General features: G+C 41.5%; 7 protein-coding genes, 3 non-coding genes and 2 pseudogenes across 26 annotated transcripts; 6 read left to right on the top strand and 6 right to left on the bottom strand.

Annotated features, from left to right (window-relative positions):
- Positions 1 to 39602: 39602 nt before the first annotated feature.
- On the top strand, positions 39603 to 39671 carry LOC136336871 (U4 spliceosomal RNA; annotated as a pseudogene).
- Positions 39672 to 44678: 5007 nt separating this feature from the next.
- TRNAA-GGC (transfer RNA alanine (anticodon GGC)) lies at positions 44679 to 44754 on the top strand. Its single transcript has one exon. It is a non-coding gene; the product is annotated as a tRNA-Ala (tRNA).
- Positions 44755 to 77731: 32977 nt separating this feature from the next.
- YTHDC2 (YTH N6-methyladenosine RNA binding protein C2) lies at positions 77732 to 169858 on the bottom strand. Of its 2 annotated transcripts, XM_066274071.1 has the most exons (29): positions 169485 to 169858; positions 168333 to 168423; positions 157560 to 157756; positions 155644 to 155843; positions 148604 to 148770; positions 147562 to 147664; positions 146177 to 146333; positions 141224 to 141331; positions 138582 to 138730; positions 136502 to 136637; positions 127790 to 127916; positions 127534 to 127599; positions 123920 to 124098; positions 123366 to 123462; positions 123198 to 123285; positions 123034 to 123114; positions 120283 to 120365; positions 118381 to 118486; positions 116378 to 116497; positions 115808 to 116080; positions 101670 to 101796; positions 100437 to 100642; positions 99909 to 100104; positions 93562 to 93671; positions 92045 to 92337; positions 88319 to 88490; positions 81798 to 82001; positions 80882 to 81064; positions 77732 to 79621 (listed from the first exon to the last, which is right to left on the bottom strand). In XM_066274071.1, exons 1-29 carry the CDS (start codon positions 169663 to 169665, stop codon positions 79541 to 79543), a joined length of 4281 nt encoding a protein of 1426 aa, XP_066130168.1. In that variant the 5' UTR covers positions 169666 to 169858; the 3' UTR covers positions 77732 to 79540. The 2 variants fall into 2 exon arrangements, with proteins under 2 accessions (XP_066130168.1, XP_066130169.1); XM_066274072.1 differs by lacking the exon at positions 157560 to 157756 and having other exon boundaries at positions 169485 to 169503.
- A 28101-nt stretch (positions 169859 to 197959) lies between these two features.
- MCC (MCC regulator of WNT signaling pathway) lies at positions 197960 to 748097 on the top strand. Of its 3 annotated transcripts, XM_066274073.1 has the most exons (19): positions 197960 to 198224; positions 314080 to 314327; positions 360365 to 360579; positions 596194 to 596307; positions 619170 to 619312; positions 633097 to 633239; positions 652378 to 652541; positions 655931 to 656137; positions 675403 to 675549; positions 676520 to 676609; positions 677669 to 677817; positions 683593 to 683733; positions 687761 to 687864; positions 691375 to 691558; positions 701483 to 701717; positions 708948 to 709154; positions 712918 to 713018; positions 743936 to 744058; positions 745530 to 748097. In XM_066274073.1, the coding sequence occupies exons 1-19, from the start codon at positions 198076 to 198078 to the stop codon at positions 745708 to 745710; spliced, it is 3045 nt and encodes a 1014-aa protein (XP_066130170.1). In that variant the 5' UTR covers positions 197960 to 198075; the 3' UTR covers positions 745711 to 748097. The 3 variants fall into 3 exon arrangements, with proteins under 3 accessions (XP_066130170.1, XP_066130171.1, XP_066130172.1); XM_066274074.1 differs by lacking the exons at positions 197960 to 198224; positions 314080 to 314327; positions 360365 to 360579 and adding an exon at positions 413422 to 414045; XM_066274075.1 differs by lacking the exons at positions 197960 to 198224; positions 314080 to 314327; positions 360365 to 360579 and adding an exon at positions 480544 to 480697.
- Positions 411739 to 411814, bottom strand: TRNAG-ACC (transfer RNA glycine (anticodon ACC)). The gene has a single exon. It is a non-coding gene; the product is annotated as a tRNA-Gly (tRNA).
- Positions 577344 to 976698, top strand: LOC136334176 (uncharacterized). Of its 2 annotated transcripts, none has more exons than XM_066274076.1 (2): positions 577344 to 577401; positions 975272 to 976698. In XM_066274076.1, the coding sequence occupies exon 2, from the start codon at positions 975287 to 975289 to the stop codon at positions 976331 to 976333; it is 1047 nt and encodes a 348-aa protein (XP_066130173.1). In that variant the 5' UTR covers positions 577344 to 577401; positions 975272 to 975286; the 3' UTR covers positions 976334 to 976698. The 2 variants fall into 2 exon arrangements, with proteins under 2 accessions (XP_066130173.1, XP_066130174.1); XM_066274077.1 differs by lacking the exon at positions 577344 to 577401 and adding an exon at positions 969712 to 969743.
- On the bottom strand, positions 770356 to 824535 carry DCP2 (decapping mRNA 2). 2 transcript variants are annotated; one of them, XM_066274070.1, is made up of 12 exons: positions 823662 to 824535; positions 822844 to 822899; positions 804356 to 804507; positions 796776 to 796903; positions 796280 to 796378; positions 786253 to 786405; positions 786017 to 786129; positions 785805 to 785912; positions 783586 to 783721; positions 773457 to 773567; positions 772179 to 772230; positions 770356 to 770520 (listed from the first exon to the last, which is right to left on the bottom strand). In XM_066274070.1, exons 3-12 carry the CDS (start codon positions 804408 to 804410, stop codon positions 770357 to 770359), a joined length of 1119 nt encoding a protein of 372 aa, XP_066130167.1. In that variant the 5' UTR covers positions 804411 to 804507; positions 822844 to 822899; positions 823662 to 824535; the 3' UTR covers position 770356. The 2 variants fall into 2 exon arrangements, with proteins under 2 accessions (XP_066130167.1, XP_066130166.1); XM_066274069.1 differs by lacking the exon at positions 822844 to 822899.
- Positions 807468 to 807599, bottom strand: LOC136336683 (U11 spliceosomal RNA). Its single transcript, XR_010731514.1, has one exon. It is a non-coding gene; the product is annotated as a U11 spliceosomal RNA (small nuclear RNA).
- On the top strand, positions 902855 to 947150 carry REEP5 (receptor accessory protein 5). The gene is made up of 5 exons (XM_066274062.1): positions 902855 to 903068; positions 903706 to 903799; positions 927807 to 927945; positions 940291 to 940459; positions 944446 to 947150. Exons 1-5 carry the CDS (start codon positions 902951 to 902953, stop codon positions 944493 to 944495), a joined length of 570 nt encoding a protein of 189 aa, XP_066130159.1. The 5' UTR covers positions 902855 to 902950; the 3' UTR covers positions 944496 to 947150.
- Positions 924627 to 925053, top strand: LOC136336313 (small ribosomal subunit protein eS24 pseudogene; annotated as a pseudogene).
- Positions 953218 to 961746, bottom strand: SRP19 (signal recognition particle 19). Of its 2 annotated transcripts, XM_066274060.1 has the most exons (5): positions 961645 to 961746; positions 960665 to 960740; positions 957603 to 957674; positions 957396 to 957507; positions 953218 to 954484 (listed from the first exon to the last, which is right to left on the bottom strand). In XM_066274060.1, exons 1-5 carry the CDS (start codon positions 961683 to 961685, stop codon positions 954351 to 954353), a joined length of 435 nt encoding a protein of 144 aa, XP_066130157.1. In that variant the 5' UTR covers positions 961686 to 961746; the 3' UTR covers positions 953218 to 954350. The 2 variants fall into 2 exon arrangements, with proteins under 2 accessions (XP_066130157.1, XP_066130158.1); XM_066274061.1 differs by lacking the exon at positions 957603 to 957674.
- A 9365-nt stretch (positions 976699 to 986063) lies between the features above and the next one.
- APC (APC regulator of WNT signaling pathway) lies at positions 986064 to 1144008 on the bottom strand. 11 transcript variants are annotated; one of them, XM_066274047.1, is made up of 17 exons: positions 1143625 to 1143757; positions 1079155 to 1079307; positions 1074404 to 1074488; positions 1073072 to 1073273; positions 1067763 to 1067871; positions 1064714 to 1064827; positions 1052054 to 1052137; positions 1033680 to 1033784; positions 1015292 to 1015390; positions 1011580 to 1011958; positions 1009002 to 1009097; positions 1007435 to 1007488; positions 1003352 to 1003491; positions 1002701 to 1002778; positions 1002298 to 1002414; positions 997070 to 997284; positions 986064 to 995378 (listed from the first exon to the last, which is right to left on the bottom strand). In XM_066274047.1, exons 2-17 carry the CDS (start codon positions 1079287 to 1079289, stop codon positions 988784 to 988786), a joined length of 8607 nt encoding a protein of 2868 aa, XP_066130144.1. In that variant the 5' UTR covers positions 1079290 to 1079307; positions 1143625 to 1143757; the 3' UTR covers positions 986064 to 988783. The 11 variants fall into 11 exon arrangements, with proteins under 11 accessions (XP_066130144.1, XP_066130150.1, XP_066130145.1 ...); XM_066274053.1 differs by having other exon boundaries at positions 1011580 to 1011655; XM_066274048.1 differs by lacking the exon at positions 1143625 to 1143757 and adding an exon at positions 1100346 to 1100386.
- Between the last annotated feature and the right edge of the window lie 9425 nt (positions 1144009 to 1153433).

Here is a 1153433-nt window from a genome sequence, read left to right as displayed (position 1 = left end):
AAAATACAACACAATTTTATGTTTAAGACTCTCAACAAAATGGGTATAGAAGGAAAATATCTCAACATGATAAAGGCCATATATGATAAACCATCAGCCAACATCCTATTAAACGGCATAAAACTGAGGACTTTCTACCTTAAATCAGGAACAAGACAGGGTTGTCCACTCTCTCCACTCTTATTCAACGTGGTGCTAGAAGTTCTGGCCAGAGCAATCAGACAAGACAAAGAAATAAAAGGCATCCATATCGGAAAAGAAGAAGTAAAGCTATCACTTTTTGCTGATGATATGATCCTATACATCGAAAACCCGAAGGACTCCACAAAAAGATTGTTAGAAACAATAAACCAATACAGTAAGGTTGCAGGATACAAAATTAACATACAAAAGTCCATAGCCTTTCTATATGCCAACAATGAAATATTAGAAAACGAACTCAAAAAAATAATCCCCTTCACGATTGCAACAAAAAAAAATAAAATACCTAGGAATAAACATAACAAAGAACGTAAAGGACCTATATAATGAAAATTACAAAGCATTGTTAAGGGAAATCGAAAAAGATACAATGAGACGGAAAAATATTCCTTGTTCTTGGATAGGAAGAATAAATATAATCAAAATGGCCATATTACCCAAAGCAATATACAAATTTAATGCAATTCCCATCAAAATCCCTATGAGATTTTTTAAAGAAATGGAACAAAAAATCATCAGATTTATATGGAACTATAAAAAACCCCGAATAGCCAAAACAATCCTAAGGAAAAAGAATGAAGCTGGGGGCATTACAATACCTGACTTTAAACTATATTATAGGGCCACGATAATCAAAACAGCATGGTATTGGCAAAAAAATAGACACTCAGACCAATGGAACAGAATAGAAAGCCCAGAAATAAAACCACATATATATGGTCAAATAATCTTTGATAAAGGGGCCAACAACACACAATGGAGAAAAGAAAGCCTCTTCAACAAATGGTGTTGGGAAAACTGGAAAGCCACATGCAAAAGAATGAAACTCGACTACAGCCTGTCCCCGTGTACTAAAATTAATTCAAAATGGATCAAAGACCTAAATATAAGACCTGAAACAATAAAGTACATAGAAGAAGACATAGGTACTCAACTCATGGACCTGGGTTTTAAAGAACATTTTATGAACTTGACTCCAATGGCAAGAGAAGTGAAGGCAAAGATAAATGAATGGGACTACATCAGAATTAAAAGTTTTTGCTCAGCAAGAGAAACTGATATCAAAATAAACAGACAGCCAACTATATGGGAAATGATATTTTCAAACGACAGCTCAGACAAGGGCCTAATATCCAAAATTTACAAAGAACTCATAAAACTCAACAACAAACAAACAAACAATCCAATAAAAAAATGGGAAGAGGACATGAACAGACACTTCTCCCAGGAAGAGATACAAATGGCCAACAGATATATGAAAAGATGCTCAGCTTCATTAGTTATTAGAGAAATGCAAATCAAAACTACAATGAGATACCACCTCACTCCTGTTAGATTAGCTATTATCAACAAGACGGGTAATAGCAAATGTTGGAGAGGCTGTGGAGAAAAAGGAACCCTCATTCACTGTTGGTGGGACTGTAAAGTAGTACAACCATTATGTAGGAAAGTATGGTGGTTCCTCAAAAAACTGCAAATAGAACTACCTTATGACCCAGCAATCCCTCTATTGGGTATATACCCCAAAACCTCAGAAACATTGATACGTGAAGACACATGTAGCCCCATGTTCATTGCAGCACTGTTCACAGTGGCCAAGACATGGAAACAACCAAAAAGCCCTTCAATAGAAGACTGGATAAAGAAGATGTGGCACATATACACTATGGAATACTACTCAGCCATAAGAAATGATGACATCAGATCATTTACAGCAAAATGGTGGGATCTTGATAACATTATAAGGAGTGAAATAAGCAAATCAGAAAAAAACAAGAACTACATGATTCCATACATTGGTGGAACATAAAAATGAGACTAAGAGACATGGACAAGAGTGTGGTGGTTACCAAGGGTGGGGGGGGAGGGAGGACATGGGAGGGAGGGAGGGAGAGAGTTAGGGGGAGGGGGAGGGGCACAGAGAACTAGATAGAGGGTGACGGAGGACAATCTGACTTTGGGCGAGGGGTTTGCAACATAATTTGATGACAAAATAACCTAGACATGTTTTCTTTGAATATATGTACCCTGATTTATTAATGTCATCCCATTACCATTAATAAAAATTTATTAAAAAAAAAAAAAAAAACAAAGCAGCAGAAAATAGGACTATCAACACCCACAACAGAGATCTTCGAGGGAAGAATAAAAAACCTGACTATTCAGGCAAGACATAGTTAAGTGGCCCTTGTGCAAATGAGATCAGTTTACCTGATTCTTGGAAGAAATACCCTAGGCTTATCCACAGTGTCATAGATGGGGCCAACGGCCCTGGGCACCTTCAGCCTTCAGTGGCAAACCCCAGCATTCTGGGCAAGGTTAGGTCATAGGTGGCTGGAGCAGGGCTGGAAGAGACTGAACCCTCCCTTAGAGGAGCGAGGGGGAAGCCTAACTTCCAGTGTCCCTGTTTCCTCCCAGCAGAGGCGTGTAAGTCTGGCAGGCTTTAGCTCAATGACCTTCCTTTCCATTATTGAAGCAGGACCTAGATAGCATCCTATGAGACCCCTTTGGGGTGTTGGAGCCTTTAAGGGCATATCCTAAAAGCTGGTAGTTCCCCTGATCTCTATTGGGCTTTTCTGTCTCTTGGTATCTTACAAGCCATGCTCAGAAGATCTCGCTGAGGGGTTGGGGGATCCCCATCCGCCTATATAAACCTTTTCCATATATCAGACCTAAGAAGGTAGTAGTTTGCAGGAGAAAAATATTTGACGTCTCCTGTTCATCAGCATTCATTCCTAGGCTCTGGCTGGTTGGCTCATTGGTAGAGCATCGGCCTGTCAGGCAGGAGTACCAGGTTCGATTCCCTGCCAGGGCACACAGGAGAAGCGCCCATCTGCTTCTCTACCCCTCCCCCTCTACTTACTCTCTGTCTCTCTCTCTTCCCCTCCCGCAGCCAAGGCTCCATTGGAGCAAAGTTGGCCCAGGCACCAAGGATGGCTCTGTGACCTTTGCCTCAGATGCTAGAATGGCTCTGGTTGCAACAGAGCAACACACCAGATGGGCAGAGCATCCCCCCCAGGCATGCCAGGTGGATCCTGGTCGGGCGCATGTGGGAGTCTGTCTGACTGCCTCCCTTTTCCAACTTTAGAAAAATACAAAAAACAAAAAACAAAAGAAAAAAAGAGACAGAGAAAAAAGAGAGAAAACAACAACAAAAAAGGCATTCCCTTGGGCTAAAGCTCCAGGGAGCATGGAGTGAATTCGAGTATGTCCTATAAAACATGGAGCTCTATGTTGACATACAGGTTTTTGAAGAAGGAGGACCTGCTGAAATAGTTCATCAGCATTTGTCTCTAAGACAGCAGTCTTTATAGTGGAAACACCATAAGTAAATATTTCCTGTCTGTATATAGATTAAAGGGGGAATATGGCAAATGCTGAAAAGCCATGATAATGGCATATAATTCTAGACTTTGAGCTGATTTTAAATTGACAGTTTCAGTATAAAGTTGTCCATTGATTTGCAAGAGTGATTTGCCATTTAGTGGAAGTTTCCCAGAGCCATTGTTGTTGATCCTTTGAAAAAAGGAACAACAATAATTTTGAGGCTCAAAACCTATAAGCTGTAAGGATCGCCTATACCCCTTGATAATCCAGGAGGCAACAAGATCAAAATATGGAAGTGTATTCCATGGGCTATTAAATGGTTCAATGTGCCCAAGCTGTAGCTGCTCTTGTACCAATTGAGCAGCTGTCCTAAATTTTGCCTGAGGAAGGGGCCATTTGTCTACCCATACAGAATTATCTGATTTCTAAGTAATTGGGTCTGCACAATGCATTGTTGAGGTAGCAGGAGCTACCGAGGCCCCTATGCTAAATTTTGATATCCTAATCCACACCTTCTGGTATTGGGTGCCACTTCTATGGGGGTGGGAATTCCTCGCTGTTCTTTCCCTAGTCCCTTGGTGGGAAAAAATCTGCAATCAAGCATCTGAGTACTGACTAAACCATTAGGACTGACAAGCAATGCTTTCTTATTTTTCAAAACATCTCTACCCCACAAATTAACTGGCCATCCAGGGAGTATATAAGGCTTTAAAAATCCAGAATGACCTTAATCTTCCCAATGTAGAAAACTAGAACTTTGTTGAGGGCATTTATTCTGCCCTATACCTTGTAATTCTGTGGCTGCTGCAAGAGTGGGCCAAGAAGGAGGCCAGTGTAGCTTAGCAATAACAGATACATCAGCTCCAGTATCTAAAAGTCCTTTAAATTTATGCTCATGTATTGTTAGTTCCATTTCAGGGTGTACCTGACCTATTATTTTTTTTAATCCAATTGGCAAAATCAGAGGAGCCAAATCACCAATTTGCTTGGGGCCCCATTTGCAGGATGTGGCCTGAGAAGCAGAATTAGCATCCTTATACTATTCTTCTAACTGCCTGAATTAGCTATAAAACACATTCTTTTTTTTTTTTTTTTGATTAATTTTAATGGGATGACATTGATAAAATTGTCTTTTGTCACCTTCTATCTGGTTTTCTTTGTGCCCCTCCCCTCCCCCAACCCCTCCCTCTCCTCTCCCCACCCTGTAATCCCAGCACTGTTGTCCATGTCTCTGAGTCTCATTTTTAAGTCCCACCTATGTATGAAATAATATAGTTCTTAGTTTTTTCTGATTTACTTATTTTGCTCAGTATAATGTTATCAAGGTCCATCCATGTTGTTGTAAAAAATCCAATGTCATCATTTCTTATGTATGAGTAGTATTCCATAGTATATATATACCAAAGCTTTTTAATCCACTCGTCCTCTGACGGACACTTGGGCTGTTTCAGGATCTTTGCTACTGTGAACAATGCTGCCATAAACATTGGGGTGCATTTCTTCTTTTCAGACAGTGCTATAGTGTTCTTGGCATATATTCCTAACAGTGCTGTAGCTGGGTCAAAAGGCAGTTCGATTTTTAATTTCTTGAGGAATCTCCATACTGTTTTCCACAGTGGCTGCACCAGTCTGCATTCCCACCAGCAGTGCAGGAGGGTTCCCTTTTCTCCACATCCTCGCCAGCACTTATTCTGTGTTGTTTTATTCATGAGAGCCATTCTGACTGGTGTGAGGTGATATCTCATTGTGGTTTTAATTTGCATTTCTCTGATAATTAGTGATGTTGAGCATTTTTTCATATGCCTACTGGCCATCTGTATGTCCTCTTTGGAGAAGTGCCTATTCATTTCTTTTGCCCATTTTTGGACTGCATTGTTTGTCTTCCTGGTATTAAGTTTTAGAAGCTCTTTATAAATTTTTGTTATTAACCCCTTATCAGATGCATTGTCAAATATATTCTCCCATTGTGTAGTTTGTCTTTTAATTCTGTTATTATTGTCTTTAGCTGTGCAGAAGCTTTTTAGTTTGATAAAGTCCCATTTGTTTATCCCGTCTTTTATTTCCCTTGCCTGTGGAGACAAATCAGCAAATATATTGCTGTGAGAAATGTCAGAGAACTTACTGCCTATGTTTTCTTCTAAGATGCTTATGGTTTTACGGCTTACATTTAAGTCTTTTATCCATTTTGAGTTTATTTTTGTGAATGGTGTAAGTTGGTGGTCTAGTTTCATTTTTTTTGCAGGTAGCTGTCCAATTTTCCCAACACCATTTGTTGAAGAGGCTGTCTTTACTCCAATGTATACTCTTACCTCCTTTGTAAAATATCAGTCGTCCATAAAAGTGTGGGTTTATGTCTGGGTTCTCAGTTCTGTTCCAATGATCTATATGCCTGTTCTTATGCCAGTACCATGCTGTTTTGAGTACAATGGCCTTATAATATAACTTGATATCCAGAAGTGTGATACCTCCTGCTTTATTCTTCCTTTTCAAGATTGCTGAGGCTATTCGTGTTCTCTTTTGGTTACATATAAATTTTTGGAATATGTGTTCTATATCTTTGAAGTATATCATTGGTATTTTAATAGGTATTGCATTAAATTTATAATTTGCTTTGGGTAATATAGACATTTTAATGATGTTTATTCTTCCTAACCATGAGCACGGTATATGCTTCCACTTGTTTGTATTTTTCTTGATTTCTTTTATCAATGTTTTATAATTTTCTGAGTTCAAATCTTTAGTCTCCTTGGCTAAATTTACTCCTAGGTACTTTATTTTTTTGGTTGCAATGGTAAAGGGGATTGATTCCTTAATTTCTCTTTCTGACAGTTCATTGTTAGTGTATAAAAATGCCTCTGATTTCTGAGCATTGATTTTATATCCTGCCACCTTGCTGAATTCACTTATCAAGTCTAGTAGTTTTTTGACTGTGACTTCAGGGTTTTCTATATACAATATCATATCATCTGCAAATAATGATAGTTTTACTTCTTTTCCAATTTGGATGCCTTTTATTTCTTCTTCTTGTCTGATTGCTGTGGCTAGGACTTCTAGAACTATGTTGAATAAGAGTGGTGAAAGGGGGCACCCCTGCCTTGTTCCTGATCTTAAGGGGATTGCTTTTAATTTTTGCCCATTGAGTATGATGTTGGCTGTGGGTTTGTCGTATATGGCCTTTATCATGTTGAGGTATGTTCCCTGTATTCCCACTTTGCTGAGAGTTTTGATCATGAAAGGGTGCTGGATTTTATCAAATGCTTTTTTGGCATCTATTGAAATTATCATGTGGTTTTTCTCCTTCCTTTTGTTTATGTGATGAATCACATTGATTGATTTGTGAATATTGTACCAGTCTTGCCTCCCAAGAATAAATCCCACTTGATCATGGTGTATGATTTTTTTTCATATATTGCTGGATCCGGTTTGCTAATATTTTGTTGAGGATTTTTGCATCTAAATTCATCAGGGATATTGGCCTATAATTTTCTTTTTTTGTGTTGTCTTTGCCTGGTTTTGGAATCAGAATTATGCGCGCCTCATAAAAGGAGCTTGGAAGTCTTCCTTCCTCTTGAAGTTTTTGAAATAGCTTGAGAAGGATAGGAGTTAGTTCTTCTTTGAATATTTGGTAGAATTCACTTGTAAAGCCATCAGGCCCAGGACTTTTCTTTTTGGGGAATTTTTTGATAACTGTTTCAATCTCATTTGTTGTAATTGGTCTGTTTAGGTTTTCTGATTCTTCCAGATTAATTTTTGGAAGATTATATGTTTCAAGGAATTTGTCCATTTCATCTAGGTTGTCTAGTTTTTTGGCGTACAGTACTTCATAGTATTTTCTTACAATATTTTGTATTTCTGTTGTGTCAGTTGTTATTTCTCCACTCTCGTTTCTATTTTTATTTATTTGAGTCCTCTCTCTCTTTTTTTTTTTTTTTTTTTTGTTGAGTCTGTCTAAAGGTTCATTGATCTTGTTTACCTTTTTAAAGAACCAGCTTCTGGTTTCATTAATCCTCTGTATTGTTTCTTTAGCCTCTATGTCATTTATTTCTGCTCTGATCTTTATTATTTTCTTCCTTCTACTAGCTCTGGGCTTTACCTGCTGTTCTTTTTCTAGTTCTTTTAGATGTAGGGTCAAGTTGTTTATTTGAGCTTTTTCTAGCTTCTTGAGGTATGCCTGTAATGCTATAAACTTCCCTCTCAGGACTGCTTTTGCTGTATCCCATAAATTTTGAGTTGATATATGCTCATTATTGTTTGTTTCTAGGAATTTTTTAATTTCTTCTTTGATCTCATTGTTTACCCATTCATTATTTAATAACATGCTATTTAGTTTCCAAGTGTTTGAGTATTTTTCAGTTTTTCTGTTGTGGTTGATTTCTAGTTTCATGCCATTGTGATCAGAGAAAGAGCTCGATATAATTTCAAACTTCTTAAATTTGTTGAGACTGCTTTTGTGCCCTAACATGTGGTCTATTCTAGAGAACATACCATGAGTGCTTGAAAAGAATGTATATTCTGCTGTTTTAGGGTGAAAGGTTCTGAAGATATCTATTAAATTGAGTTGATCTAATATGTCCTTTAAGTCTGCTGTTTCTTTGTTAATTTTCTTTCTTGAGGATCTATCTAATGATGTTAATGGGGTATTGAAATCCCCTACTATTATAGTATTGCTGTTGATCTCACCCTTTAAATCCATCAAAGTCTGCTTTATATATTTAGGTGCTCCTATATTAGGTGCATAGATATTTATAAAGGTTATATCTTCCTTTTGGATTACTCCCTTTATCATTATGTAGTGGCCTTCTTTATCTCTTACTATAGTCTTTGTTTTAAAATCCATTTTGTCTGATATAAGTATTGCTACCCCAGCTTTTTTTTCATTTCCATTTGCATGAAATATTTTTTCCATCCTTTTATCTTCAGCCTATGTGCATCTTTTGATTTAAGGTGTGTCTCTTGCCGCGGACCAGCGCAGCTCCAAATAACGGTGCGGAATTAAGGAAACACACTTTGTCAGAACAAAACCGATGGGACCGGGAGGACTCTTCAAACTGCCTGGCAGTATCTGAGTGCCTCACAGCCCCAGTTCGCTTTATTATATGGACCTATGCAAATCAAGGACCCTGATACAAAGTTGCACATCAAAGGCTAAGACAGGAACTCTCCCAAGGCAAAAACAGGATACATTAGTGAAATTTACAAACATCTGAAACAAACAAAGAGTCAGAGGAAGGGCATGTATATTGCTTCCTGCAACCCAAGGAAGGAAGTGGAGTGGGTGCAAACACTCAGCATCAAAGCCAAATATGGAGATGGAGGGGGGAGAACTTAGCCCCCTGCCAAGCCTCGAATCTATAATGGCTTTTTGCCATTAACGGTCCACAACAGTCTCTTGTAGACAGCATATGTATGGGTCCTGTTTTCTTATCATGCATCTACCCTATGTCTTTTGATTGGATCATTCAATCCATTTACATTTAAGGTTATGATTGATATGTAATTGTTTATTGCCATTTTATTCTTTAAAACTGTGTTCTTCTTTTGCTATATTCTTTTTCTCCTTTGATCTGTTTACAACAGGTCACTTAGCATTTCTTGCCGCCTTGGTTTGCTTGTAGTGAATTCCTTGAGGGTTTTTTTGTCTGTAAAGCTTTTTATTTCTCCTTCAATTTTAAATGATAGCCTTGTTGGATAAAGGAGTCTTGGTTGTAGGCTCTTGTTCTGCATTAATTTGAAAATTTCTTGCCATTCCCTTCTCACCTCAAGTGTTTCTGTTGAGAAGTCAGAAGTCATCCTTATGGGGGCTTCTTTGTAGGTGATAGTCTTTTTTTGTCTAGCAGCTTTTAATATTTTCTCTTTATCACTTAGCTTTGGTATTTTAATTATGATGTGTCTTGGTTTTGATTTCTTTGGGTTTCTCCTTAATGGAGTTCCATGTGCTTTCTGAACATGTGAGATGTTTTCCTGCCTTAATTGAGGGAAGTTTTCAGGTATGATATGCTTGAACAAAGTCTCTATCCCTTGTTCTTTCTTTTCTTCTTCAGGAATCCCTATGATGCAGATGTTATTTCTCTTCATGTTGTCACAGAGCTCTCTTAGAGTTTCCTCAGACTTTTTGAGTCTCTTTTCTTTTTTCTGCTCTGCTTCCATGCCTTTATTTATTGTGTCTTCTAACTCACTGATTCGATTCTCTGCTTCATCCATCCTGCTTTTAATTCCTTCCATTGTGTTCTTTATATCAGATATTGTATTTGTCATTTCTGACTGATTCTTTTTTATTATTTCAATGTCCTTTTATATATTTGCTATTTCTTTATTTAGGTTTTTGTAATGACCATCTATTGTTCTAATATCTTTAAGCATCCTAACAATCATTATTTTAAACTCTGCATCTGTTAATTTGGTTATATCTGATTCATTTAGGTCCTTTTCTGGGGATTTCTCTTGGTTCATTTGTGTTGCATTTCTCTGCTTTTGCATTTTCTCTGTGTAAAGGTTTTGGCCACTGGAGTCCACTGGGTGTGGCCTCTGTTCCCTAGGTATGGTCTGTCTGCAGGCCTGCCACCCCCTCTTTTGTTGCTGTCTAGGGCTTTTGAGTTTGGGTGTTGCCAGTACATGCCCACTGAGGCTGTTGCTGTGGTTTCCACCTCTCCTTCACGGGAGTGGCTGTGATCATGTGCTTGGGTGCACAAGCCTTGTTGGCCTTGGCCTTTGCCCCGCCCCCGTGGGTGGCATTATGCTCTTCCCTGAGGGCAGTGGCAAGCACCTTTGCTCAGCTGTGGGTCTCTGCCTGTTTCCAGGCTTTTGCCCCACCCTTGCAAGGGGAGCCCACTCGTGGAATGGCTGCTAGCCTTGGCTCTACCCGGCGGGGCAGAACTAAGTGCCCACACTCAGCTCAGTAGCAGAACTCTGCCTGTTCTGGGCTTTTGGCTCCACCCCCATGGGTGGAGCCAGCCCCCAAGTCAGGCCACAAGCCTAGGTTCTGCGGGCAGGGCAAGGCTGTGCTCCTGCACCCTTGCTCAAGGGCTGGTCTCCACCCCTTCCGGGGTTCCCATCCTTCTCCCGCAGGCTAGATTACAGGCTGCCGGTAGCTGGGCTTGACCACTTTTGCCCGCCTACTCCTCTCCAGCGGGGCAAGACTGAGCTCACACGTGAGCCCAGTGGCGGCCATCAGGCTTCCGCCCTTGCCGACAGAACCAAGTCTCTGCATCTCGCCGCTGCCCCCCCTACAGCGACCCTCAGCCGTGTGGGGTGTGGGCGCTGCCGCTCAGACCCTAACACTCACTACTGTAGACCTGAAAGCTCCCTCCTTCTAAGCGACTCTGCTCTGAGTGCCCCGGGGGAGCATGTTTGGCTGCTCTCCTGCTTCCCTTTGCTGGTATTGCTGTTTCCAGGGGAAATATTCACTTCAGATTTGGAGAGTGACTCAACCCAGGGGTTAGAGTGGCTGTCTCCCAAAATGTTTCTCCCTGTGCCTCCTAGCTTACACTTTCTTCCTGCTACTCTGGTACTCTCCTCTCTCCCCATTCCCCGGAGCCCCGAGTGAGTGGTTGTGAGAGAGGTTTTCTACACGGTCCCTTTAAGAAGAATCCTGGGTCTGAGAAATCAGTCTCTTTCTCACAAACAGTATCCTGACTTGTTTCCAGCTAAATACTGTCCTTACACTTCTTCTGGGGTCTGGGGCTGCAGGCTGGGGCTTTGTTTCTGAGGCTCAGGACCCTCCCCTCTCTGCTAAACTCACTTCCCACCACACGAGTCTCTCCTGGCTTCCATTCACTCCAGGGAGCTGGGCAGCCCTCTCTGCATTTCTGCTTTTCCTACCAGTCTTGGTGTGGCTTTTTCAGTGTTCCTTGGTTGAAGAGTCCTCTTAGTTTAGTCCAAAGTTGGTTTTTCCAGATGATAGTTCTTAAAATTATTTTGTTATCCACTTTGGTTCTGGGAGGTGGATGTTGGTACGCCATCTTGTCTTCCTATCCTTATTTTTTAAAAGATGTTGGTTGCCAATACTTAATAAAATATATGCTATAATTTGATGACAGTTTATGGCCAAAGTAATTAAAATATAGTTACTTAATATGCATTTAATATCTTCCTGCATAAAAAATAGAGTCACATTTTTGTCTAAACTTTTCTTAAGTCAGTAAGCTCGAATTACCTCCAACTTTTATAAGGACTGAAGTTTGTCTCATGATGATACTCCTGAGAAAAATCTAAGAGCAGGGAAAGAGAGAGGGTATAAAATATTTAGTTTTAATTCAGGAGTGGTCAGTTGCAGCTACATGTTAACTCCACCTTGCTGTTCACGACTTCTTATTACTGCAATGTATCTTTGATATTAACAGAATATCATTGCACTCCCTCCCTATGCTAGCAATAAATAGACTAGCAGTTCGAATTAGTTAAGAACAGGGTTAAGGCACAGAGTTACTGATAGGTAATTTTTTTATATTTGTAGTAAGAACATTTATGTATCCTGTTAGGTCCCCTAGATGTGTATCTAAACATGTTTTGCTATACATAACATGTTATTGTTGATTCAAAGGCAATAATTCATTGGGTCACAAGTGTAACAACTAAATTTCCAACAATAAACTTAAAATACCTCCAACCTTGTTCTTCTTTCTCAAGATTGCTGAGGCTATTTGAGATCTTTTGTGGTTTCATATAAACTTTCAGATTATTTGTTCTATTTCTGAAAAATATGTCATTGGTATTTTGATAAGAATTACATTGAATTCATAGATTGCTTTGGGTAGTATGGGCATTTTAATTATGTGAATTCTTCCAATCCATGAGCATGGTATATGCTTCCACTTATTTGTATTTTATTTAATGCCTTTCTTCAGTATCTTATAATTTTATGAGAACAGATCTTTTACCAAATTGTTTTCATTTATTCCTAGGTACTTATTTTTTGATGCAAGGCCATAATTATCAAACTATCATAATACTGGAATAAAAACAGACATATAGATCAATGGAACAGAATAGAGAACCTAGAAATAAACCCACACCAATATGGTCAATTAATATTTGACAAAGGAAACAAAACATACAATAAGGTAAAGAGTCTATTCAATAAATGGTATTGGAAAATTAGACGGAAACGGGCAAAAAAAATGAAACTAGACCACCTTCTTACGCCATATACAAGAATAAACTCAAAATAGATTAAAGACATAAATGTGAAACAAAACGATAACACTTCTAGAAGAAAATATAGGCAATAAAATCTTAAACATTTCTTGTAGCAATATTTTTGCTGAGATATATCCTTGGGCAAGTGAAACAAAGGAAAAAATCAATAAACAGGACTACATCAAACTAAAATCTTTGCACAGCAAAAAAAAAAAACAAAAAACAACCATCAACAAAATGAAAAGATAACCCACTGAATGGGAGAACATATTCACTGATATATCTGATAAGGGGTTAATAACCAAAATTTATAAGGAACTTATAAAACTCAACACCAGAAAGAAACAATCCAAGTATAAAACGGGCAAAGGGCCGGAATAAACACTTCTCCAAAAAGAACATACAGATGGCCAAAAGAAATATAAAAAAATCACTCATCACTTATCATCAGAGAGATGCAAATTAAAACCACAATGAGATATCACCTCACATCTGTCAGAATGGCGCTCATCAATAAAACAACACACAACAAGTTCTAGTAAGGATGTGGAGAAAAGGGACCCTCCTGCACTGCTGGTGGGAATGCAGACTTGTGCAGCCACTATGGAAAACAATGTGGAGTTTCCTCAAAAAATTAAAAATGGAACTGCCTTATGACCCAGCAATTCCACTTCTGGGAATTTATCACAAGAAACCTGAAACACTAACTTGAAAAAATATATGTACCTCTATGTTCATAGCAGCACTATTTACAATAGCAAAGTTATGGAAACAGCCCAAGTGTCCATCAGTAGATGAGTGGATAAAAAAGCTGTGATACATCTACACAATAGAATACTACTCAGCTATAAAGAAGAAGGAAATCTTACCTTTTTATGACAATATGGATGACCTGGATAGCATAAGGCTAAGTGAAATAAGCCAGTCAGAGAAAGAGAAATACTAAATGATTTTACTTATATGTGGAATCTAATGAACCAAATAAACAAACAAAATAGAAACTGACTCACAGATACAGAGAACAGACTGATGGTGGAGATGGGGAGGGGGAGGTTGGAGGATTGGGTGGAAACTGTAAAGGGGTTAAACAATACAAATTGATAATTGCAGAATAGCCACAGAGATGGAGGTTACCGCGTGAGGAATACAGTTGATAATATCGAGATAAATAGATATGGGGCCAGGTGAGTACTTGAAGCAGTGGGGGACCATTCTGTATGGCACATAATTTTCTACCCACTTTGCTGCACATCTGAAACTAATACAGAATAATATTAAATGTAAACTATAATTGAAAAAGAAAAAAGAAGTAAAAAGTATCATGAATATAAAAAATAATAATTCAGCCTAATACAGAGAGGAACTGAAATAAAAAATATAATTTCAATCCTTTAATTTTTAACAAACCCAGAGCTTCTGCGGCAGAGGCTAAAGAAGAACCACTTTTGTCAGACAAGGGGGCAGCTGTAGCCAAGGTGGCCAGCAGGTCTCAGAGCAGCTCAGGCTGGAGGACTTCGTTGCTCTGAGTTCATACCAGGAGCACACCAGGCCTTTCAGTAATCTTCATAGCTCTGAATGCAGAATAGAGGGTAGGAAAAGGGGGTTAGCCTAAAATATAGATAAAGTGGCAAATATGGGAACAGGATTCCTATAGAAAATAAAAACTGCTTCATTTTCTGCCCCCTGAGTACCAGGCAGACCTTAGTAAATCCCGCTTAATGCCTTTTGTGAACTGTCTTCCTCTGGAGTGTGAGGCCTATGAGTTGCTGCTAACCTATAAAATATAGCAAAGGTGATGGCTATCTCTCCCATGCTTATGTTATACAATTATGACTCCATCCTAGCAAAAAGGAGAGCCCTTCTTACTGGCCTTACACAAGAAACAAGCTATGTTAGAAACTGGCTATAGAGACAGCCACATTGCAAATGACTGCAAGTGGTCTCAATAATCCAAGAGGGCCACCAGCCAATAGCAGGGGTCTTCAGTCATTTAATCACAAGGAAATGAGTTTTTCCAACAACCTGAACGAGTTGGAAGCATTGCTTCCCTATCAAACCTCCAGCTGAGAGTACAACCTGGACAACACCTTGATTGCAGCCTTGCAAGGGCCTACACAGAGGGCCCAGCTAACCTGTGCCGACTCTTAACCCACACTAATTGTGAGATCATAAATTTCAAGCCACCCAGTTTGTGGGGACTTGTTATGCAGTGTAGAAAGCTAATACACTGAGTTAACATGCAATCCTTTTTATTTTGAATCAACCAAGTTCAGTAATATCCTTCCCTCATTTATTCATAATGATTTCAACCCTCACTATACGAATGGGTAATACTTATCTCTGTGAAGTTTTCTTCACTTCAGAGAAGTCTGAAGTTTTAAGTTAACACCTGGAAATACTTTTTAGTTCTTTCACAGAAATAAGGATCACCTCTACTGGAGGACAATTAAAGGCATTTCATGAGTATAGCTCTAGGCACATGTTAGGTTCATCTTAAAGAACAGAGAACTAGGAAAAGCAAGAATAGAAACTTGCATCCATTCACTTCCTCATTCTATAAAGTAAAAATATAAGGATTTATTTCAGCAGCCATAATAATGATAACAACAGTGTCTCAGTTAACTATTCTTCCAATATATAAACCACAAAAATACCTCTGAGCAAGAAAAGGGTCCTAATGTACTTTTATCTGTATAACGTTTGTATACTTTTTAAAATAATAAATATATAAAGAAATATATATGGACCGGGTTTAAGATACCACAAATTACTTTTTACTCATTCAACAAATATTTACAAAAAACTCTAAGTGCCAGGCACTCTTCTAAACACTTATTTACTAGTCAGTAAATAACACAGCATCAAAAACTTTGCTCATACAGTTTAGTGAGAGGAATAAACATAGAAATGATAAACAATTATTATCTAGTACCATAAAAAGTGCTATGCATGATGAAAACATAGAGTGAGGAAGGGGTCGCTGACTGCTGGGGAGGGCAGACAGGGTGGTGGTGAGTGCAGGCCTCCATGACGAGGTGAGACCTGAGCAGAGACTGACTTTACTGCAAGTGATGAACGCAGCCAGGTATCTGAGGAAAGCATGTTCCAGATGGAAGGAACAGCCACAGCCCAGGCTCTGAGACGGGAGCATGTCTGCCACTCTTCAAGGAATATCATGGAGGCACTCTCAGTGGTAGCCCAGAAGTTCTCAAACTTTCTAAGTGTCTTAATAACTTTTTCACAGTACCACTCTGCCAAAATAAATACCTAACAGTTCCTTTTATTTTTTTTTTTATATTTTTTTTGTATGTTTCTGAAGCTGGAAACGGAGAGAGACAGACAGACTCCCGCATGCGCCCGACCGGGATCCACCCGGCATGCCCACCAGGGGCGTCGCTCTGCCACGACCAGAGCCACTCTAGTGCCTGGGGCAGAGGCTAAGGAGCCATCCCCAGCACCCGGGCCATCTTTGCTCCAATGGGGCCTTGGCTGCAGGAGGGGAAGAGAGAGACAGAGAGGAGGGAGGGGGGGAGGGGGGGAGAAGCAAATGGGCGCTTCTCCTATGTGCCCTGGCCGGGAATCGAACCCAGGTCCCCCCGCACGCCAGGCCGACGCTCTACCGCTGAGCCAACCGGCCAGGGCCCCTAACAGTTCCTTTTATAACTACCACATTTCCCCATGTATAAAGCACTCCCATGTATAAGACATACCTTAATTTGGGGGCTCAAAATTTGAAAAAAAAACATGTATTACATAAAGTTATTGAACTCAAGTTTTAGTCATCACAAAATTCATACAACTCCTCATCACTGTCAGAACTCCCATCCATTAGCTTATTCTCTTCTGTGTCTGATGATGAATCACTGTCTTCAACACTGAGTGCAAAAAAAGCGGGAAACGCAAGTTTAAAAACTACAACCACTGTATAAGACGCACCCAGTTTTTAGACCCCAAATTTTTCGAGAAAGGTGTGTCTTATACATGGAGAAATATGGTAATTAAATCCTAAATGTTTATGTGCCAACAACTTAGTAGTCATTCACAAAAATGATATGCATAAATGGGAAAAAAAAGTTTCATTTACTTGTGAATAACCACAATTACTTACAAATGAGGAGTGTGGTACTCTTGGACATTGCACAATTCCTCAAACATTGTAATCAGATCAGACACTGCCATCCTCACTCACTGTTCCATTCTGATTTTTAAATAGAACTTGCTTTTTATCCCATTAACTTCTGAAAACCCAACTTTCAAAAATATGATGTCATCCGAAAGAATGTGAGTGCAATCTAACACTGACACTCTGAAACAGTTTGCTTGGTCTCCATCAGATGTTGCTCTGCTTCTCTCAAATATTAAAATGTCCCATGGGATCCTAGAGGGTTTGTGGTACTACCCCAGGGTGTCCCAGTACACAGTTTAGGGACTGTGGGGTTACCATATTCCTAAACCTCTTTCCTTCTCTTCATCAAAGTGACTTGTAGCCTCTTGAGTAGCTTTGCTGGCTTCCTTTCTAAAATTCCTGCTTCCCAATGTCCTGTATGAGCAACCCCAAGACTGTCTTAATAAGGCATGACTATATATGCACGTAACTATGCATCTCATTGTAGTAATACAGTCATTGAGGGCCTTCTATCTTGGAGAAGGACCCATTTCCTTCATTCTCTGGGTTCTTGAAGGAGTTAATCCCCTTTGAATGTTTTAAATACTGAACAGATCATAACACCATTAACCAATTAAACACATCTCCTCTCACATATAAATGATGGGAGGCTGAGGGGAATAGTCTCTATCCCTGAAAAGATCATTCTATTTATATTAAAAGCCAATGATCTCTTTTGCTAGAATTTGCTCTAATATATTACCTTAAAGCTTAACTGTTCAATTATTTTTTAAATCATAGTAATAGTCTGAATCATTAAAAACTGTTTTTAAAGGGTAAAGGAACATTTTCGTCCATTACGGGAATTTTCAAGGACTATGACAAAATAATGCTTTTATTCTAATAAAAATTAAAAAGTCATTAGCTTTCAGAGACAGAAAGGCTAGAACGCACGTTCTCATTGTGAATCAGTCATGCACTTTCCTATTTCCCAATTTCAAGTCACCTTCCGCACTGCTCGTGTGACAGTGACAGTAACAGGAGGGAGGGTGTCCGAGCCCATCACCAATGCCACACAGGATGAAACGGGGCTGGCGGCACTCTGGCGGTCTCTCCGTCAAAGTGAGAATTAAGTCAAATTGAACTTGCTTGCACTTGCTTTATGCAGAGGTAGAATAATACAGTAGGTCCCTGTCGCCCCTTCTTCAATATAAAAAGGTCATTATTTCTTCTCAAGTGAAGAGGAAATGACATAAACTTCTGTTTATCTACATTTTTGACTAATTACGAAAGTAGAGATTCACTCACCACCTTCAGTCCCACCATCCCCACCTTCACCCCCACCACTCTTTCATGGTGACATAGTGCCATCTAGTGCTGATACTGTTTTAAGGGAATTCAATAGCACAGGAGTAAAGGGGTCCTAAAAAGCAACGGTAAAATAAAAGAAACATATTTATTGAGCACCTACTATGTAAATACCGTATGCCTGGTTTTTTTCTTCACAATGCTGCAAAAGCTTTTAGACTCTTGAGTTGCCCTGAGTCTTGCGGAAATTATTTACGTTGTGGTAGGAGGGGGGGAAATGCTCAGTTGGAAGTTTTGCCAGTGGTTCTATTAGCATTAAATATGAGTGCGGAGGTGGCCATCAAGCTGCTCAGCTTGAGCAGAGCCCTGATTACATTTACTGCACCTCTTCCCAGAAAAGTATGTGGCTACTTAGCATTTATATTGCGCTTTGAGTCTCCAAAGCACTTTACAGAACCTCTCTGATTAATTCCCCCAACACCCTTGCAAAGTAGTTATTACTCTATACTATTAGCTTCTGTATGGAAGCTTTTAATGGCTGTTTCCACTGCGTGCGTGTGAATTGCATTTACCAAAGAGAATTTCTCCAAAGACTGATGTCCAAAGTCAAAGAACAAGTACTATCTAAAACCTTAATGTGTCCCCTTTTTTCAGAGATTAAAAAAAAAAGGTTTATAATTAATTTAAATAGTGAACATATTACCCCTCTCCAATTTAAAGACTGTCAGAATAAAAAAAAACAAAAAACATTGTGCCATCATTTTGAGACCTCCCTAGTCTCTCATCACTAGCATACCAGAGGACTCCCCCCCACCCCGCCCCGGGAAAACAGCATTATTGTGCATTCACAATAAAGAAAGGCAAGGAGACATGTGAGATGGACAGGCTGCTAAAGAGGTAGACCTTATGAATTAGGCCTTGTGATACATTAAAGAGTTGACATGTTTTATTTAAAAGCTAAGCATCCATCACTCCTAACTTAATCACCTTTCATAAACCAGATATTCCTTTACAACATTTTGATTAATGGTATAATTTAGAACAAAAAAATGGTAGAGAATTTGTATTTTCAATGAGTAATATTCATATTTTTATGTATATAATTCAAATTTGAGCATCTTAACTGCACTTTTCCCTTTTCTTTTTCAAAAAAAATAATATAAAGCACTTTCTAAATTGCAAAGCATATTTACTAAATGACTCCCACACAATATGTGATAAAATATGAGTGTTCCAAGAGATACTTCACCCCAGAAATAAAGAAAACAGGGCAAGGCAGAAGAGTTTATAAGTTAAGTCCTGAGCAAAAGTGTCACGTCAGAGGTGGGAGGGGCCAAGACACACCAACATCATCACTGAAAGGCCCAGCTTCCCCACAACACTCATGTTTCTGCTTCCATGTTTATTTGTCTGTAGCCTAAAGATTCCCAACCAAAGAGAAACATATGACAGGCATTTCACAATGCATGTTCTATGATGGAAAGACACTTCACATTGTACAAATAATCATCCAATAATTCAGCTTAAAAAAATAATTATCCCGTGGTATGTGGGATACATAATTAATGTATCACATGCCATTTCCCAAATCCGTTCTACAGACCTAGGAGGGTGTTTTTGGTGATGTCCCAATGCCAGTTTTTTAAAAAACAATCTCTACTTATAGCTACTTTATGTAAGTGGATTCATCACCATTTTGTTACCTAATGTATTTTAGTACATGTTAGGATTTAGAAAAAAACTGATAAATAGTGTGAACTGACATAAAAGCTCTAATTAGCATCTTCATTTGGCCGGATTATTTCCTAACAGGAAAACTTATAGCTCTCATTGTAAAGAATTTTAGTGTGGGTTGTTGGAGGGAGCAGAGATAGGGTCTTATTCCAGAAACGGTGTGTGTTCATCTTGGAACTGATGAGAAGTTCATAAATGGATCCTATGTGCATAAATTTTATATCAGCTTCTATCTCAAAAAATGGGCACAAACTACTCCTGATCAAGTTTTCAATGATGAGCTCTTCAAATCCTAGAGAGTTCCCTTTATGAGAATCTTTATTCTCACAAATGGGTAATATTTCTAAAACCATTTTTACACCAAATATTTTAAAGCCATTCAAATCTTTGAAATTTTACAAAACCAGAAACTTAAAATAGTTGAAATGACATTTAAAGAATGTATCAGCTCTTTCTTTTCTTTCATGGACAAAAGTAATGTTAAATTTTTTGGTGATAATGCAAAAGCACTTAGAGTCCAGTCCAACTTCTTTCCCACATGAAGTATTCATACTAATGGTAAAGCTAACTTGCAGATGGCATGCGTACTCTTAAAGCAGTCACTCCAGCAGTAGCTTGGGCACTATAAAAGGGCACACCTTTTGCACAAAAGCACACATATCTGATAAATGGCAAACAGCAACTAAAGGTCTACCAGGTGCTCCCAACCAGCTCCCCAACTCTGACCCTTGACCACTGGCCCTCAGGTTGCATCCCAGTCTCCTGAGCTCAACATGGAAGAATAGACACACCCCCTCCACACACATACACACACACAGTGCAATCCCCAGCAGCATGAGAGGCAACATGTCCACAGTGGGTAGCCACACACTCTGCCCCTTAGCTGGCTGCTGCAGTCCAAGCCCGAGTACAGAGCACCTCTTAGGCCAAGCACAGGGAGGGAACGTGATTCCATTTTGCTCAAGTCCCAGATAAAATAGTTCATGTCCAGAAGCTACCAGTGGTGCCACAGCTACTAGCCAAGGGGTATGGCCACCTCAGCTCATGCCAGTCTCTCCTGAAAACCAAGGGTCAGAATATGCTTCTAACTCACTGGGAACACACAGATTAGGAAGCCTCATTCTTGATTTCTACTTGGACATCAAGCCTCCAGGCCTAGATGACAAAGGGACATGGGAATCTTTTCATTTCTGTAGCAGAATCCTCTGATCGGAGGCCTCTGGGCTTTATTCTCAGCCTATTAAAAGAATTCAGAAAGTTGTTCTCCTTTTAAGACAGAACTTGGCTTTCAAGCTTATTGTCTTGGTGCTAAATCTATTTTGAATTTCATAAGCGAAATATTAACACTTGCTTCTCGTTTGCATTCCAACTTTAAGAATTTTAATGTTTCTGATCCCCAAGAAGTTGCATGCGTGGCTGACTATGGAGAAAGTCGAGTACATGGAAATGCCATTTTCCACACAGGAATGTTGCCAAACCAGACAGTGCAGCGTTCTTAAAGGGAAACCACACAGTGCTCCTTGGCTCACGCTATTCATTCTGCCTGCAAAGCCCTTCCTTTCCTGACTCCAGTCAAAAGAAAACAACAACAACGACAAAAAAAAACACTATCTTTCAAAAACCACCTTCCCTGAGTCTTCCGTCATATCTGTTTCATGCTAAACGTGTATCTCTTTCAGCATTTTGCACATCACTTCTGTATTTCTACCTTACCTCGTGCCAGAGTTGTGCAAATTTCTGTCCCTCATCCTGGCACGTGGGCTCCTTGAGAACAACAACAATGTCCTGTTTACCTTGTGTCTACTCAATATGCACAGACTCAAGTTGGAAGAGTAGTGCTATCCATGAGAAATAGGTTTAGCTGCATATAAAGAAAAAATAATGGTAGCTTAAACACAAAGGGTGTGTTCTCTCCATAAGGTATTCCAGACATAGGGCTGTTTGTCTAGGCTAAGGCAGTCCAGGGCAGGGATCTTTGCTCTGTGAAGTTATCAGGGACCTAGGCTTCCTCTTTGTATCCTGCCGACCATCCTTAGACTGAATTATATCCCCAAGGACGCCTTGCAGCTGCTCTAGTCAGCCAGAGGGAGAAAAGGAAGAAAGAGCAAAAAGAGTACATCTTTATCTGCACAAATAAAACCTTAAAAAAATAAGGAAAAACCACACACACACACTCACCTGATAGAAAGAAAAGTCACAATTTGTGCCCATTGTTTCAGGGGGTGAAAGGACACAAGGAGAACTGTCACAAGCAACCCAGAGAAAAAAAGGATTCAAATTATTGGCTTTGGTGCTTCCAAGTCGAGATCAGAAACACATAGATGACTACTTGCGGCAAGAATCTTCTACCCCAGAGGAGATTATGTCAGCCGAAGGAGCAGTCAGAAGAGAAGCAAGAAACCAGAGACTAGTGAGTGTCCCTGGTAACTGCCGCTGCCCTCTCTCAGATAAAAGAACCCACTGTAAATTTGGGGGTATAAGAACAGATAAAATTGAACCTTGCTTCCTAAATGAAATTCTAAAATTCACACACCCTCTTCAGTGGTGGAGCAGATATGATGAGCAGAGAGAAGGAGCTTAAGACACAGCTCCACTGTGTTCTCATGGCCCCGTATGGCTTGGAAGAGCATCAGAAATCTCCCTGGGCTGACCGGGGGGTCAGTGAGCCTCTGGGGACTTGGTGTAGCAGAGAAAGCCTAGGAACCCAAAGAAGTCTCAAGGTCAGTCAGACTGAGGGAACAGAGACTATATCTAGAGCTTGCACTTGAATCCATTTGGAAAGCCCATGTTTCATGGATGTTAGCAAGGACAGAAGCTGACAATTAAGACAAGCAGAAATGGGTCAGTATGAGTGAGACAGATAGATGACAATATGGACTAATGACCCAAGAATAAGATGTCTCTTTCCCTTCCTATAAAAAAAATAAATAAAATATAAAAAAAAAACTGAATATCTCAGAATTAATGTAGTGGTGCTCGTTAAATATTAAATGCAGTTTTTTTAAAAAGTTACATTTTACATTCACAGTGTCTGTAAAAACCATATCCATACCATCAATGATGACTAATCCAAGAAAAAGCTTGATGAGGAGCTGGTGAGGCTAAGCTGAGAAGGTTTCACAATGCAGAGCAATAATCGGGTATGAGGACTGGGTCAAGTTGACTGTGTCGACGAGATGGAGTCGCAGGAAGACGTTTCTGGCAGAAGGCCCTTGTACATAGCAGGGGCGGAACCTCAAAGGTGAAAGGAAGAGGCCTGGGAGAGAAAGGGTCTGGGCTCCCTGGGTCATTCCCACCCTTCTTCTTTCATGGGCTCTCTTGATGCACACCTTGGTTTGGTCTGTGCTACGTTGGTATTGTTCTTTTAGTTCGGAAGTGGTAAGTTCCTTAGCAGTATACTCAGCGGTTTGGGAGAAGTAAAATCTTGATAGAATTAAAAGTTCAAAGGAAGTGCCTTAGACACTAGCTAGAACATGTTAAATATTTCTGTTTAGAGACTCCATTTAGATGTTTGTCTCTTCCTACTCTGGGAATGATCAAATCGAATACATTAGCCCCATCAGCCCAATCTGACCTGGATAGGCAGCAGATATTCCATACTGATCTCCTCCACGCACTATTTGAGAGGTGCTCTTGTACCTATCACTCTACCTAAAGAGCTCCACAAACACTGCCGGATTTGATCTGATGCGGCTTGATTTGATTCTTTGTTTTCTTTCAGGTGTGGGACCTATAGAGAAAGTAGAAACACTTATTGTTTATATTAGTTTGCTAACTTTGTTGTCTGATACCATAAAAAACACCACAGATGAAGTGGCTTAAACAACAGAAACTTATTTTCTTACAGCTACAGAAGCTGGAAGTCAAAGATCAAAGTGCCAACAGGTTTGGTTTCCTCTGTGGCCTCTCTCCTTGACTTGCAGACAGCCTGACACCTTCTCACTCTGTCCTAATATTGTCTTTTTTCTGTGCACATGCATCCCTGGTGTCCTGGTTTCTGTTTGTGTGTGTCGTTTTCTTTTAAAAACACCAATCAGATTGGATTAGGGTCCATTCTAAAAGTTTCATTTTAATTTAATTACCTATTTAAAGGTCCTATCTCCAAATACCGTCAAAGTCTGAGGTACTGGGGATTAAAGCTTTCACATATGAATTTTGAGGGAACACAATTCAGCAAATAAAAAATACTATTTAGTTATTTCATGTCAGAGGCTTTGAGTATTTCTGTAACTGTCTGTACAAGAACTCAAGAATATACTATCTTCAAGCACCAAGGACATGAGAAACGTGTATTGTCTAGAGCACTTCAGCCTTAGAGGAATACCATGGGCATGTTTTACAATAAGAACAGTGTTTTTATGTACTAGTCACTCTTCTCATTTTTTCTCAAAATGATCAAATAAATAAATTCTGTGCATACACAGGCACACCCAGTCACAGAGATATTAATCTATAGCCTTAACACAAAAACATCTTGAAATGTACTTCAACAAGATGGAAGAAACTTGAAACAGTTATCCATCAAAACACTATAAATTGAATGTGTATTCATCTCAACTACCTGCCAAAATCCCTAAAATAACATTAAAAAAATAAAAGGTTTAAACAAACAAAAAAGACAAAAACAGAAAAAGAACATAAGAAAACAATGAGTACGTGATAACAAGAAAATTCTAGAAGATGAAAAACAAAGAAATAAGTGGTCACGGACTGCTGGTTATCTATGGTTGTGTAACAAACTACCTCCAAAACTTATCAATTTAAAACAACTATTTTTATGCTCATGAATTATGCAAGTCAGAAAACTGAAAAGAACTTGTCAGGGACAGCTTGTCATTTCACCGTAATGTCTGCAACCTTAGCTGGTAAAACTCAAAAGTTGGGGTGATTCAACAACTGGGGCTAGAACTATCTGGAGGTTTTGTGACTTCTGTCTGAGAGTTAGTACTGGCTGTTGGCTGGGATCTCAGTTTGGGTTATTGGTTGGAATACCTGCATATAAAGGTCTTTCTCTTTGGTCTGGGCATCTTCAGAGCACGGCAGCCTAGGACTTCTTACATGACAACTCAGGGATCCATCTGGCTATGATGTGTTTGTGCCTAAAAGCTAGCATTTATCAGTTTTACCCCTCATTTTAGCATCGGCTTTGCTGTTACAGGAGCATTAGGTAATGTGTTAGTTTCCTAGAGATACCACAACAACTCAACCAAAAACTGTGATTTAAAATAACTGTGGCTTAATATAACAGAAATTTATTCTCTCACAGTTCTGGAGACCACAAGTCTGAAATCCAGCCGTTGGCAGGGCCACGCCCTCTCAGAGGCTCTAGGGGAGACTCCAGTCCTTGCCTCTTCCCGCCTCTGGTGACTATTGGCATTCCTGGGCTTGCAAGACATCATTTTGTCAGGGCCTTTAGCAGGTTGTCTCAATATACCCCACACTGGTATATAGATTATTTCATATTAAAGTTCCTTGAAAGTATTTAGTGTAAGAAGGGTGTGTTGACCCTCCTCTGTCTCCTTGAATGCAGGAAATAATCTCCACTCCGAAAAGTACCCTCCTTACTCCAAGGAGGCAGAGAGATTTCCTCATTTCTACAGTTAAGAAATCCAGAGCCAAGAAGCCTGTATAAACAAACCTTGTTGTTTTTTACTAATTTACTACCCAAGCCCTCTTTCTTTTTAGATTCTTTTCTAAAGAGCACCCAAATCTGTTTCTTTATTCTGTTGGTTCTTCACAAATTTGTCATTTCTTTTGTCTAAAAAAATATAAAAAGCTGGCTGCTTTTATCATTTCTTTGAGCATCATTTATGATCTCTCATGTGCACATATTAAATTAGTTTTTCTACTTTTAATCTGGGCTCATGTCAATATGATTATTAGTGCAGTAACAAATACTCAAAAGGCCAAAGGGGGGATCTCTGCCTCCATGGTCACATGGCCTTCCCTGTTCTCTGTCTAATGTCCCTCCATTTCCTTCCAATAAAGACACTTGTCATTGGACTTAGGGGCCACTCAGATTCAGTTATCTTTCGATTAAGATGATCTCACTCAAAATCCTTAACTTAATTCATCTGTCAAGATCCTTTTTTCTAAATAAGGTAACACAGGATATGGACATATCTTTTGGAAGACCACCATTGAGTCCCCTACAAGTAATTAATATCCTTTAAAATCTGTCAAAGGCCTGACCAGGCAGTGGTGCAGTGGATAGAGCATCAGACTGGGACACAGAGGACCCAGGTTCAAAACCCCGAGGTCGCTGTCTTGAGCGCAGGGTCACTGACTTGAGCTTGGGATCATAGACATGACCCTATGGTTGCTGACTTGAGCCCAAAGGTCACTAGTTTGAAGCCCAAGGTCGCTGGCTTGAGCCCAAGGTTGCTGGCTTGAGCAAGGGGTCACTCATTCTGCTGTAGCCCCTGGTCAAGGCACATATAAGAAAGCAATCAACAAACTACTCAAATGCCACAATGAAGAATTGATGCTTCTTATCTCTCTCCCTTTCTGTCAGTCTGTCCTTATCTGTTCCTCTCTCTATCTCTCTCTCTCTCTGTCTCTGGCACACACAAAAAAATCTGTCATAGATTATGAAGCATCTTATTGAAGGAATATTCTTTGTCACAATGGTTCCAAAGTGGCACCTCATGCCAACTAAATAGCTATGTTTAACCAAGCATCAATGGTTTTTAAAGATCCCCAGGTCATTCTAATGTGCAAAAACATTTGGGAACCACTGCTGTCATACAGTTCTTTGTTTCTGTATAGTTTCTCTAATCTTTCAGTTCAAAACTCTCTGGTTTACTTTTTCTATTTGTTTATTTAAACTCAAACTTTTCCTTGTGGTTTCTTGTATTAAAATGAAGTCATTTTAGCCTAACCTGTGGTGGCGCAGTAGAAAAAGTGTCGAGCTGGAATACTGAGGTTGCCAGTTTGAAACCCTGGGCTTGACTGGTCAAGGCACATACAACAAGCAACCAATGAACAACTAAGTGAAGCAACTATGAGTTGATAATTCTCACTCCCCCACCTCCTCTCTCTGTAAAATCAATAACATCCTTTTAAAAAATGAAGTCATTTTATAAAAATAAAACAAAAAAATATCTTATTGGATATTTGATTGTGTTTCCAGGAACTTAGAAAGTGCTCTCACCCTAGAGATCCACAAATTGCCAGGTCTTGCCTCAGTATACACAACTGTCAAAGGCAGAGGCAAATCACTTTGGATTTAATTCCTTTGAGTAAAGCTTTGTACACATTGAAATTATACATAATTTTTGAAGTATTTCTCTTAAAAATGATTAAATATTTAAACCTTTAAGGTCTATAAAATATTAAACCCAGAGAAGAAAAGGAAGAGGTGACATTTTGAAGGAATCTTAATATGAATATGGAAAAGAGATGCCATTTTTCATATTTCAAGAGAGTTAATTTGGAATATTTCTAAATGAGGTCCATGATCTTAGAGAGAATCTTAGAGCATACTACTGGTTCTAAGACTTAGTGCATTCAGGAACATGCCTCGTTTCTCTTTGTGCAAACAGAAGCTCACCTTAAGCCACACATATAGTTAAACAAGCTTTTGCATATTAAAACCATCACCCATCTTTCCATTCTCCTTATTAATTTTTTATCAAATTTTCTATCATTCTGCTAAAATATTTTAGGTAACAATATTTCCTAGTATGCATTTCTCCTCACACTAAATCTTAAAGTTCACAAGAATACAGCATGATCTGAAAGCCCAGAACACATTAGAACACAACTTATATTTACCAAAAGATGGATTTTGTACCTATTTTTCATATATTTTATATTACTGATTTTTTCCTACAATATAAGCTTGACACCAGTAATAAGCTACTTATTAACATGGATAATATGTATTAACTAGATTAATAAGACTTTTTGCATTATGCTTCAATATAAGCTGCAGATTTTAATGAATCCCAGAGGTTACACTCTCTGTCCAGAAGATCGTACAGCCAGAGCATATAGGAGAACACATAAAAATCACCAACAATTATTTATGGAGTACCTACTTTATACAACACATTTTTCTAAAAATGAGATTCCAAGAGGTTCAATGCCATTCTTGGGCTGGAGAGACTTGCTCAACCTTGAGTAAAGACTAAAACTTTGACAAATAGAGTCACTGAGCATGAAAATCAGTAGCCTCCAAGGACCAAAGATACAAAGTATATGTCACAGTAGCAGATACCTGGTCATTGTTCGCCCAGCATTCATTTCTTTCTTTTCCGGTAGTTGTACCCCAACTTTCCTTTCAGTAAACCCCTCTTTACTTTCAATGTGCCACAGTTTATGGATCCTGAGAGAAGACATAAAACTCCTGGGTCAGAGTCAAAACACTGTTACTCACAGAGATACCAGTAGCATTGTTTTCACATTTTCTGTGTCAGTTCCCTGAGTCCATTTCTAAGGGCAAAGCAAAAAGAGTCAAGGGACACCTACACCCACACTGGGCTGTTGCAGAAACGCAACCTTCTACAAGGACAGTAAGCATGCCTTCCCTTTGTTCCAGAAGGAGACCCTGTCTCTATCTTCCAAGGCTGTTTGCTATACAAACATCAATGAAAAGATAGCCCAAAACAAAGTCACTCAGTGCCTATCTCACAAGATGTGCATAACCACAAGAGACACAGGGAGAACTGTCTGCCAACACGTACAGTTTATTGTTCAGGTCATTCTTCCTAGGAAGTATACTTAGTCTGTACATCCTCAATTAAAAATTCTTAGTCATCTAGAGTTTGTTTCCTTAATTTTCCAGTGGAAAGGAAGGACAACAATATTCACATTAGGTTCTGTACTTAACCATGCTCCAGAAAAGCAGAGAAGCCTTGCTGACAAAATTTGCCCAAGACAACAATCTCTAAACTTTAACTCTTGAGAGAGGGCCTTGTCTTTCACAGTGAGACACAGTATACAGCCATTTTAAGAAATCATCTGCTTTTACTGGACTAGAAAAAACAGTGCTTCCTGTGTTTTTGTAAGTAATCTATTTCATTTGCCAGGTCACTTTCAAACTATGTCATTTCAAAGATGAGTATGCATCATGAAAGTTAAACATCATTTTTCTCATTTCTTTTGTCTGAGAAAATAACCAAAAAACAAACAAAAACAAAAAAAACAAAAAACTTGTGTTTGAAAGAGATAAAATTTGTACTTAATAGTATGGGCAATAACTGAGGGAACCCACCACCTTCAAGATATCATGACATTGTTCATCACAGCATTATTCACAGTGGCCAAGACATGGAAACAACCAAAGTGTCCCTCAATAAGGATTGGATAAAGAAGATGTGGCACAAATATACAGTGAAATACTACTCAGCCATAAGAAATGATGAGATATTGCCACTTACGACAACATGGATGAAACTTGAGAACATTATACTGACTGAAATAAGTAAATCAGAAAAAGCTAAACACTATATGATTTTACACATAGGTGGGACATAAAACTGAGACTCCTGGACATAGATAAAAGTGAAGTGGTTACCAAGAAGAGTGGGCTAGAGGAAGAGAAGGAAAGAGGGACAAATTTTTAGTGACAGAAAATGATTTGACTTTGGGTGATGGGCACACAACACAATAGGTCAAATGCTAAGGTGATGTTTACCTGAAACCTATGTACTCTTATTGATCAGTGTCACCTCATTAAATTTAATTTTCTAAATTAAAAAAAAAAAGATATCATGACAGTGGATTTTTCAAAGACTTAGATAAATTCATGAGTAAAAAGTGCAAGTAAATTATAGGAAACACTTAAATTTTACCTAGGCATGATATGAGCTCTATTGCAGCATTTGAAAAATATATATTAAGATAATTTGTAACAGGTTTTTATGTCTTATGATCTTATTCTAATCTCTGAAAGTGGTATTTAATATGATAAAATACAATGGAATTTTTGCTAATGACCCATTCATATCATAGTCGTTTTCTGTTCTTTTCTAATGAGGTGAAATAATGATTCATCATCAACTGAAGAACTGCCAATTTAGCATAAAGTTGCTGCCAAGTGTACAGAACCAGGCCACTCAAAATGCATCCCCATCAGAGAAGCCCCTCCAACAGGACCCCTGTGATTTATCTGCTCCTATGCAATTTCCTCAACTTTATGATTTCACCCAAGGCAATAGAGAGTGCATATTTTTAATGAGAGTGAAAATTTATGAACACTTACTAAGCAGTTTGCACATATTATCTCACGTGTCTAAAAACCACCCTGCAAAGCTGTTTGAGCCTTCCTTCAGATGAGGCCACTAAGGAATCCAGCAATTTGCCCGAGTCCCATTGCAGGAAATGGCGGGCTCAGGGTCTGAGCCCAGAGCCTGTGCTCTCACCTCTGTACTCTCTGGCCTTAAAAACTGTAGTCATTCTTCCCTGCCTAGTACCTGTGCCCTCTCCCTGTTCCCCCTGAGGAGGGCAGCTTCTGCTTTTGGTGTCAGGGCTCCATGCCCCCCTCAGGAAATATCCTGACAGTGAGATGGTATTCTGAACATGCATTAAAGATTCAGAAGTTGAAACTTTACAGTATGAAGTGGGCAGGGAGGGCAGCCAGGACCCCCAACCTTCATTCACCCTAGATCCTGACTGAGGAGGGAGGGGAGTGAAAGGTGCTGATGGGGAAGTTACAGAGGACTCTAGTACTCCTTTTATCTCCTGATTTTGCACTCAACCACATGATGCCTCAGGCTTGGACCCTGACCCTGTCTTAAAAGCATCATTACTTCTAGGCTTAAACTCATTTCCACATAATGAGTTGGAGTAAGGGTAAAAACTGAGGCAGCAAATCCTCTCTCCTGCAGCCTTTAGAAAGTACTTACAATCTGGAATTAGGATGTGACTAGAAACATTAAGTCCCAGTCATCCAGACAGTCCCACATGCCTGATCTACATCCTGCCCCCTCTGTCAGAGATAGGCATGTGGCAGAACAGCTGGAACTAATAAAAGCTCCAGGAGCTGTCAAGAAGAAGGAAAACACCCCTCACCACCACCACCACCACCACCACCATATTTATGGCTTAAAATCATCAGAGACCAGTTTGATACAACATGGCAACTAATTTCACCTTGTGCAAAGCTTAGCCTCATAATGCATTTATTGTAATACTAAAACAATGCATGCTAAACAATACACTCCATGCCTCCATGATCAGCAATAGAAAACCTATATAAGGACACAAAATGACCAACATAGATCTAAGAAATCTCCACCTTTCCCAAGAAGATCCTGAATTATTGAATACCCTACCCACCAATTAAATTAACCTCAATAAAGAAAGCAAATTCTGCTAGAAAGAGTAGCCCATGCTCTGTCTCACTGCTTCACTGATAAACTCACTTTCAATATTTTTTTTTAATTGATAGAAAAGAAGGGGGTGGAAAGGAAAGGGGGGAGGGAGGAAGAGAGAGAGGGAGAGATCAAGTTATTGTTACACTTATTCACGCATTTGTAGGTTGATTCTTTTATGTACCCTGACAGGGGATTGAACCCACAACCTTGGTGTTTCAGGATGACGCGCCAACCAACTGAAATACCTGGCCAGGACACTTTAAACTCTATGCTGGCTTGTGTTTGAATTCTTTCCTTTGAGAAACCTAGAACAGACAGTGAGTTGCAGAACTTCCTGTCCTGGGAGCCCTGGAATGCCTGCATTATGTCAACATTTTTTCTGAATGGAGGACCCATAATTAAGCTTCAGGGATACACTTTTTACCTGTCATAAAATCTTACTACATACATCCACACATCCGGCTGTTTTTCTTATGGGTTTTTTAAGCAGCTTGTAAATTTCAAAAGAAATTATGGGATGTGAATATTTTAGCTGAACCAACATAATAAACGAACTTTTTGACGAGGGAAAGTCAATCCTGGTGTCCTCACAAAGGTTGTGCATTTCAAATATGTCTGCATTGTTCCAGTGCTCACAATGACAAGGTCTCAGGTCTGAGACCTTTTGTGGAAGATTCAATGAATTTGAAACCAGTTATAAAGCATTTTCCTGTCCTTTATAACAGTTTTGAATGGGGATATGAATTTCTCTGTTGGTTGCCTCATCTGCTTTGAATTGCCCAGCCTGTATGAGGGGATTAGCTTCAAACAGATGTAATTCCTGAGTGTGGGAGGAAAGGCATGCACAGGGCTCCTACACCCAACCAGCAGGAAGTGAGCCTAGAGAATTCATCTCAACTCCCAAAATGATAATGCTTCAGAAATACGAACAAGTCTAAGATTGGGCAACAAGATCAAAAAGTAATACGAGTCTACTCTCCCCATCCCGCAGCCCTATCCATAGTAGGTTTTTAAAAACAAACAGTAGAGTAGACCCCATTAAAACATGACCAACTTATATTTCTGATTTAGGGAGAGAGCTGTGGCCTCCTTTCACATCATTTGCACTCTCAGTGCCACCCCAAGTAAAGAAAATTGGTGGGGCAGGACACATGTGTATATAAAAGCTTGTTTTTTTCAAGGGTTAACCCTTAAATGACAGAGCTTAGTTTTGTGAGTTTGAAATGGAAAGGGCTTCCCCAAACAGAGGTTGGATTCCTCCTTATTCAAAACTTGCTCAACTTAAAGGCACACTTCTATTGTTCCTTGAATTGCCTAAATTTTTTTTGGTTTTGATTTAGCCCTTTTGCTTTGAAACAGGTGTCATTTACTATGTGCTTTCAGCATTATTCATTTTTCTTGATCTTATTCTCTAAAACATTATTGTCAACTCTACCCTGGAGCCCATTTTAATGCTGTAAAACAGATTAGGTCTTTTATTTGTATTTGTTTGCTTTTGTTTCCTGATGTTAAGTTCAGTGGAAATAAAGCCTCATGTTAGAGTATGCCTTATGAGAGAAACTGGTGTCCTCTCATTACCCACATTCTTATTTCACAAGCCTTTAGAACTACCTTTAGAGAATGTGCAGGTCAAGAAGAAAGAAACAAATAGAGTCATTACCTGCGTGCGAACTATAGAGAGGAAAATAATATCTGAGTATGTTCAGACCCTCTCTCTTGATCAACAAAAGAACATTCCTTTACTAGGTATAAGGCATCTTCCTGTATCCCACAGAACTATTTTGAAATTGGAAGCTTTGACAAAGGGCTCTGAGTTTGTTCTGGAGTCTATGTAAAACATTCAGGAAGTTACAATTCTGCCTTCATCTTCACTTCCTGCTTGCCCAGAGCCTCAAGGTCAGCCAAAGTGAGAGACAGGCCCTTTCCTGGGTATGCTCACATGCACAAACATGGGCCTCTTAGATTTTCAGGGCTAAGTCACAGCTTTTCAAAGCCCCCAATATATTTCTTGTCTCCCAGATTTTCCTCTTAAGTTTCTGGCCAGGCTTATTTGCTTCAACTGGTATTGCAGCATCAGGCAGCTAAAATACTAAACAATTCCTGCTTGCTATTATTTTTTTTTTTAATTTTTCCATTGATTTGGGGAGGGGTAGAGAAAGAGAAGCATCAACTCATTGTTCCATTTACTTGTGCATTCATTGGTTGCTTCTCCTATGTGTCCTGACCAGAGATTGAACCTGCCACCTTGGCACTCCAAGACAATGCTTTATCCACTAAACCATCTAGCCAGAGCCTGATTTTTATTTTGACAAATGCCTTGGGGATAGAGCATTTCCCACAGATCAAGTCTTGGGTCAGGTCAAGTAATTACAATATCATTCCTCTCACTACAGTTATTTTGTTTGCAATGTCACAAGTCATCAGAGGGATACAAATAAAATCACAATGAGATATCATCTCACACCTGTCAGAATGGCGCTCATCAATAAATCAACAAACAAGTGTTGGAGAGGATGTGGAGAAAAGGGAACCCTTGTGCACTGTTGGTGGGAATACAGACTGGTGGAACCACTGTAGAAAGCAGTATGAAGTTACTTCAAAAATTAAAAAGGGAACTGCCTTTTGATCCAACAATTCCACTTCTAGAAAAACATTCTAAGAAATCTAAAACACTAATTTGAAAGAATGTATTCATCCTTATGTTCACTGCAGCATTATTTACAATAGCCAAGATCTAGAAATAGCACAAATGTCCATCAGTAGATGAATAGATAAAAAAAAAAAAAAGCTGTGGTACATTTACACAGTGTAATACTACTCAGCTGAAAAATAAAAAAGGCCCTGGCTGGTTTTCTCAGTGGATAGAGCATCAGCCCAGCATATGTACATCCCGGGTTCGATCTCTGGTCAGGGCACACATAAGAACTGACCATCTGCTTCTCTCCCACTCCCCCTTTCCTCCTCTTCCTCTTCTCTTCCTGAAACCAGTGGCTTGATTGGTTCAAGCATTGGCTGCAAGCACTGATGATAGCTCAGTTGATTCAAGGATTGGTCCCAGACGGGACTACTGGGAGGATCCCAGTAGGGGTGCATGTGGGAGTCTGTCTATGTCCCCTCCTTTCGCTTGAAAAAAAAGGGGGGGAATCATACCTTTCACAACAGCATGGATGGACCTGGAAATTATTATGCTTTGCAAAACAGCCAGTCAGAGAAAGACAAATACCACATGATCCCACTTATATATGGAATCTAGTGAACAAAATAAACTAACAAACAAAACAGATAAAGACTCAGAGACAAAAAACAAACTAACACTCTTGGGGGGGGGGGCAGGGTACTGGGTGAAAGAAGGTAAAGGGATTAAGCAAAAATATATATATATAGGCTCTGACCAGTTGGCTTCATGGTAGAGCATGGGCCTGGCATGTAGATGTCCTAGGTTCAATTCCCGGTCAGGGCACACAGGAGAAGTAATCATCTGCTTCTCCACCCCTTCCCATTCTTTCTCTCTTTCTCTCTCTTCCCCTCCCACAGCCATGACTCAAATGAGTAAGTTGGCCCAGGGCACTGAAGATGGCTCCATGGCCTTGTCTCAGGCACCAAAATAGTTTGGTTGCCAAGGAACGGAGCAGCAGCTCCAGATAGGCAGAACATCATCCCCAGGTGGGGTTGCCGGGTGGATCCTGGTTGGGGAGCATGCCAGAATCTGTCTCTGTGCCTCCATGCCTCTCACTTGATTCACTTGATGAAAACTAAAATAATAAATATAAATATATATATATAAATATATATATATATTTATATATATATACATATAACATATAGACACAGACATCAGTGTGGCAAAAGCAGAAGTGGAAAAGGGGGTGGGGGTAGGTAGAGGTGAGTAAAGGTAAGAAATATGAAGACAGAAAGACACTTTGCTTGAGGTGGTAGAGGCACAATGTGATTTGCAGATTATGTTTTTCTGCATTGTATACTTGAAATCTGTATAATTTTGTGAACCAATGTCACTCCAATAAATTCAGTAAAAAAAGAAACATACTTTTCATTAAAAATGCTCTTAATGTTAAAATATAATTGATAATTTTTAAATAAAATAATATAACTATTTTCAATTTTTGTTTTCATATGAAGTACATTAAATATCAATAGACATATTCCAGCCTGACCAGGCGGTGGCGCAGTGGATAGAGCGTTGGACTGGGATGCGGAAGGACCCAGGTTCAAGACCCCGGAGTTGCCAGCTTGAGTGTGGGCTCATCTGGCTTGAGCAAAAAGCTCACTAGCATGGACCCAAGGTCACTGGCTCGAGCAGGGGGTTGCTCAGTCTGCTGAAGGCCCACGGTCATGGCACATATGAGAAAGCAATCAATGAACAACTACGGTGTCGCAACGAAAAACTGATGATTGATGCTTCTCATCTCTCTCCGTTCCTGTCTGTCTCTCCCTATCTATCCCTCTATCTGACTCTCTCTCTGTCCCTGTAAATAAATAAATAAATAAATAAATAGACATATTCCACATACAAAATACCTCTTTTGAGTCCTCAATTACTTTTTAAAATGTAAAGTTCTGATATCAAAAAGTTTTAGAACTAGTTAGCTAAAATATAATCAACTGTTCAAATGCTATAGAAACATTTATGTGGTACCTATGTACTCTTATTGATCAATGTCACCATGTTAAATTTAATTTTCTAAATAAAATTTTTTTAAAAAGAACTAGATAGCTAAATATAAAAGTCTATGTTCAAAAATATTTTCTTTAACACGTTGAAGATAGTACTTCATTATGTTCTTGCATTCTATGTCCTTGAAGAGAAATTTGGCATTGATTCTACTCTTGTTTCTTTATGAGTTATCTGTCGTTTCTATAGGCTTTCAAATTTTTCTTTGGTCCTTAGTTGCTCTTAAATTTTATAATAGTATATCTAGGTGTAGATTTCTTCTATTTTGTATTCTATGAATTCTCTCTACTTTTCTCTCATTCTGAACATTTTCAGTTGTTATTTCTTTTTATTAATTTTTATTGAATTTATTGGGGTAACACTGATTAATAGAATTACATAGGTTTCAAGTGTGCAATTCTATAATACATCATCTGTATACTGTATTGTATGTTTTTACACTCCAAGTCAAGTTTCCTTCTGTCACCATTGATTCCCCTCTTTACCTTCTTTTGCTCCCCCCAACCCCCATCCCTCTGGTAATGACCATGCTTGTCCGTGTACATGAGTTTTTTTATTTTTTATTTTTTGCTTAATCTCTTCACCTTTTTCACCCAGCCCACTAACCCCACTCCACTCTGACAGTTGTCGGTCTGTTCTCTGTCTCTAGATCTGTTTCTATTTTGTTTATTTTGTTTATTAGGTTCACATATGAGTGAAATCATATGGTTCTTGTCTTTCTCTGATTGGCTTATTTCACTTAGCATAATAATCTCCAGTTCCATCCACTTCTGTGAATATATCTGAAGACACCCAAAACATGAATTCAAAAGAATATATGCAACCTTATGTTCAGTTATTATTTCTTAAAATATTTATTCCTTTGCTTAATTTTTTCCTCTTCTGTAGAGACTTCTATTTATTATAAAGATATTAACACAATTCTTTTTACTATTCATATGTTTTTACTTTTTGTTTATATTTTCTGCCCTTATTATCTTTTCCTAGTCAGTGGGAGTGGCTCAAAGTTATTATATAATTTTTAATTAATCATTTTTCATTTGTGAGATCTCATTTTATTCAATTATTTTAACCTCTAATTGTGAAATATATCAATGCAGAGGAAAAATGCATAAAACACAAATATATAGCTTAGCAAATTATCATAGAAGGAATACTCATCCAGTCACCACTTAGAATGACTTCACAGGCATGTAACCTGTGCAGTTCCACAAGGATCCGCTATTCAAACGGTCCCACATTTTGTTCAGTGAGCTGCTGTCACTGTCTTGAGATGTTCAATAATTTTGAAAACAAGGGACTCCAGATTTTATGTAGCCTATCTTGATCACCGTTCATGTCAAAAAAAACCCAAAAAATTTGCTACACTTCAGAAGACTTCAACTTGTCCTTCCAAATTAAAATTTCTTTCCCTCATCATGAAGATAATATCTATCCTGACTTTTATGATAACCACTTTATTGCTTTTCATATACTTTTATCACCTTTTTATGATCCTAAATACTATACTTTTCTTGCCTTAGTGAATGGCTTATATTGTGTACATCAATTAGATAAAATATACCAAAGCCACTGAATTTTAATTTTGAAAATTATAAAGAATAGAAATAGGGAATTCCCTGTTCCTGGCAAGATGGCTAATTATCACAGGCTCTTACTTCCTCCCCCAACCCAACCTGAAAGATGACACATAAGAAAGAACCATAAGAAGATTGCAGGATGGCAACGGAGTAGGCAGACATTCCACCTGCCACCTCCCAGGACCAACTTGGATTACAACTTAATTTAAGAACAATCATCTTGAAAAACCAACTTTGGACTAAATGAAGTGGAGCCTATAACCAAGGATCACAGAAGAAGCCACACCGAGACTGGTAGGAAGGGCAGAGATGCAGACAGGGCTGCCTGCTCCCACGAGCAAGGGGCAGCTGAGGTTCCCAAGGGACTCTCACTGCGGGGAGGGTCGCCCTAAGAAGTGTGGGTGCTCAGCTTCCAGGCCTGGAGCCCCAGCCTAGAGCCCCAAATCCTAGAAGAGGCTCCCACACAGTATTTGGAGGTGAAAAGAGCCAGGTTTCTGTCTATAAGGAAGAGACAGGAGCTCTTGGAGCCAGTGTCTCCATCTTAAAGGGCCAGCACAGAAAATCACATTCACAGCCACTTACCCGGGGCTCCAACGGGGAGGGCTGAGAAGACTGGAGTCGTATGTGGAGAGTGTAAAGTTGGAGCCCAGGGAGATACACCATGGGGGATGGCCACCAGAAACCCTGTGCTCAGTCATTTCCCAATAATTCAGTCACTATCTTTTCTGAGTAGAATAGTCCCCTCTGAGTGGCATCAGCCTAGGGAAAAGCAACTGCCCCATGCTGGGGAGTCTCTCCTGCCCCAGTCAAGGAGATGGGGTTGTTCTGAGAAGCCAGGAAGCAGAGGGCATGTCAGTGACTCAGTTTTCTGGTGTTGAGGCCAGAGTTTTCCCCCACATGCTCCTGAGTGGGGGATAAGACTGATAATTCTGCCTCACAGGAGACTCAGTGGAAACTGTCCAGACTGTTGACAGACCACATCTCTGGGTCTCAGAGGCCACACCCACCATACTCCTAGGGCCACACCCTATTTAAGTCTGTAAAAAAAACTGGACAGACTGACACCTGGGGCTGAGGGGTAGCACCACACCCACTACCCTTCCTAATCCCTGAATTGCCACAGGCTCTAAACTCTACAAGAGGTTTCTTCAGTGGCTGAGCCCAACAAGCAGCCAACAGACAGAGGCTGCAGGATTCAGGACTCAGGGAACCTTGGCCTTTTAAGCAGACCTTCCCCTAGGCCTGGTGTGGGGAAAAGCCAGCCTAGGAGTGCAGCTTCATATTTCAGTGAGCACCTGGACCCAGCAGAGGCAGCCACAAACTCTGGATTGCTTGTATCTCCAAGAAGGTTGCTGAGGGCTAGTCATGGGTAGTGTTTCCCACTGGTCTGCACCAGGTTCCTGCTTGGGAGGCCCAGGGCTGGCACATCCAGTGGCCAGCTGTGGAGAGCATCAGTACAGGACCTAACAACCCTTGCTAGAGTGGTATCCTAAGGAAGGGCTCCTCATGACTGGCACAACTGAGGCAAGTTCCACTCTCTGTGATCAGCACTGGCACAGTGATTCATGTACATTGGATAGGGTGGAGCTTCACAGTCAGCTGGCCTAGGTGCTGGATATCCTGCCCTGCTGGGCTAGACTCCACAGTGGGAAGGGAGAGAGGCTTAGAGTATGGACAGTTAACGTGTGGGTCCCTATGAGCCTATTGTTGGATCTGGTTGAGGGTCTTAGTCACTTTCTAGGGGGACATAGTCAGCCCCAGGAGAGGACTCTCTCAGTCTTCCTCCCTGAGACCAAGGTCTAACCAGCTGAAAGAACTGCTGCAGAGAAGACTGTCGGCCACACTCGATCTGACCCTGATACTCACCTTGTTAGGAAGAAATAAAATTTGAGTATCCAGCAGTGGCTGAGGAATTAGGCTCTGGAATAGGGGCCACATTACCCATACTGAGCTCCTGACCAAGAGACCCCACTAACATTATATTCCCAACCTCAGCTACACTAACCCAACAAGCTTGCAACCTGTAAAGGCGGTTGGTTGGGTGAGGCCAGTCTGAGCCCACACTACAGTCTTTATACAGAAGACTCTGTGGGAAGACTAGGCAGCTGCAAGAGGAGGTGGAGCAGCTGAAAAGTGGAGGCAAATCTTATGGAGCTTGGGGCTTCTATGTAGCTGCTGTCATCTCTAAGCAGAAGGAAGCTAGCTTTGCACAGTGGCAGTATCGTAGCCAATGAGGTTTATCCGAGGCGCGATTATTGCTAATTGAAATAGAAGGAAGCTGATCATAATACACAGGTTGGCCCCTCTCACACTGCCCAGGCACAGAAAATGCAGGCACAAACAGTGAAAAGAGCGAGGGTTACAAACAACAGCTGACGCCAACCCAAAAAGATCTAAAACCAACACAATTGGTAGTGGGTGGCAGACAGAACCAACCCTAGACTCAGCTAGCTACACAAGCAGCACACCCAAAGGAGGAGTCCAGCAGGCACCAGACACTGTGGAGAATAAGTACACCCAACAGGACAGACATTGCAGAGTCTGTAATACACATGATAAAGGTTGACCTTTAGAGCCAGACAGCCTGAAAAATAACTGTACCCACAAAAGGACCAATTGCATTCAGTACTCACATACAACAGGAAGGAAAATAGTACCCTCAAGAAGCATTCCTAGAACAAGGAAAACAGGTGGCCTGGAGGTCAGTACCACTGAGTCCATCTTCCTCATAAAGACCCACAAAAATTTCAAAGTCAGACAGTCAGACAGTTTGTCTGTCTAATACACAGACAAAATGGGCAGGCAAAGAAATGCAACCCAAATGAATCAACAAAAGAAATCCCCAGGAAAAGAACTAAATGTTTGGAAGTAACCAAACTACAGATACAGAGTTTAAAATAATGATTTTTAGGATGCTCAAGTATCTTAGAGCAACAAAGGATGGACATAATGAGCACCTAAATAAAGAGATAGCAAGCATTAAAAAAGGACATTGAAATCATAAAAAAAGAAGCAGTCAGAAATAACAAATACAATCTCAAAATGAAGACTGCACTAGAAGGAATAAACAGCAAGCTGGATGAAGTAGAGGATCGAATCAGAGATTTATAGGACAAGATAAACATAAGCACAGAAGTAGAACAGCAAAATGAAAAGAAACACAAAAAGACTGAGAAAACTTGAAGAAACCTCAGTAATAACATGAAGAGAAACAACATCATATCATAGGTGTTCCTGAAGGAGAAGAGAATGAACAAGGGATGGAGAAACTGTTTGAAGAAATCATAGCTGAAATCTTCCCTAAATCGATGAAAGAAAAAGTCACACAAATTCAAGAAGCACAGAGAGTCCCATTAAAAAGGAACCCAAGGAGGCCTACACCAAGACACATCATCATTAAAATGCCAAAGTTAAGAGACAAAGAAAGAATACTAAAAGCTGCAAGGGAAAAGCAATTAATTACCTACAGGGGAGCCCCCATAAGGATGACATCTGACTTCTCAATTGAGACACTTGAGGCCAGAAGGAATTGGCAAAAAGAATTCAAAGTGATGCAAAACAAGAATCTACAACCAAGACTACTTTATCAAGCAAGGCTATCATTTAAAATTGAAGAAGAAATAAAAAGCTTCCCAGACAAAAAAAAAAACAAAAAACAACTCCAGGAATTTATTACAACCAAGCCAGTATGGTAAGAAATGTTAAGGGGCCTGCTGTAAAAAGAGTAAGGAAAAAAATAGAAATCGGAAAAAAGAGGATTATAGATTTAAAGAATAAAATGGCAATAAGTAAGTGCATATTAATAATAACCTTAAATGTAAATGGGTTAAATGCTCCAATCAAAAGACATAGGGTAGCTGCATAGATAAGCAAACAGGACCCATATATATGCTGTGTACAAGAGACCCACCTCAGAACAAGATACACATAGACTGAAAGTGAAGGGAAGGAAAAAAATATTTCATGCAAATGGAAATGAAAAAGAAGCTGGGGTAGCAATACTCATATCTGACAAAATAGCCTTTAAAACAGAGGCTATACTAAGGAATAAAAAAAATCACTACATAATGATAAAGGGAGCAATCCAACAGGAGGATATAACCATTGTAAATATTTATGCACATAATATAGGAGCACCTAAATATATAAAGCAGATTTTGATGGAAATAAAGGGCAAGATCAACAGTAATACTATAATAGTAGGGAATTTAATACCCCACTAACATCAATGGATAGATCCTCCAGACAGAAAATTAACAAAGGAATAGCGACTTTACATGAAACACTAGATCAGCTGGATTTGATATCTATAGAACATTTCACCCCAAAGCAGCAGATATATATTCCTTTCAAGTGCTCATAGTACATTTTCTAGGATAGACCACAAGTTAGGACACAAAATGAGTCTCAATATATTTAAGAAGACTGAAATCATATCAAGCATCTTCTCTGAACACAACAGCATGAAACTAGAAATCAATTACAACAGAAAAACTGAAAAACATTCAAACACTTGGAGGCTAAATAGCATATTATAAAATAACAAATGGGTTAACAATGAGATCAAGGAAAAAATGAAAAATTTCCTTGAAACAAATGAAAATGAACATAAAACAACTCAAAATTTATGGGACACAACAAAAGCAGTCCTGAGAGGGAAGTTCATAGCATTACAAGCAAGCTTCCCTTAAGAAGTAAGAAGCCTGACTAGGTGGTGACACAGTGGATAGAGCATCAGACCAGGACACAGAGGATCCAGGTTTGAAACTCCAACATTGCCAGCTTGAGCATGGGATCATCAGGTTTGAGCAAGGCTCACCAGCTTGAGTCCAAGGTTGCTGGCTTGAGCAAGGGGTCACTCACTCTGCTGTAGCCCTCCAATCAAGGCACATATGAGAAAGCAATCAATGAACAACTATGGTGCCACAACGAAGAATTGATGCTTCTCATCTTTCTACGTTCCTGTCTGTCCTTATGTGTCCCTCTCTCTGTCTCTCTCTCTGTCACACAAAAAAAGAAGCAAGAAAAAGCTCAAATTAAAAAGTTAACCCTGCATCTAAAAGAACTAGAAAAAGACAAATAAAGCCAGAGGAAGTAGAAGGAAGGAAATAATAAAGATCAGAGCGGAAATAAATGACATAGAAGCTAAAAATAATACAAAAGATCAATGAAACCAAGAGCTGGCTCTTTGAAAAGGTAAACAAGACTGATGAATCTTTAACCAGACTCATCAAGAAAAAAAGAGAAAGAACTCAAATAAATAAAATTAGAAATAAAAGTGGAGAAATAACAACTGACATCACAGAAATACAGAGAATTGTAAGAAAATACTATGTAAATCTATATGTCAAAAAATTGGATGATCTAGGTGAAATGGATAAATTCCTAGAAACAAACAATCTCCCACACCTCAATCTGGAAGAATCAGAAAACCTAAACTGACTGATTACAACAAATAAAATTGAAACAGTTATCAAAAAACTCCCAGCAAACAAAAGTCTTGGACCAATGGCTTCACAGGCAAAATTTACCAAAAATTCAAAAAACTAACACCTATCCTTTTCAAGCTATTTCAGAAAATTCAAGAGGAGGGAAGACTTCCAAGCTCCTTTTATGAGGCAAGCTTTATCCTTATTTCAAAACCAGGTAAAGACACTACAAAGAAAATTATAAGCCAATATCTCTGATGAACATAAATGCTAGAACTTAGAACAAAATATTAGCAAACTAAATCCAGCAACACATTAAAAAAATCATACATCATGATCAAATGGGATTCATTCTTGGGAGGCAAGGCTGGTACAACATTCACAAATCAATCAATGTGACTCATCACATAAACAAAAGAAAGGAGAAAAATCACATGATTGTATCAATAGATGCAAAAAAAACATTTGATAAAATCCAGTACCAATTTATGATCAAAACTCTCAGCCAAGTCAGAATACAGGGAACATACCTCAACATAACAAAGGCCATCTATGACAAACCAACAGTCAACATCATGCTCAATGGGCAAAATTTAAGAGCAATCTCCTTAAGATCAGGAACAAGGCAGGGGTGCCCCCTTTCACCACTCTTATTCAACATAGTTCTGGAAATCCTAGCCACAGCAATCAGACAAGAAGATATAAAAGGCATCCAAATTGGAAAAGAAGAAGTAAAACTGTCATTATTTGCTGATGGCAAGATACTGTATATAGAAAACCCTGAAGTCTCAGTCAAAAACCTACTAGACCTGATAAATGAATTCAGCAATATGGCAGGGTATAAAATTAATATTTAGAAATCAGTGGCATTTTTATACACCAACAATAAACTGTCTGAAAGAGAAATTAAGGAAACAATCCCCTTCACTATTGCAGCAAAAAAATAAATAAAGTACCTAGGTGTGAATTTAACCAAGGAGGTAAAAGACTTCTACTTTGAAAATTATAAGACATTGAAAAAAGAAATCAAGGAAGATACAAACAAGTGGAAGCATATACTATGTTCATGGATAGGAAGAATAAATGTCATTAAAATGTCTATACTACCCAAAGCAATATATAAATTCAATGCAATTCCGATTAAATTACCAATGTCATACTTCAAAGATATGGAACAGATATTCCAAAAATTTATATGGAACCAAAAAAGAACACAAATAGCTTCAGCAATCTTGAAAAAGAAAAATAAAGCAGAGGGTATCACACTTCCTGATATCAAGTTATACTACAAGGCCATTGTACTCAAAACAGCTTGGTACTGGCATAAGAACAGGCATACAGATCAATGGAACAGAACAGAGAACCCAAAAATAAACCCACACTTTTATGGTAAATTGATATTTGACAAAGGAGGTAAGAGCATACAATGGAGTAAAGACAGTCTCTTTAATAAATGGAATTGGGATAATTAAACATGAAAAAAAAAAAAAAAAGAAACTACACCTCCAATTTACACCATTCACAAACCTAAACTCAAAATGGATAAAAGACTTAAATGTAAGTCACGAAACCATAAACATCTTGAAAGAACACATAGGCAGTAAATGCTCCAATATCTCTTGTAGCAATATTTTTGCTGATTTATCTCCACAGGCAGTGAAATAAAGGACAAGATATACAAATGGGACTATATCAAACTAAAAAGCTTTTGTACAGCAAAAGACACCATGAACAAAATAAAAAGACAACCCACACAATGGGAGAACATATTCACCAATACGTCTGATAAGGGGTTAAAACCAAAATTTATCAAGAACTTCTAAAACTCAACATCAAGAAGGTAAACAGGCCCTGGCCGGTTGGCTCAGTGGTAGAGCGTCGGCCTGGCATGCGGAAGTCCCGGGTTCGATTCCCGGCCAGGGCACACAGGAGAGGCACCCATCTGCATCTCTACCCCTCCCCCTCTCCTTCCTCTCTGTCTCTCTCTTCCCCTCCCGCAGCCGAGGCTCCATTGGAGCAAAAGATGGCCCAGGCGCTGGGGATGGCTCCTTGGCCTCTGCCCCAGGTGCTAGAGTGGCTCTGGTCGCAACAGAGCGACGCCCGGGATGGGCAGAGCGTCGCCCCCGGGTGGGTGTGCTGGGTGGATCCCGGTCGGGCACATGCGGGAGTCTGTCTGACTGCCTCCCCGTTTCCAGCTTCAGAAAAATACAAAAAATAAATAAAATAAAAATAAAAAGAAGGTAAACAATCCAATTTAAAAATGGGCAAGCCCTGGCCGGTTGGCTCAGTGGTAAAGCATGGGCCCGGTGTGTGGAAGTCCCAGGTTCGATTCCCAGTCAGGGCACACAGAAGAAGCACCCATCTGCTTCTTCACCCTTCCCCCTCTCTTTCCTCTCTGTCTCTCTCTTCCCCTCCTGCAGCCAAGGCTCCATTGGAGCAAAAGTTGGTCCAGGCACTGAGGATGGCTCCATGGCCTCCGCCTCAGGGCTAGAATGGCTCTGGCAGCAATGGAGCAATGCCCCAAATGGGCAGAGCATCGCCCCCTGATGGGTATGCTGGGTGGATCGTGGTCAGGTGCCTGTGGAAGTCTGTCTGACTACCTCCCCACTTCTACCTTTGGAAAAATACAAAACAAAAAAAAAATACGCAAAAGAACTGAATAGATACTTCTCCAAAGAGGATATACAGATGGCCAATAGGCAGATGAAAAAATGTTCAATGTCACTAATCATCACAGAAATGCAAATTAAAACCACAATTAGATATCACCTCACACCTGTCAGGATGGCGCTCATTAACAAATCACCACACAGTAAGTGCTGGCAAGGGTGTGGAGAAAAGGGAACCCTCCTGCACTGCTGATGGGAATGCAGACTTGTGCAGCCACTGTGGAAAAAACAGTATTCTATGGTATTTCCTCAAAAAAATGAAAAATGGAACTTCCTTTTAATCCAGCTATCCTACTTTTAGGAATATATCCTAAGAACACCAAAACACTGATTCAAAAGAAGATATGCACCCCCATATTTATTGCAGCATTGTTTACTATAGCCAAGATCTGGAAACAGCCCAAGTGTCTGTCAGTGGACAAGTGGATTAAAAATCAGTGATATATATATATATACACAATGGAATACCAAGCAACTGTGAAAAAGAAGGAAATCTTACCTTTAGTAATGGCATGGATGGACCTGGAGATAATTATGCTAAGTGAAATAAGCCAGGCAGAGAAAGATAAATATCATATGATCTCACTTATATGTGGATTCTAATGAACATAGTCAACTGAAGGACAGAATAGAGGCAGAGGCAGGGTCACAGGGAACAGAGGGTCAGCTGTCAGAGGGAAGGGGGATGAAGGGATGGGATCAGAGAAGGCGAAGGAATTAGTGAAACTATATATACATAACACATAGATACAGATAACAGGACAGCAAATCCCAGAGGGAAAAAGGGAGGGAGTTGGGGGGAGGGGGACAAAGGAAGTATAAAAAGGGACATGGGGTGGGGATGAGGGAGTTATATTCGATGGGACACTAGAATCCATGTTAACACAATAAATTAAAATTCATAAAAAAAATTTTTTTAAAAGAACCACAAGTGAAACTAAGGAATTAAGTTAAAATAATGGGGAAAGGCTACAAAGTCCCAGGCAGCAAGCCACAACCATATGCCTAATACACAATGTTCCTGCACAGAAAAACCCTGAACAACAACCACACAATGTATATGTGTATATGTGTGATAAATGTCCAAGGAAAAAGTACTTGGTGCAATAAAAGCACATAATGGGGATTTGACCTAAAGTATCTGAGAAGGCTTTCCAGGAGTTACTTTTGAACTGTAGTCTGAAGGAGTTAACCCAGGTGAGCCCTTGTGGGAAGAAGCCCATCACAGCTGAAGGATTGTAAGAAGACAGTAAGTGGCAGATGAAGAGGAGGTGTTCAAGCAAAGCTGGACAGATAAGCAGAGGCCAGGTCAAACAGGCCATACATATCCCAAGAGCAAAGATTTTACGTAGGTCAGTGATGTGATCCAATTAGGTTTTAAATGGCCCACTTGAATAGCAGAGAGTGGATTGAAGGGGGAAGTGGAAATGGAGAGACCAGTTAGATGGCTACTGCAGTACTCTAGGTGAGATATGCTGATGGCTTTATTGACAGCAGTGGCAGTGAAGATGGAGATTTGAGAGATACTAAGAAGTAAAATGGTCAGTTGTAGTGTAGTGGGAGGTGAAGCAGAATGATGCATCCGGATTAAGAAACCCCTCAGTTCCTGACATGCATCTCCGTGAATTGTGGTGGCATTTGCTGAATTGGGAAGTCCAAATTGTGAGGTTGGTACAGTTTTAGACATGGTGATTTAAGTTTCCTTCAAGACATCCAACAGAGATGTCGAATAGGCAGTGGAACATTAGTTCTTTACATGGCCTTGTATCACACTTAGAAATTTAACATAGATAAAAAAGAAAGAAACAAAGAAAATTAATTTTGTCTTCCAGTACCTTTCTTACTCCTTTCTCCATTTTCCAAGGATATTAATGAAGAAAGAGGCACTGTTTTTACTAGGACAGCTTCATTCTCTGGACACAACTCTATCTGAAAAGCACTACAACCTATAACCTGACAAACACTGTCAATCTCTGGATATTAAGTAATAATAATAAAAGGTTTAATGCAAAATAACTTAAGAAAGCTCTTTAAAAAACAATGTATGGATTCTGAATTCTTATTATTGGGTTTCCACAATTGCACTGATCTTTGGGTAAATTATTGAGAATAATGACAAGACTATACAAAAAGATCTTTTTTTCTGAAGGAGAGCAATTATGTCGGAGAATATGACTTCCAACATAAACAGTTTTTCAAAGACAAGATGTGCATCACTTTTTCTTACTGCACATATACTCCGTATAAATTTAATATTTAAGCACTAATCATTAATAATTCAAGAGTTCCCATCATACCACTCTTCTAATAAAACATAACTTCCATAGCATCAGTAACCAGTGTTTAAATGAAGGACACTCATTTTACCCTCACAAGTGGGTGGAGGCCAAGATCAAGTAAGTCCCCCTTCCAGCTTTTCTTTTGTTCTAGTAGCATGTCCCTTATAGAAACATGTGGGTTTTTTACTTGCTGTTTCTTCTTCCCCTTGCATGATACACTAAATTCTCTTAGCACCAATTATTAATTTATTAATTATCACCAAGTAAAAATCTGTTAAAAATGCCCAGAGGATGTGTACTGTAGGTTCACAGCTGTAGATCCAACAGAGTTTATGAATTCATTGCCAATGAATTAAGAGACTTCCATATGCTCAGAGGCCATTATCTGAACCAAAAATAAAATTTCTAATTATTTCCACCCATAAAATATCCAGAAGAATGCAATGCTATGCTAATTTTAAGAATATAGAGTAATGTAACAGATGTCGTGGGTGGGCTGCTACCTAAGAGGGGAAATTTCTTCAGGGAAGGAAGTAATCTTTCTGGCATTACCATACTTCATTAGTTATGAGCTCTTATGGTGAATAAGAAACAACAGTTTATTACTGGGGTGCCCTCTATGGCCCAGACTCTGAACCAGGTGTTTTCCATGTTATCTTGTTTAATCCTCACAACAACCTTATAAGGTAAATATTATCTGCATTTTACAAAAGCAAAACCTGAACACATTAAGAAACTTGCCCCAAGTCACACAGATAAGTAGACAGCAGAGCCACGCATAATACCTTGTATTTGGACTACTGAAACTTTGTAGGAAATAATGGTAAGGAACAACTGATAAACTGTGTACATTAGAAATCCTGGAAGTAAAAAAAGAAATCACCCAATAACAGAGATTTTCAATGTAATATCTTTACCTCCAGTCAACTCTTGACCATCTCAGGACACAGAAAGCAGAAAATAGCTAAATTATAAAAATCTTGGGAAGAGCTCCAAATTTGCTTCACCAATTCCTTTTCTTATTTAGTATTAAAAAGTGGTTAGGTTGCTGAGAACTAATGCCATAAATGTCTAACATTCTATGGGGCAATAATAATCAAATAGAATTGGAGTAAACTATGCATGTGTGAAAATTACTTCAGAATTTTTTTATTTCTCTATGTTCAAACCAGGGACCAGACATTTCCTCAAGACATAACAGCACTGAATAGTACCAAAGTTTCACAATTAGTTTTTTTTTCTTGATCATTTTATTGTCAAAACCACTTGCTTTAGAACAGTAGTTTTCCACTGTTTTACATTTGGGAACTGGAGAAAATAGGAGAATTATTTCGGGGACTGCTAAGGCAGAAATCACCCTAAACATAAGTGAATTCAACGAAGATCCTTGGATTTATAATCTTCATACAACATCAGAGTGCTTAACTCTTTTGAGGCCAGCACAAAATTTCTGGCCAACTGGTCCGCAGACCAGTGACCTCTATTTTCCTCTCATAGAGATTTTGGGTTGGGGCTTTTGTTTGTTTGTTTGTTTGTTTGGCCTTTCTATAAAAAACTGGGCTTAATATAATTCTTTTCCTACAAAATTGATAAATCCTCTGTTGTGTAACATATTGGTTTTGTGAGAGTGATCTCTTAGAATCCTGGCTATTCTGAAAGTCATCCCAGTCTGGGATCAGGTTATAGACAATAAAGATTGAATAGGCACATGGTCTCTTTCAACATGGTCTCCCTTGCCAGTTTTTGGAATAGAAATGTGCACCAGTCAAGGTCTTCCCTATTTCTCCTTGATCCATCCACACGCAGGCTTCCCCAAACTACGGCCAGCGGGCCACATGCGGCCCCCTGAGGCCATTTATCCAGCCCCCCACCACACTTCCAGAAGGGGCACCTCTTTCATTGGTGGTCAGTGAGAGGAGCACTGTATGTGGCGGCCCTCCAATGGTCTGAGGGACAGTGAACTGGTCCCCTGTGTAAAAAGTTTGGGGACCCCTGATTTGTATCAAGTTAAACGTTACTAGTAGGGCTCTTTTTAATCCACTAATTCACATTTTGAAATCTGTCCGTTTCCCAATATCAGAGGATTATAAGAGTCAGCTCTGATCATCCCTCTTCAATATGGTTCAAATGATATTGCATCTAGAAGATATTCTTTAATCTGTGATGTGGAATTTAACTGTTTTTTAGTTTCTTTATAGGTCCTTTTTTGTCATCTACATATTTGTTTCTTTCTATTTCTGTAAGTTTCAGAGAGAAAAATAAGGCAAACCTACTTTCATTCTACCATCTTTCCAGAACAGTCTCTAATTCAAATATTTAAATACCAATTAAATATTCAATATTTTATCAAAATATTGATTAAATATTGTATATTTAGTCAGAGCTATACACAATTGAATATCAAAAAGAAGATACCAATAATGCAAACATCAAAAACCTCTTCTAAGCCTGACCTGTGGTGGCACAGTGGATCAAGCGTCGACCTGGAACGCTGAGGTCGCTGGTTCGAAAACCTGGGCTTGCCTGGTCAAGGCACATATGGGAGTTGATTCCTGCTCCTCCCCCCTTCTCTCTCTCTCTCTCTCTCTCTCTATCTATCTCTCTTTCTCTTCTCTAAAATGAATAAATAAAAATAATTAAAAAAAAAAAAACAACCTCTTCTAAGAGGTGAGACTTTGTTCAAAATGTGAATCTTTGACACAGGCTAAGACATCACATCGTTCACTCCTTTACTAGCCATCAGCTTAATAGGATTCTTGGTCATCTTTACTTTATGTTAGGACCCTATAGGAACACAGTGATAACAGGGAGGGTAGCTATTTAAGCTGCACATACTGTGGATAAATATCAACTAATTGGTATGGTAAACAGGTAGGTAAATTAGTTTGAACTAAAATCAGAAACCACAAATGAGATGTTTGCACAACATAAATAAGAAATAACTTTTAAAATGACAGCAATATCTTTCCAGGGTATAAACTCCACGGTAAATGCTACTTATCAACTGAACCTGGACCAAACTATGACCTGCCCCAAAACCACTTGGCCTAGGTCACCAGACTACCTTGGAACTCCTGTTACAATGTTCTACTCACTCCTATATATATGTCCCATAAAAGTGCCTTTCCCCAAAAAATGTCCCTCTGCGAACTTTTCCATTTCTGCCTGTCAGTTTTACCTACCCTTCAACGTTCAAATTCTTTATCTTCCATGAAGCCTTTGTCATTGTTTTCTCCAGTGAAAATTAACCTTTCCCAACTCTGCATCTCTATTTTATCATCTTAAAATCACCTTAAATCCACATCCCAACCACTATTCTAAGGATTATGGGTACAGTGTTGGTAAAGGTACAATTCTTGCTGTAGGAGCTCACATTCAAATGGATGATACAAAGTAACAAACAAAAATAATTTAATTTCAAGTGCAACTTGATTCTGTAATTCTGTGAAGAAAATTTAAGTTAGGCAAAGAGTAAGATAAATACAGTGACCCCTGGAAGGGGTCAAGAAAGAATTCTCAGTAAGTAACTTTTGAGCACAGACCCAGATGTAGTGAGGGCATAATCATGGTAAAATGAGGGGGGAAACTTCCCAAAGAGAGAGAACAGGTGCAAAGGCCCGGAGGCAGAATTACATGCTTGGCTTATTTAAGGAACAACAAGAAGGCAAGTGTTGCCTAGAAAAATGGAAGGTGAGGTTGAGGGAGTGGAAAGACACAAAGTTTAGAAAGACAAACTAGGTCAAGCAGAGTATTATAGGCCATAACAAGGACTTTATTAACAAGGACTGCATCTCCAACTGCAGTGAACACCTCATCACTGCTTTCTTTAGTGAACTCCCACCCTCCCCCACATGGTTCTGTTGAATCTCTGTCATAATAACCTGACTGTTCCCAGCTGCAAAGTACATTACCCAGGTCAGGTCCAGCACTGTCCCCTCTCATCCAGTCTACAGTGAGTAGTTAGTCATGTTACTCAAGCAGGGTCAGAAGTTTTAACAATTGCATAGCCATCCTGTGCCAGGGTATTTTCACTCTACTTACCACCAGTAATGGATGTCCCATCTTCAACCAGGTGGTGCATAATTCAGATCTGAAATCTTATCCCAGCATTTTCTTGGCTCACTCCTGGCACCAAACGTCTCAGATTCGGTTCAACTCTGGGAAGAATAAGGTCATGCAGGAATGTTCTTATAATACCTAAAACAGGTATGCAAGGAAAGCATAGTGGTCAGAGGGAGAAGATGAGCAACAATTCAAACTCAGTGGAGCTCTCAGCCCTCTCTACAGAAAGTCTTGAATCTGGGATGACTCTTCAGAGTTGTCTCAGCCTTTATACCTCAAGTATCAATCAACTCAGTTCTCTTCAGCTCAGACAATAGCCACAAGCATCTGGTATCTCAGTGCTTTGTGCCAGCAGCCCACCCAGTATGGGGGACATAAGTTCTTCCTTCCTAAATGTAAATTTTGGTAACACATCATGGTATGCCTCATAGAAACTATGACTAGAGGTAAATAATGGATTTTTATAATAATGTTTTAAAACACATATAAAAATACACACACAATAAAAATGTCAATGTTCAACTATTTGTGCATGCCTAAAAAATGTTCATCTTACTGCTTTTATAAACTTTGATTTAACCTAGAGAGTTGCAATAAAAATCAAATACAATGAGAGACTGAAGTGCTCATTTCATCCCTGCCATTCAGTAAATGTTTTCAAAGTAAATATAACAAAATTTGACCATCATTGTTTCAGTTTGAAATTCACACACATTATCAATCCAGCATCATAAATAGATATTTATAAGAAAACTCATAGAAATTCAATGATGTTTCTGGCTGAATGGGTCAGGGTTTGGACTGAAAACAAAAAAAAGAGATTTTAATTAAGGGTCTGTTCACAAAAAAGGAGGAGGCTGGGTTCAGGAAAAACAACAGGCAAGAAAGAAGCACCCCATGGGCAGCACACCCCTACACCTGTGGGAGCAAGAGAAGGAATAATAAATTACCAGAAACTGAAAGTCCTAGCTGTGGACAAGGCCCACCAGGGGTGAGGACGACAGAGACACAGACACCCAACTCCAGGGACCAGGTTCAGTGACGCAGATCCGCTTTATTCAGGAAGTAAGCTAGCTTATATACACAGGTTCAGCCTATAGGGTGTTACAGCATGTCCTTCATAGCCAATGGCTGAAAAGGTCAGGGAGCTGCCTGGTTAGTGCTGAGTCACTTCCTTATAGCAGGCAAGCTCCCTTCTGGGTGTGCCTAGGAGGGTTTCAGGTGCTGGAGTGTTCTCACAGCATTGCATCAGCCACAGCTGCTAGGAATGCACTCTGTGCTCTATCTACATTTCCCCCTTCTCTTTTAATTAGGGCCAGTTGGACTTGATGAATGACAGCTTGCTGTTGCAGCTTCTGAATGCTACGCATTATGCAACGGAACCCTAGTAGAACTAAAACAACTATAATACCTATTATACTATATGCTAATAAATTATCTGGATTAAACAATGAGGCAAGCTTCTGTAATGTTTGACTAGTTAGGAAATAGAACGGGGGTCTTAAACAGGGGATTCCTCCTAGGGGTCGGGATGTCATTTCCTTCCCATTGTGTTACAAGACCTTCTAGGTGCCATTAAATACAGTTCCATTTTGATCATAGAAAATAGACGTAGGTCCATGCACGCCCCCTTCCCACAAAGGTCCCAGCATTGAAACACGAAACAGATGGCTTGCTGCGGGCTGCATACTGCATACGGTTCCATTCCGTCTCTCAGCTTCTGATGCCAAACTCTGAGGTTGATGGTCTGCGCATCTGGGCCAGAGGCAATGCGGCAGTCTCTCCAAAGAATTCCTTCTCTCAGCCCTGGCCGGTTGGCTCAGCGGTAGAGCGTCAGCCTGGTGTGCGGGGGACCCGGGTTCGATTCCCGGCCAGGGCACACAGGAGAAGCGCCCATTTGCTTCTCCACCCCCCCTTCCTCTGTCTCTCTCTTCCCCTCCTGCAGCCGAGGCTCCATTGGAGCAAAGATGGCCGGGGCACTGGGGATGGCTCCTTGGCCTCTGCCCCAGGCGCTAGAGTGGCTCTGGTCGTGGCAGAGCAACACCCCAGGGGGGCAGAGCATCGCCCCCTGGTGGGCAGAGCGTCGCCCCCTGGTGGGCGTGCCGGGTGGATCCCAGTCGGGCGCATGCGGGAGTCTGTCTGTCTCTCCCCGTTTCTAGCTGCAGGAAAATACAAAAAAAAAAAAAAAGAATTCCTTCTCTCGGGAGTGTTCTTAGATGTTCGTCATACAGGAACGGGCAAAGAGGCAACCCTAGAAAGGCAAGGTTAGCAGGGTGGGCCCAGCTGTTGGTAGCTAGGGGGAGGAGGGCTTGTAGGCCAAGTACTGAGCCTTGGTTGGTAGCACTGTTTTCAGCAAAGTCCCCTGTAGTATGATTTCGAAGGAGGACCCACCCATCTGAGGGGACGGTGTTATTATTCAGAGTAAATTTAAGTAGCATTGGGTCACTGAGGTTACCCCATATAGTGCCGTCCCACTGTTGGGATTCCCGGCCACTATTGTCATGAGGGAGACTAAGGGAGCAGTTACTGGAATATACTGCTGGAAACTGGGCTATTAACTTAAACAGGCATAACTATGCCAGGGTGGGGAACAGCAGCCCAGACATGAGGATCTCCTCACGCCTGGGAGTTCACTGTGATAATGGCACACATGAGGAGGAACAGAGCACCAGGGCTTGGGGCCTGCCAGGGGCCAATCTCTGGGCTTGCTCCACTGAAGCCTCCACATCCCCCCAGGTGATGGGGCGTGCACGCAGGCCAGGAGGTCTTCTGGAGCGCTGAGGACCTCCTCCCCTCAGGTGTAGTCGGTGTGGAGGAGGCCAGGACTGTGGCTTTGGACGGGTGAAGACTGAACCACTTAGTGGGTGCCCAAGAAACCCTGTCAAGCAGGTTTGGGGGTTCCTGGGATCCAAATTGGCTGAAAAACACAAGCATAACTTCTCCCTTGCGTTAAGAGAGGGTGTGATCCTCACCACTGTGCCGTGGCTGGGTCCTTCCAGCGTCATTTCAGAGAGAGGGGAGGAGGAGAGAGAGAGCAAGAGATACAGAAAAACAGACAAGACAGACAGACAAATGAGGGGAGAAAAGAGAAAAGACACATGGGGGCATATAGGCTGGCCCATGGGTCTACAGCAGGAACATGTGTTGGAGTTAAAGCTGGGGTAGAAAATGGCATCTGAGAGACTGCGGTGGGGCATTAAGGCCTAGCAGGGAATGTGGAAGTAGCAACTTTCACTTCTTCGGTGGCGGAGCTGATGGTGCAGTTTCTAATGTATCTAGTTTTGTTTCTGCACACTCGGCTGCAAGGCCATCAAACTCAGAGGCTAAACTACTTTCCTCCTCAGTGGAGGGGGGTGAATAGGAAGGTAGGGGCTCCTCAGAGAGAGAGGCAGCCTGTAATAGTTTTGGCACCGGCAGAGGGTCCCCAGCAGGAGCACTGGTCAGGCAGGCACGTATCGCTAACAGGGCAGGAATGAGGCTGAGAGAGAAGGTTTGTCCTTCATGTACTTCGGTGGAACAGATGCTCCGGAAAGCTTGGACCCAAGTATCCTGGTCCCAGAGGGGCGTGTCCTCAATCCAGGGATTAAAACCAGAGAGAGAGCCTGACCTGTGGTGGCGCAGTGGATAAAGCGTCGACCTGGAAATGCTGAGGTCGCCGGTTCGAAACCCTGGGCTTTCCTGGTCAAGGCACATATGGGAGTTGATGCTTCCTGCTCCTCCCCCCTGTCTCTCTCTCTCTCCTCTCTAAAAAATGAATAAATAAAAATTTAAAAAAAAATTTTAAAAAATTTAAAAAAAATCATTTATAAAAAAAAAAAAAAAAAAACCAGAGAGAATCTCCCAGTAAGTACAGAGATCCTTTTCACTAACTTTAACTCGCCTACTCTACAATAGGGTGTGCAGCGCTCGAGCCTACGGGGCTCGAGAGTGGGGGAGAAGGTTTCCCATTGCAGATGGTCGGTCACTCACCCGTCCTTTGAGTGCTGGCTGGGTCCCTGTTTGAAGTGCCAGTATGTGAACAAGGCCACCAGGGGTGAGGATGACAGAGACACAGAGACCCGACTCCAGGGACCAGGTTCAGTGATGCAGATCTGCTTTATTCAGGAAGTAAGCTAGCTTATATACATGGGTTCAGCCAATAGGGTGTTACAGCATGTTCTTCAAAGCCAATGGCTGAAAAGGTCAGGAAGCTGCCTGGTTAGCGCTGAGTTGCTTCCTTACAGCGGGTGAGCTCCCTCCTGGATGTGCCTGGGAGGGTTTCAGGTGCTAGAGTGTTCTCACAGCATTGCATCAGCCACAGCTGCTAGGAATGCACTCTGCACCCTACCTACAGTAGCTGCAGGAGAGGGCTGTCTGACGAGAGCAGTGGCCTTCAGCAGAGGATAAGGGACACAGCCAACCTGCCCAGAGACCCCACATACAGAGGTGTGGGAAAACAAATTCTCCAGCCCTGTTTCCTCTCCCCTTCCCATCACTGGTTGGTGCTTCACATTGCCCAAAACCACTAGAAGTCAGAGGACACGGAAGTCAGCACCCGGCGCATAAAGAAGAGTGAGTCTGCAGGGACAGAGACCAACCGTCATAGCAACGTCACAACTGCTGACGGACATTTAAGGCACACACTGAGTTTTAGATATGGTTAGGTATATTTATCAGCGCAAATGAAAAGGGCACTTCACTGATTCCATATTGTTAGATTTGGTGGAAAGAGGTGTGAATGATGGGTGCTTTGGTTCCTGTCTTGCCTAGGTGGGCCTGAAGGTATTGTCAAAATCAGAAAGAACCAAGGAACAAAGAAAACAGAGAAGTGGAGGGGAAAATAGAAATAGCACATTTTTTGAAGACTTGGTTACCTCAAAACTTTTTTGGTGAGAAATCTGGAAGGATTATCCTCTAAAGCAGGCATCCCCAAACTACGGCCCATGGGCCACATGCAGCCCCTTCAGGCCATTTATCCGGCCCCCTGCCGCACTTCCAGAAGGGGCACCTCTTTCATTGGTGGTCAGTGAGAGGAATACTGTATGTGGCGGCCCTCCAACAGTCTGAGGGACAGTGAACTGGCCCCCTGTGTAAAAAGTTTGGGCACCCCTGCAAAGGATGGGTCCTAAGCACATGCCATTGCTCCTATTTGTGCCTTGGTTTACTGGTCCGTACACAGGATACCACAGAGAAACTGTTTTTCCAAGTTGTCTCTCCATTTGACTTGGGTTTTCTCTCTCTTCAAATCTGAGAAATCTAAACACCAATATTTATAGCATGTCCCTTATTGTGTCATCAATACTTCTTATACATACATTTCTAGGGTTACCATTGGTTCTGGAAAGAACACAATGCACATAATTGTAAGGCATGTCTAAAGCTGACCAGGCAAGGGGGTAGGGAGAGTTGGTCCCAGCAAGGATCTGTACAAGCTTTCTACTTACCCACAGCCCTTCTGAGCATTAGCACTGATCCCTCGGGGACAAGGAACAGACTTTAAGTCATGATTATAACTAAAATGTACAGATGTCTGAGTCAAAGAATCCGAAGTCCACAACCAATACCACCCCCAGACCCTCAGCAGCCAGAGCGCATTTCAAAGTTCTGTTCTGGTTGAAGGAGGAGAAGCCCAGCTCCAGGTGTTCCTTCCCCTTTTGACTTTCCCAAAGGCCTGGTTCTGCTCAAACTTCTCCCTTAACTTTTTGGGCATCAGGTTCTTCATCTGTAAAATAATAGGGATGAAGTATATGATTTGTAAAATTACTTCCAACCCTAAAATGATCTTGAGAACTTGCCATGTAAAGCACTGTGGTTTTCCATGAGTCTCAATGAAGTTTGATTGGTGTTTGAAAATGCACACAACAGTACCATCTAGTGGACCAAAGGTAGTAAATAATGACAATTAACAGAGATAAATGAAATGAAAATTCACAAAGAGAAAGTACGTAATTATGTAGAACATTCCAAGTAATATTTCTTAACTTTTTATAGATTGTGGGCATCTTGGAGAATCTAACAAAAGTTATAAACCATCTTGCCCCCCCCCACAAATACAAATGCAGCACATAGATCAAAAATCTGCATACAATTTAAAGGAATCTATGGCCATGTGCAGCAACCCCTCCCCAGCTATGCATGGGCCACAATTTAACAATCTCCATTGTATATACATTATTTCAACCATTAAAATTTAAAAATAATCTTATAATAGTAAAGAATCAATAGATGTCATGGGTCTTGTCTTTATTTTTAACCTAACTATAACCCAAACCTCCTTCCTATTTGGGATACTACTTCATTGTATTAGGGTTGGTGGAAGGTAGGATCCCACCTTCCACGGCAGAAAAGGCCAGATCCTTCTGCTTCCTACTCCTTAGCAGGAAGTCACTTACTTGGCCAATCATTGCTCCCAAACACTTTGATTCCTGAGAGGATGTGACAAAAGACACAGGGAAGGCTGGGAAAAAAAAAATTATTGAAGAAAGAAGTGAGAATCTAGCATTAAGAGTGTCCAGTGGCAGCAAATCCAGGGGTGAGGTCCTAGCCTGACATTTCCTTGGCTCTAATATCATCTACCCACTTCTTTGTCTATGTCCATATCTGGTTCTTCAATCACATCAATTCTCTTAACTGTTTAATATCTTTCCAATAAATCCCTTTACTGCTTAAGTCAGAATGTATTATTTACAATTAAGTAACACCAAAGTTTTTCATTGGTATACGTATAAAATTGTTAGAAGTGACCAAAAATGTATCTTTCCTTCAATGCAACATATTTTATCATTTGCACTTTTATCTAAAGCAAAAGACCAAAAACTAAACTAAAATTTCCAGAGTCACATCTTCTCTAAAGATAATCAAAGCATTGATGGTACCTTACACCAGTCCAGTCCAGACTTACGGGCACCCTTCTCTCACCTAAAGAGTCCTACACTTGGCCCTGGCTGGTTGGCTCAGTGGTAGAGCATCGGCCTGGCGTGCAAGAGTCCCGGGTTCAATTCCTGGCCAGGGCACACAGGAGAAGCGCCCATCTGCTTCTCCACCCCTCCCCCTCTCCTTCCTCTCTATCTCTCTCTTCCCCTCCCGCAGCCAAGGCTCCATTGGAGCAAAGTTGGCCCAGATGCTGAGGATGGCTCTATGGCCTCTGCCTCAGGCGCTAGAATGGCTCTGGTTGCAACAGAGCGATGCCCCAGATGGGCAGAGCATCGCCCCCTAGTGGGCATGCCGGGTGGATCCCGGTCGGGCGCAAGCGGGAGTCTGTCTGCCTCCCCGTTTCCAACTTCAGAAAAATACAAAAAAAAAAAAAAAAATCCTGCACTTTGCTATTTATACAGTCTTTCAAGAAGTTATTTCTTGGCCCTGGCCAACTGGCTCAGTGGTAGAGCATGCGCCCCGTATATGGATGTCCTGGGTTCAATTCCCAGTCAGGGCACACATCTGCTTCTTCACCCCTCCCCCTGCTCTCCCACTTTCTCTCCCCTCTCTCTCTCTCCCTCTCCTACAATCATGGCTTAAACAGTTTGAGCAAGTTGGCCCTGAGCACTGAGGATGGCTTCATGGCCTTACCTGAGGCACTAAAATAGCTTGGTTGCCAAGCAATGGAGCAGTGGCCCCAGATGGACAGAGCACTGACCGGTAGGGGGTTTACTGGGTGGATCCCAGTCAGGGCTAATGCTGGAGCCTGTCTTTGCCTCCCCACTTCTCGCTTAATTAAATAAAAAAAACATTATTTCTTGTTCTGTTATTTTCCCCTGCATTTCACACCAGAATTTAATATAATCTCAAATCCTTTTTGGAAGAAGACAGAGTGTTTTCTATACTTATATACTCAGCTAAGGGTATCTGATAGATGGCTAGAATGGAATAAGAGTAGGTTAAGCAAGTTCTTAAGGAAAAAATTGTAAGTGTAGAATTTTTTTAAAACGTTATTGCCACATGAAAGAGGAAAGAACCACCAATATTGAAAAGAGGTTTTGTTTGTTTTATTTTTTTTATGTCAAACCCAAACAGAATAAGCCCAAATTTTGGAAAGATTCTTTCCCTGATTTAAAAATAAATTTTAAAAACTTACTCAAGTATAGCTAAGGCCATTTCCATACTGAACTCATCCTGCTGAAGAAACATAATATTCCAGTATGTAAGAGATTTTAAAATAATATAGTACAATTGTTCATACCCTTTTATCTAGTAATACAACTCCTGGGTATCTGTCCTAATGAGATTACTTAATATAAGAAAATGTTTGCAATACTATTCACTATACAAAATCAAAATAAAATTATAAATGTTATTATAATAAAGAAAATATATTATTATTTAGCCATTAGTATAAATCAGAAGTCTGCAATAACATTAAGGAAACATTATCATATAATTATAAGTGAAAATAAATAGGATAAAATATACTATATTATAAAAGGGTTTAGGCAAAATTCATATTCAATAATTAATTTTTCTGATTATTTTCATCATTGCTTTTAGTGATTTCTTAAACAAGTATTTATTAAATACCTATAGGGATTTAGATAATAGATAAGATACTCAGCATATAAAATTGAAAGATTCTGTCCCTCCAAGGAGTGTATATAGTCTGTGGACAAGAGCAGCTGGAGGCAGACATAAAAACAGGCATAAAGCAATCTGATTTCTATAGTGAAAATGCAAAGCAGTGAGGAAAAAGCTATGTCAGTACTTAAGAGTGGAATGTGGTGAATGTCTGTTTAACTTTTTTTAAAAGGCCAAACTATTTTCTAAAGTAATTTTATTATTTTACATTCCCACCAGCAGTGTATGAGAAATCCAGCTTCTCTACATCCTTGTTGGCACTTGGCATGGTTAAGTCCTTTTTTCACTTTAGACATTCTAATAGAAGTATAATGGCATCTCGTTGTGGTTTTTTGTATTTTTTTAATGACCAATAGTGTTGAGCACTTTTTATGTACTTATTTGTTTTCTGTGTATCTTTTTTGGTGAAGTATTTGTTCAAATGGCCCGATATTTTAAATGGCTTGTTTGTTCTCTTATTGTAGAGTTTTGAGAATTTTTTAAGTATTCTGATACTAGTCCTTTATTAAATACATGTCTTCCAAATATTTTATCCCATCTATGGCTTGTGTTTTCATTCTCGTAACAGTGTCTTTTGAAGAACAGAACTTTTAAATTTGATGAAGCCAAATTTATCCTTTTGTTCTTTTAGAGATAATAAACCTAAGACATCTCTTCATAAACAAAGATAAGAAATGTTTTCTCCTAGAAGTTTTATAGTTTTAGCTCTTACATTTAAGCCTATAATCCATTAGGCATTGATTTTTGAATATTATGTGAGGCATGGATCTCAATTCATTATTTTGCATATGGATAGACAATATTTCCATCACCACTTATTGAAAGGGCTATACGCTTTTGCACCCTTGTTAAAATTTCAGTTGTCCATAGATAGATATTGGGTTTATTTCTGGACTCTCCATTATGTCCCATGATCTATTTGTCTATCTTTATGCCAATACCAAGCTGTTTTGTGTACTATACCTTTATAAGTCACTGTAGTATTATTCATAATAACCAAGATATGGAAACAACCTGAATGTCTATCAGCAAATGAATGGATAAAGAAAATGTACTACATACATACAACAGAATATTATTCAGCCTTAAAAGAAAAGGAAGAAAAAAAGAAGAAGAAGGAAGCCCTGCAATATGCAACAATAGGAATAAAGCTGGAGAACATGATGCTAAGTGAAATAAGCCAGTCACAGGACAAATATTGCATCATTCCACTTATGTGAGGTAGTCAAAATAGTCAAAATCATAGAAAGAGAGAAGAGTATTTATCAAGGACTAGGGGGAGAGAAAAACAAAGAGCTGCTGTTCAAAGAATATAAAGTTTCAGTTATGCAAGATGAGTAAGTTCTAGAGATCTGCTGTACAACACTGTGCTTTCCATTAACGTTGCTGTGTTGTGCATTTAAAATTTGTTAAGGATAAATATCATCTTAAGTGCTCTTACTACATTTAAAAATAAATAAACTTACTGAGGTTTGTTTTATGACCCAATAAATGGTCTGTCATGACATATGTTCTGTATGCACTTTAAAAAAAAAGATACATTCTGCTGCTTTGGGTGGTATGTTCTATACATGTTAGTTAGGTCAAGTTGCTTGATAGGGTTTTTCAATCCCACTACACCTTTGCTGATCTTCTGCCTATTCTTTCTTTCAAAATTGCGAGAGGGGTATAGAAATCTCTAACAATAATTGTAAAGTTATTTTTTTTCTTTTCAGTTCTATTAATTTTTACTTCAGTGTTTTGAAGCTTTTTTTTTTTTTAATAAATTTTTATTAATGGTAATGGGATGACATTAATAAATCAGGGTACATATATTCAAAGAAAACATGTCTAGGTTATTTTGTCATCAAATTATGTTGCAAACCCCTCGCCCAAAGTCAGATTGTCCTCCGTCACCCTCTATCTAGTTCTCTGTGCCCCTCCCCCTCCCCCTAACTCTCTCCCTCCCTCCCTCCCATGTCCTCCCTCCCCCCCCACCCTTGGTAACCACCACACTCTTGTCCATGTCTCTTAGTCTCATTTTTATGTTCCACCAATGTATGGAATCATGTAGTTCTTGTTTTTTTCTGATTTGCTTATTTCACTCCTTATAATGTTATCAAGATCCCACCATTTTGCTGTAAATGATCTGATGTCATCATTTCTTATGGCTGAGTAGTATTCCATAGTGTATATGTGCCACATCTTCTTTATCCAGTCTTCTATTGAAGGGCTTTTTGGTGTTTCCAGCACTGTGAACAGTGCTGCAATCAACATGGGGCTACATGTGTCTTCACGTATCAATGTTTGAAGCTTTTTTATTAGGTGCCTAAGCATTTAGAATTATTATGTCCACTGACCTTTTCATCATTTACTAAATGACTGTCTTTATCCTTGGTTTCATTAATAATACTGACATGGTATAACTTCTTCCACTTTTTTTTTAGATGTTTTAACTTCTTTTTTTCTTAATTATTTTTATTTATTTATTCATTTTAGAGGAGAGAGAGAGAGAGAGAGAGAGAGAGAGAGAAGGAGGGAGGAGCAGGAAGCATCAACTCCCATATGTGCCTTGACCAGACAGACCCAGGGTTTTGAACCGGCGACCTCAACATTTCCAGGTCGAGGCTTTATCCACTGCGCCACCACAGGTCAGGCACTTCTTCCACTTTTAACCTTTTAATCTATTGTGTCTTCATATGTAAAGTACATTTTTTTGTAGGCATCATGCAACTGAGTCTTGATTATTTTTATAGACTCTGACAAGGGAATTAGGCAAAGAGTTCTTACAACAACAATAAAATCACAATCCATAAAATAAAAGATCTGATAAATTGTAGTTTTCCAAACAAAAATATCCACAAAGTATACTATCAAGAGAATGAAAGGGCAAGCTACAAATAGAGAAAAAGTATTTGCAGATCACATAGCTGACAAAATACTTGTATTCTGAATATACAATGAATTCTCAAAACAAAATGATAAGAAAACAACTTAATTTAAAAATGGTCAAAACACGTAGACACACATTTCACCAAAGAGAATATATGAGTGACTACTATAGGATAAATGTTGTGTCCCCTCCAAAATTTGTATATTAAGATCCTAATGCCCAATGTGATAATACTAGTAGCCTTCTTGTAGCCTTTGGGGGTGATTAGGTGACAGGGTTGAACCCTCAACAATGAAAATACTGTCTTTACAAAAAGGCCCCAGAGAGCTTGTTTATACCCCTTCCACCATGTAAGGACACAGCAAGAAGTCAGCTGTCTGCAATCAGGAAAAGGGTTTATGCTACAACCCAACCATGCTGGCGCCTTGATCTTGGACTTTCAGCTTCCAGAACCATGAGAAATAAATTTCTGTTGTTTATAAACCACACAATCTGTGGCATTTTGTAATAAAGGTTAAACAGACTAAGACAATGACAATAAACACATGAAAAGATGTTCAATATTAGTAACCATTAGAGAGATACAACCTAAAACCTCAATCAGATACTATTACACATCTATTAGATTTGTAAAACAGTGACAATAGTAAGTGCCATAAAGTATGTGGAACAACCAGAACTCTCAGAGATTGCTAGTACAAATGCAAAATAATATAGCAACTCTGAAAAATACTTTGGTAGCTTTTTTTTTCTTTAATTCAGTGAGGAGAGGAGGCAGAGAGACAGACTACCACATACATCCTAACCGGAATCCACCCAGCAAGTCCACTAAGAGATTATGCTCTGCCCATCTGGGGCATTGCTCTGTTTCTCAGCAACCAAGCTCTTCTTAGCACCTGAGGTGGAGGGCATGGAGCTATTCTCATCACCTGGGGCCAACTCAAGCCATAGCTGCAGGAGGGAAAGAGAAATAAATAGAGAGAACTGAGAGGGGAAAGGCTGAAGAAGAAGATGGGCACTTCTTCTGTGTGCCCTGCCCGGGAATTGAACCTGGGACATCCACACACTGGGCCCACGTTCTACGACTGAGCACATGCTTACCATATGAACCAGCAATCTTAGTCCTTTATATTTACTCAAGAAATAAACAGCCTCACTAGGTGGTGGCACAATGGATAGAGCATTGGACTGGGACAAAGAGGACCCAGGTTCAAGGCCCCTAGGTCGCCAGCCCAGCTGGAGCACAGGCTCACCAGCTTGAATGTGGGGTCTCTAGCTTAAATGAGGGATCGTAGATATGACCCCATGGTCACTGGCTTGAGCTCAAGGTCATTGGCATGAGCAAGGGATCAATTGCTCTGCTGTAACTCCCCACCCTGGTAAAGGCACATATGAGAAAGCAATCAATGAACAACTAAGGAGCCACAACGAAGAATTGATGTTTATCTCTCTCCCTTCCTGTCTGTCTGTCCCTATCTGTCCCTCTCTCTGTCTCTCTCTCTGTCTCTGTCAAACAAAAAAAATTTTGAAACACATTGCCACACAAAGACCTGCACACAAATGTTTAGCTCTTCTATTTATAATCATACACAAAAGTATGGAAATAACCTAAATATGCTTCAACAGGAAAGTGATTTAATATTTTTTCACTCAAAATGGATAAATTCCTAGAAATATACAATCTTCCATAATTGAATCAGGAAGAATCAGAAAATCTGAACAGAACAATTAAAACAAATGAAATTGAAGCATTAATTTAAAAAAAAAACTCCCATCAAACTTTAAAAGTCTTAGACCATCAGATGACTTCACGGTGAATTTTATCAAATATATAAAGAGGAACTAACACCAATCCTTCTCAAACTATTCCAAAAAATTCAAGAGAAGGGAAGACTCCCAACCTCATTTTACAAGGCCAGCATTATCCTAATTTCAAAACCAAATAAAGACACTACAAAACAAAACAAAACACAATTATAGGCCAATATCCCTGATGAACATAGATGCAAATACCCTCAACAAAATATTAGCAAGCCAGACCCAGCAATACATTTTTAAAAATCATACACCATGATCAAATGTGATTTACTCCTGGGGTGCAAGACTGGTAATATATCTAAAAATCAATTAATGTGATATACTACATAAACAAAATGATGGATAAAAATCATATAATCATATCAAAAGATGCAGAAAAAGCATTTGATAAAATCCAGCACCAATTTTTGATTATAACTCTCAGCAAAGTGGGATTAGAAAAAACATACCTCAATCTAATAAAGGCCATATATGACATACCCACAGATAACATTATACTCAATAGGGGAAGACTAAATGCATTTCCCCTAAGATCAGGAACAAGACAGGGAGAACTGTTTTCACCACTTTTATTCAACATAGTACTGGAAGTCCTAGCCACAGCACAGATCTGAATAGACATTTTTCCAAAGAGGTTATACACAAGGCCAGTAGATATATGAAAAGCTGCTCAACATTACTAATTGCCAGAGAAATGCAAATTAAAACCATCATGAGCTATCACTTTACACCTGTCAGAATAGCTATTATCAATAAATCAACAACAAATGTTGGTGAAGATATGGAGGAAAGAGAACCCTCATGCACTATTCATAGGAATGCAGACTGGTGCAGCCACTGTGGAAAACAGTATGAAGATTCCTCAGAAAATTAAAACTGGAACTGCCTTTTGACCCAGCGATTCCACTTCTAGGGATTTATCCAAAGAAACCTCAAACACTAATTTGAAGGAATATATACTCCCCTCTGTTCATTGCAGCATTATTTACAATAGCCAAGCTATGGAAGTGACCTGAGTACATATCAATATGCGAGTGATAAATAATCTCTGGTACACATATACAATAAATATTACTTGGCCAGAGAAAACAACAAAATCTTACCATTTGCAATAGTATGAATGGACCTAGAGGGTATTATGCTGAGTGAACTAAGTCAGTCAGAGAAAAACAAATACTGTATGATTTAACTTATATCGGACACTAAGGAACAAAGTAAACTTACAAGATTGAAACAGACTTATTAGACCAAGAGAGCAAAGTAGTAGTTGCCAGAAGAGAGGGAGTTTGAAGGACAGGGTGGATTAAGAAGCACAAACTGGCAATTACTAAATAGGCACAGAGATGTAAGTAAAGCATAGGAAATATAGTCAATAATATTGTGATAACTATATATGGTACTATTTGGGGTACTGGAAATATCCGGGGAACACTATGTATAACCACTAAGTAAACATCTGAAACCAGTACAGATAAAATTGAAAAATAAATTGGCATATTCTATGCAATAAACTCTACTCCACAATAAAAGGAAATAAAGTTTTAAAATATTTACTTTTCAATTATAGGTAACATACAATATTATATTTATTTGAGGTGTACAACATAGTAATCAAGACATATAATTTATAAAGTGATCATCCCAATAAGTCTGGTATCCAATAATATTGATTATATTCCCTATGCTGTATTTTACAGCCCATGACTTTTTTTAACTGCCAATTTGCACTTCTCAACTCCTTCACCTTTTCTACTCAACCCCCAACAAACCTCCCCATCGGGCAACCAGCAATATTCTCTGTTTGTTTTTTAAATTCCACATAGAAGTGAAATCATATAGTGTTTATCTTTCTCTGTCTGAGTTATTTCACTGAGCATAGTCCCCTCTAGGTCTATCCATGTTGCACAAATGGCAAGATTTGACTCGTTTTTATGGTTTAGTAATATTCCATCGTATGTATGCACCACCTCTTCTTTATCCAATCACATATTGATGAGCACTTAAGTTGATTCTATAGGTTGGCTATTGTAAATAATGCTGTAGTGAATGTTGTGGACCGTTAATGGCAAAAAGCCATTATAGATTGGAGGCTTAGCAAAAGGCTAAATTCTCCCCCCTCCATCTCCATATTTGGCTTTGATGCTGAGTATTTGCACCCACTCCACTTCCTTCCTTGGGTTGCAGAAAGCAATATACATGCCCTTCCTCTGACTCTTTGTTTGTTTCAGATGTTTGTAAATTTCACTAATGTATCCTGTTTTTGCCTTGGGAGAGTTCCTGTCTTAGCCTTTGATGTGCAACTTTGTATCAGGGTCCTTGATTTGCATAGGTCTATATAATAAAGCGAACTGGGGCTGTGAGGCACTCAGATACTGCCAGGCAGTTTGAGGAGTCCTCCCGGTCCCATCGGTTTTGTTCTGACAAAGTGTGTTTCCTCAATTCCGCACCGTTATTTGGAGCCGCGCTGGTCCGCGGCAAGTAAACAAAAGAGTGCATATATCTTCTCAAAGTTGTGCTTTGAATTTCTTCAGCTAAATACCCAGAAGTAGAATTGCTGGGTCATATGGCAGTTGTATTTTTAATTTTTTGAGGAACCTCCACATTGTTTTCCACAGTGGCTGCACCAGTCTGTATTCCCACAAACAGTGCATGAGGGTTCCCTTTCCTCCACATTCTTGCCAACACTTCTTTATTTGTTCATTTATTGATGATATCCATTCTGACAGGTGATAGAAGTAATATCTCATTGTGCTTTTAATTTGAATCTCCCTGATGATTAGTGCCATTGAACATCTTTTCATAGGTCTGTTGGCCCATCTGTATGTCCTCTTGGCAGAAATGACTATTTAGGTCCTCTGCTCATTTTAAAATCTGATTGCAAGGTTTTTCATTGTTATATTGTATATTCCTTATATATTTTGGATATTAAATTCTTATCATTGTTGAATATCTGCTTCCATTCAGTAGGTTCATTTTGTTGATTTCCTTTGCTGTGCAAAAAGTTTTTAATTTGATGTAGCTCATTTGTTTATTTTTTCTTTTGTTTCCCTTGCCTGAGGAGACATATCAAAAAAAAAATACAAAACACATTGTTAAGAGCAATGTCAGAGATTTTACTGTTTATGTTTTCTTCTAGTAGTTTTATGGTTTGGGACTTACATTTAAGTCTTTCATCCATTTTGAATTTATTTTGGTATATGGTGTAAAGAGGTAGTCTAGTTCTATTTATCTTTTTGCACATATCTGTCCAGTTTTCCCAATACCATTTATTAAAGAAACTATCTTTACCCTATTGTATGTTTTGGCCTCCTTTGTCAAATATTTATTGACCATAAAGTTGCAAGTTTATTTCTTGACTCTCTATTGTGTTCCATTTATCTATGTGTTTGTTTTTATGTCAGTACCATGCTGTTCTGATTACTATGGCCTTGTGGCATATATAGTTTGATATCAGGTAGAATGATATCTCCAATTCTGTTCTTAAGATTGCTTTGGCTATTCAGGGTCATTGTGGTTCCATATAAATTTTAGGATTATTTATTATAGTCCTGTGAAAATGCCCTGATATTTTTATATGAATTGCATTAATTATGAGGATCACTTTGAGTCATATAGACATTTTAACAATGTTAATTCTTTCTATCCATGAGTTCAAAATATGCTTTTATTTATTTGTATTTTCCTTACTTTCTTTCTTCAATGTCTTATAATTTTCCTACTACAGGTCTTTTACATCCTTGGTTAAATTTATTCTTAGGTATTTTATTCTTTTTGTTGTAATTGTTATATTGTTTTCTTAATTTTTTTCCTTGATAGTTTGTTATTGATGTATAAAAATGCAACCAAATTCATTTATTAGTTCTAAGAGCATTTTGGTGGAATCTTTGGGGTTTTCTATATATAGTATCACGTCATCTGCAAATACAGTTACTTCTTCCATTCCAATTGAATGCCCTTTTTCATTTCTTATATGATTGCTGTGGCTATGACTTTCAATACTATGTTAAATAAAAGTGTTGAAAGTGGACATACAGCCTGACCAGACGGTGGTACAGTGGATAGAGCGTCAGACTGGGATGCGGAGGACCCAGGTTTGAGACCCCGAGGTCGCCAGCTTGAGCACGGGCTCATCTGGTTTGAGCAGAGCTCACCAGCTTGGACCCAAGGTCGCTGGCTCGAGCAAGGGGTTACTCAGTCTGCTGTAGCCCCCCGGTCAAGGCACATATGAGAAAGCAATCAATGAACAACTAAGGTGTCACAGTGAAAAACTAATGACTGATGCTTCTCATATGTCTCCGTTCCTGTCTGTCCCTATCCTTCCCTCTCTCTGACTCTCTCTGTCTCTGTAAATAAAAAATAAAAATAAAAATAAAGAAAGTGGACATACATCCCTGTTTTATTCCTGATCTTAAAGTAAAAGCTTTCAGATTTTCCCCATTGAGCATATTAGCTGTGGGTTTGTCATATATGGCCTTTATTATGTTAAGGTATGTTCCCTCTATCCCTACTATGTTGAGAGCTTTTATCATAAATGTACATTGAATTTTGTCAAATTTCTCCATGTATTGATATAATTATATTATTTTCATCCTTCACTGTTTTTATGTGATGTATCATGTTCATTGATTTGTAAACTTTGAATCAACCTTGTATCCCTGGAAAAAAATTCCACTTGATCATAGTATGTATAGGTCCAGAATTTATTTATTTATTTATTTTATTAGCTTTTTTTTTTCTTAATGTCTTTGTTGGCTTTTGGTATCAGATAATACTAGCCTCATAAAGTGGGTTCGAAAGCCTTGCCTTCTCTTCAATATTTTGTAATAGTTTGAGAAGAATAGATATTAATTCTTATTTGAGTGTTCAGTAAAATTCACCTATGAAGCTATCTGGTCCAGGACGTTTGTTTGTTGGGAATTTTTTGATTACTGATTCATTCATTCGTAGTTATTGGTCTGTTTCAATTTTCTTTTTCTTCCTGATTCAGTCTTGAAACATTGTATGTTTCTAGGAAACTATACATTTTTACCAGGTTATCCAATTCATTTGTATATAATTGTTTCTAGTATTTGCTTATAAATTCTTTGTATTTCTGTGGTGTCAGCTGTTACTTGTCTTCTTTTATTAATGATTTGACTTATTTGGGCCCTCTCTTGTTTTCTTGTTGAGTTGGGCTAAATGTTATCAATTTTCCTTATCTTTTCAAAAAACCAGCTCTTCATTTCATTGATCTTTTTAAAAAATTTTTATTAATTTTAATGTGGTGACATCAATAAATCAGGGTACATATGTTCAAAGAAAACATGTCCAGGTTATCTTGTCAATCAATTATGCTGCATACCCATCACCCCATCATTGATCTTTTGTATTTTTTTTAGACTCTATTTTGTTTAACTCTCTTCTATACCATTATCTTCCTTCTAATCACTTTGGGTTTTGTTTGTTGTTGTTGTTGCTTTCCTAGTTTCTTTAGAAATAAGGTTAGAGTATTTTTGATTTTCCTTGTTTTTTAAGATAAGCCTGAATCATTATGAATTTTCCTCTTAGATCTACTTTGGTTGTATCACAAAGATTTGGGGTCATTGTTTTTATTTCCATTTGTCTCCAGGTATCTTTCGATTTCTTCCTTGATCTCATTTTGTTAACCCATTTATTGTTTAGTAGCATGTTATTTAGTCTTCATGTGTTTATGTGTTTTCAGTTTTCTTATTGTGATTGATTTCAAGTTTCATACCATTTTGATTGAAGATGATGCTTACTTAATAGGATTTCAATCTTAAATTTATTGAGACTTGTTTTGTGACCTAATATGTATGTGGTCTATTCTGAAAAATGCATTATATAAATATTTCTACCCCAGCATTTTTATTTCCATTTGCACATATATCTTTTTCTATCCCTTTACTTTCATCTGTGTGTGTTTTTCGATCTGAACTGGGTCTTTTGTAGAAGTCATATGCATGGGTCTTGGGTTTTTTATCCATTGAGACAACCTATGTCTTTTTTAAAAATTTTTAAATTGGATTTATTGGAGTGACATTGGTTAATAAAAGTATACAGGTTTCAGGCATATAATTCTATAATACATCATCTGTGTATTGCACTGTGTTCATCACTCCAAGTCAAGTCTCCCTCCACCACCATCTATCCCCTCCTCTACCCTCCTCAACCTTCTCCCACCCTTTTTTCCTTCCTGCAATCCATACACCGTTGTGTATCTATAAGTTTTTCTCTTTGCTTAATTTCTTCTCCTTTTTTACCCAGCCCCTCAACCCCTATCCCCTCTGACAGCTTTCAGTCTGTCCTCCATTAGTGTTTCTATTTTGTTTTGTTGTTATTCTTCATTAAAGTCCACATATAAGTGAAATCATATAGTACTGTCTTTCTCTGACTTATTTTATTTAGCATAATACTCTCCAGGTCCATTCATGCTGTTGCAAAAGGTAGAATTTCCTCCTTTATTTACAGCTGAGGAGTAGTAGTTCATTGTGTAAATGTACCCACAGCTTTTTTTATACACTCATCTACTGATGCGCACTTGGGTTGCTTCCAGAATTGGCTATTGTAAATAATGCTGCAATGAAAAAAGGGGTTCATATATTCCTTCAGATTACTGTTTTGGGTTTCTTTGGCTATATTCCCAGAAGTAAAATTGCTGGGTCATAAGGCAGTTCCATTTTTAATATTTTGAGGAAACTCCATACTGCTTTCCACAATAGCTGTACCAATCTTCATTCCACCAATAGTGCGCAAGGGTTCCCTTTTCTCCACATCCTCACCAACATATTTGCTGATTTATTGAGGATAGTCATTCTGACAGGTGTGAGGTGTTATCTCATTGTGGTTTTAATTTGCATTTCTCTGGCAATTAGTAATGTTGAGCATCTTTTCATATGTCTATTGGCCATCACCCTATGTTGTTTGATTGGACTATTTAGTTCATTTACATTTGATTTTTGATAGGTATGCAGTTATTGCCATTTTATTTTTTTTATAGTTCTCTGTTCCTTTCTTATTTTCCTGATCTCTTGTATGTTGACATGCTATATTATTGTATTTGAATTCCTTTCTCTTTGTTATTTGTGTTTGTTTTTATAGACTTTTGGTTTTTGGTTACTATGTGCTTCCTTATACCAACCTATTTTAATTTTTTTTATTAAGTGAGAGGCAGGGCAGCAGAGGGACAGACTCCCACATGTGCCCTGACCAGGATCCACCCAGCAAGTAGTCTACCAGGTGATGCTCTGCCCATCTGGAGTCACTGCTTCGTTGCTCTGCAACTGAGCCATTTTAGCACCTGACACAAGACCATGGCCAGAGAGCCATCCTCAGTACCTAGGGCCAACTTGCTCGAACCATTTGAGCCATGACTGCAAGAGAGGAGGGGGGGGGCATGAAGCAGATGGTCGCTTCTCCTGAGTGTCCTGACTGGAAGTCAAACCGAGGACTTCCACATGCCGTGTCAAAACTCTACTATTGAGCCAAACTGCCAGGGCCAAAACCTATTTTTATACTAATCTATTTTAAGTTGATGGTTGCTTAAGTTTAAACACATTCTATAACCACTGCCATTTTTACTCACCCATTACACATTTATGTTTTTGTCATTATTTATTTCTTGTGTGTGTATGTATCCCTTAGTGTTATAATGGCATATGATCTACCTTTTTTTTTTACCTTTGTATTAGCTTTCTAGTTTGTTGATCCACTATTTTTTCTAAGTGTTTGCCTTTATCAGTAAAAATATTTTTCTTTCCTATATTTTTAGTCATTTTTTTTTCTTTTCTAAAATGAGACCTTAAACATTTCTTGTAATATTTGTTTTGAGGTGATTAACTCCTTTAGCTTTTCCTGTCTGGGAACCTGTATCTCTTGATCATTTTTGATGATAGCCTTTCTGGGTAGAGCAATCTTGTTGTAGGTCCTTGCTTTTCATAACTTTAAATATTTCATGCCAATCTCTTCTTGCCTGTAAAGTTTCTATTGAGAAATCAGCTGACAGTCTTATGGGAGCTCTTTTGTTCATAACTAACAGCTTTTCTCTTGCTGCTCTTAAGATTTTCTGTCTTTAACCTTTAACATTTTAATTTTGGTGTGTGCTTGTGTGGGCCTCCTTGGGTTTATCTTTGGGATTCCCTGTACTTCTAGACTTGTAACTCCATTTCCTTTGCTAGGAAAGGAAGTTTTTAGTCATTTTTTCAAGGAAGTTTTCATTCTCTTGCTCTCTCTTTCTGGTACTACTGTGGTGTGAATATTGGTACACTTGATATTGTATTTAAGGTCCCTTAAAGTATCCTTATTTATTTTATTTTTATTTTTGCTGTTTCAAATTACTGATTCAATTCCTTATTCATCTAATGTACTATTAATTCCCACTAATGTATTTTTCATTTCAATTATTGTATTCATTTCTGACTAATTTTTGTTTTCTATCTCCTTCTTTATGGTTTATATCTCTTTGCTGAAGTTCCTACTGAGTCCATCTATTCTTTCCCTAAGTTTATTGAACATCTTTATAGCCAGTGCTTTGGACTTTGCATCTGGTAGACTGCTTGTCTCCATTTTGGTTCTTCTCAAATTTTGTCCTCTTCTTTCATTTGGGACATCTTTCTTAATCTCATTTTGACTGACTCCCTGTGTTTGTTTCTATGTACTATGTTAGATAAATCTGCTACATCTCCTGGTCTTGGCAGTGTGGCTTTATGTAGTAGGTGTCCTGTTGAGCCCAAAGGTACAGTCTTCCTGGTCACCTGAGCTGTATGCTCTCAGGGGTGTCCCATTTGTGGGTTATGTGTACCCTCCTATTGTAGTTGAGCCTTGATTGCTGTTGGTACATCAGTGGATGAGATTCATCCTCAGGCTGACTGGCTGTGAGGGCTGGCCATGACTACAAGAAATGAGCTGTTCTGCCAGGGCTGTCCCTATGGGTCAAGAGTTGCTTTAGTGCCAGCCAAGTCTACCCTCTGAGTGTGTCATTTATGGAGCTGATTGGTGGTACTCTGGTGTAATCTGAGATTAGATGTGTTGGTTCTGGAGCCTCATGGGAGGGGCTCTGCTACATGTCAAGGTCAGACACCGCTTGTGCCTGGCTGGTCACTGTCTGGTAGGAGCAACAAAGTGATCTGTAATTGGTTGTTGCTTGTGCTGAGTTTGGAGGTGCTCAGGTAAGGCTATTCTGTGAACTGAGGCTAGTTTCCACTAGTGTCAGGCTACGGCACTTTGGTGGCCATCACAATGTGAGCTGAGGCCAGCTGCCACTTGTGCCAGTTTGTGACCATTTAGTTGAGGCTAAATTCCAAGCCAAGACTGGCTATGGCTCATGCCAAGTTTGGGGCTATCTAATGGGAGGTATAATACAAGCTGAGACCAGTCAGAGCTTATGCCAGGATTAGGGAAGCTTAGCAGGAGGTACAGGGTACACTAAAGCCAGCTGCTATTTATTTGAGGTTTGTGCACCTTTGAGAGAACTTAGAAGAGTCTACAGCATGAGCTGAGGCAGGCTGCTTATGTGGAGGATCTGCTGAAAGGTTGGGTGGACACACATGCTGGGTGTTGCAAAGTGAGTTAGGCAGGTTAATGAAGAGCGCATACTTGATGCCCACCTGTGACAGGTCAGCTGAGTGGGGGAAAGGCTCAATAAAGAAACAATAGTACCTTCCTGCACCTCCACCCCCAGAGAGAGCTTTCCTGATCCTTGCCCCTCTAGCCCTTGCCCTGAAGTTCTTTCCATATGTCCCTGGTACACTTTGAGCTGATGTTACTATATTGGAGCCCAGAGCAAGTAAATCTGTGAAGTGAGTCTGTACTTGGGCCCTTTAAGACCTGCACCACCTAGGTCTCCAGCAGCCCTCCATCTCACTTGGGTACAATCCCTGTTGGTTTTCACAGCCATAGGGACTCCTTTTCATGGAGCTGGAGCCCTGGACTGGGGATCCCAGTGTGGGGTTGGGGCCCCATGCTCCTCAGGGAAGACCTCCACAGCTGAGTTAGTCCTCACAACTTTTAATCCTCACACTTACATGTGGGACCTGTCCATGCCTCATCTCTGCCCCTCTTACCAATCTTGACATGGCTTCTTTGTATCCTTACAGGACTTCTGTTCAGCAAGTATTCAGATGGTTCTCAATGACGGCTCTTCTATAATTTAGTTGTAATTTTGTTGTAGTTGTGGGAGGATGTGAGCACAGTGTTTACCCACTCTACTACCTTGACCTGAAGTCTAGAAATGTACTTTGATATAAACAACAACTTGGATCAATTTCAAAGGCATTATGCTGAGTGAAAAATAATTCTATTTATATGACATTCTCAAGAGGAAAAACTACAATAGCTGTCGAATTAGGAATAAGAGGATGTAACTACTAAGGAATAGCATGAGGGAATTTGGCGGGGGAGTGATGGAAATGTATCCTGATTGTGGCCTGATTATGGTAAAAGATATAAAACTGTACATGTTTTAAAATTCATAGAGCTGTACATCTTTTAAAAAGTTAATTTATGTTAATTCTAAAAGTTAAATAAATTTTAAAGAAAACTTTACACTAATTTGTTCGCCACACAAATATTCTGAGAAGAGTATTCCAGGCAGAGTTTACAGCTAAAACAAGGTTCTGAGGCTGGACATGCCTGACAAAGTAAAGGAATAGTGAAGAGGTCAATATGGCTAAAGTAGAATGAGTAGGAGAGAGGTCAGAGATATAATGGGGGACCAGATCAGGTAAAGTGTTTATACCATTATAAAGACTTTGGCTTTTGAGTGAAATGAGGAGCCACTGCAGGGTTTTGAGCAGCACAGTAATATAAATAAAATGAGTAATAAAATGACTTAATTCATTTAATGTTTTAAAATTTCTCTGTTGAAAATAGATTGGTGGGCCCAGGCCAGTTGGTTCAGTGGGAGAGAGCCCTGGCCTGGCGTGCGGAAGTCCTAGGTTCAATTTCCAGCCAGGGCACACAGGAGAAGCACCCATCTGCTTTTCCATCCTTCCCTCTCTCTTTTCTCTCTCTCTCTTCCCCTCCCACAGCCAAGGTTCTATTGGAGCAAAGTTGGCCCGCGTTTTGAGGATGGCTCCATGGACTCCATCTCAGGTGTTAGAATGGCTCTGGTTGCAATGGAGCAATGCCCCAGAGGGGCCAAGCATCGCCCCCTAGTGGGCATGTGCTGGGTGGATCCCAGTCGGGTACATGCAGGAGTCTGTCTCTCTTCCTCCCTGTCTCTCAGTTCAGAAAAATACAGAAAAAAAAAAAAAAGGAAAATAGATTGGTGGCAGCAGGGAAAGATAGAAGAGAAAACATATCTTAGGAAGCTATTTCAATAACCTAGGTGAGAATGATGGCAGCTCAGTTCAGAATAATTATGACAGTTGTGGTGAGAAACAGCTGGAGTCCAGAAATATTTTGAAAGCAGATCCAAGAAAAGTTTCTGATGCACTGGATTGAGTAAAGAAAGATATCAAGAATGACTCCAGGTGCCTGACCAGGCAGTGGCTCAGTGGATAGAGCATCAGCCTGGGATGCCGAGGACCCAGTTTTAAAACCCTAAGGCCGCTGGCTTGAGCGCAGGTTCCAGCTTGAGCACAGGCATTGCCAGCTTGAGCGCGGGATCACAGACATGACCCCATGGTCGCTGGCTTGAGCAAGGGATCACTGGCTTGTCTGGAGCCCGCCGGACAAGGCACATATGAGAAGCAATCAATGAACAACTAAGGTACGGCAACTATGAGTTGATGCTTCTCACCTCCTTCCCTGTCTCTCTCTCTTTCTCTCTCACGCATGCTAAAAGAAAGAAAAAGAAAAAGAAAAGAATGACTGACTTTTCTGGCCTGAGAAACCAAAAGACTAGAATTGGCATCAACTGAAAGGAAGACAGACAGCTTTGGTAGAAGAGGCTATAAGGAAAAAATTGTAGTTCAATTTTTAAGATGTAGAGGTTGAGATTTTTTATTAGACTGCCAAGTGAAAATTTCACATTTGGATGAAAGAACAAGATGCATCGGTGGCCCTGGGCATACAGACACTGTGTGGTCCTTTGGGTAGAGTGGAATTATGGAGAGATCTAGAGCATAGTGAAGGTGTCTGTTCACTCAGTCTGGGAAGTGTGGTCACTTGTGAATTACATGTTCAGTTGCAATATTTTTGCCCTGGTGTTGATTCCAGGGTAAAGCTCTTTTGACTTTGTTTTAGGATATAAAATTTTTAATGGTAAAGAATAAATCTCTGAGGAAAAATTCTTAAATGAACCTGTCTTTTCCTGAAGTATTAATTTATGTTTATTGTTTCCTCACTGCCTGTCTGCTGTAATTGGTAGAGTGAAGTGGGGTTGTTCAGTGGCTACAATGGCAAATTACCATAATGAAGTGTCCTGACTAAGAATGTAGATAGATGGCTGAATATTTTATCAATATTCAAAAGATTTTATAGTAAAGATAGACTTTTTCTATCCCCCTATCATAATAAGGCTATTTTTTCTCAAGGAGGGGATACTAATATGAAACCATTACCTTCTCTATCAATTTAATATTCTTCAACATGCTTGAAAATCAATATTTCAAGAGATATTGCTGATCATTGTTATCTTACTGCTATTATATAGTAGTAGAAAGAAGATAAAAATAATTTAATAGAATTTCATTTAATAAGTATATTTAAAGTTCATCTCTTCCAAAAACAGCATTTTAATTACATTCAAATTGTATTCATTTTAAATATCAACAAACTCATCATTTACATAGAGGGTTGAATATTAGAAAACAGATAAAAATTAAAACAAGTTTTATTTTTTTAAAGTCTTTAACTTCCAAATTGAGAACACCATGAACTGCTAAATATATACTCAAACAAAATGTAAACATTATTAGAGAAACACAACTTGCTCTAAAAGGAAAGAACTATAATAAACATATAGTGGAACATAATTCACATAGGTTCAGCTTATAGGTATGTCTCAAAGTATAAAACAAAATTTTAAAAGCCAAATAACTACAAAAACAGGCAAAAATCACAGTTGAAATTCTAAACTAATGCACCAATATACAATGCTTTCCCAGAGAAAGTAGGAGGTTCTCAAGATTTTATGTTGAACTATAATTTTTCACTTCTTTGTTCTCAAATACAAAAGCAAATTACTTTGGAGTTTCTTCTTGTCTTTAAATTAACTTCATGTGGTTTTTTGTTGTGTAGCAATGACCCAAATGTATTGTGAGAAATGCTATCAAACCTGTTTGTTCTATTAAGAGCTCAGTAACCAAGACATATATTCCTTTTTTAACTGCATCTCTATTTCCTTTCCAAAAGCCTTTTAGGAAACTTTACAGACAGTGGTGGTAAACAGTTCAACCAAAATAATTCTTATATGGCAAAGTAGATTGATAGCACTAATAAAGGTTTAGAAAAAACTACCACCACCCCCTTTTATTAAACTATAAATGCAAAAAAAAGAGGGGGAGATCATATCCAAAAACATAAGCAGGATAAAAACTGCTGGAAAACAAGTATAAGGCATTTAGAATTGTGATGCTTGTGGGCTTTAGTTTGGAAAACATAAAGCAATCAAGATACCACTAACTGATGAACACTTTATTTTAACTTGTATAACTTGTTTAAATTTTTAACTTGCCTAAATCAAGTTTTCTTAGACAAAACAAAGAGGTCATAATTACTGTGCTCATATAAGAGATGTGTGAAGGTTGTAACATGGGAAGAAAGAGGTATGGTGCATATCCAGGTTACAAGAGGCAGAACCAGGAAGAAAACGAAGCACTGAATCCGATCTGATCACACACAGGGAGGAATGGTGCCTTTCTTCAGACTTTACTGCATTTCATAATTGCAGAAAAAGAACATCCTTCCTTTTTTTTCTTAATGTACCTCGAGTTAAAAATGGCAGAATAAATAGTCCTTAATCCATACACACTGTTTTTAAATGAAACATTGTGCTTCTGTTTGCTTTTTTTTAGTGATAAATCTTAAGAGCTGACTCTTCTAAAATGGTGTCAGATGTACTAATATATCCAGGCTTTTCTTAAAAGTAAACAATTTGCTTTGCATTAAAAAAAATCATCAATGAGAATTGCAATTCAGTGTTTTAAACATATAAAATATTCCATTTAAAATAACTGCTATTGTGTCAAATAATGAAACTACTACTATTTTATTCAATTAGAAAAATACAATTAACAAACATTGCATAATCATTCCTTATAATCACTACAAAAAATTATCCTTTTCTCTTTTATACAAAGATGGTGGTTCTAAAGCAATACTATAAACCAGAAAAGTCTATTCATAACACACAAACCCATTCAAGTTTTTAGAAGTCAGTGCATTTAGTGGTTAGATATAGGCAAGATGTTCTGTAGTAATTGCTCTAGAAAGGTTTTTTTTAAAAAAGGAAAAGATAAATAATCTGAAACATATCCTTTGTAAACACTACCAGTACTCAAAGTCAAGAATGGTATAACCTGAATGTCAATCAGTTGTGGTTTTTTCTCCCAAGGGAAGGCGTTCCCATAACTGTAGCAACTGTTCTCCAATCTGAGGTTCTAGTTCCTAGATAAATCAAAAGTCAAAATAAACATAAAAAGAACTAGATTGAATTTGTTTTAATCACCAACACTTACACTTACATTTCTTACAAAAATGTAAGAAAATCTATTTAGATTTCATTTTTCTATCAGAACATGCTAAAATTATATGGTATGCATTGCTCTAATAATTAGAGTCTAATTCTTTGCTTTAAGATATATAAACTTGATTTTCAGACTTTAATAATCTGCAAATATCACAATTATATGTGACAATTTGGTGAGAGATTTCTACCAATTGCTGGAATATTTTTGTATATGGAAATAATAAATTTCATTTCTAACAGATATTTGGCAAAAGCACTATAGATTGAACTTCAAAAGGTTCATTATACAACCTAGCATATTAGATGTTTTGGGCTTTGTTTTGTTTTTTTCAAGAAACTATCTTAGGTGACTATATAATACTCTTATCTTCGATATTTTATTTCAAAATCACTATTTAGGATAAAAATAAAGATATTCTTATACAACTGAAAAGAATGTGATTTTTAGTCCTCTTGTGACCTAGGCCTCTTGTGATTCTTTTAAAAAGAATCAAAACACTTTTTACATGGTAATCTAAAGTGAGTCACTCTGGTTAAAATAAATTAGTAGTTGTGTGACCTTCGGCAAGACTAATTTCTCTGAGCCTGTTTTATTCTACATAAAATTGTGCTAATAGTTCATTATATGCATTAAATGCAATTATCTCATACAAAGCAACTAGCACAATAGTTCATATAAATGGTAATTTCAATCACCCTAACTAGTTTAAAATGCATGTCAGGAGCATAATGAAGGCAAAGCAAAACATAATAGAAATAAAACAAGCCATAAAAATATAAAGGTTATGTTTTATATTACATAATTAAAGACATAAAGGAGTTAGTTACTGTTACCATCCTCAGATTTGAGTGAAATTCTTTCATAATTACACTCGGTTTTTATCATATCTTAATAAGACAAAGGAGCCTCCATAAAGAAAGTTATAAAAGATTTTATATATGCAATGCCAGAAAAAAGCCAAATTTACAAAATGTTTAAAAAAAAGCAGTGATCTCCATAAGAGACATTTGCAGATAAATTTTTACTAGCTCTTTTACAAATCTGAACTACTATCTCCCATGTGCATGTGGAAAACACAATAAATATTCTTATGTTTGCTCCTCAAAGGAATCACTGAATAACAGCAAAACAAAATAAAAAGAAAAGTAGAAGGAAAATATTAAATGCCATTATATACCTGCCCATCTCTGCTTATTTGGACTTTCTTGTTATCATTCCAAGGATTGAGTAAATGGTGTGCAAACTGAAAAGGAAGACTTTCTTTTCGTATCCATTCCACCTTAAATACTCCTCCTAGTCCAGCTGAGCCCCAGTCCTGGCTCTTCTCCTTTCCTATCTCAGAAGACATCCTAGAAAATCCCTGGGGGTAAAATGAGGGAAAAGAGTGAAAATGAGGACAATATTAAAATGTCTGAATTCAATTTATCTGAGAAAGCTCTGAGTTTTATTTTTTACTTTAAGGTAAAAATATTCATAGCTAACAAAAACAAGAAATAAGCTTCTTATTAAGTGTTTTTTATCAAAATATTAGCAAATGTTATAGGAAAGATCAATTTCAGCCTTCCAACATAATTTTAAATATATTTTCTAAATAAGGTATCAATAGTTCTACACTCAGTTCTTCTATGATAAATGGATACAATCTAACCTCTAGGTTTTTACTTCTAAAATTATAATATCAAATAAATTCACTATTTTGTAAATTCAGAGACATATTAAATCAAGATGAGTTAAGATGCACACTCAGTTTCTTGATTGTCAATACTAACTTCCTTGGCCTATTTAAATAAACATTTTACCAAAAAGTCAAGTTTCTCAGTACTTTTATTCTACCTAAGATATGGTAAATCTACGTTGTTTTCAGAAACAGAAATTGTTTATCTGGAAAGGCTCTCTGGTAAGGCTAGACAAAAACAAAGGGATCCATCCCTATTTATCATTCCCTTGAAGAGATACACTATATTCCTCACTCGCAGACAAGCAAAATGAATTCTTGAGTTCTGATACAATAAAAAGCCAGTGGGGGGTTGCTTTTTTATCTCTATGGTCTAACCTGCAGCCAGAAAAACCCTTACTGTTTCAGGATGGCTCACCTGGAAATGTCCAGATCCTTGAACAGAAAATACCAAGTAAACCATGCTGCTTTCCCAAAAGGCTCGATTTAGCTTCCGCTCATTACTAGGGGTTGTAGACCAAATACCCTTCTGTTGAGAAATTTCAAGGTTTCTCAAATTGCTACTCTTCATTATGAAGTATCGTATAGGCATGTTTGGTCTTGGTGAAGGAGATTTTGACCCCTATAAAAGAATGCATAAGTTCTTGAAAGGTAATTTGACCTTTCAAAATCAATAGGCTCCATTAAATAACATCTTCATGAACATATAAACCAAAATATTTTACCTAATATTCACCAAATGCAAATAGCTCTATCATTCCTGAAAACCTACAGAAGCTCAATCAAAATGAGGTTAAAGAGTCAAAATAAAGTACTGAGTTTTAGAGCATTCAAAATCCCTTATCAAGAAAGGATACCAAATCTGACTTATACTCCAAATGTCCTTTCAGAAAATATTTAAACATACTTCAAAGTCTGAAAACAAAACAAAAACTTCTCCAGACAATAGCGTAAGGAAAGGAAACAAAAAGAAACCAGTGGTCTTGCTGAACCGCAGAGATAAGCCAAAGTAGCTAGATTTGCATAGCAATGAACAGATAGAGGGAAGTTACACAGAAAGAGAGTTGGGGGGGGAATTGTAGAGGGTTCCCCACAAGTTTTTGGCTAAATACTGACATGCACATGACTGTAGAAATATGACCAGGAAAAAATTCAAAAGAAAGCAGTAGGCCAAACACTTCCAAGAGCTCACACATGGTTGGGACTATTTCATGTTATTCCTAGCCATAATAAAAAGAATTGGTAATACACAGGGCATTAGCCCAGAGAAACATCACACCTTAGTATTGGAGCTAAATTATTAGTACCAGATAAAAACTGCTCTGGACCTACACTAACACTGTTTAAAAACAAATCTTGAAAGGATTAAATTGATTGCCACTAACTTAACTGTGTACCAGAAGGATGTCTAAAATTATTTAAAGGAATACAACAAAAACCTAGCAGCCAAACAAAATTTTTTAAGGAATGTAAAAAAAAAAAAACACACCAAAAAACAGAAGAATGCAACCCAAAACCCCTCCAAAAATTTAATCAATAAGAACAGACTCAGAGATGATGCAATTAGGAGACAAGAATGTTAAAGTAGTTATTATAAATATGTTCACTATGTTCAAGAAGGCAAAGGAAGCATGAACATGATGAGAGGAGAAATAGAAAGTATTTTTAAAGACCGAAAGGGTGCTCTAAAGATGAAGTTATAGTATTTGAAGTGAAAATACACTAGAAAGAATGCATAGTAGATAAGACACCACAAATAAAAATACTACTGAACTAATTAAAGTAATAGCAATTGAAACTATCTCAAATGAAGCAAAGAGATAAAAAAAAGAAACAAAAAAATAAAAAGAGCATCAGTAACCTGCAAAACAGTATCAAGTGGTCTTAGATATTGTATCCAGGATCCCAGAAAGGAGACAGGAGAGCTGAGCTTTAAAAAGTATATGAAGAAATAATGGTTTTAAATTCTCCAAAATTGATGGAATATATAGATATAGAGATTGAAGAAGAAATAGAAGGAGAATCAGAGCAAGTAATACTAAAATCAAACTACTAAAAACAAGTGGTAAAAAGAATATCTTAAACACATCTAGAAAAAGAAAGACACATTATATCCAGGGAAACAAAGATAACAATGATAGTAAATCTCTCATCAGACACTATGCAAACCAGAAAATACTGGAGTGACAGCTTTTTAGTAATGAAGAAATCCACCGTCAATATAGAATTATACACACAATAAAAATATCTTATAAAAATAAAAGTGAAAATTTTTAATTTCTTCCAGGCAAAAAATTAGACAATCCAGTTCCAGCAGATCTGTACTAGAAATGTTACACAAAGGTTTTTAGGAAGAAGTATATAGAAATTCTTTTTTTTTTTTAGATTTTATTTATTCATTTTTATTAGAGAGAGAGGGGAGGGGGGGGAGAGAGAAAGAGAGAAGGGGGAGGAGCAGGAAGTATCAACTCCCATATGTGCCTTGACCAGGCAAGCCCAGGGTTTTGAACTGGTGACCTCAGCATTCCAGGTCGACGCTTTATCCACTGCGCCACCACAGGTCAGGCCTTTTTAAAAACTGTAGTATTTATTTATTTTTTATTTATTCATTTTTAGAGAGGAGAGACAGAGAGGGAGAGAGAGGAGAGAGAGACAGAGAGAGAGAAGGGGGGAGGAGCTGGAAACATCAACTCCCATATGTGCCTTGACCAGGCAAGCCCAGGGTTTCGAACCGAAGTATACAGAAATTCTTAACAAAACAAAAGAATAATGAGCACTAGAAATAGTGAATATTTAGTAAATATAAAAGATATTTTTCTGAATTTTGATAAAATTGGCTATGTAAGTAAAAAATAATACAGTGTGGCATTTATAACATATGTAGAAATAAAATATATGAAACCAATAACACAAAAGACTAAAAGGTAAATAAAAGTACACTGATGAATGGTTCTCAATCTATACAGAAAGTGGCACAATCAAGATATATTAGGAAAAGCTAAAAATGGCATAACTAGTGAATTGTAACAAACGTAAAAACAATGCCAAATCTACACATTTCTTCCAAATTACTGAAGTAGAAAATATACTTTCCAACTAATCTTAACAAGCCAGCATTACCCTGACGCTAAAAACATAGAATAACACAAGAGAACTACAAAATATCCCTCATGAACAAAGATTCCTCATTTAACAAAAATTTTAGTTGAACAAAATTAAATCCAGGAATATTTTGAAAGGATAATATACCATGACCAACTGAGGTAAAAACATTAGACAATCAATCAATGAAATCCATTATAAAAATATACAAAAAAATTATCATTTCAAAAGATGTTTTAAGATAAAGCACTGAACATAATTCAATGCTCATCATAACCTTTTCAGCAACTACATACAAAAGGAGAAATGCCATAGTCACAGCATGCTAAAAAGTGAAAGACTTAGGCTTTCTTCCCCTAAAAAGTCAAGGTAAATATGTCTGCTTTCAACAGTTTTATCAAATACTACTGAAGGGTCTAGCCAAAGAGATAAAGGCAAGAAAAGAAATGATCAGCATCCACATTAAAAAGGAAAAATTTTAAAAGCCTTTACTAACAGATGGCATGATTATCCATTTAGAAAATCCTGAGAAAATATATAAATTGATGATAAAAATAGTAAGTGAGGTAAGATCATGGGATATAGAGTAAATATTTGAAAATCAAATGTATTTCTTTATGCTCACAATGAACAACTAGAAATTAAAAATTTTAAAACAGTATCAAAATATAAAATATGGATAAATTTAATAAAAAATGTGTAGTATCAAAAATTTTTTCTGAAGAGACAAGCTTTTTCTAAAGTTTATATGAAAGCATAAAGCACATAAATAGCCAAAACAATTTTGAAAAAGAATAGAGTTGGAGGAAAAACTTTAAGTGATTTCAAGATTTAATATAAAGCTAAATTTTAAAAACCTTTACTAACCTTTACCACGTGTGGACACCCCGGGTTCGATCCCCAGATCGAATATATATATATGTATATATATATATAAAGCTACTATAATCAAGTTACTGCAGCACTGGCAAAAAGTAAGTATGCAGAGCAATGAAACAGAATAGAATCCAATAAAGAAACCACATATTTATGGTCAATTGAGTTTTGACAAAGCTGCCAAGGTAATTCAATGGAAAAAGGAAAATCTTTTCAAGGTATGTGCTGGAACAATCTTATAGGCAAATGCCAAAAAAAATTAACTTGAAATTGATTGTATACCTAAATATCAGAGTTCCAACTATAAAATTTCAAAAAGGAAACATGGAAGAAAATCTTTGTAATCTTGGGTAAAACATTTTTTAGTACACAAAAAATATAAACTGGACCTAGCCAGTTGGCTTAGTTGACAGAGCGTCAACCCCTCGTGTGGACACCCCGGGTTCGATCCCCAGACACGGCACAAATGAGAAGTGACCATCTACTTCTCATCCCCTCCCTCTCACTCTTCTCTCTTTCCTTCTCTCTCATTTCCCTTCTCGCAGCCAGTGGCTCAATTGGTTAGAACATCGGCCACGGGCACTGAGGATGGCTTGGTTAGTCTGAGTGTCGGACTCAGGTGCTGAGGATAGCTTAGTTGATTCAAGCAATGGCCCCAGATGGGGGTTGCCTGGTGCAGTTTGGGGCACATGTGGGAGTCTGTCTCTCTTTCTCCCCTCCTCTCACTTAAAAAAAAAAAATAAACCATAATATAAAAAATAGATGAAACCAAGATAGTAAAAAATAGGTTAAATGAACTATATCAAAATTAAAAACATTTGCCCTGGCCGGTTGGCTCAGCGGTAGAGCATCGGCCTAGCGTGCAGAGGACCCGGGTTCGATTCCCGGCCAGGGCACACAGGAGAAGCGCCCATTTGCTTCTCCACCCCTCCGCCGCGCTTTCCTCTCTGTCTCTCTCTTCCCCTCCCGCAGCCAAGGCTCCACTGGAGCAAAGATGGTCCGGGCGCTGGGGATGGCTCTGTGGCCTCTGCCTCAGGCGCTAGAGTGGCTCTGGTCGCAACATGGCGATGCCCAGGATGGGCAGAGCATCGCCCCCTGGTGGGCAGAGCGTTGCCCCTGGTGGGCGTGCCGGGTGGATCCCGCTCGGGCACATGCGGGAGTCTGTCTGACTGTCTCTCCCTGTTTCCAGCTTCAGAAAAATGAAAAAAAAAACAAAAAACAAACAAACAAAAAAATTAAAAACATTTTCTCTTCAAAAGACACTTAAGAAAATAAAAATGCAAGCACAGACTGTTAGAAAAACTTTCCAGGTCATATACAATTGACTTGTATTCGGAATATTTTTAAAAAGCCTCTTACTATTAAGTAAAAGAAGATAACCAATATACAAACCAGGACCTGGCTGCCTGGCTCAGTGGTAGAGCATCGGCCCAGCGTGTGGAAGTCCCAGGTTCAATTCCCCACCAGGGAACACAGGAGAAGCATCCATCTGCTTTCTCCACCCTTCCCCCTCTCCTTCCTCTCTATCTCTCTTCCCCTCCCACAGTCAAAGCTCCACTGGAGCAAATATTGGCCAGGGTTTTGAGGATCGCTCCATGGCCTCCGCCTCAGGTGCTAGAATGGCTCCAGTTGCAACAGAGCAATGCCCCAGATGGGCAGAGCATCACCCCCTAGTGGGCATGCCAGGTGGATCCTGGTTGGGCACATGCAGCAGTCTGTGTCTCTGCCTCACCACTTTAAACTTCAGAAAAATACAAAAAAATAAATAAAAGAACCTAAAACATTTGAACAAAAGTTTGTACACATACTTTACCAAAGATGCAGGAATAGCAAATATGAACAGAAAAAGATGCTCAATATCATTAGTCAATGGGAAAATGCATGTTAAAACTACAGTGGGATATCACTATGTATGTATCCACTAGCATGGCTAAAATTACAGACTAATAATAACAAGCATTGTCAAGAATATGGAGCAAATAGAACTCTCATAGATTAATATTATACTCAAAAATATGGATGAATTTCAAAAGTGAAATAAGCCAGTCACTAAAAAAACAACATACATGATTCTATTTATAGAAGATTCCAGAAAAGGCAAAATTCTTGAAAGAGAAAGCAGTTCAGTGGCTAATGGGAGCCAGGAGTGATAGAAATGTTCTGTATATGACTGTAGTATGGTTTAAATGATTGTATATATTTTTTCAAAACTCATTGAATTGTACACTTTAAATTGATAAATTTTACTGTGTGCAAATTACACTTTAATAAAGGTATGTAAAAATATAAAACCCAAAACCTAAGAATGTAAATCAGCAAAAGCATTCTTATTTAACAAGAATGTTTCAGCAGACATTTTCACCAGAACACAATAAACAGCTAAACAATCCTTAATGAACTACTTACTCAGGTATTAAAAACACAGAAGAGTAAAAGAAAATATATCCCAAAGATTTGAAATCATTCATATTATAAGTTTTTTAAAAGATACATAGTTCTAAATTCCCTATCAACATTTCCTATCTTCCTAACCCTATCCTGTCTTGTTTTATAGTATATATACTGAATTCATAAAACCAAATAAAAATAAAATAAAACATTATTTTCAATTCTGAAATTATAAACCAAAATTAAGATAAGATAATCGTATTTGTTTTAACAAAAAAAAGTTCTAAAGATGTAGAAAGAAAATAAAGAACTGTCTAGCTATCTATGTATATGCCATCAGTGAATAATCTGTTAGTTTTAAAAACACACCAAGTAATAACTAGAAAAATTTGGCAAGCAAAAAAAAGTAAAAACTTTACTCAAGGTGTCTCAAGTTTGCCAGCTTCAATATATATCTAGAATAAAGACCACAATTAGTAACTGAAAATAATTGGTTTATAATTTTGTCTAAATATGTAATATTATATCTGGTACAAATCTGATCCTTGTTACATCAACTTTTAGACACTCTACCTTTCCTGAGGATGGAGGAGAAGGGCTAGCACAAGGACTTGGGTAATCTTCTGTAGATTTTACAGATGACTGATCTGACCGGTCATCAGTGCTTCGTTTAGGATGTAAAATTCCTCTATCTTTGTACTTCTGAGGTAGGTGTAGTGCTGGAGATGGAGATTTCATCAATACTCTTGAGTAAGAAGGAGGAAGCAAAGATCCATTATATTTAAGTTATATGTAAATCCATAATACAAAGCAGATGCCATTTCAAATCAAAATTTCAAGGACAGTATAACTGACAGAATATTATTTTAAAAGGGAATTTCATTCTTTTATTACATTTGGAAGTTAAGAAACAGTTGGACTATTAGGGTATACTTAACAAAAATAATAGGCTAAAATACACTTAAAACAGTCTACAAAAGACTTTAAGTTAATATTAACAATTACTCAAGTACTATTTCCCCTACAAAATTCCTAATCTCTTTTATGATGGTACAGCAGAGGTCTTTAACAACTGTATTTTATATTGATATTTAATGTCTTTTTGACCCTTATAAGAATATCACCCACTCTACTTCCCTTCTACCTTTATCCAATTCCTTAGAGCTGCCTTAGAGCCAAATAAAATAGATTTTAAAAACTTACTAAAAATGCCTGACCAGGTGGTGGCAGAGTAAATAGAGCATCGGCTTGGGATGCAGAATACCCAGGTTCAAAACCCAGAGATCGCCAGCTTGAGCAGGGGCTCATCTGGCTAGAGTGAGGGCTCACCAGCTTGAGCGCAGGGTCACTGGCTCAGCTGGAACCCCCCCAGTCAAGGCACATATGAGAAAGCAACCAATGAAAAACTAAGGTGCTGCAATGAAAAATTGATGCTTCTCATCTCTTTCCCTTTCTGTCTGTCTGTCCCTATCTGTCCCTCTCTCTGTCTCTCGTTCTTGTTAAACAAAAAACAAAACAAAAAAAATCTTACTAAAAATTATGTTAGGTAAAGTGGAAATAATACTAGACAAGAGTCAGGGTAAAAGATTTCTAGGACAGTAATAAATTTACAACTAATGAAGTATGTGATCCTGAGCAAGTCTCTTAATTTATCTGAGCTTTTTTTTGTGGAACTACCAGACATTAACAAAAAAAATTTTTTAAGTATTTCCTTAAGTCATGCAATATAGAGTTCACAGTACCACCTATAATATATTCTCATGAAATGTAGGATCTAATCAAGCACTGAGAGCTAACTACCATTTTATAAGAAATACTTAAGGTAGAGCAATAAATAATGCCAGGAAAAAATAGAGACAAAACCAGAATGTGGTTCAGTAAGTACTCAGCATTCTCAACAGGTGCTGTGACTTTAAGCAAATGATGTATAATGAAACCAATTTTACCATAAGCTAATTGATATAAACAAAGTTAAGTAACTATGGCATCTTATCTCAATGTTATAATGAAACACTTTGAATAAAATGATGTTATTCAAAGACCTGGTGTACATCTAACAGTACAATTGACCTAGTTTCTTCAAAAAAGTCAGTAGAGGAACTGCTCTAAATCACAAGAAACTTAAGAAATACCCTAATATGCCTGACCAGGCAGTGGCGCAGTGGATAGAGCATCGGACTGGGATGCAGAGGACCCAGGTTTGAGACCCTGAGGTCGCCAGCTTGAGCACAGGCTCATCTGGTTTGAGCAAAGCTCACCAGCTGGACACAAGGTCGCGGGCTTGAGCAAGGGGTTACTCAGTCTGCTGAAGACCCACAGTCAAGGCACAAATAAGAAAGCGATCAATGAGCAACTAAGGTGTCACAACAAAAAACTGATGATTGATGCTTCTCATCTCTCTCCGTTCCTGTCTGTCCCTATCTGTCCCTCTCTCTGACTCTTTCTCTGTCTCTGTAAAAAAAAAAAAGAAAGAAAGAAATACCCTAATACAATATATAAGTCCTCCCTTGGATGCTAATTTCAATAAATCTATAGAGAATTGGGGAAAAGATCATTTTATTGGGATTGATAATTAGATTTTGATTTTTCAGAAAATCAAGCTTGTAGTTTTAAGAGCTGCATATTTAAATACTGGAAGGTAAAATGAGAATGTGCGGTGTTTATTTTGAAACGTAAACAAAAAAGGCAAAAGAAAAAAATATTTTAGAAAAAGGATTGCTTCTTTCTCAAATAAAATAAAATAGCTAAAACTTAAAGACAGCAACACTACTCTTTTATGGATTCTTGCTGTATTGGCCAAGAGTTTGCTTAAAGGCTTTAATCACTGTAAAAAAAAAAATAGAAGACTGGATAAAGAAGATGTGGCACATATACACCATGATATACTATTCAGCCATAAGAAATGATGACATCGGATCACTTACAACAAAATGGTGGGATCTTCAGAACATTATACAGAGTGAAATAAGTAAATCAGAAAAAAACAAGAACTGCAGGATTCCATACATTGGTGGGCCATAAAAACGAGACTAAGAGACATGGACAAGAGTGTGGTGGTTACGAGGGGGTGGGGGGAGGGAAGGAGGAAGAGGGAGAGGGGGAGGGGGAAAGGGAGGGGCACAAAGAAAACTAGATAGAAGGTGACGGAGGACAATCTGACTTTGGGTGATGAGTATGCAACATAATTGAATGACAAGATAACCTGGACATGTTTTCTTTGACTATATGTACCCTGATTTATTGATGTCACCCCATTAAAATAAAAATTTATTTATAAAAAAATAAATAAAAATAAATAAATAAATAAAAATAAAAAAGACAGCAACAAAAAAATGTATATGTGAATCAGTAACAACTTGATAATAAGTATAAAAGATCATTTTTCAGGGTTGTTTTTTTTTCATTTTTAAAGAGGAGAGGGGGGAGAGAGAGAGAGAGAGAGAGAGAGGGGAGAGACAGAGAGAGAGAAGGGGGGAGGAGCTGGAAGCATCAACTCCCATATGTGCCTTGACCAGGCAGGCCCAGGGTTTCGAACCGGCGACCTCAGCATTTCCAGGTCGATGCTTTATCCACTGTGCCACCACAGGTCAGGCAAGGGTTTTTTCCTCTGATAAATTCAAGTTTTCCTCTCATGAATGAATGAATGAATGATTTTTCTGTAGAGATACTAGTCAGTAATATTGATAGCTAGGTAATACTTGTGGGGAAGTTATTATTTTATTTTTTTAATTTATTTGATTTTTAGAGAAAGAAGAAGGGAGAGAGAGAGACAAAACCATTGATCTGTTTCTGTATGTGCCCTGATCGGGGATCAAACCAGTCACCTCTACATATTGAGACAATGTTCTTATCAACCGAGCTATCTGGCCAGGGCAGGAGGTTGTCCTTTTGAATGCTCATAGCCAATACTTCCTTTTGTAGGGTATCTAGGAAAGGTGCCACTTAACATATATTAACTAAAATGTATAATAAATAAACGTTGCTATCTTTTTAACAGACCCTAAATTGGTGAATTCTTGAAATTTAACATTTTGAAAAATTCTTCCTGACCACCCCCCCAAAAAATCCTTATTAAATAGCTCACGTCAGGAGCTTAAAATCATTATTATTATTATCTTAATGCTTATAAGAATTATGCTTGAAAAGGAAACATCTCTTCGCATTTTATTGTAACCTTTTTTGTATCTTACATTATAAAAATGTAATTTCTAAATATTAAAAAAGCACATGGTTCAATGATAAATAACTCATTTTCCTGAAGAAACTGTCTCCCATTTCAATAAAATGTTGTAAATTTACCTTTCTGCAGTAGTAGGCTCATCAGAAAATTCAGTATCAGCTGAAGTTTTCCTGCTATTATTTGACCTCCAAGATGATGCCAAAGGAAGTTCTTCTGAAGACATAGGCCTTGGCCTTTGGCCAATCCCAGATGGTTGTTGTAAACCTGCAGACTGTTCTTCAGTGCTTAAAACAGCTATAATTGCTCTAATGGTAGCTTCATCAACTTGAGACCAAGGTTTAGATGGAGCTCTCATTCGGCGTAAAAATAAGCTGTGCCACTTCTGTCTGAGCTGCAGCAATAAACTGGCAGCCTGTAATAAAATAGTGTCCTTAGTTCAAATAGATATTGCAAGAGAGCTATCTGTTTATTAGTTAAGGTCTGCAAATATAGAACAAGTTTTACATTTCATATAATTTACTACTAATTTCATTCTTTTTGCAGCATGAGTGAAATAAAACTTCTTATTTACTATAATTGAAGCACAAAATCAAATGAAAGTTTAATGAGAGAGACAATATACAGTATGTGGTAGAGTGTTATTAATATGGAAAATCAACAGCAGGGCAACTAAACAAAAATACATTTAGTTCCATTCATTTTTTATTTTACTGTTTGTGGAACATCCAAACAATGATATCCAAAAAGCAGCTGAATTCAGAGGTCCAGAGAAAGTCCTAAGCTAGATACAGACATGGCAGTTATCAATGCATAAATGGTTACTAAATCCACATGTAGAGATAGGTCCCTAGAGATTGTGCAGAGACAGTGAAAACAAGAGTACTGGAAGACATATCATTTAAGGCACAAACACATATAGAAGAGTGAGTGAAAGAAACTAAGAATGAATGATCTCTCTACAAAGAAGAATCAGGAAAGATTAATGTCACAGTAACTGGTGACAAAGAAGGTCAGGCAGGGGTGAGAAAGAAAAATGGGAAAGACAGAATTACAAAAAGAAAGGTATGGACAATAGTGTCAAAAACAAGAGAAGGTCAAATTTGTCAAGGACAACAGGCTGGCTTTGACAACATGAGGACAGTGCTGGCCTCAGCAAGTACAACTTCAGTGAAGTGACGGACTGGACAGACAGGTGGGAATGCGAGTAAGACTACATACAGTAGGCTGAAGAAATGACTAGTAAGAAAGTAAATCAAGCCAGTGTTGACTATCCACAGCTTAGCTGCCAAAACAAAACAGAAAATGAATATAAAAACTCAGGTCTTTCTCTTAGAAAGAGTTATACAAAATAAAGGGAGTGCTTGTGCAGCCAATACTCAAAGGTTTCTTATATACACAGAAATACTCAAATATTACCATACATAAATATGGACCCTCACGTAGGCTTTTCAAATCCTCTGTTGGAATAAACCCCAATACAGCAAAGACTATCTGATGGCCTTATTCACACTGAAAAACAAGCTGTATTCCCTAATACTAAGAGCGCAATATTATAGACATAATTTTCTTTATATTGTTTATCAATTCACATGAACTGAATAAAAAAAATTTATCATACTACTAAAAAGCAACTTACCTCAGGCTCTAGTTTGAAACTGAGCCACTCATCAAGTTTCAAAGCTGCCAAATTAGCAGTAGTTCTATCTTCCATTTCACTATCACTACTGTCGTTAGAAATACCATCCACTGTTCAAACAAATATTGAAAAAAAAGTTCACTTTACCATCTTATATGACAGCAAAAAAGAATAAGTAAATTAGATAGACACTCCATATTTAAAGAAATCCTCCTGCTATATATACTAATAATTCGTGTGGGAGTTCTCTAAACCCCACAAGTCACAAATTAAATGTCAATATTTAAAAGGAGAAGGAAAAAAAGAATTGTAAAGACTACCATCTCTAACACAATGCAACAAAACAAAAAAGACAAGAAATTAAAAAATCAAAAGTACATTCAAATAATTATGAGACAAAGAACATTATAATAACTAAATTTATTAAGTTAAATAATAACTACAATTATTAAGCAAAAAATTGATGTATTAAATAAGACAAAATGTTATTCACATTTAAAACTATAATCCAGTTTCTTTTTGTGTGTGTGTGTGAGAGAGGGACAGATAGGAAGAGAGAGAGATGAGAAGCACCAATTCTTCATTGTGGCACCTTAGTTGTTCATTGATTGCTTTCTCATACGTGCCTTGACCTGAGGGCTATAGCAGAGCAAGTCATTCCTTGCTCAAGACAGTGACCTTCGGCTCAAGCTGGTGAGCCTGTGCTCAAGCCAGCAAACCTAGGGTTTTGAACCTGGGTCCTCTGTGTCCCAGTCCAACACTCCATCCACTGCACCTCCACCTGGTCAGGCTATAATCCAGTTCTTGAAAACCTAATAGGCAACTCTCTGGTAAATTTAAGAGAAAAAGCACAAATCTACAAAATCAGAACTGAGAATAAGGTTATAAAAATGAATATAAAAATTAAGCTAAAAAGATATACTATGCATAATTATGGAATGAACTTAAAACTTTCCAATAAATTTATTCTTTTCTACAAAATAAACTGAAAGAACACATAATTACTAAAACTGAAAGAATAAGATACAGAAAAACTCAGATTATTTAAGGATAAAATTCAAGATGTCCTTAAAGAACAATAAAGAAATCCAGAATATCAAGTCTCTCAAACTTTCAAAAATCAAATAGCCAGTTCCTTTAAATCAGAGAAATATAAACCGAACCCTAAAACCTGATAAAACCTAAAATCTGAAGATAAGTAAATGGCACATGCACAGAACATACAAACTCTATAGGTCAGCCTCACTAGTGAATATAACAATTTTAATTTTAATAAATGCTAGCTAAAATATTTAGCATTACAATAAATTATCCTTAATTCAACAAAGGTTTATCCTTGGCACAAAATTATAGTTACATAAAAAAACATACATATCGGCCCTGGCCGGTTGGCTCAGTGGTAGAGCATCGACCTGGCGTGCAGGAGTCCCGGGTTCGATTCCCGGCCAGGGCACACAGGAGAAGCGCCCATCTGCTTCTCCATCCATCCCCCTCTCCTTCCTCTCTGTCTCTCTCTTCGCCTCCCGCAGCCAAGGCTCCATTGGAGCAAAGTTGGCCCGGGCGCTGAGGATGGCTCCATGGCCTCTTGCCTCAGGCGCTAGAATGGCTCTGGTTGTGACAGAGCAACGCCCCAGATGGGTAGAGCATCGCCCCCTGGGGGGCATGCTGGGTGGATCCTGGTCGGGCACATGCGGGAGTCTGTCTGACTGCCTCCCTGTTTCCAACTTCAGAAAAATACAAAAAACCCCACAAACATATATATCATGTCAGTGAGCTAAACAAATTACATGAAATGCTCAAAAACTATTTTAAAAATTCAACACATTGGCCCTGGCCAGTTGGCTCAGCTATAGAGCGTCCACCAGGTGTATGGAAGTCCCAGGTTCAATTCCCGGCCAGGACACACAGGAAAAGCGCCTATCTGCTTCTCCACACTTCCCTCTCTCCTCTCTATCTCTCTCTTCCCCTCTCGTAGCCAAGGCTCCATTGAGGCAAAGCTGGCCTGGGTACTGAGGATGGCTCCATGGCCTCCACCTCAGGTGCTAGAATGTAGAACGGCTCCCAGTGCAGCGGAGAAATGCTCCAGAGGGGCTAAGCACTGCCCCCTGGTGGACATGCTGGGTGGATCCTGGTCGGACGCATGTGGGAGTCTGTCTGACTGCCTCCTCCCCGCCCCTTCTCATTTTGGAAAAATTAAATAATTAAATAAATAAATAAATAAATAAATAAATAAAATTCAACACATTTTTTAAAACATCAAAAATAACAATCCTCCTTAATTTACTAAAACAAAAATTAACATTAAATCAATGGTACAACTTTAGAATTCAAACCTTTAAAATTTTAAAAGATGAAACAGACTATTAACATGGTTTTCCAAAATCATAAAAAAGAAATTGAAAAAATAAATTATGGTAACAAAGTATTACTTTAGATTAATAAGTAATCTAAAGGGTTAATAAGAGCTTAGTAAAGCAGCAAATAAAATATACTGTCCACAGTATTGTTCCTATTAAGCAAAATCAGCAGGAAAATGAGAAAAATAACTTATCTACTGTAATAATTCAAAACCAGCAATAAAACAGCTTAATGATCATTTTAAGAATTATATCTACCTTTATAAAGTTACCCAAAAAAATATGGCTAAATTTAATAGAAGGTATGACTAAATAGAATATATTAAATTTGCTGGAAGTAACAGTAAGTTAAAATCACAAAAGATTTCTTAGGTGCAAAAAGGGTTACAAGAAGATGACTATTCAATAATCATTAAAAAGTAGGTAAGATTATCAAAGCTTAACAACAGAAAAGCAGCATAAAGTTACAGGTAGATCCTCCACTACCAGATATTAGAGCTTATTAAAAAACAAAACTATTGACTAAAATGGTATAATACAGCAGAAGTTTAAAGGAATATACAAAAAGTTTTAAAATGCCAAATGTAATATGAAATCAATGTAAGCTTTCTAAAGGAGGATACAGAAGGATTATTTATAAATGGTGGCGGTAAGGGGAAAGCACTTGGAAAAACATTACATCTACACTAGAAAAACATTAGCTCTAAACCAGAGACAACGCAACATGTTTAGAAAAAATACCTTAAAAATCAAATTATAGAAGAAGAAAAAAAAGTACTTATCAGGTCCACGCAAGAATGAAACTTTCTCAGCTTTGAAATGAGCAGTATAGAAAAAGATTATTCAGTTTGAATATATAGTAATCAAAATACAGACTCAAGTTATGTAAAGCCAAGAAAAAATATATATTATATTATATTATATTATATTATATTATATTATATTATATTATATTATATTATATTATATTATATATGATAGAAAAAAGACTAACACCTTTAAAGTCATGAAACAGTTCAAGTTAAGAAAAATATCAGCACTCAAATGAATAGGCAAATTGAGTTGTTTAATCTCAATTAAAGAGAAATATAAGCAAATGCATGGATAATAATTTCTTTTTCACAGAAATAAAATTAAAAGTGTAAATTTAAAAATCTTTAAAAATATATTTTATTAACATATTTACTAATATAGCAAATTTACTTTTTGTTTGTTTTTTACAAAGACGGAGAGAGAGTCAGAGAGAGGGATAGACAGGGACCCATAGACAGGAATGCAAAGAAATGAGAAGCATCAATCATCAGTTTTTCGTTGCGAGACCTTAGTTGTTCATTGATTGCTTTCTCATATGTGCCTTGACCGCGGGCCTTCAGCAGACCAAGTAACCCCTTGCTCAAGCCAGCGACCTCGGGTCCAAGCTGGTGAGCTTTTGCTCAAACCAGATGAGCCTGCACTCTAGCTGGCGACCTTGGGGTCTCGAACCTGGGTCCTCTGCATCCCAGTCCAATGTGCTATCCACTGCGCCACCGCCTGGTCAGGCGCAAATTTACTTTTTAAAGCTACAATAGTACCTAATGATGGTATGTAGTTGCAATGAAATTCACTCTTAATGGCCCTACAATGGCTGTGTATGAAGTAAGAACCATAAATAATATTCATATTCTTTTTCTATTTAAAGGAATTTTATATCAAAGAAAATATTTTATGAAAGCAAAAGGACACACAGATAAGACATAAATGTATCAATGCCCTCAACTTACTCATGTCCTCATGAGTTACCATACTGTTTCTACTCTTTCTATGCAAACTTAACCCTCTATGGGCCTCACCACTCCACTGTAACTGCTCTTGTAAAGGTCATCAATGACCGCCATACTGACAGATACAACAAACAATTTTCAGTACATATCTTTTTCAATCTCTCAAAGTAACATTCAGGAGAGCTGACTATTCCTTTTTGAAGCATATTTACCTTCAACACCTGGTCATTCTTTCTTCCTCTACTCATATTCTAAAAATTAGAATTTCTCTGAGTGTTGTCAAGAACCCTCTTCTCTACTTACACATTCCATCAGGATATCCATTTTAATGTCTTTAGTATTATCTATAAGCTGGTGACTTCCAAATTTGTATTGCTGGGCTAGGTTTCTTCCCTGAACTCCAGATATGTAAATCCAATGTCTCCAGAAAATGTCTTATTTAGGATGCCTTAGCTGTTTCAAACTTAGCATGTAGAAAACAGAACTGACTTCCATACAACCTCAATCTCAAATAAGTGGCATCAGTTATTCAACAAGCTACCACAACCAAAACCTGGGAGTTAATGACTTCTCCCTTTCACTCAACACCCACATTCAACCCAGTAGTTACTAATACTATCTCCAAAATAATTCTGAATGTACTTCTCTTAATATCAGCTGCCAACACTATAGTTCTGGGCCATCATTATCTGTCAAAAGACCACTGCAAAAACTCCTACCTGCATCCTCCCTCCCATTCTGTTCCTTCAGCATTCCATTCTCACAGCCAAATGGTCTTTTTGAACATAAATCACATCATGTTACTCCCTTACTTAAAACCTTTTAATGTTTTCCCTTGCATTTACCATGACTTACAAGTCCCTGCCTTTCTTTCAACCTATCTCATCCCACTCTTTCCTTGACCACTGTGTTTCCAATCACATAATCTTTCTGTCAATTCTTAGATCATATTCTAGTAAAGAATCTTGGCCCTTGCCAGCTTATTTTTGTATCTTCACATGGCTGGCTTCTTCTACTTTAGGTCTCAGCTTAAATCACATCTCCTCAGAGAAACTTGTCTAGGTTTTCTTTCTAAAGTAGGTCAACCCTAAAGCCGCTTCTTTCTTTCTTTCATAGTACTACACAAATTACTTTTTTGCTGTCTACCATCTGCAACCCTGTAAATGCCTAAGGACAGAAACACTTTGTCTATCTTGCTTTCTGTTACATCCTCAATACCTAGCACATACCTGACATATAATAGATGCCCAATAAATATGTGCTGAATCACTAACAATAGATAAAAATAATCAAGATGTCCAACTATAAAGAAGCATATTAAATGCATTATGCCACTTTATTGCAACAGAATATTTTTCAGCCATTAGTATAAAATACTTAAAATGTTTTTATATATTAAATAATTAAAATAAAAGAATATAAAAAATAGTATGGGGCTGTGGCAGTGGCTCAGTGGATACAGCATCAGCCAGGCATATGGACCTCCCGGGTTCAATTCCTGGTCAGGGAACACAGAAGAAGAGATCATCTGCTTCTCTCTCCTTTCTTCTCCCCCTTTTCTTCTCCCACAGCCAGTGGCTCTATTGGTTCAAGTGCGGCCCCAGGAGTTGAGGATAGCTCAGTACTCGAGTATTGGCCTCAGATGGGGTTGCCAGATGGATCCCAGTTGGGACACATATAGGAGTCTATCTCAATATCTCCCCTCCTCATACTTAAAAAAAAAATGGATGGGTAAAATAATTTAAAAAAAAAAAATATATATATATATATACACACACACACACACATATACATACATACATAAATATGTATACATATACAACACATATATACATGTTTATTATATATTTTTCTATATATAATATATAATTTATAATATATAAAAATATTTTTCATATATAAATATATATATTAAAAATTGTTTAAATAAGGGTAAAAAGACTATGAGTAACTACTATTATTACTTCATTTAAATAAATACCTTTATTTATGTTAAACTATCATTTAAATTCAATAGAAGAGAAAAACAAACTTCCTATCAGCAAGATTAATCAAAATCAAGTTATCTTAGAAGTTAATTTCAAGAACAGTGGTATGTTTTAGTATTTTTAAATTAGTCATAATATATTGAAAGGGAGCTACTACTACCTAAGTTTTTGTAATCTCAAAATTTGGTTTAGTAAAAAAATTCATTTCCAATAGATTTTTATTTCCTTCATAATACATTTACCTCGGAAGGATGAAGATTCCTGAAGAGCATTACTCGCCAACCTAGCTGGTCCACAGAATACCAATACAGTGACGGGTGTCACTACTGAACAGCATCTAATGTTAGCAATTCTATGGGCTCTGGTCATTTCATCGTAAATTAGCCAATTTGTGGGCAGTGCCTGAATTGCTGCAGCTTGACCATTGGCTGGAGGAATCTATTAGGAAAAAAAAAATCAAAAAATTGTTAACTGGCAATACTTATAAATGTAAACAGTCCCTTGATGAAATATGTGATGTATATCCAAGCAGAAATTAAAGCAAATCATTGCTCATGTAGTTTATACAGAGGTCCTCATTACTTAACACAATTAACTCTTTCAACTCTAAGAGTGAATCATAATTTTGTTCCAATGCTAAATTATACATACAAAACTAATTTCATAAAACAGGTTCAGTATTTGGAACATTTTTTTGTTGATTTTTTCAACCATCTAAATTAGGTTAGTTTTATAAACCTCAAGGCCTAAGAGTATTAAAAATGTTTTACCTTTTTATATTGAGGCTGACTGAGAACTGAAGTGGGATGAAACCGTACTTTTTTCTCCTTTGGCCCTGTCAATACTAAATTCTCTCTGTCCACATGGACTAAATTAGGATACATGCCTGCCACCAATGCAGCTTTAACGACAGCCCAATTTTCAGAATTTGTGTTAACATCTCGAATGTCACCACCACCTCGTGCTCTAACAAAACCTAGAAAGAGGAAAAAACCACACCCACTTTTCCTATTGTTCAAAATATGCTTTTAAATTTGTGTTTTTTACAAAAAATTATATAACTCAGATAAGTTTAATAATATTCAAATTCTACAATAAATAATAAAATCTAGTTTAAAATATAGAATAAAAGTTCTAGGAAAGTTTAGGTTTGCTCAGGATAAAGAAAGTAGAAAACTCATTGGAAACTTAGGAACTTTTTAAAAATTACATATTCTTGCAGTAAAGTTGTTCATAAGCTGCTATCTGAAACACACTAAAATCATAGCTGAAAACCTAAATCATTCTATTGACAAGTATTAATAATTCTTTGGTTATGATAAACATTGGAGGTAAAGTCGAGTAAATATAGAGTATTCTTGCTTAAGTTTCTAAAGTCTTTCAGATTTCCCCATATTTGAGACAACTCTAACTCCTCTGGTTTATCTTTACATTATTTTGGCACTTCAGCTAATCCATAAATCCAGGCTCCGGCACTTCTCTTCTGAGTATTTCTTCAATGTACTACACTACTCAAAAAGAAATGAACAATTCTAAAATAAAATAGCAACACTGGCATTCTCTTTTGATTTAAAAATATAAAAATCAAAGCACCTTCAAGTGTTACTTGTTGCTTTATGTTCTAAAAATATGAAGGCCAGCATTCATATCAATCTACTTAAATTTTTATACTTTTTATTTCATAGAGCTAAATAATTGTTAACAATGACTACTGTAATATCTAATTATCTTTGCCAACAAAAGCATTATAAATTGCTTGCTGCCAACAGTATCAAAGATATTCATACATTTCTCATCTAAAACTTCTGCAATATCATTTTTTTCAACAGACAAAAGTTGGTCACACAGAAGTCTACAAAGCAGTTCATGAATATAAGATATACAATAATGTGATAATGTCATAAAAATAATATAAGATGGTATCAGTTAACACTAGAAATACTACAAGGTATGGGCAGGGTACTTTCAGTGGTTTAAATAGGTTCTTTGGGGAAAAACTTTACCTGATGCTCTAAGTTGACCAAGCAATTGAGTTCTCATGCCTATAATTATTTCCATGGTAGCTTGTGAAAGAAAATTCTTTTCACAAAAGGCTCGTTCCCACCCATCACTTCGTGCTTTCTGCCATGCCTATAAAAATTATATAACAAGATATACATTTACCAATAACTTCTTAGGTAGGCAGTCAAGTAACTGAAAGCCAGTATATTACCACTCAACATCAATTCTCCATCTAATTATTTTATGAAATCTATGACTTTTTTTCAGAAACCAAACTTGTAAATATAAAGAACAGAATGGTGGTTACCAACAGTGAAGGAGTAAGTAAAATGAGTAAAGGTGGTCAAAGACACTTCTAGTTATAAATTAAGTTTTAAGTCCTGGGGATGTAATGAACAGCAATGGTGACTATAGTTGATATTTGGAAGTAGTTAAAAGAATAGATCTTTTTTTAAAGTAAACGTTTTATTTTTAGAGATATAAATGACATATAACATTAATTTCAGGAGTAAAACATAGTGATTGATATTTGTATATATTGTGAAACTATCTTCACACTAAATCTAGTTAACAGTCTAGAGATCTTAAAAGTTCACATCACAAAAGAAAAAAATTTCTTACAAGGTATAGGGCAGAGTAAATCCCCTCAACAAAGTTCTAGTTTTCTACATTGGGAAGATTAAGAAGGTCATTCTGGATTTTTTAAGCCTTATGTGCTCCCTGGATGGCCAGTTAATTTGTGGGGTAGAGATGTTTTGAAAAATATGGGAGTGCTGCTTGTCAGTCCTAATGGTTTAGTCAGTACTCAGATGCTTCATCGGGGATTTTTGCCCACCAAGGGACTAGGGAAAGAACAGCAAGGAATTCTCACCCCCATAGAAGTGGCACCCAATACCAGAAGGTGTGGATTAGGATATCAAAATTTAGCATAGGGGCCTTGGTAGCTCCTGCAACTTCAATAATGCATTGTGCAGACCCAATTACTTGGAAATCAGATAACCCTGTATGGGTAGACCAATGGCCCCTTTCTCAGGAGAAACTTAGGGCAGCTGCTCAATTGGTACAAGAGCAGCTTGGACACATTGAACCATCTAATAGCCCATGGAATACACTTCCATATTTTGATCTTGTCTCCTGGATTATCAAGGGGCATAGGCAACCCTTACAGTTTATAGGTTTTGAGCCTCAAAATTATTGTTGTTCCTTTTTTCAAAGGATCAACAACAATGGCTCTGGGAAACTTCCACTAAATGGCAAATCGCTCTTGCAAATCAATGGACTTTATACTGAAACTGTCAACTTAAAATCAGCTCAAAGTCTAGAATTATATGCCATTATAATGGCTTTTTAGCATTTGCCATATTCCCCCTTTAATCTAATACAGACAGCAAATATTTACTTATGGTGTTTCCACTATAAAGACTGCTGTCTTAGGGACAAATGCTGATGAACTATTTCAGCAGTTCCTCCTTCTTCAGAGACTTGTATGTTAACATAGAGCTCCATGTTTTATAGGACATACTCGAGCTCACTCCATGCTCCCTGGAGCTCTAGCACAAGAGAATGCCCTTTTTTTTTTCTTTTTTTTTTTTTTTTTGTATTTTTCTGAAGTTGGAAACAGGGAAGCAGTCAGACAGACTACCGCATGCGCTTGACCAGGATCCACCCGACAGGCCTACCAGGGGGGGGATGCTCTGCCCATCTGGGGTGTTACTCTGTTGCAACCAGAGCCATTCTAGCACCTGAGGCAGAGGCCACAGAGCCATCCTCAGCGCCCAGGCCAACTTTGCTCCAATGGAGCCTTGGCTGCAGGAGAGGAAGAGAGAGACAGAGAGGAAGGAGAGGGGGAGGGGTGGAGAAGCAGATGTGCGCTTCTCCTGTGTGCCCTGGCCGGGAATCGAACCCGGGACTCCTGCACACCAGGCTGACGCTCTACCACTGAGCCAACCAGCCAGGGCCTAGGAATGCCCTTGTTGATCAAGCTACCCAAAAGAAAATTATTTGGAGCAACCATGACAGACCGAGCAATTCAGTCTCATACTATTCATCACCAGAACACTGCAGCCCTGTGTAAACAGTTTCAACTTTCTCCGGAAGCAGAATGGCAGATTGGGAAATCCTGTCCAAGGGGTCCTATTCTACAATCTGCCCCTTCATTTGGAGTTAACCCTCAAGGACCCCTACCAGGACAACTTTGGCAAATGGATGTTACTCATATACCGTCATTTGGCAAACTGTCCTATGTACATGTTACAGTGCATACATATTCTGGATTTATAGTAACCTTGGTCAGAACAGGAGAGGCTGCTAAGCATGTTATAGCTCACTGTCTGTATGCATTATTCTATTATTGGATTTCCTAAACTGGTTAAACTGACAATGCTCCTGCATATGGAGCAAAAGCATTTACTATACTTTGTCATTCTTATAATCTTTAAAGTTAAGGTATTATTAAAGTGTACCCAGCAAATATTTTAAGGTCAATTTAAAAAAATTTAAAAGGGGGGAGTCATATCCTGGAACTCCTACGGGTCTATCATATCATGCTTTTTACTTAAAAAAAATTTTTAATTTCTTTTGAATGCTAGTGAACAAAAGATGCCAAATCTTTTTCTCCTGCAAACTACTATCTTCTTTATTTGATCCAGCTAGTAACACTTTTTTATCTTTTTCCAAATAGCTCCAGATATATGGAAAAGATTTATGTAGGCAGATGGGGATCCTCAAACCCCTCAGTGAGATCTTCTGAGCATGGCTTTTAAGATACCAAGAGGCAGAAAAAGCCCAATAGAGACCAGGGGAACTACCAGTTTTTAGGATACACCCTTAGAGGCTCCAACGCCCCAAAGGGGTCTCATAGGATTCCATCTGGGTCCTGCTTAAATAGTGGAAAGGAAGGTCATTGAGCTAAAGCCTGCCAGACTTACATGCCTCTGCTGTGAGGAAACAGGGACACTGGAAGGTAGGCTTGCCCCTCGCTCCTCTAAAGGAGGGTTCAGTCTCTTCCAGTCCTGCTCCAGCCACCTATGACCTAACCTTGCCCAGAGAGCTGGGGTTGGCCACTGAAGGCTGAAGGTGCCCAGGGCCGTCGGCCCCATCTACGACACTGTGGACGAGCCTAGGGTATTTCTTCCAAGAAGCAGGTAAACTGATCTCATTTGCACAAGGGCCACTTAACTATGTTTGGCCTGAATAGTCAGGTTTTTTATTCTTCCCTCAAAGATCTCTGTTGTGGGTGTTGATAGTCCTATTTTCTGCTGCTTTGTTTAATATATAGTGTTTCCTTTATCCCTCCTACCTCAATGCCCCACTCATATTTCAGGCTGGGACCTACTCCTAATTTAGAGCTCTCTTTCCCCCTTTTGCCAACTTCTATTATGAATCTACCTTTGCCACCCAGCTTAGTGTATCCCAAGGTTCTCTTTACCAAGCCACAGTCGCAGAGCTCCAGGGAAAAGCAACCTGGTCTCATCTCTCCAAGCAGAGGAGAACAGAAGCTCCATATCCACGCATGCTGCAGATGGCTTTTCCAGTCTACCTGAATCATTACCAGCTAGAAGCAGCGGTCATTGGGACTTGGACGTGAGCTGCAAAGTATAGAATTGTGACAACAATTCCAGTGCCATGCAGACTTTCCCTGGATGTGGACTGTTCCTGGACTCCTGCTCCTTGTGACAGCTCCTAACAGACTGAACTGGGGTTGGGTTGCATTTTTCAGGTATTTGGCATGGTGTTGTGGCCAACTTGGATTTGGTGAACATGTTAAGGACACTACTCTTTTATGGATTCTTGCTGTATTGGCCAAGAGTTTGCTTACAGGCTTTAATCACTGTAAAAACCAAAAAAAAAACCAGAAGACTAGATAAAGAAGATGTGGCACAGGATGACATCAGAGTAATGGCGGGGTAGGAAGCGATACAGATAAATCTCCCCCAAAACTCAACAAGATCTTCAACCAGAAACAGAAAAACCTATCCTTGGAGCCTCCAGATGTTTCACAATACACCCGAAGGTATGGTCGAGTGAAAAATTGGCTAAATATATAACCAAACCCCGAAGGAAATAGGGAGTAAGAAATGCTCCGCCTTCCTCACTAACCTAAACAGGGCGGCTTTCACTGGGAACTGAGAATATAGAAACTAAGGCAGGCAAAGGGGGTGAATAGATCCAGGCCGCGGCACAAACGGCCGAACCAGGCTGTGGCACAGAGATCCAGGCCGAGGAAAAACTGTTCCTGTGGCAACCCAGTCAATACAAGCTAACACTCGCACCAAACCCAGACAAAGAAAGACAAGTGGGGCAGCCATTTTCCCCGATCCCCTGGTCGGCGCGCGCAGATAGTGAGCTAGAGATTCCTCCGAGTACCTCGGCAGTGTGCGCCCGTGTTATCCCACAGAGGAGCAGAGTCAGGGACCTTTGTGTGGGCCAAAAGCGGAATCTCTGGCCGCCGCAGCACCTTGCAAAAGCCGCGCATGAGGACGGAGCAAGAGCCAATTCCAACACTGGAACTTTTCCATGAGGGTGGGACTGCCGGCCTGATATCCTGGTCTGCGCACGCAGATAGTGAGCGAGAGTTTCCTCCAAGCACCCCGCGAGTGGGTGCCCGCAGGTGTTACCGGACAGAGTGGCAGAGCCAGAGGTCTTGGAGTGGACGGAAGCCCCGCCTGATTATGCTAGTAGCTCTGACTGACTGAGCCTCACCCAGAGCCCTGTGCTGAGTGGAAATAGAGTGGGGAGTTGCCAGCTCTTTGAGCCTCTTACTATCCAGGCAGAGGCAGCAGCAACCCCACAGGTGGATTATCAGGCTACTAATTGAGGAAGAAAAGACTAGGAGAGAGGCAACAGGAACACGGACTCTCTCGCTGGCAGAGCCTATAAATGCTAATGAGCCTCGACTGCCAACGAGACTGAAGCACAATACATGACATTGCCATAGACACTTATCAACTGCAAACCTCTACCTGAGCGTGCCAAGGGGCAGAACCCGGGGTACAGAGTCACCGACCAGGAAGAGAGAGACAAAAGAAAAAGCAAGAAGATAACCTCTCAAAATCCAGAATAATCCGCAGACTTTATAACCTATCCCATTTTATTATATTTGATCGTTAGTTTCTCTTATCTTCATGCTTGATATTTTTTTTTCCTCCTCCAATTTGGTCGATTAACTCTCTGCCGGTCTTACTCTCTCCTCTCCTTGAACTACACTAACCATAAGTGTTACATCTCCCATTATCTTTTCTTTCTTTTCCTTTCTCTCTATGAGGGTTGCACTCCAAAACCCTTAACTCTCTCTCTCTCTCTCTCTCTCTTTTTCTTTTTTCTTCTTTTAGTGGTTCCCTCTTTTTTGTTCTCTCTCTCTCTCTTTTCTCCCTCTATATTAGTTTCTTCCTTTCTCCTTTACATCTCCTCTCATTCAAACCTCAATAACGAACAAATTATCTTATCAGGGACTCAAACGTATGTTTGTGGCATTTTGGGGGGGTTTTACTTCACTTTTTTAACTCACTAGCAGTGCTCCCATCCCCGGCTCTCCATTTTATCTAGTTCTTGTTCCACTAAATACAATAGTAATTTTTTAATTTGTCCCCCCATTTTCCTGTTTCCCTCTTATTCCTCTCTTCATAACTCTTAGTCAACCAACACCTAAAAGCAAATCATTTTATTCTTGACCCAAATTTTTTCTTTATTTGCTTTTTACGGGTCCATACCCCCTTCTTTTTTCTTTTTCTTTTTTTTTTTTTTTGCCCCTTTATTAGTTTTCCACAATTCAGGCCCTCCATTACAGGAATTGTTTGTTCTATTTAATACAATATAATTCACAGTTCACCACAAGATTTTCTCAAGAAAGAGGGGAGAGGAGAGGAGAGGAAAAAAGGAGGGGGGGGAATAATTTCCTTTTTTTTAATTTTTATTTTATTTTATTTTTCTTTATTCCATTATTAATTTTTTTTAAAAAAACAACTCTTTTCAATTTTTTATTTTTTTAACTTTTTATTCTTTATTAAATCTCATTAATACTATCAACAAAACCACCCTCAGATGTCATTAAGGAAGAGAAAATCAAATATCATGGATACAAAAGAAAGAGAGGTAACACAGCTAGATGAAGAAAAATCTATGGAGAAAAAATTTAATATATTGGAAACCTTGGAGCTAAATGACAGAGAATTCAAGATAAAACATCCTCCGAGATATACAAGAAAACACAGAAAGGCAATTTAGGGAGCTCAGAAAACAACTCAGTGAACACAAAGAATATATTTCCAAGGAAATTGAAACTATAAAAAAAAAACCAAACAGAGATGAAAAACTCAATTCACAAGCTGAAAAACGAGGTAACAAGCTTAGCTAATAGAACAGGCCAGATAGAAGAGAGGATTAGTGAAATAGAAGACAAGCAACTTGAGGCACAACAGAGAGAAGAAGAAAGAGACTCAAAAATTTTAAAAAATGAGATAGCCCTACAAGAATTATCTGACTCCATCAAAAAGAACAACATAAGAATAATAGGTATATCAGAGGGAGAAGAGAGAGAAAATGGAATGGAGAACATACTCAAACAAATAATAGATGAGAACTACCCAAGCCTGTGGAAAGAACTAAGGCCTCAAATTCAAGAAGCAAACAAAATTCCGAGTTTTCTTAACCCCAGCAAACCTACTCCAAGGCACATCATAATGAAATTGGCACAAACCAACGGCAAAGAAAAAATTCTCAAGGCAGCCAGGGAAAAGAAGAATACAACATATAAAGAAAGGCCCATTAGATTATCATCAGATTTCTCAGCAGAAACTCTACAAGTTAGAAGAGAGTGGACCCCAATATTTAAAGTCCTGAAAGAGAGAAACTTTCAGCCACGAATACTATACCCATCAAAGCTATCCTTCAAATATGAAGGAGAAATAAAAACATTCACAGATACAGAAAAGATGAGGGAATTTATCATCAGAAAACCCTCACTCCAGGAATTACTAAAGGGGGTTCTCCAATCAGATACAAAGAACAAAAAAAAAAAACAAAGCCACAAGTAAAAGCTCCAAAAAGAACACAATAAAACCAAATTTAAACTGTGACAACAACAAAAAGAAAGGGGTAGGGAGGATGGAGATTAACAGTAGCAAAGGACGATGGAGTGCAAAAGGACTCGCAAAATAGTGCGCTACAATGAACAGGGTAGGAACCCTTTTCATTACTTAAAGGTAACCACCATTGAAAAAACCACCACAGAAGCACATGAGATAAAAAAGATAGCAACAGAGGAAAGATGTATGGAATACAACCAAATAAAAACAAAAGATAGAAAAACGGAAGGATCAAACAAGACACAAAACTAACAGAAAGCAAGATATAAAATGGCAATAGGGAAGTCACAAGTGTCAATAATTACACTAAATGTAAACGGATTAAACTCACCAATAAAAAGGCACAGAGTAGCAGAATGGATTAAAAAAGAAAATCCAACCGTATGCTGCCTACAGGAAACTCATCTAAGTAACAAGGATAAAAACAAATTCAAAGTGAAAGGCTGGAAAACAATACTCCAAGCAAATATCCAAAAAAAAGCAGGTGTAGCAATACTCATATCTGATCATGCTGACTACAAGACAGCAAAAGGACTCAGAGACAAAAATGGCCATTTCATAATGGCTAAGGGGACACTGAATCACGAAGACATAACAATTCTTAATATATATGCACCAAACCAAGGAGCACCAAAATATATAAGACAGCTACTTATTGACCTTAAAACAAAAACTGACAAAAATACAATCATACTTGGAGACCTCAATACACCGCTGACGGCTCTAGATCGGTCATCCAAACAGAGAATCAACAAAGACATAGTGGCCTTAAACAAAACACTAGAGCACCTGGATATGATAGACATCTACAGGACATTTCATCCCAAAGTGACTGAGTATACTTTTTTCTCCAGTGTACATGGATCATTCTCAAGAATTGACCATATTTAGGCCACAAAAACAACATCAGCAAATTCAGAAAAATCGAAGTTGTACACCAAGCATATTTTCTGATCATTAAGCCTTGAAATAAAATTCAACTGCAAAAAAGAGGAAAAAAATCCCACAAAAATGTGGAAACTAAACAACATACTTTTAAAAAATGAATGGGTCAAAGAAGAAATAAGTGCAGAGATCAAAAGATATATACAGACAAATGAAAATGACAATACGATATATCAGAATCTACGGGATGCAGCAAAAGCAGTGATAAGAGGGAAGTTCATATCACTTCAGGCATATATGAACAAACAAGAGAGAGCCCAAGTGAACCACTTAACTTCACACCTTAAGGAACTAGAAAAAGAGGAACAAAGACAACCCAAAACCAGCCGAAGAAAGGAAATAATAAAAATCAGAGCAGAAATAAATGAAATAGAGAACAGAAAAACTATAGAAAAAATTAATAGAACAAGGAGCTGGTTCTTTGAAAAGATCAACAAAATTGACAAACCGTTGGCAAGACTTACCAAGGAAAAAGAGAAAGAACTCATATAAACAAAATCCAAAATGAAAGAGGAGAAATCACCACGGACACCATAGATATACAAAGAATTATTGTAGAATACTATGAAAAACTTTATGCCACTAAATTCAACAACCTAGAGAAAATGGATAAATTCCTAGAACAATACAACCTTCCTAGACTGAGTCAAGAAGAAGCAGGGGCCCTGGCCGGTTGGCTCAGCGGTAGAGCGTCGGCCTAGCGTGCGGAGGACCCGGGTTCGATTCCCGGCCAGGGCACACAGGAGAAGCGCCCATTTGCTTCTCCACCCCTCCGCCGCGCTTTCCTCTCTGTCTCTCTCTTCCCCTCCCGCAGCCAAGGCTCCATTGGAGCAGAGATGGCCCGGGCGCTGGGCATGGCTCTGTGGCCTCTGCCTCAGGCGCTGGAATGGCTCTGGTCGCAATATGGCGACGCCCAGGATGGGCAGAGCATCGCCCCCTGGGGGGCAGAGCACCGCCCCTGGTGGGCGGGCCGGGTGGATCCCGGTCGGGCGCATGCGGGAGTCTGTCTGACTGTCTCTCCCTGTTTCCAGCTTCAGAAAAATGAAAAAAAAAAAATGAAAAAAAAAAAAAAAAAAAAAAAAAAAAAAAAAAAAGAAGAAGCAGAAAGCCTAAACAGACCGATTAGTAGAGAAGAAATAGAAAAAAAACATTAAAAACCTCCCCAAAAATAAAAGTCCAGGCCCTGACAGCTATACCAGCGAATTTTATCAAACATTCAAAGAAGACTTGGTTCCTATTCTACTCAAAGTCTTCCAAAAAATTGAAGAAGAAGCAATACTTCCAAACACATTTTATGAGGCCAACATAACCCTCATACCAAAACCAGGCAAGGATGGCACAAAAAAAGAAAACTACAGACCAATATCTCTAATGAATACAGATGCTAAAATACTAAACAAAATACTAGCAAATCGAATACAACAACATATTAAAAAAATAATACATCATGATCAAGTGGGATTCATCCCAGAATCTCAAGGATGGTTCAACATATGTAAAAGGGTTAACATAATACACCATATCAACAAAACAAAGAACAAAAACCACATGATCTTATCAATAGACGCAGAAAAGGCTTTCGATAAAATACAACACAATTTTATGTTTAAGACTCTCAACAAAAGGAAAATATCTCAACATGATAAAGGCCATATATGATAAACCATCAGCTAACATCATATTAAATGGCACAAAACTGAAGGCTTTCCCCCTTAAATCAGGGACAAGACAGGGTTGTCCACTCTCTCCACTCTTATTTAATGTGGTACTAGAGGTTCTAGCCAGAGCAATCAGACAAGACAAAGAAATAAAAGGCATCCATATCGGAAAAGAAGAAGTAAAGGTATCACTTTTTGCAGATGATATGATCCTATACATCGAAAACCCCAAAGAATTCACAAAAGACTACTAGAAACAATAAGCCAATACAGTAAGGTCGCATGATACAAAATTAACATACAGAAGTCAATAGCCTTTCTATATGCCAACAATGAAACAATTGAGAACGAACTCAAAAGAATAATTCCCTTCACGATTGCAACAAAAAAAATAAAATACTTAGGAATAAACATAACAAAGAATGTAAAGGATTTATATAATGAAAACTATAAACCATTGTTAAGGGAAATCGAAAAAGATATAATGAGATGGAAGAATATACCTTTTTCTTGGTTAGGAAGAATAAATATAATCAAGATGGCCATATTACTCAAAGCAATATACAAATTTAATGCAATTCCCATCAAAATTCCAATGACTTTTTTAAAGAAATAAAGCAAAAAATCATCAGATTTATATGGAACTATAAAAAACCCCGAATAGCCAAAGCAATCCTAAAGAAAAAGAATGAAGCTGGGGGCATTATAATACCTGACTTCAAACTATATTATAAGGCCACGATAATCAAAACAGCATCGTATTAGCAGAAAAATAGACACTCAGACCAATGGAACAGAATAGACAGTCGAGAAATAAAACCACATATATATAGTCAAATAATTTTTGATAAAGGGACCAACAACACACAATGGAGAAAAGAAAGCCTCTTCAATAAATGGTGCTGGGAAAACTGGAAAGCCACATGCAAAAGAATGAAACTGGACTACAGTTTGTCCCTCTGTACTAAAATTAACTCAAAATGGATCAAAGATCTAAACATAAGACTTGAAACAATTAAGTACATAGAAGAAGACATAGGTACTCAACTCATGGACCTGGGTTTTAAAGAGCATTTTATGAATTTGACTCCAATGGCAAGAGAAGTGAAGGCAAAAATTAATGAATGGGACTACATCAGACTAAGAAGTTTTTGCTCAGCAAGAGAAACTGATAACAAAATAAACAGAAAGCCAACTACATGGGAAATGATATTTTCAAACAACAGCTCAGATAAGGGCCTAATATCCAAAATGTAAAGAACTCATAAAACTCAACAACAAAAAAACAAACAATCCAATAAAAAAATGGAAAGAGGACATGAACAGACACTTCTCCCAGGAAGAAATACAAATGGCCAACAGATATATGAAAAGATGCTCATCTTCTTTAGTTATTAGAGAAATGCAAATCAGAACTGCAATGAGCCCTGGCCGGTTGGCTCAGTGGTAGAGCATCGGCCTGGCGTGCAGAAGTCCCGGGTTCTATTCCCGGCCAGGGCACACAGGAGAAGCGCCCATCTGCTTCTCCACCCCTCCCCCCCCTCTCCTTCCTCTCTGTCTCTCTCTTTCCCTACCGCAGCGAGGCTCCATTGGAGCGGGGATGGCCTGGGTGCTGGGGATGGCTCCTTGGCCTCTGCCCCAGGCGCCGGGGTCGCTCTGGTCCCGACAGAGCGACGCCCCACAGGGACAGAGCGTTGCCCCCTGGTGGGCGTGCCGGGTGGATCCCGGTCGGGCGCATGCGGGAGTCTGTCTGACTGTCTCTCCCCGTTTACAGCTTCAGAAAAATACAAAAAAAAATAAAAAAATAAAAAAAAGTGCAATGAGATACCACCTCACACCTGTTAGATTAGCTAGTATTAACAAGACAGGTAATAGCAAATGTTGGAGAGGCTGTGGAGAAAAAGGAACCCTCATACGCTGTTGGTGGGAATGTAAAGTAGTACAACCATTATGGAAGAAAGTATGGTGGTTCTTCAAAAAACTGAAAATAGAACTACCTTATGACCCAGCAATCCCTCTCCTGGGTATATACCCCCAAAACTCAGAAACATTGATACGTAAAGACACATGCAGCCCCATGTTCATTGCAGCATTGTTCACAGTGGCCAGGACATGGAAACAACCAAAAAGCCCGTCAATAGATGACTGGATAAAGAAGATGTGGCACATATACACTATGGAATACTACTCAGCCATAAGAAATGATGATATCGGATCATTTACAGCAAAATGGTGGGGTCTTGATAACATTATATGAAGTGAAATAAGTAAATCAGAAAAAACCAGGAACTGCATTATTCCATACGTAGGTGGGACATAAAAGTGAAACTAAGAGACATTGATAAGAGTGTGGTGGTTACGGGGGGAGGAGGGAAAGGGGGAGGGGGAGGGGCACAAAGAAAACTAGATAGAAGGTGACAGAGGACAATCTGACTTTGGGTGATGGGTATGCAACATAATTGAACAACAAGATAACCTGGACTTGTTATCTTTGAATATATGTATCCTGATTTATTGATGTCGCCCCATTAAAAAAATAAAATTAAAAAAAAAAAAAACATGAGCAAAAAAAAAAAAAGATGTGGCACATATACACCATGGTATACTATTCAGCCATAAGAAATGATGACATCGGATCACTTACAACAAAATGGTGGGATCTTGATAACATTATACGGAGTGAAATAACTAAATCAGAAAAAAACAAGAAATGCAGGATTCCACACATTGGTGGGACATAAAAATGAGACTAAGAGACATGGACAAGAGTGTGGTGGTTATGGGGGGTAGAGGGAAAGAAGGAGGGAGAGGAGGAGGAAAGGGGGAGGGGCACAAAAAAAACTAGATAGAAGGTGACGGAGGACAGTCTGACTTTGGGTGATGGGTATGCAACAGAATTGAATGACAAGATAACCTGGACATGTTTTCTTTGAATATATGTATCCTGATTTATTGATGTCACCCCATTAAAATAAAAATTTATTTATTAAAAAAAAAGAAAAAAATTTCAACTGTGTGATGATGAATATTTTAATTAGATTTACAAATAGTACATCATTATGTTGTACACCTGAAACTTATATGCCAATTATACCTTAATTTTTAAAAAATAATTTAAAAATTAAATATAAAAATAAAATCTAAAACTTTGTGATCAAATAAAATGTATCATTAGTTAATTTATACTCAAATGCTATGAAAGCCTCTGAGTTTATAAAATCCCTGAGAGAACTAAATATCAGGTAACCTAACTGACCAGCTATGTAAAAATATTTACCTTTCATATATAGCTGTTAATTTTTCTCCATGAAGAGTATGGAGATTTTTCAACTAAGCCATCATAACATCAGTTATACCTAAGAATCCTCCATTCTTCCCAAAATAACCTTTTTATCAACTTCCTAATCAGTCTGAGACTGGAAAGTGGAATTTCTAGAAACCATCAATGTGCAGAATAAAACAGCTCCTATTGAAAATGCGTCCTTTTCCTTTGGAATATAGAAAAGCAGTATTATCTATCTTCTCTGCTTTTCAGGGAGTAGGGGAAAAGCAAGAAATAGACAGTAATTCTCCAAATCTCCCTCTAATTATATCATGCTACTGATCTTTAAAATATATGGTACTGAACAGACTCAATTAATAGCAATGCATTACCCATTGTTTAATGCTCACAAAAAAGGTTATCATTATTTGTGTAAATTGTATGCATTATAAAAAAATGCTTGGGAAAAAGTACTTTCTGCATAAACAAAAAAAAGTTTTTTAATGTACAGGTATAGACTACATTTAAGAGAATTTAAGGATAAATAACATGTCTACCTTTTCAGGAAGTAACATTTTCTTCCCTGCATATAAATTTCTAAATTACATATAATTTCCCTTCTACAGAGTCTCACTTTCCTTATCTTTTTTTCCCATTTAGCACTTCCCTCAATTTTTCATTTCTATTATCTTAAGAGATTCTAAATGATCCTATGATTTTGCTGTATAAAATTAAGATTTTAGCATAGTGTCTTGAACACACAAGAAAAAGATGTACTCTAAAAAATTATATTAAAATCAAGATAATTTTCTTTCAAGCTTTCTTCTACATACTGGAATAATATACAATATTTATTAACTAAAATTTTGGAGCATTCCTCACCTAAGATATTACTGAAAGATAAGGAACCTGAGTATTGAAAATAAATACAAGTATAAATAAAAATAAAAAAATATATACAAAACAATACACATATTCCTAATAAAGAGGAAATGAAAGAAAAATGGTAGAGAAAAACTGACAATTTTAACATACTTAACAGTAGGAAGGTTTTTTTCTGGGCTATTAAAAAAATTGACTTTCTAATGAAACAAAATTAATGAAATCATATCTACTTTTTAAATTTCTTACACTTGCTCAAGGAGTGTGTTTAACCAGCAACATTTTCAGAAATAAAGTAACACTGATAGTACCTGGAATGCTCTGAGAAGTGCCATATGATCACTGAAAGTTCCTGCAGTGAAACGTTTCCTACAAAGCATAGCTGCACGTTTCTGAGAGGCCTGGGTTGGCAGGACAAAGGGATCTCGATAGGCTAGTGTGCAAGCAATTGTAAGGATGGGGTCCAGACACTTTAAAACAACAGCACACAGGACCATTTTACCAAGATGTGGTTCTACTGGCAAGTCAGCCAAATGATATCCAAGTTCAGTGAGATCTTCCCATGCATCCATTGCATCTATTGTCTAAATAAAAGGATACAAAACAGAATTTGACATAACCGAAAACAACGCTTAAGCAAGTGACATACCTAAAAACAATCTATAAGAAAAAGAATGTAAATTTTGTTTTGCTACCACATCTCACAAAAAATATATTTTGTTTCAAATATACAAAAAAACTAGTTTTATTATAACTACAACAGTATTAGTCAAAGTACATGATTAAGATAATTTTTTAAAGTACAAAATTAGTTAAGATGTGTTCTCATTTGGCTTAAGTTTCAAGTAAAATAGGTTAACTAAAACTGTAAAGACACCAACCTTAAGCATTTGTACAGCATTTCTCACAATTAAAGCTGGTGGAGGTTCAGGAGCTTTCATAAGGAAGTCAGCAATAGGACAATTAACTGGGGCTAACAGCTTGGTATGTAAACAAAGTTCCTGTAAATTAGAATAGCAAATAATTTTGAAATATTAAAATTTATAAGTGACTTTTACTTTTAAAGAACTCATGAGAACTATAGTTCCCAAATAAAGACTAGCAGAATCTCTGATTAAAATGAACAGTAAAGGAAACAATATCTTTCAATGAAAGATGGGCTTATGCTTTGCCATAGGAACCAGATTTTTACATACACCCTCCAACAACTCATATTAAGATTACCATTGCCGCCCTGGCCGGTTGGCTCAGCGGTAGAGCGTCGGCCTAGCGTGCGGAGGACCCGGGTTCGATTCCCGGCCAGGGCACATAGGAGAAGCGCCCATTTGCTTCTCCACCCCTCCGCCGCGCTTTCCTCTCTGTCTCTCTCTTCCCCTCCCGCAGCCAAGGCTCCATTGGAGCAAAGATGGCCCGGGCGCTGGGCATGGCTCTGTGGCCTCTGCCTCAGGCGCTAGAGTGGCTCTGGTCGCAATATGGCGACGCCCAGGATGGGCAGAGCATCGCCCCCTGGGGGGCAGAGCACCGCCCCTGGTGGGCGTGCCGGGTGGATCCCGGTCGGGCACATGCGGGAGTCTGTCTGACTGTCTCTCCCTGTTTCCAGCTTCAGAAAAATGAAGAAAAAAAAAAAAAAAAAAAAAGATTACCATTGCCACCATTGACAATGTCTCCTCATACTGATTTTACATATAAGAGTCACTGTCCAAAAAAATCTTTTTTCCTCCTTTACATTCTGGAATCCATTCAACAAATACTTAAGTACTTACTAAGTGCTAGATATTATGCAGCCAATTGGAGAAAAAGAAGAGGACAGATTTTCAGACAAATGTCTGCCCTTACGGAGTTTCATTGTGTGTGAAAAACAGAATAATTATATAATTAACTTCTTAATTACAATTGTGATAAGTGCTATGTAGGACACGGAACTTTAGAGGTAAAACAAAACATTTAATCAAGTTGAGGAACAAGAAGGAAAAAGCCATGGGGAAGTCAAAAACAATTTCTTTGAGAAAATGATCTTAAACTAAGATGTAAAAATTGAGTTGGAGTTAAAGGAATAAGGGGTGGGAGGAGTCTAGGGAGAGGAGATAGCACATATGAAAGCCCTAAGATAGAAACAAATAAGATGTGGTGGGGAAATTGAAATTACAGGTATGAGTCAAGAGAATACAAAAGGAAAGAACTAAAACATTTAAATTGGAAACACAAGTAGGAGAGATAATTTAGGCAGTGGATATAATTTTGTATTTAATTCTAAGAGGAACATACATAGAATGCGCATGAGCATGAGGGAGTAAGAAGTCATCTAAGTAAGTGGTAACCAAAATCTGATCCAGTGTCTCTTTAAAAATCTGGAAATCAGCATCTAGCTCAGCACATCAAAGTATCATATTAATGTTCTGATAGTTTTCCCCAGAAGCTACCATGTCTGGCTGTTGCATGAAGTCAGAAAACCCAAAGGAAAACAAGGGCAGAAAATCTCAATGAACTTATTTCCAAATCTACCAAGCATTTTAAACTGAGATTTTCGTGTTATGTTTTGGACCTTAAATAATTTGTTTTCTAATCCTCATTGAGAATATAATAGTGAACACTACATGGTTGACAGACTCCTAGAATGCTGCATAAAAACAAATGATATGCTTATATAAACTGTATTATCACTTAAGTGTTCTCAAGTAATTCTTTAAAACTTTGGACATTTATGAAATAAATTTTCTTATATATAAAAAATATTAGTTATATACATAACCACTCTCCATAATATGTATTTAATAATTTTGTTTTATAAATTAATTACTGAAAAATACAATCAGCATAAGCTGAAATGGTCCCTTCTCCTCCCTCACCCACAAAAATAGGCTTTTAGAATTAAGTATACTTCTACCTGTAATGGCATTCTCAAAAGTTCTGGAGTCTGAAATTCCAACATATTCTGGAATCGAAGTCTACTGAACAGACGGAAACAAATTCCAGGTCTACATCGCCCTGCCCTTTAAAGTAAAATATAAAAGTATGACTCAAGGAATAAAGACCATAATATGAAAACTGTATAACCAATGTGATTTAGGAGACAAAACAAATAAACCAGTATCAGGACATCTAAGTTTGAATCTCAGTTCTGATACTTATCCTCTATGAATCCTTTCAGAAGGCACTTCAGTTGTCTAGGACTTAATTATCTCATTTATAAAGTAAGATTCATGAATGATACCTACATGATATACGGGGTAGGCAAAAGTAGGTTTACAGTGTAAGTATGTGAAACAGTTTATTCTTGTATTATTATTTATTTATTTATTGTATTTATTATTGATATTATTATTAACCTACTTTTGCCCACCTCTGTACAGTCTAAGCTGATGGTAGAAATAAAAAAAAAGAATTATATATGAAAGTGAGTAAAAAATAAACCATGAATAAACATATGGTAATTTAAATTTAACCAACTTTACTGAGCTGATACCAAGCACTGTGTTCAGGCACACTGATGCAAGTTATACAAATTATCCATGATTACACAACCCCAAGGCAGTGTCATTTATCCCATCATCATAGAGATTTGTATAATTTTTTAGACAGTGACAAAATTATTTTGAGGAAAAGTAATCTTTTAATTTCACCCAGTTGCTATATCTGCTAATGGCAAGGTTGAATATGCTAAGTGATATACAGAAACAATCCTTATCTTCGCAAAGCTCACAGATCACAGTGGCAAACAAAACTATAACAGAATGTGATACAAGTTATAAACTCTGACATTGTTGGACCATTTCTTCCTTCATCAAATGCTTCCCTTATTATACACCCATCAGTTCTCCCACCTGTACAGCCTCCTCTGAGAAGTTCTCTTTGCAAATCCTTAAATGTTGATGTTCCTCTGAGTTTGGACTCACCTCTGCTCTTCTTATTCTTCCCTCTCTCAAGGTGATTTTCATTATCCTCCTGTCTTCAATTTCTATCCATCTAGATCTCTTTATACTAATTCTAACCTATACTTCAGAAGCCTCTTAACTCCTCTTGATTTTCCATAGTCAGCTCTAGCTCAACACAAGCAAAAATTAATTATTTTCCTCAACATAACTACTCTTCCCATTTTCCCTACCAGACAATGGCATCACTATCCACAAAATTCTCTGAAATAGAACCTGTACTGCCTGACCAGACAGTGACACAGTGGATAGAGCATTGACCTGGGATGCTGAGGACCCAGGTTTGAAACCCCTAGGTCGCCGGCTTGAACGCAGGCTCACCAGCTTGAGTGCAGGGTCGCTGGCTTGAGTGTGGGATCATAGCCATGACCCATGGTTACACTGGCTTGAAGCCCAAGGTTGCTGGCTTGAGTCAAAGGTTGCTAGCTTGAGCAAGGGGTCACTGGCTCAGCTGTAACCCCCTAGTCAAGGCACATATGAGAAAGCAATCAATGAACTAAAAGTGCCACAACTATGAGTTGATGCTTCTCATCTCTCTCCCTGCCTCTCTGTCTGTCCCTATATGTCCCTCTCTCTTTGGAAAAAAAAAAAAGAACATGTATGACACCCATGATTCCACTATATTCCTTACCCCTGACCCCCTGGACAGATGATCACCAATACTACTCTTCTAAATGTCTCCTGAGTGAATTATCTACTTCTCTTTATTTCTACCACCTCTATAACAATCCAGGCTACTCTCATTTCTCCCTATAAATGGAATTATTAGAAAGAATCTCCTACCATCATTTTTGTCTCTACCAATTCATTCCTTAAAGATTTGAAAGAAGATAATATGTACATTAGATAGACATTACCTGCCTTTTCGTTGTATGGCACTAGCTTTGGAAATCCACACCATTTTTAACATTGTAACAAAATTCAGTGCATCAAAGGATTTCTGTAATATTGTAATATTTAAATCAACTTCATGTCAAAACATAAAAGGTATTTAAGAAGAAATAGCAAAAATATTACTACATATATATATATTTAATATGCCAAGTTTAATTCAAAGCTCCTCTTGATTAGATAATGACAACAGGGGACTAATTTCTTTTTAATCCAGATTTCTGACTAAAAACATTCTAAGGAAAAGAATGAAAACAACTCAGAAGAGCTTAAAAACTTCCTCTCTCTGTGCCTTGCTGAGCTATCTGTTTCTCTCTGCTATAGCTGAGTAATAGCAGTCAGTTCTCACAAGCATCAAAGACTGGAAAGAGCTGGTCTATTCTCTCCATGTCACTTTCCACCAGATTTACATTACTGTTGGGAATAGAAATGATCAGGGAAAGACAGTTTTATAAAATACTTTTCAGGGAGCTTGATCTGGAGAAATAAGAACAACAACAATTTCTGAACCAATCCTATCCCAAAGTGAAAAAATTTTAACCCCTTCCATTTTACCTCCTGCTGAGACTAATGAAGTTAGCCTATCCAGATTGTTACAGCATACTTCCTCATAGAATCTAAAGTGAAAATGTACTGTAGAAAAATATTTTTAAAGATTTCATTCTTAACTAAAATATATACTTCATTCAGTGATATACTTTCTTTTTTGAAAAATAACTATATAAAACAAACAAATGTTCTAATAGTTTAATTGTGGGATTAGTAAAGATGCTGCTTAGTTTTTAATGAAATGTTACATTTGTCAATATTGTATGTAAATTACTTTTGACACTAGCATCATCTTCTAAACTATGGTTTATTTGATAAATAACATTTAAAGAAATTAATTTCTTAGTCAAAATCTACTTCAGTTTTAGATAATTTTAGGGCAATAAAATCTGAATTTTCATTGATTCCTTATTCAGACTTTTAATGATAATATTCTTACCCTCCTATAAAAAATAAAATATATCCCTCTTTTACAATATCCAATATAATTAAATGTCAAACTTTTATAATGATATTTTATTTTTAATAAGCTAATCCTAAAAACTATATTGAAAACATTATAAAGTAATTAACAAATTTTCACATTAAAAATAATCATTTAGCCTGACCAAGCAGTGGTGCAGTGGACAGAACATTGGACTGGGATGCAGAGGACCCAGGTTCAAAACCTCGAGGATGCCAGCTTGAGTGAGGGCTCACCAGCTTGAGCATGGCGTTGCTAGCTTGAGCGTAGGGTCATAGACAAGATTCTATGGTCACTGGCTTGAGCCCAAAGGTTGCTGGCTTGAGCCCACGGTCATTGGCTTGAGCAAGGGGTCACTGGCTCTGCTATCGCCCCTGATCAAGGCACATATGAGAAAGCAATCAATGTACAACTAAGAAGACTAAGGTGCTGCAATAAAGAATTGATGGTTCTCATCTCTCTCCCTTCCCGCCTGTCTGTCTCTATCTGTCCCTCTCTCTGTCTCTCTATCTCTATCATTAAAAAAATCATTTATCTCCACTAGAATGGACATAATTCACCTTCTACAACATGAATAGTACTTCTTTCCTTGAAAAATCAACTACCTCTATCATTTTCAATTCGTTCAGTGAAAGGTTAAGTATATTGAGAGTTGCTAGGCATTCCAATACTAAAAGAACATATATGCTGCCTATATTCTTTCTGTTTTGGGGGGGGTTTTTTTAGTGAGAGGAAGGCAGGCAGAGACAGGCTCCCACACATGCCCCAATCAGGATCCACCCAGCAAGATCATCAAGGGGCGATGCTCTGCCCATTTGGGGCACTACACCATTGCTTCGTTGAAACTGGAGCCATTTTTTAGCACCTGAGGCAGAGGCCATGGAGCCATCCTCAGTACCCAGGGCCAACTTACTCCAATCAAGCCATGGCTGCGGGAGAGTAGAAAAGAGAGAGAGAAAAAGAAGAGGGGGAGGAGTGGAGAAGCAGATGGGGGCTTCTCCTATGTGCCCTGACAGGAATCAAACCTGGGACATCCACACACCAGACCAAAGCTCTACCACTGAGCCAACCAGCACAGGCCTATGTTGCCTTTATTTACAGTAGGAACTGGTACTAAATATTTTAGCCTTTGTAGAGGGTTTCTGTTGCAATACTCATATCTGCCATTGCAGTGTAAAAGTAGCCACAGAGAGTGGGTCAAAGAATAAACATGGCAGTTTCCCAATAAAATTTATTTTTATAAAAGCAGGTGATAGGCTAATAATGGTTTTGTTCACTTTATTTCAGCATGGTTCTCTTACACTAAATATCTTTTGCAAACCTACTATATGTGTAGCACTGAAGACATAACAATAAATAAGAAGGACATAGGCCATTCCTACATGTAGAAGAAAAACATACAAAATATGTAAAAAATACAAAATATGTAATTGATAAAATTTTCACTGTAACTAGCCAAACCTTTTACTTTCCTCTTAGTATTTAGTGAGCAAAAGATAATTGTTTTGCATAATTTGTTAAAATAACAAGATAGATCCTATATACTGAATTGTTTAAGGCAGAATACTCACTAACATTTACTATGTTAAATTTATCTAGAACCAGAAATTTTTCCAGTAAAGTGAATTCTGCTCATAAAAGTATGCATTTGAATAGAACTTAGCCTTCCTCATTTCAGTTAAAAATACAACTTATCTATACATACCTCTTTCACCTTACCAGAATCAATAACAAAGACAACATCATTGACTGTGATGCTGGTTTCAGCAATATTGGTGGAAAGGATCTGTAAAGGGATGTCATGTTATAGTTAACACAAAAACAAACAATGATTAATAAAATATAAAAATAAGATATTATGAAGCTTACTATTTTCCGAACACCTGCAGGTGGGTTTTTTAATACTTTCTTCTGATCAGATGTTTGCATATTTGAATGAAGCATAAAGACTTGATATCTGTTCACAATTGAAAGAGAAAGTATGCTATGGTATGTATCTCTTATATAAAGCAAAAAATATAAAGCTTTAGCTTTTACCTATGTGTACTGTCAGCAAACCGCTTGTCATCAAATAGGATGCGATCCCTCAGTCCAACAATTTCATCATATCCAGGAAGAAAAATTAATATTGCACCTTGGAGAAAAATGATTTTGTTAATATTAAATTTCACTGTGAAACCAAACTCAATCAATAGAATTAGCTATAATAAACTACATCACGTTTTCAAGTACTGATAAAATGTAATAAGATGACATTTAAGAGATCGTGTATCATTATCAAGGGAATTACATAAAAATTTGTACACACAAAATATGAATTTTTACATCAAAGTATACATTTTTGTTCCAGGTCTTTTAGATCAATGGTTATCAACTATACTTGGGAACCAATGAAAATAGGAGAGTTATTTCAGGGACCAATAAGGCAGAAATCACCCTGAGCATAAGAGAATTTGACTAAGATCATTAGGTCTGTAATCTTCATACAGTATCAGGGTGATTAACTCTTTCATGGACCAGCATGAAATTTCTGGAGGACTGGTCCCTGGACCGATGGTTGAAAAATACTGTTTTAGACAACACTTATTTACCAGCATCACAACTATGGCAGATATTGTATAGAAGATGCATAATCAAATCCAAGTCTACTTTTTCATCATCAAAACTATGATGATAAGCTTTCAGGAGTTCTCTATCTTCTGCACTGAGATCACTTCCATTTGTCTGAACCAGAGAACTTTCATCCAGATTTCCAAATTCCAACGAAGCACTATAAATAAATAAATAAATAAGTAAGTAAATAAGGACCAAGTCGATTTTTTATTAAAAAGAGTAATCTTTTTTTTTTCTTTTTTTAATTTTTTTAATTTTTTTTTTTTCTTTTTCATTTTTCTTAAGCTGGAAACAGGGAGAGACAGTCAGACAGACTCCCGCATGTGCCCGACCGGGATCCACCCGGCAAGCCCACCATGGGGCGACGCTCTGCCCACCAGGAGGCGATGCTCTGCCCATCCTGGGCGTCGCCATGTTGCGACCAGAGCCACTCTAGCGCCTGAGGCAGAGGCCACAGAGCCATCCCCAGCGCCAATGAAGCCTTGGCTGCGGGAGGGGAAGAGAGAGACAGAGAGGAAAGCGCGGCGGAGGGGTGGAGAAGCAAATGGGCGCTTCTCCTGTGTGCCCTGGCCGGGAATCGAACCCGGGTCCTCCGCACGCTAGGCCAACGCTCTACCGCTGAGCCAACCGGCCAGGGCCTAAAAAGAGTAATCTTTTAAGGCTAATGTGCCCCATTATGTCCTTCTTCAAATTTTCAATACAATATACACTAAGGAAGGTAAGTGATATTTAATGTCTTAGCTATAATTTATGCTTTCGTTTAAGTACATTATTCAAAGTATAATTTGGTAATAAGTGCTTTTTAAAAAACAAACTAAAGACATTTCTCCAAAGAAAATATACAATGGCCAAAAAGCACATGAAAATATGTTATTAGTCATTAGAGAAATAAATATTAAAACCACATGAGATAATACTTCACAATGATTTTGATGACTATAATAAAAAAATGTTTGAGAGGGTGTGGAGAAATTGGAACTTTCCCCCCATTCATTGCTAGTAGGAACATAAACTATTGCAGCCACTTTGGAAAACAATGTGACATTTCTTCAAAATGTTAAACATAGTGCTACCATAATGCCCCAGCAATTTGACTTTTAGGTGTATATATATGCAAAAAAATTAAAGTACATGTCCATATAAAAATTTGCAGACAAATGTTCATATCAGTATTATTCATCACAGTCAAAAAGTGCAAACAACCAAAATGTTCATCAGCTAATGAATGAATACACAAAATGTGATCTGTCCATAGAATGGAATATTACTCAGAAAAAGGATACTGCAAGATGGATAAACTTTGAAAACATTACGCTAGGAGAACGAAGCCAATTGCAAAAAAACACAAATCATATTATAAAATTCCAATTCTTTGAAATGTCCAGAATAGATAAATCTGTAAAAACACAAAGTAGATTAGTGTTTGACTAGAGCTGGGAAAGTTAGGGTAAATGAGGAGTAACTGCTAATTAGTAAAGGCTTCCTCTTGGGGTAATATGTTCTCAAAATTGATTGTGGTAATGGTTGCATAACATTGCAAACATACTAAAAAACCATTAAATTGTACACTTAAATGGTTGAATTACCATATTTCCCCATGTATAAGACAATCCCATGTATAAGATGCACCTTAATTTTGGGGCCCAAAATTTGAAAAAAAAAAAGTATTACATAAAGTTATTGAACTCAAGTTTTATTCATCATAAAATTCATACAACTCCTCATCACTGTCGAAACTCCCATCCATTAGCTTGTTCTCATCTGTGTCTGCAACAATGAGTGCAAAAACAAGCGTGAAAAAGCAAGTAAAAAAAATCTACAAACACTGTATAAGACGCACCCAGTTTTTAGACCCCAAATTTTTCGAAAAAAAATGTGCATCATATACATGGGGAAATACAGTATGTGGTTTGTAAAATTTATCTCAATAAATTTAAAAACCAAACTTCTGGTTATCATGTACATTTTCTTAATAGGTTATTTTCTCATTCTTCACTATAATAAATGACACTGAAGAAAAATCCACATTTAAAAAAATATTCTTAACAAGATTCTTAATTTGGTAATTCTATACTAAAAGCAGATTAATTACACTATTTTCCAAAAGCCAAAATCAGCATAAATTACTGAAATAAATGCCTTGCTTCTTTATCCTATATGTAAAAATACAAACTATTGCCATTACCAATAATTATTGATAACATTTCTAGGAAGTTCAGCATAGTGCAATCACTCTAAAAGAGTTTAGCAAAAAGATAAACATAAGAATGCTTTCAACAGGGAAAATATTAAACTTATACAACTCTATAATTGCAGTATTTAATTTTAAGATCAATTTTAAAACATTCCAAGGTTTTATTCTTACTCTTTAACACATGAATGAAGAAGATATTATGTTCTTTGTTTTAAGTTATAAACTTCAGATATCAATTATCAATTATGCAGCAAACATAACCAATATAATTTTAAATATTTGAAATTTATAATTGATAATGTCATGATCTGGGAAATAAAAAGAAAGCCCAGTTAATCAGGATAATTAAAATATTATCCAGATAATAACTTTATTGTTAATTTGTAGTGTCTAGTGAGGTATACCTAACAGCATAAGAATGTCTGAAACATTCAAAATGTTAGCACTAAAAAGGATTGCAAGTTCTGAGTGCTATTATTGAAATGACAATAAAACCTACCATACCAGAATGAGCATTTGGATCTGCCAAATAACTTTGTCAGTTTACAATTTTATTTTATATTCCTTTTTTACCATTTTAGTGATGTTTTAGGAAAATGCAGAGATAAATACATGTTTTTAGCTACCATGTTTAACTGGAAATTCCCCTTCTGCATTTTCAAAATAAAATTAAAAATAAGATAAATATAAACAGTAGATCTTATTAGCTATTAGCAACCTGCCAAAAAAAAAAATCAGAAAAATTTCTTAGAATTACAAAAAAAGAAATGTCTGGATAAGAGATTGTAAATTTGTCACTTTCTATGATTTACATGGCTAAGTTTTTATAAAAACTAATTAGTGGATCTTATTAGCAACTTACCAAAAAAAAAAAATCAGAAAAATTCTTAGAATTACAAAAAAAGAAATGTCTGGATAAGAGATTGTAAATTTGTCACTTTCTATGATTTACATGGCTAAGTTTTTATAAAAAGTAATTAGGGGTCCTGGCCAGTTGGCTCAGTGGTAGAGCACTGGCCCAGTGCATGGATGGAAGTCCCGGGTTCGATTCCTGGCCAGGGCACACAGGAGAGGTGCCCATCTGCTTCTCCACCCCTCCCCCTCTCCTTCCTCTCTGTCTCTCTCTTCCTCTCCTGCAGCCAAGGCTCCACTGGAGCAAAGTTGGCCCAAGCACTGAGGATGGCCCCATGGCCTCCACCTCAGGCGCTAGAATGGCTCTGGTTGCAACAGGGAAACACCCCAGATGGGCAGAGCATCGCCCCTGGTGGGCATGCCAGGTGGATCCCAGTTAGCACGTGCAGAAGAGTGTCTCTCTGCCTCCCTGCTTCTCACTTCAGAAAAATTCAAAAAATATATTTAAAAAAAGTAATTAGAATTAAACATAGTATAAAGTTTTACCTGTACGATTCTAGAAGATCCACAATTTCAGTCTGCCCAAAGTGTTTAGCCCAATCTAAAGCCATCCTGCCAAAATTCAAAGATATTAAATTAAGACAGAGAAATAATGTTCTACAAATTATAAAACTAAGTCATTCAAAATTATTCATTCACTCATTAGAGATGTACCAGCAATTATCACACAATAGCAAGAAATCAAAAAAGATACATGTAACTACACAAAGATACACAAAAAATGGATGCAGTTTAAAATTACCAGCCATTTGATGCTTTGCTATGGATATTGGCTCCCATACTAATTAACTGCTCTACTTGACTTGAAAAACCTCGTCCTGCAGCAACCATCAGAGCTGTTGCACTAGTGCCACTATGTCTGTAATCAACTGAAATAAGGAAAAGATAAATATGTGTTAAATTTCCAAAATATTTTAAATCACTTTAACATTTTTAAAATTTAAACGAAAGAATTGAGTATCAGGAGAATTAACCTGGGACATGCTCCTTCACCCAGCTACATTATAACAGAATTATATAACCCTTAACTCATATCATCCCAGGAGACGTTATTGATATGTCCTCAGTATAAACAGGACGAAATAGGGACTATCAATTGGAAGGTCAGAGAAGAAAAGATAGTTGGTAAAATATTTTAAGCTCACCAAGACAATTAAAACAGAAAAGGAGAGCTACTAACTTGCAGAATTGCAGAACCCTTAATCTTTCTAAATATAGAGATTGCCTTGATCACCAAATGACATGACAGAATTAGAGAAAAATTAAAAAGTTAATTTTCATCAGCAGCTGGTAATGAATGATTAAAAGTGACAAAGTTTAAAACCACTTTTTGCTGTTCTTTCGTTTTGCTTTTATCCCCCCATCATTTGAGGCTACTATTTTCAAAGATTCTTAATGGAAATAACACTGGCAGAAAGTTTACTTCTCATAAAAACCCTCCATGAGAAAAATAATTAAAGTTCTATTGAATTTAAGTTCCATCCTAGAATATATTTCTCAAGCAATGCTTTATATTGTAATTGCTTAGCACTAATTAGCTTACATTACAAAATTGGTAACTTCAGAAAGAAATTACCATTGAAAAAAATTCTCCACAGTAAATTTTAAGATAATTACAAAAGGAAATTTTAATTTTCCATATATACATAATTATTCTCATCACATAATAACACTCTAAAACATGGTATGCAGTGCTAATATAAATCAATGGTTCTTAAGGTGGGAAGGAAGACTTACAAGGGATTTAGCTCATGCGTTTTATTTCTGAAAGCACAGAGAGTCATCATGCCTTACTCCTACATTCAAGTTCAATAGGTCTGGGATAGCCAGGTACATGACATTTTTAAAGAGGTCTGCCAAGATTATGATCTCTACTCACTATATGAGAATTACTGCTTCCACTAAAAATTCAATTAACAGTCTTGGAAAACAGAACCAAAATGTGTATATTTTGAGCAGAGGGGCATGAGTAAGCATGAATGTTTTAAAACATCCAAGCATTCTTTAATACTCCTCCCTTCAAAGGGTAGAGCCTAATTCCCTTCTCACTAAGTGTGAGCTAGGCTAAGTGGCTCACAAACAACAAATAAAGTAATAGCGTGCAACTCTGAAGATTAGGTCATAAAAGGTATCTACAGCTGCCTGCTTGCTTTTTCTCTTCCTCTCTTGAATCACTCACACTGGGAGAAGCCAACTGTAACATCCTGGAAAAATAAGGCAGCCCTATGGAGAGATCCAGATGGCAAGCAACTGCGGCCTTCTGCCAACAGCAGAGATGAAGTGAGGTTCTTACCAACAGCCATGTGAATGAGCCTTCTCAGAAGCAATCCTCCAGCTCCAGTAAACCTTCAGACCAAAAGGTAGATTTGGCCCATTGTTTCTGCTTACCAACTTTTTTTAGTTCTAATTGTTATCTAGCATATTAATGAACATAGGACCAAGCCCCTGACAACAGTTTAACCACTATTTTACAAGTGACTAGGAACCAGAACCAATCCCAGATTCTTGACTCTCAGAAACTCTGAGATAATATTGTATTTCAGGTTGCTAAACTGCTGTATAACCATATGTTATACAGCAATAGATAACAAAGAGAGAACATGACAGAGAACGCTTGGTCTTACTAAAACAGGTAATTACTAGCTGCTTCCATGGGATCACATGGGAAAATTGATGGCATTAAAAAGAAATCGATGAAGCCCAAGGTTTCCTGGATCACACAAGGTATTTTCAACTCTGGTGTCAATTAAAAGCTGAGATTTTAGAAGAGAAATAAATAGATGGGAAGGGAATAACTGTTCATAGAGCTAAAAACATTTTAGTTTATCCCATAAGGCTTAAGACATTAAAATACTAGGCTCTGAAAAATATCCAATAAAACTATAAAGAAGAGGGACCTGGGTCCATAGGATGACTACTATGAAAGCAATCATCTGGCATCCACTAAAAATATATCTAGGAAGAGGATCAAAAATAATATATATACTTTAAAATATTTCATAAATATTTTAAAGCAACATGTCTCAAAGTTTAAGTTTCCCATCTCTCAGGTAAGATTGGTAAACTTCAGAGTATATATTTCAGAAAATAATGGAAAAAAAAGACTGCCAGATACTGTAGATGAATAAATGGCTACATTTCCAAATACAAAAAACAACAACAACTTACTTTTCAAAATATAGATTATTTTTTAAATGAATGATAAGTTGAAAAAAGTAGATCAACAGGAGTCAACAATACATTTACAAAGAACAAGAAATGCCAAATGACCTTTATTTTCTTAAGAGGTTTGTTAGATTAATAGATAGTATTATAACCACTTGAAATACCACGCCCATATGTTGAACTAGTAGGATAAATAATGTCTAGTTATTGATACAGTCCTCTTCAAGTTCATAAGCTGAGAAAGTTCATTAATATGCCAGATAACAATTAGAACTAAAAAAAGTTGGTAAGCAGAAACAATGGGCCAAATCTACCTATATGGCCCTGGCCGGTTGGCTCAGCGGTAGAGCGTCGGCCTGGCGTGCGGGGGACCCGGGTTCGATTCCCGGCCAGGGCACATATGAGAAGCGCCCATTTGCTTCTCCACCCCCACCCCCTCCTTCCTCTCTGTCTCTCTCTTCCCCTTCTGCAGCCGAGGCTCCATTGGAGCAAAGATGGCCCGGGCACTGGGGATGGCTCCTTGGCCTCTGCCCCAGGTGCTAGAGTGGCTCTGGTTGCGGCAGAGCGACGCCCCAGAGGGGCAGAGCATCACCCCCTAGTGGGCAGAGCATAGCCCCTGGTGGGCGTGCCGGGTGGATCCCGGTCAGGCGCATGCGGGAGTCTGTCTGACTGTCTCTCCCCGTTTCCAGCTTCAGAAAAATACAAAAATAAAATAAAAAAATCTACCTATATGATGAGATTTAAAAGGAATAAATAAATGTCTTCAGCTCAAAAAAATTTAAAACAAAAAGTAAATTATAGGGAGAATTAATCATGTGTTAAAAAAGAACTAGAAGTTTCAAAGACAATCTGAATCAGTAAAAAATGTGGTTGGAAACAGTTACACTGACTATAGGATGAATTACTGTAAGTCAAGAGTAGAGGTTTTTAGGCTGACAGATTTACTCTACCCAAAGCTGATCATTAAGAGAGTTATCACCCAGGACTGAACACCATGCTTTTATTTTTGTTTTTTGTTTTTTGTTTTTTATTTATTCATTTTAGAGAGGAGAGAGACAGAGGAGAGAGAGACAGAGAGAGAGAAGGGGGGGAGGAGCTGGAAGCATCAACTCCCATATGTGCCTTGATCAGGCAAGCCAAGGGTTTCGAACCGGCGACCTCAGCATTTCCAGGTCGATGCTTTATCCACTGCGCCACCACAGGTCAGGCTGAACACCATGCTTTTAAAAGGGACAAACTAAAACATAACCAGAGGAGGTAAATGAGGACAGGAGAGAATTAGATAGCATGTTATGAAAAAGAAGAATAGTTGAAGTCATAAGTGTGGCTATCCCAGAATACAAAAATAGGAGAAAGAATAACTATTTGCATATATCTGAATTTCTGTTAGGCAAAAATAGATACTTTATCATCTCCCAAGAAGCAAAAAAGGGTAGAGGTTACATAGGTAGATTTCACTTTAAAATGTACTTTTAAAAATTAACAATTAAGTCAAATTTGGCCCTGGCCAACTGGCTCAGCAGTATAGCATCTGCCCGGCGTGTGGATGTCTTGGGTTCGATTCCTGGTCAGGACACACAAGAGAAGTAACCATCTGCTTTTCCACCCCTCCCCTTCCCCCTTTTCTCTCTCTCTCTCTTTCTCTCTCTATCTTCCTTTTACCATCATGCAGCCATGGCTCAAATGGTTTGAGCAAGTTGGTCCCAGGCACTAAGGATGGCTCCAAGGCCTCACCACAGGTGCTAAAATAGCTTGGTTGCTAAGCAGCAGAGCAGTGGCCCCAGATGGGCAGAGCATCACCTGGTAATGAGCTTGCCAGGTGGATCCTGGTTGGGATGGATCCTGGTCAGGGTGCATGCAGGAGTCTGTCTCTCTGCCTCCCCACCTCCCACTTAATAAAAAAAAAATCAAATTTGAAAAAATAGTCTTTAAAAAAGGTAGTAAGCTTTCTATTACTAAACATGGTCAAATAGATAATTATTTGGTAGGATACTTAAAAGTTATATCATTATTTGAGAAACACTGAATATTGGGTGCTGGCCCTGGCTGGTTAGCTCAGTGGTAGATCATTGGCCAGAGTGTGGATGTCCACAGTTCAATTCCCAGTCAGAGCACACAGGAGAAGAACCCATCTGCTTCTCCATCCATCTCCCTCTTGTTTCTCTCTCTCTCTCTTTCTCTTTGTCACTCTCTCTCTCTCTTTCTCTCTCTCTTCTCCTCCTGCAGCCATAGCTCAATTGGAGCAAGTTGGACCCAGGCTCCATGAGGATGGTTCCATGGCCTCCTTCTCAGGCACTAAGAAGAGCTTGGTTGCTGAGCAATGAAGCGATGCCCCAGATGGAAAAAACATCACCCCCTAGTGGGCTTGCCAGGTGGATCCCGGTCAGGGCACCTGCAGGAGTCTGTCTCTTTGCCTCCCCTCTTCTTACTGAATTAAAAAAAAAATAAAAAAAAAAAAAGAATATTGAGTGCTTATTCAAACAGTATTTTCGATTTCTGACTTGGAATTTGTGGATGCATAAGGCCAACTTATATATGATACATTGTTCTATGCCATTTTATATAAGACACTTAAGTATCAGTGAATTTCAGTATCCTAAGGGGATCCTGGAAGTGATACCCCTGGGATTCCGAGGAACTGTAGTTAAGTTTTTGGAGAGTCAATCATTATACATGAAATTTTCAAATGCATGGAGGTCTGTACTACTAACCCCACACTGTTCAAGGGTCAACTGTCCAATAAAAATAATAAAGCAGAGGAAAGAGAAATAGTGAGAAAAGGGTGCAATTTTAATAAAATGATCAGAAAAGGTCTCTCTGAGAAGTCACTAAGTAGAAACCTAAATGAAATAGACATTAGGCCATAAAAGTATCTATGAAGACAGAATTCCAGGTATAGGAAACAGCAAAATAAAAGCCCAAAGATGGGAAAGTGCCAGCACATATGAAGATAAGAGTGGCTAAAGCAAAGTGAACAAGAAAAACAGAAGTAGAAAATGAGACCAAAAAGGCAGTCAGAGACCAAATCAGGGAAAGGTCTTTGATTTTTATTCAAGGTATAATTAAAAGCTAAAGAAGAGCAAAGAACAGGGAAGTGGCATGATCCAATTTCCTTTTTGAAAAGATCAATCTGATTGTTCTCTGGAGAAAAGACTGCAATAACATAATAGAAGCCGTTAACAGGCTACTGCAATAGTCCAGGAGAGAAATGTTGGCTTATACTAGGATTGAAGCAATAAGGGAAGTGCCATGTAGCCAGATTTTGATTTATTTAGAGGTAAAGCTAACAGGATTTGTTAATGAATTATATGTGGGGTGTAAAAGCAAAGTCAAGGATGATTTGATGTTTTGTTGACTTAGCAACTAGATAAATTATAGTACCTTACATTTAATCTTTAATTTTAATTTTATTTTTTATAGGGACAGGGACAGAGAGAGAGTCAGAGAGAGGGATAGATAGGGACTGACAGACAGGAACAGAGAGAGATGAGAAGCATCAGTCATTAGTTTTTCGTTGCGACACCTTAGTTGTTCATTGACTGCTTTCTCATATGTGCCTTGACCGTGGGGCTAAAGCAGGCCAAGTAACCCATTGCTCGAGCCAGCGACTTTGGGTCCAAGCTGGTGAGCTTTGCTCAAAAGAGATAAGCCCGCGCTCAAGCTGGCGACCTCGGGGTCTTGAACCTGGGTCTTCCGCATCCCAGTCCGATGCTCTATCCACTGTGCCACTGCCTGGTCAGGCAGTACCTTACATTTAAATTCAAGTGGTCTGGGAAAGCCAGGCACTTGCATTTTTAAAAGATCTACTACAACTGATTATGAACACTAAGAAAGAGCAGGTTGAAAGGGAGGTAGGTAAGGAGGGAATCAAATTGTTTAGGGCATATAAAGTTTTATATTCAATAGACACACAACTGGAGATATCAAGTGATAGGATATATTAAAGAGAGAACGAGGTCAGGACTGGAGACATAAAATTAAAGTCATTTTAAACAAGTATCAAAGCTATGACTAGATGAGATCTACATAGGAAGTGTAAATAGAAGGAAGGTCTAAGGATTGAGGCCTCAGACATTTCATATATATACAGTGTGTCCGTAAAGTCATGGTGCACTTTTGACCGGTCACAGGAAAGCAACAAAAGACGATAGAAATGTGAATGTGAAATCTGCACCAAATAAAAGGAAAGCTCTCCCAGTTTCATACCTATTCAGTGCAGTTCGATGTGGGCTCACGCACAGATTTTTTAGGGCTCCTTAGGTAGCTATCCCATACAGCCTCTACAGACTCATCACTGACTGATGGCCTACCAGAACGGGGTTTCTCCACCAAACTGCCGGTTTCCTTCAACTGCTTATCCCACTGAGTAATGTTATTCCTATGTGGGGGCGCTTCGTTATAAACGCACCATTATTCACGTTCCACTTTGGTCACGGATTCGAATTTAGCAAGCCACAAAACTCACTGAACTTTCCTCTGTACTGTCTACATCTCAACTGGCATGGCCATGGGCTGCTCCGCTGTATACACGGTGTTACATCATCATCTGCGCATGTGCACATGATGCCACATCATCCTACAGAAACTAAGAGGGTTCCTTTTATTTGGTGCAAATTTCACATTTCTATCATCTTTTGTTGCTTTCCTGTGACCAGTCAAAAGTGCACCATGACTTTACAGATACACTGTAGGTCAAGAAAAAGAGAAAAACCCTACCAAGAAGTCACAGCCAGGGAGATGAGAATAAATCAAGTATGGAATATCAGAAGTTAATTTAAGTTAACTAAAGAAAGTGTTTCAAGAAGGGAGTGATAATAATAATAGTAATAATAATAATGCTGAGAAGTTCAGGTGATAGGACATCAAATCTTTCTCAATACTGACTTCTATGATCTTTTTTTCTACCATTCACCAAGAAGCCTCAGGGTTCTGAAACTCACCTCTGGTTGACAACATCCACAACTAATATCAGGAAAATTCACTAGTGAAAACATGTCACATGACATACAGAATGTACACATGAATTAGAACTTGAACTTACGTAACTAAAGGTATGATAAAATTCTCCATTCGCTTAATTAAAAATCTAGAGCAAAGCTTTTTCTTCTTTTTTTTAAATCCCAAATCTTTCTGAAAATCCAAGATATTCCCCCTGAAGGTAAAGGAGATGTTTAACTCATGTTCTCTTCTTCAACTAATTCCTAATCCCCTCCATTAGGATTCCTCTTACCAGGGAGTAGAATGAAAAATAACTAACTTGTTTACTAATCCCCCAGCCCCCTTTGCCTGGTCATCCAGTTTTTTCTATTTCCCAACCCCCTTACCTAGTTAATGATATCCTCATCTCTCCCTTCCACCTTGGTATAACCATTTAAACTAGCCAGTCGAGAAAGAATAAGATTGTAAGGTCAACACTCCAGCCAATGGAGCAAGACCCAGCATCCTAGGGCCTGTGTTAGGTATAAAAACAGGATTTGCCCTCTGCCCGTAAGCTTGCTGGCTGGCTTTCAATAGCAGAAGCACGCCCTTCTGTGGAAGTTATTAAAGTTGCCTTGCCAAGGTATTTTGTTCCATGAGTCTTGCTTAATTCCATTGCTAACAAAGGTAGGAGAAGTACATTTATATGCACAATACATATACATAAAAGTATATACTTCTGCACATTGCCATACACTCATAAACTCCATTAAACTATTCTATTATAACTAGGTTAAGAATAGTATAACACAATATTTATTTATTGTATTTGATAGATCCATAAATTCACCAGAACTTCCAACTGCCCTTTTCCTGTTCCGCTTGTCTATCTGACCCCACCCTTGCTTGTTGGACTATCGCCCCTGAAGCAGAACAGTTCTAGGAAGCTGGTCAATCGCCCCAAGGAGAAGCGTTCCAGGAAGCCAAAATCGTAAGACTGCAGAAGGGAGCATACCAGAATTGCTGACTCAACGCAAATTGCTGACTCAACGCACACTTGCTCAAAGCTCTCCCCCACCTTAATAAATTTCTACCTCAGAGTCTGTTTCAGTGCCCTTCTCCCCGAGAAGTGCCCAGCAGGGTTTCTTTCTTCCTTTCAATAAAAGCCTGTTACTCTGGTCTTTTCGGACTCCCATGGATTCCAACAGTATTATGCTAAAAAGGTCCTGATATGTGCATTTGAAATAAACACTCCAAAAGAACAAGTTACTGGTTGTGAATAAAAAATGTAGTGTATCTATTTTGAATTAACAGATTTTCAGCATAAATAACTATAAGAGTAATACAATTTTTAAAAATAAATTACACTTACCACTAACATTTTCAGTTAAAATAAGGTGAAAAACCTGAGCAAAGGCCTCAACATCTTTATGCAGCCATATGTCAGAAAGACAAGCATCCATTTCTTTTATTAACCAAGGTTCAAGGCAATTCACATCTTTTTCTGTCTTTAAAGAAAACAAAACAAAAAAAGCAAAGGTTATAAATTACCTAACAGCTTAACCTTTGTTTGCAAAGAATGTGAGCTGGCCATAATGGTCACAAGAACTATTAAGCATATGGTATTATAGTAAAGGCTTTGACATAAAAGTTTCTGACCTGGTCACAAACATTATCACTCACAACACCATCTCTTGTTCTTACAGTCATCTTTCATCTAAGATTAAAAATGTCAAAAAAATAGTAGTATTATTCAGTCAAAATATTACCTAAGTGTGAGTCTGATAGGATATTGTTAAAAGTACACCAGTATCTCTCTCTGCCAAAGGCTCACTAGAAGGACCATCACCTGGAGCTTTTCAACACTGACGGCCAAGTTCCACCCTCGAGCAAGTACATTAGACTCTCTAGTAATGAAGGCCAGATTCCACAGGGCCTTAAAAGTTCCTTAGGTGATGCTACTGTGTAACCAGGCTTAAGAACAAATAATAACCAAAATGCTGTTCACTGAAGCAAATGAACATTCCCTATATTAAAAACTTTAAACATTCTTTAAAAGCATTTTTAAAAACTTATGTGCAATTCATTTGGATACATTAGAAGTCTAAATACTGGTAGAAAACTGCAAGCATATCTGCATTATCTACCTTCTCATGCTCTGTACAGTATTACATTCTTTTTCTAAAAAGTGCATAGTCCCAGCCATATTCTGCATCATACTAATTACCAGCCTTTTAAAGAATTCCAAACCAATGACCAAAAATGATTTGACTTTGGGTAATGGGTACACAATATAATCAACAGTTCAAATGCTATAGAAATGTTTACCTGAAACCAATGTACTTTTAGGGCTCAATGTCACCCCATTAAATTTAATTTCTAAATTTAAAAAAAAACCCAAAACATAAAAAACAATTCCAAATCAGAATCAAAGACCAGAAGGGTCCTTGAAATCAGCTAGTTCCAATTTTCAAACAGACTTTATAGAACCCAGTGTGGCAGAGGCCCCATCTGCAGATGGGGATAAAGACTGATGGATGACCGGGCAAGGTTTCTACAAATTATTTCACTTGTAAAAGATTTTGTGAAAAAAAATAGGAAAAATTTAAAAAAGAATAACTTGATTTGGTCTATAGTGGGTAATTGATTGTATAAAGTCACATAGCTAGTTGGTGGTATAAACAACACCAGTATTAATTATTTGCTATAACAATCTTCTCTCAATTTTCTTCTAAGTTAGAATATCTTATTATTTAACTCGTTACTTTTTGAGATAAAATATCAACTAATACCAATTTACATGCATAATGTCTGTAACTATTTTATTCAAAAAATTTAGAAAAAAAATATTGAAATATTTTTAAGTCAGGCCCTGGCCAGTTAGCTGAGTGGCAGAGCATCAGCCTGGATGTGGATGTCCTGGGTTTGATTCCTGGTCAGGAAACACAGGAGAAATGACCATCTGCTTCTCCATCCCTTCCCTTCCCCCTTCTCTCTCTCTCTTTTCCCCTCCTGCAACATGGCTCAAATGGTTGAGCAAGTTAGCCCTGGGCACTGAGGATGGCTCCATGGCCTTTCCTCAGGCACTAAAATAGCTTGGTTGCTGAGCAACAGAACAACGGTCCCAGATGGGCAGAGCATTGCCTGGTAGGGGGGCTTGCCGGGCAGATCACTGACGCATGCAGACTCAGGTCTGTCTCTGCCTTCCTGCTTCTCACTTAATTAATAAATAGATAAATAGAAAAATATTTTAAAGTCAGAATGAAACAATAAAAGATATTGCATTATTTGTAAAAAATTAAGTTTTAGAAAGCTGTGAAAATGCTGTAGCCTAAAACAAACTAAAAGAATCACACTTTAATAAGGAAGTAAAATATTATAATCTCCTAAGATGTTCTTTAAACTATATAATTTTTACTCAAAATATCAGTCTGAAACTAGTGAGGTCTTACCAATTGACTGAAAACAGCATCACCTCCATCATCCAATAAATCATACTCTTCAGTCACATTTGGAACAGTTCTCTGCCTCTGAGATTCAGGTTTGAAAGTATTCTCTTGAGCTGAATACCATTCTTTAAGTGTGGTTTGTTGTTTTTCTTCTAAATTGATTACCAAAGGAAGGATACATAAATAAATTCTTTGCTTTTTGACATTTATTCCTTTGTTTTAAAACTTAAGTGAATATGAAAATACTTAAAAATTGGCCTTATTAAAAATAAATACACTTCCATCTTCAGTTAAAGCGAAAAATCTGAGCAAAGGCATCAACATACAGCCATATGTCAGAAACACAAGCATCCATTTCCTTTATTAACCATGGTTATTTAAAAAAATAGATTAATTAGTAATATTTAATGTGTTATACTGAACCATAAAGACACATGAAACTGCTTAGAAACCTCATGTGTCTATTAATAAAATGTTAACTTCTAAGTCCGTAACTCAAAGAACAAGTATTTTAACCATACAATAAATATTTTCTTTTTTTTAATTTATTATTATTATTATTTGTATTTTTCTGAAGTTAGAAACCGGGAGACAGTCAGACAGACTCCTGCATACGCCCAACCGGGATCCACCCGGCATGCTCACCAGGGGGCAATGCTCTGCCCATCTGGGGTGTCGCTCTGTTGCAACCAGAGCCATTCTAGCGCCTGAGGCAGAGGCCATAGAGCCATCCTCAGCGCCCGGGCCAACTATGCTCCAATGGAGCCTTGGCTGTGGGAGGGGAAGAGAGAGACAGAGAAGAAGGAGAGGAAGGAGAGGGAGAAGGGAGGAGAAGCAGATGGGTGCTTCTCCTGAGTGCCCTGACCAAGGATCATACCCAGGACTTCCACACGCCAGGCCGACACTCTACTGCTGAGCCACCGGCCAGGGCCAAATAAATACTTTCTAAATCAATGACTGAAATTCATGTACAATTTTGAATAAGACCATTTATTGAACTTCTGTGACCATGCTGGCGGTTTGAAATAACAAGTTATAAACAATTTTTACATTCAAGTTTCAAGATCTAGAAGTTTTATAATTTACATATTAGTGACTTAGCACTACACTGTGAAATAAGTATTGCCAATTGCTTTATCAAGTGAAAAATCCAAAGTTATTTATCCAAGATCATACAGACAAAACAAACCATTCTTCCATATTGAATAATGTAGTTAAAAGTAAGCAAAAAAAAAAATCTCACCCAAATTCAAAATCTAAGCTATGTCATGATAAGAAATATATTCATAGGCAAATAATGCTAAAAATCAAAGTACAGAAGCAATTCATAACAATATCAGGATCTGAACACCTTGACATTTGTATCAAAGATGAGTTCCCTCCCACTACTCCCCACTTTGTCTGGACATAATGCTGTGGCATATCATATATATGGCAGCACACCCTACTCTCCCTCCTTAAAACAGTTGTTAATTCTTTTAATAAAAACACAAACACCTCCTCAATTCTGGCATCCACTTTCTTATTTTTTTAATATTATTTAATTATTTTCTTATTTATGTTTTCATTGAATATATTGGGGTGACACTGGTTAATAAAATTATACAGGTTTCAGGTGTACGGTTCTCTAATACATTATCTGTATATTGCATTGTGTGTTCACCACCCCGAGTAAAGTCTCCTGCCATTACCATTTACCCTCTCTGCCCTCTTCTATCTCCCCCCTTTCCCTTTCCCTTCAGTTATCACCATACTGGTATCTACTTTGCATTCCTAACTATAGATTATAACTTTTGGACATAAACCAGAATGTAAATAAAAGGTATACTTGGGCCCAATCAGGTGGTGGCGCGGTGGATAGTGTCAGACTGGGACGCAGAGGACCCAGGTTTAAAATCCCAAGGCCACCAGCTTGAGAGCGGCCTCATCAGCTTGAGTGTGGGGTTGCTGGCTTGAGCATGGATCATAGAGATGACCCCATGGTGGCTGGCTTGAGGCCAAAGGTTGCTGGCTTAAAGTCCAAGGTCACTGGCTTGAGCCCAAGCTTGCTGGCTTGAGCAAGGGGTCACTCACTTGGCTGTAGGCCCCCAGTCAAGACACATATGAGAAAGCAATCAATGAACAACTAAGGAGACTAAGGAGGCTCAACAAAGAATCGATGCTTCTCATCTCTCTCCCTTGATGTCTGTCCCTATCTGTTCCTCTGTCTGTCTCTGTCACACACAAGACAAGGTACATTTGGGACAGTATCTTACTATATTACACAATTATACACAAGAGTTAAAAAGGCAGTAGGGGCCCTGGCCAGTTTGTTCAGTGGATAGTGTGTCATCACTGTGTGTGAAAGTCCCAGGTTCAATCCCCAGTCAGGGCACCCATGAGAAGGGACCACCTGCTTCTCTTCCCCTCCCCATCTCCCTTCTCACTCTTATCCCCTCTTTCAGCCAGTGGCTCAATTGGTTCAAGTATTGGCCACAAGTGTGAGGATAGCTCAGCTGACTCAAGCATTGGCCCCAGACGGGGGTTGCCGGATGGATCCCAGTCGGGGCACATGCGGGAGTCTATCTCCCCTCCTCTCACTTAAAAAAAAAAATGTCAATAGGAATAGTAATTTTCTTTTTAGATGTGTTTGATAAAAAGCTTACCTCGCTGTTTTTCCTTTTTATATTTCAACATTTCCTTGTTTGTGTATCCAGTAGTTCTTAAAATATCTTCTAGAAACATTTCTTTTACTTCAAATGGTCTTCCCTGTACTAAATAATAGAAAAATTTTAGAACAGTTATTGCATCTTAGAGATAATTCACATAAAACCATGAGAATCCCAAGTTAATAAACGGGAGTATAAAATCCAAAAGCAATTCCATAGGTCAAGTGATCCTCATAACACTGTCCTTTTTTTTTATCTTTTTTTTTTTTTTTTTACAGAGACAGAGTGAGAGTCAGAGAGAGGGATAGATAGGGACAGACAGACAGGAATGGAGAGAGATGAGAAGCATCAATAATTAGTTTTTCGTTTTGACACTTTAGTTGTTCATTGATTGCTTTCTCATATGTGCCTTGACCGTGGGGCTACAGCAGACCGAGTAACCCCTTGCTCGAGCCAGCGACTTTGGGTCCCAGCTGGTGAGCTTTGCTCAAACCAGATGAGCCCGCGCTCAAGCTGGCAACCTCGGGGTCTCGAACCTGGGTCCTCCACATCCCAGTCCGATGCTCCATCCACTGCGCCACCGCCTGGTCAGGCAACATTGTCCTTTAAATACAACTTTGATCTGTACTTTAGAAAACTGTTTATATGATTGTTTTTACCAGTTGTTTACTTATCATGTGTTTGATAATAAGGTACTAGGAATGGTAAGCAGAAACAGAGCTACCTCTAGACCTATTGAAGCTTGTAAGCTAGCAGAAACAGACATTAATCCAATTATCCAGAATATAAATTTTAAGACACAGTTGTGAAAAGTCCTACCAAAGAAAGGGAAGCACAAGATACCATGACAGTATCTAATGGGGGTGGGGGTGTTACTGAGTCAAGAAAAGCATCCTTCCTTGAGAAACTGAGGACCAAAAGAAGGAGTAAACAAAATAAGCTATAAGGAAAGACACAGCACATGCAAAGACTCTATTGTGAAAGAGTATGATGTTTAAAAAAACTAAAAGACCTAGCTAGTTTCAAGCTGGTTGGAATATAGTATAAGAGGGTGAGTGGAGAGGATTATAGTTGAAGAAGAGGCAGGAGAAATAGATAAGTCTTATAAAGAGTTTAGGTCTTGCCCTGGCCGGTTGGCTCAGCGGTAGAGCATCGGCCTGGCGTGCAGAAGTCCTGGGTTCAATTCCCGGCCAGGGCACATAGGAGAAGCGCCCATTTGCTTCTCCACCCCCACCTCCCTCCTTCCTGTCTCTCTCTTCCCCTCCCGCAGCCAAGGCTCCATTGGAGCAAGGATGGCCCGGGCGCTGGGGATGGCTCCTTGGCCTTTGCCCCAGGCGCTAGAGTGGCTCTGGTCGCGGCAGAGCGACGCCCCGGAGGGGCAGAGCATTGCCCCCTGGTGGGCAGAGTGTCGCCCCTGGTGGGCGAACCGGGTGGATCCCGTTCGGGCGCATGCGGGAGTCTGTCTGACTGTCTCTCCCCGTTTCCAGCTTCAGAAAAATACAAAAAAAAAAAAAAAAAAAAAGAGTTTAGGTCTTTATCCTGAAGTAAAGGTCATTCAAAGTTATAAGCTCAGGAAAGTGTTCATTATCATCGAAATTCCAGTTCAGAAAAGGCCACTCTGACTGCACTGTGGAGAACTGGATTTAAAAAAGAACAGAGTGGATGGAGCAGACCAGGTAGGAACTATTCCAAGAGTTTAGGTAAAAAGAAGACAAAAACTTAAATGAGACTGGTGATAGTAAAAGGGAAAAAGACAAAATCTAGAGACAGTCAGAAAGTAAAACTCACAGAACTCAGCATTAGATTGGATATGAAGACATGATAAGGAAGTGTCACATGTCACAGTTTCTGGATTTCTGGCTTACAAAACTAAATAGATGATGTTATTCCCCTGGGCAACTAGGAAAACTGAAAAAGAAACAGGTTAGTTAGCTGGTAGGGGTTGGGGTTTGGTTTTAGACATATCAACTGTGAGGTGCCAAAATTAGCTTTCAATTAGCAGATGTACAAATTTCATGTGCTTTATTATCAAAGAATATTATGAGAAGATTTATAGATTTGTGACTTAGGTGGCTAGGATAATGGTATGATTAGTCAAAACAGGCAAGGAAAGATTTTGTAGAAACATTAAATAATCAGTTTGGGGCATATTAGAAATGAGCTGCTGACCCTGACTGGTGGCTCAGTGGATAGAGTGTTGGCCTAGCGTATGGACATCCTGGGTTCAATTCCCAGTCAGGGCACACAGGAAAAGCAACCATCTGCCTCTCTCCCTCACTCTCTCGTCCTCCCCTTCCCCTTCCCCTCCCACAGCCAGTGGCTCAATTGGTTCAAGCATGGCCCCAGGCACTGAGGATGGCTGGGTTGGTCCAAGTGTGCTGGCCTGAAGCACTAAAAATAGCTCAGTACTCAAGCATTGGCCCCAGATGGGGCTGCCAGGTGGACTCTGGTCCAGGCACATGCTGGAATCTCTCACTACCTCCCCTCTTCTCATTTAGCAATAAAGAAAAAAAAAAAAAGAAGTGAGCTGCTTTAAGACATCCAAGTCCAAAGCTCTGGAGAACAGTCTGAATTGGGGAGAATGGTCTGAACTGGAAATAAAAATTCAGGAGTCATCAGTCTAAATAAGAAAGCAGAAGCTAAGAAAGGGCATGAATGACAACTTCCAGGAAAACTAACTGCATTTTCAGTACCTTGTGTAGTGCAGCATGGAGCATAAAAGAAGTAAAATAAAGAAAAGAAGGAAGGAGCCTTGATCAGTTGGCTCAGTGGTAGAACACTGGCCTGGCATGTGGATGTCCCGGGTTCGATCCCAGTCAGGGCACACAAGAGAAGCGACCTTCTCCACCGCTTCCCCTCTCGCTTCTGTCTCTGTGTGTCTGTCCATCTCTCTCTCTCTCTCGCTCTCGCTCTCTCTCTCTCTATTCCCCTCCCTCAGCCATGGCTCTATTGGAGAGAATTGGCCCCGGGTGCTATGGATGGCTCTAGTACTAAGAAAAACTCAGTGGCTGAGGAGGAATGGAACAATGCCCCAGATGGGCAGAGCATTGTCCCATAGGGGGTTTGCTGGGCGGATCCCAGTCTGGGTGATAGCGGGAGTCTGTCTCTGCCTCCCCGCCTCTCACAGAAAAAGAAAAGAAAGAAGAGAAGAGAAGAGAAGAGAAGAGAAGAGAAGAGAAGAGAAGAGAAGAGAAGAGAAGAGAAGAGAGGAAAGGAAGGAAGAAAGGGAAGAAGGGAGGAAGGGGGGAAGGGGAAGGGGAAGGGAAGGGAGGGAGGGAGGAAGGGAGACAGAGAGAGAGAGAGAGACAGAAAAGAAAAGAAAAGAGAAAAGAAAAGAAGGGAAGGGAAGAGAAAGAAAATAGATCAAGGGAATAATCCTAGAAAATACCAATATTTAAGTACCATGCAAAAGAAGAAACCCATAAAGGAGACCACAAAAGAAAATTCAAGCTATCATGTACACTGTGACTCAGAAAGTAGTGTTGTTAAATAAATTATGGGATCTGAGCATTTCACACACAAAAAATGAGGGCTAACCATGAAAAATACTACAGAAAATTTAATTAAAATTTTTGTGTAAAATATGAATAGTAGGCTTGGAAATTAAATTAGTATCAAAACAATATTGTGAAGAATATACAAGTGAACAGCTCTATACAACTGCAAAACTGTGAAACACTTCAGACTTTTGAGGAAATGGAAAACCCTGTTAAAACTAAAAATAGATATATTCTTTTACTCAAAGTTCATTTTTAGGAACCAATCCTTAGACATAGGAGCACCAATATATAAGGATATACATACAAGGATATTAATTACAACACTTTATGGAGGGGGAATGAGAGTCTATAACCAATATGAATGTCCAAAAGTAAAGAAACAGTTAAATAAATCATTGTACATTCCTGTTATAAAAACAGCTGCTTAAATGAACTACATCTGAAACCACGGAAATGGAGGACTGTCCATGATGTACTGTCATATGCAGGGATCCCCAAACTTTTTACACAGGGGGTCAGTTCACTGTCCCTCAGACCATTGGAGGGCCAGACTATAAAAAAACTATGAACAAATCCTTATGCACACTGCACATATCTTATTTTAAAGTAAGAAAACAAAATGGGAACAAATACAATATTTAAAATAAAGAACAAGTAAATTTAAATCAACAAGCTGACCAGTATTTCAATGGGAACTATGCTCCTCTCACTGACCACCAATGAAAGAGGTGCCCCTTCCGGAAGTGCAGTGGGGGCCGGATAAATGGCCTCAGGGGGCTGCATGTGGCCCGCAGGCCATAGTTTGGGGACCCCTGGTCATATGAATAAGACAAACTGCAAAATAATGTATGTACTTGTTTTTGTAAAACCAATTTCTGCAAACCTGATATATATATGTATATATTTGCCTATCTTGTATGAGCATGGGCAAGGTGAGAAAGGACATACATTAAGCTTTAACTCCAACTAACAGGGCAACTGTGAACTTCTTTCCTATATATGTTTGTACCATATAAGTTAAGTGAACACATACAACATTTCCATTTTTAAAGATAAAGTTAATTTTTTAAGACTGGTGGCAAAACCAGTTTTGATTAAAGGATAAGTTAAGTGGCAGCAAGCTCACAAGTAGAGGGAAAGTAAACAAGAGAGTGTAGACTACGTTTTCAAGGAGTCTAGCAAGAAAGGAGAAGCCACAGGACAGAGGAATACATGGCTGAAATGAAGAATATTTCCTTTTAAGACTAGAGAATTGACCTCGTAACACAATAGCAGAGTTGCAGATGGAAAGGAAAAAATACAGAGCGATGACTAATTAAGCATATCACAGAGGAAACAGAAATCAATGCTATTTCAGCACATTCCCCAATTCTGACTACAGTAAGTACAATCATGCCAAAAAGTATATTTTCATAAAAAATGCTAAAAGAAATCTTATAATTTAACTTACTATATATCACTGGACAACTTCCAAAATATCTTATAAAGAGATTTACATCCAAGGCAGCACTAGAAAGAATTAGTTTCAAAGTTGGGTGCTTTTGTAACAAATCTCTTAACTTTGTAAGTAGAAAATCACTAAATCGATCCCTTTCATGTACTTCATCCTGCAGTAAACAAAAATAAAACCATGGAACAGTTAAAACATGGATAACTAAGTCTTTAAAATTATGGAACTGCTAAGTTTTATATTAATTCATACTGAATGTGGACAAGGCAATCAGTATTAGTAAAAACTTTGTATTATGAAAAATTCGTAAATAATTGGACATTAACAACCTATGTGGGCCTGACCAGGAGGTGGCACAGCAGAAAGAGTGTCGGACTGGGACACGGAGGACCCAGATTTGAAACCCTGAGCTCACCAGCTTGAGCATGGACTCATCCGATTGAATACAGGCTCACCAGCTTGAGCCCAAAGGTCATTGGCTAGAAGCCCAAGGTCTCTGGCTTGAGCCCAAGGTCGCTGGATTGAGCAAAGGGTCACTTGCTCTGCTGTAGCACACAAGTCAAGGCACATATGAGAAAGCAATTAATGAACAAGGAAGGTGCCGCAACAAAGAATTGATGCTTCTCTCTCCCTGTCGTCCCTATCTGTCCCTCTCTCTGACTCTGTCTGTCTCTGTCAAAAAAGAAAAAGACCTTGTCTGTTTTTTTTCCACAGGCTATAAAACCGCACAAACTAAAATAAACTCTGAATTACTGGAGTTGAATTTAATGTACTTTTAACATAGTTTACAAAATTTATTTAAATACATTTCTGTGAGCATCAGGGCTCGGGTGCATCCTTTGGTTTGAATACACAGAGCTAATAATTTTCCAAAAGCTGTTTACTGCAAGTTTATAAAACAATCTAATTTTTTTACATAAACTGGATAAAAGTTTATAATTCTTTAATAAGGTGGTAATTCATTTACTTTCATCAGCAGCTAGTTAATTTAACAGCTTAACCACAAAGTTAATTGACTATGAAGTACGTCCTAAGGCTAATAAATACACATTAGTTGAAGGATGAATCAGATAACTAAGCATACAGAGAAAAAAGAAAACTTACACCATTCTAGAGAAATCTAAGTACGCATATATCATTTTCATACATACAAAGCACTTTTTAAAAAAATAATCTACCTACTTATTTTCTTTTCCCTCATACAACATGATGGTAAGAATATCTGTATTTAATACAAAATATTTATTTTTAGTAATTATATAAAATAAAAAGTAACTGGATTATAATAACCTGTTCAAAAAAAGTTGGTTCTCATTTATAACCTATTCTAAACATATGATTACGTATTTGAATTTTATACATGGCAAACTCAGCAATATTCTTACCACAATAACATGTGTCACAGCTGACAATGTACTATCTCCTGCCATCAGTGTGCGAAGCAATACTCCATTAGTGCAAAATGTCAGAAGTGTCTTTGGAGAAACCCTTTTAAAAAAATCAAAATAACATGCAGAATTACAAACACTATATGTAATAATATATGATTAAAACAGCTTTTTATTAAATGATTTTTTTTTTTTGCTAAAGAACCATAAACAGCCCTGGCAGGTTAGCTCAGTGGTAGAGCGTCGGCCTGGTGTGCGGAAGTCCCGGGTTTGATTCCCGGCCAGGGCACACAGGAGAAGCGCCCATCTGCTTCTCCACCCCTCCCCCTCTCCTTCCTCTGTCTCTCTCTTCCCCTCCCGCAGCCAAGGCTCCACTGGAGCAAAGATGGCCTGAGCGCTGGGGATGGCTCCGTGGCCTCTGCCTCAGGCGCTAGAGTGGCTCTGGTCACAACAGAGCGACACCCCGGATGGGCAGAGCATCGCCCCCTGGTGGGCGTGCCGGGTGGATCCCGGCCGGGCACATGCGGGAGTTTGACTGCCTCTCCATTTCCAGCTTCAGAAAAATACAAAAAACAAACCATAAACAGATTTTTTTAGAAGACCTTAAATAATTTTTTGCTTGAGGACAAAAGTATATCATAAAAGGGATCAAATTAAGAAATAGTACTAATAATAATCAATTCAATCACTAACATTTATTGAGTATTTACTATAAACTTCACATCGTGTGCTTTAGATGCTTTTATTAGCCCTATTTTATAGATGACCAAACTGACGCTTAGAGGTGAAATAACTTGTACTTGGATCATATAACTATGAAATAGGATTTGTATCTATGGCCTAAACTCTTTCTCAACTATTTATTTATTAAAAAGCTCACTAAGTTTAGACTTGACCTCAATGTCCTATCATAGAATTATTACTTGAAGTAAATAATCATTTAACTTTTCAACTAACACATTCTTTATATTTAGTGAAGCACAGACATTTATCTTTTCTAATACTGCTAAAAGATAGGCTACTGGAGAATTGTCTTTACCTGCTTTCTAATCGTATCTGATACCCAATTGTTTGACCAATCCTTTCTCTTCTCTCTGCAGCAACTCTTTCAGCCACAGCAATAGCTGCTAATCGTCTTGGTTGAGTACAAAATATACGGCAGGGAATGCCATTTTTAAAACAGTCATCTAATAGAAACTGAGGAATCTGAAACACAAGTTTTAAAGTAGTATAAAATGACATTATAGACCCAGAAATCCAAATCAATCACCTGAAAAAACATTAGAACTAAAAAATTCTGTAACATGTCCAAATATAAAATCATAAAATCTGCAACTTTCATGTAACCACTAATAATCAGTTAGAAATGTAATTTTAAAAGATCTTGTTAAAGATAAACCTAAAACTACTTGTGGTGCTAGGAAGTAAGGAAGTAATAAAAAAGTGATGCAAAGTCATGCCCAAAGCACACAGGAACCAACTGGAAGGAATACTTAATGGCCAAACCTGGGACAGTTAAATAAAAAATTTTTAATTAATTATAAACCATATACTATAAATATTCATAAATCTAAAAAATATATATATAAAATAGTTAAAGCTTATACAAAGACTATAAAATGCTAATGAAAAGCATACAGCATATATAAATATGGCATATTCCTAAATGGGAATAATCAATATTACTAACATGTCAAATCTCTCCAAATTATTCTATACAATGAAATGACAAACTTCCATTGAGATTTTTTAATAGTGGAAAGCATAATAAAAACTCCACAAAAATAGCCTAATACTAGGATTACTGATAATTTTCTAGACTTAAGTTCAAACAGGTGAAAAATATTTAAAATTAAAAGGAACTCTGCCTGGCCCTGGCCAGTTGGCTCAGTGGTAGAGCATCAGCCTGGAGTGTGGAAGTCCCGGGTTCAATTCCCGGCCAGGGCACACAGGAGAAGCGCCCATCTGCTTCTCCACCTTTCCCCTTCTCCTTTCTCTCTATCTCTCTCTTCCCATCCTGCAGCCAAGGCTCCACTGGAGCAAAGTTGGCCCAGGCACTGAGGATAGCTCTGTGGCCTCCACCTCAGGTGCTAAAATGGCTCCAGTTGCAACAGAGCAATGCCCCAGATGGGCAGAGCATCACCCCCTTGATGGGAAGACCAGGAGGATCCTGGTTGGGTGTATGCAGGAGTCTGTCTCTCTGGCTCCCTGCTTCTCACTTCAGAAAAACACACAAGAAAAGAAAGTAACTCTGCCTGGCCTGACCAGGCAGTGGCACAGTAGACAGAGCATTGGCCTGAGATGTAGAAGACCCAGGTTCAAACCCCGAGGTTGTCAGGTTGAGCATTGGGTCACTGGCTTGAGTGTGGGATCATAGACATGACCCCATGGTCACTAGCTTGAGCCTAAACGTTGCTGGCTTAAAGCCCAAGGTCGCTGGCTTGAGCAAGGGATCACTGGCTCAGCTGTAGCCCCGTCAAGGTATGTATGTAAAAGCAATCAATGAACTACTAAAGTGCCACAACAAAGAACTGATGCTTCTCATCTCTCTCCCTTCCTGTCTGTCTGTCCCTATCTGTCCCTCTCTTTGTCTCTCTCTCTCTGTCTCTGTAACAAAAAAACAAAAAAAAGAAAAAAAAATGGATAGTGGAGCCACAGCCCCAGATGACAGAGCATTGCCCCCTAGTAGGCTTGCCAGGTGGATCCCGGTCAGGGCACATGCTGGAGTCTGTCTCTCTGCCTCCTCTCCTCTCACTAAAATAAAATAAAATAAAATAAAAAACAGAAATTTTAAAAATTTTAAAACATTTTTAAATTTCTGCCAATCTGATAACTGAAAACTAAAGTTGTTTCAATTTCATTTCTTAAACTATGAGTGAAAGAAAGAAAGCATCTTTTCATGTATGTCTTAGCCTCTGGGACTTTTTAAAACTTGACTACTTACCCAGAAGTATAAATGTATACAAGCTAAGAAATATTTAAAAAGAAAAATATTGTGCTACATCCTATAAAGCTACAAAAAGCAAAATCCCAGTGCAAAAATAGAATTAAAGATACATAACAAAAATTCCAGAAATAGGCCCAGGTACTATAGAAACTCAGTATTTGGTCAGAAGTGGTATCTTAAATAAGGGATGAAAGGATATTTAAATAAAAATTAAATTGGAGCCCTGGCCGGGTTGGCTCAGCGGTAGAGCGTCGGCCTAGCGTGTGGAGGACCCGGGTTCGATTCCCGGCCAGGGCACACAGGAGAAGCGCCCATTTGCTTCTCCACCCCTCCGCCGCGCTTTCCTCTCTGTCTCTCTCTTCCCCTCCCGCAGCCAGGGCTCCATTGGAGCAAAGATGGCCCGGGCGCTGGGGATGGCTCTGTGGCCTCTGCCCCAGGCGCTACAGTGGCTCTGGTCGCAACATGGCGACGCCCAGGATGGGCAGAGCATCGCCCCCTGGTGGGCAGAGCGTCGCCCCTGGTGGGCGTGCCGGGTGGATCCCGGTCGGGCGCATGCGGGAGTCTGTCTGACTGTCTCTCCCTGTTTCCAGCTTCAGAAAAATGAAAAAAGAAAAAAAAAAAAATTAAATTGGAACAACTAGATATTAATATGAGGAATAAGTAAGATTTCTACTTAATATGATAAAATAAATTCCAGATGGGTTTTTTAAACTATAAATATAAAAATAGTATAATACAATAATTATAGAAAAGAGGAGTTTTTAAATTCTGGAATGTAAAGTTCTAATTAAATTATAGTTGGCATAAAATATTGTATTAGTTCCAGGTGTACAACATTGTGATATGACATTTATACATATATATCCTACAAAGTGATCATGAGAAGTCTAGTAACTATCAGCACACAAAATTGCTGTAATATTATTTACTATATTCCCTATGCTTAATTTGGAGTAGAAAGTACCTTTCTTAGCATGGCAAAAGACCTAAAAAAAAATTTGATGGATTTGACTAAGTAAAAATGTAAAACTACTAAACAAAACAACATAAGCAAAGTTAAAAAGCAACAAAAAATTGGGAAATATTATATTTAAGATATCTAACAAACAAGCATGTATCTATAGTATATAAAGTGCTATTAAAAGTAAATCCAAAGTGATTAAGCCAAAAGAATAATGAAATATAAATAAGCAAGTCATGAAACTAAATAGGCAGTAAACAAATAAAAAATATTCAACTCTCTAAGAATCAAAGAAATGCAAATTAAAACATTATTTTTTTCCCTGGCCAACGGGCTCATTGGTAGAGCGTCGGCCTGGCATGTGAAACATCCTGGGTTTGATTCCCAGTCAGGCCACACATGAGAAGAGACCATCTGCTTTTCCACCCCTCCCCCTCTTGCTTTTCTCTCTCTCTCCCTCTCTCTCTCTCTCTCTCTCTTTCTCTCTTTCTCTCTCTCCCCCCCCCCCTTCTTCCTACCTCCTACAGCCAAGGCTCAATTAGAGTGAGTTGGCCCTGGGTGCTGAGGATGGCTTCATGGCCTCCACCTCAGGTGCTAAAAAATGGCTCCGGCTGCAATAGACCAACGGCCCCAGACTGGCAGAGCATCGCCCCCTAGTGGGCTTGCCAGGTAGATCCTGGTCAGGGTGCATGGGGGAGTCAGTCTCTGCCTCTCTTCCTCTCACTAAAATGAATTTTTTTAATTATTTTCTGCCTATCAGATTGATAAAAGTAAAATATCATATATATATATATATACACACACACACACACACACTTATTGTTGCCCACACTTTAGAGAAACTGAAACTTTCAATTCAATTTTAATAACCCCTTCAAGTTAATAGACAATAACTAGTTAATCTAGCTAAAATATTAACTGCCAGTACTTCCACTTTTATGTTTGTTTGTTTGTTTTTTGTTTTTTTTTTCATTTTTCCAAAGCTGGAAACGGGGAGGCAGTCACAGACTCCTGCATGCGCCCAACCAGGATCCACCCGGCATGCCCACCAGGGGGCGATGCTCTGCCCCTCTGGGGCGTCGCTCTGTTGCATCCAGAGCCATCCTAGCACCTGAGGCAGAGGCCACAGAGCCATCCTCAGTGCCCGGGCCATCTTTGCTCCAATGGAGCCTCAGCTGCAGGAGGGGAAGAGAGAGACAGAGAGGAAGGAGAGGGGGAGGGGTGGAGAAGCAGATGGGCACTTCTCCTGTGTGCCCTGGCTGGGAATCAAACCCGGGACTTCTGCACGCCAGGCGGACACTCTACCACTGAGGCAACTGGCCAGGGCCCAGTATTTCCACTTTTAGAAATTTAATGTATTAAAACACTTTCATAAATCAGCTCGGAAATATCAGGCTACAATATAAGAAATTAAATACAAGAATAAGATTCCTGTTCTGCCACTTCCTACATAGGTGAATTTGGACAGACTGACATCTGCAAGTTTTAGTTCTTATTCCTTATCTGTAAAAAGAAATCATAAATAGCCTACATGTCGTGGGGTTACTGAGAGGTTTAAATGCTATAACTTGCAAAAGTCGAGCACATAGTAAACTGTCGTTTTTTTATCATTTTATTACAGAAATGTTCAGGAATACTATAAGGTTGTTTTTAATAAAAGAGGTGCATCTTTAGGTACTGACATAAAAAATACCAATATGTATTAAGTGAAAAAAGCAAGATGCAAAATATATATATGATACTATCCCATGTTTGTGTTAAAAAACAATATATATCGATATAGAGGACAAAAACAAACAGATATACAAACACACACAAAAAAACCCAAAAAAATATATACTCCAAGTTTTTTACAACAACACAGGGAGTGTTGCAAGAGAGTCAGAAATCTTTCACTTTCTATGTAATACTTTCTATAGTTTTAATTTTATATAATAAACATGAAAATTCAAAGACATTTAACCTTCCTAATGCTACTAAAGCAATATTAACTTTAAAATCTGTTATGTTTATATTTCATATACCAGAAACACTAGTAATTTTACTTTAACTCTTCCAACTATATACAATTATTTCTCATGTTTAAACCTATCAGATTTATAGTTTCTTCTTGAAAATCAAAGAGCATAATATTTCATTCCTAATTAAATTCTCAAGTACCCCATTAAGCCTAGTAAAATGACATATAACTGTGAAAATAGGCATACATAATTCCAATGTACAAATATTAGCAAGGACATTCAAATAATTTAAATAAAAATATATTTATTATATTTACCATAATTTTCATAACCTCTGTTCAATAGAATTAAAACTTTTAACAATTAACACTTACTGGGAAAACTTACTGTAATACTAAAACAATTATAACAATCTAAGACATCTGAACAGATTGGACTCCATGGAATTCCACTTAATCATAAAAGGACTCATGCTAAAGAAAAACCTTATATATTGTCTTCCAATAAAAACTTTATAATGTTTTTAATTAGTTTTACAGGGTCAAGTTTTAGGGATAAAGAGTTACACTTCTGGCCCTGAACCGGTTAGCTCAGTGGTAGAGCGTCAGCCTGGCGTGCAGAGGTCCCGGGTTCGATTCCCGGCCAGGGCACACAGGAGAAGCGCCCATCTGCTTCTCCACCCCTCCCCCTCTCCTTCCTCTCTGTCTCTCTCTTCCCCTCCCGCAGCTGAGGCTCCATTGGAGCAAAGATGGCCCGGGCGCTGGGGATGGCTCCTTGGCCTCTGCCCCAGGCGCTCGAGTGGCTCTGGTCGCGGCAGAGCGACGCCCCAGAGGGGCAGAGCGTTGCCCCCTGGTGGGCGTGCCGGGTGGATCCCGGTCAGGCGCATGCGGGAGTCTGTCTGACTGTCTCTTCCCGTTTTTAGCTTCAGAAAAAAAAAAAAAAAAGTTACACTTCTGTGAAAATGGTTAAATCTTACAAGTAAATAATTTGTAAACTTTATAGTCAACCTCCCTTACAACCTTGCCTTCCCTATTGACTTGTTTATTAAACCAACCAATATTGTCAAAAGTAATTGTCAAAAGTGAATTTATTTGTCCATAAAAGAATGTAAAATTCTATTAGCTATTCTATCTGAATCGCTAACAAAAACTCAGTAATTTTATTATTTTAACTTACTAGCATGTTAAAGAACATAACCAAGAAAAGGTAAGATCATTGTACCATTCTTACTACCAAACTGTCACCCTACTGAGTGAAACTTCATGATAATAAAGGTTCTTTGAGTCTAAATATCCAAGTCAACTTATATTAATTCTATTTTACAGTCAACTTTATATTAACACTTTTTGTTATTAATATTACTTTTAATTTAGCTGATATTTATGAAACATTATAGGTTGCACTTTATATACATCTCTAAGTCCCTCCTTGAATAGCAGCTGTTATTAGTTCCATTTTAAAAATGAAAACTCAGGGCCCTGGCCGGTTGGCTCAGTGGTAGAGCATCGGCCTGGCATGCAGGAGTCCTGGGTTCGATTCCGGCCAGGGCACACAGGAGAAGCACCCATCTGCTTCTCCACCACTCCCCCTCTCCTTCTTCTCTCTCTCTTCCCCTCCCGCAGCCAAGGCTCCATTGGAGCAAAGATGGCCCGGGCAATGAGGATGGCTCTGTGGCCTCTGCCTCAGGCGCTAGAATGGCTCTGATTGTGGCAGAGTGACGCCCCAAGATGGGCAGAGCATTGCCCCCTGGTGGACGTGCCGGGTGGATCCCGGGCGGGCACATGCAGGAGTCTGTCTGACTGCCTCTCTGTTTCCAACTTCGGAAAAATACAAAAATATAAAAAATAAAAAAATGAAAACTCGGGCTAACAGAGGTTACAAGACCAGCCTAAAACTTGACACTCAAAAAATGAGGAAATTGAAATTTAAACTAAAGGCCAAAGTCTTATGTTTATTTCACTGGTACCAAATCACATCCTCACCTCTATTTAAATGAAGGGACAATGTAATAGTTTGAAAATAAATAATTTAAAACATTTCCTTTCTATAGAGTCTTAAAATGTACTCCCAGTAATAATCTACTTCTGAAATTACTAAAGTAACCAGAAGTTTCTAGGTGTTTCTGTTTAAATACATGTAGTGTAAACTTAATATAAAATTGCCACACAGGATAAAATATTTTTTCTTCCATAAACAACAAAGAAACAAACCTGTGTAGTCTTTCCAGACCCAGTTTCTCCTACAATCAAAACTACTTTATTTTCCTTAATTATTTTAACAATTTCTTCTTGCTTCTCATACACTGGCAGAGACTGCCTGAAAGAATCAAATTCAGATTCTCCTCTTTTCACTGGAATCTGAGGTATGCCATTGTTGAGCCGCCCACTTGTCTTGCTCATTTCCCGGTTTTCTTTGAAAATGAATAAAAGAAAAACAAGTATGATCAACATTTTTAAAAGTGCTAAAAACAACATGAGAAACTCTAACATAACTTCATTCCAGTTTCTTCTTAGTTTACATAAAGTTAGCAAGCAATGCCTCAACTGTTGTACTCCTATACTTAATATCCTTAGAGAATATGTCACAAATTTCAGCTTTAGAAAGCAAATTGTTCAAAAGTATTTCTGGTGCATCTTTACAAATGAACAAAATCCAATCATTCAATAAACATTAGAATAAAACACAATTTGATATATTAAACTGTCAGGCTGTTTCTATCAATAATGACACAGGAAATTTAAATTTTATAGTTGGAAACAATGTGCACTATATTTATAGTCTGTTACATACGAAGTGGAATACACATTATGAGAAAAATACCCTATATGTTTAAGTTAAACGTGTAAGACTGTGACTAAAGAGAATAATATGTATAAATATAAGATATTTATGCTCAACAAATTTCCTATTTGAGCATTTTAGCCAACATCTACACTTACCTAAACAAACAGTAATAAAATAGAGCCGTGATGTGTTTATAGTCTTCACATAATTCAAAATATTTTTGCATGTGTATATTTAAAACTTAAATTCCTTGATAACTAATACTATGTGTTTTCTGCATTCTGCAAACCTACTCAAATAAACCAAAAATTATGCACACTCTGTCACTTTAGGTATTAAATAATTTTCTCACTAAGAAAGTTATTTTTTAGCCCTGGCCGGTTGGCTCAGCGGTAGAGCATCGGCCTAGCGTGCGGAGGACCCGGGTTCAATTCCCGGCCAGGGCACACAGGAGAAGCGCCCATTTGCTTCTCCACCCCTCCGCCGCGCTTTCCCTCTCTGTCTCTCTCTTCCCCTCCCGCAGCCAAGGCTCCATTGGAGCAAAGATGGACCAGGCACTGGGGATGGCTCTGTGGCCTCTGCCTCAGGCGCTAGAGTGGCTCTGGTCGCAACATGGCGACGCCCAGGATGGGCAGAGCATCGCCCCCTGGTGGGCAGAGCATCGCCCCTGGTGGGCGTGCCGGGTGGATCCCGGTCAGGCGCATGCGGGAGTCTGTCTGACTGTCTCTCCCTGTTTCCAGCTTCAGAAAAAATGAAAAAAAAAAAAAAAAGAAAGTTATTTTTTCAAATAGTGAAATTACAACTTAATTTTATAAACTGAATATATTACTTATCTGCCATTCAGCAAATTAATGTACTAAAGACTGTCCTGTCTCTTACCAGAAGCTAAAACCCAATTCCAAATTGCACTCATTAGTGTTTCATGGCAGCGTAATACAGGAAAGTATAGCCATTGTAATCAAATCCCAGCTGTGCAGTTTATTAGCTGGTTGAGTGGCATTAAACAAATTACTTAACTTCTCGGTTTATTCATCTGTGAGACGGGAAATTCTTAACTTGCAAGGGTTGCTATGAGGCCCTATATAAGGAGCATAGTATAATTCCTAGCACAAAGGAAGTGCTCAATAAATAGTAGCTATTCCTATGACACTTAAAAAACTTGTCTAACTTCATGACATGCCTTAACACTACATTTCATTCCAAAAGTTTTACAAGTCTTAATCATTTCAACAAGCTATTCAAATTGGGAAATCTCATTTCATCTTAGTTTTCAAAAATATATAAAATGAAAAAACAGTCATAAATAATAAGATACACATGGAAGCTCCCAGAAAATACATACCAGCTTCAACTGCAAACACATTTCCTCTTTCTGTTTTAGGCAGAAGTTCAGTACGCTCTTTATTGGTGACAGGAAATCTTTGAATTAAGCTCCTAATAGCATGTTTTGTATTATGAGTCAAATTACAGGTCATCATTGCATGAGCTGTTTCTGATCCATCTTTCTTCTTCACAGTTAGATATCTATTTGCTCCCTTTCTGAATATTAATAAAAATCATTTATTTACTATATATAGTCAATTTGTTCACATATGATGTATGCCTACTCAGAAAACACATCTCAAGCAAAACATTGAGAAAAAAATCAAAATAATTTGGGAGATGCTGAAAATCCCAAAAAACTCAATTAATGAGGGTTGTAGTGCTAAAGTAGCCATAAGATCACTTTTAGTTAAAATTTCAAAATGCTGAAAACACAATTTTTTTTAATTTTTTTATTTATTTATTTTAGAGAGAGAGGAAGGGAGAAAGAGAGAGAGAGAGAGCACGCAACAGGAACATCTACCTGTTCCTATATGTGCCCTGACTGGGGGATCCAACCGGCAACCTCTGCGCTTCTGGATGAAACTCGAACCAACTGAGCCATTCAAGCAGGGCCAAATACAATTTTAAATCAGTAGAAATGGATTTCTTACCCACAAGTGTTAAAAGTTTGTCTTAGCAGACTTCATGGTATATGAAACATCAACAATTCATGCTGGGAAGCACACAGAGGGGGGAAAGCAATGTAAATAACAGAATCTAAAAGTGATAATAAAAAAGTTATGCTTCACTGTCCAGACAAATATCCCACTGAATGTCTCCACAGCATGCTGGTAATGTCACACTCCCATGAAAACCTGTGAAGAGAGCTAAGTTTAGTGGTTATACCAAAAAAGCATATATCAGCATTATACTGATAAGTATTTTCAGATGTGTATTGGGGAAATTTTTGTTTCAAAGCTTTCTGACTTAGCTTTCAAATATAAGGCAATGATGATTCACAACTGTTCTCAAATTATTTGATGTAGGTATATTTGTTTCTTCAACTGGCCTAGGGCTGACCATGTTAAATATACAGGAAGTCTTCAAATGTATTTTGAGTGATTTAATAATATGTCTATAATATAATTCAAAATTGTACTAATAAATACCACACCTACCTGAGATTGAATCCCTGCTCTACCACTTACTAGCTGGGGAACTATAAGCACATCCTTTAACAGCTCTGAGCCTAAGATAATAATACTAGCCTCAAAGGACTATGCATATGATTAAATAAGACAATGCAGGTAAAGCTGCAGTATCAGTTACAGAGTAAGCACTAAATAAATTAAAGCTATTATAATTACAATAAAAAAAATATCATTTCTTGTATTTTAAAAAATGTTACCTAGCCCTGACCGGGCGGTGGCGCAGTGGATAGAGCGTCATACTGGGATGCGGAAGACCCAGGTTCGAGACCCCGAGGTCACCAGCTTGAGCGAGGGCTCATCTGGTTTGAGCAAAAGCCCACCAGCTTGAGCCCAGGATCACTGGCTCCAGCAAGGGGTTACTCAGTCTGCTGAAGGCCCGCGGTCAAGGCACGTATGAGAAGGCAATCAATGAACAATTAAGGTGTTGCAATGGGGCAACGAAAAACTAATGATTGATGCTTCTCATCTCTCCGTTCCTGTCTGTCTGTCCCTGTCTATCCCTCTCTGTCTCTGTAAAAAAAAAAAAAAAAATGTTACCTAAAATTTTTTTTTTTCTTTTTTTTTTTTTGCATTTTTCTGAAGCTGGAAACAGGGAGAGACAGTCAGACAGACTCCCGCATGCGCCCGACCGGGATCCACCCGGCACGCCCACCATGGGGCGATGCTCTGCCCACCAGGGGACAATGCTCTGCCCATCCTGGGCATCGTCATGTTGCGACCAGAGCCACTCTAGCGCCTGAGGCAGAGGCCACAGAGCCATCCCCAGCGCCCAGGCCATCTTTGCTCCAATGGAGCCTTGGCTGCGGGAGGGGAAGAGAGAGACAGAGAGGAAAGCGCGGAGGAGGGGTGGAGAAGCAAATGGGCGCTTCTCCTGTGTGCCCTGGCCGGGAATCGAACCCCGGGTCTTCCGCACGCTAGGCCGACGCTCTACCGCTGAGCCAACCGGCCAGGGCTACCTAAAATATTTGATTAAATGTTTTACCATTTGCTCATCATCCTCATTTTATAGAAGTGAGCAACATAGTCACAAATACAATAAAAATTTCATGTATAATTTTCCTAATTTTCATTAGATTTAAAATTTTTAAACATCTTCACTGTAAAAATGATATATAACTGGGGATTAACCTATACAATTTTAGCTATGTAAGCCCTACGAGTGAGGCTTTCAATTTGCCATGATTTTTAATTTCTGGAATTTCTATGCTGTCATCTACTTAACAAGTGCTTAGTGATGCTTAAATGATGACATAGATAAATTAGTTTAACTTGATATAGAAGTTTTTGTTATTTCCATGGTAAATTGGAATTATTAGATTCTAGAGATGTTCTGTTACATGGACCATTCTGAAACTTCAGCACACTTGCTACAAACTCAATCATTCATTCCCATGCTGTGACATTTACTTCATAGAATTTTAACTATAGAAGACAAGAAGTATGCTGAAATGAGCACTAGAGCAAAAGCAAGGAGGCTTGTGTTCAGCTAATACTTTTTTTTATTTATTTTTACAGGGACAGAGAGAGAATCAGAGAGAGGGATAGACAGGGACAGACAGACAGGAACGGAGAGAGATGAGAAGCATCAATCATTAGTTTTTCGTTGTGCGTTGCAACACCTAGTTGTTCATTGATTGCTTTCTCATATGTGCCCTGACAGCGGGCCTTCAGCAGACCGAGTAACCTCTTGCTGGAGCCAGCAACCTTTGGTTCAAGCTGGTGGGCTTTTGCTCAAACCAGATGAACCCGCGCTCAAGCTGGCGACCTCGGGGTCTCAAACCTGAGTCCTCCGCATCCCAGTCCAACGCTCTATCCACTGCACCACCAGGTCAGGCAGCTAATACTTTTTCAACTAACTAACTATATGATTAAAAGTAAATCATTGTACTTTTCTGACACTGTATACTAGTTCACTTTAAAAGCTCTACTATTTCTATCAGTTCCAAGATGCTTTCATTTTCTTAAAAATAATATCACGGCCTAGCGTGCGGAGGACCCGGGTTCGATTCCCGGCCAGGGCACATAGGAGAAGCGCCCATTTGCTTCTCCACCCCTCCGCCGCGCCTTCCTCTCTGTCTCTCTCTTCCCCTCCCGCAGCCAAAGCTCCATTGGAGCAAAGATGGCCCGGGCGCTGGGGATGGCTCTGTGGCCTCTGCCCCAGGCGCTAGAGTGGCTCTGGTCGCAACATGGCGACACCCAGGAGGGTTGCAACATGGCGACGCCCAGGATGGGCAGAGCATCGCCCCCTGGTGGGCAGAGCGTCGCCCCCTGGTGGGCGTGCCGGGTGGATCCCGGTCAGGCGCATGCGGGAGTCTGTCTGACTGTCTCTCCCTGTTTCCAGCTTCAGAAAAATGCAAAAAAATAAAAAAATAAAAATAAAAAATAATATCAGTAGACTTTTGCTATACTTAAATAATTTTTATTTATTCATTCATTCATCCAATCATTCATCACATACCAAGCACCTGCTGTCTGCCAGGCACTATCTAGAAGCTGGGATTACAAAGTTGGGTAAAATATGTACACTCTTCCTCAATAAACTCACAACAAAAAATGGGTCAGATTGAAACTTTCCTAATAATGAAAATGCCTAATAACAATACAGCATTTACATATAAAATAATTTTTATACAAGTATTTACATATACATATTTAAAATTATGTATAAAAATAACTGACACTAAGCAGATGTTAAGTACTTAGTCATTACTATGTAAAATTTACTTAACTCAATTTGAACATGAAGGGTGGGGCAGAAAAATAACATCAACTTGATAGTTTTTTGTGTTTTTTTAAGTGAGAGGAGAGGAGATAGTGAGACAGAATCCCGCATGCACCCCGACCAGGATCCACCCAGCAACCTCTATCTGGGACCTCGAATCAACCTAACTATTCTCAGTGCCTGAGGCTGAGGTGCTTGGACCAACTGAGCTATCCTAAGTGCCTGGGGCCAACGCTCCACACTGGGCTGCTGGAGGGGAAGAGAGTGTGAAGGGAGTGAGGGAGAGAAGGGGGAGACGGAAGGGGAGAGAAGCAGATGATCGCTTCTCCTGTGTGCCCTGACCAGGAATCGAATCTGGGATGTCCATACGACAAGCTGATGCTCTATCCACCGAGCCAACCCACTGGTTTGGGCCAACTTGATAGTTTTTTAATGTTTTAATAAAAGATTAATAATATTTGTGACTATTAGTGCTTGTTCCTACCACATTCAGCACCACAGTGACACTGATATACAATAAAAAGATTACTAAAAATTTTAATAAATTATTCACCTTTTCAATGTGAGGATGGAAACATCCAATACATCAGAGATTTGTCCTACTGTGTAAATTAGCACATTGAGATCAAATCTTCTTCTTTTTTTTTTTTTTTGGTGAGAAAAATAAAGAGGGAGAGAAATAGCCACAAAGGGAGAGAGATGAAAAGCATCAACTTGTAGTTGCATCACTTTAGTTGTTCACTGATTGCTTCTCATACCTGCCTTGACCTGGGGGCTCCAGCTGAGCCAGTGACCCCTTGGCTCAAGCCAGCAACCTTGGGCTCAAGTCAATGACCATGGGATCATTTTGATGATCCTGGGCTCAAGCTGGTGACCCCGTGCTCAAGCTGGTGAGCCTGTTGCTCAAGCTGGATGCCCAAACTCAAGCCAGCAACCTTGTGTTTTCAAACCTGGGACCTCAGCATCCCAGATCGACATTCTATCCACTGTACTACCACCGGTCAGGCACTTTGATGAAAATCTTAAGAATCTGCTTTATAAAACGAAATGAACTAGAAACTAGCTACAAGATACGGGGAAAATGCTAGATAACTGAACTTCATATGAAGGTTTTTAAAAATAACAAAATGTAAGCCCCATATGCAATTTTTTTTAATTTTTATTTATTTATTCATTTTAGAGAGGAGAGAGAGAGAGAGAGAGAGAGAGAAGGGGGTAGGATCTTGAAGCATCAACTCCCATATGTGCCTTGACCAGGCAAGCCCAGGGTTTCAAACTGGCGACCTCAGCATTTCCAGGTCGACACTTTATCCACTGCGCCACCACAGGTCAGGCCAATATATGCAATTTTTAAGTATAAAATAAATGCACAAAAATTACACTATACTAACTTTACATACACCATATGTACACCATAATTAACTTTAAAGGCTAAAAGTAATCAATACATGCTATGATAAAGTTTTGGCATTTCAATGTCTTCTTTCTTTTAAAGAAAAATAATGATAGAATTAATCAAATTTGATGCAATTTTAATACTGATCAGTTTATCAATTTATATACCCAAATATAACCATATGCATCATTATTCCCCGCTTTCCAAATTTATAAACAGTTTAAAAGATCAGCTAAAGAGCCAAAATCTAAAATGACTACTTAAAAAAGATTACAGCCTCCAAGGAGCTAATGTCTCTAAAAAATAATGCACATGCATTTGATGCCTAGTAAATGATTAATTTCATATCTCCTTACTTTATATTTGTTAGGCAGATAGATGAAAAGATCTAACTCCAAACCATTTTCTCCCCAATACTTTAATATAAAATTGCAAACTTATTAAAGCTTATATCATGCTAACTTTCACTTTTTAAAATTAATACATAGAACTGAATAAACCAGCCAGTGAACTGTCACTCCGCACAGGCGCTTTCACGTCACTATACTATCTCTGTAATAAAGGTGTCCTTTCTGGGACTACTCACAGCTCCCAAGACATTGCTATGAACTCACTGCAAAAATCAAGAATTAATTAAATATTAACTATGTTCAAATCTTGGCTCTGCCAATTGCTCTAGCTGTGTGATCTTGGGAAAATTACTTAACCTCTCCAAGCTTGAATTGCCTCATCTGTAACATAGGTATCAGATGTTAATGACAGAGCTTAACATATAAGATTATTGTGAGAATTAAATAATTTTATAATTTACTTAAATTATTAAAAATTAAATAATTTACTTAAAAGCACCTACCATAAACCTATTGCAAAAGAGCCCTTAATAAATGTTAGCTGATGCTATTATTATTATTGAGTGCTGTAGGCTTTATTTTAATGGATGTCCAAAAATTCGCTAAAGAGTTCATCACTTTTAACCCGTTTTCTACTTAGCTAGGGGAAAATAGGAGGAGGATAGCATGCAACCTTTCATGGCAAAAGGCAAGAAAGTCAGTAACCCAAGTCTGAAAAGGGGGACTTTCCTGCAGGTTAGAGCCTCCTGGTCAGGGTGAGTAGAGCACTTGCTTATCTATTAAGCAGTGACTTCAGCAATAACAAGATAAGAAACTGATACTTGGAAAACTTACTTTCATACCATTTATAATTTACCTTTGGAAGAGTTTTTAGCAAATTTCATTTTGCCTAACTTGGACTAAAAACAAGAAAAACAATTTTGTTTTGTTCAGAAATGTGTGCTCTTAAAACCAGAACACAGTAATCTCAGTTGAGAAAAAAAACAAAAAAACCTACTCTAAAAAGGTGATATTTTGGTATGGGAAAACTTGAATATAATTCTAAAAATAACTTCAGGATATTCTAAAGAACCCAAAACGCAGGTGTCACTACAGCAATAGTATTTTCATCAAAGATCAGTAATTATTTTTTTAAAAATCAATTTCAAAGTAAATTCAACTCTTTAGGAGGAGATGATGAAATCCAAAACACATGGTATCATTCTGAAAAGATAAGAGACTAAAAAGAAGATGATCAGAAAAAAATTATCGATTATCTTACAGCAGGGGTCCCCAAACTACGGCCCGCGGGCCACATGCGGCCCCCTTAGGCCATTTATCCGGCCCCCGCCGCACTTCTGGAAGGGGTACCTCTTTCATTGGTGGTCAGTGAGAGGAGCATAGTTCCCATTGAAATACTGGTCAGTTTGTTCATTTAAATTTACTTGTTCTTTATTTTAAATATTGTATTTGTTCCCGTTTTGTTTTTTTACTTTAAAATAAGATATGTGCAGTGTGCAGAGGAATTTGTTCATAGTTTTTTTTTATAGTCCGGCCCTCCAACAGTCTTAGGGACAGTGAACTGGCCCCCTGTGTAAAAAGTTTGGGGACCCCTGTCTTACAGTAAACCTAGAATCTATTTTTAAACCACAGAAGAAACTCAATATAATCACAGAATGACAGAATCTTAGCTAAAACAAAGAAATTAACTTCTTCATATTTTACATTTAAGAAAATAGGCCTTGCCCTGACCAGGCAGTTCAGTTGATTAGAGCATCGTCCCAAAGCACAGAGGTTGCTGGTTCAATCCCTGTATGTCAGAGCACATACAGGAACAGACTGATGATTCTGTATCTCTCTAAAACGAATAAAATACACATTAAATTTAAAAAAAAAAAAGAAAATAGGCTTTTAAAATGTAAGGGATATGACCAGAGCTAGAGAATGAGGCGGTGAGAGACTAGGAGTAGAATCAAGGATTCCTGACCTTTCCTCCATACCAGGTTCTCTCTCAAATATGTACTAAGAAACAGTAATATCAAGTACAAAGTTAAAAAGGAAGAAAAAATAATTTCCTAAATTAATGAAGTTAATGTTAAAAGGTAAAAAAAAAATCTTTACTTAAGGGTTAAGGGTGAACAGAAAAGAACATGAAATATAAGTCAGGTACATATTCTCATATAAATGAAAATAAAAGATTTAAGTACATTCAAAATTATTTTATTCTTCATATATGTAAAAAGAAGGCATTTGAAAATCACAAGGACCACTAGGTAAACATTGTACTAGGTTTGCTCAAAGATACATAGAGAAGGAAAAGAGCTAGGAAATTTCATTCGAGGGGTTGGTGAGCACTGGGTATTGGCATTAAGGACTGGATAAGTAGGCAGGGTTGCCTCACTTTCCTTAGCATCTCTTTTCCTCTTTCTTCTCTCTGTCTTTTCAGTGTGTCGGTATCCTCCTTTTTTGTCCTGAGAATGTCTTTGTTGCTCTCCTCTCCCCCAGATGTTTCTCTAGTCTGGACTATTCCTTAAATCAGTGGTGGTCAACCTGGTCCCTACCACCCACTAGTGGGCGTTCCAGCTTTCATGGTGGGTGGTAGTGGAGCAACCAAAGTATAAATAAAAAGATTTAACAATAGTAAGTTGTTTTATAAAGATTTATTCTGCCAAACTTGGCGAAAATCCGACATAAAGTACTTGGTAAGTAATTATTATTATATGCTTCACCTTGCTGTAACTCCGCTTTATAAATTTTATAAAGTAAAGTTACGTCCCTACTTTATAAATCACCATTACTGTGGAACCGGTGGGTGGTTAGAAAATATTACTACTAACAGAGATACACAAGTGGGTGGTAGGTATAAAAAGGTTGACTACCCCTGCCTTAAATGATCATGCTATTAAACAGAAGTAGATGTAGTCTATTCTAATGGACTATTTTCCTAAGAGTAATTCTTGTTATTTCTAAGTTAATTTATCAGAATTCAAATCCATTTAACCACAAAAATTATATAACTGCAGAACTGTGCATTTATAACAGACGTCTTCTAGTGCAGTCTCACAACTTCTTCTCTACAATTTATTGATTTTAATTTGTTGTGTTTACAGTTACAAATGTACCCACAAATACATCTCCCTCCCTCCCCCTTGTTCTTCTTGATACCCCCTATGCCTCCTCCCCCCACCTCCTTCCCCACTTCCATAATTTACTATCCTGCCCTCTCTCTGTTATGTGTATATACTTTCACTAATGTCTTTCCTTTCTTTGTTCCCCTCCTCTCATCCCCTTTCCCTCTGCCCACTTTCCCTCTGGACTCTTTGACCCCTTCTCTGTCTCTCTTCCATTCCTCAATTCACATTGTTCACTGAATATCTCATATGAGTGAAGGCACATGATATTTTTCTTTCTCTGCCTAGCTTATTTCGCTTAACATAATAGACTCCAGGTCCATCCATGTTGTCACAAAGGGTAAAAAAATAGTTATTTCCTTCTTTTTCATGGCCACATAGTATTCCATTGTGTATTATGTACCACAGCTTTTTAATCCACTCGTCTACTGATGGACACTTGGGCTGTTTCCAGATCTTGGCTACTGTAAACAATACTGCAATAAACATGGGTGTGCATTTCTTCTTTTGAATCAGTGATTTGTTATTCTTAGGATATATTCCTAGAAGTAGGATAGCTGGGCCTTCCCTCGTCAGCACATGGTATGTGTTGTTTTGTTAATGAGCACCATTCTGTTCTCTACAACTCTTAAACCCAAACAGCTCTGAAAGATTTTTTAAGTCTACAGCAACTTCAACTGGCAGCAAAGGCTGATTTACTTGACATGAGGCTATTTCTAGTCTTTATTTATTTTGGAGTGACTATTTATACATTTTCCAGTAGAAATATGGATGTGATTAAAGGTGATGCCTATACCTTATTATAAGTATTACATAACATGTTGCAAATATACCCTAATACATCTCTAAAATCATAAAAATCTGAATCTCAAAATTATTTGATCCAGTTGTTTTTGGATAAGGAATTATTCCTCTGTAATCTATTTTTATGTCCAAGTGCTGTATTTTACCTATCCAGAGGACTATAATATGAGGGTGCTCAGGAACCTAGCCACTGCTCCAGCACTGCCCTCAATGATGTTCAAAATGCACATTCACCTAAACTAACTCCCCTGTCAGTAACGTATCATTGTGGTGTATATTCATTTGCAAGACATACCTAGATCAGCTAACTTCACCTTTAAACTTCCTACCATTTATTAATATATTTACTTAATAAAGTATGATTTTCTTCCTCTTAACCTAAAAATCAGTAAGCTGAAATTTGGTCTCCTCCTCCGCCAACCCCCAGTAAGCTCTCAATGAAGGACAATTTTGCTCCTCAGGGAACATTTTGGCAATGTCTAGAGGCATTTTTGATTGACACAACTAGGGATGGAAGTGTCAGTGGCATTTATAAAAGTAAAGGCTTAAACATCTTATAATGCACAAAATGGCCCTCCATTAAAAAAATTATCCAGTCCAAAATGTCAATAGCTCCACTATTGAGAAACCCTGCTGTACATCAATCCCACCATCCTTAACCTCAAAATGAAATAGTTCCACATAATTTCAGAGTTCTTCCACTTGGATGGCTCAAATGACCTTTCCTTCTATGGGTCAGAGACTCAAATATGTACTGCTTCCTCCTGTTCCATTTTATATAATCAGTTCTAATCATCAGATTCTTGAGCTACTAAGAAAGAAAACAATATGTGTTCTACAGCTTACCATTACAATACAGTAACATTAGAAGAGAGTTTGTAAATAATTATGCTTATAATCTTTAGTCCATCTGTGCTTTTTTAAAAAAAGATTGTTTCAATAAAATAAGAAAATATTTTTCTCAAGCAATCAACTTCAACTTTTAAACTATTTTTTCTTACACCTTAAAGTTTACTTTCTTTTTTGTTTCTAAACAAAAAACAGGTGGCTAGAAGGAAGAGAAAAGAGCTGAGTTGGTAGAGACATGAATCAGTTTATCTACATACAACATAACCAAGGCTGTGAATCTAGAATAGTTATAACTTTTTAAATGTAGTCAGAAACATTTCTCTTTTTCGGTAAATAATTTTCTCTAAATAAGAAAAGTATTGGCTTACCCTTTACTTTTAGAGACCAAACCAAGAGACTGACTCAATCGATGAATAAAGGCTCGTTCAGTACTGGTCAAAGACGAAGGAAATTCCATTTCTACAAGGAAAAAATACACCAAGTACCATCTGGGGACAAGCAATTTTCATTCAAGGAGCTTCAATATGCATGTATAGATATAAAATATGAAAAATAAAAGCATATAATCAAAGTACTATCCTATTTTATGTGAAAAGTAGATATTCAATAATTCCTGAATCTCTACCACAGTTATAACAAAAATTAAATCTAAGTATGTAAAAGGATCTAATGGTTCACCAAAAATTCTATTTATTTGTGCTATCATCTTGAGTTGGTATGATGGCTGATGAACAAATTTCAGTATTTTAACTCAGTCCTTACTTGCTTAATCAACAAAGCGTTTATTTTCTTCCATCACGAGGTATGCTCAAGCATCACGAATCCTCCACTGTCTTTGCCTTCAAAACGGTACGGACATCCTCCTTCACTAGCTCACACTGGCTTGATTTATGGCCGAGGCTGCCCCTTCGTTTAAATGAAGCTCCGACTCGCTCTGTCCAGGTCGTTCCCAGTGTGGGACCGTAAGCCTCCTGAGATCGGGGTCCCCTCCGGAGCCACCAGATCAGACTGAGCCCTCGATATCCTGCACCCATCACCAGGGGCCAACTGCTGGGGCTGCCCCGTGTGACCCAAGACAAGTAGCGGTCTAACCTTAAGAGGTGGGCAAAACATTTCATATACCAAGACAAGTTTAATTTTTTTAAAAGTGTGTATTTAGCATGATGCTTCTAAACAAAGCAGTCCCTATTGCCAGTGCATTTATTTGTCTGATTTCCTTCTCTTCTTGTGTATCTATCTTAAAAGTACGGGCTCACAGACCGGCGTTAACCGCTGCGGCTCAGGCGCCGGCGCGGCCGGAAAGCCTCCCCGGGAGAAAGGAAACGCCTCGGCCGGACCGCAGCCTGACGCCCCCGGAGCCCCGCACCCGCTGTCACGGGCGCTGTCACGCGCGGCTCCTCACAGCCCACGGGGACACCGCCCGCGGCCGGGCCTCCCCCCTTCTCTGAGGCGGCCCCTCCGCACCCGGGTCCGCGTCTGGGGAGGCGGGCAGCCGGCGGCGTCCGTGTCCGGAGCCTCACCTTTCTGGTCCGCATATCGGAAGCGCTCCAGAGCGATATTGACTGCGATCTTCACCTCCTCGTCTATGCGAACGTCCTTCAGCCCCTTGGCCCGGGCGCCGCCCCCAGGGCCGCCCGGAGCGGGGCCGCCCCCGCCGCCTGGAGCCGGCGGCCGCGGGGAGACGCTGCTCGGCCTGGACATGGCCCTGAGGAGGTGGTCACCCCGCCGCGAAGTGGCCAGGCCTGCGGGCTGACGGCCAGTGATAGAGACAGAGGGCCTCGGGGCCACTGTCGGGACCGGACGGCTCCACGGGCGGCCCGCACTGGGCCGAAGTCACCAGGGTGCCGCAGTCAATCACCACAACAGTGGAGTTGGCGCCGTCGCCACTAAAAACCTGGCGTCACCGAGAGAGCGAGCGTGATGACGTCACCAGGGCCCGGCGCCCGTGACCTCAGCGCGCCCGCCGCCCCTCGCGTCGGACGCCTGCGCCTCACTCCAACGCTCCTAACCAAGCTGCTTATCCCAGTCATTTCCTATCACCGTCTACCTCTAGCACCAACGGGCTCTTATGCGTACCCTTATTTCACTCATTCATTATTGTGTTGAATTCACTCATTCATTCATTCACTAAGCACGGCCGGGCTCCTACTAAGTGCCCTGCAAGCACTGTGCTCCGTCCTAGATATACACTGGAGAACCAGACATACATGGTTCCTGCCTTCTTGGAGTTTGCATTCTAGTGACGGTAGATCTGCCAGATTTAGCAAATAAAAATACAGGATGCCCAGTTTTTTTTTCTTGAATTTCAGATATCGCATATATTTTAGAATATGTGTGTCCCCTGCAATATTTGGGAACACATAGTAAAAAATTACTATTTACCTGAAATGCAAATTTAAGTGAGTGTCTGTATTTTATCTGGAAAACCTAAATGGAAGTGACAGATAATAAACAATGATTAAATGATATGTGCTATAGGAGATGATGGAATAGGAAAGTGGAACCCTTTAATTTAGGAGGTCAAAAAAGATGAAAATTTCCACTTGTTTGTACACAATTCCACTAATATACACCTAATCCTAGCCACTTTTAACTGCTTCCATTCTGGTTTTCCAAAGATACATTCTCCAGACTGCAACCAGAGGTATCTTTTTAATATAAGCCAGCTAGAATGACACTCCTGTGTAAAGCACTTCAATAGTTTCCCATTGCAGATTTCTTTCTGTCCCTTAAACCCCAAACTCATGATGGTCAGGGCAACTTTCCAATTGCATAGTTTCCTCCTGCACAAGACAGTCCTCCCCCAGTACTCTTATGGAGGCCTCTTTCTCATCGTTTAAGGCAGGATTCCATCCCTTATCTGGACAGGCTCTCCCACATCAGTCTGTTATTTACCACTGTTGGAAATTATTTTATTTATATATTATTTGCTCTTCCCAGTAGAACATAAGCTCCTTAAGAGCAAGAAACGTGTATATCTTGTTTGTCACAGTTTCATCAGCAGTTAGAACTGCATAGACACGTAATAAACATTTAGTTTGGCCATATTTTAGAATCTAGAATTAGGTTTGTCTCTAGACCTTTCAAAAACTTTCCTATATTTCCTTGAGCTCTTAATCTCTTTGGCTGGATACCAGAAAGAGCTCTGAATAAGCAGATATAAGTCTTGTATTCTAGTCCTTTCATGTTTACCAGTGAATTATGTAAACATTTACTACTACCTTGATCTCTGTGTATCCTAATATCCTTGGGTATGCAATGATGTCCATATATTAAGGACCCAGAGGAACTATTTTCCCAATACTCACAAAACTATATTAAGTAGTTACATTACCTCATGATACAAATGAGGAAACAGACTAAATGAAATTAAAAACGGCCAAAGGCCATGCTGTTGATAGTTAATGAGGTAAAGATGAAAACCATGCCCAACCTAGCTTCAATCCAGTACAAAACATAGATAGTAGGTCTATGCTGGATGCACCAACTATATTGTGATAAGACTGAAAACATTTTACATGAGGTCAGCCACATAATGCTTTCAACCTCCTTTCACAACTTCTTTTATTATTATTATTATTATTATTATTATTAAATTTAATACAGTGACATTGGTAAATCAGGGTATATATGTTCAGAGAAAATATCTCCAGATTATTTTGACATTTGATTATGCTGCATACCCCTCACCCAAAGTCAAATTGTCTTCTGTCACCTTCTATCTGGTTTTCTTTGTGCTCTTCCCTTCCCCCACCCCCTCTCTCTCCTTTCTCTCCCCATACCCCCCCACCCCCCACCCCCGTTACCATCCATTCTTGTCCATGTCTCTGAGTCTCATCCTTCACAACTTCTTAAAACTTCTTAGATCAACTTTTTATTGGCTTCGTCATTTATTAGCTTTGCAACTTGACTATTTACTTTGCCTGCTGAGCTTCAAATACCCGGTTGGTTTTCTGGTCAACAACAGGCACATATTTCTCTGGATAACATAGGGTGCACCTGGAAATCTTCTAGGGCGCACCAGTGCACCCTGGCACATACTTTGAGAACCACTGTCTTAATCTAACCAACCATTTAATCTAACCAACCTTTTAATAATCAGATCAGCCACTTATTATAATTAGCCAATAATTCTATCAGCTCCCTGATCTAAATCACCTGCTTGGTTTAAACATGCACTTAATCTAATAAGTTCCTTAATGTTTGTTTTCTTGATGTTGAGTTGCATGAGTTCTTTATAAATTTTGTATATTGATCCCTTATCAGATAAATCATTGGCAATATGTCCTCCCATTCAGTAGGTTGCCTGTTCATTTTGCTGATGGTTTTTTATTGCTGTGCAAAAAGTTTTTAGTTTGATGATGTCTCATTTGTTTATTTATTTTTTCTTGTATTTTCTTTGCCCAAGGAAATATATCAGAAAAAAATATTGGTATGAGAAGTGTTCGAGATTTTACTGCCTATGATTTTTCCTCTATGACTTTTATGGTTTCAGGTCTTACATTTAAGTCTTTAATCTATTTTGTGTTTATTCTTGTGCATGATGTAAGAAGGCAGTCTAGTTTCTTTTCTATTTTTTTTCACATATCTGTCTAATTTTCTCAACACCATTTATTGAATAAACTCTCTTTACTCCATTGCATGTTGTTGCCTCCTTTTTCAAATATTAATTGACCATAAAGGCATGGGTATATTTCTGGGCTCTCTATTCTGTTTTGTTTATCTATATGCCTGTTTTTATGCCAGCACTATGTTGTTTTGATTACTATGGCTTTGTAGTATAGTTTGATATTAGGTAGAATGATTCCTCCAATTTTGTTTGTTTTTTTTTTCTCAAAATTACTGTTGCTATTTGGGATCTTTTGTGGTTTCATATGAATTTTTGAAATATTTGTTCTAGTTCTGTGAACTATGCCATTGGTATCTCTATAAGAATTGCATTGAACCCATAGATTGTTTTGGGTAGTATGGACATTTTAATGATAATTTTTCCTATCCATGAACATGTTATATACTTCCACTTATTTGTGTCTTCTTCAATTTCTTTCTTCAGTAGATACATCTATTTGGAAAACTGACTTTCAAAAACGGTAAGAAAAAAATTCATTGAAGAAAGAATAGTCTTTCCAACAAATGATGCTTGAATAATTGAATGAGCCAAATGAAAATAAAAATTTAAAAATAACCCCCAAACTTACCTTAACCATAGACAAAATTATCTCAAAATGGACCGTGGGACTTATCTAAATATAGATAAACAATAAAACTTCTAGAAAAAAAGTGTAAGAGAAAAGTTTTGTGACCTTGAGTTAGATAAAGACTTTTTAGATACAACACCAAAAGCACAAAACATAAAAAAATAATAGATAAATTGGATTTTATCAGTTACAAATTTTTCTTCTTTGCAAAACATTGTTAAAAGAATGAAAAGCTAAAACACACTGGATGAATATATTTGTGAATCATATATCTGATAAAACACATGTCACATATTATAGATAATTCTCAAATACCATAGTAAGAAAACAACCCAATTTTTTTAATTGGCCAAAGTTTGAACAGACAGTTCATCAAAGAAGATAAACAAATAGCAAATAAGCACATTAAGAGATGCGAGTAGCTATCATTAATCACAAAAAATGCAAATTAAATATACAAAGAGATACTATCACATATCTATTAGAATGTCTAAAATTAACTGCTTTGACCAAGTATTGGAGAGGAAGTAGAGAAATTGTAATTCTCATACACTATTGATGGAAAAGAAAGAACCCTGGAAAACAATTTGACAGTTTCTTTAAAAAGTTAAAACACAGTTACTGTAAAATCTAGCCATTCTATTTCTAGGTGTATACCTAAGAAAAGTGGGAGCATATGTCCGTACAAAGACTAGAATGTAATTGTTCATAACAGCTATATTTGTAATAGCCAAACACTGGAAAGAATCCAAACATCCATCAGCAGGTGAATGGGTAAACAAACAGTGATCTGTGTACACAATGAAATACTACTCAAATATAAAAAGAACAAGCTATTCTTACAAACAGCAACATGAATGAAACTCAAAATAATTGTGCCGAATGGAAGACGTCAGACAAAAAGAGTACATATATAATTCCCTTTATGTAAAAACTTTATTAAGTGCAAACAAATCTTTAGCAACAGAAAGCAAATCAGTAGTTGCCTAGGAATGAAGAGAAAGGAATTTCAAAGAACCATAAAGAAATTTTGAAGAGTGATGGATATGTTCATTACCTTATTTTGATGATGGTTTCACATGTGTGTACAGATATCAAAATTTTTCAAATTGTACACTAGGAATATGTGCTATTGTATGTCAAGTATATCTTAATAAATTTGTTTTTTAAATAACTTACAAAACTTTGAGTCTAGTATTCTCTTCTACTTAATATCATAAGGCAGAGATACCCTTTTGCTTCTTTTTTTTTTTAAAGATTTTATTTATTCATTTTAGAGAGGAGAGACAGAGAGAGAGAGAGAGAGAGAGAGAGAGAGAGAGAAGGGAGGGAGGAGCAGAAAGCATCAACTCCCATATGTGCCTTGACCAGAGAAGCCTGGGGTTTTGAACCAGCAACCTCAGTGTTCCAGGTTGATGCTTTTACCCACTGCGCCACCGCAGGTCAGGCATTTGCTTCTTTATAAAAGTTATTCTGGCCTGACCTGTGGTGGCGCAGTGGGATAAAGCATTGACCTGGAAGTGCTGACGTCACCAGTTCGAAAACCAGGCTTGCCTGGTCAGGGCACATATGGGAGTTGATGCTTCCAGCTCCTCCCTCCTTTCTCTCTCTCTGTCTCTCCTCTCTAAAATGAATAAAAAAAAAAAAAAAAAAAAAAAAGTTATTCTGGGACCTTTGGATAGACAGAGATAAACAGTGATCTTGATATTTTAATTTTAAAGGTAATTCCAGCACAATTTGCATGATCAAATATTCTGTATTAATTAAATATTCTGTTAGACAAGTACTAATTCGCAGGTTTGTTAAGCTTAGATAATTAATTTATCTAAACTAAATATGTTTAATTTTTCACAAGAAAATATTAGGGATACAGTTGCACTGAAAAGAGAAGAATAACTGTCTTTGAGAGTAAAGGACCCTAATTCCTAGAAGATGCATTACAAACTTTTTAGGTATCAGAAAGTAAGCTCCAAGGAACAGCTGCTCTCTTCCCTGAAGCTCAAAAGATCACACAACCACCCAGTACATCAGTATAGAATTTGAATTGGCAGCACAGGATCTGTTAAAGAGTAACTGTCATACCGACTGTCTTAGTCACTTTCTTATGGTGCTGAACAGAATGTCATAGGGTTACAAATAATAATGATAATTCGAAAACTAAAAACCAAAACCCAACCCAACAAACAAGCATAAATACATAAATATTCAAACAGTTATTTGTCTTAGAGATTAAAGTGATAAAATGTGTTCTAAATTGAAACTTCAAATCTAAATCTTATTACATTTAAATTTTTGTTTTCCCATTGACTTAATTATTTGCATATCAAAAATATTTCTTAATAATAATAAAATTGTGTTTAACTCTAATTAAATATGATTTAATTCTAAGAAATATAGCGGCTTCTTAATTTTTACAAGTCATTTAGTATCTCTAGATTAGTACTTTCAAATTTTTTACCTCGTGGCGCACTAAAAGAATTATAATATTTGCTTTGGACCCTGGGTATGGCAAGAAATGCTAATGCTCATCAATGTTAATGTTTCTCCTATTCTTTCCAAATGTAATGCTAGACTGGATGCTCCCATATTCCTGCACATTTCTGCCCCTATTTTTGGCTTGAAATTGTGAAGCTATATGGCTAAGTTCTAGCCAATGGGATGTGGAGAGTAGCGATTTACACTACCCATCCTGTGATTCTCCCTCTCCTTTGGTCCTCAACCATATGTTGGGGGAAGGAATAACAAAAAAGCAAAGAGGAAAATCCAGAATGAGCTCTGTGGTGTTGGTTTAGAATTAGCAGTATCAGTATAAAATCATAGCTTTTAATATATGTAGAGATGGATAAAGAAATAAAAATAATTATATAAGTATATATGTATGAGTATAAATAATGAGAAGGTCTGGAAGCAATGATACCCCAATCATTGAGTACACCAGCCCCCAGATCCTAGTTTCTAAATACCATTTTCCAGCGAAAGAAATCAGGGCTCCCTAAGAAAAAGTCTCCAGGGATGGGACATAACAAAAACAAGATGAGCCTGAAACATATTGATTTGTCAGAAAGTAAGGAATTGCCCAAAACAGGACACAAGTCTATCTATCAAAAGAACACAGGAGCCAAACTCAAGGAACTCCTTCTTCCTAAGGGCTAATGCTGGCACTATTTTAGTAATAAAATAATAATAATACTGATTCATAACCCAAAGAATAAAATAAATATCCATGGCCCTGGCCGGTTGGCTCAGTGGTAGAGCGTCGGCCTGGCGTGCAGAGGTCCTGGGTTCGATTCCCGGCCAGGGCACACAGGAGAAGCGCCCATCTGCTTCTCCACCCCTCCCCCTCTCCTTCCTCTCTGTCTCTCTCTTCCCCTCCCGCAGCCGAGGCTCCATTGGAGCAAAGATGGCCCGGGCACTGAGGATGGCTCCTTGGCCTCTGCCCCAGGCGCTAGAGTGGCTCTGGTCGAAACAGAGCGACGCCCCGGAGGGGCAGAGCATCGCCCCCTGGTGGGCGTGCCGGGTGGATCCCGGTCGGGCGCATGCGGGAGTCTGACTGTCTCTCCCTGTTTCCACCTTCAAAAAAATACAAACAAACAAATAAATAAATAAATATCCATGAGGCCACAGTAATAATAAAATAATTTAATGAATAAATAAATAAGAGAAAGGACAGCTCTTCCTTACAGAAGGATTCTAATTATAAATGGTGTTTATAATAAAACTGGAACCCTATCTTACACCCTACACAAAAATTAATTCAAAATTAAAGACTTGAGTGTAAGACAGAAACTGTAGAACCCCTAAGAAATAATCTCCTTGACATTGGTTTTGGCAATGATGTTTTTGGATTTGAAACCAAAAGCAAAGTCAACAAAAACAAAAATTGACAAACAGGACTACATCAAACTAAAACTTCTGCTCTGCAAGGAAAACAAAATGAAAGGCAATCTATGAAAAAGGAAACAATATTTGCAAGTTACATATCCTATAAGAGGTTAATATCCAAAATATATAAGGGACTCATACAACGCAATACCAAAAAGACAAATAACCTAATTTTAAAATGAGCGAGGAACCTAAATAGACATTTTTCCAAAGGAGCCATTTAAGTGGCCTATAGGTACATGAATAATGGAATGTAAATTGGTGTAGTCACTGTGAAAAACAGTATAGAGGTTTCTCAAGAAATTAAAAATATAACTAAGGAAACAAAACCATTATCTTAAAAAAATATCTGTTCTCTCATGTTTATTGCAGCATTATTCAAAATAGCCAAGGTTTGGAAAAACCTGTCTATCAATAAATGAATGAATAAAAAAAATGTGGTGTAGATGCAATGAAATATTGTTCACCCTTAAAAAATGAAGGAAATCCTGTCCTTTGCAACAGCATGGGTGAACCTGGAGGGCATTATATACTATGTGAAATAAGCCAGAAAGAGAAAACAAATACTGCATGGAATCAGTGATATGTGGAATGTAAAAAAGAAAGAAAGAAAGAAAAAGAAAAAAGGTCAAACTCATTGAAGCAGAGAGTATAAACATGGTTGCCAGGGGCTAGGGATGGGAGAAATAAGGAGACTTAGTGGAGGATGAAGTCATGTACTAACATGTCACTGCAAAGGATCCTGAGCCTTGTTCTTTCAGAGGACAAACAAAACCCCCAAATGATATGGGAGATCTGAGAACAGAATGGCATGTGCTGCTTTCTCAGACCGTGCACCAGAGGGTCAGCCCGGAAGGAATGGTGCTGTGCTGGGTCTGGGCAAGGGAGTCAGTGTGGTGTAGAGAAGCAGACGAGTCCTGGCGCCTAAGAAGGGTTTCGAATTGGCAGAGATACACACCAGATCTGAAGGTCTTTTGCAGCTGGGAAAAAGCAATGAAGGACTCAAAAGTGATCTTTTGCTTCACAACCAAAGATCGGAAGCCCCTTCCCACACTACCTTAACACTTCTTAAGTCCTCTAGAATTTAGAAACTAGCCTAGGGGTGGACTAGGAGGCCCCTAAGTGAACTAAGATTAAATTAATTACAGAGAAATTAAGTCCTGCATATCTGATTCTGTTAAATGAAATTTATCCCCACCACCCGAAGTATAAGTAATTGTAAAATTTCCTCCAGCTCTATTATTTGTTCCATATATAATTATATATATATCAAAAATGTATATTTTGCTAATACTCTGTTATATGCCTCTACTTACCTATCAATCTACATAATAATCAGCTTAAAGTATATATTAAGAGGTTAGCCACAAGGTGGTACTAAAAAGCTATCTTTTGCTTTAGGTCCTGCATCATGACTGTCATTGATTTTAACGTACAACTATGAACAGAAATTATGCTAATGGTTGAGATGTTAGTAATTGGGTTCATGTGAGGCAGTGCTTATATTTAAAAATTGTAAAAATAGACTCTCTCTGGAGATGCTGTGAACTACTTCATATCCTTCCTCTTTTTTTACCCACTATCATGTCATCATAGACTATTCTAATCATTTCCCAAAATATCAAACCCTAATATATTTAGCACTTATAGAGACAAATGTAAGGAGACATGGTCCTCTTAACTCTTAGAGTTTAAAATTAGAAGTATTTTTTACAGGATGTTTCTCAAAAACATCTGGAACTCCTCAAACCACCTCCTAAACACTGAATCTCAGTCCCCAAATGTGAACATAGTAGGTCAGCAAACGCATTGTGTGACTTACTGAGCACTTGCTAACATGCTGGGCATGACTAAGGAAAAGAGAAAAATCACCTCTTTTTTCTTTAAGTAGATATAATTTTAAAGAGACACAATAAAAGGGGAAGAAAAGATTTGAAAAAGAACTTACAGGGCAGAACTTTCTAAGCAAAGGGGCGGTGTAGAAGAGAAAGTACCATGTCACAATCCTAAACATGGGAACATGGAGAGGCAGATTGAAAGAAGAAAGGAAGAAAGCAGTGACCTGAGGTGATCAAGGTGAGTCTAGTCTACGGTCTGGTAGCAGAGGAAATTTACTTTACTGGGAAGTAGACCCACTACATAGCTTTAAAGATAGGAGCGACATAAATATGTCAGCTGGTGTATATCCTCATAGAAATGAAAGGAAATAATGCTGTTAGGATGTCAATCAAGAATAGTCTATAAAAATCAAGTGTAGAAATGATGACACTTTAATGATTTAACTGTGGTTGTAAAAAGAATCAGATGAGAATCTATGAGAGGATGCAGTAGGGTAGGGAGAGAAGTCCCTAGGTTTCTCCCTCAAGTGACTGTTGCAAAGAACTTGGATATGAAGAAGAGTCTGTCTATTCATGGAGCCTCTCTTGGGAACTCCCTCTTGGGCCACTCCAAAAAAGAAGAAAACATCAAAACCCTACTAAAAGAAAAAAGGCTTATCACACGATTGTTTCCTATTTTCATTTTATTAAAGAATCCAGTTTTTAAAGCTTAGGCCAAATTTACCTTTACATTTAGTTGAAGAGGATTAGATACATTTTTCAATATCTTTTTTTTTTTTTTTTTTTTTTTTTTTTTTTTTTTTTTTAACAGAGGCAGAGATAGACAGGGATATAGACAGGGACAGACAGGAACGGAGAGAGATGAGAAGCATCAATCATCAGTTTCTCGTTGCCCGTTGCGACTTCTTAGTTGTTCATTGATTGCTTTCTCATATGTGCCTTGACCGCGGGCCTTCAGCAGTCCGAGTAACCCCCTGCTGGATCCAGCGACCTTGGGTCTAAGCTGGTGAGCTCTTTGCTCAAGCCAGATGAGCCCGCACTCGAGCTGGCGACCTCGGGGTCTCGAACCTGGGTCCTTCCGCATCCCAGTCCGATGCTCTATCCACTGCGCCACCACCTGGTCAGGCACATTTTTCAATATCTTGACAGTTTATTTACACCCTACAAAATAATGAATTTATTTTCCTCGTGACATGCTTTGTAAATATAATACTTTGTCTCTCACTGGCATTTTTTTAAATCTCCACAAGCAAAATCCTGGTAATCACTGAATCTGGGTGATGAATATATAGGTTTTTTTGTACCATTCTCTTTATTTTGGAGCATGTTTGAAAAAGGTGCTTTTTTTTTTTTTTTTTTTTTTTTTTTTTTTACAGAGACAGAGAGAAGGATAGACAGACAGGAACGGAGAGAGATGAGAAGTATCAATCATCAGTTTTTCATTGTGACACCTTAGTTGTTCATTGATTGCTTTCTCATATATGCCTTGACCGTGGGCCTTCAGCAGACTAAGTAACCCCTTGCTCAAGCCAGTGACTTTGGGTCCAAGCTGGTGAGTTTTGCTCAAACCAGATGAACCTGCACTCAAGCTGGCAACCTCGGGGTCTTGAACCTGGGTCCTCCGCATCCCAGTCCAATGCTCTATCCACTGCACCACCGCCTGGTCAGATTGACTTTTTTTTTTTTTAAAGCGAGAGTGACCCCTTGCTCAAGCCAGCTACCTTGGGCTTCAAGCCAGCAATCATGAGGTCATGTCTATGATTCCAGGCTTAAGCCAGTGACCTCAAGGTTTTGAACCTGGGTCCTCTGCGTGTCCTCCACATCCCAGTCCAGGAGTCCCCAAACTATGGCCCGCAGGCTGCATGCAGCCCCCTAAGGCCATTTATCTGGCCCCCGCCGCACTTCTGGAAAGGGCACCTCTTTCATTGGTGGTCAGTGAGAGGAGCACATTGACCATCTCATTAGCCAAAAGCAAGCCCATAGTTCCCATTGAAATACTGGTCAGTTTGTTGATTTAACTTTACTTGTTCTTTAGTTTAAATATTGTATTTGTTCCTGTTTTGTTTTTTTTTACTTTAAAATAAGATATGTGCAGTGTGCATAGGAATTTTTTCATAGTTTTTTTTATAGTCCAGCCCTCCAATGGTCTGAGGGACAGTGAACTGGCCCCCTGTGTAAAAAGTTTGGAGACCCCTGTCCCAGTCCGATGCTCTATCCACGGTGCAACCACCTGGTCAGGCGAAAAAGTTGACAATTTTTAAAAAAATTATTAAGTCTTTTTAGCTCTATCACACAGGATAGGTTAAGAGAGTAAGTTAACCTACATCACACGTAGGACAGGTTTAGAGAGAAGTTTTGTTTTTTGTTTTAAAAAATGCAATCACATTGTTTGTATGCATCCTCTGAAAGTAGTCAGTTTCATCCAAAAGTAGTCAATTTGAGCAACAGCACTAGAAGAAAGACTAACCTGGTGATCTCTGGGAGAGATATAAGGTTTAAGAATAATCCCTTGCCAGATGTTTTGGGAAGATTTCTTTCATTTCTACTTTGGCAAATTGTCTCTCAGTTAACACCAGAAGGGATTAATAAAAGATTGTACTAGTCAGCTAGAGCTGCCATGACCAAATATCACAGACTGAGTGGTTCAAACTAGAAATCTATTTTCTCACAATGCTGGAGGTTGAAAAGCCCAATATCAACGTCCAGCAGGATCTGATTCTTCTGAGAGTTCTTTTCCTGGCTCAAATAGCCAGCTTTCTTTCTGTGAGTTCACATGGTCTTTTCTTGGTGTGTGAGTAGAAAGAGACAGAGCAAGCTATACTGCTCACAAAAGTTAGAGGATATTTCAAAATGAAAATGAAGCTATAAAACATCCTTTAATTTTTTTTTAATTTTTAATTTTTATTTTTTTTAATAATTTTTTTAAAATTCATTTTAGAGAAGTGAGGGAGAGACAGAGAGAGGAGAGACAGAGAGAGAGAAGGGGGGGGAGGAGCTGGAAGCATCAACTCCCATATGTGCCTTGACCAGGCAAGCCCAGGGTTTTGAACCGGCGACCTCAGCATTTCCAGGTCGACGCTTTATCCACTGCACCACCACAGGTCAGGCAACATCCTTTAATTTTTGTGAGCAGTGTATTTCATGTCTCCTTTTATGAGGGCTCTAATCCCATTATGAGGTCCTCACCCTCATTGCTTCATCTAATGCTAATTACCTCCTGTGGGTCAAATAAGTTTGCAAGTATGATGTATGTTTGCTCGCTTATAGTTTGCATTGAGTGTGGGAGACAGTCTGTAAGCAGGCAGGGTCCTTATAGCCTAAGGCTTAGTTTTAAGACTAAGCCTTTCCCACCCTTTTTTTTTCTTTTTTTCTTTCTTTTTTTTTTTTTTTTTACAGAGATCGAGAGAGATTCAGAGAGAGGGATAGATAGGGACTGACAGACAGGAACAGAGAGAGATGAGAAGTATCAATCATCAGTTTTTCATTGTGGCACTTTTGTTGTTTATTGATTGCTTTCTCATATGTGCCTTGACCGTGGGGCTACAGCAGACCGAGTAACCCCTTGCTCAAGCCAGCGACCTTGGGTCCAAGCTGGTGAGTTTACTCAAACCAGATGAACCCGTGCTCAAGCTGGTGACCTTGGGATCTCAAACCTGGGTCCTCCGCATCCCAGTCCGTTTCTCTATCCACTTTGCCACTGCCTGGTCAGGCCCACCCTTTTAATACTAATTTTTTCTCAACACTAAGCTTTCCCCCACACCCTTGACTGTTGCATGATGTGGGGTGGTGCACTCTTATGAAGAATCCCATTTATGCCTCAGATAAGTGGCTTTGTATCAAAGACTTCCTATTTGTATACTGGCTTAAAGGCTTTAATTTCTACACTATAAAATAAGGAAGACCAGGGGCTCTTTCGGTTTCTGCTATCAGCATTGCAGAGGAGAGGCAGCCAAGATGGTGGAGTGCTAAAGAAGAAGCCAGTTTGTGCAGAGTTTGTGCAGAGAGGAGATGGGGAACAGAGGTGGATAAGGCTGGTGAGATAGAAACCTTTGATTCTAGGACTACTCGGATAAGTCAGTGACTTTGGGAGCCCTGAATGGAAAGTGTTTTCCCATTGTGTGTATTTTCTCGCCCACCAGCTACAAGCTAGGATTAAGGGTAATGGCCCACCAGTTCTTGGTTCCATTGTTTCATTACCTTCTGTCCAAATCAAATGCGAACCTGAACGGGCCAGGTGGCTGTGATGGTGGCCGCGGCTACTAGCCTTACACCTCCCATGGTTTCCATCTCCAAATATCATCACATTAGGGTGCAAGGGTTTCAACACGTGAATTTGGGAGATACAAGCATTCAGTTCATAGCAGAGATGTAAGGGACTTCAGATTTATGTGTTAAAACTCACATGGTGCACCACTCAGGGAAGTAAAACGCAAGAAGTGCACTAGATACACACAGGTGCCTTTGTACTATTCTTCAGCCCTTTCCCTTCCTTCTGTCCACAAGAACTATCTAATGGAATGCCTTTCTAAAGTTTTAAATCAGTGGCAAGCACTGATTAGTCTTAGGATTTTAATAAGGGAGTCTTAAAGAACCTCCAAAATGCCAAGAAACAAATCTCTTCTATTTCACTTTCAGGAAATACTATAGCTAGCGAGATGTTAGCAAACTTAAAATTGCACCCCATTATGCTCTAAGTCATGACATAAAAGTAGTTACTACTCTCTTTGCTTGTGAGACTGACTTTTTTTTGTATTTTTCTGAAGTTGGAAACGGGAGGCAGTCAGACTCCCGCATGTGCCCTACCGGGATCCACCTGGCATGCCCACCAGGAGGCAATGCTCTGCCCATCTGAGGCATTGCTCTGTTGCAACCAGAGCCATTCTAGCGCCTGAGGCAGAGGCAATGGAGCCATCCTCAGCGCCCAGGCCAACTTTGCTCCAATGGTGCCTCAGCTGTGGGAGGGGAGGAGAGAGACAGAGAGGATGGAGAGGGGAAGGGGTGGAGAAGCAGATGGGCGCTTCTCCTGTGTGCCCTGGCCAGGAATCGGACCCTGGACTCCTGCACGCCAGGCCGATGCTCTACCACTTAGTCAACCGGCCAGGGCCTGTGAGACTGACTCTTATTGAGAATTAGGTAATGTACAAGCAGAGGAAAATTCTGTCTCATTGATAATTAGCCAATGTAATAGGGAGTGAAACTTTAACTATGGCAAATAAATCATGGAATTTTAGAAATGAAAAGAATCTTTGGAATTCAATCAGATCACTTTACAGATAAGGAAACAAAAGTATAGCTTAGCTAGGTGGATTGTCTAATACTGCAGTGGTCCCCAACCCCTGGGCCACAGACCGGTACTGGTCCGTGGGCCATTTGGTACCAGTCCACAGAGAAAGAATAAATAACTTACATTATTTCTGTTTTATTTATATTTAAGTCTGAACAATGTTTTATTTTTTTAAAATGACCAGATTCCCTCTCTTACATCCATCTAAGACTCACTCTTGACACTTGTCTCAGTCATGTGATACATTTATCCATACCACCCTAAAGGCTGGTCTGTGAAAATATTTTCTGACATTAAACCAGTCCATGGCCCAAAAAAGGTTGGGAACCACTGTGATACTGCATAGTAACATGAAGATTCAAGATTAGAATATGTATCTACCATACCATTTTATATCAATGCTCTAGCTCTGCCTCATATCATTAGACATCAAGATCAGCCTCCGGCTGCACACCATCACTCTAGACCTGTTAATAAAGAGGTAGATGAAGGGAGCCATTTCCTCACCAGCAAGCCATTAAATTCTTAGCCCTGAGCAAACAATTCTACAGCTTTCGTGCTGTGTTGGACCTCAAAGATTAGTTTGTGGCTTCCTGTTAAAGCAAACCACACATGTTGAATTGCCAGTTGTTGCCACCCCAACTTCTCTATTTATAATTCACAACATCAGGCACTTTTTAGATAGGTACAGGTCTTATTGCCTCCTTAATTACTGATGAAAAACTGAAATAACAAGCAGAAGCCACTTATTACCTGCACAGGCTTCTTGGATGGGCTAACAGATTTCCTAGAGAAATATGTGGAGTCAATGGATAAATGCTAGATTTAATAAATAGTTTAGACACAAATCCACCATCTCTCTTAGATCCCTTCTGATTGCATATGAAAGATATTCCTCTCGTGGAAAGCATTCTCTTTCTCAACTTTAGGACTGGTTGTTGGGAGCAGTCAAGAATGTGGAAACCATGTGGCCCATCCATGGCTTCCATGTTGGTTTGAAGTTATAGAGAAAAAGGTAATATTAGCTGTTGGGTGGATTAATACCAGAGAAGAGTGTTAAAGGTATTTAAAAATATTATGGAAATTTTCAAATAGAAGTAAATAGACTAGTATAATGAATCCCCATGTACCTATCACCCAGCCTTGACAATCTGCCATTCCTCATCCATCTGTACCTCCACACACTTCCCATTCTTATACAATTATTATCTTTAAAAAAAAAAAACCCAGAAATTGATTTCTCACAGCTCTGGAGGCTGGAAGTCCAAATGCAAGGCATCACCAGTATGGCCCTTTCTCTAGCAAGAGCCCTCTTCCTGATTTATAGCTTATACCTTCTCGCTGTATTCTCACATGATGGAAGAGGCTTATCATTTTTTTAAAGTAAAGTATAGATATACTGAAATATTCAATTTTTAGCTAAATAATTTAGAAATGGATACACCTGTGTAACCCACACCCTTATCATCTCTTTTTGAGCACACTTAAAATAGTAGGTTAATTTATAGATGAGGAAAATAGTTTATATGCTTTAAATCATGAAGCATTGCTGTGAATCTTCCTTATTTTGGGAATTCTTCCCTTTAACCTGCCCTCCACTCATTTTAACACTTTAAGATCGAAATTTCTTACCCTACTTTGTTTCTGACTCTATATTGGCTCCAGATTTCTACTTAGCATCTTAGATTTAAAGATCTAAATGAGATTTCCAGTGATTTCCTTTTGGTTTCCACACCTTCCCAGAACCCAAGAGCCTAGCTCACTCTTAAATGATAGGAGAAAAAAATGGAACAGTCAAATCTTCTTGGCCCAAACTAGGCACCATCTAGAACTGAGAAAGGTCCTAGGAGAAAGAGAAATAAAACACATTCTTCCCTGATCACCCCAAATGAAATAGAGAGGATTAAGAGAAATGCCTCAAGACATTCTTTTTTTTTTTTTTTTTTTTTTTTTTTTTGTATTTTTCTGAAGCTGGAAATGGGGAGACAGTCAGACAGACTCCCGCATGCACCTGACCGGGATCCACCCGGCACGCCCACCAGGGGGCGATGCTCTGCCCATCCGGGGTGTCGCTCTGTTGCAATCAGATCCACTCTAGCACCTGAGGCAGAGGTCACAGAGCCATCCTCAGGGCCCGGGCCAACTTTGCTCCAATGGAGCCTTGGCTGCAGGAGGGGAAGAGAGAGACAGAGAGGAAGGAGAGGGGGAGGGGTGAAGAAGCAGATGGGCGCTTCTCCTGGGTGCCCTGCCGGGAATCGAACCCAGGACTTCTGCACGCCAGGCCGACGCTCTACCACTGAGCCAACTGGCCAGGGCCTCAAGACATTCTTGATAAAAACAACAACAAAAACAAGAAAGAAAAATAGAGCTTCTGGGCTGAGTGTCAGGCTAATTGTTCCTGCTATAAGTATATTCCCCTAACGCAGAGTATTTTACTCAGATACATACATTTTTTTAGCATTATATTCCAGAATAAAAAATATATGCACAAATGGAAAAGTTTTCTGAAACAGTATTTAAGACTACTAGGTTAAATACATTCAGATATTTTTATTTCATATTTCTCTAATTCATTAAAAACAAACAAACAACAAAAAGCTGATCAGCCCTGGCCAGGAAATTCAGTTGGTTAGAGCATGTCCCAATATGCCAAGGTTGTGGGTTCAATCCCTAGTCAGAGAACATACAAGAATCAACCAATGAATGCATAAATAAGTAGAACAACAAATTGGTATCTCTCTCTCTCTCTCCCTTTCTTTTTCTCTAAAATCAATCAATAATTTTTTTTTAAAGCACCTGACCAGGTGGTGGTGCAGTGTATGGAGCATTGGACTGAGATGCGAAGGTCCCAGGTTCACAGCCCCATGTTTGCAGGCTTGAGCATGGGATCATAGACATGACCTCATGGTCTCTGGCTTGAACCCAAAGGCCACTGGCTTGAGCAAGAGGCCACTCGCTTTGCTGTAGTGCCCCCCCTCTCATCAAGGCACATGTGAGAAGGCAATCAATGAACAACTAAGTAGACTAAGGAGCCACAAGGAAGACTTGATGCTTCTCATGTCTCTTTTTCCTGTCTGTCTGTCTGTCTCTATCTGTCCCTCTCTCTGTCTCTGTCACACACACAAAAAAAAAGGAGGGGGGGGAGCTGATACTATCCACTAAAATGATTTTGCAACACACTGATGAATCACAAACTACAGTTTGAAAACCACTGCCCCAAAGGCATTGTTTAAAATGTTGGATTCGAACTTTTTTCTCAAGGCCTCTTGGCCTCACCATTTCCCTCAGTGGGGCCACTTGGATTCTTCACAGAGTATAGCTGCTCAGTTTGCATCCAGAATACCTAGGCACCTTACAAAAGATGGTATTTAGCTAGGGATTATGTAACACCAACCAACACTGAGCACCTGCCAGATAGAAGGCTCTTCTTTACAGTCTGCCAAACCCACCATAGCTGGAGAGAAGGTAGCTGGAGAGCCAGTCATTTCTTGAGGCAACGAGAGAGTGATAATGATGCATAGCCATTGTATGGCCAGGTGCCATGGCCGTGCAGATTCACATTGAATTTGGGCAGACCCTGAAGGAACTGTGGAGCCGTATGATAGTGGGCCATTATATTTATTAGAGTCTTGCAACAGCAGACAAGCAAGCAGGCAGGGAAAACTGCTTCTCTCTCTCTCTCTCTTTCTCTCTTTCTCTCGATTCTCAAGCAAAACAGGCCAGGACAAAACCTCTTCTACGGCAAACAATAGCAAATAGTGGTCCTTCTCAAGCAGCAGGCAATCCACAGATGACAGTTGCTCTGAGGGCAAGCACCCGCGGCTTCCCATGGACTATACACAGTTGCTCTGAGGGCAAGCACCCGCGGCTTTCCATGGACTATACACAGTTGCTCTGAGGGCAAGCACCCACGGCTTCCCATGGACTATACACAGTTGCTCTGAGGGCAAGCACCCGCGGCTTTCCATGGACTATACACAGTTGCTCTGAGGGCAAGCACTCACAACTTTCCATGGACTATACACAGTTGCTCTGAGGGCAAGCACCTGCAGCTTTCCATGGACTGTACACAGTTGCTCTGAGGGCAAGCACCCGCGGCTTTCCATGGACTGTACACAGTTGCTCTGAGGGCAAGCACCCGCGGCTTCCCATGGACTGTACACAGTTGCTCTGAGGGCAAGCACCCACGGCTTCCCATGGACTGTACACAGTTGCTCTGAGGGCAAGCACCCGCAGCTTTCCATGGACTGTACACAGTTGCTCTGAGGGCAAGCACCCACGGCTTCCCATGGACTATACACAGTTGCTCTGAGGGCAAGCACCCGCGGCTTTCCATGGACTATACACAGTTGCTCTGAGGGCAAGCACCCGCGGCTTCCCATGGACTGTACACAGTTGCTCTGAGGGCAAGCACCCGCGGCTTTCCATGGACTGTACACAGTTGCTCTGAGGGCAAGCACCCGCGGCTTCCCATGGACTGTACACAGTTGCTCTGAGGGCAAGCACCCACGGCTTTCCATGGACTGTACACAGTTGCTCTGAGGGCAAGCACCCGCGGCTTTCCATGGACTGTACACAGTTGCTCTGAGGGCAAGCACCCGCGGCTTTCCATGGACTGTACACAGTTGCTCTGAGGGCAAGCACCCGCGGCTTTCCATGGACTGTACACAGTTGCTCTGAGGGCAAGCACCCGCAGCTTTCCATGGACTATACACACGAGGGTCTGCCTCCTGCTCATGTACCAATCAGGCAGAGTTAAGTGAGCAAGCCTAACACACTTGTTTACCCAAAAGCCATGCACACACTCAGTCATGCACACTATCATGCCCCAAGATTTCCTATTGTGTTTCCATACTCATCAGGTTCAAGAAGAAATGCAAGGCTTTTGTATAAGAAATTCTATGTATGCAAAGAAAATGCAGGCCCTTCTCTAGAGATATGAAACTAACTACTATATAGTTGACTTCCTATATCTGAACCCAGAAAGTAAAATATAAAACACTTTTTAAAAAAAGGTCTGGCCCTGGCCGGTTGGCTCAGCGGTAGAGCGTCGGCCTAGCGTGCGGAGGACCCGGGTTCGATTCCCGGCCAGGGCACATAGGAGAAGCGCCCGTTTGCTTCTCCACCCCTCCGCCGCGCTCTCCTCTCTGTCTCTCTCTTCCCCTCCTGCAGCCAAGGCTCCATTGGAGCAAAGATGGCCCGGGCGCTGGGGATGGCTCTGTGGCCTCTGCCTCAGGCGCTAGAGTGGCTCTGGTCGCAATATGGCGACGCCCAGGATGGGCAGAGCATCGCCCCCTGGTGGGCAGAGCACCGCCCCTGGTGGGCGTGCCGGGTGGATCCCGGTCGGGCGCATGCAGGAGTCTGTCTGACTGTCTCTCCCTGTTTCCAGCTTCAGAAAAATGAAAAAAAAAAAAAAAAAAAAAAAAAAAGGTCTGATGATTTCAGATATCCAACAATAAAGGTCCTGGAAATATCATGATGTATGTCCTAATTCAGTTTTATAATGAAAAATCATAATAACAAAGTTTCACAGGGCTCTTCCTAGTGATCTGAATAGTATTCTTTACATGAGTTATGTCTGGAAATTTCACAAATTCTTATGGCATAGTAATAATATAACTCTTATTTTATAGTTGAGGAAACCAAAACTGAGAGATTAAGTAATTTGTCCAAGATTGCCCAAAAAGAATCAACATAAACAGGATTTGAACTCAGGCTATCGTGTGTGGACACAAAGATGTGCCATCCAATCCCCCTTCAAAAAAGGCCTTGTTGCTCCAGCTGCTGCGAACATCTGGAGCATCAGCCCTCAGCTGTCAGAGATTGACTCAGCCTCAAAGAAACTCCTTGACCAGAGTCACAATCTTCTAAGAGCAGACAGTACGCAGTGACTTACTGAAGTGGAGATATAAGGCCCAGCCATGGCTGGCTAACATAGGACAACTCAGACAGATCATTTTGACTCCAGAGCTCCCTATCAGGTCAACTAAGATTCCCAGCAGATCTCTATCAAGCTGTATTTCCCCTATGCCCAATCTTTTTTCTTTTTCCTTTTTGCCACAATCCTTCTGATATGCTCCTTAATAGATATCAGGGATACCAAATTCTGTCTCTAGTTATTCTTCCCTGAGAACCAAAACTGTAACAAGAGACTATCTTTCCAATGGGCAGAGCTTCGAGTGGTTATCCACTTTGTATAGTGAAAAAAATGTCTCAAAGTTAAAATATATAGACCCATAAGTAGTAGCAAATGGCCTAGCCAGCTGGTCAGGAGCATGGAAGGAGGAAGAATGGCAGACCTGAAGACAAGAAGGATTGGATGATAGAGACATATGGTGGACATAGAGCAGTGGATGAAAAATGGGAAGACCTTTTTATCATGTAGTAAATTAGACCAAAGACCATTCACAACAGAAGAGTCATTAAGCAACCAAGTAGACGACATGACTGGCCAGATAATGTCAACCAGGCTCTATTATCACCCACCCCAGAAGTGGAAGTTATACATATGCCCAATATCACAGATACCCATTTAACGAGGTTGATGTCACTACTATTGTTATCAAATGTTGAAACTGCCATTAACAGAGACTAATGCTGGGCCCCCAACATGGCACCATTCTTTGAGGAACCTGACTGACCCTCTGATGGCAAGTTTACTACACTGGGCCACTTCTACTCTGAAAGGGCTAGTGACTCATGCTCGCACTAGAAATTTATTCCTGGTATGTGTGCCTTTCCTACTTATAGAGCATCAGCCAGTATTTCTGTGCAAGGGCCTACAGAGTATTTGCTCTATAGACATGGGATCCTACATCAGATTGTGTCAAATCAGGTAACCTACATCACTTGAAGGTCAGGAATGGCTCATGACCATCAGATCCACAGGTCATATCACATATTATATATCACATACAGCTGAAGTGCCAGCTTGAAGGTGATATTTTATAAGGATGGTGAACTATCCGCCAGGACAAAGAATATGCTTTGAATCAAAGTCTTCATGTAGTGCTGCATCCCCAGTAAGGAGAACTACATGATTTAGAAACCAAAGGGTGGAAATAGGAGTGACCACACTTACATTGACCCCCACCCTCCATGATCATTTAGGAAATTTGTGCCTACTGTCTCCAAAGCTCTCACGTCTACAGTGTTTGAAATCCTATTGCCAAATTAAAAACAACTTTCAACACAGGATACAGATATCAGCAGGCAAAAAGAAGAGTCACTATTATGGCTGAGGCAACTCACCCCAATCAACAAGAAAAGGCAAGGCTACAGTTACATAACAGGAGGAAACAGGAATATGCTTAGCATACAGGTGATTTACTTAGGCATCTGTAAGGCCAGTTGCCACGGCCACCATCACAGCCGTCTGGCCCATGCAGGTTCAAATTTGATTCGGACAGATGGTAATGAAACAATGGAGCCAAGAACTGGTGGGCCATTAGCTTTAATCCTAGCTTGCACCCAACAGGCAAGAAATACACAGAGTGGGAAAACACTTCCCTTTCCATTCAGGGCTCCCAAAGCCACTGACTTATCCAAGTTTCCTAGAATCAAAGGTATCTACCTCACCAGCCTTATTCATCTCTGTTCCCCATCTCCTTCTCTCTGCACAAACTCTGCATAAACTGTCTTCTCCTTCAGCACTCTGCCATCTTGGCTGCTTCTCCTCTCCTCCACATGGCCTTTCTCTGCTCTCCTCCAGCATGAGCTCCTCTGCCCCATTTTATAGTGTAGAAATAAAATCTTTAATCCAATATACAAACAAGGAAGTTTCTGATACAAAGTCACTTAGGGTAGGAAAGGCTTAGTCTTAAAACTAAGCCTTAGGCTATAACGACCCTGCCTGCTTATAGCCTGTCCCCCACACCCAATGCAAACTATTAGCGAGCAAACATATATATCATATTTACAAACTTATTTGACCAACAGCATCTCTTTGTACTCCCTTGTCCAGCTGTAACTGTAAATGAACAAGTGCAGCAATCAGAGAGAAAGATCTCTTTTGTGGCCCTCAGGAAGCAGCCCAGGTCACCTCTCAATGGATGAGGGGAGTCTAGACTTGCTAGTGGAGCAGGGAGACAGTGAGTAACATTTGGAACCCTAGGACCTACAGCAGTGCTGGGCATTTGTCACGAAGACAATGACTACTCAGAGACCACATGGCATGCACTGAGGGACCTAGGAGAGATTGCCTTACAATCCTGTATACAGGTTTCATAAGACGGCCCTGTGTATGTAACAAGTGTGTTTAGGCTTGCTCACTTGTATTTTGCCTGATTGGTGCGTAAGTATGGGGCAGTGCCACGTGTGTATAGTCTATGTAAGGCTGTGGGTACTTGCCCTCAGGGTGGCAGATGGCAAATAGCAGATTGCCTCATGCCATTGGGAGGGGCCATTGTTTGCTGTTGTTTGCCATGGAAGTGGTTCCCCCTTCCCTCCATCCTGTTTTTGCTAGAGAGTCCAGAGAGAGGGAGGGAAGCAGTTTTCCCTTCCTACTGCTCGTCTGCGGTTGGGAAACTTTAATAAACAGAATGGCTCACCATTTTCTGGCTCCACTGTTTCTTTACCGTCTGCCTGAATTCATCATCTGCCCGAATTCAATGCGAATTTGCATGGACATGGCCACCAGCCTTACATGGGTATTTACTGATACACAAAATAGAAGCAGGAACAAGAATAAAGAAGTCAGGAAGCAGAGAAGAGAAAGTAAGGAAGGGCAACTTCTCTAAAGCACATTAAAGGGCAAGCAAAGTAGCTCAAATGTCCCCACCTATCAATTAATCAGAATTGCTAATTCTATTCCTATTGTGCTGCATTCAGCATAGTGCTGTGTTCAGTACTTTTGTCAGTAAAGCCATTGTGGCCTTTACCTCAGGGCAATGAACGCTGTCCCTGTTTTATGTTCCTATTCAGGGTCTCTATAGGCATTATTATTTTTCCTCTTCTAAGATTACCCCAAAAGAGAAACCCAGCAGAATCCAGGAGGAAATGCTCTCCAAATAAATATGAAGATGTGAATCCAATGTCTCAAGAAGAAAACACAGTCTTCCTGAAATGTTGATTTCGGCTCAGTGAGACTCATTTCTGACTTCTGACCTCCAGAACTGTAAGATAATACATTTGTGTAGTTTTAACCCACTAAATTTGTGATCATTTGTTCCAACAGTAATAGGGAACTAATACAGGCCATTTTAGCTCCAGAGTTTTTGTGAGATGGGTCAGACTAACTCTTCGGGGCCTGTGTCACAGCAGGACTTCTGTGTTCTCCCGCTACCTTCCTTCCCTCCCCCACAGGTTGAGCACTGCGGGTACACTGTAGGGGCATCCTGCATCTGAAACTCTGTCTTGGAGTCTGTTTCACAGAGAACCCGACCTCGGACAGATTATAAAAGCTCATGATGACTTCTTATAATTATAAATATGTAAGTAACAATTGTAAAGTTTATCTTTTTTTTTTTTTTTGCGAGAGAAACAGAGACAAAGAGAGGGACAGACAGACAGGAAGGGAGATAGATGAGAAACATCAATTCTTTGTTGCAGCACCTTAGTTGTTCATTGATTGCTTTCTCATTTGTGCCTTGATGGGGGGGGGGGGTTCCCAGCTGAGCCAGTGACCCCTTGCTCAAGCCAGCTACCTTGGGCTTCCAGCCAGCAATCTTTGGGCTCAAGTCAGCGACCATGGGGTCATATCTATGACCCCACGCTCAAGCCTGTGACCTTGAGGTTTCGAACCTAGGCCCTCTGCGTCCCAGGCTAATACTCTATCCACTGTGCCACCACCTGGTCAGGCAAAAGTTTATCCTTGTTCTCTCTTTTCAGTGTTTCTCAAAAAATATAACACCTAATATGAACAGCACGGGCCCAGTTATTAAGACACTATGAAGTAAATGTGAAGAAAATAGACACAACAGGTTGATATGAGTTTAATTCCAGCTCTTTACTTTGTACATTACTCTAAACTTTTTAAATTTAATTTTCCTGTCTTGTCCCTCCAATCCCATAAATAAGGATAATAAATACCTTCTTCCATGACATAGAATTAAGGTAAAATATTCAAGTATTTAAATCAATACTTACTGATTTTTAACAATGGCTCCATAGAAGTTAGTCCAGCTTATTCAACTTTACCTCATTGTTTTCTCTCAGTAAGAGAAATAACTTCATTGAAGAATAAACAATGGATATCATGTGTGTGTGGCAGGGGGTGACAAATCACCAATTATATGATTCTTCTCTCAAAATGTGTGCTTCAAGCTGAGAGCTCTGGAAGATCAGTGTGACCTGGGAAGGTAAAGAAAGGCATCTTCAGGGACATGGAAACTAAGCTGAGCTCATAAAAACACCCAAGAGTGGGAAGTGGACAGAGGGCACTAGAGGTGTTCTTGCTCCAATTCTAGCATGTAATCGAGTTCAGGTAAACACAATTTGGAGGGGTAAGCACTGAATAATTAAGTTTGCAAATGCTGCGATTGTTTTATTTATTTATTTATTTATTTATTATTATTTTTTTTGTATTTTTCCGAAGCTGGAAACGGGGAGAGACAGACAGACTCCCGCATGCGCCCGACCCCAACCGGGATCCACCCGGCACGCCCACCAGGGGGCAACGCTCTGCCCACCAGGGGGCGATGCTCTGCCCCTCCGGGGCATCGCTCTGTTGCGACCAGAGCCACTCTAGCGCCTGGGGCAGAGGCCAAGGAGCCATCCCCAGCACCCGGGCCATCTTTGCTCCAGTGGAGCCTCGGCTGTGGGAGGGGAAGAGAGAGACAGAGAGGAAGGAGAGTGGGAGGGGTGGAGAAGCAGATGGGCGCCTCTCCTGTGTAACTGCTCATTTAGAGTTTAAATGAGATAGTATATCTTGTAAAGTCTACAGGGTCTTTTGAAATGTATTACATAAATATCAAGTGTTATTATAACCAAGAGGAATCTGAAAACAAAAAGGGGGGGATGAGAACAACAGTGTTTAGCTATGTGCTAACCAAGATCAATACATAAAACCTTTGAAATTATGATGTAACCGCTATCGTTAGAATTATGACCATGGGTATTGTTCTCACTTTAGGCTCTTACTTTCCATTTATCATCTTTACATTCATATGGCATCTCTATTTTCAATGCCTAACAAATTTCTCCCTCTCCTAGTAACCTTTTCAGCTGAAATTTCATATGCTTCGTATCAGCTCCGAAGCAAATCCTTTTTTGGAAGATTGAATCTATCTGTTCAGCCATTTTTAAGTTACCCAAGCATGAGCAAATGTTGTTTAGGAACTTTGTCAAGATCCACTTTTTTGTGTGTTCAGATTTAATTCAAGATAGCTTAAATTTAAACCTCCAGAACTGTCATGCACATTTTTTCTCAGGAGAAAAGCAACCTTTGCTTTGAGATATAATCAGTTGAGGTTTACACTCCACTTTCTGCATATATGGAGTGTGGTTTATGAAGAAGTCTACTCAAATCCTGGAAAATCCTTGGGTTTCTAGACTCTTTAGACATGCTGTATTTAGAAAAATGCTTTTTTTCCTTTTTTTTCCCCTTCCACACAAACCATTGATGTTCTAGGAAAATCTGAGGGGCAACAACACCTGTCTGGCTGTGTTGTCAGACAATAATAAAAGTTTTATTCTATGAAAAATTAGAAAAACAAAGGTTTAAAGTATTTATTTATTTTTAGGAACTTGGCACCGGTCCTTCTTCTATTATATACAGGAATATTTGTGTTTCTAGGAGAAGCTATTAAGAAAATATTGGATATATTGACAAAGTTTTTCTGAGATGACATCCTCTAAGTGAACTGAAATACTGAGAATTTACAGAATGAAAAAGAACTAAAGTCAGAATGAGTGGATGGGTTGGAGAGAGAAGACAACAGGGCAGAGAAACTTTCTTTCTGACCTGGTAGAGATTCTCAAGACATATGGACTTTCCAGTTCTCTATTGCTGCGTGACAAAACACCTCAAAATTTAGTGGATTAAAACAACAACGATCCTTTTTATTATCATCTTATCTTTGGGGGCCGGCGGGGCTCAGTTGGACAATTTTTTGCTCTGGGTTTTTCATGCAGTTACAGTGTTCAGGGCTAGCAGCCTCTCAAGACTCATTCACTCATCTAGCTCCTGAGCTAGGAGGGCTCAAACATTTAAGGCTCCTTGGGCATCTCTTTCTGTCTTCACACCTGGTCTTTGTAGTATAGCAGCCTTAGGGTGGCCAAACTTCTTTCAAGGCAGTTCTGGACTTCAGAGATCTGTGTCCCCAGTGAGAAAACCGGGTGGAATCTGCACCGACTTTTCTAACCTGGCCTCACAAGTCAAGACAGTCACAAAGGCCCACACAGTTTCCAGGGGAGGTGACAGGCCACACCTCTTGATGAGAGTTGCACCAAAGAATCTGCAGATGTGTTTTCAAACCGCCACAGGACTTCATAGACCTCTGCAGAAAGTCTGGGACAGAATAATGAGTCATTCACAAAACCACAAATTGGTTCATTGTGAGTCCCTTCCTGCTGTGGTGGAAGGTTACCGTCGTGTTTAAGGACTCCTGCTCCCGAGTTAGACTGCCTGCCTGGGCTTGCCTCTGCTCTGACATTTACTGAATAGGGAAACTAAAACAAATCTCAGTGCCTCTGTTTTCTTATCTATAAATTGGGGGTGATGAGAGTTAATGTTTATTGAGCACTTAGTACAGGGGTCCCCAAACTTTTTACACAGGGGGCCAGTTCACTGTCCCTCAGACCGTTGGAGGGCCGGACTATAAAGAAAACTATGAACAAATCCCTATGCACACTGCACATATCTTATTTTAAAGTAAAAAAAACAGAACGGGAACAAATACAATATTTTAAATAAAGAACAAGTAAATTTAAATCAACAAACTGACCAGTATTTCAATGGGAACTATGCTCCTCTCACTGACCACCAATGAAAGAGGTGCCCCTTCCGGAAGTGCGGTGGGGGCCGGATAAATGGCCTCAGGGGGCCGCATGCGGCCAGCAGGCGGTAGTTTGGGGACCCCTGACTTAGTAGGTGCCAGACATTGCCCCAAGTACATTATATACTATCTTATTTTATAACCAAGATAACCCTACCTGCTAAGTCATAAGGTTGATAATAATAGAGACATCTTTCAGGTATGTTGTGTGGATCAAATAGGACCATTTAGTTATGTTAGCTCTTAATGTTTAATTAAAGATGTTGGGGCAAACTCTACTGATGCCGGTCAGAAGAGCAAACTGGTTCCAGAAATGGGTCAACGGTGCACAATGTCACACAGGAGCGCAGACTGTTCCCACAAGGGGTGGAAGAGAAGTCGGGGCTAAGGCGGACGGGAAAGGTCAGACTTCTTGACAGGTGCTAAAACGCATAAAAAGACCAGCCAGTCCAAGTCTCATTTCGGACTGCGGGTGCAGAACCCAGCGCAGTTTGCAGAGTGGCACCAGGAGCACCTCTTTGAGTTTGCAAAACGGGAGTGTTTATTTTGTTCCTGAAAAAGGAATTCACGACTGCAGGCAGTCGGAAGCGTTCTGCGAAAAGGACACCCGCCATCTGCCCGAAGCGTCCCCAAGTGTGAGGGACCCGCGACGTGGACGGATGAACGGAGCTGACACCTTTCCCGGGCGCCTCCTGTGGATTTTGCCTCTTCTCGCATCCTCGTTGCCACCCTTGGCTCTCTGAACACCTTCCTCTCCCCCCTCTCTCCGAAGGTGCCTACTCAGGCGATTGCCGGGCGCCGATCTTCCCAGTCCCGGCAAAACCCGGAGAGGTGGAATCCCTCGCCAGGAGCGCCCCGGCGGCCACTGGGCATGCTCCGTTGTCAGGCAGGTTCGCGGCTGCGAGCAGCTTCGGAGCCTCGCGGATTCCTCCTGCGGCCGCGCGTCCTCCTCCTCCCGAGCAGGGAGCGGGCGCATGATGGCGGCCGCGGCGGGGAGCGCCAGCGGCGGCAGCAGCGGCGGCGCCGGCAGCAGCAGCAGCGACACGTCTAGCACCGGCGAGGAGGAGCGGATGCGGCGCCTCTTCCAGACGTGCGACGGCGACGGGGACGGATACATTAGCAGGTACTCGGGGAGGTGCGCGAACGCGGCAGGGGCGAGACCAGCCTCTCCGCGCTGCCCTTGACCCCTCGTCTGCCCTTTCGCCCCAACTTCCAGCAAGTTGCTCAGAAGCTCACGGGGAAAGTTGGCTGCGACCCTGAGAGCGCGTCGCAGGCTCGGTCACAGAGGCCGAGGGGCTGTTCTACTCGCCTTCTGGGGTTGCCAGTTGGTCCAACTTTTCCCAGCGCTGTCTTTGTCTGGGCGTTGGGAGACATCTCTGTAGGATGCGAGTCCTGCCTGGGTTTCTGCGCGCTCCTGCCCGCGTTTCTGCGCGCTCCTGCCCGGGTTTCTGAGCGCTCCTGCCCGGGTTTCTGCGCGCTCCTGCCCGGGTTTCTGCGCGCTCCTGCCCGGGTTTCTGCGCGCTCCTGCCCGTGGGGAAGCGGGTCTGGCCGCTGGTCCCGGGTAGGTGGGGCTGCTCTGCAGCCTCGGGCTCGTAGGTGTCAAGATGCAGTGGCACAGGCAGCGAACTGTCCGGCTGCTAGGTGGACGGCCCCGGGGCGGACTGGGATGGGGATGCACTCTCAGTGACAGAGTTGGACATGAAAACAAGCTGTGAAGAACTTGCATATACCACAGAGTCACAAACTTCGGAACCCAAAGAATGGGTGTAGTTTGCCACCAGTACCCATTTAAACCTATTTCCTGAGGGGTAGGAGCGCTCAGGCGCAAACTGGGTAGTTATGAGTCTGGAATACAGACCTTCCTACCCGCCGCCGCGCGCTAACCTGGTGAGCCTCGGGGGCTGGGGGTCGGGAGGCGGGGGTCTCGTGGCTCCTCCGCACCACCTCTTGTAACCCCTGCGGTGTCTGCTTCCAGATCCCCTACAGGGGCGGTGTTGTGGCTCAAGTCGCAGGGCTTGGCAAAATAATTACTTCTATCCAGATTTTAATCACTTATCAGACACTGATGGTGAAGAAGGCAATGGTAATGTTTCATGCTATACTTCTGTGAAGGGCTGAAACAGGGCGCTGAACACCTTACTCCCCGAAATTTGAATTGCCTTGGAGGAAGTAGACAGCCAGTTGTATATTATACACGAGTATTACATTTTTTTGTCTATTACACCTGTGTCTTGAGGCTTCAGATCTTTAAAAATTCCAGGGTGCTTCCTGCTGATTGTCATTCCCTACTTAAAGAAAAGAGTGGGAAATTATACCCCCCAAAATACACATTTTTTAAAAAGATCACTGAAACAGGTACTTTGACATGTAAGATTTTAACAATTAGAAAAGCAATTACTTACTTTGAACTTTTGACTGAATTATACTGATTCTTAGCTAAATTTTATTACTTTTCTAAAGCTTCATTGGGAAACATTAGAAGTATATCAGAAATGGAGTAATTCTGTACTGACATGAAAATATATATGTAACCAGTGGTGGGATTCAAATAATTTTAACAATGGGTTCTCTGCCCTAATGACCATTTTAAATATAAAAAAAATGATATACCGAAAGATAGTTTATTATTTCATGCATTTAACACTTAAATAAGAACAATAAGAAGCCTGACCTGTTGGTGGCACAGTGGATAAAGCATCAACCTGGAATGCTAAGGTCTCAGGTTTGAATCCTCTGGCTTGCCTGGTCAAGACATATATATACACATATAAGAGTTGATGCTTCCTGCTGTTCCCCTCCCCCTTTCTCTCTCTTTCTCTCTGTCTCTTCTCTCTAAAATGAATTTTAAAAAGGAACAATAAAAGAGGTACACAAAACTAGATTATAAGAGTTTTAAAATATTAATGAAAAATATTAATGAAAGTAATACCTGAAAAAATAAAACTGTCATTTAAGATATTTTAATATTGCTTCTAGATTGGCATCCTCATTGGCAATTTTTTTCACCTTTGGATGGAATGAACATTAGTACGGGTGCTTAGATTATGCTGTTGTGCAGATGAACATTTAAAAAGTAAGGAATATAAATATGTGATTTCCACATTGGCCGGCTGCCCAGGCACCCACCTTAGAGAGAACCCTGGTTACAACTGCTGTTTTACCAACTGGTTCGCCAAACTCAACAAAAAATTAGGTATCGGTTCTGCTGAGCTAGTGAGAACCAGCTGGATCCCACCATTGTATGTAACTCTAGTTGACACCACGTAGATTTTTATTTGGAAGTCTGTCCCTGCTTTAGTTCTGGGATTTCAGAAACATTGATCATATAGTTTAGTGGTGATGTTCCTACTTGAAAGACCATTATCTCATATTTAGTAATAAAAATAATCTACGGTCTTCACATTAGGATGCAAAAAGAATGTAATCCACACGGGCAAGAGTGCATATAGAAAACCAGTAAAATTCTCTCCTTTCCTTTCTCTAATTGGGCCTATTAATATGTTGCTTTATCTGATCTAGAGTTTCCGTACAAATGTTTATATTATTTTGAATAGTGGTGGCGTCTACCCTGAAGGATAATGAATTCTGTGAGCATAATTTGAGGACTTTGTGTTAGAGGGTAAGGCATTGTGTCTAAGGTGGTGATGGGACCTGGTCAGCAAACTGTGGCTCACGAGCCACATGCGGCTCTTTGGCCCCTTAAGTGTGGCTCTTCCACAAAATACCACATGCCAGCGCTACCTCGATAAGGAATGTACCTACCTATATAGTTTAAGTTTAAAAAATTTGGCTCTCAAAAGAAATTTCAATTGTTGTACTGTTGATATTTGGCTCTGTTGACTAATGAGTTTGCCGACCACTGGAGGGGATTTGGAGTAGAAACCTTTGGAAGCAAAAGTGATGAAAAACTATCATTTCTTGAACCACATCATTTTAATACATCTGCCTCAAAGTTGGAAGGTTTATGCCATAATGAACCGTAATCTTTGGCTATGGCAGAGTTGCCCTGGAAGTTGTGCTGTGACAGAATTCCATATAGGAGGATTTCAAGGGTGCAATCTTATTGAAAGGGAGCACCAAAGAATTTCTCTAGAAGTATGTTTACACAGCAAGCACAGTTTTACCTGAAGGTATGTTTATTTAGTATGGCTCAGGGAATGGGGTAAATAAAGATAAGTGGCATTAAACAGCCCCTTCTGCAAAGCTGCTTCTTTGTGCTACCCCTGTTTAATGACCTTTACTGACCACTCTAGAGTGCGTAATAAAGTGTGGAATGCTATGAATTTTCTCTTTTATTAAACATGAGAGTTGTACTTTCTACATTAAAACCTTAAAAACCTCAAGTTCTTCAAAAGATATTAATCTTTATGCTCATGGAAATAGCTATATCCATTAGGATTTCAGTTGGTTATATATCATAGAAACCTAACTACAGTCCAAAAAGGGTTGACTTTCTCACCTAGAAATCTAGAGGTGTTCCATCTAGGCTGGGACAGCCATTCACCATGGTGTCAATGCCCAGCTTCCTTCTGTTTTAATGCGTCACCCTTCACATAAAGCAGGGGTCCCCAAACTTTTTACACAGGGGGCCAGTTCACTGTCCCTCAGACCGTTGGAGGGCCGGACTATAAAAAAAACTATGAACAAATCCCTATGCACACTGCACATATCTTATTTTAAAGTAAAAAACCAAAATGGGAACAAATACAATATTTAAAGTAAAGAACAAGTAAATTTAAATCAACAAACTGACCAGTATTTCAATGGGAGCTATGGGCCTGCTTTTGGCTAATGAGATGGTCAATGTCTGGTTCCATATCTGTCACTGCTAGCAGTAACAAGTGATATGACGTGCTTCCGGAGCCGTGAAGTGTGCGTCCTTAGTCATCAGAAATAGTACTATACGTGAGCTACGCCGCGCTTTGCGTGTGACCACCAATGAAAGAGGTGCCCCTTCTGGAAGTGCGGTGAGGGCTGGATAAATGGCCTCAGGGGGCCGCATGTGGCCTGCAGGCCGTAGTTTGGGGACCCCTGACATAAAGCTTTCATCCTCATGGTTATCTCATAGTCATCAAATGACAGCTTGTTTCCACGCTCATCTCCAAGTTCTAGGGAGGAAGGTGTAAAAGGAAGCTGAAATGAGTGTTGCCTATATTATTAAAATAGAGCTTTCCCAAAGCCTTCATTGACATCTTATTGGTCAAACTACATCACTTTTCCTCATTGCAACAGAGTTCAAGGAAGCATGTAATTCAGTTGGTTACACTGCCTCCAAGCAAAATTAGAATTCTGTTATTAAGAGCAGGGAATGGGTATTGGGTAAGCAAGTAACAACCAAAACACCACCTTGACTCTAGTTCTCATTCTCAAGCAGGAATGGGCTAGAAATCTTACGGTTAGAGAAAGGATAAGGAAAGGAAAATGACAAGGGCACCATCTCGGGAAGAGGCAAGTAAAAGGTAGGGATTTGAATCTTCAGTATTCTCTTGGCCCAACCTTCCACCATCACGTTGATAAAGAAAAGGCATTGCTGACTGGAAATTTCTGGAATACCTGCTTCCACCAAGGAACTCCCAGCCTGCCAGAGGGACCTAGAATTATCCTCATAGATATTTAAGTTGGAGCAGACAACTACCCTCAGGTGGAGCCAAACTGCACCTTTGACTGGGCAGGGTATGGGCTGCAAGTGGGACCACAGCTGGCTTTTCTGTGTATTTCATTAGTTGTGCAGGGACTTAACTTCACATTTTATGGTATTAATTTTTTGGAACTGATTTATGTTATAGAAGATGGTGGGGTTACTCTGCTAAAATTGATTTCCCTCTGTCATTTTAAAGCTTCTTGTTTTTTCCTTTCAGCTTAAGAAACTATCTTAAACATTCTGGTAAATATCTAAAACCAACACTTATGTTTATATCCAGTTTCCAAGCCTCAGCTCAGTTGTTGGTGCCTTAGAGAGAGCTTGCCCGACCACTATATCAAAGTGGGTTCACTCTACCGCACCATTATTCTCCATCATAGTACCAATGGCTTTCTTCCAAAACACTTTTTACAATTTATAGTTGCATTTCTTTTTTTTTTTAATTTTTTTATTATTTCATTTTAGGGGGGGGGGAGATAGAGAGAGAGAGAGAGAGAGAAGGGGGAGGAGCAGGAAGCATCAACTCCCATATGTGCCTTGACCAGGCAAGCTAGGGTTTTGAACCGGCAAACTCAGTGTTTCCAGGTTAATGCTTTATCCACTGCGCCACCACAGGTCAGGCTATAGTTGCATTTCTATTTGCTACTTTGTTTGCCTGTTTCCTCTCCCACTACCTGTAGCCTTCATGAGGGCAGGAATCATGTTTGTTTTGTTAAAACGGACATTCAGGATCTAGCGCCATATTTGTCCTATAGCAATAAATCAGTAAATTCTGATTAATAAATTATCAAAATAAAGAATAGTATATTCATGTATCCTGAAAAATCTTTTAAGAATTTTCATTTCCACCCTTGCCAGATAACTGGGTTGGTTGGAACATTGTCCAGCTATGCAGAGGTTGTTGGTTCCATCTCTGGTCAGTACACATACAGAAACAGATTGATGTTTCTCTCTTTCTCCCCCTTCATCTCTCTCTAAAATCAATATATTAAAATACATATATCATATTTAAAAAGCCTGACTAAGCAGTGGCGCAGTGGATAGACCATTAACCTGGGATGCAGAGGACCCAGGTTCAAATCTCAAGGTTGCTGGCTTGAGTGGAAGCTCACCAGCTTGAGTGCAGGGTCTCTGGCTTGAGCGTGGGATCATAGACATGACCCCATGGTCGCTGGCTTGAAGCCCATGGTCGCTGGCTTGAGTCCAAGGTTACTGGCTTGAGCAAGGGGTAAAGTGGCTAGGCTGAAGCCCGCCCGCCACCCCCCCACACACACACACGTCAAGGCTCATATAAGAAAGCAATCAATAAACAAGGCGCTGCAACGAAAAATTAATGCTTCTCATCTCTCTCCCTTCCTGTTTGTCTGTCCCCATCTGTCTCTCTGTCTCTCTGTCTCTCTTGCTAAATATACATACATATATATATATATAAATCTTCATTTCCAAGCACAGTTCATTTTATTAAAAGAATATTCTTTAAAAATAACATCTATCCGGTTATATAAAAGATATTCTTGTTGAAAATTTGAATAATATAGAAACATACAAACAAAATCAAAATTGTAATTATCCATTATCCTATAACCAAGGAATATCATTTTTATTTTCCTTGGTGACATATCTGCATGGTATCATTTCTCTAGTACATTAAAAGTGATTGGACAAAAGAAAAGACATCCCATGTTTATGAATAGGAACATTTAATATTGTTTTGATGGCAATACTCTCACAAGTTGATCTACAGATTACAACTTTTCTCAGAATCCCAGCTGCCACTTTTTGCTGAAATTGACAATCTGATCCTAAAGTTCATGTGGAAATTGAGGGAATCCGAAATAATTAAAACAAATTTGAAAATTCATGAAGAACAAGTTGGAGGATTCATACTTCTCTATTTCAAAAATTACTACAAAGCAACAGTCATTAAGACAGTGTAGCACTGGCAAAAAAGATAGACACGTGGATCAGTGAAATAGAACTGGCAGTCCAGAAACAAACCCATGTGTGTATGGTGGACTGGTTTTCAACAGGAGTGCCGAGACAAGAGTGCCAAAATCAAGGGTGAAATGGGAAAGAATAGACATTTCAACAAACGGAACTAGGACAACTGGAAGGCCACATAAAAAAATAATTTAGTGGACACTTCCTTGACATACAAACCGTGTTTTATTTTTTTTTTGTAGTGAGTTGTCTGTATAATTATTTACCACACACTCATGGATTGTGGATTCAGTTCGGTTCTCACCAGTTCGGCAGAACCAATACCTAATGTTTTGTTGAGTTTGGTGAACCAGTTGTTAAAATGGCACTTGTAATCAGGGTTCTCTCTAAGGTGGGTGCCTGGGCAGCTGCCCAACATGGAAATCACAAATTTACATTCCTTACTCTTTTTAAATGTTTATCTGCGCAACAGTGTATTCTAAGCCCCCATAGTAATGTTCGTTCCATTCATAGGTGGAAAATATTATAAATGAGGACACCAATCAAGAAGCAATATTGAAATATCTTAAATAACAGTTTTATTGGTTTTGTCAGGTATTATTTAATATTTTTCATTAATATTTTAAAAATCATAACATAATCTAATTTTGTGTACCTCATTTATTGTTCTTATTTAAATGTTCAACACATGAAATAATAAACTACCTTTTGGTATATCAGTTTTTCATACTTAAAATGGTCATTAGGGCAGAGAACCAGTTGTTAAGTTATTTGAATCCCACCCTGCTCACATTCCTCAGAAACAAAAATTAACAAAATGGATCAAAAACAAATGTAAAAGCTAAAAATATTGAACTCTTAGAAGAAAACACTGGGCAAAATCTTCACAACCTTGGATTTGGCAGTGGATTACTATATATGACACCAAAACAGAGTCTATAAAAGAAAAAAATCAGTTAAATTTTGCATCCTCAAAATTTTTTAAATTTGTACTTAAAAAGACATTCTCAAAACAGTGAAAGACAATGCAAAGAATAGGAGAAAATATTTGCAAATCATATATTTCATAAGGCTCTTATATCTAAATTATATTTTAAAAAAACTCTTGCAAGTAAATAATTAAAAGATAAGTAATCCAATTTATTTTCTTTTGACATAACACTAGTGCAGCTTAATTACCATGTAACATAATTGTAACTTTATTTTGCTTTTCTGTTGACTCTTTAGAAAGGTTCTCGGCAGGGGATTTACTCAGGTAGGCTTGAAACTTGCCCAATTAAAAAATATATCTAGCCTGACCAGGCGGTGGCGCAGTGGATAGAGCGTCGGACTGGGATGCGGAAGACCCAGGTTCGAGACCCTGAAGTCGCCAGCTTGAGCAAGAGCTCATCTGGTTGAGCCCAACATCGCTGGCTCAAACAAGGGGTTACTTGGTCTGCTAAAGGCCTGTGGTCAAGGCACATAAAAAAAATATATCTTATGTCATTCAAAGTGATGATTTTCATTTGGTAGCTGCATGAGCTCTGATGCTGTGCTGGAGGTAAAACCCACCCAGCCTCCTCTCCTCCTCTTTCCTGCTCCATCCCTACTCCCACACTGATTAGCTACTCCTTCTGGTCTCTGGGCTCAGTGACAGAAAGGAAATTAATACCTAGAGTCCTCACCTGACAGAAACTTGCAGAATGTTTTGCCCTTTCTGACACCTGTGTCTGACAAGTACTAGCTCTTCTCTCATAGCATTTTCACAGGGGTTAAGCAGTGCCCTCCCACTCACCACCCACCCCCAGTTTCTTCTGCTTCAACTGGTAAGTAACCCAATTTAAAAATGGACAAAGAGTCAGCCCAGGCCGGTTGGCTCAGCGGTAGAGTGTCGGCCTAGCGTGTGGAGGACCTGGGTTCGATTCCTGGCCAGGGCACATAGGAGAAGCGCCCATTTGCTTCTCCACCCCTCCGCCGCACCTTCCTCTCTGTCTCTCTCTTCCCCTCCCGCAGCCAAGGCTCCATTGGAGCAAAGATGGCCCGGGCGCTGGGGATGGCTCTGTGGCCTCTGCCTCAGGCGCTAGAGTGGCTCTGGTCACAACATGGCGACGCCCAGGATGGGCAGAGCATCGCCCCATGGTGGGCGTGCCGGGTGGATCCCGGTCGGGTGCATGCAGGAGTCTGTCAGACTATCTCTCCCTGTTTCCAGCTTCAGAAAAATGCAAAAAAAAAAATGGACAAAGAGTCTGAATAGACTTCTCTACAAAGAAGATAATGCAGTTGGCCAATAGGCACAGGAAAAGAGTTTAATATAAATATTAGCTATTAGGAAAATGCAAATGAAAACTACAATGAGACCCCACTTTACACCTAGTAGGATGGCTGTAATCAAAAAGTCGGATAATAGCGTTGGCAAGGATGTGGAGAAATCAGAACCTTCATACATTCCTGGCAGAAATGTGAAAGGGTGCAGCTACTTTAGAAACCACTCTAGCAGTTTCTCATAAACTTAAACATAGAATGACCATATGATGCAGCAATTCTATTTCTAGCTATATGTGCAATAGAACTAAAAGCATATGTCCTCACACAAACTGTGCACAAATTTCATAGCAGCATTATTCATAGTTGCCACGACCTGTACGGGGGAACTGAAGTCTGTCTGACTGTCTCTCCCTGTTTCCAGCTTCAGAAAAATGCAAAAAGACCTGAGTGGGGGTGATGGAGGATTAAAGAAAACACAAAGACATAGATAGAGTTTGGGCCTGGTGGGATATCGTGCTCTGATGGAGACACAATGACCTGGAGCCTGGAAAACCGTTTATTTTATATGCTTAAACAAGAGTGTATTGTGCTGGGGGGTGGAGGTGATAACTATGTAATGCTCTACCGTACAAGCATATCAGAACATCCTGAGCCTGTGGTGGCTCTGTGTGCTTGCTGCCGTGCTTTTGGTGTCAATAGCACAAAGAGCCGTCAAGTTGTTTTAGTGATCTTGTCCTGCCAGGTCACTCAAGGTGGAGCAGGGCCCTTCCTCTGCTCTCAGCTGCACACAGGCCAGACACATTCAGATGCAGTGGCTCTCTACACATAGTAATCAAAAGATGTAAACAACTAAAATGTCTATCAACCGAAGAATGAATAAACAAGATATGATATATTTATATAATGGAATATTGAGCAGTCATAAAAATAAATGAAGTACTTTAAAAGATGCTGCCGCTAGATGACGTCAGAGTAATGGCGGGGTAGGAAGCGATACTGATAAATCTCCCCCAAAACTCAACAAGATCTTCAACCAGAAACAGAAAAACCTATCCTTGGAGCCTCCAGATGTTTCGCAATACACCCGAAGGTATGGTCGAGTGAAAAATTGGCTAAATATATAACCAAACCCCGAAGGAAATAGGGAGTAAGAAATGCTCCGCCTTCCTCACTAACCTAAACAGGGCGGCTTTCTCTGGGATCCGTGAATATAGAAACTGAGGCGGGCAAAGGGGGTGAAGAGATCCAGGCCACGGCACAAACGGCCGAACCAGGCTGTGACACGGAGATCCAAGCCGAGGAAAAACTGATCCTGTGGCAACCTGGGCAATACAAGCTATTACTAGCGCCAAACACAAACAAAGAAAGACAAGCGGGGCAGCCATTTTACCTGATCTCCTGGTCGGTGCGCGCAAATACTGGGCGAGAGATTTCTTCCTAAGCCCCAGGAGTGGGTGCCCGTGTTACCCCACAGAGAGGCAGAGTCAGAGGCCTTTCTGTGAGCTAAAAACGGAATCTCTGGGCATGCCCAGTGCCCTGGGAAAGCCGCGCACGGGAGGGAGCAAGAACTAATTCCAACGGTGGAACTTTTACGTGCTGGTAGGGGATTCACTCAGAGGGAAACGCAGCCAGCCTCATATCCTGGTCTGCGCGCGCAGATATTGAGCCAGAGATTACTCCGAGTGCCTCAGCAGTGCGCGCCCGTGTTATCGCACAGAGGGGCAGAGTCAGGGGCCTTTGTGTGGGCCAAAGCGGAATCTAGGGCTGCCCCAGCGCCTTGCAAAAGCCGCACACGGGGACGGAGCGAGAGCCAATTCCAACGTTGCAACTTTTCCATGCGGTTGGGGGTTTCAATCAGAGCGTGAGACTGCCGGGCGGATATCCTGGTCTGCGCGCGCAGAGAGTGAGCGAGAGTTTCCTCCAAGCGCCCCGGAAGTGGGCGCCCGACTGTGTTACCGGACAGAGTGGCAAAGCCAGAGGTCTTTGAGTGGGCGGAAACCCCGCCTGATTATGCTAGCAGCTCTGACTGACTGAGTCTTACCCAGAGCCCTGTGCTGAGTGGAAATAGAGTGGGGAGTTGCCAGCTCTTTGAGCCTCTTACTATCCAGGCAGAGGCAGCAGCAACCCCATAGCTGGATTATCAGGCTACTAATTGAGGAAGGAAAGACTAGGAGAAAGGCTCCAGGAAGACGGACTCTCTCACTGGCGGAGCCTATAAATGCTAATGAGCCTCGACTGCCAACGAGACTAAAGCACAATACGTGACATCGCCATAGAGACTTATCAACTGCAAACCTCTACCTGAGCGTGCCAAAGGGGCAGAACCCGGGGTACAGAGTCACCGACCAGGAAGAGGGAGAGAAAAGAAAAAGCAAGAAGATAACCTCTCAAAATCAAGAATAATCTGCAGACTTTATAACCTATCCCATTTTATTATATTTGTTCATTTGTTTCTCTTATCTTCATTCTTGATATTTTTTTCCCTCCTCCAATTTGGTCAATTAACTCTCTGCTGGTCTTACTCTCTCCTCTCCTTGAACTACACTACCCATAAGTGTTACATCTCCCATTATCTTTTCTCTCCTCTTCCTTTCTCTCTATGAGGGTTGCACTCCAAAACCCTTAACTCTCTCTCTCTCTCTCTCCTCTTTTTTCTTTTTTCTTCTTTTAGTGGTTCCCTCTTATTTTCTCTCTCTCTCTTTCTTTTCTCTCTCTATATTAGTTTCTTCCTTTCTCCTTTACATCTCCTCTCATTCAAACCTCAATAACAAACAAATTATCTTATCTGGGACTCAAACTTATGTTTGTGGCATTTTGGGGGTTTTTTACTTCACCTTTTAAACTCACTAGCAGTGCTCCTATACCTGGCTTTCCATTTTATCTAGTTCTTGTTCCACTAAGTACAATAGTAATTTTTTTTATTTGTCCCCCCATTTTTCTGTTTTCCTCTTATTCCTCTCATCATAACTCTTAGTCAACCAACACCTAAAAGCAAATCATATTATTCTTGACCCAAATTTTTTCCTTATTTGCTTTTTGTGGGTCCATACCCCCTTCTTTTTTTATTTTTTTTTTTTGCCCCTTTAAAACTTTTCCCCAATTCAGGCCCTCCATTACAGGCATTGTTTGTTATAATTCACAGTTCACCACAAGATTTTCTCAAGAAAGAGGAGAGAGGAGAGGAGAGGAAAAAAGGAGGGGGGGAATAATTTCCTTTTTAAAAAAATTTTTATTTTATTTTATTTTTCTTTATTTCATTATTAATTTTTTTTTAAAAAAACAACTCTTTGATTTTTTATTTTTTAACTTTTTATTCTTTATTAAATCTCATTAATACTATCAACAAAACCACCCTCAGATGCCATTAAGGAAGAGAAAATCGAATATCATGGATACAAAAGAAAGAGAGGTAACAGCTAGATGAGGAAAAATCTATGGAGAAAAAATTTAATATATTGGAAACCTTGGAGCTAAATGACAGACAATTCAAGATAGAAATCCTAAAAATCCTCCGAGATATACAAGAAAACACAGAAAGGCAATTTAGGGAGCTCAGAAAACAACTCAATGAACACAAAGAATATTTGTCCAAGGAAATTGAAACTATAAAAACAAATCAAACAGAAATGAAAAACTCAATCCACGAGCTGAAAAACGAAGTAACAAGCTTAGCTAATAGAACAGGTCAGATAGAAGAGAGGATTAGTGAAATAGAAGACAAGCAACTTGAGGCACAACGGAGAGAAGAAGAAAGAGACTCAAAAATTAAAAAAAATGAGATAGCCCTACAAGAATTATCTGACTCCATCAAAAAGAACAACATAAGAATAATAGGTATATCAGAGGGAGAAGAGAGAGAAAATGGAATGGAGAACATACTCAAACAAATAATAGATGAGAACTACCCAAGCCTGTGGAAAGAACTAAGGCCTCAAGTTCAAGAAGCAAACAGAACTCCGAGTTTTCTTAACCCCAACAAACCTACTCCAAGGCATATCATAATGAAATTGACACAAACCAAGAGCAAAGAAAAAATTCTCAAGGCAGCCAGGGAAAAGAAGAATACAACATATAAAGGAAGGCCCATTAGATTATCATCAGATTTCTCAGCAGAAACTCTACAAGATAGAAGAGAGTGGACCCCAATATTTAAAGTCCTGAAAGAGAGGAACTTTCAGCCACGAATACTATACCTATCAAAGCTATCCTTCAAATATGAAGGAGAAATTAAAACATTCACAGATACAAAAAAGATGAGGGAATTTATCATCAGAAAACCCGCACTCCAGGAATTACTAAAGGGGGTTCTCCAATCAGATACAAAGAACAAAAAAAAAACCAGAGCCACAAGTAAAAGCTCCAAGAAGAACACAATAAAACCAAATTTAAACTGTGATAACAACAAAAGGAAAGGGGGGGAGAAGATGGAGATTAACAGTAGCAAAGGACGATGGAGTGCAAAAGTACTCACAAAATAGTTCACTACAATGAACAGGGTAGGGACCCTTTTCATTACTCAAAGGTAACCACCATTGAAAAAACCACCACAGAAGCACATGAGATAAAAAAGATAGCAACAGAGGAAAGATGTATGGAATACAACCAAATAAAAACAAAAGATAGAAAAAGGAAAGAGAAGGATCAAACAAGACACAAAACTAACAGAAAACAAGATATAAAATGGCAATAGGGAACTCACAAGTGTCAATAATTACACTAAATGTAAACGGATTAAACTCACCAATAAAAAGGCACAGAGTAGCAGAATGGATTAAAAAAGAAAATCCAAGTGTATGCTGCCTACAGGAAACTCATCTAAGTAACAAGGATAAAAACAAATTCAAAGTAAAAGGCTGGAAAACAATACTCCAAGCAAATAACATCCAAAAAAAAGCAGACATAGCAATACTCATATCTGATCATGCTGACTACAAGACAGCAAAAGGACTCAGAGACAAAAATGGCCATTTCATAATGGCTAAGGGGACACTGAATCAAGAAGACATAACAATTCTTAATGTATATGCACCAAACCAAGGAGCACCAAAATATTTAAGACAGCTACTTATTGACCTTAAAACAAAAACTGACAAAAATACAATCATACTTGGAGACCTCAATACACCGCTGACAGCTTTAGATCGGTCATCCAAACAGAGAATCAACAAAGACATAGTGGCCTTAAACAAAACACTAGAGCACCTGGATATGATAGACATCTACAGGACATTTCATCCCAAAGTGACTGAGTATACATTTTTCTCCAGTATACATGGATCATTCTCAAGAATTGACCATATGTTGGGCCACAAAAACAACATCAGCAAATTCAGAAAAATCAAAGTTGTACCAAGCATATTTTCTGATCATAAAGCCTTGAAACTAGAATTCAACTTCAAAAAAGAGGAAAAAAATCCCACAAAAATGTGGAAACTAAACAACATACTTTTAAAAAATGAATGGATCAAAGAAGAAATAAGTGCAGAGATCAAAAGATATATACAGACTAATGAAAATGACAATACGACATATCAGAATCTATGGGATGCAGCAAAAGCAGTGAAAAGAGGGAAGTTCATATCACTTCAGGTATATATGAACAAACAAGAGAGAGCCCAAGTGAACCACTTAACTTCCCACCTTAAGGAACTAGAAAAAGAAGAACAAAGACAACCCAAAACCAGCCGAAGAAAGGAGATAATAAAAATCAGAGCAGAAATAAATGAATTAGAGAACAGAAAAACTATAGAAAAAATTAATAGAACAAGGAGCTGGTTCTTTGAAAAGATCAACAAAATTGACAAACCCTTGGCAAGACTTACCAAGGAAAAAAGAGAAAGAACTCATATAAACAAAATCCAAAATGAAAGAGGAGAAATCACCACGGACACCATAGATATACAAAGAATTATTGTAGAATACTATGAAAAACTTTATGCCACTAAATTCAACAACCTAGAAGAAATGGATAAATTCCTAGAACAATACAACCTTCCTAGACTGAGTCATGAAGAAGCAGAAAGCCTAAACAGACCTATTAGTAGAGAAGAAATAGAAAAAAACATTAAATATTTCCCCAAAAATAAAAGTCCTGGCCCTGATGGCTATACCAGCGAATTTTATCAAACATTCAAAGAAGACTTGGTTCCTATTCTACTCAAAGTCTTCCAAAAAATTGAAGAAGAAGCAATACTTCCAAACACATTTTATGAGGCCAACATAACCCTCATACCAAAACCAGGCAAGGATGGCACAAAAAAAGAAAACTACAGACCAATATCTCTAATGAATACAGATGCTAAAATACTAAACAAAATACTAGCAAATCGAATACAACAACATATTAAAAAAATAAGACATCATGATCAAGTGGGATTCATCCCAGAATCTCAAGGATGGTTCAACATACGTAAAACGATTAATGTAATACACTATATCAACAAAACAAAGAAGAAAAACCACATGATCTTTTCAATAGACACAGAAAAGGCTTTCGATAAAATACAAGACAATTTTATGTTTAAGACTCAACAAAATGGGTATAGAAGGAAAATATCTCAACATGATAAAGGCCACATATGATAAATCATCAGCTAACATATTAAATGGCACTAAACTGAAGGCTTTCCCCTTAAATTAGGAACAAGACAGGGTTGTCCACTCTCTCCACTCTTATTTAATGTGGTACTAGAGGTTCTAGCCAGAGCAATCAGACAAGACAAAGAAATAAAAGGCATCCATATCAGAAAAAAGAAGTAAAGGTATCACTTTTTGCAGATGATATGATCATATACATCGAAAACCCCAAAGAATCCACAAAAAGACTACTAGAACCAATAAGCCAATACAGTAAGGTCACAGGATACAAAATTAACATACAGAAGTCAATAGCCTTTCTATATGCCAACAATGAAACAATTGAGAACGAACTCAAAAGAATAATCCCCTTCACGATTGCAACAAAAAAAATAAAATACTTAGGAATAAGCAAAACAAAGAATGTAAAGGACTTATATAATGAAAACTATAAAGCATTGTTAAGGGAAATCGAAAAAGATATAATGAGATGGAAGAATATACCTTGTTCTTGGCTAGGAAGAATAAATATAATCAAGATGGCTATATTACCCAAAGCATTATACAAATTTAATGCAATTCCCATCAAACTTCCAATGACATTTTTTAAAGAAATAGAGCAAAAAATCATCAGATTTATATGGAAGTATAAAAAACCCCGAATAGCCAAAGCAATCCTAAAGAGAAATAATGAAGCTGGGGGCATTACAATACCTGACTTCAAACTCTATTATAGGGCCACGACAATCAAAACAGCATGGTATTGGCAGAAAGATAGACACTCAGACCAATGGAACAGAATAGAAAGTCCAGAAATAAAACCACATATATATAGTCAAATAATTTTTGATAAAGGGGCCAAGAACACACAATGGAGAAAAGAAAGCCTCTTCAATAAATGGTGCTGGGAAAACTGGAAAGCCACATGCAAAAGAATGAAACTCGACTACAGTTTGTCCCCCTGTACTAAAATTAACTCAAAATGTATCAAAGATCTAAACATAAGACCTGAAACAATTAAGTACATAGAAGAAGACATAGGTACTCAACTCATGGACCTGGGTTTTAAAGAGCATTTTATGAATTTGACTCCACAGGCAAGAGAAGTGAAGGCAAAAATTAATGAATGGGACTACATCAGACTAAGAATTTTTTGCTCAGCAAGAGAAACTGATAACAAAATAAACAGACAGCCAACTAAATGGGAAATGATATTTTCAAACAACAGCTCAGATAAGGGCCTAATATCTAAAATATACAAAGAACTCATAAAACTCAACAACAAACAAACAAACAGTCCAATAAAAAAATGGGAAGAGGATATGAACAGACACTTCTCCCAGGAAGTAATACAAATGGCCAACAGATATATGAAAAGATGCTCATCTTCTTTAGCTATTAGAGAAATGCAAATCAAAATGGCAATGAGATACCACCTCACACCTGTTCGATTAGCTATTATTAGCAAGACAGGTAATAGCAAATGTTGGAGAGGCTGTGGAGAAAAAGGAACCCTCATACACTGTTGGTGGGAATGTAAAGTAGTACAACCATTATGGAAGAAAGTATGGTGGTTCCTCAAAAACTGAAAATAGAACTACCTTATGACCCAGCAATCCCTCTACTAGGTATATATCCCAAAAACTCAGAAACATTGATATGTAAAGACACATGCAGCCCCATGTTTATTGCAGCATTGTTCACAGTGGCCAGGACATGGAAACAACCAAAAATCCCGTCAATAGATGACTGGATAAAAAAGATGTGGCACATATACACTATGGAATACTACTCAGCCATAAGAAATGATGACATTGTACATTTACAGGAAAATGGTGGGATCTTGATAACATGATACGAAGCGAAATAAGTAAATCAAAAAAAATCAGGAACTGCATTATTCCATACGTAGGTGGGACATAAAAGTGAAACTAAGAGACATTGATAAGAGTGTGGTTGTTACAGGGGGGAGGGGGGAATAGGAGAGGGAAAGGGGGAGGGGGAGGGGCACAAAGAAAACTAGATAGAAGGTGACAGAGGACAATGTGACTTTGGGTGATGGGTATGCAACATAATTGAGCGACAAGATAACCTGGACTTGTTATCTTTGAATATATGTATCCTGATTTATTGATGTCACCCCATTAAAAAAAATAAAATTATTATAAAAAAAAAAAGATGCTGCCATGTGGATTAACCCTGAAAGCATTATTATGCTAAGTGAAAGGACCTAGTCACAAAATAGCACATATTATATAATTTCATATTTATGAAGTGTCCAGAATATACTAATTTATGGAGAGAAAAAAGTAGATTAGTGGATGCTGAGAGCTGGAGGTAATGGAGGAGAGGTGAGGTGAAGGATGATAGCTACAGAGTAAGGTATTTCTTTTTGAGATAAGGACACTATTCCAAAATTAATTGTAGTGATAGTTACAGAATTCCTTGAATATACTAAAAACCATTGAATTGTACATCTTACATGGGTGAATTTTATGGTGTATGGATTATACCTCAATAAATCTGTCACACAGAGTGACGTCACGGAAATGGCGCCGTGAGCAGCGCGTCCGACAGATCTCCCCAAAATCACAACAAATTTATCAACTAGAAACAGAAAAATTTATCCTCGGAGCATTCCAGAGTTCCACACAAACTGAAAGCGAAAGGACTGTTATCACTTGAATCTAAGAGACGAGGGTGTGGAGGAAGCTAACTACCGCAGGGACGTCCATTTAAGCTGCGGAGAGAGTGCGCCTGTGGTGAGTTGGCCCACACTCGGGAACAGCGAGCAGCCGTCGGCGCGCGCCCGTTCCGGTTGCAGAGCGAGCACCGCTAGCGTTCCCAGCAGCCCGTGCACTGTGAGTGAGAGTCCCCAGCCACCGGTACCCGGAGCACCCCATTCGCGCGCGTGCCCTGGGCATCCCACGTGCCCAGAGCGCCCTACTGGCCCACACACCCAGGGCCCCATTATCCTGCGCCTGGTGAGCCCCAGCCGCCAGCGGCGGGGTGAGCGGGAGAGGCGCCAGGGCGGTCTTCCCTACTTGGGAGCTTCTCTCCGTGGGCGGGGCACCTCACCCAGCCATTCAAGCTAACAATCAAGCGTTGGGGGAGGGGCGCACAGGCAGCCTGAAATACCTTCGGGAGCACAGCTGCGGACCCAATCACTGAAATTAGCTTAACCCATGAAATCTGCGCACCCACGGGCTCTAATTGATAAGATCTCTCTCAGTTCAGCGATCCAAGACAAGAGGCGTGATATTTTTTAGTGCCTCTCGCTAAAGGGGCGGGGGCAACTTCTGATTGATAGAGCCTCCATATTCAGGGATAAACGCTAACAAGAGGGACTTGGCAGATAATAAGATCTATACTACACTAGTTGCAAGCAGAGACTAGTGCCTCTTCTTCCCAGCCAAAACAGGCTACAAAGTGTGGAAAGCCTGGGTTGAGTGGTCCAACTGAATGCTAGGCGCTGAACAGTCACCTTGACAATTGACTCCCACCCCCGCCTGATTACACTGGAGGCTCTGACTGCCAGAGCCTTTCCCAAAGCCTTGCGCTGAGTGGGGATAGAGTGGGGATTTCCTAGCTCTTTGAGCCTCTTACTCCCCTGGCAGAAGCAGTAGCAGCCTTATAGCTGGATCACCAGGCTGCTAATTCAGGAAGGGGGGACTAGGAGAGAGAGTCCAGGAAAGCAAACTCTCTCATCGTTGGACCCTGCAAACGCCAACAAGCCTTGACTACCAGCGAGACTAAAGCCAATTATATGACATTGCCATAGAATCCCATCAACTGCAAATCCCTACCTAAGAGTGACACAGGGGCAGAGCCTGGGGTACAGAGTCACCGACCAGGAATAGGGAGAGAAAAGAAAAAGGATCTCAAAATCAAGAAAAATCCACAGACTTTACAACTTGTTCCACTAATTTTTTTTTGTTGTTGTTTGTTTCTTCTATCTTATTGCCTTTATTATTATTATTTCTATTTCCTCCACCTCAGTCCTTCTATTCTCTGCCCATCTTATGCTTCCCTTTTCTTGAACTACACTACCCATGAGTGTTACATTTTATTTCTTTTCTTCATCCTCACCCTCCTTTAAGGTTATACTCCAAAACACTTAACTCTCACTCTCTCCTCTTTTGTTTTTTTTTGTTTCGCTTTATTTTGTTTTTTTGTCTTCCATTTTTTTTTCTTCCTTCGTTTTTCTCTTTTTCTTATTTTTTCCTTTCTATTTGTTTTTTTTCTCGTTTTACTTTTCCTCCCATTTAATCCTCAATCACGAACAAATTAGTTAATTTGGGACTCAAGGGTTTTTTTTGGTTTTATTTTTCTTTTTCACTTTTGTTTTTGTTTTTTTTGTTTGTTTATTTTTGTGGCATGTTGGGTACTTCTTATGTTGCTTTTTAACTCACTAGCATTCCTCCCAACCCAAGGTCTCCATTGTATTTAGTCTTCGCTCCACTTAATACAACAGATTTTTACTTATTATTTTTATTTTTTTCTTCCTTATTATTCTTTTTTTTTTCCTCCTTTTTTCTGGTTCCCTCTTATCCCTCTCATTATATCTCTTAGTCGACCATCACTTACAAACAAATCATCTTATGCTTGTCTAAGATTTTCTTCCTTTTTTAAAAATTTTTTTTATTGCATTTAGTAGGTCCCTACTCCCTTTTTTTGTCCCTTGAACTCTTCACCCCAAATCAGGCCCTCCATTATAGGCAGTTTTTGTCCCATTTAGCATAATATAATTCACAGGTCATCATGATATTTCCCTGAGGAGGGGAGAAGAGGGAAAGAGAAGAAAGAAAAAAGGGGGAAATAATAAATTATTACTGTTTTTTTTTTTGTGGGGTGTTTTACCTTTTTTTTTTTTACTTTTTACTCTTTATTTATTCTAATTAGTGCTATCAACAAGACCACCCTCAGATGCCAATAAGAAAGAGGAAATCGAATATTATGGATACAAAAGAAAGAGAGGTAACACATATAGATGTGGAAAAATCTATGGAGAAAAGACTTAACATATTGGAAGCCTTGGAGCTAAATGACAGAGAATTTAAAATAGAAATCTTAAAAATACTCAGAGATATACAAGAAAACACAGAAAGGCAATTTAGGGAGATCAGAAAACAACTCAATGAACACAAAGAATATATTACCAAGGAAATTGAAACTATAAAAACAAATCAAACAGAAATGAAAAACTCAATTCACAAGCTGAAAAACGAGGTAACAAGCTTAGCTAACAGAACAGCCCAGATAGAAGATAGGATTAGTGAAATAGAAGACAAACAACTTGAGGCACAACAGAGAGAAGAAGAAAGAGACTCAAAAATAATAAAAAATGAGAAAGCCCTACAGGAATTGTCTGACTCCATCAGAAAGAATAACATAAGAATAATAGGTATATCAGAGGGAGAAGAGAAAGAAAATGGAATGGAGAATATACTCAAACAAATAATAGACGAGAACTTCCCAAGCCTGTGGAAGGAACGAAAGCCTCAAATTCAAGAAGCAAACAGAACACCGAGTTTTCTTAACCCCAACAAACCCACTCCAAGGCACATCATAATAAAGATGACACAAACCAATGACAAAGAAAAAATTCTCAAGGCAGCCAGTGAAAAGAAGAGTACAACATATAAAGGAAGGCCTATTAGATTATCATCAGATTTCTCAGCAGAAACTCTACAAGCTAGAAGAGAGTGGACCCCAATATTTAAAGCCCTGAAAGAGAGGAACTTTCAGCCAAGAATACTATACCCATCAAAGCTATCCTTCAAGTACGAAGGAGATATAAAAACATTCACAAATACAGAAAAGATGAGAGAATTTATCAGCAGAAAGCCCCCACTCCAGGAAATACTAAAGGGGGTTTTCCAACCAGATTCAAAAAACAAAAGAAAACAACACCACAAGTAACAGCTCCACCAAGAACACAATAAAACCAAACTTAAACTGTGACAACAAAGGAAAAAAAGGGGGGAGAGGATGGAGATTAACAGTAGCAAAGGACGATGAAGTGCAGAAATACTCATAAGATAGGGTACTACAATGAATATGGTAGGTACCCTTTTCATTACTTAATGGTAACCACCCTTGAAAAAACCACCACAAAAACACTTGACTTAAAAAAGGTAGCAACAGAGGAAAGAAGTATGGAACACAAACAAACAAAAACAAATGATAGAAAAACAAAAGAGAAGAATCAAACTAGATACAAAACTAACAGAAAGCAATTTATAAAATGGCAGTAGGGAACCCACAAGTGTCAATAATTACACTAAATGTAAATGGATTAAACTTACCAATAAAAAGACACAGAGTAGCAGAATGGATTAAAAAAGAAAATCCAACTATATGCTGCCTACAAGAAACACATCTAAGCAACAAGGATAAAAACAAATTCAAAGTGAAAGGCTGGAAAACAATACTCCAAGCAAACAACACCCAAAAAAAAGCAGGTGTAGCAATACTCATATCTAATATTGCTGACTACAAGACAGAAAAAGTATTCAGAGACAAAAATGGTCATTTCATAATGATTAAGGGGAAGTTGAATCAAGAAGACATAACAATCCTTAATATATATGCACCAAACCAAGGAGCACCAAAATATATAAGACAGCTACTTATTGACCTTAAAACAAAAACTAACAAAAATACAATCATACTTGGAGACCTCAATACACCGCTGACGGCTCTAGATCGGTCATCCAAACAGAGAATCAATAAAGATATAGTGGCCTTAAACGAAATACTAGAACACCTGGATATGATAGACATCTACAGGACACTTCAGCCCAAAGTGACAGAGTATACATTTTTCTCTAGTGTACATGGAACATTCTCAAGAATTGACCATATGTTGGGCCACAAAGACAATATCAGCAAATTTAGAAAAATTGAAATTGTACCAAGCATATTTTCTGATCATAAAGCCTTGAAACTAGAATTCAACTGCAAAAAAGAGGGGGGGAAACCCCACAAAAATGTGGAAACTAAACAACATACTTCTAAAAAATGAATGGGTCAAAGAAGAAATAAGCGCAGAGATCAAAAGATATATACAGACAAATGAAAATGAAAATACGACATATCAGAATCTCTGGGATGCAGCAAAAGCAGTAATAAGAGGAAAGTTCATATCACTTCAGGCCTATATGAACAAACAAGAGAGAGCCGAAGTAAACCACTTAACTTCACACCTTAAGGAACTAGAAAAAGAAGAACAAAGACAACCCAAAACCAGCCGAAGAAAGGAGATAATAAAAATCAGAGCAGAAATAAATGAAATAGAGAACAGAAAAACTATAGAAAAAATCAATAAAACAAGGAGCTGGTTCTTTGAAAAGATCAACAAAATTGACAAACCCTTGGCAAGACTCACCAAGGAAAAAAGGCACAGGACTCAAATAAATAAAATCCAAAATGAAAGAGGAGAGATCACCACAGACATCATAGAAATACAAAGAATTATTGTAGAATACTATGAAAAATTATATGCCACCAAATACAACAATCTAGAAGAAATGGATAAATTCCTAGAACAATACAACCTTCCTAGACTGAGTCATGAAGAAGCAGAAAGCCTAAACAGACCAATCAGCAGGGAGGAAATAGAAAAAACTATTAAAAACCTCCCCAAAAATAAAAGTCCAGGCCCAGACGGTTATACTAGTGAATTTTATCAAATATTCAAAGAAGACTTGGTTCCTATTCTACTCAAAGTCTTCCAAAAAGTTGATGAAGAAGCAATACTTCCAAACACATTTTATGAGGCCAACATAACCCTCATACCAAAACCTGGCAAGGATGGCACAAAGAAAGAAAAGTACAGACCAATATCTCTAATGAATACAGATGCTAAAATACTAAACAAAATACTGGCAAACCGAATACAACAACATATTAAAAAAAATAGGCCCTGGCTGGTTGGCTCAGCGGTAGAGCGTCGGCCTGGCGTGAGGGGGACCCGGGTTCGATTTCCGGTCAGGGCACACAGGAGAAGCGCCCATCTGCTTCTCCACACCTCCCCCCCTCCTTCCTCTCTCTCTCTTCCCCTCCTGCAGCCAAGGCTCCATTGGAGCAAAGATGGCCTGGGCGCTGGGGATGGCTCCTTGGCCTCTGCCCCAGGCGCTAGAGTGGCTCTGGTCACGGCAGAGCGACGCCCTGGAGGGGCAGAGCATCGCCCCCTAGTGGGCAGAGCATCGCCCCTGGTGGGCATGCCAGGTGGATCCCAGTCTGGTGCATGCGGGAGTCTGTCTGACTGTCTCTCCCCTTTTCCAGCTTCAGAAAAATACAAAAATAATAATAGTAATAATAATACATCATGACCAAGTGGGATTCATCCCAGAATCTCAAGGATTTTTCAACATACGTAAAATGGTTAACGTAATACACCATATCAACAAAAGAAAGAAAAAAACCACATGATTTTATCAATAGATGCAGAAAAGGCTTTTGATAAAATACAACACAATTTTATGTTTAAGACTCTCAACAAAATGGGTATAGAAGAAAAATATCTCAACATGATAAAGGCCATATATGATAAACCATCAGCCAACATCATATTAAACGGCATAAAACTGAGGACTTTCTACCTTAAATCAGGAACAAGACAGGGTTGTCCACTCTCTCCACTCTTATTTAACGTGGTGCTAGAAGTTCTGGCCAGAGCAATCAGACAATACAAAGAAATAAAAGGCATCCAGATCGGAAAAGAAGAAGTAAAGGTATCACTTTTTGCTGATGATTTGATCCTATACATCGAAAACCTGAAGGACTCCACAAAAAGATTATTAGAAACAATAAACCAATACAGTAAGGTCGCAGGATACAAAATTAACATACAAAAGTCCATAGCCTTTCTATATGCCAACAATGAAGTTTTAGAAAACGAACTCAAAAAAATAATCCCCTTCACAATTGCAACAAAAAAAATAAAATACCTAGGAATAAACATAAAGAATGTAAAGGACCTATATAACGAAAATTACAAGGCATTATTAAGAGAAATAGAAAAAGACACAATGAGATGGAAAAATATTCCTTGTTCTTGGATAGGAAGAATAAATATAATCAAAATGGCCATATTACCCAAAGCAATATATAAATTTAATGCAATTTCCATCAAAATTCCTATGAGATTTTTTAAAGAAATGGAACAAAAAATCATCAGATTTATATGGAACTATAAAAAACCCTGAATAGCCAAAACAATCCTAAGGAAAAAGAATGAAGCTGGGGGCATTACAATACCTGACTTTAAACTATATTATAGGGCCACGATAATCAAAACAGCATGGTATTGGCAAAAAAATAGACACTCAGACCAATGGAACAGAATAGAAAGCCCAGAAATAAAACCACATATATATGGTCAAATAATCTTTGATAAAGGGCAACAACACACAATGGAGAAAAGAAAGCCTCTTCAACAAATGGTGTTGTGAAAACTGGAAAGCCACATGCAAAAGAATGAAACTCGACTACAGCCTGTCCCCGTGTACTAAAATTAATTCAAAATGGATCAAAGACCTAAATATAAGACCTGAAACAATAAAGCACATAGAAGAAGACATAGGTACTAAAATCATGGACCTGGGTTTTAAAGAACATTTTATGAACTTGACTCTAATGGCAAGAGAAGTGAAGGCAAAGACAAATGAATGGGACTACATCAGAATAAAAAGTTTTTGCTCAGCAAGAGAAACTGATATCAAAATAAACAGACAGCCAACTAAATGGGAAATGATATTTTCAAACAATAGCTCAGATAAGGGCCTAATATCCAAAATTTACAAAGAACTCATAAAACTCAACAACAAACAAACAAACAATCCAATAAAAAATGGGAAGAAGACATGAACAGACACTTCTCCCAGGAAGAGATACAAATGGCCAACAGATACATGAAAAGATGCTCATCTTCATTAGTTATTAGAGAAATGCAAATCAAAACTACAATGAGATACCACCTCACCCCTGTTAGATTAGCTATTATCAACAAGACGGGTAATAGCAAATGTTGGAGAGGCTGCGGAGAAAAGGGAACTCTCATCCACTGTTGGTGGGTCTGTAAAGTAGTACAACCATTATGGAGGAAAGTATGGTGGTTCCTCAAAAAACTGAAAATAGAACTACCTTATGACCCAGCAATCCCTCTACTGGGTATATACCCCAAAACCTCAGAAACATTGATACGTGAAGACACATGTAGCCCCATGTTCATTGCAGCACTGTTCAGAGTGGCCAAGACATGGAAACAACCAAAAAGCCCTTCAATAGAAGACTGGATAAAGAAGATGTGGCACATATACACTATGGAATACTACTCAGCCATAAGAAATGATGACATCAGATCATTTACAGCAAAATGGCGGGATCTTGATAACATTATACGGAATGAAATAAGTAAATCAGAAAAAAACAAGAACTACATGATTCCATACATTGGTGGAACATCAAAACGAGACTAAGAGACATGGACAAGAGTGTGGTGGTTACCAGGGGTGGGGGGAGGGAGGACATGCGAGGGAGGGAGGGAGAGAGTTAGGGGGAGGGGGACGGGCACAGAGAACTAGATAGAGGGTGGCAGAGGACGGTCTGACTTTGGGCGAGGGGTATGCAACATAATTTAATAACAAAATAACCTGGACATGTTTTCTTTGAATATATGTACCCTGATTTATTAATGTCATCCCATTACCATTAATAAAAATTTATTAAAAATAAATAAATAAATAAATAAATAAATCTGTCACACAAAAAATTGGAAGATGTGATTTTTAATTTATTCCATTATTTAATTAATTTATTTAAATATTCCCCTATTTTTGGACATTTAGGTTGTTTCCAATTATTTGCTTTGAAATTTTATTAAACCTCAGATTGCATAGATTGGGATACATCATTATTTTATGTACAAACTATAAGATACATCGCATCAATTAAATTTATTTTATTCTTATTGAAATATCCCCCTTAAACTTCTTTTTTTCACTTTTGGGCAGACATGAAAAAGAAAATAGCTAATCAAAGTGTTCCAGAGAATTCTAAAACTTATTTGCATTTAAAATTCAAGTCTTCTAAACATCTTTTGCATTAATGTTCTGTTTTATTCATCCTTTTGCGGATGGACATTTAATTTACATCTGGTTTGAGGCTATTATGAATTAAGGCCATGAACATTTATGAACATTTATGGACAAGTGAATTACATGAGATTTGAGAAACAGGATTCTGCATTTAGGATAAGTTAGAATGAACATTTATTGAGTGCTCACTAGGTATATATTTTATATAGCTTATTTACCACTTATGGTACCCAGGCAAGAGAGATAGTACAAAAGCAAAGGGGGAAATGTAGATAGTCCTGGCAAAGCAAGAGAAAACATAATGGTGGGAAGGGCTCTCTGTGATACCTGTAAGAGACTGCTCAGCCTGAGCAACATGGCACTGTATTATTAAATCACAAATTCTTAAAGATCATCTAGCCAAGAGCTTCTCAAACTTGAGTCATTTACCTATCACAACTTATGACCTTTCCATATCTCTGACTGCAGCCTCTCCCTTGGACTTAAGACAGATATATGCAGTAGCTGCACACTTGCTTTGCATGTCTGAAAAATATCTTGAACTTACTGTATATAAATACAAAACAAAATTCCTGGCTCCCCTCCCCAATCCTTCCTCCTTCAGTTTTCCCATTGTAATAAATCATATTCCTTTGCTAGAGGCTCAAGTCAAAAAAATTAAAGTCATCCTGTATTCTTTTTTTTCTAACTGTATTCAGTTCATCAGCAAACCCATTAATTTTGCCTTTAAATATAGTTTGTAGCTGATTGTTTTTCATCACTTTCTTTGTACCACACAGCTCTAGACCATCACCCATCTCACACTGAGATTGTTATAAGTTCCTACTTCTGCCTTTGCCCCTTCACCCTCCATATGCACAGACTACGCATATAGCAGCTAGACAACTTATTAAAGAGTAAGTTGTATCATGTTATTTCTCCGCAGCATAGTTGAAAGAGCACTGGATCTGAGTTAGGAAAGTTGGGTTCACTTTAAGCTCTGCCACTAAGTAACTATGTGACATGATACCAGTCCCTGGCTCTGTCTTAGTTTCCTTACCCATCAAATGGGGTGATGAAATGCTCATCTGTGCTTTCTTATGCTTGGAGTTTGTTGAAATTCTTGAAGCTGTAAAACTTATTTCTTCAAACATCCTTTCTGTCCCTTCTCTGTTTTGGGGGGGAAATTTCAATTCACATATATTAGATTGTTTAATATTTGCCCCCCTCTTACTGAGGCTCTTACTTTTTTTCTCTCTGTGTTTCATTTTGGGTAGTTTTTATTGTTATAGCTTCAAATATACTGACCTTTTGTTCTGCAGTGTCTAAGCTGCTATCAATCCCAGTCATATTTCAGATATTGTATTTTTTACTGCTAGAAGTTCCACCTGAATGTATAGCACATGTTTATAACAGCTGTTTTAACTTTCTTATCTGCTAATTACATTATCTCTATCATTTCCTGATTTATTTCTATTGATTATTTTTCTCCTGGTTATGAGACATATTTCTTCTTCTTTGTATTCCTGGTAATTTTTTATTGGATGCCAGACATCTTAACTTGTTGGGTGTTGGCTTTTCTTGTATTTCTTTACTCCTTCCTGGCATGCAGTTGAGTTTGGGTCTTCTGCAACCTTGACTTCAAGCTTTGTTAGAATCAGAGAAGCCTTTGGTCTAGGGCTAGTTAGCCTCTGAAGATCTTTGGAGCTTTATCTCTGATGCATTCCTTCCTCTTGTCTGTACACTACCAGTTCTATCTGCCTTAACTTCCCTGAACTTTATTCTCTATCTCAACTCAGTGGAGCATAGGGCCCTGTTTGGATTCCTGTGTTGCAGCCTTTTACGCAGAGTCTTGTGGTGTCCATTATACACTGTCTAGAAATCATTGTTTCATATATTTTGTCTGGTTTTCTTGTTTTAGGTAGGAAGGTAAATTCAGTCTCTGATCCTATAATGACCCGAATCCTGATTTCTCTTCTTACTGAGAGTCCTAAAGTGAGCCTGCCTTTTTGTAAGCACTCTGTTTCTTAAGTTTTTGTATAAATAATTTGATAATTACATTTACAGAAATAACTCAAGCAACTTACTGGAGTTTTTTGTTGTTGTTGTTGTTTGTTTTTTTGTGTGTGACAGAGACAGAGATGGACAGACAGACAGGAAATGAGAGAGATGAGAAGCATCAATTCTTTGTTGTTGCACTTTAGTTGTTCATTGACTGCTTTCTCATATGTGCCTTGACGGGGGGGGGGGGGGGCTACAGCAGAGTGAGCGATCCCTTGCTCAAGCTGGTGAGCTGTGCTGAAGCCAACAACCTCGGGGTTTTAAACCTGGGTCCTCTGCGTCCCAGTCTGATGCTCTATCCATGGTGCCACCACCTGATCAGGTATAACTTACTGTTTTTAAACTACTACCTATAGCCTATGTCCACATATCTTTTCTTTTAATAGCTAACATTACTGATTACTTACAATGTGCTAGGCTCTTTGCTAAGCAAGTACATTGTAGGGAATCACCTATCTGATCTTGGACCCTCTATAATTTAGATTAAGGAACTTTAGTTAAAAAGCCCTGAGTGTGAATGGTGATGGGAATGTAATCTGCTGCAAACACAGGGAAATAGGTTTCTGGATACAAACACCAAGAAACTGTGTGAGTGAGTGACCTTTGTGCAGACACAGAGGACGTGCATGTAAACAGGCTTTAGGACGTTAGCCTAGTGGTTTATAGATTGCCCCTCCCTTGCTTGTTAATTAACAACAAAAAAAGAATATACTGACTGAAATTAGCCCTTTTTCTATATCAACAAGAAGCACATTAGTCATTCTTTCCCCTTGTCATTGATTCCCTCCCCTGCAATCCTGTTACCTTTGTTCTGCTTCTGATCAATAAAAGTGTTGGGAGAAGGAGACTCGGGAGGTTAGTCTCTCTTGACTGCCTCTCCCTCTTCTCTTGATAACAGTTAGTGTCTTGAGCAGTTTTTCCATGTGACACTGGTAGTTCCCAGCGGGATGGAGGACTATAGTACATAAGGACATAACTCAGTTAATACAATAACCCCTTTGAAAAAGTAATTATTGTTACAAACAATATAAAGATGAGGAAAACAGGTTCAGAGATACTGTTATTTTCTCAAGATTCCACAGTTAGTAAGGCCTGAACTTCATTCAGTTCATGTTCCTGTTTCTCAAAAGGAGGTCTTGACCACTATTTGGTGCTGCTTTCTACATGCATTTCTTTAAATTATTTTTTAACAGCTTTATTGAGATATAACTTGCATATTATATATATAAATTTGCCAATTTAAAGTATACTATTCAATGGTTTTTAGTATATTCACAAAGTTGTGCAACCATCATCATAATCAATTTTAGGACATTTTCATTATATTAACAAGAAATCCTGTACCCTTTAATTTTTATTTTATTTATTTATTTTTACAGAGACAGAGAGAGGGATAGATAGGGACAGACAGACAGGAACGGAGAGAGATGAGAAGCATCAACATTAGTTTTTCGTTGCAACACCTTAGTTGTTCATTGATTGCTTTCTCATATGTGCCTTGACCGTGGGCCTTCAGCAGACCCAGTAACCCCTTGCTCAAGCCCGCAACCTTGGGCTCAAGCTGGTGAGCTTTGCTCAAACCAGTTGAGCCTGTGCTCAAGCTGGTGACCTCGGGGTCTCAAACCTGGGTCCTCCGCATCCCAGTCCGACACTCTACCCACTGCGCCACCACCTGGTCAGGCAGTCCTGTACTCTTTAGCAGTCATCTCCTATTTCCCCTGACCTCCTCAGCCCTAGGCAACCAGTAATCTACTTTCTGTCTCCGTCTTTTGTGGACATTTCATGTAGATGGAACCATATAGTATGTGACCTTAAGTCACTAGTTTTGAGGGCATGTCCAAGAACACTTTACTTAACCCAAGGTCACAAAGATTTACTCCTACGTTTTCTTCTAAGAGTTTTAGAATTTTTGTTCTTACATTTAGATCTATGATCCACTTTGAGTTAAATTTTGGTAAATGATGTAAAGAAGGGGTCCAAGGTTATCCTTTTGCATGTGGATATTCAGGTGTCTCAAAAACATTGTTGAAAAGACTACTTTTTTTCCATTTTTTTGACACCTATGTCAGAAATCAATTAACTATACATGTAAGAGTGTATTTCTGGACTCTCAATTCTTCTTCATTGATATATGTGCCTACTCTTATACCAGTACTACACTGTCTTGATTACTATTGCCTTGTTGTAAGTTTTGAAGTCAGGAAGTATGAATCTTCCAAATTTATTCTCCTTCTTTTAAGATGGTTTGGCTTTTCTTAGTCCCTTGAGTTCCCATACAAATTTTAGGATAAGCTTGTCAATTTCTTCAAAACTGGCAATCAAGATTTTGGCAAAACTGGCAATCAAGTCAATCTATGTTGACTCTATAGATAAGTTTGTCCACATGTATTTTTTTTTTTAAATATGATTTTTTTTTAATTCATTTTAGAAAGGAGAGAGAGAGAAGGGGGGAGGAGCAGGAAGCATCAACTCCCATATGTGCCTTGACCAGGCAAGCCCAGGGTTTCGAACCGGCGACCTCAGCATTTCCAGGTCGACGCTTTATCCTCTGCGCCACCACAGGTCAGGCCACATGTATTTTTAATAACTGTATTTTTCAGGGTATTTTTTTCCCCAGCCTACATCTTTACTTTATAGTCATTTTACTTTGAGTCAGAATATTAATGAATGTCTCTAATTATAATAACATATGTTTATAGAAGCTTTATAGTTTACAATCAGTTCTACATTATCTCATGTAATCCTTGGACAGGAATCAAAATCTCTACTTTAAGACAAGAAGCCAAGATAAGGTAGCCACTGGGGGAAAGGATGAGTCTGTGGTCCTTACTTGAAGATTTTTTTTCACTATACATACTCCCAAGCTAATTCAAGAAAACATTTTTCAAGAACCTTAATGTTCTTTACTGTTTAATTTACCCAAGGTCTATGGTGGGGATGAATTTTGATTTTATAATTGGCTTCTTAACATCAATGGGAATGGCACTTAAATTATTGGTGCAGAAGGTGAATCATTTGCATTCTAAAGGAAGTCTCAGCTGGGGAGACTCTATTGTTTAGTCGTTTTAAGTGTAAGTCCCACAATTGAAACCATATGGTGAGAAAGGGCATTTTCTTTGAGAACAATAATTGTCAGTTTCTCATTGTCATTTCAAAATGTCTGTTTAAATAGGTAAATGAGTAATTACTAAATTTATGATATTGATTATTGATGACTCTAACTGATAGAAGAAAAAAAATGTTGGGTAAGCAGAAGGACCCTTTGGACTATTGTTTAAACATTTGTATGCCTGTACCTAACAGAATGAAAATATAAATGGAACAAATTTGTAGAATGACCAATAAACATTAATGTGTTTGTCTTATGTGACAGTTGTTAGCTAAGTTTAAGTTAAAGATTTAATCATGAAACTGTTACTTGGAAAATTCTAAATAGATGAGCTTTGTGTTAATTTTTTAAAAGACATTCACAACAATGTAGAAGATACTTAAAAACACATCTTTTTTTTTTTTACAGAGACAGAGAGAGAGAGTCAGAGAGAGGAATAGACAGGGACAGACAGACAGGAACGGAGAGATGAGAAGCATCAATCATTAGTTTTTCGTTGCGCATTGCAACACCTTAGTTGTTCATTGATTGCTTTCTCATATGTGCCTTGACCGCAGGCCTTCAGCAGACCGAGTAACCCCTTGCTTGAGCCAGCGACCTTGGGCTCAAGCTGGTGAGCTTTTTGCTCAAACCAGATGAGCCCACGCTCAAGCTGGCGATCTCGGGGTCTTGAGCCTGGGTCTTCCGCATCCCAGTCCGACGCTTTACCCACTGCGCCACTGCCTGGTCAGGCTTAAAAACACATCTTAAACTTGATGTTGGTGTTAAGTGGGTATCTATTCAACATTTTGGCAAGTGCCATCAGTTAAGACACCTATTGTCTATAATTTAAAAGTTCAGCATATACAAATTTGTGGTACAAATGAAGTAAGAACATCGATGGGATGAAGGAGGGCATTTAAAAAAAATTTAGCCACATTTCCTTTAAATGTCAGAAATTTTTACTTATATAAAAAATTCAGAACTTCTCTCTGAGAAATAATGAGCAAGAGAATATTCTACAGTAGAGGTTAATGCTTTTAGGCAAGGATTTTACTTTGATAATTTTATGTACTCTAGAGCAGTGGTACTCAACCCCCGGGCCGCGGACCAGTACTGGTCCGTGGGCCATTTGGTACCGGTCCGCAGAGAAAGAATAAATAACTTACATTATTTCCGTTTTATTTATATTTAAGTCTGAACAATGTTTTATTTTTTAAAAATGACCAGATTCCCTCTGTTACATCCGTCTAAGACTCACTCTTGACGCTTGTCTCGGTCACGTGATACATTTATCTGTCCCACCCTAAAGGCCAGTCCGTGAAAATATTTTCTGACATTAAACCGGTCCGTGGCCCAAAAAAGGTTGGGGACCACTGCTCTAGAGTCTTAACCTGGGTCTATTTCATAATAAACAGGATGAAAATCACTGTAAGAATATTATTGGGAAAGTATTTACTCTTCTAAAAATGTGTTGACACAGTTGTTCATATGGGAAATAATACAATAAACTGTTTCATGTACTCACAACTGTAAACCTACTTTTGCTCCACCCTGAATTTATTGTAAACAAACGGTGTGATCACTGTTGCTCATCTCCCTCCCTCTTCTTGATTTTCTAATCTCTTTACCAGAATTATTCTCCTAGTGTCCTTACTTAGCAGCCTGCCCACTCCAGGCCACTCTACCTGGGCACCAAAGTCCTTTTTCTCTAACACAAAAATGAGTAAGAAGCTCTTCTTAAAATCCTTCAAGAGCTGCCTGTATTTTACAGATGAGTTCAGATTCATCTGGGGCATTTAATTTAGGGCCCTTGTGCATCTGTCGCAGACTCCAACCCTCTCCAGTGTGATCGCCCCCACTTCACCCTCCAGAACGCCTTGCCTTACTGAAAATCAGTGCTTTGCAGCATGCAGCTCCTTCTGTAATTGCCCTTCTCTCTCTCTTGTCTTCCTGGTGAGCATCTTCTCATTTCTTCTAGATTTAGTTCTCATGTAGCTCTTGCTCTCTGGGAACTTTCCTGATGCCTCTGTACCTTACGCACACTCAGAGGCCAGCACTGCTCACATTTCATATTCTTCCTGCTTCCATTTCCTTTCTCCCCACACTCAGGGAAGAGACTACTCTTCTTGCCTTTTGTCTTCATAACCTTCAGTGCCCAACTTGTAGGTAATATAAACTTACTAAATATTGATCAGATAAATAAACATGCTCATTATGTAATGGTAATTTCAAATACTTAAGAATTTTTAGAAAAAAGATTTATCAGGTTTGGTACAACTTAGAAGAAACTTACGGATTTATATTTGAAAATAAATATCATGTGCAGTTTACCTAATTTAAAACACCAGTGTGATGGGTGGTCAGCACCCTGCTGCTAGTTAGTCATCTGAATTTAGGCAAGCCACACAGGCCTCTCTAATCAGACTCATCTTTTATAAAATAATTTTAGCATCTTTCTCAGGACTGAAATACTTTGATTTTATAAACAGGATCTCAGTGGTTGCATATTCTATGGAAAAGGATGCTGTTTAAACTGTTTGGTGTATGTTTATAAACTAATGCTAAGTCTATAACATCTCTATATTAGTATTTATCAATCTAGTAGCCTTCAATATTATCTAGTTAGTAGTATTTTCAAAAACATTGACCTGTTGGTTAGGTTTCTTTTCTGTCGGTTCCTAAGTAAAGGTTATGAGATAAAGTGAACTTAAAAAAACTACTCAATTTTATATTCTATATAAAATATATTTATTTTAAATATAAAATTTTATATAAAATTTTGGTTTTAGAATTTCATATTTTATATTATTTTATATTCTAGTTGTTACTAAAAAGGTAACAGGCAGTTGCCCACACAGGTCTATACTAACTCTTTCAGGGCATGTAAAAGTTTAGGAAGAAAAGATTTTCAAATTAATCTATTATAGTCCATTTTTCTTAGGCTATTCCTCTTTGGTCCCTGAGTATTCAAAGTAAACTAACATTATATAGTAATAATAAAATAAAAATAAGTGAATTTACCTAATCCTAACTTGTATTATAGTAATTGCTATTTAACTTCTCTACCAGATTATAAGCTTCATGAACATAACAAATTTTTGTAGGTTGCAAATATTTTTTCAAATTTTTTGCTTTCTTTTAAAATTTGTTGTGATATCTTTGGCAAAATATAAGTTTGAAATTTTTATGTAGCCAAATCTGTCACTTTTTTCCTTTTACTGTTACACATGTTAAGGTTCTATCTATTGAGGTCAGCAGAGAAATATTGAAATATTGACATTATTTTCCTTTGGCTATCTTATAAGTTCATTTTGTAATTAGATATCTAATCTTTCTGGAATTTATGTGTATATGATTTACATGATAGGAAACATCATTTCCCCTCCAAATGATTAGTTAGTTGTGCTAATCCCTTTTAATAAATCTATCCTTTCCATACTGATCTGAAAGTATGTACTTTATTATACATTAACTTTAGGCATATGTATGTATATGCATCTGTTTATAGACCCTACATTTTTTATAGATCTACCACTCCTTATATTAATACTGTTGCTTTACATTAGGGTTAAATATTTCATATTAATTACCTTCCTTCATTGTCTCTCCTTAAACACAAAAACACATCTTGGCTATTTTAATTTTTTTTTTTTAATTCATTTTTAGAGAGGAGAGAGAGAGGGAGAGAGAGAAACATAAAGGGAGAGAGAAGAGAGAGAGACAGAGAGAGAGAAGGGGGGAGGAGCTGGAAGCATCAACTCCCATATGTGCCTTGATCAGGCAAGCCCAGGGTTTCGAACCAGCAACCTCAGCATTTCCAGGTCGACGCTTTATCCACTGCGCCACCACAGGTCAGGCGTCTTGGCTATTTTCAGGCATTTTTTCTTCCTAAAAGAACTTCAGAAATTCCATTGACTTTTGTTGTTGTTGTTGTTGTTGTTTTACAGAGACAGAGTCAGAGAGAGGGATAGATAGGGACAGACAGACAGGAACGGAGAGAGATGAGAAGCATCAATCATCAGTTTTTCGTTGCAACACCTTAGTTGTTCATTGATTGCTGTCTCATACGTGCCTTGACCGTGAGCCTTCAGCAGACCGAGTAACCCCTTGCTGGAGCAAGCGACCTTGGGTCCACGCTGGTGAGCTTTGCTCAAACCAGATGAGCCCACACTCAAACTGGTGACCTCGGGGTCTCGAACCTGGCTCCTTCCACATCCCAGTCTGACACTCTATCCACTGAGCCACTGCCTGGCCAGGCTCCATTGACTTTTAATTGGAATTGTGCTACATTTCTAAATTAATATGGAAAGAATTGATATCTCTGCAAACCAATTTTTTACAAGGGGATTGTATATTTCTATATTTACTCAAGGTTTGTTTTATGTCACAGAGTGGTTTTCCTCATATTTATGCTTTATTTCTTTGTTTTGTTTTATCTTTCCCTCCGAATTTTCTTGCTATTCTGGCTACAGTTTTTTTTTATACCTCTTTTTCTCTAGTTGAACAATTGATTGAATATATTAAGAATATTATATTTGTTCAAAGACATTAGTTTTTCAATACATTTATGGAGTGCTTACTACATAACAGACTCTCTCCTAAGCGCTGATAATATAGCAGTGAAGACAGTCAACAAAATTCTTTGCTCTCAAGAAACTTACATTCTTTGGAGGGGGTGGTGTGAGATAAATAGTTAAACGCAAAAATTAGTTAAAAATAGTTAAACCAAAGAATAATTTAAAAAATATATGGTTTGTCAGATGGTGAGACATACCAAATAAAGCAGGAAAGGGAATAGTGAGTGCAAGAGTGAGAGGCTAATTTTAATATTAAATAGGGTAGTTAGGGGGGACCTCACTGAGAAAGTAATTTTTGACCAAACACCTGAAGAGATAGGGAGCAGCCGTTTATTTGTGTGGAAGAACAGGTTCCTGATTAAAGGCACAGCAAAAGCAAAAGTGGTGAGGCGAAAAGCAAGTGCATTCACAGAATAGGGAGATCAGTGCGGCTGGAGTGAGATGGGGAGAGAAGCACAGGAGGTAGGAGGAGGTAAGAGGAGGTAGGAGGAGGCAGGTCATGGCCTTATAGATTATTGTAAGGACTTTACTTTTTGTCTGAGTGAGAGGTTCTGCTTGATTCTGTAGGATTGTGTATTCTTACTTCTTCTATTTTCTTCTCATAAACTCAATTCTGGCATCTGTCCCTCTGATCAACCCGTACTATCCCTCCACTGAAACATTGCTAAGGTCACTAGTGACCTTTTTTCAGTTAATAAAATGTGTATTTTCAGTCCTTGCCTGTTTTGCCTCTCAGCAATCGCTTGTGCTGACCATCGCTTGTGGCGCCCGCCTCTGGCGCCTCCTCTTTTCCTGGCTCCATGACCACGCGGTCTTATTTTCTCCCACCTGGCTGGCTCCTCCTTTCCTGTCGTACTTGCAGGCTCATCTACTCTGGGTGTCAGAATTTCTCATGGCATCAGCTTTTTCCCATTCCTCTTTTAACCCCACACATTCTTTCTTGGCATTTACGTCTCAGCCTGTTATCTTTGTATCATAGATGCCAATGACTTCCGTAGTAAATGTCCAGCTCAGACTTCTCTTCTGAGCCTCAGACCTGCATAACCAATTAATTTAATTGCTTATTAACCACCTTTTTCCAGATAGCTCTAAAACAGCTGAACTACACAAGACCAGTAATGGATTCATGATCTCTCACCACAAAAATCGAATTCTCTAACCTTGCTAGCTCAGTGAATGTGACACCTGTCCACCCCCACTTACACAAGCCAGAACGAATTTTAGCCTCATCCTTGACACCCCCTTTTCCATCAGCTCCCATGTTGGTTTCCTTGCCAAGTCCTATTATTTTTTTTAAGTATTTATTCATTTTAGAGAGGAGAGAGAAAACAGAGAGACAGAGAAGGTGGGGAGGAGCAGGAAGCATCAGTTCCATAAGTGCCTTGACCAGGCATGCCCAGGGTTTCAAACCAGCGATCTCAGCTTTCCAGGTCGATGCTTTATCCACTACACCACCACAGGTCAGGCAAGCTCTATTATTTTACCTAATAAATCTCTCAACTCTGTTCACTTCATTTCATCTCTATTTCTACCCCCCCTAATTCGCTTACTTGTAGTACTGCACACACTCCTCACTGACTCTCTTGAGACCCCTTTGGCCCTTCTCCAATCCAGTCTTCCACTGCAGCCAGAGGGATCTTCTTGAAACGCCAATCTGTTCTTGTCGCCCCTGCTTAAAACCTTCGGGCAAGTCAAAATTCTTAACTTAGTTACAGAGGCCCTGCATGACTTCACCTCCTTCCCCCTCTCCTGCCTCATCTTGTTCTCTTTCCTCCTGGCTCTCTGTCCACCAATCCCTCCGGTGGGCTTTAAATTTCACCTTCTCCAGTGTGTTCTGCTGTCAGTTCCCATGCAATTGGATATATCCAGCTATTCTCAAACTGCTGAACTCAGCTCTAGCATCATTTCTTCAATCTTTTTTGGCCCTCCCATCTTTCTTGCCTTCAGAGCATTTATTTGAGTTTGTAATGATATATTTATTTATAGAATTCCCCCCCCCCCCGAAGTTAGAAGCGGGGAGGCAGTCAGACTCCTGCATGCGCCTGACCGGGATCCACCCAGCATGCCCCCCGGGGGCAATGCTCTGCCCATCTAGGACATTGCTCCGTTGTGGCCAGAGCCATTCTAATGCCTGAGGCAGAGGCCATGGAGCCATCTTTAGCGCCTGGGCCAACTTTGCTCCAATGGAGCCTTGGCTGCGGGAGGGGAAGAGAGAGATAGAGAGGAAGTAGAGGTGGAAGGATGAAGGAGCAGATGGATGCTTCTCCTGTGTGCCCTGACCAGGAATCGAACCTGGGATTTCCACACGCTGGGCTGATGCTCTACCACTGAGCCAACCGGCCAGGGCCATTTATAGAAATTTCTTGATTAATGTCTTTCTGGTCCATTCAACCATGAGCTCCATGAGGACAGGGATTATGGTTTGTTTTCTTAATGTTTTTTTATTTTTCAGTTACAGTTTACATGGAATGACTATGTCTGTTTTTATTCTCCATTAAATCCTCAGGCCTAGCACAATAATATTTTAGGTACTCAGTAAGTATTTGTGGAAAGAATCAATGAAGTCCTTTTGCTTCGTAGACTTAAACCAAAAAGTTGCATTTTGCATAATTAGCACACTGGTATATTTATTTTCATTTGCATAAGAAATTTATTTCCATAAAAATAAAAAGTACCCTTCCTGAGATATATCTAGGTTTTTCTGAAGTTGCTAGAGAAGAAACTGCTATTGGGGTTTCTCTCACTTTATCAAGATCTGATATACCTGCTGTCTGTCATTTGTGCATGTCCCCTGGACTTAGGGTTAAAGAATGCACCGGTTCCGGACTGATGCTGTTGAACATTGTTTATGACGTTTTCAGAGCTGTTAAAGGTGTTTTGACTGGGGTGAAGTCCACTTTCTGGAAGCCTCAGGAAGATACTGCAGCCGGAGGTGCTCTTTCCCAGTGTTTCTGTTGTTAAAGGTGTTTTGACTGGGGTGAAGTCCACTTTCTGGAAGCCTCAGGAAGATACTGCAGCTGGAGGTGCTCTTTCCCAGTGTTTCTGTTGCACATTATCTTGGTGACTACGAAATAGGCAGCCAGGAAAATTCAATTTTCCTGTGGGCTAATTTGAGATCAGAGCTCTGAGGTGTTTTAAGAGGATGCAAGACCCAGAAGAGAAAGTAGAATGTTGGTGAATGGTTGGTTCAGCTGAAGTTACATCACCACGTGGACAGTTCCAAAATGCCAGAGGCCCAGCTCAGTGAATGGTCTGCAATTACTTTTAAAGTATTTTGACCTTACTTTGATAAATCAAGCAAGAAAAGTAGCAATTTTTTTTTTTTTTTTTTTTGGTAACAGAGAGAGAGAGACAGAGAGAGGGACAGATCGGGATGTACAGACAGGAAGAGAGATAAGAAGCATCAATTATTTGTTGTGTCACCTTAGTTGTTCAATGATTGCTTTCTCACACATGCCTTGATGGGGGTGGGAGGAGCTACAGCAGAGCAAGTGACCCCTTGCTCAAGCCAACGACCTTGGGCTTCAAGCCAGCAACCTTTGGGCTCGAGCCAGTGACCTTTGGGCTCGAGCCAGCAACCGTGGTGTCATGTCTATGATCCCACGCTCAACCAGCAACCCCGCGCTCAAGCTGATGAGCCTGCACTCAAGCCAGATGAGCCCGCGCCCTAGCCAGTGACCTCAAGGTTTCAAACTCGGGTCTTCTGTATCCTAGTCTGACGCTCTATTCACTGTGCCACCTCCTGGTCAGGAACGAAGAGTAGCAATTTTTAAATCTTATTTATTTCCCTCAGTTTCGAAAGTGTTGTGTGGGCATTAACAGGTAAGGTTCTCAGGCATGTGGGTTAAACCTTTTTACTTCACCATCAGACTGCCCTTCACTTTGAACAGTGTTTTTAAGTGGAATAGTTTTTGTTTATTTAGCTCTCTGTTTAGTAACCTGTTACTCTTGCTTATTTTCAGTACCTGGTATCTCATGGGAAGAAGCTTTGGCTTCTTGTAGCCCCTCCTGAATCAACACTCCTTTTTCAGTAGAGGATTCCTCTGGGCATTCTAGTAAAATCTGTAGCTTGCAGAACAGTTATTTTAAACACCTGTGGGTATTTTTTAATCATGCAAAGTGCCCATCCTTTAATATCTATTCTAATTATTTATTATATGTCTCCAAGAGGCAGGCGGTATAAAGTTGTGACATACAGAATGGATTCTGGAGTTCTAATCCCAACTCCATCACACACTCGCTGTATGACCTTAGACCAGTACTTATACTTTAATATCTTGGTTTCCTCGTCTGTAAAATGGGAGTATGATAGTATCTATCTACTTTACTACTATAAATGGGGCTGTTCTGAGGAGAAAATTACTTATTATTTAAAAAAATGTTTTTTATAAGTGCCTGGTTGGTAGTAATTACTATGTGTTTCTTGTAGAATAAATGTAATAAAATTCCATAAACTTCTCAAATTTTAATGTACATTGAAATAATTTAGGAATGTTCTTTTTCTTTTTATTTTAGTGAGAGGAGAGAAGGCAGAGAGACAGACTCCCACGTGCACCCAAACCGGTATCCCCCCGACAAGCCCACTAGGGGTCAATGCTTTGCCCATCTGGGGCCGCTGCTCTGTTGCAACCAGAGCCATTGTTTAGTGCCTGAGGTAGACAGCCATGGAGCCATCCTCAGTGCCCAAGGCTAACTTGCTCGAGCCAATCGACCCATGGCTGCAGGAGGGAGATGGGGAGAAAGAAAGGGGGGGGGAGAGGCATGGAGAACCAGATAACCAGATGATCACTTCTGTGTGCCCTGACAGGGAATTGAACCCGGGACTTCCACACACCGGGCTGATGCTGTACCACTGAGCCAACCTGCCAGGGCGGGATATTTTTAAAGTATAAATTCTGACTCTGCAGTTGTGGTACCAGACCTGAGATTTTGCATTTCTAATTAGCTTTCAGGTATTGCAGAAACTGCAAGTCCACAGACCACCTTTTGAGTAGAAGTTGCTAAATATAAGGCGGCAAACTACACCTATGTCCAAAATTGTGCTTGGGCATGACAGGCTGCATTTAGAAGAAGCCAGGACTTAAATATAATCCACTCTTCTGCAGCTCTGTGGGCACAGCGGCGACAATGTACAGTGTGGGCTGTTAGATCAGCACAATAAGTCTACTTAATAGCTGTCCCCACATGTAGTTAAAGAATTTTTTTCTTATAATGAAAACTTTATTTTAAAATTTTTTAATTGAATTTATTGGGGTGGCATTGGTTAATAAAATTATATAGTTTTCAGGTGTACACCTCTATAATACATCTTCTGTATATTGCATTGTGTATTCATCACCCCAAGTCAGGTCTCCCTCCATCACCGTCTATCTTCCCTTTTCTCTCTCCCACCACCCTGTATCCCTGTTTCCCTCCCGCGATCCTCACACTGAGATTTACTGTCGTAGAAAATTTCAAATATGCAATACAGTATTATTAACTATAGTCTCTATGCTGTACATTACATCCTCATGATGTGTTTATTTTACACCTTTTGGTTCCTTTCACTCATATTGCCCACCCCTATCAATCCCCCACCTATGGTAACCACCCACCTCTTCTCTGTGTCTATGAGCTTGGTGTTTTTTGTTTCTTAGTTTTGTTTTGCTTTTTAGGTTCCACATATAAGTGAGATCATATGGTATTTGTCCTTCTCTATCTGACTTATTTTACTTAGTATGGCCCTCAAGGTCCATCTATGTTGTCACAAATTACAAGACTTCATTATATTTATGGTTGAATAGTATTAAATTATATTTATAATATATATACCGTATTTCTTTTGCCTAGTTATCTATTGATGGATGCTTAGGTTGTTTCTATATCTTGCTATTGTAAGTAATGCTGCAATGAACATGGGGTACAGATATCTTTCTGAGGTAGTATTTTCATTTTCTGGGAATACCCAGCAGTAGAATTATGGGTCATATGGTAGTTCTATTTATAATTTTTTGAAGAACCTTTATATTGTTTTCCATAGTGGCTCCACCAGTTGACATTCCCACCAACAGTGCACGGGTTCCTCTACATCCTCGCCAATACTTGTTCTTGCCTTTTTGATAATAGTTATTCTAACAGGTATGAAGTGATATCCCTGATGATTAATAATGTTGAGCATCTTTTCATATACCTGTTAGCCATTTGTATGTCTTCCTTAAAAAAATGTTTATTCAGATCCTCTGCCCATTTTTTAATTGGATTGTTTGCTTTTTTCTTTTTGCCATTAAGTTGTATGAGTTCTTTATATATACTGCTCATAAAAATTAGGGGATATGTCAAAATGAATATGAAGCCATAAAATATCCCCTAATTTTTCTGAGCAGTATATTTTGGATATTACTGGTAATCTGTTACCAGATATATGATTTGCAATTGTTTTCTCCCATTCAGTAATTTGTCTTTTATTTTGTTGATGGTTTCCTTTGCTGTGCAGAAGCTTTTTCGTGTGATGTAGTTCCACTTGTTTATTTTTGCTTTTTTTCACCTTTACGTCTGTCAAATCCAAAAAAAATAATTTCCAAGACAAATGTCAAGGAGCTTACTGCCTATGTTTTCTTCTAGGAGTTTTATGGTATCAGGTCTTACATTAAAGTCTTAAATCCATTTTGAGTTAATTTTTGTGGATGGTTTAAGAAAGTGGTTCAGTTTTAATTTTTGGCATATTTTATCTGTTGAGTTTTTCCAACACTGTTTTTTGAAGAGATTGTCCTTCTCCCAACTGTATAATTTTAGTTCCTTAATTGTAAATTAGTTGACCATATATGAATGAGTTTATTTTGGGGCTCTTCATTCTGTTCCATTGATTTATGTATCTGTTTTTATTCCAATATCATACTGTTTTGATTGCTATAGTTTTATAATATACTTTGAAATCAGGGCACTTAATGCCTCCAGCATTAATCTTGCTCAAGATTGCTTTGGTTATTCAGGGTTTTTTGTGGTTCCACACAAGTTTTAAAGTTGTTTGTTCTATTTTTGTGAAAAATGTTATTTGTTGAGGATTACATTGAATTGATAAATTGATTTGGATAGTATGGACATTTTAATATTAATTCTTTCAATCCATGAACATGGAATATCTTTGTATTTATTTGTGTCTTATTCAATTTTCTTCATCATTTTCTTATAGTTTTCAGTGTACTGGTCTTTCAGCTCTTTGGTTAAATTTATTCATAGGTATTATATTCTTTCTGGTTCAATTATAAATGCGATTGTTTTCTTGATTTATGTTTCTGGTTGCCTCTTATTAGTGTATAGAAATGCAACAAATTTCTACATATTGATTGATTTTGTATCCTTTCCCACAGCTTTTAATGGGCCAAAGCCATTATCCTTGTTGTTGAAAATCAGTTCTCTGATTAGGTGGGTATGAGCTACAGACATAGTATGTGTGTTTTGTGTTTCAGGGGAAAGAGAAGGAAAAGATGGAGGAATACTGATGAGAAAATTAACAGGAAAAGATGTATTAATCCAAATATTAGTTGGATAAAAGTACAAATGGTCACACCCAAACAGAGACTTCCTCTGCCTCTTCCATTGAAGTACCAACACTGACAAGGTGCCTCAGAGAAATGTGTCAAGTGCCTCAGGCTGACTGTCCTATCTCCATAGCTTGTCAGGATTTCTAATGGAAAGAAGGTTCCCTTCATATAAGAGATTCCCAAAGTCCATGTGTAGCAATAATGAAAAGCTAGAAGTAACTTTATCTACAAATACTTGGGAGGTTGTTATTTTTTTTCCTTTAACATTTTCTTGTGGCCCTGGCCAGTTGGCTCAGTGGTAGAATGTCGACTCAGCATGTGGATGTCCCAGGTTTGATTCCTGGTCAGGGCACACAGGAGAAGCACCCATCTTCTTCACCCCTCCCCCTTCTCTCTCTCTCTCTCTCTCTTTTTCTCTCTCCCCCTCCTGCAGCCATGGCTCAATTGGCTCAAGTGAGTTGGCCTCGAGCTCTGAGGATGTCTCCATGGTCTCTGCCTCAGGCACTAAAAAATCGGCCCTGGTTTCAATGGAGCAATGGCCCCAGAGGGGCAGAGCATTGCCCCCTAGTGGGCTTGCCAGGTGGATCCTTGTCAGGGTGCATGCGGGAGTCTGTCTCTCTGCCTCCCCTCCTCTCACTAAAATAAAATAATAATAATACCAATAATAAAACATTTTCTTGTGGTTTAGATATAAAACTGTATCTGTTTTCATGCAAAGTACTTTTAGGCAACCTACTTACTCTCTATTGCTTCTGTTACTTTTCTTTTTTCTCACCTTTCCTGGATATCATGTGAATGGAGCAAGTGTTTATAGCTCAGTTTCTCTAGGATGCATAGTTCCCCTTTCTTTATCTATACCTGCAGAATATAGCTAAGGTGTGTGTGCACATGTATGTGCAAGCGTGTGTTTTCCATAGTGATTCTGGGATATTTTTTAATGTATGTTTAGATCATCTAGTTCTCGTTGAAACATTTGTCTACCCTTTCACTTTCAAGTTAGTGATCACCTTGGGCTAGCTAAAGTTGAAAGGTTTAGCAACAAAAGTTTCTGAAGTAGCAAGACCACCTCTACCCAACCTGTCAGAGAATAACAAAATGTTTATAGCTCAGGTAAGATTCTTTGAACACAGAATTCTGATTTTTTTCCTTTTTCAACAATTTTATTTTTCTGGAAACTTCCCTTACACACACACACACACACACACACACACACACACAGCCCTCAGCCCTGGTATTGGTTGAACCTCAGGGCTTGCCCAGATCTTCTTGAGCAAGCTCTCTGGGAGAGCCTGGCATCTGGCAATTTTGGGATGTTTGTTCTCAGGATAAGTGTCCATCAATGGACAACTCTCATAATTCTCCCACAAAGTCAGTTCCACTTAGCTCTGTGATGGCAAACCTATGACACGTGTGTCAGCACTGACACGTGTAGCCATTTTCTATGACACGCGGCCGCATACCAGAGAAGTATGGGGCCGCATGCCGAGAAGGACGTTTCATCTTCGGCTACTGCACCTGGCTGAGGATAAAACATTTGCTGTGGTGTAGACACTCTGTGCCAGAGGTCTGTAGGCCAAAACAACAGAACTCTGGCACAGAGCATCTAGTTCTGGGACTTCCAGTTAGGCCATTAGGGGATCTCTGACCTCACTTCTGGCTGGCAGAGCAGGGAGCAGCAGAATGTGGGGGGGGGGGCGCATCTCTGGGGGCCCTGTGATCACCATTACCAGCAACCACATAACCACAGTAACCATCATCCAATCTACTGTTCTGGGGTGTCATGGATTTCTAATTGACCATCATTATTGAAATAAGTGAGGGGGAGCTGGGAGAGGCGAGGGCCTGTGCTATGGGTGCCATTTCCCGCCTTTAGAGATATGGCAGTCATCTTATTTTTTTATTTTTTTTTACAGAGACGGAGAGAGTCAGAGAGAGGGATAGATAGGGACAGACAGACAGGAATGGAGAGATGAGAAGCATCAATCATTAGTTTTTTGTTGCACGTTGCAACACCTTAGTTGTTCATTGATTGCTTTCTCATACATGCCTTGGCTGTGGGCCCTCAGCAGACTGAGTAACCCCTTGCTCGAGCCAGCGACCTTGGGCTCAAGCTGGTGAACTTTTGCTCAAATCAGATGAGCCCTCGCTAAAGCTGGCGACCTCGGGGTCTCTAACCTGGGTCTTCTGCATCCCAGTCCGATGCTCTGTCCACTGCACCACCGCCTGGTCAGGCCAGTCATCTTAATTCATATAAGATGCAACTTGCAGAATTTCAAGACAACATCTGGGCTCAGGTGTTTGTCGACTTGAGGTCAAAGCTTGAGAATCTGGAAAGGTGCCACTTGGAGAATCAAGAGGAATGCCACTACGAACAGGAAATTTGGAGTGCCTAGAACCGATTACCAGACACTTTTAGCACCCTGAAAAATATAGCAGTGGCTTTACTCACACTTTTTCTCTCTACGTACTTTTGTGAGACCTTATTCTAGCGTTTAATAATATCAAAACCAACAACAAAAAAACCCAGATTGACAGATGAAGTTAGTAGCGCTTGCTTGGGCTTGAAGTGTACAAAATACTAACCTTTAATTGAAGATTTAGCCAATGAAATTCAGCAACAGAAAAGTCACTAATAGGCAGGTTAGTTAAAAAATTCGCCCTCCTTCTCACTTATCTTAGTTTACAGCACCCCACATAAGTTAAATAATATCAAGACTAACAAAAGAAACCTACTGACAGATGAACAAAGAAGTCACTAAGCAGGTAAGTTAAAGAATTAGTTTTTGGTTTATTAAATACAGTTATATATTACAATTATACATTTTTTGTCATTTAAACTATAAATATAGCGAAATTATGGTTTTTTTCTCGAAGTGACACACCACCCGAGTTATGCTCTGTTTTTTGGTGAATTTTGATACACCAAGCTAAAAAAATTGCCCATCACTGACTTAACTGATGTGAGAACATTTTCATCCTTCTGAACCTTTGATCTAGGTGAGCTGAAGATCCCCCAGTCAATTCCAGTGTCGGAAGCCTCTGAAAGTGACATCTTATTAACAGGCCAGGCCACTTTGGGTTTTGCCATTATCTGTAAATAAACACACCAGACACTTGCTGATCAGGGCCTGGGGCACTCTTTCTTTGTGTGAGCCCTCAGGCCTTCTTTTCTAATTCCTTCTAATTGGCTCAGCAGTTCCTGTCCAGGAATAGCCTGAGGTCTTGTTATGCTGGCCTACACAAGCAACACCCCATTGCATTTTTACCTGCAGTACATAGGAAAGAGTCCTCATTCATTTATACCTCAAATTGCATCATTTTTACATCTTTGAAACAATGTGACTTCATCCCCTTCCCAATTTATAGGTCTCTTGATATTATAAAAGCACTTAATTTCCCCTGTGTGATCTCCTGGGCCCCACCCACGAAGTTGACATTCAAAGCCATTACAACCCAGCCTGTGCAACAGATCCACAAATAACAGCCTTAGCCAGCCCTAGGGTACTATGCCCAGGGTTGAGATCGGGATTCATCTCTGGAAACTGGGTGGCAGATTCATTTTTATTTTAATTTATTGTTTTAATTATTATTCATTAATTTATATATATCACATATTCTTTTGCATGTATCAAATATAACATCATTTAACCTTTTTCATTTTAAAAGTAGCATTCTGGAGTCAGACATTGAATTCCAGTTTATTAGTGTATGATTCGGAGCAATTACTTAGCCTTTCTGTGCCCCTGTTCTTCATTTCTAAGGTATTGAGGATAATTGTGCAGGTCCATGCTCCTTTATTTGCATTTTTGAAATCCAAAAAGCTCTAAAACTCACAGCATTTTTATAAGATTGCTGCAAACTCAGTAGGAAGCAAAACTTGACCCAAACAGACCAGAGTTTATTTATAGTCTTTATTCTACTTAGTGTGATTATTCATCTGTATGGCTGTTTATGTGTGATTATTGGTGATTATATGTATATGATTATCAGTGCTGCTTCAAATTCTTTTGGGGATGTATATATATTTGCACAGTCTTTAATACAACAGATCACCTTCCTAAAATATAAAAACTTCTGAAATTCAAATCATATCTAACCCCAGGAGATTTGGAAAGGGGCCTTCAAACCTGTACTTTCCTCCTCAGAGATCTGCGGTAAGGATTAAACATGTGTCCCAGTAGAACCCGAGCTCTATGTCAATCAGGAGTTCTGGATTCAACTTCCCGGCACAGTGGGACACTCCTGTTTAACAGCATGTCTGGCAGCCTCTTCGAAACTACTCTTGAGGTGGCTATGAAGATTCTACTTATAAGTGCCAAGACCAACTGCCATCGGAGGAAAAACACAACCGACACACAAGTTAGTTGCAAGAATCAGGCAGTTTATTACTCACAAATCCTTTTGATATGGCTGTGTACAGCTTAAGGCCCCCCCCCACCCCCATCGGCGTGCTCCTCACTGTTCTCCTTGGTCAGAGCAGTCCACGTTCAACCTTGTAGTCTAGGGCGACTACCGCAGCAGGGGCCCCTTAGCTTTAGTACCTTTATTGGCCTATGCCTTCTACCAGGTGTCAATCTACAGGATTATCACCTCAAACCACCTTTTTGGGAGTTCCTTGCAGGGAGCCCTTTTTATGTTAATTTACCAAAATGTCACATCAAACCACTTTTAAGGTGCTCCTAGGGAAGCTTCTTGTTTATGTTAACCTACAGAGTTATGACATCAAGCCACTTCTTATCTATGTATAACTTCACACACACACTGACTGGGCCCTGTGTGAAAGGCAGATTCTGCCTATCACATCTGTGCACACTAGATTAATTCCTATCCAGATGGCATAACTTTATTTAATTTTCTTAATTGCTTTTAATATTATATCCTAATTATTTCTGTATATCTTCCATATTTTTCTATATTTCTATATATTTAATTACTATAACATTATATTACTGCAACAACACGGCAATCTATTTCAAGTGCCTATCATATACGGTCATCCCTAGGTATCGAAGGGGGTGGGTTCCAGGACCCCTAAGGACACCAAAATCTGAGGGTCCTCAAGTCCCTTATATAAAATGGCCTAGCATTTGCATATAACCTATGCAGATCCTCCCATGTACTTTAAATCATCTCTACATCACTTAGAATACCGAATACAATATAAATAGTTGTCATACTGTATTGTTTAGGGGGAATAATGACAAGAAGAAAAGTCTGTATGTGTTCAGTACAAACACAGTCCATCTTATACCTAACTACATAGTACACATCAGCAACAACATAACATTTTTCCTCTGAATATTTTCAATCTCCTGTTGGTTGAATCCCACCGATGCAGAACCCATAGCTATGCATGGCTGATTATAAATTGTTAGTTGTTACAGACCCCTGAAATATACAACCTTATTCACTCAGTAGTATTTATTGCATTCCTACCATGTGCCAGAGTGAGTGGAGGGTGATGGTGGTGTGAAGGCAGGATAAAAGATGCCACTTTTGTCCCCAAGGATCCCTGGTCTAGTGAACAACAGACATGCATGGTGAGGAAAGCTGGATGAGAGGGCAGGTGGCCTTGCAGGCATGGCTTATCACAGAGGGACCTGGAACCTGCTGGCATGAGGCATCAGCTGAGCCAAGTGATGGTGTGCAGATGAGTTTTCAAAGAAGAGAATAAAGGGTACAAGAGGGCAGAAGTGGGGAATGCAAGAAGCCATGCAGGGCTGAACCCCTGGCAGGGCCAGAGGAAAAGGCAAACGGGGGGAGGGAGTGCAACCTGAAATGCTCCATGTGTCTGGTGAGTCCGGATTTTACCCTGGAGGCCATGGACACATAGCAAAGGATGAGAGTGACATCTCTGAGTATGTAGTGTATCAGTTACTATTTGTTTGATATTACTCAATATATGATCCTATGTGTGCATGCACATATTATTTCCCCTCTAGATTAATATTTTTTAGTATATTCTGTGTAACAAAGTAGTCAATATATTTAAATAACTACCAAAATGTATGACCTATGTTAATTTAGTCTTCCCCACCATATACACTTCGTTTTTCAACAATAAATTTTATAGGTAATAGAATTCTTTAAATCTGTCCTTTTAGAGGAAATATGAAGAACTTCCAATTAATGCTGATGATGTAGGAACATCTTTTGTATTTACATGCTCTTATCATTTTTGTTAATGATACTCTCTTTGAAGTCATTTGACCAGGTTAAAACATTTAAAATTTTTAGCCCATTAGTCTTACTTAGGGTTTAATCATGATTATATATCTTATTTTTGTGTGTGTGAAAGAGACAGAGAAAGGGAAAGACAGGGACAGACAGATGGGAAGGGAGAGAGATGAGAAGCATCAATTCTCTGTTGTGGCACCTTAGTTCATTGATTGCTTTCTCATATGTGACTTTCTCAAGCCAATGACCTTAGAGTAATGTCTATGATCCCACACTTAATCCAGCGACCCCATGCTCAAGCTGGCATGCCTGTGCTCAAGCCAGATGAGCCCGTGCTCAAGCTGGCAACCTCTCGGTTTTGAACCTGAGCCTTCTGCGTCCCAGTCCAACACTCTATCCACTGTGCCACTGCCTGATCAGGCTAATCATGATGATATTTAACTGAAAGTGTGACACTTTATTAAGGAAATAAACCATATGTCCTGGGCCCTTGATTCTATTACAAAATTTACTTGATTCTGTTTCAAAATTTTGTGAAAACAAAAACAAACAAAGCAATCTATTTTTTATAGGGAAGAATAGGAGTGATTTTAGGTATTCTTACATTTTTTTCTTTTTTATTCAGTTTATTGGGGTGACATTGGTTAATAACATTATGTAGGTCTTAGGTGTACAATTCTGTAAGACATCATCTGTATATTGTACTGTGTTCACCAATCAGGGGTTCTTTTTAAAATAGTCTTTATTACATACTTATTACTTTAAAAATTTTTTAATTAATCCCTGCACCTCCACCCCAGGGGTTTTCTCTTTGGTGGTTTTCTTCTTGTTATATATCGATACATTCAGTATAACTGGGGGGCACAGGAATCAACTGGAAGGCAGCTGTAAAGTCCCTTACAAACTAGACCTGCTTTCACAGAGGGAGAAATACTGTCCGTGATGGTTGAAAACCAGGAAGGGAATCATCATACTTGTCCTTGACTGAATAAAGTGGGAGAGTCGCAGCCACTGCTGCCTGGTGACTGCTTGTAAAGCACTAGTGATGACAGCTTAGACTCAGACACTCCAGGGGGCTCTGGTTACTTCAAAAGATTTGTGAAAATCGGGGTGGGGGTGAGAGTGTCGACTTTAATTTTCATTTATTTTAAACAGCTGTTCTATAACCTTTTTTAGTGAAGGGACTGTGTGTGTGTGTGTTTGTGTGTGTGCACACACATGTGTATGTGTCTATGAGCACGCGTGCACATTCTGGGGACCCAGAGACATAGAAACGTTAGGTGACTTAGGTATGGGAGGAGGCTCATGCCTAAAAGATGCTCAGCTATAATAATGTCTCTAACTAAGGAGAAGTTTGATTGTATGACCCCTAAATGGGCTTTCAAGCTAGAAAATTGAATAAGGCTATCAGTCACATAAATAACGTTCTACCCACAATTCTACTGTCACAGTGGCTCTTTGCCATTAACATTCACTAGCAAGTGCCTAGCAAGTATTAGCTATTGGTATTATAATAAAGGCATACCCCTTTCTATAATATCTCTACTCCCCACTGTCACCTTCTTCAAGCTTTCCACAGACAGTCTGGCTTCATCACAGGAGTCTGAAATGGAGGTGAGTGTCTTAGGGCGAAGTCTCTCATCAGGTGTGGTCAGAGGTATGCTACCAGGCAGGAATCCTCATTTTGCTCCCTCAGTTCCACTTAAGAGGCACAAACTGTGCAGTTATGTGAGCTGGCCTACCTTGGTTTTTATTATTATTATTATTTTTTATAGAGAGAGAGACAGAGAGATGAATGAGAAGCATCAACTCGTAGTGTGTCACTTTCATACATGCTTTGACCAGGGGGCTCCAGCTGAGCCAGTGACCCCTTGCTCAAGCCAGCAACCTTTGGGCTTAAGCCAGTGACCATGGGATTGTATACATGACCCTGCAGTCAAGCTGGAGACTCTGCACTCAAGCCAAACGACCTTGGGGTTTTGAACCTGGGATCTCATTGTCCCAGGTTGGAGCTCTATCCACTGTGTCACCACCAGTCAGTCATATCATGTTCTTAAAGTCCTTATTGAGAACATTAGCATTAGACAGATTAAGTCAAATTAACAAACTTTTATATATGGGCCTAGATTAATCTCTGCTGTCCAAAGAAGTAACACATAAAAACAAAGTTGCAACAATGCTAGCATCACCTGAAGGCAAGTGGGGGATTATATTCCTGCACTAGGTATGTGTTTATACCAAAACCATGACTTTAGAGCTGAACATTAAATAGTTAGTGGAATAGTGGCATTCTCGCTGATCTTTCTGAGTTCCAACTAGGCTCCTCTTGGTGTAGTAGATTGTCTCTAATATAGCTGCCTACCATTCTTTCCATTCCTATACATGCATGTGGCTTCTCCATCGACACATTCAACCTGTTTCCTTCCCCTTGAACCTGGTAGGCCGTGGCTTACTTTGACCAGTACAATGCAATGAAAGTGAGCTGGCAGTTTCAATTTTTCCCCTCATGGAAATCCTGACTTGTTAAAGAAGTCTCTAAGTTATCCTACTAGAAATACCATGAGAAGAGAGGTCTTGGAAGATGGGAGGCCATGTGGAGGGGAACCAAGGTATGCTGCCAATGACCAGCACCTATAGCCAAACATGAGAGTTAGGCCATCTTGGTTGTCATACCACCAGCCAAGATCCCAGTTGACACTTTGTGGGGCAGATGAATTGCCCAGCCAACCCACAGAATTATTAGTAATTATAAGTTGATTTTTAAGCCACCAAAGTTTGGGGTAGTTTGTTACACAGCAGCAGATAACTGAAACACTTTGTGTGTGGCTTGGGCAAATGATTTGACTATTGCCAACCTTAGTTTTCTTTATCTGTCAAATGGGAATTATACAAATGATACCTGACTCACAGGTTTATCATGTTGACCAGTAAAGATAAGTAAATATACTGGATACACTGTAAATTAAATTTAAAATGCTAGTTGTTGAATTGTTATTGTTTCTTTATATTGCCCTAAAGAATCACTTGTTGTACAGTTGGGCCTTTTGTTATAGTACAGAAGGCAGGCTCCTGTAGAAGGTATACATGCAAAGAAAAACCACCTTAGTCAGGGTATTTAAAACATTTTTCTTGGTGGTATTTTTTCTCTGCATTTAGCCCTTTTTCTTTTGACAGTTTGATATACATACATGTTATATATATGTTTAATTATTTGCAAATATATAAATATAATGAAATATTATTTCAATGTTTGGTTGAAAAGAAGCTCTCCTCCTACATTACTTCATGTAGGTCATATAAATGGAAGGATTTGGACATGGAATACATTTTCTTTTCTGCTTTTTTTTTTTTTTCATTTTTCTGAAGCTGGAAACAGGGAGAGACAGTCAGACAGACTCCCGCATGCGCCCGACCGGGATCCACCCAGCACGCCCACCAGGGGCGAAGCTCTGCCCACCAGGGGACGATGCTCTGCCCATCCTGGGCGTCGCCATGTTGCGACCAGAGCCACTCTAGCGCCTGAGGCAGAGGCCAAGGAGCCATCCCCAGCGCCCGGGCCATCCTTGCTCCAATGGAGCCTTGGCTGCGGGAGGGGAAGAGAGAGACAGAGAGGAAAGCGCGGCAGAGGGGTGGAGAAGCAAATGGGCGCTTCTCCTGTGTGCCCTGGCCGGGAATCGAACCCGGGTCCTCCGCACGCTAGGCCGACGCTCTACCGCTGAGCCAACCGGCCAGGGCTTCTTTTCTGCTTTTAAGTGTGGAGCTGAAAATTATTATTTCAGTGTGGAGTTGTACATACATGTAAAGCATGTAGAACAGTGTTTGGACTATAGCAAGTGCTTAGCAAGTATTAGCTATTGGTATGATAATAAAGGCATACCCCCTTTCTATAATCTCTTTACTCCCCACTGTTACCTTCTTCAAGCTTTCCACAGACAGTCTGGCTTCGTCACAGGAGTCTGAAATGGAGGTGAGTGTCTTGGGGCAACGTCTCTCATCAGGTGTGGTCAGTGTATGCTACCAGGCAGGAATTCTCATTTTGCTCCCTCAGTTCCACTTAAGAGGCACAGACTGTGTAGTGATGTGAGCTGGCCTATGTCCATCATAAGTAGGAGAGAGAAATATACAACTGTGGAAAAGGAAAGATGCATGAGAATGAAAAAGGCAAAAAGAGTGTGGGCCAGAGAGAGAATGGGGGAGGAAAAACACAAAAGGGGAGTCGATGCTGTCCTTGGAAGGAGTGATTTCCAACCTCTAAGGCCCTTCCTTCTGTTAATACAGTTTAGTAAGAAGAATGGAGACTAATCACCCTCTTTTAGAATAGGAAAGTAAGTCTTTGTAAAAATATTTCAGGAATTTGCGTTCTGCAGAAATCTCAAAGATGCAGATGGTGTGTTACAGAAGTGCCTTCTCTCGAGAACGAGAGTCTCAGGCATGTATGTGCCCGTGTCCTGGGGAAGAGGGAAGAGGCACAGTTGAAGGGGAATGTGTTTTAAAACGCTTATGAAAAGAAATTCAAAATCACTTTAGAGAGAGAGGGTTATGGAAATTCTGAGCTACCTTACAAGCATTTCTCGATGTAGCATATGCTGTGAGCACCTATCTGTTAAATGGCTTCCAAAGCGTACTGGGACCCAGAAGGGTTATGATAAGCAAATGGTCCTAGGCCAAATGCTTTATGTCCTGGGGTTCACACACACTCTGTTCATGATTCTGCCAGGTTTGGGGGCACCAGATCCGCCAGAGACAGTTATATATGCCAAAGGAACTGTCTCGGGCTTCCAGGTCCCCAGCAGGGCCAGGCCCACAGCTAACTCCACAGCACCCTTTCCAACAGCCTGAGCCCCTCGGTGGCCTCTCGGGTTCCTAGAGGCAGTTCTCTAGGCTTACATTAATAAACAAGTTCAAGGTGACATAGTAATAATAAGGTAACATTTAATATTTTTCTTCCCATAAAATATTTGGTTTTTAACTGTGAACTACTATAACTCAAGGAAAGAGTCTATTGAAGGAGTTTCATTCTTAGGGGTTTGGGGAGGGTGTATATAGGGAAAGATCCTTCCAAGGTCCATAAAATCGTATCTTTGAAAATTTTATTAAAATAATGGCAATGTATTTTTCACATTATACGTAATGAACTTCTATTCCTTTTAGAAAGGAAAGGATAAACTTTTTAAAATAGTCATATTCTAAACACAGCCATGTAGTCTACCCCCATGTGAGACCATCCAGGCCTACTGGTCCAGACAGAGGAGCTCTTCTCTTCATCCCATGAGGGCTAAATTCTTTCTTTTTTATTTAAATTTTTTTATTTTTCTATTTATTCATTTTAGAGAGGAGAGAGAGAGAGAGACAGAGACAGAGAGAGAGAAGTGGGAGGAGCTGGAAGCATCAACTCCCATATGTGCCTTGACCAGGCAAGCCCAGGGTTTCGAACCGGTGACCTCAGCATTTCCAGGTCGACGCTTTATCCACTGCGCTACCACAGGTCAGGCCAGAGGGCTAAATTCTTACAAGTTTCTAATCTGGCAATGCATATATTTTTGGAATCATTATTTATTTGTTGTGATTTGAAGATACTGTTAGGACTGGCTTAGAGTAGACAAATGTGACCAGAGAGATAAATTCATGCTTAGTCTTTGCCTTCCTCCATCTTCCAAACCCACATGTAGATTGTCCTGGTGCTGAGCACTCATGGTCGGTCTCAGCTCAGCTGCTATCAGTCCCTGCTCCAAATCTGAATGCTGCTCTTTCCTATTTCACTCTATCCTGCTTGCTTCTCTCAAAAAAGAAAAGAATCTGAATTACGCTAACTCCCATTTTATCCCTTTGTCTTCAGATAGGGCCCCACAGAAGTCATCACAGGAGAGCGGGTGACTGGCCTCCACTGAGGCAGCTCCAGCCAGGTTCTTGCTGCAAGTACACACCTAGGGCACACTGTTGAGTGAGTGAGTGAATGAATGAATAAATGAATAAAAAGAACTTTTCGCGGTTCTCAACTATAGTGTTGAATTCCTGACTTCACTATGTTTGTCTCATTTTATTCTTGTTCTTTCTTCCTTGTCCCATGATCTTTTCTGCCTTTCACATATACAGGAGGGTCTTTATTAGAGCATCCTTTTAGCCTTGTCTTTTCCAGGTTAAGCAATTTGTTTCTTTTAGCTTTTCTCATAGGTCCTATTCTCTAGCTTTTACAATTAGCTGATTTCCTCTCTCAAATCCCTGGTGCTGAGAAATATCAAATTGTCTTCCAGTGAGGATCTGCCCTGACCTGAGAGTAATTACACAATTGATTAGTCCATGAGCCAGTTGTGCTATTTTATTCTCAGCAAAGAGGTGAGCTGGCCCTCTGTAGGATTTTCCTAGTGACCATTAGAGATTGAACCAGCACTGATGAATGGTTGAACATTAATAGTAAATCAGAGCAGTAGACAGACAGTGTTAATATTACCTGTTACATGCAATATGTGTGTCACCAAATGGGTTAATTAAAAAGTGAATCTAGCCTGACCAGTAGATAGAGAGTTGGACTGGGATGCTGAGAACCCAGGTTCAAGACCCCGAGGTCACCAGCTTGAGCGCAGGCTCATCTGGTTTGAGCAAAAGCTCACCAGCTTGGACCCAAGGTTGCTGGCTCCAGGAAGGGGTTACTCGGTCTGCTGAAGGCCCACGGTCAAGGCACATATGAGAAAGCAATCAATGAACAACTAAGGTGTCGCAATGCGCAACGAGAAACTAATGATTGATGCTTCTCATCTCTCCATTCCTGTCTATCTGTCCCTGTCTATCCCCCTCTCTGATTCTCTCTCTGTCTCTGTAAAGAAAAAAAAAAAGTGAATCTATATTGCAAGCCTTCTGTATTAGGAATAAATTAATTTGTTTAGGAATACATCAAATATTAGATTGACAAGGTCAGAATCGAATCTTATGCCTTCATTTGTGTAGTTGCTTTGGAGACTTCTTTAAAGACCACCCCCCACACTTTATTTTTAGACAACTATCTCCTCACTGTTAGTTAGCATTGAAATCTAAGGACTTCACACTACCAGGTTTTTTCTTTTTTCTTTCTTTCTTTTTTTTTTTTTTTTTTTTTAGAGACAGAGTCAGAGAGAGGGATAGACAGGGGCAGACAGACAGGAACAGAGAGGTGAGAGGCATCAATCATTAGTTTTTCATTGCACATTGTGACACCTTAGTTGTTCATTGATTGCTTTCTCATATGTGCCTTGACCGTGGGCCTTCAGCAGACTGAGTAACCCTTGGCTTGAGCCAGCAACCTTGGGTCCAAGCTGGTGAGCTTTTGCTCAAACCAGATGAGCCCGTGCTCAAGCTGGCGACCTTGGAGTCTCGAACCTGGGTCCTTGGCATCCCAGTCCGACGCTCTATGCACTGCGCCACCGCCTGGTCAGGCCATACTACCAGTTTTTAAAGTGAAAATTTATAATATCTGGAAAAATAATATTAAAGAACTCCTTAATATGGAAAAACAGGGTACTCATTCCTATCAGTGCAAAGGCTAAGTTTTTAGAAAGCTTGTATCTGTATGCATCACAGCCGAAGGCAGTTCATCAAATCTGAAAAATAAAAGGCTGCAGGGGTCCTTGGACCTACAGCTGTCATTCTGTGTCAATACAGTCTGTCTGTCGGAGGAAGCATTTGTTAGTGCCCTTTCACTTGAAGTTATTGCTGCCTTTCTTGCTATTTAAACTGTGTTCCTGCATCTGGCTTTACTTAAGTTTAATATTTAAACAAAATGTTTACCCTGGAAAGATTTTTCTGATGTGAAGCCAGTTGTGTCTGGAGTCATGATATTTTCACGAGTTATGTGTTCTTACAAGACTCATAGCTCTTCCACATATGTTCTTCTTTCAAAGGTTATGCATCATAAAAAAGAAGAAAGGAGAGGCAAGACGGCTGGCCCCACTAATAGTACAGCACCCACCCAGCCTAGGGGCGCTCTGTCTCTCAAAGAAAGGGCTCTAAGTCTCACCATAATTTAAAACGTTTGGAAGCTGTGAGTAGGCAAATGACAGAAATCACCTATTGTGAGGTGTAATATGTGTTCCTTATTTTATTTCCAATGGTGGTAAAAATCTACATTTCAATTCTTTTGTTTTCAAGGTAGTCCTCATTTTCCATCTTCCTCTTACAGCTCCTTTCATTCTCCCCAAATAACGGCCAGATTTCAGCCCCATAGGACTTCTGAAGAAGGTCAACAAAGCCACGCTATTTGCTGGCTGTCCTCCAGCAATTGCCCGGGAATGAGGCCACTGGCCCTCTATCTCAAAATGCTCTCCCCTGGTAGTTCCAGACACTACTGGACTTTTGGCACACATGCAGAAGCCCCATATGTTGAATGGTCTCAGAGGTAGTGCCTTCCATATCTGAGAGAGCAGATTTGGAAAAAGAGAATGTAGGGAGGATGTGTTTATTTGAATTTTAGCCAATTTCATAGTATCTCAATTGGGGAATGAGCCAACAATAAGAGAACGTCAAAATGTATTCATGCTGAACATGTGGACTTCCTCATATGTCAAAGGAGGTGGTTGGACTAGATATTTCTAAGACCCCTTCCAGCTGTAAACTCAGGTGTAGAAAAATCAGAGTGGTATTGGGCACAGGTACCTGCAAACCCTCAGGGAGAGAGGCTTATTCAGAGTTGAGGAAAGGAGGGTGAGAGGAGTAGGACTGGGCCAGTTACTACATGTGATGAGTGTGTCCTATTCCCATGGCTCCCTAGACTGGTATCTAGAACTTGATTCAGGAAGCGGAGAGACAAAGAAGGCTGCCGCAGCCTTCCTGGAAACCGGTGATGGAAAGTGAGACTAGGGATCATACTCTAAGGTGAAGAGAGTTAAAGCGCCTGGGCTGTACCTGAAATACTAATTTGTGATCATTTAGAGAGATTGAATGATGTAAGATTGACTGCACCATGCCAAGTTAAGCATGCAGCTTTGCCTTTTAATAGCTCTGACCTGAGATAAGTTACTTTGAACCTCAGTTTCCTCATCTACAGCAATACTACCTGTATAGGGCTATTGTGGGGATAAATGACAAAAACAAAACAAAACAGTATAAATCCTACTTTTATTATTTTTGTTGTCATTGTCATTGGAATGAATCACTGGCCCAGAAACTGATTTAAGGCCTTTAATCTAGACAGTTGTGATACTAAGTGAGCCATTAACTTAAAAGAGCTATAATAATTAATGAGCAAGAGAAGCCTTTTTAGCCTGATTGGTGGTGGCACTGTGGATAGAGCGTTGACCTGGGATGCTGAGGACCCAGGGTCAAAACCCCATGGTCGCTGGCTTGAGCCCAAGGTCACTGGCTTAAGCAAGGGGTCACTGGCTCAGCTGGAGCCCCACTCACCCTCACCCCCCGTCAAGGCATATATGAGAAGCAATCAATAAACAACAAGCGATGCCGCTATGAATTGATGCTTCTCATCTCTCTCCCTGTCTGTCTGTTTGTCTCTCTCTCTCACATACACACAAAGAGAGAGAGAGAGAAGAGTGAGAGAGAAAGGGAGAGAGAAGCCTTTTTATTAGCATAAAAAAAAGAGCCAGGAATCAGTAGTAACAATAAGAAAAGGAGAAGATAGATGACCTTCGAGTCCCAGTAATGAAACTAGGCATCGTTTTGAAGGCCAGTCCTCAACTTTGTGTGGACTACACAATAGTAACCCAAATAAATCTGGGATCCACATGTTCTGGTCTTGTTTCCTTTTTCATTCTTTCAGAGAAACTCAATACGGCAACTCTTGAAGGACATCACAAGAGATTCAATTAGTAAACTACAACTGTAGTTTTAGTAATTCCAATATCCCTGTATCTTTTAACTTGTAGCTACCCAGGATCTCCCTTCTCATCCTTCATTTTCAACTCTCAATGAACACTCCTTCCAGGCCTTCAGGTTTGTCTGTTCTTTCTTCTCCCCACTCCCTCTCCAGGCATGGCAAACTATGCCCTGCCAGCTGAATTTGGCTTATAACCTATTTTTGTATAATTTCCAAGATAAGCAAGGCTTTTATATATATTTTTGTTGTTGTTGTTGTTTGTTTGTTTTTTCCTGAAGCTGGAAACGGGGAGGCAGTCAGACAGACTCCCGCTTGCGCCCGACCGGGACCACCCGGCACGCCCCCAGGCCGACGCTCTACAACTGAGCCAACCGGCCAGGGCCGGCTTTTATATATATATATATTTTTTAATAAATTTTTATTAATGGTAATGGGATGACATTAATAAATCAGGGTACATATATTCAAAGAAAACATGTCTAGGTTATTTTGTCATCAAATTATGTTGCAAACCCCTTGCCCAAAGTCAGATTGTCCTCCGTCACCCTCTATCTGGTTCTCTGTGCCCCTCCCCCTCCCCCTAACTCTCTCCCTCCCTCCCTCCCATGTCCTCCCTCCCCCCCCACCCTTGGTAACCACCACACTCTTGTCCATGTCTCTTAGTCTCATTTTTATGTTCCACCAATGTATGGAATCATGTAGTTCTTGTTTTTTTCTGATTTGCTTATTTCACTCCTTATAATGTTATCAAGATCCCACCATTTTGCTGTAAATGATCTGATGTCATCATTTCTTATGGCTGAGTAGTATTCCATAGTGTATATGTGCCACATCTTCTTTATCCAGTCTTCTATTGACGGGCTTTTTGGTTGTTTCCATGTCTTGGCCACTGTGAACAGTGCTGCAATGAACATGGGGCTACATGTGTCTTCACGTATCAATGTTTCTGAGATTTTGGGGTATATACCCAGTAGAGGGATTGCTGGGTCATAAGGTAGTTCTATTTTCAGTTTTTTGAGGAACCACCATACTTTCCTCCATAATGGTTGTACTACTTTACAGTCCCACCAACAGTGAATGAGGGTTCCTTTTTCTCCACAGCCTCTCCAACATTTGCTATTACCCGTCTTGTTGATAATAGCTAATCTAACAGGAGTGAGGTGGTATCTCATTGTAGTTTTGATTTGCATTTCTCTAATAACTAATGAAGCTGAGCATCTTTTCATATATCTGTTGGCCATTTGTATCTCTTCCTGGGAGAAGTGTCTGTTCATGTCCTCTTCCCATTTTTTTATTGGATTGTTTGTTTGTTTGTTGTTGAGTTTTATGAGTTCTTTGTAAATTTTGGATATTAGGCCCTTATCTGAGCTGTCGTTTGAAAATATCAGTTCCCATATAGTTGGCTGTCTGTTTATTTTGATATCAGTTTCTCTTGCTGAGCAAAAACTTTTAATTCTGATGTAGTCCCATTCATTTATCTTTGCCTTCACTTCTCTTGCCATTGGAGTCAAGTTCATAAAATGTTCTTTAAAACCCAGGTCCATGATTTTAGTACCTATGTCTTCTTCTATGTACTTTATTGTTTCAGGTCTTATATTTAGGTCTTTGATCCATTTTGAATTAATTTTAGTACACGGGGACAGGCTGTAGTCGAGTTTCATTCTTTTGCATGTGGCTTTCCAGTTTTCCCAACACCATTTGTTGAAGAGGCTTTCTTTTCTCCATTGTGTGTTGTTGGCCCCTTTATCAAAGATTATTTGACCATATATATGTGGTTTTATTTCTGGGCTTTCTATTCTGTTCCATTGGTCTGAGGGTCTATTTTTTTGCCAATACCATGCTGTTTTGATTATCGTGGCCCGGCTTTTATATTTTTTAAGTGTACAGAAACATGAGATTGAATTGGTTAATTAATCCCAGCATAGGATCTTGCTTCCTCGCCTCTCATTGGTAGGATGGGTCTCTAGCAGAACGTGTGTGGCTGAGCACTGGATTTTGCTCCCCACTCCCATCAGTTGTGTGGTAGCCCAGGGCATGGAATGACCTTCCTCGGGCACCTGCTACATTGTCTTCACCCCTATCTCATCCACAGCATTTTTCATGTTGTAATGGTTTCTTCTTTGCTATTTGTCTCTCTGTGTTTTTATTCAGGAGCTTTTTTCCTTTCCTGCCTAACCTATCTACAGCTCACTGTATCACTGCTACCCTTGTTTCAAGGCCGCACGTATCTGATCACCTCCGTGAAACCCTCCTCTCTCTGGTTAGCCACCATAAATGCATGCAGCCTGGCTTCCCAGCCAGGTCTGGGACTTGACTGAAACTTTCCTCTGAGCCCGAGTCTTGCTCCCCCACCCCCCACCACCTGGCCTGCCTCAACCGATCAGTAACCTGGGCTCCTTACAACTTCTCCAAAACTGAACCTTGGTTCCCACTTTTTCATCGTATTTGTTTTGGGTTTTTTCAAACTGGTTTTTGTTTGTGTCCTTTGCTCAGATCTTAGCCCTGCATTGTGGGTTGCCTACCCACAGTGATACTGATCCTCTAACGATTATGTTCTTAGTACCTGTTCTTTGGTTTCTGGGACTGTGCTCTTTGAGGACACTGCTCCACACCCTGCCATAGGTCGCTTCCCGGCCAATGGTGACTGTATGAGGTAGCTCTCGCACTCTCCTGGGCAATCCCAGCCTCTGATTTTTTCCCCTTCTCTCCTATAACATATAGAAATTTACCACAAAATTAGTACTTCTTCACATATTTTAATATTATAACATTTGTTTATGTCCTATTGATTTCCCCAAATAAATATAAAAATGTCTTAAAAGATGGGGCCAAATAATTTTTTAGCTTCTCCACAGTGTTAAGAAAAGTGTTCAGTAGATACTTGAAACTTATTGTTCACAGGGTCCTGCTGGGGTCCAGCCCCGGGGGGGGGATCCAGGGGTCCCACAGGAGGAGACGGCGTCGGCGAAAATGGAGTGAGAGAGCCGAATTCTTTTCTTTCTCTTTATTCTCCGGTTAGCATTTACTGCCAGGCATCTCTACCAAATGCTAGTATAACTCCCTTTTTATACACACACACCACAATCACATGGTGTTAATTATTATTTTTGTTTTCACTATGTTTGCATGTTTTCGGATAACAGTTAATTTACATGTATGAGTCACAAATCAGGTAGCAAATCATACAAAATATAAAATAACTTGAATAGCGATAACATCATCAGTAAAAGCTTTTAGAGTATTAGTTCTAAAAGTTAACTAACTTTACTACTGTTGTGAGTTAAGGGGCAGAGAGAGTTAGCAGACGACTAACAATGGACCACCGCTTGCTCAGGTAAATGGCCTTGGGTTTATGCAGTGTCCTACTTTTTCTCACAAGATTCTAAAAGGCTTGCCTCTAAAGAAATTAACATAACATCAAGAATAGCTTTCATTCAAAGATATGCAGAGTGCACTTGCAAGATAGCCCAGCAGCAACACAAGACATTCCATGGATTTCCCTACATTTTTAAATCTCATGAAAACATCTCATTGAGAAAGCCTAGCAATTGCCTTTAGTCAAAAGACAATTCTCTTAGTAAAACATTCTTATCTTGCTGACTACGCTCTCATTCTAGGTCACACAATGGGCCATCCTACTATACCTTATCTAAGATACTATTGTCTAGTCAAATATTACTTATTTATTATATTTAAACACTAGTTAAGTTCTGACTCTATTTTTCTCAGAATATACCACTATTTGCAGATTAAATAAGCAGGAAGAAAGGAATGTTTTTCTACTTATCACATGAAAAGGCTAGGGAGGAAAAAATGCTAAGTGAAGGCCGAAGGGTGCTCTGTGCACAGCCATTGCCTCCTAACCATTCACAAGTCACAATCTATTTTTTTTAACATGATTAAGAAGGAATTCTTCTACAGACTTAACCCTTTACGAGGGATATTATAGCCAGCCTCTTATGTCTATGAGCCCAGTTCAAGGGGCTTGCAGGCTTTTTTGTGGAACTTACACCCTCTGTCTCATTTCCAAAGAAATCATTACGAATCTACAGGGAAAGCACGGTACTATTATCCCTGTGCCACAAATAATAGCACACACCCAGAAAAAGGGGGGATATAAGGCCAGATTAATTCAAAAAGTCAAAGGGGGGGGAGTATCGTTGTGTCTATCCTTTGTGGTGACTTTGTCACCCCACAGCCATTGGTCTTCACTGCAGTGACTTTGTCACTCAGCAGTTTTTGGTCTTCTTCTGCTGTGACCTTGTCAGCCAGCAGTTGTGGATCGGCTCCCGACAGGGTCCCTTGTAGGTCCCTTGTAGAATGTCGTTTTGTGCATAACTTGGGCTCCATGTGGTAGAATGGCTCTGCTTTAGACTGGTATGCCATAATGCAATTCCAGAATAATCAGAGGTGATAGGCCAGGAATTATCACATTTAATTCCCACAATAACTGTGTGAAATGTATCCCCACTTCACAGATGATATTCAGAAAAGAATACAAGTTACTTTCCAAAAGCCAACTGTTAATATGAGGGGGCCACCGAGATTTAAAACCAGATTTATCTAGCCCTAGCCAGATAGCTTGTTTGGTTGGAGTGTTGTCTCAAAGTGTTCTCTCTTTCTCTCAAATCAATAAAAAAATTTTTAAAAAATGTTTTAAGATTTCTCTACTCTATATCTGGGGTTCTAAACCTAGCTCAGCTCTTGTGCCTCACCGCATGGCAGACAGAACCCTTGAGAATGCAAGATACAGAATTACGAAGTGTTAGACGTGGAAAGGCTCTTAAGAATTCATAGTGAGAATGTGTTCCTTTTTTTGTTTTGTTTTGCTTGTTTGTTTGTTTGTTTTTGCAAATAAGGAACTTATTTTGGGGAGGGAGGAGAGGCACAAGTCACTTGCTTCACTCGCTTCAGGTCACAAAGAGTTGTCAGAGCCCTAGCACAAGGACTCTGGTATCTATGTAGGAGAACCATTTTCTTTCCCAGGTCCTCAGACCTGTGCTCGCTCTGTCATGAGATCTGGGAGACTGGGATGCTAACAGCTTTGGCATTACTTTTAGGACACCATCGTCATCCTAAGGGCTGGTTTCCGAGCAGAATCCCACAAGTCACTGAAGGAGCAGACAGGAAGGGTGAAGAAGCAAAGGCTGAGGAACTTCCTCACTCTTGCCCCCACCAAAAGCCACAGAATGTACGTACCCACTCACTCTATAGCAAGAGCAACCCAGTCAATAATAAAATGTCCTAGGGCTCTAGACTAGCTCTATTACCTATGCATGAAAGCACCTGAAGAATCAAAGGACAAAGTGGAGGGGGCGGCACTGAAGAGTTGATTTTAGAAGTATGGCTCAGAGAACTGCACAAAAACAGCTATCATCTGAGTGCTGTACTATTTTGGCTTTATCTCCATGTGTTTTGTATGTAAATGTCTATGTGTGAGCGTGTGTGTATCATCTGTTGCCCAGATTTTTGTGAAGTGCAAATCAATCGAAGATTTTAAGTGTGATGTTCCTACATAATCCCACAGTAATTATTTGTCTTTCTGAGTGAATACCTCATATCTCACTGTCTTTATCCTTGGACTACATAGAACACAGAAAGTATAAGGGAGTAATAAAGGAAAGTGGGTTTTCTTCCCTTCTCCCTTTCTGGGCAGCAGTCAGCTCAGCCCACGTTCCCTCAGCGGTAGCCGCGTGGGCGGCCGTGTGCCGAGGGCAGCCAGGGGACACCCAGATGAGAAAGGCCGGATTGCCAGGAGCCGCCTTCCAGGTCTCCCTCGTGCGTTTGTCTCTGCTTGTCTTCCTGTTTCCTCGGTAAGATACCAACACTGGGGCCCAAATACAATTGTTGTAGTGATTTTATTCCCCAGGGTAAACATAATCCTGGATGTTTGTTATTGTAGACAGCAATAAAGGTAAAATTTTAAAGAAGACTTGAGAAATATTTCTAAAGCATTAAGCTGACAGGAATGCTGGAAATCTTTCACCCTATACATGCTCTTCCGTTATTACCTTAGATCCTCAGGAGTAGCATGGAGCCTGGAGAAAATGGGAGGAAAGACAAAGAAATAGGAGCTGACTTAACCGTGATTTTATTCGGTTTGATTTTCATATCCCTCCCTCCTGTTCAAATTCTTTACTGGTAATATTTGAAAATGAGCACCTGGACATTTTATTTCCATTCCTAACTCTTCCGTATTTTTTATCCTTTTTTTTTTTTTTTTTTTTAAAGAGACAGAGAGAGAGTCAGAGAGAGGGACAGATAGGGACAGCCAGACAGGAAGGGAGAGAGAGGAGAAGCATCAATTTTTTGTTACAGCTCCGTATTAGTTCAGTGACTGCTTTCTCATGTGTGCCTTGATGGGGGGGAGTGAGTGACCCTTTGCTTAAGCCAGTGACCTTGGGCTCAAGCCAGCGACCTTGGGCTTCAAGCCAGCCACCATGGGTCATGTCTGTGATCCTATGCTCAAGCTAGTGAGCCTCTGCTCAAGCCAGATGAGCCAGCGCTCAAGCTGGTGACCTCGGGGTTTCAACCCTGGGTCCTCCGTGTCCCAGTACAATGCTCTATCCACTGCATCACTGCCTGGTCAGGCTTTTTGTAATTGATATTGTGGCAAATGACTATCACCCTGCCCAGAATCAAACTTGATAGATTAAAGAAAAGGCTTTATGTTTCTTTTCTATTTATATAATTTTTACTTATGCTAAAATCAAATTAATCCTGGAAGCAATAAAACATAACTGTTAAGCATTAACTTTTGATTTCTACAGATTGGTTTTTACTGTTACTAAACACATGGTCTTGGGTACGTTAATTAACCTGTTTGGGTCTCAGTTTCTTCATCTGTAAAGTGAGAATAATAGTACCAACCTTGTTAGTACTATTGTTGCTGTTAGTACTATTATATGCTGCTAATGTGTTTAGGTCTCATAACCCAATGGACTAGATCTTATTATTATTCCCATTTTATAAATAGGATATTGAGGGGGAAAGTCAGTATTAGTAACTTGCCTGCCTCTGGTCACATGATAAATGAGTGCCAGAGTTGGGCTTAGAACCCAGGCACTCTAGCTCCAGAGCACACATTCTTTATTTTTTTTTTCTGAAGCTGGAAACGGGGAAAGACAGTCAGACTCTCGTATGCGCCCGACCAGGATCCACCCAGCACGCCCACCAGGGGGCGACGCTCTGCCCACCAGGGGGCGATGCTCTGCCCCTCCGGGGCGTCACTCTGCTGCGACCAGAGCCACTCTAGCACCTGGGGCAGAGGCCAAGGAGCCATCCCCAGCGCCCGGGCCATCTTTGCTCCAATGGAGCCTTGGCTGCGGGAGGGGAAGAGAGAGACAGAGAGGAAGGGGGGGGTGGAGAAGCAAATGGGCGCTTCTCCTATGTGCCCTGGCTGGGAATCGAACCCGGGTCCCCCACACGCCAGGCCGACGCAGAGCACACATTCTTAACTACTAAGTTGTTGCTTCAAGGTTTACCCCTTTAAGGCCACATCCTCATGACCTGTTGCAGGTGGAGGTAGGAAGAATTCGGAATCCTTGAAGAGCACCTTTGCCTGCAGCTTTCTAGCGCCTCAGGAAGCCCTTCATGCACTGTTGTAAGTTGAATTATATGCCCCCCCAAGTTTATATGTTGAAGTCCTAACCCAGTACCTCAGAATGTGATCTTATTGGGAATAGGGTTATTACAGATATAATTATTTAAGATGATATCATACTGGAGTTGAACAAGTGCCTGATCCAATATGACTGGCGTCCTTAAAACAGGGAGAAAGGTGGAGACAGACAAGCCTCAGGGAGACTGCCTTGTGAAGATAAGAATTATGCTGCTACAAGCGAAGTAACTACCAGCAGCTCTGAGAGATGCCTGAAACAACCCTTCCCTAGTGCCTTCAGAGGTAGCAGGTCCTGCTGACACCTTGATCTCAGACTTCCAGCTCCAGAACTGTAAGACAATAAAATTCCATTGTTTCAGCCACTCAGTTTATGGTACTTTGTGAGGCAGCGCTCCCAAACACCAAGCAAATGCAACTAACGTGCTTAGGCCCTTACCACTCACTGCTTAGTCTTTCTTCACCTCTTTTAATTCAGTGAGAGGAGGGGAGGCAGAGAGACGGACTCCGTCATGCACCCTGATCAGGACCACCTGGAAAGCCCACTAGGGGGAGATGCTCTGCCTATCTGGGGCATTGCTTTGTTGCTCAGCAACCAAGTTCTTTTTAGTTTAAGCCTGTGGCAGAGGCCATGGAACCATCCTCAGTGCCCAGGGCCAACTTGCTCCAATTGAGCCATGGCCACAGGAGGGGAAAAGAGAGAGAAAGAGAAGTGAGATGGGAAGGGGTAGAGAAGCAGATGGGCACTTCCTCTATGTGCCCTGACCAGGAATCAAACTGAGGACATCCACACACTGGACCAATGCTCTACCACTAAGCCAACCGACCAGGGCTTCTCCTCACTTCTTAACTCCCCTGGATTGCTTTCCCCAATCCTTCCGCTGCGTTAGGCTCCTCTCTTCATTCCCCTCTAAGGCGATGATTATACTTTCTACTCTACTGAGGCCACAGTATCTCTTATGAGGCTTTCATTGCCCTCATCCTCCTCAGTTCCCTCTGGCTCCCTGGTCCCTCAGACGGTTGCTCTTCCCACCATACACGTTTCAGCTTTCCACAGGCTTCATTGGTCCTTCCTTTCATTTCCTTCCTTTCTCCGTGTTTTCCTGTCAGTGTTCATATTCATGTTCATAATTTCAAGTATAAACCCTGCACCATTAACTCTGAAGCTTATTCCTGTAACCCAGCTTCCCTCCAGAGCCTAGGGCCCTCATTCACAACTGGAGCGATCAATTCCACCTGCCGTCTCCCAGCCCAGCAGCCCTCTAAACGGAGCCAGTCATCTGAGCCCTCTGCCAGCTTCTTCTCTCTACTCTTCTTTCCACGGTCAGCCAGACCCCAAAACTTTCATTCTTTTCCAGGCATGTTTCCTCCCACAAACAGAGCCACAAGGCCATGTTGATTCTTTGCAGGGCCTCTCACAAGCATACTTGCTAATCTCACTAAACCATTTCAAATCTTCCTCCTGTACCATGGCAGTAGCCTGTTTACAGCCTTTCCTGTCTCAGCCTGTTTTCCGTGTGCTGCCAGAGTCACCTTCTCAACATAGAGTGATGTTCATGTCACTGCCGCAGCAGTACTGGACCCACTGCATACAGAGGAAAGGCCCATCTTAACTTTGGCATTTAAGGTCCCCTTTGATATAGTCCCAGCGTACCTTCATATTATCCCCCAAAATAACTAGGGGAGACCAATTATCCACACAGGAAGTGCTTTACTCAGTGCCATCCCATAATGGAAACCTCATTGCCTAGTTCATAACCTCAGCTGAGCTAGTTCATATTAACAAAATTCACGAAAGACACAGCATCTGTTATGATTGCATTTCATATCTGAGTGTCCAAAGATGTGGCCTTGACTGGGTTTTAGTGTTTCCCTACCACAGGATATATTACTTCTGTAGATTGAGAACCTCATTCATAGCATTGGCTTGCTTCTTTGTTCATTTGTTTATATGTTTGCTAATTTATCTCTCAGCTGCCTTATCTCTAAGTTCTAATGGCTCCTTGCTATATGGAACTCCCTCAGAATTTCTATGCATATATTTTAGGCCATATTCAGCAGCCTCTGAAATCCTGAACAGAATGGCATCAGCTGGTCCAGCCAGGACCAGAAAGTAAAAATGTACATCATTTTTTTTTTTTTTCTGAAGCTGGAAATGGGGAGAGACAATCAGACAGACTCCTGCATGTGTCTGACCGGGATCCACCCGGCACGCCCACCAAGGGCGACGCTCTGCCCACCAGGGGGCGATGCTCTGCCCCTCCGGGGCGTCGCTCTGCCGCGACCAGAGCCACTCTAGCGCCTGGGGCAGAGGCCAAGGAGCCATCCCCAGCGCCCGGGCCATCTTTGCTCCAATGGAGCCTTTGCTGCGGGAGGGGAAGAGAGAGACAGAGAGGAAGGAGGGGGGTGGGGGTGGAGAAGCAAATGGGTGCTTCTCCTATGTGCCCTGGCCGGGAATTGAACCCGGGTCCCCCGCACGCCAGGCCGACGCTCTACCGCTGAGCCAACTGGCCAGGGCCACATCATTCTTGACTTAACAGCACTGACACTGAATGGAAAAAAAAAAGGGGGGGGAGCCGAAGAAAAGTTGAGAAAAGGCTGAAAAGTGGAGCTAAAAAGAAAACCAAGTGAGTACAACTGCAGTGCTATAGTCTACTTACATTACATATCCTGTTGCTCCCTGTAGATCAGGCAGCTTGGGTGGACTGATGATGATCTTCACCATAACAAGAAACCATAGCCTGAGTAGCTTGAAGAATAGAAATTTACTTTCACACAGTTCTGGAGCCTGGGAAGTTGATCAGATTGCCAGCCAATTTGGTTTCTAGTGAGAGCTCTCTTCCTGGCTTACAGATGGCCACCTTCTTGCTATGCATTCATGTAGCAAAGAAAAAAAATGTCTCTCATTTCCCTCTTCTTAAGAGGCCAGTGTTCTATCAGATTAGGGCCCCACCCTTATGACCTCATTTGACCTTAATTAGCTCTTTTTTTTTTATAATGTTTTTTTTTAATTTTTATTTATTTATTCATTTTAGAGGAGAGAGAGAGAGAGAGAGATTGAGAGAGAGAGAGAGAGAGAGAGAAGGGGGGAGGAGCAGGAAGCCTCAACTCCCATATGTGCCTTGACCGGGCAAGCCCAGGGTTTTGAACCGCAACCTCAGCATTCCAGGTCAACGTTCCATCCACTGCGCCACCACAGGTCAGGCTCCTAATTAGCTCTTAAAGACCGTTTTCAAATATAGTTTACATTGGGGGTTAGGACTTCAGCATATGAATTTGAGAGAGGGGCACAATTCAGTTTATAGCATGCCCCATCTCAAAAAAATATACATAAAGTTTTTTTCCCATTGCTTCAGTGAAGGAAAGCTAATGGTTAGTGAGACACTTAGATATAGTGTGATTAGAGACACGGTAAGTTCTGACCTAACATTACCTAATAAGTCTATGTTATTAGCTACACTGGTAAGCAGTTTAGCCTGATACTTGGAAAACAATTCATTCTGATACCATCTTGTTGTTTTAAGATAAGCAAACCTGGGGCCTTCAACGATAGTCCTTCTGGGAGGTCTCAATTTTATTTACTATCTCTTGGACTATGAAAACTTGAACCCTTAATCTAGAAAGTTCAACTGTATTTGGTTGAAGTTAATTTACTTTTTTATGGAAAGACAAATTATGTAGATGAGGTTCCCCTTAAATCCTTCCTTGAATTTGGTTTGTTTAGATGGACATGTCTTGGGTCAGGTTCCCCAGGAAACAGACTCTGGTGGAGATTTGGGTGCAGAAGGTTTGTTGGGGAGCAACCTTGGGGTAAACTCCTACAAAAGAGTTGAAAGCAAGATTAGGCAGATGGAGAAGTTGAACCATGATGCATTTTCAAGAGATGTCTCAGCTGATCTTATGGCAAGCTCTCTCTGGAAGTAACATGGCCCCTCAGCATATCCAGAAGTTGAGTGAAGGGCACCAGTCCTTTGTACCCTCATGTCAGCCAGTCACTAGATGTTGACTTCCTCTGGAAGGGCATAACTTCGGGCAAGTGTAATGCCGGTGGCCGCCATCATGGCCAGGCAGGTCCACATTGGATTTGGGTAGACAGTAGAAAAACTGCGGAGCTGGAAAGGGTCAGGCCATTCCATTTAATAAAGTCTCACAATGGCAGACAAGCACACAGGCAGGGGAACCCCTTCTCTGGCACACAAACAGCAAGAACGGCCCCTCACAGTGGCAGGCAGGTAATCCACCATCTACAGTCCCCCATCTCTCTCAAGCGCAAGCACCCATAGCCTTATATAGGCCATGCACATGTGCCTCTGCCAGGTGCTTATGCACTAATCAAACAAAGTGCTTGCAGCTGGTACACCAGTGAGCAAGCCTAACACTGCTGCCCCACTGCTGCTTATGCAGAGGGCAGTTTTCACAAAGGAACTCAGTCATGAACCTTCAGCAGGTAACACTTCTCCCAGTCCATAAAAGGGAGTCAGGTGCCACATCCATGCATCCACTATGTGGAATAAGGGCTGAGGCCAAGGAGCCATTCATTATACATTAAAATCTACTGACATTCCTTTCCTTGGGATTTGTGTGTGTGTGTGTGGGGGGGGGGTTGTGTGTGTGTGGTTGAAAGATCATCCTTGTGCTAGAGGCTAAATATTTTTTATGTAGGAGTCCTCCAAAAATTCTGGTTGTGGCCAGCTAAGACTAGTAAGTAATTGTTAAACTAAAATGCACAGTATTTCCAGTCATGTCACTGCAAGCATTAGGGAAGGAGGAACTAGAGCCAGTTGTACACTAAATTGAAAATTACTGATAGATGATGTGATGAGAGGTAAGTTTTGGACAAGCCTGGACATTTATGTTGGAGGGGCTGATTTCTGTAGAGGCACATGTGGTTTGTAACCTTCCTGGATTTTCTTTTCTGAGATTGTCTATATCCGTTTGCTAGAATGAGCAGAGGAGTGGTGAATATGGAACATGGTCCACTACTGTATGTGCTCTTTAACACTTGGCTGTTAATTAGCATGGTTAGGTTTAATGAACTCATTTAATAACAATATCCCTGCTGAGAATTTTATTAGGTACTAAATTCTTAAATTTAATAATACAAAGCATATTTGTAAAGTGTTAATAATGGTTGCAGGACTTTCAGACAGTATAACACTGGAAGGTTAAGTGTAATGGATTAATTGAGTAAGAAAGCCCAAACTACCTTTTCCAGTGTACTGCCTAATGATATTCGCTTGGTTTTAACGGATAAGGCAGGCCATCTCAAATGCCATTTGTGTGTGTTAGTTTAAAAGCAGCATTCAGAGAAAGTTTGCATCAGAGGAAACACAAACACAGCAAATATTGTGCTTGGCAGAGTTTTGTTTTCTGTACTGATCCATTAAATTGAATAACTTGATTTCTTATAAAATGTCAACAGTATGTTTCTTTCATGTAGAGAAATCAGTGGGAACTCTCCAATCGACTCCTGAACAGTAGCAGCTTGTATCAGCAGTGATCCACATAAGCATTTGGGAAATGCTTTCAATTGCTTTAATTGCATTTTAGTGAAAAGGCACAAACTTCTTATTATCTCTTTTTCAAAGTAAGCAATTCATTTAAATTGGCTAAAATATTTTTAATTGGTTGTAAATATGCTTTATGTGATTTATTCAAAATTATTTTTAGCAAACTTTTCAGGATGATAAATGTGTTTTGTAACTCATTATTTTAATGAATTGTTTGGACCTGGGGAAGGTGTGTCCTTCATTTTTCCCAACTGCACGATAGGGCTAGAAAAAAATCCCAATTAAAATTGCTAAGGCAATATGTGATTATGCATGCACACTTTGAGTTCTCCAGAGTCCTCAAAGGCAATTTTGTCTGAGGATGAGTTTTGTGGATTTTGTTTGTGAAGAGGCAATTACTCCAAAATGGAGTCTGAAGGGGAATAATGAACTTGTTTTCCACTCTTACTGGATTATAGAGGAGTGACTTTTGAGATTCTGAAATATTTTTAAAAGCATAGTTGTGGTTTCCAATAAAATCCATTCCATCACGTTGGAAAGGCACATCACATTGGATTGTGTTTAGTTATTTTTGTTTCAGGCATCAAGATCTCTGGGGCAGGTGGCTCAGTGATGCCTTCAATGAGCCTTTTTTTTTTTTTTTAATGGTGTGTGTGTGTGTTTTGTGCTTCATTTATTATAACAGATTCTTTTTTTTTTTCATTTTTAGAGAAGAGAGAGAGAGGGAAAGAGAGAGACAGAGAGAGAGAAAGGGGGAGGAGCTGGAAGCATCAACTCCCATGTGTGCCTTGACCAGGCAAGCCCAGGGTTTTGAACTGGCAACCTCAGCATTTCCAGGTCGACGCTTTATCCACTGCACCACCACAGGCCAGGCCGAGCCTTTTTTGTTTTCTGATTTCCATCTGTATGTCCTGCCATTCTTAGAGCACTTGTTGCCACAGGGTTGAAATATTCTGTGCGCATGCAGGTGCTGCTGCATTTTCAGGTAACACGTTCCAAGCGTGAAGAAGATAGAAACGGCAGTAGAAAGTGGTGGCAACGATATCTGGAAAGAAAAGCTTTTCCGAACTCTCAATGTGTATTTTAGTGGCTGCATATTATCTCACTGTATTGATTTAGCACAATTGAACTAGTCCTAGGGTAGATTTTGTGGGGCTATTGTGGTGCCCATTGGGAAATAAGAAACATATTACAGGAAGAGAATGACCTGCAGCTTTCAGATCTAGTACCTGGTGTTGACTTAGTGTTTGTCAGGCCACCCTGGTCTCTAGCTGTGTTTTCCTCATTGCTCTCATCTTCCAGGCTCAGACCAATCCTAATGCTTAGCTTAGGTAAGAGGGAGGTAAAGAGGGATCCCCAAGCACTCTGGGCCTCAGCCTCTGCTCCTGTTGGCTGCCAGACAGACTCCAACCTGATGTCCCAGTTTTGATACCAAGTCCCTACATTGCATTGTTTCCTGGGCCTGTCTCCTTGCCTTGGCAACCTACCAAACCTCAGTCCCTGGAGGACCTGCCCTGTTTGGTTCTTATTCACTCCCCTCTAGGGAAGGAAATCCTATCTTTGAGCTTCTCCCGAATGGCTGGGGTTTGCTGACGGACTCACTGAATGATGCCTCAGGCTTCAGAGCATCGCCAGCTCCCATGACCCCAGATCCCTGGCCTGGCCTCCACCTACCAGTCCACCACCATCACCCCCACACACAAGTATGCTCATGCGTGCATGTTTAATCACAGTTATACATGGGTTTTTTGTTTGTTTTATAACAGAGACAGAGAGAGGGACAGACAGGAAGGGAGAGAGATGAGAAGCATCAATTCTTTTTTGCGGCACCTTAGTTGTTCATTGATTGCTTTCTCATATGTGCCTTGACCGGGGGGGCTATAACAGTCCGAGTTACCCCTTGATCAAGCCAGTGACCTTGGGCTCAAACCATATGAGCCCGTGCTCAAGCTGGTGACCTCGGGGTTTCGAACCTGGGTACTCTGCCCATGTCCCAGCTCAACACTCTATCCACTGTGCCACCGCCTGGTCAGGCAAAATTATACATGGTTTTAAAAATTAGATATTTGCCCTGGCCGGTTGGCTCAGCGGTAGAGCGTTGGCCTAGCGTGCCTTGGACCCGGGTTCGATTCCCGGCCAGGGCACACAGAAGAAGCGCCCATTTGCTTCTCCACCCCTCCGCCGCACCTTCCTCTCTGTCTCTCTCTTCCCCTCCCGCAGCCAAGGCTCCATTGGAGCAAAAATGGCCCGGGCGCTGGGGATGGCTCTGTGGCCTCTGCCTCAGGCGCTAGAGTGGCTCTGGTCGCAACATGGCGACGCCCAGGATGGGCAGAGCACCGCCCCCTGGTGGGCAGAGCGTCGCCCCATGGTGGGCGTGCCGGGTGGATCCCGGTCGGGCGCGCCGGGTGGATCCCGGTCGGGCGCATGCGGGAGTCTGTCTGACTGTCTCTCCCTGTTTCCAGCTTCAGAAAAATGCAAAAAAAAAAAAAAAATTAGATATTCAAGATTCATAATGAAAAGCAGCACTCTTCTGTCCACCCCTCCCTTCATTCAATTTTTTTCTATGTAATCCTTATAACATTTTTAGCTGTTTCTTCTCATTTGCCTTTGTAATTTATAACTTGCTTATATTGCTATTTCTTCCATTTTAATTCAATTGTAGATATTGTGTATTGATTTTTCTACAAAGGAATATGTGGATTTAGTGCTTCTCCCCAAATGCACACTCACTTCCCCTTTAACCTACTCCTAATCATAATTTTTGGTTAAATCAATATTCAGACTTTTTGTTACATAAGAGAAAATGAAATGTCTTGCCTATATCACTTTTACTTGGTCATTGGTCAAACCCAGCATGCCATGTCTCTTTTTTTTGGGGGGGGGGTTGGAAATATTGTCTTTTTGGTGGATTTTCTCCTCTAGTCACTTCCTCAGAAAGGGTACATGACATGACAGCTACATGTTTTGAGAACTCTTAATTCTGCCCTTTCATTTGATAGTTTAGGTGTAGAATTTGAAGTTGGAAATTATTTTCTCTTGGAATTTTGAGGTGCTTTGTCCAGTGTCTTCTAGCACCCAGAATCACTATTGAAAAAAGGTGCCATGGCCCTGGCCGGTTGGCTCAGCGGTAGAGCATTGGCCTGGCGTGCGGGGGACCCGGGTTTGATTCCTGGCCAGGGCACATAGGAGAAGCGCCCATTTGCTTCTCCACCCCTCCTCCTTCCTCTCTGTCTCTCTCTTCCCCTCCCACAGCCAAGGCTCCATTAGAGCAAAGATGGCCCAGGCGCTGGGGATGGCTCCTTGGCCTCTGCCCCAGGTGCTAGAGTGGCTCTGGTCGTGGCAGAGCGACGCCCCGGAGGGCCAGAGCATCACCCCCTGGTGGGCAGAGCATCGCCCCTGGTAGGTGTGCCGGCTGGATCCCGTTCGGGCGCATGCGGGAGTCTGTCTGACTGTCTCTCCCCGTTTCCAGCTTCAGAAAAATACAAAAAAAAAAAAAAAGGTGCCATTATGGTTTCCTATCCCTTGGAAATATATCTTTCAGTTCTAGGAAATTTAAAAAATTTTTATTGAAGGTTTTCTGTTTGTTTTCGTCTTTTTTATGTTAGATGCTCTCTCTTCAAATATCTCTAGTTGTTGTTGGCTGTCACATATTTAAGAGTAAGGCATAACAAAGGTGATTAGAAGGTGTATATGTGCATTCATCAGAGAAGTGATCTTGGTCTGTAGGCTTCACCATAGGATCATCTGAGAGATCTGTTTCATTGGTGATCCCTACCTCCTTTGCCCGATATATGCAGGTGTTTTCTTTGGCTCAGGCATTATGCCCAGAGGGACATCCTTCAGTCTTCTACCTCTAGCTAGGGTTCTCTGGGCTCAGTTGGGGGAAATGGGCCAATGGTCTTATTCAATATGTGGACTTTCACTGAATTTTCCAATTTCAGGATGGCACCCTTATCCTCTGCATGGTGGCCCTGAATTGAGAACCAATTTGGGATTGACTACTGTAGGGAATCAATCTCTAGTTTTCTGCCTGGGTTGGAAAAACTTGTCTGCTGGGTTGGGGTTATGAAACATGGATCTAACAGCTTCTTATACATACCTTTACTTTTTCTTCTTGTTTTGAGCTATACCTGCCTTATTTGCTCTTCTGTTTCTGAGCCTGTCCGAGGTCCTGCTTCACTCTGCCACTCTGTGATGAGCCAAATCCATTCATCCATCTGCCTTGCAACTTCCAAACTTAATTGTTCTAGTCTTCTCTTCCATTCTTCTTGCCATTATGCAATCAGTTCTTATTATTTTCATTAATTATTTTCCACAAAGTTTCTCCAAACCCTGAATTAGTAAATACTGAACCATTAATCCAAGGGGAAATATGGGGTTATGTACCTGTGAGCCTCATTGACTGATGAATTCATAACCTTGTAATATGTGTATTTCTGTTTAGAGAAACTTTATTTAATATATTTCATTGATTCATTAATATTGAACTCATGGCCAACAGCGCTGTAACTCATGCCTGAATAAAGGTTTTCCAATAAACATATTGTTTTCATCGGGTCCATCACAGCCTTGTGCTTAGGAACACTAGATAGCATTTCAGAAAAATCACCAACAAAAGCTAACAAAAATAAGAAAAATATACCACTACATAGACTATGAGAAGGATACTTATTTACAGCGTGAAAGCTGAAACAAAAAGGCAGAGTGTCGCCTTGTTCAACCTCAGTTGGGAACATGGGTGTCAGGAGACACAGAGTTTTCACCACTTTGAGATGCTCGCAAATGACTGTGAAAGCATTGTATTGATTTGGGGGTTAGAAAAGAGTTTTAGAGAGAGTAGGCAAGTTCACAAATACACAATCTGCAAATAATGGGGATTGACTACTATTGTGTTATGTGTATTTTTTATTCCTTTTATTTTAGCGTAGTTTTGGGAGAGATTGAAGGAGAACAAGTAAGATAAATAAGGAACTGATATCTTGTCTTCATGTCGGGTTCTTCTAGCTCAGTCTGCCTCTTCTCTCCTCGTGCATCCCCATGGGGCTCATCCAGTTTCAGACCCAGCCCCTCGGCAACAAGCTGGGCCATGCCTGGCCACGCCACAACATACTATGGTGATATATAGATTTTCATATATCCAGTAATCAGTGGTGTGCTGGAGCTGGCTCGTACTGGCTCACAAAAGCCAACTGCTAAATTTCAGGATTTTTGTGAAGCCATATTAAACATAACCATTATTAAAAATTTAAAGCACATAAGCTTACAATTAAATAAACTATATTAATAATAAAGGTAATAAATACTCAAAATTTATTGCTTCCTAATTAGCTATTATCTCTGCTTGAGTTTATTTAAGTCTTTTCTGTCTCGGGGTGTCTTCCAAATCCACGTTCACTGACGTGGCAGTGAGAGTTTAAAGTCAGCAGTGGCAGGAGTATTAAACCATGAAAATCGGCAAATGCTCCAAATCTGTGCTTTTTCTCCACAGAGAGCCCACCCCCAACCCTCAACCCATTTTTAATTCCCCAGCACACCCATGTAGCCTGGAAATTGCATGAAATTAGATAAAAACAGAAATTAACTGACAAAGGTGAAGGGGTAGGAGCCAATAGCTAGATACAAAGATATGCATTGGCTACTTGAGTGCTTATTAAGCAGAAATAAAAAAGAAAATGAAATGAAGAATGGTAGAACAGAGTCACAGGAAAAGAATCTGAGCCATTTTTACAATATTTTAAAAAGCCTGATGCAGTTAAACTAAGGATCTTGTACCTAATCAACTTGGAAAACCTAAGCTTCTATAGTTAACAGATGAGGGTTAAAAATTATTGATGCATAGAATCAAAATGCCTAGGAAACTGTATGTTTGAATAAGAGATTATTGTTGCATATAATATATTATTTCTCTGACCAGTTAATACTGTTCTGAAATTAAAGTTGTTTTTTCCCTCAGCAAAAGCTCTAGGGCAGTTGGTTGAAGTAGTTTTTCCAGGAAAATCCAGGAGGAAAAAAACCCATATTTAAAATTCTTTTACAAAATTTCTACTAGTAGTAGATCTTTGTGAAGTTCAAGAGACTAGCTTATAATGTAAAGTAAGTAAGTATTTTTAGAAGATTTAAATGTGTTAGATTTAACTTGAGTCCTTAGAATCGATTGATTCTGAAGAGCAAAGGGACCAATTGACTGAAATGTTCTAGAAAGGCAGTTAAGGGGGTGAGGTGGACCAATGTAGGAGGTAAAAAAAGAGAAAACAATAATGCTCCTGTTTGCCCTGGTTACTATCATCATGGAAAAAAAACAAACCTGCTTATATATGTACTTCCTAAAATTTTTAAAGACTTTATTTATTCATTTCAGAGAAGAGAGAAGGAAAGAGAAAGGGGGAGGAGCAGGAAGCATCAACTCTCATATGTGCCTTGACTGGGCAAGCCTGGGGTTTTGAACCAGCAACCTCAGTTTTCCAGGTCAATGCTTTATCCACTGCGCCACCACAGGTCAGGGTGCTTATACTTTTTTTTTTTTTTTTTAATCTTTCTGAAGCTGGAAACAGGGAGAGACAGTCAGACAGACTCCTGCATGCGCCCGACCGGGATCCACCCGGCACGCCCACCAGGGGGCGACGTTCTGGCCCTCCGGGGCGTCGCTCTGCCATGACCAGAGCCACTCTAGCGCCTGGGGCAGAGGCCAAGGAGCCATCCCCAGTGCCCGGGCCATCCTTGCTCCAACAGAGCCTTTCTGCGGGAGGGGAAGAGAGAGAGAGGAAGGAGAGGGGGAGGGGTGGAGAAGCAGATGGGCGCTTCTCCTGTGTGCCCTGGCCGGGAATCAAATCCGGGACCCCTGCACGCCACAGAGCCGACGCTCTACCACTGAGCCAACCGGCCAGGGCTGCTTATACTTTTAACATGGAATAATTCCGCTTCATATTCACAAGCTGCTCGGTGTGCAGTGGGAGTGGAATGCACACCTCTGGCCTGCTGTTGTATGATTCTTAGTTTTTGTTCCAAACTCTCTTTTGGGGACCCTGTAGGTAGTATAATATCTCTAGGGGAAGATTTACTGTCAGGTTTGTATGTTAAACGTTACTTCACAGAGGTGATCCCTGCATGAAGTGTTATCCCCCAAAGTAAATTGAAAGACTTCATAATATGGCCCAAGGGATAACACAAAAATGGTTTTCCTAAGTTGTTTGGTATAATCTTATTATAACAGAAATTTTGTAAGTAGTCTCATCAGTGTTTTATTTCCTGTTTTTTATTTTAACTGTTACAAGTTTGTGTTTAACTTTTCTTTGGTGCTATTGTTGTGTCTGCTTTTTTCTTCCATGGACAACATCAAATCATTTTCTAGGTTACATTGCCTAACCTGAGATATGGGTAATCTTTGGAGCCATCAATGAATTCATTTCTTTTTTTAAATCAAGATATAATTCACACAACCTACAATTTTCCATTTTAAAGTGAATAATTCAGTGGTTTTTAATGTAGTCACTGTGTTGTACCACTATCTCATTTAAGAATATTTTCATCACCCCCCAAAGACACCCCATTTCTATTAGAAGGTATGTTTCCAATTAATTCTCTTGGGTGTATACCTAGAGTGGATGTGCTGGATCCTATGCTAACTCTATGCTTAACTTATTGAGAAACCACCAAAGTATTTTGCAGTGAATTCATTTGTGTTAGTCACTTACCCTTATGTCCTTCACTGTTCAGTCCTCCCACAAATACTCATCCTTACCGGGTTGGTTGTGTCGATTGTGATGTTATGTGAGAGACATAAAGAGGAAGCAATGCATCCAAACTGTGACAAGGTGCTACTTGAAGTAGTATGCACAATAGCTGCTTTTTTTTTTTTTTGTTCTGTTTCTCTACAACTTGTCAAGAAATATTTAAAGATCCTCCTATTCCTAGAACTGTGGTATGCAGATTCGTTTGTGCTTTCTATGTCTATTCTGTCTTTACCTTGATAAATGGCCACATTCTTGGATTTGTCTTGATGATGATGATGACGATGATGATGGCAATGACTTCATAACTTGTTAGGTTCATTCCTAGTGCAAGACACCGTGCCTATGCTAAGAGGTTTACATGTTACTTAATTTAATGTTCACAATACACTATGAAAGGGATCTTTTAATTCCCTTTTCACTTGGCCAGACCAACATTTAAATCAGAGAAGAAATTCCACATACTGGAGGTTGACAGGACAGCAGGAAGATGCTGCTGGGCAAGGCCTCCCTTTCCTTGGAAAGGTTAACTTATGTTGACTCAAATGTGGTTCTTTGGATTCTAGTTTGTCCCACTGGACAAAGTTGGTATTTGAAAACCAAGACTATCCCTATATTAAGTATAAAGGAAAATGAGGAGGGCCTTAGACAAACCTAAAAAGCTATATGAGAGGGAAAATGACTGCAAAAGCTGCATGTTGTCACCTTCTAAATTCTTTAATATTTAACTGTAATATTTGTTATAAGTTGTTTTAGGAAGATTTTTTTTATTATTATATTTTTTGACAGAAACAGAGAAAGAGACAGAGAGAGGGACAGATAGGAAGGGAGAGAGATGAGAAGCATCAATTCTTTGTTGCGGCACCTTAATTGTTCAATGATTGCTTTCTCATATGTGCCTTGACCAGGGGGCTACAGCAGAGCAAGTCACTCCTTGCTTAAGCCAGTGACTTTGGGCTTCAAGCCAATAACCTTTGGGCTTAAGCCAGCGACCATGGGGTCATGTCTATAATCCCATGCTCAAGCCAGTGACCGTGCACTCAAGCTGATGAGCCCGTGCTCATACTGGATGAGCCCGCACTCAATCCTGTGACCTCAGGGTTTTGAATCTGGGTCCTTTCTATCCTAGTCCGACACTCTATCCACTGCATCACCACCTAGTTAGGCAAATTTTTTATTTTCACTTTAGCATGACATTTTAATATTGTCCCTTACACTTATTCATCATAAACCTAGAAAAATGTACACTAATAATTACTGGCTTTTAGAACCCCAATATAAAAAGTTCTTTCTCACAAAGGTTCATCATGGTTGTAGCTTTTCAAATGTGGAAACTGTTTTGTGCCTCAGTGAATTTTCTTCATTGTGTTTTGTGCCAAGAAAAAGCACTGAGAGCTTAGGCAACAGTGATATGAGCTGTAACAGCTTTTCCTTAAGTGAAGGTATGGCCACCAGTAGCATAGCAACACACAGCTCTACTTTATGAGATATTGTAGGTTTTCCCAAAATGCTTATGGTTTTTAATATTATTATAGGAGTTTTAGAAAATATATCTATGCAAGAGCATGAAAAGACAATTCACGAGATAAGACCTAGATGTGGTCAATAGGTACATAAAAATCTGTTCTAAAAAACTGTGAACTAAAATGAGACATAAATTCTATTTATTTATTTATGTATGTATGTATGTATGTATGTATGTATTATTGAACAGGTATATGCACATGGTACAAATTTCTAGAATACAAAATTATATACAACTATACAATAAAAGTATATTTCTTTCCTCCTCTGCTATCCTCCAACCAGTCCATTCTCCTCCCCAGGGACAATCACCATTACCAGTTTTTTTATGGGCCACTTTAATGGTTGCCCATGAATATGGGAATGTGTATACATATACATTTACACATGTATGTATTATTTATATGTGTGTGTATATATAAAATACATACGTATATAATCCTATGCACAACGTTCTATACTTTTCTTCCCCCATAACAGTTATTCTGGTAAGCTTTTTATATCACTACATATACAGCTGCCTTGTATTTTATCTCCCCAACATTTTTTTCAAATACAACTTTTCTGCCATACAGAAAAGTTGGAGCCTTATTCTTTTCAACAGTTGCATAATATTTAATTATGTGTTTATATACCATAATACATATTATGAGTCTACTATTTAAAATATTTCCACTATTTACCATCATTTGCCTTTATGATACTGCCATAAAACCTTATACATAGGTTATTTGGCTTATGTGAGAATACATCAGTAGGACATTTCCCAAAGGGTAGAATTGCTAGGTCAGGAGTATTCGTATTTTTAATTTTGTAGATATTACCAAATTTTCTCCATAGGGATTGTAGCAATTTACACTTGTACTAACCATGTATCGGAGTGGCTGTTACTCCACACTCTGACCAAAAGTGCCATCAAAAATTTGATCTTTGTTAACTATAATGGGTGGAAAGCCAAGATACTATTTTTTCCTATTGTTCTGAAAAACATTTTTATATTTTATATATATATTTTGTATCTTCTCTGAAGCTGGAAACGGGGAGAGACAGTCAGACAGACTCCCGCATGCGCCCGACCGGGATCCACCTGGCACGCCCTGCCCACCAGGAGGCGATGCTCTGCCCCTCCGGGGCGTCGCTCTGCTGAGACTAGAGCCACTCAAGTGCCTGGGGCAGAGGCCAAGGAGCCATCCCCAGTGCCCGGGCCATCTTTGCTCCAATGGAGCCTTTGCTGCGGGAGGGGAAGAGAGAGACAGAGAGGAAGGGGGGGGGGTGGAGAAGCAAATGGGCGCCTCTCCCACGTGCCCTGGCCAGGAATCAAACCCAGGCCCCCCGCACACCAGGCTGACGCTCTACCGCTGAGCCAACCGGCCAGGGCCTGAAAAACATTTTTAAATAAGAGAATAGCCAGTGTTGGTGTAGGTGTGAAGAAAAGAAGACTCATACATATTGCACCAAATCTATAACTGTTAAATATGTTACAAGTCATTTATTCAGTTGACATTTATTAAATGATTGCTATGTGTGAGCTGCTGGTCTGTGTGTTGGAGAGGGGACAAAAACCAGTTAAATATCCCTGTCCTCACAATCTGATAAACAAATAGTCGTCAGTATTGGAATGAGGTAGGAATGAGAAGTAGGACATGATTCTTGTTTATTTTTAAACTACCAAATCTTAATTGGTAAAAATTATCCTAATGATTTACATAGATGATTTAGATTTAACAGTATTAATAGAATCTGGATGATAAATTTTCATTGTCTCTAAGAACAATCCTTGTGTTGCTAAACTTATCTTCAGAAGGTTTGGAAATGACAATCAGAGCATAGGTCTATGTCTTTTCTAGTTAGCCACATTCCCAGCAAGTACAAATACACATTTTTGGTTCTTGGGTATAGAAGAGAAGGATAACTATGAAGTCATACAGTGGGCATCTCAATCCCTGTTTTCTCTGGGGTCTTCCTGGGGCTTCTACTCTAGCCTGAAGCCATCAAAGGACCCTAAATGATCCAGATCCTGAACTTCTTAAAATTTCTTAACAGCAAGCTTCAAACTTTTATTTGAGCTGTGAAAACTTTCACTGAAGTAAAGTCTTAATGCCTGACCTGTGGTGGCGCAGTGGATAAAGCGTCAACCTGGAAATGCTAAGGTTGCCGGTTCAAAAAAACCCTGGGCTTGCCTGGTCAAGACACATATGGGAGTTGATGCTTTCTGCTCCTCCCCCCTTCTCTCTCTCTCTCTCTCTCTCTCTCTCTCTCCCCTCTCTATAATAAATAAATAAAATCTTGAAGTAAAGTCTTAATCTGTAGCCTAATATATGTTTAAAAAAAACCAAGCAGGGTGGGGATGCTGTAAGCGACCTGCCTTGAAACACAGCATACTTTCATCTGTCTCCCGTTCCTTTGCTCTCTTCACCCCTGAGGAGCAGTTTGAAAGCCATTGCTCCTAAGAGAACCTCCCCAACAACCTATATTCATGATGTAAACAACCTCATGGTGTGCCAAGATTAGTGGCTATCAAACTTTTGCTCTCATCAGCATCCCTAGAAGATTTGGTAAAACATTCCACAAGCTTCTAATTCTATACTTCTGGGTCAGGACCCAGCAATTCACATTCCTACCCTCTTTCCAGGTGCTGCAGCTGCTCTGGGGACCATTGGCCTGTATATGTTGTGGAGCATTTTTTTCACATTCAGTAGGCTGGGGAGGAGGATTCTATTGTCAGATTAAGATTGGAAAATGCTAGTTTAAGAAGAATCAAACAGATTTTTAATAAACTTTGTAGTGTCAATGATATAGGTCATTTTGTATCTCTAAGAGAAGGATCTAGTATTTGACCCCAAACCAATCTTTTCCTCCCTTTTTTATTCTTTGAAAATAGAATAAATATGGAAAGTAGTATAGTGTGTATGACAAAAGAGGAATTCAGAAAAACTGGGACTCAATCAGGCAACTCTATAAATATTCAATTTATTTTTATTGCTCAGACAGTCTCCTTCCTCTGTCTTAGACCACTGTTCTAGGTACAACTTTCACTTTAAGAAACTATCAGACTCCATACCATTGAAGTGTTGGGAGTGAGCATGTCTGTGTGCGAGGCATGTCTTTGAGATGGACTTGAGGTTGTTTGCTAGGGTTATGTGAGGAGTTTGTATTAATATGTTTTCATGTGCTCCCAATCTGGCCTCTTGAGTTGGAAAGAACACTGGATGGGGAGCTAGAAGACCTAAGTTCTAGTCCTAGCTCTTCTGCAAACTAACCACTAGTTTAGTAATCTGTAAACTGAAGGGGTTTGACCAGATGAAAGACAGAGATTACAGCTCTCAAATTCCTGTGCCTGTGGGCCATGGCCAAATGAATAATTGGATGATGTGGAATGTCATGAATATATGGGCCCTACTGGAGGAACTGGGCTCACCACATTCCCAGTCATTATCCTGAATAATATACGGCCCCTGTTTTTGCAGGGAAGGCTATAGAGACTAAGAGAGGTTTGGTTACAAATTTATACATGTAGGAAATAGCAAGGGCAGGATTTCTTTTTTTTTTTTTTTTTAATAAATTTTTATTAATGGTAATGGGATGACATTAATAAATCAGGGTACATATATTCAAAGAAAACATGTCTAGGTTATTTTGTCATCAAATTATGTTGCAAACCCCTCGCCCAAAGTCAGATTGTCCTCCGTCACCCTCTAGCTAGTTCTCTGTGCCCCTCCCCCTCCCCCTAACTCTCTCCCTCCCTCCCTCCCATGTCCTCCCTCCCCCCCCCCCACCCTTGGTAACCACCACACTCTTGTCCATGTCTCTTAGTCTCATTTTTATGTTCCACCAATGTATGGAATCATGTAGTTCTTGTTTTTTTCTGATTTACTTATTTCACTCCTTATAATGTTATCAAGATCCCACCATTTTGCTGTAAATGATCTGATGTCATCATTTCTTATGGCTGAGTAGTATTCCATAGTGTATATGTGCCACATCTTCTTTATCCAGTCTTCTATTGAAGGGCTTTTTGGTTGTTTCCATGTCTTGGCCACTGTGAACAGTGCTGCAATGAACATGGGGCTACATGTGTCTTCACGTATCAATGTTTCTGAGGTTTTGGGGTATATACCCAGTAGAGGGATTGCTGGGTCATAAGGTAGTTCCATTTGCAGTTTTTTGAGGAACCACCATACTTTCCTCCATAATGGTTGTACTACTTTACAGTCCCACCAACAGTGAATGAGGGTTCCTTTTTCTCCACAGCCTCTCCAACATTTGCTATTACCCGTCTTGTTGATAATAGCTAATCTAACAGGAGTGAGGTGGTATCTCATTGTAGTTTTGATTTGCATTTCTCTAATAACTGATGAAGCTGAGCATCTTTTCATATATCTGTTGGCCACTTGTATCTCTTCCTGGGAGAAGTGTCTGTTCATGTCCTCTTCCCATTTTTTTATTGGATTGTTTGTTAGTTTGTTGTTGAGTTTTATGAGTTCTTTGTAAATTTTGGATATTAGGCCCTTATCTGAGCTGTCGTTTGAAAATATCAGTTCCCATATAGTTGGCTGTCTGTTTATTTTGATATCAGTTTCTCTTGCTGAGCAAAAACTTTTAATTCTGATGTAGTCCCATTCATTTATCTTTGCCTTCACGTCTCTTGCCATTGGAGTCAAGTTCATAAAATGTTCTTTAAAACCCAGGTCCATGATTTTAGTACCTATGTCTTCTTCTATGTACTTTATTGTTTCAGGTCTTATATTTAGGTCTTTGATCCATTTTGAATTAATTTTAGTACACGGGGACAGGCTGTAGTCGAGTTTCATTCTTTTTGCATGTGGCTTTCCAGTTTTCCCAACACCATTTGTTGAAGAGGCTTTCTTTTCTCCATTGTGTGTTGTTGCCCTTTATCAAAGATTATTTGACCATATATATGTGGTTTTATTTCTGGGCTTTCTATTCTGTTCCATTGGTCTGAGTGTCTATTTTTCTGCCAATACCATGCTGTTTTGATTATCGTGGCCCTATAATATAGTTTAAAGTCAGGTATTGTAATGCCCCCAGCTTCATTCTTTTTCCTTAGGATTGTTTTGGCTATTCGGGGTTTTTTATAGTTCCATATAAATCTGATGATTTTTTGTTCCATTTCTTTAAAAAATCTCATAGGGATTTTGATGGGAATTGCATTAAATTTGTATATTGCTTTGGGTAATATGGCCATTTTGATTATATTTATTCTTCCTATCCAAGAACAAGGAATATTTTTCCATCTCATTGTATCTTTTTCGATTTCCCTTAACAATGCTTTGTAATTTTCATTATATAGGTCCTTTACGTTCTTTGTTATGTTTATTCCTAGGTATTTTATTTTTTTTGTTGCAATCGTGAAGGGGATTATTTTTTTGAGTTTGTTTTCTAATATTTCATTGTTGGCATATAGAAAGGCTATGGACTTTTGTATGTTAATTTTGTATCCTGCGACCTTACTGTATTGGTTTATTGTTTCTAATAATCTTTTTGTGGAGTCCTTCGGGTTTTCGATGTATAGGATCATATCATCAGCAAAAAGTGATAGCTTTACTTCTTCTTTTCCGATATGGATGCCTTTTATTTCTTTGTCTTGTCTGATTGCTCTGGCCAGAACTTCTAGCACCACGTTGAATAAGAGTAGAGAGAGTGGACAACCCTGTCTTGTTCCTGATTTAAAGTAGAAAGTCCTCAGTTTTATGCCGTTTAATAGGATGTTGGCTGATGGTTTATCATATATGGCCTTTATCATGTTGAGATATTTTCCTTCTATACCCATTTTGTTGAGAGTCTTAAACATAAAATTGTGTTGTATTTTATCAAAAGCCTTTTCTGCATCTATTGATAAGATCATGTGGCTTTTGTTCTTTGTTTTGTTGATATGGTGTATTACGTTAACCGTTTTGTGTATGTTGAACCATCCTTGAGATTCTGGGATGAATCCCACTTGATCATGATGTATTATTTTTTTAATATGTTGTTGTATTCGGTTTGCCAGTATTTTGTTTAGTATTTTAGCATCTGTATTCATTAGAGATATTGGTCTGTAGTTTTCTTTCTTTGTGCCATCCTTGCCAGGTTTTGGTATGAGGGTTATGTTGGCGTCATAAAATGTGTTTGGAAGTATTGCTTCTTCTTCAATTTTTTGGAAGACTTTGAGTAGAATAGGAACCAAGTCTTCTTTGAATGTTTGATAGAATTCACTAGTATAACCGTCTGGGCCTGGACTTTTATTTTTGGGGAGATTTTTAATAGTTTTTTCTATTTCCTCCCTGCTGATTGGTCTGTTTAGGCTTTCTGCTTCTTCATGACTCAGTGTAGGAAGGTTGTATTGTTCTAGGAATTTATCCATTTCTTCTAGATTGTTGTATTTGGTGGCATATAATTTTTCATAGTATTCTACAATAATTCTTTGTATTTCTATGATGTCTGTGGTGATCTCTCCTCTTTCATTTTGGATTTTATTTATTTGAGTCCTGTGTCTTTTTTCCTTGGTGAGTCTTGCCAAGGGTTTGTCAATTTTGTTGATCTTTTCAAAGAACCAGCTCCTTGTTTTATTGATTTTTTCTATAGTTTTTCTGTTCTCTATTTCATTTATTTCTGCTCTGATTTTTATTATCTCCTTTCTTCGGCTGGTTTTGGGTTGTCTTTGTTCTTCTTTTTCTAGTTCCTTAAGGTGTGAAGTTAAGTGGTTTACTTCGGCTCTCTCTTGTTTGTTCATATAGGCCTGAAGTGATATGAACTTTCCTCTTATTACTGCTTTTGCTGCATCCCAGAGATTCTGATATGTCGTATTTTCATTTTCATTTGTCTGTATATATCTTTTGATTTCTGCGCTTATTTCTTCTTTGACCCATTCATTTTTTAGAAGTATGTTGTTTAGTTTCCACATTTTTGTGGGTTTTTCCCCCTCTTTTTTGCAGTTGAATTCTAGTTTCAAGGCTTTATGATCAGAAAATATGCTTGGTACAATTTCAATTTTTCTAAATTTGCTGATATTGTCTTTGTGGCCCAACATATGGTCAATTCTTGAGAATGTTCCATGTACACTAGAGAAAAATGTATACTCTGTCGCTTTGGGATGAAGTGTCCTGTAGATGTCTATCATATCCAGGTATTCTAGTATTTCGTTTAAGGCCACTATATCTTTATTGATTCTCTGTTTGGATGACCGATCTAGAGCCGTCAGCGGTGTATTGAGGTCTCCAAGTATGATTGTATTTTTGTTAGTTTTTGTTTTAAGGTCAATAAGTAGCTGTCTTATATATTTTGGTGCTCCTTGGTTTGGTGCATATATATTAAGGATTGTTATGTCTTCTTGATTCATCTTCCCCTTAATCATTATGAAATGACCATTTTTGTCTCTGAGTACTTTTTCTGTCTTGTAGTCAGCATTATTAGATATGAGTATTGCTACACCTGCTTTTTTTTGGGTGTTGTTTGCTTGGAGTATTGTTTTCCAGCCTTTCACTTTGAATTTGTTTTTATCCTTGTTGCTTAGATGTGTTTCTTGTAGGCAGCATATAGTTGGATTTTCTTTTTTAATCCATTCTGCTACTCTGTGTCTTTTTATTGGTAAGTTTAATCCATTTACATTTAGTGTAATTATTGACACTTGTGGGTTCCCTACTGCAATTTTATAAATTGCTTTCTGTTAGTTTTGTATCTAGTTTGATTCTTCTCTTTTGTTTTTCTATCATTTGTTTTTGTTTGTTTGTGTTCCATACTTCTTTCCTCTGTTGCTACCTTTTTTAAGTCAAGTGTTTTTGTGATGGTTTTTTTAAGGGTGGTTACCATTAAGTAATGAAAAGGGTACCTACCATATTGATTGTAGTACCCTATCTTATAAGTATTTCTGCACTTCATCATCCTTTGCTACTGTTAATCTCCATCCTCTCCCCCCTTTTTTTCCTTTGTTGTCACAGTTTAAGTTTGGTTTTATTGTGTTCTTGGTGGAGCTGTTACTTGTGGTGTTGTTCTTTTGTTCTTTGAATCTGGTTGGAAAACCCCCCTTAGTATTTCCTGGAGTGGGGGCTTTCTGTTGATAAATTCTCTCATCTTTTCTGTATTTGTGAATGTTTTTATATCTCCTTCATACTTGAAGGATAGCTTTGATGGGTATAGTATTCTTGGCTGAAAGTTCCTCTCTTTCAGGGCTTTAAATATTGGGGTCCACTCTCTTCTAGCTTGTAGAGTTTCTGCTGAGAAATCTGATGATAATCTAATAGGCCTTCCTTTATATGTTGTACTCTTCTTTTCCCTGGCTGCCTTGAGAATTTTTTCTTTGTCATTGGTTTGTGTCATCTTTATTATGATGTGCCTTGGAGTGGGTTTGTTGGGGTTAAGAAAACTTGGTGTTCTGTTTGCTTCTTGAATTTGTGGCTTTAGTTCCTTCCACAGGCTTGGGAAGTTCTCGTCTATTATTTGTTTGAGTATATTCTCCATTCCATTTTCTTTCTCTTCTCCCTCTGATATACCTATTATTCTTATGTTATTCTTTCTGATGGAGTCAGACAATTCCTGTAGGGCTTTCTCATTTTTTATTATTTTTGAGTCTCTTTCTTCTTCTCTCTGTTGTGCCTCAAGTTGTTTGTCTTCTATTTCACTAATCCTATCTTCAATCTGGGCTGTTCTGTTAGCTAAGCTTGTTACCTCGTTTTTTAGCTCGTGAATTGAGTTTTTCATTTCTGTTTGATTTGTTTTTATAGTTTCAATTTCCTTGGTAATATATTCTTTGTGTTCATTGAGTTGTTTTCTGATCTCCCTATATTGCCTTTCTGTGTTTTCTTGTATATCTCTGAGTATTTTTAAGATTTCTATTTTAAATTCTCTGTCATTTAGCTCCAAGGCTTCCAATATGTTAAGTCTTTTCTCCATAGATTTTTCCACATCTATTTGTGTTACCTCTCTTTCTTTTGTATCCATAATATTCTATTTCCTCTTTCTTATCGGCATCTGAGGGTGTTCTTATTGATAGCACTAATTAGAATTAATAAAGAGTAAAAAGAAAAAAAAAAAAAAGGGTAAAACACCCCACAAAAAAAAACAGTAATAATTTATTATTTCCCCCTTTTTTTCTCTCTTCTCTTTCCCTCCTCTCCCCTCCTCAGGGAAATATCGTGCCTATAATGGAGGGCCTGATTTGGGGTGAAGAGTTCAAGGGGCAAAAAAAAGGGAGTAGGGACCTACTAAATGCAAAAAAAAAAAAAAAAAAAGGAAGAAAATCTTAGACAAGCATAAGATGATTTGCTTGTAAGTGATGGTCAACTAAGAGATATAATGAGAGGGATAAGAGGGAATCAGAAAAAAGGACCAAAAAAGAATAATAAAGAAGAAAAAATAAAAATAATAAGTAAAAATCTGTTGTATTAAGTGGAGCAAAGACTAAATACAATGGAGACCTTGGGTTGGGAGGACCCAAAATGCCACAAAAATAAACAAACAAGAGAAAAAAAAATAAAAACAAAAGCAAAAAAGAGAAATAAAGCCAAAAAAAAGCCTTGAGTCCCAAATTAACTAATTTGTTCGTGATTGAGGATTATATGGGAGGAAAGTAAAATGAGAAAAGAAAAAACGAATAGAAAGGAAAAAATAAGAAAAAGAGAAAAACGAAGGAAGAAATAAAATAGGAGGAGAAAAAAACAAAATAAAGCAAGACAAAAAAAAACACAAAAAAAAAACAAAAGAGGAGAGAGTGAGAGTTAAGTGTTTTGGAGTATAACCTTAAAGGAGGGTGAGGATGAAGAAGAAAAATAAAATGCAACACTCATGGGTAGTGTAGTTCAAGAAAGGGGAAGCATAAGATGGGCAGAGAATAGAAGGACCGAGGTGGAGGAAATAAAGGCAAAAAGATAGAAGAAACAAACAACAACAACAACAACAAAAAATTAGTGGATCAAGTTGTAAAGTCTGTGGGTTTTTCTTGATTTTGAGAGGTTAACTTCTTCCGTTTTCTTTTCTCTCCCTCTTCCTAGTCGGTGACTCTGTACCCCAGGCTCTGCCCCTGTGTCACTCTTAGGTAGGGATTTGCAGTTGATGGGATTCTATGGCAATGTCATATAATTGGCTTTAGTCTTGCTGGAAGTAAAGGCTTGTTGGCGTTTGCAGGGTCCAACGATGAGAGAGTTCGCTTTCCTGGATTCTCTCTCCTAGTCCCCCCTTTCTGAATTAGCAGCCTGGTGATCCAGCTATAAGGCTGCAACTGCTTCTGCCTGGGGAGTAAGAGGCTCAAAGAGCTGGGAAATCCCCACTCTATCCCCACTCAGTGCAAGGCTTTGGGAAAGGCTCTGAGAGTCAGGGCCTCCAGTGTAATCAGGCGGGGGTGGGAGTCAATTGTTGTCAAGGTGACTGTTCAGCGCCTATCATTTAGTTGGACCTCTCAACCCAGGCTTTCCACACTTTGTAGCCTGTTTTTGCAGGGAAGAAGAGGCACTAGTCTCTGCTTACGACTAGTGTAGTATAGACCTTATTATCTGCCAAGTCCTTCTTGTTAGCGTTTATCCCTGAATATGGAGGCTCTATCAATCAGAAGTTGCCCCCGCCCCTTTAGCGAGAGGCACTTAAAAAATATCACGCCTCTTGTCTTGGATCGCTGAACTGAGAGAGATCTTATCAATTAGAACCGAGGGTGCGCAGATTTTATGGGTTAAGCTAATTTCAGTGATTGGGTCGCAGCTGTGCTTCCAAAGGTATTTTAGGCTGCCTGCGCGTGCCCCTCCCCCAACGCTTGATTGTTAGCTTGAATGGCTGGGTGAGGTGCCCCTCCCATGGAGAGAATCTCCCAAGCCTCTCCCGCTCGCCCTGCCGCTGGCGGCTGGACCGCACCAGGCGCAGGATAATGGAGCCCCCTGGGTGTGCGGGCCAGCAGGGCGCCCTGGGCGCGTGGAATGCCCAAGGCACGCGCGCGAATGGGGCGACCCCCACTCGCAGTGTGCGGGCTGCTGGGAACGTCAGCGGTGCTCAACCGGACCGGGCGCGCGCTCGGCTGCTCGCCGCGGCTCGCGTGGGCCGCTCACGGCGGCTCGCGGTTCCCAAGTATATGGGCTGACTCACCGCAGGCGCACTCCCTCGCGGCTTGAATGAGCGTTGCTGCGGTAGCTTCCTCCACACCCTCGTCTCTCAGATTCAAATGATAACAGTCCTTTCACTATCAGTTTGTGTGGAACTCCGGAATGCTCCGAGGATAAATTTTTCTGTTTCTAGTTGATAAATTTGTTGTGATTTAGGGGAGAGCTGTCGGACGCGCTTCTCACGGCGCCATTTCCGTGACGTCACTCCAAGGGCAGGATTTCAATCCTCTCTGAATCTAAAAGATGCTTTTCACTCTGCTCACTGCCCTAACACACCTACCCCTCAGCTTCTCCTCAAAATGTTTTATTTTTAAACATTTCCTATGGATCCTTCAAGATCCGGTAGATTTTGGACTAGATCTCAGCTCATCTACATTACAGCCAACAAGTTACTCAACCTGCGTGAGTCTTCTCAATTTCAAACAGAGGATAATAATATCCTCTTTGTATGTCTATCATGAAGGATTATGTCAAGTGCTGAGCACAAAGTATGTGCTCAATAAATAATAATTATATTAACTTATTCTGAGTTCTAATCACTGTGGACACAGTTTTGTATTCTGCCTTTTGCTCTTGAACAGTTTATCATAAGCATTTATGTTGCCCGGGTTCTGCACACTTATACTTAGAGGCAGCGTCTGTCTTCAGTAAGTGGGCAAGTAGAATTTACTTACCTATTCTTCTAGGATTGATATTTTGGTTCTAATGCTTATTTTATTAAAGTAGTATGGATATAGATTTTAAGAGCCAGACATGTCTGAGTTAAAATTTCCAATTCTATCACTGTTTGGTTTTGGATTAGTGATTTTCCTATAATAATAAGATATATATTATATATTATAGTGTATATATATGTGTGTGTGTATATATATATAGTGTATATATTAGGGTAGAGATATGTATTAATCTCTACACTAATACAATTTATATTTATATAATATGTATCTCTATACTAATATTTACACTGATCCATACCTGTCTTTTTTTAAATTGACCAGTTTTGGAGATTATGCCAATTAGAGCAAAGGCTGTTTGGTATTCATTACATTGTATAGATGAACCATAATTTATTTATCAGATACCCACTGATGGATGTTTAGATATATAATATGTAATATATTATAATAAGACTACTAATAATACTTACTTTTCAGCATTGTTCTGAGGAATAACTAAGACGATAAAACTTCTAACACTTTGCCAGGCACCTTTTAATTGTCAAGACAATGCTAGGTCTTAACCCTCTTAACCTGATGGGCAAAGCCAAAGGTATGGAACATTTAAGGCTGACCTAAATGGCATCAGCTCCCATCTTTGGCAGTCTTCTTGTGGATCAACTCAAACCCACTGCGGTTCTTGGCATACAAGCCCTCTGCTTGAACCTGCTGGTAGGATAGCAGTGGCACTCAGATCCCCGTGTAAGAGACATGGCCGCAGTCTTAAAAGTATTCTTTAGTTCTTAATTTATTTCTTATTTGCTTGTCTATGAGTAAAAATTATTATTTTCTTTTATTAATTCAAAACCCTTAAGAATTATTTTATTTACTGTTCATTTTAAAATAAGTTTAGACTTACAGAAAAGTGGCCAAGTGGCACAAAGAGTTCCCCTCTGACCCACCTTCCCCATGTTTACATCTTCCTTAATCATGGTACAATGACCAACATAGAAAATCAACACTGCACAGTGCCATCAACTGGTCTGTAGCCCTTGTTCAGATTTCACCAACTGTCTCAATGACACTGCACACTGCCATCAACTGGTCTGTAGCCCTTGTTCAGATTTCACCAACTGTCTCGCTGACACTGCACAGTGCCATCAACTGGTCTGTAGCCCTTGTTCAGATTTCACCAACTGTCTCGCTGACACTGCACAGTGCCATCAACTGGTCTGTAGCCCTTGTTCAGATTTTACCAACTGTCTCGCTGACACTGCACAGTGCCATCAACTAGTCTGTAGCCCTTATTCAGAGTTCACCAATTGTCTCCATGACATCCATTTTCTGGTCCTGGATTCAATCCAAGATCTCACGCTGCGTTTAGTTGTCATGTCTTTTTAAAATTTGTTTTTAATTTTTTTAACTGATTTCAGTTAAACTTTAATCTATATCAGAATTTTACACATGATTTTCTTTTTTTTTTAATTTCAGTTACAGTTGGCATTCAAAATTACTTTATATTCTTTTCAGGTGTACATGATAGTGGTTAGACATTTATGTAATTCACAAAATGATCCCCCAATAAAGTAAAAATTATTATTTTTTAAATTATCCTGAATGAATTGCCAGCTATAGTTTTAGGCTGGCTTAAAAAAAATGTGATTTAATTCTGCCTTCACTGGTGGGGACAGAAGTAGACTACAAACAGGATTGTGGAGAACGATTTTATTGCGGGTTCAGAGGAGGGCCGAGGACCACGCGGAGTTTCCGCATGCAGAGAATCTGTATCACATCTGCATAGGCGAAGGCTTGTTACTTGTTACGTCACAGCAGAATGTGTCTGATCTGGGCAACTTTAGAAAATTCTCCAATGGGTCTAGGATTGTTATTTCACGAGATAAATGATTTGTGACCACCTCGAATTTTTGATTAACATCAGATATCCATAGGCAAGACAGTCTTAAGATAGCAGCTCCCTTTTTTCAGCTAAAAGGAAATAAAACAGCATACAGCTGGAGTTTACGATGTCAGTTGCAGTGAAGAAGATGTGTCTGTAATTGGAAGGTACTGTTTGTGTTCACCTTCACCATGATTTTCCAGGATGAACAAATTGCATTATAGATAAGACAGGCAAGAGGTAAGGCTTTTAACATGTAAATTTATATTCTGGTTATAATTTATAAGGTGAACCTGTGAGTTTTTAATTGAGACATTGCTTTGGAGTACTTAGCCCTCGAATTGTCTAGCTTTTGAGACATAATTATGTAGAGGAGGGATGGACCATGGAGAGCATCTTGATTTTCTGAATCATCAGAGGGAAAATTATGCCTTTCACTGAAAGCCATACAGGGATTCTCCCTTCCTCTGAGCCCCCACAGCTCTTCCTGCACCGCCAACTCTGTGTTCATTAATCATGGTCTCATTATGTTTAAAAAAAATCACATAGACATGGGCTAGATACTTGAAATAATAATATTCTTTACAAACTTTTCACTTTTGCAAAAACCACAACATGTTTTGTGTGACTCCTTTCCCCCCAAATGACCTTGTCTGGTAGATTTTGAGCACTTTTTTTTTTTTTATCTTTACAAAGTTTGGAGAGTGAAAAGAATTCAAATTCTATTTACTAAGTAATTGAATCCTGTTTGGATGTACTGATGTCCACATTATATGCCACCTACAGATGACTAACAAGTTTTGGACAATTGAAGTGAACTATTGTCAAGGCCAAGTGTGAATTGCAAGCTACTAAAAAATCTTGACAGGATAATGACTCGAATGACCTGTAAGCTGATACCCTGTAAGGAGGCATTGTTTTTCTCCTGGTGGGCCACGGGATGCCAAAGCTAAGCTTCTTTGCTGACTTTTCTCTAACACTGCTCGTTAGATTCCAGGATTCTGACTGCCACTGTAGGTCTGGCATGTTGCTTTTTAAAAAAATGTCTTATACAAGCACATGAATCAAAATTCACAATGTGCAAAAAAGCTTAGTTGACATAGTAAGTTTCTATCCCATTCCTGTCTTCCAGATACAGTCCCCTCTCCAGAGACAGTCCCTGGTAACAGTTCCTTAGTTATCCTTCCAGAGATAATCTGTGTACATCAAGTACATATGGACATATATTCTATTTCTTTTATACATATGGTCATATAATATTTTCACTGATCTACACCTGTCTTTTTTAAGTTGATCAATTTTGGAGATTGTGCCACCATCATATGGAGCTGCCTTATTGTTTTTAAAGGTTGTCTGATATTCATTGCATTGTATAGATCGGGGGTTGAGAAACTTTTTGGCTGAATACCACATATTTTAAAATGTAATTCTGTGAGAGCCATACAATGACCCGTGTATGTTACGCATTATCCAATAAAAATTTAGTGTTGTCCTGGAGGACAGCTGTGATTGGCTCCAGCCACCAGCAACCATGAACATGAGTGGTAGGAAATGAATGGATTGTAATACATGAGAATGTTTTATATTTTTAACATTATTATTTCTTTTATTAAAGATTTGTCTGTGAGACAGATGCAGCCATCAAAAGAGCCACATCTGGCTCGCAAGCCATATGTTCCCGACCCCTGGTATAGATGAACCATAATTTATTAATCAGACACCCACTGGTGGATATTTAGATGATTTCTAATCTTTTGCTAATGCAAACAGCACTGGCATTGAATAACTCCATGTAGTCGTTGTTTTGCATACATCAGCATATCTGTAGGATACATTTCTAGAATTGGAATTGCTGGGTCAAATGGTTTATACAACATTTATTTTGACAAAAACTGTCAAATTGCAGGAGATGGTGTACAAGTTATGTGCCCACGAGCAGGGTTTGAGAGTGGCATGTGTTTTTAAGTCCTAGACCTGGCCTCTGTCACTGAATGGTATATTTTTCTGAACTTGGCCAGAGTTTAGAGCCTCTGGGCTCACTTGTGTTACACTGGTGACTTCCTGTCTGTGATCAAGACACAATTTCCAATGTTCTGGGACACTGTATTCTTTCCCAACCATTTGAGGGCCTTGCTTACAGCCTCAGTAGATTTATTTCTATATGTGTCTCGTCCTAGCTGATGGCTTTAAAGGAGCCCCGATGTTTCAGAGCCTTGAGTTTTGGTGATATGGAGGTATTGGACAGATTAGTTTATTTTCCTTGATTTGAAAGGCAACATAGGAGGGAGTCTTCTCACCTTTAAATAAACAAACTGAAGTTTTGACCTTTAAAGCTAAATGTTGGTGGTGTCATATGGCTATCACTTCACCACTGAGCCATTCTCTCTGCTAAGCCAAAATTACACTGTCCTGCAGGGCCTGGCTCCCTGCCAGCTCTCTCTTTGCCACTTCCTACCCAACTCCTGTTCCTCACCTTCGTTTCCTCTCCTCCTATGTATCCAAACAGCCCTTTATGATTCCTGTTGGAACTTGACCACCTCTCCCTGAGCCACTGTCATAACACGACAGGTCCAGGCACAAACTAGAGCTCCCTTTGATTTTTCTTTGTAGATCTTCTTCTCTGTACTGACTATTTTATAATCTGGGCTATGGTTTATATTCCAAACTTCTAAAATGTTAAAGAGCCCTTTTTGTCCAATCATGTAGAGCACAGTACTCACTTAAATTTATAATAGTGTGTTTAGTTGAGAGACTTATTTTCAAGGATTCAACTTTAACTTTATTTAAATTAAAAGATATTTATAACTATAAAGCTATGATAGCATTCTTGTGGTTTGTTTCCCCAATGCAACCTTCACTAATACTGAACATAGACTTAAATGTTGTTCTAGTGTAAACTTACTTTGCTTAGATTGATACATCCAGGTAAACAAAGATAGTGAGCTACCAAGGATACGGGCATTGTTGCTGTTTGGTACCATTAGTCCCATGTCGGTCTCTAATCTCTGGGGGAAGGAATTGCTTTAGTAACCTTCATGATACTTGGAACAGTATTCCTCAAAGAATGGCCCACAGACTAGTGCTTTCCTTACCTGACTGCAGCAAAATAGTACAGAAATTGGAAATAAATGTTCAGAAACTTTTATACCAATTTGACAGAGTTGAATCTCATTTTTATAATTGAGCTTATATTTTTTTGTCCTTTTATAATCTTTTTTGAAAACTTATTTTATTCTACAAAATATCAATCGATCACAAATTAGATTCTCTAAATTAATCTAGAAAGTTTCTCAAATTTTGGTGACTCTCTGGTTATAAGGCAGGTGCAATGCTCTAAAAATTGTTGCCTTAGCTTTTTTCATAGCGTGGCATGTTTGATATTCCCGTGTAGTACTTGAGGAAATGAGACACAGTGACAAAATATCTTGCCTCAGGCTACTGAATATGCTGGGATGAAATCTTTCCCTTATCGTTTCTGTGATCAGACTATAAGGCCTCATCTGCTTATCACATTATATTTTAATTATAATCAGAGAGTGATAGAATAGAGAAGAAATTATTTGTGAAGAGAACATTTAATTTTTTTTATTTTCCAAGAAAAATGTAAACAGCATTTCCTTTCATAGTATTTTTCCTTTAGTGTCATGTTCTAAAACTAAAGTACTTTAGAAGATAGAATTTCACACAATGGCTTTGCACTTTGAAAAAGTTCTGTGTGTGCTGAATGTTTTTAAATGCTGGTGGAGAGTATAAAAATAATAAAACTTGGGAAAATTTGAAAGTGTCACAGGATCAGCCTCAGAGAGAGGTTTGAGTTTCTGTTCAGACCAAAGGAAGACCCAAGGAGCCAGAATTGATATTGAGAACATCTCTTATTTGGAGCAGAATGAATGGAAGTTACGGCCAAGCTTACAGATTCCAATGACCTGCGATACAGGATGGGCCGAGAGGGATGTTATATGAGAGAGAGAACACGACCAAGGGACAGAGGATTGGAAAGGATGGGGGTAGGTGACAGGCTTCCAGAATGGCTGCACCTGGAGCTCCTGGTGGCAGGCTGTGTGGGCGGGCCACTTGCATTTTCAGGGCCAGGGATCAAGTACACATGTGGAGCCTAGCTTTAAAAAATATTGTCCTTGGTTATACAGTTGAAGAGCACTTGATGAAAAATTTTGCTTTATCTTCTATTACCACTTTTAGCTATTTCTCTTCTGCAATGGAAAAAATGAATATAATTACAAGTTTATCATTCAGAGCAGATTTTAAGTCTTTTATATGTTAAATACATGGTAGATATAAATTTTTTTGCCTTGATGTGAAAATTTGTGTGCACTCATCTTTTTATAATAATGGCATTATCTGTGTGCTGTAATTTTCTCATAAAAGTATGACCTAAAATGATCTGAAAGATTAACTATTCTCTTTTGTTAAAATACACTTATAAATAAGTTTTTACAAAGTGGCATCCTTCCCAAATTTTCTATACGGTCTACCGGAAAGTTCTGTCTGTTTTTGGAATAAAACAAAATATAAATTTTTCTTACCATCAATAAACTTTATTAAATAATATAATTGCCATTATTATTAATGATTTCTTGCCAGCGTGAGGGCAAGTTGTATATCCCATTTTTGAAAAATGTTTTATCTTTTGATGCGAAAAATTGAACCAGTGCTTGTTTGATATCTTCTTCATTTTTGAATTTTTTGCCCTTCAAAAAATTTTGTAAGGACAAAAACAAGTGATAGTCGGAGGGTGCTAAGTCCGGGGAATATGGTGGATGCGACAGAATTTCCCAGCCTAGTTCTGCAATTTTTTGACGAATCCCCAAAGCAGCATGTAGCCTGGCTTTATCATGATGCAATATAATATTCTTCCTATTGAACATCGCCGGCCTCTTTTCTTGGACTGCTGTCTTTAAATTATCTAGTTGCTGACAATACTTCTCTGAATTGAGCTTTTCATTCGGTTTTAAAAGCTCATAATTATTGGTCCACGAATGTCCCACCATATACACAACATTTTTTTATTCAGAATCAAATTTGGTTTAGAGATGGAAGGGCTAGGTTTTCCGGGTTCACAATATGCCCTCTTCCTTACTATGTTTTTGTAGGTAATCCACTTTTCATCCCCAGTTATCATCCGGTTCAAGAAGGGCTCGATTTTGTTCCGAGCAAGCAGAGATGTGCATATGACGACTCGATCATCCAAATTCTTCTGACTTAATTCATGTGGCACCCATCTTGAATATTTCCACACCAATTCTATCTTTCGAATATGGTCCGAAATGGTTTGTTGAGCTGAATTAAGCCTTTCTGCGATCTCCGATGTTGTCAGAAAAGGATCTTGCTCCAACATGGTCTTAACAACATCGTCATCGATCAAAGATGGTCACTCAGAATGTGGCTTATCAGAGAGGTCAAAATCACCTGTTTCAAATTTTTCGAACCATCTTCTGCATGTCCTATCGTAAACTGTACCTTCACCAAACACTTTCAATAAATTTCTACATGCTTCTGTAGCATTTCTTCCTTGTTGAAATTCGTAAAAATTACAGTGGTGTAAATGAACTTTTATCAGTAGCCATGGGTACGCTATCACTTCACACATAAGACTAACGTGACTCAACTTTGTTTTAGTTAATTTGCTACATCAGTATGTATACATTAAGTGATAAAAATAGAGAGGCACACATGCGCCAAATAAACATGTGCTTACGTGTCGAAACTTGTTGTGATAGAAACAGACAGAACTTTCTGGTAGACCTGTATTTCCCCAAAACTCATACGTATTATCCTATTCCAAGTATCCTCTCTTCCTGATGTGACTTTCTTATGCATAGTTTTTGGATCTGGGGTCAATTGCTTAGCCCAGTGGTTCTCAAACTTTTTGAAGTCTGGGGACAGTTAAAATCTGACAAATAATTGTAGGTGCACTATATACAAATTTCTGAGAAATATGTTATAATAATTAAGTCAAATATTAAAGAAAAAATATATAAAGTCCAAGCGTGCTTTTATAGTAATTAAATGAAATAAATACGACAAAATTAAATTTATTCTAACATTAAAAAACATTTAAAAAACAAAACAAAACAAAACAAAAAAACATTTTTATGTTACATTTTTTGAGTTATGCTTTTTAGAATTCATAAAAAAGGGGTTAAAATTTTAAAAAAGACAAAAAAGTTACCTTTTTATATATATATAGATATGTTTTTAGTAAGACTTAGTAAATTCAGCAGGTCCTGATGTGAATATGTTAAGTTTTTTCATTCTTGTGTTTATGAGAAACATGAGCCTGATGTGTCCTAGGGATTTCTTCAATGTTTGGGCACATATTTGAAAGGCAAACTCTCATTTCCTCCTCAATACATTGAAGAATTTCTCTCTTTTTACTCTTAATTGTATTGAGGGTAGAAAATCCTAATTCACATAAATAAGATGTTGAAAATTGTAGTAAAATGGTTAAAGCTTTTTTAGATATTGACACATATTCTTCTTTTATAGAAATCCAAAAGGCTTCAAGAGACAATTCCTTATGTTTAATCATCAATACAAAACCCCCACCATACAGATCATCCTAACTTTACACCAAAGGATAGAAGAAACTTGCCTCCAGTCTTTCTGGGGAACATGGGGGGTAGTGTAAACAATCCAGCACCACAGCTTAACAGCCTTTTGCAACCTAATCAGGCAAGTGAGGTGGGAGGTTGGGCAGACTGTCAGTTTACAGCCAATTCTCCACACCTCTGTCCCCCAAAATCTAAACTCCAAAAATCCTGATGGTTTTTTGGTCCACAACAGGCACATATTTCTCTGAAATACCATAAGGCACACCTGGAAATCTTCTAGGGCACACCAGTGCACCCTGGCACACACTTTCAGAACCACTGGCTTTGCCTTAGGGGAGTTTTGGAAGGACATTTATATGTTAAGAACAACTTGCACATTAGTCATACTGACTGTTATTGATAATATATTCAATTAGTAAGGATTTACTGAATGCTATTGCAAGGTTATATGTCTGTCACTGAGATTATGAGAGGTGCCCTTTGTTCATTCATTCATCCACCCACCTATTTAAGTACCTGCTATGGACTAAGCATCGTGCCAGGAACATGGGACAGGTTCCCTCTTACAAGGAACTGTAGACTCTACATAATGGAGATAATACCTCTTAAAGTTATTATGAGGATTAAGTGAAATAATATTTCTCAAGCACTTGGCACAGACCCTGAAACGTAGGTGCTCTGATGATTATTTTCTCCCAGGAATGGCAGAGACTGCTTTTGAGAAGTATTTCTGAATCACTGTGAAGACAAGCTGAGTCTTGCTTAATACAGAATGTTAATTTACTGATTTAAAAAAATAATCCAAGGGGCAAACACATTAAAATATTTTCTTCCACTGGAATATTGTTAGGAAAAGCCAAAATGAGAGATTGCCAAAAGAATGAGGAGTAAGAATATTAGGAAACAGTAACATGTAAAAGAATTATAAAATAAAAGAGCTTTTAAAGAATATATAGCCTGACCTGTGGTGGTGCAGTGGGATAAAGCTTCAACCTGGAACACTGAGGTCGCCAGTTTGAAATCCCGGGCTTACCTGGTTAAGGCAATACGGGAGTTGATGCTTCTTGCACCTCCGCCTTCTCTCTCTCCCTCTCTCTCTCTCTCTCTTTTTCGTTCTCTCTCTCCTTTCTGAAAATTGAATAGTCTTGGCCCTGGTCGGTTGGCTCAGTGGTAGAGCGTCGGCCTGGCATGCGGAAGTCCTGGGTTCGATTCCCGGCCAGGGCACACAGGAGAGGCGCCCATCTGCTTCTCCACCCCTCCCCCTCTCCTTCCTCTCTGTCTCTCTCTTCCCCTCCCACAGCCGAGGCTCCATTTGAGCAAAAGATGACCCGGGCGCTGGGGATGGCTCCTTGGCCTCTGCCCCAGGCGCTAGAGTGGCTCTGGTCGCGACAGAGCGATGCCCTGGAGGGGCAGAGCATCGCCCCCTGGTGGGCAGAGCATCGCCCCCTGGTGGGCGTGCCGGGTGGATCCCGGTCCGGCGCATGCGGGAGTCTGTCTGACTGCCTCCCCGTTTCCAGCTTCAGAAAAATACAAAAAAAAAAAAAAAAAATTGAATAGTCTTTAAAAAAAAAAAAAGAAATGTCTTCCTTTAAAAAAATAAATAATATATAAAAGTAATATTTTATTTGTTTGCAGATGCTTTCTTCTTGAATGTTGGCTTTTAGTCACTTTTTTTCAAAATAAACTGCTATTTTTTAATGTTTATTTTATTAATTTTAGGGAAAGAGAAAAGGAGAAAGACAAATAGAGACAACAGGAACATTGATCTGTTCCTGTATGTGCCCTGACCGGGGATCGAACTGACAACCTCTGTGCTTCAGCACGATGCTAAACGAGCTATCTGGTCAGGACGGCTTTTAGTCACTTGACATTTCACCTGGAGAAGGGAAAACCGCCATGTCAGTGACTAATCTTGGCTATTCATTATTTCAGTGAACTTTCAGGAAGTTCAGGCTAAACATCCAAAAGAATTAATACTACAATAACTCAAATCTAAGAAGACAAAGCTAGTGCTTCCTCTAATAAACAGACACATCACTTCACCTGCTCCCTGAAGTCTGATAAATCTTTCAACCAATTTTTTTCATCAGTATGTACTATATTGGACATAAATTTAAATTTGATTGGATATCCTTAATCAAAAAGTGGGCACTATTTTGTGTATCTTATGAATGAATAGAAATAAACCCAAAATTAGAAAATCAGCTTCAAAGAAAACCAGCAGATTTATGACACAATGGCTTTTCAATATTTGGAGGGAAATGCCTCCAGTTTTATAATTCCTTTATTACCTAGAAGTAATAACTGACATTTGTAACAATTTCCTTCCTTGACTGATTCTATTCCCTGAAGCTTTTTGAGGCTCATGTACTCCATTTTATTTTCCCGTGCTATTCAATAGAACTTTCTTCAATGATGGAAATATTCTGTGTCTGTGCTGTGCAGTGTGGTGGCCACTAGCCATATGTTGCTATTGAGCATTCAAAATGTGACCATTGACATGAAACTAATATAAGATTGTATGTCAGCTGTAATTTAAAAGTGAAAAAATATTTTTTAAATGTGACCATTGAGCTAATGCAACTGAGGAATGAATTTTCAATTGTATTTAACTTTAAGTAATTTAAATGTAAATAGCCACCTGTGTGTCATGGCTATCACATTCAGCAGTAAAGTTCAAGACTGTACATAGTAATTCTCAAGGGTTAAAATAGGTTTCCAAAACAAAACAAAAATATGGTTTTCCACATAGATAACATTGAGGAACTTGGTAACTAGAAATCGGTTTTACAAAAAGTTTATACCTGTTATTCTGTTTGGTTTGAGATTACAAAAATAATCATGTAATATAAATTAGATGACCTAAAATGTTTCTTCTTTCAATCTTGACAACTGTCTTTGTTATTTTGTTCTGTATTTTTTATAGTTGATAACATCAAGAAAAGAAATTTTTAGATACAAACATTATGCCAAAACTTCATTATTTCTAGTAGTATATTTTATGGGGGATAAATATGTGTGTGTGTGTGTGTGTGTGAGAGAGAGAGAGAGAGAGAGAGAGAGAGAGAGTTTGTGTGTGTGTGTGTGTGTGTGTGTGTGTGTGAAAGAGAAGGTGTGGGAGGAAGAATAAGAATGAACCCATAGGCTCAACTTTGAGGTAGACTCTGACATTTACAACTCTGACTAATCTGGTAGTGTGTTAAAATCATAGTGGGAGGACCATAGGTGATTTCACTTAATTCTCTAGGATGCATGTTATATGGCATTTTGTTTGTTTAGGTAATGTCACCAATTAGTTTACTCTTTCCTTCACAGCTAATCATGTTCTCACCCCTTATGTTTACAGACTACAATCTGACTTTTTTTTAATAAAAATTGAATTTTAAAAAGGGGCTAGGGTATATTTATCCATAGCATGTCTCTTTGCTTTCCCATTTTAACTCAAAACCCAATTTTAAGTGATAGAATGTAATATTTATGCCCCTACAGAAAGTTGTCTTTTAATTAAACACTATATTTGCCAATGTGCCTTCTTTATGTATAAAATTTCAATTAACTGGAATATTTTAAATCAAGGGCTTCTAGTTGATTAATAACAAACGAAAGAATTACTCATATATATATCATTTGTTTACAAATCCTTCACTACATGCCAGGTACTGTTCTTGATATTGGAAATACAACAGTGACCAAAGAGACAGAATTCTCCATCCTCAAGGATCATATATTCTAGTGGAATCCTTTTTTCCTCACTTCTGTAGATAATTTTTCTAAAATACCCATCTCTTTTCATCTTTCAGGTATATATATACTATCACAATCGAGTGTATTTGGTTTGTTGGTTCTGATCACTGTGATTCTTGAGTTGCCTCAAAAGCTTCATTCCTTAGGGCTGTTGGTATAGAACTGAAGTTCTCTTCTGAGTCACTAAGTAAGCCTGTTAGCAAATACTGATGCTGCCGCCTCCCTATCCTCATTTAGTTTCTTGGCCACGGGTTTGAACATCAATATATTTTAATCAATATGTTTTAATCACTCCAGGTGATTATGATGTGCCGCCAAAGCTGAGTACCACTAGCAAATGAAGTTTAGATCACTGGCTTGAAGGATACAGAGTCCAGCGTATAGACTAGAAGAGATTTTAAAACCTAATGGCGTCAACTTGTTTTGTTTTAACTTGTGGTAGTAAATTGAAATGGGCAATCAGCAAAAGAGAACTAGAATTGAAGATTCTCATTATTTAAATTCTCTCCACACCTCTTTTACCTCAAATCTAACATTTTATTCACCCACTTATTTATTTAGCACTTATTTATGCTAGGTGTTAGGGATTCAAAAATTAGCAAAGAATGAGCCCTGTCCTGTAGAAATCTACAGTCTAGTATGAGAGTTTGCAGCCTGTTTATGTAAAGGGCCATATAGTCTCTGTCACAGCTATTGGAGTAAACCACTCTAGGGAGAAAGTAGCCATAAACAATACACAGACATAATGGTGTGTCTGTATTCCAATAAACTGGATTCACCAAAACAGTCAATGATCTGCATTTAGCTGTAGGCTCTAGTAACCAACCTCTGGTCTAGTAGAAGAAAGAAAATACATCAATTATTACAGAGGGTCCTCGGGTTACAGCACAGTTTCATTCCTACGACAGTGATGTAACCTGAATTTTGGTGTAAGTCGCAACACACCCTAGCCTAAGTCATTTACCTATCCTAACACAGTGGCAAAATCATCATCTAGAATAGGGGTAGTCAACTTTTTTATACCTACCGCTCACTTTTGTATCTCTGTTAGTAGTAAAATTTTCTAACTGCCCACCAGTTCCACAGTAATGGTGATTTATAAAGTAGGGAAGTAACTTTACTTTATAAAATTTATAAAGCAGAGTTACAGCAAGTTAAAGCATATAATAATAATTACTTACCAAGTACTTTATGTCGGATTTTCACTAAGTTTGGCAGAATAAATCTTTATAAAACAACTTACTATAGTTAAACCTATCTTTTTATTTATACTTTAGTTGCTCTGCTACCACCCACCATGAAAGCTGGAATGCCCACTAGTGGGCAGTAGGGACCAGGTTGACTACCACTGATCTAGAACATAAAAGCACAACTAAGCCACAAAAAGGCAAAAGAAATATACTGTACTGTATCCTGTACTGCACATTCTTCCGCCCTGAGCAATCAAACTAGTTCACTCACATAGCCTGTAAATACGACACTAGAGTGAGCATCATAAACTCAAAATGTCATATGTCAGGACTGTCAGAATCTGAGGACCTCCTGTACTATAAGGGGGGGGTAAGTGATTAAGTCACACACCAGTGCCTTAGTAACATAGAGAAGGGACATCAAATTAGACTTGTGATTACCTGGAGTATTTAGAAAACATTTGTGAAGCAGATACTGTTCAAGTGAAATATGAAGCATAGATGGAGTTTGGAGAAAGGGGAAGGCAGGATGTCTAAGTAGAGGGACAAACGTGTGCAAAGTATGGACAGCCTCGACAACAATGACTCTTCTGGAAACTAAGAAATTCAGTGAGGCTAGAATGCAAGTGGTCTATGTCAGCAGGAGGAGGAAGCTAGAGAGATAGGCCCAGGCCATATTCTGATGGGCCTTGGCTGTGAAACTAGAAACAAGAGTATGAAGCTGAAAGTCTTGGGGGGAACAAATAAAAATTTAAGAGACAGAAAAAAGTAACTTGTTGTCTGCTGGTTGGACATAGGTAGACCAGATAGGAACCCATTGCAGAAAGCCAAATGAAAAATGATGGAGGTTAGTAAGGACGATTGGGATGGGGTGAAAATGAGAGCTATTTAGAAAACAGTCTCTAGTTCTGGGTGACTGATTGGTGGGGGAATAAAGGAGAAAGAAACAGATAATTTCTAGATTTCTGGCTTGGGTGAGTGAGTGGTATAATTTATGTAAATAGGAATAAACTTAAGGAATAGTACAAAAAGATGAATCCAATTTAGGACTTTGAGTTCGAGGTAAATGTGTGACACTGAGGTGTAGCTGGTCAGTAGAAAATGGGTTGCTACTTAACTAGAGATGGAGATTTGGGAGTCAACCATGCATAGTGATAGATAAGCCATAAATTTAGATTAGTCACCTATCGAAAGTCTATAAAGTAGGGGAGGGGAGAGAGAGAGAGAGAGCAAAGAACAAGGCCTTGGTTAACAAGAATATTTAAGAACAAGAATTTTGAAGGAATAGTCACACAGAGTTTGAGGGAAAACAAAAGGTAGGGCTGTTACATAGAGGGAAGGAAGGAGTTTCAGGAAAAGGCAGCAGTCTGTGTTGAGTGCTGAAGAGAAGGAAAGAAATGTATCTATGCTATTTGGGCTTGTCCAAAATATCCACAGAGACATTCGGCCCATGCTGAAAGGTCCTTAATATCTACTCCTGTTCTGAAAGGACCATGGAGACATTTGGTCCATGATTTATTACAGAATACAAACACTGAAATTTGTCCAAATTGTATGGACATTGTGTTTCTCTGTCATTCTTGAGGAATCTTGGATTTCACATTGATGCTTGTCCTTCCTCATTATGAAGTTCAGCAGGGTTACTCTGAAATTGATGAGCAATTGCTCTTAAGTATATATTGACTTGAGTATTGGCTTGCTATTAATTTTATCTGTGAATAATTTCAGTGATACAGATTTGATTGTATTGGTATTTTCATAAGGTTGGTGGCCGTATTTGAGTGTGACCAACAAGAACCTGGGTGGTATATTATCCATGGTTCTGTGGTTTGTCTTTTCGTACTTCAAGGACCTTTGGCATGGATCAGATATCTCTGTAAATGTTTTGGACAGGACCAAATCTCAGACCTTTCAGTGTGGACCAAATGTCTGTGGACTTTTTGAACAGGACCCAATGTGCATTAGTCAATTTTTCACACTTTGAATACTATGGAACTGAAATGATACTAAATTATATTTTTGTATGACTCAAATTGAACAGTTAGGGGCAAAATGAACTTTTAGACCTTTTTTGAGTTGTTTCATAAGCAACTATTTCCGGCATAACTACTCAACGGTGTCTGTTAGTTGAGAATTGTGAACAGAAGCATCTAACCTCTTACTCAAATTAATGATTGCTTTTGCACAGCCCTCATTCCAAGTGGAATGAGGTATCATTGTGGGGAAGAAGAATGTTTTTCTCTATCTTTGAGCCTGAAGGACCTAAGCCCATCTTTCCCACAATCTATTATTGATGTTAGGCTGTGAATTTCCCTAAATGATAAATAGCTTCATTGAATTTTCACTTTCTACTCAATTCTTTTTAAGTTAAAAGAAGAATAGCCAAGAAACAAAAAGGCTTTTATATATAAAAACTAAGAGCTGTGCATTGTGAGACCATGCAGTTTTGAGCTAAAAGCATCAATTTTTAGTTATATTTTAATTTTTCTGCCTGGTGATTGGTGTTCTCTACAGCACTAAATATTACCTGACTTGGCCGGTGCCTCTGCTATGAACTTGAATCTGTTCCTTTCTTGTCTCATGGTGATATCCTCTAAAGATAAGATAGACATACATATATGAATATGAATAAATATAAAATACATTTTATAGAAGTGGTAGCAATAATGAAAGAAAAAATTATTTAGAGGATTTTTTAATATAGAAATTTAGAGTGAAAAAACATTCACCAATATTTTGTGAAATTAACCAAAAGGTTCACTGTGGTCATCCCTGTGTAGAGGAATTGCATGCAATTTGTATTTTCTTCTCTTTACTTATCTATGTGTTCTACAATGAATGAACATATTTTCTTAAATAATGCACAAAAGTTTGGCTGGTGGGTTTGTTTGTTTTTTAAGACAGTTGCCTTTTTGATGAGGTTATTACTACTAAAATAGTTCTCCATGATATTGGCTTGGTGTTGGACCACTGCAGCCTGGTATCTCTTTCTCTGAGAAGTGTTCCTGGCCCAGGACAGAGAAACCGTCATGCTGCTCTGTCACTAAGGCTACAGGGTTGTGGTTTTCATGGTGTCCCTTGGTCATTCATATTTACTGAGCATGCTGCCTGCTGTAGAAAAATATAAGGAGGTATATGTAGGAATATGTCAAAGTGGGGCTCCCTTCAAAAGAGTGATCATTTTTAACTTCTGAAAATTTATGAATCAATCCATCAAAGTAAACATGATGGAGATCTGCTGTGTGACGAGGCACTGGGCGTCGGTGCTGCTCAGATCTTACGGGAGATTGATGCGTGGCTCACGTGGGCTTACAGGAGCTTGGGGTCATGTTGGGAGATAAGACTTGAGTGTGTAAAAATAATTAAAAAGAGACAGAGAAATGAAACTTTAGTACAAAAATCCAAAGGTTATCATAAAGCTAAAGGTAGTCAGTGAATAAATGGTGCAAATACTAAATGCTATCAAAAGGAAGTGATCACTTCAGGGACCTGAGTGGGCTACAAGGACTATGTGGAGTTGGAAGGATTTGAGCTGGAAGTGGTCATGTTAGGCCTGTGTTGAGAAATCCTAGTGTTATTTCTGCCACATTCCATTGGCCAAAGGAAATAAGATGGTCAGCCCAGATTCAAGGACAGAGAAATAACCTCCACTTGTAGATTGGAAGAATAGCAAAGACATGTTGTAAGGGGATGTGTCCACAGAGGGTGTAATTCATTGAGAACCATTTTTTTAATTTAGTGAAAGGAGGGGAGCCAGAGACAGACTCCCACATGCACCTGGACTGGGATCCACCCAGCAAGCCCACTAGAGGGCAATGTTCTGTCCATCTGGGGCTCTCCCTCCATTGCAACCGGAGCAATTTTTTTTGTTTTTAGCTCCTGTGGTGGAGGCCATGGAACCATCCTCAGTGCCCAGAGCCAGCTCACTACAATAGAGCCATGGCTGCAGGAGGGGAGGAAAAGAAAGAGAGAGAGAGAGAGAGAGAGAGAGAGAGAGAGAGAGAAGTGAGAGTGGGAGGGACGGAGAAGCATATCGGTGCTTTTCCTGTGTGCCCTGACTGGAAATTGAACTGGGGACATCCACATGCCAAGCTGATGCTCTACCACTGAGCCAACAGAGCAGGGCTGAGAACCATTTTAAACAACCTAGCATAATGGCTTATAATAAAACTCTGTGATCCAGCTTCTCTAGGCTTAGCTCTTGATATCTAAAGGCAAACTTGGAATTTATGTTTTCGCTTGTAACTGTTTTTTCATCATGTTCGTAAGAAAATATAATTTATTTTATGTGTTCTTATACATGTATGTAGTCATTCTGGTTTGATATAAAAGTATTGTTAACTAATAACCTTTGATAATCAAGCTGCTCATATTAGAACTGTCCTTCCTTGTGTTCACAGGCCAAAAGTTAGGTATCATTAATATCTAAGGTGGCGGATTGTATGGAAAGGGTAAGAGCTTTGGAATCACACTGATTTCATGTAGTTTCCTGGCCCTGCCACAAACCAGCTCTGTGACTCTTTCAGCCTTCATATTTAATCTGTAAAATGGGGATAATAGTACTTCCCCTGCAAGTGTGTTAGTTATTGCTAGTTAGTTGTTATTGCTGAAATAATTTAGCTTTCATTTAGTCTTTAGAAAGTAGTACTTCTATTTAAAGGTTACAGTCTGACACTATTTAGTGGAGTGCAGTATATTTTGTTTTTCATCTTTTATTCGGCCTCTCAATGGCCAAAACTTTCAATAAAAATGCATCATGACACATTCTCCTCTGAGTTGGCATTTTTCAACACAGATTCTTTACTTAAATTGCTTTTTGTAGGCTGGGGTTCACAAACCTGGACAGAGTTGGTTTTCTCACCAAATGCCCATATGTGTAAGTGAGCCACATGCAGGAAGGAAGGGCTGGTCTCTGCAGACAGAGTGCTCCACTTGGTAAGGCTGTCAGTTTAGTTCAATAAGCATGCTTTTCCCCTGAGCAGTTTGTGCTTGGTTACTACAGACAAAATACAGAGAAGCAAAAATAAGAATGTAAACACCATATTCCTACCATTCAGAAAATACTAAGTGTTAACATCTTAGTATATGAACTTACAGAATTTAGAAAACTTCTTTATCTTTCATCAAGCTTAATTTTAAGAGTATTATCTATATCTATATATCATCTATATCTAGGTATAGATAGATAGATAGACAGACAGATACAGTTTTTTGTTTTGTTTGTTTTTTTGAGAGAGAGAGGCAGGGAGAGAATGAGACAGGAACACTGAGCTGCTCCTATTTTTGCCCTGTCTGGAGATCAACCCACAACCTTGTTGTTTCCCGATGATGCTCTTAACAGACTGAGCTAACTGACTGGGGCTAAAAATATTTTTTTAATTCTTAATTTAGAATGTAGAATTTCAACATCAACTCTTTCTTTCTGTTTGTGTTTCTGCTTTAGCAATCCTGATTGTCCCTAAGTCACATGAATCCAGCTGAGTATCAGACAGTTTGCATTCAGGGAAGAGCAAAATAAATAAATAAATAATGTGTAAGCGCCTTTTAAAAAAATTGTGTATTGGTTAGCTGTTGTTGGGAAACAATCAAAACATTTTATTGGCATAAGCAATAAAATTTTGTTCCTGATTACACACACATCTTAGGATCAGCTGGAGTGGCTCTTCTTAGGCTACAGGTCTATAGGGCAGCCAAGGTGGCTCAGTTTGGGGCCCATGTTAATAGGTTACTACTAACTCTCATGGTATGTTCTTTTCATAATGATGGCAGAATCAGAAAGAGACAAATTTAACTGTATAAACCAATATCTGCTAACATCCTGGGGGTCCAAGCAAGCTAAATGTCAAGTCTGATGTTAAGGGACATTCCTACCATAAGTGTCCTTGGCCCTGCACAGAAGACAAGGGTATGGATAGTTTACATTACCACAGGGGAATGAAAAATTAGGACTCGTAATTTAATCTACCTTACCTACTTCTATGTGTATATTTATTTATTCATCCCCCTAACCACCTGCCTTACAAAAAACATATATAAATATATACCGTTGCCACCATATATATATATGTGTGTATATATATTATAAATCTGTATACAGAGATACACATATGCACGAAATAATATAAAACGTGGTTATGTGTAAAAATTCTTTCTAAAACACGAAAATGGCATGCAATATGGAAGCAAGGTTGTATGGCCAGTAGCCACGGCCGCCATCACAGCCACCTGGCCCATGCAGGCTCACATTTGATTTGGACAGATGGTAATGAAACAACGGAGCCAAGAACTGGTGGACCATTAGCTTTAATCCTAGCTTGTACCCGACGGGCAAGAAATACACACAGTGGGAAAACACTTCCCTTTCCATTCAGGGCTCCCAAAGCCCCTGACTTATCCAAGTTTCCTAGAATCAAAGGTTTCTAGCTCACCAGCCTTATTTATCTCTGTTCCACATCTCCTTCTCTCTGCACAAACTGGCTTCTCCTTCATCACTATGCCATCTTGGCTGCTTCTCCTCTCCTCCACATGGCCTTTCTCTGCTCTTCCCTCTAATGCTAATCTCAGGAACCGAGAGAGAGAGCAAGCTCCCGGTCTACACCATTTTATAGTGTAGAAATCCAAACCTTTAAACCAATCTACAAATAAGAAAGTCTGATACAAAGCCACTTATCTAAGGCATAAATAGGATTCCTCCTAAGAGTGCACCACCCCATATCATGCAACAATTAAGGGTGTGGGGAAAAGCTTAGTCTTAAAACTAAGCCTTAGGTTATAATGACTTTTTTGGCTTACAGCCTGTCTCCCACACCCAATGCAAAATATAAGTGAGCAAACATATATATCATATTTATAAACTTATTTGACCAACAAGGGTGATCAGCTAAAGAGGCTAGTATAGTAGACCTAATATATATTGAGAAGGTCTTGGAGAGTGTTATTTATATTGAAAAACAAAATACAGAGTAAATATAAAAGCATTCCAGGGGTAGGACCAACAGAAATTTGATGATAAATTAGACAATGGAGACTGGGATGAGAGAGTTAGGATTAAGATGGAGTGAATGAGATATTAAAAATGTCTATAATTCTATGAGCTTAGCACACTTGAGAAAGTCATATAGCATTGACCAGGAGAAGGAATTTGTGAAGGGTGACTGGAAGAGAGAAATTGGCCTTAATTTGCATATGTTTAGGTTTCAGGTATCAGCAAACACCAAATTGGTCACACTCTGAAGATGATTGGACTTTGGTGGTCTGTTGAGATAGGAGCGCTGATTGACTTTGTTAGTAACAGTGGACTAGTTTCTAATGCAGGGGTCCCCAAACTACGGCCCGCGGGCCGCATGCGGCCCCCTGAGGCCATTTATCCGGCCCCCGCTGCACTTCCGGAAGGGGCACCTCTTTCATTGGTAGTCAATGAGAGGAGCACATTGACCATCTCATTAGCCAAAAGCAGGCCCATAGTTCCCATGGAAATACTGGTCAGTTTGTTGATTTAGATTTACTTGTTCTTTATTTTAAATATTGTATTTGTTCCAGTTTTGTTTTTTTACTTTAAAATAAGGTATGTGCAGTGTGCATAGGGATTTGTTCATAGTTTTTTTTATAGTCCGGCCCTCCAACGGTCTGAGGGACAGTGAACTGGCCCCCTGTGTAAAAAGTTTGGGGACCCCTGTTCTAATGTCTCTTCCAGCTCTTAAATTCGTAAGCCTTTGAACTTATGGTTAGAAAAATATAAACAGAATGTTTCCCTAAAGAGTTTAGATAGGGGAAAAAGAAAGCCCAGGCATCTGTTGGATTTCCAATGATGTTCTCCAGATATACATTCTTGGCCAGCATAGTATTGTTTTTCTTCCCTTTTTATTTAATTTATTTATTTATTACTTTTTTATTTCGAAAGTTAAATTTAATGGGGTGACATTGATCAATAAGGTACATAGATTTTAGTTAAACATTTCTATGCATTTGAACTGTTGATTGTGTTGTGTGCCCATCACCCAAAATATTTTTTATTTGTATTTTAATTTGAGAACCTATAGGCTGGATATACATCTTAGTCAAACTACAGACTCCATTAATCCCTCTTGTCTTAGATTCATGCACTTCACACACTTACAGTATTATGTCCCAGCCCTGCAAGACCTTTGGTCTGTCATCCCTGCTCTCAGTCTTAAGGCTTGTTGATTGCTGATGGAAGCATGAAAAATATTAAAAGAAAATCAGGAAAAACCAGAGATAGGCAAGCACTGAGTCATCAAAGTTAAAATTAAATAACATTTTAAAGAAGCGCTAAAATTAGCTGATTGGTCCAGAAAGCTGAAAACCAAGCTTGTCAAAATCTTTGTTGTTCATTTACAACTCAACTAGATTTAAAACTCTGCCAAGAGTAGAAACAATGTCTTTTCTATGTTCTGAAACTTTATCTTACAGTGAGATTACAGTGCTACATTCTACAGGTGCTCCATCAATTTCAAAAGATAGAAAAGATGGGGAGGGTGTGGAAACAGGAAGAAAACAGAGAACAAAAGATTGAAAGTTGCCTCACTCTTCCAAATAATAGAGTTCTTGTCTAGAATAACCCAGATGAAAGAGATCATTTTGCAGTAACCACTTTTCTAGAAGCAATGAGAAGGTCAGAAATAAGTTTACTATATGTGGATAGAGACAAGAAACTTTTTTTTTTTTCATTAGCCACTTTCTCTAGTTCAAATGTCTCTCCTAAACAACTTTTATTCCATTCAATCCCCTCTGTAGGAATGACTTGTTGATGGTCTGTCGCCAATTGAATATGGAAGAGTCTGTGCCTGAGATCATGAACCAACTGGGCGCAGATGAAAACGGGAAGATTTCCTTTCAGGATTTTATAAGATGCCGCATGCAGCTTGTTCGAGAAATTAGGAAGGAGGAAGTGGGCCTCTCTGAGAAGTCAGACAACTCCTGTAAAAAGAAGAAACTGAGGGATAGAATTGCTTCCTGGCCCACAAGCAGTGACAACAGTTTGGGTAGGTACAGCCAGGTGACAATTTAATAGTGTTTCCTTGACCTCTGTCGATGAGAGTGACCTGCCAGCCTGCTGCCGGCTTGTCCCTGGGCTGTCTTCTTGGCCTCGCTTCCCTGGGTGTGGATATTCCCCACTGTTCTGTACAATAGCTTCGCAGCTCCTAGATGACCACTTTCAGTGTTTTAGTTCTTACCATTTCCAAGCATAACAATGCAAATAGCTCTTGGAGAGGAAGGCCAAATTGGATGGGAAAGGTGGTAACTGCATCAGCAGGCCCCACGAATTGTTTGGGAACTTCTTCAAAGCTTAATGCAGTGAGGTTTTTTAAAAAACATTTCTTTTCAATTTAATGTGTAAATTTTTTTCTATAAACGTAGTTCATAAGTGTTATTGTTTTCTACTAAAGCAAGATAAGAAAGTTCTTAAAAATGTTGATAATTATTAAAGCTGAGTGATGAGAACATGGAGTTAATTGTACATATTTTTGAGCAATTAACTCAAATTGCTCAAAATACATATTTTCTCATATATTTACTATTTTTTTTACAATAAAAAGTTTAAAAGAAAAGATAAGAGGTATCTTAAAGGGTAGCCTGAATAAGACAGGAGAAAATATCTGAATTTTCTACCTCTACTTTCTCCTTGAAAATGTCTCCTGTGTCTCTCTGTTTATTTCAGAAAGGTAGGAAGGATCTAGTGGAAAGAAGCAAACCTCCATATTGATTGTTCATCAATATTTGTAAATATATGCTAATTAGCAGGGGTTACTATGTAGTCCCTTAAACACACATAACATGCACACACACATACACACAGGTCAGACAGTCTACTGCCCCTGGCAATGGAATAATTTAGAGCATTATTACTGAATAATTGAAATAATAAAAATGTCCTCTTGCCTCTTATACCTCACTATCTTAATGGGTTCCATTTTAGCTTCAGATCAGATATCTGATAATGCATGTGCTCTCAGCATAATAAGTGAAAATATTTCATTTTTAAAGTAACATGTTTATTATAGAAAATAAGGAAAAAAACAAGCAGAAGAAATTAAAAATCATCCTTACTATCTCATCACCTAGAAATAATAAGTACTGCTTACGTTTCTCCTTCCTCTCACTCTGTCTCTCTTTTATCTGTGATCTAATTATATTTTTACTAATTTTTTCACATACTTTATAGCCATTTGCATTTTCCTCATGCTTTTAAATAGCATTTAAAAACATTGTTTCTAATGATTGCCCAACATAAAATGGATGCTAAGTAATATTTATTAAATGAAAGAATGAGTAGAATATTTTTTTTGCTAAACTGTGTTTTCTAATTTTTCTGCCAAGATCTGTGGATTTCTTGTGTAAATACATAAGCACACATACACCTATATATATTTGAAGGGTTAAGTAAACTGTAGTATATTTCAACAATTGAATATCCTGTAGCCATTAATGTAATACATAAATGTGTATATAGAAGAAATAGTTTGGGGGGGAGAACTGTGCTGTCAAAAATTGTACTTTAATGTATAGTATATGTTTGTAAATGTTCTAAAAGCAACAGATTTGATAGAATTGCTGACCATATCTAATTGGTTTGACCATCTCATAAGATTGTCACAACTGGAGACAGGGTTAAAAACAATTTCTTTTCATCCTTTTCTATAACCATATACCCTTGGAGAAAGGAGAGATAAGACATGTCATGAGCTGAGGAATGCCAGCTGAAGTGAAACCTTGTACCAGTTTATCCTGGTCGTTGAGGCTTCAGAGTCAGATTGAGCATGAATTTCTGGTTCTACTGCCTACATTACAAGTTACTCAACTTCTCTGTAGCTCAGTTTCCTAATCAAGTGTAAGATGAGGACAGTTATTGTTATTTAGAGGAATACAGAAACATATGCACCCACACACATATGTAAAGCATATATATTTATATGTAAAAGAGGAGAACATATAACAATGCCTGGCACATAATGAGCACTACATATTAGTTAATATTGTTATTATCACTCAGTTTTATTTCCTGGAAATGGTCACAATTATAAATCAGGCATTGAGAAATAATCTAGTCAGTCTAATATGAATCAAATAGATTTTAAACTTTCAATAATTTTCAATTAGTTCTTCTCTTTTCTACATCATTAATCTTTCTTTCTGACTCTATACAGACAAACTTGAGTATCTCCCATCTTGGGCTGGGGAGTAGGGGATGCCCGCCTTGATTTCATGCCCCTTCTAACTGAAGCCCCACTTCTCTGCTCTGCTTCATAGCACAACGTTTTGAGGAGTTTGTCTACATTGAATGTGTATCAGTCCTTACCTCTCTTGCTTTGACCCACATCTCCCATCTTCAGTCATCACCCCTCCATGAACCTGCCCTTATTGCCTCCATGCTGACCAACCTGATGGTTTCTCTTCTGTCCTCTTCCAGACTTCTGGCATTTGACTTGGCTGACAATTCCCTCATTGCAGCTGTACTTTATTCTCTTGGACTTCTCAATACTGCATTCTCTTGGGTTTCTGCTTACCATTTCGGTTTTCCTTTCCCAGTCTCTCCTTTTCTCATCCTTCCGCCCTCCCCCTCTCTTCCCTCCCTCTCTCTCTCCTCTTCTCCTATACCACTTCCAAATTTTGAGATGCCTTGGGCTTACATTCTCTACTTTGATTATTTCATGTGGTCCCATGATTTTAAAACTTTCTTGTGCCAGTGACTCCCAAATGTATGTATCTAGCTCTTTTCTTTCCCATGAGCTTCAGAATCAGGTAAAATTGACACATATTCCTGTATATCCTATAAACCTCTCGACCTTTACCACCCCTTCTCCCAGGGTCATTCCTCTCCCAGATATTCCTGTCTAGGAAATAGCATCATCCACCAGTTTGCTCAAGCCAACAGATCCCATTGTCCCTTTTGCCAAAGTACATCCAGAATCTGTCTACTTCCTTTGTTCTCCTGCCACCACCCTTTTCTAAATCACCATCATTTCTGGCCTTGACCACGCAAACAGCCTATGACTGGCCTGCTTGATTCCCATTTTGACTCTCTAGCTTTCATTCTTTACCCCTCAGTCCTAAAGGTCTTTCAATGTGATGAAAACATGCTTAGGTCATTTCCATGTCTACAGCACTCCATGGCTCCCATAGCAACTAAAACGAAGTCCAAATTGCTTACTGCAGTCTGCCTCATATCCACCACTCTTAAGTTGATACCGTAGTGATTCCTCCCACTATGTGTGCTCTAGTCACACTGGCCTTCCTGCTGTTCCTCTTAGCAAATTCAGCCAGCCTCTACCCTTTGTCCTGGCTCTTTGCTTTGCTCTAGAACAGTCTTCTTCCTGACTTTCTCCTAACACGACTGGTTCTTTCCTGTTATTCAGATTTCAGCTTAAATATTCTCTCTTTAGAGATTCCTTTCCAAGGTAACCTCTTCTCAATCATTCTCTCACATGCCTTTATTGCTTCATCACACCTACTCTTACCTGACATTAACATTATGTACTTACTTGAAGACTTATGTATCTACCTGCTCCAGTATCACTAGTGTACTGGTGACCGTTCCCCAGCACTTATAACAGTGCCTGGCACATGGGAGATGCTCAGTGCATATTTGTTGAATGAATGACCAATGCACTGTGTTCACGCTTTTTTGGGGAGAGATTCATGGAAGTGCAATGAATGGTTCAAAACACTAAGGGAGTTACTATTTAATTGTGGAATCATAAGCATATGACAAATTAAAAAGTTTAAATTAGAGTCAATGAAACTTGAGAAGCCATTTAATGGTACAAAAGATAAGGCCTACAAGGAGATCTAAGAGTTAGTATGAGTAGGAGTTTTGGGAAAGGGTTGGTATTTAAACTGTGGCTGCAGTTATAGAAAAAAAGTATTTTTAAAATGTACTGTTGTGAGGAAAGCCTAAAAAAAATTTAACAGTTAAGTGTCAGGAAGACTTTATTGTCACCCCGACATTTAACAGCATATCAACAGCAGGGAGTCAAGTTGGCAGAAAATGAATACCCCTCAAAATTACATGCTTGACTTGGATGAGGAATTTTGATATATCCTTTTTTTTTTCCAAATGTTTTCCACAGAACACTAATTTCATAGGATGATCATGAATGTTATATGAAGAAAGAATTTCTTTGTCAAATACATTTGAAAGCTTTGTTAAACTAGATCAGTAGTTTTCTTTACTGTGAAATATTTTAGAGGGTTTAATATGCTAATGTTTCTTGTGAATCTCCAGGCGAAGAATAAAATATATAGCATCTTTTTTTCTTTCTTTGGTGACAGGGACAGAGAGAGAGAGACAGAGAGAGGGACAGATAGAGACAGACAGACAGGAAGGGAGAGAGATGAGAAGCATCAATTCTTCATTGTGGCACCTTAGTTGTTCATTGTTTGTTTTCTCATATGTGCCTTGATGGGGGTGGGGAGAAAGGCTACAGCAGACCGAGTGACCCCTTGCTCAAGCCAGTGACCTTGGGCTCAAGCTGGTGAGCTGTGCTCAAACCAGATGAGCCCACACTCAAGCCGGTGACCTCAGGGGTTTCGAACCTGGGTCCTCTATGACCCAGTTTGACGCTTTATCCACTGTGCCACCACTTGGTCAGGCTAAAATATATAGCATTTTGCACACTTAATTGACTATAAATTTTATCTACAAACCTTCAATTTGGCCTTGCATTTTCTGTTTAAATATACATTGGGGGGAAATTAAGATATCTGGACATCTAGGTCATAATAAATTTTTATATCTGTTTTAAGTCATTATAGAAATAATATTTTAAATTTTTAATGTATTTCAGGTACCAGCTACATGAAATTTAATAGTCATATTAATAACTAATAACAATGGTTTAAAGTTACTAATATTTACTGTGCACAAGGCAATTTACTAGGCATCGTATTGTATTATAGGGTTTTTTTTTGTTTGTTTGTTTTTCTGAAGTTGGAAAGGGGGAGGCAGTCAGACAGACTCCCACATGCGCCCAACCGGGATCCACCTGGCATGCCCACCAGGGGGCGATGCTCTGCCCATCTGGGGCGTTGCTCTGTCGCAACCAGAGCCATTCTAGCGCCTGAGGCAGAGGCCATGGAGCCATCCTCAGCGCCCAGGCCAACTTTGCTCCAATGGAGCCTTGGCTGCAGGAGGGGAAGAGAGAGAGAGGAAGGAGAGGGGGAGGGGAGGAGAAGCAGATGGACGCCTCTCCTGTGTGCCCCAGCCGGGAATCAAACCTGGGACTCCTGCACGCCAGGCCGACTCTCTACCACTGAGCCAACCGGCCAGGGCCTGTATTATAGTTTAAAAAGATAAATTCCAGGGTCACCAATGAGTTGCTATGAAACTTAGACTACATTCTTGATTATTCTGAGCTGCAGTTTTCTTATCTTTAAAGATAGAGTATAACACCTGCATTATAGCATAGTTGGAAGGACTTATATATAATTTGAAAGTTCCTACACAATGCCTATTCACATTATGTAATCCTTGCAACTACCTTCTAAATTCGGAATAGGGCCTGACCTGTGGTGGCGCAGTGGATAAAGCGTCGACCTGGAAATGCTGAGGTCGCCGGTTCGAAACCCTGGGCTTGCCTGGTCAAGGCACATATGGGAGTTGATGCTTCCAGCTCCTCCCCTCTTCTCTCTCTCTCCTCTCTAAAATGAATAAATAAAATAAAATAATTTTTAAAAATAAATAAATAAATAAATTCGGAATAGAATAAAGGAGAAAACTGACTTCAGAAATTAAGCCACTTGCTCTAAGGCATAGGGCTACTTAAGGAGTTGAGAACACTAAGAAGTGGCTTATTGAGTAGATGATTCTTTTAGTCCCCTGCAACTTTTACTTAGAAAAAGTGTCTTTTTAAAATTTTTTAACTGGTTTTAGAGAGAGAGGAAGGGAGAAACATCAATTTGTTGTTCCACCATTATTAATGCATTCATTGTTTAACTCTTATCTGTGCCTTGACCAAGGATTACAACCTTGACAGCATCAGGACAATGCTCTAACCAACTGACCTACTGGGCTAGAACTGGGAAAACTATCCTGATGTTCAAGATGCAAACTAAAAATAACACTGCTACCCAGAGACCACTCCCAGATATTCAAGACACACAGGCCCCTGAGCCTTGAGGAGGGATCAGAGGACAATTCCTGTTAGATTAAGCCCATTTCTTTGTTAGTGAAGTGACAGTATATGTTATACCAGAATATTTATGAGTTTTTGTGTATGCTGCCTAAATTCCCAGTGGAAAACAAATCCTCTAGAATAGATTCAATATAATTATTTGTAATTTTCATTTTTAAATTTATGATTTAAAATTTTAATTTAAATTTTAGAAATTTAAGTTATATTTTTTAAATTGTGATTTAAATTTAAAATATTTTTCTCTGTGATCAGAAAAGACTCTAGAGTTTTTTAATTTCCAGCATTAGGTATTTATAGTATATGTTAGCAGTTCCAATAGAGCCTTTATTAAAATATGCCCTTTAAAATAAACAGATTTTCTTTCTTTGCTTGTTTTTTTTTTTTTTTTTGGTTTTTTACTTCAACCAAGCTGTAAACTTTACACATGATCTCCACATAGTTGTGTCAAATGCATAAATTATGTGAAAGAGGTAGTGCTTCAAGGTGATAACCATTGGAAAAAAACTCTGGGCTTGCCCGAGGAAAGCTGATGTCTGACTTCAAGCTTGCCTGATGAGGTTGTTAAGTCTGCTTTTCAGATCTTGGAGGGCACTTGTTTTCCTTTCTGCTGTCAGGTTTCAGAGAGCCCAAGAACTTATTTGAATCAAATCCCCATGGTTTTAAAGCATCATTTAAGACAGCAGACATTAAAACCTGCTAATTAATACAACTAAATTTAATTTAGTTAAGATTAGAACAGTAGGCACAGTGTCCAATAACCTATATCTTCAAAGACACTTTATAGACCTTTCCCTAAGACATATTCCCACCTGATGTGTCAGCCTTCATTACTGCTCTTAGAATACCCCTATGGTCCAGAAGAAACATAAAAAGTACTGAAGTTTGTCAGGGAAACTAATGGCACAAGTTGTTCTTAACAGGAACTCAGAGCAAAAGTTAGATCAAAGAATATAAGGTTTGGACAGGAAGGACTCCAAAGCCTAAGGGAGTAAATGTAAGGAGATATCCTAATTCCTTCGCAGATTTAAAGAAACAAATAAGCAGCCCTCTGACTTTTGGTTTAGTATCTTGCTTTAAAAAAATAAATAAAGCTACAATTATTTAATAGACCCAAAACCTGTCTAGTCCTGACACATTCCAATTTTCCAAAATAAATGTTACTCTTAAATATTGTTTGTTTTTTCTCTGTTTGTAAATATTTTTCTAAACCCTTAAAACAGGTTAAATTAAATGAGACAAGAAGATATTTTCTAATCCAATTGGATTGGCCCTAATAGGTAGAGTTCTGGCTGGTGAATAAAGAAAAGCAGAAGTGTCTTAAATCCTCTATGGGCCCTCAGTACGCAATTAATAATTAACACAAAGACTTTTAAATAAAGTCATCATGAGAATCATTGTTAAAAATACTGTCCAGCTAGTATAAAACCAGACTCAAAACACACAGTTTATAGCCTGATTGAAGGTTTCAGGAAGTTGGATTTTGTTGTTGTTTTACATAGTCTAAGCCCTGTCTCACAGGGTGAATGATATGTTTATTTAACTTATTCTACTCTTTAATTGGGAGTTAGAATAGGTTTCTAAAATCTGTAAATAATAGGTTCTTTTTTAATTGCCTACTGAAAATACTGTCAAGCAAATTTCTATAAGTTGACTGTTCTCTAGATTTAGTTTGGGTAGACTTGGTCAGTCAGTTCTTTGCTTAACTTGGTCTCCTTGTATCTCTTTTTATTAGTCTTTTGTCCATTTTGCTCTTGAGCAGTCTTTAATCCCCATTATTTGTCTGTTTATACTTCTCAGATTGACACTGCTATTGTCCCTATCTGGGTCCTCTTTCTCATCCTACAAATTACTAGTTTCCTCCTAACTTTTTACTGACTGATTTCAGCTGATGATGCTATGACTTCCAATATTGTTGATAGTATTCATGGTAAAAATGCATTGGTTCTTTTTTGTCTACTTAATAAACTCTACTCTATCACTTCCTAATGTCAGGACTCATCCCATCAAGTAGCCTCATCTTACCTTGTTTTGTTCCCAGTTATTTTCCCACAGAGACCCTTAGCTTTAATAATATTGGTTTTACTGATACATAGTTCTCAAGCCTACTTTCTTGAGTTTTGTTCCTTCCATATTGTTAGAGTTTTTTGGTGAAAAATAGCAAACATCCAGTACTAATACTTTGAAGGGGGAGAGAGAGAGAAAACATGAATGTGAATGTAATGAAGTCTAGGCAATCAGATCTAGCATGGATGGATCTGGATCTCAGACGCCATCAGTCTTCTTCCCCCCATATCTCAGCCCTTTCCTTTAGATTTACCTTTGTTCTCAGGCTCCTTGTTGTGGCCTCCAGCAGCCCCCACCCAGTCTGTTGAGTAAACAGAAAAAAAATTAAAAAAATAAAAAAGAGAGTGATTTTCTCTTCCCAGAAGTTCCACAAAAGTCCTGGAAATTAGTCTCACTAGGTCTTCCTAGGTCATATACCTAACTCTGAACAAGTCCCTCTGGACAGAAAAATATAGTAGTCTGATTGGCCAGGCCTGGATCATACATTCCGCCTATAAGACTGGGGTAGAGCTGACTCTATCCCTATCACATAGACTGAGAGTCGAAGAAAGAGGGCTGGGAATCAAGGTACTGTCACCACAAGAAAAGCAAGTGGATGCTACACAGGCAAAAAGAACAGATGTTCACCACATGATCATATATTATAAATCTTGCCTTTTTTCCTTTCTTTGTATATGTACCCTTGCAATCCTCAAAAGGCTTTAATAATGCTACATAAAATTGATATATACACATATATTTAGCAACTAGGAGATTCATGTGCATTATCACAAACCAAGTCATAAATTTTTTGATGACATTTCTTTTTTTTTTAATGTGTTTTTATTGTATCCTGTGTATATATCTATCATTATAATTATGAATCATCCTGTGTTACAATTATCCGTCCGTATGTCTATCCCTACTACTAGGATATGCATCCCGGGCAAATTGCACAGTGCCAAACACATGGTGAGCACTGGAAAAATGCTCGATATCTATATGAATACATTAAAGAGCAAAGCTTTTTGGTAACCCTGTCTCAGGTATAGTAAGAATTTGTTGATTTATTGTCAAGCTTCAAAGCGTGAGTTTCTTTCTTTGAGGTATAGCTATTCTTTTGAAATAAGATGTGTGTGTATTTGAATCTGAGCAATGTTTAAAAAGAAAATGAGGCTAAGTAATTAGTGGTAGATTAATGTGATCAAGGTTAATTTTTTCCTTTAAATGTATTCTTATCCTGAAGTTGTAGTCTCAAGCTGGATGTAATAAAAGTGTCAGAATTGATTTCAGCTGGTATCCAGTATGCCTTCACTATGATACTTGCTGCTAAATTGACAAAACAAGGAGAAGGCATGATGTGCTTGATTGAAAATACAGCCACAGTATTTTTCAGCTCTTCTGATCAAGAGGTGGAGCCTTTCTCCCTTGAATCTAGGGAGGCCTGGTGATTTATTTTGACCACCAGAATGTGGCAAGAGTGAAACTGTGCAAGTTCTGGAGCCTAGGCTTTAAAATGCCTAACAGCTTTTAGCTGCACCTCTTGGAACATTTCTGTCACAATGTAAGTAAGTCTAGGCTCAACTGACAAATGACAAGAGACCACACAGAGAGGCCCAGCCAACAGCCAGCATCTGGGCCCCAGACACATGCATGTGCACATCTTAATTCCTCCAGCCCCAGTTGTGCTACCAGAGGACTGCAGGTCACACTAGTGATTCTAGATGAGCTATGGCAGGGAACTTCCCAGAAGAGCCCAGCCAAAGTTATTGAACCCAGAATCACAAGAAACAATTGTTGTTTTAAGTTACTAAGTTTTGTGATCACTTGTTATGTAGCAGTAGCTAAGTGATACCACAGGAGATTACCCTTAAAAAGTTCATGAAATTACTATGAATATGAATCAAGACAAAAGACCCAAAGCTATCTACAGATTTCAGTGCAGTCCCTATCAAAATTCCAATGGCATTTCTTATAGAAATATAAAAATTAATCCTAAAATTCATATGGAACCACAAAAGATTCCAAATAGCCAAAGAAATTCTGAGAAAGAACAAAGCCGGAACATCAATATTTTCTGATTTCAAGCTATATTACAAAGCTATAGTAATCAAAAGAGTATGGCATTTGCCAAAACAAACACATAAACCAATGGAATAGAATCAAGAGCCCAGAAATAAACCTACACATATGCAGTCAACTAATATTTGACAAGGGAGTCAAGAATACTTAATGGGGAAAGGATACTCTCTTCAACTAATGGTGTAGTCTACTAGATATTTACTTACAAAGAAAATAAATTTAGACCCTTATCTTATACCACTCACAAAAGTTAACATTGATCAAAGACTTAAATATATGACCGAAATGTAAAACTACTAGAGAAAAAAAAAGGGAAAAGGTCTTTGTTATTGGTCTTGGCAACAAACTTTAGGATGTGACACCAAAAGCATAAGCAACAAAAACAAAAATAAATAAGTGGACTATATTAAACAAAAAAGCTTCTGCAAACAAAAGAAATAATCAGCAGAATGAAAAGGCAGCCTCTGAAATGGCAGAAACTATTTGCAAACATGCATCTGATTAAGGGTTACTATCCAAAATACAAAATGAACTCATACCTCTCTATAACAAAAAACCCCACAAAAATAAAAAATTCAATTAAAAATAGGCAGAGGACTTGAATAGACATTTTTCCAAAGAAGACATACAAGTGATCAACAGGTACATGAAAAGATGTTCAACACCACTAATCATCAGGGAAATGCAAACCAAGCCACAACGAGATAATCACCTTCTGCCTCTTAGAATAAGTATCATCAAGAAAACAAGAGATAACAGTTGCTGGCAAAGATGTGGACAAAAAGGAACTCTTGTGCACTCTTGGTGAGAATATAAATTGGTGCAGCTACTATATAGAGGTTCCTCAAAAATTAAAAATAGAACTACCATATGATCTGGGAAACCCGCTTCTGAATATATATTTGAAAGAAATTACTTTCTCAAATATATCTACACTCCCATGTTGAATGCAGCGTTATTCACAATAACCAAAACCTAGGAAAAACCAAAGTACCTACCAATGGATGAATGGATAGCAAAGATGTGGTGTATGGACAAACGATGGAAATTTACTCAGCCATGAGAAAACAGAAAATCTTGCCATTTGCGAAAACATGGATGGTCATTTTATTTGTGGGCATTTTACTGAGTGAAATAAGTCAGGCAGAAAAAGACAGATACTGTATAAAAAAGCTGAACTCAAAGAAATGGAGTAGAATGATGGTTGCCAGGGACTGGAGGGTAGGGGAAATGTGGAGAGCTGGTCAAGGGAACAAATTTCTGCCATAAGATGAATAAGTTCTGGGGATCTAATACAGCATAGCAACTTGGTGATGATAATTAACTAGACTGTATTATATACTTGAAAATTTTAAAGGGATCTTAAATGTTACCACCACACACACAAAATGATAACTACATGAGGGGATGAAGGTGTTAACAAAAGTATTGTGATAATCATTTCATAGTATGTACATATGTACATGTGTCAGATCACCACTTTCTACACCTTAAACTTACATGGTTATACATCAATATCTCCATAAAGCGGGGGGGAAAGACAAAAGATATAAATATAAATAAAACTAGTGCAGATTGTATCCGATCGAGTGAAAACTATGTGAGGCAAACAAGGTGGTAGAATGTGAGAAAGGAAACCAGAGAAGACTCTCGAAAGAAATTAAACCTAAGCTGATCCTGGAGAAGTGGAAAGAATTGGAAGGATGGAGAAATAAGGAAACACATCTAGGTGGTGACGAATTAGAGAGTTGTTCATTAGAAAGTATTTTAGCTATAATTAAATGTCCCTGTGCCTCATACTAAGTTATGAGGACATTTGGGGAGCACATAGAACTGGTTGGAAGATGGGGGAAGGGTTACTAAAAGCCCCAAGAGAAACATGATGCATCTCTCAAGTATCACTTTAATTGATTATGTGGAGGAAAAGTTGTATAACAGTAAATTTTAAAAATTGTATTTAAGCATATCCTAATATATGTGGAGTAAATTTCAAAATTCAAATGAACTTTCAAGATAAAACATGAGACTTCAAGAGATCTCTGGCTTGGAGGTAATTCATTCTCTCCCCCAGACTTTGACTATCTTCAGCATTTGTGCTATTTTGGTGGAAAAGACGAAGAAGCACCTATCAATAGATCCCTTTACAACTGTAAACGTTGGAGCTTCTTTTCTAGTTTGTCTTCTTGAGCTATTTAGGACAGTGGTTTCCAATCTTTTTACACTTGCGGACCAGTGAAAGTAGGAGAGTTATTTTGAGGCCTGCTAAGGCAGAAATTACCCTGAGCATAAGTGAGTTATACTAAGATCATTGGGTCTATAATTCTCATACAACTGCAGGGTGGCTAACTCTAGCGGACTTACAGGAAATTTCTGGCACTGGTCCACGGACTGATGGTTGAAAAACACTGGTTTAGGGCTCTTGACACAATTAATTGCTCTAGTACCAGATAGTAACTTACAGAACCCATCAGGATCTAAGAGTAAAGAGGGTCTAAGACTGCCCAAACATTGTTAAGATCACCAGCAAAGACATTTTCTAGAGCGGCTATGGCAATGGCTTTGTGTTAAAGAAAAAAAAAAAATAGAAGTCCAGCTCAGCAGGTACAGGGAAGCAATCCTGCACTGAACACGTACTAACAGAAAAGTGGGGTTGTGGCAGCTTGTATGCGGTGAATTTTCTTTCAAATTAGCATAATTAAAGGTATAATGTGATAATGTTCTTAATGCATCTAACAGATTTAGTAGCCTACAGATCAGCAGCATCTTTTAAAACAAAATTTTTCCTAACCTAAGAAAAATAGGAAACACTAAACTAGAGAAAACAATTGTTTAGGTTTAACCGGAAACATTATGTCATTTGCCATGAAGAGGCAAAGAGCTCTGCTGAACAAGGGAATGGGGTCGGATATTGTAAATCACCTCCCACCCTCAGGCCCTCTCAGTTATGTCTTCATTGATTATTTGAGGTGTCATGTGTGAACCCACACACTAACATGTAAGCACAAACAACTAAGAAAACCAAAGCTAACAAATGACTGACACCTGAGACAGGGAAAATAATGGAGTCAGATGTATATTATTTGTCGATCAAAATGAAATGTATTGGATATATTTGTTCTTTGTCTTTGTTTGGCTTTTCTTAGTCTGAACTTTAAACTCTGCACTTCAGATGTCAAATTTCATTTATAATATATTGGCTATCATTTCTTCATTATGCACTCACTGCAGATAGAAGGAAAAACTAAAGGGTGATGTAAGAAGTAAAAAACAGTGTATTTCTCTTTTTTTTAATTTTTATTTTATTTATTCATTTTAGAGAGGAGAGAGAGAGGGAGAGAGAGAGACAGAGAGAGAGAGAGAGAAAGAGGAGAGAGAGACAGGGGGGAGGAGCTGGAAGCATCAACTCCCATATGTGCCTTGACCAGGCAAGCCCAAGGTTTCGAACCGGCAACCTTAGCATTTCCAGGTCGACGCTTTATCCACAACGCCACCACAGGTCAGGCTGTATTTCTTTTTTTATTTTTTTTTATTTTATTTTTTTAATAATTTTATTTTTTTAATGGGGTGACATCAATAAATCAGGATACATATATTCAAAGATAACAAGTCCAGGTTATCTTGTCGTTCAATTATGTTGCATACCCACCACCCAAAGTCAGATTGTCCTCTGTCACCTTCTATCTTGTTTTCTTTGTGCCCCTCCCCCTCTCCCTCTCCCTCTCCCATTCCCCCCTCCCACCCCGTAACCACCACACTCTTATCAATGTCTCTTAGTTTCACTATTATGTCCCACCTACGTATGGAATAATACAGTTCCTGTTTTTTTCTGATTTACTTATTTCGCTTCGTATCATGTTATCAAGATCCCACCATTTTGCTGTAAATGTTCCGATGTCATCATTTCTTATGGCTGAGTAGTATTCCATAGTGTATATGTGCCACATCTTCTTTATCCAGTCATCTATTGATGGGCTTTTTGGTTGTTTCCATGTCCTGGCCACTGTGAACAATGCTGCAATAAACATGGGGCTGCATGTGTCTTTACGTATCAATGTTTCTGAGTTTTGGGGATATATACCCAGTAGAGGGATTGCTGGGTCATAAGGTAGTTCTATTTTCAGTTTTTTGAGGAACCACCATACTTTCTTCCATAATGGTTGTACTACTTTACATTCCCACCAACAGTGTATGAGGGTTCCTTTTTCTCCACAGCCTCTCCAACATTTGCTATTACCTGACTTGCTAATAACAGCTAATCGAACAGGTGTGAGGTGGTATCTCATTGCCGTTTTGATTTGCATTTCTCTAATAGCTAAAGAAGATGAGCATCTTTTCATATATCTGTTGGCCATTTGTATTTCTTCCTGGGAGAAGTGTCTATTCATACCCTCTTCCCATTTTTTTTTTTTTCTTTTCCATTTTTCTGAAGCTGGAAACAGGGAGAGATAGTCAGACAGACTCCCGCATGCGCCCGACCGGGATCCACCCGGCACGCCCACCAGGGGCGACGCTCTGCCCACCAGGGGGCGATGCTCTGCCCATCCTGGGTGTCGCCATGTTGCGACCAGAGCCACTCTAGCGCCTGGGGCAGAGGCCACAGAGCCATCCCCAGCGCCCGGGCCATCTTTGCTCCAATGGAGCCTTGGCTGCGGGAGGGGAAGAGAGAGACAGAGAGGAAAGCACGGCGGAGGGATGGAGAAGCAAATGGGCGCTTCTCCTGTGTGCCCTGGCCGGGAATCGAACCCGGGTCCTCCACACGCTAGGCCGACGCTCTACCGCTGAGCCAACCGGCCAGGGCTCCTCTTCCCATTTTTTTATTGGATTGTTTGTTTGTTTGTTGTTGAGTTTTATGAGTTCTTTGTATATTTTGGATATTAGGCCCTTATCTGAGCTGTTGTTTGAAAAAATCATTTCCCATTTAGTTGGCTTTCTGTTTATTTTGTTATCAGTTTCTCTTGCTGAGCAAAAACTTCTTAGTCTGATGTAGTCCCATTCATTAATTTTTGCCTTCACTTCTCTTGCCATTGGAGTCAAATTCATAAAATGCTCTTTAAAACCCAGGTCCATGAGTTGAGTACCTATGTCTTCTTCTATGTACTTAATTGTTTCAGGTCTTATGTTTAGATCTTTGATCCATTTTGAGTTAATTTTTGTACAGGGGGAGAGACTGTAGTCCAGTTTCATTCTTTTGCATGTGGCTTTCCAGTTTTCCCAGCACCATTTATTGAAGAGGCTTTCTTTTCTCCATTGTGTGTTGTTGGCCCCTTTATCAAAAATTATTTGACTATATATATGTGGTTTTATTTCTGGACTTTCTATTCTGTTCCATTGGTCTGAGTGTCTATTTTTCTGCCAATACCATGCTGTTTTGATTGTCGTGGCCCTATAATAGAGTTTGAAGTCAGGTATTGTTATGCCCCCAGCTTCATTCTTTTTCTTTAGGATTGCTTTGGCTATTCGGGGTTTTTTATAGTTCCATATAAATCTGATGATTTTTTGCTCTATTTCTTTAAAAAATGTCATTGGAAGTTTGATGGGAATTGCATTAAATTTGTATATTGCTTTGGGTAATATAGCCATCTTGATTATATTTATTCTTCCTAGCCAAGAACAAGGTATATTCTTCCATCTCATTATATCTTTTTCGATTTCCCTTAACAATGGTTTATAGTTTTCATTATATAAGTCCTTTACATTCTTTGTTATGTTTATTCCTAAGTATTTTATTTTTTTTGTTGCAATCGTGAAGGGGATTATTCTTTTGAGTTCCTTCTCATTTTTTTCATTGTTGGCATATAGAAAGGCTATTGACTTCTGTATGTTAATTTTGTATCCTGCGACCTTACTATATTGGCTTATTGTTTCTAGTAGTCTTTTTGTGGATTCTTTGGGGTTTTCGATGTATAGGATCATATCATCTGCAAAAAGTGATACCTTTACTTCTTCTTTTCTGATATGGATGCCTTTTATTTCTTTGTCTTGTCTGATTGCTCTGGCTAGAACCTCTAGTACCACATTAAATAAGAGTGGAGAGAGTGGACAACCCTGTCTTGTTCCTGATTTAAGGGGGAAAGCCTTCAGTTTTGTATTTCTTTTTTTAAAACTCCTAAGCAAGCGTGTTTAAGATCATTGGATTCTTAGGTACTTTGTGAGATATTAAATATGTTAGGTTTCTTATGTAGAATAGTACCTTATATAAGTCAATAATACACTCTTCCGTAATGGTCTAAATTCTTGTAAAATGATGTCATGAGTAATGCAAACTGGTTTCATCTTACTTTCTGATTTTGTCTTTTTGTGTGTGTGTGTTTCAAGCTACTTGGTGCCGTTCCTTTTGAATATATTATTTTAAACCATTCCTCCGTGGCATCAATCACTTTATTTTAGCCAGCCTAAAACAAAAAGGTCATGGGAACCCAGGTGTGTTTATCTTAGATGGTAATCCTGGTATGAAGGGTGCCAGTGATCACCTGTGTTGATCATATCTTTTGAACCACATATAACACAATCAAATCATTCATCTATCTTCCTTTCTCACATGATTTAACTGAAGCAATTCATTAAGTGTCATTGTTTTAATGGGATGTTGAAACCATTCCAATTTCAGTGGCAGTGATACAAGTTGGCATGATTTTAGGCATTTTTTCATGGAATAAAAATGATTACTTGCTGAGATAAAGGTTCAGTCTGATCACAGAAACTGTTTACTTTGGCCAGACTATTCCATTGTCCATTCATTCTAGAGAACCTGCCACTCAACATTGCAATCACAAAAGGCTCAGGAAGGCTCAGGATTTTTCTTCCTTATTATTTCTTCTACAACTACTGCAAGTTCATTGGAAAATATGAATGAAAGGGCATTGGTAAATGACTGTTTAAGTCAGTTACATTTTTATGATTGTTTTGAAAGGACATTGTGTGGTTTCCAGATGAGTCATTTAAGTTTGCTATCTACAAGAAAAACATTTTTGCTTCTAGTTGAAGCAAAATTTAATCTGTTACCTTGTGTATTTATTCAGTTCTCATTTTATGGATGCATATCAGTTCTAGATAAATATAGATATGTTTAAAATTACCATGTCAGACCTCTCTCTTGGTATTTATAGTGTTCTCATTGATTTATATGACACTATTTAGAGTTCTTTGATAATGTTTTCCCTCTGAATTACAAGACTACAGTCCAGAAAGTCTGTTAAATGTCATCTAGTTTCATCCTCTCTATAGTATAAATGAGAAAATGGAGACCTGGGGGGTTGAATAATAATTCTGTGTTCACAGAACTAGTTGGTGACATGGCTGAGACTAGACTGGAACTCTCCTGGCTCCTGGTCTATTGTTTTTTTACCAATTCACACTGCTATGTTCTTTCCTCTTTTTCTCTTCCTATAGAAACAAAGACTTAAAATCACAATCTCTAAAATGGTTTGTTTTTCTTGTTAGAAATTTCTGTGCAGAGATTTAGGTGTAAAAATGACATCCTGGTCTCCTAAGTAGTAAATCTGTTTTCAGTCTCACCTAATTTCAGTTGCTTTACTGCCAAAACCATGACATTCAAAATGCTTATATGTGTACAGTGTGTCCGTAAAGTCATGGTGCACTTTTGACCAGTCACAGGAAAGCAACAAAAGATGATAGAAATGTGAAATCTGCACCAAATAAAAGGAAAACTCTCCCAGTTTTATACCTATTCAGTATGAAATGCAGTTCGATGTGGGCTCACGCACAGGTTTTTTAGGGCTCCTTAGGTAGCTATCCCGTATAGCCTCTACAGACTCGTCACTGACTGATGGCCTACCAGAACGGGGTTTCTCCACCAAACTGCTGGTTTCCTTCAACTGCTTATCCCACCGAGTAATGTTATTCCTATGTGGTGGCACTTCGTCATAAACATGCCGATATTCACGTTGCACTTTGGTCACGGATTTGAATTTAGCTAGCCACAGAACACACTGAACTTTCCTCTGTACCATCCACATCTCGACTGGTGTGGCCGTGGGGTGCTCCACTGTATACATGGTGTTACATCATCATCTGCGCCTGCGCACATGCTGCCACATCATCCTACAGAAACTGTATTTTCTGATGAGTTTAGGCGACCCCTGTGTTTTGGTCATTCTACCCCCGCCGGGGTCGCAACCCACAGGTTGAGAACCGCTGCTCTAGATGGTACTGCTCTTGGGCAAAATTCCTCCTTATAACAAAAGCACCCCATGGTAAATATATACCTCTTGTATGGCTATTAGGACTATAATAAAATACGTACTTAAGGTTATAGTCGATGGTTCCTCCCAGTCCATCACCTGGGGAAGAGTAGGTTCTCAGACACAGAACTGTAGCTCAGAAGGTTTGCAAAAGCTTACTGAGGCCAAGCAGACAACAAAAATGAGTGGAGTTGACCAGAGAAAGCTTCCAGCAAACTGGAAGGCACATGACCATCTACAAAGAGGCAGCAAATGCTCAACTACAGCCAAGTGTTACCATGTAAGAATAGGGGCCACATGTTTTCAGATCATGCATGTTTGTGTATGTGTGTTTGTTCAATGCCAGAAAATGGGGGTTTTTTTTTGTATTTTTCTGAAGTTGGAAACGAGGAGGCAGTCAGACAGACTCCTGCATGCGCCTGACCAGGATCCACCCAGCACGCCCACCAGGGGGCGATGCTCTGACCATCTGTTGCAACCAGAGCCATTCTATCGCCTGAGGCAGAGCCCACAGAGCCATCCTCAGCGCCCGGGGCCATCTTTGCTCCAATGGAGCCTTGGCTGCGGGAGGGGAAGAGAGAGACAGAGAGGAAGGAGAGGGGGAGGGGTGGAGAAGCAGATGGGTGCTTCTCCTGTGTGCCCTGGCTGGGAATTGAACCTAGGACTCCTGCACGCCAGGCTGATGCTCTACCACTGAGCCAACCAGCCAGGGCCCCAGAAAATGTTTTTGCTTTTATTAAATATGATCTCTCTAAATTTTCAATGCTGATGACTGAATTATAAAAAAGAAAAAAACTTTAACTGGAAACTCCATATTGTTTTCTACAGTGGGTGCATCAGTCTGCATTCCCACCAGCAGTGCAGGAGGGTTCTCTTTTTTCTACATCCTCGCAAATAATTGTTATTTGTTGATTTATTAATGACAGCCATTCTGACAGGTATGACATGATATCTCATTGTGGTAATTTGCATTTCTCTGATGATTAGTGATGTTGAACATTTTTTCACATGCCTGTTGGCCCTCTGTTATGTCCCCTTTGGAGAAGTGACTATTCAGTTTTTTCCTGTTTTTTAATTGGATTTTTTTGGGGGGGTATTGACTTTTATAAGTTCTTTATAAGTTTTAGATATTAACTCCTTATCAGCTGTATCATTGTCAAATATATTCTCCCTTTCAGTGGGTTGTCTTTGCTGTGCAAAAACTTTTAGTTTGATGTAGTCCCATTTGTTGATTTTTTTCTTTTATTTCCCTTGCCCAAAGAAATATATCAGAAAAAATATGGAACTGAGTTATGACCTAGCAATTCTAATTCTGGGAATATATCCAAAGAAGCCCAAATCACTGATTTGAAAGAATATATGCACCACTATGTTCATTGCAGTGCTATTTACAATAGCCAAGATTTGGAAGCAGCCCAAGTGCCCATCAGTAGAGAAGTAGATCAAAAAGCTGTGGTGCATTTACACAATGGAATACTACTCAGCCATAAAAAAGAATGGAATCTTATCTTACCTTTTGCTATAGCATGGATGGACCTAGAGGATGGTATGCTAAGTGAAATAAGCCAATCAGAGAAAGACAAATAACATATTATTTCACTTACATGTGGAATCTAATGAACAAAATAAATAAATAAATAAACAAAATAGAAACAGACTCAGAGACAGAGAACAGACTAGTAACTCAGAGGTGGAGGGGTACAAGTGAAGGGCTAGGTGAAATTGGGATTAAGAAAGAAAATACCTCATAGAAATAGAGGGGAAGGGGAGTGGGGGGAGGTAGAATAGGGTAAAGGGGATAAATGGTGATGGAGGGAGATTAAACCTTGTGTAATGAACACACCATATAATATATAGATGATGAATTATAGAACTATAATTAAAACCTATATAATTTTATTAACCAATATAATCCCAATAAATTCAATAAAAATATTTTAAAAAATATTTTCAGATAGAAGTTCTGAATTGCAAAAGAGAAAAAAGAATAAGGAAAATGGTAAATATGTGGGTAAACTTAAATAAGCAATATAAAATGATAATACTTTAGCCCTGGCCGGTTGGCTCAGTGGTAGAGTGTCAGCCTGGCATGCAGGAGTCCCAGGTTCGATTCCCAGCCAGGGCACACAGGAGAAGTGTCCATCTGCTTCTCCACCCCTCCCCCTCTCCTTCCTCTCTGTCTCTCTCTTCCCCTCCTGCAGCCAATGCTTCATTGGAGCAAAGTTGGCCTGGGCACTGAGGATGGCTCTATGGCCTCTGCCTCAGGCGCTAGAATGGCTCTGGCTGCAACAGAGCAACGCCCCAGATGGGCAGAGCATCACCCCCTGGTGGGCATGCTGGGTAGATCCCAGTCGGACACATGAGGGAGTCTGTCTGACTTCCTCCCCGTTTCCAACTTCAGAAAAATACAAAAAAATAAATAAAATAAAATAATAATACTTTATCTTGTAGTTTTAAGGGGAAATAAATATACAACAATAGTAGCATATAAGTTGGGAGTGGAAAGAATAAATTTAAGTTTTCCCAAGTCCTTATTTTTTCCAGATATAAAGGTATTAATTTTAGATTTAGATAAATTAAGGATGCATGTAATTGTTAGAATAATCACTAAAATAGAAAAGCATTTAACTCTCAAACCTATGGATTTGACAATTTCTCAAAAAGGCTTAAAAAGAGAAAGAAATATGGAACAAATGGACATATAGGAGGAACAAAATGAGATGAAAGAGATTATTCTTTGTATTAGCAATTTGATTAACATAAATGGATTAAATTCTACATTTGAAGACATAGAGTGTAAGAATGAATTGTAAGAATCTGCTTATAGACTGTTTATAAGGAATAAATAAAAAACCAATGAAAAGGTTGAAAGTAAAATAACGGAAAATTATATGTTAAGCCTTCTTCAAAAGAAATCCGGATTAACTAGAAAACAAAATTGCCTTTCATTTTGATAGCTATATGTGATTTTTTTTTTGTTCACTCTAAATATATCATTCCAATACCAATTTTATGATTCTCTGTCACCAAGCAGGTGTCTTTCAATTCAGTTAAACTCTGATACTAATTACCTGGAGTTAGTCCAGACCCCACAAGTTAAGGGGTCAATCCCACAAGTCTGCCTGCATTCAGACACCAGCGCAAATGGGATTCCTAGACTATGCATACTTCTTCCCAGCAGACTACATACTCAGGGTTCCCACAGTGCTTTCTTCAGGTTTGGTAACTTCTAAAATGGTTCATAGAACTCAGAAAAGTGTTATGACTGTTATTACTGTTTGTTATAAAGGGCACAGATGAAGAGTATAGAGGTCAGTCCAGAAGGATCCCAAGCCCAGGATCCTCTATCCTTATGGAATCTGTATGCACCACCTTCCCAAAACATAGATGTGTTCATCAACTTAGAAACCCTAAACTCCATTGTTAAGAGAATTTTATTGAGGTCTCATTGTGTATGCATAACTGATTAAATTATTGGCCATTGATGATGGAACTTGATTTCCACCACCTAGGTCCCCCATACTCCATTGACCTTGTGTCGTCTTACTAGTATACAAAAGATAATTTATTACTCAGGAAATTCCAAAGACATTAAAAGCTCTGTGCCAGGAACAGGGAGCAAAAACCAATATATTTTTTTATTATACCACGAAGCATTATTAGAAATAGGCTTATTTCAAAATGGTGAAAGATTAAATTCACCAGAAAGATATAACAATTTTAAATTTGTGTATACCAATAAAAAAACCCTCAAAATACATAAAGTAAAAATAGATACCTATAAGAGAAATATACCAATCCACAATCATTATGAAAGGTATTAGCATATTTCTGCTTAATTACTAGAACAAGCATACCAAAAAAATAAATAAATAAGGATCCATAGTTTGAACAACCCAATTCATAAGCTTGACATAATGGACTTATAAAGTCCACTCCACTGAGCAACCGCAAGATATACTTTATTTTCAAGTGTACATGGAACATTTGTATAAGTTGATCATGTACAGGCCATATAGCAAGTCCCAACAAATTTGAGAGGATTGAAATAACATAAACTATATGTCCTGAAACCATGCAATGAACCTATAAATCAGTAAGTGCCAAAACCCCATATGATAAGACATTAGGGATATACTTTGAAATAGCCTATGGATCTAAGACAAATTTATGAACGTTCAAAAATAATTTGAATTGAAAAATTATTACAACATCAGTTAAAATGCAGTACTTAGAGGAAATTTGATAATTTTCTATACATATATTAGAAAATAAGAAAAGAAAAGGTCTGAGTTGAATATCCATTTCAAGAATTTAGAAAGAGCCTGACCAGGCGGTGGCACAGTGGATAGAGCATTGGACAAGAATGCAGAGGACCCAGGTTCCAAACCCCGAGGTCGCTGGCTTGAGCATGGGTTCATCTGGCTTGAGCGCAGGCTCACCAGCTTGAGCACTGGGTCACTGGTTTGAGCGTATGATCATAGACATGACCCTGTGGTCTCTGGCTTGAACCCAAAGGTCACTGGCTTGAGCAAGGGGTCACTCAGTCTGCTGTTGGCCCTGGGTCAAGGCACATATGAGAAAGCAGTCAATGAACAACTAAGGTGCCCACAACAAAGAATTAATGCTTCTCATCTCTCTCCCTCCCTGTCTGTCCCTATCTGTCCTTATCTCTGTCTCTCTCTGTCACAAAAAATAAAAAATAAATAAATAAATAAAATTTAGAAAGAAAACAATATAAAATAGAAGAATATAAGAAAGATAAAAACAAAAATTAATAAAATAGGAAAGAAGCATACAATATAGAGAGGGGCACAATAAAGACTAAAGATGGCTTTTTAAAAAGATATGAAAGCCCTGGCCAGGTAGTTCAGAGTGTCATCCCAATGTGCCAAGGTTTCGAGTTCTGTCCACAGTCAGGGCACATACAGGGATCAACCAATGAATGCATGGATAAGTAGAAAGTGGAATAGCAAATCAATGTTTCTCTCTTTCCCCCTCTCTCCCACCTTCTCTCTCTAAAATCAATTTTTAAAATTCTATTTTAAAAAGATATATGAAATTGATAACTTTCTGGCAAGAATGTTAAAGTAAAAACAGAGAAGGCACAAGTAATTGTTAAATAAAGATAACAAATTATTAGAAAGCAAGGATTAATTGCTCAGTAAACAACTAAAGTGAAGCAACTGTAAGTTAATACTTCTCGCTCCCCCCTCTGTAAAATCAATAAATATAATTTAAAAAATAAATAAAAAGAAAGGAAGAAAGAGACTGCTGAATGGGAAAGTTTTACTGCCAGGGAGGCAACCCAATCAAGCATGGGGTCCAGAAAGGCTCTCCAGGTTGACGTGTTGGGAAAAAGAAGACCACAAACGATCTTGGTCCTAAATTAGCAATGCAGAGTACATAGGCACTTTGACGGCAATATCAGGTGTGTTGGTTGGGTACACACTGGGCTGGCTGAAGGTCATACGCTATGTAGGTATGGCACGTAACAGGAGAAGGGCGTCCAGGGTTCTGTTTTGCACATGTAGCACCTGAGTCAAGATTGTGTCACCCGGCCAGTCTGCACTGTTGTTGGCAGGGTAAGTGACCAAGTCAGGGTTTGTTATAACCAATATCAGGAGTGAAAAAAAGACATCCCTACAGCTGCTGCAGACATAAATAAAAAGAAAATATTATGAACAGCTTTTTACCAGTATATATAAAAATTTAGAAGAAATAAGTAAATTTCCAGAAAAATAAAACTTATTAAAACTGATTAACAAGAAATATAAAGTCTGAATAGCTCTATAACTAAGAATAAAATTAAGAGTAATTTTTAATTGATTTTCATTTACTGTGTTTACATAAATTCAAGTGTCCCACTGAATACATCCCCCCACCCCCGTGTTCCCCTCAACATCCCCCTTGCCCCCCTCCCCAACGCCCTCCCCCCTTCCCTCCAGGATTCGCTTTCCTGCTCTCTATAATGCTGTCTGATGTATATATAATTTCACTAATCTCTTTCCCTTCTCTGATCCCATCCTCTCATCCCCTTTCCCTCTGTCCATTTTCCCTCTGGTCCCTTTGATCCCGCCTCTGCCTCTGTTCCATTCCTCAGTTCATATTCATCAGATTCCTCAAATGAGTGAGGTCATATGATATTTTTCTTTCTCTGCCTGGCTTATTTCACTTAGCTTAATAGTTTCCAGGTCCATCCATGTTGTCGCAAAAATGTAAGATTTCCTTCTTCCTCATGGCTGCGTAGTATTCCATGGTGTATATGTACCACAGATTTTAATCCATTCATCTGCCGGTGGACACTTGGGCTGTTTCCAGATCTTGGCTATTTTAAGCAATGCTGCAATAAATAAATACATTCTTAGGATATATTCCTAAAAGTGGGATGGCTGGGTCAAAAGATAGTTCCACTTTTAATTTTTTTTTTTTTTTTTTTTTCATTTTTCTGAAGCTGGAAACAGGGAGAGACAGTCAGACAGACTCCCGCATGCGCCCGACCGGGATCCACCCGGCCCGCCCACCAGGGGCGGTGCTCTGCCCCCCAGGGGGGGATGCTCTGCCCATCCTGGGCGTCGCCATATTGCGACCAGAGCCACTCTAGCGCCTGAGGCAGAGGCCACAGAGCCATGTCCAGCGCCCGGGCCATCTCTGCTCCAATGGAGCCTTGGCTGCGGGAGGGGAAGAGAGAGACAGAGAGGAAAGCGCGGCGGAGGGGTGGAGAAGCAAATGGGCGCTTCTCCTGTGTGCCCTGGCCGGGAATCGAACCCGGGTCCTCCGCACGCTAGGCCGACGCTCTACCGCTGAGCCAACCGGCCAGGGCCCACTTTTAATTTTTTGAGGAATCTCCATACTGTTTTCCACAGTGGCTGCACCAGTCTGAATTCCCACCAGCAGTGCAGAGGGTTCCCTTTTCTCCACATCCTCGATAGTACTTATCATGTGTTGTGTTGTTGGTGAGCGCCATTCTGACTGGTGTGAGGTGACATCTCATTGTGGTTTTAATTTGAATTTCTCTAATGATTGGTGATGTTGAACATTTTTTCATCTGCCTATTGGCCATCTGTATATCCTCTTTGGAGAAGTGTCTATTCATTTCTTTTGCCCATTTTTTGATTGGATTGTTTATCTTCCTGGTGTTGAGTTTTACAAGTTCTTTATTGTATGGTTTATCTATTTATTTTGCTCATATTGTTTTTAGCTGTGAAAAATCTTTTTAGTTTGATATAGTCCCATATGTTCATCCTGTCCTTTATTTCATTTGCCTGTGGACATAAATCAGCAGATATATTGCTGCGAGATGTTGGAGAGCTTATTGCCTATGTTTTCTTCTAAGATGATTATGGTTTCACGACTTACATTTAAGTCTTTTACCCATTTTGAGTTTATTTTTGTGAATGGTGTAAGTTGGTGGTCTACTTTCATTTTTTTGGAGGTAGCTGTCCAATTTTCCCAACACTATTTGTTAAATAGACTGTCTTTACTCCATTGTATGCTCTTACCTCCTTTGTCAAATATCAATTGTCCATAAAGGTGTGGGTTTATTTCTGGGTTCTCTGTTCTGTTCCATTGATCTATATGCCTGTTCTTAAGCCAGTACCAAGCTGTTTTGAGGACAATGGCATTGTCGTATAATTTGATATCCGGAAATGTGATACCTCCCACTTTATTATTCTTTTTCAAGATTGCTGAGGCTATTCATGTTCTTTTTCGGTTCCATATAAATTTTTAGAATATTTTTTCTGTATCTTTGAAGTATGTCATTGGTATTTTAATTGGTATTGCATTGAATTTATAAATTGCTTTGGGTAATATAGACATTTTGATGATGTTTATTCTTCCTCTCCATGAACACGGTATATGCTTCCACTTGTTTGTATCTTCCTTGATTTCTTTTATCAATGTTTTATCATTTTTTGGGTGCAAGTTTTTAATATCCTTGGTTAAATTTACTCCTAGGTACTTTATTTTTTTGGTTGCAATAGTGAAGGGAATTTTTTTAAAATTTCTCTTTCAGAGAATTTACTCTTGGTGTATAAAAATGCCTCTGATTTCTGAATATTGATTTTATATTCTGCCACCTTGCTGAATTCATTTATCAAGTTCAGTAGTTTTTTGACTGAGACTTTAGGCAGAGGTCTCAAACTCGCGGCCCGGGCCGCGAGTTTGAGACCCCTGCTTTAGGGTTTTCTATGTACAGTATCATATCATTAGCAAATAATGATAGTTTTACTTCTTCTTTTCCAATTTGGATGCCTTTTATTTCTTCTTTTTGGCTGATTGCTGTGGCTAGGACTTCCAGAACTATGTTGAATAAGAGTGGTGAAAGGGGGCACCCCTGCCTTGTTCCTGATCTTAAGGGGATTGCTTTTAATTTTTGCCCATTGAATATGATGTTGGCTGTGGGTTTGTCATAGATGGCCTTTATCATGTTGAGGTATGTTCCTGATATTCTTATTTTGCTGAGGGTTTTGATCATAAATGGGTGCTGGATTTTATCAAATGCATTTTCTGCATCTGTTGATATTATCATGTGATTTTTCTCCTTCTTTTTGTTTATGTGATGAATCACATTGATTGTTTTGCTAATATCATACCAGCCTTGCCTCTCCAGAATAAGTCCCACTTGATCATGACGTATGTTTTTTTTCATATATTGCTGATTCCGGTTTGCTAATATTTTGTTGAGGATTTTAGCATCTAAGTTCATCAGGGATATTGGCCTACAGTTTTCTTTCTTTGTATTGTCTTTTCCTGGTTTTGGAATGAGGATAATGCTTGCCTCATAAAAGGAGATTGGAGATCTTTCCTCCTCTTGAATTTTTTGAAATAGCTTGAGAAGGATAGGACTTAGTTCTTCTCTGAATATTTGGTAGAATTTGCCTGTGAAGCCATCTGGCCCAGGGCTTTTGTTTGTTTGGAGTTTTTTGATAACTGTTTCAATCTCATTTGTTGTAATCGGTCTGTTTAGGTTTTCTGATTCTTCCAGATTGATTTTTGTAAGATTATATGTTTCAAGGCATTTGTCCATATCACCTAGGTTGTCTAATATTTTGGCATACAGTTCTTCATAGTATTTTCTTACAATCCTTTATATTTCTGCTGTGTCAGTTGTTACTTCTCCACCCTCATTTCTAATTTTATTTGAGTCCTCTCTCTTTTTTTCTTGGTGAGTCTGGTTAAAGGTTTATCAATCTTATTTACCTTTTCAAAGAACCAGTTCTTGGTTTCATTGATCTTCTGTATTGGTTTTTTTTAGCCTCTATGTCATTTATTTCTGCTCTGATCTTTATTATTTCCTTTCTTCTACTTCCTCTGGGCTTTACTTGCTGTTCTTTTTCTAGTTCTTTTAGATGCATGGTTACATTGTTTATTTGAGCTTTTTCTAGCTTCTTAAGGTATGCCTGTATGCTATGAACTTCCCTCTCAGGACTGCTTTTGCTGTGTCCCATGAATTTCAAGTTGTTGTAAGTTTATTTTCATTTGTTTCAAGGAAATTTTTTATTTCTTCCTTGATCTCATTAACTCATTCATTATTTGATAACATACTATTTAGCCTCCAAGTGTTTGAATGTTTTACAGTTTTTCTATTGTAGTTGATTTCTAGTTTCATGCCATTGTGATCAGAGAAGATGCTTGATATGATTTCAATCTTCTTAAATACATTGAGACTCATTTTGTGTCCTAGCATGTGGTCTATCCTAGAGAATGTACCATGAGCACTTGAAAAGAATGTATATTCTGCTGCTTTAGAGTGAAATGTTCTAAAGATATCTATTAAATCCAGTTAATCTAGTATGTCCTTTAAGGCTGCTATTTCTTTGTTAATTTTCTTTCTTGAGGATCTATCCATTGATGTTAGTGGGGTATTAAAATCTTCTTTTTATAGTATTGCTGTTAATCTCGCCCTTTATGCCCATCAAAATGTGCTTTATATATTTAGGTGCTCCTATATTAAGCGCATAGATAATGGTTATATCTTCCTATTGGATTGCTCCCTTTATCATTATGTAGTGACCTTCTTTATCCCTAACTATAGCCCTTGTTTTAAAGTCTATTTTGTCAGATATAAGTATTACTACCCCAGCTTTTCATTTCCATTTGCATGAAATGTTTTTTTCCATTCCTTTACTTTCAGTGTATGTGTATCTTTTGTTTTGAGGTGAGTCTCTCATAGCGTATGTACGGGTCCTGTTTTCTTATCCACACAGTTATCCTATGTCTTTTGATTGGAGCATTTAACACATTTACATTTAAGGTTATTATTGATATGTAGTTCTTTTATTGCCATTTTGTTCTTTAAATCTACATTCCTCTTTTGCTAGATTCCCCCCCCCCTTTGTTCTGTTTACAACAGGCCCCTTAACATTTCTTGCAGCATTAGTTTGGTTGTAATGAATTTCTTGAGAGTTTTTTTTTTTGGGGGGGGTTGTTGTTGTTTTTTGTCTGGGAAGCTTTTTATTTCTCCTTTAATTTTAAATGATAGCCTTGCTGGATAGAGAAATCTTGGTTGCAGGCTCTTGTTTTGCATCACTTTGAATATTTCTTGCCATTCCCTTCTGACCTCGAGTGTCTCTGTTGAAAAGTCAGATGTTATCCTTATGGGGACTCCTTTGTAGGTGACTGACTGCTTTTCTCTTGCAGCTTTTAGTATTCTTTCTTTATCTCTTAGCTTTGGTATTTTAATTATGATGTGTCTTGGTGTAGGTCCCTTTGGGATCTTCTTTAATAGGATTCTCTGTGCTTCTTGAATTTATGTGACTGTTTTCATCATCAATTTAGGGAAGTTTTCAGTTGTGATTTCTTCAATCAGGTTCAGTATCCCTTGTTCTTTCTCTTCTCCTTCAGGAACCCGTATTATATGGATTTTGTTTCTCTTCATGTTGTCACAGAGCTCTCTTAGAATTTCCTCTGACTTTTTGATACTCTTTTCTTTTTGCTATTTTTCTTCTGTGCTTTTGCTTATCTTGTCCTCTAAATCTCTGAGTCAATTTTCTGCTTCATCCAGCCTGCTTTTAACTTCTTCTAGTGTACTCTTCAATTCTGATATTGTGTTTGTCATTTCTGTCTGATTCTTTTTTATGATTTTAAAGTCCTCTTTGATGGTTTCTATATCTTTGTTTAGGTGCTTATTATGTCAATCTATTGTTGCCCTAAGATCCTTGAGCATCCTAACATTCATTATTCTAAACTCTGCATCCGGTATCTTGGGTATTTCCATCTAACTCAGTTGTTTTTCTGGGGGTTTCTCTTGTTGATTCATTTGAATTGTATTTCTCCATCTTCCCATTTTGTCTCTGTATAGACTGCTCCTTTGGATGTGCTGTTTGTGTAGCTAGCTGAGTATAGAGTTGATGTTGGTGTTATCTGCCTCCAGCTTTCAGTTGTGTTGTTTCTAGATCTTCTTGTGTTGGCCTCAGCTGTTGTTTGTAATCCGCTGTGGGCTACTTGTTTGCTGCTACTGCTCTTTTTGCTGTTTGTGTCTGCGTTTTCTATGCCTTAGCTGGGTCAAGTGTGAGGAGCCCTTCCTTAAGATACCACTCTAAGGTATGGATTAGGATATCAAAATTTAGCATAGGGGCCTTGGTAGCTCCTGCTACCCCAATAATGCATTGTGCAGACCCAATTACTTGGAAATCAGATAATCCTGTATGGGTAGACCAATGGCCCCTTCCTCAAGAGAAACTTAGGGCAGCTGCTCAATTGGTACAAGAGCAACTACAGCTTGGGCACATTGAACCATCTAATAGCCCATGGAATACACTTCCATATTTTGATCTTGTTGCCTCCTGGATTATCAAGGGGCATAGGCGACCCTTACAGCTTATAGGTTTTGAGCCTGAAAATTATTGTTGTTCCTTTTTTCAAAGGATCAACAACTATGGCTCTGGGAAACTTCCACTAAATGGCAAATTGCTTGTGCAAATCAATGCACAACTTTATACTGAAACAGTCAACTTTAAATCAGCTCAAAGACTAGAATTATATGCCATTATCATGGCTTTTAAGTATTTGCCATATTCCTCCTTTAATCTATATACAGACAGCAAATATTTACTTATGGCTGTTTCCTCTATAAAGACTGCTGTCTTAGGGAAAACTGGTGATGAACTATTTCAGCAGTTCCTCCTTCTTCAGAGACTTGTATGTCAACATAGAGCTCCATGTTTTATAGGACATACTCGAGCTCACTCCATGCTCCCTGGAGCTAGAGCACAAGGGAATGCCCTTGTTGATCAAGCTACCCAAAAGAAAATTATTTGGAGCAACCATGACAGAGCGAGCAATTCAGTCTCATACTATTCATCACCAGAACGCTACAGCCCTGGGTAAACAGTTTCAACTTTGTCAGGAAGCAGCACGGCAGATTTGTAAATCCTGTCCAAGGGGTCCTATACTACAATCTGTCCCTTCATTTTGGAGTTAACCCTCAAGGACTCCTACCAGGACAACTTTGGCAAATGGATGTTACTCATATACCTGCATTTGGCAAACAGTCCTATGTCCACGTTATAGTGGATACCTATTCTGGATTTATAGTAACCTCTGTCAGAACAGGAGAGGCTGCTAAGCATGTTATAGCTCATTGTCTGTATGCATTTTTCTATTATTGGATTTCCTAAACTGGTTAAACTAACAATACTCCTGCATATGGAGCAAAAGCATTTACTGTATTTTGTCAAACCTTTCGAATTATGGGTATTTCTTAAAATCATTAAAGTCAAGGTATTATTAAAGTGTACCCAGCAAATATTTTAAGGTCAATTTAAAAAAAAATTTAAAGGGGGTAGTCATATCCTGGAACTCCTACGGGTCTACCATATCATGCATTTTACTTAAAAAAAATTTAATTTCTTTTGAATGCTGATGAACAGGAGACGCCAAATCTTTTTCTCCTGCAAACTTCTACCTTCTTTTATTTGATCCAGCTAATAACACTGTTTTGTCTTTTTCCAAATAGCTCCAGATATACGAAAAGGTTTATTTATTTATTTATTTATTTTGTATTTTTCTGAAGTTGGAAACGAGGAAGCAGTCAGACAGACTCCCGCATGCTCCCAACCAGGATCCACCCGGCATGCCCACCGGTGGGCGATGCTCTGCCCATCTGGGGCATCGCTCTGTTGCAACCAGAGCCATTCTAGCGCCTGAGGCAGAGGCCATAGAGCCATCCTCAGTGCCCGGGCCAACTTTGCTCCAATGGAGCCTTGGCTGTGGGAGGGGAAGAGAGAGAGAGAGAGGAAGGAGAGGGGGAGGAGTGGAGAAGCAGATGGGTGCTTTTATGTGTGCCCTGGCTGGCAATCAAACCTGGGATTCCTGCATGCCAGGCCGACGCTCTACCACTGCACCATCAGGCCAGGGCCCGGAAAAGGTTTATATAGGTGGATGGGGATCCTCAAACCCCTTGGCAAGATCTTCTGAGCATGGCTTTTAAGGTACCAAGAGGCAGAAAAAGCCCAATAGAGATCAGGGGAACTACCAGCTTTTAGGATACGCCCTTAAAGGCTCCAACACCCCAAAGGGGTCTCATAGGATTCCATCTGAGTCCTGCTTCAATAGTGAAAAGGAAGGTCATTGAGCTAAAGCCTGCCAGGCTTACATGCCTTAGCTGTGACGAAAAAGGGACACTGGAAGGTAGGCTTCCCCCTCGCTCCTCTAAGGGAGGGTTCAGTCTCTTCCAGCCCTGCTCCAGCCACCTATGACCTAACCTTGCCCAGAATGCTGGGGTTTGCCACTGACGGCTAAAGGTGCCCAGGGCCGTTGGCCCCATCTACAACACTATGGACGAGCCTAGGGTATTTCTTCCAAGAAGCAGGTAAACTGATCTCACTTGTACAAGGGACACTTAACTATGTCTTGCCTAAATAGTCAGGTTTTTTATTCTTCCCTCGAAGATCTCTGTTGTGGGTGTTGATAGTCCTATTTTCTTTTGCTTTGTTTAATATATAGTGTTTCCATTATTCCTCCTACCTCAATGCCCCACCATATTTCAGGCTGGGACCTACTCCTAATTTAGAGCTCTCTTTCCCCCTTTTGCCAACTTCTATTATGAATTTACCTTTGCCATTCAGTTTAGTGTATCCCAAGGTTCTTTTTACCACGCCACAGTCACAGAGCTCCAGGGAAAAGCAACCTGGTCTCATCTCTCCAGGCAGAGAACAGAAGCTCCATATCCACACATGCTGAAGATGGCTTCTCCAGTCTACCTGAATCATTACCAGCTAGAGCAGCAGTCATTGGGACTTGGACATGAGCTGCAAAGTACAGAATTGTGACAACAATTCCAGTGCCATGTGGACTTTTCCTGGATGTGGATTTTTCCTGAACTCCTGCTCCTTGTGACAGCTCCTAATGGACTGAACTGGAGTTGGGTTGCATTTGCAGGGATTTGGAATGGTGTTAGTGCCAACTTGAACTTGGTGAACATGGTAAGGACACTACTCTTTTATGGATTCTTGCTGTATTGGCCAAGAGTTTGTTTAAAGGCCTTAATCACTGTAAAAAAAATCAATAAATTGAAGACTGGATAAAGAAGATTTGGCACATATACACTATGGTATACTATTCAGCCATAAGAAATGATGACATCGGATCATTTACAACAAAATGGTGGGATCTTGATAACATTATACAGAGTGAAATAAGTAAATCAGAAAAAAACAAGAACTGCATGATTCCATACATTGGTAGGACATAAAAACAAGACCAAGAGACATGGACAAGAGTGTGGTGGTAAGGGGTGTGGAGGGAAAGAGGGAGAGGGGGAGGGGGAGGGGCACAAAGAAAACTAGGGAGAAGGTGATGGAGGACAATCTGACTTTGGGTGATGGGTATGCAACATAATTGAACGACAAGATAACCTGGACATGTTTTCTTAGAATATATGTACCCTGATTTATTGATGTCACCCCATTAAAATTAATAAAAATTTAAAAAAAAGATACCACTCTAACTAGGGTTGGTAGGTCCTGAGCAGGTCCATATCTGTCCATTGGATGTACCAGCCCTGAACCTCCCTGGCCAGAACCTGGCGCGGACCAGTGGGGGTCAATGCTTATGACTGGCCCTTAGCAACCTTCTTGGAGCTGCAAGCCATCCAGAATTTGTGGCTGCCTCTGCTGGGCCCTGATGCCATTGTAAATATCAGCTGCACTCCTGGACTGGCTTTTATCTACTCTTGGCCAGTGTGTATGTCCTCTCTATTCCCGAGGTGTGGTCTTTCCACCAGCCCTCGGCTGCTGCTGCCTCCTTGAGCACTCAGGCACTGGCAGTACCAGGCTCGTGGGCTCCTGGGCATCCTCTGTGGGCCCATGGGACACCCTGCCCGGCTCCGCCTTCCACTGGTATGCAGGATGCTCTGCCTGGCTCTGCTCCCCACAGGTGCTGGGAACTCCTTGCCTCACTGGGTTTTGTGTCCCCCCCAGGCATGCAGGATGCCTCTCCGGATAGGCCCCTCATGGGCACATGGGACTCCACCAGGCTCCGCCCCCCTCGGGTGCCAACAAGGCCTCATCATGCTGGGCTCTACCCCCATGGGGGCACTAGAGGCCTTTTCAGGCTCCGCCCCCTGCCACCACATAGGCAGAGTGCCATAGCCACCACCTCAGCCGGGCCCTCCTGCCTTTCAGAGGGTTCTCAGCAGTTTGTGGGGGGCGCCATAGCCCAGACCTCAGCACTCAAATCCTGTGTCCCTGATGCGCCTCCTGCTTCTAAGTGTCTCTCTGCACTGACTGGAGCAGGAGAGCCTCTGGTGGGTGGGGCAAGTGCTTCCCTTTGCTGGCTTGGTTCTCCCAGGAAGAATGGGCATTTAGGTTTGGGGAGTGACCCAGTACAGGGATCAGGGTAGTTGTCCCCCACAGTCTCTCCCTTTGCCCCCAAGACTACACTCTCCTCTCACAACTCCAGTTCTCTTGGCGCTCCCCACTCCCAGAGCCCGGATAAGTGGCTGTGAACGAGGTTTTCTGCGCGGTCCCTTTAAGACAGAGCCTCGTTCTGAGAGTTCTGTCTGCCTCTCACAAACAGTAACCTGGCTCTTCTTTCAGCTAAATACTGTCCATACACTTCTAGTTTCTGGGGCTCCAGGCTGGGATTTTGGTCCTGGAGCTGAGGACCCACAGCTCTCTGGGCAACCCACCCCACTGTGAGAAACCCTCTGGGCTGCCTCTCACTCCTGGGAGCCGGGCAGCCGTTTCTGCGTTTACGCCCTTCCTACCAGTCTTGGTGTGGTTCCTTCGGTGATGCTTGATTATAGATTCCTCTTAGTTTAGTCCAAAGTTGGTTTTTCAAGATGATTGTTCCTCAGTTAAGTTGTAATCCACTTTGGTTCTGGGAGGTGAGAGTCATAACATCCACCTACTCCATTGCCATTTCTCTTCCTAAAAGAGTAATTTTAAAAAAATTTCTACAAAGAACCCTTAGGCCCAGTTTCACTGGCAAGGACTACCTAATATTCAATGAACAAATAATTCATTTTATATAGACTCACACATCACCTTAATACCAAAACATGACAAGGACAATATAAGAAAGAAAAATTAGAGGTCAGTTTTGTTTTTGAACAGAAATGCAAAAATCCTAAACAATTCTGCAAACCCACATTAGTTGTGTATAAAAAAGGTATCACATGTTTTCACTGTGTTGGGTTTGTCTTTCGAATGCAAGCTTGGTTTAAAGTTTAAAAATTAATATTATCCACCACATTTAAAAAATTGAATGAAACATACCAACTTTCCAGAAATAAAAGATAATGTAGTTCTACTTTTTTAAAAAGTTGAAATCAGAATCATTTTTTTGTATTCCTGTCATTTTCCATTTTGATTAGGCTAATTTTCAGCCTCAAAATATGACCAGCCCTGTCGGCATGCCACCCGAAGGATGTGTGGGATGCTTCTCATTACAGAGTGTAGGCCCAGGTTAATGTTATCCCCGTTCAGTCCATCATTTCTGGTATCTAAAAATACCCAGGGATTGCTGAATACATTGCCCTTAATATGCCTTGTAAGGGAAAAATAAATTGATTCAAAATTCACTCTCTTCTTTTCTAACCAAAGAAACAAATCTTTTTTTAATTTTTATTTTAAACTCTAGGCCAGTGGTGGTCAACCTGGTCCCTACCACCCACTAGTGGGCATTCCAGCTTTCATGGTGGGCAGTAGTGGAGCAACCAAAGTATAAATGAAAAGATAGATTTAACTTTAGTAAGTTGTTTTATAAAGATTTATTCTGCCAAACAGCGAAAATCTGACATAAAGTACTTGGTAATTATTATTATATGCTTTAACTTGCTGTAACTCTCCTTCATAAATTTTATAAAGTAAAGTTACTTCCCTACTTTATAAATCACCATGACTGTGGAACCAGTGGGCGGTTAGAAAATTTTACTACTAACAGAGATACAAAAGTGGGCAGTAGGTATAAAAAAGGTTGACTACCCCTGCGCTAGACCATTGATATTACCACCCCAAACCCAAACTACCCTCAGATTCAGGTTAAACTCAATTAACCCTTCTTTGTTCTACTGCCTATTCATTTTAACACTTTTCCTAAACTGTCCTTTGAATTTTTTAGCACTGAGTCAACCCTCTTGCTTATTACTTTTATATATCTAGTTGAGACAAGCCAAGAGAATAGTTGCCAAATATTTTTAATTATTTCTTTTGAGTAGAAATGCTTGTATCAGCTGTGCTTTTATAACTATATTATTAACTGCTGGAGGGCACTTCGCTTTTTATATTAAATTTGGTGAACAGAACAATAGAATTTCAAACTGGTGAAGAATTTTAAAGGTTATTTGTTCCAGCTGTCCCTTTGATTGTTTCTAAACTATCTTCCAGTAAGTGTTTCAAGCCTATGTTTAATACATCAAGGCTTGGTGAACTTCCTTGTTACAAATGGGATCTTAAGCAATATCCACTAATGATGATGATGTGATAAGCACACTTCAGAAAGAAAAATGCATTTCTTTATATCTTTCTTTTTTAATCATTTTTCTGTTTTTAAATTAAAGTGGACATACATTATTATATTAGTTTTAGGTGTACATTGATTAGACATTACATAACATATAAGTGATCATCCTGATAAAATTCTATTGTTCATATTTTTAATTTTTTTTCTTCTTAAAGAAGACCCTTTAACATTTTATGTACTACTGATTTGGTGGTGATAAACCCCTTTGGCTTTTTATTGTCTGGAAAGCTTTTATCTGTTCTTTGATAGCTTTGCTGAGTAAAGTAATCTTAGTTGTAGGTCCTTGCTTTTCACCACTTTTGATATTTCTTGCCAATCCCTACTGGCCTTCAAAGTTTCTGTTGAGAAATCAGCTGACAGTCCTACAGGAGCTTCCTAGCAGGTAACTGCTTTTAAGATTCTTTCTTTATCTTTTAGCATTTTGCATTTTAATTATGAAGTGTCTTAGTATGGATCTCTTTGGGTTCATCTTATTTGAGACTCACTGTACTTCCTGGACTTGAATGTCTTATTTCCTTCACCAAGTTAGGGAAGGTTTTTGTCATTTTTTCAAAGAGGTTTTGATCTCTTGCTTTCTCTCTTCTCTTTCTGTCACCCCCATTATGTGACTGTTGATACATTTGAAGTTGTCCCTGAGGCTCCTTACACTATCCTCATTTTTTTTTGGATTCTTTTTTCTTTTTCTTTTTTGTGGGAGAGAGACAGGAACATCAGGCTACTCCTGTATGAGCCCTGATCAGGGAATCGATATGGCGACCTTCATGCTCCAGCGCAACACTCCAATCAATCGAGCTATCCAGCCAGGAATTAATTTTTTTTTTTATTCTTTTTTTTTTTCTTCCATTTTTCTGAAGCTGGAAACAGGGAGAGACAGTCAGACAGACTCCCGCATGCGCCCGACCGGGATCCACCCGGCACGCCCACCAGGGGCGACGCTCTGCCCACCAGGGGGCGATGCTCTGCCCATCCTGGGCGTCACCATGTTGCAACCAGAGCCACTCTAGCGCCTGGGGCAGAGGCCACAGAGCCATCCCCAGCACCCGGGCCATCTTTGCTCCAATGGAGCCTTGGCTGCGGTAGGGGAAGAGAGAGACAGAGAGGGAAAGCGCGGCGGAGGGGTGGAGAAGCAAATGGGCGCTTCTCCTGTGTGCCCTGGCCGGGAATCGAACCCGGGTCCTCCGCACGCTATTTTTATTCTTTAGAGAGACAGAGAGAGGAAGAGGGAGAGAGAGGAGGTGGAAGAGAAGCATTCATTTGTTATTGCTTCAGTAGTGCATTCTTTGATTGTTTCCCATATGTGCCCTGACTGGGGATTGAAGCCACAACCTTGTTGTTTCAGGATGACACTCTTTTTTTTTTTAATTTTTATTTATTTATTCATTTTAGAGAGGAGAGAGAGTTAGAATGAGAGAGAGAGAGAGAGAGAGAGAGAGAAGGGGGAAGGAGCAGGAAGCATCAACTCCCATATATGCCTTGACCAGGCAAGCCCAGGGTTTTGAACCAGTGACCTCAGTGTTCCAGGTCAATACTTGATCCACTGCGCCACCACAGGTCAGGCAGGATGACACTCTTAACTGACTGAGCTAACTGGCCAGGGCCTGGATTCTATTTTCTTTTTGCTGTTCTGATTATCTTTTGCTTCCTTATATTCCAAATTGCTGATTTGATTCTTGGCTTTATCTACTCTACTGTTGGTTCCCTGTAATATAGTCTTCATTTCAGTTAATGTAGTCTTTATTTCCAACTGGTTCTTTTTATGTTTCCTGTCTCTTTGTAAAGTCTCACTAAGTTCATCTACTCTTCCCCTAAGTTCATTGAGCATCCTTATAATCAGTGTTTTGAACTCTGCATCTGGTAGGTTGCTTGTCTCCATTTTGTTTAGTTCTCTTTCTGGAGCTTTGTTCTGTTCTTTCATTTAGAACATGTTTCTTTGTCTCCTCATTTTGGCTGCCCAGCTATGTTTGTTTCTATATGTTAGGTAGAGCTGCTACATCTCCTGGGCTTGGTAGAGTGGCGTTATATAGTAAGTATCCTGTAGGATCCAGTGGCACAGCCTCCTTGATTACCCGAGCTGGGTACTCCAGGTGTATCCCCATGTGGACTATGTACAGCCTTCTATTGCAGTTGAGCCTTGATTGCTGTTGGCACATCTATGGAAGGGGTTTACCCCCAGGCTGATCAGCTGCAAAGACTGGCTGGTATCACAAACCACCATGAAGTATAAGCTGTTCAGGGGCCCACCCCACAGAGCAGGACTTAGCCTTTGAATGTGTCTCTTGTGGAAGTGGTTGGGTGATACTTTGACACGGCCTGAAGCTATCCACCAGGTGCTCTGGTTCTGGGGCCTCTGCGGAGGTACAGGCCAGGGTCAGTCACCACCCGTGTTCTGCCCAGGGCCACTCAGCATAAGCTACAAAGCAAACTGCAGATAGTTGCTACTTATACTGGGCTTGGAGGTACCCAGGAGAGGCCAAGCTGTGAGCCAATGCTGCTAATGCCAGGCCTGAGGCCACTTAGGGAGAGATACAGGGCACAGTGAGGTTGAGTGCTGCTTGTTTGAGAGATTTTATGAAAATCTGAAGCATGAGCTAAGACAGGCCACTCGTATGGAAAAGCCACTGGAAATAGCTTATGTGACCCAAAATTTGGGTAGATGAGGGCCTCAGGGAATCTACTGGGCATGGCAAACAGTGTAAGCCAGGTCGATGGCTTAATTAAATATGATGCCCGCCTGTCAGCTCTGTGGGGAGAGGACTTATCATTGGAACAGTGGCCTCTGCCAGCGCTTTTGTCTGGGAGAGAGCTGCCCCCTAGCCCTTACTCTGATGCTGGATAATTCAGTTCCTCCCTGTCTCTGGTGTCTTTCAGACTGCTGGAACAGCACTGGCACCCAGCAGGACTAAATCTGAGTAAGTCTACACACAGGTCCTTGAAGAGGAACTGCCTGGGCCTCCAGCAGTCCAGGATCCCTCAGCCTCAATACCTGCTCGTTTTATAGCCAGAAGTTATGGGGACTTCTCTTCCTGGCATTAAAACCCTGGGCTAGGCCCTGGCCGGTTGGCTCAGTGGTAGAGCGTCGGCCTGGCGTGCGGGGGCCTGGGTTCGATTCCCGGCCAGGGCACACAGGAGAAGCGCCCATTTGCTTCTCCACCCCCCCTTCCTCTCTGTCTCTCTCTTCCCCTCCCGCAGCCGAGACTCCATTGGAGCAAAGATGGCCCGGGCGCTGGGGATGGCTCCTCGGCCTCTGCCCCAGGCGCTGGAGTGGCTCTGGTCGTGGCAGAGCGATGCCCCGGAGGGGCAGAGCATCGCCCCCTGGTGGGCAGAGCATTGCCCCTGGTGGGCGTGCCGGGTGGATCCCGGTCGGGCGCATGCGGGAGTCTGTCTGACTGTCTCTCCCCGTTTCCAGCTTCAAAAAACAAACAAACAAAAAAAAACCCCTGGGTTAGAGAGCCTGGTGTGGGACTGGGACCCCTCACTCCTCAGGAAGGGCCTTTGCAGCTGAGATATTCTTCCTGGTTTTAAACCACCACATGTAGGTGTGGGACCAGCCAGTTCCATGTCTCTGCCCTTCCTACCAGTCTTGATGTGGCTTTTTAGTTAATTTCCTAGATGTAGGACTTCCATTTAGCCAGATATAAGGTGGTTCTGAATGGTAGTTCTGTTGTTCAGATATCATTTTGAAGTGGTTGTAGGAGGATGCAAGTACTGTGTTTACTTATGCTACCATCCTCTCTTCGTACCTTTTTTTTTTTTGTCAAAAATCTTGGGGTTGGGTAGAAAGGGAGTTACATTTCAAAATGCATGTTCTACTCTATTCCCACTATTTCATTAAATTCAGTACATAATCCCTAGATAGGACATGTCACATGTATTGAGAATAGGCTCACTCTCTGAAAATAGCTGCCAAAGGCCAACAAAATGACTTTTATCACTCGGGAGCTAACATTATTTACCTCCCCTTAGTAGGACATGTGCTTTCAACTGCTTTTGCTTTTTGTTTTTTTCCCAGAAAAAGGATAGGTAGGTTCTATTTATCTATCTTTTCCCACCCAATTTTCCTTGTGACTACAGACACATATTTTAAGACAATTGGCCCATGTTTGCGATGTAATTTGTGCTGGAAGCAGCTAGAGATCCTCATGAGAGTGTGGCTTCTGAATTTTGTACCACACATTGACATGACTAAATGCCTGAAGACTCATATGGTGATTCTGTTCTGGATTAAACTATTTACTGCTGCTTCTGTTGATGTCAATATTATTTAGAAATAGTAAATGTGCTATGACAGGGAAGGCTGACACCTAGCAGCCAAATTGCTCAAATTTTCCCATGCTTCTTTTTATTGGTGTGGTGGTTCTAAATTCAGAACAGTAGCTGCCTCTGGTGTTTTGGAAGGAGTATTTTCTCTCTTGACACTAAGGGTAATAAATTTGGCCATTTTATCTAAATAATTCACATGAATGAAAGATTAATGACCTAAATAGAGACAATATTATAAGATACTATTAATCCAAGTCTCATGACTCCCTAAGCACTCTATATTATCACCTGCCTGTGATATGATGAGATGCCCCAGAATTCACGTGAAAGATGGAAGAGAAAAAACTAGGAGTAGAAAACAGAGGGGTGGCTAGGTTGGCCAAAGCACAGACCTGATGAATAAATCATACCCACTCTGCTTTTGAGCAGCTGCTGCTGTTGCTGCTAGGCTGTGCAGGTTTCTTTATGGTGCTGGCCTCAAGTTTTGGGGAGGCCAGTTGTCCTCCAGATGTAAGAGTTGGCCAAACAGAATAGGGAAGCACAGTCTGTCAGACCCAATAACCAGAGACTTTGACTTACGAATGGAATATTCCATACTTAGGAAAACATAACTTTGGCCCTGACCTACTGAATTGCTTTCATTGTCTTTAACACCAATATTAAGTACAAACTATTGATGAAATTTTAGCCACTGGTTAAGTGCAAAAGGTTTTTTTTTAAAGAATTAGCAATTTTGCCTGACTGGTGGTGGCACAATGACCTGGAAAGCTGAAGTCGCCATTTTGAAACCCGAGGATGCCCTCTTGAGCGAGGACTTGCTGGCTTGAGCACAAGGTCACTGGCTTGAGTTCAGGGTTGCCAAAACGATGGCCAGTCAGGCACATATGAGAAGCAATCAATGCACAACTAAATGAAACAATGAGTTGATGCTTCTGTCTCTCAATTCCTGTCTCCCTCTCTCCCTCTCTTTGTCTCTCTCTCTCAAAATAATAAAAATTTTATCCCTGGCTGGATAGCTCAGTTGGAGCATCATCCTGATGTGCAAAAGTTGTGGGTTCCATCCCTGGTCAGGTCACATACAGAAACAGACTGATGTTTCTTTCTTGCTCTCTCTCCCCCTCCTCTATCTAAAAAAATCAATTAAAAATAATAAAATAAAATAATTAGGAAATTTAACAGGTAACCTTCAGAAGCTGGGGAGAGTATACATTCCCCCCATATATTTGTTCTCAACTAAATTGTCCAAAATGGATTCCGAAGAACTAAAACTGTAAGGTATAATCAGAAAATTGCTAACATGTGTTGACAAGTTTATCATATGCCAGACATTATCTAATATGTTATACATATTTTAATCTAATTTAATTTTTACAATACCTCTATGAAGTACATGTTATTGTACCCATTCTAAAGTGAGAAAACTGAAGCTTAGGTTAAAATTACTTGTTTGAGGTCACCTAGCTGGTCATGGTGACTCTTGACTTGGCTATCTGACTGACAACAAAACCCCAGCTCTTACCCACTATTCTGTACAAACAAGCAATGTCTATAAGATTAAGCTAAAAGAGAGAAAATGTCCTCCTCTAAACATGGAAAAAATTATTTAGCCATTCATAGGCTGTGGGTAGGACTAAATAAGATCTGTGAGGTCTTTAGAGCAGAGCCTGGCTCCCTGGTGGCCTTGAAAAGATGTTAGGTATCATGATTATTGTTACTATCTTTAAGTTGAAGTTTGGGTGTTCCAAAAGCTTTGGCTTGACTTATTTTCATAGGGGGCTTGCCCGCTGAGAAGGTGGCATAGTGCCTTTGGTGAATAAGCACAATAATTACAAGCCTTGGAGCCAAACCTGGGTGGCACTTTGAAGATGGGATTAAAGCACCAGCATGTAGCTGCCAAGCTCTCAGCAGAGCAGGGTTCTCAGCATTTGGCTGATTTTCTATTCCAGCATTCTCTCTGGAAGCAAATGTTCCCAGTGATGCATTTTATGTACATGTCAAAATGCCACATGTTTCCTATGCTTTTCTGATAAGCAAAACATTTAGTATCTGTGCTCTGTCACTTTTAAACACTAAATATTTTTGGTTTTAAAAAGAGAATACCCCTTCCCCTTACTTCAGAGCACCCTATAGGATTATAGTGATAGAAATGATGGCTCCCTTGATTCTGGGTGTGCAGAGACCTTGAGGCCCAGGGAGTGCTTTGGCCTTTGGTATTGCAAGGATGCTATGCAGTCAGTTTTCTTACTGGCTTAGAAAACACTGCTCAGTGGTTATTATGGATGGAATGTGCGTGTCCCCCTTAAGTACAATATATATGTTGAAGTGCTATGCCTCAATGTGATTGTATTTGGAGATGGGACTATTGAGAGATAATTAGAATGAGATGAGGTCATAATGATGAGGGCCTTGTGTTGGGATTAGTGTCTTTATTTGAAGAGACATCAAAGAGCCTAGTGGGCATGGGGGACAATGGAACTGTAATGGTGTCCATGTTATGAGAAAGAAAGCACAGCCATCTCCCCAGGTCCAACAGACTTTTTGAGGTTAGCAAGGGAGTGAAGAGAGGCTGAATCAGAGCCTAGAAATGTCATTATCATCCTGCTTCAAAGAGCAAAAGAAAGATGATTACCAAACCTACATTTTTTTGAAGTTTTTTCAACGAGATCATCCAATTAAATGATGAATTTTTGCCTCAAGAATGTTGGTTTTCATTCAGAAAAATCTGACATGAAAACACATTAAAACAAAGTAATGGGAATAGTCCACTGTATTTTCAAAACCGTACTTCCCAGTTTGAGGTCCATTTGTATGAGTGCTAATAGGATTGACTTGACGCCCAGCAGAAGACCTAAGTTCCTCAGCATCACTTCAGCCAAAGGTGTTAGGGTAGTCGTGTGGGGGCCTTTTGATGTTGCTGACTAACGTGGAGCTTGGCTAACCTGACTATATGACTCTGCCAGAAACTGTGGTTAGGTCTTAATACAGCAGAATAAATTCAAATGAAGCTTCTGTGGGTCGTCTGTCCCTGAACTGTTGTATTTTATTATGTGAAAATGAGGCTTTCTGTTTGCGTAAAGAAAAGGCTTAGGTGTATAATTTCTTTTGATTTTAAAAGTTAATCTCTGTTTCCCAGTTAAGAAGTGAAACCCTGCAGCCCTACAGCTGTGGATAATTCAGCAATGCATCCAGTTAATGTATATTGAATGCCTGACATGGCACAGGCTATGTGCAAGGTACTGGGGATACTGTGGTAAAACATACGGCAAGGGCCCAACCCCTGTACTTATTTGTCTTAGTTTTGAAATATAAAGCCATCTGTGATTCAACCCATTTTCAACTCTGACCTCACTCAGGCTTCTTGCCACATGTTGCTGGGCCGGGACAGAGAAGGGGAGGCAGCTAGATGATGACAGAGATCATTGGAAGGAGCAGGGGGAGGAAGTACTGGCATTTTCCAGTCTATATTGAAGGGCGACAAAACTGCCCTTGCAGTACAGTTAACAGACTTTGATATTAACGTGAACTTTGAGTATGTGCAGACAGAGTGACAGAGCTGTCTGCTGTGGTACAACCACGGGCCACCCCGCTCTGTAGCGCTGTACAGTAAGAGGGCGGGGCAGACCGACTGCAGGTCAGCAGAATGCGGGCAGTGAAGGGAAACCGTCTGACGTGGTCTCAGACAAGACAGCTTCTCAAGTCAAATTGATTTAATTCACCAGTGCCAAATAAGGAGATTGGACATTTGTATCAGAACCTACTATACATAATTTGCGATTTCCTATATGTAATTATATTCAGATAAATTGCAGAGAAATCTGTGTATGTTCTCATTTCGTAATACAAATTGAATCACTTTAATGGATCCCTTTTTTTGTCATTAAAAGTCATGTATTAAGGAACACTTTGTAAAGCACATGATTGCCCACTATGCTGTACGCCTGAAACCTATTACAAAATAATATTGAATGTAAACTGTAACTGAAAAATAAAACTTAAAGATCTTTTCCAAAAAAAAAAAAAAAATCACGTGGTAAAAACCCACCAAAATGAAAACTGCTCAGGCAGGGACTACCGTTGACTGTACTCACTGCTATTCCCCCGGGACCTGCCCGGTGACTGTGTGGACTCCTTTGCCATGGCTTCTGGCTGCTCAGGCCTCTTGACCCTATGTTTAGGGAAAGGTCTGTCCTTACAAATCCCAGATCACCAGCAAGAAAACAAATCTCCCAGCCTCTCATGTGATCCAGGCTCCACTAACAAGCCACACCCACAAGGGACTTCTACTCAGTAATGAACAACACAAGGAAGCGAACCTCACCCAAAACCTATTTTATTTTTCAGTAAAAGTGAAGACTGAAGCAAAAGGCATTTTCCTTCAGTAAACTTTCCCTGAATATTCCCCACCCCTCTCCAGGGGACTGAGTTAGTTACATTTCCTCTAGGTCTACTTTTTTTATTATGCTTTTCCATTGTATTATAATTATTAGCATATTTTATTAGGTTGCAATCTGCTATAATATATAAGGTAACGTTAGCTGCTCTCACAAACAAACCAAAAATATATGGTGAATCAAACACAAAAGAAGTTTCCCTTTCCTAATCATATAAAGTCAAAACAGAGTGCCTGGGATCAGCAGACAACCCTGCTACAGGAGGTAATCCAGGGTCCTGACATTTACCATCCATCCCACAGAGCTTCCCAGGGGACTTTGCCCATCTGAACTAGGCCTGAAGGCAAAGGGCATGGAGAGTCACACATGGGGGGGGGGGCATATGAGCCAGGGCCCGAAGTGATGCTTACCTCTTCTAATCACACTATCTATCAGAGCTCAGCCGCATGGCTACTATCTCTGGCAGATACAGTCTGGCCTCCTGTGGCTTCTTCTAGTTAAGAGTAAGTACATCAACACCGGAAACTTATGATAAAGTGCCATATCTTAACTTTGTATCTTGTCACTGGTTTCTTTCTACCTCTGCTAAAAAAAAAAGAATGACAGTCAGAAGCCTCATCCTCCAGTAACGCTGCATCAATCACAGACAGAGGTGGTTCCAATCTGAATTCCCTTTTCTTGGCTCCCCAGTGCTTTCTGGCTGGGATGGGGGCACATATTCATTAGATAGCTATTTCTGCATGCTTTTATTAAAAACTGCTTTTATCTCCGGGCTCCCCATGTGTTAATTTGAAAGGAAAAGTGCTTAGCGTGCAGCCTGGGCACCACATGTGTTCTGGCTTGCTGGCACATGGAAGTGTTAGAAGGTTCCAAATCATTGCCTACTGGCCACCCACCGGCAAATGACAGAAGCATCTTTTTATTCTCCGGCCTCTCCTAGGTGCCTTATCAGCGGCCAGGGAGAGCTGGGAATACGACTCGGGTGCCAGGGACCTCCAGAGCCCGGACTTGCAGAGTCAGCCAGCCCTGCAGAAGCTTCTTGAGTATGGCGGAAGCTCTTTGCACCAGCAGACCACTGCGCTCCACAAACTGCTCACACAGGCCCCGCATTTTGGCAGCTCTATAGGAGGAAGCTACCTGGAACTAGCCAACACAGTGAGTGCTTTCTGGTTCACAGAACATACCTTTAGGCCTATGTGTATTCCAAGGCAAATATTTTAATTTTGAGCTCCAGGGGACATATCAGGTATTGTCTTTTTTATTTATCTAATAAACATTGTACTGGTTCCAGTATTGCTAATAATGTAAACTGCTCCAAACACTTATGGTTGGTGAATTTTCTCATTATTAAGAATAGAATGGACTCCTAATGTGTTTTTGGTCTGTAATTTGTACAGATTTAATTACTAGAATATCAATAACAGCTTTTCCACAACTAGAATACTTCTGTGTTAGCAAACATTACAAATTAATAGGATATAATCCTTTCTGTTTTCTAATTTGGACTTTGCTCATTTGTACTTTTAAAATATTTTCTGTTGAAAACTATGGCGTGCCCTGGCCAGAAGGCTGTGTTGGTTAGAGCATCGTCCTGAGGCACAGAGGTTCTTGGTTCAATCCCTGGTCAGGGCACATACAGAAACAAATCCATGTTCCTCTCTCTCTCTCTTTTCTTCTCCTGCTTAAATTAATAAATAAAAATTAAAAAACAAAAAGAAAAAAATTTTATGGAAAACTATGGCACAATTTATAAGAATTTAATTTTGCTTAGTTTAACTTTCCTTTTTACCTTAGAGTGAATCATTACCATGATGACTTCTGGGTGAAAAACTATTGCCTTCCCTTTTAAGTTACCTCTGAGGAGTGAGGGTAGGTGGCTGATGGACCATTTTGGGTGATGTGCAGACAGTTTTAAATTGCGATTGCTATCCAGCCACTGTGGGAAAGCTCCATACCCACGTTGCTTGTTGATACTGCACTTTGAGTGGTGTAATAAGTATCCTGACCACTTCACTTATCTTATGTATATTTACAATCTGTTTTGATATAGAGTAGTGATTCTCAGGCTTTTTGTGTTTGAGGAACATTTTCTAACTCAGACATTTTTGGTGACAGGTCTGAAGGAACTAATAATTCTACTTGTGCCAGCAATAATTAAAATACAATCATTAGACAAATCTCAATTAAAGAACATTCCATAAAACACCTGACCAGTACTCCTTGAAACGGTCAAGGACATCAAAAGCAAGAAAAGTCTAAGAAAAAGAAACTGTCACAGCTTAGAGGAGCCAAGGGAGATATGACAACTAAATGTAATGTGGTCCCCTGAATGGGACATTAGGTACAAGCTAAGGAAACCTGCATCAATTATGGGCTTCAGTTAATAATATATCTATAGTGACTCATTAATTATGATAATTATACCATAATTTGTTGCTTTTAGAACATAAAAAATATGACTTCTTCCCTTCTACTTTCTGAATTTCATATAGACTGTCTCTTGTGGCCACACAGAACCATACAGGAAAGAGAACTCTAGGAAACAGTTCCAGCTGGGCTAAGCTGACTTAGTACCAGGCCATCCCAGAGTGGCAGCTGAGCTGCCAGTGCAGGCTGAGCCTTCCTCACAAAGCCGTGGGCAGAGCAGGGAGACACTTTAGGTCAGTGGAACAGAGGCCATGGGAAGATGCGCCCTGTTCGCAGATGTATTTTCTCTCTCAAGATTTGTATTTCAGGCAAGAGTGCAAATATAAATAGAAATGTTACAGAATCTAAGTAGTGACATACTGTATTTAAGTATTATAAAATATAAATATAACTAATTTTTGCTTTCTAGCTACAATACTAACAAATTCCTGAACAAAATAACAATTTTTTGATAGATCCTTCCAGGAAGGCTACTTGTTTTTTTTTAAGTATACTTGATCAACTTTATTAATAAATATTAATTAATTAATGTTAATTAAATGCAACTATACTATACAAGAAGACATGTACAAGATATAAAGTATTTGAATCAATACAGAAAGTTAACTAAAGGTTGGTTATCATTTATCTCCCCTTCCGTCCTCATTTAAAGGTCTTCACCCAATTTTTTTAATGTATCTTTGAATTGCTTTTAATATAGGGAACTTTCCATTTCTTCTTTTTTTTTTTTTTTTCATTTTTCTGAAGCTGGAAACAGGGAGAGACAGTCAGACAGACTCCCGCATGTGCCCGACCGGGATCCACCCAGCACGCCCACCATGGGGCGACGCTCTGCCCACCAGGGGGCGATGCTCTGCCCATCCTGGGCATCGCCATGTTGCGACCAGAGCCACTCTAGCGCCTGGGGCAGAGGCCACAGAGCCATCCCCAGCGCCCGGGCCATCTTTGCTCCAATGGAGCCTTGGCTGCGGGAGGGGAAGAGAGAGACAGAGAGGAAAGCGCGGCGGAGGGGTGGAGAAGCAAATGGGCGCTTCTCCTGTGTGCCCTGGCCGGGAATCGAACCCGGGTCCTCCGCATGCTAGGCCGACGCTCTACCGCTGAGCCAACCGGCCAGGGCTCCATTTCTTCTTTTGTAATTTTAAGATGTTATAATCATCACAGTACTTGACAAACTTGGGATTACAATATTGAAAACTTTGGTCAGGAGGATGTGTTCTGTCTGCCTTTGTGATTGTAGCAAAGCTGATTGTATTGGAAGCTCTCTCTCTTCTGGGCATTATTCAGAATTAAGAACAAGAAATTACTTAGCATAGGGCATGCTTATTATCCTTTAGATTTTCATAAAATTGTGACAATACAAATAAAATGCTGCATTTTTGAGAGTGGCTGTGGAAGGCTTTAGAATATAGTATTGCTAAAAAAATTTTCAGAATCTCAAACTGTCACTTCCAAGTGATTGAAGCTGAATTTCAATAAACAAATTTGGTTAGATACAGAGAGACAAATACATCTGGCTTTTTGTTGTTAGTCATCTCAAGTGCTAGCTATCGCTGGGGAAATAAACTGTTTCAAGAGTTTTCCCTGACATTTCTAATGATGATGTTGCTCCATTTCTACCTGGGTGAAGACAAATGGTGTCTCCCTTCTGCGGCCTGCCACTCAAGGCCAGTTTCCTTTAGAATCCTTTAATCTGGCTTCAACTTGGCCCCTTTTCTGATTTAATTTTGCACTTAGAGTGTTTTTGCAGAAGTGATTTACATTATTTTAAAGGGGTTGGGGGAGACAGTTATGAGCTGTGCTAATAGAAGTAAATGAATTTAAAACTGGACATAGCAAGTTTTGCAACTCTGTTTATCCAGTAGTTCAAGCAGCTTTTCTTTCTTTAGGCTGTAACATCTGAGTATTTGAATTTGAATTAAAATGGTGTCTATTGTCATGCAAATCTATATGATCATAATTATTCATGTAACTCATTATTAACTAAATTTTATTTGATGCAGAGTCCATAGTTATTTTACTTTAGGAAACACTTCAAATCTATACATTTCAGCCAATACAGAAAAACCTTCAAAATGTGTGTGAATAAATAAGGAATGTGCATGGTAGTGGCAAAATAGATAAGCATCTTCTTCTTGGTTTAACCACTTGGCCAACTTCATAAAGACTGATTTATTAAAAAGTCTTCACAAGTATTTTTTCTTTTTAAAAATTTTTTATTAAATTTATTGGGGTGACACTGGTTAATAAAATTATAGTTTTCAGGTGTGCAGCTCTATAATACATCATCTGTATGTTGTATTGTGTGTTCACTACCCCAAGTCCAGTCTCCTCACATCACCGTCTCTCCCCCCTCTATTCTCTACAACTCCCCACCGACCCTCCCTTCCCTCCTGCAGTTCCCACACTGTTGTCTGTGTCTACAAGGTTTCTTTTTCTTGCTTAGTTCCTTCACCTTTTTCACCCAGCCCCCAAATCACCATCCCTTCTGATAGCTGTCAATCTGTTCTCTGTATCTATGAGTCTGTTTCTATTTTTTGTTAGTTAATTTTGCTCATTAGATTCCACATATAAGTGAAATCATATGGTACTTGTCTTCCTCTGACTGGCTTATTTCATTTAGCATAATACTCTCCAGGTCCATCCATGCTGTAGCAAAAGGTAAAAATTCCTTCTTTTTTACAGCTTAGTAGTATTTCATTTTGTAAATGTACCACAGCTTTTTTTATCCATTCATCTACTAATGGGCATTTGGGCTGCTTCCAAATCTAGAGTATTGTACATAATGTTATATCGAACATAGGAGTGCATATATTCTTCAAACTAGTATTTTGGGTTTCTTTAGATATAGTCAGTCACAGAAGTAGAATTGCTGGGTTAAGGCAGTTTCATATTTTATTTTTGAGTTAACTTCATACTGCCTTCCATATATATATGTGTGTGTATATGTAAGTGTATATATATATGATATATATATATCCTTCCATATATATATATATGATATATATGCTGTCTACAAGAGATTTACCTCAGCAATACTTATATATGACTAAACAGACTTTAAAACAAAACAAAACAAAAGCTATTGTAATAGGCCCTGGCCAGTTGGCTCAGCGGTAGAGCGTCGGTCTGGAGTGCAGGAGTCCCAGGTTCGATTCCTGGGCAGGGCACACAGGAGAAGCGCCCATCTGCTTCTCCACCCTTCCCCCTCTCCTTCCTCTCTGTCTCTCTCTTCCCCTCCCGCAGCCAGCCGAGGCTCCATTGGAGCAAAGATGGCCCGAGCGCTGGGGATGGCTCTGTGGCCTCTGCCTCAGGCGCTAGAATGGCTCTGGATGCAACAGAGCGACGCCCCCTGGTGGGCATGCCGGGTGGATCCCGGTCAGGTGCATGCGGGAGTCTGTCTGATTGCCTCCCCGTTTCCAGCTTCGGAAAAATGAAAAAAAAAAAAAAGCTATTGTAATAGACACAAAGAAAACAGACACTACATAATGATAAAGGGAGCAATCTAACAAGAGGATATAACCCTTTGTAAACATTTATGCACCCAACATAGGAACACCTAAATATGTAAAGCAAATCTTGATTGACATAAAGGGAAAGATTGACAGCAATACAGTCATCATAGGGTATTTTAACACCCAATTAACATCTATGGATAAATCTTTCAGACAGAAAACCAACAAGGAAACTGCAACCTTAAATGACACTAGATCAGCTGGATTTAATTGATCTTCAAAGCATTTCACTCCAAAGCAGCAGAATATACATTTTTTCAAGTGCATGTGGAACATTTTGTAAAATATACCACATGTTAGGACACAAAATAAGTCTCACTAAATTTAAGAATGTTGAAATCACATCAAGCATCTTCTCTGACCATAATTGTGTGAAACTAAAAATCAATCACAAGTATTTTTTAATCTCTAAAATACTCTTCAATTATAAATTTGAGATTAAATTCTAACATTCTACTGAAGTCACAATACTCTTTGGGAAGAACTTTTATTTGACAATGTTTTTGTTTTATCTTTATTTGTAAAAACAAAGATGCTCTTAAAGGATTGATTGTTGCTGTTACAATCATTGCTATTATTAGCACTAACAAAATCTGTAGGCTCTGTAATTAATTGATTGTTATTAGTTTTTTTTTCTGGAGAGGTTCTGTGCTCTTCTTTAGCAGAATCTGAGCTTCCTCTCACTTTTTTTCCCTATGCTCTTAGTTTAGCTTCTGTTTCCTCCATGGTTTTGTCACAAATGGAAGGACTGAATAACTTATATAATGGCTGGAGGAATCTGATTCTTTCGTCCCTACACTCTATTCATATTGTGAAGAGATAATATGAGTCTTCTTACCAACAAATTATCATCAATCAGACATACCACTCTTCAGAAGCTTTTAATCTTGGCAATGAACATAATAACCTGTACAGCAGATGTTTGTATTACAAGAGAACAGTGGCTCCCAGATACTGCAATTTCATGGACCAGTAACATTTCAAAATATTGAAACTTGCCAACTTTCTATCAAAAAAGTCAACCTACTTACTGTCTAACATCACAATCATATCATGAAAGAAAGGATTTTTTGCCACAAAAGGTAGGTAGGTATCTCTAAGTAAGTAAATAAGTGGAAAAAAAATGTTAACTTCATGAAAGAATTCACATTTGTTTTTTGTTTTTCACATTTCTCCGTTAACTGATGGGAATCTTGGCATGCATGAAGCCCTCCAGAAGAGTAACTAAGGATGTGGATTTTAATGACATAACTCCGTTTATGCTCTTTTGTCTGACTTTGGACAAGTTCTTTAACCTCTTTCAGTCTCTGCATTTTCCTAAAATTACAATAATAGTACACTCGTAATAAGGTTGTCATGGGAATTAAACAAGATAATGCATAGAAGGTGCTTGTGCAAGTGGGTGCTCAGTAAATAATAGTGGTTGCTAGTGCTGCTTTCCACATCTAATTATCAGACACAAATCTGGAGAGTAACAAATGGATAAGTTTGGGGTACAATTTGGAAACAAACTTCTAAACGTTTGAAGAAATGAGATGCTCAAGCACATTTCAGGATATTTACTGAGCACGTTTTATGAACTAGGATCTATGAATGATGTCATTAAAAATTATGCTGAATAATGTCAACATAAGAAACTTCCAAACCTGTGAGTTTTTTGTTTTTTTTTTTTGTAAGAGGAGGGGAGGCAGAGACAGTCTCCCGCATTGGCCCTGACTGGGATCCACCTGGCAAGCCACCAGGGGGGCGATGCTCTGCCCACCTGGGGCCCTTGCTTTGTTGCAGCCAGAGCCATTTTTTTAGCGCCTGAGACAGAGGCCATGGAGCCATCCTCAGCACCCAGGGCCAACTCGCTCCAGTGGAACCCTGGTTGCAGAAGGGGAGGAGGGGAGAGAGAGAGAGAGAGAGCACAAGAGAGGGAGGAGTGGAGAAGCAGATGGTTGCTTCTCTGTGTGCCCTGGCCAGGACTCAAATCTAGGACATCCACACGCTGGGCTGACAATCTACCACTGAGCCAACCGGCCAGGGATTCAAACCTGTAAGAATTTTTATGAGTTTATTTGAGCCAAACTGTTGACAATTGCTGGGAAACAAAGTCTCCACAGATTGAGAAAATGCTCCTGAAAATGTCAGTTTTACCACTTATTTGATATATCAGAGCCAAAGGGGGAGATGTAAGGGGTTATAGGAAACCCATTGGTGATAGATTAGGAGGCCGGAGAAAGCAAAGCGGGGAAATCTTTGGGATTAGATAAAAAGTAAAAATGTATATACTCAAATTTTTTTTTACATAGGCAGTCATGAGATAGTTAACAATGAGGGGATTTGTGGTTTCTGCTCTGGTGGGATGGCTGCAACCTAACTGGGCAGGAAAAGATCGCTCTTACATTTAAAGATATGTTATCAGGTGTGTTATTGTATATACAAAAGACAACAGACAAGGTCAATTAAGGTAAGCATTGAACTTTGTTAGAGAAAAATAACTCCCTAGAAAATGACTACCCACCATAAACTGCTTTTAGTTAGAAAGTTTTACAAGATATATTTTTTTAATTTATTATTAATTTTAATGGGGTGACATTGATAAATAAGGTGACATATGTTCAGAGAAAATATCTCCAGGTCATTTTGACATTTGATTATGTTGCATACCCATCACCCAAAGTCCAATTGTCTTCTGTCACCTTCTAGCTGGTTTTCTTTGTGCCCCTCCCCTTCCCCAGCCCCCTTCCTCTCCTCCCCCCCACCCTGTAACCCCTACACTCTTGTCCATGTCTCTGAGTCTCATTTTTATGTCCCACCTATGTATGGAATCATATAGTTCTTAGTTTTTTCTGATTTACTTATTTCATTCAGTATAATGTTATCAAGGTCCATCCATGTTGTTGTAAATGATCTGATGTCATCATTTCTTATGGTTGAGTAGTATTCCATAGTATATATGTACCAAAGCTTTTTAATCCACTCGTCCACTGATGGACACTTCGGCTGTTTCCAGATCTTCGCTATTGTGAACAATGCTGCCATAAACATGGGGGTGCATTTCTCCTTTTGAAACAGTGCTATGGTGTTCTTGGGGTATAATCCTAAATGTGGGATAGCTGGGTTAAAAGGCAGTTTGATTTTTAATTTTTGAGGAATCTCCATACTGTTTTCCATAGTGGCTGCACCAGTCTGCATTCCCAATAGCAGTGTAGGAGGGTTCCCTTTTCTCCATATCCTCGCCAGCACTTATTCTGTGTTGTTTTGTTGATGAGTGCCATTCTGACTGGTGTGAGGTAATATCTCATTGTGGTTTTAATTTGCATTTCTCTAATGAATAGTGATGTTGAGCATTTTTTTATATGCCTATTGGCCATCCATATATCCTCTTTGGAGAAGCATCTATTCATTCCTTTTGCCCATTTGTTTTATTGATTGATTTTATTTATTTTTTAATTATTTTTTATTTATTCATTTTAGAGAAGAGAGAGAGAAAGAGAGAGAGAGAGAGAGAGAGAGAAGGGGGGAAGAGCAGGAAGCATCAACTCCCATATATATATATATATAGAGAGAGAGAGAGAGAGAGAAGGGGGGAAGAGCAGGAAGCATCAACTCCCATATGTGCCTTGACCAGGCAAGCCCAGGGTTTTGAACCGGTGACGTCAGCATTCCAGGTCAACACTTTATCCACTGCGCCACCACAGGTCAGGCCTGCCCATTTTTTGATTAGATTGTTTATCTTCCTAGTGTTGAGTTTTACAAGTTCTTTATAAATTTTGGTTATTAACTCCTTATCAGACGTATTGTTGAATATGTTCTCCCATTGTGTACTTTGTCTTTTTATTCTGTTCTTATTGTCTTTAGCTGTGCAAAAGCTTTTTAGTTTGATATAGTCCCATTTGTTTATCCTGTCTTTTATTACACTTGCCTTTGGAAATAAATCGGCAAATATATTGCTGCTGTGAGAGATGTCAGAGAGCTTACTGCCTATGTTTTCTTCTAATATGCTTATGGTTTCATGGCTTACATTTAAGTCTTTTATTCATTTTGAGTTTATTTTTGTGAATGGTGTAAGTTGGTGGTCTACTTTCATTTTTTTGGAGGTAGCTGTCCAATTTTCCCAACACTATTTGTTAAAGAGACTGTCTTTACTCCATTGTATGCTCTTACCTCCTTTGTCAAATATAAGTTGTCCATAAAGGTGTGGGTTTATTTCTGGGTTCTCTGTTCTGTTCCATTGATCTATATGCCTGTTCTCATGCAAGTACTAGGCTGTTTTGAGTACAATGGCCTTGTAGTATACCTTGATATCAGGAAGTGTGATACCTCCCACTTTATTCTTCCTTTTCAAGATTGCTGAGGCTATTTGTATTCTTTTTTGGTTCCATATATATTTTTGCAACATTTTTTCTATATCTTTGAAGAATGTCATTGATATTTTAATTGGTATTGCATTGAATTTATAAATTGCTTTGGGTGATATAGACATTTTAATGATGTTTATTCTTCCTCTCCATGAACACGATATATGCTTCCACTTGTTTGTACCTTCTTTGATTTCTTTTATCAATATTTTATAATTTTCTGAGTACAAGTCTTTAATCTCCCTGGTTAAATTTACTCCTAGGTACTTTATTTTTTTGGTTGCAATAGTGAAGGGGATTATTTTCTTAATTTCTCTTTCTGACTATTCATTGTTGGTGTTATAAAAATGCCTCTGATTTCTGAGTATTAATTTTATATCCTGCCACCTTGCTGAATTCATTTATCAGGTCCAGCAGTTTTTTGACTGAGACTTTAGGGTTTTCTATATACAATATCATATCATCTGCAAATAATGGTAGTTTTACTTCTTTTCCAATTTGGATGCCTTTTATTTCTTTTTCTTGTCTGATTGCTGTGGCTAGGACTTCCAGAACTATGTTGAATAAGAGTGGTGAAAGGGGGCACCCCTGCCTTGTTCCTGATCTTAAGGGGATTGCTTTTAATTTTTACCTATTGAGTATGATGTTCGCTGTGGGTTTTTCATAGATGGCTTTTATCATGTTGAGGTATGTTCCCTGTATTCCCACTTTGCTGAGAGTTGGGTTTTTGTTTTTGTTTTTTCATTTTTCCGAAGGTGGAAACGGGGAGGAAGTCAGACAGACTCCTGCATGCGCCCAACCGGGATCCACCTGGCATGCCCACCAGGAGGTGATGCTCTACCCCTCTGGGGCATCGCTCTGTTGCATCCAGAGCCATTCTGGCACCTGAGGCAGAGGCTACAGAGCCATCCTCAGCGCCTGGGCCATCTTTGCTCCAATGGAGCCTTGGCTGCGGGAGGGGAAGAGAGAGATAGAGAGGAAGGAGAGGGGGAGAGGTGGAGAAGCAGATGGGCGCTTCTCCTGTGTGCCCTGGCCGGGAATTGAACCCGGGACTTCTACATGCCAGGCCGACACTCTACTGCTGAGCCAACCGGCCAGGGCCGAGAGTTTTGATCATGAATGGGTGCTGAATTTTATCAAATGCTTTTTCTGCATCTATTGAAATTGTCATGTGGTTTTTCTCCTTCCTTTTGTTTATGTGATGAATCACATTGATTGATTTTGCGAATGTTGTACCAGCCTTGCCTCCCTGGAATAAATCCCACTTGATCATGACGTATGATTTTTTTTTCATATGTTGCTGGATCCGGTTTGCTAATATTTTGTTGAGATTTTAGCATCTAAATTCATCAGGGATATTGGCCTATAATTTTCTTTCTTTGTGTTGTCTTTGCCTGGTTTTGGAATCAGAATTATGCTCGCCTCATAAAAGGAGACCGGAAGTCTTCCTTCCTCTTAAATTTTTTGAAATAGTTGAGAAGGATAGGAGTTAGTTTTTCTTTGAATATTTGGTAGAATTCACTTGTGAAGCCCTCAAGTCCAGGACTTTTCTTTGTTGGGAGTTTTTTGATAACTGTTTCAATCTCATTTGTTGTAATCATTCTGTTTAGGTTTTCTGATTCTTCCAGATTAATTTTTGGAAAATTATATGATTCAAGGAATTTGTCCATTTCATCTAGGTTGTCTACTTTTTTGGCATACAGTTCTTCATAGTATTCTTTTACAATATTTTGTATTTCTGCAGTGTCAGTTATTATTTCTTCACTCTCATTTCTAATTTTATTTATTTGAGTCCTCTCTCTTATTTTCTTGGTGAGTCTGGTTAAAGATTCATCAATCTTGTTTACCTTTTCAAAGAACCAGCTCCTGGTTTCATTGATCCTCTGTATTGTTTCTTTAGCCTCTATGTCATTTATTTCCTCTCTGGTCTTTATTATTTCCTTCCTTCTACTACCTCTTGGCTTTACTTGCTGTTCTTTTTCTAGTTCTTTTAGATGCAAGATTAAGTTGTTTATTTGAGCTTTTTCTAGCTTCTTGAGTTATGCCTGTAATGCTATGAACTTCCCTCTCAGGACTGCTTTTGCTGTGTCCCATAAATTTTGAGTTGATGTATGCTCATTATCATTCATTTCTAGAAGTTTTTTTATTTATTCTTTGATCTCATTGTTAACCTATTCATTATTTAATAACATGCTACTTAGTTTCCAAGTGTTTGACTATTTTTCAGTTTTTCTGTTGTGGTTGATTTCTAGTTTCATGCCATTGTGATCAGAGAAAATGCTTGATATCATTTCAATCTTCTTAAATTTGTTGAGACTGCTTTTGTGCCCTAACATGTGGTCTATCCTAGAGAATGTACTATGAGCACTTGAAAAGAATGTATATTCTGCTGCTTTAGGGTGAAAGGTTCCGAAGATATCTATTAAATCCAGTTGATCTAGTGCAGTGGTTCTCAACCTGTGGGTCGCGACCCCGGCGGGGGTCGAACGACCAAAACAAAGGGGTCGCCTAAAGCCATCAGAAATACATATTTTATTTAAAAATGTATTGTATAATAAATATGTATTTTCTGCTGGCTTTAGGCGACCCCTATGTTTTGGTCATTCGACCTCCGCCGGGGTCGCGACCCACAGGTTGAGAACCACTGATCTAGTGGGTCCTTTAAGTCTGCTGTTTCTTTGTTAATTTTCTTTCTTGAGGATCTATCTAGTGATGTTAGTGGGGTATTGAAATCCCCTACTATTAGAGTATTGCTGTTGATCTTGCCCTTTAAATCCATCAAAGTCTGCTTTATATATTTAGGTGCTCCTATATTAGGTGCATAGATATTTATAACGGTTATATCTTCCTGTTGGATTGCTCCCTTTATCATTATGTAGTGACCTTCTTTATCTCTTACTGTAGTCTTTGTTTTAAAGTACATTTTGTCTGATATAAGTATTGCTACCCCAGCTTTTTTCATTTCCATTTGCCTGAAATATTTTTTTCCATCCTTTTACCTTCAGTCTATGTGCATCTTTTGTTTTAAGGTGTCTCTTGTAGACAGCATATGTATGGGTCCTGTTTTCTTATCCACGCAGCTACCCTATGTCTTTTGATTAGATCATTTAAACCATTACATTTATGGTTATTATTGATATGTAGTTGTTTATTACCATTTTATTCTTTAAAGCTGTATTCCTCTTTTGCTGTATTCTTCTTCCACTTTGATCTGTTTACAACAGGCCCCTTAGCATTTCTTGCAGCATTGGTTTGGTTGTAGTGAATTCCTTGAGTTTTTTTTTTTTGTCTGGGAATCTTTTTATTTCTCCTTCAATTTTAAATGATAGCCTTGCTGGATAAAGTAGTCTTGGTTGTAGGCTCTTGTTCTGCATTACTTTGAATATTTCTTGCCATTCCCTTCTGGCCTCAAGTGTTTCTGTTGAGAAGTCAGATGTCATCCTTATAGGGGCTCCTTTGTAGGTGATAACCTTTTTTTCTCTAGCAGCTTTTAATATTTTCTCTTTATCACTTAGCTTTGATATTTTAATTATGATGTTTCTTTGTGTAGATTTCTTTGGATTTCTCTTTAATGGATTTCTCTGTGCTTCTTGAACTTAGGAGATGTTTTTCTGCTTTAATTTGGGGAAGTTTTCAGCTATGATATGGTTGAACAAAGTCTCTATCTCTTGTTCTTTCTCTTCTTCAGGAACCCCTATGATGCGGATGTTATTTCTCTTCATGTTGTCACAGAGCTCTCTTAGAGTTTCCTCAGACTTTTTGAGTCTCTTTTCTTTTTTCTGCTCTGCTTCCATGCCTTCATTTATCTTGTAATCTAACTCGCTGATTCAATCCTCAGCTTCATCCATCCTACTTTTAATTCCTTCCATGTGTTCTTCATTTCAGATATTGTATTTGTCATTTCTGATTATTTTTTATTATTTCAATGTCCCTTTTTATATTTTCTATGTCTTAATTTAGGTGTTCATAATGACCATCTGTTGTTCTAAGATCTTTGAGCATCCTAACAATCATTATTTTAAATTTTAAACTCTGCATCCGGTAATTTGGTTATATCTGATTAATTCAGGTTCTTTTCTGGGGATTTCTCTTGATTCATTTATGTTGCATTTCTCTGCCTTCCAATTTTGTGTATAAGAAGGGTGTGGCCACTGGAGTCCAATGGGTGTGGCCTCTGTGATCCCTAGGTGTGGTCTGTCTGCAGGCCTGCCACAACCCCTCAGCTGCTGCTGCCTAGGGCATTCGGGTATGGAGGTTGCTGGTGACAGCCCACTGGGGTTGTTGCTGCAGTTTCTGCCTCTCCTCCACTGGAGGAACAGTGATCACGTTCTCAGGTCTACAAGCCTTGGTGGCTTGGGCCTTTGCCCCACCCTTGCTGGTGGGGTTATGCGCGGGCCCTGGCCACAGTCCTCGGCACTGCAGGCAAGGGTGAGCACCTTTGCTCAGCTGCGGGTCTCCCCTGTTTCTGGGTTTTCGCCTGCCCCCGCGGGAGGAGCCCTCTCGTGGGTCAGCTGCAAACCTGGGCTCTGTGGGCGGGGTGGGTCTGCGCAGCCACGCTCAGTTGCGGAACTCCACCTGTTCTGGGCTTTTGCCTCACCCCCACAGGAAGAGCTGGCTCATGTTTCAGACTGCAAGCCTCGGTTCTGCAGTCTGGATGAGGCTGCCCCCCTATGCGTCCTTGCTTAGCTGTGGGTCTCCACCCCTTCTGGGGCTCCTGCCCTTCCCCTGCAGGTGGGGTTGCAGGTGGGCCCACAGCTGGTCCTGACCACTTTCGTGATTCCCCCCCCCCCTGCTGAGCAAGACTGAGCTCATACCCGCGTCTCAGTCTTGGCTGGCCAGCATCTTCCCTTGCCAACAGAACCGCGCTTCCGTGTTCCGCTGCCGCCCTCCCTCCCGTAAGCCCTCACCCTTGTGCGTGGGGGCCTTGCAGCTCAGACCCTAACACTCAATACTGAGTCCCAGAAGCTCCCTCATAAGCAACTCTGCTCTGAGTGCCGGGGGAGAGCTTGTTTGGCTGGTGTCCTGCTTCCCTTTGCTGGTATTTCTGGTTCCAGGGGAAATATTCACTTTAGATTTGGGGAGTGACTCAGCCCAGGGATTAGGGTGGCTGTCCTTCAATATGTTTCTCCCTGTGCCTCCTAGATTACACTCTCTTCCTGCTACTCCGGTCCTCTCCTCTCTCCCATCCCCCAGAGCCCTGGGTGGGTGGTTGTGAGAGGTTTTCTGCATGGTCTCTTTAAGAAGAACCCTGGGTCTGAGAAATCAGTCTTTTTCTCACAAACAGTATTCTGACTTGTTTGCAGCTAAATACTGTCCATACGCCTCTTCTGGGGCTGGGGCTGCAGGCTGGAGCTTTGTTCCTGGGGTTCAGGACCCTCCCCTCTCTGCTAAACTCACTTCCTGCCACATGAATCTCTCCGGGCTGCCATTCGCTCCGGGGAGCTGGGCAGCCCTCTCTGCATTTCCGCTTTTCCTACCAGTCTCAGTGTGGCTTCTTCGGTATTCCTTGGTTAAAGAGTCCTCTTAGTTTAGTCCAAAGTTGGTTTTTCCAGATGATTGTTTTGGGATGTGGAAGTCTGTACGTCTGCCTATTCCATCGCCATTTTGCCGCCTCCGAGTTAGAAAGTTTTAATGTCAACCTGACCTCTGGTGGCACAGTGGATAAGGCATCCACCTATAATGCTGAGGTTGCCAGTTTAAGACCCTGGGCTTGCTGGGTCAAGGCACTCATGAGAAGCAACTGCAAGTTGGTGCTTCCCATTCCTCCCTCCCCTCTGCCTTTGAAAAACAATAATTTACAATAAAATGTTTTAATTTCAGACCACCCTTGTGATTACTTTAGGTCTCTGAGTTTGCAAGGCCACCATGCAGGCCTCCCTTGAGCTTGTCAGGTTTAGTATGTGGCCCCTTTTTCGTCCACAATAATCTTGTGTGTAGAATTCATTTGGAAATACCAGATCACAAAAAAAAAAAAGATAATAATTGCTACCTAGAGATGAAAAGGTCCTTTCAAAACCTTCATCAAACCTCTCCATTCAAAAAATGGGGATATGGGCCCTGGCCTATTGGCTCAGTGGTAGAGCGTTGGCCCAACGTGTGAAAGTCCAGGGTTCAATTCCCGGTCAAGGCACACAAGAGAAGTGACCATCTGCTTCTCCACCTCTCCTTGGTGCTGAGGATGGCTCCATAGCCTTGCCTCAGGCACTGAAATAGCTCAGTTGCTGAGCAATGGAGCAGTGGCCCCAGATGGGCAGAGCATCGCCATGTAAGAGACTTGCCAGGTAGATCCCAGTTGGGGCTCATGTAAGTGGCTGTTTCTCTGCCTCCCTTCCTCCCTGCATCTCACTTAAATGAAAAAAATTTTAAAAAATGGGGATATGGAGGCTCAGATCAAAATACAGTATCTGCCTAGCGTTACATAGGGAGAAGCAAGAAGACTGAGACTAGAGGTGGATTTCCTGACACACACCCCCAAGCCCCTTGCCTGGGCTAGGTGGATGTCTGTCCCTCGTTGTTGGCAAGAAAAGCAACAGCTGCTGGTGGGAAATGAGAGACATCCTCTCTTTAGGATCCTTGCTGTTAGACGCTGGGTCATTCTTCAGCTCTGTAATCCCTCTGTGGAGCTACTGTGCAGCCACAACACTCAGTACAGATGACCATTTGTAAAAATACTGACATACTTCTGTACCAGGCCCCCAATTCTCCTGGCTACTTAGTCCCGTCTCCCAGGAACCCCCAGCACCCCATGAATCACCTTCTTTTTTTTTTTAAGAGAGAGGGAGAGACAGGAATATCAGCCTGTTCCTGTGTGTGCCCTGACCAGGGATCAAACTGGCAACCTCTGCGCTTTGGGAGGATGCTCCAGCCAACCTAGCTATCTAACCAGGGCAAATCAGCCTTTAAGACAGCAACTTTCAACTGGTGCGCTGCAGGAGGCACACAGCCATGCCGTGAGGATTTTTAAAGTATGCACTACCTGACTATTTAGTCGGAGGCACTGACCTTTTCTCCCTTAGGTTATCGAATAAAAAAAGTGACAGCCAACACAACAATAGTCGGTGTGAATGAATCAAAATTATACCTTTTTTATGTCATATCAACAAAAAAATCTATTTTTGATGTGCTGCAGGATTTCAGTAATTAGTTTCTGTGTGCCATGAGATGAAAAAGGGTGAAAATGGCTGCTATAAAGGGTGAGCGCTGGCCCTGTAGGGCCCCCATAGCTGCTGCCAGCTGGCATCTTCGGGGCATCTGTTCTGAATGCCAGGGGCTGTGCCACTCCAGTTGTTAATTATGTTTAATATCTCTTCTGCCCTTTTGGCAATCTGTTGGACTGGAACAACAAATCCATTTTTAGGGCCTGATAAGAATGTGGGCCCCCACAGACAGTGAGGTGGTGGAAACCATCGCATCTCACTCTCTTAATAATTTAAATTATTTTTAAATGATTCTATTAAATAGTTCAACAGGGGTTCATGTTTTATTCTGTTTTCTACTCCCTTTGGGTTTTCTGATTAACCAGGATAAAGGAATCTTGTAAATTTTAGAGTACACACTAGAGGGCAGTGGCCCCATATCTAGACACCTGTCAGTTACACTTACTTTGCATTTCTCTGCCTTCTTTGTGGGGAGGGGAGCAGGCAGCATAGCTTCCTCCACGTCCTACAAATGCCACTTGTCTGAAGTTTTTATGATAACAGATCAGCTACTAGGCAGCACCCATTATTTCTCGTAATTTCTTTTCTATTCTTCTAATGACTTATCTCAGTGCAGCTTTAATAGTAGAGTTAGTTATTATTAACATCTTGATGACCTTTTTCTTCTTTAAGACAAGGCAAAGGAGAGATAGGAAACATATTGCATGCCTAATTTGGTAAGGTTCCTTTTTATTTTTGCATCTTTGTATTTGCAAGTGAAGTCATGAATTAAGAATGACGAAGAAGAAAGGGACACTGAGGTGTTCTTGACCTTTGCATGTGCAGAGGCAAAGACCATTCCATGAATCTATAGAACTGTCCCTTCCCGATGATCACTAAAAAGAATTGTTTCAGCTCACTCATTTTACCTCTCCTGCCCACTCCTATGTAGAAGAGTGTCCTGCTGGCTGGGAGAGAGACACAGCTGATCTGTATAATAAAAAGATAGTCTGGGGGTGAGTAGATTGAGAAAGAGTGAAAGCCCTAGGCTGTGTGTTTGCAAAGTTGTGGGGCACTGAAGAGAGAAGTTCCAGCACAGCTGAATAATGTAATGGAGTTTAAGAGGAAAGCAAAGGGACATTAGAAGTATGTCAGTGGATTATATGGGTAAATCTTTGATGGGATCTGAAGAACCTAAATAAAGAATTTGACTTATTTTAATTAGTTGTGGTTGTAGTACTGTTTCTTTGAATGGGATAACCCTCTAAGACTGTATTATCTGGGTCCCTTTTTATAAAAGTTACATATAAAATGAACTTGCAGAGATTTGCTTTTGAATTTATGAGATCTATAACAGTTTGTTCACTATGTTTGTTCACTTTGTTTACTCTTTGGCACAGATGGGAGATAAGATGATCTTTGTATTCACCTACCCAGAGTCCTGGGTGGGAGAAAGGACTCTTGGACCCTTATAACTGCTTGTGCTTTGCAACACAGTGATGGGGACCATTTCTGTTGCTATTACTGTTACATATTGAGCATTTACTATATACTACAATTGTGCTTTGCATAGATGATCTTGATTTATCCTCATGTATGATTATAATCCCTGTGTACAGATTAGTAGTTTGAGGATTAGAAAGACTGCTCAAGATGAAACAGTGAGGATGCAACAGGCTGAGATTTGAACTTTGTCTGACTGCAGCTTAATTAATGTGCCCTCAACACAACACCATCCCTACCAAACCTACAGGGTGCAGTGCTGTCTCACACCCTGAGCTGGGTGTGGATTTCTGATCTTATTCCTTCATAGTACAGAAATGTTACCCTGGCTGGTCTGGGTTTTAGCCATTACACACACACACACACACACACACACACACTCCACATAGATCCAGACTCACTGCTTGGGTTTTCCTTTCTCTGATTTTGTATAAGACACTGTCACTGGAGAGTAATTAAAACCCCTGGTGGATTTATGTTGGGGCCTCATGACATGATTGTGTAGTTATTTATGCCTAGATGACAGGGAAGATTAGCATTAAATGCTGAGAGAAATGCTCCTGCCACTTTGATGCAGTTAAAGGCATCTATCAAAGATGCATTTGGAACTGAGAGGCCTCAATCTAATTGCCGGCAATGCTGCAGGCTGACTTAAAGGTCGAGAGAAAAGAGTAAGTAGTGAGAGAGGTGAACTCCACCTTAACTTGTCAGTAGGATCTTCAGGGGCAGAGTAGTAGTAATCTCTCTCCCACTCCTGTCTCTCTTGGGTCTTTGAGGTAATTGTCCTTGTGCCATGGATGAGGGCAGAATCTTTCCCTAGAGATAGAAGCAGGCAGAGGGACTAATGTGTTCCTATTCCTATTAGTAATGATAGGTCACATTTGTTCGGTGTTGACTGTGTGTTGGATTTTGATGGAAGAGCTCTGTCTGTATCATCTCATCTAATCCTTAGAAGACCAGCCCCCCTTTCAAGCCTGGCCCTCTCCAACCCTCCCCCAGTGATCATTTGTGCCACTTGTTTCTCTATGGAGGGAAGTGGGGAGGCACTGCTTATTTGTAAGAACGGCATTTACATAAGCTCAAGAAGAAGTAAGCACTGCCAATGACTAAGGCAGAAAAGGATTAGCCAACCTATGAATTATGACATCAATTATGCTTCTATTAGAAGAAGAATCATTTGCCTGACCAGGTGGTGGCGCAGTGGATAGAGCATTGGACTGGGATGCTGAGGACCCAGGTTCGAGACCCCAAGGTTGCCAGCTTGAGTGCGGGCTCATCTGGTTTGAGCAAGGCTCACCAGCTTGGACCCAGGGTCGCTGGCTCGAGCAAGGGGTTACTCAGTCTGCTGAAGGCCCACGGTCAAGGCACATATGAGAGGGCAATCAATGAACAACTAAGGTGTCGCAATGCACAACGAAAAACTAATGATTGATGCTTCTCATCTCTCCGTTCCTGTCTGTCTGTTCCTGTGTATCCCTCTCTCTGACTCTGTCTCTATAAAAAAAAAAGGATAATTTATTAATTATTAGATTTTATTTCTTGTTTACAGACATCGATATAGTGTCTCATACTAAAATATAATAATTAGCAGTAGTAGTACTATGATAATAACCCAGACATTAACTGCGTCTTTGTCCTTCAGTGTCCGTGCCTGTTGGTGCTATCTCAACCCCCCTCGTTGTAATCCAGAACTCGAACTCAGAAGAATCCATGTTCACCAATGAATTGGTGAACTATATGGATTTAGTAAAAGATGAGGGCATGGAAGAGATTTATATCACATGTAAACCACTCCCCTCCACACACACGCACTCATGCACATTCACACACAGTCACACCTTTTTAAGCGAGGAGTGGCAGAGTCCATGTTAGACACTCCCGTCCTCCAGAGACCCTCCGCCGGCCCACATCTGAGGCTCTTCTCTCTGCGATCCACACCCTCCGCCCAGACATGGCCTTGCTCACTCTGCTCTACTTCCTCCTCCTTCTTAGGGGGATGCAGGTTCCTCTCCTCATATCATATGCTGTAATTTAGAAACCATCTTTTGTTACTAAAGATGCCCTTAGCATCTTACACTTCCACGTAATATGGTTATCAATGTATTTCTTCCAAAGAAATTCTGGGAGGAAGAAGGGAGGGGTCAAAGTGAGGGGGGATGGGGATGTAAAGAGACTTCCGTTGTGGCTGTGGGCACACGATGCAGTGTGCAGATAATGCTTTATTAAATTGCACACTTGAAACCTGTATTCCAATAAATTTAATTTAAAAAATTTAATTGAGTAAAATTAAATTCTGGGGGAATAAAATTTTTATTTTATTAAGACAGAATTCTGAAAAGAGGGACAAATTACAGAATATTGACTCTAAATAGTCTGATGTAATCCACCCCAATTCAGACATCTTATGTTTTGTGGACAAGTCTTGCCGGGGGTGAGGACAATGGAGATGCAAAGACCCAACTTCGAGGACCAGGTTCAGTGACGCAGATCCGCTTTATTCAGGAAGTAAGCTAGCTTATATACATGGGTTCAGCCAATAGGGTGTTACAGCGTGTCCTTCATAGCCAATGGCTGAAAAGATCAGGGAGCTGCGTGGTGGCATTAAGTCACTTCCTTATAGCGAGCGAGCTCCCTTCCTGGGTGTGCCGAGGAGGGTTCTGGGAGCTGGAGTATTCTCACAGCATTGCATCAGCCACAGCTGCTAGGAATGCGCTCTGCGCTTCACCCACATTGTTTAACAGTACTTGAAGGGGTTCGTTAGCATGGAAATTTGTGATGACTATAAAAGTGTCGAAAATTAATCCATACTTCATGGTGAGAAACACAGAAAATTCATTATAAATTATAAATTTAATGTAGCACCCTAACTAGACATAAAAAATATATGGTGATTTCTATTATATGTCCTAACTTCCCCTTTACTATGAAACCAGAAATAACCAGACAGTCCTGGTTCTGTTTGGGTTCTTCTGTATGCCCATATTACCCTTGTCCCTAGTTTTGATTCATAGTTAGATGTTAGAAATTCAAACCATATCACACTCAAACACATTTTCTCCATTTGTGCCCACTAATGGCTTTAATCTAGACAAAGCATCTAATTTACAACCAAAGGTGTAAATGAAACCCTATTTGTTCATTGCCCTCCTCCACATCCCCAGGTCATCTCAGGTTTCCTTATTGTAATGCAGTCCAAATTCCCAGCCTTTGCTGTGGCTTTCCAGAGTTCGGCTACATTGAGATCAATCTCTGTTGGAGCTGGTTGGCTAAAAATGTTTCCAATGAATCCAAAAAGGTAACTGTAGTATCTATCAGAAGGGTAAAACTGGATCAGGGCTGGCGGTAGATGGCTGGTTTAAATTCCTGTGAAATTTAACTGTGGGGTGGCTCCTTTTATAAGCAAAATGCAGGTTTAGGCTCTTGAAAGTCTGCCTGCAAATGAATTAAACCTTTATTGGAAAGGCATCATACATTGTAATACATTCCATTAAGTACATGGCTTTTAGGTTCTGGATAAAATATTCAAGATTATCACTGAGATTTAAGTTTCTCTGGGCCCACAGCACTTGTGTGGTTCTGGGTGATTGCCTAAAATAGCAACAAAGGACTTTGCAGAGAAGTCCAGGGAATAATATGAAAATTAAAATGGCTGATGTTCAGGAAGGGAAGAATTTTTTACTTCAAACTTGAATTTTGGTGATTGGAAATACATTGAGAGAAACTTAAGCCACCAGAACAACCAGAATTTAATATACTTCTCCAGACAGACTGGTTTTATTTTGAGGTGAAAATTTCAGTTTGAGCATTCTTACTTTGTGAACCACTACAAGTTTTTCTATCTCTTCAAGCACTGCCCCTATAATATAGTACAGAGAGCTGATGTCAGGACTTGTGGTGAGAAAGAATCTCTTATTCCTATCCCCCACACACAATTTATTTATCCCAAAATGAGGTATAAAAATGTTGCTAAAGCCTGTATGTAGTGAACAATCCTCAACTTTTATTTTCCTTTTCTGATGAAATAGGAGGTAGGCTGAAATTAGGGAAATGAATATTTGAAAAGTAGCAGCTCAGAGTGACAGCTGCAGACTTGAGTCAGTTGTCAGTTACCTTTAGATTTTCAGAAAGAAATACAGGTTATATTATTGGTGCTAGCATTTTTCTTCCTTATATTTTCTGTGTCTTCCAAACTACCTAAAATAAGTATTTATGGTTTTTATAATGAAGAAGGAGAAAAACTTTTTCTTTTTTTTCTTTTTTTAGCAAGAGAGACAGGGACAGAGACAGAGAGAGGGACAGAGAGGAAGGAGAGAGATGAGAAGCATCAATTCTTCATTGCAGCACCTTTGTTGTTTATGGATTGCTTTCTCATATGTGATTTGATGGAGGGGGTACAGCAGAGCGAATGACCCCTTGCTCAAGTCAACAACCTTGGGCTCAAGCCAGCAACCTCTGGGCTCAAGCCAGCGACCATGAGGTCATGTCTATGATCCCATGCTCAAGCTGTGACCCCACACTCAAATTGGTGAGCCCACTTTCAAGCCGGCTGGGCCCATGCTCAAGCTGGTGACCTCAGGGTTTCGAACCTGGGTCCAATGTTCTATCTACTGCACCACTGCCTGATCAGGTGAAGGAGAATAACTTTTTTAAAATCTTAGTTATATATTCCATATAGGCCTAGGGATATTGGAAGGATACGTACCAAAAGGAAGTTAAAAATAGTGTTTATCCTGGAGTAATTGGGGTAACTGGCAATTTTAGTTTCTTCTCTTTTGCATATTTGCTCTCGAAATTTTTCTGCAATACATATTACCTGCAAAATAAGTGAGAAAGTTTCTATAATGAACATTATCTACATAATAACAATTAAATTAATATATATTTTAAATATATATACCCATATACCTAAAGTAAATGTTTGTATTGTAAATTCATTCTTGTTCCACATCAGCATTTTAGGTTTGGCAAGCACATAGCCCCTGCTGTGTTTGGAACTGGGTGCAGAGGCTGCTTGGGAAAAGGCTCTGAGGCCCTGCAGAAACAGCAGGACCCTGCTGCTTCTCCCCTCCATTTGCTTCTTCCCCTGCATCATTCCCCAGGCCACGCCAGGCCTGAGTCTGGAGTCACAGCAACAGTAGTGGCAATTACATAGCTGTTCTTTCAGGCCTGTCCTGATCATTCTTAGCTGAGTCTCTGAGTGTGGATCACATTAGTCTTCTGCTAAAGACTCATCAAAGGATTCCCACAGTGTTAAGAATATAATTAAAACTCTTTATAAGAGACCTGGCCAGATATGGCTAAGACCACCTTTGTGATTTCTTCTTTCCCACCTTCCTATAGGAATAAGATCTGGCCACACCACCTTCTACTCAGGGCTGACTCCATGTTATCTGTCTTAACTTAAATGTCTTCTTCTTAAAGAAGCTTTTCCTGCCTGACCAGGCAGTGGCGCAATGAATATAGCGTCAGACTGGGATGCAGTGGACCTAGGTTTGAGACCCTGAGGTCGCCAGCTTGAGCGTGGGCTCATCTGGTTTGAGCATATAGCTCACCAGCTTGGACCCAAGGTCGCTGGCTCAAGAAAAGGGTTACTCAGTCTGCTGAAGGCCCACAGTCAAGGCACATATAAGAAAGCAATCAGGCCCTGGCTGGTTGGCTCAGCGGTAGAGCGTCGGCCTGGCATGCGGGGGACCCGGGTTCGATTCCTGGCCAGGGCACATAGGAGAGGCGCCCATTTGCTTCTCCACCCCCCCCTCCTTCCTCTCTGTCTCTCTCTTCCCCTCCCGCAGCCAAGGCTCCATTGGAGCAAAGATGGCCCGGGCGCTGAGGATGGCTCCTTGGACTCTGCCCCAGGCGCTAGAGTGGCTCTGGTCGCGGCAGAGCGACGCCCCGGAGGGGCAGAGCATCGCCCCCTGGTGGGCAGAGCGTTGCCCCTGGTGGGCGTGCCGGGTGGATCCCGGTCGGGCGCATGCGGGAGTCTGTCTGACTGTCTCTCCCCGTTTCCAGCTTCAGAAAAATACAAAAAAAAAAAAAAAAAAAAAGAAAGCAATCAATGAACAACTAAGGTGTCGCAACAAAAAAACTGATGATTGATGCTTCTCATCTCTCTTCGTTCCTGTCTGTCTATCCCTCTCTCTGACTCTCTCTATCTGGAAAAAAAAAAATTAAAAAAAAAATTAAAGAAGCCTTTCCTGACCACCACCCCCCACTTTTTTTTCTGACAGAGATAGAAAGAGAATCAGAGAGAAGGACAGACAGAAAGGGAGAGAGATGAGAAGTATTGTTGCGGCACCTTAGTTGTTCATTGATTGCTTTCTCATATGTGCCTTGACTAGGGAGGGGGGCTACAGCAAAGCTAGTGATCCCTTGCTCAAGCTAGTGACCTTGGGCTTAAGCCAGTGACCTTGGGCTTCAAACCAGCGACCTTTGGGCTCAAGCCAGCTACCATTGGGTCACATCTATGATTCCATGCTCAAGCTGGTGAGCCCACGCTCAAGCTGGCCCTTGGGGTTTTGAACCTGGGTCCACTACATCCCAGTTCAACACTCTATCCACTGTGCCACCGCCTGGTCAGACCTGACCACACTGTTTAAATAGGAATGTTCTTACCTCTTACCCACTTCTTTCTGTAACAGTTATTTATGGTTATGTAACAAATCACCCCAAACCTAAGTGGCTTAAAACAGCCAATATTTATTGTCTCACACCATTTTTATGAATCAGTAACCAAAGAGTGGGCGGTCTGGGTGGTCTGGTCAGGGTCTCTCATGAGGTTGCAGTCAAGACCCCAGCCAGGGCTGCAGTCATCTGAAGGTTGTTTTTTTTTTTAATGTATTTTTCTGAAGCTGGAAACGGGGAGAGACAGTCAGACAGACTCCCGCATGCGCCTGACCGGGATCCACCCAGCACGCCCACCAGGGGCAAAGCTCTGCCCCTCCGGGGCATCGCTCTTCCGTAACCAGAGCCACTCTAGCACCTGAGGCAGAGGCCAAGGAGCCATCCCCAGCGCCCGGGCCATCTTTGCTCCAATGGAGCCTTGGCTGCGGGAGGGGAAGAGAGAGACAGAGAGAAAGGAGGGGGGGGTGGAGAAGCAAATGGGCGCTTCTCCTATTTGCCCTGGCCGGGAATCGAACCCGCGTCCCCCACACGCCAGGCCGACGCTCTACCGCTGAGCCAACCGGCCAGGGCCATCTGAAGGTTTGACTGGGATTGGGGAATCTTTTCCAAGTGGCTCACTTACTGGCCTGGCAAGGCAGTGCTGAATGTTTTCCATGTCCAATTATTTGTTTCTTTGTGATTTGTCTTTCCTGTCTCATTCATTCTCTGTCCTCTGTACCCAGCCCAATGCCTAACACACTGTTGCTGCTCCATAAATATTTATTGAATGACTAGGAAACACCCATCTTCTAATTCAGCTGATTGTTTAAAACAGGACATATAAATAGGGATAAAATAAACATCACTGGTTAATGTTGATTTCATCCAGAAAACTTTAATTGAATAATTGGACAGGCATAGAAAGAGTTGATTTCCTCTTTATTTACTAAACACTTTTATTTATTTCAGTTAGGAAGCTTGTAATGTAAGTTTAATTTTTTCATAATTGAATTCCTTCATTCTTTTTTAAGTTAAACTGTTCATAAAGCTTTATCTTTTGTATCTTTATCTATGAGATCATTTTGTTTCAATATATTCATGGAAAGAAGTTATAATGCAGAAATAATCAAAATAAATATTTACTATCACCATATTAGATCATCAGTAGGTAGGAATGACTTAAAGTCTCACTACAATGGTTACATGTTTACTTACATCTTTTCCCCACTAGATGGTAAATTCTGTGAAGTCACAGAAGGATGTGTTCAAGTGTGGTTCATGAATCAGTAGCATCCCCTTTATCTGGGATTTTGTTAGAATTGCAGATCTTGGGCATCACCCCCAACCTAGTGAATCAAACCCTGCATTTTAACAAGTTCTTAATTCATGTGCACATGAAAGATTGAGAAGCACTGCTCTTTCATACAGGACCCGGGGCATTTAAGAAGTCTTTTGTGCTTCAGAAAAATGGAGCATTTGCTTTTTTGGAGTCAAGTTCAGGGATAAAAGGCCCCATCTGCTTATAACTGAGATGCTTCCAATTGAGGGCTGTTTTTATGCATTCTAATTGTTAACCACAGAATATCGCCCTCCTTTGTTTCCTGTTGTGGCCTCGGCACCTGCCTGGTGCAGTTCCTCTCACGCCCAGAAGGCCGAGCTCTGATTTAGGGTTTATCTCAAACTCAGAAACAGTTTGAAGAACTGTTCCTAAACCAAGCTTCTAGTTCCAAAACCAAGGTTTGAAATTGGGGTTGAAGTTATTAAAATTATGTGACCCCAAGAATAATACTTTTCTCTCTTGTTTTTTTCAAAATGTTTTTGTATTTGTTTTATTTGACAAAGAAATGTTGGTTTTTGAATTCAGCTACGGGAAACTCTGGCTGGGTACTCAGTTGGTTAGAGCATCGTCCTGATACACCATGGTTGTGGGTTCAACCCCTGGTCAGAGCACACACAAGAATCCAACAGTGAATGCATAAGTTAGTGGAACAACGAATGGATGTTTCTCTCTCTCTCCCCTCCCTTCTTTTCTGTCTCTAAAAATAAAAAATTCAGCCATGGGAAAGATATTTTAGTTTTGACTTTAGATTTCAAATTTAAAATAGAAATTCTATACTTTCATATTTCAGTAGAAATGAGAATTTCTTATTTTTCCTGTTAGTTTTCTTTCCCTTATATCTAACAGTTTCAGTAGTTCTGAGGCTATTTCACAAAACAACAAAATGACCACTGAAACATGAGTGTGTGATGAAATATCACTTCGTGTCTGTTTTTCCTTTTTAATAAAAATTTAGCTTTAGAAAATTAGAGCAGTTGAATTTCTTAAAGCCATTTATATCATTGTATTAACTAAGAAAGGGTAGGATATTATATTTTAAATAATTGAGAAACTATAATTAATTCTAAACTGACACCCCTTAGAGAGAGACACATAAGTCAAATCTCTCTTCACATTTCTAAAATCTGGCCCAAGTTTATTATATTTGAGGTCAATTTAGAATTAATTATAGTTTCTCAAATATTTAAAATATAATATCCTACCCGTTCTTAGTTGATACAATGATATAAATGGCTTTAAAAAATTCACTTTCCCACCTGCAAAGCTCCTTCCAGTGTGCAAGCCAATCACAGTAATAAAGGTAAGGAATTTTGTTTACACTCATTTTTTCTGTTACTACAGTACAGTGTACAGTACAGTACATTTATGTCCTTTTCCTTTTTCTGTGTCTTAGTTGTGTTTTTATGTTCTAGATGATGATTTTACAACTGTCTTAGGATAGGTAAGTGACTTAGGCTAGGATGTGTTTCAACGTACACCAAAATTCAGGTTATGTCACTGTTGTAGGAAAGGAACTGTGTTGTAACCCGAGGACCCCCAGTACTTTGGTCAGGGAACTCTTGTTTTTTTTTTGGGGGGGGGACTTTGTTAATTATTAAACTAGTTGCTGGCTCCTGAAAATTTTAAGATGTAAGCAACATGCTTTCCTAATTCTAAAATAAACATGTATTTGTCCAGAGAGATAAACAGTTAAGACAGTAGTCCCCAACCCCCGGGCCGCGGACCCGTACTGGTCCATGGGCCATTTGGTACTGGTCCGTAGCAAAAGAATAAATTACTTACATTATTTCTGTTTTATTTATATTTAAGTCTGAACAATGTTTTATTTTTTTAAAATGACCAGATTCCCTCTGTTACATCCGTCTAAGACTCACTCTTGACGCTTGTCTCGGTCACGTGATATATTTAGCCATTCCACCCTAAAGGCCGGTCTGTGAAAATATTTTCTGACATTAAACCGGTTCATGGCCCAAAAAAGGTTGGGGACCACTGAGTTAGGACAAGTAGAAGGCTTGTAGGTTATGAAGCTTCTTTGTTAGTTAAGAGTCTGTTCCTCAGACACTTCTCCCAGGAAGAAATACAAATGGCCAACAGATATATGAAAAGATGCTCATCTTCTTTAGCTATTAGAGAAATGCAAATCAAAACGGCAATGAGATACCACCTCACACCTGTTCGATTAGCTATTATTAGCAAGACAGGTAATAGCAAATGTTGGAGAGGCTGTGGAGAAAAAGGAACCCTCATCCACTGTTGGTGGGAATGTAAAGTAGTACAACCATTATGGAAGAAAGTATGGTGGTTCCTCAAAAAACTGAAAATAGAACTACCTTATGACCCAGCAATCCCTCTACTGGGTATATACCCCAAAAACTCAGAAACATTGATACGTAAAGACACATGCAGCCCCATGTTTATTGCAGCATTGTTCACAGTGGCCAGGACATGGAAACAACCAAAAAGTCCGTCAATAGATGACTGGATAAAGAAGATGTGGCACATATACACTATGGAATACTACTCAGCCATAAGAAATGATGACATCAGATCATTTACAGCAAAATGGTGGGATCTTGATAACATGATACGAAGCGAAATAAGTAAATCAGAAAAAACCAGGAACTGCATTATTCCATACGTAGGTGGGACATAAAAGTGAAACTAAGAGACATTGATAAGAGTGTGGTGGTTACGGGGGGGAGGGGGGAATGGGAGAGGGAAAGGGGGAGGGGGAGGGGCACAAAGAAAACAAGATAGAAGGTGACAGAGGACAATCTGACTTTGGGTGATGGGTATGCAACATAATTGAACGACAAGATACCCTGGACTTGTTATCTTTGAATATATGTATCCTGATTTATTGATGTCACCCCATTAAAAAAATAAAATTATTTAAAAAAAAAAAAAAAGAGTCTGTTCCTCTCATGGTGACATTTAAATTGTTGTGGGGGTTTTTTTTGTTGTTTTTTTGCAATGACTCTAGTGAATTTTCTTTTTTTTTTTTATTTTTATTTTTTATTATTTATTTATTTATTTTATTTATTCATTTTAGAGAGAAGAGAGGGAGGGGGAGAGAGAGACAGGGGGGAGGAGCAGGAAGCATCAGCTCCCATATGTGCCTTGACCAGGCAAGCCCAGGGTTTTGAACCGGCGACCCCAGCATTTCCAGGTCGACGCTTTATCCACTGCGCCACCACAGGTCAGGCTCTAGTGAATTTTCTTAGTCTTGTCTTGTGTACAATTTTATCATCACTGTAAAATCCGTTTCCTGACATGACTCTGAATTTGCATTCCTTTCTTTTTTAGTGTAGTTCTCACTTAACATCCGTTGCTATTTCTGCTACTGAAATTCAAGTTTTTGAGACAGTTTGTGTGTGTGTCTCTGTGTGCATATTACTACATAGTAGGTTTGAATTTATACATATAATGTGGGTATTTCTGGGAAGACATACCTAATGCATATAAAAATACAGAAAGCCAAGACATTGTATTTTTGCAGAAGTTTATATACATTATTAAATATGCTAATCAGTCAAATTATTGAAGATTAGGAAACAAAATACTTTTTTTAAAAGATTTTATTTATTCATTTTAGAGAGAGGAAAGAGAGAGAAAGGCAGTGGGGGGTTAGGGGGAGTAGGAAGCGTCTCTATGTGCCTTGACTGAGCAAGCCTGGGGTTTCAAACTGGCCACCTCAGCATTCCAGGTCGACACTTTATCCACTGCGCCACCACAGGTCAGGAGAAACAAAATACTTTTAAAATAAGGGTGTAGAAATATGTTTTGGTTATTCTGCCTGACACATGGAATTGCTTTTTTATTATTTTACAGTGATTATCTTGGTACTTTCATGGCCATGTGTCATTCTGTACTTTTTTTAGAGAAGCAAGAAGTCCAGGACAAAATTATGCTGAGACCTGCCCTGGCCGGTTGGCTCAGCGGTAGAGCTTCGGCCTGGCATGCGGGGGACCCGGGTTCGATTCCTGGCCAGGGCACATAGGAGAAGCGCCCATTTGCTTCTCCACCCCCACCCCTTCCTTCCTCTCTGTCTCTCTCTTCCCCTCCCGCAGCCGAGGCTCCATTGGAGCAAAGATGGCCCGGGCGCTGGGGATGGCTCCTTGGCCTCTGCCCCAGGCGCTAGAGTGGCTCTGGTCGCGGCAGAGCGACACCCCGGAGGGGCAGAGCATCGCCCCCTGGTGGGCAGAGCCTCGCCCCTGGTGGGCGTGCCGGGTGGATCCCGGTCGGGCGCATGCGGGAGTCTGTCTGACTGTCTCTCCCCGTTTCCAGCTTCAGAAAAATACAAAAAAAAAAAAAAATTATGCTGAGACCTGACCACTCTTTGTGTTAGATTTTCCCAGGAGTAGGCAAGGTACAAGGACCTTCTAGCCCATCTCCTCCAAGAAGTTTTCTAAAAGTCAGGGGCCTGGTGATGCTTGCATGATGACATCCTACAGTAGTTTCACCAGGAAGCTTGGCAAAGGATACTGAATAGTTCCTAGAGCCAGCATACTTGAAGGCTGTTGAACATAAGAATCTTGTAAGAATTCAGCCCTATGTTTAATTTGAGTTTGGTCTCAGATTTGTTAAATGTAAAATGTAATTGAATCATACAGAGATGGAAGCAGAGATCTAGTTTCTTTCGAGTTGAATTTTGATTGGAAATAAAAAGATCAGATACAATCAATTCCCTTTTATCTTCCCTTCCTTCACTTCACAGAAAAATGCTCAGCCAGTAAGTAGCACGTGCTTTCCCAAAGCACGGCCAGCATGCCGCAGGCGGTAGGCCGGGTGATTCCAGGTGGGACACCATGTGTATCACATACAGTCCTCAAATAAGACTGTTGCAGGACAGGAATAGAATTCCCACTTAGTTCCCTTTTAGTTCTTCTATTTATATCAAGAAAAGAGGCTTATTTTGGTTCATGGAGGTCTTGAATACCTCCTAAACTTTTCAAGCCTTCCTTACAAAGAAAAGGCAGGTCCCAGCCAGGTTCAGAGGTCTGGAGAGGTAAATGTTTAGCTAGAATTAAATTTACCCTTGCCTCTGACTTTGGTAAATTATAATTATTTTCCATTAATAATGGTATTATAAAATTGTTCATTTTAAATAAATATGTCAAAGTATCAACCTATGAATTAGGGGAAAATATGAAGTAGAATATAATACAGATGGTACACGGCACGGCAAAAGGTGTGAAGGTGATACATGCAAGACAGGCTGTCTGTTCGCTGTGTGCAGAAGAACAGGCTTTGCAATCAGACGCATTAGGCTTCAAATCCACAGACTGTTTGAGCATTTTCTAACTTTGTGACTTTGGGGAAATTATTTCATCTCTGAGCTTTCATGGTCACATCTCAAAATGGCAGTAACAGTGATACCATGTATGTAAAGTATGTAGTACAGTGCTTAAAAAAATAAAAGTGAAGTCAGCCTTCCACATCCACAGATTCAACCAACCACAGATGAAAACCATTCAGGAAAAAAAAATTGTTGCTGACATGTATTATGAGTTAGGCCTACTCTGGTTGTGTCTGTTCTGAACATGTACAGAATATTTTTCTTGTCATTATTCCCTAAACAATACAGTATAGCAATTATTTACATAGCATTTACATTGTATTGGGTATTAGAGATGGTTTAGAGTATAAGGGAGGACTGCATATATAAGGGACTTATATAAGGGACTTGAGCTTCCTTGGATTTTGGTATCTGTAGTGTCCTGGAACCAATCCCACAGAGTTATTGAGGGACCCTTGTACTCAAACTGTAGCTCCTTTGCAGCTAACTAAACTCTTCAGGACTTCATTACAGAATTTCCTTAACAAATCCATCTCGAGCCATCTTCCTACAATGTGGAATCAATAATTGAAAATGATCTGGCCTCCTCCTCTTTATAATTGGTTTGCTTCCCTTTGATTCTTCTTATCTGATGTCTACAGCACTGGAGTCTCCTGATGCATCTTGTGATATTTAAGCTATATAAAATCTTAAGTCTGTAAGACTGTGCCTATGAAAGCTGAAATTATATTCTGATCATATTTTTCCTTTTGAGACTCACAGAATGGCTCTGGATTTTCTGGCCCACCTACGTGTTGTGAGGTAGCCAACTTACTAGCATACCTTTCCCCATTTGCATCTTCATAAGTCCATCCACACTGGCATTGTGGAAGACACATGGGTTGCATTTACAATCTACATGGCCATATGCTACCATCCCATTTTTAAATTCTATTTGTGGAATGAAGGTTTCATGGAAAACATTTTGCTACTGGGTTGGGAATGTACTTAGAAAGATCCACATTGCACATGATGACAGCTTTTCCCCTATCATCTCATGTGCTCACCTCCTTGTTGAAAGTGCCTTCTTTAGCATCTGGTCATACACATCCCTTTTTGCCATTATCACTCATGAAGACAACTGCTGGTACACCTGTATATACATACTTGTGTGGGTGAACATTTGATTACATAGACATGCCCATTAGAATGTCAAATGATCTAATAAATCTCCCAGGGTTTGTTTGTTTGTTTATTTATTTATTTATTTATTGTGACAGAGACAGAGAGAGAGAGACAGAGAGAGGGACAGACAGGAAGGGAGAGAGATGAGAAGCATAAATTCTTTGTTGTGGGCACCTTAGTTGTTCACTGATTGATTTTTTATATGTGCCTTGACCGGGGGCTACAGCGGAGCAAGTGACCCCTTGCTCAAGCCAGTGACCTTGGGACTTCAAGCCAGCGACCTTTAGGCTGAAGCTAGCGACCATGGGGTCATGTCTATGATTCCACGTTCAAGCCAGCAACCCTGCACTCAAGCTGGTGAGCCCGTGCTCAAACTGGCGACCTCAGGGTTTTGAACCTGGGTCCTCTGCGTCCCAGTCCGATGCTCTATCCACTGCACCACTGCCTGGTCAGGCTCCTGGTGTCCATTTTAATATAATGTGATAAACTTACTTTTCCAGCAAACTCAGAAATTACAAGACAAACCTCAGAGAGACCCAAAAGACTGTTAATTTCACATATGGCCAATTCTCTGAAGGGAGATATTTGAATACACTTTTTTTTTTTTAAGTGAGTTAGCTAACAGAAAATTTAATTCATATGCTAAAGCATGTCAGGCAGCTGAGTTCCAATGTTCAGTTCATTATTATCTTGAATTGTGGGTTTAATCAAGTTTCTTCATTTAATCTGAATGTGTTCAAAACTCAGCATCCCACTTTAAGGAAAACCCTCACCTTTTATTTCTTTTGGATAGTCCCTAGCTTTGTGAAATTTGATGAAGACAGCCAGTGAAGTGAATCTAATTTGGGTGGTTAAATACTGAGGAGGAATCAGAGAGCTCTCATAGAGAGTTTCTTTCATTAAGATAGCTTTGTCTGAGAAGACCTTTTCACCACAGTTTGGCATCTGTTGCAGTGTTATTTCCATTTTGCTTTGCTCAAATTAAAAGGGATGCTATTAAAATGAAAACTTGGTTATATACATATGATCAAATAAGTGGGTTGGGCTGACTGCTATGTTATTTGACAGATTCTGCATGTCTGCCATGGGATAGAAGAGCAGTTCAGTTCACCCTCTGAGATAAAGCCAGCACATGTAATGGAGTTTATTTATTCAGAGGTGGGCATCAGGTATAATAGAATTATATACCGTGTTTACATCACCCTGCCTTTTATATCCCTGTAGCTTCTCATTCATTCCTTTTTCAGATGTAAATTAAAAGTGGCAATTACAGATTAGATGTGCAAGGGCTCATGGTGGTACATGAAATGTAGTTTCTCTCTCTCTTGGAACTTATTGTATCATGACAAAAATAGAAATGAGCTTTAAGAGAATATTTAACTCTTATGAGAATTTACTTCCAACAAGAATAGGTACTTGCGCCCGATCAGGCGGTGGCGCAGTGGATAGAGCGTCAGACTGGGATGTGGAGGACCCAGGTTCGAGACCCCAAGGTCACCAGCTTGAGCACAGGCTCATCTGATTTGAGCAAGGCTCACCAGCTTGGACCCAAGGTCGCTGGCTCGAGCAAGGGGTCACTCAGTCTGCTGCCCCCTGGTCAAGACACATATGAGAAGTCAATCAATGAACAACTAAGGAGCCACAACGAGGAATTGATGTTTCTCATCTCTCTCCCTTCCTGTCCATCTGTCCCTCTCTCTGAATCTCTCTGTCTCTGCCACACACACAAAAAAAGAATAGGTATTTGCTTTTGCTAGCAATGAGGTCTAAAATATATTTTTCCCTTTATTGTTGTTTTTTGTTATTGTTAATTCCGTTAGCAATACTACAAAGGATTTTAAGCAATACTACAAAGGAATATTCTCAAGTTATCTTTATAATCTTTCAATTGTGACTCTGACTAATGGTAAGTACATTCTCCTACTTATTGGAAGAAGCATCTCTTAAGAGTCTACTTTGTGTCCAGTACTGTCTGAGTACTTTACAATGAGAAATAATTTAATCACCCAATTTGCTCTCAGTTTTCATAAAGGTCATATAAAGAGCATTTGACCTCTCTGAATGCTATTAAGATTATTTACATAATGTAATTCAATCTTGACTTTTCTAAACCGCTATAAGTTTTAAGCTTTTAGTGTTAAGTTGAACTATTTAACATTAATTCTATTTACTATTTTCTTTATGTTCTACAAAATGTCAATTTCATAAAGTTCATCCTAATACCTATAAGTTGTTGAGCACTCACTAGTTAAATAACTATTCAGCTATAAAGAATATGCTTAATACTCTTAAGTATCTCTTAATACTCATAGTACAGCTTATGATTAGCTTTTATTTCCCATGTGATACATTTCCCTGTCCATCACTGGTGCCAGTAATGGAAGGTGTTTGAGAAATAATTTCAAATGGAAAGGATTAAACATGATCAATGTGAAAAAAGGGCCAAAACTTAATATTTTGGATATGAGAGAAAAATAAGTGTAGTTTTTATTAGTTTGGACAATGGTCTGTGCAAGCTTTCTCGTGTGCCACGGCTTGCAGATAACAGGCTCCGAACGGACAAGTAGAGTGCTTTCAAGTAGTTGCGTCCCTGATGACTGGGAAAATGAGCCACAGTTTTGAAGCCTGGTTGGTTCTGGGACATGAAATTCTAAAATAATGAATGAGTATGAAATACAAACTGGAAGGAAGGTAGGAAGGAAGGAAAGAAGGAAAAGGAAGGGAAGAGTAAGAAAGGAAGATTGGCATGGTCAAGAATGGGGACATTAAATGGGCTTTATATTTAAAGAGTGGTAAAGAAATGGGGGATGCTGTTCAAACTCTGGTAGGAAATTCTGTAAGGGTGTGATGATAGTTTAGTTGGACCACGTAATCGGGTATCTCTAATAAAGAAATGTATTCCTTGATTCTGTCTTCATTTAAGAATAAGACTTCTTTTCTTTATGGGTGATATTCAAAGTCCTTGACAGTGGGGACTAGCCATAGCAATGGAAGAGGTTCTAAAGCCCTGATTATTCCAAGTGTTAGTCCTGTGGCTGCTAAACTGGGAAGTTCGGGGGTTTCTACGAATAGGAATGGGCTGCCTGGGTAATGAGTGGACGGGAGTGGGCATTCTGTGGTTTGGGGCAACTGGACTAGACTTGTTTTTATTTTCCAGTATTGACACAGCCATACAGTCCCTGCTTTTCCCTTTTCATAGTTGAGTGCAGCATTATATGGCTTAGCCTTTAATGGGGCCACCAAGGCCAGAAATGCTGAAGTACTCCAGAGAAGAGAAAGATCAATATTAGGACAGGATGTGAAGAGTTATTAAGATTTAAATAGGTAAATGGGGCTAACACTCCAGGCAAGAGAAGGAGCAGAGGGAAAAACATTGATGTGAGAATAAGCTTGGCAATTGTAAGAACAGCAAGAAGACCACTTTGGCTAGAGAAAAGTTTTCTGTTCAAGTAATGAGAGAGACAAAACTGGGGGGGAAAGAGGCCATCTATGAAAAGCCTGCAGCTAAATTATTCTCTTTCTTTAAATTTGATTTAGGAAATTAAATATAACAGGTGACATTGATCAATAAAATTACATAGGTTTCAGGTAAACATTTCTATGGCATTTGAACCATTGATTATATTGTATACCCATCACCCAAAGTCAAATCATTTTCTGTCATCCTATATTTGTCCTCTTTATACCTTTCTCCCCATCCCTCCCCCACATCCTCCTTCCCCTGGTAACCACTTCACTTTTATCTATGTTCATGAGTTTCAGTTTTATATCCTACCTATATGTGAAATCATACAGTTTTAGCTTTTTCTGACTTACTTATTTCACTCAGTATAATGTTCTCAAGATCCATCCATGTTGTCATAAGTGGCAATATGTCATCGTTCTTATGGCTGAGTAGTATTCCATTGTATATATGTACCAAATCTTTTTTATCCAACCCTCTATCGAAGGACACTTTAAGTAAATGTTTTCCCTTCTCTAAGATCAAGAATAAGACAAAGGTGTTTGCTCCAAGATTCTATTTCTGTTCAACATTATACTGGAGGTGCTAGCTGGGGCAACTATAGTAGGTAATAAAAATAAATAAAAGATGTACAGATGCAAAAGGAGGAAGTAAAATTATTTCTTTTATAAAAAATTATTTTTCTTTATCCAAGTGAGAGAAGGGAAGATAGAAAGACAGATTTCTACATGTGCCCGACCAGGATCCTCCCAACAACCCCCATCTGGGGCCAGTGGTCTGCCCATCTGGGGCTATGCTTACAACTGACCTGTCTTTAGTGCCTGAGGTGGAGGCTCCACAGAGCCATCCCCAGGGCCAATGCACTTGAACCAATCAAACTATGGCTGCAGAAGGGGAAGAGAGAGAGGGGGGAGGGGGAGGGATGGAGAAGCAAATGGTCACTTCTCCTGTGTGCCCTGACCAGGAATGGAACCTGGGACATCCACGTGACAGGCTGACGCTCCACCACTGAGCCAACCTGCCAGGACCTAAAATTATTTCTATTTGCATTATTTCTATGACAGTATTTTGTATATAGGAATTACTAAGACATCTACAAAAAATATTAGAGCTAATAAATGAATTCAACAAGATTGCAGGATACAAGATCAACACACAAAAATCCGTTGCATTTCTATACATTAGTAATGAACAATCTGAAAATGAAATTAAGAAAACAATTCAATATATAATAGGTCTAAAAAGAATACTTAGGAATAAACTTAACAAAATAAATGTAAGATTTGTACAGTGAAAACTATAAAACATCATTGAAAGAAATTAAAGAAGACCTAAATAAATGCAAAGACTTCCCATATTCATGGCTTGGAAGACTTAATATTGGTAAGATGTTAATATTCCCCAAGTTGATCTACAGATTCCATTCATCTCTATGAAAATCATAGCTGGCTTATTTGCATATTGACAGAGTGATCCTAAAATTCATATTGAAATGCAAGGGACCCAAAATAGCCAAAGCAAATAGAAAAGGAACAAAGTTGGGAGACTTACACTTCCTGATTTCAAAACTTACTATAAAACTACAATAATCAAGACTGTGGAGTAGTGGCATAAGAATAGGCATATAGCCTGACCAGGCAGTGGCGCAGTGGATAGAGCGTCGGACTGGGATGTAGAAGACCCAGGTTCGAGACCCCAAGGTCGCCAGCTTAAGCACGGGCTCATCTGGTTTGAGCAAAGCTCACCAGCTTGGACCCAAGGTCGCTGGCTCAAGCAAGGGGTTACTCGGTCTGCTGTAGCCCCACGGTCAAGGCACATATGATAAAGCAATCAATGAACAACTAAAGTGCCACAATGAAAAACTGATGATTGATGCTTCTCATCTCTCTCCATTCCTGTCTGTCTGTCCCTATCTATCCCTCTCTCTGACTCTCTCTCTGTCTCTGTAAAAAAAAAAAAATCAATAAAGAAAAAAAAAAGAATAGGCATACAGATAAACGAAACAGAATAGAGAATCCAGAAATAAAACTGCATTTGTGGTCAATTAATTTTTGACAAGGGTGTTAAGGCAATTCAGTGAGGAAAAGAATAGTCTTCAATAAAAAGTGCCAACTACCCACATACAAAAGAATGAAGTTGGACCCTTACCTCACACTATATTTCAAAAATTAACTTGAGCACTGTCCGGGTAGTTCAGTTGGTTAAAGTGTAGTTTCCATACTCCCAAGGTTGAGGGCTCAATCCTAAGTCAGGGCATATACAAGAATCAACCAATGAATGCTTAAATAAGTGGAACAACAAGTTGATGTTCTCTTTTGAAAATCCATAAATTAAAAAAAAATTAAAATTAGCTTGAAATGTATCAGAGGTTCAATGTAACAGCTAAAACAATGAAATTATTGGAACTATAGAAATAAATCTTTTTTTTCTCTGAAGTTGGAAACGGGGAGGCAGTCAGACAGACTCCTGCAAGCACCCAACCGGGATCCACCCAGCATGCCCACCAGGGAGCGATGCTCTGCCCATCTGGGGCGTTGCTAGAGTCATTAGAGTCATTCTAGCGCCTGAGGCAGAGGCCATGGAGCCATCCTCAGCGCCCCGGCCAACTTTTTGCTCCAATGGAGCCTCGGCTGCAGGAGGAGAAGAGAAAGACAGAGAGGAAGGAGAGGGGGAGGGATGGAGAAGCAGATGGGCACTTCTTCTGTGTGCCCTGGCCGGGAATCGAACTCAGGACTCCTGCACACCAGGCCGACGCTCTACCACTTAGCCAACCAGCCAGGGCCTAGAAATAAATCTTTATGGCCTTACATTAGGCAATAATTTCTTCAATAACACCAAAAACATAAACAAGGAAAGAAAAAAGTAGATAAACTAGACTTCATCAAAATCAAAAACTTTTCTGTTTCAAAGGACACTATTAAGAAAGTGAAAATGCACCCCACGGAAAGGGAGAAAATATTTGCAAATTTATATGTGATATGTGTCTAGTCCCAAGAATATATAAAAGACTCTTACAACTTAATAAAAAGACAACCCAATTTAATAATGGTCAAAGGATGTGAGTAGACATTTCTCCTGAGAAGACATACAGATAACCAATAAGTACATGAAAAGATGCTCAACCTCAACCTCATCAATCATTATGATAATGCAGCTCTAAATCACAGTGAGATACAACGTCATACCCACCAGGACGTCTATTTACAGCCCCACCCCCGCCCTTAGAAAGTAGAGCATTCCTTTGGAACCTTTTGTAAACCAAAATGGCTTAAAGCAAAGAATCAATTACCTTGGGACACTTCTTACTAATACATGCACAAAATAAATTGAGACAAAGCACAGATGCTCAGAGCCACAGTTCAAAGCTATGGTGGACTTATTCTGAGATGCGGACTGTAGTTCCCAGGAAGGAGTTTGGTGCCGCCACTCTTGCTGCTCAGGGTGTGAGCTGCCATGATGACTGCTTGCTGTTAAAAAAAATGCTGAATGCTATTTGCCCCCCCCCTTTTTGGTAAAAGCAAAAATCCTCTTCAGATTTTTTTTGTTTAGCAAAAACAGGCACTAATGTAAGTCTTATATAAAAGTGAAATGGCATAAAACCAATTTTTGAAAAGTCGGGATATCTGTAATCAAAAAGACAATAAATGTAGGTGAGGATGTGGAGAAATTGAAACCCTCAGACATTGCTGGTGAAAATGTGGAATGGTGCCACCATTTTTGGAAAACAGTTTGGTAATTCTTCAAAATGTTAAACACAGAACCACCCTTTTACCACACAATTTCATTCCTAGGCATATATCCAAGAGAACTGAAAACACATCCATACAAAATTTGCTTACAAACGTTCGTAGCAACATTATTCATAATAGCCAAAAAGTGGAAACAATTCAAATGCCCATTAAATTATGAATGGATACACAAGATGTGGCATAGCCATACAATAGAATATTATTTGGCAATAAAAAGGAAGAAAATGTTGAGATGCTACAACATGGAAAAATCTTGAAAATATTATGCTAAGTGAAAGAAGCCAAATATTAAATGCCACATCTTGTTTTGTTCCTTTTATGTGACATGTGCAGAATAGCTAAAACTATAGAGACACTAAATAGATCAGTGGTTGGGATAAATGAGGAGTAGCTGCTAATGAGTATAGGTTTCTGTGGGGGTGATGAAGATGTTCTAAATAAGATAGCGGTAATGATTGCATAAGTCTGCGCATAGACTAAAAACCACTGAATTGTATATGTTAAGGGTTAATTTTAAGGTATGTGAATTTTATCCCAGCAAAACTTATAAAAATATATTTAAAAGATTACTTGTACAGTGACATGATAGAAAGCCGTATTTTGGAGAAAACAGCTGGGCTGGAGTGTGCAGAATGATTTGGAGTTGAGGCATATCATGAAGGCCTGGCCATGGTTCTAGCAGTAAAGTGCAGAGCAGTTGAAGACAGGGCTACATGACTGGGAAAAGGAGAGGAAGAAGGGAACTGAAAATGACTCCAAAAGTATTAGACTGGAAACTGTGATTCCATTTACAGAAATTTGCAAGCTGAAATGAAAGCTGGTTTTTGGGTGGAAAGTGATTAAGTTCAGTTTTAGACATGATTTATGGTGACAGCAAGACTTAATGAAAGTGTCTGTCTGGTAGTCACATGAAAAAACATTAATGGGTTTAGTATTAAACACAAGTAAGGGTCATGGCTAGAGATGCTGATTAAAGAGCATTTGCTTAATGAAGGAAAGTTTGACCTCAAGTGGCAACTGTACAAAACAACTAATGATGGCTGGGAGAGGGAAGTTGACTTATCAATATAGGCCACTCCTCATGCCTCCACAGGTCCCTGTAGGAAAGCTGTACCATAGTCACCCATCCACTGGCACTTTGTGGACTCAGAGTCTAGGATGAAGGCTTTCCCCTTTCCTCAGATCTTCTGTCTCCCGTCAGCTTGGTACAATGCCTGCTGAACTGCCTCCTTTGTCATTAGGTCTATGAGACAGTCTAGTGTATTAATTATTTCTCTGCACCTTTTGGTCAGATGCTGCAACATTTTCCAGCTAAAAGACAGTAAAGGAATGATGCTGTTTTAGCCTCACAAAGCGCTCCATAAATAATAGTGGCAGGCAATTGGAATTCATTTAATTGAAACATGTTATCCAAATTTTTAAGGCATCTATTTTATGCATCTATTTAATGTACATTTTTCTTTTTCCTCATTAGGAGATTGACCATCTGCAAGTACTCCTGGGAGGATTTAAAACTTTTTTTTTTTAACTCCCTTGGATTTTCAAATCCTTAATCTCCATTGATTATTTTCCATTTTCATAGATAATTTTGACATAGTTTAAAGAAATCTGGAGAACAAATGAGTAAAGATTTTTGAAAGACACTCTGAATATTTAAAACAAGATAACACAGATACTAAGTTTTGGGCTCCAAAACATCTTATCAGACCGCAAAAAGGTTTTAGAAGCATCATGTGATGCTTGCATAAGTTAGTCAATCTCCACTAGGAATTTCCCACTGATAATGTCTAGGGCAGGGGTAGTCAACCTTTTTATACCTACCGCCCACTTTTATATCTCTGTTAGTAGTAAAATTTTCTAACCGCCCACTGGTTCCACAGTAATGGTGATTTATAAAGTAGGGACATAACTACTTTATAAAATTTTTAAAGCAGAGTTACAGCAAGTTAAAGCATATAATAATAATTACTTACCAAGTACTTTATGTCGGATTTTTGCCAAGTGTGGCAGAATAAATCTTTATAAAACAACTTACTATAGTTAAATCTATCTTTTTATTTATACTTTGGTTGCTCTGCTACTGCCCACCGTGAAAGCTGGAATGCCCACTAGTGGGTGGTAGGGACCAGGTTGACTACCACTGGTCTAGGGTATTGATGCCAAATGATTTTAGGTTATTAGAATAACTAGGATGTGTGTGAGGCCATTCATGAGTGTGATTAATGAGACAGACACACCACAGGGGTGCTTTGTTAATGCTTGAGTTATATTTGCAGTTGGAGAAGGCTGGGTTTTTGTTTGTTCTATGTGTGAAATTTTTTTTCTACATGTGAAATTTAATCTGAAAATAGTTTTCAAGTATTTTTTTCTTAGAAAATTTCAAATACAGACTAACCAAATTGTCTACTGAATTTTATCTATATTAAAGCACTAAGTCATTGGGTCTAAAAGCAATGTAGCCAATTTCATAGCAATAAGGTAAAGACCCAGCATGATGGAACAGATTTCAGTTATCAATTTAGGGAGGGATCCACTGCTAACAACTCACGGTTTCTAATCCCAGCCCAGGGATTTCAAGATAACTTGACAGAAGAGTTGTGGTGAAAGGAAAAAAGTTCAGAAGTTGAACTTTGGTTCAAGATTGCATCAGAGGCCCTGGCTGGTTGGCTCAGTGGTAGAGCGTTGGCCCAGTGTGTGGAAGACCTGGTTCGATTCCTGGCCAGGGCACACAGGAGACGCGCCCATCGGCTTCTCTACCCCTCCCCCTCTCCTTCCTCTCTATCTCTTTCTTCCCCTCCCGCAGCCAAGGCTCCATTGGAGCAAAGATGGTCCTGGCTCTGAGGACGGCTCCGTGGCCTCCGCCTCAGGCACTAGAATGGCTCTGATTGCAGTAGAGCATCGCCCCTTCCCCCCCATGGGTATGCCAGGTGGATCCTGGTCAGGTGCATGTGGGAGTCTGTCTGTCTGTCTCCCTGCTGCTTCTCACTTTGGAAAAATACGAAAGAAAAAAGAAAACAAAAGATTTCATCAGATAGTTTAATAGTGGTCAGTTTTGGGGCAATATGCTTCTCAAATGTAATCTCTATGTTCTCCCTCAATTTTTTCACTTCCTAGTTATTATTCAGTCTACACTAATCAAGCTTCTATACATCACTATCATTTAATGAAATTGTTCCTCTCAAGGTCATCTCCAAAGTCAAGGACACTTTTTTTTAATTGATTTAAATTTATTGTGTTTACATAGATTCAAATGTCCCACTGAATACATCCCTCCCACCCCTGTGTTCCCCTCAACATCCCCCTTGACCCTCTGCCCCCAATGCCCTCCCCCCTCTCCTCCAGGATTTGCTTTTCTGCTCTCTATAATGCTGTGTTATGTATATATAATTTCATTAATCTCTTTCCCTTCTCTGATCCCATCCTCTCATCCCCTTTCCCTCTGTCCACTTTCCCTCTGGTCCAGTTGATCCCGCCTCTGCCTCTATTCCATTCTTTAGTTCACATTGTTCATTGGATTCCTCAAATGAGTGAGGTCATACATGATATTTTTCTTTCTCTGCCTGGCTTATTTCACTTAACGTAATAGTTTCCAGGTCCATCCATGTTGTCGCAAAAGGTAAGATTTCCTTCTTTTTCCTGGCCCCATATTAGTCCATTGTGTATACATACCACAGCTTTTTAATCCATTCGAAGGACACTTCTTTGTTGTCAACCTTTCTGAACTCTCAGCAGCATTCCACATAAGTTGCCACTTTCCTTGAAACACTCGTCTCTTGGCATCTGTGATGTCACATCTTGAGCTTTTTTCTTCCTCAGTGGATGCTTTCTCTTGATCTTTCTTGCTGGTTCTCTTCCTCTACCCTATCTGGAAATATTTGAGCATTTCAGTGATGAGTCCTGGAACTGCATCTTTGTTTGTACTCTCTCTCTCCCTGGGGTGATTTGATGTGGTCTCTCTCTCTTTTTATTTATTTTTGAAAGGGGAAGAGAGAGAGAGAGAGAGAGAGAGAGAGAGAGAGAGAGAAGAGAAGAGAAGAGAAGGGAAGGGAGGGGAGGGGAGGGGAGGGAAGGGAGGGGAGGGAGGGGAGGGGAAGGGAGGGAAGGGAAGGGAAGGGAGGGGAGGGGAGGGAAGAGGAGGGAAGGGAAGGGAAAGGAAGGGAAGGGGAGGGAAGGGGAGGGAAGGGGAGGGAAGGGGAGGGAAGGGAAGGGAAGGAGGAGGAAGCATCAACTGCCATATGTGCCTTGACCAGGCAAGCACGGGGTTTCGAACCAGTGACCTCAGCTTTCCAGGTCGATGCTTTATCCACTGTGCTACCACAGGTCAGGCCTCCTTTTTTTTCTCCTTGAAATTTATTTGTTAAAAAAAACAGATTGCCTGTCCTGTAAAGTTATAATCTGCATTTGCTGATTGAATCTCTGTTCTTTCATGTTAACAACTGCTGAGATGGCTTCATGGGTGGTATTGCATTCTTCTAGCAGAAGTTATGTTTTGGTTGCATGTCTTTTTGTGAGATTAGTAGCCATTGTGCTTTACACCTAAATCCATTACTTTATTAGAGGTTTCATAATAAGGATATTCTAATTCTATCAATTTATCTTCATGTATTCACAGGAATATTTCTATAAAGAAGGAACTTTCTTTTGTCTACTCCTCAGCTTAGCTAGTGGCAAGGTTTGTATAGGATTAGATTTACCTTTTAGAAACAAATCGGATTGTGTTTCTAACCCTGTATAAAGTCTTCCTGTGTCATCTCCATTCATATGGAATAAAATCTATGGCCCATGCACTCTGCATGGTCTGGCTCCTTCATCTTCTTCTTTAAAAAATTTTTGATTTATTTGAGAGAGTGAGAGAGAGAGGAAGGGAGAGAGATAGAAACATCAATCTGTTTCTGTCTGTGTTCTGACCAGGGATTGGACCCATAGCTTCTGTATATTGGGACAGCGCTTTAACCAGCCAAGCCATCCAGCCAGGGCTCCTCCATCTGTTTTTTCATCATGTTCCATTATACTGTTTATCTTTTAATTTACATTTAAACTAACTACAAAACTTGAAGTTTATTGAAATTTATTGAAAAGATGAAACCCTTTTCTGCCCCAAGATTCTTGCCCTTGCTCTTCCCTCAGCCTGGCCACCTTCCCGGGCTGGCTTCTTCTTGACCTTCACGCTGAAATGTTACTTCCTCATCAAGGTCTTCTCTAACTGCTCCATTTAAGGAGCCTGCTATCCCTCATCACAGCTCCTGGTGAATTCTTTTATAGCACCCATCGTAAGCTATAACTGTCTTCTTTATTTTTTAAATTTATTTATTTATTCATTTTAGAGAGGAGAGAGAGAGAGAGAGAGAGAAAGGGAGGAAGAGCAGGAAGCATCAACTCCCATATGTGCCTTGACCAGGCAAGCCCAGGGTTTCGAACCGGCGACCTCAGCGTTCCAGATTGACGCTTTATCCACTGCGCCACCACAGGTCAGGCTGTCTTCTTTATTTATGAGTCATTTCCCACAAGTATGCTAGCTCTGTGAAAGCAAGGATTTTTTTCTGTCTCATACAACACTGAATCCTAAAGCACAACACAAAAACACAGTAACTACACACAGTGGGTGCTTTTCTTTTTTTGAACGAATGCCACAGACTTGCCAATCCTGCACATCCTCACCTATATAAGTGGGATGCAGGGACGAGCTAGGTGATTATAGGATTTCTTCCAAGTTTTTAATGTTCTCTGAGGACATAGAGACCAAGATAAAGATCATCTAGCGAGATGCTTCCTGAATTCTTTAAGTTGGGGCACTTGGAACAAATGATGTCTGTGAAGGTGCAAGTCATTGTGGCTTCCCATGGGCTCCCGCCTGGGATGTAGGCCTGGCCCAGACCCGAGAGGAGCGTCGGCTTGGTGATGGAACAGAGGGACACAGGAGTTGGGGAAGGGAAGGCATTGCTAGACTCATGACGGTGGGAGAGGGGTGTGGGCTTATAGATTTAGGGTAGGAAATTCTGCTGAGTGTATACTTTGAGGGCTCCCTGACTTTTATGACCTTCCAGGACTTAGAGGGCTAAGGACTTCCTGTCATTGCTACATTTTGAAATACTCCTTTCCCCTGAAAAATCACCTTTTCTTCAGGAAATCCACCAGTTTAGCATTATTTCAAAGCATTCTCCTTTTTACAATGCAAATACTTTGGGCTTGGTTGAAAAGGTTATGAGTATTTTTCACCTTTGTGTGAATTAGCTTAACCAGACTGCTTTCTTCCTAAAATCTGAGATATCAACGTTTGTGTTTAGGTTAAGAGAGTCAAGGCGGAAGGAGGCAATTTTGAAGTTTGGGTCCTGTGTAGGTGGGAGGAGGACAGGCCAAAGCAGAGTGGCTGCTGTGGCAGGTAAGGGTGGCTTGGACACCCTAGGAGTGGACTGAGGTCAGCCAGTCCCAAAGTTGCAGTCTATTTCCTTAATACTGAAGGTTCAAGCCTTTTACCCAAGATTGCTTCAATTAATCTGTTTATTACCAGTAGAGGGTACCGAGGAGACCCGGAATAGACTCCCTGCTGTGTAGAAATCCCTGGTCAGCAGCCGCACATAGAGGGACCAGACTGCCCTGACAACAGGAAGGCAATGTCAGTGTGCCTACAGCGTGCCAGTGGTGCACAGACCCACCCACTCACCCAAATAGCAACTCCTCCTTTTCCAGGACTGCCGCTCATGGCCTCCTCTTCTCCCAGAGACCAGATGAGAAGAGATTAGCCTTTAGAGAAGATAGGCCCAGGAAGGAAGAGGACCGAGGCCCCAGGATACTGGCAGGTTGGAGAGCAGGTTTTCCTCCTCCCAGACTTGCTCCCTGATTTTGATAAATCCCCCTGCCACATCCTGCCCATCATTCTTGATAGGAGCCTACTCTCTGCTGAAGCAGAACTTGGGGAAGCTTCTCTAGAGGGATCATATGGAAGCAGCCATATTATGAAAGGATTTGTAGGCATGCACAGTTACACACTTGATAAATTACAATGAGCAATAATCTTGAGACCTTTTTCTTATTACATTGGAAACATACTTGGGACTTTATTCCCCATTAGTGTGTTGAGATGCTCCTTGCATTTCTGATTACTTAGGATAGTGATGTAGGTGCATCCTTGTCTGTAACAATATCTTAACTTTCTTGATTCCAGACTAAGAGGGGAAAAAATCACAAAACATTTAAGTTATAGCAAAACATCTTCATTTCATGGAATCTTAGGTTAGACAGTAGTTGATCTGGACTCTCCCTCATTGCATGAAACTCTGAGTACCACTGGTTTTCGGTGTGCCCCACCAGCCTTTAACATATGCTTGAATACTTTCAGGGTTGGGGATCACTTCTACTCTATACTCCTTCCATTGACAGACAATTTGTTGTATTTCTTTCCTTAAATTAACATTTAATTATGAGTTATCATTAGTCTTTATTATCCCTCCACAGTCACACAGAAGATGTTAGATAACTCTTCAAATAATTAGTTATTGTGTATCTGTGAGATCTTCTCTTTAGGAGTCTGTAAGTTCTCCAGTTCTCCCACCTGTTCCTGGAATCTTTCTCCTCTCCAAGCCTACTCCCAAAGCTAATCTCATGGGTTTTGTCCTTGGCCCTTTCCTTCCTTCCCTTTTCAAGAACTTTGTTCCAACCCCTATCTCTCTCTCTGGATCTCCAGGGTTTCCCTTAGCTACAAACTACAACTATGTCTATTCTACCTTCTACTCAACAGTGCTTACCTGTTCTAAGAAACTATCCATCTCCTGATTTCCTGTCACCCTCAAAGTTATGGAAAGTATAGTGTGTTGCAGAGACCATGACTACTCAGAGAACACATGGCGTGCACCAAAGGACCTAGGGGAGACTGCCTCACAATCCCCTATATAGGTTTCATGGGACGGCCCCAATCCCCAGTCCTTATGGTATTTACTGATACATACAAATAGACACAAGGACAAGAATGAAGAAGTCAGGAGGGCGAGCTTCTTTGTAGCAGACAAAAGGATAAGGGAAGTAGTTCAAATAACCCCACCTACTGATTAATCAGAATTGCTAATTCTATACAGTTGTGCTGTGTTTAGCAGGGTACTGCATTCTGTACTTTCTGTCAGTGACACCACTGTGGCTTTTGCCTCAGGGTACGGAACTGTGTCCCTGTTCTATGTTCCTATTCAGGGCCTCTATAGTAGTGAATGGTTACCAACCCCATTCCTACATTCCTGCTTTGTAGAAATTTATGTTGGAAGGTGTAAAGCCAGTAGGCACGGCCACCATCACAGCAGCCTGCAGGTTCGCATTGGATTCTGACAGTAGGTAAAGAAACAACAGAGCCAAAAACTGGTGGGCCATCATCTTTAATCCTAGCTTGCACCTGGCGGGCAAGTAAAAACACACACTGGGCTCCAAAACCCACTCACATTCAGTGCTCACAAAGCTACTGACTTATCCGAGTTTCCTAGAATCAAAGGTTTCTAGCTCACCAGACTTATTCACCTCTGTTTCCCATCTCCTTCCTTCTCCCTGTACAAACTCTGCACAAACTGGCTTCTCACTCAACACTCCGCCATCTTGGCTGCTTCTTCTGGCCTCCTCCACGTGGCCTTTCTCTGCTCTCCTCTCTGCTCTCTCCTCTATGATAATCTCAGGAACCAAAAGAGCAAACTCTCGTTCTGCCCCCATTTTATAGTGCAAAAATCAAAACCTTTAATCCAATATACAAAATAGGGAAGTCTCTAATACAAAGTCACTTATCTGGGGCATGATGGGATTGCACCACCTCACATCAAAAGGGGTGGGAAAGGCTTAGTCCTAGAACCAAGCCCTAGGCTACAAGGATCCTGCCTGCCCACAGCTCGCCCCCAACACACATTAATATCACCACGTGGACTACGAGCCTCCACGTGGGCAGCGCCATCTTTAACAGAATGAGCATAATATATTTTATCTGCCCAACAGAAGGACATTAATGTCTTTGAAATGGACTTTTTATTAGTTTTCAGGCTTCCCCTCCCACCCAAGCCCACTCTGTAGCGTAGAATATTGATGCTGCCTCTTCTGTCTTGACATCTCCCTTAGACTCCAAGGCTCATAGTTCTCCTAGCTATCTTCCTATTTCTGTAACTGGCTTTCCCCACCATTTCCTCTTTTATTCTTTTGGCTCCATGAAAGGGACCTTCCTTAAGATAATGTCCTCAGACCACTTCTCTTTTCTCTGTGCTCTCTGCCTTGGCAACCTTACCTCATTTCATGGTTTCATTCATTATTCTAATAGAGATAACCCCAAACCTCCATCTCCATCTCAACCCTGGCTTATCTCTCTGGCTCCATTTTAAACTTCCTGCTGAACAGCTGAACATCTCTACTTAATACCAGATACCACTTACAACTTGTGATATCCCAAACGTAGTTTCCTCCTTCACCTATTTATTCTCTGAAATACCTATTTCTCCTCTGGAATCCCCACCACCACACATTTTTTGGAGGACATTACTCAAAATTCTGTTCAGACAAGTTCTAGATCTACAAGTCATTTAAAAAAAATTTTTTTTAAAGATCTTATTTATTGATTTTAGAGAGCGGAGAGAGAAAGAAAAGCAGGAAGAACAGGAAGCATCAATTCTTAGTAGTTGCTTCTCATAGGTGCCTTGATTGAGCAAGCCCAAGGTTTCAAACTGGTGACCTCAGTGTTCGAGGCTGATGCTTTATCCACTACACCACCACAGGTCAGACTACCAGTCATTTTTTAATTATTCTTATTCCAGCACAGTTTCTGTCTACTCTCTTTTTATAGAATCTCACATTGTCCCCTCCTGTCCATTTCTGTTGCCCCAACTTAAATCAGGCCCTTGCAGCCTCTTGCTGGACTGTTGAGGTAGTCCACTTGGCATGTCCATTTTTCACTTGGAATTTACAACATTTACTGCTGCCAGATTGTAGTGGAATTGCATTTTATGTGGCGGTTACATATTAAAGTCATTGTTTAAGAAGAAAATCCCTTATAGTCAACATCACTCTGAAAAATGCCTTTTATTGTCTATAAAGTAGAATTTACAGACATATTGCTTCTTAATAAGTTTAACACTGCCAATTTTTCCATCTCTTTTGGAACAGATCACTTTTCTTTTGGTTGAATACCAGATTAAGTCATCTGCTTGGTTTTAGAGGCCATCTAGTATGAAAAATGTTTCTTTAAACACCTCAACTACTTTTTTTAAAAAATGTGTTTTTTCAAACACTCAACACTAGCCTGTTTGGATTTGTGTTAGTTCCTCATGAGTGTGATACAAATCCACTGAACTATCCAACAGCACAGCTCTGCTCTTGTTATTTCTGTGCTCAAAAACATGTCGTGGCTCTCCATTGCCTATCAGAGTCCTGTTTCTTTAGCCTCACACTCAGAACTGTCCATGATCTGGCTTCAGCTAACTCATCTGATCCAGGTTCCATTCTAGATGAATCGGCCCACACACGCTTTGCACATTCCAGTCTCCATCTACACTTTCTCTCAGCAGTCCCACTGCCTGGTGGGATACCTTGTCCTTACTCCCCATTTCTGCTGGGTTCAGCCATTCTTCTTCTTCTTCCTCATCTTCTGTTGCAAGAAACGGCATGCAAACAGAGTAATAGGCACCCAGACAACTTAATGGAGGAAGGAGAATTTATTAGTAGCCGGCAGAGCATGTGAGACTAGTAGCACCAAAGCACAAGCTCCCTGAAGTTAGATTTCTTACATCTTATATACCTTTTACAGGGTCCATGCAAGGGGCACATGATTCCTTTGTCTGAGGTCCCACATGCACCTCGTGGCTCAAGGTGGGGCAGGGGAGTTTCAGCAGGGCAGCAAGAGGGAAGAGGTTTCCAGACCCCTGGCCCTATCTATTTACAGATCTTGTTTTTCTTGTTAGTATTGTAAAAGTCTCCAGGAGATCAATTAGAGATCTATAGGATGTGGATAATCTCTAATGGGCTGAGCCAGTCATTCCTGCAGGCCCCTTCCTTGGCATTCTTCTGGTTTCTCCCCTCTCACTTCCTCTTCTTTTAATTGATTTTAGTGTGTGTGTGTGAGAGAGAGAGAGGCAGGAACACTGAGCTGTTCCTGTATGTGCCCTGACCAGGAATCGAACCAGCAACTTCTGCACTTTGGGACAATGCTCTAACCAACTGAGCTATCTAGTTAGTCAGTCAGCCTTTCTTTAAAATCATCTCATATGCTGCCTCTCCTAAGAGTCTTTACAGAGTCTTCTCCAACCCGGCCCAGCCAAAATCTTCTTCCCAACTGCAGTAGATCTTCCTGTGTACTGCTTTTATAGCAAGTATCATTTTCTATCTAGAATTTTCATTTTTATTTATGTTTCATGAGACTATAAACACTGTATGGGCAACGTTAGTGCTTGAGTCTTTTTTATATTTTGATATTCCTTCACCTCCTTCTCCATCTTCAAGTACACAGTTCTCAACAGGTTTTTTCTTTTTTTTTTAATTTTTTTTTTTTTTATTCATTTTTCTGAAGCTGGAAACAGGGAGAGACAGTCAGACTCCCGCATGCGCCCGACCGGGATCCACCCGGCACGCCCACCAGGGGCGATGCTCTGCCCATCCTGGGCGTCGCCACGTTGCAACCAGAGCCACTCTAGCGCCTGAGGCAGAGGCCACAGAGTCATCCCCAGCGCCCGGGCCATCTTTGCTCCAATGGAGCCTTGGCTGCGGGAGGGGAAGAGAGAGACAGAGAGGAAAGTGTGGTGGAGGGGTGGAGAAGCAAATGGGCATTTCTCCTGTGTGCCCTGGCCGGGAATCGAACCCGGGTCCTCCACACGGTAGGCCGACGCTCTACCGCTGAGCCAACCGGCCAGGGCATCAACAGGTTTTAATGAATAAGAAAAGAATGTGGCTTCCCAACCCCTTCCCAATCCCACCCCAATCCTTTCCCAGTGGAAGTTTCTTCCTGGCAGTGCCTCAGAAGGTGGGTAGGACCCGGGGCTCCAAAAAAGGGGCAAACTCTCCTTCATCCCAGGAGTGCCTCCATCAGCCACTGAACGGGGAGGCAGTTGGGCAAGAAGATATATGCAAATGTCAAACTCTCTGCTCCTTTTTTTTTTTTTGTATTTTTCTGAAGCTGGAAACGGGGAGAGACAGTCAGACAGACTCCCGCATGCACCCGACCGGGATCCACCCGGCACGCCCACCAGGGGTGACGCTCTGCCCACCAGGGGGCGATGCTCTGCCCCTCCGGGGCGTCGCTCTGCCGGGACCAGAGCCACTCTAGCGCCTGGGGCAGAGGCCAAGGAGCCATCCCCAGCGCCCGGGCCATCTTTGCTCCAATGGAGCCTCGGCTGCGGGAGGGGAAGAGAGAGACAGAGAGGAAGGAGGGGGGTGGGGGTGGAGAAGCAAATGGGCGCTTCTCCTATGTGCCCTGGCCGGGAATCGAACCTGGGTCCCCCGCACGCCAGGCCGACGCTCTACCGCTGAGCCAACCGGCCAGGGCCTCTCTGCTCCTTCTTAAAGAGCAAAATAAACATCCTACTTGATTTTAAAAAAACAACAACAAAAAAAGACTGGAAGTTTACAACACAATGGCTTTTTCATAGAAGTCTTCAGGAAATGCCAAGGTCTGTCATTGGAGATGGAGACAGTTTGTTCCTATTGTGTAGAAAGAGACTGAGGAGGCCTCAGCAGGTCTGCAGACTTCTGTTTCAAAGGGTCAGACAAGTTTCACTGCATCTCAGGTTCAGTGGGACTTTAACCTCTGCAGAGAGAAAATCCCTCCCCACCATGTTTTTTACTCCGAAGGGGAGCTCTGATTCCCTGAGTCCGCTGGATATTAACAGCCCCTTAAACCTTTTCTGATCTGTACTGTGAGCCCCAGAAATAGAAATCGAGCTCCGCTCAAATGAGCAGTAAGATTTTAAGGGAAGTCTGGGAGTTGAAGAGGATGGAAAATGTAATATTTTTAAGGACGGTCTGGGGGTTGGGGACGATAGGGTAGTTGAGTCTGTCTTACATATTGCAAGGGATAGAGCACCTTGATCTTTATCATGGACATGCAGAAAACGTAATCAGCCCCCGGCGACAGAGAGAGAGTTGGATAGAGAATTTATATCCTCAGTGTTGATTTTGGACAGATCAGGGGAAATAACCGCCCCACACTCCTGTAAAATCTTAATGTACCAGAAGAAGTGCACAGCGTGGCCTGATGTACTGTGTGTTCAGATTTGTCTTAACTTTGAATCGTGGAAAGTGAAGTGGCTTCCAAAAGGGAAGTTTTTTGGTTTTGATTTTAATTTTTCAGCACAATTACTCAGGTGGCTTTTCCTGTTTCTCTTCTCCCTTCTGGACGTGGGTCCCGTAATCACTAACGTGGAGAGCTCTCCCGGCACGGTCTCCTCTGCTCGGCCTCCTGCAGGGTTTTTTTTCCCCCTCGTTTCTCTTTCTGGCCCCGCCCCCTCCGCGCACCCCGTAGCCAGCAGCTAGACAGCTGTGTTCAATCAGAAACCACTTACAACTCCAGACGATTCAAAAGGGAAACTTCGGCGTGAAGTGCAGCCACGCTCGGGCTCTCTCTAGCTTTCTTTCCTTCCCAGGAGCCCGAGGAGTGGATCTTCCTCGCCCCGCCGCCCGGGTTTCTTCGAGAGCTTGACGAAGACCTCTGGGGTGCGGGATCCTGCTGGGAGGTCCCCCTCCAGCCTGGCCATGAGGGTCGGCGAGGCACCGTAGGAGTGGGGAGGCGGCGCCGAGGGTGGCACTGCCCTGGGACCGGGCGGTGGGCGCGCGGGCGGGTCCCCGCGCCGGCTCGGCCGCTGCAGTAGCTGCAAGCGCGCCACGCCACCCAGACTCCTGCAGCAATGGCTCGTCCGTGAAGCGAGCTGGCTCTGTTCCTTTCATTTGGGCTTCACCACTGTCCTGGGTGAAAATGGCTGTCTAGACTAAAATGTGCCAGAAGAGACCAAGCAGTGGTTATCGAGCCTGTTAAGCCGAACTCGCAAGCTCCGAAACCTGGAGGAGGAGGAGCTCAGCTCCGAAAAGTGCAGTCATGAATTCTGGAGTTGCCATGAAATACGGAAACGACTCCTCGGCCGAGCTGAGCGAGGTAAGAAACAGCTGAGGTCGGGAGCGCTGGGTTTGGAGGCATTTGCTTTTCGACAAACCCACCTCTTCCTCCCAATCTCTCAGCCCCCCCCCCCCCCCCCCCCCGCCCTCCACGCCACCCGCCTCGCACTCCCAGTCTGGAGGCAGCGCAATTAAAGATTAATAGATTTTCTGGATCTTGTTTTAACTTGTAGTGTTACTCAAGAAATGACCTGAACTGGCTTGATTTCAGTCTGAAACGAGTGGTTTGAAAAAGAAACAAGCTGTCGCTGTCGAAGCGTTTTACTCTCTGCGGTCTGAGTCCCCTGTCCCTTCCCACCCATTTCCCCCAACTTAGGTACAACATTCCTTTTCGTATTCGCAAAACACTTGGAGATCCCATCTGAGTTTAAATCGTGTAACTAATTTGGGGTGGGGGTGGGGGTAGGGAGCTTATTGGATTATTAAATCTACCACTTGGCTCCCACGTGTGACGCGTTTGGTTAAATTCAGACAAGGTGGTCTCTTTCACGGCGGAGATGAATGACCCGCGCTGAGGGGCGTAGGGAGGAAGCACATCAAAGCCGCTTAGAACTTTATTTCCTGACCGGGACTGGACTCCTGAGTCTTTGAGGCAAGTGCATTTGCAATTCCTGCCTCTTACTGTAACATATCCACTTGAGTGTTTGAGACCTGCTTTGAAATGAAAAGCTACATCAAACGGTATGCAAATATTTGAACTATAAGATACTCAAAGCCACTTTTTTGATGACTTTAGGGATGCCTGGGGCACATCCTCCCGCCCCCCAAGGCTTTGAATACCTGAAAAGTAGTGATGGAAACCTATAGGACTGGATGCTCAGAAGAGAGGAGAAAGTCTTAAGATTGCTGTCTGCAGCAGGAGGCGTGATGGCTGAGGGGTTTCCTCTTCGCACCATCACTGAGCCATTTCTGCGAGCAAAAGGAGAGTCATCTATGCTTGAGTACGGATGAAGAAAGAAAAAAGGGAGAAAACAGGAGACCGGTGTGAAAACAGCCTGAAGGCAGATAGAAATGATGTCAGATTACTAACCGTGGAGGAAGAATGAAAGTATAGAGTCCTCACCGATGGGAGAGGGCTGGTGCTGAGCAAGGGAGGGGGGGTGTAGACGGGGAAACCCGAGTCGGTGTGCGGCTGGTATCCAGCAGTGAATGCCCTCCGCCCCAGCCTGGTGCTCTAAGTGTCATACTGCTGTGCTGTGCCTGATCGGGCTTGGAATAGCTTTTTGAAGTGTTGGCCAAGTGAAGTAGAGGCGTTTCCTAATCCCGGTGCTCTCCCCTGTGATGTAGAAGATGGGAGATTCTCAGAGTAGGGCGTTATTTAAAAACGGGAGGTGAGGGAGAAAAGCCCACAGACCTAAGTGATTTTTGCCAATTTTAAATGTGGGGAGAGGTTCAGATTTGAAATAGAACCTGGGACCCTGCTCCATTACTAACACTACTTAAGGAGAAGCCTTTGATTTATCTACAAAGGTCATTTAAAAATAAAAAACTAAAAACATACATCTTGCAGAGTGGTTTGGCCAGGCCCTCACATCCTTTATTTCTTTCTGGCAGCTTTCACACTTTCAGCTGACCTGTGCTGTTCAATTACCTCTGTTTAAAAATGAATCACCTATTTGGGACCCAGGTGGCTAGAAGGCTGAATAGAGAGAGGACGCCTGGATTGATTTTAATAGTATTGGCATGGTCAGAGAGTACATTAGATGGACTATCTATAAAACACTCTCTGTCCTGTGCCTTGTGTGTCTCGTTTATTCACTCTTTCATTTGGCCACAAGTTTTCTAAAGAGTTGAGAGTGCTTTGTGACATCTGCATTAGCTGGAGCAATAATATTTCCGCATTACATGACATCAAGTTTTGTCCCTAAGGAAATAAGTTTCTGGCTCAACCATCTCGTTTACCAAATTTCCTTTCTTTTTTCTCGGACTCTCAGTCATTTCTTGCCTTCTTTAGAGCCTTCTTCTCAGGCTCAGTGATTTAGTTTCCCCTCTATCCCCCCAATCCTAAATTTCTCTGCAGATTGAGTAGTTGCAACAGACTGTGAGGGTAGATATTTTTAGCTTTTGTGCATATTTTAAATCATGGTATATGTAAAGAGAATTTGTAGGGCAAGGAAGTAGGTGGGCATCATACCTTGTAGACGCTAAATCTCAGTTTAATTTATCATGGGCAATAGTCGTCACAGTGTTCTATAATATCTGTAGATTGGTGTTCATATGAACCCATAGATCTGAAGACTATTCATTTGTATTTCTCACTTTACATGTTTGGTGTAAAGAAGAGGTTCTTCTTTCTGCTGTGATTTTTCTCTTAAACACTGGTTTTGCTTTAATGTCTTGGGGGGCTGAGTTGTCATCCTCTTTTGATGGTTGGTTCCTCCTCACCTGGAAGCGGAGCTAATAAAATTCCTCAGGGGCCCCTTTAGTGCCATATCTCTTATTGTCCAGGAGCCTCAGTGCTGCCTGGAGGTCACCATGGGGTCAGATTCAGGCTGATGTTCACCAGGCTTTTCAGGGACAGGAAAAATTAAAAGGATCCAGCATCATCCCAGTTATTATAAACAAGAGGCCTCTTTCATTGGCATTGACTTGTGAACTTACCCTTCTGCAAGGGTCCTGCAGCCATAGGAGTCATTGACTCTTTGACAGTACTGTTGACAATGACTTCATAACATCTTGAACAAGGGGAAGTGATTTGAATCTTGTGTAGTTGGAATGTGCTGGACCTGCTTTTGAGAGCAGCAAGCTTTGGTCAACAATTCAGGTGCTGACCTCTGGCTGCCGGGCCCCAGGAAGGCTTGGTTATGAGAGGCAGGAGAGACTGGGTTTGAAGGATAGAGGAGGCACAGAGCCGGGTGTTGGCTTGAGGTGTTTTGCATGTGTGAGAACTTTCTATGGAAAACAGGAAATTCATGACTGTGTTCCTTCTGTGTCTTTTTTAGTTGAAACAATAGCTACAAGATCCTGTGAGATGATTAGAGGAGATAACAAAATGCCCTCTACCTAGGGACATTCCAAATATTTTTACTTATCCATAACCACAAATGGTTTATGTCAAGTTTGAACACTTGAATCAAAGCAAACTAGCCCTTAGCATTAACAACAGATAATTCAAAAGGAAAATTTCAGAAGCTCGAATTCGCTATTCTTTTTTTCCTGGCTCTTAGCTGTCCCTATCAAACACTCAAAGGATGTTTTCTTTTTCTAATGGGAGGTTAAGGAAGGACTTCAACATCAGCCAAAATAAAAGTACTTAGAAAATTAAGTGGTTGGCTTTCAGTCTTCCTCCTTCACAATCAAGAGGCTGAATGGACATGCTGTCAGGTGCATTAGATTAAATTCTCCCAAACCTTGTGGAGGAAAGGTTCTTAAATCTTCTTCCTCATCTCCATGGGTTTTCAGCTAGCAGTTAATTCTGTTCGTCTCGGTAAAACCTGTGGGACCAGTACGTACTTGACCCTAATTTCACAATCATACCTCTTGGTTCTCAGAGTAATTCAGACTTGGGGAAGAAGATGTCTAAAGGTGCAGCATTATCAGAGTATGCCTTGAATTGACCGGTCTTTATGCTATAACTGTGCACCTGATCCATTTGTTTGGTAGACAGCTACCTATTGTGTAGCAAAATAAAAGATTTATCTTTAAGGGTTTGTTTTTTCCTGGCAATCATGAAAACCTCTGGGAATGAAAAAATATTTTCATATATATGGCTTTCTTAACTCAAAGATACTTTGTTTGAAGCAATTATATTGTTGCCTTTTAACTCTTTTAAATTTTATTTACTGATTTTGAGAGAGACAGAGACATTGATCCACTGTTACACTTATTATTATGCATTCATTGGTTGATTCTTGAATGTGCCCTCACTAGGGACTGAACCCACAACCTTGGCCTACGGGGATGATGCTCCAACCAACTGAATCACCTGGCCGGGGCTATTTTTTGCCTTTAAACATTAAACAATGAACAAGTAAAAATTCTCCTGTCATGATTTATTTTGAAGGCTTAGTTGCCCTGGAAATTGTATTTCCTTCTCTGCTTATCACATTATTCAAAGCCTCTTTCATAAGATGGTTCTTGAATGTAGGCTATAGAGGCAACTCCCTGCTTTCACCATTTACTTGTTGGGTAGCTATTGAAATCCCACATCTCTACCGATACTCTCTCTAATTAAGAAGTAGATTTATTCATATGGGAGAAAATTACTCTCTAGATAGATTATCTTATATGACTATCTCTAAGTGGACATCTCACAGATGTACTTACTCTTCTTTGTCAAGTATACAATAGCGGAGTTGGAAGGGCCTGTGAGATCACCTAGTCTTCCCAGACCCCTTTATACTTCTTTATCCTCTTATCTCTATAGAATCCCACTTCATTGTAATGAGCTATTTAATGTCTGTCTTAGCCACAGACTGTAAGAGCACTGTCAAGACCTGTCAGTCTGCCACATAGTAGGTGTTCTTGAAATGTTTGATGAATGAGCACCTTGCTTCTTCATTTCCATTTTTATAAATATGGAATTTAAAGAACCGATTTAAGAGGCTTTTTGGCTATGTGACAAACTGCCCCAAAATTTAGAGACTTAAAATGACAATCTTATTTGCTTAGACTCTGCAGTTTGGGCAGATCTCAAGGGGAAAGACCTGTGTCTGTGACTGAAGCTGGAAGATCCACTTCCAAACTGGCTTAGTCACACGGCTGGCAAATCCTAGTCGGCCGCGGCCTGGGAGAGCACCTCGCGCTCTTGTTCGCGGGCCTGCCCACGTGGCTGTTGGGGTTGCTTTTCTGGGTGGCAGCCGGGTTCCAGGAACAAGGGAGTGGAAGCTGCCAGTTCTTTTAAAATGTAGGATTGAAAGTGGCACCAGGTCGATTCTAAGTGCTCTATTGGTCAGAGTAGCAGTGTGTGAGCCCAGGTCAAAGGATGAAGAAAATAGGTCTTACCACTCCAAGGAGAATGTGACAAAGAATTTGCAACCATTTTAAATCTACTCCAGAGGCCACAAAATGACAATCTTCTCTAAAACACTGGTCTCTTAATTCCCAGTGCTTGACAATAGTTTTTGTTGCTTTGTCTTTTAGCTATTAATTGAGTGGTTTGTGATAGCTAACACTTTCTAAGCATTTCCTAGGTGTTAACATGCTTCATTGTCAAAATAAAAATATAAAAACCCGGTGAGATACATTCTCTTATGCCCATGTTACAGGTGCAGAAATTGAGGCATACAGATGTGAAAAAACTTACCAGGATGATATATAGACTAAATGGTGGAGTTGGGAGTTGAGCCCAGGTCCACCACTAGTGCGGGTTTCCTTTCATTCCTTTCTGCTTCTGCTCTCAGCTTTTGATCACATGTCCCTAGGAGAGAGTAATCTACTTAATAAGCCTGTTTGACTTGACTTGTATTGTAACCTCTATTCAATGCCTAGATAAATGTTTTTAATAAAAATGAAATGGGTGATCCTCACCCAAGAAAACTTTCCCCCCCACTCCCTATTCACTGCAAGGGAGATGGAGCACACAGACCTCTGTCCCACAGTGTGTGCACTCAGAGGGTTCTGAAGGATTAGTGCTATGATATTTAAGAGGTCAGAAGGAGAATTAAGGCTTCCTGTGTTGCCAGAATTAGGGTTCTTCCACCCCTGCAGTTAGGGCTCTAGGCTCCTACTACAGTTGACTCAGTCACTGTGAGTCTCAGAGTGTTGGGGTTGGTTGTAGAGAGCCATGGAACCCAATGGAATTGGCAGCCGGGGCTCAATGTCAAGGCAGCAGCTGAAGGCCAGGTCCTGAGGAAGCATGAGAACATGACAGTGAGACCATGCATCAAACCCAGCTGGCAAGGCCCTGGCTGGTTGGCTCAGCGGTAGAGTGTCGGCCTGGTGTGCAGGGGGACCCGGGTTCGATTCCCGGCCAGGGCACATAGGAGAAGCGCCCATTTGCTTCTCCACCCCCACCCCCTCCTTCCTCTCTGTCTCTCTCTTCCCCTCCTGCAGCCAAGGCTCCATTGGAGCAAAGATGGCCCGGGCGTTGGGGATGGCTCCTTGGCCTCTGCCCCAGGCACTAGAGTGGCTCTGGTCGCAGCAGAGCAACACCCCGAAGGGCAGAGCATCGCCCCCTGGTGGGCAGAGCGTCGCCCCTGGTGGGCGTGCCGGGTGGATCCCGGTCGGGTGCATGCGGGAGTCTGTCTGACTGTCTCTCCCCGTTTCCAGCTTCAGAAAAATACAAAAAAAAAAAAACCCAAACAAAAAAACCCAGCTGGCAAGGGGAAGAGGATTCAGTGTGGCTGGAACCAGGGGCTAGTCAAAGGGACAAGGAAAAGGAGAAATGGGGTGTGAGAAGAGGAGGTTAGTCAAAGACCAGCAGCTGATTAGGAAAAGATGGCCACAGACCCAAAAGCAAAGAGAAAGCCTTGATTCTGAGGAAGTGCTTTGCCCATTGGGAAGCTTTAAAATTATTTCCAAGACTCTTTTCATGTTAAGGAAGTACTTACAGGACTGTGTAGACCAGATATGGGGTGCCAAAGCTTGGAGTGGGGGCACCTGTTTAGAGTACGGAACATGATGGTAAACTCAAGGGTCCTGTCTTAATAGCTGCCTGAAGCCAGTTTCCTAAATGCAAGTCACATGGAGGGCTTCTTCCGAGGTCAGACCAACTGGAAGGTAAGACCAGCCTGCCTTTGCAGTACAGTTAAGAAGTTCATGAGCAAAGATTACAAATTTAGTTTCTGATCAAAGAAATCAAAGTTCACAAAACCAAGATTACATTGTTAAGTAATCTCTAGAATCTCGGAAAGGGGTTTGTGTTGGCAACATAACAGACTCAGACAAGCCAGAAAAGACTCAGAAAATTGATAGATAATAGAATATCAGCAAGGGGATGTCATAGCAGAGAAAAATTATATGCAGTTATTTTCTTGAACTTCTGGTCCCCCTACCTGACCACACCCAGATTCCTAGCAGTGCTATCTCTCACTCTTAAAGGAAACAGGATGAGATGGGTTACACAGGTAAACAGTTCAATTTATAGAGTAAATATTTACTAGGAGCATAGAGCTATCCTTTTTTTCTAACAAATGTTTTTTCTCTTGCTGAACAGAAACAGCCAAAATTAGTACACAGAGGGGAAAGGATACCTTTTGGAAGGTTTGCAGTATTATAAGGAGTGACTGAGATTGTAAAGCAAATTTATACATGCAAATCTTTCAAGATATTTCTCATATCCATCAAAGGAATTAATCCTTGAGAAATTTCAGGAGGAAAATCCAGACTTAGCAGCTATTGATTCTACTACCATACAAAAAAACTATAGGTTTAGGTATGTTAACTCTGCAAATGAGAAACCAAAGCCTTTTGGGCTGGGAAAATTGTGTGGCTAAAGTTACTTGAAGCTTTGGTTGGTAAGATATTTTGAGGCAGATATTTTGAGTCATGAGATTTGATCAGCGCCTGGAACGTATGACCGAACATATGGGGCCAGAGATGGAAATGAATCTTAAGCCCAAGGCTGTAGTGTTTGATTACCTGAGAACAGAAAGTTTCATGAAACCTGTGTGTGCAGTCATGTCAGCTGAGGACTTCAGCTTGATTGTGAGAAATGTTGGAGCCGTTGTCAAGGGGAGAATGCCAACATGGAAAAAGATTGCCCGGCAATTAGGAAAGCAGTGGAGTCCTCTGGCTGGTTGCACGGCAGGAGTGGGAGGAGTTGCTTGTCCCTGTTTCCTGGGGGTGGCACGGACTTGTCCATTGAATATGTGGCACATGTATAGGCATACTTCTGTGTTCTGCCGGGGCTCCTCCTAGCCTCCCAAGTTAGTTGTTGTTCTTTTCATCTGTGTCCAGAACTTCTGTAACGATCCCTAGCCTGCCTGGGAGACTGAGGTCTTTGAAGGCAGGGACAGAGTAAAACCCATCACTGTACTGCCAGCACCTAGTCAATAGGTGACATAGTGGGGCATCAACAAACTTCAGAGTTACTTGTTTGGACCAAAGCCCAGTTGCCCTGTTAGTGTGACAGATAGACTGACCACTTTTATATTTTGGCTAAAAAGCACACTGAAGGGACTTAGTTGGTGACTATTACTGTAACTCTCTATTGCCCTTTTGTTTATTTTTTTTAGCAAATACTGACTGTGTTCCTTTTATATGCCAGGTAGGTGCTGTTCCTAGGACTGGGGGTACAGACACAAAACTGGCGTAGTCCCTGTTCTAATGGATCTTACAGCCTAAGGAGACAGATGAGATGTGTGTCCAGTGGTCTATGCTAGAAAGAAAAAAACCCCACAAGGAATGAAGGAGGGAGGGATTCTACGACAGTGATCAGGGGAGACCTCCCTGCAGGATTTTTGACTTAAGATCCGAATGAAGTGAGGGTTAGAGCCATGCAGTGTAAGGGGATGATCATTTCAGGCAGAGGAAAGGATAGGGCCAAGGTGCAGAAGCCAGCGTGTGCTTGATATGTTTAAGCAAGGAGGTGATGTGGCTGGGAGAGTGAGCAAGGAGTCTGGAAAGGGATGAGGTCAGAGAACATCTGGCTAGGTATCACAGCCAGGGGTTCTCTGGAGGGTTTTGAACATATACCTGATTTTTTTTAAATTTTTTTTTTATTGTGGGGCAGAGTATGAGAGATGTCAAGAGGAGGAGGAACTAGCAAGTAAAAGCCAGGAAGGTTTTGTCCCAAATGCTTGTTAAAGAAAGTATTTTCAGAAAAGTTTAGAGTGACAGTTACAAAATGCTTCCCTTTTTGCTCCACTCACTCCCTTAAAGTCTATGCATATTCCCAAACTTTCAAATTGTGTCATTTTCTCCTATAAGAAATAATTGTTATATTCCATAAAAATAAACTGTAATTATTTGGGGGCTTTTCCAGCGTATTTTGAGTTTGTTTTCCCCTTTAAAGACATGATTTAGAACAGAGTGGCATGGATACTCACAGGGAGGTCTGAAGCAGGAAGACTAGGCTCTCCTTTCTCACTTGGACCAATTTCCTTCAACACTGTATTTTTATTAACTTTATCATCTGCTGATTGATTTATAACAAATAATGGTATCAAGGATCCTGAAATGTGGCCACTTTTTTTTTTTCTCGTTGAGACGTTTTTTGGCAGTCAGCTGATGAACAGAAAGTTGCCTGGTCAGCGTGAGATTGGACAAAGGGATGCTTCCATTGGGGGTGCCATTAAGTTTATCTTTGACTTGAGGTTTGTCTTATTCATACCATTTGCATGACTGATGAGAAACTGAGGCCTAAATAATGCTGGCTAGTGGCAGAGGGGGGAACTTAGAATTTGGATTTTTTTTTTTTTTTTAATTCTCAGGGATGTTTCTTCCCTTCTTCCTCAATTTCCTCTGTTTCTATATCACAGGATTTGGTTTAAAATATGTTTTGGGGTTTTTTTTGTATTTTTCTGAAGCTGGAAACTGGGAGGCAGTCAGACAGACTCCCGAATGCGCCCTACTGGGATCCACCCGGCACGCCCACCAGGGGGCGATGCTCTGCCCATCCGAGGCGCTGCTCGGTTGCAACCAGAGCCATTCTAGTGCCTGAGGCAGAGGCCATGGAGCCATCCCTAGCACCCGGGCCATCTTTGCTCCAATGGAGCCTCGGCTGGGCTGTGGGAGGGGAAGAGAGAGACAGAGAGAAAGGAGAGGGGAAGGGCAGAGAAGCAGATGGGTGCTTCTCCTGTGTACCCTGGCCGGGAATCGAACCCGGGACTTCCACATGCCAGGCCGACACTCTACCACTGAGCCAACCGGCCAGGGCCTAAAATATGTTTTTGCCTGACCAGGCGGTGGCACAGTGGATAGAGCGTCGGACTAGATTGTGGAGGACCCTGAGGTCACTGGCTTGAGCCCAAAGGTTGCTGGCTTGAAGCCCAAGGTCACTGGCTTGAGCAAGAGGTCACTCACTGTACTGTAGCCCCTCAATCAAGGTCAAGGCACATGTGAGAATGCAATCAATGAACAACTAGATGCTTCTCGTCTCTTTCTGTCTGTCTGTTTCTCTCTGTCCCTGTCTCTGTCAAGAAAAGAAAAACGTGTTTCCTAATGTTCTGTAATATTTTTAAAGGAGAAAGTCTCATTCTTCAGGAAATCTTGTCTACATAACGACATTACCAACCATCATGCTATTAATTAGAATAACTTGTTTTTAGGAGTAACTGTGATTTTCGGGTGTGTTGTAGCTGTCTGCTCTCAGTGGGTTTTTTGGGCCTTGCAGGTAGAAGCATCTGAAAGGGCAGGGTTGCGTTCTTCTGTGTTGGTATGATGAGACGGGCTCACTGGCTGGTTTGCCAGCAGCTGTGTATTAGGGGAGCGAACCATTTTTAAGTATACAGGTCTGTGGCATTAAATATATTCACACTGTGGTGCAACCTTCGTTACCATCCATCTACAACACTTTTTCATCTTCCCCAATGGAAACTGTGCCCATTCAACAGTAACTTTCCATTCCCCCTTCCCATCCCCTGACCCTGGCAACCACCGTTCTGCTCTCTATGAATATGATCTATATACCTCATATAAGTGGAATCATACAATACTTGTCCTTTTGTAACTGGTTTATTTCCTTTAGTGTAATGTCTTCAGGGTTCATCGATGTTGTATATATCAGAATTTTTTTCCTTTTTAGGACTGAATAATATTCCATTGTATGCCTATATCACATTCTGTTTGTCCGTCCATCAGTGGATGAACACTTCGGTTGCCTCCACCTTTTGTATGTTGTGAATAATGCTGCTGTGAACATGGGTATGCAAATATCTGTGTGAATCCCTGCTTTCACTTCTTTTGGGTATATACTCAGAAGTGGAACTACTAGAGCAGATGATAATTCTATATTTAATTTTTGAGGAATTGCTTCTCTATAACAGTTTACACAGTTTTCTGTAGTAACTACACCATTTTATATTATTCCTACCAGCTGTGCAAAAGGTTCTAATTTCTCCTTATTCTTGCTGATACTTGTTTTTAGTTTTAGTTTTTTTAATTTATTGATTTTAAAGAGAGAAATATTGACTTGTTGTTCCACTTACTTACGCATTAATTGGTTGATTTATGTATGTGCTCTGACCATGGTTCGAACCTGCAACCTTGGTGTATCAGAACAATGCTCTAACCAACTGAGATATCTAGCCAGGGCCATATATTTGTTTTCTATTTCTTTTGTTTGTAAATAATAGTCATCCAGATATAGGTGTGAGGTGGCATCTCATTGTTGTTTCTTCTTTGTATTTCCCTGTTGGTTACTGACGTGAGCATCTTTTCATGTGCTCTTGGCCGTTTTCTGTGGAGAAATGCCCATTCAAGTCCTTAGCCCGTTCTTTAATTGGGTTGTTTGGGAATGTTTTGTTGTTGCATTGTAAAAGTACTTCCTTCATACCTTCTAGATGTCAGTTCCCCACCCCTCTTCTCCTTTGTCCATGTCTGATTTTCTCCATGGTTGGAGGGTTTACACAGCACTCACTCCTTGGTATTTCTAGATGAAGTGACAGTGAATGTAAAACAGCATGAAAATGAACTGCTTCTTCATGGAAAACGGGCTCTGCCCAAGCTCAGGAAGCTTCTTTCCCCACGGTGTCCTGGAGGAAGTCACTCTGATGCACCCTGGGGTAAGAGCGTGGTTCCCAGGCAGCCCTCTTTGGGAGCAGACACGCAGTCTCGGCAGTGGTAGAGAGGTGCCAGCTATAAGAGCTATGTTCCTGGCTCTTGAAGAGTTGTCCTTTCTTTACCAACATGCTGTGATTTCCCAATATTTAAAGAAGAATTTTAGGAGAGGGCTTTAGCAAGAAGAGCCTGTGGAGAGTAGCCAGAAAGTCTGAGGCTGGCTTATTAGATAACTGTCACTTTATTTCTTGGGACTGTGAATCTAATCCCAGTTAAACCAAAATCTAATTTATTTTCATGCTTGATTGGGACCACTTCTGATTAAGTGTTGGGATGAGAGGTAAGCATCGTGTAAAACTACTGTGGGGATGAGACTGCCCGGGGCTGCTGTGCTGGGGCTGATTAGTAATAGGGCATTAGTAATGCCTCGTGGAAAACAGGTGAGTTGCACCCCAGGATAAAAGGAGTTTTTCTTTCCAACTTAGAATGGGTGGATTTAAGCTCAAAGTTTGGATCCTCCTTTTTCAGGATGCCCTGATATGTATATAGTGCCTTCTGGAATGATTGATAGAGTGACTTCCAAGACCGTTTCTCATTTTGGGCTTCTGAGCTGCTTATGAAAATGCTGTCTGGACACACATGTAATTACTGCTGAAGAAAGTGATGCTGATAAAGCTGCCTCCAGACCCTTTAATTCTGCAGTGTCAAAGATGGGCATCTTTTTTATTTGGCATTAAACTGTCCCCAGCTAGCAAGGGTGACATATTGGGGTCAGAATAATATGTTGAATGACTAGGAAAGGTCCCTGTTTTTTTGACCACCTTCTTTACTAATTCCCCACCAGGCCAAGACCCTTGATTCATCACCTCAGTTTCTCTATCTGTAAACCTATGTGTGGTACAGTTGTGGGCTCTGATCTCTCCTAGTTAGGTGATCTGTGGAAAGTTGCTATTCCGGGCTGCACATTCCATGTTAGAAAATGATGCTAATAAGAATATCCACCCTAGACAAATGTTGAGAAGGCTGGTGACTCACCTGTGTGGTGCTTATCAAAGTGCCTGGTAGATACCATTGGTTAGCTCTTGCTGCTGTGATAACAACAACAATAATAGTTGTTGTTTCGCTACTGCAGCACTTACTTTGCTACGGTGAACGCACCAATTAGAAGAGAACGCACCTTATAAATGGAACATTAGAAGCTGCAGTTGTAAGTGAGCACTGAAATAATTTAAAGCAAGTTCCTAAGTGGAGACACATATGTCATGGAGACAATATCAGGAACCCTGTGATCCTCACAGCCTGCTGACGTTTTGCTCTCTGGACCTTAATGCCAAAAGTTCATTACCTGGGAAAAGCGTCTTCCAAATATTATAAGTCTTAGAAAAGAAAGTTGGGTATTTCCTTTTTGAGCTTCGCAAAGCCAGAATGTTCATGAACTAACAAGTGGCAATACTAATTTGCATTTAAATTTTTATTAATTTTGTTTATTTTTATGAATTTTGTCCTGGTTATGGTATCTTCAGATCTTCTTGTGTCCAGAAACTGATCTTAGGATGGCAAAACCCGAGAGAGGGAGGGCACAGCAGGCCCTGCCCGTGCCAGGATAAAGATGCCTTGCAGAGAAAAGACCATGTTCTTGAACTGAGGAACTGTTTCTCTCAGGGGCATAAGGTTTTCTTAGAGATGCACCACTTTGTGCATTCACTTCCCAGTTGTGATCTGTTAACTGGAAGAAGGTTGCAGCAATGCCAGTGGGAGCTGTGCTTGGGAATGACAGTGACAGATGGAAGAGTGGAGGGACATGCCCGCCGAAGGCGAGAGAGGCCTCGGTAGGTGGGTTCGGTAGTGGGTTTGCGACGGCTTGAGAGGTGCCCCACAGCAGCGACAGCTGGTCTCTGTTTCTGTTTACAGCTCACCTTTTCATTTGAAAGTGGTTTTTAAAAAGCCTCTGGAACCTTGTTGAGGTTTTGTCTAATGATAGGAAGGAGGAGGTGGTGGCATCCCCTCTCCTGTTCTGGAGCTGTTAGTGTGGTCTCTCGCTGAGCAGTGTGTGCGTGAGGGCAAGGGAAAGGAAGCGGACAGGAGCCGTGCACCTGAGGCTCTAGCATCTTACTTGTTGGTTGTGAAGTTTTGGACCCTTGAACTTCCGGCTCATCTCCGTGGACGTTCCCACAGTGATGTTACCCATTCCCGCGGCTTAAACTACTACCTCTAACATGTTGCCTCACAGATCTCTTTCGCCAACTCAGACTAATTTGAATATTCAACAGGTAAAAGGAGAAGCACAGGTCTTGTGTGAAAATGCCTTGTAGTTAATATTCTTCTCTCTCCTCCTCCCTCCTGTCCTCTCAAAAAAACCCCTCAAAAACAAAACACAACAAACTTTGTTGGTCCTTCCTGCAATGATATTCCTTTGCACAGTGACACCAGGTCATCTTGGACCCCACAACATGCCACCTTCTCCAGAAGGCCTTTCTTGTTAGTACAGTGCCAAATGCCTCCTGTGGTCTGGCAACACTACTCATTCCTCTGACCGACCCCTTAGTGCTCTACAATGTGATCAGTCTATGTATTTCTCTGTCTCAGACACTTAGCTGGTGGGGGGTTGTCTGGCCAGAAAAATGCTTCCTTCTCAGAGTACATTCTCACAATGTGGTTGACAGGAGACGTGTCCATTAAGAATGATAAAAGGAAATAAAAAGAAAATAAGACTAAGAAGAAAAAATAAAACAAAGGGCAATTGCTTTTATACCAACTAGTAGGGGAGTCCCAGATTGCCTCTCCCTGAAGTTGGATCCTGGCTCTACCTCCCCACTATGGCCTTCTGAAGGCAAACACTGGGTCCCCAGGGGCAGAGAATCTCACAGAAGCACCTAAGACTGGCTGGCTCTGGGTATTGACTCTCTTAGGAAAAGAGGTAATCAGAGCAGAGGCCATTTAGAAGCAGGTGCTGCTTCAGGGATGGTGGGAGTAGCTCCAGGATCTGGGATTAGATTGTGTTATTGTATTAGAAATTATAAATAAAAAGGATGAGAATGCTAATGTTTTGTTGAAGTATTTCAAGTGAAGCAATATCATACAAAATCACTTCTGTTTTTTGTCTTATAAGCCTTCCTTCTCTTCAGGCATATCAAAGACTAAAGCTATACCTTTTAAAACATGCTGCTTTCGGTACAACAAAACTCGGGTTGTTTATTGATGCACAATAGCAGTTCTGATATCCTCAAGCATCCTGTTAGAAATTACTGTTGTGCATTGACGCTCTGACGAATCTGCAGTGAAATTATAAGAACTCGTGAGAATGTAACCTAGTGCCTCTAGCCTTATCAGGGTTGCTTTCCAAATGAGGAATAATGAATATGTGGAATTAAGGATTAAGGATGTGGATAATAATTTTATGTATAATGTGCCCTACATGCGAAAAGATATCCTTTGTCACAGAGGTAGGGAAATCCCTGCAGTTAAGCTTTAGTAATCATCTGCAAGGGGCAGAAATATGTTAATTGCTTTTCTCAGTGAATGATTCTTAATTTGGTGGGAATGATAAGGATTTTAATTCACTTCACTAATTTAGGTTTTTATGAATATCAGTGTTCATAGGTTACGGGATGGAGCTAATAAGGGATTGAAATGAGGCCTGGGGTTACTGGGTGGATTTCATTCAAAACATGACTTGCAGTGTTGCTCGGTGGTAGGATTTAAGTTTCCAGCAAAGCGATCAGCCTGCGATGCTTTGGGGGACTCCACTGTCCTGAACCAGGGGCGCTTACATGGGCCGGATGGGAAGATGGTCACACGTTATGCCACAAAACGACGAGGCTGATGAGTGGTGTCTTATAAATACTACTTAGCACGGCAGTTGGAACTGAGAAGTCAGTGCTTAGTTATGTGGAGAGTTTTCAGGTTGATGACTTAGAGAAGAAAGTAACCTTATTGATTGCTCTTCTGACTGTCAAGGAGTTCAGGTGGAGACTGATGGGCTTTTCCCTTTATATTCCCGCCTTGAATTTACCAAGTGAATTGAAGAAAAAATTTAAATTGCTTTTTAAAGAATACGCTAACATATTAAAAATTATTAGGAAGCAGCCAGCTTAAGAAAAAATACATAGACTACCAATTCCTAGACAGCATAAACCAGACTATAGAGTGGTAAAAATGAAGGCGGTTAGAGTGCTCCAGAGCGGCACTCAAAAGTGTAAGCACTCTGCACGCATTCTTGGTTATCTCTCTGCTTAAAACCCGTCATTTCTGGGTACCCAAAGCCTGAGTCCCCGTTGACCTCACCAGCTGTACCTTTGGCCACGTCACCCTGACATGCTAGTCTCCAGGCAGCTCAATTGTTCATTACCTTCAAGGTACATGTTGGTCTCTTGACCATTATGGATCACACATTTGCTCTTCCTCTGCTGGTCTACTATCTCTACTCTCAAACTTGGCTTATCTGCCTCCTGCTCATCTCATAGGACTTAGTTTAAGTGTCAGTTCCCCGTGAAAATGTTTTCTGACATTTCCACTCTGGTCTAGATCCCATCTCTCCCCTGTGCTCCGATGGCATTGGCCATTTGTGAGTTACAGCACTTACTACACTGTACTAGCTTCAGACATGGTGTGTCCTACCCGAGTGGCTGCTGTTCACCACTGTTTATACAACATGCCTTGTGAGTGAATGGCCTTAATTTAAACCTGTAGCAGTTCCATAGGACCAACAGGTCCTATCTTTAAAAGCATTGGATAGTGAGGGAAAGGAAACTCAGGCAGATTAAGGGTTTTGTCTAAGGTCACACATTTAGTAGGTGACAGGGCCAAGTTTAAACTGTCTGAATCCAGAAGACCCTGATATTTGCACAAGGCCTATAGTCTTCTTGGACCATATAGATGTGGCCTCTAGAAGTGGTATCTGTTAGGACCTGGGTGGTTGGGTAGTGATAGGTGGAAAGGAAAGAGAGGCACTGGGGATGATGACCAGGTTTCTCAGAGGATTGTGTGGAAAGGTGAGCTTAGGTTTCTTGTAAAATCCAGTTTTGGCGGGTGATGAGTCTGGGTTTGGGCATGCTGAATTGGAGATGTCTGTTGGTCATCTCAATGGAAATGTGCGATTGTTTGCAAGATAATAAGGCTCAGAAAGAGGCCAGGATTTGGGACTGCTTATCCTCACGGCTGTTCACTCTCAGTGCAGATTAGCTGACGGCTGACGGTGTTCTCTATCCAGCCTCTCCACAGTAGGTCCTCATCCAGCCTCTCCACAGTAGGCCCTCATCCAGCCTCTCCACAGTAGGTCCTCATCCAGCCTCTCCACAGTAGGTCCTCTATCCAGCCTCTCCACAGTAGGCCTTCATCCAGCCTCTCCATAGTAGGTCTTCATCCAGCCTCTCCACAGTAAGTCTTCTATCCAGCCTCTCCACAGTAGGTCCTCTATCAAGCCTCTCCACAGTAGGTCCCCATCCAGCCTCTCCACAGTAGGTCCTCATCCAGCCTCTCCACAGTAGGTCCTCTATCCAGCCTCTCCACAGTAGGCCTTCATCCAGCCTCTCCATAGTAGGTCTTCATCCAGCCTCTCCATAGTAGGTCTTCTATCCAGCCTCTCCACAGTAGGCCTTCATCCAGCCGCTCCACAGTAGGCCCTCTATCCAGCCTCTCCACAGTAGGTCCTCTATCCAGCCTATCCACAGTAGGTCCTCATCCAGCCTATCCACAGTAGGTCCTCTATCCAGCCTATCCACAGTAGGTCCTCATCCAGCCTCTCCACAGTAGGCCCTCTATCCAGCCTCTCCACAGTAGGCCTTCATCCAGCCTCTCCATAGTAGGTCTTCATCCAGCCTCTCCATAGTAGGTCTTCTATCCAGCCTCTCCTCAGTAGGTCCTCTATCAAGCCTCTCCACAGTAGGTCCCCATCCAGCCTCTCCACAGTAGGTCCTCATCCAGCCTCTCCACAGTAGGTCCTCTATCCAGCCTCTCCACAGTAGGTCCTCATCCAGCCTCTTCACAGTAGGCCCTCATCCAGCCTCTCCACAGTAGGTCCTCTATCCAGCCTCTCCACAGTAGGTCCTCATCCAGCCTCTCCACAGTAGGTCCTCATCCAGCCTCTCCACAGTAGGTCCTCATCCAGCCTCTCCACAGTAGGTCCTCTATCCAGCCTCTCCACAGTAGGTCCTCATCCAGCCTCTTCACAGTAGGCCCTCATCCAGCCTCTCCACAGTAGGTCCTCTATCCAGCCTCTCCACAGTAGGCGTTCATCCAGCCTCTCCATAGTAGGTCTTCTATCCAGCCTCTCCACAGTAGGCGTTCATCCAGCCTCTCCACAGTAGGTCCTCTATCCAGCCTCTCCACAGTAGGCCTTCATCCAGCCTCTCCACAGTAGGTCCTCATCCAGCCTATCCACAGTAGGCCCTCATCCAGCCTCTCCACAGTAGGTCCTCTATCCAGCCTCTCCACAGTAGGTCCTCATCCAGCCTCTTCACAGTAGGCCCTCATCCAGCCTCTCCACAGTAGGTCCTCTATCCAGCCTCTCCACAGTAGGTCCTCTATCCAGCCTCTCCACAGTAGGTCCTCATCCAGCCTCTCCACAGTAGGTCCTCATCCAGCCTCTCCACAGTAGGTCCTCTATCCAGCCTCTCCACAGTAGGTCCTCATCCAGCCTCTTCACAGTAGGCCCTCATCCAGCCTCTCCACAGTAGGTCCTCTATCCAGCCTCTCCACAGTAGGTCCTCATCCAGCCTCTTCACAGTAGACCCTCTACCTCATGAACTATATAAATAAGAAGCAGCGTGAAGCAACCGAATGCTACTCTGTGTACTCAGCGCAGGTCAAAGGGCCTCAGTCTCTGCCTACTAGCATTTTATGTGTACATAATAGATACTCGGGTTTGTGGTTCAGAATCTGTCATTTCACTGAAACAGGTTATGCTTTTTAAGTCATGGTTCTTTAAATTTAAGAAAAATCTGATCGTTTCATCACATCACACAAGCATTTTCACCTTTGATTTCTCCCTAAAGAAATGGCAGGGAAGGGAGTAAGCAATATTAAGTGTGATCATGAAAGTAATGCATGTACATACAAAATTTGGAAAATACATAGGTCAGCCCCCATCTTATAATTTATACTGTCAGCTAATATTTCACTTTATTTTTTATTGTTTTATTTTTTGATAGTTCTTTAAAAGTATACTTGAGTTTTATAGTATTAGCTCTTTTTATCAAATTTTCCTTGATATATATTTTTTAATTAAAAAAAAAATGATTCTAGCAAGAGAGTAAGGGGGTAGAGACAGAGACAAAGGAGCATTGATCTGTTCTTGTATGTGCCCTGACCGGGGATCGAACAGCCAACCTCTGCACTTCAGGACGAAACTAACCAATTGAGCTAACTGGCCAGGGTGATATAGATTTTCTTTTTAAAAACTTAAATTTTAATAACTTGAATAATTTATATTATATACCATAAAATACAGTTATGATTGAATAAATATTTAGGTTTTCCATCTTTGTTCATATAAGCAATATATCTGTCTAACTCTGTGTTTCCTTCTCTCTCGGCAGACGGCGGGGGGAGAGAGAATGGGTACAGATAGAGAAACTGAGCTGTGTATTGTGCAGCGTTGGTGTCTGATATTAAGGAAAAACAACTATGAGGCTCTGGGGCAGTCTTTGTAAAATAATCCGAAGACTAAAAAGGTCAGTTTAAAAAACCAAATACACAGGCTATAATAAATTGGGAGCATCTGTTGTTCTTCCCAGGCCTGCTTTACTAGTCTCTGCCCCTTGCTGCTTAAGCATTCCTCGAGAATGGTGACAGAGTGCCCTGTCGGATGGCCCCGCGGAAGGGGCGCAGAGAGACCGGGAAGGGGGCATTATTTCCAGAACCAGTTTGGGCTGCTGCACAGTTTTATACAGGTTCCCCTCGATGACTGTGGCCACTGGGGCCTTGACATTCTGATCTACGGGGGCGTGGGGTGGGGGAGGTGAGTTAGCCTGCCCTTTTTACTTCTAACAACCTAGTGAGACCAATTTTAAAATGATGTTTTCAAGAATGATATTTCACTGGAACATCAAATAATGTATTACCCCCTTGTTATATATCCATTGAGATTTACCCGTCTCTGCATGATCTAATGTTAGTCTGTTGTCACAAAACCTCCTGTGAACAAATCTAATTGTAGGAAGCTTAAAACTTTGGCCCAGGGGAGTCCTTTTTAATCCTAGGGGCTGCTGAATTTTATTTTCTGGCCAAAGTATTACCATTATGAGTTGCTAGTACTTCTCTTTTAATGGTGACTTCCTATAAATAACAACAGAATTATTACCTGGAAATCCCTAAGTTGAACTTTCTTGCTAAGTACAAGTCTGCAGTTAAAGGCTTTATTTGATTTTTGTGTAAAGTGAATATGACTAAAATGCTATTCTAGAGCAACATTTAACCCACTGGCTTGGCAAACTATGCTGTGTAATCAGTTTAGCTCTTGGGAGGAGAGTAACTAATTTAGCAAAATGGACAAGGGCCGGATTGTAGCTTCAGGGTGGTTTGAAGTTTTTTGTTTTAATTTTGTTTCTTATAAGGAGCTCATTAATCCAGTGGCCCACCCTGGATGACCTACTGGCCTAAGGCTTTGGTTGCTAGGATGGTCTTAGGTCTTGGCTGATTTTAGGAAGTGAAGGCTGCAGGCCGCGTTAGTGAATCCATCTGCAAGCTGGCCTTTCCTCCTATCCCTCTCCCTGCTTCTGGCGTGCTGAAAGTCAAGCTGGGAACATAGGCAGGGGGAGGGAGAGGCGTCAGTGCCGGGTTTCCTACCCAGAAATGTCACTGAATGCAAACATTTTCTTAAGCATAAGGTGTAACATTCATTCATAAATGAGTACTATGAAAATAGAGCTGATTTTGGAAGCTTGGATGATGAAAGCCTTTGTACTTGGAGATTCCAATAGCTCAGTATTTGTCTCATCAAAGGATTGTAGTAGAAACATGACTGATGGAATGATTGCGAATAACTTTCAGTGTGCTTGGCTGGTCTCCGTGTCATCAGCTTTCCAAGTATCATTAGTCCAAATTAAATGATCCCAGCCTAGTACAGATGCTTCTCTACTGGTTTCCCCCTTTCCTAGGAGGAAGTTGGTTTGCTAAGAATTACAACATTCTTAGCTAAGTAGAGGAAGGAACTGATAAGTTTCTAATGGCCAGAATCTGATTTATGCTGTGCTCTAATTATGCTACACATTGTAACAAGCATGGAGGCTATCGTAGGAAGTCCATGTTGTTCCATAGCATGACTGAAGTAAATTCTGTGTGACCTTCAGTGACCTTCTCCCGCCCGTCTTCCTATGGCTGGTGGGTGTACAATGTTGGCAGTTTGTATGTGTTGGAGAACCTGGCATTTCTCTGTGCAGAGATGAAACCCTCTCTTCCTCTGCATGTTACTGGTACAGAGAGCAGCCCATAGTTAGGAGTGGAATTTAAGGCTATCACTGGATCAGCAGAACTGGGAGGATGAAGAAAGTAAACAGGCAGCAGAGCCCATTTCATGGAGGAAGCGCTTATTAACCTATCTGCCCTTGATATTACTCAGGCTTTCTTTCATCATCCAGCTTATTATTAGGGATGTGGGGAGCCCTGATCTTTATTACCATGGCTATTTGCATAGTGCTATTTGCATTTCTTTACCTAATCCAATTTAATCATGAAAATGCCCTTACTTAGTCCTGCTAACTCTGCTTGACTCCACCACATGCCTACCCTCACCCCTCTTTTCTAAAAATCCTATTGCATTTAGTCTCTGCATTGCACACGTTAGGTGCTTTAAAATGTGCCTCCTCCAATTTCTCGCACTTAACGTTTTCCTCCCCTATGAGCTTGTTAGCACCTCCCATGACTGGGAGTGCCCAGGACTCTTCTGCTGTCCCTCTGTCATACTTAATACCGAATGGGAAAATCAAAGAAGATCCAGTTGAGAAAGGCCATGCTTTCCGAAGGCCAGACTCAAAATGGTGCACAGAATCCTCAACTCTCAGCTTTATATAAACATCCTAAGATCTCATTGCTCATCGACAGCTTTTTCCCTGCAGGTGGCTTTAAGAAAACCCTGAGCAAGTCAGAAACCTCTGATCCCCTCACATCATGTGCTGTAGCTGATAATGGAACTTTGCCAGAGGGGAAGAGGACGCACATTCATGGCATTCCTACTGTTTGTTAGGAACTGTGCATTGATTCAGTAATTGGCAACACGTCAATTCCCTGCATTGAAGGAAATACTTCTTTTCTCTTTCCACTCCAAAAATTTGTCCACTGTCGCTCTCAGCCCCTCAGGTACTGTTCTAATAAATATGTTGGTTAAGAGTAAGAGGTTCTTTTATTTTCATTTCTACTGTCATGGGACTAATAGTTCTCTCTCCTGATCTCATTAATGTTTTCACATTGGTGAAACAATAATAGTAACTTCTTTAAACTATTCCTTGCCTCATTCTACAGTCCCTTTTGCTGGCAGCCCTGAGAATCGAATCGGCAGCTACCTTATCAACATTATTACATTTTTGTGATTCTGTACTGCCTACGCACTTGATAGTCAGTGGTTTTATTAGCTGGAGATTGGAAATTCAAATGAATATAGGACAACAAAGTAAAAGGAGCCTACTCAGATATGATAGGAGAGTAATGTCCCATAATTCATTCACTGAAGTGTTTCTTTGCAATCCATGTATTATCTATTCTTTTTAAAAGAATAATTACTGTGTTTTGTTGAAAGAATAGGCTCATAAATTCCAAGAAGCTAATTATATTTTGTTACTGGTGTTGCTAGAATTCTAATAAGCTTATTCCCATTTCTAGGTTAGCTGTTGGAAAAAAAGAATGTATCCTAATGTAGGCAAGTGTATCCTGGTAATTAGAAATTATCAAGAAAGAAAGAATGATATTTTGTCATTAAAAGATTTTTCTAAGAGTTATGCTAAAATGAGTGTGGTAGAGCCGGGTTTTAAATAGAAAAAGGAAATTAAGTTTCTTCTTTATTTTTAATGTAGGTCTGTCAGGGAAAAGGAAGGATAAAAAGAGAGCATATCAACCTTAAAGTCTCTTCTGAGATTAAAAAGAAAGAAAATCCACAGTATTCATAGAGATGATGGGTGATATTTAAAAATCACTACCAGAACAAATACAGTCATACCACTAGACTTACAGTACTAAGATAGTCGTGCTGGCTCCCGTTTGAGTGCTTACTGCTGTGCCTGGCAAGATGTGGAACTTGAGGCACAGGTTAAATAGCTTGCCCAAGGTCACAGAGTACGTGGCAGAGCCTCAGGTAACTACCCTGTTCCTGGTTTCCTTTGGTGAGTCTGAAAAAAATCAAGAAAAAGATAAAAATATAACCAAGCTAAAGCTAGAAGCTAATCAAGCTCTAGTTGTTTAACGCAGAGCATTGAGTTTAAGGTAACTATATTTGTTAAGCTGATCAATCATTTATGATTATGCAAATATTCTACTCATTTCAATTTCTGTGAAGGTAACCAACTGTCTAGTTTACCCAGGAATTTCATTGTAAGGGCTGTAATAGTTCTGAGCAACTGGGTTGGTCATTGGTCACCTTATCTCTGATGTAGGCAGCAAGTTTTGTTTCTAATTTTACTGTAGGAATTGAAGCAAGACTGACTGATCAGAAGAAACCTTTTTCTTTTTATCAGCTAAGTCTCCTGTCTGTGGGTTTTTGTCCATTTTGTTTTGGATTTGAGCCTGGAGACCATTGCTTTGTATAAATTGACTAATAATTTGTGCATCTGTGCATATCATGTTCTGGGTAGGGCTGGAAAACGGAGTCAAAGAAAAGCAAAGCATTTCTTACGGCCATAGGAATCCACAGCGGCCCAGTCAACGGCAAGGCCTCCTGGTGAGTCGGTGCTTGGAAATGTAAACACAGGCCTCTAGATAGAAATATCTCCTTCCATTTATCTTAAACATACTTAACCACATAAAGGTCCAATTTTAAGTAGCACTGCTACAATCAGTGACCTGGTTAAATTGCTTAGTTAAGCTAGACTAATTGGTAGAAAATGTAATGAAGCAAATATTTTTATCCTTGTCTTAAACTGTTCATTTCCCGCAAGGAAAGATTAAATTAAGCTTATCTGTGCCAACTTTGTATATTTGTTTATTTTATGCAGGGAAATTTATGAGGTAAAGTGAAATAGTTATCTTTACGCCAGAGGTTTTTCTAGCATGGATACTGGTAGAATTTGGGCTCTTTAGCAAAGGCAGACTGGTACTGAGAAGACAGCATGCACGGAGGCTGGGGGTAGCTCAGGGTTTGTGGAGTTCGGTTTTGGGATTTCCCTTTCCCAACTTTCTAAGCAGAGGCCTTGTTACCTTATTCTCTGCTTCGTCATGTAAGCTGAAAGGTTACAATGGGCCTTGCCTCAGAAAATACGAAACATTGCTATAGTGTCGCATTATGTGGGATAAAGGGAGTCGGAGAGAGAGTGGGGTAGGTGTAAAGATTTTGACAGAATAATACCTTGGGAGCCTGGAAATTTTATTCCATATGAGGTCAGCCGTTGGGAACTGGACTAAGAGCTTTATTTTCTTTATCCTTTATTTGTGTCATTCCCTTTTTCATAATCTGAATGAATTTGATGTGTTTCCATGGTAAAATTTGAAATTCTGTCAGTGAAAGGCCAAATCCTCAAATCAACACACATGCATAAGCTTCTTCTCCCCACACACCCCATTCCATTGCAATTACCTTAAGAGTGAATGCCTTCCATGCTCAGACTCTGAACACCAATGACCTAAAGGTAAACAGCCCTGTTATCTATTACTGACCTTAGAATGATGACATTTGTTAATACCTTATGCTTATTTAAGAAAGAATGAATGGAAAATTGCTAAAGAAGGAATCTATATTTTGTGTTGAAATTGCAAGCATATTTTTCTAGTGCAAAACTGATTAAAGCCTTCTGGATCCAACTCCTTCCGGTACCCTTTTCTTATTTAGCATCCTAAATGGTGACCAAAAGCAAGTTTTGTTAAAACAGCCCTGCTCTCCCCATCTCTTCCCTGGAAACATGTTGGTAGGCTGTTTTCCCTCTACAGTGAAGCTTCTTATATCTCTCATAATTTTAAAAGTATAATTTTATTTCAGACAAAGTATGTGGGTATGCTTTGGATTGAGCTCCGTGTAGTCCCTTGCTGTATCACTGAACTAAATCTTGCAGCGGGGAAAGGAGATTGAAAGCTGTTTGTTAGTATGATGTTCTTGCTACCCTTCTAGTAATCATCTTTATTGCCATTCGTTTCTGCTGATTGCTGCTCTGACATTTCCCTGAAAATTACAGAGAGCAGCAGACTAGATAAATTAGGTCCTTTCTGACCAAATAAAAAACCATTGACATTTTGGCAGTACTAAACTCATTAACAGTATTAGCCAGGAGTCCTGCTTTTAGCAGAGCTCCATCCTGGGCCTGTGACTGTAGGTTGGGGAAGATAAGACCTTACATCTCCTAATTAGCAAGTGTAATAAATGGCAAACTGTTTGTGGGAGTCCCTGAATAACATTAATCAGATTTAGAAAGCTACCGCAATTTAATAATTGTTTCAATGTCAATGTGAAAAAAAACACATTATTCCAAAGATAGGAAGAAGTGCTTTTATGGTGTGTTATCACTGCAGTAGTAACATTCAATAGGAGTTTTACACACAAGCATTCTTGACTCTTCCAGGGTTTTTTTCAAAAGAGCTTTTAACAAAGAGTTCATTTGGCTCTGGTTCCTCAAAGCAGAGCCTGTTGGAGTCAAAGGACCCTGTCTCCACTGGAGAGAGATCACAGAGCCCTGACGCCCGGAGAAGAACTAGCCTGCCGGTGTCCCGGTTTCGTAAGCAGCGAGTAATTCTGCTTTGTCTCCCTCCAGCTTGCAAAGCTGGTTTGACTCTGCTTTCTTCATCCCTGTCTTCTCTGTCAGGTGCTCACCCATCCTCTAGCTCTGCTATTTCACTGCTACCTTCACAGAGCCTAGTCTTTGCTGCCATTCTCCCTTTGTCCTTTTTGTATCATTTGCTCCTTCCCTGCTTTCTCACCTTTGAGAAAAACAGTCTGGCCTTGACAGAAAAGCCAGTCAATGTTAATATTGCTGTTCTTGTGGGGTGCACTAACCGACCAGGATACCATTGGTTCTAACTGTTGGCTTCTCCACGCCGATCTGTTTCAGCTGATGCTTTTCTCCCCTGAACCAGTATTTGGAACCATTTGGAAGCCAGTTAAGACTAGTTCCGATAACAAAGATTAATGGATGATTAAAAAAATTTGACTTCACAAACTAAAAACTTTTTCTTTTACTAACACCTTCTGGAGTGTTTATATTGACAGTAAACGGGTGAACTGTTATTTCTAGGAGCTCATGGTCTTTGATAATAGTTGGCAAATTTAGTGACACTTGGCATTATAACGGTAGTATAGGCCTGCTGGATGGAGGGGGGACATGGAAGATGTAACACCCTCTTCCTGCCTGAGCTGCCTTTGACCCTCAGAGACAGAACACAAATTGTCTTCTCATTATTGTAGTGTCAAGTGCGTCATACAGACTATTAACGCCAGGTGTTTAGAGAACCATTATGAGAACCATTATGCGGGGCAGTGGTCAAGGGAAGCTGATAAAGGCGGCACATCTGGAAAGACTTCTAAGCAGGAAGAAGAGATTTCTAGTGGTGTGTGTGTGTGTGTGTGTGTGTGTGTGTGAGAGAGAGAGAGAGAGAGAGAGAGAGAGAGAGAGAGAGAGGAGAGACACCTAGGATATATGGAGCACTAAACCTGTTCTGCTGAAATGGTTCAATAATGCAATCATTGCTAACTTCTCCTAATTAGCTAACTGGTGGCGAAGTCATGTCTGTGCAGGATTCTCTGACCCAATTTATTATTCACCCAAGCCCATTTGCTCACTGGTCAGTAACTTTAGGCCCTTATTTAAAAAACAAAGTGGAACAAAACAATAAAATAATAAAATGCCCTGGGCTTGACTTGTGACCTGGATTCTGGGCCAAGATTCCACTGCCTGGTATGTTGGCTTGAGCTTGATGCCTAATTTCTTTGAGCCTTAGGTTTTCTTTGTATGTGATATTGATAGTTAGCTCCCTGCTGGGATGTTGAAGATCACCTCAAGTGCATCAAGGTGTACAAACACACTTTGTAAGAATTTAAGATGCCTTTAAGGAAGTGGTGCCATCCCACCTGCTGCCCATCCCTCTCCCTAATAAACACATATAAAGCCAGATGTAAGATATTGGGGATTCCCTGGGACTCACTGTGGCTGTGTTTGTTAGAAGCCCAAAGCTCTGCTATGTTGTGTAACACATTTGTAAATGGTCTAATTAATGGTTGCAGAATACACAAGAGCCCCACTTTGGGAGAGTGGACATTAATTGGTCTGAATTTTTTCCTGTATAGGTTTGTTTTTGTTTTTAGATTTTTATTTATTCATTTTAGAGTGGAGAGAGAGACAGACAGAGAGAGAAAGGGGGGAGGAGCAAAAAGCATCAACTCCCATATGTGCCTTGACCAGGCAAGCCCAGGGTTTCGAACCAGCGACCTCAGCGTTCCAGGAGGATGCCTTATCCACTGCGCCACCACAGGTCAGACTGTGCAGGTTTTTTATTTTTTGGAATATGTTGTGATTCTGTTTGTGGTGGTAGTGGTTAATGGTAGGTGTATGTGTGGGGCGGTTGTGGTGTGTGTGTGTAGAAGGTGGGATGGGAAACCAGAACCAGGAGAAAGGAATGCAGATGACGGGTGGAGGTGGTGGTCACCTGAGGTTGGACCCAGAAGGGAAGATATATTGATATTTAGGTTTCCAGGAGGAGTGAAGTAAAGAGGAAACATAAAAAATTAAACATTAGAAAAAATGAACAAACCAAAAAGCCCCATCAAAATTCTCTGGAGTTTCTATAGGACTTAGAGTCTTAATAAAAGTTGAAATCAAATATCTGAGACCACCCATACTGTGAGAGCCTTAGACTTGTCTTTGAAAGGAGACTTACTGTCTCTTTTCCAAAATGTATATGGTTTGATCAGCACACTTATATTATAGAGGACAAAGTAGATACTTAAAATATTGGTAATCTAGGTCTCCCTCTTCATTTTCTAGGGACCCCCCTGTACTTTGTTTGTACTGCTATATTGGGCCCCGTACACGTGACCCGACCACCCCCTGGGCATTTGGAACCAGTGTTTCCCACTCTTAGCCCGGTGTTTCTGAAACGCAGGAGATGTGAGCTCTGGTATATGAACTGGAAAGGAGGGTCTGCAAAGAAGGGAAAAATCAGGAGATCTGCCCAAATTTTGTTCCTGCATCGTGTCCACAGGCTCCTGGACACCCTTTTGTACTTATAACAAATAAAAAGTTCACTTTTTTGCTAAACTATCTCAGGTGGTCTGGGGAATCTGTAACCAAAGGGAACTAAGGAATGCAGTAGTTAAAAGCAGCCTGAGATTTTTATAGCTGCCACGAGGACCTGTTACATTAATTACAAGGTAAAGTAGAGCAGTGCTCTCCAACCTTTTTGGACCACGAACTGGTTTAATGTCAGAAAATATTTTCATGGACCGGCCTTTAGGGTGGGACGGATAAATGTATCACGTGACCGAGATAAGCGTCAAAAGTGAGTCTTCCACGGATGTAACAGAGGGAATCTGGTCATTTTAAAAAATAAAACTTCGTTCAGACTTAAATATAAATAAAACAAAAATAATGTAAGTTATTTATTCTTTCTCTGCGGACGGGTACAAAATGGCCCACGGACCGGTACCGGTCCGCAGCCTGGGGGATGGGGACCACTGAAGTAGAGGGAGTAAGCCGGGGGCTGTGTTACTGAAAATGGTCCCACAGGGAGAGCTGCTCTATGCTTCCCTGATGGCGGACATTGAAGTGGGGGGTGTCACCTCCTGTGACACCGTAGCCTTGCTCTGAACTAGAAGGAAGCATGTGTTAAAGGCACCAGGTTGGGCTAACATGACCACTGTGCTGCTTTTAATTTCTTTTTTTTTAGAAGGAAGAGTTGTAGTTTAAAAAAAAATGTTTTTAGATTTTATTTATTGATTTTAAGGAGGGGATAGAGCCTGACCTGTGGTGGCGCAGTGAATAAAAGCATCAACCTGGAATACTGAGGTTGCTGGTTCAAAACCCTGGGCTTGCCTGGTCAGGGCACGTATGGGAGTTGATGCTTCCTGCTCAGATCCCCCTTCTCTCCCTCTCCCCCCACTTTCTAAAATGAATTTTAAAAAATCTAGAGAAAGGATAGAGAGCAAGAAAGGCAGGAGGAGGAATGGGAAGCATCAATTTGTATTAGTTGCTTCTCATATGTGCCTTGACCAGGCAAGCCCGGGGTTATGAACCAGCGACTTCAGCATTCTAGGTCGAGGCCCTATCCACTGCGCCACCACAGGGCAGGCTGGTGTTGTTTTTCCATCAGCTGTCTGTCTCCAGGATTAATTTTCTATAGGTCTCAGAATACTCAGAGGCATGCGTGTATGACTTGGGCCCAGGGCAGAGGTTGGCACACATTTTCTGTAAAGGGCCAGCTAGTAAATATTCTAACTTTTGTGGGTCACATGGCCTCTGGCGCACCTACTCTGTCCTGGGAGGTTAAACATAGTCATAGATGCATGTAGACAGATTGGCATAGGCAGTGGTGGGATCCAGCTGGTTCACACCAGTTTGGCAGAACCGATATCTAATTTTTTGTTAAGTTCGGAAAACCAATTGTTAAAATGGCACTTGTAATCAGGGTTCTCTCAAAGGTGGGTGCCTGGGCAGCCACCCAATGTGGAAATCACAAATTTATATTCCTTACTTTTTTTAAACGTTCATCTGCGTAACAGCGTATTCTAAGCGCCCATAGTAATGTTCATTCCATCCATAGGTGAAAAAGTTTCATGGAACTATGCTTGTAATATTTATTTATTCAGTTCATAAAACTCATTATACCTTTGGTGAAATACTACATTTTAATTCCATCACATTTGTTACTTCAGTAGGAAGTGAAGACACCAATCAAGAAGCAATATGGAGCCTGACCAGGTGGTAGTGCAGTGCATAGAGTGTCAAACTGGGACATGGGGGGCCCAGGTTCGAAACACTGCGGTCCCCGGCTTGAGCTCGGGCTCACCAGCTTGAGCATGGGATCATAGACATGACCTCATGGTCACTGACTTGAGCCTAAAGGTTGAGCGTGAAGCCCAAGGCCGCTGGCTTGAGCAAAGGGTCACTTGCTCTGCTGTAGCGCCCCCAGTCAAGGCACATATGAGAAAGCAATCAATGAACAACTAAGGTGCCGCAACGAAAAGTTGATGCTACTCATCTGTCTCCTGTCCTGTCTGTCTGTCCCTCTCTCTGACTCTGTCTCTGTCAAAAAAAAAAAAGCCATATGGAAGTATGTTAAAAGTTTTATTGTTTGTTGTCAGGTATTATTTAATATTTCTTCATTAATGGGCCCTGGCCGGTTGGCTCAGTGGTAGAGCGTCGGCCTGGCGTGCAAGGGGTCCTGGGTTCGATTCCTGGCCAGGGCACACAGGAGAAGCGCCCATCTGCTTCTCCACCCCTCCCCCTCTCCTTCCTCTCTGTCTCTCTCTTCCCTTCCCGCAGCCAAGGCTCCATTGGAGCAAAGATGGCCCGGGCACTGGGGATGGCTCCTTGGCCTCTGCCCCAAGCGCTAGAGTGGCTCTGGTCGCAACAGAGCGACGCCCCAGAGGGGTAGAGCATCGCCCCCTGGTGGGCATGCCGGGTGGATCCCGGTCGGGCGCATGCGGGAGTCTGTCTGACTGTCTCTCCCCATTTCCAGCTTCAGAAAAATACAAAAAAAAAAAATTTTTTTCTTCATTAATGTTTTAAAACTTTCTTATAACATAGTCTGTTTTAGTGTACCTTTTTTATTCTTATATAAGTATTAAAGACATGAAATAATAAAATACCTTTCAGTGTATCGACTTTTCATACTAAAATGGTCATTAGGGCAGAGAATCGGTTGTTAAATTATTTGAATCCCACCACTGGGCATAAAGTTCCAGTACAACTTTATATGAATTTTCAATTTCAGTAAATTTTGCATGTCATAAAATAGCCTTTTTTTTAGTTTTTTTCAACCTTTTAAAATTTAAAAATTCTTTTTAGCTTGTAGGCCATGCAGAATCATTCAGTGAGGTAGATTTGGCCCTTGGGCTCTAGTTTGCAGACCCAGAATAGACCATGGAAGCAAAGGGGCCTGTGTGCTTTTCCAGTAGCTCCGGCGGGTGAGATAGCTTTCATGGAGGATGTTCCTTGAATATTTTAGCCTTTTCACTAACCCCACCAGACCTCTAGGATAGCAGGTTAGTGTTGTAACAAACCTGTGGGATAGAGGCAAGGTTTTAAGATCAATGAGCTAGATTTAGAACTGGGAGCTAATAATTACCAGAGCGGTCCTCTAGGTGCTTGACCCATGACTGAGGTCCTGTGTCCATCGTCCCCAGTGGGAGCGGATGCTGTTTCCACATGCAAATAGAGAAATTAAACCCTAGAATATTGTGTAAATGCTTTATGTGATTCCCAGATTAGAATGAGAGAGTTTGATTTTCTTATCTGTAGTTTTAGCCACTGAAATTTACACTTTCCTTTGTTCAACAGTTGAAAGATGTGTATTGTATTTTAAAACTTTTTTTGAATTATAGGTGATAATGAGCTACATATATTTAAGGTATATAATATGAGGATTTTTTATATATGTACCCATGAAACCATTACCACAAGATACTGAACATACGCATCACCTCAAAGCTTCCTTCCTCCTCCCCCACCCTCCTCTCAGTCCCCTCCCCCTCCCCATCTCCCCCTCTCCCCCTCTCCTCATCTCCCCCTCCCCCCCTCCCCATCTCCCCATGCCTCTCTTCTTTCCTAGGCAATCACTGGTCTGCTTTCTGTTAACTGTAGATTAGTTTTCATTTTATTGAATTTTATGTAAATAAGTCTTACATTTCTTTTGGTCTGACTTCTTTCATTCAGCTGATTTTAAGATTCATCTATGTTGCACGTATCAATTCATTTCTTCTGTGGCTGAGTAGTATTCCGTTATAGAAATGTACCACAATATGTTTATCTGGTCACCTGTTGATGGACATTTGAGTTGCTTCCGCTTCTTGGACATTACAACCAAGGCTGCTGTTAACATTTATGTGTAAGTCTTTTTATGGACCTGGTATTTTTATGTGTCATTTCCCAGGGGAAAACCTAGGAATGGAATAACTGGTCACAGGGAAATTGTTTAACTTTTTAAGAAACTCCCAAATTGTTTTCTGAAGAGGTTGTACCATTTTATATCCCCACCAGCAGTAAGAGGATTTGTCCACATCTTCACCAATTTAGTGTGCTGGTTTTAGGAAGCCAGTGTCAGTGCTCATTTACCTTATAAAACGCCCATAAATATTGAAACTCACATCCTGAGGATCATTTACTGTTTGTTTCCAAAGAGCACTAACACCCAGTACCTCCTGTAAAATGAGGAGTTAAAGGACCAAACAAAATGCATGTCTTAGGCAAAGTTTGGCTCCCACTCTAACCATGGTTGTCTTTTTCTTTTTCTTTCCCTTTAAATGTAAGCACACTGGTTTTCTTTCCTCCTTTCCTTTTTACTTCCTCCAGTTATATTGCTTTTGCTGTGTGGAGATGTGAGTTTTGCATCATGATCTGTGTGGAATTGGTATGTGAGACTCAAGCTGTTTTCTGCAGCCCCTGAATGTCTCAGGAAAATTAAGATGCTCCTGGCAATAACCCCTTAGGAAACAGCTGTATTACAGCTTTTACTTTTCAGAGTGTCTTCCCTGGAATAAAATTATTGCAGTCTCTCTGCCCGATTCTTCAGTTATGTTACTCTAAGAAATGAAATGTTGCTGAAAATGTGCCTCTCAGTGGGAGCGTTTTAAACAATTTGAAAGAGCCATGTTTTAACAGCGCCAATTTCGCAGCTTACTAGGCAGAAGGTTGTTACACTGAAGCCATAGCTGTTCAGCTGTGCAAGTGAATCAAGGCCACTATTGATTAATCAATAGTAACCCAGCTATGATTTTTTGGTGTGGGAGCCAAAATCTGATCCAGACTTAGTGCACGAAGATGATGTCTTCTCTCGCATATTCTATATCCTGGTCATTTGCCTTCAGCTTCCATCCGCTTTAAAGGTCCTCTCCGTCATAAGTAACTTAGCGTTAGTGCAGTCTCCCCTAACCAGTCAGGCCAGAAAGCTGTCTGCCCCAACTCCTGCAGATGCTGCTCCACTGTCGGATCAGCCGGGAAGAGACACTGACACTTCAGTTGTTGGGGTCGATCTCCTCGTATACTTTCCTAACTTCAGAATGCTCCCCATCTCCCAGGCAAGGAATTGGAGACTTAGGGTTTATTATCAACTCTTCTCTGCCAGGATGGTAGACAGAATGGTGTTTGCTCTGCAGACGCCCTAATGGTGCCACAAGGCAAACCAAAAAGGCTGAAGCAAGTGTTCTCGAAGGTCCTAGGGAGAGAGTAGATACATACACAGGTAGGGAAAGATTTCTCAAATTGAATTTTTAAAAATGTGTCAGAATTCTAAACTTTTTGTTCCATGTGAACTTGGTGTCTGTTTTAGCCTTCATTGGCTTTCTGCATGCATTCACATTGAACCTTCTGCAAGGTCATGTTGACTGATGTTATTTAGAGCAATAGATCTCAAAGTGTGGTCCCTGCACCCACAGTATTGCATCATGGGGAACTGGATATAAATGCAGATTGTCGGCCCCACTCCAGACCTACTGAGTTAGAAAATCATGGGGTGGTCCCAGGAATTTTTTTTATCAGGCCCGCCAGTTTGTTGATGCACACCAGAGTTCGAAAGTCACTCACTTGTTCATTGCCAAACCTGAGCTTGGATCCTGGTTGTGTTTCTTAGAAGCTAAGTGGGGACTAGTTACTTTTCTTTCAGTTTCTGTCTTTCTATAAAAAAGTGATAACCATCTGTGCCTTTCAAGGTGATTGTGGGGATTACAATGAAGTATGTAAATATTCACACATAAGTACTCAGTAAAGAGTAACTGCTGGTATGTGGTACCATCTTTTAAAAGGCAGTGGTTCACAATGAAAAGATAAAGGCATAAAAGTAGGGCACAGCCCTGAAGGGTTTGCAGTGAGAAGAGATGACTTACATATAAATGATTACTTGACAAAAAAAAAATGGTAGCCTTTCTCACAAAACCCAAGCCAAAGGTATTTTCCTCGATTCCCCTGCCCCCTTTTCTACCTGATAAGAGGCATGATAGTTGAAGAAAGTAGAAGTAGTAATGTGCCTACAGTCATGGAATTCAGATTACTTTTATGCTCATAGTCACGAGCCCAAAAGGGCAGGACATCCAAAAGGGGGCTATGTTTCAGGGAGCATGAGGGTAATATGCCTTCAGTTTTACATGGACCTTGTACTTTAAAAAGCTGCAGTCATACATGAGAAAGTTAATGCTTTTGAGTTGATAAGGGATTGCTTAACCAGTCTTTCTAATTCTCTTTTTTCCCTTGATTTTACAGAAATATACTTCCGAATTCTTTATTAGTAAATGGGTAGATGGATGCATGGAACTTTTTTTAAATAACCCAGTGGATTTTTGTATACTCCAGTAACATCACACTTTGAAAATAGCTTTTGGTTTTTATACAGCATTGCATGGACTCTTTGTAATAAAAAAGTGCTTAGAATAATGTGTTAGATTTGGACAAAACCCATTTGTTCTACAAACTCTCAAAAAAACCAGTCTTTGGGAAAGAATGTATAAAAATGCATACCTGCTGTGCCAAAAGACTCATTACTTTCATGTGGGATGGAATAGAATAGGATTTGTATTTCATCCATTTTTTGTTTGTGTTGGTGACATTGAACTCTTTAAAAAAAATCTAACTTAAAAGTAGATGATAATATTTGTCAGGCTTTCCCATCAGTGTAATATTTGGTATTAACAATAGTCTTTATTTATAAATTTTTTAAAGAAACAGGTATGTATTTTGCTTAAGAATGTTTGCTTTTGGTTTTGTGGCATTGTCTAATATAGAAAAACCACAGGAAAGGATGTGCAAGCTTTTAAAGTATAGCTCATACCATAATATATATACAATTTTTGTCCTTTTGCTGTATTCTGTTTAGGATTATATCATAAGCATTTTCCTATTTCATTAAATTATTTGTAAACAGCATAATGGCCACATAATTCTTCATAAGGATGTATCCTAACATCTTTTTCTGAGTGCTTAAGCCCCCTGATTTTTACTCAGAAATAAATGAGAAGTTTATCACTTCAAGAAAAGAACCTGATAGTATATGTTGTCTAGAATAAAATTTGAGTTGTCAAGTGAAAAGTTAGAATTGGAATTTTGGAAAACTTGTCTTTGCAGTTCTAATGCTTGACAGCTTTCCAATACCTAAAGACCTTTTTGAGGTAACCCTCCTGCGCTGCTGGTGGGAATGCAGACTGGTGCAGCCTTTGTGGAAAACAGTATAGGGATTCCTCAAAAAATTAAAAATCGAACTGCCTTTTGACCCAGCTATCCCATTTTTAGGAATATACCCCAAGAACACCATAGAACTGTTCCAAAAGGAGAAATGCACCCCCATGTTTATGGCAGCATTGTTCACAATAGTGAAGATCTGGAAACAGCCCAAGTGTCCGTCAGTGGATGAGTGGATTAAAAAGCTTTGGTACATATATACTATGGAATACTACTCAGCCATAAGAAATAATGACATCGGATCATTTACAATAACATGGATGGACCTTGATAACATTATACGAATGAAATAAGTAAATCAGAAAAAACTAAGAACTATATGAATCCATACATAGATGGGACATAAAAATGAGACTCAGAGACATGGACAAGAATGTGATGGTAATGGGGAGTGGGGTGGGGGGTGTGGAGGGGGCGAGGAAGGAGAAAGAGGGGGTGGAGGAGGGGAGGGGCACAAAGAAAACCAGATAGAAGGTGACAGAAGACAATTTGACTTTGGATGAGGGGTATGCAACATAATCAAATGTCAAAATAATCTGGAGATGTTTTCTCTGAACATATGTACCCTGATTTATCAATTTCACTGCATTAAAATTAATAAAAATAAGATCAAGATCTTTTTGATAAAACTTATGGTTATGTTAATGAATGTGATATTTTTTTTTGTATATTTTCTAAAGAAATGTGTTGGCATTTGGAATATCTTCATAACTCAGTGAACCAGAATTTTCAAAAACCATGCATGGGTGAAAGATTCTTTCAAAGTGCAAGATGGACTGTTAGATTTTAAGATAACAGAATACAGAGTGTTTGTTTCAGATTTCACATTGAAGTTAACTTTTAAGAAATTACCTTCAGCAGACTGTATACACTCATCAAGTTCTATACATTAAATGTGTCCAGCTTTTTGTGTATCAATCATATTTTAATCAAATGGGGGGAAAAATCCTACCGCTTGTTGAATTTTAAGGAAGTACTGTAGAAGAATATCCATAATTATCTGAAAAGGCCATTAGAATATACCTTCATTTTCCAACTACATAGTTGTATGAGGGCAGGTTTTTCTAAAATCCTTCAGCTTAAACACTTTCACAATGCATTGTACATGGAAGCAGGCATGAGACTCTTTTCTATTAAACCTTTCCAAAATGCAAAACAATGCTATTTTTCTCACTTTATTTTTTTTCTTTTGGAAAATATAATTTTCATAAAGTTTTTAAGTTAATATGTACTTTTTAAAAGTTAGTTTTAAATGAGTAAATATTTTTAAAATTTCTTAATTTTGAATGTAGTAAATCAGGGGTCCCCAAACTACGGCCTGCGGGCCGCATGTGGCCCCCTGAGGCCATTTATCCGGCCCCCATAGCACTTCCGGAAGGGGCACTTCTTTCATTGGTGGTCGGTAAGAGGAGCATAGTTCCCATTGAAATACTGGTCAGTTTGTTGATTTACTTTAATTTTTTTTTTTTTTACTTTAATTTTTTTTTTTTTTTTTCATTTTTCTGAAGCTGGAAACAGGGAGAGACAGTCAGACAGACTCCCGCATGCGCCCGACCGGGATCCACCCGGCTCGCCCACCAGGGGTGACGCTCTGCCCACCAGGGGGCGATGCTCTGCCCATCCTGGGCGTCGCCATATTGCGACCAGAGCCACTCTAGTGCCTGAGGCAGAGGCCACAGAGCCATCCCCAGCGCCCGGGCCATCTTTGCTCTAATGGAGCCTTGGCTGCGGGAGGGGAAGAGAGAGGCAGAGAGGAAGGGGGGGGGGGTGGAGAAGCAAATGGGCGCCTCTCCTGTGTGCCCTGTCTGGGAATCGAACCCGGGTCCTCTGCACGCTAGGCCGACGCTCTACCGCTGAGCCAACCGGCCAGCGCCAGTTTGTTGATTTAAATTTACTTGTTCTTTATTTTAAATATTGTATTTGTTCTCATTTTGTTTTTTTACTTTAAAATAAGATATGTGCAGTGTGCATAGGGATTTGTTCATAGTTTTTTTATAGTCCGGCCCTCCAACGGTCTGAGGGACAGTGAACTGACCCCCTGTGTAAGAAGTTTGGGGACCCCTGTAGTAAATAGTAGTGGATGTAACCACATAAAAGCGCTTTGAAATCCTCAAGAATTTGCATGTAAAAGTTGCCTGACACCAAAAATTTGCATACCAGTGGGTTAGATGAATTTCTGTGTTTAAAGGGTTTTTTCCAAAGTTGGATGTTGTTGATTCCTGTTTCTATTCTTGAATTTGTAATGAATTCAGGCTACCTTGAAAGATTGTGTTCATTCATCAACTAAATTATTCATCTTTTTCTGTCTTGCCTAGAGTCTTTTTGTAGTTTATTTATACATTTTGGTCAAGTTGAGGCTTGACTTTTCTCAGAAATAAATATTTACCTGAGGGAAGTATTATATTCTGTGGTACCTAGGACATTCTCACACATATAAAATAGCTTCACTTGATTGGGGTGATTCATGTACCCTAGGAATTGGAATCATCTTGATGGGAAAAATGATGGCCACGTATGTCCTCTCTCCACCAAGTTTAAGCCAATTCCTGGAGATAAACAAAGGGCTTCACAGCTATCTTTGCAAGTGACTTTTGAAGCATATAAAGAGCAATATACTTTCCAATTAATTTTGTTTTCCCTGAATAAATGATAATGAGTCTATTAAATGACTTTGGGGTTAGGGTGGAGTCCATGATCTGACAACTGTCTGTATTTTCAAAGGCTGTCTTCTTTGAAATTTCATAAGTCAAAATAATTTGAAATTAGAAGTCAGGGTTTAATGATTTTGAAGGACAGTCTTGATTCTGAAGAGTGTGTGATTTGGGTTGTATAAGAAAGATGACAATGTTTATTTCTTGACTGTTTCAGTTGGGATTTGTCTGTAAGAATGGGGCACCTTGCAAATGACTGAGAATGGGAAGTAAATGCATTTCTCTACAATGGAAGTCACTTTTCTGGTTCCTCTGGGGTGGTGCGATAGCTTTCTAAGAATTTATTTAGCTTAAGTTGTTAAAAAGTATTTAACAAGAATGAGGTTTTGTGTTGGGGAGGGGTCTTTTTGCTATTGTAAATCGTAAGAATATGAGTGGTTTTAAAATAAAATGCCGGCCCTGGCCAGTTGGCTCAGCAGTAGAGCATTGGCCTGGCGTGTGGAAGTCCTGGGTTCGATTCCCGGCCAGGGCACACAGGAGAAGCACCCATCTGCTTCTCCACCCTTCCCCCTCTCCTCCTTCTCTATCCCTCTCTTCCCCTCCAGCAGCCAAGGCTCCATTGGAGCAAAGTTGCCCTGGGCGCTGAGGACGGCTCCATGGCCTCTGCCTCAGGCGCTAGAATGGCTCTGGTTGCAACAAGCGACGCCCCAGATGGGCAGAGTTTCGCCCCCTGGTGGGCATGCTTGGTGGATCCCGGTTGGACACATGCGGGGGTCTGTCTGACTGCCTCCCCGCTTCTAACTTTGGAAGAATACAAAAAAATAAATAAATAAAACACCTTTTTAACCTTTTTCTTCTGAGTGCATAATATATCCTACAAGTTAAATAGATCACTTAAAGATTTTTTGGTATAAGAATTATAATGGATAGCAAAAAGCATAATTATGTGGTCAAGCAGAGTAATACAGTCTCTTAATTTATTGTCAAATTACTTTAAAAGTTTTAATTAGCATAATTAAGTAGGATAATGGTAAGATACATTCCTTTATGTCTTTTTATATGCATTCCCTTCTTGAGTCACTGCATTTAATAGGAGACTTTCAATTTAATTACCTCCTCTAATTTAGGCCAGGTGTGAGACACAGATCATAATGTAGATTAGTGCCACCAAAATTAGATTATTTCCAATCTCACCTGAGTCCCCAGGCTTCTAAGTGATTCCTTCTATTTGTCCTTGTCTGTTGGCCTCCAAATGTTTTGACTGCCACCCAAGAAAGAACATTTTACATCATGATTCACTACACCATAAACAGGATATATTAATTTTATTATAAACAATGATTACCTTTACTCTATGCAGTGTGCTTCGATCCTTTACTCCTTTTTTAAAATATATTGATTTCAGGACCCCTTACAACCAACTCATTGAAAAAGACTACCTTGGGCAGCTCTTTGTTCTTCCCCACAGCGGTTAATAATCCCTGTCTTCTCCTCTCACATCTGATCACTTCTCTCAATTGTTGCAGATGCCCTGGCCCCTGCTTTACAGAGAAAGGGCCATTGAATTATAACTTCTCAGCTTGTTGCCAACATGCAGGTTTCTGCCCTGATACCATTCATTTATCTGTCCTCTTTCCCTCCCTTAATGGAAGAGGTTTCCTTTCTCCACAAGTGCTCTCGACAGCACTCTTTGGACTCAGGTCCCATACTCCATGCTGGGCCACGATGATGGAAGTGGTGGTTGGCGTGTATGCCGAAAGTCCATGAATCTTAAAACTGAGCAAGCTCAGCCCCACAAATCCCCAGTTGCCTTCGTAGCTTCACACCACACACTTCTGGTAATTGCCACCAAGAAGATAGAGCGGATGAGCTGTTACACTACTTGGTGCCACAAGGTAGAAAAGCATGACAGTCTCCTGCTAGGTCTCACCTCCTGTTGAGTAATATGATTTTAAATTTGTCACCTTGGAGAGATCAAGGAAGGTTGTAATCCGGCTCTCAGAATGACTTGAGTTTTGCTTTACTAGCATTTTCTGCAAAATAAGCAAAAAGCTGTTACGGTGTAGAAATAAAGCATTAACCTGGATTTGAAGGCCACAGTGGCTCTTTTCTCAGAATTGAAGCTACACTAAGTGTCTGCGTCAGGTTGAAAGACTTGAGTGGCAGTGTCTGCAGTGATTGTATACCTCTTAACCTATGTAACTGCCTGCTGGAGTCCTGTTGGAATGCCTTACATTAAACCTTTGTTCTTCTGAGTTCTTAATTTCAATAATGATACAACCTGTCTACCTAAATGTACAGGTAGACAACCTCCATGAGCTTGAACTCGAGTTCCTTGACACTGTCATGTTGTATCTTGCCTCTAGAACTTTGCATATGCTGGAGAACCTACCCCAATTATACACCTTCTAAATCCTTGCTCTGAAATTTCCACAGTACTCTCTAATTTCTCCTTCTTCTGGCTCAGTATAATATATTATGATAGCTCGGTGACTGTTCCCTGTCTGAACCCTTACTTTACCTACTAGCCTTACTACCTTACTACCCTACTAGCCTCAGTAGACATAAGCCCTTTGAGGGCAGGTACTCTCTCTCTCTCTCTCTCTCTCTCTCTCTCTCTCTCTTAGGGTAGATAGTGAGACAGTCTCCTGCATGTGCCCCCGTCAAGACCTTCAGCACCCCCCATCTAGGGCTGATGCTCAAATCAGTGGAGCTATTTTTAGTGCGTGAGGCTGATGCGCTTGAACCCATTGAGCTATCCTCAGCGCCCAGGGCTGAGGCCGAAACCGCTGGCTGCCAGAGAAGAAGAGGAAGAGAAGGGGAAGAGGGAGGTAGAGAGAAGCAGATGGTCACCTCTCTTGTGTGCCCTGACTGAGAATCAAACCTGAGACATCCATATGCCTGGTGGACGCTCTATCCACTGAGCAAACTGGACATTGCAGATATTCTTATTTTTTAGAATATCCACAGCATCTGGCACAGCATGTGACATTATTGGTGTTCATTTACTATTATTAAATGAATGAACTAAGCAGTGCTAGGATGACAGGATTTGATTCAGTTAGAGTGGTGGTATTTAGGTGCATCTTTCAGGGAAACTGGGGAGAACTAGAAATAATTCTACTAAAGAAAAGAAGATCGACTTGGCTAAACAACACGCTGACTTCTTTTAAATTAGAACCTCCCATTTGGATTAAATTTATCTGGCGTATGGTGATTCCCAAAACAACAGACACACACCCAGTTTACAATATAAATTTACTCAAGACAAATATTATTTTGGCTTATCTGTGCCATTGTTCAGTAAATAAGAGTTTACTGACTGGTGAATAAAATGTTGGTGTGTCTAATTTAAACTAAACAAGCACTCTTGAGTTTTAGAATTTGCTATGCTTTGAAATACTACCACATGGTTCTAAATGACACAATCCCACACTGACAATATTTCATGTGTTTGTAAACTCTCCGCCCCATTTTACTTGGGCCCCCAAGGGCAACTGTGGTATATCTTGTGAGGTTGGTGTCTCCTGTTAGCACAGGAATTAGCTAGTGGTTGGAGCCAAGGAAGTATTTGAATGAAAGTTCTGCAGAACCGTACCCAACATCATATTCCTTCTAAGGATGAAGGTAAAAGATGTGGCCTCTGTGACTTTTTTTTTTCCTCTGGAGCAAAATGTAAAGAAAGTGGATATATATTAGTCAGATTTTTCTTGCTTGCAGATGGCAGAAACCCAACTCAAACTGGATTTCATTCAAAATGGGAAATTGATTCCTTGTTTTAGTTAGGATTGTGTTCCCCAAGAGCAAATAATGCAACTAACATTGTAATTAGACAAGCGGTTTAGTTTTCTTTTAACAAGAAGCAAGAAGGCAGTCTATCCGAGGCTGCTAGAGGGACTCATGGAAGTCATTTTGGATCCTATACTCTGCTGCCTCCACCATTCTTATTATATGACTTTCTCATCGTAGTCACAACATGGCAGGAAAAATGGGGAAGGGAAAAGGGCAAGGCTTTCTCTTTAGCACGCCTTGGTCAGAGGCAGGTTAAGGTTGGTGGAGGCCCTGGGCGCAGAAGAAAATATTGGGCCCCTTACATTAGAAAAAAGTGTAAAGTTGAGGTTTTGCAGGGCCTTTCAGAAGTCGGGGCCCAGGACGCACGCCCGGTGCACCCACCGTTAAATCCACCTCTGGCCTTGGTCCGTGTATCCAAGGGCTTTGGTAGCTCCCAGGTTCCTGGCTCTTAGGTGGTCAGGTTGCAAAGGACATTTGAAAATCAAGGCTGGGAACTGGAGGTGAACTCAGCCAACTAACACCACCTTTTATACTCCAAGGAAAAACCCAAGGGGATGGTTTCCTTTTTTTCCCTTGGTTGGATTCAGAGGCTTAGATATGTCCCTTAAAGTAGTATCCGAAATGTGAATGAATCATAAAGATAGAACCTGATGTTACTCGAAGGGAGATGTTCTGAGCATCTAAGTCAGATTTCCTCTTCAGGCATGATCATTTGCTTAGGATCGTGGCACACTTGTTTGCTTCATGTCTGAACCGTGACAGCCTGTTCTTCCTGAACTTTCTGATTGCTGTTTTCTTACTAGCGGAAGTAAGCGTTACAGTTTTCTTTTTGAATGCTTTATCAACTAACCACTTTCTGGACCTGTTTACAGCACTGTCATCCTAAAATTTCTTTTCCTTTTATTCTTTAAAAAAAAATTGTTTATTTCATTGATTTTAGAGAGAGAGGAAAAGAGAGAGAGGGAGAGAGAGAGAGAGATGGGAACATTGATCTGTTTTTATACGTGCTGGATGGAACCAGCACCCTCTGTGCTTCGTGATGATGCTCTAACCAAGCGAGCTGTCTGGCCAGGGCTTTCCTTTTATTCTTGGATTAATTCCCCTTTTTCTTGGATTTCTCTTTCTAAACATATTTTTAGTTTTTCTCTTATTTTCTTTCATCACTTCTTTCTACTACCCTCTCTTGACCGCCCCCCCCCCTTTGAAATTCAATAAATTGATGTTAGACCTCCTGTATTAATTTTTAGATTATTTTATTAAATTATCTGTCATCTCTTCTTCCCCCAACTCCTTTTGTGGGAATTTCATCACCCTTTTGTTTCAGCCCTTCGTTTGAGTTTTTATCTGCAAACATCCGATTTTAATGTCAAAGTGCTCTTTTCCTTTTCATTAGTTTTTGGTTTCACGGATGATGGTTTTTCTAATGTCTTTGACTACACTCACATTCCTCATCCCCTTAAATTCTCTTCTGTTTCATGAACTACCTTCTACCTCTGTTTTCTCTGGGATTGGCTGTTTGTTTCGTGCTTGTCTTTCTCTCATTCCCTTAGCTTTCCTCGACTCGGGTGGTTCTTGATTACCTTTCCACAGTCACAAATGAAGGACTAGGTCGACTGCTATAAGCAGCTGACTTGATTTGATTCCCCTCCTTTTAAAAACAGCTAGTGTGGCGTGCGGGGGACCCGGGTTCGATTCCCAGCCAGGGCACATAGGAGAAGCACCCATTTGCTTCTCCCCCTCCCCTCCTTCCTCTCTGTCTCTCTCTTCCCCTCCCGCAGCCAAGGCTCCATTGGAGCAAAGATGGCCCCGGGGGGTTGGGGATGGCTCCTTGGCCTCTGCCTCAGGCGCTAGAGTGGCTCTGGTCACGGCAGAGTGACGCCCTGGAGGGGCAGAGCATCGCCCCCTGGTGGGCAGAGCTTCGCCCCTGGTGGGCGTGCCAGGTGGATTCCGGTCGGGCGCATGCGGGAGTCTGTCTCTCCCCGTTTCCAGCTTCAGAAAAATACAAAAAAAAAACCCCCAAAACAAAAAAACAAACAACAACAAAAAAAACCCAGCTAGTGCCCCTGTTGAGCATCTCCTTCATTGGGAGGGTCAGCTGTTCTGAAACCGAGGGCATAGTTTGTCAAAGACCAGGTGTCACTTGAGGTGTGCCCAGGCGGAACAAGCAGGGCGGATGAGCTGAGGTTCCCTCTGTGAGCTGAGGTTCCCCCTCTCTGTGCGGGAGGAGAGTCCCCACTGAAGTGCTGATCCCTCCGGGCAGATGACTTGCTCCCTTGGAGGGCAGACATCTGACTTCAGACCGGGAACAGCTCTGCCGCTCCCGCCGGCGCTCTCGCCCTCCCCTGGCTGTGTCCCCAGCTCAGCGTCTCACTACGCTCTCTGGTCACTTATCAGAAGGTGTAGTTCATTGATGTGTCTCAGTGGGTCGGGATGAGGAGATGTCTAGGAGCCCTGGGGTATTACATTTTTAAAAAAATATTTTTGAGAAACTAATACAAAAAAGAAACTCAAAAGGTACAGAAAGGAAATGCAAGGGAAAATAAGTCTTCCTTACACCGAGGTCCCCTCCTACAGGCAGCCACTCAGCAGCTTCTTGCAGCTGTCCGGAGAATTTATGATGTGCCCATTGAGGGCGATCACTTTGGCAGTTGTGTGCAGAAGGGATGAGGGCTGGAGTGGGGTAGGAAGGGAAAGACCTGGAGCCCGAGGTGCCGAGCTGACCGCAGATTATGGGCATGGGATGGGAATGAGGGGCAGCGTGCTTGTTTGGAAGAGTTCTTGAAGGAAATAAATGGGACCTAGCCACTAGGTGGGTGCTGGCAGGATGTCAGGGAGGGCTGGAGTGAACGGGGCAGAGTCGTTGTGGAGAGAGCTGTCTCCCTGGTGATTTTGTAGTGGACAAAGGGTGGGGCTTGATTCGCATCAACCCAGCAACTTGACGGAGTTCAAATCTGAATGTTCTGATTTCCCCTCAGTCCACGAAACCTTAATAATTTGCTGATTCTGCTACGTTCCTCTGACTTTTATATATTCCCTCAGGACACCGAAGGGTTTCTGAGACTAACATTCTAAAGTAATTTAAACAGTACTCACTGAATATGCATTCATTCTTCTTTCTGTCGAGGAGAGAGGTAGCAAACTGGAAGCTCAGCAAGCAAGGCTAGCCTGTGGGTCTATCTGGTTGGGCACAAGCAGTGTTTTAATTTGTTTTGTGTTCAAAATTTGAGTTAACGTTTAAAAAAATTGAGACCTCCCCCTGCCCAAACCTGGATTTAAGACCTGGCTACACCGAGATGGCCTTTCTCACTGTAGTAATCGCCTAAGCCTGAATGATTGCCACCTCTGTGGATGGGCCGTACCTTCTCTATGTGTCCACGGCCCCTACCACTCAGTTTACACCTGCATGCGAACTTACCCCTGGTTCTTGACTCACATAGTTAGTTACCTGTCAGGCCCCTGCCATCCTACATCAGTAACTCCGGCTATAGAGATCCCACTGTAAAAGATTCCAGGCCCTGGCAAGTTGGCTCAGTGGTAGAGCGTCGGCCTGGCGTGCAGGAGTCCCAGGTTTGATTCCCGGCCAGGGCACACAGGAGACGCGCCCATCTGCTTCTCCACCCCTCCCCCTCTCCTTCTTCTCTGTCTCTCTCTTCCCCTCCCGCAGCCAAGGCTTCACTGGAGCAAAGTTGACCAGGGCACGAGGATGGCTCCATGGCCTCTGCCTCAGGCGCTAGAATGGCTCTGGTTGGAATGGAGCAATGCCCCAGATGGGCAGAGCATCGCCCCCTTGTGGACTTGCCGGGTGGATCCCTGTTAGGCACATGCAGAAGTCTGTCTCTCTGCCTCCCTGCTCACTTCAGAAAAATACAAAACGAAACAAAAAAAAGATCCCAAATTATCAGAGGAGCTGTCTCCATCTTAAGGATTCTCTTAATACACTTTGTTGTGGTACTTTTCCTCTAAGCACAGACAAATGGGATAATATGGAAACTTTAATTCTAAAAGTTGAAATCTAACCTAGTCAATACCAAATTTTTGCTTAAAAAGAAAAGCAGGCAGCACTGATTAGCAGTTATAAAAGCGAATACCTCTTGGCTTGGCCAGACTGCAGTAAATAATCCCAGTGATGTGGTTAGCTCCTCCACCATTCACAAAGGCAGTGAGATGATAACTGAACTTCTTCTGAGGTTCACAGTGAAGGGATCAGCTATCTCTATTTTCATCTGGAAATATGCTGTGTTAACAGGCGGGAAAGTAGAGCTGAATAAAAGTTTTGATTGTCTTGTTGAAGGAGCACCCTAAGAAATTCTGGATAAATTTTATGCCTCTTAAGTCAGTAAAGAAAACTTATAAATCCTATGTGCCACATAACAGTTGGAAAGAGTGTCCGTTGAAATACTTTATTGGAATGATGTATCCTAAATTTACTTGTTTTGGGAGCCATGGTTTTTTAAGACCATTCTAGGGAGTTCCTTTTGTGTGTGTAGGTCAACCTTGGACTAACCCCAAGATTTCCAGTCATTGGAACAGAGGAAGGAGAGGGAGGGGCGTTACACATGCTTGGAACCCAGCCCATTAGAAGAAGCCACGTGCTGTCTTTGTCTTCAGTTTTGAGTCACTCACTGAATATTTGATCTGAATTCCCCACACTGCTTACGTAAACAGTTCCATGCACTTCTCAGGAAGTGTGTGACATAACTTTGTGATTGATGTTAAGATTCCAATAGCAAGAACACACGATCACAGAAGAAGTCTGGTAATCTGAGTAACTCTTATTAATTTATAAAGGTACATGTCTCAGTGTGTAAAAACAGATGTAGGAAGGCTGTGTGCTGTGGGAGCAGAATGAACCGAGGTGATGACTCAAGAGGCATGGGCTCCAGTCCCAGATCTGTCTCTGTCCTGCTGTGTGAGCTTCGAGCAGAGTTTTCTCATCTCCTTTCCTTTGTGTAAACTAAGGAGTTGAACCAATGACCATCCAGGCAGGGTTCCCATCTCTGACATTTGAGCAGTTATTTAGTCTTGTCCCAGGGAGACACGCTCCTCAGTGACTATCTCATCAGTGATCTTGCTCAGCGACTTCTTCCCTGAGGTACGGACAGAGTATCTTGTGTAACTTAGGGATGACGCTGGCCATTCAGTGACCATTGTCATCTGCTGGGTGCGGTGCATCTGGAGACTGTGGGGAGCAAGACTGGATTGGTGAGGAAACTGTCTTTTTTCTGTCTGAATTTCAGAATGTCAGGGAAGTTCTGTTTTCTTTCAGATGTTTCTTATTGAAACATGCTGCAATTCTGCCATATTTTTTCTTCGACCTTTTTTATTTTTCCTTCTTGAAGACTGGGTTTTGAAGAGATATTAACATGACAAGTCTTTGAGTCACAGAGGATTAGGTTAGCAGATGGCAGTGCCACAAGGTTGGGGGTAAATGGTGATGCCAAAGTAGGGGACATTGGTAAGAGCGCCCGAAGGCCCTCTGCATCCATCTCCTAAACTTGTCCAGCCCTGGTCCTTGCTGAGTGGGTCTGACTGAGATGAAGCACGCCGCTCTGCAGAGCTCTGCTTTCTGCCCTGAAGCCAGCGGTAGTAACAGGTGTGTTGTATGTGCTCCGGACACACAGAAATACAACCAGATCGACTTGAGCACATTTGTGGGCTAAGCCAGGAGGAAGGGAAGAAGATACAAAGGAGAGGAAATAACTAATGTAACAGCAGCTAAGCAGAGGCTGGAAAGAATGGGAGTGCAGGTAGGGTTTGTGAGATGTGGAAGGAAATCTTGCCGTCCCAGAAACTATGAGGGAAGGAATGAGTAAGAGCGCAGCCCAGACACTGGGGGCAAGGGACCTGGAGAGATTGTTTTTCTTCTGACTTGTCTCATTAGAGTCGGAAAGTCACACTGTCCTCATTTCTTCGCCGAGCTCCTGATCTTTGTGTGTTTTGTTTGGTTCTAGTGGGTCTTTGTTGAGATTGGTATGTGAAGAAGAATAATTATTGTAAACAACATGGACTTGGCTCCTCCCTGCATCGTTCACTGTTCCCTTTCTCATAGAGTGTGGTGTTCAGTTAGGTATTTAAACGAGAGAGATTGCCACGCGTGCCTGCGAACCAGAGGACTTTGTTCGGTCCTGTCCTGGTGCAGAGAATATTTTTTATACCAGAGCTCCAGTGTTACCATGGAATAAGCAGGTGGCAGTAGATTTACTACTTTGAACCCTTCTTGGTGAATGTATTGGACCAAAAAGACTTGACCTGTGTCCCTTTTAGCACTTAGAAGATGACTGGGGTTTCAATGCTAAGGAAATTCAAGGAGCAGCAAGACCGTTTCTTACACAGTCTTTGTACATGTGCTTCATGTAGATATAAAATTTATTTTTGTATTCACCCAGGCCATGAGGCAGTGGTCACACGGGGTAAACGGAGTGCTGTGCCTGCTCTCATTCACCTTCTGCAGTGTGGCTCTGATCACTTGCCTGTTGAATCTCGTCTTCTCAGGTGACCACACTCTCACCCCGACAACACCTGTCAGGGTGTTCCGGACATCTCCCTCTCTGGTCACAGAGACTACACCCTCCTAAATTTACCCCTGAAGATTTGGAGCTTCCTTTGACTCCTCCATCTCTCTTTCTGACCCCACATCGGTTGATGGCTAAATCTATTGACCTTTCTTTCAGAAGGTTCTTTCTTTCTTCTGTTCTTTCTTCCTCTGTTTACCAGTCCCCATTATCTACACCTGGACTGCTGATCTCCTCTCAGATTCCCGACTCCTCCAGTCTTTCTTCAGTCCAGCTCTTACTGCATTTCCAGAGCTATTCTCCTTAAAACATTGCCTTGTAAAAAACAAACAAACAAACAAACAAAAACACTGCCTTGTATATGTTACTTTTAAAACTTCTCTCTGTGCCAAGAGAAATCTTTATGGGCTGTCTGGTAAATAAAAGTCCAAGTTGCTTAGCTTGGCATTGAAGGCTTTCTAGTTTGTCTCCTTCCTTCTCACACCTGTTCTGTTTCCTTAAATATATCATGAGCCATTTCAATGTCTTTGTGTTCTGGGGATGGGAATATGCCCCCTCCCTTCCCTCCTTAAGATGGTTTCTTCTGGCTCTCACCTGTGGCTGACTCTCCACCAAATGCCCCCCACCTTCACAAAGCCTTCCTCTGTGGCCCCTTCCTTTCTGTATTCTTACAGGGTTTTTTGCTAACTATGTTGTTATCACGCGTGTTCTCATGTGTAAGCCCTGTTTTCCTCAGTAGTTGTACCGTACTACAGGGTGGGGATCATGTCTTAAGACTCTTATCTCCAGTGTCCAACACCTTTCTCCTCATCGAACCAGCTGAGGACAAAAGTAGAAGGAAAGGGCTCTGGACTGAACAGTGAACCAAGTGGGGGAAACTGGGTTTATTTTTTATTTTATTTTATTTTATTTTTTGTATTTTTCTGAAGCTGGAAACGGGGAGAGACAGTCAGACAGACTCCCGCATGCGCCCGACCAGGATCCACCTGGCACGCCCACCAGGGGGCGATGCTCTGCCCCTCCTGGGCATCGCTATGCTGCGACCAGAGCCACTCTAGTGCCTGGGGCAGAGGCCAAGGAGCCATCCCCAGTGCCCAGGCCATCTTTGCTCCAATGGAGCCTCGCTGCAGGAGGGGAAGAGAGAGACAGAGAGGAAGGAGAGGGGGAGGGGTGGAGAAGCAGATGGGCGTTTCTCCTGTGTGCCCTGGTCGGGAATCGAACTCGGGACTTCTGCACGCCACGCTGACGCTCTACCACTGAGCCAACTGGCCAGGGGGAAACTGGGTTTAAATCAGCCGGTTCGCACTAGTTCAGCAGAACCGATACCTAATTCTTTATTGAGTTTGGTGAACCAGTTGGTAAAATGACACTTGGAATCTGGGTTCTCTCTAAGGTGGGCGCCTGGGCAGCAGCCCAATGTTGAAATCACAAATTTACCTTCCTTATTTCATCTGCACAACAGCATATTCTAAGTGCCCATAATAATGTTCATTCCATCTGTAGGTGAAAAAAATTTGATGGAACCATGGTTGTAATATTTATTCATTTCATAAAACTCATTATACCTTTGATGAAATACTACATTTTAATTCCCTCACATTTGTTACTTCAGTAGGAAGTGAGGACTCCAATCAAGGAGCAATATGGAAATATCTTAAATAACAGTTTTATTGTTTCTGGTCAGGTATTATATTTTTTCACTAATATTTTAAAACTTTCTTATAATATCTAGTTTTGTATACTTCTTTTATTGTTCTTATTTAGATATTAACAGCATGAAATAATAAACTACCTTTTGGTATTTCGTTGTTTTTTGTTTTTAGCGAGAGAGACAGAGAGGGGACATATAGAAACAGACAGACAGGAAAGGAGAGAGATGAGAAGCATCAGTTCTTCATTGTGGCACCTTAGTTCATTGTCTGCTTTCTCATATGTGCATTGAGATGTGGGGGAGGGCTATAGCAGAGCGAGTAACACCTTGCTCAAGCCAGTGATCTTGGGCTTCAAGCCAGTGACCTTTGGGCTCAAGCCAGCAACCATGATGTCATGTCTATGATCCCATGCTCAAGCTGTTGAGCCCATGCTCAAGCCAGCGACTTCAGTGTTCCTTTGCATCCCAGTCCAACACTCTATTCACTGTGCCACCACCTGCTCAGGCACAATATATCAATTTTTAAAAATTATTATTTTAATGCTTAAAACGGTCATTAGGGTAGAGAACCAGTTGTTAAACTATTTGAATCCCACCACTGGCTTAAATCTCACTTTTGCCTCTAGAAGTCACAGGGAACCTTGACACATCTCCTGACCTCTCTAGTCCTCAGTTTTTACAGGCTTAAATATGGCATCATTTTAGTTGATACCAATGAAGCTGACACCATTTTTCGGGTCCTATATCTAATAGTTTCTACATGACTCAAGTGATTGGATTTGGAAACACTATCTGTGTGGCAGCCTCCCCATTCCTGCTCTGATTAAGCAGGAGAGTAAAGTGGTTTTATAGAAGCAATGTGTAACTTAATAAGACAATATAGAGAGTTCATGAAATAACAGGGAAGGATTTTTCCTTAAGCACAGTCATAGAAAGTGATGAGACGACTTAAAAAAAAATAATGAAAAGCTCACTACTGTTGACAAAAGACAGTATCTCCTCTGGATTCATTTACTTGGCTCTCAGCCCCTATCTGTGTCCTAAATAAGATTAGCCGCCTCTTTCCATTCCTCCAGATTCCTAGTTGAATCGGCAAACAGCAGGCACTTAGCAAAGCAGTCACTTGGCCTTCCTGTTCTTCTAAAACTGAGATCTGCACCTTCCTCCCTACCCTGCTCCTCTATCTGGAAGACCTAATCTGAATTCCTTTCAGTTCCACGATATATCTCTGCCCTCCTTTGTGCAGGAATAAACTTTCCCCTTTATATCCTCTTCTTCTCAGTCAAAATGAGACTACTTTTCACAAGAAATTGCTTTTGGAAGAATGAATTGATTTTTCATTTATGAATTTGAAAATATTTGAGTGGGTAGGGAGGAATCTCATTGTTCTGTGGGGGAGGAAGAAACTTTACCATTTTCTTTCTGCTGATCTAATAATTAAATCAACCTGAGACAGATTAACAAGAGAAAATAACCAAATTTCATAATACATATGTGTGGGAACCCCACATACATGAGAGTCAGAGACCCCACACACATGAGTGGTTGAGACAGAAGGGAACATGAGGTGTATGTGGCATTCTGAGCTGGATGAGGTGAGGCCCCTGTGGCTTCAGAGGGGAGGCAGGTCACTGCAGGGCAGTAAGAAGAACAGATGTTCTCTAATTAGAAAGTTTGTCCTGCCCTATACTTAGGTCATAAAAAGTTATTTCTGGTGACAACTCTTAATATGAGTAAGGCCCCTAATTTTAATTCTTTCAGGGGGAATTAAATGTTTCTCACAAGCCTGCAGGTCTTGCTTGCCTTCAACTCAAAATAATTTACACGCCAAAGTGGCACACTTGGGGATGCCCGTTGAACCCCAGCAGCACTAACGCACTGATTAGGAGCCATCAAGTGGATTCATGTTTTAACTCTCTCTGGAACCCGAAAACTTCTACAGTCTGAGTCGTTACAGAGTCTTGAAATTCCGACTAAGTACTCTTGCCCTGCAATTGTTGATCAAATAATCTTCTAGTAAACCCATCTTTATAACTAAATCCAAATATCTCCCTTTTTCACTGAAACTTCATTTCTTTTGTTCCCCATTTTCTCTTTGGTATATATCTTTGGTTAGGACCTTATCTCAAAGCCTTTAAAACATGTTTCTCTACCCTCCCCCACCTCTGAAGTAACCCTGTTCTCCTTGGCCTCAGTGTCACTGTGAAGCCCAGACTTCCTGACACTTTCTGATCATTAGATGTTGGTTACATTGTTGGCCCTTACTCCTGGTGACTTTTTTTTCCTTTCTAAGTGGCAGTTGCTGTGATTGAATGGTTTTAAATCGTCTCGGTAGGAGTTCTTTGTGGCTTGGATCCCTTTGGATTTTCCATGATTTGGGGAGGGGGATGAAAATTAAAGTTAGAGGCTTTGTCAGACATGTGTTAGTGAAACTGAGAAGCTATACACCCCCTGGGTATAGGGTAGCAGGGCGAGGGCACAGCGCCAGCATTAATCATGAGTTTTGTTCTTTACACTGACTCCAAACCTACTATTGGTGGCATGATTCCTGCTGGCTTTATGTCCTTGGTTGCTCCAAAGATACTGTAGCAAGGGCTGAGTTCTACAGCCCTTCTCTAAATCCTTCTTTCTAACTGGATTGCTGATGGCTCTGGCACATTTAAGTTGATCAATTTAAAATGTTCAGTTGGGTGAAAAATACCGGTGACTTGGAAAACATACAGAGAGCACATCAGGGCTTTCTTTGGTTTGGTCCTTGAGAGAAGTGGAGTGGACCCTCTATGGAAAAACAGTATTTCCGCACGCAAGAGCTACCCAGATGATTTAATCTAACAGGTTCATGCGGATTCTTTTTAATCCACTTTGCCTAATTGATACTGACTTTTACATATAGTAGGCAGCCTTGCTGGTAGAATGACAATGGAGAAACTCAGATTTTTATCTGACAAATTTGTTGTCACAGTGGACTTATATTTCACATGTACACTTATAACAGTATAATATACCTGTGGTGTTTGGGGAGATGGTATTAAAGGGAAACATTGTTTTCCTAATTATTTTAGAGAGGCATGTCTTCCCATTCCATAGCTATCTTTACTACCAGCCTCCAAGAGTGGAACTCACTGAACTCACTTAGTGAAATCATTTCTCCAGTGAGAGAGTGGCTATGGATTTGCACTAATTTTGTTTCCTTCCTTTTAGAGTCTGACATTTCATCTTTCCGACTAAGTAAATTCTCAGTCACAAGAGATACTGCTAGTAGCCAAATGTATTTTAAAATGTTATTAAAGCTTTTTTCTTTTTTAATCTGAGACATCTATAGTTTCATAATGTATAGGGTACACTTCAGAGCAGATGTTAAACACATTCTCCCTCCAATTCCAGAGATTGTATCAAGTATTATATAAATTGGAATATTTTTTAATCGAAATATAACAGTTGAAAGATCAAAATACATTACATTGTGTTTGTTCCTGTAGGTTTTAATATTTAAGTCTACTTGTAGATTACTTAACTGTGGTGTTTATTTTATGTGTTTCTCATCTATAGATGATTCCATGTATTAAAAATACATTAGGGCTCTAGCTGGGTAGCTCAGTTGGTTAAAGTGTTGTCCCAATATGCCAAGGTTATGGGTTTGATCCCTGGTCAGGGCACATACAAGAAGCAACCTATGAATGCATAAATAACAACAGATCAATGTCTCTCTCTCTCTCTCTCTCTCTTTTTCTATCTCAAAAAAAAAGTTACATCAGTAATGGAGGCCAACAATTACAGTCACATTAAATATACAATTTGGGGTGACAGAGGTGTATTGCCATTGAGAAATTTACATATTAGATAAGCCAGATCTTTCAGAATTAATTATTCAGATTTCAGTAATTTTTACATTTCCATATATACTATCTAAACAAAAGGCTTTACCAGATTTCTGTATGTTTTGCCTGTACTGTGAATCCCAGCTCCCGTTATCTGCTCACTGTTGCTGAGTTTTTAGTGCTCTAACCCATCGCATAACACCATGCATAGAATTGAAGTCCGGGTGGAGCTGGGTGTGGATGTGCGGGAGAAGCAGAGGAAGGCGGTAGTCGAGAGCCTGAAGCTGGAGAGAGGTAGGGAAATGCTACATGTGTTGTGAAATACTGTGGTGTCACTTAGCTGCACGTGGGGTGAATAGAACAAGCTGGGAGCCCTGAGCCCCATTGCTAAGGCCTTGATTGCCAGGTTGGGAGTTGGTAACTTAGTTCAGGAGTCAGAGACTCAATGATAGTTTTAAAACAAGCATAAGGATAAAAACAGTAGGTTTTACCAACACCTAGTGAAGTACCGAATTATTTTCCAGAAGCTAAGGTTTGGCTCTCACGAATGTTCTGTATCTGCCAAAGCTTTGTTGCCATGTGAGTTAATAATTGTTTCTTTTAATAAAATAGTCTTTTCTTTACTGTTCATTTATATGTGCTAATGATTCATTACCAAGAAAGGACTGGTATAACTGCCATAAAATTCTAGATCATGCCAGTACTTGATAACCATCCCGTTAAAAAGGAGAGAAAAAGGAAAACATGGTGAGAGACAGCCCTTTAGACCTAGGCTTCTGGACTGTATTGATTGTAAGATATAGAATGCAGAAGGTGTGATGCTAGCTTCAGAAATCAGTAGACCACTTGACTGGTTGTTCTGGCTTAAAATTTTAAAGTAAATTGAATAGAAACGGAAGAGTTGCTCTACGTGGCATCTGACTGTTAACTGTATTTATTTTTATTTTTATTAAAAAAATTTTTTTTTCTACAGAGACAGAGAGAGAGAGAGGGACAGATAGGGACAGACTGGAACGGAGAGAGATGAGAAGCATCAATTATCAGTTTTTTGTTGCAACACCTTAGTTGTTTATTGATTGCTTTCTCATATGTGCCTTGACCGTGGGCTTTCAGCAGATAAAGTAACCCCTTGCTCGAGCCAACGACCTTGGGTCCAAGCTGGTGAGTTTTTGCTCAAACCAGATGAGCCCGCGCTCAAGCTGGCGACCTTGGGGTCTTGAACCTGGGTCTTCCGCATCCCAGTCCGATGCTCTATCCACTGCACCACCGCCTGGTCAGGCTTAACTGTGTTTATTTGATGATCCTGATCTGAATGGGGAGTGGAAACTCGACCACCTACTCCTATAAGCCAGTGCTCATTCACTTGTCATGGTCTTGTCTGACCCTGTTACTGTTTTATGGAGTATACTGTTTTGTGAATGCACATTTTTATCTAACAGCTTAACAATTTTTTGTTGTTGTTTATTTATTGATTTTAGGAAGGAAAAATCCCCATCAAATTGCTGTTCCACCCATTCATGCATTTGTTAATTATTTTTTTTTTAAAGATTTTATTCATTGATTTTAGAGAGAGGAGAGAGAGAGAGAGAGAAGAGGAGGGAAGAGTGAGCAACAGTTGCTTCTTGCATGTGCCTTGGCCAGGCTAACCCAGGGCCTCGAACTGGCAACCTCAGCATTCCAGGTTGACGCTTTGTCCACTGTGCCACCACAGGTCAAGCTCATAAATTGATTCTTCATTGTGCCCTGACTAGGGATGAAACCTGCAACTTTGACATATTGGGATGATGCTCTAACCAACTGAGCTGTCTGGCCAGGGCTTATCTAACAGCTTTTTCCCCCTCAGTCCAAGCTTCACTCCTGTTGCCTAAGTGCCCAAGGTCTGCAGTCCTCATAGTTTACTTTTTCCAGGGTTCTTTTGTTTAGGTTGTATGATCCTATACCTACCAAGGGTTAAGGCCAAGACCTTGGTGGAGGATTCCCATCTCTTTCTAAATAAACTTTCAGACAGTCTCCCAGTTTTCAGTCTTCTGTCTCACTTGTGTTCTTTGTGGTACACAGTGTCTCTCCAAACCTGAGGTTCTTTGGGTTTTTGAGAGGACAAATTACTCTGATTTCCCCTTTGCAGATTTTATAGGCTATAGCGGAGCTGAAGAAATTGGGTCGGGCATTAATCTGTCTGCTTTGTGGTCCCCAAATTTGTTGAAATTACTTCTCCCTTGTTGTTCCTCTTTTCCTTTTGGAAAGGAGAGGTGAGTAATATGTGGTTGATCCTCAACATTTAACCATAGCCCAATATTATGACACTCAAAAGAAAAGAGATGGCAAGTTAGAGTTAGTTGAGTTTCTATATATAGTTATCTCAATGTATCATATAATTAAAACCCTATTATCATTATGAAATGAAAGATAATTCTAAATGATTTCTGAATGAACTACTGATATTATTTAGTGTCTGATCCAGCCAGTTTATAGAGCAACCAGAGAATATGGCCATCCACTGGCACTTGTGCTCTGGAGGCCTGCACAATGTTCTGGGAGAGCAGTGTTGTGGGACTGGGAGACCTGTATCCTCCTGTGCTGCTCTGAGTTTCATTACTCCCCCTGTAGGACCCAGTTCCTTATTTGGTTATAAGGGTCTGTCTGGTCTCCAAGCTAACTTTTAGGGTAAACATTCTGTGTTTCTCCGTGCGTGTGGCTGAAAGGGAGGACACCTCGTGTGAAAGCCACGTACCTCTCACTCCTAAGGCTTGAATATGGACCTAGAGGCTTGCCAGCCCATAGAACTGAAATCCCTGTGGAATGTCCCTGCCTTATCAGCAGAGTGGAGCCGGGTGCCTGCTCTGGTTCCTAGTTCTTCTGGTCCTGAGGCTCGGGTTCCTGGAGCACAGACTCGCATTGGCTGAATGCTAACTCCCATCTGCTCTTCCCAGCTGCCGGTGTGTTAACTGTGTGAATGAAATAGCGCACTTTGCTCTCTGCTGAGTGCAGGCTGTAGGGCTAGAGACTTTGTTACAGCTAGCATTAGACTTTCTGAGGAAGGGAAATGTTATACCCCAGCAATCTCCATTGAAACTATTCTCGCTGTAAACACTCCCAATGACCTATTAAGCTGTATTAGAAGAGCTCGGTGTGATAAAGTTGTATAAACTAGAGAGTGAAAATCTTGGGTCATGTGATATACTTACATTCCACTGAGTTGAAAGATCTGGACATATTTACTTCTATAGCCTTATAAATAAATACCTATATTAAACACCTATCAAAGGCAGGTTAGTGCAATATGGTCGAAGTTCTAGATTTATTTCAATTGAAAGTTTAAAACGCTATTTCAAACTAACTTTAAAACAAAACAAAATTAGAATATCTAACTTGTAAGTCCAGGAGTAACTTGAACTATGGCTAGATCCTGAGCTCCAGGTATTATATTCAGGCCCTACTCTCTCCGCATCTGTTAACTGTGCCTGTGCATATTGACCTGAGATAATACTCACTCAAGACCCAACCCCAGACAGTTACTGTGCTGGGGAGGGAGATGGTATCATGACTGTCCGTCCTCGAGTTGTGTCCCTCCCGCAACCACCCGGAAAGGAGAGGAGCCTTTCCCACAAGGAACAGGGGAAGCAGTAACAGCTCCCCACCACTCTGTGCTTCGTTTGCAGAAAGTACAGCCACTTGTGAAGATCTAATTTGCAGAAAAGGAAACTAGAGAGGAGCAGGATTTGGACTTCTAAAAGTAGGCAGGAAGGAAACATTGGAGAACACTAATGATGTAATGAATGATCAGATCAGATTTGTGTCTTAGCTTGACCTGAGCTCTATGTGTTGAGTCAATCACTTATATACTGAGTTGAAATAGGAGGCTAGGTGGTAGTGATCAGAAACTGGTAGGACTGGCATAGAACCAGGAATCTGTCTTCTGCAGTGTTTGGATTTCACCCAGAAAGGAGTTGGCAGTTCACTGTGGGAAATCTGACAAATGACAAATATGTATGTGACAAATGAGTGTATACACCATAGTTGACTAAGATAAGCATCCCAGATTTAAGCTTCATCCACACAAGTCATTTCTCACTGAAGAATTTGCCACAAATGTACCACACTTTGATGTATGGGACCTGAAGTCCCCATCTGGACTTTACAACAGAGGTCCTTTCTAGTTGTGGCTGAGCCTTCATTATGTTTCCTGGGATCATGGTCCCAGGAATCCATGAATGGGATTTAGCAGATGCATCAATCAAACCTCCGAAAATTTATGAGTAGAAGATCCATCTCACCTATTAGATTAAGAGGGGGCTAAACTGAAGGAGATTAAGAACCACTGCATTGTGCGAGTGCTCCTGGAAACAAGGTGATCCTGCTTTCTCCGAGTTCTTGTTCCGGAATGCCAAACTCCCATTACGTGATATATTTCTAAAAGAGACTCACAGTGTAATGGGATGTTCCAATCACAAATTTATTCCTATAGCTGTCCCAGTTGAAACATGGAACATGTTTTTATAAAGAGATCTAATTATTAATATAGTAGCAAGCAAGATTTATTGGGGTGACACCGGTGAACAAATTATACAGGTTTCAGGTGTACAATTCTAGAACACATCATCGGCACACTGATGGAGAACCATCAAGTCTCCATCGATCACCATCTAGCCCCCCACATCCTCCTCCCCCGGCAGTCAGCACTGTTGTGTGTATCCATGAGTTTTTTCTCTTTTTTTGTACAATCCCTCCACACCGACCAGCCCATGCCCCCACAGCATTCAGCCTGCTATTAGTCTGCCTTTATTTTGTTTGTTCATTTTGTTCATTAGATTCCACATATGAGTGAAATCATTTGGTATTTGTCTTTCTCTGATTGGCTGGTATTATTATTATTATTATATATATTTTTTAACAGACAGAGAGTCAGAGAGAGGGATAGACAGGGACAGACAGACAGGAACGGAGAGATGAGAAGCATCAATCATTAGTTTTTCATTGCGCTTTGTGACACCTTAGTTCATTGATTGCATTCTCATATGTGCCTTGATCGTGGGCCTTCAGCAGACCGAGTAACCCCTTGCTTGAGCCAGCAACCTTGGGTCCAAGCTGGTGAGCTTTTGCTCAAAGCAGATGAGCCCGCGCTCAAGCTGGCGACCTCAGGGTCTCAAACCTGGGTCCTTCCGCATCCCAGTCCAACGCTCTATCCACTGCGCCACCACCTGGTCAGGTTGACTGGCTGGTCTTATTGTTTAATAGTCTCCAAACTTGTCTGTTTAAAAAATAAGTTGTTTGAGCTTTTACAGCTTGTATTGCCAGTTTCTGTATATTTAGAGATTAAGTATTTTTTCTACTGTATTAATGTTCTGTATTCTATAAAATATAAACTAGGCATTAAAGGGCAAGGTGAGAAATAAACGGATAAATATTCTTCTTACACTCCAGTGAATTGTTACAGTTACCTTATGTGTGAGACTTTGGTTTAAACTACATGGATTTAAATAGAGTTTTCAGAGTAAACTGGAAATATATCCCAACCCTTTTCTTATACTGTTCCCCTGGAAAATGTGTTTTAAGTTCTAAACCACTTTATAATAATTGGAACTACTATTTTGTTATAAACTTGAGACCCCCAAGCCTTTTCCTATTGTCATATTGCATCCCTGGAGACTCTGAGGCAGACCTTGGCGAGGGTGGGATTGGGAGCTCAGCATACCCTTGGAGTGGGGGACCAGTGCTGAACGGTACACTTGACTTCCTGAATATGTTGAGTTTTTTCTAACCTCCTGGCTCTTTGTCTCTACTTTTCATTCTTAGCATTAACAACCTTTGTTTTTTTTTTTGTTTTTTTTTTTATAAATTTTTATTAATGGTAATGGGATGACATTAATAAATCAGGGTACATATATTCAAAGAAAACATGTCTAGGTTATTTTGTCATCAAATTATGTTGCAAACCCCTCGCCCAAAGTCAGATTGTCCTCCGTCACCCTCTATCTGGTTCTCTGTGCCCCTCCCCCTCCCCCTAACTCTCTCCCTCCCTCCCTCCCATGTCCTCCCCCCCCCCCCCACCCTTGGTAACCACCACACTCTTGTCCATGTCTCTTAGTCTCATTTTTATGTTCCACCAATGTATGGAATCATGTAGTTCTTGTTTTTTTCTGATTTACTTATTTCACTCCTTATAATGTTATCAAGATCCCACCATTTTGCTGTAAATGATCTGATGTCATCATTTCTTATGGCTGAGTAGTATTCCATAGTGTATATGTGCCACATCTTCTTTATCCAGTCTTCTATTGAAGGGCTTTTTGGTTGTTTCCATGTCTTGGCCACTGTGAACAGTGCTGCAATGAACATGGGGCTACATGTGTCTTCACGTATCAATGTTTCTGAGGTTTTGGGGTATATACCCAGTAGAGGGATTGCTGGGTCATAAGGTAGTTCTATTTGCAGTTTTTTGAGGAACCACCATACTTTCCTCCATAATGGTTGTACTACTTTACAGTCCCACCAACAGTGAATGAGGGTTCCTTTTTCTCCACAGCCTCTCCAACATTTGCTATTACCCGTCTTGTTGATAATAGCTAATCTAACAGGAGTGAGGTGGTATCTCATTGTAGTTTTGATTTGCATTTCTCTAATAACTAATGAAGCTGAGCATCTTTTCATATATCTGTTGGCCATTTGTATCTCTTCCTGGGAGAAGTGTCTGTTCATGTCCTCTTCCCATTTTTTTATTGGATTGTTTTTTTGTTTGTTGTTGAGTTTTATGAGTTCTTTGTAAATTTTGGATATTAGGCCCTTATCTGAGCTGTCGTTTGAAAATATCAGTTCCCATATAGTTGGCTGTCTGTTTATTTTGATACCAGTTTCTCTTGCTGAGCAAAAACTTTTAATTCTGATGTAGTCCCATTCATTTATCTTTGCCTTCACTTCTCTTGCCATTGGAGTCAAGTTCATAAAATGTTCTTTAAAACCCAGGTCCATGATTTTAGTACCTATGTCTTCTTCTATGTACTTTATTGTTTCAGGTCTTATAAAATTTAGGTCTTTGATCCATTTTGAATTAATTTTAGTACACGGGGACAGGCTGTAGTCGAGTTTCATTCTTTTGCATGTGGCTTTCCAGTTTTCCCAACACCATTTGTTGAAGAGGCTTTCTTTTCTCCATTGTGTGTTGTTGGCCCCTTTATCAAAGATTATTTGACCATATATATGTGGTTTTATTTCTGGGCTTTCTATTCTGTTCCATTGGTCTGAGTGTCTATTTTTTTGCCAATACCATGCTGTTTTGATTATCGTGGCCCTATAATATAGTTTGAAGTCAGGTATTGTAATGCCCCCAGCTTCATTCTTTTTCCTTAGGATTGTTTTGGCTATTCGGGGTTTTTTATAGTTCCATATAAATCTGATGATTTTTTGTTCCATTTCTTTAAAAAATCTCATAGGGATTTTGATGGGAATTGCATTAAATTTGTATATTGCTTTGGGTAATATGGCCATTTTGATTATATTTATTCTTCCTATCCAAGAACAAGGAATATTTTTCCATCTCATTGTATCTTTTTCGATTTCCCTTAACAATGCTTTGTAATTTTCATTATATAGGTCCTTTACGTTCTTTGTTATGTTTATTCCTAGGTATTTTATTTTTTTTGTTGCAATCGTGAAGGGGATTATTTTTTTGAGTTCATTTTCTAATATTTCATTGTTGGCATATAGAAAGGCTATGGACTTTTGTATGTTAATTTTGTATCCTGCGACCTTACTGTATTGGTTTATTGTTTCTAATAATCTTTTTGTGGAGTCCTTCGGGTTTTCGATGTATAGGATCATATCATCAGCAAAAAGTGATACCTTTACTTCTTCTTTTCCGATATGGATGCCTTTTATTTCTTTGTCTTGTCTGATTGCTCTGGCCAGAACTTCTAGCACCATGTTGAATAAGAGTGGAGAGAGTGGACAACCCTGTCTTGTTCCTGATTTAAGGTAGAAAGTCCTCAGTTTTATGCCGTTTAATAGGATAACAACCTTTGTTTTTAAATTAAAAGCAAACAAACAACTACCACCAGGAAAGAAAGTTGGGAGAAATCTGTGAGCAAAATTTGGTTAGTTTAAATTACTGGGTTGTTTTAACAAAAGCTTTAGTAAAGAATTATTTTAAAAAGAGATAATAAGCCTGGCCTGTGGTGGCACAGTAGATAAAGCATCAACCTGGAACGCTGAGGTTGCAGGTTCGAAGCCCTGGGCTTGCCCAGTCAAGGCACATACAAGAAGCAAGTTGATGCTTCCTGTTCCCCTCCCCCATCCTTTCTCTCTCTCTCTCTCTCTCTCTCTCTCTCTCTCTCTCTCTCTCTCTCTCTCTCTCTCTCTCTCGTCTCTCTAAAATCAATCAATAAAAAAATATTTAAAAAAAAGAGATAATAAAATTTTGAACTTGGTTTCTCTTGTGTTACCATGTTTATCTACCAAATAAGAAAATAGGTAATAGAAAAAATAAAAAGACTGAAATGAAATATATATTAACAATTAGTTGTGATTAATGATCTTATAGGTGACTTTTTTCTCTTTCTTTCCCAGTTATCAATGATATAATTGCCTTGTTGACAAAACAAAAAAAATTTCCCTCCAAAATGTTATTGTCATTCCTAAAAGCACCAACAGCTCATCAGCCTGATTTAAGAATGTCTGCCTCAGCAGGCAGTGCGAGGCATTGAAACACACCTGGATGTTTTACTACAGATTGTATTCTATACTACCCAGGTGCCTCCACCCTCAAAGCTTTGTAATTCTTGCATCTCCTACTTTCCGAATTTAACTTTGAGGCTGAGTATGAATCACTTTGACTGCTGCTTAGGCCCTGTGAGAAGCTAAATATAGCTGCATTCTTGATGTCTGTCTGATACCAGTCTTAACAGCCAGAAATATTTGAACTCTCTATTACTGTTGAAGAAGGGAAATACCACAAAGGACACGTTCTTCCTTCTCTGAATCTCTACTTCAGTTTTACCTTAACTTCCCCCCCCCATCCCCTTCCATCATACTTAATTCATGGAAATTATTTTTCTGCTGCTACTGAAAAATAATTCAATTCTGGTCCTTCAAGCATGAGACATCCCGATTGTTTTTCACTGCTCTGGCCTTAGAAGAAATTCAATCACCAACAGTATTTTGCATCCAGCCAGCACACATCAAAACTCCTGTCTGTCTTGGCACTGAGAGCCTAAGACGTTTCTGCATCAGTCAAAAATTATAGTAACACTAAAACTGATCAGTGAGGAAGACCCGGTTTTATTTTTCAAACACAATCTCTTATAGCCCATGTGTGCTTTCTCTAAAATACAACTTGTCTTTATTCTCTTACGCAGTTTAAATCAGAAGACCTCTGTGTTTTCCTCCCTGGGTGAACAGCTATTTTAATGTAAATGACTCTTCAATAAATATGAACTTGGATGGGGGGGGAGCAGGATGGGGTAGGGGCAGAAATTAGGTTAAGTAATTTTATGACTTCCTAATCCTAGAGGCACTGGTTTTCCCAGTTTGCAGTTTTATTATTGAGTTTCTCCACAAAATATTTCAAGAACATTCAGATAAATGAACAATAGAAGCAGCTGATTGTTAACTTCATGGGAACACAATTATTTCCCCGCTATGGTAGCTCATGAGGTTGATGAAAGTACCTAAGTCGTATTAAAATATCTTTGAGCTGTGAAACTCCGAAATTTCTGTGGTGTTAGCTTTAAGCATAATGGGGAAAATTATACCCATTAAAAAATTGAAATACAATGTTCACGTTTTTGCCTCTGTGAACTCAGTTGTATTTTGATACCAGTTACTTAAATATAAACTGTGTTGTATGGTTACTTTTAAGAAGGAAGATGTTAAGTGAATTGTATACTTTAGGAATTGTTCCCTAAGGGCACATACATTTCCAAATTTTCTTTGAACAGGGAAGTTCAGTCAATTGGTGGGTGTTTAATGAATAAATACCCTAAGGACTTTCAGTACAGTAGGAGCCTCCTTTACCTCTTTCTTTCCCAATTAAAAATTTTTTTTGTCAGAGTGATACAACTTAATTTCAGCTGTAATTTCTTTTCTCTTAATGTATACATTCAGACTTCTTAAGTTTTAATGTATATATTATAAATTCAGTTGAGTAGAAAAGAAGTCTCTTGGGCCCTGGCCTTTCTGGAACGCACTCTGGCTCAGCCTCCCAGCCTAGCACCCACTCGGGCCCCTGAACATAACGTCAGATCGGCTTGGGGAAGGATCTTGACTCTTTTCTAGCTCAGGGGTCAGGAACCTTTTTGGCTGAGAGCCATGAACGCCACATATTTTATAATTCCATAAGAGCCATACAACGACCCGTGTACGTTACGCATTATCCAATAAAAATTTGGTGTTGTCCTGGAGGACAGCTGTGATTGGCTCCAGCTACCCGCAACCATGAACACGAGCGGTAGGAAATGAATGGATTGTAATACATGAGAATGTTTTATATAAATTTTTAACATTATTATTTTTTTTATTAAAGATTTGTCTACAAGCCAGATGCGGCCATCAAAAGAGCCACATCTGGCTCGCGAGCCATAGGTTCCCAACCCATTTTAGCTCTTCATCTCTCTGCCTTAAGCTTACTGTTTAGCTTAATGTTCTTTTGCTGGTCCTCAGAGTGCCTCACTTGGGAATGATAATATTTGTAGCTGGTGACACAGATAGTGAAGACAAACACTGTATAGCACTCAGCTGTTTGCCTGGCATTATCCTAAGTACTTGATATTCACTAATGTAATGAATCCTTAACTACCTCAACAACCTTAGACATACCGTATTTCTTCATGTATAAGACGCTTCCATGTGTAAGACGCACCTTAATTTTGGGGCCCGAAATTTGGGGGAAAAATGTATTACATAAAGTTATTGAACTCGTTTTATTTATCAGAAAATTCATACAACTCCTCATCACTGTCAAAACTCCCATCCATTAGCTTTTCCTCATCTGTGTCTGATGACGAATCACTGTCTTCAACACTGAGTTCAAAAACAAGTGCAAAAAAGCGGGAAATGCAAGTAAAAAAAATCTACAACCACTGTAAGACGCACATGGTTTTTAGACCCCAGAATTTTCAAAGAAAGGTGCGTCTTATACATAGGGAAATATGGTAATTATCCCCATTTTTCAGATGAGGAAGCAGAGGCACAGAAAAATGAACTTGTCCAAAGTCAAATAGCTAGTTAGTGACACAGCTGAGACTGAAGCAGGGGTGTCTGGTTCCAAAACCTGTGCTTCTACCCACGACCCAGCCTCACCACGAGTCCGCAAGCTCAGCTGCTACCCACATCTCAAGGATTTGTGGAAATTTGCACTCTAGATTATTGGTGTCCTTCTTGGTTTATGCAGTGAACTCAGCAGTGTCATTTCAAACCCAGGATCAAGTATGCCACACCTGTGAGCTGCCATCTCATATTCTTGAGTTGTGTAGATCAGAGAAGCCGGAAAAGCCAGTGTCTTGCCCTATCGTTCAATTGCCCCTTTGACTCACTCGAGTTTAATATGAGCCCACTAAGGTTAGGAAACCCAGGACATGGGAGCTGGTGCATCACCAATGCTGGCTTCTTCTGCACTCTCCTATAGTCTATCAGATCCTGATATCGTTATCAAAATTAGCTAAATTAGGGGAAATGTTCACAGTCTAATTCATTCTGCTTTTGCGAAATTGGGGCTGTAGAGCTGGATATGTCGTTGAAGTTAAAAAGGATGACGCCTCAAAGTGGTTTGGTTTCCTGTAGGTTCTGAATTTTTTTTTTTTTTACTAAAATTGTTTTTCTGCAGAAGAAATCATACACTCACAATGAAATTTCTTTACACCTAAAGTGAAGATGTGCTTCTCCCAGCTCTAAAATCTCCTTGTGTAGTTCTATCATGGAAAAGACGGGGACCAGGAGAGCATCCCAGGTTCTCTGCCCTCAAGTGGCAAGAATGTAAAATCCACGTTCACCATTTTATTGTTTTCTCCCCACGCGGTTCATCTTAAAAGTACAATTGAATCTTTAATTCGCAAATGCTAACTTCCATTTAAATATACATTTTCTCTGAGGATCATTTATTTTTCTCGTATTAAGTGGGTTGAAGAGACAAATCCACTTGCATAGCTGAATGAGATTCAGATGTCTGGTAATTCCTTTTCGGAAGGAATTCCTCTTTAGGAATTAGCATGGTGTATGTATGTATGTGGAATCTAAGTGAACAGGAAGTTGGTATTTTTGTTTAGAGTAAATTTCTCTTTGACTCATTTTCTCATGTGCGAAATCATGCTTTTGAAGAACCCAAAAGTGAAGAGAAAAGAAGAATGAGAAGAATTTATTATTGTTCCCAAATTGTTGATTTTCAAATGAACTCACTTATTTTTATCATGGAACAATTTAAACTTTATATGGCACCTGTCATCTTGGGCAGCTCCAAGAGCAGAATCATCTCACCCTGAGCAATCGCAGGAAACCTGTCGGGCTCAGCCTAGGAGAAGCAGAACTTAAAGGGAGGAGCCTTTTTAGGATGTTGTTGGTAATAACATGCAGTTAGATGGCAGTTAGCCAGAAGACTGAGGTTACCACCTAAATCTTTGGCAGGGGCTCGAGAATTCTAAGAATCAGGCTGGCCCTTGGTTGTATAACATTTTATGAGGCATTTATGTCTCATTCACGCACCGCTGGACTGAAATGCTAGAACCCAAGGAAGAGTTCATCGTTCTGCACAGCCCTGTGGCTCTGTGTGTGTTGGCGTCTGCAGAGCCGGGGCCCATGAAGAAGTCGAGTGTAGGTACAAGGCTGGGTGGGGCTGCGAGTTTCCTTGAGGAAATGGGCGGGAAGATGAGTCCTATTTTAAGTGTCGTTGTTTTCTATATATAATATCTGGACTCAGTGTAGCCTTTTCTATCTTTTTGAAGGGAAATTGAAAACTATGGGTAAGGATCGAGACCTCTTGTTCAGGGGTTTGGATTTTGTAGAAAGTCTGCCTAGGGTAAGCTGCCCCGGCGCCCTAAAGTACAAGGTCCTACAGCGTGCTCCTCTACCCTGATCTGATGCACACGCACTGCTTCCAGGAACGTTCACAGACAAAGACATCGGTAAGCTCCATGGCGTTCTGTTATTGAATTGCTGCTCTCAGTGGCCTCCTCTTCTACGCAAGCTTGTAACACTGGATTTTATTCAAATATGTTTATTTGTAAGAGATTTCAGCCTTCTAGTAACCCAAGTCAGTGTCAAGAATTCATCTTATGTAGGCTAAAAGTTGAAAGTGACTGTGAATCAAATAAGCAGCACTACTTAAAAGTAATTTTCAATAATATGGCAGTATTTGTAGAATAGGTTTCTTTATGTGTTTAAATGCCTTTCATCGTCAAAGTAATGACTAGGCCATTTCATTTCATGAACTATCACAGTGTTCCTGAAAGTCAGTCAGCACCACTAAATACAAGTGGTCAGCAAATACTGAGTGCCTATTCTTTCAAGGACTAGTCAGAATAGATCTTTACGTTTAAACTCTGTGTGACTCAGAATGTCATTCTCCTGCCTTTTGTGGTAGAGAGTGGAAGAACCTTATCTTTAGCATCCACACTTTCTCTCTCTATCCCCCCACCCCACCCACCTACCCATCCAGTGTCTCTGCGTCCTCTGTATCCTTTTGTATTTGGGAGCGGTGGCGGGAGATGATCAGACTAGCAGGATTGGTTCTGACAATCAAGGTCTTTCTACACCATCTGTTAGTCTGACAAATGTCACAGTAGTTAGGATTAAATAACATTTCTAATCAAGGGATTTGGGGCAGTCAAATATATTTTAGGTGACTTGGGAAGTATGTGGATCTAATTCTCAAAGAAATGTTGATTTAATGGTAAATGTTTCAGCCTTCCTCCCCAAAGTGATAGACACGCTGTTAACACTGGCTGGAGTGGGGGTGGGGGAAGACTCGGGGCACAGAGGGGGAGAGAGAACGCTCAAACAAGCAAGTTTGTATCACCCCAGAGCTGTAAGTCACAGAAATGGCAATTTTGTTCCTGTTCTCAATCACTAGATTGTCTCTCAGAATAATACAAGACTTAAAAACCTGGGGATTCAAAGAATCTAGTCTGAGCCATTGAGAGGCATTTGGTTCTAAGTTTAGTTATCTAAGGAAAACATCAAAATTATTTTGGTAATATTTTTCTCCCTGAATTACAGGTATTTCCAGCCTTTACAACTCATGGCAACTTGCTGTACAAATCAATACTCCATCTGGCCCCAAAATAATTTGTTTCAAAGGAGTCTGTTTCCTTGGCTCTAATAGTTTCAGATAAAGTGAATGGTCTTATTCCCTTTGCTCTTTTGTATAATGTTGTTTCACTAATATTAGTGACAGTCAAGTTTATAGAGTGCTAGCTGCATGTGGGAAGCGTTGCTAAGTGCTTTACATATATCATCTCATTTAATCCCTGTGCCCAGCTTTGGCAGTGGGTGCAGTCTGCCATCTGCAGATGCAGAGGGCTGCTAAGGGGCTTGAGTGTCTACAGACTCTGGTGTCCTTTGGGGGTTCCTGGAACCAACCCTCATGGGTACCGAATAATGCCTCTGTAGAGGTGGGTGTATCGTGTGGATGTTCTTCACGTGCATAGCCACTTTCAGAGTTCTAGAGGGCCTGGCTGTGTAGGTTCACACAATCATATGTCATAGAGACTACCCACTCTATAAGCATCAGCTCCCCCAAATCTAGTTCTTCTTCTGGGTAGATAATAGGTTTAGAAGCCCGCTCTAGGTCACATAGCCATGGAGCCCAGCTTGAAGCCCAGGCTGTCTGGCTCCAAGCCCCTAAAAGCACTCTGCACACAGGTAAAAGAATGGGTTTTTCTGAAGGTCTGTATAAAAGTCCTGTCTCATGTGTTATATAAATTATACTTAATTTGCAATTGTTTTCTTCCTTATGTGCAAATAGTTTCTTTCTTGCTTTAATCAATTTTTTCAAAGTGCCTTTCATTAGAGTTGAAGATATTTGAAGCAGTGATACATTGAATATATATGTATATAATCATGCATTAAAATGATTTTGAACTCTAATGTGAAAAACCTGCCAAATAAACTGACCAGTTCTCCAGTGTCACCCATTTGGAGTTTTTGGTGTGTGAGTGCAGACTAGGAAGGCAAAGGGAGCACTTGGGGTCACCTAGAAGCTGGTTGACTTGGGCAAAAGGTATGGACATGTTGACTCGCACAGCCTGTTGTTATTGTGTGCTAGATCCAGGCCTCTAATTCTGGGAATTGACTCCAAGACTCAATTAACTGGACCCCCACCTCCCCCTCATCCACCCACTGAGACCCAGCATTTCAGCACTGGGAGATGGAATGCAGTCATATTCAATGGATTAAGCAGAAACTATTCATGTAAACCTGAAAGAGTTCATGAGTGTGTTAGATCCCTTCCTCATCGGCCCAGCCTACCGTGTCTTTTGATTCTTTTTCCCCTGGAGTTTAGAAAATCCAGTGTTCGAACTGACAAACTTTATTTTGGTTTTTCTGTTTGTTTCCTTTAAGGTAAAAGCTAGTTAACAATGTGCAGTCCTTGTGCTTGGAGTGGTGATAAATTTATTTAGGTAATTGTATTCCATAGTTTGTTAACCTGCTATACAGTGAATATATGACCAGAGGGTTAAGTTCAAAGCTTTATAGGTCCTGTACAACTTTGTGTCAGTTAATAAATAGTTGGATATAATGAAAACTAGGGCTTCCTGTGGATAGAGTTGAAGAGTATTAAAGTAGACTGGGATTTGGATGTTTTCAAGGAACACTGGAGGTGTGAAATGGCCTTGAAATAAATATGGCAGGCCCCAGAACTCACTGCACATCAACAAACCCACAATATTCTTTATTGTCTCCAAGTTCAATACATAGTTTTCATATTTTTCTCACACATATTGATAATCATGATTATCTAAAACACATTGCTGATAACTTTCATGGCTGTCAAGAAAATTTGTGAGCTTTCTCTTTCTGGGAGAAACTTCCGGCGCAGAGATGATATGGGGAAAGGAGGGGATTAATGAGACAAAGCTCATTAGCATATTTGGCTGCAGGAACAAAGACAACCTGGGAGTCACCTGTGATTAACGGGTTAAACATCAGCCATATCCTGTGGTGGTGAATACGTGAATGCTTTGAGCTGTGATCTGGCTAACTAATAGGTCATCTTCATTTTAAGTAAATATGTTAAGAATATCTAATTTGCAAAAACTTTAAGAAACTATGATTCTGGTTTTTAAAGACTTGAATGCTAAGGTAGTTTTTAGGTGGGGACATCAGCACTGGTGATGTGAAGGCATACAGTACAAACTGAGCTGAGTTAAATTAGAGTTGGAAGTGTGACATTAGGACATTTCTAAAGCTGGGGAAATCTTTTCTCCTGTCCAAGTACTAACCAGGCCCAACCCTGCTTAGCTTCCGAGATCAGACGAGATCGGCGCGTTCAGGGTGGTATGGCGTAGACAAGGGAAATCTTTTCTTACAAGGAAAATCTTTTCTTACAAGGAAGGGGAGAAACTCTCGGGGAGAAGCATAGAAACGGGGAAATGTTGTGGCCTTAATACTCTAATTAATATAAAAAGATTTGATCTCTGTCATTTTCACCAGTGATTAAAGGCCAAGCTCTTGAAATTATTATTCACCCTGAGGAAACATTTCTGGAATTAGATAAGAGTTTTGAAGAAAAGGATTGCTTTTCAGAATGAGTACTTGAATATTTGGACAGCAATACATAAATTCTGCAACCCACGGAATCATGGTAGCTGCAGAAAAGTGTCTGCTGGACATAGCTCTTTGGAATGAGAAAATCCCTTGTAAGGCGTAGGGAATAGATAGGACAGGGGTCGGGAACCTGTGGCTCTTTTGATGGCTGCATCTAGCTTGCAGACAAATCTTTAATAAAAAAATAATAATAACATTAAAAACATAAAACATTCTCATGTATTACAATCCAATCATTTCCTACTGCTCATGTTCATGGTTGTGGGTGGCTGGAGCCAATCACAGCTGTCCTCCGGGACAACAACAAATTTTTATTGGATAATGCGTAATGTACACGGGTCGCATTTTACACAGAATTGCATTTTAAAATATGTGGCGTTCATGGCTCTCTCAGCCAAAAAGGTTCTAAACCATATGAATTAATCATAGACATCATAACCACTCATGCCTAAAAAGCTTTAGCATGTATCTTCTAAAAGAAAAAAAAGATAAAATATATGAACAGTAAAATGGTAATAAATACATATCTATTAACAATTGAATCTAAAAAACAAAATAAACTAACAAGCAGAACAAAAACAGACTCATAGCTACAGAGAACAGGTTGCCAGTTGCCAGATGGAGTGGGGGTTGAGGGGACAGTTGAAAAAGGAGAAGATGATTAAGAAGTACAATCCCTCCTCTGGACCCATACAGAAAGAGATTAATGTTTCTGTCTCTCTCTAGCTCCCTTCGTCTCTCTCTGAAATCAATAAATAATAAATTTTTTTAAATAAAAAAAGAAGTACAAACTGGTTGTTACAGAATAATATTGGGGATGTAAAAGTACAGCATAGGGAATATAGTCAATAATATTCTAATCACTATGGGTGGTGTCAGAATAACATAGGATTTATCGGGTTGGTCACTTAGTAAGCTATCTAGTGTCTAATCACTGGGGTGTACACCTGAAACTAATATAATATTGGATGTCAGCTGTAATTGAAAAATAAAATGATTTAAAAGTGATAATAATAGAGTATATCTTCTAAGAACAAGGTCATTTTCCTACATATCCTGTGGTACAGGTATAATTTTCAAAAAATTTAGATTTGTCTGATTGTGTAATCCAAGGTTAATCATGAGAATATATTTTAGGAGGATAACACAGGTGATTTGCTTCTCAGAATATCACCAGTAGGCACATGATGTCATCGTGTTTCATTATTGGTGATGCCAGTCTGAATCATTACGTTAAAATGATATTCACCAGATTTCCCTATTCTAAAGATGTCTACCCGACTTTTGTAGTAAATGGTCTCTGAAATGCTACTTTAAGACTATGTGGTCATCCTGTTCCCCACTAAAATTTTTTCACCCAATCATATAAATATCTATTAATGATTCTTCCCAGGAGCAATTACTATCATGGTTGTACAAACGGCCATTTTCTTTTTTCTGTCATTACTCTTAAGTTTATTAGTTGATACTCTAAGAAGCATTCTCGTCTGTCCTTATTTTATTTAGAAAATTAACTTGAACAGGGTGACATTGATCAATAAGAGTACATAGGTTTGCCTGACCAGGCAGTTGCACAGTGATTAGAGCGTCGGACTGGGATGCAGAGGACCCAGATTCGAGACCCCGAGGTCGTCAGCTTGAGTGCAGGCTCATTTGCTTTGACAAAGCTCACCAGCTTGGACCCAAGGTTGCTGTCTTGAGCAAGGGGTTATTTGGTCTACTGAAGACCCGTGGTAAAGGCACATATGAGAAAGCAGTCAATGAACAACTAAGGTGTCGCAACAAAAAACTGATGATTGATGCTTCTCATCTCTCTCCGTTCCTGTCTGTCTGTTCCTATCTATCCCTATCTCTGATCTCTCTCTCTGTTTCTGTAAAAAAAAAAAAAGAAAGAAAAGAGTACATAGGTTCCAGGTAAACATTTCTATAGCATTTGAACTGTTGATTATGTTGTATACTCATCACCCAAAGTTAAATCATTTTCTGTCACCTTATATTTGTCCCTCTTTATACCCCCTACCCCTTTTCCCAACCTTTTCCCCTATACCCTCCGTAACTACTTTACTTTTACCTATGTCCACAAGTCTCAGTTTTATATCTCACCTCTGTGTGAAATCATACAGTTCTTAGCTTTTCCTGATTTACTTATTTCACTCACTATAATGTTCTCAAGGTCCTTCCATGTTGTTGTAAATGTCACTATGTCATCATTTCTTATGGCTGAATAGTATTCCATAGTATATATATACCACATCTTCTTTATCTAATCCTCTATCAAGGGATACTTTGCTTGTTTCCGTGTCTTGGCCACTGTGAACAATGCTGTGATGAACATGGAGGTGCATGTGTCTTTACGTACCAGTGTTCTCAAGTTTTGGGAGTAGATACCCATTAGAGGGATTGCTGGGTCATGTGGTAGTTCTATTCTTAATTTTTTGAGGAACCACCATACTTTCTTACATAATGGTTGTACTAATTTGCATTCCTACCAACAGTGGATAAGGCTTCCTTTTTCTCCACAGCCTGTCCACTTGTTATTACCTGTTTTGTACATAATAGCCCATCTAACAGGTGTGAGGTGGTATCTCATTGCAGTTTTTATTTGCATTTCTCAAATAGCTAGTGAAGATGAGCATCTTTTCATATCTCTGTTGGCAATTTGTATGTCCTCTGGGAGAACTGTCTGTTCAGGTCCTCTTCCCATTTTTTTAATTGGACTGTTTGCTTGTTTCTTGCTGAGCTCTGTGAGTTCATTATATATTTTGGATATTAACCCTTATTGGAGCTGTTGTTTGCAAATATCATCTCCCATTTAGTTGGCTGCCTATTTGTTTTGTCAGTTTCTTTTGCTGTGCAGAAGCTTTTTAGTTTGATATACTCCCATTCATTTACTTTTGCCTTTACTTCCCTTGCCTTTGGGGTCAAATTAATAAACTGTTCTCTATGGCCAAAGTCCATGAGCCTAGTACCTCTGTTTTCTTCTATGTAATTTATTGTTTCAGATCTTTTTTTTTTTATGACATTGCTATCACTTTATTTATTTTTTAATTAATTTTAATGGGGTGACATTGATAAATCAGGGTACATATGTTCAGAGAAAACATCTCTAGGTTATTTTGACATTTGATTATGCTGCATTCCCATCACCCAAAGTCCAACTGTCTTCCGTCACCTTCTAACTGGTTTTCTTTGTGCCCCTCACCTCCCCAACCCCCTCCCTCTCCTCCCACCACCCCGTAACCCCCACACACTTGTTCATGTCTCTGAGTCTCATTTTTATGTCCCACCTATGTATGGAATCATATATTTCTTAGTTTTTTCTGATTTACTTATTTCGCTCAGTATAATGTTATCAAGGTCCATCCGTGTTGTTGTAAAAGATCCGATGTCATCATTTCTTATGGCTGAGTAGTATTCCATAGTATATATATACCAAAGCTTTTTAATCCACTCGTCCACTGACGGACACTTGGGCTGTTTCCAGATCTTCGCTATTGTGAACAATGCTGCCATCAACATGGAGGTGTATTTCTTCTTTTCAAACAATGCTATGGTGTTCTTGGAGTATATTCCTAAAAGTGGTATAGCTGGGTCAAAAGGCAGTTTGATTTTTAATTTCTTGAAGAATCTCCATACTGTTTTCCACAGTGGCTGTACCAGTTTGCATTCCCACCAGCAGTGCAGGAGGGTTCCCTTTTCTCCACATCCTCGCCAGCACTTATTCTGTATTGTTTTGTTGATGAGCGCCATTCTGACTGGAGTGAGATGATATCTCATTGTGGTTTTATTTTATTTATTTATTTATTTATTTATTTGTTTATTTATTTTACAGAGACAGCGAATCAGAGAGAGGGATAGACAGGGTCAGACAGACAGGAACGGAGAGATGAGAAGCATCAATCATTAGTTTTTTGTTGCACATTGTGACACCTTAGTTGTTCATTGATTGCTTTCTCATGTGTGCCTTTACCACGGGCCTTCAGCAGACTGAGTAACTCCTTGCTGGAGTCAGCGACCTTGGGTCCAAGCTGGTGAGCTTTTTGCTCAAACCAGATGAGCTCACGCTCAAGCTGGCAACTTCGTGGTCTCGAACCTGGGTCCTCGGCATCCCAGTCCGATGCTCTATCGACTGCGCCACCGCCTGGTCAGGCTCATTGTGGTTTTAATTTGCGTTTCTCTAATGATTAGTGATGTTGAGCATTTTTTCATATGCCTATTGGCCATCTGTATGTCCTCTTTGGAGAAGTCTCTATTAATTTCTTTTGCCCATTTTTTGATTGGATTGTCTTCCTGGTATTGAGTTTTACAACTTCTTTATAAATTTTGGTTATTAACCCCTTATCAGACATTTTGTCAAATATATTATCCCATTGTGTAGTTTGTCTTTTTAGTCTGTTCTTATTGTCTTTAGCTGTGCAAAAGCTTTTTAGTTTGATATAGTCCTATTTGTTCATCCTGTCTTTTATTTCACTTGCACATGGAGATAAATCGGCAAATATATTGCTGCGAGAGATGTCAGAGAGCTTACTGCCTATGTTTTCTTCTAAGATGCTTATGGATTTGCGACTTACATTTAAGTCTTTTAAACATTTTGAGTTTATTTTTGTGAATGGTGTAAGTTGGTGGTCTAGTTTCATTTTTTTGCAGGTAGCTTTCCAATTTTCCCAACACCATTTGTTGAAGATGCTGTCTTTACTCCAATGTATGCTCTTACCTCCCTTGTCAAATATCAGTTGTCCATAAAAGTGTGGGTTTATTTCTGGGTTCTCAGTTCTGTTCCATTGATCTATGTGCCTGTTCTTATGCCAGTACCAGGCTGTTTTCAGTACAGTGGCTTTGTAGTATAACTTGATATCCGGAAATGTTATACCTCCCACTTTATTCTTCCTTTTCAAAATTGCTGAGGCTATTCGTGTTCTCTTTTGGTTCCATATAAATTTTTGGAATATGTGTTCTATATCTTTGAAGTAAGTCATTGGTATTTTAATCAATATTGCATTGAATTTGTAAATTGCTTTGAGTAATATAGACATTTTAATGATGTTTATTCTTCCTAACCATGAGCACGGTATATGCTTCCACTTGTTTGTATCTTCCCTGATTTCTTTTATCAATGTTTTATAACTTTCCGAGTACAAGTCTTTAATCTCCCTGGTTAAATTTATTCCTAGGTACTTTATTTTTTTGGTTGCAATGATGAAGGGGATTGCTTCCTTAATTTCTCTTTCTGACAGTTCATTGTTAATATATAAAAATGCCTCTGATTTCTGAGTATTAATTTTATATCCTGCCACCTTGCTGAATTAATTTATCAGGTCCAGTAGCTTTTTGACTGAGACTTTACGGTTTTCTATATACAATATCATATCATCTGCAAATAATGATAGTTTTACTTCTTTTCCAATTTGGATGCCTTTTACTTCTTTTCCTTATCTGATTGCTGTGGCTAGGACTTCCAGAACTATGTTGAATAAGAGTGGTGAAAAGGGGCACCCCTGCCTTGTTCCTGATCTTAAGGGGATTGCTTTTAATTTTTGCCCATTGAGTATGATGTTGGCTGTGGGTTTGTCATAGATGGCCTTTATCATGTTGAGGTATATTCCCTGTATTCCCACTTTGCTAAGAGTTTTGATCATGAATGGGTGCTGGATTTTATCAAATGCTTTTTCTGCATCTATTGAAATTATCATGTGGTTTTTCTCCTTCCTTTTGTTTATGTGATGAATCACATTGATTGATTTGCAAATATTGTACCAGCCTTGCCTCCCAAGAATAAATCCCACTTGATCATGGTGTATGATTTTTTTCATATATTGCTGGATCTGGTTTGCTAATATTTTGTTGAAGATTTTAGCATCTAAATTCATCAGGGATATTGGCGTATAATTTTCTTTCTTTGTGTTGTCTTTGCCTGGTTTTGGAATCAGAATTATGCTCGCCTCATAAAAGGAGCTTGGAAGTCTTCCTTCCTCTTGAATTTTTTGAAATAGTTTGAGAAGGATAGGAGTTAGTTTTTCTTTGAATATTTGGTAGAATTCCCTTGTGAAGCCATCAGGCCCAGGACTTTTCTTTGTTGGGAGTTTTTTGATAACTGTTTAAATCTCATTTGTTATAATAGGTCTGTTTAGGTTTTCTGATTCTTCCAGATTAATTTTTGGAAGATTGTATGTTTCAAGGAATTTGTCCATTTTCATCTACATTGTCTAGTTTTTTGGTGTACAGTTCTTCATAGTATTTTCTTACAATATTTTGTATTTCTGTTGTGTCAGTTGTTATTTCTTCACTCTCGTATCTAATTTTATTTATTTGAGTCCTCTCTCTTTTTTTCCTGGTGAGTCAGTCTGGTTAAAGGTTCATCAATCTTGTTTACCTTTTCGAAGAACCAGCTCCTGGTTTCATTGATCTTCTGTATTGTTTCTTTAGCCTCTATGTCTTTTATTTCTGCTCTGATATTTATTATTTTATTCCTTCTACTACTTCTGGGCCTTACTTGCTGTTCTTTTTCTAGTTCTTTTAGATGCAGGGTCAAGTTGTTTATTTGAGCTTTTTCTAGCTTCTTAAGGTATGCCTGTAATGCTATGAACTTCCTTTTCAGCACTGCTTTTGCTGTGTCCCATAAATTTTGAATTGATGTATGCTCGTTATCGTTCGTTTCTAGGAATTTTTTTATTTCTTCTTTGATCTCATTGTTAACCCATTCGTTATTTAATAATATGCTATTCAGTTTCCAAGTGTTAGTATTTTTCAGCTTTTCTGTTGTGGTTGATTTCCAGTTTCATGCCATTGTGATCAGAGAAAGTGCTCGATATGATTTCAATCTTCTTAAATTTGTTGAGGCCGCTTTTGTGCCCTAACATGTGATCTATCCTAGAGAATGTACCATGAGCACTTGAAAAGAATGTATATTCGGCTGCTTTAGAGTGAAAGGTTCTGAAGATATCTATTAAATCGAGTTTATCTAGTATGTCCTTTAAGTCTACCATTTCTTTGTTAATTTTCTTTCTTGAGGATCTATCTAGTGGTGTTAGTGGGGTATTGAAATCACCTACTGTTATAGTATTGCTGTTGATCTCACCCTTTAAATCCATCAAAGTCTGCTTTATATATTTAGGTGCTCCTATATTAGGTGCATAGATATTTATAATGGTTATATCTTCCTGTTGGATTGCTCCCTTTATCATTATGTAGTGACCTTCTTTATCTCTTACTATATTCTTTGTTTTAAAGTCCATTTTGTCTGATATAAGTATTGCTACCCCAGCTTTTTTTTTTTCATTTCCATTTTCATGAAATATTTATTTCCATCCTTTTATCTTCAGTCTATGTGCTTCTGTTGTTTTAAGGTGTGTCTCTTGTTGACAGCATATGTATGGGTCCTATTTTCTTATCCACACAGGTACCCTATATCTTTTGATCAGATTATTTAATCCATTTACATTTAAGGTTATTATTGATATGTAGTTGTTTATTGCCATTTTATTCTTTATAACTGTATTCCTCTTTTGCTATATTCTTTTTCTCCTTTGATCTGTTTACAACAGGCCCCTTAGCATTTCTTGGTTGTAGTGAATTCCTTGAGTTTTTTTTTGTCAGTAAAGCTTTTTATTTCTCCTTCAATTTTAAATGATAGCCTTGCTGGATAAAGTCGTCTTGGTTGTAGGCTCTTGTTCTGCATTACTTTGAATATTTCTTGCCATTCCCTTCTGGCCTCAAGTGTTGAGAAGCCAGAAGTCATCCTTATGGGGGCTCCTTTGTACGTGATAACCTTTTTTTCTCTAGCAGCTTTTAATATTTTCTCTTTATCACTTAGCTTTGGTATTTTAATTATGATGTTTCTTGGTGTAGATTTCTTTGGGTTTCTCTTTAATGGAGTTCTCTGTGCTTCTTGAACGTGTGAGATGTTTTCCTGCCTTAATTGAGGGAAGTTTTCAGCTATGATATGTTTGAACAAAGTCTCTATCCCTCGTTCTTTCTCTTCTTTTTCAGGAATCCCTATGATGCAGATGTTATTTCTCTTTATGTTGTCACAGAGCTCTCTTAGAGTTTCCTCAGACTTTTTGAGTCTCTTCTTTTTTCTACTCTGCTTCCGTGCCTTCGTTTATCTTGTCCTCTAACTCGCTAATTCAATTTTCAGCTTCATCCATCCTGCTTTTAATTCCTTCCATTGTGTTCTTCATTTCTGATATTGTATTTGTCATTTCTGACTGATTCTTTTTTATTATTTCAATGTCCTTTTTAATATTTACTATCTCTTTATTTAGGTGTTTGTAATGATCATCTATTTTTGTTCTAATATCTTTGAGCATCCTAACAATTGTTATTTTTTTTTTTTGTATCTTTCTGAAGTTGGAAACGGGGAGGCAGTCAGACAGACTCACATGTGCCTGACCGGAATCCACCAGGCATGCCCACCAGGGGACGATGCTCTGCCCATCTGGGGCGTTGCTTTGTCACAACCAGAGCCATTTTAGCACCTGAGGCAGAGGCCATAGAGAAATCCTCAGCGCCCGGGCCACTTTGCTCCAATGGAGCCTTGGCTGCAGGAGGGGAAGAGAGAGACAGAGAGGAAGGAGAGGGGAAGGGGTGGAGAAATAGACGGGCGCTTCTCCTTTGTGCCCTGGCTGGGAATCGAACCCGAGACTCCTGTATGGCAGGCCGATGCTCTACCACTGAGTCAACTGGCCAGGGCCACAATCATTATTTTAAACTCTGCATCTGGTAATTTGGTTATATCTGACTCATTCAGGTCCTTTTCTGGGGATTTCTCTTGATTCATTTGTGTTGCATTTCTCTGCCTTTTCATTTTGTCTGTGTAAAAGAAGGTTTTGGCCACTGGAGCCCACTGGGTGTGGCCTCTGTGTTTCTTAGGTGTGGTCTGTCTGCAGGCCCGCCACTCCCTCTGCTGTTGCTGCCTAGGGCGTTTGGGTATGGGCATTGCAGTTGCCTGCCCACTGGGGCTTTTGCTGTGGTTTCCGCCTCTCCTTCATGGGAGTGGCTGTGATCACGTGCTTGGGTGTACAAGCCTCAGTGCCTTGGCCTTCACCCGCCACCGCGGGTGGCGTTATGCTCAGCCCTGAGAGCAGGGGTGAGCACCTTTGCTCAGCTGTGGGTCTCCGCCTGATTCCAGGCTTTCGTCCCGCCCTTGCAGGAGGAGCCCGCTCGTGGGACGGCTGCAAGCCTTGGCTCCACAGGCTCATCGAGACTGCATGCCCACGCCCTGTAGTGGGATTCCACCTGTTCTGGGCTTTTGGCTCCACCCCTGTGGGAGCAGCTGGCTCCCAAGTCAGGCCACAAGCCTCGGTTCCGTGGGCGGGGCAAGGCTGTGCTCCTGCACACTTGCTCAAGGGTGTGTCTTCGCCCCTCTTGGGGCTCCCAGCCTTCCCCCGCAGGCTGGATTGCAGGCAGCAGGCAGCTGGGCTTGACCACTTTTGCCCATTTTTTCCTCCCCAGCCGGGCTAGACTGAGCTCACACCTGAGCCTCAGTGGTGGCCAGCTGGCTTCCTCCCTTGCCGACAGAATCGCACTTCCATGTCCCACCGCTACCTGCCCTCGGGCAAGCCCTCAACTGTGTGGGTTCGGGCGCTGCAGCTCAGACCCTAATACTCACTACTGTAGTCCCAAAAGCTCCCTCCTTCTATGCAACTCTTCTCTGAGTGCCGTGGGAGAGCTTGTTTGGCTGGTGTCCTGCTTTCCTTTCTTGGTATTGCTGGTTCCAGGGGAAATATTCACTTCAGATTTGGGGATTGATTCAGCCCAGTGGTTAGGGTGGCTGTCTCTCAAAATGTTTTTCCCTGTGCCTCCTAAATTACACTCTCTTCCTGCTACTCCGGTCCTCTCCTCTCTCCCTGTCCCCTGAAGCCCCAGGTGAGTGGTTGAGAAGTTTTCTGCGCGGTCCCTTTAAGAAGAATCCTGGGTCTGAGAAATCAGTCTCTTTCTCACAAACAGTATCCTGACTTGTTTCCAGCTAAATACTGCCCATACGCCTCTTCTAGACTCTGGGGCTGCAGGCTGGGGCTTTGTTCCTGGGACTCAGGACCCTCCCCTCTCTGCTAAACTCACTTCCCGCCACGCGTGTCTCTCCCAGCTGCTGTTTGCTCCGGGGAGCTGGGCAGCCCTCTCCGCATTTCCGCTTTTCCTACCAGTCTCAGTGTGGCTTCTTCGGTGTTCCTTGGTTGAAGAGTCCTCTTAGTTTAGTCCAAAGTTGGTTTTTCCAGATGACGGTTCTTAAAATTAGTTTGTAATCCACTTTGGTTCTGGGAGGTGAAAGTTGTTTCGTCCGCCTACTCCAGCGCCATATTGTCTTTTCCCCTGTTTCAGATCTTATATCTAGGCCTTTGATCCATTTTGAATTAATTTTTGTGCAAGGGGACAAACAAGTCAGGTTTCATTCTTTTACATGTGGCTTTTCAATTTTCCCAGCACCATTTATTGAAGAGGCTTTCTTTTCTCCAGTATGTGTTTTGACTCCTTTGTCATAGATGATTTGTTCATATATTATATATGTGGTTTTATTTCTGGGCTCTCAATTTTGTTCCATTGGTCTGTATGTCTTTTTTTCTGCCAATATCATGCTGTTTTGATTATCGTGGTTCTGTAGTATAATCTGAAGTCAGATAGTGTAACACCTCTGGTTTCATTCTTTTTCCTCAGGATTTGTTTGGTATTTGGTGTTTTTTATGGTTCCATACAAACCTGTTAATTTTTTGTTGTATTTCTTTAAAAAGTGACATTGGGATTTTGATGGGGATTTCGTGTTGATTCTTTCAATCCATAAACATGGAATATTTTTCCATTTCATTATGTCTTTTTAAATTTTTTTCAGAAATGTTTTGTAGTTTTCAGTATATAGGTCCTTCACATCCTTCATTAGGTTTATTCCTAAGTGCTTTATTATTTTCATTGTTGTTGCAATTGTAAAAGGAATTATTTTGAGTTTGTTTTCCAGTTTCATTGTTGGCATATAGAAAAGCATAGACTTTTGTATAGTGAGTTTGTATCTTGTGACTTTATTGTATTAGTTTGTTGTTTCTAATATTTTTTGGTGGAGTCTTTGGGGTTTTCTATATACAAGATAATGTCATCTGCAAAAAGTGATACGTTTACTTCTTTCCTGATATGGGATGCCTTTTATTTCTTTCTCTTGCTTGATCACTTCAGCTAAAACTTCCAGAACTATGTTGAATAAGAGTGGAGAGAATGGGCAGCCTTGTCTTTTTCCTGATTTTAGAGGAAAAGCCTTTATTGTTCACCATTTAGTATGATATTAGCTGATTGTTTGTCATATATGGCCTTTATTATGTTGAGGTACTTTCCTTCTATTATGATTTTATTGAGTGTTTTAAACATAAAGGGATGTTGTGTGTTATCAAATGCCTTTTCTGCATCTATTGATAGGATTGTATGGTTTTTTTCTTTGTTTTATTGATGTGGTGTATTATGTTGATCAATTTCCATATGTTGAACCATCCTGTGCTCCTAGAATGAATCCCACTTGATTGTGATGTATTATTTTTTTAATGTGTTGCTGTATTCGATTTGCTAATATTTTGTTTAGGATTTTTGCATTTATATTTATTAGAGATATTGGTCTGTAGTTTTCTTTTTTTGTGTTGTCCTTGCCAGGTTTTGGTATGAGGGTTATGTTGGCCTCATGAAATGTGTTTAGAAGTATTGCTTCTTCCTCTCTTTGTTTGGAAGACTTTGAGAAGGATAGGTATCAAATCTTCTATGAATGTTTGGTAGAATTCACTGTGTAGCCATCTGGTTCTGGAGCTTTTGGGTTTTTTAGGGGGGGTGTTGATAGTTTCTAATTGCTCCCTGCTTATAAGTCTATTTAGGTTTTCCACTTCTTCGTGACTCAGTCCCGGAAGATTGTATAGTTCTAGCAATTTGTTCATTTCCTCTAAATTGTTAAATTTGGTGGCATATAGTCTTTCATAGTATTCTACTATGATCCTTTGTATATCTATGTCTGTGGTAATTTATCCTCTTTCATTTTGGATTTTGTTTATATGAGTCCTTCCTCTTTTCTCCTTAGTGAGTCTAGCCAATAGTTTGTCAATTTTATTGATCTTTTCAAAGAACCAGCTCTTGGTTGTATTAACTTTTTCTATCTTTTTATTCTCTATTTCATTTAGTTCTGCTCTAATCTTTACTTGTTCTTCTGACTTTGGGCTGCCTGTGTTCTTCTTTTCCTAGTTCCTTAAGGTGTGATGATAGGTTGTTTACTTGGGATCTGTCTAGTTTCTTGATACTGTATAAGCCTGTAATGATATAAACTTCCCTCTTATTACTGCTTTTGCTGCATCCCAGATATTTTGGCATATTGTGTCATCATTTTCATTTTTCTGTATGTATCTTTTGATCTCTGCTTTTATTTCTTCTTTGATCCATTTTTTAGAAGTATATTATTTAATTTCCACATTTTTGTGGGTTTCTTTACTTCCTTTTTACAGTTGAATTCTAATTTTAACATCCTGTGATAAAAAAATATACTTGGTATAATTTCAGTTTTTCTGAATTTGTTGATGTTAGTTTTGTGGCCCAACATATGATCTATCCTTGAGAATGTTCCATGCACACTGGAGAAGAATGTATAATCTGACGTTTTGGGATGAAATATCCTATAAATGTCTATTATGTCCATTTGGTCCAAAGTGTCATTCAAGGCATTTATTTCTCTACTGATTTTCTGTTTAGATGATATATCTAAAGCCATCAATGGTGTGTTTAAATCTCCAAGTATGATTGTGTTTTTGTCTGCTTCTATTTTTAGGTCAGGTTGTAAATGTCTTATATATTTTGGTGCTCCCTTGTTGAGTGCAGAAATATTAAGAAGTGTTAAGTCTTCTCGATACAGTGTCCCCATATCATTATGAAATGTCCATCTTTGTCTCTGGTTCCCTTTGTTGTTCTGACATTAAAAACATTTTTATGTTACAGTTTTTGAATTATGCTTTTTTAGAATTTATAAAAAATGGGTTAAAAAATAAAAAATGACACAAAGTTATCTTTTTATATATATAAATACATCCTTAGTAAGATTTAGTAAATTTGGCAGGTCCCGGAGCAAATGTGTTAAGTTTTTTCATTCTTGTGTTTATGAAAAACATGAGCCTGAGGTGTCCTAGCGATTTCTTCAATGTTTGGGCATATATTTGAAAAGCAAACTCTCATTTCCTCATCAATACATTGAAGAATTCCTCTTTTTACTCTTGTGTTGAGGGTAGAAAATCCTAATTCACATAAATAGGATGTTGAAAATTGTAGTAAAATGTTCAAAGCTTTTTTATATATTGCCACATATACTTGTTTTATAGAAATAATCAATCCACAATCAGTGGATATAGCTACCAGTTTTTCTTCTTCTGTTAATGTTAAACCAAAATCACTTGAAGCTTCTATGAATGGGTTTCTAATTCAATCATATTGTTCAGTGTTAAGTGATGGAAAATGCTATAAATTAAAGTCTGCCCATCAGCCTTCAAGTCCTATTTTATTTACACTTAACCTTTGCTCGCTTCCAGAATCAGATTCTTGAATATCACACTTCTTTTTGAGAAATCTATCCATTTTATTTGGGTGTATTTATCTAAAAATAATATAATGATGTGTTAATAATAAATATAATAATGATGTGTTAACAAAAAGAGCAGTATTTCCTAATAAAATGGTATAATACAGTAATTATATTTATTTTTATATCTGGGCACATGCCATGAACCAGCACAGCTAGTAATTCCAGGTCCTGAGTGGGAACGGTGTGAAATTAAGAAAATACGGGTCAGGAGAGCCCTGTAATTGCTGCTGGCAAGAACAAAGCGCACCCAAAAACCTCATCTTGCTCTATTTATAGGACAAAGTGAGGCCATTAGCAAATCAATGGTCTCTGATCATGTTTCCAAGGTAACCCAAGAATTTTACCAAGGGCAGAAAATCCCCACCATACATATCATCTTAACTTTACACCAAACAAAGGATAGAAGAAACTTGCCTCCAGTCTTTCCGGGGAATATGGGGGGTAGCGTAAACAATCCAGCACCACAGCTTAACAGCCTTTTGCAACCTAATCAGGCAAGTGATGTGGGGGGTTGGGCAGACTGTCAGCTTAACAGCCAATTCCCCATACCTGTGTACCCCAACAATCTAAACTCCAAAAACCCTATTGGTTTTTTGGTCCCCAATAGGCACATATTTCTCTGGAATACCATAGGGCACACCTGGAAATCTGCTAGGGCTCACCAGTGCACCCTGGCACACACTTTGAGAACCACTGGGCTAGACCAACCTTTGACCTGAAGGATATGTTGTCCTAGGAGTGAACCATAAGATGCCTAGCTGAAAAGAAGTCTTCCTTGCAGATTCTCTTTACTGTATGATTTTCATGACAGGTGCAAATATTGGGGGTAATGGAAAATAACAGAGATTAAAGAGGCAAAATGACTGCCTTTTACTTGACTTTATGATAGGAACAAAATGTGTTTGACAACTATTTTCTACTTTATAGCCATTGTAGTTATATAGAAGTAGTATATGCCCATGAAAGATAGATGTGCTGGCCCAGTATTGTTTCCTCCAGACTTGCCTAAGTTCTACTGTCTACTGAAATAGTAGAACTTGACCTTTATTTAAAGACTTTGGGAGGGGGGATATAGTCTGTAAACCATATTTACTTAAAGCTCAGAACTTAGTATCATGAATGAACCACATAACCTCCATAACTGTAGGATAGGAGCTGAAGTCAAATTTAGGAACCATGTTCCCTAACAGGAAGGCACCAGATTGATAATGTAAGTTGCTATAAAAAGTGATTCAGGCCCTGGCCAGTTGGCTCAGTTGGCTCAGTGGTAGAGCATTGGCCTGGTGTGCGGAAGTACCGGGTTTGATTCCCGGCCAGGGCACACAGGAGAAGCACCCATCTGCTTCTCCACCCTTCCCCCTCTCCTTCCTCTCTGTCTCTCTCTTCCCCTCCTGCAGCCAAGGCTCCATTGGAGCAAAGATGGCCCGGGAACTAGGGATAGCTCCACGGTCTCTGCCTCAGGTGCTAGACTGGCTCTGGTCACAACAGAGCGACGTCCCGGATGGGCAGAGCATCGCCCTCTGGTGGGCATGCCAGGTAGATCCCGGTCAGCTGCATGCCGGAGTCTGACTGTCTCCCCGTTTCCAGCTTCAGGGGAAAAAAAATGGTGATTCAGTTCAGGAATGAAGTATTTGGAAAATGGATGTCTGAGTTTTCCAAGCTATGGTTACATACTACACAATATATGTGTGGTACCTTTTGGTGAGGTTTCATGTTCTGGTTTTTTTCTAATGTTTTGGTGTCTGTTATAGTACTTAACACCAAATTATTTGACAAAAGTTGAGCATGCTTATATTTTCTGGTGCATTGGAGATAGGGCCAGATTTATTCTTAGAAGATGGTACTGGGATATTCAACCACTATAGATAGTGGTTGTCCTAGAGGTAGTAAGAGAATAGTCAGTGACAATTGTAAGAGGTTAAAAAGGGCATTAGAACATTATGGACAATTTTGTTAACTATTCAAAGTTTTATAATATGCTAACACTAAACAAAATTACTTAATTAGCCTCTTTTAGAAATAGGTTATCTTATCACTTTGGTTGGAAAGTAAAATGAAAATGGACTGTATTTCTGCTACTGCTAAATAAAGCTGACGTACCTGTATTGCTTTATCCTTAATAAATAATAGTATACATTTTTACTTTTCACAACAATACACAAAACAAGTACAATTATCCACATTTCTTAGATGCAAAAACCATTATTAAGATAAAGTTACCAGCCTGACCTGGTGGTGGCGCAGTGGATAGAGCGTCGGACTGGGATGCGGAAGGGCCCAGGTTTGAGACCCCGAGGTCGCCAGCTTGAGTGCGGGCTCATCTGGTTTGAGCGAGGCTCACCAGCTTGGACCCAAGGTCGCTGGCTCCAGCAAGGGGTTGCTCAGCCTGCTGAAGGCCCGCGGTCAAGGCACATGTGAGAAAGCAATCAATGAACAACTAAGGTGTTGCAACGCGCAATGAAAAAACTAATGATTGATGCTTCTCATCTCTCTCTGTTACTGTCTGTCTGTCCCTGTCTATCCCTCTCTCTGACTCACTCTCTGTCTCTGTAAAAAATAAGTAAATAAATAAAATTAAAAAAAAAAAAAAAGATAAAGTTACCAAATTGAAGTTATTCAGCTGGGTAATAGCAGAGATGGATTTTAAACATCGGACTGAATGAAGCCAAGTCTATTTAATACAGTTTTCCCCTGATGGCAAAGAGTATTTACTACAAAGCAAAACATTGTGAAGTTAGAATTTAAAATATTAGCATGACCTGTGGTGGAGCAGTGGATAAAGTGTCAACCTGCAACCCTGAGGATGCCAGGTTCAAATTCCTGGACTTGTCCGGTCAAGGCATATAGAGGGAGCAACTACTATGAGTAGATGCTTCTCATTTCTCTTCTCTCTTTCTGATTCTCCCTCTCTCTCCCTCCCGTGTCTCCAAAAGTCAATAAATAAAAATATTTTAAAAATTCTTCTAATTTAAATTAGCCCATGATTTTGCATCCTAGGGATAAAGACTTAAAACATTTTAAGGGATATTGTTCATTGTTGGTTTGAGAAAGTGTTCAATTAGCATAACTTAAAGCTTGTAAAGAGCACTTGGAAATTATTTAAATTGTAGCCTATTTTCTTCTAAAGTGTAGTTTAATAACTCTAGACCCTCACATTAAATTAGTAGTTACTTGCAAATATTGTAGCATTGAGACACACCTAACTTAACTTGAAAATGAAAGCTACTATTTAAAAGCCTGTTTTCTTCTATGCATGGTGTTAGAACAGTCCTCTCCAAAAGGTTTCATCATGGCGCATCCCTTTGCAGAAAGGTTCATGGATTTTCTTTTGCGTGCAAACTAAAATTTGACCATATCTCGTTCTTCTCTGCTCTTTGCAGTCACATTAGTCCCTTATGAGGGACTCATTGTCATTGCTTTTGGTCCGATCCTGGCACCTCTTCAGGCATCCCCAAACTACGGCCCGCGGGCCGCATGTGGCCCCCTGAGGCCATTTATCCGGCCCTCCGCTGCACTTCCAGAAGGGGCACCTCTTTCATTGGTGGTCAGTGAGAGGAACACTGTATGTGGCGGCCCTCCAACCGTCTGAGGGACAGTGAACTGGCCCCTTGTGTAAAAAGTTTGGGGACCCCTGTTAGGTATTGCAATAAAAGTTTGCTTTTTTTCCTGGGAAGGTTCTTTGTATTGCTTTTTTTCCTGGGAAGGTTCTTTGTATTAGCACAGACTCTATTGCTTGCTAGCATTCTTTTTTTTTTTTTTTTTTTTTTTTTTTTATTCATTTTTAGAGAGGGGAGAGAGACAGAGAGAGAGAAGGGGGGAGGAGCTGGAAGCATCAACTCCCATATGTGCCTTGACCAGGCAAGCCCAGGGCTTTGAACCGGCAACCTCAGCGTTTCCAGGTTGACGCTTTACCCGCTGCGCCACCACAGGTCAGGCGCTTGCTAGCATTCTAACTGTAGTTATGGCATTAGATGTGGTCATTTAATATCCTTTCCAGCTCTAATGTGCTAGGATTCTCCCTGCTTCCTGACACTCTCATCCATGAGCATGTGTCTGTGACTGTCCAGCACACATCAGTGAGCCGGGGACAGAGAAGGTGCCTGGCATAGATTTCCTGTGTTGTGATTCTCATCTTTCAGAGTAATTATATTAGAACAGGGTCCCAAACCTTTTTTGGGCCACGGACCGGTTTAATGTCAGAAAATATTTTCACGGACCTCCTTTAGGGTGGGATGTATAAATGTATCACGTGACCGAGACAAGCGTCAAGAGTGAGTCTTAGACAGATGTAACAGAGGGAATCTGGTCATTTTTAAAATATAAAACATCATTCAGACTTAAGTATAAATAAAATGGAAATAATGTAAGTTATTTATTCTTTCTCTGCAGACCAGTACTGGTCCACGGCCCAAGGATTGGGGACCACTGTATTAGAGGATCAAGGAGGTGAAGAACTCAGTGGGACTCATAGTTAAGTGCTCATCAGAATTTGGGGTAGGTAAGGGCAAGTATTCAGAGGAAGAGACTGGAATAATTTAGCCAAATTGTATCAATGTTCAGTGAATCCTGGACGTAACTCTTGAGGCATAGAGGAAGTTCAATAGCAGTAAGGTAGGACTAGTGGAATGTTGATCAAGAGGTTTGGTGGAAGGAGGAAATCTTGGTATGGCACTCTCAGAGCAGTTCTCAATGGTGTAAGGTTCAAATGGTGACTGCCTAAGGTGGGTGGGAACCGAGATCTTTAGATTGGTGACAGTCAGAATATCTCCACGGCAAGAGTTTTAGAAGGAAATTCATTGATAACATTAGTTCAGTGGAATATAGGGGAAAAAACAAGCGTTAGTGTGATACTTGAGTTCAGGCCAAAACGCAGACAGTAACCAGCTTTGTGATATTGGCATCTTTGACTCTGTGTACCAATCTGGCATTCCCATCTCAGAAGTTATCACCAAAACAGGCGATGTATATAAAGACTTCATTTAGTAAACCAGTAAAGTACTAGGCAGATATATCAGTTGTCATTTGGCCCTGTGAATGTGGCCTCATTCTTCAGCCTCTCTATTTCTACAGACTGAGTATAAACTGGGAGCAGGGCCACCACTTCTGTGTCACTTACATTCCACTATTTGTTCAGTTTTCAGCCTGTGTATCCTATGTAAATTGATCTCTGACAAAACTTTTTCCTAAGGAGCCACTTGATAGTCCCTGGTTGAATTTGTTTATAAGAGGGAGTGGGAACTTAGATTTCCCTCGTTGCATCTGTAAGCGATTTGAAGGTAGTAGCAACCATGCCCATTTATACTTCCGAAAGGTCCTGTCAATGACCTTTCAGATCTCAGTTGAGATTTTTCCTGTTTACTCCCCCTTGAAGAGCTGCTGTTTGGATTAGTGGCTGTACTTTGGAATTTACACAGAAGAAAACATACTGTTTACTGAGCCTGAAGCCTTAAAAGGCTTCTGTTCTTCCCACAGTGATGTTAAAAAATGTAATGTTAATGTTATGCCACCATTAGAGCATTTTATAGATAAGGATATGTCATCCAAGGAAGATAGGCATTTTCAGTTTGGGGCCACTCCAGTTCAGACATAAGGAAAAATGGTTTCCATACATTCATTATATAAAAGGAGGCTTTTAAAAAGAGGGTGGAGAGGAGAGGAAGAAATTAAGAGTCAAAAAGGAGCCTGACCAGGTGGTGGCGCAGTGGATAGAGCATCAGACTGGGATGCAGAGGACCCAGGTTCAAGACCCCAAGGTCTCCAGCTTGAACGCGGGCTCATCTGGTTTGAGCAAAAAGCTCACCAGCTTGGACCCAAGGTTGCTGGCTCGAGCAAGGGGTTACTCGCTCTGCTGAAGACCCGCGGTCAAGGCACATATGAGAAAGCAATCAATGAACAACTAAGGTGTTGCAACACGCAACGAAAAACTAATGATTGATGCTTCTCATCTCTCCATTCCTGTCTGTCTATCCCTCTCTCTCTCTCTCTGTCTCTGTAAAAACAAAAACAAAACAAAACAAAAATTAAAAAAAAAAAGTCAAAAAGGAAATATTGTACAGGTGTACCCAACTTAAAGAATATCCTATTATAAGTTTTTTTTAACTTGGAAAGGTAATGGAGGTAGAAGGGAAGGGAACTGACTTATGTATAGAAAGACTTGTTACAAATATTTCCAAGTCTTTTTTTAGATTATTAATTTATTTAAAATATTAGGTTGATGGCAATGAAATTTAAAGCCTAAATGTCGAAAGTGAAAATTAACTGAAGAGCAATCAAAAGCAGCCTGACCAGTGGCGGCACAGTGCATAGAGCATCAACCTGAGATGCTGAGGTCCCGGGTTTAAAGCCCCCATGGGCACCGGCCTGCGCACGGTCTCGTTCGGCTTGAGCAAAGGCTCAACAGCTTGAGCGTGGGGTCGCTGGCTTGGCTTCAGCCCCCTCCCCCACTTCCCCGTCACGGCATGCATGAGAAGCAGTCAGTGAACAACTGAAGTGACGCAACCAGGAGTTGATGCTTCTCATCTTTCTTCCTATTTCTCTCTCTCTCTTGCTTAAAAAATGTGTGATACTTAACAATGATTGGAGAAAAAAGGACCCTATTCCTAAAGCAAAAGTTACTTGAAGGGAAACCAGAAAAGGCGAGTAGAGATGATGACGTTTTTAAAGGCTGTTCACATCAGAAGAGCATTAGATATGTTCTTTGGGATTCGTGGGACACTTGATCCATCTTGCAGGACCTATAGGTAGAAATTATGATATTGTCACTCATAGGGTATAGCCATCCAGTACCCTCGCAGAGAGAGTGGGCCACCGTGGAACATCCAGTGTTCCCAGGCTGAGCACTGAGACGGAGCTAGTGGGGTTGTGGTACAAAGAAGCGAGTTGAGGTCCTCAAACTTCATCTTTAGGGAGGGAACTTGATGTCTGTACTTGTGAACAGTTCTCCAAGAGAAAATGACAAGCCCACTTTGGAAATCACCAGGCTAGACAGTGTCAAAGAAGGGATGTTTGTAAATGCAATTAGCCAATCAGCTGAAAGTTGCTCTACACAGTTTTTTGTCTCTCAGTTACAAATTATTTGAGAGTGTAAAAATTGGTAAAGAACATGAGTTCTATGTAGAGCCGGACTGCTAAGATTCAAATTGCATCTTTGTCACGTATTAGCTTGTGTCTTTGGGCAAATTGCCTAATCTCTCCTTTTCCTTATCTGTAAGAGAGATGTTAAGAGGACCTACTCCAAGAATTGCTATATTACTTGAGTTATTGTTTGTAGAAGACAAAAGAGTGCCTGGCCCATAGTAAGCTCTCGGGGAGTGTTGCAGGTGGAGAAGCAGTGTGAGGAGCACCTGTCACTCAGGAGTCTTTCGTCTGGGGTCCGGGAGACAGTGCCAGTAATGAGGGCTCACAAGGAGCACCAGCTTTCAAGCTGGATTTACTGGAAATAGAATACTTGGTGAAATAGCAAATCGATAGCCAGGTAAATAGAAGCAAATCTACCCTTGTTGGTGACTTTGCCAATTTAATATCTAGGCTAGGAACCTTGACACTGATCTTTAGTGAATCACCATCTGATCCTTACTTTAAAAAAAAAAACCCAAAAAATTTAAATAACCCTTTTTCTTCTTCAGTTCCTATATCTACTGCCCTAGTTCAGGCTTGCTGCATCTTCTAACCTGTCCCTACAACCAACCTTCCTGTTATTGGGCTGGTATTGCCACCACAGTGATTTTATCTAACACCTAGTTGCACTAACTTAATGCCTCATGCGGGACCAGGCTGGGTAGGGAGCTTGATGAACTAGGGGAGTTCCGAGGGAGACAGATGTTTCTTGACCCTGGGGAGCATGGGTTCCATATGGCCAGATCTTAAGAGGTCAGAAATCCAAATGTGTATATAAATCCCCAGAGTTTTAAACTTTGGTAATTAATGCAAATGTTTCACAGACAGATCTGTGGGCCAGCAGATTCACAGGCCGCTGGTATGCGACTTCTGCTCTCAATGTCCAAGTCTAGGCACCCGAGGTCTTCCGTAAGTCTCCCCTTGCACTCTCTGTATCACACTTGAAATTGCCCCTGCAGCTGGTAGCTCTTCTTCTGCATCCCGCCGTTAGGCCTGTGTCCCTGTGCCTGTTAGTAAAGTCCTGGCTGCCTGGAATACATGTTAAGACCTCCTCATCCCTGGCCTGGCAAAGCAGTCCTACTTTGCAGCTGCAGAAAACAAAGCCCTGGGCACTGTGCTGTGGTGATGGTTGGGACAGTCCTTGCCTTTAGTGCCTTTGCAGTATCTGGCTCAGGTGTCATACCCTCTGGAGGTCTTCCTTTAAAGACCCCTTTTATAACCTACCCCAGTGCAGTTCTGCACCCAGTTCTAATAGGTGGGTTCTTTGACACCAACAAGCAATTTTTTTTTTTTTGTATTTTTTTCTGAAGCTGGAAACGGGGAGAGACAGTCAGACAGACTCCTGCATGTGCCCAACTGGGATCCACCCGGCACACCCACCAGGGGCGACGCTCTGCCCACCAGGGGGCGATGCTCTGCCCCTCTGGGGCGTCGCTCTGCCGCGGCGACCAGAGCCACTCTAGCGCCTGGGGCAGAGGCCAAGGAGCCATCCCCAGCGCCCGGGCCATCTTTGCTCCAATGGAGCCTTGGCTGCAGGAGGGGAAGAGAGAGACAGAGAGGAAGGAGGGGGGGTGGAGAAGCAAATGGGCGCTTCTCCTATGTGCCCTGGCTGGGAATCGAACCCGGGTTCCCCGCACGCCAGGCCGACGCTCTACCGCTGAGCCAACCGGCCAGGACCAACAAGCAAATTTCAGACACCAGCAAGGTATCCTACAGTTCTGGCACGATCTGCCTGGAGCTGGACTCAGATTCCACAGGTTAAGGGTCCAGGCCCACAGATCGTCCTCCCCTACAGACGTCGTTCACAAATTTAGGTTGTTATCTGTGCGTCTGATTGACTGGCCACAACTCAGAGGTTCCCACGACCGCCCTCCTTGGGTTTGATTAATTTGCTAGTGTGTCTCACAGAATTCAAGAAAACCCATTTACTTACTAGATTACAGGTTTAGTACAAAAGCTATCAAACACTACAAAGCATCAGGCAATTGAAGAGATAATATAGTAGGACAAGATATGGGGGAAGGGCATCGAGCTTCCAGACTCTCTGAGCATGCCACTCCCCTTGTGTCTGCACGTGGTCACCATCCTGGAGCCACTACATACTCTTTAGGATGGCTATAACTAAAAACAAACACTGAAGAGAACAAGGATGGGCACGAATGTGGAGCAAATGGAACTTTGACACCGTGATGGCAAAAGTGAAACATACATCTACTGTATCCCTCAGCCATTCCAAACACCTGGATGTGAATGTTTATTGCAGCTTTATTTGCAACAGCCAAAACCTGAAGAAACCCACATGTTCGTTAACAAGTGAATGAAAAGACAGATTGTTTTATCCGTATGGCAGGGGTCCCCAAACTTTTTACACAGGGGGCCAGTTCACTGTCCCTCAGACCGTCAGAGGGCTGGACTATAAAAAAAACTATGAACAAATCCCTATGTGCAGTGTGCACATCTTATTTTAAAGTAAAAAAACAAAACGGGAACAAATACAATATTTAAAATAAAGAACAAGTAAATTTAAATCAACAAACTAACCAGTATTTCAATGGGAACTATGGGCCTGCTTTTGGCTAATGAGATGGTCAATATCCGGTTCCATATTTGTCACTGCTAGCTGTAACAAGTGATATGACACGCTTCCGGAGCCGTGACGTGTGCGTCCCGCGTCACTGGAAGTAGTACTGTGCGTGAGTGCCGCCGCCACGCTTTGCAGCGCTGCCACATCTTGTGCTCCTCTCACCGACGACCAATGAAAGAGGTGCCCCTTCTGGAAGTGTGGTGGGGGCCGGATAAATGGCCTCAGGGGGCTGCATGTGGCCCGCGGGCCGTAGTTTGGGGACCCCTGCCATATGGTAAAGTACTATTGAGCAACAAAAAGGAATGAACTGTTAATACACACAACAACATGAATGAATCTCAGTTATCATATGAGTAAAACAAGCTAGACAAAAAGGACAACATGTATGATTTTATTAATATAAAACTATAGAAATGCAAACTGACCTATAGTGACAGAAAGCCATCAATGATTGCTGGGAGTTTGGTGAAGTGGGAACAGGTGCGGAACTTTTTAAGGGTCATGGATATGTTCACTCCTTTAATTGAGGTCATGGTTTCACAAGTATGTAAATATCAAAACTTTTCTAATTGTATACTATAAATACTTGCTGTTTGTTATATGACTATTATACCTCAAAACTCAAAAAAGACAGGACCTATATTTCTTTGATTTTGTCTATTGTCCAGAATACATTGTTACTTTTAACATGTGCTTGTTAATTACTTCCTGAAGCCAGTTTCTTTTCAATATAAAGTTGGGTGTGGAGGAGAGGGGCTAGGAAGGAATGTGAGGTAGCTCTGCAGATTCCACAGTCTCAGCTTCATTCTATTCAAGTGTGTGCTGCCTGGGACCATCTCTCCTTTTAAGCTGCTCCACTGTTTCTTTTCTTGTCATTAATAGATTTGTTTCTGGGAGAAAAGACTAAAATAGAGCTGGGGTTTAGCTCTGACAGTGCCTTTTATGCCCAGAGGGACCTTAAATAATATGAAGACAAGCTTTGCTTTTTATAGATGAGTAAGTCAGACCTGAAGAGTTCTAGAGCCCTGACTGATACCATAGTGTTGACCTTTACATAAAACAGTTTTACTTTCCTTAGCTCTCCTGTTGATTAATTAAGTCTGTGTGGCAGATGCTATCTCCAAGTCACACTGCCTCTCTTGTTTGTTCTCCTGCCATTCACAGAAAGAGGAGGGGTCATCGCTTTTACTTTTTAAGGAAACCTGACTAAACACTGAGCACAAATTATTTATTGTGAGTCTGGATCTTTTTAATAATGTACTCCGAATTTCTCTGTTGGAAATGACTAGGCACTTTGTCTTGGGATCCTGTATTGCTATTTTTAAAGTCTCCTAGGGAAAGGAAATGGGCAGAAGGGTTTTTGATCAAGTGATTGACTTTATTTTAATCATTGATGGGGAAGATATGGTGTACCAGTTATTTTTACCCAGCTGGTTAGGTTCCACAGCACATCGTGGTATGGAGCAGAAAAGAGGTCTAGAACAGAAACAACAGTGGGAGCTGTGCTGAAGGCCAGGCTGCTTGAAGAGGAGTCAATACCGTCGTCATCAAGGCAAACCATCAGCTATGGTTGCGAGACATGAAGTTTAGCCTTTAATGTAGTATCTCTCTGGCCTGCTGGGACTTAAGTCTTTGTTATGGAAAATTTTAGCCATGTGCAAAAATTGAGAAAATAGCTATAAGGCGATTCATTATACTGTCCCGTATCCAGGACCTTTTTATAATAATTTTTTAAATTTTAAAATGATTATCAATCTGTGCTATGACTAACAGTGAGAAACGAGCTATTCTGTGAGATATGTTTCTTTATTTCTTCAAATAAACTTTTTTTGAAAATGAAAACATGTTAAAAACCATTTGTGAATAAATGTAACAACTGATCATGGGTTTTTGTTTGTTTGTTTGTTTATAATGGCTGATTTTTTTCTTTTTTTGAGAGGCGAGGAGGCAGAGAGACAGACTCCCCGCATGTGCCCCGACCAAGATCTACCTGGCAAGGCTCCTACTGGGCTATGCTCTGCCCATCTAGGGGCACTGCTCTGTTGCTCAGCAACTGAACTATTTTAGCACCTGAGACAGGCTATGGTGCCATCCTCAGCACCCATTGAACCATTCGATAATGGCTGATTCTTAATGCTAGGAACTGACTGTTGGAAGTCATGGCCTTAGGTGAGGGCCCCTGAAGAAGGGCCTCGGGAGTGAGTGCATTGCCAAAGACAGTTTCTGGAAACCTCCCTGTGCACAGCCTGGACTGCACCTTCTAAAACAACAGTTTCCAGACTTACTTAGCAACAGGATTCTGTTCAGATGAAATCTCAGCCCCCAACACTTAAAACAACTACAAAGATAAGAGCCTTGAATAGGTTACCTCCTTTGGCATTTTATTCTGAGTTTGACAGCAAATATCTTTTTTGTTTTGTTTTGTTTTTTTGTGACAGAGACAGAGAAAGCAACAGAAAGAGGGACAGACAGACAGGAAGGGAGAGAGATGAGAAGCATCAATCCTTCATTGCAGCTTAGTTGTTCATTGATTGCTTTCTCATATGTGCCTTGACCGGGGAGCTAAAGCAGAGTGAGTGACTCTTTGCTCAAGTGAGCCCGCGCTCAAGCCAGTGACCTCAGATTTCTGAATCTGGGTCCTCCACGTCCCAGTTCGATGCTCTGTCCACTGCACCACCGCCTGGTCAGATGACAGCAAGTATCTGACTGTTTGCAGAAAGCCTGAAGCACTCTCAGGGGGCTGAGGACAGGTTAAAAACGTCTGCTTTACTACAGTTCTCTCTTATACAGGGATTTCTTATCAGAAACAACAGAAAATACAAATTACATGTTATCCATATGCTGAAAGTTTCTGTGGCTAATCTGAGTTCTAGATTAATTTCCAAAGCCTTACACTGTTTCCCCCACTGTTTTGAAGGATAGTGATTAATTTAAATAAAAAATTTTTTTTAAGTAGCTAAAAATCTAAAACTGAGATTTCTTTGGGCTTGAGTATATCTTGACTTGCACAAAAGATACTGTCAAACACATTTATAAATCAAAGGCTGTGTTATTTAAAATGCCTGAGCAGACATTTATATTCTAAAAGTAGTTTACTTACGATGTGAAAATGTAGCTTCCTAACGATGTATTTGAGGATAATTTTAACTTTCCAAGTTGTGTACATTGAAATGCACCCACACTTTGTGTTAGAGGGTTCATTTCTACCTTTAGGCATTTCCTCACTAGTTGCCCACGTGGGATTTGCAGGAAAGAAGGGGGAAAACCCCTCATGCACTTAGCTGATTATTCTGACCTACCTCCTACCCTCCTGGTTGAGTGGATGATAATGTCTGTCACGAGGAGGACAGAGCAGAGGCACTCAGCAGATCACTTGCTGCCCTTTGCCCTTGCCTGACTTTCACTCTGCTCCCAAACACTGTCCTACTGAATCCCCAGCCTTTCAGTTCAGTGACAAAACTATTAGCAAATCCTAAAAAACATGCAAATGTTAGAGATGCAAAAGAATACAATTAATAAAAGCCAGGGTATGGATCCGCCTTCCTAGCATATAATTCAGAAGTTGTTTATCAAGATTGAGGCATTTACCAGCCAGTGTCGGGTTGGTGAGTTGCAGAAGCTGGTAGAGGACTCTGCCTCCTCCTTCCCGACCTCCTCCTGGCTGCCCCTCAGGAACCAGATGCTCAGTTAGGAGTTGTGGCTCCTTTCTAAGTGAAACTACATATTGGTACAGTCTGGTCAGTGTGGGGCAGATTAAGCTGCAGCAGATACTGAGGGATTTCTGTTTTGCACATCTACTCCATACTTCCCCGGCCCCTAGACACACGCTGAGTTGGAAGAGGAGAGTATTTGGGCGTGACGTGAACGCAGACACACACATGGTACACATGTCCTTTCTGACCTCTCAGTATTTCTCCTCTCCCCTGGGAGCAGACAAGGATAGCTCTTCCTTGGGCAATGCTCAGTGGGCTCTGCTTGAATTCTCTGGTTTCACTCCAAAAGATAAATGACAGAGCTCTGGCCATCCATCATAGTCACATGATGCAATGGGAGTATCAATTTAGGGATACAGGGGAAAGGCAGAGCTTTTCCCCTAATTAGTTTAAAACTCCTCTTTGTGCCCTTCATTCCCAGACCCTCCAAATTTTTTAATATACTGATGAGATATCTGTGTGTTGTGGGGTGGGTTTTTTTGGTAAATTTATTGGTATTACTCCCTCTTTATAGTGTGACATGTGCAAAACTTAGATACCTCTGTTTCAGCCCCCATCTAATGCTTTTGCCTTTAAAGAAAGATGAAGTTTCATATATTTTCATTAATTTAGAAAAAAACTATCTTTGCAATAAGACTTTACAGACTCACGTACTCAATATTGTCCTTTTGATTACCAAATAATCTGCTCTTAAAAACTTGAAGCTTTGGGGCCCTGGCCAGGAATCTCAGCTGGTTAGAGCATTGTCCCGGTACACCAAGGTTGCAGGTTTGATCCCTGGTCAGGGCACAAACAAGAAGTAACCAGTGACGGCATAAATAAGTGGAAAACATATCAGTGTCCACCTCTTACCCCTTTTTCCCTCTCTCTTCCCCCCTCTCTCTCCCTCCTCCCTCTCCCCCCTTTTCCTCTTCTCCCTCTCCCCCTTTCTCTCCTTCCCCTTTTCCCACCTTCTCTCCCCCTCTCTGTCTCTAAACTCAATCAATAAATTTTTTTTTCTAAATTGTAAATTGAATTCTAAGATAGGTGTTATAGACAAAACAAGTCATGGTAAAGTCTGTCAAGAAAAGACAATTTACAGGACAGTTTGATGCTTCAGTTTAGTATCAGCACTAATGTTTTTTTAATTGATGAGGTTTTATGGAAGAGAGGGAAAATCCTCTCTTAGAGTTTGATGTTTTATTTTGAAGGATAATTATTCATATAAGACTCAGCAACTTCCTGAACTGGGTTTCTGCTATGAAAAGATAAAGTGTGATGCTATAACAGATAACAACAATAATAGGCAAGTACAATGCCAATGTACGTAGAGCCTTAAAACAGAAGAACTTGTCCATAACAATAATAACCTTCATTTATTGAGCACCTAAATTGCTTGACAAGGTGGCAGGCATTTTATACATAGTCCTGGTTTCACATCCACCTATCCTACTGTCTCCATTTTACAGATGAGGCAGCTGAGGCTCCCAAGAATGGATACCCTAACTAAGACACAGCTAGTATAGGGCAAGGTCAGACTTTCAACTGTTACCTAGATAAGGCATCCCCTATTCAGGTTTTCTCCTTTTATCACCCATGCTGCCTGTAGACAGGTCAAACTGATGACATAAAGGAATAAAAACTACATGCATCAAATGGTTTGTTTTTCGCCAAACAACCACGGCTGAACTTTTCTCAGAAACTTTACAGTTTGAAGTAAATCCTCATCCACCTAGTGGATATTTTTTGGAATGACGAGTCTGTGCCTAGTGCTGTGTTGGATTATAGCTGTGGCACATGGGCCCTGTCCTCAGGGAGCCTAGTCTGTTGCAGAAGACAAATAAGCTCAGAGATCATTGCACCATAGGTGTGTGATGAAGGGATGTTCAGGTGCCATGGAAACCAGGATGGAAGGAGGGGGATGTGTCAGGTGAGAAGACCTTCCGCAGGCAACAGAGTAACAAAAGCCAGGGAGTGAGTACACAGTCACAAGGTTAGGAGGGAAACCCACAGGAAAATGTTATGATAGATAGGGCAGAGCTTGGCAAATTTTTCCTCTAAAGGGTCAGATAGATCGTCTTTTATGGAGGAGAGGTGTTGCAGGCCATCTGGTCTCTGTCACAACTACTTACTCTGCCATTATAGCAATGAAAGCAACCGTAGTCGTCACCATGTAAAGGAACGGCCTTGGCTGGTTCCAGTCAGTTTCTTTATGAAAACAGGCAGCAGGCCAGATTAGGCTCAGGGGCCTGTTTCCTGACCCTAGGAAGAGGGGAAGGAGGGAAATTTGTTCTCAGACAAGGTAGGACTGCGAAGGTCTGTTTTAACTGAAGAACAAAGCAGTTAGTGGCTACTTTGAGAGATAGTGTAGTCTTTGCAGCCCCTGCCTTGAGTATTTTAGGCATGTAGTAAGTATTGTCAAATGCCTACATGATGGCTCCCAGGTAGCCTGGAGACAGTCCCCTAGTGAAGAGAGGCGGAGGTGGTAAGACTGTGACCTACATTTTAAATGGACTATGTATAAATTAGTTGATGTTTTATTCTAAAGCAAAACAGAAACATCATTTTGTTTGAAAGCTGCTTTTTTACTTTTAATTGGACCCATAATACTGGCTGCTTGTTTTGGGCCTGGCAGGCATACTGTTGTGTTTGTTTTGTGGGGCAGGGAAGGTGTTGGTACTTCAGAGTCCAAAAATATCGCCGTAGTTGACACTGAAGAAAATTTTGATCTCTCATTTAAAGTCTGAGGATATATGTACAATATATTATCCACAGGGCACAGACAGATGCGTCCTGAACATGGCCATAGTTTTGTTAAGGCTTAAATGTCAAAGTACCCATTTATTTGTTGCTATGAGGTGGTTTTAATAACTTCCTATTAATTGTAAGAATGTTAGTGCTTCATTTCACGCTGTTGTTACTTTTGAACATCTGAGATAGGATAACACACCAGGTCTATTGGTGTTTGAGTTACATTGACAGCAGTTGTCCACAGCTCACCTTTACACATAAAAATTAGTCTTAATAATTCAGCTCAGTGATCTTTCTGCGGAACTAAAATGAAAGACTCAGTTCCGTATTGTGGAAGACAGGACCTGCCTCTAGCAGCCATGATTGATGTGGAAGAATGACGGTAATGGGTGGGTGGGCTTTGCCTTCGTTATAATTGAGGATCTTTCCAGAATGACAACCACTGACAGTATGGTCACACCTGGGCCTTCCTAAACCTAAGATGAACCATTTTCTTCCCTTCAAAACTCAGATGGTCCCTTCCTGTATGAAGTCTTCCACTGAAACCTCCAAAAACAGACTTTTCATTTAATAAATAATCACCTGCTTCTGTCACACATTATGCAAAGGACAAAGATATAAACATCATTAAGTCAGAGTTCCTGTCCTGTGATTTCTTTTTTTTTTTTTTTCTTTCTTTCATTTTTCTGAAGCTGGAAACAGGGAGAGACAGTCAGACAGACTCCCGCATGCGCCCGACCGGGATCCACCCGGCACGCCCACCAGGGGCGACGCTCTGCCCACCAGGGGACGATGCTCTGCCCATCCTGGGTGTCGCCATGTTGCGACCAGAGCCACTCTAGCGCCTGAGGCAGAGGCCACAGAGCCATCCCCAGCGCCCGGGCCATCTTTGCTCCAATGGAGCCTTGGCTGCGGGAGGGGAAGAGAGAGACAGAGAGGAAAGCGCGGCGGAGGGGTGGAGAAGCAAATGGGCGCTTCTCCTGTGTGCCCTGGCCGGAAATCGAACCCGGGTCCTCCGCACGCTAGGCCGACGCTCTACCGCTGAGCCAACCGGCCAGGGCCTGTCCTGTGATTTCTTATTTGCAACAGATATTAACCTTACTACTCCATGGAAGATTCCATTGTAGCCCCCCCCCATTGTTTCATGTCTACTTAAGGAAAGAGGTATGCTACCAAGCAATTATAATACAAGGTTGTAAGTTTGATAGCAGGAACTTAAAGATTAGCCCTGTCTAGGATTGTAAGCAATGTTTTAGAGAAAATAGCTAAACCCAAACTTGAAGGGCTTGGAGAAGTTAGTCGATTAAAGGGTGGGGGAGATGGAATTGTTGTAAAGTAACTAAATCCACAATTCCGTGGGTGTTCGTAGAGGCACGTAGTCCAAATAAGTTTTTGAAAAGTTTTATTAAAGGAGGAAATTTATTAAATATGCCAGCCGCATATGGCTGACATAGGGCAACAGACCCAAGTTGTGCAGCCCCCAAAAACAGTTCAGGGGCTGTTTATATACTCCTATTTATACATGGGAGGGGAGAAAACCTGACATCACAGCATAAGTTTATACCTTTTGTTTAGAGGTACATACACTACATGCTTTCAGGAGGGGAGGGGTAGTTTCCATAGGGACAGATGCCTGTAAATAGTTCATCAGTATAAGAAAAGATTTTAATTTAATCTTTTTCTTCCTGTACCTGGCTAGCTATTCACCCTTTTCCCCATAGGTATGGGGGAAGGTCAGAGATCCAAGTCTCCTTCCTCTTCTGCATTTACAACACAATGCCATCGGCCATATTGGTTTTATGCTAATCACACAAATACAGAGAAGTCATCCACAAACCTCTCTGTTCACCCAGCCCAAAATCAACAAAATGTTCTTTAAGCTTCCTAAAATATTAATATTAATTCTGTAGCTTTTGGCACTTTACAACAGAATCATGTTCTGGGTAGGGGGATGTTTTGTGTGTAGTCCCTGCCTTAGGCAGGTGCTTTGAGCATGGTGATTTGGGGGTGCTATGAATTTTTCAGTATGCCTGAACCAGGTACAAGAAGGACATGGGGAGACAGAGGGGTTACTACTGGCATTACAATATTGGCTTTATTCTGATGGTCATGAGGAACCATTGGCTGATACATTTTTAAAGTGAGGGTGTAAAGCCAGCAGTCAGGGCCACCATCAGAGCAGCCTGGCCCATGCAGGTTCACACTGGATTCGGACAGTCGGTAAAGAAACAACGGAGCCAAGAACTGATGGGCTATTACCTTTAATTCTAGCTTGCACCCGGCGGACAAGTAAAAACACACACTGGGCTCCAAAACCCACTCACATTCAGTGCTTACAAAGCTACTGATTTATCCGAGTTTCCTAGAATCAAAGGTTTCTAGCTCATCAGACTTATTCACCTCTGTTCCCCATCCCTGCACAAACTCTGCCCAAACTGGCTTCTCTCTCAGTACTCTGCCATCTTGGCTGCTTCTCCTGGCCTACTCCACGTGGCCTTTCTCTGCTCTTCTCTGCTCTCTCATGCTAATCTCAGGAACCAAGAGGGTAAACTCCCGTTCTGCCTCCATTTTATAGTAAAGAAATCAAAATCTTTAATCCAATATACAAAATAGGGAAGTCTCTAATACAAAGTCACCTATCAGAGACATGATGGGATTGCACCACCCCACATCAAAAAGGGTGGGAAAGGCTTAATCCCAAAACCAAGCCCCAGGCTACAAAGATCCTGCCTGCCCACAGAGACACACATTAATATCACCTGGGCAATGGCCTCCACGTGGGCAGCGCCATCTTTAACAAAGTGAGCATAATATATTTTATCTGCCCAACAGAGGGTACAGTCCTGCTTAGAATTAGAACTTTGAAAGATGTTCCTGGCTGCCTTGTGGGAACATGGCTTGGGGGGAGATATGATTAGAAGCAGTAAGAGCATCAACAGACTGAAGAGATCCAGGAGAGAGATGCTGGTGACCTGCACTGAGTGAGGGACAGAGCTGGAGAAGAGCGGACAGCCAGCAGGACTTAGGTGCGGGGATTGATAACACCTGTGATTGGAGGGACAGAGAGGCTGGAGGAGTTGAGGAACAATCCCAGTCTGCTATGGAGTCTCATGTTTGCCTTTGTTCTAGCACGTCATGTTGTATTTAAGTGTCTACTGCTTAGATTCTCAAGTTGGACTATCAGCTACGGAAGGATTCACTGCTGTATCCATAGCACCTAGTATAGGAGTATTAACACAAACAGCCAAGGTCAACCAGATTATGGAAATTATCAGAGTTCTGTATATGTGACAACAATAAGGGACCTCTGGGCAGAGGATTGAGCGTGTGGTAGTGTCTCCTGTCCTCAGCTCTGTTGCCCTTGTTGTGCAAACAAATGTGTTAGGCTTGCTCACTTGTACTTTGCTTGATTGGTGCATGAGCACGCACCACATGTGTATAGTCTATGTAAGGCTGCAGGTGCTTGGCCTCAGGGCAGCAGATTGTAGATTGCGGATTGCCTGCTACCATTGGAAAGGCCATTTTTGCTATTGTTTGCCGGAGAAAGGGTCCCCCCCACCTGTTTGCTCAGCAGCCCTGAGAGAGGGAAACAGTTTTCCCTGCATGCTTGCTCATCTGCCGCTGTTGCAAGACTCTAATAAACAGAATGGCCCACCAATTTCCAGCTCCACAGTTCCTTAACCATCTGCCCAAATCCAGTGTGAATCTGCATGGCCGTGGCCACTGGCTTTACAGCCCTTTTGTTGGTTTTTAAAGCAGGACCAAGGGAATGAGCAGGGGGCATATCAGGCCTTGGCTGCAACCCAGGGCATCTTCCAAGGCTGGAGTAGGAGCTGCATGGTGTGTGGCATTGGGCTTTTGTGCATTCACACCATTGTATGCGGCCTTGTATAGAAAGTCTGGACTATAAAGACAAAGGGTGGGGACATTGGGGGAGGGGGAGAGAAGGGACACATGAGAAACAATACTACTGCAAAAAGCAGGCCAGTCTGACAAATTTTGACCTGGCTGCCTGGGTCCCTTGTGCTATATTGTGCACCTGGGGAATGAGGAGGATTTAGGAAGTGGCGGGGGGTGGGGGTTGGGGGGTGGGGATAAATGATGCTCCCTGATGGGAAATGCTTCAGCACTCAAAAGGATTTGGGGATTAGCTGGCCTGTCTTCTTCCTGACAGAGTAGCTTTTGGTGAGTGAGTTACAGAATTGTGAGTGACGGGGTAACAAAGGGAAGTTGCCAGTGCACTGTGAGTGTGTCTGAAAGAGAGCGCGTGTCGGGAATTAGAAATTGGCCTTACTTTTTAGCCAGGCAGCTTCTGAGCCTGTAAACACAGTAGGTGCTCCCACCCTTCCTGTGTACTGAAAGGACCCTGGCTCGCCTCTTCTCTTACCCAGTGTGCTTTCACAGGAGGCTGTCAAGACCACGGGCAGCTCGTTAGTGTAGCCAGCCTGTCCTCCTTTCTTAAGGATCCTCACATTCTTCAGGTTATGTTTTTGTTCTTCTTTTATCACCTTTTTTTTTTAATTAGGATACTGCTTGCTATGAACTGCCTGAAGAGCCATGGTCACTATAAGCATTTACTGACATCCGTGAATCTTGTGAGACGTTAATGCTTTTACAAGTCACATGGCTTCTCCAAATCAGATTTTATTCTTGCTCTCGTCCAAGCCGCTGTAACTCCCAGGGCAGTGTTCACATGCTGTTTAATATTGTAATGCCTCATGGTAGATCTTGTTAGCCTGCTAAACTTAGCTCCTGAGGATGCTGGCTATGTTCATGATTGTTCCTAGCCCGTGGGTCGGCTTCCTCAGTAGAGGGCTTGGGAGGCGTGGGGTTGTCAGTAAGTTAGAGACCCTTGGACAAAGTGTCACATTGAAACAGCAGTGATATATAGCACATGGTAGCAGCAATCAGTTACAATCTTGTAGAGAACAGTCTTGGTTAGGTTATTCTAAACCACAGGTCAGAGAACATTTTCACCGGAAAGCAAGCCTAGCAGAGCAGAGTTTTAAAAGGTGAGAAAAGCAAGTTTACTTCAGAAGGAAGAGGAGACACTACAGAGAAGATGTGCTTGGGAGGAATTAAAGAGAGTCAGTCCAAAGGTAAGGGAGAATCAGAACTGGATGGGAAAAGGAGGCACCGCAGGAAGGGGGTAGATGAGAACCTTGGAGCAGGTGGCTTGGGCCCCCCCCCCCCCGCCCCCAGCAATGTTAGAGGAGGCTGACGCCTTAGAAACTGTGCAGAGTACAGAAATGTCTGCCCTGAGCTCCTGGCAGGCAGGTTGAGAGTGTGTCCGGCTTTGCATGCGGTGCCCGGCACACACAGGGTCTTGGCCTAGAACGAGTGTGAATAGTAGCAGGAGCAGTTTTCTCATTTCTTTGAGGGGCTGGGATTTGAGAGAATGACATTGCAGGTAGTGATAAATTTTGCCAGAAATGGTGAAGAGTTTGAATATTGGCATTGGAAAGTAAAGGTGGCTTTATTTAGAAGCTTACAGTTTGATGTGTGTGTGTGTGTGTGTGTGTAACACTGAGGATGCTAACATTACAGCAAAGCTGTCGTTAATGTGGGTTTTGTTTTTGTTTTTTTGGCTTTAAAAAATCAGGCTAGGCCCTCGTCAGGAAGCTCAGTGCATAAAGCATCAACCCGGCAAGCACCAGCAGTCACAGGTTTGACCCCCCAGTCAGGCACTTACTAGAGGCGATTAATGAGTGCATAACTAAATGGAATGACTTGGGGAAACAGCAGGTTGATGCTTCCCTCTCTGTCTTTCTGTCTGTCTTTGTGTCTCTGTCTGTCTATCTCTCTCTCTCTCCCCTTCCTTGCCTTCTCCCCTACCCCCCTCAAATCAATGGGATAATTTTTTTTTGAATTTTTAAAAAATTAATGGGGTGACATTGATAAATCAGGGTACATATGTTCAGAGAAAACATCTCTAGGTCAATGGAAAATTTAAAAAAAAATAAAATGTCAGGCTACACGTGGCCATTGAATGCTTTCCAAGGATGGTGTGAAGCCTTCTCTGTGGCCTTCCCTAGAGCGCAGTCAGGTCGTAGAGTTCTGTCTGACGGTGTTGTCAGGGACAAATGTCCATGTTCAAAACATGTAGGGATTTAAGATGAGCAAGAAGGAACTGCTTGGCAGAGGAAGGGGATTGGCTTTCTTTCTGCCTTTTAGCATTGGATAGGTACCTGTTGACTATACACGAATTGATAAAGATTTGTTATATGTGTAATTAATATGCCAGTGCAATTTTATGTACTGATGTGTTCTTATTGAAAGATCTGCCCTGGCCGGTTGGCTCAGCGGCAGAGCGTCGGCCTAGCGTGCGGAGGACCCGGGTTCGATTCCCGGCCAGGGCACACAGGAGAAGCGCCCATTTGCTTCTCCACCCCTCCGCCGCGCTTTCCTCTCTGTCTCTCTCTTCCCCTCCCGCAGCCAAGGCTCCATTGGAGCAAAGATGGCCCGGGCGCTGGGGATGGCTCTGTGGCCTCTGCCTCAGGCGCTAGAGTGGCTCTGGTCGCAACATGGCGACGCCCAGGATGGGCAGAGCATCGTCCCCTGGTGGGCAGAGCGTCGCCCCTGGTGGGCGTGCCGGGTGGATCCCGGTCGGGCGCATGCGGGAGTCTGTCTGACTGTCTCTCCCTGTTTCCAGCTTCAGAAAAGGCAAAAAAAAAAGAGAAAGATCTGATGAGGTTTAGTTATCAAATACTCATCAGTTTTTAATTTCCAGACCTTAGTAAAATACACTTCCTGAGCTGCAATTATGTACTCTTTCTAGAATCGTTTGGAACCTTATGATATCTTATGCTATCTTAGGGACATTCTCTTAGAAAAACCATGTAATGTATGAGTTTAAAAACTGTAGCTACTTGCCCTGGCCAGCGGCACAGTGAGTGGACGGAGTGTGGCCCCAGAGCGGTAGGGTTGCTGGCCTGATCCGGGGTGGCAGGCTCACAGGGTCACCCCCAAGGACGCCGGCTCGGGCCCTGGTCAGGACCCTTATGAGAAGCAATTAATGAGTGCACAACTAAGTGGAGAAACAAGTTGATCCTTGTCTCTAACAAAATAATTGTAGCTCCTTGACTTTTTTAACATTTAGGTTCTGATTTTAATGAAAATGCAGTGTCGTTCGCAGTTTCTACTTTTCAGGCATGTGCCACCCATTACTACTCCCATCTTCCATGCTTCTAAATGTTAGTTTTTATGATATGTTTGTTTCAAACAAATATCTCCATGCAAGTGTGCTGCAAATGACCCCTAAGCCATTTTGGTTATTTTTGATAAAGTGAGGTTTGGGGTGGATATCGGTAACTTCCATCAATTGTGGGAGCTGAGGGATATAAGTCTATCCCTCAGTTATTCCTCCCACATAGAAGAGTGGACGCCTACCAACCCTGGTGTATATGCAAACACTTGCATAAGTAGGCAGAAAAGACTCATTGCATCTGTTTTCTGAATATTTTGTTGCTTTGATAGAACCTCAAGTGAAAAGTTACTATGAAGCAAGTATGACATTTCTTCTTCTTCTTCTTATTTTTTATTAAGTAAGAAGTGGGGAGGCAGACTCCTGCATGTGCACCTGGCAAGCCACTACCAGGCAATGCTCTGCCTCACTGGGCTGTAGCTCTGTTGCTCAGCAACCTAGTCATTTTTAGCACCTGAGGCCAACTTTGCTCAAACCATTAAAGCCATGTCTGCGGGAGGGGAAGAGAGGAGGAAAGAGGAGTAGAGAAGCAGATGGTCACTTCTCCTGTGTGCCCTGACTGGGAACCTGGTCTTCCACATGCTGGGCTGATGCTTTATTGCTGAGCCAAGCTGCCAGGGCCTAATATGATGTTTCTAGGGGCAAGATTCACTAACCTAGTACAGGATCAGTGATAGGAAGACTCCAAGCCAGTGGCTGCACACAGGATTGTTTGTTCTAGAATTGAGCTATAAATGTCAAGCGTAAAGTGGGGCTTGTTGGATTCTCTTTATTCTCAGTTAGGATGCCTTATACCGTAAATTTAGCCAATTCACTTATCCTAAAACCATTGATTTCGCCAATGAGAAATCTTTTCTAAACTCCATTGAGCTAATTTATGAAGATTTTAGTGTTAAAAGAGAGGCGAAGAGCTGGATACATGCTGGCTCATGCTCAGTATTGGTTTTATGTGAATGTTGCGTGAAGTTTTTACCTCTAGATTGAGGCATTTCAATGAACATCTTTCAAACGCTACCCAAATATTTGTGGAGTACTGGAGTATGTGTGAGGGCAGATCTGTTCACTAGAGGGTATATTGAAACTAACACATTCGCAGAGCACTAGGCTTGGGGGGGGGGGATTAACTAAGACATCACTATCCTATTGCCTCTGCTAGACTATTTTAAAGTAAATTATTCATATACTCTTCCTTTACTAGAAATTAATCGCCTCATTTGGGGAGCTCCAGCCAGCCTTGGTTTCTCCTCCTTCCTCTGCACACTCATGTCGGGTTTTCCCTTTTGCCTGCAGAATTCTGTTCATGGTGCACCAGACGTCCTCTTTCTTTTTACCTCAGCGAATTCCTCACCACACTTGTCTTCCTAATCCCCACCCCCTTTCTGAATGCCAACCACATACAGTCTGGGGACATATGTTCATCAGATACATGGCTGGCTCATACTCAGTATTGGTTTTATGTGTGTGTTGCGTGAAGGAGGGGGAATGTTAACATTATATTCTTACATGCCAGAGTAAGATAGAAGGTTTAAGATGAAGCCTTACATGCATTTTTAAATAACTCTCACCCAGTTTAGGAGAGCACCAAACTCCTATGAAACACAGTAAGTATTTAAGAGGGAGAATTGGGGAGGAGGAAGAGAGAATATGGGCAGATTATGGGAAGGTTTATTGAGAGGCCTTTTCATTCCTGATCAGAGTCACTTGTCTGGGAGAAAACATGCTCTGTTGTACTGTTGAGAGCTGCAAGTTCCACTCTTTCCAGCCACAGCACTATGATCATATTCCCTGCCCTAATTTATCCCTCTGTTAATGCCACAATATGTGCTGCAAGAGTATAATGAAAGGAATGGGGTGGATCAAGCTGTGGAGGGTACAATAAAAAGAAAAATACAACCCTTGACCATATGTCCTTTAAGTCAGGAGGAGACTATGTCTTACAGATCTTATCACTGCTGACAGAGTTGGAGGTTCCGGAAAAAATTAAAAATAGAACTACCATATGACCCAGCAATTCCACTTTGGGTATTTATCCAAAGAAACCCCAACCACTAATTCAAAAAGACATATGCACCCTTATGTTCATTGCAGCATTATTTACAATAGCTAAGATCTGGAAGCATGGCCACCATTTTTATTAGCAAAAATGAAATAACACTCTAGATATATCTATTTAAAAAAATTTTTTTGTGTGCATTTTTCTGAATTTGGAAATGGGGAGACAGTCAGACTCCCGCATGCGCCCTACCGGGATCCACCCAGCACGCCCACCAGGAGGCGATGCTCTGCCCATCCCGGGCGTTGCTCTGCCTCAATCAGAGCCATTCTAGCGCCTGAGGCAGAGGCCACAGAGCCATCCTCAGCGCTCGGGCAAACTTTTGCTCCAATGGAGCCTTGGCTGCGGGAGGGGAAGAGAGAGACCCCTCTCCTTCCTCTCTGTCTCTATTTAAAAATTTAACAAAGCTGTATCTACTCCTTGCCTCACCCATTCCCCCACATTTTCTTTTCTTTTCTTTTTTCTTTGGCAGACTTAGTGTTTCTTTTATTCACAGAGTAGGTAAGACAAGTAGATGATTCCCCAGGAATGGCCATGGAAGAAGGGTGTCAAAAGATCGAGGGACGCCAGGAGCTCCAGTTTAATGTTTGTAAGCAAGTCCTTTCTGGTTCTGAGTGCAATGGCGGTGTCCCTGAAGGAGAAAAAAACATACCTTGCTTTTTGCTTGACAACTTAATATAAAACTCCTTCCCTGAAGAAATATCTGTGGTGGGTCTTTATGGTAGAATGATCACAGCCATAAAGGTAGTCATGTACCCAAAGCCTAAAGGAAATCGGGATAGGGCTAAAATAAAGTATATACGTTCTGTCATCTTTCTATTTCTTTTGTAGTCTTTATGGGCTCTGTTAGGAGGAACCCAGTGGAATTGCCAGAGGCTCAGTCTGATGTTTTGTTGCATTGCTCTTAGGCAGAGCATGACAGATTGGGGAGCCATTGATATATGACAATTGGGAGCAATAACATGTTGGGAATGAAAATAATTTTTGAAGCCTTACTTCTTCTACCTCTGAAGCATTTTAATAAGTTTGTTCTTTATGACTTTGGGTAAACATGTCAAGTAATCCCTGAAATCAGAATGACTTTTGTATGCGTGAATTAATGAATTACTTAGAACGTCAATCTTAGAATGTAAGAGCCTGTCAGGAAAACCCAGATTCTTGCTTTATCGAATATACAGCTCTATAAAAAGCCTGGTTGGAAGTGAGGACATTTGGGGAGGGTAATATACAAAGCATTCTGTATCAATCCCCTTCCTGAAGTATTTTTAGGATCTGTCTTTGGGTGAAATTTGACTGCTCTAGGTAATCGACATATACTGCATCCCAACCCCTCACAGAGTGTCCTCGGGCTCTGACTTCAGTGTTAGACCTCTGCACTTTATAATGAGCTGCAATATGCAAAAGCAGTAAGAAATCTGTCTCCATCTTGTGATCATGTTTTTGGTGATGTTGTCTTTGGGTAAAGTCATGGATAACCCTATATTTCTTCAGGTGAACAATTGAATTTGAAAGGTTAGTGTTACATTTCAGTAATTGTTTCTTATGATTAGAAAACTTGCATTTTTCAAGTTTATTTTCACCTCACATTTCAGATGAGCGTGCAAGTCTTACCCTATCTCAAAAAATGTAGTCGAAGAAAGTTGCAAAGATCATTCTGTAAATAACTCAGTCTTTTGTTTTTTTTCTTTCTGCCTACCTTTCCCTCCCTCCCTCTCTCCCTCCCTCCCTCCCTTCCTCCCCCTTCCCTCTTTCTTTTCTTCTTTCTTTCTCTCTCTTTCTCTCTCTCTCTCTCTCTCTCTCTCTCTCTCTCGTTTCTTTCCTTTCCTTTCTTCTCCCTCCCTCCCTCCCTCCCTCCCTCCCTCCCTTCCTTCATTTCTTCCTTCTCTTTCCCTTTTTTAAGTACAGGGCAGCAGCCTGAGACAGGGGAGGCCATTCAAGAGGCCAGACATAAATACCTTCTAGGTGTTTTTAAAGGATGGTACTTTCTGCATAAGATGAAGGAACTTTGTAGAAAGGAATTAATGTTGTCCATCGGGATAAAGGACAGATAGATGCCAGCTTCCTTCTCAGAAAGTTTACCATGCAAAGGGTTAATTTGAACAAATTATCCAGCTAATGAATTATTATACAGAGTGGTACCAAAGTAGACTTACAGTTGTTTGTATGGAAAATGATCAAATAATTAATAAATAATAGTGCAAGAATAAACTTTATGTACTTATAACTGTAAACCTACTTTTGCCTCACCTTGTATATTAGTGGCTTTATTTCCCCTTTTATATTTAGTAGACCTTTTTTCTTTTCTCAGAAGGAAGTTCATAGGCTAGCCCATTTTGGTTGCATCTCTGCTTCATCCACTTAGCTCCTTGGGCTTATAGGAACATATGAGTTGAAAGGCGTCAATGGAGAGGGAGTGGATATCATAGTACAAAGTGGACATATGGGATTATTAGCTATGCTACCTTTGGTAGGCATATCTTGCCCATGAGAAAACACTTGTCTAGGTAAATTTTTTCTTTCAAATGAAAGGGGAAGTCCAACATGATTGAAATCTCAAATACCCTGGCTCCGCCTCTGCTGGTTAGAGTAGGGTTCTCATTCAGCCGCCTCTCTAATGCGACCTTTGGGGGAGCAGTTTTTGTATTGTTAGCAAAACGTCATTTTGTTGAGGTTCTTTTTATAGGTGTATATCTCTTAAGGTGTTCCCACCGGCTAAGACCAGAATGGGCCCCGGATTTGCCTCATTCCACCCAGTAGGAGTAACTCTGAACAGCCTGTGTGTGTAACTTTTATAAAGGAGCTCATGTTTTAAGTATTTCAGGAAAACCCTTTATCCAGGGGATCCCTGCTGAGAGCGGTTTTGTAAAGTGCTCTGCTCACAGTAGGCCCTGGATAACTACATGGAAGGACAGATGAAAAGCAGGATCCTTTTGTATGAAAAACCCTTTCGTTAGAGCCATTCTCTAAGAAACTCTGCCTCCCGAACGAAGCGGGGGTGTGCCAGACCCTGCCCCAGTCATGACCTTCATGTCACTGTCCACTGGGAGGTCAGTGTTAATACAAACAGATCCTGTGTATTGGAGGCTTCCCATAAACCGGGCCTATACGACACACCTGTCATCTGTTACCTGACCCTCGAGGCAGTGCGGAGATGAGGAGCCTGCACCTCACAGGCTTGCCCACAGCTCGCCAGGCTCGTACAGCCAGTACCTCGCGGGGTCGGATCTCGAGTGCGAGTCTGTCTGAATCCAGCGCTCTAGACCCCGTTACCTCCATGTATGTCCACTAGATGCCAGCTGCCTGGAAACCTGAACTCTGTTTTACACGTCTTCATCCCCTCAGCTTCACCCCCCATGCCTGGTGTATAACAGGCTCCTAATGCGAGTGAATGGAGAAGGACCAAGGTTATGGTTGGAAGACCTACTTCAACTCTAGTTCTGGTACCAGACAAGTCGGTCAACCTCTTGGGGGAAGAATCCTTGCCCTGTCTCTATCACAGAGTTGTTGTGAGGGCCACATGAGAGCTTATAGAAACCATAGGAACTACAGACATGTTATGAAGGATCCATAAATTAATTACCTGACTTACCTATTTTGTAAGTTCAAAATGGTTCAAGGCTAGGTTTCTCCAAAGCACCTGAAATAGTTAAATATTTGGAAAGTACTTGACCCGGGGAGAGGATAGGGAACAAGTCCGATGGTGTGAATGTGCGTATAGGCAAATAGGCAAGCAGTAGGGATTCCAGTTCCGTGGGCAGAAGCATCGCAGACTGGGGGAGCGTATGCTGGGTGCAGAGTCGACATGGTGCTCAGCAGAGCTTGGACACTAGCTTTCTTGGGGAAGTTTCTTCATCTTGCGTCCAGACCTCAGTTTCCCTGCCTATGAAACAAGATATATGGACTGAATGACTAAGATCCAGTGACCTATCATTCTAAACTTCAGTATTTGGGGCAGTCCTGCAGGACTGAGCTCTCCTATGTAGCCATCACTGGTCACTGCCAGCCTTCCACCTTTCACCATGCTGGCGAAGGGCTGGGCAGACCCTCGTAGGCTGAAGCACAGAGGACCCGTCTCCGTGCCGTGATTCCCTGTGTCTCAGGGAACTGGGCTAGATTCCAAAGCTGGTCTGTGCGCTGTTCAGCTAGGGTTTGTCACTAACACCTTGAGTGCTGGCTTCAACGGTCTAATTGGAAGAATGTTCTATTACCTGCCCTCCTTGGTAACCCCATTGCTTCTCTACAATTCCACCCCTAATGCATTGATTTCAAACTTAGATTTCTGTTATTTAAATCAATATGATATTTTGCTATAATACAATATAAAAATGTTTCTTAAGGTTCTCTTTCAGTCTTAGAGCTATTTATACTTTCAAATTTTACAGTCTTTGGATAGAAAGCTCTTCAAAACCGGTAAGAATATTCCTCTAATAGCGTCTTGTGTTTGTCATATTTATTCTCAGGTGCATTGTTTAAGCTTCATGTTGACACTGGCAGGTACACAGAGCAGGAAAGACTGTGCACATTTGATAGATGAGCCTAGAAGGGGAAGGAAGGTGCACCAGGGGCATGGCAGAGCTGGGGATCAGACGTTGTTTTCTCCGTCCTGTTTAGTCCACCTTCAGGGTGATACAAAGCCATGATCACCTGCCTGACAGTGCGGGCACCAGGTCGGTCCTGTTTCAGCAAGCTGGGAGGTAGTGCTGTCATTGCAGCGGAGGAAACGGAGCCTCAGAAGTTAACCTCCTTGCTCAAGCACCTGTGGTGGGTGTCTATTCCTCATCTTACACCCAGCTCTCCTGACTTGTAGGGCCTGCTCTGTCCACACTACCTGTGGACTTCCGTGTCAGCAAGCCCTGTGACATCTTGATGCAGTTCCTTCACCTCGACAGCATAAGATACATCACGTTTTAGGGACTCACTGAAGAAAATGCTAGTAAGGCAAGGGCAGGAGAAAGGAAGAGATGGAAAGGACCGAGACCAGCATTGTGGTCGCCCGCTTCCTTGGCCGTGAGAGGGAAGCAGCCCTCATGACGGATTCTCTGCCGCTGTCAATACCGTGAACAGCCCCGACCCCCTGCTGCTGCCCTGGCGTGGGTTCAGGCAAATCTCGGCAGCTCCCCTTTTCACTCTAGGCCTTTGTATATTTTCTGTATTGCATATTTGCATTTATTAATTGTTGCATGTTAAACTAAGACTTCAACATGGATTTAATTTAGTTTTCCAAATGAATTCACCTAGGATCTGAGGCCTAATATCTGACAAACTGCAAAAGGTATTATGGTCAGAAAGTAGTTGGAATTTCCCTCCCCTGTGGTAATAATTAGAATTGTGGGGCAGAGAGCAAGCATTTTCGGAATGAATCCTCTTAATGTCTTCTGGGTTCCTGACAGCCAAGCTTTCCCCTCCCGTTTTCTCTCCAGAGAGCTGTCTCCGAAGCCCACGGCCTGCTCCACCCCCATCCCATTAACGCCCCCTCCCATTTCTCTTCTCTGATGTTCTCCAAAGTACCTCAGATCTGCTCACTTGGTTTGAACAGAGACTTGAGTCATCTTCAAGTATTTTAATATACTGCTCACAAAAATTAGAGGATATTTCAAAAATGAATATGAAGCAATTTTAAAAAAGCATTTGATTTTTTTATTAAACAAGAACATCAGGAAAGCAAACAACAAGTCAAAGAAAGTTGTTCAATTATGCAAATGAGATACAAAACCAACTTTTTAAAATAAATTTTTATTTTAATGGGGTGACATCAATAAATCAGGGTTCATATATTCAAAGAAAACATGTCCAGGTTATCTTGTCATTCAATTCTGTTGCATACCCATCACCCAAAGTCAGATTGTCCTCCGTCACCTTCTATCTAGTTTTCTTTGTGCCCCTCCCCCTCTCCCTCCTTCCTTCCCCTCTCTCCTTCCCTCCTCCCCCGCCCCCCCGTAACCACCACACTCTTGTCCATGTCTCTTAGTCTCGTTTTTATGTCCCACCAATGTATGGAATCCTGCAGTTCTTGTTTTTTTCTGATTTACTTATTTCACTCCGTATAATGTTATCAAGATCCCACCATTTTTTTGTAAGTGATCCTATGCCATCATTTCTTATGACTGAATAGTATACCATGGTGTATATGTGCCACATCTTCTTTATCCAGTCTTCTATTTTTTTTTACAGTGATTAAAGCCTTTAAGCAAACTCTTGGCCAATACAGCAAGAATCCATAAAAAAGTACCAACTTTAATTTCATTGGTGAAAATGCACTGTACAAAAGGCTGGAAGTACTGGAATATCTGCACGTTCCATAATACCCTAATTTTGTGAGCAGTGTACTAAAAGTAAATTTTTATTTTGTGCATATTGCCTCATTTTAATACATTTCTAAAGAAGAGGTTGAAATTTTCTTTTAAGTGATAGGAGAGGCGATAAACTCCTGCATGCTCCCCAACTCGGATTCACCTGGCAACCCTGTCTGGGGCTGATGCTTGAATCAGCCAAGCTATCCTTAGTGCCTGAGTCAAACGCTTGGACCAACCAAGCTATCCTCAGCTCCCAGGCCAACATTCAAACAAATCAAGCCACTGGCGGCAAGGGGAGAAGAGGGAGAGAGGGGGGAGAGGGAAGGGGAGAGAAGTAGATGGTTGCTTCTCTTGTGTGCCCTGACCAGGGATTGAACCTGGGACATCCACATGCTGGGCCAGTGCTCTATCCATGGAGCTAACTGGCCAGGGTCAAGGCTGAATTTTTGAATAGCTGTTATCACAGTTTTAGAATTAAATACCTTAACTTTCAAGATCAAGAAGTAGAGCTTTTCTAGGGAAGAGAGCTTTATGTGCAGAGGGCCTCTGCTATTGAGGTGGCTTCATAACTTACCAGTGCTAGAAAAATCCTTTGTGACAATTTTTTATATGGCCTGGCATTCTTGTTCTTGTGCAAAATGCTAATGAAATTGTTCTTTCAAAAGCTCAAGACCTTCTCGCCACACATGCATGTATGCTCTCAAGAAACACCGAGTTATCTCCTTGACAGATTGTAGGCTCTATGCTCATTCCTCTTATTTATGTCATCTACTCAGAAAGCCTGTGGATAGAGACCAGTGTTCCCTTTCACCAGTTGTGGTACTTTAGGAATGGGATAAAAATTGCTGGTAAATATGAGAAAGTGGAGGATATTGGTTAGTGCTCTGTTTCCCAGCATATTCTATCTAGTTTAGGAATGCTGAGGTCGCCAGTTCGAAACCCTGGGCCTGCCTGATCAAAGCACATATGGGAGTTGATGCATGCTGCTCCTCTCTAAAATGAATAAGTTAAAAAAAAAAAACCCAAGAAGCAACTATAAGTTGATGCTTCCTGCTCTCCCCCTCCTTCTCTCTCTCTCTCTCCTCTCAAATTTCAGTAAATAAAATCTTAAAAAAAAAGAAAAAAAAAGAAAGAAAGAATTAGGCCTTGGCTGGTTAGATCAGTTGGTTAGAGCATTGTCCCAAAACATCAAAATTGAGGGTTCAACCCAAATTGAGGGTACGTATGGTAAGCAACCAATGAATGCACAACTAAGTGGAACAATAAATGAATGCTTCTCCCACCTCCTTCCCTCTCTCTCTCTCTCTCCTCAATCAATTAAAAAATTAGTGTATACTGGATTGGTTATAAACCAATTTCGGTTATTCTAGTATTCTTAAAAAATGTATCATACTTAGTCTGAGTTCATCTGAGACTAAAATGTCATGTTGTCTTACCTTGAATCTATTGCAAAGAAATCTCATAGCGAAAATCTGGTATTTTTGAGTTCATCTTGTCATTTATTTTATAGACTGTATTTGTCATCTTTTGATTTGGTGGTGGTGGTGATGGTGCACTCATTGACGATACTCTGCCGTAGTAATTGTGTTTTATAGAACTCAGAAATGATTTTTATCAGCATCTGTGTAAAAGCCGGTGCTGTTTTCTCCTCCTAGTGGCTTGCACAGCGCCTGGTTGAGTGGTTGAATGTTGGTTGCTGAGTTGCTTTGTTAAAGCCACAAACTTTAGAAGTGAAATCATCACACCAAATGATCGGACTTATGTGGACTCTTCTGTAAATAGTATGCGTGCTGGGGGAGTATTCTCTGGCCCCCAGGGAAGGCCAGCAAAGTGGTTGTGAGACAGAGTTATCTGGTCTGGGTGGTGCTGAGAGCTCTGATTGATACAGGATTAGTCTCAGTGGAGACAACATGCTGTCACATGGCCATCGCTGCGATTGAGAGGAGTGAGATTGGGAGGCCAGTGGGGGGAAGGGGACGCCGCTGAGTCACGGAATTCATTTAAAAGCTACAGCAGGGGTTGGCGGCCAGCAAGTCTCACCCCCGGGCTCTGCCGCCACCACACCCACACCTCTGGGTTAGGAAAGAATCCACTCCATGCCAGGCCAGGAGGATAGCAGCACTTAACAAGGTAGGAGCCTGAAAAGGTGGTCTATCTCAGAGGCTCAATACCTCTGACACAGTTGAGAACCCCTGGGCAGATTCTGGATAGTGAGAGAGGGAGGCCCCATAGGGCAACTCGGCTTCTGATCCTGAGGGTTGGCTTCTCTATTCAAGTGGGAAGAGGGGTGATCACTCCAAGATTTCTTAACGTGGTGCCTCTAAGTTCTGAAAGAGGAAAGAGGACATTATATATGTTTTACTTAGTCTAGCAGTCAAATATGATTTCTCTAGACTAGGCATAATTTAAAGTCACTTTTAAACTTGTCAGTGAGCAGGCATTGTTAATATGGGTGAGAAGAAAATATGTTAAGTCACTGTTATTTTCATAGGTGCCTTAGCGTTAGCATCTGAAGCTTCTATACCACCAGAAAAAGTTCAGAAATGGCAAACTTTTGTCTGCATTGGGGCTGGAAGGAAAGCAGAAGGTATTTGGGTGGGCGGGGAATTGGGGCAGAAGTCATAGTCTAGTAAACTGTGTCTCACCTCTGTAAGATAAGAGAGCATGTGGTCTTTGCCTTAAGTTTTGTTCCAGCCTTAGATGACTAACATTCCTTTGTGCGTGAGTGTGTGCAGCATGCTAGATGGAGACATCATGTGTGTTTTTGTGACCCTGTCACATACACTGTAGGCCTATCTGAATGACCGTTAATACACTGCTTACAAAAATTAGGGGATATTTTATAGCTTCATATTCATTTTGAAATATCCCCTAAATTTTGTGAGCAGTACAAATGAACTGTTAATAAACGTCTGGAAAAGGACCTAAAGAGATGAGTCTATAGACCATATGTGTTGTAAAAAAAAAAAAAAAAAAAGGATCTCCTCACCACGTGGTGGTGCAGTGGATAGAGTATTGGATTGGGACGGGGAGGACCCAGGTTCAAAACCCTGAGGTCTCCAGCTTGAGCATGGGCTCATCTGGTTTGAGCAAAGCTCACCAGCTTGGACCCAAGGTTGCTGGCTTGAGCAAGGGGTCACTCGGTCTGCTGTAGCCCCCCGGTCAAGGCATATATGAGAAAGCAATCGGTGAACAACTAAGGTGTCGCAACGAAGAACGGGTGCTTCTCATCACTCTCCCTGTCTGTCTGTCCCTATCCGTTCCTCTCTCTGTCACACACATAAAAAAGAAAAAGAATCAAAAATTGGTGGTGGCTGGAGACAACCCTTCAAAGTGAACTCTGAATGCTGGCACTGCCTCAGTGTAGTCATCTGTCCCAGAGAATTGATTTTGGCAAATCTAGAAGAAAAACTGGCTGCTTGGGCTATTTATTTATTTATTTATTTATCTATCTATCTATTTATGTATTTATTTATTTATTTATAAGAAACTAGTAAAAAGTCATTTCCTCTTGAAGCTACATGTGCACTTAGGCAGAACATGAAGGTTGTTTTATTTTTTGAGCTCCTTTCCATCCCTCCCATCTTTTTTTTTTTTTTTTTTTGCAGCACTGAACATGGAATCCTGTTAATTCCAATTTGTTCAGAGGTGTCTAAGACAGGGAAAGCAGGCAGCAGATGTCTGGTGGCCTCAGGGAAACGGGGAAATTAGTGATGGAGGCTAGAGGTGGTACAGGGTCAGGGAAGAAGGAAAGCCTGTTTTGGTGCAAGAAAAGCCTGCTGTTTAATTGGTTATGTTGGCAGACATAAGGATTGGGAGGGAAGAGAGGAAAGATGAGAGAACCGGGTTGGTGGGGGTCATGCCTCGCTGCCATCGCCTCTTTCCTGGCTGGGGTGACTGTAGCCCGTCTGATGGCCTGTTGCTTGGATGGCCCGTCCGGAAATCATTTCATTCCTGGCTCCCCTGGTCTCAATTAGCCCGAGTGTAAAAACTTGCTTGGTTTAATCGGTCCCTCTAGCAGAATAAGCTGTTCCCCTTTTAAAGAAAAAGGAATGTGTGTCTTGGGCATTAATGAACCTTTACTAAACTAACCTTCCTGCATAATTAAATCGCTTGCTTTGAAGTAAAGGAGCACCTCTAAAAATTAGAGGTTGAAGTATGATCCCAGAACATGGTTTAAATTTCTTTCAGGTTTTAATAAAAGGTTCAAGACATGAGAATGAAATGCAAGAAGTTTGTATAGCAACATTCGTAACTGGGGAGGAAAACAAAAGCGAGTTGGCTCTTAGGTTTTGTAAGTCAGCAGCAAGGAGCCCTGGAGTAGGGCTTCCGCGATCTTGGGACCCCAGGTTATGGAGGTCTGGGACTCAAGATCGCAGTGGGGCCAGTCATTTCTAATTCCAGATTCAAATATGGGCGATGGCAATTTAATTTTAGAGAGTTAGATGGGAAGCTTTTTCTCTTCCATGTGTAATGGTTCAGTATGAGAATTTAAATGTTTGCTGTCAAGCTGCCATATTCCAAATGACCTGCAGATTATTCAGTGCAGAGTGTTAGCCCTTCGTCTATTATACAGTTTGTGTTCAGGAAATACAAATACATTTAAACATTCATCCTGACAAAAGTCCTTCCCTTCTCCTGGCTCCACAGAGCACAGCACCAGTTCCCCACCAGCTCAGAGGTCTCCTGGTCTCACTCCAGGTATCACCTAGACGCCGGCACGGTGCTGTCTAGCTTGAAACCCCCTCATTGCTCCGTCTTTGAAATTCCTGTTTCTGGCAATTGACCCTTTTGCTTATGAAGTTGACTTTATTATTATTATTGTTATCCAACATTTCTATAATTTGAAATGAGTAAGGAGCTTCCTATATCACCACAGTCAGCTCTACAGACCCAAGGTCTAGCATAATTGAATGAAACTGGGAAGTTAAATATGCAAGAACATTTCTTTATGTTAAACCACTAAGTCTTAGTGTTGGAAGGAACCCTGCCACTACCCTCCTCTTCACAGCCTTTTTTATTCTAACTGAATGCGGGTTCCATGTCAAGATGACTGTAAGCTTGTCACCTTGACACATAACTGCTATCCCCTCCCCTGCTCTGAATGGCTTTCATAGAACACCTTCCTTTAGCTATGCGTATCACCTCCACCAAGGCTATACTGGTATGAGATCACCTTTCCTTCAAAAGTTCAGGTTCTTGATATTTACTGCCGGAGTCTGTACACTTATGTGACTGTCCAGCTCCCTTTCACAGTTTTTCCTGTTGGGTTTGCAACCCCTTCTGAGATAACCTAAGTATTTATTGCCTTCCACTGTAGCTAGCTTTGTTCTGAGTATGTTTCTCCACTTTCCAAATTTCATGTTAAAACTTGTTCACCTTGGTCCATTCCAAAACTGCTTTCTACTTGTGCTCATGAGTTGTCCTTTCTACCTTATTAGGAGTCACGATTCCAGTGCCTTATATACCTTGTACCAAAAAGATAAATAAAAATCCCGTTTTGCATCATCATGGATGTTTTTATAGTCCACATCCACACATATCTTTAAAAATCAATGACCTTTACCAAGAGGAAGCCAAGAAAATACCTTCCTTGGGTTTTGGGGACTGTCCTTGCAAAGTTCAGGATATTTTAATGGTGTTCCTTGTTCCTGTGTAAATTAGCAGATGGGGAGCTGCGAAGGTGGGGTCAGCCTTGGCAAGCTGTCAAGTTGTTCTTGGTACTATTTGTCATTTTTTTCAGAAAGTTTCCAACCATGGCGGAGTAATTTCCTCGTCCATTTGGGGCCCCAGCAGGATCCCACCCCACCCCCCTTCCCCTGGAGTCATACTGAGACGGTTCTGTGGCTCGTGACACGCAGCGCCTGCTGGATGCTGCTGCCAGACTCCCCTCTCTAACACAAGTTTCACTTTTTAGATAATGCATTCTTTCAAGCATCTAAAGCTGCAAACCTTCCTCCCAGAGAAAATACACACATGTTCATTTTTGTGTCCAGTTTCAAGGGATTGAGCATGTCCTAATCAAAATACATGAAGTCCAGGGTAAGGACCCCTTGCATGAACTCTACCCATGTTGTCTTGAAACTTGACAGTTTATGTTACTGCAGCCTTTATTGTGAATTGTATGAGAAGGACCTTAACTTGTGTCCTGTGTGTCTTGTAGTTTCATTCATTATTTACTTTTGGACCTCGGGTGCTCAGAGTTGTGTTAACCGTGGTCCTTGGTTTCTGTCATGCTCATCACCAGTCCATGCAGGACTCCTGCCATCCATTCTGTCTATAAAACAGAGCACTTGCGAGCCCACCCCCAATGCAGAAACTGGAATGTGGCAACATTTATCTCAGCCCCTGTAGTCCCGCCTGTCCAACCCAGCCTAGCCTCTTCTGGAATCCTGTGCAAGTTTCCTTGTTTATTTCAGAAATGGTTTTGTCACATCTCTACGTTTCTAAAAGGTTAGCCGGGATACGGTGTTGTTCCTAACTCCTCTCTGGAAATACCTGAATTCTCCATGGTTCATTCGTTTTAAAATACCTGAGCACTTCCTGGGTGTTTGGCACTCAGGTGACAAGGGAAGATGGAAATAAAACAACAGCCCCTGCTGTTATCCAGCTTGGGAAAAAGATGCCCAAACCTTTTAAACTCAAGTCATTACACCAGCAAAGATATGAACAAGTTGAACCACATTATTTGGGTGATATGATTTCCATACATGGTAGGAGACCCGTTTCGTGCCAAACTTACAAGTGCACCCACTTTCCCTTTACCTGAGTCACACTGGCTCCCAGCGTGGCCAGCAGCTTGTCCCTCTGCCCTTTCACACCTGCACACTCTCACCAGCTCACAGCACAGCCACGCTGAAACACGCAGAACTCAGGCAGCACACCTCTACCTTTCTCCTCACGTGACTTCCTTCACTTCTCCTCCGGCCTCGGTTTACAGAAGGCAGCATAACACAGTGCAGAGAGCCCAGGTCTTCCTATTTATGGTCTTGGGTTCAAGTTCCGGCTTCACAGCTCCTCTGTGACCTTGAGCAGATTCCTTAGTGCCTGCCTTCCTCTTTCCGGTATAGCGATGATAGTGCTACTTACTCCCTGGTGAGGTTGCGATGAGAAGGGAATGACATGAGTGTGCTTAATTTAATTTCTAAAGTCAATTAAATAAAGTCCTTGATACATATGACACAATGAGTTCTCAATATTTGATGCCGTCACTAACTGTTGTGATGGCCTGCCGTAGCCCAAGAAATCGTAGGAGGTGAAAAGAAAAGAGATTGTCTCCGTCACTTGCAGTCTTGAGATGTCAGACCTGCCGCGTGCTGAAGAGGTGCGATGAGAATCTCTTTTGATGAGAAAGAAGCTCGTCACAATGACCCCTTGGCCCATGGCAACCCTTTTCACGTCAAAAAGCCTGAAGTCCTGCTTCTACAATATCAACATGCATGGCCATTTCTCCCTCCTGTTACTGCATATGCATGTTATGTGTCCATAACTAGGGTTCAAGCTCCCTGAGGGCAGAGACTGTTTTCATTGTGACAAGCAGGATGGCACCGTTAATAAATAGTAGTGAAAAGTAATTCATGAAGGTTCTAGATCCCAGTCCTAAACTCGCAACTGGAACCCAAAATGTGCTTCTGTTTGCCCATGCATTTTTAAAATTAGCGTTAGTAAGTAGCTCTTACACAGCAAGATCTTTCACTTAGCCTGACCTGTGGTGGTGTAGTGGATAAAGCGTTGACCTGGAATACTGGAGTTGCCAGTTCGAAACCTCAGGCTTGCCCCGTCAAGAAGCAACTATGAGTTGATGCTTCCCACTCCTACCCCACCCCTTTCTCTCCCTCTCTCTCTTCCTCTCTCCCTCTTTCCCTCTCTCCCCCTCTCCCTTTCCCCCTCTCCCCTTCTCCCCTCCTCTCTCTCCTGTCTCCCCTCCTCTCTCCTTTCTCTCCTCTCTTTCTAAAATCAATAAATAAAAGTTTAAAATATATATTTTTCACTTAAAAATTCAAATTTTTTATTTTCTTACAAAATCATTTAGCAATATGGGGCCCACATTCCCACCTGGCAGTGAATGCTGGAGTTGAGAAGCAGATGCCCAGTGGTAAATGGAACGTGCCCTGTCCAGTTTACCATAGACCAGGGGTCCCCAAACTACGGCCCGCGGGCCGCATGCAGCCCCCTGAGGCCATTTATCTGGCCCCCGCCGCACTTCCGGAAGGGGCACCTCTTTCATTGGTGGTCAATGAGAGGAGCACATTGACCATCTCATTAGCCAAAAGCAGGCCTATAGTTCCCATTGAAATACTGGTCAGTTTGTTGATTTAAATTTACTTGTTCTTTATTTTAAATATTGTATTTGTTCCCATTTTGTTTTTTTACTTTAAGATAAGATATGTGCAGGTGTGCATAGGGATTTGTTCATAGTTTTTTTTATAGTCCGGCCCTCCAACGGTCTGAGGGACAGTGAACTGGCCCCCTGTGTAAAAAGTTTGGGGACCCCTGCCATAGACCCCACTGCTCCCTAATGCTCACCTAGACCACTTCCCTTGTATCTCACCTGCCCGGCCTCCTGGACACTGGAGTTTGTGGCTGCATCCTTATTATAGTATGGGAGTCTGGTGTCAAGAAGGAGGGTTATTCATCCAGTTAGTGCTGCTTCTAAGAACTGGCACTAGATGCTGGGGGAGGGCAAGGGAAACAGAGGACAGAACTAATTCATGTGTATCACCAATAGTAAGTCAGCAGAGTAGGAGAGGCAGTTCATGTGCAGGGCTGACGGTGGTGAAAGATGATATGTGCCAAGTTCATGGTGCAAGTAAAGAATTAAAAGGGAGGGCTTCTGCTTCTGCTGAGCTGCTTGGGGCGAGGGGGAGGAGACCTAGCTCTTTAAGGGTGATAGGATTTCAGTATCTGGAGGAGAAAATGCCCTTCTCCCCAGGGGGAGTGACATATGCTCAAAAGGCAGCTGTGACTTGACCAGTTTGACCCACACATGGAGGAGCAAAGGGAGGTGGAAAGAGAGAAGGGGCCTTGAAGGCCACTTAGTGGCATTTGGACCATAGGCTGTAAGGAGCTGCCAAAGGTTTTTGAGGAGAATATTGTGATCAAAGGAGCTTTTAGGGCCCTGGCCGGATAGCTCAGTTGGTTAGAGCATCGTCCCGATACACAGAGGATGCTGGTTCGATCCCCTCTCGGGCACACACAGGAACAGATTGATGTTTCTGTTTCTTTCTCTCTCTCCCTCTCCCTTCCTCTCTCTAAAATCAATTTTCCCTTAAAAAGGAGTTTTTAGAAGTGAGATTTCTTTAGCTGTGGCAGCAAACACCCCAAACGCAGAAATGGCCCTTGATTTGTTCGCCTAGATGCCCTGTGCACCCTCCGTCCTGTTTTCCCTTGAAGCCCTTGTCTTCTAAAGGTGCTCCAATGATGTCAGAAAGGTCTCCTTTCATTCTCAGGCCTGAGACCTCAGGCCCGGAGACCATGAACGGGTGAGAAATTTCACTTCCAATTTGAAGTGCATTAGAGAGGTGTGGCAACACTTAGAAAGTTTAATCTGCCTGTCAAAGAGACGGGAAACGTGTTTTGGGGTGGCTCTAAATCATCAGACCGGTTTGGACAATTGTTTGTGTCTGGCTCTGCCCAGATAGCAAGTTGAGTCCTCTAAATGAGACTTACTGGATTCTCATCTTTATAATTTGCTGCCCACCAGTGAGCACTGGCAGAGATGCTCTGCCTTCCCGGTGTTAGGTCCTGGGTCTGGGTGATGGTGAGAAGCACTGCTAACCCCCACTTCTAGGCACATTCTGCTGAGAGTGCTGCTGCTGGGTAATTATTAATTGAGGCCTTTCCTCACACCAGGTATGGTCCTCACTTGATCTTGAAGCTAGCTTCCTTTGCTATTATCTCTCTCTCTCTCTCTCTTTTTTTTCCCCCGAAGTTAGAAGCAGGGAGGCAGTCAGACTTGCATGCACCCGACCGGGATCCACCCAGCATGCCCATCAGGGGGCGATGCTCTGCTAGTCTGGGGCGTCATTCCATTACAACTGGAGCCATTCTAGCACCTGAGGCGGTGGCCACAGAAGACAGGGACGCGAGGCCTGACCCTGGAGCCGCACGGTGCTCATCCTCTGTCGGTTTTGTGGCTATGATAGGTTTGGTTTATTTTGTTTGCTTTTTGCACTTCATCTAGATTCATTTTCACAGTGGATCCAGGAGAAGTGGCTGTTGATAAGGGATTCATGATTGCAGACCTCTTCCTAGTGAGTAGAGTGGTATCAGGAGGCCTTTTAAATAGCATCAAGTTGTTCTCTCTCCTGTGGGCCAGTGCTGGACTTCTTTTCCCCATTCATTCCACAGAAAGTTCTCAAGCGTGTTTTGTGAGCAGTAAGAATCATGCAAGGCCCTGGAGATACCAGTGTGACTGAGTGAAAAGGTAACATCATGCGCTCCTGCTGAATTTCTGAATTTCTTTGTGACAAATTCAAGGCAGACTTACGCACTTGTCAAATATAACTATCTTTCTTTCCTCACCAATAAAGCTAGAAATGTGACGTTTATGCCACTTAATGCCCTTGAATTTTACAAAATGAGTCCTCTCAACACTGGTTAATTTTGCCCCAGTGCTATTTCTGCAGTTTCACCAGTGAACAGTGAGTGGTACCTGCAAACAGGAAGTAGCACTGAAACACCCTTTCATAGGAGAATAGCAAATGCTACCTGAGTAGTGCTTTGGTTAACCATTTTTAGAAAAGAAACTGGAGAAAAAACTCCTTGGTGTATAGCACTTCCTTGGTGTATAGCACTCCAGTTGGACTGGAGACCTATACAAATTGACCCCATTCACAAATAGAAGTGTATGTGTATGTGTGTGTGTGTGTGTATGTGTATGTGTATGTGTGAGGAGTGGGTCCAACCCGACTCTTACGTGATTTCCTGTGGACTGTAGAATTTACTCTTCCTTTATGTGTTTCTGTATTGTTCAAGTGTATAACAATGAGTAATACATACAGATACATGCACACGTATACAAGTACTAGACTGGATATGGAAGGAATCCCTAGCCTTAAAAGTAGTGGGAGAAGTGACAAAAGAATTGAGCAACAGGATTTGACAACAAATATGTTATTTTTCTGGAAAGAATTTAGACAAACTGGAGAAAATATTTCCAACAAATTCATATTACCATCCTCAAATAGCTTAATATAGTAATAGCATCTGGTAAGCTGAATAACGCCTCCTGCAAAGATGTCCGTGTCCTAGTCCCGAGAATTTGTGAATACGTTACCTTACATGATGAAAAGGACTTTTCATGTGTGATTCAGGTAAGAATCTTGAGACGGAATGTTACCCTGGACTCCCAGGTGGCCCCAGCATTATCAGAAGTGTCTTTCTAAGAAAGGAGTGGGAAGATGGAAGTCAGAAGAAGGAGTTGTGGTTATGGAAGCAGAAGGTCAGAGTCAGACATTTGAGGAGCGAGGTTGCTGGCTTAACGGAGGAAGAAGGGGCCTGGAGTGGGGAATGCCAGCAGCCCCCAGATTCTCCCCTAGAGCCTCGCAGGGAGTCCGGCCCTGCCCACACCTTGATTTTAGCCGAGTGAAACCATTTTAGACCGTGACCTCCAGAAGAGTGAGGTGGTAAGTGTGTGTTGTTCTAAGCCAAGAATTTGTGTTTATTTGTTACAGCAGCAATGGGAACTAGCCCAGAGCCTAAATGAAGGAGAACCTTTTCTCGTGACATCTGCTGAGCCTTAACCAGGCTTCTCTGTTCAGACTGTGCTGTGTGCTGTCCTGTAACATCTCTCTCAGTTCCACAGACCTACAGGGAAGGTGGTATAACTCTCATGTTTGCAATAGGTCAAGTATAAGCTTACATGGTTGAATTGCACATCACACCATTAGTGTCAGAGCTGGGATTCCATCTGGCCCCTGAGCCTACACATGTGTGTTTTGAACTCACTTATGAGTGTATGTATGCAAAGGACACATGCTCAATCATAAATACTGGTTAGGGTTATAAGTGATATTTTCTTCCCTTTGTTTTCATAACTTACACATTTTCAACAGAGAAAACATGTATAACCTTGTGTTCAGGAGAAGGGTAAAAAGTTCTTAGTGGAAGACTCGTAACTTGCCTCTCATTTATTTGTCATCATAAACAAAGTCTGCCGGAGAATGTCCTTTCCTGAAGCCGAGGCCGCTAGACTGTGCTTCTCAGAGGTGGTTTTCGGAGGTGCCTTGATCTCCTGCTTGGCCGTACGTGACCCCTCCAGGTGTTGTCTTTGGTTGCTCTCAGGTGTGGGCACCTGTTCAGGGCCAGCCGGGAGCATGCCGCAGTAACGGTGGGGCAGAGCTGCAGGGGCCCAACACACCGGGCACCGTGCCCCTGGGGCTCGTGACACATCAGCAGCCCGCTCTTCTTAGTTGCTCTTCTGCATTTACTTGTGTCACTTTAACAGTCACACGAAGAAGAAACTCAAAAGCATTGCCCCCCCCCCCCCGCCCTTAGCCCTATGACCTTCCTTCCTGTTCACCTTCATGTGCACAGAGCTGTGGCTCAAGGGACAGTGCGGCCAGCGATGAGGAGCAAACCTGTCTGCATCCCCATGAGACCGGGGAGCCCTGTGGTTGTCACCTTCACTGCCCTCACGCACCCTCTTCCTCCCGTCCGCCCGTCCTTCCTTGGCTCCAAAGGAGCGCAGCAGCCTGGCGGTGGGCGCTCTCTGGGTCCCAGGACTTCACGTCCAGGACGGGCTTCCGGTCCCTGCGGTGTGGTCTGGAAAACTTGACCAGGATTGCTACTGCTCCACATGGGCCAGGGCCAGAAGGAGACATGTTTTTTTAAAAAGGGGGATTCCCTGTCCCTCGAGAGGGGCAGAAGCAAAGCCTGGGGCTGACATGAAGTGAGAGGTTTAGACAGCTGACCGGCAGGCTGGGTGGACTGGAAAATGGGGTAAACACTTGCAAAGAGTTTTTGAAATCTGAGATGCCCAGAGAAAGAGGGTCATAAAAATGTGTGGAAAGTGGCTATGGGGGCTTTTTAGGGGCACACCACCCTTCCCAGCTCTGACGCTTGTCACGACTGGAGGGGGCGACATCAGGAGCATGGGCCGGGAACGGCCTCCACCTTCTGCTCCGTGACATTTGGGAGTTTAAACGCAGTATGATGGATAATGCCGAAAGGAGGTGATCACAATTTTTGCATTTGGTGATTTCTGCTCTTTTCATATTCTATTAATACTATAATCTGGAGAGGACCAGCTGTCCCGGCCGCACCTGCTGTGTGCAGGCACAGAGCTCTGGCCTCCGCCTCGCCTCCCTCTCCCGCTCAGTACTGACGTTTGGCCTAACCATTAAGATATGATTGTGTTATTGTAGCAGCTTCTGCCTTTCGCCCACCCCACCCTAAATTTTGCAGTTTGTCTGTTTGTTTAGTTTTATCAGCTGAAGGGAGAGCTAATACTGACGAGCTTGACACTTTTTTGCTGTGATTCATGAACAGGTTTTCCTGCCTGGCTTGGGGGCTTTTTTGTTTTTGTTTTTGATCCAGAGCCACCACTTTTCTGTGTTCCAAGCCCCCTCTTTCCCTGTGGAGTGCATCACTTAACGTTTCTAACGCTGGAGAATTTTATAACCTTCCTCTTTCATCCGATTTTGCCCTTGCCAGGTTGGCCAGAGTTCCTGGAGCTAGGAAAACACAATTACCTGTCACCAGTTTGTTGTTATCCTCCTTCCGCTGTAGCCTCTTTAGCTCCGTTGGGAAACAGGTGACTTGTTAGCTCCGTGACTGGAGCGGACTCGCAAGTGCAAGCAGGAGGGCGACGGAGTCTCGCACGTCTTCCCGCCCGACCTGTGAGCTGTGGGGTTGGATCACTGTACCGCAGTAGTGCGGCCAAGATGGTTAGAGCAGCTGTCTAGGCAGGAAGTACGGGGACCTCAGAGGCCGTTGAACACCTGATTGATGCTGACAGACTCTGAGGGCGGGGGGTGGACTGCAGGTGGCTAGACTGGGTAGACAGGCTGTCCCGGCCCCCGCTGGCCCTCTCGGCCAGGGTCTCAGTGGGTGAGGAGGCTGCCGTGGTCACCTGCAGCAAAGAAGGGAGCCTGGGGCAGCGGCGGTGGTGGTGGTGGTTACAGTGCTGCCTCTTTATGGGTGACTGTTTAATTAAGATTGTGACTAATAAAAAGTAAGTGGCTAGATTTTTCAAATTAAATTTGGTAGCACTCATTTGTGTCCTTGAACACAAAGTACTTCTCTTTTCAAAGCTTAACCCATGATCCCACGAGACCCTGATCATGCCCTCAGCTTGGGAGTTTGCTCAGGTGGTTTGCATTCACTTTGATTTGTTCTGTCTGCTGTTGTGAAATCTCAAATCAGGGCAGACCAGCGTAGTGTTCGGTAGTAGGGCTTGGAGTCATCTGAGTCCTGGCTCTGCTTGAGCAAGTCAGAGAGACCCTGGAGAGTCCGTCCGGTTAACTTCTCAGACTCAGGTTTGCCACCTGTAAAATGGGCTTACAGTAACCTGAACAGCAGCAGGCTTTTACTTTGAGACTGCTTTTTGATGACGACGACGACGATGATGATGATGATAGCAGCTAACATTTATTGAGCACTTGCTACATTCCAGGCATATATAGTAGGTGCTTTAAGTACATTATTTTATTTCCTCATCATAATGCCTCTGAAGAAGATGCTATTTTTACATCCACCGTTTTATATACAAGAAAGCCTAAGTTTAGCGAAGCCAAGGATCTTTCCCGGTGTTACATGAACGCCAGATGGCAAGGCTAGGGTTCGAAGCCAGGAGTCTGACTCAAAAGCCAGGATTCTTCCTCATCACATTGAAATGTACTGAAAATAAATATATATTAAAGGAAAATTTTCACACTTCCTCATTTATCAAAAGTTAAACTCTAACTGTACGATTTATATGAGGAAGAGAAGCAATAGCCACTCTTATACAACGCTGGTAGTGGTGCAAATTGGCACCGCCATTTAGAAAAGCCTTTGGGCAGCTTCCTGGAAAACTGAAGATAGTCTAGCAATTTCACTGCCAGGTGTATCCCGAAGGTGCTCCTGAGCACAGGAGGCAGGTAGAGGACTCTACATCACAGCTTTGTTTAGGGTAGTGAACAAATTAAGGGCCGCTGAAACTTCAGCCGTAGGTGAGTTGCCAAACAATGGGATTGTCACATGATGGAATACCGTACAGCAGTTAAAATGAACACTTCCTTAAGATTGTAACTAACGAAAAGGAAGCAGTTAAAATTTACACTTTATTAATATTGCTGTGTCAGCACAGGTGATCTTATAATGAGGAAAACTAGATGTTGAAGGCTCTGTATAAGAGAACACTATATACAAAGAAAGATAAACAGTTTAATACATTTATGGTCAGTGACGTCGTAAGAGAACCTGGTAGGGCAGGGTCACATCAGCATTAGTGGCATGGCCATCTCTGAGGAAGGGAATGATACCCAGAAGGGTACAAAGAGGGGCATTAACTGTAGCTATTACATACTTTCTTTTAAACGGTCTGGAAGAAAATATGACAAAAGGTTCACATTTACTAATTTGAGGTGGTCAGTACATATGTTCTGCATATTTTCTGATAACGGGAAACACACAGAGACTGCATTTGGGGAACTCGCCCTTTGGAATTTCTTGCAAAGATTACTGCACATTCTCGTTGTGACCTTCTCTTAGTAGCTACAGATCTTTATCCTTTGAGGGAAAATTGGCCTTTTAAAAAATAAAGGGCAGTTGGCATTGAATCTGAGTGAGGTAGATAATAAATAAGGACAGTGCTGTTTTCTAATTGAGAGTTTGGTGTGACGGTCAGAGCAAGACTGCAAACGTTTAAGAGTGGCGGCAACATCACGAGAGGAAGTGCTTGTCTTCCTGGGCACGTTTCCCAGGAGGACCCAGCACAGCCACGAGAGGAGTGGAGCCGAGTCTGCCGTTGCTCAACCGTTCTCGCTATTTCTCTGCCTCATAACCATGCTGGTATATTTTCTGACAGATCAGCATGGTCCATCTCTTCTGCTTAAGTGTAAAATTGAACTAAAACTTTACTCCCACCTCTACCTGTACTGTGACATCGGGGGGCATGATCTATAGCAAGTCCTCTCAGAGCCACAACTGACAGCCTCACTATCCAGGAGACAGTAGACCGCTGGTCACAGTAGGAGGTCAGCCTCGGCAGAAAGGGTGTCCGGGCAGGCGAGGGCCCTGGCTGTCGCTGGACTCAGAGTGCACCATTAACTTGTTTTGCGAACACCGGTTTGAAGCCTGCGGAAGCAGTGGGCAGGGTCTGAGCCGGTCAGGATTCTGTTCAGGTGCTTCTTTTGGTCTCCTGGAGGCTCTGCGTGCTGTGCACCATGACTGCCTCCTGCAGGGCGCAGGAGACAGCCTGAATTCCAAGGGAAGCTGTCGCTGGGCTTTGCACAAAGGAAATCTGTGACACAGGGTTCCGCCTCATCCCGTGGGAGCACAGTGTTTGTTTTCTCACATTTCCTTTTCCTTGTTTAGTACCCATTGCTCATCCACATTATCTCTGACTGGCTTCTGATAACTGTTCACTCTGTTTTTATAAGTTAGTTGAGCTTAGAGTTGACCTAAGTAGAAGGCACGGCTTTGTGGGCAGCCACGCATTTTGATTCCTGGCTTTGCCACTGACTTGACTTTGGGCTGTGTGACCTGGGACAGAGTATCAGCCTCTGAGACTCAGTTACCTTGCACTTGTAAGATGAGAATATCAATGGCACCCTCCCTGAAGGGCCATTGTGATGGTTACACGAGGTGATCTGGGTACAGTACTTTGTACATGACACTCAGGTTAAGTGTTGGTCAGCACCCTTATAGCATATCCTTCTGAGAAGTGTGTGTGCCCTCAGTCTTGATTTCTACCCCCTTCCTCTTCGCTATTGGGTTGTTTGTAATATATCTTTACTTAATGATTACGAAAACGTAAAGCACTCCGCTTCTTAATCAAATACACTTATCAAATAGGATAAACATTTCAGCCGTACCCTGGCGGTCACTGCGATTTCCTTTAAAACTAAGTCTGGACTGCATGCATTCTGGGGCAGAGCACATGGGGGGGGGTGGCCTGTTTCATGATGGGGCTAGAATAATTGGAATGTTTTCTGCCTCCTTTTGGTAAACAGTGAGATGAGTGTGGTTTGTCAGCTGGCTCTTGTCTTTTCATAAAGCTTGACATCCAGTCCTGGCCGCGATGAACTTACAGTGGAAGGTGGGGCATCTAGAAACAACCACAGGCTTGCCTGTAATGTGGACAGGCTAGCTCTGATATGAGCTATAATTTCAATTCCCATCCGAGGTCCCCACCTCGTTCACTCTAAATAATGCATGGCCCCTTTTACATCCCCTTTTCAAAGCCCTGGGAGTAAGAGAGGCTCATTTAGGGCTTGGTTTACTTGCTCCTACTTTCCTTTCTCTAGAATGATAATAGAATCACACTCGAGCGGGCCACATCCCTGATCTGGTCAGTCTTTGTCCCTCAATTTGTTCTGAGTGTGTGCTACAATGTTAAGGAGCCTGGCTTGTAACGTGGCTCACATGTGTGATAACTCACCTCTTTGAGAAAGAGTCCATCTGGTTTCTCTTCGGGGCCATGGGTGCGCATGTTTGCGTTGGTCAGCGTACAACGCTCTCGACTAGACTAAACGATCCTCACAGGTTTGGCGCTGCCAAGCGTCGTCGCCATGGGGGGTGAGGTCTGCACAGCCAGCTTGGACCCGGAATGCTCTTACACGGAAATGGTACAGGATGCGTCACCATGAAATGTGGCTGCAGACACACGAGTGGGGCTAAGCGCTTTGCTGTGGACATGGGTGGCTGGGTGTTTATTTAATCTCTATGTAGGAATAGGCACTCTCTCCGTGTCTGGTTGGATCCTCTGAGATCCTACCTTTGGGGTCAGCTGGCACTGTTTCTGGGGAAGGCAGGGTGCTTCTCAAGCTAGTCCAAGCAAACAAGACATCTCTCCTACGTAGACAGCAGTCCGGCTGTGGTATTAGACACGGACCTGCCATGAAGATACCCCCAGAATCCTGAAGACTCCCTTGTCGGAGTCCCCAAATACCTTGGAATCCTCTGATCCTCACAACACCCCAGTCCACCGAGGGTACGCTTTACCCAGTTTCATAAAAAGGAAGTGAGTAAACTTGCCCGTGGTCACAGACCCAATGAGAGATGGTGCAGGAATCCAAATTTTGATGTGCTTGGGTCGAGAGCCCTGCTTTTAACCACCTCATTAATACACGCCCTTGTCTTTCAAATAGCATTGTTGTGAGACTTCGGTGCAGTGCTCTAGGTACAGACAGACTGAACAACACACAACAAAGCTTTTCACATTTGTGATATTATTAAGGGGAGGGGTGTTTCTGTTTTTGTTTTGTTTTTTTAATTTAAAAAGAAAGAGAACGCGGGAAGAAGCAATCTGATTTTGGCAAGGAGAGCTTGGGATCAGCTTCTAGGAGGAAGTAATACTGAGAATGACCTTGGAAGGAGAGATAGAAGGGTGTGGCTTTAGCACAATCAGAGATGGTGTGGCCAAATTTGACTGTGTGAAGAGTAGAAGAAGGATAGGTAGTGATGGGACAGATGAATGGAGGAGAAGAAATGACAAGGAGTGAAAACATTTAGATGGCTTTGGGATGGTTGGATGTGGCCCAGTGTTGCGGAGCCGCAGAACAGCCTAAACCCCATTGGCAGTCTTCAAACACTCCCCCAAAGCAGGGATTCTCGGCCCCAGCATCTTGGGTGGGTAATTCTTTGTCCCATGCACTGTACGTGTGCAGTAGCATCCCTAGCCTCTGCCCCCTACCCCCTCCGCCTCCCATTGTGAAAACCAGAAGTGTCTCCAGACATTGCCAGGTGTTCAAAATTGCTCCTGGTTGAGAACCACTACCCTAAAATAACACAAGATTAGAAACTTCCCCCTTGGGAAGCAGAATGCAGCCCGTGGTGACACTTGGAAGGGTATATAGCTTGAAAGTTCTTCAACAGCTCAAGGCGAATATAAGTTTTCTTTTAAAAATGCATGTGGGTTTCACTTTGTTCTCTGATATATATATCCATTATTGGTCTTAAATGTTAAAATATTTTGAGTTACTTTTCAATCAAATGAAAGTGTTGCTCTAGCACAGGCTTTATGGGCTTAAATGCCAGGCAGGGGAGGTTCAATCAATGAAGTGGGCTGGAGGTTGCTCGGCTTTTGTTTTTGTCCAGGCTGTTAATTTTAAAAAGTGGTGGGCAAGGTGGGAAAGCTGACCTCCCTTCCAGTCCGATGTCACCACAGCTGCCGCAGGCCCCCGGCTGCCAGAGTACAGGCTGTTTAAAGAAATCTGGAAGCATTTTCATGTTAAATCCTTTCATATCTAAAATAGGCTCAAACGAGAGACATTGTGCAAACCAACCACAAGGCATCTGTAAGGCCAATTTATAAACCACCACCACCCCACCGGCCCGGGCACACACGATGTGGCTTCAAGTGCCGCCTGGCACACAGTCCGTCGCCTACACGCTGGGTTCCCCTGGTTTGAGAAGCGGAGCCTCTGAGCCAGAGATGCTGAGCACGAGCGGCTGGGTCATTCATACACTTGCGTAGATCAATTGCAGCACAGGTGTGGGTGCTCACCTGGGAATCCCCGGAACCCTACCCTGCTTCAGCAGCCGCAGCTTGATTCAATCCTACATACTGTATTCATTCCCCACCCCTACCCCCCACTTAAAAAAATAAAACTTCTTTCTCATATTACCTGTTTTCAAATCCCAGTGTCTTGGTGCCTGTCATCTGAGTGCACACTATTTGCTCTTCCTTCTCAAAACATGGAGTCCGGAAACAAACTAATCTGACCAGTGTGGGCTGGGGGAGAAGTACCTCCTCCTCCACCCCCCACACAGCCTCTGTGGCCGGACCCCAACTCTGCAGAGCCCTGGGGCAGCCACAGGCACGCTTAGTTCACCATGAACTTAGTGTGAACTAGAATCCCTAAATCTCTTTTATATGGCCAGCTACCAAGCCATATTTCTCTCCTCCACTTGTAATAAATCATTTCAGCATGCTTGCGAATGGTAATGACTCAAGAGCGACCGAAGCTTACTTATAAAGGTGTCTGTCCCTCTCAGTGGTCCTACTAGACTGCTGCTGAGTTTTAAATATATTTGTTTTTAAAAATAATTACTGTCTTTTTTAACCTGTCAGCTGTCAATTCTTGCTGTTTCCTGTGTAGCTAGCTGTCTCTAGCCTTTTATTTTCCTGCTTCTAATCTTTTGTGAGTTGGGAAATCATGTGTCCGGGAATTTCAGAATCCTGTAACCAGAATTTTTAGAATTTCAAACAAGACAGATGGTCTCTGCGTGTAGACCTCTCTTATATGAGCACTGGTTGGCTATTGATGTGTTCTTTGCCGGTTGGAGCCATTTATTTATTTATTTTTCCTCACAGTGTTTTAGGTCTGTAGAGGAAGTTTTCCTTCTAGGACACCTGAAGTAAGATTTGACTGTGTAGAGTCACTGTGTTCCCATTGACACGGCCACCCTCGCTCAGCCTCCCATGGCCCCTGAAGTAAGATTTGACTGTAGAGTCACTGTGTTCCCATTGACACGGCCACCCTTGCTCAGCCTCCCATGGCCCCTGAAGTAAGATTTGACTGTAGAGTCACTGTGTTCCCATTGACACGGCCACCCTCGCTCAGCCTCCCATGGCCCCTGAAGTAAGATTTGACTGTGTAGAGTCACTGTGTTCCCATTGACACGGCCACCCTCGCTCAGCCTCCCATGGCCCCTGAAGTAAGATTTGACTGTGTAGAGTCACTGTGTTCCCATTGACACGGCCACCCTCGCTCAGCCTCCCATGGCCCCTGAAGTAAGATTTGACTGTAGAGTCACTGTGTTCCCATGGACACGGCCACCCTTGCTCAGCCTCCCATGGCCCCTGAAGTAAGATTTGACTGTAGAGTCACTGTGTTCCCATTGACACGGCCACCCTTGCTCAGCCTCCCATGGCCCCTGGCTGCCTGGAGAATTGGAACCTCAGCTTGGAGACACACCTTCGACAGACTTGAAGGAAGTGAGCCCCTTATGCCGATTGTCTCTCCTCAAGAAGATGAAGTTTCAACCATGGCGGAGAGGCTTACGCAGGGAGCGGTTATCAGCCTTCTGTGGCCTGACATTGACTCTGTGTTTTAGACCCGTGTCAGTACAGCGGGTGTGTTTGTAGATGAGCATTAGATCTCTCCCACGTGCCTTTGCAGCCCTTCTCTCTCCTCCCGTTCAGGGAGCAGACGGAGTACAGGAGGTTTGGATTTGGGGACAGATTCTTTTTTCTGTTTTCTTTCTCTCTCTGCAGTGTATGTCAGTGAGTCCTTAATATAAAGTTAAGATTGTCAGCCTGTCTGTTTCAGAGTATAATTCCAGAACTAGAGAGGTTAAGTGGGAGCTCTCAGCTGTCTGTCTGTCAGTGAAATCTAGAGTTTACACAGCAATTATGTGTTCTACAGTTTCAGACCTGCTCCTTTGACTGATACCTGTCCATTTCTTCTTTTGACATTTTTCATCAAAGTAAGCTTGGTTCACCTCTGTTCCTATAGGATCATAGAAGCTGAACTGTAGCAGAGGAAGAAAGCCTTGGGCTATTCCACAAATTAGCAAAATAATATGTTACAAGTTAGTCTGATTTTTCTTCCAGCGTCTTTCTAAGTAGTCTAAACAAAAAACTCCAGTTCTGTCTGGTAATTAGGAGAATCAATTGAGTTGGTGGGATTGTGGGTGGCAGAGGTTTAGAAGTTGATGTTGTGGCTTTTTAAGGCCATCTTAAATAGAAACAGAGCTTTGGGGTAAGGACCTGAATTGTGCCATTATATCCTGCCAAAGTATAATATTGTCCACATTCATCTCAACAAATGTAAGTGGAGAAGCAATCTTGAAAGAGCAAATAACATTAAGAAATGACAGTTTTTGGAATATCACTAAAAATTAAATGCTTCTCTGATGAGCTTTGGAGGGGGTGAAGATGAGTTTTAGCATCTGTATTTATTCTGTTTATCAGCTTTGCAACTTTGTAGAGTTACTCTAAACTCCGTGGGCTTCAGTTTGCACAACGAGGAAACAACTGGGACGGGGTAAGATCCGAGGGGCGGTGGTAGGAAGCGTAACCAAGGCAGCAGTAGAGTGGAAGGAGCTACGTGGAAGCTAGTCCTCTGCTCTCTCCGTCCCTTCTCCTGGAGTCTTTTCCCAGACAGAACATAAGAAAGTTCTGAAATTGTTCCTCACTCATGTGTCCAGGTATTCACATCCCTCTGGTGGCCCAGTTTCCCCGTGGTGCTCTGGGGATGTGGTTTTTGCATCTGCGCACTTCTCCAGAGGTCTGTCTAGCTCTGGGTGTGGTGAGACTCCAGCTCTCCTCTGTGCTGGAAGCAGTAGTCTCATTAATGTAGCTGAGATTGGATCCTCAGGCCGGGGAGCTAATGCAGTGCCTCCCTCCAGGCTTATTTGGAGCCAAAACCCTTTTTTGAAGGCAGTTCCCTCCTGAGGATGGAGCAGTTCTGCGGGAGTGAGGTTGCTGTCTGTGATTATGATGTTTCAATCAGGGGTCATAAGTGTACCTACCCTCTTTTTTTTTTCTTTATATTCTTTTTTTTACTTCTGTACCCTCTTTTCTTAAGTAGAAAGGAAAGAATATTTTTAAAAGTAATTTTATAGGTTTTCTCCAACCTGTAATCTAAAAGAAAAAAAAATAGATTTGAAAAAAGTCATATATTAAAAACACTGAAATTTAGAGAAACATATTGTCCCAGAAGAGTCCAAGCTCTGCGTTGATCAGGCATCCCTGATTCAACTTCCCCGTGCAGCGGGAAACTCCTGCTTATCGGCAGGGCTGGCAGCCTCTTCAAGACTACTCTTGAGGCCGCTATGAGGATGCTACTGATAAGTGCCGAGACCAACTGCCACCGGAGAAAAGATACAACCGACACACAAGTTAGTTGCAAGAATCACACAGGCGGTTTATTATTCACAAATCCTTTTGGCGTGCCTGCTTAAGGGGGCCCTGTCGGCATGCTCCTCTTGGCTGTCCTTGGTCAGAGCAGCATGGAGACAGTCCACATCAATGTTGGAGTCTGGGCGACTTCCGCAGCAGGGGGCCCTTCAGCTTTAGTACCTTTTCTGGCTAACTGCCTTCTAACAGGTGTCAATCTACAGGATTATCACCTCAAACCACCATTTTGGGAGTTCCTAGCAAGGAGCCCTTTTTATGTTAATCTACCAAAATGTCACATCGAGCCACCTTTAAGGTGTACCTAGGGAAGCTTCTTATTTATGTTAACCTACAGAGTTAGGACATCAAGCCACTTCTTATCTATGTATAACTTCACACACACACTGACTGGCCCCTGTGTGAAAGGCAGATTCTCCCTATCATATCTGTGCACACTAGATTAATTCCTATCCAGATAACATAGCCTTATTCACTGGCCTTAATGGCTTTTAATATTATATCCTAATTTATTTCTATATATCCTTCATATTTTTCTATATTTCCTTATATTTAATTAATATAACATTATATTACTGTAACAACTATTGAGGAAAATCTTTCTGTCTAGTCTACCCCCCGCCCCCACATACACACACGGACATAAGCACATACCACCACTTAAATTTCAGACCTCTCTTCAGTTTAACTCAGCCTTTGGGACCTGTGTTTTGGCGACCAGAGCAGCCACTAACCCTTTAAAGCAGCAACCATAAGGAGCAGATGGGGCAGTGGGCTGCAGACCTCCAGCACACAGGGCCTGTCTCCTGGCAGCTGTGTACCCTGTATAAACTGTAGGATGCTTTTACTGGAACTGTTCTGCCCACCTGGACACCTTCCTCTCATCTCTTATCCTTTCTGTCTGTTGAAATCCTACCTCTAGGCTGAGCCCAAATGCCCACTCTCCAATAAAATTTTCCTAAATCCCCTCAAGTGGGAACTGCCTGGAGCTGTCCTGTGCTAAGAGCGCACTATTGGGGCTTCCACTGTGACCCTTACCACAGGCTTCCTGTGGCAGCACAGTTAGTGGGTATACTCCTTTCTGTTATCTAGATTGTAAACTTCTCATGGGATAAACACATTAGGGGTAGCAACTCACGCCAGGTGTTATCCTAGGAACAGGAAATAGGTAAGTCAAAGTGCTGACCATCCCATATGGAGACTGGTCTATAAATAAAAAACTCACTGTTATCTATGTTAGACAGTGAAAGGTATCGAGTGCTTTCATAGTTTCATGTGGGTATCTCCAGAGAGCTTTTTGAGTTCTAACCTTTTGAAGTTGGGGAGTGTCTTATCAATCTTGGACTTCCACACCTAACAGCATGCCCCTGACACTCAGCAGGTTCCCAGTATGGGTATATTGGATGACTCACTCACCATCTAGTTAGCAAAAAGGATGTGTGCCCAATCAACTGCACTATAACCCTGGGTCTGGCTGGAGGGCTCTAGTGGAAAAACGTTCTGAAGCTGTGGAAGGCCAGAGAGGGCACCTGTCACATCAGCCGCTGAGCAAATGCTGACTGACTGAAGAGGTTCTGTATAATGTAGACAAGGCAGTGTATTCCCTTCTCTCCTGTAAAATCGTAAAAGTATTTCGATTGGGGAGATGTCCCCCAATATAGAAACTCAGTTGTCGAGTACCGAGTAACCCCAGTGCAGAGGAGGCTGCTGCCTTGTACACACACAGATGCTTCCCGCAAAGTCCAGTGAGCTGACAGGAGCACAGTCTGCTCTGCCCCGGACTGCCGCGGGTCCCCCCAGTCTGCTCTGCTCCGTACTGCCGCAGGGCCCCCCAGTCTGCTCTGCCCCGGACTGCCGCAGGGCCCCCCAGTCTGCTCTGCCCCGGACTGCCGCAGGTCCCCCCAGTCTGCTCTGCCCCGGACTGCCGCGGGTCCCCCCGGTCTGCTCTGCCCCGTACTGCCGCGGGTCCCCCCGGTCTGCTCTGCCCCGGACTGCCGCAGGGCCCCCCCGGTCTGCTCTGCCCCGGACTGCCGCGGGTCCCCCCGGTCTGCTCTGCCCCGGACTGCCGCAGGGCCCCCCCGGTCTGCTCTGCCCCGGACTGCCGCAGGGCCCCCCCGGTCTGCTCTGCCCCGGACTGCCGCAGGGCCCCCCCCGTCTGCTCTGCCCCGGACTGCCGCAGGGCCCCCCCGGTCTGCTCTGCCCCGGACTGCCGCAGGGCCCCCCCGGTCTGCTCTGCCCCGGACTGCCGCAGGGCCCCCCCAGTCTGCTCTGCCCCGGACTGCCGCAGGGCCCCCCCAGTCTGCTCTGCCCCGGACTGCCGCAGGGCCCCCCCGGTCTGCTCTGCCCCGGACTGCCGCGGGTCCCCCAGTCTGCTCTGCCCCGGACTGCCGCAGGGCCCCCCAGTCTGCTCTGCCCCGGACTGCCGCAGGTCCCCCGGTCTGCTCTGCTCCGTACTGCCGCAGGGCCCCCCGGTCTGCTCTGCCCCGTACTGCCGCGGGTCCCCCCGGTCTGCTCTGCCCCGTACTGCCGCGGGTCCCCCCGGTCTGCTCTGCCCCGGACTGCCGCGGGTCCCCCCGGTCTGCTCTGCCCCGGACTGCCGCGGGTCCCCCCGGTCTGCTCTGCCCCGGACTGCCGCGGGGCCCCCCCGGTCTGCTCTGCCCCGGACTGCCGCGGGGCCCCCCGGTCTGCTCTGCCCCGGACTGCCGCAGGGCCCCCCAGTCTGCTCTGCTCCGTACTGCCGCAGGGCCCCCCGGTCTGCTCTGCCCCGTACTGCCGCGGGTCCCCCCAGTCTGCTCTGCCCCGGACTGCCGCAGGGCCCAGTCTGCTCTGCCCCGTACTGCCGCGGGGCCCCCCGGTCTGCTCTGCCCCGTACTGCCGCAGGGCCCCCCGGTCTGCTCTGCCCCGTACTGCCGCAGGGCCCCCCGGTCTGCTCTGCCCCGGACTGCCGCAGGGCCCCCCAGTCTGCTCTGCCCCGGACTGCCGCAGGGCCCAGTCTGCTCTGCCCCGTACTGCCGCGGGTCCCCCCAGTCTGCTCTGCCCCGGACTGCCGCGGGTCCCCCAGTCTGCTCTGCCCCGGACTGCCTCAGGGCCCCCCGGTCTGCTCTGCCCCGGACTGCCGCGGGTCCCCCGGTCTGCTCTGCCCCGTACTGCCGCAGGGCCCCCCGGTCTGCTCTGCCCCGTACTGCCGCAGGGCCCCCCGGTCTGCTCTGCCCCGTACTGCCGCAGGGCCCCCCGGTCTGCTCTGCCCCGTACTGCCGCAGGGCCCCCCAGTCTGCTCTGCTCCGTACTGCCGCAGGGCCCCCCGGTCTGCTCTGCCCCGTACTGCCGCGGGTCCCCCCGGTCTGCTCTGCTCCGTACTGCCGCAGGGCCCCCCGGTCTGCTCTGCTCCGTACTGCCGCAGGGCCCCCCAGTCTGCTCTGCCCCGGACTGCCGCAGGGCCCCCCGGTCTGCTCTGCCCCGTACTGCCGCGGGTCCCCCCAGTCTGCTCTGCCCCGGACTGCCGCAGGTCCCAGTCTGCTCTGCCCTGTACTGCCGCGGGTCCCCCCAGTCTGCTCTGCCCCGGACTGCCGCAGGGCCCCCCAGTCTGCTCTGCCCCGGACTGCCGCAGGTCCCAGTCTGCTCTGCCCTGTACTGCCGCAGGTCCCCCCAGTCTGCTCTGCCCTGTGCTGCCGCAGGTCCCCTGGCAGGGTTGTTAGGAAAGAACCAATGATACCTGCGAGCCACAGCTGACAGGGAATGGTCTTAGGAAAGGAACCTCCCCGCCTGGTGACTGTGGTCAGCAGCGGGACACTGTACGGCTCAGAATCTATGGCGGGGCTGCAGTCACAGGTAATGAGACTTCAGCACAAAGACCAAGAGGTTGTTTCATTGTCTTTTAAAAAATTTTTTTAATGCAATTTTCATTTTGCAACTGTGACTTTGATGTGTGAAGAAAGGAGCTATCCAGGTGGATGATCTTCAATTTGGTTTGAGGTTTGCCTTTGTGGTTGATACTATAAGCCTAACACCTCACATTTGTCAACTTTGTTACTGTTTCTATTCACTCATACTCTCCCTTCCTTTCTTTGCATCCTGGGCTGGGGTTGGGGTTGGGGTTGGGGTTGAGGTTGGGGTTGAGGTTGGTTCTTATTCCCATTCTGTAGCTGAAACCCAGAGAACAAAGTCAGATTTGACACCAGACCTCTGACAGCAATGCAGAGTCAGAATATGGCAAAGGCCATTGTGCATTTTCTCTCATTTATATTCCATGGGGTAGTTATAGATGTGAGGTATTTTCATTGACTTATCAGTTTTGTCTTTGGAGTTTGTGTGTATTGTCTTTTATTTTCTTAAATGTTGACTTCAACAATTATAAACAAGAGAACAGCCATCCTAAATTTTTTTTTTTTTATTTTATAATTTTATTTTTTTAATGGGGTGACATCAATAAATCAGGATACATATATTCAAAGATAAGTCCAGGTTATCTTGTCGTTCAGTTATGTTGCATACCCACCACCCAAAGTCAGATTGTCCTCTGTCACCTTCTATCTTGTTTTCTTTGTGCCCCTCCCACCCCCTATCCCTCTCCCATTCCCCCCTCCCCCCCGTAACCACCACACTCTTATCAATGTCTCTTAGTTTCACTATTATGTCCCACCTACGTATGGAATAATACAGTTCCTGTTTTTTTCTGATTTACTTATTTTGCTTCGTATCATGTTATCAAGATCCCACCATTTTGCTGTAAATGTTCCGATGTCATCATTTCTTATGGCTGAGTAGTATTCCATAGTGTATATGTGCCACATCTTCTTTATCCAGTCATCTATTGATGGGCTTTTTGGTTGTTTCCATGTCCTGGCCACTGTGAACAATGCTGCAATAAACATGGGGCTGCATGTGTCTTTACGTATCAATGTTTCTGAGTTTTGGGGATATATACCCAGTAGAGGGATTGCTGGGTCATAAGGTAGTTCTATTTGCAGTTTTTTGAGGAACCACCATACTTTCTTCCATAATGGTTGTACTACTTTACATTCCCACCAACAGTGTATGAGGGTTCCTTTTTCTCCACAGCCTCTCCAACATTTGCTATTACCTGACTTGCTAATAACAGCTAATCGAACAGGTGTGAGGTGGTATCTCATTGCCGTTTTGATTTGCATTTCTCTAATAGCTAAAAAAGATGAGCATCTTTTCATATATCTGTTGGCCATTTGTATTTCTTCCTGGGAGAAGTGTCTATTCATATCCTCTTCCCATTTTTTTATTGGATTGTTTGTTTGTTTGTTGTTGAGTTTTATGAGTTCTTTGTATATTTTGGATATTAGGCCCTTATCTGAGCTGTTGTTTGAAAATATCATTTCCCATTTAGTTGGCTTTCTGTTTATTTTGTTATCAGTTTCCCTTGCTGAGCAAAAACTTCTTAGTCTGATGTAGTCCCATTCATTAATTTTTGCCTTCACTTCTCTTGCCATTGGAGTCAAATTCATAAAATGCTCTTTAAAACCCAGGTCCATGAGTTGAGTACCTATGTCTTCTTCTATGTACTTAATTGTTTCAGGTCTTATGTTTAGATCTTTGATCCATTTTGAGTTAATTTTTGTACAGGGGGAGAGACTGTAGTCCAGTTTCATTCTTTTGCATGTGGCTTTCCAGTTTTCCCAGCACCATTTATTGAAGAGGCTTTCTTTTCTCCATTGTGTGTTGTTGGCCCCTTTATCAAAAATTATTTGACTATATATATGTGGTTTTATTTCTGGACTTTCTATTCTGTTCCATTGGTCTGAGTGTCTATTTTTCTGCCAATACCATGCTGTTTTGATTGTCGTGGCCCTATAATAGAGTTTGAAGTCAGGTATTGTTATGCCCCCAGCTTCATTCTTTTTCTTTAGGATTGCTTTGGCTATTCGGGGTTTTTTATAGTTCCATATAAATCTGATGATTTTTTGCTCTATTTCTTTAAAAAATGTCATTGGAAGTTTGATGGGAATTGCATTAAATTTGTATATTGCTTTGGGTAATATAGCCATCTTGATTATATTTATTCTTCCTAGCCAAGAACAAGGTATATTCTTCCATCTCATTATATCTTTTTCGATTTCCCTTAACAATGGTTTATAGTTTTCATTATATAAGTCCTTTACATTCTTTGTTATGTTTATTCCTAAGTATTTTATTTTTTTTGTTGCAATCGTGAAGGGGATTATTCTTTTGAGTTCCTTCTCAGTTGTTTCATTGTTGGCATATAGAAAGGCTATTGACTTCTGTATGTTAATTTTGTATCCTGCGACCTTACTGTATTGGCTTATTGTTTCTAGTAGTCTTTTTGTGGATTCTTTGGGGTTTTCGATGTATAGGATCATATCATCTGCAAAAAGTGATACCTTTACTTCTTCTTTTCCGATATGGATGCCTTTTATTTCTTTGTCTTGTCTGATTGCTCTGGCTAGAACTTCTAGTACCACATTAAATAAGAGTGGAGAGAGTGGACAACCCTGTCTTGTTCCTGATTTAAGGGGGAAAGCCTTCAGTTTAGTGCCATTTAATATGATGTTAGCTGATGGTTTATCATATATGGCCTTTATCATGTTGAGATATTTTCCTTCTATACCCATTTTGTTGAGAGTCTTAAACATAAAATTGTGTTGTATTTTATCGAAAGCCTTTTCTGCGTCTATTGATAAGATCATGTGGTTTTTGTTCTTTGTTTTGTTGATATGGTGTATTACATTAACCGTTTTACGTATGTTGAACCATCCTTGAGATTCTGGGATGAATCCCACTTGATCATGATGTATTATTTTTTTAATATGTTGTTGTATTCGATTTGCTAGTATTTTGTTTAGTATTTTAGCATCTGTATTCATTAGAGATATTGGTCTGTAGTTTTCTTTTTTTGTGCCATCCTTGCCTGGTTTTGGTATGAGGGTTATGTTGGCCTCATAAAATGTGTTTGGAAGTATTGCTTCTTCTTCAAATTTTTGGAAGACTTTGAGTAGAATAGGAACCAAGTCTTCTTTGAATATTTGATAAAATTCGCTGGTATAGCTGTCAGGGCCTGGACTTTTATTTTTGGGGAGGTTTTTAATGGTTTTTTCTATTTCTTCTCTACTGATAGGTCTGTTTAGGCTTTCTGCTTCTTCTTGACTCAGTCTAGGAAGGTTGTATTGTTCTAGGAATTTATCCATTTCTTCTAGGTTGTTGAATTTAGTGGCATAAAGTTTTTCATAGTATTCTACAATAATTCTTTGTATATCTACGGTGTCCGTGGTGATTTCTCCTCTTTCATTTTGGATTTTGTTTATATGAGTTCTTTCTCTTTTTTCCTTGGTAAGTCTTGCCAAGGGTTTGTCAATTTTGTTGATCTTTTCAAAGAACCAGCTCCTTGTTCTATTAATTTTTTCTATAGTTTTTCTGTTCTCTAATTCATTTATTTCTGCTCTGATTTTTATTATCTCCTTCCTTCGGCTGGTTTTGGGTTGTCTTTGTTCTTCTTTTTCTAGTTCCTTAAGGTGGGAAGTTAAGTGGTTCACTTGGGCTCTCTCTTGTTTGTTCATATATGCCTGAAGCGATATGAACTTCCCTCTTATCACTGCTTTTGCTGCATCCCATAGATTCTGATATGTCGTATTGTCATTTTCATTAGTCTGTATATATCTTTTGATCTCTGCACTTATTTCTTCTTTGACCCATTCATTTTTTAAAAGTATGTTGTTCAGTTTCCACATTTTTGTGGGATTTTTTTCCTCTTTTTTGCAGTTGAATTCTAGTTTCAAGGCTTTATGATCAGAAAATATGCTTGGTACAACTTCAATTTTTCTAAATTTGCTGATATTGTTTTTGTGGCCCAACATATGGTCAATTCTTGAGAATGATCCATGTACACTGGAGAAAAATGTATACTCAGTCATTTTGGGATGAAATGTCCTGTAGATGTCTATCATATCCAGGTGCTCTAGTGTTTTGTTTAAGGCCACTATGTCTTTGTTGATTCTCTGTTTGGATGACCGATCTAGAGCCGTCAGCGGTGTATTGAGGTCTCCAAGTATGATTGTATTTTTGTCAGTTTTTGTTTTAAGATCAATAAGTAGCTGTCTTATATATTTTGGTGCTCCTTGGTTTGGTGCATATATATTAAGAATTGTTATGTCTTCTTGATTCAGTGTCCCCTTAGCCATTATGAAATGGCCATTTTTGTCTCTAAGTACTTTTCCTGTCTTGTAGTCAGCATTATCCGATATGAGTATTGCTACACCTGCTTTTTTTGGATGTTATTTGCTTGGAGTATTGTTTTCCAGCCTTTCACTTTGAATTTGTTTTTATCCTTGTTACTTAGATGAGTTTTCTGTAGGCAGCATACAGTTGGATTTTCTTTTTTAATCCATTCTGCTACTCTGTGCCTTTTTATTGGTGAGTTTAATCCATTTACATTTAGTGTAATTATTGATACTTGTGAGTTCCCTATTGCCATTTTATATCTTGCTTTCTGTTAGTTTTGTGTCTTGTTTGATCCTTCTCTTTCGTTTTTCTATCTTTTGTTTTTATTTGGTTGTATTCCATACATCTTTCCTCTGTTGCTATCTTTTTTATCTCATGTGCTTCTGTGGTGGTTTTTTCAATGGTGGTTACCTTTGAGTAATGAAAAGGGTCCCTACCCTGTTCATTGTAGCGAACTATTTTGTGAGTACTTTTGCACTCCATCGTCCTTTGCTACTGTTAATCTCCGTCTTCTTCCCCTCTTTCTTTTTGTTGTTGTCACAGTTTAAATTTGGTTTTATTGTGTTCTTCTTGGAGCTTTTACTTGTGGCTCTGTTTTTTTTTTGTTCTTTGTATCTGATTGGAGTACCCCCTTTAGTAATTCCTGGAGTGGGGGTTTTCTGATAATAAATTCCCTCATCTTTTCTGTATCTGTGAATGTTTTTATTTCTCCTTCGTATTTGAAGGATAGCTTTGATGGGTATAGTATTCATGGCTGAAAGTTCCTCTCTTTCAGGACTTTAAATATTGGGGTCCACTCTCTTCTAGCTTGTAGAGTTTCTGCTGAGAAATCTGATGATAATCTAATGGGCCTTCCTTTATATGTTGTATTCTTCTTTTCCCTGGCTGCCTTGAGAATTTTTTCTTTGCTGTTGGTTTGTGTCAATTTCATTATGATATGCCTTGGAGTAGGTTTGTTGGGGTTAAGAAAACTTGGAGTTCTGTTTGCTTCTTGAACTTGAGGCTTTAGTTCTTTCCACAGGCTTGGGAAGTTCTCATCAATTATTTGTTTAAGTATGTTCTCCATTCCATTTTCTCTCTCTTCTCCCTCTGATATACCTATTATTCTTATGTTATTCTTTTTGATGGAGTCAGATAATTCTTGTAGGGCTATCTCATTTTTTTTAATTTTTGAGTCTCTTTCTTCTTCTCTCTGTTGTGCCTCAAGTTGCTTGTCTTCTATTTCACTAATCCTCTCTTCTATCTGACCTGTTCTATTAGCTAAGCTTGTTACTTCGTTTTTCAGCTCGTGAATTGAGTTTTTCATCTCTGTTTGATTTGTTTTTATAGTTTCAATTTCCTTGGACATATATTCTTTGTGTTCATGGAGTTGTTTTCTGAGCTCCCTAAATTGCCTTTCTGTGTTTTCTTGTATATCTCGGAGGATTTTTAGGATTTCTATCTTGAATTCTCTGTCATTAACTCCAAGGTTTCCAATATATTAAATTTTTTCTCCATAGATTTTTCCTCATCTAGCTGTGTTACCTCTCTTTCTTTTGTATCCATGATATTCGATTTTCTCTTCCTTAATGGCATCTGAGGGTGGTTTTGTTGATAGTATTAATGAGATTTAATAAAGAATAAAAAGTTAAAAAAAATAAAAAAATAACAAATCGAAGAGAGTTGTTTTTTTTTTAAAAAAATTAATAATGAAATAAAGAAAAATAAAATAAAATAAAAATTTTTTAAAAAAGGAAATTATTCCCCCCCTCTTTTTTTCCTCTCCTCTCCTCTCCCCTCTTTCTTGAGAAAATCTTGTGGTGGACTGTGAGTTATAACAAACAATGCCTGTGATGGAGGGCCTGAATTGGGGAAAAGTAATAAAGGGGCAAAAAAGAGAGAAAGAAAAAAAAAAAAAAAAAAAGAAAAAAGAAAAAAGAAAAAAAAAAGAGCGTATGGACCCACAAAAAGCAAATAAGGAAAAAATTTGGGTCAAGAATAGAATGATTTGCTTTTAGGTGTTGGTTTTCTAAGAGTTATGATGAGAGGAATAAGAGGAAAATGGAAAAATGGGGGGACAAATTAAAAACTTACTATTGTATTTAGTGGAACAAGAACTAGATAATATGGAGAGCCAGGGATGGGAGCACTGCTAGTGAGTTAAAAAGGTGAAGTAAAAACCCCCCAAAATGCCACAAACATAGGTTTGAGTCCCAAATAAGATAATTTGTTTGTTATTGAGGTTTGAATGAGAGGAGATGTAAAGGAGAAAGGAAGAAACTAATATAGAGGGAGAAAAGAAAGAGAGAGAGAGAAAAAAAGAGGGAACCACTAAAAGAAGAAAAAAGAAAGGAGAGAGAGAGAGAGTTAAGGGTTTTGGAGTGCAACCCTCATAGAGAGAAAGGAAGAGAAGAGAAATGATAATGGGAGATGTAACACTTATGGGTAGTGTAGTTCAAGGAGAGGAGAGAGTAAGACCGGTAGAGAGTTAATCGGCCAAATTGGAGGAGGAAAAAAAAGTCTCAAGAATGAGGATAAGAGAAACAAACGAACAAATATAATAAAATGGGATAGGTTATAAAGTCTGCAGATTATTCTTGATTTTGAGAGGTTATCTTCTTGCTTTTTCTTTTCTCTCCCTCTTCCTGGTCGGTGACTCTGTACCCCGGGTTCTGCCCCTTTGGCACGCTCAGGTAGAGGTTTGCAGTTGATAAGTCTCTATGGCAATGTCATGTATTGTGCTTTATTCTCGTTGGGAGTCGAGGCTCATTAGCATTTATAGGCTCCGACAGTGAGAGAGTCCGTGTTCCTGGAGCCTTTCTCCTAGTCTTTCCTTCCTCAATTAGTAGCCTGATAGTCCAGGTATGGGGTTGCTGCTGCCTCTGCCTGGATAGTAAGAGGCTCAAATTGCTGGCAACTCCCCACTCTATTTCCACTCAGCATAGGGCTCTGGGTAAGGCTCAGTCAGTCAGAGCTGCTAGCATAATCAGGCGGGCTTTCCGCCCACTCGAAGACCTCTGGCTCTGCCACTCTATCCGGTAACACAAGCGGGCGCCCACTTCCGGGGCGCTTGGAGGAAACTCTCACTCACTGTCTGCGACCAGGATATCCGGCCAGCAGTCTCACGCTCTGAGTAAAACCCCCAACCGCAGGGAAAAGTTGCAGCGTTGGAATTGAGTCTCGCTCCGTCCCCGTGTGCGGCTTTTGCAAGGCGCTGGGGCGGCCCGAGATTCCGCTTTGGCCCACACAAAGGCCCCTGACTCTGCCCCTCTGTGCGATAACACGGGCGCGCACTGCCGAGGCACTCAGAGGAATCGCTCACTCCTTATCTGCGCGCGCAAACCAGGATATGAGGCCGGCCGCGGTTCCCTCTGAGTGAAACAGCCTCCAGCACGGAAAATCTCCACCGTTGGGATTAGTTCTCACTCCCTCCCGTGCGTGGCTTTCCCAGGGCGCTGGGGCTGCCCAGAGACTCTGCCCTCAGCCCACAGAAAGGCCTCTGACCCTGCCTCTCCGTGGGGCAACACGGGCACCCACTTCCGCGGCTTAGGAAGAAATCTCTCTTCCACTAACTGCGCACCGACCAGGAGACCGGGTAAAATGGCCGCTCCGCTTGTCTTTCTTTGTTTGGGTTTGGCGCGAGTGTTAGCTTGTATTGCCCGGGTTGCCACAGGATCAGATTTTCCTCGGCTTGGATCTCTGAGCCACAGCCTGGTTCGGCCGTTTTTGCTGCGGCGGCCTGGATCTATTCACCCCCTTTGCCCGCCTCAGTTTCTATATTCACAGTTACCAGAGAAAGCCGCCCTGTTTAGGTTAGTGAGGAAGGCGGAGCATTTCTTACTCCCTATTTCCTTCGGGGTTTGGTTATATATTTAGCCAATTTTTCACTCAATCATACCTTTGGGTGTATTGCGAAGAATCTGGAAGCTCCAAGTATAGGTTTTTCTGTTTCTGGTTGAAGATCTTGTTGAGTTTTGGGGGAGATTTATCGGTATCGCTTCCTACTCCGCCATTACTCTCAGTATCGCGGTTCTTCATCCTAAATTTTTTAAGACCAAATAAAAGTATAGTTCATCAGAATCCATTTGTAAATTCTTACCAGGACGTTTCATGGCCATTCATGGGATTCTGATGAATATGCTGGTCTAGTGTGTGCCTGGTGTGGTCGTGAAGAGGCTCGAGTACATCCAGCATGTGCTGTTAGCAGCAGACCCAGGAAAACTGCTCCTTGGAAATCAAAGCTTCCAATCAGATCTATCTAAATTTCAGGCAGTTGTCTAGATTGTCTGTTTAGGGTGGTTTAAACTAAGTGTCTATGGTAGCCAGGCATGGAGCCCACTAGTGGAGCTGGTATTTGAACCCAGGTGTTCCTACGCTCTTGTCAACACTGGCAGGCCTTGGCCCTAACACTCCCCAGCGTGAGTTATAAATAGGCAGCATATCCTTGCAAAATGCACATGGTTGCTAATTGAGCTGTCAATTTTTATAGCAAACTCCTACTGAATCTGCCTGTATCCTTTGGTCTTGCAGAACACTTGTGTACGATTAACTGGTAAAGGGGAAGATACTAACATTTTTAAAAGGAGATCAATAGAAATCGATTCAAATTGTCTTAATTTAATAAAATCCTACTACCTGCTGTTTTCAAAGGCTCAAAACACAACCACAGTGGGAAGCAAACAGTCTTGAACCAGTTTGGGGAAGAATTTCCCTTGGATTTCCTCTACAAGGGAAGTAAAGCCCGTCAGGCGTACTGAGCTTTGCCTGAGGTAGCTCTCGTGTTACCCACGGCAGCGTTTGAGAAGACAAATGTTCCCAGTGCTAGGCTGCAAATGGATTAAAGCAGTGTTGATCCTCATCTGTCAGAACAATTAACATGAGTAAAGTACTTGCCCTACTTAAAGCAGATGGAGGGAGGGAAGGCAGGGAGGGGGGAAGGTGCTCTGTAGTACTGTTCATAAGATTAATGTTGCTCTATGGCAGCAGAGAGCACTGGATTTATTTTCTGAACATTACATGGATTTACAGGGATGTCAGTTATTGCTGAAAGCACAGACTGTGTTCTTAAAGGGTCTCTGTAGGGTGCTGAATGAGGCACAGAAGCAGCGTGGGGGTGGGGAATGGTGCATGAGATATGGAGCATTTTTAACAGTGAAGTATGGCTTGTTGACCATTTTTTTCCTCTTGTTTTTAAGCTCTGCTGAATTCAAGGCTTAAGAGTAATCTGGCTTCTTAAAGGATATAAAAATAGTGTTATAAATGTTGCTTGATAAATGACATAAGCAGAAATAGGACTGTACTGACTTGAGACCACAGCTCTGGGTTTGCAGGGAGACTTCAGATCCCTTTGCCCTCTGTCAGAGCGGGATCCATGGTGCTAGGGTAGGAGGAAAAGAAAACAGCATATTAAGAAGGAGATGTCTAGAAGGATTTTATTATTCTTTCACAGTGGAAGCGGAATGGGAGAATTGTTGAGGTTAGCAAAAGAATGATAGAAGATGACAGGTGTGTGAGAGATAATATTTACATGAGTGCTGAATCAAATTTTAATTATAGGAAGCTTACCGAGGAAGGAATGAGGCTGTTGGTGAAGAAGGAGTACCATTGAGTGACCAATTGTCGTGGGCATAGATTCTACTGTTCCTTCAGATATGCTCCCGACAATATCCCACAAATTTTCTGCCCCGAGAGCCTCCCCCCCCCACATCTGTTTTCCCTCTTCTTGCCTCCTAGTCTCCCAGCTATTAGAAAAACAGCAAAATCCTCTGCTGTCAGTCATGACTCTCAATGTTAAAATCTGGTGCCTAACCACCCTACTGGGAAAGCCACTGTACTCTCAGATACCAGGATAGTCCACTCACTGCTGTGATGCCCTGTTTCTGAACAGGGACAGCTGAAGGGTGTGGAGTCTCGGTGGCTGTGTGAGAACCGGCAGTAACCCTGCAGTTGCTTTCCTCAGGTCTCTCAGGCGCTTGCTCCCCTGGCACCTGGCCCTCTAGATTCCTGTTTCTCTCCGGGTCGGTCGGCAGCATCTCTTCCCTTCTCCATTCTCTGCCATCCCCGCTGGCAGCTGCCTGTCATGCTCACTCTGTATACCAGGCATGGGTTTTGATTAGCAAGCCCCTTTTTTTCGTAATTATACCCACCACGGTTTTGAATATTGCTCATGTGGACAGTGTATTTTTTTTGTAGGTTCTTCTGGGTACTAAAATAATTCTCTAAAATGAAAAATTAAATTCTGTTCTAACTTAAAAAAAATTATGTACTTGTTTGATGTATGTTACAAGCATTATTTAAATTAGTACAGCTTAGAAACTACCTAAGTATGATTAAGAAAATTATACATACTGTGTTTACTCGGAGCATTGACTCAGTTATTAAAATTAATGTATATGAAGACTGTGTGGCCACTTCAGAAAACCTGTACAGAATAAGACTGACTTAGCAATAGGTGCGTGTTCTGATTACAGCCATTTAAAGAAAAACAAAAAATATATGAATAAAATTGGGAAGAACCATGGAGAATTCTAATAGCTGTTACAATAGTGATTGGGGTGTAATGTCTTTATATAAAGTGGTTTTAAGGTAAAATATACTTAATGTTGACATTGTATCCTCATAAGCAGATTTATGTAGTTGATTTGAATGTTTCCTTTTGTTTTTAGGTTGTGTGGCCAAGAGTCACTGCATAACCCTCAACCTCTAGGCTTCCCATCCTTGTACATCTCAGAGGTTTTATGGTTTCCTAACCACCGCTGAAAGTCCACATTGTGTAGTTCAGTGCCTGGTTTAGCTTTTCCAGAGTTCCCATTGCCCCATACAGAGAAATTGATTCATGTTAACCTTTAACATATATGTTTTCAATGCTTATATTATGGCAGGTACATTGCTGGGTGTGGTAAACCAGTCAGACAGAATCCCACTCCTCAAGGAATTTGCAGGCCTGGTGGAGGAGACCCAGGATAGAAGTACTCTGATAGATGCTGTTATAAATGAGAAAGGGTGTGTGGGAGTTTTGCAACCAGGGTTCAAGAAGTCTTTCTAGAGGTTCCCTGAATGAGGGGTGGAGTTCAGTGGAATTGGGGGAGGGGGTGTTGTGATTTATCACTGACTGCAGTTGGTTCAGTATGGCCAGAGCAATAGCTTTGGGTAGGAGAACACTTAAGCCACATTAAGAAATTTGAACTCCACCTGAGGGTAGTGTCTATTCCATGGCTATTGAAGAGCTGTTGATTACTTTTAGTTATTTAAAAAAAATTTTTAATTGATTTCAGAGAGAAAAACATCGATTTGTTGTTCCACTTACTTCTATGTTGATTGATTGATTCTTGCATGTGCCTTGATCAGGGATCAAACCTGTAACCTTGATGTATTGGGGCAATGCTACAACCAGCTGAGATACCCGGCCAGGGCACTTTTAGTTACCTTTAGCAAGGAAAGGGATGTACTCAGAATCGCACTTTAGAGTGTTGGTGCTGGTTTTAGAGAACAGTTTGGAGAGAAAGCTAGAGGCAGGAAAACCAATTAAAACACTGTTCTCTCAGGCCCGGTGAGCAGTAGTATCCTGAGTGAGGATAATTATAGCAGGCATGGGGAGGGGTGGACAGTTTTCAGAGAGATCAATAAAAATTAATGATAAAAATGAGAATTGGGGAGGAAAAATTCAAAAGGATGCCCAAGTCTCTGGCTTAGGCAAGTGGGCATGTGCAACTTGGCTCATGGCACTTACTAGTTCCTTTGGTTGACGGGGGCAATAGAGGAGCATGGTGGGTGTGTGGGGCGGGGCGGCTCGCAAGGGGAGAAGGCAGGTTGAGTTAGGAGTATGTTGAATGCGTCCCTCTGGGTACAGAGATCTGAGGCAGCTGAATGTGTAGGTCTTGAGCACAAGGGAGCTGTTATCCAGGGCTATTGGATTCGAGATTAGTGTCATTCTTCCGTGTGGGAGACACATGCTAGAGCTTCGGTAGTAAATGTGTTTACCCTGAGAATTCTGCTGGCAACAACAGTCTTTGGAATTCCAAATACCAGCAGCATGGCTGCAAAAAGTCACTTCTCAGATTGAAGGGTTTACTAGCTGTTGCACTCAGGGCACATGTCCTCTCTGTTCCGCGCTGCTGATGCTGAGCGTCAATGAAATCCTTAGGAACTCAGCCCGATCCCAGCGTTATAACCTTATTGTTGTCATCCTCCGTACTCCTACGTGGTGTGTCAAAATACAAGAAAAGAATTTAGGAACTATTTCTCAGGGAGACATCCAAAGGCAAAGCCATTATAACGAAGTTACCCTTTCTAACAGACACTTTGTTGAGAGCTGGAGAAAATAGAATTATCTCTTAAATTTTTTCTAGTCACTTGAACTTGACTTTTTTAAATGACAGAATCAGCTCCTTGCAAATCAGCACAGGGTGTGGCTGAACAGATGAGAGGAAGTGCTTTGTTCCTGCTGGTTGGGAGTCGAAGGTGTAGCCATAGGGGCAGGAGAAATGGCAGCATGTAAGGCAGGGTTTGCAAATGTTTTGTAATCTAGTCCTGTGGTGAGCACAGCACACTAAATTTACTTCTGGGCTCATTTATGAGTCATGACTGACAGGTTGAAAGTATTTTATAAAAAGTACTCCAGGGATGGTTGACTGGAGACCATTTTATCTCTTCCTTAGAATGGACTACATTTCAGAGTATATTATAAGGAATATCATGTGGTTGGTCTTTACTTTGGCCCCTGGCGTACTCCACAGAATATTTGCGGTCTCGTACAAATCTCATACAACCTCCTAAATATTTTCCTGAGTAAGTCGAACAAAGTTTTCAAAAGTCAAATAAACAAGGGCAGCTGTGGCATCATCTCTACTGATGTCACTATTTCCCCTCCAGTTTGAGGGGCTAATCGACCACTAACTACGGTAATCTGATTTGCATTTTCCCTGTCGAATGTGCCACTCTGTGAATAGCTAAATTAACTTAGTCTTCCTGGAATATGCTCAAATGTTGAGAACCGTTTCGGACCTTTCAAAACCATTTGGTCTGTTAGCTCTGTCTGGAGATAAGCAGAATAATAAGTTCCTCAAATCAAAGGAAAACTAATGGTAGCACCTCTTTCAACTTTGAGTCATCAAAGCCTGACTGTCTCAAGCATGTTTTAATGGGGCTCATTATTTTATTTGTTCTACATTTGATAACTGAGATAATTTTACATTTGCATTGTTAATGTCCATTTTTCAAAATTTGTTGACACATCTGTTTATTTTCTAGAATAATAATTTGTTAGCTTTTCCTTTCAAGAACAAAAGCCATGCATGCCCATTGTAACAAGTTGACATAGATGTAAACCATGAAAAAGCCATGTCAGTCTCTTTTATATATATATATATATTGTTGGTGGTGGTGGTGTTTTTTGTTTTTCTGAGAGAGAGACAGGGAGACAGAAAGCAAGAGAGGTGAGAAACATCAATTTGTAGTTGCATCACGTTTTTAATTGTTCATTGATTGCTTCTCATATGTGCCTTGACCAGAGGGCTCCCACTGAGCCAGTGACCCCTTGCTCAAACTGGCGACCCTCTCTCAAGCCAGCAATCTCTGGGTTTTGAACCTGGGTCCTCAGCATCCCAGGTCAACATGCTATCCACTAAGCCACCACTGTCAGGCTCCTCCCCTCCCCCATATATTTCTGTCTCCCTACTTAACCCATGTTAAAACTTGGTGTGTTTATTCTTTAATACCCACCTATGCTCATGTAAAATACACAAATATTTAGATATGTGGTAAACATTTTTATAAAAAATAGTTCAGGCTAGATACATCCTAACCTTAACTCTTTTTTAAAACTTAATATATTGTGGGGTTTTGCTAATATCTCCAGCAGATCTCATTCTTTTTTATAGCTGTAAAACAGGGATGGGCCTTAGTTCAGCTATTCCCTCCCCTGTTGATAGGCATTTGTGCTTCATTTGTTTGGTCTGCCGTTTGTCATCATTATAGCGCTATAACAAATACCTTTGTAAATATATCTTAAAGCTTATCAGTTGTTAGATCACAAGAGGTGCTCCCTAGGCGTCCTAAGTAATGCAGGGGTCCTCCCCAGTAAACCAGCACATGCCCGCATTCCTTCCGGGTTCCCCCAACAGACTGATTTTAATCAGTTGAGTCCCTTCAGCAGAGTGTTGGAAATAAGACTAATCAGAGAGACTGATTCAGGCCATATTTTTTACTTAGGATGCTTCTCTCTCTGCCCACTCTTGTCTTGGGCCATTGTTCTTTAAATGTCCCAAATCTCCCTGAGGATTGGGTCTAGGACTCTTTAGAAGTCTTTTGCTGGTGACTCTACTCCTCCATGGCAACGATATAAAAAGAATTCTGTCCAGTAAAGTTTCTGTAGTTGTGAAGTGTGAATTTCTAATCTGTTCATTTCAGTAACTGTTATTGAGTAATCTATTCCAGTGCTACCCTCCACTTTCTCCTGCCCTTTGTGTTCGTATTGCAGGAAGTCAGGAGGTCTCCATCTTTGCAGTTGGTTATGCCATTGGTCAGAGTTGGGAGAAATAGCCTAGAAATCCCCTGGACACCTATGCTCAGTTTATACACACCAATGCATTCAGAGTTACCATGCTATGTTAGGTATTTGGAGTTAGAGAGCCTAAGTTAGATATTTAAGATAAATTTTCTAGATCACTTTGATTTAATTCATTTAGTAACTCTATGTGTTTTTGCACTATGCTATGTTAGGAATCTAATAAACTGAGGAGCAAAATAGACATGGCGTTTCTCCTTAAGATATTTAAATCTAAGGCCCTGGCCAGTTGGCTCAGCAGTAGAGCATTGGCCCGGCATGTGGAAGTCCCGGGTTCGATTCCCAGCCAGGGCACACAGGAGACATACCCATCTGCTTCTCCACCCTTCACCCTCCCCTTTCTCTCTGTCTTTCTCTTCCCATCCTGCAGCCAAGGCTCCATTGGAACAAAGTTGGCCCTGGCGCTGAGGATGGCTCCATGGCCTCTACTTCAGGCACTAGAATGGCTCTGGTTGCAGCGGGGCAACACCCTAGATGGGCAGAGCATCGCCCCCTGGTTGGCATGCCGGGTGGATCCCAGTCAGGCGCATGCAGGAGTCTGTCTGCGCCCCCCCCCCCCCCCCCGCTTCTCACTTCGAAAAATACAAAAAAAAAAATTTGAGTCTAGGATAGGAGAGCTACTATGCTACTATCAAGAACATTACAGTTGACTAATGGAATGTGCGTGTTATTAGGTGGGATTCAGTCTTACACATGACTGCACGGACCAGGAGGAGAATGGAAATTTGTTGTTCTAATCTAAAACCCATTGAGATTTTTTAAACCTTCATAATAATTCTATGTTTGTTTGGAAGAATGAACAAATAGCTAAAATGTTTTTGAAAAACAAAGAGGAGATTTTGTACTAATGAAACATTAAACATTATAATACTGTAATTTTAGTAATAAAAAAGGAATTTAGCTACATGATAATGGCTTTGTGTAGGAACAGGAGAAAGGGTTTAATTATTCATTAATAGGATAAATACTAAATAAAAACAAGTTACATTTTTAATTTATGTATACAATGAAATTGCAAATGGATTAAAGACTTTAAAATGACATTTTAAAAAAATCACAATGAAAAATGTAGTAGAGAAGGACTTTTTTTTTTGACAGAGACAGAGTCAGAGAGATAGTCAGATAGGGACAGACAGACAGGAAGGGAGAGAGCTGAGAAGTATCAATTCTTTGTTGTAGCACCTTAGTTGTTCATTCATTGCTTTCTCATATGTGCCTTGACTGGAGTAGGGGGTGGGGCTACAGCAGAGCGATTGACCCCTTGCTCAAGCAAGCAACCTTAGGCTTCAAGCCAGCAACCTCTGGGCTCAAGCCAGCGACCATGGGGTCATGTCTATGATCCCACACTCAAACCAGCGACCCCACGCTCAAGCCGGCAACCTCAAGGTTTTGAACCTGGGTCCTCCGCATCTTAGGCCAATGCTCTATCCACTGCGCCACCACCTGGTCAGGCAAGAAGGACTTTTTAAACAAAAAGCAGAGGGAAGAATTTGTAAAGGAAAATATTTATTGAAACAACATAAAAATATAAAATACAGATGTCAAGAAGTGCTATATAAATTAAAAAGTGAATAGCCAACTGGGAAGGAGTATTTGCAGTACATATGGGGAAAGGTTAATATCTTGAATACACATCAAACACTAAGAAGTCAACATCTTGTCAAAATGGGCAAAGAACATGAACAATTTAAAAAATAAAGTCACATGTGCTCTAAATTTATGAAATTTGACCATAAATAACCAAGGAAATAAAAACTGAAAGTCATCTTGGAATGATATGGGCAAAAAAAAAAAAAGTATTTGGCCCTGCCCAAATAGCTCAATTGGTTGTCACTCATTCTGATATGCAAAGGTAGGTTCGATCCCTGGTTGGGGCACAGACAGAAACAATGCTATGTTTTTTGTCTCTCTCCCGTCCTCTCTTTCTAAATTAATAATTTTAAAAATAAAAGTATTTAAATGATAAATCTAGAGTTGTTGAGAGTAAAGCAAGACAGCAATGGCTGACAGAAATATGTGCTACAATAGCTAATATAGAGGGGACAATCTCACACTCAGAAGCTTTGGTCAAATAATTCCATTTCCAGGAATTTCTCCTAATGCTCTTCATAACAGCATCACCCAAGGAAAATTGGTTACACATACAGTAATTGGTTGTTGGTTAAATTATGGTACATCCAGGCCACAGGTAATTATATTAAGATGGACAGATGGCCATTCATGATCTCTTCTTTCTTGTAGCCTGGTTTTGACAATGTTTAAAAGGTATGGGGCAAGAGCGAAATCTTATATTTGCCACCCTTAACCCCTCTTCATTCAAATAATGTTACTTGGAATAGATGTACACGGAAAGTAAATATTTCTCAACCATTAAGCCGTAGGAAGTAGCTAACTGCCTGTCGTGAAAGAAAATGAACCGTGTTCTGTCATCAAATGAATTGCTGAAGAAGCTAAATAGTGCAGTGACCTCCAAAGCCTTACCTAGGCTGTGAAATAACTTTAAAGAGGCGAATTTGACTCCTGAGATGTTTACTTATGTTGTTTTGTGCTCACATGGACAGAAGCTGTGCCAATCAGCTCTGAGCTCCGTCTTGTTTTTAGGTGAAACTTGGTCATTGGTATTAATCCAGATACCTGGATTTTTTGAGTTGAATTATGTAAACTGTGTTATGTAAACTGTCTACTGGTATGTGTCTTTGTTTTTCCACTCCTTGAGTGGAAAAAAAGTGTCCTATGTGTTCTCATGCAGAATCCTTTATCTAAAATAATAATTCTTTTCTTTCCCAAAACCCCCACAGCGCCTAAAGGGAGTCAAACAACATCTGGATAGCTTTCCATTTTACTTGTTCATACACTGCTCACAAAAATTAGGGGATATTTAAAAATGAATATGTAAAGCGATAAAATATCCCCTACTTTTTATGAGCAGTGTATGTTTCTTTGCTTAACAAAAATACTTCTCATATTAAATTTGAAAAGTTCAACTGATGGGAGATGGGTCATGGGGGCAGAAAGAGAGCCTTCATTGCGTGAGGCTTCCTGAAACAGTGACGGGACTTCCTGGTGTGACAAGCAGATATCTCTGAAGCTCTCTCTGTGTCTTGAAACCTTACAATTTCTGGAGATTCCTTCACTATAACTGCTCTTTTTTTCTTGGAGGTTGTTCAGTACCCACTGTGAAACAATAGGGAATACAGAGCCACCAATTATGTTTTCTGGGTTAAAGGGGTTTTCACCTTTTGCTTGTCTGTGCGTTTTCGCCTTTGTCAACTAATTGCCAGACTGAAGCGCAGCACATTGGGCAGAAGTGCAGGTTTCCAGGGACCAGTGTGACAAAAGTTAGTTCTGTTTTCTGTGCTTCCTTTTAAAGTCTTGAGAGTCAAGAAAATGGCTCCCTGTCCGATGGGAAGTTATCTTATACCATGCTGTTACTAAGCTCTGCAAAATCTGTCTCAGGAACTTCTTTGCAGACACTCACAGTTGTCATTTAGAGGTTTTGTAGTGAAGGCTATCTGAATTGACCTTCCAGGAATTCAGTCTCTCTGATTTGATGAGGTTATAACCAAATCCCCTGAGAAACAGAAATGGTTCACAAGAGCACCCAGCATATCTGAAGCCAGCACTTTAGGGACACCCAAACCCAGCACGACAGGGAAGCCCTAAGTTCAGGGTGCAGAAATCCCGGGACTGGGAGCCATATCTTCATTCTTTACTTTAGGAGACTTCCATTAGAGTAAAGATATGGAGAGTGATTTGGCAATACATGGATCCTGACCCTCGAACTTCAAGTCTTATCCTAATAATCAGTTTTCTCCCTGTGGCTCCTTTGCCGGGAGCAGAACACGTCTGAGGTGCCTGCTCATACTGCACTGCTGACCCCATTAGCAAAGAGGATACAGTCTGCGACATGACTTCTTGTCAAATCTTACACACAGAGGCAAATACAGTAAAGTGTGTTAGAGATTAATTTTAAGGACCCAAGTAAGGGGAGTTATAAAAGTCCATAAATAACCACCTTGAACTGTTATATATGTTGAAAATAATTTTTTTTTTCTGAAGCTGGAAACGGGGAGAGACAGTCAGACAGACTCCCGCATGCGCCCGACCCGGATCCACCCGGCACACCCACCAGGGGCGACGCTCTGCCCACCAGGGGGTGATGCTCTGCCCCTCCGGGGCGTCCCTCTTTCGCGACCAGAGCCACTCTAACGCCTGGGGCAGAGGCCAAGGAGCCATCCCCAGCGCCCGGGCCATCTTTGCTCCAATGGAGCCTTGGCTGCGGGAGGGGAAGAAAGAGACAGAGAGTAAGGAGGGGGGGTGGAGAAGCAAATGAGCGCTTCTCCTATGTGTCCTGGCCGGGAATCGAACCCAGGTCCCCCACACGCCAGGCCGACGCTCTACCGCTGAGCCAACTGGCCAGGGCGAAAATAATATTTTTATAGTGCCTTTAACATGCAACACTTACATAAGCATTTCCCCATCTCCCCAGTACTCCTGGGCAGTGCATAGGTTAGATGTTAACTGCCACAGAACAGATACAGGAACAGGAGCGGCTGGGGGACAGACAGAAGCTGGGCCGTGAGGTGCTTTCATCACAGGCACACACACAGAAAAGCATCCAAGCTTCCCATCATTCTTGTAGTGGTTGTTTATCAGGAGTTTTCTGAACTCCTGTCCAGGTGATGGGACAATGGGATATTGCCCAAAGCCACAAGAAAAGGCTATTTCTGTGATAGGGTAGAAGTAAAGTCCATTGAAGAAAAGGGGAAAACGATGAAAGAAATAATGGAACGAGGTACATACTACAGCTCTCTTTGTTCTCGTTTAAAAGACATAATTGCTGGAAAGAAAGAAAAAATTGAATTTAGACACACTCGTTACTTTCTTTCCATGAAGACGAGACCTACTGATGATCTTGTACTTTTTAAAAAAATGCATCTCATTTAAAATCCTAAGAATTTTACATTGGAGTTGAGATACGTGGGGTAGATCCATCTAATTCTACTATAGCTACATTAGCTATAGCTGAGTTATGTACTTGCCATCCCCAGAAGAAAGCATTTTATTTAACCAAAGTGAGGTTCAGCATTGCATAAGTGCCGTAGCAGAATAAAAACGTATCATTTCTGCTGATCTCCCAAGCAGTGCCCTTTTCTGAATTGCCTCTTGCTGCCTGGACAGCTACTATTAAAGAAACAAGGCATTTTGTTTTCTAGACAGCCCTCGGATTGTTCCCTGCACTCACATGGGAGTGCCTGGCTGCAGACCTTTCTATTTTTCTCCCAGGTCATCCCACAGCAGTTCAAAAGGTGACCTGTCACGGGGAAGAGGGCAAGTCGATGCATTTTAAGAAATCCACCCTGTGTCTCCCCATGGCCAGAATGTGACCTGCACTGTGTTTCTGAACTTGAACATTAACCCCTTTGCTCTGTACCTGAGCAGTTTGACTGGGTCTGAATGAGAGAATTATTTTTCCAAAACAACCTCCAGCTCTTTCTCATTCCACAGCTCAACTCTGCCCAATTATCTAAGCATGAATGCTCCTGAGTGTGTTTGTTTAGAGGGTGTGGGATTGGCATTACGGGAGATGATGCAAGATGAAGACTTCGACACACTGAGGTACAGAAATGGTCCTGCGAGGAGAAGCCTTTCAAAGGGTTCACGTGTTTCTTTTTAAACCTATAATGCTAATTTCTTTATGATCTTCTCTTTTCCTTTCTCCTTCTGAGTCTCTTGGCTTCCTGTAGAATTAATGGCTGCCTTCAGGCATACAGTGTATCTATTCTATTTTTCCTTTCCTCCTAGCCTTTGGTTTAATTCCTTCTCCCTTCCCTCCTTCTCTTCTTTTTTTTTTTTTTTTATATTTTATTTATTCATTTTTAGAGAGGAGAGAGAGAGAAAGATAGAGAGAAAGAAGGGGGGAGGAGCTGGAAGCATCAACTCCCACATGTGCCTTGACCAGGCAAGCCCAGGGTTTCGAACCGGTGACCTCAGCATTTCCAGGTCGACGCTTTATCCACTGCGCCACCACAGGTCAGGCCCTCCTTCCCTTCTTAACCACAGAACAGCAAGAGTGGTGCAAGTCAGTGTCTCTTCCTCCCCTTTCCCCAGGGCAGAGGGCCGACATCTGGGACAGTGACAGTTCCAAAATTTCTACGCAGGCGGATGCTCTGGGAAGGAGGAGACCAAGGGGCTTGTCTTAAAGCTCTGCCTGCCTCGCCAGCACCATCTTTACATGGATTGATTGCTTTTGCTGGATGTCTGCAGGAGCACCAGTGGACACAATGGGGGCTGAAGCCTGCCTGAGCTGTTGCTATGGGTCCAGCCTGATTCCAGGGCCTCTTTGCTTTACAGACTGTCAGGGGCAAAATGCAACATGTGGACGTAGCCTTGCCCCGGTCTTGTGCCCCGCCCTCCCCAGACACCCGCCGCCCCCCCCAGACACCCGCCCCCCAGACACCCGCCCCCAGCACTCTGTTCACCCACTTCTCTTCAACCCCCACCCACTAGGAGGGCTTAATAAAAAAACCATAACACAAAGGCATAGGTTGCTGTTGCCTGCACCCACTATTTAAACTTGGAGATTCAGAATTCCATAAACTGCAGGTTTTGTGCATGTGGTATATTCTGGAATTTGAACTCACCATAGGGGAGGTCTGCTTTCTATTATCATCTTTCATAGCATACATTTATCATTCTGTATACTCTATTAACATACCTCTGTGGAAATCATTTAACGTATGGGGCAGACCTAATCTTTTTTTTTAAGTGTTTTAATAAGTACTTTAATAACTGCATTTTTGTTCATAAAATACAGTGGAAGAAAGAAATTGCAAGTATATGTTTTTAGACGGTTTCAAAGAACAGATCATGTAAGCAATGGTCTAAATGGATATGAAGGTACTTAACATCTGGAGTTTATTAGGAAAAGAACACATTTTCAGCATAATTTTAACACTCCACGTTTAAATTATCAGTTCCTTAAGGCTCTCTAGTTGCCATGTTGGTGCAAGATGAATAGTGTATGAGCTCCAGTAGTCTCACCGTGACGTGCCTGTGGTTTAATATTGTACTAGGTATGTGGAATGACTAAAAAAAATAGAGCATAACCTCGTTGGCTTTACAAGCATACTCTCAGCTCTGTGTTTTCCCTAGGAAATGATGTGATATGTTTCCCCTTTTTTTCGTGAACATAAATCCACTCCCCCAAAAGAATGTAAATATCTGGAGTGAGGCAGAATACATTTTTAAGTTTTAAAATCTTGAGACAATTGGCAACTTTTGAATAATTTTGATTTACGATGTCAATTGAAAGGGGAAGTTGGTAGTTGTAGATCAGGTTTCTCAGCCCTTGGAAAGGCTGTTTAAAAGGTCTAGAGAGAGTTTAGACCCACTCCACTGCAAGCCTAAGGTGGCCTTTCTCTGTGCCTTTTTCACTCTAGCCTGTTTTTTGGGTGGGGCAGAAGGAGGAGCTATTCCTTTATGTAGTAATCATTTTAAATAAACATCCAGTTCTGTTGCATTCATTTTCTGGGCAGCCCTTGGCCCTGCAGGCGTGTAAATGCCGTGGCCATAGCGCAACAGGGAATGAAGTGCAAATCCTGCTCTCCTTGTAAAGGTTATACTCTGTTAGGAACCGCTATTGCTAGGGTTTTTAAAAACTCAGAAAACAAACAAGCGCCTGACCAGGCGGTGGTGCAGTGGATAGAGCATCGGACTGGGGCACAGAGGACCCAGGTTCTAAACCCTGAGGTCGCCAGCTTGAGCGCGGGCTCATCTGGTTTGAGCAAGGTTCGCCAGCTTGAGCCCAAGGTCGCTGGGTTGAGCGTAGGGTCACTCAGTCTGCTGTAGCCCCCAGGTCAGGGCACATATGAGAAAGCAATCAATGAACAACCAAGGTGCCGCAGCAAAAAATTGATGCTTCTCATCTTTCTCCCTTCCTGTCTGTCTGTCCCTATCTGTCTTGCTTTCTCTGTCACAAAAACAAAACAAAAAAACAACCAAATAAGCAAAAGCTTACTTTGAGGTGCCCGTGCTTCCCTTGGCATCACCTCGGGGGGTTGTTTTGTTTCGGTTTTTGCCGCATAGTCACTCTGGATGTTGACTCATCTGTTGTGCTCCATTGCATCTGTTGGTGTAAAATGAGAGAACCCTCAGACTGGAGTGAATTCCGAGAGGCTGTAGACTAAACTCTCAGGCAGGACTACACTATCCCACAGAGATGAGACTCGCCCCTGTCTTGAAAGATTTTTCCGGAGAAGAATCCCACAGCCTGTGCTGCACCTTGTAAGACCTAACAAGCTTCACTGTCAGGGAGGCTTGCAGAGCAGACGTGAGCCCTCCTGCCGCAGAGTAAACCCATTATCTCAGCCGTGCACGCTGCGGCTGCCCTCCCTGGAGGAGCGCATCGTATGCCTGTCAGCTAGTGCTCATTTGCCGTCATCCTTCTTGCCTCAGAGCCAAGTAATCCCATTTCACATTTGTGATATTTTTTTCTGGGAGCCCAGCAATAAGCTCAATATTTTTGATAAATGATGCCTTAGATTGAAATTGATGGGAAGACTGTCTCACGGAGTCTTTGGGTCTCATAATCCTCTTTATCCATCTCAGAATGGTGCTTGCGTTTAAACTAGAATATCACCAGCACTGTTTCATAATTAGCATTTCAGAATTTTGACCTCACAGGGCAACTCACTCAGGCCTCTAAGGAGACTGCATCCAATACCAGGAGATTCTTCTCCACCCCTGTATTTGCTTCTGTGCCTAACGATTGACGGTATCACTTTCTTAGCAGTGAAGCTTGGCTTTAATAGTTTGGGGAAATTTTGGTTTTTACAGTGTTCAATCTGCAGTATTTCTAGTCGCTGTCGGATTTAGGATATCCTTTGACAACTGTATGTTAGAAATGTTTTATTCTTAGAAATCTTTAACACAAATTTCTGCTCCCCGCCTTTCTGCTTTCAGGAAACAAAATAAGGCAGCTTTGGGGCATCTTTCTGTTTGCTGTGTCTCCGAGGAGGGAAAGGAAAGGGGTGTTGGGTGGAGGTAGGCATCGCCAGGCACTCAGGGGTAAGGGGTGTTGGGTGGAGGTAAGCATCGCCAGGCACTCAGGGGTAAGGGGTGTTGGGTGGAGGTAGGCATCGCCAGGCACTCAGGGGTTAGGGGTGTTGGGTGGAGGTAGGCATCGCCAGGCACTCAGGGGTAAGGGGTGTTGGGTGGAGGTAGGCATCGCCAGGCACTCAGGGGTTAGGGGTGTTGGGTGGAGGTAAGCATCGCCAGGCACTCAGGGGTAAGGGGTGTTGGGTGGAGGTAGGCATCGCCAGGCACTCAGGGGTAAGGGGTGTTGGGTGGAGGTAAGCATCGCCAGGCACTCAGGGGTTAGGGGTGTTGGGTGGAGGTAGGCATCGCCAGGCACTCAGGGGTTAGGGGTGTTGGGTGGAGGTAGGCATCGCCAGGCACTCAGGGGTTAGGGGTGTTGGGTGGAGGTAGGCATCGCCAGGCACTCAGGGGTAAGGGGTGTTGGGTGGAGGTAGGCATCGCCAGGCACTCAGGGGTAAGGGGTGTTGGGTGGAGGTAGGCATCGCCAGGCACTCGGGTTAGGGGTGTTGGGTGGAGGTAGGCATCGCCAGGCACTCAGGGGTAAGGGGTGTTGGGTGGAGGTAGGCATCGCCAGGCACTCGGGTTAGGGGTGTTGGGTGGAGGTAGGCATCACCAGGCACTCAGGGGTTAGATGTCACCTCTTTTGCTGTTTGAACTAATGAGGAAGCCTGACTCTGAGCTTGGGAAGTTGTACGGTTCTGCCCTTATAAGCACAGAGGAATTTATTTTGCCAATGAACCTACATCATGGGAAAGGAACAGGGCCGTATCCACAGTACACGATGAAAGAACACCTGCTGCTTGCTGTTGGTGAGGACCCTGAAGCTCCCACCGGCCTGAGCAGCCGAACTGTCTCTGGTCCCAGCATTCAGCACCGAGCTGGGTCGGGAGCCCTGCTTGCGTTTGTTGGGAGCCACACATTATGGGCTGGAGGACAGTGCCTCCTCACGGAAGTTCTTTCAATTTAGAGAAAATCCGAACCAGGTGATCATACATGCTCCCAGAGGAACGCTTCTTTCCTCAGCCCACCGGCTGGCCTCCTCTTGATCCTTTCTGCTGCTTCTCTTCCAAGGGTGTGTGAGAGACCCACGACCCTCGGCATGCAGAGGGAGACCTCACGTTGTCCATGGCTCCCATCTGTGATCAGTGCCTTCTGCCACACCCCCCCCCACCCTGTCCCCTGCCCAGATCTTTATGAATTTAAATATTAGCCCGTGAAATGGAGGGGGCACGAAAGGGGAGTAAATCGCACGGTGAGAGAGAAAATTGTCAAGGCATCTGGGATAAAACGTGTTCCTTAGAGGTAGTGGGAGAAAAGGGGAGGCTTTGTTCATTAAAATAGTGCTGAGTTGTTATGTAACCGAGTTACTATTTGGTTTATAGAGCCGAAGAGGCAGGAGCCGTTGGGGAGAAGCACAATCCTCACCCGGCCTTTGCCGGCGGTGCTGGCAGGTGGGGCGGGGGACACACCTGCTTTGGTGGGTGAATGGCTCACTTGCAGGATCAGGATCTTTATAGGTTTGTTTGGTCAGAGTTTGTGGTGCCCTTCACCTGCCGAAGCTTCTTCCCTCCGGTGCCAGACACCGTCAAAGCAAGTGCAGGGGGTCCCACTGCCACTCCCTCCGACACCGACACGGGGCTTTTCCCACTTGAGCAGTGCTGCTACAAACCATCTGGAGCGGGGCAGCATCCAAGTCTGCGATCTTAACTCCTCACCTTCTCGCCCTTGGCCCACGCCAGGCCGTGTGTGCTGCACGTGTGTGACCCCGGTACCCGTGGTAAATGAGATGCAGTGGTGGGGAATGGCATAGGTCAGGCTGGGAGTTTGGGGTTTCGGTACTAGAAAAACAGACTCTGCCTCAGTTTCTTTGTCTGTGGAATGAGCTAATAATAGTGCCTACCTTATTTGGTGAGAATCCCGTGAAAACGTGTGGAAGGTGATTGGCAGGGTCCCTGGCACATGGAAGTGTGCTGGCCAGAATTCACCTGGCATGTTATGCTTGGTTCTGGCTGGCACTTATCTAAAGCAGGGGTCAGGAGCCTATGGCTCGTGAGCCAGATGTGGCTCTTTTGATGGCTGCATCTGGCTCGCAGACAAATCTTTAATTAAAAAAATAATAACGTTAAAAATATAAAACATTCTCATGTATTAGAATCCATTCGTTTCCTACTGCTCATGTTCATGGTTGCGGGTAGCTGGAGTCGATCAAAGCTGTCCTCCAGGACAACACCAAATTTTTATTGGATAATGCATAACGTACTCAGGTCATTGTATGGCTCTTACGGAATTACATTTTAAAATATGTGGCGGCCATGGCTCTCTCAGCCAAAAAGTTTCCCAACCCCTGATCTAAAGGGACATTGACATCCTCAAGGGGCCACTGGAGGATGGAGGATTGTTATAGAGGTCTGACAGCTTATAGGGGGTGCTAATACAGTGGATTATTAGAAGAGTTTGAAGTATGGAAGAGAGGACTACGTTAGACACATTGTTTCACATAAGCCATTGTAAGTATCTTTACATTAGAAAAATGTCTGACAGAGATTTTTTTAGTGATGTGATCTTTAGATGGTGGGGTAGGATCATGTACGTTCTTTTATCTGAATTTTCTAATTTTCTGAATTTATTCGTTCCACAAATACGGTCTGAAGTTCCACCATGTGCCAGGCACAGTTCATCTTGTTCGTTGGCTGTTTTCCCAGTTTCTTGACATGTCTGCCTTCTTGAAACTAATAGTCTCGTGGGGGGGATGAATCAACCAAAACCTTGTATGATATATTGTCAGGTATTAATAAGTATTTTTAAAAATAAAGAGGAGTAAAAGGAAAGAGAAGGGGGGTTGAGGGAAAGGAAAACTTTCTCCAGGTGGTTGGTGGGGGTGGCCTGGATGAATTAAGGGAGTGAGTATTCATATGGGAAGTTATGATACCATGTTCATTGTTATGTATAGCTCTCAATTTTGTTGACAACATAGTATATTATGTCTATCATACAATTTATTCACCTAATCATTTTCTTATGCACTAATCTTTGTGCATATCTTTGCTCATAGTAAGCTTTACCATTTAGGTGCGTTTTTATGATAACTAATTTTGGGAACTTATACATAATCTCATTTGGTTCTTGATCCTCTCTTACCTTGTGATAGGAGAGCCAGAAAGTGGGGGTACAGACTGGGTGTGAGGCTACTTCCATTTCTTGGCTGTTTTTGCTTGCTTACCTGCAGGCCCAGCCGAGGTGCAGGGCGCAGCGGATTCCATTGCACGTGTAGATTGCTATGATTACTATGATGTGAGCCTCCATGTGATGAGTCCTGCTGATTGCTTCATCAGGGTTTGTGTAAACAAGGAGATAGGAATAACCCATCACTCTTAAAGGCCCAATTCTATCTTGACACGTTCCAGCAAGCACAAAGCATGGCATGGTGATCATCATAACTGAGGTGATAATGGTCATGTGGCTAACACTGCCAGACAGCATCGTGGTTGAGTGATTTACCTGCAGTATATTCGTTGAATCTTCACAATTCTGTATGGCTATTGTTTCCATTTTACAGGGTAAGTAAACTGAGGCCGGAAAATTTTTGACAGCTTGACCAAGGCTAACCTGGTACTCAGGACTGGGGTTTCTATTTCTGTTTTGTGATAGCCTGTGTCCTTATCTAAAGAATTTACCCCATCACTTTCTCTCCCTCTACTCCCACTCCCATTTTATTCCTTTTCAGGGAACAGGACGATCCCACTTAGGACTAGAATTGTCTGGGCTAGGCGATTTGGAAAGGAGAGAAGATTCAGATCTTTTCTTCTGTTTAAACACACTGTTCTCAGAAGTAGTCATCAGGGCCCCTCACGGAAGATAACGTTGAGCAGATTTGAAATGTGTCTCTTCTACCCTTTCCTGGTGCGTTAGATTAGATGAACCAGTAAGTGGTACAGGGGCCCGTCCAGGCAGCAGCCCTGGGCTGAGAAAGGAGACTCCACGGCCTGCCTGTGCTTTCACTGAACGGGAACTTGTTTATGGCATCAGACATTTTATTTTATTTTTTTTTAATTTTTTATTTATTTATTCATTTTAGAGAGGGGGGGGAGAGAGAGAGAGAGAGAGAGAGAGAGAGAGAAAGAGAGAAGGGGGAGGAGCAGGAAGCATCAACTCCCATATGTGCCTTGACCAGGCAAGCCCGGGTTTTGAACCGGCAACCTCAGTGTTTCCAGGTTGACACTTTATCCACTGCGCCACCACAGGTCAGGCGGCATCAGACATTTTAAAGTTATTTTTTTTCAATGAAATAGTGCATGTTAAAGTATCTTTTAAAAGTTAGTAAGGCATTTAAAAACGATTGTGTCACCGGACAGGAACTGAGCCCAGAGCCAGTCTGCCTTAGGCCAGCCCGTAGTGTGTGAGTTCTTGACTTCATGTAGGAGAGATTTCACAACATGGGTCCAGGTGATGTGGAGAGTACATTTATTAAAGCTGGAGACAGTGAAACAAGGAAGGGCCCAGGGCAGAAGAAGCAACAGGAGAGAGCTGAGGCAGTGCTCTGCTTTGGCTCCCTAGAAACATAGGAAAGGGGTGAGCAAAAAATTGAGCTCACTGGAAAGTCAGAGAAAAGCGGGCCTTTGAGACTGGTTCAGATTGTCAGCCCGGGACAGGCTGCCGCTGCCTGCTGCAACCCTGCTTGCCGGTCTCGCGGGGACCCTTAGCGTTTAGGAGAAAGGAAGTAGTAAGTTCATGCTGGGGAGAAGGCCCGGGCATGCTCCGGAGTGAGCCTGCTCTGTTACCCTTTGTCTTGAGCATTTTTATCTCTCCTCTGTGGGGGAGAGTCGGAGGAGAAAGTATCAGAATATTCATCAGCTTTCCAGGTGCATTTCTAGTATGCTGATGCATCAAAATGAGCATTTAAGGGAGTTTGGGATTATTCTTTGGTCGGCTTTACTATTTTATTTTACTTTTATCTTGGGTCTGGCTGGCTCTAGTTGGGTTTTTGTTATTTGTTACCCTGACTTCATCCATCTTTGGGTTTGGCTGGCACGAATGGCATTAATTGGGTCTCTGTCCTCTCTGCCCCTGACCAGGGTGATTCAAGCTATTTACTCTCTGGCCAGGGAGGTGAGGTGTAAACCGTTTGCTCTCAAGTGTCCTTGGTTGGGGAAGATAAGGTCCTGTGATTTGCTGGCTGTACACTGGTCATTCGTTTGGCTTTGTTTAATTAACATATTTCCCCATGTATAATATTCTCCCATATGTATAAGATGCACCTTAATTTTGTGGCCTGAAATTTGAAAAAACAAGTATTAAAGTTATTGAACTCGTTTTATTCATCATAAAATTCATCACTCTCAAAACTCCCATCCATTAGCTTGTCCTCATCTGTGTGTGATGATGAATCACTGTCTTCATATATTGCCTCGTCCTCATTTCTGTCTAGGGGCATTTGAAATGCCACAACCACTGTATAAGATGCACCCAGTTTTTAGACCCCAAATTTTTCGGGAAAAGGTGCGTTTTTATACCTGGGGGGACACAGTATCTTGTCTCCCCATTCCAGTCGCCCAGGAATTTTTCTAACTATTGAATATCTTAATAGTCAACAACTTGACTATCTTCTGTGTTTTAATAAGTCTGAAAGTATGTGCCTTGAGTTTCTATATCAAGTTTATATGTGTGTGTGTTAATACATGTGAATGTATATATGTATGAATCTGTATGTGTGTGTGTACACACAATCAAATCTAAATCTTCAGTCCTTTTCCCAAAGAAAAAAAACATTGTCCTCAATCCAGTAAAAACAAAAAAAAAAACACACAAAAAAACGGGTTCTTCCACTATTGCTGCAAAATAACGTGGCCTTTCCTAATCTGTAGAGTTTATTGACTATTTCACCATTATAGGTACTTGGTTTCTCTAGAATGGGGAATCCAATATGTGCTGAATTGGATCAATATAAAAATTTATGAACAATGCAGGCTTTGTCAGGAACTCTTTTTACTCCTGTGCATATAATTCTCTGTGGGAGTTTCTGCCTCAGAGATCACATCAGTATTTAGTGCACGCTGAAATATTCATGTCCACTGATTAGCAGGATTTAATTGTTACATCTTCATCTCCTTCATGATGTGTCATTAGGATGCAACCCACCTTGAAGTTTAAGTGGATGCTGCTGGTTTATTGCAGTGTTCTATTTTGCCTGTGTTTCTTTACATATATCCTTGTCTACACATGTGATTCTAGTTTCCCTAGAAAACCAAATAACACTGCAAAAAAAGTAAGAAATTATTTGATAGTGGAAAATACCAAGTGATTTATTTCTACTAGAGCAATTATTGTATTATAACATTTGTATAGTAAATTTTAAAATATATACATTTAGTCTACTGTTTAAATTTTATTTTTTTAAGTTCTAGTAGTTAAAGGGACCTTTCCTCCCATGTACTATTTAATTAGCACAATTAAGGGCTTTTCCACCTCCACTGCCATATTTTCCTCATTAATTTCCCCTCAAATGATATGGAAATAGCTGGAGATTAATTTTTCTCTGCTTCCTTCCTGGGTCTGATGTCAGCTGCATGGTCTTCTATTTCTAAGTTTTAGATAGTTTAGAAGTTTTAGATAATTAGTACTCTTTCCCCTACTTTCCCCTCTCATAAAAGGAGACCTTATCTCCTCAGCAGTTTCCTGCAAGGGTCTGGGGAATGCTCTGTGCTCTGCTGCAGAGCCTGAGGCGTGGCGGTTAGGAACCTGCGAGGCGTTAGACAGACCTGGGCTTTCATTCCAGCTCTGCCACTTACAAGTTGAACAAGTTACAGAACTTCTAAGCCTCAATTCCTACTTCTTTAATTGGGGTTAACCAGTCTCCAGGTCATAAGGTAAGTTGGGGTTAACCAGTCTCCAGGTCATAAGGCTATGTGAAGAATATATGAGAAAGTGGTAGATGCTGAATACAGTACAGCAGCCAGCACATGTAAGCACCTATGTGCTAATTAATATTATTTCCAGTGCAATTACGTGACTTCCTTTTACGGGAGCATATGTCTGCAGTGGGATTGAGGGTCATCTTCAAATCCCACAGGAGTCAGGCTTGGTGACCTCCCATCCTTGAGAGTCACCTCCCTGCTTGGGAGTCATCTCCTATTACATTTGAGGCAAGGAAGGAGTTTCTTCAGGTGGGTCCTAGGGCTGATGGCATGGCTGCTTTGTGAGTTGACATCACCAATCTCAGGTACCCTTGGATGGGGTCGAATATTTTGTGTATAGATGGTATTCTAGTGCTGCCATGTTGCAAAGGCCTTAAAATGCTGTTTTCAACAACTGAATTTAATGGAGGTTACAGAAGTAAATCAGGGACCCCTGACTTCTCAGTGAAATCACCAGGAAAGTGAAAGACAAAAGCTGCTGCTTTCTGGGTTGATCTAGGGCTGCAAAGAGTGATTCGCACACAGTGAGCAATCTTGTAGATGATACTTAATGAGTTTTAAGTTTCAAGGCTATGAACAGCCTTTCTTGAAATAGTACACAGCAGGTGCCCCTAGCAGGAACACTAGCAGTAAATAGGAATGTTCCAGTCCTGGAAGCCACTGAACAGGCCTGATTGTGTCCATCTGGCAGGGACCGCTACCCTTTTGCCAGGGATTTTTGTTCTTTATGTATCTGAATTAGAGCCCCTGGGGTGTAGGGAGTCTTGGCAAGGAAGCTGAAGGAGGCTGTTTTCTGGTGTACAGATGTCTTCTGCTGTTTCCAAGGCCGGGGCTGGGACGTACACGTTTCACTGCCCAGGAGCTGCTGGATTGCCTTGTGGGAGAGTAGAGGCCTCTGGACAGGGAGAGAGGAAATCGGAATTTGATGAGCTTTGTTTCTCTGGGTCTGTTTCATGTCTTTACAGGAAGGGAACTGGACTAGACATTCTCCAATTCCCCCGCCAGTGATAAGATTGTGTGCGATTCTGAGTGTGCTTTCCATTTCAAGGAAGAGATCTTGACTGATCAGTTCTGTACAGCAAAGCTTCCTTCGGGGGTGAGCATCCACGGTTCCTTTCTGAGACCAGTGGGCAAATAAACTCCGCAAAGCCCCAAACACAGAACTCAAGAGTGGGGCCATTTGGAATAAACCCTTCTCAAAAGAATGAAAAAGCACAGAAAATTAAAGAGAACCCCCCCCAATACACACTGAGCTGAGTTCCAGCCCCAAGCGTCGTCGCTGCTGCAGAGGGCTTGCCCTGCCGCCTCCGGCTGCTCCCTGCCCTTCCCCATGCCTCCGCCCGCCGATGCACACAGCCGACCGCCCACTCCACGCCCACCCACATGCATGCCCGCGCGCGCGCACACACACACACACACACACACACACACGCGCGCGCGCGCGTCCCACAAGCAAGGGGGAGCAGTGGCATGTTGAGTTGCAGGTGCTAGTGAGCGCGCAGCACAGAAGATCAGAGCACAGAGTAGCTGTGTGTTAATATTTATTCTGCTTTTGATTAGTTTTCTGCTCTTGGGCTGATTTCCTGTTCCTCCTTTGGGCCACCGTTTCCTCATTGTCAGAAGGAGGTAATAATACCTGTCTTACAACGTTGTGGTGAGGATTAAGTGCTGTACCGCATGTAATAGGCTTGGCCCAAGCAGCTGGTACCCTTTAAACATTAAGCAAATGGTAAATACTAACATTGTGATTTTTACTATTACTATCAGGTTGACTAGAATTCTCAAAATATTCCCGAGGCTGGCACTGGGGTTGTGACACTGCCTTTCTCCCAAATACACACTGAGCTGAGTTCCAGCCCCTCTTCAGCTGATTGGATTAAAGAATAGAGCGCACTTAGCGTTGTACCTGCGAAGAGTACGTGTTTGGTCAAGTTTAGTTGCATTTGTTTCTTCCCCTTTAACAAAGAGAACAGTTCACTAGGTGAAAGAAGTTGGCACTGCCCATGGCATCATTCTAACATGAGAAAAACTATACCCATTATACCTGGAGGGCAAGTGGCTCAGTCAGGACAGAATGGGAGGGCAACAGAGGTACCCGGCAGAGTGGCAGAGCCTACAGGAGCGCCATTCAGGTAGCCAGATGGAGTAAAGGAGAAGGAAGGAGAACGAACCGAGTTTGCCCCGGATGAACCTGCCTGCCGAGAGAGCGGGTAAGGCTGGCTCAGCAGCCGCCTTGTTGGTGCCCCGCGGGACCCGTCTCAATGGAGACTCGGGATGAACTCATTCCTCTGTCTGGGGTGTGGCTGTGGAAGCCAGTGGTCCCATTGAAGAGAGTGCTGTTAAAAAGCAGATCTGAGTCTCAGAAAGATAAGCAAAATGGTGGACTTGAGAGTGCAGCAGCCTGGACTCAGGTCCTGGACCCCCCTCACCCACTGTGGTCCTGGGGAAAAGAGCTCGTCCCTCGGCGACCTGGGGATCAGCGCTGCTCAGAGACCCGAGCTGTGGGGCGAGGGTGAAGATCTGAGGGAACGATGCGTGAGAGAGGGCCGCGCACACAGGGCTGTGCGGCCTGCGTGTGCTCGCTGGTTTTATTGCCCGCAGAGCAAGATAGAGAAGAACCTTGTCACTGTGAATACTCGGTGTGCTCCTCGAGGCCCATCTGAGTCACTGAGCTGCTGGCTGAAAAAGGCATCTTAGGATGTGTCTCATGGCTGATGTGTAACCGTGACATTTAGCCACTTGGCACAGGAGGAACCAATGGACAGGCTGTCACAAAGGCTCTGCTAGCTTCTCACTTGTCCTCCGCACCTCCGGGCGCTTTATCTGTCAGAGGCTAAAGGAGGTCATCCTTACAGCCACTTGAACAATGAAATAGTAGACAAGTTATATTTCATCCAAATATAACAACCATTTTGACAGTTATCTCGTAGCTAAATTTACAGGTGGTCTAGTTTCTTTTGGAAGCACACCATAAAATAAATGTGAAGCAGGGCTGAAAACAGCCTAGGGAATTAGTGCCTTTTATCTCCAGACATGAGGAATGTATGGATTTATATCATTCTGCACTGGATCTGCATCTGTACTGGAAGTGGCAGGGTCCCATCCCAACCCTGCTTAGGCCTCGGTTACAATCTCACAGAGAATCAGGAGCCTTGCCAGTCATCTCCCTAAGATAAGCCTTGGGATTTCAGTGCAACCCCGCAGAGCAGCTCTGGCCTCTCAGTCCTGAGTGACACCCACCCAGTCGTAAGGTGCTCTCAGGACCGGACCGTGTTACTTATTCATCCGAGTGATCGTCTCACTCCCCTAATGGGCCTTAGGCTGAGGAGGCTGTTGACTTGAAACTTGGCTGGAAAAGAGGAATGCTTCCCTGATTGCAGACACTGTGCTGATCCCTCTCTGGAAGCTGTCTCATTCTGCCCTTCAGGCAACCCTGTGACAAAGCGATTCAGTACACTGTCCAAAGACAACCCACCAATAAATGGCCCAAGAGAGATTGAGCCCAGGTTTATCTGATTCTTTATAAATTAAGATTAAATCAACTTCATTTGCCAGAGTACCTCAAGATAATAGTGGTCTTGACAACAGAGGCCTGATTCTTCCTATTCTGTTACACAAGTCTGGAGTTGGGCCAGTCAGAGGTGACAGGGTAGCTCTACAGAAAGCTATGGCCAGTCAGAGGTGACAGGGTAGCTCTACAGAAAGCTATGGCCAGTCAGAGGTGACAGGGTAGCTCTACAGAAAGCTATGGCCAGTCAGAGGTGACAGGGTAGCTCTACAGAAAGCTATGGCCAGTCAGAGGTGACAGGGTAGCTCTACAAAGCTACTAGGGGATCAGGCACCTTTCGGCTCCCTAGCAGGTAGACATCATTTTTGTGAAGCAAGATGGCTGCTGGAGCTCTGTATCACATTAATGTACAAAGCACCAGGAATGGAGGGAGAGAAAAAGGGCAGAACTTCTTTCAAAAAGATTTTCCCAGAACTCCCACATAATAGTTCTTCTTACATCTTTTTGGCCTGAACTTCGTCGCATGGCTACATCAAGCACCAATTGCAGGGGAAGCTGAGAACTGGGACATTGTAGCCGAGCTGCAGTTTGGCCAGCTAAAAGTCAAGGTCTTATGCCTGACCAGGCGGTGGCACAGTGGATAGATTGTTGGACTGGGATGTGGAGGACCCAGGTTCAAAACTCCGAGGTTGCTGGCTTGAGCACAGACTCACCAGCTTGAGTGTGGAGTCGCTGGCTTGAGCGTAGGATCATAATTATGACCCCATGGTCACTGGCTTGAAGCCCAAGGTCGCTGGCTTGAGCAAGGGGTCACTGGCACTTGCTCTGCTGTAGCCTCCCCACTCCAGTCAAGGCACATATGAGAAAGCAATCAATGAACAATCAATCAACGAACAACTAAGATGCCATAATGAAGAATTGATGCTTCTCATCTCTCCCTTCCTGTCTGTCTGTCCCTTTCTATCTCTCTCTCTGTCAAAAAAAAAAAAAAAAAAAAAAAATCAAGGTCTCATTCCTGAGCATGAAGAGAGAAATGTATTGTGGAAAAGACTAGGACAGACTCCAAACATCATATATTTTCTTTCCCCTTAGTTAGTGAAACATCTTCATCTAATGGTACTTATTAGTTCATGTGACTGACGCTCTGACTCAAGTTGGAGGCCATTTCAGAAATCAGAATAGAAGTTAAAAGAACCCCCCAAATGATACATATGTAATTTTCCTATTTATAGATATTTGTCAATTTGGTTGTTTTGGTAAATTTATCTTTCTGAGATTTATACCCACTGTCACTTCTTATAAAAATTACCCAGCAATTGGCCCTGGCTGGTTGGCTCAGTGGTAGTGTGTCAGCCTGGCATGTGGATGTCTCAAGTTCAATTCCTGTCAGGGCACACAGGAAAAGCACCCATTTGCTTCTCCACCTCTCCTACTCCTCTCACTTCTCCTCCCCTCCCCCCAACACCCACAGCCATGGGTCGATTGGAGTGAGTTGGCCTGGGCGCTGAGGATGGCTCCATGGCCTCCACCTCAGGTGCTAAGAAGAGCTCGGTTGCTGAGCAATGTAGCAGCACCCCAGATGGTCCCTAGTGGGCATGCCAGGTGGATTCTGGTCAAAGGTCGTACAGGAGTCTGTCTCTGCCTCCCTCCTCTCACTGAATTAAAAAATAATAAAATTACCCAGCAAGACCTCCATACTTATTTTTTAATGCCTGTCTTTTAACGTTACACAGGTTCCTTCACACTACCCAGTAGTGTTGTCCACAAACTCTCTAGTTGATGCATTTGCAGAGATACCACCAGGTCTGGCAGAATGAGGGGGTGAGACCCAAAAAGAAGGGAGGATTACTGAGTTACTGACAGGCAGGACAAGGAGAGCTGCTGAACTGAAATGCACAGGCGATGTGGAGCGCGCCCTGTGGTGGGAGCTCATTGCCACCCAGTCATGGGGGCGGGGTGTCAGCTCGATTCCAAGCAGCATGTCCTGTGACTTGCGGGCAAACCTTTTCCCCACTTTCTCCCACCTTCTGGCATTAAGGCTTCTGCTGAGTACTTGTCAGTAACATCTTGGGGATGCGTGTATATTCTACCTCATATTTAAATGTTTACCTTCTATCAGAAAAGCTGGTGGGTGGGAAGAAAGATGTAGTGAGGAAGGAAAATAACGCTTTATAGTTGGTATACTACAGCTTACACGCGCAGAAAGCACAATCACAACTCCGTTGTTTCCTTAATACAAAATCCTCGTTCTCTTTTACAAAAGCAAGTACTCAAAAATAGTTTGAAATCACCCAGACATCACCCTAAGTTTAGAATATCTTTCTGGGTTTTTTTGTTGTTGTTGCATTTTCTTTTTCTTTCTTTTTTTTTTTAATAATTAGAGGGAAATATTTTAAATTAAAATTTTATCCACACAAAAAAAAGCCACCCTGAAAATCCCTGTCACATATAACACCATGTAGTGAGGAAAGGGCACTCAGGCCCTGGTGAAGCGAGGGTTTCAGTGCTCCCCCATCAGTGTGGGAGTGGGAGATACGAAGTACCAGGGCCTTTTCCTCACTCAGACGTCTATGTTATGACACATGAAACAATCTACAAAATGCAGCGTCACAGAGCTGGCATCTAGTCCAGATGTTTCTTAATCTGGGGCTCAGAATTGAGCCCACAGTGTGTTATCACCATAATTAGGTTGAACACATGGGTGAACCCCAAATTTATACTCTTCTGTAGGAGAGGGATCCATCACACTTATGAGATTCTTAAGGAATCTGTGACCCAAGGAAGGTTAAGACTCTCACTTGATGGACAGGCACCTTCCATCCAGCAAAGTGAAGGGACTGGCCCTCTGTGCTTATCCTGTGGATCTCCCTGCCAGTCTGGAGAGCAAGAAGGCAGAAAGTGTCACCAGCGCCAAGCCCAGTGCTCTCCTCAATGGCAGTGGTCCACACTGGCCGCTCTCTGCTGTGCCCTGGGATGGGACTAACGCTCGCACGTCTCCCCAGCTGGCCCCGTGCATGAAGCTGATGTGGAGTGTGTAGCCTCCTCTGGCAGCACTCCCCCTAATTCTTCCCCAGCTCCTCCTGGTGACCCTTTTCCCGAGAACTAGGTGGAAAGCTGTTGTTACAAGGGAGGAAACGAGGCCAGCGCAGTTAGGGTCCTTATTCTCACTCCTTTGTTTCTTAAGGAACATTTCAGCTCTCCATGTGCTTATCCTTCCCGCCAGAAGTGAGGTGGAGACTCTTCTCGGAGACTCGACATACCAGTGCCAGCAGGGAACAGTGTCTGACGCTGAAGGAAAATCCTCAGGGTGACAGCTCGTAGGGAGGGGTCACCCCAGCTGCTAAGGGAGTGAATTTGTGTCCCTCTCCACCATAGGGGAAGCAGAACGGCCTCAAAGAGATTGTGCAATGAGAACACTGTGGTATTTGTGCTGAGAATTCATCAGACAAAACCTTGTATCTGAAACGCATAGTGACCTTTTCTGAGCGGCCCTAGCCCTACATGAGAAGGCAAACACCGCCAGATTGCCTGACATTTCCTTTTTTAAATTTCAAGCATTCCTGATTTCAAATCGGCCATTGATCTGTTGGTTTGCAGCCCTGATGCAATTAAGTGAAGTCGTTTTCATTGCTGTTACAGTCTAACATAAACAACTGCTTTGAAAGCCCAGTCCCTGCCTGTCTCCTCCCTCCCTCCCAACACCCCCCCCCCACCCCAAGCCTACCAGCCAACAGCACACAGCATGGAGGGGGCCCGTGGCAGAAAAGAGCATTTTTCTAAACCTGAAATTAAAATCTTCAAAGTTGAATTACATACTGCTGTACTGTGTCCATTTTTAAAGATCACATTTATTTATTTGCTCGCTCTTTAATTTGACTCTGTCTTGGCAGAAGCTACAAAAACACCTCTAAAGAGGGAGGGTTTGTTCTGATTTAGTCATTCACCCAGCTGTAATGTGGAATCCCGCTAGGGCAGTGGTGGTCAACCTGGTCCCTACCGCCCCCTAGTGGGTGTTCCAGCTTTCATAGTGGGTGTAGTAGAGCAACCAAAGTATAAATAAAAAGATAGATTTAACTGTAGTAAGTTGTTTTATAAAGATTTATTCTGCCAAATTTAGCAAAAATCCGACATAAAGTACTTGGTAAGTAATTATTATTATATGGTTTAACTTACTGTAACTCTGCTTTATAAATTTTATCAAGTAAAGTTACTTCCCTGCTTTATAAATCACCATTACTATGGAACCAGTGGGCGGTTAGAAAATTTTACTAACAGAGATACAGAAGTGGGTGGAGATATAAAAAGGTTGACTACCCCTGCACTAGGGAATGGTCTGAGCTCCACCTGGAATTGTCAGATAAGATGTAGTGACTCAGTGCCAGGCTGAAAGGTAGTACTGCTCTGGGATTAGTGTTTTGAATGGACCTTAGATCTAGTCCCGTCCATTGGACTAGTCCAGGCCCTCGAAAGCCCCAGAAAGCCCCCGAAGGCATGTATGTGTATGGCGGGTGTATGTGCAGCTGAAGCTCAGTGTTCAGAACTTGGAAGTTGAGCCCTTAAGATCCTGGAAGCGCATGCTACCCCTTGTTAATCAGGTGAAGAATATTCCTTCTAGCTCCAGCTGACCTGAGAGAGTTGGCCAGGGAAAGCTGTCTGGATGGGAGTCTCGGTCGGTCTTTTCATAGCATCATTTACCGGACCCCTGGCTTCCAAGAGGACCTGCTGGTGCAGTCAGTCTGATCTGGCTGGGGGACGAGGAGGAAGAATAGGCCAACTGGAAGAGGAGGCCATCGGAAGAAATGAGCTCTCCCATTTTTTTCCCCCTTAAAACTCAGCCCCTTGATCAGTCTGCTGGCCACATGCTAATGCGGGTGACTGAATTGCAAATAATTGAATTGCCGTATTCAGTGTGCATATTTTTCCAAAGGAAAAAGCTACTTCAGTTCTGCCTTATCTTTGCTGCTTATGTTTAAAATCAGGCAGCCCCACACCAGCCCTTACTATCATCCATGCTGAAGAACTCAGGGAAAGCCCGTAGAATGCGGAACTTTGCTCTCTGTTCGGATTTGACCATCCAAAATGAGGCCTCACTGCCCACGCACAACAGTTTTCTCACATTACATTTAGGGTGGCCATCCAACCCAGCTTCCTCTAAGACCCCTGATTTATGTCCGTTGTCCCCTGAGATTAATGACACCTGAGCCTCTTGGTTGAGGTGATACACACTAATTACAGGGAATGAAAGGAAGGAAATGAGTTTCTGCTGAGGGGACTAACCTTGTGCTGCGGTTTTTCTGTCACCTGCAGCTCCACTTGGCCGCCCTGGCATCGCTAAAGGAAGATATAGTGGAGCTTAATAAACGTCTGCAGCAAACGGAGCGGGAACGGGACCTTCTGGAAAAGAAATTGGCCAAGGCACAGGTAAGGGATCTGGAGAGACTTTGAACTTTTTTTTTTTCTTTTTTTTTTCTGAAGCTGGAAACGGGGAGACAGTCAGACAGACTCCCGCATGTGCCCGACCGGGATCCACCCGGCACGCCCACCAGGGGGCGATGCTCTGCCCCTCCGGGGCGTCGCTCTGCCGCAACCAGAGCCACTCTAGCACCTGGGGCAGAGGCCAAGGAGCCATCCCCAGCGCCTGGGCCATCCTTGCTCCAATGGAGCCTTGGCTGCGGGAGGGGAAGAGAGAGACAGAGAGGAAGGAGGGGGGGGGGCGCGGAGAAGCAAATGGGCACCTCTCCTATGTGCCCTGGCCGGGAATCGAACCTGGGTCCCCCGCACACCAGGCCGACGCTCCACCACTGAGCCAATCTGCCAGGGCCACTTTGAACTTTTTTCTAAAAATTATTTTGAGATGAAACTTAAATCTAGAACATCCCACAAAACAAAGTATAGCTTATGAGCAAACATTGTCATAATCAATGTCCAGATCAAGATACAGAATTTGCCAGTCATCCCAATCCCACTGTCCCCTCCCACAAAGGTGGCCGCTGCCATGACTTTTATAGTCGTCTCTTCCTGTGCCTTTACAGTTCCCCACTGAAGTCTGTAGACAATAGAGTTTCATCTTACCCGTTTAACAACTGTGTCCTTGAATTTCTTAAACTACAGGTTTTTCCTCTGTTCTTTGCTTTATAATTAATCTGTGAAAACCTGTCCACTTGACCTATAGTTTCCCACAGTCTGGGTGTTGCCGGTTGCACACTCAGGGTGCAGTTCCACATGTTTCTCTGTCCCTCGCATTTCCTGCAAATAAGCAGCTGGATCCAGAGGCTGAGTTGGAGTCATGTCCAGACCCTTTGACGTGACTTTACAGGGTATTTGGACGTGACTTTACAGGGTATTTGTTTTTCACTAAGCAGCACATAATGTCTGGTTATCTCTCTTTCTGTGATGTTAGCAGCTATTGATACTCAGTGCCCAAGTTCATTGATTGATTAGGACTTACAAATCATAATATTTTATTTTTTCCATTTCCTCCTTAGTTACTAATTTTTTCTTATTTATGGCTATCAAGAGACAGTGTCCATTTATGATTTGTTAAAACAATGGTATAGTTCATACAAGAAAAGCAGAATAAATACTTCATTCTTTTCATTTATTTAACATTTTTCAAGATAATGAATTGATTACTGTGATTCTCTGAAAGTACTTTATTTTCTTATTTTTTATTTTTTGAGAGAGAGAGAGAGAGAGGGACAGATAGGGACAAGCAGGCAGGGAGGGAGAGAGATAAAAAGTATCAATTCTTCATTGTGACATCTTGGTTGTTCATTGATTGCTTTCTCATATGTGCTTTGACCAGGGGGCTCCAGCAGAGCGATTGACCCCTTGCTTGAGCCAGCAACCTTGGGCTTCAAGCCAGTGACCTTTGGGCTCAATTCAGTGACCCTGGGGTCATGTCTATGATCTGTCTATGATCCCAGGCTCGAGCCAGCAACCCTGCACTCAAGCCGGGTGAGCCCACGTTCAAGCCATATGAGCCTGTGCTCAAGCCTGCAACCTTGAAGTTTCAAACCTGGCCTGAAGTTTCTTCTGCATCCCAGGCCAGCACTCTATCCACTGCACCACCACCTGGTCAGTCTGTACTTTTTTATTATTTTTTAACTATTTCTTGAATTTATGTATTTAAACATATTGGTTTGCAATTAATTGTAATTATTTTCCTTGTAGAAACTCAAATTAGAGTATCTTTGGCCAATAAGAACCTCTTCAGGATGACTTCTGAGTCTTTTGATATGAGCCTTATAGTTGACTCACCTACTACATTTTTGTGTCCAAACCTGGAAATAGTCATTCTCCAAATTGCCCTGGTTTCACTGAGAAAAAAATGTTATTTGAAGACCACAATCTGGGTGCTAAGTGTGCTATTGCTTCTAGGTTGGTCATTGTTTTTATAGACAACTAGAAAATTATTTATCTACCTACATATGTATGTAAAAGCTTTTTCTCTTTCTTTTTTTTATTTTTTAAAGATTTTATTTCTGATTTGAGAGAGAGAGAGAGAGAGAGACAGAAGCAGGGGGAGAGGCGCAGGAAGCATCAACTCATAGTAGTTGCTTCTCATATGTGCCTTGACTAGATAATCCTGGGGTTTCGAACCAGTGACCTCAGCATTCCAGGTTGATGCTCTCTCTATCCACTGTGCCACCACAGTTTGGGCATAATTTTAAGAGGAAATACCATAGGAATTATACTAATTGCTCCTATTTAAATTGCAAAAAATCTATGAATTGCCCAGCCCTGTCAGGATGGTTCAGTTGGTTAGAGCATCATCCGGAAGCACAGAGGTTGCTGGTTTGATCCCTGGTCAGGGCACAGACAAGAATGGGTTGATGTTCCTGTCTCTCTTTCAAATAAATAAAGTAAACATTAAAAAAAATAAAGTAATTTTCCCTATTCAACTTTTATGTTTTCCAAAGGTAAAAGCTAATTCCGTCCTGCCTTACCCTGGCTTCTCGTGTTGAGAATCCGGCAGCCCCACACCAAGCCTTGGTACCATCCTTGCTGAGTTACTCAGAGATGGCTACAGGGTACTTTTACTCAACTTCTTCTGTGTTTTATCTGTATAGTTTTTCTTTTTATATTAAGAATCCTAGTTCTTAAGGTTACAGAGGATGATTGAATTGGAATATTTTGTAATTATTCATTTGTTTTATTCCATATTATATACAAACAGTCTCAGGATAATATTAACACTACCATACAAATATAATTGTTGAGAATCTTAAAAATTGTTTTTTCATCATGCTTTCCTCGTTTCCCCAATAATTTGCAGCAATACTATATGTACACGGCCTGACCATATAGCCATTGAATCTTATACTTTCTCCCTTTTAGTCTTCACAAGTAACTACATGTTTAATGTTTACCATGGTCCTTATGTTGATGTCACTCTTCTGTTTTTAGATTCCTCAGGAAGGACTCAGTGAAATAATCTTCTCCAAGTTCTTGCTTATGTAATAACAGTGTGCCTGTGCCCTTCATACTTGAAAAGCTTTTTTGCTGGATATAAAACCCTTGATTCATTTTTTTTTTTTACCTGAATATGTTTATTTCTTTTGGCAGAGAGTATGCTCTCAAAGTCTAATAATAACACAATTTTCTTTTCCCTCAAAAGACACTTATTCTAGATGTTTTTATCATTATTTTTGTTTCCTTTTTAAAAAAATAAAATACAGCCTGACCAGGCGGTGGCGTAGTGGACAGAGTGGCGGACTGGGATGTGGAGGACCCAGGTTCGAGACCCCAAGGTCGCCAGCTTGAGCGTGGGCTCATCTGGTTTGAGCAAAGCTCACCACCTTGAGCCCAAGGTCGCTGGCTCGAGCAAGGGGTCACTCAGTCTGCTGTAGCCATCTCACCCCCTACCCCCAGTCAAGGCACATATGAGAAATCAATCAACGAACAACTAAGGTGCTGCAACAAAGAATTGATGCTTCTCATCTCTCTCCCTTCCTGTCTGTCTGTCCGTCTCTCTGACTCTCTCTGTCACTGTGACTAAATTAAAAAAAAAATTTTTTTTTTTAATAAATAAATAAAATACATTCATTATACTATAGTAACAGTCATTCTGGTTTGATATTCTCAGATTTGCTGTGTATTGTTTTGATTATAGTTTAAAATCAATGTTTTCAATTGCAGGAAAGGTGTGTTGTTGGTTTTTTTTAATTCTAGTATTGAATATTAGTTCAATTCCCTTGCTTTGATTTTTCTTCAAGGATGCTTGTTACTTGTATGTTAGGTTTTCTTTGCCTGTCTTCAGTATCTGTCAGTATTTCAAACCCTTTCTATCACTCCCTTTTACCTTGTTCTTCCTTTCTCACCTTGTTTCTCTTGGGGCCTTATCTCTTCCACTTGTGCGCCTCCTACTTTAATCTTTATTTCTGTAATGCATTATTGTCTGTCTTTTTCTGTTTTCTCTTACCTTCTGAGGTTTTCTAATTCTAAATTATGTTCTTTTGTTTCTTATGTCATTTTATTTCCTGAAAGTCTTTTAACTTATTTTGAAATAGTGAGGTATTGTTTGGGCTCCCCTTCTCCGTTTCGTGGCGTGGCTTATAAGGGATGTTATTCTGCTCTTTTCCTTCTTCTTTCTTCTATTTTGTGTATGGAATGTGGCATCAATGCTTTTGTTTTTCATTTTTATGTGAAAAATAGTTTCCTTGAACTTTAGGAGGCAGAGTTTAAAATAGCTTCTTTTTTTTTTTTTCTTTTCAAGTTTGTAGCGCTGAGCCTTCTGTTGTGAAGATGAAATGGGCAGTGTGCTTTCTTTCTTTTTTTTTAATAAATTTTTATTAATGGTAATGGGATGACATTAATAAATCAGGGTACATATATTCAAAGAAAACATGTCTAGGTTATTTTGTCATCAAATTATGTTGCAAACCCCTCGCCCAAAGTCAGATTGTCCTCCGTCACCCTCTATCTAGTTCTCTGTGCCCCTCCCCCTCCCCCTAACTCTCTCCCTCCCTCCCTCCCATGTCCTCCCTCCCCCCCCACCCTTGGTAACCACCACACTCTTGTCCATGTCTCTTAGTCTCATTTTTATGTTCCACCAATGTATGGAATCATGTAGTTCTTGTTTTTTCTGATTTACTTATTTCACTCCTTATAATGTTATCAAGATCCCACCATTTTGCTGTAAGTGATCTGATGTCATCATTTCTTATGGCTGAGTAGTATTCCATAGTGTATATGTGCCACATCTTCTTTATCCAGTCTTCTATTGAAGGGCTTTTTGGTTGTTTCCATGTCCTGGCCACTGTGAACAGTGCTGCAATGAACATGGGGCTACATGTGTCTTCACGTATCAATGTTTCTGAGGTTTTGGGGTATATACCCAGTAGAGGGATTGCTGGGTCATAAGGTAGTTCTATTTGCAGTTTTTTGAGGAACCACCATACTTTCCTCCATAATGGTTGTACTACTTTACAGTCCCACCAACAGTGAATGAGGGTTCCTTTTTCTCCACAGCCTCTCCAACATTTGCTATTACCCGTCTTGTTGATAATAGCTAATCTAACAGGAGTGAGGTGGTATCTCATTGTAGTTTTGATTTGCATTTCTCTAATAACTAATGAAGCTGAGCATCTTTTCATATATCTGTTGGCCATTTGTATCTCTTCCTGGGAGAAGTGTTTGTTCATGTCCTCTTCCCATTTTTTTATTGGATTGTTTGTTTGTTTGTTGTTGAGTTTTATGAGTTCTTTGTAAATTTTGGATATTAGGCCCTTATCTGAGCTGTCGTTTGAAAATATCAGTTCCCATATAGTTGGCTGTCTGTTTATTTTGATATCAGTTTCTCTTGCTGAGCAAAAACTTTTAATTCTGATGTAGTCCCATTCATTTATCTTTGCCTTCACTTCTCTTGCCATTGGAGTCAAGTTCATAAAATGTTCTTTAAAACCCAGGTCCATGATTTTAGTACCTATGTCTTCTTCTATGTACTTTATTGTTTCAGGTCTTATATTTAGGTCTTTGATCCATTTTGAATTAATTTTAGTACACGGGGACAGGCTATAGTCGAGTTTCATTCTTTTGCATGTGGCTTTCCAGTTTTCCCAACACCATTTGTTGAAGAGGCTTTCTTTTCTCCATTGTGTGTTGTTGGCCCCTTTATCAAAGATTATTTGACCATATATATGTGGTTTTATTTCTGGGCTTTCTATTCTGTTCCATTGGTCTGAGTGTCTATTTTTCTGCCAATACCATGCTGTTTTGATTATCGTGGCCCTATAATATAGTTTAAAGTCAGGTATTGTAATGCCCCCAGCTTCATTCTTTTTCCTTAGGATTGTTTTGGCTATTCGGGGTTTTTTATAGTTCCATATAAATCTGATGATTTTTTGTTCCATTTCTTTAAAAAATCTCATAGGGATTTTGATGGGAATTGCATTAAATTTGTATATTGCTTTGGGTAATATGGCCATTTTGATTATATTTATTCTTCCTATCAAAAAACAAGGAATATTTTTCCATCTCATTGTATCTTTTTCGATTTCCCTTAACAATGCTTTGTAATTTTCATTATATAGGTCCTTTACGTTCTTTGTTATGTTTATTCCTAGGTATTTTATTTTTTTTGTTGCAATCGTGAAGGGGATTATTTTTTTGAGTTCGTTTTCTAATATTTGATTGTTGGCATATAGAAAGGCTATGGACTTTTGTATGTTAATTTTGTATCCTGCGACCTTACTGTATTGGTTTATTGTTTCTAATAATCTTTTTGTGGAGTCCTTCAGGTTTTCGATGTATAGGATCATATCATCAGCAAAAAGTGATAGCTTTACTTCTTCTTTTCCGATATGGATGCCTTTTATTTCTTTGTCTTGTCTGATTGCTCTGGCCAGAACTTCTAGCACCACGTTGAATAAGAGTGGAGAGAGTGGACAACCCTGTCTTGTTCCTGATTTAAGGTAGAAAGTCCTCAGTTTTATGCCGTTTAATAGGATGTTGGCTGATGGTTTATCATATATGGCCTTTATCATGTTGAGATATTTTCCTTCTATACCCATTTTGTTGAGAGTCTTAAACATAAAATTGTGTTGTATTTTATCAAAAGCCTTTTCTGCATCTATTGATAAGATCATGTGGTTTTTGTTCTTTGTTTTGTTGATATGGTGTATTACGTTAACCGTTTTGCGTATGTTGAACCATCCCTGAGATTCTGGGATGAATCCCACTTGATCATGATGTATTATTTTTTTAATATGTTGTTGTATTCAGTTTGCCAGTATTTTGTTTAGTATTTTAGCATCTGTATTCATTAGAGATATTGGTCTGTAGTTTTCTTTCTTTGTGCCATCCTTGCCTGGTTTTGGTATGAGGGTTATGTTGGCCTCATAAAATGTGTTTGGAAGTATTGCTTCTTCTTCAATTTTTTGGAAGACTTTGAGTAGAATAGGAACCAAGTCTTCTTTGAATGTTTGATAGAATTCACTAGTATAACCGTCTGGGCCTGGACTTTTATTTTTGGGGAGATTTTTAATAATTTTTTCTATTTCCTCCCTGCTGATTGGTCTGTTTAGGCTTTCTGCTTCTTCATGACTCAGTCTAGGAAGGTTGTATTGTTCTAGGAATTTATCCATTTCTTCTAGATTGTTGTATTTGGTGGCATATAATTTTTCATAGTATTCTACAATAATTCTTTGTATATCTATGATGTCTGTGGTGATCTCTCCTCTTTCATTTTGGATTTTATTTATTTGAGTCCTGTGTCTTTTTTCCTTGGTGAGTCTTGCCAAGGGTTTGTCAATTTTGTTGATCTTTTCAAAGAACCAGCTCCTTGTTTTATTGATTTTTTCTATAGTTTTTCTGTTCTCTATTTCATTTATTTCTGCTCTGATTTTTATTATCTCCTTTCTTCGGCTGGTTTTGGGTTGTCTTTGTTCTTCTTTTTCTAGTTCCTTAAGGTGTGAAGTTAAGTGGTTTACTTCGGCTCTCTCTTGTTTGTTCATATAGGCCTGAAGTGATATGAACTTTCCTCTTATTACTGCTTTTGCTGCATCCCAGAGATTCTGATATGTCGTATTTTCATTTTCATTTGTCTGTATATATCTTTTTATCTCTGCGCTTATTTCTTCTTTGACCCATTCATTTTTTAGAAGTATGTTGTTTAGTTTCCACATTTTTGTGGGTTTTTCCCCCTCTTTTTTGCAGTTGAATTCTAGTTTCAAGGCTTTATGATCAGAAAATATGCTTGGTACAATTTCAATTTTTCTAAATTTGCTGATATTGTCTTTGTGGCCCAACATATGGTCAATTCTTGAGAATGTTCCATGTACACTAGAGAAAAATGTATACTCTGTCGCTTTGGGATGAAGTGTCCTGTAGATGTCTATCATATCCAGGTGTTCTAGTATTTCGTTTAAGGCCACTATATCTTTATTGATTCTCTGTTTGGATGACCGATCTAGAGCCGTCAGCGGTGTATTGAGGTCTCCAAGTATGATTGTATTTTTGTTAGTTTTTGTTTTAAGGTCAATAAGTAGCTGTCTTATATATTTTGGTGCTCCTTGGTTTGGTGCATATATATTAAGGATTGTTATGTCTTCTTGATTCAACTTCCCCTTAATCATTATGAAATGACCATTTTTGTCTCTGAGTACTTTTTCTGTCTTGTAGTCAGCATTATTAGATATGAGTATTGCTACGCCTGCTTTTTTTTGGGTGTTGTTTGCTTGGAGTATTGTTTTCCAGCCTTTCACTTTGAATTTGTTTTTATCCTTGTTGCTTAGATGTTTTTCTTGTAGGCAGCATATAGTTGGATTTTCTTTTTTAATCCATTCTGCTACTCTGTGTCTTTTTATTGGTAAGTTTAATCCATTTACATTTAGTGTAATTATTGACACTTGTGGGTTCCCTACTGCCATTTTATAAATTGCTTTCTGTTAGTTTTGTATCTAGTTTAATTCTTCTCTTTTGTTTTTCTATCATTTGTTTTTGTTTGTTTGTGTTCCATACTTCTTTCCTCTGTTGCTACCTTTTTTAAGTCAAGTGTTTTTGTGGTGGTTTTTTTAAGGGTGGTTACCATTAAGTAATGAAAAGGGTACCTACCATATTCATTGTAGTACCCTATCTTATAAGTATTTCTGCACTTCATCATCCTTTGCTACTGTTAATCTCCATCCTCTCCCCCCTTTTTTTTCCTTTGTTGTCACAGTTTAAGTTTGGTTTTATTGTGTTCTTGGTGGAGCTGTTACTTGTGGTGTTGTTTTCTTTTGTTCTTTGAATCTGGTTGGAAAACCCCCTTTAGTATTTCCTGGAGTGGGGGCTTTCTGTTGATAAATTCTCTCATCTTTTCTGTATTTGTGAATGTTTTTATATCTCCTTCATACTTGAAGGATAGCTTTGATGGGTATAGTATTCTTGGCTGAAAGTTCCTCTCTTTCAGGGCTTTAAATATTGGGGTCCACTCTCTTCTAGCTTGTAGAGTTTCTGCTGAGAAATCTGATGATAATCTAATAGGCCTTCCTTTATATGTTGTACTCTTCTTTTCCCTGGCTGCCTTGAGAATTTTTTCTTTGTCATTGGTTTGTGTCATCTTTATTATGATGTGCCTTGGAGTGGGTTTGTTGGGGTTAAGAAAACTCGGAGTTCTGTTTACTTCTTGAATTTGAGGCTTTAGTTCCTTCCACAGGCTTGGGACGTTCTCGTCTATTATTTGTTTGAGTATATTCTCCATTCCATTTTCTTTCTCTTCTCCCTCTGATATACCTATTATTCTTATGTTATTCTTTCTGATGGAGTCAGACAATTCCTGTAGGGCTTTCTCATTTTTTATTATTTTTGAGTCTCTTTCTTCTTCTCTCTGTTGTGCCTCAAGTTGTTTGTCTTCTATTTCACTAATCCTATTTTCAATCTGGGCTGTTCTGTTAGCTAAGCTTGTTACCTCGTTTTTCAGCTTATGAATTGAGTTTTTCATTTCTGTTTGATTTGTTTTTATAGTTTCAATTTCCTTGGTAATATATTCTTTGTGTTCATTGAGTTGTTTTCTGATCTCCCTAAATTGCCTTTCTGTGTTTTCTTGTATATCTCTGAGTATTTTTAAGATTTCTATTTTAAATTCTCTGTCATTTAGCTCCAAGGCTTCCAATATGTTAAGTCTTTTCTCCATAGATTTTTCCACATCTATTTGTGTTACCTCTCTTTCTTTTGTATCCATAATATTCGATTTCCTCTTTCTTATCGGCATCTGAGGGTGGTCTTATTGATAGCACTAATTAGAATTAATAAAGAGTAAAAAGAAAAAAAAAAAAAAAGGGTAAAACACCCCACAAAAAAAAACAGTAATAATTTATTATTTCCCCCTTTTTTTCTCTCTTTTCTTTCCCTCCTCTCCCCTCCTCAGGGAAATATCGTGCCTATAATGGAGGGCCTGATTTGGGGTGAAGAGATCAAGGGGCAAAAAAAAAAGGGAGTAGGGACCTACTAAATGCAAAAAAAAAAAAAAAAAAAAAGGGAAGAAAATCTTAGACAAGCATAAGATGATTTGCTTGTAAGTGATGGTCAACTAAGAGATATAATGAGAGGGATAAGAGGGAACCAGAAAAAAGGACCAAAAAAGAATAATAAAGAAGAAAAAATAAAAATAATAAGTAAAAATCTGTTGTATTAAGTGGAGCGAAGACTAAATACAATGGAGACCTTGGGTTGGGAGGACCCAAAATGCCACAAAAATAAACAAACAAGAAAAAAAAATAAAAACAAAAGCAAAAAAGAGAAATAAAGCCAAAAAAAAGCCATGAGTCCCAAATTAACTAATTTGTTCGTGATTGAGGATTATATGGGAGGAAAGTAAAATGAGAAAAGAAAAAACGAATAGAAAGGAAAAAATAAGAAAAAGAGAAAAATGAAGGAAGAAATAAAATAGGAAGAGAAAAAAACAAAATAAAGCAAGACAAAAAAAACAAAACAAAAGAGGAGAGAGTGAGAGTTAAGTGTTTTGGAGTATAACCTTAAAGGAGGGTGAGGATGAAGAAGAAAAATAAAATGCAACACTCATGAGTAGTGTAGTTCAAGAAAGGGGAAGTATAAGATGGGCAGAGAATAGAAGGACCGAGGTGGAGGAAATAAAGGCAAAAATATAGAAGAAACAAACAACAACAACAAAAAAAAATTAGTGGATCAAGTTGTAAAGTCTGTGGGTTTTTCTTGATTTTGAGAGGTTAACTTCTTCCTTTTTCTTTTCTCTCCCTCTTCCTGGTCAGTGACTCTGTACCCCAGGCTCTGCCCCTGTGTCACTCTTAGGTAGGGATTTGCAGTTGATGGGATTCTATGGCAATGTCATATAATTGGCTTTAGTCTTGCTGGAAGTAAAGGCTTGTTGGCGTTTGCAAGGTTCAACAATGAGAGAGTTTGCTTTCCTGGATTCTCTCTCCTAGTCCCCCCTTTCTGAATTAGCAGCCTGGTGATCCAGCTATAAGGCTGCAACTGCTTCTGCCTGGGGAGTAAGAGGCTCAAAGAGCTGGGAAATCCCCACTCTATCCCCACTCAGTGCAAGGCTTTGGGAAAGGCTCTGAGAGTCAGGGCCTCCAGTGTAATCAGGCGGGGGCGTTTAGTTGGACCTCTCAACCCAGGCTTTCCACACTTTGTAGCCTGTTTTTGCAGGGAAGAAGAGGCACCAGTCTCTGCTTACGACTAGTGTAGTATAGACCTTATTATCTGCCAAGTCCTTCTTGTTAGCGTTTATCCCTGAATATGGAGGCTCTATTAATCAGAAGTTGCCCCCGCCCCTTTAGCGAGAGGCACTAAAAAATATCACGCCTCTTGTCTTGGATCGCTGAACTGAGAGAGATCTTATCAATTAGAACCGAGGGTGCGCAGATTTCATGGGTTAAGCTAATTTCAGTGATTGGGTCGCAGCTGTGTTTCCGAAGGTATTTTAGGCTGCCTGCGCATGCCCCTCCCCCAACGCTTGATTGTTAGCTTGAATGGCTGGGTGAGGTGCCCCGCCCATGGAGAGAATCTCCCAAGCCTCTCCCGCTTGCCCCGCCGCTGGCGGCTGGACCGCACCAGGCGCAGGATAATGGAGCCCCCTGGGTGTGCGGGCCAGCAGGGCGCCCTGGGCGCGTGGAATGGCCAAGGCACGCGCGCGAATGGGGCGCTCTGGGCACCGGTGGCCGGCGACCCCCACTCGCAGTGTGCGGGCCGCTGGGAACGTCAGCGGTGCTCAACCGGACCGGGCGCGCGCGCGCGCGGCTGCTCGCGGCGACGGCTGGGGGGGGGGGGGGGCTCGCGGTTCCCAAGTATATGGGCTGACTCACCACAGGCGCACTTCCTTGCGGTTTGAAAGAACGTCCCTGTGGTAGATTTCTCCACACCCTCGTCTCTCAGATTCAAGTGATAACAGTCCTTTCGCTATCAGTTTGTGTGGAACTCCGGAATGCTCCGAGGATAAATTTTTCTGTTTCTAGTTGATAAATTTGTTGTGATTTAGGGGAGAGCTGTCGGACGCGCTGCTCACGGCGCCATTTCCCTTTTTTTTTTTTTTTTTTTTTTGTATTTTTCTGAAGCTGGAAACGAGGAGAGACAGTCAGACAGACTCCTGCATGCGCCCGACCGGGATCCACCCGGCACGCCCACCAGGGCCAACGCTCTGCCCACCAGGGGGCGATGCTCTGCCCCTCCAGGCATCGCTCTGCCAAGACCAGAGCCACTCTAGCGCCTGGGGTAGAGGCCAAGGAGCCATCCCCAGCGCCCAGGCCATCTTTGCTCCAATGGAGCCTTGGCTGCGGGAGGGGAAGAGAGAGACAGAGAGGAAGGAGGGGGTGGGGGTGGAGAAGCAAATGGACGCTTCTCCTATGTGCCCTGGCCGGGAATCAAACCCGGGTCCTCCGCACGCCAGGCCGATGCTCTACCGCTGAGCCAACCAGCCAGGGCCAGCAGTGTGCTTTCTGACACTTCCTGGCTCTGGTCCCCTCACCGACTCCTACCTGGATCCGTGTTTTCCTTTGTCTCTGTTACCTATTCTGTCCCATTTTGACCCACTCCTAGCAGTGTTTCCTCCTGGAGAGGAGTCCTGGGTCAGTCTTGAAAGTTATAGGGAGTCGCTGCTCTAGCCCCTTCAGATCTTCCTGTGTGTGTGCCCCTTGCTCGTTCACTCTGGGCTCAGCAAAACCCCTGCAGTTTTAGCCACTTTTCTCCAATTGACCCTCTCCACTTTCCTGTGTGAACTTCCTGGTTATCCCGGGTGTTTTCGGTTGTCAGGTCTGTCCTCCTGCTGCTGCCCTCTGCTTTTGCCCATGCAGACGTCATCCAGGGCTGGTGGATGGTGGTGGTTTGTCACTACCTGCTTGGATTTCGTTGCTTAAGGGGATGCCTTGTTTCTAATAGTTGGGTTGTGCTGTGTGTAGGTGCTTCGTCGGTTTTTATGTGGGAATTCAGAGACTGAAAAACCAGGTTGCCAGAGTCATCAGTCTAGAACAACATATGGAAAGTTGTGCAACCCCATGTCTCATAATCATAGACTGTTTGAATCGGGGAGGAAAGACCTTTGTACTTGCGATCATCTGCCTCCACATTTGACAGGCAACTCAGAGAAGTTAACCTGCTTACCAAGGTCAGGTGAATAGCTTAGCACCACAGCCAGGATAAGGCCACCAGTGTTCTTTTCTCACATGGGATGGTAGGCAGACAAAAATTTCCAGTTTTAACTTAAATATAAACTTTACTTAAGATATTTTCTTTTTTATTATAAAAGTAATAAAAATGTGATAGAAAAAAAAGGAAAATAGTACAATGTTTTAGTGATAGGTGGTAGTGAATTAAAACATTTTAACACTTTTTATTTTTTTATTTTTTTTTATTTTTTATTTTTTTTGTATTTTTCCGAAGCTGGAAACGGGGAGAGACAGTCAGACAGACTCCCGCATGCGCCCGACCGGGATCCACCCAGTATGCCCACCAGGGGGCGATGCTCTGCCGCGACCAGAGCCACTCTAGCGCCTGGGGCAGAGGCCACAGAGCCATCCCCAGCGCCCGGCCATCTTTGCTCCAATGGAGCCTTGGCTGCGGGAGGGGAAGAGAGAGACAGAGAGGAAGGAGGGGGGGTGGAGAAGCAAATGGGCGCTTCTCCTATGTGCCCTGGCCTGGAATCGAACCTGGGTCCCCCGCACGCCAGGCCGACGCTCTACCGCTGAGCCAACCGGCCAGGGCCACATTTTAACACTTTTTAAAAATACTTTTATTTCATAAATGTTTTGAGAAAGGGGTTATTTTTTCATTAAAGAAACATATACAATGAATGGTGTTAAGTGACTATAAAGTGTTTTCTACTTTACAACCCTCCAAAGCCAGCTGTTGTTAATAGTTCTTATCAGTGAGATTTAAAGAAAAAGAAATAGGAGGGGGAAAAAATTTTGGAATGCTTTTAATGGGAAATAGTCTTGGATTTTAAAAGGCGGTCAGGAAGGAATTTCTGAAAATTTAAGCCTGCAAAGATAGAGCAGCTTGTGTAGAGGATAGTAAGAAGATAAGGGACAACTTTTTCTCTGCTGTGTCAAAGACTGATTCATTCCCTTCTGACTGACATATGGTCAAGAAATTCTCATGTCATTGTTTTCGATGGTTGGTTTTACTCCAAATGACAGTAGTCACTTCATAGTGCCGTTCATTTTTGCTTGGCTGTGTTTGTATACTAACTATAGTTTAAAATTACTCTCTGTTCCTTTCACTGAAGATGTGTTCCCAGTTCAGATACTGGGACCCAGGGAAGAGAACATGAAAAAAAAAGTCAGCCTTGCCAGTCTCATACCTTTTATAAAGATGAGGTTTAGGCGAGGAAAAATACGAACAGTGGAATGACTGTATCATGCTTTCTGTGCTGTGTGCCTCGGTAAATGATTCATGTCTGAGGCCTGACCAGATTTTGGAAGAGCAAGTTCATGTGAAATTTATGCTCTGTAGCTTTAGTAACTTTTACCAGCTCTCTAAATATGTATTACAGAGCTACAATTAAACTGAAGTGTAAAATGCAAATTTTATGTATGTTCCTCTGAAATAATCAAAACGAGCTTCAGCATCTGTTGAGTAATTATTAGTGGTAACACTGGCTGCATAGAAGAAGGCTCATAATACATGGTCATGAGATCAACCTGTTGGTAGAGCTTTGAGGATATGGATGGGAAAGGAAGAGCTGAGAAAGGAGCCCCAAGTCAATATGCTGAGGAAGACAGAGTACTTCCGGATTAGTTTTCCACAGCTGTGTAGTAAATTGTCGCAAATTTCCCAACTTACAACAGCACACATTTCTTATCTGACAGTTTCTGTGTGTCAGGAGCCCAGGTTTTGCTGCGTGTTTGCAAGTTTTTCAATCAAGGTGTTGGGCAGAGCTGAAGGCTCATCTGGAGGGTCGAGTGGGGAAAAGTTCACTTCCAAGCTCTCTTCTCTCATTGGCAGAATAATTCTTTGTGGTTGTATGATTCGTGGCAGCTTGCTTCCTCAAAGCCAGCAATGGGGAAAAAGATTCTAGAATAAATCTCACAAGACAGTCTTTTATAATGTAATTTAATTATTGGAGTGACATCCAATTACCTTTGACACATTGTATTAGTTAGAAGCAAGTCATAGATCCTGCACAGACTCAATGAGAGGGTATCAAAGGCTCAATACAAGGAGACGCAGGAATTATAGGGGCATCTTAGAGTCTATCCATCACAGCTCTCTGGGGACTTTGACTAGTAGCATCACTATTAGCTTATATCAGTAGTGATAATTACCACATTTCTTTATCTCTATTTGTGCCAGGCAGTATGCCAAGCATTGCACATGCTTTATCTGAGTTCTCACAATGACCTCCAGTATAGAAACTATTACACATCCCCATTTTGCAAATGAGGAAGTTGAGGTTTAGATAATCTGAATGTCTTGCCCAAGAGTATTATAGCCGGAAAGTACCAAGAGTCAGGATTTTGTGAGATTTCATAGCTATATTAATCCTGTATTGTCTCTTAAACTGCCCAGGTTGCCCTTAGCATCTAGAAGAGACCTGGAAGGGAGTGGAGCATGGGGCACAGGTTAATCTGGTTTAAACATCCTTACCCTCCTAAGTAAAACAAGTACACAAACAAGAGCATGCATTCTCACCAACATTCAACAGCCCCGTGGCGGAGCAGCCTTGTGGGAACTGGCTGAGATCATACCGTACGTAGAACAGACTCAGTGGTGCTTTCAGCATATTTGTTCTTTCTTTAGTATTGGCAATTATTTTAAATTAACTTACTGTATTTTTTATGTACTACAGAAGGAGATATTTTAAACAAACTTATGAGCGCCATGGAATTTAGTCAGTCATCATAAGGAGTTCTTTTTAGAAGCTCTCCATCTTTGAAAAGTCTTTTGAATTTTCTACCTCTTGGCTTTAAGGGGGAAAACACATAAACAATTTCTATTAGATGTAATGGAGAGAGTATGTTCTCTTTCTTTGGAATGCGAAAGTTAAAGATGTAGTTTGCACACGTTCTCTTTGTCAGGACCTCCCCCGCCCCATTCCTTTCCTCTTCGTTTATGTGCTTCGTTGGTAGGCTGCTCTGGCTCTTTTGTTTATTGATGGAGTTTAGTTTGTGTTGAGCGTCTTTGTTTAGTTGGCTTGGTTCCTCCCACCTTCTCAGGAGAACCTGGGCAGGGACTGAAAATGGGGATAAGTAGTTAGTTGGTTGCGATCAATCCAGTGTGACCCTGAGAGAGCAGCATCACTTCTTAGCCTATTTTAAAAGGACGTGGAACTGGCCCCCCCTCCACAAGATGGTGGAGAGGGTTAACAAATTAATGATGGCATTGCATTCTTCAAGAGTGGAGCTCATAATGCTCTTAGGTTTGACAGCTGAGACTAATGTGATGATTAAAGATCCGTGGCCTCTGTGGAGTAAGATAAAACCCAGTGAAGAACATTAACAAAACCATAAAGCTCCTTAGCCTCACCACATTGCACAGGGTTTTTCCAACAAAGGCTCAAGGTCTTGGGCTGGTCTGTCTCAGGGCTGACTCACGGCTTTACCTCTGGTTGCACCAAGAGCAGAAATGAGAGCCTAAAGGGCTTTATTCTTGGTGGTTGTAATGATGATGTTGCTTGTTTTTATTAAACATTTTGCATATAGGCAATTTTATTGATTTATCTGGCTAGACAGAGTATCTACGGAGATATTTTATTTTTTTCATCATCATGGTAGGAGAGCCAAGACCTAGACAAGGAGCTTAGGGTATATGCATTAAGTCCGATGAAATTCAGGATAGAAACAGTTTCCTCATTTAATCTCAGCCTTTTTCTTTTCCTTGCTTTTCAAACTGGAAGTCTGTAGTTTTAGGAGAAATCCACACTCCTAATGATACTGACCTCCAGAAATTCATGGCAGGCAAGATGCGGCAACCACAGGCACTCTGGCTTTGCTGCAGTGTAGAATCAGGCACAAATTGGAGAAGGGAGAGCACTGGATGCAATTACCAGTAATAACTGAAGAAAAGCAGTAGCATGTTGTATGAAACCATGTCTTATTTTGTTCAGCTGAAATTGTATGGGATATTTCTGTACAGAAGAAGAAAACAGTCCTTCACTTGTAAGTTCTTTTAGAAGAACCCGCCCTTGCTCCTTGTTAAGAAAGTCGTCGTTGAGTAATTAACTCTGGTGGCTAACGCTGGCTTGCTGGAAGCTGAAGGGACTTAGAATTCTGTGCCCCCTGCGTCCACTTTGCTGTCTCGGTGCTCCCAGGGGTTGAGGAGAGAGCTTGTAGGGTTTCCCAGCTCTCATCTGGTCTGTTAGCATGAGCTTCATTATTGCCCAAGGTTCACCAGAAGTGATTCGGAGCAGGATTTCGAGGTGGGACATTCTACCGCCACTTGAGATCTTTAGGAAAATCGTAGAGAGGAGACAGGTCAGGGAGATGGGAAGAAGTAGAGAGGAAAAAACTGTGGCTGCAAAGCTGAAAACTTCAATGGCCTGATGATACAAAGAGGAATGAGGGAGTTTTTCAGAGGGTTTCTGCTTGTTACCTGGCAATTAAATTGGTCACTTTACATTCAGACTGTTTTTATCTATGAAGTGGTTGCATCAGCAGGATATGCAGTACTAATAACCGCATTTTTAGTGGTTTAAAGCAGTGGCCCTCAACCTTTTTTGGGCCATGGACCAGTGTAATGTCAGAAAATATTTTCACAGACCGGCCTTTAGAGTGGGACGGATAAATGTATCACATGACCAAGACAAGTGTCAAGAGTGAGTCTTAGACGGATGTAACAGAGGGAATCTGGTCATTTTAAAAAAATAAAACATTGTTCAGACTTAAAAATAAATAAAACGGAAATAATGTAAGTTATTTATTCTTTCTCTGCGGACCAGTACCAAATGGCCCACGGACCGGTACCGGTCCGCAGCCCAGGGGTTGGGGACCACTGGTTTAAAGTACAAAAGGTTTATTTCTCCCCACTAGGAGTTCACAGGGGCTGGTGGGAGACTCTGTGGGCATTGCCCTCACCCATCCTCCTGCACTGATGGGCCTCTACCCTCTGGACTGGTGCCAGCAGCCACTGCCTGGGGAAGAGAATGTGGCAAATCCCACATGAGCTCTTAAAGGCTTTTAGTCAAAAATAGTGTATATTTACTCAGATCTCATTGGTCAAAATAAGTCACATGGCCACATCTATCTTCACGGGAAGTGTGACCTGCCCCGGTGCAGGGTAAAGGTGAGCCAGTGTTGGTGAAGGCCCCTGCTGGCTACCACAGGGGTGCTGATACTTATATGATATGCACCCCACATGCTCGTCCTGGCACAGCCTCACATACATAAGAAAATACTGGTTAGAAAGGGATATCATTTGAAAAAAAATTGTGTTAATAGATTATGAAAAAATGGATGTCTCTTTGTCATTTTTGAAAAATGTCTATAATGTGTTAAAATTCTAAGTTAAAAACTGAAAAATTTGTGCAAACATTAAGCGGTAGTCAGCAAAGTAATAATACCCCTTTCTCCTCTATAGTTGCCACCACTGTGTTATCTTCTTGAATGAGGCTCTGCTGGGATACCTACCATAGGTGACCCTTATATAGAGGTGTGGTGTCCAGTTCGACCTAGCCTCTGTCCTTATGAAGGAGTCGAAATCACATACCTCCCAGGTCGTGGAAACTCAGGGTGGTGAGAGGCGCCGGCTTAGTAACAACACGAGTGTGATGACAGAATTGGTTCTCACTTCACCTGGCCAGTCCTGCCTGGTGGGAGGTCACCAGGCTAGAAGGCACAGAGCAGCTTTGTCTGTCCCGGGTGCCACCCACTCATCTCCTACTTCTCCTGCGCTGAAGTGCCACATTCCTGGGGTTGGCTCTTGCGAAATTTAATGGGAGGGCTAACAAGAGTGTTCTGTTGGTTTCTTTTGGCTCCTGCAGGTGATGACTTGTTTCTTCCTGCACCGTTGCCTTGTGGGAGTTGCTCTGCTTTCCCCTGCACCACGGCTTGGAAAAGGCCATGGGAGTTTCACTCAAGTTGGAGATCAATGCTTCGATATATCTTTGGCTGCATACAATGAGTGTGCACAAAACAGGGAGACATTTAATGATATACCTCAAGTGGTCGTTGATTTATATAGATGAACCTTAAGTAATGTTTTCTCAACCGCTCATTCATCTAGAGGCTAGGAGATTTGATCATTATTTTCCAGTACTCTCTTTCCACTGGGAAAGGAATCTTCAAGTACCATTCCACCGTCTCCTCTCCCCCCAGCCTCCCTCTTCCATGCTTTTATTCTCCAGTAGAGCAGGCCACCTGAAAACTGGGGCCACAGTTCCCTTCAAAGTAGGTGTTATAGTGACCGCAGCATGGCACCTGGTACAGTATCTTAGACGTTATGGGAAATCAGGACATATCTAATCATTTTAGAGGAAGAATATATTATAGAGGCTTTCCACCATTTTTTAAAAAGCATACTTATGGGAAAATGTAAGACTGTAAAAGAGAGGTATCTTTGCTGTCAGCTAAGAAATTTCTTCTCTGATATATTCTTGTCGTTACTCCCAAGTGAACCTCTAAGTTCCAAATACACATTATGAATCTCTTTTCTTCTTTCAGCTATAAACGCTTCTCCATCCGACTGAATCATCAGGCTTCCTGTTGTCTCTTGTCCATAATCTCACCAGCTCTCATGTTCTTGTTATCCAGGCATCGCCCATCTGATCTGTGTGCAACCTGGGCAGCCCCATGGGATCTTACCTTGTAGGCAGCTCATGAGAGTTAACAGGGACGCCCAGAGTTGTCTCTTGGTGGCTATAAATTGGTCAAATGCCTTTTTCTTGTATAAACACTTGTACCTCTTCATTTTTAAGTGGGTATTGCAGTTTCTTGTTTGCCTTAATGGCCTCTTGACCTATAAAGACTGTAAAGAAGCAAGAATAAAGGGGACTTAACAGGGAGAGAGAGCTCATTGAGTTTGGAAGGGGAAGCATCTTGTAGTAGTTAGTAGCCTTAGCTGACTTTGGAAAGCGAAGAGGAAGAGCCAGCAAGATGGCAGTGTGGGAGGAGTTGTGGCACAGACGAGACCCGGTCTGGCCAGGCACTATCCTGTAATTATTGTAGGATCTGGAATCAGTGACCTTTGTATGAGTGTCAGCTACATATGCACATGTACATACCATACACATGTTCATACGTGCACACATACAATTTGAAGATGGGAGTAAAGACCCATCTTCCAAAGCCCATGGGTAATTCTGCTTGGATGGAGAGGAATAGCATCCTGTTGTAGGTATCTTCCAGAGAAATAGGCTTTTTCAGATATAAAAAGACGTTATCTTTGAGACATATCATTTTGTGCACGTCTGTTTCTTTTAAAGTGTGCTGGATCATGGATGAAAAAGGCATAACTTCACGGAAAGCGTATTTGTGGCCTGTCAGAGACACATTCTGTTTAGGAAAGCTTCCGTGTGGATGTGCCTGTCGCTCCCTCTTAACCCTTTGCCCCTGGGTTCCATTTGTTTCCTGTGTGTTTGACTTTGAGTGGCAGTTCCTGGGCGTTTCAGGTTGTCACTAAGAACAAAAGTCATATTACTGTTTCTCTAAAAGTAACTATCTTGCAAAAAACCTGTGATACAGCTTTCATCCACCTATTTGCATCTGCTCTTGTTTCTGGCCCCCGGGATGTTACTCACATCCATACTGATCAGGCAGTGGTTCAGGGTCCTCTTCATAGGAATGCTCCCTGCCGGGATTTATACCAACATATTTATCAGACCTCTTTGCTGAGCACTTGTTTCATTATTGAGATGGGCTTAGTGTAGTGTTCTGCCTGTCTCTGAAGGCATTTACTCCTGCCCAGTAGCACCTGTGTGTTACACCATTGGGAGCCTAGCAGAGGTAGCGAGGGGCACAGTGGAGGTGGCAAATGAGAAGTCTTACCCTCGCCTGTCTGCCTCCAACCCTGGAAGTACAAAGCTGGCAAGTACATCTGGCTCTTGGCCTTAGGAGAACCATGCAGAAAATGAAATAAAAATTCCTCTGCTGGACAGGAAATTAATCAGGCGGAATGTAGCAGACAGGAACATATGCTAGACTCCTTGTTCCACCACCAGTGAGTGTTCTATTATTATGTAAATGAGACGGATGCACACTGACTTGGGGGCAGTTGTGAAGGAAGGAGAGAAATGAAGGAGGTGAACAGGTTCCTTAGGATTTGAACTCTGGCAACAAAAATGTTTTTATAATATCTGCTGCCTCTTAGTCTATCAAGCACTGAGCAAGGGAAGCTCCTCAGCCTCTCTTGTCACTGTTTCTGCAAAGCAGCCTTCATGACAGTGTGGTACATTGTGATTTATTCATTCTATAACACTTCTGGGTCATCCAGGCTGAACCAGGCCGTGTGCCAGGTGCTGGGGCTAAGTCATCAAAACGCCCTGTGCCTACTGTCCAGGAGGTCAGAGCCTGATAGGAAAATGCTACAGGAAAGCATTAAGCCTGCAGAGAACCAGCCAAATAAGAAATGGTGTCATATCACTTAGGATTCTTGGGTTGAAAAGTAACTGAAACAGAACCCGGCAGATTCAGCAAAAAAGGAATGAATGGGTAGATGGAAAACTGATCAGCCATAAGGGAGCTTGGGCAGGAAACTCTGGGGATATACAGAGCAAGAACTAAGCAACAGGCTTGACCAGGTGGTGGCGCAGTGGATAGAGCGTCGGACTGGGATGCAGAGGACCCAGGTTTGAGACCCCGAGGTTGTCAGCTTGAGCACAGGCTCATCTGGTTTGAGCAAAAGCTCACCAACTTGGACCCAAGGTCGCTGGCTCGAGCAAGGGGTTACTCGGTCTGCTGTAGCCCCATAGTCAAAGGCACATATGAGAAAGCAATCAATGAACAACTAAAGTGTCACAATGCGCAATGAAAAACTAATGATTGATGCTTCTCATCTCTCCGTTCCTGTCTGTCTGTCCCTGTCTATCACTCTCTCTGACTCTCTGTCTCTGTAAAAAAAAAAACCCAAAAAACCAAAAACAAAAATCCTAAGCAACAGGAGCTTCAGGACCCTCAACTGGTGAATTGACTCCATGCCCCCTGGGTTCATTCACTCAAGGCTCAAATTCCCAAAGCAGGCCCTGGCTGGTTGGCTCAGTGGTAGAGCATCAGCCTGGCGTGCAGGAGTCTCGGGTTCGATTCCCGACCAGGGCACACAGGAGAAGCGCCCATCTGCTTCTCCACCCCTCCCCCTCTCCTTCCTCTCTGTCTCTCTCTTCCCCTCCCGCAGCTGAGGCTCCATTGGAGCAAAGATGGCCCGGGCGCTGAGGATGGCTCTGTGGCCTCTGCCTCAGGTGCTAGAATGGCTCTGGATGCAACAGAGCGAGGCCCCAGAGGGGCAGAGCATCGCCCCCTGGTGGGCGTGTTGGGGGGATCCCGGTCGGCCACATGGCATGCGAGAGTTTGTCTGACTGACTCCCCATTTCCAGCTTTGGAAAAATGCAACAAAAAAAAATCCCCAAAGCAGGTATCTGAAGGACCTCGCTCGGGCACGTGCCCACTCCTTGGCTAAGGAAAAGAGGAGACGGGTAGCCCCACAGAGACTATGCAGTGGCAAAGGGATCTTTCCCCAAGGAGAGAATGAGTGTTATGGGGCGAGAACACAGATGTCTACCAGGGACACTGTAGGAGCGAGGTGTTGGTGAGCTCTCGGGCTTGCTGGTCAGTGAGCAGGCCTGGGTTTCACTTTGGGCGTGCTCATCGTGGAGGTTGGGATGGTTTGAGGCCACAGAACTTAGCATCACTAGCCTACAGGTGCTTCACTTCACTGGCATGTCTTCCCTGCTGTCTCGATTCCAGTGTGAGCAGTCGCACCTGATGAGAGAGCATGAGGATGTGCAGGAGCGCACGACGCTGCGGTACGAGGAGCGCATCACGGAGCTGCACAGCATCATCGCGGAGCTCAACAAGAAGATAGACCGCCTGCAGGGCGCCACCATCCGGTAGGAGCCCCGTCTGCCTCTGCAGGCCGTGGCCTGGGGCTTGGAGCTGAAGGCACCCCTGGGAATTATAACGATGTTCTCTTTGTCACTAAGACTTTTACAGTTGGTAAAATATTTCCTCTTTGCTTTCCCCATTATTATTCTGTGCTGGTTGAGGGAGGCAGTCTATTGATAAGGTTGTGGCATCGGAAGTTGAGTGAGATAGGTGCTTTATGAACAACTTCTAACTGGAGCCTCTGTATCTGTGAGACCAGCATCCCTAACATGCCTTCTGTTCCATGGGGGACTTTGAGAGATTTAGGAGTGAGGCTTATAACAAAGCATTATGTAGACTTCTAGATACTCTAATAATAATTTTAATTTACCTCAAGTTGATTGACCAACATTGACTTAGCCTCTTACAGATTCCTAAGGTGAGGGCAAGATTTGATCTGTCACTAGTGAAAAGGCGAGTCTTAATATTAAGGGACTGCTCTTCCATGCCCATCAATCAGTTGGCCCCTAAGCCTCCTGCACACACTTGGTGTATCCGCTCTGCTGTTCAGAGGAGAGGTTTGCTTGAAGTGACTTACTGAGCCAAGGATGAGAACAGTTATCTTCCTGCCTGTGCCCCGAAGAAAGCAAATGTTTGGCACTTCCTTTACGGAGAAAGGTGCTTTGTTCTCAGGATGTTGGCACAAGCCACAATTACAACAGTTGTAGAGGCAGCTACTTTAAACTCTCCAGAAGTCCTGAGTTGGAAGAAACCTTTGATGCCTTTTGTTCCAATTCTGAGAGTTATAGTAATGACAGGGCTACTTGATGAGGGTTCTGATGGGCCTGTGTTTCCTGGGCAGAATCATGGAAAAATTTGCACTGAACTGGAGCCACACAATAAATTTCATATTCTAATTTAGAACCTCAGAACTTTTAAATTGTATCCTGGTCTTCAGAGTGATTGTAGGTTAGTAATGCATGAGCAGAGAAGAATTTTCTGCCCAAAGAAACGATTATAGCAGATTTAAAGGAGGCTGACAGGGAACATTGGCAAATTTGTAATTTTCATTAAACCATGTTGCACTTTAAACACCTGAAGATGAAGGCAAATGGGCTCAGTGAGTTGTGATAAAAGTGCATCACACATCACCTGAAAACTCAATTTCAGGAGGTTTAAATTGAATCTACTGGCCAAACTGCTTCATGTAGAAAGACAGTGAGCTTCTTGACCGTAAACATTTATCAGTGCCTTTTATTGGAAGGAAAATTGCATCTGTGCAGATGTCACATTAAATCCTGCCAGTTTTCATTATGTAAATGACTGACCCCTCCTTGAGGGGACTCCCTGAAGGGCTGGAAGACATGCACACTTGCGGGCCCGTTAGACAATGCTCTTCTTGTCCTCTGAACTCCAGCTGCTAAGGCGTTGCCCCAGCGCCCAGCACACCAGGAAACTGGTTTGCCCTCAGGTGCTGAGAGTCTATGGTAGCTTCCATGCGGTAGCAGCCAGATATCTTGGACGAACCCTAACTGCCCTAGCATAGCCAGGGTCCAGAGTTGATTGCCATAGTAGTCATGTACAAGTCTGATACCTTACAGACTTCCTTGTGCTTCCATCTGGGTCTGACTTAGGAATTTACTGGAAAAGCTAAAAAAAATTATTAATAAGGCACTAGTTTATATAAACTATGATATATCCATACTTAAGCAATACTGAATTGCTTCAGGAAAGAAAATGACTATCTCATAGTTTTAAATTTTTTATCTCAGGTCCCATTTAGAAAATCAGGGACCTTCTAGGGCTGCCTTAGAATATTGTCACATCGTTGATATACTTAGGGCTAATGCAGCCAAGAATCAAATACTGCAGTTTGCTGAATGCCAGTGTAAGTTGAAGTCACAGCCACATCAGCTATCTCAGGTAAAGATGAAGCATTAATAGGAAGAGATGAAATGATGAGACTCAAATGGAGACGATTGAAGAGACTCCAAGCAGTCCAAATTTCTAGATCCTTCCTTACAAACTCCACTGACCTTCCCTTCCTGCAGAAGCAGTCCCCCTCCCAGTCTAAAGATGTTGGTCCTCCCTTGCTTGGCGACTGTCGCCACCTGATCCCAGGCAGGGGGTGCCAGATACACTCGTGCCCACTGCCCCTCTGTTCCCCCTTTAGACCCGAAAGCACCCGTATTTCTTTCCATCCCAGGGAGATGGGTAGGAATTCCAACCTGAAAGATACGGCTAAAATATGAAGAGATTTGTAAGAGTTTGTTCATTTATACCCACTGAAATTTGAGGGAGTGTGTGTGGGCTTAGGACCTATGGGATCTAGTCCAGGGAGGGAGGAATGCAGTATTGGATTGATGGTGAAGTTATTGACATGACTATTCCTACCAGAGATTCTAGATTCCGTGTGTTAGTTCTAGTAGTTTGAATACTGAAAAAACTAGGCTCAGTGGAGGACTATGTTAAATAATGTTTTAATGTCAGAACGACAATAGTGTAATGTAGGAAGGAGTCCAGAGGCCTCGGGAGTCAGGATGTTGGGTGGGAGGCGACATCCTTACAGCAGGATCTTTGAGGACACTGAACTACTGGAGTCGGTAGGCTTGAGTCCTCTATTGGTCAGCAGGGCAGCAGTACTAACCAGAAAGTTTTGCCCTGTGGAGATGTTAATACTGGCTAATTGGTCATGGGGTCCCTAGGACTAGTGTAAATGTGTGGCCTATTAAAGTTTTGTTTTTTATAGTAAGAAAACTCTGGTCTGGTGAACAGAGAGTTGACTTGCTGTTGCCGGGGATACTACTGGCCTCTCATCCAATTTCCTTACCTGGCCCAGTACACAGACCCAGAGCCCCTTAGGTGGAGGGGAAGATGTATGCAACTCCACCACATGTGGGTACAGTCAGTCTTCCAAGGAGAATCACTGCCACTTACAAGAGAGACTTACAGTGGGAAAAAGATCCTAACAATTCTGGAGTGACTGTTAGCTCTGAGATGATGATAACCCCTGGAGATCCAAAATACCTATACTCCATCAGTCAGAGTGAGGATTTATAAAGCTATATTATTAGTCAGCTCAGGTTGCTGTATGAAAACACTACAGCCTGACCAGGCGGTGGTGCAGTGGATAGAGCATCGGACTGGGATGCGGAGGACCCAGGTTCAAGACCCCAAGGTTGCCAGCTTGAGCGCAGGCTCATCTGGTTTGAGCAAGGTTCACCAGCTTCAGCCCAAGGTCGCTGGCTTGAGCAAAGGGTCACTCGGTCTGCTGTAGCCCCCCGGTCAAGGCACATATGAGAAAGCAATCAATGAACAACTAAGGTGCCGCAACTAAGAATTGATGCTTCTCATCTCTCTCCTTTCCTGTCTTTCTGTCCCTGTCTGTCCCTTTCTCTGTCCCTCTCTGTCCCTATCACAAAACACACACACACCAAAAACAAAACAAAACAAAACAAAAAACCCCACTACAGTTTGGGTAACTTAAATAAGAGGAATTTATTTCTCACAGTTCTGGAGCCTGGGAAGGCCAAGATTAAAGTGCCAGCCCATTTGGTCCCCCCAGGAGGGCTCTGTCCCTCAGTTGGAAAAGGTGGCCTTCTCACTGTGTCCTCACTTGGCAGGGAGAGAGAGAGGAAGCAAGCTCGCTGTAGCTCTTCTTATAAGGTCACTAATCCCATTATGAGGCCTCCATCCTCCTGACCTCATCAAACCTAATTATCTTACAAAAATACCATCTCCAAATACTATTACATTGAAGGTTGGACTGCAACATATGAATAGTGGAGATACAATTCAGTTCACAGCAGAAGGTCGGGTGATGAGCACTTTTGACCGGAATGCCTACTGTAATAGACCTAATCTAGCGCACTGCACCATTGGGGAGATAAACATGTTTAAGTGCTCTGGAGATAGAGTAAACACTCCCAACCAGCAACAGCATCTGATGCTGCCTTTTTGGGGGTCCAGGGACCAAAAGGTAGAAGTAGAAGTAGGTAGCTCCTTTCATTTATATACCTAAAAATCCACTTTAAAAAATTGTTGCTTCTCACCCATGCAACTTAGAGCTCTGCTAGTTTAGAAGTCTTATTTCCCAAGGGAACTATGCCTTCACCAAAAAATATAATAGTGATTCCATTGACTGGTACCAGGGCCTTTGCAATGAAGAGAGTTACTGTACTGGCTGGAGTGATTGGTCCTAACGATCAATAGGAAATTGGATTGTTGCTATAGCATGGGGCAGGGAGAACTGTGTCTAGAAACCAAGGAGTTCTCTAAGCTATCCCCTAGAAATTCCCTAGTGGTAAAAGTTAGTGCATTACAACCCAAAAGAATCAACTTAGCTTCATGATCAGTTAGTTAAAGATAAGTTGGTGAAACGTACAATTTTATGGTTAAGTTACATGATATCTAGATGTATTTGACATTGAACTGTAAGAGGAGTGATCATTTAGCAATGGGTACAATAACTAATGGGCCTTTTGTCTCCTGTTTTGGTGAACAAATGAGTTCATTTATATTTCAATGAGGGATAGTCACAGAAGTTTGTTGTCCATTGCTGTTGCAATTTGAAATTTTAAGTGTAAGAGAGTGTGTATGGTTGGTGAGTAGCCAGAGAATAAACTATCGTGAGCCACCATTCCCACCCCTTCTCTCTACCCTCCTCAGAATCAAAGGGGTTAGACCCCGGAGACTACTTTCCAGACTCCCTTCACGAGTGGGTTCTGCATAGAGCTGTGGCTTTGCCAGTGAGATGTGCTCACACAGATCTGGAAGGGAGGTGGGAGCCACAGTCCCTCGGGCCACCGCGGGTGCAGGCACAGGCTTTGTTGGCACGAGGTCCTCACTAACTGGGCAGGTGTGAAGGCCGCAGCAGTTTCCTGATCTCTGAGGGGACCCAGCTATGCTGGCACACCTGACGGCTCCTGGTGGCCTCCATGCGCCCTTCTCCTCCAGCCCTCACGATGGCTTCGCCAGCACAAAACTGCCTCAATTCAATCCTTTCTACCTGAAACAGCCAACATAGTTTGTGTTCCTAACTGAACGCTGCCTAATGTATCCTCATTCCCATCTCTAGAAATAAACAATGGATATTTTGTATATATGGCCTTCTAAAAATTTTTATTCATGAATATTTTAAACAAATTGGATCATATGGCGCACACTGTTTTGTAACGTGTTTGTTTGTTTTTTTTTTGCTTAACTACATCTTAAGAGTAGCTCTTTTAAATGCTCGTCTGACTTGGGGAGATTATATAATGGGATGGGGGAAATGGAAAAATACATCAGTAGTTCCCTCCAGATCCGGGCGGAGGGAGGGGAGATATCTAAGCAAATTAATCATGAGGTCTTTTGTTTCCCATGGAGATTTTTTTTTCCCCAAAAGCTACTTACATAGCCTGACCAGGCGGTGGTGCAGTGGATAGAGCGTCAGACTGGGATGCAGAGGACCCAGGTTCAAGACCCCCACATCACCAGCTTGAGTGCGGGTTTATCTGGTTTGAGCAAGGCTCACCAGCTTGAGCCCAGGGTCGCTGGCTCGAGCAAGGGGTCACTCGGTCTGCTGTAGCCCCCTGGTCAAGGCACATATGAGAAATCAGTCGATGAACAACTAAGGAACCGCAAGAAAGAATTGATGCTTTTCATCTCTCTCCCTTCCTGTCTGTCTGTTCCTATCTGTCCCTCTCTCTGACTCTCTCTGTCTCTGCCACAAAAGCTACTTACATAAAAGCATCAATCTTTCACTGCCAGCTCTCATGAGTAGCCCATGTTTTCGGTTGCATTTCCCGTTGGCTCATTAGCCCACTGCTGTCTGACTTCTGACCCTGACAGTTTGCCTAAACTTTTTTTTACCTATGGACTGAATCGTGTCCCCACTGAAATTCATATATTAAAGCCCTCACCCTTTATGTGATGGTAGGTAGACATGGGGCCTTTGAGAGATAATTCTGCTTAGATGAGGCATGAGGATGGACCTGCATGATGGGACAGTATAAGAAGAAACACTAGAGAACACACCCGCCTTCCCTCCCTCCTTGCCCTCAGCCCCACCCTCCCTGCCAAGTGTGGGCATTTGCAGCCATCTGCAAGCCAGGTAAAAAGCCCTTACCGAAAACTAGCCGTGTGGGCACCTGGATCTTAGACTTCTAGCCTCTAGAACAGCGGTTCTTAAAATATGTATTTCCGATGGCTTTAGGCGACCCCTGTGTTTTGGTCGTTCGACCCCCGCCGGGGTCGCGACCCACAGGTTGAGAACCGCTGCTCTAGAATGATAAGAAAATAAATTCCTGTTGTATAAGTGACCCAGCCTATCGTTACAGTAGCCTGAGCTAAGACACTTTTTTTGAAAATCACCAGTGATTTCTTCACTGAAAAACTTCCTGACTTTTGCTTGTTACTGGCCCTTTTCTGCAACGTTGACCCTAACTCCTCTTTCCTTCCTGGGTGATCTTCGGAGACCTCTGGGACCCTGTAGGTCTTGAATCTTCTGTCCCTGAGATCCATCCTCAGCCTTGGCTCTTACCCAGGGCTCTGTCCCCCACACCTTCCACTGTCAGTGACTACAGGCCAGAGGGCATTAAACCATCCTCCCTGTGTCCCCACGGCATTGGCACCTAACTGTTCTGCTTCCTTGACTGCAGAATGTTCCTCATTTGGTGACCGAGATATTAGCCAAAGTCTCTGTCTATTCTAGGCTCTATCTGTTCAAGTCTGTGCTGGGAACCTGGCCTTCCCCCTGATCTGTCAGCTCACCCTTTGTCCTGTGTGCTGTATCTATCCGCTAGCTTCACATTGCTGCATCTCAGACACTGTAACCAAAACCCCTTTATCTCCCAGTAAAACATGTTGTTTTGATTAGTTTCTGGCCTAACAGGTAAGATATACTGAAATAAAAATAAACCCAGAAAAATAAGATAGATTTCTCTCTCCCTGTCTTCTTGTGTGGTATACATATTGAGAAGTTCTTGAATATTGACCCTATATCAGATGTTGTTAAAACTGGTACTCATTGATGGCAAGAATGGCTAGTCTTTCAAAATCTCCTTATTCAGTAATTCACCAAAAGATTCATGGATGAGTCTGAGCTTCCTCGGTGCCGTATATAAAAAAAAAAAAAAATAGAAGAGGAAGAATTGAAGATCAGGACTTTACTTATCACTAATTTCTTGTTATAGGTCCTCTAAGAGAACTGAAAGGAATACGTTTCCTCTTTATAGCTAAAAAAAACCTTTGTTCTTTAAAAGAATGATTGCCACTTCGGGGCAGGTCTGGCTTTAATTGTAAGAAAAACAAATGTTCAGAAAAACCACCAGTGATTAGCTATACACAGTTGACAGTTACCAAGACAGGCAGGTGTCCGTCTGGGTCTTGTTCACAGATCACTGACCTGATGACAGGGCAGGAATGCACACCCTGAAATAAATAGACATGGGGTTTGCTAACGAAGTAATATTTTTATCAAGTGCTGCTGATTCCATAGTACTTCAGCCTGAGGTCTGGAAAACATGACAAGAATGATACTTTCATTTACTTTTCCCTTTTCTGATGAGATCATTTCACTCCTAGCCAATAAAGAGAAGGAATCTTTAAAAATAACTGCAACAATAAAAAAATACTTTCCCTTTAGGCTCCTATATTAGAGTGTTGTTTTACTGTGAAACTAACTAGTTGCATAATCTTGGTTAAGTTGCTTAGCCTCTCGAAGCTTCAGTTGTCCTATCTGTAAAATAAAGGCATTGGTTGTAGCTTAGATCAGTGGTCCTAGTCCCCAGGCCGTGGACCGGTACTGGTCCGTGGGCTATTTGGTACCGGTCCACAGAGAAAGAATAAATAACTTACATTATTTTCGTTTTATTTATATTTAAGTCTGAAAGATGTTTTATTTTTTTAAAATGACCAGATTCCCTCTGTTACATCCATCTAAGACTCACTCTTGACGCTTGTCTCGGTCACGTGATACATTTATCCGTCCCACCCTAAAGGCCGGTCCGTGAAAATATTTTCTGACATTAAACTGGTCCGTGGCCCAAAAAAGGTTGGGGACCACTGGCCTAGATAAATGGCCCCTAAGATCCCTTCCAGCTTGCCAGACTGACTTTCCTGCCACAGCTAGTTATCTAGCCGTGTATACAACCTAATTCACTCCTTCTTAGGAGCTTTTGTTATGGTTTTGTTGTTTAAGCTAGAAGCAAGCACCAATTATTGCAACTCTACATAAAGCAACTAGGAAACACTTCACGAATGCTTCCAAGTGAATGAAATAACGTACATTTAGAATATTGTGAGATGATCCTTTATATTCCATAAACACCTAAGAACTTCATAACTTCATCATCATGAAACTACCACATGAGTGTCTCCTTATCAACATTTATCAGTTTATCCAAGCTTGTTAAGGTTCATGTGATTACTTCTTGGACCTTTTCACATTTTCTTCCTTTTCTTCACCGCGCTAATAGTTGGTGTTCTTTTGGAAGTCATTTTTCCTCCAAAGAAGTTAATACTCACCAAGAGTTGCTCATACACAAGAGAAGTAAGGGAACAATAAAGGCACTTTGAGGTGCTGCTGCTGTGTGTTAGCAGACAGCTTTACCAGCCTGAGGACCCGCCTCACGTGTTTCCCTGTGCAGCTGCCGTGGGCCAGGGGAGTGCTTTCGACTTCCAGCTCCGTTGCTCTCGAAGGGCCAGCTCTCCTCAGCGCTCCGGCAGAGAGGGGCCCCTGCATCAGCTCCTCCATGTGCTGCAGTCCCACTGTGCCTGTCCGTTCACAGGCGCCCAGAGAGCTGGTCATTTCCCAGGCCCAAGTTCCAGCCTCCTTTCAGGAACGGTGCCAATGGTGATGTTTAGGAGATTAGGATCTGCAGCTCCCGATTTCCTTTTACCAAAATCAGAGTGAGAAACGGGAGGGTTGCCCTACCTTTCTAATATTCAGGCTTGGTTTAACCTTTCTGTCCCTCGTTCTTTGTGATGCAGAACCCTGCCTGAACTTCACAAGGTTACTTTTTTGGTGCTGTAATGCTCACTGTGATCACCAGAAGGAGGAGCCTAACCGGAGATCGCCTGTGCTCGGCCCCTCCCATGGGGCGAGAGTACAGAGCCTCTGCCCCCCCCCCCCCGTTTCCGTCAAGGTCTCAGCAACAGTCACTCTTTCCCTGAACTCCAGACCTCACACATGTGACCTTTATTTCTGCCATCTAACCCTAAACATCTGCCTCCTTTACTACAATAAATTCTTCTTGTGACCCAAATTGTCCCCTCAGCAAGTGGCCTGAGTGCCCTCCAGCCTCACGATTCCATACTGCACCCCGTTTTGGTTTCAGCTGCACCAAACCACTAAATCCTCTCCCAGCCTCCACACATTCACCAACACTGGCTCCCCTGAGCTTTTGCATGTGCCCTTCTACCTTCGTGGCACATCTGAAATCTACTTGCCTTGAGACAAATCTTGATTGCTGTTCCAGCCACTAAGTCTTCCCTGGTCACTGCAGCCCCACACACTGCTCCCATATCCAACACAGCAGCCTTCTGAGGTCAGCATTAGTTGTGAACATATTTGGTTCCCTAAAGAGAGCATCCATCTGGTCTTTGCTTTCCTCTCCCTGGTTTGGTGCTGAGACACATTGAATGAGGATCCTTAGTTTGCATTTCGTGACACTGAAAGCCTTCCGGCTCAGGTGACATTTCTAGTGTGGTATAATTCTCAGACTGTGCTCCAACCTCAGTAAGGAGTATTCCCTGCAAGCAACACTTTCTCCTCTCACCCCTTCCCTATGCGCTTCTTTATAACGTTCATCCTAATCATCTCCAGAAGTAATTCCTTACAACGCAGAACATTTGGCAGGCACTGTGCGTTCTGGAACCTGCCAAGTGAGGAGGGTTTAAAGGTGGCTTTTAAAGACTTTGCAAATGCCATTTATAGCTAGAGCTGCTAGAGCATTTATCTGGTTTTCTTAGCTGTAAAACAGCCTCAGCCAAGCTGAAGCGGATCACATTGGCCATGCGACAAAGGTCATTTATTCAGCATATACAAAGTCTCCTGTTCCTGGAAATCAGAAGTTTCATGCTGATTGAAAGCAGAGTTGATGTATCTGGACACAGTTATCCTCGACCAAAAAAAGGTGACTCTGAAGAGTACTGTTTCATTGTTTTATTTCCTAAACCTAATTATTGTTAGCTTTACAGATATCTAACAGTTAACTTCATCATAGAACAGTAACCTGTGTTTTTTGGGGGGGCACCCATTCTGTTTCACATTTGGCATGTCTGGGGGCTTTATATCTTGTAGAGCCAGAAGCCAGGGCCAGGCCCACTATCACAGCAGCCAGTCTCATGCAGGTTCGCATTGGATTCGAACAGTCGGTAAAGAAACAACGGAGCCACAAACTGGTGGGCCATAGTCTTTAATCCTAGCTTGCACCCGGCGGGCAAGTAAAAAACTACACACTGGGCTCCAGAACCCACTCACATTCAGTGCTCACAAAGCCACTGACTTATCCGAGTTTCCTAGAATCAAAGGTTTCTAGCTCACCAGCCTTATTCTCCTCAGTTCCCCATCTCCTTCCTTCTCCAGCGTCAAACTGCACAAACTGGCCTTTCACTCAGCACTCCGCCATCTTGGCTGCTTCTCCTGGCCTACTCCACGTGGCCTCCTTCTGCTCTCTGCTCTGCTCTCTCCTCTAATGATAACCTTAGGAACCAAGAGCGCAAACTCTGTTCTGCCCCCATTTTATATTGTAGCTTCACAACCTCTAATCCAATATACAAAATAGGGAAGTCTCTAGTAGAGTCACTTCTCTGAGGCATGATTGGATTGTACCACCCCACATCAAAAAGGGTAGGAAAGGCTTAATCCCAAAACCAAGCCCCAGGCTACAAGGATTCTAACTGCCCACAAAGACACACATTAATATCACCTGGGCAACGGCCTCCTCGTGGACAGCGCCGTCTTTAACAAAGTGAGCATAATATATTTTATCTGCCCAACATATCTGTTTAAGTCCACCCAGATCTGGGTGGCTTTTATTAGAAATAACTTACAAAGCAGGGGCTCAGCTGAATTCCTTCCGTGGGAGGTTGTTGATTTCTTAAGAGAACCAAGAAGTCTGAAGAGATCTTCACATTTCTCTAATTTACAGCTGTGTCTCCCCAGCTTAAAATGGCAGTTCCCGCTTCTCCAAGTTCCCGAGATCACCACTCACCAACTTGGTCTACCCAAAACCCAAGACTGGAGACCACACACACACACACACACAGTGGGGGCAAAAGTAGGTTTACAGTTGTGAGTGTGTGAAACAGAGTTTATTGTTGTATTATTATTATTTACTAATTATTGTATTTCCTGTTGAGGCCCTGAATAGAAACTTAGAACAGGGACAGAATTCAGTGCCCTGAGGCAAAGGCCACAATGGCTTTACTGACAAAAGTACTGAACACAGTACTGTGCTGATGCAGCCAATAGGAATAGAATTAGCAATTCTGATTAATCAATAGGTGGGGACATTTGAGCTACTCCCTTGCCCTTTTATCTGTGCTAAAGAAGTTTCCCTTCCTGACTTCCTCATTCTTGTCCCTACTCCTATTTTGTGTGTATCAATAAATACCTGTAGGACTAGGGGTTGGGGCCTCTCATGAAACCTGTATAGAGGATAGTGAGGTGGTCTCCCCTAGGTCCCTCGGTGCACACCACGTGGTCTCTGAGCAGTCATTGTCTCCATGACAATTTCTCATATGAACAACTATAAACCTGCTTTTGCACTCCCCTCCCCATATATATGTTGGGTAAACAAGTGTGTTTAGGTTTGCTCTATTTTGCATTGAGCAGTGTAGAGCCAGTATTCGCGGGCACCATCACAGCCGCCTGCCAACACAGGTTAGGGTTTGATTCAGATCGATCATAAAGAAACAATTGAGCCAAAAGCTGGTGTCCATTTTCCTTTCATCCTAGCTCGTACCTGGCGGGCAAGAAAATACACACAGTGGGAAACACTTCCCTTTCCATTCAGGGTTCCTGAAGCCACTGACTCATCCAAGTTTTCCTAGAATCAAAGGCTCCCACCTCTTTGACTCCATTTTGGATGCCTCCTCTCATCCACGTGGCCTTTCTCTACCCTGCTACAACATGGGCTCCTCCTCTCTACAAGAACGTGGCCACTCTTCCCTAAAATGGCCTCCTAGCTCCTCCTTTTAAAACTTTTCCCCGGGACAACCCCTTCCTCCAGCACACATTAGCATAACCAAGCCCATCCCAAGTAAGAAGGACATTAATATCACCTGGGCAACAGGCAGCGCCACCTTTAACAAAAAAAGTGAACAAAACCAGAAAATACAGATTTTACAACTCATTTGCCTGACAGGCAGTGGTGTGTGGTGTGTGTGTGTGTGTGTGTGTGTGTGTGTGTATGTGTGCGTGCACGTCTGCCTGTGTATCTGTGGAAGGCTGTGGTGCTTGCCCTCGGGTGGCAGATTACAAATTGCAGATTGCCTTCCTGCTTGGGAGGGGCCATTGTTTGCTGGAGAAAGGGTTTTTGCTGGAGAGTCTGGAGAGAGAGAGAGATCTGAGGGTTTTGGGAGCCCTGAGATATTCGCCCTGTCTGTTTGGCTGGGGACTGCTGAGGCTGGTAGGGGCCTTTGTGTTCATGTGAGTCCCAAAGGAGAAAGGGAAGCGGTCTTCCCTGCCTTTTTGCTTGTCCATCGTTAGGAGACTTTAATAAATGGAACAGCCTACCATTTTCTGGCTCCGCAGTTCCTTTACCATCTGCCCGAATCCAGTGTGAACCTGCCTGGCCATGGCAGTGGCCACTGGCCTTACACACACACGCACAGGCTAAGAGGATTTTTTCTCTTCCTAGTTTTCTTCACAAACATCCTTCCCCTGGGGCTGAGGAGACACACCTGTGGTCTTTCCACTCTCATAATTAAATCCACTGACAATTTTTTCTAGCTGACTTGCAAAATAAATGCTGCAAAGAGAGTTAATTTTACTCTGTCTTTGTCCAGTGTGTGTGTGTGATGATGGTAGTGAGGGGAGGAAGTATGGGTGTGTTTTGAAAACACATGCAATTTTTAGTTTTAGCTTGTTCATAATTAATTCATAAACCAAAGGTAAGGGATCCATGCAGGTCATAGAAGGGGCGGGCATTCTTGTACTAATGAAACATAGCTGCATTTAAACACCTTCTTCCTGTTAGCAAATGCAAATTGAAGGAAATAGACCATCCTGTGGTAATCTCTCTCACTGTTGCCATTTTTCTCCTCACTCCTATTTTCCTATCTCTACCTTGCTTTGGGGGTAATTGTGATATTTTTTAGACATGCTGATCCATATCTCTCTCAAAGCATCCATTTTGCTCTGCACAGATGAGGGGCTGGCTTTCTAGTAGCTCTGTTCCCAGGACCTCCTGTGTCCTCCGCCAGGAAGAAGGCCCACCAGTGGGACCTCCAGGCGACAGAACGTGCCGTTTCTGTTCACTTGAATTATTTTGCTCACTGTAGCGTCAGTGTGAGTAGTCTTTGTTCTTTTTTGTGTTGGAATTTGATGAGATGAAGACATCTAATTTCAGGAAATCACTAAAGGGGAAAGTTCCCAGTGGGCTGAGAGAGGAACTTGATAGGTATATGGGTGTGTATACACGCTGACCATGGATGTGACTCTCTGTTAGACCTGAAGGAACCCCGGTCCAAGTGGCCTAAGGGGTGGGGTGGAAACCTGTCTTCTCTCCGAATGTCTTTTATCTTGTCCTTAAAAGACACATTCCCTAGGGATTTGTCTCAAATCTCTGTTAAGTGGTGGGCAACTCTCCTTTTTGCTCAGGGAGGAAGATGAGTACTCAGAGCTGCGATCAGAACTCAGCCGGAGTCAACAGGAGGTCAACGAGGACTCCCGAAGCATGGACCAAGACCAGACCTCTGTCTCCATCCCTGAAAACCAGTCCACGATGGTCACGGCCGACATGGGTGAGTCTGCCTGCCGTTACCACAAGCCAGAGTCTGGTTTCTATGACAGGAATTTATAGAAACGTGAGGGAGCCTAAACTAAAATCTAATTAGTCAAGGAGTTTGGTCAGTAGATGGAGGCGTATTCATTTCAGTCCCTTACCTACTACTTTGTTGGTTAAAATGGAACAAGAGCTGAATTAACTTTCTGCCCTGATATTTGTGATTCAAACTTGTCACTTCTGTTTGAAAAATCAGGAAATAGGGAGCCAGTTACGAAGGCTACTGAAGTGCTTTAAGTTATAGTAAAATCTGAACTATGACAGCAAGGACAGAATGGGTGGAGGCATATTGCAATGGAAGAAGCAGTAGTAACTATTGGGTAAGGAGGAAACCAGAATGATTCTACCATGTTAATCCTGAGACTAAAAGAATGATCATATTCCTTAGAAGGAAGTTTGGTTGAGAAATGAGCTGGAAAACAGATATGTTTAAGGTTGTAGAAAAATGTCCGTGTGGAAATATCTGGTACAATGTGTTCGTATGGTGTGTTTTAAACTGCAGATCATGACCTATTAGTGGCTCTTGAAATTATATGAAAAATAAAATATTTTTTAAATGAAATCAAATAGGAAAAAATAGAATGACGGTATTGTTTCATGAAAATTATTTATTACATGTGTAAATAGTAAGTTGCCAAATGAAATGTTCCAAATGTGGGTTGTGGTCCAAATGTTGCAAAACCACCAGTCTACTTGGAGATGCCTAACTAGCTCTTTGGAGAGTTTGAGGTTGAGGATAAAGGCTTTGAAGTTACAAAGTAAGGAGCTCCCTGTGGTCAAAAGGGTGTGGAGTCTAAACAGGGAGGAGACTGATGTCTTAGGAAATGTTCACATGTAGGGAACATTGAAGAACTGGGAGAAGGAAGAGTAAGTGTAGTGTAATTTTCATAGAACTAAACATTTCATTGAAGAGAGAGACTTGAATCAAATATCACACATTTATGTTTCATTATAAACCTATATAAGTGCTACAACATTACAGAACATAGTACCATGAGAGTGTATTGAAGGAATTTGATTCAATTTAGGATCTCCAGGAAAGCTCCCTTTGGGAAGTGTCATTTGAACTGAAATCTGGCAAATAAGTAGGAATTAAGCAGGTAAAAGAGGAGATGACATTTAGGGGGTAGGGACAGATATATTCCTAAAGGTGTAAAAGGATTATAGTGTATGAAGGGCAAAAGGTTTGATCTTTATTCAAAGATCCGGGAGCGCCAACTGAAAGATTTTAATAGTGGGAAGGAAGGGAAAAGACAATCAGATTTGCATTTTGCATCAATCAGTATGAACGAGGAGAAAGAATCAGTGGATCAAGAATGAATGGGGGCTTGACTGGTAGTGGTGCAGTGGATAGAGCATCAACCTGGGATGCTGAAGTCCCAGATTCAAAACCCCAAGGTCACTGACTTGAGCATGGGAGTCAATGACTTGGCTGGAGCCCCCCCCCCCAATCAAGGCACGTATAAGAAACAATCAATGAACAACTAAAGTGACACAACTATAAGTTGATGTTTCTCATTTCTCTCCTCCTCTTCTCTCCCTCCTCCCTCTTCCCTCTCTATCCCTCCTCCCTCTTTTTCTCTCCCTCTCAAAGGAAAAAAAAAAGTGAATGGGGGAAGCCAACTAGGAAAGCATTGAAAAAGTGTAGGTGGACATGACCGTATCAATAGATGCAAAAAAGCATTTGATAAAATCCAGCACCCATTTATGGTAAAAACTCTCAATGAAGTGGGACTAGAGGGAACACACTTCAACATAATAAAGGCCATATATGACAAACCCACAGCCAACATCATACTCAATGGGCAAAATCTACAAGCAGTTCCCTTAAGATCAGGAACAAGACAGGGATGTCCACTCTCACTACTCATATTCAGTATGGTACTGGAAGTCATAGGCACAGTAATCACACAAGAAGAAGAAATAAAAGGTATCCATATTTGAAAGGAAGAACTGTCATCATTTACAGATGACATAATACTGTATATAGAGAACCCTAAAGATTCCACCAGAAAACTACTAGAACTGATAAATGAATTCAGTAAAATAGCAGGATACAAAATAAACAGCCAGAAATCATTTACATTTTTATATACCAATAATCAATCACTAAGGAAAACTAAGAAAACAATCCTATCTGACCAGGCGGTGGCACAGTGGATAGACTGTTGACGTGGGATGCTGATGACCCTGGTTCAAAACCCTTAGGACGCCGGCTTGAGCAAGGGGTCATTGGCTCAGCTGGAGCCCCCCCCCCACCCTGGTCAAGGCACATATGAGAAAGCAATCAATGAACAACTAAAGTGCCACAACTACAAGTTTATGCTTCTCATCTCTCTCCTTTCCTGCCTGTCTCTGTCTCGCTCTCAAAAGAAAAGAAAAGAAAAAAAATCCCATTCACAATTGCTTCAAAAAGAATAAAATGCCCAGTAATAAATTTAGTCAAGGATGGAGAAGGCCTGGTACTGGTAGAAGAGGGTGTGGGTGGGGATAAATGGTGACGGACGAAGACTTGACTGTGCTGGGGGCGTGAAGACACAGCACAGAGTATAGAGAGGTGCTGTGGAATTGGGCACCTGAAGCCTGTATCATGCTAACCACTATCACCCCAGTAAATTCAGTTTAAAAGAACAATAAATATACATTTTCTAATCTGCTGTGGGGAAAAGTATAGGTGGGAAAAATTGTTGCTGGGATTTAGGGTGGTGGCAGTCCAGATATAGGAAAGCAGATGAGTGTAGAAAAGGTATAAAATGGCGAGACCTGGCTGAAGGATTGGGAACAGGGTAGAGGAGGAGGCGCGTGTGTGGAGATGCTCCGTACATGTCTGGACTGCGCAATGGATGAGCCGTGGGCACACTCACCGATGTTGGAGTATAGGAAAAGGGACCAGGTGCGTCTGCTCTCAATTTTGTTTTGTTGTGTTTGGGAGGAGGACGGTGTGCGGTGGAGATTGTGTTTTGTTTGGACATAAGTTGAAGACATAGGGAGATGTTTGGGAAGGCAGTTGGTATACATACAAAGCCAGGAGAGGAGGTGTGGGCTGAAGAAAAGCAGGTAGGAGACATCAGATTATCTACAGATACTTCCTGAAGCAATGGGAGTCTAAGTGTAGAATGAAAAGTGAAGAGCCTGGAGCCTAAGCCTTGGGCTCACCAGCTGATGAGGAGATTCAGCAGGAACTCATTGGGTAGGAATGGTCCTCTCGTCATTTTGGTCTGGGTTTAAATGCACTCCTTCCAAAGCATCTCATGAGCAGCAGTCTTTGCAGGTCCCCATGCTCACTCTGTCTTGCTGACTCTGTTGCTGCCCCATTTGATTACTTCCTACATCACATTGAAATGTTAAATGATATAGTTGTATTTCTTTGCTTGACTGACCCTCCCACTAAACTCCGCTACGCAGAGGCATGCTTGTCTTATCTACTAGTGCAGGGGTCTCAAACTCGCGGCCCGCGGGCCACATGCGGCCTGCCAAACAATTTTGTGTGGCCCGCAGACTAATCCACAAAAGTTCAAAATATTTTGGATAAAATTAAGTAAGCCTAGGGGCCTACTTGTATTTTTCATTTCTCTAGCATCCTAGCTAGATATTAGCTTAGTTAACAGCAGTTGTGATGCAAACTACAGTTTCTGGTCATTTTGTGACACTGAGTAAACTGCATGTACGATTGTGCTTGTTGTACTGATTTTTTTTTGTTTTCAACTGCAGTGAGAAAAGTGTTGCGTAACAGTTGCCTTTTGTAGACCTAGTGCGGCCCGCCAAACGGCTGTGATCTTGCTCTGCGGCCCACATGCTGAGTTGAGTTTGAGACCCCTGCAGTATATCTCCAGAGCCCTACTGCAGGGCCTGCCACATAGTATGTGTTCAGAGATACCTCTTTGAGTGAACTAGTAAGCAATCAACCAATGTATCCAGTAGTCAGACCAGGCAAAGCTATAAGCAGGGAATGAGAGTGGTTTCCAGACACAGGTGGGTCAGAGAAGGCTCTAATAGGAAGAAGGGCTCTGCAGGCTGGATTGCTACTAAAGCCAAATGAGATGGATTTAGCTACATCACAGTCATGAGAGCTGGTACCAACTGAGCCAGATAGAAATGAGTGAGGAGTGAGGACGCCTCCACAGGCCTGGGGTCTTGACTTCAGGCCCAAACTGCCTCCCTCCAACTTGAACCAAACCTGAACCCAGACCCTGAGCCCTGCTGTGTGCCCAGGTCCTATATGCTGCTATACCAGCTTCATAATCTCTAACCCCAGTGGCCTGAGTCTCTGGACTCTGTCTTCCAGCCACAGGCAGACAGACAAGTGCAAGAAGCAAAGGTCCCGATCACTACAGAGATGTTTCTGCACTGATCCTCCATTCGTATCTCTGAAATTATATATAGTTTATGAAGTCAAATAAGTGACCCACACCCCAACAAAGTTTCTTAATCAACTAAGGTTGGGAAGAGGAGGGATAAAGGCTCTTTCACAGCTGGATGTCTTTACTGTGGGACTTCCCAGAGCATCCGTAGTTCAGGATCCACACTTCTTTCCGTCCTTTCCCTTGTTAAAAAAACGCATGGTCATTGCAGCTAATGGCGGGATCAGAGCTCCTGGAGAGCAGAAAGGCTGTCTGCCCAGTGCCTGTGTGTGTTCTCTGCTCACAGTCAGCGGCCTTTTAACTCATTTACTCTGAAACTCACGGGGAACCGTGCTAGGGACTGGGGGGAGGAGACAGGATCTGCCCTCAGATGGCTGCACTGCCGTACTCCCGCCCTCACAGTAGAGTGACAGCTGGCCTCTTACCATGGCCCGCAAGGCCCGCAGAGCCCGAGTATCCCCCACCAAACCTCATTCTCCCCAGCTCTACCTGTTTTTCTTTCAGCTCTGACCTTGGCCCTGGCCGATTGGCTCAGCGGTAGAGCGTCGGCCTGGCTGACCTCCTCGCTGGCCCTCTTACAACCCCCTCACTGGCCCCTCACTGAGCCCCTCACTGGCCAGCTTCCCTGGCTTCAGGGCCTGTGCATTCTCTGTTCCTCTGCCTGTCGGCTCTTCCCTGCTGCCCACCCCCGCCCCGGCTTTCTCCCACAGTCAGCCAGCTGCCTTCTCGTGGGAGCTGCCCCCGACCCTCTCTGGGTATGACAGCGTCCACTTACTGTCCCACTCTCGGTCACACTCTCCCCTTCCCTGCATTGTCTGCATAGCGCTTTGCACTGCCTGGTGATGTCGCGTGTTTGCATTTATTTCATTCCCTATTACCAGTCTTTTCAGTCTCTTGCTAGATTGCAGGCTCTTTGCGGACAACTCTCCTGTTCAGCAATGTAACAGTGCCCGCACATAGATAGTATAGACACCCAAATATTTCAGTAGCAGCAGATTCCATCTTGGAGCTCACTATTCTTTGGGAAAAGTAGGAAAGGAAACAGGGAATAACCAACAGTGGGGTAAGGACCACAGCACAAGGTGGACGGAGCCCCCCATGACACCCTGAGATGGGAGCGTTGGGGAATGAGTTGCGTTTATGATACATTTAAACCAAGGGACAATGCGGACAAAGAGCAGGAGGCGGGAAGAGTGCTGTGGGCACGGGGCCCACACCTGCCAGGTCCCCGAGGAGGGAGGCCCTGGGGACAGCGAGGAGGCTCATTAAGGCTGCAGCAGAGTGCAGTCCCTGCGCATGTTCATCGGAACTGGACGTTCGCCTCCTCTTATTCCTCTGCCATTTCCCAATTAAATTGCTTCAATAGGGAAAAAAGCTTCCATATATAAACACCATTATAGGAAATCATTACAAAGCAGCCATTTCATTATGGTTGCTATATCTGCAAACATGCATTAGCAACCCAGAGGTTTCTCTGAGCTGGATTTTATATGCAAAATATGCTGCTGTGTATCTGCTGATCTCCATTTAAGGTAACAGGAGTAAGTCCAACATATTCCCTTCATTAAAAAAGCACTTTCCTTTTGTTTTTAAACCACAGCTCTCAGAGCCAAGGCTGCCCCTTCAGTAAGCTGGCTCCTGGGCGTGTCCTCAGGGCCGGGAGGAGTAAGCCAGCAATTAGAAAGTGCTTTGACTCACCTGAGCAGTCATATAAAAGACAAAGGTCCCAGTGAGGTCACACTGCACTTTTATTTTTTTAAGACAAAGAGAGACAGGCAAGCAGACAGGAAGGAGAGAGAGAAGAAGCATCACCTCGTAGTTGTGGCACATTAGTTGTTCATTGATTGTTTCTCATATGTACTTTGACCAGAGGTCTCAGGCCAAGCCAGTGACCTCTTGCTCAAGCCAATGACCCCACACTTAAGCAGCGACCTTGGGGTTTCGTACCTGGGACCTCAGTGTCCCAGGTCGACGCACTCTCCACTGTGCCACCTCCAGTCAGGCAGGTCACAGTGCATCATAAAATAAATTGCATTACCTCTTCAAATCTGGTCACACAATTGTTTGGAAAATAAAGGTAAATAAATGGAAAAAGTTAGAAATTGTGGCTTGGGATTTTTATTTTCTCAATTTGGCTAAGAGTTCTAGTTGGATATAATAGATAACATGCTTTGCTCGCACGCTTTGTGTCAGGCATCTGCAAGCACCCTCATGTTTAATCCTCAAACTTGAAGGAGGCCTTGTAAATCTCATTTCTAAAGCTGGGACTACAGAGTTTGGAGAGGGTAGGTCACTTGTCCAAGGCCGTGCAGCTAAGCGGCTGTTTTTGTTGTTGCTGCTCTGTTTCTGTCAGTGGCTTTGCTTTGACACACCGCCGCGTAAACAGTGAGCCGTGCCAGTGGCTGGTGCGCTGCGCTGACTGCAGTCCTTTGAGGTCTCCAGTGCTGAAGGGGGAATTTAGGGAGCAGCTGTGTCATCAAGCACCTGGCTACTAGCAGTGTATGTTGTTAATCAAGATTTTGCAGAACTCTGTCTCGGAAACAACCCTCTTAGATCAAATGGTTCTGGGCGTCACAACAGAGCAGAGCACAGATGTGTGCACATGGGCTCATTGCATCACGCATGTTAGCACGTGTGCGATGTACTCTCCAGCAAGCTGTTTCCCCAACTCCAATAATGGAATAGCAAAGCTTGTCAGGAGCAGTTGTTTGTAAAACGGACAAAATCCCTCAAGCGATGGCTCTTTGCACAGCCTGGGATGGGTTCTGGTCCAATATTTTGAGGTCTCTTCTGGTTTTAGGTGAGAAATTCTTATTTATCTGGAATTTAGCGATGCTAAGCTATTTATACTCTTAGGGATAAAAGGAAGCATATGATACCTTGCTTGCTGGTGTGATCATTTAGATAGAGATCTCCTCCTTAGGAGTACTTTTTGGAGGACGACCAAGGAAGAATTTACACATGAAACCCGGTTCTTTGGCATGGCTGTAGCTATGAAATATGTTTAACGTTAAAGCCAGATTTTTTCCTGGCTTAATGGCCAATGAGGCTTAATGGCTTTAGGAAAAATGTTCCAAAGTGTCAAGCAGCCACTCCCAGTGGGGAAAAGGGGGGCTGGGCAGGGAAAGACAACCCTGCCTCCTCCAAAAATGGTTTCTGCAGACGTGGAGAGAGTGTTTACAAAGCATGGCAGCCAGTCGGGAGAAAACTCGCTTTTCATTGGGAATGAGGTGGCAACTGGTCAGGCATCCCCCAGCAAAGAATTTTCAATGAGAATCAGATTGTTTGTAATCCGATTCTTAAACTCTGAAGAACCAGTCCACAGGTTGGAAAGGTTAGACAGGGCTGAAAATAACACCTGGCTCATTGATGTAATAGGCCAGTCCTCTGTCATCCGTTTTCTCTTCTCCTTACTTTAATTAGGCAACTTGAGTTCTCCCAAGGGGTTTTCTGTGTTGGTCATCCCTGAGAGCCAACCTCAGGGAAATCTCAGAAGTTTGGGACATTGACTCACCAGAGGGCTCTTTGAGCGGCTATGTGCTTTCTCCCAGGGATCTGAGCCAGGTCAAGTAAGACCTGTCTGCAAATGGTAACAGGGCTGAGTGATTGAGGAGGCCATCTAAAGTCATTCCAGAACTTTCCATGGAGCATAACCAAACTCGAGAGTAGGACAGGTCCCTGTTCCACTTCACTCAGTGTTACGTGGGAATATTTCCTCAAGTCCTGTTCAGTAATGTGCAGTCCCCAGAAGAGGCTTGTGGTGTAAAATAGAAATGAAAAGGCACTGATCATTTGTTCAAAATGAGCTCCTGTAATTATTGCATTTGTGAACTCCTTTACAGAGACATAACAAGCAGCCTTTGTTTTCTAAACAGGCCATGTCTCCTCAGGTTGGAATGCACTTTGGTTGTTCGAAACTCATGACATGGTTTTCCTTAAAACTAGCTTTATAAAGGAGTGCTAGCTTCTGAGACAAACCTCTGACAGTTTAGTTAGTCCGTGGCAGTGGTGGGATGGGACTCAAATCATTTAACAACTGGTTCTCTGCCCTAGTGACCATTTTAAGTATTAAAAACCCATATACTGAAAGGTAGTTTATTACTTCATGCATTTACTACTTAAATAAGAACAATGAAAGAGGTACACAAAACTAGATTGTTATAAAAAAGAGTTTTAAAATATTAAATAATACCTGACAAAAAAACAATAGAACTGTTAAAGATATTTCATATTGCTTCTCGATTGGTGTCCTCACTTGCAATTTTTTCACCTGTGGACGGAATGAACATCACTACAGGGGCTTAGAATACGCTGCTGTGCAGATGACCATCAAGAAAGAGTAAGGAATGTAAATTTGTGATTTCCACACTGGGCAGCCGCCCAGGCGCCCACCTTAGAGAGAACCCTGATTACAAGTGCCATTTTAACAACCGGTTCACCGAACTCAACAAAAAATTAGAATTAGGTATCGGTTCTACTGAGCTGGTGAGAACCAGCTGGATCCCAGCACTGGTCTGCGGTGGAAACAAGGCCTGGGACCTCGCTAGTGTACACAGCCCCAGCTGTCACTGTGCACATGGTTTTGTAGCAAAGATGTTACAGGCCCCATTTGGATGCCAGAAGCTCATCTTCTCCCGGCTGGTGGCCGGCCCCCTTTGCTCGGGCCCTGTCTGCTCTCGAGGGCTCGAGGGAGCCTGCCTAAACAGAGACTTTCAACTTGAGGCGGGTGATCCAACTCTGAGAAGGGCCCGTTTGTCCCAGAGGTTAGTGAGCTTCCAGGGCACTGGTCGGGGTGAGGCCCGAGACCAGGCCGGGGCCGAGGGGCCGATGACGGGGCCTTGGTGGCGCAGTGGAGGCTGCAGGTCACCCTCTAAGTTTTTTTTTTACAGGGACAGAGAGAGAGAGTCAGAGAGAGGGATAGACAGGGACAGACAGACAGGAACGGAGAGAGATGAGAAGCATCAATCATCAGTTTTTAAGATCAAGTTCACTGTTGATGAGAAACAAACCGTATCAAAACTGCAAAGTGACAAAAGCAAAAATGAAAACAAATCTCAAGCCAGTAAGACTTGGCTAAAATAAGTCTTAAAAATGCAACATTGTTTTCTTTGGGAAAGAAACAGAGAAGAAAGACAAAAGAAAGAAAGAGATACAAAGTTAGTTGTATCATTGATTGCTTAGTTGTTCATTGATTGCTTTCTCATATGTGCTTTGACCACGGGCCTTCAGCAGACCGAGTAACTACTTGCTTGAGCCAGCGATCTTGGGTCCAAGCTGGTGAGCTTTTTGCTCAAGACAGATGAGCCTGCACTCAAGCTGGCGACCTCGGGGTCTTGAACCTGGGTCCTCCACATCCCAGTCCAACGCTCTATCCACTACGCCACCGCCTGGTCTGGCTGCAGGTCACCCTGCTAAATGTGCCTCTAACTCTTTCTTGGGGTAACTTCTTGGAGTCACAGGAACAGAATGATTTTTATGGCTTTCCATAGAGTGCCAGGGTGCACCCCTTTTGTCCCTCCAGAGGTTTCCTCACATCCTCTGCAACTCCTGGTATTTTTTAAAATCTTAATGCAGAGCCCATTTGGATGATCAGTAGGAGTCAAATAAGTAAAATGATCATACATGAACTTGAACTTTCCAACATATGTGTTGGAGCCTTGCTCTGCAGAAGCCACTGCCAGGACTTCTATATCACAAAGGCTGGGGTAGGGTGGTGGTGGCTGGGAATTCTGTGGGGGCGCTGGGGCAACTTAGAGCGAGGGGTCCTAAAGAGGTGCCAGCAGCTGGGGTTCCCAGTCGCTGGAGGAGTTTTATGGCAACTGATAGTATGTTGTCTCCCTTACACCTTCACCATATTTAAGATCAAGTTCACTGTTGATGAGAAACAAACCGTATCAAAGCTGCAGTGACAAAAGCAAAAATGAAAACAAATCTCAAGCCAGTAAGACTTGGCTAAAATAAGTCTTAAAAATGCAACATTGCTTTCTTTGGGAAAGAAACAGAGAAGAAAGACAAAAGAAAGAAAGATACAAAGTAGATTCTTCCTCCCTGTTAGGTAGGGGCCTGGAGGGGTGTGTGGGGGTCGTAGCATGTGACTCTGCTGCTTTTTGGCTGGGTCACCCTGACTCGTGCCTGTGTTTTCAGGAATAATTTGGGTCCATCGGGGGCACTTGCAGGAGAGCATTCCTGTTCTCATAGCTGCACTGAGAAATTGATCGTCATAACGGTCCCCGAGTTAAATCTGGACATGTGCATGGGCATGCTATTGTCAGACCTCCTTGCCTTGAATATTGCGTATTTGTTTTCCTTTCAACTTCTTATTTTGAAAAACTTCAACCTTATGTAAAAGATCAAACAAATTCTCCCTCAGAATATTTTGCCTTGATTTACCAGTTGTTAACATTTTGGCACATTTGATTTTTGCACACTCAGAAATTTCTTTTTCTGAGCCATTTGAAAGTAAGTCGCACAATTCACGAATGGAAATGCATATTTTCACAGCAACAAGATAATACATGTCAATATTCATAATCTTTTGACCCATTAACTTCATTGCTAGGAATTTTAAGGGAAAAATATCTGTGACTTGCCCCCTCCCAAATGATGGTGTTTGCCAAGAAAGAAATCATAGTAGTCATAAAATTTTAAGAATTATTTGTGGAGAAAATAAAAATACGTAGAGCTTCATCTGTGTATTCATAGAAAAAGTGTGGAACGGTTAAAATGCTACAAGCAGTAAATTGAGGTTGGAGTTATTCTGGATCATTCTTATTTGCTTCTTAGAACTGTCCTGTTTAGCACTTTTATTTAGAATGAACATTTATTTTCTTTAATAAGTAAAAGCCCTTTAATGGTTCTTAGAAAGAGTTCTTTCCTCTTATCTCTCTGCCCCCTTTCAGCTCCATTCCTCGCTTTTCCCAGGCTGAGGACCTGGCCACTCTTCACTCGGCCCCACCCCGCCCACCCCTCTTTAGAACCACTACCCATCAATGCCTACCTCTTTCTTTTGTTTTCTTCCTGTTTTATTGAGATGTAATTGACATTCAAAGCTAAGTTTAAGTTACAGAGCATAATGACTTCATGTACATATACTGTAAAATGATTACCGCAATAAATTCAGTTAATGTCTATCACTTCAAAAAACAAACAAAAAAAATTGCAAACATCACAGTGCTTCCCCCTAAGTGTATCAGCATAACCTCTTAAGAACAGGGGCCTTATCTTTATAACCACAGCACCTTTATCATCCCCAGGCACTTTAACCTAGATGGAACATTATAGAAAGTCCACACTCATAGGCCCTGGCCAGTTGGCTCCGTGGTGGAGTGTCAGCCCAGCGTGTGGATGTCCCGGGTTCGATTCCTGGTCACGGCACACAGGAGAAACGACCATCTGCTTCTCTACCCCTCCCCCTCTCTCTCCTCTTTCTCTCCTCTCTCTAAAATTAATAAATAAAATCTTAAAAAAAATAAATAAAGTTGCCTGACCTGGTGGGTGGCGCAGTGGATAGAGCGTCAGACTGGGACTTGGGAGGACCCAGGTTTGAAACCCCAAGGTCACCGGCTTGAGTGCGGGCTCACCAGCTTGAGTGCGGGGTCGCTGACTTGAGTGTGGGATCATAGATGTGACCTATGGTCGCTGGCTTGAGTCCAAACTAGCTGGCTTGAACAAGGGGTCACTCGCTCTGCTGTAGCCCCTTGGTCAAGGCACATATGAGAAAACAATCAAAGGACAACTAAGGAGCCACAACGAAGAAATGAGGTTTCTCATCTTTCTCCCTTCCTGTCTGTTCCTGTCTGTCCCTCTCTGTCTTTGTCTCTGTCACAAAAAATAAATAAATAAAAAATAGTTTAAAAAAGTAAATAAAATAAAATATATATATAAAAAGAAAGTCTACACTCAGATGTCTCCAAATGTCCAAACACTGTCTTTTATTGCTTTTGTTTAGTCCAGGATCTGGTCTATCCTCACACATTGTTTAGTTGCCAAGTCTTTTTACTCCCCTTTTATCCCCACCTCTCATACATTGACATTTTCTTTCCTTGTTTTTTATGGGGGGGTTTTGTGTGTGACAGAGACAGAGAGAGCGACAGATAGAGACAGACAGACAGGAAGGAGAGAGATGAGAAGCATCAATTCTTTGTTGTGGCACCTTAGTTGTTCATTGATTGATTTCTCATATGTGCCTTAAACAGGGGGCTCCAGCTGAGCGAGTAACACCTTGCTCAAGTCAGTGACCTTGGGCTCAAGCCTGCGACCTTGGGCCCCATGCCAGCAACCTTTGGGCTCAAGGCAGTGACCATGGGGTCGCTATGATCCCACACTGAAGCCAGCAACCCTGCGTTCAAGCTGGTGAGCTCAGGGTTTTGAACCTGCATGTCCCAGTCCAATGCTCTATCCACTGCGCCACTGCCTGGTCAGGCCATTGACATTTTTAAGAAAGCCAGGTTAGTAGCTTTATAGAAAGTCCCCTAATTGTGATGGTCTAGTTTCTTCTTATTAGATCTGAGGTTAACGTTTTTCACAAGAATATACATGGGTGCTGATGTGTGCTCACTACTGTGTTGCAGCAGGAGGTTCGTGTCAGTTTGTTCATCAATGGTGATGTTGAGCTGTTCTTACACTGTGACGCCATCGTTCTTATCCTCTTGCCTTCAGTAGACACAGGCACCTGTACATCACGCGGGGTAACCTTGGTGGATTCTCTCTTTCTCCTTTCCTCTGAGACCCTTCAGTCTCCTTGCACTCAGACCCGGGAACCAACTATTCTATCATTTGTGAGGCTGTTTTGTTCAGCTTTGCTTATTTCTCGTTGGAGTTGGGGAGGGCTTTGCTGCGGGCAGAGGGGAGATGACCACTAGAAAGAAAGTGCCAGCCCTCCTGGTTACAGCCTAAGCACCACAACAGGCTCTGAGCTGTCCCTTCCCTAGGATGTCACATCAGCTTCTTAGCAGGACGTCTGTGTTGACACTGAAAGGACTGGCAGCTGTTTCCTCCACTTGAGTTGCTTTGTAAAGCATGATGTGTACCCAGGCAGAATGGGGGGCAGGTGTGGGCCTTTGGAAGGCAGTGAGGCTTATGGTCCTGGCCTGGCTGCTGCTCCTCACACCGGTAAGGCTTCAGGACCATTCCCAGCAGGCCTGCCGCCACTTCCCTTTCTCAGACTGGCTAAACTCACTGTGCCTAGATCTCTGACTTCATTAGAAGAGCCTCTGCCTTAAGGACCCACCTTCACTGGAAGCTCTTTAGCAGGGTGTGATAAACCACATGATATGTCTCAGATTTGATGATACTTGATCAATGAGCAAGCTGACAAAAACCTGATACTTTTAAAAGTTGACTTATAGAAAGTCATTTATTTTGCATGTTCAACTCATGTGGCCTTGACTGAGCGCTACTCCATGCTCAGCGTTGTGTCTGGGAACACGTGGACCGATGACCGGTCACTGCTCCCAGGGCTGGGCTGGGTGGGGTCCACATGTCAGTTAATAAGTAATTATCTGGAATGTGATGCCTCAAAAAAAAAAAAGTATATATGAGACTATGGGAAATCAGGGAAGGCTTCTTGGAAAAGGAGACTTCAAGGCACACCTTCAAAGAGCCATGATGAAGAGGAGAATGAGGGGCTTCCAAACTAGGCAGAAACAGGGCCACTAGCTGTGAAGTGAACACGTGCGTTCTGGAGCAGCTTTGTCCTGTGCGGCGGCTGCACAGAGCTGGGTGCCACTAGCTGTGAAGTGAGCACGTGCGTTCTGGAGCAGCTTTGTCCTGCGCGGCGTGCTGCACAGAGCTGGGTGCCACTAGCTGTGAAGTGAGCACGTGCGTTCTGGAGCAGCTTTGTCCTGTGCGGCGGCTGCACAGAGCTGGGTGCCACTAGCTGTGAAGTGAGCACGTGCGTTCTGGAGCAGCTTTGTCCTGCACGGCGTGCTGCACAGAGCTGGGTGCCACTAGCTGTGAAGTGAGCACGTGCGTTCTGGAGCAGCTTTGTCCTGTGCGGCGGCTGCACAGAGCTGGGTGCCACTAGCTGTGAAGTGAGCACGTGCGTTCTGGAGCAGCTTCGTCCTGCGCGGCGTGCTGCACAGAGCTGGGTGCCACTAGCTGTGAAGTGAGCACGTGCGTTCTGGAGCAGCTTTGTCCTGCGCGGCGTGCTGCACAGAGCTGGGTGCCACTAGCTGTGAAGTGAGCACGTGCGTTCTGGAGCAGCTTTGTCCTGCGCGGCGTGCTGCACAGAGCTGGGTGCCACTAGCTGTGAAGTGAGCACGTGCGTTCTGGAGCAGCTTTGTCCTGCACGGCGTGCTGCACAGAGCTGGGTGCCACTAGCTGTGAAGTGAGCACGTGCGTTCTGGAGCAGCTTTGTCCTGTGCGGCGGCTGCACAGAGCTGGGTGCCACTAGCTGTGAAGTGAGCACGTGCGTTCTGGAGCAGCTTTGTCCTGTGCGGCGGCTGCACAGAGCTGGGTGCCACTAGCTGTGAAGTGAGCACGTGCGTTCTGGAGCAGCTTCGTCCTGCGCGGCGGCTGCACAGAGCTGGGTGAGCCAGGGGAGTTCTCTAACAGCCTGTTCAGCTGTATTTTTATTTGGGTTAGGAATTTCATAGAAGTTTAAAAAAAAAGACAGCCTTTAAAAATGATTCAAAACAAACCAACTCTGGTATATTTTATTGTGTGCAACTCCAGTGGTGGTCTTAGTTGATCCTGAGGGGTGGGGAAGAACACCAGCCCACCAGTGTGTGTTTAACTGAGCAAGGATGCTGGTTAGGCTTAATTTTCATAGTCAAGTACATTTCCAAAGTCCTTGGGTCTTCCTCAAACAGCAACAAAGACATCTAAAGCTCTGGGTTCTCACTAGGAAAGTACAACCTGAGCTGTCCTTGTTCCAGCTCCTGTCAAAAGTCTAACTGGGAAAAGTTCCATGTAGAAAGGACAGCAAAGGCAGGCCTGCAGACGCTGAGAGGGGTGGTCACTGGACGGTGGTTAGGGAAGTGGGCAGAGTCGTGGAGCTACTGGCCGCTCTGCACATTGTTGTCGTTTGCAGAGTGTGGCCCGGTGTGGCCAGACCTTCTAATTTTACAAGAATAGTTATGAATTGCCTGGCTAGATGGCTTGATTGGTTAGAGCATCATCCCAAAGCACAGGGGTTGCCTGATCCTCAGTCAGGGCACATATAGGAACAGATCTGTGTTCCTGTCTCTCTCTCGCTAAAATAATAAAATAGTCGTAAATTCTAATGGTTTTTATATATTGACAATTAATTCAAAAACTGTTTAAAAAGAAAGAAAAAGCCATGCCAGTTCTCAAACCCAGCCCTCCAGACAAAACATCTTGGGCTGCAGGTGGCTCATTTGCATCCTCTGGTCTAAGGGAGATGTCCATTCCATTTATTCTTCACTCTCTTTCATCTTTGCAGCAGATCAGACAACTGGAAGGCAGAATGCCAACCCTGTCTGAGCTTAGACCTCGCCTGAACTCCCTTTGCATTGTAGTTTAATGGGCTACAGCTTAATTGTAATTGAAGGTTTTAGACGAAGAAAGTCTGTGAAATCTGCATATGTGTGAAACTGGCAGAGCAGGCTGGCAATCACATCGCTTCATACCACCTCTGAAGCCCCATGTACCTGAATTCCTCTGGCATCTATTGCTGAAGACACATATTATCCTTGTGAGCCTGGAATGCTCCCTCCTTCCTGACAGCAGATAATTTACTTTTTTGCCCTGGCTGCCAGGAAGCTCGTGTCATGGTTAAGTGGAACAGTCAGCCCAACAGCTGTTCTCTTTTGTTTGCTCCCTCAGCCTTTCCCAGGTCCTAATCACTGCACTCCCCCTTTGTTTGTTTGCTGTACGCAACCTCAGACTCTTCTGTGCAAAGATATTAAGAACCTCTGTTAGAACGTGTATTTCATGCACATGTTTTTCTGTCTCATGGACATGGAGCTGAGCCATGACCTTTCCTACATAAAGCAGAGCACAGCCAGGGGTCTACTTCGGAGTCCCGTGGCAGGTGTGCACTTCAGTGGCAGTAAGTACATTCACAGAGTTGTGCAACCATCTCCGCTATCTATTTCCAGAACTTTCTCATCCTCCCAAACAAACTCGGTATCCGTTAAGCAATATTGGCCCACTCCCCTCAGCCCAGTAACCTCTATTCTACGTTCTGTCTCTGAATTGGCCTACTCTAAGTATCTCGTGTAAGTGGAATCATACAATACTGGTCCTTTGGAGAATGGCTTGTTTCACTTAGGTGCATGTCTTTGAGGTCCATCTGTGTTGTAGTATGTCTTCATTATCTTCCTTTTGTGGTCTATACATGTATATGCCACATTTTATATGTCTAGCTATTGATGGACATTTAGCTTATTCCCACCTTTTGGCTATTGTGAATAATGCTGCTATAAACATGGGTGTACAAGTATCTTTTTCAGTCCTACTTTCAATTCTGTTGGGTATATACCCAGAAGTGGAATTGCTACATTATATGGTAGTTCTATTTTTAATGTTTGAGGAACCGCCATACTGTTTTTCATGGCGGTTGCGCCATTTCCTATTCCCACCAACAGGGCACAAGGGTTCTAATTTCTCCACAGTCCTGCCAACATTTGCTGTTTCCTGTTGTTGTTGTTTTTATATAGTGGCCATCCTAAGGAGTGTGACGTGGTAACTCATTATGGTTTTGATTTGCACGTGAGCCACCTTCTGTTTGTTCTAGAACTCCCCTGGTCACTTGTCTCAGTTCTATTACCCTTCTGTTTCCTGAACTTACACCTCTCATCTTTTGTAGAGACTCCAACTGCCTCAGCCTTTAGTGTTGATGTTCCAGTCTCCAGATTGTGCAGGGTATTGTAAGCCAAAGGAAGGAATTGAGAATTTATTCTTTTTTTAAAAGGAATTAAATTTGCCCTGGCCAGATAGCTCAATTGGTTAGAGCATCATCCTGATATGCAAAGGTTGCAAGTTGCATCCCTGGTCAGGGCACATATAGAAACAGATTGATGTTTCTCTCTCTCTTTTCCTCTCTCTCTAAAATCAGAAATAAAATTTTTTTTTAAAGAATTTAAATTTAATGAGGTGACATTGGTTCATGAGAATACGTAGGTTTCAGGTAAACATCTCTATAACATTTGAACAGTTGTGTTGTGGGCCCATCATCCAGTGTCAAATCATTTTCCATCACTGTATATTTGTCCCTCTCCCCGCACCCCTGTAACCACTTTTATCTATGCCCAGGAGTCTCAGTTTTATATCCCTTCTATTTGTGAAATCATATAGCTTTTTCTGATTTACTTATTTCACTTAGCATAATGTTCTCAAGGTCCATCCATGTCATCATAAATGACAATATGTCATCATTTCTTATGGCTGAGGAGTATCCCATTGTATATATCGCACTGTATATATGATGTTCACTGGCTGTTTACAGTCTGTTAAATACCCTCCTCAGTTCTGATTCTCCATCCAATACTTAAATCATGTTCTCTGCAGTTACTTACTGCAAAGTGGTCAACTGAGATATGGAACTGTGATATTTGCCTTGTACTGTATTTCTACACGCTTCCCAGGGTTGAGAAGATCCTCTTATTTATCTTTGTATCCTACTGCTAACCTAAGGCCATGCTCAACAACTGTTTGAAGAATGAGAAAGAAATATTAGTCAGATTCCAACACCTTCTTCCTGTTGCCTATAGCCCAGCCTCCTCAGGATACAATCTGGTTCCACCTGTCCAGTCCCCCTGTGGGAGACCATCAGCAGACACCTGTAACGTGGTCATTGCGTGAGGAGGAGCTGTGCTAGGGAAATCCGTAGGAATGGCTGAATAAAGACATCTTTCTTTCTCATCCTACACTATATAGTCACTTAATAATGCAAATAATTCAGGAATGTGTTACCGTCAGTTCAGGGTATCAGGAAACCCTGCACCTCAGGGTAAAAGATTATTCCAGCATACATAGAATTCAAAGTAACAGGTTAAGTTATTTGTATTTGACTTCAGGGGGATTTGTTTCCAATAAAATTAACTTCTAAGATGTGTCTAGCTCACACTAAGATTATAATTTTTAATGTAACCCTGGATACCCAGCAATTAAAAGTAGTCCAGATTTTTGAGTCAGACTCCAGGTACTAGAATTGCTTACAAGACAGTTGTAGTTCTTTAGGAGAGTTTATTTTTCCTGATGAAAGAAATGGGTTAAATTGCACCTGTAGAGCATGCTGACTGGTTATATCGGGGTGAGGGCGGGGATGATAAGTTTATTGAAGGCAAGGACTGACTCTTAGTTTCCGGTTTTGAAAATGCTAGTGTCTCTACTAACTCTGGGTTTATTTATTTTGTTTGTTTAGTAAAATTATGAGATCTTTTTGCCAACACTCTTTCTGGAGTCAGTGCTTGTCTGAATGGCTGAGCAGGAAGGTAGACCAGAAGGCTTGTGAAGCCCCACCAGCCCCTCCTGGGCCACTTCTTAGTTCTTACTAAAAGAAACTCAAGTTCTGGCTGCCCTCAAGTGAAAGACAAGAGAATTCAGCATGACATGGCAACGTAGAAAATAGTCATGGGCCTAAACCTCTTCATAAAGGTTTTACATTGGCTCCAGGCCTCGGGAATGCCAGCCTGAGACGTGGCGTTAAACTTTGAAATGCTGAGTTCTGTTGCCATTTTGTTTTCCTGGAATGGGTTTTTCAAGGTAAGCAAAATGAGCATTCGTTGCCCACCTGCCTGCTTACCTCCTTTTGCCCGCGCTCTCTCACAGATAACTGCAGTGACCTGAACTCGGAGCTGCAAAGGGTGCTGACGGGGCTGGAGAACGTCGTCTGCTGCAGGAAGAAGAGCAGCTGCAGCCTGTCTGTGGCCGAGGTCGACAGGCACATCGAGCAGCTCACCACGGCCAGTGAGCACTGCGACTTGGCCATTAAGGTGAGTGCTCCCCCACCCTCGTGTGGCCCTCTGAGATCACAGGGGGTAACGATCACATCCCTCTCTTCTGAAGTGGGGTTTTCTCAAATACCTGTTAGGAGGGAGTGTTTCTGAGGAAGTCATACTTATAGACGGGGCCACCAGATAGAAACCAGAGCCCTGTAAATTTTTGTTGGGCTGAATTATGTTAGAAAAAGTCATTATGCCGACAGTCAAGATCACTGACTTTGCAGCAAGAATGACAGTCTTCTTGGAAACTCTTAGAGTACTAGTATTGAACCACCTCATTTTAGTGTGGTTTATCATATAGCCCAAAGATTAAGTTGGAAGTTTTATTAAAGGTTTACAGCCTCTAGAATATTAATTCAGGAGTTATCGATTCATGGTGCTGACAAGGGGGAAGTTCAGGCCTCAGTGAGTCATGTGTCCTGAGCACATTGCTGAGTCTCAGCCACGCCTTTCGTATCCATTCATCTTGCTTCTTAAGGAGGAGGAAAAGAGTGGAATTCGCTGCATCTGCACAAACTCATCATAAACAATGCGAACGTCAAGTTCTGTTGATGCTGGGCCTCTGGGATCTTTATATTTTTCCACCACAGCTTGTGACATAGTGATTCAAAACGGAAAGTCTGGGAGGGGCCTGTGTAAAGGGAAAATGTGATGTGTTACTTGAAAAATGTCTTAGGACTCTAGCCCCAAGTTTCTTTCAACAGGAATCCTGGGTTGCACAAAAGAGTTATAGTATCTCAAGGTGAACTGTGATTCATACTTACAACACAGCTGGTTTTCCCTCTTTACTCATCTCAATTATTAATATATCACTGATGTGGTTTTGGGAAGCAACCACTAGTGTTTCTTTGTCTGGAGTCTCCCAGGCTCTAGATTTGATTCTAATGTCAACTTGGGTACGAGCCCTGTCCTCAGCTTGGAGAAGAATGGAAGAAGCCAGGGACTTGTGCCAAGCAGCCAGGGACAGAGCAGGGCCTCAGGTTGCAGAGGAAGGACAGAGCAGAGCATGCAGAAAGTGACAGCCCCGTTGGGAAACCAGGGTCAGCAACCACGAGGGACATCCTGTTTAGTTGTTTTGTTTTCAAGACCTGTTTCTTACCCATCTCTTCCCTTTCTACTCCTACCTAGTAATTCTCTGTCCTTGTAAAGCCAGTAGCTGCAGCCGCCAACACAGCCACCTGGCCCGTGCAGGTTCGCATTTGATTCAGATTTATGGTAATGGAACAACAGAGCCAAGAACTGGTGGGCCATTACCTTTAATCCTAGCTCACACCGGTGGGCAAGAAATACACACAGTGGGAAAACACTTCCTTTTCCATTCAGGGCTCCCAAAGCCACTGACTTATCCAAGTAGTCCTAGAATCAAAGGTTTCTACCTCACCAGCCTTATTCACCTCTGTTCCCCATCTCCTTCTCTCTGCACAAACTCTGCACAAACTGGCGTCTCCTTTAGCACTCTGCCATCTTGGCTGCCTCTCCTCTGCAATGCTAATTTCAGGAACCAAGAGATTGAGAGCCCCTGGTCTCCCTCATTTTATAGTATAAAAATTAAAGCCTTTAAGACAGTAAACACATAAGGAAGTCTCTGATACAAAGCCACTTATCTGAGGCATAAATGGGATTCCTCTTAAGAGTGCACCACCCCACATCCTGGAACAGTCAAGGATGTGGGGAAAAGCTTAGTGTTGAAAAGATCTTAGTATTAAAAGGGTGGAAAAGGCTTAGTCTTTTTTTTTTTTTTTTTTGTATTTTTATGAAGCTGGAAATGGGGAGGCAGTCAGACAGACTCCCGCATGCGCCCGACCGGGATCCACCCGGCACGCACACCAGGGGGCGATGCTCTGCCCATCCGGGGCGTTCCTCTCTCGACCAGAGCCACTCTAGCGCCTGAGGCAGAGGCAAGGAGCCATCCCCAGCGCCCGGGCCATCTTTTGCTCCAATGGAGCCTTGGCTGCGGGAGAGGAAGAGAGAGACAGAGAGGAAGGAGAGGGGGAGGGGTGGAGAAGCAGATGGGCGCCTCTCCACCTGGGAATCGAACCCGGGACTTCCGCACGCCAGGCCGACGCTCTATCACTGAGCCAACCGGCCAGGGCCAAGGCTGAGTCTTATAACTAAGCCATGCCTGACCAGGCAGTGGCGCAGTGGATAGAGCGTCGGACTGGGATGTGGAAGACCCAGGTTCGAGACCCTGAGGTTGCCAGCTTGAGTACAGGCTCATCTGGTTTGAGCAAAGCTCACCAGCTTGGACCCAAGGTTGCTGGCTCAAGCAAGGGGTTACTCGGTCTGCTGAAGGCCCGCGGTCAAGGCACATATGAGAAAGCAATCAATGAACAACTAAGGTTTCGCAATGAAAAACTGATGATAGATGCTTCTCATCTCTCTCTCTGTTCCTGTCTGTCTATCCCTCTCTCTCAATCTCTCTCCGTCTCTGTAAAAAACAAAAAAAACAAAAAAAAACTTAAGCCTTAGGCTATAATGACTTTGCCTGCTTACAGGCAGCCTGTCTCCCACACTCCATGCAAACTATAAGCGAGCAAACATATATATCATATTTACCAACTTATCTGACCCACAGTCCTCTTTGCATGTCACTTGGCTTCTGCTTCGTTTCCAAAGGGCAAGAAATGTGAGTGAATAGTTTTGAAAGCAAGCAGAAGGAGTTCTTCCTTTTTCCCCCTAATTTTCTGCACGTTTCTTCTTCATTAATCGTATGTTTGAAGTGGATTTTTTTAAAACTCTCCAAGTACTATGACGATCTTGTTCTTTTTAGCTCCTCGCTTGTCTTATTAATTAAGTAAATCCCTGCTGTCTTAGAAACCTCCACAATGAGCTTCCTCTTTCTGTGTCACTGAGGTTTATTTTCGTCTTTCACGTCTTGGGACCGACCTCATTCACAGCCTCTGAATTCTGATGTGACAGTAAAAGCTGGAAGTGGTGATGCGACCTCTCGCACTGCTGAGGCGGCACGGGGGAGGCCTCTCATTTAGGAAACTTGAAGTTAGATCTTGTGTGCAGTTTGAAACTTGACTTTTGCATTGTCGGGATCACTGGCTCAGTGTCAGCTGTGTGTGGTCACCGATGCTGGAACGTGGACGAAGGATCTGTCCACCGGTGTGGACTGTTAGTGCCAGGAAGGGACAGTGTTTTCCTTACTCTGGGGACTGCTGGGTGACACAGACTAGGACCCAAGCAAGCAGCAGAGTCCGGTCTGACATAGGGAGAGGATGAGTGGCAGTGTCACTGGTTATGGTTACGCTTTGCCATGAAGATGCTACAGCAGCCACGCCGCTGTGGGCACCCGCTGCTCTGCAGCCTGTTCTCGTCCCTCCCCTTCCTCCCAGGCCGCTCACTTGGCTCGTTCTTGTGGCTCTGTTTTCTAGACAGTCGAGGAGATTGAGGGGGTACTCGGCCGGGAACTGTATCCCAACCTGGCTGAGGAGCGGTCTCGCTGGGAGAAGGAGCTGGCTGGGCTGAGGGAAGAGAATGAGAGCCTGACCGCCATGCTGTGCAGCAAAGAGGAGGAGCTGAACAGGACCAAGGCCACCATGAACGCCATCCGGGAGGAGCGGGACCGGCTCCGCAGGAGGGTAAGCAGGCTGGGCCTTCTCCCGGGTGCAGGCCAGGGGCAGCCAGCGTGCAGCGCCAAGGGCAGCCCCAGGAGTGTCGTGGCGCTTGGAGCCTTGGGAATTCCCATCCCTCTCTGGCTATGAAGTCATTTTTTTAAAGTCATTCCTGAAAGGGAAGTAATTTGAAAGTGCTGAGGTGTGAAGGAGAGAGTTTTAAAATAGAATACTATTGTCCAGAATCACAAATCTAAGTGGAAAGTAAAATGATATCAGCACAGTGATTCTCAAACCATTCTCCCGGACAGGAAAGTCTTCCCCAAGCTCAGTTAAAATGTTCTTCTTTTGAGATATAGTAATAATATTTTAGAATCTGCAAAAATATATAGAACTTTCCCCTTTACAGTTTTTTTCATCTTTAAATTTATAGCAGCTGCTCTCACTTATCTATAGTGAATCTAATGAGAACTGTCACCTAGTGCAGACTTACTAAAGTTAAAATAAGTATATATGTATATACGTGTGTGTGTGTGTATATATATGTATGTTTTGTGTAATATGTATGTTAAGTGTGTGTATGTCTATATGGGTATGTATGTATAAGTCCTGGTATTCACCCTAGTGTACCAATGGCCCTTTTTCACCTGAAGCAGATGGAGAATCACTTTGTTTAGGAGATACACCCATTACTGATGGAACTGATGTCTCAGGATAGAAATAGTTGACAGAATTGTTAAAAGAACTCAGTTTTCCAAAGATAGAGTTTTGCTTTCCCTCAGGAACCCACAAATACATCTTTGTGTAGCTGTGAATTTGACCTGTGATTGCATTGGGGGTAAAGCAAGGAATTTTTCAATCAGAAACCATTTTTTCTGAACTTGACTCTGAATGACAAGGCCTATTTTCCTCTCTTTCGCCATCTTGGCGATATTAGAAGCTCGCTTTCTAGTTATGCTCTACCTGGTAATTTTGCACACAGATTAAGTTGAATTAGGGAGGGAAAAATACATCTAGAAGATGTCATCGTCCTTCACCATTTTTCTCTCTTTAAAAAAAAACAACACCTTAGAAATAACTTGTTCTTCAAAAAGATCAGCCTGTGTAACTCATTCTGTTTTTAATCCACATGTAAGTATTCTTGGTTACTGCTATGTATGAGAATGGAAGAAATTACTGTTTTGAATGTTATCAACTCTCTTCCTCACTTGTGGTCAATGTTTTAATTAAAAGGCCAGCATTTCCAGCCTCTCAGATCTGAATATCATTTGTCTGAACTCATGTGCATGATAAGCTTCTTTCCAGTACCCAGCTCTATTGGACACCATGTTCCATACTTGAATCAGCAAGTGTAAATCATCCCAGTCAGCAAAGACTTGATCTGGGCACCTGATGGAATTTCCTCTGTGCTGAGGCCCCCACTACCTGTAATTTCCTGGGTTGAAGTCCCTGGCCATTATAACTATATAACTATAATAACATTATAATGCCCTGTTAAGTGTGCTTGCTCGTACATTGGGCATTCTGATGGTGCATGTCTTGTGAAGGAAGTGTTGGTCTCAGGTGTGATTACATATTGTGGTTTAGAATGAATTTCCTCCTCTAATTTAAGTTGCTAAAGCACAGGAGACATCTGTATTGTGAATAGCAAAAGATAAAAGCCACCCTTCTTCAAGTGTTTTCTCCAACTCCGGAGGTTAGCATTGAACACAGCATAGTTCAGTGACACTCTGTTCCGGGCTCTGAAGCCTGGCCGCCTGACCTACCAAGTCGCCATGAGTCTTTGGCAAGTTACCGAACTTCTCTGTGCCTCAGTTTCCTCTGCCATGAAGTGGGGATAATGCTGATACGCAACACAGGAGCATTAGTTGATCCTCATAATGCACTTAGACACTTAAAAGGTAGTTTTAAGTTTTGCAGTGAATGTTTTTTTCCCCTTCTTTTCTAAGTGAGAGGAGGGGAGATAGGGAGACAGACTCCTACATACGCCCTGACTGGGATCCACCCGGCAACCCCCATCTGGGACAGATGTTCTGCCCATCCGGGGCCCATGCTTGTAACTGAGCTATTTTTAGTGCCTGAGGCAGACACTCTATGGAGCCATCCTCAGAACCCAGGGTTGATGTGCTTGAACCAATCAAGCCATGGCTGCAGGAGGAGGAGGAGAGAGAGAGAGAGAGGGAGGGAGGGAGGAGAGAGAGAAGAGGGGGAGAGGTGGAGAAGCAGATGGTCACTTCTCCTGTGTGCCCTGGCCAGGAACAGAAAGTAGGACACCCACACACTGGGCCAACACTCTACTGCTGAGCCAACTAGCCTGGGCCTATGTTGTTTTATATTAAATTTATATAATTTCTATTTTGGATACCTCCCAATAAAAATATATTGAGGAACTTGTATCTCTTTCTCAACTGGAAATATCCTCAGGGATTTGTATACATACCGATGGATTCTATCTATTTCTCTTCATTTCAAGACAATTGTGAATCTCATAGAATTTGCTAGATCCCTTTGAATGCCGGTTTACTAGACTTTAAACACTAGGTGGCTTCCATCTGCCATCACCTATTATATTTTATTTCCATCTGCTGTTATATTTTATTTCCCTGAGGAGAAATCTGTTTTCTGTGGTTGGCTGTCTCCTGTTCTCCATCATGGGGGGCGCAGTGGAGGGACTGAGGTGCGTGTTCACTTCCTTTTTGTGACATCACATGACATATGGCTGGTTTGCCTTTGTTGCCTATATGGAAGTTCATCAAAGTTGCCTGAAAAGCAAGTGGGGTCACATTTTTTTAACTGCCCACATTTATTGTATCGAATTTAAACTGACCAGATCAATAGAATTGGTGCTTGCCCCCTGCCTGTAATTAAACTAAGTGCTCTCAGTAGGTTTTCTGAACCTTGGTCAAGATTTAATTAAATTAGATTTTTAATGTCAGTTAACAGATTGGGCTACTTGGCAGAGCAGACAACAGGCAGATGATTTTTATTATTGGTCCCGACTCATTATTAAATGAGATAATCATTTATTTCTGCATGCTCTGTAATATAACCATTCATTTCCTCACACTTAAAGAAAGGAGCTTAATTCAGTCAAGGTAGAATTAATTACACTAGAAGGGAAGCACTTTGCTCTTCATTCATTCATTTATTCATTTCATAAACATGATTGGTTATCTCCTCTGTGCCAGGCAGAGGAGTTACAGTGATAAATAAGACACAGTCCCTAGCTTGAAGGATTTGGGGAGACAGGCAATTAAATAGGTCACTGCAATGGCATATGTCAAGGGTTAGGGAGGGGGTGAACATAGAGGGTGACCTGGGAACATATAAGAAGGACAATGTGATGGCAGGTCCAGCTTCTTCACACTATTTGCCTTTTTTTTTTTTAATGGGAGACAGAGAGAGGGACAGATAGAGACAGATAGACAGGAAGGGAAAGAGATGAGAAGTATCAATTCTTCATTGCAGCATCTTAGTTGTTCATTGATTGCTTTCTCATATGTGCCTTGACCAGGGGGCTCCAGCCAAGCCTGTGGCCCCTTGCTTAAGCCAGCGACCATGGGATCATCTCTATAATCCCACGCTCAAGCCAGCGACCCCATGCTCAAGCTGGCAACCTTGAGGTTTCGAACCTGGGTCCTCTGCATCCCAGGCCAATGCTCTATCTGCTGTGCCACTGCCTGGTAAGGCCCTATTTGCATTTTTTACCTGTTTAGGTCAACTGTCATATACCAAAAATGATTAACGCTTTCCCCAGATGGTTTGGTAAAGCTGACCACAGGCTCATGAATCTGTCTCCCACTGAGTTACAGATTGAGACAAAGTGGACCACACAAGTTCTGAGATTTTATACAAAATGTTCAGAAAGTTCTGCAAGTTCATGGCATGAGGTTGTGGTAGCAAGAGTCCCTTCTTTGTACCCCATGCCCCATCTGGGTATTTTCACCATGTCTAAAAATGAACTCCATCACCTCTACTGAGCTTCCTTTACCCCTGGGATCTGGGTTTTGCTCTGACTCTCTGGTTATCACCACAGCAAGTTCAAGAAACTAGAAGACACACTGTTTGAACCAAATAAAAGTCACCCTAATCTGAAGTTACCCTATCTATCTTTCATTCACCCCCCTCCCCTCCAAAAATGTCTTTAGAACCCTTAAGGTTAGTTAATTAACCTGCCTTGGATGGAGGTAGGATGGTATTTCCACCAGTGATAAGATAACAAGTGTCTCTTCCAATCCACTCACTTGGTTCCTAAATGCAGTGTTACATTTATGAAGGGATTTCATGGTTCTGTATTCATGGGAGCCATGTAATAAAACAATCACCCAGTTCAGCTAAAAGTCTTTTAAAATATAAACGAGGACTCTAAAAATCCAGATTTTTAAGTGGCTCCCACCTGGCTCCTTGGCCAGGAAGAAGGACAGCTGATCTTCCCGAGTGTGCCATACCCGTTTCCTTCCTCCTCACCTGGCATCCTTAAAGGAAGTAGCCCCGTATTTCTGGTAATACAGCCTTTTGAGGGTGGGAGTAGGTGACTCTGGGGACAGAGGCATGAAAGGAAGGACACAGGTAAGAAGAGAGACGTTTTCATTATACATTGTCACTCTCAGGACCCTTAAGCTTTTCAAAGTAACAATACCATCATACACTTCTTTGGGCCATTTCTTTTAAACTTATGATTACAATTTTATTACAGCCAACTGATACAAATCAGAACTAGCTAAAATAAGAGATGCTTACATCAAGTCTGGAAGGGGTCCAAAGGCACAGCCTCCAGTTGCCTTCTCCCTGCGGAGTCCGGACGGTGTTCTCCCCGTTTGGCTAGGATGTGGGACCACAGTCGGAGCGTCGCCAGGCAGGGAAGCTCGTCCAAGCTTCAGTATTTAAAGTTTATATTGGGGTTTCATTATGTAGGTGTGATTGACTCGTTGGCCATGTGGCTGAACTCAACTTCCAGCCTCTTTTCTTTCAGGGAGATCGGGCTGATATCCTTTGGGCCACTTTTCAGTTTGTGATTACCATAGGCACGATGGAGCTGACCTGCGTCTGCCCATAGTCATTCTTCTACAGGAGAGATCCCAGAGGTTGTTGGGGGAGGGGCTGTTAGCACTTGTCCCATGAACTTGCCGACTATGGTAATTTACAGAGCGTCCTCTTACATGTCCTAAGGTCCTCCCCCAGAGCCATTAGTTCTCATTCCAGTGGTGTCAGTTTCTAAATACTGAACTGGTTCTAGACACTGAGTCCATCCACCTTCAGTATTTACCCACATTATCTCCAAGGGCACCTGCCAATCAATGGTCATATTTAAAGGAGTTGAAAAAAGGAATCCAAGTTAAACCAAAGGCCTGCTTAGAAAGAGTCATTACCTTAAAGTTTGGTCATGTGTTTTATTATGTATTTCTTTCTACTAATTAGTTCATTTATAACATGTTTACAATTAGGCTGCTCATCCCTACTGGGAAATAGTATTTATAGTATCATACTGACATGTGAAGAACATGGTCCATCTCTGAAGTGGCCACTCACCTGGTCTGAATTATCTCCTTCACTTATAGTTATAGGCTAAGTCAGTACTGTGATATTTTTCACTAAAAATCAGTAACAGTGGAGATATTTCTGGAAGTGAAACTATTTATGGCTTATGTAGGTTAAATGAAGACCCATCTTCGTTACACCTTATTGGGCCTAAGGTCCCATTTGAGCTCTTCCCACTCTGCCTCCCCCTCCACAATACTTTTTTTTCTTTTTTTAGAGAGACCGAGAGGGACAGACAGGGATAGACAGACAGGAAGGGAGAGAAATGAGAAGCATCAACTCATAGTTGCAGCACCTTAGTTCAGGGCTCCCCAAACTACGGCCTGTGGGCCTCATGCAGCCCCCTGAGGCCATTTATCCGGCCCCCACTGCACTTCCGGAAGGGGCACCTCTTTCATTGGTGGTCAGTGAGAGAAGCACATTGACCATCTCATTAGCCAAAGGCAGGCCCATAGTTCCCATTGAAATACTGGTCAGTTTGTTGATTTAAATTTACTTGTTCTTTATTTTAAATATTGTATTTGTTCCCTTTTTTTTTTTACTTTAAAATAAGATATGTGCAGTGTGCATAGGGATTTGTTCATAGTTTTTTTATAGTCCAGCCCTCCAACGGTCTGAGGGACAGTGAACTGGCCCCCTGTGTAAAAAGTTTGGGGACCCCTGCCTTAATTGTTTATTGATTGCTTTCTCATATGTATCTTGACCGGGGTGGGGAGGTGGCTCTAGCCAAGCCAGTGACCCCTTGCTTAAGCCAGCGACCTTTGGGCTCAATCCAGTGACCATGGGATCATGCCTATGATCCCATGCTCAAACCAGCAATACCGCGCTCAAGCCTGTGAGCCCATGCTCATGCCAGAAGAGCCCAGCTCAAGCCAGCGACCCCGCACTCAAGCTGGTGAGCCCATGCTCAAGCTGCAACCTTGGGGTTTCAAACGTGGGTCCTCAGAATCTCGGGCCAATGCTCTATTCACTGTGCCACCGCCTGGTCAGGCTCCATGATACTTTTCTTGACTGCAGTGTCTGCATGTGGAAAAAGCAAGACTGCAAAACCATACTTTCATATTTACTATGAATTTATATATTTAAATTTACATCAACTATGTGTGTGTGTGTAAAAATATTTAAAATAGACCAGAGCAATATAAACCAAGTCTCAGAGAAATAGTTATAAGGGTTACAGGGTTACAAGTCAAAGGGTACTTGAACTTTTTTATAGTGTACTAGTTTCTTTTTTAAATGAATGTATTCTTATGGTTGTATAATTTTTATTATACAGAATTTTAAAGATAGAAATATAAGGGAAGCTAATATGCCAAGAGCTAAATCCGGGCATTGAAAATATATATAAGCATATTTTTCTTCTTTAATTTTCAAAATAAGAAAGAAAAAATAATGTATGGACTATGGACAGTGGTCTGTATCTCCTGGTGTTGACACCTTGATGTTTATAGGTAAGCAGTCTTCCCTTTTGTCCTTGATGGAACTTTGCTCTTCTCTCTTTTGTCCCATTTCTTTTTGGGAGTTTCTTTATTTTATATGATGAAGCAGAGGATACCAATATTACCTAAGTTTAAATTCATAAAAAGATTTATAAAAAACATCCTGTTTCGGCCCTGGCCGGTTGGCTCAGAGGTAGAGCGTCGGACAAGTGTGTGGAAGTTCCAGGTTCAATTCCCGGCCAGGGCACACAGGAGAAGCACCCATCTGCTTCTCTACCCTTTCTCCTCTCCTTCCTCTCTCTATCTCTCTTCCCCTCCCACAGCCAAGGCTCCATGGGAGCAAAGTTGGCCCAGGCACTGAGTACAGCTCTATAGCCCCCACCTCAGGTGCTAGAATGGCTCTGGCCACAATGGAGCGATGCCCCAGATGGGCAGAGCATCGCCCCCTGGTGGGCATGCCAGGTGGATCCTGGTCAGGTGCATGCGGGAATCTGTCTGACTGCCTCCTTGCTTCTAACTTCGGAAAAATATAAAAACAAAAACAAACAAACAAAAAACATATCCTGTTCAACGCTTCTAGCCCTGACCAGACTGTGTAGGAGGGGCCGGGGGGAGGGGTCTGGCTCTGTGCTCTTCTCCCAGCCTCAGTTTGGGTCTCCCATGCTCGCTGTTTGTATGGCTGATGTATTTATTGGGATAAGGATAGGTTATACAGCAGTAACAAATTAACCCACAAATTTTAGTGGAATAGCACACCAGAAAAGCTTATTTCTCACTTGCACTACATATTCAATGCAGCTTTGGGGGTGGGGACAGAGCTCTGTTCCATATATTCACTCAGGAACCCAGGCTGATGGCAACCCGTCATCTAAAATATCACTTACAGGGACCCATCCTGCACTAAATGCTCCCTCCCACAGCCTGCTGGCCAGAATCAGACATATGCTCTCCACCTTAACCATAGAGGGGCTGAGAAATACGGGGGAAGGGGGCATGTGGATAATTGTTCAGCAGGGAATGTTTCTGACCCAGCTGATTTATTTGCTTTGAGTGTGACACCACCAGATGGACTTGGACATGAGTCAGAGTGCCAGAGAAACAGACCATTTCACGCATCCCTCTTGAGGTGGTTCTTAACATGTATGTCAGAATCATTGGGAAGCTGTTTCTTTAATTTAGAAATTAAATTGAATGGGGTGACATTGATTAATAAGGGTACATAGGTTTCAGGTAAACAGCTCTATAGCATTTGGACTATTGATTGTGCTGCGTGCCCATCACCCAAAGTCAAATCATTTTCCATTTTCCATCACTGTATATTTGTCCCTCTTTACTACACACACACACACACACACACACACACACACTTCTTGTGGCAGAGGCAGAGAGAGTCAGAGAGAGGGATAGATAGGGACAGACAGACAGGAATGGAGAGATGAGAAACATCAATTCTTCCTTGCAGCTCCTTAGTTGTTCATTGATTGATTTCTCATATGTGCCTTGCCGGGGCGGGGGGGCTACAGCAGACTGAGTGACCCCTTGCTCAAGCCAGAGACCTTGGGCTCAAGCTAGTGAGCCTTGCTCAAACCAGATGAGCCCACGCTCAAGCTGGTGATGGCGAGCTCTGGGTCTCGAACCTGGGTCCTCCACATCCCAGTCTGATGCTCTATCCACTGCGCCACCGCCTGTTCAGGCACCAGGAAGCTCTTTCAAAGGACCTATACCCAGGCCCTTCCATGAGCCACTGAATCACTGAATGGGATTTGGGACCTGCAGAGCCAGAGGCCGCAGCCATGGCCATGCAGGTTTACATTGAATTTGGGCAGACGCTAAAGGAACAGTGGAGCCAGAAAATAGTAGGACATTCTGTTTATTGAAGTCTCATAACACAGACGAGCAAACAGGCCAGGAAGACCACTGCCCTTTCTCCCTCCGGACTCACATGGACTCACAGGTCCCTACAAACAAAACAGCGCTCCCCAGACAAACAAGCCAAGCCCCTCAGCACACTTTCTCTCTCCCTCTTCCTCTCCCTCCTCCTCTCCTTTTCTCTCTCCTTCTCCCTCTCTTCCTCTCCCTCCCTCCTCTCCTTCTCCCTCTCTTCCTCTCTCCACTCTCCACTCTGCACTGTGCAGCAAAACAGGCTGGTGGAAAAAACCCTCCTCCCGCAAACAATAGCAAACCGTGGTCCCTCCCAAGCAGGAAGGCAATCCAGTTTGCAATCTGCCGCCTGATGGCAAGCTCCGCAGCTGCAGCCTTCCACAGACACAGCGCTGCACCAGTACAAGCCAGCAAACCCAAAAAAACCATTTGTTTACCCAAAAGGACCCCAGCACACTTCCAGATTGTGATCCCAGCAAGAGCTCAGGACAGGAAGGAGAAGGCAGTGCCCTTCAGGTGTGCACTGGGCATGGGCCCAGAGCCTCACTGCCTGAAGATAGAGTGAAACATAGAGGTCCACAGCTTTTCTGATCCTTTCTACTCACCTGGCCTGCTCCTCCTGGGGCCCAGAGTGTGGCAGGGATGAGCCCTGCCTGTGAAAGACAAGGGTTCTCAGCCCTGCTCTTTCCACTCACCGGGGTCACCTGAGTTGGGGGAGGGAGGGCAGAGAGGGTGTGCTGTCCTGGAACTGGGCAGGACACGGCACCGGGGACTCTGTGGGCACGGAGGCATCGCCTGGCGCAGGGCGGAACCTCCATGCTCACCCAGTGAAGGAAAAGTTTTACAAGGGACCCTTACTGAGGTCTTTTTTTTTTTCAATGCAATCTTGATAGAGTTTATTTTTAAGGACCTGTTTATATTGATAGTATTAACATTCTTTGAACATCTGCAGTCTAACATACCCCTCACAGATTAAGAACAAATACCCCTGAAGACACAGCAGGACCTAAAGCCTAAATTATAACACTGGACATATTTCGAGCACCTGTTTGTGATAAGCAATGATGTACACACTTCTCACTTAATCTGCACCAGAACTCTACGAAATATTATTTCTATTATATCCTTTTTAGAGATGAGAAGACTCAGGCCCACAGAAGTTTAATAAGCTTGTCCTGGTCTACACTGATGTTCTCTTGGCATCAAAACTTAGGTTCTGGGCGCCTTACAATGGGATGCAGTTCTTACTGCTCTGTGGCTTGAGCTACTTTCCTGTGTTCTCTTCACCTCTTTTCCCCGTTCTGTTTTCTGCTTCCACGCAGAACAGAAGTCAGTAAACATCCTCTGTTGTAATAGCATGGGTGCCGGATCCCTTAGGGTCGCTCACCTCCACCTTGCCGGCATTCTAAGACAACACAGGGCAAAGGCACACTTTACTTTGCAAAGGGCTTGCTTCATAGAAGGTAAGCTTTTTGTGCTTGTATTTTATTTCTCTTGAGTTCAGCCCTGCAGAGCATGCCTAGTAAAACCAGTCGCCTCTCCTCACTGTAGTTCGAGGAAGTTTTAAGTGGGATACAGACAAAATAAATAAATAAACCCTCAGAACTATGATTCATCTGTGTCTTCTTCGAAAATAGTTCCAGTTACTCTACAAGGGCTTCGTGGCCTGTTGGTGCCGTGGAGATGATGAGGTAACGTGTGTAGCTGTAGTCACCAGGGTTTGCTCAGCTATCCTTGGATCCCTGCACAGAGGAGGTCAGGCTGCTCATAGGCGCACTCCTGACTATAAAGAAAATAGCTGACTCTGTGTGTTGGAAAGCTGGTAAGAAATCAGGAAGGCAGCCAACACGCTGACCTCATCCCCGATGCAGCCATTTTGATAATCCATCTAGGTTCTGTAGTGGGCGGTAAAACAAAAGAGAAAACAGTGCCCTTGTAACATCTTCAGAGAATGGAAATGCAGTTGGGTTTGTTCTATTTTGTAGCCTCTCTTCTGATTCAGCTTTCTCTTAATTGCCATTAACGATAAAAGATTACTTTCCTGAAACACTGTGTAAATGAGATTTATAGGGAAGAATATATTTTTTCTGTAAATACATTCTGATTTCTAATTTGAAGGCTCCAAAAAAAAAAAATCTCATAAAGTTTCCAATAAGAGAGTGGTTCTCTGCAAAATACCCACAAAGCCTGGACTTCCAGGAGGCAGAACTGCTGCCCTGAGCTCAGTAAGTGGAGCTGTCCTGGCCCAGCGATGCTCACCCTTCCACAGTGCAGACACCGTCTCAGCCAGCTCCATTACACAGGGAAATTATGAATTACAACCTAATTGCCTGATACTACAACCACCCAGTGAACGCTGCTGCGTATCACACGCAGAGCAGACTCGTTCTTTCATGGCTAATAATAATGTTTCTACTCCTGCTCAGGACTCCGCAGCCACCTTTCATTCCCGCGTGGCACTCAGCTGTGACCCACAGTTACAGATGACCCACAGTTACAGCAGACTGGCTCATCTTGTCTGTGCCCCTACAGTTGTCCCAGGAGATGGGAGCGTCCAGTGGCTGACCCACTGTACACTTGTGCTGGCCTCATTGTTTATTTTCAGTGAACTTCCCCCCGTTTCTGGAACTCACCTCCGTGCCCTTCCCACCTGATCTTCACCTGGGACACGCACCTCCAGCCCCACGCTCCCCACCCTCCCTGTGCTCATCTGTGTATTCACTGGCTTTCATTTGTTTGGTTTAATTTGGCCTGCAGGGCACAAAGATAAGTTAATTACATTCCTCTATTAAAGGCACACTCATTGATCCATGAAAGGTCTCTCCTTTAATTTATTCCTTTTCTATCCCATTTCCTTCCCCCCATTTTATATGTGTTCTTATACAATACCCAGTGGTTTATGTGCTGTTTTTAATTCACATAAATGTTATTATACTATAGATGTCTTTTATTTTTTTCCTCCCTCAGCACTCTTATTTTAAGTTTGTCCATATTGCGGACGTGTCTAATGTGGTAACCCACCATGATGACTAAGCCCAGCAACCCGACCTCCCACTACCGCAAGCAGAGCGCCCCAGGGCACACAACCTGGCACACGTCCCCTTCGGTCCTACATGAGTCTTTCTGGGATGCGTGTCCAGGAGCGAGGCCGCAGGTCCTAGGGTGTGCATCTTCTTCCTGGGACCAAGTCCAGCAGTGCAGTTTCCAGAACGGCCCACGGTCCACCCATTCACCGGCATCACGGGAGGGCCCCTCCTGGCCCTACATCCCTGTACTTTTTGTGCTTACCATAATTTCTTTTATCCCATTCTTTTTCTGGATTTAAGATTCTTGTTACTGAAAATCATATATCCTTAGGAAGTTCTTTCAGCAAAGGTCTTTGGGTGATGAGTTCTCTTTTGAGAAAGAGGGAGAGAGAGAGAGAGAGAGAGAGAGAAGAGAAGCATCAATTTGTAGTTGCATCACTTTAATTGTTCATTGATTGCTTCTCATACATACCTTGACCAGGAGGCTCCAGTCGAGTCAGTAATCTCTTGCTCAAGACAACGACCTTGGGCTTTAGTTAACCTTTGAGCTCAAGCCAGTGACCATAGATTCATGTCAATGAGCCCATGCTCAAGCTGGCCACCTCGGGGTTTCAAATCTGGACCCTCAGCCTCCCAGGTCGACCCTCTATCCACTGCTCTGCCACCAATCAGGCAGATGAGAAATTCTCAATCTTTGTTTGAGAATGTATTTTTGCCAACACACTTGATGATAATTGTATAATTCCCTTTTGCTCCTGAAGCAAAAGCACATATTTATTATCTATAATTCTGGAGGTCAGAAGTCCTAAATGCCTCTTACTCACTGAAGTCAGATGTCGTCAGAATTGGTCCTTCTGGAGCCCGAGGGGTTCTACGCCCTTCCTTGTCCAGCTTCTAGAGGCAGCCAGTGATCCTTGGTGTTTTTTTTTTTAACAGAGACAGAAAGAGAGTCAGAAAGAGGGATAGATAGGGACAGACAGACAGGAACAGAAAGAGATGAGAAGCATCAATCATCAGTTTTTCATTGTGGCACTTTAGTTGTTCACTGATTGCTTTCTCATATGTGCCTTGACCGTGGGCCTTCAGCAGACCGAGTAACCCCTTGCTCGAGCCAGCGACCTTGGGTCCAAGCTGGTGAGCTTTGCTCAAACCAGATGAGCCCACGCTCAAGCTGGTGACCTCGGGGTCTCAAACCTGGGTCCTCGGCATCCCAGTCCGACGCTGTATCCACTGCACCACCGCCTGGTCAGGCTGATCCTTGACTGTTGCCCCTTCCTCAGTCTTCAGCAGGACGTCACCTTCAAACCTCTCTACATCGGACACTCCTGCTTCTCTCTTACAAGGATCCTGTGACTAGTGGTTCCCGGGAAGCTTATCCAGGATAGTCTTTCCATCTGAAAATGCTTAAACATTCTTACAAATACCCTTTTGCCATTTAAGGTAACACAGTCATGAGTTTTCAGGTTTAAGACATGGACATCTTTGGCGGCCATTTTCCAGCTTACCACAATAGTCTACCTGAGTATCGAGTTTTAGGTTGACAAATGTTTTTAAAATTCAGCAGGTCATACTGAGACTGACACTGTGTCAGACACCATTCAAGGTGTTGGCAATCTAGTAGTAAATGAAACAAACCAACAACACCCTGCCTAAGGTGTCTATCTCTCCCACTAGACAGCTTTTAAGACGATCTCTTTATCATTTTTGCCCCCTACATTTGCACTACAGTGTTTCTAGATATGCAGTTACTTTGTCACCCTCCTGTTCTAGTTAATTTTAGCAACATAACAAACTACCCCAAATTTAGGGACCGCGTGGTTCTGGGGGTGACTGGACCGCATGGTTCTGGAGGTGACTGGACTCCATGGGCAGTTCTCCCTTGGGTTCAGATGTGGTTGCAGTCACATGGTGTCTGGAGTCAGAGTCACTTTAAAGGCTTTTCTTATTTATATCTGGTGGCTGAATCTGGCTATTGTCCAGGGCTTAGCAGGGACCCACACGCATTCTCTCCGTGTGGCTGCCTCATATTGGAGTGGCTGGTTTGTAAGGGCCAGCGTTCCAAGAGAGAACTGGGCAAAATATCCCCTGTTTGAAACTAGCCTCAGAAGTTACTTAGTATCACCTCCACTATGGTCTGTTTACTAGATGTAATTTCTCAGGCCAGACACATGCGAGGGGAGGGGAATTGGACTCCACCTCTTGATGGAATAAATATCCAAGAATTTGCTGACAGCTGAAAACTGTCACACCTACATCTGGAACACTCATCTACTTTCTTTTTAAAGACTGTTTTTCTGTCATTTCCTATGTTCTTTTTTTCTGGAACTCCTTTAAAAGTATGCTGGAGCCTCGGCAGTCATTTATGTCTCTCATCGACACTTGCATCTTTTGTATATTTTTACCTCCCCGGTGGGGTTCTCATTAATTTCTTCGTACTCTGTTCCAGTTCATAATTCTCTCTCTCTTTTCAATTTTATCCAGTCTAGAGTTTAACCAGTGCATTGGTTCTATTTCATTGATTACATCTTCTGCCGGCTTTTTTTTTTTTTTCTTATCTACCTATTGTTGTTTGAAACTGCCTATTTTTGTTTCATAATTTCTTGTTCTTTATGGGAACTCTTTTTAAAAATCTCTTTAAGGATCATAAATGTACTTATTGTGATGTCATTTACTGTCTCCTTTGTTTTTCTGTCTTCTCAGGGGAATCCATCCCCCGGTTCATCCTCCTTCCTCTGCAGTAGTGCCGCCGTGTCTAGCAGCTTCGTGGTCCTGGGCTCCCAGTCATGGGAGGCTTAAGCCTCCTGTTCCCTAATGACACTGGGCGATGTACAAATGAGGCCTCTGAGGCAATACATGGCCTGGCAAAATCCAGAGCAGTTTTCACTGTTAATGTGTAAGACTGGGCCCTGCGGTATGCATTTGGACTCCACCTCCAGATATGTCATGGGTCTGGGACTTGAATTTCTCCTTGTTGGCCTCTCCGCACGGTTCTAGGGTTGCTCTCTGGCTTCGTGGGCAGCAGGACTCTGTCACTTTTCTCAGGTGGGTGGGGCAGGAAGGGTCCAGGCTCCATGTGGCGGATCAGCCCCACAGCTGACCTGCAGGGGCCACCTCTTCATCTCCTGCGCCCCCCAACCCCGCCATGAACGCTCTCCGCCCTGCTCTCAGTCCCCGTGGCTCATTGCGGCTGCGCCTCCCTCCTCGCTTCCTCGCTTTATTTTTCACTTCATTTTTGGCATCTGGAGATTTTATTGCGTTTCTTTTAAACTTGGCAGTGGATTTCTGTCTCATTGTTTCTTTTTATGCAGCGTTTCTATGCATTTTTAATAGGAGTGCCTGTTTATTTTAGCTGGGGCTGTCGTGCTGGAGAGTTTCATTTGTTCTGTGTACAGAGAGTTACTCCTCCTGTTTTCAGCCTACTTCTCATTCTTGTCCTTTGTAGTACCTGCCAAAGCAAGACTCAACCCTGCCAGCCTTCTTCTGGGGAGATTGGCCACCTCCCTGGGGTGTTTTAGAGAATTTGGCTTTCTGAATTCTGTTTCTTTCATCAGGACTCGTCCTTTCACTTTGCCTTTAAGAAATGTGCCCAATTCCTCTTTTTGCTAATGCCCCAACCACATTCTTTTCACCATTATGGTTTTCATCTTTTTTATTCTATACTATTATTTTCACAAGGCATCCAGCGTTGGAAGATAACAATGCATTTCTTCAGTCTACCGTCTGAATGAGCGGGCTCAGCCGAGCTCTCAGCGCTGTGTAAGTTGTTTCTCTCCCTTCCTTTTTGGTCCTAGGTCAGCTTTCTTCTTCATTTCTGACATCTCCTATCCCCCCTCACTCCTAGCAACGACCTTACCTCTTTTCTCTTAGAGAAACAGAAACTACCAGGTGGAAACCCTTCTAATTCCCATCCTCATTTCCAGTCTGCAAACTCATCTTTCTTTTTTTCTTCTTCTTTTTTAATTAAGAGGAGGGGAGATAGAGAGACAGACTCCTGCATGCGCCAACCAGGATCCACCCAGCAACCTCCATCTGGGGCTGATGCTCTGCCCATCTGGGGCCATGCTCACAACCAAGCTATTTTTAGCACCTGAAGCAGAGATTCTACAGAGCCATCCTCAGCACCTGGTATGATGTGCCATGCCCTGGGCGATGCATTCAAATGGAGCATGGCTGCAGAAGGGGAAGAGGGAGGAAGAGAGAGGAGAGGGAGGGGCAGGGGGGAGAAACAAATGGTCTCCTCTCCTATGTGTCCTGACTGGGAATCGAACCCTGAACTTCCATATGCTGTATTGATGCTCTATCACTGAGCCAACTGGCCAGGGTTGCAAACTCAGATTTCTTATTGGCTATCCTTACCTCTCTTCTTTCTCTCCCAGAGCAAAACTGTCCCCTTATTACTGTCTTCCACTGAACCTTAATTTTATTACATCTACAAACACCATACATATTTCAAAATAAGGTCACACTATGGCTAGAACCTCGACATATCTTTTGGGGGAACACAGTACAACCTGTAATGGTTGAGTGTAAAAGGATCTAATAACTGTGTTTCTTCCCCTCCTAAGCCTTACTAGGCTGACCAAGCAACCTATCGCCTTCATTTCTTTGCATGCATTCATTGGAATTAAGATACTCCCAATGGCAAAATCAAAAGGGAAGAAAAGGCTGTTTAACTCAACCAGCTATCCCCTTTTTTCCATGATGGAATCATTCCACTCCCTTCAGCTGGATTTCTTTCCCTGCCTGACAATCATCATTAAAAAATAAAGCGTAGAGTGTTGGCCTGGTGTGTGGATGTCCTGGGTTCCATTCCTAGTCAGGCCACACAGGAGAAGCACCCATCTGCTTCTCCAGTTCTCCTCCCTCTCACTTCTCTCTCTCTCTTCCCCCCTTCCCCAACCCCTCCCCTGCTTCCTTTCCTACAGCCATGGCTTGACTGAAGTGAGTTGGCCCCAGGCACTGAGGATGGCTCCAAGGCCTCTGCCTCAGGTGCTAAGAAGAGTTCAGTTGCTGAGCAATGGGGCAACACCCCAGATGAGCAGAGCATCCCTAGTGGGCTGCCAGGTGGATCCCAATCAGGGAACATGTGGGTGTGGGTGTCTGTCTCCCTGCCTCTCCTCCTCTCACTGAATGAATGAATGAATGAATGAGGCATAAACCAAAATAAACATGTTTATCATTGTTTAGTTTTCAAAGCTTTTAAAAAGAAAATGGATATTTGGACTTAGAAATTATTTTAAGCATGTGTGCCTGTGCACAAATACACTGTGGAAAATGACTAGAAGTAAATGTCTCTAGATAGTAAGAAAAAACATAGGTGCTTTTTCTGTTTTCAGTGTCATCTAAAATTTCCATACTGAACATGTTTTGTTATAGTGCTTAGTAGTGATTAGAAGAGGAAACATTTTTAAGGCATGGGAAGTTTTAATGAAGTTTTTATAAATTGTGCAGGACAACTTGTATTTTTTAAAAAGCAAGATGAGTGGGCCAATTTGTATGATAGGAACAAACCACTGCTTGTTTTGTGAATGATTCAGACACCCTTTAGATTTTGGAGTGGTGTTAACATTGTTAATTATTCAGGACCTAGTCAGACTGTCACAGCAGTAGAAACTGACATCCACCGTCTTCACCAGGGAGGTCTCCCTGAGGCCAGGAAGCTGGCCCTATGGGAAATGGGCCCCTCCTTCACATACTCCGTCAGGAAGCATCCACACAACACCCGGGCTTGGTCTGCGGGGCTCCATTCCAGGATGGGCCAGTAACCTCTCATCAGCAGTACCATTTAGCTTTGACAGGAGTGACAGGAGTGTGTTCTCTTTCAAGGTCAGCCCTGTGTCTGGTGTGTTACGAGGACAACACACGTTGCCGTCAACCCACAGATACTGGAAGCCTCAGCAGGGCGTTAGGCACTTTTTTAGCTGTTTCACTATAGAATGCAATTTGCTCCGAGGGAATTTTCCTATTTGGTTTCTAATATGTTGATGAATTATTGAAATTTCAATTACTTTTGGTTCCTAATTTAGCAGGATGGAGACATCCAAGAGACTTAATATAGAAGCTTTCCAGCCGCTTTAGAGAAGGGTTTTCCTGGAAGGATTTGGGCGCTGGGGCTGGCAGGGGTGAGGCTGTGCCCCACCTGTGTCTGGGACTGAAGTGCTATGTGTCCTTGAAAGTCCCTTAGTTAGAGCCCCTGACCAGCAGCACCAACATCTCCTGGGAGGTTATTAGACATGCAGATTTCTGAGCTTGGTCCTCATCTCCTCAGCCAGCATCCCTGGGGTGGGACTCCCCTTGGGGCATTCTGGTGCACCTCCGAGTTAGAAAAGCACTGCCTTAGCTGTCCTGGTGCTAATTCTTCCCAGAAGAGCCTGCCACCCATTTGTAAGGGCCCATGGATGCTGTAATCAGTTTGCCCTTTAAGATAGATGTTATCCAAGTGATAAAACTGTGATCAAGGTCATGAGGAAGACCAATTTCTGCCAACTGTCTTCACTTAGTTTGAACACTTCTCCCTTTGCTACTGAGCCGTAACCATAGAGAAGCAGGATTTGGACATTTAAATTCTGTGCAGGTAAATGTGTGTTCTAAATGTCATTCAAAGGTCTCTGTCTTTCATGTTTATACAAAAGCACTATTTAGATATTCCTTCCCACTGCCCCAGGGATAATCCATGTCGAAGTCCCTGGGGAAGAGCTGTGGGTGCCGTCTCTATTCAGCTTGGCCTCGCCTCCTCGCCAGCACAGATCTCCCTTCTGCGACATGCATATTGAATAACCTGCAGTTATGCAAACATAGCATGTCACCATGATCCCTGTGCTCTTGTGTAAGCTGTTCTCCTAGCCCAACTCACCCACCCCTCACCAAAGCCAGCCCCTTACTCCTCTGCTAGGCCCCTGTTCGCTGGGGAGACTGCTCAGTACCATTCCCTCCTTCTCACTTCCCTGAATTCCAGATGGAGTCCCCTTCTCTGCTTCCTACACCACTTCAGATAGACATTTATAGCACTCAGTGTGCAGTGTGTGCAAATTATTTGTCTCTTTCCTCTGAGCCCTGGGTTCCATGAAAACGGAGATTTCATCCTGGCTTCTCCATTTGCAGTGCCCAGGACGGCACCAGGCACATGAGGCGGAATGAATAAACCACGCCTTAAAGGCAATCATCCCACCTCTGCTGGAAGCTTCCAGTGCCTTTGACAACGTGTTCATCTCATATTTGTGAAAAACAGATGATGCCAGTAGCAGGTCTAGTTAAGGGTACAGTGACACTTATGTGGACTCAACCAACTTAGCTTTGCAGTGAAGCTGATCCTTTGATGTAAATCAACGTCCTGCCATCCACCCACCTGGCGGTTTTTCTCTTTGGCCAGGGAAACCACCAGCTGTGTCTAAAGGCATCATTATTTCAGGTGCGAGAGCTTCAGACTCGACTCCAGAGCGTGCAGGCCACAGGGCCCTCCAGCCCGGGCCGCCTCACGTCCACCAACCGCCCCGTTAACCCCAGCACTGGGGAGCTGAGCACCAGCAGCAGCAGCAATGACATTCCCATCGCTAAGGTGAGGTTCTGGGGGTGGCGGGCACAGCCCTGTCACCGGGAAGCACCGGCCTCCAGCGGGCGTGGCTGCTGTACAGGCATGAGATCAGCTCAGATGGCCCCGAGGGGCTTCCCCGGGGTCTCGCTCAGGCCTCCTACACTGGAGCTGCGGGGGGGGGGAGATAACCCACTAATAGTTTTAAGTCTCTTTCAGCTGCAACATGGACCCCAGCTCTCATTAATCAGCCAGCTGGAGCGTGTCACACTGACAGTCATTGTGGAGAGAGAGATGTTCTGTCAGGTTCCACAGTACCCAGGGGTAGATGGAGATGTACTCTGAGGACTCAGGGTCAGCCCAGGAGGGCTCTCTGAGTGATGAACCATAGTCTGCCCCTCGTAGGACTGACAGCCCCGCCGGCAGGGAAATAGGTTATGATGGGCAGGCCGTGGCAGCTGTGAGAAGTAGCCCCTCCCGCTCTTTGCCACAGCCCCCGCTTGGTATGTTGACTCAGCCCCGGGGAGACTGGTCATATGTCTCCTCTTCCCTGGTAGCCGTCTCCACAAGAAGATTCGTTCTCAACCATCAGATTGAGTAAGTTAGGCCAAAACAGTGTTTCTCAACCAGAAGTGATTTTGTTCCCCCCAAGGATATTTGGTCGTGTCTGGAGACGTTTTTCATGGTCAAAACTGGAGTGCGACTAGCATCTTGTGGCTAGAGGCCAGGGATGCTGCTACACGTCCTGCAGACACAGAACAGCCCTCCCACACACACGACAAAGATGATCCAGCCCAAAATGTCAGTAGTGCTGAGGCTGGAAAACTCGGGGTTCAGTGGATGGTAGAAAAATTAGACAGTCATTTTTAACATATTAATCAGTTTAGACACCGTGGTTAACCAGTAGCCCTGTATAAACAGTCTAAACAGTTTATCTAGGGTGTAATATGTCCTTTTTTTTTTTTTCTTTTGATAATTTGTTGTTTTGCTTTTTCAGATTGCTGAGAGGGTAAAGCTATCAAAGACCAGGTCCGAATCTTCGTCGTCCGATCGGCCAGTCCTGGGCTCAGAGATCAGCAGCATTGGGGTATGTGTTCCTGCGAATCCAGGCAGGACAGTTCCCAGTAGAGCTACACAGACAATGGCTTAGACATGATGGAAGAACTTCCAAAATCTGCTGCCAGTAAACCAGTTAGTTAACATAATAAATCATACTCAGTTTCCTTCCAAAGAGATTAAAATATATAGTGGTTTCCACATGGTGAATTGCTTCTTCAGCTTTAAGGGACACTTCTTCCCTCTCCTTGAAGCCATTCAGAAATGATTTAGGTCTAGTTACTGCTTGAACTATCTGCTTTCTCTCCCCCTGCTCCCCAGAGACGGAGGGATTCAGGAAGCTCTAAAACAGCTTCCCCTTTTGCACATCCCTCTTGAAAGGCAGTGTGCTCTCCCATGGGGATGAGTGCTGCCTTTGAAGTGCCGCCCAGTGCTGTGACAGACCAGGGCCTTCTAGCCCAGTACCAGAGTGTTCATTTGTAGAGCCTGCGAACTCCCTGGGGCTGAACGCCAATGGACCGTGGAAAGGCAGGAGTTCACATTCCCTGGGGGATACCTTTTAGGATTGGAGGTGAAGTTAGAAGGGCAAGCTGTTTGATCCTCGGGTAGAGAGAGCCTGAATAGCACTTTGAAGGCCCTAATTTAGAATTCCGCACTGCACAGAAATACCGGGCATCCCAATTCCGTGCCACATCCAAATTTTGGAATTAAAGGAGTCGGCTGCTCTTCTTGGCTATAGCAGTCAGAAACAAGGGCCTGGAGTGGCGGGGGTTTAGGACAGGGGAAGGGAGTCCAGACTCTGCTCAGTGTCCACAATTGTAGGGACTCAACAGAGGCATCGTCCCCAGCAGCGTATATTTGGAGGATGCCGCTGTGTTTTGATCCTGTTTATTATTGCTTTCACAGCACAAAGGTAGCTTTTTATATTAGAATCATATTATACGCACTGAGAAAGATCAGGGCAGCCATCTCCTGGTGCCTGGTCCTCAGGAATAGAAGCTTTAAATTGTTTTGCATGCAAAGCATGCCTGGGGGGTGAGTGTCCCTGAAGGGACACTGCTCAGCGAGGGGTTCATGCTCCCTCACACAGGTGTCCAGCAGTGTGGCGGAACACCTGGCCCACTCTCTTCAGGACTGCTCCAACATCCAAGAGATCTTCCAGACACTGTACTCACATGGCTCTGCCATCTCTGAAAGCAAAATTCGAGAGTTTGAGGTGGAAACAGAACGGCTGAATAGGTAAGGAGAACCCTGTGTGTGTGAGCGGTGGTGGGCGCTGCCCTCCCCGCCTTTGTAGAGATGGTCAAAGTAGGCGTGTGCGTTGTGACACAGGGACGTCGTCGGGCCGGGCGGGTGGCGTTTCTGCCATCTTACTAGTCACAGGATTGTTTACCGCAAGCAGTCAGGGCTGGCTTCGTGGGCAGCGGGAGGCCCGGCATTTGAACGCACGGGGCTTTGTACTTAGAAGGACCCACACTAGCTTTACTGCTCTGCTCTCACCATTTTAAATTCTTAATAATTTATGAACAAGGGGCCCCGCCTTCTTATTTGGCACTGTCCCTCGGAAATTGTGTCGTAATTCTCGGAGCTGTTCGTGTAGAATGACAAGTAGGTCAGAGTGACAAGATGGCCACCAAGCGTGCGAGCCTGTGCTATCGAGAGCCACGGAGGAAAAAGTTCCAGGATGCTGAGTCAGCATCCCAGGGGCGCCCAGAGGCACCGGGAATCAGCAAAGGCAATCTGATGGAGACGTTCAGGATTAACTGGGTGTTCTGAGCTTAACCCTTCCTGCTCTGAGGTTACCTAATTTTCGTTGCGACACCTTAGTTTTCATTGATTGCTTTCTCATATGTGCCTTGACCACGGGCCGTCAGCAGACCGAGTAACCAACCCCTTGCTCAAACCAGCGACCTTGGGTCCAAGCTGGTGAGCTTTATTTATTTATTTATTTATTTAGTTAGTTAGTTAGTTAGTTTTGCTTAAGCCAGATGAGCCCACGCTCAACCTGGCCACCTCAGGGTCTCGAACCTGGGTCCTCCACATCCCAGTCCGACACTCTATCCACTGCACCACTGCCTGGTCAGGTGAGTTTACCTAATTTTGTTTATGCTTTTCACAAATGTACACAGCCCTCAGTTTCTAGATCCTACCTTACTTACAATAGTTTTACTCTATAAACCTTACTATATAATGGGTTGGGAACTTATGGCTCATGAGCCAGATGTGGCTCTTTTGATGGCTGCATCTGGCTCACAGACAAATCTTTAATAAAAAAAATAATAATGTTAAAAATATAAGACATTCCCATGTATTACAATCCATTCGTTTCCTACTGCTCATGTTCATGGTTGCAAGTGGCTGGAGCCAATCACAGCTGTCCTCCGGGACAACACCAAATTTTTATTGGATAATGCCTAACGTACACAGGTCATTGTATGGCTCTCATGGAATTACATTTTAAAATATGTGGCATTCATGGCTCTCAGCCAAAAAGGTTCCCGAGCCCTGCTGTATAACCTTGCATTATGGATTTTTCCCAAGTCTCAGGACAGCCGTAGTTTGAGTTTGCCCTCCTGAATTTGGGCAAAGGCCGGCTTGTGGGTCATTTCAGCAATGAAAGACAGCTTCCAAAAAAGCAGAGAAGGACCAGGGCCAAACCATGGTAACCGCTCTGACTCAGAATCTGTTCCTCAATGGCAGAAAGGACTGTCAAATCTCAAGTGAGTATGGCACGGCTGCCTTTACCTACCAGTCTTTAATGGAAAAGCATAGTAAGAATTGGAAAGGCTTATGAACTAACCAGGAAGACATGCAGATCCCATTCCCCATCTACCATTGCTTAATGCCTTTCCCCTTGTGTGTGGCAAACCAGAATAAATTTAATTACTGTGCTAGTCCTTTCTGACTTGAAGCTGTTTAATATAGTGCTTGAGAACTAAGGAAATGTGGCAATCTAGGTCATTTTAAATCTTGAAATTAAACGGTCTCCTTATTAAATCCAAAATACTTAAGAGTGACAATCCTGATGATTACCTTGTAGCAATAAAGAAATAGCCCTCTTAGTATTACAGGCATGAGAGTGCTTAAAAATGGAAGTAGATACGCCCTTTGCAGTTTGATGAAGTCAGATGCCTTCAGACCTTGTTTAGTGAAGATCTCCTCTCTATAGATTCTGAGATTTAACAAGCCTACCGTGTAGTTGAACTTGGGGGAGTCTCCTTGCTCTTCATTTATATGCACCTAGGAGAGACCAAAGAAGGAGGAAATATTTGGTGCTTGTAGCTCACATTGTTGCGGTGTTTAACAGTTTACAAAGGGCTCTCACAGACAACCACTTAGTCATCAACTCGGGAGGGCAGAGTAGTAGTCCCGTTTTGCAAATAAGAAAACAAAAGCTTCCAGAGAGAGTGCCTCGTGCTATTTAATAGCCCTGCTCTTCTACCTTACCTCCATTGTCCTCTTTATGATCATAGCTGCAGCTACAACGTGGGAGTTTTTTGTTTTTTTTTGTTTGTTTGTTTGTTTGTTTTCATTTTTCTGAAGCTGGAAACGGGGAGAGACAGTCAGACAGACTCCCGCATGCGCCCGACCGGGATCTACCCGGCACGCCCACCAGGAGCGATGCTCTGCCCACCAGGGTGCGATGCTCTGCCCATCCTGGGCGTCGCCATGTTGCGACCAGAGCCACTCTAGTGCCTGAGGCAGAGGCCACAGAGCCATCCCCAGCGCCCGGGCCATCTTTGCTCCAATGGAGCCTTGGCTGCAGGAGGGGAAGAGAGAGACAGAGAGGAAGGCGCAGCGGAGGGGTGGAGAAGCAAATGGGCGCTTCTCCTGTGTGCCCTGGCCGGGAATCGAACCCGGGTCCTCCGCACGCTAGGCCGACGCTCTACCGCTGAGCCAACCGGCCAGGGCCCTATTTTTTTATTATTTTTTTTTATTTTATTTTTTTATTCATTATAGAGAGGAGAGAGAAGGGGAGAGAGAGAGACAGAGAGGGAGGGAGAGAGGAGAGAGAGAAGGGGGGAGGAGCTGGAAGCATCAACTCCCATATGTGCCTTGACCAGGCAAGCCCAGGGTTTCGAACCGGCGACCTCAGCATTTCCAGGTCGATGCTTTACCCACTGCACCACCACAGGTCAGGCTTTAATCTAACAGTATATCTTCATATCTGTTACTTAACTACATATCGCAAAGTTGGAGGCCTATTGCACTTCAAAAAATAACAGCCTTTAACTTTGGGGGGTGTGTGCAGGTGTCATACGTACTCAAAAGTGCTTCCTTGTTAAATAAATCTGTGTTAAGCACGTACTACGTGCTAGGCTATTTGGCATGCAAAGGGAAGTAAAACCAACAAGGTCTCTGCTCTGATGGAACTTATGTTTTGTTAGGGGAGCTAGACAAAAATCAAATAAGATCAGAAGAAAGCTCCAAGTAAATAGGACCCTGTGGTAGAATAACAGGGAAGGCTGATTTTTTGATAGGTGGCCAGGGAAGGCATCTCTGAAGAGGAAATGTTTAAGTTGAGATTTTAAGGGGAAAAAACAGAGCACCCATATGACAAAGTAAGAATTGTCTTATGGGCCAAGTTATCAACCTCAAGGCTGGAAAGGGGTTGGTGTGAAGTAGGAACAGTCCAGTGGCCAACTGAACTAAAATAGAGTGAGTAAGAGGAGGAGTTACGTGAGACAAGGTGGCAGGGCCGTCAGGGTTGGGTATGGTATAGATTTGAGGCCTTGGGCAAAGTTTACTCTTTATTCTAAGTGTCACTGAAAGTCATCAAAGGGTTTTAAGTAGAAGAAGAACAGATCTAATATAAAATGTGAAAGACCACTCGTATATGGGGCAGGAGCAGAAGCAGAGAGAGTACGCAGGAGACCAGCGTTGCCAAAACGGAGATGATGAGAAGGGTCAGGGTCAGGATATGTTTGCTGGTGAAGTCAACTGCAGCTAATTTAGATCTGGGTATGAGAGAAAGGGATGCTTTCACCTGTGTGGCAGTGGCATTGACCGAGACAGAGAAGATAGGGGAAGACAAGTTTTGGGAAAAATCAAGAGTCCTAGTTGGGAGTTTTAAATTTGAGGTGTCAGTGTGACGCCCAAATGGAAAAATCAAGAGACAGCTGGGAGATGGGCACTCAGAAGAGAGGTCCGGCTGGGGAAATTTAAGTACCTGTTAAAGCCATGGTAGGCTCTGGACAGTTGGCTCAGCGGTAGTGCGTCAACCCGGAGTGTGGAAGTCCCAGATTCGATTCCTGGCCAGGGCACACAGAAATACCCATCTGCTTCTCCACCCCTCCCCTTCTCCTTCCTCTCTGCTCTCTCTTCCCCCCCACAGCCAAGGCTCCACTGGAGCAAAGTTGGCCCAGGCGCTGAGGATGGCTTTATGGCCTCTGCCTCAGGCACTAGAATGGCTCTGATTGCAACAGAGCGACGCCCCAGATGGGCAGAGCATCGCCCCCTGCTGGGCATGCCGGGTAGATCCCGGTCAGGCTCATGTGGGAGTCTGTCTGACTGCCTCCCCATTTCTAACTTCGGAAAAATACAAAAAATAAAAAATAAAGCCATGGGACTAAATAAACATCCCCCCAGGGAGAGAATGTTGATAGGGCTGCGGACTGAGCCCTGAAGAAATGCCAACACTCACAGATTTCATAGACGGTTAAGGAGCCAGCAAAGGAGACCATGAAATGGCCTTTAAGGCAAGAAGAAAACCGGTAGAGACCTGTCATGTCCCAAGAGAGGGAGGACATTTTTAAGAGGAAAGAGTGGCCCATTAACACAGGTTACCTGAGAAAGCCCCTCAGATGGTTTTAGCCACAAGGAGGTCTGTGAGCTGAGTAAATGGTTTGATCTGATTAGTTGGGGACGAGACATACACAGGAGCAAGTTGAGTAATGAGAAAGTCGGACTGTATCAAGTCTAAATGTGAATAAGGGCAGTAAAGTATGTTCTTGTAACACCGTACATTGAACTGACACTGGATTTGCCTAAGCCTCACAGTTATCTTAATTATACACTCCCGAGGCATCTCCCATGGAGGTAAATGTCTTCATATTCTGTTCTCAAACATGTGGTTATAAGATTGATTCTCAAGGCAAATGGCTTCGAAGCCTATTAACATTTCAAGGGTCACTTGCATTTGTGTGTGTGAAACCCTCAATCTCTGTAAAGCCTGGTGGTGAGAGCACTTCAAATGGGTGTGTCCCATGGAAAAAGAATCATTGTACCCGAAGAATCAGGGTCCTGGGGCAGAAAATGGAGATGCTGGAGACAAGTTTTTATGTTTGTCATGAGCTCATCTGCTCTGAATTTATAGCTCTGATTCCTATAAACCCTAATGTTCCCATTGCTTGTCCTGCCAGTGGTCAGCAGCTGCAGGACTGTCCGACCTGGAAGGGACTTTGGATGCACTCAGCAGTTCCTGGTCCACTTCCCTAGTGAGATCTGTTAAGCAGTTTCTTGTTCGCTCACGAATTCATCTTTTGCATCTGCTCTGTACCTAGTGACTAAGCACAGGGTCTGGGGTCAAACCACCTGGTTCAAACTCCAAGACAAGGTACTTAACTTTCCTGTGCTCTGCTCCCTCTTCTGAGAAGTGGTGATAATAATACAAAGGGCTATTGAGAGGTTTATTGAGCAGCAGCTCAGCGAATGGTGGCTGTGACTATACTGCCGCTCTTCTTCTGTCCCTGTGGAGGGTGGTTTATTGAAGTTTGCCGGTCGTGCCTCTCATGAGGGCCTGAGGTCGCGCAGTTGGCTCCTCTCCCTGGTAATCCCTAGAGCACAGGGTCAGTGGCCAGGTGGGAAATAACTGGGAGCTTCTTTACTTCTAATTCACACAGAGTTTAGTAATTCTTTTATTGTTTCATGTCAGTTACATTTGCCAAAACATCTGACACACTTATATCCTAACATGCATTTCCAGCCTGAACCCAGTTTAGACAACTAAAATATTGGCACATTCATTGTGATCCTAGTATGGAAAATATTAAAGAGATTTTTCTTCCTTTGTAGCCGTATTGAACACCTCAAGTCCCAAAACGACCTCCTGACCATAACCCTGGAAGAATGCAAAAGCAACGCCGAGAGGATGAGCATGCTGGTGGGCAAATACGAGTCCAACGCCACCGCTCTGCGGCTGGCCCTGCAGTACAGGTGGGGCGTGGGGCGTGGGGCGTGGGGCGGGGGGCGGGGCGACTGTCCTGCAGAAATGTGTTCCTAGAGAGCGGGATTTTAGAATACTGTGGGGTTGGACCAGCAGATACTAGCATGGTACATATGGAAAACCAATGAGCACCCTTGTAACAATTAAGAAAGTTAGAGTATTGAGGATGGTGTTAGTACACAGGTATGTTTTGCTAGTATATTCAACTTAAATATAATTTCACTCAAGTAACATCATTCAAAATATCAGTCTTTGTATTACATAGCCATTTGTTCTTTCCAGTGTTTATTCATATTCGTCTAGGTTTTACATTGCTGTTAATCTGGTACATTCTGTCTCCTCAACGTGCTATAGTTCTGCAGTGTTGCTTACGAGTCTCCATTTATTTTAAATGGCTGTATCCCCTGCATGAAGTTTAAAGATGGTTATTTTATTTACTCATTTCTGTAAAAGACTTTTGCACATTTTAACATTGAAGATAATTCTGTGGTGGATCTTTTAATGCAGATAATATCTTCATTCCTTTTAATATTTTCCTCAGGATAAAATTCCTGAAGCAGGGATTATAGGTCAAAGAATAAGAATATTTTCATAGCTCTTCAAGGCACACTGCCAGTTTTTTCCCCATAAAAAAAAACAAGCCAATTTAAATAGCTACAATGCACTCATTGATGAACAAGTGGTATATGAATGTACCGCTTTAAAAAAAATACAAGCCTGACTAGGAGGTGGCTCAGTGGATAGAGCGTCGGACTGGGATGTGGAGGACCCAGGTTCGAGACCCCGAGTTCGCCAGCTTGAGCGCGGGCTCATCTGGTTTGAGCAAGGCTCACTAGCTTGAGCCCAAGGTCACTGGCTCAAGCAAGAGGTCACTCGGTCTGCTGTAGCCCCCTGGTCAAGGCACATATGAGAAATCAATGAGTAACTAAGGAACCGGAACAAAGCTTTGATGTTTCTCATCTCTCTCCCTTCCTGTCTGTCTGTCCCTCTCTGTCTCTCTCTCTAACTCTCTTTGTCTCTGCCACAAAAAATAAAAATAATATAAAATAAAACACAAAAAACTCGTAGACACAGACAACAGTATGGTGATTACCAAAAGGGAAAGAGAGGATATGTAGTGATGGAAGGAGTTGAGTTGAGGTGGTAAAGACATAGTGCAGTGTACAGATGCTGTATCACAGAATTGTACACCTGAAACCTACATAATTTTATTAACCAATATGACTCCCAATAAATTCAATTAAAAGAAAAGGAGGCCCTGGCCGGTTGGCTCAGTGGTAGAGCATCGGCCTGGCATGCAGGAGTCCTGGGTTCGATTCCCGGCCAGGGCACACAGGAGAGGAATCGAACCCCTTCTCCACCCCTCCACCCCTCCTTCCTCTCTGTCTCTCTTCCCCTCCCGCAGCCGAGGTTCCATTGGAGCAAAGATGACCCGGGCGCTGGGGATGGCTCCTTGGCCTCTGCCCCAGGCGCTAGAGTGGCTCTGGTCGCGGCAGAGCGATGCCCCAGATGGGCAGAGCATCGCCCCTTGGTGGGCATGCCAGGTGGATCCCGATCGGGTGCATGCGGGAGTCTGTCTGACTGCCTCCCCGTTTCCAACTTCAGGAAAAAAAAAAAAGAAAAGAAAAGGATATACCGCTTTTATTTTCAGCCTCATCAGCTTTGGAATTTATTTTTAAACTACTGCTTTTTTAAATAGCTACAAAGCTATGCCATATGATTGTTTTCATAGGTTTATTTTCTTAGTGTCGCCACTTAGGCATATTTGCCAGAATCTCAGAGTAATGACTGTATCTTACTCTTGGCATCCTCTAAAAAGTTCAATATGGTTTTAAGAAACATTGTTTTTTCAAGAAACAAAAATCAAAATAGACAAGACCAAAGCTAGATAGCGTCATACTTATTTACAGACACATCGAAGTGAACAGATAACCCAGCGTGGATAACCCTGGAGACAGGCTGCTCTGCACCACAGCCCCTTCCATCCTCACGGGCGAAGTGGTGTCCCAGGGTCTCCGACCCGGTGTGGATGACCCTGGAGACGGGCTGCTCTGCACCACAGCCCCTTCCATCCTCACAGGCGAAGTGGTGTCCCAGGGTCTCCGACCCGGTGTGGATGACCCTGGAGACAGGCTGCTCTGCACCACAGCCCCTTCCATCCTCACGGGCGAAGTGGTGTCCCAGGGTCTCCGACCCAGCGTGGATAACCCTGGAGACGAGCTGCTCTGCACCACAGCCCCTTCCATCCTCACGGGCGAAGTGGTGACCCAGGGTCTCCGACCCGGAAGGAGGAGCTGCCCGCACCCACAAATAGTGCCTGGGCCCTTTTCCTTATCTCTCTGTAAAGGAAGATGAAAGTAAAGACAGTCAAAACACAGATGGTCTATTGACTAAGCGTTGAGCTGAGCAATATTTCCCCTGCTCAGCTTGGAGAAGCTAATCAGCTGTTTGCTCAGGGGGGATTTTTGTGGGCTTCTTGTCCCAGACCACTCAGGCATTATACACGTGCTCCACCTCCTGTGCAGATGAGGGTCCATGTGGGGTCACCAGTGGCAACGAGAAAGGGATCACTGTTTGATCCTCTACCTGAATTTTTTCTTTTATAGAAATCCAAACTCAAACTCTTGTCAGAGATTTTGTTTCATGAGACAATTCCATAAGCATCTGATAGAACTGCGATAAAGGGAGCTGTCCCCGATCTGTGCTGCCCAGTGTGTCTACTGCAACCAAGGAACTGAATTCTTCATTTCATTTATTTATTATTTTTTTAATGACCACATGTGACTAGTGGCTACTGTATTGAATAGTGTAGATCTATGTCAAAATAGTCTCCTATCTGAGGTATAATATCAGTTGCTTCTTATTACAGTAATACACTACTATATTAATATAGTATAACTATTATTTTTTTTTTCATTTTTCTGAAGCTGGAAACGGAGAGACAGTCAGACAGACAGACTCCCGCATGCGCCCGACCGGGATCCACCCGCACGCCCACCATGGGGTGACGCTCTGCCCACCAGGGGGCGATGCTCTGCCCATCCTGGGTGTCGCCATGTTGCGACCAGAGCCACTCTAGCGCCTGAGGCAGAGGCCACAGAGCCATCCCCAGCGCCCGGGCCATTTTTGCTCCAATGGAGCCTTGGCTGCGGGAGGGGAAGAGAGAGAGAGAGAGGAAAGCGCGGCGGAGGAGTGGAGAAGCAAATGGGCGCTTCTCCTATGTGCCCTGGCCGGGAATCAAACCCGGGTCCTCCGCATGCTAGGCCGACACTCTACCACTGAGCCAACCGGCCAGGGCCCAATATAACTATTATTATGTCACAGTTTTTAGGGTCAAGAATCTGGGAGTGATTTAGCTGGGTGGTTCTGACTCAGGGTCTCTGATGAGGTCCTGGTCGAGCCATCAGCCAGGACTTCGTCATCTGCAGCCTTCACTACGGCTGGCGGCTGAGCTCTGAGAAGGCTCATCCCCAGTGCATCGCTGGCTCTTGGCTAGAAGCCTAGGTTCCTCACCACATGGGCCTTCCCATAGGGCTGCTCAGGTGTCTGCAGGACACGGCTCTGGCCTCGTGCAGAGAGGAGGATGAGAGAGAGAAAGTGCAGGAAGAGAGTAACCAGAGTGGAGGTCACTGTGTTTCTTAATCTGATCTTGACAGTGAGCTGCCATCATTTCTGCCATATGCTTGTAGTCACACAGCCCAACCCTGGTTCAGTGTGGAGCGGGACGACGTGAGGGGGTGGGTACCTGCATAGGAGGCTGTCTTCTATGCCTGGAGCCAATGCCTGGAGCCTTTCCCTCTTAGCGGGTCATCCAAAGGGCCACAAACTTGCCTCTCCACGTCTATTGTTTCTTTTGTAATTTCTAGATCCCAAAGTTAAAAGGCGGGGGGCACAACATAGCAGAGCATGCCCCTGGCTTTGCCCAGGAGGCCCAGGGGCAGGTCTGGGGTGGTGGGACCCCGCGGGGCAGAGCTGCCGGCAGGCACCGGAGCTGAGGGTGCCGCGCTTCTGTTTCAGCGAGCAGTGCATAGAGGCCTACGAACTCCTCCTGGCGCTGGCGGAGAGCGAGCAGAGCCTCATCCTGGGGCAGTTCCGGGCAGCCGGCGTGGGGTCCTCCCCTGGTAAGTGTGGGCCGAGCCCGTCCCTCTGCCTCATCTCGCCCCTGCCTCTGCTCTTCCGCCCCCTCCTCGGCTCTGGCATTGGAGCGAGCACCTCCGCACAACATGAAACTCGCTTGTCAAGTGTGTTTTTCATTTTTTTTCCTCATGACTGAATGAGTAAATTGTTTATGTTGAGTGCAGTGAGAAGTGGAGTGGAAACAGAATTACAGGCAAGTTAAAACAAACAAGCCCTCGTAGGGAACACACACTCCCCTGCCGACAGTGGGGCCAGATGGAGCGCAGGCCCGTGTGTGATGCAGGGACTGGCGTTTCCACGGCTCCTCTCCGTGATGCTGGCTGTAGAGATCCCTTTGCTGCCGTGTGGCCTCTGTCTCCTCACACAGCTTTTGTTGGCTGTGCTCTCTCTGCGGGCTTGTTCCTTTGCAGAGTTTTGAAGCATGAGTACCCTCTGCCTTGTTTCCAGGTGTCTTATGAACCAGCGGAGATGGTTCCCCACCCTGCTCTCGTTGGCCTCACAGAACGCTGCCCCGCGGTGGGGTGGCCGGAGTGGGGGGAACGCTTCCCCACCTCACCCCCCGCCCCAAGGGCCGTGTGTCCTGCTGGCCTGATCTGTTCCCCCACACCCTCCCTGCCTCCACTCTGCCCCTCCAATTTAGAGTAACTAGAAGGAGTATTAATTGAAAAAGACACGAGTGTGGCACCCTCATTAACAACACTGGCCAGCCCTTCACCGGGGCTTGTGGCCTTGGTACTACATACAGTACATGAGATCGCCGTAGAAACCACGTGTCAGAAGAAAGGTGGGGGGTGACCTTTAAGCGCCAATGCCTGGAGCCTACACTTTCTACCAGCGGCTTCTTTGGAGAAGTAACAGCAAGTGAACGGACGGCTGAAGTGACAGGGTCACTCCCAAGCCAGAGGAGGGTGGTGTGGGCAGGCCAGCCGTCCCCAGCCATGGGGACCAGGCCATGCAGCACGGCCTGGCTTGTCTTCAGGCTGTGGGCCTGTCCAGGGCTGCATTCCGGACTCCCCTCGCAGAGAAGGTCATCGCCAGGGCAGCTCCGCAGCGACCCCGTCCTTACCAGCGGCTCCCCACCGCGCGGGTCTCGCTTTTGCTCTGAGCATGCAGATTTTTCCTCCTCCAGTTTTGACATGTGCCGGAATCTGAAGGAAATCTGAAAGAAAGGAAGTACCTGGGTATTAATTTCCTGCTTCTCATCCACGTACCCAGCTAGGCAGCAGGCCTCTGTTTGAACGGGTGACCATCCTCCACTCCTCTCTTTGTTGTTTTGGGGTTTTTCTAAAATAGTATTTCCATCTCAGCCCAGAGGAAGAAACTCTGCCAGCATTTCCATTAGAAACCTCATTTTTTTCAGGGTCTTTTAACTGAACCATAAAACTTTATTCCTCATATTAAACAGATCCTGAGATGATCTTGGCCTGCTGTCAGGTTTTTTAATATATGTATTAAGAAACCCGATCAATTAACGGGGAAAAAAAAATCAATCATCTTATTTCCAGTTTGTATCAGAGGAATGTTTTAAACTATTTTGTCCTTGAAAGGTACCTTTTATGAGGCATGTACCTACTCATCCCAGTTACTTGGTAGGGGCTGGAAGGGCTTAAATAAATCTGCATTTAAAATACTTAAAATCCATCATGAAATGCTTTGTATTTATCTAATCCTAGGTAGCTCGTGGATATATTTGTAAAATGAGCCAGGCAGTAACATCATGCCTATTTCTCTGAATACAGAGAGCAGCCACTTGGTGAGATACATGGAAAATATTTTATTTTTGGAAAGAAGAAAGGCATGAAGGTTGTCACAGAAATGGCCCGAGGGGGGCCAGGGAGCCTTAGCCTGCAGGACAGGGGTACCCAGGGTTCCTCTCGACTCTCCCTGAGGCTGAGTCTCCTTGGTCATTTCTAGATTCCAAGTTAAAAGCTTCCAGCAGTTCCCTGTTGAATCTCAATCCATCCCCCCCACAATGGCAGTTGACCTATCATCTTGCCCTAAAGGCTGTATGGTTGCACAGCAAAGCGTACTAGCTTGTGACATTTACCTATACCAGGCGTCCCCAAACTACGGCACATGGCCGCATGTGGCCCCCTGAGGCCATTTATCCGGCCCCGCCGCACTTCCGGAAGGGGCACCTCTTTCATCGGTGGTCAGTGAGAGGAGCACAGGATGTGGAGTACTGTATGTGGCCACGCTGCAAAGCCTCACAGCTCCAGAAGCGCGTCTCATCACTTGTTACGGCTAGCAGTGACAAATATGGAACCGGACATTGACCATCTCATTAGCCAAAAGCAGGCCCATAGTTCCCATTGAAATACTGGTCAGTTTGTTGATTTAAATTTACTTGTTCTTTATTTTAAATTTTGTATTTGTTCCTATTTTGTTTTTTTACTTTAAAATAAGATATGTGCAGTGTGCATAGGGATTTGTTCATAGTTTTTTTTTATAGTCCGGCCCTCCAACGGTCTAAGGGACAGTGAACTGGCCCCCTGTGTAAAAAGTTTGGGGATCCCTGACCTATACTATCAATTGTTGTGGGTTTTTCCTTTGTTTCTTATCGATGGCACAGGTGCTCAGTACATTCATTCTAGATGATTTAGATGAGCCATTCTCAGACTGTGCCCTGGGCAATGAGAGGAGTTTCCTGGGAGCTCAGCAGGGGGTGTGGAGGGAGAGGGAGCTGAATGTATGACCCTACCAATGCCCACTTCAACCAGGTCCACATTTACTATTTTTATATCTTGGGCTTTGGCGTAGATTTTAATTGGAAATATTCCAAAGACCATGGATCTAGGCTGTAGGGATAGCAAACTAGTGACTTGTTTGACCAGTACGGTTTTTAAAACACAAGAATATGAGCATCTTGGGCAGGGAGTTCACTGGCTGGTTCTATGCTGTGTCCTCCACTCTTGATCTCTTGCCCCAGACCATCCCCTGGCTCCTGGAGGCCTTTGACCTCGCCACTGACCGTGATGAAGCTGAGAGAGAGAGGTCAGGGATAGCATCAGCACAGAAAATGCAGAGCCAACCTAAATAACCTTAAATTTCGTTTTAACCATGGAGTGTGTCACTCTTGCCTGCACAGCTCAAACAGACTCAGGGGAGGTGCCGTGTTCCCTGAGCTCCCGTGCCCTCCCTCTCACAGAAGTGCTAACACAGGGAGCACTGGCCGAGCAGCAGACTCGTGACTGAGTGGGAGGAGAAGCCGGGAGGCTGGATGGTTAGAAAACCACAGCATGTTAGGGCTGGAAACAGACCTCAGAAATGACATTGGCCAGCCCTTCATTTGTTGATGAGGACAGGGAGCCCAGAGCAGAGGAGTGCCTTCCTCAGTATAGCTTCTAAGTGACAGAGCCAGGCCCAGAACAGGGCCACCCCTGTTCCTCCCGACCACGACTCCTCCGCCCAAGTAACTGAGACCCGATTATCCAGCTTGTTCCCAGGCCTGTCTTACCCAGACCTGTGTCGATTAATCCATTGGCTTCTCTCAGGAGACCAGTCGGGGGATGAAAACATCACTCAGATGCTCAAGCGAGCCCACGACTGCAGGAAGACAGCTGAGAACGCGGCCAAGGCCCTGCTCATGAAGCTGGACGGCAGCTGCGGGGGAGCCTTCGCCGTGGCCGGCTGCAGCGTGCAGCCCTGGGAGAGCCTGTCCTCCAACAGCCACACCAGGTGAGTGTCGGCCTTCCTGCTGCAACGTGGACCTGTGTTCATGTGCACCTGCTCACTCGCTTGGCACGCAGGGACCCTCTCGGGGACTGCGAGGCTGGATGAGAGCAGAATTCTCTCCTGGCTTACAGCCTGCTCCATCCACGGGTGTCAGAGAGTCTGAATGAGAGGGCCAGAAAGGGCCTTCCCCCGTGGAGACTGCGAGGCTGGGTGAGAGCAGAATTCTCTCCTGGCTTACAGCCTGCTCCACCCAGGGGTGTCAGGGAGTCCGAGTGAGAGGGCGAGAAAGGGCCTTCCCACGTGGAGACTGCGAGGCTGGGTGAGAGCAGAATTCTCTCCTGGCTTACAGCCTGCTCCACCCAGGGGTGTCAGGGAGTCCGAGAGAGAGGGCGAGAAAGAGCCTTCCCCCGTGGGGACTGCGAGGCTGGGTGAGAGCAGAATTCTCTCCTGGCTTACAGCCTGCTCCACCCAGGGGTGTCAGGGAGTCCAAGTGAGAGGGTGAGAAAGGACCTTCCCACGTGGAGACTGCAGCCCAGAAAGAAAGGGTGATTTGTGCAAAAAAGTGGTGGAGACAGACCCCGTGCCTTCCTTCCTGTCAGGTGCTCTCTCTCCTGTTTTCTTCTGTTCTCCGTTTCTTTATAGTTCTTGATTTCTTAGAAGCGTTTGGGGTAGCTATTTGCTGCACATAGTCCCTGGTCACCCAGGATCCGTCCTGTCCCTTCCTCGTGTGCTCTGCCCTCTGTGTGCAGTAGTAGCCTCCTCCGTCTCGTGGCTTTCGTCCATAGTGACGCCGTACTCACAGCATGTGCTTAACACACTCATGAGCCTGAGTTCAAGTCTGTTAATCTAGGAAACTGAAGTGAGTACTTGAAAAAAATCAGGAGGAACACAGTGAAGACCTGCTGAGCATAATTTTCAGGAACTTTTGGATTCTTTTGGATGGGAGGGTGTCGATGAAACTTTGGAATGGAACCTTTGCTGGTGATCTTCTCCTTTCTTGCCAGAGAAACCCTAAAAACATGATTGCTTTCCCTTTATAGACCAGTCCCCAGTCTAGGAAGGACTTTGTAAGAAATTCTTATGTGATAACCAAATCTTAAAGACAGGAAGAGTAACTTACCCCCATTTGCACAGGTAAAAAACTTTGGCTTAAGGATGTATAAGTGACCTGCCTAAATAAGGTCCTGTGGCCGATGAGATCAGAGGGAAATCGGGACTCGAACCAGGTCTTCAGCACCAAGTGTTATTGTGTCCACTCTACTAGGTTGAATCTCACGACATTAAAACACAGTGTCTACTTGCAGATCAAGTGACTCAACACGTAAGGAGAGGTTGCCTCTCAAGAGCTGAAGGAGAAATACTGATGCTACTTGATACCTGAAAGCAAAGTACCTCCATCTCTCCCCTGGCAGGACACAGCCGTCTGCCTAAGTGCATCCATTTACCTGTCCTGGCCCTGGTGCCTCAGGGAAGAGGGCGTTCCCAATAGCGCACTTGGCCAGGTGCCCACAAGGGACTTACTTTGTCTCCAGCAACAATTGTCTTATTCAGTGAAGCACAGATTATAATTTTTTTTTCTTAAAACCGGATTCTTCTGACTAAACACAGAAAGCAGATGCTCTTCTTAATGACGTTTCCAGATGTGTATAATCTATAATTTCCATGTTCATGTAGACTAGAATGCCATTCTCGTTTTGTCAGTGATCTTGTGCTGTTGAATTAACGAGCGTAAGAATTGCGACAGGAAGTGTGTGCTGTCTCAGTAGTTTATAAGAGGAGTGTGACAGATTTTTGCTCACACCTCCCCAACCCCCCAAATAATTTTGTTTTAATCCAAACTAGAGGCAAATTTGGAATCAGTCAGGAGTTGTAATTCTCACCATTCATTTAGAGAAAATCCTGGTTCTGAAGTTTTGTTACATATACTTCAACATCTACAGTAAATGAGCCTTTATTTCGAGGCACGTAGTTTTAGGTGATCTAGTTCCGCAGGTTGAGATCAATTCAGCACCTAGTCTCTGTTTCAAGGACAACCACGCTAAAGTATGACCCTTGAACTAATTTCAGTCTCAAATGGGTCTTCCCATCCAAGTACAGAGGACTTGAGCTTCGATTTCACTCCATTCTCCCTTTAAAATTCCTTTCACCCTCTCACGCTTGTCAGAGCAGCTCAGAGTGGACAAAAAAGAACCACACAGAGGGCCTTTGTGTGCACTCACATTCTGAGGTCATGACACAACTAGACTGCTCTATGCTAAACATGGGCTCAGAAACCACCAACCGCTCATAACTATAATAATTTTGTTTGTAAATCTTGCTATTCCATTTAGACATTCTCCCATGTCACATTTATGGAAGAAAGAAAAGAAAGAAACAGAGAGAGAAGATGGGAAAGGGAGGGAGAGAGGGAGGGAGAGAAAGAAAGAAGGGAGGGAGGGAAAGAAGGAAGGAAAGAAAAGGAGCTTTCTGAGTTGGAGCTTCATGTGGCTCCCCCACTATAAGCAACTGGTATAAAGAATTCTAATCAGGCCTGACCTGTGATGGCGCAGTGGATAAAGCGTCGACCTGGAAATGCTGAGGTCGCCGGTTCGAAACCCTGGGCTTTCCTGGTCAAGGCACATATGGGAGTTGATGCTTCCAGCTCCTCCCCCCTTCTCTCTCTCTGTCTCTCTCTCTCTCTGTCTCTCCCTCTCCTCTCTAAAAAAAAAAAAAAAAAAAAAAAAAAAAAAAAAAGAATTCTAATCAGAGCATTGGTCACCTGCTCCTCAGGGTCTCAGGAAAGGAAGGCCTTTCTGGCAGCACATGGACAGCTCCTGATGGCGAGAGAGGCAGGTTTTGGAAAGGAGGAGAGTAGAGACCAGCAAGGAGAATAAAAAGTGGCAGCTAGCCCATTAGTTGACTGTTGCCAGGAGCCCAGGAATGCTCACTGCTGTCTCACTCTTGAAAAATACAGCCACAGCCTCATCCAGAAGTATAATTGTAATGGACAAAGTAACTAGTAATGTTGATGGGCTGGGTGGCTTTAGCAACATTATCACAATGGAGAGGTAAATGGACTAGTTAGAAATAGGAATTCTTAATCAAATCCACCCTTTTTATCAAGCATCACAGTTTCAGTTCATTCAGTGGAAACACAATCATTGATCTCAATCTACAAAAGGGCAAGTATCCAAGACGGAATAAGCCTTGGCAATTCTGCCCTCACAGAGACTAGAATAGGTCCCTTATGTCCTCCCATCAGGTGGGGACCATGGTGAGCTGTGTGAGAATGGGGATTTCAGCCTTGTGGTGAGCCCTGGTCACTTCCAGGGAGCCAGGACCGTGCACACTCGGACGTATCCCAAATTGTCCTTCTACCTGCCCCACCAGTGCAATTTCTGTGGGACCAATTCTAAGCAGAATGGGCAGGCTCAAAAATGGTGGATGTTTTGGGCCTTGGCCAGTTGGCTTAGTGGTAAAGCATTGACCTGGCATGTGGATGTCCTGGGTTCAATTCCCACTCAGAGCACACAGGAGAAGTACCCGTCTGCTTCTCCATCCCTCCTCCTCTCTTCTCTTTTCTCTCTCTTCCCCTCCTGCAGCCATGGCTCAATTGGAGCCAGTTGGCTCTGGGCACTGAGGATGGCTCCATGGCCTCTGCCTCAGGTGTTAAGAAAAGCTTGGTTGCTGAGCAATGGAGCAACGCTCCAGAAAGGCAGAGCATCGCCCCATAGTGGGCTTGCCAGGTGGATCCCAATAGGGGTGCATGTCTGTCTGTCTGCCTCCCCTACTCTCACTGAATTAAAAAAAAAGAAGAAGATGGGTGTTTCAAATGTCACCTAGCCCTCTGTGCACTATCCAAGTGCTCTGTGGCCAGTGTCTGAGAGGCCTATCCCTCCATGCCGTTGCTAACACTAGAGCTAGATGTTTTTTCAGTTTGGCAACCTGTAGGCAAAACAATGCCTTTAGTGTTTTCATTTACATCTCCTAATTACTAGTGATGTTGAAAATCATTTATAACGCTTAGTCTTCCTAACGCCAGGGACATCCTTACAGCGGTGCAGCTGCCAGCCAAGTGCGGCCTGTCCACTCCGGTATGTTACGAGAGACCAAACCAGGCACAGGGTCTTTGCTTAATGGCATCTTTACAGACGGCTGCAGAAATGTCAGCTCTGTCTCCCCCGTGTCTCCGTGTCTCGTTTGGACTCCCACTGTCAGCCAGGTCCTGTGGAGCTCTCTGGCACCAGGCGGTTTTTGAGGACTTGGGTCACCTGGCAGCAGGTTTTTCCACACCTGTATTTTGTTCCATCATTTTCCTTCATTTAACCCCCACTCCTCTTTCTAAAGAATTCTGATAACCATTCAAGAGCATTAAAGACCTCAGAAGTTTGAATTGTATTTAGTGGCTTTTAGTCCTTTGTGACAAAGAATTGGCATTAAAAAAGAGAGAGAGGGAGAGAATGGGAGGATAATCCCAGCACAACACTAATGAAGCAGGCAATTGACAAAGTCCAGCCTTCTGCTTGTACTGAAGCCACTTAGGAATGACTTGGCCAAGTGTCACCTGGGCCAACCCCCTTCATTTTAAGTGTTCAGCAAAACAGAAGGCCAGTTTCATGTCACTTCCCTTCTGAAAACAGCCCCTGGATACAAAAAGAGCTCACCTGGGCCAGATAAAAATAATAAAAAACTTCAGGAAAAATTTGTCTCTGGTTTTCAAGGCAGAGAAATGCCCTTCTAGCTTTTTGCCAAGACAAGATGAAGAAACTCAAGAAAAATGGGTTTTTCTTCTAAAAAGCAGGATAAGGAGTTGTCTTGAGTATAAGGATGGGACATGGTTGGGAGGGACAGGTGGGGGTTAATTGAAATCAGTGGTGGTTTGGATCCACCTGTGTCCATGTCCCACAGTGGCCAGGGCAGGCAGAAGGGTGGGGTGTGCCAGGCCTGGCCAGTGCGTGCTTCCCTGGCTGCAGGCCACCCAGGTCCGGTATGCCCAGAGATCCACCTACAGGTGATAGACACAGAGCACAGCCAGCATGAGGGGCGCTAAGTAGAACACCACAGATGGGACACCCCCATGTGCCCTGGCCCAGCTCCTTGCAAAACCAGAAGAAAACACAAAAGAAACGTGCTCCTCCACCATCCAGGGTGGGCTGGGCTGTCTCCATCTGCGGCCCTTTCCACAGTTCCCTTCAGAGAATGTGTGCGGCCTCCCACCCCGCAAAGTGATTCATTCACTCTTGACAACTGAGATCATCCAGCATTCCAAGCGGGAGAGTTAATGGATGACTTAACCCTCGCCCAGTGCCAGCAGCAAGCCCCCAGGAGACTGGCAGCGTCTTTGTCTGCAGGAGGCCAGAAAAGGCCAGTGCTTCCCCTCCTGCCTCGTCATAATCATATTCCGCAGTGGAACATTAAGGGCACAAAGCAGAGTGGTAATTAACCTCGCCTGATCTGCTCCCCGCCGGGTGTCCTGAAAGGGAGAGGGGAGCCGGGGGCTGCGAGGCTGTGGTCCTTATCTTGAAATTAAACTTTCCCCTGGTAAAAGCATTTTAAAGCTCTGAGCCTCACAGGGTAGGATCTTTGCAAGAAGCTCTTTTGTTCTTTTCTCATTTTCTTCCTTTCTGAACACTGTACCCTTAGCAGACATGGCGAAACAAAAGAAAAGCCCTCTCCACCTGGCCGGGGGATCGAACCCAGGCCCTAGTGGGGTCCAGGACGCCCCCGAGCCTGCCAGCCTCTGCCCACCCACGTTCGTGTCTCCCAGGTGGTTCGAGGCGGTTTCTCTAATGAGGTCAAGCACTGGCTGCCTTGCTTCTCCCTCAGACAGATTTTCTGGATGACCTGGCAGGTGCCTGGCATTGCTAGCGGGAGCTCCCAGTGTAGCGCTGGGTGCTGAGGGGCCTTTGGAACACAGCTGTTCCTCCTTCCCTAGAACAACTGCTCTGTGACAGAAATCGCTGGTTCTGCCTGCATCAGGGCCCATTGTCTCCTTTCCACAATCTGGTGACAGGGGACCTGTGAGGATCCCCACTCTACTGCAGCCCAGAAAGCTTGGGCGAGTCACTCTGGGCCATAAAGCTAGGCATGGTGGTTGGTGGAAGTGTATTTCCTCGGGTCTGTCTGATGTCGGAGACCTGATCGAGATCACTGGCCGGTGCATGCTCCCAAGAGCATAGGGGCCTCTCCCTGAGAATTGGGCAGGGCTCCATGCCCTCACCAGCCACAGTGCGATACCCACTTGTCCTTTGGGGTAGACCGGTTGTTCTCAAACCTGGCTGTGCCTTACAATCACTGGGAGGGTGCGTTAGAATACAGCTCACTAGGCCCCACTTGGGAGTTCCCAGTGCCTGCAGGTCTTGCAGGGGGGCCTGGGAATGTGAATTCCTACCAAGTCCCCGGGTCACGCTGCTCTCTGACAACCACTGGGGTAGACCCGTCCTGCTAAGTGGAAAGCCTACCAAAATACTATCACTCCAGTGCCTGCGGAATAGAGAACTCGAGCTTCTAGTGCTCTTTGAATTTTAGAAATTTAAGTGTACTCAAAGAGGGTGCTTCAAGTTTTGTTTCTTAATAAGTAGTCTGAAGAAAATACGACAAAAAGGTGACTTGGATAGTAAGTACACGGGTGTCAGGCATTCTGTTTTTCTGTATATTTAACATTTTTCAAAATAATTTGTAACGAAAGGAAGAACTGGGGTTGGAAAAGGCACTTCTGGTCCTGAGCCCCAGCTCCACGGGGTGGTTGCCGTCCCCGAAGCCTCCCCCCGCTCGCTGGAAGGGCAGCGTTGGTATTCTCCAGGGCCTCGCTGTCCCAGCACGGCTGTCCTGGTGAGTACCTCTCACACTCGGCCCGGGGATGCTCTGTGAACAATGCCGCCACTCGGTTTGCTTTCCTCTGTTTGCTCTTTTGTCTGTGGAACATTAAGTGCTGTCCCTCTGCGTTGATGTGGGCGATGTGTGGTGTCCTACATGGTTTTTCCTACCATTTATCTGTTGGCAGGCAGGCCTTAAGGTCTTGATTGCAGACTGCTGAGATACTGAGGGAGGAACCCTGGTTTCCCCCTTCAGTGAGACCCCCTTATTAGACGGGGGCCACCCTCAGACACCCGCTGGGCTCCCTGGCGCCCTCTGCTGGGGGTACTGTTCATTCTTTCATGCTTCTCTTAAAGCAGCCTCATTTTTCTATGAAACTGCACTTGAAGTGTTACATCTGGAGGCTATTGCTTCTTCTCCCTTATTCTTTTTAAACGGAGCTTGAGAGAACACAGCCATGACATTAGTAATTGTACCCGTCTTCCTGCCTGCCCAGCTCTCGGCATCTCTCCCCAAGGTGGCTGCAAAAGCCCCGGTCTCCTCGGCCAGCAGCCAGGGCAGTCCTGTTGCAGAGCAGGGCCCATCCTGCCAGAGAAGAAGTTACAAAGCCCTACGTCGCCTGGCGCGTGGCCCTGGGCCCTCCCCTGCACACCGCCCTCCAGCCAGCTCTTCTCCTCCCGCTCCCTGCTGACGGCTGCAGCCGATCTCGCTCCTGCGGGCCAGGCTGGCCACCGCGGGCCTCGCGGCTGCCGAGTCCTCTGCCTGGATCACTCCTCCTCCAAGTGTCCACGTGTCTCCCTTTCCTGCCTCCCTTCGGTCTGCTCAACTGGACTTCCTCAGGCAGGCCTTCCCTGCCGCTCCGTTCCGAAGATTAACCCATCTGCTTTTGCATTCCCTGTCACCGCCTCCTTCTCCCTGGCCTGTCTCTCTGTCTGATGTCCTGTGTATTTCCCGTGCTGTCTCCCCACTAGAGCACGACTCCCGCGGGGGCAGAGGGCTCCCTGGGCTGGAAGAGTGCCCTGTAGTGGGTGCTCCGGTGTTCCTTAGAGAAATTGGTAATAGGTACACTTACTGATTGCTGGCTGTGTGCTGGGCACTATTCTCAACACTCAATTCTTCCCACAACCTTAGGAAGCATGGGCTGTGGTCACCTTCATTTTGTAGGTGAGGAAATGGGCATAGAGAGGCTGAGGCCTGCCCCCTCCACAGCTACCAGGTGTGTGCGGTGCTGGGTCGCAGGTAAAGGTAGCGCCTCTGCAGTAGGTTCTCCAGGGCAATGGGACCACTAGGGGTGTGTGTGAATGTACATATGTGGATGGAGAGAGGGACTCGTTGATTTTAAGGAACTGGCTCGTGTAAGGATAGGGGCTGGCAAGTCCTGAATCCACAGGGCAGGCAGGCAGGCTGGAGGTCCAAGACGTGCTGATATTGCGGTCTTGAGTCTGGAGACTGGCTGGAGGCAGCATTTCTTTCTTTGGAGATCTCTGTCTTTTCTATTAAGGATTTCAACTAATTGGATGAGTCCTACCCACAAGATGAAGGCTAGTCTGCTTTACTTAAGGCCTTCTGATTTAAATGGTGGTCACATCCACGCACAACCTTCATAGCAGGATCTAAGATAGGTGCTTGGCCAAGCACTGGGCACCCTAGCCCCCGAGAATTTCTGGTGTCTGTGAGCTTCCTGCCCTAGTAGGAAGTTTTCTGACTTGAAGAACACCCCAAGCCGTAAGATATTCTCTTCCTCACATGCACGACCAGCTTGGAATGGCGTTTGGTTACACCTAGATTATGAGAAGAGTACATCTACTGAGTTGGGGCCTCGTCATACCTATTCCAATGTGGTCGAGGACGGCAGGCCTGGCTCAGGGCAGCCAGCCACCTGAGGCTGCCACCCCTCGCTCCTGGCACAGCTTGTAGTGATGGGCATCTTGGGAAGACAGCTCTGTGGAATGAGAAAGCTGTGGCCTGGGTCCCGTTGCACCAGTTTTCAGCCTCTTGACCAGACAAGCCATTTAACATCTCTGAGCCTCAGCTTCCAAATCTGTAATGACAGAGATGATAATGCCAGGCTGGCCTGTTTGATGAGAGTTCAGTGTGCGTCTGCTTGTTTCTCTGCCGTCTTTCCGAAGCAGTTCTAGAAGAGCTGTGTCAAGCATAGCCAGGTGTCAGTCCACAGACACTGCGAGAGGTCCATGCTGGCCTCACAGGCACAAGGACTGTCCTGAGCTACGGAGCTGCCTGGCCACTGCTGGGAAAGCCCAGAATGCTCTTGAGAGCCATAGCCTTAGTTTTCTTGTAGTGCTCACCCTTTTATGGCCAGGGTCCCCCAGAAACACTCATGGGCCACCATGTTGATGGACTGAGCCTTATTTCTGGTACCCTACTCAGTGTGGGTGGCCAAGGGCCCCGTGGACCAGTCTGAGTCCCTGTGGGGGACATTATACTCAGTCGTGGTTTAGGAGAGGCTGGGGAGCACCCTGCTGTCTCCGTTGTTATGGCAGCAAAAGCACACTATGGTTCTCATGGTACACAGCCTCCCCCTTCACTCCTGCTGGTTTGGGCTCTCGCCCCAAAGGGACTGCTGTCTATAGCCAGAGACACGTGTGCACGTGTGAGCGTGTATATGCACACACAGGCTGTAGAGCATGCCGTAGACACTTTGTTTTTTAACTTGTTTTCTTCCCTTAACGCATCCCTTTTTCAAAGTCCTGTCTACCTGTGCACCTATTCTTATGATTCATGCATGATTTTTTTATTTTATTTCCTCACTTAAAATATCTCCACCATTGTCATAATTATTACTACTCTGATGTCCACTTAATTTCCCTTCTTTTGCCCTGTACTTTTTCACTAAACCCTGTATTCCGTGGAACATCTTTGTACGTGTGTATCTTGTTGCTTCTCTGGAATTTTTTTCTTAGAATTCACTCCTGGGGTCCACACTGTTGTGTTAATATTTCTGTCATTCTTTATGTTTATGTCCTAAAGGGTGGTAACTATGCCATGAAAAATGCTTTTCTTTTTTCGGACTGCCACCTAAATGCTGCTGGAGAGATGGGTGTGAAAGAGAGTGGGGGAACAGCACCTGTTAGCTGTGACTGGGAAACGTGATGGGTTTCTTTGTCTGCTCAGCACCACCAGCTCCACCGCCAGCAGCTGCGACACGGAGTTCACGAAGGAGGACGAGCAGAGGCTGAAGGATTACATCCAGCAGCTCAAGAACGACAGGGCCGCCGTCAAGCTGACCATGCTGGAGCTGGAGAGCATCCACATCGACCCCCTCAGTTACGACGTCAAGCCCCGGGGAGACAGCCAGCGGCTGGACCTTGAAAATGCTGTGCTGATGCAGGAGCTGATGGCCATGAAGGTATCCCTGGGGGCGGGGCCTGTTGGAGAACCTGTTTCCATTTCCTCCATTGTCATTGGCAGGAAGACAACAGGGCCCCTGTACAAGGGTCAGCCCCATTCGGGCTCAGTCGCCTCTCCTCAGAGGAAAGCCAGAGCCGCATTTGTAGACAAGGGCAGTACTGACCCTAGTCAGGTGGCTCACTGGATAGACTGTGGTCACAGAATCTCGAGATCACACGTTTGATCCCTGGTCAGGGCACATATGGGAAGCAACCAATGATTGCACAACTAAGTGAAACAACAAGTTGATCCTTCTTTCCCTATCTCCCCCTCTCCCCTCCCTCCCCACCTCCCCTCCCTCCCCATCTCCCTTCCCCTCCCCTCTCCTCCCTCCCCACCTCCCCTCCTCTCCCTCCCCTCCCCTCCCTCCCCACCTCCTCTTCCTTCACTCCCTCTTTTTCCCTACCTCCTCCCTTCCCCCCTTTCTCTCTAATCAATGAAAAAAAATTTTTGAAAAAGAAAAAATAAGAACAGCCCTAATGTGTCAGGAGGTCACTTGGGCTGGGCATGTTCCTGGAAGAGAGAGTTGAACTTTTGAGAATGCCCAGGGTGCCCCACCTGGGGACGCCTCCTTCTGCAAGAGAAGCCCCCTCAGACCAGAGGCTGGGGCAGCCTCTGTCCGCTGTGAAGAACCCCCGTTTCCAGGAGCTTACGCGTACTTCTCGGGTTGATTCTGGTGTTGACGTGTGGCCAGGGAGAGCAGGTGGAGCCAGGTGCAGAACTCAGGAGAGCCTGGTTGTCTGACACCCTGTCCCTTGGGGGCTGCACGGACGCTGTCAGGTCGGGACACCCTCGGCGAGTGTGCAGGTTCGTGTGCTGTTCGGGTTAGTGTTTCCTGATGAGACCCTGGGTGGTTCCCCGGCTAGCTGAGTTGTCTGAAGCAGGGGGTGCTTTCTTAGAAAACTGGTGCCCCTGCTGGGATGCGGTTAAACAGCCACCCTTCATCAGGACACACTTGGCTCATTTCTGTCCAGGGTGCCAAGCACTAGGCCTCCACCTGCTCCATGCTTTCTCAGAAGACAGCTGTGTATGATAAGGAGTCTATCTGATATTTGTTCCTAGTTCCTGACTCAAAAGTTTCAAAGACCCTTGGAATTTCCTGAGTGACAGAGGGTCTTTATTATGCTAATGAGGTGACTTGGCAGGTCCCAGACAGCATGTGTGCGAGTCAACACTTTCAGTCCCTTGACCTCCAGGGAGGGGAGAATGGAGATTGAATTCCATTGTGTGGCCAGTGGTTTAATCAATCGTGTCATGATTGATAAAATAAAAACCCTGTACACCAAAGCTGAGAGAAGCTGCCTGGCTGGTGAGCACATCAATGAGCCACGAGAGTGACCCGCCCTGACTCCATGGGAGAGGGCACCGAAGGTCTGCCTTCCAGGCACACCCTGTATGCACCTTTTATAATAAAATTATAATCCTAAGGACAGTGCTTTCCCGAGTCCTGCAAGTCGTTCTAGTACGCTATGGATCCTGAGAGGATTGCGGGAACCCCATAGTCATAGGTGGTTGGTGAGAAGCACAAGTGGCCTGGGCCCCCCTCACCCCAAGACTGTGGCTGGCGTCTGGAGTAAGGGTGGTCTGTGGAGGCCTGTGCCCTTAACCTGAGGGGTCCCTGAGACTCTGGGAAGCTCACATCAGTGGTGCTGTATGTATCCAGTGAATGGGAATGGGACAGCCGCCCACCAGGGGCCGCTTGTGTGCCGCCTGCTCTCAGGCCCTGGCTCCTGCAGGTCCAGGCCCGCACGGGACTCTGCCACCCGCTCTCAGGCCCGTGGCTCCTGCAGGCCCGGGCCCGCACGGGACTCTGCCGCCCGCTCTCAGGCCCTGGCTCCTGCAGGCCCGGGCCCGCACGGGACTCTGCCGCCCGCTCTCAGGCCCTGGCTCCTGCAGGCCCGGGCCCGCACGGGACTCTGCCGCCCGCTCTCAGGCCCTGGCTCCTGCAGGCCCGGGCCCGCACGGGACTCTGCCGCCCGCTCTCAGGCCCTGGCTCCTGCAGGCCCGGGCCCGCACGGGACTCTGCCGCCTGCTCTCAGGCCCTGGCTCCTGCAGGCCTGGGCCCACACGGGACTCTGCCGCCCGCTCTCAGGCCCGTGGCTCCTGCAGGCCCGGGCCCGCACGGGACTCTGCCACCTGCCCTCAGGCCCGTGGCTCCTGCAGGCCTGGGCCCGCACGGGACTCTGCTGCCAGGCTGCTGACTGGGAAGCTGGAGCGGAGCCCCGTTCCCTAACCTGCTTTCCAAACTCCATCCTCCTATGTGCAAAGGCCTGACTTTCAGGGCCTTGGATTTTTTTTCTTTTTTTTTTTCATTTTTCTGAAGCTGGAAACAGGGAGAGACAGTCAGACAGACTCCCGCATGCGCCTGACCGGGATCCACCCAGCACACTCACCATGGGGCGACGCTCTGCCCACCAGGGGGCGATGCTCTGCCCATCCTGGGCGTCGCCATGTTGCGACCAGAGCCACTCTAGCGCCTGAGGCAAAGGCCACAGAGCCATCCCCAGCGCCCGGGCCATCTTTGCTCCAATGGAGCCTTCGCTGCGGGAGGGGAAGAGAGAGAGAGAGAGGAAAGTGCGGCGGAGGGGTGGAGAAGCAAATGGGCGCTTCTCCTGTGTGCCCTGGCCGGGAATCGAACCCGGGTCCTCCGCACGCTAGGCCGACGCTCTACCGCTGAGCCAACCGGCCAGGGCAGGGCCTTGGATTTTGCCGGGTCCCTGGCTTCCAGGTGTGGAGACCTGAGGGAGGGGCTGTCGGGTTGAAGCCCAGTCCCGGTCAGTCTGAGAACCTGAGACTGGTTTGTCCGGCCAGTGTGGATCTCGGTGGTGTCGAGTTAATCTGTAACTGGACTCTCCTGTTGGCACCAGCACTCCTCAGAAGAAAGAGCAGGCCCGCTGCTGGCTACCCCACCTTCGTAGAGGAGAGAGGAGCTGTCAGCAGCGGTCACTCAGGGTGACGTGCTCAGCAAGCATTTCACCGCCCTCAGGTGGTGCTCAGGCGTGAGTCTTGGTGAAGCCTGGGAAGACCTTGGCCAGTGGAAACGGATACAGGAATCGCCCCGTGTTTCCAAGGCTTATCTGGGTCCCACCCACTGGGCTCAGACTTCTGTGCCCTCGGGGGGAACCTCCCGCAGTGCGGGCTGATCTCCCCGCATTGCCCAGGAGCCCAGCATTGGGTCCATAGCCACAGCACCAGCACCGTGTTAGCCTCATCAGGCGCCCCCTGTGTGGGGCTTCGCGCCCTGTGGCATGAGCTGTAAGGCTGCCTTTCCACTGCTCATTTTAAACTTTAAACCGTGTTTCCTTTAGTCAGAGACTGAAAAGCCTTTTCATTTTTAACCTTTTTTTAAAATTATTGATTTTAGAGAGAGTGAGAAACATTAATTTGTTGTTCCACTTATTCATGCATTCATTGGTTGGTGTGTGTGTGTGTGTGTGTGTGTGTGTGTGTGTGTGTGTGTCTATTTTTCTGAAGTGAGAAACGGGGAGGCAAAGAGACAGACTCACGCATGCGCCCAACCGAGATCCACCTAGAATGCCCACTAGGCGGCAATGCTCTGCCCATCTGGTGTGTTGCTGCGTTGCAACAGGAGCCATTGTAGTGCCTGAGGCAGAGGCCACGGAGCCATCCTCAGTGCCCAGGCCAACTTTGCTTCAGTGGAGCCTTGGCTGTGGGAGGGGAAGAGAGAGACAGAGAGGAAGGAGAGGGGGAGGGGTGGAGAAGCAGATGGGCGCTTCTCCTGTGTGCCCTGGCCGGGAATCAAACCCAGAACTTCCACACGCTAGGCTGATGCTCTACCACTGAGCAAACCGGCCAGGGCCATTGGTTGATTTTTATAGGTGTCCTGACCAGGGATCGAACCCACAACCTTGATGTTTAAGGATCATGCTCTAACCAACTGAGGTACCTGGCGAGGGCCAACGATTCCTTTTCATATATTCAAGTCAATATTTTGTACAATAAATTCAGTGTTATTCTGGCCAGGAAAGTGTTTGGTGGAATGAAAGCACTAATACTCCCTATGCTGCTTGAAAATAAAAGGTGGGCACATCATATAAATTTTCTAAAAGAGTAGAAACTATAAAAAGCTTGTAGAGAAATAACTCATTATATCATGATCCAAGAGCAGCCATTGCTCGCGCTCTGGCTTGGCTCACTGGTCCCTTCCTGTGCGTGTTTTGAAGGCACACATCAGAGTCATCACCCTTCCCTGTGACACCTACCAGTGTGCTCGAAGATTCACACTCACCCATACCAAATGCACTTGCAGAAGATTATGTTGGATTTCACCATTTTGTTCTAGACTACAGCTGCTGACAAACTCATGTTTTCTGGGTTATTTTACCTCTTGCATATGATCTTTAGTAACCACCTTTTCATTTCCAGTGATTGACTTGGTTCCTTTTTGAATCCATTCTTTTTTAAAGGTTTTTTTTTTTCTTAATTATTTTTTTACAGAGACAGAGAGTCAGAGAGAGGGATAGACAGGGACAGACAGACAAGAACGGAGAGAGATGAGAAGCATCAATCATCAGATTTTTGTTGTGCATTGCGACACCTTAGTTGTTCATCGATTGCTTTCTCATATGTGCCTTGACCGTGGGCCTTCAGCAGACCAAGTAACCCCTTCCTGGAGCCAGCGACCTTGGGTTCAAGCTGGTGAGCTTTTGCTCAAACCAGATGAGCCCACACTCAAGCTGGTGACCTCGAGGTCTCGAACCTGGGTCCTTCCGCATCCCAGTCCGATGCTCTATCCACTGCGCCACCACCTGGTCAGGCTCCATTCTTCTTTTTTTTTTTTTCAAAGAAATTTTTTTTTAATTTTATTTATTTGTTTATTCATTTTTAGAGAGGAGAGAGAGAGGGCGAGAGAGAGACAGAGACAGAGAGAGAAGGGGGGGAGGAGTTGGAAGCATCAACTCCCATATGTGCCTTGACCAGGCAAGCCCAGGGTTTCGAACCGGCGTCCTCAGCATTTCCAGGTCGATGCTTTATCCACTGCGCCACCACAGGTCAGGCTCCATTCTTCTTTTTTAAATATCCTATTCTTTTATTGCAACTCCTCTTTCTTTATCTGTGTTTTGAATATTTATTTTCTCATTTTGCACTTGTTATTTCCAGGTCTCATAAATGCTGATTCTGCCTCTACATGAATCATTTCTCTTTTCCTCTTTGTATTTGGGGGAGACCGTTTGCACCAGCTTATCTACAGTGAGGCTGTGTCTTCCATGGGCCCGGGTGGTAGATGTCCCCACGTGGTGGTTCTGTGCTTGGGTCTTTTGGGACCTGTGGGCTTAAGAGATTTAGGATTAGTTTTTGTTACCCTTTTGGCTCAGGATTCCTGTTCCACATCCACATATGACACAAGCCTGTGGTTCCAATTCCTTCAGAGGCTTTTCTTTCTTTCCCCACCCAGAGCCGGACTGATGACAAGCTTCCTTGCCTCATCCCCGGAAAGAAAAACTCCTAGTCTCATGCTGGGCACTGTGAGTGCCCTGCTCATGTTGGGTCTCAGTTCGGGCCCTTGCCCTGCCCCCGCAGAGGTCTGAACGCCCAGGCGCTGGGGCCTCCCAGCCTCAGAGCCTCTGCTGGCTGACACTATAGCCACCTCCCTTTCCCCTTGAGCATCCGTTCCCTCTTCAGTTTCTGGCACCCTTCCTTCCTTCTTTCAAGCTTGCATTTATTTGTTTGTTCTGGATATAACAGCCCACATTAACAGCATCCTGTGTTTCCAGAACCTTCAGAATCTGCTTCTTTTGGCAAATGATTAGAAGGGTTTTGTGTATGGAAACCTTTCATTCTGGTTTTCTGTCTGTTTTATTTATTTTATTTAATTTATTGGGGTGACACTGACTTCTGTCTCACCTTTAGGAGAGGTGTGGCATCTTCCTGTGAGCAGTCCCTGAGCACGTTGCCTTGCCCACGTCGAATGCCTCCCAGCCACGAGGATTACAGGCTGTAATGGGTGCCCGCTAAGTCCCCCCCCCCCCCCCCGCACTGAAGGGCAAGAACATCTCCCCCCAGCGCTGGTTTATTCAGGCAGCACACCAGGCCTGTGGTTGATTGTCTCAGATCAGGGCGACTCCAAGGGTGACCAGAATTGGTGACCATGGTGAATCCCTCTCAAGGCAGTGATTCAGCATTATGAAGACTTCTTTAGTCAGATCGTAGTGTCCCCTGGAACCGTGGTCATGTGGTGGTGGGCTCACCCTCCAGCAGAAGTGAGGTGACGACAGTCATGCATGGGCTGACCTTAAAAGGAGGCGGGGCAGGGGGCAGGGTTAGCGGGTGGCTAAGGCCCTGGGCTCTGAGCCAGGTACCTGGGTGCAGACCCTGGCTCCACAGTTCAACCAGGGAGAGCGAGCAGATGGGCTTCTCTCTGCACACCTCCTTTTCCCATCCATACAAGGAGGTGCTCTTACTACCCGCCTCAGATTGGGAGCATTAAACGACTGACTTTGTATAAACATCTAACATGCTCACTAAGTGCTGGTGGTTATCATTGTTGTCTGGCTCCTCGTCTCATTGTGGAGTTACTACTTATTCTCCAGCAAAAACTCAGATACCTTGAGAAGTTACTCATCAGTAAGTGACCTGTAAAGGACTGTTTCTACTGATTTCACTTGGGCTCCCTAAAGCGGGCAGGTCATTGCTGTACTTGCTCCCTTCCTGCTGACTCAGGCTCAGGGCACCAAGGTTGCGGTCAGGGGTGATTACCTATATGGATTGGTACCACGGAAAGTGGAAAGGGAAACAGGAGCCGGCAGGGACCTGGTCAGACCCAGCCGTGTGGGGGCGCCTCCTGTGTAACCTCTTTGGCTGACAACGCTTGGCCTCTGCACACTGGAAAACGGGTTCCCAGCAATGCAGCGGCGCCCTTGGTGGGCGGGGCATTCCAGCCATTAGGAAGTTCCTCCCGGTAGTGAACCAAAGTCTGCTTGCCTGTGTCTTCTACGCAGTAATCTCAGTTCTGGGCTGTAGAGTGACACCACACAGGGCTCTGTCTGCATGTCAGTCCTTCACCTGTGTGGAGACAGCTGTCCCATCTCCTCGCCGTGGTCGTCTCCCCAGCTGCAAGGGGCTGACTCCAGCACAGGTGCGGGTCACAGCCACAGACCCGGCCCACTGCCCCACCCTCCCGCGCCGGTGGGCTCTCACAGCTGGAGCGCCTCCTGTGCTCTCTCCGCAGGAGGAGATGGCCGAGCTGAAGGCCCAGCTGTACCTGCTGGAGAAAGAGAAGAAGGCCCTGGAGCTGAAGCTGAGCACGCGGGAGGCCCAGGAGCAGGCCTACCTGGTGCACATCGAGCACCTGAAGTCCGAGGTGGAGGAGCACAAGGAGCAGCGCATGCGGTCCCTCGGCTCCACCGGCAGCGGCGGCAAGGACAAGTCCAGCAAGGTAGGGCTGGGCGGGGGACCCCGGGCTCGGGGGCTCTTCAGCCGGGTCCCACTATCTCTGCCCAGTGCATCTACCCAGGAACTGCGAGCCGTCCTAGTTATCTAAAAGAGGGTGGCATTTGAGTATAAAGAAACCAAATGTACATTTTTTAAAACCTCCCTGTGTGTCATGGTGGAAACCGTTGTCACATATCATGTCTTACCAGGGGTGTGATCTGTGCAGCTGCCCAAAGGTCTAATGCCAGTTTCACCTCCTGTGTCCCTCCCAATTCACACAGCGCCGTCGTCAGTGAATCACTTCTGTTCCAGTCACACACAGCCCCAAGGAGGGCAGCGTTCTCCCCAGTTACAGGAGGACAGTGAAGCTCAGAGGAAGTAACGGGCCTCGGGGCTAATCAGTGGCAGAATCCGGATTCAGCCCCTCTTGGACTCGCAGGCCCTCCTCCTCTTGTTCTGCCTCCTTGGCTTCTGCTGGTAGTTCTGCCGTCAGCGAGGTGGGCAGAGGAAGGGGAAGGATTACTCACCAGATATCACAGAGTAGCTCGCTGCCGGGTGACGTCAGCTTGCGGACACATACTCCCATTAGCCCACAGTCTTTTTTCCCCTAGAATTCAAGCTCATTCCATCATACTGCATTTCAGAATTATTTTAAACATTTTTTTAAAACATTTTTTTAATTCATTTTAGAGAGGAGAGAGAAAGGGAGAGAGAGAGAGAGGAGAGAGAGAGACAGAGAAAGAAGGTGAGGAGGAGCTGGAAGCATCAACTCCCATATGTGCCTTGACCAGACAAGCCCAGGGTTTCGAACCGGCGACCTCAGCATTTCCAGGTCGACGCTTTATCCACTGCGTCACCACAGGTCAGGCCAGAATTATTTTAAATACTGCATTAGAGGGAAAGAAAGCTTTGGACTGAATTATATTCCTAGATCCAGGGCACTGAAATTCTGTGTGTTGGATTTTCTGTTTCTCATAAGCGCTACCTTCCCTTGATCCCAGTTTGTTTCAGGTCCAAGACCCCTGGGCACATGCTGACCTGCTGGTCTAATGAGCAGCTTCGCGCAGCCCAGCGCGGGGTGTCTCCCGACAGGCGTGCACCTGAGAAAGGAGCCACTTGCTGCTGCCATGCGGCAGTGAACTGTCCCTTCCTAAATAGCTAAGAACTTTGGAGCATGCTTCACACAGGGCCACAGCCGCACTCTGCCCACCTCTCCCCTACTAAGGGGCCAAGAGCGTCCAGAATGTGGCCCCCAGCTGGGCCCACTCTCCCAGGACCCCAGCTGCCTCTCGGTCAGTTTCCCGTTCACTTGATAAATGTGATTTGGTCCTGGCGAGGCCCTGGCGGCAGTTCCAGGTGTCCATTCCAGGGAGGGGCACTGATGAGCAGCTAGAGGATCAGAACAGGGACAGCATGTTCTGAGAGCGAGGATCGGGTCCCAGTGTGATGCGGGGCCACAGGCCTGACCCAGAATTCAGGTCTGGAGATTCGGGACGGATCTTCTGAGCTCAGAGCCAGCGGAGAGCAGGAGCTGGCCTGAAGAGGGCAGGCAAGGAGAAGGGGTCTGCCCAGGGTCTGCCATTGATGTGACACAAGGGCGCTCTGGGAAGGTCCGTGTGGAGTGCCCTGTGAGACCCTCTGTCCCGCGTGGGGGGGGGGGGGCTGCACAGAGCTCTTTCACAAGGTAGCTCCCAGGCACGGGGAGATGGGGCTTCTGTTTCCTGCCAACACTGTAAACATCTGTGCAGCGCCTCTTGAGTTCGCTAGCGGTCACTTGGGGGCAGAGCCTGAGACAGCTCCAGTGTCTGTGTGTGCTGAGGGTGTGGTGGAAATGGACTTACAAGGTTCTGGCCAGAAGGCCCAGGCACTGAGCATTTTTTCTAGTTCTTGGTATTTGTTTTGACTGGGGGGAAGCACTGTATTTTGTGGAATGGCTTCAAAGTACAGCAGTCTCTCTGATGGTAAAGACCAGATGATTATTTTTTTAACATTAGAGTAAGGAGTACTCTATACTTTATAAAGGTACCTTGGGTTGTTTAGGTAACGAAATTAGAGTAAGCTTTTTCTCTTGTCTTTCAAATATCCGAACCATTTACTATTTCAGTAAAATCTCCCTTCTGGGCTGTTCATTTTTCTTACGTGTTGGTAGATGAAGCAGATTGTCCAGAGCCAGGGCTGGGAGTCTGTCGAGAGTCACATAGTCAACATTTGGGTTTACAAGTCACACGGCCTCTGCAGCAGCTACTTAACTCCTGCCGCAGTAGAATTGTAGTGGGAAAGCTGAGAAAATACAGACACAGATGGGTGTGGCGGTGTTCTCATAACTATTTGTGGACACTGAAATTTGAATTTCATATCATTTCTACACATCACAAAATATTCTTTTAATATTTTTTTCATGATTTTAACAATAGAAAAACAATTCTTAACCCGTGGACTTTATGAAAACAGGTGGCAGGCCAGCTTCGGAGCTACAGCATCCACTCTTGCTCCAGGGGGTAGGTGTCCTGCTTGGTTTAGAACTTTCCTCCCTCCAGCCAACAAGCTAGAACCCAGGTCTCAGCCGAGCTGCGTTCGGCTTTTGCACATTTGTGTCTGTGCATCAGGGATTACTGAGCATGCTCAGTATGAGGCAGAGCCGTCCCTGTCTTTAAGGAGTCTAAGGAAATGTTCACATCACACAGCAGCTGATATCTGCAAAGGGGGGCTGTTGGAATCTCACTGAGTCCGTGGGCTCGTGGCGGCAGGCTGGCTCTGCAGGGCAGCTAGGTGGAGAGGCAGGAGGGAGAGCCATGTAGGTGGAGGGCACGGCCGAGGGAAGGGTGTTCAGGCGATGGCTGTGCTGCTGAGGGGACCCCCTGGGTCGCATTTCTGTTCTAGCTGAGGGGACACAGGCCCCGCCAGTCATCTGGACTTCCAGCACTAAACTCTGTGTAGCTCTCCTCCCATCGCAATAAAACTCTGTTTACAGTCAATAAATAATTTATCATCTGTAACAGATCACAAGCTTTTTATTCTCATGCCCGGGGTGTAATAGGTGCCCAGTAAAGGTTTGTTGAGCAGATGACCAGATGAGCACCCTCCCCCGGCCACTCCACTGTGCAGCGTGGCTGCAGCCCTCCCTTGAGAGCGCTCGGACAGGTGTGACCACTGCCTGGGGCAGTCCTCACTGGATTTAGGATGTGGGAGTTCCGACTCACGTTTCCTCTTCTGTGAAGTGTGAGGGTGATGTCAGTGTTCCTGTCTAATGCTATAACGTGAGCAGAGTGCACTTCCGTTTTCCTCCCCTTTCTGGGTTTCCTGCAGTATTACCCTGAACTCACTAAAGCCTCTAAGCATAGAGAAGGTTGGTTTTTCTCTCAAGGAGAAATGGGGCTGGCCTTGAGGATTCCCACTTGTCTTTTATGAATTCCGAGAGGCTGACGCTGTGGTGAAGAGCCCCGACCTGCAGCCAGTGACCTGGGTTTGAATCCTCATTGCACCATGTGCTGGCTGGTGCCCTGGGCAGTATACCTTCTCTGTGCCTGTTTTCTCCTTGGTGAAATGGGGATCATGACAGTACCGCTTCGGAGTATCATGACGATTAAACGTGAGAATGTGTGTGTGACCACTCAGGCCAGTGCCTGGCTCCCAGGGAGTGCTCTGAGCACATGGGGACCATCAGCCCCCCCGGGCCAGTTGATGGAGGTCCACAAACCTGGGGCAGAGCTGGGGCTGTCACTTCCCATTGGTTCCGGGTCTGACAAGTATCTGTTTGCTTTTCTCAGGAGTGTGCTGACGCTGCCTCCCCAGCCCTGTCACTGTCTGAACTGAGGACCACGTACAGCGACAGTGAGCTGGCTGCGGAGTTCGCCAATGCCATCCGTCGGTAAGTACCCTTCCCGTGTCCCTGACAAGCAGTGTATTCTGGGAGTGACGGCTTTATCCTCAGTTCTCTTGGCTACTCATGCCAGTGTTCCAGGGTCATTACAGGCCTGCGCAGGAAGGAGGAGCTTCAGCTGTGTCCATTGTGGTGCTTGGCTTATGTACATGTTGAGTTTTTATTTTGTTCTGTAATTCCCACCCCCAAATTATTCCTTGTTTATCTGAAATCCAAATTTAACTTAGTGTCTTATATTTTATCAAAAAACCTTTAATGAAAGGCCTCCTTATGTTGAGTTTTTATTTTGGTGATGAAGTCTATCATCTCTTTGATGATGGGTCCTACATTTGTCTGTCCTCACTGGCCAGACATGGAGAAGCCCTTTTGGTGCCAGACCTTTCAGAGGGACACGATGGGCGGGTATACAGGTTGTCATTTCATCTGCAAAGAGGAAATGTCCCTTTGCTTTTTTGTTGTGTTGGCTGGAACCTTCAGGACAATGTTAAATGGTGACAATCAAAATGAGTATGCATGTGTGTGTGAAAGGGGGGGGGATAGACAGACGGGAAGGGAGAGAGGTGAGAAGCATCAGTTCTTCACTGCGGCACCTTAGCGTTCCTTGATTGCTTTCTCATGTGTGCCTTGACCGAGGGGCTACAGCAATCCCAGTGACCCTTGCTCAAACCAGATGAGCCTGCGCTCAAGCTGGCAACCTCGGGGTCTTGAACCTGGGTCCTCCACGTCCCAGACCAATGCTGTATCCACTACACCACCGCCTGGTCAGGCAAAATGGGCGTCTTTTCCTTGTTTCCGGTGTCAGTGGGAATGCCTCCGTGGGCACTGCCAGCTCCCTCTGCTCAGCAGGCCCCTGTATTAATAGAGTGGTGGACCTTCCCCTCCCTTGTTTTAGTCTTTCTTCCCCTCTTTTCTCTCTCTCATTCTGCAAGGAGAGACAGATGCGGGTTCGTCGGGGCCTATCTTCCGAGCTTCTCTTGCCAGACTTCTGTCCCCTATCCCAGAGGGGCACCGTCCAGTACAAATGGAGTGCCATCCACAGTGTAAATTTACTTTCTAGTAGCCAGATTAAAAAATCAAAAGAAAACAGGTGAAATCCACATTAATAGCACTTTATATACCCAATGTCTCCAAAATATTATTTCAACGTCATCAATGTTTTAAAAGCTATATTAATGAGGTTATTATTTGTAGCAAGTTTTTCAAAATCTGATACATATTTCACCCTTGTGGCCCATCTCAAGGCGAAGCAGCCCGCATTTCGGGCGCCCTGTGCTCACGCGGCTGTGACCGCCAGGTCGGACAGTGCGGCTCTGAGGGGTTCTTCAACTCCGGCGTCCAGCTCACTGACTTACCCATTAGCTGTGTCCATTGCAGTGTTGGGCTTATAGGCTGAGCACTTTCATTTTGGTGATAAAATTTATCATCTCCTCAGCGATATGATATCCTCTTGCTTTCTCTGAGGATATTTATTATACTGACTCTAAAATGTTATTTTGTCTACTGTATTGACTCTATTTCTTCACATCATATTCTTTTTGGAATCGAGTTTTGTGGCCTGTTCTTGGTGTTGGTTAGTGGCTCACCGTCTGGGCTTTCCCTTCCTCCTGGCCTGTAAGAGCTCTTCAGGCTGCCTGTCTGACCCAGGCACCTGCCCTCCTGTCCTGCTGCCAGCACCTCAGCTGGAGCCCCTTTAAGTCCCATTCATTCACTCATTCATTCATTTTGAAGTGAGAGGAAAGATGATTGAAACAGACTTTCACATGTGCCCCAACTGGGATCCACCTGGCAACTCCCACCTGGGGCTGACGCTCGGACCACTGATCTATCCTCAGCACCCAGGGCCAATGCTCAGACCAGTGGAGCCACTGGCTACGAGAGGGGAAGAAAGATTGTCATGATAAACTATTTAGTTGGTTATAATTAAGTTATTGCTGGGTTCGTTAGGTAATTCACGGTGTAAAATGAAAGTAATTAGGCATCAACTGAATAGACAGAGACACTCATAGCAAGCTAAATAACATAGACTTTAATTCACTCATGGTTAGGACGCATGGCCGGCTCTGTCTAGGTCCTCGCTTCAGTCATCCCGAATGAACTTGCTTGGAGAGGCAGAGTGCTTCGTGGCAGTTGCCGAGGGGTCTCAGTGGAGTCTCAGGAGACTGCCTTAATCTTCACCCCAGCTACCTTAATCTGATTTAGCCATTCGTCAGGTCATAGGGTTACATGATCACACTTCAAAAATAAGTCACACATGGGCTTGATAGGGTTGACAATGGCGTTACCAGAAAAGGGAGTAAACTCATTACACCTTGGCAGTTGGGCCTTGCATAGTGGGCTTTTGTGTAAAATATAGTTAATCACATTAATTCACAAACATAGTTGAAACATATAGAGTTATCTCAAAAGGACATAACTGGTTACACCTAAATCAATCCTAGTTTCCTCTTTACATTTTATATTAATTTGATTTTATGTTACTATAACAGAGAGAAAAGGGGGAGGAGAAGAGAAGCAGATGGTCGCTTCTCCTGTGTGCCCTGACTGGGGATCGAACCCAGGACGTCTGCATGCTGAGCCAATGCTCTATCCACTGAGCAAACTGGCCAGGGCCTGAGTCCCATTCTTCCTGTTGCACCATCCTTCCGTCTGCATTCTGAGTTATGGTTTCCTTTTTTGGAAAGACTTTTCTATGATTGATCGTTGTTTCTGGCACACAAAGAACACTCCTTGCTTTCTGGCATGTTAAGGGATTTTTTAAAAAACGCATTTCCCATCATTTCTGGGGTTGGGGGTAAGAGCTGGGGCTGTTAGTTTACAGTGTGGCCTCCAGGCTGACAGTGAACTGAGGCTGCTCCTGGGAACTTCATTGCCCTCCTGACTTCCTTACTGTCACCTTCTGTCTCTTCTGCCCACAGGTAATAGCTCTGTTTCTAGGTGGCCAGCGCCTCTGGCCATGTGGTTAAATTGTACAATGGTACCTTGAGATACGAGTTTAATTTGTTCTGTAACCGAACTTGTAAGTCAGTCAACTTGTATATCAAACAAATTTCTCCCATTTAAAATAACTGAAATAGATTTAATCCATTCCAGCCCTGTGAAACATCCCCAAACCATCCTAAATTATGAAAAAAACATGTTTTTAATTAAGAAACACACATGTCTACTTTACTAATACATAACAAAATATATGAAATAAAAGAAAAAAGTGATATTTAGTACTGTATTCTTACCTTGGAGACAGATGAGTGTGGCTAACAGAGGTGAATGGCGGAGGAGGAGGGAGGGAGGAAGGGATGCAGGCACTGTAGACACATAAACTAAAACTGCACTTTCCTAACACTAAATGTAAACTAAAACTGCATTTTCTTTACTTTAAACAAAACTAAAACTGCACTTTCTTTACTTAAAATGAAACCACAAAAACTTAATTGTAAAAAAAATGTACTTTCTTAACTTTAAACTTAACCTAAGCTTAACATTATTTATTTTTCATTTAATCATCACCTGTTTTTGCCTTTTTGGCTGCACTTTCGGCACTTTCACTTGCAGGACTTTTGAATAAAAATCTATCCAAAGAGGTTTGCTTTTGCCTGCCTTTTAAAATGTTACGGAAATGTGACAAACAAGTGTCATTAGAAAGTGCTGAAGCACGACCAGTTGAAACTTTCTCTGGGTGTTTCTTTTCAATGAAACTTGAAAGCTTCTCCCACATTGCCAGCATGTCTTTAATTTCACTTGGAGAAATCACTTCCTCCGACTCTACCTCCTCCTCACTACTAATCTCTTGTAGAAGCTCCATATGTTGCATCATCTGTAGCTCCTTCAACTCCTCAGTTGAGAGTTCCTCCTCATGTTTCTCGACGAGCTCGTTTACGTCAGGACTTGCAGCTTCACCATGCTTCACCACCGAGTGGATGCCAGATCTATTTTTGAAATTTTCAAACTATCCGTGACTTGCCTTAAACGTATCTTCTGCTGCCTCTTTTGAGGTTGATGGTTCTTTCTTCTTCAAGTCACCATAAATAATACGTGCCTTTTTGCATATTACAGTCTCTGTCACTGTATCTCCTGCCAGCTCTTTCTCTTTCACCCACACCAGCAGAAGCTTCTCCATTTCTTCATGGATATTTGTCCTTAATTGGGACAGAACTGTAGTTCCTTTCGCTGGATTTGAGCTTTTGATGGCATGCTTTTGTTTAAGGATGGTACACATTGTAGATGTATTGCGGTCGTATAGCTTTGCCGGTTCAATCACTTGTACACCACACTGATGTTTTTCTATTATTTCTTGCTTTATTTCTATTGACATCATTCTGTTCTTCTTCTCACCACTGTCCTTTACATTCACTTTCTTCGGCCCCATGATAGAACACAAAAAAAGTTAATTAAAAATGCAAAAATGAAGCAAGAACGAGTACAGAACACAAAATTCAACTTGATTCTGCGGATAATACATGAGAAAGAACGAGATGCTGGTGTTGTGCTGCCGATAATGGACCCGTGAGCCAATGCGCCAACTAGCGGCAGCTTCCCAAATCACAACTCTTACCTCGGAATTTCGATCAGATCTCGAACAAAAATACGGACCGAGTCACAGTTCATATCTTAAAAAAATAAAATTCGTATGTTGGTCTGTTCGTATCTCAAGGTACCACTGTAATTCCTTGGCTTGAGGTGGGAGGAGAGAAGCTACTCAGGAAATGCCCTCAAGGAATCCTAGTGATTTACTATGCCTGCAGCAAGAGATGCGGGATCTCCCTGCCTCCTGCTGGGAGCCATTTGGATATTATGTCTGTAAGCCAGGGGTCCCCAAACTTTTTACACAGGGGGCCATTTCACTGTCCCTCAGACCGTTGGAGGGCCGGACTATAAAAAAAAACTATGAACAAATCCCTATGCACACTGCACATATCTTATTTTAAAGTAAAAAAACAAAACGGGAACAAATACAATATTTAAAATAAAGAACAAGTAAATTTAAATCAACCAACTGACCAGTATTTCAATGGGAACTATGCTCCTCTCACTGACCACCAATGAAAGAGGTGCCCCTTCCAGAAGTGTGGCGGGGGCCGGATAAATGGCCTCAGGGGGCTGCATGCGGCCCGCGGGCCGTAGTTTGGGGACCCCTGCTGTAAGCTAAGCCCCTGTGTTCAAATTCCCTAAACCAAGGGTCCCCAAACTTTTTACACAGGGGGCCAGTTCACTATCCCTCAGACCGTTGGAGAGCTGGACTATAAAAAAAACTATGAACAAATCCCTATGCACACTGCACATATCTTATTTTAAAGTAAAAAAATGGGAACAAATACAACATTTAAAATAAAGAACAAGTAAATTTAAATCAACAAACTGACCAGTATTTCAACGGGAACTATGGGCCTGCTTTTGGCTAATGAGATGGTCAATGTGCTCCTCTCACTGACCACCAATGAAAGAGGTGCCCCTTCCGGAAGTGCGGCGGGGGCCGGATAAATGGCCTCAGGGGGCCGCATGAGGCCCGCAGGCCATAGTGTGGGGACCCCTGCCCTAAACCTCAGAGGCCTTTGCTGGCACTGGTAGGATCCAGGTCTGCTGACTCAACACAAAGAGATTTCATTTGCTCTGTCCTGCACAGTGGATTTCCAGTAACTAGCCTTAAGTTGGTTAGCATGGATTTCTAATCAAGACCGAGATATATGGAGCCAAGAAAGAGCCCACAGGGCTCCCAGAAAAGGGGCAATAACATAATTATACTGTAAATATAGCTTAAAAACTGGAATAATCATTTCATGAGGGGATATAATATAGACACCTGAGGGCTGAGGTTTATGGATGTTTTTATTTTTAAAAATCAAGTGGAAACTAAAACCTCTTTTTTTTAGAGAGAGACAGACAGGAAGGATGAGAGATTAAGTATCTCTTTGTAGTTGCAGCACTTTTAGTTCATTTGTTGTTTCTCATACGTGCCTTGACTGGGGGCTCAGGCAGAGCCAACGACCACAGGATCATGTTGATGACCCCACACTCAAGCCGATGACCCCGTGCTCAAGCTGGCAACCTTGAGGTTTCAAACCTGGGACCCCAGCATCCCAGGTCCATGCTCTATCACTGTGCCACTACCAGTCCGGCACTAACACCTTCTTTGAAGGTATTAAATTGAGCTAGTGGTTGAAATCAGTGAAGGGAAACTTCCCAGAATCTTCAGAACTATTTCTCCCTTAAACAAGGAAACTATGGGCCCCAGGCATCCAGATTCAAGACAGCAGGTAGAGAGTGGGGAGGGGAAGAGGCAAAGCAGTGGTCTTTCCCTGAGGAGAACCAGCCACCCCTAAGGGAGGTGCCTTGTGATTCTAAGGTTTCTGACCTGCCTCAGCCTGGTGTCCCTGACCTCCCTGGGCCTCAGCCTCGGTCACAGCCTTGCCACCTGTTGGTCAAATAAGTTTTTAAATATGATATAAGTGGCTCACTTAGTTTGTATTGGGTGTGGGGGACAGGCTGTAAGTATGCCAGGTTGTTACAGCCTAAGGCTTAGTTTTAAGGCTAAGCTTTTCCCCACCCCTTGACTGATTGCATGATGTGGGGTGGTGCATTCTCATGAGGAATCCCATTATGCCTCAGATAAGTGACTTTGTATCAGAGACTTCCTTGTTTGTATATTGGATTAAAGGTTTTGATTTCTACACTATAAAATGGGGACAGACCAGGAGCTTGCTCTCTGGGTTCCTGAGGTTAGCATTAGAGGAGAGAGCAGAGAAAGGAGAGCAGATAAAGGCCATGTGGAGGAGAGGAGAAGCAACCAAGATGGCAGAATGCTAAAGGAGAAGCCAGGTTGTACAGAGTTTGTGCAGAGAGAAGGAGATGGGGAACAGAGGTGAATAAGGCTGGTGAGCTAGAAACCTTTGATTCTAGGAAACTCGGGTAAGTCAGTAGCTTTGTGAGCACTGAATGAGTGGATTTTGGAGCCCAGTGTGTGTATTTCTTGCCCGCTGGGTGCAAGCTAGGATAAAGATGATGGCCCACCAGTTCTTGGCTCCATTGTTTCATTACCGTCTGTCCGAATCTAATGCGAACCTGCATGGACCAGGCGGCCGTGATGGTGGACGTGGCCACAGGCCTTACACCAGCCCTCCCTGCTCTCTCCTGTCTTTCCCCAACCTTCCCGTTTAGAACAAAGCCAAGACTGCACCAATCCTGGTGTACTAGGCGCCTCCCATCTGCTCTGATTTCAGTGCCTCCCTCCCTTCCATGACCGTTGACGGGGTTACTGGCTCAGTACTGCCATCAAACCCCGTCTGGAGGAGCGGCTTTCTGGTCTTGCATGGAAGCCGTGCTCACCAGGGGCCTTCTTTTCCTGTTGTCCACACAGGCTACGTGTTACAAAACCTTCTCCATCTCAGATCCTTCTCTTGCTCTTGGTCCTAGTAAAATTTGACTAAATGTCTTTATACCAGAGAAGTGAGCTGCATCTGTGCAGTTAAAGTGAGACTTTCCTGAAGGGACTCGTCTTTAGACGAGTGTTTGTGCCTCCGTCCGGAGACTGAGCGCAGCTGAAGGGAGCAGGCCGCTCATCTCCGCCGTCCCCTAGGGAGGCAGTGCCCGGGGGGTGGTCTCCGTGTGGGGGCGGGGGTGGGACCAGCACAGCAAGGCTGAGGGGTTTCCCACGGTCACTCAGCCAGTCGGTGAGAAATTACGGGTCTCTAACCTTCTCTGCTGGACCCCACCTGCTGCCAGAGGTTTGCTTACAGATGAGTGTGTGCCAAGCCCACGTGTGTGGGCTTGCCTGAACACTACGCCCACCCTAGTGTGCAAGGTCTGGGCCTGGGAGCCTCCGTGCTCCGGTCCAGGACCATGCATCTGTCCCCCAGATGCCGGGGCACATGAAGTGCTGAGATGGCGCTGCACAGACCCCAGGCTGTATTGTTGAAAGGTAAGGATGCTGTATTCCTCAGTGCTGGGGGACAGCGAATAGTTAGGGTTAGTCTTCACCCACGCGCCACTGGGCCCCCAAGCGGGAAAGGACCCCGTTCACTGGGAGGCCAGTGACTCCAGCTCTGACACAGCCCCCGCAGAGGTCGGGTGCCTCGCCCCGCAGGAGACTGTGCTCACGGAGTCACTGGCCACCGGCGGCTTTGCTGAGCCCCTCAGGGACCTGAGATCTGTCACCTGTGTCTGCATGTGTGCCAGGCGGTCATGAAATACTAGGTAAGGAAAGGCAGTCAACAATCCTAGTAGCCACTCTTCAGGGACAGATGTGCCCAACCCATCAAGCAGAGGAGTGCACAGGTGCCCTTTATCTGTCTGGTGACTGACGGGGCCACTGCTGCTCAGAGAGGGCTGACATCCGGGGCAGATGGGCCCTGACTGGTTAGTGTGGCCAGGGACCTGACCCGGAGGACCTGCGCACCCCGGTGGGGAGCAGAGCTGCCCCGCACAGGAAGACAGCTGAGGCAACATCTCAGAATTCAAGGAGAATGGCCCGGCCTGGGCCCTCCCCCACTGCATGGATTAACAGTGACTGGAGGACCTCCAGATAACACACCTTGACACACCCACCAGCGGGGGGGACGTAAAAGTCAAGGAAAGAAAGTGTTTCAAAGCAAGGAGGCCAAGCACCCCACATTGGAATTGGAGTGGGCTAGGGGAGAGACAAGAATTGGGGACCAGTGTTGGGAGGAGAGGAGGAGAACTGTCAAGGAATTCTTTCTAAGAATGGAGACCCCAGAGCGCATTGTGTGCTCCCAATAAAGACTGAGTACACGGGGGGGGGGGGGGGGGGGGACTTTTCGGAGTCAGAGTAACTTTATAAGATGCAAATCTGATGGCTGCCTGGTACTAATGTTCTGTTGCTGCATAGCAAATTAACGCAAGGGTAGTGACTTAATACAACGCTCCTGGTTTCCATGGGTCAGGAATCTGGGCACAGCATGGCTGGCTTCTCTGCTCAGGGTCTTACAAGGCTGCCATTTAGGTGTCATTTAGGGCCATTCTCCTCGGGAAGCTGTCAAGAAGAATCTGCCCACTGGCAGGATTTGGTTCCTTGCGGTTGTGAGGCTGAGGTGCCGTTTTCTTGCTGGCTATTGGCCAGCAGTAGCTCTCAGCTCCCAGAGGACTCCGGCATTCTTTCTTCAAAGACCCCTCCATCCTCAGCACCAGCAGCAAGAACCTCTCTCTCATCAAATCCCTTCTCTGCTTCAGATCCCTTTCCAGGAAAAGCCCAGTCCCTTTAAAGACTTGTCTAATTAGATCAGCTGTCTGGGGCCCCGTAGCAGCACCTAGATTAGAGTTTGGCTGACCAGCTGGGAGGTGTGTGTACACTAAGGAGCCAGTATCTTGGGGGTCATTTTTGAATAGTGGCCACCACACCTCATCACTTAAAAGCTCCCAGCAATGCCAGCTGTCCATGTCCAAGATTTTCAGCAAGTGTCTGGTCTGAGCCTGCCCTGACCCCCTCGCCGCCTGTCACATGCCCCCCCCCAGCGCAGCCACCCCCACACTCCCTCACTCCTTCCTCTGGGACTGGACTCGCGCTGCTCCTGCTCCCTCCTGACCAAGCACAGGCCCCCAGCATGCACAGCAGTCTGTAAAATGCATCTGGGTGTTTCCTTCCTCCACCTCCACACATGCCACTTACTTTGTTGCTGTTGCTCCTTCTCGGTGCCCTGAATTTATGTGCCTGGTTCCACCCCTTCCTCCTCCCTTCACCACCCTCCTTCAGCACAGGAGATGCTGGGGCAGGGATCATGGCTTACTCACCCAGGTATGACTTAGACTCCAGTGCCATTGCTTCTTCCACATGGTCCCTAAATGGTCTCAGCATCATTTCTCTCTGCCCACTGGTCATCTCCACCCTAATATCACACTCTGACACAGCATGTCCAAAACAGAAATTATCATCTCTTTCCTCCTGCCCTTTCATAATGGCCTCTTCTTCAGAATTCCTATTTATTTTTTTAAAAGTATAGTCTTCTAATGATCCCGGATTTTAACTCTGAAGTCTCTTCTCTCTGTCTCTGGTCAGCAGATCACATTGCTTTTCCCCTTAAAATCCTGTCCATTTGCAATGGCCTTCTTGTAAGTGTAGCCCTCAGCTCCTCAGAACTCTTGGAGTAGCACCCTGATGGGTCATTCTGCCATTAGCCTCGTCTAGGGTTCTGCCACCAGAAGTACCTTAAAGCACAGTTCTGATCGGGCTGCTCTGCGGAAATGCCCTCAGTGGCCTGATATTCAAGATCATCTGTAGGTCCCTAACTTGACCTCCTGGCTCATATTTCACATGTCTCCCTGTATGTGTCTGTGGTCTGGTCCCTCTGGACAATTCCTCTTCCCGAGAGTGTGAGCTTCACTTTATCCCCCTCTCTCAACCTGCAGACCCCTCCTCCGCCTCTTCTCCAGTAGAACAGCCACCTTCCGAAGCGTTCCCAGTCACCTCCGCCATCATCCTGCTCTCCCCTGCGCCCCCAGTCACCTCCGCCATCGTCCTGCTCTCCCCTGCGCCCCCAGTCACCTCCGCCATCGTCCTGCTCTCCCCTGCGCCCCCAGTCACCCCCGCCATCATCCTGCTCTCCCCTGTGCCCCCAGTCACCTCCGCCATCATCCTGCTCTCCCCTGCGTCCCCAGTCACCTCCGCCATTGTCCATCGTCCTGCTCTCCCTGCGCCCCCAGGAGCAGGCACAGTCACCTCCGCCATCGTCCTGCTCCCCCCGCGCCCCCAGGAGCAGGCACAGTCACCTCCGCCATCGTCCTGCTCTCCCCGCGTCCCCAGGAGCAGGCACAGTCACCTCCCCCATCGTCCTGCTCTCCCCGCGCCCCCAGGAGCAGGCACAGTCACCTCCGCCATCGTCCCCCAGGAGCAGGCACAGTCACCTCCGCTATCGTCCCCCAGGAGCAGGCACAGTCACCTCCGCCATCGTCCTGCTCTCCCCGCGCCCCCAGGAGCAGGCACAGTCACCTCCGCCATCGTCCTGCTCTCCCCGCGCCCCCAGGAGCAGGCACAGTCACCTCCGCCATCGTCCTGCTCTCCCCGCGCCCCCAGGAGCAGGCACAGTCACCTCCGCCATCGTCCCCCAGGAGCAGGCACAGTCACCTCCGCCATCGTCCCCCAGGAGCAGGCACAGTCACCTCCGCCATCGTCCTGCTCTCCCCGCGCCCCCAGGAGCAGGCACAACTCTTCACCCATCAGGAGGCTCGCAGAGCACGTGGCTGTATAAGTGCCTTAGAACAAACTGCAGCAAGCCTCCAGATCCAGGTTCTGACAAGAGCTGCCCAGCTCTAGACACCTTCCCTACCTGTCTAGTCTCTTCCTTACTTGGAGGAACACACATCAGGCCATGAAGGAGGAAGGATGGCTCCCACTGCTTGGTCCCGGTTTCAGCCGCTATGGACTCATACTGTGTGTGAGCTGCACAGAGAGTGGAACGAGATGAAGAGGGAGCAGGTTGGGGTCCTTTGAAAGAGGAGCCCCTGCCGAGCAAACAGGCAGCAGGATCTTCACCACTGTGTTAGACCACCATTTAAAAAGGGGCTGTTCTGTAGGCTTGCACGTGCTGCTGCTCCCGTGTGGCTGTTCTATAGGCTTGCACGTGCTGCTGCTCCTATGTGGCTGATGTGTGACAGCAGTCAGGCAATAGGAGTGTGCTTAGAACCCTGTCACCGCACATGCTCCGCAGGACAGAGGGACACAGCGTGCCCCTGCACAGGTCATCCCGTGAGCAGGCGCCCAGCTCCAGAGCCGGCCTTGCAGGGCGCCGTGAGGACTAATGCTTGCCCCGGGGCTTGAGGTGGGCGTTGCTTGGGTCACTGAGACTTCTTTTCGCTTTTATCATTCCCCTCATATTCCAAAAGCTCAGAGAGAAGGTTTTACCCAGATCTCATAAGGGCAGAGTGGTGGAGGGCACACCCCACAGCCCTAGGCAAAGGCACACATGTGACCATGACAGATGCATTTCCTAGGCAAGAAACATGTTCGTGGCAGAGACTGTTACTCTCTACTTGCTGCTACTCCTGGCAGAGAGCAGCCACGTGCAGACATCATACCTGCAGAACATCATTATCTGTGGACACCTCAGTCCTAGTTCTACAGGCCGTGCTCTTCAGAGGTGTTGTCTCAACGCCTGCTGGTGGGACCCAGCGTCCTGCAGCGAGATGCTGAGACTTGGGACTTGCAGTTGGATTCCTGGGCAGAATCCCCGCTCTGCTGGCAAGTTTCATAGCTGTGCCTGAGTTCCTCATTTATAACATTAAAATAATAATAGTACTGACTTCAAGGGTTGTTGAGAATTAAGTAATTTTATCCTTGTAAAGGACTTAGAGATAGCTGTTATACAATGCCTGCATTTTCTAAAGAATAGTAAGCAGTGTTAGACTGTGATGTTGACCGTGAAGGGTCATGTGACATAGTCACTGTGGAGATGTTTTCAAACACTTAAATACAGGCCCTGACCAGGCTGCTGAGTGGCTAAAGTGTCTTCCGGTGCAGAGGTTGTAGGTTCGGTAGAGAAACTAAGTGGAACGATGAGTTGATGCTTCTTTCCCTCTCTCCTCCCCTCCTTTCTCTTCTCCCCCCTCACTCCCCCTCTCCCCCTTTCTTCCCCTCTTTTCCCCCCTCTCTCCTCTTCTCTCCTTCTCTCTCCTTTCCTCTCTCAATCACTATGGGGGAAAAATGTTTTTTAATGAAATATAGATTACAATGAATAATTTGGAGGAAATGACAAGGTGCCATGATGTTAGAACTACAACGTTTAGATGTGTGGGCCTCTCGGAGGAGGTGACCTTAAAGCTGACATGAGGAGGAGGAGGAGCTGAGCGGAGGAAGGACTTCCCAAGCAGAGGGAGAGAGCGTGGTGTGTGCTGAGAACTGACGGAACTCCACGTGCAAGGGGAAGGCAGTGCCAAAGCCGGGTAGGCGGGGGCAGGGCGAGCAGGGACTGGTAGGTCAAAGCAGGCCAAGACTTGGTTCCAACTGGGCGGAAGGCACTGAAGGGCAGTATATGATCTGATTTGTCATATAAAGTTCTTCTGGATGGTCTTGTGCAGACCAGGCTAGAAGAGTGCACAGGTGCTGCAGAGAGACCATTGGGAGGCTCTGTGGTCGTTCAGGTGAGGAACGTTGGCCCTGGGTGCAGAGAGATGTGCTCAGTGTGGTTCACCTGGTGGACGTGAAGGGTGAGGGAAAGGGAGGAGTGACGGCTGACTCAGCCTGGTGTCAGCAAGACGGTAAATGGTGTTTCCCCTTGCTGCCGAGGGAGGAAGACTGGATTTGGGAGATCATCTCAAAAGTCCTGCCTTAGAGGTGTTTGCCTGTTCAGTGGAGAAGTCACAGACAAATCCAGGGAATCCAAGGTGCCGCAGTGGATAAAGTGTTGACCTGGAGTGCTGAGGTCACCGGTTCAAAACCCTGGGCTTGCCCAGTCAAGGCACATATGGGAGTTGATGCTTCCTGCTCCTCTCCCCTTCTCTTTCTCTCTCTTCTCTCTAAAATCAATAAATAGTTTTTTTTTTAAAATGGAAGTGTTTATCATGTTTTTAGAAAAATACATGAGAGTGGAGAGAATCGGGTAAAGAAACGGTGGGTAGGCTGTAGAATACGGTCCACGCCCCGGTCCTCGCGATCCTGGTACTTAGGGCTGGAGCAGAGAGCGAGGGGTCAGTGCAGGAGAGTCAGGGAAGAGCAGGGAGACGGGGTGAAACCCAGGCAGTCCTGGGGAAGGGCGCTGGAGGAAGAGAAGGGGCCCACAGGAAGAGAGGGCACTTGGAACTTTGATATGGCAACCCCAAGGTCATTGGTGACCTCATGAGCAGTTCAGGGGAGAGAGCCTGGTAGGCGTTCACGGATAAATGGAAGATGTGGGAGAGAGGAACTGCGTGTGCAGACAGTTCTCTTAATGACTAATTCCACGTAATGAGCACTTGCTAAGCAATTCCAGGCCTGTGGCTACATGGCTGTGACTCCCTGCGGTCCGGTCTGATTACAGCTCCTCTGAGAGGTTCCTGCTGGTGGCAAAGCTACTCGCTACCTCATCAAGACCGGGCGCCGGCCCTGTTGACTCCTCCAGTTCCAGCTCCTCCTTTGGACTTGGTAATTAAATGACCACGACAGGCCTATTTATCTCAGGGAGCGTGCAGCCTCCTCCCTGACTGCTCAGAGCCCAGCGTCCAGGCTCCCCAGCCGGTGGCCAGCACAAGAGGCCAGCATAGCCCGGAGCTCGGTCTCTGCCCAGCTCACTGGCAAGCGCCTGCACACTCCTACCGGGAGTCCACTTCAGATCCTGTGTATGTGCCACTACTCCAAATCATGTTTCAATCAAAAAGGAAAAAGCATCTTCCTGGCTGTGTGGTCAGTTAAGATTCATAGGACCTTTTGTGACCAAAAATAACCTTCCTTTTTGGTGGAGCAGGAAGACCTGTAACTGAAATCCGGGAGCATGCTGGTGACTTGGGTTTTCACGGGAATTGTCTAATCCAGCCTTGTCTGTTTCTTTGATGATACTGTTAGAAAGTACCGCACCACAGATTCTGAGCACTGTACCTCATTTCATCGAGTTCACGTAGACACCCAGTCCAGATGAATTTTGAAGAGTTTTATTAGAGGAGGAGATCTATTAATGTGCTGGCCGCATATGGCTGACACGGGGCATCTGCAGGCCCAAATCGTGCAGTCCCAAAAATAGTTTAGGGGCTGTTTATATACCCTTGCTCACATGGCGGGGGGGGGGGGGGGGAGCATGACGTCACATTACGAGCTGGCAACATTTGTTTAGGGGTTACACAGAAACATTAAGACTTTTAAGGTAACACAATCAAAGATGTTTACAAACCTTTCAGGGTTCATCTTCCCTCACTAGCCTAGAGGTATTTTACCCTCAAGATTCCAGGAAGGGGGAGGAACTACAATCAATGCAAGATGGTATGTAAATTATGCCTCCTATTGAAAGAGAAGTTTCTAGGTTAACCTTTATTTTAGATTTAAAACTGAATGACCCATTGTTCTTGCAAGCCAGAAACTTCTACATTTCTCTCCCTCCCTCCCTAAAGGAGGGACAGAACAGGAAAGCCTGATAGGAAAGCCTGACCTTTCTGCCCAGAATATTAATATCAATTTTCAGCTTTTGGTACCTTACAACATCCCCACTGGTTCTATTTCCTAAGTCAAGTCCTTGACTTAATTTACTGAGGAAGGCCCTGGCCGGTTGGCTCAGTGATAGAGCATCGGCCGGGCATGCAGGAATCCCGGTTTCGTTCCCGGCCAGGCACACAGGAGAAGCACCCATCTGCTTCTCCACCCCTCCCCCTCTCCTTCCTCTCTGTCTCTCTCTTCCCCTCCCGCAGCCAAGGCTCCATTGGAGCAAAGTTGGCCCGGGCGCTGAGGATGGCTCTGTGGCCTCTGCCTCAGGCGCTAGAATGGCTCTGGTTGCAACAGAGCAACACCCCAGATGGGCAGAGCATCGCCCCCTGGTGGGCATGCCAGGTGGGTCCCAGTCGGGCGCATGCGGGAGTCTATCTGACTGCCTCCCCGTTTCCAACTTCGAAAAAATACAAAAAAAAAAAAAAAAAGTAATTTACTGAGGAGTATGAGACTGTTGTCTAGGGTTATTATAACATGTAACAGATATTTAACAGGAACAAACCTTGCTATAAAACTGATCAAACATGGTACAAGGCAATATTAAAGTAAGAGGACTAATCACCACAGACAATAGGATTGTTAGCCAGGGTAACTAATGAAACATTCTTCAAAAACCAGTTTTCTGACTGTTCAAATTATTTTTTCTATAAACCTTCAACTTTCATAAACTTTCTTATCTAGAAATTACTGGCCTTCACAAAACCTGCTTTTTCCTTTTTCTTTCAAAAGTATTTCCATACCTTATACCTTCTATTATCAAAACCATAAAATTCCTTTCTAGTCAGAACTCTTGATTTTAAAAATCTTAACCTTTAGTGACAATTAACTTGGCTTTCGTTTTACCCTAGTTTCCCTTTTCCCAAAGTCTAATTAAAAGAGTCCTTAGTCTCTTCTTATATTTGCCATACATAGACAAACCAGCTTCTGGTTTGTGGTTGGAGTAGGGCATGCTGTTTTTCTACCTTAGCAGCAGTGAGAGTGGTCAGGATCAGGATGTGTGGACCTGTCCATGTGAAAGTCAGTCCTTGGGTGATGTCCTGCTGAAAGTGCTTCTCGGACAGTCTTTGAACAGTTTGCTAAGTAACCTGTAAATCCTGCAAGTACTTAGGGAAAGGGTGGTTACGTTTCTTTTATTATTTGATTCATGCAGTTTATTCGCTTTGAACCTTTGGGTACCTGTGGGCACACTGTAGCTTCAAATTAGTTTCTAATTATTATTGGGTTCCTTTCTTACTGGCCAAATCCTTTTTCTAATTGGTTTCAAATATACCTTTGGCAAAGAGGGTCTCAAGACTCCACTTGTTCTGGGTGGCATCTATTCATTTGAATTACTATGTTCCGATTTTGAGGCAGACTGGAAAAATACACAATTAACAATAAAATTCGGCCCTGGCCGGTTGGCTCAACGGTAGAGTGTCGGCCTAGCGTGCGGAGGACCCGGGTTCGATTCCCGGCCAGGGCACATAGGAGAAGTGCCCATTTGCTTCTCCACCCCTCCGCCGCGCTTTCCTCTCTGTCTCTCTCTTCCCCTCCCGCAGCCGAGGCTCCATTGGAGCAAAGATGGCCCAGGCGCTGGGGATGGCTCTGTGGCCTCTGCCTCAGGCGCTAGAGTGGCTCTGGTCGCAATATGGTGACGCCCAGGATGGGCAGAGCATCGCCCCCTGCTGGGCAGAGCGTCACCCCTGGTGGGCGTGCCGGGTGGATCCCGGTCGGGCGCATGCGGGAGTCTGTCTGACTGTCTCTCCCTGTTTCCAGCTTCAGAAAAATAAAAAAAAAAAAAAAATTCAAATAGCTAATGTTAACAAATACTATAATGTGTCTTAATACAATAAAGTGACTAAAGCCTACTAGATTATTAAACAAAAATAAAATTCTAACTAATACAACAGAATTCAAAATAAAATTCTTATAGTCACAAATGTTCTTAACATGTTAACATAACTTCACTAAGTCTATGTTGACATTCTCATTGCTTTATATTTTTTGCCAATGTAATTTAATCTTACTTTAGTCTGAGAAATGTCCCAAAGAACAGGAGTTAGTTGTGGTCACATTCTATACTTTACAGCTAGAGTCCAAGTCCTAATGACCACTGCTTCTAGTTGGAATTAGGAGCAGGTCCCAGCCTACAATAGGCATGGGGCATTGAGACAAGAGGAATAAAGGAGACACTATACATTAAATAAAGCAATAAAATCAGACTTATCAATACCCACAGTAGAGATCTTTTGAGGGATAAATAAAACTCAAATATTCAGGCAAGACAGAGTAGATGGCCCTTGTGTTCACAAGAAATGAGATCAGTTTATCTGTTACTTGGAAGAAATACCTTAGGCTCGTGAACGATGTCCTTGGGCCTTTAGTGGCAATTCCCAGTAAGCTGGGCAAGGTCAGGTCACAGGTAGCTGGAGCACGGCTAGAAGAGACTGAACCCTCCCTCCATGAAGCAAGAAGGCAGCTTAACTTCTTGTGTCCCTTTTTCCACAGCAAAGACGTGTCTCCCAGTGGGGCCGAGAAGCCTGGCAGGCCTCAGTTCAATGACCTTTCTTTCCACTCTTGAAGCAGGGCCTCACTGGAATCCTATGAAGCCCTTTGGGACGCTGGAGCCTTTAAGAGCATATGCCAAAAGCTGGTATTTCCTGATCTCTTTTGGGCCTTGTTTGTCTTTTCTGTTACTTCCTTGGCCATTATAGACCTTAAAAGCCATGCTTAGAAGATCTCACTGAGGGGCTTGAGAGCCCTTTTCTATCCATATAAACTTTTGGAAAAAAGACAAAAACAACATTATTAGCTGGATCAATTCAAGAAAAATAGGTTTGGGTGTCTCCTTTAGAATTCCAGAATCTCTTTGCTGCTAAATGATTCAGTACATTAGCATTCAAAAGAAATTTTAACAATACTTTTTCAAAATGATACTAAACTAAACATTTCATAAAAAGACATTATTAACAATTCCTAATATTTAAACTGAGATTCCAGTATTACAGGACTATAAAACAGCAAATAAAAGAATTAACAAAAGCCTTGGAACAATATGTACATTTTAACATTTTATAATAAGGGATTCTTGGTATAAACTACCCAGCTGGCAAAGAGATACTAACTTTCTTTTGCATGAGGGCGGGGCGGATGCCGGAGGGAGAGGCAGGCTCTAAGAACTGAGAGCTTGCCGCTTCTACCTTTTTTTTCTGCAGTTTGTCCTGTATCCAAGCCTCTTAGCAAGACAATGGGGCTTCTCCCTAGCAGGACTTGAATCAATTTGCCACCTGTAAACTAACTGCCTTGCTTTGAGCAGCTAAATACAATTTTCACAAAATTACTTTCCCAGTAGTGAGTTGCTTTAGCCTATATGAGGTTTCCAATTTTTCCCGCAATTCCCTGAAAATTCTTTTTATAATTTTTACTATTTTGGTTAATGCTGTGGGTCTTCCTTATGAACTTCATGCCTTTTACGTAACTGAGAGACTTGAAGAGACTCCAACACCCTCTTCACCCGCGGAAGAGTGTTGGAACTTTTCCTCATTTTTATACCAGTGGGGGCAACAAGCCATCATCCCCAACCCACAGAGAGCTTATTTTTAATTTTATTCCCTATAATCCTATTATTTATGACTCTATCACTACTTCTGGAGTTGCAATTTAATTTAAGAAACTGCCAATTAACTAGCATGGCCCACACCTACGGTTTGTTAATTTCTAAATTTCTTGCCTGACCAGGTGGTGGCACAGTAGATAGTGTCGGGCTGGGATGCGGAGGACCAGGTTTGAGTTTCCGAGGTCACCAGCTTGAGCGTGGGCTCATCTGGCTTGAGCAAAAAGCTCACCAGTTTGGACCCAAGGTCACTGGCTTGAGCAAGGGGGTTACTCTGTCTGCTGAAGGCCCACGGTCAAGGCACATATGAGGAAGCAATCAATGAACAACTAAGGTCTTGCAATGAAAAACTGATGATTGATGCTTCTCATCTCTCTCCATTCCTGTCTGTCTGTCCCTATCTATCCGTCTCTCTGTCTCTCTGTCCCTGAAAAAAAAAATTTCTGAATTTCTTTTTTTCTTTTATTTTTTTTATTTTTTTTTTCATTTTTCTGAAGCTGGAAACAGGGAGAGACAGTCAGACAGACTCCCGCATGCGCCCGACCGGGATCCACCCGGCACGCCCACCAGGGGCGGTGCTCTGCCCCCCAGGGGGCGATGCTCTGCCCATCCTGGGCGTCGCCATATTGCGACCAGAGCCACTCTAGCGCGTGAGGCAGAGGCCACAGAGCCATGCCCAGCGCCCGGGCCATCTCTGCTCCAATGGAGCCTTGGCTGCGGGAGGGGAAGAGAGAGACAGAGAGGAAAGCACGGCGGAGGGGTGGAGAAGCAAATGGGCGCTTCTCCTGTGTGCCCTGGCCGGGAATCGAACCCAGGTCCTCCGCACGCTAGGCCGACACTCTACCGCTGAGCCAACCGGCCAGGGCCTGAATTTCTTTTTTTTATGATTTTTCTAAAGCAAAGTTTCAATTTTTTTTTTTTTTTCATTTTTTCTGAAGCTGGAAACAGGGAGAGACAGTCAGACAGACTCCCGCATGTGCCCGACCGGGATCCACCCGGCACGCCCACCAGGGGCGATGCTCTGCCCACCAGGGGGTGATGCTCTGCCCATCCTGGGCGTCGCCATGTTGCGACCAGAGCCACTCTAGCACCTGAGGCAGAGGCCACAGAGCCATCCTCAGCGCCGGGCCATCTTTGCTCCAATGGAGCCTTGGCTGCGGGAGGGGAAGAGAGAGACAGAGAGGAAAGCGTGGCGGAGGGGTGGAGAAGCAAATGAGCGCTTCTCCTGTGTGCCCTGGCCGGGAATCGAACCCGGGTCCTCCGCACGCTAGGCCGACGCTCTACTGCTGAGCCAATCAGCCAGGGCAAAGTTTCAATTTTTAATACTATCCCTATCCTGTAATTTCTAAATGGGCAAAACCTCTTTTGGTCGGCCAGTGGACATTTGAAACTAATTTCTATTCTATATTTTAGTTATTTTATCCTTACTTCATTGCTCTTTTGTGTTGCTGAATCCTAACCTAACTGTGCAGGCTGTTCACTGTTTGCCTGCCACTGGGGTGCAGCACAGGTGGAGACCGGAATGACGGCGGAGGGGGAGGGACCATGCGTGCTCGGCCCCACCCCTCGCTCCAGGCACCGTGCCTCGCTGCGCAGTTTTTCTCTCACTCAAACTGCTTACTTGCTAGTCCTTTTGCTCCAGAGTTTGGAGAAACACTTTCAATTTGTAGGCTCTGCTTTTCTTTCATTTAAATCGCTTGCTTGCCAGCCCTTTCTGTATTGAGCAAGCTTTTAAACCACTGTGGTGGATTCATTGTTAAATTAGCCACTGATCAATGTATGGAAACTGATCGGGACAACCTGGGTTCCCAATTACTATATTCCAGACTGTCCTTATTATCCGGGGATTAGAATTCCCAGTTGCTATTACTTATTACAAAACTGGAACTTGCGTCAGGAGAATCTAAGAATTAGTGCACCAATAAAACAAAAATATAAAACAGATAGTTAACTAGCACCCAGAATGAGAGGGTGTTTGACTATAGAGATATTAATTATTACACGAGACAAGGGGAAGAAGCGAACCGAAGATAATAATTTTCCTTCAGGGGAGAAGTCAGAGAGAGCGCCCTGAAGGTAGATTTTGAGAACAAAGAAAGCCACTTAACATAGCTTTTAGTCAGAAGCTTCCAATCTTGACACAAAAGACTCAAACAGACATGTTTAGACATTGAACAAAGGACTTATACACAAACAATGCATGCCTATTTCAATTAAATAATACCGGATAATTTGATGAACAAAGACAAAGCCTCACAGACGAGGAAAGGCTCCCCCTCGTGCCTCTCAGGTGCCCACACGTCTCAGCACCAGAGATTTTTTTTTTTTTTTTTTTTTTTTTTTTTACAGAGACAGAGTCAGAGAGAGGGCTAGACAGACAGGAACAGAGAGATGAGAAGCATCAATCATCAGTTTTTCCTTGCGACACCTTAGTTGTTCATTGACTGCTTTCTCATAATGTGCCTTGACCATGGGCCTTCAGGAGACCGAGTAACCCCTTGCTTGAGACAGCGACCTTGGGTCCAAGCTGGTGAGCTTTTGCTCAAACCAGATGAACCCGAGCTCAAGCTGGCAACCTCAGGGTCTCGAACCTGGGTCCTCGGCATCCCAGTCCGACGCTCTATCCACTGCGCCACCGCCTGGTCAGGCGGCACCAGAGATTTCTTAACCAGGGGTTTTAGAAACAGAAACATTAAAATAAAGACTGATATCCCGACAAACACAGAGACGTCTCTTGGAAGTCTTGGGTCGATATTAATCAATCCAGGTTAGCTCAGCCTCCACTGATTGAGTGCGATGCAAGACTGACTAATCCTGGATGAACTTAACCTCCATTAGCCTTCCTAGAGAAAGATGCATGTCCCCACTTCTGGCATTCTACTGAGAGCACAACAAGAACCCAAGGCAGGACCACTAAAACTTTCCACCACCGTCTCGGTCTTGGAGAGCCTGCACGAACTTACGACCACATCTGGTCTGTTTTGCAACAGATCCAGTTCAAAACATAAAAACCGGCCTGACCAGACGGTGGAGCAGTGGATAGAGCGTCGGACTGGGATGCGGAAGACCCAGGTTCGAGACCCTGAGCTCACCAGCTTGAGCGCGGGCTCATCTGGTTTGAACCCAAGGTCGCTGGCTCCAGCAAGGGGTTACTCGGTCTGCTGAAGGCCCACGGTCAAGGCACATATGAGAAAGCAATCAATGAACAACTAAGGTGTTGCAACGCGCAATGAAAAACTAATGATTGATGCTTCTCATCTCTCTCTGTTCCTGTCTGTCTGTCCCTGTCTATCCCTCTCTCTGACTCACTCTCTGTCTCTGTAAAAAATAAGTAAATGAATAAAATTAAAAACAAAAAAAAACAAAACATAAAAACCATAGACTAGTAACAACCAACAAAGCAGTTTTGAAAGCCCTACCTGCTTCCACCGGGGTTTCACATGCCCGGTGTCACAACTCAGCAAAGCCCCCAAATCCACTCTACCTGCATTCTAGTCCGACACAGACTACAAACTTAGTTACAAACATAAAAGCAAAAGCAAGAGTTCAAAGGGAAGCCAGAAAGTTCAGTAAAGCACAAAGAGTTGCTCTACCTACCTCCTTAATTTTCTCCGCCAAATTATCCAAATTATCGAGTTTGGGAACCAGAAGGCATCTATCAGGGAATAGTCCAGACCCCACAGGAAGACCGAGAGCTCTGAAAACTCTCAAGTGGTGTGCCTCTCCACGAGATTCAAGCGGGGCCGGGCAGCTCAGCGAAGAGTCCAGCCAATTCGGGGTGTCTGGATCCAGTGACACAAAACACCGGATCCCGGACGAGCCCCCATATGTTATAAAGTACCACACCCCAGATGCTGAAAGTTGCTGTACCTCATTTCATTGAGTTCACGTAGAGACACCCAGTCCAGATGAATTTTGAAGAGTTTTATTAGAGGAGGAGATTTATTAATATGCTGGCTGCATATGGCTGACACGGGGCATCTGCAAGCCCAAATCATGCAGTCCCAAAAATAGTTCAGGGGCTGCTTATATACCCTTGATCACACACGGGCGAGGGAGAGCATGACATCATGGCATGGGCTGACATTTGTTTAGGGGATACACAGAAACATTAAGACTTTTAAGGTAACACAATCAAAGATGTTTACAGATCTTTCAGGGTTCATCTTCCCTCACTAGCCTAGAGGTATTTTACCCTCAAGATTCCAGGGAGGAGGAGGAACTACAATCAATGCAAGGTGGTTTGTAAATTCTGCCTCCTATTGAAAGAGAAGAAGTTTCTAGGTTAACCTTTATTTTAGATTTAAAACTGAATGACCCATTGTTCTTGCAAGCCAGAAACTTCTACATTCTTCTCCCTCCCCTCCCCAAAGGAGGGATGGGACAGGAAAGCCTGACCTTTCCTCCCAGAATATCAATATCAATTTTCAGCTTTTGGTACCTTACAACAATGTAAGAGTGTATACTCAGAGGCGGATTTAACGGCAGGTGCACTGGGCGTGCGCCCTGGGCCCTGACTTCTGAAGGGCCCTGCAAAACCCCAACTTTACACTTTCTTCTAATGACAGGGGCTCAATATTTTCTTCTGCACCCAGGGCCTCAACCAACCTTAATCCACCTCTGTGTAAACTGAGCGCCTGTCCTACTGAGGGTGAAAAACAAGGAAGAAGGGACTGTGCAGTTCCCGGCATCCAGAAAAGTGGATGTGTTACTATTGAGGGAGCAAGTGGAATGTGTGGTGTTTAATTTTTACTTTCTCATCTTTTTGGAACCTATAAAAGTTCTCATTTGGCCTCATTATTTTTCCTAGACAAACTAAAAAGATTCCTTAGCTGAAGGCCAAGCAAATTTGAATTGGAAACTAGATGGAAGGATCTGGACACGAGTGGTTGAGGTTCCAAAGTGACTTGGGTCCTGGCCGGGCAGCTCATCCCGACACCCCAGGGATCTGGGTTCGACCCCCAGTCAGGGCACATACAAGAATCAACTAGTGAATAGGTAAATAGCTGGAACAACAAATTGATGTTTCTTTATTTTTATTTTATTTTTATTTTTTGGTGGCAGATAGAGACAGACAAGAAGGGAGAGACATTGTTGGGCAGATAAAATATATTATGCTTACTTTGTTAAAGATGGCGCTGCCCACGTGGAAGCCATTGCCCAGGTGATATTAATGTGTGTTGGGGGCAGGCTGTGGGCAAGCAGGATCCTTGTAGCCTGGGGCTTGGTTTTAGGACTAAGCCTTTCCCACCCTTTTCGATGTGGGAAATCCTATCATGCGTCATATAAGTGACTTTGTATTAGAGACTTCTCTATTTTGTATATTGGATTAAAGCAGGGGTCCCCAAACTATGGCCCACAGGCCCCATGCGGCCCCCTGAGGCCATGTATCCGGCCCCGCCGCACTTCCGGAAGGGGCACCTCTTTCATTGGTGGTCAGTGAGAGGAGCAGTGTATGTGGTGGCACTGCAAAGCCAAAAGCAGGCCCATAGTTCCCATTGAAATACTGGTCAGTTTGTTGATTTAAATTTACTTGTTCTTTATTTTAAATATTGTATTTGTTCCTGTTTTGTTTTTTTACTTTAAAATAAGGTATGTGCAGTGTGCATAGGGATTTGTCCATAGGTTTTTTTATAGTCCGGCCCTCCAACGGTCTGAGGGACAGTGAACTGGCCCCCTGTGTAAAAACTTTGGGGACCCCTGGATTAAAGGTTTTGATTTCTGCACTATAAAGTGGCACAGACTGGGAGCTTGCTCTCTCTCGGTTCCTGAGATTAGCATTAGAGGAGAGAGCAGAGAGGAGAGAAAGGCCACGTGGAGGAAGCCAGGAGAAACAGCCAAGATGGTGGAGTGTTGAGGGAGAAGCTAGTTTGTGCAAGGAGAAGGAAGAAGATGGGGAACAGAGGTGAATAAGTGTGGGGAGCTAGAAACCTTTGATTCTAGGAAACTCAGAAAAGTCAATAGCTTTGTGAGCACTGAATGAGTGAGTTTTGGAGCCCAGTGTGTGTTTTTACTTGCCTGCGGGGTGCAAGCTAGGATTAAAGATGATGGCCCACCAGCTTTTGGCTCCGTTGTCTCTTTACTGACTGTCTGAATCCAATGTGAACCTACATGTGAATGGCCATGATGGCGGCTCCTGGCCCTACAGACATGAAAAGCATCAGTTCTTTGTTGCGGCACCTTAGTTGTTCATTGATTGCTTTCTCATATGTGCCTTGACCAGGGGTGAGGGGGACCAGCTACAGCAGACCGAGTGACCCCCTGCTCAAGCCAGCAACCTTGGGTTCAAGCTGGTGAGCCTTGCTCAAACCAGATGAGCCCTCACACAAGCTGGTGACCTCGGGGATTTGAACCTGGGTCCTCCCCGTCCCAGTCCAACGCTCCATCCACTGCACCACCGCCTGGTCAGGCTAAAATTAATTTTTAAGTCTTTTGGCCTCACTTGTGGTGGCACAGTTGATAAAGTGTTGACCTGGAATGCTGAGGTTGCCGGTTTAAGACCCCAGGCTTGCCCGGTCAAGGCCCATACAAGAAGCAAGGTGATATTTCCCGTTCCCCTCCCCTCATTCTCTCTCTCTCTCTCCCTCTCCTCTCTCTAAATTCAGTAAATGAAATCTTAATTAAATAAAAGTTTTTTTAAAAAAAGGACTTGGGGGAAAAAAAAGACTTGGATTAGCAGACTTCTGGTTCTTGTTCTGGTTGTCCTGTGAGGATCTGAGGCAGGCTGCAGTTCATACAGAGAGCGTGCCCGTGCGTGTGATCATGCATGTAGATTGAGTTCCAGCTGCAGTTCATACAGAGAGCATGCCCGTGCATGTGATCGTGCATGTAGACTGAGTTCCAGCTGCAGTTCATACAGAGAGCATGCCCGTGCATGTGATCGTGCATGTAGATTGAGTTCCAGCTGCAGTTCATACAGAGAACGTGCCCGTGCGTGTGATCATGCATGTAGATTGAGTTCCAGCTGCAGTTCATACAGAGAGCGTGCCTGTGCGTGTGGTCCTGCATGTAGATTGAGTTCCAGCTGCAGTTCATACAGAGAGCATGCCCGTGCGTGTGATCATGCATGTAGACTGAGTTCCAGCTGCAGTTCATACAGAGAGCGTGCCCGTGCGTGTGATCGTGCATGTAGACTGAGTTCCAGCTGCAGTTCATACAGAGAGCGTGCCCGCGCGTGTGATCGTGCATGTAGATTGAGTTCCAGCTGCAGTTCATACAGAGAGCATACCCGCGCGTGTGTGCTCGTGCATGTAGATTGAGTTCCAGCTGCAGTTCATACAGAGAGCGTGCCCGCGCGTGTGATCATGCATGTAGATTGAGTTCCAGCTGCAGTTCATACAGAGAGCGTGCCCGCGCGTGTGATCGTGCATGTAGATTGAGTTCCAGCTGCAGTTCATACAGAGAGCGTGCCCGCGCGTGTGATCATGCATGTAGATTGAGTTCCAGCTGCAGTTCATACAGAGAGCGTGCCCGCGCGTGTGATCGTGCATGTAGATTGAGTTCCAGCTGCAGTTCATACAGAGAGCGTGCCCGCGCGTGTGATCGTGCATGTAGATTGAGTTCCAGCTGCAGTTCATACAGAGAGCGTGCCCGCGCGTGTGATCGTGCATGTAGATTGAGTTCCAGCTGCAGTTCATACAGAGAGCGTGCCCGCGCGTGTGGTCGTGCATGTAGACTGAGTTCCAGCTGCAGTTCATACAGAGAGCGTGCCCGTGCGTGTGGTCGTGCGTGTAGACTGAGTTCCAGCTGCAGTTCATACAGAGAGCGTGCCCGTGCGTGTGGTCCTGCGTGTAGATTGAGTTCCAGCTGCAGTTCATACAGAGAACGTGCCCGTGTGTGTGATCATGCATGTAGACTGAGTTCCAGCTGCAGTTCATACAGAGAGCGTGCCCGCGCGTGTGATCGTGCATGTAGACTGAGTTCCAGCTGCAGTTCATACAGAGAGCGTGCCCGCGCGTGTGATCGTGCATGTAGATTGAGTTCCAGCTGCAGTTCATACAGAGAGCGTGCCCGCGCGTGTGATCGTGCATGTAGATTGAGTTCCAGCTGCAGTTCATACAGAGAGCGTGCCCGCGCGTGTGATCGTGCATGTAGATTGAGTTCCAGCTGCAGTTCATACAGAGAGCGTGCCCGCGCGTGTGATCATGCATGTAGATTGAGTTCCAGCTGCAGTTCATACAGAGAGCGTGCCCGTGCGTGTGGTCATGCATGTAGATTGAGTTCCAGCTGCAGTTCATACAGAGAGCGTGCCCGTGCGTGTGGTCATGCGTGTAGACTGAGTTCCAGCTGCAGTTCATACAGAGAGCGTGCCCGCGCGTGTGATCATGCATGTAGATTGAGTTCCAGGACCACATGAAGCTCATGCACACCCAAAATATTACCGTTTCAAGATGTAATCAGTATTTTTCAAATTATTGCAATATTTTAGTCTTTCATCTTAAATCTTCAAATTCCAGTGCATGTTTTATACACACTGCACTTCCTATTTCAGACCAGCCACGTTTCTTGTGCTCAGAGGCCCACCCACGCTGCGGCTTCTGACCTGGCACGGTCTCGAGTCGTTACCTCTCTGTGGTTTAGTACCAGTTTCTGTCGACATGAGCGCCAATGGAGACATAACTCTTTTACTTCAGGCATCTGCCTCACTCAAATGAAAGCAGATAAACTAGCCCACATGTTAGGTTTAGCCTGTCTTTGTATCTTGAAGTCTTTCAGTAAATCAGCATCCTAGTTCTGTCCTGAGGTTTATGCAGCAGTGCGCTCCATCCCCGAGGCCCAGGCAGTTCTGAGAGGCAGTTCTCAGCTCCTGGCACTGGCTCCCCTCAGCCCACTCCAGCGGGGCCTGTGAGCCTGCCCCGACTGGAAAGTTCCTTTCAGCTGCAAGGGCCTGGCTGCTTGGGAAGGAAGCCCTTTTTGTGCCGAGACTGAGAGTTCCATATTCTTCCTGTCTGCAGGGTGAGGCAGGGGTGTAGATATAATTGGGGGTGGAGAATAATGGTATTGCTCTGAGCGTTTTTGTTTTTAGTTGTGAATTTATTGAGTTCATGGTGACATTTTTAATTCTCATCAGTTTTTTTTTCCTTTTGCACTATTAATAAACTTTAGAATGAAAGATAAAAGAATCGAAACAGTAACAAAATGTAGGAGAAATAACCCTTCCCTGTTGTTTTTAGCCAGAGGGAAGAGAGGGACCTCTTTCATGTTGTCACCTTCCTGAGCACAGGGAGGACTGCCAGGAAGGCTGGGGTGCTGGAAGGCTGAGCTGGGAGGGAGGGAGCCACCTCCCAAGACGTGGTTCTCGCTTCTGGTAGGAAATGGTGCCACCCTCAGGTTCTTGTAGGCAATGCAACCAAACTTCCTGGTGGCTGCGGGGCCCAGGGGAAAACCCCACTCCTCTGGGAGGCTCCTCAGTGGGCCTGTGGGGTGGGAGGGAGGATTCCTGAAGGATGATAAGTCATAGGACTTCCAAGCTGGTTGTGAGACTTTAAGAAATGTCTTTACTCATTTTTAGAGAGGGGGGGTGGGAGAGAGAGAGAGAAGGGGGAAGAGCGGGAAGCATCCACTCCCATATGTGCCCTGACCAGGCAAGCCCAGGGTTTCGAACCGGCGACCTCAGTATTCAGGGTGACACTTTATCCACTGCGCCACCACAGGTCAAGCAGTTCACTTTAAAAGATCGTTCCTATAAAAATGAGACTAAGAGACATGGACAAGAGTGTGGTGGTTACCAAGGGTGGGGGGAGGGAGGACATGGGAGGGAGGGAGGGAGGGAGAGAGTTAGGGGGAGGGGGAGGGGCACAGAGAACTAGATAGAGGGTGGCGGAGGACAATCTGACTTTGGGCGAGGGGTTTGCAACATAATTTAATGACAAAATAACCTAGACATGTTTTCTTTGAATATATGTACCCTGATTTATTAATGTCATCCCATTACCATTAATAAAAATTTATTATAAAAAATAAAAATAAAAAAAAATAAAAGATCGTTCCTCCTTCAACCTCACTCACAAAAGCAGGCCAGGGTTTTTGTGTTGCAGTTCCTTTATAAGTGTTTGGAAAGTTTGACTTGTACTTACAGTAGCTGGAAGCAGAAGTGTACAAGATATTTAAAAGTCAGGAAGGAAGAACCAGCTGGTGAAACATCATCTGAGTCCTCCCCCCAGTACCTCCTACAGGAAGCACACATCTCACATACTTTATAAAAGCATACTAAGTTAGCCTGACCTGTGGTGGTGCAGTGGATAAAGCGTCGACCTGGAAATGCTGAGGTCGCCAGTTCGAAACCCTGGGCTTGCCTGGTCAAGGCAATATGGGAGTTGATGCTTCCACCTCCTCCCCCTTCTCTCTCTCTCTCTGTCTCTCCCTCTCCTCTCTAAAATGAATAAACTTTTAAAAAAAAGCATACTAAGTTATAAAAATTTTAAGCGGTGCAAAAGTAGAAAATGAAAGCCTTCTGTCATCCCTCTTCTATTAACCTTTGCTAAGTGGTGGTTAGCATTCTGGTCCATCGTTAGCATATCCGGTCTTTAGTTGTTTTTGCAAAAATGGCATCCAGTAAAACTCACCCTTTTCACTTGACAATGTATCAGATACTATGCTGGTGCGTTTCAAGCTGCAGTAAATTGCAGAGTGATACAGATATTCCTTAACCTGGTTGTTTCCCACCCTAAGCTGTTAGAACCAATGCTGAGGTGAATACAAGCGTCATCTCATCTCTTTCGGCACCTACACTATTTCTGTAAGAAAAGTCCTAGAAATCAAGTTGCTTAGTCAAGGAATGTGTTCGTTTTTCATTTTGCTAGATACTGCCAAATTGCCTTGCAAAACTATTGCGCTATTTTACATTCCCCACATACACACAGTGAGGTCTTTTTAAAGGAACTTCTTCCATAATTCTGGGTTTTTAATGTGCTCCAAGGAACAGATACCTCCAGTGAGATATTCTGAAGCTGTCACCCAGGCATGGCACTCAGCACTGGGGATACACTGGGAACCAAACCAAATAAGATCCTTGTGACCCTACGCCATGCGCCAGTGTGTGTATGTGTAGGGGGTGGGGGCTGCTGAGCTCGAAGCCATAAACCAGATCATGGCAGGTTGCATGGAGTGCCACATGTGATACTATGCAGTGACAGTATGTGTGGTAAGAGGCAGTGGGTCATTGTTCCCTGCCCGGGTCTTGTGTTCTCGTGGGATTCAGGAGGGGACAAGCTGGATAGACACTAGGAACCTCCCAAAACTGACTCCTAAGCAAGTTAACTTGTGTTCCTATAGTAGTGAAAAGCTCACGGAACTAAAAGCCATGGAGTAGGGGAGTCAAATAAAAGTACAAATGGAATTTAAGTGCTTTAAAGGGAAATAAGGACCTTTAAAATAAGAATATCAATTCTACTCTACCGTTCTGGGTTTTCTGCAAGGTAGGATCATGTTGGTTTCAGTGAATAGGGATTGTCCAGAGCAGGTTTGTGTTCTTGAGGCCCGAGCGGCTCAGGACTCATGGAAAAGGTGGGGGGGGGGGGGGAGCCGGAGACAGGGTTGTGGTCGCTGCTGAGCATCTCTCATGCCCACACAAGGGAGCGTCTGGATGCCCTGTTACTCCATCTGGAAGACGTTCTGTATTGTTGTTCCTTTGGGACACAGACCGTAGACCTCTACAGGCCCTTGATCACTGAAGGAACCAGGCAAGAATGCAGAGGTGAGGTAGTATGGCTCAGATGAGGGTAAAGGAGCCCTCTTGCTCCATTGTCTCTTTTTTTTTTTTTTTTTTCTGAAGCTGGAAACGGGGAGAGACAGACAGACTCCCGCATGCGCCTGACCGGGATCCACCTGGCACGCCCACCAGGGGGCGATGCTCTGCCCCTCCGGGGCATCGCTCTGCCGCGACCAGAGCCACTCTAGTGCCTGGGGCAGAGGCCAAGGAGCCATCCCCAGCGCCCGGGCCATCTTTGCTCCAATGGAGCCTCGGCTGCGGGAGGGGAAGAGAGAGACAGAGAGGAAGGAGGGGGGTGGTGGAGAAGCAAATGGGTGCTTCTCCTATGTGCCCTGGCCGGAAATCGAACCCGGGTCCCCCGCATGCCAGGCCGACGCTCTACCGCTGAGCCAACCGGCCAGGGCCATTGTCTCTTTTTTGACTTGGCAAGCAAAACACTTCCAGGGGAGCAGCCACCTCCCTGTCTGGTTACTCATGGCATGCTGTTTCTCCTGATACAGAGAAAAGAAGTTAAAGACCAGAGTTCAAGAGCTGGTGAGTGCCTTGGAAAGACTCACCAAGAGCAGTGAAATCCGACACCAGCAATCAGCAGAGTTCGTTAATGACCTAAAGAGAGCCAACAGGTAAGATCCCCTTGTTCATATATCCCCAGTGGTACTTGCACTCACACATCAGGGAGGATGTTTCCTTAATTGCTGGGGCAATCTCCTGAGAATGGCCAGTTCCCAACTGCCCTTAGGGCCTGGTCTTCCCTGTGGCACAATTTCCCAGTGTTCCGTAGGAATCTTAAGAAATGCTTGGTAAAGACAAGTCCTTGAGCTAGATGTGTTTGGAATATGCAGCACAGAAATACAACTTGTGGTCTGTCCGCTCTTAATACTTCATATAGAAGTTCTGAGAAGTCATACAGTTTAAAAAAAAAAAAATCTACCTTGTGTTTATGCCAATGTTTTCCAAACAAAACTGGCACTAGACCCTTTTATGTGTGCGACACTTACCGTCCATGGGGAACACTGGGAGCACAGCTCTGAGACAGCAGCCTCACACTCTGGGCTCAGGACCCCCTGTGTGCTCAAAAAACTGAGCACCTCAAAGAGCTTTGTTCTCCTAATTATCTATGGACACTTTTCATTTTAGAAACTAAAATTTTTGAAAAGTTTTTGTTTACTAAAAGCACAATTCCTTACAAGTAATACAAATGGACTTTATTTAAAAAATCATTCTACAAAAAATTGGAGTGGCACTGTTTTTATAATTTTGCAAATCTCTAATGTCTGATTTAATAGAGACAGCTAGATTCTTACAATTGCTTCTACTGGCAATGTATTGTTTTGAACTAAATATATCAGGAAAACCAGCTTCACAGATTGTAGGTAAAAAATACAGGCCCCCACAGCCCTCCCCTGAAAGAACTTCAGAAGACTCAGGGTCCGTCTTCAGGCCACACTTTAAGAACCTGAATGTTCCTGGAAGGGGGGTGGGTGCTGTTTTGGACCACAGACGGTATCGAGAGTTAAGTTAGCCTGGGGCTCCCAGGGCGGGCAGTTCAGAGGCCTATGTGCTGTTTGGTCAGCACTACCTTATGGCCTGTGTGCTCTGAATCCCACCAGTGCGAAGAATAAAGGGATGTCATGGTGGGCTCTCTGCCCTCACCCTCGGTGAGGTCACTCAGACTGCAGAAAGGAACTCCTCATCTTACCCTTGACCGTCTGCTGCAGGCACCATGGAACAATACACAGAATTTGTATTTAAATAACAGATTTCTGAAATTCAGCTCCCTCCTCTGCTTTTTTGAACACGGCCAGTTTGGATTGCTGGTTTAAACCCCTCCTAATGTTAATGGCAGCCTCGAGCTGCCAGCTGAGTTAATCATAGTTAAGCCAAGAGACGAATTGCTGTGTTGAAATCCTACATGATTTCAGATTCTTCCTGAAGAGGCTGAGTGCCCTGTTCCTTCCAAGTGGGGCCGCGGAAGCAGTTGCCCAGAGGACAGGACTGTGTGTGTGTGTGTGTGTGTGTGTGTGTGTGTGTGTGTGTGTGTGTGTCACTGCTGCCCCGGGTGAATCTGAGCTCCTTCCCTCTGTTCCCACATAGCAACCTCGTGGCCGCCTATGAGAAAGCAAAGAAGAAGCATCAAAACAAACTGAAGAAGCTGGAGTCTCAGATGATGGCCATGGTGGAGAGACATGAGACGCAAGTAAGGATGCTCAAGCAGAGAATAGCTCTGCTGGAGGAGGAGAACTCAAGGCCACACACCAACGAAACTTCACTTTAATCGGAGCGCAGGCACCAAAGTTCTGCCCACGGAAGCCACACTAGAGCAGGTCACCAGAGAGAGAAGAGCCCCGGGGACAGTTCCTGTGGGGGAATTAAGGAAGGCTGGCAGGTAGGGCAGCACCTGGACAACGGAGCACCATGGACTTGGCCCTGGGGGTGAGGACTGTGCTGCCTGGGCACAGCGGGCATGGCAATTACTCGCTCTGCTCGGCACCAGCTCCGTCGCTCTGCGCCTCTCCTGCTCGGAGGCTGTGCATCCCTGGGGCCCCGCAGTCACTCTTCTGTTTCGTAGACAGCGACTTTATCTCTGACACCTGATGTCTCCTCTTTCCTCCTTCAGGGAAAACCTCTGATGCACACAGGTGTGAATGTGTCCTAGTACACAGATTTGTACTACAAGAAGGCTTTGCTTTTCAAGTCCCACATGTCAACCCTAAGATACAGGCTGCCACTCATGCTCTGGGAGGCAGAGTACAGGAGGGCGGCACATAGGTGTTACAGTCCTAGATGTGAAGTCACAGTAGAGCACACCCCGGGCTGCACCTGAGCAGATCTGGATGGGAGAACACAACTGCCGCTGGCTGGCTGGGAGCAGGGCTGGGAAGGGGGCTCTTCTGACTTTGGGGCTGCCCACCCTCTTGGTGCAGTCTTGTCAACATCACGGCTCAGTGCTGAGGCTCCTAGTAACTAAAATGTCATCTGGCATTTCCTCAGAAGCAGAGGAGCATTTTGGCACTTGCCCCACCCAGGGCAGGCGCCCAAGCCCATCCCCAGAGTACATAGCATGGACCTGCCTCTGTCAGTCTCGGGGCGAGAGGCAGGACACTGAGCCGATAATGCTCTGCAGGCTGATCCCCCCTATCTGATTGCTACTGAACCACAGGTTCAACACGTCACTCCTGTTATGAAAGGCAGGGGTGAGGGAGTGGCCCCTGAGGCCTCCTTTTTTCCCCCTGACTTGGGGATGGGTAACATATGGTGCTTAAACAGGTTCAAGTTCAGGCAAAATGCTGACAGGCCTGGGTAGGACCAAAGTATCTGAATTCTTTCAGGAAGAGCTTCCATCTTAAGTTCTTTATTCCTTTTCTACTGTACCCTTCACTGTTTTACCCTTTCTTCTGTCGCTGCCCTACACTGAGACATTTTAAAGGACCACCTGCCATTTATTCTGTAGCACTGAGGGCCCACCCCAAGTGCCCTGTGAGAATTGTCCCCGTGCCACAGCTCACAAAGTTCTTATGACCAGGTCACTGCATTAGTGTCCCCGTGCAATGTGCTTTCAGAAAGCAGGAATCAACTTCCTCAGCCTCCTGCACAAGGGGGATGGACACTATAGTCCCACTTTGGAGGGCAGAGTTTTATCCTAAAAGCAACCAGCTTTCTCAGGTAAGCCAGGGGGGCTGCCCGAGCCTCAGAGAAAGTCATCTGGTTTCATGAATTAAGAACCAGCTTTTGGGTGCTCTGACACCGAGGAAGTGCCGTGGGCTCGTTTGTCACCAACCTATCACAGTCAGAATTGGTTCTTGTGATTTTTTAAAATCAGTACTTGTTCTGAGTAATATTTTGTCACAAGGAAAATGTTTTGGCTGAAGTGTGTCCAAAAATGGTTTAATAGACAAAAATCAGTTTCCCCCACTTTTTCAGCTTGCCTAGGGAAACATCCTCCTCCTATGCAAACTGCGCGCTCTGGCGGCCAGAAAGTGTGCTGACACAGGAACACAGCTGTCTGCCAGCCCTGCTCCGGGGCGAGAACCCACCCTTTCAGGGGCGTGTAACCCTCCAGACAGGAAGGTCTTGGCTCTTCATTGAGAGCCCCCATATTACTAAAACTGCCTGGCTTCAACTGAGTTTATACTTCAACATAATACTTTTTAAATTATGTAGTGATTGGGTGAAAACTATTACCCCAGTAAAACTGTTACTTTTATATATGTGTAGAATAAAAAAAGCTATTATTAAATGGTTGATTTCTTTTCCTTGTATTTTTCAAATACTACCTAAGACACAATTCTTGAAGGTGACAACAGTCACTTGATTATGCTAATTGTGGGGCCTACTAAAACTGCATTTCTTATTAAATGATTGCAGGTGCCTGGTTAATTTTTCTTTTTAATAACCTGAATTAGTCTTTCTAAATAGAAGCTGGTTTATATTAACATCTCCATTGGGGTAAAACAATGTTCTTAATTCTAACTTGGATGAGGTTAAAAAAAAACCTTTACACCTTCGTGTTTTTAATTGTATTCTCCCAGTTTCCTCAGTGGTTGCTCCCTTTCAGGCAGTTTCTTTCTCTGTTCAGAGTTCAGTCTCTGGCCTTAGAGCGATGGGCATGGCCAGAAAGGGCCCCTCTCATCGTTCTCTTGGAGTGTACTTCCCACCACTGAATTGAGGCAAAAATCAGGTAAACCTTCTGGATGTTGCTGGTGTCATCAATGTGTGGACCAACCACTACATCTGATGTTCTGCCGGGTGTCAACGCCACACCACCCAGAAAGCGCTCCACGTGGTCTGATCTGGGCAGCTAAGCAGGGTCTGACCTGGGTAGTGCTTGGACGGGAGCCCTCTTGGGGCAGCAGGCGCTCTCGGCTGATGATCTGCCAGGCCCCAAGTCCTCCAGCCCCCAAAACTGCCAGAGACTTGGAGGTGGTAAAATTCCTCTTCGAGAATGTTACCAAAAGGTCTTTATGACTAAGTATCTATGTCATCAGACAGTTGACACTTATCATGCCCTCTCTACTTCTCATGTGCTGGCCCAGGGGTATACTAGATGTCTCATCGTTGCCAACACAATTAACTATTTCATATTCACTCTCACCTACTGACATGTCAGGTTTCTGAAGTTAATATCCATGCTGCCTGAAACTGGAAATATGTTAGGTCAATAAAAAAGTAAGTGCCAGTTAAACATAACTGCTTCATTCTCCTTTGAGGTGCATGCAGTTTTTACTAAGTGTTCCCCTGAGCCCACAGCAGTCCTTGACAGGAACCTCGGAGAACTCCATGACAGCCCTGACATTCTACCACTCCAGAAAGGCAGCCCAAATTAGACCCTCTAAGGCTTTTCCTTAAAAAAAACTAGGATGTGGCTAGTAAGGATTTTACTACTCCAAGAACAACCTGAACACTGTCTGGCAGTCTCCCAGTTCCATGTAGGTGACCTGATCTAAGCCGGACTGCCTGTCACTGCATGAATTAGGAGCCTCCACAGTCGCCTGTTCCCTTCTACAGGTGTTTCCCGTGGCCCACACTCGCTACCCTTCAACGCTGCCACCAATACCCACACATCTCAAGAGTTTAGGGTAGCATGCTTGTGTTTTATGTGAAGTGATGAGAAAGACAGCAACACTACCTAAACCTTTATGAATGATTTCTGAGTCACAAGGTTCCAAAAAGCCTGAAGTCATTGCAAATACAAAACTGGGAATATGTCTCACCTGTGAAACTAAAGTGAAGTTTTCAATATTGTTCACTAAGTTCACTGCTGCACCCATTTCTAGATGCAGCAGACAGAGCTATAGTTTCTAGAGGCCAAAAGGGAGTGAGTTCTCTGATGATTAAAATTTTTTGCAGTGACTTTAAAAAGCCATTTTTTTTCGTTGGGGAAGCTAACATTTTTGTTTTTTTATAGTAGGTGACACTAAGATCATATAGCAATTATTTTTCTATTTATCCAACAGAATGTCCTATTTGACAAATAATGCAGTCGCCCCTTTTTCACTGAGACTTTTCACTTGCAAACACTACTTTGTAAAACAGAACTCATTACAAAACAAAAACGACACCTTTGCTGCAGTTCTCACTGAAGTTGATCCAAATCCTACTCTAATTCACTGATACCTTGTGTGTACACAACACAGGCCGGGTTGAAGTTGGCCCCAAACTTGTGGCCTCCTGCAGTTCCTCCTCTTTCACACGTAGTCACTTTCAGACTACATCTGTATTTATTAACAGGTAGATATATGCTTTAGGCTGTCAAGAAATAACTTGATAGAACTAGAATCAGAATCATCAATTAATGTGATGCTGGCACTACCACCACAGCATCACTGAGTGCTCAGTGGCTATTAAAATAGAAGTGGAAAAGGCTACAAATTGGAATAGCAGCTATTCATGAATTCCTGTTTTGCTAATTCCCAAGTAAAGGAAGCTGGTTTCACATATACCGATTTCATTTTTGGTCAAGAGTCACACTGGCCACATTCTCTATTGCTCACATCTGAGTGAGATACTGCATGTGACCGTGACGAGAGCACTCCGTCCCAGTAATGGCAAATGTTATTGGATAACCATATCCTTGACCAGCAGTACCTGATTTTTCCAGTCAGTCAAGGCAGATACATCACTCTACTAATCTCAGCTCAATAAAATAGAGCGGGCTATATAAAAAACTCGCTCACTTTTGCACTGTTTGCAAATCAAATCCATGGAGAAATGTTCTGTTTGTAGAACTCCTAGATTCACTTCTAGTGCTCATTCCAGGCCCCTAACAATCTGATTGTTTGAACCTAATACAAAGATAGCGAAACACGTTCTTTTCGATTTCTGAGTTTTTACACATTGTCAAGACTTATTTACTTTGCCTGACTTATTTAAGTTTCCTTTGATTTGAAAATGTGCTTTCACTTGAATTGGAAAGCCTGCTTGAGTGTACTGTCAGTTATTAAAGCACATGTGAGTCTGCACTTGTCAGTTCTGTTCTGTTTGTCTTCAGTCTCGTGTCAGAGCTGCCACTAGCACTGTACTAGACCTTATCACTTTTTATTCTTCATTTGTATGCTTTAAATGTTTCCTGATGCCTTTAGTTTTAGATGCTGTAAAATAGCTACTTAGTATTATTTGATAAATTGTTTTTTTAATCTCCGTTTATTTATACAGAGACGTTTATAATATTTTACATTCTTATATTCTGAATAAATATTTCTAATTCCATGATGTACTTTTAACTGTTCATTAAAGAGTAAGGCTGTTGTTCTGTAATACTAGTTTTTCTAACATGAAATATCAAATCTATGATGTTTCACATTAAATCACAAGCCCTAGTCAACACAGGGACTAGAAGACAGACTGCATTAGGTCTAAACACCAAAGGAAACTCCTGTATCATTAATTTCTATTTGGCTCTTTTCAAGTTTAGTATGAATGGGAAGTTATTAAAGGATTTTTTTTTCTTTTTTAAAAATCACTGAAACGGAATAGAATCAAGAATTGGAACTATAAAGACGTCATACATGACTACAAGAAAAGGTGGAAGGCAACTTTGCAACATACCAGTTCTCACTAACAAAGCAAAGTACCTTTGACAATAAGAATACAATAGCTTAGCCTGACTTGTGGTGGCGCAGTGAATAAAGCGTCGACCTGGAACGCTGAAGTTGCTAGTTCAAAACCCTGGGCTTGCCTGGTCAAGGCACATATGGGAGTTGATGCTTCCTGCTCCTCTCCCCCCTTCTCTAAAATGAATAAAATATATTTTTTTAAATAAAAAAATATATAATAGCTTAGTCACTCTGTTAATATTTTAAATAAAAATTACTATCACGCCCTGGCTGGTTGGCTCAGCGGTAGAGCGTCGGCCTAGCGTGCGGAGGACCCGGGTTCGATTCCCGGCCAGGGCACACAGGAGAAGCGCACATTTGCTTCTCCACCCCTCCGCCGCGCTTTCCTCTCTGTCTCTCTCTTCCCCTCCCGCAGCCAAGGCTCCATTGGAGCAAAGATGGCCCGGGCGCTGGGGATGGCTCTGTGGCCTCTGCCCCAGGCGCTAGAGTGGCTCTGGTCGCAACATGGCGACGCCCAGGATAGGCAGAGCATCGCCCCCTGGTGGGCAGAGCGTCGCCCCTGGTGGGCGTGCCGGGTGGATCCCGGTCGGGCGCATGCGGGAGTCTGTCTGACTGTCTCTCCCTGTTTCCAGCTTCAGAAAAATGAAAAAAAAAAAAAAAAAATTACTATCACATAGCTGAGGTCTCTAGTAGAAAAGAATGTGTTTCTCCCCCAAGGCCCAAGGGATGTCAAGCATCAAAAACCTGTTTTCTAATACAAAGTCAAGAACTGCTGGATTTTATGTATCTAACTTACAGTAAAATCTTCCTTTAAAGCAATAACCAACCTGTAATTGAGGGGGAAATACATACCACTTCTTTGTTTCCATTTTTGCAGAGATACTCTACAGTTTAATATTTCTTCCTATCATATAAACATACCTTTATCTCATACTTGTCCATTTTTATGGATCCAGAGATGCAAGCATAATATGAGTAACTTGTAACCTGTAACAAGTAACAGAAAACAAGGGAGTAAAACTGCCCAAGCAGTAAAATTTATTGATATTGCACTACAGTCTAAATTTAACATAACATTTTTACAGAAAGTCAATATTTGAACAATAAACTGAAGAAAGTTTTAAAATACAAAGAAAACCTCCCATCATCCAAATTATATTCTGTCATTTCTAAATTGGTATTACATCAAAAACTTTCGAGAACATCATAACTGCTAAGATAAAGAAATTTGTTCATTTTCGCAGGGAAGAATAGAGCTGGCATGTCTAGTCAACTTTGGAAGTGCAATAATCCTGCAAACATTTACACTCCCAATTCATAAACAGTCACTCCTCTATGATAGTCATACCCAATTTAAATGAAAGTCAGTCATTAACACTGAGGGAAAGAGAAAAAACTACTCCTATTCAGCAGAATGTAATAAATCCAGATATAACTACAGTGTGAACCTGACATATTTTGGGGTTCCTTTTCTGCTCTTCCTGAATGTTTAACAATTAACCAAAACAAGCACCAAGAATTTCATTACTACCATATATAAAATCACTCTAAAGTTTAAGTTTTTCTCTAAGCATTAAAATGCCATAAGGCAAACTAATAAAATGCTGCTGTAATTAAGGCAAAAATTAAATGTTATTTCCATCCATAGACAATGATTACTGAATGTTTATAAATCTATTAATAGTTATCACATTTATTCTGAAGTCCAGTTTTCTCAGTTGAATATCATATACTTAAAACACCTCAATTTTTTTCCTACTAGCTTTTTAAGTCCCAAATAAATCTGTTTAACATGATTCAGCGTAAGGATCTTCACCTTTCTCAGACTAAACTATTCCCAGGAAAACTGCTGTAAGACTATCTATCTTCCATGAACATTACTTAGTCCCCACAGCAGAAACGATACTTGCTCTTGTTCTGAAAATAGGCTGGGTATAAAAAGAAATAAATTCTTATTCCCTTGTCCATCCAAACTAAGTAGGATGTCCTTATTTTGCTTAGATAAAAGACCTACATAAGATTTCATTTAAGTTCATGCATGAATTATAATTCTATCATTTTAACCTTTTGAAATAAGACTGCTTGAAATTTTCATTAAAGCCAACAAAAAAATCTGAACCATATGAGTCAGTACCTACCAAAGATTATTTATATAAGCGAACTCCAAAGACAATTATAAGAAAAAATATATACGTGTGTATATACACAAATATATGTATGTAAAATAGTTCATTTTATTTTCCTTCCCTATTTGTCACTGAAGAAAAAGGGTTTGTATTATTTAGCAAATGGAAGTCAAGTTAGCTGTCTTACGCCCTAATTCTGAAGTGAAAAATATAAGCAAAAAGTAAAATTAAAGACACAGTCCTATGGACACTTGCATTTGAAACTGAAAGATACAGTGCTCACAAAAATTAGAGGCTATTCCAAAAAGACTATGAAGCAATAAGAAAGCATTTGGTATTTAATAAGAACATGAGAAAAGCAAACAAGTCAAAGACAGTTGTGCAAGATGAGATGCAAAACAAACTTTTATTTCATTGGTGAAAGTGCACATCCTACGATTTCCCAGCCCTTGCGATATCCCTGGCAACATGATTTGCCCGAATGCAAAGCCTGGAGAGCCATCCATATGACATCTCGAAGCTTGTCAAACAGATGACAGTGGCAACACTTGGAACATCCCAAAGCGTGATTAGCAGACTGTGTAATCGCTTTCAAGAGACTGGCACACTATCAAGATGATGAGGGCAAGGATGCCCATCTGCCACAACAGCAAGAGATGACTGCTACTTGACCTTACTGGCAAGAAGGAACAGGCGCAGCAATGCAACAGAGCTGCAAGAACAGTTTCTTGCTGCCACTAGACAGACCCCTGGTCGGCAAGCCGTGGCTCGAGCCACATGCGGCTCTTTGGCCCCTTGAGTGTGGCTCTTCCACAAAATACCATGTGTGGGCGCGCAGGTATGCGTAGGGGTGTCGATCGGTCCTGCGACAGGAGACGCAGCATAGGTGGGCCGCGGGATACACAGCACGGGGGAGGCACGCAATTCATGCAGGAGTTGAGAGTCAGTCAGCAGTTTCACTGTGCAGTGGTTAGTGCTTGTATCCACAAATCGTGTATGGGTAACAAAAGTACCTACTCGAAGCGTAAAGTTACCTGTATTTTTCCACACAGCTGCAAATCCTACAGGTATTTTTGTCATCAAATTAAGAATTCTAATTATTTTGTGTTGGTGGCTTATTATATAAAATGAAACTTTTTCTTAGGTGTCCTGTCTGACATGGCTACAAAGAAGAAGCAAAGAAAAATGGAAGATGAAAACTGAATTTAAACTTGAATGGACCGAGACTTTCGCGTTTATTCAAACTTAAATGGCCTTCCGACCTGTCTTATTTGTCAGGAAAAATTGGCACATAACAAGAAATCAAATTTGGGGAGACACTTTACAACTAAACACATGTCATTTAGTACTAAATATCCTGTCAGTGATGCAAGGAAGAAAGCAGTTGAGGAACTTCAGAAGAGTCAAGAAAAATCAAGTTCTGTATTTAATTACTGAATGCAATCTTCCAACAATGTTAATATTGCACATTTTGTGGTTAGTCAAGAGATTGCTGAGAGGAAAACCATATACAGACAGCGAATACATAAAAAGTTGTTTTATAAATGCATCCAAAGAGCTATTTCGGGATTTTAAGAACAAAGCAGATATTCTAAAAAAAATTAAAGAGTTACCATTGTCTGCTAAAATAGTGAAAGATAGAACGGTCAAAATGTCTTGGAATATAACCAACCAGCAAGTCAAAGACCTTAAATTGGTTTCAGCTTTATCAATAGCAGTTGATGAGTCTTATGACATAAATGATACAGTGCAAGTTTCACTTTTTGTACACTTTATTTCATCTACAGGGCCTTTTAAGATTATTGCCACTCAAAGGTCAAACGCGTGGAGAGGATATAGCAAATGCTGTAATTGAGTGCATGGAAAAACGTCATATTCCACTCGATAAAACTGTCTCAATTGCAACAGACGGGATGAAAAGTATGACTGGTGTAAGAACCGGGTTTATTGCTGTTTTGAAAGAAAAAAAATCAATCACGAGATGCTTACCATTGCATCATTCGTCAAGAAGTACTGTGTGCAACATTTCCAGAAGAAATTTGCAAAGTTATGAAATTGGTGATTAAGATTATCAACTCCATTATAGCTAAAGCTCTTAATCATCACCAATTTAAAGAATTTTTAGTTGAAATGGAGAGTGGGTACGCAGATCTTCTGCTGCATAACAAGGTACGTTGGTTATAAAGAGGAAACGTTTTGAAAAGTTTCACTTCCTTATTAACAGAAATTACAGCATTTCTCCTTGAGAAGGGTGTTCACTATCCAGAACTAACGAATGATCAGTTGATCCAAAAATTTTATTTCATGGTAGACGTTACGTCTCATTTAAATCAGCTTAATCGTAAACTATAGGGGAAAGGAAACACAATTTTTTTGATATTAGAAGTTATTTCATTCGAAAACAAATTATCTTTTTGCTCAAAATTTTGAGAGAAACTTTCACTTTCCAAGCCTGTTGAAATATCGCCAAGAAAATAATTCTGATATTGACGTTTGCTATTTCAAAACACTTTTAAATATGAGGGAAGCTTTTATCAACAGGTTTCAGGAATTCGGAAATAGCAAAGCGACCTTAGCCTTTGTTAAAAAAAACAAAACCTCAATGCTACTGTAACAAATTTTTCTCCCTTTAATACTAACATTGGCAACTTTGAAATGCAATTGGATTTAAAAAACAAAGAATTGTGCAGCTCAAAATTTGAATGTCTTTGTGCTGATATAGAAATATAGGAGGAAAACAAATGTGAACTTAGTGTACAGCACAAGTTGAAAGACCTGGAGAAGGAAGATATGTTGACTTTTAACACCTGGAATAGTAGTATTCCTGACTCATATAATCAGCTGGAAAAACTAGCATTTGCTGTTTTTTCCTTATTCGGGTCTACATATTCATGCGAACAATCATTTTCAAGCATGAATCTTATCAAGAGTAAATTGAGAAGTCGTCTTATTGATGAGAACCTGGAATCGTGCCTAAAATTAAAAACAACATGCAAACCTGACTACCCAAACTTTCCAAGGAGATGCAAGGCCATTGTTCACCTTAGTGTTTGTCAGTCACTGTCATGATTTAATTTTATGGATACCTTACAATTTAATTTTATCAATAATATCATTACTAAGTATGATATCAAGTTTTATTCAATGTACCTATAGGTTAAGACTTTAAAGTTTATTAAGTTAATTTTAGGGAGCATTGTGGAGTGAAGAAGATGTAGTGTCAAGGACTGAGAAAGGTATGTTGAGATGGTGTGGACATAGAGGATGAACGAAAGGAGACAGACGAAACAAGTATACAAGACGAGTGTGGATGGGAGAGGTGGAAGGGGTCGACTTCAGCGAACATACCTCAATCAGAGTGAGGACGTTTTTAACAAAGGCCAGCTTAGGAGTACCCTAATTAAGTTAATAACAATGTACCTACCTATATAGTTTTAAAAATGTGGCTCTCAAAAGAAATTTCAATCGTTGTACTGTTGATATTTGGCTCTGTTGACTAATGAGTTTACCAACCACTGCACTAGATGGTAGATATGCATCCAGACCATACAAAATCAGCTCCAATGTGTTGGACTATGTGCATGCCTGGTGACCAATGGTATGCATTCTGTTATCTGCTAAACACCATAGAACCCATAGAAGGTGGGCTGATGAGCATCATCACTGGACCCGTGATGAGTGGTCAACTGTCCTCTGATGAGTCACAGTTCAGTCTGCAGCCTGATAATCATCGTGTCCTGATCTGGCATGAATGAGGAACACGGGAAAATCCATGTTTCATGCAAGAAAGGGACTCCTTCAGGGGTGGTGGAATCGTGGTGTGGGCTGGCATCAGCGTTGGTAGTCGTACCAACTTCATGTCATCAGAAACGGATCGCTGACGGCTGTCAGATATCGAGATAAGGTCCTACACTCTATAATGGTAACCCTCTGCTAGAGCAACTGGAAACTTCACGGATGATAATGCAAGGCCCCACCGTGTGTATCTCATCAACATGCTTCAGGAGGCAGGAACTGAACACATGGACTGGCCTTCACGTTCTCCAGATCTGAATCCCATTGAAATTGCTTGGGATGCACTGGGAAGACGTCTGGGAAACCATCCAATGGCTCCCATAACACTTCTTGAGCTGGAAGTTGCCCTGGAGCACGAGTGGCTGAGGATCCCACAAGAACTGCTGGACAATCTGATCCCATCCAGGCCTCATCACTCTGTTTTGGCAGTCTTAGGAGACCATACACACTACTGAAGAGTCAATGTGTGGCACTCTCGTCCAATTTGACATGCTTCTGTTCACCATCACCAATATGTCACTTGCTACTCAATCACAATAACTGAGTTTGCATCTCATTTCAAACGTTCATGTACGCCTTTAAACCAAGCTGGAGCAGTAAAGGCGTGCATGCACGCCTCCCTTTCAGAAGCACTGTAGCTTGCGTTGCCATCTATCCTGGGGGCTGGTGAGCCCGATTATCACTGTAAAGTATCTCTGAAGAGGGCTACCACCTGTTCCATTCGGCCTTGAGGACATGCATACCATATGTAGCTGCCATAGTTCTGTTGACAGGATTTATTGCACTCACAGCTGGTTTTTGTCATTTTATGTTGTTATTGTTCTAATACCACAATATTCAGGATCTTACATGGTACAATTATTTTTATAATTTTTTGCTTTTTCCTCAACATATACATCATTCATTCATCTAAAATTTTCAGCTCTTCCCCAGGAAAGATGTCACATCATCATCAGGCAGGAAGGCTAGCTCTGGAAGATATTCATAGTGTCTTGACAAATGCAGTCTAATGATGAAGATTCACCTTGCAGTGATAGTAATTTCAATGAAATAATCGACTATCTGATGAAAGTTCTTCTGATCCTGAGCCAGCAACACAGCAAAAAGGCCTTGCTTGACACTAGATAAACCACCTGTTTTGAGAAAGTGGATGTCTGCAGGAAAGTTTCTTCCAACAATTTCTCCTTTGATAATTCAAATTCAGGTATTTTCGATAGTTTCTCTCAGAAATTGGATGATGCTGATGACAACAACAGACTGAAAATTTCAATTTGTTGACAAAAGTTTTCTGAGCAAAATTGCGATTGAAATGAATAATTATCACGAATTTATTCTTGAAAATACATAAGTAAAAGAAAAATCAAAGTTACACAAGTGGAAAGGAATTACTGTAGAAGATTTGTATGTTTTTCTAGCTCGTTATGTTGATGGGGCACATAAAAAAGAACAGACTGAAGGACTACTGGTCAAAAAATTCTTTGATTGAAATGCCAATCTTTGGAAAAATTATGTCATTGGATAGTTTTCAGCTGACGCTACGACCGTTGCACTTTTGTGGTAACAATATTTAACCCCAAGGTGATAGACTGTATAAAATTAGGGCTGTGGTAGACCACTTCAGAACAATATATATCAGTCCATTCTTTATCCATTTAGAAACTTGTGCCTCTATGAAAGCATAGTGGCTTGGAAAGGGCGCCTTCAATGAAAACAGTTTATTCCATCTAAATGGCCTAGATTTGGGATAAAGATGTTCATTCTTTGTGTCTGTGAAACAGGATTTGTATTTGACCACAGAGTTTATACAGGGAAGGAAACTGAGATTGAGTATGATGAAAATAATGTTGGAATCTCAGGGTCTATGTTGAAGACATTACTTCTTACACAGGAAAAAACCATAATGTCTACCTTGACAATGGTTATACAAGTCCTAATTTGTTTGAATATTTACATGAAAATGGAACTGGTGCTTGGGGTACCATTAGAAAAAACCAAAAGGGAAGGCCTGAGTTTTCAAGACATACTACAATCATGTTAGCTCAAAGATGGCGTGACAAGAAAGAGGTCAACATGCTAACTTCAGTTCATGAGGACTTGATGATTGAAACTGGCAAAAGTGATTACACTACTGGGCAAAGCATTACCACGTCACTAAGTGTGGTTAGGCATAATGAGAATATGGGTTTGATTGACAAGGCTGATATGCAAATACGTTTCACAGGAAATGTAAGAAAAACCATGAAATGGTATATAAAACTTTTTTCATAAAATTGACATTGCCATCACTTCCCAAAGCCAGTCCCTGCAACAGCCTCAAAGGATAAGCCACCAGGAAAATGCTTCATATGTCAGGATAGTACAAGGGAGCGTAACCAGAGAGACACAAGGGTGATGTGCATTGAATGTAACAAACCATTTTGCCTGCATCCATGTTTTAAGGAATACCAGTTTGAAAAAATTTTAAATGTAAGGGATAAATAAAAATACCTATACATTGTCCTAAGAATTATCATCAGATACGAGTACATATTTGAGATTCTGCTAATAACAATATTTTTTTATTTACAGATGGGAGGTAGGCGAGAATTGCATAACAAAAAATTTTTATTTTAAAAATGTGTAAGGCAACATTAAAAAAAGGCAAATGTATGTTCTTGTTTCCATAAATTGGTTATCAAACAAACATGATATTAAGCTAATATAACTGGAACTAATTTCGTTTTTTGGGGAAAAAAAACCCACCTCACTCTTGGGGGTCACTGAGCATGAAAAAAACTCACTGCTCAAAGGGATAATCAAACAACTTTCTTTGGCTTTTTTTTCTGATGTTCTTGTTTAATAAAAAAAAAATCAAATGCTTTTTTTTTTTTTGCTTCATATTCATTTTGAAATATCCCCTAATTTTTGTGAGCAGTGTACTTCTGCAGGACCCAAACACAAACCTGAAATGGAAAGCACAGACAGTAGTGCTCCAGGACCACAGCGGGTGCACCTCGCAGATGTCCCTGTGCTTGTGTGTCAGTGCGTATCAAACGTCAAGTACATGAAGAGTGCAAGTCCACGGCTACTCATTTGTTCTGAAACTACCAGCACAACTAGCCAACCAAACTGCTAAGGAATAGTTATTGCTGTCTGTTTCATTTGCCATTGAACACCTTTACTTTGCTGCCATCCAGTCTATTCCTAAATATCACAAAGCATAACCAAGATATCCTTTTACAAAGAACTAGCTAACTATATACTTAAAGCCTTGAGAAATGACTAACCATGTAGAATTGTGCCCCAAATGTTTTACACCAGTTTGTAGCTATAGATTGCTTTAGAACCTCAGATTCACTGAATTAAAAACAGGTTAAACTGTCACATTCTACCTTTAAAAGTCCACAGCCTAAGAACATTAACTAAGATCTCAAAGATTGAGGACCAGCAGAACATTGCCCATTTCACTCTACAAACTCAGTCTTCTTTGTTCCCAACCCAATTTGACAGTTACATATATTGACAATTTCAAAATAGCACAGGTGTACAGCCCTCCAATGTGCTTATAGCCCAAGGGTCACAGAGAGATCAACTCTGGAGGGCAAGATATGATAGCTGCTTCCAAATTCCCACAATGGCAGATAAGACATAAGTATTCAACACAAATAAAAAGGAAAAAAAAGTTCTACAAAAGGGACAAGGATGGCAAGGGAGCAGGGAGAGGAACTCAACGGCCTCTTCCTGGCTAGTCACATCAATAAAACGGATTAAGAAATAGGTCTTCAAATGGTACAAAAGACAGAAGCCAATAACTAAAACAACACCCATGCACCTACAAGAAATCTTCCTACCATAAAAGCAGCAAACACAGTGGTGCCTTGACACACGAGCTCTTTAAATCACGAGCAATTTAAGAGACAAGCAGTCACTCACAGGATTTTTTGCTTTAAGTCACAAGAGGATATTTGAATCACGAGCTTCCGCAACCCTCCACTAGATGGCCTGCCGAACGTCGTGAAAGGGAGGAACAAACAAACTTCCACGGAAAGGTTTCTGTTGAAACGGCCTCTAAGTGAAAGCGAGTAAAGTGTGGAGAAAAAGCCAAAAGTCAATGAAAATGACTATTGGGCAAATGAGTTTGTAAAATTTGTATTTTCTGAGTTTGCTTACTTTTATTGTTAAAAATGGCGCTGGGCAATCCCTCTACTGGGTATATACCCCAAAAACTCAGAAACATTGATACGTAAAGACACATGCAGCCTCATGTTTATTGCAGCATTGTTCACAGTGGCCAGGACATGGAAACAACCAAAAAGCCCGTCAATAGATGACTGGATAAAGAAGATGTGGCACATATACACTATGGACTACTACTCAGCCATAAGAAATGATGACATCGGAACATTTACAGCAAAATGGTGGGATCTTGATAACATGATACAAAGCGAAATAAGTAAATCAGAAAAAACCAGGAACTGCATTATTCCATACGTAGGTGGGACATAAAAGTGAAACTAAGAGACATTGATAAGAGTGTGTTAGTTACGGAGAGGAGGGGGGAAAGGGGGAGGGGGAAGGGCACAAAGAAAACAAGATAGAAGGTGACAGAGGACAATCTGACTTTGGGTGATGGGTATGCAACATAATTGAACAAGATAACCTGGACTTGTTATCTTTGAATATATGTATCCTGACTTATTGATGTCACCCCATTAAAAAAAATAAAATTATTAAAAAAAAAATGGCGCTGGGCAGCTGTCTGTGAAATTGCTAATTACCTTCCTGCTTGGGAAGGGCCATTGTTATGCTAGTTTTGCTGGAGGAGGGGTTTTCGTGCCAAAAAGTTTTGAAGAGCAGAGAAGAAGGGGAAGGAGAAGGAAGCCATACAATGATTAAGCAAAGCAACAATATAGCATTGAGTTTAGCAATAGTTACATATCACATGTAGTGTGTAAGTTAAAATTTGCAATTAAATGTAGCATTAAGTGTGTAGAGCAGGGGTCTCAAACTCCCAGCCCGCGGGCCGTGCGGCCCGCAGACTAATCCATGAAGTTCAAAATATTTTGCATAAAATTAAGTAAGCCTAGGGGCCTACTTGTATTTTTCATTTCCTAGCTAGATAATAAACTGTATTATTCGTCTTACTTACTTCTATGGTGCTTTCCCGTGGATGCCCCGCCCAAATCCTGGCCATAGCGGATAGCCTATTTATAGCTTTGCTCTGGAATGAGACAAAGCAAAGCTAGCTATGCCTGAAAGCAGCTGCTGCAGCTGAGTGCGGTTTGTTGCCGTAAATGGCCTGGTCTATTTTTCTTTGGTCCTGTCCACCCCATGTTTAATAATGTCGTCGTCGTGTTCTAAAAAGCGAAAGATTGCAGATGAAAAACGACTGTTTCAGGATAAGTGGGAAAATTTATATTTTGTTACGCAAGTAGGCGACAAAATCAACTGTCTGATTTGTCTGCAATGCATCTCTGTGCCCAAGGAGTACAACGTGCGTAGACATTATGACACGCTGCATGGACAACAGTTTGCTGCACTGACTGGCACAATTCGCGAGGAAAAAGTCCGTCACTTGAAGGCATCGTTCACCAACCAAAGAAACTTTTTTAAACGTGTTAACACAGCAAGTGAAGATTCCATGAAGGCAAGCTTTGTTGTTAGCGAGATGATAGCAAAGGCGTCACGACCATTCACTGAAGGCCAGTTTGTAAAAGAATGTATGATAAAGGCGTGTGAAATTATTTGTCCTGAGAAAAAGATGCTCTTCGAAGGTGTAAGTTTGTCTGCAAACACAGTTGCCAGCAGGATCACGGAGTCAGCCAACGATGTACAACAGCAACTGATTGCAGCTGCGAACAGCAACTGATTGCAGCTGCGAAGAATTCTGAAGTGTATTCCATTGCACTGGACGAGTCCACTGGTGTAACAGATACCGCGTATTGTGCCGTATTCATCCGAGGGGTCGACACAAACTTCAACATCTTTGAAGAGTTATTGGACATGCTACCGATGACAGGAATGACGAACGGTCAGGATATTTTTCAAGAACTGGAAGCTTGTATTGACAAATGTGGACTACCATGGGACAAACTCGTTTCAGTGGCCACAGATGGTGCTCCAGCAATGTGTTCACAGAAGGCTGGTGTTGTCGGATTGTTGAAGGACAAACGGAATCGGCTCAGTTTAAGCGGACCTTTTGCAGCCATACACTGCATTTTGCACCAGGAAGCACTCTGTGCCAAAAATATACAACTGAAAGAAGTCATGGATGTTGTGAAGACAGTAAACTTCATACGTGCAAGGGGTCTCAACCACAGGCAGTTTGTGTCATTTCTAGCCGGTTTAGAGGCGGAGTACGGAGAGTTGCTATATCATACTGAAGTCAGATGGTTGAGTCATGGCAAAGTGCTGCAGAGATTTTTTGCTCTGAGGCGGGAAATAGCATTGTTCATGGCAATGAAAGAGAGACATTCCTGAGCTGTGTGAGCCAACATTTCTATCGGATCTAGCTTTTCTGACAGATGTCATACAACACTTCAATGCACTGAATTCAGAACTGCAGGGCTCAAAGCAGTTGATTACTGTGATGTTTGACCGCATCAAGTCGTTCAGATGCAAGCTCACCTTGTGGGCAAGCCAGCTGACAGGTGGCAACATGGCTCATTTCTCTGCTCTAAAGTCGTTAGGTGCTGTCAATTTACAACACCTGAAAGACTATGCAGATATGTTGACCAGATTACGAGATGATTTTGAACATCACTTTCAGGAACTCACGGCTCTGGAACCGCATTTTGCACTTTTTGCCACTCCATTCGTAGTTGATGTGCAGAGCGTTCCAGAAGAAGTCCAGATGGCACTACTGGACTTGCAGTGTGACACTATTCTAAAACAGAAGTACGCTGATGTTGGCGTTCCAGATTTCTACAAGTCCGTTCCGAGAGAAAAGTTTCCAATATTAGTCTGCAGAGCTGCTAGAATTCTGGCGATGTTTGGCAGTACATACGTTTGTGAACAATTCTTCTCTACAATGAAGATCAACAAAACAGCATTGCGATTGAGACTGACTGACGAACATCTGAAAGCAACTTTGCGACTTGCAACTACACACAACTTCAGGCCTAACTTCGACGGTCTGGTGTCTGCCAAACGCACTCAGCTGAGTGGACAGAAACCTTCTTAAGGGCTTAGCTAGTTAACAGCAGTTGTGATGCAAACTCCAGTTTCTGGTCGCCTTGTGACAGTGAGTAAACTGCATGTACGATTGTGCTTGTTGTACTGATTTTTTTTTGTTTTCAACTGCAGTGAGCAAAGTGTTGTGTAACAGTTGCCTTTTGTAGACCTAGTGCGGCCCACCGAACGGCTGTGATCTTGCTCTGCGGCCCACATGCTGAGTTGAGTTTGAGACCCCTGGTGTAGAGAGTAAGTTATGTTAAGTGATAGCGCAGGAAATGAAAACCAGCCAGTCTCCTTCCCCTTTGCCTGACCTTGAAGGTAAATACACTTCATAAACCAGTGTATTTCTTTACATTCTCTCGTATTATGTATATATGTATTTGTTATTTATAAAGTACATTTGCTTATTTAAAAGCATATAAAACAAATTCGTGTGGTTTTTAGGGGCTGGAACAGATTAATTACATTCCCACTAATTGAAATGAGAGAAATTTGATTTGACACACTAGTAAATTGAGTCATGAGCTCAGCCATGAAATGAATTAAAGTTTATTAAACTTATGTGTCAAGGTACCACTTTATATGTTCAGCGCTTTATTCTTCCACCACTGGACAAAAAGGACTAAAGTCTACTCAGAAGACAGTCTGTGTGGACAGTTACAAAGGCAACTGATTCCTGTATTGCATCCCCTTCTCCAGAGCACCCTTGACCAACACTACACAGTTAATGCAAGCACCCTGTTAATGTTAGTTCCTTTTATTTATTTATTTTTTTGTGACAGAGAGAACGAGAGGGACAGATGGGGACAGACAGGAAGGGAGAGATGAGAAGCATCAATTCTTCGTTGTGGCACTTTAGTTGTTCATTGACTACTTTCTCATATGTGCCTTGATTGGGGGCGCTACAGAAGAGCGAGTGACCGCTTGCTCAAGCCAGTGACCCCACACTCAAGCTGGTAAACCCATACTTCAGCCAGATGAGCCCACGCTCAAGCCAGTGACCTCAGGGTTTCAAACCTGGATCATCTGTGTCCCAGTCCGATGCACTATCCACTGCGCCACCGTCTGGTCAGGCAAGGTTAGTTCCTCTTAAATTTTGTTTTCAATCTGCTACCATAGCTAGATCATCTCCTCTGCTAAACACAGAAGAGCCAAGACAAATGGAATGTCTTAAACTGGTTATTTCATTAACCTAGGAACCCAGATTAAATATTATGTACATGTCTCAAGATAACAAGACTTCCATACTTTATTATAGTTTCTTTTATACGTCTTTATACTTTATGTTAAACTCTGAGCAACTAAGCTTATGGAAGCCAGCCCCTCAAGTCTACTTCCATGCATGAGAGGTAGCTTTACTATTTTCCCTAGCTATATACACACACACACACACACACTCTACTATTTCAAGAGTAAATGTTGTTTGTCACAAGGCAACTAGCATCATCAATGGTGATTCAGGACAAATATATAGCTATCATGTGAAGTGACTATGGCTGTGTGCTCTCGGTTATGTCCCTGTTAAAAAGCAGTGCATTTCAGTATGGCTAGAGTTGCAAAGTATCAGCAAAGGAAGGACCAGACTGCCAAATACTGAACTTTAAAGTGAGAAATTTTACTTCAGATTTACTGGATTGCTTGGCAACCGTACTCAGGAAATACAACTTTATCCAGAGTTAGAAAACACTTGATAATGGCCATGTAATATTAAGACTCTGCTTGAGCTAGGCAATATTCCCATTTCTAGATTAGTATGTCAAACAGCACTCAAAACTGATTTATCTTCTATAATTTCTTCCTTCGCTCTTTTTGTCCATTAACTATACCTATCTTCTCCAGGGCACTTTTGTTCTAAAATAATAACCTCTCAATTTTTTTTTTGAAACTGCAATCCAAAACTCTACTTTGAGAGCATGGACAAAGTCTTTCTTGGCCATCTTCAATCTGCCATCCTTAGGACACAGGAGTACAAATTTCAAGACTAACTCAATCCTAGGGAAAAGGATGCTGAGAAAGCCCATCATAATCTCACTTTTAGAATTTTTGGCAACTATACAAATGCACTTTAAAGTCTTAAGACAGAATACAAAATGGGGAACTCTAGCTTGGCTTTACCAAGCTATCAGGAACAAGTTTATCAAAGCTGTTGTTATACTAACACCTGTTTACTTACACACAGGTACTGAAAGGATATTGATACCTTCAGACAAAATAAGTTTGACTTGCTTATCATTAATCTAAAGTTTACAGCAATACATGACTCCTTCCCCAGGCTAAAAAATAATCCAAGTCAAAATTACTAGGTAACATTTATTTTTCTTCAATCAGAAAAATGGTAATGAATCTGATCATGTAACTCTGATTAATATGCAAAGAAAATACTTCCTCAGAGAATAAATGAGACAATATATGGCAATCAAAACAAAATCTCAAAAAAAAAAATCTCTGAGCAGGCAGAGGGAAGTCCAATGGTACAAAAAATATAAAAAGCCAAGAGACGGTATCAGTAATAAGAAAAATAACTTGGCTAACTTTTATAACTGACTTGTTCCTTACTGTTAACTACTGAAGATTAAAAAAAAAAGTTAAATGAGAATAAATAATGAAATGTTTTTAATACACACATGCACTCAGACTTGAACATTTCTAAAGATCACCATAATATGTTGTTTTATAGAAGAATTTAATCCCTGTGGAAGGACGCTATTTACTTAGATTGGAGTCCTTTCTATTTGATATTACAGTAGTCCCCACTTACCTACGGAAATGCATTCTAAGACCCCCGAGGAAGCCTGAAACCACGGATAGTACCTAACCCTATATGCACTATACTTTTTCCCATATATCTTTTCACTTAAAGGAAGCACTTTACAGCTTCTCTTTGGCATATCCAAGTTGAGAGCATCTCTACTCTTGTGCTTTCGGGCCATTATTCACTAAAATAAGGGTCACTTGAATACAAGCACTGTGATACTGTGACAGTTGACCTGACAGCCCAGGAGGCTAAGTGACTACCAGGCAAGCAGTGTCCGCAGCATGGATTCACTGCACAAAGGGATGACGACGCAAGTCCCTGGCTGGAGGCAGCAGGACAGCATGAGATTGTATCACGCAACTCAGGACAGCACACAATTTAAAACTTATGGGTTACTTCTAGAATTTTCCATTTTTTTATTTTCAGACCACAGTTGCTTGTGGGCAACTAAAACCACAGAAAGCAAAACCGTGGATAAGGGAGGACTACTGAACAAATTACTAAAAGACAAAGTACCAACCCAATCTTTTAGCATAGAATTTATTTTGCTAAATTTTGCTATGTATCTTCATCATCTGTACTGATAGTTACTAGAAAAATAAGGATATTCAAAGCTCAAAGCAGCAAGCAGTGACTACAGATTCTCTGACAGCAGAGACTTGCCTTAACATGAGCGTGAATATCAAATTTAATTTGCAAACATCTTCAATCAAATTTCACCCATGCTCATAAAAGTTTTATTAGGTACCCAGACATCTTCAAATGCTCATTTCTCAAGAGAGCATCACTATTTGAAACCCTAAACCCATTCACTTGCAATTTCTTAATAAAAACTTGTGAAAGCATGTAAACCATACCCCTAATCTTCTGGATTGCAACGGGTAAGTATAAAAACAAATGATTTAACATATTATGAACCATTACAGTTATATATCAAAGCACCTACATTATTTTTAAAAATAAAAGATTCACAGTGCACTGAACCTTGGAACACACAAGGCTGAAACATAGATCATTTTAAAAGTGGATTAAAAGACCTCTCTCAAACACATAAACATAATGAAGCCAACAAAACTACTCTTCTCATCTGGCTTAAAAAGCAGCACACAGAAGTAAATTATTGCATATTCAGCGCACTTCCTTATCACTTGTTTTCTTCAAACCATGCGAAATTTCTCAATGGAGAAATTCAGTCTTGTGCTCATCATGGCCTTTCTCAAGGAAACCTGAGCACTGAGAAGCTAAAACACAGGTTTGAGGGAACAAGGAGAGCAGGTGTACATAAAGCAGATACACCCAACTTACACATTTTCTGCATAGTTCAGTCACATCACACACATAAACTTTACTCACATCTTTTTAACTTTTTTTATCTCAAGACAACTAAAAGCGGCAAGTTATCAAAACCCCACCCCACACTACCCTCCACTTTGTTCCCCAGTGCATTACGTGAAGCAGCACAGCAGCAGCAACACTGAACTATGGTTAACTCAGCGAAACTGAAAAGAGCTTGTTGGTTCTTAAAAGGCTCAACACTATTAGAAGACACACTTCTGACAACGAACGCTAATCTCTTTCGCTTTAGTATTGAGAGCTGAAAATCCAACTCTAGGCACCAGAAAGACTGGCCATAGTATATACTCACTTAAAAAGAAAAAAACATTAAAAATCACTAAAAATTAAATGGTTTCCAGATGACAGTAAACGAGTGAAAATGATTTACCTGTCAGGCAAACAAAATTTTCACTCCCTAAACAATTTAACAATCTGGAATGCTGGGACCAACTATAAATATGGCTCAAGGAGACCCAAGCAAAGCAGCTGTACTTCTGGAAAGAAGAATAAGAACTTCCTAACACAATCATATAAAATGCATTCTTTTAAAAGTCACAAAAGGAGTCACAAATTTGTCACATTTAAAGATGCAGGATTATAAATAACCTAACTCTAAACACAACTGCAATTGTGAATTCTCCTGCTTAGCACCAAGAGGGTGACACTTTCATCAATAAATAGAATTTCTCCTTTAAAATCAAGCCATGTAAAAGCTAAAAGCAAAGTAATAACAAGTGAATTCCTTAAAATAGCATTTCTTTTGGAAGTCCTATGGGTTAAAAAGAACCCCTATTAAATAGGCTATCTACACAGAATAAAGATTTCTACAATAAAATTTACAAGCAGAGATAATATTTTGTGGATACCACATGTAAAAAAATGATTTTTAAAACCCACATGACAGATGCACACACACGCATATGCTCACATCACCCCCACCCCCACAAAGGAAGCACCTTCAACTGAGGTCAGAAGCAGCCCAAACTCTAAAGCCCACTTAAAGCCCTGGTGATTGTCCTCAATTATAGCTGAAATCCTTCTTAAAATGGGCACTGCCATCCTTATTTGGATTTAAGCATCCTGAAAGAGCAAAATGCATTCCTAGGGGTGAGGTATGCAGGTTACTTTCATGTTCCGATCCCCCCCTACAGAGATGTGTTACTTGTACTTGGGTAAACTGCACCCCTCCATTCTAGCTTCATCATCCAGGGGTTTCAGCATGCTAATAAAAGCAAGTCAGTCTCTGCTACTACTGCAAATTGGAACTGAATATAACATCAGTTTCCACAGATGAACACTGAGATGCAATGTAAAATCTAATAATGTCAATATTCCATTCATATTTACACAACCGTAACATAGACTATGTCTTCACAAGAACAGAGTCATTGTATAACAAACACTAAAGAGCTGGCGGCAGGATGGTGAGGAGGTGGAGACATAGCGAGGCGGCTGCGCGCCAGGCTCCATGTTCTCTGCTGCCCTCTCTCCAGCAGTCGCACAGGCCCTGCCTGCCTGCAGCACACGCAGGATTAGAGCAGCAACTCCCCACCCACCCAACTCAGTCCCTCTAGGGGCTGAGGATTTTGTCCTTTAATGAAGTGCTAGGAGTTCATTTTGAATATGAACATTATATAGCAGATGCTGGCTCTAAATAATGACCTTTCAACAAAACTTCAAGCAGAAGAGAATTAGAAATCCTAAGTAGATAGAAGCAAAGAAAATATGTGAAATGCCACCAAAGAAGTTGACCTGCAATCTTGACTTCTGTGACATTTCAGCTCTTGCGTTCACTTAATAAATTATGTATTGTTTCTTTTAAAATTTCAATATAAGGAAACATTATTGCAATCACTAAAATGGGTAGAGTGGACAGCATTTCCATTAACTTGATAACTCAAACATTATTTTCTTGATCAGAATATAAAAACCACAATCACAGGGAAAAAAAGTGCCCTCATAAAAAGCGACTTAAATTCATTAGCGAAACACTGAAAAGGTACATCTGTATAAAAGTTATAAAACTGCATTTACAGTCCAAACTCATGTTTCTTTCTACTCTCTCTTCTCCACAATCTCTTCAGAAATATCACTGCCTCCCTGCATTTCTTTAAAACACCTGAGAAAGGTAAGGCTCAGAGAGACACCCACTCAAATGCAACAGGTCTCTGCTCTTGGAACTTCCACACACATCTGCTGCTATCAAAGGTCCAAGATTTTCATTATAGCGTTATGGTCAAACTTGAAACTCAAAAAGGCTCTGGATGAAAAGGGGAATTTGCAATGCCCGTTGCATGCCACAGTCTGTCCCTCAGCATGTTCTAGCAACTGGTCTGCACCAGAGCAAGGTAAATCATATGCAGCATCTGTGTAAGAAACAAAAGAAATAAGTTCAGTAACTGCGTAAGAAATAAAACATTGCCCTTCACCTTTTGTCATACAAGAATTCATCAGGTACAGCATATTTTTATCTCCCACAATCTAAATCTAAACTAAATTGAACCACCAAGATATTTTCCTTTCCCTAAACTCAACTGAATTCTGAATTTCTAATCTGTTATTCCTTGTCTCCACACAAACATTTAATCTAGCATTTGAAGACCCTTAATATTCACTTGTTTTTAAATATGGGCACACCTTTGCTTACCTCCAGTTTTTATATTCTGTGCCAAAATAATGGGAGCTTCTTGACAGAAATCAAAATATAAGCTTATAAGGTTAAAAGTACAATGTATGATTTGTGAAGATTCCAATTCTAGAAAAATAAAGTTGAAGCTTTATTTGGAGCTTACCCATCTTCAGGGAATGTATCAACCTAAAGAAAAGTAATTGTTCAAAACCACAGTGCAACAAAGCACCAACTTAACCAAGGTTCTTTCTGTTTGAAGTAGAGAAGGAATCTGACTAGGAAAGTTGTATTTGGAATAGACACCAAGAAGCTGAAGCAAAAAGTCTGAAACGAGGTTTCCCAGGACAAAGCTTCCTTTTATACTTCCTTCTCAAGATAACTCAAAATTTTATATATCTAATATCATGTCCAACTAAGCAAAAAAGTATATAGTGTGCCCTTTTTTAATGTTCCCAAATATAGACTTTTTAAAGCTTTTGTGAAATAATGTTTCTGAACTTACATACTTTAAATCATCAGCCTATCTCATCCCTACCAGCCAAGGTGGCCAGAAAAATCCTAAGAGAATGTCTACCCCCGTAACTTACCTATACCAAATTAATGATAGTTCCTGCTTCTTCATGTCTAACCGTAACTTTCCACATTATGGTTAAAACATCTCTTCCAAAATAACTTTTATCTTGCTTAAATCATAGACAGTACTCCAAAAAATGATTATAATGCTTTTCATTTCTTAGACTTTTTATATGAAAGCATTACATTAGATAGTGAATAAATGCATATCTAACTGCACAGGGAATTTCATAAAATTCAAAATAGCACCTAAGGAAAAAGTCTACTGTACCTCCAAATTAAATCAGTATTACCAAAGAGCTTTCTATATTCAACAGCATTACTTTCCAATCAGATTACACCAACTCTGAGGATGGAAAAGTTCCAAATGTCATTTTACTAACAGCTACCCTTAGTAAAACCTTAAAAAGTGAATCACTATCACCCAAAGGGGGAATGCTCCTCCTTCTGAACCAGTGCACCCTCACGTATATTCTACACACACACAGAATGAGGTCCCCTTACTTTCACAATACTTGGTTCTACTACCTCCGCTTTAACCCTTAAGCAATTATTTATCTGCAATATTCATCCACAGCACTACGGCTTGACATTTAGAAAATAAAAAGCACATTGAAAGGGCAAATAATCTCACCCTGACCATTTAAATAAATGCATTTTAGCCAATTGTATATAAAAGAGAACTTGACCACACACATGAACTCTCTCCAGACATGCAACTCTTTCTGCTTATCTGTTGTAGTTTACCTCACACTACAGTAAAATCAAGATAAGGCCAAAACCTAATCCCATGAGGCAGATTTTAAAAAGAAAATGACTTGCCTGTTTCAAAATGATCCTGAAGTTTTCGTGGATGAAGTTTTTTTTCACATTTCTATAAACAAACATACAAAATATACTATTTCTAGTTACTTTACTTATTATCAATGAGGCAATACCTACTTTTAAAATGCAATACTGTGAACATATTTCTTTTTCAATAAATACAAATCTATACCATCAATTTTAATGACCACATGGTAGTTTATTACACAGATCTATAATACTGCATTTAATTTTATCTTCTTGATATTTACATATTTTCTAGATTTTCATTGTTAAAGAGTAATAAGGTGAATATTCTTTAAATTTCTCTCCTATGGAACCAAGACAAGAAGTTTTTCAGACTTTCTATATAGCCATACTACTCTCTAGAAGGTTTTACCAATTAGTAATTTTTAAGTGTTGTCATTACACTAAAACAATACACAAGTGAGTATCTCTTCATCTTTGCCAATCTGACAAGAAAAATAGTAATATACTGCTCACAAAAATTAGGGGTATTTCAAAATGAATATGAAGCAATAAAATATTCCCTAATTTTTGTGAGTAGTATAGTAAACGGCAAGTAATCTAACAGTAAACTGATTGTTAACATGTCTTTGCTAGTGAACTCAGTAAGCCCCAAGTTAGGGACAGCACGTAATTCAGGTAAAATATTTTGCTAAAAATTTAAAATTACTATTATTACCCACTGTCAAAGAAAGAAAAATAGATGAGGCTACAATAAAACAATTCAACATACAAATAACAGGGCTCTCAGAAAAGATAAGGCCATTAGTTATGAATTGCTTTCAGAAGCAGAGACTAAAAGAATGGAAGTCAACTCCCTTGAATGCTCACAGTATTTGTCTCGGGCCTAATTTAATTAGAAAATGATGGCTGAATTTAACTTTTAATTTTTTAAATTCTAGCAACTTGAAGAAAAAAAATATTGTAATATTCTTTCAAACTTTGAACTTCATTAAAATAATATAGACTATTAATAAAAATATAGACTGAATAGCCAAGGACTGGATCTAGAGAGCAGGGTTGATTACACAGTTTTCATAGTACTAAAAATTAATTTAAGTAACTGTTTACATAAAAAAAAGCAAGCATTAGATGTACAATTAAATCAATGCTACAACCTGTAATTGAAAGTAGCTGAAAAAATTTTTCGTGGACAAACTGCAGTTGCATGCCATAAAAATTCTACCAATTGATTTGCCTTGACAATGCCTTTACCCCACTCTTAAAGGCGGGGAACACTCTGCTAAGCATGAGAAGAGTAATCCTTACCATCAAGAAATTCTGCTGCTTGGCTGGCTGGCTGTGGATCCCATTTGTTCTTTTCTTTTGATTAGGTGAGTCTTGATACTGTTTTCTGCCATTTCCCCTCATATTTTGATTCTGTTTTGCAATGAAAATAAAATGTTAAACCTATAGTAAAATGGCCTGACCTGTGGTGGTGCAGTGGATAAAGCGTTGACCTGGAAATGCTGAGGTCGCCAGTTCAAAACCCTGGGCTTGCCTGGTCAAGACACATATGGAAGTTGATGCTTCCTGCTCCTCCCCCCTGTCTCTCTCTCTTCTCTCTCTCTCTGTCTCTCTCTCTCCTCTCTAAAATGAATAAATAAAATTAAAAAAAAAAACACCTATAGTAAAATGTAACAGGACCAAAGACTGTATCGCCGATGAAATCTGATAAGCTGGGCTGAATCAAGAGTTTAGCAAAGCACACCCCAAAATCTTCCTAAAAAACTGGGGAACCATACCTGATCAGTACTTTTTCTTATAGAAGATAGTTTTTCACAAAGCAAGGTCCCTAGGAATCTTTCCACACCTCTTGCCTTGTGCCACATTTGCTTCCAGATTTTGTTTCCAAGGCATGAGTTAAAAGACGATGGGATGGGGAAAGGAGTGAGTTTGAAAAACTTATGTGACTGTCAAAGAAAAGCTCTCTGGGAGGAAATGCTGAGGTAGAGTGGCCACAGACAGCTCTTAGAGTGTGAAATATGCAGATGTGATCAACTGTTAGCCTATAATCTGCTTTAAATTATTAATAAATAGCATTTTAAAATTAATATTCTCATTTTATAAAATAAATAAGACTGTGATGTTTTAAAAATTTGGCTCATTATCTCTAAGTTTAGACCTAAAACCTAAACAATCACAGAGGGAGAAAGGGAGAAAGGTAGAAAGGAAGGGGAAGAAGGAAGGAAGGGGAAGGAGGAAGAGGGAGGAGGGAGAAAGACAGAGAGAGGGAGAAGAGAGAGGGGGAAAGAGGAAAGAGAGGGAGAGAGAAGGAAGGAGGGAAAGAGGAGAGGGGAGAGAGGGAAAGAGGGAGAGAGGGGGACAGGGAGGAAGAGGGGGACAGGGAGGGAGAGGGAAAGGGAGGGAGAGGGAAAGAAAGGGAGGGAGGGGGGAGGGAGAGAGGAATGCTACTATGAACACTAGTACACAAATTATTTTTTTGAGTCCCTCCTCAGCTGGGAGCTAAGACCTCTGTTTAGGACTGGTTTGTCTCTGTTTTCAATTCTTTTGAGTATATGCCGAGGAGTAGAATTGCTGGGTCATATGGTAATTCTAGATTTAACTCTTTGAAGATACTCAAGTGTTTTCCATGGAAGCTGTACCATTTTACATTCCCAGCAGCAATGCATGAGAGTTTCTTGTCATCCTTGTTATTTTCCATTTTCTTTATTATACTCATCCTAATGGGTATGACATGGTATCTCTCTGTAGTTTTGATTTGCATTTCTCTGCTCACAAATGATGCTAGGTATCTTTTCATGTGCTTATTAGCCATTTGTATGTGTGTGTGTTGTGTGTGTGTATATACATAAATATATACTGGTTTTGGTTGGGGTTTTTTTTTTTTTGAAAAATGTCTATTCAAGTTGTCTGCCCATTTTTTTCTTTTTTTGGGGGGGAGGGGGGTACACAGACCAGAAGGGAGAGATGAGAAGCATCAACTCATAGTTGTGGCACTTTAGTTGCTCATTGATTGCTTTCTCATATGTGCCTTGACTGAGGGCTTCAGCCAAGCCAGTGACTCCTTGCACAAACCAGTGACCTTGAGCTTAAGCCAGTAACCATGCATTCATGTCTACGATCCCATGCTCAAGTCAGTGACCCTGCAGCTCATCCTGTGTTCAAGCCAGAGACCTCAGAATTTCAAACCTGGGTCCTCAGTGTCCCAGGTCAATGCTCTATCACTGCATCACCTGGTCAGGATGTTCGCCGATTTTTTAAATTGGGTTAAGTTCTTTTTTTGGTGGGTTTTTTTGCTATTGAGTTTAGGAGTTCTTTATATATATTTGGATATCTAGCCGGTAAATGATTTATAAATATACCTACTCTGTAGATTATCTTTATACTCTTTTGATGGTGTATTCTGATGCACAAAAGTGTTTAATTTTGATAAATCTAGTGTTATTTTTTAAAAGAATGAAAATAAAGTGGCACCAAAATGGATGGTTAAAATAATAGCAAGCATTAGTAAGGATATAGCACAACTGGAATTCTCATATATTTTGCTAGGGATATAAATTATTTGAGAATATTTTGGCAGCAGGCGTGCCCAAACTACAGCCTGCGGGCTGCATGCGGCCCCGAGGCCATTTATCTGGCCCCCTCCGCACTTCCAGAAGGGGCACCTTTTTCATTGGTGGTCAGTGAGAGGAGCACTGTATGTGGCAGCCCTCCCAACAGTCTGAGGAACAGTGAACTGGCCCCCTGTGTAAAAAGTTTGGGGACTCCTGGTTTGCAGTATATACCCAAGAACATAGCCATATTCAGTGATCCAACAATTCTGTCAGTTATACAGACCCAAAAGAATGTGTATGTTCATCAAAAGACACACACAAGCCCTGGCCGGTTGGTTCAGTGGTAGAGCGTCTGCCTGGTGTGCAGGAGTCCCGGGTTCGATTCCCAGCCAGGGCACACAGGAGAAGCGCCCATCTGCTTCTCCACCCCTCCCCCTCTCCGTCTCTCTCTTCCCCTCCCACAGCCAAGGTTCCATTGGAACAAAGTTTGCCTGGGCACCAAGGATGGCTCTGTGGCCTCTGCCTCAGGCGCTAGAGTGGCTCTGGTTGCAACAGAGCATCGCCCCCCAGTGGGCGTGCCAGGTGGATCCCGGTCAGGCGCATGCGGGAATCTGTCTGACTGCCTCCCCATTTCCAACTTCAGAAAAATACAAAAAAAAAAAAACAAGACACACACACATCAACATTCATAACAAGCCCCGGCTGGTGACTCAGTGGATAGAGCATCCTGGGTTTGATACCTAGTCAGGGCACAAAGGAGAAGTAACTGTCTTTTTCCCCCCAACCCAAGCTCTGCTCCCCTAGCCAGCGGCTCAACTGGTTTGAGTGCAGCCCTGGGCACTAGAATAGATAGCTCCATTTGAGTGCATCAGCCTCAGGCACTAAAAATAGCTTAGTACTCTCAAGCCATCAGCCTCAGAAGGGGTTGCTGGGTGGCTCCCAATCAGGAAGCATGCGGGAGTCCTCACTGTCTCTCCTCCTCTCACCTTAAAAAAAAAAAAATTCCTAACAGTATTATTTGTAAAAACCCCTAACTGGAAATAACCAAATGTCCATTCAGAGTAGAATAGAGGATTTCCAGGCAACATGGTAGAAAAGGTAAACACTGTATTAACCTTCTCCCATGACCATATCAAAATTACAACTTATAAAACAACCATCACTGCCCAACTGGTTGTGAAGTGGATAGTGTGTTAACCTAAAACACTGAGGACCCAGGTTCGCAACCCCAGGTCTCCGGCTTGAATGTGGGCTCATTAGGCTTGAGCACAAGATCATCACCATGATGATCTTGAGCCCAAAGGTCACTGGCTCAGTTGGACCCCCCATACCTCCTGCACCCGATCAGGGCACATATAAGCAATCAATGAACAACTGAAGTGCCACAACTATGAGTTGATGCTTCTTAGCTCTCTCCTCCTGCCTGTCCACTTATCTTTCACTTTAAAAAAGAAAAAAAAAAGCCTGACCTGTGGTGGCACAGTGGATAAAGCGTCAACCTGCAATGCTGAAGTTGCTGATTTGAATCCCTGGGCTTGCCCGGTGGGTCAAAGCACAAGGGAGAAGCAACTACTAAAAGTTGATGCTTTCAGCTCCTCCCTAGCCCGCCTTTCTCTCTCTTAAAAAAAAAAAAAAAAAAAAAAAAAGGCCCTGGCCGGTTGGCTCAGTGGTAGAACATCGGCCTGGCATGCAGGAGTCCCGGGTTTGAATCCTGGCCGGGGCACACAGTAGAGGCGCCCTTCTGCTTCTCCACCCCTCCCCCTCTCCTTCCTCTCTGTCTCTCCCTTCCCCTTCCGCAGCCAAGGTTCCATTGGAGCAAAGATGGCCCGGGCGCTGAGGATGGCTCTGTGGCCTCTGACTCAGGCACTAGAGTGGCTCTGGTCGCAACAGAGCGACACCCCCCCCCCCCGCAATGGGCAGAGCATCGCCCCCTGGTGGGCGTGCTGGGTGGATCCCGGTTGGGCGCATGCGGGAGTCTGTCTGACTGCCTCTCCATTTCCAGCTTCAGAAAAATGCAATAAATAAATAAATAAATAAATATCAATAAAACTTTAAAAAAGAAATCCCTGAGAAACACCTGAAAACTAAGCTTTAACTAACTATATAAAGAAACCACACCAAGACTGGAAGGAGGGGCTGAGATGCAGAATAAGCAGATCCCACAACCATGGTGTGGTGATTAAAAAAACAAAAGAGAGCCTGGCCTGTAGTGGCACAGTGGATAGAGCTTCGACCTGGAACACTGAGGTCACCAGTTCAAAACAGAGCTTAGTTGCCCGGTCAAGGCACAAGAAACGGGCAAGTGGTGAACAACTAAAGTGATGCAACTATGTGTTGATACCTCTTGCTCCCCCCTCTCTCCTCTCTCTATAAAATAGATAAAATCTAAAAAAAACAACAAACAAACAAAATGAAAGCAGTATCTTGGCTGCAGAGGTACCCTGAGGAGCACGGAGGCCTAGCCCCACAATGTGCTCCCCAGCCCGGGTCACCAATGCAAGGCAGAGAAGTTCCCATAACGCCTGGCTATAAAAAGCCACAGGGATTGTGTCTGAGAAGGACACAGCCTACTAGAGACTGAGGCACTGAAGATCTTATAGGCCTGAGCAAAGACTCACTCACACTCATACTCTCACTCACTCACTCTGAGCTTCAGCACTGAGGCAGCAGCTAGAAAAGTGCCAGGGACAAGGGGAGGAACTAAAATGACTAGCTTCAGGGTGAGGACAGAGGAGCAAGCATGAGATCAGCTCTCCTGATAGTGCTGGCAGATGCCACTGTTCCTCTGTTAAACCCTCACCCTCTGACCGGTGCCAGACCTGAGCTCTCCGTGAAGGGGCTAACACTGATCCGTCCACCAGCATGATTCCAAGACCCCACCCAGATCACGCACTCCTTTTCAGTGGCTTTTCCACACAAGCAGCCTGCCTCATCTGCATGACACACTTTCCTAAAAACGCTCAAAGGTTCACAAACCCCAAAAGAGCAGCAGCTGCCCTCAGCATACCCTTCAGCTCTTGCTAAGTGCCCAGAGCCAGTAGCAATGGCAGAGAGCACAGCATCACCGCTCCCAGGCACTTCAAAGCCCAACACAGGCAAAAAAACAAGAACAAAAACCCCACACATCTCTTTGTAGCTCCTAAGAGGTGACCATATCAACACACCCAAAACACAGAGTTGGCAGGCAGAGCCCTGTTAAAGCCGACTCCACCAGCTCATCCACTGCAGTCATGGCGAGGCCTCACAGCCTAGCACTCCGAGTCAATCCTACCCACCGATGTGCCAACATCAGTCAAGGCTCAACTGCAACGAGAGCACACACAACCCACATAAGGGATACTCCTGGGCCACCTGACCAGGGAGACTGCACCACTGGAATCCACAGAACACCTACTACATAAAGACCCTCTGCCACAGCTGAGAGACGAAGCAGCTCTACCTAATACATAGAAACAAACTCAGGGAGGCTGCCAAAGAAAGGTGACAAAGAAACAAGTTCCAAATGAAAGAACAGGAGAAAACTCCAGAAAAAATTCTAAACAAAATGGATGCAAACAAGCTACCATAGAATTCAAAACATTGGTAATAAGTATGTTCAGTGAACAGAGAAAAATAAATGAGAACTTCAACAACCAGATAGAAGCCATAAAAAAAATAGAAATGAAGAATACAGTACATACTGACACAAAGGATACATTAGATGTAATCAACACATTAAATGAGGCAGAAGATCAAATCGGCAAAAAACACCAAATCAGAACAATGTAAAGAAAAAAGAATTTTTAAAAATAAGGAGTTTGCCCTGACCACCTGACCAGTTAGTTCAGTGGGTTAGAGCATTGTCTCAATACATCAAGGTTCTGGGTTTGATCCTGGGTCAGAGCACATACAAGAATCAACCAAAGAATGCATGACTAAATGGAACAGCAAATTGATGTTTCTCTTTCTCTCTCTCCCCACCCCTTTCCTCTCTAAAATCAACAGAATTTTTTTTTTTTCCCACTGAGACAGAGACACAGTCAGAGTGAGGGATAGATAGGGGCAGACAGACAGGAACAGAGAGAGATAAGAAGCATCAATCATTACTTTTTTGTTGTGACACTTTAGTTGTTCATTGATTGCTTTCTCATATGTGCCTTGACTGTGGGGCCTTCAGCAGACCAAGTGACCCCTTGCTCAAGCCAGTGACCTTGAGTCCAAGCTGGTGAGCTTTTGCTCAAACCAGATGAGCCCACGCTCAAGCTGGCGACCTCGGGGTCTCGAACCTGGGTCCTCGGCATCCCAGTCCGACACTCTATCCACTGCGCCACTGCCTGGTCAGGCCAAAATAAATTTTTTTAAAGATGAGGACAGTTTAAGGGACATCTGGGACAACAATATTTGCATCATAGGGGTACCAGAGGAGAAAAGAGCAAGGAATTAAAAACTTATTTAAAATAATGACTGTAAACTTATCTAACCTGGCAAAGGAAATAGACACACAGGTCCAAGACGCACACAGTCCCCAACAAGATGAACCCAAAGAAGCCTACACCCAGACACATTATAAATAAAAATGATGAAAGTTAAAGACAAAAAAAAAAATCTTAAAAGCAGTTAGATATGTACAAGGGACCTCCCACAAGACTATCAATTGATTTCTCAACAGAAACTTTGCAGGCCAGAAGGGATGAAAAGCAAGAACCTACAATCAAGATTGCTCGCAGGGGTCGTCAAACTTTTTATAAAAACTGCCTACTTTTGCAGGGCTAGTAGACCTGGTCCCTACCGCCCACTAGTGGGCGTTCCAGCTTTCATGATGGGCCAATCGCAGCGCTGTTTGGTTGCACGGAAGGGACCAGGTTGACCAGCACTGCAAAAGTGGGCGGTTTTTATAAAAAGTTTGACGACCCCTGGAAGAGATAAAGAAATTCCCAGACAAGCCTGACTAGGTGGTGGTGCAGTGGATAAAGTGTCTGACTGGGACGCAGAGGGCCCAGGTTCAAAACCCCGAGGTTGCCAGCTTGACCATGGGCTCATCTGGTTTAAGCAAGGCTCACCAGCTTGAGCCCAAAGTCGCTGGCTTGAGCAATGGGTCACTGGGTCTGCTGTAGCCCCCCCCCAGTCAAAGCACATATGAGAAAGCAATCAATGAACAACTAAGGTGCTGCAACAAAGAATTGATGCTTCTCATCTCTCTCTTTTCCTGTCTGTCTGTCCCTCTCACTGTCTGTCACATACACAAAAAATCCTCAGACAAGAAAAAGCTAAAGGAGTTCATCATCACCAAACCACCCTTTTTTTTCCTTTAGAAGAAAAATAGATTGCCTGACCTATGATGGTGCAGTGGATAATGTCGACCTGGAAACAATTATGAGTTGATGCTTCCTGCTACTTCCCCGCCCCTGCCTTTCTTTCTCCCTCCCTCCTCTAAAATCAATTAATAAAATCTTTAAAAAAAAGAAAAAACGATAAATATAATAAAGTGGCACAACTACATAACTATCACTGATCACTTTAAATGTACACAAATTACTCCAATCAGAAGACATAGAATAACCTGACCAGGCAGTGGCACAGTGGGTAGAACATCAGCCTGGGACATAGAGGACCCAGGTTCGTAACCCCAAGAGTCAATGGCTTGAGACGAGCTCACCAGCTTGAGCGTAAGGTCAATGGCTTGAGCCTGGGATCAGAGACATGACTCCATGGTCACTGACTTGAGCAAAGGTTCACTGGCTTGGCTGGAGCCCCCAGTCAAGGCACATGAGAAAGCACGCAATAACTAAGGTGCCACAACAAAGAATTGATGCTTCTCATCTTTCTCCCTTCCTGTCTGTGTGTCCCTGGCTCTCTCACATGTGCAAAAAAAAAAAGGACATAGGGTAGCTGAAGAGATAAGAAAACAAGAACGGAACATATGCTACCTACAAGAGACCCACTTAAAGTCAAAATACATATACAGCCTGAGGGATGCAAATGGAAACAGAAAAAGAAGCTGGGGTTCTAATACCTTTATCAGACAAAATAGACTTCAAAGCAAAAGCTATTAAGACTTTTTAAAAGGCTATAATAAGATTAATACTTCAAAATGATGAAGTGATCAATCCAATAAAAGAATATAACCCCTGTAAACATTTTCACACATTAACATAGGAGAACCGAAATATATGAAACAAATATTGACAGACATAAAGTGCAGATCAACAGCAAGACAGTAAGAAGAGACTTTAACAACTCAATGACATCAATGGATACATCATCTAAACAGATAATCAAGAAAACAGCAGCCTTGCCTGACCAGGCGGTGGCGCAGTGGATAGAGCGTTGGACTGGGATGCGGAAGACCCAGGTTCGAGACCCGGAGGTCGCCAGCTTGAGCGTGAGCTCATCTGGTTTGAGCAAAGCTCACCAGCTTGGACCCAAGGTCGCTGGCTCCAGCAAGGGGTTACTCAGTCTGCTGAAGGCCCGCGGTCAAGGCACGTATGAGAAAGCAATCAATGAACAACTAAGGTGTCGCAATGCGCAATGAAAAACTAATGATTGATGCTTCTCATCTCTCCGTTCCTGTCTGTCTGTCTCTGTCTATCCCTCCCTCTGACTCCCTCTCTGTCTCTGTAAAAAAAAAAAATAATAATAAGAAGAAGAAGAAAACAGCAGCCTTAAAATGACCAGGTAAGTCTGACCTGTGGTGGTAAAGTGGATAAAGTATCATCCTGGAATGTTGAGGTCCCAGGTTCAAACTCCAAGGTCACCAGCTGAACACAGCCTCATTCAGCTTGAGCACAGACAGGCTCACCGGCTTGAGCGCAGGGTCACCAGCTGGAGCCCCCCAATCAAGGCACATATGAGAAAGCACTCAATAACTAAGGTGCTTGAGCCCAAAGGTCACCGGCTTGAGCAACAGATCACTGGCTTGGCTGGATACCCCCCCCCCCAATCAAGGCACATATAAGAAGCAATCAATGGACAATTAAAGTGACACAACTACAAGCTGATACTTCTCATCTCTCCCCTTTCCTGACTATCCATCTGTCTCTCTCTCAATAGATAGATAGATAGATAGATAGATAGACAGATAGATAGATATTGGAGAGGATGTACAAAAAAAAGAAGCCCTCATACACTGTTATTGAGATTGCAAATTAGTGCAGCCCCTATGGAAAATAGTATAAAGGGTCTTCAATAGTCATAGACTTATCAGGGTGACCACTTTATAAGTTATATAATTGTATAATCACTGTTACATACCTGAAACTAGTATTTTATGCCAACTGTAACTAAAAAATTAAAATAAAAAAAAAAAGCCTGACCAGGCAGTGGTGCAGTGGATAGAGCGTCGGACTGGGATGCGGAGGACCCAGGTTCGAGACCCCGAGGTCTCCAGCTTGAGCACGGGCTCAACCGGTTTGAGCAAAGCTCACCACCTAGGACCAAGGTCGCTGGCTCGAGCAAGGAGTTATTTGATCTGCTGTAGCCCCACAGTCAAGGCACATATGAGAAAGCAATCAATGAACAACTAAGGTGTCGCAACGAAAAACTAATGATGATGCTTCTCAACTCTCTGTTCCTGTCTGTCTGTCCCTATCTATCCCTCTCTCTCTGACTCTTGCCGTCTGTTTAAAAAAAAAAAAAAAAAAAGGATAAATTGTCTAATAATCATAGACTAGAAATACAACACAGTAATGACCTTTTCATAGTAGTATATATACCAAAGTCAGATGTTAATCTGTTACTTTCTATACTGGATTTATAGCAAAATTTTAAATGTTAAGAGTCTCAGCCCTGCTTCAAATCACAAATCAGAAACATAATAGTCTTTCACTTTGTCACTCCTCAGTCAGATACATTCAAGTCAAATGATCTAAAATTATGAAATTCTTTGAATATATATCACTCACCTTTGCTTTTAAAAGATCGGACATTTCAGAATGATTATTATATGGCTTTTGCTGCAGTGGCTGCCTGTGCTTTACCCACTGGTCACCTGGAGAACCTTCAGGAAACAACTGCTGACTGTGGCGGAATTTCGTTCGACTAAACCAAAATTTAAAAAATAAAAATCAGGTCAGAAAATTTTCACTTACAGGTCTTTTAACACCTTGATAGCTTATTTTAGAGACTAAAAATTTTACTTCCTTATTTATTGTCTATCGCCCCCTACTGGAATTTAAGTCTGCTTTGTCTACTAGATCCAACATGCAAAGGAGTGTCTGGTGTTCAGTATGTCTTGAATGAATTAAGAATGTTATGTTTAATTCCACACTTTTCTAAACTATCCATACCACCTCTACCTTCTAAATAATTAAACTTTTAAAAATGTGAAGAAAGCAATTCTGCCTAAATTTAGTTGAAACAAACATAAGTGGACTTTTCTTCTTAAAAGCAGACAATTCACATTTTTACCGCATGTTTAAAGTACAGAATCTGTTTCTACACAGGTCAGTTATGGACCCATCCATGTTGGAATAAGATATGAAAAAATAAGCTATACTCTAAAGCAAAAAACAAGGGGCCGAAGACAATGGCTGAGCAAATTAAATGAAGATCCTGTCATATTCTTATGCAAGAATTCGATTATAAAAGATTGTACTCATGCACTAGTTTGTAATCAAGAGAAAAAAACATGTTCTACAGTACCACTTAGATGACAATACAATAGTCACAAACCTCAAGAACTATATATATCATGAGACGGAGTATTTCAGAAGTCTTCCCCTTTCTCTTAAAAATTACAGTAAAATTTTAGCCTCTCAACTCTTACACGAAATTCAAAAAATTCAACTCATCATTACAGACATTAGTCTATATACTAAAAACACATACTATCCTCCATAAGAAACCTCAAATTTGGTTAAAGAAGCTGGTTTATTATCTCCTTATTCTACTCTCTAAGACCACATACCCTAGGACTAAAAGATACGGGTGTCATATCATACTATAATAGATTTTTCCAAACATGAACGGTCACATAATTTTTTTCAAATATCACTATTTCATAACTTTTTACTATCTTTTCAAAACTGACTGCACTCTACTCTGTATTTTTTAAACTGTTTCATTTGTATCTAGTGGTATATAATTTGGTGATTATAACCACAGATTCTAAAAGGTAGAAATGACATTTAGTTCAAGCTCCTATCCTCATAAAACCCAACTAAAATGGAATATAGTCATGTGTTTAAAATATATTCACTGTCGATGTGGTTTACTTCTACTGTTTAACTTTTGAAGCTCTAGGATAAAAACAGAACACCTAAATTAAAAAAAATGTCAAAAGCAACTCTCTTAACCTAACACAGGCAAGGTTCTAACAAGCTGATTGCAAATATATATGCTTACTGAACAAAATTATTTACTCAGCCTACTCTGTAATTATGATTCAGACACTACATATTATGTTCCAACTAAAAATGTTCTTTGTGGTTTACATCCATGTAATAGTCACTCTTAATAATATACTAGAGCAGTGGTCAGCAAACTGCGGCTCGCAAGCCACATGCGGCACTTTCACAAAATACCACGTGCGGGCACTCCCTCGATAAGAAATGTACCTACCTATATAGTTTAAGTTTTAAAAATTTGGCTCTCAAAAGAAATTTCAATCGTTGTACTGTTGGTATTTGGCTCTGTTGACTAATGAGTTTGCCGACCACTATACTAGGGAAAGAAAAGAGGCCCATCCAAGTCTTCACAGTTCTTTCTGAACAAATTATATACCAGCATCCTTCATCCTCTACACACAAAAAGATCTCAACATATCCTCTATCAACCATCTTCAGGAACTCGATTATCTCTAAAGCAGAATATAGGAACAGAGAAGTAACAGTGGAAACACACACAGAAGGTTTTTTTTCCACTTTTATCTATCCATCTGAAGAGTAGGTACCCCCTTTAGTATACTTTTTAAAAATGTGCCCAGAAGCTCCTTCCCAATTCCAAATAACCTTTTTCATTTCATAATAAAACCCTTCAAAAAAAATAATAAAAGTTCTGTGAAACCAGTTACAAAACAGTCCCTATAGAGGAATCTAGCAGTTCTGCAAACTTTAGAAGCAAAATGTTACTATTATATTAAAAACTATCAGAAAGTCAGAGTCCTATGAATATACTTCTTTACCTCAATTTTTCCACAGTGGGTTTAACAGGTGTGCTACTAGCTGAGGAAAATCCATTGTCACTGTCTGAGGAATCTCCAAATCTTCGAGAGAGCCAGTCCCTTAATGGTCTACAGAAACAGTAAGGATTCACTTTTAAAACTTGGCTACATGAAGAAACTGAGTATCAGAATTATGATGGTTAGTATTTTTATTTTAAGAAATATGAACATACCTGATAAAGGGAATAGCCATAAAAAATTTGTTAGGAGCCAAACCAAGTTTGGATTTTGGGGTCATGTCATTTCTATGACAGGGTAATTTCTCTATGGAGAACCACTCAATGTTCTGCAACACAAGCAGAAAATAATACATTTAATTAATTATAATACAGGAGTTTCTAAAAGCAATTTCCTACTTCACTGAATTGGGATACTGTTCAGCAACCTGAAATTACTTTCAATCTCATACCCGAATTTCTCTTCTGGTTTTCGGGTTAAATTTTGTATCTTTTGGAATTCCTGGAATGATGTACAAACGAGCAAGCTGGTCATTGATTCGAAGTTCAATGTAGTCATCCTTACAAATGTAATCTTTGATATCAAAGCCAGTTTCTTCAAAGACCTGGAAATAATAAATTCAGATGATTTTCAATTTTTGCTGTTAGATCTCCAGTTCATTAAAATTTGCTTATGTTTTAAGGGTCTAGTTCAGTGGTAATCAACCTGGTCCCTACCACCCACTAGTGGGCGTTCCAGCTTTCATGGTGGGCGCTGGCGGAGCAACCAAAGTATAAATAAAAAGATAGATTTAACTATAGTAAGTTGTTTTATAAAGATTTATTCTGCCAAACAGCGAAAATCCGAAATAAAGTACTTGGTAATTATTATTATATGCTTTAACTTGCTGTAACTCCGCTTTATAAATTTTATAAAGTAAAGTTTTGTCCCTACTTTATAAATCACCATTACTGTGGAACCGGTGAGCGGTTAAAAAATTTTACTACTAACAGAGATACAAAAGTGGGTGGTAGGTATAAAAAGGTTGACTACCTCTGGTCTAGTTTTATCTCTGCCTTCCTGAACCGTTTGACTGTGGGAAAAACTGTTTACATATCTGAGCCTAAGTTTTTCTTCATATAGTCAATGAAGGGGATGTTGGATATTGTAATTTGTAATAAGAATTATGTATTTATTTAGTCTTCCTCCCCCTTTCTGTACAGTTTCAAAACCCTTGGTATTTCCTAAGCGATAAGAGCAGTAAATGTGTCTTTTGTTATGCTAATGAAGGTTTTTTTGGGGGGGTGTTTTTCTGAAGCTGGAAACGGGGAGAGACAGTCAGACAGACTCCCGCATGCGCCCGACCGGGATCCACCCGGCACACCCATCAGGGGCAATGCTCTGCCCACCAGGGGGCGATGCTCTGCCCTTCCGGGGCATCGCTCTGCGGCGACCAGAGCCATAATGAAGTTATTTTTAAACCACAGGAGAGGATGGAGGCTGGTTGCCAGAACCAACCAAGTGAGTGAGGGTTGAAATTCTCCAGAAAGGAGAGGCTAGAGATTGAGCTCATTCATCAATGGCCAGGGATTTAGTCAACTATGCCTAAGTCACGAAGCCTCCACAGAAACATGAGAAACAGAGTTCCCAGGGCTTCCGTGTTGCTGAACATGTGGAGATCTAGGAGAGTGGTGCTCTAGAAAGCACGGGAGCTGCATGTCCTTTCCCCATACCTTGCCCTCTGCCTCTTCTAACTCTGGCTGTTCCCGAGGTATAGCCTTTTCTAATTAACCAGTGATTTGTAAGAAAATGTTTCTCTGAGTTCTGTGAGCTGCTCTAGCAAATTAATCAAAACCAAGGAAGGGATCATTGGAACCTTCAATCTATAGGCAGTTGGTCAGAATCACAGGTGACAACCTTGAAGTGAAGTCTTTTGGGATTGAGCCCTTAACCTGTGGAATATGATGCTACTTCTGGGTTCATCATGTTAGAATTGAGCTGAATTATAGGACATGCAGCTGATGTTCAAAAATTGCTTACTGGTGTGAAGAAATCCCTACATACACATTGTAACTGGGTCCAGTACCTTAAGATGCTAGAATAGCCCTGGCCGGTTGGCTCAGCGGTAGAGCGTCGGCCTAGCGTGCGGAGGACCCGGGTTCGATTCCCGGCCAGGGCACATAGGAGAAGTGCCCATTTGCTTCTCCACCCCTCCGCCGCACTTTCCTCTCTGTCTCTCTCTTCCCCTCCCGCAGCCAAGGCTCCATTGGAGCAAAGATGGCCCGGGCGCTGGGGATGGCTCTGTGGCCTCTACCTCAGGCGCTAGAGTGGCTCTGGTCGCAACACGGCGACGCCCAGGATGGGCAGAGCATCGCCCCTGGTGGGCGTGCCAGGTGGATCCCGGTCGGGTGCATGTGGGAGTCTGTCTGACTGTCTCTCCCTGATTCCAGCTTCAGAAAAATGAAAAAAAAAAAAAAAAAAAAGATGCTAAAATACATCAGTGGTTCCCGATGTGTGGAAAGTATATCACCAGGGACCACATATGGATTTTATTCACAGGATCTATAAATCTATTATGTATACTGAGCTCCCGTTAAAATGTCCTACAAGGCCCTGGCCAGTTGGCTCAGCGGTAGAGCATCGGCCTGGCGTGAGGGGGACCCGGGTTCGATTCCCGGCCAGGGCACATAGGAGAAGCACCCATTTGCTTCTCCACCCCCACCCCGACCCCCACCCCCTCCTTCCTCTCTGTCTCTCTCTTCCCCTCCCGCAGCCAAGGCTCCATTGGAGCAAAGATGGCCCGGGCGCTGGGGATGGCTCCTTGGCCTCTGCCCCAGGCGCTAGAGTAGCTCTGGTCACGCCAGAGCGACGCCCCGGAGGGGCAGAGCATCGCCCCCTGGTAGGTAGAGCTTCGTCCCTGGTGGGCGTGCCGGGTGGATCCCGGTCGGGCGCATGCGGGAGTCTGTCTGTCTCTCCCCGTTTCCAGCTTCAGAAAAATACCAAAAAAAAAATTGTCTTACAAAAATAAAACCATTTTTCAAACATGAAATTGAATTGTGAACAATACTAACATTTAAATGGACAGACTTTAAAAGTACAGCTATAACCACATTTGGGGAGAGTTATACACGTGAAAGAACTAAAAACTAGTGAACTGGATTAATGGTTCTAAAACTGCCTTGCCTATGTAATGCCTCAGAGGCTAGGAGAGGAAGAACTGGGAGAACACAAATTTTAGGAATTAATGTTGCATCTAACCCTCACCTTTTCTTCAACCAAAGAAGTCATGCTTACCATGATTAAATATGGGACTTCAGTTTAAAATTTAAACTGCCTGACCAGGCGGTGGCAAGAGTGGATAGTGTCAGACTGGGACGGGGAGGACCCAGGTTTGAAACCTCAAGGTCTCCAGCTTGAGCATGGGCTCATCTGGTTTGAGCAAAGCTCACCAGCTTGGACCCAAGGTCACTGGCTCGAGCAAGGGTCATTCGGTCTGCTGAAGGCCCCTGGTCAAGGCATATATGAGAAAGCAATCAATGAACTAAGGTGCCGCAACAAAGAACTGATGCTTCTCATCTCTCTCCCTTCCTGTCTATCTGTCCCTCTTTCTGTCACAAAAAAAAAAAAAAAAAAAAAATCAAAAAAACACAACAGTGGTCTCTTCTAGACTTAAAGTTCTCCTTTAAATAACATATTACTCTAACAATGTCCTTATTCACTTCACCCCAAAATCAAAACGACTTTGGACTCTCAGTAGCTAAAAACTACAGTGGGTCTTCTACGCTGGAGTTCTCCCCATCACTCTATTTTTAGCATCTCCTAATCAACCAGTGGGACAAGCCTGAATCTCTTACAAGGTATGGGTGAGGGAGCAGCTCTTTCTACCCATTGTTTTTGTCTCTTCCCTCTTTATCTGGTCTGTTCATGTACTTCTTCCTACCTTCTTCAATAAAGGAACAGCAGTAATTCTATCAGGTGTAGTCTCTGACTGCCAATTTAGTTCCTCCAGAACACCTAACTCATTTCTATCACAATTTCTATACACTCCTAAGTTTTCTAAACAGTTGTCTCCCTCCAGGAAGTATAGGAAAAAATAGGTACTGAATAAAAAAGGAAAGGAAAGAATCTAAGGTGCTAGAAATCCTTTATATCTTGATCAGGGTGGTGGTTTTACAGGTATGTAAATACACAGAAATGATAAACTGTTAAGATTTGTGTACTATTTAGGTTTTTAGCTGCCAACAGAAAAAATTTAAAAATGATATTTATGCATGGTGGAGCAAACGCAGGTTTACAGTTGTTCATATGAAAAATAATAATGAATAAATAATAATAAATAAATAAACTGTTTCATGTACTCACAACTGTAAACCTACTACTTTGCCCCACCCTGTATGGTTCTTAATTCTGTTTTTACAGTTATTCCCTTTAGCTCCCTTCTTTAACAATACCTTATAATCAGAAATAAGTATAGTCAGGTAAGTCAGTATAATAATAATTAGAAACTATGCTAAAAATAAACTATTATCTAAATTCCTTATGAACAGAGTCTGTTACTTTTATGTTACAAACTGTAAAATGCATGAGCCTGAATGGGTTACTGAGTGGAGAGGAGGTCGAGACTGCTGAAAAGCACTACAATGGGACACTTAGTATCTGAGTAAGAACCCCCCATAAGATGACAGCACCTATCAATGTTACATTCCTGAATTTGATAACTACACTTGGTAATTACATAAGAGAACTTGCTAGTTCTTAAAATTTCCATGCAGAAACAATAAGGGGGTTTAAGGGGCATTATGTCTCAATTTACTCCTAAGTTATTCAACAATAATAAAAACCACACACACATATATCAAAATAAAGCAAACACGGCAAAATATTAATAGGTGAATCTATTTTTTTTTTCCATGCTTGAAATTACCTCACTCTAGTATACTTTTTTAGGAGTCACATGTAATTAATATTGAGTTCTTTTCTTTCTTTGTTTTTAGTTCTTTTCAAATACATACTGTGAGCTTAACAATTGGTGCATACTATCCTAGTAAAGCACTGTCTTTAAGGAATCAGTCTAAAAAGGAAAAAATAACTGTAGTATGATATATGTGTCAAAAGGCAGGTGGTGCTATTTCAGTCCAGAATCAGGGTGCCTGACTCAGTCCTGGGTGGAAGGTGGGAGAGCTGAGGTGGTCACCTTTGGAAGGCTGTCATGGACAGCATTCCTGTTCTGCTGGCTACACTTGAGCTAGGACCTAAAGACGAATAGTAGTTTACCAGATAAGAAAAAAGCGCTCCATTTAGATACCTGGGAATGGTTATAGCTGAAAAATTATATGGGCAGAAGTGATATATATGAGGCAAAATATAAAGGTCTTCAATACTAACACAGGCAGCTTTAAACTCTGTGCAACCAAACTTAGAACAAAGTTAACAGACATAACCTCTCGATTCTAAAAGTGATAAAGACAGATTTGCCTTTAAAATCAGGTATTCACTGTCATGAAATATTTCCCAGGAAATTTTCTAAATAACTCACATGTACAGGCACCAATGACAAAAATTTTAATACCACACGTTCTGTGAATCAAATCCATTCTTGTAGTGATACACAGTTAACTGCCCTGGCACAGAGAGTAGCATTAACTTCTCAGATAACATCAGATAAAAATTCCTAACTAAACAAGACAGTGTGGTGACTGCTGGGTGGGAGAGATTAAGAAGGGTAGAGGGGGATAAATGGTGATGGACAAAGATTTAACGTGGGGGGGATGAACACACAATATGGTGTACAGAGATGGATCATAGAATTGAGCACCTAAAACCTGTAAATTAAGTTAACCAGTGTCACCCCAGTAAATTCAATTAAAAAATAAATTTAATTAAAAAAAAGAATCCCTACTAAGATATAAAAAAGTGCTAACCAAAGAGCACCAGAATAGAAAAATGAAATCCTCTACCTATATGTCCTTTAAGTCTACAGGAAGAGCTAGAAATAAGCCAACCAATAGTTCCTCTGTACGAATTTTACAAAGACAAAATCATATAAATATATAGTCAACTTCATTACAATAAAATACATTGTTTTGCCAAGTAAGCAGCAATAATATGAAATTTTGAAACCAAAGGTAAACTGCCTAGTATCATTTGTTACCACAACTGACAACAATACCTAGAAAACATTTTTCATTTTTGCCCTCAATCTATTTCACCGAATAAAAGTGAACAGAGCCTAACCAGGCGGTGGCGCAGTGGACAGAGCATCAGACTGGGATGCGGAAGACCCAAGTTCGAGACCCCAAGGTCTCCAGCTTGAGCGCGGGCTCATCGGTTTTGAGCAAGGCTCACCAGCTTGAGCCCAAAGTCGCTGGCTCAAGCAAGGGGTTACACGGTCTGCTGAAGCCTCCTGGTCAAGGCACATATGAGAAATCAATCAATGAACAACTAAGGAGCCGCAACAAAGAACTGAAGTTTCCCATCTCTCTCCCTTCCTGTCTGTCTGTCCCTATCTGTCCTTCTCTCTGACTCTGTCTCTGCCACAAAAAAAAGAAAAAAGGAAAAAAAAAAGAAAATGACCAGAAATAATCCAGTTAACAAAGGCGAACCAAAAAAATCAAAGAAGACTGGAAATTACTAATTAAGACGGACATTAGCTCTCTACTGACAATCATTCCAACCTTTTCTCCCTGAGAAGGCTGTTGGCCCCTGTTCTCTAAGCTCAGCCTACACACAGCACTTATGGGAGGTGTCAAATTCTGCTACTGAGGATTGAAACACTGCTGGATGGCCATGTATGGTAAAATAAATAACAATATAACTATAGTAAACCAAAATAAAATGCTTTAATAACCAAGTTAAAATATTAGTAACTTAATAGAAGGGTAATCATCCATGTACGTTAGTACAGCCTAACTTGAAAAGAAAAAGTGCTTAAGACATCAGTCTAACAAATGGAGCTGAAAATTAGAAATCTCTCCTTATGAGTTAATAAGGTGAAAATTAAAAGAAACAATGTGCTACTAACATAAACTCCTAAAAAGAACAGACTATCAGGCCCTGGCTGGTTGGCTCAGTGGTAGAGCGTTGGCCCTGTGTGTGGAAGTCCCAGGTTCGATTCCCAGCCAGGGCACACAGGATAAGCGCCCATCTGCTTCTCCATCCTTCCTTCCTCCTTTCCTTCCTCTCTCTCTCCTCCCCTCCAGCAGCCAAAGCTCCACTGGAGCAAAGTTGGCCTGGGCGCTGGAGGATGGCTCTATGGCTTCCACCTCAGGCGCTAGAATGGCTCCAGATGCAATGGAGCTAAGCCTCAGATGAGTGGAGCACTGACCCCTGGTGGGCATGCCGGGTGGATCCAGGCCGGACACATACGGGAGTCTATCTCTCTGTCTCCCAGTTTCTCACTATAGAAAAAAAAAAAAAGAATAATCAATCTAGTTTTCAGCTAAGACTTAACACTAGTGGCCCCTCTTCTCCAATGGTGCTGATTCTATTATACTGCAGCACCACCAAGCAGCAGAACAACAAACTGCAACTCTATACCTAAATACTTTCATCATTCAAACATGGCAACTGCTCTAGACTGAACTGTGTTTCTCCAAAGTTCTTATGTTGAAGTCCTAACCCCCACTATGACTATCTGTGGAGATAGGGCCTGTAAGGAGGTGCTGTCTGCAAGCCAGGATGAGAGGTCTCAACAGGAACTGAACCAGCAGACAACTTGATCTTGAATTTCCCAGCCTCCAGAACAGTGAGAAATAAATTTTTTCTTTAAATCATCCAGTCTATGGCAGCAAGAGTAGACTAATACAACAATATTCTACCTTAATACCAAAACTTTTCTCTATGACAAAGGAAGGCATTTAAAGTTGGAATAAAGTCAAAAGACTTGCCTTTAAAAATTCGAACCTAAAAATTCATATAAAGTCAAGCCTTCTGTGACAAGGTCCTTTATCAACTAAAAGAGGATGTTATTTACATCAGAAAGGTTAGGAATTAGGATCAATTCTTATTAGCAAAGTGAAAATTTTTTCCCTAAAGTTAAAGGAGTACAGTTCTTCAGGGTACCTGAGCTTTCCTCAGAGCAAGACAAAAACTCTAAAACAAAAGCAAAAAAAATTCATATTGCTATACATCAGAAAGGTAAATCTTATTAGAAAATATATACTTAAAAATCATCAATTCCTTCTGTTCTCATCTGCATATGTGTGTTTAGAAATACCCCTTACAAACATTCCGTAACTGCCTAAATTGTAGTAGTCAAGAACATTTAGACTCCAGAGCCCACCACCAATGTTTCACATCCCTGTTCTGCTGCTTACTCACTATGTGACCTTGGGCATGTTAATAAACTGCTCTGTTTCAGTTCTTTGCCTGTAAAATGGATAACCTTCATAATGGTTATATCCTCCCACAAGATTATCCTTACACCCTATCCTCCACAGCCCTGTTTTTTTCACTCCCCGAGCCCTAAGAATAAGTTTTATTACTTTCTTACAAATTATGGTAATGTACAGCCATAACTGAAATTAGCACCACATGAACAAGACAACCTTTTATGTTAGTATCCCAGACCAGAGAACAAACAAGATGACGCAAAATGAAAACTGGAGCGTCGGTTCCCAGGTTAACTGCCTCTCTTACCACAAACATCCTAATTCTGCATCATCTGGACTCTACAGTATAGTGTGTAACACTTCTCAGAAGGAGGGTTCTGGCGGTAGATACAAACAGACCCGTTGGGCACAGGGTGCTCCAGTTTTACAAGTGTACTTACCGGATTTCCTCCAACTTCCCCCAAGAAGATTCAATTACAGACAGGTGATCTCATTCTATTTAGCCTGAGTTTGTTACTCCACTTAATGTATTGTCTTTTCTGAACCTGGACAACTGTCTCTGCCATAGCACTTGTGCAACTTCACGTACAGGACTACAGATCAACTCCTCTAAGTAGTATGCTATGGTTCCTGTTTTGTCCTTTCAGAAGAGGACTACAAAGTTTGAGGGCATAAAAGGGAAAACTTTACACCTGCTCCATTTTATCTCCTGCTACCATGAGAAGGCAGGGTTCTTTGGAACAGAAGGCAGCAGGAAGAGAGGAAGACCAAATATGAGATGGACAGAGCTGTTGAGGACAAGACATGGTGGACATCACTTATTCATAGAGTCGTCTGGAGTCAGAGCTGACTCAACAGGACATAACACACACACAACTACAGAAACAAAAGGGAAAGCTCTTAAAGCATGAGGCAATTCCTCAACTGTTCCCTAAACAGCTTTCAATTTCAAGAATTGTGCATAAACCCTTACTTGTAAGTATATAATAGCTTTGTCTATAAGATGTTGCGGCCCTGGCCGGTTGGCTCAGTGGTAGAGCGTCGGCCTGGCGTGTAGAAGTTCCGGGTTCGATTCCCGGCCAGGGCACACAGGAGAAGCGCCCATCTGCTTCTCCACCCCTCCCCCTCTCCTTCCTCTCTGTCTCTCTCTTCCCCTCCCGTAGCCGAGGCTCCATTGGAGCAAAGATGGCCCGGACGCTGGGGATGGCACCTTGGCCTCTGCCCCAGGCGCTAGAGTGGCTCTGGTCACGGCAGAGCGATGCCCCCTGGTGGGCGTGCCGGGTGGATCCCAGTCAGGCACATGTCTGACTGTCTCTCCCCATTTCCAGCTTCAGAAAAATACACAAAAAAAAAAGAAAAAAAAAAAAGATGTTGCAAATACTTATTTAAATAAGCTGTTCCATACTGAAGTTAAAATGCAGCATTTTTAATTCTCTGTCACATCCTACTCCAAAGTAAATAACCACACATGATTTTCATATGGTAAATAATCACTAATGGTTTATAAAAATTTTAACTGTTTTCCCTCACTTATAATTACACCCAAACTTAAACCAAGAAATGAACACTACTGCAGGAAAACAATGAGTCAAAAATAATAATGATGATAAGAAATTGATAAATAAAAACACAGTACACAATCTATTACAAGGTTCTATATAATTAATGCAAAGCAAGTGATAAAGACAACAACTGGGTATTATAGTTCAGAAACTGCTGTGGGATACAGTTGACCGGTGAGATTTAATAAAATTTTAAGAATACACTTTAAAAATTATCCACTTTAAATTTCATCTCACAAATAAGAAACTCGGGTCCTGTGTATAGAGACAGAGAAAGGGAAGGGAGCAAGAAGCAGCAACCCCCACATGTGCCCTAAACAGGCAAGCCCAGGATTTCGAACTGGCAACCTCAGCGTTCCAGACTGACACTTTATCCACTGCACCACCACAGGCCAGGCAAATGTAAATTTTTTTAAAAAGCTCAAATTGTGCCTTGTGGGGAAGCTAAGACTGTAAACGTGAAGCAAGGGTTATAACAGCCAAAATGTTTTATCAATTCCAAATCCAATCCTTTCCCCTCCACTAGAGTTTGAGATAACACAGTAAGAAAGAGTGAAAGAAATTATAGGAAGAGATGTGAACAAAAGAAGCAACCATGATAACTCACCTCTCTAGCAGCACAATCATGAGGAGCTTCTTCTTTATTTACTTTTCCTTTTGGAAACCCCCAGCCTGATTTTGCTAGGTACCCCTGAACCAGTAGTACCTACAAAACAAGCAGAGATAAAAATAAAACTTGTCTTGCTTTCCCATGCTCCTTTCTAAAAGTCAAATGTATTTTTCTCCTTACTTCAAGTAACTGTTATCATCAGTAATTTGATATAGTACTTGGTTTAATTATCCTCCATAAGTATGATTATACTACTAGTCTGAAAACATTCTGCCCATTTAAAAGTATTTATTCAACAATGAAGGGGCACTCCATTACCATAAGCCATACTACAATGTATAAAATTTTAAGAAACAGAATGCAGACAAAATTTGGCCTTTTAGCACTAAAAATCTAGTGTACTTTAAAACCTCAATTTAGGATATTTAGAGAGTACATATTTTATTAGGATGATCACCATTTCACTAAAAATCCTTCATTTTATTACACTCACATTTTCAAGTGTCTCATCAAGAATAATTGCACCATATGTCGGTACTCCCATTTTATACTCCTTCCATTCATCCAAAACTTTTTCTACATCTTCACCTTGAGGCAGCAAAAATGGACAATGACTGAAGAGTATACATAGTGTTAAGGAAGTTACTTTCTCCCTTTATACAGCCTAAGAAAACTTATAAAAAGAGACCTATTTAAATCAACAGTATTTTCCATGAAATTACCCGATTTTCCTCAATTACGTTTAACTCTCTTGCTTTTGTTTTATTTTCACATTTGTTTTCTCTTGAACACACCATTGCTAACTTCTTTATTTAGCCTAGACACTAATTAAGTAAGCTTTGGATGCTCCTAGTCCTGGATCCCAAAGTTAACACAATTTCAGGACCCTGTGAACACTGCAAATACTTCTTCTCATTATGTCAAATTCATCATTATCAGGAGTCAACAAATACTGAAATAGCAAGAAACAAGCACAGTACACATATTGGTAAGAGGTAGAAATAGTCAGAAGTTAAAGTGGTTAACTGTGGGAAGGAGAACTAGGGATGAAGTATACCATACTACACGTTGTATTTCTTTACCATGTACATGTATTGCTTTCTCAACTGAAAACAATTTGTGTGTGTGTGTGACAGAGAGACACACAGGGACAGACAAGACAGGAAGGGAGAGAGATGAGAAGCATCAATTCTTTCTTGTGGCACCTTAGCTGTTCATTGATTGTTTTCTCACGTGTGCCTTGTGGGGGGGGGGGGGACTACAGCAGACCAAGTGACCCCTTGCTCAAGCCAGCGACCTTGGGCTCAAGCTGATGAGCCTTGCTCAAACCAGATGAGCCCACGCTCAAGCCAGCAACCTCGGCGTTTCGAACCTGAGTCCTCCGCGTCCCATCCCGACACTCAATCTACTGCGCCACCGCCTGCTCAGGCCTAAAAACATTTTTAAGATGAAGATTTACTAAGGATTAAAGAGAAAGGTAAATCTGAGTATTAAGGAAAATTCGGCCTGTTTCAAAAGAAACTGGGCATGCTCCCTCCCAAAAACTGGGCAGAACAATTTAAATAAAAATCTAAACCTGTAAAGTACAGTGGGGCAAAAGTAGGTTTACAGTTGTGAGTACACAAAACACAAATTTTATTTTTCTATAATTTATGTATTATTACATTACTTTTATACAAACTGTAAACCTACTTTGCCCTCCTGTAATATGCACAGACTTCCAATATTCCATGCTGTTAAATGTGTCATCACTATACCACTGCTTTTTATGAAAAGTGAGGGGGAAACTATAGTTTATGAGATTTTTTCAAACTAAAAACATATTCTTAAGATTCCTGAAGTCTTCTATGAAAAATTATATGATCACATATATCAACTTCTATCACTTAATTTCAGAGGTCATATTGGTACTAGTATTACTTTAACTGCTTTGCAGACTAAAATACAGAAGAAATCTAACATGCAAATAATGCATAATGATCAAAAGATACACCAACATAAAGTAAAAAGAAAGGTTTCATAACAAGGAAAAATGGTGGAAAAACTAGTACTTACAGGCATGTCAAAACACTCTCAAAAAAGTCAGCATGGCTTTATATTCATATTCTGATTGGTTGTTTGGATTAAACAATAACATCACTGTTGAGCAAATGAGTTTGTAAAATATGATTTTTTTAAGTTTGCTCACTTTTATTGTTAAGAATGGCTGCTGTCCAGGTATGTGATCTGTGAAACTGCTAATTACCTTCCTGCTTGAGAAGGGCCATTGTTATGCTAATGTTGCTGGAGAAGGGGTTTTTGTGCCAAGAAAAGTTTGTGAGGAAGAAAGAGAAGGAAGGAAGCCAAGATGGCAGGGTGCTGAAGGAGAAGCCAGTTTGTGCAGAGAGGAGAAGGGCGAAGATGTGCAGATGGGGAACCAGAGGTGACTTAGACTGGTGGGGGCCTCTGATTCTAGGAAAACCCAGATGAGTCAGTGGCTTTGGGAGCCCTGAATGGAAAGGGAAGTGTTTTCCCTCTGTGTGTTTCTCGCCAGCCAGCCAGGTGCGAGGCTAGAATAAAGGAATGGCCCACCATCCTCCAGCTCCACTTCTTTACCATCTGTTCAGATCTAATGGGAACCTGCCTGTGCATGGCTGTGATGGCTGCGGCTACTGGCGACACAATCACAATAAATTCATTTTATGAAAATAAATTTTATGAGTTCTACGGTTTTATATTTAAAAATCTGTTTTGTTTTTACAGTTGTAGTAACAACTAAAAGGTACTCAAAGAGCCCAAAGTCAAAGGTGCATCTGTGTTTCCACAAAGAAATATTCCCATTTTTCTATGCATTAAACAACTTCTTTTAAAAGGGTAACAAAAAAGAAAGGTTTAGCAAGAGAAAGTACACCAACTGACTTAACTTTGGAAACTATTCTCTCCATTTATCCATTTTTTTGTACCCCAGAACCACACAAAATAAGTGAGCTGACTGAATTAACCAACTACAGTTCAAGATACATTTGAAATTAATGTTGAAAAGGACCTGTTAAGTGGTTGGCTCAAGTCCACACAATTAGCAAGTAACAATCCAACCCAAAATGACCTCAATTTCCCCACTGACAACTCTTCAATCCTTCATACTTAACAGCAAATAAAAGCAATTCAATTCAAACATGGGAGTGGACATTTTTAATGCCTTTTTATTTAATGATAATGTACTTAATTTGAAAACCCCATAACATACACTGAATAACTGTTAATTATCATTTCTAATTTTTACTAAAATTCTTACTTAACTACTGTCTGATTTTCTTAACTCCAAACCAAATTATTTTGCATCTTAAATCTGGATTACTGGGCCTTACACAGTAATTCTAAGAGAAAGAAAGATTAGATAAAGAATGTAATAATTTTAAGCAGGTCCATTTGTACTACATTTATTTTCAGTGGTATTTTTTATATTCTTTTTCTACTATTTTTTGTTTTGCAAAAACATGAAAAAACCTGCTTTAGGTATAAACAATCATCCTATCGTTATCTTAGATGAATAGCAATTTCCCGATGGACAACTTGTCTCAAGTTCTAGTCTCAGTTTCTTATATTCTTTGTCCTTCACACCCATTCCACTTCCAGGACCAAGTCCCACAGCAGCATTCTGGGCCTTGATATCACTAGAACTATTCTGACAGTTTGATTAAAATGAAACATCCTGACCACAACTTTTTATGGCATTCTTTTAATTATTCACACTACATGGTTATTCCCCAACCACCTTTGACTGTTTTCCTTTCTCTACCTTAGCACCCTTCTACTTTTCCTTCCCTAAATAATAGGGACCATCACTTTAATCAATCACTTAATTGGAGTATATCCAAAATTCCTTTGCTCACTGCCTTGGCAAAACCTCAACCCAAGAACAAACCCAGGACCCCAATCTATACCCACATTGCTCAGTGCTCACTGAAGAAAAATCCTAAAACCATGCTCAATTTTACATAAGAGAAGACCGAGACATAGAAATGCATCACAATTTGCCCAAGTCTGCATGGCCAGAAATGCTAACCCAAGGAATCTGCCTCCAGAATCCATGCTAATAACTTTTATTCCATGCAGTCTCTCTACTTCAATATCTCACAGGTATCACAAACCTACTTGTCCATAACTGAGCCCATCATTCCCCAACAAAATCTCTCCTCCTTTATTTTTCTACAAGTGGAATAGCATACCCACCCACTCAACTGCTTAACTAGAACCTGTGAACCACTTTGATTCTTTCTTCCACTTCTCCTCAGAGATCCAAGTTAACGCTCCTTTTTACCTCCTAAATATCATTCAAATCTAACCTCTTCTATTCACTCCTATCACAGATTTCCATTTCTAATTTATAAATTAGTGAAACAGCATCTTGCCTTCCTCCAAATCATTCTCACTATTACAAAATTGTCTTCTAAAACACCCAGAGAGAGAAGAAAATAAAAAACAAATGTAGCAAAACATTAATAATAGGTGAATGCCTGACCAGGCAGTGGCGCAGTGGATAAAGTGTCGGACTGGGATGTGGAAGGACTCAGGTTCGAGACCCCAAGGTCGCCGGCTTGAGTGCCAGCTCATCTGGCTTGAGCAAAAAGCTCACCAGCTTGGACCCAAGGTCGCTGGCTCGAGCAAGGGGTTACTTGGTCTGCTGAAGGCCTGCGGTCAAGGCACATATGAGAAAGCAATCAAAGAACTACTAAGGTGTCGCAAGGAAAAACTGGTGATTGATGTTTCTCATCTCTCTGTATTCCTGTCTGTCTGTCCCTATCTATTCCTCTCTGACTCTCTCTCTCTCTCTCTGTCTCTGTGAAAGAAAAATAATAATAATAATAGGTGAATATATCAAGAAGGGTATGATAGTAGTTCACTATAATCTTTCAATTTCTCAGAAAGTTGAAGGTCTTTTAAAAAAAATAAAGTTTTAAAGAGTTTTTAAAAAAAGTTTTAAATAGTTTAGAAAAAAAACTCTAGGCTTGACCTGCGGTGGTGCAGTGGGTAAAGTGTTGACCTGGAACACTGAGGTCACTGGTTCAAAACCCCGGGTTTGCCTGGTCAAGGCACACGGGAGTTGATGCTTCCTGCTCTTCTCCCCTTCTCTCTCCTTAAAATGAATAAATAAAAATCTAAAAAAAAAAATCTGGCCTTGGCCAGTGGCTAGAGCATTGACCCAGCCTATGGATGTCCAGGGTTCAATTCCTGGTCAGGGCACACAGAAGAAGCAACCATCTGCTTCTTCCCTGTACCTCCTCCCACTCCTTACCTCTTATCCACAGCCAGTGGCTCAATTGGTTCCAGCATGGCCCTGGGCACTGAGAATACCGTCCACTAGAACACATCAGCCTAAGGTGCTAAAAATAGTTTGGCTGATTCAAGCATCCACCCCAGACGGGGGTTGGCAAATGGTCAGGGCACATGTGGGAATCTGTCTATCTCACCTCCTCTCACTTAAAATAAAATTAAAAGAAAAAAAAGTTACTTTGGCAGAACCCTGAGTCTATGCAAAGTAGAAAAAAACCAAAGAGGATCTGCCTGCTTTGATGTTTTTATAACTAGACATTAGTTTCTCAAAAGCCAAGTTTTCCATAATTTCTCCAGAGAACCTATCACCAAGCCTTTAGTGAAATAATACTTCTATTTCACTTTGATTCCTCATTTACTTCCTATATCTAATTAGTAAAATAGCTTATTATTTCTCCCACTGAAATGTCTCTTTAGTTTTTCCCCTTTAGTCCCTCTACTATGGTTCGGTACCTTATTATTTCATAGCTCAAGTAATGTGAAAGTCTACACTACGATTCAACCTATCCTGTCAAGTAAGTCGTCTTGAATATTCAGATCATTTTCAAATAATTTAATGTAATATTCTTTAGCTCTGCTCAAAAACTTTCTATGATTAACATTTATCTATAACGAACAGTGTTCATTTTCTGCAGAGCCCTATGGAGTTCCTTATTTCATGGGGCTCAAGGAAAATTATAGGGAGCTGAGTATGAGGGTTATTTTAGGTCCTCTATCTCTACTCCAACTCTAGTGTGGTACAGTGAACTTGTGGGATACAATACCATTTGAACATATGATTTATGGTTAAAAGCAATGACCTATAGCAGGGGTCCCCAAACTGCGGCCCCCTGAGGCCATTTATCCAGCCCCTGCTGCACTTCTGGAAGGGACACCTCTTTCATTGGTGGACACTGACCATCTCATTAGCCAAAAGCAGGTCCATAGTTCCCACTGAAATACTGGTCAGTTTGTTGATTTAAATTTACTTGTTCTTTATTTTAAATATTGTATTTGTTGCCGTTTTGATTTTTTTACTTTAAAATAAGATATGTGCAGTGTGCACAGGGATTTGTTCATAGTTTTTTTTATAGTCCAGCCCTCCAACGGTCTGAGGGACAGTGAACTGGCCCCCTGTGTAAAAAGTTTGGGGACCACTGACCTTTAGAATAAAAGTCAAACCACTTTAACAACATTTAAGAAGCCATAAATCCCCCCTTTACTTTCCCTCCATATCTTCTATTATATCCTAAGAACACTGCTCAATACAAATTAATTTACTTCTAAGATATCCATTTTTCATTCAAACTCTCCAACTTTGCTCAATCCGTCTTCTTTGCCTAGAACATATTCCCCATTCCTATTTTAAAAAACCCTAAATTCCAGCCCTGGCCGGTTGGCTCAGCGGTAGAGCGTCGGCTTGGCGTGCAGGGGACCCGGGTTCGATTCCCGGCCAGGGCACATAGGAGAAGCGCCCATTTGATTCTCCGCCCCCCGCCCCCCTCCTTCCTCTCTGTCTCTCTCTTCCCCTCCCACAGCCAAGGCTCCACTGGAGCAGAGATGGCCCGGGCGCTGGGGATGGCTCCTTGGCCTCTGCCCCAGGAGCTAGAGTGGCTCTGGTCGCAACAGAGCGATGCCTCGGAGGGGCAGAGCATCGCCCCTGGTGGGCGTGCTGGGTGGATCCCAGTCTGGCGCATGCGGGAGTCTGTCTGTCTCTCCCCGTTTCCAGCTTCAGAGAAATACAAAAAAAAAAAAAATCCTAAATTCCCTTAAAAATATAAATTTGTCTAGCCTGACCAGTGATGGCACAGTGGACAGAGCATTGACCTGAGACACTGAGGACCCAGGGTTGAAACCACAAGGTCACTGGCATGAGGGCGGGCTCATTTGACTTGAGTGTGGGCTCACCAGCCTGAGCACAGGGTCGCTGGCATAAGCATGGTATCATAAATATGACCCTATGGTCATTGGCTTGAGCCCAAAGGTTGCTTGCTGGCTTGAAGCCCAAGGTCACCGGCTCAAGCAAGGGGTCACTGGCTCCACTGGTGCCACCCAGTCAGGGCACATATGAGCAGAAATCAATGAACAACTAAAGTGAAGTAACTATAAGTTGATCTTATCTCTCTCCCTTCCTGTCTCTCTCTCTCTCTCTCAAACTATATATATAAATAAAACTGTCTAAAATCTTTCTACCCTTTTTCAAAATTCTGAAAACATTTCATATCAGGACCATTAGCAATTCACCAATATTTTGACTTGTGATATAACTTCTTTTATAAATCTTAAATATTAATGTGAATTTTTTATAACTAATAAATATGATAAGCTTCTATCTTATTTGTAAACAGGGAAAAAAGCCACCTTCAAAGGCAAGGACTTCTTTGTTATTTGCCACAGAACTAAAAACACTGCACTGAACACAGTAAGTATTCAATAATTATTTAAGAATTTCTAGCCCATAAAGGAAGTAATCTCATTAAAGATCATCTGGTTAAACTGAACGGCAAGAAGAAAGAAAACATAGGTTAGCTCTAGAAATAGGTAAACTATTGGGCGGGGAATCAAATTTAATTCTAATCATCAGCGTACATTCCAAGAGGTCCTCCACATAAAACTTAGAATGCTACTGAATTATGTCTACTGTTTATATTTGACAGTTTTTAGAAATCAAGTATGTTTTATCAAATAGAAATTAAACCTCAAAAACAAGCAAAAGAAAATTTGTGCTACAATATTTTACTAAAGAATGAAAAACAGTCATTACAGTAATAAAAAGGATATCAGCTTTAGCAAAGTCTCTTATCCCACACTGAGGTAATCCTGGTGTGTTCTGCATGTAGAAATCCAAGTAAAACCAATGGGCAAGTTCAATCTGAAAACACACTCGGATAGCATTGTCTCTTTCCTCGCTGGGAATATGCAAAATAAACCGGCTGTCAAAAACAAAAACATATACAAATTATTTACAAACCGTAACAATTTCTTTTAACTTATTTAATTGCTTCATCGCTGACCCACCATCAGAGAAAAGGGACCAAGAGTGCAGTGCAGATCAAGAAAGCAAAATTTGGCCTGGCCTGTGGTAGCTCAGTGGGTAAAATGTCAACCTGGAACTCAGAGGTCAGCAGTTCAAAACTCTGGGGTTGCCTGGTCAAGGCACATACAAAGAAGCAACTACTAGGAGCTGCTTTCTGCTCCTCTTCCCTCTCTAAAATCAATAAATAAAACCTTAAAAAATTTTTTTAAATAATAATAAAAAGAAAGCAAAATTTGAATGAGTCTAGAAAAAAAGACACCTCAAAAATTTTTAAAAGGTCATTTACCCTCTGTTCACAAATACATAGATTGAGTTCACTAACAGGCCCTGGCCGGTTGGCTCAGTGGTAGAGCGTCGGCCTGGCGTGCAGGAGTCCCGGGTTCGATTCCCGGCCAGGGCACACAGGAGAAGCTCCCATCTGCTTCTCCACCCCTCCCCCTCTCCTTCCTCTCTGTCTCTCTCTTCCCCTCCGGCAGCCGAGGCTCCATTGGAGCAAAGATTGCCTGGGCGCTGGGGATGGCTCTGTGGCCTCTGCCTCAGGCGCTAGAATGGCTCTGGATGCAACAGAGCAACACCCCAGAGGGACAGAACATCGCCCCCTGGTGGGCATTCCGGGTGAATCCCGGTCAGGCGCATGCAGGAGTCTGTCTGACTGCCTCCTAGTTTCTAGCTGGGGGGGGGGGGGGGGGGGGGGGAGGAGTTTACTAACAATAAACTAAAGGTGAACAAGAAAACCTTCACTATGACCTTGGCCAGTTGGCTCAATGGACAGAGGTGGCCCAGCATGTGGACTTCCGGGGTTGAATCCCCAGTCAGGGCAAATGAGAAGCAACCATCTTCTCTTTCCCTCCCTATCCCCCTTCTCTCTCCCTCTCTTCTCCCACAGCCACTGGCTCAATCTATTCAAGTGTTGGCCCTGTGCACTGAGGGTAACTCAGCTGGCCCCAGACTAGGGGGCTGCTGAGTGAATCCTGGTTGGGGCACATGAGAGCCTTTCCTCCTCTTACTTAAAAAAAAAACAAAAAACTTTCACTAGGATTTCTTCCCATGTCCACTAACATATTCTAAGACTATATACAAATTTATTTAGACAATGAAACAAAAAAAGATGTCAGTTGCTTAATCTTCACATTTAAAGTACAGAATTTTAAAAAATACTGAAGAAATCAACACTCTATTGTTCATTAATAGACCACAAACTTCCCAAAGAGCCTAATCTGCCAAATCTGAGTTCAAACTAACTTTCAAACACACTCACTTTCAAAAATCCTACATTGTCTTTTCCAAGTACAGCACATTTGGGTGAAAGGACATATATATTTTATAGGGTATATTATTTGTAGATATGTGATCCAGATAATGAACCCCTTTTTTTGTGTAACAAGTCAAAACTTATAAGTCTAAGTGAATGTGATGTACAGTAGTCAAGCAACCACTAACTGCTTCTTCCACTGCACAGTATTTTTTTTCTAGTGACCTTAGAAGATAGATTGAACTACATAAAAGAAATCCATCGGTTTTTTAAATCATTTTTAGAAATTAAAAACAGTATTACCATGCCCTCCCCCAAAAAACAGTATCACCCAGTTTAATCACTTACACTATTCACCATGGAGGTTAAATGTTCTTGTTTCCAAGTTTCAAATTATATTTCAAAAAAAATAACTTTTAAATTATGAAAATACTATAACTATCATCCCAATAGGGGAAGTAGTAAGTAAATGGTAAGACAAATGTATATGTAATAATCTACATTTCAATATGAAAAGACTATGGGGGAAAAAGTTCTTAAAATGCACATACACTAAGAACAAAATATATAACATGCAACTCTGATGGCATTATCAAAGATATAAAATTTCAACTCTTCTCTGGCATTTCAGATCTGGTTACTACTCACCTGCACAACCTCATATCACTCTAAGATTATATACTCTCAAAGACTCCCAATCGAATACAGCAAATATCTGATTTTTAATATTGTCCACAAACCCCCCCCAATTAGTACACTGAGATAATGAATGACACCCTTGCATATTTTGTTCCCATAGTCTAGCAAATTGTCTGACATATATTGATACCAACATACTGATATTATAATTTATCTTTTCATTGTTTACAAAGGTTCCTATTCCTGATAATATGGTGCAAGCAAACTTCACTTTGACCCTCCCATAAAATGCTGCTTAAAAAACCTGGACAAACTGCATGGAGCAGCTATTTGAGAACTGTGAAAAGTAAATATTAACAGGAAGATTGGAGGAAAATCGCAATATTCAAAGTGAATTTACCATTTTCCACCCTCTAGCATCCCCTGGCTGGACTGGGCATTAGAAGGGGCACTAGCAAAGACACAGAGCTCTAGAAAGCCTCTAGTTCTGCCTCAAGGATCAAAAAAGGAGTCTAAAGGGTCTCTTAACACTCAAGAAACAGTAGGGCAAATTCCCCCCCTTTTCTCCATTCTCTCATGCTCCAGCCCCAAAGCAAGGCAATGATGGCTACAAAGTTGCTAGCAATAGGGGTTGTAACAGGGACATACACTCTGCAACTGAGGAACAGGAATCTTCATCTCTGATCACAAGAGCTGCATGGCCCTAGACCCCTTGTCAGCAAATTGTGGCTCACGAGCCACATGCAGCTCTTTGGCCCCTTGAGTGTGGCTCTTCCACAAAATACCACGTGCGGGTGCTACCTCGATAAGGAATGTACCTACCTATATAGTTTAAGTTTAAAAAATTTGGCTCTCAAAAGAAATTTCAATCATTGTACTGTTGATATTTGGCTCTGTTGACTAATGAGTTTGCCGACCACTGTAGACAGTAGGGCCAATCTTCACTGCCCTTTTTTTTTTTTTTTACTGGCGCTAGGACCAACGATCACCAGCTGCCCAGAAATAAAAAAATTATGCTTCCGAAATCTCTTGATGTCGATTCTGCACATAGAGCAATCGAGCTGCCCTACGTGTGCCACTCACGACAGAAGCTTTTTCTTCTTCACTGCTTTTATTCTTTTCTTTTTTATTGATTGATTTTAGAAAGGAAAGGAAGTAGGAAGGAGGGAGAAGGAGGGAAGGTGGAGGGAGAAGAGGGAGGGAGAAGAAGAAGGGAGGGGAGGCAGGAAGGGGGAGGGAGGGGAGGCCAGAAGGGTGAAGGAGGGAAGGGGGAGAGAGAGGGAGAGAAACATAGGCAGGCATTTATTTCTTGTTCTATAGAGTTGTACATTCATTGATCGCTTCCCATATGTGCCCCAACTGGGGATCAAACCCGCAACCTTCATTGTTTCGGGACAACACTAACCAACTGAGCAATTAAGCTACCTAGCCAGGGCTTGCATTTATCCTTTTATCCTCCAGTCATTTTGTCCCAAACATGGGGAGGGTCAAGTACATGAAAGTGTGTAGCAGAGTATCTTTTCCCGCCATAGGACTGAAATAGGGAGATCCAAGGAATTGAGAAGTCCCAGCAGAAAAGAAACAGTTCAAGAAAATAGCCCCATAAAATTCTTTAGGAACTCAGACTTAACCCTAAGACAAGACAGACCACTGTCCAAGTATCAGACCAGCCACTGGGAGGGGTATTTTTTTCAACTGACGAGCCACTGGGTAGGCAGTGTTTTTCAAGTGCCCATCCACAGATCAGTGCTGGTCCATCAGAAATTTTGTAAAGATTAGATTATAGTTAAGTCTTTCACAAACCAGCACAGAAAAACTAGCCACTGAAAAACACTGACATACAGGACAAACAGCACCGTAAACACTAGCCTCCTTTTACCTGATTTTATTTAACTTACCTCCATATTTTAAATAAAAACCTGTGCGCTATTTCTTATTTTCTTAGTTTGAGTCATTTTCTACTTTCATCATAAAAGATGATAATTAATTTCTACATCCATTCTACACACCCTCTCAATTCTCCATCCTCCCAATAAAATTATATGATAGTTTGGGTTACTTCATCAACTTCAGCACAACTGACATTTTGGAGAAGATCATTTTCTGTTGAAAAGAGCCATCCTCTGCACTCCAGGATGTTCAGTGGCATCTCTAGCCTCTACCCATTATCAATAACAGTACTCCCCACCAAGTTATAGCAACCAAAGAGATCTCCAGATGCTGTCAAATGTTCTCTGATGAAAGCAAAATCACCATTAGATCAGCATTCTGTCTTTACATTACTATGACTCTGTAAATGCAACTGACAACTAAGCCGTGTTAAGCTATAACTTTTTCCTTTCTAGAACAATCATTTATTCTCCTCACAATTAATAAATATCTTGTGATAGCCTTTGCTTCATTTTCTCTATACTTGTTACTAATTCAACCTTCCAATAGTTTCCTAAATTTTTTCTCACAATATTAATTCAGATGCATCAATGTCATCTTGAAGACTGTCCTTGTGCCTTCTGATCTGTACCAATCTCGACTGGTTGTTGTCTACACCTGATACACACCTGTTATACTCTGCTGTCCTTTCACTAGCATCGTGGTTCCCTAAATCTCTATCCTATATTAAATCTCACATTTCTCATATCCTGTCTTCCTCCTCAATTTACTTCTTTGCTTTCATGAAGTAAATCCTCTCATACCTTCTGAAAGAAGGATGTAGGGGAGCTAAATGTTGATATTGTACATATAAAAATATCTAAACTTGATCCTCATACTTGATAATTTGGCTAGGTAAAGAATTCTAGGTTGAAAATCACTTTCCTTCAGAATTCTGAAATCAGTGCTCTCTCCTGCCAGTCTCCAATTCTTATGTTAAAAAAACTGAAGCCGCCTGACCAGGCGGTGGTGTAGTGCATAGAGCATCGGACTGGGATGTGGAAGGACCCAGGTTCGAGAACCCGAGGTCGCCAGCTTGAGCGTGGGCTCATCTGGTTTGAGCAAAGCTCACCAGCTTGGACCCAAGGTTGCTGGCTCGAGCAAGGGGTTACTGGGTCTGCTGAAGGCCCGCGGTCAAGGCATGTATGAGAAAGCAATCAATGAACAGCTAAGGTGTTGCAACGAAAAACTGATGATTGATGCTTCTCATCTCTCTCTGTTCCTGTCTGTCTGTCCCTATCTATCCCTCTCTCTGACTCTGTGTCCCTGTAAAAAAAACCAAAAAAAAAAAAAAAAAAAACTGAAGCCGTTCCAATGCGCAATCCTTCATGTGACCTGATTTTCCTCGAGTTCTAGGTTCTTCCTTCTGTCCTCAGTATTCTGAAATTTCTCAGTACCTATCTTTACCCACTGCACCAGCCATTCAATGGATCTTACCTATTCAGAAACTCCTGCAGTGCTCAAGGACCTCAGGGACTGACCCTCATATGAATCTTTTATTTTTCTGACTGTACACACACACACACACACACACACACCCTTTCTGGTAAATGTTATCTTTTTTTTTTTTTTTTTTTACAGAGGAGAGGGAGAGACAGAGAGAGGAGAGACAGAGAGAGAGAAGGGGGGAGGAGCTGGAAGCATCAACTCCCATAAGTGCCTTGACCAGGCAAGCCCAGGGTTTCAAACCGGCGACCTCAGCATTTCCAAGTCGACGCTTTGTCCACTGCGCCACCACAGGTCAGGCCTGTTATCTTATAAGCCATCTATCAAGGTTTGTGTTCCTGCTTCTCATATTTTTATTCTAAAATGCTTTTTAATTGTATAAATTATGTTTTTATAGATTATCCTGTTATTTCACGACTGTAAAAAATCTACCTCTCGCCCTGGCCGGTTGGCTCAGTGGTAGAGCGTCGGCCTGGCGTGCAAGGGGTCCCGGGTTCGATTCCCGGCCAGGGCACACAGGAGAAGTGCCCATCTGCTTCTCCACCCCTCCCCCTCTCCTTCTTCTCTCTCTCTTCCCCTCCCGCAGCAAGGCTCCATTAGAGCAAAGATGGCCCGGGAGCTAGGGATGGCTCCTTGGCCTCTGCCCCAGGCGCTAGAGTGGCTCTGGTCACGACAGAGCATTACTCCCTGGTGGGCAGTCTCATCCCCTGGTGGGCGTGCCGGGTGGATCCCAGTCGGGCGCATGCTGGAGTCTGTCTGACTGTCTCTCCCCGTTTCCAGCTTCGGAAAAATACAAAAAAAAAAAAAAAAAAAAAAAAATCTACCTCTCTAAGGATATATATGTAGTGGTTTGGGGTTTTTTTAAGTTTTCTTCTACCTGCATAGTTTGAGTCTTCCCAGGAGTTTTCCTGATAATTTTAAGCTTTACCTTTCATGTTAAGACATCTAGTTCAGATGTTCATAGTTAAGTGTGACAGACCACAAAGCTATTTAGGAGGGTTGTCAAACTATAAGGCAACATTTAAGGTCATCAGGCTTAGCCATTTCATTAAGGAACCTCCAATGTCTTTCTTCATGAGCTTAGTCAGATGCCTGAAGAAATTTCCAATCTCCGACCTACATGGAGCATAAAGGACAGGCTGTCATACTCTGGAAGCTGAGCTGGAGAAAGTGGCTGAGAGTTTTCAGTACGTACACAAGATATATAAATCCACTTCTGCCATTTTTCAGTATTCTTATTCTAGGACAGACTTGACACTACTCTCATTCAAGTCTATCATATTTGCTAAGTCATATACCACTTTCCCTTCTGCTTTATAGTTTTAATTTTTTTTTAAACATTTCTTTATTTTTTACAGGGACAGAGCGAGTCAGAGAGAGGGATATAGGGACAGACAGACAGGAACGGAAAGAGATGAGAAGCATCAATCATCAGTTTTTCATTGTGACACCTTAGTTGTTCATTGATTGCTTTCTCATATGTGCCTTGACCGAAGGCCTTCAGCAGACCAAGTAACCCCTTGCTCAAGACAGCAACCTTGGGTCCAAGCTGGTGAGTTTTTTGCACAAGCCAGATGAGCCTGCACTCAAGCTGGCGACCTCGGGGTCTCTAACCTGGGTCCCCCGCATCCCAGTCCGACACTATCCACTGCGCCACGGCCTGGTCAGGCTACTTTATAGTTTTAAATGTTGTTACTTATCTCTTCATTTGTTTTCTCCTTGTGGGTTTACACACTTTAAAAAAAAAACAAAAAACTTTGCTTGTAATGAGATGTTTGTGTGCAAAATCTATTTTCTTAACTAGAAATTCCCACTTCAACAAACTTCTAGAAGATCCTAGCCGCAACCTAAAATGTACTATGAAAATGCCTAAACAAAGAAAAATCCAATCCCAACCCAGAAAATCCCCAAGTGAAGAAAGGTAAGCTGGAGGATAAGAATAAAAAAATAGGACTAAAGGGGGATGGGAGGGAATAGCAAGGTCTATGTAATAGAAAACCGTCTGCTCTCTGACCCCTTTGACAGAAGTTTCTCCTACAAAAGAATGGGGGAAGAGGGGACACCACCAGAGGCTCTTTTCTAACTTTAGCAGGTAAGTTTGGGTACTGGAACCCCAAAGTAAAATTCCCACACACTGGTTCTCAGGAGTCCTCCAGTATAAGAGCCAGCTTTCTGTCTACTCACATAACAGGAAAAGCCTATTCATAAATCCCTCTACAGCCTCATCTAAAATATGAAAAGGCAACCAAGAACCACGGAACAGTGAAGGAAAATATGAGGCAAGACCAAGAAAATAATTAAATAAACTTTATAAACTAGCCCTGAGGAAAACAGTGTTGAGGATATCTCCTAGAACCCTGGTATTCAAAGTGTGGACCCTGGAGTGGGCAGGAGCCTACGTGTGAGAAGAAAAACACATTTTAGTCTTGTAGGGCTGAGGAATTTTACTTCCTAATGATTCCCTCAAAGTAAATTACTTTAGAACATGCACCAGCGAAACACGAAAGAAAACCAAGACAGCACAAAACATGCAATTCAAAAGAACAGAGAAACCCTGGAGAGCTGTGAGACAGAACTCTAGAACACCAGCTGTTGGCAAGCGCACCAGTCCAGAATGGACTGGAAGAGTGCAGGTCTCCAAGAGGGCACTCTTGAGGAAAAAAGAATTCTGCAGAATAGATGGTATGACTGAGGATATACTACAGGAGCAGATGGGGAAGGGGAAGAGGCGAAAACCTTTGGATATGTACACAATTGTCTAACCACTATGCTGAACCAACACAAATAATACTGAATGTAAACTGTAACTGGAAAAAAAACAAACAAAAACTTTGGATGTATTGGGAAGGGTAGATATACAGGAGGCTCAAAATGTGAAGCAAAACACCAAAATTAGAACAGAAAGATAATGCAAAAAAAAAAAAGGATTTCAAGAACAGCTAGGAGTCAAGGCAGCATCATTTTGACCAATCAGTAGAATGTAAGAAAGGAGAATTCATTTGGACAATCTCTTACAAGATGCTTACCAAGGTAGCATGACTGATGGAAAAGAAAACAAAACAAGGTATCCTGATAGAAAAGAAACAAAATTCTAACCATTGTATACTTGCCTCTACTGTGAAAAATATGTATACAGTTTTACTGTATAACAAATGCTACTTAATAAATGCAATAATATTGCTCAGCTTTTGAAATCAACCTAAGTAAAAAGTGTAAGACATTCAAATTTACAAAATAAAATGTAAATTATTACCATTTAAACATTTTTATTTTAGGTTCACCTGGTTAGAAGCTGAAGGACTGGGTAAGAAAGAAACTGAAGAATTGTTGGGGCACTAACTGCCTCACCTTATCAAACAGAGACTCAAGAAATATTGTCTATAAGTTCATGGAACAGAAATGCATATATATATTTTTTTTTTTTTTTTGAGAGAGAGAGAAAGAGAAAAAGAGAGACAGACAGGAAGAGAGAGATGAGTAGCATCAATTTTTAGTTAAATCACTTTAGTTGTTCACGGACTACTTCTCATATGTGCCTTGGAGGAGGAGGGCTCAAGTCCAGACCATGACCCCTTGCTCAAGCCAGAGCGTGGTATCATGTTTATGATCTGGTGCTCAAGCCGGCAAGCCTGCACTTAAGCTGGTGAGCCCACCCTCAAGCCAAATGAGCCACACTCAAGCCAGCAGCCTCAGGTTCTGAAACTAGGACCTCAATATCCCAGGTCCACGCTCTATCCACTGCGCCACTACCAGTCAGGCAATGCACACGGGGTTTTTTTGAAGTATATAAAGTCACAAAGATAATAAACGAAATGATTTCAAAGTTATACAAATATCTTGGAAGTAGGCCAAGGACAACAGTATGTGTGGTAAACTAAATACTCACCTATTATTTAGCAAAGTAAAGTAAACCCTCAATCTAATATCCAAAGTTGATAAAAACAGAAACTGACGCAAGTAAATGCATTTTAAAATACTGAAGTAGTCACCAGAATTCAACACAAAAACAGATTGGAGAACAGATCTGGGATGGGAAAGTGTAGGTCAGAAGACTGCTGCTTTTCATTTATAAATTCACCTGTACTGTCCGGTTTTTTTAAAAACCATACACGAGTACATCGTTTTAATAGTTAAAAGTTGGTCTTTAAGAAAAGAAGGAAATTTAGATATATGAAAATCACACTTCAGTGCTTTCATTTTGTATATGTTTCTGAACTGTTTTAAAAACTTAAATGTATGTGGACATATAGAAATATACCTATAGTAATAAATAAAATGCTTTTTGGGTCCTCCCTCTAGGGAACACTAGTGCCTGTGGCTTCCTCCTATCTTCCCCCCAGGGGGGCTTTGCCTTTCTCTCTTCTAGACTCCAAGAGCCTGTCTTTTGCTCTGTAACTTGTTTCCTGAGCCTACGCAGCCCAGCTGGCTTACTTCTACTACATCTCTGTAACTTTCTAAGTATGTTATTTTATATAAATTAGAAGAAATGGGCCCTGGCCAGTTGGCTCAGCAGTAGAGCGTCAGCCCAGCATGTGCAAGTCCCAGGTTCGATTCCCAGCCAGGGCACCAGGAGAAGAACCCATCTGCTTCTCCACCCCTCCCCCTCTCCTTCCTCTCTATCTCGCTCTTCCCCTCCCCCTCCTGCAACCAAGGCTCCATTGGAGCAAAGTTGGCCTGGGCACTGAGGGTGGCTCCATGGCCTCCGCCTCAGGCGCTAGAATGGCTCTGGCTGCAAGGGAGCAACGCCCGAGATGGGCAGAGCATCACCTCCTGGTGGGCATGCTGGGTGGATTCTGGTCAGGTGGATTCTGGTCAGGTGGATTCTGGTCAGGCGCATGCGGGAGGGAGTCTGTCTGACTGCCTCCCCACTTCTAACTTCAGAAAAATACAAAACATAATAATAATACCAAAAAAAATAGAAATGCTTTCCACAATAATTTGTTATGGGAAATTTTCTCCACATCACAAAATATCATCCTTTCAATACTCCCCAAAATAGAAAGAATTTTAGCACAAGGACTACAATTAAACAAAAATGTTTCGGTAGAACTGACTACTAAAATGGCAAGTTGAGATGAGCACAAACTATTTAATTAACCTATGTAATCATCAAAATAACAACAGCCTGACCAAGCGGTGGCGCAGTGGATAGAGCGTCAGATTGGGATGCAGAGGACCCAGGTTCCAGACCCCGAGGTCGCCAGCTTGAGCGCAGGCTCATCTGGTTTGAGCAAAAGCCCACCAGCTTGAACCCAAGGTCGCTGGCTCCAGCAAGGGACTACTCGGTCTGCTGAAGGCCCGCGGTCAAGGCACATATGGGAAGGCAATCAATGAACAACTAAGGTGTTGCAATGCGCAATGAAAAACTAATGATTGATGCTTCTCATCTCTCTCCGTTCCTGTCTGTCTGTCCCTGTCTGTCCCTCTCTCTGACTCACTCTCTGTCTCTGTAAAAAATAAAAAAATATAAATTAAAAAAAAAATAACAACAGCCCAGACCAGTTCAGTCAGCTGGTTAGCTGTCATCCCAACACACCAAGGTTGCAGTTTCAATCCCCAGTCAGGGCACATACCAGAATCAACCAATGAATGCAGAAGTGGAACAAAAGTTGATGTTTCTCTCTCTTTCTCCTTCTCTCTAAAACCAATAATAAATAAGTAAATAAACAAAATAACAGCAACATTTGTTACCAGAAAACACCTTGTTCCTTTTAACAGTAATCTCACCATTTAATTCTAGAAGGGCCCTAAAAAAGAAAAAAAAAAAAAACCACCACACTCCAAGCATCTCTTTAAAAGAGACAACTTATAAAACTGTCAAGTTTTATTAAAAAAAAAAAACTTTCCACCTGACCAAGCGGTGGCACAGTGGAGAGAGTGTCAAACTGGGACACGAAGGACCCAGGTTCAAAACTCTTGAGATCCCTGGATTGAGCGGCAGGCTCATTTGGTTTGAGCACAGCTCACCAGCTTGAACCCAAGCTCACTGGCTTGAGCAAAGGGTCACTCGGTCTGCTGTAGCCACCCCCCCCACCCATATGAAAAAGCAATCAATGAACAACTAAGGTGCTGCAATGAAGAGTTGATGCTTCTCATTTCTAGCTTCCTGTCTGTCTGTCCCTATCTGTCCCTCTCTAGGTCTCTGTCACATTCACAAAAAAATACTTTCCAATTCTTTAGCTAATTTAAATATTATTGGAAAGCTGTGTTTGATTTTTTTAACGTCAACAATCATGTTGTCCAAAAGCAAACATACCATAAAAATGGTACCAATTTCCTTTTACACACACACACATTTTATTATAATGTTTTGTCCACTGGAACATTTTAGACAAGAATCTTCCCTTAACTTCCTCTCATTCTAATCCACCCAGAAGTAACCAGTGTTATCACTTTGGTGAACAGATGACCCTTTAACAACATGGCTTTGAATTGTACAAGTCCACTTAACCATGGGTTTCTTTTCAATAAATACTGTATATGTACTTTCCCTTCTTTACGATTTTCTTAGTATTTCCTTTTCTATACCTTACTTTATTGTAAGAATATATAATACACATGACTTGTAAAATATATATTAACTGTTTATGTTATCAATAAGGCTTCTGAAACAACAGTAGGCTATTTTTAGTCAAGTTTTGGGGGAGCTGCCTGACATGTGGTGGCGCAGTGGCTAAAGCGTAGACCTGGAATACTAAGGTCCCCTGGTTCAAAGGCCTGGACTTGCCTGGTCAAGGCACATTCAAGAAGCAACTGAAACCTCAACTGTGGCACACAGCTAAAACATGGACCTGGAATACCGAGGTCGCTGGTTCGAAACCCTGAGCTTGCCTACTCAAGATACATATGGGAGTTGATGCTTTCTGCTCCTCCCCCTTCTCCCTCTTTGTCTTCTCTCTAAAATGAATGAATAAAAAATCTTAAAAAAAGAAAAAAAAAAGTAACTGAGTTGATGCTTCCTGCTCTTCCCCCAGGTCTTCCTTTCCTTTTCCTTTCCTTTCTCTCTCCCTCACCCCAAATTCAATAAATATAATAAAATCTTAAAAAAGAAAAGTAACCCCGAGCAGGATAGCTCAGCCTGATTACAGTGTCCTCTGGAAGCTCAAAAGTTGCTGATACAGGCCCTGGCCGGTTGGCTCAGTGGTAGAGCGTCAGCCTGGCGTGCAGGAGTCCTGGGTTCGATTCCTGGCCAGGGCACACAGGAGAAGCGCCCATCTGCTTCTCCACCCCTCCCCCTCTCCTTCCTCTCTGTCTCTCTCTTCCCCTCCCGCAGCCAAGGCTCCACTGGAGCAAAGTTTGCCCGGGCGCTAAGGATGGCTCTGTGGCCTCTGCCTCAGGCGCTAGAATGGCTCTGATTGCGGCAGAGCAACGCCCCAAGATGGGCAGAGCATCGCCCCCTGGTGGGCATGCCGGGTGGATCCTGGTTGGGCGCATTTGGGAGTCTGTCTGACAGCCTCCCCGTTTCCAGCTTCGAAAAAATACAAACAAAAAAAAAGTTGCTGATACAATCCCTGGTCAGGACAGATACAGGAGTAGATTGATGTTCCTGTCTGTCTGTCTGACTCTCTCTCTTCCCCTTCCTCTCTCGCTAGAATCAATAAATTTAAAAGAAAAAAAAAGTTTTAGGGAAGTCAAGTTATATGCGGGAGGACGAGTTTTACAAACATTTTTAGCTGCACAGAGGTCAGTCAGCACCCGTAACCCCCACATTGTTCAAGAGTCAACTATATATTCTTTAGAACTTTTCCTGTACATACACACACAAAATATTTAAAAATCTGTTTCAAAACAAGGCATCAAATGACTAAGTATATTACAATCAAATCTGACCAGGTGGTGGCACAGTGGATAGAGCATAGGACTGGGATGCAGAGGACCCAGGTTCGAGACCCCAAGGTCACCAGCTTGAGCGTGGGCTCATCTGATTTGAGCAAAAGCCCACCAGCTTGAACCCAAGGTCTCTGGCTCCAGCAAGGGGCTACTCAGGTCTGCTGAAGGCCCGCGGTCAAGGCACATATGAGAAAGCAATCAATGAACAACTAAGGTGTTGAAACATGCCATGAAAAAACTAATGATTGATGCTTCTCATCTCTCTGCTCCTGGCTGTCTGTCCCTGTCTATCCCTCTCTCTGACTCACTCTCTGTCTATGTAAAAAAAAAAAAAAAAAATCTGACCAAGCAGTGGCGAAGTAGATAGAGCTTTGGACTGGGACGCAGAAGACCCAAGTTCGAAAACCAAGGTTGCTGGCTTCACCCCAAAGTAACTGGCTTGAGCAAAGGGTCACTTGGTCTACTGTAGCCCCCTGGTCAAGGCACATATGAGAAAGCAGTTGACCTGAACAACTAAGGTGCCACAACAAAGAACTGATGCTTCTCATCTCTCCCCCTTCCTGTCTTCTGTCCCTATCTGTCACTCTCTCTGTCTCTCTCTGTCCCTGTCACACACAAAAATAAAAAATACATATATATATTACAGGCAATAGTAAATTGTGTACAACTTTTAAAGACACAAATATTTATTTTACTTCAGTTTACTGTTGACAAATTTCCTAAGGAAATTTCTAATGGCTAGAATAATATCAAAGTAAATGAAATGTTGCATATTAAACCACCTGAAAAACAGCATTCCCTTAGGGTAGATGCAGTCTAAAAGTTACAAAGTCACATCTTAAAATTTTAAGTCTCTTGCTCTAATTCTTCGTATCAAAATCAATCTCAAGTTTTAATTTTCTCCAAAATTTATTAATATATGATCAATAACTGAAGTAGTCAAGATGAACAGGAATATGTATTTTATCAAAAATCAAATTAACGGCCCTGAAAAATTAAAAAAAAAAAAAAATTAACGGCCCTGGCCGGATGGCTAAGTGGTAGAGCGTCGGCCTGGTGTGCAGGAGTGCAAGAGTCCCAGGTTCAATTACCAGCCAGGGCACACAGGAGAAGCGCCCATCTGCTTCTCCACCCCTCCCCCTCTCCTTCTTCTCTGTCTCTCTCTTCCCCTCCCGCAGCCAAGGCTCCATTGGAGCAAAAAGTTGGCCTGGGCACTGAGGATGGCTCCATGGCCTCTACCTCAGGAGCTAGATGGCTCTGGTTGCAACAGAGCAACGCCCCACATGGGCAGAGCATCGTCCCCTGGTGGGCGTGCCGGGTGGATCCCGGTGGGGCGCATGCGGGAGTCTGTCTGACTGCCTCCGTTTCCAACTTCAGAAAAATACAAAAAAAAAAAAAAAAAATTAACATGAAAAAACCCTCCTAAACAGACTAAGAAGAAGAAATAGGGAACTATAAAAGGAATAAAAACAAGAGTCAAGCTCAAACTCATAAATCAAAAGGTGATTTGCCTAACCAGGCAGTGGTGCAGTGGATTGAGCGTCGGAATGGGATGCAGAGAACCCAGGTTCGAAACCCCAAGCTCACTGGCTTGAGCACAGGCTCATCTTGTTTGAACAAGGCTCACCAACTTGAGTACAAGGTCACTGGTTTGAGCAAGGGGTCATTTGGTCTGCTGCAGTCCTGCGTCAAGGCACATATGAGAAAGCAATCAATGAACTAAGAGCTGCAACAAAGAACTGATGCTTCTCATCTCCTTTCCTGTCTGCCTGTCCCTATCTGTCCCTCTCTCTGTCTCTGTCACAAAAAGAAAAAATAAAGAGGTAATTAAAAGAGCAAGGAAGGCCCTGGCCGGTTGGCTCAGTGGTAGAGCGTCAGCCTAGCGTGCAGAAGTCCCGGGTTCGATTCCCGGCCAGTGCACACAGGAGAAGCGCACATCTGCTTCTCCACCCCACCCCCTCCTTCCTCTCTGTCTCTCTCTTCCCCTCCCGCAGCTGAGGCTCCATTGGAGCAAAGATGGTCCGGGCGCTGGGGATGGCTCCTTGGCCTCTGCCCCAGGCGCTGGAGTGGCTCTGGTCGCAATGAAGCACGGCCCAGAGGGGCAGAGCATCGCCCCCTGGTGGGCAGAGCATCGCCCCCTGGTGGGCAGAGCATCGCCCCCTGGTAGGCGTGCCGGGTGGATCCTGGTCGGGCATGCGGGAGTCTGACTGTCTCTCCCCGTTTCCAGCTTCAGAAAAATACAAAAAAAAAAGAGCAAGGAAGTGAAGAAAATTATCTCTTTTCAAGTTAAGCCTCGTTTTTATAGAAATTAAACAAATTCTAAGTGTAAAAATTTTCTGGAAAAGCTCATAATCAAAAATCTAAATTGTTAACATGAAAAATCTTTAATCAACTTGACCAGGCACTGGCACAGTGGATAGTGTGTCAGACTGGGATGCTGAGGATACAGTTTCAAAAGCCTGAGTTCACCAGCTTGAGCATAGGGTTATTGGCTTGAGTGTGGGATCATTGATATGAGCCCATAGTCTAAGGTTGCTGGTTTGAGCAAGGGGTCACTCACTCTGCTGGAGCCCCCCACACACACCTCAAGGCACATATGAGAAAGCAATCAATGACAACTAAGATGCCTCAATGAAGAATTGATGCTTCTCATCTCTCTCCATTCCAGTGTGTCTGTTCCTCCCCCACACACACTACAAAAAAAAACACTTTAATCATCAGATATTATAAATATTAACTTGAAAATAGCACTGCTTTTAATACTTGAAGTTTTAAGAAATTTTTGTTTCATTTAATTTATCAAGTAGCTAACCCTAATTTTAAAACACGTCCTTATTTCCATGGCCAAAATATAATAGTCGTCTCTCATCACATCTTGGTTCACTTTTCGTGGTCTCGTATTGCAGATTTTAAATTGTATATATCTAACTTTGTATAGCGGATTTTTCGCTATACCGCAGGATTTTGCAGTATATAGGTATTTTTATATGTTGTTAAAATTACATAGGTTTAAGAGTGTAGAAAGTGTTTAAGAGCATAGGAAGTGTTTATAAGAGTGTGGGAAAGGATTATAAGAGTGTGAGGAAGGTTTATAAATCCTTAAAATATATATAAATAATAAAATAAATACAAGGTCGCTACTTCGCGGATTTTCTCCCATCACGCGGTGTTCTGGAAACTAACTCCTGCCATAGACAAGGGACCATTGTAATTGCAAAAAATTCTTAAATGAAAAAATGTTACTCTATTCTAAAACATTTGTATAAAATAGCTTAAATACACTCACTGGAAAACCACATAAGAATCTTAACACTCAACAGATGTTTAATATACTGCTTACAACAATTATTTTGTGAGTCAGGTTCCACACATAAAATCAATCACCTCCATAATGGTTAATATTTCCTTAAACAATATAATCTTCTGTAATATACAAAATAAACCCAATACTGTACTAGTAGGAAGATTAGTTTAAACCTCTATAAAAAGTATGATTACCCAGCCCTGACTGGATAGCATGGTTGGTTAGAGCAGTGGTCCCCAACCTTTTTTGGGCCACAGACCAGTTTAATGTCAGAAAATATTTTCCCAGACTGGCCTTTAGGGTAGGATGGATTAATGTATCACGTGACCGAGACAAGCGTCAAGAGTGAGTCTTAGACAGATATAACAGAGGGAATCTGGTCATTTTTTAAAAATAAAACATCGTTCAGACTTAAATATAAATAAAACGGAAATAATGTAAGTTATTTATTCTTTCTCTGTGGACTGGTACCAAATGGCCCACAGACTGGTACAGGTCCGCAGCCCAGGGGTTGGGGACCACTGGGTTAGAGCATCATCCTTAAGCACAGAGGTTGCTGGTTCAATCTCCAATTAGGGCACATACAGGAACAGATCGATGTTCCTATCTCTTCCTTTCTAAAATAAAAGTATGATTACCTATCTTTTTCTAAGTAAATCTGTATCCCTGTTAATCTATACATAATTATTAGTCACCTTTCAAAATACTCTATATTTTTTTCTAACTATAAAATGCACAGCATGTTCTTTTTTTTTTTTTTTTTTTAAGCGAAAGAGAGAGACAGACAGGGACAGATAGGCTGGAAGGAAGAGAGATGAGAAGCATCAATTCTTCGTTGTGGTACCTTAGTTGTTCATTGATTGCTTTCTTATATGTGCCTTGACCAGCTGGCTCCAGCAGAGTGAGTGACCCCTTGCTCAAGCCAGTGACCTCGGATTTGGAACCTGGGTCCTCAATATTCCAGACGAACACTTTACCTACCGCACCACTGCCTGGTCAGGGTAAAAATGCTTCTTTTAAAGATCTTAAAAACATGAATAAAGAAGCCTCATCCCACTTTTGGTTCGTGTTCTTCTAATCATTTATCCACACAGACAGACATCAAGTCTTTTATCTTTTCCTTACAAAAATTTGGAATTACAAAAATTAAGTACCTTTTAAGTGGTTCATCCGAATCTTTTACATTCCAAAAATTATAACTATCACCAAAAAATACAGATAATAATTCTTATTAGTTGCAAAACTACTCTATTTACTTATTTACAAGTACCTTTCTTTTGTGAGGCTTAAAATGTTAGACTTAATTTTTGAACTGATTTTTAGAACGGAGGAGGAACATGATTTGCTGTTCCTCTTATTCATGCATTCATTGGTTGATGCTTGTACGTGCCCTGACCAGGGAAAAAACGCACAGCCTTGGCGTAAGGGGATGACAGTCTAATCAACTTATTTATGGGCCAGGGTAGTTTTGATTTTCTATTACATCCATATGGTGTAGAAGAAAAAGCACAATCATTGTAGAGAAAAAGCCCTACTTCAAATCTTGATATTTTGGAAATAGAATGAATGTGACCTTATGTAAATTGTAACCTCTGTTTGTCAGATGAAAATAGAATTACACCTACTAAACAGGGCTCTTTTTGAGGATTAAATAAAATACATTACGGGAGGACTCAGTGCCTGGCATCCGGTAGTAACCCCATAAACATGAGAATTTTCCCATTAAAAAAATTAAGCATGAATGCAATACAACTATTAAAAGTCAGACTTTTAGACGTAAATACAGTAACTATAATTGAAAAGGTGTTTTTTTAATCAGAGCTTTAACTCACCTGTAATTCAAATTATTTTACAGCCCACTTACACCTGGTGACAACTCGGGGTTATACTGCACCAAAAAAAAAAAAAAATTTACTTCGGAGGAAAAGAAACATTTTTTAAGTTCATTTTACACGTTTGGCTCTCTGAAATCATGGCTGACAAGAGTGAAGAATGCAGTAAATTATCTTGAAAAAGTACACCATGAGTTAAAACCAAGGTTGAGAACTTCCTTTAAGAAAGATAATTGAAGGATGCAAGGAAAACCGGCTCTAGGCTTTGTTTTCCCCTTCCAACGTTAAGTGTGGAGATGAATAAAAGAGTAATTCTTGACAGCAGTTTACAGAAAAATGCCACGGTGAAAAGGGTAAGTTTGAAAACTGCTCCAGGCGGAGATGCTGGGACTTCGGATTCTAAGATTTAAAGCCTTGGGGTCTTTCATCAGAACTGAGAGAAGAGACGGAGGGAGGAGGGGAAACGGTCGGTAAAAGTCCGCGGCGCAGAAAGAGCACCGAGGGGGGAGGGGCAGCCACAACGCCAGCGACCCGGCTCCGGAGAAGCGGCCTCGCTCGAGCGCAAAACTGGGGAACTAAGGCAATGCGGCCACTCAGGGGCTCTGCGACAGCAGGAAGACGAGCGAGAAGCAGGGAGGCGGGGGGGAAACGCGGGGTGGGTCGGCCGAGAGAAGGGTCCCCGGGGAAAGGGAGCGGCGGCGGGTCCGGAAAGCGAGAACGAGGATGTGGGCGCGAGGAGGAGAGGGAGGCCTCCGCGGTCCTCGAATCTGAGAAAAACTAGCCAGGGACGAAACGGGGCCGGGACGGCGCCGCGGTACCTGCAGAGATCGTCCAGGACGCTGCCGGGAATCTCCACCCGTTTGGTCTCCATGATGAGGACCCACAGCAGGAGCAGTGCATCCCGGCTCCGCGCGGCCGGGGACGGAGGGCACGGCACAGAGACTCCGGCTAGTCGGAGAGAAGGTAGCCGCACTGGCGGCGTTCACGAGAACAAGAGGGGGAAGGGGCGACGACCGCTCACTTCCGTCCCGCACCTTCAGCCCTGGACCCCCGAGGCTGGGCCGCGGGGCGAGGCGGGGCCCCGGTAGTTACGCCTCTGTTCTACTTGAACGGCCCAATGGGAGGCTGAGGAATCGGGAGCCTGAGCGCGTAAGCCAATGGTACGCTTGCTTATTGGTCCGTCGTCTCCAGTTGTCTTCCAGCTACTCAATTGCTGCTCAGAAAACCAACTTCCCGCCGCCTTTGACTAAGCCCTGGGGTGGAGACGCGCGTGCGCACTATGCAGCCTTTGCACTACCAGGAAGTCTAAAGGGCTCAGATTTTCCCTATAAACCCCGAGAGGAGCTTGGACTTGGGCGTGGTCTGCACGGCCTTTTCTTGATTGAGCAGGCTCCCCTGCCTCTGGGGTGGACCCCAAGGGGGCGTTCACGATACCCGTCATCAGTTATCCTGCACACACCCTGCGGCCGCCGCTACCTCCGGGCCCAGGGTTGTACCTCCTTTCGCGACAAACTCTCAAAAAGGATTGTCATTTTTGTGGTGGCTCACCTCTGTCCCTCCTCGGGCACCGAGGCTCCGAAGGTGAAGTCAAGGACTTTATCTCCATATCTGCCATATAGTGAACCTGACCCCAGGAATCTGCATTCTACCTCTACGCACACACTCCACTACAGTTTGCTAGCCCTTTTTCATTACTCATCTTGCTTAAGGAAGTGCAATCCACAGGAGATCCCACTTCCTCCTTTTACATCAGCCGCACAACCCTATACACACCTGCTAGGTCACTAGTTTAGTCAGTTCTACCATTTAATCTCCCATCATTTCTCTTAATTCTGCCCAAATGCCCATATTTACATCAGGTTCGAATTATTTCTTCTTACTAGTGCACGAGCTGTCTAACCAAGCACCCCCACCTCCATTCTTGACCTGCAAACTGCCCAAATTTGCCCAAATTTTGTTTTTTCAGATATGAACAGGTTACTATATTTTCAGTTTCTGATCTATGATCAAGCCCAAACTGCTATCATCTTTTTTTTTTTTTTTTTTTTTTACAGAGACAGAGTGAGTCAGAGAGAGGGATAGACAGGGACAGACAGGAACGGAGAGAGATGAGAAGCATCAATCATTAGTTTTTCATTGCGCGTTGCAACACCTTAGTTGTTCATTGATTGCTTTCTCATATGTGCCTTGACCGGGGGCCTTCAGCAGACCGAGCAGCCCCTTGCTGGAGCCAGCGACCTTGGGTTCAAGCTGGTGAGCTTTGCTCAAACCAGATGAGTCTGCGCTCAAGCTGGCAACCTCAGGGTCTCGAACCTGGGTCCTCTGCATCCCAGTTCGACACTCTATCCACTGCGCCACTGCCTGGTCAGGCTGCTATCATCTTTTTTAGAGCCCCTTTACCATTTATTTTATTCTCCTGTTTTCCATCTTTGCCTTATTCCTTTTTATTGGAGAATTTCTCAAATTTATCTTCTAGCCACTTAAAGACTTTTTATTTTTTTTAAAGTTCTCGTTTGTTCTTCAAATCTCTGTCATAGCCTTGCTTCATAGATTTTTTTATCCCTATGAGGATAATAATAATAATACATTTTAAAAGTTTTCTGCCTCCTGAATAGTCTCATATTCCACTCAGCCCCTTTTTACTATTAATTCAATCTCCATCTGTCATATTTGAAGTTTTCTGGTGCTCCTCAACTACCAGCCTACCTTGTTTTCTTTTATTGTGCTTTGCTTTATTGCACTTTACAGGTGTTGCATTTTTTACAAATTGAAGACATGACCATCCCCACTGGCAGAGATTATGGCTGACTTAATTACATTAGCTTTATTGCAGGTCTGGAACCAAAACCCACAGTATCTCTGAAGTATTCTGTATTCATTCATACTTAAGATTAGGGAACTAAAAACCAGAGTTAAGTGCTATAAAAGGTGATTGGAAACTACCAGCATGTAAGTGGGACTGGTTTCCTGAGAGCTTCATGTAAGGACCTGGGAATTCACACACACACACACACACACACACACACACACACACACACCCCGTGCAGGTTAAACTGGCCAATAAAGAAACATCTATACTCCTGAAAGTCTCCGACGTCTGTTCTCGTACCCGGTGCATGCTACACTTCATTCACTGTGGGATGATGTGGCTGGGCTGCTGGCTGGGAACACATGGCATCATATCTGTAGGTCATTATTTTCAGCTGGTCAAATTCCCCAAAGACAGAATCTTCCAGGTGTCAATGCAGAAAATGTCCACACGGGTAGAGAATCTCTGAGTTTATTTGAGCCATACTGGGAACATAGCCGGGAACAAGATCTCAAGTGCTCCCAAGAACGGCAGTTTTTGCAGCTATTTTATATATTACAATCAAAAGAGAAGATGTAAGAAAGGTGCATAAAATCCATTCTTGGTACATTGAGGAGGCAAGAGAAAGCATAGCGGGGAGATCTCTAGGATTGGCTAAAAGACAAAATAGAGAAACATACATCTTTTACATCGGTAGATACAGGATAGTTAATGATTACCATTTGCAGCACAGAGATGGTATACGGGGAATAAGATAACAAAGAGGGGTCCTGTGGTCTCATCCTCTGTTACCCTCAGTTGTGTCTTCAAGGGGTAGGAAAAGAAAATTACTCTGACATTTTAAAGCCATGTATCCTACAGGCATAAGAACAATGGGCAGTGCTCACTTAAGGTAAAGGTCAATCTTAAGGAAGTTATAGGCCTGGGACATGATTACTCACTATAACCTGCCTAGTCAGGAATTTATGATCAGACCATCCTGCGCGGTTACTTTTGGTCACTGAGCTTGTCAGGCCTGCCAGGTGGCTCCCGTAGCTTGTCAGGTTTATCACCTACCCCTTTTTTGTTTACACCAGCTAAACTGAAAGTATTTTGGGAGTCAAGTAGGGGAGCACAGGCTAAAGTATACATTTACCTTATTCAATCCCCCCTGGCACAGTACATGTTTATTTTGGGTTTTCAAAGAAGCAAGCCCTGAGAGAAGAATTTGAATACAAGTAGTTTATGTGGGAAATGATCCTGGGAGAGATTGGTAGCAGAGCAGGGAAGTGAGTCAAGAAAAGGAAGAAAATCAATAAAAGTATTATTATCAAGGAAGTTAGCACTGTGAATAACAAGCCCATCCTGCTGGAGAACTTCACAAGACAGGATAAAACACAACTTAGAGTTATCCCACTCAAGGGGTGAAGGAGATGGAATATTTATATACTAGCTTCCATCTGCCTTGGTTGAGGGCTGCTCCTGGGGCCTGCACCCCAGCCTACCACATGGGGAGCAAGGCAGGTTCTGGGGCCAGAAAAAGCCCTCAGGCAAATAAATGCAGATGCTAGCAGTTGGAAGCCCAGACAGCATAGTGCAGTGGTTCTCAAAATGTGCGCCCTAGAAGATTTCCAGGTGCGCCCTATGGTACTCCAGAGAAATATGTGCCTGTTGGGGACAGAGGTGTGGGGAATTGGCTATAAGCTGACAGTCTGCCCGACCCCCCACCTCACTTGCCTGATTAGGTTGCAAAAGGCTGTTAAGCTGTGGTGCTGGATTGTTTACACCAGGAGTCCCCAAACATTTTACACAGGGGGCCAGTTCACTGTCCCTCAGACCGTTGGAGGGCCGGAGTATAAAAAAAACTATGAACAAATCCCTATGCACACTGCACATATCTTATTTTAAAGTGAAAAAACAAAACGGGAACAAATACAATATTTAAAATAAAGAACAAGTAAATTTAAATCAACAAACTGACCAGTATTTCAATGGGAACTATGGGCCTGCTTTTGGCTAATGAGATGGTCAATGTCCAGTTCCATATTTGTCACTGCTAGCCATAACAAGTGATATGATGCGCTTCCGGAGCCGTGACGCATGCGTCCCACATCACCAGAAGTAGTACAAGCGCAGCGCTGCAATAAACAATACTCCAGGAGCACAGGATGCATCTCACTGACCACCAGTGAAAGAGGTGCCCCTTCCGGAAGTGCGGCAGGGGCCGGATAAATGGCCTCAGGGGGCCGCATGTGGCCCACAGGCCCTAGTTTGGGAACCCCTGGTTTACACTACCCCCTATGTTCCCCAGAAAGACTGGAGGCAAGTTTCCTCTATCCTTTGTTTGGTGTAAAGTTAAGATGATGTGTATGGTTGGGGGTTTCTGCACTTGGTAAAATTCTTGGGTTGTCTTGGAAATGTGGTCAGAGACCATTGATTTGCTAATGGCCTTACTTTGCCCTATAAATAAAGCAAGATGTAGTTTTGGGGCATGCTTTGTACTTGCCAGCAGCAATTACAGGGCCCTCCCGACCCCCCATATTGACCCCTGTATTTTCCTTCTTTCTTTTTTTTTTTTTCTTTTCTTTTTTTTTTTTTTTTTTACAAAGACAGACAGAGAGACAGGGACAGAGAGAAATGAGAAGCATCAATCATCAGTTTTTCGTTGTGACACCTTAGTTGTTCATTGATTGCTTTCTCATATGTGCCTTGACCGTGGGTCCACAGCAGACCAAGTAACCCCTTGCTCAAGTCAGCGAGCTTGGGTCCAAGCTGGTGAGCTTTTGCTCAAGCCAGATGAGCCCGTGCTCAAGCTGGCAACCTTGGGGTCTGGAACCTGGGTCCTCCGCATCCTAGTCCAACGCTCTATCCATTGCACCACCACCTGTTCAGGCTTTTTTTTTTTTTTTTTTTTTTTTTTTTTTTACAGAGAGAGAGTCAGAGAGAGGGATAGACAGACAGGAATGGAGAGAGATGAAAAGCATCAATCATTAGTTTTTTGTTGCAACACCTTATTTGTTCATTGATTGCTTTCTCATATGTGCCTTGACCAGGGGCCTTCAGCAGACTGAGTAACCCCTTGCTCGAGCCAGCGACCTTGGGTCCAAGCTGGTGAGCTTTGCTCAAACCAGATGAGACCGCACTCAAGCTGGCGACATCGGGGTCTTGAACCTGGGTCTTCTGCATCCCAGTTCGACACTCTATCCACTGCGCAACCGCCTGGTCAGGCAACCCCGCATTTTCTTAATTCCATACCGTTCCTACTCGGGACCTGGAATTACTAGCTGTGCTGGTTTGCGGCATGTGCCCAGATATAAAAATAAATATACTGTATTATACCATTTCATTACAGAAATACCGCTCTTTTTGTTAACACATCATTATTATATATATTAGTAGCACATCATTATATTATTTTTAGATAAATAGATTTCTCAAAAAGAAGCGTGATATTGAAGAATCAGATTCTGGAAGTGAGCAAAAGTTAAGTGTAAATAAAATAGGACTTGAGGCCTGACCTGTGGTGGCGCAGTGGATAAAGCGTTGACCTGGAAATGCTGAGGTCGCCGGTTCGAAACCCTGGGCTTGCCTGGTCAAGGCACATATGGGAGTTGATGCTTCCAGCTCCTCCCCCCTTCTCTCTCTGTCTCTCCTCTGTGTGTGTGTGTGTGTGTCTCTCCCTCTCCTCTCTAAAAAAATATAAGTAAATAAAAATAATAATAATAAAAGGCAACAAATGAATAAATAAATAAGTGAAACAACAAATTGATGTTTAAAAAAAATAGGACTTCAAGGCTAATGGACAGAATTTAATTTATAGCATTTTCCATCATTTCACACTGAACAATAGGATTAGATTAGAAATCCATTTATGGGAGTTTCAAGTGATTTTGGTTTAACATTAACAGAAGAAGAACTGGCAGCTATATCCACTGATAGTGGATTGATGATTAAACATAAGGAATTGTCTATTGAAGCCTTTTGGATTTCTATAAAAGAAGAATATGTGGCAATATCTAAAATATTTTACTACAATTTTCAACATCCTATTTATGTGAACTAGGATTTTCTACCCTCAATACAATTAAGAGTAAAAAGAGAAGAATTCTTCAATGTAATAATTAGGAAATGAGAGTTTGCCTTTCAAATATATGCCCAACATTGAAGAAATCGCCAGGACACATCAGGCTCATGTTTCTCGTAAACATAAGAATGAAAAAACTTGGCCCTGGCCGGCTGGCTCAGCGGTAGAGCGTCGGCCTGGCGTGCGGGGGACCCAGGTTCAATTCCCGGCCAGGGCACATAGGAGAAGTGCCCATTTGCTTCTCCACCCCCGCCCCCTCCTTCCTCTCTGTCTCTCTCTTCCCCTCCCGCAGCCAAGGCTCCATTGGAGCAAAGATGGCCCGGGCGCTGGGGATGGCTCCTTGGCCTCTGCCCCAGGCGCTAGAGTGGCTCTGGTCCCGGCAGAGCGACGCCCCGGAGGGGCAGAGCATTGCCCCCTGGTGGGCAGAGCGTAGCCCCTGGTGGGCGTACCGGGTGGATCCCAGTCGGGCGCATGCAGGAGTCTGTCTGACTGTCTTTCCCCGTTTCCAGTTTCAGAAAAATACAAAAAAAAAAAAAAAAAAAAAAGAAAAAACACATTCATGCCAGGACCTGCCAAATTTACTAAGTCTTACTAAGAATGTATCTATATATATATATATATATATAAATATAACTTTTTTGTTATTCTTTTATTTTTTAACCCCTCTTTTTTACAAATTCAAAAAAGCATAACTCAAAAACTGTAACATAAAAATGTTTTTTAATGTCAGAATAAGTTTAATTTTGTTGTATTTATTTTATTTAATTACCATAAAAGCACACTTGGACTTTATATGTTTTTCATTGATATTTGACTTAATTATTATAACATATTTCTCAGAAATTTGTATATAGTGCACCTATAATTATTTGTAGGATTTTATTTATTTATTTTTTTTTTTTTTTTTCACAGGGACAGAGAGAGAGTCAGATAGATAGGGACAGACAGACAGGAAGGGAGAGAGAGATGAGAAGCATCAATCATCAGTTTTTCGTTGGGACACCTTAGCTGTTCATTGATTGCCCTCTTATATGTGCCATGACCACGGGCCTTCAGTAGACTGAGTAACCCCTTGCTCGAGCCAGCGACCTTGGGTCCAAGCTGGTGAGCTTTGCTCAAACCAGATGAGCCCGCGCTCAAGCTGACGACCCCGGGGTCTCGAACCTGGGTCCTTCAGCATCCCAGTCCAACACTCTATCCACTGTGCCACCGCCCAGTCTATTTGTAGGATTTTAAATGCACCCCAACTTAAAAAACTGTGAGAACCACTGGCATAGTGTAATGCATTGATAAGGGTGAGGGTGAGCCCCTTCAGTAGTTCTGTTTTGCTGGGTGCACAGGCTATCTGTCCTAATTGAACTTCTTTTTACTGTCTGGGGGGCACATTAGTGGCTATTTTTCTTAGTTGTCCCTTGAAGCTCAAGTTTGGTTTTTAGAGTACCTTTAACAATGGCAGTGAAACAATAACGAAAAGCAAAGGGGTAATACCCCCAAGAGGCTGGTGGTATCCAAATAAGCAGATTACCAGACCCTTGCTGAGGTACCCAGAGGAAATCTTCCTGCCTTTCTCTCTGTATGGACGGGGGCCGCCTTCATTGTGGCCATGCACATGCAGGTTCTCATTGGTTTTCAGCAGATGGTAAATAAACAGTGGGGCCAAAAAATGGTGGGCCATTTCTTTATTAAAGTCTTGCACCAAAAAAAAAACAAACAGTCTTGCACCAGCCATGAGCAAACAGGAAGGGAAAACACTTCCCTTTCACTCATTCAGAGCTCCCAAAGCCCTGACACATCCTCTGGTTCCACAACCAGGAGAATCTTCTCTGGTTTCTCCTAGAATCAAAGGCCTCAGCAGTCTCAGTAAAGCTCACAAAAGCCCCTCACCTCTGGTCCCAATCTGCACATCTTCTCTCTTCTCTGCCAACATGGCTTCTTCTTCAGCACTCTGCATTCTCTCTGCTCCTCTCTGCAAACATGGCTTCTTTCTGCCTCTTCTCCTTCTCTCTCTTTTCAAAACTTTCTGGTGCAAAAACCTCTCCTTCAGCAAACATTAGCAAAACAAGAGCCCTTCCCAAGCAGGAAGGTAATTTGAAATTTCACAGACCACGCATACCTGGCGCTGCCTAACTCCCAATGCAAACTATAAATGAGCAAACATAAATATTATATTTTACAAACTTATTTGACCAACACTCTCTCTTTGTAGTCTCCCAGTTGAGGGGCAGCTATACAATCCCTTTTTTGAAGTCTCCCTCTTAGGGGCCATGGGGTTCCAAAACTCTCACACAGTGTTAAACTAATCTCCCCGAAAAAGAGTTCTAGAGATGTCTAGGGGCAAACATCTTCCAAGCTACCTTCCTGCCATTTCCTCACCCACCCCTGCCTCCTCAAACACACGTTTCTAGAATCTGGGCTAGTGCACAGTAGAGCAGCCCTTATACCAGTCCTCTGAGAAATTATTTCCCATATAACCCAAGACCTCATTCAAATATAGCTGTCCACAGGCCCCAGCAGCCTGCAGCTTGAGAAAGGCAGATAAATTGGAGTCTGTGGTTGAGAGCAAGTAAGATGCTAGGTTCTTAAATCATAATACTGTTGGACAAATAAATTTGTAGATTTGCTCGTTAACATTTTGCATTGGCCTGGGCAGCACCCTGTGTGTGTGGTCTGTGAAAGGCTGAGATGCTTGCCCTCAGGGCGGCAGATTGCAAATTGCAGATTACCTTCCTGCTTGGAAAGGGCCATTGTACTGCTAATGTTTGCTGGAGAAGGGATTTTTTCCCCAACCTGGGTTTTGCAGGAAGAGAGTAAGAAGTGTGGATGTGGATCTGCAGCTGAGGGCTGTTGGGAGCTCCGCTAAGGCTGGTGGGGCCTTTGAATCCAGGAGGTACCGGAGAAGATTCTCCAGGTTGTGGAACCGGAGAATGCGTCAGGGCTTTGGGAGCTCTGAATGAGAGGAAAGTGGTCTTTCCTGCCTGTTTGCTGGTCCACTGGTACCAGACTTTAATAAACAGAATGGCCCATTGTAAAGCCAGTTGCCGCGGCCACCATCACAGCCGCCTGGCCCTTGCAGGTTCGCATTGGATTCAGACAGATGGTAATGAAACAATGGAGCCAAGAACTGGTGGGCCATTAGCTTTAATCCTAGCTTGCACCCAGTGGGCAAGTGAAAACACACACTGGGCTTCAAAACCCACTCATTCAGTGCTCACATAGCCACTGACTTATTTGAGTTTCCCAGAATGAAAGGTGTCTAACCTCACCAGTCTCATTCACCTCTGTTCTGTAACGAATTTTTCCCCCGCTGAGAAAGAAGTAAGGGGGCCAGGAGCCACAAAGTGTGGAATAATAAAAGGCTTTATTGAGTACAGAGCACTTCCCGCCCAACGAGGTTCCCTAGCTAGCCCCGGAGACAGAGGATAGGCAAGTCGCAAGGAGTGACCCACCTGAGAGATATTTAAAGGGTCCCTAGGGTGGTCGAGCTAATATGACCTGGTGAAATCTCACTGGCTGACGGAGGTGTCGCTCTTTTCCAAAGCGCTCCTGGGAAGTTTCTTTTGGTGTGATTGGTTGTGGGCGATCCTAGCCAAAGTTCCCAGGAGGGCTTGAGTTCCCCATTATCCATCGACCTTACATGTTCCTCTTCTCCTCTCTGCACAAACTCTGCACAAACTAGCTTCTTGTTGTGGACCATAAATGGCAGAAAGCCATTGTAGATTCAAGCTTAGCAAAAGGCTAAATTCTCCCCCCTCCATCTCCATATTTGACTATTATGCTGATTATTTGCACCCACTTCACTTGCTTCCTTAAGTTGCTGGAAGCAATTTACATGCCCTTCCTCTGACTCTTTATTTGTTTTCAGATGTTGGTAGATTTCACTAATGCATTCTGTTTATGCCTTGGGAGAGTTCCTGTTTTAGCCTTTGATGTGTAACTTTGTATCAAGGACTTCCTTGATTTGCATATGGCTATATAATAAAGCAAACTGGGGCTATGGGGCAATCGGATATTGCCATCAGCATTTGAAGAGTCCTCCCGGTCCCATCTTTTCTTGGTGAGTACATTTCCTTAATTCCGCACCACTATTGGGAGCTGCGCTGGTCTGCGGCAAGTGGTGCCCGAACAGAAGACTTGAGTATGAGTATGAGGAAACTAAAACTGAAGGAAGGTGACGGAACTCCCTAAAGTGAAGTGCACACAGTAAGTAAAGAAAGTTTTTGGGGAAAGTGTAGTCGGGACTAAAAGATTATGGGACAGATAGGGTCAAAAATAAGGGACCTTTTTGTAGAAATGTTTCTGCATGAAGACAAATTGTTGTTTGAAGTGTATCAGGGTGAGCTGGAAACAGAGGGATGTGAATACGAGGATAACTTGGAGTCTGAGGAAGACTCGGAAGATGAAATATTTGTGGCTATGGCTGCCTTAGCCATGGAGCCACCACTGCCCTCAGCTCCTTCCTACATTCAACCCTCTGCTCCTCCGTTCCCTTATCGGGCTGATTCTGGAGTCTAGAGCTCAAAATCTGGGAAATCCCCTCTCCAACAATCTATAGACCAGGTTCGAAATATAGGGGAAACAATAAATGGCTTTACCCGTTTTCCTGTTGTAGAAATACAGGATGATACAGGGAGACTAGTGCGAGAACATGAACCTGTACCTTTTAGAACTCTGAAAGAGCTTAAACGTGCTTGTGTTCAGTATGGGCCTACTGCCCCTTTTTCACTTGATTTATCAGATACTATTAGTGCAAAGGCTCTTCCCTCAAATGACTGGAAGGTGATTGCTTGTGCTTGTCTCTCCGGGGGTGATTATTTGCTGTGGAAGTTGGACTTTCATGAAGGGGCTGTTGAGTTAGGAGAAAATCTCAGCATAGTCAACCTGAGCCGCCAGTTACAGCAACTATAGAATTTGAGAATGGATAGGAGAATCAGATATTAGGAAAATTACAGCTTTTCCTGTTATGGTCTGATTTTCTTTAATGTTTTAACTACAATCTTCTGAACTATTATTTTGTTTCTTTCTTATTCTTTGTCTGGAAATTGAGGCAGGGGACTTGTGTTGGATCTGACTATATCCATGCAGCTGCCAAGAGCAAATTTTCTTGGGGAGATTTTGTTTAGTCCCATCCTTCAGTCCCTCTGTCAGAAAAAGCCCTGACTAATATCAGGCAGGCATCTTTCTAATCTGGTTGTGCTCTGAAATCCTGGGTTTCTCTCTGGGTTGTCTGGTTCATCTAATTCTTGTTTCTGTTTAGTCTTTGTTTAATGTTGTCAAAATGTGTCTGTTTTTAAGGCCCGAATTAAGTTCTCTTTTCTTTTGCATGCAAAAATTAGAAATGCTGGCTCTAATATTTAGAAAAAATAAAATGTTTTTAGAACTTGTAAGGAATGCTCATTTAAATTTAAATAGAATAGAGTGTAGATCCTTAAGACTTACTGATTTGGTTAGTGCATTGTGAGGTGTGTTCAGAGTTAGGAGCCAAATAGCAATTTAAGTATTAGGATTGATCAAAGTTATATGTTATACTTGTGTTTTCTGTGCGTAAATTGTCTTGTTTATGTGTAAGGTTATACTCAGTTAGGCAAAACAAAGGAATTGAGCAAAATTAAGCAGGGCCCTTATAAGTTATTTCAAGAATTTGTCTCACAGCTAATTCAAGTGGTTAGAAGAATAGTATAAGGATGCTAATTCTGCTTCTCAGGCCACATCCTGCAAAAGAGGCCCCAAGAAAATTGGTGATTTGGCTCCTCTGATTTTGCCAATTGGATTTAAAAAAATAGGTCAGGAACGCCCCAAAATGGAACTAACAATACAAGGGTGTAAATTTAAAGGACTTTTAGATACTGGAGCTGATGTATGTGTTATTGCTAAGCTACATTGGCCTTCTTCCTGGCCCACTCATGCAGCATCCACAGAATTACAAGGTATAGGGCAGAGTAAATACCATCAACAAAGCTCTAGTTTTTTTACAGTGGGAAGATAAAGAAGGTCATTCTGGACTTTTTCAGCCTTAGGTGCTCCCTGGATTGCCAGTTAATTTGTGGGGTAGAGATGTTTTGAAAAATATGGGAGCGTTGCTTGTCAGTCCTAATAGTTTAGTCAGTACTCAAATGCTTGATCAGGGATTTTTTGTTCACTAAGGGTCTAGGGAAAAGAACAGCGGGGAATTCTCACCCTCATAGAACTGGCATCCAATACCAGAAGGTGTGGATTAGGATATCAAAATTTAGCATAGGAGCCTTGGTGGCTCCTACTACCCCAATGCTGCATTGTGCAGACCCAATTACTTGGAAATCAGATAATCCTATATGGATAGACCAATGGCCCCTTTCTCAGGAGAAAGTTAGGGCAGCTGCTCAATTGGTACAAGAGCAGTTACAGCTTGGGCACATCGAACCATCTAATAGTCCATAGAATATGCCTGTATTTGTCATTAAAAGATTATCAGGGCCCTGGCTGGTTGGCTCAGTGGTAGAGCATTGGCCTGGTGTGCAGGAGTCCTGGATTCAATTCCCAGCCAGGGCACACAGGAAAAGCGCCTATCTGCTTCTCCACCCCTCCCTCTCTCCTTCCTCTCTGTCTCTCTCTTCCCCTCCCACAGCCAAGGCTCCATTGGAGCAAAGTTGGCCTGGGCACTGAGGATGGCTCCATGGCCTCTGCCTCAGGCACTAGAATGGCTCTGGTTGTAACACAGCAACGCCCCAGATGGGCAGAGCGTCACCTCCGGGTGGGCATGCCAGGTGGATCCTGGTCGGGCGCATGCAGGAGTCTGTCTGACTGCCTCCCCGTTTCCAACTTCAGAAAATACAAAAAAAAAAAAAAAAAAAAAAAAAAGAAGAAGAAAAGAAATCAGGAAACTGGAGACTATTACAAGATTTGAGAGCAATAAATAAGACTATGGGAATTATGGGTCCTCTCCAGCTAGGACTTCCTTCTTCTACTGCCATTCCATGGAATTTTCACCTTGTAATTATTGACTTGAAGAATTGTTTTTTTACTATTCCTTTAAGCCCTCATGATTGCAAGCGTTTTGCATTCAGTGTTCCTTCACTTAATTTTCAGGCTCCAATGGAGCAATACCAGAGGAGAGTTTTGCCTCAAAGTATGGCTAACAGTCCTACCTTGTGCCAAAAATACGTTTCTCAAGCTATCTCTCCAGTATGAAGGCAGCACTCTAAGGCATACAGAATTCATTATATGGATAATATTCTTTTTTTTTTTTGTATTTTTCTGAAGCTGGAAACGGGGAGAGACAGTCAGACAGGCTCCCGCATGCGCCCGACTGGGATCCACCCGGCACGCCCACCAGGGGCGACGCTCTGCCCACCAGAGGGTGATGCTCTGCCCCTCCGGGGCGTCGCTCTGCTGCAACCAGAGCCACTCTAGCGCCTGGGGCAGAGGCCAAGGAGCCATCCCCAGCGCCCGGGCCATCTTTGCTCCAATGGAGCCTTGGCTGCGGGAGGGGAAGAGAGAGACAGAGAGGAAGGAGGGGGAGGGGGTGGAGAAGCAAATGGGCGCCTCTCCTATGTGCCCTGGCCGGGAATTGAACCCGGGTTCCCCGCATGCCAGGCCAACGCTCTATCGCTGAGCCAACCGGCCAGGGCCATATGGATAATATTCTTATCGCTTATCCAGATAAAAACACTGTGCTGACTATTTTGCAACAACTAGAATATTCTTTGAAAGAATCAGGACTTTATATAGCTCCTGAAAAGGTACAGCAATCTACCTTTTTTTTTTTTTTAGGACAAATTATTGAGGGACAACAAATTCACCCACAGAAAATAGAAATCAGATCAGATCATTTGCGAACTTTAAACAATTTCCAGAAACTTTTAGGAGACATTAATTGGCTTGGACCTTCCTTGAAATTAACTACTAGAGAACTGAAGCCACTTTTTGATATTCTTAGAGGCTCGGCTGAACCAGCTTCTCCTTGGCTACTTACAGCTGCAGGACAGCAAGCTTTAAAGCTTGTAGAAAAAGCCTTGCAACAAGCACAACTAAAATGCATAAATCCTGAAGAATCAATTGCCTTACTAATTTGTCCTTCAAGTTACACTCCAACGGGACTATTGTGGCAAGCTTTGGGTCCTATTGCATGGATTCATTTACCTGTTACTCCTAAGAAAGTTTTGTCTCCATAGTTTGATCTTGTCGCCTCCTTGATTATCAAGGGGTGTAGGCAACTCTTACAGCTTATAGGTTTTAAGCCTCAAGTTATTGTTGTTTCTTCTTTCAAAGGATCAACAACAATGGCTCTGGAAAACTTCCACTAAATGGCAAATTGCTTTTGAAAATTTTACAGGTCAAATTGATTCTCATTACCCAGCTGATAAAATAGTTCAATTTTCATTAATTACTACATTTGTCTTTCCTAAAACAATTGTTAGTGAGCCCATTCCTGAAGCACCTACAATCTTTACTGATGGGTCCAGCTCAGGAATAGCAGGCTTAATAATCAATGAACACCTTTATACTGCAGTAGTCACCTTAAAATCAGCTCAAAGACTAGAATTACATGCCATTATCATGGCTTTTCAGCATTTACCCTATTCCTCCTTTAATCTATATACAGACAGCAAATATTTACTTATGGTTGTTTCCACTATAAAGACTGCTATCTTAGGGACAACTACTGATGAACTATTTCAGCAATTTCTCCTTCTTCAAAGACTTGTACATCAACATAGAGCTCCATGTTTTATAGGACATATTCAAGCTCTCTCCATGCTCCCTGGAGCTATAGCACAAGGGAATACCCTTGTTGATCAAGCTATCCAAAAGAAAATTATTTGGAGCAACCATGACAGATCAAGCAATCCAGTCTAATACTGTTCATCACCAGAACACTGCAGTCCTGTGAAAACAGTTTCAACTTTCTCGGGAAGCAGCACGACAGATTGGTAAATCCTGTCCAAGGGGTCCTATACTACAATCTGTCCCTTCATTTGGAGTTAACCCTTGAGGACCCCTACCAGGACAACTTTGGCAAATGGATGTTACTCATATACCTTCATTTTACAAACAGTTTTATGTCCATGTTACAGTGGATACTTATTCTGGATTTATGGTAACCTCTGTCAGAACAGGAGAGGCTGCTAAGCATGTTATAGCTCATTGTCTGTATGCATTTTCTATTATTGGACTTCTTTTTTTTATTTTATAAACATTTCTTTTTTTTAATTTTATTTATTCATTTTAGAGAGGAGAGAGAAAGGGAGAGAGAGAGACAGAGAGGGAGAGAGAGAGGAGAGAGAGACAGAGAGAAGGTGGGGAGGAGCTGGAAGCATTAACTCCCATATGTGCCTTGACCAGGCAAGCCCAGGGTTTCGAACCGGCGACCTCAGCATTTCCAGGTCAATGCTTTATCCACTGCGCCACCACAGGTCAGGCTATTATTGGACTTCTTGATGTGATTAAAACTGACAATGTTCCTGCATATGTAGCAAAAGCATTTACTATATTTTGTAAACCTTTCAAATTACGGGTATTTCTTAAAATCTTTAAAGTCAAGGTATTATTAAAGTGTACCCAGCAAATATTTAAGGTCAATTTAAAATATATATAAAAGGTGGAGTCATATCCTGGAATTCCTGCAAATCTACCTTATCTTTAAAAAATTTATTTTGAATGCTGATGAACAGGAGATGCCAAATCTTTTTCTCCTGCAAACTTCTACACTCTTTTATTTGATCCAGCTAATAACACTGTTTTGTCTTTTTCCAAATAGCTCCAGATATACGGAAAAGGTTTATATAGGCGGATGAGGATCTTTAAACCCCTCAGCGAGATTTCCTGAGCATGGATTTTATAATAACCAAGAGGCAGAAAAAGCCCAAAAGAGATCAGGTGAAATACTAGCTCTTGGCATACACCCTCAAAGGCTCCAATGCCCCAACGGGGCCTCATAGGATTTCATCTGGGTCCTGCTTCAATAGTGAAAAGGAAGGTCATTGAGCCAAAGCCTGCCAGGCTTACATGCCTTTGCTGTGAGGAAGAAGGGACACTGGAAGGTAGGCTTCCCCCTCGCTCCTCTAAGGGAGGGTTCAGTCTCTTCCAGCCCTGCTCCAGCCACCTGTGACCTAACCTTGTCCAGAACGCTGGGATTTGCCACTGAAGGCTAAAGGTGCCCAGGGCCGTTGGCCCCATCTATGACACTGTGGACGAGCCTAGGGTCTTTCTTCCAAATAGCAGGTAAACTGATCTCATTTACACAAGGGCCACTTAACTATGTCTTGCCTGAATATTCAGGTTTTTTATTCTTCCCTCGAAGATCTCTGTTGTATGTGTTGATAGTCCTATTTTCTGCTGCTTTGTTTAATATATAGTTTTCCTTTATTCTTCCTGCCTCAATGCCCCATTCATATTTTAGGCTGGGACCTACTCCTAATTTAGAGCTCTCTTTCTCCTTTTTGCCAACTTCTATAACAAATTACCTTTGCCACCCAGCTTAGTGTATCCCAAGGTTCTCTTTACCAAGCCACAGTCACAGAGTTCCAGGAAAAAGCACCCTGGTCTCATCTCTCCAGGCAGAGAACAGAAGCTCCATCTCCACACATGCTGCAGATGGCTTTTCCAGTCTACCTGAATCATTACCAGCTAGAAGCAGCGGTCATTGGGACTTTGACACTAGCTGCAGAGTGTGGAAGTGTGAGAACAATTCCAGTGCCATGTGGACTTTTCCTGGATGTGTTTCCTGGACTCCTGCTCCTGTGACAGCTTTTGATGGACTGAACTGGGGTTGGGTTGCATTTGCAGAGATTTGGAATGGTGTTGGTGCCAACTTGGACTTGGTGAACATGTTAAGGACATTACTCTTTTATAGATTTTTGTTATATTGGCCAAGAATTTGCTTAAAGGCTTTAATCACTGTAATGTATTAGAATGTTTGTTTGGGTATCTGTTAGCATTGGCTATACTAATTTTGTGTTTGTTCTGTATTTTTTCAGTCTGCCTCCAAATTAGAATCTAGGAACTAAGAAATCAGATGAGTGCAAATCTCAACACACAAATTAAAAATAAAAAAGGAAAGGGGGATATGTTGTGGACCATAAATGGCAGAAAGCCATTGTAAATTCAAGGCTTAGCAAAAGGCTAAGTTCTCCCCCCTCCATCTCCACATTTGGCTATTATGCTGAGTATTTGCACCCACTTCATTTGCTTCCTTAAGTTGCTGGAAGCAATATACATGCCCTTCCTCTGACTCTTTGTTTGTTTCAGATGTTGGTAGATTTCACTAATGCATCCTGTTTATGCCTTGGGAGAGTTCCTGTTTTAGCCTTTGATGTGTAACTTTGTATCAAGGACTTTCTTGATTTGCATATGGCTATATAATAAAGTAAACTGGGGCCTGACCTGTGGTGGTGCAGTGGATAAAGCGTCGACCTGGAAATGCTGAGATTGCTGGTTCGAAACCCTGGGCTTGCCTGGTCAAGGCACATATGGGAGTTGATGCGTCCAGCTCCTCCCCCCTTCTCTCTCTCCTCTCTCTGTCTCTTTCTCTCCCTCTCTCTCTCCTCTCTAAAATGAATAAATAAAAAATTAAAAAAAAAAAGATTGAGTGACTTATAAAGATTAAATGATTAAATCACCATGTGTAATAGAGCCAGAACTAGAATTCAGTTCTTCTGAACTCACAGTAGAAATTCTGCTCTAGGAAAAATGACATAATAATTATTATTTTTAAAATTTTATTTATTATTATTTTTTTTTACAGAGACAGAGAGTGAGTCAGAGAGAGGGATAGACAGGGGCAGACAGACAGGAACGGAGAGAGATGAGAAGCATCAATCATTAGTTTTTCATTGTGCATTGCAACACCCTAGTTGTTCATTGATTGCTTTCTCATATGTGCCCTGACCGTGGGCCTTCAGCAGACCGAGTAACCCCTTGCTGGAGCCAGTGACCTTGGGTTCAAGCTGGTGGGCTTTTTTTGCTCAAACCAGATGAGCCCGCACTCAAGCTGGTAACCTCAGGGTCTCAAACCTGGGTCCTCCGCATCCCAGTCTGGTGCTCTATCCACTGCGCCACCACCTGGTCAGGAGACACAATAATAATAATTTTTTTTTTTTTTCAGGGACAGAGAGAGGGATAGATAGGGACAGACAGGAACAGAGATGAGAAGCATCAATCATCAGTTTTTTGTTGTGACACCTTAGTTGTTCACTGATTGCTTTCTCATATGTGCCTTGACTGTGGGCCTTCAGCAGACCGAGTAACCCCTAGCTCGAGCCAGTGACCTTGGGTCCAAGCTGGTGAGCTTTTTGCTCAAGCCAGACGAACCCGTGCTCAAGCTGGCAACCTTGGGGTCTCGAACCTGGGTCCTCTGCATCCCAGTCCGATGCTCTATCCACTGCGCCACCGCCTGGTCAGGCCAATAATAATTATTAATGTCCATAATGCATATTATAGTATAAAATTCTTTTTAAATGCACTAATTCTCACAATAGTTAAAGAAAAAAAACCATGGGCCTTGTTGGGCAGATAAAATAAATTATGCTCACTTTGTTAAAAATGGCGCTGCCCACATGGAAGCCCATTGCCCAGGTGATATTAATGTGTGTTGGGGGTGGGCTGTGGCCAGGCAGGATCCTTGTAGCCTGGGGCTTGGTTTTAGGACTAAGCCTTTCACACTTTTTTTGATGTGGGTGGTACACTCTCATGAGGAATCCCTTTATGCCTCAGATAAGTGACTTTGTATAAGAGACTTCCTTGTTTGTATATTGGATCAAAGGTTTTGGTTTCTACACTATAAAGTGGGGCAGACCAGGAGCTTGCTCTCTCTTGGTTCCTGAGATTAACATTAGAGAGGAGAGCAAGAAAGGCTACATGGAGCAGGCCAGTAGAAGCAGCCAAGATGGTGGAGTGCTGAGTGAGAAGCCAGTTTGTGCAGGGAGAAGGAAGGAGATGGGGAATGTTAGGTTCAAGGAAGTGTGCTGTGGCTGCCAGAGTCTAACTCTTAGAAAAACAGGAGCAGGGAAGTGCTGACAAGGTCCCTGTGAGGCTGAGAACAAAGAAGGTCAGAGACCTTATCAGAAGTTTATGTTTGAAATTCACCACTAAGCTACATCCCACCCCTATTGCTATGCTGTGCGTGACCTCCCTAGCGAATAGCTAACTGCCACATCTGCTTCTGTTTAATGCTTGCTCAGCCTAGATAGCCACCCTATAAAAAGGAGCCATTTTAGAAGCTTGGGGCTGCAGTGCTCCCTTGCGTGGGTTGCCTGCAGTCCCTGCGCAGGTTTGCAATAAAACTTATAAAATTCACTTTGGGTTTGCTGTGTCCTATCTTGTGGGATGTAACACATGTATCTCACTGGGGGCAGCGAGATAGGCCGTGTAAGACCCCTCCTCACGGAGTGGGCTGCAGCAGACGTTGGTAGCCGGCCAGCCTCCGGCAGTTGCCATTTGGAAACTGAATTTGGCTGATTCGAAACATTTGGAGTCTCGAGACTGGTAAGGAAGCTTCCTCTTTGAATATTTGGAAACAGAGCTCTGGTTAGAAAAGGGTATAGTGGAGCAGGCGGGACGCCACCTGATTTCTCCCCACCCAGCTGGTCAGTTGGGGAATTCAGGATGCTGCCTTCTCCCTTTGGTTTTGGTTTAGAAGTTTTGTTTGTTTTGTGTGCATATTTGGTTTGTTTGTCTGCTTCGCCCGTTGCTTCCTCACAGGATTCCTTCGAGAGTCAAGGGCCATGGGTCAGGGGCAATCTGCTGCCCTAACGCCTCTTCAGTGCTTGCTTGATAACTTTTCTGATTTCTCTTGCAGGGCACGAGACTATGGGACTCCTGTTGATTCCACCACGTTGTGGACTCTTTGTGAACTAGAATAGCCAACTTAAGAGCAGACTGGCCAAACCAAGGATTGCTAGACCCATAGAAAACATAGAGAGTTTAGTGTACTATCACCAGCACCCACCTGCAGGCAGGTGGCACGGTCAGTATGCAGCCCAGTATAGCAGCAGAGGTAGAGAAAGAAAAGGCAGCCAGGCTGCAGCTGGCTGCAGGAGAAGTGGCAGAGAAAAGGAAAAAAAAAAGAAGCAGCAGGCTCCCTCACAGTTTCAGGCACTTGCCCCTCCCCCTTGGACACCAGCTCAAGGGCTGAGCCACTGCTTAGTCAGGCAAAAGATAACAGTGCAGTAAGCTAGAGGTTATCATCACCCTGCTACAGCCCCTGCCCTCCTCTGCTTTGGCTCCGGGAAATCTCCGCCTCCATGTCCAGACCAGAGGAGAAGATTTAGGGAATTATAGGGTTACTATGTCCCTGAGAAAATTGAGGACCTTATGTAAACTAGAATACTCCACTGTTAAGAAAATAAGTTTATAAAATTGTGTGTTTTTTTAGTTTACTACTCCGACCCTTATAATGACTTAATGTTGTAAAGCTCTATAGGTCAAAAAGAGGGTTAGCATCTCTTTGCCAGCTGGGAAGCCACAAAAGAGTAACTACATTTTGACCATTCCTTATTTTTCTCTGAAAATCAGTAGTTCATTAGGAATAGTAGTTTATAATCTCTTATTGTAAATCGTACTAAATTTGTACTAATAGTAAAGCATATGGAATTGTATAGTCTGTCAAATACAAAGATTTCCTTTTTGTACCAAGGATCTGTTGTTGTAAAAAAAAACAAAATCATTTTCTATGTTAGAAATGTATATGTTATTTCAACAGTCTTTTGTTAATTCTCCTGATTTCATTTGCTATTTCATAGCCTGTGATGTTAAAATTTTAGCTTAACTATTAGGGGATATATAATAATTCAGTAATTGTTAACTGTTCAATGTTAGGTCACAAAACCCAGAGTAACAAATATTACTATTGATTGGCTTAATAGTGTTGGAATCCATGGGAGTCCGAAAGACCAGAGTAACAGGCTTTATTGAAAGGAAGAAAGGAACCCTGCCGGGCACTTCTCCTGGGGGAGAAGAGCACCAGTTACAGACAAAGGGCGAGTTATATAGTGTTTGGGAGAGCCTGAGGGGATACTGAGGCAAAAGTCCTGGTATGTCCGGAATGCTTCTCGGGGGGCTTCGAGCATGTGGGTGTTGAATCAATAGTCCTGGTGTGTCCGGAGCCCCTCCTTGGGGCGGCTTGTCAACTTTTTGGAATTCCTCTGTCTCAGGGTCAATAGTCCAGTAAGGGTGAGGTCTGACAGATAAGCAGAACATCAAGAGGGCAATTTAGAATTCACGTATCTATCATTTCTCGACTCTGTGTTACATATAAAAGAAAAGCAGTTATTAATTTTATAATATATGGTGAGGGATGATGAGGAGAAAGAGGAGAAAAAATTGGAAAATTATTGCTTCTTCTGGAGAGAACTCGAGAAGGGAACCTTGTCAAGCCAAGTCCCTCATCCAGTTCAGAAGGTCATCAATTTCCATGCTGTGAGGTCTGAACCAGGCGATGTTTCTGAAAACCTGAGTGAGGAAGTAAAAAAATTTTGCGGGGTAATAATTGTCAGTTGCTTGCTGCGAGTGCTGATAGAACAGGGTGACATGGTGATACATGGTGTCCTGGATGAGCCTCATGAGACGTGCTGGTCTGGTTCCTCTCAAGTGGGACGACATGTGGAGATTTTAAAATACAGGAAACTTGTTGGTGTAAGTTTTTTAGAAGGATTGAATATGTGTGGTAAAGAGGAAGAAGGTTTGGAGAACATTCAGGAGGGAACTTCTCAGGCTGAGGGGCAGCTTCTTCCTGCTGTCATCCCTACCTATTTGATATTTCCCTCATGAAGTTCTCCTTGGGGTACTGGGGAATAGGAGTGTAGGAGCATTTGATTGTAGGTAATCCTAGAGATTTCTCTCATCCCGGCCTGTAGGAACTTAATAAAGAAAGAGGCAGGTATTTGGAGATTAGCAATGCAGAGATAAGGAGGGTTGTATAGGGGTGTGTGTGTGAAAGTTAGAGATATTTTTTCCTGGCAGCCCTGGAGAGAGCAGTTAGCTTGAGTTAAAAGAAATGTTTCATGTCCGTTTGTAGGCTCCAAGAAGACCCAGTGACCTTGTCCTTTTACTATGTGAAGGGTAAAAAGACTGAAACGCATTAAGAAGTGAATGCTATTCATTCTCCTAGTTCTTCAGGGATACGGGAGAGCTTTAGGGTTTGGGGACCTGTAGAGGTTGAAAGATAGGATTTAGGAGGTTTGCTGATACAGGGTTTCAGATTTTTCTGTTTCATGAGGGCAGGTTTCAGGGTTGATGTGTAGGGTTAGGTAGATTTTTCCAGTTGTCTGATTGGCGAAGGTCTGCATGCAGTTCTGTAAGAAACTAGTAAACAAATGTAAGAGGCAGGGTTTAAAAGTTAGAAAAGTAAATAGGAGAGTGAGTGAACTAATAAAAGGCAATAGTAAGATGCCCAGTTTGTGTGAAACCACTGATTCCATGTTTACGAATTCGCTGGGCTTCAGAGAGAGAGAGAGAGAGAGAGTAAATAGGAATAAGACAGGGCAGTGTGGCTAGTCCCCCTGTCCCTAGATCTACTTTTGTAGAGATTTCTAAAGCAATAAGAAGAGAAATTACCTGTATAGCTTGTTTGGTCCTTACATTGATGGATAGTGTATTAGGAACTGGAAGAGGCTCATGGGGTGGGATTAGGTTGATATTTAGGGTGAGATAGATTAGGGTACAGGTTTTTGTCTAATTAGTATGGAGACGCAGATAGGTGTTGGTCCCACACGAGTAGAAAGTTCCTGATTTGGTGAGGCAGGCTGAGAGGTGAATAGAGAATAGAAGGACAAGGGGTCGGTTTTGTTTCTCTGTTTCTGAACTCCAGATGGTCAGGGTGGAGGAAAGAGTTGTCCTAATAAGTGGGGAGGGTAGAGGATTGTTAGCTAGGGTGACTGATTAAACATTCTTTGAAAACCAGTTTTCTGACTGTACAAATTCTTTTTTCTCGGTACAAATCTCCTACAACCTGCATAAACCTTCTACAACTTACATAAACCTTCAACTTTCATGCACTTTCTTATCCAGAAATAACTGGCCTTCATAACAACTTACTTTTCCTTTTTCTTTAAAAGTATTTCCATACCTTATACCTTCTATTATCAAAATCATACAATTCCTTTCTAGTCAGAACTCTTGTTTTAAAAAATTTTAACCTCTAGTGACAATCAAGTTGACTTTCTTCTTATCCTAGTTTCCCTTTTCCCAAAGCCTGACTAAAAGAGTCCTTAGTTTTTTCATATATTTGCCATACGTGGACCAACCAGCTTCAGGTTTGTGATTGGAGTAAGGCATTCCGTTTTTCTATTTTAGCAGCAGTGGGAGTTGTCAGGATCATGGTGTGTGGACCTGTCCATGTGAAAGTCAGTCCTTGGATGATGTAATGCTGGAAGTGCCTCTTGGACAGTGTTTGAACAGTTTGCTGAGTAACCTATAAATCCTGCAAGTACTTAGGGAAAGGGTGTTACATTTCTACACTTTGCAGTTAGAGTTTAAGTCCTAGTGTCCACTGCTTCTAGCTGGAATTAGCAGCAGGTCCCAGCCTATAATAGGCATGGGGCATTGAGATAAGAGGAACAAAGGAGATACTAAACATTAAATAAAGCAATAAAATCAGACTGTCAATACCCACAGTAGAGATCTTTGAGGGATAAATAAAACTTAAATATTCAGGCAAGGCATAGTAGATGGCCCTTGTGTTTACAAGAAATGAGATCAGATTATCTGCTACTTGGAAGAAATACCTTAGGCTCCTGAACAAACGATGTCCTTGGGCCTTCAGTGGCAATTCCCAGCACGCTGGGCAAGGTCAGGTCACAGGTAGCTGGAGCAGGGCTAGAAGAGACTGAACCCTCCCTCCATGGAGAAAGGGGGCAGCTTACCTCCTCATGTCCCTCTTTCCACAGCACAGGTGTGTCACCGGTGGGGCCGGGAAGCCTGGCAGGCTTCAGTTCAATTCAATGACCTTTCTTTCCACTCTGGAGTAGGGCGCTGATGGAATGCTATGAAACCCCTTAGGGCACTGGAGCCAAAAGTTGGTATTTCCTGACTTCTTTTGGGCCTTGTTTGCCTTTTCTGTTACTTCCTTGGTCATTATAGACCTTAAAAGCCATGCTCAGAAGATCTCACTGAGGGGCTTGACTAAGAGAGCAAAATTGGGAATTCAGTGTTTAAAGAAGCCTATTAGACTGAGGAAAGAAAAGATTTGATCTGTGGTGGTAGGTGGTTGGAGACTGTGGAGGATCTGAGTTTGATCTAGGGTGAGACTTCAAGTGGTGGGGGTTAGGGCGATGCTTTGATAGACTATGGACTGAGAATAAAGTTGAGCCTTAGCAGAGAAGACAGGATAACACTTCATAGAGAGGAAGTTAAGAAGGGTGGCAGTGTGTCTCCTTGAGGCAGGCAGGGAGGGGCTGCAGAGGAGTAGGTTATCTACATATTGTAAGAGAGTACTAGTTTTGAGATTGCATGCTGCTAAATTCTGAGCTAGTGCCTGCCGAAACAGGTGTAGACTGTTTCTGATCCCCTGGGGTAAGACAATCCAGGTAAACTGCTGGGCTGCATTAGTGTCTGGGTCAGTTTAAATAAAGGCAAACAGAAAGTAAGAGTCAGGATGTAGAGGAATGGTAAAAGAAGGCTTTTTGAGGGCTAGAACCCTGAAGTGAGTGGTGTTTGAGAAAATGTGTGACAGTAACTTGTAGAGATTAGGGACCACTGGTTGGAGGGGAATTACTGCCTCATTGATTAGGTGTAAGGCTTATATAAGGCAATAAGCCCCTAAAGGTTTTCAACGAGGAAGGGTGGGGGTATTGCAGGGAGATTCCGTGGGAATGAGTAAACCTGGTTTATGAGGTGGATAATTACTGGTTTAAGGCCTTAGAAACAGACACGGTTACACATTAAACAAAGACTTCACATATTATGAATTAAGAAATTTAAATGAGCACGCTTTACTTGTTTTAATTCACTAGAAATATTTTCTGACAATGAGACAAGACAGATTACTTAATCACATAGCTTAATATACAATTCTGTTTTTTAAGTTTTTCAAGATGGCAGGGAGTTGCCAGCAAAGAGGGGAGGAAGAGAGAAAGCAGACGGATGGACAGTGTGAGCAGCTAGATGGAAAGAAGGAAAGTCAGAATCTGCAGGAGGAGAGAAGGAGGTTAAAGTATTGGTGTGGCGCCACATGGTCAGAGGAGTCAAAAGGATTTAGAGCTCTGAGGAGAGAGGAGAGGGCAAGGAGGAAAGAGGCACAGTCACAGTTTGTAAGGAAGGAGGAGGGGTCGGAGAGGAGACAGAACTGCAGTTTGTAAGGAGGGAAGAGAGGTCAGAGATGAGACAGGCACAGCTTCTAAGGAGGGGGGAGGGGACGAAGAACACAGTGGAGAAGGGAGAGGCCCAAGGCCAGCAGGGGAGGAGAAAGAGACTGCTGAAATGAGAAAACAGGATTCAGTGAAGGGAAGAGCTTTCTGGAGGGAAGAGACTCCAGCAAAAAGATTTGCTGAGAGACTAGAAAGGGGTCCCGAGAGAGGGGTGCCCCGGGGGTCAGGCAGGCGAAGGAGAGAGTTTGGGAGTCTGCGGAGAAGGAAAGATTAGGAGCAGAGGTTTTAGGTGAGGTTTCTTTGGCCAAAACCGGCCTGCGTGTGGAACAGAAAGTACAGAAATTAAGGAAAGGAGAGAAAGGAGAAGAAAGCCTGCACGTAAGGAATTTCTGATGCCCTCCCCGTCCGGTGGCAGAAATTGTCAAGATCTCTTAGGATATTATAATCGAATGTCCTGTTTTCAGGCCAATGGGAGTCATTGTCTAGTCTGTACTGAGGCCATGCTGTGTTAGAGAAGAAGATTAATTTCTTTGGTTTGAGGTCTGAGAGACCGAATTTGGCGAGGATTTTTATGAGACATCCTAGAGGGGTCTGGTCAGAAGGCTTAGACTCTGAAGAGCCCATAGTGGAAACAGGTGAGCAAGAGGGGGCGTCCCCGCCTTTTGTCACTGTCCCAAGAGGAGAGAATCTCCGTGTGGGGGAGTCGTCCCTGATAGAGGTCGTCACCACCTGTCAGGGAGTTCCGAGGACGAGAAGTCCAAGAGAGTGGAGAGGTTTGGCTAGGCGCCTAGTCTTCCGTGCAGTCCACTGAGACTGAAAGTCAAACTCCTCAAAACGTGAGGCATATCAGAGAAAACCGTCCGACCAGAAAGGGGTGTTTTTAGAGAGAAATTTAGAGGCCAACCGGGGAAGGGGAAGGGAGAAACTCCTTACCTTCTGATCCAGCAGGGGTTCAGGACAGGGTTAGACTGCCGGCCAATCAACCCACAATTACACGTCCAAACAGAATCAGGGAGTAAGCCTGGGATGAGCTGCCGCTGCCCATTGCTTCCCTGGTTGTAAGTTTGGACGGCAAATAGGAATCGTCCAGGCAGTTAGTACCCTGTCCCGGGTTTCGGCACCAAATGTTGGAATCCATGGGAGTCCGAAAGACCAGAGTAACAGGCTTTATTGAAAGGAAGAAAGGAACCCTGCTGGGCACTTCTCCTGGGGGAGAAGAGCACCAGTTACAGACTAAGGGTGAGTTATATAGTGTTTGGGAGAGCCTGAGGGGATACTGAGGCAAAAGTCCTGGTATGTCTGGAATGCTTCTCGGGGGACTTCGAGCATGTGGGTGTTGAATCAATAGTCCTGGTATGTCCGGAGCCCCTCCTTGGGGCAACTTGTCAGCTTTTTGGAATTCCTCTGTCTCAGGGTCAATAGTCCAGTAAGGGTGAGGTCTGACAGATAAGCAGAACATCAAGAGGGCAATTTGGAATTCACTTATCTATCAAATAGAAGAATTCTTAACATGATAGGTAGAAAAGAGAACTCTAGAGACATAATCCTGAACCTCCACCTGATTTACCACCACAGATCAAATCTTTTCTTTCCTCGGTCTAATAGGCTTCTTTAAATACAGGATTCCCAATTTTGCTCTCTTAGTCAAGCCCCTCAGGGAGATCTTCTGAGCATGGCTTTTAAGGTCTATAATGACCAAGGAAGTAACAGAAAAGGCAAATAAGGCCCAAAAGAAGTCAGGAAATACCAACTTTTGGCTCCAGCACCATAAGGGGCTTCACAGCATTTCATCAAGGCCCTGTTCCAGAGTGGAAAGAAAGGTCATCGAACTGAAGCCTGCCAGGCTTCCTGGCCCCACCAGTTGACACACCTGTGCTGTGGAAAGAGGGACATGAGAAGGTAAGCTGCCCCCTTGCTCTCTTCTAGCCCTGCTCCAGCTATCTGTGACCTGACCTTGCCCAGCGTGCTGGGAATTGCCACTGAAGGCCCAAGGACATCGTTCACAAGCCTAAGGTATTTCTTCCAAGTAGCAGATAAGCTAATTGCATTTCTTGTAAACACAAGGGCCATCTACTATGCCTTGCTTGAATATTTAAGTTTTATTTATCCCTCAAAGATCTCTACTGTGGGTATTGACAGTCTGATTTTATTGCTTTATTTAATGTTTAGTATCTCCTTTATTTCTCTTATCTCAATGCCCCATGCCTATTATAGGCTGGGACCTGCTGCTAATTCCAGCTAGAAGCAGTGGTCACTAGGACTTAAACTCTAACTGCAAAGTGTAGAAATGTAACACCCTTTCCCTAAGTACTTGCAGGTTTTACAGGTTACTCAGCAAACTGTTCAAAGACTGTCCAAGAGGCACTTCTAGCAGTACACCACCCAAGGACTGACTCCCACGTAGATGGGTCCAGACACCATGATCCTGACAACTCCCACTACTGCCAAGGTAGAAGGCATACCCACCTGGGTCCACCACAGCTGGCTGGAGCTTGCAGTTCCAGCAGAGACACCTTTGTGGACAGCGAAGACTGACCCCGCCAACCCTTGTAAGCTGACCCTGAGAAGGACAGCATGCCCTGCTTCAGCCACAAACCAGAAGTTAACTGGTCCAAGCATGGCTAATGCCTAGAGAAACTCACTAAGGACCTCCTTTTTTTTTTTTTTTTTTAACTGAAGCTGGAAATGGGGAGGCAGTCAGACAGACTCCCGCATGCGCCCGACCGGGATCCACCCGGCACGCCCACCAGGGGGCGATGCTCTGCCCATCCAGGGCATCTCTCTGTCGCGACCAGAGCCACTCTAGCGCCTGGGGCAGAGGCTAAGGAGCCATCCCCAGCGCCCGGGCCATCTTTTGCTCCAATGGAGCCTTGGCTGCGGGAGGGGAAGAGAGAGACAGAGAGGAAGGAGAGGGGGAGGGGTGGAGAAGCAGATGGGCACCTCTCCTGTGTGCCCTGGCCAAGAATTGAACCTGGGACTTCCGCACGCCAGGGCCACGCTCTACCACTGAGCCAACCGGCCAGGGCCAAGGACCTCCTTTTAATTAGACTTTGGGATGGAGGGAAACTAAGGTAAAGGAAAGCCAAGTAAGTCATCTTAAGGTTTGATGCATGTACTGCTATGAGTCATACAGAAAGGGGTGTAGGTCCCTTGGTTGAGAGAGAAACTACAAGGTAAATGAAAATTATATATGTACTCATAGCTACCACTATAGAATAACCTATGAATATTGGTCATGTGTCCAATAGGCTACTTAGGAAAAGGACACCTCCAAAAAAAGCAATCTTTAAAAGAGGATTACTTATTACTAACTTAGTCCTCGCTGAAGGTTAAGGTTTTTAGAAATTAAGAATTCTGATAAATTGGAAAGGAATTGTATGGTTTTAATGATATAAGTTGTAGAGGTACTTTTGAAAGAAAAAGGAAAAGCAAGTTGTTGTGAAGGCCAGTTATTTCTAGATAAGAAAGTGCATAAAAATTAAAGGTTTATGTAAGTTGCAGAAGGTTTGTGCAAGTTGTAAGAAGTTAGTACAAAGAAGAAAATACAAGGCAGAAAGAAATTAGTGTAAGAATTTATTCTCTTCATCCCCTTAGCTCACTACTTTACTTACTGCTCTTAATGGACCCCTCATTTTGCTTATAGTAGGGGGGTCACCATTAGTCTGTATATTATCAACTGCCTCATGCAGTATGTACAAAAGAGAATTCAAGCCGTAAAGCTTGTAGTACTAAGGGCACACTATCAGCATGCCAGCACATACTAGGGAGGACCCCTGACCCAATTAGCTTATAGCAGGGGTCCCCAAACTTTTTATACAGGGGGCCAGTTCACTGTCTCTCAAGACTGTTGGAGGGCCAGACTATAAAAAAAAAACTATGAACAAATCCCTATGCACACTGCATATATCTTATTTTAAAGTAAAAAAACAAAACGGGACAAATACAATATTTAAAATAAAGAACAAGTAAATTTAAATCAACAAACTGACCAGTATTTCAATGGAAACTATGGGCCTGCTTTTGGCTAATGAGATGGTCAATGTCCGGTTCCATATTTGTCACTGCTAGCCGTAACAAGTGATATGACGCGCTTCCGGAGTCGGGACACATGCATCCCGCGTCACCGGAAGTAGTACTGTACGTGAGCGACGCTGCTACATACAGTACTCCAGGAGCACAGGATATGGATGCTGACCACCAATGAAAGAGGTGCCCCTTCCAGAAGTGTGGCGGGAGCCGGAAAAATGACCTCAGGGGGCCGCATGTGGCCCGCAGGCCGTAGTTTGGGGACCCCTGGCTTATAGCTACAGCTAAAGTAGAAAATTCTCATGAGCCCCAGCCTTATACCATTCTCCCCACTGATGAAGAATCAAGGGTTTGATTTATGCCCAAAAGAGATGGGGGAATGTTAGGTTCAAGGAAGTGTGCTGTGGCTGCCAGAGTCTAACTCTTAGAAAAACAGGAGCAGGGAAGTGCTGACAAGGTCCCTGTGAGGCTGAGAACAAAGAAGGTCAGAGACCTTATCAGAAGTTTATGTTTGAAATTCACCACTAAGCTACACCCCACCCCTGCTGCTATGCTGTGCGCGACCTCCCTAGCGAATAGCTAACTGCCACATCTGCTTCTGTTTAATGCTTGCTCAGCCTAGATAGCCACCCTATAAAAAGGAGCCATTTTAAAAGCTTGGGGCTGCAGTGCTCCCTTGCGTGGGTTGCCTGCAGTCCCTGCGCAGGTTTGCAATAAAACTTATAAAATTCACTTTGGGTTTGCTGTGGCCTATCTCATGGGATGTAAGAGGGAACAGAGGTGAATAAGTCTGGTGATCTAGAAACCTGTGATTCTAGGAAACTCGGATAAGTCAGTAGCTTTGTGAGCACTGAATGAGTGGGTTTTGGAGCCCAGTGTGTGTTTTTACTTGCCGGATGCAAGCTAGGATTAAAGATGATGGCCCACCAGTTCTTGGCTCCGTTGTTTCATTACCGTCTGTCCAAATCTAATGCGAACCTGCATGGGCCAGGCTGCTGTGATGGTTGCCGTGGATACTGGCTCTACATTTGGCATAGTCTGTGGCAGGATTTGGAGATCGGTATGGAGCTGCCACCTTTAATGTGCATGGTAGAGGACTGGTTGCTGTTATGGTTCCCCATGGCTGTCCTTTTGGGGACCGTAGGCTGGCTGACTTTTACAGCCATGCATGAGGAAACCAAGAGCTCTGTGGAAGAGGCTGCCCGGGATCTGAAAAACAAGCAGTGGAAGGAGCTGGAGCAAACGTGGGAGAAGGAGATGCTGACCCTGGAGCTGAAGCAAGCACCAGAGTAGGCTGACCAGGTTTGTGAGATTCTCCTGAAATGGAACAGATGATGGATCAGGAATCACAGGTTCATGAGTTGCACATTGCCCTGGACATTGTGGAGAGCCAGCAGCGGCGGGAGGCCGGGGCTGAGGCCAGAGCTGGAGCTGCAAGGCCTGCTGAGCAGAAGGCGGCAGCCCGGGGCTCAAACCCGGCAGCAGAAGCTGATGTTTTCAGTTCCTCTTTGGAGGATGAGGAGAATCAGGCTGGAGTTACAATCCACAGTCTCCAGAAGGTGAGAGCCCAGCTGGAAGGAGCACCTCCTACAGCCCTGGTAGGTCTGCGATTTTGGGATATATGGTGGGTGCCATCATGCTCTCCGGAGCAGAGATGGAGATGCTGACTGCCATTGCCATGTGCTCCTCTTTGGGACAGTGTAAGACCTGCCAGGACGACAGGGATGAGGGGGGAGGCTGAGGCCCCACATGCGTGGACTGATTCCTGGACTATGACTGGAGTGGGCACTGACTCCTTTGTTGGATGGACTTATGGATTTTGGACAATGTGAAATACCCTGATGGGGTGGGGGGCGGCTTATCTAGAGGCCATCCCCTGCCCTGGGAAGCTTTTCCCATGGCTAGAAAGAAGGCTGAGGACATTTTGCGCTTTTGGCAAAGTGCTCAGAGACTGGTGAAATGTACCTTTGTAATTGTTGAAATTGTATGATTTGTCATGTTGTAATTTGTGTAATGTGCCTAATTTCCTTACACGGGGATGCCGGTGGTGGAGATTATGGGTAGTAAAGTGAGCATAGTGGTGGATTGTTGGGCAGATAAAATATATTATGCTCACTTTGTTAAAGATGGCGCTGCCCACATGGAAGCCTGTTGCTCAGGTGATATTAATGTGTGTTGGGGGTGGGCTGTGGCCAGGCAGGATCCTTGTAGCCTGGGGCTTGGTTTTAGGACTAAGCCTTTCCCACCTTTTTTGATGTGGAGTGGTGCACTCTCATGAGGAATCCCATTATGCTTCAGATAAGTGACTTTGTATCAGAGACTTCCTTGTTTGTATATTGGATTAAAGGTTTTGGTTTCTACACTATAAAGTGGGGCAGACCAGGAGCTTGCTCTCTCTTGGTTCCTGAGATTAACATTAGAGAGGAGAGCAGAGAAAGGCCACGTGGAGGAGGCCAGTAGAAGCAGCCAAGATGGTGGAGTGCTGAGTGAGAAGCCAGTTTGTGCAGAGTTTGTGCAGGGAGAAGGAAGGAGATGGGGAACAGAGATGAATAAGTCTGGTGAGCTAGAAACCTTTGATTCTAGGAAACTCGGATAAGTCAGTAGCTTTGTGAGCACTGAATAAGTGGTTTTTGGAGCCCAGTGTGTGTTTTTACTTGCCCGCTGAGTGCAAGCTAGGATAAAAATGATGGCCCACCAGTTCTTGGCTCTGTTGTTTCATTACCATCTGTCCAAATCCAGTGCAAACCTGCATTGGCCAGGCGGCTGTGATGTGGCCCTGGATACTGGTTTTATAGGCCTAAAATGTTTTCACTGGTGCTAGAAGCCCATGATACCAAACCTAAATTTAATAGTTGATCAAACTTCATAACTAAATTTAATAGTTTTTAAATTTTTTTATTTATTTTTTTTTTAAAAAATTTTTATTTTTATTTTTTATTTATTCATTTTAGACAGGAGAGGGAGAGACAGAGAGAGAGGAGAGACAGAGAGAGAGAAGGGGGGAGGAGCTGGAAGCATCAACTCCCATATGTGCCTTGACCAGGCAAGCCCAGGGTTTCGAACCGGCAACCTCAGCATTTCCAGGTCGACGCTTTACCCACTGCGCCACCACAGGTCAGGCCGATTTTTTTTTTATTTATTGATTTTAGCAAAAGAGGAAAGGAGAGAAAGAGAGACAGGAACATCAATCTATGCCTATATATGCCCTGACCAGGGATCAAACCAGCAACCTCTACACTTCCCAAAGATGCTCCAACCAAGTGAGCCATTCAGCTAGGGCTAATTTCAGTTTTATTTTTTTCCCCAGAAATGTAATTTTAATCAACCATTCTGGATTTTTCTTGTGAAGCAACAGTAAGGTAATCTGTATGCGGACCCTCTTGAAGCCCTCTAGAAAGAAGAGGCGATCTGTATGATAAAAACCCTTCCATTCTCTTCCCCTGCAGAAAAGATGTCAGCGTCCGAAAATGATACTTTCTTTTGTTAATAGCTCCCTTGCCTCACCTTTTTTTCTATAAAATTCTTTCGTTTTGTACAACCTCCCAGAGGACCCTTCCAGTGTTGCTAGTTGAGATGCTGCTCAATTCATGAGTCCCTTAATACACCAACCAGATTTCCAAATTTACTCGGTTGAATGTTGGGTTTTTAAAAAATATTATTTATTTATTTATTTATTTATTTATTTTATACAGGGGGAGAGAGGGGGAGAGAGAGAGAGAGAGAGAGAGAGAGAGAGATGGGTGATAGATATGTATATTCCAAACTGCCCTCTTGATGTTCCACTTATCTGTCAGACCTCACCCTTACTGGACTATCACCTCTGAGACAGAGGAATTCCAAAAAGCTGACAAGCCGCCCCAAGGAGGGGCTCCAGACATACCAGGACTTTTGATTCAACACCCACATGCTCAAAATTCTTCCTGACCCCATATAATTTGTCCGCCTAGCTTGTACTGGTGCTCTTCTCCCCCGGGAGAAGTGCCCGGCAGGGTTCCTTTCTTCCTTTCAATAAAGCCTGTTACTCTGGTCTTTCGGACTCCCATGGATTCCAACAATGGTGAAGAGCAGGAAGCATCAACTCCCATATGTGCCTTGACCACACAGTGCAGAGTTTCGAATCGGTGCCCTCAGCGTTCCAGGTAGAAACTTTATCCACTATGCCACAGAGGTCAGGCTATTGTTGTTTTTTTAACACAACAACACAAGTTGTCATGGAAGTGTAAAAATAATAATAATACTTAATGTGCTAAAGGGCCTCTCCCAACATAGCTGAGCTCCTGACGGCTCTAGCTGCATTTCAGTACAGGTCTCAGATCTTTGTCCTACTCCACCTATTACCTTTATCCTTGGGATGATGGTGAGTTGTCCCAATTAGTTCCAGGCATCATATCCTGCCCTGATGACATTCAATACAGAGAGAGAGAGCTGTCAGATGTCAGAGCAGCTGATTAAACCAGCAAGCCAATGATGAAAGCTTTAAGTCTTAATCACTTACTATGATGCTATGAACAAAAAGTTACAACCAGAGGAAGCAAACTGCCTTCGTTTTCCCCGTGGAGAGGTTCACCAGTCAAGGTCTTATCTCACTGAACAAAAGGCTCCTGCATTTTTATGGGCCCTGGGGAAGGAGGCCTAGGAGTAGAAAAGCACTCCTCCGTCCCATGTAGAAAGGGCTCAGCATAGGAACCTAAAGAAGACCCCTGCCTCACGTAAAGAGACCTAGGATTGAAGGCCCTGGGGCTAGGAATGCACGTTTATGAAGCATAGGCGTTAGAGAAGCCCTCGTCCTTGACTGCAATGCCCTCCACAGACTGCAGTGCACTGGCTATGCCCTCCACAGACTGCAGTGCACTGGCTATGCCCTCCACAGACTGCAGTGCACTGGCTATGCCCTCCACAGACTGCGGTGCACTGGCTATGCCCTCCACAGACTGCGGTGCACTGGCTATGCCCTCCACAGACTGCGGTGCACTGGCTATGCCCTCCACAGACTGCGGTGCACTGGCTATGCCCTTCACAGACTGCAGTGTACTGGCTATGCCCTCCACAGACTGCAGTGCACTGGCTATGCCCTCCACAGACTGCAGTGCACTGGATATGCCCTCCACAGACTGCAGTGCACTGGCTATGCCCTTCACAGACTGCAGTGCACTGGCTATGCCCTCCACAGACTGCAGTGCACTGGCTATGCCCTCCACAGACTGCAGTGTACTGGCTATGCCCTCCACAGACTGCAGTGCACTGGCTATGCCCTCCACAGACTGAAGTGCACTGGCTATGCCCTTCACAGACTGCAGTGCACTGGCTATGCCCTTCACAGACTGCAGTGCACTGGCTATGCCCTCCACAGACTGCAGTGCACTGGCTATGCCCTCCACAGACTGCAGTGCACTGGCTATGCTCTTCACAGACTGCAGTGCACTGGCTATGCCCTCCACAGACTGCAGTGCACTGGCTATGCCCTCCACAGACTGCAGTGCACTGGCTATGCCCTCCACAGACTGCAGTGCACTGGCTATGCCCTCCACAGACTGCAGTGCACTGGCTATGCTCTTCACAGACTGCAGTGCACTGGCTATGCCCTCCACAGACTGCAGTGCACTGGCTATGCTCTTCACAGACTGCAGTGCACTGGCTATGCCCTCCACAGACTGCGGTGCACTGGCTATGCCCTTCACAGACTGCAGTGCACTGGCTATGCCCTGTGTCGGGAAAGCAGCTAATCCCCAGGGAGGTATGCCAGGGAAAACTTCTGTAATTGACTACGGTTAGGCCTGAACAATCACACATAGGTTTTTACCCACAAGCTAGATTCCTCATTAACTACTGGAGCTAAGTAAACCCTCTGAACTTAATGAACACATGTATTACTTTTTGTTTCAGCCAGAGTTCTGTTACTTGGACCCAAATCATTCCAATTGGTATGTCCATAGCCATCAGTGGCTCAGACCAGATACCTAAGAGTGAACCTTGCTTCCAGTCTTTCTCAAACATTACCATGTTTCATCCATCAGTGAGTCTTGTCCAGTCTACCTCTCAAACATATCTAAGACCTAAAACATACCTTTTCTCCACTTCAACTTGACTTACCTTAGTCCAAGCCACGTCATCTTTTCCCTTGGGCTACTTCAATAGGGTACTCTATGGTCTCCTGTCTTCCACTCTTTCCCCACTTTAATCCATCCTCCACATAGCATCAAAAGCAATTGTCTTAATTACTTTCCTGCCTGCAAATCTTCCTGCCCTTAGAGGAAAATCCAATTTGCTTGCCATAGCCTAAGAGGCTTTATATGACAGGGCGCACCTGCCTCTCCCCCTAGCTTCCGTCTGTGTCCCATCTTCATCCCTCTCTCTCACTAAACTCTAGCCACACGAGTCTTCCTCCAATTCATCAAATACTGCAAGCTCTTTCTGCATACCGTTCCCTCAGCCTGGAACGCTGCCCACCCCCTTCTGCAGTTCCTTCCTCCTTATTCTTTGTGCACAGCTTACTCCTCACCTCTTCAGAAACCCTCTCGCCTGCTCCATCTAAAGCAGGGGTCCCCAAACTTTTTACACAGGGGGCCAGTTCACTGTCCCTCAGACCGTTAGAGGGCCGGACTATAAAAAAAACTATGAACAAATCCCTATGCACACTGCACATATCTTATTTTAAAGTAAAAAAACAAAATGAGAACAAATACAATATTTAAAATAAAGAACAAGTAAATTTAAATCAACAAACTGACCAGTATTTCAATGGGAACTATGCTCCTCTCACCAACCACCAATGAAAGAGGTGCCCCTTCCAGAAGTGCGGTGGGGGCCGGATAAATGGCCTCAGGGGGCTGCATGTGGCCCGCGGGCCGTAGTTTGGGGACCCCTGATCTAAAGAGTCTCTAATGTTATTTCCTGTCACATTCCTTTGTTTTCTTCATGTTGCTTCCTTAAGTTGACATTTTTTTCAATCAACCTTTCCCTCTCCCCAACTATACTAGAAGTTTCAAGAAAGCAGGAATCTTTTCTACGTTATTCATTGACTCCCCAGTGCTTAGAATGTCTTTGACATATGGTAGGCACTCTAGAAACATTTTTTGTGTGTGTGACAGAGACAAAGAGAAAGACAGATAGGGACAGACAGACAGGAAGGGAGAGAAATGAGAAGCAGCAGTTCTTTGTTGCCGGCACCTTAGTTGTTCATTGGTTGCTTTCTCATATGTGCCTTGACTGGGGGAGGGGGGTTACAGCAGAGCAAGTAATCCCTTGTTCAGGCCAGTGACCTTGGGCTCAAGCTGGTGAACTTTGCTCAAACCAGATGAGCCCACGTGACCTTGGGGTTTCAAACCTGAGTCCTCCACATCCCAATCCAACACTCTATTTATTGCACCACCGCCTAGTAGATCTCATAGCATCTCTTATACCAAATTCTTTAAGAGGTTCTGTTGAAAAAGCCACAAAATAATCCAAAGTATTTCTCCAATCACTCATTATTGAAATAATAAGTTCAGTTTGGTCCCATATCTCTATTCCATGGTCCACAGGATGCTTATAGTTCATACTGTGTTTGCCACTCTCCAGACAGAGGTCCACCCTGTGTTAGGCCTGGACAGCCTTAATTGTTCCCAGATACACAAGGAAACTGAAATTCAAAACACCAAAAGTATGTTTTATATCTACGAGCAGAAGGTATCTATTCCTCTTTCCATTTAAAAATTTTACATCATATTGCTGATTCATATTTTGAGCCCAAGAGCAGGACTTGAAAACTGAGGTTTTTGCTGTATGCAGGAGTTCATTTCTAAGGAGTTTAGGGAATTAAATTATTTTCTAGTTAAGTGACTCATATCTCTGAAAAACCCCTTTCCCACATAATGAAAACTTCCCCTTAGAAGTTGGCCTCGGCCTTGGCCGGTTGGCTCAGTGGTAAAGTGTCGGCCTGGTGTGCAGAAGTCCCGGGTTTGATTCCCGACCAGAGCACACAGGAGAAGCGTCCATCTGCTTCTCCACCCCTCCCCCTCTCCTTCCTCTCTGTCTCTCTCTTCCCCTCCCGCAGCCGAGGCTCCATTGGAGCAAAGATGGCCCGGGCACTGGGGATGGCTCCTTGGCCTCTGCCCCAGGCGCTAGAGTGTCTCTGGTCACGGCAAAGCGATGCCCTAGAGGGGCAGAGCGTTGCCCCCTGGTGGGCATGCTGGGTGGATCCCGGTCGGGCGCATGCGGGAGTCTGTCTGACTGTCTCTCCCTGTTTCCAGCTTCAGAAAAATACAAAAAAGAAGTTGGCCTCCTCTCCTCTATTATGTGGTCATCACAGTACGGCTAGTGTTATTCACTCCATAACCTTGCTCGGTTGCCTTTCTCTGGGTCCACTGAGATACAGTTCACAATGAAATACTTTTGACTATCTATAAAATGAACTTTTTACTTTGATAAAATTTGTTTACCTGAAACCTATGTACTCTTATTGATGAATGTCACCACATTAAATTTCATTTCTAAAAAAAAAAGAAAGGAAGGAAGAAATTATAGATTCACATCTAGTTATAGGAAGAAAGATCTGGTGTACCCGTTACCGAGTTTTTCACAAAGGTAACATCTTACAAAATTAAAGCAAGATATCGACATTGACCAGGACATTGACATCAACACAGCCAAGACACACAACATTTTCATCACCAAGAGGACCCTTCATGGTGCCCTTTTATAGCCAGCATCTTCTTTCTGGGTGTCAAATATTTTTTACATATTCCAAATGAAGACCTTTTCAAGACTTACATATCTTCCCCTCAGCTTTGCTTAGGAACTTATTAACAAATACTTAAAGTTACCAAAACCTATTTTTCAGAGCTGTCAAACATACTATCTGATATAATCCTTAAATAGTACTGACTACATTTTAGGAACCATACATAGACTAACAAAATATAAGTTCAAACGAGGGATTCAGAGAAGTGCACAGGAAAGCAGAGAGACCTCGGAACTCCAGAGCCACAGCAGCACGGTGGGGGGGGGGGCAGTCGGTGGGAGCCCCCCTGATGGCTGGCAGTCATCAACCATGTGACAGATATCACCACTACTGCTGGCTGCCTTTTGCAACATCTATTCTCTTCCTTCCTCTCGTTTAAACGGCTCATTTAAAGCCTCTCTCCTGGCCCTTCTCACAGCTCTGTTTGATGCGGTGACTATGTGAGCATAGGGTTGTCTAGGACTCTGGGGAGACTTTAGAGAGGAAAGTGGAAGGCTTTTCTTCACTCCTTCCTCTTTGCTCCCTCCTCAGGCCAGCAACTGTCCTTCTGGCCAGAGAAGCAAAATAGATGTCTTGGTTTCTAATGGTCTTTGAGCCACCAAACCAGCCCTGGGGTGCTTATCTTTAGACTTCTTTTAGAGCAAGAGAGAGAGAGACCTAGCTTGTTTAAGCCATGATACTGGGTTTGTTTTCTGTTATATGCAGAGAGTAGTCCAAAGTAACAAAAGCACCCTTCTCCTTATCTGGAGGCAAAGACAGTTCTTGTCTGAGGCTTGAGGCTGCTCTTTTGATTTGGAAAAAAATAATTTCAATAGGCTTTTTGATCATACAAAATGAAAGGTCCGAAACAAGTACAGACTGAAGAGTTTGAGACAATTGGAAGGTAAATTGCTCTGTGGAATGATGCAAGATTTTATCTTCCTTTGAGTGGAGCTGAATTATAATCCACTGGAGGAAGGGGATTATAATGTTGGAGGGAGAAGGAGAAGGAAAAAAGGACTTCCTCTTTTTTTAGAAGAAAAAAAAAAAAAGATGTAGTTGAGGGCTAGCCCCCTGGGAAAAGTTTAAGACCAGGATTCTCATGTCTATCATCGAGTCTCTCAAAGATGCCCCTGCCACCAGGGCCCTAAGGAGAGTGACAGCCAGTGCAGCAAGCCCTCTGCGGAGATCGATCCAGAAGCCAGGCTATCAGTATGCATTAACTTTAATGGTTTTTTTTTCCTACACAGTAAGTTTCTTCACTGAGGTCCAAGTGAGTGTAGTGGTGTAGTGAGCAACTCTCTCTCTTTGTCTCTTTCTGTCTCTCAGTCTTTTGGTCTCTCTTTCCCTCTCCCTCTCTCTCCTTTACTTCTCAGCTTCCATTTACCCTTTGGTAACATGAAGCCGTTTTCCTTCAGGAGTAACTTTTCCCTCCCTTTCATCCATGCCTTTGGGTTCCTCACCCATAACCCCTTCACCCTAACCTCCAACTCTGAGAGCATTTGTCACAGTGATTATTTAGGAGATGAGCTAGGAACCTAAACCAGGCTCAAAAGACCCAGTGCTGGAATATTTGCTGGATTCATTGGGAAAGAAATGCTTTTTTTTCTGCTCAACGTGCTAAAGTGCCAAGACCATAAGCGGGAGGGTCTGTGCCTTCTCGCTGCAGACAACCTGCCTGAGAATGAAGCCAAAAGAAAGGGGAGAAGGGTAAGAGATGAAGAGAAACCAACTTCTGATCAGACTGTTTGAGCAGACTGGAATCTCACAGAGCTTGGAACCATGTGTGGCCCCTGGACTTCTCGTTACCTTAAACCAGAACTTTCTCTTTTCCTGATGGTGTTGTTACTCCTTAATACCACTTTGAGTTCAGTGTCTGCCTCTTGTAACCCTCAGCCCTGACTAATAGACTAAGTCTGTGCTTTGGGAATCTAGGAAGCATTCAGTACCTCCCTTTTGAGTGGATGGTTATTAAGAGAGAAAAGCAGCATGAAAAAAAAATAGTTATGAGAGCAGGCGATGATTGACAAGAGTGGAGCAGCAGTCCAAAGCAAGAGGGCGACCTTGGGGTGGAGATGGGAGCATAGACCCGCCTACTTTGGCCCTAAATGAGAATGAATTCTGAAGCCTAGAGAACTCTGGAACTCTGATTACACTAACAAAATCAATATACCATGAATGAAATATGACATCTGCTAAAAATTGTCTCATAAGTCCAAGTGGGAAGAGCTGAATCAGACAATAGACTAACATTGTTCACATCTCTAAAAAAAACAATGAATCAACAAGACATAGAGGAAAGCCTAAAAAAGGTCTGCGATGCAGACTGCGGCACTGCCACTCCCATTCCTGTAAGCCGAGACACTCGGAGAAGCCGGCTTCACCATCAGCTTGGCAGTACTTCCAAGTAGGACCTTTAACCTTTGAATATCACTCACTCCATTTAGGCTTCATTTCAATTCCACACTCTTTTTTTTTTTTTTTTTTCCATTTTTCTAAAGCTGGAAACAGGGAGAGACAGTCAGACAGACTCCCACATGCGCCCCACCGGGATCCACCCGGCACGCCCACCATGGGGCGACGCTCTGCCCACCAGGGGGCGATGCTCTGCCCATCCTGGGCGTCGCCATGTTGCGACCAGAGCCACTCTAGCACCTGAGGCAGAGGCCACAGAGCCATCCCCAGCACCCGGGCCATCTCTGCTCCAATAGAGCCTTGGCTGCGGGAGGGGAAGAGAGAGACAGAGAGGAAAGCGCGGCGGAGGGGTGGAGAAGCAAATGGACGCTTCTCCTGTGTGCCCTGGCCAGGAATCGAACCCGGGTCCTCTGCACGCTAGGTCAATTCCACACTCTTCAAGCAACCTTAAGACTACAATTTTTCATGTCATGTAGCTTTGTGTCAGCACTGTTAAGGCTGATGAACAGCCCTGCAGAGGAGAGGAGGAGAGTCCAGGTCACACTCATCTGAGAGAGTGAGTGGAACATCACACTGTACCCAGAAGGCCAGGTCACACAGCAGGTCTGGACAGTCCTAAGCAGACCCAGAAGTTGGGAGAGGGGTGTGGAATTGGAAGGGGGTGTTGGGTGAGGGAGTTACACTTTCTGAGTCAGAGACACAGTAATAAATGATCAGGGTGGAAATGAACACAGAGATTTTGGTAATTGTTCTAATCCACACCTGGCCTTTGTTGGCTAGGTCTGTGAGGAGGGGAGCTGGTTTAAGGGCAGGGCCTCCTCCTCTTGGTTCTAGTTTTCTGCCTGACAGAAGGTTCCCTGCCTACTAGGGCCCAAACCTAGATTTTTTTTTTTTAAGATTTTAATTGATTTTAGAGAGAGAGAGGGAGAGAAAGGATGGTGGAGGTAAGCGGGAAGCACCAACTTGTAGTAGTTGCTTCTTATATGTGCCTTGACTGGGCAAGCCTGGGTTTTAAACTGGCAACCTCAGCTTTCCAGGTCAATGCTTTATCCACTGTGCCACCTCAGGTCAGGCTCAAATTTTCATTAATATTGGAAATACCATTTAAAAATATTATTTCTTTATCCCAGAGCTTTTTCCCCTCAAAGAATGCAAATGTCCAGGAAGAATATTAATACATTAGACTTCATCACTCATATAGGCATTTTTGACAGTTTTCTTTTTTTTAGCAAAAATTAAACGCCCTCTATTTTACTACTTAAATGAGCTTCATTGTTTTTACTAGTAAAAGACTTTCTAAAAGTGCCCTGTCTGGATAGAGAATTGTTAGCTTTTTTTTTAAGAGTTTCTAGCCTGGCCAGGCAGTGGCACAGTGAATAGAGCAGGGGTCCCCAAACTACAGCCCGTCGGCCTCATGCGGCCCCCTGAGGCCATTTATCCGGCTCGCCACACTTCCGGAAGGGGCACCTCTTTCATTGGTGGTCAGTGAGAGGAGCATAGTTCCCATTGAAATAATGGTCAGTTTGTTGATTTAAATTTACTTGTTCTTTATTTTAAATATTGTATTTGTTCCCATTTTGTTTTTTTACTTTAAAATAAGATATGTGAAAAATAAATAAATAAATAAATAAAATAAAAAATAAAATAAGATATGTGCAGTGTGCATGGGGATTTGTTCATAGTTGTTGTTTTTTGTCCAGCCCTCCAACAGTCTGAGGGACAGTGAACTGTCCCCCTGTGTAAAAATTTTGGGGACCCCTGAAATAGAGCATTGGCCTGGGACACTGAGGACCCAGGTGCCAAACCCTAGAGGTCACCAGCTTGAGCACAGGCTCTCACCAGCTTGAGCGCAGGGTCACTGGTTTAAGCATAAGATCATAGACATGACCCCATGGCTTGAGCCCAAAGGTCATTGGCTTGAAGCCCACAATTGCTGGCTTGAGCCCAAAGTTGCTGGCTTGAGCTGGAGCCCCCCAGTCAAGGCATGTATGAGAAAGCAATCAATGAACAACTAAAGTGCTGCAACTATGAGTTGATGCTTCTCATCTCTCTCCCTTTCTGCCTTACTCTCTCTCTAAAATAAAATAAAATAAAATAAAATGACTTCCTAAGAGTGAATTTTTTAAACTTTTAATATGAAAAATCAATGCATATCAATGAAGAACTCACTTTGGGAATAAATAATGAATGAAATCTTTATGCTTAAAAAGTCCAAGCCATAATACTATTAATATGCAGAAATGGATTGTTGAGATAGGCTCCAGAAGATGGCGATGGTAAGTGGACATTACAACTCCCACCTCCCAGAACCAAAGTGGATTACAGCTTAACCTGGGAACAATCATCTTGAAAAACCAACTTTGGACTAAACTAAGAAGAATCTATAACCAAAGTGCACCCAAGAAACCATAATGAGACTGGAAGGAAGGGTGAAGATGCAGAAAGGGCTGCCCCACTCCTAAGAGTGAGCGGTGGCCCAGAGGAACTCTCACAGTGGGGTGGGTTGCCCAGAGAGTTGTGGGCCCTCAGCCCCAGGACGGGAGCCCCAGCCTGGAGCCCCAGTGACTAGGGGAGGTATTCAAAAGCGTTTAGTTGAAAGAAGAGCCAGGTTACTCTTTGCAAGAAGGAGTTAGAACTCTCAGACCCAGGCTCCATTTCTTTTTTATTTTTTATTTTTTTTTTTATTTTTCTGAAGCTGGAAACGGGGAGGCAGTCCGACAGACTCCCGCATGTGCCCTACCGGGATCCACCCAGCACGCCCACCAGGGGGTGATGCTCTGCCCATCCAGGGCGTCACTCTGTTGTGACCAGAGCCACTCTAGCACCTGAGGCAGAGGCCATGGAGCCATCCCCAGCACCCGGGCCATCTTTGCTCCTATGGAGCCTTGGCTGCGGGAGGGGAAGAGAGAGACAGAGAGGAAGGATAGGGGGAGGGGTGGAGAAGCAGATGGGTGCTTCTCCTGTGTGCCCTGGCCGGGAATCGAACCCGGGACTTCCACATGCCAGGCTGATGCTCTACCACTGAGCCAACCGGCCAGGGTTCCCAGGCTCCATCTTAAAGGACCTGCACAGAAAACCTCATTCCCAGTCACTTACCCAAGGCTCTGGGAGTGGGGAGCCCAGAGAGGACTGAAGTTGCAAGAGGAGAGCGTAATCTCAGAGGTACAGGGAGAGACTGTGGGAGACAGCCACCCTAACTGCTTGGTTGAGTCACTCCCCAAATCTAAAGTGGCTATTTTACCTGAGAGAAGTAAATCCAGCAAAGGGAAGCAATTACCCCGCCTACCGGAGGCTCTCCTACTCCAGTCAAGACAAAGAGTCACTTAGAAGCAGGGGGCCCGTCAGGGACACAGGTTTTGAGTGCTGAGGTCTGGTCTGCACCCCCACACACATTGCTGAGTACCCGCCAAAGGGCAGGCAGCCCGGTAGCAAAGGCAGGACCTGAGCCCATGTCCCCAGGTAGCCCGTGGCAGCCCACACTCCCTAGGTGGCTGGCGCTCCCAAGGTGGTTGGAGTTCCAGATGTGGCCCATGGCAGCCAGCACTCCTGGGGAGGCCCGCAGTGCCCGGCACTCCTGAGGCCGCTGGAGCTCTTAAGGCGGCTGGCACTCCCAGGGCAGCCAGAGCTCCTGGTGCAGCCTGCAGTGCCCGGTGTTCCCAGGGTGGCCAGAAATCCTGGGTGGCCTATGGTAGCCAGAGCTCTGGAGGCAGCCCGTGGAGGCCAGTGCTTCCAGAGTGACCTGCAGCACTCCTGAGGTTGCCTGTGGTGGCCCACAGCGGCCTGCGGGCCTGCACACCTGCATGCCTGCCACTGCAGCGGCGGCATGCTGGTGCCAGCAGTGCCCGTGCCAGAACGCCTGAGGAGGAGGAGGTGGTGGGCCACCGGGCAGGCCACACCTCAGATACACAGAGGCCACTCATTGGCCAAGAGTAGATAAAAGCCAGCCTAGGAGTGCAGCTGATATTTACAATGACACCTGGGCTCAGCAAAGGCAACCACAAACTCTGGATTGCCTGTAGCTCCAAGAAGGTTGCTAAGGGCCAGTCATAAGCAGTGACCCCAACTGGTCTGAGCAAGGTTCTGGCCAGGGAAGTCCAGGGCTGGCACATCCAGTGACCAGATACGGAGAGCATCAGGTCAGGACCTAACAACCCTTGTTAGAGTGGGATCTTAAAGAAGGGTTACTCACATCTGACCCAGCTAAGGCATAGAAAACCCCAACACAAATAGCAAAAAGAACAGGAGCAGCAGACAAGTAACCCATAGCAAATTACAAACAACAGCTGAGGCAGACCCAAGAAGATCTAGAAACAACACACTGGAAGCAGGAGGCAGACAACACCAACCCTATTATCAGCTAGATACACAAACAGCACATCCAAAGGACAAATTCCTTGAAACATATAATCTTTCAAAAATCAATCTGGAAGAATCAGAAAGCCTAAACAGACCGATTACAACAAATGAGATAGAAACAGTTATCAAAAAACTCTCAACAGGAGACCTGAAGATGGCAGCAGAATAGGCAGATGCACCAACTCCCAGCTCACACCACCGAACTGGATTATAAACTAATTTATGAACAATCAACATGAAAAACCAAATTTGGACTACAAGAACAGCTCTCAAAACCCAAGGAACAAAGAAGAAGCCACAACAAACCTGGTAGGGAGTGCCTGAATCTCCCCTGCTTACAGGAACGGGGGGGGGGGATGAGGCTGGGCTCTCACTCCAAGGAAAAGAGCAGTAAATACTGCTCACAGCCACTTGCCTGGTGACCAGGAAACAAATTGTGTTGAAAGGGCCTGCTTGTCTTCCAAAAAGAAAGGAGAGAGAGAGACATGGATGGTGAGGGGGAGAGGAATGTAGGTGATGACCTGAAAAGCTGACTCATTCAGTGCTGGAGGTGGCCATAACTGGGGGAGGGGCTGATCCTTCCACAAAACAAAATACAAAAGTACTTCCAGGTCACAGAGATACAGACATCTCTCCAGCTCCAATCAGCACAACAAGACACAGCTGAAAACAAGAAGTGGGGAGGAGGGGCAGTAACTCAGGTCTTCATGGAGATCTGAGATACACCTCCCCTACTGAAGCTGAGAAAGCAACCCACCCCCAGAGAGATTAACTGGCAGAAGAGGACTTCAGAGCCTCAGGTTACACCCACTGCATTCCTGGATACAGTTTCAAATAAGCCCCCTGCTGAGATCAGCAAACAAGATAATCACCTGTTAAGAAAACAAACAAACCAAGACTTCAAAGTGGCCCAAATTTGAAAGTGGATTACAAATAATGATGCCAACCCAAGAAGACCTAGAAATAACACAATTGAAAACTGGAGGCAGACAACACCAAGCCTAGACTAAACCAGCTCTACAAACAAAACACCCAAATAGATACAATGAGAAGACAGAGAAGTGCACTCCAAATGAAACCACAAGAAAAACATCCAGGAAATGAACTGAGTGATATGGAAATAACCAAACTTCTGGATGCAGAGTTCAAAACAATGATTGTAAGGATGCTTAGGGATCTTAGAACAATAATGGATGGTCATTATGAACACCTAAATAAATAAATAGCAAGTATAAAAAAGGATATTGAAATATTAAAAAAGAATCAGTCGGAGATGACAAATACAATATCAGAAATGAAGACCACAATGCAAGGAATTAAAAACAGGATGAATAGAGCTGAAGATCGAATCAGCGAGTTGGAGGACAACTGGAATGAAGGCATGAAAGCAGAAAAGAAAAAAGAAAAGAGACTCAAAAAGTCTGAGGAAACTCTTAGAGAGCTCTGTGACAACATAAAGAGAAATAACATCCGCATTATAGGGGTTCCTGAAGAGGAAGAGAAAGAACAAGGGATAGAGACTTTGTTTAATCATATCATAGCTGAAAACTTACCTAAATTAATGCAAGAGAAACTCTCACAAGTTCAAGAAGCACAGAGAACTCCATTAAAGAGAAACCAAAAAAAACCTACACCAAGACACACTATAATTAAAATACCAAAGCTAAGTGATAAAGAGAAAATATTAAAAGCTGCTAGAGAAAAAAAGGCTATCACCTACAAAGGAGCCCATAAGGATGACATCAGACTTCTCAACAGAAACACTTGAGGCCAGAAGGGAATGGCAAGAAATATTCAAAGTAATGCAGAACAAAAACCTACAACCAAAACTACTTTATCCAGCAAGGCTATCATTTAAAATTGAAGGAGAAATAAAGTTTCCCAGACAAAAAAAAAACTCAAGGAATTCATTACAACCAAACCAATGCTGTAGGAAATGTTAAGGGGCATGGTGTAAACAGATCAAAGTGGGAAAAGAATATTGCAAAAGAGGAATACAGCTTTCAAGAATAAAATGGCAATAAACAACTACATATCAATAATAACCTTACATGTAAATGGATTAAATGATCCAATCAAAAGACATAGGGTAGCTGCATGGATAAAAAAACAGGACCCATACATATAATGTCTACAAGAGACCCACCTTAAGACAAAAGATGCACAGAGGCTGAAGGTAAAAGGATGGAAAAAAATATTTCATGCAAATGGAAATGAAAAAAAAAGCTGGGGTAGCAATACTTATATTAGACAAAATGGACTTTAAAACAAAGAATATAGTAAGAGATAAAGAAGGCCACTACATAATGATAAAGGGAGCAATCCAACAGGAAGATATAACTATTATAAATATCTATGCACCTAATATAGGAGCACCTAAATATATAAAGCAGACTTTGATGGATATAAAGAGCGAGATCAACAGCAATACTATAGTAGTAGGGGATTTTAATACCCCACTAACATCACTAGATAGATCCTCAAGAAAGAAAATTAACAAAGAAACAGCAGACTTAAAGGACACACTAGATCAACTCGATTTAATAGATATCTTCAGAACCTTTCACCCTAAAGCAGCAAAATATACATTCTTTTCAAGTGCTCATGGTACATTCTCTAGGATAGACCACATGCTTACACCATTCACAAAAATAAACTCAAAATGGATAAAAGACATAAATGTAAGGCGTGAAACCATAGCATCTTAGAAGAAAACATAGGCAGTAAGCTCTCCGACATCTCTCACAGTGATATACTTGCTGATTTATCTCCACGGGCAAGGGAAATAAAAGACAGGATAAACAAATGGGACTATATCAAACTAAAAAGCTTTTGCACAGCCAAAAACAATAGAACAGAATAAAAAGACAAACTACACAATGGGAGAACATATTTGACAGTACGTCTAATAAGGAGTTAATAACCAAAATTTATAAAGAACTTGTAAATCTTAACACCAGAAAGACAAACAGTCCAATCAAAAAATGGGCAAAAGGCCCTGGCTGGTTGGCTCAGCGGTAGAGCGTCAGCCTGGAGTGCGGGGGACCCGGGTTCAATTCCCGGCCAGGGCACATAGGAGAAGGGCCCATTTGCTTCTCCACCCCCACCCCCTCCTTCCTCTCTGTCTCTCTCTTCCCCTCCCGCAGCCAAGGCTCCATTGGAGCAAAGATGGCCCGGGCGCTGGAGATAGCTCCTTGGCCTCTGCCCCAGGCGCTAGAGTGGCTCTGGTCATGGCAGAGCAACGCCCCAGAGGGGCAGAGCATCGCCCCCTGGTGGGCAAAGTGTTGCCCCTGGTGGGCGTGCCGGGTGGATCCCGGCGGGCGCATGTGGGAGTCTGTCTGACTGTCTCTCCCTGTTTCCAACTTCAGAAAAATACAAAAAAAAAAAAAGGGCAAAAGAAATGAATAAACACTTTTCCAAAGAGGACATACAGATGGCCAATAGGCAGATGAAAAAATGCTCAACATCACTAATCATTAGAGAAATGCAAATTAAAACCACAATGAGATATCATCTCACACCGGTCAGAATGGCGTTCATCAACAAAACAACACAGAGTAAGTGCTGGCGAGGATGTGGAGAAAAGGGAACCCTCTTACACTGCTGGTGGGAATTCAGACTGGTGCAGCCTCTGTGGAAAGCAGTATGGAGATTCCTCAAAAAATTGAAAGTTGAACTGCCTTTTGACCCAGCCATCCCACTTTTAGGAATATACCCCAAGGACACCATAGAATGGTCCCAGAAGGAGAAATGCACCCCCATGTTTATGGCAGCATTGTTCACAATAGCAAAGCATATACTGTGTTCATGAATAGGAAAAATACACATCATTAAAATGTCTATATTACCCAAAGCAATCTATAAATTTAATGCAATTCCTATTAAAATACCAGTGGCATATTTCAAAGATATAGAACAAATATTCCAAAAAATTTATACGGAACCAAAAAAGAACATGAATAGCCTCAGCAATCTTGAAAAAGAAGAATAAAGTGGATGGTTGTTGGGGACCAAATAAGCCAACAGGGTAGTCTGCAGTTTGGATATCTAGGGGACAGAGGTGTTGAGCCCAACCCCCCACCTCACCTGCCTAAGTTAACAAAGGGCTGTGCTTCAGTACTCGACCTGCCTGCCCATGTTCCCTGGAAGAGACTGGAAGCTAGTTTCTTCTTGGTGTAAAGTTAGATTGACTAGGATGGTGGGGGTTGTCTTTGAGTTGTTTTGGAAACTTAATTGAATTGCTAATGGCCCACATTACCCAGAAAATAAAGACAAATGTTTTCTGGGGGCGGCCATGTTTTTGCAGCTCAAACTGTAATGACTGTTGACAAGGAGCTGTGGCATCCTCCCGAAGCCATCCTGTATATATCTTTAAGTCTCTGTCTATTTTTCATTCAATTTCATACCATTTCCTGCTCAAGACCCTGGAATAGACTCATTGTGCAGGACACTGCAGGTGGTATCAGACTTCCTAACATCAAGTTATACTACAAGGCCATTGTACTCAAAACAGCTTGGTACTGGCATAAGAACAGGCATATAGAACAATGGAACAGAACAGAGAACCCAGAAATAAACCCACAGCTCTAAGGACAACTGATATTTGACAAAAGAGGTAAGGGCATACAGTGAAGTAAAGAGTCTCTTTAACAAATGGTGTTGGGAAAATTGGACAGCTACCTGCAAAAAAATGAAACTACACCACCAACTTACACCATTCACAAAAATAAACTCAAAATGGATAAAAGACTTAAATGTAAGTTGTGAAACCATAATCGTCTTGAAAGGAAACATAGGCAGTAAGTTCTCCAATATCTCTCGCAACAATATATTTGCTGATTTATTTCCACAGGCAAGTGAAATAAAAGACAGGATGAACAAATGGGACTATATCAAACTAAAAAGATTCTTCACAGCTAAAGACAATATGAACAAAATAAAAAGACAAACCATACAATAAAGAACTTGTAAAACTCAACACCAGGAAGATAAACAATCCAATCAAAAAACGGGCAAAAGAAATGAATAGACACTTCTCCAAAGAGGAAATACAGATGGCCAATAGGCAGATGAAAAAATGTTCAACATCACTAATCATTAGAGAAATGCAACTAAAACCACAATGAGATATCACCTCACACCAGTCAGAATGGCGCTCATTAACAAAACAACACAGAATAAATGCTGACGAGGATGTGGAGAAAAGGGAACCCTCCTGCACTGCTGGTGGGAATGCAGACTGGTGCAGCCACTGTGGAAAATAGTATGTAGATTCCTCAAAAAATTAAAAATGGAACTGCCTTTTGACCCAGCTATCCCACTGTTAGGAATATATCCTAAGAATACCAAATAGTCACTGATTCAAAAGAATAAATGCACCCCCGTGTTTATTGCAGCATTGTTTACAGTAGCCAAGATCTGGAAACAACCCATGTGTCCGTCAGTGGACAAGTGGATTAAAAAGGAGTGGTACATACACACAATGGAATACTATGCAGTTGTGAAAAAGAAGGAAATCTTACCTTTTGCGACGACATGGATGGACCTGGAGACTATTATGGTAAGTGAAATAAGCCAGGCAGAGAAAAAAATATATCATATGACCTCACTCATTGGAGGAAGCTAATGAACAGTGTGAACTGAGAAACGGAATAGAGGCAGAGGTGGGGTCAAAGGGACCAGAGGGAAAGGGAATGAGAGGATGGGATCAGAGAAGGGAAAGAGATTAGTGAAATTATATATACATAATCCAGCGTTATAGAGAGCAGTATAGCGAATCCTGGAGAAAAGGGGGAAAGGCGTTGGGGGGAGGAGCAGTGGGAGGTGTCGAGGGGAACACAGGTGGGGGAGATATATTCGGTGGGACACTTGAATCTATGTAAACACAATAAATTAAAATCAATAAAAATGAAAAAAATAGATTGTTAATTTCCTTACATTTGCTCATGTATATCATTATTTTCATGAGAGTAGGGTATGTGAACCATAAATGCACAGTTTCCAAAAGTAAATAAGTCTTAAAGATTATTTATCTCTGGCTTTTGAGTGCCATTTCTTCAGAGGTATCTATTTGGGAAATAATGCCTGGCAAACAGGCTACCAGGTTGCAAAAGAAATGCTGTTTTAAGTTCAAAACCCCGTGGTCACTGACTTGAGCGCGGGCTCACCAGCTTGTGCGTGGGGTCGCTGGCTTGAATTTGGGATCATAGACTTGACCCCATGGTTGCTGGCTGAAGCCCAAAGGTCACTGGCTTGAAGCCCAAGGTCACAGGCTTGAGCCCAAGGTCGCTGGCTTGAGCAAGGGGTCACTCGCTCTGCTGGAGCTCCCTGGTCAAGACACATATGCGAAAGCAATCAATGAACAACTAAGTTGCTGCAATGAAGAATTGATGCTTCTCATCTCTCTCACTTCCTATCTACTCGTCCCTATTTGTCCCTCTCTCTGACTCTCTCTCTGTCTCTGTCTCTCTTGCTAAAAAATAAAAATAATAAAAAAGAACTGCAGTTTTGGCCTTGTTTCAGTGCGTACATTAAGGTCTGCTCATTTAATTTTCTACAGAAAAGAATTTGTATTGCTAAACTTGGAATGTACAGCATACATCCCGAATTTAGGTAAAACACCCATGGCGCCAGCACGCCATAACAGCTATACCAAGGCATATGTTAGCTTTCACAAATTTGAGGTTTTCTTTGCAAAGCATCAGCCTACTCTGTACAGGTGTTAGACTTATCATAAGTATTGAACGGATTATTGCTTATTCCCTTGCCCTGCTTTTATATCTATCTCACTTACCTCCTCTCTCTTCCCTTCTCCCCAGTAACCCCTTCCTCCTACCCTGAGCAAATTAACAGCCTCTGTGTATCCTCACAGAACCTCCTCCCTATCTCTTAATTAGATAAACATTTATATTCATGGAGGATTTCTTCCTTGTTGTTTCACAAAATAAAAGGAGGATTATGAAATTCTCTGCATTTCCTTTCTTCATAAAAGTATGCAATGGAAATCTCTCCAAGTCAACTGATAGCTCATTATTCTTTTAAATATGTAACTTTTTTTTTTTTTTACAGCAACAGAGAGAGAGTCAGAGAGAGGAATAGACAGGGACAGACAGGAACGGACAGAGATGAGAAGCATCAATCATTAGTTTTTCATTGCGTGTTGCAACACCTTAGCTGTTCATTGATTGCTTTCTCATATGTGCCTTGACCGTGGGCCTTCAGCAGACTGAGTAACCCCTTGCTGGAGCCAGCGACCTTGGGTTCAAGCTGGTGGGCTTTTGCTCAAACCAGATGAGCCCGCGCTCAAGCTGGCGACCACGGGGGTCTCGAACCTAGGTCCTCTGCATTCCAGTCCGACGATCTATCCACTGCGCCACCGCCTGGTCAGGCAATATGTAACATTTTGTGTTGCTTAATATTCTATGATGTCGCCTGACCTGTGGTGGCGCAGTGGATAAAGCGTCGACCTGGAAATGCTGAGGTTGCTGGTTCGAAACCTTAGGCTTGCCTGGTCAAGGCACATATGGGAGTTGATGCTTCCAGCTCCTCCCCCTTTCTCTCTCTCCTCTCTCTCCCTCTCTGTATCTCCTCTCTCTCTCCTCTCTAAAATGAATAAATAAAATAAAAAATTTTAATATTCTATGATGTGGATATACCACAATTAGTCAATTATTTCCCTATTAATAGACATACACTTTGCTTCCAATTTTTTGTCCCTACAGAAAGTGAGGCAGTAAAAGTCAACTTTATGCCCATTCTTATATACTGGTGCCTTTATTTCTAAAGACTCCCTGGTGTGAAATTACTGGGGGCAAAGAAATGCATTTTTATTTTATTTTAATAAAATAAGAAACTGTAAGATTGTTTTCTCAATGGACTGTATGGAATTCACAGTTCCAAATGTAAAGTATGAGTATGACTTCCCCTGTACTCACCTCTATTGCCACCAGCCATAGGGGTTATTAGTCAATTATTGCATCTTGGTAAAAAGTTATTGCTAGGTTTTGAATATTCACCCTCATTAATTTTATCTATTGCTGCCAGATACATTACATCAAAACTTTGTATCTGGAAAGAACAAACAATGATTTTCACTGGAGAATTCTAATAGAATAAAAGGGTACAAGGAAAGTAAGTCTCCCTTCTACCCTAGAACTCCAATTTCATCTTTTCATCCACCTAGTCAGAGATTACTACATTTTACAGTTAAAATTTTTTCTAAACTTATACAAGCATATTTTTTTTTCAGCTTTTTGTTTTGAATTTCAGACACAAAAAATTACAAAACTGGCACACATAAAAAAAACATACCCTGCCTGCCTGACCTGTGGTGGCACAGTGGATAAAGCGTTGACCTGGAAATGCTGAGGTCGCGGGTTCAAAACCCTGGGCTTGCCTGGTCAAGGCACATATGGGAGTTGATGCTTCCAGCTCCTCCCCCCCTTCTCTCTCTCTCTCTCTCTCTCTCTCTCTCTCTCTCTCTCTCCCTCTCCTCTCTAAAATGAATAAATAAATAAATAAATAAAGAATGTTTCACAGTAGCCCCTCTTAAAAAAAAAAACAAAAAAACATACCCTGCCTGACCTGTGGTAGCACAGTGGATCAAGCGTTGACCTGGAATGCTGAGGTCTCAGGTTCAAAAACGCTGGGCTTGCCTGGTCAAGGCACATATGGGAGTTGATACTTCCTGCTCCTCCCCCCTTCTCTCTCTCTCTGTCCCTCTTCTCTAAAATGAATAAATAAATAAATAAATAATAATTAAAGACTGCCTGACCAGGCAGTGGCGCAGTGGATAGATCGTCGGACTGGGATGTACAGGACCCAGGTTCGAGACCCCAAGGTCGCCAGCTTGAGCACGGGCTCATCTGGTTTGAGCAAAAGCCTACCAGCTTGAACCCAAGATCGCTGGATCCAACAAGGGGTTACTTGGTCTGCTGAAGGCCCATGGTCAAGGCACATATGAGAAAGCAATCAATGAACAACTAATGTGTTGCAACTCACAATGAAAATCTAATGATTCATGCTTCTCATCTCTCTCCATTCCTGTCCGACTGTCCCTGTCTATCCCTTTCTCTGACTCACTCTCTGTCTCTGTAAAAAATACATACATACATAAATAAAAATTTTAAAAAAATAATTAAAGACTATTTAAAAACAAACCAAAAAAACATACCCTTCACCCAAACTCTTCAAACCTTAGCATTGTGTCACATTTGCTTTACCTTCTCTCTCTCTCTCTCTATATATATATATCAATCAATACATACATATATATGTATATATATGTATATACATTTTTTCTGAACAATTTGAAATCAGCTTGCAAACATGATGCCCTTTATCACTAAGTATGTCAGTTTTTGTTTTCTAAAAACAATGACATTTTCCTTTATAAATATAATTATAAAAACCAGAAATTAACATCAATATATTATTACCTAATCTATAGACCTTATTCTAATTTCACTAATTATCCCACTAATGTATTTTATAGCAAGAGAAAAATATTTTTGGTTCAGGATCCAATTCAAAATGCCCATCCTCAAATGGGCAGGTAAGCACCCCCCCCCTATGCATTCAAGAGAAGGGATCAGGAAATATTAAGGCCCAAGATGGTTGGCTCAGGGGTAGAGTGTCACCCAGCATGTGGATGTCCCAGTCAGGGCACACAGGAGAACACCATCTGCTTCTCCACCCTTCTCACTCTCTCTTCTCTCCATCTCTTCCCCACCTGCAGCCATGGCTTGATTGGTTCTAGAGCATTGGCCCCAAGAGCTGAGGATGGCTCTGTGGAGCCTCCCCTCAGGTGCTAAAAATAGCTCAGTTGCCAGCATAGCCCCAGATGGGCAGAGCATTGGCTCCAAATGGGGGTTACCAGGTGGATCTCAGTTGGGGTGCATGTGAGTGTCTATTATTCCTCCTCTCACTTAGAAAAGAAGGAAAAAAAGAAATAAAGAAATATTGGTGCACACTAGTAATATCCACCATATATATCATTGAATAAGTATACCATAATTTTTAGAAAGAATCTTTTATTGATAGACATTTGGATTGTTTCTGGGGTATTTTTTTTCAAAAGTCTTTCTACATTTATTTTTGCATGCTTGTGTGAATATATCCACAATGTAAATTCCAAGATCTGGATTGCAAAAACAAAAGGAATGTACATCTAAAGTTTCGATATCTCAGGGCTGTTATTTTGAGTTAAGTTCAACATGAGTGAACAGAGGAAGGTGGACAATAAAGACAAAAGACAAAGAGAGGAAAACAAAGGGAAGAAAGAGATGGAAGAGGCAGAGAGAATAGATCTTAAGCCTGACTTTATAATTACAGGCCTTTGAATCCTGCCTATTCGTGCCTACTAAATCTCAGTATGTGTTAATAAGCTCTTGTTTCTACTTTTGCATGCTTGAATGGGTTTCTGTTCCTTGCTATAAGTTTCATCAAACTGTGAGGGGCACAGATAGAAGGATAGCACAATCTTTACTTTTATTCCAGTTTTCTACCTAATAAAGAATTGGGGCCTGACCAGGCAGTGGCGCAGTGATAGAGCATCGGACTGGGACGTGGAGGACCCGGGTTCAAGACCCCAAGGTCATCAGCTTGAGCGCGGGCTCATCTGGTTTGAGCAAAGCTCACCAGCTTGGACCCAAGGTCGCTGGCTCGAGCAAGGGGTTACTCAGTCTGCTGAAGGCCCATGGTCAAGGCACATATGAGAAAGCAATGAATGAACAACTAAGGTGTCCCAACGAAAAACTGATGATTGATGCTTCTCATCTCTCTCCGTTCCTGTCTGTCCCTATGTATCCCTCTCTCTGACTCTCTCTCTGTCTCTGTAAAAAAAAAAAAAAAAAAGAATTGGGGTAGGGAAAGAGCTGAACACTGAGTTATTTAACCCCAATGTTCCCCACTGGACCAATGTTTATGAGTTGAGCTGCTTTAAATCCAATGCTAATGGTTGACGGAAATGAATCTCCCTTAGACGTGGAAAAAGAGCAGAGCCCAAGAAAAGTGTTGCTTTTAAATTCCATCTCTGCACCACAGTAAATGTTCTTCACTTTAAAAAGCCCAACTCAGGTTTCACTCACCCCAGGAAGCTTTATCAACAGCTATTGGAGCTCATCCTGATCTCTAACTTTTCTAAATTCTTGTCTCACGTAACATACAAGTGAGCCCACATTTGGTTTTGCACTATTCTGTTTGTCTTGTTCCTAGAATTAGATTTTAAGTTAAGTATAGGGGAAATGTTTTATATTTATTTTTAATTTTCTTCAGAACTTTTCAGATATAACATTCAAAGGGGTAACTGTTGAGGGATTAATTCTACCTAAGCTATGAGAAGCTAACTTAACATGAATGTACTATTTACAAAGCACAAATAAAATGAAGGACAGCTCAGCTAAAACCAACATGTGCTTCCCACTTGCCAGTTTTCCCAAGGAATATAGATTATAGACTTGTTAGTAAAACTGCAACTGTCCAAAATGGACAGCAGATACCTTCATATGCCATCTAGTGACTACAGTCTATTTTTTAGTTGTACTAGCCTACACATTCTATAAGTAGCTTTATAGGATATGGTACTTATGCTATAAGTTATCACTCTATAGATGCCTTTATTTTGAAGTATTGGAAGCATCTTTCTCCCTTTCTTGGAAAATCATTCTATAAATGTTTTATATTATTCCCAAGCATTTTCCCATATTTTTACTATAACAGTACAATCCATAAATAACATATACTATTGCTGTGTAAGCATGTTTTAAGTTTCACATGTTATACTTGTTATTCTGTGACCTCCTTTCCCTCCTCTTTATAATACATATTTATTTATTTCATGTCAATATGGTAACTCTAGATCACTTATTTTAACTACCTAGAATTTCATCTTAATAAATCCATTTTCCTGTTGATGTACATTTAAGTTACTTCCAGTTCTACATAGGTTCAAAAAAAAATACTGCAAGAAATGTTCTTGTTCATATCCACTTGTGCATATACATAAAAATTTCTCTATGGCCCTGGCCGGTTGGCTCAGCGGTAGAGCGTCGGCCTGGCGTGCGGGGGACCCGGGTTCGATTCCCGGCCAGGGCACATAGGAGAAGTGCCCATTTGCTTCTCCACCCCCCCCTCCCTCCTTCCTCTCTGTCTCTCTCTTCCCCTCCCACAGCCAAGGCTCCATTGGAGCAAAGATGGCCCAGGCGCTGGGGATGGCTCCTTGGCCTCTGCCCCAGGCGCTGGAGTGGCTCTGGTCTCAGCAGAGCAATGCCCCGGAGGGGCAGAGCATTGCCCCCTGGTGGGCAGAGCATCGCCCCTGGTGGGCGTGCCGGGTGGATCCCGGTCGGGCGCATGCAGGAGTCTGTCTGACTGTCTCTCCCCGTTTCTAGCTTCAGAAAAGAAAATAAAAGAAAGAAAGAAAGAAAGAAAAAAAAATTTTCTCTATGGTATATACCTACATGTAGAATTACTGGGTATGTCTATCTGCAACCTTGATAAGGCCAAACAGCTTTTCAAAATGGTTGCAATAATTTCAACTCCCACCAGTAATACATGAAAGTGCCCATTTCTCTCCAATCCTCTCATGACTAGTGTTAATGGCATCTGTCACGGGCACAGACTTCAATGACCCAAACGCTGCAGCTCTGATCTTTGTATGGCTTATGGGTATTGGTATCTTGTGGCCCACTAAGTGGGAAGCTCTGATTCCTCTGTTATATATGAATTCAATTAAGCTCACTAATTTCATTTCTTTTGGTCAGCTTAATTGTTAAGATCTTTCCTCTTGATTGTGATTTGGTTATTCATCCTTCTTTGGTTTCTTATTGTTCTATCTTCTAGTAAATTATTTTTTTTTAATCTAAGAGTTTTACTTTTTTGTGACAAGGACAGACAGACAGAGAGAGGACAGATAGGGACAGACAGACAGGAAGGGAGAGAGATGAGAAGCATCAATTCTTTGTTGCAGCACCTTAGTTGTCATTGATTGCTTTCTCATATGTGCCTTGACCAGGGGCTACAGCAGAGTGAGTGACCCCTTGCTGGAGCCAGTGACCTTGGGCTCAAGTTGGTGAGCCTTGTTCAAACCAGATGAACTCATGTTCAAGCCGGAAAACTCGGGGTTTCAAACCTGGGTCCTCTGATTCCTAATCTGACGCTCCATCCACTGCACCACTGCCTGGTCAGGCTAAGAGTTTTACTTTCTATCCCAAATTATGTTTCTTAAAAATTTTTTAATTTTTATTTACTTATTTTTTTAAGTGAGGAGAGGGGAGACAGGGAGACAGGGGGATAGGAAGGGAGAGAGATGAGAAGTATCAACTCTTAGTTGTGGCCCTTTAGTTATTCACTGATTGCTTCTCATACATGCCTTGACTGGGGGTTCCAGTCAAGCCAGTGACACCTTGCTCAAGCCAGCAATGGTGGGCTTCAAGCCAGAGACCTTTGGGCTCAAGCCAGTGGCCACAGGATTACATCAATGATCCTAGGCTGAAGCTGGGGGCCCCACACTCAAGCTGGTGAACCCGTGTTTGTGCTGGTGAGCCTCATGAACCCATGCTCACACCTGAGATCGCAGGGTTTTGAACCTGAGACCTTAGCATCCCAGGTTGACACTCTATCCACTGCGCCACCACTGATCAGGCAATGAGATATATATATCTTAAATTCCACTTGCTTGTTATTAATTACATTAAATATGATTACTCTTCTGCCTACTCTCTCTTTTCATTTGTATTTAATTGTTATATTTCCCCTTACATTTATTTTCAAATTTCTTGATGGTTTTAAAAAAAAATCAAATGGGATAGTTTTGACCTTTTAGTAAATAAGTTCTATCCAATTCACTCATATATTGATCCTAGTATATTTGTATTTATTTCTACCATCTAATTTGAGTGTTCTCTTTACTATTTCTTTTTTTGCTTTTTACTCCTTTTCTTATTTTTACTTCTTTGGGACTGATGAAGTTTTCTATATTCTTTTCTTCTTTTATTTTTATATAGTTATTGTCCATATTTTATGTATCTAAAATTGTATTTTCATCAAACATTTATGCTGCTTTTCCTACACAAAGTAAGCAAACAGAAGCTGAGGAGAAGTGTTTCTTTATGGAAGTATTTCACCAACTAAATAAAGAAGGAATAATTAAATTCAAATATCCCCATTTTGCAACGCCTAATGAATCCGTGTATCAGTGGCTGCCAACAGCACAGGCGGAGTGGCAATCAGCTGGACATGCCACCTTCAGAGGAGTCTGTTCCCAAATTGTACCTGAATCTGGTCAAGTCCATAATCCAATTACTAATTTAAAAGAAATACAGAAGACAGAAAGACAGGGTAAATTACATGAGAATTCATTCAGCAAAATCTAGATGTGGTAAATGCTACAAGTTCAATCAAACAACTCAGTGCCTTTCTGAACTAAGTTGTAAAGAAAAAGGTAGGGTAAGAGGAGAATAGAGGGCTGCCTGAAAAGTGGAAAGAGTCATAAAAGATGTGTGTGTGTGTGTGTGTGTGTGTGTGTGTCAGAGAGAGGGACAGATAGGGACAGGAAGGAAGAGAGATGAGAAGCATCAATTCTTTGTTGCAGCACCTTAGTTGGTCATTGATTGTTTTCTCACCCGTGCCTTGTCTGGGGGCTACAGCAGAGCAAGTAATCCCTTGCTCAAGCCAACGATCTTGGACTCAAGCCAGTGACCTTGAGCATCAAGCCAGCGATCTTTGGGCTCAAGCCAGTGACCAGGGGGTCATGTCTATGATCCCATGCTCAAGCCAGCGACCTCACGCTCAAGCTGGTGAGCCTGCGCTCGAGATGGCGACCTCAGGATTTCCAACCTGGGTCTTCTGTGTTCCAGTCCAATGCTCTATCCACTGTGCCACTGCCTGGTTAAGCTGTATGTATTTTTAAAAATAAGTTAAACTATAGGGTTTAGAGATTCATTCTAGGTAATATAACTTTAAAGAAAGCAAGGAAATGACCATTACAGTCAAGGTGTGGTTACTTTTAGTTGAAAGGGAAAGGACTGGCAATGGAACAGGGTTAGTGGAAAAACTGGTATGGATGTAGAGTTGACCCAATAGGGGTACAGCAGAGGACAAGTGCCCAACCCTCAGGAAGTCTTCACCCTCTTGGGAGAGAGAAGCCAATAAATACATGAGACAAAGACAGTTAGTGGTAAGTGCTCTAAAAATATATAAAGTAGGCCCTGGCCGGTTGGCTCAGCGGTAGAGCGTCGGCCTAGCGTGCGGAGAACCCGGGTTTGATTCCCGGCCAGGGCACACAGGAGAGGCGCCCATTTGCCTCTCCACCCCTCCGCCGCGCTTTCCTCTCTGTCTCTCTCTTCCCCTCCCGCAGCCAAGGCTCCATTGGAGCAAAGATGGCCCGGGCGCTGGGGATGGCTCTGTGGCCTCTGCCTCAGGCGCTGGAGTGGCTCTGGTCGCAACATGGCGATGCCCAGGATGGGCAGAGCATCGCCCCCTGGTGGGCAGAGCGTAGCCCCTGGTGGGCGTGCCGGGTGGATCCCGGTCGGGCGCATGCGGGAGTCTGTCTGACTGTCTCTCCCTGTTTCCAGCTTCAGAAAAATGAAAAAAAAAAAAATGCCTTGAGCAGTAAAAATATATAAAGTATGATGATTCTAAATCTCTAGGTGACAACCGAGTTTCTCTTTCAACATAAAATATATGGAAAATGTAATTATTTGATACAGTAACAAAGTTTTTTAATATTATGGTCAATAAAGAAAAAAGGAAGGAAATGGAGAGAAAGAAATAGAGGCACAAAAAGCAAGGCCAAGACTGATACACAGAGGAGAGAGACACCCACAAAGACATAAACACCCACACCACAATTTTATGCAGTGATTTTTTTTACTACTGCTCCAAATTCATGACTCTATGTAAAGACAGGGGAGCTTACTTCTTCAGCTGTTACAAGGTCAAGTTCTGCAGACCTCTCAGAATTGGACATTCCAGTCCTTGCTTCGCCTTAAGGTTTGTTCCCTATTTGCACCTTGGGCCAAAGTGACACTTTAGGACAGCATTTCTGAAAGCATATTTTCTAAGGAAAATGAGGGTGAGAGTGGACAATTATATATCTCCAGAGTAGAAAGAGCATGAAAGGGGTTGTAAGATACATAAGCAAAGACCCCATTTTAGCCAAAATTGATCTGACATACCAGATCTACTCCTGGTAGTAGGGATACATACATCCCTACTCCTTGTAGCCAGGCAGCATAACAAAATGGACAGCAGAGAATGCAGAAGGTTGCATAGAAAGTCATTCTCACCTGACCAGGCATGGCGCAGTGGATAGAGTGTCGGACTGAGATGCGAAGGACCCAGGTTCGAGACTCCAAGACTGCTGGCTTGAGCACGGGCTCATCTGGTTTGAGCAAGGCTCACCAGATTGAGCCCATGGTCACTGGCTCAAGCAAGGGGTCATTCAGGCTGCTGTAGTCCCCCAGTCAAGGCACATATGAGAAAGCAATCAATGAACAACTAAGGTGCTGCAACAAAGAATTGATGCTTCTCATCTCTCTCCCTTCCTATCTGTCTGTCCCTATCTGTTCCTCTCTCTGACTCTCTCTGTCTCTGTTAAAAAAAAAAAGGGCATTCTCCCTCTGTTCACCTTGGACAGTTCATTTATAGTTCATTTCTCTGGATGCAAAAGAAAATCAATCTCACCACTTAAAGTAATAACCAAAAAAGGCAACAAATAATTGTGGTTTTTAATTTTTTCTTCTCGAGGAAACTTCAGTTTGTTCTGTTATTGCTAGATTTATTGGAAATAGCTAAGTTAATAAAAACCACAAAATGTTAAGCATCATCTTACCTGGAAACAGGAATCCTAAATATAATCACAATTCACTTTAAATATCTAGTTTATATATATTATATTATATACATCATTATGGCTCTACAATAATTATGTAATATTATTATACCTCATATTTTGAGTTACAAAGATATATAATATTAAATTTAATTTGTAGATTGTGAGAGGACAGCAGGTCATAGGAGAAAAATCTATTTAATAGTAAAAACTAAGCCAAATGCTGTCTCAGATGTTTTTAGTAATACAATTTTTCTTTGTAACCAGATTTTATTCTGGTTATAAAAGCAATATAAAAAATAACACATACTCTTATTTTTAAAAGTTAACCAGTAGGAAAAGGTATATAGAAAAAAACCCCACCTAAAAATCATCTATAATTTCCCCACCAAAAAATGTGCCCAGACTTCTTTTTCTGCCTGCACACACAGGTATATGTGCATGCACACACACACACACACACACACACACTCTTTCCAAAAGCAGGATCAATCTAAACATGTGTTATAACCTATTTTTAATTTAATGTATCACAGATATTCATGATGTACTATAGAATGAAAAAGGGAAATTACTGAATAATATATATGTTCATAGAATGACCTATATTTTGTTTAAAAATTATATATGTAGCCTGACCTGTGGTGGTGCAGTGGATAAAGCGTCAACCTGGAACGCTGAGGTCGCCAGTTCAAAACCCTGTACTTGTCTGGTCAAGGCACATATGGGAATTGATGTTTCCTGCTCCTTCCCCTTTCTCTCTCTCTCTTTCTCTCTCACTCATTCTCACTCTCCTCTCTAAAATGAATAAATAAATATATGTGTATATCTAGATATAACTATAACTCTAGATATATGTAGATGTATGACTTTATGCAGAAAATGATATAGCATGCTACAAATCAAACTTTTAACAGCAGGAAATGAAATGGAAGGAGAGGATAAATAAAGAACACTTAAAATTTTTACTTTCTATGTGTCAGCATTATCTATTCTAAAAATTGCATACACTTCTTCAAAAATTAATAAAAGCAGGATGTCCAGTGGTGACACAGGGGATCCAGCATCGACCTGGTATGCTCTTGATGTTCCAGGTTCGAAACCGCAAGGTCACCAGCTTATCCTGTGTTTTTACTACAGCATTATTCACAATAACCACGATAAGGAAGCAACCTCAGTGTGCATTGATAGAGGAGTAGTGGTTCATATAGACACCGGAATATTACTTGATCATAAAAAATAATGAAGTCTTACCATTTGCAATGGCATGGATGGTCCTAAAGGGTATTATATTAAGTGAAATAAGTCAGAGAAAGACATCTACTATATGATTTCACTAATATGTGGAATCTGAAAAACAACATAAATGAACAAACAAAACATAAACTCATAGATACAGAGAACAAACTGATGGTTGTCATATGGGAAGGTACTTGGGGGAGCTGGGTGAGAAAGTTAAAACTATTATGAAGTACAAATTGGAAGTTACAAGACAAAGGGATGTAAAATACAGCCTAGGGAATAGAGTCAATAATATTATAATAACTATGTACGATGGCAGATGGGTACTAGACTTAGCAGGGGGTCACTTCATAAATCATATAAATTTACCACTATTCTGTACACCAGCTACATTAATATAAGATTAAATGTCAACTGTAATTGGAAAAATTTAAATAATAGAAAAATTAAAATAATTGCTTTTATATAAAGTTATTAACCCTCTCTGACATATATATAAAATATTTTTCCAGAATTTTTTATCTTTTAGATTTTTGTTTATTGTGCTTTTTGTTTTGTTTTCATTTTTACCATTTTCCTTTACTTTTTTCACATGTTATTTCACATACATATTGGTGTCTAATCTTATATGGTTTTATTTATCTGAAGTGTTCATTTTTACACCAGGATCTATAGTTTTTGTTTTTTTGTTTTTTTTTTTTTTCTTCATTTTTCTGAAGCTGGAAACAGGGAGAGACAGTCAGACAGACTCCCGCATGCGCCCGACCGGGATCCACCCGGCACGCCCACCAGGGGCGGTGCTCTGCCCCCCAGGGGGCGATGCTCTGCCCATCCTGGGCGTCGCCATATTGCGACCAGAGCCACTCTAGCGCCTGAGGCAGAGGCCACAGAGCCATGCCCAGCGCCCGGGCCATCTTTGCTCCAATGGAGCCTTGGCTGCAGGAGGGGAAGAGAGAGACAGAGAGGAAAGCGCGGCGGAGGGGTGGAGAAGCAAATGGGCGCTTCTCCTATGTGCCCTGGCCGGGAATCGAACCCGGGTCCTCCGCACGCTAGGCCGACGCTCTACCGCTGAGCCAACCGGCCAGGGCTATAGTTTTTTTTTTTCTTCTTTTCCAAGTGAGAAAAGGGGAGATAGAGAGACAGACTCCTGCATGTGCCCCAACTGGGATCCACCTGACAACCACCATCTGGGGCTGATACTCTGCCCATCTGGGGCCATGCTCACAACAGAACTATTTTTAGCACTTGAGGCAGAGGCTCCACGGAGCCATCCTCAGCTCCTGGGCTGATGTGCTCAAACCAATTGAGCCATGGCTGCAGGAGGGGAAAAAAGAGAGACAGAGAGAAAGGTGGAGAAGCAGATGGATGCTTCTCCTGTGTGCCCTGACTGGGAGTTAAACCCAGGAAATCTATACACTGGGATGATGCTCTGCCACTGAGCCAACCAGCCAGAGTCCAGGATCTATGGTTTTAATTATTGTAGCTATATACCTGAGAAGGCAAGCTGTCCTCATACTTTAAGTTTTTGGAATGTTACTAGTTATTTCTGCATGTTTATTCTTACTGGTGAAATTTAGAATCATTTTGTCAAATCCTAAATGTTGTGACTGTATTAAATTTATGGACACATTTGGAGAGAACTAACATATGTATAATATTGAATATGTCCCAAATCTTTTATGTTCCTCAGATGAGTTATATAGTTTTCTTCAAATGTATCCACCATTTATTTTGTCAAATTTATGCTTATATATTTTATATTTTGTGTTATTAATGCCAATAGAAATTTTTATTTTTTCTTAATAGAATGACTGGCATTTTATAGGCACCTAACACATTTGTAGAGTTAAAAGCCATAAAAACTTTTCTTTAATTATAGATTATAGGAGAAATGTGCCCTATGACCTGAAAGTAATTGTGGTTTAATTATATTGTATACTAACACACACACACAAAACAAAACAAAACAAAACATACACAGTTGACTTGATTTGCTAGGGCTCATATCTAAAATTGAACTGAGCACTCAGAACTCAAAGTCAGGCTTAGATTTATCCATGCATAGCAAGTCTTGGGAGATTACATATTCTTGGGGGAAGAATTTCCACTATTGCTCAAGGAATGCCTAGAGTTCTCATTAATTTCACTTCTTCAGATTAAGGGATTGCTTTCTCTGAAAATGCAAACACCTCTCAGAAAGGTAGTAGAATACTATAAATTAAACCATTACAGTCTTTTACATATTAGCATGACTTAATCAATTTCTCCCCAACTTGTAGCTAATTAAGAAGAGTTTTTCATAAGAGGAAAGAATCAAGAGAGCCGAGATGAAGGAGTCCCAGGATATTGGGTATATGGGGTGTGTAGATGTAAAAGAAAAAAAGTCAAGAGAAGGAAGCTAATATTTATAAATTTCTTTGGCCAGGAAGTCATCTTGTTCATCTGTAAACATAATGTTTTGCACATCACAGCCATTGAATAGGTGTGTGTAAAGCAGATAAATAGCTCAGCTTACCTCCTAGCTTTGTCTGTGGGTTGTTCTGCCCACTGCTGCAGCCTCAGGGCTATTTTGGGGGTGACTGCTACTCTGCTCTTCTGGCTTCTTTTCCTCAGAATTACTCATGTAGGATGGGATGCCAGAATGTCATTGTTAACAGATGGTAGTTGACTGGTATAACAAACAATTGCTAACTGCTAACATATGTTGCATTAAGATAAAACAATAAGATGTGTATTTATACAAATTTAAATATGTATTTCCTTAGAGAATAAAAAGACAGTTTTGTCTTCAGATGCTTGGTTAGGTCAGTGATTAGCCCTCCCTCCCTCTCCTCATGGATCTAATCATTTCACAATCGATCCCTTGAAGAAGTATTGGGAAACTGGAAAATGAGGGATAAACAGTGGATTTCCCCCCACTGTTTAGTTTTTTCCACTGTTAGTATTTATGAATTTATTGCATAATGTAATAAAATGGTGACTCAGCCATGAAGGTGCCACATCCCAATTCCTGTTAGATCTGAGAAAAGATGAGAGAAAAGCTAACAGAGTTGAGACATGACCCTAGGGTTGCTGCTTGTGCCCCAGGGTCACTGGCTTGAAGCCCAAAGGTCATTGACTTGAAGCCCAAGATCACTGGCTTGAGCAAGGGGTCACTCAATCTGCTATAGCCCCCTGGTCAAGGCACTTATGAGAAAACAGTCAATGAACAATTAAGGTGCCACAATGAAGAATTGATGCTTCTCGTCCTTCTTCCTTCCTGTCTGTCTGTCCCTATCTGTCCCTCTCTTTGTCTCTGTCTCTGTTAAAAAAAAACACAACTTTTATTTTTAAAAGCTAATAGATTTAAAAAGGATTTGCTGCTACCAGAGTAAAGGGTATCTGGTAAAGAGATGATGAGTTATATTATATCATTTGATAGTCAAATTGATTTGTTTTTTTAAAATTGGTAATAGTTTGGCCCTGGCTGGTTGGCTCATCGGCCTGGTGTGCAGGAATCCCGGGTTCAATTCCCGGCCAGGATACACAGGAGAAGCGCCCATTTGCTTCTCCACCCCTCCCCCTCTCCTTCCTCTCTGTCTCTCTCTTCCCCTCCTGCAGCCAAGGCTCCATTGGAGCAAAGTTGGCCCGGGTGCTGAGGATGGCTCTGTGGCCTCTGCCTCAGGTGCTAGAATGGCTCTGGTTGCAACAGAGCGACCCCCAAGATGGGCAGAGCATCACCCCCTGGTGGGCATGCCGGCTGGATCCCGGTCGGGCACATGCGGGAGTCTGTCTGACTGCTTCCCCATTTCCAGCTTCAGAAAAATACAAAAAAAAATTGATAATAATTTTCTTTTTAGTGATAAAGATGTATAAATATTGGAATAAGATACCAAATTTTCTTTGAACTCTCAATGATAGACATTAAAGGTTGCCATGATTGTCTACTGTGAGATCCATATACGATAGCTTGAACCTTATCTATCTTAGCTCCTTGTGATTTAATTTGTCAAAGGTTTTATACTCATTTTCAGAAGGCTAATGAATCTATAACCAGTCTAAGATGATTTTTTTCTTTATTCTCCTTTGAACTAATACAAATTTAAAAGTGATTTGAGGTAACTATTAAAAAATAATATTTTTAGGAAGATCACTTTGAAATTAAGCCAGTGTTGTTTTTCTGTTTTAACTTATTAAGATAGTAATAATTTATCAAAATAATAGGCACATATTCTCCGCTTAATTCTGTACTCAAGTCTTTTGTGGTTTATTTAGGATATTTGCTTCTAGGTCCAAATTATGGCACTGTTTAACAGTAAATAAAAGTTGTGAACTTGATATCAAGTAATCTAAGGTCCTCTTACATATTAAAGACACAAGTTATAAGTAAGTAACCACATTGCCAAAGAATCTAGAAATAGAGAGTGCTCCTTTAATCCATCTTGTAAGCCACAGTGTGCAGATAAACATACCAAATATACATATGGGTATATGTATTTTTTTACTTTTTTGTATTTTTCCGAACCTGGAAACGGGGAGGCAGTCAGACAGACTCCCGCATGTGCCCAACCGGGATCCACCCGGCATGCCCACCAGGGGACGATGGTCTGCCCATCTTGGGGCGTAGCTCTGCTGCAATTAGAGCCATTCTAGCGCCTGAGGCAGAGGCCATGGAGCGGATCCCAGCGCCCGGGCCAACTTTGCTCCAGTGGAGCCTTGGCTGCAGGAGGGGAAGAGAGAGATAGAGAGGAAGGAGAGGGGGAGGGGTGGAGAAGCAGATGGGCGCTTCTCCTGTGTGCCCTGGCCGGGAATTGAACCTGGGACTCCTCATGCCAGGCCGACGCTCTACCACTGAGCCAACCGACCAGGGCCTATGGGTATATGTATTAAACAAAAATTTGGCTTCTATTGTATAAAATTAGAAGTTATAGTTATAACAGCTGATGTTACTAAGTTCAAATTGTTTGCATAAGAATGATTAAAAGTATCAACACTTGCGACTTTCAGTTAATTTTATAAAGCTTCTTAAGTTGATATACACAACAGTCAGTGCTTTTTGGAGACAGAAAAAAAATCATGATATTTTTTAGACTAATAAATTCTCACTTTTAGCAGAAAATTTTGTTATGGTGGCCAATAAAGAAACAGTTGTTAGAAACAAAAGGTATGAGCAAAATCAAGCCTGTTCCCCTAAATCTTATTCTAAATTTCTCAATATTAAGTAGCTATAAATCTGCATCAGAATTGATTTTAGAGTCCATCCTAGGTAATATGCAAAAGGCTACATTATCAAGTCATTTTCTCCAAACTGCATGGCAGACTCACAATAAAGCAAGTCATTTATGTATTCAAAGGAAGGCTTGTCCTAGAGTCAGCCAGTGTTGTTATGGCATGATCGATGACCAAGAGCTGGATGACCTTGGGCCAAATCCATCCAAAAACTGTCTGAAAGACAGAGACCAGGGAAAGAGAGGAAAGCATTTGGAAACCGCTAAGCAGTAAGGAGCTGCATAAATCAGCTTGCCAAATGTCAGAGAACAGTTTGCCTTGACCTGACATGCAGTATTAGGTCAGTTCCTTGTTCCCATTTGTATAGACTTGGAAGATCTACTTCCTTTGGCCATAATTTAGGCAAAAGGTCCTAGACAAAATTAGGAAATTGACAAACACGTTTCACTACTTTGTGCCTGGGAAAAGATTACTCCTTGAATCCTCAAGCACCTGGTGCCCCCAGTGCATTAAAATGTGTTCTCAGATCCTATGCGCACAAATTACCTAACACAAAATTGGCGCTCATTGTAAATTTTCATTTCCCTTTCTCTTTCCCATGGTTACACTACTGATAAAAATGTGCTCTTATTTCTTCAAGTGCTTTGATTTTCACAAATACCAAATCCAGGAATAAAATGAGCCAAACAAGAGGGAGGAATTTTAGGCATCAGTTTCTCTCTGTACTTCACTTAGCTATAGATTAGCTAAAACTTCATCAGCACTCAGGAAGCTAGGCACCCTACAAAGTGCTTTAATGGGCACATCATTTATCCCAGCAACACTATGAGGTGGTGTATTAGTCTATTTGGGCTGCTAGAGCAAAACTAGCATAGCTTGGGTGACTCACACAGCAAACACTTACTTCTCACCGTTCTAAAGGCTGGGAAGTCCAAAATCAAGGTACTAGTCAATGTAGTGTCTGATGAGGCCAGCTTCCTGGCTCACAGACTACCTACCATCTTCTCTCTGTGTCCTAACATGATGGAAGGAGCAAAGGAAGCTCTCTGGGGCGTCTTTAATAAACAAACAAACAAACATTTAATTTTGGAATAATTTCAGTTTTACAGAAAAGTTGCAAAGATAGTAAAATACTTTCATATACTTTCCTAGTTTTCCCTATTGTTAATATCTTATATCACCATGGTGCATTCATCAAAAATAAGTCCTCAACATTGGCACATTACTGCTGTTAACTGAACTCGTCTGTTTTCAGATTTCATTTGTTTTTCCACTAATGTCCTTCTTCTGTTTCAGAGCCCTACCCAGGATATCAAATTACATTTAGTGGTTGTGTCCTTTTAGTCTCCTCTGTTCTATGATAATTTCTCAGTCTGGCCCTGTTTTTGATCATCTTGACAGCTTTGAGTAGTACTGTTCAGGTATTTAATACAATGTTCCTCAATTTCGGTCTGTCAGATGCTAAGACTGGGGTTATGTGTTTTTTGGGAACAAGATCATTGAGGTGAAGTATTCTTATCATCACATGTTTAAAGAAATTTATTTTAAGATTTTTTTAAAAAAAATTATTGATTTTAGAGCTAGGAGAGAGAGAAGGGGGTGGGAGGGGAAGAGGAGTGGAAAGCATCCACTCATAGCAGTTGCTTCGCATATGTGCCTTGCCCGGCCAGCCCAGGGTTTCAAATCAGAGACCTCAACATTCCAGGTCAACGCTTTATCCACTGTGCCACCACAGGTTAGGCTAAAAAAATTTTTTTAATTTGAGGTAAAATTAACATGTAACATAATATTTATTTCAGATGTACTATATAATGATTTGATATTTGTAAGTATTGTGAAATGAATACATAAGTCTAGTTAATATCTGAAACCATACTTAGTTACAAAACTTTTTTTCTTATGATGAGAACTTTTTTTTTTTTGTATTTTTCTGAAGTTGGAAACGGGGAGACAGACAGACTCCCACATGCACCCGACCAGGATCCACCAGGCATGCCCACCAGGGGGCGATGCTCTGCCCATCTGGGGCGTTGCTCTGTTGCAACCAGAGCCATTCAAGTGCCTGAGGCAGAGGCCACAGAGCCGACCCCAGAGCCCGGAGCCAACTTTGCTCCAATGGAGCCTTGGCTGCAGGAGGGGAAGAGAGAGATAGAGAGGAAGGAGAAGGGGAGGGGTGGAGAAGCAGATGGGCGCTTCTCCTGTGTGCCCTGGCTGGGAATCAAACCCGGGACTCCTGCACGCCAGGCCGACGCTCTACCACTGAGCCAACCAGCCAGGGCCTATGATGAGAACTTTTAAGATCTACTTTTTTTTTTTTCCCGTGAGTGAGAGAGAGGAACAGACAGGGACAGACAGACAAGAAGGGAGAAAGATGAGAAGTATCAACTCATAGTTGCAGCACCTTAGTTGTTCATTGATTGTTTTTCCATATGTGCTTTAACTGGGGGGTAGAGAGGGCTCCAGCCAAGCCAGTGAACCCTTGCTCAAGCCTGCAACCTTTGGGCTCAAGCCAGTGACCATGGGGTCATGTCTATGATCCCACGCTCAAGCCAGCGACCCTGCGCTCAAGCTGGTGACCTTGGGGTTTCAAACCTAGGTCCTCAGCATCCCAGGCCAACACTCTATCTGTGCTATCTCCTGGTCAGGCAAGAGATCTGCTCTCATAATACAGTGTTATTAACCAGAGTCACTACACTGTACATTAAACCCCCATGACTTACTTATTTTACAACTGGAATTTTATACCCTTGCCCCCATTTTGCCCACCCCACCTCTGCAGCTCAGCACATCCTTTATAATGTACCCCCATGCTGTCAATGTGACAGATTACTGGTTCTACCACAATTGTGAAGGCAGGGGGCCCTGAGGAGCCTCCTCCAGATGGCTGTCTTGATTTGGATGCCTTCCCTATGGACATGCAAGACCATGAACTGCTGATCAGGAAGGACCCACAAACCTGGGGGGTAGGGTGGGGTGGGGTATCTTTTATAAGGTCTCTAATCCCATTCATGAAAGCTTTACTCTCATGACCTAATTATCTTTCCAAACCTCCACCTTCAAATAATATCACATTGTGGTTTAGATTTCAACATATGAATTTTGAGAGGACACATTCAGTCTATAGTATCTTCAACCAACATTATCTTCATTTGATAGGCTAAGGAAAGTGGGGTTTTTAGAGTTTGGGAACTTGCCTACGAGCACACAGCTAGCAAGAAATGGAGCCAGAGCATCTGTTCTTGGACCTGTGACTTAAGCCTGTGCTATGTCCTGGGTGGGTCTTCTTCTTCTTCTTTTTTTTGTATTTTTCCAAAATTAGAAGCAGGGAGGCAGTCAGACAGACTCTCGCATGTGCCTGACCGGGATCCACCAGGCATGCCCACTAGGGATCGATGTTCTGCCCATCTGGGGCATTGCTCCGCTGTGGCTAAAGCCATTCTAGCACCTGAGGTGGAGGCCATGGAGCCATCCTCAGCGCCTGGGCCAACTTTTGCTCCAATGGAGTCTTGGCTGTGAGAGGGAGAGAGACAGAGAGAAAAAAGAGGGGAAAAGGTGGAGAAGCAGATGGGCACTTCTGTGTACCCTGACTGGGAATCAAACCCAGGATTTCCACATGCCAGGCTGATGCTCTACCACTGAGCCAACTGGCCAGGGCTTCTTCTTCTTTGTTTTTTTATTAAGTGAGAAAGGGGAAGGCAGACAGACAGGCTCCTGCATGTACCCCAACCGTGATCTACCCAACAAGCCCCCTAATAGGCAATGCTCTGCCTATCTGGGGCTACTGCTCTATTGCTTGGCAACCAAGCTAGCTATCTTAGCATTTGAGCTGAGGCCATGGAGCCATCCTCGGTGCCTGGGGCCAACTTGCTCCAATCACTTGTGCCATGGCTGCCCATGAGAAGGGGAAGAGAGAGAGAGAAAGGGGGAGGGGTAGAGAAGCAGATGGTCACCTCTTTTGTGTGCCCTGACCAGGAATGAAACCCAGGACTTCCACATACTGGGCCGACAGTCTACCACTGAGCCAACCAGGTGGGCCTTCAATATGAGTCAAAGAACTAGACCAGCTGCTCGGTCTCAACATATTCATTCTCAGGGACCTTGAGGGTGGTTATGGATCTCCCACGTAAGGCTGTTATGGTGGGCAAAATAATGCCCCCCTCAGAATGTCCTTGCCCTAATATCTGGAATTTATGATTATATCCTCTCACATAGCAAAAGGGACTTTGCAGATATAATTAAGGTTTTATGTGATTAGATAATCATAATTACCTTGATGGCCCAATCTAGTCACATGAGACCTTAAAATGGAAGTGGAGGGCAGATAGGTCAGAGCAGTGCTGGTCAACCTAGTCCCTACTGCCCACTAGTGGGCGCTCCAGCTTTCATGGTGGGCGGTAGCGGAGCAACCAAAGTATAAATAAAAAGATAGATTTAACTATAGTAACTTGTTTTATAAAGATTTATTCTAGCCCTGGCCGGTTGGCTCAGCGGTAGAGCGTCGGCCTAGCGTGCGGAGGACCCGGGTTTGATTCCCGGCCAGGGCACACAGGAGAAGCACCCATTTGCTTCTCCACCCCTCCGCTGCGCTTTCCTCTCTGTCTCTCTCTTCCCCTCCCGCAGCCAAGGCTCCATTGGAGCAAAGATGGCCCGGGCGCTGGGGATGGCTCTGTGGCCTCTGCCCCAGGCACTAGAGTGGCTCTGGTCGCAACATGACGACGCCCAGGATGGGCAGAGCATCGCCCCCTGGTGGGCAGAGCGTCGCCCCTGGTGGGCGTGCCGGGTGGATCCCGGTCGGGCGCATGCGGGAGTCTGTCTGACTGTCTCTCCCCGTTTCCAGCTTCAGAAAAATGAAAAGAAAAAAAAAAAAAAGATTTATTCTGCCAAACTTAGCAAAAATTCAACATAAAGTACTTGGTAAGTAATTATTATTATATGCTTTAACTTGCTGTAACTCTGCTTTATAACTTTTATAAAGTAAAGTTACTTCCCTACTTTATAAATCATCATTACTGTGGAACCGGTGGGTGGTTAGAAAATTTTACTACTAACAGATACAAAAGTGGGCGGTAGGTATAAAAAGGTTGACTACCCCTGGGTCAGAGAGACAAGATAGAAGAAAAAGAAAGAGAAGTATGAGAAGGATTCAACCCACTGCTGCTGGCTTCGAAGAGGAGGAAGGAAACACTCTTAGTTTCACAACTACACGGATCTCAATTCTGCCAACAACCTAAAATGAGCAAAAAACGCACAAAAAACCAAACCCCCCCAAAACCTTAGTATCTTCACTAAAAATGAAGTGTTGCTAAAGTTAGCTTGATTTTAGCCCAGTGAGTCATCTGGCATAGAGATGTATGAACTATAAGATAAACTTGCATTATTTTAAGCCACCAAATTTGTGGTAATTTGTTGCAGCTGCAATAGGAAAATAATACAACTAGTCAGTTCCTTTATTCAAGTTAACTAAATTCCTCTGATGCCTAGTCACAAAGGGAAGTGCACAAAATCGTCTCCCTCTGGTCCTTGTCTTACGTGGAAAATAAGCAAAAATGCATGCCATCCTGCAGGCTCTGAGGCAAACTGGATTAACTGGTCTTGACCATAGAGAAACAACCTATGAGTGACGTATGTTCTATTTGTCTCCTGTGCTGGTAAAAAAAATGAGAGGGGGAAATGAACGATACATTTATGCCTGGTGAAAATCTCTAGATAAATGTGCCATAGCAATGACATGGTATTTTATTTCAGAATAAAAGTACTTTGCTATACAAAAGGATATCCCCTGGTTGTTTTATTTTGTATTGTGCACAGTAATTTTCTTTTTTTTTTTATTTCTTTTTTTTAAAATTATTTTTATTTATTCATTTTTTAGAGAAGAGAGGGGGGGGGAAGGAGCAGGAAGCATCAACTCCCATATATGCCTTGACCAGGCAAGCCCAGGGTTTTGAACTGGTGACCTCAGCATTCCAGGTCGATGCTTTATCCACTGCGCCACCACAGGTCAGGCCACAGTAATTTTCTTAAATTTAACTTCCTGTTGGATAAATAGAGACGTATAATAAAATGCTTAGTCCATATTTTCAGTAGAAAATATTACAGATAAGACAAATAAGGCAAAAAATGTAATTCAAATGTATTCAACAATGCCGGGTGATTGTCACATTTTTATTAATACTTTTTTTTAAAATCTATTGATTTTAGAAAGAGAAGAAGAGAAAGAGAGAGACAGAAACATCAATCTGATTCTGTATGTGCCCTGACCAGGGATGAAACCCGCAACTCCTACTCTAACCAATGGAGTTATCCAGCCAGGGCTTTAATATTTTTTATTTTTTTGTGTAATAATTTATTTCTTTATTTGTTCATTCATTCATTCATTCATTCAAACTTTGCAACAAACCTGGTACTTAGGCCAGACCACCAAAATGGGAGGGGTGGTTGGCGCTCACCATAGTTTTCTTTTAATTTTGAAATAAAATTTAATGGGGTGACATTAATCAATAAGAATACATAGGGTTTTCCTGACCTGTGGTGGCGCAGTGGATAAAGCATTGACTTGGAACACTGAGGTTGCTGGTTCAAAACCCTGGGCTTGCCTAGTTGAGGCTCATATGAGAAGCAACTACTATGAGTTGATGCTTTTTGCTCCTAACTGCCGACCCCCTCTCTTTCTTTAAAAATCAATTTAGCCTGACCAGGCGGTGGCTCAGTGGATAGAGCATCAGACTGGGATGCAGAGGACCCAGGTTCGAGACCCTGAGGTTGCCAGCTTGAGCGCGGGCTCATCTGCTTTGAGCAAAAGCCCACCAGCTTGAACCCTGGGTCCAGCAAGGGGCTACTCGGTCTGCTGAAGGCCCGCGGTCAAGGTACATATGAGAAAGCAATCAATGAACAACTAAGGTGTTGCAACACGCAATGAAAAACTAATGATCGATGCTTCTCATCTCTCTTCGTCCTGTCTGTCTGTCTCTGTCTATCCCTCTCTCTGACTCACTCTCACTCTCTATCTCTGTAAAAAAAAAAAAAAAAAAAATTTAAAAAATCATAAAAAAAAAAGAAAGAGTACACAGGTTTCAGGTGAACCTCTCTATAAGCATTTGAATGATTGATTGTGTTGTGTGCCCATTGCCCAAAGTCAAGTCATTTTTAGTCACTGTATATAGTCACTGTATATTTGCCCCTCTTTATTCCAGCCCCCTCCCCTGGGTAATCATTTCACATTTATCTATATCCATGAGTCGCAGTTTTATATCTCACCTATGTGGGATATAAATATTTTTTATTATTTATTTATTTTTTCAGAGACAGAGAGAGAGTCAGAGAGAGGGATAGATAGGGACAGACAGACAGGACAGACAGAGAGATGAGAAGCATCAATCATTAGTTTTTCGTTGCAACACCTTAGTTGTTCATTGATTGCTTTCTCATATGTGCCTTGACCACGGGCCTTCAGCAGACCAAGTAACCCCTTGCTCAAGCCAGCAACCTTGGGTCCAAGCTGGTGAGCTTTGCTCAAACCAGATGAGCCTGCGCTCAAGCTGGCGACCTTGGGGTCTCAAACCTGGGTCCTCAGCATCCCAGTCCGACGCTCTATCCACTGCGCACCGCCTGGTCAGGCATAAATACTCTTTCTTAAATTATATTCAGCCTCTGCATTTTCCTTCTGTTGCCTGGCTGGCCTCTCTCAGGTTTTGTTTACTTTGTCTTTTCCCTGTTAATTTCAAAGACATGTTGCCATCAGCCTCTTCCAGCAGAGGATGGGGTGAGTGTCAACTAGGTTATGTACCCAGGGGCTGAAGGTCTCCTGATAGAGAGGTTGGATGTGTCATGTCAGGCTCCAATAGGAGCCAGGGTCCCCTCCAAATGCAGGGGTGGGAGAAGGTAAGAAAGGGATCTTCTACCTAATATATGTGAGCGTTGGAACAAAAGTGTGTTAATGACTTTAAGTAGTTGAGAAATTAATCTGAAGAAACAGCTTTAGGAGAACAAAAGACCTGATCACAGGCCTCCGGAAGAGATTTCTGCTCTTCAGTAAAGGGCAGTATAGTAACAGCATTCATATCATCCCAAGTTGGTTTGACTTCCTTCTTAAAATAGTCAAAATCAATCTGCTTCAGGCCAGCCTTCCTCATCGCCTCCCAGACAGAGACCTGGTCCATCTGTACCCAGGTCTAGCAGTGTCTGGCACATAGACTATACTTCATAAATATGAGAGAGTGAATAGTCAGACACCTAGGGCAAGAGTTCTTATTTTCTGCCTGTCTTTCATCATCTATGAAGAGTCCTTGTAGTGATGGCTGGGTGATGAAAGGGTCCCACATTCTTTAACCTGATTGCAAGTTCCTAAAGGCAAGAATTGTGTAATATTCCTCTATCTCAATTTTAGCATCGAGCTGTGGTTTTTTTCTTTCTTTCTTCAGATTAAGATAATTTCTCAATTTAGAATACTGGGTAGTACAATACATGTTAGATATTCATTCATTCAACAAATAGTCATTGAACTCCTAGGTGTTTGAAATACAGAAGTAAGCAAAGTAGGCAATGTTGGTCAATAAGTTTGTAAATATGATATATATGTTTGCTCACTTATAGTTTGCACTGGGTGTGGGGGACAGGCTATAAGCAGGCAGGGTCATTATAGCCTAAGGCTTAGTTTTAAGACTAAGCTTTTCCCCACCCCCTTGACTATTGCATGATGTGGGGTGGTGCAGTCTCATGAGGAATCCCATTATGCCTCAGATAAGTGACTTTGTATCAGAGACTTCCTTGTTTGTATATTAGATTAATGGTTTTGATTTATACACTATAAAATGGGGCAGAGGAGCCCATGCAGGAGGAGAGCAGAGAAAGGCTACGTGGAGTAGAATAGAAGCAGCCAAGATGGCAGAGTGCTGAAGGAGAAGCCAGTTTGTGCAGAGTTTGTGCAGAGAGAAGGAGATGGGGAACAGAGGTGAATAAGGCTGATGAGGTAGAAACCTTTGATTCTAGGAAACCTGGATAAGTCAGTGGCTTTGTGAGCACTGAATGGAAAGGGAAGTGTTTTCCCACTGTGTGTATTTCTTGCCTGCCCAGTGCAAGCTAGGATTAAAGCTAAAGGCCCACCAGTTCTTGGCTCCGTTGTTTCATTACCATCTGCGCAAATCTAATATGAACCTGCATTGGCCAGGCAGCTGTGATGGTGGCCACGGCTACTGGCTTTACAGGCAACAATTCCTATCTTCACTGACCTCATAATCTAGTGGGGAAACAAAAACAATGTAAAAAGTAGAACATACAGAATGTCAGACAGTAATAAGTGCTATGGAGAAAAATAACGCATGACAAAGGCTAGAGAGTGTTGAGGTTTGTAATTTGGGATCAGAGGGGCCTCACAGAGGTGTCACTTGAGCAGAGACATGAAAAACGGGAGGAGGCAGTTAAGTGGTTATCTGGAGCATTTCAGACATGAAGTTTTCCCACCTCAGTGCTATGACCTTTGGAGCTGGATAATTCCCTGTTGTGGAGGGCTGTCCTGTGCATTGTGGAACGTTTAGCAGCATCCCTGGCTACTATCCACTAGATGCTAATAATAGTGGGCACCATCTACCACCTCAATTGTGACCATCAGTCTGACATGTAAAGATGTCTCCAGGCATTGCCCACGTTCTGTGGGTTTGAGTGACTCCTGGTTGAGAAGCACTGAGCTAGAAATAAAGTGAAAGGAGACCAAGGTGGGGATAGGGTGGGGGTGGGGGCTCAGTGGTTTGAGGCACAGCAGAGAGACAGGCAGTAGGAGAGGAAATGAATCACATCACCTATGACCTTGAGGCCACTCTTTTGGCAGTTGGGAAGCCACCAGAGGCTTAAGAGCAAAAAGATAACACAACTTAACCTACATTTAAACAATCCAATTGGCTGCTCCATTGAGAAAAGACTGTAGATGGAACGAGAACTGGACAGCTCAGTAGGGAGGCTGCCACAATAATCCCATTAACTTTTTATTCGGTTTAATTTGTTCACTGACTTAGCTGGATGGTAGTGGGAGTGCTAAGAAGCTCTGGAGAAGAAAAGAGGAAGGAGAATTAGCATAAAAGAAAAAAGCAACAAGTGGACACGATGTTTTGCAGAAGTGGAAGGCAGTGCGGTGATTGCGTGGATTTGAAAGAGCACAGGGGCTGTGTAGGGGAGGGAGAGAATGTTGGGGGCCAGTTTGTGTGCAGGGCCAGTGAATGCTAAGCTAAGGAATCAGAGTTCTAGTCTGTAATTAATAGGGAGCGTTGGAAGCTTCAGAAACGAGGAAAACTTTGCAGTAGTGTGCAGATCCTAGGATCCAGAAGGAATACTTTAAAAAGGAATCTCCTGAAATCATATGGTGAAAGATAACAAGAGCCTGGGTTTAGGCGAAGAGCTTGAGCAAGACATTCTTCAGGAGGCAAAATAAGGTCCTGCCCTAAGGATTGCAATTACCTTCTTCATGGTGCTTTTGCTTGTAGGCAAGTGCAGACTGTTGTCTCCACTGAAGGATTTGGAAATGTTTTCAAGGTATCAGACATCAAACAAATGCAGGTCCACCAGGAAAAGGTTTAAGTCCTTTCTTGGGAAAGGTGTCCCCAGAAGAAAGTGTGTTAGGTTTCTTCAAGGGGCTTTTCAAAACTACTATTATCCTTAGGTGATAAAACTGGCAATGAAGGAAAAAGCAGGTCTGCTATCAGAGTTCTTTTAGGATGGTCAGACATTTCAATCTTTAGATTTAAAATGTCTCAGCAGGTTTAGCCCGGCAGTGTAGGTACATCATCAAATCAGTCCCACTACACAGCAGGTGCGGGCTTCAGGTCACTTGCCTCCTCCTTTCCACCTGCTTTTTGCGCTAGCTGTTTTGCGAAAGGAGCTTAGAAGAGGCATCTGCCCTCTTGTACCCTCAAAGGACTAAGGCTGTTAACCGACACAGGGCAGCGTAGCCCTGCCGGGAGCCGCTGCAGCTCGGGCCACCTCGCAGCGCCCAGGGTGTGGCGCCGGCTGTGGAGCACGGCCAGAGGGAGGGGCCCGGTGGCGCAGCCCGGCGGGAGGGGGAGGAGGGGCCGGCGCTAGAGGGACGCGCAGCCGCGGCCGGCCCGCCCACTGCCGCCCCTCCCGCGCCACCCGTCACCCCCTTCTGCAGCTACCGCACTAGCAGCAGCCCCAGGCGGCGGCGCGACGATTCTCGCTCGCCATGTCTGCGGCCATGAGACAGAGGTTCGACCAGTTCCTGCACGAGAAGAACTACATGACCGACCTCTTGGGCAAGCTCGAGGCCAAGACAGGCGTGAACCGGAGCTACATTGCGCTCGGTGGGTACGGGGCCGCGGCCCGCCAATCAAACTACCGGGGAGAGGGTTCGGGGAAGTCGATGTCAGTGACCGATAGAAGCTATCGGCATACGTGGGGGCTGCACTGGCTGCCTAATAGGCCAGGGGCCGGAGATCCTTTCTCCCGGGATGGCCCTGGCCTGGGGGTGGGGGCTCTGGCTTGTGGCTGCGGCCAGGTGGCCGAGTGCCTGGGAAGCGGGGAGCAGGGAAGGGCCGGCGCTGACGTGTCTGTCCCCTGGCAGTTCTCAGGGTTGGCGCAGAATGGTAACCATTCCTATCCAGACCCTCCATGGAGCTCCACACCCAGAAGGGGAGGGGACTGCGGGGGCGGGCGCGAGAATCCAGGCCTCCCCAGACCCCCTGTGGAGTGGGGCTGTTGGGCTGGTGTGCAGCACGGTGGGAGCCCCTGCAGGATGGAGGGCGGGAAGAAGGGCACAATAGTGGGGCTGCCCGCTATTTCAGACCCCAGGCAAAGCCCAGCCAAGGCGCAGGCCCACCTCTGCGTGGTTTGTTTTTCTCCAACGCCTTATACGACTAAGCCTTGCGGAGTGGGTGGGAAGGCTCTGCGGCTTGAGTGTCTCCCGTGCGACTGGACCCACTTCTCTCCTCGTTTCTCCAGGTGCCATCGGGCTGGTGGCCTTGTACTTGATGTTTGGTTATGGAGCCTCTCTCCTGTGCAACCTGATAGGATTTGGCTACCCAGCCTACATCTCGTAAGTGGTTCCCCCTGCAGCCATGCTCCTTCCCCTTCACTCCCCTCGCCCCATCCAGGGCTGCCCTAGTTACTCTATCCCCAGGCTCTCTCAGAGGACCATCAAAGCACCACGGGGTAGTAACTGACCGTTTAAGGTTACACATTTTAGAGCCTTAACTTAACTTGATGCTTGTTGATGACTAGTCGAAATGTGTATTTCATCAGATTACACTGGTGGAGTTTGTACCTTCTAATGGATGCACAAATTGGAAATCCTGTCGGTACTGGTGGGGAGCTCTGGGGAGTTCTCAACCTGTACTGATTCCTTTCCCCTAATAATTATTTTAATGTGTTTTCCACCTTATGTTCATGTACACAGATAGTAAAACCCCATCAATCAATCAGGACTTACATAATTCTGAATGTTGATTCAGATACAGGAGAATTTTATCTTGATTTTAAAAAGGCTTACCAGAAGAACCACATGATTTCACACGTATGTGTAATATAAAACAGAAAGCAACAACGAACGAACAAACTCATAGATGTGGACAGCAGTATGGTGGTTACCAGAGGGGAGGGAGTTGGGGGAGGATGAAGAGGGTAAAGGGGGTCAAATATATGGTGAGGGAAAAATACTAGACTTTGGGTGGTAAGCACACAATGCAGTATACAGATGATAGAGTATAGAATTGTTCACCTGAAACTTGTATAATGTTATTAAACAATGTTACCACGATATGTTTAATTTTTAAAGAAATTAACAGTAGCCTGACCAGGTGGTGGCACAGTGGGTAGAGTGTGAGACTAGGATGCGGAGGACCCAGGTTCGAGACCCTGAGGTCACTGGCTCAAGCCCTGGCTCATCCTGCTTGAGCACAACAGGTTCACCAGCTTGAGCACAGGGTCGCTGACTTGAGCAAGGGGTTACTCACTCTGCCGTGCCCCCCTTCCCCCATCAAGGCACATATGAGAGTCAAGGAACAACTAAGGAGCCTCAACAAAGAATTGATGATTCTCATCTTTCTTCCTTCCTGTCTGCCTGTCCCTATCTGCCCCTCTCTCTGACTCTGTCTCTGTAAAAAAATAAAAAATAATAGCCTGACCTGTGGTGGCTCAATGGGTAAAGCGTAGAACTGGAATGCTGAGGTCCCCTGTTCCAAACCCTGGGCTTGTCTGGTCAAGACACATACAGGAAGCAACTACTATGAGTTGATGCTTCCTGCTTCTCTCCCCTTTCTCTCTCTCTTTATCCCTCTCTCTAAAAATCAATAAATCTAAAAAAAATTTTTTTAAATAGTAAAAAAAATAAGGCTTGCTACTTATTACTGTTATTCTTTTGGTATTTTTCCAAAGTCAGAAGTAGGGAGGCAGTCAAGACAGACTCCCTCATGCGCCCAACCGGAATCCACCCGGCATGCCCTCCAGGGCGCGATGCTCTGCTCATCTGGGGGATTGCTCCCTTTTTGGCAGGAGCCATTCTAGCACCTGAGGCGGAGGCCATGGAGCCATCCTCAGCACCCAGGCCAACTTTGCTCCAGTGGAGCCATGGCTGTGAGAGGGGAAGAGAGAGATAGAGAGAAAGGAGAGGAGGAAGGGTGGAGAAGTAGATGGGTGCTTCTACTGTGTTCCCTGGCTGGAAATCAAACCCAGGATTTCCACACGCCAGGCCAACTTTCTACCACTGAGCCAACCGGCCAGGGCCAAGGCTTGCCACTTATTGAAGGTAAATTAGAAACCCTAATAAAAACCCAAAAACTGTATGAAATGCATCCCTTATATAGCTCCTTAGTTATATAAATGATTTATGTAATTAAACTAAATTACAAATGAACCTTATCTGGTTAAGAGCTGAATTTATGATGTGTTGAGGTTTTTACTTTACAGTGTGTTTATTTTGAAATATTCTACAATTTCATTTTTCCATGCACCGAACCAGGAATTATTCCTCACACAAATGAATTTTGTTTTACTCTACAGCTCTTTTCAAGAAAGCTGGTGTGGATTTTACTTTCTTTCACTGAATTAGTTTTTGCAACTTTCCTCAACCATAGGAACAAAAATAAATGAAGAAGAATGTTCAGCTACAAGGCTAAAGCACAGATTACATACATGTTCACATCTTGAGTCTGTCTTTGGAAAGGAGGAAACATGTTTTAGAAGTTTTGTTTGGCGGTGCTAGCAGGAGAGCGCAGCTATTCAGATTCCCTTGACTGAAGAACGGTCCTCTCCTCTGTCGGGGAAGGTCATCCTCTTTGATCAAGCACACAGCTTCGGGAGGGACAGGAGGGACGCACATGGAGCAGTGAGGAAGGAAGGAGACACCGCCTAGCCAGCCAGATCAGCCGAAATTGATTAATGGGGTGACAGATGTCGCAGCCAAATTTCCATGTCTTAGAATTGTTTTAAGTTGAACAATTAAATTGAAATTACATAACTAATAGTTACTATGTTAGTCTGGTACATTCTAGAAAGTCTAGCGACATATAGAACACTTTGCATATGAATTTGGGAGCTTCAGTGTTCAGGTTGAGACGAGCTTTGACCCTTTCTAGCACTACCTGCGACAGCACCATCTAGGTTTTATGTGAATACCAAAGAATACTGAAGACATCAGAAAAACTAGTGTGGCTTTCAGATCAATGAAGGAGGTACAAGAATAGCAGTTTTGCACTAAAGGTAATCTACTAGTAATCTACTGGTCTATGTAGACAACCTTGATTCAAAATGGCTTGCAGGTAGCTTTCTAGGATAACAGATTAAATCATCCAGTAGTACACTCCTTTACTCTCCTTTGGTTTGTGTAGTCTACTTGCAGGAGCTCTTTTAAAAAGAAAGCTTTTGAAGCATTTTCCAGGTTCGTGCTCTACATGTTATGACATTTAGAACAAATCTGGTGTGGCAGTTTAGTACTGCCTCACTGCTTGAATTATATTGAACTAGTAAGGCATATGAATTTTTAAAAATACTGAATAGCATAGAAAACCATCCCCCCCAAATTAGTGTTATTTGGTACATAATCTGTTGGTCTGATGAGGTCATTGCTGTGGGCATAAGGAAGGTAAAAGTCTGTAGGTGGGACAGCTAGACCCATGTATATGTGGAAGCGGATGTGACTAAAGATGTGGACATAACGTGAAGATGCTTTTCTTTGACCTGGAGTGGATTAATTCTAGCATAGGCCGTTTTTAGTTTACTTTTATTTTATTTTATTTATTTATTTCAAGGGCCATTTTTTATTTTATTCATTTATGTTTGTTTATTTATGTTTGAGAGGCAGAAAGAGAGAATAAGGAACATTGAGCTGTTTCTGTATGTGCCCTGACTGGGGAGTCGAACTGCCGACCTCCACACTCTGGGTTATGTTCCAACCAACCGAGCTATCCGGCCAGGGCTTAATTTCTATTGATTTTTGCAGAGAGACAGAGAGGGGAGGGGGAAGGGAAGTATTTGTGTTCCACTCAGTTGTGCATTTTTTGGTCGCTTCCCTGTGTGTGCCCTGACTAGGGGTTGAACTTCAACCTTGTATTTGGGGGGCAATGCTCTGAAATGACTGAGCTAACCAGCCAGGGCCTCAAGGGCTGTTTTTTAAAGTCAGATTTTAAAGTAGTTTCAAGCCTGCCAATTTCAGCTTTATTATTTTTTTTCCTTAAGATTTTATTCATTTTAGAGAGGGGAGAGAAAGAGAGAGAGAAGGGGGGAGGAGCAGGAAGCATCAATTACCATAAGTGCCTTGACCAGGCAAGCCCAGGGTTTTTGAACCAGTGAACTCAGCGTTCCAGGTCGACACTTTATCCATGTGCCACCACAGGCAGCTTTATCTCTCTTTTTTTTTTTTTTTTTTCATTTTTATGAAGCTGGAAACAGGGAGAGACAGTCAGACAGACTCCCGCATGCGCCCGACCGGGATCCTCCCGGCACGCCCACCAGGGGCGATGCTCTGCCCACCAGGGGGCGATGCTCTGCCCATCCTGGGCGTCGCCATGTTGTGACCAGAGCCACTCTAGCGCCTGGGGCAGAGGCCACAGAGCCATCCCCAGCGCCCGGGCCATCTTTGCTCCAATGGAGCCTTGGCTGCGGGAGGGGAAGAGAGAGACAGAGAGGGAAAGCGCGGCGGAGGGGTAGAGAAGCAAATGGGCGCTTCTCCTGTGTGCCCTGGCCGGGAATCGAACCCGGGTCCTCCGCACGCTAGGCCGACGCTCTACCGCTGAGCCAACCGGCCAGGGCAGCTTTATCTCTTTTTGTAGTCATTCTTTCAATTCATTATTTACATAACCAAATGAATATTATTTGCTCTTTTTACTTATAAGAAGGTAAATGTTTCTGTTGCTAAGATTTCTGTAAAATGGTAGAGGCAGCCATATGTCTGAGTAGTTCAAGTGGGTTTTATGTATTTTAGAATTAGTTGGCCCTGGTGGTAGGCTCAGTGGTAGAGCATCACTTGGCATGTGGATAATCCTGGGTTCGATTCCCAGTCAGGGCACACAGGAGAAGCACCCATCTGCTTCTCTACCCTTCTCTCTCCCCCTCTTTTCTCTCTCTCTCTCTCTCTTCCCCTCCCGTAGCCATGGCTAAGTTGGAGTGAGTTGGCTGCGGGAGCTGAGGATGGCTCCATGGCCTTTGCCTCAGGTGCTAAGAAGAGCAGGGTTGCTGAGCAATGGAGCAAAGCCCCAGAAGGGCAGAGCATCACCCCCTAGTGGGCTTGCCAGGTGGATCTGGTTGGGGCACATGCCCGAGTCTGTCTCTCTGCCTCCCCTCCTCTCACTGAATAAAAAAAAAAAAATTAGCCCTGGTCGGTTGGCTCAGCGGTAGAGCGTCGGCCTGGCGTGCGGGGGACTGGGGTTCGATTCCCGGCCAGGGCACATAGGAGAAGTGCCCATTTGCTTTTCCAACCCCCCCTTCCTCTCTGTCTCTCTCTTCCCCTCCCGCAGCCAAGGCTCCATTGGAGCAAAGATGGCCCGGGCGCTGGGGATGGCTCCTTGGCCTCTGCCTCAGGTGCTAGAGTGGCTCTGGTCGTGGCAGAGCAACGCCCCGGAGGGGCAGAGCATCGCCCCCTGGTGGGCAGAGCTTCGCCCCTGGTGGGCGTGCCGGGTGGATCCCGGTCCGGTGCATGCGGGAGTCTGACTGTCTCTCCCCATTTCCAGCTTCAGAAAAATACAAAAAAAATAAATAAATAAATAAATAAATAAATAAATAAATAAATAAGTCTATTCACCAAGTATTTACAATTTATTTTCTACTTGAATATTCTGAGACAAAATGACAATTGTAATACATCTAAATAGCAGTTGGAAAAGTACTAAACTAATAAAGGGAATTTAATGATTTAAGCAAAAATTTAGGAAATAATGAGTATTTCTGGATTAGTATTTATTCATAGGATGCTTTCTTTTGGAAGACCCAACTCTTTTACCTTCAAAATAAATATACGATTCTTTTTTTTTTCTTTTAATGTTCATTATATTGGTTTTAGAGAGAGAGGTAGGGAGCGAGGGAGACAGAGACAGAAACATCAATCTGCTTCTGTATGTGTCCTGACCGGGGATCAAACCTGCAACCTTGGCGCTTTGGCACGACGCTCTCATGGAGCTGTCTGGCCAGGGCTAAATATACAATTCGATGACTAGGTTGGTCTCTGCTGTTTGGACTTTTCCCTAAAACAGTGGTTCTCAGCCTTGAGTGCGCTTTGGAATTGTCTAAGGAGCCTTAAAAAATACTGATGCCTGGGTTCACCCTCAGAGAGTCTGATATAATTGGTCTGAGGTGTGGCCTCAGTCTTTTACAATTTTTAAAGGTTTCTAATGTGCAGTCAGTGTTGAGAACCCTGGTGAAGAGTGGTAACAGTAACCTGTTCTTATTACATTTGAAGATAAAGGAAAGGCTGGGAAATGGCCTGCTGACCCTGGGAATAGCCCAGAAGTCTGCCTGGCCGCCGCTTTGTGAGGGAGGCTCAAGGAAACGTGGGACTGTGTGCAAGTATAAGACATACAGCCCCCCAGTTAGTAAACATCAGGCGACGTGTGTTACCTTCGTCTGATCAAGTCTGTTCATTGCTTAACCAATGTGACTGTATAATTGTCAGAAAGAAAGCCCTTGAAAGTGGTGGTATTAATAGCACCTAAATCAGTGTTAATTCAAGTGTGCTCTATGATTACCTTCACTTTAAATATTCTCCTTGCCTCTTGTATTTTTCCCTGTGCTCTCTAGCCTGATTTGTTTAAAAATAGTACAGGTTTGCCTGACCAGGTGGTGGCGCAGTGGATAAAGCACTGGACTGGGATGCAGAGGACCCAGGTTCTAAACCCCAAGGTTGCTGGCCTGAGCGCAGGATTATAGACGTGACCCTGTGATTGCTGGCTTGAGCCCAAAGGTCACTGGCTTGAAGCCCAAGGTCACTGGCTTGAAGCCCAAGGTCACTGGCCTGAGCAAGGGGTCACTTCCTCTGCTGTAGCACTCCCCCCCCCAATCAAGGCACATATGAGAAAGCAAACGAACAAGTAAGGTGCCGCATCGAAGAATTGTTTCTTCTCATCTCTCTCCCTTCCTGTCTATCTGTCCCTATCTGTCCCTCTCTCTCCCACAAAAAAATAAATAAAATAAAATACTAATGTTAATTTAAAAGTAAAGTAGTGACATAGCACGGTAAGCCGCCCCCCCCCCCCCAATCAACAGGGAGCTGTGGTGGGAATAATGGGAAGGACTCTAGGATTTGCCTGAGATCCTATTTGAGATGGCCTGAGGAAGGGGGAGGGGCTGGCCGAGAGCACAGGCAGAGGCAGGCCCCAGGGCGGCATGGGGGCGGGGGTGCAGGTAGTGGGCGCTTAGGAAGTTCTGTGAGGAAGGAGTGGTGAGGGAGGACCAGAGCAGTGGAGGTGCCACCAGCACAGCCTGTGGCTGGTACACAGAGTGTTTTATCCCAGGTGGAAGTTTGTGTGTTTTCTGGTTGCCTTGGATGGGTTTTAAATAAATAGGGCGTGAGATGATATGAGGTACAGATCTTTCTGACTGCTGTGACCTCTAGAAGGAATTGATCCTGTCAAGCTATGATCTCTCCCTTCTTTTCTCACCTTTCAGCTTTTCCTTTTGTTTCTTCTCTTCGGGTCATCATAGAGAGGGCCCCACAGATTGTGCGTTATGGGCAGCATTGGGCTCGGGGCTGTAGGGTGCAGAAGTAAAACTTGGAAAAGCTCATTTGACTTCCTTGCTTTTCTTATGACTCACTGCCCTGGGAAACCTGTGGGCAGGGCTCAGGTGCACCTGGTTCCAGGTCAGGTCTCGGCATGTCGGAGTACTCAGGTGAAGGCCTGGCCGGTGCTCACGTGGGCAACCAGTGCTTGTCACGGCCGCGCCTCCTCACTGTTTCCTCCATTTTCTACAGAATTTCCCTGGGAGCTCTTTGAGAACAGAGCCTTTAATCTGCACTTCGACGTTTCCAGACTTTTTGGCCACCAGACATTTTATGTATAGGCAGTATGAAATCTAATTCCAGCCTTCTTGTTATCAAGAGCTGTTGACAGAACTCCTTCAATCTCCTTATTTTCCTCTATTCCTGATAAGAGAAGGCAGACTACTGGATAAAAATAGGAATCTCCATTATTAATATAGACCTGCCCCCTCCTTTTGCTAAAATATAATCCACACACCTTTTTAAAGTGTACAATTCAATGGTTAGTATATTCATAGAGTTTTGAAAGCATCACTAATTAAAAAACATGTTCATCACCTCAAAGGAAACCCTACACCCGTTAGCAATCACTCCCCTTTTCTACAACACATCCATCCCCAGAAACAACCGTTTTATTTACTGTCTCTATGGATTTGCCTATTCTGGACACTGCATATAAATGCAATCGTATCATATGTGACCTTGTTTCTGGGCAGCCCCGCTTTTTAGGCTTTGTGCACATAAGAATCTCTCTGAGAGGTCTCTCAGGAGCGGTGCTGGGCTCCCCCTTTGTATGCAAAGTCGGTTGCCTGAGCTCTGAGATCACCTCCTCCCAGGGGTCCTCAAGTGTGGGTCCTGGTCTCCTCCCTGCTTTTTTGTTCAAATGGAATTATGAGAGAAAGCCTCACGGTTTTATTTTCTATTTTTCATTTTGCTCTGCAGAGAAGGGAAAGGAGGGCAGGGTTCCTTTGCCCTACTCAACTTTTCCTCTTTTTATTTTATATTTTCTTAAGGATCAGGCTTCCACCTCCCTGGGTCTGTCACAGTTGGGTCTTAGAGGTCAAACATGCAGTCTATTTCTTTAGTTTTCAAATGATCTGGGGACAGAGAGGTGGAGTATGTTTCCCAAGGTCAGGCGGGTGCCACATTTGGTCTGGGGCTGTCAGTGACCACACAGGAATGTGAAAGCACATTTAGAAATAGTTCAGAACCAAGGTTGGAAAGTAAGTATGTGTAGAGTCCAGTGTTTTGGTATGTATAAATATATGTAATCCTATGTTTGGTCATGCTTTTGAAGTTGCATGCCCACTTCAGTGATGAGTCACTTTCTCTTGTGTGTGTCCTCACCTGTTTAAGCTTTGCCATTGGTACAAAGAGCGTAAAAGCAATGAGCTGTTTGCATGATTGCAGAACACCTGTGCAGCACTTTATTTAATAGACACTTGTGGATCCCTGTTTAAGTGCTTTACAAATACAGCTCATTCAATTCTCATGACAACCCTATCATGTAAGAATTATGATTATTCCTGTTTTACAGGTGAGGAAACAGAAAGGAGTAACTTGATTAAGGTCTAACAACTAAGAGATGGTGAAACTGGTATTTATACCCAGAAGTCTGGCTTCAGAGTACATGTTTTGAACTTTTATGTTATAGTACTTCCCAAGTGGCTTTTTGAGTATCCCACAGAAATGTGACGCGACCGTATGTAGAGATGAAAATTGAACTGTTAATCAGTTTAACACTGTCGATACATTACTTCCTACAGTGTATCTTTTGTCACATAAGGGACTGCCACTCCAGATCAGTTATCTGCATGTGTAGTTGTCTGCAGTGTTTGTGGACACGAGTTAGAATCTGGTACTAAGAAGTTCTTTCTCTTGTCTGTGACGGGGCATCGCTGTATGACAGCAGCAATATAAACAGTTACTTGCAGGAGAATTGCTGTTTGACCAAGGTAAGCCCTCCTGAAGACGGCACACTGGGTTGGCTTTGCTGAGGGAATACCGCCTTGCCTCGAGTTATATGTCAGGAGTCACAGATATCAGGGGGAGGTGTTTGGGGGTGACCCCTAGGAGGTCAGATTAGAAAGGGGATGGCGAGGGAGAAAATGGAAAAAAATAAAAATAAAACCCACTCATAATAACTGTAAAAGTTGTAACAGCAACTAAACACAAGTAAAAGCTACAGCATCTTCTCAGCTAAAGATGCACCTAAGACAAAGTGAGGAAATCTAGGTTAGAAATGGTTCAAATCTACTTATTTAAGATTCTCAGTGGCAGACTCCTAATCAGAGGTCCACTGCCCGGAGCCGAGTTTGAGTCGGTGGCCGCGTGACCGGCAGTTGCGAACCACTTTCTGTCTCTGGGCGGCAAGTCCTCTGAAGCAGAGCTCGCTTCCCCTCCTGCGGAGGACGTGCGCATATAGACTCACTAGCAAGGGGTGTGCTTGTTTCCTTGGGTTTTTTGAGAACTTATAATTATCTTATTATTTTTTCTTTCTTACTGAGGAGAACTTGGGAGCATATATATATTTTCTACTAAGCTGCTTTTGTTCCGGTTACACTAGCTTTTCTCACTGCAACTGTGCTCCCTGTTCGTGTGTGTGAGAGCAGAGCCGTGGCCGCCCACACTGAGCGCTTTGGGTAGTGTGAAGGAAACGTAAATATTCTGGCCAGCTGCGCGCTCAGATCAAAACTAACTGGCATCTTGTACGTTTTGCCTTAAGCAACACTGAAATCATAAGCGTTTAAACATTACTTCTGTCAGCTTTTTACTGGTTGTGTTTTCACCAGAGGTGGATTCAATTTGGTTGAGGCCCCGGGTGCAGAAGGAAATACTGGTCCCTCCATTCACAATCAAATCCTCACCCTCTCTTACCCACACTGTTTATCACAACTCCACACACAGGCAGGCTCTGAAAGGTGTATAATGAAAACCCAGGCTTTGGACTCTGTTAAGCTTGAGTTCAAACCCAGTCTCAGTCACTTTTTAATCCTGGGCAAGTTACTGAACTTTTCTCAGTGTCAGTTTCTTCATCTGAAAAAACGGGAAACAGTAATAGCCAGCTTCATGCAGTAAATAGTAGCTAATTACTAAGTGACAGGGTTCTGACAAGGGCTGGCCCCATCCCAAAGATATGACCCACCTCCTAGTCCCTTCAGCCTTTGTTTTTTAACAGTGTTCCTGATGCCTCTGCCCACAGCCCGCGGCTATTGTGTGCAGCAAACCAACTCCAGGCCCCACCCTGTGGCTACCCTGGGGACTGGACGCTGTTCAGGCCAGCGTGAGCTCGGGCCAAGCAGGCCTGGCTCAAACGAGGCTCTGCCACGCTCCAGCTGTGTGATCTCAGAAAACCCATCAAGTCTTTGAGCTGCAGTTCCCCTACACGTGAAAGAGAATGGATTAAGAAAAAGAGAGGGAAAATAAAAAAATCTGTGTTAGCCTTATTTTTAAATAGATAAAAATATTATGTACTGTTAATGTTAAAATTGCACATATGAAGCCAAACTTAGTGTCATTAGAAAAAAGTGTAAAGTTGGAGTTTTGCGGCGCCCTTCAGAAATCGGGGCCCGGGGCGTGCACCTGGTGCCCCCGCTGTTAAATCTGCCTCTGGTTTTCACTTAGTATTATTGCTAATATTGCTGAACTACATATTTTAAGATGGAGGCAGGTGGAGAAACCTGAAAAATAAAATATCCTTATAACAATCTGTGCTATTTTTTTAGATAATTACAGCTAGTGTTGGGTTACATTTCTTTTTTTCCCTTTGCCTGTATCATAGAAAAAGGAAAGTTGAGGAGCAGTTGAGATGAATGATTAAGTTTCTGGGCTCGAAAGCGGTGGTGGGGAGCTCCCGTTCCTGCTCTGAAGTGTTCCTTTGAATGTGCACGAACTCTTTATTTTCCTCTTCATGAAAGTTCTGGAGATTTGGTCTATTTGTCCTTCAGAGTTGCTTTCATTTCCCCCCTTCCCTGGATTTCTCTTTTTCAAGACTGACTTTGAATGAGGACTCAGTTTTCAACATAATGACCTCAGTATTTAAAACAAGTGTCAATACATATTGGGGTATTTTGAGGTATTTAGTGTCAGTAACATGACTAATTAATTAATTTTGAGGGACAATGAATTAGTATAAGCAGAAGTTTAAAAACAATTTTGACAGTTGCCATTGAAATGTGCTTTTGGTAGCACTTGAAATATAAGTGGGGCTGTAGAAACTGGTCCTGACTTCATTCTGTCACTTGCTCATTCTTCGATTCCTAGGAGTAGAGCTTATCATCTGTCCCTCTCAGTCACATGGCCACTATATATATCCTGCAGCTTCAGATAGTGAGGCCAGGCGATCTGGTGAAGGATCACTTACATGTCGGACGTAACTCTAGACTGCTGTCTGCATCTAGACGTGGCCCTCTTTTGTCCGGGAAAGGCCTGTTTAGGTTGTTCCCGAATAGGTAGTCGGGGTATGTGAGCTTAAGATAAACTTTATGATACCTTACTTGACACAGATATTATGTTTATAGAGCCATCAATTTTATTGACAAAGGGCTGACCCAGTAATATTTGCATCTGCTATTTTATTGCTTTAGGCATTAATCTCTGTTATCTATCAAATTGTTTAATGCATTGAGTTTTGAGTAATAAAATTTTAGCTTGGAGAAGTTTTAGAGATCGAGCTGCTGGTATAGATACCTTTAATAGAGTTGGAAACCAATGCCACAAACTGAAGTTACTTGACTCAGGTCACAAAATTGTTGAGGCAAAAGCAGGTGTAGGTTAGGAAACGCTCCACTCCCCTGGCCTGCTATCAACATTCCACACGGTTCATAGTTGACTGTGACTGAACCTTCCATTTTGTATTAAAAAACAAAATGGTGGACAGTTGATAAATAATGTCATTATAATCAAACCGAAATGTTTGACCAGCAAGGGGCTGCTTTTATTTTCCGTAATTTACTCCCCATTAGAGATGTTTTATAGCTTCATCTTAAAATGTATTTGCCTGTGAACTTAGTTTATTGTATATTATGAATTTTATTATACCGTATCTTAGGACAAACATTTATTAAAGAGTAGAAGGGACATGGTATATTTTCCCATTATTCTTTTATAGCTATCATGGAAGATAGTTTCTATGTATTTAAGAAGTGTATTTGCCACTGACTATCTCATATCTTCTTTTGGGTGGGGGAAGAGGGTTGGTTTTATTGTGTATTCTGTTTTTCTTTCACTAGTCTTTCTTGATCTGTTGATCCTCTCTCTTGCTTTGCAACACACGTACTCAGCAGTGAAAAGCAAGGTAACTTACTGAGTGCCCAGTTTCTCACCTGTTTTCCATGAAAAAGAAAAATATCATTGGCATAGAAACAACCTAGTGTTTATGTCTTAAACGTGACATTTTTCCTTACAATTTAATGCACCGTTTACTACTTTTTAGTAAGTGCTTTATTAACTGCTCTTTAGTAGCTACCTTTAAAGTATATCGTTTGGAGTATGGGTTATAGGAAGTGAGCTTTGTGGATTTGCCATCAATCTTATGCTTACCCTTCATATGCGTGTGCATGTGTGTATAATCCATAGACACAATTTTTATGCAGTATATACTCCATTCTAAAGTAGGAAATTGACATTTTTCAAATTAATGACATTAATGAAGGTGTCAAATACCCAATAACTAGAAATAACCTTTGGGTCTGAAAGAGCTAATACAGTGTCAAAAATGCTTAATTTATAACATCCATCACAGCAATCCAACTTAATTGAAGTTGTCATAGATAGAAGATGAAAATATTAATAATTGAAACTATGACAGGAATATCTTAAATATCCTAGAAAATAGGACTTTCTCCCTCATTTCTGCTTGTCCTATTTGCTAGTTTTAATTTCTTAATTGTATAGCAATAAAATATTTATAATACACATATTAGGTAAAAGTTGGATATATTATCTGACATTATATTTTATATTTTTTAATTGCTTAAACTTCTGAATACTGTTATGTTACACATAATAAACATGGACTTTGTGTTTGATGCTATCCTTTTGCCTTGCCTGGTTCCTGTCCTTGCTTTTATTTTTTATTTTTTAAATTTTTATTTATTTATTTTGTGATAGAGAGAGTCAGAGAGAGGGACAGATAGGAAGCGAGAGAGATGAGAAGCATCAACTCTTCCCTGCGGTACCTTAGTTGTTTGTTGACTGCCTTCCCATATGTGCCTTGACTGGGGGGGGCACAGCAGACTGAGTGACCCCTTGCTCGAGCCAGCGACCTTGGGCTCAAGCTGGTGACCTCGGAGTCTCGAAACTGGGTCCTCCGCATCCCAGTTCGACGCTCTATCCACTGTGCCACCACCCGGTCAGGAGCCCTTGCTTTTAGATAGTAGCAAAAGTGTGAACAATAAATGGGCCAAGGAGGCAGCTGGTACCAGTTATGGGGGCCCAGTGGTCTGGATGCATCCTGGCCAGTGGGTTATGGACATACCAGTTCCGATTCAATACCAATGTAAAGAATTTTGGTGAGCCACCTTTGCAGTGTGTGGTTGAAAAATGTTTTCAGCAGTGTCAAATTTGTGCCTACTGACCTGCAAATAGGAATTTCAGCCAACTTTTTACTCTCTGCAGCATTTGGGATTTGGAGATTAAGATATAATTAGAATCCATGGGTAATTGTCTAATCTCCTTTTCGGCTATTAACAATGCTATTAATCCTTTATCAGCTCTGCTTAACTAGAAGAACTAGGGTCTTCTTATAACTGTGATTTCTTTTTAATCTCTGGCCTCCCAATGATAATAAGTTATTACCATATTGTAATTATTACCTATTCAGGTGGTATTCAGTGATGCTTAGTCTGCTTCAGTCATTGTTTCTAAGCTTTCCATGTATTAGCCCTCACAATGAAGTTGATCATCCCTAGTTGACAAATGAGGAAACTGGGGCCCAGAATAACTTGCCCAAGGTCATATACCTGGTAAGTGGTAGAACCAGGATTCAAAGCTGCAAGCTAAGAATGGAATGATGTAAAGCCAGGTGAGCACTTGGAAGAAATGATGGAAAGAGCCTGGCTATTTCATAGATCAGTGTAATTAATATTCTTTTGATAGTATGCTTTGTTTAATTAGAAAATAAGGATGAGTCAGTTTCATGTGATGAATTGTGTGACTCTTTTCTCTGTGTCTTTATGTGTGTATTAAAGGCCTTTTAATGCTCTAAGACACAAGGAATTGTGTCTGATCATTATTAGGGAAGTTTGTTTGTAAGAAAATCATGAGCTGTTTCCTCACGAGAGAAATTAAGTGAATGTGTCTGATGTTCACTTTAGTGTTTGTTTCTAACAAAGCCCTAAAGAGAGACCTAATCTCATAGGAGCAAGTAGTTATAGAAAGTCTGGTGACTTGCAACAACAACAAAAAAGAAAGTACCTAGGAATAAATTTAACCAATGAGGTAAAAGACTTGTACTTGGAAAATTATAAGACATTGAAAAAAGAAATCGAGGAAGATACAAACAAGTGGAAGCATATACTGGATAGGAAGAATTCAGATAATTAAAATGCTACCCAACCTGACCAGGCTGTGGTGCAGTGGATAGAGCATTAGACTGGGGTGCAGATGACCCAGGTTTGAAACCCTAAGGTTGCCAGCTTGAGCGCAGGGTTGCTGGCTTGAGCCCAAGGTTGCTGGCTTGAGCAAGGGGCCACTTCCTCTGCTGTAGCCCCCCAATCAAGGCACATATGAGAGAGCAATGAACAACGAAGGTGCCACAATGAAGAATTGATGCTTCTCATCTTTCTCTCTGTCTGTCCCTCTCTGTCTGTTTCTCTCTCTGTCTTTGCAACAACAACAAAAAATGCTACCCAAAGTAATCTATAGATTCAACACAATTCTTGTTAAAATACCAATGGTATACTTCACAGATCTAGAACAAACGTTCCAAAAACTTACATAAAACCAAAAAAGACCCTGAATAGCCTCAGCAATCTTGAAATTGAAGAACAAAATTGGAGGTATTATGTTATGTTATATCAATCTATACTAAAAGGCCATTGTAATCAAAACAGCCTGGTGCTGGCATAAGAACAGGCACAGAGATCAATAGAACAGAATAGAGAACCCAGAAATAAACCCACACTTTTATGGTCAGTAATGTTTGACAAAGGAGGCAAGAGCATACAATGGAGTAAAGACAGTCTCTCTTTTTTTTTAGACAGTCTCTTTAATAAATGGTGTTGGGAAAATTGGACAGGTACATGCCTAAAAAGGAAACTAGACTACCAATCTACACCATTCACAAAAATAAATTCAAAATGGATAAAAAATGTAAGTCGCAAAACCATAAAAATCCTAGAAGAAAACATAGGCAGTAGAATCTCAGACATCTCTCATAGCAATAGTTCTGCTCATATATATCCTTGGGCAAATGAAATAAGAGAAAAAATAAACAAATGGGACTACATCAAACTGAAAAGCTTTTGCACAGCAGAAGATATCATTAACAAAATAAAAAGGAAAACCACTGTATGGGAGAACAAATTCACTGATACATCTGATAAGGGGTTAATAACCAAAATTTATAAAGAACTTGTAAAACTCAACTCCAGGAAGATGGTCAAATTAAAAAATGGGCCCTGGCCGGTTGGCTCAGCGGTAGAGCGTCGGCCTAGCGTGTGGAGGACCCGGGTTCGATTCCCGGCCAGGGCACATAGGAGAAGCACCCATTTGCTTCTCCACCCTTCCGCCGCACTTTCCTCTCTGTCTCTCTCTTCCCCTCCCACAGCTAAGGCTCCATTGGAGCAAAGATGGCCCGGGCGCTGGGGATGGCTCTGTGGCCTCTGCCCCAGGCGCTAGAGTGGCTCTGGTCGCAACATGGCGACGCCCAGGAAGGGCAGAGCATCGCCCCCTGGTGGGCATGCCGGGTGGATCCCGGTCGGGCGCATGCGGGAGTCTGTCTGTCTCTCCCTGTTTCTAGCTTCAGAAAAATGAAAAAAAAAAAAAAATGGGCAAAGAGCCTCACCTGTGGTGGCTGGCGCAGTGGATTAAGTGTCGACCTGGAACTCTGAGGTTGCCGGTTCAAAACCATGGTTTCCCTGGTCATAGCATATCTGGGAGTTGATGCTTCCTGATCCTCCTCCCCTTCTCTCTCTCTTCTCTAAAATGATCTTAAAAAGGGGGGGGAGCAAAGGACCTGAACATACAGATGGCCAATAGGCAAATGAAAAAATGTTCAATGTCACTAATCATCAGAGAAATGTAAATTAAAAGCACAATGAGATATCACCTCACACCAGTCATAATGGCTATCAACAATTCAACAAACAAGTCCTGGCAAGCATGTAGAGAAAAGGGAACCCTCAGTAATGCTGGTGGGAATGCAGACTGGTGTAGTGACTGTGGAAGACAGTATGATGTTTCCTCAAAAAATTAAAAATAGATCTGCCTTTTGACCCATCCATTTCTAGAAATATATCCTAAAAATCCTGAAATACTAATTTGGAGGAAGATATGTCCTGCCATGTTCATTGCAATATTACTCATTTAGCCAAGAGCTGGAAACTGCCCCAGTGTCCATCAGTGGATGAGTGAAATTCATTTTAATATTACTTTTACCTCTTTAAAATTCATTTTTTATCTATATCTTGTAGAATTTGAACTAGTTTATTTCTAAGATATCTTCCAGCTCCATATTCTGTGATTTCTAATTCTGCTCAGTGAATTTTTCAAGCTGCTAGCTGCTCCCATAATGTTGCGAACCATCTTCTGCACCCCAGCCATGCCTATGTTTCTTCCTCTCAAGAATGAGAATAACATCTATTCCATAGGGCTGTTAGGAAGGTTAAATTACGTAATTATAAGGCTCCTTACCCTTCCCATTCTTTAGCTTTGCCTTTTTGTCTGGACTGCAAATGACTTGAGGGCATAGAGTGCATCTTATGATTACCTGAATCCCCATGTTGCATGATAAGTTGATACATCCTTCTGAGACAAAAGTTGAAAGACGGTTCAGTATATGTACAAGTAGAGAGTATTGTTAAAGATCACCTATGTCTGCTCACCTGGTCAAGAAAGAAGCCCTAGCTGGAGAGCTCAGTTGCATCATCCTGAAGCACAGAGGTTGCTGGTTCCATCTATGGTCAGGCACATACAGGAACAGATGTTCCTGCCCTTCTCTCTTGCTCTATCTCTCTCTCCCTCCCTCTCTAGCTGAAATCAGTTTAAAAGAAAAAGTATACAAGTGAATAGCATTCTGGAACCGCCAGTTGTAAGCTCTTCTCTACCGTTTTGAGCCTCAGGTTCCTCAACTGTAAACTAAATGTGTGAGATTATCTTCAGTGTTCTTTCTTGTTCTGACTAGTTTCTGATGTTATGACATGTAGACATATTTTTAAAAATAAACTTTATGTTATCTTAAATTCAAACAATAATTAAATGCTTCTACAATATGGGAAGTCCTATTTAAAAAAATCTCTTCACCTTTAATAAGACTATGGTCTTTTTTTTTCTCTTTTCTACAAAGTTGTAATCAATGTGTCCATTAAATTTGGAGTTCTTTTCTTTCTGCTTTTCAGTATTACTATTTAATATTCCAAGTGTATTAACATAGAAACTTTTGAATTCATATTATTGATAAATTAAGGAACTAACCATTTTTTTATTCCTTAAAGCACTGAACTTGAAATAGTAGGGTAGTTTTTCTGTTTTTTGAATCTATGGATCTTGACTAATATCTTAAAAATAACTATAGAATAGAATTTAAAATTACAGGTGGTTTCATGAAATATGTAGCAGTTTATATTTATGTGTGGCTATGTGTGTTTACTCACTCATGGACTGTTTTAGTTCCCATAATTAGTACCTTAAGTGAGACGCTGGCTGGTTGGCTCAATGGTAGAGCATTGGCCCGGAGTGTGGATATCTTGGGTTCGATTCCCAGTCAGGACACACAGGAGAAGCAACCATCTTCTTTTCCACCCCTCTCTCTCTCCTTTCTCTCTCTCTGTCTCTCTCTTCCCCTCCCACAGCCATGGATCAATTGGAGCAAGTTGGCCCTAGGTGCTGAGGATGGCTTCATGGTCTCACCTCAGGTGCTAAAATAGCTTGGTTGCTGAGTAGCAGAGCAACAGCCCCAGATGGGCAGAGCATTGCCCCATAGCAGGCTTGCTCAGTGAATCCTGGTCGGGGTGCATGTGGGAGTCTGTCTCTCTGTCTCCCTGCTTCTCACTTAAGGGGAAAAAAAAGACCCTAAGTGAAATATAACTGTGTATCCCCTCTGCCCAGGATGACTGTATAAGAAATGAAATTTTGTTGGACTAATAACTTTAAAAATCCACTTAGATGTAAATGGATAAACCACCCCTGGCCAGGTAACTCATTTGGTTAGAATGTTGTGCCTATCACTAAGGTTCTGGATTCAATCTGTGGTCAGGGAACATACAAAAATCAACCAATGAATGCATAAATAAGTGGAACAACAAATCAATGTTTCTTTCTCTTTCTAAAATCAATCAATAAAATATGTAAGTTATTATAAAAATAAATAGATAAACAACATCCAGATAAAGCAGAGGAAAACGCCTTACACGTAAGGGTGTGCTGTTGTTGGTTCTGGCTCATGCGCTTGCCTACACTTTTTCTTTGGCCTTCTGTTCCATTAGCTAGCTTCCTCTGAGGAAAGCTAAAACACAGACACAGTTTACATGCTACAAGCCATTTTATAATCAGCTCTCTTAAATTCGTTTTGTATGATTCATGTATTTAAAGTGAAAATCTTTTGCCAAGTCTTGATATTCAGTCTTCACTTCGTCACTTCTTCCTTTCCTTCTCTTCCTTATATCAGTAGCAATCATCACATTCAGCCTTTCCTCCTGTGGTTACTTTCTTTAAAAACTTATGCATGCATGCACGCACACACATACCAACCCATAGTTGCTTCTAATTAATTCAGAGGCTTTCTTTGTGAATGACTCAGCATGATTCAGCAGCCTGTCTCTTTGGGGAAGTCCATTTTACTAAGTAGCCAATGTATTCTCAATATTTAACCTATATCATGGGCTAACCAAGATTCAGATTTCTTCTAGTTTACTATTTTAGTTATGATAAGTATCCAGATATATGTTAGGATAAGATAAAAACAAATTATTGAATTCAGGTTTAGAATGAAGAAATTTCCAGGACTAGAAGAAAGTTCTTTTTTTGTTTTTTTTAATTTGTCTTAAGTGAGAGGTGGGGAGGCAGAGAGACAGACTCCCGCATGCTCCCTGACTGGGATCCACCAGGCAAGCCCCCTATGGGGCTATGCTCTGAGCTATTTTAGCACCTGAGGCAAGGCCATGGAGCCATCCTCAGCACCTGGGGCTAACTTGCTCCAACTGAGCCATGGCTGTGGGAAGAGAAGAGACAGAGAGAGAAAAAGGAGAGGGATGGAGAAGCAGATGGTTGCTTCTCCTGTGTGCCCTGAACAGGAATTGAACCCAGGACATCCACATGCCAGGCTGACACTCAACCACTGAGCAAACCAGCCAGGGCCATGGAAGAAATTTCTGTGATTTAGAAATAAAAGATTATTTTTATTAGAACACTTAATCCTATATAGAACCACAGAAAACCCCAAATAGCCAAAGAAATCTTGAGAAAGAACAAAGTGGGAGATATCATGCTCCTAGATCTCAAACTATTTTACAAGGCTATAGTATTAAAACAGCATGGCACCACCATAAAAACAGATCTATAGATGAATAGAATAAAGAGCCTGGAAATTAATACTTGTTTATGTGGTCAGTTAATCTATAACAAAAGAGGCAAGAATATACAGCAAGGTAAAGACAGTCTCTTCATTAAGTGGGGCTGGCAAAATTGGACAGATACATGCAAAACAATAACAATGAAACTAAACCACTTTCTTATGCCATATACAAAAATAAACAAAGTGGGCCCTGGCCGGTTGGCTCTGGTACAGCGTCGGCCTGGAGTGTAGAAGTCCTGGGTTCAATTCCCAGCCAGGGCACACAGGAGAAGCACCCATCTGCTTCTCCACCCCTCCCCCTCTCCTTCCTCTCTGTCTCTTTCCCTCCCACAGCCGAGGCTCCATTGGAGCAAAGATGGCCTGGGCGCTGGGGATGGCTCCTTGGCCTCTGCCCCAGGCGCTAGAGTGGCTCTGGTCGCAGCAGAGCGACGCCCCCTGGTGGGCAGAGCGTCGCCCCCTGATGGGCGTGCTGGGTGGATCCCGGTCGGGCACATGCGGGAGACTGACTGTCTCTCCCTGTTTCTAGCTTCAGAAAAATACAAAAAAAAAAACCAAACAAACAAACAAACAAAAAAAAAAACAAAGTGGTTTAAAGACTTGTATGTTAGACCTGAAACTATAAAACTCCTAGAAGAAAACATAGGCAGACACTGACCTTGCTCTTGGCAATGTCTTTTTTGATATAGCTCCTTGAGCAATGGAAACAAAAGAAAAAACAAGTGGGACTACATCAAACTAAAATACTTTTGCACATCAAAGGGATCCATTAACATAGTGAAAAGGCAGGCTACTGAGTGGGAGAAGGTATTTGTAAATGAACATCTGATAAAGGATTAATATCCAAAATATATAAAGTGCTTATACAATTTAACACCAAAAAAGCAATCCAATTAAAAATTAGCAGAGGAGCTCTTTTGCTTCCTGGCTGCTTGAAGATTGGCTGCCGTCATGAATGACACAGTAACTCTCTGGACCAGGAAGTTTATTACCAACAGGCTGCATCAGTGGAAACAAATGGTCGTTGATGTCCTTCACCCTGGGAAAGCAACAGTACCCAAGACAGAAATCTAGGAAAAACTAGCCAAAATGTATTGATATAAGACGACACCAGATGTCATCTTTGTGTTTGGATTCAGAACCCATTTTGGTGGTGGCAAGACGACTGGCTTTGGCATGATTTATGATTCTTTGGACTATGTATGCAAAGAAAATGAACCCAAACATAATTGCAAGACATGGCCTGTATGAGAAGAAGAAGACCTCAAGAAAACAGAAAAGGAACACAAGAACAGAATGAAGAAAATCGGGACTGCAAAGGCCAATGTTGGTGCTGGCAAAAAGTGAGCTGGAGATTGGACAACAGAAGGAGTAAAGATTCTTCCTGACTGTCTGTGGTGATTACACAGATTTCTCATGAGAGGACTAATAAACTGAGAACTTTTCTGTGTCTAAAAAAAAAAAAGTCAGCAGAGGAGCTGAATAGACATTTCTTCCAAGAAGGACACAGAGATGGCCAACAGACATATGAAAAGATGTTAAACATCACTAATCATCAGGGAAATGCAAATTAAAGTCACAATGAGATACCACCTCACACCTGTCAGAATGGTTATCATCAATAAAGCAATAAACAACAAGTGCTGGCAAGGATGTGGAGAAAAGGGAATTCTTGCACACTGCTGGTGGGAATGCAGCTTGGTGCAGCCACTATGAAAAACAATATGGAGATTTCTCAAAAAATTAAAAATAGAGCTGCCATTTGTAGCAGTTCCACCTTTGAGTATTATCTGAATAAAACAAAAACACTAATTTGAAAAGATATGCACCTATATGTTTATTGCAGCATTATTAGTATAGCTAAGCTATGGAAGAAACCTAGGTGTCCATTTGTACATCTTCTTTCCATTCATCTATCGATGGACACTTACACACACACACTGAAATATTACTCAGCCATAAAAATGAAAATTTTTTTTATTAAGTGGGAGGCGGGAAGGCAGAGACAGACTCCTGAATGCAGCCCAACCAGGATTCACCTAGCAAGCCCCTTACCAGGTGATGCTCTGCCCATCTGGGCCACTATTCTGTTGCTTGGCAACTGAGCCATTTTAGCACCTGAGACGAGGCCATGGAGCCATCCTCAGTGCCCAGGGCCAACTTTGCTCTAACTATTTGAGTCATGGCTACAGGAGGGGAAGGGAGAGAGAGAGAGAGTGTGTTAGAGGGGAGGGGGAGGAGAGGGGGGAGGAGAAGCAGATGGGCACTTCTCCTGTGTAGCCTTATGGGGAATCAAACCTGGGACTTCCACGTGCTGTGCCAACACTCTACCACTGAGCCAACTAGCCAGGGCCTAAAAATAAAATCTTGCCATTACAACAATATGGATGGACCTAGAATTAAGAAAAATAAATCAGACAGAAAAAAAATACTGTATGATCGTACTTTCATGTGGAATCTGAAAAAAAAAGCCCTAAATAAATGCATAAACAAAACAGAAACAGACTGATTGATTTATAGAACAAGCTGATGGTGGCCAAAGTGGATGCGGTGGGGGAATGGGGATTTAATGAAAAGAGTAAGATATTTTAAATTTATTTCTGTTAATTTGCAGAATGAGTTTTGTTTAAGCAGTTCTTGGTACTGAGAAAGTCATGTTATTAACTGATGGGAAGAAAGACCTCAGCCTGAGGCTCGCAGTGTAGAACCAAAAGGACGCCATGTTTATTTTCACCTGGGTGTTGGGAAATACGTTATGGACTTTGGGCAGTGCCTGGACTGTGTTCCCAAAGTCCCTTTATGGAAATTCCTATTCACCCATGATGTACCTCAGTTATTAAAAGTGTGTAAGGACTGCCTGGCCTGTGGTGGCACATTGAATAAAGCATTGACCTGGAATGCTGAGGTCACCGGTTTGAAACCCCGGGCTTGCCTGGTCAAAGCACATATGAGAAGCCTACAAGTTGATGCTTCCTGTCCCACCTTCTTTTTCTCTTCCTCCTCTCTAAAACCAGTAAATCTTGGCCCTGGCCGGTTGGCTCAGCGGTAGAGCGTCGGCCTAGCGTGCGGAGGACCCGGGTTCGATTCCGAGAAGCGCCCATTTGCTTCTCCACCCCTCCGCCGCGCTTTCCCTCTCTTGTCTCTCTCTTCCCCTCCCGCAGCTGAGGCTCCGTTGGAGCAAAGATGGCCCGGGCGCTGGGGATGGCTCTGTGGCCTCTGCCCCAGGCGCTAGAGTGGCTCTGGTCGCAACATGGCGACGCCCAGGATGGGCAGAGCATCGCCCCCTGGTGGGCAGAGCATCGCCCCTGGTGGGCGTGCCGGGTGGATCCCGGTCGGGCGCATGCGGGAGTCTGTCTGGCTGTCTCTCCCTGTTTCCAGCTTCAGAAAAATGAAAAAAAAAAAAAATAAAACCAGTAAATCTTTATTTTTTTGAGAGAGACAGGAACACCTGAGTTGCTTCTGTATGTGCGCTGACTGGGGAGTCGAACCAGTATCCTCCACGCTCAGAACGATGTTCCAACCAACCGAGCCATCCGCTAGGGCTTAATTTTTATTGATATTCAGAGAGAGAGGAAGGGAGAGAGGCAGGAGGGGGAAGGGAAGCATTCATTTGTTGTTACACTCAGTTGTACATTTGTTGGTTGCTTCCCTTGTGTGCCCTGACCAGGGATTGAACCCACAACCTTGTTGTTCTGGGACAACACTCTTAAATGACTGAGCTAACCAGCCAGGGCCAATAAAATCTTTTTTCTAAAAAGTGCGTAAGAACTGAGTTACCATGAGAATTCTTGATACACCCCTGGTGGCAGGAACCTTCCTGGGAGTGGGAATTACTCAGGTTCCCAGTTATTGGTGGTGTCTCCTGGGGCCTGGGTAGAGGCTGAGCCGGTGGAGATCCAGGGGACAGCTGGTACTGGTTTCTCTGGTGACCAGGACACTGGAATAAATACTTATGACTTGTCCTGATCTCCACATTGCTTCCTGTCTTTATGTTGTACTTGTGGGTCTAGTGACACAGTGCATGTATTTGCCCGAGTTTCTCCTTTGGTGTTGGAGGGCAGGCTGTGCAAGTAGGTTTGAAAATGTTGAGATCTTACCACATGATGTACTTGGTTTTCTATTGCCTTTCAGAATTAAAGCTATAGAGAGTCCCAACAAAGAAGATGATACCCAGTGGCTGACCTACTGGGTAGTGTATGGTGTGTTCAGCATTGCCGAATTCTTCTCTGACCTCTTCCTGTCATGGTTCCCCTTCTACTACATGCTGAAGGTACGTTGCCTTTCCCTAAACTGCTCTGCTTCCTACTCCTAAAATAAACTCCATCTCAGGACCTAAAAGCAAGGCCTAGGAACAGATATTTGAATGTTAGCCATCTGTGGCTCAGCGGGAAGACAGGATTCAACATGTCTTAAGTTTTCTGGTATACTCTCTTGTAAACAGCCATAACAATTGTGCGTTCAAGATGTATTTGATAGCAAAAGGTGGAAACACTATGACCCATCACAAACACTGCTGCTTGCCAAGATGCTTTCTTTATGCAGTGTGGTCTACACTCAATGTGGAAGCACTGCAGGTTTTTGCAGGCCGTAGATTATTCACAGTGGTCAGCAAGAGTCATAGTATTTGTGGAAGAGAGAAAATACTTAGTTCTTATATAGGCGCAGAGAGAGAAGATGTGAATCAGGCTCCCTGAGGAAGTCTTTTTTTTTTTTTTTTTTTTTTTTTTTTTTTTTTTTCATTTTTCTGAAGCTGGAAACAGGGAGAGACAGTCAGACAGACTCCCGCATGCGCCCGACCGGGATCCACCCGGCCCGCCCACCAGGGGCGGTGCTCTGCCCCCCAGGGGGCGATGCTCTGCCCATCCTGGGCATCGCCATATTGCGACCAGAGCCACTCTAGCGCCTGAGGCAGAGGCCACAGAGCCATGCCCAGCGCCCGGGCCATCTCTGCTCCAATGGAGCCTTGGCTGCGGGAGGGGAAGAGAGAGACAGAGAGGAAAGCGCGGCGGAGGGGTGGAGAAGCAAATGGGCGCTTCTCCTGTGTGCCCTGGCCGGGAATCGAACCCGGGTCCTCCGCACGCTAGGCCGACGCTCTACCGCTGAGCCAACCGGCCAGAGCCTGAGGAAGTCATTTTAATGACTCTGGCAGGTGTGGTAGTCAGGGAGCAGCCCTGACACACCTCGTGTTTGGCAGAGGATCACCACCATGTGGGGACAAGGGGTAGGAAGTTGAGACTCATTCTCAGTGCGAATTGTATCAACTCCAGATTTGCACCAGAAGTGAATGAGAAAGAAAGAGTTCATCCCTTTTAATAGGTCGAGTGGTTCTCTCTCCCTAAATGGGACAAGCTGTCAGTCTTCAGTTGATTCCTCAGGTGTCTTCCATGGAAGAAGCCCTGCTTCCTGTTAGCTGCATAGTGTGTAGGTAGTCTGGTTTCCAGAGCCAGACTCACCACTGGAAAGGGTAGTGTGTCCAGCCCTTTATTCTGGGATCTCTTCTTTCCCTTCCTACGCTCAAGTATTTGTTTGTTTATTTAAAAATTTTATTGATTTTACAGAGAAGGGAGAGAGAGAGAAGGAGTGGGGGAGGAACGGAAGCATCAACTCCTAGTAGTTGGTTCTCGTATGTGCCTTGACCAGGCAAGTCCAGGGTTTTGAACCAGCGAACTCAGCATTCTAGGTCGATGCTTTATCCACTGCGCCACCACAGGCTAGGCTCAGGTATTTATTTATTTTTTTATTAAGTGAAAGCAGGGAGACAGACTCCGCATGCACTCTGACGGATCCACCCAGCAAGCCCCCTGTGGGGTGATGCTTGCCCATCTGGTGCCACTGCTCCATTGCTCAGCAACCAAGCTTTTTTAGTGCCTGAGGTGAGGCCATGGAGCCATCCTCAGCACCTGGGGCCAATTTGCTAGAACCATTCAAGCCATAGCTGCGGGAGGAGCAGAGAGTGAGAGAGAGAGAAAGAGAAGAGAGGAGAGAAGGGAGAGGGGTAGAAAAGCAGATGGGCTCTTCTCCTTTGTGCCCTGACCAGGAATTGAACCCAGGACTTCCACACGCTGGACTGACACTCTACTGCTGAGCTAACCGGCCAGAGATCAAGTATTTATTTTAATAAAAGCTACACATCGCATAGTTTAAAGAGTCAGAGTTCTGTGAGCAGTTCTGCGCCCCACTGCCCCCTGTATTGACTTCCTCAAAGTAACTACTGTCTCTTCATTTATGGTAGATTATCTTGCCATTTTATTCTGTCTCTAAATAATATTCTAGTTCAGCACCTTTTTAATCTTCTGTTTTACGAATTAGCTCTTGATTTCTACCAGAAGATAGGAATTTTGTTCTCTTGCCTCCCGTGTCCCTGCTGCACACACAAGCCCTCTCTGTCCCCATCTTCCTCAGGTGCCCTCTTCCTCTGGCATCTGCAGCATAATTCTGGTCAGGTAAACATTTGCCCTTGCATTAGTATGACTGTGAATACTATTTATGGCCATCTAGTATACATATAGTGTACATGAAGGGTTCTTTTATGGTCTTTATTTCCTCTAGAACTAATCATTGTTTTCTTATTTCTATATTCAGACATATTTCTCATGACCCTTATTTCAATTTGTCCTGCTTTTTCTACATTTCTATTTGGAAACCCTCCTATTTTTTGGTCTTCCTCACCACAACCACTACCACATTGATATTATCTCCTTTAATTTCTGGGTAACTGAATATGTTTTTTTTCTTTTTCTTTGTCTTAGCTATTTTAAATTTATTTATTTATTTATTTAAAAAAATTTTTTTTTACAGGGACAAAGAGAGAGTCATAGAGAGAGATAGATAGGGACAGACAGACAGGAACAGAGAAAGATGAGAAGCATCAATCATCAGTTTTTCGTTGTGACACTTTAGTTGTTCATTAATTGCTTTCTCATATGTGCCTTGACCACGGGCCTTCAGCAGACCAAGCAACCCCTTGCTCGAGCCAGCGACCTTGGGTCCAAGCTGGTGAGCTTTGCTCAATCCAGATGAGCCTGCGCTCAAGCATCCAGTCCGATTCTCGATCCACTGCGCCACCATCTGCTCAGTTGTCTTAGCTATTTTAAAAATCTATTTGTTGCCTGACCAGGCGGTGGCGCAGTGGATAGAGCATCGGACTGGGATGCGGAAGGACCCAGGTTGGAGACCCCGAGGTCGCCAGCTTGAGCGTGGGCTCATCTGGTGTGAGCAAAAAGCTCACCAGCTTGGACCCAAGGTCGCTGACTCGAGCAAGGGGTCACTCGGTCTCATCTCTTTTCGTTCCTGTCTGTGTGTCCCTGTCTATCCCTCTCTCTGACTCTCCCTGTCTCTGAAATAAATAAAAATTTAAAAAAAAATCTATTTATATTTTTCTTCTCTCTGGGAGATTTTCTTAGTTTCATCTTCTAATATTCAAGTTTGTTCCATTCTGCTGTTTACACCTTACATTGGGTTCTTTATATAAACTATTGTATTTTTGATACCTAATATTATTGGTTGGCTTGTTCCTGTGTTTTCTTGTTCTTGTTTCAAATTGCTATATTTCTTTCAGTATAGGTAGTAATCCAATTTAAAATTCTTGGTCATTCAGTTCTAATATTTCTGCTGCTGATAGAATCTGTAGTTGACTGTGCTGCCTTTCTTTTGAAACAGTTGTCCTCTTCAAACACCTTGTTCTTTTGGTCTGTAAGCTCAGTTTCCGCCAGGGCATCAGCTCCTCTGCTGGGCGCTGGGCTGGAGGAAGGCTGCGTCCCAGTCCTGGTTGCGCTAGGTGGGGTTGGTGGGTCCTAGGGTAGGAGCCCGAGGCAGTGGAGAACGGCCATTAATCATCGTTCCCTCACAGACAGCTCCTCGGGTGGAGGTGTGCCCCTTTGCTCCCCCAAACTTCATTGGGAGATGCTGCTGAATTGTAAATCACAGCTCGAGGCGTTGGGAATGAACTGCCCTGGTAACTCAGTCCCCTGGTTTCCTCAGCACCTCACAAGGACAGGGTGTCTATGCCAAAACCTCTGTTTTAGAAAAAAGAAGAGAAGAATGTTTTTTTGGTTATATTTTTTGGAAGAGAGAGGGGGAAGAGGACAGACAGGAACAGACAGAAAGGGAAGCATCAATTTGTAGTTCTGTCACCTTAGTTGTTGTTCATTGATTGCTTTCTCATATGTGCTTTTGACTGGGGGGCTCCAGCTGAGCCAGTGACCCACCTCTTGTTCAAACCAGCAATCTTGTGCTCAAGCCAGTACTTTGGGTTTTAAGCCAGTGACCTTTAGTCTCAAGCCAGAGACCATAGGGTCATGTCTGTGATCCCGTGCTCAAGCCAGCGACCCTGTGCTCAAGCCGAAAACCCCTGCTCAAGCCAGATGAGCCTGCACTCATGCTGGCGACCTTGGGGTTTTGAACCTGGGTCCTCAGCATCCTGGACTGACTCTCTATCCATTGCAGTAGCACCTGCTCAGGCTAGGAGAATGTGTATTAACTAGGAGGTATGGAGCCAAGTCACAAATAAGAATATTTGATTGAAGTTTGACTAAATTCTTAAAAATTAAATTTCTTTATGACAGTGGGCAGCATAAACAAAGTTAAAAAAATGACAGACTAGGAGGATATATCACAACACTTAAAATAGACAAGGAATTAGTATCCAGAATATATAAAAAGTGTTTACAAGTAAGAGAAAAAGAAAAATGGACAAAGATTATAAATAGACTTATATTTATATTTCACAGAAGAAAAAGAAGTAAGTAGCAATTTAACATCTCAGTAGTGAACTGGGAAATGTGAGCTAAAATTGTGGAATACCGTGGTATTGGTGAATGTATTGGTAAATGAATGCATGGTGGCAGTGTGACCATATAAATTGGAATGGCCCTTTTAGGGGACTTTTTGACGTTTTTTTTTGTCAAATTGAAAATTCTCTTTCTAGCAATCTAAGTATCCTAAGGAAATATTTGCTGCACAAAAGAGCTGTGTAAGGATATTTATGGCAGCAGATTTGGTTATAACAAAAAACTGTAAACAGCTGAAGTGTCCATCAACTGGTAAATGGTTAAATGAATTAATCATACATCCATAGAGTTAAATGGCATAAAGTGACCCATATGTACAGATAGGTTTTTTTTGCATAACTCATTAATTATAAAAGATTACAGAACATTATATATAGTATGACACCAGTTATGGTAAAATGAAAACAAGAAGCTAGTTTGAAAATTTAAATGAAAACATGCTCATGGTAGTACACATATTTAGTAATTTTGAATGGCATCATCACAGAATGCCTTGGAAGACAGCTGAAGAATTTTTCTTTTGAAACATGGAAAAAATTGGTCTGTGAGAAGATTTAAGATTTCAGAGCTTACTGGATGTCTTTTGGTTTTGTTATTCAAAGACATTTAGCATTTATAAAAATATTTTTATAATCTTTGCCCTGGCTGGGATAGCTCGGTTGGCACTGTCGTCCCAAAGTGCAGAGGTTGCTGGTTCGATCCCTGATCAGGGCACATACAGGAACAGATTGATGTTCCTGTCCCTCTCTCCCTCTCCTTTCCTCTATCTAAAATCAATAAAGTAAACATTTGTTAAAAAGATGTATTTTTAAAAATATATATGTATTGTTATAATTTTTAATTCAGATGTCATATAGTTTAAACTTTAAATAATTGTAAAGCCCCTAATAAGACCCATCTAGTGATAGTGATGTAACAGTGTACTCCCCAATGGAAAGAAACTTGGGTTTGCCTCGGCCCACTAGCTTGCTGCTGTGAACAGGATCATGTCAGCGGAAGCATTCACACCAGTGTCTGACCTCAACCTTCTGAAACATGAGCAAGCCTGACTCCCAGCCTGCTCCTGAATCACCTCTGCTAACAGAGGCCATGCAAGGGAGAGAGAGGATCCAAACTAAGAGATAATCACTAAATCATTTCTATGTCACAAAAGTGCTTTATAGCAAATATTCTTTCCTAATAGTAAAATGAATGTGCATCCATTAGTAGTTTCTAGCTGCATGGCGGCATAGTATCGATGACAATGAGAGAGTGAGTACACTGCATATGCTCCGAATAGATAATATACTTGACATGGTTAAAACTTGAATTATGCTGCCTGACCAGACGGTGGCACAGTGGATAGAGCATCGGACTGGGATGCGGAAGACCCAGGTTCTAGACCCCGAGGTCACCAGCTTGAGTATGGGCTCATCTGGTTTGAGCAAAAACTCACCAGCTTGAGCCCAAGGTCGCTGGCTTGAGCAAGGGGTTACTCGGTCTGCTGAAGGCCCGCGGTCAAGGCACATATGAGAAAGCAATCAATGAACAACTAAGGTGTTGCAACGCGCAACAAAAAACTAATGATTGATGCTTCTCATCTCTCCGTTCCTGTCTGTCTGTCCCTGTCTATCCCTCTCTCTGACTCTCTGTCTCTGTAAAATAAAACAAACCCCCCCCCCAAAACCAAAACTTGAATTATGCTGTCAATTAAAATCTTTTCTTCCTGCATTAGTGGCATAGTCTGAGTGGTTTTAGTGAACAGGCTGAGAAAAAGCCTCTGAACTATGGAGTCTGTAGAAGTTGTTTTAGGGGAGAGATCCCATTTTAAGGACTAGCATAGATCTTACCTCCACCATCGCTGCATTCTCAAGCATATGCTCATTTCTTTATTCAGCAGATAATTATTTAGAAACTCTGCCGGAATCTGTTCTCAGTCTGGGGGATACTTTGGTGAATAAAACAAAAGTTTCTGCTATCACTGTTTACATTCACATGTGTGTGTGGAGGGGGCATGCTTTAGATAAGACATCTGTAGCCCTACCACTGTTAACATCTTAGGGTGGTCTTCCTGTTCATTTTAATGTGCATATATATTGGTTTATGACATAAACACGGGGGTCCTCGGGTTATGACAGTCTCGATATATGACATTTCGAGTTTACAACACTTTCATAAAAACTTTAAAAAATTGAAATGTCAGTGTTTCAGCTTATGCCATTGTACTTACGGACTACGTGGTGACCTGGTTTGGTTGCATGCAGTGGAAGAATACACGGTACAGTGCACAGCACTGTATATTTATGTCCTTTTCCTGTGGCTTACTTGTGTTTTTATGTCTAGATTATGATTTTACAACTGTGCTAGGACAGGTGACTTAGGCTAGGGTGTGTTTCCACTCACAGAAAATTCGGGTTACATCACTGTCACAGGAACAGAACTGTGTCGTAGCCTGAGGACCTCTGTACACACAAAACTGTGTCTATATTATTGTCTTAACCATATATATGTGGTTGAGGGTACATACTAGATACAATTCTGTATCTCACTTTTTCCAATTAATATAATACTTGAGTATTTTCTCATGTGATTCAATATTCTTTGATATAGCTGTCTATCCATTGTAGATCATAATTTACTCATTCCCTAATTAATAGACATTTAGGAGATCTATTTCGTTGTTATAACTAATGATGCAATGAATAACTTTGTACCTCATCTTTACCCTCATTGAAATCATTTTCTAGATTAATTTTTAAAATGAGGTGGAACAAATTCTGTCGAGTTGAAGTCCTGGTCCAGACTGCTGCCAGTACTGTTCCACCCATTGTCAGAGAGCATAACATTTCTCTTCGTAACTTTGTAGGAGGCCAAGAAGATAGAGAAGGCTTCCCCCTCACATGTTCTTTGTTTGCTTTTATGTGTACATTCTGAGCTGTCTGTTTTAACTCCAGCCCATCCCTGTTCTGTGACTACATAGCAAAGGCTTCTGAAGACTTAGGTTTCTGATGAACTGACTAGCTTATCAGGAGGCCAGTGTTGAAATTTTTTTTTTTTTCTGACATTCACTCTCAGTTTTGACCAGGTTGGTCCTAAAACCTACTTTGGAAATAACACTTCTAGGGAAAAATTGAATGGCAGCATTAGAATCACAAACAGAATTATCTGTCCTATTGTAATTTGTAATTAAAGGATTTTGTGTGTCAGGGCTAATAATACCAACAGTTCAGTTAAAAAAGCATGGAGTCTTTGTCTAAACTACAGGTCAGAGGGGGCTTGCGGGAGTATTGTCAGCTGGCACTCTGACGACAGCTTGGCCGGAAGGATGGCAAGGTCCATGTAGGTCAGGCTGTTCCTGGACCGTGGAATAGTCACACAGATAAGAAAAGGGAGTTGTAAAAGCTGGAAGCTGAATATCACCTTGAGGATTGAACAGTAATTAACTTTATTTTTAATACAAGGGAGTTATTTTATTTGAGAACTAGAAAATGCTAAAGATGTAGGTAGAGAGCAGTAATTATTTTTCTGTCTCAAGAGAGTCCTGGAAAAAACTAAATTGACAGTCTGGAGTAGTAATCACATTGCAGAGGTGCAAAAATATAGACACTTAGCTCTGGTCCTCTCTGGTAGTCTCGCCTGAATTCATCCAGAAGAGGTGGATGAAGCAGCTCTTCTCAGTTGCTGAGGGGTTGCTATCTACACAGGTAAATATTTCAGAGATTTTTAAGAACAATAAGAACTGTAGGACTTGGTGTACTACTACTATCTTATATTCTTCCTCAAGTACATTAATTTGTGACTTTACAAAATCTTACAGAAGAGAAGATAACTATTAATGAGGTTGATTTACCTAGTTCATAAAGTAGATATCAGCTCTCAGCTCTCCTGATTCTTAATCCAGGGAGTTATTTCCACTTCACCTTACTCACTGTGGTTCTAGTATGGGTGTCTGTCTCTACATCAATAATCCATCCCTGAAAATCAGCTACTCTATGTAGGAAAACCAGCCAGGAGATTAAATTTCTTGCAATTTTAAATGGTAAGAATTAAAATTTATTAATGTCACTATGAATTTCCTAAATATTAACAAAACACAGTAAGACCCGGCCTGATAACTTGGTTGGTTGGAGTGTTGTCCTGGAACGCGGAGGTTGCCGGTTCGATTCCCTGGTCAGGGCACCTACAGGAACAGCTTGATGTTCCTGTCTCTCTCCCTTCCTCTCCCAAAATAATAAGAAAGAAAGAAAAGGGGGAAAAATACACAGCAAAACACACCTATATAAATAAGAAATATCATATTAGGATGTAAGACGCTAAAAACAGCTCTCGAAATACAGATGTTCCTCTATTTTTGATAGGGCTACATCCTGATAAACCCATTGCAAGTGGAAAATACTGTACTGTAAGTTGAAATGCATTCAATATGCCTACGCTACTGAGCAGGGGTCCCCAAGCTTTTTACACAGGGGGCCAGTTCACTGTCCCTCAGACTGTTGGAGGGCTGCCACATACAGTATTCCTCTCACTGACCATCAGTGAAAGAGGTGCCCCTTCCGGAAGTGCGGCGGGGGGCCGGATAAATGGCCTCAGGGGGCTGCAGTCTGGGGACACCTGCTACTGAGCATTATAGCTTAGCCCAGCTGGTCTCTACTGAATGCATGTTGTGCTCTTGCACCATTGGAAAGTGGAAAAATTGTCAAATTGGTAAGTCAGGGGCTGTTCATCTGGTTGGTAAGAAACTTTGCTCAAATGTTTGTTTTCAACAAAATCTGTATGAGGTAGAGTTTTTAAAAACATTTCAATTAATAACTAATCTTATGAGGTTAGAAACAGACTTAAGGAAAGTAACATGCACAAGGTTTGTCAGGCTAACAAGTGGCAGAATCAGGATTGGAACCCAGTTTCTCTGGGTCTGTTCTGTTATCCTCTGTATAATGTAGTATACGATTCTCTTAGAATCCCAGCTTTTGGGTAGAGAAGTTAGTATATGTCTTGAAATCAAGATTTAAAATTTTGTTCTAGGTTCTATATTCATACTAATTTCTAATTTGTTTGATATATAACTTTTTTATTGATACATAACTTTTAAAAAAAGATTTTATTTATTCATTTTAGAGAGAGTGAGAGAAAAAGAGAGAAAGAGAGAAAGGAGGTGGGGAGGAGCAGGAAGCATCAACTCAGAGTTGCTTCCTGTTTGTGCCTTGATTGGACAAGCCCAGGGTTTCAAACTGGCAACCTCAGCATTCCAGGTCGACACTTTATCACTGTGCCACCACAGGTCAGGCGATATTTAACTTTCTGATCCAAGTGTTAAAACCTGTGATTGTGGATTTTGTCCATTTGTCTATATAATTCTGACTTGATATATTTCAGAGCTATAATTGAAGCTACATAGCTATATATATATATATAATAAATTTTATATATATAAATTTTATATATTTATTTTATATATATAATAAATTATATATATATAATAAATTTTATATATATAAAATTATATATATAATTTTATATATATAAAAATATATATATAATTACAAATTATATAATTAAAAATAAGAGTTACACTTGTAAAGATATAGTTAAGATATACCATATTTCTTCATGTATAAGACGCTCCCATGTATAAGATGCACTTTAATTTTAGGGCCCAAAATTTGAAAAAAATGCCCCCAGTTTTAGACCCCAAATTTTTCGAAAAAGGGTGCATCTTATACATGGGGAAATACGGTATACAAATCTATATGTGTTTTTAAAAATCTATATGTAGTTTACATATGTTTACATACAAGGTGAATCTTCTTGGTGAATTGTTTTACTTGATCATTATTTGCTTATTTTGCCTTAAGTATTACTAATATTACTATACGAGCTGTTTGGGAGTTGGTGTTTGTCTAATACAAATAAAAGGATGAAAATCTCTTTAAGTGTTCTTAATTGGTTTTGTCTTAGGTATGTTTCTTGTAAGAAGTACTGTATTTTTTGTTCCATTAGATGCACTTTTCTTCCCCCCAAAAGCGGAGGGAAAATACTCGTGCATCTTATGCAGTGAAAAATACTGTACTTTACTAAATATTTTGACACATCATTTGGTTCAGAATATTTTTTTTCTTATTTTCCATCTTAAAACCCCAGGTGTGTCTTATGCTCAGGTGCGTCTTATGGAATGAAAAATACGGTATATAGCTATAGTTTGTTTTTCATAATCCAGGGCGAGCAAGAAAGAGAGACATCGATTTGTTGTTCCACTTATGCATTCTTTGGTTGATTCTTGTATGTTTCCTGACTGTAGATTGAACCCACAACCTTGGCTCTTGGGACGATGCTGTAACCAATTGAGCTACCCAGTCAGGGCCACAATGTAGCTTCATGATTATTTGAATACATTATTAGGTTGGAATAACAAGGACTAAGGATATTTAGTTAAATTTGTGGTGGAAGTTGAGGGATATGTCCTTTAAGGAGAAGTTGTAAAAAAAAATACAGATTTGGAATCTCAAGAAATGAGTTTTTTTATAGAGTCATCTAAGCTGGGTATTAGAATCTTAGAACAAAAAACTTCTAGTATGTGTGCAGTTTATGAAACTTTTTGGGAAATGAGCATATCACTCTGGATGTTGTGCAGGGGTCCTAAAACTTTTTACACAGGGGGCCAGTTCACTGTCCCTCAAACCGTTGGAGGGCCCCACATACAGTGCTCCTCTCACTGACCACCAATGAAAGAGGTGCCCCTTCCGGAAGTGCGGTGGGGCCAGATAAATGGCCTCAGGGGGCCGCAGTTTGGGGACGCCTGTTAGAGGAATAATTATCTTATAGAGGACTACACTGCTTGGACAACTTTAAGTGCTAAGTTATTTATCATTTGAATAAATAGTAAAATTATTTTGGAGATATAGTGTGATAATTCTTGTTTTTTTAAGTTTTAGGGCAGAATTTGTATCAATTTTTTTTTTTTTAAGTGAGAGGAAGGGAGAGAGATGAGAATCATCAACTTGTAGTTGCATCACTTTAGTTTGTCATTGATTGTTTTCTCATATGTGCCTTGATTGGGGGGGGGGGCTCTAGCTGAACCAGTGACCCCTTGCAGAAGCCAGCAATCTTTGGGCTTCAAGCCAGTGACTATGGATGGGGTCATGTATATGATCCCACGCTTAAGCCAGCGACCCCGCGCTCAAGCTGGTGACCTCAGGGTTTTGAACCTGGGTCCTCAGTGTTCCAGGTCAACACTCTGCCAACTGTGCCACCACCTGGTCAGACTCAAAATTTTTTTATATCAGTGGCAATGGAAAGCCATAAAGAGAGGAATATCTACATTCAGGATGAAAGAAGAGAAATACCTGACTGTAAAGATTACTTGAAAGCTAAGCTCAACAAAAAGCTGAGATTCCACTATGGGAAGATTTCAAGAATGGCCAGGGTATTTTTGCTATGCCAGGATTAATAAATGTGACAGATTTACTGGGGTTAAGAAGAAGCCTCGTAGATTTTAGGCTTATCTATACTGGACTTGACACATGCAAATAAGAACTATGATTTTGAATTTACTTTAAGAATTATAATTAAAGCAGGCTTTTATAACTAAACGGTGGTCCATGTTAGGAAGGAAGTTAAGGTGCTAAGCTGCGGGACTTGGTGTGTTTTACCTTTCTTGTTCGGTCTCAGCCTTTCCTTTCTAGCCCTTTTTCGGTCACATTTCTTTCCACTGGAGAAAAGGCCCCTGTAGCTTGCAGACACTGGCAATGCTGTGAGACTAGAGCAGAGGCCGCAGCACTCCAGCGCAGGCGCACAGCGTGCGGTCAGGTGCCACGCCCTCCCGTTACCTTGTGGACTCTCCTTCTGTGCAGTGCGGCTTCCTGTTGTGGTGCATGGCCCCGAGCCCTTCCAACGGGGCGGAACTGCTTTACAGGCGCATCATCCGGCCTTTCTTCCTGAAGCACGAGTCCCAGGTAGACAATGTGGTGAATGACTTGAAGGACAAAGCCAAAGAGACTGCAGATGCCTTTGCTAAAGAAGGTAAGACTCGAGGACAAGGTTGGTTCAGCATGTGAGAGAGGGTGTGACATGCGGGCTCAAGCAATCAGCTTTCTGGCCTTCTTGTCTTCTCAGCTTTCCTCTGCCAAACACCAGGGTTACTCGAGGGTTTCTTTACCTAGACTGCCTATTGTTCTTTACACAACACTCTTCCTCCAAGCCACATTTAATACACTGTTCAGTCAGCACAGAGGAAAAATGGCCTTCTGGTGGGCAGAGATTACAGAGAATCATTCGTATTTATATTCAGATACATCTCTTTAATTCACTAAAGGGTTGAACTGCTTAAAATGCTGTTCTGTTACAGGTCCCAGGGAATGTCCTTTCTCTCAGCTCTCTGATTCATTCATTCAACATGTATTTACAGAGGTGCTTCATATGTGCCAAGTCTATTCAGTACACTTGGACGAAGCAGTGACTTAAATATCATATTCCTTGAACTCATGAAGATTTACAATCTTGGGAGAGAGTGAGAATGAGTATTAAATTAAAAAGTAGGTTGTATGGTGTATTTAGCAGATTATACAGAGAAAAATCATAGTAAATAAAAGGGAATGCTAGAGGCATTTTAAATAGAGTGACTTAGGAACTCCTCGCCAAGAAGGCTATTCTGAGTCAGACATGAGTGGTCTAGGAAGGAACAATGGAAAGGAATGCACCAGACAGAACAGCAGTCTGGCTGGAAGAGAGTGCCGAGAGGGAGAGCGGGAGGCGAGTTCAGAGGGCGAAGAGTGGAGGCTGGAAGGAGACAGGCTTTGGCTCTCCCTGAGTGAGATGGGGTGCTGTTGGAGGGTTTTAAGCACCCCAGGTTTGAACAGGATCATTTTGGCCACTGTATTAAGTCTAGACTGAAGAGAGACAGGGAGGAAATCAGGAGACCAGTTCAAAGGCCGTTGTGGTGATCTGGCTGGAAATGATGGTGGTGGCTTGGTTCATAATGGTAGCAGTAGGAGGTAAGAAGTCATTGAGTTCTTGATAGATTGTGAATGTAGACCAGTCAGACTTGCTTGTGGAGTATGGGAGAGGAGTCAGGGACGAGGCCGAGCTTTTCAGCCAGAACATAGGAAGGAGAGAACTGCAGTGGAGCTCGGAAGACTGGGTGTAATACGTTGAGAGGGGAAAATAAGGAATTCAGTTCTGGACGTGACTTTAAGGTGTGTGTGAGGTACCTATGTGGAGTAACCAGTTGGGTACAGACATCAAGAGTTCAGTAGATGGGTCTGGGCTGGGAATATGCATTTGGGTGTCACCAGCACATAGTATAGTAGACTGAATGAGATCACTAGGGGTGAGTGTGGGTAGGAAAAAAAAAGGTCTGAGAACTGAACTCTGGGGCCCCCAGTGTTTGGAGATGGAGAAGATGAGGAGCCACCAGCAGCACAGACTGACGGGAACGGCGAGCTGAGACGGGTGTGGCTGGGTCAAGCAACGTGTTTCAGAGAGGAGGCTGTGGCCGCTGCGGCACGCTCAGACAGGTTAAGTAAGATACGGACTGAAAACCGACCATTGGATTTAGCAACGAGGAAGGCACTAGAGATCTTGATAAAACATTTGTGGAATGGTGGGAGCAAAATTGATTGGAATGGATTTGAGAGAAATGGGAAGAAAGGCATGAGAGAAGGTAAATAACTATTTTGAAAAATTTCCTTCAGATGAGCAGAAGAATTTGGCTATAACTGGAAAAAGGAACTAGAGTCCTGAGGAATTTTTTTTTCCTTTTCCGTAAGGTAGAAGAAACAAAATGTGTTTGAAAAATTAATGGAATGATCCAGTAAAGAAAATGACACAAGTGAGATGGTGAATTGCTGGTGGTCTGTCTTGGGCCGGACCAGAGGAGACAGGATCTAGTATACAAATAGAGGGCTTGGTCACAGGAGCAGGAATAGTTTACAACAGGAAGGAAATCAGGGTTTACGAGTAAAATGCTGCTAGGTATTTGTAATGGTGGGAGCTTCCTGAAGTAGTTTTTTGATTGCTTCAAATTTCTCAGTAAAGCAGGAAGAAATGGTCAGTGAGAAAGGATACAGAAAGAAAGGATGGAAAGAGAGGTATGAAATAGTTGTCTAGGGCTGGGGTCAGCAAACTTACTCTGTAAAGGGCCAGATATTTTAGTGGTCAGGATATTGGAAGGGTCATGTGTATCTATTGATATTGAAATCACCCATAATTTAAAAAGGAGTAGAACTTTCAAGCAAAAATCTTAAAGAAATAAGGCAGCATAGCACAAGGGTCAGAGATGACTGGGAAAAGAAATGCTAGAGGAAGACAGAATCTGATGACATGAGCTTCCGCATGTGACAGTAAAGGACAAAGACACCACCAGACCTCCAGACCCAGTGGTGCTAGGGTCAGGGAAGAAACATAGAACAGTCACCACAGGAGAAGGCAGTATCCTCGGGGGACAGCGTACTTCTGTGAAAGCAGTAAGGTTGAGGAACTATTCTGAGAAGGCAGCATCCTCGGGGGACAGCGTACTTCTGTGAAAGCAGTAAGGTTGAGGAACTATTCGGAGAAGTTAACAAGAACAGACTTTGCTGCTGATGGCTCTGAAGTTCCAGGGGCACAGGAAGGAATTCAGAAACTGGAGAAAAGTGGGCAGCGGGCATGGAACGTGGGGATTTTGTTAGAGCTCTGTGACCCGTGGGGAGTGGGAGACGAGGGGTGCCCTGGCCGCTGGGGAGGTGAGATCCCACCAGCACTGATGTCCCCGCGGTGGGGTTCTCCTCATTTGTCCTCAGAGAGCTCTCTGAACTCCTGTTTCTGTGCATATGCTCTACTTCAGAACATCTTCCTACAATCCTGAGTGTCACTGTAACCTTCAAACCCTCACATATTCCCACTTTGGAATCACCCCTTGCTTTTTAAGAGTTTTCTTCTCTGTTCCTCCTTGCCCTTACCTAAATGTCAACCTCTGGTGATGTCATTTCTGTCTAGTTTGTCCGCATTTCTGAGTTTCTTGGCTGTCTTACGTAGCAATACTTTAAAATCTAGTTGTAATTCAGCTTGACTGTGAGGTGCTACATTCCCGACCAGGGGTGTGAGAATGAAAATGAGGAACTTCCATGCTGCTACACATTAGACTTTTCCCAAAGCTTCTGGATTCTCCAGGAAGTAAAGTTTTACAAAGGGCCAGTGAGGAGAGAGGTTATAATTTGATTCCGTTGCTCAGCGATTTTAATTGAATGGACAGCAACTGGCAGGTGGTAAATGAGGGGCCCAGCTCTCATCACTGGGCGTAGGCTCCATCGAAAACAGCTGCAGTTGTAGAATCTGACAGGAGGCCCTCACTCGTCCAGAAAACATTGAGCCTCCTCTGTCCCACACACCACACTAGTTCAGCACATTGCCAGCTACGTGGGGATTGGAAAGGGAAAGGCTGAGTGCCCACGGATGGATGGACACTTTCTGGATGAATGTTGTATCTTGCCACCAACGGAAAGACCCACAGCACACTCTTCCCGTCACAGGAGGAAATGGTGGCACAATGAGAGAATACAAAGGGGAACAAATATACCAGTCTCCCTAGGTTCTGGGAATGTGGACTTCCTCTAATTTGTCACCACAGAGTAAGTGGGTGACCTAGTTGTCATCAGATTTTGAGACATAGTGTAATTGTACAGGTGAAAACGAGAATTTCAGATGAAAACGAGAATTTGATTGTACAGAGGAACACACATGGCCAAGGAATCTCCACCATTGGGAATGCTTGCGGGAGGATGGGGGCTGAGGTGACACTGTCACTGCCGGGGGCTAGGCCAGCTGACCTGCCAGAGCTCTGCTCAGGTACTCAGGATGTGTGCTGTGAAGTAGTTTCTCATCCACTTTCTGGAAATTTTCTTAGCCCTGACCACCAACCTCAGTGTGTTCCCAGCCGAACATGAGTCACCCCAGTTGTTATCTCATAGCTACATTACGCACAGAGCCTGTGTTGCAAATAGCTTTGATATGATTTCCTTTCCTCCTAACAGCCAAGAAAGCTGCCGTGAATTTACTGGGTGATGAAAAGAAGAGCACCTAAACCACTGATCGGATGAAACCTTTCTGCCCTCTCTACCTTCCTATTAGAGCTTGATGTTGTGTTAGGGACTGTGGTAGAATCATTTTAAAAATGTTGCCTTGGAAACATTTTTGATATATTAAAAAATGGTATGTGTTGTAAGTATTTTTTGCTTACTTGTACCGTCTATAAACATAGGGAGCATTTTAATTTAAATTTAATATAATGGGCAGCATCTAAATTTTTGGAAAATATATTTTGCCTCTGGGTAGGAAAAGACATGTTACCATCCTGCAGGAAGTATAAACTTAAAATTATATATCCCACAGACTTTGTACTTCAGAGGGCTCTCTCTGCATGAATTTTCTCTGTACTCATGTTTTAGTATACTCTTTAAGATTCTACTTCATGTGACGTACAATTTTGTATGAAATGTTTTTAATGTATTTGTGCATACGTATATGTAGGGATATGTGCTGACTAACCTGCATATGCTCATGGGGAGCACTGCCAAAAGTCGAGGGTCCTGGTGCTGGTGTGGTCTGCAAGGAGGCCTTGGGAAAACCCATACAAACAATAATAGTTCAAGTGAACGGTTAAGTGTTCAGTGAGGTTGAGTGGAGGTTGGCCTGGGTGTTTCCCTAACATTGTAGCAGCCGAGTACTAGAACGGCTCTGTAAATCAGTCACTCTGCTGATAAGCGGGGAAGTGTACACACACATCAGTAATCTATAGCTCCCAATTCCCTCTGGAACTAATAGTAACTGTCTTGTGGAATTTTAATAACCTGCTTATAAAAGCTTTAGGTTTGTCTGTTTCTGAGATGCTAAAATGGAAATCATCCCTGGTTTCACCGTCAATGCTAACACATTGGTTTAGTCTTATTTCTTTCCCATTTTTTTAATTGGTTTTAGAGATAGAAGGAGGGAGGGAGAGATAGAAGGAGAGAGAGATAGGGAAGCATTCACTTGTTGTTCCACTTAGTTGTGATTGGTCACTTCCCTTATGTGCCCTGACCAGGAATTGAACCCACAACCTTGGTGTTTCAGGAGGATGCCCTAACCAATGAAGTTAATTAGCCAGGGCATCCCAGTTGTTTTTCAAGCCAGTTTAGGGATCCTCAGAGACTTACTCACCTCTGATTACATGTATGTTCTGTACATCATGAGCTAGCAATACTTGCTAATGGTGACACCGGGCTCTAAGAGCACTTCTGGGAGACTGAAAGGAAACTTGGTATAACCTGTCATCTACAGTAGTTGGCAGTGGTTAAGTCAGACTGCCTTCACCTTTCTCTGGCCTTTAAGGTTAAACACAAGAGGCCTCCCTAGTCTGCAAATCAGAATCATTTGTAGTCTGTTTAAACACCTTCATCTTTAAGCTTTGTTTGGATAAACTGCATATAACTACATAGTTTAAGAATAGAACAAAAAGTTAAAAATCAGTGTCTCCAGTTTCATCAGTCAAGTAGTTTATAGGGACCTTGATAGCTTGTCTGGATTAGAAAAACTGAGCTTTAGACCAACCATATTGCTAGGATCCTTCTGAATTAGACTAAACGGACTAAAGAGTATAACAAAACCACCAAGATTAAATATCCTGCCTGTAAAATATTTTTTAATGCAAATAAAGGTGATTCTTTTAGTAACAATTAGATAAGATCATAATGATATCTCATGATGTTAAAAATATTAAAGATATCAAAAATAAGGGATGATATTATCCAAATAATATGGATCAGGGCATTTATTTTTTTCTGGGAAAAATAGTGATCATAAGGCATCTTATTAAAACTTACTTTAAAAAACTTTTAGTGCCTGACCTGTGGTGGCGCAGCAGGTAAGGTGTTGACTTGGAATACTGAGGTTGCTGGTTCAGAACCCCAGGCTTGCCTGGTCAAGGCACATACAGCAAGCAATTATGAGTTGATGCTTCCTGCTCCTACCCCCTCCCTTTTTCTCTCACTCTCGCTCTAAAATCAATAAATCTTAAAAAAATAAAAAACTTTTAGAAAGCAAACAATTATTATTTGGAGAAAATCAAGACTTAGATTTAAAAATACATAAAGGACTATTTAAATCCCTTTCCCCATAAATAAAGTACATATTTCTTGGTGGCAAAAGAATGAAAATTAGCAACCTCTCACAGAACATACAATCAAATTGTTAGTATATAGAAAACATCTGGCAAGATGGGAGGCATAAAAGTTACTATTGCTCTTAACTACTTACTGGCTACTATCTGTTTAAAAACTACTATTGCAAGAAAATATATTCTAAATGCAAAAATTTGGTCTTGATAGCTTTTGCATACAGTGCATTCTGGAAGAAACTTGTTACTATTTTTGGCAGTGAAAGCATACATATATACAGGAGATGTTACGAGATGAACAATTCTGTCCCACCTTAGAGCCTTTGGAAAACTAATTGAGCCTGTGTCTAGCTAGAAGGCAAGTATTTATTTATACCTGAATGGATTGGGGGATGTGTAGTTACAGAATCTCTCCAGATTTCTTCTACTTGAAAGGTTTCAATTCAACAATTACTGCTACGCGGGAGTCTTCTACCCACAGCCTGAAGAAAATGAGCATAGCCTTTAAATAAGTTACCGCCTATCCTGAAGATATTCTATAGTGAATGGAAATTGATGTAAATAAAATTCCATTATCTCATTGAACTGTTACATTTCATTTTATTGGGGGGGGGCTTAAAACTAGACTAATTTATGCAAAATCTGAAAACAGATACACTTTAAACATTGCTTGCTGTTTATTAATCCCATTCCCACCCGGCCTGTGGTTTTCTCCTGGTGACTACCTGTCAGAGTTAAGACTTTCCCTAAAGAAAACATCCTCACTAAAAAAAGTTTCAATCAATAATTCGTACTAGATTTAAAGGAAATCTAAACTACTGCTTTCTACTCACATATCACGTTATACACAAGTGTCATATGACATAGTTGGTGTATTTATTTTGATGTAGTAAACACTATGTGTCTCCAAATTATTCTGTACTTTGAGACCAAGAACTTGAGTGTTAAAAAGTACCTCCTGCTGGAGGCTGTGTTAGCTTTGTCTCCCGCACATGCCTTTATATGTCTGTATGTCTACAGTCGTAGTGTTTAGAATAATATATGATTCAGGTCCTTAGCCATCAAATTTACAGTTCTCTATAGTATGACAGGAGAGTAAATATATTTGAGAATGACCTTAATTTTTTCTGGCTCCCTACCACAGTATTCCCATTAACATCTCTTTATAAAGCACATCTCTGAGCTTAAGAGCAATAGGCGGTTCTTAGGTTAGTAGTGATTCTCAAGCTTTAGTGTGCATCAGAATTTCTTGGCAGGTGCAGGCTGTAAAAACAGATTGCTGGCCCCATCCCCAGAGTTTCTAACTCAGTAGGTCTAGGGCAGGGCTGAAAATTTTAAATTTCCAACAAGTTCCCAGGTGATGTTGATGGTCCCAGAATCACATTTAAAAAAAACAAACAAATATTTATTAATTTTAATGAGGTGACATCAATAAATCAGGGTACATATATTCAAAGAAAACATGTCCAGGTTATCTTGTCATTCAATTATGTTGCATACCCATCACCCAAAGTCAGATTGTCCTTCGTCACCTTCTATCTAGTTTTCTTTGTGCCCCTCCCTCTCTCCCTCCTTCCCTCCCCCCAGAATCACATTTTAAGATTAAACCACTGTTAGGTAAATGCTGTCTTTACATATAGTATAGAGGAGCTTCCTAAAAATACTGGTATTGGACTCCACTACTAGAAATTGTGAGAGCCCACTATACCCAGGTGCCAGTAAAGTTTAAAGTCTTCATGTGGCCTGACTAGGCGGTGGCACAGTGGATCGAGCATCAGACTGAGATGCTGAGGACCCATGTTTGAGACCCGAGGTCACCGGCTTGAACATGGGCTCACCAGCTTGAGTGCAGGGTCGCTGGCTTGAGCAGGGGGTCACTGGCTTGGCTGGAGGCCCCCAGTCAAGGCACATATGAGAAAGCAATCAATGAACAGCTAAGGTGTTGCAACTACGAGTTGATGCTTCTCATCTCTCTCCCTTCCTATCTGTCCCTCTCCTGCTCTCACTTTAAAAAAGAAAGTCTTCAGATGATTCTAGTATGAAGCCAGGGTTTCAAACCTTTCAAGCCACTCTTGAGACTTAGGAGGCCACGAATTCCAAGGTCTGGAGATGTGTTTGTTCCCTGTTGCTGCTGTAACATACTACCACAGACACACTGGCTTAAAGCAGCACAAACCGTCAGCTTACAGTTCTGAAGACAGACATCCAAACGGCTGTCAAGGCTGCATTCCTCCTGGACACCGGAGAATCCACTTCCCGCTTCTTTCAGCCGCACGGCTACCTGCATTCCTGGGCCCGTGCCCCTCAGGTACTCTGCCTCCTTTTCTAAGGATCCTTGTGGTTACGCTGGCCCACCTGGGTAATCCAGGACACAGGCACACCTTGTTTTATTGCATTTTGCTATATTGAGCTTCACAGGTGTTTTTACAAAACGAAGGCAAGACCCTCCACCAGCAAAAAGATTACAACTTGACCTACATTGCGATACTTGATTTATTGCGGTGCTCTGCAAATGAACCCATATCCCCGAGATGTGCCTGTACTCTCTCCAGCTCAGGAGCCTTAATCACATCTGCAAAGACTCTTTTGCCATTTGAAGCAACATAATTAGGCCTTGTGTGGGGATACTATTCTGCCTACCCCACCTAGTCTCTTTTTGGATATAGAAATTTTATTATAAAGCCACTCTCAGGATCAAAATAACAGTCAAGAGCAATCTTCATATTAGGAGGATTGGTAAAAAAAACTACCCTGTCCCTATTCAGGTTGAAGACTGGAGATTTATCTTCTGCACATAGTAAGAGGATCTTTGGAGTGGAGGAACACAGGCAGAGCTGAAGAACGAAGTGTTATACACAGGACTGAGGCCCTGGCAAGGTGGCTCAGTGGATAAAGTGTCATGAATTCGATCCCCGGTCAAGACACGTACAGGAAGCAATCTATGCACAACTAAATGTAACAACTAAGTGGAACAACGAACTGATGCTTCTCTCTCTCCTTCCACCCTTTTCCCTCTATCAATGGAAAAATTTTAAAAAAGAAAAAAAAAGGGTTGAACTACTGAACACTGAGATCCAGTCCCCCACCCTACCTTCTCCCACTAGGCTCCCAGACCCTTATCCTCCCGGGTGCTTGGTGGATTCCTCTCTGGGGAAGCAGATCCACTTAAGAGAAAACACCTCTGATCGTGGAAATTTCCCAGAGAACATCTCAGCCAGACATCCCCTCAGAGAAACTCAGTATACAAGCTCTTGTATATTCAGAACATCCAGGTGTTTTTTTTAATCTTTCACTCGTAAAAAACCCATCAATCTAAGGAAAGCCACTTAACATGCTAGGGATCAAAATAAAAAGAAACTTAGAATTTCACCTGTGAAATAACAGAATGCTATAAAAAGGGAACATTCAGATGACAAGAGAGCTCAGACAAGTTGAAAATAGAAGAAAAATGAAAAATTCAATAGAAGGGATGGGAGATACAGCTGAGGAATTCTAGGAAATAGAACATAAAGGCAAAGAAATGAAAACAAGGAGAAAAAGAGAAAATTTAAGGATTATGGTGCTGGCCAGTTGGCTCAGTGTTAGAGCATTGGCCCAGCATGTGGATGTCCTGGGTTCAATATCTGGTCAGAGCACACAGGAGAAGCACCCATCTGTATCCCCACCCCTCCCCCTTCTCTCTCTCTCTCTTCTCCTCCTGCAGCCATGGCTTAACTAGAGCAAAGTGGACCCTGGGTGCTGAGGATGGCTCCATGGCCTCCGCCTTAGGTGCTAAGAGCTCAGAACAGAGCAACACCCCAGATGGGCAGAGCATCACCCCCTAGTGGGCTTGCCAGGTGGATCCTGGTCCAGGTGCATGCAGGAATCTGTCTCTGCCTCCCCTTCTCTATAAATAAATAAATAAATAAAAATTGAAGATTAGTTCATCATGTCCCATATTCAAATCAGGAATCCAACAAAGATCAGACAGAGAAATCATCAATGATACTTTTTTTTCTTTTAGTGAGAGAGAGAGAGAGGGACAGACAGGGAGAGAAAGGAAGGGAGAGAAAGGAGATGAAGCATTAATTTTTCATTGCAGCACCTTAGTTGTTCATTGATTGCTTTCTCATATGTGCCTTGACTGGGGGGCCACAGCAGAGCCAGTGACCCCGTGCTCAAGCCAGCAACCTTTGTGCTCAAGGGATCAACCATAGGGTTGTGTCTATGATCCCATGATCAAACCAATGACCCCACGCTCAAGCTGGTGAGCCGGCACTCAAGCTGGTGACCTCGGGGTTTCGAACCTGGATTCTCTGCATCCCAGTCCAATGCTCTATTCATTGTGGTCAGGCTCATCAATGACATTTTCAAGAAAATTTTCCGGAACTTAAGAACACAAATTTCCAGATTGAAAGGGTCCATTAAGTACCCAGCACAATGGAGGAAAGACCCACAACGAAGCACACTATTGTGGCATTTCAGAATACTGAGATGCTGCAAATTTTGACCGGATTAATGTAGATCACAAAAGACTATGAACTAAAATGGCTTGAATTTCCCTTCAACTATAACAGAAGTCAGAAGACCATGAAGTAAAAATGCACTTGAACTTCTGGAGTAAGATAATTTCGAAAGCTAATTCTATACTGAGCTGAACAGTAGGGTAGAATGACTACACTTGGAGATATGTAAGATCTAAGAACACTTACTTTCTGTACATCTTTCCCAGAAAGATCCTTAAGATGGGTTACACAAAACATCCCAAAAAAGAGGAACATACAGGGAGCACTAACAGAGGATACCCAAAACAGCAGAGCAGTAGAGGCACACTCTGGGCGATGAAGAGAACGTCGAGTGAAGCGGTGTAGGGGGTTCAATGGGTGACAGCTGATTAAAGGCCAGATAAAAGGCTCCAGAGGAGATTGCTTTACAGAGATAAAATTAATAGACTACTTGATGTGAACAAAGTTTTTGAAAGGACATTTTGCTAACTGATAATCTGTGGTCGAGTTACAGATATTCAGAAAATTAAGCAAATAAAAAAAGAGCTCCAAGGAAAACATAAGTCTAGAAATCAAAATTATCCATAGCATACATGTTTCTTAAACTTGAATGTGTGCTAAATTCATAGTACTTTAGTGTATGTGTGTAAAGATAGTGATAAAAGCTAGGCGCTAGCTTTCTGTATCTAAATTTCCATATATCTACATAGTAAATTAATTTGAGAAATAAAAGTAATTTGCAGAAAAAATTGTGCTTAAGAACTATTTGGGAATCTTGTTAAATGTGGTTGAATTCTGGGCTGAACTCCTGTCCACACTTTTGAGTACCAAAGATGTACTACATGGCTCAGCTACAAATGGAATATATGGTAATAATGTACACTGGATAGTGATTACAATTATGAAACAGACTGGTAATTGGTAGGAGGGAAGATCAGAAGCAGCATGCATGGGGGGGGGGGGAGGAAGGGAAACTAAGTCTCTCTATTCCAAGATGGAAGTTAGTGCCTAAACTGAAACTATTAAAACTAGCTAGCTCTTTAAATTATGTACAAGTACAAAACTAGTAAGAATAAAGTCCTTAAAAAGTGGGCAAAGGACGTGAATATATTCATTGAAGTAAATACAAATGGTATTTCAACATATGAATAAACGATCAATCTTGTTCATTAGAAAAGATTCTATTTTTACTTGATTGGCAAAGATAAGTTCAGTTATACACTGATTACAACAATAGAGAGAAACAGCAAGTTTCTGAAACCTTTCTGACAATCCTTATTGCCCTAGAACTAAAACAAACTGCGGGCATCTTTCTGTGGCACATCTTTTAAGTTGGCTGTCCCAATATCCATTCTCAACTACTTTCTTCTTGGCTACCTCTATTATAGGGGCTGAAAAAGCTACATACCCACCTTCCCAGCCTGCCTTGCAGCTGAAAATGGACATGTGCCACAGTTCTCAATAATGAGATTACACATCTATTGTATGTATCGATAGACGGTAAAGCCAATTGCTCCTAGATTACAAACCTAGACTCCAGTCACTGTAGGCGATTCTAACATATGCTAAGTATCCAAGTATTTGTATATCTAAGCATATCTAAACATACAAAAAACATACTATAGCCTGACCAGATGGTGGCGCAATGGATAGAGCATTGACTTGGAATGTGAAGGACCCAGGTTTGAAACCCTGAGGACACCAGCTTGAGCAAGGGGTCACTGGCTCGGCTGGAGCCCCTGGTCAAGGCACATATGAGAAAGCAATCAATGAACAACTAAAGTGACACCACTCTTGAGTTGATGCTTCTCATCTCTCCCTCCTGTCTCTCTCTCAAAATAAAGGGCATCATACCATAGTAAAAATATGGTACACCTGTGAATGGAGCCTGGAGGACTGAAGGAGGCTCTGGAGAGTCAGTGAGTAAAAGTGAAGGCCGAGGACAGGACTGTACACTACTGTACACTGTATGCTCAGGCTACACTAAATGTATAAAACACCACAAGATTAAATCAAGTACAAGAGAAAATGATGTAGTCAAGAGACATGATAAGCCCAAGATGTATGAGGCTGCTGCTGGTATAACACAGTATACGGTTTTACAGTCAACTTTTCCTAATAAGTAGGAAGAATACATTCTAAAATAGGAATAAATAGTACAGTAAATATATAAACCAGTAACATTTATTATCAAGTATCATGTACTGAACATAGTTGTATGTGCAATGCTTTTATATGAACGGCAGCGCAAGTTTTATACCAGCATAAACACAAGTAATGCATTGTTGTGCTCCCAATTTACAACAGCTACGACATCACAACATCACTAGGCGATAGGAAATTCTCAGCTCCATTATCATCTTACAGGACCACCATGGTGTATGTGGCCCATCACTGATCAAAACGTTATGTGGTGCATGACTGTAGTGGCCCTTCCAAAAGCATATGGAGTCAGAGAAGACAGCTCCTTGAGAGACTCTGTGGAAAAAAACATATGGCTGGATAGGGATTCTCTTAAATTTTACAAAAAATTGCCATTCAGAAACAGTGCTTTGCAGTCAAGTCAGAATTATCAATTCAATTTAATTTATTAAGAAAGGTACATCTAAAGGTGCTAAAGCATAGGTAATTTTAAACTCCAATTAAAACAATGTTCTTAAGCCTATAAAATAAGCAAATCTAAAGCTTAAACTCGAGCACTTTACATATGTCAAAAAACTAGTACCATAATTGAGTAAAAATTAATTAAAGGAATATGATCAGCAGACTGGCTGTTCATAGCCCTCCAAGAGTATTGAACCACTTTCTTCCAGTCTCAGGCTCACAGTCAACTTCCACTACCCATTTTATTCTCTTTTAATTATCTCTTCCACTGGTATTGATAAGCTCATAAGCAAAAGCTACAAAAGTCAGTTTCAAATTTTATTTCATTAACTTAAAAGTGAACAAAATGTGTTTCAAATCTTACTAAACCCATTTATCTGAACAAGTTTACATAGAGGCCAGATACAGAATTTCAAGTAACTTCTGGTAAAGTCCATTGTCCATTTAAAAATAAGCTTCTTTCTTCCACAAAAACTGCATTGAAAAGGCAAAAAAAATTTTTTTATATACTGCAAAAGAACTAGATGCAAACTTCTGGTGTAAATTTCACTGTCAACCCTGATGCTGAAGCTGGGAGGCACAAATGTTCACAGTTCGGTAAAATGATACAAAAAGATTCCGTTTCTCTCAGATACAAATCAGAAGCCTCCATTCGTGTCTCTTACAGTAGTACCACACACTTGATTCTCATACCAGGTCACTTTTTCTTCTTTCCTTTCCCTTTTTTACTTCCCTCTCCTTGTTGAAGACTCGGGTCACCACCTCCTGTTTTTTGTGTTCTTGTTTTTAGTTTAGGAATCATTTCTGCTACGTACAACATTACTGATTTACCTAGGAACAAGAAGTTAAGCTTAGTGTATAATCTGAGCGAGAGGACATAAAAGGTCATTAACTCAAATACCATAAAATTCAAGAAATCATGAATGACATCAAAAAAGGATTTCAAAAGAAAAAAATAAATGACTATGAAGATGATGACTCATTCAAGTGGGGGTCTTTAGTAGAGAAAAGTACTGAGACCAATGCTAAAATATCTAAATGAAAACAATCAAAATTCAAAACATTAAGTGCGAAATAAAAATTTTGGACTTGGTCCTAATAATTGACTTAAAGATTAAAGGAGAACATATCTATATATAATAAATTGGAAACAGCATATCATTATAACTTTTAAGCTATAGAAACACAGGCCCTACGACTTACAACAAAAATCCAATGCCATTAAGCTACAAAAGATGTTACTCGTATGGTCAGATTTATGAAGATCTACAGCCTTGCTCTGTACACCAACCACCTCCTCCAGCTCCACTACACCAAGCCCTCAGCTTTCTTTTTACTTTGTAACTGATTTCTTACTGCAAACAGGAAGCAACATCTTTTCAACTACAGTTTTTAAATCAAAAGTTTGTGTGTTTTGACTTTTAAGAGAGTATAGAAAGATGTCAAACAGAAGAAAAAAAACACACTGGAATATACTCATCTGCCACTCCTGAGTCAGAATCTTAAGTTTCTAGAAATATATACCAATCCTGACAGATTTTGGTATATAGGAACCAGTCTATTTTGATTCAACTAAAAACAAGCTGTCAATTTGGAGTTATTGTCAAAAGAAAAAAAAAGGCAGCTCTATTTAAAAAAATTAAAATGTATTTTTTAGAAATAAAAAACTCAGGCCTGACCAGGCGGTGGCGCAGTGGATAGTGTGTCAGACTGGGACACAGAGGACCCAGGTTCGAAACCCTGAGGTCACCAGCTGAAGCGCGGGCTCATCCAGCTTGAGCACTGGCTCACCAGCTTGAGTTCAGGGTCACTGGCTTGAGTATGGGATCATAAACATGACCCCATGATCGCTGGCTTGAGCCCAAAGGTTGCTGGCTTGAGCAAGGGATCATTTGCTCTGCTGTAGCCTCCCAGTCAAGGCACATATGAGAACGCAATCAATGAACAACTAAGGAGACCATAAGGAGACCAAGGAGCCATAATGAAGAATGGATGCTTATCTCCCTTCCTGTCTGTCTGTCCCTATCTGTCCCTTTCTCTGTCTCTCTGTCAGAAATAAATAATAAATAAATTCAGGAAAGAATAACATGTAAATAAATACTCCTCATTCTAATACTCAAAATTAATATTTTGGAATATCAATGTCGTTTCATTTAGTTATTATTTTTAAGAAATAAAATATGAGGGATAATGCTACAGTCTTCTCTAACCATAACTCCCTATGGTCTCTACTCTGTTGCTCGGCTTGCCATTACGTTAACTACTATTTTAAGACTGGGCATTTTCTGGCCCTGGCTGGCTAGCTCAGCGGTAGAGCATCAGCCTGGCGTGCGGAAGTCCCGGGTTCGATTCCCGGCCAGGGCATAAAGGAGAAGCACCCATTTGCTTCTCCACCCTCCCCCTCTACTTCCTCTCTGTTTCTCTCTTTCACTCCCGCAGCCAAGGCTCCACTGGAGCAAAGTTGGCCAGAGCGCTGAGGATGGCTCCATGGCCTCCGCCTCAGGCGCTAGAATGACTCCAGTTGTGACCGAGCAACTGCAACGCCCCAGATGGGCATAATGGGTAGATCCCGGTTGAGCTCATTGGGGAGTCTGTCTCTCTGCCTCCCTACTTATCACTTCAGAAAAATACAAAAAAATAAAATAAAATAAAATAAAATAAAATAAAATAAAATGAGAGGAGGGGGAAAAATGGGCATTTTCTTATTTTGTGTTTAAATTTACCTAAGCAGTACTACGCTATGCAAACCTCTTGCTTTTTTCCACTAAGTATGGCTTTTTAAATTTATTAATAATAAAAATTCTAAGCAGACCTCAGGATTTCTAGGACCTGAAATGGCAATTAACATCTGACAATTTAATAATTTTATGCTTTTAACCTGGGAGCAATGATGGACTTCAGAGGTTTTTTTTTTTTGTTTTGTTTTGCATTTTTCTGAAGCTGGAAACAGGGAGAGACAGTCAGACGGACTCCCACATGCGCCCGACCGGGATCCACCCGGCACGCCCACCATGGGGCGATGCTCTGCCCATCCTGGGCGTCGCCATGTTGCGACCAGAGCCACTCTAGCGCCTGAGGCAGAGGCCACAGAGCCATCCCCAGCGCCCGGGCCATCTTTGCTCCAATGGAGCCTTGGCTGCGGGAGGGGAAGAGACGAAGAGGAAGGTGCGGCAGAGGGGTGGAGAAGCAAATGTGCGCTTCTCCTGTGTGCCCTGGCTGGAATCAAACCTGGGTCCTCCGCACGCTAGGCCGACGCTCTACCACTGAGCCAACTGGCCAGGGCGGACTTCAGAGGTTTATAAAATGTTCACTGAAAAGTATTTTTGAAGAAATCATTAGTAGGTTTCATCACATTATCAAACAGGTCCTTAACTTTAAAGAAATGAGAAACACTGTTTGCCTCTCCAACAGTTCTAGTCCTTTCTCTAAATAAATCTGTAGAACGCACATTATTTTTACCTTTTAAAAGATCAGAACCTTTTTTGCAGTGTAGAGGAATAACCTATCATGAAACATTTTTCTTTACACCCAAACTTAATTCATTGGTTTAAAAAAAGCTCCCATGGCTCTAGCTGGGTAGCTCAGTTGGTGAGTGTCATCCCAATACGCCATGGATGCAGGTTCGATCCCCAGTCAGAGCACATACAAGAAGCAACCAACAAATGAATAACTAAGTGGAACAGCAAAATCGATGTTTCCCTCTCTCTCTCTAAAAAAATTTTGATAAATAAAAAAGGCTTACGTGATGGGAATTGTACAAGACAGAGGCTGCCATCTTCCTGTCTGAGCTGGACCCGGACTCTGCCCCTGTACTGAGCATCACGATTCCATTCTCTAGAGTACATTTTATTTTTCTAACATTAAACAAAAAATAAAAAACAGGCTTTAAGAAAGTTATATTATCAATGAGATGAGTATGAAAAATAGTGAAGAAAGAATCATATCACACCTCAAGAAATACATTAAGTCCAACTGCTGAGCACACATCTTGAATCTCTGTAGCTGTAGGATTTTCAACAGCCTGAACAGTTAAAAAAAACAAACAAAAAACAAAACACAAAACAGCTTAACTTTAAGGGGATTCTGCATATTGTATAAATCATTTCAAACACCATGACCAAAACATGCACCAAACCCTGGCTTCCTCTTCTACTAGGCATAGTTGTTTCCATGGTGACTTTAAATTTATAAAAATAAAAACATCCCAGGAATAACACTGATTCACACTTCTGTGTTCATCTCCCTTCCAAAAGAACATAACCTTCACATGGGGAAGGAGTATTTTACTCACCAGTATATTCCCCAGCACCTGGCATGATACTTGGAACATAGCAGGTGCTCTGTGAATACTAGTTAAGCAACTATTACAAATACAGTCACTTTAGAAAATTGTTTGGCAGTATTTATTAAAGCTCAGCAGTTCTATTTCTAAGAAAAATGCAAAGATAGTTCACTAAAGACAAACTCAAGAATGTTTACAACGGCCTTATTTACAATAGCCACAAACTAGAAACAACCCAATTATCCATCAACAGTGGAATGGACTGTGGCACATCATACACTGTAATACTATAGAGCAGTGGTTTTCATTAAGACAATTCTGCCTCCCAACCAACACATGGCTGTGCTTAGAGACATTTCTGTCATAACTAGAATGGCATAGGGCACTGGTATCTAGGGTGTAGAGGCCAAGGATGCTGCTAAACAACCTAAAATGCAGAGGATAGCCTCCACAACAAAGAATTATCTGGTTCAAAATATTAATGACGCTGCTGTTGAGAAATGCTATAACAGCCCTGGCCGGTTGGCTCAGCGGTAGAGCGTCGGCCTAGCGTGAGGACGACCCAGGTTCGATTCCCGGCCAGGGCACACAGGAGAAGCGCACATTTGCTTCTCCACCCCTCTGCCGCGCTTTCCTCTCTGTCTCTCTCTTCCCCTCCCGCAGCCAAGGTTCCATTGGAGCAAAGATGGCCCGGGCACTGGGGATGGCTCTGTGGCCTCTGCCTCAGGCGCTAGAGTGGCTCTGGTCGCAACATGGCGACGCCCAGGATGGGCAGAGCGTCGCCCCATGGTGGGTGTGCTGGGTGGATCCCGGTCGGGCGCATGCGGGAGTCTGTCTGACTGTCTCTCCCTGTTTCCAGCTTCAGAAAAATGAAAAAAAAAAATAAAAAAAATAATAATAAAAATAAAAAAACAACACACGAGAAATGCTATAACAGAGCAATGAGAATAAAACTTCACTAAAAAATATGGATGAATATCATAAGCTTAAAGTTCAGTGAAAAAGAGACATATGCAAAAGTACATAGTATACAATGCTGTTTAAATAAAATTCAAAAACAAGCAAAAGTGACATATGGTGATGGAAGTCAGCACAGTGGTTACCCTTATATGTGAGTATAAGTGGATAGGACAGTAACTGGGAAGGGACATAAAGGAATCTTTCTGGGTGCAGGTAATGTTTTCTTTTTTCTTTTCTTTTCTTTTTTTTGGTCAGAGAGAGGGATAAATAGGGACAGACAGGAACAGAGAGAGATGAGAAGCATCAATCATTAGTTTTTCATTGCAACACATTAGTTGCTCATTGATCGCTTTCTTATATGTGCCTTGACCGTGGGCCTACAGCAGACCAAGTAACCTTTTGCTCAAGCCAGCGATCTTGGGTCCAACCTGGTGAGCTTTGCTCAAACCAGATGAGCCCGCGTTCAAGCTGGCGACCTCGGGGACTCGAACCTAGGTCCTCCGTATCCCAGTCCAACGCTCTATCCACTGTGCCACCACCTGGTCAGGCGGTAATGTTTTCTTTTTAAAAATTATTAGAGTGCTGGCCTGACCAGGCAGTGGTGCAGCAGATAAGAGCATCAACCTGGCACACTGAGGACCCAGGTTTGTAACCCCAGGGTCACCGGCTTCAGCACAGGCTCCCCTGCTTGGAGCGTGGGCTCTTCTAGCTTGAGCATAGGATCATAGACAACCCTAAGGTTGCTGGCTTGAGCAGGGGGCCACTGGCTTGGCTGGAGCCCCCGGGTCAAGGCAAATATGAGAAAGCAATCAATGAGCAACTAAGGTGTTGCAATGAAAAACTAATGATTGATGCTTCTCATCTCTCTCTCTGTTCCTGTCTGTCCCTGTCTGTCTCTCCCCCACTCACTTAAAAGAAAATTAGGGTGCTGGCTACCCATGTGTACTCATTTTGTAAAAGTTAAGAGACACTTAGGATTTATGTATGCTTCTGTATTTATGCTATATACCAATAAAATTAAAAACAATTTAATCATTCTCCAAATTATCTGAGAGCTTGCTACTACGAGAGGCCTCTGGTACAGCGGCTGGAGTTAGGCATTATTCTGAACTGGTGTGCTTTGGCATCTTCTCTTTTATCCCGAGGCAGGAAAATAGACTTTCGTTTACACATTTAAGCAGAAAATGGGAGATATGAAATAACATCAAAATAACAAATGCAGAGCTTCAGACCAAATTACCTTAAATTTGTTGTTAGAATACAAAAGGTGATTCTTAAAACATATGACATCAATTTTGAAAATAAAAAGCTTCAACCAAGACCCTTCATTTGATAGCCATTAGGTACTTTCCTACACCAAGTAACTTTTCAAGTAACTTTACAAACGTCTCAAAATAGAAAAGTTATCGGACATAAAACTATTATCTCAACACTGAATTTTCTGCAATTCTTTAAATACTCACCTGGAGTGACATAATTTTAGTTTCCTTCATTAAGGGGAACACTGTCATAACTACCGAAATCATACAAAACCTACAACCTTCCCCTCTCTCAAACACAGGCTCAGGAAAAACCACTTTTAAAAAAAATATTCCTTCAGCTATGAATTAGTGCTCTTCTGGTTTCAGTGTTAGTAAGAAAGCACCCATTTCTTGGCTACTGTTCTTCCCAGGACTTCCTCCCCAAATCATATACAACCTAGTAAAAGAGGCCTTTGTGGCCCTAGCAGTAAAACTTCCTCTCAAGGACCAAGGTGCCGGCCTTCTTACCTTACTTATGGGGATTCTCCTGCCCTCCGCGATGGTTTTCTTGTTATTTAAATAAGCAGGATATATACAAATAAACCTGCCACAGAAAAAGCACGCTGGTATCACTAGAACAGTATTTCCAAAATTTCATTCATTCATCATTACCGCTACATCTATACTATTATTTGCCTTCCAGTTTTTCTTTATATTATCTGTCTTTTACTTAATTTCCTTAAAAAGGCAACTTTAACTCACTACCTTAGATGGAAAAAGCATCACTTGCTAGAGAATAAAGAAACAAACAAGACCCAAACCCTGGCCGGCTGGCTCAGTGGACAGAGTATCGACCCGGTATGCGAACGTCCCTGGCTCGATCCTCAGTCAGGGCACACATGAGAAGCGCCCATCTGCTTCTCTTCCCTCTCCGCCTCCCACTCCCACTGGATGGTCCCAGCGTGGGCCTCAGGCGTGGAGGACGGCTCAGTTGATTCCAGCCGTCCCAGACCGGGGGTTGCCTGGTGGATCCTGACCCGGCGCGGGCAGGAGTCTGTTTCACTACCTCCCCTCCTCTCACTTAAAAAAAAAAAAAAAAGAACCAATGTCGTAAAACTATTCAGTCCGATACAGGTACCTGTCAAAAGTTTCTGAGTGGGCACTGTTCTCATATATAGAAAGCACGGCGTCAGAAGTATTAACGTGAAAGAACCCAAAGGAGCGTTCCTGAACGTCACAATAGTAAAAAACATAATAAACTAGAATTCCCACTTTGTGGTTGTTACTTAATGTTACGTCCATGTAGCAGCACCCTATGTCCTTTGGGTAAACAAGGAGTACCTAAAGGCGGGATGTCAGAGACCTTGCCAAGACCCGGTGCAGCTGGCCTCCCGGGAAACGAACGCCCGGAGAGGCTCAGAGCTTCAGCGGCGAGCCTACCTCGGGGCTGGAGAAAGCGGCGAACCCCCGCGGGCCCGCAGCGGGCCCCGCCCTGTCTCAGGACCCACCTGTCCTGGTCCGCCGGGGATCGCGCCGCGGCGCAAGCCATCTCCACCCTCGCCCAGTCCGGTGGGACGCCGCCACACAGCCCGCCGGAAATCGGCTCTGAGATTTCCCAGACTACCCCGTTTTCCGGCGGAAGTCCTTCCCCCAGCAACGCCCACGCGCCCATTGCTTTGCAGTGTCCGTTTGTTCCGGCACTTGTCGCTCCGCGCCAGACTCTAGTTTCTGACGTGGCATTTGGCTCTATGCTCTCGCGATAGGATCCTCGAAAGCTTCTAATTTTAAGTAGACGCGAAGTCTTCTGGGCGCATGCGCGTCCCACTGGCGTTTCACGCTGAGTTTGGACGTGGCCAGCTTTCCTCACCTACAGGGGTTTTCACGGCAGGTAGTCTGTGTGGTTCCAAGCAGGTCCTTGGAACATGCAAGAAGATACCCTTCATGTTTTATCTTTATCAGCTTCTGGGCCTAGCAGCTTGCTTTCAAGCTGGCAAATGGATTTTATCGTGGGGGAACTAGCAAAGTTACTGGCATGTTTTTCAGTGTGCAGTATAAATGTTAAACATTTGACTACACAGCTTTTTAGACTTATCTTTTTTCTTTTATTTTGTCGTTAATTTATTTTTTAAAATAAAATTTTATTTTAATGGGATGACATCAATAAATCAGGGTACATATATTCAAAGAAAGCATGTCCAAGTTATCTTGTCATTCAATTCTGTTGCATACCCATCACCCAAAGTCAGATTGTCCTCTGTCACCTTCTATCTAGTTTTCTTTGTGCCCCTCCCCCTCTCTCCTTCTCTCCCCTGCCTGCACCCCCCCCCCCAACACCACACTCTTGTCCATGTCTCTTAGTCTCGTTTCTATGTCCCACCAATGTGTGGAATCCTGCAATTCTTGTTTTTTTCTGATTTACTTATTTCACTCCATATAATGTTATTAAGATCCCACCATTTTGTTGTAAGTGATCCAATGTTATCATTTCTTATGGCTGAATAGTATTCCATGGTGTATATGTGCCACATCTTCTTTATCCAGTCTTCTATTTTTTTTTTTTATTTTTTTTTTACAGTGATTAAAGCCTTTAAGCAAACTCTTGGCCAATACAGCAAGAATCCATAAAAGAGTAGTGTCCTTAACAAGTTCACCAAGTCCAAGTTGGCCCCAAAACCATGCCAAGTCCCTGATAAATGCAACCCAACCCTAGTTCAGTCTGTTTGGAGCTGTCCCAAGGAGCAGGAGTCCAGGAAAAGTTCACATTCAGGAAAAGTCCACATGGCACTGGAATTGTTCTCACAATTCTATACTTTGCAGCTCACGTCCAAGTCCCAATGACCGCTGCTTCTAGCTGGTAATGATTCAGGTAGAATGGAAAAGCCATCTGCAGCATGCGTGGATATGGAGCTTCTGTTCTCCTCTGCCTGGAGAGATGAGACCAGGTTGCTTTTCCCTGGAGCTCTGCGACTGTGGCTTGGTAAAGAGAACCTTGCGATACACTAAGCTGGGTGGCAAAGGTAGATTCATAATAGAAGTTGGCAAAAGGGGGAAAGAGAGCTCTAAATTAGGAGTAGGTCCCAGCCTAAAATATGAGTGGGGCATTGAGATAGGAGGAATAAAGGAAACACTATATATTAAACAAAGCAGCAGAAAATGGGACTATCAACACACAACAGAGATCTTTGAGGGAAGAATAAAAAACCTGACTATTCAGGCAAGATATAGTTAAGTGGCCCTTGTGCAAATGAGATCAGTTCACCTGCTTCTTGGAAGAAATACCCTAGGCTCGTCCACAGTGTTGTAGATGGGGCCGACAGCCCTGGGCACCTTCAGCCTTCAGTGGCTAACCCCAGCATTCTGGGCAAGGTTAGGTCACAGGTGGCTGGAGCAGGGCTGGAAGAGACTGAACCCTCCCTTAGAGGAACGAGGGGGAAGCCTACCTTCCAGTGTCCCTGTTTCCTCACAGCAGAGGCATGTAAGTCTGGCAGGCTTTAGCTCAATGACCCTTCCACTATTGAAGCAGGACCTAGATGGCATCCTATGAGACCCCTTTGGGGTATTGGAGCCTTTAAGGGCATATCCTAAAAGCTGGTAGTTCCCCTGATCTCTATTGGGCTTTTTCTGCCTCTTGGTATCTTAAAAGCCATGCTCAGAAGATCTCGCTGAGGGGTTTGAGGATCCCCATCCGCCTATATAAATCTTTTCCATATATCTGGGGCTATTTGGAAAAAGACAAAACAGTGTTATTAGTTGGGTCAAATAAAGAAGGTAGTAGTTTGCAGGAGAAAAATATTTGGCATCTCCTGTTCATCAGCATTCAAAAGAAATTTAAAAAATTTTAAAGTAAAAAGCATGGTATGGTAGACTCATAGGAGTTCCAGGATATGACTCCCCCCTTTTAAATTTTTTTAAATTGACCTTAAAATACTTGCTGGGTATGCTTTAATAATACCTTGACTTTAAAGATTGTAAGAAATACACATAATTCAAAAGGTTTGACAAAATACAATAAGTGCTTTTGCTCCATATGCAGGAGCATTGTCAGTTTAGCCAGTTTAGGAAATCCAATAATAAAACAATGCATACAGACAATGAGCTATAACATGCTTAGCAGCCTCTCCTGTTCTGACAGAGGTTACTATAAATCCAGAATAGGTATCCACTGTAACGTGGACATAGGACTGGTTGCCAAATGAAGGTATATGAGTAACATCCACTTGCCAAAGTTGTCCTGGTAGGGGTCCTCAAGGGTTAACTCCAAATGAAGAGACAGATTATAGTATAGGACCCCTTGGACAGGATTTCTCAATCTGCCATGCTGCTTCCCGAGAAAGTTGAAACTGTTTACACAGGGCTGCAGCATTCTGGTGATGAATAATATGAGACTGAATTGCTCGATCTGTCATGGTTGCTCCAAATAATTTTCTTTTGGGTAGCTTGATCAACAAGGGCATTCCCTTGTGCTAAAGCTCCAGGGAGCATGGAGTGAGCTCGAGTATGTCCTATAAAACATGGAGCTCTATGTTGACATACAAGTCTTTGAAGAAGGAGAAAGTGCTGAAATAGTTCATCAGCATTTGTCCCTAAGACCGCAGTCTTTATAGTGGAAACACCGTAAGTAAATATTTGCTGTCTGTATATAGATTAAAGGGGCAATATGGCAAATGCTGAAAAGCCATGATCATGGCATATAATTCTAGTCTTTGAGCTGATTTTAAGTTGACAGTTTCAGTATAAAGTTGTCCTTTGATTTGCAAGAGCGATTTGCCATTTAGTGGAAGTTTCCCAGAGCCATTGTTGTTGATCCTTTGAAAAAAGGAACAACAATAATTTTGAGGCTCACAACCTATAAGCTGTAAGGGTCGCCTATGCCCCTTGATAATCCAGGAGGCAACAAGATCAAAATATGGAAGTGTATTCCATGGGCTATTAGATGGTTCAATGTGCCCAAACTGTAGCTGCTCTTGTACCAATTGAGCTGCTCTTGTACCTCCTGAGAAAGGGGCCTTTGGTCTACCCATACAGGATTATCTGATTTCCAAGTAATCGGGTCTGCACAATTCATTATTAAGGTAGCAGGAGCTACCAAGGCCCCTATGTTAAAATTTGATATCCTAATCCACACCTTCTGGTATTGGGTGCCACTTCTATGGGGGTGAGAATTCCTCACTGTTCTTTCCTTAGTCCCTTGGTGGGCAAAAATCCCCGATCAAGCATCTGAGTACTGACTAACCATTAGGACTGATAAGCAATGCTCCCATATTTTTCAAAACATCTCTATCCCACAAATTAACTGGTCATCCAGGGAGCACATCAGGCTTAAAAATCCAGAATGACCTTCTTAATCTTCCCAATTTAGAAAACTAGAACTTTGTTGAGGGCATTTACTGTGCCCTATACCTTGTAATTCTGTGGCTGCTGCATGAGTGGGCCAGGAAGGAGGCCAGTGTAGCTTAGCAATAATAGATACATCAGCTCCAGTATCTAAAAGTCCTTTAAATTTATGCCCTTGTATTGTTAGTTCCATTTCAGGGCGTTCCTGACCTATTTTTTTTTTAATCCAATTGGCAAATTCAGAGGAGCCAAATCACCAATTTGCTTGGGGCCCCTTTTGCAGGATGTGGCCTGAGAAGCAGAATTAGCATCCTTATACTATTCTTCTAACTGCCTGAATTAGCCGTGAGACAAATACTTTTTTTTTTTTTTTTTGGTTAATTTTAATGGGGTGACATTGATAAAATGTCTTTCGTCACCTTCTAACTGGTTTTCTTTGTGCCCCCCCAACTCCCTCCTCCCCCCACCCTGTAACCCCAACACTGTTGTCCATGTCTCTGAGTCTTGTTTTTATGTCCCACCTATGTATGGAATCATATAGTTCTTAGTTTTTTCTGATTTACTTATTTCGCTCAGTATAATGTTACCAAGGTCCATCCATGGTGTTGTAAAAGATCCGATGTCATCATTTCTTATGGCTGAGTAGTATTCCATAGTATATATATATACCAAAGCTTTTTAATCCACTCGTCCTCTGACTGACACTTTGGCTGTTTCCAGATCTTTGCTATTGTGAACAATGCTGCCATAAACATGGGGGTGCATTTCTTTTTTTCAAACAGTGCTATGGTGTTCTTGGGGTATATTCCTAACAGTGGTATAGCTGGGTCAAAAGGCAGTTCGATTTTTAATTTCTTGAGGAATCTCCATACTGTTTTCCACAGTGGCTGCACCAGTCTGCATTCCCACCAGCAGTGCAGGAAGGCTCCCTTTTCTCCACATCCTCATGAGCACTTATTCTGTGTTGTTTTATTGATGAGCGCCATTCTGACTGGTGTGAGGTGATATCTCATTGTAGTTTTTTTCTTTTTTTTCTCATTGTAGTTTTAATTTGCATTTCTCTAATGATTAGTGATGTTGAGCATCTTTATTATATGTGGCTTAAGTGTCTGTTTGTCGCTGATAGCTTATTGGTTGCCTGCATAACTGTACTAGCCAATGGGGTGAAGTTGCCACAGCATTCAAATAGTCCCGCCTTCTGGGATGCCACCTCACAAATTGAGGTTAAAGATTGGAGCTGTTAAGATTGGAGCATAATAAAGATTATTATGCTGTTAAGAAATCTTAACACCAGAAGGGGTCTTTGCAATGGTACAAGACTAGAGGTTCTCCAATTGAAAAATAATGTCATAATAGCTAAGTCTTTGACTGGCTCCTCTAAAGGTGAAATACATGTCATTCCAAGAATTGATTTGGCTCCATCTCAAACAGGGTTGCCGTTTCAATTGAGACGTAGACAATTTCCTGTAAAACTTGCCTTTGTTATGACCATCAATAAGTCTCAGGGCCAAACGCTTAAGCATGTTGGCATTTTTTTTACCTGAGCCTGCATTTGGACACGGTCAACTTTATGTTGCCTGTTCAAGAGTTCGTGAAAGAACGGACGTAAAATTAAAAATAATTGATGGTCCTCTGCAAGGCGAGCTTAAAAATGATGGATAGATCTACACAAGAAATGTTGTGTACAAAGAGATCTTTGACATGTGAATTAACATTTTATTATTTAAATCACCTTTATTTATTGAGCTAGCGGTGGCTCTTAAGAAATGTACTGCCAGTGGTTTCCTTCATTGCACTCTACTTTAAGCAATTAAGCAAGTAGAAGGGGGAAACCCTGTGGGGCAGTAAGCAAAGGGGCATCCTCGCTGCCTGCCCTGGGTAATTCAGTTTGAATTAGCAGACACCTTTGCACAAATCATTTAATTACAATTTATAATATCTAGAACAGCGGTCATTTTGTATGACTGCCAGGCTTTCTAGTTTTTTCATATGCCTATTGGCCATCTGTATGTCCTCTTTGGAGAAGTGTCTATTCATTTCTTTTGCCCATTTTTGGATTGGATTGTTTATCTTCCTGGTATTAAGTTTTACAAGTTCTTTATAAATTTTGGTTATTAACTCCTTATCAGATGCATTGTCAAATATATTCTCCCATTGTGTAGTTTGTCTTTTTATTCTGTTCTTATTGCCTTTAGCTGTGCAGAAGCTTTTTAGTTTGATAAAGTCCCATTTGTTTATACTGTATTTTGTTTCACTTGCCTGTGGAGACAAATCAGCAAATATATTGCTGCGAGAGATGTCAGAGGCTTACTGCCTATGTTTTCTTCTAAGATGCTTATGGTTTTAGGGCTTACATTTAAGTCTTTTATCCATTTTGAGTTTATTTTTGTGAATGGTGTAAGTTGGTGGTCTAGTTTCATTTTTTTACAGGTAGCTGTCCAATTTTCCCAACACCATTTGTTGAAGAGGCTATCTTTACTCCAATGTATGCTCTTACCTCCTTTGTCAAATATCAGTTGTCCATAAAAGTGTGGGTTTATTTCTGGGTTCTCAGTTCTGTTCCATTGATCTATATGCCTGTTCTTATGCCAGTACCAGGCTGTTTTGAGTACAATGGCTTTATAATATAACTTGATATCCGGAAGTGTGATACCTCCCGCTTTATTCTTCCTTTTCAAGATTGCTAAGGCTATTCATGTTCTCTTTTGGTTCCATATAAATTTTTGGAATATGTGTTCTATATCTTTGAAGTATTTCATTGGTATTTTAATTGGTATTGCATTGAATTTATAAATTGCTTTGGGTAATATAGACATTTTAATGATATTTATTCTTCCTAACCATGAGCACGGTATATGCCTCCACTTGTTTGTATCTTCCCTGATTTTTTTATCAATGTTTTATAATTTTCTGAGACAAGTCTTTAATTGTCGGAAGCCAATCCACTAATGCTGGCTAACTAGGTCACAGCAGAAGAAGATCCACAACTGCTGGTTGACAAAGTCACAGCAAAAGAAGATAGAGTCACCGCAATAAAGACCAACAGCTGCGGGTTGACAAAGTCACCGCAAGGAAAGGCACAACGATTCCTCCCCCTTTAATCTTTTGAATTAATCTGGCCTTATATTCCCCCTTTTTTCTGGGTGTGTGCTATTATTTATGGCACAGGAATAATAGTACCGTGCTTTCCCTGTAGATTCGTAGTAATTTCTTTGGAAATGAGACAGAAGGTGTAAGTTCCACAGAAAAGCCTGTAAGCCCCTTGAACTGGGCTCATAAACATAAGAGGCTGGCTATGATATCCCTCATAAAGGGTTAAGTTTGTAAGAAAATTTCTTCTTATTAATCATGTTAGAAAGAATATAGTTAGAACTTAGCTAGTATATGAATATAGTAAATAAATAAAGTTTAACTAGACATTAGAATCTTAGGTAAAGTGTAGTGAAATGGCCTGTTGCATGGCCTTGGATAGGAGTGCAGCTGGCTAGTAAGAATGTTTTGTTAAGAGACTTGTTTTATGACTAAAGGCAGTTACTGGGCTTTCTCAGTGAGACATTCTCATAAGATTTATATACTTTCCCAAGGTTTTTCGTTCAGATAATAAAGAGGAATATGGAAAAATCCATAGAAGCAATAGCAATTAATGCCTTCTAATATTATGTTGCTTCTAAGCTATCTTGCAGGTGCACTCTATATATCTTTAAGCAAAAGTTACTTTTGATATTATGACAATTTCTTAATAAGCAAGCCTTTTGAAGTCTTGTAAGAAAAATTAGGACACTGCATAAACTCAAGGCCATTTGCCTGAGCAAGCGGTGGGCCTTTGCTAGTCCTTAATGATTTCGTCTGCTAATCTCTCTCTGCGCCCTTAACTCACAACAGTAGAGTTATTAATTAGTACTAATCTTTTAGAAGCTTTTACCGATGTTATCGCTATTCAAGTTATTTTTTAATTGTACTTTGAATGATTTGCCACCTGATTTGTAGTTTATAGATATAAATTAACTGTTATCTGGAAACATGTAAACATAGTGAAACAGAAGCAATAATTAATACTATGTAATTGTAACTTGGTGTGTGTGTATAAAAAAGGAGCTGTACTAGCATTTGGTAGAGATGCCTGGCAGTAAATGCTAACCAGAGAATAAAGAGAAAGAAAAGAATTCGGCTCTCTCACTCGATTTCGCCGACGCCGTCTCCTCCTGTGGGACCCCTGGACCCCCCCCCCCCGGGGCTGGACCCCGGCATTTGGCGCCCGAACAGGGACCTATAGGTAATCCCCCCTCGTTGTCTCGGGACGGCTAGGACTCCACTCAGGGTGCTGCAGACCCCCCTGTAAGAAAGACAGGGTGAGGATAGGTGGAGAATTTCAGAACTTAAGATTTTGAGAAGTCATGGGCCATACTGAGTCTAAAGAAAGAAGACTCTTTATGAAAGTTATTAAGTATACACTTTCCCAAAAAGGAGTTAAGGTCTCCTCTAAACAAGTAGCTCGTTTTATGAAATTCGTACAAAAATGTTCTCCATGGTTTCCAGATGAGGGAACACTTAGTTTCGAGAAATGGGTTAAAGTTGGAGAAGATTTAAAACTTTATTATAAGCTACATGGACCAGAAAAGGTCCCAGTTGATACATTTGCTTTATGGAGCTTGATTAAAGATGCCTTAAATCCAGAACATGAGATGCATAAACTTTCTAAGGCAACTGCTCCTCCAAAAGAAGAGACTCCGTTAATTGGAAATAGAAGGCAGTCTCAAGATAGTACAAATCATGCTATGGCCTCTTTAAAATTAAGTAAACATCAGAATGATAGTGAAAATCATTTATCTCCAACAGATGAGGCTGAATTAGAAGATGAGGCAGCTAAATATAATAGGGATAATGAGGATTGGAAGTCAAAAACAGTCTTGCCCATATTATATTCCTCCAAGACTGACAAAAAGGATGAAAATAAGGCTATTAAAATGTCTTTGCCTCTACCAGTACAATCACCAGATGTTAATGAAAAGAAAAACTCGTCAGGGTTAACAGGGTTGCAGAAGGCAATTCAAGCTTCTTGCGACCAAGGGGAAACTAATTTGGCATTATGTTTTCCTGTGGCTGTGGCTAGTGAATATAATGATGAGGAAAATCCTACATGGGAGCCGCTTCCTTATAAATTATTGAAAGAGTTAAAAATGGCTTGCAGTCAATATGGACCCACCTCTCCTTATACTATGTCTTTGATAGAAACAGTTTCTCATAATTGGATGACTCCTTATGATTGGGAACAAGTGGCTAAAGCTTGTTTATCTGGAGGAAATTATCTCCTTTGGAGAGCTGAATATGAGAAGCAAGCTAAACAACAGGCAGTTAGAAATAGGAGGATTCATAATCCTGTGATTAGAGAAATAATTACGGGAGAAGGAGAATTTGCTAATGTTAGTGAACAATTAAAACTTTCTAAACCGGCTTTGATACAAGTGAATGGTTGTGCTATATCAGCTTGGAGAAAGTTGCCAGCTTCGTCTGGTGGAGATGTTACTGTGGTAGGAGTGAAACAGAAAGGTGATGAACCTTATGAGGAGTTTGTTGCTCGGTTAATTCAAGCAGTAAGAAGAGTTATTTCAAATGAGGCGGCAGGAAATATTATAATTAAACAGTTAGCTTATGAAAATGCTAATTCCACTTGCCAGGCCATGTTGCGGTCAGTGAGGAGAGAAGGAATGATAGGGAATTTCATCAAAGCCTGTCAGGATGTAAATCCTGCTTTTGTTCAGGGAGTAACTATTGCTGCAGCTTTAAAAGGAGAAACGTATCCTCAATTTATTAAGACTATGTATCAAGGAAAAATGCCTTCTATTAATGAAGCTTCCTCTAAGGGAAATCTTACTTGCTTTACTTGTAATCAAACGGGCCACTTTAGCCGACAATGCCCTAACAAGAGTGGGCAAGCAGGCCCAGGAGTGCAAGGGACAGCTCCCGTAATTAATAATGCTAATAATAATGTCCCATTGCCTAAGACTTTGTGTCCACGCTGTCAAAAAGGATATCATTGGGAAAAGCAGTGCCATTCTAAATTTCACAAAAACGGACAGCCATTAGGACCAAAGTTAGGAATAGAATGGCAGCCCCCACAAAATCAAAATCTAGCAAGCAATCCAAGTAATAATCAGGGAAACTGGCAAGGGGGCCAGCCTCAGGCCCCAATAACAATTGGGGCCAGCCTGAATCCATTTGTCAACTCCGGTCCGTCTCAGACCTCACCAGGGCAACCCCAGGCAGCGCAGGACTGGACCTCTGTTCCACCGCCTCAACAATATTAACTCCTGACAGTCCTGCAGTTGCATTACCAACAGGAGTTAAAGGTCCTCTTCCTAAAGGAATGGTTGGATTATTAATTGGCAGAAGTTCAACATCTTTAAAAGGAATAAACGTAATGCCAGGAATAATTGATTCGGACTATGAAGGGGAGATAAAAATAATGATTGCTCCCCCAATTAAAACGCTTGAAATTTATCCTGGTCAAAGAATTGCTCAGCTTTTACTATTGCCTTACTGTCCCATCGGAAAGCCTATATCTGAACAAAAACGGGGAGAAGATGCCTTTGGCTCCAGTGATTTTGTGTTTTGGATACAAGAAATTAAGAAAGTTCGGCCACTAAAGAAATTAAAGATTTCTGGAAAAAAAATTGAGAGGCTTTTAGATACCGGGGCAAACGTCTCCTGCATTGCTGGCAAAAATTGGCCTCGAGCCTGGCCGACTCAGTCAACTCCAACCTCATTAGTTGGACTTGGCCAGGCTTCAAATGTTGCTAAAAATTCTCAAATATTAACCTGGCAGGATGAAGACAATAACCAAGAAACTTTCTGCCCCTATGTAATTTCAAGTATACCATTATCTCTCTGGGGGAGAGACATTTTAGAACAAATGGGTGTTTTCATGTACAGCCCGGATTCAAAAGTAACTGCACAAATGTTACAGATGGGTTTTGATCCTAATCAAGGGCTAGGAAAGAAACAGCAGGGCCAAGTATATCCAATTCAGACATTGGAAAATCAAGGAAGACATGGTATAGGATATACAAATTTATAGTTGGGGCCACTGAACTATTTGCTGCCAATCCTATTAGCTGGAAATCTAACAACCCAGTATGGGTAGAACAGTGGCCCCTGAGTTCAGAAAAAATTAAGGCAGCCAGAGAATTAGTTATGCAGCAATTACAGGATGGACATATAGAAGTTTCTAACAGTCCATGGAATACTCCTATTTTTGTTATTAAAAAGAAATCAGAAAAATGGAGGTTGCTACAAGACCTTAGGGCTATAAATGCCACTATGGAAGATATGGGGTCATTACAACCTGGACTCCCCTCACCAGTTGCGGTGCCTCATGGCTACAGTGTAATTGTTATAAATTTACAGGACTGCTTTTTTTTATTTTATTTTATTTTTTTTATTTATTCATTTTAGACAGGAGAGGGAGAGAGAGAGAGAGAGGAGAGACAGAGAGAGAGAAGGGGAGGAGCTGGAAGCATCAACTCCCATATGTGCCTTGACCAGGCAAGCCCAGGGTTTCGAACTGGCAACCTCAGCATTTCCAGGCCGATGCTTTATCCACTGCGCCACCACAGGTCAGGCCAGGACTGCTTTTTTACTATACCATTAGCTGCACAGGATTGTCAAAGGTTTGCATTTAGTCTGCCATCAGAAAATTTTAAACAACCTTATGAGAGATATCAGTGAAAGATACTGCCCCAGGGAATGAAAAACAGTCCCACGCTTTGTCAAAAATTTGTAAATCAAGCTTTAAATCCAATAAGATTAAAATATCCTAATCTTTATTTAATTCACTATATGGATGACATTTTGCTTGCTCTGCCTGATCGGGAAAAATTGCATAATATTTTACAAGAAACAACTCAGTCTTTACAGAATTTTGGATTAAAAATTGCCCCTAAAAAAATTCAAGTACAGCCACCTTTTAATTAATTAGGACGTGTTCTGTCTACAGACATTGTCAGTTCTCAAAAGTTACAATTAAGAAAAAATCATTTAAAAACTCTAAATGACTATCAAAAATTATTGGGAGACATTAATTGAATCAGACCCTATTTGAAATTAACTACAGCAGAGCTTAAGCCATTGTTTGATATTTTGAGAGGAGATGCTAATCCAACTTCTCCTCGAGAGCTCACAGAAGAAGCAGCAAAAGCTCTTAGAAAAATAGAAGAAGTAATTAACAATCAACATTTAGTCAGAGTTATTATAGAGGAACCATGGCAGCTTGTGATTTTAGCCACTGAACACACTCCTACCGGATGTTTGTGGCAGAATGGCCCTCTAGAGTGGCTTCACTTACCTGTCTCTCACAAGAAAATTATTATGCCCTATACTGATTTGGTGGCTACTCTTATAATTAAAGGAAGAAACCGCAGCAGAGAGTTGTTTGGTAAAGAAATGACGGAAGTCATTGTTCCTTATAATAAGAATCAATTTCAAGCATTATTATAGCTAAATTCAGAATGGCAAATTGCTTTTAGTAATTTTACAGGGCAGGTTTTATTTCATCTTCCTACTCACCCACTGCTGCAATTTCTAAAAAGACAATCAGTAATTTTTCCCACTAAGACTTCTAAAAATCCGCTGCCGCCACCAGCTGCACTGGTTTTTACTGATGGCTCATCTAATGGTAAAGCTGTAACAATTATAGGGGATGAGCATATCACTGAAACTCAGGAAAAATCAGCGCAAAAAACAGAAATTATTGCTGTTATAACAGCATTTCAAAAATTGAAACATGTTCCCTTTAATTTGTTCACTAATTCACAATATATAGTTAAAATGTTTCCTCACATTGAAACTGCTTCTTTGCCACATCATCTAACCACTATTTTTTCACTTTTAAGCAGCCTACAAAAGCAAATTCATTCCAGAACTCTCCCTTTCTATATCGGCCACATTCGCTCTCACACTTCTATTCCAGGGCCACTACACGAAGGAAATCGTCTTGCTGATTTTCTTACACAGCAGAAAGCAGTGTTTACAGCAGTAGAAGCTAAACTTTCACATGCTTTACATCACCAGAATGCATCTGCACTCCGGTGGCAGTTTCAACTATCTCGTGAAGCTGCTCGAGCTATCGTGCGTAGCTGTAACACTTGCCCTACTCACTTTTCTAATCGTAGTTTTAGAGTTAACCTACGAGGACTCCGACCCAATGACCTTTGGCAAATGGATGTCTGTCATATTCCATCTTTTGGCAAACTTTGCTATATACATGTTTGTATTAATACCTTTTCAAATGTTGTTGCTTATACTGCACAAACTAGAGAAGCCTTTAAGAATGTAATACAACATCTTTTTCACTGCTTTGCTATTCTAGGAATGCCAAAGGCTATTAAAACTGATAATGCTCCAACATATATACATCAGCTGCCTTTAAAAGGTTTTGTAACACCTTTAATATTTCACATATTACTGGCATCCCTTACAATCCACAGGGACAAAATATAGTAGAAAGGACTCATCAGACCCTGAAAATGCAAATTCAAAAACTACGGGAAGGTGAGTTAAAATATAGTTCCCCACATCAGCTTTTAAATCATGCTTTGTTTGTTATTAACAATCTTAATTCAGACTCTCAAGGCCACACTCGCATGCTGAGACACTGGAATCTGGATCTGGATAAGCCTAAACCAATGGCAAAGTGGAAGGATTTATTAACAGGTCAATGGAAAGGTCCAGATGTAATTTTAACTCAAGGGAGAGGGTATGCTTGTATATTTCCACAGGACGCTGACTCGCCTCTTTGAATCCCAGACCGGCTGATTCGCCATGCCTCGCCGGAGGTCTCCGCTGCCACCGCCGCCCCCTCCTTATCTCCTTCCTCCTCCTCCTTATACACCATCCAGCCCGGAGAAGACTTCTGTGCCACCCGCGTCATCAGTGACTTCCCAGCAGAGGTCATCAAGGAGCTCTCGTTATAATCTTGTTACTCCAGGAATACACCGATTGTCACTACAGGGAGCTAGACAACCTCCCTATCAACGGATGGCTCGCTCTACTCGAACTGTCAACCCACCAACCTGGGGCCAGTTGAAGGCGTTGTCTGAAAGGGCTGATTCAATTTGTCGTCAACAAAATATAAAGCGTAACTCTGTTAATATGTTTATTGCTATGCTAGCTGTACTTTCAATTCAGGTACTTAATGTTGAGGCTACTGGACAAAACAAATCTTATTGGGCTTATATTCCAAATCCACCATTAGTTAAGCCTGTTACTTGGAAAGGAGATGATATACCTGTGTTTAATAATCATACTAAGTTTTTGGGAGAATCATGTAGTTCTTTTATTATGCATAAAACTGATTCAAATTTCTCATTTCATGGAAAAACGGATAAGGTACCTATATGTTTTATGTTTAATAATACTCACAAAATTTCTGGGTGTTTTTCTACTACACTTAAGACTATTTTGACTGACTCTCCTAAAAGTAATAAACCTGGACACCCAACAAGAGACTTATGGTCCCTCACAATTTTAATGCCTGGAGGCCCTGACACCCATGAGTATAATCCTGTTACATTGCCTCCTAAGGGATTTCACCCATGTAAACTTTATCCTCCAAAAAAGGCAACTCAAGAGCCTTACTGGTGGTCTGTGAAGAATAGATTTGGTTTTCCCCCATGGCAAGAATGTGCATATTACAATTATATAAATTATACTACATATGCTGTTAATTTCACTATACAAGATTGGTCTAGTCCTTATTTTGAATATAATTATAGAAAATTAGTGCAAGAAATGAGAGACAATTACAGTTGGTCAAATAAATATAATCCTTTAAATAAAATCGTCACACGTTGGCAGTCTGCTGGATGAATACCTGCACAGCTGACTTATCAGAATGAATTAACCACCAGGTATCAAACAAAGCTTTGGCAGCTAATTGCAGCTGCTGCACCAGCATATTTGGTTAGGCCTTGCCCTTATCCTGTTCAAAATATTTTTGTTCAGGCATGTGTACAGGCTCCTTATGTACTCTTGATTGCTACAATGGACAGTAATCTTTCTGTTAGTACTTATAATTCTATGTTTAGCATTTCCTGCTCTCGCTGTGTTTTAACAAACTGTCTATCTATTGACACCAAAGCTCAAGTTATGTTTATTTTGCGGCAGCCACCTTATGTAATGTTACCTGTTAGTCTGTCTCAACCTTGGTATGATGACCCAGGGTTGCATGCACTACAAGCTGCTTCTGAAGCGCTCGCTCACCATCGAGGAAAGCGATTTGTTGCCAAATTGATTTTGGGAATTACTACTCTTATTACTATTATAGAATCTGTAGCTGCTTCCACTACTGCTTTAGCTCAATCAATTCACACTGCAAATCATGTGAATAGTTTATCTCATAATATATCTCTTGCATTAGCAGTACAGGAGACTATAAATAGGAAGTTAGAATTGAAAGTGAATGCTTTAGAAAAGGCTTTTATTCACATATGTAATGAGTTGTTAGCTATGAAGGCTAAAATGACTCTTAGATGCCATGCAGAATTCAAGTGGATATGTGTGACTCCTTTAAAATACAATCAGTCTATCATAGCATGGAATAATGTACAAAATCATTTGTTAGGTGTATGGAATAATAGTAATATTAGTTTAAATTTGAGGGAATTACATCAGCAAATACAAAACTTAGGACATTCAGGCTCTTTAGTCTCTGCCTCAGAAATAGCTAATCAATTTGTTGAAAACATTAAAAGTATGTTTTCTATGCATGGCCTGACCTTTTTAGCTACTAATATAGGCATAATAATAGCTGTGGCAATTATCACTCTTCTTGTCCTTCCAGTCATGTTCCGACTCTTAAACAGCAATCTCAAAGAAACAACGGTGAAAATACAAAAGCTTTATTTAAATAATAAAAAAGGGGGAAATGTCGGAAGCCAATCCACTAATGCTGGCTAACTAGGTCACAGCAGAAGAAAATCCACAACTGCTGGTTGACAAAGTCACAGCAAAAGAAGATAGAGTCACCGCAATAAAGACCAACAGCTGCGGGTTGACAAAGTCACCGCAAGGAAAGGCACAACGATTCCTCCCCCTTTAATCTTTTGAATTAATCTGGCCTTATATTCCCCCTTTTTTCTGGGTGTGTGCTATTATTTATGGCACAGGAATAATAGTACCGTGCTTTCCCTGTAGATTCGTAGTAATTTCTTTGGAAATGAGACAGAAGGTGTAAGTTCCACAGAAAAGCCTGTAAGCCCCTTGAACTGGGCTCATAAACATAAGAGGCTGGCTATGATATCCCTCATAAAGGGTTAAGTTTGTAAGAAAATTTCTTTTTATTAATCATGTTAGAAAGAATATAGTTAGAACTTAGCTAGTATATGAATATAGTAAATAAATAAAGTTTAACTAGACATTAGAATCTTAGGTAAAGTGTAGTGAAATGGCCTGTTGCATGGCCTTGGATAGGAGTGCAGCTGGCTAGTAAGAATGTTTTGTTAAGAGACTTGTTTTATGACTAAAGGCAGTTACTAGGCTTTCTCAGTGAGACATTCTCATGAAATATATATACTTTCCCAAGGTTTTTCGTTCAGATAATAAAGAGGAATATGGAAAAATCCATAGAAGCAATAGCAATTAATGCCTTCTAATATTATGTTGCTTCTAAGCTATCTTGCAGGTGCACTCTATATATCTTTAAGCAAAAGTTACTTTTGATATTATGACAATTTCTTAATAAGCAAGCCTTTTGAAGTCTTGTAAGAAAAATTAGGACACTGCATAAACTCAAGGCCATTTGCCTGAGCAAGCGGTGGGCCTTTGCTAGTCCTTAATAATTTCGTCTGCTAATCTCTCTCTGCGCCCTTAACTCACAACAACAGTAGAGTTATTAATTAGTACTAATCTTTTAGAAGCTTTTACCGATGTTATCGCTATTCAAGTTATTTTTTAATTGTACTTTGAATGATTTGCCACCTGATTTGTAGTTTATAGATATAAATTAACTGTTATCTGGAAACATGTAAACATAGTGAAACAGAAGCAATAATTAATACCATGTAATTGTAACTTGGTGTGTGTGTATAAAAAAGGAGCTGTACTAGCATTTGGTAAAGATGCCTGGCAGTAAATGCTAACCAGAGAATAAAGAGAAAAAAAAGAATTCGGCTCTCTCACTCGATTTCGCCGACGCCGTCTCCTCCTGTGGGACCCCTGGATCCCCCCCAGGGCTGGACCCCGGCATTTAATCTCCCTGGTTAAATTTGAGACTTTCTACACTAAAATTCACTATGTTTTTGCACACACTAGGTTAACTACAAAGCAGTTTTTTTGACATTTCCATCCTTCTAAACACATCTTATTTTCTATTTTAGTAACTGCTGTTCATTCCACACCTACAAAGGTACTTTATAAAAAAAAATAAGCAAGGTAATATAGATATTCTAGTTTACAGATGGAAAAAAAAAACAATTCCCAAAAAACCTAGTCTCACTGAGGTCAGGTAATTTACCCATTCACGCTTATGATAGCTGAGCATCGATGCCCAGCTAGTCTGACTGGAAGCCCGCAACTTTTCTACATGCTCTAAATTCTGCTTTCCAGTCTTCCTCGTGGTTTATTAATACCTGATTAGTTTGGTGCTAATGTAAATATTTCTAGCGAAGGTATACATGATTCCTGTAAAAAAAGAGCTTCATGAAATAATCAAACCAAACATTTAGGAATGAAATTAATCCAAACTTTATTTTTTAATTATTTATTTTTGAGAGCAAGAGAGAAAGAGAGACAGACAGACTGACTAGGAGAGAGATGAATGAGAAGCATCAACTCGTAGCTGGCGTCACTTTAGTTGTTCATTGATTACTTACTTCTCATGTATGCCTGGGGGCAGGGGGGAGGGGCTCAAGCTGAGCCCGTGACCCCTTGCTCAAGCCAGGGACCTTGGTTCTCAAGCCAGCAACCATGGAATCATGTCAATGATCCCACGCTCAGGCCTATCAACCTGCGCTCAAGCTGGTTAGTCTGCACTCAAGTAGGATGAGCTCATGCTCAAGCCAGCAACCTCAGGGTTTCAAACCAGGGACCTCAGTGTTCCAGGTCGATGCTCTAGACACTGCCACCACCAGGCAGGCAAATCCAAACTTAAAAAAAAAAAAGTTTAAAAAACAAACAAAAAAAACATAGTTTACATGTTTAAAGACTCTGCTTTCATACTTGCATCATGAAATTCAAATACTCTTCAGAACGTCAACATTTTATATACACGTGGGAAAAGTGAGAAATGAACATGGTAGTTTGAAGTTTAATACATGTAATACATGCCTACTTACCATGGAGTTTTTTTTAGAGCTATAAGTAGTTGGAGATAAAAAAAAAAAGACCAATATTAAAATTGGTTATCTTTTCTGGTTCATGCACACTGAATTGATGGAGCTTTTTATTAGTGCTATTCGATGGTAGATTCATAGCTTCTATTTAACTTTACACTATTGTTAAAATACTGTACAAAGAAAAAGGAATGGATGGGTGAAAGACAGCAATGTTGTTACCACACTGATGATGAAAGAAACAATAACTGGACCCTAGCCAGTTGGCTTAGAGGTAGAGCATTGGCCCCACGTGTGGATGTCCCAGGTTCTATTCCTGGTCAGGGCACACAGGAGAAATGCCCATCTGCCATCTGTTTTTCCATCTCTCTCTCTCTCTCTCTCTTTCTCCTCATGCAGTCATGGCTCAATTGGAGCAAGTTGGTCCCGATGCTGAGGATGGCTGCATGGATTCCACCTCAGGTGCTAAGAAGAGCTTGGATCCTGAGCAATGTAGCAACGTCCCAGATGAGCAGGGCATCATCCCCTAGTGGGTTTGCCAGGTAGATCCTGGTTGGGGCACATGCGGGAGTCTGTCTCTCTGTTTTTCCTTCTCTCATTAAATTAAAAACAAAACAAAATTTTAAAAAACCCAGTAACTGAACAAGTGATGTATTTCTTTTTATTTTTTAAATTTTTTCCATTGATTTGAGAGAGAGGGGGAGAGGTAGAGGGAGAAACATTGACTCATTCTATTTAGTTCCATTTTTACTTGTATACTCATCAATTGCCTCTTGTAAGTGCCCTGACCAGGGATCGGACCTATGACCTTGGTGTGCCAGGATGATGCTTTCTTTATCTACTGAACCACCTGGCCAGGGCCTGTTTCACTTTCTAAAATCATTTTAGCCACTGCACCACTAGTGTTTTTTCTGGCCATGCCACCAGACACAGGACCTTGACTACTAACCATTTTGCTGCCTCCTCTATTCCTCTGTCCTCCCCCATCTCTGCTCCTCAGCCCCCACTTCCCATTCCTGGAATACACCAAGAATCCCAAATTCTTGACTTTTTTAAAATTAAAAATTTTCATTTTTTATTTTTTAGAGAGAGAAGAGAGAGGGACATACAGGGACAGACAGACAGAAAGGAAAAGAGATGAGATGCATCAAGTCATAGTTGCAGCACCTTAGTTGTTCATTGATTGCTTTCTCATATGTGCCTTGACTGGGGAGTTCCAGCCGAGTCAGTGACTCCTTGTTCAAGCCAGAGACGTTGGGTTCAAGCCAGCAACCTTTGGGCTCAACTCAGCGACCATGGGGTCATGTCTATGATCCCATGCTCATGCTGGTGACCTCTGTGCTCAAGCTGGTGAGCCCATGATCAAACCAACGACCTCGGGGTTTTGAACCTGAGTCCTCAGCATCCCAGGCTTATGTTCTATCCACTGTGCCACCGCCTGATCAGGCTTCTTTATTTATTTATTTTTTTTCTGAAGTTGGAAACCGGAAGGCAGTCAGAGTCCCGCATGCACCTGACCAGGATCCACCCGGCATGCCCACCAGGGGGCGATGCTCTGCCCATCAGGGGCATTGCTTTGTTGTGACCAGGGCCATTCTAGCACCTGAGGCAGAGGCCATGGAGCCATCCTCAGCACCTGGGCCAACTTTGCTCCAATGGAGCCTTGGCTGCGGGAGGGGAAGAGAGAGACAGAGAGGAAGGAGAGGGGGAGGGGTGGAGAAGCAGATGGGCGCTTCTCCTGTGTGCCCCGGCCGGGAATCGAACCCAGGACTCCTGCACGGCAGGCCGACGATCTACCACTGAGCCAACCGGCCAGGGCCTGATCAGGCTTCTTGATTCTTTTTTTTTCTTTTTCTTTTTTGTATTTTTCTGAAGCTGGAAACGGGGAAGCAGTCAGACAGACTCCCGCATGCGCCCGACGGGATCCACCCGGCACGCCCACCAGGGGGCGATGCTCTGCCCATCCGGGGCGTCGCTCTGTCGCGACCAGAGCCACTCTAACGCCTGGGGCAGAGGCCAAGGAGCCATCCCCAGTGCCCGGGCCATCTTTTGCTTCAATGGAGCCTTGGCTGCGGGAGGGGAAGAGAGAGACAGAGAGTAAGGAGAGGGGGAGGGGTGGAGAAGCAGATGGGCGCCTCTCCTGTGTGCCCTGGCCGAGAATAGAACCTGGGACCTCCGCACGCCAGGCCGACGCTCTACCACTGAGCAAACCGGCCAGGGCCCTTCTTGATTCTCTTAAGCAAACCTATGAGATTTTCTCAAATCCTCCTTTCACTTAAACTCCAGGTTTAGCTTTTCAGATCCCAAGCCCATCAAGGTCTTCAGCTAAAGAAAAGGACCTTTGGAGAACCTTCAAGATTCTCTATTTTAAGAGTGAAGTTGTAATTTAAAATAATAACTTTTCTGTGTGTGTGTGTAAAGTACAGAAATGTATTCTCACAGTTCTGGATGCAAGGAAGTAAAAGATCAAGGACCCAGGAAGGTAGGATTCATTCTGAAGCCCCTTCTTTTGGCTTCCAGGCAGCCTCCTACTTGCTGTGTGCGCCTATGGCCTCTTCTTTGGGTGTAAGTGGGGGGTGATGTTTTTTAAGGACATGGGTCCTGTCAGATTAGGCCCTAATTCTTACAATCTCATTATACCTTAATTAGTTCTTCAGAGTCCCCATCTCCAAATAGAGCCATTGGTCCCAATTTTTTTCAATTTTTATATTTGTAATTTTGTTTCATACATTTGATGCTATATCATTTGACATTTAAGGATGTTCATTTTCTTTTCTTTTTGTCTGATGTTTTTTATCCAGAATGGTACTTTGACATAAATCTACCACTGCTTTCTTTGCATTTTCCTATGCAAATGTGCTTTGTACTTTTAGTTTTATCCATTCTGGATGATTTTAAGTGTATCTTTTGCTAATGGCATATCATTGGAGGACTTCTTTTACTTGAGTGGTTATTTTATTATACATGCTTAACCCACTATTTGGTATTACTCTTGTCATTTCATGCTGCTTTGTGTGGATAATTCTCCCAGTTCTCCTGTTCTTTGATACCGTGTTCAAGTATTCCTGTCTTTTGGCTAGGGATTTGGATGGGACATTTTATTTAACATTGGAGTTACTACTAAAATATTGAATTTGTATTTTTCTGAGTTAAAAGTAAAACAGTATCTCTTAACAGTGCTTATATAAAATTAGAAATTTTTTTAAAAGTTTTTATTTTTTTATTTATAGAGAGAGGGATAGATAGGGACAGACAGACGGGAATGGAGAGAGATTAGAAGCATCAATTACCAGTTTTTCGTTGCCACACCTTAGATGTTCATTGATTGCTTTCTCATATGTGCCTTGACCATGGGCCTTCAGCAGACCAAGCAACCCCTTGCTCGAGCCAGCGACCTTGGGTCCAAGCTGGTGAGCTTTTTGCTCAAGCCAGATGAGCCCGCACTCAAGCTGGCGACCTCGGGGTCTCGAACCTGGGTCCTTCTGCATTCCAGTCCGATGCTCTATCTACTGTGCCATCGCCTGGTCAGGCTAAAATTAGAAATTTAGGATGCTTTAATATCTTTCCTCCCTTTTAAATAGTTTCCCAGATTGGATTGGAATAATCCTGAATTTAAGATTAAAATTAAGAATTTAGCCCTGGCTGGTTGGCTCAGCGGTAGAGTGTCGGCCTGGCGTGCGGGGGACCCGGGTTCTATTCCCGGCCAGGGCACACAGGGGAAGCGCCCATTTGCTTCTCCACCCCCAACCCCCTCCTTCCTCTCTGTCTCTCTCTTCCCCTCCCGCAGCCAAGGCTCCATTGGAGCAAAGATGGCCCGGGCGCTGGGGATGGCTCCTTGGCCTCTGCCCCAGGCGCTAGAGTGGCTCTGGTCATGGCAGAGCGACGCCCCTGGTGGGCGTGATGGGTGGATCCCGGTTGGGCGCATGCGGGAGTCTGTCTGTCTCTCCGTTTCCAGCTTCAGAAAAATACAAAAAAAAAAAAAAAAAAAAAAAATCGTGTAATCTTCTTTTAAGGCAGGGATGTGTAAGAAGATTCTGGTGGTTAGGGGCAGCAACTGAATCTTTAATGAAGCATCCTCAGTATGGTTTGGGTATTGTGGTCTTGTTTCCATTGTTAAGTTTCCAAGAATAATTTTCTGGTCTTACAGGCAAACCCAGTGAATTACCTAATATTCTTTAAATAAATGAACATCATATTTGGTATTCTAGGGATATAGTACTGTTAACTATAAGACTTCTGAACAATACAAGTACTTCAGATAAATTAAATGTCAGTTTGGCTGTTTTCATAAGTCTTACATAGTATTTCTATTCCCTTCCAAATGCAGCATATACGGTTCTATTGTTTTGTTTACTTTTTTGGTATTTAGCCAGGAGGTTGATGCCAACCTCAATTTTTTTTATAGGCAACATTCCTCTTTCCCTAGATGTTTTTAGTTTTTTCTGTCTTTTAAATAAAAAATCTAAGATGTGTCTAAATACTTTTTTCGATTAGTCCAATTATGTCAGGAACAAAGTGGGTTTAGAAATTCACAAATGTCCCCAAACACAAGGAAAAGTAGCACCAGGTCCCAGAAGTGCAGAGATTGAGTCAACAACAGGAGCTAGTGACTCCCGTCTTCCACTTGCTCTCTGCCTCCCTACCGTATCTAAACCCTTTTCTTTCTCTACTGGCTGGTTTTCCCTTAGGTTAGGTTACCTTCATGATGTCAATCAGACATAATCACCTCAGGCTGAACTCTGTAAGATCTTCCAGTTCTAGCCCTCAATCACCTACCAGAAATTTCCTTTGTGACTCTTACTTCAAATTGCCCAATCTCTTTTAAGCCAGGCCATACAAGTAATTGGTCCACTGGTCAGTTGATGATGAGTCTTCCTCATGTCAGGGAGAAAGATGGGGTATGTGGTTCTGTGACTAATTAGTGGGGTTAAGTGTTGGATTCCAAAGTAGTGTAGGTGGAGCAGGTAATGTCTGACATCGTTCTCAAGTTATTTTTCACTAATACTTCTATTAGTGAACTTATATTCAATGGTCACTTCATTAGTATACATTAGGCGTTTTTTTAATTTAAAAATAGTAACAATCACGAACTTCAAAAAAATGAGTGAACTCACAAATATAAAGAATTATCCTGAACATCAGAGGAAAGAAAAGTATATTTAGCACCAAGAACGATATTATACACATACAACATACAGGTTGAAAGAAGTATCAATGGCCTAATAAAAACCAGAATAGTTTTATAGACCACAGAATAGATGGGAAGGGCAAGAAAATGACCTGGTGTTTACAGAAGTCAAAGTCCATAGGTTTCAACACTACAAAGCAATATTTTCAGGTCAGCATAATATGAGGAAAATACGATTAGAAACTAAAAAATAATCTATTTCAGCCACCATGACTTTTGAAAAATTACGTTTGGTAAATTTTGATTTGACTAAATTCTTTCTTCAGCTCTTGGCAATATATTTTGATTTCTGGCACTCTATTCTTTTCCTTAGATACAAAGAACCCCAGTGATAACATAAACTCAAATATAGTGCAACTGGCTCCCATCCTCAGCAAGACTCATCCCATTACTTAATCTTGTGGTAACATGATCTATACTTGTCAATTTTTTTTTCACTGTACTTATGGTACTATTTGATCCTTATGGGTTTATCTTTCATTATTTCCCTCTCATTAACTTTCCTTTTAGTGCCCAGATAACTTGTAAAGCTTATTCTCAAATACCAATTTATTTGCCAGTTAGTTGTTAATCACTCCCACTGCATATTGACAAAATGAGCACTTTTTCTTTCACCTGAAATCAATCTTCCCCCATTTCAAAATTCTTTTTCATAGTTTATTATTGCAAATCCAAATCACATACCTGCTATTGCCTTTACAATACCTGTTCCAAAGGGTTCCCTCAGATATAGTCATTGTCATTAAAATAACTTTCATTCATTTGTGGTAAATTTGTCCACTATTAGAAGTTGAGATGGGTTATATCAGACTGCATAGTTAAATATTCAAGTCTTTCATGCCTACAGGAGGCAAGCGTATTTCTTGGTATACCTGTCAGATTCAAGGTCCAGTCCAGTTGTTGAAAGAAATAACTACAACTGAAGGCAATCACTCAAGAAGCTTCCTTGTTATAACTCAGGGCAGTGGTTTGCAAAACACGGTTCCAGACCAGCACCATCACCTGCGAACTGTTAGAATTGCGAATTCTTGGCCCCCACTCAGAAACCTTGGGGGTTTGGTCCAGCTGTTTTAATAAGCACTTCTGGTGACTCAAATGCACTCACTTGAAAACCACTGCCTTAGTTGTTTGCTACAGTCCAAAGCTAGGTATTTCTCTCAGCAGGCATCACAACTCAACTAAATTCACAACACTGAGCTCAGTATGCCATTTAAGTAACAAGCATAAACTGGGAATATCTGGTGTTACAGCAGCACCCTTTTAACTTCTAAAAGCAGAATGGAGATTTGCCCCTTTCACTAATCCTCTAACCAGAGTGTCTCATAGAGCAACATTTCCCTCTATGGGCAATATAGACTGGCCCTTCTCCCAGTAGGTGTTGCCTACAGGAAGGAATTCCTGAGTTTTCCGGCACATGGAAGGCACCCTTGTTTTCATTTCCAGCATTGATAATAGTTTGCCTTACTTGAAAAAGACAAATTTTCTCCCTTACTTGAAAAGGGCAATTTAATTTTAATTGGCTTACATCCCATCTTTTTCCATTAAAGTAGTTGAAGTGGTTTATAAAAACTGGCATGCAATAATTCAGAAAAAATAAAAAAATCAGGACTAAAAGAGAAAAGATATGCGACCTAAATGCACATATCCCTGTTGGATAAAGCAGACTACAAAAAATATCAATAGAATAAATTAGTATTATTCACAACTATTTCATTCAGATAAAATTTGACATATTCTATATTCCAAAGATCAGTAAAATGAGGTGTTTGCAGAGTGGTGCAGTGGAGAGTATGGACTCTGTAGTAAAATGCCTACTTTTAATCATAGCACTTTAAACTTTCCTTTTAGTGCCCAGGTAACTTGTAAAGCTTATTCTCAAATACCAATTTATTTGCCATAGTTAGTTGTTAATCACTCCCACTGATATTGACAAATTGACACATTTTCCTGACATTTAAAAAAATCAGCCTCATTACCTAGTGATAAACACAGGTAAGGGTAGAAAACGAACTGCACGATGTGATTTCAAGGGCACAAGAGAGATGTGCTTATTCCTCTTCACCCGCCTTTCCCAGCGCCCCACAGTATCTTCTAAATCTTTTCCCTTCTCCAAATGCAGAGTACATGAATCTTATTAAAAATAAATTTTCATTTAGTAAAAAATGTATTTATCATCCTCATCCTCCAATCTTTAAGAACAAATTCTGGGGAGATAAATTGTCTTTGTTAATAAACATATGCTTATCTTCTTCATAAGGAGAGTTCTCCCTGCCAGGTCAGAAGGGGCCACTAGAACACGTACCCCACAACTCTGTCAAAAACAAAGTTTTCCTCAAAAGTCAGGTTTTAAATAGTCTTTTCAATATTCCAATGGTATTACATCTTCCTTTGATGTTCCGTGTATCTGCATTTTCTGAGCATGGCAAAGTGCTGATCATACTTGGTTGCTGGAATTTTGCTATAACATATAGGGTGATAAAAGGTGTTCAATCCAGACTCAGTAGCAAGAAGGGGAAAAACGAAGGGACAAAACAGTTACATTCCAAGACAGGGTAGGAAGAGACTACTTAAACCTAAAAATAATCAATTAAAACTTCAAGTATAGAATCCTATTAAGAAAAAAGAAATATCTGACTTTTCTATTATGTTCAATGTCTAGTATGTACTAGGCAATTTACATTGCTATTAAATAAATTTATTTTAAATCAACTCCTGTGTAGTAAGAAAAACAACATAGAGCAAAAGAATATTAAACATTAAGAAATGCTAACGATATATAAGAAAAATAAGATTTAGGAATGGTTAAATGCCAACAGTCAGCTTCAATTGTTTTTATTACAGTAAGAGGAATTATACTCTTAATGCATAGAATTTGAAGAAAAATTTTATATAAGCTTTTAAAAGAGGCCCTTTTGACAATTATTAATACAAATGTGAAATAAGACCCTTCAAACAAATACCAATTTCAATAACAGTTTACATACAGCAATAATTTATTCTGAAATGTTCATTTAGTTTCTGTTGAGACACAATGCGTGTCTCATTAATAAAAGAGCAGCCATCTCACCTCAAATACCAGAATATACAACAAGTTACAGCATAGCAAAAATTCTACCTACTTTCAGATAAAATCTAGTTCAGGTAAAATAGTTTCATTCAATGTTTTACAATTAACACAGATTTTTGTTTGAGCACAAAGTGTAAATTGTTCCACTGTAGCTATCTAATGCACATCATGTGACCACAGAACTGTTAACTGAACCATCAGTTTCATTCATGCAGTTAAGCAAAGCAGGCTGGGTAAACTTGTTCATTGGGAACCATATTACTGTGAATTTCACAGCCTCATGATTAATTATGATGTTAGATGGACTCACAAGGACTAAAACGGAATGGTTTTTTTTGCATAAATACCAATTCTCCCTGATGTAAGTTTAGTCATTTTATAATCTAGAAATGATTGATAACAGCAATATATCATATCTTCTATCTGTAGTGTTCATTATTTTAAGACAAGCAATAATTAAAGGATGATGGGATGCTACTTAAATACATGTAAAACATACTGTACAAATATACTTGGCTTTACCATTTTCTTCCTAACTATCAAGAGTGTCTCCCAGAATATGACCAGTGAAGACCAAGTGTACTATCAAATATGGCTTCCAGAACAAAACCCCTCTAACAAGAATCAACCTATTTACAAAATTTTCAGTCTTTTAAAGTTTCATTTGAAACAAAATTTCTACATAGCAGTTGCAATTAACACATATTTTTCTTAGTTTCATTAATTCAGCTCTTTTAAACAGACGTCACAAGGTAAGACCCAGAATGGCGCTTAGGACTTTGAGTTCCACCAGATTCTGTGTTGTCAGTTTTTGAATCTCGTTTCTTTGTGTTATTCACTGGCGTCGGGATCTGGGATGGCCGGGCTGAAGTGCTATCTGCACTGCTTTTCCTAGGGCTTGGGTTGTAATTAAAAGGAGTCACTCTGGCAGCAACAGTCCCACTAGGTGAACTGTGTTTGCTTGAGCTGCAAGAACCAAATGGGGTACGATCAGCTATAGAACTTTCACTAGCCTCTGACACAGGAACAGGGTTACTTTGTCCTGGTTTTGCCTCAGTTCCTTTTTGGTCTGGGGCATCTACCTGAATAAAGGAGTTCAGGCGGTTTTCCAAACCCATTGTGCGTATGGGACCACTACCATTCCCCACATTTTGTTTTCCCTGATTATCTTTTGAATCTTTAGCATTTGGATTTCCCTTTTCTGAAACACTATCAATCACTGGGGGACTATTTCCTGTGGGAGATCTTCCAGATCTAGGGTTGTTAATGGGACAGTCCTCAATTCTCACCCAAACATCCTCTGTTTTAGAAACAGCAGGTGCCATTTGATAAATTAGAGTCTTTGTTTCAGCACCATTTGCAGCACCTGAGGAAGTGGTCAGGGAAGTACAATTTGTGGGAGAAATTTCACTTTCTTTTATTTTTCTCCATGTTCCTTTTGTAGGTACTTGGTTTTCTTTAGTTTGTTTGGTGCCTGAAATGCAGTTCACATGTTTTTCATCCTCACTTTTTGCTTTTTCACTGGATTCTGATGAGGCAGAAAGAATTGAGGATGAGCTTCCAGTTCTTCTCCAAGTGCTTACTCGAGGAAGAGATGATGAATGTTTGCTGTGCTCCCGTTTCCAGGTTCCTGACCTATTGATTGGAAGTCTGGAAGGACTTTCAGAATGGGAGCGTGCTATGTCATGGCGCTTTGCTGGTCTTCCATCATTATACTCTACGGTGGGACTGAGATTTGGGGGGAGTTTTCGCCACCCACCAGCCTGCACAGATGAATGTGTGGATAGAGACATATCAGGAAGAGAAGGACTTAAAACTGGAGTCTGCGCCTGGGACCTGGTGGGAGAATCTGGTCTAGAAGACGGAGAAAGAGATTCAAATGAAGCCGATTCCTCCAGTTTCCTCCTTAGGGTTGGGCTTGGAGCTTCTTTGATGAAAGTTGACTGGCGTACTAACACGGGTCTCTCTGACCTATCAGATTCACTTCCACTTGATTTAGTTGAAGACATTCTAGAAAGTTCTGCCTTTTTATTGGATCCATTGCTATTATTCATTTGATTTAGTCCTTTGGAGGCAGACTCACTTCTGGGGATACTGCTGCCATTCTTAGATAAACCCGATTGTTTGGTCAGGTTCTGCTGGCTCAGCTGTCTGCCTGGAGAGGTGTATGACATTTTCCCCGAACCTGAGGACTTAGTTGAAGCAGTACTAGGGGATGACGTCCTTGGTAGTTGAGATAATTTGTTAGGAGGACTTATTCCATTTCTACCGGGAGAAATTGAGTTTCGTCCTGGAGATTGCATAGGTCTACTTAATGGCTGCTGGGCAGGTCTTGAAGGAGTGGAATCTCTAGAGCCTGATCTAGAAGACCCTTTATTTGACCCAGTCTGTTGGGATGTGTGCCTGGTAACAGGGCTTAATTCTGACTTCACTGATGGCTTGGCCCCTCTAGGGGAAGTGGTGGCTGCCTGACCTTCACTAGGGCTTTTGGAAGCTGGAGTCTTAAGGGGTGGTCCTTTTTTAGAAACTGGACTGGTACTTGAAGAGCTATTTCGAACTCCTGGTATGTGAATCATTGTCCTACCTCGAGATATTGAAGGCATGTTTGCTTGAAGGGGCTGTTTCAACTGGCTTGAAACTTCTGAATTAGATCGAATTTTTCCAGTAATCAAACTCTTATAAACTTTTTTTCCTCCTTTAATTCCTTTATTTTCAGATTCTATCTTTTTAGCTTCCAATGTACTTTTCTCCCCAGGTTTCAGAATTCGTGGGCCTTTATTACTTGTAAAGGGTTTTTCCTCTTGATCAGGTGTAAGATGAAATGGTGATCCCAGAGAGATTCCTGATTTCAATGAAAGGATGGAATCTGAATCAGATGAGGCTTGTCTAGATAAACATGCAGCAGCAGCAGCTTGATGTAAACTACTTACTATAGAATTTGCACCTTCCTGAATGGCTTTCCAGTCAAAATTTTCTGAGTCGGGGGATAAACCATGTTCTGAATCTGGTCTCTGTATATCTTTCAAATCAAGTGTCAAATCTTCTGCTAATATGCCACCCATATTTTTGGGACCAGGCTTTTCATTGTCACCCTTGAGCCTTGAAGGCTTTTTCTTTTTTGGCATGGCAGAACTTATACATTCCTGCAAGAGGTCATCTTCAGAGTCAATACTGAGAGAACTGAGAGAACTGTTTCTTGAGAAACAAACAGGGGTGTCTTCAACGTGAAATGATTTAGGAGCATAACCCGATGCCTGAGGTTTACTTGGTTCTCCCTGTGAGTCAGGGGGCTCTGTCTTTTTGATAGGTTCATTTTCTCTGTTGTTGTTGTTTTCCTGATCGATGTCACTAAGAGAACTTAGAGAGGAATTTCGTGAAAAGCAAACTGGAGTATTTTCAATAGCAAAATTCTGTAATTTTTCATCAGTTGCTGCCCCTCTGTCTGGCATGTGTTTGGATGACTGAGGAAAAGTGGATTGCTTCTGCAGCATGGGTTTATTAGACTGTCCTCGACTTACTGGATGTTTTGTAACAGCTTGTGTCTTATTACCTGATTGTTGGTTCGAGGTTAGTTCTGTGTGACTGGAAACTTTAGCTTCTGATTCCTTATTGTCTTTCCCCTTTCTTAATTCAGCCTTTTCTCTGGAAAGGTCAACATCATCATCATCAAAATCTAGAGAACTCAGAGAATCATTCCGTGAAAAACAGTATGGAGTTCCTTCAATAGGTGTGTAATGATGAGGTGAATCAAAAGTAAAACTTCCTCTGACTCGATCTTCATTGTTTGGTAGCTTATCATTGAAGTCTTTGGAGTTATTTTTCAGGGTCTGTTTCTTTGAGTCTTTGTTGTCTGAAAAAGTTCTTTCAGCATTTAAATTATTTTTTGAATCTGTATTTTTTTTTACACGTGTCCTATATTCATTATTTTGTGGCATAGGTTTTACTGGTGAAGTAGGTTTCTTCTTCTTACCATCTAATTGATTCTTGTTAGTTCCAGATGAAGGCATAGCAGCCTGTTGGACCTGGTCCATTATCTTTTTAACACGAAAAGGCTTGTGACTTTTTCCTTTGGGCATAGCAGAATTAATGCATTCGGCAAGAATATCACCTTCTTCTGCTTTACTGTCATCCAGTTCAGGTATAGTTATAGATGAGGATTTTCCTTTTTGAGCCTCATCTGTACTTCTGCCTTCTGTAGGAATGGTATCTCGTTTTTCAAATTCGCCTGTCTGTGCCCCTGTTCTAATCCCTTCTCCAGCAGCTAACTCATTTGGAGGGGATTCTATTGTTAGGTCACTTAGTGATGTAGCTGTGGAAAAGTTTATAGGTGTCCCTTCTACACAATAAACCCGTGGCATATCGTCTCCTGGTGTAAAACTAACATGCTTTTGTGCTTGTATCCTGTTTTGTGATGGCAGAAGTTTGTACACAGGTAGCTGACTTGGTTTCCTTGCTACAGGAGGAGGTAATTTTGAAGCACTCTGGGATGGCTTTTTGGCTTTGCGTGAAGATTTTGTTGGCATGGCAGAAATAATACATTCTTCTAGTATTTCAATATCATCATCATCTGAATCATCTAAAAGATCTTTTTCTGAATCAGTAGGTTTTTCTGTTTCTTTTTCCTGGTTTTCACTTGATTCTTCAGGCTGCTCAGATTCTGTTTCATTTGCAATGTCATTTTCCTGAACTGGAGGCATTATTCTTAATTCCACATCTTTCTGTATAAATGGCTCATCAAGGCTCAGAGCACTCAGGCTAGATGCACAAGAAAATCCATCTGGAGTACTTTCTGTGGCAAAATGTAATAAAGTATCAGCATCGGGAAGAACCTGGACCCTCTGAACTGCAGCATTTACAGCAGCTTGCTTAGGTCCACTCTCTCTCTTTTCAGCATTGGGTACTTTAGTTTTAGGTACCTCTCGTTTAGCTTGAGCTGTTTGAGGAGGAGGGGGAGGCGGAGGGGGAGGAGGAGGGGTTTTACTTCTGCTTGGTGGCATCGTTTGTCCCGGGCTATCTGGAAGGTCACTAGGGCTTATGATGCCACTTACCATTCCACTGCAGGGTTCACTCTGAACAGAGCTGGCAATTGAACGACTCTCAAAACTATCAAGTGAACTGACAGAAGTACACCTGCTAAACATGAGTGGAGTCTCCTGAACGTAGTGCTCTGGAGGACTTTTAGGGGTCTGGGCACCACTTTTTGATGGAGATTTGGCCCCTGAAGAAAGTTCAACGGCTTTGTGCCTGGCTGATTCTGAAGATAAACCAGAAGCTGGGTGTCGGCTGGATTTGCTTCTGATGTGCTGTGACACTGCTGGAACTTCACTTACAGAATCTTCAGTTGACCGAGTTCCACCATTTTCTTTTACTTCTGCTATCTGTAGTGTATTAGCAGGATTCATTTCCTGTGTCGTCTGATCACATCCTATTTCATCTTCAGCTGATGACAAAGATGATAATGAACTACATCTTGAAAAACATATTGGGGTATCTTCTACACAGTAAGTCTGTATTGTCTCTTGGTTGATAGAGGGGACTTTGCAAGAGGTGGCTTTTTGAGTCTGACCACTTCTGCTTTGTGCTGAACTTGGATGGAGCGGATTCTGCCTCTTGGCATTAGATGAAGGTGTAGCTGTAGTCTCACTGCTTGCAGAGATGTGCTCAGTTTTAGTGCTTTGTCCAGATGAATTCTTTGGGAATGAAAATGTTGGTTTCTGTGAAGAAGGAATGTCTGTGGAATATTTTAAACTGTAATCAATGGGCTGATCTACATGATGCTTTTCTTCATTGTAGTTTATGCTATAGTTTGTTGGTCTCTCTTCTTCTTCTTGCTGTTCTTCCTCAGAGTAACGTTCACTATAGTTGGTTGGCTTATCATCTTCATAGTCATCTTCCTGACACAAGGACTGGTTTACATTTTGATTAATTCCATGATTAGAACCTACTCGATTTGTTTCTGCTCCATTGGCTCCTCTTGACCTATATGGAGAAACACATTCTTGCTGTCCAAAATGTGGTTGGAACTTGAGGTGTTTATCATCAGTGCTCTCAGTATACACCGGGTAAGTTGTGTTTTGACTCCTTGACTGTCTTTGCTCACTTTGTTTCATTTCATCTTCTATTATATGTTTGGGTCTTGCCCATCTTTCATTCTGGGAAGGACTTTGCCTTCCAGAGTTCAACTGCTCATCTGAATATTTAAGACTGTAATTTATTGGTGTATCTAGTTCTCCATCATTATCATCCATATGATTTGCACTATGTATTTTATGGGCTAGGTCAGCTGGATATTGACCATAGCTGCAAAATTTACTTTCATCATCCTCAGAATAGGATTCAATCGAAGGTTTCATTTGACCTCTTTTACCATAACCATCACTACTACTAACACTGTTTAAACTATCATTTGAAGATCTCTTATATTCTAATTTGGCATAAGACATAGGACATGTCCTATTTGAATTTTCTGTCTTAGTGAAGTTGTAAGTGTTTGAATGTGTGTGGGCAGTAGAGCTTCTTCTTAGTGCATTCCTCTCATCTGCCCCACAATGTAATTCAGTGGCAGACCCAGAACTTCTGTCTTCCTGAGAGGTGTGAATGGCTGATACCTCTTCCATGACTTTAGCAATCTGGGCTGCAGTGGTGGAAATTTGCAAACCTCGCTTTGAAGAGGTTCCAGGATTTTCTGTTGCTGAGTGGTAGTTGCCTAGGCTAATTCCTCGTTCTCTCTCCAAACTTCTATCTTTTTCAGAACGAGAACTATCTATACTTCCCCTTGAAGAAGAGGAGCTGGGCAACACTGTAGTATTTAAATATGGTGAAAGGACAGTCATGTTTCCAGTATTAAAATTGTCTGACCTATTATCATCATGTCGATTAGTGTCAAAAACATAGTCACTATAAAGACTTTGCTTGTGTCTTTGTTTACTACGATGAGATGTCTTGGGACTTAAATTATCAATATTGTCAAAAGTTTCTGATAAGTGCTGAGCATCTAATTCTGCTTCCAGAGCTTTTTGTTTCCTGACATGAAGAGATGGCAAGCTTGAACCAGGAGACATAATATTGGCATCCTTATACTTTGTGGGTCTATTTGCCATGAGGTTCCTTAAAGCTGCAGCACTTCCCATAGCAATCATTTTGTGCTTTGAATGAATGAGGTTCTTGAGCATGCTGACTGCTCCCATGTCCCATAGTGCTTCCTGGTCTTTAGGATTTCTTGCTGAGAGATTCCACAGGGTTCCACATGCATTACTGACTATTGTCAAACTGTGAGATTTTAAGTGTTGTAATAAAGTTTGCAAGCAATTGTTCTCTCTTAGGATTTGCCTGAAATAAAAATAAGATCACAAAATTAAGGTAAAAATCTGTAGCAACAACAAATAAAAATATAGAAAACAAATCTAAGATAACTACTAAAACAGGCACAATAAAATTGTACCAAATTATACTATAAATTCTAAGCATTCTACATCTCCTTCTGTTCTGTCTTAGTTCGGTTAAGGTTTATTGTTTTAAAGTATTCTTGTCAGACTAAAAGAAGTACAATGCTCAGTGTAACTCATTCTGCATTTCCTATTCTGACTTGATAGCTTTTAAAACTTCTCTTGAGCAGATACATTTATGTTATTTACACAGTGACAGAGTTTCCCAATTTAAGGACTATGTCTTCCTGAAAGGAACTTTGTGGTGATTTAATCAGTAGATCTTGATGTAGTCAAGGGGCATGCTGTAAGTGCCTAGATCAGCAATTGCTGTCCCTGGCTTGATTTTGCTATACTGCATTCCCCTTACAAGTGCTCTCTGGCAAATTGTATGAAGTCATTATTGCTAAAATAAAGTGAAAGAAAGGTTTTCAAAACATTTAAAAGTAACTATAAAAATAAGGTTTGATAATGAACATAATGAACTGTGGAACCCAAAAAACTACAGCTTGCTTAATGCTGAAGTTAGTGACAACATCTTCAGCTTTAGTGGACTTCAAAACTGATGGGCAGGAGTGTACAATAAGCTTTAACATGGTGGTCTTCTCTCAGCAGTCCAGTAGACACCTGAGTGCTTCCTAAAGTTTAAAAAGTATTATTTGTTTCCTGACTGAGGGTGGTGCAGCAGACAGTGTCAAATGGGGATGCTTAGATGTTTCAAACCCAGGTTTGAAACTCTAAGGTTGTCGGCTTGAGCATGGGTTCATCTGGCTTGCTTGAGCATAGGGTTTGTGTGGTAATCATCAATATGGTCCCACAGCTCCTGGCTTGAGCCCAAACGTTGCTGGCTTGAGGCCCAAGGTCGCTGGCTTGCCTTGACCCCTCTGGTCAAGGCACGTATGAGAAGCAATCAATGGATCACCAAAGTGACACAACTACAAATTTATGCTTCTCATCTCTCTCCCTCCCTGCCTCACTGTCTTTCAAGAAAAAAAGTCTTCTTTACATAGCAGAAAGGGCTAAAAGGCATGTAATTTATATTTCAAAACTTAAAGAAAAGATGTTTATATTCTCTATACATTCTTTTACTAAAAGTACTACATGGTCTTTTTGAAAATGAGAGAGGAATAATACTGAACAAAATGAATATGCTGTGAAAGATACCTGTGTTTCTGTTGGCGTAACACAGAGCCCAAATTCTGAAAATGTATGCCCTCTATTTGAGGTACTCTTAGGTAACAGAGCTCCAGTAGATTGCTTACTGCTGTTAGGGCACCATCAGAAAAATGTAAACCACTGTACTCTCTGGATCACATCGGTAAGTTTTGTTTGTGTGACTAATTTTTCTTCTCTTCATACGAATTATACCTCCAGCTATCATTTGTTCATTTCTATACCTCTTTATGATACTATGACCTTTTATTGAAATACCTTTTATTGAAATATATTTACAAGTAAATTAGAAACAAATAGTTATCTTTTCACAACAATAAATGTAATTTGGCTTAGAACTTGCATATTTATACAAAAAATAGTCTTTCTGAGGAAATAAATTCTATAGTAATTCATTTAAAAGTAATATAACACTGTATTTACCTGTGGTCCTCATTTGTAGCTATTAAGCTGGACACATTTCGTAATATCCCACCTCCACTTTCAATAATGGCTAGAGTATTTGTCTGGCTCCGGTAAGTGAGAGTGCCAACCAAAAACGCAAGTGCCCCGTCTACAGCACATATATCAGCTTTGTTCTCAGTGCAATGTGCTGACAAATTCCATAAGGCACTCAATACACTTTTGAGGGTTGATTCCTATTAAAAAACAAATTATGTGTTACCAGTTAGAGTTGGAATTTGTCTCTCATAACTTCTAATTTAACTCTTTAGAGTAATTTATGTTTTTAATCTCCCCTACTGCTACCCTTCACTGGTAGAGTATTAGGAATTCCCCATTTAGAAAAACTTTCATAAAATAACAAATGGAAGTTAAGTTATTGATATCTCCATAAGCAGAACACAGAGTTAAACTAATAACCTTTAGGAAATTTATTCTAAGTGGTACAGATATATTTCATAAGAGCTGATACTAGAATACAAACAGAGGCCCTGGCCGGTTGGCTTAGTGGATAGAGCGTCAGCCCAGAATGGGGACATCCAGAGTTTGATCCCGGGTCAGGGCACACATGCGAAGCGACCATCTGCTTCTCTTCCCATACCTCTCCCCTTTCTCTTTCTTCCCCTCTCACAGCCAATGGCTCAAGTGGTTTGAGTGTTGGCCCCTGTTGCTGAGGATAGCTTGGCTGGTCTAAGCATCCACCCGAGATAGGGATTGCCGGGTGGATCCCAGTTAGGGAGCATGCAGGAGTCTGTCTCACTATCTCCCCTCCTCTCACTTAAAAAAAAAATGAATAGAACTGATGTGAATGCTTAAAAGATTACATTATTAGTACAACAGAAACTATAAAAAACCCTCTGTATGCTGATATGGAAAGATATATTAAAGGAAAAAAAACAAGCTGCAGAGTATGTACAATGTTCTGTTTGTATGAAACACACATATATATTAATATGTAGTTGATTCAAAAGTAACAATAAATCTCTTAAAAAGCACACTGGACAAACTCCAATTCTTAAAACTTCCAAAGAAACAAACTACAAAATCAGTACTCCCTGGTATACAGTATCACAATAAACTGTCAAATTCTTACTGCCACAGAAGCACTCTGTATATACAGTTAAAGTCAAAACCTGCCATGACCTTTCTGCTTATACAAATCAATCAAGGAGTAACCATCCATTAGAAACCTAATCTGTGGCTATCACAATTAGAGGTACCAGAGAGGATACAAATATAGTAAACTAACGCCTGCTTAAATGTGCTAAAAATGTACTTTGGGAGAAAAAAAGATGCAAAACCACACTTCAATGAAACAAAGTGCTCTAATGGAAATATAGTTGCCATCTAAATTTAATCAAATAAAATATTTCATGGAGGAGAGTAGCTCAGTAGAAGACCTGTATCTCTGACCTCTGACTCAGAGAAGACAGTTTCTCCTGGCAGGGGAAGCAGAATTAAAAAATGCATGGAAGTGGGAATCAACAAGGGAGAACCGAAGAACAGAAAGAAGACGGAGAGGACATCAAAGTCCATGCTGGGGAATAGTAAGAATTAAGGTCAGAGAGGTCAAGTCTTGAATGTCACAGCCAACATTTTGGACCTAATTCAATAAATAGCCATTGTATTCTCTTCATCAGAACATTAAATAAGTGAAACAATCTACGACCAAGTTCAGATACTATTTATGAGAAGGTAGGGAAGAAGTGCTTTCACTAATCAATATAAAAGAAGGTTGAGAGCTCAATTTTATGACTGACACACAGGTGGGACATTCAAAGTGTCCTGAGAACAGAAAAAACAGCAAGAGTTCAGAGGAGTGAGCTTTTAAACTGCATCTGGCCCAGAAGAAGAGCTGAAGGTAAGAAAAGAGAAGTTGCTCTTTACGTGTAGAGGGACAAGAGTTTTGTGTCAGAGAAGCCTTACAGTTAAAATTAGAGGAAACATAAAGAAATGGTTATAGGCTGAAAAGTATAGGTGGTAAAAGCACAGGGAGGAGTTTCAATAGGTGTGTGAACAAAAAGTATCAAATATATGTGTAGGTAGAAGTAAAAATGTATAAATGTAGGTTTTGTTAGAAGCAAAATTAGGAGGGACTGAAGATGACATACCAGTTAAGAAATGGAGCAAGTGGCCTTGGCTAATTGGCTCAGTGGATAGTGTTGGCCTGGCATGTAGACAGCCCAGATTTGATTCCTGGTCAGGTCACACAAGAGAAGCAACCATTTGCCTTTCTCCCCTTCTCTCCCTCTCATAGCCAGTGGCTCTATTAGTTCGAGCATCAACCCAGGCACTGAGGATAGCTTGGCTGGTCCCAGTGCATTAGCTTTAGGTATTGTATTCTTGGTTGATTTGAACATTGGCCCTAGATGGGGGTTGCTGGGTGGATCCCAGTTGGGGTGCATGTGGGAGTCCATCTCAGTATTTCCTCTCTTCCCACTTAAAAAAAAATAAATGGAGCAAGTGACTTGTTCAGGGTCTTGGTTGTTACAGAAAAAAAGAGAAACTGCAGGAATCAGAAGTAACAGAAATTATTTTTTAATTAAAAAAGTTGGCCTTTGTTAGACAGGTGAAACATAAAATGCTTTCTTCTCTCCAGCCAGTAGAGAAGATATAAGAGTAAGGAACTGATATCTTTGAGTGAACAGCAGCACTTGGGGCACAGACTGCAGGTGAAGGAAAGAAAGGTTCTAGTGTGAAGAAGAGTAAAAGCCAGCTGAATGAAGTTAAAATGAGACAAAGTAGGGGGAATATGAAAGGTAGTTCTGATTCTCTTGGTCACTAGTAGCAAATGAAGTCGAGGAAAAGATGATAAATTGAGAAAGAGACTGTTCATGACTGTTGCTATACATGTAGAAAAAAAGGAAACAAAGTTTAATACTGCTAACCAGAAGCAAGCCCAAACCAGAATTGGGTATCATAAATTTCTGATGGGCTAGTTTATCCAAGATGGAACTTGCATTTAAAATTTATATATGAATTTAGGGAGAAATGATTATTAAAATACTACTCTTTCTTTATAAGAACAGAGTGAGCTTTCCATTTATTATCTTATTTTACATTCCCCAGTAGGATGTGTTTTTCAATCTAGTTTTCTTGATTTGTAGCAATTAGTTTGTATGTAGATCTCTAAGGTCCTTGAGAGATAATATCATTATGAACTACTATATTTAGCAGCAGTACAAGTTTCCAAAATACATATAAACCATTAAATTTCTCTGAAAAGATGTAAATTAGGAGTCTTAAAGTGTACACAGTACAAATTCATTTGTGTAACTATTAAGGTATAACTGCACATATTTCAAGTGTGTTATTTGATCACTTTTGATGTATGTGTATACCATGAAACCATCATTTCAATCAAGGTAACATTTATTTCACCACCCCAAATTTCCTTGTTACTCTTTGTAATTCGCTGACCTCAGGCAACTACTGATTTGTTTTCTGTTATTAATTATTGCGTGTATCAATAGTCCATTCTTTTTATAACTGAATATTCCAATTTGGATATTTCATAATCCCATTTACTTGTTGATGGACATTAGAGTTATTTTTAATTTTTGGCTACCACAAATAATATTGCTATGAACATCTGTGTAAGTGTGAATGTAAATTTTTGTTCCTCCTGGGTAAATATTTAAGAATTAAAATGTGTGTTGTAAGGAAAGTGTATGTTTAACTATTTGAAACAATGACAGATGTTCTCCAAAGTGGTTTTACCATTTGGCATTCCCACCAGCAGTATATGAGAACTCCAGCTGTTCAACATCCTTGACAAGCTTGGTCAATCTTTAAATTTTAGTCACTATATCACGTGTAACAGTATTTCATTGTAGTCTTAATTTATGTTTTCACTGATGACTAATGTTGTTGGGTATCTTTTCCAATGGTGATTGAACACTCAAATATCTTCTCTTCTGCAGCATCAGTACAGGTGTTCTGACAGTTTAGAGTTTCAAGGGTACTTTTATGCTCATCCTAAGTATATATGAATTGTGTCTTTAGAACCAATTATTTAGTTAAATATATTTATTTCGAATAATTTTTTGGTTGATTTTATTGGGTTTTCTAGGTATAAAATAACATAATTTAGCAAAAATGCATAAAGAAAGAAACAATAAAAAGCAAAACTTTTTGCCTTCTCTGAAAAGAAAATTTTAAAGAAAAAACGTTGGCTGTGGGTGTAGGAAGCCCTGATTAGCTAAGAAGACTTGCACAGTCCCAGTCAAATTTCAAGTATTTTGGTTTTTTTTTTTTGTATTTTTCTGAAGTTGGAAACTGGGAGGCAGTCAGACAGACTCCTGCATGAGCTCGACCGGATCCACCCAGCATGCCCACCAGGGGGCGATGCTCTGCCCATCTGGGGCGTTGCTCTGTTGCAACCAGAGACATTCTAGCACCTAAGGCAGAGGCCATGGAGCCATCCTCAGCACCCGGGCCAACTTTGCTCCAATGGAGCCTTGGCTGTGGGAGGGAAAGAGAGAGAAAGAGAGAAAGGAGGGGGGGGTGGAGAAGCAGATGGGCACTTCTCCTGTGTGCCCTGGCCGTGAATCAAACCCAGGACTCCTGCACGCCAGGCTGACGCTCTACCATTGAGCCAACCAGCCAGGGCCCAAATTTCATGTTTAATAAAATAAAATAAAAAAAGCTTAGTTGTTAAAATAGGTATCGCACCTGGACATATTTCCTTTAATAAACAATTATTTGGGGATTCCTCACTGTTGAGTCTGATCACTTCTTGTAAAGATGACCGTGAAAATTTGAGGGCTTTGGGGCATTAAGATTTCAGTAGCATAGAGGCAACACTCTTATCAGTGATTCTCAGCAGGGGGTAATTCTGTCCCTCCTCCATTTTGGGGGACATTTGGTCATATCTGGAGACATTTTTGACTGTCACGAATGAAGGGAGGGTGTACTAACATTTAGTGGGCAAGGCAGGAATGCTGCTAGACATCCTACAAACTACACGTCAGTTCCCTCAAACAAAGAATTATCTTGGCCAAGATGTCAACAGTGCCAAATCTGAGAAAACCTGACTTACACTAGGCCACTGTACAACTTTTTCCATCTTAATACTTTAGAAGTCTGTAGTAGTAAGGATTGGTGAGATACACAGGTCAGGAATTAGGGAATGTCAATAGTGGAGAGAGTGGCAAAACAGTATCCAAAGATGAAATCCATATTACTGTACTAAATGTTTTCAAAGGTACCTTTTTCACTTCTAAAGCACATTCCATCAATGCCTTCACACTTCCAACTTCACGCAATGTCTTTTTACTATTTACATCTGCTCTCCAAGACAAATTTCTCAGAACACTTGCAATAACCTGCAAATAAATCAATTTTAGAATATTTATATATAAAATGATTGATACTAGCTGCATTTTTTGCTTTTAATGCTAGAGTAAGAGTAGAAATTAAGAAATTCCTACTAAATGCTACCATGATGCCAAGAAGAATTCCTACAATATAATTCTTTTCCTTTATTCTGGTGTTAATGTAATTGTAATTTAAACATGACATACTAAATACTGAACCACAGCTTAAAATAATCTACATCAGGGTGTTCACCAGCTGATGTCCTAGAAGAATACTTGAAATGCTAGGCAGTACCTGCTGTAAGTCCTCACTGTCAGATTTCAGCTGGGCCACCAGTGCTCTCATGCAGCCTTTCATAGAGCACAGTGTCGCCTGCGAGATCAGAGGCAGAACAGAGGGTCAGGAACAAGGCAACTGAAGCTGTGTTTTATTGTTCACTATTGAAATTCAAATCCAGTTTTAATTGTCCCATTTTAATTATATGATATATAGTATGTTACTCATAAAGTATCCAGAATCAGATTACATAAATGAAAGACAAATACTCTCCTAATCCTTTGTTATCTGTCCTTTCGTTGGAAAATTGGAAAAATAAAGTGAATAAATAATAAGCAAAGGGTTTTAAAGTAAGGTCTCTTATTTGGATACAACTAATATGTAACACCTGTACTGGTCATCAGGATTTTCATATTTTTGCTCTCATTCGTAGGAACAGTGTTTAAAATGAGATTAAAGAATTCCACTACTGTGCTATATCTTTTGCTTTTATTTAATCATAAGAAACCAAATGAATAAAAATATACTATGAGATATAAAGTACAAGTTTTTACTAGTTAGTGTTTTATGAGGAGAGTGACAAAAAGAAAATCAGTGAAAAGTAGTTTGTATGAAAGTAAACTAACTCATACCTGAGATGTTTTAAGAAATGAATCTTATAAAACATACCTTGTTAGCTACATCTCCAAAAGTCAAGTTTGTCAAAGCCATTCCAGCATATCGTCTTAATGTAATACTGTAGTGGTCATTAGTAAGCCCATACATTTCACAGTCCACTTGCAATAATTCTGCAATGGCCTGTAGTCCCCCTAATTTAAAAAGGGCAAGAAGAAAAGACAATAATCTAAAATAAAGCAAACTAGAACCAAGTTTATGATTTAAATACTAGGGGAAAAAATCTCAAAAATGAGACTATGTGATTGAAATTTGTCTTTAGAATTACAACCTATAAAAACTGTGTAAAAAGGATTTCTGTGTAATACATTTACAAAGTAAAACTAACAACTATTCCATTTTTTGCCAGTTTCTCCACCCTCCAACCCTTGCCCTACAGAGTGAAATGAGCATTATGCTCTATTTACTACATATACACTGTATGTTGTCAATGATGGGGAAGGCTATTTCATTTAACACTAGGTTTTCCTGAATATATGCAGAAAAAAGTAACATTTTTATTAGGACTTTACACTCTTCATTGTTGCACACTGTAATTTAATTAATATTTATTACCTGCTTAATAATTATCCTTAGGAATACTGAAAGTTATAAATAAAACGTGCATGAAGCAAAGCTTCTATTTTTATGAAAAAGAATTATCTGTTCAACTTGCTACTAAGTTCTATAAAACTATCTATGTTTTTAAAAAATTTCTTACTTTTCTTTGATGCTCACAAGAATCAAATAGCAACTACAGCAGGATTTAGTATTTTCTTTCCCCCTGATTCCCACCATCGGGTAGGCTCAACAATCCCCACAGTGGCCAACACTAGGAAGTCAAGGAGGAAAACAGCGACAAAGGAAAGGGAAAGACAGAAGCAAAATGGTGAGAGTGAACAAAAAGAAAAATAAGAATGCATATGGAGGCTATTCAAAATATTATTCATCATCAACATTAATCATTGTGCGAATGAGAATATTGTTTTGTCACAGAGAAGTGGCTTAGACAAAAAAAGGAGGATGAATATAAACAGAAAAATTTTGGATACTCTTAAGTCTTAATGGTCAGTTCATTAATCTGAGAGAACCATATTTTTAAAAATGATCCAGGGGGTCATTATGAAGAGAGATCTGCAAGTCTGCAAAATAGACTAAGTTTTAATCCTGGGTCTAGAATTCCATGCCACGAGATTTAATTATAGGAAGATTTAAATAAATTTTTATGACCAGCAGAAATGACAGATGAGTTTGATAAATAAAAATTAATTTGGTTAAGGAAAATCCAAATCATATTAACAAAAATTTCCTCTCTAACTACCCATGATGGAAAAATATATAGCACTGAAAAAAACAGTCACTGTCTTTATGGAGCTTATAAATTTAGACAAGATAGACACTGAACAACTAATTAAAGTGTGTTGGGCTGTGTAAGTTCAGGGCAAGATAACAGGCAGACTTAACTTAAACTGGACTGGAGGGATCAAGAAAAAGATTGGGAAAATAATGTTTGAGACTTAAATGATACAGAAGTTTAGTATATAAAAAGCTGGAGCAGGAATAATAAAGCATTTTAGGCAAATGAAAGCATGTGCAAGGGCCCCTGGGCCTGAAATACACAGCATCAGCGTTACAAGATGAGGCTATAGAAAGGGGTCGAGGTCAAATCATGCAAGAGTTCATGTGTCACATTAAGGACTTCAAGCAGGGGAAGGAAAAAGTATATGTGTTCTAAAGAGATTCTTATGGTGGTAAGGTGCAGAATGGGTTTTGACTGGAGGTTAGGAGATAAAGTACTGCACAATAGAAGAGAAGATAGTGGCTTGAACTGGGGATGGAAAGAACAGTGACTCGATATACTTAAAAAACAGAATTAGAGTACTCAGTTACTAGATGTAAGAGGTAAGGATAGAGTCATGGATGTCTTCTAGGATTCTGGCTTGAGCAACTCAGTTGACTGAAATGCCATTTTTCTGAGAAACGAAACCCTGGAGAGACAGTGATCTGGGGACAGAGGGGACAACAATTTCAGTTGTGGCACATGAGTTAGAAATGTCTGTAAAACCATCCAAGTAGAGCTGTCAGAGGAGCAGTTTGATAATATTTAGAACTCAGGAGAGGGCACCTGGATTAAGATGTAAATTTGAAAATCACTGTAACTGAAGCCAGGGACTAGAGGATACTGCCTAGGGAGAAAGAAAGAGAGCCCTGGATAGAGCTTTGAGGAATTGCACCATGTGATACTTGTATGAAGGAGATGGAGCCAGTTAAAGAACTGGACGGTTTATTATTATTATTATTATTAAAGTGAGAGGCGGGAAGGAAGAGAGACAGACTCCTTCACATGCCCCTACTGGGATCCACCCAGCAAGCCCTCTATGGGGCAATGCTCTGCCCATCTGGGGCCATTGCTCTGTTGCTCTGCAACCAGGCTATTTTAGCACCTGAGGTGGAGGCCATGGTGCCATCCTTAGCACCAGGACCAACTTGCTTGAATGAGTCATGGCTGCAGGAGGAGGAAAGGGAGGAAAGGGAGGAAAGAGGAGGGAGAAGGGAGAGAGAGAGAAAGAGAAAGATATGAGAGAGAGAGAGAAAGGGGGAAGGGATGGAGGAGCAGATGGTCACTTCTTTTGTGTGCCCTGACCAGGAATTAAACCTAAGACTTCCACACACTGGGCCGAAGCTCTACCACTGAGCCAACCAGCCAGGGCCAGAACTGGGAGTTTGACCCAGGAAATTCACCTGGGGCTGGCCACTGCTGACCTGAAGACAGTGGCCCTATGTACTGAAACGATCATCAGGATATTGAGCATTATAAAGCAGACCATCAATACCAGAACAAAACATGCTATGCTTTGTGCCTAAGTAAAATCTTGCCTGGTGTAGCAATATCTGTGATAAAGATTCCAAGAAGGCACTAAATGAGCAAACAGTTGAGTACCCTTGTATGGAAAAACTAAAAATCTTAGCATTTGATTTTGCAAAAGGAATGAAGAAGGGTATGGCCAATCTGAACAAAACCATGAAGAACATGGCTAATAAAAAAAGAACATTGAATAGAATTTAGGATATCAGATAAAAGAGAGAGCCCTTATGGTTTCAGGCAAATAAAAAATATGATGGAAATTCATGATTGTTAGAATAAATAACAGGGTTGCCTGAGAAAAATTAGAATATTTCAAGGTAAAGCAAAGATAATGAGCATATCATTCCATATTTTTTTAGAGCCTACATTAGAAAATAGGGGTCCAGATAAACCAAATACTACCCAGTATGTTATCTCATAATGTTATAGATAGTAGTGAACCAACAGATTCAGGTGACATTCAACAGAATCCTTAATTAAATAAAAAAAGATAACAGAAAGATGACATAATTTTTAAAGTTTGTATGTATGTGTGTATGTATAAACTTGGTTTAGCTAGTCACCATCAGCATAAAATGCCTCATTCTAAAATATATAAATATTAGGGGCCCAACATCAATATTCTGTCAATTGGTGGTTCACAAAATTTCCTAATCAGAAGAATTACCTGAGTCACTAATTAAATATGACTCCTAGATTCTCCCTCTGGAGACTTTGTTTTACTAAGCCTGCTTCCTACAGGGCAAGAGAACCAACTTGGTTAAACAAGTACTTCTATAGTGATCATTATGATCTGGTGTCAGAAACAAGGCGAATAAACCATGAGTTCTTTGCAAGTTAGGACTTTGTCTTAATCTTTTTTATATCTCGTGCCTAGCAAAGTTTCTGGCACAGAGTTAAGAATTAATAAATTAATAACACATCACTAACGTTATAGTTTAAAACTTGCAGTATTAACAGGTGCAAACTTAGATGACCCTGGTAGCTGTAGAATCTTATATGGACAAATGACAGTTCAGCTGACTGGGCTTAGGGATTTCTCTTCACCTAGTTGGGACTTTTTTCCTCCCTATCTCTCACAGTCAGATACTTCATGCTACCTTACCCTATTTCTCCACAATCCACAAACCTTGTTCCAGTGCAAATTCGGAGGCTAGGAATGAGAAGAAGGTACTCCTCTGTGGCTATGTCCCCAGCAGTCACACCCCCAGAGACCCCATCCTGCTCCTCACCTGAAAGCCCCTGCCCTAGCTCCTGTGATGAAATGCCCCGGGTAGCCTTTCTACCTGAAGAAGGAAGAGGAACAAATACTGAGTCTACGTTTTACTTTGAAATTCAGATGATTAATGTATCAGTCCTAGTCTACAGTTCATTGGAACACAGGGGCATTTATAGAAAAATCTTTGTGTTAGCTTAAAATTGGATTAATTTTCCTCTTTATTCAGTATTTTTATCCCCTTCCCATTATTGCTAGTATTTAAAAAACCCACCCAAACATAACTTTCACAAATGTTGAGACTATATTGAGGAGGGGAAAACTCATAAGATTACACTCAGTTCCACAGGAGGCTGAGAAAGGTGGTGGGGGAAAGAAAGAGAATCAGGTGGGCCAACTGCTAGGCCTGCAGGAAGAAAAGCGTGCTGAGGACAGTCCTGACATCAGAAGTGCATAGCCTCTTGAGTAATAACTCTCGAGGAGACAACACTCATTTTGGCTGTTCAGGTTCTCTGTTTAAGTTCCATGACCTTGTCACTTTAAAGATAAACGATGAATGATGATGATGCGGGTGACAGGAATACGAAGTGGGGGCTGGGATGCAATGTAACATAAACAGCACAAAAAGCCAGGGCACTGCTACACTAGATGGGAGCTCAGTGCATGGTCTTGCTTGTGGCACCACTAGAGATCCAGTTCACACGAGATGGCTCAACATGATGCAATTTATAAATGCCACATGTGCAAAATCAACCTAGAAATCAAAGAAAAGCCGTTACATGAAAAATGGGCTGCACAAATGCAGGTTATATAAAGATCAGAGTGTGTGATAACACAAAACCAAAATTAATGGAATGCTTCTGATTTAAATTAGAGCATAATGCTTTTCCACAGTAACCAATTTCAAAGATACCATGCTGTTTATCATGAAAATCCATTAAAGTATCAATAACCACAAGACAAATGAAAATCTTAGTATTTCCTTCTGGTGTCCATCAGAGCGACTGAGTTCAGGAATATGAAGCAGCTCCACATTAGAAAATAATTCAAATTACCCTTCCTGTCAACTATCACACAAGGTCTACCTTGGCGATAGGGGCAAGGAGTGGTCCATTCAGTAATTTTTCCTTTTTAAAGGAATATTTTCAAAATATCAGTCACAGAATATGGAAAAATTCTAGGAGGGTGGGGGGAGATGAAGGAGGGTAGAGGGCAGATTGATGGTGACTGAGGGAGACTTGACTTGGGGTGGTGAGCACACAATGGAATATTCAGGTGATGTGCTATACACCTGGGTACCTGAGACCTGTACAATTTTATTAACCATTGTCACCCCAATTAATTTTTTAAAAAGTTACTACAAAAAGAATTTTTCCAATCTATGACTCATATTTTGAAAATCAAAGTTAGCTAAGGGTAGCAGTTTGTCATTCAGTCTCTTTCCTTCTCTGGAAACCAGAGTATAATCATTTGCTACAGGGAGGAAGCAGCTGGTAATAGAAGTTAGTGGCCTTATATTCCATTTCAACAATGAAGAAATCTTTAGTATTCTTCTGTGGCATTAAGAAACACTTTTGTCTTACCAAGTTCATTCATTGCATGCCTATGCTCTTCATCAAATGAAAGTTTCATTAGAACACACACAGCAGGACAGATCTGATGTTCAACAGGAGCTGGCACTGAAAAATAAAATTGATATAAACCATAATGCTTTGTTTTTCTCAAAAGCAATGATGTTTATTATACTTAAAAAACTAACAGGGCTCACTAATGCATAGTTTAATGGATCAAAAACGATTTGCTGAACAGAGAAATAAATATTACAAACATGAAAATGAAAATATGAGTACAGGACTTTTCTTGGTTCCATAAAAATGTTTACCACTCCTCTTCCATTGACAAAGGTCTTAGAATGAGTCCCTTGCAGGTTTATGCAATAACTCAAATAATTTACAATTATGTTTACTATATGAAAGAACAGTACCATTTTGGTATAAAACTGTTTCATTTTATTTATAATTTCTATTTAAACTATTGTCACGAGTATACAAATATAGTAGAGAAATCTAGTACAAACCTAGTAAAGTTTATTTATTGCATTGACAGATACTAGGCAGTAAACAAAAATTTAAAGAAATGTTATCCAAGAAAATGTACCTCTACATTTACTACAAAACTTGTTATCTGAAATAAAATTTAAAAAGCAAGTCTAGCCCTAGCCAGTTGGCTCAGTGGTAGAGTGTTGGCCCGGCATGTGGAAGTCCTGGGTTTGAATTCTGGCCAGGGCATACAGGAAAAGTAACTGTCTGCTTCTCTACCCTTCCCTCTCTCTCTCTCTTCCCCTCCCGCAGCCAAGGCTCTATTGGAGCAAAGTTGGCCTGGGCGCTGAGGATGGCTCCATAGCTTCTGCCTCATGTACTAGAATGGCTGTGGTTGCAACGGAGCAACAGCCCAGATGGGCAGAGCATCACCCCCTAGTGGGTATGCTGGTAGATCCTGGTCAGGCACATGTGGGAGTCTGTCTCTGCCTCCCTGCTTCTCACTTCAGAAAAATACAAAAATAAAAATAAAATAAAAAGCAGATCTATTTTTCAGAAGGAATATTAATTTATTATATTTAGCTTTTTAAAGAGGTTATCAAGAGCACAAAATGCTAGTCATTATTTAATTGTGAATAGCCAAAGAAAACAATATAGAAAAAGACAATGTTCTCCTAGTAAAGTATCTTACTAGTTTTCATCCCTAGGACACATAAAGAACTATTGCTCACAAAAATTAGGAGATATTTCAAAAATGAATATTAAGTGTTGAAATATCCCCTAAGTTTTGTGAGCAGTATATTTCTTCTGTTTTCTTATCCTGGAAATATTTTAGATTTTTAAAGTAAATTCAATTTTATAACTAAGTTAAAAAAAAGTCTGTTAAAGCTTCATAGGTAATGTTCTCACCATCACTCCCCTCCTGCTTCTCAAATCAGTAGGTTGATACAATAGTCCTTTCTGTGTGTGTTCATGCTCTTATCAGATGAAAGGAAGATCTTACCTTATATACTTACTGCTTTTGGTTCTTGCTTTTGCTACAGGAATGAAGTAAGTTATGTCCCCAAGAGTCCCAATTCCCATGTTCCCTGCTCCTGGGGGAAAGGTTCCGTTGGCCAAGAGTCCTTCCCTGAGCAAAGAGCTGGGTGGCTGATAAACCCCCCACCCCAAACAAAAGGGGGCCACTGTCTGGAGCAGGATGGTACAATAGGAAAGGCACAGGGTTGAGAATCAGAAAATCTGGACTCTGTTCCTGGTTCCACCACTTACTAGCTGTGAGGCCACAGGCAACTCTTTTAGCCTTTCTGAGCCTGTTTCATCTGTAAAATGGAGATGGTAATAACTTCCCCTCCTACTTCACAAGGTTGTTGTGAGGATCAGATAAAAACAAATATTTTTCTATGACAGTGCTTATATCACACTGCAATTATTTACTTCTTCATGTCTTTCTCAAAAAAGAAGTTTCAAGCCCTGGCCCGCTGGCTCAGTGATAGTGCACTGGCCCAGTGTGTGGATGTCTCAGGTTCGATTCCCAGTCAGAGCACACACGAGAAGCAACCATCTGCTTCTCTACCCCTCCTACTCCCCCTTTTCTCTCTCTTCTTCTGCAGCCACGGCTTGATTGGTTCAAGCGCATCATCCTGAGCACTGAAGATGGCTCTGTGGAGCCTCTATCTCAGGCACTGAAAATAGCTCGGTTGGGAGCATGGCCCCAGATGGGCTCTGTATCCATTAAGTAGTAATATACAAATATAAAAGATGATGGCTTAGTCACTATTAGCTGTAAAAACTTATGTAAAGTGATTGTGTTGAACTTCATTTATAAAATAAAAGAGATGGTCAACATAATTGTTTCAGTTCTTTTTAGATATACTATCCTATGACTCTTTCAGTCTCTCTTCAATTCCTGTTCTTTTTTTAGCTATAATACATAAAATATTTTCCTTAATTTTAGCCTTAAAATAGACTTAAGCTTTAAACTATGTTAGTAGTGTAGATGGCTAATAAACATTTTCCCTTCCTAGTCATAAAGAAAACATACTAACTAAAAAAGTTTTTTTTTTTTTTTAAACTTACGTTTGTTTTGTAACATGCACTATAATGTACACTATAGGAAACGTACTTGGATTTTTGTCCTGGTCCATGCCTTGTTCGTGGGCTTCCTGCCACTCCCAACAGGTTTCACAGTAAGCTCGTATCTGTTCCAAAAGATGAAGGACTCGGATTTCACGCCTGCCTCTCTTGTCATCAGGCTGTGAGTGAATGATGTTGTGGAGTGCTGCACTGGCCCTGGCCCGAGCCTCTTTACTGCCCCGGGAATTTCCCAACAACACAGAGTCTTTGTCATTGCCATGTAAAAGCTGGATGAGGAGAGGAAGACATCCAGACTGTCGCATGGATATACAGCTGTCTTGGGAGCTAGACATAGCTAGCAAAGTTCGTGACATATCATCCTTATCATGAGTACCAAGCATTGACAATAATGAATACACCATTTCCACCTGTGGGCCAAATGAGTTTAGAAACACAATTATGACTTTAATATCCAAAAGCCAACACCAATGAAGTGATGAATGGGATATTTATTGTAACTCATTAAAAAAAAAAACCCTTTCCAGGATGAAGTAATGAATATTGTTTCAAAATCTATGTAATCATCACCAATTTGTTTATATGAGTAAGTAGCAGTGGTAGTATACAGTGCTGAAAATAAGTAGGTTCTTACATACTTAAAGTGCTGTTTATTTGGATAAGCTGGTGATAATCCATTGATTATAATGAATGAAAACCAATTAACCACTTACATCCATGGTGAGTAATGTATCTATCTAAATTCTTTGCACAATTAAACATTTTATTTTACTTCTTTTACTCTACAACTATAATTAATAAAAATAAAACACTTTCAACAATCATTACTTAACTAAGTACTAGTTCTCAGCAATCACTAAACCTCACTGGATTTTAACAGCATTGTAAAAACTGTAAGATTTCTTTCTTACACATATAAACATATTTTGTCATAAAAAGAAGGATGCCATGATCACATAGAGTACAAAGCCAGGATTCTTACACAATTTTTTAAAGCAACTGCTAAGCATCAATTACCCTGTGAAAGTAAAGTCTAAGGATTTACTTAGAAGCCAATTAGAAACAGGAAACAGTACCGTTATCTTGGACTGTGACTGGCTTCATTTTAAAGCTATTGCATATAGAATGTGTCAGGTCTATAAATCAGTGGTTCTTAACTCTTAGTAATGCTTTGGAGACATTTTTGGTTGTCACAATTGCAGGATGAAGTGCTATGGTGTCTAGTGGGCAGAGACCAGAGATGCTCCTTAATATACTACAATGCAACAAAGAATTATCCAGCCCATAGGACTCAGACTGAGGAACTTGACTCTAACTGTGTAAACATACACTACTCTTATATTAAACATTTCAGGAGGCTGTGTAGAACTTGATAAATGGGCTTTCAAATTCTGGCTCCACCACTTATGAGTAAGCTGTGTGACACAAGTTATCTGATTTTTTTTGAGCCTGTTTTCTCAATTGCAATATGGAGGAATTTACCTCCTAGGGTTTTCTGTGAAGATTAAATGAAGTAATACATATGCAGGGTTGCAGCTGGCATTCAAAAATGTAGAAAGGCTTTTTATTTTTATAAGCGAGAGAGATAGAGAGAGAGGGAGACAGGCTAGGAGAGAGATGAGAAGCATCAATCCTTCATTGTGGCACCTCAGTTGGTTCATTGATTGCTTTCTCATATGTGCCTTGACCTGGGGGCTCCAGCAGAATGAGAGATCCCTTGCTCAAGCCAGCGACCCTGGACTCAAGCTAGTGACCTTTGGGTTAAAACCTGCAACAATGCTGTCATGTCTATGATCCTACTCTCAAGCTGGAGACCCTGCACTCAAGCTGGTGAGCCCACGCTCAAGATGGAGACTTCAGGGTTTTGAATATGGGTTCTCAGCATCCTAGTCGGATGCTCTATCCACTGTGCTATACCGCCTGGTCAGGCCAGGAAGGTCTTAATATCATGCATAAATTACTTCAAAAGGAAAAGGTATTCTTGCTGCCAGTGTTCACACAACAGTAATATTGAATATTAGAGACTTTCTTTATAGTAAAAACTATGTATTGATGTTGGATAGATCTGGGGATGAATTCCAATTTAATCACATAGCTGCCTGAATCTTTTTGTATTAGTTTTCTCATTTAAAAGAGAAACAAGAATATCTCACAGGGTTTTTGAGAAGATAACAGATCATATACATACAACTTTTAGCACAGTTACTAGCATTCCAGTGATCCTAAGAACTGGCTAATGTGAGTTATTAAAAGAATTATGTCTTATATTAACAATAGCATGGACTAGTCTAAAATTTATTTTTTAAATCAACATTAGGTATTTCAGTAATGCTGTTCCTAAGAGCCATTATATTATTAAAATAAAGAGTATATAAAGTATGCTATGAAAACAGTTAATAGAATTAAAGGTCTACCGGAAAGTTCTGTCCATTTTTGGAATAAAACAAAATACAAATTTTTCTTACCGTCAATAAACTTTATTAAATAATATAACTGCCATTATTATTAATGATTTCTTGCCAGTGTGAGGGCAATTTGTATATCCCATTTTTGAAAAATGTTTTATATTTTGATGCGAAAAATTGAACCAGTGCTTGTTTGATATCTTCTTCATTTTTGAATTTTTCGCCCTTCAAAAAATTTTGAAAGGACAAAAACAAGTGATAGTCGGAGGGTGCTAAGTCCGGGGAATATGGTGGATGCGACAGACATGCTTCTGTAGCATTTCTTCCTTGTTGAAATTCGTAAAAATTACAGTGGCGTAAATGAACTTTATCAGTAGCTATGGGTACACTATCACTTCACACATAAGACTAATGGGAATCAACTTTGTTTTAGTTAGTTTGCTACGTCAGTATGTATACATTAAGTGATAAAAATAGAAAGGCACACATGCGCCAAATAAACGTGCTTACATGTCGAAACTTGTTGTGATAGAAACGGACAGAACTTTCCAGTAGACCTTATATTTAGAAATAATGAAAAAATATTGTTTGGTAATATCAGAATTTCATTCTTTGTCAATATAATATTAAAGTTTCTGGCTTTAAAACAATAAAAAAAATTAATTTCTTTTCGAACACGCTATACCCAAGTTCTAAGATATTTATAAACATCTGAGAGACCCTAAGAAAGCTGACTTACCAGCGCTGGATAACACTGAATTTCAATAATTTTCCCATCTACTCAAATATTTTGCAGGCTCTATGCTAGGTGCAGCAAACAATACACAGAAAACAGTTCCTGTTTTCCAAAAGAGCTTCATGAAAATTGGTGATTCAAAGGAGGTAGAAAGACCAAGTGAGGAAACAAGAGGACCATGGGACTCAGAAATGGTTGTGTAAGAAGTAAAGACAGAAGAGTTCCGAAGGCGGCTAAGGTTTGACAGCCGTGGTGAGGTGACATGCAGGGAGATGTGTGCAGGCAAAGCATGGAGGCAGCAAGTCACAGGAGAGAGAGCTCAGCAAGTAAGCCAGTGAGGCTGGAGCTTAGGGTCACTGCAGAGAAGTTTCTACAGCTGAAAAAAGAAAAAAATAACTAGCTAATTTGGCCCTTTTTATAATACTTATTTTCCCTTTGTCTTTGCTTCTTTGTATAAGAAGATATCATTTCTTTAAGAGACTATGATAATGGAATCAAAATTCTCCTCTATGTAAAAGATGAAGAAAATGTTTTTAGTGACTTATCTACAGATACTAGAGCAGTACCAATTGTATTAGTGACCAGGTTTATAATCTTGTTACCTTGGTTCCCAGATGACTTGTCAGCCTTCGAGGAGCAGAATGTGTGCTACTAGAACTTAAAACACTGGCTGTCTCATGATCCATTCGTATTGTCGAACCCTAGAAGTTAAGCAAATTATAGAGTGTAATTTAGATTGTAGACAACTACAGCTAACTTCATGTTAAGGCACTCTTTAGGGTAGACAGCTAAATATACCATTAAAAGTGTAAACACTATAACTGCTCAAAATAATTTTTTTACCTACAAATTTATTAAGTAAAGTTTTGAGAAAAACTGAAGAAAAGGAGATCTGTTGCAAAAGCCAGTTAAACTACATTACAGAAGTAACCAAACACTGAAGAAATCCTGTGAAATTACTTTTTCACAGATCCAAAGACATGCAATTACATTCAGTTACATATAAATGGATCAATAGAGAGCTCCATTGACTGATGAACTGCTCAAAATTAATGCAAAACTGACTGAATTCAGTATAGTCCAGTTCTCTGGGAGCTCACAGTAGGATAACTTTAAAAAAAATTTTTTTTTCTTTTCCAACCGAGAGGAGGAGAGATAAGACTCCTGCCTGTGCTCCAACTGGGATCCACTTGGCAACCCACATCTGGGGCCTATCCTCTGCCCATCTGGGGCCATGCTCCCAACTGAGCTATTTTTAGTGCCTTAGGCTGAGGCTCCAGAGACATACTCAGCGCCTGGGCCGATGCGTTTGAACCAATCAAGCCATGGTTGCAGGAGAGAGGGGGAGAGAGAGAGAAAAAAAAAAAGAGAAGGGGAGGGGTGGAGAGGCAGATGGTTGCTTCTTATGTGTGCCCTGACTGAGAATTGAGCCTGGGACATCCACACTCCAGGCCAACACTCTACCACTGAGCCAACTAGCCAGGGCCTGAAACTTCTTTTTGCGAAAGACATGAAAAAATAAATAACTGCAGTGTGATATAAGCACTATCATAGAAGAATATATAAAATTCAGAGGGGGAAGTGGAAGAAACAAGTACCTGCTTAGAAACTATTAAAGCCTGCATAAAATGTAACATTTAAGATAGGCCTTGAACTTTGGGGTTAAGGAGAATATGGAGTATTCCAGTTTACAGTGGTATATAGCAGTGGAGATAAAGGTTACATTCATTTAATTAAGTAACTCAGGTTCTATTCTCGGTCAGGGCACACAGGAGAAGCGACCACCTGCTTCTTCCCCCTCCTACTTCTCTCTTTCTTTCTCCTCTCCTCCTGTAGTCATGGCTTGCTTGATTTTAGTACGTTGACCTGGGCGCTAAGGATGGCTCTGTGGAGCCTCTGCTTCAGGTGCTAAAAATAGCTTGGTTATGAGGGCCCCAGATGGGCAGAACATTGGCCTCAGACAGGGGTTGCCAGGTGGATCATGGTCAGGTTGTATGTGGGAGTCTGTCTCACTATCTCTTCTCCTCTTACTTAAAAAATTAAGTATCTCATGTGTCGTTTTAATGTCGCTTTTGGCCCTGGCTGGTTTGCTCAGTGGATAGAGCACTGGCCTAGTGTATGAACATCCCAGGTTTGACACCCAGTCAGGGCACATAGGAGAAGAAACCATTTGCTCCTCTCCCTTTTCCTGTCCCACAGGCAATGGCTCAGTTGGTTCAAGTGTCAGCCAGGCCACTGAGGATAGCTAGTTGGTCCAAGTGGCAGCCCCAGGTACTAAAAACAGCTCGGTTGCGAGCATGGCCCCAGATGGGCAGAGCATCGGTCCCAGACAGCGGCTGCATAATGGTTCAGAATGAATCAGTATCTCTGAACGTAACCCATTGCCCTAAAGTTTGGAATCAACAGATCTTGTAATTTATGACACATTTAAAACTTCCCTATTAGGCCCTGGTCGGTTAGCTCAGTCAGTTAAGACCGTTGTCCCAAAACAACAAGGTTGGGGGTTCAATTCCCGGTCAGGGCACACATGGGAAGCAGCCAATGAGTGCACAACTGAGTGGAACAACAAATGAGTGTTTCTCTTTCCTCTCCCCCCTCTCTCTTCCTCTCTCCGTCCCTCTGAAAATAAACCCTGGCCAGTTGGCTGGGAGTCCTTCTAGAGTCAGAGGTTGCTGGTTGGATTCCTGGTCACAGTACACACAGGAGCAGCTCCATGTTCCTGTCTCTCTCTCTCTCTCTGCCTCTCTCAAAAAACAAACAAACAAAAAATCTTCCTAATATCTCAACATGATAAAGGCCATATATGATAAACCATCAGCTAACATCATATTAAATGGCACTAAACTGAAGGCTTTCCCCCTTAAATCAGGAACAAGACAGGGTTGTCCACTCTCTCCACTCTTATTTAATGTGGTACTAGAGGTTCTAGCCAGAGCAATCAGACAAGACAAAGAAATAAAAGGCATCCATATCGGAAAAGAAGAAGTAAAGGTATCACTTTTTGCAGATGATATGATCCTATACATCGAAAACCCCAAAGAATCCACAAAAAAGACTACTAGAAACAATAAGCCAATACAGTAAGGTCGCAGGATACAAAATTAACATACAGAAGTCAATAGCCTTTCTATATGCCAACAATGAAACAACTGAGAAGGAACTCAAAAGAATAATCCCCTTCACGATTGCAACAAAAAAAATAAAATACTTAGGAATAAACATAACAAAGAAAGTAAAGGACTTATATAATGAAAACTATAAACCATTGTTAAGGGAAATCAAAAAAGATATAATGAGATGGAAGAATATACCTTGTTCTTGGCTAGGAAGAATAAATATAATCAAGATGGCTATATTACCCAAAGCAATATACAAATTTAATGCAATTCCCATCAAACTTCCAATGACATTTTTTAAAGAAATAGAGCAAAAAATCATCAGATTTATATGGAACTATAAAAAACCCCGAATAGCCAAAGCAATCCTAAAGAAAAAGAATGAAGCTGGGGACATAACAATACCTGACTTCAAACTCTATTATAGGGCCACGACAATCAAAACAGCATGGTACTGGCAGAAAAATAGACACTCAGACCAATGGAACAGAATAGAAAGTCCAGAAATAAAACCACATATATATAGTCAAATAATTTTTGATAAAGGGGCCAACAACACACAATGGAGAAAAGAAAGCCTCTTCAATAAATGGTGCTGGGAAAACTGGAAAGCCACATGCAAAAGAATGAAACTGGACTACAGTCTCTCCCCCTGTACAAAAATTAACTCAAAATGGATCAAAGATCTAAACATAAGACCTGAAACAATTAAGTACATAGAAGAAGACATAGGTACTCAACTCATGGACCTGGGTTTTAAAGAGCATTTTATGAATTTGACTCCAATGGCAAGAGAAGTGAAGGCAAAAATTAATGAATGGGACTACATCAGACTAAGAAGTTTTTGCTCAGCAAGAGAAACTGATAACAAAATAAACAGAAAGCCAACTAAATGGGAAATGATATTTTCAAACAACAGCTCAGATAAGGGCCTAATATCCAAGATATACAAAGAACTCATAAAACTCAACAACAAACAATCAAACAATCCAATAAAAAAATGGGAAGAGGATATGAATAGACACTTCTCCCAGGAAGAAATACAAATGGCCAACAGATATATGAAAAGATGCTCATCTTCTTTAGTTATTAGAGAAATGCAAATCAAAACTACAATGAGATACCACCTCACCCCTGTTAGATTAGCTATTATTAGCAAGTCAGGTAATAGCAAATGTTGGAGAGGCTGTGGAGAAAAAGGAACCCTCATACACTGTTGGTGGGGATGTAAAGTAGTACAACCATTATGGAAGAAAGTATGGTGGTTCCTCAAAAAACTGAAAATAGAACTACCTTATGACCCAGCAATCCCTCTACTGGGTATATACCCCCAAAACTCAGAAACATTGATATGTAAAGACACATGCAGACCCATGTTTATTGCAGCATTGTTCACAGTGGCCAGGACATGGAAACAACCAAAAAGCCCATCAATAGATGACTGGATAAAGAAGATGTGGCACATATACACTATGGAATACTACTCAGCCATAAGAAATGATGACATCGGAACATTTACAGCAAAACGGTGGGATCTTGATAACATGATACGAAGCGAAATAAGTAAATCAGAAAAAAACAGGAACTGTATTATTCCATACGTAGGTTGGGCATAATAGTGAAACCAAGAGACATTGATAAGAGTGTGGTGGTTACGGGGGGGGGGAGAGGGGAATGGGAGAGGGATAGGGGGTGGGGAGGGGCACAAAGAAAACAAGATAGAAGGTGACAGAGGACAATCTGACTTTGGGTGGTGGGTATTCAACATAATTGAACGACAAGATAACCTGGACTTGTTATCTTTGAATATATGTATCCTGATTTATTGATGTCACCCCATTAAAAAAATAAAATTACATATAAAAAAAAAAAAAAAGGAAAAAGAAAAAAGAAAAAAGAAAAAAAAAAATCTTCCTTGTTAGCCAGCAATCTTTACTGTTCATCTGCTAACTTCCGCTGGTAGACAATATAGAATATTGTTAACAAGCATTCCTAACTGATTAGTCAGCACTTAAATACTAATAATCTGACAATTAGATACTCTTACAGAGATTTCTGAATTTGTTATAACAAGTCCTTAAATAGGTAATACTTTTATAAAGCTCATTTTTAAAAACACTGCTGAGAATTTCCATAGAAGTCAAATTACAAGCCAAGGTTATTTTTTTTCTGTCCAGTCTATAAAAGCATATTTTATTATCATTCACAATAACATTTTAAAGAGAAAATTACTTTGCAAATTTAATTGTAAAAGTTTTAAAACATTGTAAATGTAAAACTCATTTAATTGTATGCTTAAAATGGATATATTTTATTGTATGCTAATCTTTCCTTAATCAAGATTATTTTAAGAAGTGCCAACTTGAGAAGTCTTTTTAATGTCTCCACATATAAAAGCATGAAGACCCAATTATGTTCACTCACATAGGGAAATCTAGGGTTGGAGTAAAAATACTAGTACAGAGTCCCTGAGGGTCTACCCTTTCTAGTCTCTACTCTCTTTGTAGGTTTGGATGCTTTATACTGATTGGTTCTCTAGGCCCTAGAGTCTAGGGATACATCTCTATTTGGAGTAGTTAGTTAGCACTCTTCAGAGCAGGGAGAAGGCGCAGCAGAGACAGACTCATCCTGCATTTCTTCTCACTGCCACCAGCCACTGGGTGCTTTTAAAATGATTGTTCAATTCATATACAACCACATAGCAATATTTACTGAGCTTCTACTACTTTCAAGGTATACTGTTAGTCACGAGGAATCTAACTGAAAACAGTTCCACCTTTACTGCACAGAAAGTCTTGAGGTGGAGGTCAACATGTAAATGCACAGTGGTAAATGCTTTGAGAGAGGCCATGTGAACATAAAGGAAGGGCATATACTCAGTCTTGGGAGTACAGGGAGGGCTTCCTAGAAAAAGTGTTACCTGATTTTAGATTTGAACTATGGAGAGTTTAGCCAACAAAAAGAAGGATTAGTCACAGGGCAGCCCAGGCAGAAGCATAAGTAAAGGTCAGAAAGAACGTGTGTGTGTGTGTGTGTGTTTGTGTGTGTGTGTGTGTGTGTGAGAGAGAGAGAGAGAGAGAGAGAGAGAGGGGCCTGGAGAACGTGTGTGTGTGTGTGTGTGTGTGTGTGTGTGTGTGTGTGTGTGTGTGTGTGAAGGAAAGAGAGAGAGGGAGAGAGGCCTGGATATAAAAAGCTTATTCTGATTCCAGGATGGGGCCTGCCTTGGTCTTCAGTAGAAGGGGAATGACTCCTTATCCTGAAGTGAACACACCATTTTTATTTTTACTGTTTGTGGTAGGCAGGCTCTAACACACCCACTAAGGACCCTTGTCTCTTGGTATTCATGCCCTCTATCCTCTCCTTTTGAGAAAGAGCTAGATTTAATGACTGGCTTCTAGTGACAGTATGCTGCAAAGGGGATGAGAAATCACTTCTAAAAAAATATAACAAGGACTGGCTTCCATCTTGGGCATCCTCTTTTGTTCTCTCTGAGTGAAGCCAGCTACAATGTTATTAAGTGCCCTTTGGAAAGGCCCAGGTGGCAAGAAACTGGCATCTCTGGCCAACAGCCAGTAAGGACATGAGGCCTACCAAAAACCATATGAGTAAGCTGAGAAGCAGAACTTCCCCTAGTCAAACCTGGAGATGACTGTGGCCCTAGTCAACATCTTGATTGCATCCTTGTGAGAGACCGTCAAGAGGGACTCAGCTACAGAAACTAAATGTTTTTTTTTGTATAAGCTGCTAAAGTCTGTTGTTTTAAGCTCCTAAATGTGTTAAGCAGCAACAGATAATACACTACATGAAACAAAAGAGAAACTAGCCTGACCAGGCAGTAGCACAGTGGATAGAGCGTCGGACTTGGATGTGGAGGACTCAAGTTCCAAACCCAGAGGTCCCCGGCTTGAACACGGGCTCATCCCGCTTGAGCGCGGGGTAGCTGGCTTGGGCGTGGGATCATAGACATGATCCTGTGGTTGCTGGCTTGAGCCCAAATGTCACTTGCTCTGCTGTAGTACCCCCGTCAAGGCACATAAGAGAAAGCGATCACTGAACAAATAAGGAGCTGCAACGAAGAACTGATGCTTCTCATCTCTCTCCCTACCTGTCTCTGTCCCTCTGTCAACAAACAAACAAACCAAAAACCTATTTCCACAATAAACTGTTCCTGACATTGACCTCAGTGTGGACATGGAATCTTTAAGCTTCAGTCTTAGTACCTCCCTGTACAGTTCCTTAATTTTGGGACACTCTTCCCCCCCAGCTAAAAATCCAGATGCCTTTATTAAATGGAGACATCAAAAGAACATTTCCGTGCCCACATTCACTGTAAGTCTAGAACTTGGGCCTTGAGAATCTTTCCCGGGCCCCTTTATTATGGCTAGACCTTAGCCAATATCTTTCAGAAAGAAAGATGTTTCTTTACCACAAGAATTGGTAACTTCATAAAAAGCATTTCCTGCCCAACTCATGACTAAATTCTGAAAAAACATGAGTGTAATTAACTCTCACAACTTCGAAACCTATTAAAATCAGTCATGATGCATATTCCTTGAATCGGCCTTGCTCACTGTCCAAAGATATACTGTATTTTTTGCTCCATAAGATGCACCCCCTCCCCCAAAGTGGAGAGAAAAATGCCCATGCGTCTTATGGAGCAAAAAATACGTTATTTTATTAAATATTTTAACAAACCATTTGGTTCAGAATATTTTTTTTCTTATTTTCCTCCTTAAAACCTTAGGTGTGTCTTATGGTCAGGTGCATCTTACGGAGCAAAAAATACGGTAAATTCTTTATCATTCCTGACTCTCAGCCCTAAAATGTGTGAGACCCTACTTCTCATTGCTCTCTTTCCTTTCTAACTTTACTTGTGGAATTTAGGTTCCATGCTTCATAGATATCCCCACATCTTCAGCTTTTTACTTAATGCTCCTTTTACTCCTGGCCTTAACTGAAACCTCGCTCTCAGAGGACACCACTTCCCCTATAGCTCTCTTTCCCATACTGCACATACTTCGGACTCGGGGGTAGCACGAGCCTGTTTTCCTCACTCTTAAATACCACTTTGAAACCATTACTCCTCCACTTTGTTGTAATAGTTTCAAATTTTGTGTTATAATCTACCTTTCCCCTTCTCCAGTGTTATCATCTACTAACGTCCCAATCACTATCCTCAATCATTAAAGACTTTGGTTCAAGGGTTACTAACTTTCTTTAACCCTTTGAGTAGAGAGTCTTTCTCATGCTCACTGACCCCCTGGAGTGAGTTTTTTTCCCAAAAAATGAAACTAGTTCCAGTTACAGTTTTATTAATTTAAAATCATGTTTGTTTGATAACCAATTTATGGAAACAAGAAGAACATACATTTGCCTTTTTTTAGTGTTGCCTTACACATGTACGATCGTACTCTGGATGGGCAGAATACATGACCATGTACATGAATGTTCGTACTACTCAAAGGCTTAACTTCAATTACTGCAATCACTCTGAGTAAGTTTAACATCTTGCACATGACCCATTCAAAACCCTAGCCTCTCAGTTCTCTGATTTCATCGTCAATGATTTTTCTCCTCTACTCCATTTTAGCCATTGACATCCATGGCCATATTCTGGACCATTTTGCATTACACGAAAATGTACCACCTCTGAATAATGCTTATCTATGAATAATTTACTTATCCTGTTGTTCATTTTTAGAGAGGAGAGAGAGAGGGAGACAGAGAGACAGAGAGAGAAGGGGGGAGGAGCTGGAAGCATCAACTCCCATATGTGCCTTGACCAGGCAAGCCCAGGGTTTCGAACCGGCGACCTCAGCATTTCCAGGTCGATGCTTTATCCACTGCGCCACCACAGGTCAGTACTTATCCTGTTGTATCTCTGACAGCCTCTTCATCTATCAATCTCCTTTAACCTTTCCCAAGAAAGCCTCTTTGAAATGACTGGAGTAACCAGTGCATGAATCTATATATTCCAATTTGGATTTCTTGTGGTTTATCACTTCCATAATTCTCTTGCTAGTTTTCAAAGTTTTGCTTCACAGTTATTCCATCTCACCTGCTGGGAAATACTGCAATTATAGATGAATCCAATTATGTGTTTTCTCTACACTTTGATATGAATTCTGAGACATATTTGAGGATTTTTTTTTTTGTATTTTTCTGAAGCTGGAAACGGGGAGAGACAGTCAGACAGACTCCCGCATGCACCCGACCGGGATCTACCCGGTACGCCCACCAGGGGCAACGCTCTGCCCACCAGGGGGCGATGCTCTGCCCCTCTGGGGCGTTGCTCTGCCGCAACCAGAGCCACTCTAGCGCCTGGGGCAGAGGCCAAGGAGCCATCCCCAGTGCCCAGGCCATCTTTGCTCCAATGGAGCCTTGGCTGCGGGAGGGGAAGAGAGAGACAGAGAGGAAGGGGGGGGGGTGGAGAAGCAAATGGGCGCATCTCCTATGTGCCCTGGCCGGGAATCGAACCCAGGTCCCCCGCACGCCAGGCTGACACTCTACCACTGAGCCAACCAGTCAGGGCCTTTGAGGAATTTTACCACATGAGAAAAATCATACAATTCTCCAGCATGCTGCCCATATAACATTATGGTCACCTATACACCTAGGCCTTTAATAATACACCTGTAATCCTTGTGTATCCCTAGTTAACTTTCCTATCTTTCTTCATAGTGGTTGTTTTATTTTTATTATTTTTGAGAGAGAGAGAGAGAGGGAGAGAGAGAGAGAGTGTGGAGAGAGAGAGAGAGAGAGAGGGAGGAGAGATATGAGAAGCATCAACTTGTAGTTGCGTCACTTTTAGGTTTTCATTGATCACTTCTCATAGGTGCCTCGGCTGAGGGGCTCAAGCCAAGCCAGTGACCCCTTGCTCAAGCCAGCGACCTTGGGCCCAACACAATCCCACCCTAAACCAATAATCCCACACTCAAGCCTATGACTGGCAACCTCGGGGTTTTGAACCGGGAACCTTGCATTCCAGGTCAACACTCTATCCACTGTGCCACCACTGGGCAGGCCATAGTGGCTATTTTAGACAGGCCTACTTTTGTATAAAATTGTGGCTCTTTTCCTTCCTTTACCACAAATAATTTCACCTTCTAATTTACAGAGAAATAAAAGTCATCAGAAAAACTCCCTCAACTTCTTGCTACCAAACTGACAGAATGACCTGGCTCTGTCTTCTTCCCCTGCTGCTGCAGAGGCACCTTCTCCTACCTAACGCCCACCCTCCACGTGTGCTCTGGATCCGCTCTCCCCATTTCTCTCTGTTCTTTTGGATCTTCAACCTTTTTCTGTCCCAATTCCTTTCTATCACAATTCAAGCATGCTCATCTCTTCTATCTTATCAAACAACCTTCAAATTTTCTTTCAAACCTGTACTCTGCATCAGCTAACAGTCATTTCTCTCTCGGACAGTTCACACCCAGACTTTTTGAGTTAGCTAAAATTGTTCTGTTCTGCTTTCTAATCTTTCATTTAAACCCCCAACTCACTCCAATATGATAAGGTAAGGAGGAAAGTCAATGAAATTGTTTTTTGCCACAATTAGCATTATATACATACTTCTTTTTTTAAAACCCAGTGGAGATTTTTTGGTCCTTATGATTGACTGTGGATACTGTTAACTATTTCCTCTTTTCTCAAACAATATTATTCCCTTGCTTTGGGATTTTAGTGGTCTTCATCTTCTCACTTTATAATCACAAAAGACATAAAAATCTTTCATACTTTTAATTATTATATTCTTAACCTTTCTCCTCAATTCTAAAACCAACTAGCCTATCTCACATTTCTACTTCAATGTCTTAATATCTTTGTTAACATTTTCAAAACTAGATTATTTTCCCTCAAACCTGCTTTTCATCTACTGATGTCACTGACCTGCATCACTACCTGCTAGCCCAGTGGTTCTCAACCTTTCTAATGCGTGACCCTGCAATATAGTTCCTCATGTTGCAGTGACCCCAAACCAAAAAATAATTTTGGTGGCTACTTCATAACTGTAATTTTGCTACAGTTATGATTTGGAATGTAAATACCTGATATGCATTATGTATTCTCATTGCTACAAATCAAACATAATTTAAACATAGTGATTAATCACAAAAACAATAATTATATAGAGAAATATTTATTACTAATGGACCTCCTTACCTAGTGTATTGGGGCTACTATTCCGTAAATAGCTGCTTAACTAATGGATCTGTTTTTTCCAGATTAGTGGCAAGTTTTCTATATAGAACAGTGTGAACTACGTCATAGGATACACTGCAGTTTCTGCACAGCATGGTCTCTTTCAGGGCTCTTTCACACTATAAAGCAGCGGTTTCTGCGGTGGAATCCACATCTCATTTACTTCAATGGGAGACCCGTGGATTCCGCAGAAGAGAGATCCCCTGTACGGCAGAAATGCAGTTCCGACACATTTCTTCCTCTCCTATTCAAGCCAATGGGAGGCTGCAGCAGATTCCGCTCAAATATAGAGCATGTTGCTTAATTTTTTCCATGCTAGAACTTTTCCTAGAGCAGAAAAATTCCAAAGGTGGAACCCGCCACCCCCAATAGACTTCTATAGGAGGCGGATCTTTTACACTGCAGAATCCGCACAGCAGATTCCTCAGTGTGAGGCCTCTTTCAGTCTATAGACTTCTATAGGAGGCATATCTTTTACACTGCAGAATCCACACAGCAGATTCCTCAGTGTGAAGCCTCTTTCAGTCTATTGGGGGTGGCGGATTCCACCTTTGGAATTTTTCTGCTCTAGGAAAAGTTCTAGCATGGAAAAAATTAAGCAACATGCTCTATATTTGAGCGGAATCTGCTGCGGCCTCCATTGACTTGAATAGGAGAGGAAGAAATGTGTCGGAAACTGTCATTTCTCCGCCTCTTATTGAAATCAAAAGGAGGCTGCCGCGGATTGTGTGGTAACCCAAGATTCTCAGGAGCTCTCAAAATCCGCTGCACTCCCAATGAAATCAATAGGAGGCGGATTCAATGCCGGAAACCGCTGATTTCAGCAGTTTCCTCATTCAGAGTATGAGAAAATAGTGGGAGATATGGGAGATAATTATACATTGGGGAACAGTGTGAACTATATCTTATAGTGGTCTCTTATAGTATAAGACCGATGTAGTTCACACTGTGTAAATGTATGGTGCTTTATGTAAGTGTAAGCTGCTCTGTGTACTGTGTAATGATTACACACAAAGCACCTTACACTTACACAGTATTGTGTGTATGGTGTGTGTACTGTTTTTACATTATTAACCTTTTTTACACCAGCAGGCTGTCTCGCAGGCTCTCTGCCTCTTGCCTTTCCACCTCCTAGGCTTCTGTCCTCCGGCGCTTGCTGCACCTGCCTACTGATGACATCAGCAAGCGCCGGACACATGTAATGAGCTGCTATGGATGAGCAGCCGCGCTGCTATGGACTGTGGAGCGTCTCCCCCCCCCCCCCAGCCCCTTAGGCCCCGGACGGATGATGCAATCACAACTGCGCGTGACCGCAGGCTTTCAGTTTGGAACGCACGTCCATAACAGTGTGCGTTCAAGCTGAATAGCGCTGCTGCAGACGGTAGCGCGGCTTTTCAGCGGCTAAAGCCATCGGAAATATGTATTTTCCGATGTCTTTAGGCAACCCCTGTGTTTTGGTCGTTCGACCCCAGCCGGGGTCGCGACCCACAGGTTGAGAACCGCTGTGCTAGCCGCTTATGACAGAAACCTGGGAGTTATTCCTAACTTTTCCTTCCCCTCAACTTTCACACCCAACATTAAAGCTAATGAATTCTATTTGCCAAATATTTTCAGATACTCAGATATCTGTTGGGTAAAGGACTTAAATTGATCAATTCTTCCCTAACCTACTAAGCCATCAGCATAGTTCATCTAGATTACTGTATCTAATTTACCCAAGTAGTTTTGAAGAGTCATAATACAGTAACTTATAATTTTCTCCAGGACCAACCTCACCCTAAAACTAGGTGATGAGCTCTGAGCAGCACTGTGTACCTGCTCTCCCATAGTACTTACGCATTTTGTGGACACTGCTCATGCCTTACTTCTAGATTATACATTTTTGAGGGTAAGGTAGCATCTACCTAGCTTACCACCATATTCTAGGGTTGAGAATAGTCTTGGTATAATGTACATGCTTAGTAAACATATGATGAACATTGATGATGAGATGTTAATTACCTTTCAGGGGTAAGGGGTTGAGGAAGAGGTTAACAGCAGAATGAAAAATGGGGTAGGAAATAGAAAGGTGGAGATAAGATGAATGTACCTATCCTTCAAGTAAGTACAATTCCTTTCTACTACATCCTAGAATCAAGCATTTGTCTATTTTCTACTTTCCATTTATTTATCCAAATATATTCATTGCCATTATAGGCACTTAATGCTTGACAGTTACACTTAACCAAGTAGATATACAATTTCAATTATACCTGCTATGTCAGAACCTCGTCTATCTTCCTGCTGTTCACTTTGGAAAGGGATTCTACTTATAAGGCAGTGCCACTAACTCACTACGAAACCTGGCACAAGAAGAGAAAGAAGAATTTTCCATTTTTTTTTTCTGTACAAACTGTACCTGGGAGTTATCAAACAGTAGATAAGTAATTTTTCTTTACAGAAGTATTCCAGATAATTTTGTTACTCTTAATGGAGCCAGACACTGAATACCATGGCTATTAATATCAGTGAAGGAGAGACAACCACACATTAGTGTGCTTCCTGATGGAAGATCACAATACTACTTAGAAAAAAGTCTTGCCAAAAAATAAAAGAGGATTAAACCTAACTGAACACATCTCTATGTTCAACTACCAATTGACAGGAAATACAGAGGATAGAGAAACATGTCAAACTACACTATGGATATGTTATCAGCAAAATCTAGACTACGAAAAACTCTGTAAGACAAACAACTTTGGTTCTTAAACAAATAAAAGCAAGAAAACAAAAAGGACAAAGAAGAAACCTATAGTAAAAGAGACTTCAGAGAGATGTTAACCAATCTCAATGCTTGAACTGTATCTAACCCTGAGTCAAAAAAACTGTGAAATATCATGACATTTATGAAAAAGTTGCAAATTTGAATACTTGGGAGTATATAATGGCTCTATAGTTATATATTTTAAAAGTGTTCTCATCTTTTGGAAATACACAGTAAAATATCCAGGAAAGAAATGATGATGTGTGGAATCTTCAAAAATAAAATGGGAGGGCAAAGTGGATGAGGTACATGCAGATTACTATATCATTCTGTTTGTCTCTGTATATGTTTGAAATTTTCCACACTAAAAATTTTAAAACACTTATTAGCAGCAGAAAAGGTTTTCTTACCGATTTCATCCTTTCCCACTTTCCCTTTCCCACTCTTGGTTGAACTTCATTATTTATTAGTTGTCACTAGAGATCTGGTTCTAAACTTGAAATAGAAACGCTGGGAACCAATTCATAAATGAATTGTACACATAGTTATACACTAAGCAATCAGGAATCTGACCTGTATAGTTTACTTCTAGCTTTCTCTTCCCATTTAATTTCCAAGGGAGATAGATACACACACTAAGACATATCATTATTAAAATGACAAAGGTTAAAGACAAGGAGACAATATTTTAAAAAGCAGCAAGAGAAAAGGAGCTAGTTACCAACAAGGAAGCTCTCATAAGACTGTGAGCTGATTTCTCAACAGAAACTGGAATAAAATAAATATCTGAAGTAATGAAAAGCAAGAACCTACAACCAAGGCTATCATTTAAAATCGAAGGGAAAATAAAGAGCTTCCAAACAAGAAAAAGCTAAAGGAGTTCGTATTATAGGAAATGTTAAAAAGGCCTGCTTTAAGAAGAAACAAACAGAAAGAGAAACATAGCTAAAAGAGTAAAAAGGCAATAAATACATACCTACCAATAATCACTTTAAACCTAATGGCTTAAATGCTCAAATCAAAAGACATAGGGTAGCTGTATGGGTAAGAAAGCAAGGCCCATATGTATGCCATCTACGAAAGACCCATCTTAGAACGAAAAATATACACAAACAAAAAGTAAAGGGATGTAAAAAGATAGTTCATTCAACTGGAAATGAAAAAAAAAAGCTGTGGTAGCAATACTTATATCTGACAAAACAAACTTTGAAAAAAGGCTATCATAAGAGAAAAGGAAGGACACTACAAAATGAAAAAGGGAGCAATCCAACAAAAGGATTTACTCCTTGTAAACATTTATGCACCAAACACAGCAGCACCTAATATAAAAAAAAAATGTGATAAACATATAAGGAGAGAGACAGTAATATAATCATAGTAGAGGATTTTAATACCCCATAGACATAAGTGGATAAATCTTCCAGACAGAAATTCAACAAGGAAATGGTGGCCTTAATGACAAACTTTATCAGCTGGATTTAATTGATATCATCAGAGGATCTCACCCCAAATTTGCAGAATATACATTCTTTTCAAGTGCACATGGGACATTTTCTAGGATAAATTACACGCTAGGACACAAAACAGTATCAACAGATTTAAGAAGATTGAAAACACATCAAACATATTCTCTGACCATAAAAAAACACATAAAACATGGGAAGCTAAATAACATGTTACTAAACAATGAATGGGTTAACAATGAGATCAAGGAAGAAATCAAAAGATACCTTGAAACCAATGAAAATGAAAACACAACAACTCAAAATCTATGAGAAAAATAGAAAGCAGTCATAAGAAGGAAATTCATAGCATTAGCATTACCTACCACAAAAAAAACAAGAAAAATCTCAAATAAATAATCTAACTTTACACTTTAAAGAAATTTGAAAAAGAACAAGCAAAGCCCAAAGTGTGTAGAAGAAAGGAAATAAAAAGATTAGAACAGAAGTAAATGAAATAGTCTTAAAAAAAAAAATTCAAAAGATCAATGAAACCAAGAGCTGGTACTCTGAAAAGATAAACAAGATTGACAAACCTTCAACCAGACTCAACAAGAAAAGAAAGAAAAGACCCAAATAAGTTCCAGGGGAGACTACAGATCAAGATACCCTCTTTGTAAAAGGGATGCCAGTCCTTCCAAACAACACATACTTATGTTATCTACTCTTTATCAGGGACTGTGGGAGCATAAAAATGGACAAAACTAGACAGAATCCTTGGCCTTCTGAGCTTACAGTTTAGTGGGGGAAATAGATATTAATCAGATATTCAAACAAATAAATGTAAAACTGCAAATGTGGTCATCTTCGAAAAAGAGAAACATGCTAGGAGAACCTGTAACAGTGGGATTTGAACTATTCAACCTCTTGAGAAAGTCATCTTAAGCTCAGGCACACAAGAACTGATGTAACTGAATGAAGGAGGACAAAGAGAGCACTACAGGCAGTCAGTCCCCTGGTTATGAACAAGATAGGTTCTGGAGGTTTGTTCTTAAGATGAATTTGTATGTAAGTTGGAACAGGAAGTATATGAGAAGCCTGTTAACCATTACCAATACTGAGTGTTATTAATCTTTGCTAACCCAATGGCCTTAAAAATACCTCATTTTGGTTGTAGTTTATATTTATACATTATTATTAATAAAACTGATAATCTTTCCATATGTTTTCAAGTAATTTCTATTTCCTTTTAATTCTTGTTTTAACAGCCTTTTTTCCATGTTTTAACAGTTTTTCAATAGTTAATTTATAAATACTGTTTTTTAAATTTTACTTATTGATATTTAGGGAGACAGGAAGCGAGAGAGAGACAGAAACATTGATCTGTTCCTGTATGTGCCCCGACTGCAGACTGAACCAGCAATCTCTGTGCTTTCGGGTATGCTTAATCAACTGAGCCATCTGGCCAGGGCGTAAATACGCTTTATGTATTTTGAATTTTAACTTTTCTGTGCAATAAATATTTATAAATAATGTGATCTTGGTTGTTTGCTTTATAATCTTGCTCTGATTTTATGACACATTGAAGTTTTACATTCTTATATGAAACCTACTGAACCTTTTTTAAAAATGTTTATTTTATTGATTTTTAGAGAGAGGAAGGGAGAGAGCAGGAGAGAGATAGGAACATTGATCTGTTCCTGTATGTGCCCTGACCAGGATCGAACTGGCAACCTCTGTGCTTCGGGATGATGCTCCAACCAACTGAGCTATCTGGCCAGGGCCTATTGAGCCCTTTTTTATGGTTTCCTACCTACCTCATGATTATAAAAATTTTACCCATACTTTCTTATAATCTTTTAATATTTTTAAGTTTTATTTTTGACATTAAATCTAATCTTAGGATTAATTCTGATGAAATAAGTGTGATAAAATTCAACTATTATTTTTTAACTGGACACCCAGATTGGACAGGTAAGGCTTTATAGTATATAATAATTGCAATATGACCCAAAGCATTAATGGTAAGTCTAATCCTAAGCACAGAATTTTTTTCTGTCAAAAGGAACTTTCTTTCTTTCTACATATGTGCAGAAACATATAAGCTTCCCCAGTAATTCCCTAAACAACAAAGAAATAACTCAAATGTGGCCCTTGCCAGTCAGGCAGTTAGCTCAGAGGTTAAGTGTCATCCTGAAACAACAAGGTTGAGGGTTCGATCCCTGGTCAGGGCACACACAGGAAGCAACCAAAAAATACATGACTGAATGGAACAATGATGCTTCCATTCCTCCTCCCCTCTCTCTCTCCCTTTCTCTCTCTAGCTCTCTAAAAATCAATAAAAATTAAGCACTGGCCAGATAGCTCAGTAGGTTGGAGTGCTAAATACCTGGTCAGGGCACATATAGGAAGAGATGATGTTCCTGTCTCTCTCTCTCTCTCTCACGCTCTCAAAAACAAAAGAAATGAAACAAAAGAAAAGTCAAATGTGCTATTTAAATATAATTTCTTTTGCACTAATTTACCATCTATAACTTAGCGCTTTCCCCACTGCAATGCTAACTAGTAATACTAAAATGAATTACTTTTTGTTTTAACTTAGTACAATAAATTTTAGCTTCAATTTTAAGTTTTAAATTTTAATAAACTAAAAGAAGCATGCTCATTTTCATAAATACCAAAAGTAACCTATAAACACTAAAGAAATAGTTTATGTCAACCATAGGAAAATTACCTTAAAATCAACTTAGTGAAATTCTATTTTTAAGTAACTATTTAGTTACAGCATAAATATATTCACTGAAAAACTACAGAGCATACAGAACACCTCAAAGAAAAATTCTGTTATATTAGGATACATCCAATAAGACTAATAGAAAATTGATGGCAGCACAATAAGACAATATAGTTCTACATTTCAAAAAAATCACGTTGACTTCCATAATGTTGCTAAAAATGATATAATAGTTAAATATGACTAGGCTTTCTCTTTACTTTTTTATGAGCATTAGACTCATCTTCTCAAAGATAAGACTTAGATTTATAGATTTAAGTAATCTTGAATTACAAGAGAAAACAAGAACTCTAACAAAGTCCTTATGATCATTTTTTAAAAACAAAAATGTCTTTGCACAGAATGCCTTAGAGAAAGAGCAAACCTAGTCAATGCAAGCAATAACTAGGTCAAATCACATGCATAACCAAAATGCAGCTTAGTATTTATTTTTCAAAAAACTACTCACACTAATCACTTCAGATTAAAACACAATTTAGATTATAAAATATACTTAGAGATTTGAAAACATTATTGTTAGATGTAATAAAGAATAATGATAGCATTTTGGTACTGAATTCTTCTTCTGAAGATATCCATTCAGGACTAAGAAAACAAGATTTACAGATCATTCTGGGGACCATCTAACTCCATATTCCTTTTGAAATATTTAAATAGTTAATTAAAAAAAACCCAATAAAATGATTTATTTACCTGACCACTACCAGAAGTTGCCATGTTGATTTCTGCCGCTCCTTGACCTTCATTCTGCCGCTCTGCTTCGTGTGAGCCAGCTTCATGCTTGCTCTGAGATGACCTCTGTTAACATGGAGTTAACATCATTACAGACAAAAATGGTGTATACCTTTTTAGCTCACAGCTTTTTTCCCTTCCTTGTTTTAAGGGTCTGAATGCATCAGTTATGAAGCTTTATGAAGGCAGAGGACTGCACTTCAGACTTCATAACCTCCAGCATGGTTGCCAGTCGGCAATTTCAGTAAGAGGAAAGTGAAGTGCGTCCCTTGAGCATTAGAGCTGCACAAGACAAAGGATTTTCTGAGACTCACAGAAACACCATCCTCCAGCAGCTGTGCTAATACCACTATCAGGAATATAATCCAACTAGAACAAATAACTGTCTTTTCTTCAAGGTCACATGATTCTGGCATTTAATGGAGCTGCAAATATAACAGTTACGCTATTACCTAAGCTTATAAATACCTTCTGTGTAAGTATACTTATACATAGCATTTGCTATTAAAATATATGAAACAAGCAGATAATCTCTTAGACTCTGATATAATTAAACTAAAAATCTTTTCTAATGTAACTACCAGCTGGTATATGAAATGAAAATGACAGATTATATCCAGTAAAAGAAGGCATTTCAAGATAGATTATATCCAGTATAAAGCAGTGATTTGTAAAAAATAACACTGCAGAATCAAAAAAATTTTTTCCAATATCTTTTATAGAAACAATTACAAATATGATTGCTCTGGGAAAACGACTCTGAAATAAAAATTATACTTTAAGAAGTGTTACATTATAGTGGATAATTATCTTACAAAATGGCTTCCACTGGAACTTCTTTAAACATCATGCTTTCTTAGACCATTTAAAATGTGACTTAAAAATTAATTTACATGCAACATTTCCATCAATAAACTACTATAACTATGTAGGCTAAAAGTGAGGTAGCCCTAATAATCTGGCAATAGAAGAAAAAACTATCATCTGAAAATCACACTATAAAATTGATAAAAATGAACAAAGGTAGAGACATATAGAGTCAATTTAGAAACAAAATGAATCAAAACCAATGAAAATCACAAAGATTTGACACTAACATAACCGAAGATGTCAATGTAAAAGTAGCAACCGCTATGCTAGTTACCTGCATTATGTGCTAAGGAAAGAATGCTAAGCAAAACCAGACATTGTTCTAGGCACTCTTGGAGCTTACTGTCCAGTCAGGGATACTATCAAATAATGGGAGAAATAACAATAAAGTTAAAACTTTGACAAGTGCTCTGAAAGAAGGGCACAAGGTGCTATAAGAATATGTAACAGGGAGATGACGTCAGAGTAATGGCGGGGTAGGAAGCGATACCGATGAATCTCCCCCAAAACTCAACAAGATCTTCAACCAGAAACAGAAAAACCTATACTTGGAGCTTCCAGATGCTTCGCAATACACCCAAAGGTATGATTGAGTGAAAAATTGGCTAAATATATAACCAAACCCCAAAGGAAATAGGGAGTAAGAAATGCTCCGCCTTCCTCACTAACCTAAACAGGGCGGCTTTCTCTGGTAACTGTGAATATAGAAACTGAGGCAGGCAAAGGGGGTGAATAGATCCAGGCCACCGCGGCACAGACGGCCGAACCAGGCTGTGGCACGGAGATCCAAGCCGAGGAAAATCTGATCCTGTGGCAACCCGGGCAATACAAGCTAACACTCGCGCCAAACCCAAACAAAGAAAGACAAGCGGAGCGGCCATTTTACCCGGTCTCCTGGTCGGCGTGCGCGCAGTTAGTGGGCGAGAGATTTCTTCCTAAGCCCCGGAAGTGGGTGCCCGTGTTGCCCCACGGAGAGGCAGGGTCAGAGGCCTTTCTGTGGGCCGAGGGCAGAGTCTCTGGGCAGCCCCAGCACCCTGGGAAAGCCACGCACGGGAGGGAGTGAGAACTAATTCCAACGGTGGAGATTTTCCGTGCTGGAGGGTGTTTCACTCAGAGGGAACCGCGGCCAGCCTCATATCCTGGTTTGCGCACGCAGATAAGGAGTGAGCGATTCCTCCGAGTGCCTCGGCAGTGCGCGCCCGTGTTATCGCACAGAGGGGCAGAGTCAGGGGCCTTTGTGTGGGCCAAAGCGGAATCTCGGGCCGCCCCAGCGCCTTGCAAAAGCCGCGCACGGGGATGGAGCGAGAGCCAATTCCAACGCTGCAACTTTTCCCTGCGGTTGGGGGTTTCACTCAGAGCGTGAGACTGCTGGCTGGATATCCTGGTCGCAGACAGTGAGTGAGAGTTTCCTCCAAGCGCCCCGGAAGTGGGCGCCCGCTTGTGTTACCGGACAGAGTGGCAGAGCCAGAGGTCTTTGAGTGGGCGGAAAGCCCGCCTGATTATGCTAGCAGCTCTGACTGACTGAGCCTTACCCAGAGCCCTGTGCTGAGTGGAAATAGAGTGGGGAGTTGCCAGCTCTTTGAGCCTCTTACTATCCAGGCAGAGGCAGCAGCAACCCCATAGCTGGATTATCAGGCTACTAATTGAGGAAGGAAAGACTAGGAGAAAGGCTCCAGGAACACGGATTCTCTCACTGTCGGAGCCTATAAATGCTAATGAGTCTCGACTCCCAACGAGACTAAAGCACAATACATGACATTGCCATAGAGACTTATCAACTGCAAACCTCTACCTGAGCGTGCCAAAGGGGCAGAACCCGGGGTACAGAGTCACCGACCAGGAAGAGGGAGAGAAAAGAAAAAGCAAGAAGATAACCTCTCAAAATCAAGAATAATCTGCAGACTTCATAACCTATCCCATTTTATTATATTTGTTTGTTTGTTTCTCTTATCTTCATTCTTGATACTTTTTTTTCCTCCTCCAATTTGGCCGATTAACTCTCTACCGGTCTTACTCTCTCCTCTCCTTGAACTACACTACCCATAAGTGTTACATCTCCCATTATCTTTTCTCTTCTCTTCCTTTCTCTCTATGAGGGTTGCACTCCAAAACCCTTAACTCTCTCTCTCTCTCTCCTTTCTTTTTTCTTCTTTTAGTGGTTCCCTCTTTTTTTCTCTCTCTCTCTTTCTTTTCTCCCTCTATATTAGTTTCTTCCTTTCTCCTTTACATCTCCTCTCATTCAAACCTCAATAACAAACAAATTATCTTATCTGGGACTCAAACCTATGTTTGTGGCATTTTGGGGGGTTTTTACTTCACCTTTTTAACTCACTAGCAGTGCTCCCATCCCTGGCTCTCCATATTATCTAGTTCTTGTTCCACTAAATACAATAGTAAGTTTTTAATTTGTCCCCCCATTTTTCCGTTTTCCTCTTATTCCTCTCATCATAACTCTTAGACAACCAACACCTAAAAGCAAATCATTTTATTCTTGACCCAAATTTTTTCCTTATTTGCTTTTTGTGGGTCCATATGCTCTTTTTTTTTCTTTTTTCTTTTTCTTTTTATTTTTTTTCTCTTTTTTGCCCCTTTATTACTTTTCCCCAATTCAGGCCCTCCATCACAGGCATTGTTTGTTATAACTCACAGTCCACCACAAGATTTTCTCAAGAAAGAGGGGAGAGGAAAGGGGAGGAAAAAAGGAGGGGGGGAATAATTTCCTTTTTTAAAAAATTTTATTTTATTTTATTTTTCTTTATTTCATTATTAATTTTTTTTTAAAAACAACTTTTCAATTTTTTATTTTTTTATTTTTTTTTAACTTTTTATTCTTTATTAAATCTCATTAATACTATCAACAAAACCACCCTCAGATGCCATTAAGGAAGAGAAAATCGAATATCATGGATACAAAAGAAAGAGAGGTAACACAGCTAGATGAGGAAAAATCTATGGAGAAAAAATTTAATATATTGGAAAGCTTGGAGCTAAATGACAGAGAATTCAAGATAGAAATACTAAAAATCCTCCAAGATATACAAGAAAACACAGAAAGGCAATATAGGGAGCTCAGAAAACAACTCCATGAACACAAAGAATATATGTCCAAGGAAATTGAAACTATAAAAACAAATCAAACAGAGATGAAAAACTCAATTCACGAGCTGAAAAACGAAGTAACAAGCTTAGCTAATAGAACAGGTCAGATAGAAGAGAGGATTAGTGAAATAGAAGACAAACAACTTGAGGCACAACAGAGAGAAGAAGAAAGAGACTCAAAAATTAAAAAAAATGAGATAGCCCTACAAGAATTATCTGACTCCATCAAAAAGAATAACATAAGAATAATAGGTATATCAGAGGGAGAAGAGAGAGAAAATGGAATGGAGAACATACTCAAACAAATAATAGATGAGAACTTCCCAAGCCTGTGGAAAGAACTAAAGCCTCAAGTTCAAGAAGCAAACAGAACTCCAAGTTTTCTTAACCCCAACAAACCTACTCCAAGGCATATCATAATGAAATTGACACAAACCAACAGCAAAGAAAAAATTCTCAAGGCAGCCAGGGAAAAGAAGAATACAACATATAAAGGAAGGCCCATTAGATTATCATCAGATTTCTCAGCAGAAACTCTACAAGCTAGAAGAGAGTGGACCCCAATATTTAAAGTCCTGAAAGAGAGGAACTTTCAGCCACGAATACTATACCCATCAAAGCTATCCTTCAAATACGAAGGGGAAATAAAAACATTCACAGATACAGAAAAGATGAGGGAATTTATCATCAGAAAACCCCCACTCCAGGAATTACTAAAGGGGGTTCTCCAATCAGATACAAAGAACAAAAAAAAAACAGAGCCACAAGTAAAAGCTCCAAGAAGAACACAATAAAACCAAATTTAAACTGTGACAACAACAAAAAGAAAGAGGGGGAGAAGATGGAGATTAACAGTAGCAAAGGACGATGGAGTGCAAAAGTACTCACAAAATAGTTCGCTACAATGAACAGGGTAGGGACCCTTTTCATTACTCAAAGGTAACCACCATTGAAAAAACCACCACAGAAGCACATGAGATAAAAAAGATAGCAACAGAGGAAAGATGTATGGAATACAACCAAATAAAAACAAAAGATAGAAAAATGAAAGAGAAGGATAAAACAAGACACAAAACTAACAGAAAGCAAGATGTAAAATGGCAATAGGGAACTCACAAGTATCAATAATTACACTAAATGTAAATGGATTAAACTCACCAATAAAAAGGCACAGAGTAGCAGAATGGATTAAAAAAGAAAATCCAACTGTATGCTGCCTACAGGAAACTCATCTAAGTAACAAGGATAAAAGCAAATTCAAAGTGAAAGGCTGGAAAACAATACTCCAAGCAAATAACATCCAAAAAAAAGCAGGTGTAGCAATACTCATATCGGATAATGCTGACTACAAGACAGGAAAAGTACTCAGAGACAAAAATGGCCATTTCATAATGGCTAAGGGGACACTGAATCAAGAAGACATAACAATTCTTAATATATATGCACCAAACCAAGGAGCACCAAAATATATAAGACAGCTACTTATTGATCTTAAAACAAAAACTGACAAAAATACAATCATACTTGGAGACCTCAATACACCGCTGACGGCTCTAGATCGGTCATCCAAACAGAGAATCAACAAAGACATAGTGGCCTTAAACAAAACACTAAAGCACCTGGATATGATAGACATCTACAGGACATTTCATCCCAAAGTGACTGAGTATACATTTTTCTCCAGTGTACATGGATCATTCTCAAGAATTGACCATATGTTGGGCCACAAAAACAACATCAGCAAATTCAGAAAAATTGAAGTTGTACCAAGCATATTTTCTGATCATAAAGCCTTGAAACTAGAAATCAACTGCAAAAAAGAGGGAAAAAATCCCACAAAAATGTGGAAACTAAACAACATACTTTTAAAAAATGAATGGGTCAAAGAAGAAATAAGTGCAGAGATCAAAAGATATATACAGACTAATGAAAATGACAATACGACATATCAGAATCTATGGGATGCAGCAAAAGCAGTGATAAGAGGGAAGTTCATATCGCTTCAGGCATATATGAACAAACAAGAGAGAGCCCAAGTGAACCACTTAACTTCCCACCTTAAGGAACTAGAAAAAGAAGAACAAAGACAACCCAAAACCAGCCGAAGAAAGGAGATAATAAAAATAAGAGCAGAAATAAATGAATTAGAGAACAGAAAAACTATAGAAAAAATTAATAGAACAAGGAGCTGGTTCTTTGAAAAGATCAACAAAATTGACAAACCCTTGGCAAGACTTACCAAGGAAAAAAGAGAAAGAACTCATATAAACAAAATCCATAATGAAAGAGGAGAAATCACCACGGACACCGTAGATATACAAAGAATTATTGTAGAATACTATGAAAAACTTTATGCCACTAAATTCAACAACCTAGAAGAAATGGATAAATTCCTAGAAAAATACAACCTTCCTAGACTGAGTCAAGAAGAAGCAGAAAGCCTAAACAGACCTATCAGTAGAGAAGAAATAGAAAAAACCATTAAAAACCTCCCCAAAAATAAAAGTCCAGGCCCTGACGGCTATACCAGCGAATTTTATCAAACATTCAAAGACGACTTGGTTCCTATTCTACTCAAAGTCTTCCAAAAAATTGAAGAAGAAGCAATACTTCCAAACACATTTTATGAGGCCAACATAACCCTCATACCAAAACCAGGCAAGGATGGCACAAAAAAAGAAAACTACAGACCAATATCTCTAATGAATATAGATGCTAAAATACTAAACAAAATACTAGCAAATCGAATACAACAACATATTAAAAAAATAATACATCATGATCAAGTGGGATTCATCCCAGAATCTCAAGGATGGTTCAACATACGTAAAACGGTTAATGTAATACACCATATCAACAAAACAAAGAACAAAAACCACATGATCTTATCAATAGACGCAGAAAAGGCTTTCGATAAAATACAACACAATTTTATGTTTAAGACTCTCAACAAAATGAGTATAGAAGGAAAATATCTCAACATGATAAAGGCCATATATGATAAACCATCAGCTAACATCATATTAAATGGCACTAAACTGAAGGCTTTCCCCCTTAAATCAGGAACAAGACAGGGTTGTCCACTCTCTCCACTCTTATTTAATGTGGTACTAGAGGTTCTAGCCAGAGCAATCAGACAAGACAAAGAAATAAAAGGCATCCATATCGGAAAAGAAGAAGTAAAGGTATCACTTTTTGCAGATGATATGATCCTATACATCGAAAACCCCAAAGAATCCACAAAAAGACTACTAGAAACAATAAGCCAATACAGTAAGGTCGCAGGATACAAAATTAACATACAGAAGTCAATAGCCTTTCTATATGCCAACAATGAAACAACTGAGAAGGAACTCAAAAGAATAATCCCCTTCACGATTGCAACAAAAAAAATAAAATACTTAGGAATAAACATAACAAAGAATGTAAAGGACTTATATAATGAAAACTATAAACCATTGTTAAGGGAAATCAAAAAAGATATAATGAGATGGAAGAATATACCTTGTTCTTGGCTAGGAAGAATAAATATAATCAAGATGGCTATATTACCCAAAGCAATATACAAATTTAATGCAATTCCCATCAAACTTCCAATGACATTTTTTAAAGAAATAGAGCAAAAAATCATCAGATTTATATGGAACTATAAAAAACCCCGAATAGCCAAAGCAATCCTAAAGAAAAAGAATGAAGCTGGGGGCATAACAATACCTGACTTCAAACTCTATTATAGGGCCACGACAATCAAAACAGCATGGTACTGGCAGAAAAATAGACACTCAGACCAATGGAACAGAATAGAAAGTCCAGAAATAAAACCACATATATATAGTCAAATAATTTTTGATAAAGGGGCCAACAACACACAATGGAGAAAAGAAAGCCTCTTCAATAAATGGTGCTGGGAAAACTGGAAAGCCACATGCAAAAGAATGAAACTGGACTACAGTCTCTCCCCCTGTACAAAAATTAACTCAAAATGGATCAAAGATCTAAACATAAGACCTGAAACAATTAAGTACATAGAAGAAGACATAGGTACTCAACTCATGGACCTGGGTTTTAAAGAGCATTTTATGAATTTGACTCCAATGGCAAGAGAAGTGAAGGCAAAAATTAATGAATGGGACTACATCAGACTAAGAAGTTTTTGCTCAGCAAGAGAAACTGATAACAAAATAAACAGAAAGCCAACTAAATGGGAAATGATATTTTCAAACAACAGCTCAGATAAGGGCCTAATATCCAAAATATACAAAGAACTCATAAAACTCAATAACAAACAAACAAACAATCCAATAAAAAAATGGGAAGAGGATATGAATAGACACTTCTCCCAGGAAGAGATACAAATGGCCAACAGATATATGAAAAGATGCTCATCTTCTTTAGCTATTAGAGAAATGCAAATCAAAACGGCAATGAGATACCACCTCACACCTGTTCGATTAGCTGTTATTAGCAAGTCAGGTAATAGCAAATGTTGGAGAGGCTGTGGAGAAAAAGGAACCCTCATACACTGTTGGTGGGGATGTAAAGTAGTACAACCATTATGGAAGAAAGTATGGTGGTTCCTCAAAAAACTGAAAATAGAACTACCTTATGACCCAGCAATCCCTCTACTGGGTATATATCCCCAAAACTCAGAAACATTGATACGTAAAGACACATGCAGCCCCATGTTTATTGCAGCATTGTTCACAGTGGCCAGGACATGGAAACAACCAAAAAGCCCATCAATAGATGACTGGATAAAGAAGATGTGGCACATATATACTATGGAATACTACTCAGCCATAAGAAATGATGACATCGGAACATTTACAGCAAAATGGTGGGATCTTGATAACATGATACGAAGCGAAATAAGTAAATCAGAAAAAAACAGGAACTGTATTATTCCATATGTAGGTGGAACATAATAGTGAAACTAAGAGACATTGATAAGAGTGTGGTGGTTACAGGGGGAGGGGGGAATGGGAGAGGGATAGGGGGTGGGGAGGGGCACAAAGAAAACAAGATAGAAGGTGACAGAGGACAATCTGACTTTGGGTGGTGGGTATGCAACATAATTGAACGACAAGATAACCTGGACTTGTTATCTTTGAATATATGTATCCTGAGTTATTGATGTCACCCCATTAAAAAAATAAAATTATAAAAAAAAAAAAAAAAAAAGAATATGTAACAGGAGTCATATGGTCTGGGGGTTTGGGGAAGAGCTCTCTTAGGAAGACCTGCTTGAATTAAGATCTGAATAATAAATAGAGGAGTTTTAAGAAAAGGGACATGGGTACAGGATGAAGGTTTTATGTAAACAGAAGATCATATAAAAGACCTGGAAATAGAAGGAAGCATGGCTTGTTTTAGCATAACAGAGAATCATGGGATGAAGAGAACAGAAAGACAGTAAAATACTGATTTTGTTGAATTTTAGTGATTCTCAGATCACATTCTTGCTCCCAAATAACTAATATGAGCATATTAATGAAAAATGTTTTATGTAAATTGATTTTGTAAAGTCAGTTTTTTTTTAAGAGAGAGAGAAGGGCCGGACCCAGAGAAACAGGAAGGGAGAGAGATGAGAAGCATCAAATCATTTTTGCGGCACCTTAGTCGTTTATTGATTGCTTTCTCATATGTGCCTTGACTAGGGGACTCCAGCTGAGTCAGTGACCTTGGGCTCAAGCCAGAGACCATGGGGTCATGTCTATGATCCCAGGCTCAAGCTGGCAACCTGGGGTTTCAAATCAGAGTCCTCAGCATCCCAGGCTGATGCTCTATGCACGGTGCCACGCCCTGGTCAGGCTAAAGTCAATTTTTAAATGGTTTAAGATCAGTGATCAGCAAACTCATTAGTCAACAGAGCCAAATATCAACAGTACAACAATTGAAATTTCTTTTGAGAGCCAAATTTTTTAAACTTAAACTATATAGGTAGGTACATTCCTTATCGAGGTAGCGCCTGCACGTGGTATTTTGTGGAAGAGCCACACTCAAGGGGCCAAAGAGCCGCATGTTGCTCGCGAGTCGCAGTTTGCAGAGCAGGGGTCTAAGTAAATAGGAAACAGAGGATATCACTTTGGAGGCTAACGTGTTTATGTAAGTGTGACATGATGGCACTTTGTACTAAGGAAGCAGTGATGGAGATAAAAGAAGTGGAGACACAGAGATAAATCTGAAGGACTTGGTGGTAGATTGGGTACGGTGTGTGAAGAAAGAGAACTGGTGTCAAGAATTACTCCTATGTTCCTTAGCTCACACATCTGAATAAGAATGGTGTTAATAATAAAGATCGATAATAACTTAAAAGAGGATAAAGGTTTTCTGAAGGAGGGAGAGTGGTAAGAAGACTTAGGAAGAGACCTTTTATTATGTTTTAGCTATGGTGGATTAAAGTGCCTTTGACACAAGGGGAGATGCAGAGTAGGCACACAGATTTAGGAGTCTGGAGCTCAGGGCTAGAAAAACAAATTTAAGTACCAATAGTATACAGATGGTAACTGAAACTCTAAGCACAAATGAGATGGTCTTAGGAAGGGACAATACACAGAAAAGAGAAATAAGCCTTAAGAAATTCCTACAGTTAACATCCACATAAAGGAACATGAGCCCTTAAAGGCCAAACAGGTGGAAAGACACCAAAAAAATATTGTCATATGTGCCAAGAAAAAAATAATTTCAAATAACAAGAAGTACTCAATAATGTGAAAAGTGTTAAGATGAAGACTGAAAATATCAAGTTAATTAACAATATGAAAGTCACGGATGGTCCATGCTAGTGAAATTATGGGAATGTAAATTAGATTGGCTTGCATTAAGAGTGAAGGGTGGCCCTGGCCGCTTGGCTCAGTGTATAGAGTGTCAGCCTGGGGCATGAACATCCGGGTTCAATTCCTGGTTAGGGCACACATGAGAAGCGACCATTTTCTTCTCTTCCCCTCCCTCCATCCCCTACTCTCTTCCCTGACAGCCAGTGGCTCGATCAGTTTGATTAGTTCGAGCATCAGCCATGGGCACCAAGGATAGCCTGGTTGGTCCAAGTGTTGGCTTCAGGTACTGAGGATAGTTTGGATGATTTGAGCATCGACCCCAGATGGGGGCTGCTGGGTGGACCCTGATTGAGGCACATGCGGGAGTCTGTCTCACTATCTCCCCTCCTCTCACTTGAGAAAAAAAAAATGAATGAATGGTGGGACCTGACTGGTGGTGGCACGTAAAGTGTTGACCTGGAAATCTTGAGGTTGCTGGCTTGAGGGTGGGATCCTTGATATGATCCCATGGTCACTGGCTTGAACAAGGGGTCAGTGATTCAGCTGTAGCCTCCCAGTCAAGGTCCATATGAGAAGCAATCAGTGAACAACTAAGGTGTCATAACTATGAGCTGATGCTTCTCATTTCTCTCCCTTCAGCTCGCCCCGCTTCTTACACGTGCGCACAAAAAGAAAACAAAAACAAAAACAAAAATCAAACAAACAAAAAAGAGTAAATGGTGAGGAGAAATGTAGACTTGGAGTCTAGAAACACCTTTAGAGTGGGGACTGGGAAAAGACAAGGAGGGAGGGAAGGGGAGATGAAGACAGACAGTTGCAGGCAGGGGTGGAATTGAGGAAGGTTCATTTTATATTTTAAACATAAGATCTGATTCTGTTTAATTGTCAATGGAAAGGTGCTACAGAAGAGGAAGATGATAAATACTTGAGAGAAAAAAGTAAAATGTTCCCAAGAAGGCAGGAATTGAGAATCCAAAGTGCAAGAAGGAAGTAGTGCACAATGCTTCCTGTTAGGAGACATAGTTTCTCTGATAGCTACTGTTTTCTGTGTGAAGGAGGAGGTGGAATTATTAGAGGAAGGGAGAAAGGGTTGAAATAGTTATTTCCAATGGAGGGAAAATGGAGGATCCAAAGAAACATAGTAGACATTCAGGACTACCAGGCTCATTTGATGATGATGATAAGGAAGAATAGGATGAAGTTTAAAAAAAAAATCTAATGTTTACTATGCATTTATCACTTGTCATACACTAATTTAATCCTCATAACAACTCTACGAGGTAGTGAAATTATTATCCCCATTTTACTGACGAAGAAACTGAGACACAGGGAAGTATCTGGCCTTAGGTCACATACCTAGTCAATGACAGAGACAGACTACCCAGAGAGTCTGATTGCAGAGCCCAAACTAATAGCTAACATTTACGGCTATTACTTTTTCTCCTCCTTCCTTATTTACTTCCCTTTATTCTTTCATTGATCCTAGGCTACAGATGTGCCTGCATCTCTGATCACTGTCTAAAACTAGTGCTAACACTGAAGGCAAAGAAGCTGTTCTGAATCCTAACTACTTTCCTCATTCCTATTGTTACTGGATAACTAGGACTAAAATATATGCTTTTTGTTGAGGTATTTCCATACCACAAAATTCACCCATTTTAAGTGTACAATTCAATGATTTTTATTAAATCTACCAAGTATGACCACAATCCAGTTGCAAAACATTTTCATCGTTCTAATAAGATCTCTTGTGCTTATTTACAGATAATCCTCATTACTACCCACAGCTCCAGGCAACCAATTTGTCTTTATAAATGTACATTTCCTGGACATTTCTTCTCAATGGAATATGTGGACTTACATGTCTGGCTTCTTTTACTTAGCATGTTTTTTAGGTTCATCCACATTATAGTATGTATCATCAATTTGTTTCTTTTTATTACCAAAGAGTATTTCATTATAAGGATATACCATATCTGTATTCATTCACCAGGCAATATATACTTTATTGTTTCTACTTTTGGGCTAGAATGAATAATACTGCCATAAAAATTCAAGTTAAAGTTTTTGTGTAGACACATGCTTTCATCTCTTGGACAGATACCTAAAAGTAGAAATACTGAGTCACATGGTATCTCTATGTTTAATATTTTGAGAAACTGCCAGTTTTCCAAGTGGCTGTACCATTTTAAAGTCTCACCAACACTGTATTTATTCACATCCTTGCCAATGCTTATTACGACTGTCTTTATGAGTACAGCCATCCTAACAGATGTAAAGTGGCACCTCACTGTTTTTGTTTTTTTTGAGAGACAAGAGACAGAGACACAGGAAGGGAGAGAGGAAAAGAATCAACTCGTAGTTGTGGCACTTTAGTTATTCAATGATTGCCTCTTATATATGCCTTGAATGGGGTGCTCCAGCTGAGCCAATGACCCGTTGTTCAAACCAGCGACCTTTGGGCTCAAGCCAGCAACCATGGGATCATGTCAATGACCCCATGCTCAAGTCAGTGACTCCGTACTCAAGCTGAACGAGCCTGCACTCAAGCTGGCGACCTGAGGGTTTGGGACCTGGGACACTCTATCCACTGTGCCACCACCTGGTCAGGCCTCACTGTAGTTTTGATTTGTATTTCCCTAATGACTAATAATGTTGAGCATCTTTTCATCTGTTCATTGGCCATTCCTGTATCTTTTCTCATGCAATATTTATTCAACTGTTATGTCCATTTTTAAATTGGGCTGTCTCCTTATTACTGAGTTGTAAGTACTTTGCAGAGGATTTTAATAAATATTTTTCACTGGCTTATTATCTAGAGTTTTTAAAAACCATGTTATGATTTTTCTCACTGTTTCTTAAATAACCTGTCAGAAATAATGCACAAGTAGCAGCACTGGTTGTCTCTTATGCCCTTTTGTAATTTGAATCATGTGCAATAATTATGCCCCTTGAATTATGTGCAGCATCTAGACACGAAACCAGAACTGTTGGGAGGTAAGGCAGAGACAGTGCGATAAGCACTGCAATAAGCACAATCTGCTTAGTGGTGGAGAAATTATTTGGCAGCAATCTCTTCTTGTCTATATTGCATATAAACTAATTTATAAGTGTCAAATCCCCAGTATTCTCCATTTTCTAGATTTTCTCTGTGATCTCTATTAGAAAAATGACAATAATGCAATAAAAAAACTAAAAACAGCAAAATAATTTAAAAAGGGGTTTTAGTTCTTTTCCTCCTTCCTTCTCCTCTTCCTTTTCTTCCTCGCTCTCTCTTTCCCTACTCCCTCCTTCCTTCCGTCCTTCCTTCCTTCCTTCCGTCCTTCCTTCCTTCCTTCCTTCCTTCCTTCCTTCCTCCCTCCCTCCCTCCCTCCCTCCCTCCCTCCCTCCCTCTCTTTCTTTCTTTCTTTTGTGACAGGAGGGGAGGCAGAGACAGACTCCCACAGGTGCCCCGGTTCTGCCCATCTGGGACTGTTGCTCTGTTGCAAGTAGAGCCATTTTTTAGTGTCTGAGGTGGAGGCCATGGAGTCATCCTCAGTGCCCGGGGAAACTCATGCTAATCGAGCCATGGCTGCAGGAGGGAAGGGGAGAGAGAGAGAGAGAGAGAGAGAGAGAGAGAGAGAGAAGCAAGAAGGGGAGGGGTGAAGCAGATGGGCACTTCTCCTGTGTGCCCTGATGGGGGGAATCGAACCAAAAGGGTCATAACACCCAAATGACAAGTCAAAGAAAGTTGTTCAACTATGCAAATGAGATGCAAAACCAACTTTTATTTCATTGGTGAAAATGCACTATAGAAAAGGCTGAAAGTACCTACATGTTTCCTGATCCTCTAATTTCTGTAAGCAGTGTACATTCTCCTTTCAAATTTAATAGGCAGTTTGATTAGAGGTTTAAATTTACAGGCTGGTATGGTATAATATAAAATATATCTTTTGTCCCTTCATTTCTGGGAGACAGAACTTCAAAAACCCTTGGAACTCCTTGATTTTACTGTGCAAATAGGGTGCCTCAAGGAGGGCCCCAAGAAAGTTTCAGTGCTGGTCACCAGAGAAACCAACCGTATTACTAGGGGGTTAGAACTCTGGGCCAGATTGACCTCCAGGGAGAGGAAGAGGCTGGAACTGAGTTAAGTCATGTAGCCACCTATTTAATCAAGCATGCCTATATAATGAAACCTCAATAAAAACTCCGGACACCAAAGCTCAGTGGAGCTTTCTGGCTGATGAAAACTTACATGCTGGGAGAGTGGTATGTCCAGACTCTATGAGGATAGAACATGGAAGCTCTGCATCCTCCATTCCTTACCTTCTTTTTTTTACCGGGACAGAAAGTCAGAGAGAGGGATAGACAGGGACAGACAGACAGGAATGGAGAGACATGAGAAGCATCAATCATCAGTTTTTCGTTGCGACACTTTAGTTCAGCGGTTCTCAACCTGTGGGTCGCGAAATATTTTATTTAAAAATGTATTGTATAATAAATATGTATTTTCCGATGGCTTTAGGCAACCCCTGTGTTTTGGTCGTTCGACCCCCACTGGGGTCGCAACCCACAGGTTGAGAACCACTGCTTCAGTTGTTCATTGATTGCTTTCGCATATGTGCCTTGACCGTGGGGCTACAGCAGACCTAGTAACCCTTTGCTTGAGCCAGTGACCTTGGGTCCAAGCTCATGAGCTTTGCTCAAACCAGATGAGCCCGCGTTCAAGCTGGCGACCTTGGGGTCTCGAACCTGGGTCCTCCGCATCCCAGTCCGATGCTCTATCCACTGCGCCGCCTGGTCCTTACCCTCATATCTTGCCCTACATGTTTCTCTATTTCTGTTCCTGAGCTGTATCATAAAACTGTAACTGTAAGTGTTGTACTCTCAGTGAGTCTGAGTCATTTTAAGGAATTATCAAACCTAAGGGGGTTGTGGGAAGTCCCAAATTTGTAGTCAGCTGGGCAGAAGTATGGGTGCCTTGGCACTGAAATGGGGGCAGTCTTGTGAAGGACTCTGGCCCCAATGTGTAGGGTCTATGCTAACTTCAGGTAGTTTTGGAACTGAATTCCACTGCAGTACATCCATCTGGGGTGGAATTTACAGCAAGGTGGGCAAAGTGAAGATGGCCTGGGGACATCCAAAACTTGCAGCTGGTGCCTGAAGTGAAGCCCGTCTTATGAATGACTTTACCTCTGTAAGGGTCTACATTAGGTAGCACCAAAACTTAACTGAACTGTAGGATATCCAGTGTAGGTATCCGAGAACTTTTCCATTCTCTTTCAGAAACTCCTCTTTCATTTGGCTATTAAACACTCCTATAATACTTTGATTTTCTTGTCTTCTCTATTTTCAATCTTATTATCTTTTTGTTCTACTTTCTGAGAAATTTTCCTAATATTTCTAGTGAGTTCACTTCTGCTATCACAATTTTAATTCCCCAAAATTCTTTTTTTTAAAAATTCTCTAAATGTTCCTTTTATATACCATCATTTTCTTCCTTTTTGGATGCATTATCTTTTATCTGAGAATATTGATACTAGCTTTATTTTTCAAAAGTTTTCTTCCTGCATAGTATCTGTTTTCACTAAATTCTTTCGCATTAGAAACTTTTTCTTTTTTTTTTAGTGAGAGGAGGAGAGGCAGAGACAGACTCCCACATGAGCCCTGACCGGAATCCACTGGGCAAGCCCACTAGGGGGCAATGCTCTGCCCACCTGGGGCCCTTGCTTTATTGCAACTGGAGTCATTTTTTAGTGCCTGAGGCAGAGGCCATGGTGCTTGGGGCTAACTTGCTCCAATCAAGCCATGGCTGCAGGAGGAAAGGAGAACAGAAAAAGAGAGAGAGAAAGAGAGAGAGAAGCAGATGGGCACTTCTCCTGTGCACCCTGACTGAGAGTTGAACCCAGGATGTCCACATGCCGGGCCGATGCTCTACCACTGAGCCAACCAGCGAGGGCCTAGAAACTTTCTTAAAATGCCTGAAGTCCTTAGTTATCCAACCATATTTAAGAGTGGGACACCTATGAAAAAGTTAAGTGAAACTCTTATGCCTGAGAGATGAAGCTTATTAACTACAGCTATCCTGTAGGCTAGTCTAGATGAATTATTTTATTGAGAAATCTTCTAATGTCAATGTCTTTAGATCTCTTTTGGGGATGTTAGACATATTTCTTAGAGAAGTTGCTTCCCGGAAACTTGCCTGTATTGTAAGCCTGGATACCAATGAAGGTTTGAGCATTCGATAAGTAAATTGTTATTTAATGTAGTTTTTAATATGGTACATCCAACTTCAATTCTAGGCTTACTCCTATTCAAAGACTCATTGTTTACCAGGCGTCCCCAAACTGTGGGCCGCATGTGGCCCCCTGAGGCCATTTATCCGCCCCCACCACACTTCCAGAAGAGGCACTTCTTTCATTGGTGGTCAGTGAGAGGAGCACTGTATGTGGCGGCCCTCCAACGGTCTGAGGGACAGTGAACTGGCTCCCTGTGTAAAAAGTTTGGGGACCCCTAGTTTATCCTTTCAAATAACTCATCTTTTGCTCGGACTGGAAAGGAGCAGTCACCCAGTTACGCACAGTTGAAGAGAGGTCTGGAGCCTCTACTAGCTTCTTAACAAATTTTAAATCATCCTCTTACTTTTGGACCCCATTTTAATCCTCATATACAAAGGTATCTAGCGTAACCAATTCTGGAACTTTTTAAGACTCTATAATATAAAACAAGTTGCTTCCTAACTTCCTATTGTTAAACTGTAGGTCAATTCTCTACCAAATGTTAGAATATTGCATTTGTTTACCTGCTTTCTAGCTCCCCAAGTTTTATTTTATTTTTGTGACTGAGACAGAGAGAGAGAAGCGGAGAGAGGGATATACAAGGACAGACAGAAAGGGAGAGATGAGAAGCATCAATTCTTCGTTGTGGCTCCTTTGTGTTCATTGATTGCTTTCTCATCTGTGCCTTGATGGGGGGGGGCTACAGTGGAGCGAGTGACCCCTTGTTCAAGCCACTGACCTTGGGCTCAAGCCAGCAACCTTGGGCTTCAAGCCAATGACCAAAGGATCATGTCTATGACCCCACGCTCAAGCCAGCGACCCTGTGCTCAAGCTGGCAACCTTGGGGTTTCGAACCTGGGAGTGTGTCCAATGCTCTATCCCACTGTGCCTCTGTCTGGTCAGGCCCAAAACTTTATTGATGTCACCTCACCTAGTCTTTGTGACTGTTTCATTGTGTCTCTCACTGTCATTTTAATGAGGTTTGTGGAGTAAGCATAGATAAATGTGCAGCATCAATTTTTACTATGGATTACCAGAAGAAAATTTCTTATTTACCAGCTGATAATAGCCAAATTAAATTAGTTTTCTGATTATATGTAAATTGACAACTGAAATAAAGTATCTGTATGGCTCTATAAAATTTTAATTGTCTAAAAGTTATAGGAAAAATCATAGTAGTCAAGGTTTTTGATAGTTTAATTTCATGAAAAACAAAATATCTCAATTCTCTAATCATCTATATTTCAATGATGTCACATTAATTATATATATTTTCTTTTCTTATAATAAATACCTATATTTATATCTGAAAACAATAAAGATGTTTACTAACCTCTGCTTCTGTTGCTTGGGACTGTAAAAGCTGTCGTATACGAAGTATGTCCTTCTCAATTTGTTGAATTCTGGTTACTCTTTGCTAAAATAAAATAAGTGACCAAATTAGATCTTTTTTATTAAAGATATTAGTGTAAATAATCATTCTATGGCTACCACTTAACATTCTCAGGATTATGTCAGACAATTCTTACATTAGAAGTTAGATATTTATATATATTCAAAGACTGATGACATTAGGTTCAGTTCAATTTTTTAACATACCCAACTTTATACAACAGATCTATAGCTCTGTTTAGCAAAATAGTACAACTATATGTCAAATTGTACATAACGCAGGTACTATGAAAAATTGTTTAAAAGTTAATCTAAAAAAATATTTCAATGAAGGGAAAATTACACCTGAATTTAATCCTTTATATTAATTCAGATGTCAGTATAATATAATAAAAAATCCATTATTTATATTTATATAAAACATGGCATGCTTGTAAAGAAAAACTGATTTGTTTTAATAAACATCAGGTTTTAAACAGGAGGATAAACATTCCCCAAAGTTATTCCTATTACAAGTTTATTTTTATTTCCAGTAATGGGTTCACTGATGGTCAAGCTTTTTCTTACTATCTGTTTACTTCAAGTAAACAGAAAGCAGTAACTGTAGATCAAAGAATATGGGACTGAAACAGTGGAAAAAGTCCTTTTAGAAAAAGCTAGATATTGCTTTAATTTGTATAAATACTAGTGAAAGTAGGAAAAACCAAATCACTTATATGTAAAAATCTTATAAACTGAAATTACTTTTAATTAGCTTTATGATAGATCGAATATACAGGTTTCAAATACAAGTACTGCTAATGTTGTACCATTTTCTGAAATAATTCTGTAGCTGATGTCCTAATATTGAGGTATGAAAAATTGTATTATAACAGTAATTGTTCTGATTGAAATAAATGTTAGTAGATAAAGTTGTTCCCAAACATTTTTGACTATAAGCCCCATCAAAAGATTTCTGAGCATGTATACCCCAATAGATAATAAAAGTACTTCAAGTATATATAATTTAAAAACTAATAAAATTACCCTTTGATCATATCTAGTTTTGCTTAAATAGCCATGTCTTCTTCTTATTGACATAGTAAAAATGTTTACTGCTATTATCCAATACTATGTAAATACAGAAAACGAATGGAAGTTGTGCTCACAAAATTAAAAAAAACCTCTTCCCTCCCTACCTTTGTAACACTAACACTATGCTGATTCTCTCTACCATGGATCTGAAAATAGTGAACGTAAGATAAATATTAATAAACAGGTCCGAGTCTAACTTACATCATGAAAATACGTTGAAGGACAAATGCCTATACTATTGGTAGTTTTCTACAGACATTATAAAGATGAACAATCACTTCTACAACCAGATGGTAAATATTTCCTGGTTTTACAGAAACAATGGAACTATACACAATTGCTGGCTTTGTAATATTTGAATATTTCTCCTTTCTTTATATGACTAGATACCCTCCTCCAATGAAGTCCTAAATTAAAAATTTTAATATTTAGAGGATAAAAGTATAAATTATAGCTAATATTCCTCTCCATAACACTACATTTCTTTTTTTGTTTTTGTTTTTATAATAATTTTATTTTTTTAACGGGGCGACATCAATAAATCAGGATACATATATTCAAAGATAACATGTCCAGGTTATCTTGTCGTTCAATTATGTTGCATACCCATCACCCAAAGTCAGATTGTCCTCTGTCACCTTCTATCTAGTTTTCTTTGTGCCCCTCCCCTTCCCTCTTTCCCTCTCCCTCTTCCTCCCTCCCCCCGTAACCACCACACTCTTATCAATGTCTCTTAGTCTCACTTTTATGTCCCACCTACGTATGGAATAATGCAACATTACATTTCTATATTGCCAATGTATCACTAAATCCTGAAGTGAAGTCTGTCTTAATGTCCACTGAGGTGGATGATTTCTGACAAGACAACCCTTGTGTTTCTGTTTCTCAACAGGAAAACGGAGGAGGCCAACAGTATTTTTCTTGAATATGTATGACATTATGTTTAATAAAAAGTGCTTAATTGTTCAGGAGTACGGAGTTGGTATGACTTCGAAAAACAGATTTTAAAAAATTACAGTAGTAACATAGTTCAATACAGATTTAGGATAACCTCAGCAAATTAGGAATAGAGAATAAATTAACTTGACAAAAGGTATCTATCATAAACCTTATGTAAACAAAATACTTAAGAGTGAAATTATAGAAGCCCCTTTTAAGTCAAGACAAGACAAAGAAGACCAATAGCCTGCTTCTTATTCAAAGACATATTAGAGGTAAGGGCGGCCAAATACATGGTGATGGAAGATGGTTTGCTTTGGGTGATGGGCACACAACGCCATGTACAGATCATGTACCATAGACATGTACACACCTGAAAGCTGTATGATCCTATTAAACAACATTGCCCTTAAATTTAATAAAAATAAATCTTAAAAAATATGCATTACAGCTCTTACACAATACAAAGAAAGAAAGTACTGGCAAAGATAAAATTGTCATACTGGCAAATATATGACAGTTTATTTAAAATCAAAAAAATCTTAAACTTATGAGACAATCTAATAAAACACTTCGGGAAGATTACTGGATACTTATTACTTAAATGTACTTTAGTAATGTACTCAAAGAAAATCCAGTTCAAAATAGCAACAGAAACTATATGATATCTAGGGATAAATCTTTAAAATATGTATAATAGCTTTATTCAATGACATAATTTAAGACCTAAATGAATAGAGATATGAAATTAATAATACCTAATATTTACTGAATGTTTTTATGTACATGATTCTAAGTGCTTTGACATGTATTAAATCACTTAATCCTTACATTTTATAGTTTACCATTAGCTGTATTTTAACAATGAGAAAACTGAGGCAGGCAGTTGATCCAAGATCACAGTGCTGGTAAATTAACAGGCCTAAGATTAAAAGCAAGAGGTCTGGTTTTCAAGTCCATCCTTTCAATCAAGAAGGCTCAATATTGTAAAGATAAATTCTCCTCAAATTAATGTATACATTACATGTAATTCTAATCAAAAGCCTAAAAGGCTTTTCTTTGAATTAGATAAGCTGATACAAAACTTCAAATAGAAGAGTAATGAGACAGAATATAACCACATTTTTACAAACAAAAATAAGAACTCATCCTCCCAGGTACCAAGATTTTTAAAACTAGAGCAAATAAAACAAATATGGTATCAGTGCAGGCACAGAGAAACTAAATTAGACTATTGGAACAGAGTCCTGCAATATCCAGAAAAGATGAACTTAGCATATGCCAGAGATGGCATTACTAATCAATGGGAAAATAGTGGGGTTCAATAAATCAGTCTTTTCCAATGGCCAGCCTACAGAATGATAAAAAATTTATTCAACAGGCCCTGGCCGGTTGGCTCAGCGGTGGAGCGTCGGCCTGGCGTGCAGGAGTCCCAGGTTCGATTCCCAGCCAGGGCACACAGGAGAAGTGCCCATCTACTTCTCCACCACTCCCCCTCTCCTTCCTCTCTGTCTCTCTCTTCCCCTCCCGCAGCCAAGGCTCCACTGGAGCAAAGATGGCCTGGGCGCTGAGGATGGCTCTGTGGCCTCTGCCTTAGGCGCTAGAATGGCTCTGGATACAACAGAGCGACGCCCCAGAGGGGCAGAGCATTGCCCCCTGGTGGGCATGCCAGGTGGATCCTGGTCGGGTGCATGCGGGAGTCTGTCTGACTGCCTCCCTGTTTCCAGCTTCGGGGGGGAATAATAAATAAATAAATAAATAAATAAAAATAAAGATTATTCAACATAAATATTCATGTACCTGTATATATGTATATGTGAACATATAATTAATATATTATATATTAACAATCATTAATAAAACAATATACTAAAATTAAATAGTAAATATTAATATTAAATATACTTATATTAAATATTTTAAACTAAATAGTTATACATACACATATTTTAAGATGTGTGTATATGTATAAAATTAGATCTCTACCTCCAAATCAACATAATAGCAAATCTGAGATAAAACAAAGACTTAATTGTAAAAATAAACATTAAAACTATTAGAAATAATAGGTAGGTACTTGATGACTTCCGGATAGGAAATAATATATAAATAGGTCATAGAAAGCACAAATATGTTAATATAATTAATTTAGCTTTATAATAAAAATTAATTTTTATCATGAAGCTAAAATAGGTAACAGGTTTGGCAAAGGAGAATTGTGATATATATTATCTACAACAGATTGGCATCAAGAGGATACTAAAACATCTCTCAAAGATATATATATATATTTTAATTTTTTATTTTATTCATTTTTAGAGAGGAGAGAGAGACAGAGAGGGATAGAGAGGAGAGACAGAGAGAGAGAGAAGGGGAGGAGCTGGAAGCATCAACTCCCATATGTGCCTTGACTAGCAAGCCCAGGGTTTCGATCCGGCAACCTCAGCATTTCCAGGTCGACGCTTTATCCACTGCGCCACCACAGGTCAGGCCCTCAAAGATATATATTTTTTTAGGTGAGAGGAGGGGGATGGTGAGACAGACTCCCACATATGTCCCAACTGGACCCATCCAGCAACCCCTGTCTGGGTTTGATGCTCAAATCAACTGAGCTATTTTTAGTGCCTGAGGCTGTCATACTCCAACTGTACTATCCTCAGTGCCCAGTGATGCTGGAATCAATCAAGCCACTAGCTGTGAAAAGGGAAGAGGGAGAGAAGGGCAAGAAGAGAGAGAAGCAGATGGTCACTTCTCTTGTGTGCCCTGACCAGGAATCAAACTGGAACATCTATATGCCAGGCCTATGCTCTATCCACTGAGCCAACCGGACAGGGCCAACATCTGTCAAATATTTAAGAATAAGATATTTAATATAATAGAAAATGGTAAGAATATGAACAAATAGAAAATCCAAAATTCTAATAAATATATGAAGATATTCAACCTCAGTAGTATTCAAGGAAGTATAAAATAAACAACACATTTCATTGCTCAATGGTTGTTAATTATATATATAGTCTGATTCAAGTACTAAAGACATGCAGAAGAAAAAGGAATTCTCACATACTAATCCATAAAGTCATTTTGAGTGCAACCTGCCAAACATTAGTTCAGAACACTCATAACTAACTAATGGCCAGCAATTATGCTTTCAGTTATATAACCCAGAGCAGACATGAGCAAGTTAGGGCCTGTTAGCCATGTTTTTGTGAATTATGTTTTACTGTCACATAGCCATGTCCATTTGTTTACATAATACTGTCATCGATGGATGACACCACAACAAGTGGCTAAATATGTGATCAAATAAAGTAGTAAATAAATAATTAAACTGTTAACAGAGGTAGCTGAAAACCAACAACCTCACACAGGCACAAGCAAGAATGGATTTTGTTTTCAGTTTCCCTGAAATGTTTACTAGTCATTGTATGTTTTACTAGTCATCTGTATTTTCTTTTCAATAAATTGACTGATTACATCCCCTGCTTGTTGAAAAAGAGTTGTCTTTTTCTTATTATTTTGTAGGAATTCTTATAATTTTAGAGATATTGACCATTTTCCTTTTATATGCTACAAATATTTTCCCTTATTTTATCCTCTGCAAGATAATGCTTTAAAATTTTACAAAATAAATTTATTTTCCCTCTTTATTACTTTTGGGTTTCCATTTTTTTTTTTTTTTTTTTTTTTAACAGAGACAGAGAGAGTCAGAGAGAGGGATAGACAGGGACAGACAGGAACAGAGAGAGATGAGAAGCATCAATTATCAGTTTTTTGTTGTGGCACTTTAGTTGTTCATTGACTGTCCTCTCATATGTGCCTTGACCGTGGGCCTTCAGCAGACCAAGTAACCCCTTGCTCGAGACAGCGACCTTGGGTCCAAGCTGGTGAGCTTTGCTCAAACCAGATGAGCCCGCGCTCAAGCTGGCGACCTCGGGGTCTTGAGCCTAGGTCCTCCGCATCCCAGTCCAGCGCTCTATCCACTGCACCACTGCGTGGTTAGGCCTTTTGGGTTTCCATTTCTAGTTAAGAAAATCTCTTTTGTCTTATATTTTCTTCTATTAATTTTAGATTATTTTTTCACATTTAGATATTTAATCCATCTGTAATTTTTCTTGTACAGATGTGAGGTAGGGATCTAATTGATTCCTCCTCCTCCAAATGGATTGGTAGTTGTATTATTACCACTTCACCCCATTTTATAATGTAACTTTTATCATATAAGGATTCCATATATTCTTACATCTCCTTTTACTCCCTATTCTTTTTTTTTTTTTTTTTTACAGAGACAGAGAGAGAGTCAGAGAGAGGGATAGACAGGGACAGACAGACAGGAACGAAGAGAGCTGAGAAGCATCAATTATCAGTTTTTCGTTGTGACACCTTAGTTATTCACTGATTGCTTTCTCATATGTGCCTTGACTGTGGGGCTACATCAGACTGAGTAACCCTTTGCTCAAACCAGAAGAGCCCACGCTCAAGCTGGCAACCTCAGGTTCTCGAACCTGGGTTCTCCGCATCCCAGTCCAACACTCTATCCACTACGCCACTGCCTGATCAGGCTCTACTCCCTATTCTTATTCATTTGCTTATGTCTAGCCCTGTGCTATCACATTTTAATTATTGAGACATCTTTACTGGTTTTCTTTGTTGTTGGTTTTTTTTTGGTATTTTTCCAAAGTTAGACGTGGGGAGGCAGTCAGACAGACTCCGGCATGCCCACCAGGGGGTGATGCTCTGCCCAACTGGGGCGTTGCTCCATTGTGGCTGGAGCCATTCTAGTGCCTGAGGTGGAGGCCATGGAGCCGTCCTCAGTGCCCGGGGCCAACTTTGCTCCAATGGAGCCTTGGCTGCAGGAGGGGAAGAGAGAGATAGAGACGAAGGAGAGGGGGGAGAGTGGAGAAGCAAATGGTCACTTCTCCTATGTGCCCTGGCCAGGAATCGAACCTGGGACTTCCACATGCTGGGCCAATGCTCTACCACTGAGCCAACTGGCTAGAGCCTTTACTGTAATTTTTAATGAATGGTAAATCCCCACTCACTGTGATATCTTTCTTAAGTACTTTTGGAAACTGTTATATTATAAACCTTAAAAATAATTTTCCAAGTTCCAAAAAATTATTTGGATTATAACTAGAACCATGTTATATTTATATGGGGGTCCTCCGGTTACGACAGTTCTGTTCCTATGACAGTGACGTGACCCAAATTTTGGTGTAAGTTGAAACACATTCTAGTCTAACACAAACAGAACACTTGTGCTTTTAACAGTCCAAAAAGGTGTAGGTAAGTGTACCAGGGGACAGCAACTCCCTCATTCACACACCACATTACTGAGTATTCTTCCACTGTGTGCAACCAAACTAGTTCACCCATGTCGTTCGTACATATGATGCTAACGGCCTAAGCTGAAACACTCACGTCCCAATTTTTTTAGTTTTTATGGGAGTGAGCGTTGCAAACTTGAAATGTATGTCAAGAATGTCATAAACCAAGGACCCCCTGTATACTAATTTTAAAAATACAGACATTTTTAGGATATTGAAATCTTCCCATCCAGCCTTCTTTATTTTTTTTAAAAAACTGAGTTAAATTGAAATATAACCATGTTACTATATTTTATAAAATATTTTAAAACATCATTTGGTTCAGAATATTTTTTTTCTTATTTTCCTCCTTAAAACCCTATGTGTGTCTTATGGTCAGGTGCATCTTATGGAGCAAAAAACATGGTAGTTTTAGGTGTACAATATTAATGATTCAGTATTTGCATACACTGAAATGATCACTACAATAAGTCTAGTTACCATCTGAGGTTTATTTTTAAGGTCCTGTTTTATGTTCTTTAGTAATTTTATATTTTTCATGTGGGTCTTTTCTAGGTATTTTAAAGTTTCCCGTTAGTGTGAGAACATTTCCATTTTCAGCTGGTAGCTACTGCTACTAGAGAAAAGCTACTAACTTGTATAATGTATCTTAACTCCAGTCACCTTACTCAATTCTCAATTTGTTTAAATATTTTTTTGTTCATTCTCTAAGGCTTTTCTAGACAAACAATCATCATTTACCAATGACAATTATTAATGGTCTCTCCCTTTCTAGCTGGAAATAGGTATTTTACCACCTGTTTTATTTTTCTAATTGCATTAATGGAGCCTCCAAACAAAGTTAAATAATAGTGGGACAGCAAGGACCCCAACAACATTAACTGCAATGGTGATAACCCTGTTATTTCTGTTTGCTTTTTATAAATACTTTTTTTTTTTAAGAGAGAGTCAGAGAGAGGGATAGACAGGGTCAAACAGACATGAACAGAGAGATGAGAAGCATCAATCATCAGTTTTTCGTTGTGCACTGCGATACCTTAGTTGTTCATTGATTGCTTTCTCATATGTGCCTTGACTACAGGCCTTCAGCAGACCAAGTAACCCCTTGCTCAAGACAGCGACCTTGGGCTCAAGCTGGTGAGCTTTTGCTCAAACCAGATGAGCCCGCGCTCAAGCTGACGACCTCGGGGTCTCGAACCTTGGTCCTTCCGCATCCAGTCCGACACTCTATCCACTGCACCACTGCCTGGTCAGGCTAAATACTTATGTTTTAAAACACTTTCACTCTGCTCTTATTTAGAATTCTTATCTATCCTGTCACCTTGCAAATGAGATCTCACATCTTTTCTCATGGCCTCAAATCTTCTTGAGGTCAACTTCTGGGCCCAATTGCTGGCCGTTCTTGCTTTACATGTTGAGTCAGTCACCAAAGCATAGTTGGGAGGGAAAGGAGTTCTCTGGCCAAATTATTAAATAATTCCCCTAACACATGAACACTGAAGTTGTCTCTTTTCGTTAATATCTTACAAATAGTGTAGCAATGACATCATTTGGATGGACCTGTAGAGCATTATGCTAATGATAATGATATAAGCCAGTCAGAATAAGACAAGTACCATATGATTTCATTCATATGTAGAATCTAATGAACAAAATAAACCAACAAACAAAATAGAAAGTCTGATCAGGTGGTGGCTCAGTGGACAGAGCATTGACCTGGGACACTGAGGACCCAGGTTCGAAACCCTGAGGTCACCAGGCTTGAGCACAGGATCACAGACATAACCCCATGGTCACCAGCTTGAGCAAGGGGTCACTGGCTTAGCTGCAACGTGCTGTTCAAGACATGTATGAGAAGCAATCAATGAACAACTAAAGTGCTGCACCTACAAATTGAGCTTCTCATCTCTCCCCCTTCCTGTCTGTCTCTCTAAAAAGAAAAAAAAAAAAAGAAACATTCATTGATAGAAAAAAGACTGATAGCTGTCAGAGAGTGGGGGTTGGGGGCCTGGGTGAAAAAGGTAAAGGGATTAAACAAAGAAAAAACCCCTTATAGACACAAGACAACAGTATGAGGATTACCAGAAGGAAAGGGGTGGGGGAGGTAGAAGAGGAAAATGGTGATGGAAGGAGACTTGACTAGGGCTGGTGAGCACATAATACAAAATACAGTTGATGTATTACAGTACTGTACATCTGAAACACGCATAATTTTATTAACCAATGTCACCCCAATAAATTTAAAAAACCCAACACAAAACAAAAACAAAAAACAAACAAAAAACTGATAGCTGTATTCTTGTTGCCTTAGTATTTCTGTAGGACCTACTCCTAGAAGTCCTACAGAATCACCAGGTCAGAAGGCACAGGTATTTTTATTTTGACAGGGAGTACTACCCTCTCTTCCATAAATGTATCAATTTATTCTTACAACAGGGTAGAAACTGCTTCTTTCACACTCTCACCAATACTGCATGCCATTATACTGTACAGTTTTTGCCAGTCTAATAGGCCAAAAAACAAATAAAACTAAATAAAACTACCACCATCACAACCCACAACCACTAACATAAAAACAACCTATTTTGGCCCTGGCCGGTTAGCTCAGTGGTAGAGCGTCAGCCTGGCATGCGGAAGTCCCAGGTTCGATTCCCGGCCAGGGCACACAGGAGAGGCGCCCATCTGCTTCTCCACCCATTCCTCTCTCCTTCCTCTCTGTCTCTCTCTTCCCCTCCTGCAGCTGAGGCTCCACTGGAGCAAAAGATGTCCCAGGCGCTGGGGATGGCTCCTTGGCCTCTGCCCCAGGCGCTAGAGTGGTTCTGGTTGCGACAGAGCGATGCCCCGATGGGCAGAGCATCACCCCCTGGTGGGCGTGCCGGGTGGATCCCGGTCGGGCGCATGCGGGAGTCTGTCTGACTGCCTCCCCGTTTCCAGCTTCAGAAAAAAAATAAAAAAAAAACCCAAAAAACAACCTATTTTATGTTATATTTCCCTGATGAATAATGATGTTTAAGCACTGTAATTGTTTATTAACCACTTGTATTTATTTGTGATGGGACCATTCATACATTTTGACTCTTTTACTATTTGGTTATCTTGTTTCCAATTGATTTATAGGTGCTCCATGTATATCAGGGATATTAACTCCTTAAATATATATGCTACAGTCTGACCAGGCAGTGATGCAGTGAATAAAGCATCAGCCTGGGACCCAGAGGACTCAGGTTCGAAATCCTGAGGTCGCTTGCTTGAGCGCGGGCTCATCCAGCTATAGCACGGGCTCACTGGCTTGAGCATGAGATCATAGACATGACTCCATGGTCGCTGGCTTGAGCCCAAAGGTTACTGGCTTGGCTGTAGCTCCCTGGTCAAGGCACATAAGAGAAAGCAATCAATGAACAACTAAGGTGCCACAAAGAAAAACTGATGCTTCTTATCTCTCTTCCTTCCTGTCTGTTTCTATCTGTCTCTCTCGCTAAAAAACAAAAACAAAAACAAAAACAAAACGTATATGCTACAAACATTTCCATTATTTGCCTTTATACTTTGTCTACAATATTTCTTTAACCTTAACCTTGCTATTTCCATAATAAATGTATGTTTGTTGTATTTCTAAAAATACGGAATAATATTCCTTAGAATATTAACTACCAAAATAAAGAACATTGTATTCCAGAATAAAATAAAAATGACTATATCAGCATGTATCTGAACAACATGGCCAAGAAAGAATTTAAGTTAATCTCTCTTCTAGGATATGGATTAAACTGCCTGGAATACACCTATCTACATTTGTATTACACAAGAATTTTCAAATCTACTATGTGATTTTGTTTCTTGAGGATCTCTAAAAACAAACACATTAACAGATACAGAAAAACTAACTTCTATACAGTATTTCAAATATTCATGCAAACCAAAAACCTGTTCCTCATGTTTTTCTGTAAATAAAACAAACTGGCTTGACATTTTAGAGTAATTCCATTAGATCCCAAATGTTACAAATACTAAATTTAAAATAGTATGTAATTAGAAATTCTTTATATATTCTCGATTTAAATTCTTTTGTCAGTTATATGGTGATAATTATCTTCTCTCAAGCTGTAACTTATCTTTTTACTTTCTTTAAGTTCCCTGAAGATAAATTCTTAATTTTAATACAGTAAAATTTATCAATCTTTTATAATTAGTATTTTACACTTGTTTTTAAGTTTTATTTTTGGTATTTAAGACATTAATCTGAATGGAATGGGGTGAGGGGAAACATAAAGAAAAGGTTATATTATGTTTTACATATATATATATATATACACACACACACATACACACAGACATACATACACACACATACAAATATATGTATGTTATTAAATGAGCCTTTAGCTTTGCTGTGAAACTAACAAGTACAGACCATGAACTATATATATGGCGTTTAGGAATCACCTAAGTCTGGCACCACACTCTAGAATAAGTGAAATATATATTATGTTTAGGAAGCTACTACATGAAAGATAAAGACTCTGGAAAATGTAAAATGTCCTGTATTAGCGATTTTAAAACTATAAAATAACACATAAATGCAGTTATATCACGCATATGAATGTAGGCCCTCCCTTTCATTTGCTATTTATAGAAAAATCTCTCAAATAATGTTTTCCCTCCAGTATGTCCCAATATTTTTTTTGTTTTGGGTTTTTAATTCTCCATGCTTGCTTTGAAATAAGACAAGGCAATCAACAAAGTCTCTTGAAGGCTTAAAAACAGTAATACACTTGTGTGAACATAAAAGGTCTAAATTCAATATGTAGAACTGCTTAACAAATAACAAAGCCAGTTAATATTCTTTCTTGGTATTAGTTGAAGGTAGAAATATGGAAGTGTTCACCATCCAATTCATTTCATCTTTCCCAAAGATCTTTTATATGTTTCCTTCCTACATCCTTGAATCAGGGCTTCTTTTTTTCTTTTAAGTGTACAACTTGAAGAGCAGTATTCTGAATGTCATTATACACACTTAGATTACAAGAAGTAAAAATTTCAAAGAAGGACTGGAACTAGCTACCAGCTACCAGATGACCAGCATCTAACTCTTTTCCCTCTTATAATTCCAAGGCAAAGCAGAACAGTGTCAGGAAGATGAAATATAGTGGAAGCAGAATTACGTGAGCAACAGTTATGCTGCCCAGCAGCCACAGTCCCAAAGTGAAGACAGGCCGATAGTTTAGCTAGTGCTGGTTTCAGTTGAATAATAAATCAGTTACCTGTGCTCGTTTTTCCATATCTTGGCATGTTCCTAGCTGTTGTTCCATCGCAACTCTGATCTGCCTGGCCTCATATTCTAATTGCCTTCTGGTCATATCTGTTTGTAAGGAAAACTGAAACCACAAATAAAATTAAAATGTTAGTATCTCATGTTTGTATGTTTATCAATAAAATCAAAAAAGCACATACACACCAAAAAGAAAAAGAATAAGCAAATACGTTATTAGTTTTTGGTGCATGAGTAAATTATATTTTATTCCAAGGAGCCCTAAGTTTAAAGGTTCTTGCTCAGTCTGGGTCCCTGATATGAAATGCAGAATTGAAACATTCTTTATTGCCTCATAGCCACAAATGTCTTTAGTTAAATTGTACTATTACTTCATTTAATATATATAATTGGTCCAGTAAGCCTGCCTTTAGTTCCCTATGATTCTTCTCCACTGAAGAGGTATTATTTTTAATTACTTAAAAATAGCATCTTAATATAGACAAATGGAAAAGTAAAAAAACAAGCCCTTCATCCTTAAGTTTATACCTCAATTTAAAGTAAAAATCACCATATACATGCCAACTAAACAGAGAGAACTTGTCTATTTGCAAAATCCAGAAAATGGGATAAGAAAAAGCTTTTATGTCATATAAATAATCATAAATTGTGAGGAAAAAGTGAACACACATTTTTTGGTAAAAATCCAAAAGTGAAACAAAGTAGAAACAAACAAAAAGAAGTATTGCTTCACAGAGTAAGTATAATTCAGTCAACAATTTACTAATGTCCTAATTAAAATTCAAGGCACTATGATAACTTCTAGGCATACAAAAAGATAAAAGGACGAAATAATGAAACTTATAAACACATGCCCCCAAGAGGTGATAAAGGCTAAAATATAATTAAATAAAATAGTAAGTCATTGTGCTATGAAGAGAATAAGGAAGTGCTATAGATTTTTCAAGCTCTTGATGCCCAAGAGAAAGGTGCATATGACATATGTCTGACTCAGAATTCTGTGAGCCCAAGGACTCCAAATTGTATTGTCAGTTAACTTAAGAGGAGCTTTGACCCTTTTCTCATTCATATGCAGACTGTATTCTCACAGGCATACACAAATTATGGATTGCAATACAGAAGAAAGTCTGCATGTTTTACTTCTAATTCCCAATTAGCCAGCTGTAACTCCACTCATATGTCCCCCATTTCCTAAACACTCCTGAAAAAAAGAACATGACACAGCATGTTGCAATAACGTGCTTTAGATCTGATATTTTAAAAGCAATGTATATATTTTGATAAGTATTTCCATATGAAAGTGTTATTAACTTGGCTTCCCAATATTATAAGCAAATCTGCTTATAATATTTTGTATTTATAAAATGCAAGCAATTTAAATTGGCTATGTTGCCAAATAAGCTACAATAATTTCTTATATAATCTATTAAATAAATGTGATTATTAAATGAATTCATAAAGGAATAATTTATTTGACAACTTATCTTTATTTCAACATTAACAAACTGCTCTTGAGTTGTTACATGTATCTGAGCCCTTTTCTGAACATCACTACATGCAGTTGGACTCTAAATTTGTATATTCTAATTACCAAAGTAAATGGTGAACAAAACTATACTTGGTATGTTTGTTTATAAGAGTAAAAATTCTGCCAAACCCTCCTGAGTTCCTAATCCTCTTTTGCTAACAACTTTCTAACAATTGTTCTTTCACTACCTGTGTCTCCTTAGTTCCCAGGAAGGTGGTGAAGGGGGATTTTCTCTCTCTCTCTCAAAACCATGAGTAAGGGCAATGACTAAGCACTTAAGCTTTTATTTCTAGCGCCTGCCAGACAATGCCCACTCAAGAAACCCGGCTACATGTTTTGGAAAAGGTATTTCTTCTTTCTATTTTTGTTTTATTATGTTATTCAAAAATGCTATTAGGAAATAAAAAATGTAAGCTAACAGATGAAGATATATTTTAAATATATCTTCTTAAAATATATATATTTTAAATATTACAAAAAAATTTATGAACAGTTGAAATATTGTTATATTTCAGAAATTTTCTTGTATGTGCCACCTCCATGAATTAAGATAGTCAACAAGGAAAGGTGGGGTGGGGAGGGAGAGAATGACAAGATTAAATATTTTTTATACAGTTATAATTGCAAAATATACAAACTTTAGTACATGAAAAAAGTTCTAAATCCATGCCAACAGCTATTGTCATTTACAATAACTGAAACAGAACTCAAATTATCTTCAAAGATATTTTTATTAAAAAACTATCAGATTGGCCCTGGCCAGTTGGCTCAGTGGTAGAGCATCGGCCTGGTGTGTAGGAGTCCTGGGTTCAATTCCTGGCCAGGGCACACAGGAGAAGCGCCCACCTGCTTCTCTACCCCTCCCCCTCTCCTTCCTCTCTCTCTCTTCCCCTCCCGCAGCCAAGGCTCCATTGGAGCAAAGTTTGCCCGGGCGCTGAGGATGGCTCTGTGGCCTCTGCCTCACGCGCTAGAGTAGCTCTGGTTGCAACAGAGCGACGCCCCAGATGGGCAGAGCATCGCCCCCTGGTGGGCATGCCGGGTGGATCCCGGTCGGGCGCATGCGGGAGTCTATCTGACTGCCTCCCCGTTTCTGGCTTCGGAAAAATACAAAAAACAAAACAAAATAAAACAAAAAACTATCAAGCATGATTCCTGGAATATGGTCCATAAAATAGACAGATGGAGATGAACACTTCTACAGAATATGTTTGGCAATTCAATACACAGACTAAAAAACCAGCTGCCTAGTTAAATCCTGAGTCCTCTAAGATTCAAACTTAATAGAGCTTAACTTGGGGCTTAATATAAATATTTACTTGAACACATGAAGTTTTATCTTTATAAATAAAAACTTATTAACAATTATATATTCAAGTTGAAAGTTAGATAAAACATATTTTAGTTTACAAGTAACTATAAATGTAGTTATCCTAGATTTTTAATAGATAATTTAGGTACTTCTAAAAATCAAGTTATTAAAGTCTAAAATAAGTCAAATTGCCAAGTTACTTACATTTTCAGTTAAAGGAAGACTATCTATTCTTTTAGTGAGATTCTGAAGTTGAGCATAATACCAATCTTTTTCCTTTTCTTCTTTGTCAAGATCAGCAAGAAGTAATGATCTGTTTTTTAAAAAAAGGTTAAGGTTACACAATGCTACTATAAAGTACATAACAGCAATTCCTATTACCTGTTACTATAAAGTTCTCTCTTTAAGCTAAAGTATTAATAATGAATAAATGGAAAACACCGATTTTGGATTTTTGAAGATGGGACTTTAAATATTATAATCATTAAAAAGTTTACTTTTTCAGCTAAATGAGATGCTAATCAACCTTACTGTAATATTTATATTTAACCAAAGACACTGTCTTCACATTCATTCAGTCTAAGAACATGATGATGGTTTATAGTAGAAAGAATAGATATAACAAAATCCCAAATTATTACAAGAAGAAAAGGTATAATGAAGGAGAAAATACAAGCAGTAGTTATGCAGAAAATAAATCTCAAGTGTAAGAAACTACTGCATTGGACAGAGGAACTACTTTGCTTTTCAGCAGCCAAAATAATAACAAATATACTGTCACTGTGCAGTAAGTTAGTTATTCTGAGGGAGACAAGATTTTTCTTAAGTTTGGAACTGAAGATGAATTTATGAAATTCCTGAACTACCTAATCCAGTGGTTCTCAACCTGTGGGTTGTGATCCTGGCGGGGGTCGAACGACCAAAACACAGGGGTATTTTCTGATGGCTTTAGGCAACCCCTGTGTTTTGGTTGTTCGACCCCCGCCGGGGTCGCGACCCACAGGTTGAGAACCGCTGACCTAATCAACCAATGTTGTCCTCAATAATAATCTATATCAAGATACTTTATCTGATTATCATAAACATAAATGCAAAAAAAGAATTTACTGAGATAATAAAACTGTTGGTATAAAAAGTATACTTTAATTTACATTTCACTAAAAAAAAATCTACCTTGGAAATAATTTTATCAGGACATAAAGGTCCCAAGTATTTTGGCCAGGGGCATAGTATTCCATATATTCCATAGTATTCTTGAATCCATACCAGTTCTGTTAGAGGACATTTAGGACCTTTCTAACCTTTTGCTATTATGAAGAATGCTGCACTGGTGCCTGCCCTGTGGTGGTGCAGTGGATAAAGCATCTACCTGGAATGCTGAGGTCACCGGTTCAAAACCCTGGGCTTGCCCGGTCAGGGAACATATGGGAGTTGATGGTTCCTGCTCCTCTCTCTCTCTTTTTCTCTTCTCCCTCTCTCTTTCCCCCACCTCTCTCTAAAATGAGTAAGTAAAATCTAAAAAACAAAAAAACAAAAAAACCCCGCTGCACTGAATATCCATATACATAACCTGATTTCACACATGTGGGAAGCATGTATAGAAGATAAATTCCTAGGGTATGTAAAATTTTAACATACTGCACCTATTAGATGTTATTTATGCACCTATTGCCTTCACCAATGTAAATGTTTTATCAAGCTATTTTACCATTGTAAAACTAGGTTGTTTTCTCTCCAAAAATGTTCTACCACTTTGATTTTAATTTGACTTCTTTTAGTATGAGGGTAAGCAATTTTCAATCACTATTTGTGTTTTCTTGTCTGTGACTTTTTTTTTACTTACAGTACCTCTTCTACATTAAGAATAACAGCACTTTATGGGTTGCAAACATTTCTCAATTCATCACTTGTTTTTTAACTTTGTTTACAATGTTTTGCCATGTAAGTTTTTTTGATACTCTTATAGTCAGACTTGTGAATATTTTCTATTATGGCTTCTGAAGTTTGCTCATACACAGAGAGGGATGTTCCCCACTTGAATATTGTTACTTTAAGATCCTGTTTGATTATAATTTCATAGAAAAAAAATGTTTGTATGAATGTAGGAGGTTCTATTCTTTCTAAAATTCCCTTTCCTTTACTTGAGAAGCAGCTTAACAATTAGAAATAAGCCTTCACTTTTGATGTGGTAACCTCAGTAGTGAGGGAATCCATGGCAGGCAAGGAATCCCCTGTTTATGATGTAGCAACCTTGGGGGAGTGTGGATTAATGAGAAGCTGCCTCCTCCTTCCCTTTCTAACAACAGAAGCAGGAAAAAGCCCTGCAGAAAGCCTGAACCCCTTTTAAAGCTGAGCAACAAACTACCATAAAAGATAAGATAGGATTCTATAGTATTTCCCAACTTTCCTTCATGATGACCTGCAGGACCCACGGATTAAAGTGGGGAAAAGAGAGTGATAAATGGTGACCCTCTGATTACTCTTTAATAAATAGGCTTATGAAATAAGAATTGGGTATTTAAAGTGCTTAAATTGACAAGCCAATGTTATTGATGGTGCTAAAGTGAGAGGAGATTAGGAAGAATAGGGACAAGTTGTTAGTATCAAGTTTAAGACCAAACTGTGATAAAAAACTCTGGAAAAGCCATAGCTATAATGTCTTGAGCCAAAATGATGAGTGGTTAAAATGACAGTAGTTGACCTTGTAACTCACACAGCAGTGCTTAAGGCTTAGAAATGAAACTGGATCTGGACCCAGAAACACAGGTCGGTCTTTACGGTTTAGTGTTTTATTGCTTAGTTAGTGACTGTCAGTAGTCTTCTTTAAAAATGCTTCTTCACATAAACCTCACGACTTTTAAGTCCTCTAGCTAACTCAAAGTTACATGGTACAAATGTAGTAGGTATTTAATAAACATTTGTTAAACATGTGAATGGTTAGCTTGATCAGGCAGTTGCGCAGTGGATAGAGTGTTGGACTGGGACACAGAGGACCCAGGTTCTAAACCCCGAGGTTGCCGGCTTGAGCACAGGCTCAACAGCTTGAATGCAAGGTCTCCAGCTTGAGCGTGAGATCATAGACATGATCCCATGGTGGCTGGCTTGAGCCCAAAGGTCACTGGCTTGAAGCCCAAGGTCGCTGGTTTGAACAAGGGGTTACTCGCTCTGCTGAAGCCCCCCTGGTCAAGGCACATATGGGAAGGCAATCAATGAACAACTAAGGTGACACAACAAAGAAGTGATGCTTCTCATCTCTCTCTTCCTGTCTGTCTGTCTCTCTCTTCAAAAAAAAAAAAAAAGTGAATGGATAATGGCTAACATGACAATAGCTAACTTTTATTGAGTGCTTTATATATAAGACAGAGTGCTAAAGAGTTTTTTAAAAAAAATCTATAGATTTTAAAATCTTTTCTATAGACTGGAAAACTGAGGTTTAAAAAGCTTATAGAGCTATGGACTTGGGTTTGAATCTTGGTTTGTCAACTTAATAACAGCTATCTTGTGCAATACAGAAAAAGAGAAAATAAAGAGACAGAGATAGCTAATCTATGACTTAAGGGAGGGCTAGCAAGAAAGAACAGAAAAAAACAGAAGGGAAAATATCACCAAAGAAATAACAGAATTTTCAAAAGCTAAAATAAACAAACACACACACAAATTTCCAGATCAAAAGGGTACACTAGTATCTAGCACAGTGAATGACACAAACACATATACCAAGCCATTGTAAAAGCTTCAAAGAGGGAAAACGGCTGCCTACAAAGGAATAAGCATCAGACTGATAATTGAACTTCTCATCAGCACCATTAAGAATGAGAGGAAAATGAGTTTGAACCTAGACCTATCCAAATAATCAAGTGTGAGAGCAATTTTTAGGTACTGTCACATAAGTAAGGTCTCAATTTTCTTCCAACAGAACCAAGAGGTCACAAGATATATCAGAACTATACATATAAAAATACTCTCTCTTCTCTCTCTCTGTCTTAATAAAACACGACTTTACCTACATGAAGCAAACTTCCCAGGGAAGTCAGTATGCTCACATGTCCTTTGCTTCTTAATAGAACTCAAAGGGGACAAAGAGATGAAAGACTGTAGATCCTAGTTAGCTTCTTATTTTTCAGCATAGTATTTCCTACACTGTCAGAGAGAAATAGTCCAGGTTCAAAGTAGAAAATAGACTCATGTGAACTTAAGAGATGAAAGAAAGCTTAACACTGCTGGTCCCGATGAGCATCCCTTTTTTTGTAGATGGACATACCTAAGATCAGAGAAAGTACTGAAAGGTCTTTTGCTTTTCAGTGAGATATGCTGGGCATTTTCTTTTGTATTTTTCTGAAGTTGGAAACGAGGAGGCAGTCAGACAGACTCCTGCATGCGCCCGACCGGGATCCACCCGGCATGCCCACCAGGGGGAGATGCTCTGCCCAGCTGGGGTGTTGCTCTGTTGCATCCAGAGCCATTCTAGCGCCTGAGGCAGAGGCCACAGAGCCATCCTCAGCGTCCGGGCCAACTTTGCTCCAATGGAGCCTTGGCTGCAGAAAGGGAAGAGAGAGACAGAGAGGAAGGAGAGGGGGAGGGGTGGAGAAGCAGATGGGCGCTTCTCCTGTGTGCCCTGGCTGGGAATTGAACCTGGGACTCCTGCACACCAGGCCGATGCTTTACCACTGAGCAAACTGGCCAGGGCTGCTGGGTATTTTTAATATGTTAAAATACAATGTTCACAACTCTACCAGGTAAGCTATACCCCTATTTTAAAGAAGAAAACATACAAAAATTTAATGACTTGACCAAGATTCTAGAGCTGACAGGTAACATTTATAAATGTTAAAATTTCTTGAATGTATAGTTGAAATTTTAGGAATATGGAAATAAAAAGGTTTCATTCATGCGCTGAGGAATTTATAATCTTTTAGGAGACATAAGTACTTGACAAATTCTTGATGATATATATTCTGATATTTGTAACAGAATAATTTTAACTGCAGGAAGAAAAGACTACTCTAGCTATGAGAAACCAGAACTCATTCCATATGTCAAGCAATGTTTTTCAATGCTGAAGTTGATAAATTAAGCAATGTTTCATTTGTGGCACTTGTAACAGGCCTTTCATAATGCAGTCACCTTATACTAAATCTAGTACCTATTTTAGTTCAAAAGATAACCAGAAATGCAATTAAAATTCAGTTATATATTTTAACCACACATGGAGATTGTGATCATGTGTAGGACCCAATGAACACAGCATCTGAAATATTTAAGTGACAAAATAGAAGTCTTACAAGAAATTGTGTCCTTTAAATTTTTAGATTTAGTACAGAGACAGTCAGCCACATACTATCTTTGAGTTAATAAATGCTGAATGTGCTCTAAATATTAACGGTTACTCACCAAACATGATTCGTAATTCATATCTTATATTACAAATTGACAAAATAATAGCAAAAATTAAAGCATACAAATCAATGTTTGCTATTTTAAAAAAATGTTTGCTATTTAATGAAAAAAATTACCTCTCTTTCTCAAGTTCTTCTAAATAACCAGTATTTTCTCTGCTTCCGTTTACAAACCCTCTTCTTGGAAACGAACCCATAGGGACAGGACTGCACTCTCCTGAACGACTGGATACAGATCCTTCCCGGCTTCCATAAGAACGGAGGGACATTTTTGATCGTAGTTTTACTCCAGGGAAATTACTGCTATCTAATTTAAGCTCTAAATAAAATAAAGATGTTTTAATATAACAATTGCTTTAAGTAGTCTAATGCAATTATATTGTTTTAAAAGTGAAAGCTTAGGTTCATATTTAGCCCTCAATTTTAACCCATTTTATAACAGAATTGAAAATACTTCATAGATATATTACACAAAGCCTATAGGAGTACTATATTATGGCTGTTATTGAGTAGCCAACTCTGCCAGGAGCAGAGGAAATCCTAATCACAAAGGCTGAGGCTCAGAGAAACTGATTCCTGGTTCTGGGAAAATGGAAAGGTGGGAGACAGGATAAATAGAAGAACACTAAAAAAATAAATAAAAATCAGAAAATGGCTGAGTCTCAATGAGGCAGGCTCTCTGAGGGCCTGCAAAAGGACAGTGTAGTGAAGCACTGACTCGATAAAAGGACACACTCTTGGTTCAGAAGCAAACAAATTTCTAACAGAGTTAACCGCTAATACACATTACTGAATATACAATTCTTTAGAAACAGAATGGCCAAACTTTCCCTCCAAAGTCAGCTTGAAGCAAGGGAAAAAGAAATATGTTAAAATAAAATTAGACAATATATCCTTCCTTAGATTCATGCTAGATAATAATACGTTTAAGGACCAAAAGGTAGTTTCTTTGTCTAGCTTCAGTTAGAATTACACATTTTCCCTATTTTTACATTGGAATTTTTAAGCAACAAAATAAAACATTCTTTTTAAATTCTGCTAAAAATGGTTTAGTCAGCTTATATTTGTGAGAGGATAAAGCATTTCTACCCCACATGGGACAGGGAAGGACAGCACTTCACAGGAGGCAATGGGCCCAGTCCGTAGTCTACAGCTGAATGAAGGGCTGTTTAGTGACTGTTAGAATAGTGATGAGCTTTAAAAAAGTTTAAAATGATCAAGGAAAGCATCCAAAATAGTTTATTCAAAGCCTGTAAAATGTTTAACTGAAGAAATAAGAAAATAGACCTTTAACATATTTCTACTTTAACAATTACAAGCTAATGGGTAAAGCTGTTATATCAAAATAACTGATACCAACACCCAAATCAAAAGAAGTTAGATATAAAGAACTAAAGTTTGACAACTGAAGCATAAAAAAATATTTTAAAACACTCTTTTACAATGTACCTTTGAGGCGCTCTAATAAGTCAATCTGTCCAGAAGATGTCATAGCTTCATCTTCAATACTTCCTTGTAGTTGTTTGAGTACTTCCTGTAAAAAAAAGAACACAATATGAACATGACAAAATTCTAAATCTTCTTGAAGAAACAATTCTAATTTTTTGTACTTAGGTATGATAGAAAAAAGTTTATTTTCAATTAATCTGGAAACATATTATAAATTGTAAAGGACTAAACATATATTATCCAGTATAAATTAAGAATAACAAACTATGTTCCAACAACGTTAATAATATTTTGTAATAATGGTGATAAGAAGTAGTCTCCTTGCACAATACTATATGGAACCCTTACGTATTATCTCTGACTTTTAAAACAAAACAACAAGGTGAATTATTCTCATTTTTGGATAGATCAACCGAGACTCAAAAGACTTGACCAAGCTAGTTAGCAGCAAATTTATGCAGGGAGCAGAAAACATCTTTATCACAAATGCTGATACTCAGAGAAATTTACTGACTTCTGGTTCAAGGGAAATATAAAAGTAAAAGAGAGAGAATAAGTAGAAGAATCCTAAAAAATCAGAAAACAGCCAAATGGCCAAGCCTCAATGAAGCTGGCTCAATAGTTAAGTATTTAGAATCTATGTCTCTTAGGCTTACACCAAAAACGACCCTGAAAATATCAAATCAACAAACTATAATAGGCTGTTTATTTATTACCCTAAAAATATTCAAGCTTTTCTGTATCACATTTAAGTATATTCTTCTAGTATACTGATTTACATCCAGCAGATATTTAAATAATAATTAAATGCACAATGCCTCCTGACTTTTGATGCCATTACTCCTTTCCTATCTAAATCCTTCTCTAAATGTCAACATGTCACATCTGCCTACATGTTTGTCAAGACTTCCAGTAGTTTCTTTCCTCTACTGGAGTCCTTCTGCTTGTTCCAGTGACAAATATCAGTCTGTACCTAGAATCAACAGATATCCTGGGGAAGAAAATCACCAGAGATCTCAGTTCATCTAGAAAATAGCTCTTTCCTGTTTGGATTTTTAGTTAATACTGTCCTTGATGCTTCCACAGTTCTCCAACGTCTTTAAAAGTATGGTTTTTGGTGTGTGTTTTAGCCAGTGTGTTCTAGTTGCTGCAGTAGGACTGATTGTTTGAAGCTGCATACTGCATAGACCTAAAAGAAGTCGTCCTCAATTTCAAAGAATTTTTGAAAGAAAATACAAAACAACCAGTAAAGCAATTTCAAAAAGTACTCTGAGAGACGGCAGATTTTAAAATTAATACGTAATTTTGAAGGAGACAATATTCATTTGTATTTATAATTCTAGAAGCTTGGTTTAAAAAATTAACTACATTATATAATCAGACATTATTTTAAAAAACATTTTAAAATTTTAGAAATATTAGAGAATTATTTTTTAGAGACAAAATGTGCTGTGAGAATATTAGTGAATAGAAAATATTTATCAATGAACAACTGTTTATTCATGGGGGTGGCTACATGACCCTCTTCTGTTCTTTTCAATACATCACAGTTATAAATTCTTTTCATTACCAGACACAATACACTTGATAATAAAATCTCCAAAATTAGTTATAAATCACGTTAATTTGAATTTCTATTTCTCATTTTTCCTTTACACTCTGAAAGTAGAAGATACTTTACATGAATATGGTTTTAAGACTTTAGAGCAATTTATAAATATTTCATTTTGTCAAAATATAACAAAGATATAAATGGTTCATTAATAATTTGCCTACAGAAAACTTTTTTATATCGTGTCATCTTTTAGTTTAAATGCTTTATATCTCTACATGACCATACTGATCATGTTGCTATGCTCAGCAATTGAAATCAATCAAGTTGAGTTTTAATCCTAGAGTAAAAAATACAGTCCATACTTCAATCAAGTTTAATTAACAATTTTTGCCTTTATCCAATTGCAGGTCAACTAAATCCGATGACATCTCTACTACACTTTACTATAATTTTATTATAGAAAATATCACATATATGTAAGTATAAAGAACATTATAACAAACTCCCATATATCTTCACATCCTACTTCAGTAATTATCCACTCAGGGTCTTGTTTCATCTACACCTATACCTACTTTCTCCAGTTCCCCACCTCCACTCAGATTTATTTTGAAAACAAATCTAAGACATTATATTATTTTTTCTGTAAATATTTCAAAAAAGAAAAATAACAAGCATGGATACAAACAATAGTGACTGGCGGTGGGGGGGTGGGGGTGGGAAGAGGTGGAAGAGGGTATTGAGGGATAAGTGATGATGGATGGACCCTTGACTTGGGGTGCTGAACACAGTGCAGTGAACAGAGATGTACTGCAGAACTGTGCATCTGAAGCCTATATAATTTTGTTAACCAGTGTCACCTCAATAAATTCAATAAGAAAATTTCAATATGTATATTTAAACAGAGATTCTTTCTAAACACAACCACAATGCCATCATTATATCTAAAAAACAAACATTTTCTTAATATTCTTAAATATACAGTCACAGTGTTATATACTGATTCTGCTGTTGGCATACAAAATATTTTTATAGTGTATCAATGCCATGTAATCAAAAAACAAAGAGTACTCTCTTTTGCCACTAGATGGTACTACTGCATAAACTGCAGACATCCTTAAATGATCTAGTGGGAGGGGACACACCTTGCCTTTCTTTGGGTTAAACAGCTTAATCATTAGGAAGCATGATTCAAGATTGTACAGTATATTCCAAAGTCTAACAAGTGATTGTTGGAGGGCAAATAACCATTGTTCTAGATAAACTTTAATCCAATGGAGGAAGTGCCACTGTTTTCAAGTGTCTTTTCACAAATCGATATTCCAAAACAAAATGAAGAGATCATAGTTCTGCTCTTTAACAGCTTAAAGCCTTTTAAGGAAGAGATACATAAATAATTTCCTTATAAAGTTGTAAATGCTATACCTATATCATATGCCCAATCCTAAAAAAATATGTGGATGGATTAGCAAGAATGTTTTGTAGAGGCACATGCTGAGTAATTATCAATTCATGGCTGAGTCCTTATGTATCTTAAATGCCATTATTATTCACGATGCATATTACATCACCTGGGTAAGTTGTCAACCTGATATTCCACTGCAGAAATTTAAGGGTCTGATTTTGTTATTTACTCTAACATTCTACTTCAGCATGGAGATGGATCTAAGGGTAGGTAAAAATGTCTCCCCAAAATGAATTTTGAAATTGATCAAGTAGTTAAACAAAACTTAAAAAAGTCATCTCAGAGCTCTACACCACAAAAACAAACATTCAGATAGATCAGCCAGGAGTTCTCTGCAAAATATACCTCCAAAGCAGATGAAAAGGTAGTCCTGTTGGGAATTTTGAATCTTAAAACTATTAAAAAAACCACAATAATATAAAAACAATTTTAGATACACTGTGTTGATCAGTGTTAAAATATCAAACTATTCTTTTTTTAACCTATTAAGTAATTAATTCGGTTGTTTTTAAGGTCACCCATAGTTTGTGGTTAGAAAATGTTTGTTTAAAGTCTACCTTATTTCCAAAAGGATTTGAGATAGATATCTTGGATATCTGTCATTGCTAGAGACAGTTTTTATAACAGAAAGGCAATTAGAGTAGAAATGGTTTTTAGCAGACAGACTAGTACACATGAGTAAAAAGGTTGAACTGTTATGATATTGAATATAAAGGGTAAAAGAGGAGCAGAAATAGTACAGTGATTATATAGAAACTTGAAGAATGAGAGAAATCTCAAAATGCATAGGAAGAAAACTCAGAAGAGAATAGACAATGAATGAAAAATAGGAGTAAGTGAACAGACAGGAATAGGGTCAAGAACCCAGATGTTAAATAGCCTAGGAGCAGAAACAACAGGAAGCAGGAAGAATTTTTTAAAAAGGAAGTTAACAGTTTTACTGATGATCTCTAATTCTATAAAGTTATTAAATTTAGTGAGAAGAAAATATACTTAATTAGAAATTAAAACAGCTCAAGTTTTAACCTCAATTGTTTTGAAATTAGAATATATTTTCCCCACTTCAGACTGGGTATTTTTATAAGTCTTCTTGGAGGTTATATAGCTTTTCAATGCTTTCTGGCAAACCAATTTTAGGGTTTCAAGGTGCCATAGAAATTCTCTAGGCTAGTGCAATGCCCTATTTTCCTAACAAGGCAACTTAAACTTAAGTCCAGAAGGGGACTCAAAAGTGATGCAACTTAGCTTGTGACAATACTAGGAATGGGAGCAGGAACTGACTTACATTCAGGACTCTTCCCATCAGGGCACCCTGATTTTCTTGACAAGCTATTGATGCAGCAATTCAGTGGCAACAGATCTGAGAGAGTTGGGGAGGAAGGCTATATTTAATAACAGATTTACTCTGACATTGCGAAGCTAGTTTCTATGAATTACATAGAACACTCGCCTCAGTAGAATGATGCTCATGTGATAGTTAAGTTAAAAAGAACCTAAGAACTAACTAATCACTGAGGTTTTATACTTATTTTCTTTATATGAGTAAATGGATGAATTCAATATAATTTATTTAAAAGTATAAATAAATGTTAATGTTGGTAGGAAAAGAGTTTACATGTTACCACTTAATTAAAATACACTTTTAAGTAAGTTAAGTACCTAACCCCCAAGTTTACAAGAGGGAATACTGAATAAAAATGATACACTCCAATTAAAAGTCAGTCTTGATACCTTCATATTAGATGCCTCAGTTTCCAGTTTTGTAAGATGATTGGAATTATCTTCTAGCTCTTGTCGAAGATTTGAGTTCTCCATCTTCAGTGCCTCAACTTGTTTTAACAACTGATCATAGGAAGCTGCAGCCATCCTTGGCTACCCTTGGACCTATAAGGTTAAAAAGGATTTTGAAATTCACTACTAAAAATATAGTGGCTGCTTGTTTACAAGGAAAGGGGTAAAGAAACAAAACTCTTGAGACATTTAATAAGAAGAATGTGTTAAAATGCTCGTTTAGGTGTCAAAACAATATTGTTCAAGTAGTAGCATCTAGGAGGATGAAACAATGGAGTCTTAGTCGAAGACAAACAGGACTAAAACAGAAGAGAACTTCAGTAGTGTCTGAATACGTTTGCCTTTTCACAGTGGATGAGATTTTTGTCAGGTAAGAATTTTTTTAAGGATTTAAAGATATTGTACCTTGTCTAACAGGCAAAACCTAGGAATATAATTATTGATAAAGAATTTCTTTATATTAGTAATATTAATGTATTTCTGAATTTTGTCTGATAGTCATAGAATTTTAGAGCCACAATGAATTACTGAGATTAAGTAGTGTATTCCATCACTTTTCATTTGATAAAAGACTAGTCTTCAACATCATCCCTGGAGAAGTAGTTCAGAAGTTTCACGAAGGCCTCACTAAAAGGCAGTTGTTTAACAAAACAGACACAAAGGAGAGCATTAGATGAGACTTTAAATTTTTCTGACAGAAAATGACAAATAAGAATTACTAATACAAAGTTTAAAAAAATGAATATAACATGCCAAGCTATGGCATATGAGGTCTTGGAACCAACTATGCTCAGATCGAGGCCAAAAGACACTCAAAGAAAATAGATAATTTCAGGAGTCGAGACTGTCAAAGAGAAATACAACAGAGTCTGGCAGTTAGTTACATAACTGAAAGAAGAGGGAAAAAAGAAAATATATAGAAGATTGCCAGGTAATAAGAGGTCCTTGGCATGAAGAATGCTAGCAGTTTTAGTAGGACTACCCAAGTTAGGAAGACCCAGAGCAAGAGAGAAGAAAGCAAAAGGGCAGTTATCTAGGTTTTTATCCAAATGTTCACTGGAAAACAAATTTACAAGTATCCTAAGACATAATGCAAGAAGACAGAAAAGTTTTAGGCAGGCAGGGGATACTCTTTCAGAATTAAATGTGAAAGACTCATTATTACTAATTTCAGAAGTTTGGGATCACTTTGAAAAAAATGTGTTACATGTGAAACCGCTTTTACTGTTTTAATGAGTGGAAAAAAAGATGTACTTGCCAGCACTTTCAGATGGTAATGATGTATGAGGAAAAACCAATAGAATATGAAGAAGCTATAAGAATCAATCAGAAGAGTGTTTTGTTCAACTCTATGCAAATCAATTTGAAAACCTAAATGAAATAATTTACTAGAAAATGTAATTTACCAAAACAAACATCCACCAAAGATGGAAAAAATAAAATTTACAACAAAAATCACTATTAGAAAATTGGTATCATTCAATATCTTAATAGATTTACATAGAGGAAAAAATATCATCTACCAAAGACAAGATGTTTTAGAAATTCAATGCCCATCTTTGTTGAAAATTAATATAAAAAAACCACTTCTTTAACATGATATGTATCAGCCCCAAAGCCAGTACCATACTTAATGTGGAAATACTAGATATATCCTTCAAGTCAGGAAAAGCTCATTTTACCACTCTACTACTCATAATACTTTTTTTTCTTTTTCTATGTGAGAAGAGGGGAGATAGATCCCTGCATGTGCCCCGATCAGGATTCACCCGGCAATCCCGGTCTGGGACCAATGCTCTGCCCATCTGGGGTCATGTTCACACTGAGCTATTTTTAGCACCTGAGGTGGAGGCCCCACAGAGCCATCCTCAGCTCCTGGGCTGATGCGCTCAAACCAATGGAGCCACGGCTGCAGGAGGAGAAGAGAGAGATAAAGTCAGAAGGGGAAGAGGGAGGGGTTGAGAAGCAGATGGTCACTTCACCTGTGTGCCCTGACCGGAAATTGAACCCAGGACATCCACATGCCGGGCTAACACTCTACCACTGAGCCAACCAGCCAGAGCTATTATTCATAATACTAGTCAACAAAATTAAAGAATATAACTAGAAAGGAATACTATTAGCTGATGATATAAATACAAACCTGGAATATCCAAACAACTCCTAAATATTACTAAATATAATAAGATAATGTGGTAACGTACTGTAGTACAAAATATACAGAACTGTTTCCTTTATATATACACAGAGAAACCAGACATGGAAGGAAATATCCCATTTATAATTTAAAAAATAATAAAATACTTAAGCATGAACAGAACAAAGTGCCCAAAACTATTAAATATTTCAAGGAAAGACATACCTTTAAGGAGCCACTGAGCTACTTCACCCACAGGTGTTATAAGGTACCAAAAACTACAGAATTAATATTAATATTTTAAGAGGCTTGGAGAACATTTTATTAATTTGGGTTAAGGTGTGCAGAGAAATTGTGAGAATAGCCTCTGTACTGTGTGATTGGCATAACCAGGATGGCCCTTGGCATTGTATTGTAAATGCAAGGGGAGGAAAACATGGATTCCCAGACATTCCACTACACCTGTGGGGAAAGGGGTAAATGGCTAGCCAGGTGCAGGAAGAGAAAAGCCAAAATAAACCTTTTCTTCTTTTTTTTTTTAAATTTATTCATTCATTTTAGAGAGGAGAGAGAGTGAGAGAGAGAGAGAAAGTGGGGAGAAGCAGGAAGCATCAACTCCCATATGTGCCTTGACCGGGCAAGCCCAGGGTTTAGAACCGGCGACCTCAGCATCCCAGGTCGACGATTTATCCACTGCGCCACCACAGGTCAGGCGCCTTTTCTTATAACTATGAGCCATTTGCGGGCATTTGTCCCCACAGAAACTACCTCTCCTATGTAAATGCATGTAGTAAACACGTGTGATTCTGGACAGAGAGATGGCAGATAAATACTAGATAATATAGGAATGCCTTTTAATATGTAAAGAGACATCTTTCTACCAATGTGTTAATTTGTAAATTTTGTTTTCTCCAAAATAATGTATGGCTTGCAAATTGAACGTGGTCCTATCATGTTAAAGGACATATGACTATAACCAATAGTGGTAAGGGGCTCCTAATTGCAATGTTTGCTTCTGTACTTCCCACTTACAAAACTATAAAAACTAAATAGAACAGAGGGCCAGTGTGCACTCCCTCAGACCACTGTTGGAGTTTGCCGCCGCTTGGCCAAGCTAGACAATAAAGCTTTGGTGTGTAATCGACGGACCTTGTTCGTGTCTTCAATGTTTCGGGTCCCTCCGGATTAGGATTAACACCTTGTTCTTGTACACAGAGTCAGTATCATTAAGGTTGTCGTTTCTCCCTAATTTATAAATTTTACATAGTCTCAATAAAAATACTATATAAAGTTTGTTTTTGTTTTCTGCAGCTGGACATTTGAAAAAATTAACAAGCAAAAATAGGACAGCAGAAGGAGTACACCTATCACATATTAAAATACTATATAAAGCCTTTATAAGTAAAACAGTATCTAGTAAACTGTACAATACCAATAAATTAACTTTTTAGTTTTAATAATTATACTATGATTATATAAAATGTTAACAGGGGAAGCTCAGTAAAGGTAGACAGGAACTTTACTATTTTCTCTTTTGTAAGTCCTAAGTTATTTTTTAAAAAAAGTTTTTAAAAGCCATGCTATTGGCAGATTGGCCTGTGGTGGTATAGTAAAAGAGCATTGACTTGGAACACTGAGGTTGTGGGTTTGAAACCTTGTGCTTGCATAGTCAAGGCACATACAAGTAAGCAATGAATAGCTAAAGTGAAGCAAGTATGAGTTGATACCCCTCGCTCCCTTCCCCTGTAAAATCAATAACTGAAGTCTTTTTTTTAAAAAAGCTATGATATTGGCATATGAATTGACCAACTATTGGAACACAATAAAAAATCCATAAATACATGTACATTTAGTAATGTTATATGTAGTATCACAAATACAAGTGATACTATACTCGGAAACAGGGCAGTCATGAAGAAGAAAATAAAATTGCATCTATTCCTCATATTAAGATAAACTACAAAAGAAACATTTAAAAATATTATATAGCATCTAAATTGTCAAAACTGTTTTGTTTTTAAATGAGAGATATTTAAATGAAATGTACCCTCTTCCAAGAAGGATACTATGGAGCAACAAACATTTTCATTAATGAGTATAAAAGGCACATAGAGGGCCAACTGGAGTTCTCTGAAGAGATGATGTCTGTTACTAGAATAGGGTAACAGAATGGGTTTTTAGAATACCTCAAACAAATGGGAGAGTTTTATTTGTTGTAAAAGCATAACTACTTTTAAATAAACAGGATGTATCCAATGGAACACTCTATTGGCATTAAAAAGAATGATGTTAATGTAAAAAAACAAACAAAAAAAGGAGTATACTAATATCTATGTCTCATGTGGTCCATCTAGTGCTAGCAAAAATAACTGTATAAGGATAACAAATGTCATTGAAAGGATAAAAAATATATAGTCATTGCCTCTGGAGAAAAGGTCTAAGGTCTGCTGGGAAAAAGCCTTCCTTTTTTTTTGTGTGTGTGACAGAGACAGAGAGAGTGACAGAGAAAGGGACAGATAGGGACAGACAGGAAGGGAGAGATGAGAAGCATCAACTCTTTGTTGCAGCACCTTAATTGTGCACCAATTGCTTTCTCATATGTGCCTTGAACGGGGGGCTACAGCAGACCGAGTGACCCCTTGCTCAAGCCAGTTACCTTGGGGTTTTGAACCTGGGTCCTCTGTGTCCCAGTCTGACACTCCACCACTGCGCCACCCCCTGGTCAGGCAAGAAGCCTTCCTTCTTATGTATATTCTTTTTGGAGTGTTTAAAGATCAAAGCAAAAAGTTAGTTCATTGAAGATTCCATATTAGTAGAGAAAGAGAAGAACCCAAACATAAAACGAGCAAAATTCTAGGTGGTGGGTGAAGCAGGGGATTGATTCAAGAAGAAATACATAGTTCTATAACTACTGAAAAACCGGAACAGTATTTTTCTTCTCTTCCCAACACCAAAAAACAAAACAATCCCACTAGATCCAAATGGTTTTACAGAAAATATCTTTCCAATGCATTTTATGATGCTAATATAATTGCAATATAAAACAAAGGTTGTGTGAAAAACAATGATTATATGCTAATATGATTCATGAATATTGATACAAAAACCCAAAACAAAATATCAGGAAACAGAATACCATAGTATACAGTAAGGAAATCAGAGCAGAGTCAGGCTGAGTTTTCCCTGGAATGCAAGGATAGTTTAATATGAGATAATTTTCATGTGTCATGCACTGCATTAAAACATTAAAGAAGAGCATCGGCCTGGCGTGTGGGGGACCTGGGTTCGATTCCCAGCCAGGGCACACAGGAGAAGCGCTCATTTGCTTCTCCACCCCTCCGCCGCGCCTTCCTCTCTGTCTCTCTCTTCCCCTCCCGCAGCCAAGGCTCCATTGGAGCAAAGATGGCCCGGGCGCTGGGGATGGCTCTGTGGCCTCTGCCCCAGGCGCTAGAGTGGCTCTGGTCGCAACATGGCGACGCCCAGGATGGGCAGAGCATCGCCTCATGGTGGGCGTGCCGGGTGGATCCCAGTCGGGCGCATGCGGGAGTCTGTCTGACTGTCTCTCCCTGTTTCCAGCTTCAGAAAAATGCAAAAAAAAAAACTGAAACAAAAACATTAAAGAAGAAAAAGCCTTATGATCTTCTCCATAGGTAAAGAAAAAATATTTGACAGAAGTCATCTGTTCAAGATAAAAATGCTTAATAAAGTCCAAGTAGAAGGAAAACTTTCAAAAATCTACAGGAAACAACACTATTTTTTTTAAATTTTTTTTTTTTAATGGAGCGACATCAATAAATCAGGATACATATATTCAAAGATAACATGTCCAGGTTATCTTGTTGTTCAATTATGTTGCATATCCATCACCCAAAGTCAGATTGTCCTCTCTGTCACCTTCTATCTAGTTTTCTTTGTGCCCCTCCCCATCCCCCTTTCCCTCTCTCTCTCCCCACTCCCTCCGTAACCACCACACTCTTATCAATGTCTCTTAGTCTCACTTTTATGTCCCACCTACGTATGGAATAATGCAGTTCCTGGTTTTTTCTGATTTACTTATTTCACTTCGTATAATGTTATCAAGATCCCACCATTTTGCTTTAAATGATCTGATGTCATCATTTCTTATGGCTGAGTAGTATTCCATAGTGTATATGTGCCACATCTTTATCCAGTCATCTATTGGCGGGCTTTTTGGTTGTTTCCATGTCCTGGCCACTGTGAACAATGCTGCAATGAACATGGGGCTGCACGTGTCTTTACGTATCAATGTTTCTGAGTTTTGGGGGTATATACCCAGTAGAGGGATTGCTGGGTCATAAGGTAGTTCTATTTTCAGTTTTTTGAGGAACCACCATACTTTCTTCCATAATGGTTGTACTACTTTACATTCCCACCAACAGTGGATGAGGGTTCCTTTTTCTCCACAGCCTCTCCAACATTTGCTATTACCTGTCTTGTTAATAATAGCTAATCTAACAGGTGTGAGGTGGTATCTCATTGCAGTTTTGATTTGCATTTCTCTAATAACTAAAGATGAGCATCTTTTCATATATCTGTTGGCCATTTGTATTTCTTCCTGGGAGAAGTGTCTGTTCATGTCCTCTTCCCATTTTTTTTATTGGATTGTTTGTTTGTTGTTGAGTTTTATGAGTTCTTTGTATATTTTGGATATTAGGCCCTTATCTGAGCTGTTGTTTGAAAATATCATTTCCCATTTAGTTGGCTGTCTATTTTGTTATCAGTTTCTCTTGCTGAGCAAAAACTTCTTAGTCTGATATAGTCCCATTCATTAATTTTTGCCTTCACTTCTCTTGCCTTTGGAGTCAAATTCATAAAATGCTCTTTAAAACCCAGGTCCATGAGTTTAGTACCTATGTCTTCTTCTATGTACTCTATTGTTTCAGGTCTTATATTTAGGTCTTTGATCCATTTTGAGTTAATTTTAGTACAGGGGGACAAACTGTAATCCAGTTTCATTCTTTTGCATGTAGCTTTCCAGTTTTCCCAGCACCATTTATTGAAGAGGCTTTCTTTTCTCCATTGTGTGTTGTTGGCCCCTTTATCAAAAATTATTTGACTATATATATGTGGTTTTATTTCTGGGTTTTCTATTCTGTTCCATTGGTCTGAGTGTCTATTTTTCTGCCAATACCATGCTGTTTTGATTGTCGTGGCCCTATAATAGAGTTTGAAGTCAGGTATTGTAATGCCCCCAGCTTCATTCTTTTTCTTTAGGATTGCTTTGGCTATTCGGGGTTTTTTATAGTTCCATATAAATCTGATGATTTTTTGTTCCATTTCTTTAAAAAATGTCATTGGAATTTTGATGGGAATTGCATTAAATTTGTATATTGCTTTGGGTAATATAGCCATCTTGATTATATTTATTCTTCCTAACCAAGAACAAGGAATATTTTTCCATCTCATATCTTTTTCGATTTCCCTTAACAATGGTTTATAATTTTCATTATATAAGTCCTTTACATTCTTTGTTACGGTTTATTCCTAAGTATTTTATTTTTTTTGTTGCAATCGTGAAGGGGATTATTCTTTTGAGTTCGTTCTCAAATGTTTCATTGTTGGCATATAGAAAGGCTATGGACTTCTGTATAAGGAAACAACACTCTTAACAGTGAAATGTTAACAGTATTCTTTTTAAAATAAAAAACAAGTAAGAATGTATACTATTGCCACTGTCACTCAACACAATTCTGGAAATCCTAATCAGCACAATCAATGCTTAAAAAGGAAAGAATAATGATTAGAAAGGAACTAAATAAGAAAATCTTAAGAAATATAAAAATTTATCAAGTTTGTCTGATAAAAGATTCAATATACAAAAAAATGGCTTTAATTCTAAGCATTTTAAGTTCTTTTCTCTTTATTTAACTAGATTTTATCCTCCTAGTCAACTTCTCTTTCTCTTCTCCACTAACCATACATAGGTGGTGACATTTCCTGTCTGCTTTATTTTTTTTAATTTTTTAATTTTTTTTACAGAGAGAGGGATAGACAGGGACAGACAGGAACGGAGAGATGAGAAGCATCAATCATTAGTTTTTCGTTGCGGGTTGCAACACCTTAGTTGTTCATTGATTGCTTTCTCATATGTGTCTTGACCGCGGGCCTTCAGCAGACCGAGTAATCCCTTGCTCGAGCCAGCGATCTTGGGCTCAAGCTGGTGAGCTTTCGTTCAAACCAGATGAGCCTGCGCTCAAGCTGGCGACCTCGGGGTCTCGAACCTGGGTCTTCCGCATCCCAGTCGGACGCTCTATCCACTGCGCCACCGCTTTATTTTTTCCCCACTTAGTTCTTTCCTTACATTCTGTAAATGGCTATATATACTGGCTGGATTCCATCCAAACCCATCCCAAGTGAAGGTAAACATCCAAATACGGCTATCAAAGTTACCTGGGACAGGGGTTGGCAAATATTTTCTACAAGGGTCAGATGATAAGCCTTGTGGCCCATATGATTTCTGTTGCAACTACTTGACTTTGTCATTGTAACACAAAAGCAGCCAGACAACATGTAAATAAATGGGCATGATGTGTTCCAATAAAATTTAGTTTACACAAACAGTGGTAGTTTGCTGACCCCTGAGCCCAGAGCATGAATTCCTAATTCTGGTTTTCAAACACCCCAAAATAGCCCAAATAATTTCAAAGGCTATTGAGAAATTCTCAATATTAGTATTTTACTTTTAAATGATATAAAGTAATTTGCTATATTGGAAAGAATAGAAAACTGTGAAGTTTTAACATCCTTGATTACTTTTCAGTGATCCATTTAATTTCCATGATTTCTTCAACTTCCAAAAATTTGTTGCAATTTTGACTTGGGTTCCTCTCACTCGATGGCACTGTAAGCACATATCTTAAAAAAATTGTTTTACTATCATTTAAATGGAGTCTTAGGAGAATGAAGTGCTAAGTACGTGTAACTAATTCACTAGCTTGCATCAGAAATTCTGTTTATACATAAATTTTTATTTTTAAATTCAAACAATTTTAATTTTTGTATATGGTATGAGTATAGTTGTTAACTTTATTGTCTTCCACACTGATAAACAATTATATCAGCACTACTTATTAAACACCATTTCTTTTCCACTGAGTAGAAATGCATTTTTCATATGCTACATTCTCATGTATAATTAGAACTGTAATGCATTAACATTTACATTAATTTGAAACGGATTACATTTCTATGATACTAAATCTTACCTCTCCTTTCTGTGTCATAAATAATTAAGGTAATTCAATTAAATTTTCCAGTTTTTTCAAGAAAATGTCCTATGTCTTTTGTATCACATTTATTTGTTGTTGTTGTTTTTTGTTGTTGTTCTTGTTTGGTTTGCTGTGAATAAGACCCTACCATTCCATACCAGATACTGCTATTACAGCCACGTATCAAATTATCCCATGCATTCTAATAGTTTCTCTTGTGGATTTTCTGAGTTTGCAATCATATTAATCTATAAGTAAAGAAAATTTTGTCTCTTCTTTCCCAATATTTATAGCTCATTTCTTTTTGTCTTATTCTTACCTTAAAACTTCAAAATAATTTTGAACAATAGTGATCTTATTCCTGATTTTAATAAGAATGCATTTAACAGTCCTACTCTTAGATTTCAGTAACTATTTTCAACATGTTTAGATATTTTCCTTTTATTTTACATTTCTTATTAGAAGTGGCATCTAAATGCTTTTTTTAAAATAACACTTTCTGATATAACATATAACCATAGTTTTTTTTTATTATGTTGATGCTGTCAGTTATAAGATTTCCTCATTTTGACCCAGCCTCCATTCCTTCAATAAATCCTACTTTGTTCATGTTTTATTATTTTACTAGTTTGTTCAGTTTTCAGTATTTCATGTGGAATTTTTATGAGAAACCAATATATATTTTTAATTTTTACAGTATTTTAAAATAAGATTTTGAATTAAGTTTACACTAAGTTTAATGAATTGGCAGGTTTTCAGTCCTGGCCAGTTGGCTCAGTGGTAGAGCATTGGCCCGTGTGTGAATGTCCTGGGTTCAATTCCTGGTCAGGATACACAGGAGAAGCGCCTGTCTGCTTCTGCATCCTTCTGCCTCATGCTTCTCTCCCTCTCTCTCTCTCCCCTTCCTGCAGCTATGGCTCAATTGGAGCAAGCTGGCCCAGGCGCTGAGGATGACTCTATGGCGTCTGCCTCAGGTGCTAAAAAATGGCCCTGGATCCTGGTTGGAGTGCATGCAGGAGTCTGTCTCTTCCTCCCCTCCTTTCACTGAATAAAAAAGTTTAAAAAAAAATGAATTGGTAAATTTCTCATCTTAACCTTATACAGTCTAGAATAGTTTGAATATAACATCTATTCTTTGAAATCAAATCAGCTAGAATTCTAATCAGAAAGTACTCTTTTAGAGAAAAGACTTTTAAGTATTTTGAAATTTCTTATGTGGCTATATGTGTTTTCTTAATCTTATTGTATCAGTGATTCATTAATAGTTCACCAGTAAATTATCCATTCCCTCTAGTTTTTCAAGTGCAGTTGGATATATATTGTCTTATTTTAAAATTCATCTTCTTTCCCATTCATGCTCTTTTTGTTTTGTCTTTTGTTCTTTTAAATCAGGTTTATAGGGTTTCATCTATTTTACTGGTCTTTACCAAAAAATTAACTTTTAGTGTACATATCCTTTCCAGTGCCTCATTTTCTATTTTATTCATTTCTTCATTTATCTTTATTAATTATATCCTCTTATTTTTCATTGGTTTATTTTGTTCTTTTTTTTTTTTTTTGTATTTTTCTGAAGTTGGAAACAGGGAGGCAGTCAGACACACTCCCGCATGCGCCTGACCGGAATCCACCCGGCATGCTCACCAGGGGGCGATGCTCTGCCCATCTGGGGCGCTGTTCTGTTGTAACCAGAGCCATTCTAGCGCCTGAGGCAGAGGCCATGGAGCCATCCGCAGCGCCTGGGCCAACTTTGCTCCAATGGAGCCCTGGCTGCGGGAGGGGAAGAGAGAGACAGAGAGGAAGGAGAGGGGGAGGGGTGGAGAAGCAGATGGGCGCCTCTCCTGTGTGCCCTGGCGGGGTATCGAACCCAGGACTCCTGCACGCCAAGCCGACACTCTACCACTGCACCAACCAGCCAGGACCTATTTTGTTCTTTATTAATTATTTTCTAATTATTCCATTTTACTTTGGTGAGTTTTGTTTTCTCATCTTTTAAGACAAAGTGTATATCTAATATGTAGCATCTGTAATGCCCATAAAGCTTGACTCCTTTACAGCCATAAAAAAACAAATACATGCAAGAATATACAAAAACAGTGTTTTATCAACCATGGAAGGCAAAAAACAGAAAAGAGGGCATAAATTCAGAGAATGTCCAAGATGGCATTCGCATTAAAGAAGATGGACTTCTTTCAATGGCTACACAATTCAAATCCACAAATTTCTGAAAACTTACTATAAAATAAGACACCATGCAAATATTATAAAAAGGTTTTGAGGGTTGTTTTCCCCAAAGAGATATGTTGAGTCACAGATAGCCAATCCCTGGTACCTATGAACCGGATTTATTTTAGAAACAGTCTTTGCAGACATAATCAAGTTAAGATGAGGTCTTTATGGATGAGGATAGACCCTAAATCCAATGACTAGTTAAAGAAGGTTATGTGAAGATACAGACACAAGACATCAGGAAAATATCATGTGACAATGAGGGCAGAAACTGGAGTGAGGCAGCTGCAAGCCTAGGAATGACAAAAATTGCCAACAATCACCAGAATTAGGGAGAGAGGTATGGAAGAGAATCTTCCTTAGCATCCCCAGAAGGAACCAACCTTGCTGACACCTTGATTTCAGACATATAGCCTCCAGAACTGTGAGAGAATAGATTTCTATAGTGTTATGCCATCAGTCTGTGGTACTCGGTCACAACAGCCCTACTAATAGAGGGGGAAAAGATAAATTGACACGTTCCTTGTTCTTAAGTATCAGTGTACCAATATATCAGAAGTTTGTGTTCCATCTTACATTCTCCTGGCTTACTCATTAATGCATCAATCAGCTCACAAGCAAATGTAAACTGAAAGCACCAGGTATCTTTTGCTTTCTGTCTTAGAGCATCTGTGATACCACAGTGTGGGACCCCAACATTTCTGCATGTACAACCTATAAAAGAGTGCATACCTAGTAAGACAATCCTTGACTAAAGGGGAATGGTTGCTAGTATGTATCATCCTCTCCCTTGAGTGGACAATTCTATATGGTTCCTGAAAAAGTCCTAACAGATTAAGCCACAAATGTTCAAAGTGATGATCAACTTGAAACTTGAGAGCATGTGCTTATTCTAGCTGTCTTCCTTCATTATTTAACTCTTTCTAGGTAGGCCTCTACTCCTGTTTCTGGATCACTTCAAAAAGAAAGAATTTCACACAAGGTCTGACTGTTCCAAGCTCTGACTTACAAGGGACCCCAGACTAGAATACAAATTACCTACCATTCAAAGACAAATTTGGGTATAAGAGCATTGGCAGTCACACTTTGCTGAGAAAATTAAAGAAAGTGTTCAGAATGTAAAAGCCACTTAAGAAGAGACTTGAGAGATAGCATCATATAACAAACATAAATGTAAGAGGACAGTATTCTAGAAGAAAGAACAGCATGATCAAAACTCCTACTGGAAAAATAATATGTATTTGGGATAATAGACAACAGTGTAATTTAGTTGAAATACAGTCTGGAGGAATCAAGGAAAAGAGGGAGAAAACAGCATAAATATGGACTGGAACCACATTGTGGCTAGGTTACTTCACAGGGCAAGGAAGATGAGGTTTGGATAGAGTACCCATGGAAATGGTGTGATAACAGAGGTACAAGACCATGTTGCTTTACTATTTCTCAGTTTCTATTATTATAGACTATGTCAGAAGTAGCTAATAAACTCAAATAAATTAAATGATAAGATCAAGAATCTAAAAATAGCTAGTAGAAAACATATTTCAATATTCTTCAATGAATTTCTGCTTATCATCTTAGTGACCATTACATACTATATACTATAGTTTTAACAAATCTGGTAAATGAAAGTCTGTATTTATCTAATAAAGTAACACATTCACAAAGTGTAAGTAACAAACAAACAAACAAAAAACTCCTCAATTCTTTAGCTTAAAAAACAAAAAAATCTATGTGTATGCCAATAGAAGAAAGAATAATGACCCAGCAAAAATGTCCACACCCTAATCCCTGTATGTGTTAACTTAGATGACTAAAGAAATTTTACAAATGTGATTTAAGAATCTGATATGGGAAGATTTTTCTTAATTATATTGGTGCATATAATGTACAATAATCACAAGAGCTGTGATAAGACAAAGGAGAATCAGAGTCAGAGAAGAATCTGTGACAACAGAAGCAGAGGATCAGAAGCAGAGAGAGATTTAGTATGCTGCTGGCACTGAAGATGAAGGAAGGAGCCATCCGCCAACAAGTGCAGGTGGCTTCTAGAAGCTGGAAAAAAAGCAAGGAAATGGATTCCCTATAGCCTCGAGAGGAAGTGAGGGAAACATTTCTGTTATCTTGATTTTGGTCCAGTGAAAACCATTTCAGACTTCTGATCTCCAGGTTTGTAAGATAATAAATTTGTGTTGTTTTAACCTCCTAAATTTGTGATAATTTGTTATAACAGCAATAGGAAAAAAATGCCCTATGATCCAGTGATCTTTCTCCTGGGGATAAATTCCAGTGAAATCTTTTCATTGGTCCATGTAGTATTTTAAAATATGTCCACAATTTCTTTGACCTTACACCTTCAAAAGGAGGACCTTAATTTATCTCCTCTCGTGTTGCTGGATTTAGTTACTCACTTCTAATAAAGAGAATATGATAAAAGTAATGGTGTCTCACCCCTGAGACAATGTTCTAAATGGCTTCCTTCTTGCTCTATGATCAGTGGAAGAAGCCAGTTACCATTTCAGTAAGACACTCAAGCAGCCAGGTGGAGAGCCTCATGGTAAGAAACTGAGGCCTCCTGCAAATGATCAGGAGAAATAAATTATGTAAGTGAGCCATCTTGGAAGTGGATCCTCCTCCAGTCTAGTCAATCCTTCCAAATGACTGTGACCCTGTCTGACAGACAATTACATGAGAAATTCTGAACCAGAGCACCCAACTAATCAGCCATTCCTGAAGTTCTATCCCGTGGAAATTCTAAAATAGAATTTATTGTTTAAGCTACTAAGATTTTGGTTTTTGTTGCATAATAACATAAAATAGTCTACAAGTAGTCATGTACAAATACACACACACACACACACACACACACACACACACACACACCACAGCAGCGTTATGGTATAAAAGATTTGAAAAGAACCTAGGACCTTCATTAAAGAAAGTGGTAGATACTACAGAACACTATACAGTAGAGTCAGCACCACAAACTAGATGAACATAAATTAAAATATTTTTTTAAGTGAGAGAGAGAGAGAGAGAGAGAGAGAGAGAATGCGAGAGAGAGACAGGAAGGGAAAGAGATGAGAAGCATCAACTTGTAGTTGTGGCACTTCAGCTATTCAGTGATTGCTTTCTTATACATGCCTTGACCAGGGAGGGGGCTCCAGCTGAACCAGTGACCCCTTGCTCAAGACAGTGACCTTGGGCTTCAAGCCAACAACTTTTGCACTCAAGCCAGCGATCCCACACTCAAGCTTGAGATTGAGGCGAATCCATGCTAAAGTTGGCAATCGTGGTTTGAACCTGGGTCCTCAGCATCCTAGGTCCATGCTCTATCCACTGTGCTATTGCCTGGTAAAACAGATCTTAAAAACACTACTGAGCTTAAAATGTTAAAAAAAATATGCAATTAAAAAATACAGGCCTAACCAGGCGGTGGTGCAGTGGATAGAGTGTCGGACTGGGATGCTGAGGACCCAGGTTCAAGACCCTGAGGTCGCCAGCTTGAGCGTGGGCTCATCTAGTTTGAGCAAAAGCTCACGAGCTTGGGCCCAAGATCGCTGGCTTGAGCAAGGGGTGACGGGCTGCTGAAGGCCTGCAGTCAAGGCACATATGAGAAAGCAATCAATGAACAACTAGCAGGGGTCCCCAAACTTTTTACACAGGGGGCCAGTTCACTGTCCCTCAGACTGTTGGAGGGCCGAACTATAAAAAAAACTATGAACAAATCCCTATGCACACTGCATATATCTTATTTTAAAGTAAAAAAAACAAAACTGGAACAAATACAATATTTAAAATAAAGAACAAGTAAATTTAAATCAACAAACTGACCAGTATTTCAATGGGAACTATGGGCCTGCTTTTGGCTAATGAGATGGTCAATGTGCTCCTCTCATTGACTACCAATTAAAGAGGTGCCCTTTCCGGAAGTGCAGTGGGAGCCGGATAAATGGCTTCAGGGGGCCGCATGCGGCCCGGGCCGTAGTTTGGGGACCCCTGAACTAAGGTGTCGCAATGCGCAACAGAAAACTGATGATTGATGGTTCTCATCTCTCCGTTCCTATCTGTCTGTCCCTGTCTATCCCTCTCTCTGATTCTGTAAAAAAAAAAAAAATACAGATTTGGGTACATATTCCTGAGAAGTAAAAGCAGAGACTCATACAGCATGTTCACAGCAGAATTATTTAAAAGAGCCAAAAGGTAGAAGCAACCTAAGTGTCTATCGACAGATAAGAGATATACAAAATGTGGTATATACATAAAAAGGACCATTATTCAGCCTTAAAAATAAAGGTAATTCTGACACATGATACAACACAGATTAACTGGAGATATTATTCTAAGTGAAATAAACCAGTCACAAAAAGGCAAATATTGTTTGATTCCTCTTATATGAGGTTCCTAGGGAAGTCAAATTCACAGAGAAAGTAGAATGGTGGTTGCCACCATCTAGAGCAGGGGTCCCCAAACTACAGCCCGGCCGCATGCGGCCCCCTGAGGCCATTTATCCAGCCCCCGCCGCACTTCCAGAAGAGGCACCTCTTTCATTGGTGGTCAGTGAGAGGAGTATAGTTCCCATTGAAATACTGGTCAGTTTGTTGATTTAAATTTACTTATTCTTTATTTTCAATATTGTATTTGTTCCCATTTTGGTTTTTTACTTTAAAATAAGATATGTGCAGTGTGCATAGGGATTTGTTCATAGTTTTTTTTATAGTCCAGCCCTCCAACGGTCTGAGGGACAGTGAACTGGCCCCCTGTGTAAAAAGTTTGAGGACCCCTGATCTAGAGGGAGAGGAAAATAGGAAGTTACTGTTTAATGGGTACAGAGTTTCAGTTGGGAAAAATGAAAAAGTTCTGGGGATGAAGGATGGTACTTCACAACAATATAAATGTACTTAATGATATAAATATATATGTATTTCAATTGTTAAGATAGTAAATTTTATGTATGTACATTTTACAATAAAAAAGTCATTAACGTCGGCCTAGCATGCGGAGGACCCGGGTTCGATTCCCGGCCAGGGCACATAGGAGAAGCGCCCATTTGCTTCTCCACCCCTCTGCCACGCTTTCCTCTCTGTCTCTCTCTTCCCCTCCCGCAGCCAAGGCTCCATTGGAGCAAAGATGGCCCGGGCGCTGGGCATGGCTCTGTGGCCTCTGCCTCAGGCGCTAGAGTGGCTCAGGTCGCAACATGGCGACGCCCAGGATGGGCAGAGCATCGCCCCCTGGTGGGCAGAGCGTCGCCCCTGGTGGGCGTGCCGGGTGGATCCCGGTCGGGCGCATGCGGGAGTCTGTCTGACTGTCTCTCCCTGTTTCCAGCTTCAGAAAAATGAAAATAAATAAATAAATAAAAGTCATTAATTGCAAAGAAACCAGACACAAAATGATGCCAAATATTTCACAAGAATTAATGCATATTGAAGAATACCTTTGAATAAATGCTATAAGGAAAGTAGGAATAGGGTATAGCAGTAAGGGGGGAAAAGGCTTGCCTTATATGGATTGATTATGTCATGATTTGATCTACAAAAATTTTTTTTGAGAACATAGTTACTACATAACGTATGAGATACCATCTGTACCAAAACAAGAGCTGGGTATCTATCTTAACAGTTGAACCCACAGAAATCAAGAACCACTACTGACTATTAAAATCACTTCATTTAACCTTCTCATTTTACACTCAAGACACTTAATACTTCAAAAGTAATTTACTTTTCAGAATGACCTGTGATTCCTAGAAAAATTTACAAGCACAGTGTTTCAAAGAGCAAACCAACACATTCCTTCAAATTAGAAGTATTTTAGCTAATATAAACCTTTAAATATCCTAGGAGTAGCAAAAGCTATCAGTGTTTAGCTAGCAAATAACATTTCATATAGTTCTATTATAAATTTCTTAGAGGTTAGCTTCCCTGTTTTATCTGACTCGCCAGCACCTTTTATAGTTCTGACATTTATTAGGTATTCAAATATGTAGTGAGTACATTTTCTCAAGGATCATTCATCTTTTCTAGCTCATAATGCCCTATGCCAGGGGTCCCCAAACTTTTTACACAGGGGGCCAGTTCACTGTCCCTCAGACCGTTGGAGGGCCGGACTATAAAAAAAACTATGAACAAATCCCCATGCACACTACAGATATCTTATTTTAAAGTAAAAAACCAAAACGGGAACAAATACAGTATTTAAAATAAGGAACAAGTAAATTTAAATCAACAAACTGACCAGTATTTCAATGGGAACTATGCTCCTCTCACTGACCACCAATGAAAGGGCGCCCCTTCCAGAAGTGCTGCGAGGACCGGATAAATGGCCTCAGGGGGCCGCATGTGGCCCGCGGGCCGTAGTTTGGGGACCCCTGCCCTATGCCATGCCATCTTGTATGCTATGTAAAGTTTCACTGAGACTTTAATACAAAAAAAAAAAAAAAAAGAAAGAAAGAAAGAAGAAAAAGGAAAATAATCAAAATTAAAGAGACATTTAACATAAAAATATTGGTTAAAGCCCTGGCCGGTTGGCTCTGCGGTAGAGCGTCAGCCTGGCGTGCGGGGAACCCGGGTTTGATTCCCGGCCAGGGCACATAGGAGAAGCACCCATTTGTTTCTGCACCGCCCCCCCCCTCCTCTCTGTCTCTCTCTTCCCCTCCCGCAGCCAAGGCTCCATTGGAGCAAAGATGGCCCGGGCGCTGGGGATGGCTCCTTGGCCTCTGCCCCAGGCGCTAGAGTGGCTCTGGTCTCGGCAGAGCGACGCCCGGAGGGGCAGAGCATCGCCCCCTGGTGGGCGTGCCGGGTGGATCCCGGTCGGGCGCATGCGGGAGTCTGTCTGTCTCTCCCCGTTTCCAGCTTCAGAAAAATACGAAAAAAAAAAATATATTGGTTAAATTATGTGAAATTAGTAACAGGAAAAATGGTAAAATAAAAATCTACAGAACAATTTATGTATGAAAAGCATTAATAAAGTGCTTTGATTCAGTTTATAAGGCATACTTATGAGTACTTAACGTCTAAATTCCTTAATAACTCCATTCTGGCCATATCAATTAGCAATAAATAATTTCAAAGACCACTAAAGCCAATAGTTCAGTCTTATATTAGGTAGTTTATTATTATTATTATTTTTAGAGACAGAGAGAGGGATAAGACAGGGACGGACAGACAGGAACGGAGAGATGAGAAGCATTAATTATTAGTTTTTCACTGCGCGTTGCAACACCTTACTTGTTCATTGATTGCTTTCTCATATGTGCCTTGACCGTGGGCCTTCAGCAGACTGAGTAACCCGTTGCTCGAGCCAGCGACCTTGGGTCCAAGCTAGTGAGCTTTTGCTCCAACCAGATGAGCCCCGCGCTCAAGCTGGCGACCTTGGGGTCTCAAACCTGGGTCTTCTGCATCCCAGTCCAACGCCCTATCCACTGCGCCACCTCCTGGTCAGGCCTATACTAGGTAGTTTATAGGGAAAAAGACATCTTTTCTTATTTTAATTTTTATTTATTTAATTCTTTAAAATATCTCAAACTAATGGTGTTTTATTTAGAAGTATGCATATGATTAATAACTTATACAATACAATGACCTTGAGAAAAGTCACAACATACCTAATTAAAGTATAACATTTAAAATGAAATGTTACACTAAGCTGTTTTAAATAGTTAAATGAGATAATTTATGTAAAACTAAGAATCATAAATTCTCAAAGACTAAACTAATTAGGGTTCAAAGAACTAAATGGTATTAGCAATTAAATTTCATTTTGAATTTTAATGTGACATCTTTAATTCTATCTATAGTTTCCACCACATTTTAAGGGCTATTAACCCTGATAACAATAATAAATGATTTTTTTTTTTTAAGATACTGAACAATTTATTAAATTTTCTTTTTTTTTTTAATTTTTTTTTTTATTCATTATAGAGAGGAGAGAGAAGGGGAGAGAGAGAGACAGAGAGGGAGAGAGAGAAGGGGGGAGGAGCTGGAAGCATCAACTCCCATATGTGCCTTGACCAGGCAAGCCCAGGGTTTCAAACCGGCGACCTCAGCATTTCCAGGTCGATGCTTTATCCACTGCGCCACCACAGGTCAGGCAATATAAATGATTCTTAAAGCAGAAATAGTCTTTAAAAAAATAAAATTATCACTGAAAAGTTTAGTTTTATTAATTTAAGACCAAGTCCTTATTACCTTATTAGTAAGACAAAATTACAGGTTATCTCAAGACTTTCTACTAGGTGAGCACTATTTAGGAGATACTGTCACTAATCCTGGAGGACTTTACAAAGCCACTGCCATCCTGTTCAGGGAGTAGGAAGGTGTGGCAGGCTGGCTACTATAAATTTGAATAAAGATAATCCATTTAAAATCATATCAATCCAAAAACATGTTTATAAAATTACTTTAAAAATACAGATCTTAAATATTAGGCCTATGAAAAATTTATCACTATAATTTTTCACAAAGAAAATGACATAATAAAGTGATTTACTCTTGAATAACCTAATTAATAGAATAACACTATACTAACAAAGGAAAAGATCCACTGCTTCATACATAATTTAAGGTTTACTATAAGATTTATGTTAGAGCAAAGAATTTGAGCATCTCTTTTGAGATGCTGAATCAAAGTGTCTGACACATTTCACTGTCAAAACACTCATAGCCTCATATTTTTCCCACTTTAAAAAAGGCAAATATTTTTTTTCTCTTATTCAGGTTGCAATGATAAACCATGGCTTCTTGTAAAGGACTTCCACCGCCGGGCACCGCTACACGGTTTCTTACTCCTCTGCAGTTGTCCTTTCAGCCTCACAGAGGGAGAGAAGCACTGCTGCAGTCATCTGCAAAAGCCACTACACTGCGCCGCGAAACTAACAAAGACGCTGGTATCTTTCTGCCACCCAATTCACAGGGAGTTAGTTCACTTAAATGTTCTGCACAAGCACGCACTTCTGGTAACCAAAATTTCACCAATCAATCAAAACTACCCTTAAGCTCTGCAACACCTGCCTCTTCTTCCTCCACTCCTAAGTATTCCTTTTCATTAGTACACATCAGCCATCAGCAGCAGCTTTGAACTCCTCTTTTGGCTAACACTGCATATGTCCCTGTAGCCAGGGAGGAAAAGAAGCCTTTCATCGGTTTAGAAATTTTGCTCTTCGTCATGAATATGCTCCATTCTTTGTTGTCCTCTACCAGTTTCCTTAGATACTGTTATTCCCCTCTACTCTGTCAACAGGCATTATAAAAACAAAACTTCCTTCTAGCTTCAAAAATAGCTTTCTCACCAGCTTCCCCTTAACACTCCGACCCCTCCCCCCTTCTTCCCTTCTGTCAAAAACCCTGGATCAAGAAGCACAGGAAATCCATCTCCTGTGCTGCAGTAGAGGAGGGGGGGGGGGGAGACGCCCCTGCCTCCACGCTTGAAATGTGGCAGCGGACCCTGTGCCAAGGAAAAACCACCAGTTTCAGTCAGTACGAGGAAAAATTGTCTTCCCGTCCCTCTGCAGCAAGCCAGGCCATCACAGGTCCAGCACCTACCCCATTTCCGAAGCCAGCAGCACCTCCATTCCGTCTCCAGCGACACAGAGGCGGGCTGCGCCAATATAGCCACATGTCGGTCACGTGTCCCTGTGCCCAGCCAATCCTCGGGTGGCTGACGGGAATGGGGATGGGGAGCGCCCTGGTCCGCATCCAGCGGATTTCACAGCTGCTTCACGCTCTGCTTCTCGTCCGGAAGCCCGCACTCCACACTGGCAGCAAGGCACAGGGTCCCACCCTGCTGCACAAGCCAAGCCTAACCACCCCTACCACCAAGCAACTGCGCATCGAAGCTTAGAGAAGCCCATATGCATAATAGGATAGGTTGGGTTGGGGTGATCCACACGGTGGATAGATTAGCATGAGATGCTGAGGTGGGTGGGTAATACATAAATTACATCTCTTTACATGCCTAGTACAGATAAAATGAATGTATTATAATACTTTTACATTACAAATCACTGATTTGTTAGATAAATCATTCGAACTATGTTTAAATTAAAAATACAGTTACCAGAAAAGCTATGATGACAGCATAACAGAATGAATCATGGAGTCACTGTCTGGGTTGAATTTTTGCTCTGCCACTTACTAACTCTGATTTTTGTTACTTAAAGGCTCAGTGCTTAAATTTCCTCTGTAAAAAAGTAGCAGACATATGGAATAGAGGAATTAATATATATGAAGCAGTATTTAGAGCAGTCCCTGACACAGTAAGTGCTATTTATTGGCTACTACAAACCTGAGACTTAAATTTAATATTTTAATGCAAATTCTGCATTTCATTTAAATCTAGCCAAGTAAAGCTTAAATTACTAATTTTTATGAGTTAGAAAGACAAAATCCAAGTTGCCAAAATTTAAAGTAGACTTAAATTCTGGTTTAAATAGAGGGAAACCACTTTCCATGACCTATTTCAAATTTAAAAGAATGTTTAACTTCAGGTCTTTAAATGAAATATATTTACTACAATCTTTTTTAATTTTTCAAATTAATAGCATGAAAGAAGCAAGCTATTAAACAGCTGTGAGTGAAAAAGGGGTCACAAGCTCAAGGAAGGCATGAGGGCCTTACAAACTCAGCCACCAAAAGTAAACACACAGAATGGTCTGAACATAATTCCTAACTAAAAGCAGGTCTTGGCTGGTAGTCATGTTGTATAGGCTTATAGCTTCCTTGACAAAGTTCAATATTCACCTTAACTGAGTCTATCTCCTGTCTTTTTGTATGTAAGATAACATACCTTTGAAAAGTCAGAGTCCTCTTTTCCAGATCCCTCAAGTCACAACCACCAGAGAATGAGACCACAGAACCCCTAATTATCTTTCTTCCCCCAAGTACCATCTCTGTGCTGTAAATGGTAATTATCAACTAGCCTGTACTCATGAATACAGAAGTGTGAGTTTCTCTATTTTGTCTTTTTATCTAATTCCAGAGATCCTGTCCACTAACTCTGCTTTCAACCGCCCCCGCCCCTTACTCTACCACCAATAGATTTCATGTAACCCTCTTTACAGCTCCTTTTATTCTCACATATAAAATAAGCTACAAAAATGCCATTCTCTGGAGTACTTTCTCAAATCCATTGAGATTTTGCTTACCAGCAACTGTAGTCAGCTTGGGTCAAATGAACTCATAAAAATCCTCTACTGGTTTGGCTGTTTCCTACTTTGACACAGTGTATTTGGAGTAATTCCAATTTATTAAAAATTGTTAAATTAGAAAAGTAACAGATATATGGCAAAATGCTCATAAATATAAGAGATGTTCACAGTGGTTATCCCTGGCAAGTAGGATAATGGAGTAATTTCTACTTTTTCTTTATGCTTTTCAATATTTTTTCTTTGTTTATTACAATATAATGCCTGATATATAGCAAATACTCCCTAAATATGTTGTATTAACAAATGATCTGACCACATTAGTAGTAATTAGTAATTAAACATTAAAAGTTTAAATATATTTAGACACAGTTTCTCTTCATGCTTGAAATAAAAGAAACATGTAAGTTAATTTGGTTCTATCTTAAATATCCTTTCTGTCAGGATGACTTAGTTTTACAAAAGGCTTTCAAGATTCTCTTACTCAAACTGCATGATTCATTAAACAGGACTTAATTATTTATATAGTCATTGACTATTTGTGACAAATTCAACAGAATTTCTCATGAAGCCTAGAAAAAGTGCCCTTTCCTTTCTGTACAGAAAAAGTACCCTTCAAAACAAAGAATACATTGTAGAAGCTCCTAAAAATAACTTCTTAGTACCCTAAGAAACAACTCTATCGCTCTTGACTCAGACTATGATTCAAGTTATTATTTAGTAAACCAGTTTATAGCCAAAATATTTGTCTACATGTATTGTAGAACTCAGTAATACAAATGACAAAATTTTAAAGAAACATATGACTGTTACATGCTCATTAATCATGATCCAAATCTAAAAGAAAGCCAATCTAAAAACTTTATATTTTACAATGTTGCTAACTGAATTATTCAGTAAGATTTTCAAATCAGTTTCCTCAGGGATTCTTCAAAGCCTCTATTTGAATTTTATTTAAAAAATATATTTAGCTTTTTTAAAAATTATAATTAAAAAACCTACAATCAAAATGTACTAAGCCAAATTCAAACACAACAAAGATCACTGGAGCATTAATTTGTGCATTTAGGTTTTTACATATCTAGGAATAAAGCTCCTGTCATCCCTATTAAATTAAAAATGTTATATACACTACATATTAAAGATTAAAAAATATTTTCTGATCAAAATTAAATATAGAAATTAATTGTATGTTAAGGTTATTGTATGACACTGACAACCATGCCCCTGATTTCAAATACCTGTAAGTTCATTATGATCAGCTTGAACATTTTTAGTAAATGTTCATAAATAAAGGTATAAACCTGAACATAGAGCCCACTTTTTTTTTTTTTTTTTTTTTTTTAAGAAAAGACCTTTCTACAGCTTAAAAAAAATTAATGGCTAAACTGGGTTAACAGGATTCGTAATGTTTCAAATCTTGCATTCCACTTTAACATAGACATACTGGGCCTAATTTAAGATATAGTTTTTAAAACTGAGAAGAGTATGAACAACAGTATTAACTAGTATAAAATGAGTAAAAATTAGTGTTCCTTTTACTTGTCTTAATTAACTATTGTGCTTTGTCAATACTTAACTCTACTGAAGACCTCAGATACAGAATAGAATATATTTATGCCTACAAAGAGACCAACAAAAGTTTTTTTTTTGTTTTTTTTTTTCATTTTTCTGAAGCTGGAAACAGGGAGAGACAGTCAGACAGACTCCCGCATGCGCCCGACCGGGATCCACCCGGCACGCCCACCAGGGGCGACGCTCTGCCCACCAGGGGGCGATGCTCTGCCCATCCTGGGCGTCGCCATGTTGCGACCAGAGCCACTCTAGCGCCTGAGGCAGAGGCCACAGAGCCATCCCCAGCGCCCGGGTCATCTTTGCTCCAATGGAGCCTCGGCTGCGGGAGGGGAGGAGAGAGACAGAGAGGAAAGCGCGGCGGAGGGGTGGAGAAGCAAATGGGCGCTTCTCCTGTGTGCCCTGGCCGGAATCGAACCCGGGTCCTCCGCACGCTAGGCCGACGCTCTACCGCTGAGCCAACCGGCCAGGGCCAACAAAAGTTTTTGTCTTAAAAAATAATAATTATGTATGCCAAAAAAAAAAAAAAAAAAAAAAAAAAGGAAAAGAAAACATGCCAATGTAAATCTAATTTCTCCAGGTGCTAAGCCATCAAATAAGGCTCAGAATCATTTAGAAACCTTGCAGTCTTAGAATTTATACTGGGTTATGGTATAATAAAAAAGCACAAGAATAAAATGGGTCAGATTTCCAAGGCCAAATTGGCTGTGAAGACCCATTCTCCCATCTTTTCTATACTTCTTATGGGATACAGAAAAGAGTGGAAATGTTGCAATGACAATGGGATTTTTAGTGATGTATAAACTAAGAGAGAGGTATACTCAGGCCTTCCGCTAGATTTAACTATGTGTTCTGTGTTACCTATGGGGACAACAGTTACCCCAAAGAAACATTTCTAGCACAAATAATAGAATCTTAATTAGCTTTTCTCCCTACAATCTTTCTCTTCTCTAATCAACACATATCAAAACAGCATTTTTGCTCAGGAACATTTCATAGCTTTCCACTGCTGGACAGTGGAATTGATATAGTTTGGAGTTGAACAATGGAGGGCCCTCAATGGCATGTTAATTAGTCTTCCTACACTAAAAAGGCTACCTTCTTATATTAAGTTTCCATGGCTGCCGTAACAAATTACTACAAATTAAGTAGTTAAAAACAACAAAATTTATTATTTAACAGTTCGTGGTTCAGAAGTCCAAAATAGATCTCACGGAGCCAAAATCAAGGTATCTATCTACTAGGGCTGCACTCTTTTCTGAAGGGTTTAAGGAAGAATCTTTTCTTACCTTTTCTAGCTTCTAGATCAGTGGTAGTCAACCTGGTCCCTACCGCCCACTAGTGGGCGTTCCAGCTTTCATGGTGGGCAGCAGCAGAGCAACCAAAGTATAAATAAAAAGATAGATTTAACTACAGTAAGTTGTTTTATAAAGATTTATTCTGCCAAACTTAGCGAAAATCCGACATAAAGTACTTGGTAAGTATCATAATTATTATTATATGCTTTAACTTGCTGTAACTCTGCTTTATAAATTTTATAAAGTAAAGTTACTTCCCTACTTTATAAATCACCATTACTGTGGAACCGGTGGGTGGTTAGAAAATTTTACTACTAACAGAGATACAAAAGTGGGCGGTAGGTATAAAAAGGTTGACTACCCCTGTTCCAGATATTGACTGTATTCGTTGGTGAAAAGCCTTCTTCCTCCAACTTCAGAGTTTTAGTAAGGATGAACTGAGTCCTCCTAAATTTGCAGCACTCTGACCTTGCTTCTACTTTGACTATCTTTTTCTTCGATTCTTCATTCATCTGCTTTACTACTCCACTTTTAAAGACTCACTATAAAGAAGCTTATACTGGCTCATCTCAACAATCTAGGATAATCTATTTTCAGGTTACCTCTTTAGCAACCTTAATTTCACCTGCAACCTTAATTCCCTTTTGTTACATAACCTAACATATTCACAGGTTCTGGAGATTAGAAAATGGACATCCTCGGGGAGCCATTACAGTATTCCCTTGAGATATGAATTTAATTCACTCTATAACCGAGCTCATAAGTCAGTCAACTCGTATATCAAACAAATTTCTCCCATTTAAAATAACTGAAATAGATTTAATCCGTTCCAGCTCTGTGAAACATCCCTAAACCATCCTAAATTATGAAAAACAACATTTTTAATTAAGAAACACACATGTATACGTTACCAATGTGTAACAAAATACATGAAATAAAAGAAAAAAGTGTTATTTAGTACTGTATTCTTACCTTGGAGACAGATGAGTGCGGCTAACGGAGGTGAATGGCAGAGGAGGAGGGAGGGAGGAAGGGATGCAAGCACTATAGACACATAAACTAAACTGAACTTTCTTAATACTAAATGTAAACTAAAACTGCAATTTCTTTACTTTAAACAAAATTAAAACTGCACTTTCTTTACTTAAAATGAAACCACAAAAACTTAATTGTAAAAAAAATTCACTTTCTTAACTTTAAACTTAACGTAAGCTTAACATTACGTATTTTTCATTTAATCATCACCTGTTTTTGCCTTTTTGGCTGCACTCTCAGCACTTTCACTTGCAGGACGTTTGAATAAAAATCTATCCAAAGAGGTTTGCTTTTGCCTGCCTTTTAAAATGTTACGGAAATGTGACAAACAAGTGTCATTAAAAAGTGCTGAAGCACTACCAGTTGAAACTTTTTCTAGGTGTTTCTTTTCAATGAAACTTGAAAGCATCTCCCACATTGCCAGCATGTCTTTAATTTCACTTGGAGAAATCACTTCCTCCGACTCTACCTCACTACTAATCTCTTGCAGAAGCTCCGTATGTTGCATCATCTGTAGCTCCTTCAACTCCTCAGTTGAGAGTTCCTCCTCATGTTCCTCAACAAGCTCGTTTACATCACTCTCATCTACCTCCAGACCCATCAACTTTCAGACGGACACAATCTCTTCCAAGGCTTCTACCTCAGTCTTGGTCTCTGGTTCGAATCTTTTGAAGTCCCTGTCTGCAACAACATCAGGCCATAACTTTTTCCATGCCAAGTTCAAGGTTCTTCTTGTAACCTCTTGCCATGCCAAGTCAATAATGCGTAAACATATCACGATGTTGTACTGATCTTTCCAAAACTCTCGAAAGGTTAGATTTGTATTCTCGGTCACCTCAAAGCAGCAGTGGAACAAGTGCTTTGTGTAAGCTTTTTAAAGTGGGAAATGACTTGCTGACTCATAGGCTGCAAGATTGAAGTCGTGTTGGGTGGGAGGTAGAGGAGTTTCACGAATTTGAACTCATCAAGAATGTCATCTTCAAGACCAGGTGGGTGGGCTGGAGCATTATCAAGGATTAGTAATACTTTCATTGGGAGTTTATTTTCTTGAAGGTATTTCTTCACTGCAGGACCAAAGACGAGATTTACCCATCAATAAAAAACTGCCGCATAACCCATGCCCTAGCATTGGCGCACCACATAACCTGCAGTTTTTCTTTAAGAATCTTGTGAGTCTTAAAGGCTCAAGCATTTTCAGAATGATACACTAGTAGTGGTTTTACTTTACAGTCACTGCTAGCATTTGCACACAATGCAAGGGTCAGATGGTCCTTCATGGGTTTATGGCCTCTGTGGTGATGAAAGTCCTCCGGGGCATTTTTTTCCAAAATAATCCTGTTTTGTCAACAAGTTGAACACTTGTTGAGGGATGTAGCCTTCCTTTGTGATAAGCGTAGCAAAATGTGCGATGTACTATTCCTCAGCTGCCTTAACGTCAGCACTTGCAGCTTCACCATGCATCACCACCGAGTGGATGCCAGATCCCTTCTTGAAATGTTCAAACCAGCTGTGACTTGCCTTAAACATATCGTCTGCTGCCTCTTGAGGTTGATGGTTCTTTCTTCTTCAAGTTGCGGTAAATAATATGTGCCTTTTGCATATTACAGTCTCCGTCACTGTATCTCCTGCCAGCTCTTTCTCTTTCACCCACGCCAGCAGAAGCTTCATCATTTCTTCTTGGATATTTGTCCTTAATTGGGACAGAATTGTAGTTCCTTTTGCTGGATTTGTGCTTTTGATGGCATCCTTTTGTTTAAAGATGGTACAAATGGTAGATGTACTGTGGTCGCACAGCTTTGCCAGTTCAATCACTCATACACCATGCTCATGTTTTTCTTATTTCTTGCTTTACTTCTATCGACATCATTCTCTTCTTTTCACCACTGTTCCTTACGCTCACTTTCTTCAGCCCCATGATAGCACACGAAATAGTAAAAAATGCAAAAATGATGCAAGAATGAGTACAGCGCACAAGATTCGACTTGATTCTGCGGGTAACACGTGAGAAAGAACGAGATGCTGGTATTGTGCTGCTGATACTGGACCCGTGCACCAACGCACCAAATAGCAGCAGCTTCCCGAATCACGACTCATATCTTGGAATTTCACTCGGATCTTGAACAGAAATGTGGACCGAGTCGCAGCTCGTATCTTAAAAATTCGTATGTTGGTCTGTTCGTATCTCAAGGTACCACTGTATTATGCCTACCACACTATAGCTTTATCTTCAACTACTTCAGAACCTGCACCTTTTTTAAAAATTATTTTTATTAAATTTTTAAATTTATGTTAACATGGATTCAAGTGTTCTACTCAATATAACACCCTCACCCCCCCCCAACAATGTGCCCTCATTACACCCCCTTTGCCTTCCTCCCCCTTTCCCTCTGGGATTTGCTATCCTGTGATCTGTATCTATGTGTTATGTATATAGAATTTCACTAATGCCTTCACCTTCTCTGACCCTGTCCCCTCATCCTCTTCCCTCTGACAGCTGTCCCTCTGCTCCCTGTGACCCTGCCTCTGCCTCTATTCCGTTCCTCAGTTCACTGTGTTCATTAGATTCCACATATAAGTGAGATCATATGATATTTGTCTTTCTCTGCCTGGCTTATTTCACTTAGCATAATAATCTCCAGGTTCATCCATGCCATCACAAAAGGTAAGATTTCCTTCTTTTTCACAGCTGTGTAGTATTTCATTGTGTATATGTACCACAGCTTTTTAATTTTTTTGTATTTATCCGAAGCTGGAAACGGGGAGGCAGTCAGCAGACTCCTGCATGCGCCCGACTGGGATCCACCTGGCATGCCCACCAGGGGGCGATGCTCTGCCCATCTTAGGGCATTGCTCTGCCGCAATCAGAGCCATTCTAGTGCCTGAGGCAGAGGCCACAGAGCCATCCTCAGTGCCCGGGCCAATTTTGCTCCAATGGAGCCTTGGCTGCAGGAGGGGAAGAGAGAGACAGAGAGGAAGGAGAGGGGCAGGGGTGGAGAAGCAGATGGGCACTTCTCCTGTGTGCCCTGGCCGGGAATCAAACCCGGGACTCCTGCACGCCAGGCCGATGCTCTACCACTGAGCCAACTGGCCAGGGCCTACCACAGCTTTTTTATCCATTCGTCAGAACTTGTATCTTTTCTTTTTTGTGTGTGACAGAGACAGAGAGAGAAAGAAACAGAGAGAGGGACAGATAAGGACAGACAAGCAGGAAGAGAGAGAGATGAGAAGCATCAATTCTTCACTGCAGCTCCTTAGTCTCCTTAGTTGTTCATTGATTGCTTTCTCATATGTGCCTTGACCAAGGGGGCTATAGCAGAATTAGTGACCCCTTGCTCAAGCCAGTGACCCTGGGTTCAAGCCAGCGACCATGGGGTCATGTCTGTGGTCCCATGCTCAAGCCAGCAACCCTATGCTCAAGCTGGATCAGCCAATGCTCAAGCTGGCGACCTCAGGGTTGCGAACCTGGGTCCTCCGCGTTCTAGTCTGACACTCTATCTGCTGCGCCATGGCCTGGTCAGGCAGAACTTGCATCTTAATAATAATCCAATCAAACTAAACAACTAGCCATTTCTAAAACTCACCTTAAACACAGAACTTTCTGACTTTAATGTGATCCTAGAGCAAATGAAGTCCTAGAACAAATTAAGCCTAAAACATCACTGGAGGAAAATGACAGAACAGAATCCTACTTTTGGCATGTCATGAGAAGAAAGGATTCTTTGGAAAAGGCAATAATGTTGGGAAAACAGAAGACAGCAGCAAAAGAGGAAGACCAAATATGAGATGGACTGACTCCACAAAAAGCCACAGGCATAAGTCTACAGGGGCTGAGCAGGGCTGTTGAGAACAGGACATCATGAACATCACTACATCACTCATTTACAGGGTCAACAGGAGTCAGAGCCGACTCAGTGGCATACAGCACAGACACTAACTAACATGATAGACTAAAAGGCTCCAGAATGTGGAAATTAAAGACTTAGGTTCAAAGTTCTGAAACTTTCATCTTGTAGCTCTATGATTTTGGATATGTCACTTAACAATCTTTTAAAACTTGGCTACTCTTTCATCTATAAAATGACAATAGCTATCTGTTTAGCTTATTTTATTTATAAGGATCAAATCTGTTATTTGTGAACAAACTTTATAAACTGTGAAATACTTTTTAAAATTAAGATTATTAATTGCTCCACTGGTCCAAATCAAGGTTCAGCTTAAACACACACTTCCATGAAGTAATCTACCATCATACCTACAATCCAATGAACGCTCTTCTTCCCTCCATTGTTCCATCTCTTTTATAGCACAAACACATTTTGTATCTTTAAATGTACATCTCCTTCCCTATTCTTGACTATAAAAATATTAAAGGAAGAACCACATCTAATTTTACCTCATATGTCTCATGGTGAGTACCATAATATTTTGTACATATGTAATAGATGTTCATTAAATATTAGTTTAGGACTGGCATAACATTAATCTTCAAAAGACAATCAATGCAGATGCCCTCATGAAATAATAGTAGAGCAAATGTTGAATAATGGGTTTGATTTTAAAAAAATACAACTTTCAACAGAGGAAATGAAATGCTTTAAGTAAAAACCCTGGGCCTTATAGGTGAAAAAATGTGACGCAGCCTTGGAACTAAATTTCTGAGATTATGCAGCTGCAGAGCAGAATCACTTCATGAGCTTGAATTTTTAAAAGACCATTAAAGTCAGAATCTCTAAGGATGAGGCCTAGGCATTGGTATGTGCTGCCAGAATCGAGAAGCACCAAGCACCATTCTATCTACATATATGAATACAATGGGGATAAGACAGTCTCTTCAATAAATGGTGTTGGGAAAACCGGATAGACAGATGCAAACAAATAAAATGGGGCCCCTATATTAACACCATACATAAAAATCAACTAAAAATAGATTAAAAACCTAAATTTAAGACCTGAAATCATAACACTCCTAGAAGAAAATATAGTGGGTAGCCTTGTTGACATCAATATTGCCAATGCTATTTGGATTTAACACCAAAACAAAGGAAACAAAAACAGAAATAAACAAGTAGGGGCCCTGACAGGTGGGTCAGTGTACAGAGCGTTGTTCTGGTGTGCTGAGGTCGCAGTTTCAATCCCCAGTCAGCGCACGCAGGAGAAGCAACCAGTGAGTGTACAACTAAAAACGGAACTAAGTGGAACGGTGAGTTGATGCCTCTCTCTCTCTCCTTACCACCCCCCTTCTTCTCACTCTCTCTCTCAAATCAATGAAAAAATTAAATTAAAAAAGTGAAACTACATTAAGCCAAATAGCTTCTGCACAGCAAAAGAAACCATCAACAAAATGAAAACACAACCTACTGAATGAGAGAAAATATTTGCAAATCATATATTTGCTGAGATGTGAATATAGCCAAAATATATTAAAAAACTCATTTAATTCAGTAGTCAAACTTTTTTTTAAAAAGCTTGATTAAAAAATGGGCAGAGGAACTAAGTAAACATTTTTTCCCAAAGACATTTAAGCGGCCAACATGTACACAAAATTATGTTCAACATAACTATCAGGAAAAGGCAAATAAAAATCACAATAGATGGCTATCATAAAAAAGACAAGAGATAATAAGTATTGGGGATAATATGGTAAAAAGTGAACCCTTGTGCACTGTTGGTGGAGAAGTAAATTGGTGCAGCTACTATGAAAAACAGCACAGAGGTTCCTTAAGAAATTTAAAGTAGAATTACCATACAATCCAAAAACCCACTTCTGAGTATATATTTCCAAAGGAAATGAAAACAGAATATGGAAGAGACATTTGACTACCATGTTAATTGCAGCATTATTCATAATAGCCATGAGAAAAAAAGAAACCCTGTTATTTGCAATATTATGGATGGACCTTTAGTGTATTGTGTTAAAGTGAAATAAGCCAGACAAAGGCAAATACTGAATGGTATCACTTATATATGTGGAATCTAAATAAAAAGTCAATTTACTCAAACAAAAATAATGTCATAAAAGATAATTATGATATATAATATATAATAATTCACATAATATTAACTGAAAATGCAGAATATTATATGCTTAATGTGATACTTAGTAGCCTGCTTTTCTTAAAAGTAAATTATATATAAGAGCAGAGAAGACCAGAGAGAGATAACCAAACTACTAAGTGACCTCTCTTGAGTGTGGGATTACAGAAATTTAACCATTTCTGAATTTTATAAACTTGTACAACCTAACACATACTATTTTCTGTAATTTTATTCAAATGTTAAGTGCTTCTAAATTGGACAGAATTTGAAATCACATTTGAAGGAGGGAGAAATAAACATTTATTTCTCATCTCACCAGTGCCCAAAGGCAAATTCAGATTTTGTGGGGGCCAGAAGCACATATAAACTGTAGCAGTATCTTAAGAAAAATTAATAAAGATTGCTAGTGCTGCTGCAAAATGGCCTAGGAAGGGCCTGTGCAATAAAGTGCATTAAGCTTCACTAATTTCATGATAAAACTCCTTCTAAACCAGGAGAGATACTACGTTAGGCAAATATATATAATCATCTAACCTTAATAAAACTTCCATAGAGATTAAAGAAAAAGATTACTATTCACACACAGAACTGATGCAAAAAATATTTTTAAACTCGGGCAATCCACACAATAGTGAAGTGGCAGTCTGATTCCTAAGCCAATGCTGATCAAGTCAAAATCACTCACTCTCCAGGTCTCATAAGCACCTCCCTACAGTGTTAGATCTGAGTATGTTATTTATCTCCCAGAGTAGCTTGACTTCTTCAGAGCCTCATTCCCCAATTACTATCATCCTGATGATTACTGCTGCACCTGGCTCTGCAGCAGTAGATGCTCAATAAATATTTATAGAATGAATGCATTATTCTAACAATTAGAATAAGTGAAAAAAAGAAAACTCAAACTTTGAAAATGTCTATTTGGAATCCACAATAAATACCCTTTACCCAGAAATTTTTATTAGTGAGTAAACCACAGATTCTCTGGAACATATCTATAACAAAATTTCTTTAAATGCAGAAGATACTTTTATGTTAATTTAGTTAAATAATGAAGGAGAAACAGTTTGGCGCTGTGGCAAATACGAGGTAATATCTGATGGTGGGGACATCTATAAAGGCCAAAGAAATCATAAAACTGTGACTGACTCAATAATGGCTACCCTGTCTGAGCTAATTCAACTTGACTGCCCTGTATGTTAAATCTGTAATAGGTTAAACATGCCCTGGTGATACTCTAGTGAGTATGATACATTAGAGTAAAAGGACTTGGCAGATATAATTAAAGTTATTAATTAGCTGACTTTCTTTTTTTAAAACGTTTTTCAGACTGCAGATGACACATGACTGGGTTAACTGAAACTGTGGAAAGTAAAATTGAAGGTAAGGCGGGACTGTTAAAAACTATTTAAAGTAATAGTAGTAATGATGAATTGGTTATTATATCATATTGCTAAGTGAAATAAATGACAGCAATGTCACAAGAAATGAAAGAGAGGAATTAGGGATTTAGCTGATTTTAAAATAGGGAGATTATCATAGTGAGCCCAAATGAGCCCTTAAAGCCTCAAACCATTCACTGGCTTCTCAATGAAATTAGAATATTCTAATTTCCTTACCATAGTTTACAAAACTCTGCATTACCAAGCTCATTTTCTCACTCTCACTATCTTTTTCTGCCTCCTTCTCCTTTTCCTTTACTGCCTTTCCTTCAGCCTCAAGAACTTTACTCCCTAATCTTCAAATAACTGCTCCATTGTATCATTCAGGTTTAGGCATACATATCACATCTTCAAAGAGACCTTGCATGATCACTTTATCAACACTGGTACCAACCTTACATCCTTAAACTTTCTATCACATCATGCTTGTTTTGTCCTAGAATAATTTAAGATCTGAAAGGCTCTATCTATGTATCTTTCTATTTAGTAGTCTGTCTCTCTCATCATTATTTCCCAAAGTAGAATAACAATTCTATGAGGACAGGAATCTAGATTCTTTTGCACTGCTGTTTCCTTCAAACCTGGAACAGTGCTTGGTGCACTGTAATAATTTCAATACATTTTGTTGAAATGGATTAATGTAGGCCCTGGCCAGGTAGGTCAGTTGGTTAGAGCTTCATCCCGATACACCAAGGTTGCAGGTTTGATCCTCAGGTCAGGCACATACAAGAATCAGTCAACGAATGCATAAATAAATTGAACAAACTGATTTTTCTCTCTCTCTCTTTTTAAAATCAATTAATAAAATTAAAAAAAGGAAAGAAATGTATGAATGTATAGTAGATAATAAAAGATAAATAGACACCAACTTACAATCTAGTAGAGACTCTAAAACAGTCACAATAATTTTAATACAAGGACACATATGTTCAAGTATGAGAGATTAGATCATTTCCAGCCAGGTAATCAAGAAAGATTTCAGAGAGAAAGCAGTAAAAGAACTAGCCTTGAAAGATGTTTAGGAATTTTTCAGGGCAGGGATGTATTTCCATACTATCTGTCAAGTTAAAAAATTTAGGCCCTGGCTAGTTGGCTCCATGGTAGAGCATCAGCCCAGCATGTGGATTTCCTGGGTTTGATTCCTGGTCAGGGCACACAGGAGAAGTGACCATCTGCTTCTCCACCCCTTCCCCTTCCCCTAGCCATGGCTGGATTGGTTTGAGTGTATCAGCTGGGAACATCAGCCTCAGGCACTAAAAATAGCTCAGTTGTGAGCATGGGCCCAGATGGGCAGGGCATCGGCCCCAGATGGGGGTTGCAGGGTGTATCTTGGTCAGGCACATGCAGGAGTCTGTCTATCTCCTCTCCCCTCACTTGGGAAAAGAAAAATTTTTTAAAAAAATTAGACTTTACCTTATAGACAACAAAAAACAAAGTTGTTTCAAATAAGGAAAGATACACAAAAGCAAGATCTACAGTCAGAGCAAGATCTATAAAAATTAACAGGATTAGTTTCTAGTTCCCACTTAAGAAAAGAAATCATCAGAATTCATATGCAGAATAATATAATGTATAGTGAAATTTAATAGCCCAAACCTTTTTCATTTGGAAAATATGATGGCAGGAGGAAACACTAAATTTCATACTCTATAAGGAATTTAACTTTGTTTTATTTGGTTATTTTGGCAATTTTGACCACACAGTTATTAATTTTATGTTGTTAATAAATAAAGTCATCTTTGGCAACTGTTTCACCCAATTAGTAAAGTATTCAGGTATTTGTGTTTAAGGGAAAAAAATTTTAATTCTTAATATGCCCTAATGTGGGAAAGCTCTAGTTTTAGGGCATCTGATGTTTTTAAACTAAACTTCCCCTCGGGGGAGGGGAGGATTTCTACTTTTTAAAAACTAAATGTTTATGACAAAATTTTATGCTTGCCTATGTTTTTTTAAAAGCATGTCTAGTTTAATGTTTTAAACTTTAATCTTTACTGAAAACCTAAAACAGCAATAAAATTGTTCCCAAAGGTACAATTTGTAGTACAAACTTATAAAACCTATTCATAAGGATCACATTCTAGCACTAAAGAGCTCAGTAGCACAAGGTCACCAAAATAGCACTGAATGTTTATGGGATCATGGTGAATTTAAGAGAAGAACATAGAACACATCTTTTTAAAGTCTTTCTCTCAGAACAAAAATATCTTGATCATTTAAAATATCATGAAATACCTAGATTAGTTAACAAATCATTCATCAAATTATAACACATAAATTAGCCCTTGAAACACATCGGAACTGATGAGGAAAATCCCAATTTTAACTGATGTTAAGAACACACTTAGGTGTACATGAAAGAATAAATATATGACCTAATAACAATATTTATTAACTAGGACCTTAAGCCAAAATCAGTGGGTCAAGATTTTTATTCTTATGCCAATATCCAAAAATTCTTCCTTGGATGTGAAAATAATAATTTTCTGAACACCCTATATATTAATGACCGGCCATACTATATACCATTTTCTTTCTTCTTGAATGTCTTCCCTCTCTCTTGCTTTATGCTGAATTTTAAACATATGATATAAGGTAAAGTATAGACTATAAAATTATTTCACTTCTGGATAGCTGAATATAAATGTTCACTATTACAGGCTAAATACTCTAAAATTATTAATTAAAAGGGAAATAAAAAAACTACCTAGAATTATTGTGTAAATCAAATCAGAAACCTCTGGGTCAACTTGGATTACCCTGCAATAGTACCTAATATATAGATCTATTTTAATATTAGAAGAATGAGTCACCTAATAAAAGAGTTCAAAATAAATATTTAATATTATATTCTTGGAAGAGAGAAAGAAAAAAAATCAAAGGAAACTAATAAATTAAAACTTCATATTTACTTTCTAAGACTTCTTAAACTTTATTGGCCAAGTTTCCTCCAAGATTGGAGAATTATTTGAAGTATCACATAGCTTTTATAGAAGCAAAAAGTAAGATTTCTTACAAACAGGACTGTATTTCATTTCACATTCAAAAACCTTACTCAACAGACAGCAACAATCAATAAGCATCTTGGTCCCAAACTAGTTTGTACCTAATATAATATGATAAAGGCATTTTCTGCCCAAAGAAAGTTTCAAGTATGAGAGATTAGATAATTTCCAGCCAGGTAATCAAGAAAGATTTCAGAGAGAAAGCAGTAAAAGAACTAGCCTTGAAAAATGTTTAGGAATTTTTCAGGGCAGGGATGCCTTCTATTAGGCATTGTGCCTAAATCTTTTCCTAAAGAAAGTTTTCTTTTTATCTCAAATAGATCTGCTCAATAAAACACTTGGAATTTCATAGAAAAGAGATCTTTTTGATATTTGTTCTTTTACAACAGAGAACACAAAATTCTTAAAATAAAAAGTCTCCTATGCAACTTGGTTGGATTTATCAATAATTTATTTTATGTAGTCTATATAAAATCTTATTTGTCTGGAAGCTAGAAGGGTTGATTCTGATCCTACCCCACTTCTTTAGAAATAATGTTTTTGTCTAACACTATTTTTGGTATTGAGTGTGATGCTGCTTGAAATGTTTTTAAAAATACGCAAGCCTGACCAGGTGGTGGCACAATGGATAGAGCACTGGCCTGGGATGCTGAGGACCCAGGTTTGAAACCCTGAGGTCACCGGCTTCAGTGCGATCTCACCTGGTTTGAGCAAGAGCCCACCAGCTTGAGAGTGGGTTAGCCGGCTTAAGCATGGAATCATAGACATGACCCCATGGTTGCTGGCTTGAACCCAAAAGTGGCTGGCTTGAAGCCCAAGGTTGCTGGCTTGAGCAAGGGGGTCACTAGCTCTGCTGTAGCCCCTTGGTCAAGATACATATGAGAAAGCAGTCAATGGACAACTAAGGTGCCACAATGAAGAACTGATGCTTTTCATCTCTCTCTTCCAGTCTGTCCCTGTGTTTGTCTGTTGTCTGTCTCTCTATCGCTTAAAAAATATATACTCAAGAAACTTGTGTGATTTCCTCTGGGGCAGGGGTCGGGAACCTTTTTGGCTGAGAGAGCCATGAATGCCACATATTTTAAAATATAATTCCATGAGAGCCATACAACAACCCGTGTACGTCAGGCATTATCAAATAAAATTTGGTGTTGTCCTGGAGGACAGCTGTGATTGGCTCCAGCCACCCGCAACCATGAACATGAGAGGTAGGAAATGAATGGATTGTAATACATGAGAATGTTTTATATTTTTAACATTATTTTTTTTATTAAAGATATGTCTGCAAGCCAGATGCAGCCATCAAAAGGCATCATAGGTTCCCGACCCCTGCTCTGAGGAATAGTAGAATAGAGTGACATTTTTTTTAGTGTTTAAATCCTAACAGTGATCTGTACTACTTTTACATCAGAAGAACAACAACAAATCAACCTGGCACTAAGCTATACTTTAAAAATTCTTCATAATTGCCAGCTTCTATACAGATCCTTCAAGATTAGTGTTTCCCACCTTTCGTAACTTTCAAAGTCCAAGCTCAATAGCACTACATGTAAGGTCTTTTATGACCTGAGCCCTACATACTTCTCCAACTTTACCCATGACCACCCAACTATTCCAACTATACGCTCCAGCTGTACTCCAACCATATGGACTCTGGTGCACTCACTACCTTATTGTACTATTTTGTCTCCTGGAAGGCTTTCAACGGCACTTTACCTAGCTAATGCTGACCCATATTTAGGGCTCTGTTTAGATGACATCTCCCAAAAGCCTTTTCTAAGTCCTCTTGTCAGGGTGCTAGATCCCTTCTCCCCCAATATGCTTACAAAGGTTCCTCAGCTTATCAGCTATCTCATTTATCACACACTTAGTGATTACTTAGTTAGTATTATCTTTATTATATGCGGCTTAAGTGTCTGTTTGTCACCGATAGCTTATTGGTTGCTTGCGTAACTGTACTAGCCAATGGGGTGAAGTTGCCACGACATTCAAATAGTCTTGCCTTCTGGCATGCCACCTCACAAATTGAGGTTAAAGATTGGAGCAATTATTATGCTGTTAGGAAATCTTAACACCAGAAGGGGTCTTTGCAATGGTACAAGACTAGAGGTTCTCCAATTGAAAAATGTCATAATAGCTAAGTCTTTGGCTCCTCTAAAGGTGAAATACATGTCATTCCAAGAATTGATTTGGCTCCATCTCAAACAGGGTTGCTGTTTCAATTGAGACGTAGACATTTTCCTGTAAAACTTGCCTTTGTTATGACCATCAATAAGTCTCAGGGCCAAATGCTTAAGCGTGTTGGCATTTTTTTACCTGAGCCTGCATTTGGACACGGTCAACTTTATGTTGCCTGTTCAAGAGTTCGTGAAAGAACGGACGTAAAATTAAAAATAATTGATGGTCCTCTGCAAGGCGAGCTTAAAAATGATGGAAAGATCTACACAAGAAATGTTGTGTACAAAGAAATCTTTGACACGTGAATTAACATTTTATTATTTAAATCACCTTTATTTATTGAGCTAGCGGTGGCTCTTAAGAAATGTACTGCCAGTGGTTTCCTTCATTGCACTCTACTTTAAGCAATTAAGCAAGTAGAAGGGGGAAACCCTGTGGGGCAGTAAGCAAAGGGGCGTCCTCGCCGCCTGCCCTGGTTAATTCAGTTTGAATTAGCAGACACCTTTGCACAAATCATTTTTTTTTTTTTTTTGTATTTTTCTGAAGCTGGAAATGGGGAGAGACAGTCAGACAGACTCCCGCATGCGCCCGACCGGGAGCCACCCCCAGCGCAGGGGCCATCTTTGCTCCAATGGAGCCTTGGCTGCGGGAGGGGAAGAGACAGAGAGGAAGGGGGGGGGTGGAGAAGCAAATGGGCGCTTCTCGTATGTGCCCTGGCCGGGAATCGAACCCGGGTCCCCCGCACGCCAGGCCGACGCTCTACCGCTGAGCCAACTGGCCAGGGCCTGCACAAATCATTTTAATTACAATTTATAATATCTAGAACAGCGGTCATTTCGTATGACCGCCAGGCTTTCTAGTTTCTCACTAAGCTTATATATCATCATTGCTTTTCAATTGCCAGTATTCTACTTATTCCAAAGAAATTATTCAAATATTTGTGGGACACAAATTAAATATCTCTCATATGTCAAGATTCAATTCTGTCAAGCTATTTCTAACTATCCCAAGTAGTCAGATGTGTTGCCCTCTATATTCCTATAGTACTTAAGTTAATTACCAACTCAACTTAGACCTATTTCTTCTCATAGGCAGCTTCTGGAAAAGGTGCTCTGCCTTCATCTTCCTAATTACAAGCACTGTCCTAGGTATCTAGCAGAAATTAAATATTTGTTGAGTAAATGAAGTGAATATAATGTAAAAAGTCAAGTGAAAAATATTAAGCATAGGATAACCTGTTCATTTATTTCTCCATCTTTACTAATACTAAAAGACCATAAAGCCCTAACAAATATTTTGTGCTTAAGATTAGGGTTAGGGAGCCATTAAAAGACTAAACTATTGCTCAGTCAGCTCCTTATCTCCTTACTTCCTGAAACTCTGCTCTCTTTTTCATCCAAATTTTATTCTCACTTCTCACAGTAGCTCCCTTGACCCACAAAACTATAGCCTTACCAGTAGCTTAGAAGTAGGAAAGTCCCAGTTTAATAGGGGTGGTAATAGTAAGCTTAGAAGGGAAACTCTTACATCAGGACAAGGAGAGATGAAATGTTTCTGACAGCCCAAACTGAAAAGCCAAATAGGTTTTCCTCTAGAAATAGTGTTACACAATGTTATATACGGTAGTTATGGGAGTTAATACTGTATACGGATTAAACAGTCTGTGGGCAGGGCTGGGGACATAATCATAATAGCCAACACGATGCCTAAGGACTATACCAGATGTTTGGATTTTTGAACTACTATATATATAGCTCTTTTCATATTTCCTCTTCCTGCAAAAGAAATTCTGAATTTCACAACAGGTTTGAGAGTGTTTAACATATTTAATATAACACACAAATTTACATAACTCACATAATTAAACAGTGTATTTTAATACTACTACAGTATATAAAAATACAAGAGACTAAGGTACCAAAAATCAACTAACTCCCCTATAACTTCAAGCTCTTCAGTGAATATCCTCTATACCTACATAGTTATCTTAGTTGAAATTTCATGACACCACTTTCTTTACACTTTTCTCAAGGGGGAGAACATTGGCCTCATATTACTGCACTGTAGCCCAGACATGACTGGTAGGAAGTTGAGGGCGTTCAATGACCACTTCCAAACCATTTTCCTACCTCTTTAAAGACTCAAGCTTTTCGACACAGTACTGTATCCAGTTATGCAACAACTACTGTCCCCAGCACCCCCCCTCCCCCGTTCTTTTACCAGCCATCTCTCTCAGTGACTTTGAGGTCTGTGTATTACTCATCCAGTACCCTGGTTTCTTTGTATTTTACTTCTTCATCTCCAAATACCCACTACCATGATCACACTCAGAGCCTTGCCATCATTAATAAATGTACCAACTCCAAAATCTTGGCCAAAAATCTCAATTAACAAAGTTCCGGTCTTGGAAGCATACCTCCTACCCCTCTGGCTCACTCTACTACATCCAAACACAATATTCTTTTACCTCATTGAGTTCCTCAATCTGATGTTCTCACCATTTCTCACTAATACCTTTGTTTTTCCTCCTCAGACCCAACATTAACCACCCCTGTTCAACAACTCAAATTTTTCATTCCTCTCTCTTTCTGTTATATTCAGCTACTAAAACCCCAACTCTGGTTGAACTATATTATCCCACTTTTGCATGCCTGCATCAGAGCAGCTTTTTATTTATTCAGGAAGGGGGGGGGGTGATCAGATAATAGAGGACTGGCTAGTCTCATTTTAAATTCACAAATATGAACATGAAAGGATATTTAACATGCCTGCAGACACTACTGTCTTTCTTAGAAAGTCTGCTCTCCCAGTCTTCATACTATTTTTCTCTCTTCAAACCTGTAACAGAGCTATTTTCTTACCTCTGACGCTCGCAGTTGAAGACCTACGGCATTCCATTAGAGAGAAATTCCTTCATATTTCCCTACCAAGTCTGCATTGCTTTTCTCCTATTAAACTGGAAAAAGCACCTCTGCTCCCCACTTGCGCACAGATTCCAACTATTCTTGTCTTTTCAAGAAATCACCTTTGATTAGCCCCTTTCTCCTGTATAATCAATTTCTCCTTTTCTTCTGGATCCTTTTCATGAACACACAAGCATACTCTAGTATCACTTATCTTTATAAACCCCTCACACAAACTTACATACTAGATATGACCTCATTTCTGTGTTGTACTCACATCAAAACTTCTTGATCTATAGCCTTCATTTCCTATCTGTTTTTTCACCTCTTACTCACTTTTTAACCCACCCTAATCCTAAACGATTTCTTGACGTTCAACTGTCCAGGTTACCAATGATCACCATGTGGCCAAATTCCATGCCCTCATCTTAGTGCAACCTCTAAAGTAATATTAGAAAAAGCTGATTACTCTCTTCTACATTAAACAGACATCTTCTCTTGGCCTCCACAACATATTCCCCTGGTTTTCCTCTAGCCTCTAATTTCTGTTAATGGTCTGCCTCTTCACTAGTCTTCTAAAACAGTGGTCCCCAACCTTTTTTGGGCCACGGGCCGGTTTAATGTCAGAAAATATTTTCACAGACCGGCCTAATTTAGGGTGGGACGGATAAATGTATCACATGACCGAGACAAGTGTCAAGAGTGAGTCTTAGACGGATATAACAGAGGGAATTTTTAAAAAATAAAACATCGTTCAGACTTAAATATAAATAAAACGGAAATTACATTATTTCCATTTTATTACATTAGTTATTTGTTCTTTCTCTGCGAACTGGTACTGGTCCGCGGCTCAGGGGTTGGGGACCACTGTTCTAAAAGATTAAGTGCTTCAGGGCTTGTTCTGGAACTGCTTTCTTCCTTCAATGTTTTCTCACCTAATCCCAAGGCTTTAAACATCATCTATGATGCTAAAGCTCAAATTTATATCACCATCTTGACCCTTTCCTTTAAATATTCAACTATCTAGCTGATATTTCACTTGGATATCTGACACATTTAAAACTAAACAGTCATTATGATCCATAAATCTCCCTGCCCCCTCCCACTCAGATTTAAATCTTTCAAATTCTTACTCTTCTAAAAATCATCCTCAAACATAATACATGGGCAATGTTTTTCTTAGTTTCATCATATAGTGGCAGCTTTATTTTTACATACTATCCCAGAGCATAAACATACATTTAGGTTTCTGAATGATACCTGAACCAAATAATTAGGTTGAAGTAGTAGTAACAACGATAAGGTAGCCAAGATTTTAGCAATGTATTAAAGCTAGAGAATAGATCCTATAATTTCTAAGAGGAAGACAAGCATTAGTATCTTTATGCATTCCCAGTTTATGTGAGTTTTCTTCTCATCAGACAGCAAACATAATAAAAAATAAATCACTGCAAAACGCTTGGCAATCAAACAAGCATTTTCCTGAAGAGTGCATACATAATAGAAAGATGCATAGCATTCTGAAAGCCTTAGGGTTCTTTTGCATAAATTCACCTTGAAATTACCACAAACACCAAATACAAGAATGCTGATCCAATCCTTATTTAAATTGGGGAGCAAGAAAGAATATGGTTGGGGGGTACACAACCACCTTCTAAGAAATCCCTAATGATCTTTAAGTCTATTCGATTTATTCCAGCCTTTGTATAATGCTCTCCCATGTTGATTAGAGCTGACCTCTGTAACCAATAAAATATTGAAGAAGTGTGTGACTTCTGAGGCTAGGTCAAAAAGACACTGTAGCTTCCACCTTAATCTCCTGGATTGCTCATTTTGAATCCAGTCACCATGTTGTGAGGACACTCAAGTAATCCTATGGAAAGGTCAATAATCAGGCGTCCCCAAACTATGGCCCGCACATGCAGCCCCCTGAGGCCATTTATCCGGCCCCCCACCGCACTTCCGGAAGGGCCACCTCTTTCATTGGTGGTCAGTGAGAGGAGCACTGTATGTGGCGGCCCTCCAACGGTCTGAGGGACAGTGAACTGGCCCTCTGTGTAAAAAGTTTGGGGACCCCTGGTATGGTGCCCAGACTAACACTAACTTGCCAGCCAAATGAGTAAACTAACCTTGGAAGCAGATCCTCCAACCCTGTCAAGTCAACAAATGCTCAAATGCTGCTCATGTAGACAGAGAAAATAAGCCAAATATACAGATTCTCTCACTTTACCGTAATTCACAATGGAAATTTCTCACAACCACCTTCTGTGTGACTAGTAAATAAGCTCCCTACATAAAGGTTGTTTTTCCAAATTACCTTTAATCATGGGACCACTTTTGTTAAACTACAAACCAGTAGAATTTTCATACTGAAGTATCAGATAATGGAATATTAGTAGAAGGCTGTTTATTCTCCTTCAGAATCTGATTTGTAATTTTTTTTTATTGTTTTTTAGAGAGAGAGAGAGAGACAGGAAGGGAGAAAGAGAGAGGGAGGAGAGAGATGAGAAGCATCAACTCGTAGTTGTTTCACTTTAGCTGTTTATTGATTGCTTTTCATACTTGCCTTGACCCAGAAGCTCAAGCCAAGCCAGTGATCCCTTGCTCAAGCCAGTGACCTTAGGCTCAGGCCAGCAACCTTTGGGTTTCAAGCCAGCAACCCTGTGCGCAAGCCAAGGAGATCGCGTTCTAGCTAGCAACTGTGGGGTTTCAAACCTGGGACCTCCGCAACCAGGCTAATGCCCAATCCACTGTACCACCACCTGTCAGGCTGATTTGTAATTTTGAAGTAAAAAACTTATGGAGCTTGAATAAGAGTTACCATTATGATTTTAAACTCAAGTATGAGTATGACATATTCCAGAATGCTAACTTTTGGTGAAAACACAAATTAAGACCCTAACATAATAGTATATGTATTTGCCTTCCTAAAGAACATGACAGCTATGTTTGTGAAATTTTTTTGAAAGGGTAAATAAGAAACTGGTAACAGTGATCACCTCTGTGGAAGGGATGTGGGTAGCTAAGAAACAGATGTAGAAGATTAATTTTAATTTTATATATACTCTGTTGTACTTTTTGAAATGTGTACTACATGCATGTAATATCTGCTCAAAGATAAAATATTTTCTCTCATATATATATATATATTTTTTTTTGTATTTTTCAGAAGCTGGAAACGGGGAGAGACAGTCAGACAGACTCCCGCATGCGCCCGACCAGGATCCACCTGGCACGCCCACCAGGGCCGCGACCAGAGCCATTCTAGCGCCCGGGGCAGAGGCCAAGGAGCCATCCTCAGCGCCCGGGCCATCTTTGCTGCAATGGAGCCTTGGCTGCGAGAGGGGAAGAGAGACAGAGAGGAAGGGGGGGTGGAGAAGCAAATGGGAGCTTCTCGTATGTGCCCTGGCCGGGAATCGAACCCGGGTCCCCCGCACGCCAGGCCGACGCTCTACCGCAGAGCCAACCGGCCAGGGCTTCTCTCATATTTTAAGATTCTTTTCCTGGAAGCTGCATTTTTTATGTTTAAAATGCAAGACCTAGGTCCTAGGAGGTCCCAAGATGGCAACAGAGTACACAGATGCTCCAATTGCAACCTCCCAGGACCAAATTGGATTACAAATTAATTTAAGAACAGTCATTTGAAAAAACAACTTTGGAATAAACAAAGAGGAGTCTATAACCAAGGATCACAGAATAAGCCACACTGAGATTGGTAGGAAGGGCAGAGACATGGAAAGGGCTGTGCAGTTCCCAGGAGTGAGCAGGGTTGAGGGCTCGGAGGGTTGCCCTGAGAGGGGAGGGTCCTCAGCCCCAGGCCAGAAGCCCAGCCTACATCCCTAGAGCCTAGAAGAGGTGCCCACACAGCATTTGGTGGTAAAAAGAGCCAGGTTTCTGTCTGAGAGAAAGAGACAGAGTTCTCAGAGATGGAGACGCAGGCTCCATCTTAAAAGGCCAGTGCAAAAAATCTCATTCACAGCCACTTTTCGGGACTCAAGTGGAGAGAGGGCTGAGAGGACTACAGTTGCGTGAGGAGAGTGTGAAGTTGGAAGCCCAGGCAAAGACACTGTGGGGGACGGCCACCAGAACCCCTGTGCAGAGCCATTCTCCAATACCACAGTCGCCATCTTTCTTGGGAGGAGCAGTCCCCTCTGAGCAGCATCAGCCCGGGGAAAAGCAACTATTCCACCCTTTGGAGTCTCTTTTGACCCAGTCATGGAGACAGGGTCATTCTGAGAAGCCAGGAAGCAGGGTGCACGTCAGTGACTCAGTTTTCCAGCATTGAGGCCGGAGCCTTTCCCCTGCACTCTCTCCAGGCTATGACTGGTGCTTCCGCCTCATGTAAGACCCACTAGAAACTGTCCAGAGTGCGAACAGACCACATCTCTGGGTCTCAGAGGCCACACCCACCGGATTTCTGGGGTTATATACTACTGAGGTCTGTGAAAAACGTCTGGACAGACTGACACCTGTGGCCGAGCCACACCCACCACCCTTACTAATCCCTGAATTGCCGCAGGCTCTACATTCTACTAGAGGTTATTTTTTAGTGGCCAAGCCCAACAAGGAGCCAGTAGACTGAGGCTGCAGGAGTTGGGACTCAGGGAAACTTGGCCTCCTAAGCAGACCTTCCCCCAGGACCAGTGTGGGTAAAAGCCAGCCTAGGCCTGCACCTTGGTATTTCCACATATACCTGGGCCCAGCAGACACAGCCACAAACTCTGGATTGCTTGTAGATCCAAGAAGGTTGCTGAGACCCAGTCACGGGAAGTGTCTCCCACTGGTCTGCACTGGGTTCCCTCCAGAAAGGCCTATTCTGGCACATCCAGGGACCAGCTGCAGAGAGCATCGGTTCAGGACCTCACAACCCTTGCTGGTGGTGTGTCCTAAAGAAGGGTTCCTCACATGTGGTCCAGCTGAGGTGAGTTCCGCTCTCTGAGGTCAGCACTAGCACAGCAGCTCATGTGCATTGGTTAGGGTAGAACTTCACAGCTAGCTGGCCCAGGTGCTGGATCTCCTGCCCCACTGGGCTACACTCCACAGGGGGAAGGGAGAGAGGATTGGAGTATGGACATTTAAACTGTGGGTCCCTGTGAGCCCACTGTTGGGTGTGGTCAAGGGGCTCAGCCACTTCCTGGGAGGCAGAGTCAGCCCCAGGAGAGAACTCTCTCAGCCTTCCTCCCTGAGACCAAGGTCTCACCAGCTGTAAGAAGTTCTGCAGAGGGGACTGTTGGTCCCAGCCAATCTGAACCTGAAGCTCACCTCGCTGGGGAGAAATAAAATTTGAGTATACAGCAGTATCCATGCTGAGGAATTAGGCTCTGGAGTAGGGGCCACTTTCCCCATACTGAGCTCCTGACTGAGACCCCTGAAGTGAAGGGTCCCACTAATGTTATATTCCCAACCTCAGCTGCAATAACCCACCAAACTTTTCAACCTGTAGAGGGGTTGGTTGGGTGAGGCCAGTCTAAGCCCAGCCTACAGTCTTTCTACGGAAGACTCTGTGGGAAGACCATGCAGCTGCAAGAGGAGGAGGAGCACCTGAAATGTAGAGGCAAGTCTTACAGAGCTTGGGGCTTTTATGGAGCTGCTGTCATATCTAAGCAGGAGGAAGCTGGTCCTTATACACAGGTTGGCCCCTCTAACACTACCCAGGCACAGGAAACGCTGACACAAACAGTGAACAGAGCAGTAGCTCCAGACAGGTAGCCCACGGCAGGTTATAAACAACAGCTGACACCAACCCAAGCACTTCTAGAGCCAGCTCAACCAGTAGTGGGTGGCAGACAGCATCAACCCTAGACTCAGCTAGCTACACATGCAGCACACCCAAAGGAGGAGTCTAGCAGGCACTAGACACTGTGGAGAATAAATAAGCCCAACAAGACAGACACTGCACAGTGTGTAATACACATGATGAAGGTTGACCCTTAGAGCCAGTCAGCCTGAAGAGATAACCGTACTCATGAAAGGACCAACTACATTCAATACTCACATACAACAAGAGGGAAAATAGTACCCTCAAGAAGCATTCCTAGAGCAAGGAACTCAGGTGGTCTGGAGATCAGTACAACCGAGCCCTTCCTCATAAAGATACCACAACAAATTTCAAAGTCAGACACCACTATGTAATATACAGACAAAATGGCAGACAAAGAAGACCCAGATGGATCAACAAGAGAAATCCCTAGAAAAAGAACTAAATGAAATGGAAGTAACCAAACTACCAGACACAGAGTTTAAAATAATGATTTTTAGGATGCTCAAGGATCTGAGAGCAACAATGGATGGACATAATGAGCACCTAAATAAAAAGAGAGCAAGCATCAAAAAGTACATTGAAATCATAAAAAAGAACCAGTCAGAAATGACAAATACAATTTCAGAAATGAAGATTGAACTAGAAGGAATCAACTGCAGGCTGGATGAAGCAGAGGACCAAACCAGCAATTTAGAGGACAAGATAAAACGAAAGCACAGAAGCAGAGCAGCAAAAAGAAAACAATAAAAAAAACTGAGAAAACTCTAAGAGACTTTTGTGACAAGAAGAGAAACAACATCTGTATCATAGAGGTTCCTGAAGGAGAAGAGAATGAACAAGGAATAAACAACTTGTTTGAAGAAATCACAGCTGAAAATTTAGCTAAATTGATGAAGGATAAGGTCACACACATAAGTTCAAGAAGCACAGAGAGTCCCATTAAAGAGGAATACAAGGAGGCCTATACCAAGACACATAATAATTAAAATGCCAAAGAGACAAAGAAAGAATACTAAAGGCTGCAAGAGAAAAACAGTTAATTACCTATAGAGGAGCCCTCATAAGGATAACATCGAACTTCTCAATAGAAACACCTGAGCCCTGAAGGGACTGGCAAGAAATATTCAAAGTGATACAAAACAAGAACCTACAACCAAGACTACTTGATCCAGCAAGGCTATCTTTAAAATTGAAGGCGAAATAAAAAGCTTCCTAGACAAAAAGACTCAAGGAATTCATTACAACCAAACCAGTACTGCAAGAAATGTTAAGGGGTCTGCTGTAAAACGAGCAAAGGAAAAAAGAAATGGAGAGAAAGAGATTGTAGATTTAAAGAATAAAATGGCAATAAATAAGTACATATCAATAATAACCTTAAATGTAAATGGATTAATGCTCGAATCAAAGACATAGGGTAGCTGCATGGATAAGAAAACAGGACCCGTACATATTGCTGTCTACAAGAGACCCACCTCAGAACAAAAGATACACATAGACTGAAAGTGAAGGGATAGAAACAAATATTTCATGCAAATGGAAATGAAAAAAAAAAAAAAAAAAAAAGCTGGGGTAGCAATATTTATACCTGACAAAAAAGCCTTTAAAACAAAGGCTATAGTAAGGGATAAAGAAGGTCAATACATGATGATAAAGGGAGCAATTCAACAGGAGAATATAACCTCCTGTTTTATGCATCTAATATAAGAGCACCTAAATATGTAAGACCGATTTTGATGCACATAAAGGGCAAGATTGACAGCAATGCTATAATAGTAAGGGATTTTAATACCCCACTAACATCAATGCATAGTTCCTTCAGACAGAAAATTAACAAAGAAACAGCAGCCTTAAATGACACACTAAATCAACTGGATTTACTTGGTATCTTCACAATCTATTACCCCAAAACAGCAGAATATACATTCTTTTCAAATGCTCATGGTACACTCTCTAGGAGAGACCACACGTTAGGACACAAAACAAGTCTCAAAAAATTTAAGAAGACTGAAATCATATCAAGCATCTTCTCTGATCACAATGGCATGAAACTAGAACTCAACTACAATAGAAAAACTGAAAAACATTCAAACACTTGGAGGCTAAATAGCATGTTATTAACTAACAAATGGGTTAACAACAAGATCAAGAAATAAAAAACTTCCTTGAAACAAATGAAAATGAACATACAACTCAAAATTTATGGGACACAGCAAAAGCAGTCCTGAGAGGGAAGTTCATAGCATTACATGCACACCTTAAGAAGCTAGAAAGAGCTCGAATAAACAACTTAACCCTTCACCTAGAAGAACTAGAAAAAGAACAACAAATAAAGCCCAGAGAAAGTAGAAGGAAAAAAATAATAAAGATTAGAGGGAAATAAATGACATTGAGGCTAAAAAAACAAGACGGAAGATCAATGAAAACAAGAGCTGGTTCTTTGAAAAGGTAAATAGATTGATGAACTTTTTTTATTTTTAAATTTTTACTTCTTCTTTTTTTTTTTTTTAGAGAGGAAAGAGAGTTAGAATGAGAGAGAGAGAGAGAAAGAGAGAGAGAGAGAGAGAAAGGGGGGAGGAGCAGAAAGCATCAACTCCCACATATGCCTTGACTGGGCAAGCCCAGGGTTTTGAGCCAGTGACCTCAGTGTTCCAGGTCAACGCTCTATCCACTGCACCACCACAGGTCAGGCTGATGAACCTTTAACCAGATTCATCAAAAAAAAAAAAAAAGAAAGAGGACTCAATAAATAAAATTAGAAATGAAAGTGGAAAAACAACTGACACCACAGAAATACAAAGGATTGTAAGAAAATACTATGAAGATCTATGTGTCAAAAAATTGGACAACCTAGGCCAGTGGTTGGCAAACTCATTAGTCAACAGAGCCAAATATCAACAGTACAATGATTGAAATTTCTTTTGAGAGCCAAATTTTTAAAACTTAAACTATATAGGTAGGTACATTGATATTAACTTAATTAGGGTATGTGGTATTTTGTGGAAGAGCCACACTCAAAGTGCCAAAGAGCCGCATGTGGCTCGCAAGCCACGGTTTGCCAACCACTGGCCTAGGCAAAATGGATAAATTCCTAGAAATATAATCTTCCAAAATTCAATTGGGAAGAATCAGAAAACCTAGGAGACCAATTACAACAAATGAAATTGAAGCAGTTATCAAAATACTCCCAGCAAACAAAAATCCTGGACCAGATGGCTTCACAGGCAAATTTTACCAAACAAGTAGAATTAACACACCTATCCTTCTCAAGCTATTTCAAAAAATTCAAGAGGAGAGAAGACTTCCAACCTCCTCTTATGAGGTAAGCATTATCCTCATTCCAAAACCAGGTAAAGACACTACAAAGAAAGAAAACTATAGGCCAATATCCCTGATGAACACAGATGCTAAAAGTCTCAAAATATTAGCAAACTAGATCCAGCAATATATCAAAAAGATCATACATCATGATCAAGTGGGATTTATTCCTGAGAGGCAAGGCAGGTAAAATATTTGCAATCAATAAATGTGATTCATCACATAAAAGGAAGGATAAAAATCACATTATTACATCAATAGATGCAGAAAAAGCATTTGATAAAATCCAGCACCCATTTATAATAAAAACTCTCAGCAAAGCAGGAATACAGGGAACATACCTCAACATAAAGGCCATCGATGACAAACCAACAGCCAACATCATACTCAATGGGCAAAAATTAAAAACAATCCCCTTAAGATCAGAAATATGATAGGGGTGCCCCTTTCACCACTCTTATTCAACATAGTTCTGGAAGTCCTAGCCACAGCAATCAGACAAGAAAAAGAAAATAAAAGGCATCCAAATTGGAAAAGAAGCAAAACTACCATTATTTGCTGATGACATGATACTGTACATAGAAAACCCTCAAGTCTCAGTCAAAAATCTACTAAAACTGATAAATGAATTCAGCAAGGTGGCAGGATGTAAAATTAATGTTCAGAAATCAGTGGCATTTTTATACACCAACAAAAAACTATCAGAAAGAGAAATTAAGGAAACAATTTTTTTCACTATAGCAATAACAACAAAAAAATGAAGTACCTAAGAAAAAATTTAACCAAGGAGGTAAAATACTTGTACTCAGAAAATTATAAGACATTGAAAAAAGAAATCAAGGAAAGTATAAACAAGTGGAAGCATAAGCATATACCATGTTAATGGATACTAAGGATAAACATCATTAAAATGTCTATACTACCCAAAGCAATCTATAAATTCAATGCAATTTCTATTAAAATACCAATGGCATACTTCAAAGATATAGAACAAATATTCCAAAAATTTATATAGAACCAAAAAAGGAACCCAAATAGCCTCAGCAATCTTGAAAATGAAGAGTAAAGTAGGAGGTATCACACGTCCTGATAGCAAATTATTTTACAAGGCCATTGTACTCAGAACAGCTTGGTACTGGCATAAGAACAGGTATACAGATCAATGGAAAAGAACAGAGGAATAAACCCATGCCTTTATGGTCAATTGATATTTGACAAAGGAGGTAAGAGCATACAATGGAGTAAAGGCAGTCTCTCTTTTTTTTTTTTTTTTGTATTTTTCTGAAGCTGGAAATGGGGAGAGACAGTCAGACAGACTCCCGCATGCGCCCAACCGGGATCTACCTGGCACGCCCACCAGGGGCTACGCTCTGCCCACCAGGGGGCGATCGTCTGCCCCGACCAGAGCCACTCTAGTGCCTGGGGCAGAGGCCAAGGAGCCATCCCCAGCGCCCGGGCCATCTTTGCTCCAATGGAGCCTTGGCTGCGGGAGGGGAAGAGAGAGACAGAGAGGAAGGAGGGGGGGGGTGGAGAAGCAAATGGGCGCTTCTCCTATGTGCCCTGGCCGGTAATCGAACCCGGGTCCCCCACACGCCAGGCCGACGCTCTACCGCTGAGCCAACTGGCCAGGGCCAAGGCAGTCTCTTTAATAAATGGTGTTGGGAAAACTAGACAGGTATATGCAAAAAAATGAAACTAGACCATCAATTTACACCATTCAGAAAAATAAACTCAAAATGGATAAAAAGACTTACATGCAAGTCACAAAACCATAAACATCATGGAAGAAAACACAGGCACTAAACTCTCCGACATCTCTCATAGCAGTTTCTTTGCTGATATATCTCCATAGGCAAGTGAATAAAGGACAAAATAAACAAATGGGACTAGATCAAACTAAAAAGCTTTTACAAAGCAAAAGACACCATTAACAAAATAAAAAGACAACTAACAGAATGGGAGAACATATTTGCCAACACATCTGATAAGAGGTTAATAACCAAAATTTATAAAGAACTTCTAAAACAATACCAGGAAGGTAATCAACTAAAAAATGGGCAAAGGAACTGAATAGATATTTCTCTAAAGAAGATGGCCAATAAGCATATGAAAAAGTTCAATGTCACTAATCATCAGAGAAATGCAAATTAAAACCACAATGAGATACCATCTCACACCTGTCAGAATGGCTCTCATCAACAAAACAACACACAGTAATTGCTGGCCAGGATGTGGAGAAAAGGGAACCCTCCTGCACTGCTGGTAGGAATACAGACTTGTGCAGCTACTGTGGAAAACAACATGGTGTTTCCTCAAAAAATTAAAAATGGAACTCTCTTTTGACCCAGCTATCCCACTTTTAGGGATATATCCTAAGAACACCAAATCACTGATTCAAAAGAAGATATGCACTCCCATGTTCACTGCAGCATTGTTTACAATAGCCAAGATCTGGAGACAGCCCAACCGTCCATCAGTGGACAAGTGGATTAAAAAGCTGTGGTACATATATATACACACAATGGAATATTACACAGCTGTGAAAAAGAAGGAAATCTTATCTTTTGCAACAGCATGGATGGACCTGGAGATTATTATGCTAAGTGAAATAAACCAGGCAGAGAAAGACAAGTATCATATGATCTTACTTATACGTGGAATCTAATGAACAAAGTGAACTGAGGAATGGAATAGAGGCAGAGGTGGGGTCATGGGGAGCAGAGGGACAGCTGTCAGAGGGAAGAGGATGAGGGGACAGGATCAGAGAAGGTGAAGGCGTTAGTGAAATTATATATACATAACACATAGATATAGATCACAGGATAGCAAATTCCAGAGGGAAAGGGGGGAGGTAATTAGAGAGAAGGGGGCCAAAGGGGTGTAATGGGGGGCACGTGGTTGGGGTGTGAGGGTGTTAGATTGTGTGGGACACCTGAATCCATGTTAACACAAATTAAAATTAATAAAAATATAAATAAAGAAAAATAAAAGAAAATGCGAGGCCTAAAACAACTTTTGTACTTAGTCAAAACTGAGATTAAAGGAAGACCTCACTAAAATAAAATGAGAGGCCAGAAGGGGGAGTTCTGACACAGTACTACTTGATATTAATTACAGGAAGCATGGTTGATTATAGACCGCTAACAGAAGAATCAAAAGGATAGAATCAGTTAAAGGCTCCAACAAAAAAAGAGATGTATACTGCATCTACTACATGAAATGAATATCTCAGCAACTGAGTCAATGAGAAACCTGAACTCTCACTTTTCTGCAATGAACTTTTACTTAAAACAACCACTCCCAACTTCCTCCTTTTTCTCCATAAAATAACATTCCTTTCTTTTTTTGTTAGATTTGACTGTTGCTTTAACCACAGCTTGCTTGTTCCAAATTGCAATTATTTGCTGTTTCAGAATAAACCCATTTTTGTTGGTAAAATAAGTGATTTTAATTTTTTAAAATTATTTATATTTATTTTTGTGACAGAGAGAGAGACAGATAGGGACAGACAGGAAGGGAGAGAGATGAGATGCGTTAATTCTTCGTTGTGGCTCCTTAGTCTCCTTAGTTGTTCATTGTTTTCTCATATGTGCCCTGATTGGGGGGTCTACAGCAGAGTGAGTGACCCTTTGCTCAAGCCAGCGACCATGGGTCATGTCTATGATCCCAAGCTCAAGCCAGCGACCGCGTGCTCAAGCCAGTGACCTTGGGGCTTCAAACCTGGGTCCTCCACGTCCCAGTTCGATGCTCTATCCATTGTGCCACCACCTGGTCAGGCTATTTTTATGGCTAACAAAACCACACTCATTACTACTTTTTTTGGTCTACCAAGTAAGATATTATCTCAGTATCTTATTAGGGCCTACCTTTAAGGCCAAGAAGTAAATATTTACAACCAAAATGTTATAACCTTGAAAAAACCAAGATGACAAGAAACATTTTAGCTTTAATAACAAAACCAGAATATGATTTTTAAAATTTTATAAGTATATCAGCTTTAGAAAAGTTATGAGATAGTTGTTCCCTATATCACTTCATAAAAACATTTGGGAAAAAGCACAGCTAAAATATTGTATGTCCCTGTTCTGTAGATGTAAAAGCTAAATCACAAGAAGGGTTTAGGTGTTTTGTCCTAATCTAGTTAAGGCAAAAGAAAGACTTGAAACTAAGTCTTCTTTTCCACTGAACAAAATTTAACTATTTCTAATTTAGAAATATAAATATACTTATCTTTAACAGAGATGTCTTCCTATACCAATTGTTGGTCCTTAAATTTCACTAGAAATGAACAAATAAAATGAGAATATGTGTGCCAGGTATGAAAAAAATTTGTGCGAAATACCAATAAAATGAAATGTTGAGTATCAGTACTGTAAGTAATAAAACCAGAAGCCTCCACTACTAGGTTTACAGAGGACATTTAGGAACTTTATTAAGAACAAATTAAAAGTCAAATAAACAATTTTAATTTGCAACTAACACTGAGATAGATTAGGAACAGAACTGAAAACACACACAAACAGTCTCTTTTTCAGGCATATAAAGCAATATTCCAAACACTGGTTACATAAGATGAAAATAACTCTTTTTCTTATTAAGCTATTCTTTTTGATTCCTGACATTTAATATTTGGCAAGAAAACTGCCATGTGTCATGATTAAAAGTCAAGTCCTCAAGGTCCTAATAATAGTATTTAATTAGCAAGCTATTACCTGTATTAATGCAAATCTTTTGTCAAAGACTTTATTCTACACTAAATCAAGAATCTCATTAATCTAATATAAACTAATAAGAAATTATAGCATGTGGAAACTTATTAGAAAATATCACTGTTGTGGGAAAAAAATCCTACCAGTAAGTACTTCCAAAAGAGAGCATGACCGTATATTCTTCAATGAAAGTAAAGCAATAACTAGATTTTAAAGCTGCCATTATATATTGGTATGGCAGAACTAAGTTTTCCCCTATATGACCTGGTTCTTGAGTAAGCATTAAATTTCTGGAAAAAACTAACTTAATTTCAACTGAGACTCAACTCAGTAATTCATTAGAATATATGTGATATGAGTGACTGTTAAACTAAATGAGTACTGTAATTAAAATATATTTGTAGTAAAATATATTTTGTCTAGTAACTATTTTTCCAACCTCTAAGTTTATTTTCCTAACTTATGGCTAATACATTTCAGTGATACTAATATTTATTAGCGAAGGCAGAGAAAAAACTCTTGTGTTAGAATTGAGAACCATAGAAGAAACTATCAGTCTGAAATGAAACTATGGCAAAGAGAAAGAAGTAAGATTGACTAGAATGAGGAACTTGAATGTCAAAGGCCTAACTAAAGAGAGGTACTGAAATCAAGATCTAATCAACATTAAAGAATATAATAGGGAAAATGTGTCTTACAGTTGTGTGGCAAGCACTGCAAGAGTTTGGAAATAAGAGTAAGTACAGGGGGTCCTCGGGTTATGCCAGTCTTGACATATGACATTTCAAGTTTACAACACTCATTCCTATAAAAACTTTTAAAAATTGAGACTTCAGTGTTTCGGCTTACACCATTAGCATCATACAGTGATGACAGATTCAGTAAGGTAATGGATGCCTTGCAATGCTATAGGCTGATTCTGGAAGAGAAGAAGTCATCAACCTTCCAGACAAGCCTAGAACAATTCTTTAAGAAGGCAAAGAGGCCTGCAACAGATCCTGTACCCTCTACATCAGCTGCTTCCTGAGATGAAACACCTGTAGTACAGGTAGAATCATCTCCAGTGTCTCCTGCATGTTCCTTAGGCAGTCCTGATTCACCTGACCCAGTATCTCCAGCACCTTCTGCAGGTTCTCCTGCCTCCCCAGCTTCCTCTTCCCAATGGGTCACTCTCTTCCACCTTGCACACTGGCTTGCCCCTTCCAGTGTGCAAGTCAACCACAGGAATAAAGGTAAGGAATTTTTTTTACACTCATTTTTTCTGTTACTACAGTACAGTATATTTATGTCCTTTTCCCTTTTCTGTGGCTTAGTTGTGTTTTTATGTTCTAGATTATGATTTTATGACTATGTTAGGATAGGTAAGTGACTTAGGCTAGGGTGTGTTTCCACTTAAACCAAAATTTGGGTTATGTCATTGTTGTTGGAATGGAACTGTGTCGTAACCCAAGGACCCCCTGTACATGGACTAAATACGCTCTATGTTAACAGAACAGTATCATTTCCTCACTGTCTGAAGTACTTAGTTTAACACAAGAGCTGCCTTTATAGAGGATATTATTGAAGCAAAAATCTTCAGAAAACATATATGCAAGTGGAACTCAAGAACAAATGCTGAGATTGAATGCAAGACTGAATGACAGCTGAGTTTAGTCATAGACAGCTAACTTTCAGAAGTTAAACACTACACTTACAAAGTGAATTCAGAAAGTATAAAATTAAGTGCATTTGTAATAAATATACAGATAATCAAGACACATTAACATTTATCAGATATTAATAGTTACTGATAAATCATGTTAGCTTTGCTTAGGTACAGCTAATGGTATCATATGGCTGAAAAGAACTTCAGGAAACTATGAAGAGGGAGAGAGCTGGATTTTAATTGTTTAATTTTAGGCTAGTGGAGTTACCCATCTTCCAGAGTCCTCTGTTTTTACATGTTTAACATGGGAGACCCAATGATGTCTTGAAGGTCTTTCAGTTATAAAGATCTCATTTTGTCCTTCAGTTTTCTAAAGGGAAGTGAGCAAACCTAAACTAAGAGCTGTTTAAATCTAACATAGCAGGAAAGTAAAAAAACAAGAATCCTAGTATTTTCTTTTAGTTGAGTGAAAAAAGAAGTAAATAAATAAGAATGCTTAGGTTTCCATAAAAGAGAACTGCTGGTGAATTTTGTTGATGCACCAATGTAGTCACAAAGTGATAGATGGTATTTCATGCTAACAGCTGTGATTAACTCAAGTTAAATGTATTTAAAACAAAAAATGTATGTTATACTATATTTTCAATATCCCCCTACCCACAGAAGAATGGCAATTTATGTAAAGACTGCTACAATTTAGTTTGCCAGTAGAATTTCTAACCTGTGTCTTTGTCTTCCTATTTAATAGATTTAATCTCAGAAATTAAATGCAAATTATACATATAATATTTTAAATAGATGTGCACAAAGATTAAACAAATCATATTCTGGCCCTAGCCAGGTAGCGCAGTTGATTAGAGCACCATCCAACATGCCAAGGTTGCGGTTTGATCCTGGGTAAGGACACACAAGAGTCAGCCAATGATAGCAGGAATGGATGGAGCAAAAAATCGATGTTTCTCTGTCTCTGTCCCTTCCTCTCCCTCTAAAAATCAGTAAGAAATAAATCATATCATAACCCTGAGATATACCAAACAACATTAAAAATGAAATACATTAGCCTGACCTGTGGTGGCGCAGTGGATAAAGCGTCAACCTGGAATGCTGAGGTTGCTGGTTTAAGACCCTGGGCTTGCCTGGTCAAGGCACATGTGGGAGTTGATACTTCCTGCTCCTCCTCCCTTCTCTCTTTCTCTTTCTCGCTGTCTCTCTCTCCCCTCTCTAAAATGAGTAATAAAATCTTTAAAAACATAAAGTAGCTTTAAAATTTCTATTTTATCTTATTATTCAGGTAAACCATTTCCTAATATTTAAATTATAAAAATCTATGACATGCTAATTTTTAGAATAATTTCTAATTATAGTTAGTATTTAAAATGATATAACTTTTTTAAAATTCTTTTTATTTTTATTTTAAGTGAGAGAGGAGAGGAGATAGTAAGACAGACTCCCACATGCACCCTGACTGGGATCCACCCGCCAACCCCTGTCTGGGGCCCATGCTCAAATCAACCAAGCTATTTTTAGTGCCTGAGGCTGACACTGGAACCAACCAGCTATTCTCAGTGCCTGGGGCTGATGCTTGAACCAATCAAGCCACTGGCTGTGGGAGAGGAAGAGGGAGAGAAAGGTGAGGCACTAGATGAAGCCTTTAGTAGTTTAACTAAAAGATTTAATCGTTCTCTTTATTGTTGAAGCTATTTGAATTTGGTTTTCTGTCACTTGCAATATAAGAATACAGATAAATCTCAGCAAATTCTTTCAAAAATCAAAGCATTTGCCTATTTCAGTGTGAAGGGGCACTAATGGCATTTCTGAAGAGATGATTCTTGTTTTATGGCAAACATCACAGGACGCTTAGCATATCTGGCCTCTACCCACTGTCAGTAAGACCTCATAATTCCACCAGGCATACTTGAAAGTACTTAATATCAACATAAAAGAACTGGGGTACATCACTCAAAATTTTACATAACAATCCAATTTTCACCAGTCATCTATCTAAATGTTTGGCCAAAATCCTATGTACAACTATAAGCTTGGGGTAAGCAGTGCTTTAAGTTTCCTACAACTATCTGAAAATTCTACTTTATTTAAAAATATTTCTCCACACAATACTATGTAGGTATGTTACTGACACTGTTGGTTACTTTCCCTTCAGCCATTTGCCTAACTTCTTCCTAGACTGAAATGTCAGATATTACATTTTTCTGCACCCTTGCAACTAGGACATAGGGGTACAGGATAGACATCCGATACAGGTCTTCTATAAAAGGTTTATTTGCCTAGTCGAGAGATGGGAGGGCAAACTGCCTCCTGTTTTTGGTTGCTGAGTAAGAATGTGATGCATGGAGCAAAAAGAGCAATCTGCAATGAGAGGACAAGCCTGAGCACAAAGGTCAGCATGCTAAGGGGAAAGGTGGAAAGGACCTGGATCCTTGATAACACTGTGCAGCTCAATTGACTAACCATGGAATCCTCCAACTCTGGACTTCTTTTTATGTGAGATACTGGTTAAATCACTGTCAGTTGGGTATTAACGTAACCTAGGGCTGAAGTAATACAAGATGTGTTCAAGATCTGACAACTGTTTGAAAGTAGAAGAACCAAGATGACTGCAAGGTTTCAAGACAGGGTGGCTCAGAGAAAGGCAGTTAGGAAAGAAATTGGGAGGAAGAGGAATACATACACACACATGCTCATGTAACCATACTAGGTGAGGGCAGGTAGAAGAAAAGCAAATTGATTCAGTTTGGTATGGCTTAAGTTTACAGTAGCACACATAAGATAGAGATATACAGCAACCAGTGGAAGTGGGAAATAGTTACAGAACTGAGACTGATCCACATAAAAATGATAATTTATATCATTTATAAAAATGGTATGATCATCGAGAAACACAGTGAAAAGTGTAGGGACCCTTGACGACACTGGTTACTTTCCCAGGATCCATTCTGCCTCCTCCTCATTTTAGACGGAATTCATCCACTGGCTAAGCCAATTAGAATAATTTCATCTCTCTTGACAAAGATATTGTGACAGACATGGCAGCATGATATTCTTCATTTATTCCATCTGAACAGAGTTTAGGACTTTTGGGGAAAGTGTAGAAGAGAAGCTTTCTTTCTCCCTCTGGAAGTAAATAAAGAAGGCAATAATAAGGACATTGCTTATAGCCATCTTTTTACTAGGAGGGAAGCCAGGTGGAGCATGAAGCCCAAATAAGTGAACAAAGTTGAGAGAATAGCATAAAATGGAATCTCAGCCCTGATGACATAAGCCTATGAACAAATTACTTTTTAAGCTATTTCTAGCTATGCTTTTGCCAATTATATGAGCCAATACATTTCTTTTGTTTTTAAGTCCTGTTTGCATCCTAACTGATGCATGGTAGGAACAGCCATGCTCAGGGGGAAGAACAAAGTCAAAACAGTACAGGAAATGTGAAGAAACTTTCAAAGAAGTAGGAGAATTAGGAAGACAATGCAGAATAACCAAGGTATCAATCAGATCATTTTATTCCTGTATATTTCACAATTGGTTTAAGACCAAGGATGACTAAAGAAAGGCCAGTAGATTTGGTGCTTAGGAGGCCATAAGTGACTTGTAAATAGCAATTTCAGTGCTGAAATAGTAATGGAAGTCAGAGTGCAAAGGAAAGACTACTTGTATTTATTAAGAAGTCCATAATGTACCAAACACTTAAATGGACATTTAACATGTGTTAAACTCCTTTAATTACAACTCTGTGAGGTAAGTCTAACATTCTATATACTTTATACATAAAGAATATAGTTTGAGTAATAACTTGCCCAGCCACATAGCCACTAAGTGTTTTTAATAGACTTCAAAACCCAGATCTATCTGGTTCAAAAGTCAGTTTTCTTTCCACTATATCAAGCTAGTGGAATGGAAATATAGTAGCACAGCAGGCTCCAGAGTCAGACTAGAGTCCTTGTGTTGCACAGCACACAGCACTGCACTTGGCAGTCCTGGAAAAAATACAAACATGTATGCAGGCTCGAGGGAGAGACTGAAGGAGTGATAATGGACACTTCTAGAGAAAGAAAGCGGGGAGGGATGATCACGGACACAGCTGGAGGGGGTTGCTCTTGCAAAAAGAAAGGGCAAGTCTTCTTCTGAGATATGGTAAATAAGGGAAATGACACTGAGTTGGAAGAGAGGAAAGTAAAAGGGGTATATACCTCAGAGGGTTGAGATTTCTCTTAGTAAAGGAAGAGATCAAGTTATGTGCTATAGAAACCTATAGGAAATGAGACAGAAAGGAACACAACACTAAAGATCCAGCAGAGAGTTGAGCACAAATCCTTACATAACTGTATCTGGTATCTTTCAGGATTTCAGGGGTCAAACTGACAAAGCTAATGATGAGACTTACTCAGGACTGGAGACTAGAAAGGTAAATCTGCAGAAAGTAAACCATCCTAGGGCATCAGTAAGAACTTGGGAAAAGCTGTTGACTGTGGGATCCTGGTTACATAGGGAAGCAAATGAAGTCAGCAGCAGACGAATGAGTTGGATCAACAGAGAGATGAAAAAGGGTTCATAACTAGATGGTGAGACAGAAAATAGATTCCATAAGAGTGGAAGAGAGTGATTTTAAGGAGTGTTTGTGGTTTAAATGTCTTTTCACACAATGCTTCGAATTATTTTGCCAGAGTAGCAAGCCACTGATTAGGGCTCAGTAGTCCTACTCTCTTCAGCTACAAGTACAGAACTGAGAGACAACCAACTCTAAAACCATGCAGTCCTTGGCTGTAGAAAAGTGAAGGTTAGCAACAAACAAATGAATGAACTAGCCCATACAACCAAACACAAAAATATCTCCCCTTCTTTCAATCTGAAAAATTCTGCTCTAAATTTGAGAAATTCATTAAGAGGTCATAAAGTCTACAGCAAAGGAGAAAACAATTATCATGTGTCATGAGGTAAAAAATTTTTTTTATTTTTTTTTGTATTTTTCCGAAGCTGGAAATGGGGAGAGACAGTCAGACAGACTCCCGCATGCGCGTGACCGGGATCCACCCGGCATGCCCACCAGGGGCGATGCTCTGCCCACCAGGGGGCGTCGCTCTGCCGAGACCAGAGCCACTCTAGCGCCTGGGGCAGAGGCCAAGGAGCCATCCCCAGCGCCTGGGCCATCTTTGCTCCAATGGAGCCTTGGCTGCGGGAGGGGAAGAGAGAGACAGAGAAGAAGGAGAGGGGGAGGGGTGGAGAAGCAGATGGGCGCTTCTCCTGTGTGCCCTGGCCGGGAATCGAACCCGGGACTTCTGCACGCCAGGCCGACGCTCTACCGCTGAGCAAACCGGCCAGGGCCAAGGTAAAAATTTTTATGGAAAAGATTTAACTCACATGTTAAAAATTTTTACTATAGAATTCCAAAAGGGCAAGGATAGTTTGTACTTGAATAACTTGGGAGCACCTAGCATTGTTCAAACAAAATATTGCTCAATTTCATGTTAATAAAAAGGGTCCACCCATTTGCAATCTCAAAGGGCAAGCTACCGTTTTTATTCTAATGCCACGTTTACAATTTGGGGCACTTGACAGATTACCAACTATAGGAAAAGGTGTGAGTCTCTGCTATGGCAACTTCCTCCACTGCCACCAGTAGGATCCTGCAGTTTGCACTTACAAATTCTGTCACCATATCACGTTATTTCGGACAGTTTCTTTATACTATTAACTCTGACCCCCCCTCCCCCCCAGTAAAAAAGAAGGGAGAATTGAGCCTGGCAAAGTCTAAATTTTATCGTGTATATTAGTACTATAAGGATTGCTTAATAGTAGCTACACTGGAGAATCCAAGAAATTTTATAAGTTTTTAATTTGAAAAGTTTTTCTCCATTTTATTCCTTTCTAAATAAAACAAAGAGCTTGTACAATACGGAATTCTTCCAATGGGTAATTTAAGCCAACACTGAATAAAGGAATAAATCACTTATCCTTTCTTGTGCCATGACATGTTATCTTACATTCCTAAGGCCTTTTCTTTTAAAACACTCGATTCTTTCACTAGGTCTAGAAATTTTTCATCGCGCCTCAAAAGTTTAGAGGCTAAATATTTACTACAGTCAGAAAAAGATGAATGTAGACGAACAGTCATTTGCCATCCGTGACACCATTCCCCGGTTTGCACGAGTTCGAAGGGCCAAGTAGTTCAACTCTCTCAAACCATTCCGGTCTCCTGAGGGCTTAATTCCCTCGTCAAAATGAACAAAATTCACTCTCCTCTCAGATATAACAAGCTTTCTTTGTAACTCGTACCTGCCAGGCTTTCGGGTAATCTGCCCAGACAGTTAAAAGGAAAGAAGAGGGTCGAAACCAAGAAGATGGGGGGAGGCGACTAAATTCGGAGGGACGACGACCCACCCACCTAACGCGAAGGAGAGGCGCTCGCAGGGGGGGGCAGCTTCTCCGGGAGCCGGGAGAGGAGCGCGGGGGGCGGCCGGCGGCACGACCCGCACAGCGCGGGGCCAGCCCGAGGCCTGAGGGCGGCGCGGCGCCGGGCGGCCAGGGGGTGGGGCCCGGAGGCTGACCGCCGCGGCGGGACGGGTCCCACGGGGGTCCCGAGGGCGGCCGGCGGCACGACCCGCACAGCGCGGGGCCAGCCCGAGGCCTGAGGGCGGCGCGGGGCGGCCAGGGGGTGGGGCCCGGAGGCTGACCGCCGCGGCGGGACAGGTCCCACGAGGGTCCCGAGCGGCGGCCGGGCGAAGCGGAGACGAGCCGCGGGAGGAGACGACCATGCCTGCAGCCCCACTCACCTGCCAGACGTTCGCCCCGAGGCCAGAAGCCCGGGCGCCGCGCGGGCGCTTGCTCTCCTGCGGGATCCAGCCTTTGCCGCCGCCGCCGCCGCCGCAGCTCCAGAACCCGGGAGTAGCGAGTGGTACCGAGGCGGGCAAACCGGACTCCGGACTCGAGCCCAGGGAGGCGTACATAGGGGGCACCGGGAGCACCGGGAAGGCAACTCCTTGTTCACCTTCCTCACCGGTATCTAAAAACGCTTCCCGGGAACAGCATCGCCCCAACCTCGGCCCGCTGTTCCCGGGCGTTCTCCCGCAGCTCCCCCCAGCAGCGCAGGGTTTCCGGCGGCAACACTCCGCCCCCTCGCTACTCGGCCTCCGCCATCTTGTCGGAGGCGGGAAGAATACAGTGCGCACGCGTGCCCGTAGATTGCTAGCTGCCCCCTGCCCTGCGAAGAGGCGACTGTAATGCGCAGCCGCGTTGGCCGTGGCGCGCGGGCCCTGAAGTCCTGCTTCACTGTCCTGTCGCGTGCACGATGGCTACTTGGAAACCTGCATCTAGGGGTCCCCGAACCTATTCTCCTTTCCTGAACCGTGCTGCAGTCAAATTAATAGGCCCTTCTGAGCACCCTGCAGTCAGTTATTCTGCAAGCATTTATCCGATGCCTACTATAGTGTGTGCCAGGTCTCCCTGCTAGGCGCTGATGTCAGAAGGCTTAATAAAATTTGGCTCCAGCCCTAACAGAGTTCCCAATCTAATGAAGAAGACAGAGATGAATGAATACCCTAAATTACAGTTTTGTAGCAGCACACCACATCCACAGTTTTAATGCAAAGCATACCTTTTCAGGAAGTCCTCCCTGTTCGTCTCACACAGATTGGCCAGTTCTTTACCTTGCATTATCTCTCTATCTTACTTTCACTCAATATTAATTGAACAAATAATATTATTTGAATTTCTGTTAGCTATTACATCCTGGTCTAGGTGCTAGGTTTATAGCAGGAAATATAAGCTCATGAAACTTACATTGTAGTGGGAAAGAATATACAGTAAAAGGCTAAAATATATCAATATAAAATGTAATAAGGAATGGGAAGAGAGCAAACCACAGGGGCCAAGAGTCATGAGAAGATTTGGAGTAGAGCCTTCCAGACAGAGGGAGCAGCTAAAGCAGAGAGAGAGGCTTGAGATGGGAATGAGACCACAGTAGGAGGAGGCTCAGAAAGAATAGATGACATGCACAGTAGGAGGAAAGGAGTCAGATGGAGGCAAGGGCCAAATAGGGTAGGACAGGACACTGAGGTCATGATAAGAGTTGGATTTTATTCCAAGTGGGCCCTCTAACCTGCTGACACTGCCCCCAACTACTACTCTTCAACCACCTCTAGTTCCTCTCTGACTCATTGCTTTGCAAATGCTGGTTAAATGCTCTCAAAGACCCTTACTCTTGTTCCTTGCATGTCTAGCTTGTCCTCTTTCAGGTTTCAGCTTAAATGTCACCTTAGAAAGGACATTCTTCTTAAGTTTCCTTCCTGCTCTGCCATTAGTCTCCACCTGATTGTTTCTTTCATGACACTCAGCATATTTTTAAATTATACATGTATTGTTTCTTCACTGTCTAGCCACTAAACTGTGAACTCCATGAAAGAAAGAAAATGTTTACCAGTGAATACCTCATGCTCAGCACCATGCACAACATGTGTGGTCACTCAATAAATGTTTGTTGAATTAACAAATAAGGAATTTTGTCAGAACCTAAGTAATCAGAGGTATACTACTTTGTTCTTTCCTTGTTTGTTTTTAAAATTAAATGCAGTCATTTCATTTCTTACTAAATTGTCTCTTCAACTAGATTATAAATAGAACTTTGGAAAGAGGGGTGGGAATGAAAAGGAGAAGACGAGGTGGTGATGGTGGGGCAGTGGGCAGAGATTGTATTGCTTATGTTTGCATGACTGGGAGAAGCAAGGCTTCAATTTAATGGAGCACCTATTATATGTGTTGTGTATTATGTTAGGTACTTAATCCTCACCATAGTGCTGCTAGGTAATTGTTCTCATTTTTATACATAGGATAATTAAAAGAGATTAATTTACTTGCCCAAGGTCACACTTAAAAGGTAGCACTGAGCCTATAGCCCATGTTCTTCCCATCTAGAGAAATTGGATTTGAAGATGGCTCATTTGATGAGTTGATTCTGTGTCATTAGCCAACTTCCAATAGAGATTTCAGCTACTGCCACTTAAAAATCTTAATCAAATTGCTATTCTTGTGTAGGACCTCACCAAAGGGCCTTGTTGAAAACTGCTGTAATTCTTTTCTTTTGAACTGAAGCAGAGCTCATTTTGCCATTTCCTTTTCATGTTTTTAAGAATTGTGTGTGTTTTTTTAAACTTATTTATAACTTCTATGTTTCATCAAAGGAAAAGAGATACCAAAAAAATAACTGCATATCCTGAATATGAGCTGACCCTCTAGGTTAGGCTTGTCACTGTATTACTAGCTCTCTCATCTAGGTCCCAGGTAATACTTCAGACATCAAAGACAGTTCTCTGGCAAAGAGTGACAGGCTCACCACAACAATCACATCCTATTTACTCATCAGAAATACATGCCATCATTTTCCTCTAAACAGGTTAGCTGCCTCAGGATAGCTGAGGAGAGCTTCTATAAAGGATGGGCTTTCTATCTTATATATCAGGAGTCATTCAGTCTTCATATGAAGGAAGTGATATATCATAATTCATGTTAATATACCCTTGTCAACAAATAGTATACACAAACCAAGTAGTGGGTGGGAATATATACCTGAAAAGACTCTCCACCTTCTACCCCACTGTAGTGTAATTATTCCTTGGAATAAATACTGAAAACAAGACAATTTCTTCCTTTTTCTATGGTATTCTCTCTTCTTATGGTTACCATCTGTTATAAATTGAATATGCTTCACCCCAGGGTAAAAAAAAAAAAAAAAAAAAAAAAAAAAAAGATATGTCAAAGGCCTAACTTCCAGTACTAAGGAATGTGAACTTACTTGGAAATAGGTTTATGGCAGATATAGTTGTAATGGCATATAGTTGACCTTTGAATAATGTGGAGGGTGGGGACACGGACCTCCTGGGCAGTCAAAAACCTACATATAACTAGAAGTTAAGTAGTTAAATTTAATGAGGTTACACTGGAGTAGGGTGGACCCTTGATCTAATAACTAGTGTCCTTATAAGAAGATGGCCATATAAAGAAAGAAACACACAGAGAGAAAACCGTGTGATAGCCCTGGCCGGTTGGCTCAGTAGTAGAGCGTCAGCCTGGCGTGCAGAAGTCCCGGGTTCTATTCCCGGCCAGGACACACAGGAGAAACGCCCATCTGCCTCTCCACCCCTCCCCCTCTCCTTCCTCTCTGTCTCTCTTCCCCTCCCGCAGCGAGGCTCCATTGGAGCAAAGATGGCCCAGGCGCTGGGGATGGTTCCTTGGCCGCTGCCCCAGGCGCTAGAGTGGCTCTGGTCGCAACAGAGCGATGCCCCGGAGGGGCAGAGCATCGCCCCTGGTGGGCGTGCCAGGTGGATCCCGGTTGGGCGCATGCGGGAGTCTGACTGTCTCTCCCTGTTTCCAGCTTCAGGAAAATACAAAAAAAATAAAATAAAATAAAAATAAATAAATAAATAAATAAACCGTGTGATGACAGAGACAGAGGAGGAGTTACACAGCTACAAGCCAAGGAACACCAAAGATTGTCAGCAAACCACCAGACTTTAGGAAGAGGCAAGCAAGGGTTTCCCTGCAGGGTTCAGAGGGATCGTGACCCTGCCAATACCTTGATTTCAGATTTACATACTCCAGAACTGTGAGACAATTAAATTTTATTGTTTTAAGTCACCCAGTTTGTGGCACTATTATAACTAATACACCATCTTATGCATAGGACAGGGCCTGAAATAGAGGACAGAGATGAGGGTGGGCAGTGAAGAGGTTTGGACGACTGTCAATTGGGTTTACAAGACCTCAGACCCTACTGACCAAGTTTCCTCATCTGTATGAACAGAAACAATAACAGCTGTTCTGCCAACCTCACAGACCTGCAGTGATAACTAACAAGTATTCCTCCAAAAATGCTGTGACCAAGACAGCCTGCCAGATACTGAGAAACAATTTTGCCAAAGACAGGGTTCCTGCTACTGAGAATTTTACAGTCTGGCTGTGAAGATAACTAGCACAGGCCAAGTGCCGAGTGTGTGGTTTGGATCTGATTCACTATTGATTTCAAAAGCAGGAGGGATCATTGTGGACTGGGATGGAGAAGGGAGACTTTATGAAGGACCCTAGCCAAAGAGGAATTTATTAGAAGGATATTGGATACCAGCAGGATCTTCAGGAGCAACACTCAACATTATACCCGGAACTGGTCTCAAGATTCCACCACTACAGCCACGGCTGGCACCACCAATACCACTTGACTTAGACAGTGGATGCTGCTGCTATTGTCCCTGAAAACTCGATACAGTTCCTCTCACTGCCACTACTCTCAGTAGGAAGGAGGGTCACTGAGACTTCCCTACACCAGCATTTGGTCTCATGCCTGAGGGCAAATGATTGACACAATCCAGTCATATGTTCACATTTTAGCTCTCAATGCTGTCCAAGAGAAACATAATGCAAGCCACACACATGAGCCTAAATTTTCTTGTAGCCACATTAAGAAAATGAAAGAGTGAAATTAATTTTCATAATATATTTTATTTAACTCAATGTACCCAAAATATTATCATTTCAACATGAGGAACTAGTTTCATTTGAAGTACTAGATAGCTGTGTGGGGCCAGTGGCTATCATATTTGACAGCAGTTCTAACTGATAGGGAGGCCATGAAAATGAGTGTATGAACTTTTGATTTCCATGTTGTGAAATGGGTTCTGCTACATGAAGGAACAAGTTCTCAAACACAGGAAGAGGTGTCAAATGCAATCTTATAAATGGAAGATAAAGTTGAAGGAAAACCAGGGTTGCATTGTAGAGACAGTGAAGTGATGAACTTAAGGACTTTTATTATTAATTTTGTAGTGTGTTGATTGTGAGCCACTGAAGATTTATGAACTGGGGAAGTACCATGCAGTTGTAGATAGAACCTTAAAAACACTGGAAGTGTGTTAGAAGTGCTGGATTTTAATTATCTTTAATTAAGTTAGAAATCCTGGTCTTTAGTTATGTCTTCTATCTGTGCAGGCTTAGGCAAGTTGCCTCTCTGGATCTCTCTTCTCATCTTAAGAAATTAGGATGATGATATCCATCAGGCTTGTTGTTAAAATTAAATGAAATAGTGTATGTGAAAATGAGTACCACCTAGCAAGCACTCAATAAATGTTAATTAAATCTAAATGAATCTGCGTATCCAGTTAGAGATGTAGATAAACAGCTAGGAGGCTGAACTATTTCCCAAAAGCCAAGAGGAATATTCTAATGTAAAACAAACCTAGAAATATGTATGTCATATATCTCAATTCTGCCTCAGCTTGCATAAGTTAAAACAGGTACTTGTGTTCTAAGTAGTCCATTTCTTCCTTGAAGCTTTTAGTGGTCATTGCTAGTTAGAGGTGATCTCCTTTGTGGTACAGAGTTCTCCTTTGGGTAACATGACATGGTTTGTTAGGCTCCTGGTTCATCTTCTTCACTAGGTACAGACATGAGGGCAGAGACCGTGTCTCATTCCTCTTTATACCTATCCTTCACAATGTCTTGACCTGGAGGCATCCACACAAACAAGATTAGCAAAGTCTGGTAATTTTAGAAGCTGGATGATGAGTAACATCAATATTCATTTCATTGTTCTTGCTACTTTTGTATATGTTTGGAAATTTTCATAACAAAAAGGTGAGATTTTTTTCTTTTCTTTTCTTTTTTTGTATTTTTTTCCTGAAATTGGAAACGGGGAGGCAGTCAGACAGACTCCCGCATGCGCCCAACCGGGATCCACCCAGCATGCCCACCAGGGGGCGATGCTCTGTCCATCTGGGGCATTGCTCTGTTGCAACCAGGGCCATTCTAGCACCTGAGGCGGAGGCCACAGAGCCATCCTCAGCGCCCAGGCCAACTTTGCTCCATTGGAGCCTTGGCTGCGGGAGGGGAAGAGAGAGACAGAGAGGAAGGAGAGGGGGAGGGATGGAGAAGCAGATGGGCACTTCTCCTGTGTGCCCTGGCCGGTACTTCTGCATGCCAGGCTGATGCTCTACCACTGAGCCAACCAGCCAGGGCCTTTTTCTTTTTAAAGATATGTAAGAAACTTCTGTTTCAAGATTGTGAATTAGGTACAAGTATTTCACTCCCTTCTCTTCGTATCTCATTAAATGTCAGCAGAAGGGCTTGATTTTCAATGAAACTAATGAAAGTTAAGCTTCAAGGGCCTTCACTCGCTTGGGCCCTCACTTGTGTGGGCCTTAAGCACAATTGTTTAAGGGAATTGTCTCTTTCTACTCTGACTTCCACAGTGCTACACTTCTCTTGTGTCAAGTAGTATTGCAGGGGTTGTGGTCATTTTTGGATCTAGATAAAGGGGAGTTTCAGGTACAATTAATTTGAATTTGGTGGGAGGATATTTATGTGATTCATAGTCACTTCTGTGTGCAGTATCTATTGCTAACCTGAAATAGCTTCCAGGAATACTGATTGCATTGCAATACAGACCTGTCCTATGCTACTTATATCAGAAATATGGACAGAGTTGGAAGCTATCTGTAGAAAATTCTTCCAAATTTCATAGCTCATAAATAAAGCTAATAGGAGTTTCCTCAAATATTACTACAGTCTTTAAAAATTACAAGTTATTATTCATAACAAGTTGTCAAGGTAAAAAACATTTTTGATGAACTATGTTTGAAGAAAGATAAGTTATCTTTCTATTCAGTTGATACAAATATAATAAAACAAAATTATTGTCATATGAAAAGACAATTAAAAAGCATATGGAAAGGCCCTGGCTGGGTTGCTCAGTTGGTTAAAGCATCATCCTGATACACCAAGGTTGTGGGTTCAATCCTTGGTCAGGGCACATACAAGAATCAACCAATAAATGCATAGATAAATGAAGCAAAAAATTTATTTTTCTCTCCCTCTTTTATCAATAAATAGCAATTTAAAAATAAACAAATAATACCTGGTCAAGATGAAATTTCAAAGGAAATTAAAAAAATACACAGCTGTGAATGAAAATGAAAATACAGCCTATCAAAATTTGTGGGTTACAGCTAAATTAGTGGTGAGAGGGAAATTCATGCATTAACTAATTATATCAGAAAAGAGGGAGTGATTACACTATAAAAGTTCTCAGATCAATAATCTAAGTTTTTGCCTGACCAGGCAGTGGTGCAGTAGATAGAGCGTCAGACTGGAACACGAAAGACCCAGGTTCAGAACTCTGAAGTTGCCGGCTTGAGTGTTTGCTCATTGTCTTGAGCACAGGCTCACCAGCTTGAGCGTGGGATCACTGGCTTGAGCGTGAGATCATAGACGTAAGCCTATGTACGCCAGCTTGAGTCCAAAGGTCTCTGGCTTGAGCAAGGGGTCACTCGCTCCACCACCCCCCCCCATCAAGGCACATATGAGAAAGCAATCAGTGAACAACTAAGGTGCCGCAATGAAGACTTGATGCTTCTCATCTCTCCCTTCCTGTCTGTCTCTAGCTGTCCCTCTCTCTGGCTCTCTCTCTGTCTCTGTCAAAATAATAATAATAATCATCATCATCATCATCTAAGCTTACCTCAAGGAACTAAAATATGAAGAGCAAAATAAATTAAAAAAAAACAAAACAGAAAGAAGGAAATAATATAGAGCAGAAATCAATGCAATTGGAAAGGAAAACAATTTAAAAAAACAATAAAAGAAAAGTTGTTTAATAGACTTATAAGAAGACTGGCAAAATAAAAAGAAAGAAGACACAAATCACCAATGTCAGCCATGAAACAGTATAGCATTACAATTCCCACAACCTTTAAAAGAATAATGAGGAAGCCTGACCTGTGGTGGTGCAGTGGATAAAGCATTGACTTGGAATGAAGTTGAAGTTGCTGGTTCAAAACCTTGGGCTTGCCTGGTCAAGGCACATATGAAAAGCAACTACTGCAAGTTAATGCTTCCTGCTGCTCACTGCTCCACTTCCCCTTCTCTCTCTTTCTCCTCTATAAAATCAATAAATAAAATCTTAAAAAAAAAAAAGAATAGTAAGGGAATCCCACGGATACCTTTACACTTATAAATTCAACAACTTAGGATATATGAACCAATTCTTCAAAAACAACAAACTACCACACCCCAAACAAGATGAAACAAAATAGTCTTATCACCATTAGAGAAATTGAACTTGTCCTTAAAATTCTCTGGAAAAAGAAACCTCCAGATGGTTTCACTGGAAAATTCTATAAAATCTTTTGAGAAAAATTAGTACTAATTTTATACAATCTCTTCCATAGAATAGGAGGGAAAACTTCTTGATTCACTTTATAAGGCCAGTATTACCATAACTAGACAAATATCATACAAGAAAGAAAACTAGAGACCAATATCTCTCATAAACTTAGATGCAAATATCATCAACAAAATATTAGTAAATCAAATCCAACAATATATTTAAAAATCTATGAACAAATAAAATTTATTCCCAGTATGAGTGGCTGGTTCAACATTTGTAGGAAACCTTCAGCCACAGGCAGCCATAGGCAGCCAGGTAAACCATGCTCACCTCCCTGATATATAGAAACTTTGAGATAATAGCTATTTCTTCATCAACCTGGAACACTGAGGTCCCAGGTTTGAAACCCCAAGATTGCCAGTTTGAGCTTGGGCTTACCTGGCTTCAGCAAAGGCTCACCAGCTTGAGCGTTTGGTGGTCACTGGCTTTAATATGGGATCATCGACATGATCCTATGGTTGCTGGTGTGAGCCCGAAGGTCGCTGGCTTGAAGCCCAAAGTCTCTGGTTTGAACCCAAGGTTGCTGGCTTGGACAAGGAGTCACTGGCTCAGCTAGACCCACCCCTTCACCCCACTCCTGTGAAGGCACATGAGAAGCAATCAATGAACAACTCTAGTGCCGCAACTATTAGTTGATGCTTCTCATCTCTCTCCCTTCCTATCTGTCTGTCTGTCTCTCTTGTTAAAGTAAAATAAAATAAAATAAAATAATAATAGCTATTTCTTAATATAAGATGCTAAATCTTAGAGTAATTTGTTATACAGCCATAGAGTAACATAAGAAGGCAGACAAGAGAAGGTATGATTTCCATTTCCAACACTGCTGGAATTGGTCAAAGAGCAAGCTCGAAAAGCTTTCATTATTTAACCAATCACATATCTTAATTCTTTTCTCCTACCTCTTGTACCTACTTCAACTTTCATTCATGATAGAATAGAGTGCCCTTCCTCTAACTCCACCTACTCCTTAGAGCTTTCCAGCCGAATGATTGAATGTAATAAAGCAAGCAGCCAGAAATGCTGTGCTTTTCCATCTAATGACAGGAAAAAAAATAGAAAACACTCCATCTGGGTAGAAATTGATAATTGGCCATATCCAATTCCTGGACATCTGGCTTTTAAATGAAACTGAACATAGTAATTAATGTCTGTTTCCTTAGGCATTCTTTACCGAAATGCTATTTATTCTTCCAGTCTTTAAAGGACAGCACCAGTACAATTTTAAATATCAAATAATCAAAGATTTTTCTCAATTTTTTCCCTATTACCGAGCATTATACGTTTATTGTAGAATTGGAAGTTACAGAAAATTGTAAGAAAAAGAAGGGAAAAAAATCTCACCATCTAAGCTAATGACATTTTGATGAATAGCTT

Source organism: Saccopteryx bilineata, chromosome 4, assembly GCF_036850765.1.
Source record: "Saccopteryx bilineata isolate mSacBil1 chromosome 4, mSacBil1_pri_phased_curated, whole genome shotgun sequence".
Classification (NCBI taxonomy): Eukaryota; Metazoa; Chordata; class Mammalia; order Chiroptera; family Emballonuridae; genus Saccopteryx; species Saccopteryx bilineata.
The sequence above is the reverse complement of the archived record's forward strand: the minus strand, read 5'-3'. Positions and strand labels throughout refer to the sequence as shown.

What these genes read in the sequence shown, in the direction of transcription:
- APC (XM_066274046.1), bottom strand. Translation starts at nt 1,143,798, where the DNA reads ATGTACGCCTCCCTGGGCTCGAGTCCGGAGTCCGGTTTGCCCGCCTCG. An exon ending in GTCTTCCTTTAACTGAAAAT is followed by an intron (nt 1,064,828 to 1,067,762) that starts GTAAGTAACTTG and finishes TTGTGGTTTCAG; the next exon opens with TTTTCCTTACAAACAGATAT. An exon ending in GCTACAAATGAGGACCACAG is followed by an intron (nt 995,379 to 997,069) that starts GTAAATACAGTG and finishes TTTTTATTTCAG; the next exon opens with GCAAATCCTAAGAGAGAACA.
- MCC (XM_066274073.1), top strand. Translation starts at nt 198,076, where the DNA reads ATGATGGCGGCCGCGGCGGGGAGCGCCAGCGGCGGCAGCAGCGGCGGC. An exon ending in GATGGTCACGGCCGACATGG is followed by an intron (nt 633,240 to 652,377) that starts GTGAGTCTGCCT and finishes GCTCTCTCACAG; the next exon opens with ATAACTGCAGTGACCTGAAC. An exon ending in CGGCTGGCCCTGCAGTACAG is followed by an intron (nt 683,734 to 687,760) that starts GTGGGGCGTGGG and finishes CTTCTGTTTCAG; the next exon opens with CGAGCAGTGCATAGAGGCCT.
- REEP5 (XM_066274062.1), top strand. Translation starts at nt 902,951, where the DNA reads ATGTCTGCGGCCATGAGACAGAGGTTCGACCAGTTCCTGCACGAGAAG. An exon ending in CCTTCTACTACATGCTGAAG is followed by an intron (nt 927,946 to 940,290) that starts GTACGTTGCCTT and finishes CCTTCTGTGCAG; the next exon opens with TGCGGCTTCCTGTTGTGGTG. An exon ending in AGATGCCTTTGCTAAAGAAG is followed by an intron (nt 940,460 to 944,445) that starts GTAAGACTCGAG and finishes TCCTCCTAACAG; the next exon opens with CCAAGAAAGCTGCCGTGAAT.
- YTHDC2 (XM_066274071.1), bottom strand. Translation starts at nt 169,665, where the DNA reads ATGTCCAGGCCGAGCAGCGTCTCCCCGCGGCCGCCGGCTCCAGGCGGC. An exon ending in TTTGCTGACAGTACACATAG is followed by an intron (nt 123,286 to 123,365) that starts GTAAAAGCTAAA and finishes AATTGTGAACAG; the next exon opens with ATATCAAGTCTTTATGCTTC. An exon ending in GTTTCAAACTAGAGCCTGAG is followed by an intron (nt 92,338 to 93,561) that starts GTAAGTTGCTTT and finishes ATTTTATTACAG; the next exon opens with GCTGCCAGTTTATTGCTGCA.
- SRP19 (XM_066274060.1), bottom strand. Translation starts at nt 961,685, where the DNA reads ATGGCTTGCGCCGCGGCGCGATCCCCGGCGGACCAGGACAG. An exon ending in GACTTAATGTATTTCTTGAG is followed by an intron (nt 957,508 to 957,602) that starts GTGTGATATGAT and finishes GTTTAATGTTAG; the next exon opens with AAAAATAAAATGTACTCTAG. An exon ending in TCTTGTACAATTCCCATCAC is followed by an intron (nt 954,485 to 957,395) that starts GTAAGCCTTTTT and finishes TCTTGTTCCTAG; the next exon opens with GTAAATCAGTAATGTTGTAC.
- LOC136334176 (XM_066274076.1), top strand. Translation starts at nt 975,287, where the DNA reads ATGCCTCGCCGGAGGTCTCCGCTGCCACCGCCGCCCCCTCCTTATCTC.
- DCP2 (XM_066274069.1), bottom strand. Translation starts at nt 823,714, where the DNA reads ATGGAGACCAAACGGGTGGAGATTCCCGGCAGCGTCCTGGACGATCTC. An exon ending in CCGATCTTTTAAAAGCAAAG is followed by an intron (nt 773,568 to 783,585) that starts GTGAGTGATATA and finishes ATTGCAAAACAG; the next exon opens with AATCAAAATATGAGGGGAAA. An exon ending in AGCAGCAGAATTTCTTGATG is followed by an intron (nt 772,231 to 773,456) that starts GTAAGGATTACT and finishes GTTTGTTTATAG; the next exon opens with AAATGTGAAAAAAAACTTCA.